The sequence below is a fragment of the Saccopteryx leptura genome, chromosome 4 (assembly GCF_036850995.1).
Source record: "Saccopteryx leptura isolate mSacLep1 chromosome 4, mSacLep1_pri_phased_curated, whole genome shotgun sequence".
Classification (NCBI taxonomy): Eukaryota; Metazoa; Chordata; class Mammalia; order Chiroptera; family Emballonuridae; genus Saccopteryx; species Saccopteryx leptura.
The window spans coordinates 36,000,038-37,153,470 of NC_089506.1; the positions used below are offsets into that span (position 1 = coordinate 36,000,038).

At 44.6% G+C, this 1,153,433-nt stretch overlaps 14 protein-coding genes, 1 long non-coding RNA gene, 1 other non-coding gene and 1 pseudogene across 55 annotated transcripts; 7 read left to right on the forward strand and 10 right to left on the reverse strand.

Annotated features, from left to right (window-relative positions):
- Positions 1–14,448: 14,448 nt before the first annotated feature.
- Positions 14,449–80,506, reverse strand: TMCO3 (transmembrane and coiled-coil domains 3). Of its 5 annotated transcripts, XM_066380499.1 has the most exons (15): positions 80,291–80,506; positions 77,920–78,010; positions 73,472–73,526; positions 71,105–71,628; positions 69,549–69,728; positions 67,323–67,514; positions 65,748–65,876; positions 61,126–61,218; positions 50,955–51,141; positions 38,689–38,809; positions 29,720–29,915; positions 22,373–22,523; positions 18,305–18,384; positions 17,242–17,391; positions 14,449–15,100 (listed from the first exon to the last, which is right to left on the reverse strand). In XM_066380499.1, the coding sequence occupies exons 4-15, from the start codon at positions 71,546–71,548 to the stop codon at positions 14,987–14,989; spliced, it is 2,037 nt and encodes a 678-aa protein (XP_066236596.1). In that variant the 5' UTR covers positions 71,549–71,628; positions 73,472–73,526; positions 77,920–78,010; positions 80,291–80,506; the 3' UTR covers positions 14,449–14,986. The 5 variants fall into 5 exon arrangements, with proteins under 5 accessions (XP_066236596.1, XP_066236599.1, XP_066236595.1 ...); XM_066380502.1 differs by lacking the exon at positions 73,472–73,526 and having other exon boundaries at positions 38,689–38,806; XM_066380498.1 differs by lacking the exon at positions 73,472–73,526.
- Positions 80,507–80,767: 261 nt separating this feature from the next.
- Positions 80,768–119,059, forward strand: DCUN1D2 (defective in cullin neddylation 1 domain containing 2). Of its 13 annotated transcripts, XM_066380503.1 has the most exons (9): positions 80,818–80,924; positions 83,738–83,811; positions 88,275–88,491; positions 92,511–92,679; positions 98,964–99,094; positions 110,373–110,417; positions 112,181–112,263; positions 113,883–113,979; positions 116,992–119,059. In XM_066380503.1, exons 2-9 carry the CDS (start codon positions 83,788–83,790, stop codon positions 117,069–117,071), a joined length of 846 nt encoding a protein of 281 aa, XP_066236600.1. In that variant the 5' UTR covers positions 80,818–80,924; positions 83,738–83,787; the 3' UTR covers positions 117,072–119,059. The 13 variants fall into 13 exon arrangements, with proteins under 13 accessions (XP_066236613.1, XP_066236602.1, XP_066236600.1 ...); XM_066380505.1 differs by lacking the exon at positions 83,738–83,811 and having other exon boundaries at positions 80,789–80,924; positions 88,089–88,491; XM_066380504.1 differs by lacking the exon at positions 110,373–110,417.
- A 2,117-nt stretch (positions 119,060–121,176) lies between these two features.
- On the forward strand, positions 121,177–142,414 carry ADPRHL1 (ADP-ribosylhydrolase like 1). Of its 2 annotated transcripts, XM_066380517.1 has the most exons (8): positions 121,177–121,579; positions 126,596–126,760; positions 133,030–133,155; positions 135,169–135,309; positions 139,108–139,235; positions 139,846–139,978; positions 141,364–141,517; positions 142,169–142,414. In XM_066380517.1, exons 1-8 carry the CDS (start codon positions 121,366–121,368, stop codon positions 142,386–142,388), a joined length of 1,281 nt encoding a protein of 426 aa, XP_066236614.1. In that variant the 5' UTR covers positions 121,177–121,365; the 3' UTR covers positions 142,389–142,414. The 2 variants fall into 2 exon arrangements, with proteins under 2 accessions (XP_066236614.1, XP_066236615.1); XM_066380518.1 differs by lacking the exon at positions 142,169–142,414 and having other exon boundaries at positions 121,180–121,579; positions 141,364–142,147.
- A 4,555-nt stretch (positions 142,415–146,969) lies between these two features.
- On the forward strand, positions 146,970–161,429 carry LOC136404140 (collagen alpha-1(I) chain-like). The gene is made up of 3 exons (XM_066383599.1): positions 146,970–147,051; positions 148,677–148,743; positions 154,020–161,429. Exons 1-3 carry the CDS (start codon positions 146,970–146,972, stop codon positions 157,825–157,827), a joined length of 3,957 nt encoding a protein of 1,318 aa, XP_066239696.1. The 3' UTR covers positions 157,828–161,429.
- Positions 161,430–186,315: 24,886 nt separating this feature from the next.
- On the forward strand, positions 186,316–218,530 carry GRTP1 (growth hormone regulated TBC protein 1). 3 transcript variants are annotated; one of them, XM_066383568.1, is made up of 9 exons: positions 186,316–186,468; positions 186,833–186,984; positions 197,033–197,191; positions 202,134–202,258; positions 204,997–205,093; positions 215,188–215,360; positions 215,444–215,629; positions 217,532–217,623; positions 218,500–218,530. In XM_066383568.1, the coding sequence occupies exons 1-8, from the start codon at positions 186,422–186,424 to the stop codon at positions 217,619–217,621; spliced, it is 1,029 nt and encodes a 342-aa protein (XP_066239665.1). In that variant the 5' UTR covers positions 186,316–186,421; the 3' UTR covers positions 217,622–217,623; positions 218,500–218,530. The 3 variants fall into 3 exon arrangements, with proteins under 3 accessions (XP_066239665.1, XP_066239664.1, XP_066239666.1); XM_066383567.1 differs by lacking the exon at positions 218,500–218,530 and having other exon boundaries at positions 217,532–217,932; XM_066383569.1 differs by lacking the exons at positions 197,033–197,191; positions 218,500–218,530 and having other exon boundaries at positions 217,532–217,932.
- A 2,692-nt stretch (positions 218,531–221,222) lies between these two features.
- Positions 221,223–243,492, reverse strand: LAMP1 (lysosomal associated membrane protein 1). Of its 2 annotated transcripts, none has more exons than XM_066380522.1 (9): positions 243,263–243,492; positions 236,990–237,108; positions 234,551–234,767; positions 234,067–234,225; positions 225,891–226,096; positions 224,612–224,737; positions 222,957–223,023; positions 222,719–222,889; positions 221,223–222,177 (listed from the first exon to the last, which is right to left on the reverse strand). In XM_066380522.1, exons 1-9 carry the CDS (start codon positions 243,312–243,314, stop codon positions 222,038–222,040), a joined length of 1,257 nt encoding a protein of 418 aa, XP_066236619.1. In that variant the 5' UTR covers positions 243,315–243,492; the 3' UTR covers positions 221,223–222,037. The 2 variants fall into 2 exon arrangements, with proteins under 2 accessions (XP_066236619.1, XP_066236618.1); XM_066380521.1 differs by having other exon boundaries at positions 236,990–237,111; positions 243,263–243,490.
- Positions 243,493–243,642: 150 nt separating this feature from the next.
- On the forward strand, positions 243,643–298,546 carry LOC136402762 (uncharacterized). The gene is made up of 3 exons (XR_010751033.1): positions 243,643–243,776; positions 288,464–288,677; positions 298,484–298,546. It is a non-coding gene; the product is annotated as an uncharacterized lncRNA (long non-coding RNA).
- CUL4A (cullin 4A) lies at positions 258,753–323,448 on the reverse strand. Of its 2 annotated transcripts, XM_066380519.1 has the most exons (20): positions 323,050–323,448; positions 321,903–322,018; positions 304,274–304,378; positions 299,916–299,984; positions 298,512–298,585; positions 295,445–295,607; positions 294,792–294,881; positions 293,166–293,248; positions 288,971–289,038; positions 286,920–287,038; positions 284,535–284,727; positions 278,954–279,058; positions 278,193–278,303; positions 278,002–278,087; positions 277,459–277,566; positions 270,425–270,538; positions 264,703–264,808; positions 264,353–264,525; positions 261,678–261,830; positions 258,753–259,852 (listed from the first exon to the last, which is right to left on the reverse strand). In XM_066380519.1, exons 1-20 carry the CDS (start codon positions 323,210–323,212, stop codon positions 259,757–259,759), a joined length of 2,295 nt encoding a protein of 764 aa, XP_066236616.1. In that variant the 5' UTR covers positions 323,213–323,448; the 3' UTR covers positions 258,753–259,756. The 2 variants fall into 2 exon arrangements, with proteins under 2 accessions (XP_066236616.1, XP_066236617.1); XM_066380520.1 differs by lacking the exons at positions 258,753–259,852; positions 261,678–261,830; positions 264,353–264,525; positions 264,703–264,808; positions 270,425–270,538 and adding an exon at positions 275,787–277,011.
- Positions 323,449–323,577: 129 nt separating this feature from the next.
- Positions 323,578–352,472, forward strand: PCID2 (PCI domain containing 2). Of its 3 annotated transcripts, none has more exons than XM_066380525.1 (14): positions 323,578–323,843; positions 330,041–330,130; positions 331,281–331,354; positions 332,441–332,506; positions 334,826–334,867; positions 335,857–335,911; positions 338,830–338,933; positions 345,718–345,793; positions 346,811–346,952; positions 348,116–348,216; positions 349,184–349,257; positions 349,412–349,537; positions 351,132–351,255; positions 352,233–352,472. In XM_066380525.1, exons 1-14 carry the CDS (start codon positions 323,808–323,810, stop codon positions 352,320–352,322), a joined length of 1,200 nt encoding a protein of 399 aa, XP_066236622.1. In that variant the 5' UTR covers positions 323,578–323,807; the 3' UTR covers positions 352,323–352,472. The 3 variants fall into 3 exon arrangements, with proteins under 3 accessions (XP_066236622.1, XP_066236620.1, XP_066236621.1); XM_066380524.1 differs by lacking the exon at positions 323,578–323,843 and adding an exon at positions 329,656–329,801; XM_066380523.1 differs by lacking the exons at positions 332,441–332,506; positions 334,826–334,867 and having other exon boundaries at positions 323,686–323,843.
- A 2,561-nt stretch (positions 352,473–355,033) lies between these two features.
- Positions 355,034–366,206, reverse strand: PROZ (protein Z, vitamin K dependent plasma glycoprotein). The gene is made up of 9 exons (XM_066380527.1): positions 366,151–366,206; positions 364,969–365,142; positions 364,412–364,575; positions 363,815–363,839; positions 363,064–363,177; positions 361,694–361,825; positions 361,245–361,330; positions 356,813–356,930; positions 355,034–355,921 (listed from the first exon to the last, which is right to left on the reverse strand). The coding sequence occupies exons 1-9, from the start codon at positions 366,194–366,196 to the stop codon at positions 355,407–355,409; spliced, it is 1,374 nt and encodes a 457-aa protein (XP_066236624.1). The 5' UTR covers positions 366,197–366,206; the 3' UTR covers positions 355,034–355,406.
- A 4,046-nt stretch (positions 366,207–370,252) lies between these two features.
- Positions 370,253–393,803, reverse strand: F10 (coagulation factor X). Of its 2 annotated transcripts, none has more exons than XM_066380528.1 (8): positions 393,683–393,803; positions 391,284–391,444; positions 384,735–384,759; positions 383,484–383,597; positions 381,755–381,886; positions 379,034–379,284; positions 376,045–376,158; positions 370,253–370,896 (listed from the first exon to the last, which is right to left on the reverse strand). In XM_066380528.1, exons 1-8 carry the CDS (start codon positions 393,750–393,752, stop codon positions 370,264–370,266), a joined length of 1,500 nt encoding a protein of 499 aa, XP_066236625.1. In that variant the 5' UTR covers positions 393,753–393,803; the 3' UTR covers positions 370,253–370,263. The 2 variants fall into 2 exon arrangements, with proteins under 2 accessions (XP_066236625.1, XP_066236626.1); XM_066380529.1 differs by having other exon boundaries at positions 370,253–370,859; positions 376,041–376,158.
- Positions 388,418–389,110, reverse strand: LOC136403252 (lysine--tRNA ligase pseudogene; annotated as a pseudogene).
- A 5,043-nt stretch (positions 393,804–398,846) lies between the features above and the next one.
- Positions 398,847–413,558, reverse strand: F7 (coagulation factor VII). Of its 4 annotated transcripts, none has more exons than XM_066383572.1 (9): positions 413,441–413,558; positions 408,896–409,056; positions 407,480–407,504; positions 407,288–407,401; positions 407,028–407,090; positions 405,131–405,271; positions 403,455–403,564; positions 400,498–400,627; positions 398,847–399,505 (listed from the first exon to the last, which is right to left on the reverse strand). In XM_066383572.1, exons 1-9 carry the CDS (start codon positions 413,508–413,510, stop codon positions 398,910–398,912), a joined length of 1,410 nt encoding a protein of 469 aa, XP_066239669.1. In that variant the 5' UTR covers positions 413,511–413,558; the 3' UTR covers positions 398,847–398,909. The 4 variants fall into 4 exon arrangements, with proteins under 4 accessions (XP_066239669.1, XP_066239667.1, XP_066239670.1 ...); XM_066383570.1 differs by having other exon boundaries at positions 400,498–400,723; XM_066383573.1 differs by lacking the exon at positions 407,028–407,090.
- Positions 413,559–417,383: 3,825 nt separating this feature from the next.
- MCF2L (MCF.2 cell line derived transforming sequence like) lies at positions 417,384–607,268 on the reverse strand. 8 transcript variants are annotated; one of them, XM_066380536.1, is made up of 34 exons: positions 607,014–607,268; positions 599,628–599,724; positions 598,680–598,846; positions 489,556–489,639; positions 482,227–482,341; positions 462,331–462,421; positions 453,869–453,988; positions 451,178–451,294; positions 450,481–450,630; positions 449,422–449,546; positions 447,983–448,097; positions 442,915–443,034; positions 442,415–442,606; positions 441,733–441,924; positions 440,918–441,077; positions 439,898–439,971; positions 439,564–439,640; positions 437,993–438,059; positions 437,058–437,173; positions 435,514–435,583; positions 434,169–434,261; positions 433,976–434,068; positions 432,923–433,048; positions 431,705–431,926; positions 431,398–431,490; positions 429,369–429,447; positions 429,124–429,190; positions 428,164–428,282; positions 427,767–427,859; positions 426,518–426,592; positions 422,054–422,175; positions 419,549–419,661; positions 419,361–419,464; positions 417,385–419,226 (listed from the first exon to the last, which is right to left on the reverse strand). In XM_066380536.1, the coding sequence occupies exons 1-34, from the start codon at positions 607,258–607,260 to the stop codon at positions 419,141–419,143; spliced, it is 3,981 nt and encodes a 1,326-aa protein (XP_066236633.1). In that variant the 5' UTR covers positions 607,261–607,268; the 3' UTR covers positions 417,385–419,140. The 8 variants fall into 8 exon arrangements, with proteins under 8 accessions (XP_066236639.1, XP_066236633.1, XP_066236636.1 ...); XM_066380539.1 differs by lacking the exon at positions 607,014–607,268 and adding an exon at positions 601,353–601,642; XM_066380537.1 differs by lacking the exon at positions 427,767–427,859 and having other exon boundaries at positions 607,014–607,267.
- An 8,319-nt stretch (positions 607,269–615,587) lies between these two features.
- Positions 615,588–766,167, reverse strand: ATP11A (ATPase phospholipid transporting 11A). Of its 6 annotated transcripts, none has more exons than XM_066380532.1 (31): positions 765,695–766,167; positions 690,078–690,200; positions 681,933–682,022; positions 680,799–680,879; positions 678,138–678,245; positions 673,707–673,835; positions 670,532–670,635; positions 669,990–670,040; positions 667,040–667,104; positions 666,305–666,386; positions 664,911–665,061; positions 663,503–663,700; positions 660,619–660,792; positions 659,184–659,347; positions 657,346–657,417; positions 655,119–655,192; positions 649,595–649,698; positions 647,158–647,339; positions 644,520–644,771; positions 643,239–643,413; positions 641,115–641,217; positions 640,725–640,870; positions 639,755–639,814; positions 638,786–638,913; positions 637,864–637,999; positions 637,366–637,389; positions 630,691–630,756; positions 629,211–629,314; positions 626,752–626,917; positions 621,073–621,176; positions 619,875–620,007 (listed from the first exon to the last, which is right to left on the reverse strand). In XM_066380532.1, exons 1-30 carry the CDS (start codon positions 765,731–765,733, stop codon positions 621,084–621,086), a joined length of 3,444 nt encoding a protein of 1,147 aa, XP_066236629.1. In that variant the 5' UTR covers positions 765,734–766,167; the 3' UTR covers positions 619,875–620,007; positions 621,073–621,083. The 6 variants fall into 6 exon arrangements, with proteins under 6 accessions (XP_066236627.1, XP_066236628.1, XP_066236629.1 ...); XM_066380533.1 differs by lacking the exon at positions 621,073–621,176 and adding an exon at positions 623,688–623,774; XM_066380530.1 differs by lacking the exon at positions 621,073–621,176 and having other exon boundaries at positions 615,588–620,007.
- A 63,789-nt stretch (positions 766,168–829,956) lies between these two features.
- On the reverse strand, positions 829,957–830,122 carry LOC136404516 (U1 spliceosomal RNA). Its single transcript, XR_010751282.1, has one exon. It is a non-coding gene; the product is annotated as a U1 spliceosomal RNA (small nuclear RNA).
- A 78,814-nt stretch (positions 830,123–908,936) lies between these two features.
- On the forward strand, positions 908,937–1,002,622 carry TUBGCP3 (tubulin gamma complex component 3). The gene is made up of 22 exons (XM_066380545.1): positions 908,937–909,204; positions 920,609–920,716; positions 924,923–924,990; positions 929,821–929,898; positions 930,785–930,999; positions 933,543–933,712; positions 936,198–936,316; positions 937,071–937,196; positions 940,408–940,476; positions 941,195–941,327; positions 943,488–943,654; positions 959,821–959,931; positions 960,252–960,360; positions 965,656–965,845; positions 968,917–969,052; positions 969,892–969,960; positions 974,919–975,054; positions 986,592–986,680; positions 986,812–986,943; positions 992,217–992,357; positions 998,605–998,721; positions 1,001,512–1,002,622. Exons 1-22 carry the CDS (start codon positions 909,129–909,131, stop codon positions 1,001,668–1,001,670), a joined length of 2,718 nt encoding a protein of 905 aa, XP_066236642.1. The 5' UTR covers positions 908,937–909,128; the 3' UTR covers positions 1,001,671–1,002,622.
- The last annotated feature ends 150,811 nt before the right edge of the window (positions 1,002,623–1,153,433 follow it).

Genomic DNA, 1,153,433 nt, shown 5'->3' on the forward strand with positions numbered 1-1,153,433 from the left:
CCAGAGAATGATGGAAGTTCAATATACATACCTCATGGATACACTGGTGCTATCCAAGGAAAATGAGTAATTCTCAGAGGTGGCTTAGAATTCAGGCTTAAATATCATTTTCAATTAATAAGGAAAGATAGATGTGGGAGAGGCCAATTATGGGGAGGTGACCAGGAGAAGTTGGTAAACAAGAGTAAGGTTTGTTATGCAGGTTTAGGGCCTTGCCTTTTCCATGGATAAAAGTTTCTTAGTTTAGTCATCCATCTCCTCCTGGTACAGAGAGGAAGACAGCTGACAAATGGAGATTTCCTCTAAAACTGTAAATTTCCTTTACAAACGGGGACTTTAACTCTGTTTTCAGAGCTTCTCCTGCCTCTCAGAATAAGCCTCTGCCAAAGAGGCATGTTTTGGGTAGCATATTCTGCCAACCTTCACACCGCTATGGGGTTTAGATTTCAGTATGTATACGAATTTTGAGAGGCTGCAAACATACAGACCATAACAGTCCCATTGGCTTAACCAGGAGCCACCCCTGTCTGTATGGGATGCTAGAGATGTAGTCATTATTCTGGGCCCTATAGCTACTTAAGTATTTGATGGTCTATAAAAGAAAGGGGCAGAGAGCAGATATTGGGAGACAATTAGCTATTTGTTCCAAATGATAAAAAGAGATTTGTGTTACAGGGAAATAAACCCCATGGCAGTAGGGAGAAGAGATTGGAGGAAGACACGATCTGAGACAGGACATCAGTTAGAAGATGAGGAGTCAGGAGGCCTGATGCAAGCCACATGGACCCTGGCTAGCACAGACTGAGGTGGGACCACAGGATCAGCGGTGGGTCAAGGTCCGGGCTCAGAAGCAACACCAGCAAAGGCTGGGGCGACCAGGCTGCCCAAAGGCCAGCTGGCTGGGAGCGGCACTAACAGACGTTGCCTGGAGGCTGGAATGGTTCTAAACTGGGCCTGACTGGGGTTATTGTTCCAGGGTCAAAGTCGTGCCGGGAGGTTTGGAATGGGTGGGCTTCCTCCTATTCTCGAGCTTCTGGTGGCGGTACCTCTCGGACTCCAAGGGTGGGCGGTGGCACCTGCCTCCTACTAATATTTAATGAGGGCAGATTCTCTAAATACAGGGAGTTGCTTCAGATACCAACAACCTTCAGAACATAAGTTTTTACTACAGAGAACTTCACTCGGAGACCTGAAATTCTGTAAGGTACAGCGGTAGGGGAAAGCAGGAGTCAGACCCAACAGCCCAAAACCACAGGAGTTGGAACGGATGGTCCTGAACTAGAACAAGGAAGAGTTGGGTGTGGGCAGGCTGAGCCGCTGGAACAGAGAGGATTAGACCGAGATAGTTCTGGGGAAGCATTTCTGACAGTAGGGTTCCAGGCTGAGGAGGAATATAAAAGTGAGACATCAGCAGACTGTTCAGAGTGCCAGACTGACAATAGGAGAAGCTCAGAGTTCAAGATGCACCTGTGGCATGGGCAGCATATAGATGTTGGGATGCTCTGGACGTGGGAGGCACAAGGAGAGAACGCAGCGAGAGAAAAGAGGTGAGGACTGAAGACAGACCTCCACCGCTCAGGGCTAACTCAGTTGTAAGAGAAAGATAGAGAATGCACCCCCAAGAAAGAACACTGTCCTAATATTCTGATTGCTGCCCCATACCATCCATTCCCTGTGTGGCTCTGCCCATCTCTCCACCCTGCCCCTCACCTGCATCCCGTTCCCATGCTGTCCACTTGGATTCTGCCAATCAGACTGACCAGAAGGAGAGAGAGGCAGGAGGAAGGAGAGGCTGGGGTATATTACCCTCTTCCTACCACAATTGGGCAATGGTTGTGTCCCTCTCTATCCACAGCTCCGGGAGGGGGAGGGCTCTTCCAAAACATTAACTCTGCTCAGGTCCCTAGACTGTGCTTCCTGTCAGTGTGCCCCAGGCTTGGGGGTGAATAAAGGCCTCTGGGAAGGACTCCTTACCTCCTGCTGGAGTCATGAAGCCTGCCCACAATGCTACACTAGTGCTCCCACCAATCGCCATCTACAAAGCCTTTGACTGACACCTATTCCTGCCAGGACCGTGGCTGATTCAAACTCTAAACATAAAAGTGATTGCTAATGACATGGATCAATTGATTTACAGAACCAAGAAAGAAAATGTTTCAAATAAGAGGGAGGGATCAATAGCGTCAAATGTGTAGAATGAATGTCAAGTAGAATGAAAGGTGAAGAGAGGTCATTCAGTTGGGCGATGAGATAATTGCTGATATTGGGAAGCACAGAGGGGCAACAAGCCGCAAGCATCTACTGAAGGAGGCCCTGGAGGATGCAGCATGGAGGTGAGGCAGAGGACAGGTCTGGCGGGAAAGGGGTGGCGTTCAGGGAAAAGCAGTGTGGAGGCGAAGGGTCTGGGGGCAATGGAGAACCGGAGTGTTTTGTAGACTGAGAAGAAGTCACTAAAGAGAAAGAGATGGAAGAAGAAAGAGAAATAAGGCATGACAGATGGGACTGGGATGAAGGGAAGGCAGAAAGAGACAGGATGAAAAGTGGGCTAAATTGAGAAAGTCTGAACAAGAGATATGTATTCTGACATCAGTGGGAATTATAAGGGCAAGCCTACTTGATTGCTTTCATATAACCTATGAAATTTCTTTAAAATTGCCATCTGTGCCATTCTATACAACTTTCTTATTCCTTCTTTCCTCTCTATGCTTTCTACACCCTCCAACGCACGGATACTTTATTTTTTATTTTTCCAAATCTAGGTTTGCCATTCTATAATCAAAACACAAATTCCTTTGGGAAAATGCTTTAAAATCTTAGTTTCGTGGGCACTCTTATATGCCATTGGTGGCAGTACTAATTAGCACAACTACTTAGTAAGGCAATTGAGCAATGTAATTAATTCTTAAAATGTGATTTGATACAATTGATCATGAACTCACGACTCTTCAGCCAAACCAGCCGCTCCTCCCATTATCCGCTAGCTCAGGAAACAATCTATGTTCACCTTGTTATACTAGAAGTTAGATAGACGTCAAATACCTTGTTTTCACTAACTAAAAGCAACCACCAATTTGAAGTATCTTGAATTCCTCTACTTTCTCCCATCTCCTCTGCCATCCCCCTGGCTGAGCTACCATCTTCTTCATGGAGGACTATAAAAATAACGCCTGTGTCTTCTCCCTTCCTCCAATCTTGTCCTACTCTAGTATCTCAGATATTCAGCAGCCAATGTGATGTTTTAAAAATGGAAATTAGATCATACTACTTCCTACTTGAAATTCTTCAATGGACTGACCTGCTTCTGGGTGATGAGAAACTAGGGGCACTAAAATAAATAGACCCCCAAGTAAGACATTCTTGAGTCCATTGCAGTCTCACAAAGTGTAGGCTATGTTTCCAGGAACCTAATCCTGGAGAAAGTTCCATGTGCACTTGAGAAAAACGTGTCGTCTGCTGGTGGTGGGTGGAGCGTTCTGTGTATGTAAGTTAGGTTCAATCTGTCTGTAATGGTGTGCAAGTCCCATGTATCCTTGTTGACCTTCTGCCTGTTATTCCATCCATCATTTAAAGTGGGATATTGGGTCTTTTACTTAATTGTAGAGGTAATTATTTCTTCCTTCAATTCTGTCAATGTACTTCATATGTTTAGAAGTGCTGATGTTTAATTGTGTATACAGTTGACCCTTGAACAATGTGGGGCTTAGGGGTGCTGACCACATGCACAGTAAAAATCCACAGATGACTTAAGTCAGCCCTCCACATACAAGTGTTCCCAACTGTGGAGTCAAGCCTTGAACAACATGGGGTTGAACTGTGCAGGTCAATAGAACCCATGCAGTTCAAAGCCATGCTATTCAGTGGTCAGCTCTATTTATAATTATTCTATCTTCTAGGTGAGTTCACCCTATTATCATTATTACAAAAGACAAAGAAGGACCTTATGTTATCTTTAGTATATCCAACGTCTTTCTTTGCCTCTTGGAACGGTTTTTTACTTAAAGTCTATTTGTCTGATATCAGTATAGCCACCCTGCTCTCTTTTGGTTGCTAATTACATGTAAAATATTTTTCCATCCTTTCACTTTTAACCTGTGTGTGTCCTCAGATCAAAAGTGGGTTTTTTGTAATAGCATATAGTCAGATCCTGCTTTTTATCATTCTGCCAATCCATGTCTTTTTTTTTTTTTTTTTTTAAGGTTAATATTCTTTTACTGGGATTTATTTTTATTTATTTATTTATTTTTTATTTATTCATTATAGAGGAGAGAGAGAGAGAGAGAGAAGGGGGAGGGGCAAGAAGCATCAACTCCCATATGTGCCTTGACCAGGCAAGCCCAGGGTTTTGAACCGGCAACCTCAGCGTTTCCAGGTTGACGCTTTATCCACTGCGCCACCACAGGTCAGGCGAATCCATGTCTTTTAATTGGGGAGTTTAATCCATTTACAAATTTATATATACATTATTTGATCAATAACATGGGTTTATAGTTATTTTTGTACATTTGTCTTTTAAATCATGTAGGAAACAAGAAGTGGAGTTACAAACAAAAAATATTATCAGGCCTGACCTGTGGTGGCGCAGTGGATAAAGTGTCGACCTGGAAATGCTGAGCTCGCCGGTTCGAAACCCTGAGCCTGCCTGGTCAAGGCACATATGAGAGTTGATGCTTCCTGCTCCTCCCCCCCTTTTCTCTCTCCCCCTCTCTCTCTCCTTTCTAAAATAAATAAATTAAAAAATATATATATATATATATAATCATATTGGCTTTGTGTGTGTGTGTGTGTGTTTGTGTGTGTGTGTGTGTGTGTGTGTGTGTGTTTTTCCGAAGCCAGAAACGGGGAGGCAGTCAGACAGACTCCCGCATGCACCCGACCGGGATCCACCTGGCATGCCCACCAGGGGGCGATGCTCTGCCCATTCGGGGCATTGCTCTGTTGCAACCAGAGCCACTCAAGCGCCTGAGACAGAGGCCACAGAGCCATCCTCAGTGCCCAGGCCAACTTTGCTCCAATGGACCCTTGGCTGCGGGAGGGGAAGAGAGAGACAGAGAGGAAGGAGAGGGGGAGGGGTGGAGAAGCAGATGGGCGCTTCTCCTGTGTGCCCTGGCCGGGAATCGAATTCGGGACTCCTACACGCCAGGCCGACGCTCTACCACTGAGCCAACTGGCCAGGGCCATATTGGCTTTTATATTTGCCCAATAAAAGAACCTACATTGACACATCACCATAACCCGAAGTCCACAGTTTACTTTAGGACTTACTCCTAATGTACATTCTGTGGTTTTGACAAATGTATAATGACATATATACATCATTCCAGTATCATACAGAACAGTTTCACCATCCTAAAAATCCTTTGTACTCAAATCTTTTCATCCTCCCTCCATACTAACTTCTAGCAACTACTGATCTTTTTACAGTCTCTTTAGTTTTGCCTTTTCTAGAATGTCAAACACTTGGAACTATACAGTATGTAGCTTTTTCAGATTGGCTTCTTTTACATAGTAATATTCATTTAAGGTTCTCCCACATCTTTCCATGGTTTGATAGCTAATTTCTTTTTTAGCAGTGAGTAATATTAAATTGTAGATGCACAAGTTTATTTATCCATTCATTTGTCTAATGAAAGACATCTCAGTTGCTTCCAAGTTTTGATGATTACAAACAAAGCTGTTATAAACATCCATGTGCAGGTTTTTTGTGTGGCCATAAGTTTTCAGTTCATCTGGGTAAATGTCAAAGAGCATGATCACTGGGTTGTATGGTAAGAGTATATGTGTTGTTTTGTTAGCTACTGCCAAACTGTCTCCCAAAGTGGCTGTAATATTTTTCATCCCCACCGACAATGCATGAGAGTTTCTGTTGGTCCACATCTTCACCAGCATTTGGTGTTGTCAGCATTTTGAATTTCCACCATTCTAATAGGAGTGTAGTGGTATCTCATTATTGTTTTAATTTCAATTCCCTCATGGTATGTGATGTGAAGCATCTTTTCATATGCTTATTTGTTATGTGTTTATCTTCTTTGATGAGGTACCTCTACAGTTCTTTTGCCCATTAATTAAAATTAGATAGGTCTCAGGTATACAGTTGAATAATACCTCATCTGTATATCATATTGTGTGTTCACCACCCCGAGTTAAGTCTCCTTCCATCACCATTTACACCCCGTTGACCCTCTTCTATCTTCCTCAACCCTTTTTTATTGCATACTTTTTAATTGGGTTGTTCATTTTGTTGTTAAGCTTTAAGAAGTCTTTGTATATTTTAGATAACAGTTCTTTATCAGATATGTCTTTTACAAATATTTTCTCCCAGTTTGCTTTGTTTTCTCATTCGCTCAACAGCAACTTTCATGGAGCAGTTTTAAATTTTTATAAAGTCCGGATTACCAATTATTCCTTTCATGGATTGTGCCCTCACTGCTTTGATTAAATACAAATTCATCTAAATTTTCTTCTATTATCTTCTAAAAGGTTATTGTTTGGTACTTTATATTTATTTAGGACTATGACCTATTTTTGAGTTAATTTTTGTGCAAAATGGAAGGGCTATGTTTAGATTCATGCTTTTTGCATGTGGACATCCAGTTATTCCAGCACCATTCGTTGAAGACATTATCTTTACTCCACCATATTGCCTTTGATCCTTTGTCCAAGATGAGTGCCTTTGATGCATTCTCTGTTCTTTCCATTGATCTATTTGCTTCTTCTCCTGCCAATATCATCAGGTCTTGATTACTGTAGCTTTATAGTAAGTCTTGAAGTTTAATAGTGTCAGTCCTCTGATTTTGTTCTTCTCTTTTAATATTATATTGGCTAGCCTGCGTCCTTTGTCCCTCTGTATAAACTTTAGAATCAGTTTGTTAATATCCGCAACAATATCTTGCTGGGATTCTGATTGGGATTGCACTAGATCTATAGATCAAATTGGGAAGAACTGACATTTTGGCATGATGCACGGGGCTTCCTATTTGTGAACATGTCTCCGTTTATTTAGTTTTTCTTGGATGTCTTTTGTCATAGCTTTGTAGTTTCCCTCATGTCGATTTTATACATATTTATTTTGTTGTGTTTGTATTTCAGTATTTCGTGTTAAGAATACTAATGTAAATGGTGTTATGTTTTTAATTTCAAATTCTAGTTGTTCGTTGCTGGAATATACTGTAGGTAAGCGACTAACTTTTGTATATTAACCTTGTTCATGTATCCTGTAACATTGTTATAATTATTGGTTTCAGAGGTTTTGTGGTGATTTTTTTTGGATTTTCTACAATCATTTCACCTGCAAAGGTAGCTTTATTTCCTTCTTACCAATTTAGTACCTTTTGTTGTCTAATTGCATTATTTATGACTTCCAGTATAACGGGTTTTGGGGGAGTTTTTAAGCTTTCTTAAAAGATTTTTTTATTGATTGATTTTAGAGAGAAGAGAGAGATGGAGATAGAGAGGGAGGGAGAGAGAGAGAGAAAGGGGTGGGGGGGGAGCAGGAAGTAACAACTCATAGTAGTTGCTTCTTGTATGTGCCCTGACCGGGCAAGCCCAGGGCTTCAAACCAGTGGTCCCAGCGTTCCCGGTCAACACTCCATCCACTGTGCTACCACAGGTCAGGCCCAGTATAATGTTTTAAAGGAGTGGTGACAAGAGAGTCTTGCTTTGTTCTTGATCTTAGCGGGAAAGCTTTGAGTTTCTCACGATTAAGTATGTTAGCTGTACAGTTTTGTAGTTATTCTCTATTAGGTTGAGGAAATTCTCTTCTATTGCTAGTTTGTTGAGTTTTTTAGAATCATGAATGAGTGTTGAATGTTATAAAATGCTTTCTCTTTATCTACTGATACAGTAATGTGATTTCTGTTCCTTAGCCTGGTATAGTTTTAATTTTTTTCATTTTATTTATTTATTGATTTTTTTTTAGAGAGAGTGAGAAACATCAATTCATTGTTTCACTTATTTCTGCATTCATCAATTGATTCTTGTATGTGTCCTGACAGGGGATCAAACCCACAACGTTGGTATATTGGGATGATGTTCTAACCAACTGGGCTACTCAGCCAGGGCCAGGCCTGTTGTAGCTTTTAGTACAATTCCTTCCTCCAATGTTTGGTAGAATTTACCAGTGAATCTATATGAGCCTTGTGCTTCCTGTTTTTCAAGGTTATTTATTATTGCTTCAAATTCTTTTTTTATACAGAGAAAGAGATAGATTGGGACAGACAGACAGGAACAGAAAGAGATGAGAAGCATCAATCATCAGTTTCTCGTTGGGGCACTTTAGTTGTTCATTGATTGCTTTCTCATATTTGCCTTGATAGTGGGGCTACAGCAGACCGAGTAACCCCTTGCTCAAGCCAGCGACCTTGGGTCTAAGCTGGTGAGCCTTGCTCAAACCGGATGAGCCCGCACTCAAGCTGGCGACCTTGGGGTCTTGAACCTGTGTCCTCCGCATCCCAGTCCTATGCTCTATCCACTGCGCCACTGCCTGGTCAGGCTGATTCAAATTCTTTAATACATATAAGTCTATTCAGATTGTCTAGTTCTTCTTGGGTGAGTTTTGGCAGATTGTGTCTGTTATGTCACCCCCAGCCCATCGGTAGTGATGCTCTCAGTTAGGAATGCCTGAGGCACTTCTCTGTGCCCATATTACTCATAATAAGCCCCACAAACGTTTCCCCCACCAGTGTTGGGCTGGACTGGCCTTTGTGGTCTTATGACAGTCACAGGATGCAGTTCAGGAAAAACCGTCATGAATTTTTGAGTAACAAGAGTTATTATAATACAATTCCTGGAGTGTGCATGGCATACCCAAATGTGACACATTAAGGTCACAGAGACAGAGTGTGGACCTGGGGCTCTACCTTCATTAGGTTGCAAAGATTGAGTATCAGCCTGGGGGTCAGAGGCAATACCATATTGTTTGGCGGGGCAACAGGAATACATTATATGAACTGTGAACAATGACACATCATCTTGACATTCGTGCTGCCAGCCAAGGGCTGGACATAAGAATGATATCCAAGGAGTTCCAGGGAGCAGGTTGTCCAAAGTCCAAGATATCAGAGCAGACATCCATCCTGCAATACCTGGTCACTCTGCCTCTCCATTCCATGTTGCCTTTTTTTTTTTTTTTTTTTTTTTTAGAAAGAGAAGAAGGGAGAGAGACAGAGACACACACAGAGAGAAACATCAATTTGTTGTTCCGCTCATTCATACTATCATTGGTTGTTTCTTATATGTGCCCTGTATGGGGAATCAAACCCCCAACCTTGGCATGTCAGGACAATGAGCTATCTGGCTAGGGCCTGCTGTGTTCTTTAAAAGCCATCTGCACATGCCCAGTGGGTCTCAGTCTCACCTGGGGCTATCCCTGCACTGCACTCGCACCTGACTCCAGGCACTTCATTCCTGTAGGTGGGCCCGAATCTGCCTCACTTTCACCCCTCCTGGGTTCTGGCATACCTCGACTGTTTTCAGGTGATGGAAACACTGTGTCCAAAGCAGATGTAGGTGTCATCTCCATACTCTGTCTCTGAAGAACCTTCACCCCCAGGGGATGTGTACTGTACCTTTGTTGCTGTCTTCTTGAATAGGCTTTTTTTTTTTTTTTTACAGAGACAGAGAGAGAGTCAGAAAGAGGGATAGACAGGGACAGACAGACAGGAATGGAGAGATGAGAAGCATCAATCATTAGTTTCTCGTTGCGCATTGCGACACCTTAGTTGTTCATTGATTGCTGTCTCATATGTGCCTTGACCGCGGGCCTTCAGCAGACTGAGTAACTCCTTGCTCGAGCCAGCGACCTTGGGCTCAAGCTGGTGAGCTTTTGCTCAAACCAGATGAGCCCGCACTCAAGGTGGTGACCTCGGGGTCTCGAACCTGGGTCTTCCTCATCCCAGTCCGGCGCTCTATCCACTGCGCCACCGCCTGGTCAGGCTTGAATAGGCTTTGCATCGTCCACCACACCATGGATTAGCACTGAGACAGAGTCATCTTCAGGGACCCCATGGGACCTTCTGCTCTGTCCACTTCTACCTGTCTCCCTGACACAGCAGAGACTCGCCCCTGCAGCGCCATGATTCTTCTCAGGCTGGTGTTTGTAGGGAACACCCTCCCTGCACACTGTTAAATGACCTCTGACCACCTGCAAGCCCAACCCATATGCCTCTCCCAAGAGGCCTTCCAGACCACAGCATTTAACTCCTCCTGCCTGCCCCCTGGCTCTCCTGATCTAGCCTGTTTTGTCTCCTTGAGTCCCTGCTGCCCCATTCGTGTCTGTCTGCCACAGCAGATCATGGGTTGCTAGAGGCAGAAACCATCTTCCTCACTTCTAAACACTCCACATCTCTGATTTGCGTAATGTTTGATTTTGTATCTGTTGCTTACACAAATTGAGGCAAGTTTCTTTTCTAACTGATCTCCCATGAAAGAATTGCTTTAACAGCCATTACTCACACCTTAATCTTCTACTGTGTAATTATGTAGCTATCTGGTGAGTCCTTTAAGCCTGAGTGAAGTTCCATATCCATTTAGTGTGATGCATCGAGCTATGTGAACTGAGGGAGCCGGTTTACTGCGAGCCTGCTCTCTGAACCCTCAGCAAAGCTTTAGGTCACCAAGAAAGAGGATGGCTCTGCCTATAAGATGTCCAGGAGACGGGATTCACAGACCCATGAAACAGGGAACACCACACGTGGGTACCAATAGGTTGAAGCATGTGTGGTGAGCATTGGGGACTTGGAGCAGGAAGAGCTAGGGGCATGAGGTGGTTGTGGAAGTTTCAGGTTAGATGGAGTTCCAGGTGTGACACATGACCACCCAGAGGAAGTGCTCGGGGGACACCTGACATAGGGCACTCACAGTCAGCTGGTATTTGCTTAGGTTTTTGTTGGTGTTGAGGTGGCCAACACACCCCTTCTTCCAATCTGTCTTTAGAATTCCCGAGATTGGAAACTCAGTTCTCCAAGCATGCAGATCTCGTAAGAGTGGACTCAAACCTTCAGACACCAATTTTTAAATTCAAGATGATGATGTTACTAGTGGGCTGGTCAGCAAACACACTTTTCCTTTGACAGACATATCTAAAACAGGATTCACCCCACATGTCCTAGCCACACACAATGCACGAGGAAATGCTGCGAGGTAGCCGGCCTGTGTGCAAGGGGAGTGGGGGAGAACAGGTTCAATGCTGGTATCTGCAGCTCCCAGGAGCAGGGGTTTGGAGGGATGCAGACAAGTGCTCTGAGACTTCTGCAAGTCTGGGCCAGGAAGGAAGAGTGAGGACAGGGTGGAGAGAGGGCTTTGTGAGGACAAGATGGGGCAGACTGGAGCGAGTTTATAGATGCAAAAGACACAGAAAGGTGTAGAAGACACAGCTGAGTAAAAGATGAAGAGGCCAAGTCCTGGGGCAGGAGGAGGGTGGGCCTAGGTAGGTGGAGAAAGGAAGGTATACCCAGGGAGGTGCTGAGGAGGGGGGATGGGCCCTGGTACTGGTGAGGGGGAGAGGAAAGCTGGCCTGGGTGGGATAATACAGTGTTCCAGCTGGGAGAGGAAAGCTGGCCTGGGTGGGATAATACAGTGTTCCAGCTGGGAGAGGAAAGCTGGCCTGGGTGGGATAATACAGTGTTACAGCTGGGAGAGGAAAGCTGGTCTGGGTGGGATAATACAGTGTTACAGCTGGGAGAGGAAAGCTGGTCTGGGTGGGATAATACAGTGTTACAGCTGGGAGAGGAAAGCTGGCCTGGGTGGGATAATACAGTGTTACAGCTGGGAGAGGAAAGCTGGTCTGGGTGGGATAATACAGTGTTCCAGCTGGGAGAGGAAAGCTGGCCTGGATGGATAATACAGTGTTCCAGCTGGGAGAGGAAAGCTGGCCTGGATGGATAATACAGTGTTCCAGCTGGGAGAGGAAAGCTGGCCTGGGTGGGATAATACAGTGTTACAGCTGGGAGAGGAAAGCTGGCCTGGGTGGGATAATACAGTGTTACAGCTGGGAGAGGAAAGCTGGCCTGGGTGGGATAATACAGTGTTACAGCTGGGAGAGGAAAGCTGGCCTGGGTGGGATAATACAGTGTTCCAGCTGGGAGAGGAAAGCTGGCCTGGATGGATAATACAGTGTTCCAGCTGGGAGAGGAAAGCTGGTCTGGGTGGGATAATACAGTGTTACAGCTGGGAGAGGAAAGCTGGCCTGGGTGGGATAATACAGTGTTACAGCTGGGAGAGGAAAGCTGGTCTGGGTGGGATAATACAGTGTTCCAGCTGGGAGAGGAAAGCTGGCCTGGATGGATAATACAGTGTTCCAGCTGGGAGAGGAAAGCTGGCCTGGATGGATAATATAGTGTTCCAGCTGGGAGAGGAAAGCTGGCCTGGGTGGGATAATACAGTGTTCCAGCTGGGAGAGGAAAGCTGGCCTGGGTGGGATAATACAGTGTTCCAGCTGGGAGAGGAAAGCTGGCCTGGGTGGGATAATACAGTGTTACAGCTGGGAGAGGAAAGCTGGCCTGGGTGGGATAATACAGTGTTCCAGCTGGGAGAGGAAAGCTGGCCTGGGTGGGATAATATAGTGTTCCAGCTGGGAGAGGAAAGCTGGCCTGGGTGGGATAATACAGTGTTACAGCTGGGAGAGGAAAGCTGGCCTGGGTGGGATAATACAGTGTTACAGCTGGGAGAGGAAAGCTGGTCTGGGTGGGATAATACAGTGTTACAGCTGGGAGAGGAAAGCTGGCCTGGGTGGGATAATACAGTGTTACAGCTGGGAGAGGAAAGCTGGTCTGGGTGGGATAATATAGTGTTACAGCTGGGATAGGAAAGCCTCAGCATCCTCAGATAGCAGCCTAGGCCCGGAATGCCTAGCACACTGCTGTGTGTATACACCAAGGATTTGAAGGGAATGGCACCAGACCATCTGCACAATTTAAAAATTAATAAAACCAATGTTATTTTCTAAAAATAAGCACATTTATATCATTTTTCCACTGACTTACTTCAGATTAGATATAATTTACTTCATTTAAAGTTGTTTTTTGTTGTTTTTGTTTTGTTTTTGCAAGAGGGAGAGACAGAGACAGGAAGGGACAGAGATGAGAAGCACCTACTTGTGGTTGCATTACTTTAGTTGTTCACTGACTGCTCATACATTCCTTGACGGGGGTGGGGGTGGGGGTGGGGCTCCAGCCAAGCACGTGACCCCTTGCTCAAGCCAGCAACCTCTGGGATCAAGTCATTGATCCCATGCTCAATCCGGTGACCCCACACTGAAGCTGGTGAGCCTGTGCTCAAGCTGGATGAGCCTGCACTCAAGCTGGCGACCTTGGGATTTCAAACCTGGGACCTCAGTGTCACAGCTCGATGCTCTATCCACTGCATCACCACTGGTCAGGCCATTGTAAAGTGTTTTAATTTATATTACTGCAATCCATAATTTATATATAACACATAATTACATCTAACATGTCTGTCCAAGTATTTTGGTCAACATTTTGGGCTCTTAAAGCCAATATTTAGGAAAACTCTGGCTTAAAATATGTAGGTAGCATTGCATTAATTCCGTCTCTTAGAGAATAGTGTGGAGATATACAAATCATCTTAACAAAAACACTGATTAAGATGAGTAAAACACAGCCCTGGCGGAATAGCTCCATTGGAGCATCATTTCAAAGCGCAGTAGCTGCTGGTTCAATCCCCAATCAGGGCACATACAGAAACAGATCAATGTTCCTCTCTCTCTCTCTCAAATCAATAAATAAAAATGAGATAAAAAGATTAGTAAAACACAAAAATCTTATTTAAAATAATTTTCTTTTTTTTTTCTTTTTTCTTTTAGCAAAAGAGGGGGACAGGACAGACAATAACAGACAGACGGGAAGGGAGAGAGATGAGAAGCATCAATTCTTTGTTGTGGCACCTTCATTGTTCATTGACTGCTTTCTCATATATGCCTTAAACGGGGGCTCTAGCTGAGCCAGTGATCCCTTGCTCAAGCCAGCGACCTCGGGCTTCAAGCCAGCGACCGTGGGGTCATGTCTATGATCCTACGCTCAAGATAGTGACCCCACACTCAAACCAGTGAGCTCATGCTGAAGCTGATGACCTTGAGATTTTGAACCTGGGTCCTCTGCATCCCAGGCCGACACTCTACCCACTGTGTCACTGCCTGGTCAGGCTAAAAATATAACTATAAGTGATACAACTACAAGTTGATGCTTCTCATCTCTGTCCCTTCCTGTCTCTGTCTCACCCTCTCTTGAGAAAACAAAACAAAACAAAACTTTACAATGAAGTAAATAAAAATTAAGGGATATTTTATAGCTTCATATTCATTTTGAAATCTCTTAATTTTTGTGAGCAGTATAGTTTTCAATAAGTTTCAATTAATTATATTCTGATCATAACAGGTCTTAAAGAATGCTAAAACCAAGTATTTTAAAAGAATTATAGACCTAATAAAATTGACATTAAAGTATTTTATTTAAAATTGTTATAATAGAAAAAGACATTTAGAAGATGTTTATCTCATTTTAGAAAACATAGGCTTTATGGGTCAGAAATAATTTTCCAAACTCATTGCTAGAATTAAAATTTCACATCACAGAAATGTTTAATAACAAATGTTGCCCAACAGATTACAACACTAAAGTTCTATAATAAATAAGCTTTCTAATTTTTGTTTACCAAAAAACCCATGAACTGATGAAGTAACAATAGTAAGTTAACATTAATTTCAGAAAAAAAAGGCACATCCAGGCAAAATAGTCAAGGCGATTTGTAAAATGCAGCGTCATGTGTATATTGTGCATATGATCAATTGAATGCAATAAATTATTCTGGAAAATTCTAAAATATGGCAGTAATAGTTTGTAAAGCTGGGCAAATAAGACACCTCCCTCCTTAGTAGCATATTTTGTTCCCCAAAGTCCAGCTACAGAACTGCCCAAAACGTCTACGCTCCAGTGCACTGGTCTGCTCTGACGAGTTGTTCATCGCCGGGGCGCCCTCAGAGACTGGACCGTCTGTCTGGCCGTGGCACACACTTGGTAATTGCAGCTCTCCACAGCACAGGGGCCAGTAGAAGACTGAGCGTGGTCACACTCAGGATTAGGAGGTACACCTGCAACAGGTAAAACTGAGCGTCATCCCAGGATGAGGCGGTGCACCTGTAACAGGTAAGACTGGGTCTGGTCTCACACCGGATTACTGTGTCCACCCCAAACCACAGGTATGCTCGTAGGTATACCCCATACAGACACAGGTACCTCAACATTTAGATGTGAGGTGGACTGAGATGTGACCTTCAGTGGACACTGTGAGGTCGATGCGTCATCGCTGGTTCACACACTGGAGTCTGTGCGACTGGGGTCACCCCTTGGGCTCGCTCGGCCGTCATTCTGACCCCGTGGGGGTCACTTACAGTGAGGGTACAGTCTCAAGGCAGGTCTCAGATGGAGCTCATGCACAAATTTCCATTCTTCACCACTTGTTTTAGGTGCTCTTTGATATGAAGACTTAACCTTCCTCACATTTACGGACACAAGGAGACATTTAATTTTGAATGCTTACCAGCATTTCACATGCACCAACAAGAACTTTTATATTCATTCAACCCTATTTATTAGGGAGCAGGTGTGCAGAACCAAATATTCAAAGTACCACTTGGCAAGGCATACTTTATTGACAATATCACAATGTAAGAAGGGATGCCGTGAGCTGGGGCAATAGGGAGGCCCCCCCACTGTGGTCCCTGCATGCCGAGGGAGGGACAGCAGGGCAATCCCCCGCGTGGGCTTCAGAGAGCAGGCCCAGGAGTTCAACTGTGCTTACCCAGGCATTAGAAGGGGCAAGAAGCAAAACTTAGACTGCAGGAGAGGGCTACAGGGACAAAAATCATTTTGAATAGACATCACTACAGGGGGTCCTCGGGTTACAACATATAACATATGAGTGTGTGTCTATATTTCATTTTGCACTTATATTTTTCCTCTGCAGTTCTGCCCATTTTTACTTTATTCAACTTTATTATTTGCCAGTTAAAAATGGCAAATAATAAAGTTGAATAAAGATTTGATTAGTGACAATGACATCATCAAGTGATGCTCACCAAGTTCTAAGTTCATATGAAATGTCATATGTCTTGACATATGACATTTCAAGTTTACGACACTCCCATAAAAACTTTAAAAAATTAAGATGCGAGTGTTTCAGCTTAGGACGCACCATACCTACAGACTACATGGTGAACTAGTTTGGTGACGCGGCAGAAGAATACACAGTGACGCGGCATATGAGGGAGGGAGTCGGCGTCCCCCAGTACGCTCACCTACGCCATTTTGGACTGTTAGTGCAAGTGTTCCATTTGTGTTAGGCTAGGGTGTGTTTTGACTTACACCAAATTTCGGGTTATGTCACTGTCATAGGAACAGAACTGTGTCGTAACCCAAGGAGCCCCTGTATTCAGAAACTTGCATGTCCACAAATCCATGATTTAAAAATGCCCTGAAGTGAACTGTTTCTACCCTGGGACACACAGAAGCAGCTGCTTGCTGCAGCCTCTGAGCCTGCACAGAACAGGTTTCCAGCCCTGACACACACGCAGTTTCTTAGTGAACCAACAGTTAAAAACAGGGAGTTCAGATTTCTACATTATTACCCAATATTTTATACATTTAATAACAAAAAAGCTCCCTTTAATCTCCATCTTGTTTTCACTAAAACAGAAATACTCTAATTTTAGTTATCAAATGCTTTTCTCAGTTACAGCATCAATTTGCCATTTGATGATTCAGGGATAACACTACTCAGTTATCTGGTCCTGAAAGAATATTCAGGTTTTAAATACTAAACTCTTAACACTGGGGAGCAACAGACTGCGGCATGTTGACTTCTGGGGCCAGCAGTCCTTTTTACTTTTAGAGCTACACCCCACACCCCACAGCCAAGCACAAAACAATTTCCTTCTTATCAAATTTAGTGACAATGACATCATCAAGTGATGCTCATCAAGTTCTAAGGTCATAGCCAGTTAAAAATGGCAATAAAGTTGAATAAAGTAAAAATGGGCAGAACTGCAGAGGAAAAATATAAGTGCAAAATGAAATATAGACACACACTCAGCTGCACACACACACACACACACACACACACACACACACACAACTGCGCATGGTGCTCAAACAGCAGTGAGAGGAGAGTGGAGCAGAACAGTGACAAAGCACCAGCCCGAGGGTAAGCACTCAGAAGTAGGTGGAGACTCACCTCCCGAGAGATGATGCCCGCTCTGCGCGCTCTGCTCCCCAGCACGAAAGAGAACTCGCTGACCTGGGCCAGCCCTGCAGCCACGATCCACTTGATGTACTGACTGGTTTTCGGCAAGAGGAGAGACAAGACCAGTGCTGCCAGAACAAACTGTGAGAGCAGCCCCATGTTACTGCTTAGCCGGAGCCCGACAGCCAAACACACAGAGAACACAGAGGACACATGAGCGCTGGGACAGCGCTCGAGTAACACATAGCAGGGGCGTACAGAGGGGCACCAAATAAACACAAAGTGTCTAAAATAAAACCACACAGAACACCAAGGCAAAACCAAGGGTTTTGGTTCATATTCAGGAAACAAGGCTTTGCTCCCAGACTAAATTAACAGTGTTAAATGTTATATGGCGTTCAAATGGAAACTTTATTTTTAATAAGAGAGAAACATATCTCTCTCATGAAATAATATCCAGACGGTAAGCAGCCTGGAGCTGGTGGGGCAGCTAGACAACCACTGGGGATTCAATGGAAATATTTTAAGTCAGTTTTTATAATCCACAATGCCAGCTCGTTACAGACTAGGTTAAGACATTGAAAGTTAACACAGACAACTCAATAATTCATAGTCATAGGGAACAGACAAGCGGAGATGGTGAAATAATTCTCCGTGGATGTGAAAATGTATGCCTGCAGGCACCACAAGAATCGGGCTCTGCAGTTCTTCAGGTTCACTTAGGATAAAGTCAAATTATAGTGCACGACTTCACTGCAGGATCCGGAAAACCATTTCTCCCATTCCAGCTCTTTAACTCCAAATGTTAAACATACTCAATTCAGAGACAAACAAAAAAACAAACCCAAACCACCTCCACGGTCACCCAGCCCTGCCCCAGGCACCGCTGCACAGACTGGTGTTCTGGGTAACCTGCACTGCTGGGGGCTCAGAGACTCAGCGTAGCTGTGGGCAGGGAGTTAGACCCAGGAGGTAGTAATGTGCCCTGTGTGACATGTAAAGCCAAAAATAAAATGATTTTTTACCAATCACAAATCACTGAAAGGATCAATACCTTCATGATCACCACCGACAGAGTGAGGACCATCAGGATGGTGAGCTCGTACACCACGAAAGTGGGAAACACATGGAGGCCTGTGAAGAGAGGACAGACAGAGTGAGGACCGTCAGGGTGGTGAGCTCGCACACCACGAAAGTGGGAAACCCGTGGAGGCCTGTGAAGAGAGGACAGACAGAGTGAGGACCGTCAGGATGGTGAGCTCGCACACCACGAAAGTGGGAAACACGTAGAGGCCTGTGCAGACAGAGTGAGGACCGTCAGGGTGGTGAGCTCGTACACCACGAAAGTGGGAAACACGTGGAGGCCTGTGAAGAGAGGACGGAGAGAGTGAGGGCCGTCAGGGTGGTGAGCTCGCACACCACGAAAGTGGGAAACCCGTGGAGGCCTGTGAAGAGAGGACAGACAGAGTGAGGACCGTCAGGATGGTGAGCTCGCACACCACGAAAGTGGGAAACACGTAGAGGCCTGTGCAGACAGAGTGAGGACCGTCAGGGTGGTGAGCTCGTACACCACGAAAGTGGGAAACACGTGGAGGCCTGTGAAGAGAGGACAGACAGAGTGAGGACCGTCAGGATGGTGAGCTCGTACACCACGAAAGTGGGAAACACGTGGAGGCCTGTGCAGACAGAGTGAGGACCGTCAGGATGGTGAGCTCGCTCACCACGAAAGTGGGAAACACGTGGAGGCCTGTGAAGAGAGGACAGACAGGGCAGTTCTTTCAGGACCACACAGCCCGTCTCCCAACAAAGTCACACCTGCTTCTCAGTGGTAAATCTGTTCACTTTCCAGCTCCTCGTTCTTGTTTCAACAGAAGGATGAAGTTCTTGTAAGCACAGTCCTGTTGTGCCACTCATTTAAGCGCTCGTTCAAGCACTGCTGTGGGCGGCTCCTGAGCCAGCTGCTCCAGGGAAAGATGCCCGGGCTCCAGGCTCCATGGCCTGGGTGCTGAGTGCAATCCTCCACCGGAGTTCACCCCCAGGACACAGCAAAGCAAGAGGGCGGGCAGCTGCTAAATCTGGTTTTCCTAAGCATCGACCTGGAAATGCTGAGGTTGCCGGTTCGAAACCCTGGGCTTGCCTGGTCAAGGCACATATGGGAGTTGATGCTTCCTGCTCCTCCTCCCTTCTCTATCTCTGTCTCTCTCTCCCTCTCTCCTTTCTAAAATGAATAAATAAAATTTTTTAAAAAATTAAAAAAAATAAAACTGTGCATGCTTGAGATTCTTCTTCTAAAAAAAAAGAAGTAAATCTGGTTTTCCTTTATGAAAATATTCTGAATAAGATGCAAATGGCCATGGAGTCTGAAGACAAGGAACAGCAGCCACAGGTGAGGAAGGCTGACTGTCCACACCTCAAGGCTGAGAAGCCCAGTGGCTTGTTGACTCAAGTAGAGCTGGGTCTCCCCAGCCTGCTCTTGTGTCCTGTCTGAACAGCACCATAGAGTGGTCATGACCATGCAGTCCCTCATAATCACAGCAAATGCCTGGCCCCAGACCACTCGTGGGATACTCAGCATACAGGCCAGATGCCAGAGCTCTTTGCTCTGAGGGTGGAGACTGATCACTCACGTGACTTTCAGCAGTAAGCCAGAGCACTATGCTTAGAACAATGAAGACACTAAACTGACTGGAGCCAGTACTTAGTGACATTAACAAAACAGTGATGAAATCCATGTTACAATCTCTTTGCCACATATAACTTTGACAGGAGGGAAAACTAACTGTTAACAGTTTTTCTACTTAAAGCTATTCATTCTTGCAACAAATGCCAAATGTGTGTCTGGGGTAGCACAACGGTAAATAGTACAGGCTCTGGGCTAAAATCCTTGGTCTAAACCAAGTATGGACGCTGGCATGCGTCTTAACCTCTCTCTGCCTTAGTTTCCTCATCTGCAGTTGTGGATTTAGGCAGTGAGGAGTTAAGCAGGCACCTGGCACAGGCAGTTACCTGTGTTAATAAACACTTGCCCTCGTGGTCATGGCGCACACGAACTAGACCACAGATATAAAAGTGAGCAAGGACCCAGGGCCAGGGCTGCAAGGTGCTAGGTCACACGGACATGTGACAGCCACCTCCAGGCACCTCTCAGGAGCCACTAGCAGCGCTCTCCCTTCAGCATGGAAAGCCCGCTTCCACTCTGGGCCTCAAACTGTCCTTGGTTGTGATGTCCCAGGCGGCCTTCCCTGGGAACACAGCCTGAATCCCGTGGAGCACCCACTCCCTTACTGGCAGTGGGGACCCAGGACCCACTCTTTTCACCTAGAACCGACTGTGGCTAATGGGCCTTGGTGCAGCAACTGGGTCCAGGTCATCTCTGTGGTCTTGACAGGGCCTGGCACAGGACAGGAGGTCAATGCGTGATGGTTAAAAATGGGGACACTAATTCACATGTCACTGAGGTCTAAATGTGCAGAAAAGTAACGATGTCTTCTTAAACACATGCCACTAACTTGTTGCTTAGAACCCTGGAACAACAAAAAATTGTGTCCCTGACTATTTCAAAAATAAAAACCTAATTGTAGACACGTTTCTCAGTTGGCAGGGAAATTAACTTGAATTCTCTTTGATATACTGAGTGTGAATAACCAAAGCAAAAACAGGTACAATTGTTATTATTAGAAAGCATGGTTCTTAATAAATCAAGCATCCTGATTTGAGAAATATTAAAGCAAATACATCTGTTTTAAGTAATTTTAGTTTTTTAACAAATGAACCTTCCATGAAGCCCCAGCTGGCAGGACGTGGAGCGACACACTAGTCAGGGTGACCTGGGGTGTTAGGGATGGAACACGGCCTGAAATGTGGTAAGAGTAGGGTTATAATTTAATCAACTTTACTAGACCTGTCTGGAAAAGAACCGTCAGAAAAGAAGTGAATCATCAACCAGGAATGGAAGTCCAGGGAATCAGACTTGGCAGAGCGTATTTAGCATGTTGAGGGGTGTCACCAGCAGTGAAGGTGGGGACAAAGGGGAAGGAGGGGACAAAGGGGAAGAGGGGGTCAAGGAGAGAGGATGAGGGGAGAAGGTGAGAAGGGGGCAGAGAGGAAGAGAACAGTCTCCGTTGAGAGGGCTCTCTCGCAGGACACAGAAGACATTGGATTGTAAACACTGCTCATGAATGAGCCGATTTCACCTCTTTAAAGTATGACCTTCCCACTTTGTGCTTCCTTTGGGAACTTCCTTGGCTATTCAAGGCCTTTCACATTTCCAATAAAATTTCTGAACGTTCACATCCACATTCTCAGTCTTGCTGGGACCACCCAGAACTGCTGATCAGTGCAGAGTGCGTGCACTTTCCAGGCAGGAAGGAGGGGGCGACCAGGCAGGGCTAAGAGGACGTGCTGTGACACATGGAGGCTGGGGTTCTGCCACCACCTGCATCTCTCCAGGACCGGCCACTCAAGACACCCTGGCAGAGGGGACTCTCCAGAGCAGCATGCCACATGTTCAATTTAGGGTTTTTTTGTATTAAAATTCGTATTTTCCTCAAGCTTCCCATTTTGAAGCACTGACATTAGGTTGCTAATCTGCTGAGCACAGGGGGTCTTTCCCGATGGAGTCTGAGATCCCCCTTGAGGATGAGGATGTCTGCGCCTCTTAATGCCGACCTACCTGTGCATCTTAGCACTGACAGAGCATGACGACCAATCAATGAATTAATGTCCCTTAGTTCAAAATTTCCCTCTTTTTAAATAAGATTTCTCCTCACACTCTAATTTTTACAGGAACTGTTTTCACTGTATAGTCTATAAATAAAAATATGTATACAAAGAGATTGTAGATGTAATCAGCAAACGTTGGTAACAAATACAATTCAAACATTATGCCGTAAAGAAGAAAGTTATCGCCTGACCTGTGGTGGCGCAGTGGATAAAGCATCAACCTGGAAACACTGAGGTTGCCGGTTCAAAACCCTGGGCTTGCCTGGTCAAGGCACATATGGGAGTTGATGCTTCCTGCTTCTCCCCCCTTCTTTCTCTCTCTCTCTCTCCCCTCTCTATAATGAATAAATTAAAAATCTTAAAAATAATAATAATTTAAAAAAAAGAAGAAGAAAGTTACCTATGGACGCAAAGAAAATGATAGCCAGGAAGTCACGAATAGGCTCGATGTAAGACACAATCTCCTCGGTGACCATGTGGCCTTGTGAAGAGATGAGTGCTCCAGCCAGGAAGCAGCCCAGCTCCATGGAGACATCCAACAACTCCGTGACCTGGGGCAGAGGGAAGGACCACATGTTACACACGCAGTGCCACCAGTTAACAACAGCTTCCGCCAAAGTATATAGAATTCACACCCAAAGACAGCCTGTTGGTCTAGCAGAACCAGCACAATCACACTGTGAAAATAAACTCACTGTACATCTGGGAAGTCCCCAGCAGGGCCTCTGTGGGGGTGACCCGAGAGATGACATGTGGAAACTAACATTAGTGGAATTAACCAACAGGGAGAAAAATTAACTTAAAATATTGAAAACAATAATTCATGTAGATCGCTATGACATTTCTGAATTAGAGTATTTTCCAAACTTATTTTAAGTATTTGTGACATATTTTCTTTACCTTGAATCAATGAACAGCCTGACCGTGGCTTAAAAAATGTATACAAAACATTTCCCATTGCCAACTCAAACCACTTCAAGAAAGCAGACACAGCTAATGAGAAATCACCTGGAGATGGCAGAAAGCCAGAGGGAAGCACCAACAATCTAGAAATGACTAGATTCAACAATGCCAGATTCAGAGAATAGTCATGGTTTATCAGGTTTCTGGCTATATAGTTAGTACTGTTAAATGCAAAGCTTCCGACTTCTTGATGTGACATTACTGATTTAAAAAAACTGGAAAGTAGATGTTTTTTCATTCGAGACAGTAGAACTACAGATGATAACAGCAACAAATAGAAAAATGAACTTTTGAAGAAATACCACTTACAATAGCATCAAAACTCATCAAACGCCTAAGAATAAATAACAAAAGTGTACGAGCTCCACAACAAACACTACGAAACACTGCTGTGATGCTCAGATGAGGACCTCAGTGGACAGAGGCTGTGACGCTCAGATGAGGACCTCAGTGGACAGAGGCTGTGACGCTCAGATGAGGACCTCAGTGGACAGAGGCTGTGACGCTCAGATGAGGACCTCAGTGGACAGAGGGCGTATGCTGCACTCAGGGAGGAAGTCCTGGAATCACGAAAGGTCAGCCTTCCCCAAATGGCCTACAGACTCACTGGAACTGCAGCAAAACTGGCTTGTGTGTGAAAATTGACTAGTTGAATTTAAAAACTTATGTGGACCCTGGAAAGACCACAAAGACAGCCAAGACAACCCAGACAGAGAAGGGAGTTGGGCACTACACTGCCAGATGTCCGGGCAGGTGAGCTGGCCACAGGGGCGGAGTGGAGGGTCCGAAACGCACATGCTCACCCCAGCACTCACGTGGCCTCTTGGTTTCTGACAAGGTGACCCTGCACAACAGCGGGGGAGGAGTCTTTCAGCATATGGTGTGGGGAAAAGCGTGTGAAAAATGAAGTCTTTCCACTTCCTTACATTATGTGCTATCTTCACCTCCAGATGAACTGTAGATCTTAAGAAGTAAAGCAGTAACATTTCTAGAGTACACTAGGGAAAATCTTCATGATCCAGGGGTAGGCAAAGGTCTTTTACACTTAATATAAAAAGTGCTAACCGTAAAAAAGTTGGTAACTTTATGTTATTAAAATTAAGAATATCTGTTTACCAAAAAATACCATTAAGCAAGTGAAAAGTCATAAACTAAGAGTTATTAGCAAAAATACATCTGACATAGAATATTATTCAGCCATAAAATAGAATGAAGTGCTGAAACATGCTACAGCCTGAATAAGCCTTTCAAACATGCCATGTGAAAGAAGCCAGACACAAAAGGCCACATCTTATATGATCCCCTTTATATAAGATGTCCAGAAGATGCAAATCGGTAAGAACAGGAAGTAGATTAATGGTTACTAGGGGGTGGGGGACAGACAGAATTGAGAGATAAGGGGTTTTTTAGGGAGTGATAGAAATTGGTTCAAGAATTGGATAGCGATGATGGTTACATAGCTTTGTGAATATGCTGAAAAACACTGAATTCAATTTTAAAAATCTGACAAAAAAATCTGCCAGAACATATAAAAAATTCCTACAAATGAATAAGAAAATAACCAACCCAAAAGAAAAATAACCTCAAGACTCTAACAGGCACATTCCTAAGGAGGATGTTCATGTGGCTAACAAGCACATGGCAAGGTGCTCACACCATCAGTCATCAAAGAAATGAAAATAAAACCCCAACAAGATACTACCACCACCTAACAGAATGGTTAAAATTACAAAGACCAACAATACAGAGAAACTGAACCTTCACACAGTACTGGTAAGGGTGCAAACCAGTATAACTACTTGGAGAAACCAGTATGGAAAATTACTAAAGTTAAACATGTGCATACCCTATGATCCAAAGACCCCACTCCTAGATATATACTCATCAGAAATGAAATCACATGTCCATCAAAGAACATATATGAGAATGTGTATAGCAGCTTCATTCATAACAGCCCTAAATGAAAAAGAACCCTAATAGCTAAAAATAGAAAGGATGAATTGTGAAGTGCTCACATAATGGTATACCTCACAACAATAAATGAACAGTGAGTCTGCAGAGGAATTATACAAGTATCTAACATGCAAAATGCCTAACGCCTAACACAATACCTGGCAATTGTAGCGGGTGCTCAGTAATTATTGTCGAATAAAGAAAGAAAGCTAAGAACCAATGACTGGGGAATTATTTTAACTTATGTAACCATTGGGAATTGGCAAGAAAGTCATACAGAGAAGACAAATTTGCTGGATGCTATTTTCAAAGAGAAAAATACTCTGGAATGGTCTAGTTTCATTTTTTGCATGTATCTTTTCAATCTTCCCAACATCATTTATTGAATAGATTGTCTTTACCCCAATGTATATCCTTGCCTCCTTTGTCAAATATATTTTTTTAATTTTTTAATTTTTATTTTATTTATTCATTTTTAGAGAGGAGAGAGAGACAGAGAGAGAGGGAGAGAGAGGAGAGAGAGACAGAGAGAGAGAAGGGGGGAGGAGCTGGAAGCATCAACTCCCATATGTGCCTTGACCAGGCAAGCCCAGGGTTTTGAACCAGCGGCCTCAGCATTCCAGGTCAATGCTTTATCCACTGAGCCACCACAGGTCAGGCTCCTTTGTCAAATATTAATTGACCATAAAGGTATGGGTTGATTTCTAGGCTCTCTATTCTGTTCCATTGATCCGTATGTCTGTTTTTATGCCAATACCATGCTATTTTGATTACTACTAGTAATAATGTTACTAGTAGTAGTATAATATTTTGATGACCTAGTAGTATAGTTTGATATAAGGTAGCATGATTCCTCCAACTTTGTTTTTCTTTCTTAAGATTGCTGTGGCTAGCACCCATTTATGTTAAAAACTCTCAGCAAAGCGGAAACGGAACATAACTCAATGTTATAAAGGCCATATATGACAAACCCACAGGCAACATCGTACTCAATGGGCAAAAACTACAAGCATTTCCCTTAAGATCAGGAACAAGACAGGGTCAACAGCTATTACCACTCTTACTCAATATAGTAATGGAAGTCCTAACCACAGCAATCAGACAAGAAAAAACAAACAAACGGTATTCAAATTGGAAAGGAAGAAATAAAACTGTCATTATTTGTAGATGATATGATACTGTATACAGAGAACATTAAAGATTCCACCAAAAAACTACTAGAACTGATCAGTGAATTCAGTCAAGTAGCAGGATACAAAATAAATATCCAGAAATCACTCAAAAATAACACTGGGGAACAAATTTTTTTTTTCATTTTCTGTTGCATAAGGTTCTAGAACTGTTTCTATATACTTCTGCATTGCTGATTCCAAATCTGAAATCTGGTTTTTGGTGCATGCTCTAGTTTTTATACAATTTTAATTTCTTTTTGTTACAGTTAATGGCATGCATTGGTTTTTAAATTGGAGTTAAAGAGCAACAACTCTTGGATTGAACATAACCACAAGGCAATTAATGTTTTACAAACATCACTTTTACATAATTATAGTTGTTTTTAAATGTAAAAATTATTATCTGATAAAAACACCCTCTTATTTTGTTTTAGGATTGAATCATGGCTTCTTTGAGTAGGCGTAAATGTAAGAATAGTCATGACACCTTCTGTTATATAGGTGGCTGTTACACACTTCAACATCAAAGGCACAATATTTCATCATTTGTGATACGTCCATATATTGTCTATTTTCAAGTTCCCCTTGGCAATCAAGACAAGAATTGGGCTCCTCATATTGTGTCATAATTGTGAGAAAATGCTTCATGACTGGACAAAAGGAAAACGCAAAGGAATGCCTTTTGGTATTCCCATGGTTTGACATGAACCTAAGGACCACAGCAGTGACTGTTATTTCTGTCTGATCCATACAAAGGGCACTGGCAAGAAAAAAAAGGCATATGATCACATATCCTAATATTCCTTCAGCAATACGACCTATCCCACACTCTGAGACACTCCCGGTTCCAGTTTTCAATGTTTTTTTTTCCCCTAGGGACGAAGAAAGTGAACATGGTGATCAAGTATATTTTGATAAATGCATGAGGAAATGGTCGTAGAATCTGAAGGGTCTTCTTCTGATGCCAGTAGTCATTAACCCCTCAACAGTTTAGCCAACCCGAAATGAATGACTTAGTAAGAGATTTGGGCCTATCAAAGAAAGCAGCTGAGTTATTAGCCTCCAGTCTTCAAGAAAAGAATGTATTTCACCAGTCAGCTAAAGTATCCCATTTCAGGAAGCATAAACAAATTTTTGTGGACTTTTCTTCTGAAGACAAACGCTTTGTTTACTGTCATGATATCAGTGGTCTTCTCAGCCAGCTAGGTGTTGCCACATACAATCCAACAGAATGGTGGCTATTTCTTGACAGCTCTAAATGGAGTCTGAAATGTGTTCTCCTACACAACGGTCATGTTTATCCAGCAGTTCCAACTGGTTATTCAACTCATCTGCGAGAAGATTATAATGACATAAAAATTGTCCTTGACTTTATGAAGTATAAGGAGCATAACTGGACCATTTGTATGGATCTTAAAATGGTAAATTTCCTGCTAGGACAAGAGAGGTTTCACAAAGTATCCTTGCTTTCTGTGTTTGTGGGACAGCCAAGCTCGGGAGAAACACTGGACACAGAAGGAGTGGCCAAAACGTGGAGCTCTGGAAGTAGGGATGCAAAATATTGTGAATAAACCTATAGTTAATCGAGACAGGATCATTTTCCCCCCACTTCACATCAAACTTGGCTTAATGAAGCAGTTTGTTCAGACTTTGAATAGAGAAAGTGAATGCTTTCAACATATTATTTCTGCTTTTCCTGCTTTGTCTTTCGAGACGATAAAAAGCAGGTGTATTAGATGGACCTCAAATTCGAACCCTCATACGTGACGAAGAATTTGCCAGGAAGATGAATAAAGAGGAGAAAGCAGCATGGCGTCTTTTGTAGCAGTTACAAAAAACTTCCTTGGCAACAAAAAAGCAGAAAACTATGAACTTCTGGTTCAAAGGATGCTGTTGGCTTTCCGCGACATTGGATGTAACATGAGTGTTAAGATTCACTTCCTCAACTTGATAAGTTTCCCAAAAATCTTGGAGCTGTTAGTGATGATCAGAGTACTGCTGGAGCATCAAACGAGATTGTCCTCAACAAGTATACAACTGCAAGAGCTACAAATGCAAATTTTTGCCTGAATAGAATTTAAATAAGTTTTGTGCAAATTTTATGTTTAAAATAAGTGTTTTAATATGTTCTATTTTGAAATTGTAGACAAATTATGATGCAATCATATCTTTTAGTGTATTAGTGTATTTACTGCATTATATAAATTATTATATTTTCACAAAGACGATGCCCAAGAAGACATTCTACTTCATTATGTTAAACTAAATGTTGAAAATTTTACAGTAAGATGAAAACCTAAATTTTGAATTGCAAAAAAACTGTAGCTTACAGAGAAAAACTAATGTCAGATTTGAGATCACACTCAAATTAGGTAAGAACAGTATTTTTGTGGATGCAACAAAATTGTGTTCCCCAGTGTAATCTATCAAAAAGAGAAACTAAGAAAAAAATACCATTCACAATTGCTTCAAAAAGAATAAAATATCCAGGAATATATTTAACCAAGGATGTAGAAAACCTGTACTTGATGTTCCATCACTTATTATTTTTAACTTATTCATTGATTTTATTTTATTTATTATTTTTTTTAGCAAGAGAGACAGAGAGGGACAGACAGGAATGGGTAGAGATGAGAAGCATCAACTCACTATGGCACTTCAGTTGTTCATTGACTGCTTTCTTATATGTGCCTTGACCAGGAGGCTCCAGATGAGCCAGTGGCTGCCTGCTCAAGCCAGAGACCTTGGGCTCAAGCCAGAAACCTTGGATTTCAAGCCAGTGACCCTTGGCTTAAGCCAGCAACCGTGGGGTCATGTCCATTATCCCATACTCAAGCCAGATGAGCCCGCACTCAGTAGGCAACCTCGGGGCTACAAACCTGGTCCTCAGCATCCCAGGTTGACATTCCATCCACTGCACCACTGCCTGGTCAGGCACTAATTCACTAATTTTGGAGAGAGTGAGGGGAAGAAAGACAGACAGACAGAAACATCAATCTGTTCCTGTATGTACACTAACTGGGAATTGAACTGTCAACCTCTGCACATTAAGACGATGCTTTAACTAACTGGGCTATCCTACAAGGTCCTAAAAGACTTGGAAAATTACAAGACATTGAAGAAAAAAAATGAAGAAGACACAAATAAGTGGAAGCAGATACTGTGTTCTTGAAAAGGAAGAAGTAACATCATTAAAATGTCCATATTACCCAAAGCAATCTATAGAATCAGTGCAATTCCTATTAAGATACTAATGGTGTATTTCACAGAACTAGAACAAATATTCCAAAACTTTATATGGAAACACTAAAAATTATTTTTAAACTGTTAATCTTGTATCAGATACAAAGCTGTTTGAAAGTCTAAGACAGAGTAACAAGGTTTGACACTGGTGGCTTTTCATTCTCACTGCAGACTTGTTTTTTAATGTAGCACTCACAGATATCATTTTAGCAAAGTGCTTAAGAGTATGAGTTAAAACAGTTAAATAGGTTTAACTCATATTAATATTAATGGGTAGCATAATAACTGTGCACAAAATAAAAAATACTAATAAGTGTTTAAATATTATTAAAATAAAAAGATAATGAACCGACCACAAGCTTTCAGTGAACAGATTATAAATCAGATTTATAAATAATAGATATTTTGAGAATTACCGTTAACATTAAAAAGATGAAAGCAGAGATTCCTAAGATAAGGATTTCTTTGTTCCCTTTGCTTTCCATATGCAGCTTTCGATAATATGGTCCTATGAGATAAGTCTTTATTACAAGACATAACAGAAAAACAGCAGCTAACGAAAAAAGAATCTGACCAATCAAAACCAGTATTTGTAGTATTTCCATGACAATGCTAGGAAAAAAAAAAGAGAGAGACATGTTATTTTACCTCCTAACATATTTCTTTAAAGCCCAATAAAACGATCTTCCACTTTTTTCAATGTTGCAAAATAAATAACCCAAATCACATACATTTTTACTTATAAATATTACAATAAAACATCAATCATATTAACCTCAGAAATTTTTGTTTAAATCAAATACAGAAACTAGATTATTTTGCAATCAATACTTTAAAGCAAATACATTTTACAGAATTAAAAAAAAAATTTTATGAGAGAGAGAGAGAGAGACAGGAGAGGAAAAAAAAGGGAGGAGAGAGATGAGAAGCATTAACTCACAGTTGCATCACTTCAGTTGTTCATTGATTGCTTCTCCTATGTGCCTTGAGAGGGGAGGGAGAAAGGGCACAAGCTGAGCCAGTGACCCCTTGCTCAAGCCAGTGACCCCATGCTCAAGCCGGTGATCATGCACTCAAGCTGGTGAACCTGCGTCCAAGCCAATGAGCCCGTGCTCAAGCCTACAACCTCAGGGCTTCAAGCTGGGAAATGCTCTATCCACTGCACTATCACTGGTTACGCATATTTTATAGGATTTTATGACTCTTCACTGACAGCTTGTTTATCTTAATCAACGATAGATGATAAAATTCTTTCTTAGAAATGAATTCCCATTTGAAATTCTTTGTAAGGCAATAGTCAACCTGCAACATCACACTGCAGGCTTACCATTATAACTATAACTAAAGAATTCCAGTGACTTTCAGCAAAATACTCCCTTATCCTAAGCCAGAACTCTGAATTTTATGTATATCATTTAGCCATCAAGAAGAGGATTTTGTACTAAGCTCTTTTTACAACATGCTATTTAGATTTTGAATATATTCTTAAGATCTCAGCCTGAAGACCTTCACAAGGCATTATTATATATTTGCAGCATTTACAATAATATACATATTTTCTTAAATTTAGCTCGCCACCATATTTGGGAAACCATTCCATCCAAAATTCAGTTTAAAAGTTCTCAATGGAAGAATACAAATCTGACCTCAGTAGTCCCCTCATCCATAGTTTTGCTTTACTGGTTTCAGGTGCCCACAGTCAACCACAGCCCAAAATATTACATGAAAAATTCCAAGAAACACTAATTCATAAGTTTTCAAAATATTTTCATTGATTTTAGAGAGAGCAGGAGGAAGAGGGGAGAGAGAGAGAGAAAGATCAATTTGTTGTTCCATTTATTTAAGCATTAACTGCTTGTTTGTTTGTTTTTTTCACCTGAAACCTATATGAGCTTATCAACGAGTGTCACCCCAATTAAGTCAATAAACAAGTAGTCAAAAAGTCTCAGGGTACATCTGCCTCTCACTTACTGCCTGTGGACATTTGTGGAAAGGTGGGAGGCTCAGAGAGTCATCCATGTAAAGCTAGTGGAGTTTGTATTCGCCCTGACTGGGGATTCAACCCTCAACCTTAATGTATCGGGACAAGGCTCTACCCAGTTGAGTTACCCAGCCAGGGCCCAATTCATGTTTTAACTGTCAACTGTTCTGAGCAGCACTATTAAATCCATCCTGCTCTGTCCCACCCAGTGTGTGAATCATCCCTTTGTCCGGTGTATCCACACTGTATACGCTACCTGCCTGTTAGTCACTCAGTAGCCATCTCAGCTATCAGATCCTCTGTCTTGGTATTGTAGTGCTTGTGTTCCAGTAATCCCTATTTTATGTAATCACGGTCCCAAAGTGCAAGAGTAGTGATGCTGCCAATTCAGATACACCAAAGAGAAGCTGTAAAGTGCTTTCTTTAAGTACAAAGGTATGAATGTATAGAAAATAACATAGCATATATAGGGTTTGGTACTATCCATGGTTCCTAGCATCCACGGAGGGTCCTGGAACATATCCCCACAGATAAGAGGGGACTACTGTGATAAGAGAATTCATCACTGCAGTCATGCTTAAAATAGCAGCGCAGGACACAAATTGCAAGTTGCTCGTGATTACTTAGGGGAATCAGAACAGAACTGGGCTTGCAGCAAAGAAGCAAAGTCACTGTGAATGATTCCACGGCTGTTAATGAAGTGGGGGAGCCGGTGTGAGAAATCAGGGTCTGCAGCCCCGGCAGCAATAGACATGTGCTCGCTGTGACAGAATAAAGTAGGCTGGGTCTACCTCAAATTCCTGACCAGTCTTCCACATCCTAGTAGCAGACTGCCGAACTAACTGCTTACCCCACACGTCAACACACGACAAGGTGAGTGCTATACCCCTCAGCCTGGTCCTGTCCAGCACCAGGGCATCCCTTCCCCGGTACCATCATCTCCCTGCAAAACCATGATAACTTCCTAGCTCATTTTATTCACGCTTCACAGAGGCTGAAACAACACACTGGGTACCTCAAGCAGAAGCCCGAAACTCCTGTGACATTCAGCTGAGCCCAGACTTCTTCATCCAGCGGCACGCTCCACTCCTCTTCACCCCAGGAGCAGCTACACCAGCCTCTGCTCCGCAGGCCATGCCCTTTCCAGTTACACACGGGCCCAGTGCACCCCACTCCCCCACCTCCCAGGTTCTCCCCACCCACTGACTCAGCTGTGTCCTTCACAGGTCAGCCTCAAAGTCAACTGCTCAGAGGCCTTGCCAATCTGAAGCGGTCATCTGTTAACTGACTCGTCACCCCTCTGTAATTCTCTGTATAACACTTACCTATTCTAGCATCTTCTTGTTGACCACTCACTTACTCATCATCCATTATCTTTCCCAGACACTACAGCAACTCCCTCAGAGGGGGCCATCCTCCCCCGCGCAAGGCATGTGACAAGAGGTCTAGTCTTAGTCCAGTTTGATTTAGCTGATAATGAGATTGCAGCCACGTAAGACTTGCATTTCTCATGACTATCCTGACACAGCCGCCCTACCAGACAAGTGTTGTCACCATCCCCATCTTACAGACAGAAAAGTGAAGGCAAAGGCCAAGCCACTGCTCCAAGTCATGTGCCAGGCATCTATCTGGCTCCAGGGTCTGTGCTCCTAGTTGCTGCACATGTTCCGCCATCACCATGCCCAGAGCTTGCATTCAGGTCTACTTCCCAACTGTCTGGGTTTTTTTTAAGTGAGAGGAGACAGACAGACTTTAACAAGTGCCCCAACCAGGATCCACCTGGCAATCCCCATCTGGGGCTGACGCTCAAGTCAACCAAGCTTGTTCTCAGTGTATGACACTGATGCTCAAACCATCTGAGCTATCTATCCTCAGTGCCAGGGGCCGATGTTTGAAACAATCGAGCCTCTACTGGCTGCAACAGGGAAGAGAAAGAGAAAGGGTAGAGGGAGAGGAAGAGAAGCAGATAGTTGCTTCGCACATGTGCCCTGACTGAGGATTGAAACCTGGATGTCCGCCTGCCGGGCCAATGCTCTATCCACTGAGCAAATTGGCCAGGGCCCCAATTGTCTATCAAACGTACTGTGGTGAGAATAAAATAGTCAAACAGCTCAGAAAGGTACTATTCTGCATCTTCATTTCTCCATTTACCGTGTTTTGGCAAAGTTTCTATGACAGCACAAGCCTCACTCATTTCAACAGTTGAGTCAGTATTCCATCATGTGTCTGTGCCATCATTTTCTCAGCCAGACACTTGGGCTGTTCTAGGTTCTTGATGTACTGGATGATGAGCTTCTGTGAGGACACTCGTGTGCAACAGTCTGCATTTGACAGACACTGCCAAACCGGCTGCCGGGAAGGCTGCTCCAATTTCCACCCCCAACCTCAGGGTGCCATTATTCAATCCTGGGCATCATCCCACTTTTAAAGGTTTGCAATCTGAGCGGGGTGGGGGGGAGCTCCAGCCAAGCCAGTGACCCCTTGCTCAAGCCAGTGACCTTGGGCTTCAAGCCAGCGACCATGGGGTCATGTCTATGATCCCCATGCTCAAGCTGGTGAGCCTGCGCTCAAGTTGGATGAGTCCATGCTCAAGCCGGCGACCTTGGGGTTTCAAACCTGGGTCCTCAGCGTCCCAGGCCAACACTCTACCCACTACACCACCACCTGGTCAGGCTGCAAGATTGTAATTCTAATAATTCAAATCAATTTATATTTTTTAAAAAACTATTCTTTATCATAGTCTCTGTGTTCTGCTCATTACCTGTGAAATATCTGGGGAAAAGAAGTTAATTCTTTCCTTCGGGAAAGATCAAGATAAGGTCTGAATAAAGCTTACAAAAGAAACAGAGTTTTTATTAACATTACAACTGATTTTATTTATTTTTTACTATAAATTTTCTGTTTATCGAAATTAGAAAAGGTTTTCCCAAATTATATAAAAATGTATAGTAGACAATAAAAGTACCATAATCTATTACTCAACTCATAGAGAGCCATTAATACCTTTTTATACACTTGTTTTATATATATATGTATATATATACATATATATATACGCACAGAGATGCATTTCCAGTCTCTCCATTTTCTTCTTCATGTAGTTGAAATAAGTTTGCATATAATTTTAACAGCTTTGATATAATTCTCATTCCATTCAAAGTATACAATTCAATGGTTTCCTAGTATATTCACAAATTTGTACAGCCATTGCCACAATCAATTTCAGAACATATTTACCACCCCAAAAAGAAACCCTGTATCCATTAGCATTCACTCCCTACTCTCTCTCTCCCAGAGCTGGGCAATCACAGATCTCCTTTCTGTCCCTATAGATTTGCTCATTCAGACATTTAATGTAAACAGAATCATACAATATGTGACCCTTTGTGACTGGCTTCTTTCACTTAGCAACAACGTTTTCAAGGTCTATCCAAGTTGCAGCATGTGTCAGTACCTCGTTCCTTTCATGGCTGAGTAACATTGAATTGTATGGTCATAGCACATTATGACTAATGCTGCCATGAACATTCATGCACAAGTTTTTATTGCAGTAAAATATTCATAACATAAAATTTACCACTTTAACCATTTCAAAGTGTCTAATTCATGGCATTAAGGACATGCACATTGTTGTGCTACTATCACCCCACACCTGGGTTTTTAAGTTGAATAGCTGAGTCATATGGTAACTCTGTGTTTAATCTTTTGAGAAATATTGTATATGATTTTGCCTTTTTACAGCTTACTATAATATAGAGCAATTTTCCATGTTATTAAAACTCCTGGTAAACATGACATTTCATGACTAAATTGGAACAAGCTGGCGTCAATGAAATTAACAACTATATGGAATTAAATTTTTTAATTGGGAAAATAAAAAAACCTTTTAAAGTTGTCTGATTGATACAATGTCATATAGCAACAGTTTTACCTATCTGTAACTGATTGGAAAGTTTGGTAACAAGAATGTCACATCTGTGCTTTGTAAGTGCTCTGTGACTCTTTGCTGAGGTTCTACTTTCTGTTTGCTAAGTAGATTCTGACCTTTACAGGTAATAATTTATTGTACACTTCTTAAATAGAACTCAAATGATTTTCAACTAAAGTTACAAATCCTCCTTTTGCTATCCAAAGTTTTCTTTGTTACTTTTCTTGAAATCTGTAGCCAGAGGAATAAGAACTAACTCTGAATAAAATTGTGACTACAAGTGTTGCATTTCTGATAGCTAAAAAAATTAGATCAAAGGAAAATGACCTCTTCAATAAACTATCTTTAATAGTTACATATACAACGGACTGGTTTATCTGCTTTATGTGGTCCTCTCCTGTAATCCTCACACAGTACATGAGGTAGGTCCTATTTCCATACTTTCCCCATGTAACAGGCGAGAACACTGAAGCCCAGAGAGGTTCAGTAAGTTGCCAAAGCTGGCAAATGGCCGAGCTGGAGCTCCAGGGTAGCCTTGCTTGAGGACCTAAGCCTTAACTTCAGTTAGACGGCATTCATTTTTAACATACCTGACTTATCTGAGAGCAGAGAAGAGATCTTAATCATTCTGGGATTGCTGAAACTTAATATAATATCTGGTAAAGGTAAATACTAAAATATACAAAATATTTCTGCCCCACCCATCTGCAATGAGGTGGTTTGTCAGTGCTCCACTTGGGTAGAACCTAGCAGGGGAATGAATACAGTGTCACACCACACCTCAATGAGGGACTGCTTATTTTAAAAAATACGATGAATAGGATTTAGATACTCATAATAAACAAATGTCCAGGATATAACTGAAAATTACTTATCACCCCAACAATCAAGGGAAAAAAAACACAATTGAATGAGAAAAGAAAATAAACAAATTACAACATCAAGACAAATCATTGTTAGAATTATCTGACAGCATTTAAAGCAGCCACCATAAAATTGATTCAATAGCAATTAAAAATTCTCTTGACAGCCCTGGCCGGTTGGCTCAGTGGTAGAGCGTGGGCCTGGCGTGCAGGAGTCCCGGGTTCGATTTCCGGCCAAGGCACACAGGAGAGGCGCCCATCTGCTTCTCCACCCCTCCCCCTCTCCTTCCTCTCTGTCTCTCTCTTCCCCTCCCGCAGCGAGGCTCCATTGGAGCAAAGATGGCCTGGGCGCTGGGGATGGCTCCTTGGCCTCTGCCTCAGGCGCTAGAGTGGCCCTGGTCGCAACAGAGCAATGCCCCGGATGGGCAGAGCATCGCCCCCTGGTGGGCATGCCGGGTGGATCCTGGTCGGGCGCATGCGGGAGTCTGTCTGATTGCCTCCCGTTTCCAGCTTCAGAAAAATACAAAAAAAAAAAAAGAATCTCTTGACAAATAAAAAAAAATCTCAGAAAAAAAACAATAGTTATAAAAAGAAGAACCAGCCTGCCTGACCAGGCTGTGGCACAGTGGATAGGGCATTGGCACAGGATGCAGAGGACCCATGTTCAAAACCCTGAGGTCACTGGCTTGAGTGCAGGGTTGCCAGCTTGAGCATAGGTTCATAGACATGCTTGAGCCCAAAGGTTGCTGGCTTGAAACCCAAAGTCACTAGCTTGAGCAAAGGGTCACTGGCTCAGCTGAAGCCTCCAGGTCAAAGCACATATGAGAAAGCAATCAATGAACAACTAAGGTGCCACAACAAGTTGATGTTTCTCATCTCTCTTCCTGTCTGTCTGTCTGTCCCCGTCTATCCCTATCTTCCTACCCCCTCCTCTCAAAAATAAGAGAAGAGCCAGGTGGAAATTATCCAACTAAACAATAACCAAAATAAAAATCTTGCTGGATAAGCTAAATAGCAGAGTGGAGATGACAGAGGACAGAATCAGTAAACTTCAGGAGAGATCAAAGCAATTTACTCAGTCTGAACAGAGAGAAAATAGACCAGAGAGAGAGAGAGAGATCTCAGAGACTCATGGGACAATAACAAAAGACATTTCTATCACTGGAGTCCCAGAAGGAGAGACAAATGTGACTGAAAAGTTACATGAGAAAATAATGCCTGAAATTCTTAAATTAGACAAGAGACATACGTCTACAGATTCACGCAGCTTAGTGAACACCAAATATGATAAACCAGTGACATAAACTGAATGTTTGTGTCCCTCCCTCAAAATTCATATGTTGAACCTCAATGTGACAGTTTTGGAGGTGGGCCTCTGGGAGGTAATTAGGTTTAGATGAGGTCATACAGATTAGAATAGAAGAAACAAAGTAAATGAGACAGATCTTAGCATTTCAAAGTGGTTCCAAAAGAGATTTCAGAGTCTACTAATTTTTTACCAATAGTATCATTACTATAAGAGATTAAAAGAAATGAATCCTCTGTTGGCCCTGGCCGGTTGGCTCAGTGGTAGAGCATCGGCCCAGCATGTGAAAGTCCTGGGTTCAATTCCCAGTCAGGGCACACAGGAGAAGCACCCATCTGCTTCTCCACCCTTCCCCCTCTCCTTCCTCTCTGTCTCTCTCTTCCCCTCCTGCAGTCAAGGCTCCATTGGAGCAAAATTGGCCCGGGCGCTGAGGACAGCTCCATGGCCTCCGCCTCAGACTAGAATGGCTTTGGCCGCAATGAAGCAACGCCCCAGGTGGGCAGAGCATCACACTCTGGTGGGCATGCCGGGTGGGTGCCAATGGGCACATGCAGGAGTCTGTCTGACTGCCTCCCTGCTTCTAACTTTGGAAAAATATAAAAAATATATATATCCTCTGGAAATATTTAAAACACAATATTTATTATTTATATGCATATAGTGCATTTGCTTAAAATAATTCAGGTTTATGATCCTAACCCACATGCAGCAAGCACACCTTTATATAGGGCACCCTATATTTTGCAAGTGTATTTATTTTCTGGAGGTTATTCTTGTAGTATTTGTATATGCAACCCAAGCTATAACTTTCTGGGTAAATTTATTTTTCCCATTTGGCTTTTCTCACCATATGGTCCCAACTAAGTACAATTTAGGTTCTGGTATCATTTCATCAGGAGAATGGAAAGGAGGATTAGAGAAAATGGTAATGATGATTACCAGGACAACGATAATCACCAGTGATAGCGTGTGCTATGTACACGCTCACTGTATTTCAGGCATTTTATATCATAACTCACTTACCCCAAACTACTCCATTAGGTAACTAATAGAGTAGGAACTCTAACTGACGCCAACCCCACTTTATAGATGACAAAACTAAGAAAGACTGAGGGTAAGTAACTTGCCCAGCCAAGACCCACAAAGCTCGAGCGTGAGCTCAGGAAGTGCTACTCCAGAGCCTCTGCCCTTGGCCCGTGTTACACAAGCTCTGAACATATCTCTGGAAAAAGGTATCAAATAGTATTTTTATAAACAAATAATTTGAAACTAGAAATACAAACTGTTAAGTAATATAGAAAATGTACCTGGAGTATGTACTGGCTCCTGCTTGGATAAGAGTTGGCATGACAGCTATGAATAACCCCAGCTGTACGTCCTGCATAACTAGCATTCCAAGCAACACAGCGCTGTAGTCAAGGTCACCTGCTTAAGCAAAAAGAATCATTAAAAGCAAATGTTTACAGTATTTCAAAGTGGCCCAAGTCAAAATAAAGTCATCATGCTTATTTCCAAAACAATTCAAATAATGTTGATACTCCAAATGAGAATAGACTTTAAAGTTTCTTTGAGAATACCATAACATTTTAAAGATTTTAAAACTTTTTGTAAAGAAAATCTCCCAAATACTTCTACCAGTTGCTTGTTACTTACATAATTATAGAAATATGACATTAGGATAACATAGCATGGCAAATAATATGATAGGCTTGGATAATCATACCAATTTCACTGTGTTCCAAGAACACATGAAACGGCAGTCTCCACCATCAGTCTTTATTTCTTCCCTAAGCTCTGCAAGGAGGACCTGGCGCTATCCCTTTCGGGTCACACCTGCTGGGCAGAGCCTGGCTGCAAGGGTCACTTTCCCTGAAACCCACCATCACCACTACACTGAAGATTCTTCCCCTTTGAGGCAAATGCAGATTTGGTGTAGAAATACTGCCTTATATGGGCAGAACAGAAAAGCAGTAACCAGCACTGGCTGGCAGGACCACACAACTTCTCTGGAAAGAAGAAAATGGTATCTTTTGTGAACTCAATACTTTACACAGGCCTCCAAATGTCTCCATTTTCAACGAACAGTTCTGGCTTTGGAACTTTGTTTTGTACTTTTAAATTGTTTTATTGAATCTATTGGGGTGACGTTGGTTCACAAAACTATACAGGTTTCAAGTGTACAAGTCAACAAAACAGCATCTGCATACTGCACCATGCACCCAGCAGTCTCCTTCCGCCCCATGTTCCTCAGCTTTGCCCACCTCCACCCGCCCACATCCCCTTTCCCTCTGGCTGACACCACACTGTTGTCTGTGTCTGTGTGTTATATACATACACATTTCTTTCTGCTTAATCCTTTCACCTTCTTTCATCTAGCCCCTAAAACCCCTCCCTCTGACAGCTGTCAGTCTGTTCCATGTGTCAGCTTTGAAAGTTTTAAATGGGCTTCTAAACACTAAATTGTCATGCCCCCTAATACATTTTTAAATTTTTTTTATTTGTTTAGGGGAGAGAAAGAGAGAGAAAAGGGAGAGAGAGAGAGAGAGAAGGGGGGAGGAGCAGGAAGCATCAATTCCCATATGTGCCTTGAGCAGGCAAGCCCAGGGTTTCTAACCAGCGACCCTCAGTGTTTCAGGTCGACACTTTATCCACTGCGCCACCACAGGTCAGGCCAATTTTTTTCTTTTAAAAAGAGCTACTATTGATAGTAACATATATTTAAAGATCGATCTCATAATCTTATTTATGTAAAAGAGGCAAAATAACAAAACCAAACAAAATCAAAATCCCTCATCATCACCAAAAATCACATTTTGATTAAAAGTTCAGGTAATCCTTTTAGAAAGCTTGTTTTATTGTATACAGTTAAATTTTTGGTGAATCAACTATCCTGGCTTAGAATTTCAAAAATTTCTAAACAGTAATCATATTAGGTTGTTAGAGTTTTGTATATTTTTTAAAATTTATTTTAGGGAGAAACATCGTTTGTTGGTTCCACTTATTTATGCATTCATTGGTTGATTCTTGTATGGGCCCTGACTGGGGATGGAACCCACAACCTTGGTATATTAGGATGATGCTCTAACCAACTGAGCTTCCTGGCCAGGACAGAGCTTTGTATCTTTGAAGGCTATACAATTTAATAGAGAATGAAGAATAGTTTCCTCATAAGAAATACTGAATATTTTGGACCCTACAAAAATCTACTCTTCAACATACCTTGATGGGCTCATGATAACTGACTCTTGATCTCGGGAAATGTGCTAGGCAGTAAGCTCGCAATGGCACCATGGACATCCTCCCCGACTCCTTACTCCAGATTGAAAAAATTCAGCCTGACCTGTGGTGGCTCAGTGGATAAAGCGTTGACCTGGAATGCTGAGGTTGCCGGTTCGAAACCCTGGGCTTGCCCAGTCAAGGCATATATGGGAGTTGATGCTTCCTGCTCCTCCCCCCTTCTCTAAAATGAATAAATAAAATCTTAAAAAAAAAAAAAAAAAAAGAAAAAATTCAGACTGCACCATTACCATACCCCTTCTTGATTTTGAAAAAAATATAAAATCTCTAATTACATCTCACTTTTAAGAAATATCATTTGCTATACTGCTTAAATTTTGTAAATGTTTTAAACTTTTTGTTCTACAGTGGTACCTTGAGATACGAGTTTAATTCATTCTGTAACCAAGCTCGTAAGTCAGTCAACTCGTATATCAAACAAATGTCTCCCATTTAAAATAACTGAAATAGATTTAATCCATTCCAGCCCTGTGAAACATCCCCAAACCATCCTAAATTATGAAAAAAGACATGTTTTTAATTAAGAAACACACATGTATACTTTACCAATGCATAACAAAATATATGAAATAAAAGAAAAAAGTGTTATTTAGCGCTGTATTCTTACATGACAGACGAGTGTGGCTAACAGAGGTGAATGGCGGAGGAGAGAGGGAGGGAGGAAGGGATGCAGGCACTGTAGACACATAAACTAAAACTGCACTTTAACACTAAATATAAACTAAAACTGCATTTTCTTTACTTTAAACAAAACTAAAACTGCACTTTCTTTACTTAAAATGAAACCACAAAAACTTAATTGTAAAAAATGCACTTTCTTAACTTTAAACTTAACCTAAGCTTAACATTACATATTTTTTATTTCATCATCACCCGTTTTTGCCTTTTTGGCTGCACTTTCACTTGCAGGACTTTTGAATAAAAATCTATCCAAAGAGGTTTGCTTTTGCCTGCCTTTTAAAAGGTTACAGAAATGTGACAAACAAGTGTCATTAAAAAGTGCTGAAGCAAGACCAGTTGAAACTTTTTCTGGATGTTTCTTTTCAATGAAACTTGAAAACATTGCCAGCATGTCTTTAATTTCACTTGTAGAAATCACTTCCTCCGACTCGACCTCCTCCTCACTACTAATCTCTTGCAGAAGCTCCGTATGTTGCATCATCTGTAGTTCCTTCAACTCCTCAGTTGAGAGTTCCTCTTCATGTTCCAAGACAAGCTCATTTACGTCACCCTCATCTACCTCCAGACCCATCGATTTTATGAGGGACACAATCTCCTCCAACGCTTCTACCTTGGTCTTGGTCTCTGGTTCGAATCCTTCAAAGTTCCTGTCTGCAACAACATCAATAACATCAGGCCATAACTTTTTCCATGCTGAGTTCAAGGTTCTTCTTGTAACCTCTTGCCATGACAAGTCTATAATGTGTAAACATATAATGATGTTGTAGTGATCTTTCCAAAACTCTTGAAGGGTTAGAATTGTATTCTCAGTTGCCTCAAAGCAGCAGCGGAACAAGTGCTTTCTATAAAGCTTTTTAAAGTTGGAAATGACCTGCTGATCCATAGGTTGCAAGATTGAAGTCGTGTTGGGTGGGAGGTAGAGGACTTTCACAAATTTGAACTCATTGAGAATGTCATCTTCAAGACCAGGAGGGTGGGCCGGAGAATTATCAAGGACTAATAATGCTTTCATCTGGAGTTTATTTTCTTGAAGATATTTCTTCACTGTAGGACCAAAGACGAGATTTACCCATTCAATAAAAAACTGCCACGTAACCCATGCCCTAGGATTGGTGCACCACATAACTCACAGTTTTTCTTTAAGAGTCTTGTGAGTCTTAAAGGCTCGAGGATTTTCGGAATGATACACTAGCAGTGGTTTTACTTTACAGTCACCACTAGCATTTGCACACAATGCAAGGGTCAGATGGTCCTTCATGGGTTTATGGCCTGGGAGCTTCTTCTCCTCTGCAGTGATGAAAGTCCTCTGGGGCATTTTTTTCCAAAACAATCCTGTTTTGTCACAGTTGAACACTTGTTGGGGGATGTAGCCTTCCTTTGCGATAAACAGCAAAACATGCGATGTACTCCTCAGCTGTCTTAACGTCAGCACTCGCAGCTTCTCCATGCCTCGCCACCAAGTGGATGCCAGATCTCTTCTTGAAATTTTCAAACCAGCCGTGACTCGCCTTAAACGTATCTTCTGCTGCCTCTTTTGAGGTTGATGGTTCTTTCTTCTTCAAGTCGCCGTAAATATATAATACGTGCCTTTTCGCATATTACAGTCTCCGTCACTATATCTCCTGCCAGCTCTTTCTCTTTCACCCACACCAGCAGAAGCTTCTCCATTTCTTCATGGATATTTGTCTTTAACTGGGACAGAATTGTAGTTCCTTTCGCTGGATTTGTGCTTTTGATGGCATCCTTTTGTTTGAGGATGGTACAAGTTGTAGATGTACTGCAGTCAGACAGCCTTGCCTGTTCAATCACTCATACAACACGCTCATGTTTTTCTATTATTTCTTGCTTTACTTCTATCGACATCATTCTCTTCTTCTTCTCACCACTGTCCTTTACCCTCACTTTCTTCGGCCCTATAATAGCACACAAAAAAAGTAAAAAATGCAAAAATGATGCAAGAACAAGGACAACGCACGAGATTCGACTTGATTCTGTGGGTAACACGTGAGAAAGAATGAGATGCTGGTATTGTGCTGCCGATACTGGACCCGTGTGCCAATGCGCCAACTAGCGGCAGCTTTCTGAATCATGACTCGTATCTCAGAATTTCACTCAGATCTTGAACAAAAATATGGACTGAGTCGCAGCTCGTATCTTAAAAAAAATTTGTATGTTGGTCTGCTCGCATCTAGAGGTACCACTGTATGTCTTTGCACCTAATCATAGGTCAACTGTTTTTAATTCATTGGACATTCAATTATCCACCACCAGATCACAGGCACCATAGAACAGAGCCAAGGTGTCTTCTGTAGCCCTGGTGCAGGATATGTGCCATTCTCAGGGAGCATCTGTTTGCGAGCAAATTGACTGCTTCTGAAGGAGAAAGACCACTTATAGTAGTGACAGGCATAAAATGCAAACAGTGCAGTCAAGACAAAGGTGAAAATTACTTACACTGAATCATTAAAAATTAGATATACTACTTACAATATTTTTCATCTGTGTGCATTCTGTGCTGTTTAATTTTGGTGCTTATCACTACTCTAAGCACTTTATATTTTTGCTGTTTTAAGTACTTTAAATGTACAGAAAACATAGAATATAACAAACACCCATAGGCCACTACTGAATTTTGCTAAATCTTGAACTTTTTTATTTTTTACAGAGACAGAGAGTCAGAGAGAGGGATAGATAGGGACAGACAGACAGGAACGAAGAGAGATGAGAAGCATCAATTATTAGTTTTTTGTTGCAACACCTTAGTTGTTCATTGATTGCTTTCTCATATGTGCCTTGACCGTGGGGCTACAGCCGACCGAGTAACCCCTTGCTGGGTCCAAGCTGGTGAGCCTTGCTCAAACCAGATGAGCCTGTGCTCAAGCTGGCGACCTCTGGGTCTTGAACCTGGGTCCTCCGCATCCCAGTCTGACGCTCTAACCACTGAGCCACAGCCTGGTCAGGCTAAATCTTGAACTTTTGACACACTAGCTTCAGATGTTTGAAAAGAAGTACTGTAAGCTATAGCAAGCACTACAACTGAACCCTCAGCCAACAATTGCTGCAGCCACTCTCTCCTGCCACACCCCAACCCCTGCCTTAGTTTGAATATTTATTATCCCCTTGAATGTTTTTCTACTCTAATATAATAACATCGATCTGTTTGGGAACAACACTAAGTTTATTATTTTGTAATTTTAAACTTTATATAATCAATATTTCTGCAAATTACTTTTTTAGTGAGAGTGAGAGAGACAGAAAGAGACAGAGAGACAGGAAGTGAGAGAGATGAGAAGCATCAACTCATAGTGTGGTGCCTTAGTTGCATATTGATTGCTTTCTCATATGTGCCTTGACCAGGGGGCTCCAGCTGAGCCAGTAACCTCTTACTCAAGCCAGTGACCTTGGACTCAAGTCAGTGACCCCACACTAAAGCTGGTGAGCCCATGCTCAAGCTGGGTGAGCCCGTACTGAAGCCAGCATCCTTGGGGTTTCAAACCTAGGTCTTCAGCATCCCAGACTGACTATCCACTGTGCCACCACCTGGTCAGGTGAAAATTATTCATGTTGATACACAAAGCTTTGATCCAATTTTTAAATTGCTGAACACCATAATTTACCAACTTTCCAATGGATGGGTACTTGGGCCTTCAATTTTTTCACTATCACAAACATGCTGTAATCAACATTCTAGTGCATTTACTAGGAACACCCCTTCCCTTGCGTCTATTTCCTAAGATTTCCCCTAACTACTCCTGGCCTCCTGTCCTGCCAGGCATATACCGTTCCCACACAGAAAAGGATGCCCCATCTGGGCTTGGAGAGTAGCTCTCCTTCCACTGCTAAGGAGTGGCCCACTTGAGGTCACAGGGTGACCTGCAGGCCTGAGTTTCTGTGGGCAGGCCCCCACGGGAGGCATCTGGGGGTCCATGCCACAGGCAGCAGGTAGCAAGTCTCATTCTGGGTTTCGGTATCAGAAGCTCACGACTGCCATATCTTCTACACCACTTTTTACCACAATCAAGCTGCTATTGTGATCTCCAGCTACTTGGCCCCTTTGTTTATCATCCTATGGGTTCTAAGCACAGGTGTGGAAAAGTGGAGTTATTTATTGTCCCCCTTGTAGGTTTGGGCCCCCAAATCTGATATACTGGCTGGAAATCTTGAAAAATAGAAAAGAAACAGAATCTGGGCAACAACAACTAACAAAACCCCGAGTATGAAGAGGAACGGAGGCACTATTCTGTGGCATCTCTCCATGCTTCAGTGCGTAAGTTTGTGTGTACACGGCTTTGCATGATTTCAAACTTTATGTAAAATGTATCAGATCAGATGTCTTCTGTATCTTGTACTGTCCCCCTTGATACTGCAAGATTAATGTATTTTTGCTTTGTAGTATTTTGGTATATGAATACACCATAATTTCCTTATTTGTTGTATTACTGAATACTCAGATTATTTATAGTTTTCTGCTATTAAAAATAGCATTGTGATGCCTGACTAGGTGGTGGCGCGGTGGATACAGTGTCGGACTGGGATGCAGAGGACCCAGGTTCGAGACCTCGAGGTCACCAGCTTGAGCGCGGGCTCATCTGGTTTGAGCAAAAGCCCACCAGCTTGGACCCAAGGTCGCTGGCTCCAGTAAGGGGTTACTCGGTCTGCTGAAGGCCCACGGTTAAGGCATGTATGAGAAAGCAATCAATGAACAACTAAGGTGTTGCAACGCGCAACGAAAAACTAATGATTGATGCTTCTCATCTCTCTCTGTTCCTGTCTGTCTGTCCCTGTCTATCCCTCTCTCTGACTCACTCTCTGTCTCTGTAAAAAATAAATTAAAAAAAAAAGATAATACATGTAAAGAATTTAAAACAGTGCCTTGGCATTGGCATACAGTAAATGCTTAGTCAATGTTAGCAATTAATCTAAGTGGTACTTTAAAAAAATAGCATTGTGAATATTTTTTCATATTTGCAAATTTTCTAGGATATAGCTCTAAAAATGGAAATTTGTTTGCAAGATTGTTCTCCAATGTAGCTAAACCAATTCACATTCCCACTGACAAATCTCAACAGTCACAAGGACTCTACATTCTTACCAATATATGGCATATCAGTTTAAAATTTTCTGCCAGCTCACTAATGTGAAATGGCATCTATGGACTTCGCTTGCCTTTCCCTAATTCCTAGGTTCAGCATCTTTTCATATTTACTGGTCGTTCAGGTTCTCTCTTCTCTAACCTATCCATTAGGATATTTTGGCTGTTTCCCAACTGAGTTTCCCTTTGGTTTGGTTTATTGAAGTTCTTGATGCGTTCTAAATATTGTCTGACCTGTGGTAGCACAGTGGATAGAGCGTCGACCTGGAATACTGAGGTCACCAGTTTGAAACCCTGGGCTTGCCCAGTCAAGGCACATACAAAAAGCAACTACTGGCCCTGGCCGGTTGGCTCAGTAGTCAAGTGTCGGACTGGTGTGCAGAAGTCCCGGGTTCAATTCCCGGCCAGGGCACACAGGAGAAGCGCCCATCTGCTTCTCCACCCCTCCCCCTCTCCTTCCTCTCTGTCTCTCTCTTCCCCTCCCGCAGCCGAGGCTCCATTGGAGCAAAGATGGCCCGGGCACTGGGGATGGCTCCTTGGCCTCTGCCCCAGGCGCTAGAGTGGCTCTGGTCACAACAGAGCATCGCCCCCTGGTGGGCAGAGCATAGCCCCTGGTGGGCGTGCCGGGTGGATCCCGGTCGGGCGCATGCGGGAGTCTGTCTGACTGTCTCTCCCAGTTTCCAGCTTCAGAAAAATACAAAAAAAAAGCAACCACTACTACAAGTTGAGGCTTCCCGCTCCCCTCACCCCCATCTCTCTCTCTAAAAATCAATAAAAAATAGAAAACTATATATTACTCCCTTGCACATTTTGTCTATATATAAATATATATAAATACATATATATATATGTATGCTTTCCTGTGACCGGTCAAAAGTGCACCATGACTTTACGGACACACCGTATATATAATATATTACAAACATCTCCTAGTCTGAGACTTATAAAAATACCTTTTAAGTAAAATTTACTTAAGTTTGTGTTCAAATTTGTTAATATTTTCTTTTCTAGATTGTGTTTTATGCCTAAAGATATTCTCTTTACCCTTAGCTCATAAGGACATTTTCTCATATTTTCCTCTAACAGTTTGGCTCTTCACATTTAGGTGTTTAATCCATGTGGAATTCATTTCTGTGTGCAGTTCAAGGTAGGGCTCTAATTTTTTTCCGTATGGATAACTAAATCTCATTCATTGATCAGCATACTTTCTCCCACTTATTTGTAGTGCTTGAGCTGCCCACTCCACTCACTGCCCCATCTTCATCTGGGTAAGGCCATGCCGCCTGGAGTATGATAACATTGCAACAGGTCTTAGTATTGGGCAGGGAAGCGCCTTACCTCAAATACATATTGGTTATTCTTGGCTTTTTTTTTTCTTTTTTTTTAGAATTTTTAAAATTGATTTTTAGAGAGAGGGGAGAGAGAGAAAGTGAGTGACAAAGAGGAGGGAGGAGTGGGAAGCATCTACTCATAGTAGTTGCTTTAACCAGGTAAGACCAGGGATTTGAACTGGCAACCTCAGCATTCCAAGTCAACATTTTATCCACTGCACCACCACAGGTCAGGCTATTCTTGGCTTTTTTTTTCCCAGAGGTAGAGTCAGATAGGGACAGACAGACAGGAAGGGAGAGAGATGAGAAGCATCAATTCTTTGTTGCAGCACCTTAGTTGTTCATTGATTGCTTTCTCATATGTGCCTTGACCAGGGGGCAATAGCAGAGCGAGAAACCCCTTGCTCCAGCCAGCAACCTTGGGCTTCAAGCCAGGGACCATGGGGTCATGTCTATGATCCCATGGTCAAGCCAGCGAACCCGCGCTCAAGCTGGTGAGACTGTGCTCAAGCCAGATGAGCCTGCGCTCAAGCCGGCGACCTCGGGGTTTCAAACCTGGGTCCTCCACATCCCAGTCCAATGCTCTATCCACTGCCACTGCCTGGTCAGGCTATTATTGGCCTTTACTCTTAAATAAACTTTAGGATTAGCTTGCAAGTTTCATGAAAAAACCTAACCAGATTTTTTATTGAGATAGATGTGAGTTTATAAATTTAGGGAGAAACATCTTTAGGTATTGAATCTTTTCATCTCGGGGCTCCCTCTTCAATAATATTTTATAATTTATCCTTAAAGACCACACATAGTTTCTCAGAGATTTATTCCCTGGTACCTTGTACTTTTTGTGGCTATGCTTTCAAACTGTTGTAAGTATGTCACATGTTTTCAAGATATATTTAATTGTAAAGTGTCCAATCAAAGTGTATGTCCTTCAGTATGTCTACTGACCTCCAAACATGCAGTCCATTAAATAACTCCTTCTACCTTGTTATAATCAGGAACTTTAGCTTGGCCTTTTAAAAAATATGCAAAAAACACCTTTGCTAAGAGTCCACAGTTAAATTTACCAACTTGGAAAAAAATACTCTATGCTCCTCCGTTTTCATGCCAGGTCCTCCTTCAGCCTCCACTTCTCCCGCTGAGCCCTCCTCTGCTGGTGCGCTGCTGTGGGGCCTCCACTTCTCCCGCTGAGCCCTCCTCTGCTGGTGCGCTGCTGTGGGGCCTCCACTTCTCCCGCTGAGCCCTCCTCTGCTGGTGCGCTGCTGTGGGGCCTCCACTTCTCCCGCTGAGCCCTCCTCTGCTGGTGCGCTGCTGTGGGGCGGGACAGGCAGTCAGTGCTCTGAAGTCTGTGCGGGTCTGAAAACGCCTTCATTTCATCTGCACTCTTCAACAGTAGTTTTTCTGGGCATGGATGCCTTCCTCCGGCCCAGCATGGAGAAGATATGACCCACTGTCATGTGTCAGTGCTGCTGAGAAGACACGTGCAATTCCTCTTTGGATCACCTTCTCTGACAGGTGTCACAATTTCCCTTCGTCCTTGAAGTTCTGTTGTTCCACTGGAACAGATCTACAGTGAATTTATTTTCCCTTTTCGTGTTCAGTTTTGAAGACGTATATTCAATGTAAGGGCTCATGTCTTTTTCCATTTCTGAAAAATTACCAGCTTTTCTCCACTCTGCTCCCAGGGCTTCCCTGGTATATACACTGAGCCTCTCCTATATTCTCATGTTTCTCAATGTTCTTTCCCACCTCTTCTGTCTGCACTGTGTTCTCTCTGTGTCTAAGTAGACATGACTCCTTCATTAATGTTTGAGTGGTTCAAACATGATTATTTCAAAAACCTTAGGTGATTTTTCAATAAGTAAAAATAATTTATATTCTGATAATTGAGTTTGTTAGCTGTCTTTTCTAGCCACTCATGTTTTCATACATACTGGTGTTACGGTGTATAGATTGTTACAAGTTGTTCTTATTTCCTACTTCATCTGCCTCTGTCACTTGGTCTTGTGAGGGAAGGTCCTAAGCACCAGGCCACAGGGACACTGGGAATGAATGAGACCACCAGAGTGGTGACAGCTAGTCCAGTCGCTGGCAGGAAGGCTGTGCCCATGGCACACAGATGGGCGGAGAGACCAGATATTTTAGTGTCTCCAGACTTCTCTCATCAGTGGGAAGCCCCTGATGTCAAGCAGTGAGTGTGGTCCTTGTGGCCCCTTGTGACTCGAGGAGCCCACAGGCCCTTGGCCAGCTCTGCTCGCTGCAGGTCAGTTTTACTAGAGAGGTCAGTCACGTGGCTTTGGCGTTCTCTCTTTACACTTTCCCTTTCATTGCTGCGCTGGTGCAGGGCGAGTATCATTGTGAAGGTACTATGACATTTTAACCCTGTTTTTTTTTTTTACTGACTTTTACAGAATAAGAGCAAAACAGTAAAAATTACCATACTGAATAAACATGGTATAAAAAATGGCAATGCTGTCAAAGTTCACCTGTATGAAAGACAGTGCCACCGAGTGACAACTCAGAATGTTAATTTCTAAGCTTCTGATAAGTCTGACTTCAATACATACAATAGCAATTAGAGATGCCAGTGTTTCATATACATAGATAAAAATAACACCTAAGTGTAAGACATGAAAATACCTCTAATTACCAAAGTACCTCATATATTTTAGAGAAGAAGGTATCAAAGTATGTCAATTCCCAATACTTGCCAGAATCAAAGCAGTGTACATTAATCTTACTTTGTGTTAGAATGCATGTAACTACACCAGTTGACAGCAGTGTAAGCAATCAACACATTTAATTATCTTCTATAACTAGAATTCTAGAGCTGGGTAGTTTCAGGTTTGGTGCGGCACATTAATCTCTTAAACCCACCAATTTGATAGTACATTTTCAATGTAGATTTGTTTCTTTTAAATATGGTCCTCAAACTACTCCAAACTTATGAGCATGTAAAAAGGCATTTTTCTTAATCAAGTGGTGGTTTGCAGAAGATGCGCTTACAGGGATATCAGTTCCTAAGGGAATACCCATAATTGTTCGGAAAGCCCCAAGGAGGCTGGAAGAGTTGCAATTTTTTTCTAACAGGCCTTCAGAATGAATTCAAATCAATTAAATATGTAATACTTCAACATATATATATATATATATAGAAGACATTATCACCTACCTTCTTTTTCTCCCCGGGCACTGCCCACAAGAAATCTGGACACTAAGGGTGTGCTTGATAAGGATAAGCAAGTAGAAATAAAAACACTCTGAGTGGGTCTGATCTGTAAAAGGTGTCCCCATAATAAGCCAAATGCAATCATTAATAGCGTCATATAACATGGTCCTTGTAAGGATATCTTCCATACCTTAAAGAGAACACATTTATTTACAAACATTTTAGTGACAAGAAACCATCTCTTGACTAGCATCAGGCACAGCACATACATATATACTGGCCAGTAACGAGGCAGGCCTGAATCTTTTAAGAATACACTACACAATATATTGTGTATATTCAGGAAGAAAATCTGCAATGGACATATCAGCATAATATCCAAAGTCACAATCTTAACATAATAGAAACAGTAAACACTAACAAAAAGCTTACCAAGTTCTAGATGTTGTTATAAGTACTAGACACATATGTATTTCTCTGTGTATATACATATCTGTGTGCATGTAATTTAATCCTCAGAACATATCTCGGAGGTAGATATCACCGTCTCCCCCATTCTAGGTGAAAACACTGAAGATCACAGAGGTTAGATAACTTGGCCAGAGAGCCATGGAAGGCAAATGTCAGGACATAAACCCAGGCAGTATGGCTTGATAATCAAACAAATATTGATTAGACACCTTGGTATGCACTTAGCACTATACTAAACATGATGTAGAATGTTAAAGTAATCAGGTTTGATCTTAACCCTTTGGAGTTTACAATCTAGTTGAAGAAACAACATAATAAAAACTATCTGATATTGATACAAATATGAATATTATATATTAACAAAAGAAATAACCCAAAACTTATCCTATTCTATGTTAAAGCACTTGTTCATTTTCTTCTGCTCACTGTACCTTCCCAATCAAAACCGATTCCCTCATCCAGGCCCTCTGTTGAAAGAGCTCAGGGGGCCCAGAAGAATGGGGCAGGAGACGCATGGCTCAGCACAGCTCTGGGACAGTGGAGTCAAGGGCAATGTTCAGAGGTCCCCCCAGCTGGCCAGCCTCGTCTGTGACTCAACATATCTACTCACCTTTGGGTGCTAGAGGGTATGAGCTTTTCCCTCGGCTGCTCTGGTTCTTGGTGAAAACAATACTTCTTGCAAAACCAATGACTTTTTGAGGGGGAATTAGGACAGCTGGGAGGCTCTTCCTAAGACTGTGTATTAATATTCTCCTGTGGCCAAACAGGCAGAGGCACACCGTGGCCCTCTCCACAGCCATGACCAGCTGCTGCTGGCCTACCATGGAAGCTTTGAATTTCAGGAGCCTCCCAATCCCATAAAGTCCCAACTGGCAGGAGACCAAAAGAAGTAATGGAACTGAGAGCTCAGCCCTCAGTGCAGAGCCAAAGTCTTCTGCCATGTGATTCTGGCCACCCTGGTCCCATTCTTTCTTTCCACAAGGGCAAAGGTTAGCCCCCAATGGCTGCTCCTCAAAACTTCAAATTTCATGTTCTCAACTTTCTATATTTGGCAGTGATGTTATCATAAAGAAAATCTCTTACTAATCATTCTTCCTCTTCCTATTATATTAGAGCCAAGGAACGATGAAGGACCAGAGCAGACTCACACGGCCAGCTGCAGCAACTAAGGAAACCAGGCATGTTGGATTTTAGGATTCCACCTGTATTAGGCAGTCCCTTCTGTAAGTAGTGTTAGCCCTCAGTTAGAGTATTCCTGCCCACAAGGGACACCAAGAAGTCCAGGCTTGAACCTGTCACTACTGATTGCACACCTAGGATAGGTAACAATTTTTCTTCTTTAGTTTTCACATCTGTAAAGAAAGGTGAGACTAAATGATTTCTGAGGTCATTACCACAACAAACCGTGCCTTTACTTTCTTGTGTCTTGCTACACCTTGGTCTGGAGAACTACTAGAAACCATTTAGCCTGAGAAGCAAGGTATGGAGGGGATGACAGAAAAGACACCAAGGACCATCCTTTATAAACTTCCTGTTCAATGTTGGACCCTGGACCAGAGCTTCTGCATCATCTGCCCTCATAGAAATACAGGCCAGGCCCTAGCCAGCTGGCTCAGTAGATAAGAGTGTCGGCCTGGTGTGCGGATGCCCCAGATTCAATCCCCAGTCAGAGAACACATGAAACAGAGAACACAAGAGCAACCACTGGCACCTCTTCCCCTCCCCGTCCCCCTTCTCTCTCTTCCTCTCCCACAGCCAGTGGCTTGGTTGGTCCAAGCATAGGCCTCAAGTGCTAAGAATAGCTCGGTTGATTCAAGCATTGGCCCCAGACGAGGGTTGCCAGGTGGATCCCAGTTGCGGCACATCAGGGAGTATGTCTCCCTATCTTCCCTCCTCATAGTAAAACAAACAAAAAAAACACAAACAAAAAACAAACAAAAAAGAAAGTAATAAAAGAAAAGAGAGAGAGAGAAATCAATTAATCAGTCTAGGCCCTCAGACTGCCCACATCAGTAACTCCTGTCCAGCAGGAGCACCAGGCAATTCCCCAAACATCAGAGTCTAAGAAGCACTGACTAGAGAGTTCCCTCAGCCAATGACCACACCCAGATGCACGTATATAGCCTCACATACCCTCTTGAGTTCTGTTTGTCTCTTTATTTTCCTAGGACTTCCATACATCCTTTTGACCAAATATAAGTCCCAGAAGGGCAGGGACCATGTTGATTATATACACTGCCTTATACTCAGAAGCTACCAGAATGTCGGGAATGTCATACTCAGCAAGTGTTTGTTAAGAGAACAAATAAGGAATAAAAGAAAATACAACTCTTGCCTCAAATTATTTTATAATGCATTTAGAGACAAAAACTGATGAACTAGTATGATATAAAACTAATAGGACAGTTTAAGTGATGACTTACAAATAAATGACTTAAAACGGTCCCTGGCACTGGAGGGCAGAACAGAAAGACCACACTTTCCTCAGCATCAAGGAAGAAGTGGTTTTTAGACTTCACTGTTTTTGAATAGTTTCTAGTCAGACCTTTAGGAGATTTCACAGAAGACCTAAGAGAGGCCTTCTGGCAATTACTAATATTTCAAAAAACTTATCAAATAATTTTCTACCATGACAGAAACACCTGGGTAACCAACCCATACAGCAGGAGTGCTGTAACTGAGAAAGATTACACTAGTCACTCCAAGTGCTCTATAGTTTGGCCGTTACTTATACCTGAGAAATAAAAAGAACTGTGTTAAGTAATAATGTAGTTGATTAGGAAGATATCAATCTGCGATCTGAGCCGAGGGCCTAGAGAGGGACAGCACGCCTTCTCGGTGCATGTCAAGTTTCCGGGCTGCCACACGGGGGCAGCAGCCAGGGCTCCTGGTGCTCAGGGACTGCTAAGTGAGGACGGACATCAGAGCTGAAAGGGCAGTACTGGCCCCAGCTCCCCCCACTCAAAACATAAAGGACACTGCCCAAAGTCACAGGATATGTGCCCTTTACACTTATCAGACAGCATCACACTGACTAAGCTCACTCACACAACGCAACTCCTCCTTTCTGAGCCCTCTCAAGGCTGCACCATCAAGGGCACGCCAATAAAGGTATACAGCTTTCATCAAGTGAACTTGACTCAGAGGAGCGCTGAGCTAAAGCCAGCCCTGTATACAGCTTTCATATTGAAAATTATGCCAACATTATGTTGTATATCATTTTTCTGTTTAACATGGAGTAGTACAGTGGAGGAAAGTATAAATTATAAAAACTGAGAGCTGAAAGAAAGTTTCATTTTCTAAATCCCTCACTGTATGGAGGAGGACACTGAGGTCCAGATGTGAGGCACTTGAGATGGCGATGCTAGTCAATGGAGAACCAGAACTCTGCCCCTCTGTGCTCTCCCACTGACCACCAGCGCCCATGGTGCAGCCCTTGCCGCCCTGCGCTCTGAATCACAAGGCAACCAATGCTGTTTGCTGCGATCTTCTCTAAACACACATGAAAACTCAGATGAGCCTACGCTAAGCTACGAACCAGGCCCTGTCTTCCACAGAGCCACACCAAGATGAATTTCCTGCTCGGGCTCTAGGCCCCTGGAGACCGTGGAGGTTGTCATCACCCGAGCCGGTTTCTTCTGCCCCACCCAACATATCTCAATAGAATTAACACGGCAAATGCGGCCACTTTCCTTTCAGTCCCAGGAAAGCGGCCAATTTTCTTTCGAGTTTGGATTCAGAAATTAACATATGGAAGTTATCATGCCAGAAGCCATTAAAAAGATACAGAAATACTGGGAGAAAATGCTAAAGTAATTCAGAATGCTTTATGAAAAGGCGTATGTTGAAAAGTATTTAAAGGAAGTGAGAATAATCAATAGATGAACAAATGGAGCTTTCAACAGCAAAGAATGAGGCCAAAGAAAACAAGGTCAAAGAATAACAGGATGAACGAATGGAAAAGAGGTCAGCGAAATTATAGTAGCTACCCCCTGAAAACAAACATAAGACTTCAAATGAAAAGTTTATTCTTCCTTATTATAAAAAGCATATATTAGTTATTACAGAAAATTTGGAAAACTTGGAGAAGGAAACAATAGCCACTCCTGGTTACTTGGCACACTATTTCCTGTTGCTTTTTCCTAGGCATGGACTCCTTCTGGATTAACCTCGTCATCTTATATACTCACTTTTTTCTTTTAAAGTTTAGCATTTTAATATTTTTGTTACTATATGTTCTTTTTTTTTTAATTTATTTTTTACAGAGACAGAGAGTGAGTCAGAGAGAGGGATAGACAGGGACAGACAGAAACGGAGAGAGATGAGAAGCATCAATCATTAGTTTTTCATTGCGCGTTGCAACACCTTAGTTGTTCATTGATTGCTTTCTCCTACGTGCCTTGACCGCGGGCCTTCAGTAGACTGAGTAACCCCTTGCTGGAGCCAGCAACCTTGGATTCAAGCTGGTGGGCTTATGCTCAAACCAGATGAGCCCGCGCTCAAGCTGGCGACCTTGGGGTCTCGAACCTGGGTCCTCTGCATCCCAGTCCGACGCTCTATCCATTGCGCCACCGCCTGGTCAGGCTATATGTTCTTATATATTTAATGACTACCTAATATCCATCAAGTTGTTATACCATAGTTTAATCTTTAGATACTCAGGTTGTTCTAATCTTTCATAAAAATGCTACAATGAGAAGCTGAAAACCTTCTGTGCACTAATTTAAAAAAAAAACAACTTATATTTGATTCTTTCCTTTGCAGAGACCAAGAGTTAAAGTATATTAGGTTAAAGGATATGAACAGGTTATGGTTCTTAAACTGCTAGATTGCTCCCCCAAAAGGTCTACTGGTTGTAACTTACATTTATCTGGTTCAAGAATGCGTATTTTTTTTCTTCCGGTCAAGATAGTAGTATAGGTAAACAGATGCTCAAATCCTTCCACAACCTCATCAAAATTAAAGCTACAGAACAACCATCCTTCAGAACTGCCTGAAATCTAGCTGAATGGAAGTCCTACAACCAGGGATTTAATGAAGAAGCCACATGAACACTGGTAGGAGGAACGGAGATGTGGAATGGGCTGCTCCCACACCCATATGTGGTGATTTTAAATAAGAAGGGATATCTTGGCTGTAGAGGTTCTCCCTGAGGAGCAAGGGGTCCCAGCCCAGGGTTCCAAGGCCTGGAAGAAAAGTCCCTATAGCTTCTGTAAAAACCAGCAGAGACAGAGGTTTAGTGACACGGAGGGCTGCTGGAGTCCCAGGCAGCTCCTCTTAAAGGGCCCGCACACGGACTTACTCAGACACTCCCTCTGAGCTCCAGCACTGGGGTGGCAGCTTGAAAGGAATCATCAGGGACATATCATGAGGAACTGGCATCAGGGCAAAAGCCAGGGGGTCAGGGGGTACAGCTTTTTGCCAAATAAAAGTACTGTCAGAGTCCACAATTCCTTTTCTGAGACCCACCCAACCACAATGCCAGCAGGTGGGTGCCATACCTGAGTTTCCATTAACTTGGCTCACACTATTTGCCTGGTCCCAGTGATTCCCTGAGACCCTGCCCCACCCAACTTGAGGGCCGACCCAAGCCATTTCCAATGGCTTTCCCATACAAATGGCTTCTCTTGCCTCATGCTTTTGATTTTCCTAAAATCTCTCAAACAAACAGCATCTGGCCTGTGCACACCCTGTACCTCTTGATAAGTAGGCCGAAGCCTGGCGTTAGTGGCAGCCAGCCATTGGGTTCTCAGCTTGGCCTCTCCTGGGCACCTTCAAGCCCAGCACAAGTAGCAGCCATCGGCACATTGCTCTGTAGCTTGTGCCAGGTGAACCTAGACAGGACACAAGCAGTGGCTGACCCTGCACCTCCAGGAAGGACCCAAAGCCAGTGCACCCAGTGGACAGCTTCAGACCACTCTGGGTTACAACCCTGCCATCTCCACAAGCAACACACGCCAGGGGAAGACTCAGTGGGCACCAGAGCCCCACGGAAGTAAGTCCTGCTCTGCGGGTTGGCTCCTGAACAGCAGTTCCTCCACTGGAGTCACCGCCAGTCCTCGCTGCGCATGAGCCTGGGGGTCAGTCCCTGCCAGTGATACCAACAGCAGTCAAGGTCAACTACAATAGGACGGTGCACACAGCCCACACAGGGTACACTGAGTGCCTATCTCAGGTGACTGGGGGGGCTGTGCCACTGGGCAGTACAGGAAAGCTACTGCTCAAGGATACGCTAATTGAAATGAAGAATATTACAGGGAATCAACAGTAGAGTAGATGAAACCGAGAATCAAGTCAGCACTTTGGAATATAAGGAATCAAAAAACACATAATCAGAACAACAAAAAGAAAAATGAATCCCCCCCCCCAAAAAAATGAAGATATTGTAAGAAGCCTCTAGGACAACTCGAATGTACCACCATTCACATTACAGGGGTGCTGGGAGAAGACAGAGAGCAAAAAACTGAAGACAAATTTGAAAGAATAATGACAGAAAACTTCCCTAAACTGGGGAAGAAATAGACATACAGGTCCAGGAAGTGCAGAGTCCCAAACAAGATGAACCCAAAGTGGGCCACATCAAGACACAGTATAATTAAAATGCAAAAGATTAAAGACAAAGAGGAAAATCTTAAAAACAGCAATAGATGCCCTGGCTGAATAGCTTAGTTGGTTGGAGCATCATCCCAAAGCAGAGGTTGCCAGTTCGATCCCTGGTCAGGGCACATACAGGGACAGATCGATGTTCCTGTCTCTCTCTCACTCTCTTTCTTCCTCTCTCTCTAAAATCCATCAATAAAAAAAATTTTAAAGCAGCAAGAGAAAAGCACTTAGTTACCTACAAGGGTGTTGAGTTGACATCCAACTTCTACTTTCTGAATGCTGTCTTTCAGGCATGATTATAAGTTTTTGATGCTCTGTATAAATCTTCAGAATTATCACATACAAAATTTCTAATCCCAATGATATCCAACAAGCTCAATATTTTAATAAATGCTTAGTTATATTTCTGAGTAAATGTTGTTGTTTTTTTAGTGAGGGGAGGGGAGGCAGAGAGACAGACTCCAGCATGCTCCGCACCTGAATCAACCTGGCAGCCCACTACTGGGCAATGCTCTACCCATCTGGAGCCATTGCTCTGTTGCTAAGCAACTGAGCCTTTTTTTTTTTTTTTTACCTACACAAGGGTGTAGGTAACTAACCATCAGGTCGTTTCTCAACAGAAACTTTGCAGGCCAGAAGGGAGTGGCAAGAAATATTCAGTGATGAAAAGCAAGTAACAACAACCAAGATTGCTCTACCCAGCAAAGCTATCATTTAGAATTAAAGGACTGATAAAAGAGCTTCCCAGACAAGAAAAAGCAAAAGGAATTCATCACCACCAAGCCAGTATTACATGAAATGTTAAAAGGTCTTCTTCGAGAAGAAAAAAATATATATATAAACAATAAAATGGCAATAAATACATATCTATCAACAATTGAATCTAAAAAAAAACCAAAATAAATAAAGAAGCAGAACAAAAACAGACTCACAGGTATAGAGAACATTTTAACGCGTGCCAGACAGGAGGGGGGTTAAGGAACAGGTAAAAGGTGAAGGGATTTACGATGTACAAATTGGTTCTTACAGAACAGTCATGGGGATATAAAGTACAGCATAGGGAATATAGTCAGTAATATTCTAATAACTACTTATGGTGTCAGATGGCTACGAGACTTCTTAGGATGATCACTTAGTAAGTTATATAATGTCTAATCACTGGGTTGTACACCTGAAACTAACATAATATTGTATGTCAATTTTTATTTTTATTTTTTTTTCTGAAGCTGGAAACGGGGAGAGACAGACAGACTCCCGCATGCGCCCGACTGGGATCCACCTGGCATGCCCACCAGGGGGCGACGCTCTGCCCACCAGGGGGCGATGCTCTGCCCCTCCGGGGCGTCGTTCTGTTGCGACCAGAACCACTCTAGCGCCTGGGGCAGAGGCCAAGGAGCCATCCCCAGCGCTCAGGCCATCTTTGCTCCAATGGAGCCTCGGCTGCGGGAGGGGAAGAGAGAGACAGAGAGGAAGGAGAGGGGGAGAGGTGGAGAAGCAAATAGGCGCTTCTCCTGTGTGCCCTGGCCTGGAATCGAACCCGGGACTTCTGCACGCCAGGCTGAAGCTCTACCACTGAGCCAAACGGCCAGGGCTATGTCAACTTTTATTGAAAAGTTAAAGAATGATTAAAAAAATAAAACTGCCTGACCAGGCGGTGGCACAGTGGATAAAGCGTCGGACTGGGATGTGGAGGACCCAGGTTCGAAACCCTGAGGACTCCAGCTTGAGCTCAGGCTCATCTGGTTTGAGCAAGGCTTACCAGCTTGAGCCCAAGGTCGCTGGCTCGAGCAAAGGGTCACTCGGTCTACTGTAGCCACCCCCACCCCCCATCAAGGCACATATGAGAAATCAATCAATGAACTAAGGAGCCACAACTAAAAATTAATGTTTCTCATCTCTCTCCCTTCCTGTCTGTCTGTCCCTCTCTCTGACTCTCTCTGTCTCTGCCACACACACACACAAAAACACCTGAAAAATAAGATAAATGCTTTTACTAAAAAAAAAAAGAAGCATATTTTATTACCTCTCGTGTCATTAAAAAACCCTTTGCTCACCTAATATTAGTATTCTAGTTAATACTGGTAGGCAAATAGTATCTGGTTTTAATTTATATTTTTTTGTAACCAGTAGTGTTCCTTTTATATCCCTATCCTCCCCACCAGCTTGTTAGTCAGCTATTTTGCTCTTCTGTGATGTGTTTGTTTCAGTTTAACTCCATTCCATTCTGAAACACTTCAGCATTCAAAGTAACAATTCTAAAAGCAAACAAATTTAGAAGGCAATTATTGATGCCAGTATTTTAATATCTATTCATACATGTGGGTCCCAACTATTATTAATCTTAAAAATATTTTCATTTAACAGTGGCAGAACAATAAAATAAAAATTGGCCATTTATTTAAGAATTAGAATTAGTCCATTTTTTCTAGGGTAACACATTGAATATTCAACAAACCATTTTGGACTTTCTTGGAGAGACCCATACATAAAAGGGCAAGCCTATTACTTCTCACACCTTTTCTTGAATTAGCCACATAAAAGCTAATTCCATTTATTCATTGAATTTTCTTTCTTTAACATTTTTTTTTTCCTTCTCCTTTTCCTTTTCTTCTCACAGAGGCAGAGATAGACAGGGACAGACAGACAGGAACGGAGAGAGACGAGAAGCATCAATCATCAGCTTCTCACTGCGCGTTGCGACCTCTTAGCTGCTCATTGATTGCTCTCTCACACGTGCCCTGACCGCGGGCCCTCAGCAGACCGAGCAACCCCCTGCTGGAGCCAGCGACCCTGGGTCTAAGCTGGTGAGCTCTTTGCTCAAGCCAGATGAGCCCGCGCTCAAGCTGGCGACCTCGGGGTCTCTAACCCGGGTCCTTCCACATCCCAGTCCGACGCTCCATCCACTGCGCCACCACCTGGTCAGGCTCTTTAACATTTTTAATCTTTTAAGATTTATGTGCCAAAAGTAATATTAAATTAAAAAATCATAATCTAGTCTAAAAATATTGGTAGACGAGTCATGAACAAATGTTAAAACTAAATAAACCAAAAGTGTACTATGTTAAATTGGGGGCAATAACACAGATTGATAAGTACTTACCTTTCTTAGCTTTTCTGGGGAGAATTCTAAGCCAACAAGAAAAAGAGTAAAGAACACACCAAATTCGCCTAATGTCTCCACTTGTACAATAGACTGAAAAAGAAAAAAAATTTAAAACTATATGTTTAACATATTAAGTGTACTTAACAGAAAAATCTCGTACTAACACACTCAGTGGGACTATCCCACCCACTCACCAAAAAGTACAGTTAAAAAAGAAAACTAATTTTTAAAATTTCTTCTATATCTGAGATAATCTGGACTTCCTGATTATAGTGCTTTTTTCCCCTTTTTTCTTGATTAGCTGGAAGGATAGTTTTATTTTATTTTCTAAGAACTGGCTCATGAATTTACCTGTTTCCAGGTTCATTAATTGCCACTCTATTATCTTCATTAGTTCCTTTCTTTAGTTTTCTTTGGGGTTGGGGAGGCATTAAACCTTAGTCTAATGATGAACTCATTTAGAGTGGTTCACTCTCATTTGGGTTTGAGCATGATTAAGTGTGTGAATTTTCTCCTGAGTGCATTTAGTCACATCCCACAACTTTTGATATACAGTGTTCTTGTGTTCCATATTTGCTTTGGTACTTCATTTCCTATTTACTTTTAATATTATTACACTATAGTAGAGAATCTTTCTTATACTATTATATTTGGTACTATTTATATTATTTACATTTGAGGTTTTATTGTAGCCACTAACTGTTCAATTTTTTTTTAATTTTTTTTTTTTTTTTTTTACAGAGACAGAGAGAGAGTCAGACAGAGGGATAGATAGGAACAGACAGACAGGAACGAAGAGAGATGAGAAGCATCAATCATTAGTTTTTCGTTGCAACACCTTAGTTGTTCATTGATTGCTTTCCCATATGTGCCTTGACCGTGGGCCTTCAGCAGACTGAGTAACCCCTTGCTCGAGCCAGCGACCTTGGGTCCAAGCTGGTGAGCTTTGCTCAAATCAGATGAGCCCACGCTCAAGCTGGCGACCTCGGGGTCTCAAACCTGGGTCCTCCGCATCCCAGTCTGACACTCTATCCACTGTGCCACCGCCTGGTCAGGCTCAATTTTTTTTAAATACTCCCTGAACATCTGAAAATAAAATAACAGGCTCTCATGTATCTGTGTGCTGCCCTGACCCAGGACAATTACTCAGTTTGTCAGCTGCGACGTTATGGATCCTGCCCCTTTTTTACTGGCATCTTTCGTCCTTTCACTCTTAACCTTTCCTAGCTGCTTTATTTCTTTCTTTCTTTTTTTTTTTTTTTTTTTTTTTGTATTTTTCTGAAGCTGGAAACGCGGAGAGACAGTCAGACAGACTCTCGCATGCGCCCGACCGGGATCCACCCAGCACGCCCACCAGGGGTGACGCTCTGCCCACCAGAGGGCGATGCTCTGCCCCCAGAGCCACTCTAGCGCCTGGGGCAGAGGCCAAGGAGCCATCCCCAGCGCCCGGGCCATCTTTGCTCCAATGGAGCCTTGGCTGCAGGAGGGGAAGAGAGAGACAGAGAGGAAGGGAGGGCTGGAGAAGCAAATGGGCGCTTCTCCTGTGTGCCCTGGCCTGGAATTGAACCTGGGTCACCCGCACGCCAGGCTGCTGCTCTACCGCTGAGCCAACCGGCCAGGGCCAGCTGCTTTATTTCTACTTAATCTTTACTGTACCCGCAACCCCCATATCATTGCAAACTTGGGTTTTTGAATAGGAAAGTTTATTCCACTTAACATTTATTGTTTTAACAGATACTTGTTCTTACTTTTATTTTACATCTTCTGGTTTTTATGCTTCCTTACTGCTCTTAATTTTCTTCCCTTTTAAAAATCAGGCTGTAACCTATGACTTCAAAGTAATATACTTAAACCTATACCTTTCAACTTAATAAATGAAAGCCTATCAACTTCCTCTTGAGAAAAGATCAATATTTTTGGTACAATTACACTCCCTCCATTACCCACTTTCCATTTTTGGCCAGTGTGTTCTTGCATTTTTATCTTGGCCTACTATAATTACATCATTTTTCCATGGTACAACTGATTTATTAAGAACTACAATATTTATAGAATCCAGTTGTATCTATTATCCTTAATTCTTTGCTCATGATCTCTATTTTCTGTTTTTTAAAAAATGAGAAAACACCTGTATTTGCTATTACTTGAAAATACTCTGGAAAGAAAGGAATGGGACAGGAAAGGAAGAGATTTTTCACTTACGGTTTTTTATTGTTCTCAATCATGTGAACATTACCTATCCAAAAAATTAAACTAAAACTATTCTTGCCCTGGCCAGGTGGCTCAGTAGATAAAGTATCGTCCCAGGGCACTGAGGTCTTGGGTTTGATCCCCAGTCACGGCACGCAGTAGAAGCAATCCATGAGCACACAACTAAATGGATCTTAGTGGAGCAGCAAGTTGGTGCTTCTTTCTCTCTTTCTCAAATCAGTGGAAAAATTAAAACAAAACAAAACAAAAAAATGTTCGCAAGTGGTGACACAGTGAATAGAAATTGACCTGGGATCTGAGGACCCAGGTTCAAAACCCTGAGGTTGACGGCTTGTGCGTGGGGTCACTGGCTTGAGCATGGGATCATAGACATGCCCCATGGTCACTGGCTTGAGCCCAAGGTCGCTGGCTTGGACAAGGGGTCATTGGCTCAGCTGGAGCTGCCCCCCCCCCCCCCCCCGTCAAGGCACATACGAGAAAGCAACAACTAAAGTGCTGCAATGACAAGTTAATGCTTCTCATCTCTCTTCTTTCCTGTCTGTCTGTCCTTGTCTGTCCCTCTCTCTTTCTCTTTTGCTAGGAAAAAAAAAGAAAAAGAAAAAATGTTCCTAGAGACCACCCTGCTAAAATGAGCTCAGTCACAAGGGCACACTGGTTAGCTATTCTACCCCTCACTAAGGTTCCGGGCTTTTAACCTGGAGCACAACTTCTCCCTGGCTAATCTGACCTGTTGTTAAGATAGTCTGTTAGTCTGGTGTGATGATTTCCTCACACCCTCTTCTGCTGTTTTCCAGGCTGGGGAAATCACAGCGGTCCTTCTGACCTGGGATAGGTGTGTTAATCAGCAGTTAGGAAATGAGGCTGCAAGTGGAGCATTCCACAGCTTTCCCTGTTTGCTTACTCCCATTCTATCCAACTGGGAGGCGTCAGCGAGGCTTGCAAATTCTATTGTTTATTTTCCATCATCCTGTATTGTTCCTGCTGTGTGTGCTCATGACAGCTATTCTTGGCATGCTCTTTCTGTTCTGTTCAAATTATGTGTATTTATTTTATTTTTTAATTAATTAATTTTATTTATTTATTTTTTGTATTTTTCCGAAGCTGGAAACGGGGAGGCACTCAGACAGACTCCCACATGCGCCCGACCAGGATCCACCCAGCATGCCCACCAGGGGGCGACGCTCTGCCCATCTGGGGCATTGCTCTGTTGCGACCAGAGCCATTCTAGTGCCTGAGGCAGAGGCCATAGAGCCATCCTCAGCACCTGGGCCAACTTTGCTCCAATGGAGCCTCGCTGCAGGAGGGGAAGAGAGAGACAGAGAGGAAGGAGAGGGGGAGGGGCAGAGAAGCAGATGGGCGCTTCTCCTGTGTGCCCTGGCCAGGAATCGAACCTGGGACTCCTGCACGCCAGGCCGACCCTCTACCACTGAGCCAATTGGCCAGGGCAAATTATGTGTATTTAAATGAGAAATTCTAAAGCCCCCAAAATGCTGGGAACCCTTCCTTACTGTCAAAAAGTGCTCAACTCAAGATGAAGCTCACCTCAGTTTGTCTGGCAAACAGCTTCCAGCAAAAGCAGCCTCAGCGCCCGCTGCCTCTCGGGTTCTCACAATGCCCTATGTTAAGGCTGGATAATTCCTCACTACTTCATCAGTTTTTCTACATATTAAGATTTTTAAAAAAAATTCATTTAATCCAGCATTTTTAGTTGCTTTCAGTCTCTAAATAATCTAGTCCATCTGATTACTAGAAATAGAATCTTTTTTTTTTTGTATTTTTCTGAAGCTGGAAACAGGGAGAGACAGTCAGACAGACTCCCGCATGCGCCCGACCGGGATCCACCCGGCACGCCCACCAGGGGCGACGCTCTGCCCACCAGGGGGCGATGCTCTGCCCCTCCGGGGCGTCGCTCTGCTGCGACCAGAGCCACTCTAGCGCCTGGGGCAGAGGCCAAGGAGCCATCCCCAGTGCCCAGGCCATCTTTGCTCCAATGGAGCCTTGGCTGCGGGAGGGGAAGAGAGAGACAGAGAGGAAGGAGAGGGGGGGTGGAGAAGCAAATGGGCGCTTCTCCTATGTGCCCTGGCCGGGAATCGAACCCGGGTCCCCCGCACGCCAGGCCGACGCTCTACCGCTGAGCCAACCGGCCAGGGCCGAAATAGAATCTTTAAAACATTTATAATTTAAAGACATGATCAGCTATTTTTGCTACCCAAGTCATCAATTCATTTATGAACAAAATGACTTTCTTATTGTTCAGACGTCCTATGAAATTTTAGGGGTATCTTTTTTAACATGGTTTATAAAAAACTGTTATCTTCATTAATTCAAGTTCAAAACATTTAGTCTTCATGAATGTTTCTTTTGTATTCTGTTAAACAGATAGTAAAGCAGTTAAACTTTGTTCTTACCTTAATACTGTTTAGTCCTGAAGGTCCCAGAAGTACACCACAGATAATATAACCAAACATTGTAGGCAATCCTATTGTTGTGCATAGCCAGCCACAGGGTAAAGACAACATTCCTATGGTGACAATGTCCTAATATAAGAATAAACAAGAAATATAAAATATTTCAGGTAACAGTTGGCAAGAAAGGGCTAGGTGATAGAGAAAGCAGGATGGGAGAGTAGCCTAATTTCATTGAATGTGAACAACGAACAGACGATGGAACTGAGGGAATTTTTACTAGTATTGAGTCTACAGAGAAGGTGAAAACACTTAGAATGTATTCCGTGAGTAGATGAGGTTAGCTGCTAATGGTCTAACAATTATAGCAAATTTTGTCTGTTTTGCTGAAGCTTTATAATTGTATTCTAAGATTCTGACTATGATTCCATTTAGTCTTCTAGTCTGGGAAATCTTCAGAGCTGATGTCCTAGTTTAATTACTTATCTTCATTAGTTTTTCTACCACACAAGGTCAATATAACCATCACAGGCATAATTGATTCAGGCAATAATCATCAATGGGTGCTAAAAGTACTTGTGAAAGTTTGACAAGGAGCAGGACACGCATATAGTCCCAAAATATTTCCCCAGAAATACGTATTAATTACGAAGGCCAAAAAAAAAAAAAAAAAAAAGGAGTAACTTAGAGTGGAGACCTGGCCCGTTCAGAGGGCACTGATGTGTTCGTTTTGTAGATTCAGTTCCTCCCAGTTGCCATTCTAGCCACAGCAAGGAAAACAGTAATATATCTGCTGGGTTTATCTATTGAGTCAAGCCTATTGATATAGGAATCAACCCCTCACAGCAGCCCTTGGGGATCGTTTATCTTCCTCTCAGTCTGCCTGTGTTGGCACCACCTCTAAGAGAGGGTTATCTGCCTGGGTTTCTCTTCCTGTATAAATTCCAGTGTCAGGAACGTTAGAGACCTGACGATTTCTCTAGAGTCTGCCAGCCTTTCCTGTGCAGGCTGAACTCTGTCACTCATCTTTATTCCTCACGGCTGTCCAAATCCAAACAGTGATCCTGAACCATAACACCATCAACTTCAAGTGTTTACATAATTCTACGTCCTCTTACTAGAATGGTTTCCTTAGTGTTCACAGATCTCTGTCTCACTCCATCCGGGATGCCAGTCACCGCCGGAGGAGACACGTCTCACACTGTCCCTCCCAAAGTCTAACCCCAATATCTCTGCCTCATAAGAATGTTCTTACGTTAGTGAAAATAGTTTTTGGATAGCTGAGGCTTTAATCTTTCCACATAAACCAAAAAGTCTTCCAAACTCTCAAAAGCAAAATTAATTTTTATTTTAAACATTAAAATGCTATATTCTTATGGGAGGAAAATTAAAAATTAAGAGAAAATGTTTTAAATCACAGAAAAGGTGGGGAATTCTAGCAGAATCTCTGTTGGGAGAAAGGGTGATGCATAAAGCCCAATCCTGCTTGCCATGCACCCCGGAGGCGGGAAGGGGAGTCAGTGGGAACCAGGCCCAGCGCACGACTTTGAGAGGACAGCAAGCAGACAGACAGACTACCTTTATGAAGTGGTGGTCTGCACGTGGGATTGTTGCATCTCTGGGCTTGGTCAGAATATACTGGTTGTTCTGGGAATCAATCAGCATGCTAAGACCTAAGTCATCCTCCACTTCCCGTTTTGTGAGATTTTGCTTGGAATTGGCCTCTTCTTCCTCCACCCTCAAAACCGCCTCAAAATTGACCCCTTTGACCTGTAAGAATAACCAATATTATGTAATTAAAACCAATCAAATGTTTTCAAGGTTAATTTTAGAGAATAAATTCTATATAGATGAATGATAGAAATGTTTTATTATTCTGTCAAGTGTAAGGAAAGATCAATAAGTGTTTGTTAGCATGACTGAAAAAATTTTCAATTAAAAAAGTGATTTTAAGATTTCTATTGCTTCTAGCCTGACCAGGCAGTGGCTCAGTGGATAGAGCATCAGATTGGGATGCAGAGGACTCAGGTTCGAGACCCCAAGGTCGCCAGCTTGAGTGTGGGCTCATCTGGTTTGAGCAAAGCTCACCAGCTTGGACCCAAGGTCGCTGGCTCGAGCAAGGGGTTACTCGGTCTGCTGAAGGCCCACGGTCAAGGCACATATGAGACAGCAATCAATGAACAACTAAGGTGTCACAATGAAAAACTAATGATTGATGCTTCTCATCTCTTTCCGTTCCTGTCTGTCTGTCCCTATCTATCCCTCTCTCTTTCTCTCTGTCTCTGTAAAAAAAAAAAAAAGGATTTCTATTACTTCTAAATACCCACTGTACCTAATTCAGGGTGTGATATTGTGATGTGTAACCAGAAATATATTGATATTTGGTCTTCATCACCTTTCCTGGCTCACAGCTCCCAAAACCCATGTAATTTCCTAAATGATAATGAGCGATGAGAACATCTTTTGTTATATTTAACATTTTGTCCTTGGATCCTGAAATAGCTACAGAATAACAGAGGTAAAGTAAGTATTTTGTTATTAACAACAAGCCCTCAGCAGCCTCGCTTGAGTTTATATTTGGGAGGTGATATTTGGGGAGCCCTTAGATAACCACAGGACCGGACTGGTCATCTGAGGAACGAAGCATTGTGAAAGGGTTGACCTTTCATCCCCACTCAGACCTCCAGGAAGGGGAGCGGGATGGAGACTGAGCTCATCACAAGCCTGCATAAGGAAGATGCCAGGGAAGTCCCTCAAGTACGGGGTTCACAGAGGGCGCTGGAGCTCTGCACCCTTTCCTCACACCTGCCCCATCGTTCCTTCTATCTGGTTCCTCCTGAGCTGTCTCCTTTAACTGGAAATCTAGTAAGTAAACTGCTCTCCTGAGTTCTGTGAGCTGCTCTAGAAAATTATAGAGCCCAAGGAGGGGGATTGTAGGACCTTCCAAGGCGACAACCTGGGACTTGGGATTGGTGTCTTACACCGAGAGGACAGTCTCAGACGGAGCCCTTGCCAGTAGGGTCTGCACTAGCCCCAGGGACAGTCAGAACTGCACTGGATTGTAGGACGCCCTGCTAGGGCACAGGGAACCGGAGAGCTGTTTGGTGGCGGGGACACTCTGATGCCCTAGGAGTACAGAAGTGTTCGGGAGCAGTGAACACAGGGAACAGGTATTTTACTTTCCAAGGGCATTTTCTTTCAAAAATTTATAGCCCTTAGAATACTTGCGAGTTCTCCTCTATCCCTTACTTGGTAACTTTTAAAAACATATCGTTTCTTTCACTCAATTTTCATTCTTCTTCTTTTGTATCTGATTTTTCTGATTTGCTCTTATTACCTAACCCATTTCTGAGTGCATTCCAAGACTCACAATTTTCAGCACTAACCTCGTTTCCCCGCAAAGAATCCTGAACATGTAACAACAGCGAGCAGTCAGAAATCCTGCTTCAGATATAAAAGTCATTTCCTATAAGGAGCTTATTGCTCCCCTGGCCAATCATCATTGAAACCCAACTGTCCAGGTCAAGCCTGTTGAAACCACAGTCCTAATTCTCCTGAGGGCAGAATGGAAAACAAAGACGAGCCTCTGACAGGGACTGACAGAAACGAGAAAAAAAGAAAGTACAACTCGTGTGCTTCTGCCAGACCGAACCAAATTATTTTTATGACACAGAAGTGTTTTAGTATTGTCTTTGTTTTCAATCTACACTAAAAATATGCATGCATACAATTCAACAATATATCCTGTCAGTAAGCAGCTCAGTCTCACCAGGTGAAGAAGATTTGTTCTGGAATGCTACTTACTGATTTGTTGTCATCAAAAGCATGTTCTTCTATTTCCTCCTCTAACCGATCAGCTGCCTTTCTTACATCTTCAAGAATTTCATCAAGCATGGATAAACTTTTGTTTTGATGTTGCATATTTTTAAGGGCTTCAACTTGATGTTTTTCTGCTGCCAGAAGTTCCACATATTCTGTCTCTTCCTATTCATTTGTCAGAAATAAAGAGTGGAGTTTACTAGAAAATAAACCAGAATATCATTTCCATTCAGGTACTTTGCCCAACCACACCAACCAATACCCTCTCTCTATCAAATACTCCTGCTCATGAATGTATAACTCCAGCTCTAGACAACGAGGGGGAGTCCAGGGCCACCATCACTATTCAGCCCATCACTAACTGGAATATTGTTATGTGGTGTATAACTGTATTTCTACCCAAAATGCCATACTTTGGTAAAAGAAGTTTAATGAGCTTGAATCATCTCTGGTAAGCTATGTAATAATACCATAGCCTTTCTACAAAGAGGAAATTATATTTTATATGTTTAAAGTGCCTGGAACCTAACATATCCCTTAAATCAGGGGGTAGGAACCTATGGCTCATGAACCAGATGTGGCTCTTTTGATGGCTGCATCTGGCTCGCAGACAAATCTTTAATAAAAATAATAATAACATTAAAAATATAAAACATCCTCATGTATTACAATCCATTCATTTCCTACGGCTCATGTTCATGGTTGCGGGTGGCTGGAGCCAATCACAGCTGTCCTCCGGGACAACACCAAATTTTTATTGGATAATGCGTAACGTACACGGGTCCTTGTATGGCTCTCACAGAATTACATTTTAAAATATGTGGCGTTCATGGCTCTCTCAGCTAAAAAGGTTCCCGACCTCTGACTTAAATGAAGGCTTAAAAAATTACATAAGTAATTTAACTTCTGATACAGTAAGTGTCTTCTCATTTGAAAAATTTACTTCATCAAAATCCTTAATTCAAATGTATACATATATTTGTTTAAAACAAATTTTAACTTTTTTGTTTTCAGTAGATAGATGTTGAAGAAAATCAATCTTCACACAGAAAGGAATTCTTGTTAGAAACTCCAAATGTTAATTGCAGTTACAAATATATTTATTTCCATATCAGCTTATTGGGATAACTTCAAAATTATTTTAATAATCCAGGTATTTCACAATACATAAAAGCATTAGAGAACACTTCCTTATAGAAGAAATAAAAAAGTAGCTATGCTAAGATATACAAAAGGAAGAGACTGTCCTAAACATGAGAGATTTCCTGTCTGTTACGAACAGCTGCCCCCGACAGAACACACCTGCTGAAGCATCAGCACCATCTGCACTTTCCCTTTCCCTCTGCTTTCTTTTTTTACACTAATTATTTTTTTAAAATTTAATTTATTGGGGTGACTTTAACTGCAAAACCATACAGGTTTCAAACATACAACTCAGTAAAACATAATCTGCACACTGTGTGCACCTATCGCCCCAAGCAAAGTTTCTTCCCATCCCCATTTCCCTAGCTCTTTCCGTAAATGAGTGCGAGGTGACTAACCTTGATGGCAGCCTCTCTCAAGGCCTCCAGGCGCTGCCTGCTGCTCTCCTTCATGTTCACCACGTCTTTGTAATCTCCCTGCAGGGCTCTTTGGAGTCCATAGATAGCCTGGAAGACTGAATTTTCACTTTCGTTCAGCTCTTTTTGGAAAATTTCAAATGTGTGCACTTGAAATAGCTTCTCTTCATCCGACAGGCCAACGTCTTTTTCCACTGCTCTGATTGCATTTTTCAGTTTGTTAAGAACCACAGTCTTCTGGCGAAGAAGCCCAGAGAGCTTCCTGCAGCTATCTAGGACCCACTGCTTCCTCTGCGTGATCGCTACCCCTTTGCCTCGGTGTAACTTGATGGCATGTTTTGCTACCTCTTCATGTTCCGCAGCATTTGCTATCGAATGAAGCAACAGAAGCAACATCCAGAAGCAATTTTTTCCCAACACCTTCATGATCCAATTTTAGAGGATAGGGCAAGGAAGTCCAAAGATTTCTGCTAAGCTGACTCTGCATTTTAGATACACATATTCAGCTGAAAAAGAATTTATTGTCATATAGTTGAATGATGATTTATTACTATTGAAATCAGAGTTAAACTATTAAATAATTATATCTAGAAAACTATCACTGTTTTGAAAAAAATGTTATTTTTTCTATCTTAATAATAACATCTGAATTATTTATTGCACCTAGGTTAAAAGCAAATACTAAATGTTAAAATAAGTGCCTGATAAGAATTAAAAGTTATGTCTGAATTTAAAGGAAAATGTTTTTGTGTGTGTGACAGACACAGAGAGAGGGACAGATAGGGACAGACAGGAAGGGAGAGAGATGAGAAGCATCAATTCTTCATTGCAGCACCTTAGTTGTTCATTGATTGCTTTCTCATATGTGCCTTGACCAGGGGGCTACAGCAGACCGAGTGACCCCTTACTCAAGCCAGTGACTTTGGGCTCAAGCTGGTGAGCCTTGCTCAAACCAGATAAGCCTGCGCTCTAGCCAGTGATGTCAGGGTTTCAAACCTGGGTCCTCCACATCCTCGTCCGACGCTCTATCTACTGTGCCACCACCTGGTCAGACTAAAGGAAATATTTTTAAAGAAAAACTCAACCTCATATATCTATTAAATCTATCAAGTGCAAAAGACAAAACCAATTCTAATATTAAAGAGGCTCCATGTATCAAAGGCTAGAAAATTCAAGGATCAGTGGACCTAGGAGAACACGCTCCACCTCATACCAGAAATGAATTCTTTTGAGGTACTGTTAGCTTGCTTTGCCATATCATTTACTTTTCAAAACCATTTGGAATTCTGCTAAATTTCCAAAGTCAGTCTATAGTTAAGTGCCAATGAAATAGCAAGGACAGAAAAAAAAAATCATATCTGGATATCTAGGGCTTTCAATCATCTAAAGTCAGGCTCCGTCTCTTTCTCTCCTTAGGAATGCCTCAAGCAATACGTATAAGTTAATGCTGGCAACTGAAGCACAGAAAGGACCCTGGACATTACAAGTTGAAGGCTTCAGTACAGGCAGCAGTGGGAGTGCAGCTGCACTGTCCAGATTATTACAAACAGAGGGCAGGGCTGTGTTCCCAAGAGGAAACTTATCAAGGAACAAGAGGCAGCTGTTGCAGCAACGTCACTAAGAAAAAATGACCTCAGAGGTAGTAAAATAGACTAAAGAAGGAAGAAGTAACAAATACGAGAGATCAGTAAGATACACTCTAAAAAATATCCACTGAACGTGGCAACTAGGAGCACACTGGGCTCAAGCAGTTAGGCCAAAAGAGAAAACAAAGCACAATTTTACACAGCACTTACAGTTTATAAGAAACAAAACATTCATATATACCATCTAATCATTCCTAATAGTAGCATCCAATGAATTATCATGTCAAGAATACTTACGCAACTGTCAAATATACCAATATTTCCTCTACCTGAGGATCTGTTTGCTAAAATACTTATCTAAACTTTAATTTCACTGATAGTCCCAATTCTAATCAGTTTAATCTGGTTTCCCAGACAAAGCAAACTAGATGCAGCAGAAATAAAAGCATAGCATTTCTAGAGACAGAATTCTGACTAAACTAAGAAATGCCACCCAATAGATAGTGGAGACAAAACAGAGTTTAGGAAAAAGAAACACAAGAACTCAGCAAAGACTAGCAGCCCAGGTGACCTGGAGAGGGCCGAACTCGTCTACGAACTTCAACAGATCCTAAAAATGCCACCATTGGAGGCCAGGAGAGCCACCACTATTCAGAATGATAATCAAAAGTCACCAAGAAAGGACTATATTCTGGTTAAAAAGTCAGGAAACTGTGATTTCATTCAGATATTTCGACTCCTAATGTTATAAGAATTCACTTACCTAGAACAGTTCACTCCTCAACAAGGATAAAGAGAGCAAACACAGACGTTCTGTTCTGTTGGTTACAGTTTAGATACAATTTTAAGTAAATGTTCCCACCTCAAAAATAAATAAACCATTAACCAATCACAGTAATACCTAACAATATAGCTGATATGTTATTTTCATGACTCACTTAATTGCTAAGCTTCTATTGTTCCAAGGGAGAGAAGGAATTGAAATGCTACTTCAGAAGTGCCCATTTTTAGTACATTTCAGAACCAAGAAAGACAGTTCAGATGCTTCATTAATGCCTCCCCTTTACCCACCAAAGTGATTTTTATGGATTGCAAACTTCAGGAAAAAAAAACCCTGCTGCACAGTTTGTGTATGAATAACACCCTTTTGTTTATTTCTGGTTACTTTCTAAAACAAGTCCTTGAAATTAAAAGGCTATCCCTCTAAACCATAATACCTAAGAGAGTTATTAATTTTTATGAGAAATCTTTGAGAATTTTATTTGTAGTCAAACTAATAGTTCTACTGAAACAAGCTTAAGTCATCAACATAAAACTGAAATTATTCATAGACCTTTAAAATATGAATTACTCCTTTTTCTTAAACTCATTTTATTTTCCCTTCAAACTTGGCTACTAAATTCTATAGACTACTAAATTGTAACATGCTTTTTCCTGAGTAAATAGAAACATTTTTAGCTTCAGTGTTATTTTGTTATTGTTATATTTTTGCTATAAAAAAGACACTTTGGATTTATTGTGTTTTTACAATGAATTCTTTTTTTTTTTCAGAGACAGAGAGAGAGATAGACAGGGACAGACAGACAGGAACAGAGAGATGAGAAGCATCAATCATTAGTTTTTCATTATGTGTTACACACCTTAGTTGTTCATTGATTGCTTTCTCATATGTGCCTTGACTGCGGGCCTTCAGCAGACCGAGTAACCCCTTGCTCGAGCCAGCGACCTTGGGTCCAAGCTGGTGAGCTTTTGCTCAAACCAGATGAGCCCACGCTCAAGCTGGCAACCTCGGGGTCTCGAACCTGGGTCCTCTGCATCCCAGTCCGACACTCTATCCACTGCACCACCACCTGGTCTGGCTACAATGAATTCTTAAAGTTTCTATATCTTTACTGATACTGATCTCAAGGCTGAGTGAGGAGAGCCCATCACACACAGTATATGATTCCAGTTACACAACATTCTTGAAATGACAAACTGTAGAGCTGGAGAACAGATCATATCAATAGTTGTCAGGGGTAGGACAGGGCAAAGAGGTGGTTGTGACTATGACAAGACAGCAGGAGGAACCCTGTGGGACAGATATGCTCTTGTGTACTGATAGTGGTGTGCCTATACAAATCTACACGTGTGATAGAACTGTACAGATTATGACATACACACAGACACATAAATGCATGTAATATTGGTGCAATCCGAAAAAGGTAGGTGGATTGTTATCAATGCAATTTCTTGCTAATAATATAGTTTTATAAGGAGCTACCATGGGTAAAACTGGGCAAAGTATTACAAGACTTCTCTGCAGTATTTTATGTAAATGTTTGCCGTTTCCCACTAAATTCTTATCACATGTAATGATCACCATTTATGTTGCAGAGCAAGGACATTTATATATATAACATCTACCAGAAAGTTCTGTCCAGTTCTATCACAAGTTTCGACACGTAAGCACATGTTTATTTGGCCCATGTGTGCCTCTCTATTTTTATCACTTAATGTATACATACTGATGTAGCAAATTAACTAAAACAAAGTTGGTTCACGTTAGTCTTATGTGTGAAGCGATAGTGTACCCGTGGCTACTGATAAAGTTCATTTACGCCACTGTAATTTTTACGAATTTCAACAAGGAAGAAATGCTACAGAAGCATGTCTGTCACATCCATCATATTCCCCGGACTTAGCCTCCGACTATCACTTGTTTTTGTCCTTACAAAATTTTTTGAAGGGCAAAAAATTAAAAAATGAAGAAGATATCAAAAAGCACTGGTTCAATTTTTTGCATCAAAAGATAAAACATTTTTCAAAAATGGGATATACAATTGCCCTCACACTGGCAAGAAATCATTAATAATAATGGCAATTATATTATTTAGTAAAGTTTATTGACAGTAAGAAAAATTTGTATTTTGTTTTATTCCAAAAATGGACAGAACTTTCCAGTAGATCTTATATATATATATGAATATAACTAGCCTGACCAGGCTGTGGCTCAGTGGATAGAATGTCAGACTGGAATGTGGAGGACCCAGGTTTAAAACCCCGAGGTCACTGGCTTGACTGCAGGGTTGCTGGCTTGAGCGTGGGATCATAAACATAACCCCATGGTCGCTGGCTTGAGCCCAAAGGTCACTGGCTTGAGCCCAAAGGTTGCTGGCTTGAAGCCCACGATTGTTGGCTTGAGCAAGGAGTCACTCATTCGGCTGTAGTCCCCCAGTCAAGGCACATATGAGAAACAATCAATGAACTAAGGTGCTTCAACAAAGAATTGATGCTTCTCATCTCTCTTCCTTCCTGTCTGTCTGTTCCTATCTGTCCTTCTCTCTGACTCTCTCTCTGTCTCTGTCAAAAATAAAAATAAAAAACAAATAAATAAATTTAAAATAAACTAGAAAATGTCCTAAACCAGAGCCAAAGGTTTTCAGGATGGCTCAGCAACAATAAAACCAAGGTTAGTTTTCACTTAGAGCAATAGCAAAATCAATACTTTGAGCATACCCCTCCCCCAAAGCATCTATAGTATTTGAAAAAGTTTCTATTCCAACATTAATTAAAATATCTTTCCCCAACTTATCAAATATCTAATGGGTTTTGCATGTTTTTATAAATGCAGAACAGGAACCTCAAAACTGAGTTTATTTATTTATTTTAATTTTTTATTTTTATTATTAATTTTAATGAGGTGACATTGATAAATCAGGGTAAATATGTTCAGAGAAAACATCTCCAGGTTATTTTGACATTTGATTGTGTTGCATACCCATCACCCAAAGTCAGACTGTCTTCTATCACCTTCAGTCTGGTTTTCTTTGTGCCCCTCCCCTCCCCCTACCCCACCCCCAACCACCACACTCTTGTCCATGTCTCTGAGTCTCATTTTTATGTCCCATCTATGTATGGAATCATAAAGTTATTAGTTTTTTCCAATTTACTTATTTCACTCAGTATAATGTTATCAAGGTCCATCCATGTCAAAACTTATTTTTAAATTGATGAGATTATTTGATTAAGAAAAATGTTTCTAATAGATGCCTTAAATGATTTAGAATAAAAAGTCAAATGGATTCACTGTTAAGCCTACTCAAAAACTTCTTATACTTTCAATTCATTGTCTTGTTACATAAAAACCACATTATCCTTATTCTATAGAAAATTTTCAGCAATTCAGAAATATCAGATACATTTATTGGATAAAGAGCTCAAAAGCAAAGCATAATAATGTAGTCTCAGAGCAGGCTTTTTCAGAAAAAAGTCATTAAAGACTTCTCTCATACATCTCTAACTGTGAGATCCATCCTGACTGCAGGGTATGTGAGGAGATTAACTCCTTCGACACCTGCTGTTAGGACCCACAAAGCCCAGAGCCCTAGAGTTTATGGAGTCCTTTCAGGGGAAGGGGAGGCCCATGAAGGGGAATTGAAGCAGCTACTCCTTTTAAAATTTTTTATAATAGGCTCAAGGTGGAAAGCCTTGCAGCTTTGTCGCCCAGCCTCCCGCTCCCGTGCAGCCACAGGACCTCCTTCGTGTCTCCTCCTGGAAACTTTTCAGACCTCCTGCCTCACATTTACCAGATCAAACTGCTGAGAAAGCAGCCAGGTGGCCCTGGCCGGTTGGCTCAGTGGTAGAGCATCGGCCTGGCGTGCGGGGGGACCCGGGTTCGATTCCCGGCCAGGGCACATAGGAGAAGCGCCCATTTGCTTCTCCACCGCCCCTCCCTCCTCTCTGTCTCTCTCTTCCCCTCCCGCAGCCAAGGTTCCATTGGAGCAAAGATGGCCCGGGCACTGGGGATGGCTCCTTGGCCTCTGCCCCAGGCGCTAGAGTGGCTCTGGTCCCGGCAGAGCGACGCCCCGGAGGGGCAGAGCATCGCCCCCTGGTGGGCAGAGCATCGCCCCCTGGTGGGCAGAGCGTCGCACCCTGGTGGGCATGCCGGGTGGATCCCGGTCGGGCGCATGCGGGAGTCTGTCTGACTGTCTCTCCCCGTTTCCAGCTTCAGAAAAATACAAAAAAAAAAAAAAAAGAAAGAAAGAAAGCAGCCAGGTTACTCACCACACTTGTGCGGCAGCCACGGTCTGCCTGGCTGCCTGCGCTGGGCTCTGACTCTGACTCAGCTCCCCACAGGTCACCCCACAGCCCAAGCCAGGGGCCAGGCCCATCCACCCAGCTGAACCTGGGCCCCACGTGTGTGTGTGTGTGTGTGTGTGGGGTACTGACCTGGTGCCTGGGTTGGGTGCAGGAAACTCCACAGCAAGCAGTGTGGGTGTGGCAGGAACAGAGGAGTCCAGTATTATTTATTTAGCTTCCTCTGAAAAATGAAAATATGAGGATTGTTTCTATTTAATGGTTTAAAATTTCTTTGTGATATCACCATCAGTTGGAGGTTCAGCAAAAAACATGAATTGAACAGGCAACAAAGGAGGAGCTTGTGGAAAGGTCTGGTGAGGAAACTCCAACACAAATAACTTACCTCAATCAAATTTGTGGTTTTAACTTAAAAAGCATATTTTAAAAAATTTTTTTTTAATTTTTTGTTTGTTTGTTTGTTTTTGTGGTAGAGACAGAGAGTCAGAGAGAGGGACAGATAGGGACAGACAGACAGGAACGAAGAGAGATGAGAAATATCAATTCTTCGTTGCGGTTCCTTAATTGTCCATTGATTGATCTCTCACATGTGCCCTGATGGGGGGGGGGCTGCAGCAGAGCAAGTGACCCCTTGCTTGAGCCAGCGACCCTGGGCTCAAGCTGGTGAGCTCTGCTCAAACCCGATGAGCCCGCGCTCAAGCTAGCGACCTCGGGGTCTCGAACCCGGGTCCTCCGTGTCCCAGTCTGACACTCCATCCACTGCACCACCACCTGGTCAGGTGCATATTTTAAATTTTAACAAATTGAATGATGTTATTTTAAAAAATAAAGCACTTACTATCCTGTAAATACAATTTATGGCTATTCATATCTATTAATAAGTGAATTGGGAGAATGAGTTAAGAAAGGGAGAGGGGAAGAAAGAAGAAAAAAACTTTTATGGACATTTAAAACATTTAAGCAATTTAATTGTTGTTTTTTGTGTGACAGAGACAGAGAGAGTCAGAGAAAGGGAGGTCAGACAGACAGGAAGGGAGAGAAATGAAGAGAAGCATCAATTCTTCGTTGTGGCACCGTAATTCATTAATTGCTTTCTCATATGTGCCTTGACTGTGGGGCTACAGCAGACCGAGTAACCTCTTTCTCAAGTCAGCTACAGCAGATCGAGTGACCCCTGTCTCAAGCCAGCGACCTTGGACTCCAGCTGGTGAGCCTTGCTCAAACCAGATGAGCCTGTGTTCAAGCTGGCGACTTTGGGGTTTCCAACCTGGGTCCTCTGTATCCCAGTCTGATACTCTATCCACTGCGCCACCGCCTGGTCAGGCTTAAGCAATTTAATTGTTCATTAAACTCTATAAAAAACAAATATTCCATTGAGTAGTTAATTTTACAAGAGAAATGATGCTCCAACCCAAAGAATAATCAGGCCTGACCAGGCGGTTGCTCAGTGGATAGAGCGTCGGCCTGGGATGTGGAGGACCCAGGTTCGAGACCCCAGGGTCACCAGCTTGAGTGTGGGCTCATCTGGTTTGAGCAAAGCTCACCAGCTTGGACCCAAGGTCGCTGGCTCGAGCAAGGGGTTACTCAGTCTGCTGAAGGCCCATGGTCAAGGCACATAGGAGAAAGCAATCAATGAACAACTAAGGTGTCGCAATGAAAAACTGATGATTGATGCTTCTCATCTCTAAAAAATGTATACATATGAAAAGGCTGAGCTACCTTATTTCTAGATCACTATACGACCTAATAATATGTGAACGTCAGAGCTTGTGTTCTAACGGGGTGTTTAAAATAGCCATTACATATACTCAGGTGCTACCAAGAGAGATCCAAAAAGCACTGAGACATAGGGCCTACAAGAAGGTTGGAGGTCATCCACCTGCATTTGTTCTTTCCTTAGAACCAGGAATAAGAAGGGAACTACGAATTAGAGTTTTTTGGGGGGAGGAGTAGGGATCCGCACGGCCCCCCTGGGCTTACGGTGCGCGAAGATGAGCTGCCCGCTGAATTCCAGCCATCACTGGGTCTCCCCTGTCTCCCCTGGGAGATGGCCCAGAGTCGGCAGAAGGCATTAGGTCTGATACGACCCTGTTTATCTGACTGGCTACAGCAACCAGAACTTCACACCGAAGTTAGCAACAGCCTGGCCTGTGAACCCACCCAGCGGTCGAGCCGCTGACACGGGTGGCTTTACCACTCCGCAGCACAACCCCGGGGCCCACGGCCACGTCCATCGGTCTTTGTAAGAAGTTGTGGGGAAGGCTGAACAATCGTCCACACACCGCAGGGCCAGGCACGCAGGAGGGGAGATGGAGAGCAGGGCTCTGGGAGCAGAAAGGCCCGAGTCTGAGAGACCCTCGGAGCGGAGAGAAAGGGAGACCTCCGAACGGGGGAGACTCTGCCCAGAAGGAAGCCCCGGGAAGGGACGACTCCCCGGAGGAGACCAGGGAGGGAGCCCCGAGGGCCCGAACTTGGGCACGACCCAACCCCGCGCGACGCTCACCGGGATGCTTGGACGCCGCGCGTCAGGCCTGGGGCCGGCTCTCGGGCGCCGGGAGGTGAAGGGTGGACAGGGACGCGGCTTCCCCGCATCCCTTCGCAGGCGGCGCGGCCGCCCTTGAGGCAGGGACAGGGACTGCGTCCGGCAAGTAGACACCCCCAGTCGCCCGATCCCCTCTCCCGAGCGCCGTCTCCGCAGACGCGGACAAGAGAGACTAGCTGCCCCTTTAAGGGGGAGGGCATGGGTTCCTTCGCCCGCGCGATGCTCATTGGGATTTGTTGGAGAGAGCGGGGACCCAGTTGCCATGGTCCCCTGGGCGGCGCAGTGCACACCGGGATTTGTAGGAGAGGCGGGCCTGATACTTTTGGCCCCGGGGCGGCTGGAGCACAGCGAAGTCCGAGGAGGAGGCGGGGCGTGGGGCGGGGCGCGGGGCGGGGCGGCTCCCGGGCGGATCGGTGCACGCCGGGATTTGGAGTTCGGTCAGCAGGACGTGTCACCGTCTCCGCTGCGCCCCTCCCCGTGCGGGTGTCCCAGGAGCCAAGGACCGGGACAGAGCGAGTGGAGTGGGACCGGAGACGGCTGGGGCTCCTGCGCTGACGGCCGGGCGGGTGAGAGGCGGGAAGCGCCGGGGATAATGGTAGGTGGCCGGCGGTGTAGCCTTCCGCCCGGCCCTTCTGCAGACCCAGCACAGGGTCAGCTCCCGGGTCGCGGGGCCGGAGTGGTGGAGCTCCAAGCGCGAAGGTCACCGGGGTGGCGGGGTCACGGGCCTCCCTCTTTCGACGTGGGCGCCGTTGGATTTGGGGAGGCACGCAGGTAGGACCCTGCACAGCCCAGGGTGAGACCTGAGAGGTGACCTAAGTGCAGCGTTATGGTGAGGCACTGGGCAGGCTTGAGGACTCCGACCAGTGCTCCACCTAAGCAAAAGCAGCCAGATGAACGACAAGGGAGAGAAGTTTCGGACAGACGCAGCATCCTGTCAGAGGTGAAATGGGCAAGGTAGTGCCCTTGGGCATTGCCAGGAATTCAGTATGGTTGGATCGTGAAGTTCAGGGTCGACAAGGGCAGGACTACAAAAGCAGGGATTTGTATTCTATGCTGAGTGTAGAGTTTATCCAGAAGATGACAGGGGACATGAAAGGTCTTTAGGCAGTGGGGTCCTGTGTGATTTGCATTTTATTTTTAAAAGCCTTTGCAGAGAGGATAGGAATTGGATTGCAGGGAGACCAGCTAGGAAGCTGTTGCAGTAATTTAGGGAAGAAGAGGTGAGAAGTGATTCAAAGATTGTGTGTATGAATAAGGGCGATGAGAGGAGGGTGGGGTGAGGACTTTTACAGAACTATTCAGAAATGGAGAATTAAAAGAAAGAAAGGACTCAGCAGTTCTGGCTTGGGCATCTGAGCAGATGGTGATATTATTGACCAAAATAGGGAATATAGAGGAAAGAGCAGATTTGTGTGAGAAAACAGTATAGTAATGAGGGGGAAACAGAGGGATCTTGTAGTTGGCTGCAGATACATATCTGGAGCTCAGAAAAGAGGTTTCTTGAAAGGTACAATTACTTTGAAAAGTAGTGGAAACCATGATATTTGATGGATTCCATCATTCATTCAGTAAATTCAGAGGTTTCTTTGTGTGAGGAATGTAGTGTGCAATGTGCTAGGGATTTGATGGTGAGCAAGACAGCTGTGGGTTTGGTATTCATGGAGCTGATGTCTTAGCAGAGGCTTAGCACTAAACACAACTATTTTATTACAGTTGTGATAAGTGCTAGGGAGTGGCACGGGTTCCAGGAACCCATGTGATTTGGGTGAGTGGTGTCAGATGCGGAGGCAATCGGTGAAGGCTTAGCCAAAGTAATACAGTATGAGCTGAGCTCTCAAGAATAAGTGGAGTGGAAGGGACAGCCAGATGTGTGCAAGTACTCCAGCTGGAAAGAACAAAATAGGTGGTGGGAGAAGGCATGTTCTAGGAATCAGAAGATTTGCTTGGCTACACCATGGAGAGCCAGGCAAAAATGAAACGGTGGGAAGCTTGTAAGGGGGCTGAACCCAGATTGTGCAGCCTTCTAAGGCACAAGAGGAAAATGTTAGTCTTTATCCTATTGGTACTGGGAGGCCAGTGAGAGGGTTGCAAATAGGAAAGAAATAGTCCAGGAGGAATGTGGAGGGGAAAGAGTGGAGGCCTGAGGACAGAACTTCAGGGTGGGAAGATTTGCCGAGAAGGAGACGAAGAAGGGCATGGCAGTGAAACAAGAAGACTAGAGAGAGTGATGGTAGAAACCAAGACGGGGGTAGTCAGCAGTGCAGCCAGCCAGAGGCACTTGACGACTTAGTGGAGCAGCTGCACTGCCCAGGTGAGATGTGCTCACCTCAGCAGGCAGAGACCGCTCTCTCCAGGTCTTAAGGGGAAGGGGCTGGGTGAGCAGGAACTTAACTTGGCAGAAGCAGACTGTGCAACCACTGCAGAGGTTGGGGATCGAAGAGTGTGAAAGGAAACACTTGAATTTTACCCCTCCCCCAGCCTGAACAGTCAGAGTGACCAAGTTTATGTAATTAATTTGATCTTTATGGTTGCCTTGGCAGCCCCTAGTAGGTTGACTCTAAGAATAACTTTTTTTTTTTTCCATTTTATGTATGGTCAGTCTTGGTGCCCATATTATGTAAGCGATTTTTTCACAAGGTCACAGTTAAAATATTTGAGACTTTTATCATAGGTTAGAGAATTTTATATTTCTACTACATTATCCAGGTTTATAGTAAAAAATTTTGTATATTTTAAGAGTAAAACAATGAAACATAGAAAATGCCTCTCTTGCCCCCAAAGCTACCATTAATAATTTAATTCTCTAGACACAGTAAGCCTCAGTGAAGACTGTCAGAAATTGAAGGCTAACCCTTGGTCCTGCAATTTTATGGACCTTTATTAATTTTACATGGATTTAGTCCTGTCTAAATAGACCAAAGTTTTCTTCTTTCCCCTATAATTTTTTTGTTTTGAAGCTTTTTTTTTTCAGAGAGCCTTATGCCAGTTCCCATTTTTACAAATTGCAACTTGCAGTTTGCAAATTTAACATACAGTCTTTAGACTTAGCTTAATGATTATTGTTTTAATGGCTATTATTTTATGGAGAACTTGTAATGGGCAACATCAAATCATTGCAACTTTAATGGCAATTGCCTTTCCATCCTAGCCAGAGACTTGTTATGGGCTAAATTTAGACCCATGGCTACTGTTACTCATTCAGAACCAGAACTTTCATATCACTTAGAGGTTCAATGTTGTAGAATCTGTCTTTTGACATGTTAGGCACTTGGAATAGATGGAAGAGTGATCTATTTGTTTCTCTATCTTTAGGTCTACTCATTTTGTAACTTAACATAGTAACAATTCAGACCACCTTGTGTGGCCTAGATCCATATACTCCTGTACCTCCTCTTCTTGAATTTTCAGAAAACATTCTCCTTTACACTGCTGTGGTGCAGCTGCACTGCCCAGGCAAGATGTGCCCACCTCAGCAGGCAGAGGTGTGTGTGTGTGTGTGTGTGTGTGTGTGTGTGTGTGTGTGTGTATAGTCATATATTAGGAAAGACCTCAAGAGGTGATTATCAAGAAAAGTGCCTTGAGATCAGGCATCATCATATTTTCCAGCTGTCTGTCAACATTTTCTCGGTGTGGATAATATCAGTTGTATAGAGCTGGTTAAATATTTAAGTTACCTGACAGTATGTTTCTCTGTTCATTAATCTTGGAGGTTCTAAGGGTATTATGTTGAGTTTTCTTTTGAGGTAGCAATTATATAACATAAAATTAGTGATTAAAAAGTGTATAGTTCAGGCCCTGGCCAGTTGGCTCAGCAGTAGAGCATTGGCCCAGTGTGTGGTTATCCCGGTCAGGGCACACAGGAGAAGCGACCATTTACTTCTCCACCCTTCTCCTTCTCCTTCTCCTTCTCCTTCTCCTTCTCCTTCTCCTTCTCCTTCTCCTTCTCCTTCTCCTTCTCCTTCTTCTTCTCCTTCTCCTTCTCCTTCTCCTCCTCCTCCTCCTCCTCCTCCTCCTCCTCCTTCTCCTTCTTTTAATAATAATAATAATTATTATTATTATTATTATTCTCCTCCTCCTCTTCCTCCTCCTCCTCCTCCTCCCCTCCTTTTCCTCCCCCTCCTCCTCCTCCTTCTCCTCCTCCTTCTTCTTCTTCTCTCTCTCTCTCTCTCTCCTTCTCTTGCAGCCATGGATCAATTGCTTTGAGCACATTGGCCCCAGCTGAGGATGGCTCTGTGGAGCCTCTGCCTTGGGCGCTTAAAATAGTTTGGTTACAAGCATAGCCCCAGATGGGCAGAACATCAGCCCCAGATGGAGTGGGTGGGTTGCCAGGTGGATCCAGGTTGGGGCGCATGCAGGAATCTGTCTCTCTCCCCTCCTCTCACTTGGAAAAGAAGGGGGGAAATGTACAGTTCATTTGCGTTTAGTACTACTTAGCACATTTATACCATTGTGCTATCACCACCTCTATCTACTTGCAAATATTTTCATCACCCCCAAGAAAACCCCACACCCATTAGCACTCACTCCCCATTCCTCCTTACCCCAGCCCCTGGATACTACCAACCTGTCTCAGGCTCTGTGGACTTGCCGCTTGTGGATATTTCATAAAAATGGAATCATACATTGTATGACCTTTTGTGACTAAATTCTTTCACTCAGCATGTTTGTGAGATTCATCCACATTGTAGCATCAGCACTTTATTCTTCCTTATGACTGAATTTCATATATAATTTCATATATATACACCAAATTTTGTTTTACAGCCATGACAGAAATTTAAAATCTAGCATCGATGGCAATTTTCATAATAAATATATCATGGTTATTTTTAATGGTGTACCATTTTGAGGTTGAACATCTGTTTCTATCTTAAGCTTTCTGAGGTAATCCTTGGCTTTGCCCAACCTCCCTTGGGAAGGCCATTAACTTTATAAAAAGTTGCTAGATTTATTTTTGTCAGCTTACTATCAAAACTTGTGGGATCTGCCCTAATTTAGTTAAATTTGATCTTACCAGGGAATATACCTTGAATTCTTTCTCTAGTTCTTTTCAAAAATTCCATTTCAATAAATAATGCGTGAAACATATATTTCATGTGTTCCCCTAGAGTAAGATCAGGATAGTAGACTACAGAGCGCAGGCTAGCTGCCCGTGTTTTTTTGATGCACAGCACGCTCAGTTGTTTGCATGTTGCCCGTGGCTGCGTTCGCTGCAGTGGCCGAGTTAAGTAGCTGCAACAGACACCAGTGGTGTCTAGCTCACCAGTTCTTCATCTGACTTCTGTATTTTGCTATCCTCCGAAGAACAGTTAAACATGCTGTGAAAACTCTGAAATTTTATGCACAACTACACACATATGTGTGTACCACGTATGTTTTCCTAGAGAGAAGGTCTGTGACTTTTACCAGATTCCAAAAGGAACCCAAGACCTCAAATGATCAACCTTGTTCTAAGTAGCCAAAATGTTCATTTTCAGTGCTACCCTAGACCAGCAGTCCTTAAACTTTTAAAATATATATATATTTAAATGTATTGATTTTAGAGCAGAAGGGAGAGAGAAAGGAAAAAAACACACATTAGTTTGCTGTTTCACTTATTTATGTAATCATTGGTTGATTTCTTGTGTGAACCCTGACTGGGGCTCGAACCCACAACCTTGGCATATTGGGATGGTGTTCTAACCAACTGAGCTACCTGGCCAGGGCCTACAGTTCTCAAACTTTTTAGTCCTGGGTCCCCTATACACTTTAAAAAATTACTGGGACCCCAAAGAGCTTGTGTTTATGTGGGTTATAAACATTGGTATATACCATATTAGAAATTAAATTATTGACCCTGGATGATTGACTTAGCAGTAGAGTATTGGCCTGGCGTGTGGAAGTCCCGGGATCCATTTCTGGTCAGGGCACACAGGAGAAGCAACCATCTACTTCTCCACCCTTTCTCCTCCCACAGACATGGCTCAAATGTTTCCAGCAGAATTGGCCCTGGGTGCTGAGGATGGCTCCATGGCCTAGGCCTCAGGTGCTAAAATAGCTCAGTTGCCAAGTAACGGAGCTCCGGCCCAGCAGGGCAGCGCCTGGTAGTGGCTTGCTGGGTGGATCTCTGTCAGGGCACACGCAGGAATGTGTCTCTGCCTCCCCATCTCTCACTTAATTAAAAAAAAATAAATTATAAAGTTTAAAAATATTTACATACTTAAAAATAAAAATATATTTATTACATATCTGCATTATATTACAGTTTTGAAAATATCTTTAATGTCTAGCTTAATAAAAGGTAGGTTCTCAAATGTTCTGCGTTCAGTCTGTTGTGATGTCACCAGTTGTGTAGCCCCTGGAAGCCTCTGCTGTACACCAATGAGAGTGAGAAAGGCAGAGAGTGGCTTGGAATGATTATGAAGATAGTTTTGTCATGATAGATCCCCCGAAGAGTCTCAAGACCCTGTGGTTCCCGGACCATGCTTGGATAGCAGTGTGTTTGGACCGCATTATCTATGCTCCTACTGAATTCTACTATGCTATTTTGGCATCAGCATGCATTGAGGGATGCCTTAAGAAAAAACTCTGGAAGCTGGCTCTGCTATTTATTGTTGGCATTTTGATGAGTTGGTCTGGTACGAAGGGGACATTGCGCACTGCCCTTTCATGAGCAGCCGCAGGAACACTCCCTTCGGGTTTCAGTGCCAGGAGGAGCTGTGCCACTTCTGAGCCACTGGTAGGTTTTTAAATCTTATAAAAACAGGTTTTCCAAACTGGCCGTATTTTCTTCTCTGCTTTAGCTAGTGGGAAGCTCAAAGCCTAATCTCCAGCTAACTTCCAGCTCTTGTATGTGGTATGCGTGTCTGTATCGTATCCCTGGCTTGCTTCCTTATTTTCCTTTTTCCTTCCTCTCACTTTCTTCACCGATATCCTGTTTTCCACTATGTACTTTTGTAAGTTATATTTTATTTTGTGTCTCTGTACTCTACCTCATCGTTTTTGAAACGAGATTGAGTATAAATTTTTTAAGTGAAAAATCTCCCCCTTATGTGTAAAGCATTAGAATCTAGTAGACTGAGTCTATTTTGATTTACAGAAATTAGTGAATCACTTATTTCTGGTGTAATTTTCATCAAGTTAGTTAGATAAATAGAAATTTTACCATCCTCTATCTGGAAGTATTAAGATGTTATTCTGTTTCATTATATACTATATATAGTACAGTTACTTGGCAGTTTTGTTATTTACTACCTACCCACAGCCTCTGCCCTATTTTTCTATTTTATTTGTCTCATGTGCACAGATATTCTTGCTGTTAGTGTCATATTTATTTAGTCATAACAGGGTTTTTGTGCCTGCTTTTGGAACGTTTGTAAATTATTTTTAAAGCTATGTTTAATTATGTATGTATGTTTTCATCAGTGTGGTCCTGCTGATTTTAAACTGGAAAAAGCTTATAAGGTGTTTCCAAACTGAGAAGCCCTCCTCCTGTTCATTAGAGCCTGAAATTAATTGAAGTCAAAGAGAACCCTGCAGATGGGCGGCGGTGATATGATCAGAACCTTGGGTTACATACCTGGCCTCGTTTCATCAGAGGGCCGCATGTATGTTATAAAGAGGGATTTTACTGAGACTTAGAAAAAAAATGTATTTCATGCAAATTGAACTAGGTAGAGATCAAAATGTATTTTGTATAAAATATTGATTCTCATCATTTTTTTGAAGATTAGACTTTGCATATTTGTTACTATATAGATGCTGTCGTTTCAATTTTCAGAAGACTGTGCAGTCTTTTTAACTGATGAAGAACAAGCCTTTGTCTTCCTGTAATTCTGAAGTGAAGTTGAGTCACCCAACAAGAAAAACACTAAGTCCAGTTAAAATATAGGCATTAGTAATAGAATGCTGAAACAAACCTCTGGATTGGCTTCATTGGCTTTCCTGCTTCTTTTGCATCCCAAAGCATAAGCTTAAATCATCTCAGAAGGACAAGGTCCGCCAGTTTATGGCATTTACTCAGGCTGGCGAAAGAACTGCCATCTACTGCTTAACACAGAATGAGTGGAAACTAGACGTGGCCACTGACAACTTCTTCCAAAACCCAGACTCGTTCCACAAGGAATCCATGAAAAACACAGTGGACAAGAAGAAGCTGGAGCAGCTGTATAACAGGTACAAAGGTAAGGGGAGACAATGACAAGAAGAGACAGTAGAGAACTCGCATCCATCTCTAGGGAACAGAGTGAATGTTACATTTCCTGAATATCTGATGCCATGTTCAGAAGACCTCCAAGATGCTATCCCTATTCTTCTTGATATTCAGCTGCAAAATCCAGTCAGTTTAAATGGAACTGTGACTGCCTGACCAGGCGGTGGCGCAGTGGATAGAGTGTCGGACTGGGATGCAGAGGACTCAGGTTCGAAACCCCGAGGTCACCAGCTTCAGCGTGGGCTCATCTGGTTTGAGCAAAAAAGCCCACCAACTTGAACCCAAGTTGGCTCCAGCAAGGGGTCACTCAGTCTGCTGAAGGCCCGCGGTCAAGGCACATATGAGAAAGCAATCAATGAACATCTAAGGTGTTGCAATGCGCAATGAAAAACTAATGATTGATGCTTCTCATCTCTCTTCGTTCCTGTCTGTCTGTCCCTGTCTATCCCTCTCTCTGACTCTCTCTCTGTCTCTGTAAAAAAAATAATAATGATACAAATAAATGGAACTGTGACTATAAACCCATTCAGATTAGGGGCGGGTTGAGAAGATTGATTGGCAGTCAGCTATCCCCACTGAGATCACCAGTGGCAGGAGAGCCGTCAATGGTATAGTGTCACAGCTGGGTGGCTACACCTGTGAATACAGTGTTTTTTCCTAAGCAGTTCCATCCAGGTTGAAGTATTGGTAGTGAGAAAGTTGTTTAAGAACAGTACCAAATCATAATAATTCTAACTTGTAGATAAAAGTCAGCCTTCTCTTAGCATATGATAGTGAGAAAGTTGTTTAAGAACAGTACTTAATCATAATAATTCTAACTTGTAGGTAAAAGTCAGCCTTCTCTTAGCACAGGGTAGTAATATCACACTGAAATAATGTCAGTTGTTGCATAAAAGCTCTTAACTAAAGAAAGCTTTTGATAAAAGCTCTTACTAAAGAAGATTTTGTGTTGGAGATTGGGAACACTTGTTATTTTTATTGAAATCAGTACCTGGAATGGAGCTTTCTATATCAAAATACAGTCATACTGCAAAAATAAGTCTGCGTATGTGCAGATTCAAATCACTCGGCAGGCTTTCAAATTACATATCAAGTGTCAAATCTCTGCTGTAATGGGTGAGGCAGCAAGATTCAAGAGTTGATTTATTTTTTTCTTTCTAGTAGTTTCTGAAGCTAATCCCTATATTTCCAAAACTTAAAAAAAATACTTATTTAAACAAGTATTAAGTCAAACAGACTAATTCCCTTGGCTTTAAATACTTATTTAATTATCTTCATATTTTACTTTTGAGAAGAATGTGTGTATATTTTAATCTGTCTATTTTGATCTGAACAATGGGTTGAAAATTGCATTTTTTTTAAAAAAATGTCTTGGTTCAGAAACATTCTATGGTTAAAAAAAGATTTGTACTTGTAGTTCTCAAAGAATGAACATTATTTTAAATTAAATTCTAGTGTGCTTTAAATTTTTTTTGGCTAAGTTAATTGTTGAGCTAACTTTGTAAGTCAGATGATATGCAAATTTTTTAAATTATTCAAATATCTACAGCTGCCTTTGAAAAAAATACTTTTATAGAAGTGAAAATTGTCAATTTTCTTTAGTTCAAACTTTATCCCTTCATCATTTAACATTATCCATGCAATCCTAGTCACTTGAAGTAGATATATGGTACAATCGTTTTTGGTTCTTAAAATAAATATATAGTTCAAGGACTATTCACAAGTATAATGCTGGTTATTGCACTAATATACACAGATGAGTGAGTGCTTCCAAAATTACTTTGAACTATTCAATACTATTGTATATGAAATTTGTCAAATTCACTTATTAGGTGAGAGCATTGTAAACCGATTTTTCTATTATAAAAATCTGTAGTGTTGGGAGCATAGAATTGAATAGAAAGACAAGTGCAGAGCCTTTGTCCTGTAAGCCTATGACTGCAGTTGTCCTCTCACTAATACATTTTTTTTATTTTTGTTTTTTGTATTTTTCCGAAGTCAGAAGTGGGGAGTCGGAGAGACAGACTCCCACATGCGCCCAATCAGGATCCACCAGCATGCCCACCAGGGGGCGATGCTCAGCCCCTCTGGGCTGTAGCTCCACTGCAATTGGAGCCATTCTAGCACCTGAGGCAGAGGCCACGGAGCCGTTATTCGGCCCCGGCCAGCTTTGCTCCAGTGGAACCTTGGCTGCGGGAGGGGAAAAGAGATATAAAGAAGAAGGAGAGGGGAAAGGGTGGAGAAGCAGATGGGCGCTTTTCCTGTGTGCCCTGGCCGGAAATCGAACCCAGGACTTCCACACACCAGGCCGATGCTCAACCGCTGAGTCACTGGCCAGGGCCCTCTCACTAATAATTTTGAAATAGTATTAGTAGAATAGAATTGGAAGTTTTGTGGTTTTATTCATTTAATCATCAGTTTTTATTTGGTATTTTTTATATGTGTACATACATACACACACACATATAAAATGTAGTATATAGTACTTAAATCAGTGGTCCCCAACCCCCGGGCCGCGGACCAGTACCGGTCCGTGGGCCATTTGGTACCGGTCCACAGAGAAAGAATAAATAACTTACATTATTTTCATTTTATTTATATTTAAGTCTGAACGATGGATTGTTTTTTTTAAATGACCAGATTCCCTCTGTTACATCCATCTAAGACTCACTCTTGACGCTTGTCTCGTAAGTTCAACAATTATATTTAAAAATACCACAGTTTTTACGCCGGTCGCATAATTTTATTTTGTGCATTTATCCGTCCCACCCTAAAGGCCGGTCCATGAAAATATTTTCTGACATTAAACAGGTCCATGGCCCAAAAAATGTTGGGGAGCACTGACTTAAATGACCAAAATTAAATTTGTATGACAGGAAAAAAAAAAGTTTATCACACTTAATTTTTATTTAAGCAAAGGAACTACAAGATTTCTGTTTGCACCTTCTAAACTAACAGAATTAACAAATATGTTATGATGATATATTATGAAACACACAATGTCTGAAATTACTAGAATAAGTTTTGTGTGGTATTGCCGGGATTCTTCTTTCAATAGATTTTTCTATTTGATTTTCTGCTGGGGAAATGCTGAGTTTCTTAATTTTATTTATAAACCAGAAATGAAGGGCAGGGAAGCCTGAATTTCAAAGCTGTGTAATGTGGATGCATAAACTAAATGACTATGGAAATAAGTATTGTACAGTAGCATTAAAACTATAGGAAATGAAATAACTTTTAAAAGAAAAAACATCAATCTTTTGGTGGGTTTGTGATACCACAAAATAGAAATACCAATGCAGTATTTTTGTAACAATTTGCCTTTGGGCAAACTAAAATTTTATAAACTTGAATTTTATTTTACTTTATGGAAATTAGATTTTTTTCTTTTTTTTTTTTAACATACAGAGTCAAGAGAGGGATAGATAGGGACAGACAGACAGGAATAGAGAGAGAGGAGAAGCATCAATCATCAGTTTTTCGTTGCGACACCTTAGTTGTTCATTGATTGCTTTCTCATATGTGCCTTGACCGTGGGCCTTCAGCAGACCGAGTAACCCCTTGCTTGAGCCAGCAACCTTGGGTACAAGCTGGTGAGCTTTGCTCAAACCAGATGAGCCACGCTCAAGTTGGCAACCTTGGGGTCTTGAACCTGGGTCCTCTTCATCCCAGTCCGACACTCTATCCATTGTGCCACCGCCTGGTCAGTCTAAATTTTTTCTTTTTTAATGATGAAGTCTTCTCAAACAAGTTTCAGTGATTTTTTTTTCCCCACTCAAGCCTAGAAACCTAGGCTTTTAAAATAGTAGTATTTTCTGGGTAAATTGTTATTTGTTGCTATCTTTCACATATAGGAGAAAATTGCAGTCTGATTAATGTATTTGAAACATGCTTGCTAGAACTGTGTAGTAAATGTATGATTCTAACAATGCATTTTAGTAATACTTTCCAAAATAATATAACTTCTTTTTTCCTTAATTGTAACTACAGACCCACAAGATGAAAATAAAATTGGAATTGATGGGATTCAACAGTTTTGTGATGATTTAAGCCTAGACCCTGCCAGTATCAGCGTTTTGGTTATAGCATGGAAATTCAGGGCAGCAACTCAATGTGAATTTAGCAAAAAGGAATTTGTAGATGGCATGACAGAGCTTGGGTAAGTAAATTGGTTTCAGTTTAAATTCTTTCAGAAAGAAAGATACTTTTCGGCATTAATTATCCTGTAAATATTGATTTCATATCAATTTATTTTCTTTATGTATCTTATCAATTTCTTATGCATCTGCACTATATTAGCCTTGGGTTCCCTTTAAATTCCAATATAAATTTTATTTAATAATTTTATTTAGATTAATTCCTTTTGTAACTTATTTTCTACCTTTTAATTTTTTTTCAGGTTATAAATTGATAGTAAACAGTGGGATGCTTTTGTTTGTTTGTTTTCAGCTATTCAGTTTATTTCATAATACTGCATACTACTGTGTAATTTAGTGTGTTGCTATATTAAGCATTAATAAAATGTTATATTGATTTTTGCTTGTAATATTTCTCTCTTCTACCTACAAGGTTGTGATAAAAGTTTCATTAATAACTTAAGATGTTTCTCACTTGTCCCATAAGTCAAAGTAGTGAATGAAAGCACATAATATAAATGTCTTTTAATCATTAAGCTTATTGAACTATTTCATGATGTCGTACAAAAGCCAACTTGCTTGAATTGCTGATATTCTGGTATGTCAGTGTTGACAACTTAACCTTGTGATTTTTAGCTGCTGAAGGAGCTTGAAAGCCTAAGGTAAACATTTTCTTAAGGCACATGCTTACAGCATTCTAAGGGAGAAAATATAGAGCATTTGTAGTTTCCATTAGACTGATGAATCTGATTTGTCAACCTTGTCGGTTTAGATGATAAATTTTACAAGACTTTTGGTTCTGGTGATACCTTATCATTTTCCTGGTGATTTTATAAACCAACCAAACAAAAGAGAACATTATGACAATGGTATAATTGCATATTTCTTCATGTTCTTTGTACTAGGGAGCCTGGATGAATTATCAGGAGTTTTAGAATGGAAAAAAACCTATTAAATATTCCATGTGCCTGATACTATACATGATCCCATCTGTTAAAATCTTCCCAAAATGTGAGATTTGGAAATAAGTGCTTCTTATAGAAATACTTACGTGCATTTCTAAGGCAGTATCTAGAGATATGTTGTACAAGTACATTTTTTAAGTTCTTGCCTATTATCCTATTAAGTGTCATAACTTAACATACTTTAAAGATTTTGAGCCTGACCAGGTGGTAGCGCAGTAGGTAGAGTGTCAGACTGGGATGCAGAGGACCCAGGTTCGAGACCCCGAGGTCACCAGCTTGAGCGCGGGCTCATCTGGTTTGAGCAAAGCTCACCAGCTTGGACCCAAGGTCACTGGCTTGAGCAAGGGGTTACTTGGTCTGCTGTAGCCCCACAGTCAAGGCACATGAGAGAGCAATCAATGAACAACTAAGGTGTCGCAACGAAAAACTAATGATTGATGCTTCTCATCTCTCTCAGTCCCTATCTCTGACTCTCTCTCTGTCTTTGTAAAAAAAAAAAGATTTTGAGTGTGAATCTTTACAGAATATGTTAGATAATTTCATGTCCTCTTTTTTTTTTTTTTTTAGAGAGAGAGAGATAGAAAGGAAGGGACAGACAGGAACAGACAGGTAGGGAGAGAGATGAGAAGCATCAACTCATAGCTGCAATGCCTTAGTTGTGCATTGATTGCTTTCTCATATGTGCCTTGACCAGGGGGAGGGGATCCAGCAGAGCGAGTGATCCCTTGCTCAAGCCAGCGACCACGGGGTCATGTCTGTGATTCCACACTCAAGCCAGTGACCCTGAACTCAAGCTGGTGAGCCCACACGCAAGCCGGATGAGCCTTTGCTCAAGCCAGCGACCTCAGGGTTTTGAACCTGTGTCCTTAGCATCCCAGGCCAACACCCCATCCACTGCACCACTACCTGATCAGGCTCATGCCCTCTTATATGGAGTGTACAGAATGTAATTTAAAATTACAAGTTAATGATTGCTCATGGTACTGCTCTCCACATCTCACAGGGCATTGAAAGCATTTTGTAAATTTTATAATGCTATACACTAAGAAAAGGTATTACTCATGTGTTAGTAAAGTATATTGTAAAGACAATCTCAGTACTTTAAGGGATGCGAAAGATTGTTGGCTTCTAGTCTAAATAGCACTAAGCTTTAAAATATACTTTGGCTTTTGTGTCTATTATTATTTTTTTACATCTTTTCCTTGCTATTAACTCTTGACTGTCACTAGAGGACCTGCCTTTACCAGTTTATCTTATATCCTTTCATTGGGGGCTTGAGGATTCTTAAGTAAACTGAGTAAACTCTATTAAATGTCTTAACATCTTTATAAAAACAAAATATTGACTGTATGTGTTGTTTATTTCTGGGTTCTCTGCTGTATTCCATAGGTCTTATTGTCTTTTACCCAACACCATATAGTCTTGCTTATTGTAGCCTCAAACTTTGAATTTAACCAGACTGCAGGACACAAGGTCAACAAACAAAAATTGATATTATTCCAAAACGTTGAATGTAACAGTGTAAAAAAACAAAGTGAAATTTTTAAAATTTATTTATTTATTCATTTTAGAGAGGAGAGGGAGAGAGAGAGAGAGAGAGAGAGGAGAGACAGAGAGAGAAGGGGGGGAGGAGCTGGAAGCATCAACTCCCATATGTGCCTTGACCAGGCAAGCCCAGGGTTTTGAACCGGCGACCTCAGCATTTCCAGGTCAACTCTTTATCCACTGCGCCACCACAGGTCAGGCACAAAGTGAAATTTCAAAATGTCCTTTCCAATACCATCAAAAATACAACACACCTAGGATAAATCAATTAAATATGTGGCTACCTCCATAGAGAAAACAACTCATTGAGAGACAGGAAACCTGAATAAATGGAGAAATATACCTCACTTATAGATTGGAACACTTGGTGTTTGATCCCTAAATTTAGCTATACATTTAATGTCATCTCAACCAAAACCCTAATAAGTAGAAAATTTATGTATGTGTAATTTGACAAGTGAATTTCAAGTTTATATGGATATATATAGTCAAGAATAGCAGAACAGCAAACAATTCTTTTTTTTTTTTTTTTTTTACAGAGACAGAGAGTGAGTCAGAGAGAGGGATAGACAGGGACAGACAGGCAGGAACAGAGAGAGATGAGAAGCATCAATCATTAGTTTTTCATTGCGCATTGCAACATCTTAGTTGTTCATTGATTGCTTTCTCATATGTGCCTTGACCGTGGGCCTTCAGCAGACTGAGTAACCCCTTGCTGGAGCCAGCAACCTTGGGTTCAAGCTGGTGGGCTTTTGCTCAAACCAGATGAGCCCGCACTCAAGCTGGCGACCTCGGGGTCTCGAACCTGGGTCCTCTGCATCCCAGTCCGACGCTCTATCCACTGCGCCACCACCTGGTCAGGCCAAGCTGGTGAGCTTTGCTCAAACCAGATGAGCCCGCGCTCAAGCTGGCGACCTCGGGTTCTCGAACCTGGGTCCTCCACATCCCAGTCCGATGCTCTATCCACTGCGCCACCACCTGGTCAGGCGAGAATAGCAAACAATTCTTAAAGAAAAAAAGAATGAGGTGAGATTTGCTTTACCAAGGCTTTTTAAACTATAGTAACTAAGGCTACATTGAGGACAAGGACAGATAAATATACCAGTAGAACAGAGTGGAGGACTCAGAAACAAATCCATGTATACAGGTACATTGGATTTATGGCAAAGGCAGCATTTTAGGAAAGTGGAGAAAGAACATCTTTTCAGTAAATGGTTCTAGGAGAATTGGCATATGGAAAAAAAATTTATCTTGATCCCTACCTTACATCGTACATAAAAATCAGTTCCAAGTAGATTGTAGATTTCCATATGAAAGGCTATAGGCAGAAGAAGCCTCTAGAAAATAATGTAGGAGAATATTTTTATGGTCACTCAGGAGGAGAAGTTTTAAAACATCACTAAGAAAACACTGTAAAGAATAAGATTGATAAAGTATACCATACTAAAAATAACATTATCAGCAAACATCATCAAGAAAGTAAAGAGGCAGCCCATATTCTGAAGTACTTTAAAAATACTTAACTGACAAAGGCTTGTATCCCTAAGATATAAAAATTCCTATAAAACAATAATAAAAAGATAACCTAATTAAAATGGGCAAGAGGCTTGAACAGGCACTTTGAAAAAGAGAATTTCCAAATGGCCGGTGCAACTACAAGAATGTACTCAATCTCACTTCATTGGGGAAGTGCAGATTAAAATGACAATGAAATAGAACCTCAGGCCCATTCTCTAGAATGACTAAAATAAGGTACTCACAAATATTAGTGAAAATGTGAGGAAACAGTATACTGCTGGTGGGAATGTGAAATGGGACAATAACATTGGAAATTTGTTTGACATTTCTTATTAAAATAAAGGTGCTTAGACCCTGTAACCCAGCTGTTCTACTCTTGGGTGTGCCTAACATAATACATGCAAGCATGTGCCAGGATACATGTACAGAAACATTTTTAACAACATTCTTTGTAACTAGAAAACTAGAAACAGCCAAAATATTTATCATCAATAGAATATATAAATTATAATATATGAATATAATAGAATGCTATGGGACAATGGAAACGAACCCACCTCAGCCACATATGTCAGCATAAATGAACCTCACAGACATAATGTTGGCTTAGAGAGCCAGATACAAGATAATGCAGCCTATGAGTTTCCATTTAAAACGTTCAGAAACAGGGATAACTGAACTTACACCGTGGAGGTGTGGTTGTTGGAGTGACGGAAGCATAAAAAAGAGCAAGGAGGAGCCCTGGCTGGTTGGCTCAGTGGTAGAGCGTCGGCCTGGCGTGCAGAAGTCCCGGGTTCAATTCCTGGCCAGGGCACACAGGAGAAGCACCCATCTGCTTCTCCACCCCCCCCTTCCTCTCTGTCTCTCTCTTCCCCTCCCGCAGCGAGGCTCCATTGGAGCAAAGATGGCCCGGGCGCTGGGGATGGCTCCTTGGCCTCTGCCCCAGGCGCTAGAGTGGCTCTGGTCGCAACAGAGCAATGCCCCGGAGGGGCAGAGCGTCGCCCCCTGGTGGGTGTGCCGGGTGGATCCCGGTCGGGCGCATGCGGGAGTCTGTCTGACTGTCTCTCCCCGTTTCCAGCTTCAGAAAAATACAAAAAAAAAAAAAAAAAAAAAAAAGAGCAAGGGGGTGACCACGTGAAGGCAAGGGGTGTGATGGGGAAGGGCACGCACCACTCCCCAGGCGCTGCTGCCTGCCAGTTCTCTATGCGGGTAGGCTGCACTTCGGGGCACCCATGACAGTCCTAGCAGCTGTGCCTTTGTGCCTCTGAGCGTGTTCATGGACCTGCTGGTCTGTGGCTGGTCTGGCTGCTCTGGGACTGCTTCACTGTGTGTCCTCAGCCCTGCTCTACTGGGTGCGTGGATAAGTGGAGTGTTGCTTTTGTTCTCTTCCTTGCTGTGCGGTCAAAATAAAAATGACAAATTATATGTTTTGTTATTCTAGATTCTGCTTTAAAAGATTTTTAATATATCTTTTTAAAGATTTTTTATTTATTGATTTACAGAGAGAGGAGAGGTGGGAGGGGGAGCAAGAAGTATCAACTCATAGTTGGTTCACTTTAGTTGTTCATGGCTTTCTTCTAATATGTGCCTTGACCGGGCAAGCCCAGGGTTTTGAACCAGCAACTTTAGCATACGAATGCTCTATCCACTGCACACCACAGGCCAGGCAAGGCTTTTTAATATTCTTAAAGGTTATTGACTTTGGAGGATAATCCAATTTTAAAACAATAGAGTTGTGTTCTACTCTACCTGGATGTTTTTAATCTAACCTGCTGTAATGAAGAAACCCCTAGATACAGTAGCTGAAGTGCTACAGGTTTATTTTCCTCTTGTAGGACAACACAGGGGCAGCAGTGGTACAAGCTGACAAGGTAGAAAATGGGGTTTTGTTACTCTGTAATCTCAGGGCATTGGCCTCTTTATTATCAAAGCTGAGTTAGGCCATGTTCCTATTCCATTCCACACAGAGGAGGGCAAGTAATACTGGCTTTTGACTTTTTTAAATAACATTTTTATTAAGATACAATTCTTCCATTTACAGTGTACAAGTAAGTGTTTTTGGTGTATTCGCAGAGATGTGCAGGTGTGTCACCACTGTCAGTTTTAGAGCATTTCCAGGCTTTTTGGCTAGAGAAAGGGGCCCACGAGAACTCCACCTGCACACCCCCTTAAATCCAAGCCCCAGGCTGCACGTATTGCAGTGAAGCTAAGAGCTGCTAGGGTTTGGGGAGGCCTGTCTGCTGCCCATAACAAAGTGCTGTCTCTGTCTCTTGTCATAGGTGTGACAGCACAGAGAAGCTGAAAGCTCTTCTGCCAAGATTGGAGCAGGAGCTTAAGGACACAGTGAAGTTTAAGGATTTCTATCAATTTACTTTTACCTTTGCTAAGAACCCTGGGCAAAAAGGTTTAGGTGAGTATAAAATCCAAACTTGTAAGAAGCCACATCTTAATGAGACTCTAAGTGCACATGAGCAACAAGATTTCAGTCCTGCCTTCTGTATGTTTTTATCCCTCTTTGCATTTCTTTTACTTTCCACTGATTTACTCCATATGCAGATAGACCAGTTTGTAGTACCATATACCTGAACACCTCAACCAATATCATTCTCAAATTCTGGGTTTAAATATTTAAATGTGAACATGTAGCCGTGGCCCTGCCCATTTGGTTCAGTGGTAAAACATTGGCCTGGCGTGTGGAAGTCCCAGGTTTGATTCCCAGTAAGGGCACACAGGAGAAGTGACTATCTCTTCTCCACTCCTCCCTGTCCCCCTTCTCTCTCTCTTTCTCTCTCTCTCTCTCTCTCTTCCCCTCCCATAGCCACGGCTCGATTGGTTTGATTGCATCTGCCCTGGGCACTGAGGATGGCTCTGTGGAGCCTCCATCTCAAGTGCTAAAAATAGCTCGGTGGCAAGCATGACCCCAGATAAGCAGAGCATCAGCCCCGGACAGGAAGTTGGTTGGTGGATCCCGGTCAGGGCGCATGCAGAAGTCTGTCTCTTTCTCCTCCTCTTACTTAGAAAAAATAAATTTAGACAAATTTGCAAATGCTCTACATTCTCTTTTATAGATAGCTAATTGACTAATGAGTTAGAGAGGTCAGTAATTAATATTGTACTGGCTAGATGAGTGATCCTGTCAATGGTGTTGCTAAGATTGCCAGATGACATTAGTCTTGTCCCAATCTGAGGATTTAAAGTTGACTTACTTGAAACCAGTTCTGATGTGTATTGGATTACTTTAGTACAGACATACCTTGTTTTATTGAGCTTTGCAGATACTGCTTTTATCAACATTGAGGTAAAAAGATTACAACTTGCCTTGGCTCAGTGCTAGGGCATTGACCCAGTGGGTGAATGTCCTGGGTTCAATTCCTGGTCAGGATACACAGGAGAAGTGACCATCTGCATCTCTACCCCTCCCCCTTTTTCTCCCCTCTTTCTCTTCTCTTCCCACAGCCATGGCTCTATTGATTCAAGCAAGTTGGCCCCAGGCATTGAGCATTGCTCTGTGGCCTCAGTTGCTAAAAATAGCTTGACTGCTGAGTAATGGAGCAACACTGCATATGGGCAGAGCATTGCCCCATGGGGGACTTGCTGGGTGGATCCCAGTGGGGGGCGCATGCAGAAGTCTGTCTCTTTGCCTCACCTGCTCTCACTTAATTAGGAAAAAAAAAGATTACAACTTGCTCAAGGTTCACATGATAGCATTTTTTTAGTAATATTTTTTAATTAAAATATGTACATTGGGAGGTGTTTGCACATAATGCTATTATTGCACACTTAATAGACTATAGTATAGTGTAAATATAAATTTCACATGCACTGGAAAACCAAAAAATTTCTGACTCACTTTATTGTGATACTTGCTTTATTGTGGTGGTCTGGAAGTGAACCCTCAATTTCTCCGAGGTGTGCCTTCACTTCTTTCAAAGTTGTATGAATTATTATAATATAGCCTGTGTATTACTATGTGTGGTATATTTGGAAATATTTTAACTTAAAATTTTAGTTTGAAAAATTGGTTTATTTTGCTTATTTATTTTGCCTGTAAGTGCTGTACGATTTATTTTTGTCTTATCTCTTTGTGAAAATAAATCTGCATTGACCTACATTTTGTTGCCTAATGTAACATATTTATGTTTGGTTTACTAAAATCTCTTACGAATTTGGAAGGGGGAATTACATGGTCTTTTATGCAGGAATCAAACAGGTATATTAGTACATTTTGAAGAGAAGTTCTTATAAATAAAAGCAATGTTATACTACAGCCAAAATTAGGTAGGAAACCGGAAAGGGGCTTGAAAATTCATAGAAAAATCCACCGCAGGTATTTGGTTCCAGGTCCCGAGTTCACTTGTGCATGTTTGCAGGTGTGTGCATGGTAGACGTTCTTACCCCTCTGTCTTTCTGAGGTTTGTTCTCCCTTTCCTTCTATCAGCAGATCAGGTGCAGGTACAGACTGAGAGCCTGCACCTCAGTCTCAGTTCAGGGAGGGAGGTGTCACTAAGGACGTCTGCCTCAGTTCAGGAAGGTGGCAGCAAGCACTTCTGTCTCGGATCAGGGAAATGGGCAGCTGTCTTTTCCAAAGCACTGTGTTCTCGTTGCCCCAGCAGGGGTTGTTTCCTTCTTTTCCTTTGTTTTGGTTTGGTTTTCCAGGGCTGTGGGTTGTTCGCTTTTACTGGTAGCGCACTGCGCTGTGATGAGCCTCTTGTGAGGCTCCCTCTGTCTCCAGGCTGGCCCATCATGCGGACGGGCTCCTCGCCCTTCCTGCCACCTCACAGGTCATGTACCTGCCACCCAGGCGCTGACAAAGGCTTCTAGCACAAGGGTCCCTCAGGAACTTACTTGAATGGCTCTGCTTAAAACTTCAGCAGGTGGAAACGGGAGAACTGCTGGGAAAATATGAGTGCAGTTTTTCCTATTCAAGGAAGCAAGTGAGCAAATAGAGTCCGCTGTCGTATAAGGGGGCAGCGGCATCACAGGGCTTTGCACGTTCCCCCCTTTATCATGAGTCAGAGAGCCGAAGCTGTGGAAGACGTTTGTGGCACCCCATGGGAAGAGATGGTTCTGACACATTGTTTGGGGAAAAAATGATCGATTTCCTGTTTGACCTGATGTCAGTGACGTCTGGTTTCGTAACCGCGTGCACAGACTAAACGGAAAGGAGAGTCCGCGGCAGCACCAGGCCCACGGCTGGGCATGAGCAGTAAGAAGAAGAGGCAGAAGCTGGGTTTTGTCTGTTCTCACCCCCCACGGAAACCAACACACGGTCAGCCGACTGAAATCAGAGTGCCTACGGGCCACTGCAGGCGTGAGCCCTGATTTGTCCCGGGCTCTGTCACTCATTGGGGTGTTACCTGGAGAAGACTTTTCCAGGCGCTTCCAGAAGGACCACAAGGGGTCAAGACTCGGAGGCATTAGTGCTGGGCCCTGCTTAAATGAGAATTGCAGAGCATTCCAGTTGTGTTCGTACAGAATGGAGAGTTGGACTCACAGTCTTGTGCTCCTGGAAAAATTAAAATACTTGGCATACAGTGGTACCTTGAGATACGAATTTAATTCGTTCTGTAACGGAGCTCGTAAGTCAACTCGTATGTCAAACTGCCGATACTGGACCTGTGCGCCAACGCGCCAACTAGCAGCAGCTTTCCGAATCACGGACTCGTATCTCGGAATTTCGCTTGGATCTCGAACAAAAATATGGACCAAGTCACAGCTCGTATCTTAAAATGTTTGTATGTTGGTCTGTTCATATCTCAAGGTACCACTGTATTTTAAAAGAAAGAACTATTCAGCAGTGTGGGGAAAATTGGAGTGAAATAAGAGCATGTCACCCAGCGGCGCTGCCTCAGCTCTGGTCACACTGGCCTCCCTCTATGTCTCCTCGGCCACTCATGTCCAGACCCGAGACTGGCCTTGACAGTCAGTGTGGCTTTTGTTTGTAGGTGGCAGCTGTTGTCTTTTACCTTGTTCCTGGGAAGAAAGATGGAAACTAGCATTACTGCAGGCATTTCTGAAATGTTTCTTTTTTCATTTCTCATTCTGGAGTGTTGTCCCCTCATTTCTGAGTTTTTCTAATTCTCTTATGTGTTCTTTCATGTTTTGTATCCTTCCTTAAGATGTCTTTTAGCTTGTTTTGAAGTGGGAGGTCTCAATTTTGATCTGTATTGGAGTGTTTCCTGGCATGCATTTGTTTTCTAGGGACGATATTCTGTTTGATTATCTTTTTTTCTTAGGACAGTGTTACAAGGGATTTGACCTCAGTGCTTTTCTCATGTTTATATTCACGTGAAATTAACTTGCCTAGACTTTTCGAAGGGGGATGGTTCAAGGCAATGTTCTGACTTCATAGAGCTACCTCCGCTGGGGTGTGTGTGTGTGTGTGTGCACAGGTATGCATGATGTGTTGCATGTGTGCATGTATGCATGTGCGTATGTGCCTCTGTGTGTGTGTGTGTGTGTACGTGCATGCTTGTCATGTACAATAAAGTTTGCTTTAAGATTTTCTAGCTCTGTCCTTCTCCCCTGCTTTTCTTTCTCTTCTTGTCTCTGCTTTCCTGTTTAACTTGTGTACTCCCAACCTCGTCTCTGCATGAAATCCCATCTAGAAGGAGCCGTGGTAGGTCAGTTCTGAGGTTTGTGGGAGCCAGGTTGCCTCGGTCCCTTGTGGCAGGTCCCTACATTCTTCCCCCATTGGGCACGGCCGTGGCCTGACTGCAGGTTCTGTCCTTACCTCGTCTTTCCCAGGCTTTGTAGTAGACTCCTGCTGGCTGCTCGGGGTCCCCTGTGGTGGCACCCGCCGGAGACCCCGCATCCCACTCACTCTCCCTTCCACACACCACAGAGGTCTTGCGGCTGCTAGGGTCCAGCCTCTCCTACCCATATTTTCAGTTCGTGAAGATAATTTCTTACCTTATTTCATTGCTAATGTTGCCTTTGAGTTTTGGACTTGCTCTCTAGTTGCTGTATCTATTTTTTTTTCTACAGAGACAGAGTGAGAGTCAGATAGAGGGATAGATAGGGACAGACAGACAGGAACACAGAGAGATGAGAAGCATCAATCATCAGTTTTTCATTGCAGCACCTTAGTTGTTCATTGATTGCTCTCTCATATGTGCCTTGACCGCAGGCCTTCAGCAGACCGAGTAACCCCTTGCTAGAGCCAGCAACCTTGAGTCCAACCAGGCTGGTGAGATTTTTGCTCAAGCCAGATGAGCCCGCGCTCAAGCTGGCGACCTCGGGGTCTCGAACCTGGGTCCTCTGCATCCCAGTCCGACACTTTATCCACTGCGCCACCGCCTGGTAAGGCACTGTAGTATTTTTATGTGAAGATTCAGAGAAATTAAAAAACTACACAGCGCCTTCTACCACCTTTCCAGGACCCTTCCAAGTGCCTTTGAGTGTTGAAGGATAGAGAGGGGAGGATGAGGTGTGTAACTGCTTGTTCTTAAATCCAGTTAGGGGCTCTTGGGAGTTGTTTCCCCCAAGATTGCTCATTAGTTTTTTTGTTCTTGTTTTTTGTTTTGTTTTGTTTCGTTTTTGCCATTTTAACTGTTTTTAAGTGTACAGCTCAGTGGCCCATTGTTGTCCAAGTAGTACCGTCATCTATCTCTAGAATGTCTTCATCCTGACAGACTGAAACTTTTCCCCCATAAGATAATGACCCCCCAAGCCCTGGCCAGTTGGCTCAGTGGTAGAGCGTTGGCCTGGCATGCGGGGGGACCCGGGTTCAATTCCTGGCCAGGGCACATAGGAGAGGCGCCCATTTGCTTCTCCACCCCCACCCCCTCCTTCCTCTCTGTCTCTCTCTTCCCCTCCCGCAGCTGAGGCTCCATTGGAGCAAAGATGGCCCAGGCTCTGGGGATGGCTCCTTGGCCTCTGCCCCAGGCGCTAGAGTGGCTCTGGTCGCGGCAGAGCGACCCCCCGGAGGGGTAGAGCATCGCCCCCTGGTGGGCAGAGCCTCGCCCCTGGTGGGCGTGCCGGGTGGATCCCAGTCGGGCGCATGCAGGAGTCTGTCTGGCTGTCTCTCCCCGTTTCCAGCTTCAGAAAGATACAAAAAAAAAAAAAGATAATGACCCCCCATTCCTCCTTCCGCCAGCCCGACAGCCACCATTCTGCTTCCAGTCTCACTGATTTTGACTCCTCTAGGTAACTCGTACCGTTGACCCTTTTGTTACTGGTTCCATTTAGCATATGTCCTCAAGAATCATCCATATTGTAGCAGGTGCAAGAATTTTCTTCCCTTTTAAGGCTGAATAATATTCTACTATATGTATTTCCACATTTTGCTTATCCACTCATTTGTCAGTGGACACTTGGGTTGTCTCCACCTTTTAGCGATCGTGAGTAATGCTGCACTTAACGTAGGTGTACAAATATCTGCTCAAGTTCCAGCTTTTCAGTTCTTTTGGGTAAATACCCAGAAGTGCAATTGCTGGGTCGTATGTAACTCTGTGTTTAACTTTGTTGAGAAGCCTCCCTGCTGTTTTCTGCCACAGCTGTGTCATTTTACATTCCCACCCACAGTGCCCAGGGTTTCAGTTCCTCCACATTCTTGCTGGCACTTGTTTTCTGGGGGTGGGGTTGTTTTGTTTTGTTTTTAAATAACAGCGATCTTAATAAGAGTGCTGAAAATTGTTCTTTTATCAGCTGATTTTTTACTTTTGGAGCAAAAACTCTTGCTTCTTATCTTCTCTCTTATACTCTTCCTTTCTAAGAGGCGGAAGCAAATTTGTCATTAAAAACTAAAGCCTATTTTAGTTTGGACCTTGATTACCCAGTAACAATCACCAGTGTTCTAGAAACTAATAAACAAATAAACAACAGAACAACAGTACTAAAGGGTATTTGGGTTGGGCTCATTCGACATTCTTGGAATATCTGTACTAAGACTTGCTCATTTGGTGAGGACAAGTGCAGTGCTCCCAACAGGTGGTTCTTTCTGACATGGATATTATTTCTTCTACTGCTGCCTTTTTAAAAATATATATATTTATTGATTTCAGAGAGGGAAGGAGAAAAAAAGAAACATCCAGTTGTTGTTCCACTTATTTATATAATCATTGGTTAATTGTTGTATGTGCCCTGACCAGGGATCAAACCTGCAACCTTGGTGTATAAGGGTGATGCACTAACCAACTGAACTACCCAGCCAGGGCCTATGCTACATTTAAAAACAAAACAAACAAGCAAAAAAAAACTTGCCATTTCCTGAGTTTTTCTAGGTAATATTCACCTAAGCAAGAAATAATGCTTTCCATACTTTTCTAAATTTGGCTAATTCAGGTCTGAGTATAATTATTATTATACTTCCAAAGGAAAATTTAGGAAGTGCTTTACTTTTGAGCAGTTTAATTCTTAGAGCCTTATTTGGCTTCATTTTTCAGTGATAATTGGTCTGATCCAAACTGTAAAATAACAACAGACATTCTTTATTGTTATTAAATGGTTACCCAGCCAGGGCACCTTGAAATGTCAGTAAATGATAATACAATATTCTTTTCTTTTTTTTTTTTATGGTGGCAGAGACAGAGGGAGTCAGAGAGAGGGACAGATAGGGACAGACAGACAGGAAGGGAGAGAGATGAGAAACATCAATTCTTCGTTGTGGTTCTTTAGTTGTTCATTGATTGATTTCTCATATGTGCCTTGACTAGGGGGCTACAGCAGACTGAGTGACCCCTTGCTCAAGCCAGTGACCTTGGGTTCAAGCTGATGAGCTTTGCTCAAACCAAATGAACCCGCACTCAAGCTGGCGACCTCAGGGTCTCAAACCTGGGTCCTCCACATCCCAGTCTGACGCTCTATCCACTGCGCTACCGCCTGGTCAGGCTACAATATTCTTTGACTGTTCATTCTGTAATTTTAATATCTTCAGTATTATTTCAGATAATTAAGCTTCTGTTAGAAATAATGATTCGGGCTTGACTGTGGTGGCGCAGTGGGATAAAGCGTCCATCTGGAACACTGAGGTCGCCGGTTTGAAACCCTGGGCTTGCCTGGTCAAGACATATATGGGAGTTGATACTTCCTGCTCCTCCTCTTTCTCTCTCCCTCTTTCTCTCTCTTCTCTGAAAATTGAATAAAGTCTTTTAAAAAAAAGAAATAATGATTCGTACTTTTTTTTTTCAGAGACAGAGCGAGAGTCAGGGAGAGGGATAGATAGGGACAGACAGACAGGAACGGAGAGAGATGAGAAGCATCAATCATCAGTTTTTCATTGTGTGTTACACACCTTAGTTGTTCATTGATTGCTTTCTCATATGTGCCTTGACCACGGGCCTTCAGCAGACCGAGTAACCCCTTGCTCAATCCAGCGACCTTGGGTCCAAGCTGGTGAGCTTTGCTCTAACCAGATGAGCCTGCGCTCAAGCTGGCAACCTCGGGGTCTCGAACCTGGGTCCTCCACATCCCAGTCCAACACTCTATCCACTGCACCACCGCCTGGTCAGGCTGATTCGTACTTATTGATATGCTTTGCAATCTATGGGATTTCTTCCCTTTATTGTTAAAATAAAAAATTTTTAAAGTGGTTCGCATTTCATTTAACTTTCATGTGTAGGTATTGTTTTTAAGAGTTTTTATCTTATAATGCCAAGTCAACTCTCCAGAACTGGAAAAGTACTAAGGACTTTTTTATAAGTTGTGGTTTACTGTAGGCCCCTGCAGAGCGTGGTCTGCAGACCAGCACATCGTCATCCCCTAGGAACATCCCGAATTGCAGGTTCTCTGCCTGCGGCCAAGACCCACTGTTTTGCTTAGTAATTGCTGCATAGCAAAGTACCTGAAAACTTCAAGGTTTCAAACAACAATCTTTGTTTTACAGCTGATGATATTTTAGGTCAGGAATTCAGGCAGGGTTCAGTAGGGTAGCGCTTCTGTTCCACGTAGTGTCAACTCAGACACTCTGTGGTGTTTCAGCTGGCAGCTGGAGGAGGTTGACGTGCCCAGGAGGGACTCATGAGAGGGTCCTCTGCGTCACAGACTCCCTCGGGCCTCCTTACAGCATGGCGGCCTCAGGCTGGGGGCAGGGCTGCTGATATGAAGCCTGCATATCTTTTCCTTTTTTTTTTTTTTTTGGTGAGACAGAGACAAACAGGAAGAGAGATAAGATAGTTGCAGCACCTTAGTTGTTCATTGATTGCCATCTCCTATGTGTCTCGACCTGAGGGGAGGGGGGCTACAGCCGAGCCAGTGACCCCTTGCTTAAGGCAGTGATGTTTGGCTCAAGCCAGCAGCCATGGGGTCATGTCTTTGATCCCACACTTAAGCCAGTGACCCCACGCTCAAGCTTGTGAGCCCACGCTCAAGCCAGATGAACCCATGATCAAGCCAGCGACCTCGTGGTCCTCAGCATCCCAGGCCGATGCTCTATCCACCGCGCCACTGCCCAGTCAGGTGAGACTGCATATCTCTTATGGGTAGGATAGGTGGAGGCTGTGTATTTCTTCAGGTCCACTTTCTTCTAGAAGTCTTACAGTGTCAGTTTCATTTGAAGTTACCACATTCGACATACATTATGAATTTCATAGTAATTTCTAAGAATTACTAAATTAGAGTCTAAATTAATACCTGATTTAAAGTTTAAATATGTATTTTCTTTCTCCATGAATATTTTTTTTAAAAACTCATATAAGGATAAAGAGTGTTTTTTGTTGTTGTTGGGTTGTTTTTTTTACAGAGACAGAGACAGAGAGAGAGGGATAGATAGGGACAGACAGGAACGGAGAGATGAGAAGCATCAATCATCAGTTTTTTGTTGTGTCACCTTAGTTGTTCATTGATTGCTTTCTCATATGTGCCTTGACCATGGGCCTTCAGCAGACCGAGTAACCCCTTGATCGAGCCAGCAACCTTGGGTCCAAGCTGGTGAGCTTTGCTCTAACCAGATGAGCCCGCGCTCAAGCTGGAGACCTCGGGGTCTCGAACCTGGGTCCTCCACATCCCAGTGCGACGCTCTGTCCACTGCGCCACTGCCTGGTCAGGCTAGAGTGTTTTGAAACCTTTTTACAATACCAAGCCTGATATGTTTAGCCTCTATTTTAATTAGATTTGCCTTAGCATTAGGCAGCAGAAAAGATGAAATTTATAGTTTATCCTGTAATTCCATCACAGAGAAAAAAAATTATCTTTTTATTTATTTTATATCTATAGGCACTTAAAATTTTTTATCAAAATCATTTACTAGAGAATTAAAAGAGTTACTGATTTTGTTTCTTTGCTTTATGAGAGTAATTGAGACAATATGAAATTCTATTAAAGAGAATAATAGCCTTTTGAAATATGCAGAAATATGCAGGAAATGATTAAATTATATGAACATTTCAAAGATATTAATTCTGTATTATAGAAGGTTTTTGAGTATTTTTTTTCTATTTTCTTTTTTTTCTACCACTCAAGAGGATTTTTTAAAATAAAGAAATAAAGCAAGACAAATAATTTTATGACTACACACCCAAAACAGAACAATTTATTTTATTATTTCAAAAGTATATCACATGGTCTGTCTTCTGAAAGATTAAATATAAATTAAAGAAATTGATACAAGTGTTCTATAGTTCCTAGAAAAAGCATGAACATCAGTGGAGAAAAATAATCGATAAAAGAAATGTATTGTTCATTTCTTTCATGTTTTGTGTGTCTGTTTATGTCTGTGTGTGTTAAGATTATGTGTACTGTATTATTATATGTATGATTATTCTTTAGCCTGTTTTTAACTGGTGGTCAACTTAAGATAACTGAAGCTATTTGACTGTTTTAGTGAAGAAGCATAGCATTTTTTCATACTGGCTAGAGTCACGAATTAGTTGGCATTGAGAAATCTTGATTTTTAAAGGAATAGTCTCATGGTTGGCTAATTTTTATATCTGCTCAAAGATCTTTTTTTAAGAGAAGGGACATTTTTATTATCTAATTCTAAATGGAGCATCACAAACAGATTTTAAATAGTAGGATCTTCTAAACATCTTACTCAAGAGGTAAGACTTTTCAGAGGTTATTGGAAAGAACCTAGCTGCGATAAAGATTTTTATTTTATTTTTTTCTTTCAGTGAGAGAAGGGGAGGCAGAGACAGACTCCCACATGAGCCCTGACTGGGATCTACCCAGCAAGCCCACTAGGGGGCGATGCTCTGCCCATCTGAGGCCCTTGCTTGGTTGCAACTAGAGCCATGTTTTAGTGCAGGAGGCGGAGGCCATGGAGTCATCCTCAGTGCCCTGGGCCAACTCGCTCTAATCGAGCCTTGCCTGCAGGAGGGGAGGAGAAGAGAGAGAAGCGAGAGGGGGAAGGGTGGAGAAGCAGATGGGCACTTCTTCTGTGTTCCCTGACCAGGACTCAAACCCGGGACATCCACATACTGGGGCTGACGCTCTACCACTGAGCCAACGGGCCAGGGCCATAAAGATTTTTTTTATAGCGACTAGAGTAGCTATTACTCTTGATGTCAGCTATCAAGTTTTATCATTTTGAGCTTTGTTGTTATTTGCAAATGGCTAACTCTCTTAGGATAATATTAAACATTTTTATATAGATAATACTAAATATTGAAAATGCATCCATTTACTTTTGGTCTTGTGGTTTACAAACATACAAATCAAGAACTTTATTAAGAGAGATTTCTAGGACCAAACTAGTCCAAAAGTAACTAGATTAAATGTCTGCCATAAAACTATTTTTCTTTCCTTCCCAGGTTTACCTCCATTTCTCAGTGTGAGCCTTTTCATCATTAAAATGAGTTGAGTATAGATTTCAATTAACGTTCTTCCTAAGTGATAAGGATGTAGACTTAGCAGGACAAGACTAATCATCTTAGCATTATACTGCGGGCCCCATAGGTAAGGTTCAGCGAGCCTTTCCGTACTGTTGGTTCCTTGAAATTTTCTGACCGTTTCTTTCTTTCTGATTAAGACTCCAGGGTATTTAAGACTGAGAAAAATCTATAATGGACTTTAAACACATAGGGAATATCGGCATTGTATTTAAAGTTGGTTGCTATTCATACATCTCTTACTTAATTTTAATAATGATCAACCCTGGAGATCTCAAATTAGATCTGTAACTGTAATAATTTTTGTCTAAGCAGGACCAAACAAGATTTAGATGAAAAGCTTTTAGTATTTTGCATTTAAAATACTCTGTTACCTTAAATATTTATTCACCAGCTTATCGTATTAGTTTATCTAACACACATATATAAACATATAATTAGAAAGTTATTTCATTATAACTGTTCTTTTACTATCTACATGTGGTTAGCACTATTCAACATGTTTAAAGATTATCAATATTAAGAAGCAAACTTCTTGACTTCTTTATATACTTTCTATATTAAGCATATAAAAAGAAATAGACATTAAACTTCCTGTGAACAGAGAATGAATCTCAGTATTCCAAAAATTTTGGATTGGGGATAATATTCCAATACAGCCGTAAAACTCGGCATTCATATTACGTTAAGACGTCATCTTAAGATTGAGCCCTACAGTATAGGTTTATATAGAAGTAGTGAAATAATCACTACCTTCCAGTTGGGGAAAAATGAGGACATTGACTTTGATTAATAACCATCTAGATTTTTAACTATCCTTACACCAGTGAAAGTGTGTTTCCCTAAACCTGCTTATTTGTCTTGACTATGCCTTGAGAAATTCAAAGTCCTTACAAAGCTTATGTGTTTTACTTTGGAATCAGATTTTGTTTTAGTTTTTATAGTGGCAAGGCCAGTCTACTGGAGTACATTATGTCACTTCCTTTCAAAACAAGCTATTTAACTTGTAGTTCACCACTTAGAAAGCACATTGGTCTACTTTTTTAAAAAACAAATGATATGCATTAATAGTATCCAGGCTGGTTATGGTTTAAAGCAGGGGTCCCCAAACTTTTTACACAGGGGGCCAGTTCACTGTCCCTCAGACTGTTGGAGGGCCGGACTATAAAAAAAAATTATGAACAAATCCCTATGCACACTGCACATATCTTATTTTAAAGTAAAAAAACAAAACGGGAACAAATACAATAATTAAAATAAAGAACAAGTAAATTTAAATCAACAAACTGACCAGTATTTCAATGGGAACTATGCTCCTCTCACTGACCACCAATGAAAGAGGTGCCCCTTCCGGAAGTGGGGCGGGGGCCGGATAAATGGCCTCAGGGGGCTGCATGCAGCCCGCGGGCCGTAGTTTGGGGACCCCTGGTTTAAAGAAAGCCTGGTATATATGAAAAGGAGAGTCTTCAAATATTATTAACTAGGGGATAATTTACATGTTTGAATAACATAATACACAAAAATCCTTTTTTGCAGACATTTGCCCAGCGTTATAAAATTAGATTACACATAATTTCAGGAACACTTCTGTAAGGATTAAGCCTCTTATTACTCTTGGGTAACACTGCTGAATTTTATTAAGTGAATATGTGTGCTAAGAAGCGATCGTTTTTTGTTCAGTAGAAAAAGAAATTGGGATATATTAACTGCTCTTTTTCTCTGTTTGCCAGATTTAGAAATGGCTGTTGCATATTGGAATTTAGTATTATCTGGAAGGTTTAAGTTTTTAGATCTTTGGAACACCTTTTTATTGGTAAGTGTCCTCCTGCTTCTTGCCATGTGTGCCCAGGGTGAAGGAGGGTCAGCAGGTTATATGGCTGTGCATGTCATCTAACCAAAGTATTCTACGTGGACCATGTGGTAAATGAAAGTCTTATGCAGAGGCCACCAGGTGACCTCCAAGTTGCCACACAGCTTTGCCACCTGTAGCGCATAGCAGCCCCTGAGCTTCAGGCAGGGCTGCTCCAAGGCCGACTTCGAAAGTGGCTCCTTCTAGGCTGGGGTTCCAGACGGTGGACTGTATTGCTGTCCAGCGGAACCCTGCCACTGCGTGTGGGTTCAAAGTCCAGTACCATTTTAAAATGTATTTTCTGATGCCTCAAAGGGAAGGAGGGCATAGCTGGCCCCTTTAGGAGAGAACCTATCCGTGTTCAAGGCAGACATTTCCGTGTGCTGGGCCTTCTTAGTTAGACAGCTAGCTCCTCGTAGGGAAAATAAGGGAAGTTGGTGTGGGTGTTGGTTATTTGAAGTACGTGAACTACAAGGATACCTCCAGACTCCAAAATAGACCAGTGTGATATCGGGTGTGCTCAGCGCGCTCGCCCTTGTCAGCTCCATCGGTGACTGTGAGAGAAGCCCTGGCCTGGCGGACGACAAGCCCCTCCACTGTGAGCAGCTGTGTGTCAAGGCCCTCCTTGCAATAGTGTGACGATGCCTACATTCAGCTTAATAGCAATAGGCCACATTTACTTAGTTCTGTGGCCAGTAACCTCTACTGCAGACATTCCCCAGAGGACCTGCACACACATGCGCAGTGACAGCATGCTCGCATCACTGCAGCAGCAACACTGGCAGCACCCAGTGTCCGTCGGCAGGAGAGCGGGTAGAACTCAGAGTGTAAATGCAGCAGAATACAGCTGAAGAATGACAGTGAGTCATTCTAGACTTAGGTGCATGAGGCTGGATACATTTCAAACATAGTGTTGAGTGGAACAAAAACAAACGCAGAGGATTTGGTAGGTAGTTATATAAACGTTTTAAAGGGTAAGACAAGCTTCTGAGTTGTTTACGACTGTATGCATGTAGTGTATGTACAGAGACAGGCATGAGAATGATAAATGCCAATCAGAAAGAGGAGGACCTCTGTAAGGAGAAAGAGCAGGATGAGACAGCAGTACCGGGGGTTGTGGGTTTGCTTCTGCAGCTGATGGTCAACAATAGAACATAGGTGTTAGCTTACTCTCTATATTTTTGGTATATCAGAAATACTGAATAACAAAGACATTTTTGAAAATTGTCCCAATATGCTGCAAGAACAACCTAGTATATAGAAAAGTTAATGTGTCAAAATACCAGTTGCCTGTTGCCCTGCATTGCTTCGGAATTGGTTCAGGGTTAGGTAAAGATATTAAAAATGCTGCCCCTGTATTTGACTGAAACAGGAATTTATAACGTGTATTTTATATGTTTTGTTTTTATAATAAATTTACTTTCTATGTTTGCACATTGGCATCATGTAGCTCTTAACATTCATTCAAAGCACTATTTTTAACTTTTAATAATTTTCTTATGATATTTATTCCTCATCTGATTATGTACTGAGGAAACTAAAACACCTGAGAGTTATGTCTCTTTCTTTCTCTTATGTATTAGGAACATCACAAAAGATCAATCCCAAGAGACACTTGGAACCTTTTGCTAGATTTTGGAAATATGATTGCAGATGATATGTCTAATTATGACGAAGAAGGTACGAGAAGTTGAAATTATAGTGCTTCAGATGACCGCCAGAAATGCTGATATTCATGTCAACTTTTCCTGCCCCCAGAGCAAAGGACAGTAGTAAGGTTAAATAGACACTGGGGTCAGAGGGGCCTAGAGTGCGGGGGAGCGATGGTGACACAGCACTGGGGTCAGACGAGCCTAGAGTGTGGGACGGTGATGGTGACACAGCACTGGGGTCAGAGGGGCCTAGAATGTGGGACGGTGATGGTGACACAGCACTGGGTCAGAGGGGCCTAGAGTGCGGGACGGTGATGGTGACACAGCACTGGGGTCAGAGGGGCCTAGAATGTGGGACGGTGATGGTGACACAGCACTGGGGTCAGAGGGGCCTAGAGTGCGGGACGGTGATGGTGACACAGCACTGGGGTCAGAGGGGCCTAGAATGTGGGACGGTGATGGTGACACAGCACTGGGTCAGAGGGGCCTAGAGTGTGGGACGGTGATGGTGACACAGCACTGGGTCAGAGGGGCCTAGAGTGCGGGACGGTGATGGTGACAGCACTGGGGTCAGAGGGGCCTAGAATGTGGGACGGTGATGGTGACACAGCACTGGGTCAGAGGGGCCTAGAGTGTGGGACGGTGATGGTGACACAGCACTGGGTCAGAGGTGCCTAGAGTGCGGGAGGGTGATGGTGACACAGCACTGGGATCAGAGGGGCCTAGAGTGCAGGATGGTGATGGTGACACAGCACTGGGTCAGAGGGGCCTAAAGTGCGGGAGGGTGATGGTGACACAGCACTGGGGTCAGAGGGGCCTAGAGTGCAGGATGGTGATGGTGACACAGCACTGGGGTCAGAGGGGCCTAGAGTGCAGGACGGTGATGGTGACACAGCACTGGGGTCAGAGGGGCCTAGAGTGCAGGAGGGTGATGGTGACACAGCACTGGGGTCAGAGGGGCCTAGAGTGCAGGATGGTGATGGTGACACAGCACTGGGGTCAGAGGGGCCTAGAGTGCAGGACGGTGATGGTGACACAGCACTGGGGTCAGAGGGGCCTAGAGTGCGGGAGGGTGATGGTGACACAGCACTGGGGTCAGAGGGGCCTAGAGTGTGGGAGGGTGATGGTGACAGCACTGGGGTCAGAGGGGCCTAGAGTGCGGGAGGGTGATGGTGACACAGCACTGGGGTCAGAGGGGCCTAGAGTGCGGGAGGGTGATGGTGACAGCACTGGGGTCAGAGGGGCCTAGAGTGCGGGAGGGTGATGGTGACAGCACTGGGGTCAGAGGGGCCTAGAGTGTGGGAGGGTGATGGTGACAGCACTGGGGTCAGAGGGGCCTAGAGTGCGGGAGGGTGATGGTGACAGCACTGGGGTCAGAGGGGCCTAGAGTGCGGGAGGGTGATGGTGACACAGCACTGGGTCAGAGGGGCCTAGAGTGTGGGAGGGTGATGGTGACACAGCACTGGGTCAGAGGGGCCTAGAGTGCGGGACGGTGATGGTGACAGCACTGGGGTCAGAGGAGCCTAGAGTGCGGGACGGTGATGGTGACAGCACTGGGGTCAGAGGAGCCTAGAGTGCGGGACGGTGATGGTGACAGCACTGGGGTCAGAGGAGCCTAGAGTGCGGGATGGTGATGGTGACAGCACTGGGGTCAGAGGGGCCTAGAGTGCAGGATGGTGATGGTGACACAGCACTGGGTCAGAGGGGCCTAGAGTGTGGGAGGGTGATGGTGACACAGCACTGGGTCAGAGGGGCCTAGAGTGTGGGAGGGTGATGGTGACACAGCACTGGGGTCAGAGGTGCCTAGAGTGCGGGAGGGTGATGGTGACACAGCACTGGGGTCAGACAGGTCCCAGTTGACTCCTAGCTTTACCCCATTGGTGACGTGGGGATGATGATGATGATGATAATAATAATAGTATCCACTTGACTATGCCTTGCAAATCACACAGCCGGGAAATAGGGCTTCCTATTTATTTAACTCAAGACACAATTCTCTAAAGCATTTTAAAAATGGAGGTGCAGAGAGGACCACAGAACTACATAGGTGTTTGGAAAAGGCTGTTCCAAGTACATAATCCCGTTTGATGTCTCGGGTCAATAGGCTGAGTAAGCTTGATGATTACAGCTTATATTGCCTTGCACGAACATATTCACACGTTTAGCAGCCCTGACCCCCAGATGTTTCAGGACACTCAGGGGACATTGGAGTGCCCACTGTGCAGTGGATGCTCTGCTACATTTGGAAGGGAATGCCCACTCCCCATACCCTACCCCCGTCTGCTTCCTCGTGCCCAGCTAGGAGGTAACTCCTTCTGGGACATCCTCCGCATCACTCCTCATTGCTGTAGAAAGTGGCGGAGCCTCACCCACCCCGGTGGTCACTGTCAGTGGGAGCGTCTGTGTCTGAGTGTCCTCGGCGCGCGCCACACGCTCCCTAGCACAGAGCAGCAGCTAGTCAGTGCTGGATGAATGAGGGAACAGTTGACTTCAGACTGAAGCCCAGCTTTTCAGGAGCTTTAGCTACAGTGGGTGAGACAAGGCATGTCTACATAAAAAGGAGCCGAATGTAAAGTAGTGAGTGTATGGCTGGCCACTGGGTGGTTGTCTGAGTGTCCTGGGCGTTTAGGAAGCCACGTGGACTGGGTGAGGGAACACGGCTCAGGGATGAAACAGCACCCCCTAGTGGAGGAAATCGGCTGCATCTCTCACTTGGGAAGGCAAAGGGTCCTTGACTCAGTCAGGTCCTGACAGCCTCTGGCAGGGACGAAGTGCGGTGGGGCCTCGGTGGGAACACCCCGGCCAGCTAGTCCTATGTGCCACCATCGTTAGAGAGCACACCAGTGTCTGCCGGCCCTGGTCCTCTGAGAGCAGAAAAAATGGGTAACTTGAGCAGTTAAGTGAAGCACAGGCTGTGGAAACTAAAAATCATTTTAGTTTTTGAAACTATTAAGTGTTGGATTATGAAAACAAGTGCTGAGTAAAAAAAGATATTGCTCTAAAATGTAAATTTTTAAAAAATCTCTTTGTTTTTCTTTAGGAGCATGGCCTGTTCTTATAGATGATTTCGTAGAATATGCACGGCCAGTAGTCACAGGTGGTAAACACAGCCCTTCCTAGGCAGAAAATGAAAATGGATTAGGTTATAAACTGAACCGCATCCTGCAAGGAGACATTTTGGGCAGTTTCTGTGTACATATGTCACTGATTTCAGAAGTCACCCTTGACCAGTCATGAAACTGGAATGACCATCTCACTCTGCGCAGAGAAAGTGACGGCTGAAATTGACACCGTACAGAGAGCCTCAGAAGATAGCAGCTTTGGACTGTCTGGAGCGGGGTCACATAGCTGTTGCTTTGGGAGATTTCTGCATGATTTTTATATTTATGAAAATGTCCCAGGACTGCAGAGCATGCTATTAATTCATGGTTTCTGGCAAACACCAGCACTACCACACTTCACTGAATTATATTGTAATTACACTTAAGAAAAATAAGTATTTGTGTCCTTGGTGTAGGATGTTGTATTTTTATACAAATCAAAGCTGTTTAAACTGTGCCCAAAAGAAAACGATCTTGTTGTGGATTCTAACATTTTTTTTAAACTTGGTGCCAGAAATTCAAGATTTATATTTTTTGAATTATCTAATATCTAGATTTACCAGATCTATTTTTGTTTTAATTTTCTCTAGATGTTCATCTGAAAATCACTGTATAGTTTTTGATAGCCATCACAGTTTCCACAGCAGTGGCACATGTGATAACTCCGGGAAAGTTTTATTTTAAACGGTTTACAAATCAGCGAGTCTATTTTACCTCTAATAATGTCATCTGAACTCCCTAAGAAGTTTCGCAAAGTAAGTTTTTCTAAAAAAGAATTATATTTATTATACTTAAAAAGACCTTTTTCCATGAAAAATATTTCTTTTGTGAAGGATGAATTATAGATGTAAAAATCAAGCCAGGTTGGTTCCTTTTCGCTATCTGTAATATTCATGTCTACTCTCCAGTCCTTTGATGTCTGTACACATTTGGAAGCTAAAATGTACATCATTGTTCAAAAAAACCAAACAAACAAAATCCAATCAGAAACCTTCATCTCATGTGTGAGCCAGCGTCTGTCTTTGCCTCGTGTCGCCCTCTGATTCTCCTGGCGTTCGCCTTGTCAGAGAGGACCGTCCAGGACAGCACGGGACGGATGGGGAGCTCGTCCGCAGGCGGGAGGCCCGCAGCGCGCCCGCACTTCTTTTGGAAAAGCGCTGTGTACGGTTTTGAAAAACCGCTGTGTGGACCCTACCTCATTATTTGAAAAGATCTTCCCGTCACAAGTGTGCCTGTTGCCCTGCCCGCAACCCAGTTGATGAGGCAAATAAATTGGGGTTATTTCGGGACAGAGGAAGTATACTCTTGATTTCCTGTAAAGAAAAAAGTGTGCCTAAAATTTTTATTTGACTTCCAAAAATGTGATTCACTGAGTGTTCTAGGAAGCACCCATGTACAACATGAGGTTTGTGTGTGTGTGTGTGTGAACTATGTATACTTTTGAAAAGAAAGCGTTCAAAGGGGGCAGCGGGCCGTGGAGGATTGGAAAGAGGGCTGAGGGCTGGAGACCACAGGCTAGGGTGGGGTCATCGGTCCATGACTGGGTGCGGGACCCGGTAAGTCACTTAACCTCTCCCAGGCCTCCACTTCATGCCTACAGAAGAAAAAGCGAGGCCATCCCTATATGTAAGTCTGTAATTCTAAGAGAGCATTTATTTTATATAATAAAAGCTAGCTTTAATAAAAAAAAACCTCAAGATATTTAAAGCATCTTTCCAGGCTTCAGGTGTTCCTGACATGTAGGTGTTGTGCTCAGAGCAGGTTATGGAATTTGGACAATCCTGTATAAGTTATAGAGGTCTGTAACACTTTTATTCTTAAGATTTGAAGTTATATGAGGAAAAAATATTCGATGGACTTATCAATAGATATCAAAACGTTAGTAATTGGACAAAGGCTCTTCAAGGAATTGTGAGTTTCTTTTTCTTTTATTATATACATTTAAGTCATGCATGCTACAAAAGTGTTAAGAACCTTGGAAATATTGAAATAAATTATTTTCTCTGGTGTTGTAGTATACTTTTAATTCTATTCCTGGTTGCTCCAATACTGTCCACTAGATGTCAGGGTCTTGATCTTGTCATGGAATTAACTGACAGGAAGGCACCGCTATAGCACAGCGAGCGATACAGGGAACGTTCCCACGTGTGTCCAGCCGGCTGCCCTCGTTAAATGATCATGTCCCCAAATTGACAGCTTTAGTTGTTTAGATTAACTTTTTTGATTGATTTTTTTTGAGAGAGAGAGAAAGCAGAAGGAAGACAGAAAGAAACATTGATTTGTTGTTCCACTTATATTTGCATTCATTGGTTGATTCTATGTGTGCCCTGAGCAGGGATCAAACCCACAACTTTTGTGTATTGAGATGATGCTCTAATCAACTGAGCTGCTCAGCCAGGGCTAGTTTTCCTTTTAAATGTCATGTCATGTGCTAAATATGGTTGTTTCTGTGTGAAACATTAAAGATCTCCTACACCCCTTGAACTGATAGATATTATAAAACCAGAATACGCTGAAATGCAAACTATAAGTATATTTAAAATACACAAATTAACCAAACATAATAGGTTTCAGAAATATATATTACTTGTGTCTTTATAGAGTGCCTTTCAAGAATTTCTGGAATAGATATCTCTTTTGTCTTGGTGACCTGATACATGTCACTGTGCTACTTTAACTCAATAAAAGTTTAAGTGTAATATTATATATGTCTCAGACTTCAGGTTTCAGGAGGCAGGATGGATTTTTTCTATTATTTTCTATATCCATAATTGGTAGCACACAGTTGGAGCTCAATAAATGTTGAACGAATAAAGTAGTGAATTCATTTCACCTCTTCCTATTTGCTGACATAGGCCAGACAGTATGGAGTTACTTACAGCATCTTTGATAAAGATTTCCACTGCCTCAGAATTAGCAAATGAAATTAGCCCTAGACCGCACCTCTGTATTAAACAATAAATATTTCTCCCAAATGATGCTGTTCTGCCTACAGAGAGAGTTGTCTAACAGTGCTATTATCTGTAGGAACCTGCATACCCAACAACCCAGCACCATCTGTACTCTTTTGAAGGACTGTTTACTTCAGAATCTCTCAGGACTGTGCTAGCTGGAGTAATATTCCACAACCTCATTTGTATACTGTATGTTCATTTAAATGTATATTAGCATCTTGTTATTATTGAAAGAAATTCTATTTTTAGTAGATGTGTTTCTTAAGGTCCGAGTGTGATGCCTCCCGCTTTGGGTATGATGTATGGTCACTGTCACTCTTCCGTGCCTGCAGGACAGTGAGACAGATGGCTCTCCTAACTCCCTGTTTCAAATCAAGATCCTTGGCTTACGCGTTTCACCGCCCCCAGCCCCTTCATTCTTATTGTGAGTCGAAGGGGTTGTTTGCGTACCTGAGGCTGATGGCAGCATCCTGGGTGCCACTGCCGGGCTTTGCAGTCTGCTCACACACTTCGCAGTCCAAAGTCTGGCTATTAGGAGAAGCTTCTGTTGAACATTAAATCGTAAGAACACAGCTAGATAAATTTTGTTTCTTTACAATTTGCATTTTCTCAGTTTTCTATCATAAACACATTTTATAATTTTAAAAAAAGTTATCCCCAAGATAAAACCATGATGGGTGAATCTCAACATTATGCTAAGTAAAAGAAGCCTGACACCAGAGGCCACGTAATGCGTAATTCCATTCACTTAAAATTCTAGAAAAGGCAGGACTATAGAGACTGACGGGAGATGAGTGGTTGCCCAGGGCTGCTGTGGGGGGAACAGGAAGCAGATAGGCAAAGGGGACCTTGGGTGACAGAAGTGTTCTCAGATTGGTCTGTGGTGAAGTTGCACAGCAGTACACCTTTTACACGAACTCATCAGACTGCACTGAACATGGGTGAATTTCATGGTGTGTGAATTACTCCTTACAGTTTAAAAATGTGTGCATTTCTTCAAGAATCCTGTGCAAAGATTCAGTACTTAGAAGCCGCTGCTTTGCGAGAGGGCGTCTGGAGTTGCTCTGGGCGCTGCCTCGACGTTCTGGATCAGTCCCCGGCTCCTCTGTCAAACAGACGCTGAGGGAAGCTGACACTTCCACGTGGCTCTTCAGAAGGCGCTGTGAGCTGCGGGGTCCGGGAAGGTTTTCTCATTGGTGCCACCTGCAGACTGAAAAGTGGTGGCTGACCATATGAGGAGGCTCTTGACAGCGACACAATGACCAGAATAGAGGTCAGCGGGGTAGACGGAAGCCTGCCACTGCCGTGAAGCAACAAAGGCTGGGCGTGCTCAGCAGCTGTGCGGGCAGAGGAGCCGCAATGGAGAAATTTCAGGCTGCGATGCTGCTAGGAAGCGTCGGGGATGCTCTTGGGTACAGAAACACCCGCAGGGAGAACAGTGTGTCGGGCACGAAAATCCAGGAGGAGCTGCAAAAACTCGGGGGGCTGGACCACCTCGTGCTCTCACCTGAGAAATGGCCTGTGAGTGACAACACCATCATGCACTTGACTACGGCCAGGGCCCTCACCACAGGTAAGGCTCTGCCACTGGGCCCCTCTGTGCTGGGTGAACCGCAGTTCTTGCCACAAGCACTGGGACTTTGAAGGCGGCACGGGCTCTCAGCCATGGTGTCACCCAATGCCACTGCTAAAAGTGGCAGTTTAATATATACGTGTCCCTCAGCAAATCGAACGTGCCACAGATAGTGTTTCTCATGTCTTTTTGGATGGCAATATTATTTTACTTTGCTTATCTGCTGAGTCAGTTTTTTAAACAGTGACTTTTCATTTGTCTCTAAAATGCCCACTAAGCTGAGCCCTCAGTCTCTACAGTTAAATTCAATTATCTCTCACTTTGGGGCTGTTGGAGGTGAGGGCTCAAGTTTTCACTGCAGATATTAAGCCTTCTTCCGAATTTATTTTGAAAGAATATGAAATAATAAGCCAGTTTTGAAATTTGGACAGATTAAGATAATATTGTTGGGGGATTACTTCTATATGCCAGTGAATTAGGGTTAAAATGCCTGCTACCAAAATATAATTTCGCTTGGATAGTTGCTTATACATAAATATGTCCTAAGAAAATGCTATAAAATTGGCTGAACTTGGGGAATGGAGAAAAAAATGTTTCTTGAAATATTCTTTAAATAGCAGCTTGATTTTAGGATCAACAAGTTTTGACATGGATTTCAGAGAAACAGGTATATAAATATGAAGCCCAATTCTCCTACAAGTTATTTGCTCTTTTAAAACCTGTGTTATTAGTATGTCACTGCTAAATTAGAATCTAAGAGCAATGATTAAATCAATGAAATCTCGCTTGTGAGCTCACCTCTCTATTCCCTGTATCTGCTCTGAGCACGCTCAGTTTAGTTCTGTGGTCATTGTACAAGAATGTCATCTACTCTGTGACCAGTTCCTAAATAGCTAGGGGCAGAGCTAAAGCACCATAGATAAGATAAAGTGTCACAGCATGTTGAAAATGGTGAAGTGTCTTTCTGAGTTTTCACAGCTAATGAAATCCAAATATTCCCTGTCTGTTTTCAGGAAGAGTCTCACGGGCTGTGTGTGCAACAGCACTAAATAGCGTCCCAGCAGTGCAAAAACAGTACTGCCCCCTTGCCCCAGGAACCTGCTGGAGAGTGTGGCTTTCACAACAAAAGCATAGCTTGTTTCAGCTGCGTGCTAGACGCCAGTCCTTCCACTCAAACTTTGCTTCCTTCATCTGTGTCTGATCGATGCCATGTGCACACAGTCCGCAGTCCACACATCCTCTCCATGTTCGCCCTTTTCTCCGTTAGCACTCATGTGAGTTTTTGTGAATGGCAGAATCCACGGTGTGCCTCTGTCCTGTGTGGTTACCCCTAGGACAGTACCCGGTACAAGTTGGGGCGCTCCTGACCATAACGTGCTCTCTGAGGTTAATTGGAGTCAAGTCCTCTTGGCAGAAATAGGACCTAATCTCCCCTCAACGTGAAATGTATGCGCTTAAGAGGACTGTGCATGTTTGGGCATTGTTGTTAATGAGGAAGAGAGTGCCCTCTGTGTGACTGCAGCCGCCAGCTGTGGGAAGTGTGTGGTTGCTACACATGACAGCGCCCCCTGGCTCCTGGGTCCTGAGAGAAAGCCGGGACTGCAGTCTTGAACCACACTGCTCCAGAACCTCAAGCAAGCCTATTCTTCTTCAACTCATAAAAATCCAAGTTGAAATTTCATTTATGTTTAGTTTTCAAACAGCCCGTTTGTTTTTTCTTAAAATAACAAGTTGTAGCCTGTAGAAGGAGCCTCCGAGCTAATCCTGATGCGGCACGAACATGTGCCAGGCATTGTTCTGATTCACATGTCTCATCATCTAATCCCCACACCGCCCTGAAGGTTGGCTTTATTATTACCGTTTTACAGACAAGGGAACTGGTAAACAGACAGTGTCGGGGGCTGGACCCCGGCAAGACAGGTTAAGTAACTTGCACAATGCTACACAGCCAAATGAGCGTCTGATTAAGAACTGAAGCCCCCAAATCTGGCTCCAATGCCTATGTTCTTAAGCACTGTCCCGACCACCTGAACTTCCTAGACATACAAATATTTCCGGGATCCCAATGGAGAGTGGTTCTTCAACATGTTTTCCAAAGAGAGGCAAACTTTCACACAGTCAGACTAATCTTGGCATATTTAAGTAAGTGTCATTGATAAGTGCCTTATGTCAATAAACCATGTAGCTGTTTGGTTTGGTGAACCACATTTCTGGTACAGACTGAGCATGATGAGGAAAGTCAGGTGCAGCCTGTGTGACATCCTACTTTTGGGTGTGTCTCTGAAAAGGGCAGTGTTAAATGAAAGCAGATACTGACCAGATATGGGAAGTAGCTAATACCGCACGAGGTGGGTGTAATATTGTAAACACAGCTTGTGAGCAAAGAGCTGGCTTCACATGCATTTATCAAAGGCTCCTTGTGTGCATGGCCCTGTGCCTGTCACCCAAGGATAGTCGGGGGGGGGGAGGGGGCTTCCCTCTAGGGGCTCCGGAGTGTGACACTCCTAGTTCTCTACTTCTCGCCAGAAAACTGCTTTCTCTCTCTGAGCCTTCCTTTGGGACGATAATGCCTCTGTCATAGGGTTATGTGAGGATTAAATTGGACAACATGAGTTATTGCAGCAAGGTGGCTCATGGCAATGTAGTTAATGTTGGTCTTTTTATAATGTCTTATGCATGTAAAGGTCAGCAGCTCCAACCGTCATGGTCAAGCAAAGTAGCCCTGTTGCTGTCGCTGTGGGAGAGGAAAGGGGGGCTTCCTTGGCCCACTGGGAACAGCAGCAAGTGCCACCTGTGTGTCCGTGAAATGCGGGGGAACACGGGACCTGACCCAAGTACAAGAAGGCGGGGCCTGTCCAGATTCAGCTGTTTCTCTTTCTCGATCAATGTCTCCCTGATAGGAACGCTTTGAAAAGCTGACATTTTTCTTACAAAGTAACTTACTATAGGTATTGTGCCTTCTCTTTATCACGAGATGAGTTGGGAAACTTACAAGTGATTCTGTAAGCTGATTTGTCTTTCAGGAGATTGAGTAGGGAGGATAGAGAAGAAATGAGTCGAGTGACAGCTGCACAAAGGAGAGAAATTCAGGCGAGAGGGTCTGAGGCTCTGTGGCTTTGAAAAATCCGTTTCCACTTTAACGTCTAAACTGAAGGCCACACAAGGCTTTAAGTTGCCATTTTGTTTTTAAAGAGTATTTTTTCCTTTAAAAAGGATGTGATTCCAGAATAAGTGGAATTAATATTTTCAGGGACTCTGGAAGGGCCAGGCTTATTAACTCTGGATTGAGCCACGAAAGGCTATTTGTAACTGATAGTGCTGGCGACAGAGGCTGGACATATCCCAGTGACTCACACCTCCCAGCCAGAGGTTAATTTTACTCTAGCAGGGCTACCCACGGCACAGCCCTCCATGTGACCAGCAGAACTCGTTCCTCCCACCCCAGGTCCTGCCACAGCCTCTGCCCCCCACTCAGAACTGGGGCAATGCAGAGTGCAGCCAGTACGGGAGCAGTGGGCAGGGCCTCGTGGGCTCCCCTTGCCGTTATGAAATCAGAGAATGGGACAAAGGACTTAGAGCCAGTCTGTCACCGGGTCCTATCTCCAAAGGGTCACAACTCTAAAATACAAGGGTGCCACGTGCTGTAACGACTACCAGGACTGAGGTTTGCCAAGTGCACTTCCTTATTGACTGAGTGATTTTAGAGAAAGGGGAAGGGAGAGAGAGCGACAAAGAAAGAAACATTGATTTGTTATTCTACTTATTTATGCATTCATTGGTTGATTCTTGTATGTGCCCAGAACAAGGATTGGACCCACAACCTTGGCATAGCGGGACAACGCTCTAACCAACTGAGCTATCTGGCCAGGGCCCAAGTGCACTTCTGATCTTCCTCACCCGTCTGTGTTGGGACCTGGCTCTGTAGTGGCCGAATGATGGCTCTGGTTCGGCCCAGGAAAGTCAGTGGGTTTTCATGCCTATGGTGCTTCACAGCTTGCTCTGACCTTAGGGTGGCAGAAAGGTGGTCTCTCTCCCCCTTCCCCACAAACCCCCAAAGAGAGGAGAAGCAGTAGCTGGCTCCTGATAACCACCCAAAGGCCTGAACTGCAGTAGCAGCACAGCCGTGTTTGCTGGGGGATATAAGCTGCATGGGCAGGATGCCCGTCTCTGCCTTCCTCTCCTGGCATAGCAGCCCCTCCACCATCCCAGTCCTGCTCTTCCATGTGACCGAGTATCGTGGGCCTCAACTTTTGAGAATGTGTGACTCTACCCACCATGCTGTGGATTAATTTAGTGGCAGAAATGCTCAGGCTTTGCAATCAAAATCCATTTACCATCTCTGGCCTTGAGGAAGTCACATAACCTCACCGTGCCTTATCTGGAAAAACAAAAACTGGGCAAATAAGAGCCTGACAATGTCATGGGAGGACTGCATGAGATCATCTAAGGCATAGTGCCTGGCAGATGGCCAACGGTCCATGTGCGCTGGCCCCTATGTCCTCTGTGCCCTGTGATCTAGGGACTTGAGGCCTCACCACTTGTTCCCAGAACACCTTCACACAGTGTAGGATGCAGTTTGGGACAATGCCTGGGAGGCCCTGGCTGCTTCATCAGTGTGAGAAGAAGGGAACTTGAGATGGGAGAAACTCCACTTCTGTGCCTTAGACATGGGTCCTTAAAGCCCAGGGAATAGGCAGATTTCAGTTCAGTTTGTCCTCACATGGACAGAACTGTTAGCCGCGTCTGAGCACCATGGGCTCTTTCTAGATTCTTGCGTGTAACTAGAATAAGAAGCAGAACAAATTATAATGTCTGAAATCTTAAGCGAATGACTGGTCTGCACGTTGAATTTCTTTAGGTGGCCCAGGCTGTGTGAGATGGATCACTACAATCTTCCTCCTCCCCCATCAGCGCAGGCCTGCGATGCCTGCTGTCCTGCTGTCGCTGCTGTGTGGGGTTTATAAGGCAGATCCCTCTCCCCCGCCCTCTGACCCTGCCTTCCCTTTCCTTCCCCAGACTACTGGTGCCTGGACGACCTGTACCGGGAGATGGTGAGGCGCTATGTAGAAGTCCTGGAGAAGCTTCCAGAACATCGAGCAGACCCAGCTACCATTGAAGGATGCTCGCAACTGAAACCGGATAATTACCTCCTCGCCTGGCACACGCCTTTCAACGAGAAGGGTGAGGGAAGGCTCGCTTCTCCCTCTAACGCGCGGGGCACTAACCCATCTGTCTTCCCACTAACCAGCCGCCTTGCACTTTTGCGTGATTGAGAGGATTTGCCAGGATCTGTAGGGCAGTGTGCAGCCCGGCGAGCCAGCTCACACCATGGGCGTCTATTTAGAGGACACCAGCTACCCGGCGGTTTTGTCACCAATCCCTGGTTTATTTTAAGAACCAGTTTCCACTGCTTTCCTGTTAAGTTTGTATGTTTTGTTGTTGTTGTTGTTTTGCCAAAACATCAAGGAAAACATACACCACCTGCATAGATGTCTGTCTCCACTATTATTTCATGTGTTTATGGGTGACATGCTCAGGTAGCCACAGTCTCTGCCTCACAGTCAGGGCCTGGTTTCTGGGGTCCCAGATCTGCCCCTCTGGGTTTATACTGAAGAATGGCATCCAGTCAAATAAAGCCAACGGTAAAAAGAAAAATTCAATAAATCAAAACTGATGAAACATGACAGACATTAGAATTAACAGACAAAGATATAAAATAGGATATGTTCTATACTTTCAAAAATTTAAGCAGAGACATGAAGTTATTTAAACCCACAAAGATCTAAATTACATTTTTAGAGAGAAAAACACTATAATGTCTGAGTTTTAAAATATATTGGCTGAGACATTTCAGAGGAAAAGATTAGTGAGTTTGAAGGCACAGCAATAGAAACTATCCAAAATGAGACACACAGAAAGAGAATCTGAATGTCTGAAAAGAACACTAGTGAGCTAGGGGACAACTTAAAGCAACTTAACATACCTGTCACTGAGTCCTTAACAGAGAGAAGGGGAACCAAAACTAAGGGAAAAAAGATTTGAAGAAATAGGGGCCAAATATTTCTAAATTTGATGGAAACTGGAAGCTCACAGATCCAAGAAACTCAATAAATTCCAAGCAAAACAAACAAAGAAAAGTCAGGAAGAAAACTGTACCAAGGCACACAGCAGTCAAATCTCTCGAAACTGATACTAAAACTGATACACTAATTACATCGAATGTAAATGATCTAGAAGACGTCCTACAGAGACAGTCGAGGTAAGGACAACAGCAGATTTCTCATCAGAAGCAACATAAGAGAGGAGAGAGTCAAGCAACATCAGTAACGCGTGGAAAGAAACAGCTTTAACCTAGAATCCTACACCCAGAAAAAAGTATCTCTCAGAACCAAGGCCTAATATAACAGCCTTTCTCAGGTAAACAAAAGCTGCAGGGTTCATCACCATATTACCAGAAACGCTAACGGAAGTCACTCAGGCAGAAGGGAGAAGCCAGCGAATGGAAACAGGGATCTCCACAAAGGCCTGGAGACTGGTAGAATTGGTCACTGCATAAGTAAACACAGAAGATTATTTAACTTGTTATTTAAATGTCTATGAAAGAGAATTGACTTTAACAGATAATAATAATGTACTACAAGGTTTATAAATGATATATAAGCAAACGTATGCCACAAAAGCACCGAGGCTGGGAGGGGAGAGATGGAGGCATACAGTCATAAGGTTCTAACATAAGGCGTGAAGTGGTACAAAATCACATGAAGGCAGTCTGTACTAGGTTAGAGAGCTAAACTATGAGGCCAAAGCGACCACTAAAATAGTTACAACTGGTAAGCCAACGAAAGAGATGAAATTGAATCATTTTAACAATATTTGTTGGGGAAACAGCCATCATGAGACCTGTGCCCATCCCTCAGCTCGCCCAGTCAACGCCCCTGACCCAGAACATTGCCCTCTGTGAAGACATCAGATTCTTCTACTTAATAAGAGAAGTCTTACCCTGTGCTGGGTTCGCAGGGAACTTCCTGCACTGCTTCAGCGTGAGCATCATATGGCACACAACCAGCCCACCAGGACATCTGCCCTGTGGGGGAGAGAACGCAGTCTTCACCAGCAGCATGAGGGTGCATAGAAGCCACCACCTGCTTTGGCTTCGGAAGGGACCCACCAGCCCTGGGAGACCAGAGCACACTACAGCTCCGACCTTGCTGCATGTCTGCTCCTTTGTGTGAAGGAAGCCTTGTTCCGACCCATGCCCGTGTGTTGAGTTCTCCTTGGTGACTCTGAACCCATAGATGGCACAGTGGGAGGAGGTCTGTGGGATACTCCTTCTGGTGATGGCACTGTTATAGTCTCTGCCATCCCCCACACAATGGGAATCTTTACCCAGGACTGGTAGCTGAATCTTCTTGTTAATAATATTCAATCCATAAAAAGAAATGCAGAAAAGAAAGAAAAGGATAAAAATAGCAGATAGGACAAACAAAATAAATAACAAAATGATAGACAACCCTAACCATATTACTCACTAATTATATCAAATGTAAATGATCTAAAGACTCCAGATAAAAGACGAAGGTTCAGAGTGGATAGAGAAGCAAGTTCCAATGATATGATGTTTATAAGATATATACTTTAAATATAAAGACACAAATAGGTTAGATGGAAAAAGATATACCATGTAACATTAATCAAAGAAAAGCTGGAGTGACTCTACTAATATTCAATCACCAGTAGTCAAACAAAGACACCTGACCAGGTGGTGGCGTAGTGGATAGAGTGTCGGACTGGGATGCGGAGGACTCAGGTTCGAGATCCCGAGGTCGCCAGCTTGAGCGCACGCTCATCTGGTTTGAGCAAAGCTCACCAGCTTGGACCCAAGGTCGCTGGCTTGAGCATGGTCAAGGCATATATGAGAAAGCAATCAATGAACTAAGGGGTCGCTACAAAAAACTGATGATTGATGCTTCTCATCTCTCTCCGTTCCTGTCTGTCTGTCCCTGTCTATCCCTCTCTCTGACTCTCTCTGTCTCTGTAAAAAAAAACAACAACAAAAAAACAAACAAATACCCCCCCACAAAGTACATTCTGGAGCAAAGACTTTTCCCAGGACAAAAGAAGGTAATTTCAATATGACAAGTGCATCTGTTCATTAAGAAGACATAACACACCTAAATGCTTATGTAGCTAATAACAAATCTCCAAAACATATAAAGCAAATACTGATAGAGCTGCATGGAGAAATAGACAAACCCACAACTCTAGGCAAAACTTTTAATATTAAGGTCTCAAACCTATGACTTTTATTTTCACCTTAAGAAACTAGAAAAAAGCCTGACCTGTGGTGGCGCAGTGGATAAAGCGTTGACCTGGAAATGCTGAGGTCGCCGGTTCGAAACCCTGGGCTTGCCTGGTCAAGGCACATATGGGAGTTGATGCTTCCAGCTCCTCCCCCCTTCTCTCTCTCTGTCTCTCTCTCCTCTGTCTCTCTCCTCTCTAAAAAATGAATAAGTAAAGTAAAAATTAAAAATTTAAAAAAAAAAAAGAAACTAGAAAAAGAAGAGCAAAATTAAACCCAAAGAAAACTAAAGAAAGGAAATAATGAAGATCAGGGTGAAAATCAGTGACACAGAAAACAGTAAAGAAACTCAACAAAACCAAGAGCTAATCCCTTAAGATAAAAAATCGATAATCCTCACCTGACGAGGTGATGGTGCAGTGGATTGAGCATCGACCTGGGACACTGAGGATGCTAGTTCATAACCCCAAGGTTGCTGACTTGAGCTCGGGTTCACCTGCTTGAGTGTGGGGTCACTGGGTTGAGCATGGGATCATAGACATGACCATATGGTTGCTGGCTTGAGCCCAAATGTCACTGATTTGAAGCCCAAGGTCATTGGCTTAGCCCAAGGGGTCGCTAGCTTGGCTGGAGCTCCTGATCAAGGCTTGTATGAGAAAGCAATCAATGAACAACTAAAGTGCTACAACTATATGTTGATGCTTCTCATCTCTCTCCTTTCTGTCTCTCTGTCTCTCTCTTTCACTAAAATAAAAGTAAAAATTGGTAATCATCTAGCCAGATGATCAGGAGAAAGAAAGGAAGACACAAATGACCATTATCAACAATGAAAGAAGTGGCATCACTACAGATTCTACAGAAATGAAATAAATATTAATAAGATTTTTATGCCAATAAATTTAACAACCTAGAAGAAATGGTCTTGAAAGATATAAGCTACCAAAGGGCACTTAAGAGTAAATAGGTCACCTAAATAGCATTATAAACTATGAAAGAAATTACAAAGAGAGCTTCGGATCCAGATGTCCTCGTTGAGGGATTCTACCAAACATCTAAAAAATTAATAATAACACAACTCTTCCAGGAAATTGAAGAGGACAAATACTTCCCAAATTTATTCTTCTGCCCTCCAGAAGACTGTTAAACAAAGGAAAAGTCAAGCCACATATTGGGAAAAAAATATTTACAAAGTATATATCAGATAAAGCACTGGGATCGAGAGTGTATGAAGGACTCTTAATAATAAGAAAACAAGCAATTTAATACAAAAACGGGGGAACTATTTCACCAAAGAAGTGTTTGGTGACAAATAAGTGCATGAAAACATGCTCAACATCATTATTCATTACAAAAATGCAAATTAAAACCACAATGAGATACTGCTATATACCTAAAAGAATGGCTGAAATGAAAAAAATTGACCATAGCAAATGTGGTCAAGGATGTGGAGGAGCTACTCGTAGGGTTTATATTGGTACAACCACTTTGGAAACCTGTTTAACAGTTTCTAAGAGTTAAACATTTATCTACCATATGAGCTAGGTGCTCCACTCTGAAGTAGTTACTCAAGAGAAAAGAAAGCATATGCCCACACAAAGATTTGGTTATGCATGTTCATAGCACCTTATTTATAATAGCCCCAAACTGGAAACAGCCCAAGTGTTCACCAGCGGGTAAACGGATAAATCAGCTGTGGTTCCTCCATAGGGTGGAGTCCTATTCAGCTAAAAAGGGAGTCAGCTATTGACACACAACAGCGTATCTCTAAATAGTCATGCTGAGCAAAAGAAATCAGAAAAAAAGTACATTCTGTATGATTCCATTTGTATAAATTTCTAGAAAATGCCAACTAATTTATAGTGCCAGATCAGTGGCTGGTGGGGATGACAGGAGGCATATGGGAAAACTTTTGGGGGTGATGGGTATGTTCACTCTCTTTGGGTGCTGGTTTCACAGGTATGTCATGTGACAAAACTTATCAACTTGCATACTTTAAATATGTGCAGTTGATTATGTGTCAGTTTTAACTCAATAAAGCTGTTTTTAAAAAAGAAAATAGGCCCTGGCCGGTTGGCTCAGTGGTAGAGCGTCGGCCTGGCGTGCAGGGGACCCAGGTTCGATTCCCGGCCAGGGCACATAGGAGAAGCGCCCATTTGCTTCTCCACCCCCCCCCCTTCCTCTCTGTCTCTCTCTTCCTCTCCCACAGCCAAGGCTCCATTGGAGCAAAGATGGCCCGGGCGCTGGGGATGGCTCCTTGGCCTCTGCCCCAGGCGCTAGAGTGGCTCTGGTCACGGCAGAGCGACGCCCCGGAGGGGCAGAGCATCGCCCCCTGGTGGGCAGAGCGTCGCCCCTGGTGGGCGTTCCGGGTGAATCCCGGTCGGGTGCATGCGAGAGTCTGTCTGACTGTCTCTCCCCATTTCCAGCTTCAGAAAAATACAAAAAAAAGAAAAAAAAGAAAAAGAAAATATAGGTCCTGGCTGGTTGGCTCAGTGGTAGAGCATCGGCCTGGCGTGCGGGAGTCCCGGGTTCGATTCCCAGCCAGGGCACACAGGAGAAGCCTCTGCCTCTCTCTTCCCCTTCCGCAGCCAAGGCTCCATTGGAGCAAAGATGGCCCGGGCGCTGAGGATGGCTCTGTGGCCTCTGCCTCAGGTGCTGGAATGGCTCTGGTTGCAACAGAGTGATGGCCCAGATGGACAGAGCATCGCCCCCTGGTGGACATGCCGGGTGGATCCCAGTCAGGTGTATGCGGGAGTCTGTCTGACTGCCTCCCCCGTTTCCAACTTCAGAAAAATTAAAAAAATTTAAAAAAAGAAAAAAGAAAATATACATGTTTGAAAGCATACTGTGTATACAGTTCTGTCTTCTACATTTTTCTCAGTAGAAGCATATTATGAGCATTTCCCAACGCCATCAAAAATTCTGCTTTTAATGGCTAAATAACATTCTAACATATGGATGCTTTGCAATTTATTTAATCTCTTTTTTGTCAGGTATTTGGATAGTTTGCCTATTTTTCATTCATTTAAATGACACTATGATAAACATGTTATTACATAAAATTTTATGCACTTTTCAGATTACTCATGAAAGCCAGATTGCCAGAAGTTATCGGAGAAGAAATCTGAACTCGTGTATTTTACGTTCTGTGTAGGTTCAGGATTTGGAGCGGCCACCAAAGCGATGTGCATTGGCATGCGGTACTGGAAACCCGAGCGGCTGGCGACCCTCATCGAAGTCAGCATTGAGTGTGGCAGGATGACGCACAACCACCCCACAGGTACTACTGGCGTCGGAACAGGTGCCTGGTGTGTGGTTCTCTGCCCAGCGGACGGGAGTTTTATGTAATCACATCCACTGTTTGGTTTGCTTTTTGTTGGCAGACTTGAGGTTTTACATTTTTATTTATTGATTTTAGAGAGGGGGGAAGAGGGAGCGAGCGAGAGAGAGAAACATTGATTTGTTGTCCCATTTATTTATGCATTCATTGGTTGATAGGCTCTGACCAGGGTATCAAATCTGCAATGTTGGTGTAGTGGGATGATGCTCTAACCTACTGAGCTACACAACCAGGGTGGCAGACTTGTGTTTTTAAATCTTCAGTTCTGCTTAAATTCTATTTTGAACCTAAAAACAGGATTGGCAATAAGTGTGGTGATTTTGGAGAGGATGGGAAAGTCTACCTATCTGACATGTTATCTAAACAAAGCTGAGATCTGGGTTGAGGTCACGTGAGCTAGCATTTCTGTCATGCTGTCAACGTGGAAACCAACCCAGTGATCAGGCATCCTTTGCTGCACCCGGAGGGGGGGGGGGGCAATGCTCTGAGCCGGACAGACCACTCATGGGCTATGTGAGCTGGACCAAGTCACTTAATAACCTGTGTCTCCATTTCCTCACTTGTACAGGGATGATTATGGTATAGGAATCTTGCTCACTTATTGTGTGTGTGAGGATAAAGTGAGTAGAATAATAAAACCTCTTAGCACACACTCACCACAAGGTGTGCACAGTAGGGACAGCAGCATTCTGGGATCTGCTACCACATGTCAATCATACAGAGGGAGGGAAGGTGGGGTAACCCCAGAGCCTTACTGTGAGATAATTTAGAAAGGCAAGTCAGCTCCTAATATTAATAAAAGAATAACTTGAAACTCTTGTATCTGTGACCAGCCCTTAATCATGGTGATGCGGGTGACATGCCCCAGCCCCACCCACCCAGAGGTCCAGAGGCTGCCAGCTGGTCTCTGCTGACTGTTCTCTCCTTTCAAGGTCGCCTTTAGGGGTTACCCTGTGCCTTCCTGGAAAGTACTCTTAAGTGAGTGTACAGTGTGGGTGAAATAAGCGATGAGTAGATACGGTAAAATATGCCAATGAGTTCACCAAAGGCTGTGACAGGTTAAGCCGTGACTTCCACAAATAAGTTCATTAGACCTTTAAAGTTTGCATAGAAAGGCATATAATTCAACCAGCTGGCATCATTGTGAATGGTTAAAAAAGAGTTAACACTGAATATCTGCTAACTAATGGGTTCAACTAGAAGTCAATTAACCATAAAAAACCTTCAAACATGAAAATGTTGAACATTTGGAAATAATAAGATGAATATGAGACTCTGAGTTGAAAACTTAAATGTCTAAAACATTGGCTAATATATTACCCACTCTTATTAAAGAAATGTTGTTTTATATGTTTAATAGCTAAGTCATTTATATATCTCTAGGAAGATGACTGAAAGTGTTTTAAGTGTTTGATTGTACACAATTAACACCAGGTTATACATTGTAAGTCCACTCTCCTATTCAATTTTTGAACCACCTTTGACAACAAGTGCCATAATTTTTATTACAGTGTGCATTTTCCTAGATTCTTGAGCTGAAACACGTCATGAGAAGAGGTGGAGCAATGGTAGGTGGTCAGGACCGTAACTGAACCCTGCGTTTGAGAACTAGGTGCTCATCCTTTGCCCTTGAAATGATCTGTAACTGATGCCTTGAGGAGTGGCCAAAGAGCCACCGAGAGTATCTCAGCAAGATGGCAGTGCCCCGTCTCCGGTGTGCACAGTCTTTAAGTGACTGTGATTATGAGCCAGCCTGGCAAGCACTCATCTGTGCTTAGACTCATCTGTCCCCACAACAATCTTTGCAAGATGGGTATTGTAGAGAGGAAACAAAAGATCAAAATGCGTAAAGTCATTGCCCATGGTCCTACATCTGTTAACGCTGATCCAGCATCCCAGAGCAGGGGTGTGGCCCAGGTGCACTGTGGGACCTCTCTCCCCACCTCCCTCCAGGCTTCCTCGGGTCCCTGTGCACAGCCCTGTTTGCATCTTACGCCATACAAGGAAAGCCACTGGAGCAGTGGGGGAGAGACATGATGAAGACAGTCCCACTGGCTGAAGAATATTGTAAGAAGACCATCCGGCACCTGGCAGGTGAGCCTGGCCTCTTTTCTTGTCACACTCACATTGGCACATAGAAGAAGTTTGATTTTGATTCACACTCAGAGCAAATTTGGACAGACCCATCTCCCAAAGAGGTCGATGTCTATTCTCCTCTTGCTAAAACCAAGAGCACCGCTTAGGGTCTTTGTGAGCAGGAGGACCTTACAGAGAAGGCCTGAAGTATTGCCTGGCCAGAGGGTCGCACCTGCTCAGGAGGACCCCAGGTGTGCACGGAGACTCACAGTGGTGCCAGGAAGAGTGGGGTGCATAAGGCCAGTACTTGAATGTTGTGTTTCATCCAATGTCATTTTGTTAAAACTTTGAGAAGCTACTGTAGGAACTTAACTCTTGTTTATATCAATTCGCCTTTGGTAAAATTGATTTCTTTATACGTCACTTCACTTCCTTATACATCACAGAACCTGTTGAAGATGTTAAGTGAGGGATTTCTGTACTTAGATTTAATTTTCCAAGTCGTCTATAAGTAGCCCCATTTCTCAGAGAGGAACGAGGGATGCCGACACTGCTTTGGGGTCCTGATGGACAGTTGTGCCTAGCCCAACAGAATTAAGTCTCCACACAAAAGCCACAGAAGTCTGTACCCACTGATGACATTAACTCCAAGGAAGTTCCCTCTGTCCCAGCTGACCCAAAACCTGTCATCAAATGGTTTATTCTTTTTGGCTATTAGTGAGGTCAACACAGCCAAAGCAGCCAATCCAGCAAAGGTCCTAGGGGACGACGGTGCTGTTGGCACTTGGACCAGGCAGTGGAGGTGCCTACGAGCTGCCCTCGGACTGCACCCATTTTCCCTTGGGATCCCTGAGGAAAGGCAGGCACAGGACTAGGAAATCCATGGCTTTCTCCTCAGGCGGCCGACCCACAGAGGGACGTGAGCTGCAAGAGGAATGGAGACAGCTCCATGCAGACTTTGATAGTCTTAACTTGTGGAGGAGATTTCTAGAATAAATTACCCAGTTTGTCCTGGAAGAGAGGGAGATGAAGAATTTGAATGTAGGAACAAGGTTGTTGATTTTTCAGAACAGCGTAAGGCTAAAGTCTTAAAACACAAAACCAACAAATTACTTTACTGTCACCCTCCAAGCTGCAGGGACTATACTCTAGAATGCCTTGTGGGAAGCTTCTAGAATCTTTTTAAGGAGACTTTTGCATTTATAAGCTGCCTGGACCTAGTGCTGGAAACACTTTCCCACAAGGTCCCTGTTCCAATGAGAAATGAGAAATCTCTGTGTTCACAGCAAACTGAAGTGTCTCTAAGTAGTTACCCCTCTGTAAACTTAATTATAGAACACAAGTGTCCACACCACACTGTTCATTTCTATTTGGTTTAAGTCATTGTTATCCCTGAGCTCTCTCCAGCCTGGGGAAAGTTGGTCTGTGGTCATTGGGTTAGTCATTTCATTTACCCAAGTAGGGTCACCTTAACTCATCTGAGAGAGACAGGTAAATAGCAGTGTATGAAACCACAGTTACTGCATCATTCACATTATATTAGTGAACATTTCCCCAGACTCCAGTGTCAAAATGGCTTCCCCCAGTGTTTTCTGAAGAACAAATATTCCATGAACAAACATAAAAAGGAAAGTCATTGGTCAGATAATTTTGAGACTTTATTCTTTCTGTTTAATTTTAAAATTTGTTAAACCCAGAGTTTTATGAGCATCTATGGCAGAACCTTTGTTTAATTTAATTTTTTTATTATTTTTATTGGTTAATTACAGTTGCCATTCAATATTATTTTATGTTAGTTTCAGGTGTTCAGCATAGTGGTTAGACATTTATATAATTTACAAAATACCCCTCACCTTCAGTTTAATACCCACCTGGCCCCATATAATATCACAATACTATTGACTATTCTTTATGCTGTACTTTATATCCCCATGACTATTTTATAGCTATACATTTATACATTTTCCCCCATTTGTACTTCTAAATCCCTTTTTAAGAAAATACCCAAAATCGTCCAGAAAAATTATATTCTGTAGATCATCCCCATAAAATACTCTTCCAGAGCCTTCTGCTTAGTCTATGACAACAGCCATTGGCAGCAAAGACAATTAGCAAATTTGTTCCATGTTTCTGTGTTTGAACATCTGCTTCCAAAGTTGACTGGTCATTTGCTTGGGAAGACGCTATGTCTGAGTTTCACCCACACCCAGCATGAGCTCTGTTAGAATTACAGGCCTCTGTAGGGCTAATGGGATCTGTGGATTCCGGTCCTTGCCTTGCTGCTTCTGTCCTTCACTTTTAATCTTATTTCACCAAAATACACCTTAACTGGTCCTCACCATTTGTTCTGTAAATTAGAGGCCAGCCCCTATTTCCAAAGGCCTGTGATTCCCTCAACAGCCTGAAATGTCATCACAGGACCCATCTCAGGCACCTCCTGCTTTCCCTGTGGTTAGAAGGGCTGCTGTGAACACGGCCTCCTTTGTCACCAGCGGCCACCTAGCCCCTGTCTGGCCACTGCTCTGATCTCTGGCTTCCCAACCACAGGCAGACAGCAGGATCTGAGGTTCCTCTTAAGTCAGTTGATTCCCTTGGGCCTTTGTGGCCACTTAACCACTCTACTCTGTTAGCATCCTGGGCAAGCAATGGCACCATGGTTCTGCTTGCTATCAAGGGGCACAAGGTCAAGTGTGCTAGCCCAACCACCAAGTTGAGGGACAACGAAGCCCTCGCGATGTCCTGGGTGCTGAGACCCAGAGCGCCCCTCCTATCCTCCACCAGCAAGTGCCGCTGCTCCCTACTCAGCTCTGAGTCAACATCCTCTTCACCCGTGACCTCAGAAAACTTGCTTCAACACCTCTGGCGGGCTTGACCAGGCGGTGGCGCAGTGGATAGAGCGTCGGACTGGGATGTGAAGGACCCAGGTTCAAGACCCCGAGGTCACCAGCTTTTGCGCAGGTTCATCTGGTTTGAGCAAGGCTCACCAGCTTGAATCCAAGGTCGCTGGCTTGAGCAAGGGGTTACTCGGTCTGCTGTAGCCCCATGGTCAAGGCACATATGAGAAAGCAATCAATGAACAACTAAGGTGTCGCAATGAAAAACTGTGGATTGATGCTTCTCATCTCTCTCCATTCCTGTCTGTCTGTCCCTATCTATTCCTCTCTCTGACTCTCTCTCTCTGTCTCTGTAAAAAAACAAACAAAAAACAAGCAAACAAAACACCCCTGGCGGTTGGATGTCCAGCTGGTAATTAGGAGAAGCCAAATGTCCTGTCTCCCTACCTTGCTGGCAGTATTGAATTAATTAAAAATACAGGTTTAGACTTTTTAAAGAATGCACTTAAAAATATTGCAATTGCTATCTTAGTTTCAGAATATATTTCAAATGACTAGTCAACTTTGAAAGTAGATATTCAAACATAGACTCATGGAACAAATTTGCCAATTGTTTTTGCTGCCGATGGCTGTTGTCATAGACTAAGCAGAAGGCCCTGGAAGAGTGTTTCATGGGGATGATCTACAGAATATAATTTTTCTGGACGATTTTTTTTGCCCCCATCTCCATCTTTCTTGCTATTGTTTCAAAGTAGCTACAAATACAAGCCATTTTGAATTTCTCGAGCCATCCCTAAGGCCAGGTGCCAGGTTCTCCCCCAGACCCCATGCTGGATAATGTCATCCTGTCTTCTGCTCCCTCCCACTCTGCCCACAGCAGCGTTCCCGAGCCCCTCCCCTTGGCCCGGGGCCCCCTCTCCCCTGGCACTGCCCCCGCTAGCTGATGGCTGTCAATCCTGACCAGCCTGTTCTCTATGTTTAGAGTACCAGGAGCACTGGTTTTACTTTGAAGCTAAATGGCAGTTTTACCTGGAGGAGAGAAAAATTAGTGAAGACTCCGAAAGTAAAGCCATCTTTCCTGACCATTATGATGCTGAGGAGAGGGACAAGGTAAGTCTTAGAGTGTCCACAATGGCAGCAGGGGACCAGGAGCTTTCAGGGGCACACTGCCCACAGGGGCCCATGCCGAGAAGTCAGCCTGCACCGGCACTGTGTTATACCTTCTGGGCCCCATGTCTAGTGGGGCTGCCCCAAGCGGTTAAGACGGGTTGAGAAGGCAGCTGCACGTGGGAGGGATCTGTGGTGTGGTGTCCTAACAGCCCTGTCCCAGCTCTCTCAATCTGTGAGCCCAGCTCTAACTCCCCTCAGAGATGGCGTGGCTGGTGTGGTGTCCTAACAGCCCTGTCCCAGCTCTCTCAATCTGTGAGCCCAGCTCTAACTCCCCTCAGAGATGGTGGCGATCTGACATGCTGTCATGTGCTTGTTTATCTGTGCAATGTCTGTCTCCAAAAGGCTGGAATGTGAGAGCCAGGAGAAGTGAGCCTCTCCTGCTCCCCGTCCACCCCAGCCTTGGGGAGGGCCTGGCACACACTGGTGGTGTCCTCAGTGCCCAGCAAGCAAAGGAAAGTCCACTGGACGGGCCCAGGGGGCTCGTGCTCTAAGGCAAACTGATGCAGTTCTCCTTCGGGCCCGTGCCTCTGACCCAGGACTCTTTCTTCAGACCTACAGGAAATGGAGCTCAGAGGGTCGAGGGGGACGACGGGGCCATGATGCCCCCATGATCGCCTACGATGCTCTCCTAGGAGCCAGGAGCAACTGGACAGAGCTCTGCCACCGGGCCATGTTTCATGGAGGTGAGATTTCCTTCTTTAATGGCCGTGGACTTCCAGGAGGCTAGCACCCCCTTCTTGTCTCAAAGCACCTGTCAGGATGTCCAAACCTTCAGGTATGAGGGACCCCCAGAATGTGGGTCCTTCTCCAGGCAGGGCGCCTGCCCCAGTGTACTTGTGCACAAATATCACAAGCCACAGGCAGGTCATGGTGTGGCCTCTGGTGGCCCTGTGTGTCTGAGCTTGGAGAGAACGTGGTGTTTGGGGCCCCCAGGGTACAGGGCTCCTCCCCCTCATGGCTGCTGGTTGAAGAGCATGCAGGTTCCCCTGATGCTGGCTGGGCAGAGGTCTGACTTCCACATCACTATCATCTCACCCATCCCCTCTGCAGACTCTGCAGTCACAGAGAGGTTGCATTGTAGAATCAGGTAGTTCTGGGTTCAAATCCAGTTCCAGTCACAGAGAGGTTGCATTGTAGAATCAGGTAGTTCTGGGTTCAAATCCAGTTCCAGCCTGGCCTTGCTGCGAAGGAAGAGAAAGCTGTTCAATATGGGTGCCAGTCACCGCTGTTATTGAGTAGCCACAATCTCCGTTATAAGGATGGGAGGCTTGCCTCACTCTCTGGTGTGCATTTTCTCCTGTGAGTGTAAAGAGAATGCCTTGTATGTGTAACCTCCTGGTGGGCACAGATTACATCAGTATTAGAGTGACTATTGTTGGAGCAGAATGCTATTCTTGGAGTTGAGATGGTTGAGACATTAGCGCTTCCTGGAGGTCAACATGGGGCTTCTTTGAGAATGTGGGAGCTCCGTCTGGAGGAGGAAGAGCCTAGGAGAGAGTGATAGGAGCCAAGGGCAGCAGCATGGGAGGCCATGGTGGCCATGAGCGTGGGAGGAGGGGACCTTCAGAGTGGCGTAGAGATCCACACAGCTCGACACCCTTAGTTGAGAGCAGGAGGGGGGGCATGCAACAGCGTCCATGCGGTGTAAATAGCTTGTGAGGGAGCCTGGTGGGGACTCTGGCCACCTGGAAAGCCTTAGGGGGGGGGACCTCTCAGACACTCTGTGTGGTCTCCCTGAGCGCCTGGTCCCCAGGACAATGAAGTCATCTGCACACATTGTGTGTTGTCAGAGTGTTTGAGAAGGGAGGAAAGGAGCATAAACACTTGCCCCCTTAACTGAGGACAGCGAAAGCCGCCCAGGGCTCGTGGAGCGCTGCCCAGAGCAAAACTGGGATTTGGCATGGGGTGGGGGGAAGGCTGGGACAGCGCTGGCCTGCTGTGGAGCGATCAGCCCAGTATCTCTAAGACAGGCCTGGGCAAGGAGGCTCTGGTTAGTGTCAAGTTCACAGTGATGTGTCCCTTCCCACCCTGCCCTTGGGGTCCTTGAGAGCCTGTGTTTCCATTCCAGGTGAGAGTGGGGCCACCGGGGCCATCGCAGGCTGCCTGTTTGGGTTGCTCTACGGACTGGACGCTGTTCCCGAAGGCCTGTCCCAGGACCTGGAGCACAAGGAGGAGCTGCTGCATCTGGGCGAAGCTCTTCACCGCCTGTCCACAGAGGAGAAGTAAAGCCATGCCCCTTCTAGGGAGCCCCTTCCAGCTCAGGGTGCCCCGGGGGAGTCCACGTGCAGCGCCCCTCCGACTCTCAGCTCACTGAGAATCCGCGCCTAATTGACCACGCTTATAAAATACATTGTTTGTCCTACAAGAATATTTTTCCTACGCTGACCCAAATCTAGTCCATTATTGAGGTCACACTGGATTTGCTGCCCTCAAACCTCCACGTACAGTGGTTGCAAATAGTCTCTTGGACAATTGGTGTATTTTATTGCCGCATAACAAATGCTATTCGCTCACTCACTTCAACTAACCACAGCGGCTCTGCTCAGAAGGGCCGCCTCCATCTGCAGAACATACCATCACTGTTTCTAGCTCTTAGACGTGCACTTCAGCTACGCCCACCTGCTCGCCCCACGCCCCAGCCAGGCCCGGCCCTCATGGGCACGTGCTACACTCGCATTCTCACTGCCGCATTTACCCAACGAAAGAACAATCAGTATTGGTGCCTTCAGGATGCAGCCAAAAGCACTGCGTTTAACCTGTCAGCCTACTTTTTTAATCACACTAGATCTTAAAAACCAACCTTTTGGAACAACTAAGTGAGGAAATAAAGGGTTCTCATGCTGGCACCCGCATCTTTGTTCTCTGGTCTGCAGCTGTCACACTCGCGTGGGTCAGGTCCACATTGCAGAGGGGGCCTGTGGCCTGCTCCAAGCCGGGTTCACTGATAAGGAAACAGAGCTGTTCCCTGTGACCGATGTTTCTTCCTTTCTGAGAATCTTGAAAAAGAGAACACTTGCTCTTGTTAAAAATAGCCTTGGACACTATCTTTTCAAAGTAGCATCTGGTGTGAATAAAACAGCAGTTGGTAACTGATGTTTAACATGGCGCTTTGGCAGCTTAGCTGGGGCCTATCTTGTTGATGGTAACATTCTTTTCATTGAAAGCTTGCCTCTGAGCACAGCCAGGCGTGGTGCCCAGAGACCTCCGAACGCCAGTACTCGGGGACGCTTGCTTGCAGACACTCAGGCTTCCTGGGACCACCTGACTCCCCCAGCACCCTGCCTCCCGTCCCTGGTCAGCCCTGGTGTCCTGGGCTCTGGAAGCAGGGCAGGATATGTTTTAAATAGAATTTATCACTCCACAGTTCTTAGGAAAGTGTGAAGGCCTCCATCTAGGCTGATGAATGAAGCTGTGGGCCACTGTATACTAAGCACAGTACACCCGCGTGTTGTTCACGTCAGTTTTCTGAATAACTGAACTAACGTTTGCTGATGATGGTGCTTGTCAATCAGAAGAGGTGGAAAGACAGTGCAGGTGAAGGGTTCTCACATCACTTGCCTCTACCACCCAGGGTCCACACCAGGGTGGGTGGGTGTGGAGAAATTAACTGAGTGTTACCTTCCAGGAAAAGAAACTCGGTTAAGGTAAGTTGACACTCTTCCTAGAGGTACATAACACAAGGGCTTACTGTTTTGAAGTGATATCCTGTTTCACCAGCTTACCCTAAAAGTGGCCCTTTCGACTCTGCTCTGCAACAGAGAAGCAGGTCTCTAGGGAATAAGAGCGCAAATGGGTTAGAAGGAAGTTGCTAGGTCTCTATCCTATTGACGATTTAGGAAAATTCAATCCATCCTTAAGAATCAGGGAATGAGTCTATTGACAGAGTGATCATAAATTAAAAAACACAAAGAAAAATTCATGAACATCATAAAATGAGTGAAACTGTTTCCCCACTTCATTTTCCTTTTACAGGGAAGTACCAAAGTTGAAAAAAACAAAACCATAAAAAATAATGAAATAAATTCTGCACTTGCTTGAATTTTTAAAAATGTAATACATGCTGACTTCATTTTTATTATAAAAGTAATACATGCATACAGCTTCAGAAATTACAGCGCATGTGGAAAGCAAGATTCTTCCAAACCTTCAGCTAGACTCCCATTCCCGGGCCCCAGAGGAAGCCATAGCTCATAATGCCTATGTCTCCTTCCAGAAATTTCCTCTGCACGTAAAATCAGGGGTTTATGTATGTTGCACACTTGCATTTGTGTGTTGTATGTACACACACACACACACACAAGATTGCTCTCCACAAATAAGAATTATAGTATTCATCATGGTTTCCTTTTGACATTTTTCACTTAACTGTTTTAAAATATTTTTCAGTATCATCATACATATACCTACCTCAGTCTTTTTAACTGTTACTTTATATTTCACTTATACATATAATCAGATTATGTATGAACTTATACATAATTTATATAATCAGACCCCTATGATGTCATCCTGAAGTTGTTTTCATTTCTTAAGTGGCATTTTTAAACACTGCTCCTTATGTTTATTTTAAAATGTTGCTTCCCCATCTCCCCTAAAAAGAAATTAAACTTCAGCAATAGCACAGTGATTTTTCATTCTAGAATGTATTTTATTTCTAAAATTGAAATACATTGCATATTTTATTGTGTCTGATAGGTTAATTGATGGAGTTTTTTTTTTCTTTGCCTCAGATATGCAAAGTAATGGCACATCTTACAATAAATAGCATGTTCGATCCAAGACTGTTCGTGTTAAACACCATGTGAAATCACAGCCCATGTAAAATCTCAGGCATGGGGGTATTATTAACACTTACTCCCAGGTGACAAGTTAGGATGGCTCAGAGGCAGGAATGGGTCCTGGGGTGTGACTGACCAGATCCTGTTTTTCTCTTATATCTAGAGCCCACACCCCTTTATTCGTGGTCTCATTGCTGGCACAAGACATGGGGATGTGAGGTCTGAATCGGGGACTCTGGATGGGTGGTGACCATGGCTAGGAAGTGTCATGGCCGTCAGGAAGAGTTTGCACTCTGGCCGCCACCTGTGTTCCCAGGGACATGGGGATGTGAGGTCTGAATCGGGGACTCTGGATGGGTGGTGACCATGGCTAGGAAGTGTCGTGGCCGTCAGGAAGAGTTTGCACTCTGCCGCCACCTGTGTTCCCAGGGACAGGCTCACAGCCCCCATGGCCCCCCTATTGGAACAGACTCCCTGTGCTGCTCAGAGGTTTTCAGACTTCAGGCAGATTTTGATTAATTCATGTCCCCAAACTCTTCCGTTTTGCATTTAAATTTCAAATCATTTTCCCCCACATTTTTGTATCTGGAAACCAGATATGGATTTGGCAGATATTTTCACTCCTGTCCAACAGCTGGGGGAAACCCACCCAGGGCTCAGTCACTCGATAAGATCAGAAGATCCCACTCAGAAAGTCCAGTGACCACAGTGCAATTCTGAGCTGCCTCGGCGCCCAGTTCTCTGATGCCACCCCCCATTACTAAGGGTGTTTTCTCTAAACCTGTATTTTCCTTGTAGGAGGTACAGAGATGGGTACTGTTACTACCCCTGTTCTGGAGAGATTCAAGGGGTTGGAGCTGTCAGTGAACAGAGAGTATGGAGGGACTTAAACCTACCCTGTCTGACAAACAAACTCCTGCCTCTTACCCGCCGGCTGGCTACCCTAATTGAGCAGAACTTGACCACAGCCCTGAGTTCTCCCAGGGAGGTCCCTCAGTGAGTTATGAAACCCCAGCAGGCCAAACAGACAAGACTGTGAAAAGCCATCAGATGTGAACTGATGGAACCGGAGATGCCCAAATTAACATCCCCTCCAAACACCTGGGTTCTAAAAACTTCATCATTGAATTTCATTCCAAAGCTCCTTCTTCTATGTCGGAATAACTTTTAAGTAACAGTGCAGGCAGTGTGACTACTTAGAAATAAAGTGTAAGCACTCTCAGAATGTTAGAGGGAAAAATCAACACGGGAAGGAAAATGGCCGTCTCAAGCCTCTGAGTGGGTTCCATGCTCCCCGGTCACTGAACAAGGCTGGCAAGCTGGCAAATGGGAGCTTAAATATGTGCAATAGAAAGTACAGCAGCTCTGGCACCAAGTGCTTGGCCATGACCTCATCTGAATGGGCACAACAGGCACCATGGCGGTGCTCAAGCTGCAGGCAAAAAGATGACACTGGACTGGGCTCATAGCCCATCATCCAACCCATTAGCAGCATCTCTGTCTCAACAACCACCCAACCACCCTCACCCCCAACCACAGGGACATCACACAGGGAGGATGACCCCAGGAACACAGAACCTTCCTCGAGCCCGGAGCGCACCTGGTGGAGACAGGGACATCACACAGGGAGGATGACCCCAGGAACACAGAACCTTCCTCGAGCCCGGAGCTCACCTGGTGGAGACAGCCTCATGTCCTCCCACACGCCTGAGAAACCCAGAGCACTGTGTCCGCCCCCTGGCGCCCGTCCTCCGGGTGTTAGCGCACTGCAAGGTCCTAATGTCACTGCTGACCTAGGGCTTATCTGTGCTCTGAGGGATCTGGGATGCACTAGTCACCCTATGGCTCTGCTTGCTTCCTGTCCCATCCTGATTGTTTTCAAGCACTTTAAACACACAAAAAGTTACAAAAATAGCTCAGAGAACTCCCACATTCCCTTCACCCAGCTCCACCAACTGCTCACACTGGGGGACATTTGCCTTATCATTTTCTCTCCCTCTCAGGGCACACACAGAGATATGCACTCACACAGATGTATACACAGACACACAAAGAGAGCAGTACACTCACAGATACACACACAGAGGTGTACAGACACACACAGAGAGGTGTATACACACACACATGCACACACAGCAGTAGCTGTAATTAAGTATGAGAGGAGTGTCTCAAGAATGCTCAGCTTACTAATTAAATCTCAGGGTCTGGATCAGCATTCAACGTTTGGGGGCCTCAGTCAGCCTGGGTTGGACAGATCCTTCCTTATTCAGCATAGCCAGGGCCATGCCTGTGAGCTTCCTGTGTGTGACCATGAGCTATCCCAGCCCAAAGGGCCACCCATCGTTTTTAGCCAGATTTATTTCCAGGAAAATGAGGAGGTTCAGGGTCTCTGGCTGATTTATTGGCAACTAATAGTTTCAACTGTTAGCTACTTAATCACTAACAGAAAAAGTATGGAATAGTCAACAGAAATTTTTTATTGTGCTTTACTAGGAAAAATGGTTGCTGTTAAAATGATGCTTACAAATTGTGATTAATAGTCAACATTAGAATTGGCCTTATGAGTTCATCGCTGTGACAGGAACACGAACTGGCTCACAGCTGCCCACCCCAGGCTGCTGTCTGGTCTGGTGAGTGATGTGGGTGCCCCCAAAAGGGACCACAGAGTCTTATAATAGAGTTCACCCGCACAAACACATACGTGCCCGCTCTGATTCAGTGACTTTGAAGGTGCAGAGGTCTGTATTGTCAACCTCCTGGGGGATACTGAGAGGCCTCCATGAGACTGGTTGGGCCGCTAGAAAAGGATCCACTGAGCAGGGGCATCTGAACTAGGTTTTGAAGGATGAATAGGAGCTTGTCAAGAGTGTGGCTGTTCCAGGCCAAAAGGCTCAGCATGGGCAGACTGTGGAACCGGGGAAGAGCACAGCATGGCCATGAAACAGGAGTTCGGGAGGCTGAAGCTCCCGGGAAATGGAGTAAGGCTGGGGAAAGAGCCTGGAAGAAGGTGCTGGGTGGGCAAGCAGGACTCGTGGGCAGCAGGGAGTGGTGCTGCTCGAAGCCTGAGGCACACAGACCTGCCGTCCCTCACCCCTGGCACTGACCTGGCCTCAAACAAGGCCCTGCCACAGGCGTTTGCTGAGTGCCTTGCTCTGGCTAGACCTTGCTGACAGCCTAGGGGGAAAGTAGAAAACAAAATGAGTTTCCTGCCGTGCAGAACTTATGTTCTAGTGGGGAAGCCAGGCAAACCCACACACAATGCGTTTGAAACTGCACTGGAATCTCAGAGAATTGTAAATGCTCCATCAACAGTTGTCCCAAGTGATGTGCTGGAGAGCACCGTGGGTTGTGTGCTCAGGGAGTGACCTCAGGAGGGGACATGTGAAGCCCCGAGGGCAAACTGCACTAAGCTGAGGGAATAGTTTGAGCAAAGGTCCTGGGGTAGGAATGAGCTGGGAACACTGGATGGCCAGTGCAGCTGGAGCATAGTATAAGATGGCGTCAGAGGGCCAGATGGGCTGAGCTCGTGGGCCTGAAGAACAAGGTGTCCCTACAGGGAAAGCAGGAGCCCACCTCAGTGGTGATAGTGGACATGGCTCAGAGGGTTATTGTGACATGCACATTGTGCGCATAACTGCACCACTGTCCTGCAAACAACCCAGTGTTTACCCTGGGGCAGGAGTGGCCCAGCGAGATCAGCCCGAGAGTAGAAAGTCACAGGAGCAAGTCTGGCTGACTTCAAGAAGAAGTATTCAGTTCATGGTGGCTGTTAAATACAAATGACTTATTGAAGGTGGTCGTGCCATGTCCATTCTCTTATTACAGTCCCAGGATAGCGTCCTCATCATACACTTACTTCATACTGCCACCAGCTCATGACCAAGGCCACCTTGACAAGGCAGGGCTCACCTAAAAAAAACCTTTATGGTCCTGGTTAGTCTTCTATTCTTTAGCCTATAAATTTTAGAAAAGCATCCTGACCTTCTCCAGGAGTGAAAACATTTCTTAGGTGATTATGAAAGCATACTGGAATGTTTTGAAACTCTACCTGTGGGCTGGTGGATAAAAGCCAGTTGTAATCTATACCTGGGGCTCCAGTAGGCAGCTTGAAGCATCTCTGTGACATTGAGTTCTTGGTGGCTGTTGGCTTAGTGGGATGCTGAGCAATCAAGGTCATTCTGGCTTGAAGACTTCCGCGTGAGGTAGAAGCACTAAGCTGTCAGAACTCTTAACTGACATAGGGGAAGTCCGTGATAATGGACCATAAGAACATATGGCAAAGCCAACCAAGGACGTGGCCCCTTTTGTGTCACTGTCGTGCCACTGCGCTTCCCAGAACAGACAGATGTTCAGCATCGAAACCAGGGCTTGGAGCACGTGGAAAGTGGTCTCTGGTTACTGCGACGTACCACAGACTGACGATAGAGTAATGGATAAAGTCAACCCCGAGCTTCATGTATTCTCCAATTCAAACAAAATCGCCTCCCCTCAAGACAGGAGGTTGACAGGAATTTGACGTCAGCTCCATTCTTCATTCTTCATCGCTCTATTTAGACTGTGGAACTCAGAAGCCTGTTGGCAAAGCATATGAAGTGCAGATGAGCTCATACATGGCTGATCCCTGTGGCCTTTATTCAGACATCTGAATGCTTCCAAAGCACATTGTCAGTGTAAGTATTTCAGCCATCTGAATGACTCAACCTGTGAAGTCATAAAGATGATTGAAATGACCAAGTGAGCAAGTGACTCCAAGCTGGGTTTTCGTCCAGCAACGTGACTAGGCATGTCCCAAAGCTTGTTCCTACCTGGGACCAGGCCAGGCTGTTCCCAGATCCCTCCTGGAAACTGAGGTCCTAGACCCCAAAGGCATGGAGTGAGGATGGCAGACTGGTGCCAAATTCACTGACTCTGCTGCTGTAACCCTTCCCCCTTTATCTGGGCTCTCCTCACAAAACACTCGCCATGAGGGGCTTGTTGATAAAAGTAAACGATGATGTAGGAGGCCCTTGGCACACTGCTTAGTCACAGGTGTGTGATTCAGTCCACAAACGCTTACCAGGGGCCCGTGGCGGGCCAGGCACTGAGCTACGTGTTTTGATCCTGTGTGAAGAGGCTCACGTAATATAGCAGAGATAGATATTAAATAATTCGGTCAAGAATTCCGTATGACTGTGATGAGTGCTGCAAAAGGAAGATTCTGCGGGCAGGGGGGGCTACTCCAGGAGGGGCCGGGGGGGACCCCCTTGACTGGGGGCATTTATGCCGAGACCTAAGCAAGGAAGATGAGGGAAGGTGTGGGGTAGAGTCACAGAAAGAAAGAAGAGCTCTTGAAAGAGGGCAGGATAGCACGATTCGGGCACGATACACAGGGACGGGGTAGGGGAGTTGGCACAGAGTGAGGCTTGGGTCCGGCGGGCCTCGCTGGGAGAAGTTAGTACTCAATTCTAGAAACAGTGGAAGCCGCTGTCTGGGTATGACCTTCACTGGCTTGATGCAGAGAAAGTAGCAGGCAAGAGCAGAGCCGGAGCAAGTGGAGGAGGTTTCTGTGTTGTTGGAGAGGGAAGTAGAAACCGATTTCTCCCATTCGCAGGCAGAGCTCAGCCACGAGTGGCTGTGGGGCATGAGGGGCAAAGATGACTCCGGGGGTGGGAGGTGCCACTTGCCAAGGCGGGGGAAACGGGAGGAGGGATTTATGGTGCAGGGAGTTGATTCAGGCACATGTGACATGTGTCTGTGAGATCTCAAATGTCCAGCCAGTCACTGAGACTTGGGCAGTTCCCTGGGTCGACCCCCACAATAGTCCATGAAGCCGGACACCGATGACATCCTGGTTTTGCATTTAACCCTGTGACCTCCAGCAAGTCAGTGAATATATCCACGGGTAGATTTCCCATGTGTAAGGGGTAAATATCATATCTAGGAGCTAACAAGACACAGTGAGCTGAGTCAGGGTGAGGAGCAGAAGAGCGCACCAGCGGGCCCTGGAAAAGCAGCTGGAGCAGTTCATGACAGAGCATCCCGATGAGTACCATTGAGTTCACCCAGAGGCGCCCACCGCCCGTGTGCCTCTAGAAAATGGAAAATGCCACAACTGAATCAGGCTACCCACCGGGCCATGATACCACCGATCACAACACTCATCTTATTTCAGAAATGTGAGACCTGACAGCTCTCAGGTCGTGGAGCACCTGCGTTAAACAGAGCTTTCCCCCGACACTCCAACACTTAGACACAGGGGCCAGCCCCTGCTCCTCACCATCCCTCAGGAGGACATATATTGAGGGCTCTGGAGGAAGCACCTTAAATACTGTGGCCTGGACCTCTGAGTCCCTGGTGCTGGCTGCTGACAACCCGCCTTCTCGGGTAAAGGAGGTCCCTAGTAACCTGATGCAGCCCTTAGTGAGGGACCTGATCTTAAGAAAGAGAGGCTTTCCCTGTAGACCACCCAGGGGTTCAAGAAAAGGGAGCAGTTTGGCAATGATGCAGGTGCCACAAATGGCTGAAGTGTGATGCCAACCTCCTCAGATAGAGCACGAGGCATCGAAAGCTGATACACAACACAGAAATCGGCCTGCTCATCTGCCTCCCCTAAGCCCCGACACAGGTCCAGGGCCTGTGGGTGGCCTGGGTGCGCCACCGGTTTTGAAGACACAGCCTGGCACCTTCCCAGGTAGGCTTCCCCCTCCTGCCAGCTCTCCGTGAACAGCAAGCCTCCCAGCCTTGTTGATGCTGGAGGGCACCCTTGACCCCTGGGATATATTTTTTTTTTTTTGTATTTTTCTGAAGCTGGAAATGGGGAGAGACAGTCAGACAGACTCCCGCATGCGCCCGACCGGGATCCACCCGGCACGCCCACCAGGGGCGACGCTCTGCCCACCAGGGGGCGATGCTCTGCCCCTCCGGGGCATCGCTCTGTCGCGACCAGAGCCACTCCAGCGCCTGGGGAAGAGGCCAAGGAGCCATCCCCAGCGCCCGGGCCATCTTTGCTCCAATGGAGCCTCAGCTGCGGGAGGGGAAGAGAGAGACAGAGAGGAAGGAGGGGCGGGGGTGGAGAAGCAAATGGGTGCTTCTCCTGTGTGCCCTGGCCGGGAATCGAACCCGGGTCCCCCGCACGCCAGGCTGACACTCTACCGCTGAGCCAACTGGCCAGGGCCGACCCCTGGGATTTTTATGAAGTTGTTACTCCCAGGCCGTGCTGGCTCACACCACGTCGTGGCTTAAGAGTGGGTTCAGATATTGGTTTTGTTTCAGGAGCCTAATCCACTGCTTTGGTTCTCCACATGCACAATTGTCCGTGGTTGAGAAAGATCTCAATCTATCCCAGTGATTCTCAAACTGGGGTTCCTGGGCAGCAGCATCGGCCTCTCAGAAAACTTGTTTGAAATGTAAATTCTTGGCCCCTCAAAGACAGACTAAGTTGGAAATTATGGTGGGGCCGCCCAGCGCTCTGGGTTCTAACGAGTCTTCTCAGTGTCCGAGAATAACTAAATCAGACACTTTCTGTGTGAATTCACTGCATGGATTCTCAGGGAGCCTAAGGAGGCAGAAGTGCAAGATTACATTTGCCGCCCTCTCAAAATTCTCTGTGTTTCAATCCGTGCCCAGGCACTAGGTGGGGTTCCCCAGTGAGGGGTCAGGCTGCTGCAGGATGAACCATCCGTGTCCTGGGGGGGGGGGCATGGAGGGGGAGGGCTGCTGGTGCCCCCCCCCCCTGCACATTAGAGCACAAGTGATCGTAAAAGCTTTTTTAAAAGGATATTTGTATGTGGCTTCTAAAAATAGACCTCTCTTGTTAGATAAATGCATTGAAATACAAAGAGAAAAATATGTTTGTATATTTCCTTCCAGGCTGTTTTCAGTCTCTGTGTGTGTCTGCACATCTCTTAAAAACAAGTTGGGCCAGAATCTACAATACAGCTTTGCAGCTTCCACGCTGCTAACTTTACCTCACGAGCACTTTCCTGTCTTGGATTGAACCCAAGACAGCCTCAGGCCAGGCCAAAGCTCCCAGAAATATGAATGTGCTGTTATCTAAGCAGCCTGGTGTTAGACACTTGGGATATTTCCAAATTTTTAATATTATAATAGCACTGTGAAGACTTTTTGATGCAGTATGTTATCTTTGCTCCATATCCTGATCCATCTCCTAGGAATGAGTAACTAGAATGTGTAACAGCTAGGCTATAATTTTGGGTGCAACTTTACAAAACTACCATCTGGAGAGGCCGGAGATAGTTCTGGCCCACCAGAAAGAAAACTGGCTTTGACAGTGTGGTTGTCAGACAACCCCTCCAGGGCAGGCTGCTCAGGAGGGGTTCTCTCAGCCTGGATGGGGTCTGAGAAGCCCCATCATATATCAAAGGCCCCCACCCTCAAGAGAGCTGTGAGGTCACGGCCTGTCAGTAGCTGGGCTGGGGTGAAGGAATCATGGCAGCCCTGCTGATGAGGGTCTCACAGGGATAAAACGGCTTGGCTGATGGCAGTTGCCTCCCTCAGCCTCAAGGTTTTTCTGGGAGCGTTTTCAAAGGGGTTCGGGAAGGCAGGTCCCAGTAGTGCCCCAGATTCCTTCTCCTCCACTCTGTAGCGAAGCCTACCCCCTCCTGCTCTGGGTTCACCACCCGCTCCCAGGCGTTTCGCCCCAATGACCACCACCCCAAAGCTGAGTCTCCTCCTACCCGCCCAGGGCCGGTGGTCTTACTGATTGCTCTCAGAGGATCGGTCTGGAACTGAGTCTGAATATAACTACAATGCTCACTTCATTTTTTAAACGGCAAGTTAAAGATACACACAGACCCACACAGAGAATTTAAATTCTTTTTTTTTTAAGTAAAAAGAGAGGAGATAAACCGACTCCTACATGCGCCCCAACTGGGATCCACCCAACAATCCCCGTCTAAGGCTCATGCTCAATCAGCCGAGCCGTCCTCAACGCCCGTGCCAGGTGCTCGAACATCGAGCCACTGGCTGCAGGAGGGGGAGAGGGAGAAAAGGGGGAGAGAGAGGGAAAGAGAAGCAGATGGTCACTTCTCATGTGTACCCTGACTGGGGATCGAACCCAAGACAGCCTCAGGCCAGGCCAAAGCTCAATCTACTGAGCCAGCTGGCCAGGGCCAAGAATATAAATTCTTTATGCTTGCTTTTTCCTCATTTATACATGTAAAATAGTGTCCTTTATTAAAAAACTTTTAATACCTTTTGCATGCAAAGTAGCTTTCCAAACTGCTTTCACAAAACTATTTAATGTCAACTATCCAAAGCTCTTAGGAGGATATTAGGTCAGACATGATTGTTATTTGTTAACATTAAAATGTTCATTTATATACTTTGTCTTACCACAAATGTAAAACATTTCACCATCACAGTATCAATGTTATCACTAATAAAAAGCCTACTGATTAAGTTTGAGAAAGAAAGAAAGAAAGACAGAAAGAAAGAGAGAAAGAAAGAAAGAGAGAGAGAGAGAGGGAGGGAGGGAGGGAGGGAGGGAGGGAGGGAGGGAGGGAGGAAGGAGGGAAGGGAAGGGAAGGGAAGGGAGGGAGGAAGAAAGGAAGGTAAGGAGGGAGGGAGGGAGGGAGGGAGGAAGGAAGGAAGGAAGGAAGGAAGGAAGGAAGGAAGGAAGGAAGGAAGGAAGGAAGGAAGGAAGGAAGGAGAAAGAAAGAAAGAAAGAAAGAAAGAAAGAAAGAAAGAAAGAAAGAAAGAAAGAAAGAAAGAAAGAAGAAAGAGTTGCTGTTTGACAAAGAGGGGAACAGTCACCCGCAGAGGTGATGGGCGGCCCTGATCTCTCTGAGTTATTGGTGGAGAGGTACTGGAATGCCAGTCTCTGGTCCCGCTGCTCTGTGCTTCCTCGTGGACTCCTTGGGTATTTAAAATGGGATTGTTCCATAAGAAATGTTTGGGAAAACTGTTAATAAAACCTGTGACTATTGTTGTTTCTTTCTCCCTACAGCCCCAGGAGTGTCAAGATTTGCATCAATAAGACACCTATTGATGCCCAAGCCCTGAAAAAGAAGGCCAGCAAGGTGACCTGCAGCCCAGCTGTCCGTGCCATCCTCAGCAGCCTGCTGCTCTACCTCACCCACCACGAAGACGGGCCCCGGTGGCTGCCTTCTACCGGGAAGGCAAGGCGTGGGGACAGCCAGCTCAGCTGGAAGCCTGAACCCCAAGATGCCAGCCAGCGACCCACACGTTTCCAGCTCCTGCAGGCCAAGTTCATGGGCGCCGGCCGGGAGCCCTGCCTCAAGAAGACCCGGGAGGTGGGAAGGCTGATTTTCAAGGACAAGCAAGGTCCCAGCAGGAGCTTGGTGAGCGCCACCATCAACAAGCTCCTGGAGAAGACCAGGGAAGGGGCTGGCAGTTCAGCACGAGGCCAAGGGCCCCTCGGGGGTGGCAAGCCGCGGTGGGGCCTCCCTGCCGGGAAAAACACTGTGAAAAACATTCTAAAAAAGTTTTTGGCCGCAGAGGAGAAGGAGGCTGAGGAGAAGAGGCTCCGTGAGAAGCCTCCGGCAGAGAGGCCCAAAGCCGCCGGGGGCCTCCTGCCGAAGATCATGGGCAAGAAGAGCTCGGTCCTGTCCAAGCTGCGGGAGAAGTTTGAGCAGAGCAGCTGCCTTTGCTCGGAGGCCAGCGTGCTGCTGCTCCACACGGAGGAGAGAAAGAAGAAGAACCTGCAGAGGAAGAAGGCGCACAAGCCTGAGGCCCGCGTGCTCCGCACGGCCGCCGTGGCCAGCACGTGCATCAGGATGCCCCCTGCTCGCTTCCTGGCCTGCTCCGCGGAGCCCGTGCCAGCCTTCAGCATCGCCACCGTCGTGTGCGGCCCCCGCAGCTGGCTGTCCCACGGCACCCAAGTCAAACACTTGGATCTGGGGCCCATGCCCCCAAAAGAGACAGGCAGGCCTTCCTGTGAGAACAAAACACCAGGAACGGAGCTGCTTAGTGGGGGGCCCTCACAGTCCTTGACACCACAGGCCACGGCTCCCAGCCTGCAGACAGGGTCCCTCGGTGCCGGGCCTGAGGGCGTCCCCGAGCCAGCCCCCTCCCCCGCCTCCCAAAGGGGCGAAGCCCGTCCTGGCTGGGAACCCAGCTTCTCCTCACTCAGACCAGCCAGCCCAGGGCACGCTGGGGCGGCAGACAGTGACAGGGTGGCGGGCCTCCGGGCAGGTGGCCCCGCAGATGACACCCAGTGGGCGAAGGGGGCAAGAACAGGCCTTTGCCCTGGCCCTGCTGCTGAGGGGACAGCGGAGGCCCCTCGGGTGGACCTGATGGTTTGCATTTCAGAGGATGATGAAGAAGGAGTGAGTCCGGACTCAGAGCCAGACCCCCTGTTTGCCATCCAGAAGGCTGTGCCAGAACCGAAAGCGCCAGGACACATCCCGCCGCTCAGCGTGCCCCCAGCCCAGGCTGCCCGGCGCACGCAGCAGGCCTTCGAGCCTCCACAGATAACCGTCAGGCTCCCGGTGGTGCACGACATGCCACTCCCTCCTGCCACCCGGAGGGAGACCTCAGAGAGGGACGACCAGCAGTCTCAGGTTCTGGGAGGTGAGAATGCGGCTGAACACACACACGCGCGGTGTCCCGCGACCACAGAGCGTGGAAGCACCCACGGGGCTGCCGAGGGAGTGAGCGAGCCCGCGGGGGCTCCCGGGAGACCCGGCTTGCCTGCCGGGCAGCACTCGACGGGGGACCCAAGTCTCACGCCGCCTCTCGGGGGTGCCGCCGGCGTGGGTCGTGACATCCCAAGAGCAGCTCCGACACTGGCACCACAGAGTCCCGCGGGAGGAAAGGGACGCCAGCACGGCTCTGGGAATTCAAACACACTCAAGCATCGTGAGGATACTTCAGGAAAGGATGTTTCTGAACTCAGTTACGAGAAGCATCAGTTGCCAGAGTCAGAGGAAATGCTGGTCCGTGCTGAGGGCGCCCCATCACATTGTTCCGCGGCTTCGGGAAATCGTTGGGGAGGAAACAGCCACCCTGCCCCTGGCAACCAGCCTGTGCCGTCTCCCAACCAGGGAAACGCGACGGGAGTCCCAACAGCGCGAGTGGCACCGACCGGGGATTGGACAAGGCCTGAGCATGTGACCACAGTGCACAAGGACATCCCGTGTGCGCAGGAAGGACGCAGGGGACCATCGTTAACTGAGTCGGTCCAGACCCAAAAGATGACCGAAGGGAGCACCAGCCATGATCTAGGTACGAGCAGATCAGTCTCCTTAAATGAAGACCCAACACCAAGTTTCGAAGCCCCAGGACAGGGGATGGCTACAGGGATCACCAAGAGTCACACAGCACTAGCACCGAGTAACGCCATCAAGCCCGAAAAATGTACTCCTGAAAAGCAGAATGCTTTGCCCAAGGGGGAATTCAGCTCCTTGCCGACAAGTCATAGTCTTGTAGCAGAAGATCTCTGTCATGAATCTCAACCCCACCTCTTCTTGTCACCAGGAGGGCCCTTGAGGCACCCCAGCAGCAGAGCAGCGGAGGGTCGCATCTGCAAAGACTTGGGGCGGCACCGGCCTGCGACCTTGGAATTGCTGACCGTTCTTCCGCAGGAGGAGGCTGGCCTCCTACTCATGCCTGATGAGCCCGGCTTGGGGGTTTCGACAGAACCAGCAGCAAGCAAAGTGAACGCTGCAGTTGGAAGCGGAAATACTGCACAAGCAGGTCGTTGGCGTAATAACACAAAGCCCTCAGTTGCAACCTCAAATCACCCCACACCACAGGGAAGTGGCGTAGAGGGGCCTCCACGCCCCAGTTTGGACAAACCGCCATCATCTTCTGAGAAGCAAAAGGCCAAGGATGAGAAGCATGTCATGTCTGAAAAGCAGCTCCCACTTGGTACCGGGGTTTCCCACCAGTTTCCCTCAGTGCCTTCAATAGAAGCAGAAGGTCAGCAGGTGAACAGGGCACCTCAGAAGTGTCCTGACCTGCAGGGACACCTGCTGCCTGCACCCCCCACACAGAAGGGAGTAGCTTCTTCGAACCCAGAGAAAATCAAGCCCAGGGAGAAGCCACTGCCAAGTGCAGGCCTGGCAAGCAGAGAGAAGGAAGTCCCAGGGCCTGCAGGTATGAAGGGTCCTGTCCAGAAGGGAGTACCTCCTTCGAGCCAGAGAACAGCAGTGCATGGCTCTGGAGAGGCTCCGACACAGCCCCAGGATGGCGTGCTGGGGAGTGACGTGGGAACCACTGAAGAGATTTCTTTCCAACACGCTGAGAAAGGTCCAGAACATCCACCAGGGCCGCAGGTGTGGTCTGTAGAGGACCCCTCTGAGCCACACAGCGTTCACACGGAGGATAAACAAGCACCTGTCTGCCCAGAGAGGCAGGCGTGCCCCGCACAGGCCCAGCCTGGCAGGATGGCACCCCACAACTTAACACAGCCCACAAACAACTCAACGGCAGTGGCACCTACCACACATGCAAGTCGGAAGTCCCAGAGACCCACTCCTAGGGGGGGCCAGGGGGCACCTGGTGTGTCACAAAAGGTGGAAGAACACCATCTTCAGGTGGCCAAGAGCCAGAGGTCCTCTTGCCCTGAGCCAGCACAAGGCTCTGCAGTGCCCACGCCCAATGCCCCAGCCCAGGAGGGGTCCCTAGACATCTCTGGGGTCGGAAGAGACACTCTGGATCTCGAACATCAGAGAAAGTCAACACACTTTGCAAAGTACAAAGCCCAAAGCTTCGGTGACCAGAGGTCCTTTGATTTGTCCTTTAGAACAAAAATTATCAGGACCAATGACACGTTCGAACTTCCAAAGTGAAGCCTCCCAGCTTCTGAACCCTGGCGTGTTTTATGACTCAGTTTTTCCCCTCACCTTCAGTCTTACAGTAACTGACCCCGGGAGGATTGATGTCCCACAACTAAGGACACTCTGGCCTGCACGCGGTGTGGAGCTCGGCACCGTGTCCTTAGTGCACATGGGCTTCCTCTCAGGGGACCGGAATGGCGAGAATGAAGATGTATCAGGCTCACCAGGACTTTGTCTCCACAGTTCTTTCTTTACTTTATTTGAGTCAACCACACTTGGAGTTTGTCCAAGCACACACTTCTACCTTTTCACAGAGCAGTATTGTTTCTTCAGTACTTTCACGTTTGGTGCTGAATTTTGCATGCCTTAGTCCCGCCTCTTCTTGGGGGGCTCGGGCAGCTTTGGTCTTTGAGGGCACTTCTGTCCTCGTGGGGCATCAGCAGGCATACATGTGGCCGGCTTCAGACTGTGGCTCCTGCCTCACTCAGACACAGCCAGTGCAGCCTCTTCGACCTCGCTTGGGCCGGCGAGTCACCCAGAGAGTGCCCCGAGTCACGGTTCATGATGCGAATGCAGAACTTGACCCCGGTAGCCCTGACACATTCTCGAACGATGGTTAAGGGTTTTAGTTTGCTGTAGCAGCTCCCAGGAGTCTGGCCTGGGTCCATGATCTCGACCTGGCCCTGACTATGATCAGGAAGGTGGAGTCAGGACATTGGTGTCTGGGCTCTGGCACATCCTGTTCCTGCTGTGGAAGGCCTGCACCTGGGCCCAGCTGGGCCAGAGCAGAGCCGACCGTGGGAAATGCCTGAGTCTATTACAGAGGAAGGTGAGGAGGCAGAGTCATCCAAGGTGGTTTTCAGCACCGTGTTTCCAGGTGCACAACTCCAAGGAAACTTGCATTTAGAAACTGATGTGGTGAGGTAAACAAAATGTCACACCGTCTCCATCTTTTGCGGTCATATCACAGCAGCCCCTGTGTGGTCGGAGTCCTGTTGAGACACTGGACGGCATTGCAGGCTAATGGCATGAACACAATGCTCTCTTGACCCACCGTTACTCTCCTGAAGAGCACACAGCGTTTTCTACCACTGCCTGAGACAGTATATAGTATTCAAATTTATTTTTAGATTCGAATTTATTTTTAGTCACTAAGATAATGTCTTTTCAGTCTACAATATTTGAATATTGTATAACAGTATAAGGAAGGAAATAAAAATCACCCATAATCACATTAGCTCAAGATAATTTTTGTAACTGTGATGGACTGTTTGTTCTCCAAACTTTTCCCTCAGCTATTTTTCTACAGCACAGACACACTTGGAGTCACGTCTCCTGTACAGTGTTTAAGAGCTTAGTGTTACAGTGCACACATTTGCAGGGACTCGGTTTTTGAAAACCTAACGTGTGTGTGTGTGTGTGCGCGCGCGCACGTGTCGATCATTCTGTGGACACACCTGGGCCTTTTTCAGAAGAAGCTGACGTAGCTCCTCACTGCCCAGAACACTGTTTTTGATGATATGCTCGTGCAGAGGATCGATTTCTGTAGGGTTTTGTTTGTTTTGGGGTTTTTTTTAAGACTTCTTGTTATTAGCTGCCTTTGCAGCTGAGCGAGCCATCCTGGAGGTGCTTTCTTGACGTGTGTGTGGTAATCTTTATTTTCTGATTAGAATGTTCATTTATAGGAGGGTGCTTTGTTTAGTCTTGTTTTGTTTAATTTAATCTTTAACCGGGTCCTTAGTAAGAGCGGGATGTATCAGTTTCCACCCTCTCTGTGGTGAGGTGTCTCCTCTCAGGACAGGTCAGCCACATGTGACAAGAGTGAGGTAAGCAAGAAGCCTGAGGTCCATGCACACCAGCTGTGCTTTGCCCAGGGTCGGGGCTCATTTCCTGACACCCTCCTCTCTTCAAACAGGCAATTAACCTAAAATCTGGCAGATTGGCAACCCCTCAGAGGCAATGTCAGATGAGTGTGAGAGCCACACAGGAGCCCCCAGAATGTGCCCAGCCCAGACTGAGGTGCTGGGTCTCCCCCGGCCACCCCTCAGAGGGCACCTTGGGCTGCTCCTATGAAAAGTAGGGGCAGTCCTCCAGTTTAATCATGAGGGTGTCTGCCTGGTCTGCTAGTTGTTGGCAGCAGGAGCTGGTGTGTGTGACAGGTGCCGACATGGCTGGTGCTGCTCCACTTCTGGTGTCTGGGCACCCGGATGGGGATCCCGACTTCTGGGTGGCGGAGCACTGGGGAGGCGCCTCACTCACTGCATCTTGCTCCTACTTGGAGCTGAGAACTGGCCGTGGACAGGACGGCCATGGGCTCTAGTGCCATCCACCTCCACTGGAGGTTGGGGTGCCCATTCTCTCAGACAGCACGGGCTGCATGAGTTCAAGGTGTCCCTACCCCAAGGGGAAGGCCGCATCTAGTCTGGGGGCCGGCTTCGCAGAGCTGCAAAATCCAGGAGGTTCATGAGACAAATACTCAGCGTTCTAACAAAGGCTACAGACTGTGGGGCATTTCGATACCAATGCCCACACCTGCTCACACCCAGGGGCATCTTCGCCGGAGCCGTGAAGGTGTCTTCCCATCACCGCATCAGGGGGGATACCATCTTATTTATTTTCTTTCTTTCTTTATACTTTGTTTCACAAAGGATTTGAAGCACTTGATGACAGACAGAGGAGATAGAAATACTATACTTACTGCGTGTTCCCTTTGTAAAACAAGAAGCAGTCGGGGTTTGTTGCTATTTTTAAATAGCCCAGAAAGTCCACTGGGGAACGCACAAGGTGGTATTATTTTAAGTGGTGGAAAAAGTGATCGGAATCTCCTCCAGATTGCGGCTTCAGAGAAGTCGGACACTGAGTTCCTCCCTGTGTCTGGCAGGCGCAGGGCAAGCGGTGACCCGGCCAGCAGGCCACCTGCTCACCCCAAGGGGCCTTGCGCTGCTTTCGCCAAATGCGCTTGCAGGTTACACTGCCTGCTGCTGAAGTGGCTCCACAGAAAAGACGCGAGACTCAGAAGACTCAGTGGTGGTCATGTGCATTCACAATGCACGACGGAGCAGTTTACACTGCAGACAGGACTGCCATTTCTGCAAAGGAAGGAACCCTGGGTTGAAATAATCATTGCAGAACGGTGGTGGGCATTTTAAGTAAAATCCACAGTAAACATGTGTGAGCTTTTTAGTTGACATACTTGATTTTGCATATCTGGGTAGCTTACCAACTTACATGTCACCTCAGAATTTTACAGCTCCTTCTACCGTTTTCAGACTCCTCTGTGAGCAGACAAAGGTCTCTCTCTACCCTGCAGGGGAGGGCGGCTCGCAGAGAAGACATATGTGACGGAAAGTCCCGAGTGTGCCCTTGTATTTTAGATGCTCCGTCGGGAATGTCACTGCTTAGAATTTCACAAACTCAGCACCACTTCCTTCATTTTTTAAACGAGGGCATCTTTGCCATTTGAGTTATGCTCTTTTAACTATTGAATCAGGTCTTAACCCGTAGCTCAACGGGCCTTGTTTTATTCTCTTTTGTATACAAACTCTAAAATGAATTTATTAGAAAAAAAAGTACTAAATACATTCTGTTGTATTTTCTTTTGAACTTTTACTAATTTATCCAGCTGGAAATGATTTCAATAAAAGAAAATAAGATACACAGCCTGTTCCAAATCTCTTCCTTGCCTCTGGGGGCTGCAGGAAGGAGGTAGGAATTTGCTCTCAGAGAGCAGCGGTGGGTGTGGCTGAGCCCCAGGCCACAGTATGCAGAGTGGGTCCCACCCCACATGCAGGGCAGAGGTGGGTGCTCCTCCCTCCTGCAGCCTGGGAGGCCTCGCAGTGGGAGGAGAATCCCTTGGGGTAAACTTAGGAAAAACCAGAAGGACTTTTCAGGATTCTACCTAGGCTTGGGAAGAAAATAAAGGAGAGTAAATAAGCTTGCTCCCCAGGCCAGGCCGAGTGAAGGTGGAGCGCAGGCATCAGCAGAGGCGCCCCTGGGACCTGCCCGGGACAGACTGCACAGAAGAGGAGCATGGGAGGCCAGGGGTCAGGGTACAGCAACTCGATGTTCACCTCTGTAAAGCCAGGAGCCACGGCCAGGGCCAGCATCAGAGCAGCCCGGTCCATGCAGGTTCGCATTGGATTCGGACAGTCGGTAAAGAAACAACGGAGCTGTAAAGCCAGTAGCCGCGGCCAGAGCCACTATCAAAACAGCCCGACTCATGCAGGTTCGCATTGGATTCGGACAGTCGGTAAAGAAACCATGGAGCCAAAAACTGGTGGGCCATAGTCTTTAATCTAGCTTGCACCCGGCGGGCAAGTAAAAATACACACTGGGCTCCAAAACCCAGTCACATTCAGTGCTCACAAAGCTACTGATTTATCCGAGTTTCCTAGAATCAAAGGTTTCTAGCTCACCAGCCTTATTTCCCTCAGTTCCCCATCTCCTTCCTTATCCCAGATACAAACTCTGTACAAACTGGCATCTCACTCAGCACTCCGCCATCTTGGCTGCTTCTCCTGGCCTCCTCCACGTGGCCTCCTTTAGCTGCTGGCTCTACTCTCTCCGCTCTCTCATGCTAACCTCAGGAACCCCAGAGCCAAGTCCCGTTCTGCCCCCATTTTATAGTGTAGCTTCACAACCTTTAATCCAATATACATAATAGGGAAGTCTCTAATACAAAGTCACTTCTCTGAGGCATGATAGGATTGTACCACCTTACACCAAAAAGGGTAGGAAAGGCTTAATCCCAAAACCAAGCCCCAGGCTACAAGGATTCTGCCTGCCTTTAGCCCACCCCAACACACATTAATACCACCTGGGCAACTGCCTCCTCGTGTTATCTTTAACAAAGTGAGCATAATACATTTTATCCGCCCAACAGGAGCCACAAACTGGTGGGCCATAGTCTTTAATCCTAGCTTGCATCCGGCAGGCAAGTAAAAACACACACTGGGCTCCAAAACCCACTCACATTCAGTGCTCACAAAGCCACTGACTTATCCGAGTTTCCTAGAATCAAAGGTTTCTAGCTCACCAGCCTTATCCTCCTCAGTTCCCCATCTCCTTCCTCATCCCAGATACAAACTCTACACAAACTGGCATCTCACTCAGCACTCCACCATCTTGGCTGCTTCTCCTGGCCACATGGCCTCTTTCTGCTCTCTGCTCTGCTCTCTCCTCTAATCATCCCAGGAACCAAGAGCGCAAGCTCCCGTTCTACCCCTATTTTATAGTGTAGCTTCACAACCTTCAATCCAATATACATAATAGGGAGGTCTCTAATACAAAGACACTTCTGAGGCATGATTGGATTGTACCGCCCCACATCAAAAAGGGTAGGAAAGGCTTAATCCCAAAACCAAGCCCCAGGCTACAAGGATTCTGCCTGCCTTTAGCCCACCCCAACACACATTAATATCACCTGGGCGATGGCCTCCTTGTGTTATCTTTAACAAAGTGAGCATAATACATTTTATCTGCCCAACAACCTCCCTCCAGGACAGTCAGGGAAGCTGCTGTGCCCTGAGCGGAACCTGGGAGTGTAAGTTCTTAGCATCGGGGGTAGAGAGAGCCCCTTGATCTTCAGAGCAGAACACAAAGCCGGGGAGCCTGGGCCCATCCTGGGGAGGTGAGGCTGGAGCGCTGAGGGCTCTCCTGGAGGAGGGTCTGGGAAGGTCCAGGCACCTCCTGTCCTGAAATGTTCCTTTGCGCTGGAAGCTGCCCAGCAAGAATTTCTGATAAGGATCTGCAGAACAGCCGACTGCTAATTCATTTCTCTCACAGAGGACTGACTGTCTGAGCGGGGGTCCATAGCCCCCCGTGGTGCTGCAGAATTCACTCCAAGGTGAGGAAGCTACCTGTAAAGCCAGAAGCCAAGGCCAGGGCTACCATCACAGCAGCCTGGCTCATGCAAGTTCGCATTGGATTCGGACAGTCGGCAAAGAAACAACGGAGCCACAAACTGGTGGGCCATAGTCTTTAATTCTAGCTTGCACCCGGCGGGCAAGTAAAACACACACTGGGCTCCAAAACCCACTCACATTCAGTGCTCACAAAGCCACTGACTTATCCGAGTTTCCTAGAATCAAAGGTTTCTAGCTCACCAGCCTTATTCTCCTCAGTTCCCCATCTCCTTCCTCATCCCAGATACAAACTCTACACAAACTGGCATCTCACTCAGCACTCTGCCATCTTGGCTGCTTTTCCTGGCCTACTCCACGTGGCCTCCTTCTGCTCTCTGCTCTGCTCTCTCCTCTAATGATAATCTCAGAAACCAAGAGCGCAAGCTCCTATTCTGCCCCTATTTTATATTGTAGCTTCACAACCTCTAATCCAATATACAAAACAGGGAAGTCTCTAATACAAAGTCTCTAATACAAAGTCACTTCTCTGAGGCACGATTGGATTGTACCACCCTACATCAAAAAGGGTAGAAAAGGCTTAATCCCAAAACCAAGCCCCAGGCTACAAGGATTCTGCCTGCCTTTAGCCCACCCCCAACACACATTAATATCACCTGGGCGACGGCCTCCTCGTGTCATCTTTAACAAAGTGAGCATAATACATTTTATCTGCCCTAACCCTGTGAATGCGTTGGGGTATTTTCTCTAAAAGAACAAAGGGGCCTACAAAAAACTATTTTGACACTCAAGACATTTCTGACACCAAATGTTTGGTTTTTCTACACCAACAGAGTGTCTAATTCTCTGAGACACCAGCTTGAATAGAAGGGTCTTTAGTCGTTGAGCTGGTCCTGGCTTTGGCCCACATGGGGCCTGGAGCTAAAATACAACTGAGGCCTAGATGTTATTGTTGCAGGAAGCAGCCCAATGGAGGAGACACACTCAGATAACTCAATTATTAAAGGAAGGAGAATTTATTAAGCCGGCAGAGCACGTGGGGTTTGCAGCTCCAAAACACGGGCTCTCTGAAGTTGACTTTCTTACAGGTTTTATATCTTTACAGTATCTAAGCAATGTGCATGTGATTTCTTTGTTTAAGGTTTCCCAGGACTCAAGGAGAGGGGAGGGAAATTTTCAGTGGGGTCAGCAAGGGGGACGGGTTTCTAGATCACATACATCGTTACATACAGATCTTGCTGTTCTTGTTTTGTATTGTAACTATGGGATATAGATAATTTATCACTGGCTGACTCGGTTACCCCAGCTGGCTCCTTTCCCTTATATTCTTTTCGTTTCTTCATTCTTGTCGAAGATGAGGTCCTGCCCCTCCTTCCACATTATCTCTAAGGGTGGTGACATTCTACATCTGGCTGTAAATTGCTCAGCCAGTCCATTTAGCTGTTTGTCTCAGTTTCCCTGTCCTACTTGCCAAGGAAGTTCCCTAGCTCCTTTGTAAAGCCAGTAACCACGGCCACTATCACAGCAGCCTGGCCCATGCAGGTTCGCATTGGATTCGGACAGTCGGCAAAGAAACAACGGAGCCACAAACTGGTGGGCCATAGTCTTTAATTCTAGCTTGCACCCGGCGGGCAAGTAAAACACACACTGGGCTCCAAAACCCACTCACATTCAGTGCTCACAAAGCCACTGACTTATCCGAGTTTCCTAGAATCAAAGGTTTCTAGCTCACCAGCCTTATTCTCCTCAGTTCCCCATCTCCTTCCTTATCCCAGATACAAACTCTACACAGACTGGCATCTCACTCAGTACTCTGCCATCTTGGCTGCTTCTCCTGGCCTACTCCACATGGCCTCCTTCTGCTCTCTGCTCTGCTCTCTCCTCTAATGATAATCTCAGGAACCAAGAGCCAAGCTCCCGCTCCGTCCCCATTTTATAGTATAGAAATCCAAACCCTTAATCCAATATACAAAATAGGGAAGTCTCTAATACAAAGTCACTTCACTGAGGCATGATTGGATTGTACCACCCCCATCAAAAAGGGTGGGAAAGGCTTAATCCCAAAACCAAGCCCCAGGTTACAACGATCCCCAACACACATTAATATCACCTGGGTGACGGCCTCCACGTGGGCGGCGTCATCTTTAACAAAGTGAGCATAATACATTTTATCTGCCCAACATCCTTCCTACCCTTTCTCAACAGGACTGCCCGACTCGAGAAGCCAACTGCAGGATCGGGTCCCCAGGTTTCCACACTTCTGTCCAAACTGGCTACAAACCAGAGGTTCCCACGAACCCTTCTTCAGGTTTAATAATTAGCTATAACAACTCCCAGAACTCAGAGAAAGATGTTACTTACTATTACCAGTTTACCATAAGGTACATTATAAAGTTACAAATGAATACATGAATGAAGAGATACATAGGGCCAGGTGGGGAAGGGCCCTGGGTTCAGGAGCTCTGTCTCCATGGGGTTGGGGTGCGTCACCCTCTGCAAGTGAATGTGTTCACTCCAGAAGCTCTCCAACCCACAGTTTAGGGTTTTTATAGACATGACTGGCCCTGGCCAGTTGGTTCAGCGGTAGAGCGTCGGCCTGGCGTGCGGGGGACCCGGGTTCGAGTCCCGGCCAGGGCACATAGGAGAAGCGCCCATTTGCTTCTCCACCCCCCCTTCCTTCCTCTCTGTCTCTCTCTTCCCCTCCTGCAGCCAAGGCTCCATTGGAGCAAAGATGGCCCGGGCGCTGGGGATGGCTCCTTGGCCTCTGCTCCAGGCGCTAGAGTGGCTCTGGTCGCAGCAGAGCGACGCCCCGGAGGGGCAGAGCATCGCCCCCTGGTGGGCAGAGCCTCGCCCCTGGTGGGCGTGCCGGGTGGATCCCGGTCGGGTGCATGCGGGAGTCTGTCTGACTGTCTCTCCCCGTTTCCAGCTTCAGAAAAATACAAAAAAAAAAAAATAGACATGACTGTGTCATCATAAGAAATGTCCAGACTGCCTGACCTGTGGTGGCGCAGTGGATAAAGCGTGGACCTGGAAATGCTGAGGTCACCGGTTCGAAACCCTGGGCTTGCCTGGTCAAGGCACATATGGGAGTTGATGCTTCCAGCTCCTCCCCCCTGTCTCTCTCTCCTCTCTCTCTCTCTGTCTCTCTCTCTCTCCCTCTGTCTCTCCTCTCTAAAATGAATAAATTTTTTGAAAAAGGTAAAAAAAAAAAAAGAAATGTCCAGACTTGTAAGTATTTTTATGAGTTTATTTGAGCCAAACTGTTGACAATTGCTGGGAAGCATATTCTCAATGGATTGATAAAATATTCCGGAAAATGGGCCCTGGCCGGTTGGCTCAGCAGTAGAGAGTCGGCCTGGCGTTCGGGGGACCCAGGTTTGATTCCCGGCCAGGGCACATAGGAGATGCGCCCATTTGCTTCTCCACCCCCCCTCCTTCCTCTCTGTCTCTCTCTTCCCCTCCCGCAGCCGAGGCTCCATTGGAGCAAAGATGGCCCGGGCGCTGGGGATGGCTCCTTGGCCTCTGCCCCAGGCGCTAGAGTGGCTCTGGTCGCGGCAGAGCGACGCCCTGGAGGGGCAGAGCATCGCCCCCTGGTGGGCAGAGCGTCGCCCCTGGTGGGCGTGCTGGGTGGATCCCGGTCGGGCGCATGCGGGAGACTGTCTGACTGTCTCTCCCCGTTTCCAGCTTCAGAAAAATACAAAAAAAAAAAAATCCTAAAAATGGCCATCTTACCACTTATTTCATACATCAGAATCAGGAAGATGTAAGGGGGTTACATGAAATCTACTGGTAAGAGATTAAGGAGGCAGGAGAAAACAAAGCAGGGAAATCTTTGGTACTGGATAAAAAGTAAAAATGTAGCCTGGGATAAAGCATCGACCTGGAAATGCTGAGGTTGCCGGTTTGAAACCCTGGGCTTCCCTGGTCAAGGCACATAGGGGAGTTGATGCTTCCTGCTCCTCTCCCTTCTCTCTCTCTCTCTCTCTCTCTCTCTCTCTCTCTCTCTCTCCCCCCTCTCTAAAAATCAATAAATAAAATATTTAAAAAAAAATTTAAATAAAAAGTAAAAATGTATATACTTAAACTTTTTTCACATAGGCAGGCATAAGATAGTTAACAGTTAACAATTTTTTTTTCTTAAGTGAGAAGCAGGGAGGCAGAGAGACAGACTCCCACATGCGTCCCAACTGGGGATCCACTTGGCGATCCACACAGCAAGCCCCCTACCAGGTGATGCTCTGCCCATCTGAGGCCATTGCTCCATTGCTCGGCAACCAAGCTATTTTAGTGCCTGAGGCAAGGCCATAGAACCATCCTCAGCGCCCAGGGCCAACTTGCTTCAACCAGCCATGGTTGTGGGAGGGGGAGAGAAAGATAAAGAGAAGAAAGAGAGGGAAGGGTGGAGAAGCAGGTGGTCTCTTCTACTGTGTGGCCTGACTGGGAATCAAACCAGGAACATCCACACGCAGGGCTGACACTCTACCACGGAGCCAACCAACCAGGGCCAACAGTTAACAATGAATATGATAATAATAACAATGAAGGAGTGAGTTTGTGGTTCCTGCTCTGGTGGAGTGGCTGCGCCCTGAGGGGGTAGGAAAGGAGATTACTCTTACTTTTCAGAGGTCTGTTATCAGGTATGTTATTGTAGATAGAAAAAACAACTGACTTTTTGTGACCAGTGAAGGAACAAAACCTCAATTCTTGTCTTGCTTGAGAGAAAGAATTCAGTCAAGACACAGTTTAGCAAGCCACGCAAGGGTTTATTGGCCTTGAAGAAATACATCAGGGAGGCCTGAGCGGGCGACTCACTCGTGAGAATAGTGCCCTGATTAGTTATAGACTTTAGGTATTTATGGGCTTTACTTCCTAGACTTTCCCATTCCTGTTTTTCCCCCCTTTTCTTTCTTTCCAGCTTCTTCTCGTTTCTCGGTCTTCATTGTATTATTGTCTGGCTGATACCATATCAGGGAACTGGAGACCATCAGTCTGGGTGTGGTGAGGTAGATCCTGCATTCCAGAAATGCATGGGGACAATTCATTCCCCCCTCTCCTTTGCTTGTCCTGGCTCATATCTAACTAACTACCTCGCCTAACAGTTTCAATTAAGGTAAACATTGATCTTTGTTAGAGAAAAATACAGCCCTAGGACATGACTATCCACCACGAACTACTTTTAGTTAGAAAGTTTTCATTTCAGACCATCCTGGGTGGTTACTTTAGGTCTCTGAGTGTGCAAGGCCACCATGCAGGCCTCCCCTGAGCTGGTCAGGCTCATCCACAATTGGTTGAATCATTGGCCATTGGCAATGAACTCCGTCTCCAGCACCCCGTCCCTCCATCTCTCCCCAGATCTGGTGTGGGGCTAAAACTTCCAACCCACTAATCACAGGGTCAGTCTCCCAGGTGACCAGCCTCTCTCCTCCCAGGGTAACCTGGTACGCAGAAACTCAGGTATGGTTGAAATGGCTTTTTAATGAATAACAAAAGGCGTACCTCCTCACACCATGACTCAGGAAATTCTCACCAGCAAAGACCCCAGTTCCACATGAGGACTGCTGGGGCCCAGCAGCCTTCAGTTCTGTGATCATTATTCACACTTTGTGTCGCTCAGTAGCAAGCATGCGCGGACTGAAGCAGTCTTAGCCAAGAGGTTCCTGCTGTCCATGTGCTGACCACCAGATACCAAACTGTAAGTCCTGTACCTGCAATGTTGGTACAATGTAGAGAATGTCAGTACAGAACATGTAATACTTTTACAATGAGTACACTTGAATTTGAAATTTTAGTTTAATCTTTCATTTCCATTAGTTAAAAAAAGGAGTGAAAATTTTTTCATTTAAGGCCACTCAAACTGTGTTTTCTGCTGCCATCTAGTGGGTATGCCTAAGCAGTGCAGGCATATGTGGTCAATATGTGTTGTCACGTAATTAAATTATGTGTATGAGCTAACAACGGGTTATTTAATCAGCCATTTAATCATTATGAATAACATTTTTATTAGAGTGAAAAAAATATTAATTTAACTTTTTAATGATGAGAAATATATTCATATGCTCCAGCCCTGAATACCATTGAAGGAAATGTTTAACTCATGTTCTTTTCTTCAACTAATTCCTAACTCCTTTCATTCGGGTTCCTCCGACAGGGAGTAGAATGAGAAATAACTAACTCGTTTACCATTCCCCAACCCCCTGACCTAGTTAATGATATCCTCATCTCTCCCTTCCACCTTGCCATGGCCATTTAAACTAGCCAAACGAGAAAAAATAAGATTGGATAGTCAACACTCCAGCCAATGAAGCAAGACCCCGCATCCTAGGGCCTGCGTTAAGAATAGAAACAGAATTTTCCCTCTGTGCGCGTGCTTGCTGTCTGGCTTTCAACAGCGGCAGCACGTCCTTCTGCAGAAGTTACTAAAATTGCCTTGACAAGGTATTTTGTTTCCTCAAGTCTTGCTTAATTCCATCTGTAACACCATGCAGGGCTCACCTGAGCTTGTCAGGTTTAGTTTGTGGCCCCATTTTTCTTTTATTCGTCCACAATAACATGCCTCCTGTATCCATGGAAGAGACCCTGGAAAACAATAACTTGCTAAAATTGGCGTTAACAGTCACCTTAAATGTCACCTTCCGCTAAAGACAAGATTTTGAGGGTGGAGAGTCAGTTACTGTAGATGACCAGCAAAAGAACAGAAAACAAAGGTAAGGTTGTTATGTAGATTTAAAGTCCAGGCCTTTTGCCTGGCCCGGTAGCTCAGTTGGTTAGTGCATTGTCCTGATATACCAAGGTTGCAGGTTCGATTCCCAGTCAGGGCACGTACAAGAGTCAACCAATGAATCCCTAAATAAGTGAAATAACAAATTAATGTTTCTCTTTCTCTCCCAGCCTCTCTCTCTAAAATCAATCAATCAGTTATAGACGAAAAAGGGGCCACACGCTCAACCTGACAAACTCAGGGCAGGCCTGCGTGGTGACACTGAAAACTCAGAGACCTTAAGTAACCACACAGGATAGTCTGAAATTAAAAGTTGCTAATTGAAAGCAGTTCATGGTGGGTAGTCATGTCCTAGGGAGGTATTTTTCTCTAACAAAGGTCAACATTTACCTTAATCAAGCCTGTCTATTGTCTTTTGCATCTACAATAACATACTTGATAACATACTTTCTTTTTCTTATCTTTATATTTATCACTGTTTTCTAAATCAATTTAAATGCAATGAAACATTTTATGACAGGAAATTAAGAAGGGTGTTTTGTACCCTTACCCACCTTCTGTGCCCACTCTTCTAAGGGAGGCATGGGGGCAGCTCAGGGACAAGACTCGCATAACTGTTATCACACACACGACCCTCAGCTAGGACCTCACCAGAAACCTTAGTTCTGGAAGTGCCAGAGCCCAGCTGTTACCATGGCCAGTAGAGGGCCCTGTGGGCTCTGGGTGAGACCAGGCCTGAGATCTGTCACCCAGGGGGGTTTGCTAGGCCTAGAAATGAGTGAGCACAGGAAGATCAGAAACCATGAGACCCTACGCCATTCTGGTGATCACTGCTTTCAACTGTGCCGCACAAAGAGGGTCCCTTTGTGTGGCTCAGCACGAGCACACAGGTTCCTCCAACCCTCCCTGGAGCTGGGCCCTGCACAGTAGAACGGCCCAGGCTCGGGGACACTTTCCTTCCCTTGGGGTTGGAGTTCCAGGGAGCTACTGTGGCCTTGGGACCAGGACGAAGCCCTGTAGCCAGCTGCTGGCTTTGCGTCCTACCTTACTGAAGACTGGCTGCGCGGCCTCAGGAGAGCGACTTGTGTGTGCAGACGTGTTTGTGTGTGGGAGCGTGCCTGGCGGTGGAGATGGAGATCCTCGTGTGCGTGTGTGGACGTGTGCTCCTCAGCTTCCTCTGCTCTGAGATGAGAACCGCAGCACCTATCTCGCGGGGCCCTGTGAGCACTAAGTCAGGCTCGGTGCACGCAGCACAGCGCTGCCTGACACAGCACGGCTCTTACTGTTAGAGAAGTACGGGGCCTCCCACGCTCTGACCAGCAGGGTCACTGGCAGGTGCCAGTCCAGGCTCAGTGCCTCCTCTCTGTGGAAAATGGGAGCTTCTGGCACTGGTCTGGCACACCTGAGCAGAGCGATCGGACCCTCTTTGGGAAACGCTCCTGCCCCTCCCCGCCTTCCCCTGACAGGTGTCAGTTACAGGGGGTTTGCTGTGCCAGCGAGGATGAAAACCCATCGCCTCTGACCTGTTCTCCTGTCTGTGAGATGGTCACAGGCACCAGATTACTCAGCGTCACTGAGCCTCAAGGATAAACAGGGTCACACAGACCACCGCACCATGCCCTTCCAGCAGGAGTAAGTCACCACTCGTCCTCCAAGTGAGTGAACGCTGGAGCAGGCCATCAATGCTCTGCTGAGGACAAACTCATAAACCCCGCCCTTGCGTGCTCCTCCTGCGGAGTCACTTCTAGCTTCTTCCATTCGCTCTCGTGGGAGCCTGCGCACTGAGGGGCTTCTACTTTTCCTGAATCCCGTCAGCTCTCTCGGTCTTATGACCCAATTCATATTTCTCCACACCCTTTCTGAGAAAAATATGCCCTACAGGAGGGTAACCCTCTGTAAGTCTAAGGCTTGTTCCTTGGAAAATTCAATAGGTCTTATGTTGATACTCTTTTTTTTTTTAAGATATGCTTTTCTTTCTCTTTTATTTTTTATTTATTAATCTTATTTTATTTTTATTGATTGATTTCAAAGAGAGAGAGAGAGGGAAACACCAACTGGTTGTTCCACTTATTTATGCATTTATTGATTGATTTTTGTATGTGCCCTGATTGGGGATCAAACTCCTATCCTTGGCCTATCGGGACGATGCTCTAACGAACCAACTACGCTTCCTGGCCAGGGCTGGCTTTTCTTTTCAATGGCTTTGGCAGATGCAGGTTAAAGTGTTCTGTTCTGGCAGGCTCTAATGGAGCCGCTCCTTTCCGACTTTCACCCGGATGGAAGACTCTTGGAGATGTATGGCCCTCACAATTTCCTTCTCCGGGCAGATTTCTTTTCCCTGCACACTGACCCACCAGGAATGTGTCCAGTAGGCTTAAAGAGGAAAACAGAATCAACTGAAATTATGTCTTGAGCACCTCTCGGCAGTAGAAAGGCTATGAGGGATGAAAAACTATTTGAAACCTCTCTGTGCTACAGTGTGGCTGGATCCTGAGGACATTATGTTAATAAAAATAAGCCAGACAGCCTGACCTGTGGTGGCGCAGTGGATAAAGCGTCAACCTGGAAATACTGAGGTTGCCAGTTCAAAACCCTGGGCTTGCCTGGTCAAAGTACATATGGGAGTTGATGCGTTGATGCTTCCTGCTCCTCCCCCCCCCCCTTCTCTATAATAAATAAATAAAATCTTTAAAAAAAAACAAGCCAGACACAAAAGATAAATAGAGACAGAAAGTAAAATGGTGGGTGTCATGGGTTGGGGAGAGAGGGGTCTGAGAGGGTTGTTGAATGGGTGCAGAGTTTCAGTTTGGGGACGTGAGTTTGGGAAATAAATGTGTGGCAGTGATGGTGGCATAACAATGGGAATGTGCTTAGTGACACTAAACTGTACGCTTCAACATGGTTACAGCATTAAATGTTATGTTGAGTATATTTTACCACAATTTTAAAACGGGGGAGAGGTCACTACATGGACCTGGCACTGAGGGACAGGAGGGGATGCATCAAGGTTAGAAGGCTGAGGGACAGCACCCGACAGGAGGAAAGGAGAGGAGGCCACCAGCAGGTCCCTTTTCTGCGGTCGCTTTTGGGAGCAGCTGAGAGCCTGCAGCCCCCACGTGTAAGATGAGGTTGTGCTGCCCAGCCTGGAGGTGGTTGTTGAGAAATGTCAACAAGTCTCTAAAAATAAACACCCTCCGAACTTCTGCCACTCTAGACTGCTCTTTAATCGTTTTTCTCCAAGCAGTGCCTCCAAACAGATCCTGAGAGAGCAGCACAGTTATTTTTCATCGATTTGGTTTCATTGGGCCATTGTGAACAATTTGCTTGACTCTTTACTTGAACGAACAGGAAGTATACAAAATTAGCTTTATGCTCATTTGTTCCTGAGGCCCTTTGCCACAACTTCAACTTAACCAAAAACCTCCAAGGGGTCTGAGAAGATCTTTAGGCTGTTTCATAGATAACTTTAGAAACAACAAAAGAAAGCGAGCTTCTCACTTTGTCTGGCTGAACTTTTTATGACACCTATTTTCCCAAGATTACGCAGATGGTTTTATTTCACTTTCTAAGAAAAAGCTCAGTGGGGAAAAAATATCCGATTGGTAACGAAGCTGAAGTTCACAAAGACCCAGTGCAACTGCTGCAGAAAAGCTAGTAAATACTAAGCTAAAAATACTCCAACTCTGAGTGCTGTCCCTTCCTGTGAGACATACATTCAACTACGGTTACCATAGACTTGGCAGAGAATTGCTATAGAACTGAAGAGGCCTTCAGTAAGAAATCATCACCAAATACCAGTTACTCTGGATATTAAAAACACAGTGGAAGATAGAAACTGTAGTAATTACACATATGGCACCATTATAGTCAAGCCCTGTGCCGACCCTCTTTTTAACATTGATCATTTAGCAGGAACATTATAGGGGATGGCTCGGACATTTAATAGAGGCAAAATGTCATAAAATAAGACAAATCGTCTCTTATGGAGTGAAGCAGGTGAGTTCTTCCAGGACAGTGGTGAGGCCTCGGAGGGCTCCCGGCTGCAGGCCTTCCTTCTTCCAGGACAGTGGTGAGGCCTCGGAGGGCTCCCGGCTGCAGGCCTTCCTTCTTCCAGGACAGTGGTGAGGCCTCGGAGGGCTCCCGGCTGCAGGCCTTCCTTCGAGCCTGGCTGCGGGCTGAGCCGTTTTGAATTCTGTTGGGGAGATGGCAACTCTGCACCCAGGATTCCCATCCTGTCCACAGGGTGACGTCATTGCTAGAAGCAGCTGCTCAGCTGGGGCCACGTTTTCTAGCCCCCTCTGCTTTCAGACCCTATGACAAATGTTCTCCAGTAGAACATGAGCAGAAGTCACACATGTCACAGCCGGGAGGACATGGTTGGAAGCAGGTGTGCACTGTCCCCACGCTCTACCCAAAGCCGCAGGGAACAGTGGAGCCGTAGATGGAACGCTGCCCACCGGCATGTTGGATGCTATGTGAACAAGACACAGGCATCTGCTGTGTGCGATCACATCAAAGGGCACTTGCTATGGAAGCTAACTGATATAAGTGGTTTTCTGATCATAAATATTTGTCAATGACCTGTTCATGGCAACCCAAGACCCTTGGTTGAAATAGATATACCCTGCTTGATGATCAGTTTTCTCTTCTTCAAAAAGAAGCTCGTGTCCTGAGGCTCCAGGGAAAACTACCATGCCCAGAAATACACACACCTTTGTCACCAATTCGATCAAGAGAAATCAACTGTCCAACTCGGCGCTGAACACTCAGAACACAGCCTTCCACTCTCTCTCTCTCTCTCTCTCTCTCTCTCTCTCTCTCTCTCTCTCATAACCACCTGTTCCAATACATTTTTTTCTTTCTCCACCAATCTGCACCTTTTGCCATCAATCAAGTTGTCATATACTCTTTTTTAAATTCATTTTAGAGAGGGAGGGGACAGAGAGAGAAGTTGGGGGGAGGAGCAGGAAGCATCAACTTCCATATGTGCCTTGACCAGGCAAGTCAGGGGTTTCGAACCAAGGACCTTAGCATTCCAGGTCGATGCTTTATCTGCTGTGCCACCACAGGTCAGGCCATGTTGTCATGTATCCTTGGGTCTGCTTCTGGGATCTCTCTTTGGTTCCACTGGTGTACTGAATTGAATAGAGTCCCCCCAAACCTCATATTGTGACCTTATTTGGAAATAGGGTCTTTGCAGATTTAATTAGTTAAGGTGAAGCTATGCTGGATTGAGGCAGGCCCTAAATCCAGGACTGGTATTCTTATGAGAGACATGCAGAGGGAAGAATTCTGTGCAGCCACAAAATAAGAGGTTGGAGTGATGTGTCCACAAGCCAAGGACTGCCAACAGCCACCAGAAGCAAGAGAAGAACCTCCCCCTACAGATGTCAGAAGGAGCATGACACTGCTAGCACCTTTAACTTGGGACTTCTAGTTTCCAGAACTGTGAGAAAATGGACTTCTATTGTTTAAGCCACCAAGTCTGTGGTGCTAGGTTAGAGCAGCCCCAGGAAACAAATCCGATTGGTCAGTCTGTCTATTCTAATGCAAATATCACACTGCTTGAATTATTGTAACTTCATTACTACAAGTCTTGATATCTTATTGGGATGCTCTCTCTCACCTGGCTCTTCTTTAGTGTTATGCCAGTTCTGCTTGGCTCTTTATTCTTCTACATCAATGCAGGTTGATTGGTCAAGCACTGCAGTGTATAGTTTCACATTTAAAAAAGACTGAAGTAAAATTTATGTGCAGTGAAATGCACAGGTCTCAAGTGTACCATTTAGTGAGTTTTGACACATATAACACATTGAGGTCAGCACATTTCCCTTGCCCCAGAAAGTTCCCTCGTTCCCTTCCACATCAGTCTCCAACCCTCCTGGCAGCCACTGTTCCCATTTCAATCACTACAGGTTAGATTCTTATTCTTGAACGTCATACACAAGAACTATATACCCTATATTCTCTTTTGGACTGGGCCCTTTTACTTAGCATAGTATAATACAATTAATTTCAAATTTTAATTTGGGTACACTGAGTAGAATTTATCTAACCACATTTATACTTAGCCTTAAGGTGGTAGAAAGCGTACAGTTTGGTTACTGAGTGAATGTAGGTTGACCATTCAAGAAAGGCTCCAATGTTATGTAGAATGAGAGCCCATTAAAAAGAGTGCATGTGGGCCCTGGCCGGTTGGCTCAGCGGTAGAGCGTCGGCCTAGCGTGCGGGGGACCCTGGTTCGATTCCCGGCCAGGGCACATAGGAGAAGCGCCCATCTGCTTCTCCACCCCCCCTCCTTCCTCTCTGTCTCTCTCTTCCCCTCCCTCAGCCAAGGCTCCATTGGAGCAAAGATGGCCCGGGCGCTGGGGATGGCTCCTTGGCCTCTGCCCCAGGCGCTAGAGTGGCTCTGGTCTCGGCAGAGCCCCCTGGTGGGCAGAGCGTCGCCCGTAGTGGGCGGGTCAGGTGCATGCGGGAGTCTGTCTGTCTGTCTCTCCCCGTTTCCAGCTTCAGAAAAATACAAAAAAAAAGTGCATGTGTGTGTGCATATGTATGTGTCTGTGTTCACGTGTGTGTATATGCCTTTATGCATGTATGTGTGCATGTGTTTCTCTGTGTGTGTACATGTTTGTACTGTTCTATTCCCTGCAAGGATAGAAATTCTGGAAGAAAATATACACAAAAGTCTAACTACCAGATGACCCTGGAAAATGGGAAATAGAGAGTGGTGAGGATCACCTGTTCTTTTGGCCTCAATTCGTATTATTTCAATAGCTTTCAGTAGCATTTATAATTTCATAACAATGTATGTCTGAGGAGTGACCCCCAGGTTTCTGGCTTGGTCAGGTATATTGATTGGTGACGCCCAAAAAGCAAGGTAGGAGCCATGAGAGGAGCACACAGTGTTTGCGGGGAGATGAGCTCAGTTTCTCTGGGTTGAGTAGGAGGCGCCCTCTGGACATTTTGGTAGAATTGTCCAACTGGTTGAAAAGACAGGACTAGAGCTCAGAAAAGGGGTAGGAGCTGGAGGTAAAGGTCTGGGAGTCAGCACTTACTTCGAGAAAGAAAGTGGACTCAGCACTTTCAGATGGAAGCAGAGGCATCGCTTCCCAGGATGGTGTGAGCCTGTGCTTCCCAGGGTGGCTGTCCCCGGGAATCACTTTAGGGAAGTTTTAAAAATCCTCGAGTCAGTGGCCAGTGGCTCAGTGGATAAAACATCAGTGTTGTGTATGGACATCTTGGGTTTGGTTCTCGATCTGGACACACAGGAGAAGCAACCATCTGGTTCTCTCCCCTTCTCTCCCTCTTCCCCTCCCATATTCAGTGGCTTGATTGGTTCAAGCATGCCCTGGGTGCTGAGGATAGCTCAATTGGTCTAAGCGGGTCAGCCTCAGGCACTAAAGATAGCTCAGTACTCAAGCATTAGCCCCAGACAGGTGTATCCTTGACAGGGCACATGTGAGAGTCTATCTACCCACCTCTCACCTAAAAAAAAAAAAAAAAAAAAAGTAACAACCAAATCAATCTGCTTCTAGCCCAGAAAATGTCTCTGGAAAGGTGGGAGAGAAAGAAACAGTTGTGTTATTGAATGAGCATGAAGCCAGACATGGTGTTCATCACAGAGAGCCTGCAAGAGATGCAGACGGAGAGAATACCATCCTTTTGTGTCGTCAAGCTGATATCACCCACAACGGACATGTCGGTTATCTTTATCCAAAGCAGAAATGAAACTCCTGTCTTTTCGACAAGAGGAAGTTGCATAGTGCAGACAAGCTCCTGGGCTAAGGTTCCCCCGACAGGGCCACCCTCTTCCATGTTCACGTTTCAAAGACAAAGCTGCATGCCCATGAAATATCCTGAGATGCAAACCTGACTTAAAGACTGCTTCAGCTTTTAGAGCGTTTCACCTGCATCCCAGAGAGGGAAGAGCATGTGCGGGGTTGTTGTCTAAAGAAAATGCTGATGAGGAGATGGGAGTTATCACTCCTTCTTGGCACTAGCGAAATTTTTTAATTAAAATTTATTTCTCAGATTTGCATTTACCCTGACAGTAATCACAGTGGCTTTGACTTAAATTATTTGACCCACTGATTGAGCATAGAAATCCCTTAGAAGTTTGTGCTCCTCTGTTTAAATACAATTTTGACGTGATTCTAATTCCAGCTTCAAATGTTTATTTTAAAATTAATATTCTAAAGATTGTGTTCCTATTTAAGATTGTTGATGTTACCTTTGTGTATTCAAAACATTCCCCAGTGGCCTTAAAGTGTCCTGGATGTCACTGCTTCCTAACTGAGTAAGTCCCAATACCTCTTCACCTGAAATCCGATTTAAATAGCTGTGTGAGACCACCTTTGCATACAAGGCAGAGGGCACTGTCAACTTTTCTAGTGTGACAGAGAGGCAGGTCAGTGCTCAGATTGTTAGAAATGTCAAAAGAAAAAAAAAACAAGAAACAAAGGACATTTTTGTGTTACCTGACAAATGGCCTCTTAAAAAAATTCTCAAGGAAACAAAGCTCTCCTTACCACTTATGTAAAAGAAATCTGGGTCACCATGTTTTGTCTGCCTTGGGCAATGATTGACATCTAAAATACAAATTCCTGGTCAAATCTGAAGGGCCGATATACACGAATACGTTGTTAGACCATACTGGGTGCCCTGTGTGTGTGTTTTTATTTGCTAAAACTGTCAGCTCTATTTTGGATGTAAGTGAAGTGGGTTTTTCTGTGTCACTTTCATGTTACAAATTTGGGACATTTTTTTCTTTATGTTATCTGTCAAGTTCCAAAGTTAAGAGCATCATTATTATTATTATTATTTTAAATTTAGTGAGAGGAGGGGAGGCAGAGACAGACTCCCGCATGCTCTCTGACCAGGATCCACCAGCAAGCCCCCAGTAGGGGGCAATGCTCTGGCCATCTGGGGCCCTTGCTCTGTTGCACCCAAAGCCATTTTTTAGCACTTGAGATGAGGCCATGGAGCTATCTTCAGTGCCCGGGGCCAACTCGCTCCAATTAAGCCATGGCTGCAGGAGGGGAGGAGAGGAGAGAGAGATTGGGGGGGGGGGGCAAGAAGGAGAAGGGTGGAGAAGCAGATGGGCACTTCTCCTGTGTGCCCTGGCCGGGAATCGAACCTGGGACATCCACATGCCAGGCTGATGCTTGACCACTGAGACAACCGGCCAGGGCCTTTTTATTTTATTTTATTTTTTTAAGTGAGAGAGGGGAAATAGAGAGACAGACTCCCTGCATGTGCCCCAACTGGGATCCACCCAGCAACCCTTGCCTGGGGCTGATATTCCAATCAACTGAGCTATCTCAGTATCCGGGGCTGACGTTCAAACCAATCAAGCCACTGGCTTCAAGAGGGGAAAAGAGAGAAGGAGGAGAGATAGGGGGCAAGAAGCAGATGGTCACTTCTCATGTGTACCTTGACCAGGGATTGAACCTGGGAAGTTCATATACTGGGCTAACATTCTATCCACTGAGCCAACTGGCCAGAGCCATTGTTATTTTTCAACAGTAGAAATATTTATACATTTAAACCACCTAGTTTGTAGTACCCTTTCCCCCAGACAGGGTATCCTTCATCATCACAGATATGACAATCACACACACACACACACACACATACACACGGCCGAGATGAAGCTTTGGCCAATCCTAAAAACAAAAAAGAAAAAAAAAGTAATATTTTTTAATGTGCAGGGCCTTTCAAAGGGTGATTAAATTAAAATGAGGTTATTAAGGCAGGTCCTAATCCTATATGACTGGTGTTCTTATTTGGAAAGGTGATTGGGACACAGACATGCACAGAAGAAAGACCATGTGAAGACACAGGGAGAGACCTGTGGTGGCGCAGTGGATAAAGCATCGACCTGGAATGCTGAGGTCGCTGGGTGTGCCTGGTCAAGGCGCATGTGGGAGTTGATGCTTCCTGCTCCTCCCCCCTTGTGTCTCCCTTCTCTCTCTCTCTCTCTCTCTCTCTCTCTCTCTCTCTCCTTCTTTCTTTCTCTCTCTCTCTCTTAATCCTCTCTCACATGAATAAATAAAATCTTTAAAAAAAATAAAAGAATGAAGACACCGGGAGAGAATGGCTGTTTGTAAGCTCAGGAGAGAGGCCTCAGGAGAAACCAACCCTGTTGTCACCTTGATTTCGGACTTCCAGTCTCCCAGACTATGAGAAAATAAATGCCTTCTGTCCAAGCCACCCAGGCTGTAGTACTTTAATACAGTGGCCTGAGCTAAAACTTGGGGGTTCTATTATGAAAAGAAGAAAAAAAGAGGAAGGGTGGCGCGGACCACCACAGTGTCTGCAAAGGGCGATACCTGTCCTCACCTGGTAGCCTTCTGCCTTTTCCGAGGACTTGTCTGTCGGGACACAGGTTGGTGTAGAGGCCCACTTCCCAGGTCTTGGCAGTACAGATTCCCACCGGCCATCAGGACTTGACAAACAGCCCTGACCAGATAGCTCGGGGTTGCCGGTTGCTCAGAGCATTGTCCCGGAGCTCAAGGTTGCTGGCTCCATCCCCGGTCAGGGCACACTCCTGCTCTCTCCCTTCCGCTCTCTAAAATCAATGAAATAAACATTTAAAAAAAAAAGACAAACAATAACAAAAAGACTGATACATGAGGACCAAGGAGATAAAAGACCAGGGAATAATTAATTTTGACACAGAAGGGGAAGCTAATTTCTCTCTAACTGGATGAACTTCATAATGATGTCACCACAGTTATTTTTTTCATTTTTATATCAGGTAATAATTACTTTTCACAGAAAATATAATAAACGTAGCAATTATTAAAAATAAAATGAAAGAAAGACTTGACAAACAACAAATACTTGGGAGGGGCTTCCTTCATCTGCCCAGAGAGAAGTAACTAACTGCTCCTTCTCCCAAGTTAGAGAATCTTGTACAAAACTTTATTACAGCCTGACCTGTGGTGGCGCAGTGGATAAAGCGTCGACCTGGAAACGCTGAGGTCGCCGGTTTGAAACCCTGGGCTTGCCTGGTCAAGGCACATATGGGAGTTGATGCTTCCTGCTCCTCCCCCCTTCTCTCTCTCTGTCTCTCCTCTCTCTCTCTGTCTTTCCCTCTCCTCTCTAAAATGAATAAATAAATTAAAAAAAAAAGAAAAAGACTGTCATTTAAAAAAAAAACAAAAAAAACTTTATTACAGTTCTCACATAATATCATGCATCGTAATATTTTTCTTTAAAGCATTCATTTTTAACTTACAAAAATAAATCTTGCTTATGGGTAACACTCTCATAAAATTGTCTCGGGAACCAAACTGTAAGTTTTCTGTGATGCTCAGAGCCTACAAAATACCTTACATTCAAATCAGGAATGAAAGAACAAGGGAAGCAAAACAAACCGTAAAAGTCTGGTTTATAAACGATACACAAAACCCATCTCCTTGCTGTACAATCATGCTTCTTGTTTGCACAAGTCTTCCTACAGCTCTAAATTACCCAGGCACAGCAGGGATCAAGAAGACTTTGGACCTGCCATCTCCCTAAACCTGTTTTTCTTCTTTAAAGGTCTTCATGGAAAACTCTAAGGTGATTTCCTGCAAAGCATGCGGGGGATGTGGGGCCCTCTGAACCAGTAATCTTCTCTCAGATAACAACGGACCTGAAGCACCTGACTTTGGGAGGTCTTTCCAGCTTCCCTGCCCTCTGGCTGCGGTGCATTCTTGCCTGCCCTGGTCACCGGACACTTCTCTGTGTATCTTTCCTTCCACTCTTCCGGGAGAGCAGCCCCACTCTTATCTAACTTACTTCCAACATAGAATGCTCACACTCTAGTTTTATTTGGCTCCAAAATACCCTCGGCCTGGAGTACTGCCATCCCACTCAAGTTTAAGACATGTATCCTGTGGTTTGTGTTTCCTGTGGGTCACCGGAGTGGTAGGACCAGGGCTGCTCTTCGAAGCGCTTGTGAAGAAGTGGGTAGGAGGGGAGTGAGGCTGGAACCCTGATACTCATCAGGAGAAGGGTGGGGTTATGGAAAAGAGGGGCCTTGCAGGAGCAAGGAATGGCTGTCAGGACTGCCACTCGGGCTGGAATAGCAGAGCCTGTGTCAACAGGGCTGGAAGCTGGGTAGTTTGGGGGCATAAGATGCTGAGTGCAAGAGACGTGTCAGACATGCACGTAGAAATGGTGACAGGAAGTAGGAAATGGGGTTTGGGCCCCATAGAAAGGTCAGAGCTGGAGGGGTGTTCAGAGTCATTCCCATGGACTGGTAGCAGACTACCAGAGAAGGAAACAGGGCAAGAACAGAGGATGGGGATGGAGAGAACTCACTATGTTTGTTCTGTTTTGTAAGATCCAACAGGTAAAGTAGTGTGGGCAGAGGGGCTGTCCCCATGTTTGTGTAAAATAAGTTGCTCTATCTGCAGATTTGAGCCTGAAGAAGAAAGGACCATTGTTGGGAATGTGCCAAGGAGGTCAGAGCATGGATCAGGGGTTTTTGAAAGAGGCAACACTTTGTCTTTCCAAAGCAAAATACAGTGAACTGAGCCAAAAGCTTGAAGGATTTTCCCATAACCAGCACCCAAGAAAGGTTGGCAGAACTGGTGTTTGGGTTATGCTGACTCAAACACTAAGTTTCCTATAGTCTTCCAGGGTTTGGAGAGGTATGAAAATGGACAGACCAATGCTCCCAATTTAGGGGCAGGTGTATTCCTAAGGTGACCAACTTTTTTACAATGAAAAGGTCAAAAATAAATTGAAGAAAATAATATCATAAATAAAAGAAACATTTTAGCTTGACCAGGTGGTGGCGCAGTGAATAGAGTGTTGGACTGGGATGCAGAGGACCCAGGTTCGAGACCCCTGAGGTTGCCAGCTTGAGTGCAGGCTCATCTGGTTTGAACAAAGCTCACCAGCTTGGACCCAAGGTCACTTGCTTGATCAAGGGGTTACTCAGTCTGCTGAAGGCCCGTGGTCAAGGCACATATGAGAAAGTAATCAATTAACAACTAAGGTGTGGCAACATCTCATCTCTCTCCATTCCTGTCTATCTGTCTGTTCCTACCTATCCCTCTCTCTGACTCTCTCTCTCTGTCTCTGGAAAAAAAGAAAAAAAAAGAAAATGAGTCTATTTTAAAAAAAGAAACATTTTATTCATTGCAATAATAATATACTATAATATGATAAATGCATAATAAAAACATTTGTAATATTTTATATTATAATTATGCTTATATGCCTATTAATTTTTAATAATAATTTTAAGAAAAAAGTACTCATTTAGATACAAATATATCACATCACACGCAATGGATCATCTCTGCATTGATCGAATATGGATCGATTTATAGATTAGTCTTCCAATATCAAAAAGGAGGACATGTAGGAGGACACTTTTCGAGGGAGGATGAAACTTAAAAAAGAAGGACTGTCCTCCCTAAAGGAGGACGATTGGTCACCTTAGTATTCTACAAATTGACTTTCCAGGCTCCTTGTTTAGCCTTCAGATAGAATATTCTTAAAAAAAACAACAACAATGTTAAGCGCCCAGCCTGGCCCAAAGACGTCTGTCAGACTTGCAGTGGAATGCTGAGAACATTTCTACCACACATACAGTGGCTTATGAGTACCTTTCTAAAGAAAGAGCATTAGAGTACCAGAAAGACATTTCCTCAAAGACGGGCTGGCCATGGTGGAGTGGGCTCCAGGCACAGGAAGGGGGTCACATGACATTTGCAGAGAAGGTGTCTTTCTGATTTGCCTGATTGCTTACTGTTCTGAGATCATTACTTTAAAAAAAAGATCCTTGGTGCCCTGGTGCGTAGCACACTGGGTTAGAGCATCATCCTGGTACACCAAGGTTGTGGGTGCAATTCCTGGTCATGCATAAATGACTAGAACAAGTCAATGTTTCTCCCTCCAAACTAAATTTAAAAAAATATATTTTTAAAGATTTTTATTTATTGATGTTAGAAGAGAGAGAGAGAAAGGCAGGGGGAGGAGCTGGAAACATCAGCTCATAGTTGTTTCTTTCTTTTTTTTAAGTGAGAGAACATGCTCAAGAGAGAACAGGCAAGAAGGGAGAGAGATGAGAAGCATCAACTCATAGTTGGGGCACCTTAGTTGTTCATTGATTGCTTTCTCATACATGACTCGACCAAGGAGCTTCAGCCCAGCCAGTGACCCCTTGCTCAAGCCAGTGACCTTCAGCTCAAGCCAGTGACCTTGGGGTTTTAAACCTGGGTCCTCAGCATCCCAGGCTCATGCTCTATCCACTGTGCCACCATCTATCTGGTCAGGCTCCAAGTTGCTTCTTGCATGTGCCTTGACCAGGCAAGCCTGACGCCTTGAACCAATGACCACAGTACTCTAGGTCAATGCCTCGTGCCCTGTGCCACCACAGGTCAGGTTCCAAAATAAATTAAAAAAAAAAAAAAATCCTTTAGATGTGGAGGATTGAGGCTACAAAAGTATTTTAAGTCTTAAAGTATCTTAAATCCCCTTTTTATCTCGCCACATTTTTGATGCAAAATTCAAAACACACTATTTAGGCAAATTTTTGGCCTACCAGACAGGAAAAGCAGTGTAGGCATGGTTTGCATGCCATAGTATTGACATCTCAGTGTGATGGTGAGCAGGACCAAAGGAGATACAATTCAAAAACAGCGCAGTCCTGGAGTATCAAGGGAGGAATGGCTGATACACTGCCTTTGTTCGGTGGTGCTTTCCCCTAGAAGTAAAAGGCGGATGAAGCTGTGTGATCATAACCCTGTTCATCTGTGGCCAGTACTGGGTGTTGACTCATGTTCCCAAGATTCCGGACACCAGCATTAGGGAAGAGGCAGCCAGAGGAGGGAGCCCCAGCTTCTGACAGTTGGGGAGTGGAACAGATGCCTGAGCTGTTAACTCCCAGTCATCCCAGATGGCAATCCTACTAGGGCGCGGCATATCCCTGCATCTGCTGGGTTGTAATAGCCACAGCCAGCCAGTTCTTACCGCACCGTGGCTCCTGGAAGTTGCAATTTTCCTAGGCCCAGCTCATTGCAGTCGGGGTTTGGGGGAGAAGCGAGGCAGGAGGGTTTGGGGAGGTAAGAAGGGACAAGGCAAGGTTCTTGCGTCTGAACGGTAGGCTGAAGAAGAGAGGAAAAAAAAGACTTGCTTTTTCTGCATAAAGCATATAAAAAAGGGCTCACAAGTTAGAACTCTGACCTTTGGACCTGCTGGGCACTGAGGTTTGAAGGAATCTCGGAAAAATGCAAACTGGATTTATCTCCTCCAACCTTTACTCAAGCGTAAGAGGCCTGGGGTTAAGGGGACGCCCCGCCAGCCAGTCGGTTCAGCCAGCCCTGCGGGCCTGGGGCCTCGGGCTCTCGCGGCCCAGACGCCCCCGCCGCGCCCACCCCTGGATCCCCCATCCTGCCTCATCGCCCCCATCCTGTTCCCCATGTCCCCCACCCGTCCCGCTCCACATCTACCCGCCCTGCACTCGGTCCCCCGATTCCCTGGCTCCCAGCGTCTCCTCCCTTCGGGCCTGGAGAAGGACTGGTGGGCAGGTCTACCACCGCTCGCAGGCTCCCGGCTCCTGCAGCCTCCGACTACGCCCTCCCCCGGGGCCGCAGGAGCAGGTGCAACCCCGCGCCCGTGCCCCGGCCCTGGGCCCCCACGCGCCCTCCCCACCTTCCCTCTCCGCTCCCCTCGGCCCCCTCTGCTCTCCGCTCCCCTCGGCCCCCTCTGCTCTCCGCTCCCCTCGGCCCCCTCTGCTCTCCGCTCCCCTCGGCCCCCTCTGCCGGGGCCCCCGCCGCATTCCCACGCGGCTCACCGTCCCCTCCCCTCCCCCACACCGCCTCCCCCTGCCCTGCCCTGCCCTCCCCTCTCTCCAGCGCCGCCCTTCCCCCTCCGCAGCCCTCCCTCAGCCAGCCCCGCCCCCAGCCCCGCCCCCAGCACCGCCTCCCCGCGCCGGTGGCGGGGGAAGGTCCCGGGAGGCGGACTTGGCACCCCCACCCGCCGAGGTCTGGGAGGCTCTGGGCGGCCATCCCCTCTCCTCTGCATGGAGCCCGCGGAGCGCGCACTGGCCGCGCGGGACCGAGTCTCCAGGTGGGCACGCAGGGGCCGGGACGCCCCTGGGGGTGCAGGATTCGGAGATGCGGGGATGGGGCGGTGCAGATTTAGGGGTGCGGGGATGGGACGATGCGGAGGTGGAGGGGCCCGGTGCTCGCGACTCCCTGGGTAGGGGTGCGCCCCCGCTGACCTCGGGCCGCCGACCCTTTCTGCTCCCGGGGAGGGTCCAGGGCGCCCCCTTCTATCGGCGGGTCGGCCACGGCTCCCGACCGGCCCCCGCAGCTCCACGCGGGGACCCACGGGTGGGACAGGACCCTGGGCAGGGCCTGGCTGCTCTGTGCCACAGGTCGCAATGCGTGCGGAACTTTATTCTGTCTTTTTTTTTTTTTTTTAATTGTAGGATTGATCCGTATGGTTTTGAAAGGCCTGAAGATTTTGATTATGCAGCTTATGAAGAATTTTTTTCCACCTATCTGGTGATACTCACTAGAAGAGCAATAAAATGGTCTAAACTTCTAAAGGGAAGTAGTAGTGTCCAGAAAAGTATGACAGGTGAGTTTGAAGTTTGGTCCACATTGCACTCAACCAATCAATAGGTCACTGGCTGAGAAATGCTTCTGGGAAGAGAGGGGTTCAGGGTTCCTTAGGCCCCTAATGCTGGGGGTCTGCCTGGAGTCTGGCATCTCTCCTAGGGATCCAGAGATCAGGAAGTCAGTCACAAGTCAGGTGCATGTCTTAGGTAGGCTCGCAGCAGAGGCTCAAACCTTTGAATTCAGCTAGACCTGCACTTTTAAAGTACAGGGCTGTCCTTTCTTTTGAGATGGGCCTGCTTGCTTTCCAGAAGAAAATTAATTTCCTGCTTCTCAAAATGAGATTGGCCAGGGCTCTCTACTTGTCCACGCCTGTGACAACAACAACAACGCCCTCCTCCCTGCTTCCCTCACTGGACCCCTCCTCACCTGTTCTCCTTCCCTCCCTCCCTCCCTCCCTCCCGGCTGAGGCCTCCCTCCTCAGGTGTCTCCTCTGTTCCTCCAGCACAGCTGTGCTTTGCACCTGCCTCCCCTTGACCTTCTTCCCCAGCCCTCCCCCTGCCTCTCAACCTGAGCCTGAGCTTTTCAGGTGCTCAGTTCCACGAGGCCTTCCTGAGCTCCTCTCTGGAGTGGCATTCCCATCACACCGCACATTCACACATTGTTTACATTGTTTACACCCCCCCTCCACTTACTTCCTCCTTGCTGTCTAACGCAGAAGGGGATCTTATTTATTTTATCATTTGTTTCCCCTGCTGGAGTCAAAGATCCCTCTCTGCTGGCAGGGGTTGGCCAGGATAATTGCTTTAGGATTTGTTAAATGAACAAATGAAGTGTTTAGTTGGTAATTGCTGAGCAAGTGGAAGGGTGTTGGTAAGAGTGTGCCCCTTGGTGGGAGTTAAGGGAACTCAGACAAATGGCACAGAAGGGTATGTAGGGCTTTCCTGAAACAGGACATTAGTGACAATTAGGGGGTCAGGAGAAGGGTCAGTTGCAAGGAACAAAGCTGTGTAACCACAGCATTAGGAAAATGTGCTTAGAAGGGGCCAGAGATGGAGCCAGGGGACCCTGCACAGGGCCACATGTAGCTATACCTCACGTGGGCCAGGCAGAGAGAAGTAACTGTAAAAGGATTTATAAGCAAGGGGGTGAAGAGATTCCATTTTGTTTCTAAAATAGTGAATTTCCCAGCACACAGTAGGTGCTTGGGAAATATTTATGGAGTTGACTGAGAGGGCTGGGTGTAGGCCGGTGGATCCGGAAACTCGCTGTCTGGTCGGGAAGGGATCCGGAAGCTGTCCCAAGATACTGGACAGCTGTCCTTCTTCAAGGCTATTACTGATAGGGTGCTTAGTAGAAACTCAGGCAAATTAGCATTTCATAAAGTCATTTGGAAGGGCTCTTAAGGTTGATCCTTTGTTGATTTACAGATCTTTGAAGTGAACATCCTATGTACCGTCCTGATTCCATCCCTGCGTGGCCCCTGTGTGTTAAAATGTTTCACGTTAACAGCGCATCTGCCTTTAATTTTTCCTTTTGATTTATTCTTAAAAGTTGACTGGTTATTTTGTTTTAAAAAGTTACAAGTATATAAAGTAAACATAATTTATGTCCATAGTAAAATGTCTCAATCGTTTTACTAAAAGATGTAAAGTGACATTGTTTCTTTTTTGTGCTAGGCCCTAGTCTCCTATAGAGGTGATGACTGGTGACTGTCCTTACGTCTCTGCCAGGAACAGGGTGTGCACACACATGAGTGCGTGCATGCACCTTGTGTACAAAAGGCAGCAATCACACCCATGGGGCTGCAGTTTGCTTTTATTGCAGGCGAAGGCCTACTATTCAATATGATTAACTCTGGACTACTGACCCAGAGATCATTTAAATCAAAGAATCTCTATAAGTTGTACCTATATGTATAGACCTTTTGTATTTACACAAAACACAAACACATGTACATTCTGCCATCTTTGGTTTTTGTCATTCGATTCTATCCTGTCATGTCCTTTCTTTTAGATAGGTTGGGTCCTGTAATTTAAATTTTGTATCTTTCCTAAAGAAAGCACATTCTCAATTCATTGTCTCAATTTTCCAATATTGGTTTTTTCCAAGTAAAGCAATCTGGCCTGACCAGGTGGTGGAGCAGTGGACAGAGCATAGGCCTGGGATGCTGAAGACCCAGATTCAAAACCCTGAGGTCTTCAGCTTGAGCACAGGTTCACCATCTTGAGTGCAGGGTTGCCGGCTTGAGCCTGGGATCATAGACATGACCCCATGGTCCCTGGCATGAGCGCAAAGGTCGCTGGCTTGAGCCCAAGGTTGCTGGCTTCACTGGCTCAGCTGGAGCTCACCCCCACCCCATCAAGGCACATATGAGAAGCAATCAATGAACAACTAAAGTGCTGCAAAAAAAATTGATGCTTCTCATCTCTCTCCCTTCCTGTCTCTCTAACTTGTCTCTGTCTCTCTCTCTCTCTGTCTCTCTCTCTCTCCCTCTCCTTCTCTCGCTTGCTAAAAAAAAGAAAAATGTAATCTGAATACAGCCTGACAAGGCAGTGGCGCAGTGGATAGAGCATCGAACTGGAACATGGAGGACCCAGGTTCAAAACCCTGAGGTTGCCTGCTTGAGCGTGGCCTCATTCGGCTTGAGCACAGGCTCACCAGCTTGAGCATGTGGTCTCTGGCTTGAGCGTGGGATCATAGACATGACCCAGTGGTCGCTGGCTTGAGCCCAAAGGTCGCTGGCTTGAAACCCAAGGTCACTGGCTTGAACCCAAGGTCGCTGGCTTGGGCAAGGGGTCACTGAGTCTGCTGTAGCCCCCTGTTCAAGGCACATATGAAAAAGCAATCAATGAATAACTAAGGAGGAATTGATGCTTCTCATCTCTCTCCCTTCATGTCTGTCTGTTCCTATCTGTTTCTCTGTCTGTCAAAAAAAATCTGAAAATAGACTCCTCCCAGATCATTGTTCTTGATACTTGTTTGGAGGTTCTAGCAGGGGAGCGCAGCTACTCGTATACCCTTGACCGAAGAACGGTCCTCTCCTCTAGCGGGGAAGGTCGTCCTCTTTGACTGAGCGCACAGCTTTGGGAGGGACACACATGGAGCGGGGAGGGAGGAAGGGACACCCGCCTAGCCAGCCAGATCAGCCGAATCAACCCTGGCGATCAGTGGGGTGACAGATGTCGCAGCCAGATCGCCCTCACATCCAGCAGATCATTATTCTTTTCCCCATTTTGCAGTTATCTTACACCTGATTCAAGATTCAGTTTTGTTTTTGCTCTGAGTACCTATCTCTTTTAACTCTTTCTAAAAATTTAGCTTGAAAGTTTATTTCTTTTTTGCTTTAGTATTCTTCAATGTATGTAATGTTAGTTAAACTATATGATTATGGTAACCAGTGTCACTGGGTAACAGTTTAGGGGCAAATAGATTTGATTCCTGGTGAGCCTTCAGCCTGGGGGATGGGATTCAGTGTCAAGGTGAGCTGGAGAGTCTAGGGGCCTGATGTTGTTTCTGGAAGTGAGGACACCGATTTGTTCAATGAGAGCATGTGGTGTGGCCTCACACAGTTCTGTGATCCAGGGTGTCGCCACTGGAGCTTGGTATAGTTTCCGGGTGTGACGGTCAGGGAACCAGTTAGAGAGTGGGCTGTCAGGCATAAACAGGACTGGACAAGTTATTCTAGACACGGGAATCCAGTTTTTTCCTGCCACGTATTCTAGGCTGACTGTAGTGTAGTCAGGAATGAGACATCCTGGGGAGAGATCACATGGTGAGGGATTCTGGTCCTGCAGTGGATGTTTATAGCCAAGGAGCTCAGTCTCGAAACCCCACCCTAGAATATCAGTGAGCATACCTTGAAATCTTCCTCTGAACCTGTTCTTCCATCTTATCTCACTTTTTTGGTCCTACTGTGTGTTTTCTCTTTGAGGGGGATTTTCATCTGTATTGCCTATTTTAGCATCCCCAGAAACACAAGTGTCTACAAATCTTGATACTCAGCATATGTTCAGATAACTCATGCTGCTTGATTATGCTATTTGGGGATATGATGAATATTTTTATTTTTTTATAAGCAAATATCCAACAGGAACCCTAAGACTGCTTGCTCTTCCCCCCTCAACCTTGAAGACCAAGTTCAACAAACTTAGTCCTAACTTGGCCACACTCCTGTCCTTATTCCTGTTCATTTTCTATCTTGGTAACCCTACAAGGGAAAAAATCTCATAGCCAGTTGCTTTTTCTAGATCTCCCTAGTGGCTTAGAATATCAGCATCATCTAAATTAGAAATAAATTACAAAAACATGTTTTCAAAGACATTTCAACTTTGTTGGGGCAGAGAGTTGAAGGTTAATTCTCTGGGGTCCAGCTTCATTTTTAAAAATTTCCCTCTTCTTTTTTCTTTATATTCTATTCTGCAAATGTCAGTTTTGCCTGTGAACGAGCCCTGCCCTTGGGAAAGTATCAGTGTCTCAGGCCAAGTAAACTATTTTCATTCTTTTCTGAACATTGTAAATTCATAGAATAAACATCAGAAAGTAGCAAAAGTGTTTGTTCTCCAACTTCTGGGTATTTTTACCACTGTTACAACAGCCATGATTCATTGAGCTCTGACTATATTTCACATACTAGGTTGAGGGCTTTATTTCTATTTTATAGATGAGAAAACTAAGACCTGCTCAGGATTTGGAGCTAATAACTCACAGGAGAGCCAATGGTCTAACATCATAGTGAGAATTTTAACCACTTTCCCTTTCCCCTATTTTACTTAATATACAATATTTTAAAATTTGCAGGCCCTGGCTGGTTGGTTCAGTGCATAGAGCATCGACCCAGTGTGCGAATGTCCTGGATTCGATCTCTGGTCAGGGCACACATGAGAAGTGACCATCTGCTTCTCTTCCCCTCCCTCTTCCCCCTCTCTCTCTCTTTTCCTCTCACAGCCAGTGACTAAGTTAGTCTGAGCATCAGCCTCAGGCACTGAGTATAGCTTGCTTGATGCAAGCATTGACCCCAGACAGGAGAAATATGATGTATCTCTCCACTTATTTGGTGGATCCTGGTTTGAGAGCATGTAGGAGACTGTCTATCTCCCCTCCTCTCACTTAACAATAAAATTAACTTGTAGAATTTATAGTGAAATTCACTTTTATTGGTTTATAATTCTATGAGTTTAGAGAAACCCATAGAATCATATAACCTCATCACAAGCAATATTCAAAGCAGTCTATCACCTTCAGAATTTCCTTCTGCTGTCCCTTTGTGGACAGTCCCTGCCCCTACCCCAGGCCACCAGTGATCTCTCCATTCCTGTAGTTCAGCCATCAGAAGATCTCCTGTAAATGGGATAATACATCTTATAGCAGGAATAGTCAACCATTTTATACCTACCACCCACTTTTGTATCTCTGTTAGTAGTAAAATTTTCTAACCACCCACTGGTTCCACAGTAATGGTGATTTATAAAGTAGGGAAGTAACTTTACTTTATAAAATTTATAAAGCATAGTTACAGCAAGTTAAAGCATATAATAACAATTACTTACCAAGTACTTTATGTCGGATTTTCACTAAGTTTGGCAGAATAAATCTTTATAAAACAATTTACTATAGTTAAATCTATCTTTTAATTTATACTTTGGTTGCTCAGCTACCACCCACCATGAAAGCTGGAACATCCACTAGTGGGCGGTAGGAACCAGGCTGACTACCACTGCCTTATAGCCTTTGTGTCTAGCTTCTTTCAATTAACAATACATTTGAGATATATCCATGATCTTGGGTGTATCAATAGTTCATTCTATTTTGCTGAGGAATATTTCATTGTATGGTGTACTATTTATTTTTTTATCTGTTCAGACAAAAGGAATTTGGGATATATAAAGCCAACATTATACATATATACCTACCTATAGGTTTTTGCATGAATTAAAGCTTTCATTTCTCTTGGGAAAATACGTAGGAGTGAGAATCCTTGGTCATATGGTAACTGTACATTTTATTTGTAAGAAATTCTAAACTGTCTTTCCAAAGCAATTGCACAATTTTTCATTCCCACCACCAATGAATGAGAGTTCCTGCTGGGTCACATTCTTGCCAGCACTTAATATTATTGGCATTTTTTATTTTGGCCATTCTTTGTTGGAAAGACTGTCCTATCTCCATTGAAGTTCCTTTTCAACTTTGTCAAAAAGAAATTGATTTTATTTGTGTGGGTCTATTTCTGGATTTTTTCTTATATTCTATTAATCAATGCATACCTCCTTTTACCAGTAACCACAAGGTCTTGATTATTTTAAGTCTATGTAAGCCTTAAGATCAGATAGTATGACTCCTCCAATTTCATTTCAAAATTGTTTTGGTTCTTCCAGTTTCTTTGCCTTTCCACATAAATTTTACAAATAGCTTATCATACCAAGTAAATATTTCTCCTGGAACGTGAATAAGCATGCATTGAATTTATAGATACGTTTGGGAAGAATTGGCATCTTAACAATATTGAATCTTCCAATCCATGGACATAGTATACATATATATATATGGTGTATCTCTCCACTTATTTAGGTCTTCTCTGACTTCTTTTACAGCATTCAGCACTCAGATCCTGCAGCTACTTTGTTAGATTTATATCTAAGTATTTCTCTTTTTGTCTTTGGAAATGACTTTATTTTCATTATTTTGGTTTCAGTTCTTGTTAGTGGGTAGAACTACTATTGATTTTTGCACATACTTTCCTTTTGCTACCATCTAAATTAGAATAGTCCCCACCTGCTTTGGGACTGACCCTTCCCCTTGCTGGTCAGCAAATAATGTTTAATAACCCTTTCAGGGTATTTCTGGTTAGGTTGCCCTTCGAGGGGTCATGAGACCTACAGCCAATCTTCAGTATAAATAATACTAAGTTGAAGAGAAGTTCAGGCTAAATTATTAGTGTCTTTGATAGATTTAAAAATAAAACAAAGCTTATGCTTTTCATGTTCTATAACAGTGTAAATAGATCAAGTATTGAGAAATATTTTTACTGAGATATGATCCTCCAATGTGCATTTAAACTGGCAAAGAAGGTTTCTTAAGTTGTTGGGGGTTTTTTTTGGCTTTAAGTGGATGATCTTTATTTATTTGCTTGCTTGTTTATTATTATTTTTAATTAAGTGAGAGGCAGAGACAGATTCCTGCATGCACTCCAACCAGGATCCACCTGGCAAGCCCCCTACCAGAGGATACTCTACCCTTCTGGGCCGCTGCTCAGTTGCTCAGCAGTCGAGCTATTTTAATGCCTGAGGCAAGGTCATGGAGCCATCCTTAGTGCCTGAGGTCAACTTTACTCAAACCATTAAAGCCAGGGCTGCAGAAGGCGAAAAGAGAGAGAGAGAGAGAAATATGGGGGGAGGGGTGGAGAAGCAAATGGTTGCTTCTCCTGCGTGCCCTGACAAAAATCAAACCTGGGACACACCAGGCCCACGCTCTACTGCTGAGCCAAGGCCTAAGTGTATGATCTTAAAGTCTGTTCTTTCCTTCTTCTGGATCTTCCCTTGTCATCCTTGCATCATTCTATGAATATTTAGTGTGCATTTAATGCCTCCCACATGCCCTCCTGGGGTTCCCATTTTAAGGTGTTCATGTACAGATGATCATCAGTTATGGGTCACCTTCTGAGTTAAGGTTTTATCAATAGTGCTTTTCCTGACTGTAACCTAGAATGTTATTCCTATAATATTTTTCTGTTAAGTGCAGTTGGTGCCTCATATATATCTTTTTTTTTTGTATTTTTTTTTTCTGAAGTTGGAAACGGGGAGGCAGTCAGACAGACTCCTGCATGCACCCGACTGGGATCCACCCGGCATGCCCACCAGGGGGCGATGTTCTGCCCATCTGGGGCGTCGCTCTATTGTAACCAGAGCCACTCTAGCGCCTGAGGCAGAGGCCACAGAGCCATCCTCAGCACCCAGGCCAACTTTGCTCCAATGGAGCCTTGGCTGCGGGAGGGAAAGAGAGAGACAGAGAGGAAGGGGAGGGGGAGGGGTGGAGAAGCAGATGGGGCGCTTCTCCTGTGTGCCCTGGCCGGGAATTGAACCCGGGACTTCTGCACACCAGGCCGACACTCTACCACTGAGCCAACCGGCCAGGGCCTCATATATTTTTTTTAATGGCAACTTGTGGAGTTTCACTAATTGCATTAGCTCCCCCCCAAAGTGTGAGTTTAAAATAATAATGTTTATAATATAATATCAAAGGAAAACAAGGCTGTGAGTATTTGCTTTAAAAATGGAACAGTCATGCCTGACCAGGCGGTAGCGCAGTGGATAGAGCGTCAGACTGGGATGTGAGGACCCAGGTTCGAGACCCTGAGCTCGCCAACTTGAGCGTGGGCTCATCTGGGTTGAGCAAGGCTCACCAGCTAGAGCCCAAAGTCGCTGGTTCGAGCAAGGGGTCACTCAGTCTGCTGTAGCCCCCCGATCAAGACACATATGAGAAAGCAATCAATGAACAACTAAAGAACCGCAGCGAAGAATTGATGTCTCTCATCTCTCTCCCTTCCTATCTGTCTGTCCCTATTTGTCCCTATCTCTGACTCTCCCTGTCTCTGCCACAAAAAAAAAAGAAAAAAAAAAGAAAAAAAGGAACAGTCATTAAAAGCATAACATACACTGCTGGGCTTACCATAATTAATTTGAATATTAGTTTTACAAATCTCTTCCATTTGCCTAGGGAATTATTGAATATTGATTAATTGGAGTCACTCAAGATTTTTGGCTTATTTTCTTCTGTGTGTGTATGGTCGTTAGAAAACTACTGATTACCTTTTCACATATTTATTTTCAATAAAAATATTCCTCCCGCCTGACCAGGCAGTGGTGCAGTGGATAGAGTGTTGGACTGGGATGCAGAGGACCCAAGTTCAAAACCCCGAGGTTGCCGGCTTGAGCACAGGCTTATCCAGCTTGAGCAAGGCTCAACAGCTTGAGCATGGGGTTACTGGCTTGAGCGAGGGATTTTAGACATGACCCCATGGTCGCTGGCTTGAAGCCCAAGGTTGGTGGCTCGAGCCCAAGGTTGCTGGCTTGAGCAAGGGCTCACTTACTCTACTGTAGCCCCTCACCATCAAGGAAGATATGAGAAAGCAATCAGTGAACAATGAAGATGCTGCAACGAAGAACTGATGCTTCTCATCTCTCTCCCTTCCTATCTGTCTGTCCCTGTCTATTTCTCTCTCTTTCTCTCTCTGTAAAAAAAAAGAAAGAAAGAAACTGAAAGAAAAATATTCCTGCCAAATGCTTTAGTTAGCTCTCCATGCATAAAGATTAGCTACAAACCAGGACAAAGACATCTGCATCTGTAGCCCATCACTCCCGGCCACCAAAGCTCACAGCTCGGATACTTGCTCCCGTCTGTTTTCATCTTGTCCTCTCACTGGTCTCTGCCCCACAGAGGGCTTTCCAGAATACCCATGTGACCTTGGTCCCCGCTGTTTCACAGCCACCTCCTGGGAAGAACCATACATTTGAGCCTGGCACACAAGGCCTCAGGTCTGTCCTCGCCCACAGCTCTCTCTCCAGTCCTCACGGCTCTGCTCATAGCTCTCAGGACCAGCTGAGGGTCTCTCCCTGCTTCGTGTCCCTTCACTTGAGGTGGCTTGTCCCTCTGGCTTTCCTGTCATTTCCTCCTGTATGCTGTGACTGGGTCACAGTGATTATTTCTGGTCCAAGTCTCCCCCAAGTGAGGGCTTGAGATTGGGCCCAACCATAGTGTCTGGCACAGTCTGCATGGCGGGTGGCAAGGGAGGACCAGAGGATGGGCCTCGAAGCCCCTGTCTGGACAGTGAGGAATAAATGTCAGATTATTGGAGCCCCTTGCCTGATTGTGCTCAGTTTGAGAGCGAGAGCAGGATCCTGTAATGAGTGGAGGTACCAGTTTTGGTAGAGATGTATGAAGTTTTGCATCTTTTTAACGTTTGATTTAAGGAGGGAACTGGTGAGCTAAAGGCACTGACGTTAGTGCCCCTCCCTCTGTGGGATTCTGACCTGGGGAGATGCCTGCCCTGAAGCTGCGCCCCCTCTCGGTTTCAGTGAAGCGCTACATCAGGAAAGGTGTTCCGCTCGAGCACAGGGCCCGCGTCTGGATGGGGGTGAGCGGAGCCCAGGCCCAGATGGAGCGGAACCCTGGCTATTACCACCGACTTCTCCAGGGAGAGAGGAACAACAGCCTGGAGGAGGCCATCAGGACAGGTGACACATGGTATCCATCCCTTGGGTGCATGGTGGGTGGTCTAGGCAGGAGGAGGAGGAATGGGAATTATTCCCCAAATTGGGGTGGTTCTCATTCTTTAAAAAAAAAATTGATTGATTGATTTTAGGGAGAGATGATGATGAAGGTGGGGGGACAGCAATTTGTTGTTCCACTTATCTATGCATTCATTGGTTGATTCTTGTATATGTCCTGACCGGGGATCAAATCTGCAACCTTGGCGTATCGAGACAACGCTCTAACCAACTAGACTACCCAGCCAGGGCTGCACTCAACCTTTGGAGTCATGATGTTGATGAAGAAACATTGTTAAAGATGCACCAACTGGTTTCATTTCGAAATTATATTTTCTTAAAGGAAAATCAAAACTTAAGTGACCACGAGGGAAGAACAATGTCTTTAGTTCATTTGGCAAATATTTGAATGCCTAGCCAGCTAGTAAAGAAAATGAAAATAGAAAGACCGGATTTCTTCCATGAAGCCCTCAAGGAAAGCAAGAAGGTCGCTGAGCAGGCAGTCAAAGTTCAGCAGGGTGGCTGCTGTAAGGGGCGTGTGCCTGGCAGGAGCACGTGGGGCTTACAGATGCAGCTGCACATGTGTCCTAAAGGCACACACCAGACTGTTCTTTCTTTGTATCAAACTCTCATAATTGTCTAAGGATGCTGATATTTTTGCCCTCTAACCTCTTTTCCCTCCAATTTTCTCTATAGTTACATAGGCTTCCTGGCTCTTAGAAGTGCACAGTGCTTAAAGACACAACAAAAAATGTTTAACCTAAACTGAATAATTAGACTTTAAAGAAATACATCTGCCTTTCTGCTTTTAACAGTTTTTGAGAAACACAACTTTAAACACAAATACATAGTTAATTTTAAAGAATTCAATTACTTGAAGATGCTGAGAGTTTGGACTGACTTGTGACAGTGAGAGTGGTATGTCCCCAACGTAAGGAATGGGGGCCTTCGGTCCTTGAGGTCTCCTATGCCTGGGGTTGGAACCCGTGGGGAGGCCTGGGGTGTTGAGTCCTCCACTGCGTCCTGCTTGCACAGAAGCCAGAGCCATGGTCTCAGAACAGAAGCTGTTGCTGGCTTTGCAGGCACAGCCTGGGGCGTCACTCAGCAGGGCTAACATGCTGATTCAGGTTGGGAAGAGACCTTAGGTCCAAAGGAGGCTGAGCAATATATTAAATAGAATTAAAATGTTGTCATTTGTTTGAAAAATGAATTTAGAGGTTCTTTTTAGTGCTGGTGTTTTGGGATAATTTTTTTTTATTGTGGTAAAATATACATACTATAAAATTTACCATTTTAGTTTCCCAAACTGAAACTGTCCCCATTAAACACTAACTCCCCCCACCTCCCGTCCTTGGCACCCACCCTTCCACTTTCTTTCTCGAGGAATTTGACAATTTTAAGCACTTCATATAAGTGGAATCATTCAGTATTTGTCTTTTTGTAACTGGTTTATTTCACTGAGCATAAAGATCTATCCATGTTGTAGCATGTGTCAGAATATTTGTTTGTGACAGAGAAGGGACAGATAGGGACAGACAGACAGGAAGGGAGAGAGATGAGAAGCATCAATTCTTTTTTTTGTCTTTTTTTTTTGTATTTTTCTGAAGCTGGAAACGGGGAGGCAGTCAGATAGACTCCTGCATGCGCCCAACCGGGATCCACCCGGCACACCCACCAGGGGGCGATGCTCTGCCCATCCGGGGCATCACTCTGCTGCAACCAGAGCCAGTCTAGTGCCTGAGGCAGAGGCCACAGAGCCATCCCCAGTGTCCGGGCAAACTTTGCTCCAATGGAGCCTTGGCTGCGGGAGGGGAAGAGAGAGACAGAGAGGAAGGAGAGGGGGAGGGGTGGAAAAGCAGATGGGTGCTTCTCCTGTGTGCCCTGGCCGGGAATCGAACCTGGGACTTCCGCACGCCAGGCCAACGCTCTACCACTGAGCCAACCATCCAGGGCCAAGAAGCATCAATTCTTCGTTGCGCCACCTTAGTCATTCATTGATTGCTTTCTCAAATGTGCCTTGACTGGGGGGGGGGGGGTCACAGCAGAGCAAGTGACCTCTTGCTCAAGCCAGCAACTTTGGGCTCAAGTTGGTGAGCCTTGCTCAAACCAGATGAGGCTTGTGCTCAAGCCAGTGACCTCGGTGTTTTGAACCTGGGTCCTCTGCGTCCCGGTCTGACTCTCTATCCACTGCGCCACTGCCTGGTGAGGAAGAATTTCTTCCCTTTTTAAGGCTGAATAGTATAATATTTTGTTGTATGTATATACGCTGCTTTGTTCAACTCTTCATCCATTGATGGGCACTTCTAGCTATTGTGACTAATGTTGCTGTGAACATGGGTGGACAAATACCTCTTTGAGAACCAGAAGTGGAATTGCTGGATCTTATGGTAATTCTATGTCTGTTTTTTTCTGAGGAGTCAGGACAGATTATTTTACGGGGTTGGTAGAATAGATATTTCATGCCGTATAAGCGCGAACCTTTTATAAAAACCACCCACTTTTGCAGTGCTGGTCAACCTGGTCCCTCCCGCCCACTAGTGGGTGTTCCAGCTTTCATGGTGGGCAAATCGCAGTGCCGTTTGGTTGCTCCGCTACCACCCACCATGAAAGCTGGAACACCCACTAGTGGGCAAGAGGGACCAGGTTGACCAGCACTACAAAAGTGGGCGGTTTTTATAAAAGGGTTTACCATCACGGGTCTAAACGGTCTAAGTGTCCTTGTCCACCTCTACTTCCACAATGGAAGGTAGCATTTCCTGTAGGAAGTTTTTAAAACATGTGGAAAAACTTCTCATAATAAAAAATGTTACATAGGAATCAGCACGGCTACTCACTCCAGTCTGAATAAGTAAAGAAAAAAACATTTTCACCCAATCCGTTGTAGTTTTTGGAATGCTTAGAATTCCAGGAAAAAAAATTTTGTAAGAGTTCTAAAAAAAAATCTAAATGAGTTATGGACTTTAGTTAATAACAGTGTATCAATTAGTTCATTAATTATAACAAATATTCCATACTCATAAAAATAAATAAAATAAAATATATTGAAATAAAATTTTTAAAAAATAGGAACAAGAAATGTAACCATGGCCATGAAAACAGAGAACCCCTGAGTATCCCACCTCTTGGCACCTTCTCCAGGATGATACTGCTGAGTCATGAGTCGTTGCAAAGCTCCTTGTCACTCTCTCCTGGGATGCTATCAGTGCTCCAGGCTGTCAGGACTCAGAAAGGCACAGGCTGAGGGGGAAAGGGGTAGAGAATGAGACAGACTTATGCGCGGCCTTGAAAAAAACAAAACTTTTTTTTTTTTTTTGTATTTTTCTGAAGCCAGAAACGGGGAGAGACAGTCAGACAGACTCCCGCATGCACCCGACCGGGATCCACCCGGCACGCCCACCAGGGGCGACGCTCTGCGCACCAGGGGGCGATGCTCTGCCCCTCCGGAGTGTCGCTCTGCTGTGACCAGAGCCACTCTAGCGCCTGGGGCAGAGGCCAATGAGCCATCCCCAGCGCCCGGGCCATCTTTGCTCCAATGGAGCCTTGGCTGCGGGAGGGGAAGAGAGAGACAGAGAGGAAGGAGGGGGGGGGTGGAGAAGCAAATGGGCGCTTCTCCTATGTGCCCTGGCCGGGAATCAAACCTGGGTCCCCCGCATGCCAGGCCGATGCTCTACCCCTGAGCCAACCTGCCAGGGCTTTTTTTTTTTTTTTTTTTGTAGAAAAAATACAATAAAAAATAAGGTGTTTTGGGACATTAAGTTTGGGACACTAAGTTCTGCTGAGATCTAGTTTTTTTATAAGCATAGACAAGGTGTGGGGGCCGGGGCTTGGGAACAGAAGGACTGCCATGGCATTTCACAGCAGGTTCGTGGACATCGTGCTAAGATAGAGACTGGGTTCCCTTAGGCATAACGGGGAGACTCCACGCACACTTATCTGACAGCATGACGGAGAAAGCTGATGTCATGTGGGCCCTGTACTGAGGACTGGGGGGGGGGAAGCTGTCCCACTTTGTTTTGGTCATCATACGTAGCACAGTTGCAAACACATCGCTAATCCAACTAAGTGGGGTCAGCAGTCAGTAAAGATGTCATGGCTTCAGTTGACATGTGTCCTCTCTGTTCTTGTACCTGTCTACAGAGTTAACATATAAAACAGCTTTCAAAAGTCGGACCTTGTCTTGGTGACTTTGTCCAGCACCTGTGCCCCTGCTCTGGACCCTCGTGTGGCCTGGCCGGGCCGGGCTGGGAGGGCTGGGCCAAGGAAGTGGTGTCTGAGGAGCAGGGAGAGGCTGACCTGCTGCAGACAAAGGTTGACGGTGCTGAGTTTATTTAGTTCGTCATTTTCACTTTTGTCTGTTTATCTCTGAAAGGAAATATCAGTGTGTTCTTCTGCCTCTTTATGTTTTCGGTCCTTCAGATTGGGAAAATTTTCCAGAATTTTGTGTAAAATGTTTATCTGCCTCCTGTTGTTCTAGGGTTAAGCCTCTCCCATAGCTAAGAGGGGGCAGAGTGAGGACAGGTTTGCAGAGTGGAAAGAAATGAGGAAGGATCGGAGCCCCGCAGTGGCCTGGGCGTCAGCCTCCCTGCTGTCACTGATCTTGAGAGGGCCACTATTGGGGCCCATTGATGTCCCCCTGGATGTGGCCGGAGCAGGACGGCGGTCCAGGGAGTGGTGCCCTCTTCTGTCCTGACTCCAGTCAGCCAGGACCTTGACCGTGAAGGCTGCGGGTTCTCACTGCCCAGGAAGGGCAGCCAGGCTCCCTGGAGTGACTCAAATACATCACCAGGGTTCAAACCATTCCTTAAACCCGAGGTGGAGCCCAGCACTTCACCAGATGGAGTCTGGTACATCCCAGACCGTCTTCTATCCCCACCTTCAGAATAATTCTGTGTCATTAATTGCTCTGCAGACATGAACAGGACCTTCCCGGACAATGTAAAATTCCGCAAGAGTGCAGACCCCTGTTTACAGAAGACCCTGTACAACGTGCTCTTGGCCTACGGGCACCACAACCAAGATGTGGGGTATTGCCAGGTAAGCCCCAGGAAGGCGAAGACGAAGGACACCCCACAGACTTACACCAGGGACACTCTCCCACTATATGTTAAGTATTCTTTATCAGTCTAGTTCAGAAATTCCCGAAGTCATGACACCGGCACAAGCTGTGACTTTAAATATTTCCCAGGCACAGAAGCAGTGAAACCTCTATATTTAATGATTTCTTTTGATATCAGACTGTAATGAGAGAGAGTGAAGGCAGAAAGTTGGGAAGCAGGTAGGAAGTAACTTAAGTGAACATAGGGATTATTTTCTAAAACACAAAGTAAACAAACAGCCCCTTATTGCGTAGGTGCAAATTGTATGTTCATGTGTCTGTAGGAGGGTGGGAAGGAAGGTGTTCCTTTGAGGTGGTTTTTGGAAGTCAGATCTTCCTATAATTAAAGGTAATGGTATGCCTCCTCGCCTGCTGCTTTGTCATCTGGTTTTGGATTCGCTGTATGAAGCACGTGTGAGCTGAGGAAGGATCCTCTCTCGCTGCTCCCTGAAACGGTCTCAATCTCGAATGTGTAGTTAGAGGGACAGTCTTATTCATAACAGGGAAAGCACACAGAGCCCAAGTTCGGAGCCGCAGCAGCTATGCCCTCCGTGGGTGCTGCGTGTGACACAGCTGCACTTTCTTTGAGATGGGTTGGCCCAGTCTCTGAGCCCGCGGGAGGCCCGTGAAGCCTGGGAGCCCACAGGGTATGCCTGGCAGGGTGTTGGCAGGAGCTGCCTGCTTTCTGTTTCTGGGAAGGCTGCTTGTTGCTATGGCTGCAAGCAGGAGCCCACGGCTGTCACGGTTGTCACGGGCAGGGTGTGGCTCTCCGTGTATTTGGGGCTGCGTGCTTCTCATGCTCCTGGAGCCTGAGGCTTGTCTGAGGTTTTCTCAGAGGAGGGTGAGTAAAACCCTTCGTGCTGGGAAGTATACATCTAACAGTCATGGGGGAGGGTTCTGGAAGCTGCCCATCACGGCCGGGAGCCACAAGCCTTTGGGTCCTTAGTGAGGTTGGAATAAATGGTTTTGCAGCGTGGGTTGCTTTGGCAATTTGCATTCCTGCGTGGTCAGCATGTGGCATCACTCTGGGCTCCAGAGAGGAAAGGGGAGCATGGAAATGGGAGAAGAAGTGAGGCAGATCCTTTTCTAAAGACCGGCAGCAATGAAGCATTACAGTTACTGCTCAAATTTACCTGAATAATTCATCAGGTTGTGTTTTCACATTGCTCTGTGACCCTGAGGCAGCACCTTCGAAACTGCAGAGCTGGAATGGCCTCATTCTTTCCCGGCAGAATTCCTATCATTCTCAGCCTTTATCACTGTCATTGACTTGTCCTGAAACAAGGATTCCGCCTTTCAGAGATGGGGAAGCCGGATGGCTGAGAAATTGTCCTAAGATTATTCTAGTTACTGTTCTTAGGATTTAAAAAATAGCTTAAAAAGAGAAACCATGCAGTTTGAGATGCTAGCATGATGTCAGAACTCTGTTGGCTTTTGGAGTCTGGATGATATGCCTACACACATGCATACACACATTGTATTTGTTTCCCAGGGCTGCCATGACAAAGTGCCATACGCTGAGAGGTGTGCACAACAGGAATTGACTCTCAGTTCTGAAGTCCAGAAGTCTGAGCTCAAGGTGTCGGTCGGGCTGGCCGTCTGGGGCTGTGAGGGAGAACCTGTTTCAAGCCTCCCCTCCAGCTGTGAGGGAGAACCTGTTTCAAGCCTCCCCTCCAGCTGTGAGGGAGAACCTGTTTCAAGCCTCCCCTCCAGCTGTGAGGGAGAACCTGTTTCAAGCCTCCCCTCCAGCTGTGAGGGAGAACCTGTTTCAAGCCTCCCCTCCAGCTGTGAGGGAGAACCTGTTTCAAGCCTCCCCTCCAGCTGTGAGGGAGAACCTGTTTCAAGCCTCCCCTCCAGCTTTCGGGGGTCTCTGGCAGTCCTCAGTGTTCCTCGGCTTGCAGACACATCACTCCATCTCTACTTTCTTCACATGATGTTCTCTTGTGTGGTGTCTCTCTGTCCATATTTATCTTGTTGGTTGACAAAAGTTGGATTTTCCCCTTACTATTAGATAAATACCTACTTATTTTAGAAAATATAAGCAATCCAAAAAGAAAGTTGAAACTGTCTGAAACCTTATCACCCAGAGATGACTCTGAGTCACTGCGTTAACCCCCCCCCCCCTTCCCTGGGACTCGCTGCTTCCCTGAGGTACCGGAGTCACACACTTCAAGAACTGTAGCAACATCTGCCCTTTGGCAGGTGTGTGCTGTGAATTTCCCGGAACAATCTTGATCTCGGGAATCTCTTGCAACATACCCATGTGTCAGGCCGTGTTCCTTACGGATTTTATGAAATACGGCTATTAGTCTAGTTTCCCCTCTGATAGAGTTTCATGCTGTTAGATTAATTTTTTATAGACCAAATGTAATTTGTATTTTATCATAAGGTTGCCATTAGTTGGAATGTCTTTGATTTTAATATTTTAAGGTAGTATTCAGAAGTTTACTTTAATCACTTCTTTTTCTTCCTTTTCTTGTGGGCTTGACTAAAATGCATTACTAGACGCCAGATCTGTAGTATCTGAGAATTGTACTAAAGATCATTCTAGAATGATACAAGTTTTAGGGAAAAGCAAGGGAAATAGAAAGTTAGTAGTCAGCAGCCCAGCGATTACAGAATCTTACGGTGTTTTAAAATTTGACATGAATTGCTGTTTCTCATTTGTCTATTTCAGGGGATGAATTTTATAGCAGGATATCTGATTCTTATCACAAAGGATGAAGAAGAGTCCTTTTGGCTATTAGATGCTCTTGTCGGAAGAATACTACCTGGTATGTTGAAAAGCCTTATGGTGTGGCTTTCACTGTCTTGTTTCTGCTGCTGTTGAAATGATTCAGCTGACAAGTCAAGGTTTAATGAAAATATAACTGAATTGTTTGGGCGTTGAGATTAAAAATCCTTTTGCAATGAAGTTAAAGAAAAAAATGTTTAAGATGAACAGCTCCAACTGGAGCAGCTGGTCATTTCTGCGTCTGAGAGTCGAGTTTGGCTGAGACTGTGCGCTTGGCTCATCTCCTCAGTCTGTGCCATCTGTGTTGAGACGTGTTGGGCCTTCGTACGTCTTACTGATCTCAAACTCTGAGTGAGGTTCACTTAGTTATGGGCATATATTTGTTGCTGAGTTTGTGAATGGTCGGTCATAGGAGTGAAGTAATTGTCAAGATGTTATTGTTACTGCTATAAAGGTGAGAATCACTCTTTTCATGAATTGCCACCTTTCTATTTATTAATGAATATTGTTTTAATTAATAATTTGTTAGTAAGGGTCCACCGATTTTGGTAATGCACAATATAGAACTTTGGACTACAGAGTAGGATCATTTTGGGAAGAAGTGGCAAGAGCCTTTTTGGTGAGAGAGGACTCTATAGTGACGGTTGGTCCCATGGAACCTCACGCTTGTCCTCCAAGACAAGCATAGTTGCGAAGTCCTCATGACTAGTGGATGCAGAGGTTATAGGCTTCCCCACGGCAGTGAGCCCTGGGTTGGTCTTGTTTTCTGTGTCTGCCTCTGAGTTTTCTTCCTGCTAGTCCCCTCTCTCATGCATGCCTCCCTGAGTCAGTCTAGACCCCCCCCCCCCGGAGAGCGCTCGGGGACTTCTCTGGAGAGCTGGCTCCCATCTCTGGGAACTCCATGTTGAAGACATGGGCACAGTGTGCACATAGCATGTTTCAGGTTCCATGCTAAACTACACCTACATTCTCATTTCATCCTCAGAACAACTATACTGCACAGACCCGATTATTAGATCCATTTTACAGAGGAGGATACTTAACGCCTGCACCCCACAGCTGTCTGAGGCAGAGCCTGGGTTCAAGTCTATGGTGATGTGTGGCTCTTAGACCTTGGCATGTGCCTCATGGAAGAGTGGACCTGAGTGGCACCACTACAGAAAAGGAGGATCTGGAAAGATAGAGGGAAGTGGGGGCATTCCTCCCACTCTGCTGCTGTCATTAACAAGGGTTCAGGTGTGGGTATGCCAGAGGCTGGCTAGGTAGAGCTACCCGTGAGGGCAGGAACGGTGGAGAGGCCCTGAGTGTCAGAAGAGAGCCCGAAGAGGGAGAGGACTCAAGCAGTCCCAGCTTCAACGTGAAGGCCTGAACTGCAGTGGTGGGGAAACTGCAAGGAAGAGGGATTCGAGGCTTTCCAGGTGAAATATTGACAGAGCTTTGTAACGTGTTCACCTTTTGCTTCAGTTACGTCCTAAGACTGAATTGCAATGAATATTTATATCCATGATCAGTTCATTTCTGGGGGTGTGGGAAACATCAGTGATTGAAACATAAGAGGCCCTTCCCTGGTGGAATTCCCACTGTAGTAAGAGGTCAAGCAGTGAGCAACAGCAACTACAGTACAACCCGTCATCAATAGTGAAAACATACAGTGTTAATGTTCATACATACACAGACCCAGGGAAGAGCCTCAAGACTGAAAATTTACTTCTGTAAGTGGAAGGCAGGGAACAACTAAAGAAAGAGGCTGGAAACGGATAGTTTACTAAGGGAAATTTACATTAGAGGCATGCGTTTGGCAGCTGCAGGACAAAATGGATCCCTGTGCCACTTGGCAGGTGCAAAAGAATGATATAGGGGACAGATAGTCATGGGTACTCGGATGTGAATGCTGCCAGGTTCAGAAAATTATTTTACAAGCTTCAACATGTCAGGACAACAACTTGTCCCAGGGACCAGCACATCGTAGAAGGCAAGGGAAAGGTGCTGATTTATATTATATTAAAATGAACATGGATTACAATCAGATAGCCTCTAAAGGGAGTTTGCATAAAACAACCTCCATTCTGGCCCAGGTCCAGCTTGTGGGATAAAGAGCGATCGTGTCATGGAAAAGTCTCTCCTCCATAGTTAATAGACAAAATTTAACTGAGTAAATCTGAAGAGCTAATTGGCTTTATTAAATGATTCATAATTAAGCAGAAACTCATCTAATAAGTAGAGAGATACTACAACAGATCATACAAGACGGAGGCTTTTATAGAAAGGAGGGAAGGACAAATTCTTCAGCAAGAGAAAAATGAAAGTTTATTTAAGGAAAGTAAGAGTTCAGGTGGCGATGGCTTCTCATTGGCTGGGCTTGTTGCTGGGCAAGAGGAAAATCTTCCTTCTTCCTGCTGGAGTATTAAAGTAGTCAAGTGTTGTGGTCTGTAATTGACTTTCTTCCTCTTGAGGTCTGCTGTTGAGGTATGCCCTGTTTGAGGTAATTGACCTCAAGTAGAAGGGTGTGGTAGCTCCCTTTCTAGGCCTTCCCAACTCCAATTTTAGTTGAGGTCTTTAATTTTCATAATAGATTATTAGCAGGTAATAAATGCTGACTTAGCAAAACATAAAAAAAGCAAGATTCCAGATTGCTCCAAAAGTGTCATTATCGTTATTTTTACTTATTTTTAAGTTCATGAAATGTCATTTTCTATCATTGTCAGGTTCAGTCAGAGTAAACTGCAGTGCCATCAGGTCTTGAGTCAAAAACAAAAGAAAATATCAAAATAAAAATGTTCGGACTGTGAGAGAAAAAAGGGACTATTCTTGTCATTGAAGTGCTCTCCAAATGGCAAAGAAGCAGCTGTACCTTATGTTCTCAGAATTCTGGTTGCACAAACTAGGTCATTTTAGTGCCACAGTTATACTGCTTTTAGTTCTTTCTTTTTCAATTATAGAAAAATGCAGATATACTCTCATTTCTAAAATTCAAAAATATAGTAGTGATTATAAGATAAAAAGTGACAGTCTTCCTTCACTAATACTCCCCTCCCATTTCTCTCCTACTCAGAGGTAATTATTATCATGTTATTGTCAATATAGTGTGTGTGTGTGTGTGTGTGTATACATATATATGTGTATATATATATCTCCAAAGTTCTTTCTATATATTTACAGTATATATAATAAAAGAGTGAAATTTCACAAATGAAAAAGTGAAAATTAAAAACAAACAAAGAATCAATAAAAAAGATGAACTGAGACGCCCTGGCTGGTTGGCTCAGCAGTAGAGCATCTGTCCGGTGTGTGGAAGTCCTGGGTTTGATTCCTGGCCAGGGCACACAGGGGAAGCGCCCATCTGCTTCTCCACCCCTCCCCCTCTCCTTCCTATCTGTCTCTCTCTTCCCCTCCCGCAGCCAAGGCTCCATTAGAGCAAAGTTGGCCCGGGCGCTGAGGATGGCTCCATGGCCTCCACCTCAGGCACTAGAATGGCTCCGGCTGCAACCTAGTGATGCCCCAGAGGGGCAAGCATTGCCCCCTGGTGGGCAGGCCAGGTGGATCCTGATCGGGCGCATGAGGGAATCTGTCTGACTGCCTCCCTGCTTCTAACTTCGGAAAAATACACACACACACACACACACACACACACACACACACACACACACACACACACACAAGATGAACTGAGACAAAAGCTGTTTCTTCAGAAAAACTGATAAAATAGATAAACCTCTGGCAAGACAGAAAAGAAAATAATGGAGCCTGACCAGGCAGGGGTGCAGTGAATAGAGTGTTGACCTGGGATGCTGAGGACCCAGGTTTGAAACCCTAAGGTCACTAGCTTGAGCATGGGCTCATCCGGCTTGAGTGCAGGCTCACCAGCTTGAGTGCCTGGTGGCCGGCTTGAGCATGGGATCATAGATATGACCCCAAGGCCACTGACTTGGGCAAGAAGTCGCTGGCTTGAGCAAGGGATCACTGGCTTGGCTGTAGCCCCCTGGTCAAGGCACATATGAGAAAGCAATCAATGAACAACTAAGGTGCCACAAATATGAGTTGATGCTTCTCATCTCTCTCCCTTTCTGTTCCTCCTTCTCTCTCTCTCTCTCTTGCTAAAAAAAATAATGATGATGGATGAGGTATTTAGAAGTGAAAAACATGCTATAATTTGAAAATCTGCAGATTTTTTTTAAGAATCATAAGACTACAAATAAAATGAAGAGAAATAGATAATTTTGAGAAAAATACAGTTTAACAAAGTTGATTCGAGAAAACAGAGCATCTGAATGGGCATATGCACAGACATACAAAAATCTCTTCATAGATGTACAAAATCTCATTAAACTTTGAAGAAACAGATAATTTCTGTATATTTTATAAATCTTGCAGAAAACAGAAAACGACAAATTACTCATGAACTCATGTTATGCAACTAGTGTAACCTTGCTGTTATGCAGGTGAAATCTCACTGATGAGCACAGTTATACAAATCCTAATGTAAATAATAATAATAAATTAGCAGGCTGAATCCAGAGAGGGTTATGGAGTATTACTATTTCTTTTTATCTAAGAAGAGTTTATCCCAGGAATGCAAGGATGGCTTAATTATATGGAAGACTCAAGAGCAAAGCCAAGCCATGAAGCCTTGAAAGAAGAATAATGGAGGTTTATTATAATGCTGTAATAATTGTGTGATACTAGCTTACTGATGTATGAACAGAAAAGAGTCCAGAAATCAATTGGTCTTCTAATCTATTAATCTATTAGAATCTATGTGAGATATATTAATTAATGGGGGGGAAAAAGACTCTTTGAAATATCATTCAGTGACAATTGACTATCTATATGGAAGAAGACAAAATTAGATCCTATTTCTATTCCAGATGGATTCAGACCTTTGTGAAAAAGCAAATAGGCCCTTTACAAAACAGGAAATCCGAATGGTCAACCAAGTTAAGAAGAGATGCCCAAGTGAGCAAGGAAATGCAGATTTAAACATCACTGCAGTAGGATGTCAAAGCCAGCATAGCCACCTGATGGCCACCACTTCTAGGCAAGTGACACCCCCAATTTCAGAGCAGTTGAAATGGGATAAAAGTCAGTGTTAGAACTGAAGACAGCATTGTGTTGTAGACACATTGTGTTAGTTATAGACTTCGCACAAAGGAGGACTTGGAGGCAGAGTCTCAGACCGAGTCACTGAACGCACGGTCTCGTGCACACCTCTCCAGCCTCAGTCTCACTGACAAGCCCCACTAGGGCCCCGCCACCTCTAACAGTATTACTATGTTGTACAAAAGTTAATAGTCACTCAGATAAGGTTTATTTAAAGGATTTTACTTTTACACTTAAATGCCTTTTATAGTCCCAAGTCAACAAAAGGCTAACAGACAATGTCCATAGATGCTAAACTTGGCCCCTGTACAGACACACCCAGCATTCAGTCTGATGCAGACTTTATAGGGCATCAGGTGGCCTATTTGGGAACAAATGGTGGCTTTCCATATCAGTCACCACTCAAACCAGAGTATCTAGTGAAAGGGTGCAAGAGGAAAAGCAGCAGCTCTACTTTGCGGATAGAAGGGGATTCCAGAGCCTTGCAGAGACCTCGGGCAAGTACCAGGCTCTGAGTCCCCATGTGACTTAAAGAAATGGGGGGAGGGCGCTGGGGTAATTACCTCAAGTAATGAGTCAGTGCCGTAATGAACTAATAATATACTGACATCCTGAAAAGCTGGTCAAACCTGTTTTCCTCTGAAACAGTGGGAAACAAGTTTTTAACTGCTCACCACAGAAATAACCCAGTTCAAGCTAGGTGTGGCCAAGATGAAGACTGATTGTGCAGACTGAGGCTCACGGCCCCTGAGGTGGGACAGGGTGAGGACTGGACTCCGTGCATCTCCGCTGCACCCGAGTACGTGTTTCGTGTGTTCTCTTGATGGACGTGCCTGTAGGGCCCCCTGTAGTAGCCCACAGCCTGTGCCCTACTCCAGTGGGACGTGTGTTTGCTTGCTCACAGGCAGACAGTCCGTCCCTGGGCTGAAGAGCGCCCGCTCTACCACTTAGTCCTCATGCAGCGGTCATCACAGGCTCGTTTGAGAGCTGTGCACCCCACCCCCACAGCGGTGCCCCCGCCTGAGACAGCGCCCCCACCCTGCCCTGCCCTCGCAGCACTATGCCGCCTACAGATGTTCTGACACCGCCATTAGGTTGTCTGCCAAGGTGAATGTCCCCAGGAGAAGCATAACTAGGAGCCCCAGAGCGGTGAGGCCAGTCCAGGGGCTCCCTGGGATTTCTCTGCTCCTGTGCACCGCACACTCCTGGGCCTGACATGTGCTCTGCTCAGTCTGCAGGGGATGCTGCAGGTGGGGCCTACAAAAAATTGTGGTTTGTGTCCCTGTAAGGTATTTTTCCCCTCCGAGGAAGAAGGAAGGGTGTAGCCACGAAGTGTGGATCAACAAAAGCTTTGTTGAGTACAGCGCATCCTACCCGAAGAGGCTCCCTGGCCCCGAGGACAGAGGCCAGGGAAGTCGCATAGGATGACCCGCGTGGGGGATATTTAAAGAGTCTCTAGGGTGGTCGAGCTAATATGACGTGGTGAAATCTCACTGGCTGGCAGACGGTCGCTCTTTTCCAAGGGACTCCTGGGAAGTTTCTTTTGGCGCGCACGAGTGTGGGCGGCTCCAGCCAAAGTTCCTGGGTCTGGGTTCCTCACGTGACCTTCCCCCATTGTGGACCACCTTACAGTCCCCTTCCACATTCAAGGGCAGAATGCGCTGAGGAGAGCACACGGGTACAGATGGTTTCAGTGCTCTTCCCCTGGTGACCGGTTCAGGCCTGTGGCAGCCTGGGGTGTGACTTTGACATCTATTTTTGGAAGCTGCCATAAGCCTCTCTGTAACTAAGAACAAGGTCGTGCCTGCTCGCAGCTTAAATGCCCTTCTTGGCAAATCCTCTTAGCACGCCTGTGCTGAAACCTGGCTCCTCTGAGATGTCACTCGTGTGATTGGATTGGCACTCAAGACCCTCTTGAAAGGAGAACAGAGAATCTTTGCCTCTTTCTCCCCAGGTGTGCCAGAATGTTGCTGAATTAAGAAGGAAAAAGAGAGCAAATGGCTCAAAGTTTTAAGAGATAGATGCAAAATAGATGAAAGGGAAGAGTTCTTTTAAATCTCTGGTATTTTATAATTGCATTGGCTTCTGTTAAATTATTTTCAGCGTACATTAGTATTACATAGAGTTAATTGGAGCTTACTCTTTGAAAATTAGCAATGTGACTGTAATACTGTGTCAATGCTTATAATGATAATTTTAACCAGAATATGTAACTGACAAGAACATCTTGTCCCTTGGCCATAGTGGGTGACCTAACTACAGTGGGCAGCAGGACGAGATACAGTGTTTGACAGTGTGCAGATTTGTGCACATTTTCTTATCATATTACGTAAATTACTTACTAAATATTTATAGCAGAAAGTAAGCATTAAGGTTCATTTCAATATATCACATTAACAAGCTAGGAAGATTTTTGGCAAGGCAATCATCCATTCAAAAAATGGGGGCCCTGGCCGGTTAGCTCAATGGTAGAGCGTCGGCCTGGCGTGGGGGAGTCCTAGGTTCAATTCCTGGCCAGGGCACACAGGAGAAGCGCCCATCTGCTTCTCCACCCCTCCCCCTCTCCTTTCTCCCTGTCTCTCTCTTCCCCTCCCACAGCCAAGGCTCCATTGGAGCAAAGTTTGCCCGGGTGCTGAGGATGGCTCCATGACCTCTGCCTCAGGCGCTAGAATGGCTCTGATTGCGGCAGAGCGACGCCCCAGATGGGCAGAGCATCCCCTCCTGATGGGTGTGCCGGGTGGATCCCGGTCGGGCGCATGCGGGAGTCTGTCTGACTGCCTCCCCGTTTCCAACTTCAGAAAAATACAAAAAAATTAAAAAAAAAAGGACTCACTGTGGGAAGCGTTGGTCTGTCTGCTGAGCGTGTGTTCACAGAGTTGTGGAGACCACGGGCTGCTAGCTGGTGCCCAGGCCCTCAGCTCGGAGGACAGTAACTATGAGGTCACCTTAGTGGGTTGTGCTTTCCATGTTCCAACAGTCTGGGGCTCAAGTCCACTAAACCAGTGTAAAAGGCATTTCTCTGAATTAAGTCATCAGCCAACTTTGGGAATGAACAAGAAAAATTTTAGACTTAACATTGCCTCTGCATTTCTGTGTTTGGGGTGGTGGAGACATTTGGCTCTTTCTAGAATTTCTGGTAAATAGAATGAAGTGTCCTCCAGCATCCAGTTGGAGAAAGCATGCAGGAGTCCTTGAGACTTCAGCAAAGTGAGCCTTCGCCCTGCAGTAGACAGGTAGATGTTTCCCTGCGCACGTGAGCACACACGTGGGTTGACAGCATCTGAGTGCCCATCAGCCAGGAGCTGGGGAAGTGGGCTATGGCCTATTCTGGCAAAGGCACCTCACCAAAGAGGGCAAGCCATGTACAGGAGGCTGTGGAAAGGGGTTGGAGAAGTTTGCAAAGGGACATATGAGAGGGTCCTATTTGCAAGATATGTCAACATGTTCACATGGTATTACAAATATGGTGGAGGCCCATCAAACTGCTTAGTGGTGATTGATTCCCTAGGGAACGACTCTGACTTTTCACCTGATACTGCATGTATCATCTTCATGACATAAAATGAAGAGAGCAAAGACACATGACCAGTAAAGAAGGGAGAGCATGTCCTGTGCTCATAGGACCCCAGGATGCTCAGAGAAGTTGGCACAATGCTGGAGAAGTCACCATGGCCGAGGTTTGGAACCCCAAGTCCACCCCATCAAGAGCACACGTTCTACCAACCAGCTGTGGGATTAAAAATCTGTGCTTTAGGCCAAATTTTTTTAAAAATTGTGTTCTTTATGACATTGATTTGTGTGCCCACACCATCTGTTCGGGGAGGTGATGGGTGCAGGGGGATGATGTAGAGGGACCACCCCTTCCTTACGCTGTGTCTGTGGACGGTGGCCTCTTGGACCTTGTGGGCACCGGGGCCGGGGTCGCTGTGCCTGCTCCCTTGTCCTCCATCGCCAGGCCCCAGGCCACCTCCACCCTGCAGAGTCTCTCGCTCCCAGGAAGGACTTGCTGCCAGGCAGTGCTGTCCCTGCAGCTCAGGGGACCCTGTGCCCGCTCCTCCTGCCCCGGAAGCCTTAGCCCAGGGTGGGCACAGCCACTGAGACAGGGTGGCGTGTCCGTGGCTGCTAGGCTCTCTCCCTCAGTCTGGATGACAGGCAGCTGCCACCTGCAGATTTAAAAAGTTTTTTTTAATTATGATAAATACACATAATATTTACAGTCCGTATCATTTTCAAGTGCACAGTTCAGGGGCATCAAGCGCATTCCCATTGCTGTGTCACCATCACCACTGTCCATCTGCAGAATTTTCTCATCTTCCCAAACTGAAGCTCCGTCCCCATGAAGTAACAGCCCCCATACCTCCCCTGCAGCCCCTGGCGCCCACCGTTCTATTTCGTGTCTCTGATCCTGACAGCTCTGGGCACCGCCCACACAGGGAATCGCTCAGTATTTGACCCTGTGTGGCTGGCTCACTTCACTGAGCGTGATGTCCTCAAGGCTCACCTGTGCTGCAGCCCTTGACAGCCTCCCTCCTGTTGAAGGCGGAATGATACTCCATGGTGTGTGTGTATCACACTTGTTTCTCCATCCACAGCCTCCCTCCCGTTGAAGGCTGAACGATACTCCATGGTGTGTGTGTATCACATTTGTTTCTCCATCCACAGGCAGACACCCGGTTCTGTGCGCCTTTGGCTATTGTGAATCAAACTGCTGTGAACACGGGTGTGCAGATGTCCCTTCCTTCTGTCCGCAGATTTTAACTGATGCCTGGCAGGGCCTCACTCTGCAGAGCCCCCAGGACCCCGGGGGGCCTTGCTTTGGGAGTCACTCCCAGGAGTCCGTTCATCCACACAGTGTGGCATTTCACTCCCGGTCCTCCCTCTAACCCGGCCCTCCTCTCTTCGAGGAAGGATCCTCCCGGAATGGCCCTGTTTCCTTTCCCCAGCTGAGAGGGGAACAAAGGATGAGGCTGTCAGGGGCTGAGGTTTGTGGAACAAATGACGCATGTTTTGGGGTTTTTCTCCTTGTCCCCGTGGCAGACTACTACAGCCCCGAGATGCTGGGCCTAAAGACAGACCAGGAGGTCCTGGGGGAGCTGGTGAGGACCAAGCTGCCGGCGGTGGCGGCCCTGATGGACGCGCATGGCGTTCTGTGGACTCTACTCGTGTCACGCTGGTTTATCTGCTTGTTTGTGGACATCCTGCCCGTGGAGGTGAGTGTGTCGTGCACCTCGTTAGGACTAGGGCTGGCTCAGGTCACCATGCAGTGATGTGCCATTTTTCTGTTTCTCTGCAGACGGTACTTCGAATCTGGGACTGTTTGTTCAATGAAGGCTCGAAGATTATCTTCCGGGTGGCCCTGACCCTGATTAAGCAACATCAGGCTTTCATTTTGGAAGCCACCAATGTTGCAGATGTTTGTGAAAAGTTCAAGGAGATCACCAAAGGGAGTTTTGTTACTGAATGTCACACCTTTATGCAGGTGAGTGTCTGGGTGTACTTAGCCTGTCCTTTGCTCTGCTTCACTATTTGCCCGGCCTGTGAAGTGGGTGTCTTGGCTTTGCACATCTGTCTATCCGGCAAAGAGGATTTACCTCTTCTGGACATTTCACATAAGTAGAATCAAACAATGTGTGCCTGTTTGTGTTGGCTTCTTTCACTCAGCACAATACGTTCAAGTTTGTTTCGCGCTAACTTGTATTATTTATGTCAGTATTGAGCAGAGTTCCTTGCATACGGTACATGCTAAGTCAGGGGTCCCCAAACATTTTACACAGGGGGCCAGTTCACTGTCCCTCAGACCGTTGGAGGGCCAGACTATAAAAAAAAACTATGAACAAATCCCTATGCACACTGCACATATCTTATTTTAAAGTAAAAAAACAAAACGGGAACAAATACAATATTTAAAATAAAGAACAAGTAAATTTAAATCAACAAACTGACCAGTATTTCAATGGGAACTATGCTCCTCTCACTGACCACCAATGAAAGAGGTGCCCCTTCTGGAAGTGCGGTAGGGGCCGGATAAATAGCCTCAGGGGGCCGCATGCGGCCCGCCGTAGTTTGAGGACCCCTGTGCTAAGTGCTAGTATTTATAAAGTGCCAAGAGGCAGCAAGGTGACTGGTCTGCCTGCCTGTGAGCCGGTTGCAGGTGGGCAAACTGTTCAAGGTGTGACTTTGCCTGTGTTATGTATGGCCCAGAGGTTCTCCGGGCCCTGTGAGCTTGGTGGCCTCCAGGGGAGCAGAGAGGAACATGGAGATACCAGGTAGGTTTTGTGTCTACCTACATTAAAATAAAAATGCTGTGAATCATTGCACAGGATAGAGGTAGTCATTCAAGGGAGGCTGGCAGGGAAACATCCCTAGTACAGTGAGTCTCATTTTCTCAGTGATCTCTACAAAATTGTATATGTATTTCTGTATGAAATACATCAGCACAGAAATTGCAGTTCATACGTCAGACTTCTCTAAAATCCTATTCATGAACCTTTCGAATTTCCTGGAGCAACATTAATGGGAAGAAGACAGTTGAACTCGAACAGCCTGGCACATCTTAGCAGAACTGATTCACTTCCCACTTTTCAGGAACGTGGACAGTTCTCATGTAAACACTCTACCCTGACCTTAGGTCCTATTATGAAACTATGGACAACTTTCTGAAATGCATTGCTTTTTAAGAAAATAAGAAAAAATAAACAAACAAAAATCTCTTTTAATGCTAGCCTTTATACTTGGCCTAATTTATAACTGTGCATTTCTTAGCAGTAACTGCACAAATGATTATTAAATTGTGCATGAAACATGTGACGGCAGATCTGCCAACCTCCAATGTTTGTTGTCCTGTCAGTCACAACACCTAGCCTCTGGGGTCCCATGGCTGCGGCCACCTGCCTGCTGGCTCTGCTCTCCCGCCCTCCCCAGACACCCTCTTTTCTCCTCATTGTGAAATATTTTCTCTCTTACTAGAAATGAGTCTGAGCCTCTTCCTGCTTCCACTTCTCAAATTTGGTTTCTTATACTTGAGTCTGCTCATGAATGGCCTGATTGGCTTCACAGGATACAACAGTGACAAGGTCTAAACAGAATAAAACACAGGCACCGGATGCAAAAGCAAACAGGTTTACATCAAACTTAAAAAACTGCTGTGCAGCTAAGGAAATGGACAGTGACCAGAGAAACTATTTGCAAACCCTGTATCCGATGAGGGTTAATATCTAGGATTTATGAAGAACTACTCAGGACTCAGAGCTGTCTTCCCTCACGTGCAAGAGGCCTGTGGTCTTCCACCTGTCCATGTGCCACATCCTGTCCTTGAATAAGGGCAGCTAAAGTGAACACTTATTTTTGGTTTGTTTTTAAACCAATTCCGTTTATCTTCCAGAAAATATTCTCAGAGCCTGGGAGCTTGTCCATGACCACCATCACCAGGCTTCGAGAGAGTTGCCGGGCCAAGCTGCTGGCGCAGGGGTGACTCAGACAGTCAGTCTCCCCTCTGCACTGACCACGAGGCTTCATTCCCAGAGTTGACCAATTTTTACTGCTTTCCTTTTTAGTATTGTAAATATTTAATGTCTCTACACTTCAGTTGTGAATATTTTTTAAAAAGCGATTTAAAATCATGTCATTCTTTAACTGATGAGCTATGAAGTCAAAGTTTCTAGATATATTTTTACCTGAGACAATAATATATAAAATGTGAAGGAATGTGCATTTGTATTTAATAAAGTATGTCAACATGTGTTCGTGATTAGCTAGCCAGCTGATTAAAAATTAAAACCAAAACAGTGAACTGTCATTAGTGTAACTAATGCCAATTAGATACTATTCTATTCCTTTCCATGGCAGAGCCTGCAGGTGAAGTTTGTACATGTTCCAAATGACTTATCTTTAGAAAGGTAATTTTAAAAAATGATTTTAGCCTGACCAGGCGGTAGTGCAGTGGATAGAGTGTTGGACTGGGATGCGGAGGACCCAGATTCGAGACCCCGAGGTCGCCAGCTTGAGCGCTGGTTCATCTGGCTTGAGCAAAAAAAAAAAGCTCACCAGCTTGAACCCAAGATTGCTGGCTCCAGCAAGGGGTTACTCGGTCTGCTGAAGGCATGCGGTCAAGGCACATATGAGAAAGCAGTCAATGAACAACTAAGGTGTCGCAATGAAAAACTGATAATTGATGCTTCTCATCTCTCTCCGTTCCTGTCTGTCTGTCCCTGTCTATTCCTCTCTCTGACTCTCTCTCTGTCTCTGTAAAAAAAAAAAAAAAAAAAAAGATAGATTTAAAAATTGCCGTGTTATATAATGAGTCTGATTGGACCCATCAGTGCTTGATGTAGGCACCTCTTTCTGGGAGTCCGGACAGTCTCCCCTCTGCACTGACCACGAGGTTTCATTCTCAGAGTTGACCAATTTTTTAGTCACTCTGGTCACTGTCCCTGGAGGGAGAAAACACTCAGTGAGGCCCCTTCCTCTCTGGGCTTGAGGACACAAACCTCTCATCTAAACCCCTGACCCCATCTCCCACCCTGAGCCCTTCTAGTGATGCTGCCTCTCTCTGAGAAACGCCACTGCCTGGGCCAGCTGTGCCCTGGATGAGACATGCAGGGGCAGGTATGAACAAAAGGACATGCCTGACCAGCCGGTGGCGCAGTGGATAGAGCATCAGACTGGGATGCCGAGGAGCCAGGTTCGAGACCTCGAGGTCGCCAGCTTGAGCGCGGGCTCATCTGGTTTGAGCAAGTCTCACCAGCTTGAGTCCAAGGTCACTGGCTTGAGCAGGGGGTTATTCGGTCTGCTGAAGGCCCGCGGTCAAGGCACATATGAGAAAGCAATCAATGAACAACTAAGGTGTCGCAACGAAAAACTGATGATTGATGCTTCTCATCTCTCTCCGTTCCTGTCTGTCCCTATCTATCCCTCTCTCTGACTCTTGCTCTGTCTCTGTCAAAACAAAACAAAGAAACAAAGGGACAGGTTGGAGCAGGGCAGGGGGCAGGCAGGGGCAAGGGGAGACAGGTGGAAACAGGCGGGGGCTCTCATGGGAGGGCAGATAAGACATGACACCCAGTGGCAGCTGGTCTGCTTCCCCAGCCCCCCCCCCCCCCCCCGGGGCCTCACACTTGCCTGTGCTGCTCAGCAGTGTGACTCGAAAATGCCTCTTGATTTCTCCAAAAAAATGTCATTTACAAACATCTCCCTCCTCATCCCACCCCTATTCTGTGATCACCTGTCAATGGTGACTCACTCCCCAAAGGGAAGCACCGTTAAGGGACCTGGGCCATGGCAGCCTCACCTGATAGCAGCATCCCCAACTGCAGCCATCACAGCATTCTCATGGCCAACTGTGGCCATCACACAAATGCTTCCTTTCCCCCAAGGCCACTGATGAAGCTGGGCTAGGACCAAAATAGCACGCTGTGTCCCAATCCAATTCAGACATTGTCATTGGGTGGAAACAATGGCTAGGATGAGTCGCCAGAACTTGGGAAGTCCCCCAAGGAACAGCTGAGCATACAGGTTACCAGCATGGGGTTGGCACAGCTGCCCAGTGGCCTCAGTGCCTAGTCCTGACACTTTTAACACCAGCTGTGTGGTCCTGAGCCTTTCACTCCCAGGAACTGCAAGACACCCACTCTGGACAAGATGACTTAGGGCTGTATCTGATGAACCAGCCAGTGGGGCTTTCCCTGGAAGAAACCCAGTGAAAGGTTCCTCCTCTCAAAATGTAAGCAGGCCCTGGCTGGTTGGCTTAGCAGTAGAGTGTCGTCCCGGCATGTCAAAGTCCTGGTTCAATACCTGGTCAGAGCACACAGGAGAAGCGACCATCTGCTTCTCCACCCTTCCTGTCCTCTCTTTCCCTCCTGCAGCCATGGCTTGAAGAAGCAAGTTGGTCCAGAGCACTAAGGATGACTCCATGGCCTCACTTCAGGTGCTAAAAATAACACAGTTGCTTAACAATGGAGCAGTGTCCCCAGATGGGCAGAACATTAGCCCCAGATGGAGGTTGCAGAGTGGATCCCGGTTGGGGTGCATGTGGGAGTCTGCCTGTCTCCATGCCTCTCACTTGGTTAAAAAAAAAAAGTAAACAGCTGCACCTCTAGGGCAAGGCCCTGTCATCTGCCCAGGCAGTGAAGCTTCAGGCAGCCACAGGGCTGTCTAGGTCTTTGAAAACATTTGCCTCTCCACTTCTACACTATTTTTAATGCTCTCTAAATCTTGAAATACCTGCAAAGACCTCATTCCCAGCTAACTGCTGGTTCCTCTGTTTGGGATCGGGCAATGAAATGTCTGCACAGTCCAAACTGGGGAAACTAAAACCCAAGAACCTTATGATACACTAACACTTGTGGTCATGCTGCTGCCAGAGGGCCCTGAACACCACCCCCAGGCAGCTCCGACTACCGGTAACTGCAGTCCTGGGTCAGGCTGGTATTCACCACATGGCCACTCTGCCACGCTTGGTTTCAAAAGGCCCACTACAGGGTAAAGAACCACACAGGACTACCTCAGCTCTACAAAAGTGAATCTCCTCCCACTCACGTGGACAGCAGATTCTGGGGTGTAGGAGTGTGGGCGGTGGTCAGGCCCATGGTCACCCAGCAGGCAGGCTGCCCTCAACCTTAGCCACCAAGGCCCGTAGATCCTCAAAGGGTACAGGTCTTTGCTTGACAAGATTAAATAAAGCTCTAGGCTCACGCTCCTGCTCTGAGAGCTGCCAGCACAGCTGCCACAGCCCTGGAGGAGCAGACCAGGGCCCGTCTTCAAAGGGCCGATCTGGTCTCCAGAGCCACAGGCGTTCAAACAGCGCTGAGGGAGCCTGCGTGCTGGCCCACTACCCACCTCATCCTCACGGAGTGGGCACTGCAACACGGGTTGTTCTATCACAACGGAAGACCAACCTTAGGACACAACTCATGTTCTCCTGCTGCCACCCAGCAGACTGGCTACCCTCCAGGGTGGCTTGGGCAGACTTCCACCTGCAGTTGTTCCGGGCACCAGCTCTGTCCCAGCTTATACCCTGCTCTCCACCGCTCACCCCCCTGCCCCAGCAGCTGACAAAAGCACAGGTCCAGACAAAGAAAGAAAGAGACGTTTTATTAGCATTGTTACAGCAATGCATTACAGGAAGGGACCCTCAGTGCACAACCCGGCCGAGCTGCAAGCGCATTAAATCAGAGTGGAACCGATTATTGTACACAAGTGCAGACACAGGATCACCCCGAACCTCAAACAGAAGACTGAAAATCACTTAAAAAAAAGTAAACAAAAATAACACCCATTTTCTATTTAGAAAAGTGCCAGCTCTCGAGTGGCAGAGCACAGAAAGACCCATCACTTGAGCGCCCGCGCCAGGACTGAGCTGGGCAGCCCCGGCCAGGCCTGTGTTGGCTTCTAAAGCTTAATTTAAGCATTCCAGAGTTTCATCTTCTGAAGGACTTCCATTTAAAAATTTTCTTTCTCTACTAATTTATTAACTGTGCAGTCTAACAATTAGCCAGCCTTCATCAGTAACAAGTATTAAGACCAGAGAACCTCCCTTGGTAAGGCTTATATCTGAGTCAAGAACAAAGAGATCAAACACCAGAACCTTAAAGAGCCAAATGGTAGTGCAGCCAGTGCCCATTTAGAAAAGCACTCTTACCCTCCCCCCTTAAAGTTCTACTTTGGTAAATATTAACATTTAACCAGTTAGCAAAATATTTAACCCCGTTAGCAAAATTAACACCGTCATTGCAATAGTTACTCTTTGTGCATAGTAAATGTTGCAAGATGAACTTCACATTGGATAAAGCAGATCTGAAAATCAGTTTGCAGTAAGTGTGCCTCCCTCAACATCAATCTAAACTCAGGGAAATGAACAAAGGCCCGCGGCTTCTGTCGGCCCGCGGCCGCACTAAATTGTCTGGTAGCCGGCATGGCTCCTCTTCCTGCCGATGAGGTAGGCGATGAGGACGATGAGGACCAGGCCAGCCAGGGCGCCACCCACAGCGATGGGGATCAGCATGTTGTTCTCATCCAGCTGACACTCTTCCACTGAGGAGACAAAAGGGAGCACATCATGCTTGCGTGGGCTGTCACCACGTGCACCTCACAAAGAGGCCTCTCACTCCTCCCCACCTCTGCCCACCGCCCAGCAGGGGAGGATTATCCTAGAGGGGGCTCCAATTCCAAGTAACTGCCACTAGGAGAAGCCCCTACAGAGGCGGGGCATTCTGCATGGCGGGGAATTACGGTCAGCGTGCAGTCCAGAGCGCCTGGGCCTTCTGGACACTGAACCCCTCACCAGACAGAGAGCATTTTTATACAGTGTCCCAATTTCACAGGTGGAAGAGCCATCTATTTCTAAAAACTACTACCTCTGCTCAAATGATGATGTGCTCTCAACCAAGACAGGTTGGTCATTTTGAAAGCAAGGTAACACAGAAAAAGGCATTTGCTCTAAAACTCTCTTAGACTGGGAAAGAGAACCCACACCCTCAAACCCTCCTTGCAACACACAAGTTGTTAAACATCTAAACAGAACTAAAGCCTGAAGCCACTCAGCATCTGAAACACTGCCTTCAATGCTACTCACCAGACCCAAACTTGTCGCCTTCTACCTGGAAAGCCTGGACCCACACTTCGAAAATGTTGACAGAAAAGGCCTCTGTGACCTGAATGTGCTCCTCGGTGTTACATTTGTAGGAACTCCCCACAGTGGCCTGAAGCGCTCTCAGCGAATTGTTGGTGGCCTTGAAGGTGGGATCTGCAAAGACATGTGAGAATTAGTGCTCTGAGACACCTGGGTGGGCAGGTGAATTGTAGGATCATACCTCTGGCGTCGGGAAGAGTCATGTTCACTTGGATTCCTTGCAGATAAAACCGGCTAGAACTTGCATTCTTAAAGAGAAGAAAATAATCCTTAGCTAGTCAACAGATTTACATGTTTACTGATCAGCACGGAGTTCTGACCTGCTCCGTTTCCGACCTGGGCCGGTTCACCCCTCCTTAGGCAACCTGGTGGTCCCCCGCTCCCGGGAGGTCACCATATTGATGCTGCACTTAGTGCGGACACCCGGTCGGCATAGCGCACTACAGCCCAGAACTCCCGGGCTCAGCGATCCTCCCGCCCCAGCCTCCCGAGTAGCTGGGACTACAGGCGCGCGTCACCACGCCCGGCCAGATTTACATGTTTACTATAAACTTCGGTAATAAATTCAAACTCCCAGATTTCTATCTTCAGAATGAAACTGAAGAGTATCATGTCTGTGAAAGGCATCATATAAATCTCAAGAACACAAATTTTGATTAGTTCCTTCCAAATTCTTTTACAGAATCAGATTCTCCGCTAAAAGGGTTAAAGGAGCCTTATTCTAAAAAGGTAAAACTTTTCATAAATGTTTCTAAACTTTAGGAAAGTTAATCTTTAAAACAAGAAACCCAAATACTACACAGTCCACCAGAACAGAGTATTATAAATTGTCCTGAGTTGTACCTCGGTCCTCCCCATATTATTTAGCTGTATGTATCCTTTCGCAGGCAGGCACAGGGAAGAAAGGCACAGAAGGCGGAGACGCTGCTTCTCAGCGAGGGGGCGAGGGAGGCCGACCTGAACGTCTGCCGTGCACGTGCCCCATCCCTCTGCAGCTACAGACTCTGCAGTCTGGTGGTAACAGTGGCTACTGGGCACACAGTAGGCACTCCCTTCCTAATGTATAATACATGTCTGATGAATGAAAGCCTACCTGTAAATAAAAAAAGGGGATGGGGAGCTAAGGGTTTAAAACAACTGACAAATAAAGGAAGGCAGAGAAAAGACTCCTTCTTCCTAAGGCAGAGCTCTGGGTTTCAGGACTTGTGTTTGGCTTTCATTCTGGGTCGTATGTGGCATGTTCAGTTTAGGCGCGCTAGCCACAAGGCAACAAGCGCATGAGAAAATACAGTGGAAAGGAAACCACAGCGAGATGCATGCTGAGATGCTAGGCAGGACTGGATAAAGAAGATGTGGCACATATACACTATGGAATACTACTCAGCCATAAGAAATGATGACATCGGATCATTTACAACAAAATGGTGGGATCTTGATAACATTATACAGAGTGAAATAAGTAAATCAGAAAAAAACAAGTACTGCAGGATTCCATACATTGGTGGGACATAAAAACGAGACTAAGAGACATGGACAAGAGTGTGGTGGTTACGGGGGGCAGGGGGAGGGAAGGAGGGAGAGGGGGAGGGGGAGGGAGAGGAGCACAAAGAAAACTAGATAGAAGGTGACGGAGGACAACCTGACTTTGGGTGATGGGTATGCAACAGAATTGAATGACAAAGATAACCTGGACATGTTTTCTTTGAATATATGTACCCTGATTTATTGATGTCACCCCATTAAAATTAATAAAAATTTAAAAAAAAAAAGAAAAAAAGATGCTAAGCAGGTCTGACACTGAAGCCCCCTGAGTGACAAGAAAACATGGACCCTCACCATTCCAAACTGGAAAACTAGGGGAGTGATGCTCCCACTCTGGAGCTCCAGGGTCACCATCTGGGCAGTGCAGCTCCCACTGGCACGGGTCTTATTTGGGTTGATATTGAATACTCCTGTAACAGTCTAAGTGAGAAAAGCAAACAAGTTACCATTAAACAAGTTACCATTCCGTCTCATGTCTGGGGTCCTCCATTGTTGAAAAAAAAAAAAAAGCAATCCTAAAAATAGTAACCTCAAGGCCATACTCATTTTAACCAAAACCAGAAAGAAAACACTAGAAGATTACCATATTGCAGATTTCTGGATTCAGAAACAATTTTAAAAAAAAATGTTATTGTATTGATTTTAGAGAGAGAGACAGAACATTGATCTGTTCCTCTCTGTATGTGCCCTTACCAGGGATTGAACCAGGACGTCTATGCTTTGGGAAGATGCTCTAACCAACTGAGCTATCCAGCCAGAAACAATTTTTAGTGCTACTTCCAGAATGGCATGTACCCATCTCCCAGTGGTCACAAACTAGACCTTAATCACAAGCAAGGTACTTGGCGCGGCTCCACAGACTATGTGTCATCATTAGAAAGAAGTAATATTTCAAAAGGAAAATATAAAAATAACATTTAAATGTTTGAGCAATAAGGTCTCTCTCTCTCTCTCTCGCAGGGATAGTGAGACAGACTCCTACATGCGCCCTAACCGGGATCCACTTGGCAACCCCCACCTGGGGCTTATGCTCGAATCAACTGAGCTATTCTCAGCGCCTGGGGCTAATGCTCGGATCAACTGAGCCACTGGCTGCAAGAAAGGAAGAGAGAGAGAGAAGGGGAAGAGGGAGGGGAAGAGAGGCAGAGGGTCGCTTCTCATGTGTGCCCTGTCTCGATTGAACCCAAGATGTCTGCATGCCAGGCCGACTCTATCTACTGAGCTAACTGGCCAGGGCCCATGTGGTAAATTTAAAGCAAAATTTAACATTCTCTCAAAGGTCAACAAACTTGTTCTTCAGAGTGCCAAACACCATACATTTTAAGGCTTTGTGGACCACACAACAGAATCTGCCATGATGACTAATTCTGCTGTTTCAGACACAGAAGAGCAACCATAGTGTGTAAAGGGGTGTGTATGGCTGCATGCTAAAAGGCTCACTACAGACCTAGGAACACTGATGTGTTCTGATCTATATTCTGAAAGGCTGTGCACATACAACAAATTCTGATAATCGTGTGTACCAATACTCCAACAAAGAGAGAGAGAGGGGGCTCCTGGGAGCTGAGCCTACCGTGTTGTCCTTCTTCTTGTAGGTGATGTTCAGCTGCAGCCCCATGCGGGCCAGCAAACAGGTCCCATTGGTGCCACTCACGTTGTACTTGTATACTGAGGGGTTCTCAGGCTCTGGGGACGGCGAAGGGTTAGGGGGTGTCGGCGAAGGGTGAGGGGGTTTCGGTGGCGTTGTTGGGGAAGGTCCATCTTGCTCACAGCGCGTCTCTGGAGGAACAAGGAGGAATTGGTCATACTGTTCACAGGAAGAAACGTTAAGCTCTGGTTCCTTAAGACCAACGGGAGCCACAGAAACATTGAGCTTCAGCTCTATCTCCCTGAGCTCACTGGAGACCCCAGCAGCCTTTCTCAAATAGCCCCACCCCACAGAACAGAAATAAATGATCACAGGCAGGTACCACTGTCTCACAGAGCTGGCTGAAGAGGACGGCAGAGCGTCCAGTCCACCTGTTCCACTCCTGCTGCCGGATGACAGTTCTAATACAGTCTTCCATTTCAGCCTTAGGAAAGCCCCACGCTCACAGCTCTATCCTCTTCTGTATGACAAACATTCCCTTCCTACTGTGAGGTCAAAAACCATAACTCTGTCACACGCTGTTGGGACAGTCAGCCACATACCACTTGAAATGGCGACAACTCACATAAATGCTCTCTGAGCTACTGCATGGTTCTGATAATGGTCATAGGAACAACAATAGAGGGGCCTGGAGCTCACAGGTTCAAGACAGACACCAGACACACTCTCCATCGCAAACCTAGTTAGTGCCATCAGCATGGGCCCATGCAAGAGCAGCAGAGGCCTTGGAAGGACAGGTCTGCAGGGCCTACAGGCCAAGGCCAGAGCTGACACTCAGGTGCAGAGTGAGTCAGCTGCTGGGCTTTTCTACTTGGGGCAGGGTGGTGAGGGCACCAGCAAGCACTCTCCTGAAGGTAGAAGGCCCAGTCAATGTGAGAGTATCCACCCCACAGTGGGGACAACAATCCAGGGCCTGAGGAGGCTGAAGTGCAGACGGGCCACAGCAGAGGGACTTGGGGCTGACCAGAGAGGGCAGAATTGAGGGAGAGGCCACATCGTTTCCCCAGAGGACATGCTAAGGAGTTTGAATGTGATCCTCAGAATCTGATCCACCATAACTGTTTACAAAAAAAAAAATTATATTCAAAATTAAGGCAGATGGAACACAAAGAATAATGGCCGCAAATTTTCTACAGGAATAGACAGATGCATTCTCTGAAGACTGCAGATTACTCAACATTTTAAAACACCAAGATATGTAGCCCTCTAGGATACTGCCAACCCCCAAATGAGCTCCCTTCATTTACCATTTTGTTTCTATGGACTATCAAAAAGTTTAAACTATTCATACACTTTTTAATCAATTCTGACCCTTTCCACAATTTTTCTAGGCTGAGCGAAGGAAAACTCGTTCAAATGTCCAGAGTGGGGAGCCAGTTGGGAACTTGTGTAACTTGACCCACCACCTGTCCACTTACTCTAAGCTAAAATGAAACTTCCACTGTAACTTTTTCAGTGGCCAATTCCGCCTCCACATTCCATCTACTTGGGGGAGGAGAAATAGAAAACTTCACCCCACAAGGCTGTAACACTGGGAAAAATTTAACACACTTTCTGTAAAGTTAAATTCACCCAATGTAATCTTGTACAGTAAAATGCCTTTCTAGATAGAGGATAAAGATGAGGGTGGGGTGGGAAATACTCTCCGAAATGGCTTTAATCTCGGGCTAATAGTAGCATGGCAAGTATCGCCAGAGATGTTCGAACCTGGGTGTGCTGGCCAACACCGTCCGCTTCTTACCGTGAGTTAAGCTACAGGTGGAGATTTCAGTTGCTCTCTTAAAAATAACACAATAAACATTGTTACAAAATACAACATAATTAACACCACATCAAGGGAACAGGCCAGTCTCCTAATTCTGCTCAAATGGCCACATACTGATTTGATCATCATCTACCCTTTTCATAAAGGTTACAAAATATCAACTTGGAAACATGAGCAACACCTTTAGGTCTAATCCCCCATCAGAAAAGTCCAGAACTTCAGAATTCTGTGTGCATAAAATGCCCCCTTCCTTCTAGCTGAACTACACAGAAAGGCAAAGTCCACTCTCTAACCAAATACCAAAGTCCTTTTTGCAGAAGGCTCACAATCCACAAGGAGCTAGCTCATCACAAATAAAATGCACTGATGTATATTCAGTGTCACCTGCAGAAAAGCCCCTGGAAAGACTAGGGGATCCAGAGGTTGCTGCTGGTTCCCCCTCAGTCTTCCCCACCAAGAAAGCATTGAGAGGGGAGGGTGCAGGCTGTGCATCCTTCCAGACACTCTTGGCGTGGTTTAAAGCTTACAGGCCTCATGATCCCCAGGCAGCAGCAGAGGGTCAAATACACCTGCATGCTGCAACTAAGGAGTCTGAAATGGAAAGAGACGTTTTTATATCGATTTCTTCAATTTAAGCTAGATTAGAGCGAGACTCTGACTCCTAAGGAATGAAAAAGAAATACTGCCAAACTGGATAGTAAGTGAAATTTATGAACTATATTTAAAAGCTGTATCTATTTTGAACTTCTAATTATCATAGAAGGGTTGACAAGTAACCACGTATCTAATCTTTAAGATAAAAAGATGAATAAATCCACATTCTCTGGTGAGCCAATAAAACCAGATGCCTGCACGGGCCTCACCGCAAACCCACTAACCCAGTGTGGGCTTGGGCCTGGAAACCCCATTCTGATGAGCAGAGCGAGGCTCACTCACCTGGTTTTCTCCAGCCTGCAGGCTACACCTAGACCATTCCAGAATGATAATCATCTACCCTACTTTTATAGACCTTTGAGAAAGAAGATACCTGTGTTCTTTAGATTTTAGCCTCATCAACAAACTTTATAGGAAAGTCAGTGCAGACCTGGCTTGTTACTTACTTCCCTTTAAAAGACAATCTCTACTATGAGTTGATGCTTACCGCCCCCCCCCCCCCCCGTTTTGCTCTCTCTCTACTGGCTCTAAAATCAATAAATAAAATCTTTAAAAATAAAATAAAACCTCTAAGTATGTGAGTTTTCCTAGATAAGACAATACATTCATAAAGACAAAGTGAACAAAGTGACCACTGCACCACTGTTAAGGCCAGAGATGTCGACTCTAATGCCCTGAACCTGCAGTTCACCAAATACAAATTTAAAACAGGCTTTTATGACCAAAATTTTACTGATTTATTGCGAATGTGGTAGTTCAAGAATTTATTAAGGATCCACGAGTGGAAAAGAATAGATGGGTATATAAGAATATACTTAACATATATGACATGAGCTCTTTTCCCTGAAGCAGCTTTCAATTTAGTTGACAATGTAATTAAAAAGTACCTAAGAATCAAAGACGTGAAACTGGCACAAAAGAAATGGCTCAATTTTGATAGAAACCAAGTATTTAAAAGGAACTTATGTCGTCATCGCAGTATATGAGGTCAGTTGTACCAAATCTCCTACTTTTATAGAAAATGCTGGTTCCTTTAATTGCAACCATTGTCCAAAACACCCACTATGACACTAAGAATAGACAAAAAGTAGTGTAATGATATGCCACCTTGGCTAGGCTCTTCAAGGATCAACACTAAGGTTTGTGACAAGCTGAGTAATCACAGAACATACTAGCAGCTGAGCTTTAAGAACAATTCAGATCAACTTCATAAAATATATGAAATGTCCCATCACCATGTCATAGACCTGAAACTAATATAATATAGTATATGTCAACTGTAACTGGAAAGTAATTTAAAACTCAGGGCATGAGTGGTAGAGCGTCGGCCTGGCATGCAGGAGTCCTGGGTTCGATTCCCAGCCAGGGCACACAGGAGAAGCGCCCGTCTGCTTCTCCACCCCTCCCCCTCTCTCCTTCCTCTCTGTCTCTCTCTCCCCCTCCCGCAGCCAGGGCTCCACTGGAGCAAGGCTGGCCCGGGCGCTGGGGGTGTCTCTATGGCCTCTTCCTCAGGTGCTAGAATGGCTCTGGTTGCAGCAGAGCATCGCCCCCTGGTGGGCATGCCGGGTGGATCCCGGTCGGGCGCATGAGGGAGTCTGTCTGACTGCCTCCCCATTTCCAACTTCAGAAAAATACAAAAATAAATAAATAAATAAATAAATAAATAAATCTCAGGGCATGTTCAAGTACTATATTATTCTTCAGTGTAGACCCTTCCTTATGGAGTGTCAGCCCATATTTGAGATCCAGAGGCCTCAACTTCCTGTCAGCACCTCTACCCTAGGCAGCTGCCTGCCAATCCCGGGACCCAGGGCACACTGGCAGACCAAATCCCACAGAACACTGTGTCAAGCAAGAGGTCCCATTTGTGCAGGAGGTGGGGTAGGAGCAGCTCTCAAAGGAAGAGGCATAAACTTGAGCAAAGGAGCCTTTTCAAGGGCCCCTGGCAGGTTGAGGTGTTTTTCTTCCCGACTTCCCATTTCTTAGCCCTAGATTGACAGGGGTTGACTGTAAAGGATGAGACGTGCTGGTGAGATGACTTCCATAAGCCCCCGGTGAAGAGTAAGCAGGTGTGCCTGGGACTTCACTCAGTCTTTCCAGCCTATGATGAGAGATGGAAACGTCAACTTCTACAGGAAGGTCTGTGTAACTTTAGGATGCTTCTTAACCCTCCTCTTTGCAGTAGAATTTACTAAGGAAGTTCTGTGTAACGTTAGGATGCTTCTTAACCCTCCTCTGCAGTAGAATTTACTAAGAGAGTGCTCTAGTGTCTTTGAAAAGAAGCAAGACTTCCTTTTCTAAGGTACATACGTATTGGCACAGGAGGATTTAACAAAACTGAATCAAGCTTTGATGAGAGAGGACAACCACAAAACATGGGGAGGTGGGTAGGGTGTTCTAGACCCATCTCACAAGTGAGGGTCAGACCAGCAACCTAACTTCTGACCAACAACTTGATGGAACATAGTGGGTGGCACCCATGAGCTCCAAATAACCAAGGACTCCCAGTTTGGAAGATGAAAGCCCCGTGAAACCCTACACAGGACACGAGCATATCTTTGGGGAAAGGGCCATTTATTGGCTAGGGTTCAGGTATCAGGATAGCCTCACATTTGTACCTTTTCCACTTGAAATCACGTGCACATGTCCTACATTGAAAACTTAAATTAAAATGCAGGAGGCTGACAGTGAAGAGAATGTGCATGTGGGAATGGGGGATATGTGGAAGAGCTCTGTACTTTGCATTTAATTTTGCTTTGAAACTAAAACTGCTCTAAGAAATACAGTCTATTTAAAGAAAATTAACCTGTAAACAAAATTAGCGCTGGCCACGTAGCTCATTTGGAGAGTTTCATCCTGACAAGCCAAAGCTGTGGGTTTGATCCCGGTCAGGGCACATACAAGAATCAACCAATGAATACATAAATGAGTAGAACAACAAACTGATGTCGCTCTCTCTCAAATCAATTCATAAAAATTAAAAAACAAAATTAATCTCTCTACTGTTACAGGGCTCCAGTGCCCTCATGAACCCCATGGGCATGGCACTTCCCTTTAAAACACCACACTGGGGATCCCAGAGAGGGGAGGCCCGCACCTCTGCGTCCAGAAGCCTTCGAAGTAAAAGAAAACAAGTCGTACTTATGACCACATTCGGGCCTAGTTACAGTGAGGTTACTGCAACGAGGCAGCAGGCCAGAGACACTATCATTTCCTAAGACTTTCTGACAGTTTTTGTTCTTTCCTTCTTCTGCTCTTGAGACTGAGCCAGAAGACTGATGCCACCCAGATGTATGTGGCTAGGTATGAAAGCCAGGTAGTTGGGAGATTTATACTTCTGAACACAAATACACCTGAAGCATGTAGCTTGTTGATTTAACTCCTACGGGGTGGCCACTGTCTGGCTAAAGTCACCTTTCCTACGTCAGAGTGTGCACACACGTGGACCTGCTGCCCTCACACACTGCTCACGCCAGCCTGAAGGGAAAAGTCAACGCATGCCCCTCATGAGGAAGGATGTGCACCCAGCCCTCCAAGCCCAGTGTGAGAAGAGGCTGCACGCTGGAAAGGTTGAGCCATTTCCTTCAGACTCCCTTGCTGCTCCAGCTCACACTGCCCTGCATCTTGAAGCCCTGCACACTTGCTACAAGTTGTATTGCTCCCAGTTACACTTGGTTTCTTTTAGTCCTAAGTCTGTCACTACTCTTTCCATTAGGTCAGGGGTCAGCTAATTTTCTCCTAATGGGGTCAGTTCCTGAACATTTTAGACTTTGTAGCTGTTGGGTGTCTGTCCCAACTCAGCTCTGCCACCATGAACATAAAAACCGTTCTTAGCTTCCTGGCTACAGAGAAACCAGAGGGAGGCTGGACCAGGCCTGCAGAACAGTGACCAGCCCGAAAGGAGCAGCTCCATCTCGGAGGACTGTAACAAGCTGCACACAGAGCTAACTGGTTCGCATTAGTCTGATGATGGTGCAAATGAGCCACTCTCCTAGGGTCATTCTGAGCCTCAAGCAAACCAAAGGCCCGCCAGCAGCAGCAGGTCTGAAGACTAGAAGGTTGGGGCGCTGGGTGAAAAAGGTGAAGGGATTAAGCAAAGCAAAGCAAAACAACCAAGAAACTCATAGACAACAGTATGGTGATTAGCAGAGGGAAAGGGGGTGGAGGGAGTCAGAAGAGGGTAAAGGGGGATAAGTGCTGATAGAAGACGACTTGACTTGGGGTGGTGAACACACAGTACATTATAATCTGCAGATGATGTAACTAACATATTTCCCCATGGTATAAGACACTGTCATGTATAAGATGCACCTTAATTTTGGGGCCTGAAATTTTAAAAAAAGACAACAAACATGAAAAACCGGGAAATGCAAGTAAAAAAACCTACAAGCACTGTATAAGACACACCCAGTTTTTTTTTTGTTTTTGTTTTTTTTTTCCATTTTTCTGAAGCTGGAAACGGGGAGAGACAGTCAGACAGACTCCCGCATGCGCCCGACCGGGATCCACCCGGCACGCCCACCATGGGGCGACGCTCTGCCCACCAGGGGGCGATGCTCTGCCCATCCTGGGCGTCGCCATATTGCGACCAGAGCCACTCTAGCGCCTGGGGCAGAGGCCACAGAGCCATCCCCAGCGCCCGGGCCATCTTTGCTCCAATGGAGCCTTGGCTGCGGGAGGGGAAGAGAGAGACAGAGAGGAAAGTGCGGCGGAGGGGTGGAGAAGCAAATGGGTGCTTCTCCTGTGTGCCCTGGCCGGGAATCGAACCCGGGTCCTCCGCACGCTAGGCCGACGCTCTACCGCTGAGCCAACCGGCCAGGGCTGACACACCCAGTTTTTAGATCCCAAATTTTTTGGGGAAAGTGTGTCTTATACATGGGGAAATACGGTATTATAGAATTGTATACCTAGAACCTATATATAATTTTATTAACCAATGTCACCCCAATAAATTCAATAAAAAAAGAGTAGAAGGAGATGTCCTTAAAACACCCTCTGCAGGCAGAGATAACTTCCCCAAGGCAATCAAGCTCTCACCCTTCAGGGAAAAGACATAGTCTGTGAGTGACTAACAGAATTTGTGGAAGAAAATTTCCTTAAGTCACAGCAGAATGACAACCCTTTTTACCACTTACTCTATGCACTGAGATAAGAACTTGCATAAACTTCCTTTTTAATCCTAACAACATTCAAAGATAGGTTAGCCCCCTTATTTTACAAGTAGGGGAAATGAGAGGTTGAGTACCTCAGCCAAGACCACGGTGGGAAGGGGCTTGCAGCCTCTCTGACCCCAGAGCCCACCAGGGAGCTGGGGTGGCAGGTGCATGGAGGGGGTTGGGGAAAAGAGTCACGATCCCCACAGAAGGGCAGTCCTTGTCAATCCACCACCTGTCCCTGGGTCTGCCCGAGCCGGAATGAGGTAAGACTAGGTCTCTGTGGGAAGATAGCTAGCTTGAACTGGACGAGATCCTGCGACCCTGGGCCCCATTAGCTCTAACAAGGGAAGATTCAGAGACAATTTCAATTGCTTTGCCCTTTTACCCTTCATGATCAGTATTTGTCCATCCTGAAGAGGTCATTCTACAGAGAAAAGAAAGGTTTAGCGAACAGCTCTCCTAAGACAGAAGCTGCCTCTGCATTCAGTGGAGACTAATGGCACTAGGGCCAAGGGCAGGGCCTTACCTTCCTTGCTGAAGGTATTGTTTGAAAGGTATGCTTGGATGGTGGCATCATGGAACGTGACGGTTACATTCTCCATGTGGATCTGGTTGCTGTTCACACATCTGTATTTCTTATTTATGTCTGCCATGATGTTGGTTATGGACTTCACTGTCATACTTCCTATGTTTAAAAATAATTAAATTTTAACTACCCCCACCAATGTACTTAGTTAAAAGTAATTTTATCCTGGTCTGCAGTGGTGCAATGGACAGGGCATTGACCTGGTAAACCAAAGTCGCAGGTTCGAAACCTTGGGCTTGCTGGTCAAGGCACATAAGACAAGCAACAAGCAAGCAATGAACAACTAAAGGTGAAGCAACCATGAGCTGATACTTCTCGATGCCCTATCCATAAAATCAATTAATAAAATCTTAAAAAAAAGTAATTCTTGATACTACCCCAACCCAATTTTCTTCACTTCGTAATTGTCCATTTTTGTTCTTACCGTTGGAGCTCGCATTCGGGAAAACCTCCGTGTCTGACAAATTATAAACAAAACTCATCATCTGGACATTGTAACGTGTTGCATTTCTTGCGAAACTGAGGGTCAGTGTATGTCCTCTTCCAAAAGCAATCATGAGACTGGGGTTAGAAGCATTCTCTTTACCACAGGAGCTGCTATTTAATACTTTTGCATCAGATGGCAGCTCGAAGGTCACATTCTAAAATAAACACAATGACAAGAGAACCCAATTAGAATGTAGGTTATTAAAGGGATTCAGAGACACTAACTAAAGATCTTTTCTGAGTCTGTCAAACTTAGTTCCTCAGTTCTATCTCAGATATCACTGTTAAGGTATTTTTAACATAAACAAAACCAGAAAGAAAATCAGTATTACATGTCAGTAATAGATAATTCAAGTGTAAGACAGAGTTGACTTAATTTTTCATATAATGACAAATTCCTCTTCATTAAAATAATATAAATTTGCAACTGAACAGAATTAAAACTAAGTTGTTTTGGCAAACTTAATTCATATTGGGCTTCAGGATAAGGTGTGCATTTTTATTTTAAAAAGACTATTACTATTTGTTTGCTATAGAAATGTTTAAAGAATATATCTTTTTAAACAAAGAAAAGGTGTTTACACAAAATTGTTTGAATTTACTATTATATGCAAAACAAACAACTAGAAACAACCCAATGTCCATCAAAATAAAGTGGACTGACTAAATAAGCTATGGGTAAACCGTATACTAATGCTGTCCTAAAAAAATTACAGAATTATATGAAGTGACAAAGACATGCTTTGTGAAATGGTAAGACACAAATAGCACATGGATTGCTGGCCTGTGGTGGCGCAGTGGATCCAGTGTTGACCTGGAATGCTGAGGTCACCAGTTTCAAACTCTGGACTTGCCCAGTCAAGGCACATACAGGAAGTAACTACTGTGAGCCGATGCTTCCCGCTTCTCCCCTCTTTGTCACTCTCCCTTCTCTCCAAAAATCAATAAATAAAATCTAAAACAACAAAACAGCCCATGGATGATCCCATTTGTATAACAGTTAATATATAACAAAACAATTATTTTAAAAATCCAAGCACAAAATAAAGTGAATAGAAATTAAAAGGCGCCTGGACAAGTCTTCAGAATTCGAGACATTTCTATAGAACACAACTTTCCTAGTTTTCTTCTACTTTGGAAGAGACCACATTTGTATCTAGACCAGCACAAATGAATTAATGAGGTTGAGCAGCTGGCACAAAGTCCAGAGTACTCTAAAGAAACTGCTGATCCTCCCAGCAAGGTTAGGCCCCATGCTGCCCTTTAAGTGGTAGTAAAATGATATAATGCTATCAAAATGGAGATAAAGAAAAATGGTAGTTTCAACAAGGAATTGAAAATAAAATGTGAATTAGGGGTATATTAAAAGATTATATGATAAATAGAACAAATGAAATATCCATTAATAAGTAACTGATGAAGAAATACAAACATGGTGCTTATTTGTTAGAAATCTAGGAAATGCAAAAGCCTTACTCATCCTACAGAAGTACAGTTGTTCTTTTTGTGTGTGTGTGTGAGACAGAGAGAGGGATAGGAACAGATACACAGGAAGGGAGATGAGAAGCGTCAATTCTTTGTTGTGGCTCCTTAGTTGTTCACTGATTGCTTTCTCATATGTGCCTTGATCAGGGGGCTACAGCAGAGAGAGTGAGCCCTTGCTCAAGCCAGCGACCTTGGGCTTCAAGCCAGCAGCCATGTGGCAATGTTTATGATCCCTTGCTCAAGCCAGTGACCCCATGCTCAAGGTGGATGAACCCACGCTCAAGCTGGTGACCTCAGGGTTTCGAACCTGGGTCTTCTGCATCCAGTCCAACGCTCTAACCATTGTGCAACCACTTGATCAGGCAGAAGTACAGTTGTTTTGACAAAAAAACCAAGCAACATTTTAATCAAGCTAGTACAGTGCTTATAGCATTGTACATCAACTGTTTATGTAGCATAATAGTTTACACAAAGCAAAATCAAGAGATCAACAAAGGGAAAAAAAAAGAGATCAACAAAGGTATAGTCACAGAACTATACACTGGGCATGAAAAAGAATGTAACAATACTTCACTACCAATAGAGGAATAGTTTAACAAAGAAGATGAACATAACGAAGTATTACAAAAGACAATCATAAAGAGAACTAAAAAAACACTCATGGTAAAATAGTGACAACAGAGCACAAAATGGTTTGTGTATTACTACTGCAACTTCAGTACATAAAACAGCACAGGCTACTGAGGAGCTGAGAAGGAACTGTACGTACATAAAAATAACTGTCAGGATAGGATCAGTTTTCAAACATTTACTTGAAAAATTAAAATAATCTATCTCTCTCACACACACACAGATACACATGTAGGCATGTACACAATGTGGAGTTTCCTACCTTAGGACCACTCTTGGTATTGTAGTTGGTCAAGAAGGCAGCAGAGAAGTTGGCCATTATACAAGCTGTACCAGTGCCATCTTGCACCACAAACACTGCTGATGCACAATGCATGAGGCCTGCTAACTCCAGGAAAGACAAAAATTACCAAACATCGTTTTTGAAAATACTCTGGATATTTCTGTTGTCTTCACCTGTAGCATTAATGAATTTTACTTCAGAATTCCTATCAGGAAGTCACATGTTAATTTCTGGGTCAGCCAGGGCAAAGATGCTCCATGCAAGTTTCTCAGGAGATTCCATGGCGTCCTAGAGGCATAACTCAACCTAAATATTGACCTTCTACTGAAATCCATGAGTGAACTAGTAGTATCTGTCGCTGTGGACCTAAACTACTATTTACAGTTAGATCTGTTTTTGCCTCTCATGGACTGGCAGCATGATAAGAAAAGTCATGGACTCAGAGATCTAAGATTTTGCCTAATTTCAGAAAGGTCTTCACAACACAGTAATTCAGCTGAACCTGGACTTGGCTGTGTGACCGTAGGACATTAGTCAATCTGTCTAGGCAGGGCCTCCATATCCCAGGGGCATGGGACAGAGTGAGGCTCTCACGGGTCCTTCTAGCTTGAGAGTAATCACTGATCATTTTTTTTTTTTTTTTTTTTTTGGTATTTTTCTGAAGCTGGAAACCGGGAGAGACAGTCAGACTCCCGCATGTGCCCGACCGGGATCCACCTGGCACGCCCACCAGGGGCGATGCTCTGCCCACCAGGGGGCGATGCTCTGCCCCTCCGGGGCGTCGCTCTGCAGCGACCAGAGCCACTCTAGCACCTGGGGCAGAGGCCAAGGAGCCATCCCCAGTGCCCGGGCCATCCCCGCTCCAATGGAGCCTTGGCTGCAGGAGGGGAAGAGAGAGACAGAGAGGAAGGGGGGGGGTGGAGAAGCAAATGGGCGCCCCCCCTGTGTGCCCTGGCCGGGAATCGAACCCGGGTCCCCCGCACGCCAGGCCCACGCTCTACTGCTGAGCCAACCGGCCAGGGCCTTATAAATATTTTTAAGTAAATCTCAGGGCCAGTGACATCTCTGGCTTCTTTATATCCCACCACCCTGATCAAGCAGTTTAGCAGCAAATGTAATCTGATTGCTATGGTAGAGAAGAAACTTTACAAGTGGTACATTTTAGTACATTGTTCTTTCATAAATAGGTAAAACTAAGTGTTTTCACTAGTTCTAAAGCCAAATGGCAGTTAGCCCTCACAGCGTACTGTAACATTCAGAAGGGATGTGCCCTTGCTCCCTCCACAGGTTTCTACTGCTACAAGCTCCTGCATGCCCTTTACCAAGCAAGCATTTCCACATCTGGCTCTCATCACCTTAAGTGTAGCTATGACTCAGACACACTTTGAAGGCAGCATACTCAAGAGGAACATTATTACCTTTTCATTCTAAAACTCTTCTCCCTCGCAAAGTAAATGTCTCCAATGAAACCAATTCATTTTACCCTTGGGACTTTCACAGAATAAAATCTTTAGAGCCAACAAAAGTATAGTCAGAAAACTCGTTATTTTCCCTTAAGCCTCTGGTAAACAAAATGCGCATAAAGAAAAGTTGCTATACCAAAATGAAGAAGCAAACTATGGCAAACAAGAAAGCCTGTGCAACCTTTTTGTGTTTTGATTTGCAAAATTTTAAGTCACCCCTGGAATACTCAGGCAAGAGTCAAGTATTTCCAATAAACCGGATATTTCACTTATAACACCTAGAGAAGATTATTGCAAAACTTGTTTTTGACAGTGAAGGTTTTTAAAACACATGATCAATAAGCTTTCAGAGAGGATGGGTAAGTGCATCAGAGAGGAAAGCTAGGCCAGCAGGTAGAAGCAAAAGCATTTAATTCAAGCTTGGACGCCAAAGCCAGACAGACACTGAACACTGACCCAACTCACTGTGTGCATGGGCCACTGCCTGCCCTGTGCACAGGCTTCCTGAAGCCTGAAATGCCCTCACCTGGCCCTGGCCCCTCGCTGGAGGGCTAGTCACATGTGATCATGTATGCCATGGGCAGTACACCTCCCATGGGAGTAAACACAGTCAGTTCTCACTAAGCTGCCTTTAATAAGAGTTACCTGAATCATTAAAAAGCCTTTCTGACTCAATGCACTTCATTAGGATACATTTCACATTAAGTAACTTTCAATCATACAATTTTTTGATTTAGTAAATATGCTGAGGGTCTGAGCTTTCAAAGAAAAACAAGGTATGATCAATAAACTTAAGCAGCACTAGATGCCCACATTTATTCTGGAAAGGCCCAGAAATGTACAATTATTAAACCAAAAAAGTTACCCTATAAGCCAACTCTGGTCAAGAGAAAAATGTCTACAAAAGCATTAGAACACAAAATTCTGAGATTATATGTTAGTGATCAGTTTATTTTTATTTTTAAAAATTCTGTAAAGTGGCATTTGGTGAGGAAAAAATAACCCATCTCAGGTTAGTTAAAATGCTTGCAGTTATTTGAGGGGTGCCAACTGCTAATCTCTCACAGTCCTTCACTCAGATGCAAACTTGATCATTTCTCTAGGGGTCATATAAAGCAGTAACTTTGTCTTAGTTCTTTAAAATACTACTTATAATATGACTTGTGGTGGCACAGTGGATAAAGCGTCAACCTGGAATGCTGAGGCTGCTGGTTTGAAACCCTGGGCTTGACTGGTCAAGGCACATATGAGAGGCAACTATTACAAGCTGATGCTTCCCACTACTCACCCTCCCTCCTCTCTAAAAAAAAATTTAAATAAAATACTCCTATTTGTAGAAATTTCATTCTCTAAAACAAGTGCAGCTATGGGAAACATGCCTGCTTCAGGCTAAAAGATTTTGGTTCTATGACAGACAACCCCAGTACTTACTAGCTGTGTGAGCCCGGGTCAGTAGCAACTACTAAACTCTTGGTTTAGACATCTGTGAAATGGAAATAAAGTGCTGATTTCTCACGGTTATTTAAGCATCAAATGAGCTAATGCATGGGAGGCATTCAGTACAGGGCATTAGCACTAATTATATGTTATCTATTATTATTTAAACATTCAGTGCTGCCTGGCCTGTAGTGGTGAAGTGGATCAAGCGTCCACCCGGAACACTGAAGTCGCTGGTTTGAAACCCCGGGCTTGACCCATCAAGGCACATATGGGAAGCAACCACAGTACTATGAGTTAATGCTTCCTGCTTCTCCTCTGTCCCCGCCCCTGCCCTAAAAATCAGTAAAAAAAAAAAAAAATGTAAAAATAACAATATTTAGTGCTATACAGACTTCATCTATCAAGTTCACCATTGACCCCTCAGTACCTCACACAAAATGTCACATAAGTCTTTTATTTAAGAAGCACTTGTAATGCACTTGCTATATGCCAGGTAGAGCTCCAAGCACTTTGCAGTTAATTAAATTATCACAACAATCTTAACTGGGAGACACTATTACAGTTTTCCTTTACAGATGTACAGATTAAGGAAGAGAGACTAACTTGCACAAGGCTGCACAGCTAGTGAGTGGTAGAGCCAGGTCTGCTGATTCAGAGCACGTCCCACCCATGCACGCGTGGGCTGGCTGCAGGGTGAGTGCCACGGCTGAACCATGCTTTCTCTCCAGCACTTGGTGAGCAAGCAACTGTTTCAAATAATGAAATACTCTCTTTTGATGGGAACCACAACTTCTAGAAGCAGGGCATGAGTATGCACATTTGTAAAAAGAAGACTTACGCATGTTTGGTTAGGGACCAATACTGTAAAACTAGACATCTCTGTAGGTATGTACTGAGCGCTTACTATGCATGAGGCATGAGGTGGGCTGTAAGATGGGAAAGGACATATGTAAAAATAATCACAACTCAGCTGAATCTATGCTCTAAACACATGCTCTACAGCATTAAGTCAAGTTCTGTGGATGCAGAGGGAGAACTAATACTGCTTGGATGGGACCAACAATACAAACTCAAAATTACGGACCCGCCAGACTTGTGGAGGGGCAGTGGATTAAGGGTCGACCTGGAATGCTGAGGTCACTGTTTCGGAAACCTTGGCTTGCCTGGTCAAGGCACATACGAGAAGCAACTACTATGAGTTGATGCTTCCTGTTCCTCTCACCCTTCTCTAAAATCAATAATAAAATCTCAAAACAAAAACAAAATTATGGACCCAAAACATTTTGACCTCAAATCTACTGAAGAATCTGGTTGTAAACCTGCGGTAACTGACAAAATCCCATAAACAAGGGTAAGATTCACTAGCATAAAACTTTCAAACTTCCTAAGTGACAGTTCTTCATTTGGAAAGGGAAAGAAAACTATCTATTTGAAATCAATAGTTTAAAGAGTCACAATTATGTATTCACTTAATCTTATATATCAAAGTTTCAGTTATGCTTACCTATACTTTCTATAAAATATCCAAACACAAATGAAGAAAAGTAGTTTCTGCTCATTAATGCAAAAGAAATGTTATTTAGAAGTTTGTTACATTTTTTTTTTTAGAAAAGATGCTTTCTGGTGAAATTATGCATTAAAATAAACATTTTAAGTAGACCTCAATCCAAGACCTCTTCTAAAAAAGTTGGATTATAACTGAATATAAAACTTAAAAAATATCATACAATGAGCATTAGAAAGCTAATTACATGCACAATACTCCGAGCTATTAAAATGTAGGGAGGTTATGGACTTTTCATTTTTAAGGTGAGTTTTTAAAACATGAAATGAAGTACTGAAGTCCTAATGCTGTGAGCTCTTCTAATAAAGAACAATGCAATCGTTCTGACATTACAAAACTTATTCAGTAACTCCTCTTGTAACTACACCTGCCAGTGAAGGGCAAGGCGGCATTCAGGTTTACTGCTGGAATAAAGCTATCCCTTGTGACTATTCATGCAGCTCCAAAAACTAATTTCACACAACAGGCAAAACAAAAACCTAAAACCAAAATCTACTAAGTCACAATTAACAGAATTTTAGAGTAGAAAGAGACTTAAGAGATATTTAAAGAATTCATGGGCAGGAAGTATAGGAACCTGTATCTGGATCTATTTAACTCACTGTGAACTCCCATCATATTTCAGATCCTACCACTTAGAGAAACCAGCCCCTATTATTTGGGAGAGGGGCGAGAGAGTGCCATAGAGAAGAGGACCTCCAAACAGTCTTAAAATTAATCAATGTAGTGATTCCCGTTTAAGAGACAGCACATATTCCTTTTTCTTATCTGGACAAATGAAAACAAAATCCATTAATCAATAAAATACTGAGCAAACACTGACTGCTTCTATGAACTGACTGGTGGACTGCCAGAAGCTTCCCGATGTGTTAACGGAGTCCCTCATTTTGACTCACAGGAACCAGCACACACTGAACAATGGCAGCAGCTCTTTACAAGGATTCACTAGAAATGAACACTTCCATTGAGAAACCGAGGCCTGGTCCTGCCTCTCATTTTGTCTGCTACAGCTCTTCTTAACTTTTAAAAAAATTTTTTTTCACTGATTCTAGAGAGGGAGAGAGAAGCGCTAACTCGCTGTTCCACTTAGTTGTGCACTCACTGATTGCCTGTCCTGAACTCTTAAAGACAACTTTAAATTCACATTAACACATGGACACACATAAGTACTGAAGGCCGTACTGAAATACAGGCAAAGGTTAAAGCACCAAGGACGAATTCTCAAAGGCCAGAATTACCATGCCGCCCTAGTCTCTCTTCGGGTTAAGATCCGTGTTGGAAGAAGCGCCAGGTGGGTCACCCGCTGGGACCACCGAGAGACCACACAGCCTCACCCGGACCTCGTGGCTTAACTTCCCGCAAGTTAAAGAAACCACTTTCCAGAAACCACCAAGCCGCCCAAGTCATTTCCAACTTAACATCCCAGAAAACGAGTTTAGTGACCCGAGGGCGGAACCTGGCCTTCGGATGAGAACCTCTACCCTTCCTCCTCCACCTCTGGGCAACTGGATCCAACACCCCAATCAGCGGCCAGCGGGCTCCAGCCGGGGCCACGCGCGGACCTCGCCGTGTGCGGGGTCGACTAGCAGGCCCACCATTCTCCGGGCCCTGCCCGCAGCTCTCGGACTCCATAGCTCCCGGGCCTTGTGGAGTTCTCCCCCACCCCCCCACCCCCTGAACACATCCTCGCCGCAGACCTCCCAAGCTCCCGATCCCCCATCGCGCAGCCCCCAGAGCCTTTGCAGTCCCCTCTCCGCAGACCCCAGCTCTGGGCCTGACCCTCACCGAGAAACAGCAGGAGGAGCGGCTGCCGCCGGGCGCCACCGGGGGCCGCCATGGGCACCAGGGACTCCGGAGCGGGAGCCGAGCGGGGTCGGATAATTGGGCCGACGGAGGGCCGGCGCTGGGGACAGACTGGGGGCCGGCGTAAGAGCAGCAGAACCCACTGTCCAGCTGCCAGCTGCCCAGCTGCTGCGGCGCCCACGGTAAGAAAGAGACCCCGCGGCCGGCTGCGCCCGTCACGTGAAGCCGCGCCGCACCCACGCCGTCACGTGACCTCACAGATCTCGCGAGAGTACGCGGCAGGCAGCCATACTCCCTTAAGTGCGGTGTCCTTCCCGCGCCCAGCGCTCGCTTCGTTCTTGACCTGGAATCGGGTGCGTGACCCCCACCTGGCACGTGATCGTTGCGCCACGTGACATGGGCCGATTGCAAGATCCTTGGCCTAGTTCCCTGCGGCTGGAGGCGGAAAGTGGGCGGTGGCCCGGGGTAGAGGAGGCGGTACCGGGGAAGCCTGCAGGTGAGAGAGCGGGAGGCGGGGTTATGCGGCTGCTGGTCGGCCGGAACCGGTACGTGGGAAACGGGTTCTCTTAGCCAGCCCGGGGGCCGCCAAAGATGGAGACGAATCAGAACGCAGAAAATGATTTTATATATTGTTTGGTTTAAATTGCTAATATTTGGTTAAGGGATATTGGTCTGTAATTTTCTTTTCTTGAAATATTTTTGTCTGATTTTTGTATCAGGGTAAATAATACTACACTCATAAAATTATTTGTTAAGTTTTCCCTCTTCTGTTTCTGAAAGACTGTAAGATTGATATTATTTTCCCTTAAAAGTTTAACACAATTCGCCAGTAAAGCCACTTGCCTGGAGTTTTCTTTGTGGAAAGAGTTAATATTACAAATATTCTTAGTAGATAAAGAGCTATTTTTATTTTGTATTTCTTCTTGTGTTTATCTTTATAATTTGCTAATTTCATCATGTCATCTAAATTAGATATTGGCAAAATTCATAACATTTCTGTAGGCTCTGTTGTCTTACAGTACTGATAATTTTTTTTTTTTATATAATTTTATTTTTTTAATGGGGTGACATCAATAAATCAGGATACATATATTCAAAGATAACAAGTCCAGGTTATCTTGTCATTCAATTATGTTGCATACCCACCACCCAAAGTCAGATTGTCCTCTGTCACCTTCTATCTTGTTTTCTTTGTGGATACTGATAATTTTTTTATCATTTTAAATTAGTTTCTTGGTCTTCTCAAAAAAACAGCTTTGGTTTCTTTGATTTCTCTATTTTCTATTTGATTTCTACTTTAACTTCATTATTTTCTTCCGTCTATTTGCTTTGGATTTACTCTTTTTTTTTTTTTTAAGTGAGAGGAGGTTGATATACAGTGTGTCCGTAAAGTCATGGTGCACTTTTGACCGGTCACAGGAAAGCCACAAGACTATAGAAATGTGAAATCTGCACCAAATAAAAGGAAAACTCTCCCAGTTTCATACCTATTCAGTGCAGTTCGATGTGGGCTCACGCACAGATTTTTTTAGGGCTCCCTACGTAGCTATCCTGTATAGCCCCTACAGACTCATCACTGACTGATGGCCTACCAGAACAGGGTTTCTCCACCAAACTGCCGGTTTCCTTCAACTGCTTATCCCATTGAGTAATGTTATTCCTATGTGGTGGCGCTTCGTTATAAACGCGCCGATATTCACGTTGCACTTTGGTCACGGATTCGAATTTAGCGAGCCACAGAACACACTGAACTTTCCTCTGTACCATCCACATCTTGACTGGCATGGCCGTGGGCTGCTCCACTGTATACACAGTGTTATGTCATCATCTGCGCATGCGCACATGCTGCCATTATCATCCTACAGAACTGGGAGGGTTTTCCTTTTATTTGGTGCAGATTTCACATTTCTATCACCTTTTGTTGCTTTCCTGTGACCAGTCAAAAGTGCACCATGAGTTTACGGACTCACTGTAGTCAGTCTCCTGGTCAGGCTTATGTAATTCATTTCCTTCCTTCCTCCCTCCCTCCCTCCCTCCCTCCCTCCCTCCCTCCCTTCCTTCCTTCCTCCCTCCCTCCCTCCCTTCCTTCCTCCCTTCCTTCCTCCCTTCCTTCCTCCCCTCTTTCCTCTCTTTCCTCTCTTTTTTTTTTTTTTTAATTTTTTTAAATTTATTCTTTTTTTTTTTAAGGAAGAGAGAGAGAGGGATAGAGAGAGACAGAGGGGCGGGGGAGGAGCTGGAAGCATCAACTCCCATATGTGCCTTGACCAGGCAAGCCCAGGGCTTCGAACTGGCGACCTCAGCATTTCCAGGTTGACGCTTTATCCACTGCGCCACCACAGGTCAGGCTCTTTCCTCTCTTTCCCTCCCTCCCTCCCTCCCTCCCTCCCTCCCTCCCTCCCTCCCTCCCTCTCTTTCTTTCTTTCTTTCTTTCTTTCTTTCTTTCTTTCTTTCTTTCTTTCTTTCTTTCTTTCTTCTTTCTTTCTTCTCTCTATCTCTCCTTCCTTCCTTCCTTCCTTCCTTCCTTCCTTCCTTCCTTCCTTCCTTCCTTCCTTCCTTCCTTCCTTCCTTCCTCCCTCCCTCCCTCCCTCCCTCCCTCCCTCCCTCCCTCCTCCCAGAAGGGAGAGATGACAAGCATCAATTCTTCATTGTGGCACCTTAGTTGTTCATTGATTGCTTTCTCATATGTGCCTTGACTGGGGGGCTACAGCAGAGCAAGTGACCCCTTGCTCAAGCCAGCGACCTTGGGCTCAAACTGGTGAGCTTCGCTCAAACTAGATGAGCCTGCGCTCAAGCTAGCAACCTCAGGATTTCGAACCTGCATGTGCCAGTCTGATGCTCTATCCGCTGCGCCACTGCCTGCTCAGGCTTAAGTAATTTTCTAAAGGACACCAAGTTGGTAACAGCCAGGCTTTGATCTCTGGGTTTTCTGACTTCAAAGCCCCAGCTCTTAAACTTTTATCTCTGCTGACTCAGTGCCTCGAAACTAGCTAGTTCTGTCACTGGGAAGCCAACTGAGAGCAGTGTGTTCGCTTTTAAAAGAATGCAGTGCTGTCTCAATTTACTTAGCAGTTGACCTTGATTCCCACACATCACTGATATTGGAAACTTAAAAATAGCCTCAGCTGCCTGACCTGTGGTGGCACAGTGGATAAAGCGTCAACCTGGAAACACTGAGGTTGCTGGTTCAAAACCCTGGCTTGCCTGGTCAAGGCACATATGGGAGTTGATGCTTCCTGCTCCTCCCCCTTCTCTCTCTCTCTCTCTCTCCCCCCTCCTCTCTAAAATAAAAAAAAATAGCCTCAGCTTTTCATCCTGTTACTTCACATTTACTGCATCTATACCTACCTTTACATAATGGCCTCTTGTCTTAGCAAGAACACACACTTACAGCACATCCACAAATGTACATGTACAAATATGAACACATATATATATAAGCACAAACATACACTCATGCACACAGATACACATACAAACATATATGTAAATACACATATATAAGTACACACACCCCTGGGCTTTGAATCTACTCTATCCGATCTTTGTAGAAACTTGAGCCATCAGTTACTCCTTTACCCTATTTTCAAATTCTTCCCTTCTGTTTCTCTCTTAGCTTCTTTCTCTTAGTCTGTAAACTTGCTCAAATTTCATCATCCAAAAGAAACTCCCTGTCTCTGTCTCTGATTCAAGCTACCACAAACTGCACCCTGCTGAACCTGTTCCTACCCCACAATCAGACTGTAATGCCCCTAGTTGCCACAAAGACTGGACATTTTTCAGTTCTCATTACATTTTACTATAAGGTCTACCGGAAAGTTCTGTCCGTTTCTATCACAAGTTTTGACACGTAAGCACATTTTTTTGGCACATGTGTGCCTCTCTATATCACTTAATGTATACTTACTGACATAGCAAATTAAAACAAAGTTGATTCACGTTAGTTTTATGTGTGAAGCGATAGTGTACCCATGGCTACTGATAAAGTTCATTTACGCCACTGTATTTTCTACGAATTTCAACAAGGAAGAAATGCTACAGAAGCACATAGAAATTTATTGAAAGTGTTTGGTGAAGGTACAGTTTCTGATAGGACATGCAGAAGATGGTTTGAAAATTTTGAAACAGGTGATTTTGACCTTTCTGATAAGCCACGTTCTGGATGACCATCTTTGATCGATGACGATGTTGTTAAGACCATGTTAGAGCAAGATCCTTTTCTAACAACATCGCAGATCGCAGAAAGGCTTAATTCAGCTCAGCAAACCATTTCGGACCATATTCGGAAGATAGGTGTGGAAATATTTATTTATTTATTTATTTATTTATTTTACAGGGACAGAGAGAGAGTCAGAGAGAGGGATAGACAGGGACAGACAGGCAGGAATGGAGAGAGATGAGAAGCATCAATCATCAGTTTCTCGTTGCGCATTGCGACTTCTTAGTTGTTCATTGACTGCTTTCTCACATGTGCCTTGACCGCGGGCCTTCAGCAGACCGAGTAACCCCCTGCTGGAGCCAGCGACCTTGGGTCTAAGGTGGTGAGCTCTTTGCTCAAGCCAGATGAGCCCGCATTCAAGCTGGCGACCTCGGGGTCTCAAACCTGGGTCCTTCCGCATCCCAGTCCGACGCTCTATCCACTGTGCCACCGCCTGGTCAGGCGAAATATATTATTTAATAAAGTTTATTGACGGTAAGAAAAATTTGTATTTTGTTTTATTCCAAAAACGGACAGAACTTTCTGGTAGACCTTATATTTCTTCCTTAAAATTCCCTTCTTCTGTGATTTCTGTTCCACCCATAAAGAATATATAGCAGTGACTATATGTGGCCCACAAAGCCTTTACAGAAGTAGTTTACCACCCCTACCCAAGACACAAGGGAAGAGCAAAGAACTTTAAAAACTTAAATCAGTGCCCTCAGAGTTTCACGAAGATGTTCTAGCATTAAAAAGTCAAATGCTAATCCGATACAGAGGCCAGCCAGAAAAACCAAAACCAAAAATGGAACAGTGCACTGTGGGCGGGACTGGGTTTTCATTATAACATCATCTGGCCTATTTGCTTAACAAAAATTCTTAAAGAAAGTGAGAGCAAAAAAAGTGAGAGGAAAATGCAGTGTCAGAGGAATTGAGGAACTTTTCCCAGAACAGAAGGAAGTCACAAGTCTTCTGAGGAAGGAGGTTCCCTGAGTACTGGCAGGGCAAATAAAAATGGGCTCCACTCTAGATATGTTCTTGTGAAAGAGCAAAACATGGGACTGGATTACAAAAGTTTGTGAGAAAAAGATCAGGTTAAAAAATAATGTCAGCCTGACCTGTGGTGGCGCAGTGGATAAAGCATTGACCTGGAAATGCTGAGGTTGCTGGTTCGAAACCCTGGGCTTGCCTGGTCAAGGCACATATGGGAGTTGATGCTTCCAGCTCCTCCTCCCTTCTCTCTCTCTGTCTCTCCTCTCTCTCTCTGTCTCTCCCTCTCCTCTCTAAAAAAATGAATAAATTTAAAAAAAAAAGAAAGTACTGACTTAACATCACATAATAAACCTTCCTCTTTAAAAAAAAAAAAAAAGAAAACAAACAAAATAATATCAGGGCCCTGGCCGGTTGGCTCAGTGGTAGAGCGTCGGCCTGGCGTGCAGAGGTCCTGGGTTCGATTCCCGGCCAGGGCACACAGGAGAAGCGCCCATCTGCTTCTCCGCCCCTCCCCCTCTCCTTCCTCTCTGTCTCTTCCCCTCCCACAGCCGAGGCTCCATTGGAGCAAAGATAGCCCGGGTGCTGAGGATGGCTCCTTGGCCTCTGCCCCAGGCGCTAGAGTGGCTCTGGTCGCAACAGAGCGACCCCCCGGAGGGGCAGAGCGTCACCCCCTGGTGGGCATGCCGGGTGGATCCCAGTCGGGCGCATGCGGGAGTCTGTCTGACTGTCTCTCCCTGTTTCCAGCTTCAGAAAAAAAAATAATAATAATAATAATAATAATAATATCAGATATTAGAGCTATAAATTAGAAGGCTATGGAACAGTGCCTTCAAAGTTCTGAGGAAAATGATTTTGAAGCTAGAATTTTATAAAAAGCTAAACTATTAAGCATAAATGCTAAGTAAATCAGATAAGCAAGGAATCAGAGAGTTTATCTCCCAGCATTCTCTCAGAAAAGTCAGGAAATGAAGTCAGAGGGAGACTTGGGAATCTGAGGAATGGACCTAAACAGGGATGGAAACAGGAAATCCCAGGACCATAGCTCTGTAATCATCTGAATTGAAACAACATCAGAGAGTTCTGAGGAAACTGTCTTTAAGAAGTTGGATTCGTGCAAATCATTTAATAAGAAAGTTTATCTTATCCTGACCAGGTGATGGCACAGTGAATAGAGTGTCCACTGGGGATGCTGAGGACCCAGTTTGAAACCCTGAGGTTGCTGGCTTGAATGCGAGGTTGCTGGCTTGAGCATGGGAACATAGACATGACCCCATGGTTGCTAGCTTGAACCCAAAGGTCGGTGGCTTGAAGTCTAAGGTCACTGTCTTTAGCCCAAGGTCACTGGCCTGAGCAAGGGGTCACTGGCTGAGTTGGAGACCCCCTCCCCCCATCAAGGCATGTATAAGAAAGCATTCAATGAATCAGTGAATAACTAAAGTGACTCAACTATGAGTTGATGCTTCTTTTTTCTCTCCCTTTCTGTCTGTCCTTCTGTCTCACTAAAAAAAAAGTGTATCATAGTGATAAGACAAAGCATGTGTTTTATGTGTCAACAATAGTAATTTTGCCTGACCAGGCGGTGGCGCAGTGGATAGAGCGTCAGACTGGAATGCTGAGGACCCAGGTTCGAGACCCCGAGGTCACTAGCTTGAACGTGGGCTCATCTGGTTTGACAAAAGCTCACCAACTTGGACCCAAGGTTGCTGGCTCGAGCAAGGGGTTACTCGGTCTGCTGAAGGCCTGTGGTCAAGGCACATATGAGAAAGCAATCAATGAACAACTAAGGTGTCGCAATGCGCAACGAAAAACTAATGATTGATGCTTCTCATCTCTCCATTCCTGTCTGTCTGTCCCTGTCTATCCCTATCTCTGACTCTCTCTGTCTCTGTTATAAAAAGAAAAGAAAAAAAATAGCAGTTTAAAACTCCAGGGAAAACAAAAAGTTGGACAAGAATGCCATAGTTCAAATACAAAGCAAGCTAAAACATGGCATGAGCTTGAGCATTTGATGGAGTATCAAAAAGAGACATTATTTGTCTCTGATGCTTACAATATTCTTTGAGTTGCATCGGTATGGTGTTAACATTTTACTATCTTGGGTTAGGCACACTTCTTGCTTCTGGGGTGAATATTATATCATCAATGCCATTCTGAGTCTTCAACTTTTAGATAAAATATGTAGTTTAATTATTAAATATATAAATATAAAAGTAATCTGACAAGGGCTGTCAGAAATTGGGAGAAAAAAGGAGAAAAACCATGGGGAAAATACGGGCCCTCATTTCCTCATTTTCATATTAGATATTCCTGAGAAACAGTAATTTTATGGATCAAGAAAATAGAGGTTTAGCCCTGACCAGATGGCTCAGGTGGTTAGTGCATCATCCCAAAGTGCCCTGTCAGGGCACATACAGGAACAGATGGATGGTCCTCTTCTCTCTCCTCTTCTTCCTAAAATCAATAAATATACGTTTTTAAAAAATAAAGGTTTCAGGCCTGACCTGTGGTGGCGCAGTGGATAAAGCGTCGACCTGGAAATGCTGAGGTCGCCGGTTCGAAACCCTGGGCTTGCCTGGTCAAGGCACATATGGGAGTTGATGCTTCCAGCTCCTCCCCCCTGTCTCTCTCTCTCTCCTCTCTAAAAGAAAATGAATAAAAAAAAAATAAAAAAAATATATACCTTTAAAAATATATATATAAAAATAAAGGTTTCAGCCTGACCAGGCGGTGGCGCAGTGGATGTAGTATCGGACTGGGATGTGGAGGACCCAGGTTCGAAGCTCTGAGGTCACCAGCTTGAGCGTGGGCTCATCTGATTTGAGCAAGGCTCACCAGCTAGAGCCCAAGGTCACTGGTTCGAGCAAGGGGTCACTTGTTCTGCTGTCGCCCCCCCAGGTCAAGGCACATACGAGAAAGCAATCAGTGGACAGCTAGGGTGCCGCAATGAAGAATTGATGCTTCTCATCTCTCTCCCTTACTGTCTGTCTGTCCCTATCTGTCCCTCTTTCCGGCTCTGTCACAGAAAAAAATAAATAAAGGTTTCAGTATGTTATTTACAATAAAGTAAATATAAGAGAACTAAAATTGACTAGACAGAGGAGGAGAGGAGGGGGAAGTGGGGTTCTTTGGGGTTGGCTCATTCCTTGTCTTTTTTTTTAAAGGTTTTATTTATTGATTTTACAAAGGGGGGTGGAATGAGAAATATAGTTGCTTCACTTTAGTTGTTCACTGCTTGCCATATGTGCCTAGACCAGACAAGCTCAGGGTTTCAGACCTGCGACCTCAGTGTTCCAGGTCAATGCTCCAGCCACTGCTCCACCACAGGTGAGGCTGATTCCTTGGTCCTTTAAGGTAGGAATAGCTGCTGTAGGATATAGTAGGTGGAGCCATTATGTTTTTCTACAATTTGTGACTGATTAATCTTACAAACATTGTTTTGACCAAAATTCAGAAAGTACAGAAGGAAGTAACAATTTTTTAATTTAAAAAATAAAATAATTTTTTAAATTAAAAAAAGAATCAAGTAACAATTTTTAAAATAAAAAGTACTTTAATTAAAAATAAAACAATTATTTTTAAATTAAAAAGTAAGTACAGAAGGGTCTGCAATGAAACGTTTCCCTTACCTTTTCCTAGCCTTCCAGAACTCCATTTTAGAGGGGTAGCTATTATTCTATTCTTTCCTGTCATTTCTCATATGTCTGTGTGTACATACGTGTGTATACACACATATAAATAGTAGTAGCACCATAGCACTATTTTAGTGTTCTATATTGTTAAAAAACAAAATTTAAGTGAATTAAAAAAAAATTTTAAATTCATTTTAGAGAGGTGGTAGCAGCAGAGAGAGTGAGAGAGAGAGAGAGAAGGGGGGAGGAGCAGGAAGCATCAACTTCCATATGTACCCTGACCAGGCAAGCCCAGGGTTTTGAACGGGTGACATCAACGTTCCAGGTTGATGCTTTATCCACTGCACCACCACAGGTCAGGCCTTTTTTATTTTTTATTTATTTAAAATTTTTTTTATTTGGGTGAATTTTAAAGACTGCTTTATTCAGTGATTCATTGCTGCCCACAGGCCATCGTTTCTCCACTCCTTGACCCCTCCACCACTGCTTCTCTGAAGCACATACCAAGGAGCCATGACTTTCCTTTCACAGTGCAGTCACCTCCGGGCACTTGGTCACTGCCCTTCACTCCTGGCAGTTCTCTATGCTGTTCATCACTCTTGACCCATCTGGTCCTTGTCCTCCCAGCTTTTATTTCACTGCAACCCCCACTCCACCCCCTTTTCCCCAGTTCTTATAATTGCTGATATTGTTACAGTGTTGGTCAAATAAGTTTGTAAAATATGATTTTTATGTTGGCTCGCTTATAGTTTGCTTTGGGGGTTGGGCAGCACCAGGTACTTGTGGTCTGTGAAATTACAAATTACTTTCCTGCTTCGGAAGGGCCATTGTTTTGCTAATGTTTGCTGGAGGAGAGGTTTTCATGCCTGAAAGTTTTGAAAAGAGAAAGAGAAGAAGAGTGCTGAGAAAGAAGCCATGTGTGCAGAGAGAGAGAGCAGAGAGAATGCAGAGTGCTGAAGAAGAAGTCAGTTTGTGCAGAGAAGAGGTGTGCAGATGGGGAACCAGAGCTGAGGGGCTTTGGCAGCTCAGCTGAGACTGGTGGGGCCTTGGATTCTAGGAGGAACCGGAGAAGATTCTCCTGGTTGTGGAACTGGATAATGGGTAAGGGCTTTGTGAGCTCTGAATGAAGAGGGAAGTGTTTTCCCTGTGTGTGCTTGTTGGCCAGTGCGAGACTTGAGTAAAGGAATGGCCCACCATTTTCTGGCTTCTCTATTTTTTTTTTTTTGTATTTTTCTGAAGCTGGAAACAGGGAGGCAGTCAGACAGACTCCCGCATGCGCCCGACCGGGATCCACCTGGCATGCCTACCAGGGGGCGATGCTCTGCCCATCTGGAGCTTCGCTCTGCTGCAACCAGAGCCATTCTAGCCCCTGAGGCAGAGGCCAAGGAGCCATCCCAGCGCCCGGGCCATCTTTGCTCCAATGGAGCCTCGCTGCGGGAGGGGAAGAGACAGAGAGGAAGGAGAGGGGGAGGGGTGGAGAAGCAGATGGGCGCTTCTCCTGTGTGCCCTGGCAGGAAATTGAACCCAGGACTCCTGCACGCCAGGCCGACACTCGACCATTGAGCCAACAGGCCAGGGCCTCTCTGTTTCTTTACTGTCTATCCGAATTCAATGGGAAACTGCATGTGCATGGCTTCGATGGCCACGACTACTGGCCCTACATACAGGAACGAGCCAGTTTCTGGACAGCTTGTTGTGATCAAAGAGACGAACTAACTGAACTGAGTGTATAAGTGTCTTAATTCAGAAATACTGGTACCCTGATAAGGCAGGGGAGTCCTGTCCACAAAGCTGCCTTAACACTGTCCTGGTGCTGGCTGTTTTTATAGGGTTCAGGGGAAAAAGAGGAAAAAAAGTAAAAAGTCAGTCACCTAACAATGTGCAGGAGGTGGGAGGTCAGCTGCAGAAATGTCTCCTCTGCAAGTTCTTTTGATGTAAGACGCCTAATCAGCATGTTCCTATCTGATGTTCTTGGTAAATCAAGACAGCTGGGGTCAGGTGTCTCCCAGGAACAGCCAGGACCTGGCCTCTCTGGGACCATCTGCCTCTGGGAATTATCCGTGAAAAGACTCCCTGTTTTCATAGGATACAAAGTAAAAATTTAAGATTGATGAACTATGTTTTTAATTAATTTATAGGCCTTAATTTTTCACAGTGCATCCTGCCCTAGACTTTTACAAACAACTATTGTGATTTAAACTCCCCTAATTGTCGGGCCCCTCCCCAATGTAAGCTTTCCCTGACATTCCTGCGAATGTAAACTTTTCCCTACATTTCAAAGTAAAAGCCAGGGAACCATTAAGAGAGACTAGCAAGCAGATAAACTATTTCCTAACCCTTACACATCTCCTGTTCAGTACAACTGAAAAGCTACTTACTCTTCCTGAATCCAAATTTCTAACTTTGGGGCTCCCCTATCAGTCTGAGCTCCCTCCAAACCCAATTCTTCAGCCCTTCAGTGAGCACATACCTACTTACCCTCCCAGTTATCTTCACAATTGGATTCCAGGGCTAGCTGTCCTAATCAGTCCCTCTCCCCCCATTGCACTCAGCCACCCCAATCCCCAAGGACAGGCCTGGCTTTGTCCTTCACCTGCTTCCACTCCCACCCAAGCCTGTGGTGCATCCAAATGCCAGGCCTAGGGGTGGGTGAGGGCCTCTCCTGTCCATCCTCCCTCCTGGGTCAGTACAGCTCTCTCCAGGCAGTTGCGGACAAAGCTCGTCTCAAAATGACCCCTTTGTATTCCTCCTTGTTTCATTTCTCTTTTGAAATCGCAGTCTGTACTCACTGTTATCATCTCTGCTCCTGTTCTCTGAAAAATGCATCTTAAACACATTGTACTTATTTCATGGTTTGTGGGTCTCATGCCTGCTAACTTGGAATTCTGTGCACACTAAAATAATTGTATTTTTATTAAAAAATTTCCCAGGCTTTTAAATTTTCCCCATGTAGACTTTTAAGAGTGTTATTTTTTAAATGGATGTTAACTTTTTATGTGACTAGACTTTTTCCATTCTGATAATAAAAAAATGTACCTTAAATTTATGGCTTCATTTTTTTTTTAAGTGAGAGGAGGGGAGATAGACAGACTCCCATATTAGCCTGGTCAGGGACCCACCTAGCAACCCTCATCTGGGGGCCAATGCTTGAATCAACAGAGCTATCCTCAGTGCCTGAGGCCGATGCACCAACCAACCGGAGCTATCAGAGGGAGAAAGGGGAGAGAGAAGGGAAGAGACAAAAGTGAGGGAGGGGAAGAGAAGCAAATGGTTGCTTCTCATGTGTGCCTGACCAGGGATCAAACGCAGGACATCCACATGCTGGGCCAAAGTCCTATCCACTGCACCAACCAGGCAGGGCCTATGGTTTCATTTTTATTAATACTTAAATCTTTGACCACTTGGAACTTTAGTATAAAAAATGGTTATAATCTAACTTTGTTATTTCAAGGTGGTAACCAGATTTTCCCAACATTATGTGTGGTTCTCCCTTTCCTTGACAAGATGCCCCTTTGTACTTATGGATTGTTTGGTTCCAGAAATCCATTTATTTGCCAGCAGCATTGGTGTTTAAATTACATTGTGTTACACGTTTTTAATTTTTTTAGAGACTGAGACAGAAAGGGAGAAGAGAAGCATCAACTCATGGTTGCGGCACCATAGGTGTTAACCCCATAAGTCTATCTTAAAAAAAAAAATCACTAAGTGAAATTTTTTATTTTATTTTTTGCCAAGAAAGAGAGAGACAGGAAGGGAGAGAAATGAGGAGCATCAACTTGTAGTTGTGTCATTGATTGCTTTTCATAGGTGCCTTGACCAGGGTGGGGTGGGGTGGGAGTGGGGCTCAAGCTGACAACCATGAGGTCATGTCTGTCATCCCACGCTCAAGCCACTCAAGCCAGCGACCTCGGGGTTTTGAACCTGGGTCCTCAGCATCCCAGGCTGATGCTCTATTCACTGCACCACCGCCTGGTCAGGCATATTATAGATTTTAAAACAATATTTGACAGTTATTACCTATCTATCTGTTTTTCTGTTTTAACTTTAGGATCACCTTGTCTATTTTGTTTTAAAGTAAGGGACATTTGACACCTTAAGATACCGCATAAATAAATGTATGCCTTTTATAAATGTACTGCTTATAAATGTATTAAGTATAAAGCATTTTAAAATGTTTTTTATATACAAGGGGTCCTTGGGTTATGACATAGTGCCGTTCCTACGACAGTGATATAACCTGAATTTTGGTGTAAGTCGAAACACACCCTAACCTAAGTCACTTACCTATCCTAACATGAGTTGTAAAATCATAATCTAGAACATAAAAACACAAACATGCTACATTACTGCATATTCTTCCGGCACCTGCAACCAAACTATTTCGCTCATGTAGTCCATAAGTATGATGCTAATGGCGTGAGCTGAAACACTCATGTCTCAATTTTTTCAAGTTGTTATGGGAGTGAGCAACGTAAACTCAAAACATCATTGAGGCTGTTGTAACCTGAGGACCCCCTGTAATATAGTTACTAATTTTATCCCTTTTTGTTGCTATTAAAAAAAATGGCCATTATATTTTGACTTTTCTGTTAAACTTTGTGTACAATTAAAAAATTAGTGAATTTCTCCTCAACCAGTGGTGGCACAGTAAGTAGATAGAGCATTGACCTGAACACTGAGGTCCCAGGTTCGAAACCTCAAGGTCACCAGCATGAGTGCAGGTTTGCCAGCTTGAGTGCAGGTTCATCAACATCCTAAGGTAGCTGGCTTGAGCCCCCTGGTTAAGGCACATATGAAAAGCAATCAATGATACAACTACAAGTTGATGCTTCTCATTTCTCTCCTTTCCTGTCTCTCTAAGCAAAAAACAAAAAAAACCCCCAAATTTTCACATAGTAAATATTTTGAACATAGATTTATGGGGTTTTTTTGAAAATTTTTAAAAGATTTATTCATTTTAGAAAGAGAGAGAGAGAAGGGGGGAGGAGCAGGAAGCATCAACTCTTACATGTGTCTAGACCAGGCAAGCCCAAGGTTTTTAACCAGCGACCTCAGCGTACCAGGTTGACGCTTTATCCACTGCGCCACCACAGGTCAGGCGTGAAATTCTTTTTTAAAAAGATTTTTTTGATTTTAAGAGAGGGGGGAGAGAGAGAGAGAGAGAGAGAGAGAGAGAGAGAGAGAAAGGAGAGGGGGAGGAGCAGGAAGCCTCAACTCATTCATTGTAGTTGCTTCTCATACGTGCCTTGACCAGGCAAGCCGAGGGGTTTGGAATTGGCAACCTCAGTGTTCCGTTTGACGCTCTATCTCTTTGCCGCCACAGGTTAGGTATGAATTCTTTTTTTTTATTTTTTTAATTAATTAATTTATTTTTCTTTTTCATTTTTCTGAAGCTGGAAACAGGGAGAGACAGTCAGACTCCCGCATGCGCACGACCGGGATCCACCCGGCACGCCCACCAGGGGGCGATGCTCTGCCCATCCTAGGCGTCGCCATGTCACGACCAGAGCCACTCTAGTGCCTGAGGCAGAGGCCAAGGAGCCATCCCCAGCGCCCGGGCCATCTTTGCTCCAATGGAGCCTTAGCTGTGGGAGGGGAAGAGAGAGACAGAGAGGAAAGCGCGGCGGAGGGGTGGAGAAGCAAATGGGCGCTTCTCCTGTGTGCCCTGGCCAGGAATCAAACCCGGGTCCTCCGCACGCTAGGCCGACGCTCTACCGCTGAGCCAACCGGCCAGGGCTTGAATTCTTTTTTTAATCGTAGCTTTTTAGTTGCTTCTTGGGAGCTTTCTGGGAATCATTTATTTGTAAATATCTTTCCAATTTTATAGCTTTCTCATCTAAGTGCCTTTTCCTTTTCAGTAATTTCCTCTAAACTATTAGCTTTACCATATTAACCTTTAACTAAAATAAATCTTTAAATGATACTGATAACAGAAAGTACAGAAACAGACAATTAGGAGGTACAGTGTGTTGTTCTTAATCACCACGAAGTCAAACCAGTCTGCTGATGTTCTCACGAGTAGGGATTTCTGAAAGAGGACAGGAAGAACTCATTACCCGAGAGGGTGACAGTTATTTGCCGTTTCTGGTTCTGTCTGTTGTACTAGTAATGAATTTTAAATTGCTAAAGATTTATGAAGAATGTTGTCTGCATACCACAGTTTTATTAATTAATTTTAAGGCCAATTTTACTAATTTTATTCAGAGTAAGTCTACATTAAATTACAATATTAATCTCTAGAGAGAATGAAATTAAAATATAAGAAGTAGAAATCTATTTGGTCTTTCATAGACCACATATTATAGAATCAAAAGAAAATTTACAAATATAGAAATGAAGATACTTAAAGAGGATTTTCATATAGGAAACCCATAAGATGTCATTTTAAATACGCATGTTTCAAAAAGGCAGAATCTTTGAATAATTTAGCACAAAATCAAATTATATAAACTTGGTATATTTCAGAAAATATTGCTTTAAACACTTATACCATGATCAAAATTCCTTTGGTAGTTTTTAGTCAAAATGAAACATGCTATTATGTAAAATATAAAGTACTTTTTAAGTGTTATCATAAAAGTATCTTTATTATAGTTACCATACTAACATCATCTGCTGTTTAACCTAACCTATACATACACAAAATGAAACCAGGTGCCAATGAAAGCCTTTTAATCTTTTGACAAAATAACCTCTGCTTCACAATAAAGACTTTAAGTCTCCTATAAAACTTTTTACAGTGGTTACAGCACAGAGAACAATGACTGTCCCTGTGCCTGACTGTAAAAACAAAACCAAATTTTGTTACAGCAATCATACAAATACTGCAATTAAAAAAGAAATCAAACAGCAGTTACCCCAATGCAAAAAAAGAGGGACTGCTAGACTCAATTTTAGAATGGTAAACTCAAACACACTATCCCCCCAAAATCCTTAAAACAGAAAGTTCACAAATAATTCAGTGGAAATAAAGGTGCTGATGGGTTCACTTCATGAAGCACACCAGACCTATGTCCTCTTGGCACACATCGGAGGTTGCACTGAGAAACCTCGGTATAGAAACATCAGTTACCAAAGTTTAACACTTTTTGAAAATAAATGAAACAAACAGATGCCAGTATTTAGGTTGCATAATCAATAAGCCAGTTTTTAACACTGACTTTCTTCCTAATGTTCACCAATTAAAAGCTCTTGTTATTAATCTGAGTGTTCATCAACTAAGATAGCTTATCTTCAGGAATATCTAAGTAATCTCTGTAACTAAAGAATGCAGCATAGAGGGTCTTTTTCATTGTGCATTCATGATCACACACACAAAAACAAACCAAACTTTCAGTTTCCTGCTACAACACCTTACAAAGGAATCTCATTTAACCAATATCTTCTTGTACAACCTCAATGTCATTCTGCACAGAGCAATGGAAACGATTTAAATGACTAAAAGAACAAGAGGAAGAACTGGAGGGTGAAAAGATACATATGCTATTTGCATATCCTTAAGCCTTGTGAAGGGTTATTCAAGAATCATCGCCTTTCCTTCTAATCCAAAATATCTGTGCTGGCTCAATCCCAGAAAGTCCTGGCAACAGCACAGAAGTGTTTTACTGCTCCGAAGATTCATTCCAGTGTTTCACTGAAAGAAAACAGCTGGCTGACGCATCAGGCCACATAGTGGTACTGATTTGGATTGTCTTTGTCTCTCTCCATATAGTCTCTGTCTATAAGAGATTCAATTCTTTTTTTCAAATCTCCAGGCTAAAAAAGAAAAACAAAACCCCCAGTTACAGTGGCATTAAATTTACAAACATGGGAAATATAACATCATGCATAAAGTATGTGACATATATTACAATTGTATATACATACTTATTTGTAATTATAAACTAATTATAAAATGAATAAACTAAAACTCCATCAAAAACAATGTTAATATTGTCTCTTGATCAACATGCTTCCATGTGACTTTGTCAGAGCAGGAAGTTCCCTCAACTTCCTGTGGGAAATGTGTGTGATACTTGTGAAATGTAAATACATTATTGGTCACTAATGAGTACACATGCATTGCATATCCTATTAAGTAACACATATTTGTTTGAAAGAATATCTGATGTGTCAGGGCGTTTTCATCTGCTGCTTCTCCCTAAGTACTATATTTATTATTATATTTACTAGATATGCTATAGCTATGTAGTATAATCACAGATTCTGAGTATTCCTGTGCTAAAAGTGGATGATGAATTGACATATCCAAGCTATGACATGTCTGCCCATGAAGGGTGCCCTCTGGCTCTGCTGTGTTAGAAAGCACAACTATGCTGACAATAAGAGCAAGCATTTCCCTGTATTTTCTATCTTCCAGACAGCATAATTTTCTGTTCAGTGATAGACCATGTTTTACAATATGTGCCTGAAACCCAGTTACCTATCAAAGCAGAACTAGGTAGTATGGCTGTATGCACAATTTACTTGCTATTCAGTCTTTTATTGCTGAGTCACTCATTTGCTAGGGGGCAAATCAACACTCCCTGGCTTGTGGTAGGGAAGAATGCTGTAAGCAGCAGTCTTCCATGACTGTGCAGGGCACTGTGGAGCACCCCTTGCCTTTGAATAGTACAGGAGCCCCATAATTGCTGAGGCAGGATAACACCCCCTCCCACCAGTTCAGTATTGAGACTCACTGGTCCACCTCAACTTGCCTCCCTTGAGGAAAAGAGAGGGTAGCTGCTCTTTTTTCAGACTGGGTAACACATAATCAGGGTACTCCAACCTCAAAAGCACATGTAGCAGGTTTAGACACTGAAAGGTCAGGTGTCATACGAGTCCCATTCTTTCTAGGTGGGTATATATGTTTTGAAGAGCTCTTTATAATGCCCTCCCCTCACTTATCCTGTACTCCACATATAGTCAGGACAGATCTCACTTCTAGAAATACGTAGGACTGAAAGGTTTTAGGGTAGAATTTTTACTCAACAGCAACAAAGACATATTACTGAGATAAGAGAATGCTTTGTAGCTTGTAAAATGATGAGTAAATGAGTTGATAGTATGATCTCCTTAATATCCTGTGATAGTCCTGGCCAGGTTAGAGCACTGTCCAGATATGCCATGGCTGCGGGTTTAATTCCTAGTCAGGGCACAACCAATGACTGAAAAAAAAAAAAAAAAAAAAAAAAGTGGAACAAATCGACCCCCCCATCTCCCTTCCTTTCTCAAATCAATTTAAAAAGATCCTGACATATAACCTGAACTGTTACAACTACTGAGAATATATGGGTCCATTTCCATGCAGTACCCTCCTCTTCCCTTCTTGAAAATTTAAGTACATCTCTGCAAGTGGGAATTTTAGGTATCTATCATTCCTACAATCAATCGTAATGAAGAACATCTGAGGTAAGTTCCTACTGTGATAACTTGCCAGATCTTCTACACTTATTTTATGTACACAAAGATATATTTTGTAGCAAATGAATACTTGCAATGTAGAACAAATGATATGACTCTGAAGGAACTGAGAGTCCAACATGCTTTGTTAATCGTTTAGCACAACACTATAGGTTTAATTAAGCAAATATACATTTACCTTTACTGGAAATTTCAGCTGATTATACAACTCAGAAACTAAAAGATTATGACCAAGAGTCTTCCTCATCTTCATTATTCTGACGATAGCAGCGTCAATCTGATACTGTCTATCCTGAAACACTCTCTCGGTGGTGCTGACTTGTTCTTCAACCTGCAAAAAAAAAAGACGAAAAGTGAAGTTTAATGACCTATTTTAGTAGTATTTCATACTATTGAGTTTGAGTAGAAATTTGAAAGGCCAAACTTTGGATGAATCTTGTTCTGCTATGCATTTTTATATGTTCTAATAAAACCTAGAGTCCCAAGAACAGTGTAACTTCAGTACCAAAACTTGAAAATTAATTAAAAAAGTTACTTAAAAAGCTGTAAAAAGCCAGTATAAACCCTATATAATCCTGGATTAGATCTCGTAGCACAGTAATAAAAAAGGCATACTAGCCACCAGAAATGTAAATTTGGCCCTAGTTGGCTCAGTGGCTAGAGCACTGGCCCAGCACATAGACGTCCAGGGTTTGATTCCTGGTCAGGGCACACAGAAGAAGTGACCATCTGCTTCTCTCCCACCTCCCTCTCCCCTTTCCACAGCCAGTGGTTTAATTGGTTCAAGCATCAGACACCGGCACTGAGGATGGCTCCCTTGGAGCGCATCAACCTCAGGTGCTAAAAATAGCTCCGTACTCGAGCATCAGCCCCAGATGGGGTTGCCAGGAGGATCCCAGTTGGGGCACATGCGGGAGTCTGCCTCACTATCTGTCCTCTTCTCACCTAAAAAAACAAACAAAAGCCTGACCAGGCGGTGGCACAGTGGATAGAGCATCGGACTGGGATGCGGAGGACCCAGGTTCGAGACCCCAAGGTCATCAGCTTGAGCATGGGCTCATCTGGTTTAAGCAAAGCTCACCAGCTTGGACCCAAGGTCACTGGCTTGAGCAAGGGGTTACTCAGTCTACTGCAGCCCCACAGTCAAGGCACATGTGAGAAGGCAATCAATGAACAAGTAAAGTGCCACAACGAAAAAACTAATGATTGATGCTTCTCATCTCTCTCCGTTCCTGTCTGTCTGTCCCTGTCTCTCCTTCTCTCTGACTCTGTCTCTGTAAAAAACAAAAACAAAAAAAGTAAGCTTTGCTCAACATTGGGAACCTACTAATATAGCTGAGATTACCCAATAATTTCAAGGTTAGATTATAATCATCTTGATAAGGTATGATAAAACTGAAAATCAATTCTTGATTTAAAACAAACGAGCATATTAAGAATTAAAGATAAAAGAAGAGCCCGAACAGAAAAAGAACTGTTATCAGAAACAAATCGCAAACACTGATAACTTCATATTAAACAGCAACCTAACGGGGTCTACAGATCAGAGGGGTGGGGGACAGGCAGGTCTGTATATGTATGTAAGGTGTGTTTCAGGAAGGGAGACTCCAAGCTTTCTTCATATTTTCAAAGGAACCCATGACCCCCCCAAAAAGGTTATTGTTCCCTGTACTCAAGATTAAAAACAACAACAAAAACACTGCATGAGTGTAATCAAAAGTGGCAGTAAGTGATTTTCTTTGGGGGAAAGAGATGACAGAGAGTCCCACTTTGGAATTATAACTCCAAAATCTTATACTCTTTAATTACTTTATTATAAATTCCTAATAGTACAAAAACATGAATCAAAGGATATGTCCATTTAAATCTTTAACAGATATGTCAAATTACCCACTAAAAACGTGTAACAATCCAAACATCTTAAAAACAAAATAAAAATGCCAGTTTTCCCATATATTACCAACCCTGGATATGACAAACTTTTAAACATTTTCAAAATTGACAGATGAAAATAGAATGTTACTTTATTTTGAATTTCATAAAAGTTACTGGTAAGAGTGAACATCTTTTATACATTTATTGGTCTTTATTTCTTCTTGTGTAATCTGAACATATTTTCTGACTGGGCTACTTGGAACACCTCTGTGTAAGTGAAGCAATCACTGTCTACTGCTGGAGGTGGAGAAAGTAGGTACCACTGAGGTCAAGTCAAGCTGTCCTTCTGTTGTCTGAATTGACCTCAATCTTTCTAAAGGCCTCTACTCACTCATTCACATGTATTAATACACAGGGGCCATGTGGACACCCTGTTATACAAGTGGGTGCCAAGGAGTGCAAGGACTTCTGCATTAGGAAAGGCCTGACGGCAGTGGGCCAGACCTGCTCTGGACATGAACCTTGAGAATCTGATCAAAACTGCAGATGCTCCGCCTGTACACAGATCACAGATACAATGTCAGTGGGTCTAAGACACCCACAACTCTTACCACTTCCACCCCAGGACCCTGGCTGAGGCCGAGGCTGAGAGAATGGCTGAAATATGCTGTGCAAAAATAAAAAGACAAGTCACTGGGTTTTGGAAATGACATGCTCTCTCCACTAACAGACTCTGATACAGGAATCTCATTTATCCCACCATTTTTTGTGAAAAACTGTTAAATGCATTTCTTCCTGATTGTCATTCCTATTGTGAATATAAAGTTACTGAAAGCTACATTAAAATGAGTACTCTTATAAACAGTATTCAAATACTTTAGAAATATGCTTCAGAACTTTTATAGTTAAGAAATTATAAAAACTAACGCTTTCTGGATGAACACCCTCCCTAAGTAAAAAGAGAAAGTTTATACATACGGTTTCCTTCATTTGAATCTGATTTATCTTTATTCGAAACAACTTGTGCTTGAATTCTCCATTAAAAATGAATTTGTCTCCATCTTCTACCTCTTTTCCTTTGGGACTTTTAATCAGAACTCGTGCTTTGCCACAGGCCAGGGACTGTAAGGTTCTTCGCAATTCACTGTCCTCTGAATGGGGAGAAAATGCAGGCACAGATTAGTGTTAAAATAAAGACACTCAACAAGAATGAAGGAAACCACACTCAACTGTGATGAGCAGAAACAGAGTCTACATCTCTTAAAGGAATAAATGTTTTACAAACAAGGACATTCAGAAACCACACATTCATGAAAAAGTTTTCACACCTATGCCAGTGGCCATTTTTATTTCTTCAAAGCTGAATTCATCTCCTTCGTTGAACATGAGAAGCACCAGAGTCTGGAAGAGGGACACCTGGAACTCTTTCTTTCCCTTAAAGAAAACAGACACATCATGTGTGAAGCTGTTTGTACAATCTGGAAAAAAAAAATCTTTTTTAATGTTTTCTTTATTGATTTTACAGACAGAGGAGGTGAGGGGAACAAGACTATTCAACTCATAGTTGCTTCACATTAGCTGTTCATTGCTCGTTTGTTGCTTCTTGTATGTGCATTAACCAGGCGAGCCCAGGGATTCAAACTGGAGACCTTAGTGGTCCAGGTTGACACTCTTTCCACTGCGCCACCACAGGTCATGCACAATCTTGAAGAAAGACTTTTTTAGCACACGTGCGCATGAGAGAGAGAGAGGGGAGGAACAGAGACAGGAAGGGGGAAAGATGAGGAGCATCAATTCTTTGTTGCAGCACCTTAGTTTTTCATTGATTGCTTTCTCCTATGTGCCTTGACTGAGGGGGGTTACAGCTGAGCCAGTGACCCCCTGCTCAAGCTGGTGACCTCGGAGTTTTGAACCTGGGTCCTCAGTGTCCCAGGCCATTGCTTTAACCACTGCGCCATCACCTGGTGAGGGCAATCTAGAAAAATTTTAAAAGGCATTTTGCTCTCAAACTTTGGGGTAAGGGGACTAGCCACCAAATAAATTGTTAACGATTATAGAAGAATAAAATAACTTGGTATTGCACTTAAAAGTTCTTCTCTTGAGCCTGACCAGGTGGTGGTGCTGTGAATAGAGCATCGGACTGGGACACAGAGGACCCAAGTTCGAACCCTGACAGCGTTGGCTTACCAGCTTGAGCACAGGCTCACCAGGTTGAACGTAGGATCACAGACCATGACCCCATGGTCACTGGCTTGAAGCCCAAGGTCGCTGGCTAGAGCAAGGTGGTCACTCGCTTTGCTGTAGCCCACTGGTCAAGGCACATATGAGAAAGCAATCAATGAACCACTAAGGTGCCACAATGAAAGACTTGATACTTCTCATCTCTCTCCCTTCCTGTCTGTTCCTATCTGTCCCTCTTTCTGTCTCTGTCAACACATAAAAAAAAAAGTTCTCTTGAAATATTATAAGTAGGGAAAGTTATTTAGTAAGTTGTGTTGAACAAGAAGGAATTATCACTACTTGAAGTCAGACATTGCCAACACAAATCTAACAAGCACCCTTGCATCCCATTTGTAGCCTACTGTAGTCCTCTAATGGTAGAGTGAATGCCACTGGAGTGCACAGAACATGAGAAGACCCAGTGACAAAATCTGTATGGACAGGGATGCTAGCAAAAGATCCAGCCAACATCATTCTTAAAAGAATGAATAATGTAATCAACACATAAATGACCATAAACTGTGGTCCCAGCTTCCCTTTCTATGTGCTTGTGACATACATGACTAATGTAACCCAGCTTTGGCCCTCACATAATTCCCCACCTCTATTCCAAAAAGTTCCCACTGCAGACTCTCAACACACAAGTAGTGTTGTGTGGACAATGGAGCATCCTATGTGAGGGCTTCATTCTCAAGCCTAGCCATGGAAGGCAAGAGCTACAGTCGTGAGATCATGTTGCAGAGGTCTAGTTCTGAAGCTGGCAGTAAGGGGGATCATAACTTTTATATACCTTAGAGCAGGGGTCCCCAAACTTTTTACACAGGGGGCCAGTTCACTGTCCCTCAGACCGTTGGAGGGCTGGACTATAAAAAAAACTATGAACAAATCCCTATGCACACTGCTCATATCTTATCTTAAAGTAAAAAACCAAAATGGGAACAAATACAATATTTAAAATAAAGAATAAGTAAATTTAAATCAACAAACTGACCAGTATTTCAATGGGAACTAAGCTCCTCTCACTGACCACCAATGAAAGAGGTGCCCCTTCTGGAAGTGCGGTGGGGGCCGGATAAATGGCCTCAGGGGCTGTATGGGGCCCGCAGGCCGTAGTTTGGGGACCGCTGCCTTAAAGACTAGTAGGTGTGGTTTTATGTATATAATCTTGTACAATGCCTGACCAGGCGGTGGCGCAGTGGATAGAGCATTGGACTGGGATGCAGAGGACCCAGGTTTGAAACCCCAAGGTTGCCAGCTTGGGCGCAGGCTCATCTGGTTTGAGCAAAGCTCACCAGCTTGAGCCCAAGGTCGCTGGCTTGAGCAAGGGGTTACTGAGTCTGCTGTATCCCCCGCCCCCCGTCAGGGCACATACGAGAAAGCAATCAATGAACAACTAAGGTGTTGCAATGAAGAATTGATGTTTCTCATCTCTCTCCCTTCTGATCTGTCTGTCCCTATCTGTCCCTTTCTCTCTGTCACAAAAATAAATAAATTCCTGCACAATAAGCATAATGTAACATGTATCCATCATTTATATATAATTGCATATAATGTATATATAGTTGACCCTTGAACATGAATTGAACTGCTTGTGTCCACTTATACCTTATTTAAATATTTATTTATTTAATTGAATTTATTGTGGTGACATTGGTTAACAACATTACATAGGTTTCAGGTGCACAATTCTATAATATTTTGTCTGTAAATTGTGTGCTCACCACCCCAAGTCAAGTCTCCTTCCATCACCATTTATCCCTTCTTTCCCCTCTTGTGTCTCTTCCCACCCCACTTCCCTTTGGTGATCACCACAGTTGTCTGTGTCTGAAGTAGATTTTAATTTTTCCCTTGATCCCTTTACTTTTTTCACTCAGCCCCCCAACCCCTCTCCCCTCTGACAGCTGTCAGGCTGTTCTCTATATCTAGAAGTTGTTTTTATTCTGTTCATTAGATTCCACATATAACTGAAATGATATGGTACTTGTCTTTCTCTGACTGGTTTGTTTCACTTAGCATAATAATCTCCAGGTCTATCCATGCTATCACAAAAGGTAAGATTTCCTTCTTTTCTATGGCTATAAATTATCACATTTACTGCAGCTTTTTTATCCACTCATCTGATGGGCAGTTGGCTACTTCCAAATCTGGACTATTGTAAATAACATTGCAATGAACATAGGGGTAGGTGCATATATACTTTCAAATTAGTGTTTCAGGTTTCTTTGCATATATTCCCAGAAGTGGAATTGCTGGGTCATAAGGCAGTTCCATTTATAATTTTTTGAGGTGACTCCATCTTCCTTTCCACAGTGGCTGCATCAATCTGCATTCCCACCAACAGAGCACGCGGGTTCCCTTTTCTCTACACTCACCAACACTTACTGTTTGTTGACTTACTGATGGTAAACATTTTGCCAGCTGTGGTTTTAATTTGCATTTCTCTGATGATTGGTGATGTTAAGTATCCTTCCATGTCTACTGGCCATATGTATGTCCTCTTTGGAGACGTGTCTATTCAGGTCCTTTGCCCATTTTTTCATTGAACTGTTTCTTTTTTTGATGTTGATTTTTATAAGTTTTTATAAATTTTGGATATTAATCCTTTTTCAGATGCATCATTGGCGAATATGTTCTCCCATTTCAGTGGGTTGTCCTTCTATTTTGTTGATGGTTTCCAAAACCTTTTAGTTTGATGTAGTATGTATGTATTGATTGATTGATCATTTCCCTCGTCCGAGGAGATATATCAGAAAAAATACCACTATGAGAAATGTCCGAGACTTTACTGCCTGTTTTCTTCTAGGATTTTTATGGTTTCGAGTCTTACATTTAGGTCATTAATCCATTTTTGAACTATTCTTGTGTATGGTGTAAGATGGTCTAGTTTCATTTTTTCTGCATGTATCTATCCAATTTTCCCAACATTTATTGAATAGCCTGTCTTTACCCCACTTGTATCTCCTTACCTCCTTTGTCAAATATTAATTGACCATATAGGTGTAGACTGATTTCTGGGCTCTGTATTCTGTTCCAGTGATCTGTATGTCTGTTTTTATGCCAGTACCATGCTGTTTTGATTACTATGGCCTTGTAGTCTAGTTTGATATCAGGTAGTGTGATTCTTCCAACTTTGTTCTTCTTTCCCAAGACTGCTGTGGCTATGTGCAGTCTTTTTGGCTCTATATAAATTTCTGGAATACTCTATATAAAGTTCTAGTTCTGTGAAGTATGCCATTGGTTATCTTGATAGGAATTGTGTTGAATCTATAGATTGCTTTGGGCAGTAAGAACAGTTTAATGATGTTAATTCTTTCTGTCCATGAACACAATACAGTGTGTCTGTAAAGTCATGGTGCACTTTTGACCAGTCACAGGAAAGCAACAAAAGACGATAGAAATGTGAAATCTGCACCAAATAAAAGGAAAACTCTCCCAGTTTCATACCTATTCAGTGCAGTTTGATGTGGGCTCATGCACAGATTTTTTAGGGCTCCTTAGGTAGCTATCCCGTATAGCCTCTACAGACTCATCACTGATTGATGGCCTACCAGAACAGGGTTTCTCCACCAAACTGCCGGTTTCCTTCAACTGCTTATCCCACCGAGTAATGTTATTCCTATGTGGTGGCACTTTGTTATAAACGCGCCGATATTCACGTTTTACTTTGGTCACGGATTCGAATTTAGTGAGCCACAGAACACACTGAACTTTCCTCTGTACCATCCACATCTCGACTGGCATGGCCATGGGCTGCTCCGCGGTATACATGGTGTTACGTCATCATCTGCGCATGCGCACATGCTGCCACATCATCCTACAGAAACTGGGAGGGTTTTCCTTTTATTTGGTGCAGATTTCACATTTCTATCATCTTTTGTTGCTTTCCTGTGACCGGTCAAAAGTGCACCATGACTTTATGGACACACTGTATATGCTTCCACTAGTAACTCTGTAATTTCTTTTGCTTAGTATACATAATTTTATTTATAAAATTGAAGTTAAATTCAAATATGAAGGGACTGTTTTGTGACTTGCTTCTTTATTGATATATTGTATGCATTTTCCCTCTTAATTGATCACTTTCAATAACAGCATTCCAACAGATATTTTTATTCATTAACCCGATAAAAGGTTTTATTAAGATGAATTCCCAGGATTGGAATTATTGCAACAAAGCATGTGATTTGAGAAGTTCTGAGATATGTACCTGTCAAACTGCCCTTCATAAAGCTCACGTGTTCCCCACAGCAGTGGGCAAAAGTTACTGTTACTTTTAGTTTTAGCCTTTATCAATTTCACAGTCAAAAAGTAACATTTTATTATATATATTTTAATTTGCAACCCTTTGGCAGAGAGGTGGAACACATTTTCATGGATATTGATGTTTTAGTTCTTTTTTTTTTAATTGATCTTAGGTGGGGGGAGAAACATCAACTTGTTTCACTCATTCATGCTGTCACTGGTTGATTCTTGTATGTGCCCTGACTAGGGACTGAACTCGCAATGTTGGCATATTGGGCAATGCTCTAACCAACTGAACTACCTGGCCAGGGCCTGATATTCTAGTGTTGCTTTTATGAGTTGCCTCTCCACATCCTTTGCTCTTTTTTTCAGTAAATGCTTTTATTCTTGTTGGCTTTTTTTTTCTTGTTGACTTCTTATTGATCAGAATATTAATCCTTCAACTGTTTAATTTTATTAACCTAGAAAGGTCAGTGTTGAATGATACTGACTAATCTTTTCCTTTCTTTGCTACCAAAGTTCCATCACAATTTCAAAAACTCTATTAACATACTTATAAAATTAAAAAATAAATTTAAAAGAACTTACTTCTTTAAACTCTGCTTTTAAAACAGCATGTCCCAATGTAGTTTGCCACTGAAGTTTTCGACCACTGTGCTTTCCGAGATAAAATGTCTTAAATACTTCCTGAAGTTTAACCATCTGTCAAGCACAGGAAGACAATTTAATTATGTTAAACACCATTGGTCATTCAATGTACAATATTTTAAAATTTTTCACAGCTGAATAAAACAATCAGTTCTGTTGGACAGTTATTTTTTTGGACTCTATATACCTGTGAAAATGTCCACCAATCTAGGACACCTGAGTTTCCCCTCCCACAATGGAATACTTGAACTGGTGTTTAATGTACAAACATGTTGTATTCTGTATTCTCCACACATCACATGCAGGCTTCCCTGGCCAGTGGCATATGTAATTAGGACCACGTGGCCATCCTCAGTTAGAGACGCTGTCTGAATGCCCAGGCGTACCCTGCCAAGTCTCAGCTCAAGCTCTTACTCACTCCTAACTGCTCTTAGGGCCTTGCAATGCCTCATCTGTGAACCATGAACTGTGGTAATGGTAAGGCCCAGGCATCAAGCTTTTGTGAGAGTTAATGTAAAACACTCAGGACAGTGCATGCATAGGAAGCATGACACAAGCTACTATTTTCATTGCTATTTTCTTTTCTTTTTTTTAACAGAGACAGAGAGAGAGTGAGGGATAGACAGGGACAGACAGACAGGAACGGAGAGATGAGAAGCATCAATCATTAGTTTTTCGTTGTGCATTGCGACACCTTAGTTGTTCATTGATTGCTCTCTCATATGTGCCTTGACCATGGGCCTTCAGCAGACCGAGTAACCCCTTGCTTGAGCCAGCGACCTTGGGTCCAAGCTGGCGACCTTGGGGTCTCAAACCTGGGTCCTTCCACATCCCAGTCTGACGCTCTATCCACTGCGCCACCGCCTGGTCAGGCATTCATTGCTATTTTCTTGGAGGATTTCTCATGCCTTCTAAACTTTCTGCCAGTTTTTTATTGCTTGTTATCTTACTTTTAAGTTCCTGAGCTTCTCCTTCTCCAGGTGTCTCCCTCTTTTCCTACTCCTGTATCTGTTCTTGTTTTGTTCATGGACGAACTCTTTATTTCTCTGACAGTTTCTGTATATGTGTTCATATGCACTACATTTGTTCCTCTTCACTTCCTTTGGCTCATTAGTTTGAGTTCCTTGGCTTCACTCTGCACCCAGGGTTACCAGTGGTCTGTGCTGCCAAGTCTCACGGCCCTCCTCAGGCTTCATCTTGTGAGATGACCCCTCTCAACAGCTGTCCATTCAGCAACCACAGCCTCCTCCTGCCCTTCTAGCTTCTCTGACACTCCCTGCTTAGACTTGAGCCAGTGCTTTCTGAGTCTTCTTTGGTTTGTCTTCCCACCTATTATATTATACATACTAGCATCTCCAGGGTCCTGTCCCCTCCTCTTTTTACTCTGGTCATTCCCTTGTCAGTGTCCTCAGCACTTCCAAGTTCTTCCTAAGAGTGAAATTCTTCCATGGCTTACTAATGCCCCTTTCCTCTGAAACTTCTGAACTACACTGGCCTGGCCTGTGCCTCCCTCCTGTGACTCCCCGTTGTCCCTTTCTCCACTTCACTGAGCACCCCCTGCCTCATCCTCCATCAGGATTTCACACGTCTCCTTCACCAGATCTGGGAACCCACTTCCCTAAAAATACCTACTCATTTTTTGAAACTGCTTCCTCAGAGAAGCCACCACTAACCACTCAGCTCTGATAGCATTTAGGGAATTTGTGAATATGTCCTCTGGACAGAGAGCTTAAAGGGGGCGGACCAGGTCTGGGCTTCTCATTGCTGTCCACTCTGCATAGTACCAGCAGGTGTCCAGTGAATACATAATCACTGCTGTTCCTGGACCTGATCTGCCCTTTCAATAAGTGCTTCTGTGCTCCATCAAAGTGGTGCCCTCTGTCATAAATGCCTGTCAGTCTCACATCACCTTGGTAAACTCCTTTTCATGCTTCAAAAGTCAGCTCAACAGTCATAATTACACCCATGTACCATTACCCAACTTCACCAACATCAAATTCTAGGCATGGTAGCATTTCATTTCTAAGTATTTTAATATATATCGAAAAGATAAGGGCTCTTCAGAGAATATATCTACTATACCATGTCACACCTACAAACTAAAAGTCAATAATGTGATGAAATGCTTAATGCATACATTCCCTAAAAATTAATTCCTTGACATTAATTCCTAAAGTGATAACTGAAATTATAATGTTAGCAGTAACAAACCATGGGTGCTTAGTACATGCTAATTATTATACTATTCCAGGTTCAAAATGGATAAAAAACCTAAATGTAAGAGCTAAAAACTATAAAACTCTTAGGAAAAAAACAGAGGGATAAATTCTCATAACCTTGGATTTGGTAATAGTTTTTTTTTTTTAGCTATCACACCAAAAGTACAAGTAACAATAGAAATAATAGATTCATTAGACTTTACCAAAATTAAAAGCTTTTGTGCAAAGCCTGATAAGGATCTAGTATACAGAGTATATAAAGAACTTTTATAGTTCAACAACAGAAAGGCAGACAGACACAATTAAAAAGAGGGCAAAGGGTTTAAATAGTCTTCTTCAAAGAAGATCTACGAATGGCCAGTAAGCACATGAAAAGATGCTCAATATCATTAGTTTTAGGGAAAAAAATCAAATCAAAATGGGATACCCACTCGTACTCTAAGATGGCTATAACCAAAGAACTGAAAATAACAAATATTGGTGAAGATGTAGAGAAACTGGAATCCTTGTGTGCTGCTAATGGTAATGTATAATGTAGCTATGAAGGAAAACTGTAGCAGTTGCTCTAGAAGCTAAACAGAATTATCACCTGACCCAGAAATTCTAGGGATATACTTAAAGAACTAACAATAGCTATTCAAACAAAAATTGCATTCTTGTTCACAGCAGCACTATTCACAATAGCCAAAAGTGGAAACAACCCAAGTTTCAATTGATGGATGATTGGATCAACAAAGTGTAGTGTATATCCAAACAATGGAAAATTGTCTTTTTTTTTTTTTCCCCTGTATTTTTCTGAAACCGGAAACGGGGAGAGACAGTCAGACTCCCGCATGCACCCGACTGGGATCCACCCGGCACGCCCACAGAGGGCGACGCTCTGCCCACCAGGGGGCGTCGCTCTGTTGGGACCAGAGCCACTCTAGCACCTGGGGCAGAGGCCAAGGAGCCATCCCCAGCACCCGGGGCCATCTTTGCTCCAGTGGAGCCTCGGCTGCAGGAGGGGAAGAGAGAGACAGAGAGGAAGGAGAGGGGGAGGGGTGGAGAAGCAGATGGGCGCTTCTCCTGTGTGCCCTGGCTGGGTATTGAACCCGGGACTTCTGCACTCCAGGCCGATGCTCTACCGCTCTACCACTGAGCCAACCAGCCAGGGCCTTTTTTTTTTTTTTTAAACAGGGACAGAGAAAGAGAGTCAGAGAGAGGGACAGACAGGGACAGACAGATAGGAACGGAGAGAGATGAGAAGCATCAATCATCAGTTTTTCGTTGTGAGACCTTAGTTGTTCATTGATTGCTTTCTCATATGTGCCTTAACAATGGGCCTTCAGCAGACCGAGTAACTCTTTGCTCGAGCCAGCGACCTTGGATCCAAGCTGGTGAGCTTTGCTCAAACCAGATGAGCCTGTGCTCAAGCTGGCGACCTCGGGGTCTTGAACCTGGGTCCTCTGCATCCCAGTCTGATGCTCTATCCACTGCACCACCGCCTGGTCAGGCAAAATTATTCAGTCTTAAAAAAGAATGAAGCACTGCTCTGGCCAGATAGCTCAGCTGGTTAGGGTGTTGTCCCGAAGCACAGAGGTTGAGAGTTTGATTACCAGTCAGGGCACATAACAGAAACAGATCGACATCCCTATCTCTCTTCCTCTCTCCCTTAAACCAATAAAAATAATAATACTAATAATAAAAAAAAAGGAATGAAGCACTGACACATGTCACAACATGGATGAACCTTGAAAAGATACTAAGTTGAGTCAGATGTATTATATGGTTTAATTTACATGAAATGTCTGGTCTAGGCAAACCTACAAACAGAAAGTGGATTAGTGGTTGCCAAGGCAGTGTGTGAGTGGTGGGGAGGAATGGGAGTGACTGCTTCGGGTCCAGGGTTTCTGTTTGGGATGGATGCACAACTTAATGACACTGAACACTTTAAAATGGTAAATTATAGTTATATTTACCACAATTTAAAAAATATAGTAGGTAAGCCTCAAACATTTTCTTTTTTTCTTTATAATTGAGAGCAGGGGAGACAGAGACACAGACTCCTACATGCACCCCAGCTGGGTCCACTGGCAAGCCCATGGGGTGATACTCTGCCCATCTGGGGCGTTGCTCTGTTGCTCAGCAACTGAGCTACTTTTAGCTCCTAAGGCGGGAACATGAGCCATCCTCAGGGTCCAGGGCCATCTTGCTGGGATCAATCAAGCCATAGCTGCAAGGGGGATGGGGAAAGAAGGGAAAGGGGTAGATAAGCAGATGGTTGTTCTCCTGTGTGCTCTGACTGGAAGTCAAATGCGCGACTTCCACATGCTGGGCAGATGCTCCACCACCGAGTCCATTTTCTTTTTTCTTTTTTTTTAAAGAGACACTGACTCCCACATGCATCTCAACCAGGATTCACCCAGCAACTATCTCGAGGGCAAATGCTTGAATCAACTGAGTTATTTTTAGTACTTGAGGTTTGTTAACGCTCAGACCAATCGAGCTATCCTCAGCACCCAGGCCAACACTCAAACCAATCAAGCCATTGGCTGTGGGAGAGGAAGAGGAAGAGAGGGGGAGAGAAGCAGAGAGTCACTTCTCTTGTGTGCCCTGACCGGTAATTGAACCTCAGATGTCCATACGCTGGGCCAATGCTCTATCCTACTGAGCCACTGGCCAGGGCTGCCTCAAACATCTTTTGCCAGAAAATAAAAAACTACTCAAATATACAGATGGTATGTTGAAAGAACAAGGAGCTAGCTGAAAAGTGCATCCATCAGCCAAATATGGGACAAACTGAATACCAAATAAGTGAGATTCCATGAGTTCATCTTCATAAAGACAGAGAAATAAATAAATTAATGTGGTAGAGGGGAAGGCTCTTAGAATAGAATGCCTATTTTCTAAATATAGAGAAAATGATGGAGCTAGGGGAAAAAAAATCACTGTTCAGCAAGGTAAAAATGAACTCAAGCAAGAACCAAGCAGGATAGAGTCAGATGGGTAAATAAGCAAACGACAAGTCAAAGAAAGTGGTTCAATTATGCAAATGAGATGCAAAACCAACTTTTATTTCATTGGTGAAAATGCACTATACAAAACGCTTAAAGTACTGGAGTATCTGCATGTTTCCTGATCCCCTCATTTTTGTGAGCAGTGTATATAGGCAATGCTAAAAAAAGAGTGAACACTACTAGAAATTCTTTTATTTTGGCTAATTCTTGTAAGTCTGAACTATTTCAAAATAAAATAAGAAGTGAATAAACTCGTGCCCAGAGAGAGGCACGCCCAGGGTGGAGTGTGCACCCAGAGAGATGAACTGGTGTGAGGAGGTGAAGGAGAGTTTTCTGGTTAAGGTGACTGGGGAGATAAGTCTTAACTAGCTTCAAGGGCTGGGGATGAATAGGGTGTGGAGGTTTTCTGCAGGAGGAGATTCCATTCAGAGGGTTATACATGGAGGCCTGAGAGGATGAAAGAACTAGGTGGGTTTGGGGCCTACAGCTAGTTTAGAATAGAGGGAACATAACATTCATGTGGGTGAATGGGCCATAAAGAGCGGGTTAACATCTCAGAAAAACTGACTGAAATGCTATCACCACTCCCCAGAGGATGGCGAGATTCAGGGACAGGGGAGGCAGAAGGGCAATGAGAGAAATCTTGGCTGTTGAGTTTGGGATATCTGACACACAGGATGGAGGCTGAGAGTGATATGGGCTTTCATAGAGAGGATATGGAATAAGAAGGGACCTGAAGGGTGAGTCTAGATAATGTTAGCATTGAGGAAATAGATGGAGGGAAAAAAATGAGAGAAGAAAACAAAAAAGGCAACTGAATAAAAATCAAGAAAAGATATTGTCTTGGAATGGAAAAAAAAAGCTTCAAGAGGGACTATTTCTGACCCAGACTCCCAGTTTCCATGACTTGGAACCTTTCTTTGCCCTTTCTGGAAGGCCTCTCAGCTGGAAAGCCCTCAACCCCACTCATCTTTAATTCCCAGATCCCACACTGGAACTGGCCCCTTTCAGTATCACCTGGCATTATATATACTTAATGGTGGCTCCTGTTGTTTCCCCCACTGGATTTTAAGTACTTGAGTGCTGAATTTTCCCTCATGTCTGAAAATCCCCAGAGTACCTAGAGTCATGGCTGACATATAATAAGCCCTCAGTAATACCATTCATAAGATTTTAGCACTGTTTATAATTGATGGAAATAATAACCAGACAGGCAGCACCCACAACTCGACAAGCAGTAACTATTAAAACAAGTGCTTGTGTTGATGCCTTCTTGATGGTCACCCAGTGGACATGGGTGAGCCAGAATGACCTGTGGATGGGAACAAAAGCAATTACTTTAATTTTTGATTTGAGTGTGATTTAAAAAACCCTCTCATTAGCCTGGCCAGGTGGTGGCGTAGTGGATAGAGCGTTGGACTGGGACACAGAGCACCTAGGTTCAAAACCCCGAGGTTGCTGGCTTGAGCAAGGGGTCACTTACTCTGCTGTAGCCCCCCAGTCAAGGCACATATGAGAAAGCAATCAATGAACAACTAAAGTGCCACAACGATGAATTGATACTTCTCTCTCCCTTGCTGTCTGCCTGTCCCTATCTCTGTCTCACAAAAAAACAAAAACAAAACAAAACCCTCTCCTTAAATAATTCTTGAAAGATAACATGTCTGTGCATGGTGTGGGTGGAACAAGAAAGAAGTCTATGTTTTGGCAGCGCTAATGTATTAAAAATAAAGGACAAATAGTCTTTAAAAACACTTACTTCTGGAGTTAAATGTACCTCCATAGGTGTGTATGTTGGCCAGTATCCCATTGTAAGTATATTTACTGTTAGATCTATAGAGCCTGGGTCACTCTGATTCTGCATATACTAAAAGCAAAGAAAATCAAAATAAAATTATTTTAGCAAATCATTAAAAAGTAAGTAAAAAAGGTAAATGGTATTTATTTTCAAAATACAGGTTAATATTGTTTGTATTTATTTTAGCCTTTAGAATATTCCACTGAGCTATAAAATGTGCTCCAACGTCACTTGTAATATTTTTTATTCTTTGGTTATGTCACCAATATAAGATACCACTTAACTCATTTAAATCAAATTTTTATTATACATCTTTAGGGATTTTTTTTCCATTTTGAATTTAGGTTATTTGAATACATGGGATATTAACAGTGTAATTTTTAAGAATGGGAATTTTATGTAATTTATATAATTATTTACTTACTTTACATAATAATCATTTCACATTTAATTTAAATGGGATACTTTTTAAAAAGCTATTTTACTTGAAAATACAGAACTTGCCTGTTTGAAATGAACCATGATATCCTTGGAGAGCTCCATGTCCTTGAACATGCCTTCCAGTTTGCTGGTGAAAGCAGCACCACACTCTGGGACACAAGTGAAGGGTGGGTGAAAAACACCAGGAGCAACATGTTAGTGCAACAAATTCCCAGCGCGGAGGTAAGACAGAACCCCAGGTTCCACATGCTTACCATGCTTTAGTTTTGACAACATAGATTTTTCAGCATCTACTGAAGCACTTTTTCCAACAAGGAGTCTTTTTGCCAAATCTTTTTTATAAAATGCTTCAAAGACATCTTTACCTATTTATAATCAAATGAAAGTAACACATTAGATAGTTAATATACAAATGTTCACTTTAACTACTGAGAAACCCTGAGTGTTCATGTTAATGCAAGCCAGCTTTAATTTTACTGAATCCTGTGTTATATTTCCCCAAAGAAATATTTTCAATGTAGCCTGACCAGGCGGTGGCACAGTGGATGGAGCGTTGGACTGGGATGCAGAGGACCCAGGTTTGAGACCCTGAGGTCGCCAGCTTGAGCATGGGCTCATCTGGTTTGAGCAAAGCTCACCAGCTTGGACCCAAGGTCGCTGGCTCGAGCAAGGGGTTACTCGGTCTGCTGTAGTCCCACGGTAAAGGCACATATGAGAAAGCAATCAATGAACAACTAAATTGCCACAACAAAAAATTGATGATTCTCATCTCTCTCCGTTCCTGTCTGCCTGTGCCTATCTATCCCTCTGACTCTCTCTCTCTCTGTCTCTGTCAAAAAAAATAAAGAAATACTTTCAATTTAATCAGCAATTGGTTGTCACTCTAGTTCCTGTATCAATATGACAGTGGAAGTATTAGTTAATTTTTTTCAAGAAAAGATAGGGCCCAAATATACATATATTAAGTAGCATTTTCTATGTGCCCAATGTTAATAAAAATAAGAGTATTTCTCACCATGAATAAACCTGAATATTATCATGATTTTGTCAAGGATCCTCTCCAGCTCTTCATCTGTTGCTTCTTTATTACCCGCTCTCAATTTTGAATCAACATGCTTTGCTGTGAAATTAGAAGTTTATAATTTGAAAAATGAGTGTTATATATAAAAAATATCTTTAATTTCTACAAGTAAAAAATGGACAATACCACTCTGGAACCTTTCCAAAATGACATTATTGTATGACAAAAAGACAAATAACTGATTGTCTAAGACAGTGTTTTTTGGCCCTGACCGATTGGCTCAGTGGTAGAGCTTCAGTCCAGTGTGTGGAAGTCCCGGGTTTGATTCCCAGTCAGGGCCCACAGAAGTGACCATCTGCTTCTCCACCGCCCCCTCCTTCCTTCTCTCTTGGCTTGATTGGTTTGAGCACACAGGCCCAGATGCTGAGGATGGCTCCATGGAGCCTTAGCTTCAGGCTCTAAAAATAGCTTGTTTGTGAGCATGGCCCCATAGATGGGGTGACCAGGTGGATTCCAGTTAGGGTGTATACAGAGTCTGTCTCTTTAGCTATCTCCCCATCTCACTTGGGAAAAAGAAAAAAAAGACCATGTTTTTCAACTGCCGGTCCACCAGAAATTTTGTGCTGGTCCACTGACTGGTGGTTGAAAAACACTGCTTTAAGATATTTCCTTTCAAGTCATGTGAGAATAAGTACTTTAATAATTACATGCTTTGGTTTCATGAGACATTATCGCTTCAGGAATGGGAATGTCCATCTTCAAGATGTGGCATAAGAAATTAGGATAAGACACTCTTACAGGATTTTTCTCAGGGCTTCCTGTGATTATATACATGGTGACAATGTCTTATCCCTGAATGCAAGGATTAGAGCAGTTCTACTCTGGCTTCCTGTTTGACGCAAACCAACTACAACCTGGCTTAAAGAAGGGTTCAACTCAACACTTTTAAGAAGCCCAAACTCCCAAGAGTTAAAACATTCATCTTTAGAGAAACATCAATCCATAAAGTGGCACAAATGCCAAATTCAATTCTTTGTGAATTTCTTCTATTGTTAATTTTATTAGTATTTGTTTTTATAACTTTTTTATTATAAAATATTCTGAACATACATAAAAGTAGACAACTGTACTATAATAAACTCCATGTTCCCATCATACACCCTAAACAATAATCATCACAAGTCCAGTTTTGTTTCCCTGTATACACCTTTTTTTGCTCTTCGCCACCTGTAAATTTTAAAACTTTTACTAACTAGTGCAATTCTATGAATCCTGAAATATTTGTATATTACTAAATAACTGTATAAAGTGGTAACTTTAAAATTGTTTCATTTTAGAAGTATAAAACCTAACTAGTAAAGAGACTGAATCAATAATCGAAAACTTCCCAAAACACAAAAGTCCAGGACCAGATGGCTTCACTGGTGAATTCTCCCATACATTAAAAAAAACCACAAAAAACAAAAAACTAATACTTAGCTTTCCCAAGCTTTTTCAAAAAAACTAAAGAGGAGGGAATGATTCCAAGCACATTTTATAAGGCCAGCATTATCTTGGTACCAAAACCAGACAAGAACATCACAAATAAAGGCAGTAACGGACTAATATCCTTGATGAATAGAGAAGTAAAAATCCTCAACAAAATATTAGCCAAATTCAACAGCACATTAAAAGGATGATAAGCCATAACCAAGTGGGATTTATCCCAGATATGAGAGGATGGTTCTGCACATCAATCAACATGATATAGCACAAAAAGCATATGATCATTTCAATAGTTGCATAAAAAGCATTTCGTAAAATTTACATCCATTTATGATAAAAAATCTTAAAGTGAGCACAGAGGGACATACCTCAACATAAATCTATCTAACATGCTCAATGATGAAAAAATACAGCTTTTCCTCAAAGATCAGGAACAAGACAAAGATGTTCACTCTTGCCACTTTTACATAACAATGTATTATTCTAAGTCTTAGCCAAAGCAATTAGGCAAGCAGAGAAATAAAAGGCATTTAAATAAAAAAGAAAGACATAAAACTGTCACTATTTACAGATGATACCCTGTAAAAGCCCTAAAGATTCCAGAAAACAAACAAACAAGTGTTAAAACCAATAAATGAATCCAGTAAAGTTACAGGACACAAAATCAGAACACAGAAATCTAGCCACTCACTACTAACAAACTATCAGAAAGCAAAATTAAGAAAACAACCCCCTGGCCCTGGCTGGTTGGGTCAGTGATCAGCCTGGTGTGTGGAAGTCCAGGGTTGGATTCCAAGTCGGGGCACACACACAAGAGACGCAACCGTCTGCTTCTCCACCCCTTATCCTCTCTTCCCCTCCTGTAGCATGGCTTGAATAGTTCAAGCAAAGTTGACCCTGGGTGCTTAGGAAGGCTCCATGACCTTGCCTCAGGCACTAAAATAGCTCAGTTGCTGAACAATGGAGCAGTGGCCCAGGTGGGCAAAGCATAGCCTGGTAGGGGGCTTGATGGGTGAAACCCAGTCAGGGTGCATGAATGAGTCTCTCTGCCTCTCAATAAACAAACAAAACGAACAAAAAAAATCCTTTCCAATTATATCAAAAAAGCATATCAAGTGTTAAGAATAAATTTAACAAGGCAGTGAAAGAGCTGTACACTGATGAAAGAAACTGAAGAAGACACAAATACTGAAAAGATATTTCATGCTTCTGGACTGGAAGACTTAATACTTTTAAAATGTCAATAAACATTTTACTTTTAAAAACAATCTACAAGTACAGTGCAATCCCTATTAAAATTCCAAGGCATATTCACAGAACTAGAACTAATAATCCTAAAATTTGTTTGTTTTTTCTTTCTTTTCCAGGTGAGAGGAAGGGAGATAGAGAGAGACTCCCACATGCACCCTGACTGGGATCCACCCAACAACCTCCATCTATGGCCAATGCTGGCAACCAAGCACCTGAGTTGGAGGCTCCACAGAGCCATTCTTAGCACTGAGGGTGATGTGCTTGAACCAATCGACCCATGGTTATGGGAAAGGAAATGGGGAAGAGGGGAAAGGGGGGGGGGAGAGAGAGAGAGAGAAAAGGAGAGAGGGGGAGGGGTGGAGAAGCAGATGGTCGTTTATTCTGTGTGCCTTGACTGGAAATTAAACCCAGAACATCCACATGCCAGGCCAACGTTCTACCACTAAGCCAACTGGCCAAGGCCATAATCCTAGAATATGTATGGAACCACAAAAGACTCCAAATAGCAAATGCAATCTTGAGAAAAGAACAACAAAACTGGAGGTATCACACTTCCTGATTTCAAACTATACTACAAAGCTACAGTAATCAAAACAATATGGCATCAAAACAAAAACATCCAGTACAATGGAAGAGAATTGAGAGCCAATAATAAAACCACACATATACAGAAAATTAATTTATGACACAGGAGTCATGAGATATACAATACTGGAAAAAAGACAGATTCTTCAATAAATGGTGCTGGGAAAACTGGACAGTCCAGATGTGTAAGAATGAAATTATACTTATCTTACATCGTATACAAAAATTAACTCAAAATGGATTAAAAGACTTGAATGTAAAACTCGAAACTATACAATTCCTAAAAGAAACAAGAGGAGTTAAGTTTAGTGACTTTTTTTGTGTAAATCTGATTCGAAAGGCAAGAAAAACAAAAGCAAAAATAAATAAATAGGTTTATATCCAACAAAAGAGCTTCTGCACAGCTAAGGAAGCCATCATCAAAATGAAAAGGCAACCTACCGAATGGGAGAAAATATTTACAAATCATTCATCTGAAAAGGTGTTATTATCCAAAATATGTAATATAAAGAACTCAAACAACTAAACATACAACAAAAAAACAATGGGCAGAGGATCTGAACATTTTCCCAAAGAATACATGTAGATGGCCAGCACATAAAGAGATGTTCAACATCATTAACTAGTAGAGAAATACAAATAAAAACTACAATGAGATATCACTTCACACCTGTTAGAACAGCTATTATCAAAAAGATAAACCTTGCCTGACCTGTGGTGGCACAGTGGATAAAGCGTCAGCCTGGAACACTGAGGTAGCCGGTTCAAAACCCCAGAGCTGCCAGGTCAAGGCACATATGGGAGTTGATACTTCCTGTTTCTCCCCTCCTTCTCTATTTCCCCTCTCTAAAATGAATAAAATCTTAAAAAAAAATAAAGAAAAGAAATGAAACCTCACCATTTATGGCAACATGGCTGGACCCTGAGCGTATAATGTTAAGTGGTGAAGGGAGTCAATTGCATGGTGATGGATGGTTATCAGACTTTAGTGGGTAACCACTCTGTAATGTATACAGATGTGGCATAATGCTGTATACCTGAAACGTATACAAAAAATTCACTATAAAGTGAAAGCAATCAAGACATTGTAATACTGGCATAAAAACAGACATAGATCAATAGAACAGCATAGAGTCCAGAAATGAGCCTAGCTGATTTTCAACAGAAGTATAAAAATTCAACTGAGCAAGAATATTTTTCAAAAAGATGGTACCAGGTTAACTGGCAGAGCCGAACTGCTACCTCACACCATATTCTAAAATTAACTCAAAATGGATCACAGACCTAATTGTAAGAACTAAAACGATGAAGTTGTAGAAAATAGGGGAAAAAATCAATAGTGACCTTGGGTTAGGTAAAGATCTCTTAAACAGAATAGGATAGAGCACAAAGTATAAAAAATACATAATTGACTAGATAGTATCTCATGTTAAATATTATCTAGAGATTGATAAAATTATCATCATACACAGAGACATCATATAAAACAAACCTTTTCAATTCAACTTCTTTCTATTAAAAAAAAAAAAAGACCTGATTTTAGAGAGAGAAAGGGAGACAGAAACATTGATCTGTTCCTGTATGTGCCCTGACTAGGCATTGAACCCACAACCCACAATCTTGAGAATGAACAACAAAACTGGAGGTATCACACTTCCTGATTTCAAACTATACTACAAAGCTACAGTAATCAAAACAAAAACACACAAAAAGTACAATGCAAAAGAATTGAGAGCCCAAAAATAAACCCACACATATACAGACAATTTATGACCTAGGAGTCATGAATATACAATACCGGAAAAAGGGACGACGCTCTAACCAAATGAGGTACCCAGTCAGGGCACAATCCAATTTCTGAGCAGAAATTACTTAAAAGTAATTAAGAAAGAGAATCAAGGTTCATCTTTACAAAATATAGTTCTGGGGCTGCAACTGGAAATGCGGACTAGACTAAATATTTATTGTTCCTCTTTCCTTTTGTGAAGTCAAACCTCATCTTTTACAGAATTACTACTACAAAATCCCTTATGGAAATACCATGTACTTATACACACACACATATAGGTACATACAAAATATATATGCACACCTGTGTATATGGTTTTTTAAAAATGTGTCTCCTAATAAAGTGTGATATAAATCCTTCCCTCATCCACATGAGGAGCTTGAATATTTTGAGAAAAAAAAATGTGCTGGAGTTATGCCTTACTTTCCCATATTGAAAAAATATAATAGAAATATGTTTTTCTACCGATCAGTTCTGCAGGCTTATTTGGCCTCTTGTTGATAAATGTTTCAAAGGATTCCTTCATCAAGTTAATGAACTTCTCATTCCTCTGAAAGCACACTTCTATCACATGGTCCACTCTGTCCTTAAAATCCAGCAAGTCTTGTACCATATCTTTATCTTTCTCAGGATTGATAACAATCGTTGTCCCAAAAGTCTACAAAAACAAACACACCAAGTCATCCACAGGTTTATGATACCACACATTATTTTCTCCTGCTATCCAACAATCATGACAGTTTAGAAATTTCATAAATTCTGTCTACAGTCTAAAAATTAAGTGAATACTGTAGTCCCCCTTATCCTCAGGGGTATGTTCTAAGATCTCCGTGGATGCCTGAAACTGTGGAGAGTACTGAACCCTAAAGATACTATGTTTTTTCCTATATATATTTTATACATGTAATTTAAGGGTTCTCTTTGGCATTACCTGATTGCCAACATCATGACTCTTATACTTGGGGCCATTACTGAGTAAAATTATGATGATCAAAACACATGCCGACACCATAACGGCTATAAAGTGACCAATGGGTGGGCAGTATATACAGTGTGGATATGCTGCACAAAGGGATGATTTATAACTCGAGTGGGTCAGCTTGAAATTTCACCATGCTACTGAGAATGGCTTGGAATTTGAAACTTATGAATTGCTTAGTTCTGAAATTTTCCATTTATGCAGTTGACTGCAGGGAAGTAAAACCACAGAAAGTGAATCTGAGAATAAAAGAGGGAACTACTGTACACAATTAATAATTTAGCATTACAATTCTGCTTCTGGAAGAACTTATAAATTACTGGGAAATTTTCAATTGCTTTTTGAAAAACTCTTACTTGTAAATTCTTCAAACAAATATTAATTCCCATTAACCCATTACACCTACTTGGACTTCTTGACTATACTTTCCTTTCTCCTTCATTTCTAACTATAAAAATTATGGTTTTTAGCATGTATTTTTAATTTAAAAATGCTATATTACACATTACTAAAAGTCTATGTGTGACAACAACTACCAGTTGAAGAGGTGATGAATACAATAAATCAATGTAATTAAAAAAAATTATACTTACACATCATTTATACACATGGAAGCAGTTTACTGGTGAAAAGATATAAATAAATTAGCATAAGTACCCTCTGGAGAGGGACACTATGACCACTAGAGGTAGGAGGAACTTACTTTTCACTGTACCCTTTGTACCGACTACATTTAAAAACAATGTACACACATTGCAAGAATCAGCTTTGTTTTGATAATGACACACTGCTGAATGTAATCTATTTTGTCACAGTGTAATTCCTTAACATTAATGGACACTTAGGAACCATGGTCACACCACTGATTTTTACTACCCAAACCAAAAATTGCAAAGGTGAACTTTTTGTGCTGAACACCTGATCCTCTTCCCAGAAGTACTACTCATCGGCAAAACTCTAAATCTCCATTAGCCTTTCCTTAACATGAAGCTCTATTGCTGCTCCAACTTAAGTCAGTCATGACTTTTAGCTCAATATCACCGTATATAATATTGGGGTGGTGGGTGTGTGTACAAGCTTTCAACATGTAGACTGATATGCAAGTTCAGGCCTGATATTCCAGAAAGCAGCATGAAAGTTTCATCTTTTTTTATTTAATTAAAATTTTCTTGTGATATTTATAGACTCACACGCAATAGAAATAGGAAAGAGTTCTTTGTACACTATTTTCCTCTGATGGTAACATCTGGCAAAATTCTAGAGCAGCATCATAACCAGGACTTTGGTACTGATACATTTTATCCACTGTCCCAGTTTTAACTGTAACTCATCTGTGTATGATGGGTTAAGTTCTTTAGACTTTCTCCCCTGTGCACGTTTCCCTTTTTTATAACCATACATGTACACATGTGCATGCTACAGAAACATCAAAGTGCAAGTTTCAGTGTTAGATCCTGGATTCCTAGGAAATAAAGTAGCACACACAGCAGCCTGATATACCAAAATGTGTAATAGTTTTTTCACTGTGCAAAAACATGAGATCATGGTTTTAAAAGCAGATTCACAAAAATTACTACTTTTTGAAAATCTCAACTATAGAATTAAATTAAGTACTTATGCTGATGATAAATAGCCAAAGAGCCTTTTAAATCATGTTTATAACTGGATGATGTTCATCACTGTTGGTGTTATAATAAAAGTTTGCACAAGTGATCTGGAAGGAAATGGAAGACTACTATGATCACTTGAAATGAAAAAACAAAGGACTCCACACAGTCCAGTTCACTCTGCCTGCCAGAGTACCGCAGTGTCCTCAATATGGGCCACCTACCCTTCCAGTTGGTATCACTGTCAAGACAAACCCCACACACCTTGATGTACTCGCTCCAGTGCTGTAGCAGGATCTGCTGCCCGCCCTTCACTCGGCTAAATAGTTGGTACATCTGAGTGAGGTCAGGCACTCTGTTCTCATCAAGTAAGTGATCAAGTCCTGAGATCACACAGTAAATGTTAGCATATCACATCAGTAAGTCAACATGAATAACAACTAAACTAGAATATAGTGTGCACCACAAAAAAGTTAATATGTAATGTAGAAATTTAGGAAATGTTGCTTATTTCTACACAGGCAAGTTGGTCCAGTGCAGTATCGGAGATACAGCCTATTAAGTGAATCTTATTTTTCTGAACACACTGGAAAATGTATTCTTTATTTCTTCATGTCACTAAAGCCCTCTTAATTCACTAAAGTAGCAATGATCTGAAAATGTTCACACCAACTCTTTGACCTGGGAGGTTTGTAATTCCAAGTTCCTTCTGATTTAGTCCATTAGCCCAAAAGTATATTTGTCAAAGGATAAGCTATCAAATCTAATTTTAGGTGATTAATTTTATCCACATATATAATAAACTGTGAGGATAAAGACCATTTATTATTAGATATATTGAAATACTTAACAAAGAATTAATTTTTCTTTCCTGTTGACCAGGGATGCTGAGGATCCAGCTTTGAAACCCCAAGGTCACTGGCTTGAGCACGTGCTCATCAGCTTGAGTACGGGGTCGCCAGCTTGAGCATGAGATCATAGACATGACCCCACGGTTGCTGGCTTGAGCCCAAATGTTTCTGGCTTGAAGCCCATGGTCATATTGGCTTGAGCCTAAGGTCGCTGGCTTGAGCAAGGGGTTACTGGTTCTGCAGTAGCCCCTCGATCAAGGGACATATGAGAAAGCAATCAATGAAAAACTAAGGTGCCACAACAAAGAACTGATGCTTCTCATCTCTCTTCCTTCCTGTCTGTCCCTTGCTCTCTCTCGCTAAAAAAAAATAATAATAATAAAAATAGTTGTATGCCAGCCATATAGGTTTTAGTGTGGTATAAGCAGAAAGACATTCAGACTTGCATGCTGGCTCTCAACTTAGAAGCTGTGACTTAAGGCACCAATGTCAAGCCTATTGGTAGCCTCAGTTTTCTTACTTGTAAGATGGGGGTAATGATTTAATCCGGCTGTTTGAGAACTAGAAGATATTTACATGAAGTACAGTAGATGCTCAATAGTGCAATACTCTCCCATTTCGGCATTATTGTGGTTTCACTTGGAAGTTCTATTTTGACTATCTGGAGAAGTAGAATCCAAACAAGAATGTATTTGGGTGCTATTTGGGCCTTCCTAAAGTTTTAAGGTTTTCAACACCTTGAAACAGATTCTGTAGTTCCAAAATGGCTTTCAAATGTTAACAGTAAATACTTGAGTTATAAAAAGTAACATTAAGTACTACAGTGTTATAAATAGTCTCACTGTTGCTGCAAAACACCAACAGTTGAATTACTCTTTAGCAGAGCTCTAGGATCACAAGGGGAATATAAAATTAGCAATAAAAAGTGTTCTATTTTCTGTCTGCTTGTTTTTCCAGGATGATCGGGGTAGAAAACAGTATACTGTGGCTTAAGCAGACCCCATATTTGGCAGTTCATGTGACACTTAGATGTTTGAAGGACACGGGGAGAAAGCCCTTGAAAATCTAATAGCCTGTCCCACGATGCACATCTACAACTGCAGAAGCATGCTGAGAATCACCTATGTCAGTGTACAAGAACAATGACACACTGAAAGACAGTAAGCACTGTGTAAGTACCCAGCTGCAAGCTACCTGTTGTAGAGGGTCTCTTGGAACCTTTCAGCCTGGATAGTATTTAATTTGACTTCAGCATAAACTGTAGTTCTACCACATGCCTTTCAATATTTTTCTTAACTAGAGTAATTTTCTTGAAGACTAATATGTCCATTATTCTTAATGATTTTTAGAGATTGTATCTTATAACAAATACCCTTACATTGTTATTTACAATGTTTCACTTACTTTCTTAATGAGTTTAGGATACCACTCTCTTTAATTGACATAAGAGTTAGGAAAATATACCTTTCTGAAGAATTGCTGTTAAATGTTCTCCTAATAGCTGTTTCTCCACACAAGCAATCAGTGGTTTCCTATAAAAGGCAAAACAAAAATGTGTCATAAATAAGGTTTAAGGAGAGAGACTTTGGTTAACTGAAAAAGATAGGGAGTTTACTGTTTGTATAATCTATGGAGCCAATCAGAAACCAAAGGGTTACATTACAGAACAAGCATTTCCCTCACACATGGACAGTTACTGCTGTTAATACAGATTCTGAAGTAGTTCTCAAAACAGTTTACTGAATAACATAAATAGACCAATGGATGCAGGGAAAAGGGAACAGTAGCAGACAGGCAAGCATGCTGCACCTTACGATAAAAGTGGGTTCCCATGTTTGACAGGCATTTGGCACTTGTGCTGTAGTCATTGTCTGAATTTAAGTTTTGCCCTCCATTATGCACATTACTTTTTCAACTTCTGCCACATTTCTGCCCTCTTCTTCCAACCCGATCGCTTCTCCAGAGCCCATAAAACCCTGTCTTCTACTTCTACAGCTATGTATCTCTGTCCTCACTTGTCTGCTTTCTACCATTGTCACTTATCAAAACCCAACTTATGAAATTGCCTTCATGAAGACCAAGTTGTATGTCACACAGACCAAAATATATGAAAATCTGTAAATTCAGCAAGTGTGACTGCCATAGTCATAGGGTGACAAACAATTATTCTTCCTGGGTTCGCTATCCACAGTTCTTTCTTGTTTTAAAGATCAGAGTATCTGCTTTATTCTGAGCATTATTAATTTTGGCCATCTTTCCAAGCCTTCATTTTATAAGGAATTTTTTAACATATTATCTTCTCCCCCCCCAATGTATTATCTTAATTAAACCTCATAGCAATCCTAGAGAAAGACACAGCAGACACTGTGTTCTCCATCTCACAGAATAGAAAACAGTTCAGGTACGGTGTGACCTTCCCAGGTCATATGGCTAGTGAATGGTGAAGCTGAGATTTGAGTTCAGGGAGTCGTCAGCACCTTTTCTAGTCTGCCTCCAGGAAAATGAAGAGTGACCCAGGTGAGGGGAGGTGGAGGGCAGAGAGGGAATGTCACAGAGAGACAGCAAAAAGGGCTAGTCACTGCTGCTGCTTTTCATCCTAACAGCTTTATTGACATAAAATAAAATTCACCCATTTAAAGTGTATAATGCAACAGTTTTTAGTATATTTACCGAAAAAAATATATAACTATCACCATGATCTAATTTTAGAACATTTTCATCATCCTAAAAGAAACGTCATACCCATCAATCAGCACCTCCATTCCTTCTACCTACTCTCCCTGCCAGTAGTCAGAGGGATACAGTAATTTCTACAGATTTCCCTATTTTTAGAACCTTTCCTATAAATGAGATCTTACAACGTGACTGTATCTGGCTTCTCTCACATAGTGTATTTCAGGTTCATCATGTTGTAGCATGTGTCAGTATTCCATTTTTTAAAAATTGCTGAATAATATTCCATTGTATATCTGTTCATTCATCAACTGACAATGGGGTGTTTCTACTGTCTATTATGAATAATGCTGCTATGGACATTTGTGTACAGGTTTTGTTTGGATATGTTTTCAGTTCTCTATATATTTAGGAGTACAACTGATACATTGGAGAAACATATAGTAATTCTGTTTAACTTTTTGAGGAAATACCAAATTCTTTTCCATAGCGGCTGTCCCATTTTACATTCCCACCTACAATGCACAAGGATTTTAATTTCTCCACATCCTCACCAATGCTTTTGACTATTTGCCTTTTTATTATAACTATCCTGGTGGGTGCTAAGTGACGCTACATTGAGGTTTTGATGTGCATTTCCAGGATGACCAACAACATTGAACACCTCGTGTGCTCACAGAACCACTGTTTCTTGACAGTTTAGGCCTAGACTTCAGTTCTGCAGGGTGAAAAACTTAGATGCTGTGACAGGTTGTGAGCTAAGGGGCAGATGATAAATACTCAGAGGTGAGCAGAGCTCAGAAGTCGTGGAGAATTAACTGTAGTATCTGAGTTCCTAAAGACCGGTTTTATAAACTACAGTGACACTTCACTGATTTGCATTACGAGAATTCCTGGCACAGCATCTAGTGATTTCCACCAGCAGGAGACAGGGGTTCCTTTCAGCAGACCAACGCTGAGAAGCAAAGGTCCTAGGGGAACACAGAAGCCGTCCCCTGGGGCAGAGCCAGCAGTGCCCTGGCTGAGTTCTTCAGCATGAGGTTTCTCGTGGCTCAGAGTAAGGTGGGAGGAGTCCAGGCAGTGACACTGCAGCTCTCAAGCACACCTTTCATCTGTGTGGTCTCTTGCTGTGCTCTGACAGAAGGCAGGTGGGACACGTGGGCTTTGAGTCTGAAAAGGGGGCTCAGAGCCCAGCCCTAAGACAGGTGCGGGCTGTTTCTCCTCGATCACCCTCGTTGTTCTTTGAAAATTATTAACTATTCTGTGAATTTTGAAGCACCCAATACTGTAGAAGCCACCTCAGCCAAAGCTCCTCACAATCCTCCCATGCATCCATACCTGAGTGCAGATGCAAACCACCTTTACCTGCGATTCCTTTGCTAAAATAATCTACATATACTTTGAAGCAATGTATTTTAAATGTTTGGGGGAGGGGTTTAAAATGTAGCATATACACAAGAGTATAAAAGCATGTATGAGAGTAAAGAAAGAAACTGTTCCAGCAGCCCCCAAGTACCTGGACCCACTTCCAATGGACTGTTTGCAATTCCCTTTTCTTCATGATATATATATCTATCTCAAATCAGTACACTGTCTAGCTCGGGCATTCCTGAACGTCATATATATAAATGAAATAATGGTATATGGTAATTAATAGAAAAAATGTAACAAGATACTCAACAACGACTTTTATCCTTCCTCAACTTGACCTACTGGCAAGATCTGGAACTACTCTTACTTTCCTTCTTGGCTTTCCCAACCCGGCCTGCTTCTAGCTCCTGGGTCCCTCCTACTCCAAGTTGAAGGTAAACATCCCCTGAGCAACCCTGTCCTGACTTCTCTGCAGATCTGGGATTTCCTAGAGGCATCCCAAATTCAATGTGTCTAAGAGCAACTTCATCTTTTCTCTCATGACGCCTCTTATTATCTGTATTCTCAAACTGTCATAATCCTGCCCCTTTCTTTCATCCTGCCTGCCTCCTTCCCCACCAATGAGTCAATTAATTTTGCACATTTTATCACTTTAGTCTCTCTTTTTTTATTTTTTTAAATGTTCTATGGATTTTAGAGAGAGGAAGGGGGAGAGAGAAAGAGAGGCAAACACATGGATTTATTCCTGTGTGTGCTCTGACTGGGGATCGAATTGGCAACTTCTGTCCTCTGGGATGATGCTCTGACCAACCAAGCCATCTGGCCAGGGCCACTTCACTCTCAAAACATCAATTTCTATTTCTTATCTAGCTCCCACTTCTTTTGTATCTCTCATCTATAGAAATAGATTTCTTATCTGTCCTCACTTGAATAATTATTGCTGACACAGACATTCACAAAATTTTTACCTTTCCTTAGCCACCCAGCTACTCATCCAACCTCAGGTATAGAGAAATATTAGATGAACACAGAAAATAATGTGATTAAGTGCCATAAATAAAAATTATAGCTATATTAGATGTCTAACAAAAAGGTTACAATCAAAATTACCTAATATTCAATTTATCCAATTAACATAAATAGAATCCTTTGTCTCAAAACCCAAAGATGCCAAGTATCTCAGCCTAAATTACTTTTTAAAAAAAAATTTTTTTTTATTCATTTTTTTAGAGAGGAGAGGGAGAGATAGAGAGAGAGGAGAGACAGAGAGAGAAGGGGGGAGGAGCTGGAAGCATCAACTCCCACATGTGCCTTGACCAGGCAAGCCCAGGGTTTCGAACCGGCGACCTCAGCATTTCCAGGTTGACGCTTTATCCACTGCGCTACCACAGGCCAGGCTCTAAATTACTTTTTAGATAACTCATGATAAAGCACTTAGTTTACCTTACAAGTGCTGAGTAATCACAAATAATATAAGTAAAATATGCTAAGAAGAAAAATACTCTCTGATAGTATTGTATGAGTCTACGAAGATAACATTTATTTTAAAAATGAGCCAAGAAAAGGTTTTACCTATGATCGAATTACAAAAACTAAATAAATGAAAAGTACTTACTGTGTGCTGTGGTCTAAGTACGTGATTACTCGGTCTCCTTCTTCTTCTAAACGTTTACTTACATGGTTAAGATATTCTGGAACCTTCCAAACAAAACAATTAAACACATCAGTAACAAAAAGATTCCTGACTTTACCCAAGAAGCTAAAATATTGTTTTCCTTATAAATCCTTTTATAAGAGCAGAATATATGTTCAAGCCAAATATTTACAGATTAATGGGGGCAGTGGCAGTGGTCAAGTGGGAAGTATATGTAGAGTGAGGTGGGATACAGAGAGTTTCTTTAAACTTAATACTGGAGATTAACCTCTAGATGCGGGGCCAGGGCAACACTGCACTCTTGTGCCCTGTTCACAGTGAAGTCCTGGGATTGATGCCACAGGACCCTCCACCATTGAGGCCCCTTGGACAGGTAAACAGCGGCACCTGAGTCAGAGGTTACAGAGCCTACTGGCACTCCCTGGCCCACATGCAAAGGGGTCAGCAAAAACTAATCAACAGACCGGCTGTTCACCTAATGTTTCCAGGGGCAAAGGGTGTTCCTGCTGTCACCTGACAGCACAGAAAGGACCCCACATCACAGGTCTTTGAGGTTTTGATCTAGTGGCAGTAGCCAGGCCTGGTATCTGACATGAAACTCCTTCAAAAGTAGGATGAAGGAACCAATGGTTGCATTCACCCTACACAGTAACAACTAACATTTGGGTGCTGGTCCACAGGGGCTTCCTCCAGGACTGTGCTCTGATACCTGTAAAACTGGTTGTCAGGTTTTTTGGGTTCACATCACTATGTCTTCCACATAGCTTTTTGGGTAATTTTTTCAGTGCATCACATAGATAAAAATTTTCCATGTGTTGGATTTATCTTTCATATTTAGGATTTACCTCTTGCTACCTGACTGTCAGGTGGTGGCATAACGGATAGAGTGTCGACCCGGGATGCTGAGGTCTCTGGTTTAAAACTCCGAGGCCACTGGTTTGGCTTGAGCTCCCCGGTCAAAGCATGTATGTGAAGCAATCAATGAACAACTAAAGCGAAGTAATTATGAGTTGATGCTTCTCATCTCTCCCCTCCCTCTCTCACACACCTTCCTGTCTCTCTCTTAAAAAAAAAAAAAAAATTTACCGTTGCCTCTTGTTTCAACTTTGGCTCCTATGCATACCTTCCTTCAGAAGCTATCTTACTTTTTTTTTTTTTTTATTGGGGGGAGGGCAAAAACGTTTCTGAGGGGAAGAAATTAAATCCTACTATAAGAATGGAGCTCCTGCCTGACCTGTGGTGGCACAGTGGATAAAGCGTCGACCTGGAAATGCTGAGGTCGCCGGTTTGAAACCCTGGGCTTGCCTGGTCAAGGCACATATGGGAGTTGATGCTTCCAGCTCCTCCCCCCTGTCTCTCTCTCCTCTTTCTGTCTCTCTCTCTCTCTCTCTCTCCTCTCTAAAATGAATAAATAAAAAAAAAAAAAAAAAAAAAGAATGGAGCTCCTTCCTGGGGATTTCAGTCAGACTGTAGCTTTCAAAAGACTTTCAACAAATGTATGCATGTGTGAAAAAGACAAACATTTAGAACTTACACTTAAATGTACATATATAAAAATGAAATAAGCAACTCAGAAACATGTCTCACCTCTCTTTCTTGCATTAACCTTTGGCCTTCTGCAGCATATAAACAATTCGTTTCTTCCAAAAATTTCAGTTCAAAGGAATCTTTATATACCTAAGAAATGAGCAGAGTTGCTGAATAATTATAGTAAGGAAAACTACCTTCTGAAGTGTTGATATACCCCAAATTTCGAGGGAACAAAGCAGCAGTGATCTGCACCAATAACCTGCCTGGCCCTGCCAGTCCTTTGCTGAGGCCACGCAGGCGTGCTCAGCTGACTCCTGGGTAGCTGACCCCAGAGGCTTAGCTGACCGGGGTCAGTGATTCCTCGCTGGCTGACCTCTGCTCAGCTGACTGGGGCAGCCCAGCCCACCTTGCTGCTCTCCTCTGACAGTGCCGCCATGCCCTCGTCCTTCTTCGAGGGAGCACTGGGTCCACGCTGTTAGGGCTCTTTCGTTCTGTGCCGCCTGGTGTGGCGTTAGCCTAAGAGTCATTCCTCTTCTGGGGGTTAAAAATAAAAAACTGCCATATTTTCAACAAATACTTCTATGATTTCATTTTTTGCACTTAACTCTTTGATACATCCATTTATTTTGGTGTAAGGAGCCAGGCAGAGACTCAATCTTTTTTTCTTATACTAAAAGTTACTGGTACATTTAGAACAATGAGATATTTACCTGAAGATCAGAGAGCATACTTAGCAGACTTCGCAGTAAGCTTCGGTCAACAGCTTCACCATTTCTTTCTTGTTCAATCAATAGCAGAATTCCATCAATAGTTTTACTCTGAACCATTTTATCACTAATAATATGATTTCTAAATAGTTCTAATCCCATATCCCTGTACAAACAGTAAAAAACAAAACTATATTTTAGTTTCACTTTTTAGAAGCTTTAGGGGAAAGCTCTAGGTGCATTATGAATAGCATCCCAAGTCTGTTCATTTCCTAATTCGTCTACATCCAGGTGCCCATTCATTTTTGGCCAGTCTACTGTGCCCTGTATTTCCTTTCTTTCCAAGGCTGTTATGTTTTCCTGGAATGGGTCTGGCAGTTGTTACAGGAGAAGTGTTGAGGTATTACTTACTAGGTCAGGAGTGTCACTGTAAAGTGTATGAATCTTGCAAACCTGCTATCTTTAGCCTACAACTCAAATCACTCTTCCTGGGGGCATCATCAGAGATGCTCGGTGCCCTCACCAGCCCCCCGTGTCCTTCCCTTTTCCATCTCTGGTCCCTCTACAGTGCTTGTCACACAACTGTTCCTCCCTAGCACCTGGTTCTTTCCTTTATTTGGCCCTTTCAATCAGAGAACTCATTAAAATGTGACTTTAAGAATCCACCTTCATTGCCAGAGGAATTTAGGAGGAAATTCAGCTGTCAGCTAATATCCACAAAAACCATGTGATAAGAGACTGGTTTGCCAAAACACCTCCCCAGGTCCCGTAAGTGCCAAATAATGAGGGGGCCAAAATTCAGATCCCTGGGCCTAGCCAGGTCTCCTGAATGGGCAGCTCCGGGGCAGTGGTGGTGCTGGCGGTAGCAGTAGTGGACTGATGGTGAGCAGTAATAACAGTAAATGGTCGCAGCAGCAAGTACTATGTACACTGGTGAGCATGGGCTCTGAAAAGCGCCATCTGTGCTGGAGAACTTTCTCCTCCAATACTGTGCCCCACAACAGCCCCTTCCTGTTCCCTGGAGGAGCTGCAGGTCAGTCTTCTGTAAATTCCAAAGACAGAGCAGTGAAGCCCAGTGGGCAGCATGTAGGCTCAAGCCAGTGACCCGGGCTTGAATCCTGGCCCCACACTCACATGCTTGCTGTGACTCTGAGGTAAGGACCTTAACCTCTCTGTGCCTGTCCTTCCTTAACACTAAATGGAAACCACACGTATTGTTTGACACCTGTAAAGCAGTTAACATCAGGCCAGGCAGGTATCTGGTGCATAGGAAGTGTTAACTGTCTGTTAGATAGCATCTTCTTCCTCAAAATCTCAATCTTTTTAAGGCCTCAGGAACAATCCACCAACAGCTTTCAGGGCATCTCATCAGCTTCATCTCTCCAATTCTCCCACAAACGGCACATTCTGGGCATGCTGCTCTCCTGTGTCCAGAGTGGACTTCCTTTTTCTACTGTCTCCATCATAGCTACATAACCACTCCTACTCATTCTGCAGAGCTTGGACCAAAGTTTGCCTCGCCTGCCTCATGCTTCCCTGTGCATTTCATAGCTTCACCATGATTTTTGTACTGCACTATCATGCTCAGTTTTTCTGCTAGTTGCAGTAGACTGAGTGTGATATTGTTTACTGTATGCTATAAGCAATGTTTATAGTTTATGTGACATGGTTACGTTATAAACTATGTTTATAAATTAACAGTTCGGGCTAGGTAACCCAACAACCCAAGAAGAGCAAGTTATTGGAACTCTGTGCCTCAATTTCTTCACCTATAAAATGGAGATGACAACAGTCACCCCAATAGAGCTGTTCTACGATTAAGTAAATGAGTAACTGTTGAAGCACTCAGAACAGAGTAGAAGCTATGTTACTTGCTGTTACCAGTTTTACCGTCCTTATCGTTCTCTGAATAAAGGTAACCTTTTCTGTCAGTGCCTGCCTCACTGCTGACGTGCACAGGTGTCTAGTATGAGATGAGCAGGAGTCAGAGGAGGTCAGAGAGGAGAACAAGGAACAAAGGGAAAAAATGGTATTAAGGAAGGGGAGAATTTCAATAAAGAGAGGGTATCCAAAGCTTCACAGATTCTAGGTTATAATATAAAGACAAAGTGACTGTGCGAGCTGGTAACCAGATCACCAACTCTAAGGCAAGAGCAGTTTCCATGTGGTAAGAGGGAAAATCACATTGCTTGGGATTAGGGTGAAAAGATGATAAGGAAGTTGGAAAAGCAAGCAGCTTTTTAAAGAATTCAGGTTTTAAAGTATAAATCAGTACATCGCTATTGCATGGGAGCAAGAACCACTACATCAAGAAAGGAAGAATCCAAGGACGAGATTAAGGACAGGCATTTGTTCATGTTAGCAAGGGACTGGAGGCAGCAGTGGGGAGACAGGGCAGGTGGGAACAGAAGTGAAGAGTGCTGGAAAAGGCTGTGGAAGTCAGTGACTAGGGACAATATTGGGGAGGAGCTCCTAATTTATACTGTCCCTAAAAGATGATTTCTGATGAATAGACTGAAATGACAGGCCTCAGCAGCCTGAATAAAACTAGGCCCCTGTGCCCTTGAATGGTCAGGAGGATGGAGGAATGCGGGGATGGGGTTTCAGTACCTCACAGGTCATAACCTCACCAGCAGTTGTAGTCTATCTCAGAGTCTCACCAGATCACTGAAGGTAGCCATTTCAGGTCAAACTCCAGACATCAAAAAGAGTAACTGAGACCCCTGACCTTTCCCTCACAGTAGAGGTGAGAAATGCCATCAATGGCTCCAGAGATTCTCAAGTCCAGAGCCCAGTCACAGAAACGTGGCTTCACACAGCACTTCTGTGCTTGCCTGCTGCCTCCGCTGGGAAACTTAATGCAAGCTGGAAAATGTGCTAGAACTTGTTCGGCCTGCCCCAGCTCCACCCTGTGACCCCTCACGGTGATGGAGATGCTCCAGGGCTAGGACTCACCTGGACCACAGGCAAATGACCACATATGCCATCAAATTAACCAGCAGAAGACACAAGTCAAACGTGTGGTTTTTGTCATATCAACAGATGCAGCGCTACTGCCTGGGACACTCACCAGATAGAGGGAAGCATGGAATTCTGAAGTACGTAAGTGCGATCCAAAAACAGGAAAATACTCCTGATCATGATCTGGAAATCAGAAAAGAACTGACTTTATTTACGCACTTTACTAACAAAATAGTCAAGATTATGCCATTTTAACTATCATTATGCTAGGTGCTTCAGTAAATCTAACAGTAATTATTTCTTGATAAAAGTTGTTTCCATCAAGATCCTCATGATTTTCCCCCCTCTAAATTTCACTGTTACCCTTTGATGTTTGATTTTCATCTTTTTTATCCAGAAAATCTGCTCTGGGGATTTAAAAACACTTAGCCCAAAAGATACCTTTGAAATTTGGTCATTTTCTGACTGATGTGGTAAATGTCGTCATTCGACTGGGGAGATACTCTAAGCTTTTTAAGCAATTAGCTCTTGTTACATTAGAATGAGCCTCTTGGCCAGGTGTATGTGTTGGACTCTAGTGCAAGCAGAGCAAGAACGAGGCAGGATAGTCAGCCACTCCCTTTGCCATGCTAACATGTACTCTGTAACCTTGTAATTCTCCTATCATGGAACTTAATAGACTCTGATGTACAGGTTAGCTTACACACGTAAGCAAAACCTTCTCAACAGACATTTATCTACTTCTACCATCTACCAGGTACCTGGCCCAGAACAGAGACACATTTATTGTCCCCTACTTACTTCATTTAGGAAACAAAATAATTCAACCCGAGGAAAGCTACTGATACTGTCTTTTCTCTCACTTACATAATGAACAGCCAGATCACACTAAAAACTCATATACATCAAGTCAAAATAGAAGCAATACATCTACAAAGCCTAAGACTTTGGTAGTCTAGTTATATGTAGTCAAGTTCTGGAATTCAGGCTTGATTTTCAGTCATAAAGTAGGATGAAGGAATACCTTAGCGAACCCCTCAGGAATTATGAGTACTGTGAGCTATCACCTGTCATGTTGCCCGAAGGCCAAGTTAACAGCCAGCCCCATTCTGCAAGAGCAGAGTTCACCTTCCCTGATTTTCTCTACTCTGTTATCCAACTATGTTGGAGCTGAAGAGCAGCATCTGACTGCAAAGAGAACCCCAAATAAAACTTCCCTATCTCAGCTCATGATCTGGCCCACACCTACCTTAGGTGAGTGAGGGGCGGTGGGTGAGGGGAGGTAGGTGAGGAGAGATGGATGAGGCCATGCTTTGATAAAAATAGAAAAAAAGATAGCTGCATTAAAAGAGGGCACATACTGCCAGCTACTCAAATCTCTTTCTGTCTAAACCAGAGGATGCATAAGACCAAAGATGAAGTGAGATCAGACATAAAAAGCAATACTGATGAAGATTTGAGGAGAGGGCACCACATATAAAACCAGTACTAATAAAACAGTCAATATGCTTACCATTTGTCTGCAATGATCTTGCCAGCATGTGTTAATCTTCTTTAAAAATAAAACACTATCTAGTGAGTCTGTGCAGACCTGCTAAGGAAAACTTCAGAAATGTTGGGCAATTTATTGCAACTTTAACTTCTTCATTTCAGCTCTCTCTTCACCACAGAATACTATATCAGTTAGTAATTAGAATACTACAAGACCAGAAGTTCAAAAACTGTAAATGTAGTTTTTCTTTTTCCACATTTCATAACCTAGTTGTAATCAGCCTCGCCTGTACTCATTGCCCCCGATCTGCTTCCCTTCCTTCTGGTTACAGTTCACTGCCGATTCCTTTCAGAATCCTGCCGGCTGAAATGAACAGCCAGGGCACAGGCTTCATGAGCCGGGGAGACTGAAATAAAGGCCCTACCCCACAAAGGGCGGGTCCTGACCTAATCCTGTACCTGAGCCCCTGGGGACACTGTCTCAGTGATGAGGAAGCAGGGCGATTATTAATAGCATTGGGTCTGGCAGCTGGAGGAAAATGGCTGAGGTTTAACTTGAACTTCTAGCCTCAATGAAAACTGACAAAAAGGCTCATTCACGTACTAAGTCATTCCGAGCTTGACTCTTGGAATGCATTTATAAAGAAATAATAAAAATGCTGTTTATAGGGAGAAAAAACCTGAATGGCTCCTAGAGCAAACCATGGCTAAGTGCTTTTGAGCACTGCCTTCGCAGTTTTTTGCAAAGTTGAAGTCATAAATGTCTACACACTTATGGTCTCCAAAACATTTTTTATACTTGTGCTCATTTAATATTCGTACAGGTGAACAAAACAGCTTGCTGATGTAAAAAGACACGTTTCCTAGGCTTTAGTTCTGTTCTACTACTTCTTAGCTCAATGCCACTGGACAAGTGATGAACACCCCTGGGCCTCAGGGCCTCAGTCTCTCCCTGTGGAGCAGAACACACTCCTCAGAGCTGTTGTGAGGTTATATAAAGCACTCAGCACATAGTGAGGAGAAAAAACACACCAGCCAGGGTGTGACATGTAAAATCATCCAGTTGTTTTAAGTCTTCAGTTGGTAAAAGATATGCCAGAGGGAGGGGTAGCCAGAAGAGGACAGGACACCAGCCAGGACTTTAGGAAGGGGACGGAAGATCAAGAGAGCAGTGGACAGACTGACAGGCTCATGTGTATCAGTAAGGGTAACCAACCACAACCACAGTGGTCCTAGCTAAACAACTTACTTATTTTCTCTTGAGGCTCTGCCAATATATTAAAAGTAGTCAGTCATAGCAAAGACCTAATAGTTCACTGGTTAACAAATTATTCTGGAAGAACTGTTATAATTATTCAAAATTGTAAGAGCCCACTGTATTAGAACTGCATATGGACAGTCTGAAAAAAAAAACCCCCAATCATTCCCAAGCACATTTAGATTGGTGTCACCATAGCAACGACCCAGCAGCTGACACCCCATGCTGGACATGAGGCACCCGCCTTGTGGTAAACACCCTAGCAGGTCTCCGCAGGCAGTCACACAATCTGCCAGGATGAACAGGGTTAAACCCACACCAGCCAATCTGACACCACCGGTAGGCTCAGGTGCTGCAACTAAGCAAGGTGTAGGGTTTCATTAGGATACAAAAGTCTAATGTGATGGGTTCGTTAAACAAAAGATACTTTTCTTTAAAGAGGTAGGTAAAATCAATATACTTTTTTATTTTATTTATTCATTTTAGAGGGGGGGGAGGGAAGAGGAGGAAAGCAGGAAGCATCAACTCCACATGTGCCCTGACCAGGTAAGCCCAGGGTTTTGAACTGGCAACCTCAGCATTCCAGGTCAACACTTTATCCACTGCACCACCACAGGTCAGGCCTAAATATGTTGGGTTCTTGCTTTAATAACCTGTAAGGACTCTCAGATGCTCATAGATTTACGCCCAAATTCTTAATGGTATATATAAAGATTCAAGTCAAGTTAAAACTTACCATTACAGCCTCAATTTTCACCAATTCTCTGTTGATAGTAACACCATACTGCTCCATGTTTTCTCCCTTTTGACTGAGGGACTACAGCAGAGTGAGTGACCCCTTGCTCAAGCCAGCAATCTTGGGTTTCAAGCCAGTGACCCCGCGCTCAAGCCGGCAACCCCGCGCTCAAGCCGGCAACCTTGGGGTTTTGAACCTGGGTCCTCCAAGTCCCAGTCTTACGCTCTACCCATTGCACCACTCCTGGTCAGGCACTACTCCAAGTTTTCATTTCACTCTGCTTTCTGATGCCTCTTCACTCTCTAGCTGATTAGAACCTACTCATCTTTTAAGATGCAATTCAAGTGTTACTTCCTTTGGGAAGCTTGCCCCAAATGCTTCATGTATTGCAGTTCCTGTCCTTGATTCTAACAGTTTAATATTTCGAACTCCGTATGCCTCACACTAATAAGACACACCTTTAATTTGGTAGAGTATGTTTTTTTTTTTCTTTTATGAAATGGTTATATGGTAATTCCCTTTATCACAGTGTTGCTGCTTCTTGGAGGGTAGACATTAGATATGGTGATCATTTTTCTATTTTCTAGTAGAGTGCACAGGAAGTAAGTACTTGTTGAATGAGTAATAGACACATTTATGTAATCCACAGATAGGACAGGATTAACTGGCAGAAGGATAAAATGATCAGGCAATCAAAAAGTATTCTTTTATGCTGGGACATCTAGAATGGGACAAAATCGTATCAGCTCCTACAAGTTCCTGTCTTAGAGAGAAGGCCTAGGAATCTGCTGATAATTTCTGGCAAGCCTAGGAGTCAGGCTACCTTTTAGATGCCAACATCCTGAACATAGGTTTCTGGACCCAGCCCCTGAGGCGCTGAGTGTATCTTCAGAGATGTGGTACACCCTGCCCAGGTTCCAAAAGACCAAAAGTGTAGTCATCATTAAGAAAGAGCTTTTCCAGAAAATACAGTAAAGGTATACAGTAAAGGTCAATACAACAGAACCAGAATTGACTTCACTGACCCATTTGTGGGGAGCACTACAAATATTACCCTAAAACTGCGACACCTTACTCTGGACTTGATCATCATGAATAAATGAAAGCCGCAGCGCCAGGCAGCAGTGCCGCTACAGCTGCCAGGGGAGGCTTCAACGAGCTCTAAATGCTTCCGTTTCTCAATGGGAGAGAAAAAATCCCTTTGGCTGAAAGAAAACTTAGAAACAAATATACTCCAATTGCCTAATTTCACAAATGTAGAAACAGAGGCCCAGAAAAGTACAGTCACAAGTAGACTGTCTTCAGTTATAAACCAACTTTCTATGAGATATGTGGGTGGCTATAGTAATGGGAGGGGGCTGGGGAACTAGATGAAGGCCTGATTCTCTAGAAGATGCTAAGGAGCTCAATTTTCCTGGCAGTCATTTGGTCACAGATGACAAAATTAGTGGCAAAACTCTAAGATGCTCCTGCCTATAACTTCCTCCCCCTGACTGTGAGTGGGGCTGTGAATACAATGGGCTACATCAGATAAGATTCTGTCTTAGCAGACCAGAGAGGCGGATTTTCCTGTTGACCCAGAAGAAGGAAATAACCATGTTGTCAAGAGAAGGGACCTCATGGCAAGAAACCAAGGATGGCCTCGGGGCACTGAAAGTGAGCTCATTTGTATAACTGAGGGAGTTAATTATACCAACATCTGAATGAGTCTGGAGGATCAGCTGACCACAGGCCTGGTGGACACCTTGATTTCAACCTGTGAGATCCTGAGCAGAGAATCCAGTGAGTTAAGCCACTACTCTTGACCTGCACAACTATGGGCTGACAAATAGGTGTTGGTTTTTGTAGCCAAGTTTGTGGTAATTAGTAAACTAATACAGATGGGTTTTTATAAGTCTCTGGACAGATAGCTCAGTTGGTCAGAGTATCATCCGATTGAACGCCAAGGCTGTGGGTTTGATCCCTGGTCAGGGCACATACAAGAATCAACAAACAAATGCATAAATAAGTGGAACAACAAATTGAGCTCGCTTGCTCTCTCTTGCCCCCTTCTTCTTTCTCTAAAAGCAATAAATAAAATAAAGGATAGTAGAGCTCAAACTTTAAGACATTTTTCAGAACTTTTCATAAAAACTTAACCAGACTCAATAAATGGACACTGTTTAACTTAAATCATATTAGCAAAGTAATATAAATTCTATTTAAAGATAATCTAGTATACTGGGTCATATGAAGCAAATTTAAGTTTTTGTTCCATAAATAAAAGGGAATTTAAAACACCATTGTTTTAATATCAAGGATACTCAATAGTTCTTTATCCTACTAATTGTTCAGTTTCAAAATATTTAGGTAATGAATAGAAACTTCATGAGACAACAAAAGGATATTCTCTAAACTGAAGAATTTGTGCTTGGACATGATCTTCACAGACCTGGCGGAGCTGCTTATAAAGCTCTGGGGAAACTTTATGAGAACAGAGATTTTCAACAGCCTAAAAACAAAAGGAATAAATGAATTACTATGAATAGCAAATTAATTCTTTAAAAATATCTCTTTGTATATATAGCTATAATTATAACAGAAGCACTTAATTATATGTAGCTATAATCATTTACCTAAAGCATCCCTCCCATACTTATGTAATCTACAAAAACTATTATAAGTTTAAGGCAATCACTGGAACAATCACTTGGAACACTGGAATCCAGTAAGTTTGGTAAAAGTGGTACTTCGCAACAGTTAATATAGAATATATTCACCAGCACACCCATGACAGCCTAGGATCCCCGTTAATACCATATTTGAGCATCTTACAATACTCCCATTTTATCCTACTGTCTTTAAACATGGCTGCACACCAGTCATCCATGACCCCTATAGCTCTGTTCCAATTCATTAATTTGAGGTGGGGGGAGGGGCACAGGAATGTGTGTGGGTTTACTGTGATTATTATGTGAAACTAGAGTAGGACATCACTGCTCTATAACCTCCCTTCCAAACAAGTGTGAGAACAACAGAAATTTCCTTTCCTTTCACTTTTACTGTGCAATGATTCGGCTTATAATGAACTGAAGGAAATCAAGTCCCAAATGCCTGGGTGGCATAGGCCAGGTTGAATTGTTTCCTATTTATTTTTTTGCAGGTGAGGTATACCATTTGTCTTAAATTAATGAGAAAGCAAGTTTTTGAGGCAGAAATGTTTTAAAAATATTTTCATCTATATCAAAGAAATGTCTGTATATTCATATCGGTTCTAATAAAAATTTCAACTCTTATGTACAAAACCAGCATCTCCACTTAATCCAAATATTAAATACTATGAACAGAAATGTAGTTTTTCTGACTAGTTTAGAAGCATTTAAAAAAACAGAAGATATAGAATAGAAACACTTTAGAATCTGAATTCAATTAAAAAATATACTCCTGAGGGGAAAAAAGTAACTTAAAAATTTAAAGATATTCATTGTATTTATAATCACAATACTTAATACTAGAACTACTACATACTAACCTAAGTTAAGTAAAAACAGTAATTGCTACCATATAAAACACAAGGGTCAGAAGAGAATGAATGTGAATGATGGCAATAATTAAAAAATTATACATTCTAGCCTGACCAGTGGTGGTGCAGTGGGTAGAGTGTGGGACCTGGGATGCTGAGGTTCCAGGTTCGAAACCCTGAGGTTGAAGACTTGAGCGCAGGCTCATCAGGATCATCAAAATGACCTCACTGTAGCTGGCTCAACCTGAGGCATCCCCCACACCCTCAAGGCACATATGAGAAGCAATCAATGAACAACCAAAGTAGTGCAACTAATGAATTGATGCTTCTCATTTCTCTCCATTCCTTTCTCTCCCCAACCCTCTCTCTTGCAAAAAATAAAAAAGAAATCCACCAATTTTATTGTATGACAACACAAAAACACAATCTTTCCTATTCATTTTCTTTTACTATAAAGATATAGGATTCCTATCTACATCCTTCAAATCATTTTTTTTTTTTAACAAGGACAGAGAGAGTCAGAGAGAGGGATAGACAGGGACAGACAGAAAGGAATGGAGAGATGAGAAGCATCGATCATTAGTTTTGCGTTGCGCATTGAGACACCTTAGTTGTTCATTGACTGCGGGCCTTCAGCAGACCGAGTAACCCCTTGCTGGAGGCGGCGACCTTAGGTCCAAGCTGGTGAGCCCCTGCTCCAACCAGATGAGCCCACGCTCAAGCTGGCGACTTTGGGGTCTTGAACCTGGTTCCTTGGCATCCCAGTCCGACGCTCTATGAACTGCGCCATCGCCTGGTCAGGCTACATCCTTCAAATCTTTTCTCAAAGCCTTCAATTCCATCATTTTGTAGTCATGTCTTTATACTTTAGTCAAAAATCTACTATCATTTTCCCTCTTAAAAAATCTAGGATAGGCCCTGGCCGGTTGGCTCAGTGGTAGAGCGTCAGCCTGGCGTGCAGGAGTCCCAGGTTCAATTCCCGGCCAAGGCATACAGGAGAAGTGCCCATCTGCTTCTCCACCCCACCCCCTCTCCTTCCTCTCTGTCTCTCTCTTCCCCTCCCGCAGACAAGGCTCCATTGGAGCAAAGATGGCCCAGGCGCTGAGGATGGCTCTGTGGCCTCTGCCTCAGGCGCTAGAATGGCTCTGGTTATAACAGAGCAACGCCCCAGATGGGCGGAGCATCGCCCCCTGGTGGGCATGCCGGGTGGATCCCGGTCGGGCATATGTGGGAGTCTGTCTGACTGCCTCCCAGTTTCCAACTTCAGAAAAGTACAAAAAAAAAAAAAAATCTAGGATAACTCTCCTCTGGTTAAAACTGGCTTATGGCATACTGCCACTAGTAACGCAGTACTATATAGAAGCACTTTGCAGCAAGCCAGATCAAATTTTTCCATGAATTTTTCTGCCTAGTTAGCTTGACCTAACCTATTTTAAGAGACAGATAGAGATCCAGAGACATATTTGTTGTGGGGACAGTGCACCAATCACAAGGAATGACATTTCATGGACAAGCTAAGTTAGCATTCAAGGGAAAGGCTCTTGGCTTTGGGTTTAAGATTGTGGAGTAGGAAGATAATGAGCTCACCTCCTCTTACTGACTCCAAAACTACAATGACATGTAGAACAGCTATCTCTGAGAATGACCTGAAGACTAACAGAACAGTCTTTTCTACACCTACAGATCTAAAGAAAGAGCTACAATGAGATAGGCAGAAAGGGTAGGGAGTCAATCTAGTCAGGACCTACCGATCACTCCCTGTGTTGTGACCCACAAGTGGGGGGGGGTATCACAGTTGTGGAGGGTTCCCCCCTAAAGAGTAAGGGGTCTAAGCCCCAGGCTGGGGAAATGAAGCAGGAAAAAGTGACCCCATAACATCTGGCTTTGAAAACCAGTGGGGTATATACCTGGGAGAGCCAAAGGACTGTAAGAAACCAAGGCTGCACTCTTTCCAAGTTCCAGTGCAGAGGAGACAGTTTGAAAAGCACATAGGCCATACATGAAGGTGATACACAGACTAATTTCAGGGCATGTGCTAGAGGGACAGGGATTGGCTGGAACTTTCTCAGGGTCAGAAGTGCTGGTGGGTGCCATTTTCTCCCCTCTTTCTTTATTCTCCTTACCCCTGGCTGGTCTGATGCTGGCAGGCGCCATTTCTGACACTCTTCTTTAACCTTGCTAACACTGTTCACCCCACCCTCCTGGTGTTTCCCTGAGGACCAACCCTGGCTGGCACCCCTCCAAAGTGGCTCATGCTCAGCCACACCCAGTGGAAGCCTCAGTTGGCACCTGCACACAGCAGTGTCTGCAACAGTTGAGGCTATATTGTGCAGCCAGCTATACCAAAGGCCTGCCCTGTACACCAGTGCTCCTGCAACAGCTGTGGCCAGGCCTCAAAGCCAGCCAGACTCAGGACCAGCCTCACCTGCCACGTCTAGGACGGTTAGGGCTCACCTGTAATAGGAGGCCACACAAATCCACCCAGCGAACACCTCTGGAGCACCTGGCTCTACTGACAAGGTGGACTTCTACCACTAGGCCCCACAGGACACCTAAATTAGGCCCCCTTTTCAAGACCAGGAGATGTACTGATCTACCTAGTACGTAGAAACAAAGAGGCAAAATGAGGAGATAAAAGAATATGTTGCAAAGAGAAAAACAAGACAACAGCCCAGAAACAGAACTAAATGAAATAGTAAGCTGGTTACTAGATAAAGGGTTCATAGTAATACTTATAGAGATGCACATCAAATTCTGCAGACAAGTAGATAAATTCAGTGAGAACTTCAACAGCGATAAAAGTTGTTAAAAAAACAAACCTATCAGAACCGAGGAATATAACAACTGAAATAAAAAAATATACTGGAGGAGCCTGGCCTGCGGTGGCACAGTGGATCAAGCGTCGACCTGGAACGCTGAGGTCGCCAATTCAAAACCCTGGGCCTGCCTGGTCAGAGCACATACAGGATTGATGCTCCCTGCCCCTTCCTCCTTTCCTTCCTTTCTCTCTCTCCCTTCCTTCCTTCTTCCTTTCTCTCTCTCTCTCTCTCTCTCTCTCTCTTCCTTTCTCTCTTCCCCCCCCTTCCTCTCTCCCCTCTCTAAAATGAATAAAATCTTAAAATACACTCTCTCTCTCTCTCTCTCTCTCTCTCTCTCTCTCTCTCGGAAATTAGAAAATCAAAAAGAAAAAAGAATGAAAAAGAATGAGGGTATTGTTAACAGACCTCTGGGACAACATCAAGCATACTAATATTCACATCCAAAAGAGAAGAGAGACAAAGGGACAGAAAACTTATTTGAAGAAATAATGGCTGGAAACTTCCCTAGCCTGGCAAAGGAAACAAACATCCAAATCTAGGAAGCACAGAGTCCCCCCAAAAATGAATTAAAAGAGGCCCACACCAAGACACATCATAACTAAAATGTTAAAAGTTAGAGAATCTTAAAAGCAGTAAGAAACAAACAACTACATACAAGAGAGTGCCTATAAGACTAAAAGCTAATTTTTCAACAGAAACTCTGCAGGCCAGAAGTTTGACATAAAAGGGAAAAACCTACAACCAAGAATACTCTACCTGACAAGGTTATTATTTAGAATTGAAGAAGAGATAGTTTCCCAGACAAGCTAAAGCTAAATTAAGTTCATCACCACTAAACCAGCATTACAAGAAATGTTAATGGAAAAATTTCAAGTGGAAAAGGCCAAAACTAGAAATAAAAAAATACATTTAAGAAAAAAATCTCACTAGTAAAGGTAGTAGACCACCCACTTGAAAGCTAGAATAAAAACAATAATATAGCAATAAGTACAGATCTATCAATAATTAGTTTAAATGTAAATGGACTAAGTGCTCCATTCAAAAGACACAGGGGGGCTGTATGGATAAAAAACAAGACCTTTACATATGCTGCCGACAGGAGACTTTCTTCAGATTGAAAGACACACAGACTGAAAGGAATGGAAAAAGTTATTCAAGATATATGTACCCCTATGTTCACTGCATTATTTTTTTTTAATTAAATTTAATGGGGTAACACTGATCCATAAATATACATAGGTTTCCGGTAAACATCTCTATAGCATTTGAACTGTTGATCATATTGTGTGACCATCTCCTAAAGTCAGATGATTTTCAGTCACCATATATTTGTCCCTCTTGACTCCCCTCCCCCTAGTAACCACTTCACTTTTGTCTGTGTCCATGACTTTCAGCTTTATACCCCACCTGTGTAGAGTATATATTTGTCCCTCTTGACTCCCCTCCTGTGTTCTCCCCACTACTAACCACCCACTTCACTTTTATCTATGTCCACGAGTCTGTTTATATCCCACAGATGTGTGAAATCATAGAACTCTTAGCTTTTTTAAAAATTTTTATTTATTCATTTTAGAGAGGAGAAAGAGAGAGAGAGAGAGAGAGAGAGAGAAAGAAAAGGGGGGGGGGAGGAGCAGGAAGCATCAACTCCCATATGTGCCTTGATCGGGCAGGCCCAGGGTTTTGAACTGGCAACCTCAGCATTCCAGGTCGACGCTTTATCCACTGCGCCACCACAGGTCAGGCCACTCTCTTAGCTTTTTGATTTACTTATTTCACTCAGTATGTTGTCAAGGTCCATCCGTGTTGTCATAAATGGCAATATATCATCATTCCTTATGGCTGAATAGTATTGTATTATATATATGTACCATATCTTCTTTACCCAATCCTCTATCAAGGGACACTTTGGTTGTTTCCATGTCTTGGCCACCGTGAATAGTGTTGTGATAAACATGGGGGTGCATGTGTCTCACTGCAGCATTATTTACAATAGCCATGAAATGGAAGCAAACGAGGTGTCCACTGATAGATGACTGGATCAAGTGAGAGAGAGAGAGAGAGACAGACAGACAGACAGACAGACACACACACACTGTAGGAAGAGTATTCCTCAGCCATGAAAAAGAATAAATTCTTGCCATTTGTGACAAAAAGAATGAATCTAAAAGGTATTATATTAAGTGAAATAAATCAGAGAAAGTCAAATATTGTATCATTTAACTTACATGTGGAATCTAAAAAATTAAAATAAACAGATTCACTGAAACAGAGAACTAAGTTTCTAGAAGGTTGGGCAGTGGGGGATAGGCAAAACATTGAAGGAGATTAAGAGGCATGAACTTATAACTCATAAGGATGTTAAGTACAGCATAGAGAATAGAGCCAATTATCACAACAACTTTATTCAATGACAGATGATTAATAGAATTCTGTGGTGATCATTTTGTAAGGTATATAAATGTCAGGTGTATGCTGTACACCTGAAACTAATATAATATTGTGTATGTCAACTATACTTTTAATTTAAAAGAGCTTTATATTCTAGAATGAAAATTTTAAAAAGAGAAAACAACTATGTTATCTTTCATCACTGCAATAAAATGCAATATATATAGGAAGGGCAGGGGGAGGCATACATTTGAAGAGTCTGTATGAGGCAAAGGAAAGACTATTAGAACAAGAATAAATAAGCCTCTAGCTGTATCATCTTGGAAAAGTCATCTAAATTCTCTATGCATAAATTTCTACCTGCTTGCAACTATATTCTTACTTGAATCTTACATAAACACAGATTTCTGTTTAAAAGTTTAGGTAACGCCTGACCAGGCGGTGGCGCAGTGGATGGAGCATCGGACTGGGATGTGGAAGGACCCAGGTTCAAGACCCCGAGGTCTCCAGCTTCAGCGCGGGCTCATCTGGCTTGAGCAAAAAGCTCGCCAGCTTGGTCCCAGGGTTGCTGGCTCCGGCAAGGGGTTACTCAGTCTGCTATAGCCCCCCAGTCAAGGCACATATGAGAAAGTAATCAATGAACAACTAAGGTGTTGCAACAAGAAACTGATGATTGATGCTTCTCATTTCTCTCCATTCCTGTCTGTTTGTCCCTATCTACGCCTCTCTCTGACTCTCTCTGTTCTTGTAAAAATAAATTAAAATTTTTTTTTAAGTTTAGGCAGCAAGTCTTCTCTCTTTTTTTAGATTGTATTTATTGATTTTTATTTAGACAGAGGGGGGAGAGAGAGAGAAGGAAGCATCAACGCCTAGTTGTTTCCTGTATGTGCCTTGACCTGGCAAGCCCAGGGTTTTGAACTTGTGACCTCAGCCTTCTAGGTTGATGCTTTAGCCACTGTGCCACCACAGGTTAAGGCTGGTTAAAAGTTTATAAATAAACATATTCTAAGTCTTTTCCTAAGTACATTAATTTATCTGCACTAATGGAAGCTTTTCATACTTTTATAAACCTAACATATTTTATTTACTTAAGAAATAAAAATGACAGATTTAGATATATATTACTTAATTTCTTCCTTGTTTGGATTTAAACCTCAGTAACAAGGAATAACACCAAAAAACAAACAAAAAAACCCAGGATAATCTCATGACAAAGGCTATTGCTATAGTAGTCAATCATTAGAGAATTCCACAAACATAATTATCACACACAAAAAATTTAATATTATATATACATGAAGAAAATGTACTTGCTTTGGTAAAAATCAGGATAAGCTTAGTGGTACATGTCCTTTACACAACATCTTATTAAAATCATTTCCTGAATGTTCTAAATCCTAAATCAGGAGTCAATGTCCTTAAAATAATCTTTTCTTGGTTGTGACATGTTGTCACTGTTGAATTTTATAACCAACTCTTTCTAGTATGTGTCTTAATTGGCATGTACCGACTATTTAATGTGAAGCACCTGAAATTTATTTTGTTTTTAAAATTGAGAATTTGGGGACTTCTTAAAATAACTAGCCAAACACTGAGGTGACCCAGGATTGCTGTGGGTGCCATCATTTCGCCATGTCTTTTGCTGAGTCACTGCTGGCATCATGTTACAGGAACCTCATTACCTTAGAAGACAGAGGGCAGCCCTGCTCTCTACCCGCACTGGCAGGGATCCTGGCAGACCTTTCTATACTGTTATAGGAGCAGCAAAACACAGGAGTCCTCTCCTTCCCCAAACAAGTTTTGAAGATTTAGTCATATTTTGAGACTTAGAAATGCTTTCTCTAGGTGTATCGAGTACTGAATCTGACCTGTACTGTGTGCTCATACAAGGGTGCTGTTGCTGTGTACATTTTTAAGAATCATCACAGAGAAAAGGAATTTATTCCAATAATTGGGGGTAGAAGGCAGCGGCACTTGGGTTCTACCTATATTACAATAAAAATGTATTTCTTGTTATCATTTTAGCCAAGTGAGAAAACTGCGCTTGTCTGAATTTTCCCATCACATCTGTTCTCTCATCAGGTCTGTTACGCCACTGCACCCGAGTTCCTCGGATGATTGGTGTCTGCATTAGGGCAGACAAGTGTTTTAAAGCAAAACAGACATGCACATCAATATCAATTACTTGTCTATTTGAGGTGTCAAACTCTAACACCCAAGGCACTCAAAATGGTCCCCCTCAACTGTGGCATACCAAAATAGGAAATTAAAGTGAGCTCTGGTGTAAAAAGAACTATGCAGCATTTATGAAATTAGGGCGTATCAATTCTGGAAGATTGTTTTATGTAGAGATTTTTAGGGCTAGAAGGTTGAGATTAAGAGAGAAAAAGGAGTGAAACACATAGGCAAAGAGTGAAAAATCATGGCCCTGACCAGGTAGCTCAGTTGGATAGTGTCACCCTGATACTCCAAGGTTGCGGATTCGATCCCCAGTCAGGGCACATACAAGAATCAACCAATGAATGTATAAATAAATGAAACAACAAATTAAAGTTTCTCTTTCTTTCTCTATCCCTTCCTCTCTCTAAAATCAATTTTTAAAAAAGAGAGAAATCATAAAGAGTAAAAGCAGGCAAGTATTAAAATTAGTTATGTAGAGGGAAAAAATGAAAAAACAAAACAACAACCACAACAACAAACACCTACCCTGGGGACACCACGTCCTTGGCTGACTATCATAATAAAGAAAGATACACTGGCTGGGGCACAAGGCAAAACCCATACTTCTTTATTTATTTATTTATTTATTTCATAGTTAAAAGGCCAGCACAGTGTCCTTCTTAGAGATACAAGTAGTTCAGAATTGAACAGATTCCCTCTGCAACAATGTTTCCTTGTTAAACAATAAACAGTTGTCAAGACAGACCCTACTCAAAAGCAAGCCTAAATAGCGACCAGCTTACCAGCAAGAAGGTGGAAAAGGGCTCTACCCCTCCAGGTTCCTATCTCTAAAAAAGGAGTAAAAAATGCAAAAACTAAATTAGGGCTCAAATCTGAGTTGGGGGTAAATTATGAGAGGGAAATTTCCTAGGATGAGAGCTTTGAGGAAAACCAGCGACAGTCTATTGGCTCTATTAATTGACTGCACAATAGATTCTCAGTTCCAAATATTAAAAGTTAATTACCTGATAGAAATGACTAATTTTATTGAGTGTTGAAAACTGCTGAATTGTGAAATCCTTTCTATTAGGCCTGGTATATTTGAGTTTGAATATTTTCCTCTGTTTTCAAATAACATATATTGGGTTCATCCTCAATCTGTCCATTTCTCAAATTGTCCATCAAATAGTGTTTATTTGTTGACCATTTTTTGAGCTTTTTCATTTTTTCTAATCAGTTTTAGCAATCCTCTTAATAATTCTATACCTAATTCTACTTCAGTTCTCCTTCACTGACTTATCACCAGGCAGAAGGATTTTATAGAGACATTAGTCCGTGACTCAACATAAACAAATGCATGTCTTTTCTCAGAAGTGCCAGTCCTCTGTGATAGGTTTGGTTTTGTGCACCAACTTATTTGAAATCACCTAACCTTCCATAGAAACCCTTCTTAAAAATGTAATCTTCACCCTTGGCCGGTTGGCTCAGTGGTATAGTGTCGGCCTGGCATGCAGAAGTCCGGGGTTCGATTCCCGGCCAGGGCACACAGGAGAAGCGCCCATCTGCTTCTCCACCCCTCCCCCTCTCCTTCCTCTCTGTCTCTCTCTTCCTCTCCCGCAGCCAAGGCTCCATTGGAGCAAAGATGGCCCGGGCGCTGGGGATGGTTCCTTGGCCTCTGCCCCAGGCGCTAGAGTGTCTCTGGTCGCAACAGAGCGATGCCCCGGAGGGGCAGAGCATCGCCCCTGGTGGGCGTGCCAGGTGGATCCCGGTCGGATGCATGCAGGAGTCTGTCTGACTGTCTCTCCCCGTTTCCAGCTTCAGAAAAATACAAAAAAAAAAAAAAAAAAATGTAATCTTCAGTTTTCTGTTGTCTCATTAAGCTGACAAGTACGAGTAGAATGAAAACATAAGACAAAAATATACTTTCTTCAGCAAGTAGTGATTACAAATTTACACTCAGGTCTTTAAAAAAACAGAAAAGAGCTATGCATTCAAATATTCTCTTCGCATTACAGGAGGAAGATGATTATGGGTGTCAATGTGTGTCTTAAGACTTTTCCATCATCATGCTTTGAATCTCGTTTTTTACCAAAATAACAAACAATAAGCTGGCTGAACCAGACACACTGTAATTGGTTTCTCCTTCTAGGTAGACCTCCTAAAATGTCGGTATGGGGTAGAGCAGGGGTCTCAAACTCAACTCAGCATGTGGGCCGCACTAGGTCTACAAAAGGCAACTGTTACGTAACACTTTTCTCACTGCAGTTGAAAACAAAAAAAAATCAGTACAACAAGCACAATCGTACATGCAGTTTACTCAGTGTCACAAAACGACCAGAAACTGTAGTTCGCATCACAACTGCTGTTAACTAAGCTAATATCTAGCTAGGATGCTAGAGAAATGAAAAATACAAGTAGGCCCCTAGGCTTACTTAATTTTATCCAAAATATTTTGAACTTCGTGGATTAGTCTGCAGGCCGCACAGAATTGTTCAGCGGGCCGCATGTGGCCCGCGGGCCGCGAGTTTGAGACCCCTGGGGTAGAGGATGCCTTGACAGGCAGATAAGCAACACTGACAGGAAGATACTAGACCTCACCTCAAGGAAACTGATCAACATCAAAACATAAGAGGTTCTCCATCAAATCATCTTGAAAACTTTCTTAAAAAAATTCAAACTTTGACATGAATTATTACCTTCACACTAGAGTCTTTGACAAAGTATATACCATACCACCCTAGCAAAAACTTATGACTTTGAAACACCAGGGCACATGAACTGGCTATTCTATCAGAGATCAGAATAATGTGAGTGGTCAGTAATTTCACAATGACATCACTTACTATTTCTAACCCATTTGCTTTCATAAGATCTGAGCAGCTCACTCTGTAGATATGTACTCTGACTCCCTAGTACTTCTCTGTGAGTGACCAGGAATCTGTCTGTGCACATGCCCTCCATAAGTTGATCAATTGATCCCTACATGAGCCCTCCTGAGATATTCCCTGGAATGTGTGATGCCATTCCGGAGTAAGTATCCCCAGCCCTCAGGGTCTCAAGACATGCAATGGACACTCAGGGCATTTATTTAATGATAATATTTACGAAAACATTTTATGACAATACCTACAGTGACCATTATGAGACATAGCATTGGGTAAAAGGTATGGCAAAGTTATTCTACTAGGAAAGATGATGGATAAGTGATAACAGATAATCAAATCTTAGGAAAAGAGGAATAATAAGTCCTAGCTCTAAGATGTATTTTATTAAATTAAAAACCTATGAGAGTTTAAGCACCAGTGGGACTCTTACTTCTGGTAAAGGTGTTGTAAAGAAACTGTATTGCCTGACCAGGCGGTGGTGCAGTGGATACAGCGTTGGACTGGGATGTGGAGGACCCAGGTTCGAGACCCTAAGGCCTCCAGCTTGAGCGCAGGCTAATCTGGTGTGAGCAAAGCTCACCAGCTTGGACCCAAGGTCACTGACTTGAGCAAGGGGTTACTTGGTCTGCTGAAGGCCCATAGTCAAGGCACATATGAGAAAGCAATCAATGAACAACTAAGGTGTCCCAATGAAAAACTGATGATTGATGCTTCTCATCTCTCTCCGTTCCTATCTGTCTGTCCCTATCTATCCCTCTCTCTGACTCTCGCTCTGTCTCTGTAAAAGAAAAAAGAAACTGTATTAACCCTTCTGCCTGAAATAATACACTCCCTCCAAAAAAAAAAACAAAAACAAAACAAAACAAAAAAACACTACCAAAGATAAGAAACAACTTCATAAAACAACTAAGTGTACACTGAACTACAAAAGACAGTGATCTCGGGGAGATGAAAAACAAACAAGCCCCAAGTGCTCTGGCTTCTTGCATCTAGAGATTCCAGGCTGCAGAGCAGGTACCCTAAGCCAAGGCTGGAGTCTGCAAGGTAAAGGCTCAGAGGGAAGAGATGCAGCCAGAATGGAGCTTGGAGATGTACAAGGAGACCTCAAAAATCCCCCTAGCAGAGCACTGACCAGCACAAATGTGTGAGGAAACTACCATAGAGGCCAGGAAAAGTACTATCAAAAAAGTTTAGACAACAATGTCTGGTGCTCACACAGGGCCTGGAATAGCAGTACCTTCCCACCAGCCAGACTAAAAAACTACAGAACACGAGGTACAGTCAGGAAGATTCTGCCTCCTTGTAGGGGCACTTAGCCACGCACAAACACTGCTCTAGTCTTGCCTGACATATCTTAAAAGCAAGACTTTAAAAGATCAAACTGTTTCCAAATATATAATTTAACTATGTCTGGAAGGAACAAAGTTCAGGAATATTTATGGGAAAACATAAATACCACACAAGTCAAAATTCACAATGTCTGACAACTAATCAAAGATTATTAGAGATGCAAAGAAGGAAAATACAATCCTTATGGAGAGAAAATCAGTTTGTCAAAGGAACCAGAACTGACAGAGATGACAGAATTGACAGATAAGAACTATAAAACCGTCTGACCAGGCGGTGGCACAGTGGGCAGAGCGTTGGACTGGGATGCAGAGGACCCAGGTTCGAGACCCTGAGGTTGCCAGCTTGAGCGCAGGCTCATCGGGTGTGAGCAAAGCTCACCAGCTTGGACCCAAGGTCACTGGCTTGAGCAAGGGGTCACTCGGTCTGCTGAAGGCCCACGGTCAAGGCACATATGAGAAAGCAATCAATGAACAACTAAGGTGTCACAACAAAAAACTAATGATTGATGCTTCTCAGCTCTCTCTGTTCCTATCTATCCCTCGCTCTGACTCTCTGCCTCTGTAAAAAAATTAAAAATAAATAAATAAATAAATAATAAAAAGAACTATAAAGCTGCTATTATAATTGTATTCCATATGTTCTAAAGTTAAGTAGAGACAGAGAAGATACAATAAAAATTCGAATTGAATACCTAGAGAGGAAAACAACTCCTGAGATGAAATGACACCAGATGGTATTAATGGCAGATTAAACACTGCAGAAGTTTAGTGAAATTGAACAAATGATTAACATGAGTAGTTCTACATCTACTAAAGAAATCTGTAGTTTAAAATCTTTCCACAAAGAAAGCCAAGATAGTTTTACTGAAGAATTCTCTCAAACATTTCAGGAAGAAATAATAACAAGTCTATAAAACTCTTCTAGAAAAATGAAAAGGAGGGACTATTTCCAACTCATTTATGAAGCCAGCATTACTCTGTTCCTAAAACCAGATAAAGACATCATAAGAAGAGAAAACAACACACGAATATCCTTTGGTATCACAAATGCAAAAGTTAACAAAATGTTAGCAAACTGAATCCAACAATATATGAAAAAGATAACATCTCATGACCAAGTAGTATTTATCCCATGAACACAAGATTTGGATTTAACATTTGAAAAATCAATGTAATAAACTGAAAAACAAAACATATCATCACCTCAATAGTCACAGAATTTGTCAATATCCAACATGTATTTCTGATAAAAACTCTGGGCAAACTAGAAATAGAAAGGATTGTCTTCAACCTGATAATGGCTATTTTGAAAAGCCCACAGCTAACATTATACTCAGTGATAAAAGATAGCACTTGCCCCCTAAGATCAGAAACAAGACTGGGAAATCTGCTTTTTCTAATTCTCTTAGTCATGCTGGAGGTTCTAAATGGTGCAGTGAGGCAAGAAAAGAAAGTAAAAGGCATGCAGATTAGGAAGAAGTACAACTCTCTCTATTCACAGTGACATGATTATCTGTGTGAGTATCTGATGGGATCTACAGAATGCTACTAGAAATAAATGAGGTTATCAAAATCATAGTATACAAGATCAATATATAAAAATCATTTGTATTTCTACATATTAGCAAGAACCAGAAATTGAAATCATGCTAGCACTTAAAATACAGCAAATATATAAAATGTTTAGGGATAAGTTTCACAAGATATACTGTATAAGACTTGTACACTAGAACTAGAAAACATTGCTGAGAGAAAATTAAGGAAGATCTAAATAAACAGAGAGCTGTCCCTTGTGATCAATCAATAGACTGTATTGTCAAGACATCAGAATCAATTCTCCCCACACTGATCTGTACGTCGACATAAACCCAATCAAAATTCTAGACACTTTTGTAGAAATTGACACAAAGATTGTAAAATTCATATAGAAATACAAAACATCTGGAATAACCAAAACAACTTTGAAAAAGGATCAAGTTGGAGGGCCAATGCTTCCTGATTTTGAGACTCATTACACCTATACATATATGGACAATGATTTTTGACAAAGGAACAAAAGCAGTGCAATGGGGGAAAGAATAGACCCTCTAACAAATGGCACCAGAGCAACTGGACATCTATAGGAAAGACTTACATTTATATCTCACAACATATATAAAAATTCACCCAAAACAGATTATAGACCTAAAAATGTAAAACCTAAAACCCTAAAACATCTAGAAGGAAATAGAAGAGAAAATCTTTATGATCTTAGATTAGGCAAAAATTTCTTGGATACTAAAGCACGATCTATAAAAGACCAAACCGATACAAAACTTCATCAAAATTTAAAACTTCTCTCTGAAAGACATAATTAAGTATCAAAAGACAAGCTATGGGGGAGGTAGTAAAAGATAAAGGTAGTCAAATATACTGTACGTCAGTGGTCCTCAACCTTTTTTGGGCCAGGGACTGGTTTAATGTCAGAAAATATTTTCACTGACCAGCCTTTAGTGTGGGACGGATAAATGTATCACGTGACTGAGACAAGCGTCAAGAGTGAGTCTTAGACAGATGTAACAGAGGGAATCTGGTCATTTTTAAAAAATAAAACATTGTTCAGACTTAAATATAAATAAAATGGAAATAATGTAAGTTATTTATTCTTTCTCTGCAGACCGGTACCAAATGGCCCATGGACCAGTACCGATCCGCGGCCCTGGGGTTCCCCACTGCTATACGTGACAGGAGATTTGACTTTAAGTGGTAAACACACAATGCAATGTACAGGTGATGTATTAAAGAACTGTACAACAACAAAAAAAAGCAATCTGTAGACTAGAAGATAATATTTGCAAGGTAAATCTGTTATAGGACTTGTACCTAGAATACATAATAAACCAAAATAAAATACATAACAAACAGACAAAATAAATCACTCCATAAAAAATGAGCAAAAGATTTGAACACACACTTCATTAAAGAAGGTATATGGAATGGGGATGGGCACCTAAAAAGATACTTAGTATCATTAGGGAAATAATCATTAAAGCACAATGAAATTCCACTACATACCCACTAGAATAGCTAACATGGAAAAGACTAACAATACCAAATGCCGACAAGTGCATGGAACAACTTGAATTCTCATACACTGCTGGTAGATGTACAAAATGGTATAGTAATTTTGAAAAACAGGACATGTCTTATAAAGTTAAATAAATATTTTCCATAAAACTCTGAGAATCTACACCTGGATGTTTACCCAAGAGAAATGAGACTCTATGTCCACACAACAATATACTCGTTAATGTTCATAGCAGCTTTATTCAAAATAATCATAAACTGGAAACCCAACTGACCATTAGCTGGTAAAAGGGTAATCAATTGTGGTACCCATACCATGCAGCACCAAAGAAATTACTGCCACAGATTATGCATAAACTTCACAAGCACTGTCCTAAGTGAAAGAAGCCAGGTATAAAAGATTGCAGAAATCATGGTTTAATTTAGATGAGGTTCTAAAAATAACAAAATACACTGACCAAAAGCAAATCAATGATTGCCAAGGACTGGGAGTCAGGGGAGAGGACTGAATGCAAATGTAAATGGGCCTCAGGAAACTTTTTGGAGTGATAAAAACAGTCTATACTGTAATTGTGGCAATGGTTACACAGTTGGATACATTTGTTTAAAACTTACTGGAGTACACAGTACATGAAATTATACCTTAATAAAGTTAACTAAAACATAATAAACTCACACAAACTTAAGACAAAGATGGGACATGTCCATCAAACTGTCAAGAGTAGTCTTCTTTGGGTGATTTAACCTTCTTTGTTATTTTTTTTTAGTTTCCATAATTTTTATAATGTAACCACTTATGTGACCAAAATAGTTTTAACATACCTCTTAACAGAAATTGTGATATCATGTTGCTAATGATTAGACTAGTTAACAAATGTTATTCATTAAAAACAAGATATTAGAAAAACCAGTAAATAGAACATCCAAATAGTAAAATGTACTTTTGACCAGTTTTTCCTTTTGTTAAAAATGGAACATCACTTTAAATGTAACAAGTTTATTTGCTTGTTTTAACTGAAACAATTACAAACCCCAGGTGGGAAATCTATTAATAAGTAAAACTGTAATAAGAGTTTTCTATATAACAATGAAATTATAACATTGATTTGCTGCATATTTGAAAAATGTTAAGTCATGTGGCTATTAGAAACACAGATTTCTCCTGTAATGGGATAACTTTAAATATCTTTCTAGGAGCTTAAGACTGAAAATAAAACAAAAATCCCACAACCACCAAAAAATGAAAACACTCATTGATTTGGGACATGCTGTCATAGGACGTCTACTGTTCTTGCTGGAGGCAAATACTGGATTTCTATTATTTCCTTCATTATTGTTTCCGAAGTAATACCAAAGACCATACAATTCCCTGTTATCACACTTCAGTGGAGTTGGATAATTGCATTTTTTAGGCGTGCAGGAGTCCCGGTTCAATTCCTGGCCAGGGCACACAGGAGAAGTGCCCATCTGCTCCTCCACCCCTCCCCCTCTCCTTCCTCTCTGTCTCTCTCTTCCCCTCCTAGAGCCAAGGCTCCATTGCAGCAAAATTGGCCCGGGAGCTGAGGATGGCTCCATGGCCTCTGCCTCAGGCCCCAGATGGGCAGAGCATTGCCCCCTGGTGGGCATGCCGGGTGGATCCCGGTCGGGCGGATGCGGGAGTCTGTCTGACTGCCTCCCCGTTTCCAACTTCAGAAAAATACAAAACAAACAAACAAACAAAAAAACAAGCTGGTAGGTGAAAGACAGGATGCTGGCTTCCTCATGTCTTACAGTTCTTCTTGTCTAAGAAAACTCTGCACTTACATCTCCAGGAGGACTCTACTTTTTGTCATGCGTGGAGCCTTACCTGGTAGAGCTCTTCCAGGTTATATCTAATGGAAGTACTACTTTGTATGGCTTTCACTGCCTCATGAAGCTTCTGCCAGGTGTCCTGAGTGTAGTTATCAGGCAATTTAGGTCTGTCTGTAAATCCAGATAAGAGTTAGTGGTGAATGAAATCCTTGCTGTCTGTCCTACATGGTTCAAAAAATGGTCTACAAAAAAGTACTTTAATAGACACGCAAATAAGGAACACAGAAATTAAGTTTTTACTATACAAAGTACTGTCCTTACAAATTTATTACATTACAGACTATGTAACCAAAGTATCTGTTTTACTAAACACATTTTGTATTAATACTTAAGATAAACACACACAGAAAGACAAGATAGATAAAAGTAGGTTTACATTGTGAGTGTACATTAAATAATTTATTCTTATATTACTATTAATTTGTATTAAAATGTAAACCTACTTTTGCCAACCCTTGTATGCAAATCTTCATTTTACTTAATTTGACTTTATAAACATGTAATAAACTCTATACAACATTTAAAGTTGCCTTAAATTATTCAACGTTGGAAGGCGAAGAATAAGATTATAATTGCTATATTTGCATCATAGATGCCTATTTTTAGATAGTAAAAATAATAGAGATAGTAAATAGTGGAGGAAGTAGTAAAAATTACATTACCAAGAGCTTCAGTAGCTGCTACTTATTCTTGCTTGACCGTACGAAACAAAATACCTGACTTATTTGGCCTAATTTATTCCAACTGGACCAACTATATAGATTAAGGAGAAAGCTGCTACCACTAACAGCTCACAGCCCACAGCCCTCACCGCAGTTTAAGACGAGATTCGGAAAGGCCCGCGCCCTCACAGGGGGCGCCCGGGGACCCCCATCCCACTCCGAGAGCCCCGGGCCTGGGCCCAATGATTACCAACTGGGGAGGAGACTTCCGAGTAGTCGGGGGTCCAGCAAACGACACCCCCCCACACCGTCTCCGCCCCGGGCGCCCTACGGCCACTCGGCCCAAGGCCTCCAGCACCCCTCCTCCGGGCCGCCCTCCGACCCCCTCCTGGCCCCGGGACTCCTCTCAGTGGCCGCCCCTCCCTCCTGCTCCCCCTGGCCCACAAGGTCCTTGCTCCTTAGGCCGCTCCGGGTACCCACCTCGGAAATTCTTGATCACTAGTTTCTTGGAGCCACCGCCGCCGCCCCCTGGCTTAGAGGTGACGGCGGCGGCGGCGGCGGCGAGGGACGCCGGCTTGGTGAGTCCGTTGGTGTGCCCGACGAGCGCCGAGAAGTTGCCCTTCCTGGGGGTCTCGTCGGCCATGGCTGCGGCCGGGAAGCAGTGGGCGCCCCGCCCCGTCCGGCCGCCTTCTCCGCCTCCTCCCCGAGCCGCGCGGCAGGGCCTCTCCCCTCCGCTCCGTTCAGCAACTCCCAGCTCCCTCAAAGCGCCCTAGCCCAGCCCAACCGCCGCACGGCCTCCGCCAGGCCCTGGCTCCGGGCCGACCCCGACCGCGACCCTGACCCGGCCCCAGCCCCCGACCCTAGGCTCGTGAGCACGGCCAGTCCGCGTCAGCCGCGGTCCGTGTGGAACTTGCAACAGTAGACGGAGCGGCGGAGCGCAAGCCCTGTCTGCTCAGGGGACCCAGCACATCCCAGGTTGGCTGGAGCATCCAGGGGGAGCGGGCCAGCCGTCCTCACCGAGCAGAGACTGGGGAATCGCAGCACAGAGACCCTCAGCCTTTCTCAGCCCGGGCACGTCGCCATGCCGGTACCGGGCTCGCACTCCTACAAACACTCTCTCTGGAACCAACGTGCTAGGTAAATTGAGTCCGGGAAGCAGGGCCGGGAACGGACCACTGGTCGGAAGTGACGCAAGGAACGGCGCGCATGCTCAGCCCAGTCCGGCGGTGGGCGTCGCCATGGCGCACATCACTATCAACCAGTACCTGCAACAAGTAAGGCTTGTTCCTCCGCATCGCTCGCGGTCTGCAGGGTCTTCTGCTGTTTCCTTAGGTCTCTCGGGCTTTCGGATCCATGTCTTGCAGGGGTTGGGGTGGATGCTGCCCATCTGTCCGAGTCTGTTCGCTGATTGCATTTGAACCCTTGGCCGCCAGAAGGGAAGCAAGGATGATTGAAGCAAGCACACCACTTTGCTTTGGGGGGGGGACCCATGGATGCGCCGATGTTCGCTACTCTCAGTTAGGGAAATGTGTGTGTATGGAGCGGGGTGGATCCTCAATCCTAGCGGATGCTGAAGGGCCCATTAGCCACGCGAAGTAGTGGGGACCCAGCTCTTGTAAGTCATTGAAGGCCTGACCTGAGGGCCTGAGTTTTCTTTTTCGGAGACATTCTCGTGGAAGCAGGAGATGGAGATGGCACATAGTGCCGGCTGTGGGCTCTAGTCATAGCTCCCGTTCAGTACACGCTCTGTGTTAGCACTTGGCATACTTTATATCCTTTGGGAAGTGTTTCTTACAGGAGTTTTGTCCATACAGCCAGTACACGCAGTAACATATAATATTTAAAACATAGATGTTTATGATTCAAAGCTTGCATTCTTTCCACTAAACTATGCTAATTTTCAGAACTAGAACCGTGGTAATATGGTTAAGGAAAAAAGTAAATGGATTTTAAAAGTATCTGAGGGAAACATTACCAAGACTTTGTGATAATGTGTGGTTGAGGTATAGGGAGGAGTCAAGAATGATTCCCAAGTTTCTATCTTAGGCAACAGATGAGCAGAACAGGTTTGGAGGGAAAAATAATTTAGTTTTGGACATGTTGAATTGCAGTTATTTGCTGACATCAGGTGAAGATACCTCGTTGGATATAGTCAGAGGTGATTATGATCATTAGCTGCTTGAAAAAGTTGATTAAAACAGGAATCATAGGCCTGACAAGGATGTGGTGCAGTGGATAAAGCATCGGACTGGGGTGCAGAAGGACCCAGGTTCGAGATCCCGAGGTTGCCAGCTTGAGCGTGGGTTCATCTGGCTTGAGCAAAAAGCTCACCAGCTTGGACCCAAGGTCTCTGGCTAGAGCAAGGGGTTACTCAGTCTGCTGAAGGCCCACGGTCAAGGCACATATGAGAAAGCAATCAATGAACAACTAAGGTGTCTCAACGATAAAACTAATGATTGATGCTTCTCATCTCTCTCCGTTCCTGTCTGTCTATCCCTCTCTCTGATTCTGACTCTGTAAAAAAAAAAAAAAAAATTAAAAAATTAAAAAAATTAAATTAAAACAGGAATCATGGAAAAATAGATGCATATTTTTATTTTAACTTAAAACGTACAAATATATATATTCATTTTCCAATCTTTAGATTGAGGTCTAAGACCTTTTCTTAAGGGTAAGTGTACTGTGGCCTTATCTTTGCAGAGTTAACATTTTTCAATATGTTTACTTAAGTTTGAGCAAGGATTTAGACATTGAGCACCAATATGAATATAGAATCTCTAGAATTTTATATTTTTCTTAATCTTTTACAGTTTTCTTGCCCACATGTAGTTCCATTTTATTTTTTTATTTTTCCGTTCTGGATATCTTGAATGGTGTCTGACTCATCTAGATGTTCAATACAATTTGTCGATTGGATAAATGAAGGCAAACTATAGGAGGAGTGAAACTCTTCCATTGGCTGGTTGGAAAAGCTGATTGATTTGCTAATGCTCAGATCTATACATTCTAGTGAGGAATAAAGTTAGGATTCGTGTTGGTCTGTCTGACTCTAAGTATCATATTCCCCTGTTGCACCAAACTACCTCTCGGTCTTGTTCTCTACTTTCTCTGAGAATCTCCTTTAATTGTTTATCTTATCTGATGGAACAATTTGGGGTGATGATAAGAAGAACAAATTAGTGCTTATAAAATGGTTACTAAGAACCTGGCACTGTTGCATACAGTAAACTCATTATCACTGTTTTTGTAGGAGGTAGGTCCATTGCAAGCCTTATTTTACAGAGGGGGTTAACTGGCTTTCCTTGTTCGCTGGCAAGTAAGTAGAACATTAAAACCAGGAGTTCCGGCTTCAGAGTTTATGCTCTTAACACAAAGCTCACTGCCTAGGTTGGGCAAAGTTTCAGCCAACTTTTCCTGTCTTTGTCAAAATCTGGTTATTTCTTAGTTTCAGAAGTATATTGTTTTTGAATCTCAGTGACCTTGTCAACTTGGATATGTCTTCATTCCTTATAACACTTTTCACAACATTCTCAGCCAGCAGATAACTGTGGACAAGTGGTATGTCTCATTTCCCATGATCTCTGTGATGACTTTCTAATAGCTGTTGGGTCTGGGGTTTGATTTTACCCTAATCATAAGCTAATATGTTCTCCTGTTAGTTTTGTGGGTACTGGCAGAACACATGCAATTCATGGCTTAGAGATCAAGGGCCTTATTACTCAGCATAGCAAGCAGCATGGCATCAGTATGTTGATATTGGTTTCCCTGGACCCCAGTCCCACAGCTGATGTGATGCGACCAGAAAACATTGCACTTGGGGAATCCACCCATTGTATAGTGGGCAGTATTTTGTCCAGGATTGGAGATAGAGGGGAAATATTACTTTATTTCTCAAGGTGACCTGCCATTTAAACAGCCCTGAGTAGCAGCCCTAATAAAAGAGCCAGCAATCAGGGTCTTGGGGTGCCAACACACCCATCTCAAGAGACCCAAGGATGGCTATCAGTGACTACATTGTTCCCTCATCTATTGGGGCCCCTTTTTTTAGTCCTCGAAGTTTCAACAGGCATTCAATTTACTTTGTGTTTGGGGGGACAGGTTGAATTTACCTTACATTTTCTCATATAGTCTACTTTTTGAAATTGTTTTTCTACTTAAAAAAGGATCAGTTTGCGTATACCAGGGGTCCCCAAACTATGGCCCGCGGGCCACATGCGGCCCCCTGAGGCCATTTATCCGGCCCCCGCCACACTTCCAGAAGGGGCACCGCTTTCATTGGTGGTCAGTGAGAGGAGCATAGTTCCCATTGAAATACTGGCCAGTTTGTTGATTTAAATTTACTTGTTCTTTATTTTAAATATTGTATTTGTTCCCATTTTGTGTTTTTACTTTAAAATAAGATATGTGCAGTGTGCATAGGGATTTGTTGATGGTTTTTTTTTATAGTCTGGCCCTCCAACGGTCTGAGGGACAGTGAACTGGCCCCCTGTGTAAAAAGTTTGGGGACCCCTGGCGTATACTTTTCCCTAGAGGTGGATCTTTACATTTCTAGTATCTCTTTGAGGTCTGGTATTATTATTATTATTATTTTAGCATTCTTTTTTCGTTCTGTCATTTTGCAAACTCTTATTTCAAATGGCAAGTTAATTTCTAAAAACTGTTTACATTTAAAATTTATTTTTTCTTCAACTTTTCATTCTGAAAATTTTCAAACCTATAGAAAACTTGAAGTACAAGAAGACATGTATACCCCTCACCTGGGCAGGTTTGCTTTATACTCCCTCTGGGTGTGTCTACTTCTTTCCCCAGAACCATTTGAAAGGAAGTCAGTGACACTGTGGCCATTTGCCTAAGACCAAGGCTGTTGTTCCATTATATAACTACAATGCCTTTAGTACACCCAAGAAATTTAATATCAGTATTAACAGCAAAATTTTCTAATGGAAGTTGTAGTTTAATTATCCATGTCCCCCAAAGTGTTCTTTAGACTTCTTTTTTAAAATTTAGGATCCGGACAAATGCACATACTGCATTTGGTTGGTTTGTTCTTTCGTCCTTTAGAAGAGTCCTCTTGCTTTTTTCAGGGTGGGCAGGTGGGGAGTGTTTTATGACATTTAACCTTGTTTTAAATGTCCTGACCAATTGACTTGTAGCTGTCTCACAATCTTCCTGTGACAGTTTTCCTGATGATTAGATTCAGGTTAAATTTGAGCGTATGGATTTCCCATATCCTCATCTCAGAAAGCATACGTTGGGATACTGATTCATTTGACGTCCATCAGATTGCTCCAGGATTGAGATACCTTTTTCCTTGTTATCAATTTGTAATCTTTTGGGTGGACTAGGAGAACCCGAGAACATCCTGTTCCTCTGTCACAAAATGGCTTTAGCTTTCATTTGTGGCTCTTTCCAAGTCAATTATTACATTAATGTTTGCCAAGTGATGATTTTCTACCATTCTTTCTACATTTATTGGTATTTTTATCAGTTAAAAAATGCTTTTCTCTATGCTCCCCCTTTTTAAAGAATCATTATGGGTTATTTCTAATGCCATGTTATAATCCCTTACTAATGTTAGAAATACTCTTTTTGAAGCTCAAATTGTCCCATATTTGGTCACTAGGTACCTCTTCAAATTGGTTTCTGTGGCTTTTTGATATGTCTTTATCCTTCTTTGAGCCCAGCTTTGCTCTCTGGCACAATAATGTCTATTCCTTGCTAACCGAGTTCATTGCCTGTCCCAGCATTGGATCAGCTATTTCTCTGGACTTCTGGTTCCTTTTAGTGGGGCATGGAATTTAGAAAAACAGTCTGAGTGCTAAGTGTGCTTATTGCTACTGGCAATCATTACTTCTAGGCCCTTTTAGGGAAAAGAGCTAGTAAATGTATTTTTTAGGAACTATGAATTCCCAGAGTAGATGATTCCCCCTTGGATTAGTTTGAAGCCTGGAGGTTTCAAGGTGACCAACAGCAGCCAACAAAGAGAACTTACAGGAGTGGCCAGGGCCAGAGAGCTTCCCCTGGTGAGCTCTGTAGCCCATGGACCAGTTTTCTCTTCTGTGGGCCTGTAGAAGTATCTTGTTGCATTTCACTGGTGGGTAAGATGTGAACACCTTCTTGGGTGTGTGTACCATTTGGATATTTTCTTTATGACATTCCTGGTCCTAGTCTTGTGTGGGCATACAATTTACATATTTAATTTTATTGTAGGTAAATTATATAAATACTATATATTAAATATATGCAGTTTTATACTTGACTTTCTTCTCACTTACATAGTTGAAAATTTTATGTCATTTTTGGTGAATATAATTAAAAAATATAATTTGCTTTACTGATTAGAAATGTTTACTGTAACAGTCTTCCAGTGTAGAAATTTATAAAAAAAGTTTCTTCAGCCCTCACCTCACTGGCGAAGGGATCAGCTGGTTGGCATATTTCTTCCGTGCTTAAATGTCACACGTACTTTTCCGTTTTCTCCCAGATCAAGTTATGCAGTTTTCCAGTGAATAGCTTGTTTTTCTTTTTTCTTTTGCTTAACAGTAAGCATATTGCAGATACTTTCCATGTTATTACATATAGATTTATTTCATTCTTTTCTACAACATACAGGTACCCGTTGTATGACTCTGACACCATTCATTTAGCTATTGCCATTGCGATTTTCATTTTATTTTTATTAACTTTTAAAGGTTGTATTTAGTCATTTTAGAGAGAGGAGAGAGATACGGGAAGGGTGGAGGAGGAGTGGGAAACATCAACTCTTAGTTGCTTCCCGTATGTGCCTTGACCAGGCAAGCCTGGGGTTTCGAGCCAGCGACCTCAGCATTCCAGGTCACTTTATCCACTGTGCCACCACAGGTCAGGCACAATTTTTACTTTATATTTAGGCTGAGTGGAAGCCCTTTGAATTTTGGACACATGTAGTTTATAAGCTTTTCTCTATAAACTGTGAAAGTGAATTTTTAAATGTCTGCTGGTATGACTGAGAAAAGCTAGAATAATTCACCTTCATTAATAATCAACTAATAAACTGCTTATGCTGCCTTTTCATGGGTTTTTTTTAGATTTTTAAAAATTTTATTTATTCATTTTTATTGGAGAGAGAGAAAGAAGAGGGGAGGAGCAGGAAGCCTCAACTCCCATATGTGCCTTGACCAGGCAAGCCCAAGGTTTCGAACTGGCGACCTCAGCATTTCCAGGTCGACATTTTAACCACTGTGCCACCACAGGTCAGGCTTTCATGGTTTTTAACAGCAAGTCATCTGCTTATTTGTCTTCAGAAGATCTCATTTTGAAATTAGTTATTGTTTGCTGGCTAAAGAGAATACTGACTTGTTATATTTTGATTATTCTGACTCCTTTCAAAGTAGGGAAAATGAATTTTAGTGGTATACAATGTGTTGTTTAGTTAATATTAGGATAGGGTGATTTATTTTCTACTTAGTTTTTCTCTTCTGAAATGTTTCAGGTCCTTGAAGCAATCGACACCAGAGATGGGGAGTCCTGTGCGGAGCTGGTGTCTTTCAAGCATCCTCATGTTGCCAACCCACGGCTTCAGGTAGGTGAAGGGTCTAGGCACAAGGAGAGGGTTGCAGGGTAACTGGCTTCCTGAGACAAGCTTAGGGTTTGAGCTTATCTGTTGATGATTATATTTGGCAGCATATAGACTTCACCTCAGACCATGTAAACCAGCTTCTGGAGTAGTGGCAGGTCCCCCCAACCTTTTTTTTTTTTTTAATTTGAAGTTTCTTAGGTTGTTCTAATATGCAGAACACATTGAACACCATTACTGTTAAATAGAAATTAGTGCCAGGGACTTGATGAGATTCAGGTTTAGCTTGCTGGGTAGATACTTCGTAGCTGGTGCTGTGTGCTTCTTGTTGCGCATCAGGGGCACACATGTCTGTTTGCCCATTTGTAATCTAAGGCTGAGTTCTTCAATATAAAATTCCTCACTAACCTTCCATGTGATGGTTCCATTCACTAGCAGCCTTGTCCGAATCAATTATTTCCTTAGGAACCGTAAATAGTGATTTTTCTGATGTCTTCACCCCCCCCACACACACATTTACATATATATTATGTCCGTGTAAAAGTAGACTTATTGATCCTTTTTTAAAAAAAATTTTGTGTGCTATATAATCCATTGTAATGCTCATATTATCTAAAATTTGGCAATTGAGAAGAAAGGAATTAGAAATAAATGTCAGCTATTATAGCCCAAGACAGAGAGAAGAAAGGAATTAGAAATAAATGTCAGCTATTATAGCCCAAGACAGAGAGAAGGCGGTTCTGTCACCAGGAAACGGGTGATTCCAAACAGGGCATCTTTTCTAACTCATTAGACCTTATTTATGTATGGTATTATATGCCTTATTTATTAAGCACATAGTAGCTGCTTACTAAATATTTCGTGACTAATTGGCAAGAAATATTAAGGTATGTATAAAAAAAGTACCTAGACTAATTCCTAACTTGTGGTAGATGAAACATTGTATTCATCTAGTGCTTTATACATAACTCATACTTGATAAATATTTGTTGAAGTAATGAACCTTTTATTTAGAAGTGCTCAAGTGTAAAATGTTACTGTTAAGTGTAAAGTGTAAATCCTTTTGAAACTGGTTTCTCTAAATCTCTACACATTGTGTTCTTTCCATGCCCATTAACTTTATTTTTGTCATTTATCATCTTATCATTTAATTTAGTTGGCCTCTCCGGAAGAGAAGTGTCAACAACTTTTGGAACCTCCTTATGATGAAATGTTTGCGGCTCATTTAAGGTAAGGAAGTAAAACAAGCAGATCTTGAGATAGCTGAACTGACTAGGGTTTTTATTTAACATCATCTAATGTGTGAAGCAGTGAGTAAATACTTGGAAAGTAGAAAAGTGTGTAATTTCACTTTGGTAAAGCTTGTGAAAATTTTGTGAAGTTTAAAAACTAAATTTTAATAAACTTTTTTATTTCAAGGATCATGTAATGTTTTTCAAAAGTTAAAATTATATTGTGATCACGTATCTTTATGTGTCTATTGTGTAATACTACAAAAAGTCACTTGATATTCATCATAGTGACTGTAAAGTAAGTAGTCTATCATTTAGTAGGGTGTAGAGCCCACCACTGACTTGTATTTTTCAGGGGGAATTGCCTGGTTTTTAACCTCTGCCTTACTGGGAAAGAAATTGCAGCCGAGCAAAGCAAATGAAATACTGCTTTTTATTTATATTTCATTTCTTTTATGTTTATCTCTAAACCATCAGTTCAGACAAGATTGTATGTCCTTAAAGCAGGTGGTATTTGATTGCCTTTTGCCTGCAATGCTTCCATTGTTTTAGAGCAGGCTGGGGTTGGGGCGGGGCAAGGTGGGGAATCCCTGTGAGGTGTTTGGAAAAGTTGGGATGCCACTGTGTTCTTGTAGTGCAAAGGGACCCTGCGATTTCTTAGCTCTGTGCAGTGTGCCATGGTATTCCAGATTTGTTGCAGAACTGACTAATGCTGACTCTACCCAGCTGGGCATCTAGTTAGAGGGCCATCACTTATTGAAGTGCCATACTGTCTTATTGGTGCATGTTGCTAATAAAACCTGCTAGCAGGTAGGTTCTTCTGGGACTTGAATGAAGAGTCTCAACACTTAATATGAGATTTCATACTATACCAATCCATTTTAGTTCCAATAGTTATTTGTGTGTTTCTTCAACGTTTGTGGCCTGCCAAGCAGGAGGTCCAGCTTGCACTCCAGGATCAGTCGAGAACTGGGGTGTTTGTGATGGCAGGTGTGTGGTCTACCTAATTAACTCCTAGGTCTTCATCCTGTAAATGCGCTTTCTGCTGCCTGTGTCCTCAGTCTCCAGCGGTTTCTTTTTTCAGGTGCACTTACGCCGTGGCGAACCATGACTTCATAGAGGCATACAAATGTCAGACTGTCATCGTCCAATATCTTTTGTCACTTGTGTTAACTGTTCAATTTATAACAGATACAGTGAATTATGTGTGGTTTAAGATTTTGAGACCTTGGGCTAATCTTATTTGTCCCTGTAATTACAACCTTTTAGAAGAGAAACTAATTTACCTATTTCATTGGGGCATTTAAATTTATCATAGATCTTAAACCTATCACCTAGTTAACTTTAGATAATAAGGATTTGGTCATAATTAAGGATTCTATTTAATTCTGTTGTGGAATATTTTGTTTCCTCTAAGGCAGTGGTTCTCAAACTTTTTGAAGTCGGGGCACATTTAAAATCCTACAAATAATTGTAGGCACACTATATACAAGTTTCTGAGAAATATGTTATAGTAATTAAGTCAAATATTAAAGAAAAATAAATAAAGTCCAAGTGTTGCTTTTATGGTAATTAAACAAAATAAATATGACAAAATTAAATTTATTCTGACACTAAAAAACATTTTTATGTTACATTTTTTGAGTTATGCTTTTTAGAATTTGTAAAAAAGAGGGCTTAAAAAATTAAAAAACAACAAAAAAGTTATCTTTTTATATATATAGATATATTCTTAGTAAGATTTAGTAAATTCGGCAGGTCTCGGCATGAATGTGTTAAGTTTTTTCATTCTTGTGTTTATGAGAAACATGAGCCTGATGTATCCTAGCGATTTCTTCAATGTTTGGGCATATATTTGAAAGACAAACTCTCACTTCCTTGTCAATACATTGAAGAACTCCTCTCTTTTTACTCTTGTGTTGAGTGCAGAAAACCCCCACCATACATATTATCTTTACACCAAACAAAGGATAGAAGAAACTTGCCTCCAGTCTTTCCAGGGAACATGGGGGGTAGTGTAAACATCCAGCACCACAGCTTAACAGCCTTTTGCAACCTAATCAGTCAAGTGAGGTGGGGGGTTGGGCAGACTGTCAGCTTATAGCCAATTCCCCACACCTCTGTCCCCCAAAAATCTAAACTCCAAAAATACTGTTGGTTTTTTGGTCCCCAACAGGTATATATTTCTCTGGAATACCATAGGGCGCACCTGGAAATCTTCTAGGGCACACCAGCTCGCACCCTGGTGCACACTTTGAGAACCACTGCTCTAAAGCAGTGTTTTTCAACCACTGGTTGGCAGACCAGTGCTGGTCCACCAGAAATTTTGTGCAGTTCTGCAAAAGCGTTAGCCACCCTGGTGTTGAATGAAGATTATAGAGTCTATAATCTTTGGGCCTGTAATCTTCATACATCATCAGGGTGGTTAACTCATTTGCAGACTGGTGGTTGAAAATCACTGCTATAAGGCATTAAGTGAAGTTACAGGGACCGATTAAGTTCCTTTGGTAGAATATCAGAACTTCAAAATCCAGGCATAGATGGACAAGAGTGGACTCAAGACACATTGTCATTTAATTGTGGTCAATGAACACCTTCATCAAGCCAATTTCTGATTTAAATATTTAAGTGATATCTCATAGCTAGGGCCCTAGTTAGTGAGTGTGCCTAGTATTTATATGTATCTCTGGACCCAGCTTGCTTATTTTTTAACCATCTCGTTTAAATATACACCGAAGAGAGTTGGTTGCTAACTAGTAAGTCTCCTTTGAATTCAGGAACTCTATAATTGATGAATTGAACTTGATATTACAGATTCCGCAGTCCATTACATATAACTTGTGATCACGTGGGCTCAGAGAAACCAAATAAAGTGTTTGAGATTGCCAATTTAAAAAAATCTTGTAAGAGTAATCTTTTTCTTACTTTGTCTTTTTTTGTGTGTGACAGAGACAGAGAGAGGAACAGACAGACTGGAAGGGAGAGAGATAAGAAGCATCAATTCTTTGTTGCGGCACCTTAGTTTCTCTGTGATTGTTTTCTCATATATGCCTTGACTGGGGGGCTACAGCAGAACCCCTTGCTCAAGCCAGCGACCTTGGGTTCAAACTGGTGAGCCTTGCTCAAATTAGATGAGCCCATGCTCAAATTGGCAACCTCAGGGTTTTGAACCTGGGTACTCAGCATCCCAGTCCGATGCTCTATCCACTGTGCCACCCCTGGTCAGGCTCTTTTTCTTACTTTGGAGAAAGTATATATGAAATAAATGGACTTAGTATTCTTGTACCTTATGATACTCAGATATTTGTAAGTGGGTTTATACATTTTTTTCCCTCAAGAACCATGAATCCACATAATTTTCAAAATAGTGAGCTATCTCCCTTAACTTTTATAATTCTTCTTATTCCTTATCCTTATTATTTGTACCATTATTTGAATTTTATAAGTCATACCTTCCTTAATGTTGTACATCATTCCTGCGGGCATTTCAGGCCCACAAAGAGGAAAATTGGTAAGTATGAACAAAAACAACTAGAAATTAGCAATTTTTTTTTTTTTTTAGCAGAAGCTTTTTAGAAAATTATTCTAGATAAATATGTATTGTGTTTTCTGTGTGGACATTTAATATCGTGTTGATATAATAATATCAACATGGATAATGGAATTCTGATAGTTAATGTAAACTTAAATGGCAGATCAGCCAGATTATTTACAGTGTGTTTATATAAACATGAAGTATTATTTTCATGTCAGCACTTCCATGCCTTAAAATATTTATTAAATACAATTTTTTCCTTCAGTTGTCAATTTTGAACTTTTCATTTTACACTCCGATAAAAGAGGTAGATAAACAATGGTTGATTTGGGGGTGATATAATACATAGTAATTGGGTTACTTTAATTTGTTTGCTAAACTAATTTTTAATTTTATGATTTATGATTTGTTAACAAACTGTAGGTACATACTGAAATTTTGTTATGTTGGGGAAAAAATGGAAGAAAAAACACCTCCTCTTTAAGTGAAGGCTTATCTTACCAAGGAAGACCAATACTGCTGGCTAGATTTTCAAAAATTGTTTAATGACATTTTGTCTATTGCGTATTCTGGTTGCTGTTTGGAAATCTTACTAAACCACATGTTGTTTAGTGGAACTGTGTGGATAATTGTGAAGAGTTGGGGGGAAGGAGGATGTCCTGGAAACAGTGTAAGGAGGTGCTGCCGCAGACTGAGGACCTGTAGATGGACTAAGATCTAGGCCTCTAAGGAGGGTCCAGGATAGTAGGTAGGTATGGAGCACATCTGTGGCCTCTGTGTTGATCAGGAAGCCCAAGTGCTACAAGCTGCCCTGGTGGAAGGTGAGGAAGGTAGCAGTAGCCATTGGATTCCTAGAAGGGTGCTGACTCCCGATCTAGCTCTGTGTATTGGTGTCACTCCCACCTCTGGTAATGGACCCTGACCTCATAGCCTCTTCAAACACATCTGCTTGTTTTGCCCTGCAGGGCTCTGCCTGTCATGTATGCAGTAGCACTTGACCTTCGAATATTTGCCAATAATGTAAGTTCAGTTTTTATCACTACTGTTTTATAACCCAGACTTGGTATCTGTCTGTTGCTTATTTTCATGTCATTCTTTACAGAAGTTTCGAAGGCATGAATGGGAATTGGGATATATCTGGTCTAGAGAGCAAATTACCAAGGGCTGTCTTAACTACTCTTTTTGGGTTGATGTGAACAGATTTAAATAAACATCAGTTTTCACACTTAGCTATAGGGGGAGTAAGGCATGCCGCATATTTTTAAAGGGAGTGGACTGACAAGGGGCAATTCTGAATTCTCTTCTATTGTTAAAATGTGGACTGTCCTCTGTCTTAAAGAATTTCAACCTAATGTAGATTAAGGCAATAGCTAAGGGTTTCTCTGGTATGGGGAAGTAAAAATCCCCTTGAGGGTCAATCAACTCCCTTAAGCCAATTTTGGAACAGCATTTCTCAATTTTTTGATCCTAAGACCTCTTTACAGTTTTAAATATTATCAATGACTTCTGACTTTGGACAAGATGGAGTAGCCACATTTTTCTTATTTTTTCTGCTGGAAATTGTAAAGCCAACATGGCTCTGAGAGGTGGAGAGAAGTAGGGGACAGGGACTTGCAGAACAGCAAGAAGTGAGTTTCCTACATTTCTCTTTTGCCTCCTAACTGTCCTAAGCCTGGGTCCCTGAGTAGCCTGAAACCCAGGAACACCAAGAGCCAGAGAAGAAGCCCAAGGAGAGCAGGAATGGGCAAGGCAGCCCATCAAGACAAACCTCTTTGATAGTTTATGCTGCACTCCACACAAAGTCTGTAGGTCCCCAATGCCAGTCAGCAAGGCCCCTGAGGATACGTACCCCTATCCCACCCCAGTGCCGGAGAGGTGCAGCCCGCTTACTCACAGCATGGTGTCAGCAGAGCCCTGTGAAACAAGATATATAAGGTCCATGGTCTTGTAAGGTAATAATATGCCAAATGGCCAGGACATAATAGAAAATCACTTATCACACCAAGAATCAGGGAAATCTTAACCTTTGAAACAAATGAAAATATAATCTCAGTAAAGAAATAGAAGATATAAAGAAAAACCAAATAGAAATAGTAGAACTGAAATTATAGTCACTTAAATAAAAAGTATTGAGGACCCTGAAAAACTTGTTCGTGTGTGTTATATCTATTTATATTAACTGTATTAAAATTTTTAACTGGAAAAAAACTTAACATTTATTCATTTAAAGTAATAAATCTTTTACATGGTAGCATAATTGACTTTTAAATAAAAAAATAAGTATTTCCAGAATGAACATAAAGTAGTAAAAAGAGTGGCATTCTTTTATAGTTTAAACTCCTTAATGTCTGGCCTAACAGAAGCCATCAAATTCTGCCACCAGAGTCTCATTCCTGCTCCTGCATTCACTCTGTCGCAATATGTTGTTCTGGTTGAATATATGAAGACAGTCTGGCGTCATACAGATGTAAAGGGAAACGGAAGGAGTATTTTAATAGCCTTTTCAGAAAATTGTAGATCTTTGAGCTGTACCAAAACTCCAAAAGATAGTTTTTAAAGGTTAGTTACAGTGTGGCCTCTGAAGCTTAGCAATGAAGTTTTTCTGTTCTTACATCAAAATCTACTGATAAGTCATACACTTGAAATGGATCTTTTATGCTTGCATGGTTTTGTAACATATTGAACGCTTGGAAATTTTTAGTTTGCTGAGTAATGCAAATGTTCCCAATGTTAATATATTTCATTATAAAAAAAAAGCAAAACAAAACCAGAAAAAAAGCTACGTTTGTTATTATCTACAGTGACCTAATCAGGAAAGTATGAAAGTGTTTGGAAATTTGCCAGATTCATGATGTTCCATACAAGTTTTCCAAAATGTTTGGGTTTTTTCTTGAAAATGCAAATATTGTTATTGGCAACAGATACTGTCAGCGGTTTCCCTGGAAGTAACAGCTTCCTTCACTCCCTTTCAAGCGCACCTGATTGCTTGTCTGTCAGTTGTTCCGTGGCACAGCTGGCAGCTCCAGCAGTGCCCAAGTGCTTTTCCTTAAAGCAGCCATCTACTTTGGTGTGTGACAGACATGCTTTGTATGTACTTCCTGTTTTGTCATGAAGAATATGAATAATTTATGAATTCAAAGACCAAAACAATGAAATTAATATTTACCACATCATCAGGACATTTTTAAGTGAAATTAGCTTTATTGGTTGGTTGGTTGGTGGATTGTTAGATGCATGATGTTAAGGAAAAGATGAGCACTGTACTACATATAGTTCAGTTTGGTGCCCCAGGGAAAGTTCCAGTGCTTTCACCTGCTATTGTTCTTGCACCTTTAGAGCAAATGGTGCAAATGTCAATACAATAAAAAATAATGGCTTAGTGTTTTAAAAATAGTTTGACCGTATGGGTTATCTGCAGGCCTCTTGAAGGCTCTCAGGAATTTATATACCCTACTTTGAGAACCTGGGATAAGGAGAGTATGTGTTGGAGAAAATTGATTCTTCTTTAATGAAGACTATCCTAAACACAAGGAAAGTGCCAGACTTGGTAATGGCTTTGATATCTGTGGAAGGGGTTTGACTAGCTGTGCACAGGAGATGGGAAGGTCAGTGACTGAGGGAACAAACATGCAAGGCGAGCTTAAAAATGGGTGATAGGTCAGTGACTGAAGGATGTGATGTGGGCTTAAAAAATTGGTGATTAACTTAATAGCTTGAATTGGTTGAAGAGTTAATTTGTGGAAGAGTTGGACTAAGCTATACTTTATCAATTTTTAAATTTATTGTAGTGTAGACTGATGATTCCGTCAGATCCTTTTGAGACTTCAACTCTTGGTTGTAGCCTTTTTTTTTTTTTTGCTTCTAGCTGCACTGTGGTTTTCTTTTTTAATTAAGGAATCTAGCAGAAATAAAAACTGAATGTTTTTATATTCTATTAGGCAGATCAGCAGTTGGTTAAGAAAGGAAAAAGCAAAGTTGGGGACATGTTGGAAAAAGCAGCTGAACTGCTGATGAGCTGTTTCCGGGTGTGTGCCAGTGACACGTGAGTAAGGTTTGGAGACTGAGCTATTACCAGTCTCCAGTCATAGCGCGTTGCCTCTTCCCTGTTCTCTGTCTCTTGTTAACATTTATTCTACTTCTGCATATGCTATAACCCCATAATAATTTTATTTTCTGCTTTAAACAGTCAATTGTTTTGCAAGGAAATATGTAGGAGAGAAAAATAATCTTTGTGCTTATTCACATATTTACTTTTTGAGCTCTTTAATGCTTTCTATGTATCATTGCCCTGTACTCTGGTAACTTGCTTTAGTATTTTGCTTTTATGTAGGTCTGCTGTCAGTGAATTCTTTAAGCTTTCATTTTGCCAAAGCTCTTTGTCTTCATTTTTAAAGGATCTTTTTGCTAGGTGGAGAATTCTAGATTGGGCATATTTTGTTTAAGCACTTTACAGTGTCAGTCCATCAGCTTTCCTATGTTTTTTTCTTTTTCTTATCAAGTGAGAGGCAGGGAGGCAGAGAGACAGATTCCCACATGCAGCCAGACTGGAATCCATCCGGCTAGCCCTCTAGGGGGCGATGTTCTGCCCATCTGGGGCTGTTACTCCGTTGCTGGCAACCAAGCTATTTTAGCACCTGAGGGGAGGCCATGGTGCCATCCTCAGTGCCCGGGGCCAAGTGAGCCATGGCTGTGGGAGGGGGAGGGGTGGAGAAGCAGATGGTTGCTTCTTCTGTGTGCTCTGACCAGGAATCGAACCTGGGATTTCCACGCGCCAGGTGGATGCTCTACCACCTACCCAACCAGCCAGCACAGCTTTCTTGTGTTTGTAATCAAAAGTCAGTTGTCATTCTTGTTTCTTGCTATGTAAGTACTATTTTTCTTCTGCCTGCTTTTTCTCTTTGGTTTTGGCTTTCAGTAATTTGACTCTGATATACCAACGTGTTTTTGTATTTCTCCTGTTTATGGTGCATTGGGCTTCTTGTATCTGTAAATTGATGTTTCTTACTAGATGTAAAATTTTTTAATATTTTATATTTTTCAACTGCTTTTGGCCTCATTCTTTTCCTTCTCTTTCTGGGACTCCCAATTATATGCATGTTAGACTACACGATATTGTTCGATCTTTTTACTCCCTTTTTTTCATTTTGGGTAACTTATTGTGACCTGGTCTGAAATTGACTATTCTTATTGGTCACTATTTATTTTTTGTTTCTGGATTTTACATCTGATTCTACTTGAGAGTTTCCATTTTTCTGAAACTCCATGTCTTTGCCCATTATAAAGTTATGTCTATGTGATTGAGAGTTTTAGGATATTAAAAAGCAAAGAAAGAAAAAGTAAAGCTTTCGAGTGTAAACATGTGTAAACAAAACCTCTTGTCCAGCTTCTCATTTCTCACCACCTTGTTCCCAGCAGTCCCACCTCAGAGCATCCCACTCGGGCTGGGTCACCTTGCTCCCAGCAGTCCCACCTCAGAGCGTCCCACTCGGGCTGGGTCACCTTGCTCCCAGCAGTCCCACCTCAGAGCGTCCCACTCGGGCTGGGTCACCTTGCTCCCAGCAGTCCCACCTGAGAGCGTCCCACTCGGGCTGGGTCACCTTGCTCCCAGCAGTCCCACCTCAGAGCGTCCCACTCGGGCTGGGTCACCTTGCTCCCAGCAGTCCCACCTCAGAGCGTCCCACTCGGGCTGGGTCACCTTGCTCCCAGCAGTCCCACCTCAGAGCGTCCCACTCGGGCTGGGTCACCTTGCTCCCAGCAATCCCACCTCAGAGCATCCCACTCGGGCTGGATTTAAGGCAGTTCCTCAGGACTCGTCCCCTGAGGCTCCCCATACATGCCGTTTCTGTTGCCTGACATATCTTCCCAACTTTCCCTCTGGTTGTCTTGCCCAACCTCAACCTTTCTCACCCTCAACCTCAGAGTAGATGAAATTCTCTTTCCATAAATTTTCATAGCAGGCTGTACTTTGTGTTCACTGCACTTATCAAAAGTTATTATTTGAATGATGTTTGTTTGATTGCAAAGTTTGTGAAGGCATGTGTGTTGCTTTCACATAGTATCTCACACCACAGCAGGTGGGGTTCAGTAAATATTTATTACACTGATACTTGGAATTCTGTTTGATTATATATTCCTGCCCAGCAGTGATTTTCATGACCTTGGATTTGGCCATGGTTTTCTTAGCTGTGAAACCAGAAGCACAAGCAACCAAAGGAAAAATTGGGGGCTTCATCAAAATTAAAAACTTTTTGCCTGACCAGGTGGTGGCGCAGTGGATAGAGCGTTGGACTGGGATGCGAAGGACCCAGGTTCGAGACCCCGAGGTTGCCAACTTGAGTGCGGGCTCATCTGGTTTGAGCAAAAGCTCACCAGCTTGGACCCAAGGACGCTGGCTCGAGCAAGGGGTTACTCAGTCTGCTGAAGGCCCGCGGTCAAGGCACATGTGAGAGGGCAATCAGTGAACAACTAAGGTGTCGCAACGAAAAACTGATGATTGATGCTTCTCATCTCTCTCTGTTCCTGTCTATCTTTCTCTCTGTCTCTGTAAAAAAAACACAAAAAACAAACAAAAAAAAACTTTTGTGCATTAAAGTATGCTATCAAAAAATGGAAAACAACCACAGAATGGAAAAATATATATTTGTAAATAATATAACTGGTCAAGGCCAGAATACATAAAGACTATTACAACTCAATAATAAAAAGACTAATAATCCAATTAAAAAATGGACAAAGGGCCTGGCCAGGTGGTGGCACAGTGGATAGAGTATTGTCGGACAGGGACGCCGAAGACCCAGGTTCAAAATCCTGAGGTGGCCAGCTTAAACACAGGCTCACCAGCTTGAGTGTGGGGTTGCTGGCTTGAGCATGGGATCATAGACATAACCCTGTGGTCGCTGGCTTGAGCCCAGAGGTCTCTGGCTTGAAGCCCAGGGTCACTGGCTTGAGCAAGGGGTCACTCACTCTACTGTAGTCCCCTGGTCAAGGCACATATAAAAAAGTAATCACTGAACAGCTAAGGAGCTGCAGTGAAGAATTGATGCTTCTCATCTCTCTCCCTTCCTTTCTGTCTGTCCCTATCTGTCCCTCTCTCTGACTCTCTCTGTCTCTGTCAAAAAAAAAATTGGGCAAAGGGTTTGAATAGCTATTTCTGCAAAGAAGATACACAAATGGCCAGGAAATTCATGAAAAGATGCTCAAAATTATTAGTCACCAAGGGAATACAAATCAAAATCAGAGTGAGCTACCACTTCACCAGGATGGCTAAAATAAAAAGCGACAGACAATGCAAGTGTGGACAAGGATGAGAAGAAATTAGAACCCTGTATGCAGTTAGCTAGAATGTTAAATGGTACAGTCACTTTACAGAATAGTCTGATAGTTCTTCAAATACTGAGACAGAGTGATCATATGACCCAGCACTACTCCCACTCCTAGGCGTAGACCCAAGAGACAAAGCAAATCTCAAGTGACAAACCTTCCCCTTAAGGTTTGCTTTGTCACATGTCTACAGAAGAGGTCATTGTCCCTGGTACCAGATTGGTGATGGCAGTATCATAAGAGTATTGTGTAAGTTACAAAGTACTTGGATTTCCTAATATTTTTTATCATACCATTTGAGATAGAACAGTATTATTTGTCTCGATTTTACAGATGAGGAAAATGAAACCTAGAGAGAGAAGTTATCTTACTTGAGGTCATACCACTAGTTAGTGACAGGAATCGTATTAAGGAGCTGGCAGTTATCACAAAACAAACTTTAATATTTTAATACTGAGTTGTATTTTTACATTATTTTAAGTATTTTTTATGTGGGTACACCTTCATTTTAAGGAAGTTTCCATATTTTGAGCACTTTTCTTTCATGTGCTTTGACTTCGTGTCACAGGAGTTAGTGGTTGCAGACTCCCTGCAGCTGGCCCTCTCTCTGCACCCTGTCTGTGAGCTGCACGCTCTGCCGGAGAACAGCCACTGTAGAGGGCGCACACCTAGCAGACTCCCTGCAGCTGGCCCTCTCTCTCTGCACCCTGTCTGTGAGCTGTACGCTCTGCCAGAGAACAGCCACTGTAGAGTGCGCACACCTAGCAGACTCCCTGCAGCTGGCCCTCTCTCTCTGCACCCTGTCTGTGAGCTGCACGCTCTGCCGGAGAACAGCCACTGTAGAGGGCGCACACCTAGCAGACTCCCTGCAGCTGGCCCTCTCTCTCTGCACCCTGTCTGTGAGCTGCACACTCTGCCGGAGAACAGCCACTGTAGAGGGCGCACACCTAGCAGACTCCCTGCAGCTGGCCCTCTCTCTCTGCACCCTGTCTGTGAGCTGCACACTCTGCCGGAGAACAGCCACTGTAGAGGGCGCACACCTAGCAGACTCCCTGCAGCTGGCCCTCTCTCTGCACCCCGTCTGTGAGCTGTACGCTCTGCCGGAGAACAGCCACTGTAGATTAGAGGGCGCACACCTAGCAGACTCCCTGCAGCTGGCCCCCTCTCTCTGCACCCTGTCTGTGAGCTGTACGCTCTGCCGGAGAACAGCCACTGTAGATTAGAGGGCGCACACCTAGCAGACTCCCTGCAGCTGGCCCCCTCTCTCTGCACCCTGTCTGTGAGCTGCACGCTCTGCCGGAGAACAGCCACTGTAGATTAGAGTGCGCACACCTAGCAGACTCCCTGCAGCTGGCCCTCTCTCTCTGCACCCTGTCTGTGAGCTGCACGCTCTGCCGGAGAACAGCCACTGTAGAGGGCGCACACCTAGCAGACTCCCTGCAGCTGGCCCTCTCTCTGCACCCTGTCTGTGAGCTGCACGCTCTGCCGGAGAACAGCCACTGTAGAGGGCGCACACCTAGCAGACTCCCTGCAGCTGGCCCTCTCTCTGCACCCCGTCTGTGAGCTGCACGCTCTGCCGGAGAACAGCCACTGTAGAGGGCGCACACCTAGCAGACTCCCTGCAGCTGGCCCTCTCTCTGCACCCTGTCTGTGAGCTGCACGCTCTGCCGGAGAATAGCCTCTGTAGAGGGCGCACACCTAGCAGACTCCCTGCAGCTGGCCCTCTCTCTGCACCCCGTCTGTGAGCTGTACGCTCTGCCGGAGAACAGCCACTGTAGATTAGAGTGCGCACACCTAGCAGACTCCCTGCAGCTGGCCCCCTCTCTCTGCACCCTGTCTGTGAGCTGCACGCTCTGCCGGAGAACAGCCACTGTAGATTAGAGTGCGCACACCTAGCAGACTCCCTGCAGCTGGCCCTCTCTCTGCACCCTGTCTGTGAGCTGCACGCTCTGCCGGAGAATAGCCTCTGTAGAGGGCGCACACCTAGCAGACTCCCTGCAGCTGGCCCTCTCTCTGCACCCTGTCTGCGAGCTGCACGCTCTGCCGGAGAACAGCCACTGTAGAGTGCGCACACCTAGCAGACTCCCTGCAGCTGGCCCTCTCTCTGCACCCCGTCTGTGAGCTGCACGCTCTGCCGGAGAATAGCCTCTGTAGAGGGCGCACACCTAGCAGACTCCCTGCAGCTGGCCCTCTCTCTGCACCCTGTCTGCGAGCTGCACGCTCTGCCGGAGAATAGCCTCTGTAGAGGGCGCACACCTAGCAGACTCCCTGCAGCTGGCCCTCTCTCTGCACCCTGTCTGCGAGCTGCACGCTCTGCTGGAGAACAGCCACTGTAGAGTGCGCACACCTAGCAGACTCCCTGCAGCTGGCCCTCTCTCTGCACCCTGTCTGTGAGCTGCACGCTCTGCCGGAGAACAGCCACTGTAGAGTGCGCACACCTAGCAGACTCCATTCAGAATTGTCGTTCACTGTTTTATCGTGAAAATTTTCAACCGTTCAACAAAGTTAGAAGAATTTTACACTGAATACCTATATACTCACTACTTCTGTTGTTAATGTTTTACTGTACTTGCTTTATCATCTCTTATGTATCTTTCCTGATGTATTTCAACATTAATTGCATACCTCAGTACAATTTCCCCTAAACAATGCAGTACACATCAGTAAACTTTCCCCTAAGTCCTTGTTTCTCTTTTGTATTTTGAGGCTGAATTTACATACAGTGAATCACACAAATCTTAATTGTGTACTTACTGAGTTTTGACAAATACATACTCTGTATAACCCAAGCCCTCTTGTGATACAGGACAGTGTCACCACCGCAGGAATCCCTACATACATCTGTATAACCCAAGCCCTCTTGTGATATAGGACAGTGTCACCACCGCAGGAATCCTACATACATCTGTAAAACCCAAGCCCTCTTGTGATACAGGACAGTGTCACCACCACAGGAATCCCTACATACATCTGTAAAACCCAAGCCCTCTTGTGATACAGGACAGTGTCACCACCGCAGGAACCCTCGTGCCCCTCTCAGGCCGCCCCTCACCACAGCTCTGCGTTTCCCACTCTAGATTAGTTCTGCCTGTTTGTAACTTCATGGAAATGGACCCACCGGTATGCGCTTTTCTGAGACTCATCCACAGTGTTGTGTGTTGTAGAAGTGAATTCTGTTGTAATGATAAGAGAAGATAACTTTTTTCATTTTTCGGAAATGCTTTAGGTCAGTTAGCTTTACATAATATTGCTGCAAACCCAGCAGTTTTCCGCTGCTGCAGCAGAGGGAGTGTAGTGCCCAAACATGTAACGGGTTAGAATTCTTGATTTGGACTCTTTAATTTTATCTGTTAGTTAAGACATCTTTCATAATGTTATTTATTTCATGACTATGACTTAAGCTTTGAGATTTTATCTCAAGATAATAATTTGTATAGGCAGTTTATTTTGTGACTTATAAATAAGCTTCTTATTTCTTATGTCACTTTTCAAAACTTTTCCCCTAGTCGCGCTGGTATAGAGGATTCTAAGAAGTGGGGGATGCTGTTTCTGGTGAATCAGTTATTCAAGATTTACTTCAAGGTACGCCTCTGTTTGAATGCTTACGTGATGCATCTTTGTGAAGTTTCTTTTTTACGGAGATAGAGAGTCAGAGAGAGGGATAGATAGGGACAGACAGACAGGAATGGAGAGAAGTGAGAAGCATCAATCATCAGTTTTTCATTGTGACACCTTAGTTGTTGATTGCTTTCTCATATGTGCCTTGACCGTGGGCCTTCAGCAGACCGAGTAACCCCTTGCTCAAGCCAGTGACCTTGGGTGAACTTTGCTCAAACCAGATGAGCCGCGCTCAAACTGGCAACCTCGGAGTCTCGAACCTGGGCCCTCTACATCCCAGTCCGATGCTCTATCCACTGCGCTACTGCCTGGTCAGGCTGTGAAGTTTCTTTCTCCCTAGCTTCCCAGATACCATTTCTGTTAATTATCAGGCAGCCTCCCTGGCATTGCTTGGGAAGTGGTCATCACCTTTATAATCCTAAGACCTAACATTTGTTGAATGCCTACTGAGTGCAAGGCACTACTGTAAATAGTACCCTCTTATTTAAACCTCGGTCCTAGGAGTTAAGTGCTGTTAGCTCCAGGGCAAACTAGGGTGCCTGCATATTTAGCAGTGTGCCAGGTATGGTGAACCGGGCTTTAAGTGAGGAGTTTCCCTCTCGAGTCCTCTACCTGCTATTGTAATAATTAACCAGAGAACACATGGGCGTGTAGATTGGTGAAGAAATTCCCTGCTCCGTGAAGCTGACCCAGTGACGAGCAGCGGTGTCAGCAGCAGCTGGGACTGGCCCTCAGGGTAGGCCTCCATCTGCGGGGGCATCTGCCCTGAGCAGCTCTGACTGTTGCTAGGGCCTCTGAAGTGGATGTAAGCTGTGCCGTACAGCTTGTGCTTTCGAGTTTAGTTTAAATAATCGATTTTACAAAAAAATTGAGTTTTGAAATTCCCAATTTAAAAGCACATATATGCATAGCAAAGGAGTAGTTTGCTTGTCCTGCCTTTTAAAAAAAATAATATTTTAAGTGGATTGTTATTTGTTGTAGATTAACAAACTCCATTTGTGTAAACCTCTCATCAGAGCCATTGACAGCTCAAACCTGAAAGATGATTACAGTACAGCACAGAGGGTGACATACAGGTACTATGTTGGACGAAAGGCCATGTTTGATAGTGACTTTAAGCAAGGTATGTTGTTAATCTTTTTTTTTCAGTATTTTAAAGACATTGCTTTCTGAACAACTCTGTGATATCGTTTCAGAGAACACAATTATTACATTTTATTATTAACGTGGAATATAGGTATAAACCAAGTTCAAGGTATATATGTTTTGTTTATTTTTGACACTAAAGTTGGTTAAAAAAAGGAAAATTGTATTTGAAATTTTTAAATCTATACTGGGTCTCTGAAATACATGCAGAATTCCAGTTAACCTGCACATCTTTTTTTGTGAGGTAATTAAGCAGCAGTATTCCTGTACGGATCATGTTGGCACCGGATGTGGAGATTGGGCACCACTTAGCTCAGCTGCCCATTACTGCTTAGAAATCCCCTGTGGAATCCCAAGTGAGCAGGAGAATTGTCCCTGGACTGGTGTCATCCTTGGTGTTTGTGGTCATGAGTGATGGTGTCATTATCACATCAGAGTGGTGCTTTCAGGAAATTACATTATTATGTAGTTTATATTACTAACTTAAGAACATGATGCCAATAATTTTTTTCTTTTTAAACTTGATTAGCTGGTATGAGGTGGTTCTTTATGATCTCTTTTATTGTCCTCAGACCAGACTTTTTAAACTGACTTCAACAGCTACTTGCTCATGAAGCAACATAATTCAGGCAATACAGGAGGCATGAGACATAAAATCACTTTTCTCTCCATGGCTTACAGCTATGGATTCTCTGATAACAAAATAACAGCTCTTTCAGTAATTACTTTGGTTTTTTACTCTATAGGCATATACAGACCAACTTCAAAAATTTTTATAGATCTAGGGCTTTTGAAGATGAGCTTTCCTTGGTTATTCCTCAACACTGTTTTTTCCCCCCAAATATATGAAGTGTGAGAATAGAAGCTTTTAAATGATATTCTATTGAAGTCTGTTAAGGCATTGATATATTTTTCCTCTAAAGGATCATTGAATAGTATTTTTGAATACCCAAGACAGCAAGAAATGATTTAATTAGTATTAATAGTAGATATTTATAGCTCCTGAAAACTTTAGAGCCTTTGTGTAAGGGCGAATGGTAGAGTAAGGAGCAGGGAGGGAACTTCAGTAACTCTGTGTTGTGTAGAGCAGACACAGCTCGTGATGGGCTGTTGGTCTGACTTTTGCTGGTGTCTCTGCAGCCGAGGAGTACCTGTCCTTTGCCTTTGAGCACTGTCACCGTTTAAGTCAGAAGAACAAAAGGATGATTTTGATATATTTACTTCCAGTAAAAATGCTATTGGTGAGTGATTGTTATTCAGCTCTTACAGATCCTGTTGCTTTGAAGAAGTTTAGAGACTTTTGGTCTATAAACCAAATGGTGTGTAGTCGATCCCAGTCTGAGTGGCATGTGAGCACTCTCCAGAATCGAGGCAGAACTGCTCTGTGTGTGGTCTGAACCATGTTTCTTCTTCATTGACACCTGCAAATTCTTCTAGAAAGGCTTTATCTGGGTTTCCTTTTTCTTTGAAGTATCCAATTTAAAATTTTAATGTTGTGTAGGACAACTAAAATAAGTTCATTTTATTCCTATTCTCCCTAAAAATCTACATTAACAGAAATGGATTAGCCAAGAAGGAAAAATATTGTTCCAGCCTGTCTCATTTGGTCATCAAAAGTTATTTTCTGATACTTAAAAAGCAGTGATAAATAACAAATGTTAATTGGCTAAAACATTCTGAAAGTGATAGATTTTTCTTTCCTCTCATTTAAAAAATTTAAGAAGAGTTATCAAAGCAATACACACAATTGGTTAAAACTTATAATTCAGGATAGCTTGTAATGGAAAAGCAACAGTGTTGTGCTCACCCCTCCCTGCCTAACTGCACTTCATAGAAACAGCCAGTAGAATTTTTTTAGCTGATTCTTCTAGAAGTTGTTTTTGTATTTCTAATTCTTAGTAAAAGATACTAGTATTTCTTCAGTTATCACTCCCCTCTAATGGTACAAAGGTTAAGAGATATGAGAAGGTCAAGATCAAGGTCATATGTAACTGAATAATGAAACTATAGTTAGGTTTTCTGATTTCTAGACCATTATTTTCTCTGGCACACTATGATGTTTTTAATCCTTTTTCAACTACATAAGAACTTCTAAGAAACACAGTGTTGCAAATTTTAAAACTTAATTTCTTGCTAAGAATTTTATCAAAAACAATTTTGTTAAAAATGAAAGGGCTCTTATTCTGGAAAATTAACTCTTTATCCTAGGGTCATATGCCAACCATTGAGCTTTTGAAAAAGTATCATCTCATGCAGTTTGCTGAAGTAACCAAAGCTGTAAGGTAGAGTATTTTATTCTTTTATCTGAGATCTTTTAAAAATATAAAATTAATAAAAATTTCTCACACATTGTGGGAGAACTAAGTGCTTTGGAAGTGCTCTCGTCCTGACATGTTGTTTTGTGACCACGCTCGCTCCTCTTTCCCCGTCACCCAGTGAAGGCAACCTCCTCCTACTGAACGAGGCTCTCACGAAGCACGAGACCTTTTTCATCCGCTGTGGCATCTTCCTTATCCTCGAAAAGCTGAAGATCATCACCTACAGGAATCTTTTTAAGAAAGTGTAAGCAAAGTATTTTTTTAATAAGTTTAAACTCTTAGGCCTGACCAGGTGGTGGCGCAGTGGATGGAGCGTTGGACTGGGATGCAGAGGACCCAGGTTCGAGACCCCAAGGTCGCCAGCTTGAGCGCGAGCTCATTTGGTTTGAGCAAAGCTCACCAGCTTGAGCCCAAGGTCGCTGGCTCGAGCAAGGGGACACTCAGTCTGCTGTAGCCCCCCCAGTGAAGGCACATATGAGAAATTGATCAATGAACAACTAAGGAATGCATCGAAGAACTGATGTTTCTCATCTCTCTCCCTTCCTGTCTGTCTGTCCCTATCTGTCCCTCTCTCTGACTTTCTCTGTATCTCCCACTAGAAAAAAACCCCCAAAACACTTAAGTATGACTCATAAAGTGATGAAAACTGTTACAATAACAGGCGCTGTGTCTTCTGGGATGGGGATGTCAGTCTGTGTGAATGAGGTCCCATCACTTTTCCTTTAATTGTGGGGAAGAAAATCAAACTTCCCCGCCTACCCAGTGCCTCCCAGGCCTTGGTGTTGCACAAGTGAGTGAACAGGGGCTCACTTGTGGGAGGAATAATGGGTTGTGACAAGAGAACTTTGTAATAGATACTTTAAAATGGCAACCCTTAGAATCATATATTTCACATTTTATCAGAGCATGTGTGACTTAATTGTTCATTTCCGTTATTTGTTATCAACTGAACCTCCCCCTGGCACTCATATCTGTCAGAAAGTTGAATTCTTCTGGAGTTGTTTTTCTTCTATGTAATACTGGAAGTTGACTCTTCTCCAAGGCCTGGTCTCAACAGGATCTAAGTTAATTAAATTTCAAACAAAGACAGACTTTTTATACCTGTGGGTAGTATATAAAAAATAGTAAGAACCATATTCCATCAGATCCATAAGACATTATCCACTTTAGGATTTTAGAGATATTAAAAAGTGAGCGCTGGCCCATTGGCTCAGTGGCAGAGAATTGGTCCGGCATGTGGATGTCCCTCGGATTTAATTTCTGGTCAGAGCACACAAGAGAAGCAACTATCTGCTTCTCCACTCCTCCTCCTTCCCTCCCTCTCTCTCTCTCTTTCTTTCTTCTCTCACAGCCAGTGCTCAATTGGTTTGAGCGCATTGCTCCAGGTGCTGAGGATGGCTCAGTGGAGCCTCCGCCTCAGGTGCTAAAAATAGCTCAATTGTGGGCATGGCCCCAGATGATCAGAGCATGCACCCCGACAGGGAGTCTGTCTCTCTATCTCCCCTTTCACTTGGAAAAAGAAGGGGGGAAAAAATGAAAATACCTGCATTTTAGATTCATTGAGATATTGAATATATTTATATGTATATATGTAATATATGTTATTTATATTTATATCGGTAAATATAAAAATTCACATTTGTACTTGTGCCTTTTTTAAATTGAAAAGTCAAAATTGTATTGAATTGCTCTTATTTTAGAGTGTATTTAATAGGTGGAAGATTTTTTTTATTCCTTTGAACAGTGGTTTATTAGAAGATGTGTTTTCTACTGAGTGGTGCTCCTTTGAAGTATTTGCGTTGTTGGTAACTAGTGTGGACTTCTTTTCCCTCTTGCAGATACTTGTTACTCAAAACGCACCAGTTATCTCTGGATGCTTTCCTAGCTGCCTTGAAATTTATGCAAGTGGAAGATGTGGACATCGATGAAGTCCAGTGTATTCTGGCCAACCTGATATACATGGTGTGTGAGCTCCTTGGTTCAGTTAGGACTTGGTTCAGAATTTGAAGCTTTGATGTAGTGTCATTAAACTTGTTATCAGGTCCTTTGTTTTTGTGAAGGTATTTTCTGATAGAATTAATTTTATCCTAGGAAATACTGTGATATTCAAAGGGCTTTATTAGGGATGCAGGTGGGTGGCTATAATATATTTTTGTATTCTCCATTTTTACTGCTCACAAAAATTAGGGGATATTTCTTTTTTTTTTTTTTTTTTTTTTTTTTGTATTTTTTTGTATTTTTTTTTTTTTATGAAGCTGGAAACAGGGAGAGACAGTCAGACAGACTCCCGCATGCGCCCGACCGGGATCCACCCGGCACGCCCACCAGGGGCGAAGCTCTGTCCACCAGGGGGCGATGCTCTGCCCCTCTGGGGCGTCACTCTGCCGCCACCAGAGCCACTCTAGCGCCTGGGGCAGAGGCCAAGGAGCCATCCCCAGCGCCCGGGCCATCTTTGTTCCAATGGAGCCTTGGCTGCGGGAGGTGAAGAGAGAGACAGAGAGGAAGGAGGGGGGGGGGGGGTAGAGAAGCAAATGGGCGCTTCTCCTATGTGCCCTGGCCGGGAATCGAACCCGGGTCCCCCGCACGCCAGGCCGACGCTCTACCGCTGAGCCAACCGGCCAGGGCCTGGATATTTCAAAATTGAATATAAAGTGATAAAAAAGAAGCGTTTGATTTTTTTTATTAAACAAGAACATCAGAAAAGCAAACACAAAATCAAAGTTGTTCAGTTATACAAATGAATACAAAACCAACCTGAAAGCACTGGAGTACCTGCATGTTCCCTGATCCCCTAGTTTTTGTGAGCAATGTATATGTTTATTCATTTTTCTCCCAATGACTTGAATTACACTATGATTGGGGGAGAATGCTTATCCCACCCGACCTGGTCATTAACTCACATCAGTGATGTAACTCAGAAACCTGTTTTTCTCCTACAGGGTCACATTAAAGGCTATATATCACATCAGCATCAGAAGCTAGTTGTAAGCAAGCAAAACCCATTTCCTCCGCTGTCTACAGTGTGTTGACTGTATAAACAGTCCTGAGAAGTGTGTTCCTCTACTTTTCATCGTACAGATGAAACCAGTTTTTTGTCGTGACATTATCTTCTACAGCCGGAATCTCTTTGGGGTTCTTTTCCCACGGCTGTTGAGACTGAGTTTGCCAGCATACACAAACACCTTGAAATGTATGTCGACCTCGTGGAACCTTGAAATTCCTTTTTCAGACATTGCAGACCCTCCTTTGGCTCTGAAGTGTTGGTGAAACTTCCATGAAGGAGGCTCTGTCTCCAAGGCAGCTGTAGTTTACTCCTCATGGAGTTATTTATAGATGCATCTATGTAACTTTTTATATCATTCTCTGTATGAAAAGGTATTCTGAATTTATACAAGTGTCATATTCTTTAATATATCTTCTGGGAAACTGAATTTTTTTAAGTCTTTAAAACTACTGTTTTCCCCCTCTGTCCTTCCTGTCATTCTGCCTTAGATTAGGATACTTATTTTTCCCAGGGTTCTTTCAGAGAAATGGGCCAGAGCACCTGCAGGCTGGCCCAAAAAAGAAAAAAAGTTTAATTCTGAGATTAAAGTATAATGTCAGAAATGAAAAGGATATGTGGTATTTTTTAAGACCTCTAAGACTTAAAAATCTGAACTGTGTTTAAATTCCCTGTATTTCACTCAAGAGTGTTTAAATCAACTCACACTTTTAATCCCTTGAAAATCCTCTCTACGCCTCAACAACTGTATAATGAAGCCCCGGCAGACCAGCATCATCCTTCTGTGTGTGTCTAGAGTTAGAGCTGCCCTCTCTCCCCTCGTCTGCTGGTCTGCAGAGCAGTTAGCCTGTAGAAGCTCTTATCTCAGTGAAACTAGGGGCTGGAAATTACTGGCACTTAGTTGAGGAGCAGTTTTGTTACTTCCTTAAGTAAGAGTTAGAGATTAACTTAAAAGTAAACCTCATTTCTATCCATATGCTCTCACATTTTATTTTGGCACAAATCTGAACCCCCATGTGGAGTTCTTTCTGGTCTGCAGGGAAGCACCGTATGGGGTTCTATGTTTTTACTTGAGTTGGAGCTACAGTCTCCATTATGGCAATAATCACTGTGACTCAACACTGTTCTAATTTTGAACTCTGCCCTGTTTGATAGATGCTGCTGTTCCATTTAGAGCAGGAGTCGGGAACCTATGGCTCGTGAGCCAGATGTGGCTCTTTTGATGGCTGCATCTGGCTCGCAGACAAATCTTTAATAAAAAAAAAAAACGTTAAAAATATAAAACATTCTCATGTATTACAATCCATTCATTTCCTACCGCTCATGTTCATGGTTGTGGGTGGCTGGAGCCAATCACAGCTGTCCTCTGGGACAACACCAAATTTTTATTGGATAATGCCTAACGTACACGGGTCGTTGTATGGCTCTCACGGAATTACATTTTAAAATATGTGGCATAAGTGGCTCTCTCAGCCAAAAAGGTTCCCGACCCCTGATTTAGAGCCTAAGAGAGGAGCATGAGGGTGTTTAATAATGGAGAGTCAGCTAGCTGGTTCAGAAGCAGAGTTGAAAGGCTATACACCAGCCTGATCCAACAGCTTCCGAGAACCTGTCCGGAGGTTTCCCTCCATGGGAAGTGCCTCTCTGAGCACACAGCCCTGTGTAAGACCCCACGTTGCCGTCTTCTTTCAGCCTCTCTTGTGCTTCCTGATTCTTTCTCTAAAACTATTCTTCCCCCTTGTTGACTCCCGTCTAGTTGCTTTCCAGAGCAACCCTTTCACTCACTCGGGCGATCGGCCAACCTGGCACAACTGTGAGGTCACTCTTTGTCTATAACTAGCAATTCTTAGAAGCTTTCATCCCAAAGACATACTTCCTAAGCATGTTTGTTGTTAGACTAAGCTATGTTCATTGACTCCATGGCATCAGAAAGCATTAGATGTGGAAAAGGAGAGGATTGTGAGAAACGGCTGTGATGACCTACAGGTAGGTTGTTTTTTTGTTTGTTTGTTTGTTTGTTTGTTTGTATTTTTCTGAAGCTGGAAACGGAGAGAGACAATCAGACAGACTCCTGCATGCGCCCGACCAGGATCCACCTGGCACGCCCACCAGGGGGCGATGCTCTGCCCCTCCCGGAGGGTCGCTCTGTTGCGACCAGAGCCACTCTAGCGCCTGGGGCAGAGGCCAAGGAGCCATCCCCAGTGCCTGGGCCATCTTTTGCTCCAATGGAGCCTCGCTGCGGGAGGGGAAGAGAGAGACAGAGGAAGGAGAGGGGGAGGGGTGGAGAAGCAGATGGGCGCCTCTCCTGTGTGCCCTGGCCGGGAATCGAACCTGGGACTTCTACACGCCGGGCCGACGCTCTACCACTGAACCAACCGGCCAGGGCCTACAGGTAGGGTTTTATTTAATGTATCTTCCCTTTCTTAAGGTCTCTGTTGAGATAAAAAGTCCTAAGGAAAGAACTTTTCACAGTACCCAGTAATCTCATAAGCCAGCGATTTCAACCTGTTTCATCTCATGGCACACGTAGACTAATGAAAATTCTGTAGCACACCAAAAAAATATATTTTTTGCCAGTCTGACAAAAAAAAAAATAGGTGTAATTTTGATTCATTCACACTAGATGGCTATTGTGTTGGCTGTTGTCATTTTTTATTTGACAGTCTAAGGCAGTGGTCGGCAAACTCATTAGTCAACAGAGCCGAATATCAACAGTACAATGATTGAAATTTCTTTTGAGAGCCAAATTTTTTAAACTATATAGATAGGCACATTGTTATTAACTTAATTAGGGTACTCCTAAGCTGGCCTTTGCTAAAAACGTCGCATGCTCTTAGGTCACATGTGGCTCTCGAGCCGCGGTTTGCCGACCACTGGTCTAAGGGAAGAGAAGTCAGTGTCCCTGACCAGTAGTCCCCGGGTACTGCGTGTTGTAGAAATTCTGCGGCACACTGGTTGAAAATTGTTTTCATAAGCAATAACCAATGGTTTGTGGACCAAGTGGGTGGTTCTGAAGCAGTCCGTGGTTTTGTGGTAAATTTTCCATTTAAACTCCATGCTTGCAGTTAAAATGTGCAGTCCCATTTTATTCTATCTGATTAACTAGGTTTAGTCATTTCATGACTTGTCTAAACCAGAGCGCGTATCTGGAAACCTTGGTGAGAAGAAACTCCTGTCTGTACTCTTCTGTGCGCACCAAGCCCAGGACCCCTGTCAGGAACCAAGTGCCTTTGTGCTCCCTGGCGACCACGCTGCCCTCCGCCCACTGCACCCCTCCAGCCGCTGCTCCCCTCTCGCAGTACGTCCTCGTGGTGACTGTCACATTCAGGGCTTTGCCACACTCCTCGCTGTCCATGTGCATGACTGGCAGCTGCATTGAGGCGTTGCCCAGCTCGGAGCCGTTGAGTGTCCAGCCAGTGAGGAGGCCCCCTGTCCGCGGGGTGAGGATGCGCTCTGCGAAGTCACTCTCGGGTATACAGATGGGAAGCCCCGTGTCTGGGCACTGGACGGACAGCTCCAGCTCCAGCAGGGCAATGTCATTGTCCCCCGTCTCTTCTTCATACCGCATGTGCACGTGGATGTTCTTCACTTGAATTGTCAGGGGGTCCTTGCTCATTCTAGGAAAACCTTAAATAATGGACAATCACTGGTTTCTAAAGTCTGATTTTCAAGGTTGCAATAATAAAAGACTAATTTCGGTGACCCGTGTGACTAGGCAAAGGCAGATCATGAGAAAACATGCCATGGCTAATTGCACAGATTTCCTTTTTCATCTATGGATCGAAAGGGAAATCATAGAATGAATTTAACTAAATCCCATGGTCTCTCATCATTCCTCTTTTTAAAAAAATCAAAATGAGTTATTTTGGTGAAATAGTCAAAAAATTAAGAAGATATCAGGAGGAATTTCTTCAAGCTAATCAAAACAGCTGTTCAGCCCTAGCCAGTTGGCTCAGTGGTAGAGTGGCGGCCCAGCACAAGGAAGTCCCGGGTTCGATTCCTGGCCAGGGCACACAGAAGAAGCGCCCATCCGTTTCTCCACCCTTCCCTCTCCCCTTCTCTCAATTTCTCTCCCTTCCTCCCTTGCTAAAATCAATCAAAAGGAAAAGAAAATTTTTTAAGGTTACTTAAAATACTAAGCTGTTCAGAAGTAGTTTTTCAGGCTGACATTTTGTTGACTGAAAAATATTCAAGAATGAGGAGTAAAACATATCAAGGTTCTTTATGGGAATCTGAACCCAGATCTTTTGACTTCTACTCAGTTATCTGTCTGATACCACAGACACTCCATTTCACTGTCAATTTAAGTTATGTTCTTATCAGCGGTGATTTTCTCAGACTTAATATTAGCATTTGCCTAGACATCTTACTAGATAGTTTACATATACTTTTTCATTGTGCAAGAATCTCAGTAGTATTGAAGCTAAATTCAGTTCTGTGTTGCATTAAAAACAAAATTCTAGTTTTTAAGTTTTTATTCCAATATGAACTTATAAAAATGAGTGCTAAAATACTTACTTGTTTTCACACTAATATTTCTGTGTAACAGTGAACACTTTGCTGTTGTCAGCACAAAATTTTCCTGAATTAAAACACCTCCACAGAAGTCTTTTCCTTGGGAATTTGTTATTTTTACCTTAAAAAAACAGACAATAAGCTAGTGACAATTTGCAGGATTAGGGGTAGTATCATCTAGTGGTTAAGAATATGGGCTCCAAAGACAGCCATTGAGGGTGATTATCAGCTGAAGGTACAGTAGGCCTTGCCAAACCAAAGATGTAAGCTGTACCTGAAAGTGGTCACTAAACAAAACCATTCTATTATAGCTAATAAGCCAAAAAAAGGAGGTAAATGGAATTGTAAAAAATATAGAAGTAATCCAATAGGCAGAGAAAAGAAAAGTGAGAAAAGAACAGATGGAAAAAAGTAGAAAACCAATAGCAAAATTACGATTTGAAACCTATAAATATAAAATGGTCTAAATGCCCCAGTTAAAAGGCAGAGACTTGTCAGATTGGATAAATTGAAAGCAACTACACACAGGCTATAAAACATACTTTAAATATAAAAATAATTTTAGCCTGACCTATGGTGGCGCAGTGGATAAAGCGTCGACCTGGAAACGCTGAGGTCGCCGGTTTGAAACCCTAGGCTTGCCTGGTCAAGGCACATATGGGAGTTGATGCTTCCAGCTCCTCCCTGCTGTCTCTCTCCCTGTCTCTCTCTCTCTCTCTCTCTCTCTCTCTCTCTCTCTCCTCTCTAAAATGAATAAATAAAAATTAAAAAAATAATAATTTTAAAGGAGATTTGGGAAGGTTACATGCTAACACTAATCAGGAGTGTTAATACCAGACAAGGGAGGTTTCAGAGCAAAGAATTACCAGGGATCTAAAACAAAAGTGAGGTTGTTTTGAGGATTAAATAAGATAAAACATGTATCCTTATAGCATAGGTGCTGGCTTAATAAAGTGAAAAATGCTGAACAAAATATAAAAATTTCCTGAACTCTCAAATGCTTATTAATAGTAGTTGCCATTTATTGACTACATAAGTCAGGTACATTTTTTTTTAATTTTTATTCACTTTTTTAGAAAGGAGAGAGAGAGGGAGAGAGCGAGAAGGGGGGAGGAGCAGGAAGCATCAACTCCCATATGTGCCTTGACCAGGCAAGCCCAGAGTTTCGAACCGGCGACCTCAGCATTTCCAGGTCGACGCTTTATCCACTGCACCACCACAGGTCAGGCCAGGTACATTTTTTTTTAATCCACACTACAACTCTTGTATTATCTTTATCTTATAGGTAGATAAAACCAAGTTTGGGGGAAGATGGCATTTTCAGCATTAGTCTGCTAGACTTATAGTAAAATGCAGTGGAACACAGTGCCAATTATCTTATGTAGAATGAAAGAAACAAGCCTAGGCCAGTTCATTCAGTTAAATAACTTCAGAACTATTCATTGTGCCAGAGGAAAAATCTAATAGTATGCAGCTTGCCTAAATCAATGTGTCTCCCAAACGTGTTTGATTTGTATGTAGCAGATGCTCACCTCACAGGTAATAGCTCCCGGTCTCATTGGTACTAACACTACTTCTGTAGATGAAAATGGCAACTAAGAGTCCCTTGATGCACTGGAAGACTGAAGACAGTGCAGTTGGCGGGACTAGATCACACTGTCATTCTGAAGGTCTGATTGCTCAGTCATCCATCATCAGCAGTCCCCCCATTCTGAGCCTTACCTTAGTGTATTGCTGGCAGCTGATGATTAAGAAAGCTGATGATTAAGTATGAATAATGGGTCTTAAAAAGTTTAAGGAAGAAAAGCAATAGAAAGTTCACCGGCTGATAACTAGACCATTCTGGTTTTGTCCCTTTCCATCATTTTATCTCCCTTCACTCAAGTCTCTTTTTGAATCTGGATTATTACAGTAGTCACTGAGCTCTATTCAGTTGTCTGTCCAGGCCTCCATATTAGCAGCCAAGTGATTTTGCTGGCTAAATTGGCTTAAAGTGACACGCGCGCGTGCACACACACACATACACATGCACATGCACGTGCGCACTTATTAACCTCTAAGGAAACATTTTTTTTTTTGGTATTTTTCTGAAGCTGGAAACGGGGAGAGACAGTCAGACAGACTCCCGCATGCGCCCGACCGGGATCCACCCGGCACACCCACCAGGGGGCAATGCTCTGCCCCTCCGGGGCATCGCTCTGTCGCTCTGTCGTGACCAGAGCCACTCTAGCGCCTGGGGCAGAGGCCAAGGAGCCATCCCCAGCGCCCAGGCCATCTTTGCTCCAATGGAGCCTCGGCTGCAGGAGGGGAAGAGAGAGACAGAGAGGAAGGGGGGGGGGTGGAGAAGCAGATGGGCGCTTCTCCTGTGTGCCCTGGCCGGGAATCGAACCCGGGACTTCTGCATGCCAGGCCGACGCTCTACCACTGAGCCAACCAGCCAGAGCCTAAGGAAACTTCTAAAGCAGGGGTCAGGAACCTATGGCTCGTGAGCCAGATGTGGCTCTTTTGATGGCTGCATATGGCTCACAGACAAATCTTTAATTAAAAAAAAATAACGTTAAAAATATAAAACATTCTCATGTATTACAATCCATTCATTTCCTACCGCTCATGTTCATGGTTGCGGGTGGCTGGAGCCAATCACGGCTGTCCTCTAGGACAACACCAAATTTTTATTGGATAATGCGTAACGTACATGGGTGGTTGTATGGCTCTCACGGAATTACATTTTAAAATATGTGGCGTTCATGGCTCTCTCAGCCAAAAAAGGTTCCCGACCCCTGTTCTAAAGCTAGGCTTGGAAGCTAGGTAGGTTCTAAACTTCTAAAGCTAGGGGTAGTCACATGTGGTTACTGAGCATTTGAGATGTGACTGGTCCAAATTAGGATGTTCTCCAAGTGTAAAATACACCCCAGATGTCAATGGTTTAATAATGAAGAAAAGTGTAAATATGCCAGTTTTTCATATTTGTTACATGTGGAAATAAAATACATTATCCAATTTATTTCATCTGTTTTACTTTCATTAGTGTGACTAGGAAATTTTAGTTATGTATGTGGCTTACATTATAGTTCTATTGACAGGACTATTCTAAAAGGTGTGCTTTGGGCAGAAGGAGATGATCTACACTAGAGGCAAGGAAAAATGGCAAACATATAAATTAAAACCCACATCGGTGGTATAAACCATAATAATAAAAATAATAGCAAAAAAATAATAATAGCTACTTTGTGGAGTTACTAAGAAAAGCAAGAAAAGAACAAGATACTGGTTAAAATAGCAGGTGAGCCTAGCATAAGGTGCTTGAAATAATTGGTGCGGGGTGTGCATGTAAAAATACTAACTTTATATATTGGCAGGTTAAAAATGAATGTTTAAACGTCAAGAGTCACCAAAAATAGAAATAGAATGTTTAACTTCCAAACCAGTCAAGGGGGGAAACTGCAAAATAACAAAAATAAATGCTAAAGAAGAGAAATTTCCGGCACACAATAAGGGAGCTGGAACTCCAGCTAGGTCAGGGGTCTCAAACTCGCGGCCCGCCCAACAATTTTGTGCGACCCGCAGAATAATCAAACTCCGTGGATTAGTCTGCGGGCCACACAAAATTGTTGGACGGGCCGCATGCGGCCCGCGGGCCGCGAGTTTGAGACCCCTGACTAGGTCTTTGGGGAGTGGAGCCTGGGTCCTTAAGTCTGGCCTCCTGCCTTCTCCATGGCCACTTGCCAGAACAGACCCCATGTCAGCTAATCCACCCAAGTGCAACTTTAGGAGGCCTATGTTCTGAGAGAAATGACGTTGAGAACAGTTTTTGTTTGTTTTTTAGAGGTAGAGAGAGACAGACCAGAAGGGAGAAATGAAAAGCATCAACTCATAGTTGCAGCAGTTTAGTTGTTCATTGATTGCTTCTTATATGTGCCTTGACTTGGGAGCTCCAGTCAAACCAGTGACCCCTTGCTCAAGCCAGCGACCTGGGGTTCAAGCCAGTGACCATGAGGTCATGTCTATGATCTCACACTCAAGTCGGTAAATCCATGCTCATGTAAGTGACTTTGGGGTTTCAAACCTAGGACCTCAGCATCCTAGGTCGACACTATCTGCTGTGCCACCACCAGTCAGACGAGAATAGTTTTTGAATTCCATAAGAAAGGCCCAGGTTGTCAATAAAACCATGTTTTTATTTGGTGCAAAGAGTGAAGACATTAAATTTAATTTTTTTAATTTGGGAAAAAAAAGAAGGAAGACCACTGAAGTGCATTCAGCATTAGAAAGTGCTCTGAAGTGTGATGTCGAGATTAGTAAACAGTTCATCTAAATCAGGATGCCTCTTTTACTTAGACATTCTGTTTCTATTTGGGTTAGGAAAGAAGATAGAAATGATTAAGGGTGAAATCTGTACCAAGAGCCAGACATGTTTATAAACTGTTTCTGTTACCTGCCACGGGAAAATCTGAAGATTCTCCTTGCTTTTCTGTGCTGTCGCAATGCATTTAGAATCCAGGACTCCACACGCACACTTCTCTTCATTTGTGGGGACAACATAAGAAAAGTCAGTGCCTTCCAAGTCCAACATCGGGTTTCATCTATTCGAATGGTGTTGACAACTTGAATGTGATTTCTTAATGCCCGTTACTTTGAGGTAACGGTGGACACAGAGTAAAACTAAATCACCTGCTCTCGGTGCTTGTGGGTTGCTAGGATACTGCTATGACCCAGGCAAGTGCCAGCGCAGAGGCCAGGAGGCTGGCTGAGTCATAATGATGCATAGAGAAGCGGTGGTTTTTCAAACGTTACTGTAGGAGAAGGCGCGGGGTGTGGATGGGAGCCAGCAGGGTAGGAAAGAGAGAGACCGCTTTTGTCATTTCTCACTGATTGAGCACTCACCGTGTGGGGTGCATGATTTGTGGTCTTGGCCCAGTTTATACCCCTTTGCACAGCTGCACATGTAGGAGTCCTGTCCCGGGTGGCAAAAGTGTTGACAACCATCAGTCCTCAATGGGTAACATTCATTTTTAGCTGAAAAAGGAAACAAAGGAAAATCCAGAAGTGCTAACATGGAAATACTCATTTTTAAATTTTTTAAAATTGATTTTGGAGAGAGAGGAAGGGAGAGAAAGAGAGAGAGAGAGAGACATCCATTTGTTGCTCTACTTATTTGTACACTCATTAATTGATTCTTGTATGTACTCTGACGGGGGATCAAACCTGCAACCTCGGTATACTGGATGGTGCCCTAACTCACTGAGCCACCTGGCCAGGGCCTCGCTTTTAAATTTCCTTGCACGTCGGGGTTCTATTATCAGCCCAAATATTCTCATTCTTTTCAGAGTTTTGGTTCCTCATATAAGCATTTCCCACACTTCCATGTTCAGAAATGTGTATGAAAAAATCAAAGATTCAGTGATGACAACCCTAGTATTTGTCCTCAGAAAATGTAACTTGGTCCTGGAAGTATGTTCATTCATACTGTAAGGCGTCTGTCCATTTTTCTAACTGGATGTGCGCACTCACAGTCATCTTTCACTTCCTGGTACAATCGAGGCAGGCATGGGGGGGGGGGTTAGTGTGATTCCATGTGAGTAGCTGAGCAGCTGGGAGGGAGGAAGGAACACATGTGGAGTGAAGATCAGAACCTTACTCTGGCACATGTTGAGTTCGGAATGTCTGCAGAACATGACACGAGGCTGTCAAGATGGCAATTAGAGTAGAGAGCTGGACTTCAGGGGAGAGATCTGAGGTGGAAATAATATTTTTCTCCAGAATATTGACTCTGTATTGACCCAGACCCATTGAAAGAATTAAGCTAATTTATTTTCATTATCTGATAATTATTGATAGGAAATTGGTTTCTCCCCACAAGTAAATCTTGCATTTCATTTATTTGTATTTAAGAAATATTAGTTCATGAAGCTGCAAGCCTTGCAACAGGGCCTGCTCTGAGCCAGCCTGTGTATGATTCTCCTTACAGACTGACCTTCCTGATCCCAGCACCCCTGCTCGGGATGGGTCAGGTTCCAGGAATTTTCAAGAACAGATTGTAAATGGTTTAGAGGAGGATGGGTTTGGGAAGACAAAGAGGGGACTCTAAGCTGTGGAAACTGTAGGCAGGCATGTTTGAAAGGTAGGAGGGTCATTCGCAGGATGACACCTAGTGGAGAATTGGGTTGGAAGTGGGTTTCCAGGGGCACTCTTTGCTCACTCCTGGAAGCCCGTCTCTGTGCGGTGGGGGAGGGTCAGGGAGGGCGGGGGCTCACCAAAGGTGCAGTTCCTGCCTTCGTAGCCTGAAGGACAAGTACAAGTGTAGCTGCGGATGTTGTCCCGGCACAGCCCGTCGTTCAGGCAGGGCTGGGAGAGGCACGGCGAGCCACCTGCAGAGAGGGTGCCAGAAGCTTTTGCGGGTGGCATCACCTGGGCCCTTCTGACAGCCCCTGACCCTGCTGATACCAGGAGGCTGGTTCAGCTGCCAGGTGCCCCTCATGTGTCCCGTGGGGTCCCCCAGCCCATGTATGCCCAGTGTTTGTCTAAGTCCCCTTTCTTAGCCTCCTTCTTTCTTTGCTGAGCGACCCAGGTGATTGGTGACTGTCTCTGGCTGCCACAGCTCTGCTCCTAATTGCCCTCACTCATCCTTTCCACCCCCAGTCACTGGTCTGCAGGGAGCTCCTCCCACAGGGACGCCCAGCATACCCCCAAGTCTAGGCTGAGTCATCACTTTCCTCAAATTAACCAAGTTCTGACCCTTCAGCCACAGGCCCCAGGGAGCCTCTGAGGCCACAGGAATGAGAGGAGCTGCTCAGAACGGGGGACCCTTTGGCCTCTACCAGCCAAGCCCCCCACGGGAGCTTCTCCCTGAGCCCAGCAGCACCTTGGGAAGGTTCCCAGCCTTGTCCTCATCCTTGTCCTCAAGGGGTGGCCAGGCACCTGAGGTTTGAAATGTAGAATGCCTTACCTCATCTCAAGAAAAAAGAAGAGGAAATAATCCTTGCAAGAGTAGAGAAAACTACTTACCCATATACACTTCCCAAAAGTTCTCCTGTAAAATTAAAATATAAAAGTGTTGCAAATAGATTTTTTAAAAAAATATTTTCTTCTGTAGATTGGCTGAAAGGTAAGAAGATGTTGATTTTATTCACTTAAAAGAAAACCATTTGAAACAAAGAATGCAAAATTCCTTACTACTTAATCCAGATTATAGATTATGAGAGATTATTTTACTATGCAGGCACTCCAGGGAGGACTTTGTTTCTTAAAAATTTGTTGATATATTGAAACAATAGATATCTATTAAAATATCTAATTCTGTCAGAGTCATGAAAATCTGAGTGATGTTCGTGAGGAATTAATTTAATCTACACACTGATTTGCTTAATCAGAAGGAGTTTAGGGGTGTGGAACTGAGTATGTGGGTCCCCTCTTACTAGATGTGGAAAAGTATTTCACTTCTTTGTCTCTGTTTCCTCATCTGTAAAATTAGGATTAAGTCAAGCTCACTGCTAAGTAAACAGAGTATTCATTTAGCTTTGTCTCTTTGAGAAATTATGCCCTCTAAGGCAGCAGAAATTTGAATAATCAGAAAATGTGTGAGTTTGTGGTGGGGGTACATACAGTGATCACATCATTTTCAAATACTTCTCTTGCTTCTTCATAGGCACAAATTTCTTCATAACATTCTTTTTCCAAATTTCCCTTGAAGAGCTCTTCCAAAATATAGGAGCCAGCACGCTTCCATCTTACCAGAACTTCATTTGCCTTTGGAGACGGAAGAAAGACTACGGAGCAAGACAGGAATGTAGATACCGTCAACAGGGTTGGACTTCCCCAAGAATTGCAATGCCCACTTCCTGGGGGTCAGAGTACACGGTGCTGTGACTCCCAGACGTCTACTTGTGGCCTGGCTGCCGCTTTTCCTGTCCCCACCAGACTAGACTCAACCTCTCACACGCTTGATTTTTTTCTGAGTATCTCTTCTGGGAGGACCCCAAAGGACACCATGATTTCCAATATTTGTCATGAATGATAAAGAGACCAGGAGGGATCTTTTGGAAGCTGAATTAAAACCCGCTGATCACCCAGGGGCTGGCTCCTCTGTCCTAGGAAAAGGGTCCTTCCTCCGACCAAACCCACTCTGTCTGCTAGGACGCAGTGAGGAAGCAGACACCAACCTGAGGGCTCGGTGCCCTGGAGCACCAGGAAAACCAGGAACAGCCGGACGCTGCCCGCCATTCTGACCACAGCCCAAGGACAGGTCCGCAAACACAGGGGCCAAAGTCCGCCCTGGGCTGCACTCACAACACGGGAGGGCTGCTTAGAACGACCACCAGCTCTAAAACACGGAGCTGAGCAGGAGACAGAAGCCAAAAACGAGAAAAGAAATGCTTCCCACGAAGAGGACATTTTGCATGGAATTTTATTGGATAAATCCCAACATACTCAATATATACTTCAGTTTTGTATTTTTCCTGTTTAAGGCAAAGAGGGGAAAGAAAAGGCAGAGAAATGAAAAGCCAATGCAAAGAGGGCCTAGGTGTGGTTTTTCAGAGACAGAGTTGAGTAGACTTCCTGAGGGTGAAGTCAGGAGTCTTGTCCAAGGAAACAGGGTGATAAAGAGAGTATCCCTCCTCACACCATGTACAGCCCGAGTAACAGGCTAGGGTGGATCCCCATCCCGAGCCACGTGCCTTGGGCCTGGGGATACAGCAGTGAGCAAGACAGTGGCCTGGAGCCTGCATTCCCGGCGTGTGTGGAAGGGGGAGAGAGGGAGGGAGAAATAATGTCACACACATTTCGTTGTCAGGAAAAGGAGAGCAGATTAGTGGGTAGAGAGCAATATGGGGGGCTATTTCAGACAAGCTGGTCACAGAGGCTCCCTTTGGGAGAGAAATCTGAACACAGAGAACCCCTTGAGCCTTATGGGGGTGAGAGGTGTGACCGAGAAAGACCCTGGAGGACACAGAGTGCCAGTGCCCTGAGGTAGCAAGCGGGTGCTGCTGCCCGAACACAGAAAGGAGGTCATTGTGGGAGGGCGTCCACAGGAGGGCAGCAGAGGACCTGGGGTCAGGTAGAGGACTGGGAACCTGGGTGGGTGGGTCAGGGGTCCCCAAGCTAGGAAGGAGGTCATTGTGGGAGGGCGTCCACAGGAGGGCAGCAGAGGACCTGGGGTCAGGTAGAGGACTGGGAACCTGGGTGGGTGGGTCAGGGGTCCCCAAGCTAGAAAGGAGGTCATTGTGGGAGGGCGTCCACAGGAGGGCAGCAGAGGACCTGGGGTCAGGTAGAGGACTGGGAACCCGGGTGGGTGGGTCAGGGGTCCCCAAGCTAGAAAGTCAACCACAGCAGCGGGACCTCACCTAGTTCGTGGCGAGACCAGCCGAGCCAGGTTTCCTGCGGCGTCATGTTCCACGTGGAAGAGTGGACCTAGGACCTTTTGTAAGAACCAAGTGTGTCTTTGAACCAAGAATCACACTCAGCACCGTGAGGTGTTGAAATGTTTGTTCCAAGGGGACAACAAACTCATACCCCAACCCCCAACTAAATCCTGATCACACACTCACCAAGTGATCAGTGCAAGGGATCGACCCCCGTGGATGCTTGCTTTCCGTCCGTCTCTCCTCTCCTCCTCTCCCCTACGCCCTCCTATACAGGGGATTCCCTTCTGTTTAGGGGCATCTGATGAGAACCTCCCTCAGCCTCTGTGTCTCTTACTGCACCCAGTTCATTTCCTTCAAAATCCCAATTGGTGTTTTTGGGCTTTTGACACTGACATTTTTGAAGTGTCCAGGTCTCCATCAGCTGGACTTGCCTGCTTGACCTCTCACTGGTAGACTCGAGTGAAGCCTGCCTCAGTGCACTGGGGTCAGGGCACACCTGATACCACATCCGGTCACTTGGATAATGTGTGCAGCAGAGCTCGCCATTATGAAGCGACCCTGTCCTGTTTGTTATGAAGAAGTCATCTCTGGGGTGATGCTCCGAGGCTGTATATATCTTGTTTCCCAATGACTTTTCCGCCAGGGTCTTGATGTTCCTTGATGTTTTGCTTCTATCAGTGATTCCTGTGGTGGCTGCAGCAGCCGGGGCCCTGCTCACATGGAAATGTAAACCCTCCGGTTCCTGTTTAGATGGCTCCCTCGCAGTGGGGAGGGAGCACCCTCTCCCACCCACCAGGGGCCCACCGTTCAACCCGCTGGAGCAGCCTGTGTGCTCCACGCCTGCAGGTAGGGCCCCAGGGCCTGATGGATGCTTCAGCAAGCCAGCAGGCCCCGCATGCGGAGGGTCACCTGTGTTCTTGCAAACCTACCACCACTGCCGGTTTTGAAGCAGCAGCGCTGGGCCTGGTCCCCATGTAGCTGGCTTGCACACTCTTCTTTGCCTCCTAACTCACCCTCCACTGGGCCTCCCTGTCCTTTCAAACCTCGTATCACCATCCAGGACCCTCCATGTTTCAGGCAAGCGTGCTCCCGGGCTGTACCTTCATTCTTCTACCCTCGAGCTGAGCATGCGTATGAGGGCGTGGCAGTGCCCAATGAGAAGATGGTTTTAGTGTAGTGTTGTAACCAGTAACCAGTGGAAATCACAAATTTACATTCCTTACTCTTTTTTAGCATTCATCTGCTCAACGGGTTATTTAAAGCGCCCAAGTAATGCCCATTCCGTCCATAGGTGAAAAAAAAATTGCAAGAGAGGATGCCAATCAAGAAGCAATATGGAAATATTTTAAATAACAGTTTTATTGTTTCTTGTCAGGTATTATTTAATATTTTTTCATTAATATTTTAAAATTCTTTCTTATAACATGATCTAGCTTTGTGTATCTCCTTTCTTGTTCTTATTTAAGTATTAAATGCATGAAATAATAAACTACCTTTTGGTATATCGTTTTTTCATATTTAAAATGGTCATTAGGGTGCAGAACCGGTTGTTAAATATTTGAATCCCACCACCGCTTGTAACCTCTCCCTCGCTCTCAGGAGGAAAACATCAAACCCTTGCTCTGCCCCTCTTTGGTTCCTCGCCCTTGGCTTCTCGTCGATCTCTGTGCTCTCAGGGCCTCACCTTCCACACCAAACAGCTCTGAAATGGCCTCCCTGAGGAAGCTCTGGTGGTGGCAGGTAAGGGAATGTCCCTCCGCGCACAAGCCTTGACCCAAGTTTAGGGTTAACATGTGGATGAGATGGCTTTGTTAACCCCGTTTCCCCGTGAAGACGGTGCTACTCAGAGGTGGAGTTCAGTTGTTCCAGGGCACACAGGACGGAGCAGAGCCAGCATGAGCCCTCTGTGAGTCCCAGACCAGGGCGTCCCCAGGGCGTCCTCCTGAGCTCCTCCCCTTTATCTCCTCTAGAACCTCACCGGATTGAACTCTGTTTCCGGATGGGGAAGATACGCAGACCCGGGAGGCAATGGAGGCTCCTCCTGGGCTTGCTCTGTTGTGCCTCAGTAGCCCTTCTTCTCCGATACATACATGAACTCTATCGCCAGTCATAGTGGCCAACAGTGAGAGATCAAGTAGCAACAGCAAACATAGGTGGGTTTTTTGGGTTTTTTTTTTTTTGTATTTTTCTGAAGCTAGAAACGGGGAGAGACAGTCAGACAGACGCCCACATGCGCCCGACCGGGATCCACCCAGCACACCCACCAGGGGCGACGCTCTGCCCACCAGGGGGCGATGCTCTGCCCCTCTGGGGCGTCGCTCTGCCGTGACCAGAGCCACTCTAGCACCTGGGGCAGAGGCCAAGGAGCCATCCCCAGCGCCCGGGCCATCTTTGCTCCAATGGAGCCTTGGCTGCGGGAGGGGAAGAGAGAGACAGAGAGGAAGGAGGGGGGGGTGGAGAAGCAAATGAGCGCCTCTCCTATGTGCCCTGGCCAGGAATCGAACCCGGGACCCCCGCGCACCAGGCCGATGCTCTACCACTGAGCCAACCGGCCAGGGCCAGCAAACATAGGTTTTATTTGTAACTCTTCCCCGAGTTCTCTCTGGAGCTCAAACAACCTTCGAGCTCCAGAAACAGGAGCCCACGTCTGGGGTTTGCCTCCGGACGGAGACCAGTCAGCTGTACAGACAACCCTTGCCCTGACGACAGGGTGGGTGGTCTCCAGCCAGCTGAGCCACTTTGGGCAGTGGCTCTCTTTGAGGAGGAGTCAAAGCAGGTAAAAGGAGAAGCGTCACCCTCGATTTTTCCTGCGCTCCTCAGACTGTTTCTGGAAGACTGCACACTCGTCCACATTGATTTTTCTAACCTTGCGATATCCCCTGTCTACAGAACACTCTAACCTTGCAATATCTCTTGTTTACGGGGTGGGAGGAGCTACTGACATTCGGGGAAGTTTTTGTAGTGAGACTTTGAAACTTTGCTTAGCAAAGTTACGCAAAATGCAAACTCTCTAGGGACATTTAGAACACACCTGTCTGGTCTAAAGTGACCTTTTCCATTTTCCAAAAGCACGTTTGGATTTCATGACCATTTAAGTCTAAGGCCTTGGAGTTGGCGTGGACAGTAATGGGAAAGGACTTGGCATTTAGACATGACCCAGTTGAAGAGAGGGGAGCCCTCCTGCAGCCCCCACCAACACACGCCACGTGCACGGGGCTCACCTGAGGAGCTGTAGAAGCGTCTGGGGCCCATGCCCACCCTGCAGACTCTGATTTGAGTGCTCTGGGTGTGGCCTGGATGAAGGACTCCAGACCACCCGGATCTGGAGGCAGTGGGTACCTAGTGGGCATGTAAGGGCTCCTGGCTCAGGAGGCCGTGCCAGGGTGGGCCTGAGCTTGGTAGCATTCTAGAAGTGCCCCAGAAGATGCTAGCATGAAGCCAGAAAGAAGAACCAGTGGTTAAATCAACGTTAAAGTGTCTCCGCCAATGAGAAGCTCTGTGGGCCTTCCCTTCCCAGGAAGTCTGCCTTTCACTGGAAGCCCGGAGGACACATTTCCACCGTCGTTTTAGTCCCAGAAGTGAATTACAGGCCTGGGGAAGTTACGCTGACACCTGTGGAGAACCCTGACCCCGACCCCAGGGTGACACCACCCAGCCATGGTCTGGCCCTGACCCTTGCTTCGCCTTCTCTCTGCACTCCCCAAACATTTCCACTGTGCTGGGTGTGGCCAGCCAAGATGGCAGTTTAGGTCAATTAGAAACAGAAAAATGCACTATGAATGGAAACGGCCCCCTCACGGTTTTGAGCAGAGGAGTCAGTCATCCTGGCAAGCTGTAAACCCCTGTCCTATAAAGTGTAACATTTCTGGGAGGAATCTTCCAACTTGGCGAGGGAAAGCCATGATCTAGTTAGTGTTCCAAATGAAAATTTCATGTCCCACTTAATAGAGCAAGGGCAAAATCAGTATAAGGAACTGGTGCAGATCTAACCATCCCAGATAGAAAACCTGTTCCAGGACTCAGCCTGTTCAGAACGGCAAGTGTTAAAACGAAACGGAACACCAGTGGCGGCCAGCGGGTCTTGGGCTGGAATCACTTTAATGAGGGGGTAGGTGCAGAGACTCCCTGCTCGGGCTGGGCCTTGGCCTTGGCTCTCATGGACTTATCGATCCACTTGAGGAAATTGGTGACTTTGGTATAGATCCCAAACTTTCCTTTCTGTGCACATCCTTCTCCCCAGCTGACGATACCAGTGACATAGTAGGTTTCTTTGAATTCGGTGACGTGGGGACCCCCGCTGTCCCCCTGACAGGCGTCCTCGAGCTTTGAGTCATAGCCGGCACAGAACATGTTCGGGGTGATGGTGAACCGGGTGGACAGCTTGCACGTGTTCCTGTCCACGTAGGGCACCTCCAGCCGCTTGAGGGTGGTGGACGAGCGGCCCTTCTCGTGGGTGCGGCCGAAGCCGCTCACGATGCCCGTTTTCTGTGTCATGAGAGTCGACTCTCCCCAGTCCTTCTTGGGCAGGCAAGCAGGGGCCACGTTCATGCGGAACACGATGGGCGTCTTCAGCTTGAGCACGGCGATGTCAAAGTCGTAAGTCTCCTTGACGAACTTGTTGTGCTTTATGATCACCTCCACCTCGTGCACCATCTCATTGCCGTCTTCCTTTTCTGTGTTGCGATCACCTGGAATACGGTGAGGGCATGGCGGTGTTAGCTCAGCCTGGGCCACGAATTCACATGTGGGTTACTTGTTAAAGTTGTTATTTTTTTTTTCTGATTAAAAAATGGTATATGGCCCTGGCTGGTTATCTCAGTGGTAGAGCGTCGGCCTGGTGTGCAGGAGTCCCAGGTTCAATTCCCGGCCAGGGCACACAGGAGAAGCGCCCATCTGCTTCTCCACCCCTCCCCCTCTCCTTCCTCTCTGTCTTTCTCTTCCCCTCCCACAGCCGAGGCTCCATTGGAGTAAAGTTGGCCCAGGCGCTGAGGATGGCTCCATGGCCTCTGCCTCAGGCGTTAGAATGGCTCTGGTTTCAACAGAGCAACGCCCCAGATGGGCAGAGCATCGCCCCGTGGTGGGCATGCCGGGTGGATCCCGGTCGGGCGCATGCGGGAGTCTGTCTGACTGCCTCCCCGTTTCCAACTTCAGAAAAATACAAAAAAATAAAAAATAAAAAATGGTATATGGTCATGAGAAAACTAGAAAAATATAAGAAATCATAAAAAGGTGAATAAAATTGACCTGAAAGAGCAACCATTAGTAACATTTTTCTCTGTATGTTCCAAACTCCAGAGACTTTCAGTTCATTAATTTGTGGAAAGATATTTTCTGAGTATGTATCATGTGCAGGGATGTGAGGGAGCTGAAGGTCTTATGTTCTAGACCTATGCTGCCAAGAGGGTCTCCATCAGCTCCAGGCCCGACTGGGCATTGGAAATGTGACCGGTCTGAACAGTGATATGCTGTGAGAGTCATATTTCAGACTTAGGATGAAAAAAAGTATTCAAAATAGTGTATAAATAATTTTCTTTTTTTAATCGAGTGAGTGAGAGACAGACAGGAACAGACAGACAGAAAGGGAGAGAGATGAAAAGCACCAACTCATAGTGGCGGCACTTTAGTTGTTCATTGATTGCTTTCTCATTTGTGCCTTGACCAGAGGGCTTCAGCCGAGCCAGTGACACCTTGCTCAGGCCAGAGACCTTGGGCTTTAAGGCAGAGACATTTGGGCTCAAACCAGCTACTACAGGTGCATGTCTAGGATCCCATGCTCAAGCTGGTGACCCCATGCTTAAGTGGTGAGCCTGTGCTCAGGTCAGGTGAGCCTGTGCTCAAGCCAGCGACCTTGGGGTTTCGAACCTGGGTCTTCAGTGCCCCAGGCTGATGCTCTATCCACTGTGCCACCACCTGGTCAGGCAACTCATAAATACTTTTAAAATTGATTACATATTAAAATAATAATATTTTTGATATATTGGATTAAATAAGGTATATTACTAAAATTAATTTCACCTGTAAACTTATAAAATATGTAATAGAAAATTTAATGTAACTAGAAAATTAAAATTACATATGTGGCTCACATTTAGGGTTTGCACTGAATAGCTCAGGTGTCTGATAGAGAAGGACAGGCATTATGAAATAATCCCACAGACAAAACTATGGGAGGCAGAGGGACTCGGTGCTCAGATTGTTGACAGGGGGCTCTGGAAGCCTTCCCAGAGGAAAGGTCCCTGAGAGGAGACCCATCACGCTGGGCATGGACACCAAGGGCCTCAGGGAGGACTGTGAGGGAGGAGAACTGGACTGGCTCAGGGAGGACGATGAGGGAGGAGCACTGGACTGGCTCAGGGAGGACGGTGAGGGAGGAGAACTGGACTGGCTCAGGGAGAACGGTGAGGGAGGAGAACTGGACTGGCTCAGGGAGGACGGTGAGGGAGGAGAACTGGACTGGCTCAGGGAGGATGGTGAGGGAGGAGAACTGGACTGGCTCAGGGAGGACGGTGAGGGAGGAGAACTGGACTGGCTCAGGGAGGACGGTGAGGGAGGAGAACTGGACTGTGAGGGAGGATGGTGAGGGAGGAGAACTGGACTGGCTCAGGGAGGACGGTGAGGGAGGAGAACTGGACTGGCTCAGGGAGGACGGTGAGGGAGGAGAACTGGACTGGCTCAGGGAGGACAGTGAGGGAGGAGAACTGGACTGGCTCAGGGAGGACGGTGAGGGAGGAGAACTGGACTGGCTCAGGGAGGACGGTGAGGGAGGAGAACTGAACTGTGAGGGAGGACGGTGAGGGAGGAGAACTGGACTGTGAGGGAGGACTTTGAGGGAGGAGAACTGGACTGGCTCAGGGAGGACGGTGAGGGAGGAGAACTGGACTGTGAGGGAGGACGGTGAGGGAGGAGAACTGGACTGTGAGGGAGGACGGTGAGGGAGGAGAACTGGACTGGCTCAGGGAGGATGGTGAGGGAGGAGAACTGGACTGGCTCAGGGAGGACGGTGAGGGAGGAGAACTGGACTGTGAGGGAGGACGGTGAGGGAGGAGAACTGGACTGGCTCAGGGAGGACGGTGAGGGAGGAGAACTGGACTGGCTCAGGGAGGACGGTGAGGGAGGAGAACTGGACTGTGAGGGAGGAGAACTGGACTGTGAGGGAGGACGGTGAGGGAGGAGAACTGGACTGTGAGGGAGGATGGTGAGGGAGGGGAACTGGACTGTGAGGGAGGAGAACTGGACTGTGAGGGAGGACGGTGAGGGAGGAGAACTGGACTGGCTCAGGGAGGATGGTGAGGGAGGAGAACTGGACTGGCTCAGGGAGGACGGTGAGGGAGGAGAACTGGACTGGCTCAGGGAGGACGGTGAGGGAGGAGAACTGGACTGGCTCAGGGAGGACGGTGAGGGAGGAGAACTGGACTGTGAGGGAGGAGAACTGGACTGTGAGGGAGGACGGTGAGGGAGGAGAACTGGACTGTGAGGGAGGAGAACTGGACTGTGAGGGAGGACGGTGAGGGAGGAGCACTGGACTGGCTCAGGGAGGACAGTGAGGGAGGAGAACTGGACTGGCTCAGGGAGGACGGTGAGGGAGGAGAACTGGACTGTGAGGGAGGACGGTGAGGGAGGAGAACTGGACTGTGAGGGAGGACGGTGAGGGAGGAGAACTGGACTGGCTCAGGGAGGATGGTGAGGGAGGAGAACTGGACTGTGAGGGAGGACGGTGAGGGAGGAGAACTGGACTGGCTCAGGGAGGACGGTGAGGGAGGAGAACTGGACTGGCTCAGGGAGGACGGTGAGGGAGGAGAACTGGACTGGCTCAGGGAGGACGGTGAGGGAGGAGAACTGGACTGTGAGGGAGGACGGTGAGGGAGGAGAACTGGACTGGCTCAGGGAGGACGGTGAGGGAGGAGAACTGGACTGGCTCAGGGAGGACGGTGAGGGAGGAGAACTGGACTGTGAGGGAGGAGAACTGGACTGTGAGGGAGGACGGTGAGGGAGGAGAACTGGACTGGCTCAGGGAGGACGGTGAGGGAGGAGAACTGGACTGTGAGGGAGGAGAACTGGACTGTGAGGGAGGACGGTGAGGGAGGAGGACTGGACTGGCTCAGGGAGGACGGTGAGGGAGGAGAACTGGACTGGCTCAGGGAGGACGGTGAGGGAGGAGAACTGGACTGGCTCAGGGAGGACGGTGAGGGAGGGGAACTGGACTGTGAGGGAGGACGGTGAGGGAGGAGAACTGGACTGGCTCAGGGAGGACGGTGAGGGAGGAGAACTGGACTGGCTCAGGGAGGACTGTGAGGGAGGAGAACTGGACTGGCTCAGGGAGGACGGTGAGGGAGGAGAACTGGACTGGCTCAGGGAGGACGGTGAGGGAGGAGAACTGGACTGGCTCAGGGAGGACGGTGAGGGAGGAGAACTGGACTGGCTCAGGGAGGACGGTGAGGGAGGAGAACTGGACTGGCTCAGGGAGGACGGTGAGGGAGGAGCACTGGACTGGCTCAGGGAGGACGGTGAGGGAGGAGAACTGGACTGGCTCAGGGAGGACGGTGAGGGAGGAGAACTGGACTGTGAGGGAGGAGAACTGGACTGGCTCAGGGAGGACGGTGAGGGAGGAGAACTGGACTGGCTCAGGGAGGACGGTGAGGGAGGAGAACTGGACTGGCTCAGGGAGGACGGTGAGGGAGGAGAACTGGACTGGCTCAGGGAGGACTGTGAGGGAGGAGAACTGGACTGGCTCAGGGAGGACGATGAGGGAGGAGAACTGGACTGGCTCAGGGAGGATGGTGAGGGAGGAGAACTGGACTGGCTCAGGGAGGACGATGAGGGAGGAGAACTGGACTGTGAGGGAGGAGCACTGGACTGGCTCAGGGAGGACGGTGAGGGAGGAGAACTGGACTGGCTCAGGGAGGACTGTGAGGGAGGAGAACTGGACTGTGAGGGAGGAGAACTGGACTGGCTCAGGGAGGACGGTGAGGGAGGAGAACTGGACTGGCTCAGGGAGGACGGTGAGGGAGGAGAACTGGACTGGCTCAGGGAGGACGGTGAGGGAGGAGAACTGGACTGTGAGGGAGGAGAACTGGACTGGCTCAGGGAGGACGGTGAGGGAGGAGAACTGGACTGGCTCAGGGAGGACTGTGAGGGAGGGGAACTGGACTGTGAGGGAGGAGAACTGGACTGGCTCAGGGAGGACGGTGAGGGAGGAGCACTGGACTGGCTCAGGGAGGACGGTGAGGGAGGGGAACTGGACTGGCTCAGGGAGGACGGTGAGGGAGGAGAACTGGACTGGCTCAGGGAGGACGGTGAGGGAGGAGCACTGGACGGTGAGGGAGGAGAACTGGACTGGCTCAGGGAGGACTGTGAGGGAGGAGCACTGGACGGTGAGGGAGGAGAACTGGACTGGCTCAGGGAGGACGGTGAGGGAGGAGAACTGGACTGGCTCAGGGAGGACTGTGAGGGAGGAGCACTGGACTGGCTCAGGGAGGACGGTGAGGGAGGAGAACTGGACTGGCTCAGGGAGGACGGTGAGGGAGGAGAACTGGACTGGCTCAGGGAGGACGGTGAGGGAGGAGAACTGGACTGGCTCAGGGAAGGCCCCCCCCTTCCTAGACCTCTCCAGTCTCCTCATTTCTCTTCTACCTCTACTCTTCATCCTCATCTTCACTCTCCTTTTTTCTTTCTCTTCCCCTTCTCATATTCCTCTCTCGCTTCTTTCTCCCCCTCCCTTTCCTTTTCCTCCTCTGTGAAACTACCCCCCGCCTGGATTCCAGTAAGTTTATCTAGTGTTTTCAACAAATTGGATTAGTTCTAATGGTTTCTGAAAAGAGGGAAGTGACAGTGGGCCCTTCAGGGCAGCTTAGGGGAACGGTGCCACTTACCTACCCTCACTTTGAATCTCCTGGCTTGGTAAAGACAGTGAGCGGCGGTGAGGACGTAGAACTCATTCAGGATGGTGCCTCCGCAAAAGCCCTGGTTCTCCTCGTTGATGAGCAAAGCCTGCAACGGTAACACCAGAGCCAGACAGGTTGAGTCTGACTTTCTGAGAAGATGAATTTGGAAACTTTAATTCAAGCCTTCCTCTCCATTGCCCCCACCCCGATCAGGGCATCCCCCTCCCACAGCTGGTGCCCAGTTGAGCCTTCCCCTGCTCCTGCCCTTCACCCTCTGCTGCCCTTTCCCACAAGAGAACTGTGGCATCTTCCGGGCTGTGGCCCAGCGTGGCCAGTCCTGCAGATCTTCCAACTTCGCATCACCACACCTGTCCCCCTGGCCATTCAGCCCACTGCCCTGGCATCTTCTCCGAGAGGTGGCTCATGGCTGACCCCACAGCACCTTCCAGGCTCCTCTAAACCTACTCTGATTCCACTGCACGGCACCTCACACCATCTAACCTTGACTTCACGCACCAGCCTTATTCATTTACTCCACAGGCATTTGTTGGGGCAAGCACTAGTTACTGAGTAAGGTCCTGTCATGATTTACCCACCTCTTTTCCCACCTGGACTATGAACTCTGACAAACATTAGTCTTTTATATCTTCTGGATCTGTCACAGCACTCTCTAAAGAGTCATGCCCAGAAAAACAATTCTCACTGTGGTAAAAATCTTTGTGCATTATAGACCGAGACCAGGCAGAAGCCAGTCTGTAGAGAACATGCTTGCTTATACTGATGCGACCTCTGGGCTCTAGAACAGTCCCGCTATCAAGGTTGATTTTTTGATAATCACGGTGGAATCTATGTGGCTACTTCTGTGAGGGGTGTTCACCTTGACTTGGGATTTGGTAGTGAGGAGTATTCCACTCGGGGATGAGCCCTGATGAGCAAGTGAAAGGCACCACAGACAACTCTCCCGTTTTCCTTCTCACCCAAAGCACTGGGCTTGCAAATCCAAAGACGGAGAATTTTTTATCTTTTCCTCTCTCTTGGGAATTCCATATTCTCTAAGCAAAACTTATTGGGTGGAGATACGTGTAGGTTAATGAGACAATTACCGTCAAGTTCTAAGAGAACTCTTGAAAACATTCCTGACTAGTATGTAGAACAGATGTTCCTTGACTTATGATGAGGTCACGTCCCAACAAACCCATCGTGAGTTGAAAATATTGTAAGTCAGAAATCTATTCAATACACCAACCTACTAAATATCATAGTTCAACCTAGCCAAACTTAAACATGCTCACAACACGAAGGCCCAAAACACTAGCAACACAGTTCGCTGTAAAATATCTGTTGTTCACCCTGATCACGTGGTTTCCTGCTCAGCATTATGAAAGAATATCATGTTGTACGTATCGCTAGCCCAGGAAAGATCAATGTGTGTCACTTTCATACCATCATAAAGTCAAAAACTTGTAAGTCAAACCATTAAGTCAGGGACCATCTGTACTCCTTTTTTTGCATAATTTATCAACTCATAATTCAACTTGGGTGATGAGTGAGGGTGAGTCGGTCTTTTTAAGATTTGGACACCATCTGTTCTTCTTAAAGATGGAGATGAGGCAACTTGCTAAGACTGGAAGCAGGAGAGCGAAGATCATGAGTCCCCATAGGCTCGCTGAGGGACCCTCTGGCGAGGATCCTTCCGACCAAGTGCCCTTCTCTGTCCTGTCTGCCTGGGAAGTCCCAGAACTCCGAGTCAGACCCCTCCACGCCGTGGGGACCTTGTCCTGTTCATCCCAGGGGACCTTCATTATACTCCCAGTGGAACCACTTTCGTGGCCTTCATCGCACATCAACTTGAAATTTAGGTGGATCTCACCTTTCTTCCTAGATATAGATGTCCTTATATCAGAGAAGTAACTCTGATGATTTCGGAGCCTGCATACACAACCCCCAGTTCAGTGCCTGACATACAAGTTCTCCATCAATATGTGGTGGATGAATGATGACTAGATGTTAAAGTGTCCCCCTTGAGCTCTTGCTAATTCAGACCAAGTCACACCTGTAATGTAGCTTAGAGATGAGGGGTGAGCTGAGGTAATTTCTAAAGGTTGTTGGTGGCTCTGGGATTCTTGCTTGTAGGAGAAGCTGTTTTGGCTTTGGACACTAAAAACGTAAAGTCCAAGTTAGAACTGTCAGAGAAAATCGAGGCCATTCAGTCAAATTTGAATCAAATAAATAGTGTAACAAGTGTGTTCCATGTGATACCTAGTGTATAGTTACATTAAAAATTATTCGTTATTTATCTGAAATTCAAAGTTAAGTGGAAGTCCTGTGTTTTTATTTGCTAAATATGGCAACTTGAGTGTAAATGACGAAAGAATGATTTTTTACCTTTGAAAACAAATGGATGTATTTTTCTCTAAGATACTATCTGCCTTACTATTAGAATGTAGGTGTTTGAATAAATTATTTTTTACCTAATTAAAAATGAAACAAGGAAAGTAAATCTTACTGTCTCCCGTCTAGGACAAGAGCAAGCAGAGGCCTCACCCGCCATCAGGGGAGACACTCTCTACCTGCTCCTGAACCTGTGGCCTGAGCTGCCCCCCTTCGCCTGTAGGCAGAGGTTTTACTACTCAAATCCTGAGCACACAGGTGGGCGTGGGCGGCGGGGGTGGGAAGGCATGGGCAGGGGCCCACCTTCTTCCCACCTCAGGTGGGCGTGGGCGGCGGGGGTGGGAAGGCATGGGCAGGGGCCCACCTTCTTCCCATCTCAGGTGGGCGTGGGCGGCGGGGGTGGGAAGGCATGGGCAGGGGCCCACCTTCTTCCCACCTCAGGTTCCTTCAGCTTCGGGGCCCAGTGCCTGCGGAGGGTCGACACCCGTGCGTGCGTGGGCAGCACGGGCCGGCCCCAAGGGCTGTGCCTGCAGTGCCAGCCAGGATGGGTTCCCCATTCAGATAACTCCCGAAGCGCGCTCAGCAGTTACCTGCCAGGGACACTCGCCCTCTCCGCAGTCCCTCCCTCCCACAATCCGGACGATTTTGCTTTCCGCCTCCGCAGAGCTGCTCTCCGTGTTGTTCAGGTTCAGCTGATCGAAAGGGTTCTCAGTGGGATCCAGGTCTTCAGGGTCAGACTGGTCCACCAGGACAGTTTCGGGATAGTTCTCGCTGCTCTGGGAGGCCTGGGCCACCGACCTCTTCCTACGGGCCTCAGTGAGCTTCCCACAGGGAAAAGGCTCTGTGAGGAAACAAACAAACAAACGGGGTGGGGCTTCAGCATAGCAAAAATGTCCCCACACAACCCATGTAGTCACCATGTAGCAGGAGGAGTCAGGAGGCAGGAGAGAGGGTCCAACCCCATGGTAAGGGGCTGAGATGGCTCAAAGAAATGCAGCTGGAAGGGTACCTAGGAAGGGTATGAGGGGCTCTTAGGGTGCAGAGTGCTCTGTGTCCTGATAGGGGTGGTGTTACAAGGTGGATGTGATTGTCACAATTCAGGGAACGTGCACCTCATGTCAGCGCACCCCACTGTGTGTCAGTTTTACCTAAATGACACTGCTGTGAACATTGACCTTTGGGGTTGACCTACTTACACTGAAGGAGATGCCTGCAATCTATTTGGAAATGCATCAAAATAATAGAGGGGCTTGTGATAGAGGACAAACAGGGCGGGGGTGGGGGGTGGGGAACGGGCAGACCGGTGGTGCGAGGAGAGTGAGATAGAGGTTAATGGTAGAACTCAGGGAGGGGCACATGGTGCGCACTGTCAAATCCTGTCAACCCTGCTGTGTGTGTAGAACATTTATTTCCTAATGAAATGTTTCAAAAAAGAGGGGGGAGTTCTGGGCAAAAGGGACAATATGTGCAAACAATTTGAGGCAAAAGAAGAAGCACTTCAACATGGCTTGGTATGATAATGTCCAACAACTATAGCTATCCTTAAAAGCACCTAGCACAGGGGAGAGAAATATCAGTAAGTAGGAGAAAGCTTCCTTCTGTATGATCGCCACCGAAGGAACTGAGACAGACAGGGGCCCAAAGCAGGACAGAGAAAGAGAGAGGTGTGGTGAGCCAATCTCAAAATGGGTGGCTTCTCTCTGCTGCCCTGTGTGTGTCTAAGATCAGATAAGCAAAACATAGTTCTTTTTAGTGTTTGCACTCGCTCTTGCAGGACCCGCAGGAACCCTGCCCGCCACCCCCACCACAGGGTCTGTTGGATGTGTTAGCTGGAGATCTGGAGCTCTTCACCCAAAGGTTCGGCAGTTCTGCGTTAATATTTGTAAGCACTGCCCTCTGAAAGTCTAAATCAGCAAGCAGTTTACCTGATTTTATTTTCAAACACCGAAGGCTATTAAACTTATCTGTAGTTATTCCTGGAGTTGAAACAAAATTTGCATGCACAGTACAATGTCTACCCTCCATTTTTGAAGCAGCTCAAGTTTAAATCTCATTACCAATGGAAATGTGAATGACACTGTCTTCTACTTGTTGAGGAAGTTGCTGTCACATAATTGCTGTCATCCTGGGATACTCCTGCCTTCTGGAGTGAGCCTGGGACTCTGCATTTCCACCCTCCACCCCCACTCTCTAGTTGATGCCAAAGCTGTCAGATCAGTCAGGGAGCCACAAGTTGATGAGCAATCGGGGCCCTGTGAGATTAAGTTAAGAGAGGGGGGGGGCCTCTCAGGCCCTCTGGCCTGAGGTTGGCCTTGCCAGCAGAGCGGGAACTTCCTACAGTGTGTGAGACCTGGGCTCTCCCACCCCAGATCCCGGGCCTGTCACTCAGCCCCTTAGTTCATCATGCCCTCTGAGAGCTTCTAGGCCAGACTCATGGTGTCCAGCTCTTATCAAGGAAAAGAAAAAATAAATTTGACTAACATTGGGGCCCAAACAACATAAATTATTTCTTGAGGGTCCTTGGCTCCCTCCCCTTCTGGCCCAACTCCCCAGTTCCCACAGGCCGGCACTGCCCCTCACTGGCCTGCACTCTCGCCCTGTTCCACTGTAACCCCGGCCTCCCTAGCTTCCTGCCCTACCCAGGTGTGAGGCTGGTGGCTGTGGCCCTGCAGATTCGCATTGAATTTGGGCCAATGGTTAAGGAACTGTGGAGCCGGAGGATGGTGGGCCATTCCAATTTATTGGAGGCTCACAAAGACAGGCAAGCCAAAAGAAGAAAGAAAAAGAAAAACAAAGGAAAACCTGCTTTTCTCAGTGGAAGGCAAGGGGTCAGGAAACAAACCACACTTCGCAGTGGTGGTGGTGGTGGGGGGGGGGGGCGATGGAGCGTGATCTGATCTCATGGCCCCTGAGGGGAAGCACTTGTATCCTTACAATAGTGCTGTCACATGCCCGTGCACTAACTGCACAAAGTGCTTACAGCCGGTAAACCAGGGAGCAAGCCTGACACGGCTGTTTTCCCTACACCAGGGCTATGAGACATGCCTTCTTCACACTCTACATAGTTAGGGTTTGTTATGAGTCAGGCACTGTGCAGAGTGCCTTCCATGAATCACTCCCTTATTTCTCACATTCACTAAGCAGTTAGGTGATATGATTGGTCCCGTTTTTCAGATGGTTCACAGAAACAGTGGGTCTGTTTCCAAACCTTGCAGCCCATCCAGGATGCTCTAGCAGGGCTGCTCACCAGTATTGGCACTGCTCTCTCTGACTCAGGGAGCCCTAATGGGGCGGTTCCATACTCCTCCTACCTGTGGTGATGCAGGACTTGCCGTTGTCACCCAGGACATACCCACGGGCACAGGAGCACACAACGGAGTTCTGCTCCTCATTGCAGAACTGGTCACATTCCCCATTGTTCACGCTGCAGAGTTTTCGTGTGACTGTAGGAGAGGCATGTTGGCTCTCAGGACAGGTGGGGGAAACAGGCTGCAGCTAGTCGCGAGGAAGGACAGCAACCCCAGGAAGACATACACCTACCTGTGAATTCTACAGTGGGCCACCCAGCTAGAACAAAGGACCAGAGCCACGTGGCCAGCGCACATCAGCTAGGTGCAAACAGGACAGGCTGCCCCTGGCTGGAGGGGTGAGGGGGCCATACCTCTGTGTGAGCTCCTCTCACTGCCCTGCTGCCTCCCTAGACTGCACGGGGAAACCATGGCATGCACTCATGGGGAGAGCTGAGTGTCTGCAGAGCCGTGGGCACCAGCATTCCGGAAGCTCCCTAAGTAATCTGATCATGGCCAGTAAGGACCCTGGAGGTTGAGAGGGTTTACGTTCAGCCCTAAGAAAGCACGTGGATCCTGACCAGCATGGAGGGGCTGCTTGCAGGAGGTGGTTTTGGGGGTCAGGCTCTCAGGAGGAGCCTGGCGGAGTGGCCAGGCCAGGCTTCTGGCCCTCGAGGCTGGGCTGAGTGCGCCCCTCACAGCTCAGCAGCTCTGACTAGGCCAGTCACCCACCTGCCGCCTCCAGTGTGCACTGAACATCAAACTCTAAACTGCATCAGTGATGCCACCTGGCAATTTACTCTCCACATTTGGGTTTTGATGAAAAAAATAATCACAGTGCAAAGATCAACATTCATGAACCTTAGAAAACATTCACAATAGCCCTGAGGTCAGCCAAAAGGTGTGCAGGAGTGGCAGCTCTGGACTTGGGTGGAATGATGCATAATTGATACTCCCATCAGGGAAAATTCCAAAGTAATCCAATCCAAGAGCACATTGTAAAGATTATAAATGAACTAATTTAAAAGAAATACAAATGCTTTTTATTAGGGAAAACTGGTCTAATACTAACTTAATTTTTATTTGAAAGTTAATCGCCATATATGAGGAAAACTCTTGGTGACTTTTCCACGTAGAATTAATTAAATGTTTCAGGTTTTTATAATTGGACAATCCTGAACACTTAAGTATTGACATTTGCATTCATAAACATAAGTGGAAAGTGGTGATTTAGAACCACTGTCCAGGTCCTAGCCGGATGGCTTAGTGGGTATCCCAGCATACATGCTAATCTTTCTCTCTTTCCCTTCCCCCTGCCTCCCTCTCAAATCAATGGAAAAATAAAAAAAATAAACCAACCAACAAACAAACAAAAAAAAAACATCGTCCAGGACCACAAGGAATGTGAGTAACAGCGATTAGGAATACAGCTCTACTGCAAGGAGAAGGGTCAGTTCTCATCTCCATGCTGAGGGGCCACTGCTTCACGCAAGTTCCGCAGCTTCTCTCAGAGGAACTGAGGGGGGCGGTGTGTCTCACTGTACTCCAGAACTGAATGGATTGTAGGAAACGTGGGGCTGTTACTTTTTTTTTTTTTTTCTGTTTCTACCGTGGCTCCTCATAGTGGAGCACAGACTCCAAATCAGAAGAGACATGAGATTGTTTCCTTGGACATTTTAGGTTTTTTCCTCTTACCCAACTTTGATTCTTTAGGTAACTCTGACTTGAAGGCATACGAAGAAGAGGAACTCACATAATTCACAGTTTTTGCCATCATATCCTTCAGAACAGGTGCACGTATATTCCCCGAGGCCGTCTTTACACTTGCCCTGATTCAGGCAAGGACTGCTCTCACACTGGTCACCATCTGCAGAGAAAGGATTTGGAAACCAAAGCGTGCAGGCAATTTCCGTTATCATGGAAATGAGTTTGCTATGTTGATCTTGGCCCACATTTTTTCAGATAACTTGAGTGAACTTGGAAATTCTTCCTGTTTTCCTGTCAACAGCTTCTCCTATCTGAACTTCATTTTATCCCCACCATTTGTGGCTATGTGTACGTGATATCCTTATCTAATTGGATCATTGACTGAGCTTTCCAGTTTTTGCTGAAGGATTTGTCAACATTTTTACATCAAAGTGAGGAACTCTGGGCTGGTGACCAGGCGGGACCAGCTGGAAGGTTGAAGGATAGGTGATTGCCTGACGCTGTTTCTGGGTTTAGCATTGATGAGAGGGACATTAGGGTCCTTCTTTCCAAATGCTCTGGGGATAAAATGAGAATGGAGAGACAATTGCTCAGCACTAACATGGGACTTCACACTTCTTGCTGTATTTGTACAATCTAATATAGAGATAAGTCCAATAGTCATTCTGAGAAATTGGAATGTTGTTACCAGAATGAAAACATAAATCATGATTAATATCATTTCAGGTGCTGTAAGCATTAAATCAAGGTGGTTACCTTATTGGAGGACTCAATATTTCAGAATCTATTTTTTTCTAATATAGTTGGATTTAAAAAATTCTCACTAAATGTTGTATTCTAAAATGAGAATAAACTGACTTAAATCTATATTTAAGTAACAAAACTAAGATTTGTATAAAGTTACTATAAAAAACTATTTCATAATAACTGTTATGAAAATACTCAGAGGAAAAACATTTTAAATAAATAAAATTTAAACAGGAGCAGAAAGGAAATTCAGGAAGCATTTTCAAAATTCAAATAGAATTTCTCCAATTTAAATATCCTAATGAACCCTTTTTTTTCTTTTTCTTTTTTTAAAAAAAGATTTTATTTATTCATTTAAGAGAGGAGAGAGAAAGAGAGAGAAGGGAGGAGAAGCACGAAACATCAACTTCCATATGTGCCTTGACCAGGCAAGCCCAGGGTTTTGAACCAGCAACCTCAGCGTTCCAGGTCGATGTTTTATCCACTGCACTACTACAGTTCAGACCTACTGAACCCTTTTCACTCAAGATTAAAGTAGAAAGCATCTCACCTTTGTATTTATTCCAGAATTCATCCTAAAAGGAAAAAAATATTTTAAAGTATGTTTGGAAAAACACAAACATTTTACAACAATAATAACCATAAGTTAGTAACTCAATCTTAGTAAGATACTTTCCCAAACAGAAGTCATTTTCTGCAACGTTGCTCTAGAACTATTCAATCTAAAAGGGAACATTTTTCAGATATTCTACCTCTATAAAGGTGTGGCTTCAATTACCATCTCTGTTTAATATTGAAAATTTATTTTCAAGTCAATCATTAAGAAATGGATTGTTCCAAAAATGATCTGCTCTGTTTGCTACTCCAGTGAATGGTTTTAAGTTGAAGTTCTTGGGTTAAAAATTCAATAAAGGATTGAATTATTGGTGAATAATTCTGATAACTTTAAAATATAATTACATCCTGGCTGGTTGGCTCAGCAGTAGAGTGTTGGCCTGGCTTATGGAAGTCCTGGGTTTGATTCCCAGTCAGGGCACACAGCAGAAGTGACCATCTACTCCCCCTCTGCCCCCTCCCACAGCCATGGCTCAAATGAGCAAGTTGGCCCCGGCACTAAGGATGACTCCATGGCCTCGCTGCAGGCACTGGAATAGCTCAGTTGCTGAGCAACAGAGCAGTGGTCCCAGATGGGCAGAAGATCAGCCCCAGAGGGGGGTTGCCAAGTGGAGCCTGGTCAAGGTGCATGAGATGGACTATCTCTCACTTGATTTTTAATTATTTTTATTTATTCATTTTAGAGAAGAGAGAGAGAGAGAGAGAGAGAGAAGGGGGAGGAGCAGGAAGTGTAAACTCCCATACGTGCCTTGACCGGGCAAGCCCAGCGTTTTGAACTGGCGACCTCAGCGTTCCAGGTCGACGCTTGATCCACTGCGCCACCACAGGTCAGGCTCTCACTTGATTTAATTAATTAATTAATTGGTAATTAAATTAAAACAAGGCATCAAGAGCTTATATTATACTAAAAACTGTTTATTGTCTTAAAATCTTTTTTATTATTGTAGTAGGTTAAATAGTGTCTCCCCACCCCCCAAATTCAGGTGTAACTTCACAATGTTACCTTAATTGGCAATAGGGTTTTTGCAGATGTAATTAAGGAATCGATTGAGATGAGATCATACTGGATTAGAGTGGACCTAAGTTAATGAGAATGTCTTCACAAGAGACAGAAAAGAACACACAGAGCCCTGGCCGGTTGGCTCAGCGGTAGAGCGTCGGCCTGGCGTGCGGGGGACCCGGGCTCAATTCCCGGCCAGGGCACATAGGAGAAGCGCCCATTTGCTTCTCCACTCCCACCCCCTCCTTCCTCTCTGTCTCTCTCTTCCCCTCCCGCAGCCAAGACTCCATTGGAGCAAAGATGGCCTGGGCGCTGGGGATGGCTCCTTGGCCTCTGCCCCAGGCGCTAGAGTGGCTCTGGTCGCGGCAGAGCGACACCCCGGAGGGGCAGAGCATTGCGCCCTGGTGGGCAGAGCGTCACCCCTGGTGGGCGTGCCGGGTGGATCCCGGTCGGGCGCATGCGGGAGTCTGTCTGACTGTCTCTCCCCGTTTCTAGCTTCAGAAAAATACAAAAAAAAAAAAGGAACACACAGAGACACACAGAGAGAAGGCCATGTGAAGAGGGAAGCAGAGATTGCAGTGATGTCTCTACAAGCCAAAGAAGGGCAAGGATTGCTGGGAGCTGCCAGGAGCTGGGAGAGAGGCATGGACATATTTCTCAGATCTTCCTGAAGAAACAAACTCTGGTGACACCTTAATGTCAGACTTGCAGCCTCCAGAATTGAGAGAATAATTTTTTTAAGGGACCTAGTTTGTGGTTTTATTTTACTTTTGTTTTTAAGTGTCTTAACATGAAAGCTTACAGTATCAGTTTCAGACCTTTCTTCTTTTCCAATAAAATATTTAATACTATACATTCCCCCATAAGCACTATGTTAGCTGCATCCCACAGATTTTATATATGTTAATTTTTGTTCAGCTGAAGATATTTTCTGATTCCCTCTAAGACTTCTTCTTTGACCCACATATTATTTAACAGTGTGTTAATTTCCACGTACTTGGAAATTTTCCTGTTATTGACTTTTGGTTAATTTCATCACATTTTAAATTCGTTAAGATGTGTTTTATGATACAGGTTATGGTGTATCTTGTGCAGAGAAAGTTCCACGGGTGCTTGGCAAGGAAGTGTATTCTGCTGTTGTTGGGAATCCTATAAATATCAATTAGGTTCAGGTCAAGTGATGTTTGGAGAATTGGAGGAAAAATATGGTAAACTCACAATCTATGATACTTTGAATTCTAGTCTTCTTCAATGTACTGCTAATGTTTACTTTTCAGGGTCCTAAATACCTGTTCCATGCATTCTAGCCAGTTTTTGTAACTATATTCAGTAGGGAACAGGGTAGGATGTACTTTCTTCGTATTACTTGGAATCATAACTTGTTGATAACTTTTGACCCAGTAATCTTTCTCTGGAATAGCTATTCTTAGAAGATAATCCAGAAGAAATATTGTAGGTGTGTTTTCACAATAGCAGTATAAAAATAACTTACATGGTTAAATCACGAGAAAAGTAAATGTGACAATACCATAAAATGTAATTTAGGTCTTCAGAATTTATAAGTATGGTAGCTATATAGAAGTAAGGAAGACTGTTTGGGAAATGATGCTGAGAAAAAAAGTAGCACCTGAACTTGAATTAGCATTGCAATTATTTTTATTATTATTATTTTTAACAAACTATGTATGTGTATGTGAATTAAAGGAACATTTAAAAATGAAAATGGTCCTTAAAATTACGAGTACTTTTTTAAAAAGTCAAATCATTTATTTGGGAATGAAAAGAAATGAATCCTCAATTCCTCTTTTCTCTTCTTGTGGCTGAAATGAACACTGATAGTCGGATGAATAGAAACATACGAGAATCCCTCGCAGACCTTGACCTTTTACAGGAACACAAAGATGTCTGAGTCACACAACTTACAATTACTCCTTTCCAGACAGATCTGCCGATTTTGTTTTCATGGTTGCTACACTCGCGTCTTATCTTCAGGTTTTACGGTAGGAGACACAAGTACTTCTTTAATGTGACCAGAGTCTGTGAGGAACATGTTCGTGCCACAGGCTGCTGCGGGATCCATGGCAGTATAGAGGTTTTCATCTACGAACACGGCCTCCGCATCAGCACAGCTTTGGCCTGTTCTTCCTTTCCTTCCTTCCTCCCTCTCTCTATCCCTCCCATCCTTCGAACTTCTGTAAGATTTTATCTGAGCCAAAATTGATACTAGTTGCCAGGAAGCAAGACCTCAAATGCTTCTTTCTGTCTTGTTCTTTAAAAACCTGCTTGCTGCTGCATGGGACCATTTAACTCACTGCAGGTTCTGCACACTTCCTTTTTCATGACAAATAGCTCTAAGTGCTCAGGGAGACCGAGAGTGGTCCACTTGGCCGAAGATCTCATTATTTGTGGGTGATCACAGATGAATGCGGGGTTGCTGCAGCTCACATTCGGGAACTCTCTGACAAGATTAGCAAAGAGTCTGGCTGTGGTCTGAGGTGAAGGACATAGATAGCCTTTGCCACAGATTTGGCAAGAATTAAAGACATCTTTTTTGAGTTCTGAAGAGATTAGATTTTGACAGCTTCTGGCATGCTAGTCTGTCCCAGGGCTTGCTCAAGTTATTCACCATGCTGACTCTCTGGAAGGGGTGAAGTCAGTCTCATGGTTTGGTCTTCTGGGCCATCGAGATCATTGGTCATCTTGTCTGTAACATGCTTTATCATCCCTGAGATAATCTCCATTATTTCATGAGGTCATAATAATGTGCAGAGGCTACCTAAAACTTGCAGGCAACGAATTAAAGTCAAATCATCTGGAACTGGCATCCAATTTCACAAACCTGGTCAATGCCACTCACCAGCAGCATCTTACGGTAGAGTTCTGGAGCCATTCTGATATGTAAGCTCATGTCAGCTATTGTGATGGGTGACGAAAAACTTGGCTACAGCTCTACTTGAGATGACATTCATCCTAATAATTTCAATGTCTAGGAACCCCAGCTTACCCAGAAAACTTCTTATATACGTGATGCTGTCAGTGTGGATAATAAATTTCTTCTTCACAAAGTCATTCAGGTTCAAACTCAAGTATCTCTGATGATATTGTGTTTCTTTGTCTTTGAAGCCAAAGTAAGGATGAGGGGACATGTGAGGAGGTAGGCAGTAGTGTATCTCTTAGTGAAGAGCCATGCTCAGTAAACCTTTCTTGGTTTTCCCAGGATTCTCCTGAACTCCAATTATGTCTCCCTGAGGCAGTCTGTTATTGATATGAATAAATTTTTCTTCTGATTTGAATTTCTTTGACTTGGCCATGACTTGCCACTTGACCTGTCCTTGAACGGCACAGAAGATGAACTTCCCCCAGAAGCTCTTCTGGTGTGGATCCTACCTGCCGCCTTCAGGGTGATATTGGTCAGGTGGTCTCCAGGTGCAGCGAGTGAGCAGGTCTTCGTGGAATCCGTGGAGTGCGGGTCTCCCCAGACCCCGGCGTCTGATGGATGCTCCCCTGTAGTCCTGTGGCAGTGGTATGGCGATGGTGGCAGTAGCCTAGCCCAGCTGCCTATCCTGGAGCTCCTGCTCAGCCTCCTTCTCGGCTACTGTCTTTGCCGCTTTCAGGCATCAGTTCATTCTTGCTGTTTCACTCACTGCCACCCATTGTCATCTCACCTCCTCGTGGTGGCCATCTTTCCCAAGGGCCCTACCAATGGTGGGATTCAGCTGGTTCACACCAGGTTGGCAGAACCAATACCTAATTTTTTGTTGAGTTCAGTGAATTGGTTGTTAAAATGGCACTTGTAATCAGAATTCTTTCTAAGGTGGGCAACTGGGCAGCTACCCAATGTGGAAATCACACATTTACATTCCCTATTCTTTTTAAACATTCATCTGTGCAACAGGGTATTCTAAGTGCCTGTAGTAATGTCCATTCCGTCCATAGGTGAAAAAAATTTGATGGAACTATGCTTGTAATATTCATTAATTCATTTCATAAAACTCATTATACCTTTGGTGAAATACTACATTTTAACTCCTTCGTGTTTGTTACTTCACTAAACAAACATATAACATTAAGAGAAAAGGTGTCAAACAACCAGGGGTGTTGTTTTTTTTCCTCAGGTATTACTTAATATTTTTCATTCTTATCCCCTAACCCACCAGGTGGGTTTTGTTTGTTTGTTTTCTCAGGTATTATTTAATATTTTTTTCATTAAAATTTTAAAACTCTTTCTTATAACATAATCTAGTTTTGTGTACCTCTTTTATTGTTCTTATTTAGGTATTAAATGCATGAAATAATAAACTACATTTCAGTATATATTTTTTATACTTAAAATAGTCATTAGGGCAGAGAACCGGTTGTTAAATTATTTGAATCCCACCACTGGGCCCTACCCAAGGCGGGGGAGGCTCCTTAGTGACTTCACAGAAGGCAACGAGACCCCGCCTGTTCCAGGGGTGAGGAGGAGGGCACATACGGAGCTGCTGCCTTTGGAGACGCACTCATATGCCGGTCACTCTTTAGGATGCAACCTGGGTGCCCGATGTCAAATATAACTGTGGTCATGGATTTGGGCAAAGACCCAATGGGTTTCATGTCTCTGTGTGTGTGGCCCAACCCAAGGAGGTGTGGCTTAGGGCGTGAATAATTTTTAAATACACTTGTTATATTTTAGAATTGATTTAACAATACCGTCAGAATTTCTTATAACTCTTGTAACCAATTTCAGGCCATAACTTCCTCTCAGTTTCCCACCCACGAAACACGTTAATGTGCCTCACCTGGTGGGTTAGGGGACAAGAATGAATGCCACTGAAACTGGTAGAAGGAGAGAGTGGCCACACTCCCTATACAGGGCGTCCTTGGGTTACGACACAGTTCTGTTCCTACGACAGTGACGTAACCCCAATTTTGGTGTAAGTCAAAACACACCCTATCCTCAGTCACTTACCTATCCTAACACAGTTGTAAAATTATAATCTAAAACGTAAAGACACAACTAAGCCACAGAAAAAGGAAAAGGACATAAATATATTGTATTGTACACTATATTGTAGTAACAGTCCAAGATGGTGTAGGTGAGTGTACTAGGGGACGCCAACTTCCTTCCTCACTCATACTCTGCATTACTGCGTATTCTTCCGCCACGCACAATCAAGCTAGTTTGCCCATATAGTCCGTAAGTATGATGCTAACAGTGTAAGCTGGAACACTCATGTCTCAATTTTTAAAAGTTTTTATGGGAGTCAGCGTCATGAACTTGAAACGTTGTATGTCGAGACTGTCATAACTGGAGGACCCCTTGTCCCAGAAAGTTCTTACTGGGCTGTTCTCTTCTGTCAGAGGCCACAGCACAGAAAGACATGTAATGGGATCCCAACATGGACTACAATAACAGCCTCCACCAGGGGCAACCAGTGCCAGACAGCATCCCCATTTGGGCCGAACACAGTCCACAACTGATCTCCCCGTCTCATCGACCCTTACCGTCTTCTCGATGTTCTCAAAGACTTCTCGGGCTTCTTCGTAGGAACAAGTCTCTTCCCAACACTCTCTTTCAAGGTTTCCTTTCTTCATCTCTTCTAAAAATGTATTCGCCCTCCGGGCCCTCTCCAGGACAGTGTTGGCGCGTTCCCGGTTAATAAACACTGGAAGACAGGGAAGGACCCCAAGTGCCTTACAAAATTACCTGCTGTCCCCTCAGCCTGTAGTGTCTTGTCACCTCCATGCTGCAAAAGGCTGAAGAGTCCCTCCTCAGGCAGTAAGGCTGGGAAGGAAATGCCCATCTCCCTTATGAGTCTTCCTTGTGTGACAGTATAAGACATCTGTTCTAGATACTGCACACCCTTCTCTGGAGAAGTAAACACATCTCATCCAATCAACTTACTATCCTTCCTGCACATTCACACCCAGCTTTAGGGTGGTCATTTCAAACCCTTCTTTTTAGCTCTCCTATCTCAGAGTGGTTCCAGGACACTGTCACCCCGCCACACGCACGCACACACACACACACACACACACAGGCAATTTCACTCTGTGTGTTGGCCCAGGCTGTACCCCTCCACTCCTACCTCCACTCTGAACCTCTCCCATCCTTCAAGATCTCAGCTCTGAGTTAAGTGGGAAATTGTGATATTGTTTTGATCACAATCAACAGGTAAAGGTATGATTTATATGAAGTCCCAGGTTTCATGTACACACAATTATAACAGAAGTTTTAAGAAATAGTACTTACAACTATTTTCTATAAAATAGTACTTACTACAAAATTTTCTACTTGACTCTGTTCTATTTCATTTTAAAAAAAAACCCTATTGACTTGATTTTATGACTCACAAATGAGTTCATGACCTTCCAATTTAAACGTCTCGGGTCAGAGGATCTCTGGATGCTCCCAATGGTGTCTGTCTACAGCTGAGTCGTCCCCACCTCTCTGCCTGAGCCTTATTTGTCTCTCATTCATCCATTTCTTTTCTTCTTTCCATGGCAAAGAGAATGCCCTCAGATTCTTTCTTTCACCTTCTGTACTTCTCTCTCTATTTTTCCCCGTGGAAGAATTAAGAGTCTCACCATAATTAAGATCCTTCAAGTTGATACTTCTAGCCCCAACTTCCATCCTAGCTTTATGTTTTCAACTTTCTCATTATGACGATGTCTTGCCTCCTCTCAGAGCTCCAAACTAAAACTGAAAAAAACAGTACTACAGACTGAAGGTTTGAGTTTCAAATACATCATGGTCACCTACTACTTAGTATTGGCAAATGGAAATTACAATACATACTTACCTCATAGGGTCGTTTTAAAGAATGTGTGCGACTCCTAGTGTTCAGTTTGGTGCACATTAGGTGCTCAAGGAAAGTTAGCTTCACTCCTACCTCAAAGTACTTGCCCTTTCAAATTCCTCTTTTGTGTGTGTGTGTGTGTGTGTGTGTGTGTGTGTGTGTGTGTGACATCAACATTATCCCAACAGTATCAGGTTCAAACTTGCTATTGGTGTGCCCCCCCCACTACTCCGACTACCTGCTCCAATACCGAGCACTTGCTTTGAAATAAAACCCAGACAGTGGTTTCTCCCCCCTATCCTTTCCCTACGTCGGTTTCTTCCCTGTTCTGTTGTTCTCTTTCATGTTTCCACTTTCCACCGTTTTCTCACGTCCCACGCACCTGAGTCCTTTCTGCCTGCTTCTCAGGGCTCTGTCCTTGCACCTGATTAGGGTACAGGCAACCCACTCCCACCCGGAGTGATACCATTTCTGCTCTTTCCTCTGACTCTGCTCTGCTCCTTCCCTTCCTAAGGCTTTTCTCTTTGGACAGACCCTGGGGTCCTGGGAGGTCCAGAGACCCCTATCTGTCCAGCCTCGGACTGGGCAGCTCCTTCCCCTGGCTGAGCCGACCTGGAGATGGCCACATTGGCTTCTCCTCCATCCCCCTTTCTGCCATGGAAACTCCTCTCTGTCTGCGGCTCCCCCGCCCTCTCTCCCCACCTTACTTTGGCAGAGAAAGAGGACTTCGCTGTTTCCGCCTGCCATCTCTCTCTTCACTCCCTCTCTTTCTTCATCTCCTTCCCTCTCTGTTTTCTGGCTCTCTTTCTTCAGTCTTTTTCTGTGTCTCTGTCTTGGTTTCTGTCTGTCTGTCTGTCTCTGTCTCTGTCCATGCATTTCTATCGCTCTTTGTGACCTCTGACCTGGTGTCTGACTCTCCACCCATGAGGAGGCACACAAAGCCCCAAGCTACCTTAGCTGAGACCCAAGCCCAGCGGTCTCATGTCAGCCCCTGCCAGGGGACGGGCACCCACTGTCCATACTGCGGAGGCTCTAGGACACCTGTCCCCACCCTCTCTCCTCCCTGAGGCCACCTCTGCAGTCTGCAGGCTGAGGAGCGCTTACCACTTCCCCCTGGAAGCAGGAAGCTGGCCAGTGAGGCACTGAGCAGGATGAGACATAGCAGGCCCGCCATGGTGTGGCCTAAGACACGTCTCTGTCCCCACTGTGACAGGCCTCCGGGGCAAGGTTCACTCACCCTGGCTGGGGGGGTGGATGATTGTCCTTCTGCTTATCGCAGCCTTCTGATTGGAGCCTGGGCCAGTTGGGGGTGAAGGGCAGGGGCAGGTGAGCATGCTGGGGGCACTGTCACCTGGTCTGTGTAGCCCTGGGGAGATCCCAGCGGAACCTCGGCCATAACCGTATGCTTCAGGCCATAGGAACTTTTTGTTCTAAGAAAGCAAAAATGTCATTTTATAGTTTTCAGACATTTATGTGTGGCTCTCATTTCATCCTTTCAATCAGATGAAAGCTAAGTACCATTTCCCTGAACTTTTCTGCAGAACAGAAAGCTGAACCTTACAGAGAGTTGAAGCGCCTCGGGTTCCTGTGGGGTGCGAACCCAGGAGTTTCCACCCGAGTGTCTTACTCTTCCCTCGGGTTTGAACCAGTCCTCCTGCTCACAGGCCTCTCTCTCCAGGTGGTGTCAGGCGGGGCCTCACGAAGGGCCTCTAGCCTCTAGCACAGAGGATCCTGGCGCCTGCACTTGACCTGCTGTGTGTCAAGCTTGTAACCCCACCCCCAAAATTCAGGGGACCTGGGAGGCGGAGCTCGCTTGACCCTTCGTGCAGCACCGCTCCTTGTGCACGGGCTCCTACAGGTGCTTCTGGGAGGACCCACCCTACCTGGCATGCTGGAGGGATGTGTTCTGCCGGAACCCCCAGATGATCTGTCGACCTCAGGACAAGGAGGCTCGAAGTCAGGAGACACTCTGCCAGAAGGAGCTCCTCAGCATGCTTCTCAGCCTCACAGATAAGCCAGGAAGTCCACAGAGTCTTTTTTTTTTTTTTATTTTCTGTGTGTGACAGACACAGAGAGAGGGACAGACAGGGACAGACAGGCAGGAAGGGAGAGAGATGAGAAGCATCAATTCTTCGTTGCGGCTCCTTAGTCTCCTTAGTTGTTCATTGATTGCTTTCTCATATGTGCCTTGACCAGGGGGTTGCAGTAGAGCGAGTGACCCCTTGCTCAAGCCAGTGACCTTGGGCTTCAAGCCAGTGACCTTGGGCTTCAAGCCAGCGACCTTTGGGCTTAAACCAGAGACCATGGGGTCATGTCTATGATCCCACACTCAAGCCAGCAACCCCACGCTTAAGCCAGATAAGCCTGCGCTCAAGCTGACGACCTTGAGGTTTTGAACCTGGGTCCTCTGCGTCCCAGTTCGACGCTCTATCCACTGGGCCATCGCCTGGTCAGGCCACACAGCTTCTCTTTTTTTTGGACATTTCTTTTTTTTTTTTATTGAGGCAGAGAGTCAGAGAGAGGGATAGATAGGGACAGACAGACAGGAATGGAGAGAAATGAGAAGCATCAATTATCAGTTTTTCGTTGCAACACCTTAGTTGTTCATTGATTGCTTTCTCATATGTGCCTTGACCGTGGGCCTTCAGCAGACTGAGTAACCCCTTGCTCAAGCCAGCGACCTTGGGTCCAAGCTGGTAAGCTTTTGCTCAAACCAAATGAGCCCATGCTCAAGCTGACGACCTTGAGGTTTTGAACCTGGGTCCTCTGCGTCCCAGTCCGATGCTCTATCCACTGCGCCACCGCCTGGTCAGGCCACACAGCTTCTCTTAACAACAATTTGCCTCACATACTCTACTAGGGGTGAGGGTGGGGCGGGGAGAATGGGCCGCGAGTCAGAGGCCTTACAGCGTGGTCCACTTCTCACTGAGGCAGAGCTCAGTACAGGTCATCAGGCTGAGAACTCAGAGGGGGGCGTGGTGCTTGAAGACCAGGACTGAAGGCGGCTTCACCAGCCAGCTCCTCCCTAAGGCTCCCCCTTGCTACTTACTCCCCTCATGCAGGGCCAGGAAGTGTGGGCCGTACCATCTCCAGGGAATATGAGAGTCTTGTTTGTTGACTCTCATCTCGGGGAGGTCCCAGAACTCAGTGTGGTGTCTCTTTGCAAGAAAGGACAGGTGTCAGAGAAGGGCGAGTCACCTCAGGTCAGTGGAAGCAGCCTGCCACCTTATAGGCACACTGGGGGGGGGGAGGGGAGGTGTACGTGCTAGGTAGTGGGTACATAGCAGGTACCAGGCTCACTCCCAGCACAGAAACCTCAGCAGGGCATCAAGCGAGGGGACACAGCCTGAGCTCCTGGGCTGACCAGGGTCTCTGCAGCCCGACGCCTGGCTCTGGAGGAAAAGGCCTAAGAATCGGCCAGCAAGGCGAGTGCTAAGCTGAGAGACAGAAACAGACAGGAAAACACCGCTCTCCGTTCCACAGTACCCATCACTCACAATGCATCCCAAGGCCCACGGTCACTTAGACATAAGTCCCATTATCTGGCTTGTTAGTTGTTCTGTCTCCTGCACCTAGAGGGACATCTGGCACACAGTAGATGCTCAATAAACACCAAGAGACAGAGTGAATCAGTTCGGTTCTGAAACATAGCTGTTCTGTGTGCTGAGGCCAGGCTGGCCTTTTGCAGGGTGGTCTCTGTGACATGCAGAGCCTGGTCCTCAGGGACAACCTGCGGTTGGTGCCTTGGGCCTGTTTCACCTGGTCAATTTGGGTTGCAATGTTGTTTCTGGACAAATTCAGCATGTGGTGGGGTGACTGGATTCTGTGTGAGGCCCTCCTTGTCCCCAGGGCCTGGTGGGCAAGAAATGATCTCAGCGCCACTCACAGAAAGATGGTGATGATCTATAATGGTTGGCATATCTGCACGTCAAGTGTGAGCCTTCAGGGGTGGTCCCCATGTTGCTGGGCACCCCTGCTCACAGCAGCTCTGTGAGATGAAAGCCTGTATCATCCACTGACGACCGGGGAAACCAAGGCAGAGCCAGTGACCCCCCAGGGCCCTATCTGGGGCTGGGCGGCTCCTGGCCTGGTCACTTCAACCCCACTTCCTTCCTTTCCTTCCCAGCAAGAGGGTCCAGATAGCTTTCATTTCCAGGAAGAAACAAGAGGCTGGGCTTAAGGTTTCTGGAGATTTCTTGCATTTTGGTTGCAGAGTTTCCCCAAAGTGTCTGTAGCCTGGACCGTTGAGCTGGGGGACATCTGCCTGTTTGCAAATCAGCTTAACTGTCTGTGAAGACATGATCGAGTTCTCCCAGACGCCTCGTTCCACGTGCACGGGTTTCATTCTCATGACAAAGATTGAGGTGAGCTCCCATTTTATTTTATTTATTTTCTTTTTAAAATTGATGTTAGAGAGAGAAGAGAAAGAGAGAGAGAGAGAGAGAGAGAGAGAGAGACATCAGTCTCTTCCTGCATGTGTCCTGACCGGGGATCAAACAGCAACCTCTGCACCAGAGGACAATGCTTTAACTGACCGAGCCATCAGGCCAGGGCAGGGGCTTCCATTTTATGGATGAGAAAACAAGGCACAGAGAGGGTAAGTGGCTTGGCCAAGAGTTACAGGCAGAGCCAGACTGACTCCGGGAGGTCAGGCCCTTTGTCAGGTCTCTGGAAATGCTTGTCCAACCTCTTGGTGAGATCTTTAAAAAATACAGCTTGACCAGGACAGCAAAACTTTTCTGTGAAGGCCCAGATTATGCATTAGGCCTGTGGTCAGATGGCCTCTTTGGTCTGTGTCCCAACTACTCAACACTGTGGTTTTAAGCAGCCATGGATGATAGGTAAAGAATGGGTGTGTCCCAATGAAACCTTAGTTACAAAAACAGGTGGGGTAGACTCAGCCTTAGCCGTGGCTTACGGACCCTGGTCTACTCCAAGTGAAGCATGGCTTGACTGTGTAACAGAGCGAGGCCTGGTGCCCTGACTTGCACATGCTGGATGCCGTTGGTGTTCCAGGCATGGGACAGGCCAGTCACCATCCTCCAGTCATGTCTTGAAAAAGGGGTATGCACACTGGGTTTGCTCCACCCACATTCACCAAGCTCAAGTGGGGCCCACTTGAACTTTATTTGTTTCATTCTTCCCTACGTGAGACCTATGTGACCCTCAGCTTAGTGTGTCCATAATCACCTGAGGGACCTGATAAAAATGTAGCTCATCAGGTCCTACCGCCCTCGGATCCCACTGATCTGGGCAAGATGGGGGGAATGTGCATTTTGTGGAGTGTCCCTGGTGGTTCTCAGGCAGGTGGTCCCAGGGACCGTCTTTGAGGACTGTCACTGACTACGACCTTGGCAGGAAGAGAACACCCAGTTCTATAGGGTCTGGGGAACGACAGCTTCCAAAATTCATCAGAGAGCTCTTAGTTTTAAAAACCAGCCTCTGTGTAAAAAGGTTCATTTCTGTGACGTGACCGACAGCTTGATAATAAGCGGTCTCAATGGAGTGAATACAGACAATACAGGAACAGCAGGCTGCCAGAAAGAAACGCACTGAGGGGACTCCGTCGTTTGTCACTCATGGGGAGAACAAAGACAAACGGTGTGTGGGACATTGTATGTAGCTTATTTTATGGTAAAAGAGACAGATACAGAACAAATCTGAAAGGCTATCTATCTACCGAAGTGAATGGATGATGCCTTCAATTTATTTGGCACAAAGATGGAATGCTTGTATAAGAGAGAGAAAAATGAAAGTTAACAGACAGCCCTCAGAAAGTAGCACACGTCACTAGGGGAGCACGTGTCACACCTCTGCCGCGTCCGCAGGGAGGTGGAGCAGGGGCAGGAGCGGGCAGGAGAGGAGCAGGCCACTTCCCGTGTCTGCCACGGCGGGCCTCCCTGCCTCTCTCCCCACAGCCCTGTGTTGCTCATCTTTCTGTCCCCTCCATCTGTCTCCGTGAACCTCTGAGTCTCTTTCTCTTCCCATCTCCTTAGGACCTCTCCCCTCAGTTTCTGTCTCTCCGTCTCTCTCGCCCCCTCTCGACTTCTCCCCTCTCCTGTTGGTCTTTCTCTAGGCTTGCCTTCACCTTTCCTTCATCTCTGTCTTTCCTTATCCCTCATTCTCTCTACTTTCCTTCCTTGGTCTCTTTCTCCTTTCCTCACTCTACTGTTCCTTCTCTGTCTCTCAGCCTCCGTGTCTCTATTCCTCCCTCTCCTTATCTTCACCCCCAAAAAGAGCAGAAGAACTTACCAGACTGGAAGCCAGGGCAAGCCAAGCAACAGCAGCTTTATTTCACAGGAGCAGGGTTCACGGGGCTGACACTGAGGGGCTAGGGGAACGGGGCTCGGAAGAGCCCTCCTGGGTGTGCTTTCGAGCTCATGTGCCTGTGAAGCCACTCGGTGTACCGGGAGACCCTGGTGTACACCCCGAAGTTGCCCTCGGCTGCACAGCCCACCCCCCAGCTGACGACGCCTGTCAGATACCACGTGCCCTGGAACTTGGTGGCGTGGGGGCCCCCGCTGTCCCCCTGGCAGGCGTCCTTGCCCCCGTCGAGGTAGCCGGCGCAGAACATGTACTCCGTGACCTCCGGGGAGTTCTGTTTCTTTTTCGACTGCTCCAGGCAGTCCTGGGTCATCAGCCGGGGCACATCAATGGCCATGAGCTCGAGGGCCATGGCGCCCCTGTCGAGGAGCTGGCCCCAGCCGCTGACCGACGAGAATCGAATGAAGGCCAGCGTCCTCTCGGAGAAGGTCTTCTCAGGCAGGCAGATGGGCACTGCGTAGTCGGTGAAGGCCACGGGCCTGCTCAGGCGGAGCAGGGCAATGTCGTGGTTCGTCTTGCCTTTGACGTATTTGCTGGGGACAATGACCTGAGTGATCTGCCGCTCCTGCTCATCGCCGTCCTCCTCACTCAGGTCGTGCTCACCTATGCGGAGACCAGTGCCACTTATGCCCCTTGCTCTGCAGCCGTGGGGGACAGCCCTTCCCAAGCCTCGAGAAGGTTGGAGCTTCCTTTGGGGCAGGAGGGGCCCTGTGCCCAGCCCCAAGCTAGCCTCCGTGCAGAACATGAGTTGGGGGTGAATCGGGAACTTGGGGTGTTGAAGGCATTGAGGAGGGGTTCTGGGCCTGACTGCTGTGGGTAGGTGGGCAGTACTGTCCGATTTGCTTATTGCCTTCCAGATAGTGCCTGGCTCTCCCTGGGGTCCTTGTCATTCCATAAATCAGCTAAGCAGAGCCCTTCCCATGATGGCCCATGGAGCCCTGGGTATCTACATCCCACTCAGGGCTCTTGGCCCCAGTAAGATAGGTGGGTACAGCCTAACCTGTCGTGACACAGTGGATAGAACGTCAGACCTCAGGTTTGAACCTTGAGGTCTCTGGTTTGAGCACAGGCTCATCTGGCTTGAGTGTGGGGTCGCTGGCTTGAGCATGGGATCATAGACATAATCCCATGGTCACTGGATTGAGCCCAAAGGTCACTGGCTTGAAGCCCAAGATTGCTGGCTTGAGCCCAAGGTCTCTGGCTTGAGCAAGGGGTCACTTGCTCTGCTGCAGCCCCTCAGTCAAGGCACATAGGAGAAACAATCAATGAGCAACTGAAGTGCTGCATTTATGAGTTGATACTGCTCATCAACTACTCCCTTCCTGTCTGTCTCTCTCACTGAAAAAAAAAAAAAAAAGAGATGTGTGTACAGTGTCACCCCCCATGTCTTTACTTGGGGTGGGAAAGAGCCTGAGAAGATGGTGGCCAGTGGCTCCCTGAGGGCATTAGGGTCTGTCTGGATGCTGCCCACTTATCTTTTCAATGAAGACCATCGGGGTGCGGAAGTTGAAGGTTTGATGCCCCAAATCTTAGCCCTGAGTCGGTATCACTCAAGAACCGATCTCTCATCGGAAGGAGGTAAGAACACAGCCTACCCACGACTGCCGTCAGGTTCTTCAGGCTCCAAGTCTTGATTCTGTCGAAACAGTGGGCTGCGGAGACCACCCAGGTGGCGTCGATCAGGGTGCCCCCACACAGCATGTTCCTGTTCAGCTTCAGTGCAACCTGACAGGGGTACAGCAGATGCTGGAAAGTCACAGTGCTGCCCTTGGGGTCCCCTTCCTGGAGACTCGCCTTTCCCCCTGCACCTTCAGGGATGGGCTGCATTGATAGGAAGGATTCGGAAGTCCTGTGGGGGCTCCCTAAAGCCTTTTCTGGGAAAAACTGTTCCAATTTCTCTCTAGCAGGCTGTTTCCCCATCTAGCTGAGGGAAGGGAAAGCTCAGGGACACTAGCCTGGCAAAGGAAAAGTTGGTTGTTTTCCTCCGTGCACCTCCCAGGTCTGTCTTCCAAGCTTGACCCAACATGCCTGATTTGCAAAGATCAAACGCTCTCAGAGCGCCCGAGGTGTAAACGAGGTAACAGGGCAGCTCCCACACAGTTCTGGCACTCGGTGGACCCTCAGTAAATGCTCCCTTTCCTCCTTTCCTTCCTAAAAGCACAGAGCGTCCTTGAATGAAGCTGGGGTGGAGACATTTTCCTTACCGGGGATTCTCCCGTGATGGTTGGGAAAAGAGCCGGAGTCTCTGGCCAGGCCGGCCTGCGGACAGTGAGGAATTGCAAGGCCAGAGGAGGCCCGGCCGAGGGTGAGGCAGACCCACCAGCGAACAGTCCCGGTCCGGTTGTCAACAGTCACCACGTGTTGTGGTGAAGTCAGACCAACCAGGGAGGGAAGACACTGGAAATGGGGTCCGCCAATCTGAAGCCTCGTGTCCCATGTCTGGACAGCAGGACTAAGGTGCCAGGGAGGGGCCTGTCTCCTCCAAACTGGCAACTACTTGCTCCCACGGTAAGATGCTCCCACGGTGGGCAAAAAGAGCTACGTTCATGCTCAGGGCCACAGTCTCTGCCGGTTGAAGACCCCTGGCAATCTAACCCTGCCCTGGCTGACAGGGAGCTGCAGCTGCAGCAGCTACAAGAGGCTCCTGGGTGGCTGTGATGTGGGTCTCCCAGGCCCGACTCTCAGCTCTGACGTGAGCAAGGCACTGAATCTTACTGGGCTTCAGTTTCCTCCCCTATATGGGGTCAGAGGTGCACCTACCTCTCAGGTGGATTGTGGGGTGAAGTGGCATTGAGCAGTGAGGTCTTGGTGGGGCTGGGCACAGGGAGTGCGTGCAGGGGACCCGTGCCTGCGGCAGTCACTCCGGCAAGCCCACGGAGTGCTCCCGCTGTAGATGCACGAAACCCCCTTCCACCAGCTCTGCCTCTGCCTCAGAGAGGCTTTGCCACTGATTACAGGGCAAAGCCTCTGGTGAGCACACCAGTTCTATTTGGATGTGTCTAACCCAGATTATTCCTCTGAACCAAAAACCAGGGTTCTGCGAAGCTGAGGAGCAAGCCCAGAGCTGCAAAGACCCCACCCAGGCCCCAAGTGCGGTGGGAGGTGGGGTGGAGCAGGGGGAGACCAGGTGGGTGCAGGGCTGCCAGCTCCACAAGAAAGGCAGCTTCTTCCGAGGCTGGTCTGGAAGGGCCAGGCCGCTGTGGAATGAGGATTGGAGCTTCCTGATTCCGAAGGCAGGCCGGGAATGACTGGTGGTTCTCCCATTTCGTTTGTAAGGTTCATACACATTTAACTTTATTTCTAAAAATTCCTGGCTGTTTAAGTTGGGGTGCCCCAGACTGAAAGGCTAAGGAGGAGTCCCTGATTCGGGCTCAGACCCGAGTTTTCAGGTCTCAGAGTGGCAGCTCTTCTCACACTAGAGTGTGCACATATCCATTCCTGGGCTCTTGTGAAAAGCAGGTGCTGACCCAGCGGGCCTGGGTCCTGAAACTCTGCATTTCCAAGTGGGACCAGGCTCACAGGCAGCCTTGCAGAGAGATGCCCTGGGGGGTCCATGGCCCAGAGACCTGACTACATGCAGGGGGCAGCCTCCCAGCCTGAGGGAGGACTTTGTTACAGATCAAAAATCATAGTGTAGGCCCTGGCCGGTTGGCTCAGTGGTAGAGCGTCGGCCTGGCGTGCAGGAGTCCCAAGTTCGATTCCCAGCCAGGGCACACAGGAGAAGCGCCCATCTGCTTCTCCACCCCTCCCCCTCTCCTTCCTCTCTGTCTCTCTCTTCCCCTCCCGCAGCCAAGGCTCCACTGGAGCAAAGTTGGCCCGGGCGCTGAGGATGGCTCTGTGGCCTCTGCCTCAGGCGCTGGAATGGCTCTGATTGCGGCAGAGCGACGCCCCAAGATGGGCAGAGCACCGCCCTCTAGTGGGCATGCCGGGTGGATCCTGGTCGGGCGCATGCGGGAGTCTGTCTGACTGCCTCCCTGTTTCCAGCTTCGGAAAAATACAAAAGAAAAAAAAAAATCATAGTGTATGATCTTACTTATATGAGGAATATAAGAAAACAAGAATTAATAAACAAACAAACACCCCCCCCCCCCAGATATAGATCACAAGCAGATGGTTTCCAAAGGAGTAGGGGTAGGGGTTGGGGGATGGTAATTTAAATAAATAAATAAATAACCAAACAAATAAATAAATAAAACGTAATATCTGGCATACAAAAAAAACCCAAACACCCCCAAATATCTTCAGCTTCCAGAGGCAGATATTAGGTGGAGCTTTGAAGGTGAGAGAGCTGAGTTCAAATCCTGCCCCTGCTATGTATTGGCTGTGTGGCCTCGTTTCCTCACCCTCATCTGATAAGCAGTGTGAGGAGTAGAGTTGGCGACAGAGGTGCTGCCAGGGGCGCCAACGTCTGAGCTGAACGGAGGCTGCTGTCAACAGCTGGACTTCAGAGTGAAGGGACCCACTGAAGCACCACTGTGAGCGGGGGTGACTTGGGGTCTGGGGTCTGTATGACTCCTGAGGCCGTTAGTGACCACAGGGCCCTGAGCCTTACCTGCCAGGGACACTCCCCTTTGGGGCACACCTTGCCCCCCACGATTCGGCCTTGGGGTTGGCTGTTATTTCTTTTTTCCAGAACAGGTATTTTTCCACATGGATATTCAACTGTGCAAAACAAAAGTCAACAAGATGGGGGGGTATGAGGGGTGACCCTGCCGGTGAGGACAGGGCGCGGGTCCCTGCAGGCAGTGGCCCGCCTTGGGTCCGGCCTGGGTACGGGGAGGCCCTGGGGGGGGCTGCTGGGGGAGCAGACGGAGCAGGGCTGGTTTTGCAGGAAGAAAGGGCCCAACATTTTGAAACTTGGTTCTGTTAATTTTTCTGGGGAACAATGAAGGGCTGCGGGAATTTCCTGAACAACGAATGAGACTCTGCTAACGGCACCCCGCCAGCCGACCTCTGGACTGCCGTTTTGCCCCCACACTTAGTTTTCTGCTCCAATAAACTCCTGAGGCCAGGAAAGAAATTGGTCAGAGGTGGCAGCTGAATTTCAGGTTGCATTGACCATGCTGGGCACATTTACCTCTGAAGAGACACAAGGCTTGGGGTGTCCCAGATTTTGGCTTTTTTTTTTTTTTTTTTTCATTTTTCTGAAGCTGGAAACAGGGAGAGACAGTCAGACAGACTCCCGCATGCGCCCGACCGGGATCCACCCGGCACGCCCACCAGGGGCGACGCTCTGCCCACCAGGGGGCGATGCTCTGCCCATCCTGGGCATCGCCATGTTGCGACCAGAGCCACTCTAGCGCCTGAGGCAGAGGCCAAGGAGCCATCCCCAGCGCCCGGGCCATCTTTGCTCCAATGGAGCCTTGGCTGCGGGAGGGGAAGAGAGAGACAGAGAGGAAAGCGTGGCGGAGGGGTGGAGAAGCAAATGGGCGCTTCTCCTGTGTGCCCTGGCCGGGAATTGAACCCGGGTCCTCCGCACGCTAGGCCGACGCTCTACCGCTGAGCCAACCGGCCAGGGCTGGTGTCCCAGATTTTGGAATTGCAGCCCCAATTAGTTTGAGGTTGGTTTGGAGAAATTTTCCTTTTTCCTAGAAGTGCTTGGTTTTAAAACAGATTTGGAAGCCAGAATTATGCTTTAGTCAGTAGTCACACTTGGGTGTGACAGTGCAAGTCCCTGGCACAGGGACTGGAAGTGGGGCTGGGCGAACGTTGTTCTGCTTCTCTGAGCCCGCCTAAGATGGGCGGGGGGGGGGGGGTCAAGGCCCCTCCAAGCAGCTGCTCCCAGGGCTCCGTCCCGTCCCCTGTTACCCTGGCCACCTCAGCCCTCAGTTTCCTTTCTGCCTCTGAGCATGCAGTGGTCAGCATGTAGTAGATGCTCAGTTAATGGTATGTCACCCCTTCTCCTCTTATAGCAGAGAAGAGAACTTGATGCAGGACGGGAATTGGTGACTGCACATCTGAAAGTGAAATAACACATAGCCCTTGGGACAGACCCCCGAGGGCCTGTTACCTGTGGGCGCGCAGGACGAGGGCCTGTTACCTGTGGGCGCGCAGGACGCCTCGTCGGTCTGCAGTGTGTACCCCCCGTGACACCAGCAGGATCCCCGAGGGCCTGTTACCCGTGGGTGCGCAGGACGAGGGCCTGTTACCTGTGGGCGCGCAGGACGCCTCGTCGGTCTGCAGTGTGTACCCCCCGTGACACCAGCAGGATCCCCGAAGGCCTGTTACCTGTGGGCGCGCAGGACGCCTCGTCGGTCTGGAGCGCGTACCCCTCGTGACACCAGCAGGAGCGCCTGGCCTCCGCGTGGTTGCGGCAGTACTGCTCGCAGCCCCCGTTCTCGTTCTCACAGATCAGCTGGCTGTTCTTGTCTGAGCACAGAGGGGAGACAGCCTGAGTGGCCAGGGAAAGCCAGCCCCGGTGGCCACCCCTCCTTGGGCCGAGGCAGCATTCTGCGTGAAGGTGGTGCTCAGCTGCTCACTACAGAGACTGAGCTGGCACTCTGCAGATTGATCCAGAAAGGTGGGACCTGCTGTTTGAGTGCTCCCCACTTCTGAGCAGCTTAACCAGTGGAGACACAAGGTCAGCATGCAATGGTCTCCATACGGTCCCTCTTCCCGGGAGCTGATGGGGGGCTGAGGAGGACCAGGGAAAGTAAAAGTTACCTGGGGAAAGCAGAAGAACCTAACTCAATCATAGACCCGCCAGGAAAAGGTCAGAGAGATGAGGCTGCCCTACATTCAGGCTCTGAAGCCCAGTGACCACTGGTGCAGACAGGCAGAGATGAGGAACGTTTGGGCGGACTCGGAAGAGCAGCACTTTGGTGTGGGAAACGGGGTAGGCTTGCTGGGTAAACCCAGTAGGAAGGCTGGTCCTGAAAGTGCATTCACACCAGGGCTGCTAAGTGTCAGAGGCCGCGCAATGACACTGAAGCTGTCTAGCCCCATCTCACTAGCAGGAAGCCTTTCTCCTCAGTCTTTCCTTCGCTCTCTCTGGCCTCTGTTCTACTTAGAGCAGAAGTTGGCTGTGGCTCAGCAGAGCTCATGCAGCATCAGAATGCACACTTGTGTGGGAAAAGGTTCACCTTGCCCAAAGAGAGGCCCGGCCTTTGCCCTCAACTCCCAGGAGGTGACCTCTACACCCTGATTAAGTTGGACACTTTTAATTTAACCTGTCTGAAAAGAGTGTTATTTCTCTGGTTCCTTGGGTCACACACTGAATGATCTAACAACATTATTTATGTGGAGCTTAAGGCCATGCGATATCAGCTCATCCTCTGGAGGGGCTGGAGACTGAGGTCAGCCATGTGAGTGGTCAGCCATGTCTACGTGACTGAGCCCCAATAAAATCTCTGGCCATGAGGCCCTGGCCGGTTGGCTCAGTGGTAGAGCGTCAGCCTGGCCAGGGCACACAGGAGAAGTGCCCATCTGCTTCTCCACCCCTCCCCCTCTCCTTCCTCTCTGTCTCTCTCTTCCCCTCCCGCAGCCAAGGCTCCACTGGAGCAAAGTTGGCCTGGGCGCTGAGGATGGCTCTGTGGCCTCTGCCTCAGGCGCTAGAATGGCTCTGGTTGCAACAGAGCAACGCCCCAGATGGGCAGAGCATCGCCCCCTGGTGGGCATGCCGGGTGGATCCCAGTCGGGCACATGCGGGAGTCTGTCTCACTGCCTCCCTGTTTCCAACTTCAGAAAAATAAAAAAAATAAATAAAAGATTATCTAGGAAAAAAAATAAATCTCTGGCCATGGAGGCTTAGGTGCGCTTCCTGGGTTGGTGGTGCTCCGTACATGTTACTACACATCAGCTTTGGAAAAGGAAAGACCGTCTCTACGCCTTCCCTGAGAGAGGACACTGGGGGTGTATGCCTGGTCCCTTTGCTGATTTCAATCTGTATCTTTTTTGCTATAATAAACTATAACTGTGAATATATCAGTGTTCAGTGAATTCTGTGGGTTCTTCCAGCAGATTATTGAACTTGAGAATAATCTGGGGAGACCCTGGACTTTGCAATACTTTAATATATGGAAGGAGAAAAAGATATCTCATGCCTTTGAATAGCAAGTAGGTAAGGTCAAGTTTACCCTTACTGGCAGGATGTGTGGAAGCTGAGTGACAATGCAGTGATTCTCACCTGTGCCCTTTTCAGGTATATCAGAATTTCCCAGTGCTGGGGGCCCAAGGGTTTTATGTTTCCCTGAAGGGAACAGGGGACAATCAAATTGGAGAATTGGCACCTTAGAACCCCAGATCCAAAGCTCTCAGGTTGGGAGAGGCCTTCAAAGTCATCGAGACCAACTTCTCACCAAGGCTGAGGGCCACCTCCGTGCCTGCCCAGGCCCTGCCCAGCAGCCTTCCACGGGGCCCTGGTTTGCAAGCTATGGGATTTCTTACTAGTCTCACAGTTCCGGCCCTCAAAGTCATCAGGACAGAAGCAGATGTAGGCCTGGAACTGGTCCTCACAGGAGCCTCCATTCTGGCATGGGTTTGAGGCACATTGGTTCTCATCTGCGGAGTGAGGCAGTGTTAGCATGCTGAGGAGGAGGGCTTGAAGGTGGGATATAAACGGGCCGCTTACTTACTCACCTTTGTAAAAAGCCCAGAACTGCGCCTAAGGGAACAAAGAGGAAGCCAAATAAGACACACATGCACGGGAAGCAAACGTTTATGGTATCCATGGCAGGAACTGACAGACCGGGAGGGGCTGAGGGCCTCCGACCTGGGGCCCCTCACAATGGGCTCTGGAAGCTAGGCTTTCCTCTGGAGATGAAAAGGGTTCATCTGGGGAGAAAGGTAGTTCCTAATCCTTTCTATTCCACCCTAGGTTGTTAGGGCCACCAGAGGCCACAAATTTCTTTCTCCCAAGTCATAATACCTGAGCTTTAGCCTCAACTAGCCCCAACTCTGCCACCTGCGAGTTGTGAACCTGAGACAAGACACAGATGCACTCTGCCTCCATCTCCTTCTCCGACGATGGGTGGTTGATCATCCACACCCACGGGCTGCCACGAGGGGAAGGTCAGTGGCGGATGGGCAGGCGTTCTAGGAGCCCCATCAGTAACATTGCTATCCTGAGGAACCTTTTGGCCAACTGAACTTAAACTCACAAGGTGGCTATGAGAATAAAACAAGATAAAAACTGTGGAAACGGCATTGAAAAATTAACTAGTACAAAGCCACAAAACCTGCTCATGCTCAGCTTGCGCAGAAGGGGCCACGTCAGCCTCTGTTTCCAAAGACCCTACTTACCTCCTGTTGGGTGTGAGGTGTCCTGTGAGCATGAGAAGTGTGTTCTGTGCGTATGAGGTGAAGCATTCTGTGATTGTGAGGCTGTGTTTTGGTGAGTGTGAGGTGTGGCCTTTACCTGACCCACAGGTCTATTGAAGTGTTCAAAGGGATGTGATACATTTTAAATATGCCTCTGTTAGAAAATGAAAACAGAAATGAAGGTAACTCTCCCCGACTGGCCCAAGGGCAGGTGAAGGAAATGTCATTCCCTGAGTGTTTTCTCACACAGGTTTCCCTGAAGGGTGCCCATGGGGGTGGGGTGGGCACGGCAGTGAGAGGCTCACCAGGCTCATGTCTCAGATCTGCTCTGCCAGCAGCAACTCTGTGAAGCAGGGGCAGCTTGAAGGAACTGGGAAGGCAAGGGACACATCGAGTGTGCTTTTCAAACTATGTATATTTTCTGATGCAAAATGTAAGATGCATGGTGTGGAAGAGAGCAAGATGTCCCAGGAAATGGGGAAAGTATGAAGCTTTGCAGGAGCTTTGGCTGAGAAAAAGGAAGTCACTCTTAGGAGAAAGAAAAGCCCAGGTCAGGAGGGACTGTGTATGTAGCACTCATGTAGTAATTAGCACTCACAACCACAGAAGTGAAAGAGACGTGGCCTCCGAGACACAGGAGAGACCCCTCTGTCACAGAGCTCCCTTCCAGAAGATTCAGGACACTGGCCTGTATCTCTGGGGGTGCAGAGGGCGCCCCCTGGAGGCTGAACTCACCAGTCTCTCATCATTCCTGAAGATCTCCTTGGCCTCCTCAAAGGAACACTGCTCCTCCTTGCACTCTCTCTCCAGGGAGCCCGGCCACAGCTCTTCCAGGAACGAGTTGGCACGCCTTTGCCTGTGCAAGACGCTTAGGGCTTCCTCCTGGACAATGAAGACTGCAAAATGGGAGTTCTATGAGACATTCACAACCTACCACGCCAAGATGGCACGGAAACCATCCGTACTGCTATCTTCCCACTCAGAAATAAGAGTCAAAAAGTTCCTGTCTGCAGGCCTGGCTGAATTTGAAACAGGCTCTCCCTCCATGTACCAGACCGCCTACATTTATTTCCGCTGAGAAATGTGTCTGAACCCCAGGTCTCTGTGTCCAACTTCCCTGTGGACCGAGTCATCCTCATTCAGGCGAGCACGTGCAAATCTACCTCCTTCATCTCTGCCCCCTCGTCCGGTCCAAGTCGCATCGCGGTGAACAGCCCTGCCTGCCTCCCAAGTCACGTTTCTCTGACGCATGTGACCCCAGCCGCCCACCCTGCAGCCGCCGCCTTCCCAGAGCTGCCCCTCGCTGCTCCACCCCTGCAGCTGCCGCCTTCCCAGAGCTGCCCCTCGCTGCTCCACCCCTGCAATGCCGCCTTCCCAGAGCTGCCCCTCGCTGCTCCACCCCTGCAGCCGCCGCCTTCCCAGAGCTGCCCCTCGCTGCTCCACCCCTGCAGCTGCCCCTCGCTGCTCCACCCCTGCAATGCCGCCTCCCCAGAGCTGCCCCTCGCTGCTCCACCCCTGCAGCCGCCGCCTCCCCAGAGCTGCCCCTCGCTGCTCCACCCCTGCAGCCGCCGCCTCCCCAGAGCTGCCCCTCGCTGCTCCACCCCTGCAGCCGCCGCCTCCCCAGAGCTGCCCCTCGCTGCTCCACCCCTGCAGCCGCCGCCTCCCCAGAGCTGCCCCTCGCTGCTCCACCCCTGCAATGCCGTCTCCCCAGAGCTGCCCCTCGCTGCTCCACCCCTGCAATGCCGCCTCCCCAGAGCTGCCCCTCGCTGCTCCACCCCTGCAATGCCGCCTTCCCAGAGCTGCCCCTCGCTGCTCCACCCCTGCAATGCCGCCTTCCCAGAGCTGCCCCTCGCTGCTCCACCCCTGCAATGCCGCCTCCCCAGAGCTGCCCCTCGCTGCTCCACCCCTGCAGCTGCCGCCTCCCCAGAGCTGCCCCTCGCTGCTCCACCCCTGCAGCCGCAGCCTTCCCAGAGCTGCCCCTCGCTGCTCCACCCCTGCAGCCGCCGCCTCCCCAGAGCTGCCCCTCGCTGCTCCACCCCTGCAGCCGCCGCCTCCCCAGAGCTGCCCCTCGCTGCTCCACCCCTGCAATGCCGCCTTCCCAGAGCTGCCCCTCGCTGCTCCACCCCTGCAGCTGCCGCCTCCCCAGAGCTGCCCCTCGCTGCTCCACCCCTGCAGCTGCAGCCTTCCCAGAGCTGCCCCTCGCTGCTCCACCCCTGCAGCTGCAGCCTTCCCAGAGCTGCCCCTCGCTGCTCCACCCCTGCAGCTGCTGCCTCCCCAGAGCTGCCCCTTGCTGCTCCACCCCTGCAGCTGCCGCCTTCCCAGAGCTGCCCCTCGCTGCTCCACCCCTGCAATGCCGCCTGAGCTGAGGAGCTCCAGCTCCTCTGGGCTCTTCCCAAGCACTTGCCTGCTGCCAGGGGGTGCAAAGTGGCTTTGTGCCTCCTCCTGGCCTTCACAGTGACCCCACCATTACTGCGGTCCCCCACTTTGCTTATGAGAAAGGGAGAAGGAGGAGGCTTAGAACTCACTCAAAGCCACCCGGAGCAGTGGCGATGGGACCAGTTTGAACACCTGGAATTGGAGGATTCTTTGGACACCCAGGCAGACACGGGCTCTGCACCCCGGAGAGGCTTGGTGATGGAGGTGAGGATGTTGAGGTCGGTGGCAATTAGGCAGGAGGTTGAAGTCAAGGACATGGATGAGGCCAGCAAAGCCCACGGAGCCCAGGGCACACTTCTGCTGGGTGTGACCAGTGCTGTCAGGGGCTGTGCAGTGAGCGACCCCAGTGGTGAGCAGGACGAGTGAGGGGTGAGAGAGGAAAGCAGAAGGAAGCCAGCATGGAGGGCAGAAGTCGAGTGCGAAAACAAGTCCCAGGGGAGGGGTGAGCCGGAGGCCGGCTTTGGAGAACCGAGACTCCCAAGCAGAAAGGGTGAGTGTCCGCACTGCGTCTCTCCATCCATCGGGAGCCGCCGTGAATGAGCCAGGGGCCTCTAGCACAGGTGGGAAGGTTTGAGTGTGGGGAGGGGGAAGGGGGCAGTGCCAGCTCCCGAGCCACCTGGGCTGAAGGAGACCACATCTTCTTTAAAATCAGACAGTTTCACCTGTCTACGTTCCTGGAAAATCAATCTGGTTTGGAAGAATTTGAGGGAAAATCAGAGAATGGAGGCTCTGGGGAGGGGAGGTGGCTGTGGGGCCCATGTGGGGAGGGGCGAGGCGGAGACTGGAGACCAGAGGCCCTGAAAGAGCCAGTGGTCACCAGAGCTGAATCATCTGCCCACCGAGGAGGGCAATGCGCACCAGAAAGCTCTCTGGGAGCCTGCGACAACTCTGATAAAGTAACACATGATTAATGCAGAGAATTTAGAAAAGAAAGACTAGAACAAGGAAGATGGTGAAAGTCACCCACAACCTACCACTGTTTTCCTGACCTAAGAAAGAACAGCAGCCTGACCAGGCGGTGGCGCAGTGGATAGAGCGTCCGACTGGGATGCAGAGGACCCAGGTTCGAGACCCTGAGGTCGCCAGCTTGAGTGCGGGCTCATCTGGTTTGAGGAAAAGCTCACCAGCTTGAACCCAAGGTCGCTGGCTCGAGCAAGGGGTTACTCGGTCTGCTGAAGGCCTGCGGTCAAGGCACATATGAGAAAGCAATCAATGAACAACTAAGGTCTTGCAACGAAAAACTGATGATTGATGCTTCTCATCTCTCTCTGTTCCTGTCTGTCCCTGTCTATCCCTCTCTCTGACTCTCTCTGTCCCTGTAAAAAAAAAACAGGAAAGAAAGAAAGAAAGAAAGTGTTGGGCAGATAAAATGTATTATGCTCACTTTGTTAAAGAGGCCGTTGCCCAGGTGGTATTAATGTGTGTTGAGAATTGTTGTAGCCTGAGGCTTGGTTTTGGGATTAAGCCTGTCCCACCCTTTTTGGTGTGAGGTGGTACAATCCAATCATGCCTCAGAGAACTGACTTTGTATTAGAGACTTCCCTATTATGTATATTGGATTAAGGGTTTGGATTTCTACACTATAAAATGGAGGCAGAACGGGACTTGGCTCTTGGTTCCTGAGATTATCATTAGAAGAGAGAGCAGAGGAGAGCAGAAAAAGGCCACGTGGAGGAGGCCAGGAGAAGCAGCCAAGATGGTGGAGTGCTGAGTGAGATGCCAGTTTGTGTAGAGTTTGTATTTGGGATAAGGAAGGAGATGGGGAACAGAGGTGAATAAGTCTGGTGAGCTAGAAACCTTTGATTCTAGGAAACTCAGATAAGTCAGTGGCTTTGTGAACACTGAATGTGACTGGGTTTTGGAGCCCAGTGTGTATTTTTACTTGCCCGCCGGGTGCAAACTAGAATTAAAGACTATGGCCCACCAGTTTGTGGCTCCGTTGTTTCTTTACCGACTGTCCGAATCCAATGCGAACCTGCATAGGCCAGAAGGCTGCTGTGATAGTGGAGAGAGAGAGAGAGAGAGAGAGAGAGAGAGAGAGAGAGAGAGAGAAAGAAAGAAAGAAAGAGAGAAAGGACAGCAGACAGCACTGACATTCGCTGGAGCAGGACATGCTCCCCTTTGGGCGTCTGTAGTCATCCTAGCACGTGACACCATCACTCAGATCCCCACAAATAGTTTCTTGCCATGGGATTTGAAGGTGACATAAAACAGATTTTAGAGGACAGAGTCAGCACCTTATTTCCACCACAGCCACCACTCAGTATTGTGGTCACAGTGACTCAGTATTGAAGTCACAATGAGGACAGCGCATAAAATGTGAACTCATGGTTGGTTCCCCAGTCAAGCCTCTAGTCACCCTCGAGGGGTGGGGCGGGTGGCCACAGTCACAGCCATAGTGGCGGAGCAGTGCAGTGCAGTGTCCACACGCTGTCCCGAACGCCCACTGAAAAGAAAGCCCAGGAGAGCAGAGCAACAGGGAAGCACATCTTCAACCTCCTCCCTGAGCCCCAAATTTTATGCTCTTGACTAACTGCAGGTCCCCATTGGTAACCAAGAAAATGCCACAGATTCCCAAGAGTCTTTGAAAAATAATTCTGCCAAAGTCTGTGCCATCAACAGCAGTCTTCCCGCCAATGTGCAGCAAGTGCCGGGCACTGTTTACTTTTTGGAAGGAAAGCAGGTCACCCTGGGACCAGCAAATGCCCCTGGTGAACAGGAATGTTCCTGTAATCAGAAATGAAGGCGAGGTTTGGGAGGCTTGACTGCCAGCTGCTGAGCGGCGTTTCTCACAGAGTTTCTAGGGAAACTTCCACCCACCCTCCCTCCAGCACCCCAACGTACCTGCAGCCAGAGACCCCTGCAGGCCTAGCAGAAAGCAGAGGAGGGCCAGCCCACCAGTCTGGGAAAACATGGTGAGGTCCACGGTGTCACTGCCTGTCTATTGACATTCTAGTGGGGGGAGGAGAGCAAAGTTCTTAAAGTGCCCAGCATGGGGGAGGGAGAACTAGCCTCCCAAATACTCTCTGCCAAAGGCATGCTGGAGAAGGGACCAGAGACAGAAAGATAGGGGCAGATCCCAGGACGGCAGGTCCAGGAATCCAGACAAAGATAGCGTGGCTGAGTCTGCGAAGCAGAGTTCTCTGAAGGGCAGGTGCTGGGGCATGCATCCCGCAGTAGCATCTCAAGTGCAATCTGGGATTTTGCAGCCCGTAGGATTTAGGAATGCACTTGGGGAAACAGAGTTAAACGTCAGTGGAAAACCACAGCCCACAGGAACAATACTGGGAAAAGGAGAGCATATTTTGGGTGTGAATGTTAATGTTTCGAAGAGCCACTGAGTAGACCGGTGGGGCTGTCCTCACCTTGAAGGCTTGGTTTTATACGAGAGCCAAAGGGTGTTGGGGACTGAAAGCCAACAGGGTTTTTGCAGTTTAGATTTTTGGGGGACAGAGGTTGTGATAGGAGCCCAGTGTTGTGTATGGGACCTCAATATTGTGTATAGAGAGTTGGACATAAAAAGGAATTTTATACTTGCTTTTGGTAGCTTAGAATGGAAAGTCCCCAACAGTCTGTACAAGGAAGTAAAGTATTGATCAGAGCTTGCCTGTGGCAATAGCTTAGAGTAGAAAATTTTCACAAGCCCAATTAGTTAGATATCATGGCTCAAATCTTGCCTACAGAGGCAAGATGTATTTTTATGTTTTTAACCCTGTAGCAATTACAGGGAGAACTGTAATCAGCTTTAGAACAAAGAATGCTTTCTACCGAAATGTCAAGAATGTTGTGCATACATGTTGTAATAGCTATGACTCTGTGGTTTATCCCCTTAAATACTGCTCTCCCCTTAGGTTCAGGGCTGTTTAGCTGTTTCCCTGTGTGGATTCTCAGCTAGCAGTCGCTGGCTGGCTATTAAAAGCTCTTTAAATTTCTAATTAATTTGGGCTCCGATCAATAGATCAATAGTTACTCAAGTTCGGTCCATAACAAGGTGTGGGGAACTGGCAGTAAGCTGACAGTCTGCCCGACCTCCCACCTCACTTGTTCTGTGAAGTTGATAAAGGCTATTTTGCTGTGGTGCTGGATTTATACTCATCCTACCCCACCATGTCCCTCAGAAAGACTGGAGGCAAGTTTCTTTTTATCCTTTGTTTTGTGAAGTTAAGATGCTATGTATGGAGGGGGTTTTCTGCATTTGGGAGAATTCTTGGAATGCCTTGGAAATGTGACTTTGCTTTATTGATCTCTTTGATCTGCTAATGGCCTTACTTTGCCTTATAAATAAAGCAGGTTGGGGAATGGAGTTTTGCTTTTTTTTTGAATTTTTCTGAAGCTGGAAATGGGGAGGCAGTCAGACAGACTCCTGCATACGCAGATCCGGATCCACCCGGCATGCCCGCCAGGGGGCGATGCTCTGCCCCCCTGGGCATCCAGAGCCATTCTAGCGCCTGAGGCAGAGGCCACAGAGCCATCCCCAGTGCCCGGGCCATCTTTGCTCTAATGGAGCCTTGGCTGCGGGAGGGGAAGAGAGAGACAGAGAGGAAGGAGAGGGGGAGGGGTGGAGAAGCAGAGGGGAGCTTCTCCTGTGTGCCCTGGCCGGGAATCGAACCCGGGACTCCCTTACACCAGGCCGACGTTCTACCACTGAGCCAACCGGCCAAGGCTGAGGTTTGCTTTTTGCAAGCTATCTCTTGCGTTGCAAAGATATCTCCCAAACCCATTCTTTTTCTCTAAGCCTATTTTCTTAATTCCACGCTGTTCCCACTCAGGACCTGGAATTATTAGCTGCGCTGGCTTGCGGCAAAAGGGCCTGGTGGAGAAGCACCAGGAAAGGGGGCATCTGTCTCTAGTTGAGCCCCCAATTACATTTTGGTGCCAGGGGTACCCTCTTTGCCCCTGGCATCCAGATCTTGTCCTTCTTTGGCCTCCTGGTCCCAGGGCACAGCTAGGGTGACCACCTGATCTGGGTGCTGGGCAGGGAAGGGGTTCTCAGGATACCAGACTTTCTGTGGCCCACCGGGATGCTCAGTTACCCTGGTGAGGCTTAGGTAGGCACCCAGCCTCCAGAGGGCCCTGGCTGATTCTCGCAAATCATATCCTTTCTGTGAATGGGTGTGTTGTAAGGTACTAAAAAGCTGCAAAATGAATATTGATATTCTAGGAGGAAAAGGTCAGGCTGTGAGGTCGGTGGGCCATGGGGGAAGGTCACATGAGGAACCAGACCTGGGGATTCTGGCTAGAACCGCCCATACCCATGCGTGTCAAAAGAAACTTTCCAGGAGTCCTTTGGAAAAGAGCGACTGTCTGTCAGCCAATGAAATTTCACTACGTCATATTAGCTTGACTGCCCTAACAACCCTTTAAATTTCCCCCACACAGTTTCCTCCATGCGACTTCTCTGGCCCCTGTACCACGGACCAGAGAACCTCGTCAGGTGTTTAGTACAGGGATGCACTGTACTAAATAAAGCTTTTGCTATTCCATACTTCATGGCTACACCCTTCCTTCTTCCTCGGCGGGGAAAAATACCTTACACAGTGTTGGGCAGGTTATATTATGCTCACTTTGTTAAAGATGGCGCTGCCCACGTGGAAGCCCATCACCCAGGTGATGGTATTGGTTGCCCTTCTTGCTTGGGATGGGCGTGATTATATTAATGTGTGTTGGGGGAGGGCTGTGGGCAGGCAGGATCCTTGTAGCCTGGGGCTTGGTTTTGGGACTAAGCTTTTCCCATCCTTTTTGATGTGGGGTGGTGCACTCTCATGAAGAATCTCATTATGCCCCAGATAAGTGACTTTGTATCAGAGACTTCCTTGTTTGTATATTGGATTGAAGGTTTTGGTTTCTACACTATAAAATGGGGCAGACCGGGGTCTCTCTCTCTCTCTCTCTGTTTCTGAAATTAGCATTGCATAGGAGAGGCAGCCAAGATGGCAGAGTGCTGAAGGAGAAGCCAGTTTGTGCAGAGAGAAGGAGATGAGGAACAGAGGTGAATAAGGCTGGTGAGGTAGAAACCTTTGATTCTAGGAATACTCGAATAAGTCAGTGGCTTTGGGAGCCCTGAATGGAAAGGGAAGTGTTTTCCCACTGTGTGTATTTTTCGCCCGCCAGGAGTGAGCTAGGATTAAAGGTAATGGCCTACCAGTTCTTGGCTCCGTTGTTTCATTACCGTCTGTCTGAATCAAATGCGAACCTACACGGGCCAGGTGGCTGTGATGGTGGCCACAGCACTGGCTATACAATACTCTTGACATAAGTCAGCTTAGCATAATTATATTTGTTGTAACTGAGAAATATTTGGACTTATTTCCTCCATTAACCTTTGTGTTCCTGTTCATCCTAATTTTCCCTTCCCACACATTAATGTTCTGCTGGATCAACAACCATCCTTTCTTCTCTATTCTTCCTGGTTTAAAAATTACCAATTGTATTCTTGTTCTGGTATGGTAATTTTACATTTCTTTTGTTACCTTAACATTGTTGACATATGTAAGCTTGTTGTTATTCCATCTGCGTCATCTTCTGACGAAGTAAAGTGTAGGGAACATATCTGGGCCATGCTCCACTGCCTTTTTTTTTGCCTCATTTCTTCTTTGACATGTGTTTGCCATATTGTGTATAGATGGGTAAAATAAAACAGCACACACTGCTGGGGACTTAAGACAGAAGAAATTTTCTGCCTTTCCAGATGGGAGGCAGACAGCAATAGTTACTGATATTTATTTAAACTCATCCATACAATAAAGAACTCTGATTTTTAAATTTCATTGACAACCCCAATAAAATAAAATAAAATAAAAAAACAAACCAGTGACTGAAACATGAGGTTTTAAAGTGCCTTTATGAGGAAGAGATCACAAAAATGGTGGACAATCCCAGGCTGAGATGGCAGGAACGGTGTGTGAACAATCAATATATTAATTAAATTATGAGACACATCATTTTCCATATAACTTATACACCAGAATAAAAGCTGCCAAGTCTTGCACAACTTGCCATTTTATTACCACACTCAAGAGAAAGTCTGGCTGGCGATGATGACCTTGCATGTGGTAGTGGGCGGGGAGGAAGCCTGTAGGCTGGGCTACAGCAGGGCCTGGGGCTCAGGGAGGGCTGTAAAGTGACACATTTCCAGCAGCATGGAGGCTATAAATACATCCCTTACATTGGATACATATGTACACACATCAACATATATACACACATATAAAAATATCTGCCCCAACCGGATACAGAGTTTCCAAAGAACAGAATTTGTTTCTGAAACACAAAAAAAGGTAGAACAGAAGAGTTTTCTTTCCAGTTCTATTTTGATTGGAATAAAATAAACTCTGCACCTTTAAATTTCTGTATTCAAGGTGATTCTATACAGTGCACACAGGGCAATTTTACTCCATATGCAGGTGGAGGAGGCTGGAAAAGAGGCAGAGGTGACTGGAGCTCAGGTTTCACAAAGCTACATATGACATCATTGGTTCCGAGGATACCCTGCAAAAAACTGCATCTTTATTTATTCATTAAAAACAATTAAAAAATCCTAACTCAGGGAAGCTTGTTTAAAAAATCAAGAGTCCCCACTTTTTATTTTTTTTGTAGAAAAAAAGGTTAGTATTTTAAATTATAGGTTAAATTTTCTTTTGAAAATTAACTACACAGGTCAAGGGATTTCCTTGGTTTCTAACTGCCTTTGTTTGTAGAAATGCTGCCTGATCTTATTGAGGGACATATTTTCATTCACCTGCCACCAGGTGGGCTTCGGAGAGTGCTGTCAATTTCCACGAGAGAGTCCCCCAAATCATTCAGCAGTATATATACAACATGCTGCAATGTAAACCCCAGTAACAAAAAAATAGTTTTATATCAAATGCAGTATCAAATTGCCATTGCATGTAAACACAGTGATTCTTGGTAAAGATTAGAGGCCAAAGTACCACAAAAATGGCCATGGGATTAATCCCTGCTTTAAAAAAAATTTGTAAAAGACAAAATAGTAACCCCCCACCCACTCACCCCCTCTCTCTTCAAGCTGTTGGGTCAGTGAATCAGTCACTTCTTTTGGAAGCAGTCCCACAGTATGCACATTCCTGCAGAAAGCACCAGACCAGAAATGTCAGAAACCAAAGCCGAGTGGTTGGGGGCGGCTCCTCCCTGGCTGCCTGGCAGAGGCCGGGAGGAACGGCTGGTCTCGGAGCCCGTCTGCTGCACAGGTGGTCTGTTGGCCTGCAGCCCTCCTCTGTCCATTCCAATTTTTCGAAGAAGCTTGGTGTACTGGTCTTCTCATGGGAGCCGGTTTCTGTGCCCTGGGAGGGGATCCTGGCTGGGAGGCCGGAGGGCAGAATCTTCCCGAACCTTTCCTCGGAGTGCCCCCGCGTCCTGCGCCACGAGGTTCCGCGGGCAGCAGGCGGCTCCTGTCCGGGTCTTCTCAGGGTCCTTCCTTTCCAGGGCATCTTAGAGCACCATCCCCTCACCAAACTAGGCAAGCCCAAGCAAAGGAAAACTTAGAGGTCCGCAGGCTGGTCTCCTGCCCGGGGGGCCCGGGCGGTGCTACCCCTGCAGGTCAGAGAGGGGGGCGCCACAGCTCTCGCTGCAGCTGGAGGAGTTGCTCAGCACAGCGGACCCTGCGCTGGACTCTGCGGGAAAACCAGGCAAGAACGGCTTCGGCTCCACACTTGCGCACTCAAGCCCCGCTTTCTGGTTACATAGGTTCAAGGCTGTGAAACCCGGCGGGCTCAGGGCACGGCCAGCGTGGAACGGGGGGTCTTACCTGAGCTGCTCAAGCACTGGGCCGAGCTGGACTTGCCGAGGAGCGTGGACAGGCTGCTGGCCGGCACCCAGCCCTCCTTGCTGGAGGTCAGGTTCCTGACATACCTGCCAGGGGGTGTGGACCGGTCAGTGGCTCTAGCTCTCGTGCCCAGAGTGGCTAGAGGGTGCTCACACTGTGGGGCATCTTACCAGAGGCCTTCGTCACCCTCCTGAACCAGCTCCACCATGTCTCCACTCCTCACAGCAAGCGTGTGGAGGCCTCCCTTCTCGTCATCCACCACTACGGTGTACTTCCCAGGAACCTGCGGAGGAAGGTGCACAAAACCCTCTGCTTCCGCCCCAGCCACTGAGCACAGGCCACAGTGGCTCTCTGGCAAAAGGCAGGCTCCCAAGAGAGTGTCCAGCAATGAGAGGAGATGAGCACTCTGTCGGGGCCAAGCCATTGGCGGTGCTGCTGGCGTGACGACCGCCTTTTTAAAAATATATATATATTTTTATATTTTATTTATTGATTTTTAGAGAGAGAGGAGTGAGAGAGAAAGAGGGAAACAGAGAGAAGGGGGAGGAGCAGGAAGTATCAACGCCCATATGTGCCTTGACCAGGCAAGCCCAAGGTTTCGAACCAGCAACCTCAGTGTTCCAGGTCGACGCTTTATTCCACGGTGCTACCACAGGTCAGGCACGACCGCCTTAAATTGGGAAGGTCTCCTAGTTGTAAGAAGATGCTAGGTCTCATACTGTGACCATGCTAACAAAACCTACTCAACCTACAAAGTGCCCTCAGCTTGTTCCTGGTGGTCTGACCTTGTTCCACTGCTCCCTCTGCTCCTGCCATACTGGGCAGGTTTCAAACACTATAAACATATCCTCTGGCCCCAGGATCTTTGCACCTGCTGTTCCTTCTTCTATCCTTAGCCTCCTTTCTGAAATGACAGCCACCCTCACTTAATATGTTATATATTTTACTTTATTATTATTATTACTACTGTTTTTCTTCCCTATAGAGAAACATTTTGTCTGTTTTGTGCCCTGTTTTATCTTCAGTGCCTAGAATCGTGCCTTACACAGTATATGCCCAACACATACTTGTGGACGATGCTGTGTTGTGGATGTGGGCCCCCAGAAGCGGAAGCTGTTCTACAGAACGTGGGGGGAACTCAAGCCCGATGTGGCAATAAGACAACACATGACAACACGCGGCTAACCTGCAGGACAGGGCTGCAGGTTTCAGGGTTTGGAAGCGGGAGATTGAGAGTGAGAGTCCTTCATCCTCATTGGAGCTGCTGTGCCCTCTCATTGGACCTGCACTAGCCCCTAACTGGTCCTGAGAAGCCAAAACCACATCCTCCTGCTACACTGAGCACAGAATCCAAACCCCCATCAGAGACTGCCTGGTCCTCAGAGCCTTCTTCTGCCCTGCTCTCTCCTGCCCACTAGCCTCAGTCTCCCCATGCTGGGACCCCCAGTGCCTGGGCTCCTCTGCGTCCCCAATTTGGTTCTTCTCACCCTCAGTCTTCTTAGGGAAAGGCCACCTTGACCATGTCAAGGCTCTCCCTCTGTTTCATCCATTCAGCTGTGTCTACCCCTCAGGGATGTTTCGTTTGCTGCGATAATGCTGGTGTTAGAAACCAGGGCAGCAATGAGCGTGCAGTAAGTATCTTTTGGTATAATCCTGACTGTAATGTGTCAATAGCTTCTCCTTGCTGCTCATATTAAACTAGGACCTTGTTAGACAGTTTTATTCTCTTAAAAAATAAAATAGAGAGCCCTGGCCGGTTGGCTCAGCAGTAGAGCGTCGGCCTGGCGTGCAGGAGTCCCGGGTTCGATTCCCGGCCAGGGCACACAGGAGAAGCGCCCATCTGCTTCTCCACCCCTCCCCCTCTCCTTCCTCTCTGTCTCTTCTCTTCCCCTCCCACAGCCGAGGCTCCATTGGAGCAAAGATGGCCCGGGCGCTGGGGATGGCTCTGTGGCCTCTGCCTCAGGCGCTAGAATGGCTCTGGATGCAACAGAGTGACGCCCCAGAGGGGCAGAACATCGACCCCTGGTGGGCATGCTGGGTGGATCCCGGTCGGGCGCATGCGGGAGTCTGTCTGACTGCCTCCCCGTTTCCAGCTTCGGAAAAATGAAAAAAATAAATAAATAAGTAAAATAGAGGGTCCTAGTCGGGTGGTTCAGTGGATAAAGCATACACCCAGCATGCCAGAAGTTGCAGGTTCAACCCCCCTGGTCAGGGCACATAAAAGAAGCAATCAATGAGTACACAACTAAACGAAACAACTAAGTGAAACAAGTTAATGCTTTGCTCTCTCTCTCTCTCTCTCTCTTCCTTTTCTTCTCTTCCTTCTGTCTCTCTCCTTCCCTCTCTCTCTCAAATCAATAGAAAATTTTAAAAAGAAAGAGAGAAAGAGAGGTAGCAGTGCATTCATAGTTATAAGGAAGCTTATGAGAACATTCTATTTTTTCTGAAGGGCCAATCAGGGGTGGGCATGGTTCCCTTGGAGGGAGAACCTCCCTCAGTGTGGTGGTCTGATGGTGGCGAATTAACAGAGAGGTGGGGACACAGAGCCACAGGGATCCCTGGCACCCAAAAACCCTTCCCAGGGGCCATGGACACTGCAGACCACCACACTGGAGCTTCTGGGGCTCCCAGAGACCAGCAGTGCCAGGCTCACCACCCAGGGGAGCCAAGATTACCAGTTTTCTGGGGCCCACGCCGCCTTCTTCTTCTGCATCTGAGGAATTAATGGGCTCCTCAGCACTCGACCAGCCGTCGTTGTCCTCAGGGGCCTCCAATGGGTGAGATGTTTTGCTCCAACCTGAGAGAGGAACGGGCTTCAGTGAGGATCACCTTCGGTAACCAGCCTGTCTGAAGATGATCTGAAGTCCCTGCAACCCTGGAAATGTGCACCCTGTGTGGAGCCTGCTCCTCCCCAGGAGCTCATAAAGACTGCGGGGGACACACTACCGGCTTCCAAAATGCCTGTCACATTTGCTTCAAGTGTGCAGACAGTCCAGGGAGATGGAGACAGAGCACCTGCTTCCATTGCCAGGCCAGTCAGGGGAAAGCAATGAGCTTCCAGCCCCTCCCCGGACGGCCGGGCACTTACCCAGCAGGCCCTGCCGCTTCCCAGAGGCGGAGGGGCACCCCCCACCTGGCCTCCTGCCTGCTGGTCCTCGTCACAGAGCCCCTGGGAGACTACTAGCTAGAGACACTGCCACCGTTTGTGTTGGAGCAGACACAGGGAAGGGAAGGTGATTTCCATGAATGTACCACTCAGCACACATCAGACGGGCCAGAGAGCTCCTCACACAAGTGGCCGAGGCTTACTGACGGCGCCTTGCTCCAGATACACTCCTAGCTCTTGATGTGTGAGGTACAGGAGTTGCGGTCCTCATGGTACTGACGCTATCATGTGTCTGAGCTTCTCTAGGCCACGGAGGCAAAGCTGGGATCCCAACCCAGGCCTTCAGGCTGCATGAGCTCTGACCACCCACACTGGCCAGAAAAAGAGGGAAAGATAGCTTTCTTCTGAACTTCATAAAATACATCTATTCCTTCATTAATATCTTGGCTGCCATCTATCCCCAAAGGGAAGCAACTATCTTTCTCATCTGGGGAAAGAATGCAGATAAGTTGTGGGGAGATGGGAGGTGATGAACTCCTGATTCTGAATAAATGCAATAGCTGCCAGTAATAGAGCACCAAGTAAAAGCCAGGCTCCTTTGGTATTTGATCACAGCCATCACAAGGTATTACCGTATTTCCCCATGTATATGATGCACCCTTTTTCAAAAAATTTGGGGTCTAAAAACTGGGTGCATCTTATACAGTGGTTGTAGATATTTTTACTTGCATTTCTTGCTTGTTTGTGGGATGAATTTTATGATAAATAAAACCTGAGTTCAATAACTTTATGTAATACATTATTTTTTTTTTCAAGTTTTGGGCCCCAAAATTAAGGTGCGTCTTATACATGGGATCATCTTATACATGGGGAAATACGGTAAATAGCATTTCGACAGGAAGCAAGCAGATCTGGGAAATAAGCAGACTGCTCGTCAGGTCTGGGTTTGGGCACATCTAGTTCCAAGCTACATTTGTGGTGGCGAGAACATGCTTTCCCCCCAAAAAGAGAGGGTGCGGGGTGTGAAGGTACTATACAGCAAGACAAGTGCAAACGCACGCTCCCCTTTGCGAAGTCGGGGCTGCAAAGGGGCAAGTTGTCCAGCGGGCCAGTTCCCAAGGCTGATAAAGTTTAAGCTGGGCAATGAAAACCTTGTGTTTAAGAGGCAGTAGACTCTTTGCTAACTTATATCAAACTTAGTTCAGGACTGGCAAACTTCTCCCGCGAACGACTTGAAAGTAAATATTCAGGCTCTGTAGGTCACAACTCTCTGCCACAACTACTCAACTTGGCTGTTGTACAAAAGCAGTCATTGTAGATACAAAATTGAATAAGCTTGACCATCTTCCAATAAAATGTTATTCATGGAAATAAGAATTTGAATATTGTGTAATGTTCCCACTCTGAAATGTTATTTAAAATTTTTTTTTTCAACCACATGTAATTGGAAAAAAATCAAATGAACAAAATACTTTTCTATTGTATTAATATTGTTAAATGTTATGTGAACTTTTCAACTAGTATATAAAATCTCCATAAACAGTGTTTACCCATTAAAAAAAAAAAGAATAAAGAAAAAAAGAGGCAGTAGAAAGCCACCTTGGCCTTCCTCGAAGAGAGCTGGGACCCAGAGTCCTCCGTCAGCCAGCAGAACAGCGAGCCCGGGGAAGAAGGCGTGTGTCTGCCTGTGTTCTCAGAGCCAAAGAAGCCAGCAGAGGCCAGCACCCGCGGGCTCCTCCGCACTCCCCGCTTCACAGCGGGCTGTGCCCAGCAGGCCAGGAGAGCCTCTGAGCTTTGTGGACCTGGGGCCAGGCTCTGGGGCGGAGGAAGCCATGTGGCGCCTGGCTCTGCCCACCTCACCCCCAGGCTGGCGTCTAGGCAGGAATGCGGGGCTGTGAGTTTCCAGCTATAAACCATCCAGCCTCCCTGCTTCAGGCCCACCTGGAGTGGTCACAGTGTGGGAAGCTAAGATAGCACCACTGGGCAGGGGACACTGAGAGTCACAGTGCCTGGCTGCAAACATCGCCTCCCCTCCTGCCCACCACCAACAGACGCGGTGGGGTTTCTGGCATAACAGCAGAGGTCTGGGGATGAAGGCGGAGATTGTCCTCCGGGCTGGGAAGGGAAGGCCCGGAGGCAAGCCTTTGCGTGAAGAGTGGTGTGGTTGTTCGTATTAGGAACAACTCTGCCCTCTGGTGCCTGCAGAGAATAGGTTTTCTAGACACACAGCAGCGACACTCCCTCCTCTGCCCAGAAGCCTCGGAGTGAAACTTTTTAGCAGCCTTTAGTAGTGTCCCTTTCAAAACAGTGTGACAAGGGAGTAAGCAGAAAATACTGAGGCCCGACTGTGCCTGAGGCCCCAAGTGGGGGACAAGAACACAATATCCTAGGGCAGTGTAACAATCACAAGTCCTGACAGCACCGCTCTTTGATCTCCAGAGGGTGCTGGGGATTTTGCAAAAGGAAATTAGGCCAAAGTGACCATGAACATGAATATGGTCACCTCTATTTCTTGTGAAAAACGTCCTTGGTATTTGTTGATATTGAGTAAAACAATGGCCGATGAAGCTTTTGGGGAAGCAAGCACTTAAGCATTGGCCAGTGGGCCAGCCAGGAAGGCCCCAGTTCATCGCCATCTGCTCTCGACCAACCGAAGTGGCCAGTGATGACGGTGAGGAGGAAGCTAAGCACAGGCTGCTGAGCCCCAGGGGCACGGCTCAGGCCTTTCACACACATGTATTGTGACCCTGTAAGGTGGCCTCGTCTTCATGTTACAGCTGAGGAGATGAGTTTGCAGAGATGACAGAATTTGGCTAAAAAGCAGTAGCAGCAGCTTTGGAGCCACGCTGGGCTGTGCTCAAGCCCACACACACTGCTGCCCAACCCAACCACCCAGCCTCCTCCAGAAGGGGGACTCCACAGGGCAGAGGCCTCAGGCGTCTCTAGGTCTTAAGTAGAAAGTGAGTCAGGGACAAAAGTAGCCCTTCCTAGGAGATAGTCAACCAGAGGTGACTCTTCCCCAGGCGCCTGGGGCCAGCTGGGTGCTGCCCCTGTGAGGCTGTGGAAGGTCAGCAGGGCCCTGGTCTCTGAGCGCCATGCCCATGGCCAGCAAGAGGGCTCAGCCTGTGTCCTCAGGGTGCAGAGTATGGTTTGAAGCCAGAGTGGGCCTTGGGCGTCCTCTGGGTGGTCTCTGGTGGTGGTGTGGGGGGATTCTGGTTCAACCTACACCCCTCAGGAACCTTCCCAGTTGTTTGCAAAACTCAGGAAGAGTCACAAAGTGAAATGCTCTGAGAACTTGAGAGCCTGAAGCTGGACCAGGGGACGGGGTTCCGTGAAGCTGGACCAGGGGACGGGGTCTCCGTGAAGCTGGACCAGGGGACGGGTTTCCGTGAAGCTGGACCAGGGGACGGGTTTCCGTGAAACTAGACCAGGGGACGGGTTTCCGTGAAGCTGGACCAGGGGACGGGGTTTCCGTGGGCAGCAGAGGTAGGGCCTTTAGCCTTGGAATGTGAGGGGGCAGGAAAGGAGGAGGCCTGGTTTCCGACACCGAGCTTGACCCTACCTGTCTGTAGGATTGGTCATCTCCCCATGAAATGAGAGGTCTGATGGAATCCCATAGCTGCTATGTCTGTGTTTCCACCAGGAAGCGTTGGGATAAACTGGTCAAGTAGGGGGTGGCTGGTGTTGCAGGGGTCTGGGACAGGGGGGGCCATGCAGCCTACAAAGCCACTGAGTCAGAAAGCTCAGCCCACCCAACGCAGGTGTCAGCAGCCTCTAACTAGTGGCCAGAGGGTAGTTCTGTAGGTCTGAGCACACCTGGTGTGGGGAGATCAACCGAAAAGCTGACATCATCACAGTATCTGCTGCCAGAGCACCATGCTTTTGAACAGAACAATGAGTTTGCTTCTGGCAAGTAGCGACTGATGTCATTTTGCAGCCTAGACGATGCCCGATGGCAAGACAGACAGCAAGCGTCCCTAACCGGGCCGGGCAGCCAACAGCAGGCTACATCCGGAAGGTTGAGCCACTCTACCTCGTAAACCAAAAGGCGTTGGATCGCTCTTAACTTCATGTCGCTTAGCTTTTTTGTCAGGACTGGTAGGAGAAGCTGCAGAAGGAGGTAGAGGCAAAAACATAACAGGAGAGAAGAGAGAGAGAGTGAGGGTTGCAGGCAGAGCACAGAGTAGGCAGTGAGAAACACCAATTCATGCGGGATGGGCACAGATGGCGAATGGCTTCAGTTTCACTGACCTAGAAGTTACCTTCCTGGGAACAAAACTAAGCCAGCCAGGGAACTAAGAACTGACGGCAGAGCCTGAGGAAAAATAAGAGCCAAAACTGCATGCAGTGACACTAGCAATCAGCATCCTTGTTTTAGGGGCCATCGCTCGGTTCATTTTCTGAGTTCTGGGGACATTTTCTGAGCCATGCACATACTTTCCATTCTTAGCAAAGTACATTGTACCAGAATTTGTCCTTTTGTTTTCTTTTTTAAAAAGTTTGAGGCCAACTTAAAAATATTTTATAAATTGGGAAAAAAGCCCTCTAATTTTTTGGACCGGCCTCTGGACCAATGAAATGAAAAGAACCTGAGACAACACCGGTTTTTAGTCCCCAGCGGGGTGTCCTGTAAGGCCCCACCTGGAGCTCGAGGGCTGGCTTCATGGCTCTCTGGGTGTACGTCCCTCCCATATAGCTAGCTCCCTGTCCAGGAGCGCCCAAAGGCGGCCAAGGTTTCAGTGATCTCCTTCCACGGGGCCCTCGATCTGCCCTGTGCCCTAGCAGAGGCCCCAGGAGATCACTGGCACCAGCACCTGAGCGTTCTGGCACAGAGGCTGGTGACAGGAGCAAGGTGAATGCCCACAGGGACTGGCAGGAAAAGGCAAGAAAGGGGAGGTGGGCGTGGGAGCAAGGTGAGTGCCCACGGGGACTGGCAGGAAAAGGCACGAAAGGGGAGGTGGGCGTGGGAGGAGTTGGACCAAAAAAGCACATGACGAGTCGGTTGTGAGTAAGCTTCCTTAGGACGGTCCACCTCCACCTCCGCTTTCTCACAGAGAAGGCCCCCAAAGGGAGCACTGGCTGCCCGGGCAACAGCCACACCAGTGCCAGCGGGAAAGAGCGAATCGGCAGGAAATGTTTCTGGATGGCTGTACTTGGGGTGAAACTGGCAGATGCCCTGCCCGAGAATGTCCTCACGGATGATCACCACACAGATGGATGACAGACGTGTCGCCATGGCCAGGGACACGCCCAGGAAATGATTTCAGGTGGGTGCCTTTTACCTTTCTGACCTTTGAGGTTAGCAAAGCCCTGCAGAGTAAAGCGCTTCTTGGAAAGCGCAGAGCTTTCTGAGGTAGAGCTAGTGACTGTGTCATCTACAAAGGAAGAGAGAGGGACAGTGCAGAGGGTATCTGTAACCCAGGGTGACTCTGGGGAGGGCACGCGTCAGGTCCAGCCAGGGCTCAACTCTGGGGCTGGGTGTGCTGGATTAGGGCAAACACTGAACAAGAGGGGTGCTTCTGGGGGCTCCAGTGCTTTCTGTGGGGTGGGTAGGGAGCTCCGAACTCTTGACAAATGATCTTCTGTGCCCAGAGGAGGTTATGCACCCCGGTATGCCCGTTAGTGGACCCCTGTGATGCAGCTCCCAGTACACCTGGCTCAGAAGCTGCCGACACCCACCTTTGCCCTTTTCCGGGGGCTTCGGCAACGTTGCTGAGCTCACATATCCTTCCAGGCTCAGGGGGTCCGTTTTTCTCTCTTCCAACTTTTTGGTATTTCTTGTGTTCCCTTTTGAAGGACTAATGACATCAGACACATTGAAAAAGAAATAGAAAGTTGCTTGGTTAGTTTTTCAAAACTCTTCCTAAGGATTTGAGATGTCCAGACAGCCCTGACTTCCTATCCAGTGTTTAAAGTACGGCCCTGCCCCTGCGGAGTGCTCAGCATTTCTAGCTTAAGCCAGAACAGAACAAAACGAGGACAAAAGCACTTCCCAGCCACTGAGCAGGAGGCGGTGGTGTTATTGTCTTGAAGGAAAGGTCCTTTTCTTTTAAAACGATTGTTCTATGGATTCTTCCTTTAGATTGTACCTTGTTCCACAAATGCTTAGAGGTGGCTTATATATATGCAATAGGAACAATAACATTAAAAAAATAAGCAAATGAATAAAATAATGTAGGAAAAATAAGGGCAAAAAGGGTTTGTCAAGCCTTGGTGAAGGCTGGTGTCTGAAATGTGTCCTATCTCTGCAAGTGGTGGCTCAGAGCCTCTCGTGCCCAGTGGTCCCTGTCTGAGGTGCTACGGTCACCAAAATGCTTAACTGCTGTCTGGAACAGCCAGGCCACTTGCTGACTGTCATGGGGAATACCCCATAGACAGAAAGTAACTAGAGGACGCTGTTAGGGACGGGCCTCTGGCTGGGATTGGGGCCAGAGACACACGCTGTGAGGCTGACCCAGCGGGACTAACCCACCAGCCTGGGATTCCAGAGGAGAAGCACTCCACGGGGCACCAAGCAAGTGTGAAGTAACCTCATAGTCAAGAGAGTCAGGTGATCAGGGCTAAGTGAAGTCTGTGGCCTGTGCAAATTCCCACTCGTGACCCTCAGACGGTGGTGTTCCCAGTGCACGTGTCCCTCACCTCGTGTTGGAGGACGCTGGCAGAGGCAGGCTCTGGGACTGCTCCAGGGCCCTGTGCTGGCTGGCTTCTGCAAGGAGAACACAGACAAACCGCCCGTGCATGGCTGAAGAACTTGAGCCGGGCACCTTTAGTTCTAAATGCTATGGGATCTCAGACAGCTAAGAATTCTGAGATGGTTTGGAACATATATAAAAATGCCCCTGGTACAAAAGCTAAGAGAAAATAATGGCCAAAGACATTCTTACCTCGACAAGCCTGCAGCTGGCTGGTCAGCACTTTCCGAATCTCATTCACCCACGCTGCTTTAATCTCGGGAGTGGGTGCCTATCCCCCCAAAAGAAATGCCAAGAGGTAAGGACTCCCATTCCTTCAAGACACATGCTTTGGTATTTTACTCTTGAGCTTTCTGAGGACAATCTTAGGAATAGATAACCAGAGCACTGTATGTGAGGAAGAGGAAGGGAGCAAACAGTGACACGTCCCCTTGCTTCAGGCCTTTGCCCGTGAGCAGGGGCGTGAGTGGGCAGAGCCCAGGGTAGCGCAACACCTGCTGGGGGGCTGACAGCCAGCCCTGTATCTGCACAACCACTGAAGGCTGACGTGGTGGGAAAACACTGTGGCATAAACTGCCCCTGGAGGGCCGGTCTCTCTGGGAAGCGGCTCCGGTCCCGTCATAGATAACAAGGACAGCCAGAGTCTGAACTCTCACAAGTGGTTTCTAAACTTCCCAGGGCAGGGAGTCTATGAGGAGCATGAACCACAGCCAGGGCTCTGTCCTGCCTTAATACCGGGTGGGGCCTGAGGGGTAGTGCCAGGTGGACACTGGGCTCTGGGGCTCTGTCCTGCCTTAATACCGGGTGGGGCCTGAGGGGTAGTGCCAGGTGGACACTGGGCTCTGGGGCTCTGTCCTGCCTTAATGCAGGGTGGGGCCTGAGGGGTGGTGCCAGGTGGACACTGGGCTCTGGGGCTCTGTCCTACCTTAATGCAGGGTGGGGCCTGAGGGGTGGTGCCAGGTGGACACTGGGCTCTGGGGCTCTGTCCTGCCTTAATGCAGGGTGGGGCCTGAGGGGTGGTGCCAGGTGGACACTGGGCTCTGTGGCTCTGTCCTACCTTAATGCAGGGTGGGGCCTGAGGGGTAGTGCCAGGTGGACACTGGGCTCTGGGGCTCTGTCCTGCCTTAATACCGGGTGGGGCCTGAGGGGTAGTGCCAGGTGGACACTGGGCTCTGGGGCTCTGTCCTGCCTTAATGCAGGGTGGGGCCTGAGGGGTGGTGCCAGGTGGACACTGGGCTCTGGGGCTCTGTCCTGCCTTAATACCGGGTGGGGCCTGAGGGGTAGTGCCAGGTGGACACTGGGCTCTGGGGCTCTGTCCTGCCTTAATGCAGGGTGGGGCCTGAGGGGTGGTGCCAGGTGGACACTGGGCTCTGGGGCTCTGTCCTGCCTTAATGCAGGGTGGGGCCTGAGGGGTGGTGCCAGGTGGACACTGGGCTCTGGGGCTCTGTCCTGCCTTAATGCAGGGTGGGGCCTGAGGGGTGGTGCCAGGTGGACACTGGGCTCTGGCGCTCTGTCCTGCCTTAATACCGGGTGGGGCCTGAGGGGTAGTGCCAGGTGGACACTGGGCTCTGAAGACCCGTGTCCTTGCCTTCGCTCTTTGAGGCCCTTGGGTCTGGCTGTGCTGGTGGAGGTGTTGTGAGTTGTAGACAACTAAGTATAGTGTGACACAGGGTGGCCACACAGCCCTGGGTCCAAACCACCAAGTGGGTCAAAATATTGAAGGCAACCAGGAGAGGCACATCCCTGTGCTGGCTGACCCCTTCATGGGCCTCCCGGGGTCTTGCGTGGGCTCATGAATACACTTACAGCTCCACTCATCTGCCCTCATCAGCGAGGCAAGGACAGGTAAGGACTGAGAACGTACATTCCCCCAGGAGAACCCGGTCACGCGTGCAAGTGTGGAGCGGGCCAGCTGTGCTCCCCTGCACTGTCCACGGACACGTGGGCCGGGGCTGCAGGAGCCTGTGCTTGCTTTTCTGGAAAGACACTCCTGACACCCTAGCGTGCAGCGTTGCCCTGCACTGCGTCCTGGGCCCAGCTCAGGTGAAAGAGGGCCCAGGGAAGTCCCCCAAATTAATAGTGGGGCTCCTGGCCTTTGGGTACTAAAACACTGTGGAAGATTCTAGATACCCGCTTTCACTCGAAGCTTTCCATTGGCAGCACTAAAGAGATGCATGGAGTCCCTAACGCCTGGCTAGAGAGAGAAAGGTTGGGGTCCTACCTGGATGATGTAAACCTCCTCCCTGGCATTGTACCAGATCTCAAACTTCTTCACATCCCCTTTCACGTTCTCTGTTATGCCGACAGCTGTCATCTGAGAGGACAAAATAGGGAGACCAGTCTCAGTTCTGAAATGCAGGCTGAGGATGCCAGAGATCCCGGATGCCCACATCCAAAGATAAGAGGCGCGTGCCAGAAGGTAGACGTCGCGACCGAGGCTCAGTGACAACCTGGAACGGGTCCCCGACCCTTCTCTTCAGGGCCAGTGCCAGGAAGGTTTGCAGCTGCTGGAAACAGGCCTTACTCACATTTAAGGACTGCTTGTAGCTGTAGGATGGGGCTTTCTCGTACCCTTCCCCATTCTCCTCCCTCCTCTTGCAGAAGAGGACGGCCTTCTCGTGCAGGAACAGATGTCGCTGCATGGGCTTGAACCTGGCCAGGTCCTTCACCTTGGCGTGGCCCTTCTTGTGGTCAGTCCAGACGCTGAAGGAGCCCTGCATTAGCAGCTTCCCCAAGTCACTCAGGTTCCCCTAAAATGAATTGCAACACGAGGAGCATTTAAAACCCGGAATGAACACGGGGGTGGGGGTGGTGGGCTTTTAATGCATGTTGCTGAGGGAAGGAGGCCCGTCTGGGAAGGCTGCATTCCAGGTTCCAACTACGTCATGTTCGGAAAAAAGCAAAATTATGGTGACAGTCAAGGGAGGAGGGGTTTCTAGGCATGGGGGGCAGTGGCCAGGGCAGGATGGACAGGCAGGGCACAGGGTTGCTTTCGGCAGTGAAGCTAACTCTGTAAGACAACTACCCTGGTGGGCACCTCATGATAAATTGATGCAAACACCCAGAGTGAACCGGAATGTGCACTCTGGACTCTAGGCGATAATGATGTATCCGTGCTGGTTCACTGGTTGTAACAAACGTCCCGGGCTGGAGGGGGATGTTGATAATGCGGGAGGCTGTGTGTTGGGTGGGACAAGGGGTATACGGGAAATCTTTGTACCTTCCTCTCAATTATGCTGTGAACCTAAAACCGCTCTAAAAATAGTTTCTTCGTGAAAAGAAACCAAGAATGAAGGCTGACTAGAATTCTAGAAAGACAAACAAATTAATAAGTTGGCTTGATATGGGCATACAGAGGAGAAAGTAGAAATCTGACTTTAGTGTCCACTGGTCACATGTTTTCGGCCCCCAAACAGCATCAGAGAAAATAGATTTGAGGGATGATGCTGACCTCAAGAAAAGACCAGGATGAAGAGGTTTTCAGAGATGCTCCTCCAAAGGGTGAAAACTTCCCGGTTTTCTCTGTATGTTGTTGAGCCCTCATGTAGGCCCGCCCCAGGCCCCCTGAGTCAGACTACGTAGACTGATTCCAGGTAAGACCCAAGCTCGTCAAAGCTCCAGGGCACAGCTCTGCACTGGCCGTGGGCTGGCCTCAGCCCACTGTCTGGTAGATCCCCCCTCGGAGCAGGCTCGTCAGCGCCTCCAGCAGGAGGGGGAGAGAGCAGAAGCCCACCCACGGTCCTTACATCATAGCCCGTGATGGCGATGAGGTGCATGGAGTCGTTCACGGCCTTGAGGATGCCCAGGATGGAGCTCAGTGCCTCCTGGAGGTCCTCAGCCCCCTCACAGCTCTTGCTGTATTTCAACATTTCCTGGGGTGGGAGGGAAGAAGTCCTGATCACACACCCGTCTGGACACTGATCCCTACCACTCCCTTGAAAGCTGCTGCAACTCCAGTGCTGTCCCAGAGTGCAGGCCCTGGGTGGCCTTGAACACGGACCCTCAGGACGGAGGGTGTGGCTCCCTGCTCAGTTGTCAGTGCTGAGGTAAGACATACAAGCACGTAGACACCCACAGACTCCCTGAATGGGGGGTCTGCTCGGGGACCACTGGCCTAGGAGCAGCTTAGGAAGCTGCCCTCTTACCTCCCTGAAGCCCCTATACCCCGCCCCACAACAGCTTGGGTGGATGCTGCAAATTGGGGAAGTCCCCTGAGCCCGTGGACACGCAGTGGAGCTTGGCAAGTGCTGGTCCCTTGCAATCCCCCAGGGCCAGCACCCTCGTGTAGCTCTGACCCCAGCAAACTCAGACTGAGATCCCTGTCTCATGTCTCCCCACTTCTAAACCGGTTACTCCTTCCTTTCACATTTGACACCCTGAATAAACATCTGATTGCTTGTTATGTGGGCACTTTTCACCTCCATTCACTTTGCTCATCCCGGCCTGACACAAGCCAGGCCTGGCTGGGAAGACCCGCGTGGGAGCACAGCTCCAGTCAGCATGGAGGCGCTTTGAGCCTGTGATCTGTGAGGTGGGCTTTGCCATTTGTTCACCTCGGTGTCCCTGCCTGTGCCCCAACACCAACCAGCACACACAGACTCTCCACAAAGGTCTGTGAAGAGCCAGGCCCTTGCAGAGACGGGAGGAATATGGCTCAGAGACTATAGCATTCCACCATGGCCGGGGCAGCCGCCGCTAGGAGGGGGGGTGCCTGGCTTGGGGGGACTAGTGAGGGTGGCCGCAGGGTGGCCACACCGAGGGCGGGGCTCCAGGGGATGCCCAGCCAGGCGCGCTCTCACCTTGAGCAGCAGCTGGTACTTGGTGATCCTCTGCACTGGCTTCAGCAGGTAGGAGTCCAGACTCAGTTTGTGGTCCAGTTTCTTCTGGCATTCCTACAACCACCACACCTCCGGTTTAGACAGTTTTCATTGTTCTTTGTTAGAGAGTCAACTAGTAAAGGAGATCAGACTCTAAGGGAGCCCTGAAACATACCTGGAAGAACGGGCAGTCGGAGCACTGTCTCCACAGGCTCTCGGAGCGGGGCTTGTTCTGACAGTACTTCTCGTAGATCTGGAACTCCTCCATCTGGCCCGGGACAGAGCAGTGTCACAGCATGGCTCAGAGGGCCAGTCTGACTTCTTCCTGAATCCCCGTTCACCCCTCATCTCAGGTACCATGTCCCTCAGGGTGGGACAGTCAGGTAACATCCCCGCTAGAATCCCAGGTCTCAGGGCTGAATTGGCCCTGGACGTCTTTTATACAGATTAGCTCATTACGGCTGGCTTTGGCCACAGGAATAACAGTCTAGAACTAAACACAGGACCAACACAGACTTTCTGAAGAGAGAATCTCCAGAGCTCAGCCTACACATGGTGCTCGGACTGGCAAGCACGTCAGGGTCGCCTGCAGGCTGGTTAGAACAGACTGCTGCCTCCACTGCAGTTCTGATTTGGTGGGTCCAGGTTGGAACCTGAGACCCTGCGTTTATAACAAGTTCTTAAGGAGTTCTGATGCTGCTGGCCAGGGGAGCCACTTTGAGAACCACTGACCCACAGCATGGCTACCCCACCCCACTTCTAGATAGCACCCAGAAGCATTCTAGCCAGGCTGAGTCAAAAAACATCAGTATTGCTCCTCCCTTTCCTCCCTTTTCTGCCTTCTTCATCTCAATTCATTATAATAGTCTCAATTCATTATAATAGTAAGAATGACTGAGCTTCACTGAGATTAGTAAGCGGCACCATCCATTGCTAACCTAGCAGTTTATGGAGATCAACACCAGAGGGTCATGTGGGACCCCGCACAGAAAACAGCAGGCCCCTGGATCCGGCAGCCCTTCCTCCCAAAGCTTCTCCTCAACCCCCTTCCCTGCCACACACACACTTTAGCTGATCACCATCCCACCCTGGAAGGAGGCGGACATCTACTCTTTCAAAGAGAAGAAAAACAAGGCTCAGGGAATGTGGATGATCTTGTCCAACGTCCGCCAGTCAGTGAGCCCTGACCAGGACAAGAGCGAACACAAAACAAAACCCCAGCATGCAAAAGGCCCAGCTCTGTCTAACACTATCGAAACTTAGACGCTTGATAATTCTGGCATATCTCAAAGCTTGCGTTTTATAGTTTTTCTCTTTTTCAAACTAGTTACTGGGCTTTAGGAAAAAACCTATTCTTTCAGCCCTACCAAAAAGCGTTACATCATCTCAGCCAAACTGGAAACATTGGTACTTTGTGATTTCAGTTGGAGACTGTAAGAGAACTTAAAAGTTATTATTTTAAGTATTAGTAATTTGAGGAAGTAAGGCACGGAAAAGTATACATTTAAGAAAACACATACCCTTTCTAGAAAACACCTTCCGACCAGCTCTGGGCAGTCTATGTAGTTCTCTAGCTCTCTCAGGAATATTCTAGACAAAGAAAGTTTGGGTTAGGTTGTACGATAAACCACCTGAATCAGATGGCATCTGTAACAAACGAATAGCTTTTATTATCCAGACAGCTTTTATTCCTGGCTCTGGACAGTTCAGAAGGTCTTGTGGGTAAGAATACACAGTCAGATTTCAGGAACCTACAGCCCATACCTGTCACTCGCAGAGTCTGGCTGTATCAAACTCTCAGGGTTAAGCAGACGCGGCCCCATGGGTCCCTATATGTTTTTGGTGTTGGTGTTCACACAACACACAGAACAGCTTTTATTTTTATCAGCACAGACACAAGATGAAGAGGCTAAGAGCAGACAGACAGAGCATCTGGAGGTCCCGGAAGAGCAGCCCTCACAGCCGTGTGCTCTGTCGGGTTTCTGTAGATGCAGCGGGGTCCTGGTTCTGTCCCTGAGGCCTTCCCAATATAATATAGCTTTGTTCCTGAGCCATGTGCCCGCGTTTTCCTAAGTTTCAGGTAAATCCCACCGAGAAAGGAAGTTCCGGTGGCATCAGTTCGCTACACTAGTCATGCAGCCAGGGTCTCGGTGCCCAAGCACTGGCCAGAGCCACAGGGACGCTGAAGGTCCAAGTCCCTCACTCAATTAAAATCCAAGGGAAGGCTCTGAGGCGGGGTTTGGCCATCACCTGGTGCCTCCTTTATCAATAGGCGCATGAGAGATGTTAGTGACTGAGGAGCAAAAGCAGGTGGTGAGACAGAAGTCTCAGATGTCCCCTGAAATTCATAGGTGAGTGTGGCCCAAGTCCCACGCTGGCTGGGCTCCCCGGCCCTGGGCAGCACTGCGAGGGGATCAGCCCACAGCTGGCCCTTTTCCAGGACGCCAGACATCGCCATCATCTGCCGGCCTCCCTACACGCTTATGTCTGCCTGCTCATTTTCTTTCCCACGAGCTCCCGTAAATTGCAAAAAAGAGCCCAGGGTAGACAGCCCCAGGACTATCCATACTGTCCCCCAAGCGGGAGGGGGCTGCAAGTCACTCTCACAGGGCATCACATGCAAGAAAGGGACTTCTGACGTTACCACCCTTTTCAATAACGGGCTTGGGAACAAAACTGTCCTTGCTAAGTGGTGTGGCATTTGGTGCTGCACCAGTGTGCCAAACGCACACACTCGGGGTGGGGGGCACTGGCTTCTGCTGGGCCTGAAGGACAGGGAGAGGCAGGAGGGGGCGCTGTTTCTACATAATCATGCCCACAAGGCTCCGAGGCATCTTCCCACTTCAGATGGGGGCCCATTTGTACCCACCCACATTGGCTCAGAGAACTAGCCCTGGGCACATCCCACCCACCACACTGCTCTGTGCACTTATCCACCCTTGAGAGAGGGAAGAAAGGATATTCTCCACCAGCCAAGCACAGCTCAGGAGCTGTTTTGGTGTCAGCTCCCTGCAAGTGGCTACTTTAGAGGCCAGACATCACCGCGATCAGAGGAAGGGCCTACCTGTTATGAAAGTGGTAAATTTCTTCCATGTTTCCAAATAAAATATCCTTCTTGTTTTGAAGGCCTGTTGAGATGAGATGCGTCATTAAAGGGTTGTCCATCTCAGCGGCGTAGCCCTGTGGGAGAGGAGAGAGGTCAGCAGAGAAACCCTGAGCTGCAGCTAACAGCCCTCTGGGCCATTATAATAGCAGCCCAATCCTTCGGCACCAAAGCCCCATCTCCGCTCGACGGCTTAGCGGGGTGGTAACACTTTGCCTCAGGGTTTAGAGAGTAAAGTTACCTTGTATTTATTCCCTGACCATTTCTAGTATGCTGTCTGGACAAGCAGTACAAAATGCAAATGAATTATAAACAGTACTGATTTTTTTGAGGGGGAGGAGAGGAAGTTCCATCCTTCTCCCTTTCAGCCTTTTCAAAATTCATAACTTTTAGGAAGGGGACAAATCTTATGTGTACTCCTTGATGAGTTATTTATGTGTCTACATTTGTGTGACTGCCGCCCAGATCAAGACGTAGAACATTCTAGCGCTCCGAAGCCTCTCTGCCCCTCCCAGGCGACAGCCACCAGCCGGGCGGCCTCCCCGCAGCCCTCTCCACCCCGGATGAGCTCTGCTTGTCGTGGGCTCCCTCTCAGGAGCAGCAGGCGCTCGTGTCGGATTAATCCACTCCTCAGCACGTTCCTGAGGGTCATGCCTGATTCTGTGTAGCAGCAACTCTTTTTCTGGCTATAAATACTGTCCCTGTGCATAATCCACCCAAACCTACCTGTCCCTTGTCCCTCTGACAGACATTTGAGTTGTTTCCGCTTTGGGGCTACTAGGGGTGAAGCTGCCGTGAACCTTCTCTCACATGCTCTTTGGTGGACACGAGATGACACGGTGTGGAGAAGCCCAGCCCGTGGCCCACTCCTGGCCACCCCCCACGCGCAGGCTCACCTCCAGGACACAGAGCAGCTCCTCCACGTAGACCCGTTCCGTGTCAAGGAGTTCGTTCATCACATGCCTGTGAACAGGGCGCTAGGGCTTATTATCTAGGAGCAGATTCTCTGACCTGCCTCCCTGCTGTGGGGCCACCTGCACAAAACAAGCCCTGATTCCTCAAGCCTCCCTCTCTCCCAGGTCACGTCTCCGCGTCTCCTCCCCAGCCCTGCAGATTCAGCCCCACTTCCTTCATCAGCTGCCCCGTGTCCCCCAGGAAGAGCCCCTCCTGTCCTCCTGCGCTTGCCTGGGGGCCGTCTGTGCCCCAACTCAAGGTATCATGTTAGCCATTCCAGTTTCCATCACAACTTTCTTGTGTGGAATGGCAAACAGTGATGATGTGTGGACCTATTATGTGCCCATCCTGATACGGCCTCCCAGGAGGGGCGTGAACTTGCAAAACAGCTGTTCACAAGTCTTTTTAGAAATGAGGACCACCTTCTAACTGCCTGTGACCAAGCATCTCATTTTAATAGATAAGAACTAGAGCCCACAGGTTGCTCCCTGGTTGGCAAAGTGGCAGGGGAAAGAGAGGGGCCTTGGGCCTCCACAGCACAGGCCGCAGGGGAGCGCTCCTGTCTGGGAGCCTAGATGCCGTGTGGGCAAGGAGGGGAGGATGTCCCTGGTGCAGAACTGAGCTGCGTGCTGAGGGCCAGGCAGCTGGCTTGGGGTCAGGGACAGCGTCCTCGGCACTGATCTCAGGGTGTGTAGATGCAGGAAGGTGGCAGAGTGCAGGTTGCCTTTGTGGAGAGTAGATGGCCCAGCTGGGCTGGAAGGTAGGGGGTCTATGGGGCAAGTGACTCCCAATCTTGGGAAGGACTTTGGAAGTGACTTCTCTGTCAAATCCAGAGTTTGGACCTCATCTAAGCTGTGCGCGGGGTCGGAGGCGAGCCCAGGTGGCATGTGCAGGACACCCTCGGCAGGCGCCATGGAAACGGTCTAGGTGTGTAATAAGAAGGGCTGGCGGTGGGGACAGGTGATAAAAGCAGGAGGGGAGAGATGAAGAAAGAGAAATGACACCCAGCACAGGGGGCCAGCAGGGCCCGGAAAGCCTCCTGGGAAGGACCACGTCCACTGAGGAGACAGGAAGCTGGGTCCAGGGCAGTTATATGGCTGATCCTGCACATATGACCCAAGGGCCTGGGTGGGCTGAATCCCATGTCTTCTCATCCGGTCTTGAAGAAGGGAGAACACAAGCCATTTCAAATCATCACAGTCCTGGCTGGGACCCAGGGGCAAATGTGGCTTTTCTAAGGAAAACCTAAATTTCCCCTGGATTCAGATGCAGATGTGCCAGAGAACACACGCACTCCACGTCTGAACGCTGTCTGACGCATGTTCATGTGTGGACCCCGGGATGCCAGCCGTGCTCCCACACTGTGGCTCTGGGGTCGAGGCTGGCATTTCCCACCAACTTCAGCCCGTTTGCATTCAGACCGTCCTGCCCAAAGGCCGAGCTCTAAGCGGGCTGCGCTCGTCCTATCCGGACCAGAGCCGCTCTGTGATGCCCGGAGAGGCGGCCCACCCACCTCCGCAGGATGGCCAGGCTCTCCTCCTCGTCCCCCGTGGAGCCGCTCCGGCCCTGCCGGCCTTCGCTCATTTCACTCTGCGGGGAGAAGAGCACGCAGTGCACAGACTCCAGAAACGAGAACATGCAGCCCAATGTCCTGACTCTAAGCCTCAAGCCCAAGTTCGTTTCCCGCCTGGGAGAAGATCTGAGACTTCGCAGGACGAGGAAGGGAGGTGGACCCAGCGTGCTGGCCTGCGTGCGGGAGAGGGTCAGGGTGACCCAGGCTGGGTGCCCGCCAGGGAGGACGAGGTGGCCAGGAGGCCGTGGGGTCTGGGGCACCGCAGGGTCCTCACCTTGGCCCTCCTGTAGGGCCCCCTCCGGAGGGCGTTGCTGTCAGAACTGTTGTTCTCAGAACTTCTCCGGACACCTGGGGTGGGAAGGAGAAGAGATAGGTGGGTATAACTTCATATCTTATTGCCTAGAGAGGGATAAAGCACAAATCAGGAAAATGTGGAATTTATTTATTTTTTTTCTTTTAGAGGAAAAATGCCCAGAGGATGGTAAGAAAAACACAGCAAAATTAAAGCTAAGGAAAACAGAGTCAGGAGATAAGGTAGGGCAGGGGACACAGGGAACCACCCGGGACTGGCCCTCTGGGCTTGGCTCACGTCCCTTACAGGGGCTTCCAGCTGACAGCGGATCAGCCAACAGGGGAAAGAACTTCTTAGCCAGGACACCTCTGGTCCAGGAGGTCTCCCAACAGCTGGAGAATGGTGTCCTCTGGAGCCCACCTACTGGGGGCCGGGAGCCAGCTCTCCAGGGCTCTGAGGATACTTGCCAAAGCCCTGGAGAAACCACGAGGGGCGCCTAGCTGCTGGAAAAGAGTGTGTTTGGGGACAGGAAAGGGATGAGGAGGAGTCTTCAGGAAATGGTGTTGCATCCAGCTGGGCCTTAGAGAAGGACCGTGCTGGGGAGAAATGTGATGAGGGGCTGTGGCCACCGGCGGTGGAGGCTGGGGGTGGCTGTAAGTGGTTGCTGCTTTGGACACAACGCAGGGAGGCTCTGGGGCTGAGGTTGGAGCTATGTGCAGGGAAAACTATTTTGGCAACAGCACTGAGGACAGATGGGTTGGGGAGAGGCTACCGTCCAGGGAAACAGGCCGAGGAAAGCCCTGGAATGGTTGATACTCGAGCTCTGACAGCCACACACTCTCTCTCCCACAACCAATCAGCTCTACTGTGCTCAGCAAAGAAACAGCACGGATGAGAGCAAACAAACAAGTAGGCCCAGTGCCAATAAAACTTTATTTACAAAATAAATCACGGAACAGAAGGAGGGCATTCTCTGAAGGAAGGAGGCATGCCTGCACGTACCGGGGGAGGGGCAGGGAGACTTCGTGAGCGCCTCCGGCCGGGGGGCCACCGGCTGCACCGGCCTGGTCTGCTTGGCCGCCAGCTTCTTCAGGCTGGCCTGTCTCCGGTGAAACATCTCTTCCATACTCTCTTGCTTCTGGAAGACCTTCTGCACGTGTTCCTGAAGTGACAGGGTAGATGGCAGACTAGTTAACAAGATGCCTTATAAGTGTCATTTGTTGTCTGCAATTTAAAAACAGAACCACCATGGGTAGACTTGGCCTTGGCCTGGCCTCCATTTTAAATGCTCGTGACGCGGCGCCCATCACGAGAGCAGCGGTTCTGCACTGAGTCTGCCCTTTGTGGACAGGGTGGGGGCAACCCCACTGCAGAATGAGGGACGCTAGGCCCGGAGGACAGTCAGCAGGAAGGGAGGGACACGCAGCCCTCTGCACGCCCCTGAAGGCTGCCTACGGAAGGGGCAGTACACCTGCAGCTTGCCCAGGGGGTGGGCTGAGTACAGCTGGCCCAGGGTGGGGAGGAGTCCCACTTCAGCGCAATTTGGAGAGGAGCACGCAAGAAGCAGGGCCCATGGAAATGGCTACTTCAAGAGCACTCGCTTGCAGGGAGTAATGCCACCTTTTAAGGGAGGCAATGCAATGATTTCTGTATGAGGAAGGTGGAGCCAGGTGACCCCCCCCTCCCCCAAGTTGACATTTCTCTCAAATGCCTACTATCCTCTAAGAATTCATCAAATGGTTTTTTCGAAAGTCAGCGGAGTCACTCCCCACCACTCAGGACAGGTGAGCCACAGTGAGAAGCCCGAGCTGGCGTACCATCAGGTCTTGGGTGAGGATGGGTTCATAGTCCTGGTAAATTTTATTGAGCTCCTGGATCTTATTTTCGGCACCGGTCTCCAAAAACTTCTCAATTTCTTGGAGGGCTGCCTCAGCACCATCCTGGGACTGGCACTTGTCCACGGGCTGCGAGGCCAGCAGGTAGATCCCCTCGTCGCACCACTTCATGGACTGGACCCGTGAGCGAGGCAGAGGGAGAGAAGGGCACTGTCAGCAGCTGAGTCTGGGCTCTCTTTGCGGGGCCTGTGGGCTGACTCCTGTGTGGCTGCTGACCACTGTAATTTGGGGAATATTCGCAGCCCTACGGGTCATCCTAATCCTGCTGCTCTGTCCACAGGATGCCCCTGGAGGGAATGCAGTGCTCTAAAAAGTCGAGCAAATCACCTACAGGACAGGACTCAGTTACACAGAGAGAAAGAGGCAAAGTGCAGTGAGTTTAGCTAGATGATAAGTTTCTGGTCCTTTCAAAGAAATTATTGGTTGTTACAAGTGAATTCTAGATAACAGACAAGTGTGTCAGGGCACGACCCCCTGGGCCACTAGAAAGGCTTTACGCAGGAGGAGGGGCTTCTAATCAATGACTGTGGTGCGTGCACAGTGGTGGGAGCTGGCCAGGTGGGACCAAGATGGCTTGCCATCCGGGTGTGGGGCTGGGGCCTACCGCCTCCAGGAGGCTGTGCAGCTCCAGTGACTTGTTGAGCAGACCCCTCCTCTGCTCGACCTCCGTGGCAAACTGGTCGCAGAGGTGCTGGAGCTCGTGGCACTTGGGACGGATAGAGTCCACGGCGTAGTGCTTGTTGTCGATGAGCTGCTCCCCTTCCAGGGACAGGGTGCGGGCCCGCTCCACCGCCACCTGCAGAGAGCCACCGGAAACACAGCTCAACTTATGTTCAGTATAAGCACACAAGGCGCTTTTGTCTTTGAAAGACCTGTCGGGGTGGGGGTGGGAGTGGGGTGGGGTAGGGAGTGGGAGTGGGAGTGGGCATCGGGGGAGGGCAGGCAGCTGTCTCTACACCTGACAATATCATTTGGGGCTGGGGGCTTCCACTCTGATGGCAGGAAAGCCCAATTCCTGTGCCTTTCTAAGCAACTTGGTGTCACCGTGATCACCCCTTCCCCAGGCTGTCTCCCGCCCTCACGAGTCCACGTCCCAGTCCTTACTTTGGACTTCTCTTCAAAGCTGCTAAGGTCCTTCAGGAGGTGTTCCACGTGCGCCAGGCTGTTGCCCACGTCTGTGAAGGTTGCTATCTTCTGAGCTAATGCGTCTAAGGAGGCTTTGACCTGAAACAGAGAAGATGGTGAGAGACCCAGGTTCACATCAGATCAACCACAGCGGAAGGGAAAGACCATGGAGACATGATGGAACCTGAGAATGAAGAGAGGAGGGGAAACTGAGATCTCCCCCCACCCCCAAAAAACAGACCTAGAGGGAAACTTCCTCAATTTGAGAAAGAGCATCTATAAAAATCCTATAGGCAATATTATATACATACTCTCGGCAAAAGCAAGGCTTTCACTCTAAGTTTGAGAACAAGGCATGAATGTTTACTGTCACAGCTGTTACTCAAGTAGTAGCAGCATGTGCCAGTGCAATAAAGTAAAGAATAATAATAATATAAACAAACAAAAGGCATACAGATGTAAAAGAAAGAAATCAAACTGTCTTTGTTTGCAAATGATCCAATTACTTTTGTAGAAAATCCTAAAGATGACAAAACAACTCCTAGAATAAGTGTGTTCAGCAAGGTTTCGGAAGACAAGATAAATATACAAAAATCAATTGTATTTCTATATATAGCAATTAATACACAGACACCACAACTAAAATATAAGGCCATTTATAATTGCTTTAAAAATAAAATATGTATGAGAAAGCAATCAATGAACAACTAAGGTGTTGAAATGAAAAACTGATGATTGCTGCTTCTCATCTCTCTCTGTTCCTGTCTGTCTGTCCCTATCTATCCCTCTCTCTGACTCTCGCTCTGTCTCTGTAAAAAAAATAATAAAATAAAATAAAATATGTAAGTTGTAAATTAAATCAAACAAAACATGTATTTAATAGGTATGTTGAAAGGTATACAACAGTGATTAAAAAAAAATAACCTAGGAAAATATAAATAAATGGTGAGACACATTGACCAAAAGACTCAACATAGTAAAGATGTTGATTCGCCTTCAAATGGAGGTTTAGTATAATTCCTACCAAAACCTCAGAAAATTTTTTGTAAATAAAGGCAAGGTGCCCTGGCTGGTTGGCTCAGCGGTAGAGCGTCGGCCTAGCGTGCAGAGGACCCGGGTTCGATTCCCAGCCAGGGCACATAGGAGAAGCGCCCATTTGCTTCTCCACCCCTCCGCCACGCCTTCCTCTCTGTCTCTCTCTTCCCCTCCCGCAGCCAAGGCTCCACTGGAGCAAAGATGGCCCGGGCGCTGGGGATGGCTCTGTGGCCTCTGCCTCAGGCGCTAGAGTGGCTCTGGTCGCAACATGGCGACGCCCAGGATGGGCAGAGCATCGCCCCCTGGTGGGCAGAGCGTCGCCCCATGGTGGGCGTGCCGGGTGGATCCCGGTCGGGCGCATGCGGGAGTCTGTCTGACTGTCTCTCCCCGTTTCCAGCTTCAGAAAAATGCAAAAAAATAAAAAAAATAAAAAAAATAAAAATAAAGGCAAGGTTATTTTAAATTTATGTGGAAAGACAAAGAAACTAGAACAGCTGAAATAATTTTGAAAAAAATAAAATAAAATGGGAAGATTCATTCTAAATTCACCTGATTTCTAGACCTATTATAATAGCTACAGTAATCAAGACCATATATTGACAGAGGAACAGAATACAGACCCAGAAATAAACCCAAACAAGTAAGTCCGACTCATTTTTGACAGAAGTGGGAAAACGATCCAAAGCAGGAAAGCTAGCCTTTTCAACAAACGTGGTGGCGACTGGACGTCCAGAGAGTTAGAAAATGCACCTTGACCTCATTCTCTCATCTGACACCAAAAGTAACTTAGAATGGATCATAGACTTAAATGTAAACCTATAATCTTTTAGGGAAAAAATAAGTTAGGGGAATATATTTGGGATCTAAGATTTAGCACTGACACCAAAAGTACAGTCCTTCAAAGGAAAAATTGATAAATTAGACTTCATCAAAATGAAAAACTCTGCTCTGTGAAAAACCCTGGTAAGAGGATACAACGATAAGTGATAAGCTGGAGGAAAATAATTTCTTTTTTTTTTGTGAGAGAGACAGAGAGAGGAACAGATAGGGACAGACAGGCAGGAAGGCAGAGAGATCAGAAGCATCAATTCTTCGTTGTGGCTCCTTAGTCTCCTTAGTTGTTCATGATTGCTTTCCCGTATGTGCCTTGATGGGAGGGAGGGGGGCTGCAGAAGAGTGAGTGACTTCTTGCTGAAGCAGAGACCCTGGGCTCAAGCCAGCGACCTTGGGCTTCAAGCCAGTGACCTTTGGGCTCAAGCCAGTGACCATGGAGTCATGTCTCTGATCCTACGCTCAAACCAGCAACCCCGTGCCCAAACCAGATGAGCCGCGCTCAAGCCGGCGACCTCGAGGTTTTGACCCTAGGTCCTCTGCATCCCAGTTCGATGCTCCACTGCCTGGTCAGGCGAGGAAAATAATTTCAAACCACGTATCTGACAAAGGGCTAACACTTAAAGTATATAACGAACTCTCAAAATGCAACAGTAAAAACATAAAAAACAATCCAGTTAGAAAATGGGAAATAGAAATGCAGATATTTCACCATATCATCACTGATGATAAATAAGCACACGGAGAGATGTTCAAGGTCATCAGCCATTAAGAAAATGCAAAACAGAACTATAAGGAGATATCACTACACACCTATCAGAACATGTGTACAAAATTAAAAATCATTTCTCACCAAATGCTCGTGAGGATGCGGGGAAAGTGAATTACTCATATATTGCTGGTGGGAATGTAAAATGGTCAAGCCATCTGGAAACAATTTGGCATTTTCTTAAAAAGCTAAACATGCTACTACTATATGACACAGCAATTACACTCCTGAGCATTTATCTCAGAGACATGACACCTATGTTCACACAAAAACCTGTACATGAATGTCTGTAATAGCTTTATTTGTAAAAGCCAAAACCTGGAAGCAGCCCAGACGCTTTCAGTGGGTGAATGGTTCAACCACGGCACGGCCATACCACAGACTACTGACCACTTAGCAGTAAAAAGCAATGAACTATTGTTATACAGAACAAGCCTGATGAATCTCCAGAGAACCGTGCTGAATGAAAAGAGCCAATCCCAAAGGTTTATGTGTTGCACAATTCCATTTATAGAACATTCTGAAATGACAACATATGGGAATGGAGATTAGTGCTTGCCAGGGGTTCAGAAGGGGACGGAGGCGGGAGGCAGGTGGGATGACTATAAAACAGAAACATGGGGGTCTTGGTGGTGATGGAATGTTTTTTTTTTTCATACTTTATTCATTTTAGAGAAAAGAGGAGAGAGAGAGAGAGAGAGAGAGAGAGAGAGAGAGAGAAGGGGGTAGAAGCAGGAAGCATCAACTCCCATATGTACCTTGACCAGGCAAGTCTAGGGTTTCAAACTGGTGACCTCAGTGTTCCAAGTTGACACTTTATCCACTGCGCCACCACAGGTCAGGTGATGGAATGTTTTTTATGTTGAGTGTGTCAGGGCCAGTATCCTGGCTGTGATCCCATGCTTTAGTTTGGGAAGATGTCACCATTTAGGGAATCTGGGTGAAGGGTACAATGGATCTCTCTTATTTCTTACAAGGGCACTTGAATCTACAATTACCCTAGAAAAGTGTGGTTGTCTGAAGAGCCTTCCTCAGTCCCCACAGAAATAAGTAATGGATGACCATCTTCTCCAGGTGCTTCCAGGGTGCTGTTCACATTGGCTGGTGTTATTTCTGTGGTCTGAGTTAGGGGGACTGCTGTTCACCTTGCTGTCCCGAGTCTGAGCATGTGCGCTACCTTAACAGTGCTCAGTGAAGGCTGCTGAACTAGATTCGACATTTTCCAAAAGGTGATATTCATGACTCTTTGAGATAGACCAGAACTGGAGGACGGTCCCCACAGAACTGTTCACTGGTCCTTCTCACCTGGCCCTTCGACACTGCCTCTCCGCAGCTTTACCACTGAACTTGAGGTGGGTACTTATTTCCTGTGTATTTATGATTCTTTCTTCTTTTTTTTTTTTTTGTACTTTTCTGAAGCTGGAAACGGGGAGAGACAGTCAGACAGACTCCCGCATGCGCCCGACCGGGATCCACCCAGCACGCCCACCAGGGGCGACGCTCTGCCCACCAGGGGGCGATGCTCTGCCCCTCCGGGGCGTCGCTCTGCCGCGACCAGAGCCACTGTAGTGCCTGGGGCAGAGGCCAAGGAGCCATCCCCAGCGCCAGGGCCATCTTTGCTCCAATGGAGCCTTGGCTGCGGGAGGGGAAGAGAGAGACAGAGAGGAAGGAGGGGGGGGGGGTGGAGAAGCAAATGGGAGCTTCTCCTATGTGCCCTGGCCGGGAATCGAACCCAGGTCCCCCACACGCCAGGCCGACGCTCTACCGCTGAGCCAACCGGCCAGGGCCTATGATTCTTTCTTCTTGATCAGAGGTTTCCTGAGGACAGGAAAGATGTTGCCCCGGGTCTATGTTGTTCCAAATGGCTGTACCATTTTCTATTTCTGCACTGCACCAGGAAAGGGAAGACTCAGTAGATGTTTTATAAATGATTAACCGGCTTCCAGTGAGCTGGCCATCTCTACTGATCTAACACAATATGGCATCACTTCTGCTATAGTCCTGTCAGACTGGCTCCGAGGCAGGACTGTATCTTTTATTTGCATATACCAGGGCCCATGCCAGGCCCATAGTAGATCCATGTTGGAGAAAAGAACATACAAATGATCATAAAGGAAGAACAGAGGTGGCTTGATGAATTGACAAATAGTGTGGAAGGAAGTATATACACCAATAAACAGATTTTACATAATCTTTGCAAATGATGATTTACTCCTCAATCACATATGTCAAGGTTTAATCCGACTTGATCTGGCATCTCCATCGCTAATGGAGATCATTCTGCACTGAGCCACACAGTCAACTGGTAACGTGGCTCTGGGCATCCAGGTGACCCAGGCCTCCTACTGGCCTCCTGCAGCCAGAACGCCAGGTGTCCACCTACAGGTTCCCTCCACGCTCTGGGCCACTCACCTCTCGGAAATCCTGCTCAAAGTGCCGGAGCTGCAGACACTGCTCGAGTTTTTGCTGATGCTTTGCCCAAAACTCATCAAAGGCAGCCTCGGTTTCATTCAGCTGGGCCAGCAGCCTAGGAAAGAGGAGAGGCAGCCGTGCTGGGTGTTGGAGTGACCGGCGGGGCCTTGGGAAGAATCGCCCCCTGCAACGTCTCCAAGCAGCTTTCTTAAGACCCTCGCCTCCTCTAGCCCTGGGCCCTGAAGCACAGGATTCGCAGGAGGGGATTTCTTCAGGGCCCATTTACTTGAAAGGGCAGGTGGCTGGATGAGCTGAGTTTGTTAATTTTTAAAAGGCTGGGATGATAAAGGTTTTGGGTTATTATTTATAGCTGTGGCTCAGGACTAAAGGAAGCAGCAAGCTGCCACAATGCTCATGCGGGTGAAGAGCTGCCGCCACCATGCACTTCATTCCGAAGTCTGAGAATCTATGCTCCGGACACCGTGCCGGGCAAGTGGGAGCCAATTTGGTCTCACACCTCCTTGTGTAGGTGAGGAGACTGAGTCTGGGGGGAGTCGACAGTGTGCTCCAACCTCCCCTATTCTTGACATCATATCTACACGCGGCTCTCCTGTGCCCCGGGCCTAGTCTGTGTCCCTGGCCCAGAACACCTACCTGCTCTGTGTGTGAACTTCAGCTGAAGGAAGGAGCACAGGTTAGGAGTAAAAAAAAAAAAATCAGCAGGACTCTAGGCCTGGATTTGACTATGATGAGCTGGGAGCCTCTGGGCCAGCCAGCCCGCTGCTCTGCACCTGTCCCCCTCTGGTCCCCGCACAGGGAGGTGGGGCCTTGGCGCTGACCTGGCTGCGGGGGGAAGAACATGGGGCGGGGGGAGGTGTGTGGTATGTGGACGCTGCAGGGCATCGCAAGGTGTTAGCTAAAGCAGTTACCCATGCAGACACTTTACCCTGCGTTCTGTCACACGGCTGGAAACCAAGGGAGGGAAGTACAAATCACCCCCTTTCCAGGGAGAGAAAAGACCTGCTTCTGCACCGTGGGGCTGGAGCTGAGAGAGGCCGCAGGCTGCCTTCCCACCTGTAAACCAGCAGAGCGGAGCCCAGGTGTGACATGGGACAGGGGAGCGATTGAGTGCAGACCCACCAGCCTGACAGCTGCTGTCACCCCTGCTCTCCCTTAAAGAACTCCTGCCTTGGAGAGAGAGAGAAAAAAAAAGCAATCACTCCCAGAAACTTTCTCCCCAGAAAAGCTGCTTCCTTTGAGATTTGGAAGGAAAGAATTTCAGCACTAAGTACTCTGAGGTCCCCTTGCTTCTCTCTGAGATGAGGAAACGAGGCTCAGAGAGGTGACCGGGCAGCACGGGGTGGAGCTTCTTGCCCCTGCCTGTTTCGTTTCCTCGGACGCTGTGCATCTGAAAGGCCCCCGCGGCCCGAGCCCCTCACCTCTGCACGGTGGTCTGGTTGTCCAGCTGGTCCTGGTTCAGGCTCTGCTCCGGGCTCTTGGCCAGAGGCTCCCTGATGCTCTCCAGGATGCTCTGCCCCTCGTCCAGCGCCAGCCTCATGTCCTCCTGCGGGAAGAGCGCAGCACCTCGCACCCCAGGCCCGCCCACTCCCCGGACTCTGTCCGGGCTGGAGAGAGTGGTGGGCTTTGTGGGGCATCCCCCGAGGGGAGTGGGGAGGTCACAGCACCAGCCACAGTGAGGCCTTCCTACCCGCTGTGCTGACTGCTTGCTCACGGGGGAGAGCAGGCCGGGGTTGGGGAGACTCCTCCCGCTGCGACCACGGCAGAGCTAGGGTTACAGGTCACTCGGGGGCAGCAGGATGAGGTAACAGGACACCAGACCTCTAGGTGCCCGCTTCTGCAGCCATCCTTGCTGCCAGAAGTGAAAGGGAGCGAGGGGTCCTCTTGGCGTGGGTGGGGGCAGCCCCCAAGGACCACCAGGACGTCATAGTCACCGCTGATTCAAAGCCTGCAATGTGCAGGTCAGGCAGGGGGTGCAACAGACTCAGGGAGCACAGCTCCCTCAGAATGTGCTTATCCAGGAAGTGGTGGCAAATATGTGAGTACAGTGACTGAGTTTCAGCCTCTCTGGGTCAGCCCACCACTTCCCCACCTGCCGTCCATAGGAGCCTAAGGGCGGAATTTCTCTCAGTTTATTAATAAGCAACAGAAACACCTAGATGGAGGGCCCTGCTGGAAGACAGCTCGGGAGCTGGTTCAGAGAGAAGCCGCCTCTGATGCTTTGCTTCAATCAGATTTCACAAGTTACTCAAAACCAGCCCACAAGGTCTCTGCATTTATAGCATCCCCTTCTGCTGCTTTTAAAAAGGAGCACATTTCAGTTCTCATTGCAGAGACCACCTAGCTCATCAGCATCAAAAGGCATCTCTGAAACCCCTTCAATTCTGTCTCACCGAGTGCTGCTTCAGCCTTCTACTGCGCCATCGCCCCCTCAGACAGAAGACTCCTCCCGCCCCTGCCCCCGCAGAAGCCGCTCATACCTTCACTTTGTCTTTCTTCTCCGTGTGTGCGCAGAGCACCGAGCTCGTCGACTGGACGTCATTGGGCAGTTCCGTTTCGGCCAGCTCAGTCCCGAAGGACTGCAGCATCTGGGCCGTCTGCTTAACCATGAGGGCAAAACTTTCGATGGCCTTGGGAAGAGGAAAAACACCATCACAAAGCTTTGCACGCACCGCACCCTCCTGCTGCCTGAAAAGCATCACCAAGGATCAGACGGGGCATCTTCAGAGGGGACTGGGCCACAGCAAGCCTGATCTCCGTCAGGTAAATACCTTCCCACTGGTTTCTTAGCCTCACGACTTCTTCAGAAACATACCAGACATGCTTTACATATGCTTTCATCACCTAGAGCCATTCTATGCTCCAGGTCTCTCTCCCTGTTGAGAGAGGTGTGAGTGCCGCAAACGACAGCAATGTGGGGTTTTTCTTTCTTTCTTTTCTGTCTCTGAGCCCAGAGAAAGCCACTCCCAAACTTATTACTCATGCCTGTTTCTTTGGATGACTAAGGTCCACTGAGACCATCTCCTCATTCTTGGGGAGAAAACTTGGGTTAACATGAACATGTCTTTGGAAAAGGCAGCACTGAAATGCAAGAGCAATGCGAGAGGATAAACTAAGGAGTAACGAGAACCATAGCCCAAAGCCAGCACCCACCAGAGAGTGGCCAGAAAAACTCACCGTGCGGTGGCACAACCACCTGGTGTGGCAGTAATCCAGGGTCCCGCCCAGGTCCTCAGTCAGCTGGGACTTGTCGATGTAACCATGTAATTCTGGTACTGAGCTCAGCATTATGACCTAGCAGAGAAAGAAACTCGCCCCCATAAACAGAACGCCCAGCAGACAGAGTCAGGAAACGCTGTCCTGCTGGTTGTTGAGCGTGGCAGTGCAGACAGCACTCGCTGCCTTTGGACCCGGGTTTCAATCCCAGCTCTGCCACTAACTGGCTGGTCTACTCTGGGCAAGCGGCTTATTCTCTCTGGGTCTCAGCCTCCTCATTCACAAAATGGGTGTATGATGACTGATCTCATCAGATGACAGCCATTGAAGGACGTAAAAACCCCTGGCATAGCTGGCCTTACAGTGGACATTAGGCAATTTACATTTTTCTTGTCCTTTCTGAGGTCATCCTGTCCATAAGTTTTGGATAAAAAATATAGTCTTTGCTTTGTAAGCAGTCACATAGATACCACAAAACAGGTCTTGAGAAGTTTAGCTCAAATGTTATTTGAAACCACCTCATACATTATTAAATACCATATTAGTTTAAAGCAGGGGTTCTCCCCCAGCACAATTCTGTCCCTCAGGGGACTACGTTTGACAACGTCTGGAGACATGTTTGATGGTCACAATGTTGGGAGAGGCGGTGCTTGCATTTGAGGGGGTGGAGGGTAGGGGTGCTGTGGAGATCACACGCAGGACCGTCCCTCCAGAGAATAATCCTGCCCAAACTGTCAACAGTGCCACTGTCAACTGAGATCTCTTGATTGAAACATGATTTTCATTTAAAAAATAGGTGGCCCTGGCCGGTTGGCTCAGCGGTAGAGCGTCGGCCTGGCGTGCGGGGGACCCGGGTTCGATTCCCGGCCAGGACACAGAGGAGAAGCGCCCATTTGCTTCTCCACCCCCACCCCCTCCTTCCTCTCTGTCTCTCTCTTCCCCTCCCACAGCCGAGGCTCCATTGGAGCAAAGATGGCCCGGGCGCTGGGGATGGCTCCTTGGCTTCTGGCCCAGGCGCTAGAGTGGCTCTGGTCGCGGCAGAGCGACGCCCTGGAGGGGCAGAGCATCACCCCTGGTGGGCAGAGCGTAGCCCCTGGTGGGCGTGCCGGGTGGATCCCGGTCGGGCGCATGCGGGAGTCTGTCTGACTGTCTCTCCCCGTTTCCAGCTTCAGAAAAATACAAAAAAAAAAAATAGGCTACAATGTCAATTTAAAGTAGAAAATAGTTCTCAGCAGAGACGACTCTTTGTTCCTCTAATAAAACCATCTGTAGCCCTGGCTGATTGGCTCAGTAGGAGAGTGTCGGCCTGGCGTGCAGGAGTCCTGGGTTCGATTCCTGGCCAGGGCACACAGGAGAAGCGCCCATCTGCTTCTCCACCCCTCCCCCTCTCCTTCCTCTCTGTCTCTCTCTTCCCCTCCCGCGGCCAAGGCTCCAGGGGAGCAAAGTTTGACCAGGTGCTGGGGATGGCTCTGTGGCTTCTGCCTCAGGCGCTAGAATGGCTCTGATTGCGGCAGAGCGACGCCCCGGATGGGCAGAGCATCGCCCCTGGTGGGCATGCCGGGTGGATCCTGGTCAGGCGCATGCGGGAGTCTGTCTGACTGCCTCCCCATTTCCAGCTTCGGAGAAATACAAATAAAAAAAACAACAAAAAACAAAAACCATCCGTATGTAGCTAAATAATCCTGATGCATGACCAAAGACTAGTTCATTGGGCACTGTAAGAATTTAAGTCACCTTCTTATATGATTTCTGTATCTCAATTAACATCCTGTCTATGTTTCATATATATATTGAACCACAACAGGAAAAACAAAGGAACCCATTGTTTCACTTAACGTTTTCTATCTAGCACCGACTTTAGCACACAGCACCAAAACGCTGATATGAATACATTTTTCTGAGAACAGATGAGACCTGGCGCTTTCAGCGTGGTATGGCGGTAGAAATGAATCCCTTTTAACAACAGCATTTAACAGTAGCATTCAGATGATGCTTTCAGTAGTTCTAAAGAAGGATCTAAAATGGGTCAGCGAATTGAAGATGCCGGGGCTGATTTTTGTGACACCCATTTTTGGCAGTTCACTAACGTGCCTGATGCCAAGGAGGACCCCTTTCCAGAAGCTGCCCTGTGCCGGCGGGAGTGAGAAGATGGGGTAGGGGTCCGGCAGGGCCGAGGCTTACTACCCCCACTGACAGTCGAGCCTCCCTGGCATGCTAGGAGGAGGCCTGCACCACTTTCTCAGCCCTTCTCTTGTTCCCAGGCGCAGGCAGAACCTGGCCTTTCCTCACTAGGAGGCGGGCGATGGCGCTCAGCCCATTAGGCTCCATTCTTCCTCAGCTTTGTAAGAATGTTCTCCATTGTAAGAATGTTCTAGACTCATGGCTGTGATGAAATGCCTGAACTTTTAAGGTAGTCCATCCACAGTCACACTTGGCACAGTCAGCCTGGGGTGGGTCCTGGCAGGTGGAGAAGAAGGATCATACTGCCCCTGGTTGCATAAGAGGAAGTACAATTTCCGACTGTGTGGTTTGGGGCTTTATTTATGCTCACAGCACGGAAGTTAGCACCTTGAGGATTTCAATTACAATAGGTGGGCCAAGAATACAATTAAGTTTCGTTCTGCCTACAAAACTAAAGCAGAGTATACCTACCGGAACCTTCATCTTAAAGTCATCTCTATTGAACTTGAAAGCGAGGTCAGAGAGAGTTCTTTGGAAAAATCCTGTTGGGCGCAGAACAAGGACGAGCTGGAGGTTTGCCGGGAAGGATGCCTGTAAGACAACGGAGGGCTGTTGCACCGCCCGTGGACAGCTGCCGCGGAGCTCAGGGCTCCCACACCTGCAGCTAACGGCACAGTCCGGACGCCGAGGACTCAGCTTACCGGTCCAGGTATTTCCAACATCAACGTCATCCTAAGATAAGAAAAGGTTACAGGCACTGGACTCTGTTAGAGGCATTACTGTTTCTTAAAAGAGAAAAAGTCACATTGCTTGGTGCAACTATGTTATGCTAACTTATAAATGAAAAGGTCAAAAGCTTATTACACCTGTTACAGACCAAATTGTGTCTCCTGAAATTCAGATGTTGAAGTCCAAAACCCTAGTGCCTCAGAATGTGACCATATGTGGAGATAGGGTCTTTAAAGAGGCAATTAAACTAAAATAAGGTGTTAGGCCTCAATCCAATGACTGGTGGGTGCCTTATAAAAGGGGGGAGATTTAGACATAGACATAAACAAGGATGGCCATAGACACGCACAAGGAGAACGTCATGTGAAGGTGAGGGCAGAGATGGGTGATGTGTCTACAAACCAAGGATTACCAGTCACACCAGAAGCTGGGTGAGAACCTGGAATATGTTCTTTCTTGCAGCCACAAAGGGAACCAGCCCTGCCGACACCTTGATCTTGGACTTCTGGCCTCCAGACCGTGAGGTAATAAATTTCATTTGTTTAAACCATCCAGTCTGGGAACTTTGTAGTAACAGCCCCAGGGAACCAAGACACTTGTCAAATAGAAACAAAGCCATTCAGACACATATATGTATCACCTAACAGAAAGATAAAAATAAGCATGCACATTCACACCCTTAGATATAATTATGTGAATATGTTCAGTTACCAGCTCTGCTTACAAAGTGACCTGGGGCAAGTCACTTAACCTTCTTATGCCTCAGTTCCCCCAGTCTGAAGTAGAGTTAACAAGTGCCTTCCCTACTGTACACTGTTAAAGGTTAAATGACCTAAAGGACATGCAGAGTTTGGTACAGTGCTCACACAAAGCACTAAAAAATGTGGTGATGACAGATATATGGTAGGAAAAGGCTATTCTAGATGCCAGATTATTTCCAGATGCTGAAATCCAGGCAGACCCCTTTACTAAAACAAGAAATTTTGAAGCAAGGGAGTTTGATTTCCGGGTAACTAAGCTAAATGCACATAAAATATAATATGTAGGAAAGAATGGCATAGCCTAAGGCCTGAAATGGATCTGGCAGCAAGGAATGGAAGAGGAGAAACCAGCTTGCCCAATATCTTGGCTGGAAGGTCAGTCCTGGGTCTCACTCTAATATCCATGCTGGTCTCAGCAGAAGTGGTAGAAGTGAGCCCCGAAGGGCATGGAGCTAGGGAGTCCCCCATCAAGGATCAGTGGGTGACCTATCTGCACCCCAGAACCCAATACGTCTGTGGGTTTTTCTGAGCTACATCATCAAGGTATAGAACTGCCACCCACTTACTGGTGATGTCCATGCTGTGTCTGCAACCTGGCCACTCCTTGAGCTTGGCTTGAAGGTCCTCAACGCCTGCTGGGCACCTCCACCATCTTCTAGGAACCTTGAGGGCAGCACTAAGACTTCAGTAATCTGCTGCCTCTGGGTTGGGTGTGAGGCACGTACCCTTCCTGCCTGAAGCCTCCTGGACATACCCTCCCTACAGGTCCTCCAACGTCTGTGCACCACTGTCACAGCCCTGGAAACAGGGACCACGTGTCCTTGGTCGCCAACACTTTAGCAAGTCCTTGCTAAGTGCTTATGGCTGTGAGGACAGGGTGGTGAGCTGTTGTGAGGTGTCATCGGCCCAGCCGTGGTCTGTAGAGTCTCCCATGTTCACCAGCGGGACTCACAGCTGGGCCTGGGTGGATGGGGGATCACTTAGCCCTGTGCCCTGTGTCTCACCATCACACTCTATGCTTGGACACAAACCCGTGGGGGAGCACGCAGTGCAGTGGGGAGACCTGATTGCTCAGTGCCAGCTCAGGGGGACTGCGGAGTAAGCCCCCTGGCAAGCAGCGCTGTCTCTGTTGTGCCCACCCCTGCGGACCTGCGCCAGCGCTCACAACGTTCGACTCCTCAGGGTGGAAAGAAGCAACTCAGGGAACCACACGGAGAGTTGGCAGCCCGAGGGTAGATTCTGTGTCACTCACCATCAAGAGGACTGTGCCAACCTGTCACCGTCATTTGTGAAATTGGCCACCACTCTTTCAGGAAGACATCCTTAATGAAAGTCTCTTCTTCGAGGTGACAATGAGTCACGCTTTTCTAAATTTCAGTATCGTCTGTTCGCCCTAATTGACACCTCATTGGCGGATGTGCTCTGTAAGTACACATTTGAACTTACAGGATAAAACTGTGCCCTTGTCCTTCTTCAGCGATTTCACTTAAATAAGTCAACGCCGGCGGCGAGAGGACACACTGGCTTGGGAACTGACTCCATCCCGAGAGGAAAGAGGGGTCCTGCTGAGCCGGCAGGCTGGAGGGGATTGTCAACGTCAAAATAGTTCCTTCTCCTCCTTTTCTCTCCTTTAGTGTTTCCTGTTCTGTAACTTATTGAATCTTTATAGTAAAGAGAGTAATTGTTGAGATCCTCCTAGCCAAGTGAGAAGGCTTAAGGACATACACAAACCCATATTTTGAATATAAACAAAAGTACATTAAATCTTCTCTGGGTTGGAACCAACCATATGTATAAAGAGCTGAAGAAAATACCAAAATGAATACTTTATTTAAAAATAAAGGTAACTGGATGGAGGATTTGGGATAAAGGCTATAAAATAACATCTTTTTGTAACTTACTTATTAATCAAGTAATCATAAAGTGATTATAACAGGTTGCTATGCAATACGAAAGCAGTATTGTTTATTATCGAGGCTGACCTTGATTGACATAGAAATGTATATAATGCGATGACTACACAAATGTAATCTGAGGAGAGAAAAATGGGAGTTAACTGGCTTCTGAATTAATATTCCTAGAGATTGAACAAACTGAAGAGACTACACAGCCAAATCCACCAGAGAACACTTGGAAACTCTGTGGAATCCCGGTGCTCTGGGGAATTCTGTTTGAAATCTTCCCTGAGTCCAACAACTGCCTTAACTTGTGCTCAAAGCCACGGTAATCCAGCCTGACGTTGTACACGTACTTCATTCCAAACGGAGCAACCGAAACCTGGCCAGTGATAGCTGTCTCATAGTAGCCAAAACACAAACACAACTTTGTGTAATAAATATAAATATGAACGTTTGGGTCTCAGCGTTAAGCGATAAAACACCCGGAGTCTGGATCAGAGAAGCTGACTGTGCGCAGAGGCCTGAACCCCCGGGCGGTTCCCGGGGAGGTTCGAAGGTGAACATTAAGGAGGGGGCATGAGACCAGCCCGCTGGTCAAGATTGTTGACATGCTCGTAAACATCATGAAGGAAAAGATACGTTGGTGAAAAGTAAGCAGTAAGGGCATAATCTTCAAAGGAAGGACGACCATTAAAATGAGTACACTCCGCATTAGGACAAAGGCACTGCCCAGTCTTCCTTCTGGAACACTGCGGGCAGCACCACCACTGCACCTGTCCTCACCTCCCCTGGGCACTCACCAGCTCGCGCTCAGACCTCTAGTAGCTGGCACCCAGCAGGACTTCAGTAGCACTGTTTAATATACAGTAATGCCTCGGTTTTCGTTGACTTCAGTTATCGTCGGTTTTGGTCTTCATCAATATTTTCCATAAAAAATTTGTCTTGGACTTCGTCGGCATGCCCACGTGACCTTGCTGCTAATTTTGCGAAAACAAAGGGTGACCCACGCGTTCTCCTGGTCGGTGTGGCGTTGTTTATCATTGTGTGAGCATCACCCCACGCCTCTAGCCAAACAATTCCATTGCTTTCCAGTGTTTTTGTGTTGTTTTTTTTTTATTTTTTATTTTATTTTATTTTATTTTTTTTCATTTTTCTGAAGCTGGAAACAGGGAGAGACAGTCTGACAGACTCCCGCATGCGCCCGACCGGGATCCACCCGGCACGCCCACCAGGGGCGACGCTCTGCCCACCAGGGGGCGATGCTCTGCCCATCCTGGGTGTCGCCATGTTGCGACCAGAGCCACTCTAGCGCCTGAGGCAGAGGCCACAGAGCCATCCCCAGCGCCTGGGCCATCTTTGCTCCAATGGAGCCTTGGCTGCGGGAGGGGAAGAGAGAGACAGAGAGGAAAGCACGGCGGAGGGGTGGAGAAGCAAATGCGCGCTTCTCCTGTGTGCCCTGGCCGGGAATCGAACCCGGGTCCTCCGCACGCTAGGCCGACGCTCTACCGCTGAGCCAACCGGCCAGGGCTTTTGTGTTTTTTTATTGATTGCGAGTGCCAATACTACAATTACATGTAAGTGATTTCTCTGGACTGTGGATTTACATTGGATTTACATTGATTCATATGGAAATAATTGCCTCAGTTTTCATTGGTTTGGATTTCGCCGATTGTTTTTGGACGGATTATCGATGAAAACCGAGGGATCACTGTAATATTATTTTACCACATGTGGTGTATTTACTGGATGACCCAAACATCCTGGGTCCCTCAGAGACTTCACGTGGTTTCCCTTCTGCACACACAGGAGCGTGGGCTTTGCAGGCAGCAACCAGAGCTCTCTCCAAGCAGACTCAAACCACCTTAACTGCAGTTTTCTTCAGCAGCATGCTCGAGGGTAGAGATTTAGCTTGAATTAGGCTAGCTCTAGACATAACTCTGTACACTCTATCACAAAACCCCCAAAGGCTAACACACACAACACTCACACATACATACGCAGTAGAACTGGGTTAAAATGTGAAACGGCATCCCAGAAGATACACTTAGGTATTTTATAAAAGATACACCTCTATCCCAGGACAGTCCAAACTTTGAACGAACGAACAGACAAAGAGCGGTGTTTGAATCCTCAGCTTCAAGTCTTGTGTCTGCCTGTATCCACCGGCTGAGATCATGATCTGTGACAGGTAAGGACACGCATCGCCCCTGATGCCCTATCGGAACTGATGAAGGCTCTATTCTTGATGGAGGCACAGCGAGGATGGGTTGGGGGACATTGGACTTTGGCTCCTCTACTGACTTATTGTTCTATTCTAAGCCAGGCTGAAGGCATCCAAAACGGAAAACGAAGAAGACCCCAAGTGAAGAAAAGCTCAGCTCACAGGACAGCACACACGGCGGCTAAAGATAGCCCGGCGTTATGTAAGTGCTGAACCTCACTCAGTGCCCGGGCACGTTTGGTGATGAACAGTGTCTGCCACCGCCTTGCTTGTGTAGCACCTGCAGAGTGGCCAGGGCGCTCCGGCGGCACTGTGCACACGGGCCACTGTGCACACGGGCCGCCTGTGCGCACGGGCCACTGTGTACACGGGCCACTGTGCACACGGGCCACTGTGCACACGGGCCGCCTGTGCGCATGGGCCACTGTGCACACGGGCCACTGTGCACACGGGCCACTGTGCTTGTGCCGGCTCCTCTCTCCTCCCGAGAGCTCTGTTTTCCACCTCCTGGTCCCACCACAGCGCCATGGTGGAGGTCAGACCCACACCCTGGCTCAGAGATGGACACACACACAAGGAAGGCAGCAGGGCCTGGCTCAGGGCCAGACCGTGCATACAGGGAGCCTGCAACGGGTCCTGAGCCCCCGGTGACCCGGGCGCTGTCCCAGGCTCCTCCTATGTGCCTGTCTGGCGTCTCTGAGCAGAACTCGATCACCGAGTCCTGCCAGCTGTCTGCACCCCGCTGGGCTGTATACGTCTAGCTTTTCCCCCTGTGTCCCCAGCACCTCGCACAGTTTCGGGCACGTCGCAGGGTCTTCATAGATGTGTTGAATACACGAGTAGAATATTTAGCATTAATAGCGTTAATTTCTTATAACAAAAAGCATTGGAGTCCAAAGAGAATTTTTGACAACTCTGCTGGAAAAAAGCTAACATCTGGGATTTCTAAGCCAGTTTTGGGGAACTCTGAGACTTACAGAGAAAAGGATAGGAAAAAAAACACAAACCCTCTGTATTTTTATTGTGTAAGAATCAGCACAAACCTAAAACCTCAAACACCAATTTTTTAGCTATAACTTTCACAGAACAATGTTTTAAAGCAAAGCCAGCTTGCTTCATAAAATAATCTGATTATAGACTTGATACTAACTAAAACTCCAATGATACGGGGAACTTGAGAGTCTGACTGACAGCTTGGGCAGGCGGGCCTGGGTCCTGCTGCTGAACTGTGGGGTGATCTGAAGGGTTACTTCCACTTAAAAAAACCCCACAATTTATCTGTTTCTTAAAAAGCAGCCCTACATTTGGGAAACTTCTTATTTCTTTCTTTCTTTCTTTCTTTCTTTCTTTCTTTCTTTCTTTCTTTCTTTCTTTATTTTTAGAGAGGAGAGAGAGAGGGAGAGGGAAAGAGAGGGAGAGAGAACGAGAGGAAGAGAGAGAGAAGGAGGGAGGAGCTGGAAGCATCAACTCCCATATGTGCCTTGACCAGGCAAGCCCAGGGTTTTGAACCGGCGACCTCAGCATTTCCAGGTTGACACTTTATCCACTGCGCCACCTCAGGTCAGGCCTTATTTCTAACCAGGAGCAACTGATTAACTTGAGAGATATTTACGGTGAACCTGCCTCACCTGGGGTCTGGGCTGGGCGCCTGGCCACATGCAGATGGACAGGGCGTGGCCTCGACTTCAGGGACGCCATGAGGTGCAAATAGAGAGTGACTGTGTACTCCCACAATGCAGAGGGGAGGCAGGAGACTCCCCTCCTGCTGCTCGGCTGGGAGGCTGGGCAAGGGCATTCGGAAGGATGAGAAGCCGCCAGGGCGCGGGGTGAGGGCATGCCAGGGGGATGCACGTGTGTGAAGGCGCGAGAAGCACTTGCTGGCAAGGACGGGAGACCTGGACCCCACGCGGTGTGCCCGTGACCACACGGGCGTTACAGGAGTACTTGGTAAGCTTCGGAGGATTTTAAAACAGGGGAAATCTGATTATATAACAGATGGACTTCTTTTGAAGCGCTCTGAAGTGTTTTGTTTCTGATAAGTGGTGTTGTGGGAAGCGTGTGTGTGTGTGTGGGGGGGGTTGGGGGGGGGTGGTGGGAATGGGAGACGCACCGGGCGGTACAGGGAGAAGCTTTATCAGAAAGACAAAGGTGGGATCCAACAGTTCAAGAGCTGGTTTGCACCACAATGAGGTAAGTTGTAAAAGTCAGAGCAGATACTGAGCCTGTAATTATTGTTAAGATAAAATAATGAGGCAACATATAAGAAAGGAATCAATTCTCTCACTCTACCCAGAACGAGAGGTTAGGAGAATTTCACTCCAGGGACGTTAGTTAGGCTTTTAAGAAATGCTGGGGAGCAGCGGAGCCACCCTTGTGGAGGGAGGGCCCGGTCACAGCTGCCCTGGGTCACCCTGCTGGACAACAAGGAAACTTTTGGTCCTTCGGCTGCCAGGACCGAGCACGGGTAAACCCCGCGTGCCGAGAAGCGCTCCGTGGAGGAGCTCGGGAGTGGGGGCGGAAGCGGGGGCGGAAGCCACTGGCGAGAATAAGGTTCAGGGGCTCCCTGCTGACTGAACTCTTTCCTCCTAAATCCTTTCTGCGGGATAAAAACAGCCACAGCAGCAACCACAGACCAGCTGCTCTCCTGCCCTGGAGGGCAGCACGCACTCCGCAATGATGTGCAGATGAATTCCTTGGCAGTGAGGGTTACTAAACACAGGAATGGGTTCCAAGGAAGACTCAGGCTTCTGATTTAGGTGTAAAACTAAGCAATTAAACAGTCCGTTTGGAAAGGAGAGGGTCACTTAGCAAACGCTTTTCAATACAGTTTCAAACTTCTACCCTGAAGATTCTCTGTAACACACTCTACACCCTGTTATTCAAGGACCTTGTGCTCTACTTAAGAAGGAATGCACAGTAAAATCCCAAGCATCTCACGTACTGAATGGTCAGAAATTAACCAGCTGGTGGAATTGTTTTCAAATTAAGACAGGCCCCTAAGAGTTAACCCATATGAGAACACATGCATGCGCGTGCACACACACACACACACACACACACACACACACACTCATGCACATACATGCCCTAGCAACTGGAGGAAGCCAAAGAGGTGGGGCTCCCAAGAGCCCCTTGGCCCGGCCCCAGGCCACCCCGGGCTGCTGCTCTGAGCTGGCTGCGAACCACAGCTCTGCACCACATCGCGACAGCCAGAACCTAAACTGCCACCCAGGCAGATGGGTCACTAGAAGAGAAACACTGCCATCCCCCAGCCCAGGAGAAGATGAGGTGGGCACGTCACAGAGCCAGGGCACTGACACTTACTGCTATTCGCAGGACTGATGCCTTCACCGAGGTCCATTTGTCCTGCCTTCGGTCTATGACCAGAATGAATCCAATGCCAGCATCTTGTAAGCTGAAAGGAGGGGGAGAGACATCAGCAGTTAATGTGTGCAGCAAGACGGGCGTTCGTGTAATCTCAAAGAAATCCTTATGATAAAATGATTCCTCCTATAATCCTTATGCCACTTCCGCACTGCACGGCAAAATGCGTGCCAAGCCGGCGTCTGAGCAGACTGCAGCATTTCCATGACCCTCGTCCGGGCAGTTTCCAGAACTCACTCTTATCTAAAGACGACCGATATTTTCTGTGTTTTGCTTATTTCCCAGCTTAACAACAACCATCTCACAAGGCGAAGATCCAGGCAGAACCCATCATTCCTGGAGCTGAATCAGTTTTGGTTGCACAGTAAGAGCTGAGTCATTTTCTTTTCTGGGTTGACCTGCTGGCTAAATCCTCCAAGACAAGTTTTAAGACCCACACATTACATTAGTTCTAGCATCTGAGGTCCCCATGTTCATCCACGTTAGAAAATTGCTCTTGGTGGCATCACTCCAACTTTGGGAGAAAATCCCCGAGGCGTCCGAAGGCTCCCACGCATCGGGTGGAAGTGGGAGAGGAGGTACGGCTCCTTGCAGCAGCAACATCTGTGACAAAGATAACACCAAGCGGCTGGGTAATGATAACCTCCGTCCTGACTTAGCCTAAAGCAGGAGCCCGAGTCACTGGGTAGAAGCAAGGAGGCTCTCCTCCGTTGGCTAATTTCACATCTAAGCCAATTGTGTGATGCCAGCAGCCGCCACTGCCAGCCAATCCATGCAGGAGCAAGAGAAGGGCAGCCCGAGGCACCGACTGGCATCGCTAATTTCCAAGGCTCTGAAATTAAGGAAGCCACTTCTGGGCTTAAATGAAAAGGATGTGGAACAAAGATAAACTCTGCAGTCTGTGACAGCCTGCTTATAAACATGATGTAATAAAAGCCGGAGCTTGGCATATCCCAAATCCTTCCTGCCCCTCAGATTTAATGATGGTGACAGCGATACACAAAATGCACACTGCTGTGGGTGTGTGCACACCCGCGTGGGTGTGGGCTGTTCATTCTGTGCTCGTATCCACATTTGACCATGAAGGACTCTGTGCACAGGAATCTGGTTCAACAACAGCAAAGGCCTTCCGGGCAAATGTACAAATCAACATCAACTCTCTTTCTAAACAGCTTGTCTGCTGTTGACATTAGCACCCACGTGTGCACACAGAGTGAGAAGCAATGATTCTGTTTCACACCTGCACAAGGTGCTCCGAGCAGAACTGTCTCCTGTGCTGCCTTAGTTCTTACGGAGGTAAGGGTTTTTTATTTTGTTTTGTTTTGTGTGTCATTCAAGTTTCAGTGCCGAGAACCTAGGTTCACAGTTGCTCCCCACTGCACCCCGGTCGCGAGTGCTTGACACAGGTGCCGGCCAGCTTGCCTGACGCAGGCTGGGCAGGTAAGGTACGAAGCTGGGATGGAACAGAAACTCTAGTCCCGGGGCCCGGACCCTCCTCTGGGAGGAGGGATTCTTTTGTTCTTTGGGGTTACTCCTGGCCAGCCACTGCACTAAAAGTTTGACCTGATAGTCTTCCTTTAATCCTCATCACAACCCCATAAGGTGGCTGAGAGATGAAGCACACAGCTTGCCCGAGAGTCACAGCTAGTGAGCACAGATGGCGTGAACCCCATGGTCTGGCTCTGAGTCAGGGCTCTCTGTCGGCATGCCACCTCCCAGGCCAAGCCCACCCTCAGGAATAAAAGAGCCTCCGCCCGCCCCTCCCACCCCTTGGCTGCATCCTAATGCTGGACACCAGGCAGAGACCCTCCTCCAGGGGTCCCTGCACTACTCTCAGGTGTCGAGGGACATACCGAGGGGACCCAACCCCAGAAGCAAACAGCAAAGATGCCCACGTACCAGAAGCCAGCTCAAGGCCCAGGAAAACTCTCTGCCACGTCCCCCTCAGCTCATCTCTTATCATACTTTGGGAACAGTGACTCAGAGGTACACAGACTTAACAAATATAAGGCATCTTACATAAGGATGTAGAGACCCGTCGAACCTCCCAGGTGCCCACTTGACTTCAGCCCCAGGGCGAGGCTGTGTGACTTGCCCTGTCCCTCAGGAGCTGAGGCGTAGCAGCCCACAGGGTCCCCTCATTCCACTCGCCACCAGCCTGAGGAGGTGTCTGGATCTGCCCACACGAGGGACCTGGAGCTCAGGACGCCTTGCTACACTGCCTCCCTGCTCCCGAATACGTGACCTCATGTGCCCAGGGGACAGGGTGGCCCATGCTTGCCGGAAGCTACCCTCCAGAAGGCCCCTTGTGTGCCAGGCCTGTGGCTGTCTGTGCTGGAGGTGGTGGCAGGGAGTAAGCAGGGAGCAAATAGTTCAGAAGCTGGCAGCCACATGGAGTGTCCCAGCACCACAGGCACACATGGCCTGCAACACACACATGTTGGTCTCCAACCTCGAAACACTTGGATCAGAGGGCCGCCCTGGCCGGCTGCCCGGCTGCTGAGTGAGGCCGATGAGCTCACTTTTGACCTAAATAATCAAAAGAGGCACAGAGCTGGAATAAACTGTTTTGGGGATTCACCCACTCACTGGGGCCTTTTCTAACACCTCATGGCTCACTGGTCTTGGGTGCCCATGGCCTGCTAACTCCACCCGGGTGGCCTCAGAGGCTGGGGGTCCGACCTCCCCATCGCTGGGCGGGAGCAGTGAGGACAGTTCAGAGACGAGGGCTGGGCGGGTCCCTGCCACGAGTGAGGCCTGCCGTCACCCGGCATCACATCTGTCTAGCTCTGGGCTGAGCTGCCTCTTGTTCCCCAGACTGGGTGGGAGAATGTGGGACTTGTCCCCTCCCCTTCCCTGGTTTAGACCCAATTTATCACAGGGCAGGGACGGGCAAGACACCGAGAGAAACCAGGATGACAGAGGAGGAAAGGCATTCCCAGAGAGAGTGACCGTGGTGAGACCGCTGAGGGACGGAGGGGGCACGATGAAACGGGCCTGCTTCTCCGACCGCAACGCACACCGAGACTCCTCAGGATGCCAGAGTGGGGCCGGCCTTCATGCATTTCTGACTGGCTCGCTGAGCTGCTGATCCTGCTGGGGTGGCTGCTCAACCACGGGACTTGGGCAGGGTCGGAAAAGGAGGGTGGGAAGGAAGGGGGCGGTGGGCAGCGACAAGGCCCCCTCCCCCTTGCAGCACGGAGTGAAGTGGGGCCCCCATGATGCAGCGGGGAGGACAACGCAGAGGTCTGGGGTGGGGGCGTCAGCGTCATGCTGGAGGGCGCGAGTGAGAGGAGGTGAGCAGTCAGGAGGTCCGTGGGGGAGGGGAGCTGCTGACGTTGGGGACAAGCCAGCTGGTGTTTTTGGAGGAGAGGCCATTGGGAAGAAGTTCTGAGGGACTGGCAGTCTCTGCCCCTCTCCAGGCTGAGATCACTGGGGAGTGGGAGAGGACACACCTTCTGCAGAACAGCAGGGCCAGGGCGGGGCATCATACACATCCCTGCTGGCCTCGGTCCCCACACCTGTTCTCTTCCCCTTCTCATGGGGCAGGGCCCTCAGGAGATGAAGCAAGGAGGGCAGTTAGCTGTAAGCAGCTGTATTCCAAAGCCGGGCTATATGTACAATTTGAAACATATTGTGTCCTAGTTGTAGGAATAAACAAAAGCACCAGCGAACTGCAGAAACAGGTAAAAACCTGAGGAGGAACTTGTGCGGGAGAATTTTAAAATATGTTCTGACCAATGGCGCCCTCTGCTGGCTGGAAGTGAGTACCGCAGGTGACCCAAGTAAACACCTGGTGCCCCAGGCAGGAATGGGAAGGGCAGGCTAACTTTAACCAGCTGTGATGTGCTTAAGGTGACTTCTGGGGATCCCACCACCCTCTCTGGCCCCTGGACACTGCTACAGTGTCCCAGTCACCTGTTGGGATGCGTGTGTGGGAGTCCTGCCTGGCCCAGGCATCTGGAGCAGTCTGAAGGGCTCAGAGCCTGGGGACCTAATTCTCAGCGCACTAAGCTCAAGTGTGCTTTTCTGGTCTTCGAAAAGCCAGGATGACAGCATGGTCTTAAGGCAGACCTGCTTTGGGACAAATCCCTTAATGCCGGGGCATTTATCTTCTCGTGAGCATGTGGCTGATTCCTGCTGGGTCTGCACTTTTAAGCACAGGAGGGACCGTCACTCAAGAAGGCCCAACCGGCTGCAGGCGTCACAGAAGGTTCTCTGGAATGCACGGCTGTGCTCTGACTGCTGACCCAGTCTGTTGCCCTCTGAGAGCTCCCAGCCCTGGCTCTCCGCTCCGGCCCACCGGGGCCCCGGCGGGAGGTCATTTAGAGAACAGGCTGGTCAGTGGTTTTCAGTTAGCTGACTGGGGGCTCTGTGGGCTTTGAGGCCACTGTACTCCTGGGTGGTGGAAGGAGGGGAGGCTTCTCAGGAAAAGAGACCATGTTAAACCGCCAGGTACAGAAACCATGGGCTCAACTCTTTCTTGTAGAATTAGGAATTAGTGGCCCCACAACTTGAAAGACCTCAGTAAGATTATCCCCCCTCTCTGGAGAGACCCAGAGGGGACCTTGCCCCAGCTTCTGTAGCTGGTGGGGGATACACCGGAAAGGACCCCTATCATGCCAGGCTGCCTCTGCCCTTCCCGTGTGTCAGGGGTAGTTTTTGGTGCCGTCAGATGTCTGGTAGCCAAGAGATCACATGTGTTGCTGCGGCAACCCTGACCTTCCCAGGAGCCATCATCACCCCAGGGTCTACTCTGAGAGCTGCACCAGCGGACCCAGTCCACACACCCCATCGGGACTCCACCCTGCCTGCCTCCTGCTGTGCTGAGCCCAAACCCACCCTCTGCTCGCCTGACTGGATGAACGAACGTCAGACTGAGAGCAAACGCCAGCCCTCCTCTCCGGCACGGTCCAGAGCCACAGGGCGCTTCGTCTCTGCCCAACCCTGAAAAGGAATGCACCATCAGGACACTGCTCCCCTTCCCGGACCCCTCCAGCTCCTCAGCAGCGGGGTCCCTTCGTTCGGGGCCAGCACCGAGACCCTGGAGTCTGTGCCTCCTCTGCGGGGTCAGCCAGTCCCTTGCCTGGGTTTGTTCCCTCGACTCCACCACCCGTCCTCAAACAGCACCCCATGCCCCATGCCAGCCTGCTGGCTTTCCAATCAGCAGCAAAACAATCTCTTTAATCGAGGTTATAACTGTCTTTTAAAGAATTTATACTTGTTATTATTGCCACCGAGAGACTGGGTGTACGAACGGACAACGGCCAGGCCAACCTATAAAGAATAGATGACTCTAACCCACCCCCTGAAGCACCCAGCCTGGGCAGCCAGCCTGCCACCGAAAGTCACACATACAGGAAGTGGGCTGTTGTCCGTAGCAACAACCCCAGAAGCCAAACAACCGCCGCATAGCAATTGGTCCCTGACGGTCTGACATATCAATGACTGCAGGCTCTCCAACGCCTGTCCCTGCTCCCCACTCAGGACCACCCAGAGAAAGCCAAAGGTGTTTCCTTAACCACCGCTGCACCCGAGTGTCTGCTGTGGGTGCAGCCGCTGCTCGTGAGGGCCAGACCCGAACCCAGCCAAGCCAGGTCCATTGTTCTGGAACAGTCTTTTCTGGGATGTAAACATCAACAGGTTATAGCAAGCCAGGTGGGCTTCAACACAGGCTGACTCTGTGGGAAGGGAGGAGGCCTCAGTTTTAAAGAGGAACAGACGAGACGGGGGCATTTCTGAGTACACCCATGGCTCCTGCTGGGCTATGCTCCAACCTATGCCCAGGGCTCACGTCTCAAAGCTGGAGGGTGGGGAAGCAGCCCCTTGTCACTGTGAAAGGACCACTGAGAGCCCAGGTGAGTGTTTTTGGAGCCGCCTCTAACAGCCTGCTCAGCCCGGCGCTGGGACTGGCGGAGACAAGGCCGGTGTTGGGGGCAGCGTCAGGCCAGGGCGTGCTTTCGCTGGAGGCGGTCTAGGCTGGTGTCCGTCCCAGACCACCCCCGGCAGGTGGTGGCCCAGGCGTCACATGGAGCCCGACTACCCACGGTAGGGCTCCCATGGGAGAGACGGCCCAGCCTCCCGGCGGGTTGGGCAGGATGGCAGGGCCCTGGCTAAGCAGAAGGGTCCTGAGGGCTGGGGCCGCCCAGAGGGGCCAAGGGAAGGGCGGGCCTCGCCAGTGGCTGGGTGGGGGGTGGAGACAGCAGGGACAGCTTGGGGGGGTGGAGACAGGAGGGACAGCTGGGGGGGTACTGTTCTACAGACTTGTAGAACACATGGCTGGGTGGGGGGTGGAGACAGGAGGGACAGCTAGGGGGGGTGGAGACAGGAGGGACAGCTGAGGGGGGTGGAGACAGGAGGGACAGCTGGGGGGGTACTGTTCTATAGACTTGTAGAACACATGGCTGGGTGGGGGGTGGAGACGGGGGGACAGCTGAGGGGGCACTGTTCTATAGACTTGTAGAACACATGGCTGGGTGGGGGGTGGAGACAGGAGGGACAGCTGGGGGGGTGGAGACAGGAGGGACAGCGGGGGGGGGTACTGTTCTATAGACTTGTAGAACACATGGCTGGGTGGGGGGGGGAGACAGGAGGGACAGCTGGGGGGGGTACTGTTCTATAGACTTGTAGAACACATGGCTGGGTGGGGGGTGGAGACAGGAGGGACAGCGGGGGGGGTACTGTTCTATAGACTTGTAGAACACATGGCTGGGTGGGGGGTGGAGACAGGAGGGACAGCTGGGGGGGGTGGAGACAGGAGGGACAGCTGGGGGGGTACTGTTCTATAGATTTGTAGAACACATGGCTGGGTGGGGGGTGGAGACAGGAGGGACAGCTGGGGGGGTACTGCTCTATAGACTTGTAGAACACATGGCTAGGAGGGACAGCTGGGGGGGTGGAGACAGGAGGGACAGCTGGGGGGGTACTGCTCTATAGACTTGTAGAACACATGGCTGGGTGGGGGGTGGAGACAGGAGGGACAGCTGGGGGGGTACTGTTCTATAGACTTGTATACATGGCTGGGTGGGGGGTGGAGACAGGAGGGACAGCTGGGGGGGTACTGCTCTATAGACTTGTATACATGGCTGGGTGGGGGGTGGAGACAGGAGGGACAGCTGGGGGGGTACTGTTCTATAGACTTGTAGAATACATGGCTGGGTGGGGGGTGGAGACAGGAGGGACAGCTGGGGGGGTACTGTTCTATAGACTTGTATACATGGCTGGGTGGGGGGTGGAGACAGGAGGGACAGCTGGGGGGGTACTGTTCTATAGACTTGTAGAACACATGGCTGGTTGGGGTGGAGACAGGAGGGACAGCTGGGGGGGGGTGGAGACAGGAGGGACAGCTGGGGGGGGTGGAGACAGGAGGGACAGCTGGGGGGGTGGAGACAGGAGGGACAGCTGGGGGGGTACTGCTCTATAGACTTGTAGAACACATGGCTGGGTGGGGGGTGGAGACAGGAGGGACAGCTGGGGGGGTGCTGTTCTATAGACTTGTATACATGGCTGGGTGGGGGGTGGAGACAGGAGGGACAGCTGGGGGGGGGTGGAGACAGGAGGGACAGCTGGGGGGGTGCTGTTCTATAGACTTGTATACATGGCTGGGTGGGGGGTGGAGACAGCAGGGACAGCTGGGGGGGGTACTGCTCTATAGACTTGTAGAACACATGGCTGGGTGGGGGGTGGAGACAGGAGGGACAGCTGGGGGGGGTACTGTTCTACAGACTTGTAGAACACATGGGTCCTGGCTGTAGGCAAGGTCCGCTCTGCCCTTCCTGGACCCCTCAGTTCTATTTCTTTGCATCTCTTTTTTTTTTTTTTTCAGCCCATATTTTGACACTGGTCTACCAAAGTTAGCAGATGTTAAAAGGGCTTTATTTTTCTTGTTTTCCTTTTGCAAGCGAAAAGCTGTAGCTACTTTTTTCTCTCTGCCCATGTGATTTGCCTGCCTAAGTTCAAGCCCCATGACTTTGCATGTGTTCTCTGAGCATTCAATACTGAACCTTTCTTTGCTGGCTGTTTCTTCTCTATTCTTATGATTCAAAAGCTTAACCTGTTTCAATATCATTTGTGCACTGTATTTATCTTAACACTGGTAAGCTTTTCATTCTAGAAAGAAAAACAGCAAATGCTTTAAGAAAAAAAAGAAAACCTCTCCCCCCCACGGCAGCGCGTCTGTTCTCAAAGTCACATGCAGTCCCGGTTACAGCTGGCGCGAGTCGGATGCGCACAAGGATGCCCCCGGTGAGCTGGTCCCGGCCACGGAGCCCTTTGTCACAAAGCAGTGGCACTGCCTCTCTTTTTCACAACCCGAAAGGAACAGTCCATGTCAAAGAAAAAGAACAGATAAACACAGTGCACAGATGATATTGTAACAGGTTAAGCTTTTAAATCATAAAAACAGAGAAGCAACAGCCAGCAAGGAAAGGTTCAGTATTTTGCTAAAGAGCAAGAAAACTTACATTCTGTGTTCTTTATTTTAAAGTGGTTTAGTTTTTTTTTTTTTCAAAATCAATAAATATAACATTTTGACAAAAACGAACAGAGAAAGCCCAAACTACGCCACCTAGGGGAGCCACGGTGAAAACACTTGGAACGTGTTTGAAGCGTGAATGGAGAGGAGCAGAGACCATCTCCGCTCCTAGATGAGGAAGAGGGAAGAGGTTCCCGTGCGGCCCGGCTCCGGGTCCGCGTAAGCCTACCCTGTACAGGAGGAAATGAGTCTGTTAGCCGCATTTCAAAGGCTAATTTCTAATGTAGCTCGAAAGCACAGCCATCAACAGAAGAATGGAATAAACAAAATGTGGTACATCCATACCACGGAATACTACTGGCCTTAAAATGGAAGGAAATTTTGACACAGGCTCCAGCAGGGATGAACCCTGACGACATTATGCTCAGTGAAATAAGAGAGACACACGAAGACAAATGCCGTGCGATCTCACTTCTGTGAGGTCCCTAGAGTCAACACATTCATAGGAAGAGAAAGTAGGGTGGTGGGTACCAGGGGCTGGGGAGGGGCTGGGGTGTTAGTGTTTAATGGGGACGGTTTCAGTTTGGAAAGATGAACACGTTCTGGACAGCTATTGTATGACAATGTGAATATACTTCATGCAACTAAACTATGTACTTAGAAATAAACAGTTGACCCGTGATAAGTTGTATATTTACATATCTTACACATTTAAAAAAAATACTATAGGCCTGACCTGTGGCGGCACAGTGGATACAGCGTCGACCTGGAACACTGAGGTCGCCGGTTCAAAACCCTGCCCTTGCCTGGTCAAGGCACATATGGGAGTTGGTGCTTCCTGCTCCTCCCCCCTTTCTCTCTCTCTCTCTCCCTCTCTCTCTCTTACACACACACACACACACACACACACACACACACACACTTTTTCTCCTCTCTAAAATGAATAAATAAAAATTTTTAAATAAATACAAATACTATAAAAAAACTAACAAACACATATATCCTTTAAATACATTTAAAAAACTGAAAAAGGTGCACACCCTGGCCAGTTCTTTGTAATTGTGGGGTGATCTGCTCCCCGGGGGGCATACAGGCACCACCTTGGGAAGTCAGACGCAGGTCGAGGACCTTCCAGAAAGCGGGATCCGCTCGTTACCTGCCTCAGGTGCGTGCCGCAGCCCCCGCCGGCCGCCTGACCAGCTCCTGCGTCCCGAGCACCGGTGCTGGACCTGGCAGCCCCTCCTCTGTCCTGCCTGCTGCTCACCTGGCAGCTCAGGCGTATCTGGCTTCTTCCTCTGCCCGGATCTGCCTCCGGTGTCTCCTCTCCTCTTGCAGCTGAAACACTAGCTGCACAGGCTTCTGGGCGACCCGGGTCTCCCCCCCTGCACCACGCAGCCCCCATGGGGGAGGTGGGCTGGCAGGTGCGTCCTGCGCATTAAGGGACGGGCTTCCCGGGCCCCAAGCCCACGCTCCCATGAGTTTCCTTCACTATGCACTTGGAAATGGTTCAGATGGTCAGTTGTATGTTATGAACAGTTTTCCCTCACAGCAAAATGTCATTCTTTCCAAGTAAAGCAAAGGCCGTGCTTTCTCCCCCTGGGCAGAGAACCAGGTAGGCATCTCTTGGCCTTTTCCCTGTAAGTGAAGGGCCTGGCCGCTGTCAATGGGCCCCACCCTGTCACAGCCCGTGTGCTCTAACAGACGGACACCTTCCACCTCTGGGCCACTTGGCCTGGCGGCCACTGGCCACGTGTGAGCTGAAATTTCACTGGCCTGAACCAGGGGCTAAACTTTTACATGAATTTGGTTTTAATTTTTAAGTTTAAATAGACATACAAGGCCAGTGGCCATCATACTGGATGGCAATGACAGAGAATGACCCCTTCAACAAAAGTAGAGGTGTCGAGGGGAGGCGCAGCCTCTGGCTCCCCCAGAAGAACATCAGACGTAGAGACAGGGCCCGTCGGTGTGCAGGAGGCCACCGCAGTGGGCAGTGGTCACTGAGCTCCCACAGCTTCAGACCACGTGGAGCCACGGGCTGAGCAGGGTCACCAGTGGCAAATGGCAAGACCGGACCTTTACCTGCTAATTCCATGGCTGAAGGGGGAAGGATCACAGGGTCAGAGTGTCTGAGAAGTATGACACATGGGATCCCTTTCTAGGTGCCCCATCTCATACACAGAATGCCAAACCCAGTGAGGACAGCAACAGGGCTATCCAACAGAGCAGGGCTCGGAGACGGAGGGTGAAGGAAACCAGAGAACAGGGCAGGGCTCAGAGACGGAGGGTGACGGAAACCCCGAGAACAGGGCAGGACTCGGAGACGGAGGGTGACAGAAACCCCGAGAACAGGGCAGGGCTCGGAGACGGAGGGTGACGGAAACCCCGAGAACAGGGCAGGACTCGGAGACGGAGGGTGACGGAAACCCCAAGAACAGGGCAGACTCAGGGGCGGGGTCCCTCACACCAGAGGGTGTGTGCTGCAGCCATGCACAGACAGACACTAACGGTGCGTGCAGAGGGATGTCCCCAATATGCTGGTGACGAAGAGGAGGAGGGCAGTAACGGCAGATGTCTGTGCCCCACGGGATAGAACATGTTGGTTTTACCCAAACTCAACTCTGTGGGGGAGGGAAGCAGGAGGCGAGGTGAATGCTCTCACTTTTTCACATATACCTTTGGAATTGCTCATGATGCATTTGCACACACACTTTTCTATCTTTATATTTAAAAATCAACTGAAAATTCACTTGGAAATCGGAGTGGCAGTGAGAAGGAAGGTGCTTCCGAAGGCTTAGTCACACTGGTCTGAAGCTTCGCTAGCCGGAGGGGCGCGTGCCTGGGAAGAGGCAGCCAGCAACAGGAGCGCGAGCCGCTTGGCGCTGGGCTCGGTCTCAGAACGAGCACGTAAGGAGCGCTCGGAACTCTCGAGGGGAGTCAAGCCCACGCTGACATTTGTGCTCCATTCCAGATCCATCTGTCTCTCTTTCCTATGGTCCATGCACACTGCACGTGGGTGCGTATTTGTGCCTGTGTGTGTGCTGTACACATGCTGATGTGTGTTGTGCACACACGCCTAGCTGTGGGCATACCTGTGCGCGCACGCCTCTTATCAGGGTTAGCGTGGCCCATTGCTGAGAGCCAGCTGGGAGATGGGATCTCTGTCTCCCAAGCGGCTGGGTGATTTGAACCAGGTCCATGGAAAGTCAACGTCACTGTACCAGCTTTAATTAACTTTAAGAGCCCCTGAATTACATTTTAATTGGGCTGAGTAGAGACTGCAGCACTGGTGATCTTGATATTATCTTCCCAATGCTGGGTACAGCAGGTGACTGAAGCCCTGGGGCCCACCACAGGGGCTCCTGCGGGCTGCCCAGTGGAAACGCAAGTCTCAGGCTGCTGTCTCTGTGTTTGTGTCTTTTAACATGAAATTTATTTTAATTTATTGTGTTTACATACATTCTACTGTCCCCCCAATACATCCGCCCTTCCCCGTGTTCCCCAGTACATCCCCCTTGTCCCCCTCCCACCCTTTTTAAAGAAAAGCCAGAAATGTACCATCCCAGTGTTGGCAACCCTGTGCGTGTGTGAGTGCACACGCCTGTGTCCCTCTGTGCGTGTGTGCGCGTGTGCACACAGGCTCTGCCATCCGATCACAACTTGCTTAGTGCTGGATTCAGAGCAGGTGCACAGAGGGCACATGCTGAGGGTGACAGAAGTCAAATGTCACTCTTCCTGTTGTGCTGTTGGGTAATTTCTACAATCTCTACCAGCATAAACATGCTGTCAGTTCTCTCACCTTAAAGGAAAACCCCACTTGCCTCCCTCTCACCAGCTACCTGACTCATTTCTCTCTCCCCTGGGGAGCAAACTCCTAGAAGGAGGTGTCTGCACCCGTGTCTCAGACCCCTCACCTTCCGTTTTTGTTGAATTTCCTCTAGTCAACAGCTTAATCCAAACCCTTCGCCAACACTTCCTCGACAGCCCTCAGCATCCTCAAAGGCCTGCATGCAGTGAGACGCCCACTGAATTTCTCATTCTCATCTTATTTCACCCATTGGTAAAGTGACCACAGAATGTGCTGTCACAGCTGGGACACTTGTGAGGGGAGGGGGCCAGGAGCAGCTGCAGGCTTAGCGTGGCCACCCACCTAGCGCCCTTTCCACCTATGTCGAGCCCCCCCCCCCACAGCCCTACAGAACCTGGGTGGGGCTCTCCCTGCTGAGAACCCAGCTGGGGCTGAACCCCTCCCCCCACTGCATTTCCTCCTCCCCTCTGCCCTCCCCCACCTGGAACAACTGGGGGCTCCCCCTCTGCCCACCACCCCAGCCCTGGGTCCTTACCACCCCAATCCACACCCCTGCTGGGGCCTCGCCCTAGAGCTTCAGACTCACCTCACAGTACCCAAAGGTACCAGCCCTTGACCCGACAGGCCCCCTGGATCTGTAAGTGACATCTCAAACCCAACACGACCCTCCTACATGCTCCTTCAGTTCTTGAGTGACTGCTGTCCCCAGACCGTCAGTTTGGCCATCTCTAATTCCTCTCCCCTTCCTTCCTGCTCCTGGCAAGGGGACCTCTGTGAGGACTGTCCCCCATGAGTCCTTGAGCCACCTTTTCATGGGGGATCCCTTCTCGCTGCCCCTTCCGGCATCCCTCACCTCCTTCCTCTCTCGTTCTTCCTTTGTAAAACTCGGAGCCCTGTGTACATTTTATTGACTTACTACCGAGGATGCAAGCAGCTGGACTGTTACCTTTGCTCACTGTTGGGTCCACGGTGTCCAGCACACGGCAGACGGAGACGGGGTGATGCCCCTGAAGCACCCTTCTGGGCCTTCTCTGTCCTGGGACTGTCTAGGGAGGTCACAGGCCCACTCTCCGGGGCTGGCCCTGTGCTTCACTGTCACTTGTCCTCTCAGGTCCCTGGGATTGCCCCTACCTAGGCCTGGCAGATGAAGGCAAACAAACCCCATTAGGATTGTCAAGGGTTGTAGGCATCTGAGCAGATGCCCAGCCCCCTAGCAAAGGCAAGAACTCACAAGGACACTCCCACTGCGGCGGCCATGTCGGCTGGATGCCAGCTGATACACGAGCCAGTAAATCATAAAGTCCTCCCATGTCCCCCTTACTGAGTCATTTTTTTTTCTTTTTTGTATTTTTCCGAAGCTGGAAATGGGGAGAGACAGTCAGACAGACTCCCGCATGCGCCCGACCGGGATCCACCCAGCACGCCCACCAGGGGGCGATGCTCTGTCGCGACCAGAGCCACTCTAGTGCCTGGGGCAGAGGCCAAGGAGCCATCCCCAACGCCCGGGCCATCTTTGCTCCAATGGAGCCTTGGATGCGGGAGGGGAAGAGAGAGACAGAGAGGAAGGAGTGGGGGGGGGGTGGAGAAGCAAATGGGCGCTTCTCCTGTGTGCCCTGGCCGGGAAACGAACCGGGGTCCCCCGCACGCCAGGCTGACGCTCTACCACTGAGCCAACCGGCCAGGGCCTTTACTGAGTCATTTTTTAAAAGGACAATAATCTGCCTCATGTTCACGTATGTCTGACACAGCTGAACAAAAGCCTCTCTGTTTCATGTAACATTTCACAACGATCAATAACTATTAATCAAGTGTAATGGCTAAAATTGGGGATTTTGTCATTTGCACTAATAACAGAAGAAGAGCTAAAATCAGCACATAATATAGATATGTTTTTAAAAGGGTAAAACTAATGCGTGGTTAACAACTGTAAGAGTTAGTGTCTCTTAAAGCAGTCTTCACTGGAGAGTTGTCCATTTAATTTTCACTGACATTTAGAAGTGCACACCTGGTTCTAAACTCCCTTCTTTCTACTTAGAGGCTGTGTTGGCTCAGCAGCAGGATAAACCCCATGCCAATGACTTGCTTGTGTGAGTTTTTCCTCCTTCCCGAAAGAAGTGCCGCCCAGCTCCTGACTAGAATTGGTTTAGGATGGACACTGGAAATGACGTACTGCAATGCTGGCTGTGTCCATCAGGTGGCAGCGCACCCTTCCTCCTGTAAATGGGGGAGGACAGGGTGGGAGGGGGGCGACTCTCTCCAAATTCCCACAGGAGACGAAGGGATTGCCTCACACCTGGACTGAACGGGCAGCACCCAGGGACCACTTTAGGTGCTTCTGGACGTGTCTCTCAGTTGTCACTATCTTCCCTGGCACAGAGCTGGCCCCTCATCCTGAAGACAAGGATTCAGGGGACCCTTGCTTTACCTATAGACACAGGTGTTTCTCCCTACATTTTCTAATTCTCGAGAAATGCAACTGCTATGTGGACTAGTGGAAGACTGCACTTTTGTTTTCTTTAGCACTTCGCCACAAACCGTCCCCTTTCAGAGACGATCTCCTCCATCGCACCCCCCGGAGGCACCCTGACTGCACTTCGCCACAAACCGTCCCCTCTTTCAGAGACGATCTCCTCCATCGCACCCCCCGGAGGCACCCTGACTGCACTTCGCCACAAACCGTCCCCTCTTTCAGAGACGATCTCCTCCATCGCACCCCCCGGAGGCACCCTGACTGCACTTCGCCACAAACCGTTCCCTCTTTCAGAGACGATCTCCTCCATCGCACCCCGCCCCCCAGGAGGCACCCTGACTGCACTTCGCCACAAACCGTCCCCTCTTTCAGAGACGATCTCCTCCATCGCACCCCCCGGAGGCACCCTGACTGCACTTCGCCACAAATCATCCCCTCTTTCAGAGACGATCTCCTCCATCGCACCCCCCGGAGGCACCCTGACTGCACTTCGCCACAAATCATCCCCTCTTTCAGAGACGATCTCCTCCATCGCACCCCCCGGAGGCACCCTGACTGCACTTCGCCACAAACCGTCCCCTCTTTCAGAGACGATCTCGTCCATCGCACCCCCCCCCCCCGGAGGCACCCTGACTGCACTTCGCCACAAACCGTCCCCTCTTTCAGAGACGATCTCCTCCATCGCACCCCCCGGAGGCACCCTGACTGCACTTCGCCACAAACCGTCCCCTCTTTCAGAGACGATCTCGTCCATCGCACCCCCCCCCCCCCCCGGAGGCACCCTGACTGACAGCACCCTGGAGGCTGAGGGACTCGAGCTGTACACAGGGCTGTGGGTGCCTGCCTGACCTTCATGACTCCTGTAAAGCCTGCTACACACATAACACCTAACTCCCCCTCTCTGTCGGTCCCTCATGTTAGGGCACTGCAGCTGTCCTCCAAAAGGATGGATGTATTGGCTCTTACTGTTTAGGAGTTTGATTTCTGGGTGAAAAGGGAGCGTTGGGTCTGACAGATTCAGAGGCACTACTCCAGTATCCAGGCTTCTTATCACCCTCAACAGGAAGAAGAGAAATGTGAATAAAACACACACCAATTTTTCCTGGAAACAGAGCTCATGGGCCTAGGCTTCAAACATTCAAACTGGCCTCTTGGCCATTTTTATTATAGCACCATGTCCTATAATGTAAAGGTAATGTGCACTAATTCCTCAGCTTTCAAAGGAAAACTTGTGTTCTCACCCTCTGATCTTATGTACATATTGTGCATGTATTCTTGGAGATCAGGATTTTGAAAAGACTCCCTTCTTGGCCCTGGCCAGTTGGCCCAGTGGTAGAGTGTCGGCCTGGTGTGTGGAAGTCCCGGGTTCGATTCCTGGCTAGGGCACACAGGAGAAGTGCCCACCTGCTTCTCCACCCTTCCCCCTCTCCTTCCTCTCTATCTCTCTCTTCCCTTCCTGCAGCCAAGGCTACATTGGAGCAAAGTTGGCCCGGGTGCTGAGGATGGCTCCACCTCAGGCACTAGAATGGCTCCAGTTGCAATGGAGCAAAACCCCAGATGGGCAGGGTATCGCCCCCTAGTGGGCATGCTGGGTGGATCTTGGTCAAGCACATACTGGAGTCTGTCTCTCTGCTTCCCAGCTTCTCACTTCAGAAAAATACAAAAAAAAGAAAAAAAGAAAAAAGAAAAGATTTTCTTCTTTGGGGGCTATAAACCCTTAAAAATAAAAGAAGAAACAAAAGCTAATTATTCTAAGAGAAGGAGAGATCAAGGTGCTGGGTGAGAAATCACAGGGGACATTCTATGTCACAGAAGACAGCCGGGCCTATGTGAATTTACCTTATTCACCTGCAGGTAGAGTTTATTTGTCCAGCAAATATTTTCCCAGGAGCTGTGTTTCCACTCCCCAGGACCTGCGTTCTAGGGCAGACAGAGACCAAAACCAAGCTGTAGAGTAATCACCACCATTTCTGATGAGCCCCTTGAAGGCAATAATCCTGACAGGTGAGAGGTGTGGGGTGAACAGACAATGGGCGTGATGGAGGACCTCCCTGGCGAGGTGCCTTAGAGTATGAGAAGGAGCATCTTTTGAGACCCAGCAGAGAGAAAGCAAGTGCAAAGGCCCTGAGGCCAGAAGGGCTGAGGACCAGCAAGACCAGCAAGGGTAGTGACTCCTGGGGGGAGAAGATGGTACCAGCCTGGCATGTCCTAAGAGGATGTCAGAAATCTGGCTGCCCCCTTCCAGCGTCCTGCTGCCTGTGACCTGAGGAAGAGGAGGTATACCTCTATAGAAGGCTCAGAATGTTGGGTGTTGACATTTCCAGATATAAAATAACGCTTTGACCTTTTAAAATCTTAGAGTGATCAGAAAACCCGAGTTTCCATCCACAGGCAAGGAAGGATTCACTCCACTGAGCCCATCTTGGTGGGCAGTGGGAGACCACATAGAGCACCCCTGTGGACCCTCTACCTGCTGTTGAGCCAGGTGCTGAGCGATTACTGCAGCAAAGCCGCCCTCAGTGGGCACCGAGTCCTGGGCCAGCCACTGCCTCAGCCAGGGTTTGGGAACTGTGCCCATAACTACAGAGATGGCTTGTGGTGGATTTTCATCTACAGGACTTTTAGATTCTTAACTGGGGGCAGGAGAAGCATAAGACAGAGAGAAAATGAGCTAGCTGGGCAATGAGAAGGCCCTGGAAGTTTCTCTATCCAGTCTATCAACAAAGGTCTTGACGGACATGCACGTGCTGAGCTCTCTCAGCCTCTGAATTCCACAGGTTCTATCCAGTTACAGTTCAGCCAAAGTTAAGCGGGTAATTGAACAACTCCATACGGTTTTCTAAAATGGAAATGAGCAGAAGGAGGTTCAATAAAGGGGAGGCGCTGCCTCAGCTTTATAGCTCAAAGGTAGAAGGTCCAAGAATAGCTTTGACATCTGAGAAGTGACTTCATATACTTAGCATTCAGTGTTCATTAGATTGTACTGAGCTCCTGCTGCTGCCTGGGCTTTAGAGAGAGGCCTGGGGCTTAGGGGCCGTCAGGGGAGGGAGGGATGAGGGCCACGGCCTCTCTTGGATGCAGAACTACCCTTCACCCCTGGGAGACGGTCCCTGTGGGGGACGTTCCAGGAGCTGGTGCAGAAGCCCACCATCCGGAAGACCAGCCAGACTGCCAACCACAGCCATCCCGTTTTCTTTTTAAGTTATTTGAACTTGTTCTTCCCTAAAACTACAGCTGAATTCATCATTTTACATCAGGAGTCTCCAAACTTTTTAAACAGGGGCCAGTTCACTGTCCTTCAGACCATTGGAGGGCCAGACTATAAAAAAAACTATGAACAGATCCCTATGCACACTGCACATATCTTATTTTAAAGTAAAAAAAACAAACAGAAACAAACACAATATTTAAAATAAAGAACAAGTAAATTTAAATCAACAAACTGACCAGTATTTCAATGGGAACTATGGGCCTGCTTTTGGCTAATGAGATGGTCAATGTCCGGTTCCGTATTTGTCACTGCTAGCCGTAACAAGTGATATGACACGCTTCCGGAGCCGTGACACATGCGTCACGGGAAGTAGTGCTGTATGTGAGTGACGCCGTGCTTTACGGCGCTTTCACTGACTACCAATGAAAGAGGTGCCCCTTCCGGAAGTGTGGACAGGCTGGATAAATGGCCTCAGGGGGCCACATGCGGCCTGTGGGCCATAGTTTGGGGACCCCTGTTTTACATGCAAATTGCTGTCCCCTTCTTCTTGCTGGTTTGTCCCAGCATGTCCCCACTGCCAGGGGGTCACACAGCATTTAAGCACCCTATTGTTGGGTACAGAGTGCTGGAGCATTGTCCTGGGTCCCCACCCCAAGGACACCCCTCTACGTCACACCACACAGGGAGTCTGAATCTTCTGGGCACTTTCTAGATGTGTGATCTTACTTTAGTGACATCATCCCCTGAGGTCCAGGGGCCTCGTCTATAGAATAGGAATGACAACTGTCCACCTGTCTCTGTAGTTTTGGGGTCAAGGGAGAAAACAGAAGGAGACACTTTGTAGGATGGTGGTCTCCACCTTGATGCACGTTCCTCAGCCCCTTGAAGGGGAATGGCTGGCCAGGGGGGGGGCCCTTTAGGAAGGCTGCTCAGCTCCCAGGGTGCCAGCCATCCCTCCTGCCACCTGGCGCCTGGCATGCTGAGGTGGGTACTCACGAAGCAAGAACAACAGAGCCGGTGACTGCAGACCCCATACCGCTGAGCCAGGGAGCACGTTGCCCACGATTTTCCCATCAAGGGACACGCACCATCCACGTCTGTCCAGAGCCACCCCAAGTTGTAGGCAGCCTCCCTTCCTCCACCACCAGCCAGCTGCTAGAATAATCTCTGCATCCCTCAGCTCCCCAGCCCTGACTGGTGGTGGTCAGTTGTTACTGATTGGTGGTGTTTGTCATGTATCAGTTGATCAAACTTGCTGTTTTCTAGATTAGACTGCTTCACGGAGCTCCAAGTTACCCAGAAAGCTGAAACTGGTCCCTACAGATGGCGAGGTCAGAAGGAGAGCATTTCCCAGGCCTGCGGCGCTGAGCCTCCTTCCTCTCAGCGTAAGCAGAGCCGGTGAGAAGTCTCCCTACACTTACGTCTCCTGCTTATGGTCGCTAGGCAACAGGAGAAGAAAACACCATGTGCAGGGTCGTCCCTGTCCCCATGCAGCGTGATGTCCACTGCATCCTAAACAGAAGCAGAAGCTCCTGTGTCAGAGGGGGCGGTGACTTCACCACTGAGGGCCAGGCCCGGCCCCGGGGGGTCCCACGGCCACCCCTGCAGTGTGGCCTCCCTCTCGGGGGAAGACCCTTTCCCAGCATTGTCTTGCTCATTTAACGCAGGACTGGACACTGACTCTGAGAGAGGCCATGTCCCCAGGCTCAGCCGGACACCTCCCACACATGAAGGGGAGGATGTCACCTCTGGAGCTGGAGCAGCTGGGTTCCGACCAGCACCTTTCACGGCTCCGCCACCTGACCCCCCTCAGCCACTGTCTCCTTATCTGCCAAAGGCCCTTTGCAAAGACAAGGGGATCCAGAGACACGTACCTGGGGATGCTGGTGAGATAGGTCATGACATTCTGGAACTCCTTGTCCGGCACGTCGCTGAAGGCCGGGTAGTCCGGGAAGGTGATGACGGGGCTGCCGTCCTGACCCCGCCCGCCTGGGGAGAGAGCAGAGGCGGCACTTAGCTTGGCGGGCACCGGGAGACGTCACCGGCAGAACGTAGCTGATTTTTCATGGGCACTGAATATTTCACTTAAAATTGAGATTGGGTTCTTTTTTTTCCTAAATTTTATTTTTATTTATTTTTTAAAGATTATTTATTTATTTATTCAGTTTTAGAGAGAGAGAGAAGGGGAGAGTAGCAGGAAGCATCCATTTCCATCTGTGCCTTGACCAGGCAAGCCCAGGATTCGAACCAGCGACCTCAATGTTCCAAGTCGATGCTTTATCCACTGTGCCACCACAGGTCAGACAAGAGAGCATGTTCTTCAATGTCACATTTTTATTATCAAATAAATGCATGCATGTTGAATGAAATATTTGGAATGTACAAAAAAGTGAAATGAATGAAAACAGTCATTTTGTCCTAGGATTTTGACTCTATGGGGCAGCCACCGATGCATTGGGCACATTTCTTTCCAAACCTTTTTCAGCGCATTTTTCTACATAATCAAGACTGTGTTGAATATAAAGCTGGTGTCCTGCTTCTTTCCGAACACTGTGAACTACAATTTTCTGTGCTGTACAGATGATGTAACCATTATTTAAAATACTGTATAACACTCCATTCAGGCTGTGTCCTAATGACTCCCCTGACGCCCTGGGTGTGGGCATTTGGTCATTTCTCTGATATTCCACTTGTTAGACAATTCTACTCTCCAGGAAGTCACCCCTTTAGCATTTTAAGGTGAATGGAAGGTACAGGTAGAACCAGAGGGGACTTTTCTGAGGGCGGAGACACCTCTGATGTTTCACGGGGAAAGCATAGACGGCACACAAGGAATCAGAAACGACAGGTGTGCGCCTGTGGGATCCGGGAAGGTGGGCGCAGCTCTAATCCAATGGGCCAGTTGGGAAGGGATGACCTGAGAGGGGAAGGCTGTCAGTTTTGTCTAGGACAAATTTGGTTTGAACTGTCCCACAAACAACTGGAAGAAGCAACATAGAGGGCAGGTGAGAGGAGACAGGACTGGGATGGGTCCCGGCTCCGGTCTGCCTGCGAGCCTGTCTTGGGCTGGAAACAGATGCCACTCTCTGCCCCTGCTCCCTCCGGGGATGGGGTCCATTTCTCTTCCACTGAACCTGAGTCAGCCTGGAGACCCATTCTGGCCCATCGGGTGTGGCAGAAGTGATGGGCATTGCTCCCAAGGCTGGGCCACAAGACACTGCAGGGTCCACCCACCCCGCTCGAAGCTCCCTTCTGGAAACCAGCTATCACGTAAGCATCCAACAGCCAACCCCTCATCCACCACGCGGCAAGGAGCGCAGGCACTTCCAGGGAGGCAGGGGCAGCCCACCTGAAGGGGACCGAGGTACTGCATGTGAGTGAAGCCCCCAGTGGTCCAGCCAGCTCCCCAAGTGGAGGCAACCAGAGATCTCATCCTGGATTCCTGATGGATGGGGGTGGGATGGAGAGAAGGACTCCCCCTGGGTTTTGCTTGAGAGTTTCTGTGAGCTTTGATGAAAACCCTGGATAGTCTAGGTGTGTTGTAGACATTGAAGCTTAAGGTGTGTGTTCGTGTTCTTACAAATTCCAGCCCTGTAAACCAACAGCCCGCAGCTGCATGGCTCAGAGTTGTGGCTTGGGTCTGCAGGTTCTCACAGGCTGAAATCCAGGTGATAGCCGGGCTAGTGGTCTCACCCGAGGCCGGGCTCACTCGGGTGCTCCAGGCTCACTCAGGTGCTCCGGGCTCACTCAGGTGCTCCAGGCTCACTCAGGTGCTCCAGGTGCTCCAGGCTCACTCAGGTGCTCCAGGCTCACTCAGGTGTTCCGGGTTCATTCAAGTGCTCCCGGCTCATTCAGGTGCTCCAGGCTCGCTCGGGTGCTCCGGCTCGCTCAGGTGCTCCAGGCTCACTCAGGTGCTCCAGGCTCGCTCAGGTGCTCCAGGCTCACTCGGGTGCTCCAGGCTCACTCAGGTGCTCCAGGCTCATTCAAGTGCTCCCGGCTCACTCAGGTGCTCCAGGCTCACTCGGGTGCTCCAGGCTCGCTCGGGTGCTCCGGCTCGCTCGGGTGCTCCGGCTCGCTCGGGTGCTCCAGGCTCGCTCGGGTGCTCTGGCTCGCTCAGGTGCTCTGGCTCGCTCAGGTGCTCCGGCTCGCTCGGGTGATCCAGGCTCGCTCGGGTGCTCCAGGCTCACTCGGGTGCTCCAGGCTCACTCAGGTGTTCCAGGCTCACTCAGGTGCTCCAGGCTCACACAGGTGCTCCAGGCTCACTCAGGTGTTCCAGGTGCTCCAGGCTCACTCGGGTGCTCCAGGCTCATTCAAGTGCTCCAGGCTCACTCAGGTGCTCCAGGCTCACTCAGGTGTTCCAGGCTCACTCGGGTGCTCCAGGCTCACTCGGGTGCTCCAGGCTCATTCGGGTGCTCCAGGCTCACTCAGGTGCTCCAGGCTCACTCAGGTGCTCCAGGCTCACTCAGGTGCTCCAGGCTCACACAGGTGCTCCAGGCTCACTCGGGTGCTCCAGGCTCATTCAAGTGCTCCAGGCTCACTCAGGTGCTCCAGGCTCACTCAGGTGCTCCAGGCTCATTCAGGTGCTCCAGGCTCACATGGGTGCTCCAGGCTCATTTAGGTGCTCCAGGCTCACTCAGGTGCTCCAGGCTCATTCGGGTGCTCCAGGCTCACTCAGGTGTTCCAGGCTCACTCAGGTGCTCCAGGTCACTCAGGTGCTCCAGGCTCACACAGGTGCTCCAGGCTCACTCAGGTGTTCCAGGTGCTCCAGGCTCACTCGGGTGCTCCAGGCTCATTCAAGTGCTCCAGGCTCACTCAGGTGCTCCAGGCTCACTCGGGTGCTCCAGGCTCACTCAGGTGCTCCGGGCTCACTCGGGTGCTCCAGGCTCACTCAGGTGCTCCGGGCTCACTCAGGTGTTCCAGGTGCTCCAGGCTCATTCGGGTGCTCCAGGCTCATTCAAGTGCTCCAGGCTCACTCAGGTGCTCCAGGCTCACTCGGGTGCTCCAGGCTCACTCAGGTGCTCCAGGCTCACTCGGGTGCTCCAGGCTCACTCGGGTGTTCCAGGCTCACTCGGGTGCTCCAGGCTCACTCGGGTGCTCCGGGCTCACTCAGGTGCTCCAGGCTCACTCGGGTGCTCCGGGCTCACTCGGGTGCTCCGGGCTCACTCGGGTGTTCCGGGCTCACTCGGGTGCTCCGGGCTCACTCGGGTGTTCCAGGCTCACTCGGGTGTTCCAGGCTCACTCAGGTGCTCCAGGCTCACTCGGGTGTTCCAGGCTCGCTCGGGTGCTCCAGGCTCACTCAGGTGCTCCGGGCTCACTCGGGTGCTCCGGGCTCACTCAGGTGTTCCGGGCTCACTCAGGTGCTCCGGGCTCACTCAGGTGCTCCGGGCTCACTCAGGTGCTCCAGGCTCACTCGGGTGCTCCGGGCTCATTCGGGTGCTCCGGGCTCACTCAGGTGTTCTAGGCTCACTCAGGTACTCCGGGCTCACTCAGGTGTTCCAGGCTCACTCAGGTGTTCTAGGCTCACTCAGGTGTTCCAGGCTCATTCAGGTGCTCCGGGCTCACTCAGGTGTTCTAGGCTCACTCAGGTGTTCCAGGTGCTCCAGGCTCACTCGGGTGCTCCAGGCTCACTCGGGTGCTCCAGGCTCACTCAGGTGTTCCAGGCTCATTCAGGTGCTCCGGGCTCACTCAGGTGTTCTAGGCTCACTCAGGTGTTCCAGGCTCATTCAGGTGCTCCGGGCTCACTCAGGTGTTCTAGGCTCACTCAGGTGTTCCAGGCTCACTCGGGTGCTCCAGGCTCACTCGGGTGCTCCAGGCTCATTCGGGTGCTCCAGGCTCACTCAGGTGCTCCAGGCTCACTCAGGTGTTCCAGGCTCACTCAGGTGCTCCAGGCTCACACAGGTGCTCCAGGCTCACTCAGGTGTTCCAGGTGCTCCAGGCTTACTCGGGTGCTCCAGGCTCATTCAAGTGCTCCAGGCTCACTCAGGTGCTCCAGGCTCATTCAGGTGCTCCAGGCTCATTCAGGTGCTCCAGGCTCACATGGGTGCTCCAGGCTCATTTAGGTGCTCCAGGCTCACTCAGGTGCTCCAGGCTCATTCAGGTGCTCCAGGCTCACTCGGGTGCTCCAGGCTCACTCAGGTGCTCCAGGCTCACTCAGGTGCTCCAGGCTCACTCGGGTGCTCCAGGCTCACTCAGGTGCTCCGGGCTCACTCGGGTGCTCCAGGCTCACTCAGGTGCTCCGGGCTCACTCGGGTGCTCCAGGCTCACTCGGGTGCTCCAGGCTCACTCGGGTGTTCCAGGCTCACTCGGGTGCTCCAGGCTCACTCGGGTGCTCCGGGCTCACTCGGGTGTTCCGGGCTCACTCGGGTGCTCCAGGCTCACTCGGGTGTTCCAGGCTCACTCGGGTGCTCCAGGCTCACTCGGGTGTTCCGGGCTCACTCAGGTGCTCCGGGCTCACTCGGGTGCTCCAGGCTCACTCGGGTGCTCCGGGCTCACTCGGGTGTTCCGGGCTCACTCGGGTGCTCCGGGCTCACTCGGGTGTTCCAGGCTCACTCAGGTGTTCCAGGCTCACTCAGGTGCTCCAGGCTCACTCGGGTGTTCCAGGCTCGCTCGGGTGCTCCAGGCTCACTCAGGTGCTCCGGGCTCACTCGGGTGTTCCGGGCTCACTCGGGTGCTCCGGGCTCACTCGGGTGTTCCGGGCTCACTCAGGTGTTCCAGGCTCACTCAGGTGCTCCGGGCTCACTCAGGTGTTCCGGGCTCACTCAGGTGTTCCAGGTGTTCCAGGCTCACTCAGGTGTTCCAGGCTCACTCAGGTGTTCCGGGCTCACTCAGGTGCTCCAGGCTCACTCGGGTGCTCCAGGCTCACTCAGGTGCTCCGGGCTCACTCAGGTGTTCTAGGCTCACTCAGGTGCTCCGGGCTCACTCAGGTGTTCCGGGCTCACTCAGGTGTTCTAGGCTCACTCAGGTGTTCCAGGCTCATTCAGGTGCTCCGGGCTCACTCAGGTGTTCTAGGCTCACTCAGGTGTTCCAGGTGCTCCAGGCTCACTCGGGTGCTCCAGGCTCACTCGGGTGCTCCAGGCTCACTCAGGTGTTCCAGGCTCATTCAGGTGCTCCGGGCTCACTCAGGTGTTCTAGGCTCACTCAGGTGTTCCAGGCTCATTCAGGTGCTCCGGGCTCACTCAGGTGTTCTAGGCTCACTCAGGTGTTCCAGGCTCACTCAGGTGCTCCGGGCTCACTCAGGTGTTCTAGGCTCACTCAGGTGTTCCAGGCTCATTCAGGTGCTCCGGGCTCACTCAGGTGTTCTAGGCTCACTCAGGTGTTCTAGGCTCACTCAGGTGTTCCAGGCTCACTCAGGTGTTCCAGGCTCACTCAGGTGCTCCGGGCTCACTCGGGTGTTCCAGGCTCACTCGGGTGCTCCGGGCTCATTCAGGTGCTCCAGGCTCACTCAGGTGCTCCAGGCTCACTCGGGTGTTCGCAGAAGTCAACTCCCTCTGTTGTAGGACTGGGATCCCCCAGTTCTTGCTGGTGTTGGCTGGGTCACTCTCACACTCCTGGCCACCTGGCTCCTTTGTCTGCAAGCCTGGTGGCAGGGGATCTCTGTCATGTCAATCCTTCGTACTTGGAATCCCTCTTGCAGGAGGAGCTGGTCCGTTTGAGGGCTCAGCTGATTACGTAGGGCCCACCGAGTTCGATCCTACCATCAGCGTACTCGGGACCCTAATGATGTCTGCAAATCCCTTCCCTGGGCATCTGGACAGCGTCAGAGTGCCAGAGAGAAGGTTGCCTGGGGTCCTACTTCTTTCCTAACAGTGTGAACTACAGTTCACAATGCCTGGGGCTCTGCCCCCTCCCCGGGAACTGAAGAGTAACCGCACAATGCTGAGGGCAGTGGGATTGCAGCCTGGAGGAAGGTCAAGGGTCACAAGTCTGGGTCACCACTGCATGTGGCTGTGAGCCATCTGGGGTCTTGAAGGCGGAGTGAAGAGGTTGCGGAGACACGAAGGAGCCGGCAAAGAGACTGCAGCTCCTTTCCTAAGTGTCCGCTGCTGTTGGCCACAACTCATCCTACGGTGGTGGGGGGTTATTTCTCCTAAGAATACCCCGCTTTCTCTCCTTCCTCCATGAGGTCAGCACCCATCACAGTGATTTCTCCATAAAAATCAATGAGCCGTCTCATTGCCAACAAATCTCAGAGGTTCCACTTTCCCGCTCTTAATCTTCAGTTCTCATGAAGCACACACACCCCAGAGCTACCCGTCGGGTTCATGTGTTGGGGGGCAGGTCGGGTGAAACCATGTGGGGCTGGCCTAAGGGTCAGCTCCTGGCCCTGGGGAGGCCGGGGAGGCTCTTGGGAGCAGGGCTGGTTCCTGGAGTTCAGGAACGAGCCCCACCCTGCTGGCCAAGGGGAAAGGGACAGCTGCAGGAAGGGGCCAGGAGGGTGGCAGAGGTCGAGTGCCTCCATTCTCAGGGAGCCCCCAACTAACAGCACGAGAAAGGTGTGCGTGGCTTTTTCTGAATTAGCCCAAGGCAGGTGGACCTGCCCAGAAGGAGTGACCACTGTGCCAAGAACGAGCTGCTGCCAGTGCAGTCACCATGCCCTCTGCAGCCTTGATGCCCCAGCTCCATCCGCGGCTGGGGTCGGGCGCCACGGCCCGCTGGGCTGGACGGCAGCACGTCCCACAGGGCGCAGGAGGACCCTGGACTGAGGGGAGGGCGGCACCAAGACAGGGGCCGGGGATACAGGGCTCCCCAGGACAGGCAGTGCCAGCCCCTCACCCTCATCACCCACACTACAGGGCCTTCTCCCCGAGGATGGAGCCGCAGAAGCCAGAGCTGCTCAGCGAGGGCAGCCTGGATGCTGTGAGAAGGAGGCCGACTGACCACACCACCCTGTGCGTAGTTTACCTGTTACAGGAAAGTTCTGGATTCCAGGACAGTGCAGCCAACACTGCTTGGGGCTGTGATCCTCCAGCGAGCTTTTCCCATGGCTGCTTGCCAACTAGCCCTGAGACACCCACTTCCCAGGCCTTGCTAGAGCATCTCCTGGACCCTCAGTTACACCCAAAGCAGGGTGCATTGAGTGGACTGTCCCCTGTTCCCACCCTGTGGAATAGGACCATTGAGCTCATGGAGAACCAGAACTGGGCGGGGGGCAACCACCCACCACGCAGACACCTGCCTCCCCGCACCCCGGCCCCGGCACTCACCAGATAGGTAAGCGAAGCGCTTCTTCAGCTGGTCCTGGATGTCGGCAGCGCAGAGCGGGGTGATGTCCTGGTGCATGATTTCATCTGGGGGGAGAGCAGATGGACACACCTGTCACTCGGTGGAAACACTGCCCCACGCGCTACAAGTCTGGGTCAGCCCCGTGCAGCCTCGCACATCAGCAGACGGCTAAGGGGCCGGCGGTCACGTGCTTGGAAAAAATTTTCAGTTTCCAATACGCAGAAACCTTTGTTTCTCAGAGCACAAAAAGCTGTGTGCTGGGTGATTCATCAATATTTAAAATGCGGTGTGTGTCAGAGGCACAGAGAAAGGCAGAGAGAGAGGAGGGAGGAGGGAGGGGGCGGAGAGGGACCTGCAGGCAGAAGGGGAGACACAAAAGAGGGTGGGCTGGGAGAGGCAGGACTGAGCCCTACGACTGGTAGTCAATGAGCAGCACGGAAAACAGACACGCTTTGTTCTGAGAGTCTCCACCCATGTTTTGGAAGTGGTCCAGGCAGCTCTTGGGGCCCTTACCTGTTGCCTATGCAAAGACTTGCTCAGAGAGGAAACCTGGCCTCCAAAGACACACATGCGCGGGGCCTCACCACCTGCCTGACAATGACACTGAGGAGGGTGCTGAGCCAAGTCCCCGAGCCTGGCGCTGACAGGAAAAACGGCTTTGCAGACTGCAGGCTGCAAGTTCTGGATCAGGGGTTTGGGAATAAACTGGCAGCACCTCCAGCCACACCCGGGTGGCATCGACCAGAAGCAAGAAGATTTTGCAAGACTCGAGGGGAAAACCTAGAGACTGACTGAAGGTGTGAGTTCACTGCATCCGGTGTGATGCTGGGGTGTCGGCAGGTGGCCCCAAAAGTCAGCTATGCTCGGGTGTCTTCTGCGTTTCTGAGTCAATACCAGGTGAGCTAGCATGTGATTTATAGCCAGTGTCTATGTCACCGGACCCCAGCTGTATAGCAAAATTTGCAGTCTTGACATGAACACATTTTCTCTAAAGAGACTCACGGCTTATCGTGATGCTTTGTAGACCCGGGTGAAGATGCTGGCTACGAACAGCCTCGAAATATGGGGCACGGAGATCATTTACCCTGAAATTTTCAGTGGAGGAAGCAAAATGCTATCTGCACAGATCAGCCTTAAATCCTGTTCTTCTGGTCTTGCAAACAAGCAAGTGTAAACAGGTGACACACTTAGGCACAGAGGCGGGTCCCAAAGATCCTGGCTGTGTCATTTGTGGAGCTGCCAACCGCCACAACCGGCCGGCCCTTCGACTATGCTTGTGTTGAGGAGGAATGGACAAGGTCTAGAGCTCCTGGGCCTGCTAGGGCTCAACAGAGCAGCGGTGGCATGTGGGGGTCAGGAAAGGAGCGACAGTTGAGGCTCACTGAGCTTAAAAAGTCAGGAACAGGGCTGGGCCTCCCGTGCACAGCACGGAAGCCAGTTCCTGGTGTGCACTTAGAAGTTTCAGCAACAGCTTTCTTTTGTGGGAGAACAGGGCTGGGAACAACTGCTACAGGAGAGTTTGGAATATAGATTTTTAATTCCAGGTGAAGTGACTTAAGGCTGCCTATACCTCATCTGTTTGGAATTGGTGTTAGGTGCAATTCACACAGCAGCCTGGAGATTTAGATTTTACATGGCTTTTTTCTTCTCTCAACAGGAAGGAGTGATTGCTTTATCAAATAGGTAACTAGTGCTAACTTTCCTCAAATGCAACCTCTGCAACCCTGCGAGAAGCATGTCATTGAAACACAGACCACTGGGAAGTAAGGGCCTCCCTGAAGTCTGGAGCCGTCTCTTGGGCAGCAGAAAACAGCACTGACACCGTGAGCTGGCAAGTCCTGTAAGTGGGGACCCAACATCAGTGACAAGCATAGATGCTGGGCCAGACTTTGCCATGATCCTGGAGACATCAGCCCTGGGTCTTAAAACCTCCCACCAAGACTCAACTTCAGATGCCACCAACTCGCCGGGAAAGAAAACTACGAATGTCAAGGCCACCTGGGGGTGGACATTTCTAAGTGATTCTTAGACTTGATTCTCAGTGGCAGAGGCTTCACAGTAGCACTTCCTCTTACAAGCAAACTCTCACATTTGGCTCATATAAGGGACACCACAGGCTGTCTGTTCTCTGTCTAGCTGGTCCTAATGGCAGATGGCTTTCCCATGTGCTAAAGACAGCCGATATTACAGACCGTCCCTGTAATTTCTGTGACAGTGACAGTCTCAGTGGCTGGACCACTGTTCGTGTAATTTTGGTTCCACTGAGGGACATCTCATGGGGCCTTCTCATTCACCCTTCTTTCTGGGTGATGGCCACCCTTGCATTCTTAGACTTTCTTAAAATGGGCCAAGGCCTCTCTAGCCTCAGGGCCTTTGCATAAACTGTCCCCTCTGTAATGCTTTTCCCATCTCTGTTTGCCAGTCTAATCTCACTCAATTCCTGGCTGAGATGTCACTCTTCAGAGAGGCTCCTAGCCTGGGAAGGGCCTCACAGCATTCTACCAGCACCAATGGAGTGCCCACCATGCCCACCATGCCCACCACCCACAGTATCCTACCCCTAGGGCCTGGCTCAGTAGCTCCCGTGTAAGGAGCTCAAAGAACATGTGTTGAACAAATGTAGCAAGAGGAGAATAGAAGAATGACTTCCTAGAGCATCATTTAGAATTCAACTAATTCGGCAAAGATCTTTCTGGCTTGCACATGGGCTGGCTCTAGAATTTCTGATCAGTCGCAGGCCGCGTGGGGTGAAGAGCTCACAGACTGCTGACTGCTGCAATGCGCTTCCCTGCAGCCAAACTGGGAACCAACCCTCGGGAACTCGCTGGGGCAGAACTAATTCTAACATTGTACCTTAGATCAAGTGCCCCATGTTAGGTTTGAAAATTACTTGTGCACAGAGTCTGGAAACTGTACAAAGGTATGTTCATACAAATGGATTATTGAAAAAGCTTTTATATCTTCAGCGGTCACTGGCCGCTTCTCAGAAAGCTGAACATAATTAAAAACATTTTCTATCTGGGATTAAGGTACACGAGTTTTAGTTTGTCATGGATGCCTTCTGTGGCAACAGGCTGTGGGAGGTTGTCATTTTTCATCCTTCCGGCGGCGTTATTCTCACCCAAGGACAGGGCAATTTTGCACTTTGTGCTGACAGCAATTTTCAAGGTCCTCGTCCACTGTGTTTGATTCTATAAAACAGTCACGCTACAGCCACTAGTTCAGCAGGAAACGGAGGTGCTAGGGGGTGATGCTGGCGAGCCTGAGCCCCCCAGTGCCGCCTTCACGGTGTGCGCGCCTGGCTGCTCCAATGTCAAATGTCTGGGACAGGAAGTGGGGTCTCCAGTTCAATCAAAGGGTCAGCCAGGGCCCAGCTCCTTCACAGAACGTCTCTGTGAGAGCACAATGCCTTACAGATAACAACCCGTTTCCAACATTCCTGTCTCGGCCCAGACGTAAATGGAGACTCCCGGGCAATTATCCCATCACAGAGTCACTTTTGAGGAGAGAGATTAAGAAGGGCCCTGATTTGGAGGGGTCGAGGGTGGGAGAGGACAGTGCTGCTCTTCTGGTCTCCTACAGGGTGGCGAGGACGGGGGCCAGGCATGGGGCCTCAGGGCTCAGTGGCCTCAGAACTCCAGCTCTGGGAGGCCGTCTGTGCAGGGGACACACGCCCACTTTCCCCTTCAGTGGGAACTATCCCTGACTCACAATGTCTTATCTGGCCTTAGACCCAGCTTAGCTCTAGAAGAAGACAAAGAGGGAGACACCTCAGCTGCCGAAATGTATTCACACAATTGCCACCCGAATCTTGCCTGGTTTGGGCAGCAACCTTAGAGTCCCGGGGTGGCATTATACTTTTATCTTTAGATCTTTTTGTCCTGACACAATTAGACTGCTGCAGCCAGCTTCCTTCCTCTTGCAGATTGACTCGAGGATTTGCTTTATTTATTGTAGGGCAATTCTGTAAAGAAAGTGGACACTATCTCACCTATTCCTGTCCACTTAAAGGGTGCTGTGAGCCTCTGCTCTGCCCCTGTGAGGTGAAGAGAAAGCACGGCAGTGACGAGGGGCTAGAGCAGGCGTAGAACTGGTGGGACCCTAGAAATCAACCTCCAGATAGTAAATGTCCCAGGTTAAGGAGTCCCCCGGTGCACATAGAGGAGCCTTGAATTCCAGTTCAAAGACTGGTGGTCCCTGCTGTTTGCTGGTGACCTTGGCCCTCGCTCAAAGGGAGACAGGAATCTAAGAATGGCTCCTACAAAGTGACCAGCAGCTGGTGAGAAGCCATGGGCCATGAAGTCTATTATGTGCTATTTTCTTATTTATATCTGGCTGAAAGTCCATACCAAGGCTTTTGTTTATTTTCAATCAAACTACAACAGTGATGTCTTTTTCGAACTCCAGGGCGGAGAGTCAAGTGGGATTATTTCACCAACTCACTTGGATAGCATTCCTATTTCACCAAGCCCACCCCAGGAATCTCCAAACCAAGAGCAACGTGTGTGCGGAAGAAACAAGAGGAGAGCCCACTGGCTCCGACTAAACCCCTCTTGGAGGCCTGCAGGCCAGGGTGGGATGGATGTCTCACCCACCAGCTGTTGAGTTTTCATGGTCGGGACAGGAGTGGTGTCTCCACCGCTATTTATAGTCCCTGCAGAGGGCTCTGTGATCTAGCCACTTGAGATGTTTGTGATCTGTACTGATTTGGGCAGCTGAATGCTCATTCACAGCACATCCTGAGTTATTTCTAATTGAATTTAAGGCATAAATATTTCACATCACATGCAAAGCGTTGTTAACGTACCCAGTTCACCAAATGTTCTCCCTGATTTCCTAATCTCAGAAGGCAAATCCTTACAAAGTTTAAAATAAAAGACCCCCTATGAAAAGGCGCCTGACTGAAATTGCCATCAAGGAAAAGCACCTCCCACCACAAAGAAGTGTTGATTCACATGCACTCCATTGGAGGAAGCAGGAAGCCAGACAAAATCGAGCTGGAGGCATCCGTCCATCCGAACCCTCCTGTGCAGGTGCCGGGGCTCAACCCAGCACGCAGAACCAGCTCGATGGGTCTGCAGCGAGCACGACTTCCGCAGGGGAAGCTGCACATCCTGGAGGCCTTGGGAACCTCCTCACGGTCTAGTCTGCAAACTGCATCTTCCAAGGCTCTGTGCTCCTTCGCCCAACACGTCTGTAACTCGCACCTGTGCAGGAATCACCTGGAAGCCTCACTGAGGCACATGTGCTGAATCAACAGCCAACCTCACTTGAATGTGTTGGGTGTTTTCTATCCAGTCCCGCCCCATCCTGGCTCCGGCGAGCCTCGGCACCCTCCTGAACACAGGCTCTGGGCATCCTGCCCGAGCACACAAAGATGGCACGCAGGCCAAGGCCAGTGAGCTGCCCCGGCCTATAGGCAGTGGAGGCAGTGCCCACAACTCGCACAGAGCACTTTTTCCAGGGGCCCCAACTCCCACTGCTGGGCCTCAGGGGTCAGACACCCACACGATCTCTCTGCACATCCCGCAGAGCCCTCTTCCACGTCGGGGAGAGAAGGGCTCCGTAGTCAGATTTGGGAAGCGCCACGGACACGCTGTGGTGGAAGCTCCCAGAAGACCAGCAGTGCCACCCTCCCAACGTAAATGACCACGGAGTTTGGAGGAGTAGGGCAAAGGGCGTACATAACACCTCCTAACTACTGCAGAATTAACGTTGAAAATGACTTTCTTGGGGAAATGCTACTTTAGCTAGCTTATTAAAACAAAGAAAATGTCTTAAATGAAATTCCAACACAAGCACTCACTGAGCCAAGGGCACAGATTAAGGTAAAAAACAAAAACAAAACAAACCACAAACCCCACCAAGGTCTTAAATCAATCAAGAAAGCACGTGTGTCTTAGACCCCTACACTAGGACCAGCTGGCATACCACACAGTGCAGGAGAAATTCCTTAAACTTATAGTCTGTTCAGAGCAACTAACTTACATTTTAATTGGTTCACGTAGAACATCATTAATAGTAGTAGAAATAGCAGTTGCAGTTCAACTATTACTAAAATACCTTTTATGTACGAATGCATTTAATTGTCACAAGACAAGAAATGGGAGCACAAATATCTCATTTTTGGATGGGCAAACTAAGACACAGAGAGGTTGGGTGACTTTTTTGAAGCCACACAGCAGTGCGTAGAGGGGGTGGAATTCTAGATGCCAGCCAGTCTAAGGCAGCATCCAGGTGGGTGTCTCTCAGGGAATGGGGTTTGGCAAACAGCAGTGCTAAGAGGGGGCATGTCTCCTGTGGGAAGATGGCTTGGCTTTGCAGGCAGCCACGAGGAGCTCAAAGTAGCAGAAACAGAGCTGGGCGTGTGGTGCCTCCCTCCCGCGACTCAGAGCGGATTACCGTGACGGCAAGGCCCTCACTGCAACGTTTGATTTTGTGAGTCCCTTACCTTGCGTCACTGGTTAAAGAAGCAACATTCAGCAACTAGCAGAGGCATTTTAAATCACTTCACTGTAATTTTGTACCAATTCTTTTTTAGAGTCCAAGTAGATTTCCGATTCAAGATCTTACACCAACTGTTCCCGCCGCAGGCAGAGTATGGAATGCTGTCAGTGGAGGGGGATGGCCTTGGCCAAGCCCATGGACTGCTGCTGCTGGGGCTCCAGGTCGGTCCTTCCCAGAAGCCAGCAGGACCCAGACAAGTGAGTTAACTGTTAGTGTCTTTAAACCTGAACACTGACCGCACATTGTCCCCAAGGTTCACAAAGACATGCTGTCAGCAGAAGTGCTCTGCCTCTGTGCAGTCTTCTCTGGGTAGCTTTAATGAGGGACTAGAGACGAGAGGCTGCATTTTTCTTTGCTGAAATCACCTTTCATGCACAGGAATCCTTGGTCTCCCAGGAAGCGGGCCAGTGCTGTAAAGGGAGTGGGTGCTGTGTGACCTTGGGCATGCTACTTAACCTCTCTGGGCTGGTCTCTTCATCTATAAATGGGGATAATTATGACATCTAGCTCCCAGGGTGGCTGGTACACTTAGTGAACACTTACAGCATGGTGTCTAGCATGTGGTGGATATTGTCACTAACACCCAGAGAGGGACAGTCTGCACTGTGCCCTGGCCAGAGTCAAGTCACTGCTGCAGGTTGACTTTGGTTTGATTTTTTTTAAAAGTCATTTCAATCTAGTCAAGAGCTGCTTCCGGGCTCCATTAGGGGAAACCACTTTCATAATACCACTAAGACTTTGCTCCCCCTTCGTCGTCCCTACAGGGATGCTCAGGGCTTTTCAGCAATCACATCCTGCGCTGTACCAACAAGCGGCAGGAAAGCAGTCACCAACCCAGCTGCCTCCCATCTTCTCAGAGACTAAGGATGTGCCAAATGTAGAACAATGCCATTTCTTTCACACTTTTTTTTTTTTGGTTCTGGATAATATAATAATATACTTATTTTCCATTTAAAATGTAACCTGTGCTACCTTAACAGATTTGTCATTGTTATTTTTAAGTTATGATTATAAAAATTTGTTTAAATTTCTAATATGGTAAGTCACCTAACACAAAGCTTTTTGTGATCCTCTGTAAAGTATTCACAGTGGAAAAGGGCTAAGACCAAGATGTCCAAGAACCATTGGCCCTGGCCGGTTGGCTCAGTGGTAGAGCGTCGGCCTGGCGTACAGGAGTCCCGGGTTCAATTCCCGGCCAGGGCACACAGGAGAAGCGCCCATCTGCTTCTCCACCCCTCCCCCTCTCCTTCCTCTCTGTCTCTCTCTTCTCCCCTGCAGCCGAGGCTCCATTGGGGCAAAGTTGGCCCGGGCGCTGAGGATGGCTCCTTGGCCTCGGCCCCAGGTGCTCGAATGGCTCTGGTTGCAACAGAGCGACGCCCCAGATGGGCAGAGCATCGCCCCCTGGTGGGCATGCTGGGTGGATCCTGGTCGGGCGCATGCGGGAGTCTGTCTGCCTCCCCATTTCCAACTTCAGAAAAATACAAAAAAAAAAAAAAAAAAGAAAGAGAGAAAGAAAGAGAGAACCACTGTCTGGAAGCAGCATGAAGGCTGTGGGCTCTCTCTCACAGAAGTATGGCGGGTCTAGAGACACAGGTCCTTCCAGAGTTTGGAGACGTCAGCCATTCCTCTCCCTCCGCAGCTCCCCCGCCCATCCTGCAGGGCGAATGCAGAGCTGGCTCTGGGTTCTGCTGCCTCTGGTCACGGCTGGCTCCTACGGTGAGAGGGATCAACTCTTGCTACATCCACCACAGGGTTGGGCTGCCCATGGAAGGGTCATCCAACAAGGGATCTGCACATGTCTGAGGCAGTGGGCTCCAGGCTGCACCTTCTGGGCCATGGGTGCCACCAGGTGCTGTGCACGGCTGCACAGGGCATTCACTGCACAAGGGTCTCTGAGCAGGCAAGGGGGTGAGATCTAGCCCGGGCTCCTGCAAGGAGCACTCCCACACGCTATAGACCTTGAGGGTCTTGAACATCTCAGAGGCATCCCTGTGCTCCAGGTGGAGATTCCAGTCCTGGGAAGATATGAAAGCCCCTCTCTGTCTCTCTCTCTCTTCCCTCTTTTCCTTCTTCCCCTCCTCCTCTGGGCACTCTAGCTCTCGGGCCTCAGCCTTCTAATGCTGGTCTTGCTCTGATGGTCATTGAGTGGGCTCCCACTGACCCACCACCTGCCCTGATGGACAGGGACACATCATTGCCACATCCTGGAATAGCTGGCTATTTGATGGGCATAGGTCCAGAGACCTGTCCTCTGAAAAAGGCAGAAAGAGACCCAAATGACAACAGGGTTTCTGCAGCCACATTCTCCTTTGGGTCTTCCTGCCCAGTGACCAATGTGGCCTGGCATCACGGAAAGACTGGGGCTGGGTGCTGAACAGCTCAGGGACTGGTGTTCCCTCCCCACTGTCCTGGGCAGTGGTCAAGGAGCTCCTGAGGCCAGTGGTCCAGCAGGGTGACTCCACCCGACTGTGTTTAATGTGGTTTCAGCTCTGTTTCTCTCTGTTCAGGAGCATTTTAAGGGGGCTGTGCAAGAGCGAAGCTTCTGCAGTTGAAGTAGAAGGAGCTGGCACCTGTAAAGAGTCTGATTTAGAGACACAGTGTCCCCACGCTGGGACAGAACTAGATTGGATTTAGGATGAGCATGACCAAGGTCTCCTGACCCAAGGGTTCCCTGGATTTTTGCTCCTGTCTCTCCTCAGCAGCTTTGTTTCTGCTTCCTGGGTGGGCAAGACCCCCTCCCTCAGTCCCCTGGCACAGCCATGAATGAGCACGTCCAAGCAGCTGCCGGAAACGGGCAAGGCCTTGTGGGAGCACATGGCATACCACTGGAAGCACTTCCATGAGCTCGCTCCATCCGCTAAGGACCCTGAAGGGTGAAGCCTCCTCAGTTTGCTTCAGAAACAAGGAAGGTCGAGGTCAGCGACCCTAAACAGCAGCCCAGGCCATGGAGGTGGGGGCGCTGGGGCTCGAACTCTCACCAGCTGGGCAGCTGAGGCCTGTAGAAGGTCATCCAGCTGCAGCGCCATCAGCGCCTGTCTGCTAGGCAGCCCAAGCCCAGGCCGGCAGTCTCCCAGCCGTCGGGACAGAGCAGGCTGGGGGGGAGGTGGGACGCTGCAGGGTGAGGCTTCCCACAGCACAGCAGCTGCCGTGTCCAACGGGAAAGGTGGTGAGGGAGCCGTGTGGCTGACTGTCTTTCTAAACCACCCCATTTACTAAGTAAGCTCTTCCCTGTGTGGCCACTGAGAATGTAGCCTTCAGCTGGGCCGGCACTTCCCGAAGTCACAGTTTCTGTTTTGTTTTAAAGGCCCACAAAGGCGATCAGAGAAATGGGCACAAACAAGGCCCTGAACAGCGATGTTAAATGCAGGTCTGTCTTGCACTTGGCAACCCGCAGGACGCAGATGGTGACAGAGCAGCTGCCGCCTGTATGCGCTCGGCCGGGCTCCACAGCAAGTGCCTCTGTGAGTGTGGCCCTGCCCCGCCCTGGCCACGCCCCTCAGGGCCGAGTCAGCTTGCGCAGGGTTGCAGCATCTCTTCCCAGGGGCTCCCCTGAGCCACAGAGGAGAGGGCGCTGGGCTGGGGTGTGGCAGGGGAAGGCACCTCTGGAAGCCAGCCCTCCGAGACGCTACCTCACTCGGTCCTCAGTTCTTTGATGCTGTACCCCCTCGGGTTCCTAGAGCAGGGGCCCTGAATGGCGTGCTCAGTGGCCAGGCCCAGCCCTGGGCTCAAGGCGGGCTGAGAGAGTTCACTCAGACCAAGGGACCATGGGCCTTGCAGAGAACCGAGAAGGAACTCTTGCCGTAGGTGAGGGCTTTCTTTGCACCACAGCTGATGTAATGTCCTTGATGAGGCTGCCATCACACACCCCATCCTTCCAGAAACACTGATGTGGCCAACCCACGTGGTATCAAACCAGCCCTCACTTCTCTGAGACCTCCTTGCAGCCCTTGCTTGTCCCCGCCACAGGCCTCTCCCATCCCCTCTGCTCAAACTACACCCAAGGGAGACGGACAAGTCAACCAGAAATGGAAGACGGCAAGAAATTTTATGGGGACTTCTCAGTTGGAAATTTCCATGCCCAGAGCCTCATTTCCGTTAGATTCCTCAGAAGACCGAATTGTAGCTGTGGGGCCAAGTGTGCGGGTTTTGGAAACCAAAGGGAAGGGACTGAATACACTTTGCAGGTTTGTTCTCTGAGCAGCTGGGGAGCAGGGCAGGAGGGTGTCCCCACCTCAGGTGGGAGCAGGAACCTGGAGCTCACTGCTGCCCCTTTTCCCCCACAAACACCACAAGCGTGGCCAAAGAGAAGCAAGCTGCGGGGCCTGGGAAACTGAATGGTCACACTGTTGCCAAAGTGGGAAATAAACCCTTGAAAGAAAGGGTTAGAAGGGGGCTCTGAGCCACATGATGGGAAAACACATCTTCAGACCTTTTGTTTGTAGCAGTGGGTCACAAATCTGATGGTGGCATAATTAACACCAGACCTCTTTTCACGGGCAAATATCGGGGGACATGGAGGCGATCACAAAACTAAGTGCATTCTTTGCTTTTAGAGTCACCAGACCACCCTGTGCCACAAACATCACAGCAAAGTCCCAGCTAAGCCAGAGCTCCAAGGCTGCGGAGCCGGGAGTGAATTAGGTGCTGGTCCCTTCCTGCTCGGCATGTGGGGACAAAAGATGGACTGAGAGTCTTGCCTGTGACTTCACAGCGCAGATGCAGGCCTCACTGAGCTTCCCCTGCAGGGGCCTCTCCGGAGAGGCGGCCCATGATGAGACCTGCAGAGCGAGGTGATGGGTGGGGTGAGGCTCGGGCGTGGAAGGCCAGACACGGAGGCCTCGTGGGCGTTATCGGGGTTTGAATTCATCATACGCTACTATGTCTGGTACGATTTCTGTGCCCAGAGCAGGCTGGGATGGGTGAGGGAGTTTCATGGAGATCCATCTGCCAGGCGTCTGCCAGGACTGGTGGATAAAGCGGCCAGGTAACATGGAAGGAGAACCGGCACGGATGCCGGAGGGTGCACGCTGGTGCTGACCGAAGGCCCTCTCCGAGCTCATGCACCGATGTGAGGATCCTCCGCATGAGAAACCTGTGGATCTTCCACTACTGATAACAGTTATCTTCATGAACTTCCTGCCCAGTCCCAGCACGGGGCAAGGTATTTCACAGAAATCAGCTCATGTGGCCCTGACAGGCCCACAAGACGTGACAGCATCATGCCTTTCTGGCCGAGGTCAGGATGGAACAGGGCAGAGCTGGCTCGGCCAACCGCAGTGGATGGGCCAGCATTCTCCACGCCCCCCACCCGGAACCTCCAGAGCAGGGGTCCCCAAACTTTTTACACAGGGGGCCAGTTCACTGTCCCTCAGACCATTGGAGGGCCGGACTATAAAAAAAAATTATGAACAAATCCCTATGCACACTGCACATATCTTATTTTAAAGTAAAAAAACAAAACAGGAACAAATACAATATTTAAAATAAAGAACAAGTAAATTTAAATCAACAAACTGACCAGTATTTCAATGGGAACTATGCTCCTCTCACTGACCACCAATGAAAGAGGTGCCCCTTCAGGAAGTGGGGCGGGGGCCGGATAAATGGCCTCAGGGGGCCGCATGTGGCCCGCGGGCCGTAGTTTGGGGACCCCTGCTCCAGAGCCTGGTGAGCTCCTGAGGATGGACCTGGGAAGCCATCTGTGGGAGGAGGGTGCTGGTCCACGAACCAGGCTTGGAACACGGGCAGTGAGATATCCTCTCCTCTCCCAGGCCCCAGATGTCACTTTCTACACTGTTCTTTCAACGGGTTAAACATTAACAGAGGATCTAAGGTATTAAGTTGTGTTCCCAAATGTTCTTCCTTCACATGCCTGAGAGAATCTGGCTAATGCAGTGAAGCTGCCGCTTAAATTCACGCACCCGCTCCCTCGGGCCCCTGAGGAAAAGGGCCGATCTTGTAGACAGTATGACCAGACTGCAGGTGCCTGCCTTGCTGCGGGACCTCCGCTCCTCCTCCGAGCACCTCCCCTCGGTGCCCAATTAGGCGGAACCTGCGGACTGTGCTGTTTGTTCGTGTTTAATCCACAAGGGGCGGAGCCTCCCTGCATCCCCCCTTGCCTGCAGTCCAGCCAGCCTGGATGGAAACAAGCTGTCCACAGGGGTCAGGGCAGGGTCAGGATAAGAAAGCTCCCGGGGATTCCAGTCTCCCCAAGATGACAGGGAGCAGGGTTGCTCACTGCGGCTGGTCCCCGGGCTCCTTCGGGCTCATGCTGGCCTGGCATCTCCACAAGGGGGAACATGAAGTAGCCAAACTGAAGACAAACGGCCAGTGGAGAGAGCCTGAACGGACTTCTAGGGGCGCGAGGATGGGGGGAGAAGAAGTCAGGGAAGGACACCAGCACCATTCTAATTATCTAACAACCCCAGAGCACGCACACCCTTCACGCTTACATCCATGTCTCAGTTCCTCTTCAGAAGCTTCAACTTTTGGGCTTCAGTGAAATCAGATAATATCAGCCCTAAGCAGTGTATGTGGCAACATGACCGCCACCCTCACTCTGGTTCTGTGCTGAGCTGCTGCCATGCGGGGCCCCCAAAAGCAGGTTGTAACAGCCACCTGCTGGGTCCCTTCTGGAGTTTGGCCAAAGTCCCCAATCGCCTGACCCCTGGAGTTCCACAATTTTATGTTCTGAGGTAGCAGCATCTTTGCTTCCTTTAAAGCAGCAGGTACAGCTCACGCACCTCACAAACATGCCGTACATGTACACACTACATACAAACACCACAGACACAGACGCAAACACCCCTTCCTCCCCCACAGGAGTCCACTGGTATTTCGGGATAAAGAGATTTTTCTGATAGCTTTTTCTTTTCTTTTCTTACTCATTCAAAAACAGTCACGTGTCAACGTTAAGAAAACAATAACTTTAAGATCAGGGAAATCAATGCAAACAGTTTCTATAGACGTCATTCTTTCCTGGCTCCGATGGGCAGAAGGCACGCTGAGGCAGGTGCTCACGTGTTCTTCCGTCCAGAGCTGCATTCAGAAAGCTGCACAGAACACACCACGCAAGGAGGGACAGAAGTTCCTATTACCAACACCAAGTTCCTTCCAGAAACTCCAGAAAGCCTCCAAAATTCTTCCCTAAACTGTAGGTGGGCATATTTATCCCCACTTTCTAAGTACCAAGGATTCTAAGAAGTTGCATAAACCTTTCTCAAAACATCCCCATCAAACAAAAGCAATGACACACCATGTGGAGAAAAAGTCTCATCTTAAGCCTCACCGAGGTGGACCCCACGCCAGGGCCCCTGCTAGCCAGATGGGTGGCACAGAGCAAGCAGGGACACAGGGGCTTCAGGGACACTGCCCCACTGGAAGTCTGACTTTGGAGCCCTTGCCTTGCTTGAGTACACACAGGAGACAGGGAGAGACGTGCAGTATTTGAGAGAGAGCCAGCGAGAGACAGACAGACAGAGACAGAGAGACAGAGAGAAAGCCGAGACAGAATGAGAGAGGAGAAGGATGGAGGAGGCGTGTGATGGAGAGTGAGCTGACAGGCTTAGGGTTTGGAGGTAAGAGGTCACGCACATCTATCAACCTCACTGATTTCATGAGTGACAAGGGAGGAGATGGCTGAGCCTGGAACGAGATCACGATTCAAACTTGACATCTTACTCAGCTTGGGTTCTTGGGGGCCTTGGACACAGTGAATAAGCCTGTGGTCTCCCCCACGTTACTCCCATCTAATTATTAGTGTGCTCTGGGCTCAGCTCCTGACCAGCCAGGTGCCAAACTTCCCATCTGGCTCCCTCCCCGTCCAGCCTGAACAGAAGTGACTAACAAGAAGGCACGTGCCCTTGTTTGTAAATAGCAGATGCTAATGAAAATCAGCGTCCAGTTATACAAACTTCTGAGGAGCCACAGAAGAGCGCCCGCCTCTGGAAGGATTCCACAGTATCACTGAAAGAAAGATTTACTGCTACGTGCACCAACAGCTCTGTTTCTGAATAAGTCCAACAAATTTTTAAGTCCAAAGTTTTTCGGGGGGTATAAAAACAGCAAATTATACCTAGAGACTGGAGAGAAAGCCCTCCAACCTTTAATTACACCAAATTCCTTCAGGACATTTATTCGAAGGCACGTTAACCCTAAAAAAATAAAGTATGTGTTAGAAAAACGCTAAGAATTCTTAATGGAAAATTATAAGGATTAAAACGTTAAAACTGGTATTTATCTAGGGAAACAAATGGACATCTGAAATGATGATATACTATAGCCACAAGGAAGAATTCTCCCCCCCCCCCAATGAAAAACATGTGGTTGTAGGGTGGCAAAGAGACATCTGGTAGACTTCATAGAAAGTGCTATATGTTTCTGAAATTTCTAAAATTCCAGACAATAGCGATATTCTGAGAAAGCACTCTGTTTTTGGAATCCTTCCAGCATTGTCACTGCGATATGGACTTCAGATATGAGAACAATCACTTCTCACTATAGGTACAAGTGCTTACATTCCAGGTTTAAAAATGAGTGACTGAGCTTTTCACTGTGGCCACCTAGGTAAGCATTCATAATCCTCCGAATCTTACTGTTGGGGCAATTCATGTACTCAGTCATATTCACACATGCAGTCTCTTCATCATAAAATTGGAAACTTTAGATGTTTATTGTTGCCACGGATAGTTACGGTTGAACCAATTCATTAAAATTTTCCAAAATACTTATTTTAGGAATTATTCACCAATCCTTGGCAGAAGCATCTGCTGGAAAATGAATTTATGACAAATCATTTCAAAACGAGGACTGTTTTCATCCTTAGAAACGCAACAGGGAAACCCACACTGTCCCCTGTCCTCAGGCCCAGGGAGAGGGTGCTCCTCAAGGGTCTTTGTTCTCAAGACCACGGGGGGTGAGGGGTGAGTCAGAAGTACCCACCCTCCAATGAAGTTGGGACCCGGGATGACAAATGAAGACCACACAGAACCTCCCCAGGATGGGTCCCTCACTGTCCACAGGCACTAGCAGTCCAGTCCTGAGTCCTGCCACCCAGAGAGCCCTTTCCTAGCATGCACTGTGCACAGAAGCTGTGAGCCAGCGCTGTCCTGAAGTCACTGCCAGAGACCAGTCCTCGCACCCACCAGGCTCTGGGGCTCCCTTCCTGTGCACCACAGACACGTCTGTGGGAGAGCTGGAACAAAGGAGCCCTGCCAGCATTCATTCTAGCTTCCAGGGTGAGCGTGGGGATCGTGCACCTTTCCCCCAAGAGCCAGGCAAGGAGTGAGGCCAGGTGGCCACAGCCCCAGACCGGCTGGTCATGCCAGACATCCCCCACCCCCAAGGAGCAGGACTCCTGCTTTACCTCCACCGGCAACAGCCCAGCCTGGACCTCTCTCACAAGGCCAGGCGGAGTCTGGGTCCTCTCTGTAACTCGCCTCCGCCTCCGTGGGTGACATGCTAAGCCATCCCCACAAGGTCCCCCGGCCTCTCTCTCTCCCCGCACACCAGCGGTTCACAGCGAGCGCCCAAGTGCAGGCTTGACGCACCTGTGCTGGTCTTCAGGAGGAGCCACAGCCCGGAGATGTCCTGGGACAGCAGAGAGATGAGACTTAAGGTCATGCTGTTGCCCGCCAACGCGCCGGCGTCAGGAGGCGGCGACCTGCCTCCTGGAACGCCCGTCCTGGGCGCACAAAGGAAGGCTGCAAGGCTCCATCTTTGGGCTGGTCGCCCGCTGCCGGCCTGCCAAAGGGACGCGGACCCCTGGGGCTCTGCAGGGCCGCCTGCCCGGCCTGCTCCCCCAGGGCCTCGGGTTGGCTGTCCCTGAAGCAGGAGCCCTCGGCCACGGCTCGCTTCTTCAGCCTGCGGACAGTTAACCGTTGAGACCCCGGCGGCCCTGAAGCTCCTGCAGCAGCAGCTCCAGCCCTGCCTGTCGCCCGTCCAGACCCTCCCTGCAGGAGCCCCGCGCTTAGCCGCTGTCAGTCCACTAAGCCCGGTGGGGCTGCCACCAAGGGGCAGGGTCTGGACCTTCTGGCCCCGAGACACCTCACCAGGATGAAGACATGCCGGAGGACAGCATTCTTAGGTGGCTGCGGGATGCTGCTCCTCGCGTCTGAGCACCTTTGAAAGCGGAGTGCGTGCCTGTATATTTCTGCTTGCCAGAGGGTCCTCAGCAGCTGACTACAGAGCGCCCCCCAGGGGCTAAGAACATGGAAGATGTAATAAAGGGGAGATGCTCTGTAGGTGGAGATCCCTGCGGAGCTCGTCAGAGTTCAGGTTTTGATTGGGGGGCGGTGGCATTGAGAGTCTAACAAGCTCCCAGGTGGTGGGAGGCTGCTGGCCTGACGGCCAGATTTTGAGGAAGAAGAATCTGAGGGGCAAAGGGGTCCAGGTGCTTGAGTCCAGTGCTGGAGCCGACACACCTGGAGAGGATGGTCTTTTAAGCTGAACTAGGAATAGGTGTTGTCTCGTGCCTCAGGGCTGGCACTGAGCAGAAGTGTTCATAGCCCTCACAGGTTTTGTTCCTGCATCTGTCATCAGCACGTAATGTTGCAGACACACTTTCCTTCCTGTCTGGGCCCTGAACAGAGAACACAAGTGGAGGCCACCGAATCCTGTAGGCTCACACTCCTGGGGGCACTTGTCACTGCAGCAGCAGCTGACATACATACCTCCCCTCTTCCTTCCTGTCACGTGGCTCTCTGGTTCCAGCCTGGTCTTTGCTGGATAATTCCAATCATTTTCTTTCTAATGGCTCCTCCTCAGCCTGATGTTGCAGGCATATTTTGTAAGCACAATTCTTATAGCATTTCCCCAGGGACTGGGAACCTCGACACATTCAAGTAGATCAAGGCGCAAGCTCCCAGGGTGGTGGGCAAGGCCCTTTACAGCCCAGCTCTCCTGTGACCAGACCTCACTCACATTATCCTAACCCCAAGTCCCCCAGCTGACAGCATAGGTAGGTCCCTGCCATGCTGAGCACCACTTTCTCCTGCTGAGGCCTGACCGCCTATGGAAGCCACGATGGCCCAAGTCCAGCTCTACTCTCCTGCCCAGAGCTCCTGGCAAGGCGCCCCACCCCCACGGCACTGGGCAGGATACCTTGTGCCAAAAGACACCTCGGCATCTGGCATGGTGGTGGACGCACTTCAAATGAATAACGGACAGCTGAAGATGGTGTCTATTCTGAGAAAGATGTCATCAGATCTGAACCTCTTTTACCAGAAGGGTCGCTGTTTCTAAACAAAATGATAAAGGTGCCACGTAGTAGAGGGAGGGACGACGGTGACATTCACCTAACCACACATCTAATTTATTCCTCATGCTCCTCACTCTGTCCCACTGTAGTCTCTCTGTGGGCCAGACCTCATGTCTCCCGGCACACAGCAGATGCTCAAGTGACATTAAACAGCAGGATGTGTTATCAGGGAGGCATGGCAGCCACACTGGTCACTGTCATTTAGACCAGAGGCCATCTGTACCTATGAGGGGAGGTCAGCTGATCTGTGGAGGAAAGCTCATTTGCACCCTTAGCCTGGGAAGGACTGCCAACGTCCAAGTTAGTGCTTGTGATGAACTTGCTCCAGGGGACGATCCCACCAGCACATCAGGCCGGGCCACAATGGGGAGTCACACGCCTGGGAAAACACAGGCTGGGGGCTTGGCCCACTGGCCCCGTCTGTCCCTTCTTTCATCCACTCTAGAATGACTCCCTCGGAGCAGACTAAGGTCTAGTCCTCCCAGCAGCTCCTGACTTCTGCCGACTCTCACAACACAAGGGCTTTCTTAACTGCAAAGAAACAGTAGATACTGTACTTCACTATAAATAGGGCTTATTTATTTGAGAAAATACAGCATTACTGGTAAAAAATCAGCAATATATAGCACGCATTATGGCAACATCATATTTTAAACACACACAACATTTAAAAGATTGCTTTACAAGTCGGCCCGTTGCAGAAACTTGCAGCCTGAAGTGTGTGGACTCCTCTGGGCCTGGGTACACCGGACTTCCGCCTAGCTGAGCTCACATGTTTACAGGACCATGACAACAACCTTCCTCGGACAGAGATGCAATAAAAGCAAAACAGTGCATTGGGCAATGTCCTCATGGGCAAAACGCTGTCCCCTTGAACCTTTAAAGACTATTTGTATAATTTTAAGGTGGGCTCTGAACCCTGAATTATGCAAAGAAAGGAATCACAGTGCTCCGTGCGCTCCAGCCATTTTCTGCTGGTTGACAACCTGGGAGGAGCCACCCTTGATTCACAGGGTGTGCCCGTATTTGCTGAGGCCTCACCACCTGGTCTTGTTTCATTGTCATGGCAACCAGGTGAGGTCGGTGTCATGGCTCAGCGGTCAGCTCAGCAGAGCTTCTGGAAGAAGGGGAAGCTGGACGCAGTCCTCCCCATGGTCATGGGCCCAGTCTTTCTCTCATGTCTTCCTCCTGTGTCCTCACCACCCTTCTCCTGCATCCTGCCCCCACGCTCCTCCTGTGCCTTCTCCTGAGTCCTCTTCCTGCGTCCTCCTCCAATAGCCTCCTCCCTTGTCCACCTCCCGCGTCGCCGTCCCCCAGTGTCCTCACTGACCTTCTTCGGTTCCAAAGTCAGCACAGCCCTAGTCCTTTCTACTCCCCGGCTGCTTCTCCTTAGGAGCTCTGTCCTCAGTTCTCATGTCCCGCAGGCCCATCCACTCAGCTCTCCTCAGCTGAATGGACCGTCCTGGCCCTCAAAGTCAACCCACTGTTGTAGGATAAAAGCATACTTCTTGGGGTGACATGCTGGCTTGCAGGAACTGACCGGCATGGCTGTCCTCCCGCTGACCTTGACCACTCTCCCTCCATCTCTCCACTTCTACAACAAGCTCCAGCTGTGGGGCAGGGCGTGACCCCCGAGCAAAGTATGCTGATGTCTCTCCATTCTTGGGCCATGTGCCCCACGGCACGAGGGACCTGAAGGCAGAGCTTGAGGGGTAGCCTGTCCACCAGGACAGCTCTCAGCGCACATAAGCGCCTCAGTTCCACGCGCCTGATTAAGTGAATCTGCAGACTATATTGCAATTTAATGCTCACCAAGGAACCAAATGGCCTAGGAGAAGACAAACAGACTAATACAGCAAGTACAAATGCGCAAAAGATGATGGGCAGTCCAGTAAAGTCTAATAAATCAGTGCCCCAAACAATAAAAACTCTCCAGGTCCAAGAGATGAATCATAAGAGAAAAAGCAACCACATTTTCTACTAAGCTGAGAACATCTTCCCAGATAGATCATTTCAGATGGGTCATTTATATAAACTCATATGCACAAAAGACAAGCTTCTCAACAAAGTAAGCTAATTGAATAGTTACAGTGAGGTTTGAACCCAATAAACATAAACCCACTAAAACATAAAAATTTAACACCTCCTACCTAGTCTGTAAGAACAACAGATTTGCAGTAGAAAAGATAGACATTTCCTTGACATCCAGGAAAAGGGAAACTCACCAGGTGAATTTCAACATCATCTGCATAACCTGAGAAGGAAACCGAGGATCAAGCTAGAGAAGCCAGCCCAATGCACACACGCTCATTTCAGCCATGATGGCTGCGAAAACAATGTCATTAAAACTGAAACATGGTGCAGGTAGAAATCTGGCTTTGATTCCATATATCAGATGTGAAAAACCTATGAAGCCTATTGAATCATATGACTTTAACTGAAAACGTATTTTTGTAATAAAAGCAAAAACATTTTATCATACTACTTTTTTTCCTTTCAGGTGAGAGGAGACAGAGAGACAGGCCCCCACATGAGCCCCAACCAGGATCCACCTGGCAACCTCTGGGGCCGATCCTCTGCCCATTTGGGGCTCAAGCTGCAACTGAGCTATTTTTAGCACCTAAGGTGGAGCTATCCTCAGCACCAGAGGATGCGCTTGACCAACTGAGCCACAGCTGGGGGGAGGGGGGGGGAGAAAGACAATGAGAGAAGCAAGTGGAGGAGGGTAGAGAAGCAGATGGTCACTTCTCTTGTATTCCCCGACTGGGAATAGAACTCAGGACATCCACACACCAGGTTGATGCTCTACCACTAAGCAAACCAGCCAGAGCCCATCATTCTAATAATAAAATTAAAAGGCATTAATATTTAGCCTCTCATCATTTCAACATCTTGGATCTTTCTGTGTATAGCTGACCCCTGAATGATATGGGTCAGAATTGTGAGGATCCACTTATACGTGGATTTTTTTTTCAGTAAATACACACAGTACTGTAAAAGTATTTTCTCTTCCTTATGATTTTCTTAATAACATTTTCTTTTTTCTAGCTTACTTTATTGTAAGACTATAAATACAGGGGTCGGGAACCTATGGCTCGCGAGCCAGATGTGGCTCTTTTGATGACTGCATCTGGCTCGCAGACAAATCTTTAATAAAAATAATAACGTTAAAAATATAAAACATTCTCATGTATTACAATCCATTCATTTCCTACTGCTCATGTTCATGGTTGTGTGTGTGTGTGTGGGGGGGCTGGAACCAATCATAGCTGTCCTCCGGGACCACACCAAATTTTTATTGGATAATGCAGAACGTACACGGGTCATTGTATGGCTCTCATGGAATTACATTTTAAAATATGTGGCATTCATGGCTCTCTCAGCCAAAAAGGTTCCCAACCCCTGCTATAATATATAATGCAAAGAACATACAAAATAGGTGTTGATTGTTTATGCTATCTGTAATGCCTCTGGCCAATAGTAGGCTCTTAGTTAAGGTTTGAGGGATTCAAAAGTTATATGTGGATTTCTGACTGCCTGAGGGGTTGGCACTACCAACCTGGCATTGTTTAAAGGTCACTTGTGTTTCATAATTAGCAGAGTAGTACTTGTACGTAATGTATAAGTCATCACATGTGGATGAGACATACACAGAAATGTTTTCCTGATGAGACATACACAGATATGTTTTCCTGATAGGAAAGCAACGCCCCCAGTTTAGAGACCACCACCGGGCTCCTGCGCTCTCTCAGGCCTGGCCTCTGCGCCCTTTGCCAGGTTAGTGCGAGCCCACCACCAGGGCACCACAGTGGTTCCTGATCCCGAGGCTGGGTCTGGACCAACCCACTTTCCCAAGGGGACTGTTGTGTCTTGATTCCTCTTCTTGAGGAGGATTCAGGGAATGGGAGCCAGGTCAAATCACCAACAGTCTTTGTGGCACTGAGTGCGTTCCCCTCCACTGTGGACCCCTGTCCCTTGGAGCCCCCACCAGCCTCTGGTTCCTACCTCCTGGCTGGGGGTCTGGCCCAGCCCCTCAGCTCCATGCAGCTCTCTCTTCTGCATTTCTTTACCTGCCTGTTGAGTTTACCATGGTTTTTGTTCTTGATTTGAAGCCTGGACTGCAGTCTGCTGTAAAGGCAGGTAGGGTGATCTGCTCACCCTCAGGCTCCTCACACGCTGGTCCTGAGCCCCTATGAATGGGCTCCTGATTCACAGAAGGGCTGTCACACCAAAGGCAACACGGCTCTTGGCTCTTCCTCATCCTCTAAGCCAGGATGGCTTATAGCCTCATGGCCGAGTTACAGGGAGCACGGCCAGTTGCCGTCTCCTTTCCCCCGGGTTCTCTGTGTATTCTTCCTTCCGCCAGAATTTCCCGGCCATGCATGGCTCCACTCACTCTGCGCACCTCAGTCATGGGCTTCCGCGACACTGGGATCACAGGCTGCTGCCTGAGGACTTGCGTGGGATACGGCGCACTAGCGGAATTTTCTCAGTGGGATTCAAGTGGCCAAAGATGCTGGGGAAGGTCTGACCGCCTTTTTCTGAAGGGGTTAGTTTCTGTCCGGTTTCCATATCCCTTAGAATTATGGGAAACCTGAGACAAGAACACTTGAAATCAGGTGTCCCAGTCAAGTCATCCACACAGCAGAGGCCTATGCATCCACCCTCCCTGCACTATCTGTGCTGGTGCAGAGCCTTGGTCGCTGTGCCAGGGCCAGGGCAGAGCCCAGGCTGGGCCATGACCTCTCCCGAGCACAGGCTGGTTCTCTGCTTTCTCTTGAGAGTCCCTATCTAACTTAAAACTTGTTCAAACCTGACCACCTTGGTGAAAAAAGTCACCATCACCCTTCAAGATGGCGCCAACCCAACCTCTGCATCAAGCCTCCAGATGCAGGGTCCTGCGGGGTCCCCGCCCTGGTCCCCACACCCTTGCCCCGGCTCTAAGCTGCTCGGTCCTCTGAACACCACTCAGTTCAGTGTTTTCCTGTACTTTTGTGTCCTCTTTCCCAGTTATTTTATGCATTAAGCTTCCCAATCACAGTAGTAATGAATCCTTCGGGATTGCCCAGAGTGGGGATCAAAGTGGACTATGGGAACTGTTCCACATACATTTATTTTCTGTTTAGTCTTTACTTATATTTTTGCTTATGTTTTATACTGTACATAATAATTGTGCATGGAAGTTACAGTGCAGGCACACAGTGACGTTTTGCTTGGAGGGGGTACAGGAACACGAGGGACTGAAAGACGGTCAGAGCACCTCGGTGAGGCCCAGTGGAAACCAGGGGATACTGACGACTTGGCTGGAACTCACCTCATGAGGCCCAGGACCCCTCCCGTGGGTCCCACAGCAGAAGCGTCACCCACGGGGGCTGGGAGCAGAGCCTGGGCAGCACCCCGTCTGGTCTCCATGAGTCAAACAGGAAGACTCTTTGTCTGACTGGAAAAACAGACACAGAATCTCCAGATCCCAGCTCTCAACAATGTGCTTCTCCCTCCTTCCGGGTGGGGCCCGGCACCCAAGTGTTTATCAGAACCAGCCCATCAATCCCCACCTCCGGAGACCGGGAACAATGCTCAAGTGTGAGCCGAATGGAGGCGACCCGGGCAGGAGGAGCAGCAATCTCCTCCTCCTAGATCAACAGCCGCATGTCACCAGCCCAGCTCATCCAGGTGGGTGCTGTGGGGCAGACACGCCGCAGAGAGCAAACACAGCTGGAGCCCTCGGTTAAATAGAATGCCAGCAGAGCCGGATTCAGGAAGGTGTGGAGAGGTGACGTGCTTTGCTGGGTTGGACCATGGTGATCCGGGCCTCAGGACCCACCAAGCTTCTCAATGGGAATTCTGGATTCCAAATCCGACCACCGAGCTGAGTCTCCGTTTCCTCCATGGAGAGGAATAGGACAAGGGGATCTCACACTTCAGGGCTCACAATTACTGCTCCATTTATGGAATGGCAGGACCCCGGTCACAGGGCCCAGAGGAAGGCAACCCCAGAGCTGGACCCCTGCAGGGGCCTCAGCCCACACCTGGGATGTGGAGGCGGGGACCAGTTGGAGCTGGGGTGCCAGGTGTGTCTGAAGGTCTGAGGTGGAGTTTTGTGGGGGTGGTGGGAAAGGGAGGGGCAGCTCAGATCCCAGGCAGGAGGCCGGCTCATAGGGGACAAGACATGGAAAGTCGGACAGCCCTGTGCTCGCAGGTAGGCGGGTGCTGCCAGGTGTCAGCACTCAGGAGGGCTAAGGGGGCGGATGCCACATCTAGGCACTGGGTTCCCTCAGGAGCCTGCACCCAAAGGCCCATCAGATCCACATCTACGAAAGCCGTCCCGGGACGCCAGGGCGGCAGATGGAGGGGACACGTGCGGCAGCAGGAGGACCGCGTGGGAGGGGCGTCATGCACTTGTTTGAAGCTGTTTTCCAAAATAAGTTGCACATCACAGGAAACGTGGGGAAACTGCAGCACCAATGGTGTCTGCCGCGGACAGCCCTGCAGGGCGCACAGGCGGGGCAGGAAGGGGCTCGGATTATCGGTCATGCCCCAGGGCGGGTTGCACTGCAGATGCCTTAGAAAACTTTCTTTCTATTTTTAAAACTCTCTGACGTACACATGTTTTATTTTTAAATGTAATGTTTGCACTACAGAATATCATAAAAGGTGTTGAGAGGCTCAGGCCAAACCTGGGGATCTAGAAGAGACTTCTGATTATGCTAAGAAAGAGAGAGGGAGGCATGACCGTGGGGGGCGGGGCGGGGAGTGGTCGGAGATTCTGTGGGAAGGGGACCAGAGCTGTCGGGATCTGGTTAAAACCACCCCATAGCATTGTTGGGACAGGATAGAAGCCTGCACCGTGTGGCCAGGTTTGGGGGCATCTGGGGTGCACTCTAGGGACTGTCCTGCTATTGCCTTGTTCGGGTAGGGTGTACCCAGGATTGAAGGGGCTGTGAGCTAGGACCACCCACAGCCTCAGAATCCCCCAGCCCCGCACACCCAACACCAGCGCACGGAAGATTCTCTGCTGTTCCCCATCCACCTCAGGTGACAGAGAGGGCAGGCTCACCTTCTCTGGGGCCCCTACCTCCCCTCCCTTCAACCCTGGAAGGTAGTGAATGGGGAGCTGCCTTCTGCAGCGGGTGAAGGGGGTTAGGAGCTAAGCTGAGACGCCTGCGCCAGCCAGCTGGGGGGTTGGAATATGCTTGCCCCGCTCTCAACTGCCTCCGTCGGGTCACCTGGCCGAGGGATGGCTACAGCCCCAACAGGACTGAGACTTACCAAGGCAAAAGTCCTGGAGGACAGAATCTTCCACCAAATGGACGGGCTTGGAAATACAACACTAACGACCGCAAGGCTAGCGGTGCCTGAGCCCTGGCTGCAAGGGGCTCTGTCCTAAACTTGCCATGTCACTTTCCTTCACTCCTTCAAGGACACACTCCGTAGGGGGTGGCATTCACCAGCACGAACTGGGGCCAGAGCTGAGAGCGGAGTGCCCAGCCAGCGCTCACCGTGGTGCCTCAGTGAGCCTGTCTGCAAGGGGGTGCCGGCAGCCACTCCCAGGCTAGTTACCAGGGTAATGTGAACCCGGGCCTGGGGCGCAGTGCTGGGACTCGGGCGAGCTATCGATGAAGCTGTGTCCTGGTGCGGGTGGGAGGGGCAGACACACAGATGAGCCCCACAGACCTCAGATAATGTTATGTGAAAGGAGGAAAGATGACACCGGGAAAGCCGATGAAGCGTGAGGTGTGTGGGGGGTTATCCCTGACAACTGACCTTGGGCAAACATCTGGGGGTCCCAGAGACCCTATTAGGAAAACGTCATCATGCCTATTTTACAGATGGTAAGACTGAGCCCCTTGTCCCAGTTCACAGAGAAGAAGGGGCCGACCCAGGGTCTGAACCCAGCCAGCTGGCTCCAGAACAACCTCCACTGCCTGCCTGGATCCATGCCAGCTGACCTGGGTCCCGCGGACTCTGACGGGCCACCCGCAGCCCCTCTGGGCTGTGTGCAAGGAGAGGATGGTCACCTGAGAGAACAGAGAACACGGTGTTTACAGCACGACTTCTTCCTGAGTCAGTGGGTTTCACCGCAGGACTCGACAAGGAGGGCACGGCGTCCACTGGTCTGGGAGCAGGGCCTTACGCACGTCCCTGACTAGCAGAATGAGTTGAGTGAGGTCACCAAAGGTGAATGCAACATCTTAAAGTATTTTTTTAAATGCCCCTCCCACCTCAGACACTTTTACAGGTGCAGCTTATAAACTCATTGAGAACCCTCCCTCGGGCCTCCAGGGCAAGTCCCAGTGACTCCCCTGGGCTGTGCCGCCTTGCTGGCCCCCACATTCCCCTTCTACTCAGATGTGCCCTCGGTTCTCAGTGTCCATGCCCAGCACTGACATGTGCTTCTTCATTTACCGGGAGAAAGAAGGTGGTGGAGATCCGGGTTGGAGCCTCAGGATCGAGGTGCAGAGTCTGAGGACACGTCTCCAACGGGCCTGGGTACAGTCTCTCCTGCACTCCGTGTTCCCTTCTCGCTTCTCTGGAACCCCTGCAGTTGACTCTCTTCTGGGTCACGAAGCATGTTCTTCCCCAACCCCTCCCCCGATCCCTAAGTTTATTTCCTCTTTCCCGGTCGGCACTGCATTTTTCTGGACAACTATTAGCTCTATTTTTCTTCATAGACCAGATTCAATCTTTAAGGACCCTCCAAGTGCTTTCTGTCCATACTGTTGTTATAACCAGGCCAGCTTATCTTTCCTGTGGAGTTGAAGCTTACTTCCTTCATTAGTGGTTGCTGAACACAGCAGATAACTAGCAAGTACTAATAGCAAGCACTATTATGACACTTAAATACACTTCCTGGGGAATCTCGCCAGACCCGAGCTCTAGGAGAATGTCCCCCTGGACAGGCTTCTCACACCCCATCCCGGCCGTGGACGGCCCCACACAGCCCCAGCTAAGTGACTCGACTTCAAGGATTGAAGGGATTTAAAGAAACTATCGCATCTAGAACATCCAGGAAAGCTGGTTAATCATCTTGGAAAGGTCTTCTTTCATTCCAGGAATTTTCTGAGGTTCAACTTTTGTTTTCAGATAAGTTTGAGACACAAACTAGCCAGAAGTGCAGTTGGAGAGGCAGCTCAGAGCACGGCTGGTCATCGACCTCCAGGAAGTCAAAGGCACCTGCAGTTTCCTGGAGCAGGTGATTGACAGACTGAAAACAAGCGACAGGACAGTCGCTTCAGAGGATCAGTCTGTTGTCTCTATTAACATCAAGCTTTTACTTAGAGGTAATTGTGGACTCACATGTGGTTGTGGGAAACGATGCAGAGAAACCCTGTGGAGCTGGTTTCCCCAATGGTGACATCCTGAAAAACTATAGTGAAAGTACAGTGTGGCATCAAGACACAAACACATCCTACTGTGGCCACCCCCTCACCTCTCCAACCCCCACCACCTCCTTTTTCTTTCAGGTGTGAAGTGGTGTTTATTGTGTTACTGTGTTTTATGCATAGTTTTATGTGAAAGGGAAAATGACTAACCAAGAAAGCTGTCGATGTTTCCAGTGTTCTCCACTGTCCTCACCTTCAGTTTCAAGCACAGTAAAAACCATATTCAGCCACACAAACACATCTTTTGAATTGAAGCAATTTCCCATGTATTTGTAACGTCATCCAGGAGGTTGGTCTTTTACGCAACCAGACCTACATTCCAGTCCTCACAGACATTGCCGGCTGTAAAATGGGCCCCATCACCTAACCTTCTCCTCTGACATCTGTTTCCATCAATGACACCACTGCCTGCCTGCTAAATCCCAAGCCAGACATCTTAGAACCGCCCCTGATGACTTCTCCCTATAAAACATCACCAGTTATCTGTCTTTCCCATAAGTCTCTCCAGTCGCGCCCTCCCCTGCCTCTTCCTGCCCCCACTGTAGTTCAGAACCTCATTATCTGTGAGCTGGACTGTCCCAGAAAGTTCTCCGTCACTGCTTCCCCATCTCCAGTCTTCCCTACCTCCACCCCATTTCCATACTTCCTTACTGAAAGAGAAGCTTCATTAAAGCTCCCTAGCCTGACCAGGTGGTGGCGCAGTGGATAGAGCGTCGGACTGGGATGCGGAAGGACCCAGGTTCGAGACCCCGAGGTCGCCAGCTTGAGCGCGGGCTCATCTGGCTTGAGCAAAGAGCTCACCAGCTTAGACCCAAGGTCGCTGGCTCCAGCAGGGGGTTACTCGGTCTGCTGAAGGCCCGCGGTCAAGGCACGTGTGAGAAGGCAATCAATGAACAACTAAGAAGTCGCAACGCGCAACGAGAAATTGATGATTGATGCTTCTCATCTCTCTCTGTTCCTGTCTGTCTGTCCCTGTCTATCTCTGCCTCTGTAAAAAAAAAAAAAAAAAAAAAAAAGCTCCCTAGTCTCTGGTTAAAAGTCAACTTCCTGGACTGAAATCCCCCACCACTTGGAACCATTCCCATGTTCATATTAACACGTATGTGCCTTGACCTGGAATGTCCCAACCCATTGTCTCCAAGGGGCCTGCCCCATGTTGTACTGTGCCCACCACAGACCGCTAGCCTCTCCAGGACCTGGAGCCACCCTGACCCTTCACCTTTGCAGGACCTGAGCAGAGCGTGATGCTCGGCGGGCGTGTGGGTGAAGCCAGAGCCAGCTGCTGTGTGAGCATGGTTGGGGGTTGCCGGGGCCCAAGCCTCCGCAGATGATGTGACGCAAACACCAGTTGTTGACAGAAAGCGTTTTCTTTTATCTTGTTCAGAACTCAAATGTCATTTCAGAATCAGAGTCTTTAGAATCAGACAGTAAGTGAACTTTTCGGTGTTTTAGATGTTATGCGGATTTACAATGCATATATATAGAAGTCCTAACGCAATTTAAAAATAATTGATGAATGGAGGGCTGTGGAATGTGAAGAAGGGTAAGTGAACTAAGTGCCAAGTACCCCCGCCCCTCCCCATGAAAGACCCAAACCAGAACATTCTGTATTGATTTCATAAAAATGTAGATCTGGTGAGAAATTGTCTTCCACGTCATTATTCAGCTGGCTCAGCTAATTAGGTCAACACACCTGCCTAGGAGTTGTGCATCCAAAATCTGTCCTCAAGGAACAAGACTCCACCTTTCACAGAGGCCGAGAAGCAGTGGCTGGGGTGTGTCCCAACCCCTTGGTGGCTTTATCAGACAGGAACCTGGCCACCTGCGTGTTGGCCATCCTCGGGACAGAACACTTAGGGTGTCTGCACACTTGGCAGGCAGCATATACCAATTCAGGTTAGGCATAGTCCCACATACACACTGGTATCTATTAATAAAAAGGGAATACTTTTCTTGTTTAGGGAATTATCTTAAACACGGTGAGAAGATGACTAAGGAGTGTACAAAAAAGGAACTTCTAACAAGAAATGGTACTTGTGGCCTGAAATCCCCTGCACAGGCTAAACACTGTTGAGCGGGCATGTGGTCGAGACCAGAACAATCCGAATCCTGATTTTAGATAAGTTATTTCTGGGAACTGAAGACATGAGGAGGTCTCCTGACTCTGGAATTCACAGCATCCTTCACAGGCCGCGAGGGCAGGCAGCGGCTAAAGCTCCAGGTCTGACCCAGCTGCACGCGGGCGTGACGGGCAAAAGACAAATGCATGCGTTAAAATGCAAACTTCAATTGCATTCTAAACTGTCACATTTCGGATGGCCTATTCACTGAATCCATTTACAAAATCTGATAGAACTTTTTGGAATGCTTCTGATAAAATTTCCAATGTTTTAATGAAATAATGCTTTACAAACTTCCGGTTTACTCCACAGAATGAAGGAGGCAGCTGGAAAGTGTGTTTGAAAGGTGTTTGTGTCATTCAGGAAAAGACCCACCATGACAGGGGAATCAGATTTCATACCGTGTGAGACAAAATTAAGTGAAGAGGAAGGCAGGCTGGCCGGCTTTCTTAGAGACACTTTCAAGGGAGTTTCTGGCAAACTCCTGGGCTCACTTTTAGGTTTAGTTCTGACTGGGCTTTTTGGAGTGAACACACCTTCAACTCAGGTCCCTGGACAGAAGCAGCACTTCCTTCCTCGTGGGCAGCCACCAGGTGACGTGGACCCAGGTGGCAGACCTTGTCTACCGTCAGATGGCTGCCCCGGGTAGCTTCTCAGGACAGGAAGAAGCAAGTTTCAAGAGCCCTGTTTCAGGTCAGGCAGTCCACCCCATTGATCTCTCTCCCCAAAGTTGATTAATAGTCCAGGTAGGATCTTTTAGTCTTATTGTTATCTATCCTAATCGTTTACAAAGAACACGGATCAATTGTCACGGCTTTCTCTCCAGCAATGAGCACGGGTTTGACATACCGTAGACGCTCAGTCCTTGCTTCTCAATAAATAAGTAAATGAATGAACCAAAGCACTTCTTGGGTCCTTGAACTCTTTTGTTAATTCATTTTTTCTAAGCTTACTACAGAAAAGCTTATTTTAAAAATTTATTTATTTACTTAAGCGAGAGTGGGGTGGGGACACACAGGGACAGACAGGAAAGAAGAGAGATGAGAAGCATCAACTCATAGTTGAGGCACCTTAGTTGTTCACTGATTGCTTTCTCATATGTGCCGTGACCAGGGGGCTCCAGGTGAGCCAGTGGCCCCTTCCTTGCTCAAGCCAGTGATCTTGGGCTCAAGCCAGTGACCATGGGATTACGTCTAGACAGCAACCTCGCGCTCAAGCTGGTGAGCCCGTGTTCAAGCCGGCGACCTCGGGGCTTCAAACCTGAGTCCTCAGCATCTCAGGTACGTTTTATCTACTGCACTATCACCTGGTCAAGCCAGAAAAGTTTATTTTTCTGAAAATCTGTTACTCTGTAGAAGCTGTGGAGAGAGAGTACTCTGATCACTTCTTTTAGGCAATCTTAGAAAATAAAGGTTTATTTGCAAGAGTGGACATATTTCACACATATTTTGAATAAAAGTGCAAATGGGCATTGTCGACCCATCGCTTCCCACCTCACTAGACTGGCAGTGTGACCTTTAGTATTTCTCGAGCCTGCACGTGCACAATAATAAGTGTTTGTGTTGGTTTTATTTAACATGCATGCTCTTTACTTTCTGTTGTTGCAAAAACCGTTCTCTAGAGATGTAGCCAACTCTCCCTGACCCTAACTTTTCTGATATTGTAAGACTTAGAATAAAAATCCCACAACAGGTTTTTACACTAGTGTGAGCCCACACGCTTGATAACCTCAGTGATCTTTCAACATAAGGCAGTGACAAAGAAGGACCCTGTTGTTCATGGATGGATAAGTTTTCCCACAAATCCAAACCATGGTAAGATTGAAAAAAGAACATTATGAATTACAAATCCCTTTGCATCTTACACAGAGCCTATGAATTAAGAAAGGACCCCAGATGTTGAGATTTATCTCCTGCTCAACACAGACTGTCCACAGAGCCAGACACCGTCCGAGTGTGCAGGGCGCCCACACGCAAAGCCTCCCCCGCAGGAAGGGCTTACCCGTACCTGTCAGAAGCTCCAACAGAAAGGTCCTAACTCCTGCTCCAGATGTAAACATGTGGCCTTTACTGTGGCTTTATTCCCCCTGTTCTTTCGTGTATTTGAGATACACATTTTTATAATGGTAGACTTGCACCCCACAGGTACTGAACAATGTGTTTGCTTGCCGTATAATATTAGGGGGAAAAAATGTGGTAGATAAAGAATATAACAAGTATCACGTGCCCTGGTCAGAAGTAGCCATGCCCACATAGCAAATAAGATGGGCTGTCAGATGTTATTCACATTTCCTCTGAATCATAGCACACCAGGCAGCTCCGGTAAACAGGCACAGTGTGTCCCCTCGACCTGCAGACGCACCACGCGCTCCTCCCCAAGGGGAAGCTTCCCACCCTCAGTTCATTTCCTTGAAACTTTCTTCTAGACACATACTTTTCATTCGGAGAAATCACCTATGCCCAGCCTGGCTTATCTCCTCTCAGGAACACAGACACAGTGCCAGCAACCAGATTTCCACTCATCGTAGACAGGACTCACATTTGGGCATGTCCTCTCCCCTTGGCACCTCTCAGAGACCAGCTCTTAGGACGATGGTGGCCGTCCTGTTAGCAATCTGTATCAGGCATCCCACTTCCATAACACACTCGCCTGTATCTGTATCCTTAGCATGACTTCTATGGCATCGCATTACACATCCAACACGTTGACCTCAGGCTCTGAGGCCCCTACCTGCTGTCTCCAGGAGGATGCTCCCCCAGCCCACCGCTCCAGCCTCTGGCTCTTCCCAGCAGAGCAGCTAAGCTTTCTGAGATTCAGGACTCAGTCCGCGGAGTTCCAGAAGGTCCAGTTTCACTTCCCCTATTTTGCTACTCTGACTCCATTTCAATGTATCAACGGAGTATTTTTAGCCCAGTGGGGGTAAAGGGGCACCCTGCTTGCGCCTCCTGGTCTTGTGGCAGCCGTTCTCTGCTGGATTTCATTATCACATGAACAGTAGCTCTGGGGAACCAGGAGACGAATTTTGATCCTCAGTGAAAAACAAAAGAGGAAAATCACTGAGAATCAAAACAGAAACTCTATTGCCAGTTGATAACTTCATGTCGGGTGGGTTTGGGAGGCCCCTGGGCGGTGTCCTCGGCAGCCTCCATACTGCCCTGGGGGGCTGCAGCATCTGCCTCTCGGGGTGGGAGAGCCCACATTTCAGTTTAGACAGAAGCATTTCTGGAAAGTGCTGGAAAGGACTGGCAGAGAGAGACCTCTGCCAAAGTCTCCATTCAACCCCGATCAGCTACAGGCCTGGGACCCTGGGGACCCAGCAGGGTATACTCCTCTAGCAGGCAGCCTCACACCTTCCCCGCTGTCCCCTGCGGAAGGGGGGAGGGGAGGGGGCTGCAGCCCAAAAGATGGTCTGGTAAGAATGACTCCACTGAAGTGGGTTCATCTGATGTCCCAATCACACCTGAGTATCTGTGCACCAAAACCAAGGGCAAGGCACCGAAGGACTGTTCCTGACTCAGCGACCCTAAGTGTCCAAGAGCACTGTGGCCATGGGTCCCGAGTCACACGTACACATCTTTCTTGGTCTCATATGTGAGGACAGGAGAGCAAGAGAAGAGAAAACCTTTGAAAAGGTCTTTTGCTAGAGGTCCCGGGACGGTCCTGAGGCTTATTTTCTTGGTAAAACCTAAACGGAGACATTGGCCAGAAGTGCTTCCTGAGAGGAGCCCAGAAGGCACAAGTGTGAGCATTGCAGGACAGAGGTCGGGGTGCGGCTGTCTGCTCCGGCTGTCTCTGTGACGCCACGGACACTTCCGGGGACCAGGGTGGAAGCAAGGGGCACAGCGGGGTCTGGGGCTGAAATGATCAAGAACTGAGGCCAGCACTGGACGGTGGCAGGGTGGAAGCAAGGGGCACAGCGGGGTCTGGGGCTGAAATGATCAAGAACTGAGGCCAGCACTGGACGGTGGCCAGCGCTCAGACAGCAGAGGGGCCTGTCCTTCAACAGTCTTTCTGTGGGGCTGGGAGGAGTGGGCGTCTTTGCTCTGATGTCCCCAAATTCCCAACCTTGCTCCTGCGGTTCTGAAGAGCCCTGAGGAGCCACTGCGCCACCTCACCCGCAGGTGTTGTAAAGTACCAAAAGCTACAGAATCAATATTAATATTTTAAGAGGCTTAAAGAACATTTTATTAATTTGGGTTAAGGTGTGCAGAGAAATTTTGTGAATGATCTCTGTACTGTGTGATTGGCATAAAACCAGGATGGCCCTTGGCATTGTATTGTAAATGCAAAGGGGAGGAAAACATGGATTCCCAGACATTCCACCACACCTGTGGGGAAAGGGGTGAATGGCTAGCCAGGTGCAGGGAGAGAAAAGCCAAAATAAACCTTTTCTTATAATAATGAGCCATTTGCGGGCATTTGTCCCCACGGAAACTATCTCTCTTATGTGAATGCATGGAATTAATGTGTGTGACTCTGGACAAAGAGATGGCGGATAAACACTAGAAAATATAGGAATGTCTCTTAATATGTAAAGAGACATCTTTCTATCATTGTGTTGACTTGTAAATTTTGTTTTCTCCAAAATAATGTATGGCTTGCAAATTAAACATAGTCCTATCATGTTAAAGGGCATATGACTATAACCAATAGCGGTTGGTAAAGGGCACCTAATTGCAATTTTTGCTTCTATACTTCCCGCTTGCAAAACTATAAAAACTAAGTAGAACAAAGGGCGGCGTGCTCTCCCTCAGATTTCTGTCGGAGTTGCCGCCGGTTGGCCAAGCTAGACAATAAAGATTTGGTGTGGAATCGATGGATTTTGTTCGTATCTTCCATGTTTCGAGTCCCTCCGGATTAGGCTTAACAGTTCCTTCCCCAAAAAACTTTAGTACCGATAAAGTGTCCTCAGATCACTGAAATGGTACAATTTCACAGCCCCCCAAAGACCTTTCGATCTGGTCTACTGTTTTAAATGCAGCTTTCAAATTTTCAGACCTTTCCTCCAGGAGGCGTGCTCGGCACAATGCGTTCGCTCTGCAAGGCCCAGGAGCGGGAGTGGGGAGACCCAGCGGTGGCAGGCAGAAGGGAGCGTGGTGGTCCCCTCTAATGGGCTACATCCTTTAACCGCCCGCCAGGGCTGGGCCGGGGCAGGAGGAACTAACATGATGAACTCCTGCAAGGTGGTCTGTAAGTATGTAAGTTTATTTCGTCCAGCTGTGGACTCAGTCTAATAATCACAGAATGCACAACTTAGCCTCTACAGAAGCTTCAATTTCCCTGAAGGAAAGAGCATGTTACTGTTTCACAAACTGATAAACTGAGGCAGCCATCCATCTCCTGGGCAGAGCCCTAGCTTCTGCCCTAGCCTCATGCTATGAAGCCAAATTCACTTCTGATTTCTAGGTTCTTCACTTAGGCCAGGGGTCTCAAACTCAACTCAGCATGTGGGCCGCAGAGCAAGATCACAGCCGTTTGGCGGGCCGCACTAGGTCTACAAAAGGCAACTGTTACGCAACACTTTTCTCACTGCAGTTGAAAACAAAAAAAAAATCAGTACAACAAGCACAATCGTACATGCAGTTTACTCAGTGTCACAAAACAACCAGAAACTGTAGTTCGCATCACAACTGCTGTTAACTAAGCTAATATCTAGCTAGGATGCTAGAGAAATGAAAAATACAAGTAGGCCCCTAGGCTTACTTAATTTTATCCAAAATATTTTGAACTTCGTGGATTAGTCTGCGGGCCGCACAAAATTGTTCGGCGGGCCGCATGCGGCCCGCGGGCCACGAGTTTGAGATCCCTGACTTAGGCGATGGGACCACAGGTTTCTAAGAATTCTCACCTGCCAGCCTTCCTGGCTGTTTCAGCCCAGCCCCCCCCCCCTCCCATTCCCCCATCCCCCAGGGGGCGTTGGGTGGACCCACTGCCTGGCCAGGCCCATCACCTTCCCCGTGTCCTCCCCCATTAACCCGCTTACTCTGCTCCCGTCCTTGGCATCCTATCACTACTGCAACGGCAGCAACTGGGAAGCCTGGCCAACCCACGGGTCCACTGCGGCAAACCCAAACTGCACCCTCAAGTCTCCTGTCAACATGCTCACTGCCCCATCGCTGGGGTTCTCTCCTGACATCCCTCCAGGACAAGCCGTGTTAATTCCGACAACTCCTTTTTACTCGGCCCTCCCCATCTCTAAAGTGGGTTGACATTGAGATCAGACAGTGACGCAAAGCTTTATAAATGGCAAAGCTGTAAATTAGGCGATGAGAACTCAGAAGCAGGGGCCAAATAAAATGTCAAGGAAACATTCGAGGGCTCTCGTCTCCACTGCGGCTGTGTCTTTCTCAGCAGGACCAGATCCCGGTCATGGGGACGTCAGAGTTCTCACCACAGAGAAGCGGGGATTCAGCCAATTAAGGAGCAATGCAGACTACTACATTCCAGGAGATTTTCTGAATTTCAAGGTTGAATACCCCTCCCCAGAGAGGAGACTTAGCCCGCACATGGCTTTGGGGCTCTGCTGGGAGTGTGCCAGGAAAAGCCTCTGGGATTTGCAGCTTCCTGGAAAGCAGACAATGGCTGCAGCTTTGAACTGTACTTAACCGTATAAGTAAGTCACCAGGCTCGCATCATTCTGCCAAGGAAATAACCTGTAGCTAACGGCTTGTGTTTTGTTTTGCCTTTTACACGGGCACCTTTGTGTATCAAGTGCCTTTAGAATGAGGTCTGGGGCAGCTCTGATGGGCTTGCAGCTGGCTGAGCTCTCCCCATCATGTTCAGACCAGCCGCAGAGCTGACACTTGCTAGCCAGAGAGAGATCATTTGCTTTGGTAGCTGATGACATGACTTAGAGTTATCTAACGATACTTTCGGTAAAACGCTCCTTTACTCATAATCTCCTTTCCCTGAACTATTCCAAGCTCCAAGGAGACAGCGAGTACATGTCATTCACCAAGACATCTTCCCTCACCAGCACAAGAAATCTTCACATTGCACAACCCAAATAACTACTGCATTGAAACAACAGCTGCCGCAGCTGGGAGCTCTGAGAGCTCCCCATATACCTCCTATGGGTGACTCCAAAGGGACGGCAGGTTATGAGACCCAAGGACTCACCCTCGGCAACAGAGAACAGCCAGGAGCACCATTCAGAATAAATGTAGTAGCTTTTCATTTCAGACACGGAGATTCGGACAGCATTTCTGTCTCCCATGGCTGATAAGCACACATGGAGACAGATTCCCCTGTGTCAATCCTGCAGCCCTCCTGTGGTTACCCATTAGCTGTCTTCCACTGAACTTTGCTCCCTAAAATGTGCATGAGGGACCAGCTGACTTTTTACTTTCGTTTTTACCCGCGAACTAAGACAAAGCATTAGAAGGTGATTGCTCTCCTGCAGGCCAACATCTGTCACTCCACCCCGCACATTTACACACAATGCTGGGCCAGCTGGCCAGGTATGGGGTGACTGAGAGAAAAAGGAATGTCTGGGTCCGTCTTGGCCTCAGTTCAAGGCACAAGGGACACCTCTGTTGGCATGACTTTCCTGTGCTTTTAAGCAGGCAATGGGAAGGTCAAATACAGCTCTGTTCCACACTGCCTGGAGAGAGAAGCATGTTCGCTAGAAACATTAAGTCAGACAATGCTGTCCAGAATGACTCCACGTTCCCACATTCTTCCATCTGATAAAGTCCAATTCTCTGGACACTAGTGACATTTGCTGGAACAAACAGAGGTGGAGCCTGTATTTGTTTAAAAGAAAGTGAGCAAAGCAGAGATAGAAGCACCATATTCCAACGCCCTCTCTGCCCTTTCGAGTTTTCATTCAAGGTCTGTGTGCTTCTAACAGTTTTGGGTGTAAAGCATGCGCCCCCACCTGGACACCCTCTTTTAGAGCCCAGAGAACGCTTAGTTTGCTCATACCTCATCACAGATGGCCCTGCCCTGCACACCACACGGTCTGGATTCCACGGGGACAGTGGGAAGATTTCCTCTCACTCCATGCTCAGAGATCAAAGCAGTGGACAGAATCCATAAACCCCAACCAGCAGGTGCCCAGTGATGTGCCCTGTTAACACTGGAGTCCAAGCTGCTTAGACGATGGGGCTCGGGGGGTTTGGGCCACAGCTCCAGGGCTCCCCAAAGGGCAGAAATCTCAGTCCCCCCACCCCCTCCAGCTCTGCATCCTCCTCAGGCCTGAGCCAAGCTGGCTTGGGAGGTTGGGGTAGGAGGCCAGAAGCAGTAACTTCTATCAAGTTGCCTAATAGTTAAAGATTTAAAAAAATGATAATAATAACCAGATTTTTTTTTTAACCATAGAACTTCTCCTTACAAACAAGTTGACTAGAGCCCCTGAGGGAATATCTCAATGTGAGTATCTCTCCTCGGAATAAGTGCACTTTAAATAAAACAGCATTCTTCTTTTTGGGTCTCACCGGCTCATCCGGGAGTTCCAAGAAGTCAAAGAGAACAACAGCAGTAAGGGTGAGTGCTTCCCCTCTGCTTTCTGTAGCTCCCGAAAAGCTGCCTATCCGGTTTGCAAACATAAAGGCGGTTCTGGGTGAGACCCAGTGAATCCAAATGGCCAACCATCGACACTGCCCCCCCCCCCCCCCAATGCTTATACTCACTTGAAGCTCCTTAAAAGAAACCTGGGGCTCAAGCTCCTTAAAAGAAACCTGGGCTCCTTCTCAGGCACCCCCACCTCTCACTCTGGCTTCAGCACAGACATGGGCCTCTGCCCCTCGAGGCCACAGGAAATGTCAGCCCCACATCAGGCAGACTGTATGCTCTAAGGTCCCCCGCGGCACCGACGGGGCTCGTCTTCCTGAGACGGACAGCCGAAGTCTCAGGTGAGATCCCCACTTTCCGCAGTCAGCTGTCCTGGCACGGGCAGAGGAGCCCGAGCAAACGCTAGATGCAAAGAGAGATGAGAAGCATCAATTCTTTGTTGCAGCTCATTAGTTGTTCATTGATTGCCTTCTCATATGTGCCTTGACCTGGGGGCTACAGCAGAGTGAGTGACCCCTTGCTCAAGCCAGTGAACTTGGGCTCAAGCCAGCAACCTTGGCTGTTGTCTTGGCTTACTTTGGAAAGGCACTCACTGAAATTTAGTGTTACGTTTTCAACATTTTTAGGTGCACTGATTTTCCAAAAGAAAGGAAACGTTCCAAAGATGTCACTCACTCAGTGATCCCGTGTCTCCAGACACTGTGTACAGAGCCAAGCTATTGGTTTCCTCTAGAATTCTTTCCAGAAAAACTCTTTTTTTTTTTTTTTTTTTTGCCTATGGCCTTGTTTCCAAACTTTTCTCCTTTTTCGCATTAGCTACCAGGAAGCTCAAAGGGAAATTTGTGCTTACTTGTAGTGCTTAGTGCACCTAGCTGTTTCAAATATATTTATTTGCTTCTTTTAATTAATTCTGGTTCTGCCTGACCTGGCGGTGGTGCAGTAGATAGAGCGTCAGACTGGGACACAGAGGACCCAGGTTAGAAACTCTGAGGTCGCCAGCTTGAGCGTGGGATCTGGCTTAAGTGTGGGTTCACCAGCTTGAGGGCGGGGTCGCTGGCTTGAGCGTGGGATCATAGACATGACCCCCTGGTCACTGGCTTGAGCCAAGTTCACTGGCTTGAGCAAGGGGTCACTCGCTCTGCTGGAGCCCCCAGGTCAATGCACATATGCGAAAGCAATCAATGAACAACTAAGGAGCTGCAACAAAGAATTGATGCTTCTCATCTCTCTCTTCCTGTCTATCCTTATCTGTCACTCTCTCAATCTCTCTCTCTCTGTCTCTGTCACAAACACAAAAAAAATTCTGGTTCTGTTTTAAAATTATCTGTGTCAACCTGAAACATATTCCTAAAAGAATTGTTCAATTCTAAGTAAAACTATCAGTTTTCTTGGCTTGTTGAAACTAACGTCCCAGGGCAGAAGAGCTCAGAGTGGATGCCTCTCCCTCTGCATCCATGTGCCCCCTGGAGGTAGTGTTCAGTTTCTGGAAGCAGGACAGATCAGAGGTGACATTCAAGAGGTTATACCTAATTTTCACTTAATTAATTAGTATTATATCTGTTTCTAGCTATCAAACAAAACAAAACAAAACAAAAACAATAATAACAAACACCCCTACAATCTTGCAATTCTACTTTCTCACCATGCCCTGTACTTGCAGTGAGAAGTCTGACTGTTGGATCACCCCCTAACCTGAAGAGGCTTCTTCTACTGTTCAACGCCAGAAAAAGAGCCGTGGTGCCCGGGAAGGCTATCCACGGTGACCAACAGGCCGGCCTGACCCAGGTATGCATGTTCACATGGGTTTCTGATGAAGGAACCAGGGCAAAACTCACAGGCAGGAAAAAACACCCAGGCCAGACTGCTTCTCTGGGAGCAAGGAAAATTTAAGCAACAGGTATCGAGAGCCTGGGTGACGTTCCCACAGGTCACTGACATTTCGCTAGGAAATGTCGGGCTCTACGCCTGCAGGAAGTTTGGGCAGTACAGGAAGTCAAGGGAAGGATGCTGCAGGCAGGTGGGGCACTGAAGAGTACAGGGACCCAAGAAGGTGACATGGAGCCACGCTGACCCACAAAGCACTTCAGTGCCCATCGTCCACACTGGGTCCTGATTGCCAACAGGCAGAATCATAGCGATAGGGCTAATGATGAAAGGAGAAGCCACTCGAGTCAGACGGCACCCCCCCACTCCGCTCCTTACCCCCACACAGGCTCAGCAATGACCCAGCACCAAGGGCTCCATGTCGCAGCAAGGAGATGTCCTGAGGGACCCATTTCACGGTAGAGGATACCGCGGAGAGCCCCGTATCGTAGGGAGGGGATACTTTGGGGGCTGTCATTTCAGAATGAAGATGCCCTGGGGCCCCACTTCCCACAAGGAGACAACCTGGAACAGGAGAGCCGCTTGACCAGGCCCCGTGGCTGGCACCCGGGGAGCAGATTCGGACCTTTCCGTCGCCCTCCCTATCTAAGCCTCTGGGCACCAGGATGATAATTCAGAACTTTCACAGTCGGGGGTCCTCAGTGCCACCTTGACAGAGTCAGAGCACAGATCCCCATGGCCAAGGTCGGACAGCTTCAGGACCCCTCCACCCAAGGACTGTCGAGAGTCCTCCAGGCAGCGGGTTTGGCAAGAGAACTGGAGAGGCAGAAATGAAGCCTTCACACCCTGGCATGTGTGGGCCAGGCCGGGAGGCTACACTAAGCCCCTCAAAACCATCCAACTCACTCTGTGTTAGGGCAGAGCTCAGTGGACTTGGTGAGAAGGTCAAGACCCTGTTACGTTAACCCCGAATCATTTGTACCCAGGCAGGGGAGCTCAGAATCACAACTAAGAAGCAGAAGCAGCCAGGCTTTCAGTGTGTGGGCTCCGGTCCTGCCCTAAAAGGGAAGCTACAGGGAGCTAGCTCTCCTGACCATGGCTGAGTCCACCCCTAGGGCCACCAGTCCAACCATGGCCACATGCTCAGCCCTGTCCAGGAGGTGCTGCTTGTCGAGGCCCCAACATCTGTGGAAGGGTTTCACACGGGTTTACCAGTCCTATATCGGGCTTCCACCATCCTATTCCCGATGCCAACTGGCCAGCCCCAAGTGGGCTGCTCAACCTCTCCAGCGGGGAGAGCCACGGGTCCCCCAAACCACGGAAAGGCGGGGGGCTGCCTCTGACCTGGTATTTCTGATGTCTTGCACTGCACAGTAGGGCATCTCTCCAGGGAACAGATGCCACCCTGACACCCTAACAACGTCCTACAGCATGCCTGCAGTCACAGAGTCAGATGCTGCCACAAGTTCAACAGCAAACCTCCTGTTTTCAGTTCCAGAAGAAGGGAGGGAGGTGCTCCTGGGAGGAAGGAACAGATATGTGTGACAAGGCTCTTTGTTCCAACTCGTCTATTAGAATATCCCTGCTCCTTTGGAAGCCAATTTGTAAAAACATCATTTTGAAACCTGTGAGTAGCCCTGGCCGGTTGGCTCAGCGGTAGAGTGTCGGCCTAGCGTGCGGAGGACCCGGGTTCGATTCCCGGCCAGGGCACACAGGAGAAGCGCCCATTTGCTTCTCCACCCCTCCGCCGCGTTTTCCTCTCTGTCTCTCTCTTCCCCTCCCGCAGCCAAGGCTCCATTGGGGCAAAAATGGCCCGGGCACTGGGGATGGCTCTGTGGCCTCTGCCTCAGGCGCTAGAGTGGCTCTGGTCGCAACATGGCGACGCCCAGGATGGGCAGAGCATTGCCCCCTGGTGGGCAGAGCCTCGCCCCTGGTGGGCGTGCCAGGTGGATCCCGGTCGGGCGCATGCGGGAGTCTGTCTGACTGTCTCTCCCTGTTTCCAGCTTCAGAAAAAAAAAAAAAAAAAAAAAAAAAAAAGAAACCTGTGAGAATTTCAATGGTGCCGTCTGGCTGAGCAACAGCTCAAAGCCCCCGTGCTCTGCTTCTGGTAAAAACAGTGCCATTCAGAGAGAGAAACTCGTTCAGAGGCGGCCTGTGCTCCTTGGCAGGTAGGTGACCGCCTACGAGAGCCTGGCTTGCTGACTCGCTCACGACTGGCCACTGGGGCGGGAGGTGAGAGGCCTGTGCCCCCTCCTGCCTCCCGCAGGGCACCCCTCGAGGCAGAGAGGGCCCAGCACGTAAGCCTCACGTGCTGAGTGTGCTCACCTTACAAAAGGGCTTTCCTTGTGTCTGCTCCCACTGTTATCCCAGCCAAAACAGATAGATGCAAAAGTCCAAATTCCTCAGAACCAGAACACAAAGTAAATCAAACCAAACTAGACCAGAAGTCTGGCTTCAGCCCAAAGTGCCCAGCACGTCATTTCTAACCTTCTTTAAAAAGTCTTGCAAATGGCACACATTTTTTTTGTTAAAGGAATATAGAGGGAAGTGACTGCTCACTAAGGGGACCCATGGAGTCTGTCCCTGTACACCCTGGATGGTGCCACCCCATCCTGCCTCACCAGGCTGTGGGCGCCTCGAGGTCCCTCGGCGCCTCCGGGTCAGCGGCCAGAAGCGACGTTGAAGGCTCCCCGCAGGTCCCCGCGGTGCTCCCCTCTCGGCCATCACTTCGTGTTTCCACCAGGGATACGCAGCAGCAGCAGCAGCAGCAGCAGCAGCAGCAGCAGCAGCAGCGGAGGCCCCGGATCTTCAGGATAAACTCAGAAGAGGGCCAAATACGACCCCTGTGCCACCCTGCAGGCACGACGATGCAGGCAAGGGCGCCGGGCTGCTGCTCTGCACGCTGGGTCCGGCACACACTCCCTAGGGATCTGAGTGTCAAGTCAAGTCTGTCCCCTGAGGTCCCTGGCTTCCCTCCGTAATGACCACTTGCACAACAGTCCACGCTGGGCAGCTCAGAACCTGCCCTCGCCCCAGGCCTGCCTCTTGCTACCTGCGCAAGGAGGGCCAGCCCGCAGAGTCGACTCCAGCGCGTGCCTGCCCTCCACACCTCGCAGACAGGCAGGGGAGAAAACGCCTGCCTGCCTGCCCGCGGTATCGGACAAAGACTCCTGCAGAGTGGGGGCAAGCCGCACCCTGCCAATCTATTTGCAAGGTCTGGGCGGTTCCTTCCTTTGTGTGTGTGTGTGGGGGGGGGCTTGTGCAAGCTGGAGCTCCGAATGACAAGGAGCTGCTCCGACTGCCCAAAAACACCTTCCAAGCTCAGGAAGTCTCAAGTTCAAACAAACAACTATACAACTAACTACAAGGCAGGAGGAAGGGAGGGGAAGCGGCCCCAGGCTTTCTTGAAATAAACTGGAAGTTCCGCCGTCTGTTGCTCCTGTCTGTTGTCCAGCTCGGGGAAAAGGAAATGATAACGCTGCTTTGCTTGGCAAGCCGACACTTTCCACAGATTGATGCTGAACCTGCCCAAGACCAACAGCTCCAGGCCTGGTGTCCAGGCCGCTTCCCCCGGGGGGAGCGTTCAGGACTGCCCAGTGACCAGAGACGACTGGGGATGCTCCTCTTGCCCCAGAGCTGCTGTCCACGGTACGCCAGCTTTGCGCTGGGCACACTCTGGTGTTTCAGATTCTCATCACTAATTTGACAGGCAGTAAATCTCAGTGCCGTTTAAAATACAATGCTGAGGCTCGAAGGAGCTTTCAGCATGCTTGTCATATGCTGAAAGCTGCAGAATAAGAGCGTGACGGAAGATTAGCACTTAGGTCTGCCTGGAAGACCGTGGTCTACCCGTGCACCGTGGTCGCCCTTTTATAAGCTTGTATGATTGAAGCAGGTGTCTCTGGTTTAGAGCAAGATAGAGCATTTATTTAATTTCAGTCTTTCAGGGCAAACTCCTCCTCCCACAAGTGTTTACAGGTTGAGGGGATCCTACTAAACTGATGTGTCTTTCCTGTCAGAGGCTGTGAAGCCAATGGGACAGTCCTGGTCCCGGGAAAGTGTGCTTCCTCAACCCCTGAGAGGCAGCCCCCTTGGCAACCATTGTCAGCTTTCCAGTGATTCTGCTCAGGGTTCTGTTACGTTGACATTTGCACTTCTGAGCTCTAAAGGTGTCAAGAGAGTGAGAAAGGCCAGGAGGAGCAGGTGCTGGCCCCTCCAAACTCCCCTCCACCACGCTCCGTGCCCACCTGGTACCTGTGGGTGCAACAAGCTGTGTTGCACCCCGCAAACTCAGGGAGTGAAGCTCGCTCCCTATGCTGCATCCTTACAAAGATACAGGAGGAAAACCACGCACAGAGCCTGGAAAGTCACAGTGAACGCTTCCTTCACCCAGAAGCAAAGAAAACCACGAAAATTGCTACCAAGATTCAAAGCGTTAGTTAGCAACGGGTGCTGTCGGGTTCCTGAGTTTTCACTTCTGCCCCTGCATACTGGCTTCCAAGCAGAAGCCCATCCCAACACACAACAGGAGGAAACAGATGGTGTGTTTGATGTGGCCCGTCCAGGACGCAGGTCCTCTTCCCGTGACCAGGGAACCTGCAATTAGGTGCAGTCCCTAGGAGCCTCAGGAAAAGACACGCAGAAACGTGACTGCTCCGTGCCCACAAACGCAGCTCGTCCCCAGCTGTGATGAGTTGTCAGGCGTCGTTTCTGAGGTCAGCACCAAATTTCTCTCTGTGTGTCTTTCCCTTCCCCGGTGTAAGTGTTAAGATACGCAGAGAAAACTATGAAAATTTGGAATGTCAGGACGATTTCCTGAGCAGCTATTTAAGTCAGAACCCGCACACAGCCTCACCGGCAGACTGTTTATGATTCAACGTGTTCTGGGTTAATCCAATTTCCCCTAAGTATCTAAATATGGTTGAAAGATGTTACTAATTAAAACCTCTTCCAAAAGTCAGTTTTGAATATGAACCTCACTCACAATCTGTCAGTTTCTTCATCTTGTACGTTCGCAGCCTCTGGGGTTGGCAAACATCTTGAAAACGCTACGGGATTTTCCCAGCAGTCAGCGGACAGGGCCTCCCTGATGGTTCCCCAGCGGAAAATAAATACAGAAAAACACTGGAGATCTAAGTTCTCCCTCACACGACGCTGCTGGCCCTCATGAGGTGCCGAGTGCGGCTTGGGGAAGCTGAAGGAATCAGGCCACTTGAGAAATGGACAGATTTATTTTATACCCCAAGAGTGTGTATTTTATACAATATGGCCTCAAGCTATTGTTAATTTCATATCAATAAATGGCATGATTTTTGGCAGTAAAAGCATCTTAAATTAATCATGTCAGGAGAGCAGGGATTTATTTAGTGCCATCCTCAACCAAATAAGATGTTGGGTAATTGAAAATTCAATTCTTCCGGGGCCGATGTGGGCAGGGATGGCCGCCTGTTGAACTGCTTCATTGAAGCCACATTTGAGGACTCAGGTACAAAAAGGTGTTTTCTCTCTTTTCAAAAAACCATGTATAGGAAACCACACGTGGTGCTTGTATGCAATGAATGTTCACGAGGCCGGCGTGTACAGGCACTGCACACCAGCTCCGAGGAGTCCCTGGCCCCACCAGGCATGGCTTCCCCCACGAACTCTCCTCACTTTATCCTTTTTCTGTGTTTGTCTCTTGACCTGATGCCTGGCACCGCCTCCCAGCTGTGGGTCGATGGTTCATTCTCCTTGTTATATAATGTTTCCTATGTATGGTAAGCCCTGAGGTCCACAGGCAGCCACACACCTGGTGAACCCTCCTCCTGCTTAGTGATGGGTACCATCCCCATCACGTGGCAGTGCTCTCGGCCACTACCTCGCAGCCCTACCCGATGACAGTTCCTGAGAGGGCCACTCTGCTGGCCACTACTAAACTGTTCAGTGTTTAATTGAAAGTTTAAAGTCAGGATGCTTCTTATCAATTTCAATGACAACATCTTCACTCTAACAAAAGACAGAAAGGTCTGGGAGGTGGGCCATCAAGACAACCCATAAGACACTCTGTAGTTCTAAAATTCTGAGGTCTCTGTAACCCACAGATAAAACCACTGATGGAGAAACCATCAGTGAGAGTCTGTAACTGGTTATTCTGAAAAAGCAACTTTTTAAATAATATGCTTAATTTTTTACAACAGAGGATACATCACAACTGATCGATCATAACAAACCCTAGAGATTATGCCCGTCCAAGTCAGATGCATTTAGAATTCTATTAAAACACAGAAAATAGATGACATAGTGATTGAGGTCCTTGCTCAGCTGTGTTTGTAATCTTTCAAAGACACAAATTGGGATGTGGCTGGGACAAATTTTAAATGAAGATTTTCCCCACACTGGGAATAAACGTGCGTGGGCCAAAATGCTCCTTTCTACTTTCCGTGTGAGGATCTAACACTTAACACATTAAGAGATGGTTTGTGTGTGGAAATAGTTCCCGGTGAAACTTCCACATCCAGGCTGATCCTCACTGTCTCACATTCACCCAGGGTAGACATGTCAGCACACAGCAGACTTTATGTGTCTGGTGAGGGGATGAATGAACGTATCCTTATGAATACTGGTCCTGCCAATCCTGAGGACCAGATTTCAGAAACCAGTAAACATTTCAGCCTGTTCAGAATTGATAGAGGCATAAAATTACAAAACTGATTAATCATGGAGACCCGACATCTACGTGCATTCAACAACTTTCTGTGTTTTGTTATCATTTAAATATTAAGTGACATATTCTTAAGGATTTAGAAATCAAAACACTTAATTTTTTTTATGTCCTTAAAGACAAAATATCCTTATAAAAGTGAAGTCATATTAGGGACATTAGTTCACCATCCCTAAAATCTTGCCAAAAATGTCACTGATGAAATTTAACACTAGTTCTTTCCTTTGGTGAATTAAGTGCCACAGCCATGTGGTATGACTATAAAAATAAGAAACGGATTTTTATGTTTTGGGAGTTGGGTTCAGTTCTTTAATACAATTAATAATGAAATAGAGCAAAAACCCTAGAACATTTGCTGAAACCCCAATTTAGATACACATAATAAAGCACTTTATCTCTAAAATTTGTATTGTCAAACTTATAACTTTAAATTTTGTTGAAGGTCTCCTCCCAAAAGTTTGGTTTCCTGTCAGTACTGGGTTATCTTTCAGGGTTTGAGCTGGAACAAATGTTCCTCTGAGGGAAAGAAGAAAGCAGTCCCCTTTGAAACACCTTCCTAAGGAACTGTGTGCAGAAGCCCGGACCCAGCGGTGTTCTCCATGTTAACAGCACCACTTTGGAGAGTCCCTTCTGGGTAGCATGGTCTCCAACACATCCCTTGCTCTCCAAGTCACAGCCTCTCAGACACTTCCCTCTTATTGTCACTTGCCTGGAAAATCTCCACATGCTTCATTACTGAGAGTGTTCATCAAAAAAACTGGTTAATAATATGGAGTAATAATAATGGCAGCGACATGTACAGAGTGCGCGAGCCAGGTACTGACTCAGCATGTTCAGACGAGACAAAGGCATGGACAGGCGTTTGCTAAGAGCTCCCTGCCTGCAGGCAGCTTTAAATGCTTTTTGTGTGAATTTAACTCACTTGCTCTTCACAACAGCCTGACTAGGAAGCTGCTCTCATGAATCCACTTTACAGATGGGGAAACGGAGGCACCTTCATGCCGACAGTTGGCCGAGCTGTGGGTTTGAAGCTAAGGGTGTAGCTCTAGCGGTGATTTAAGTTTCTAACACTCACACTTGCTCTCTGCAGTGGGACTATTATTATCCCTGAAGGCAGAAAAACCTCAGACCACATTTTTTTTTTTTTGTATTTTTTTTTCTGAAGCTGGAAATGGGGAGGCAGTCAGACAGACTCCCGCATGCGCCCGACCGGGAACCACCTGGCATGCCCACCAGGGGGCGACGCTCTGCCCATCTGGGACGTCGCTCTGTTGTGACCAGAGCCAGTCTAGCGCCTGAGGTAGAGGTCATGGAGCCATCCCCAGCGCCCGGGGCCATCTTTGCTCCAATGGAGCCCTGGCTGCAGGAGGAGAAGAGAGAGACAGAGAGGAAGGAGAGGGGGAGGGGTGGAGAAGCAGATGGGCGCTTCTCCTGTGTGCCCTGGCCGGGAATTGAACCCGGGACTTACGCACGCCAGGCTGACGCTCTACCACTGAGCCAACCGGCCAGGGCCCACATTTTTTCAAAACAGTACTACAAGAATGTTGCTATATTTTAGCTTCAGTACTTAAGTAGAATTAAAATTTAGGCAACGAGATTTTTGTGGATGCATCATACAACTGCAATCGTTTGTGCTGAAAGATACAACAAATTTTTTTTTTCTCTAAAACCAGAGGTATAAAGTGAATGCGACCAGATAAAGTCTTAGTTAATCAGAAATACAGACATGTGAAAATAGTATGTATAATAGTACAAATCCAACTGCAAGGATTAGTGATATATATCTACATAGAGCTAATAATTCTGGTGAAGAGGTAAGTGTAGACAGAAAAAGCTTCCAACCATGGCTATCCCTATATGTATGTAATAGGAGAAAACAAGCAGACATACAACAGGCAGACTCACTGTGTAGCATTAAGCTGCAGAAGACTACATTTGGTTAAAATGTGAATCAATTGGACCCTAAGGGACTTGAAATTATTCTCTTCTAGGGAAAAATGTGTTGACCCCTTTCACAAGTAGCTGAGGATTGGAATGCTTCTCATTGCCATGTTTATTAATTGTTATTAATTATAACAAAAGAAGGGTTTTTCAGGCCATGTTCTTTTATATTGACTAGTTCTTAAAAGTCTGATTCTGGGGAGAATTCTCCATTATTAAGCTGGTGCAGGTGACTGACAGCATAGGTTCTCTCACCAGGAACATTTGCCAACGGAGCAGCTAAGAACACATGAACTGAGTAAAGACTGGAGCAAGCCGGCACCCCACGTGGTCTCTGCAGATGCAGCATCGTGTGGTCCGAGGCGGAGGCTCACGGAGTCTGGAACATGGTTGTTGTTCTTATGGAGCTCCAAACGTAGTAAGGAGGACAATGATGATCTGCCAGAAAGTTAACAGACCATGCAAACAACACATAGTGAAATGCTGCATGGGGGCTACGTGGAAATGGGGTGAGGAAGGCCAGGAGAGCTGACTGGTCCAGGAACTGGTTCTGAAATGGGAGGCTGTGTACTGAGCCAAGATGTGGGAAGACACTGACAATGTAACTGTTACTTGGAGACAATGGACATGGCAGGCCAAGCAGGGCAGCTCATGGCAAGAACCATGTTGAGTTTAGGGATATGGTACCAACAACACAAGACTCATTTATATCAAAACAGTTTTATGTTTGTTTGTTTTGCTTAAACAAAGGGGTAATTACAAGCAAAAGCAGAAGCATGAATGTGATTGATTTCTATAAATCCAAATGAAGATTGCTCTCTCCGCCCTCTCTGGATAGCTCAGCTGTTAAAGCATTGGCCCGCTATGACAATGTTGTGGGTTCAATTCCTTGTCAGGATCCAAATTACAGTAGAATCAACCAATGAATGCATAAATAAATGGAACAACAATTGATTTTTTTCTCTCTCTCTCCCCCTTCTTCTCTCTCTAAGATCAATTTTTTTTAAAAAAGATTGTTCTCTTCAAGATGTTTAAAGCATGTTTTGTTTGAAATTGCCTTCAAGGTCTCCATTTGCAGCAGGTTCTCAATAACATCATTTAGTACAACATCATTTAGTTATAACATTGGTAAGATAATGCAGGAAGTTAACTCTTATTTATGTTAACAACAACCAAAAAAAGCTTATGGTAAAATAGGTTTCATTTCTCTTAGTCACATAACCTATTGAAAACATCAAGAGAGAACCCACTATACTGTTAAGTATACACTGAGTCTTTTGAACACTCTTCAACTACCAAGACTCATTACTTCTACAAACAGCCGAGATTAATTTTTTGCAACCATGTCCATTGAATATGGAAATCTCAGGAACATTTAAAAATATTTTGAGCAGGACTAGCAATTTCAAAAGCCGCTGAATCTAAGAGCTTCCAGGGCCACTACAGGTCCCCAGCTGTGGTCTCTCTAGTCAAAGGGGCAGTGGTTACCACCTTTCCCTCAACAACCTAGGAAAATGCTCACAAATGCACTCTATTTCTGGAGTCTTTTGAAAAAATATTTTCTTTAAGTCAAAATCTGCTTCCTGTAATTTCTACTCTTTGATTCGCTGCTTTAATCCTACTATTTGGAGGCCAAGAGAACACCCTCCCACTGGACCGTGTGGCATAGTGGACGGGATATACGTGTTTCTGGCAGGTTTGTTTTCCAACAATAGTCAAAGAGAACATTTCAATATCTACATATTTTAAAAATGAGAAGACAATAGAGTCACCCTGAGGACTTCCATTCTCCCATTGGATGGCTGGTTTGTTCAGTTCACTATTTAAACTGCATTATTTATATTAGTCAACGAGTGCCAGACTCATGCTGCATGATGAGCTGCCCCAGCTCAGAGCCATATAAATAAGCATTATGCTCATGTTCCCAACTCTGCATAGATGGCTTTGGTTCACATGGCTCGTTTTGGACCTAGGCTGGAGGACCCATGGCTGCCTTGGGTATGAGGGATCTCTGGGGAGTAGAAAGGGCCAGCCCACTGTGCAAGCACATGTGAGCATCAGATCTGCCCAGGCCAGTCACTTGACCGAGTGCAAATCAAAGGGGAACAATACATGCTCTGCCCACAGTGGAAGGGGAAAGTGAGTGCTTGCTAAAAAGAATCCAAATAAACTCAATATCTTATAATCACACTTTCTCCTCTGTTCATGGAAGACAACACAGGATATAAAGAGAGCTTTTCTCAAAATCCAGACACCAAAATATGAAGGTCCTTTGACTTTCACTCTCACATGCTCATAAAATGTTAGTTTATTAAAAAGGTAGTATATCTTGTTGTTAGTTGGAGAGGATCACTTTCCTTCCTATGGACTCACAATTTTTTCAATCATTCATGGTCAAGATAATTAATCTGTAGTTTCTCAATAACACATTTTCTTCTTGAAAATCAGAGACATATTCACATATACTCATCTTTAGGTGTTTCACCTACCTGCTATCATTTCTCAATTCATACCAACATATATTTTCTATACCTTGCTGGTTCAACATACATAGAGTATGTTTAAGAGCCAGGCCTGGGAGACGAGGCCAAATGGCATCGTCCAGACTCAGTGAACTGATGGATGTGGCAAAGGAGCCACCAAGAAGACCATATAGTGGGGACAGCATCGCACCCACGGGCGTGGGTACAGGAGCACATGACAACATGGGCACATGTGGGCAACAGGAGAAGGCCTCACCCGCGGCCTCTGAGCTGTTTCCTGAGGGAGAACCCAGGATTAGCCGAAGGGTAAGCAGGAGCTCCGGACAGGAGCCGCACAGCCATAAGCTGACCTCCCTGTGTCTCATCTGATTCTGTCTGGGGTCCCCGGAAGGACCTGGGTTACCAGATTTCATCTTCCCACTGACCTGGGCCTTGGTACTCTGCCAAAACTGATGTGAGCCTCAAGCTTGGGGCACCAGACTCACCTGGCTGGGCCAGGCCTGAGAACCTGCGTATCTAACAAGCTTCCAGGTGATGCCTGGTCCAGGACCACACCCGGAGAGCCCTGTGTTAGAGAGAGGAAAGCAGTGACACCTCCAATGGACAATTCCAAAAACAAATAAATCACTAATTTCACCCCACAGGCTTTTATTTATGCTCAGTATCTCCAAAACTCACTCTTGAAACCCTGCTAGCAAGATCCATACAAAATTTCCTATGTAAGCTCTTTGTTTATTTTTAAAAACAGTTCCCATATTTCATAGTCACACCTATTTAACTAGAAATTTAAATTACACATAACAAAATATTTAACAATCCTCCATTCATGTCGATCTCACTCATCTGGGTGGTTTTCTTCCTAAAGGTCAGCCCCAGGGATGCCAAACGCAGGTTGTGGGCATCAGTTGGGGGTGGGGGGTGGGAGTAGATGAGCATCATCGGGGACCCTGGGGGTAGATGAGTCACAACAAGGCCTATCAATGGAGAAGGGAAGGAAGCCAGACACCAGAGCCCTTGTAAGTATGAGGGAAGTTCTCTGACAGGAGCAGGACACAGTCCACCATGACACTGGAGACAACAAAAGGGGAGAGCTCTTCATGGGTCAGAAATAGGGGGTGACACAGGCAGAGGTAACATATCCTCAGCTACAACCAGACTGTCTTAGGTGTGGGACCAAGGGATCCCAGGGGCAGAACCACGGGGTTCCATTAAGACAGTAATAATTAACAGCTGCAGAACTGAACAGTGTCTTTAGGAAAACCCAAAACACAGAAAGCTAATATCCTTTCAAAGGGAAGGCTTATGCAGGGCACAGGCGCCACAAATGAAAGACAAGAATGTGGCCTCATCATCTCCTTCACAGAGCATTTTCTACATATTTAGGCTTGTTCTGTGTTCTTATCCTTTCTATCCAACGACATCAATTTATGCTCCAAAGAAACTTCACAGGTCAAGTTTGTCACAAAAACTACCTCCATTTTCCAACTTCCGAATTCTCTAGAGATCTCAGCAACAGAACTTGCTTTAAAGAGTCTCACTTCTCCTTGCAACTGAATTTGGAAATGGCACGCAGAGAACACCACTGTGGGATGCTTGGGTTCTTTAAAAGGAACATGTCAGAAGGATGGACACTAGTTAGTTGAACGTTGCTATAATGACAGCAATGGGACAACATCCTCATCCTCCCAAAGTGGCTGAGTTAGTAGCTGAGGTATCAGTTGAAATTTAGCTTCTTGGGTTGTGGTATGCTTGGTGGAGAAGATGAGAAGAGGGGACAGATCAGGGGGGAAGGAAGATGTCTGGTCCAAAGAGTATGAGTGTCATGGCTGATTTCCAACCAGAGAAGTGAGGCAGACTTATCAGCACCCCTCCCACACCATCACTCGGGTCTTGATGCAAACCAAGGATTTGTTACTTTAATATGTAAAGAGCTAAAAGTTGTTAGTCCTCATGGAAGGAGGAAGCATTAAAAATTAAAAATATGATATAGCTTCTATTTTTACCATCTTGTATGCAGCCTCATCCATTTATCCATTCATCCATCTATCCATCCATCCATCCATCCACCTATCCATCCTCATCCATTCATCCATCCATCCATCCATCCATCCTCATCCATTCATCCATGACAAGAGTTAATATTTTGCTCAAGGTTAATTAATGGAGAAGGTGTCACTAGACTTAAAGACTTTTACTGCAGTGGTTCTCCAAGTTTTGTTCCTGGATTAGCACCATCAGCCTCACCTGAGAATTTAAAAATGCAAATTCTCAGGCCCTGCCCCAGACTTCCTGAATCAGAAACTCTGGGAGTGGAACCCAGGAATCTGTGATGATTCTCTCCAGATGGTTCAGATGCTCTGGTTTGAGAATGACTTTTGCATTCAGAAAATGCTTAATTCAACTAGATCCATTAGCATTTCTCCCTCAAATCTCTATCACTTTTTCACCAATTATTGCAAATATAAAAAGAAAAACAAAATAATGCAAATGCTGGAAAAGGAGCCCTACCACATAGAAGGGGAGCTCTTGCCCCTGGAAAGTGCTCCTGGCCTTGTGGTTCAAGATTCAGGTTCAAGAGTATACACAACTGAAATTCTCAAGGTCAAGAGATAAGATTCACGGACCATATGGGCAGCGTGCTCTGCCCTACTTTACATGCCGACTAACCTAGATAATGTCCTTGCTGAGTGGGAGCAATGTATAAATCTGAAGTTAAAAGAAGCAGCAGTATGTCCGAACCACTGACAAAGATAAATTAAATGCCTGTCGGTTTAGGGTAGAGTCATGGAGGGTCTGTCTCTGTGTAGATGAAATAGCCACAAAGCTCTGTGCCAGGTCACTGAACCCAAGCCCTCAGCTCTGACCCTGTCCTAAGTGGATCAGGGCCCCTGCCTTGAATCTCTGCACCAACCTGGCACCACTGCCCACACCTGCTTCTGATTTCAAATCACCCTGGAGGTGGAACAACCCTATGACCTTCAAGTAAAAACCATTCTACTACAGATGCGAGGTTCTCCTGAGGAAGTGCTTGGGATTTAGACCCCAGTCAGTGAATAGGTTTACATCCACCTATAGCCCTGTGCCCATGCTCCGTGGACAGCACTGTGTCAATACAGCATGGGATACAGATCTACAACCCACACCATGTCTCGTCACCTCCATTCAGTAGTGCCCCACATGTAGAACGGGTGAAAAATGGATTTGTGCCAAAGGAAGAGGCGATGATAGTGGGAGGTAAGCAAGGGCACAACTGTAGGGTTCTCCCCCCTATCAAAATGATATTGGTTATTCATTAAGCTGGGTATCTGTTCACCTGGATCTTAAAGAGTCTTGGTGAAATCTGCAGTTGCTGGCAGCACAGATGTATCAAAGGGTGCACATGTGAAAGTATCTGCTTAGAGTGAGACCATGGTCAAGATAAGGACCTGGCTCACAATACATATTCAGCGAGTGGTCAATGCCATTTGTGTTCTGTGGAGATAGCGTTTTAACAATTCAAAATACACATGCGTTTTTCAGAGCTCAAGGAAAAAACCTCCATCCCGAAAACCTAGGGAATTACATCATTGTTGGAACAGTTCCCACTCTGTAATTCCGACTCCAGGTCCAATGCAGAGGGTGTGAAGTACTGTCCCTCCCCCTCCAGGGCCACTGGGAGAACCCCCGTGAATCTGTGGTCCTCTGTGCCCTTCACTTCAGCCACACACCAAATCCTGCACCAAGCGAAACGCGACTCGTATTTCAGAAAAAGGGAGTGCGCTACCTTTCTAAGAATAAGGGGACAGATGGCATAAAATGGTTTTATTTTCTTTTGACCCATATACAATAAATCCAGTAGCTTTAATCACAAAAATCACCATTAAAAACCGAATGCCTCTACAAGTCTTGGTTAGACCATCACAAACATGATGCTTATGCTGATTTAATCATTGTTTTGCTCTCAAAAGCCATTGGAGTCTGCCACTTATGGGAGGGGGGCAGGGGAGAGAAAGAGATAGAGGGCAAGAGAGAGGAAAGAAAGAGTACCACACCTAAAACATGTAACTGACAAAATCTAATCCCTCAGGAAAGTATTATGTAGATAATGAGGCAATGGCATATAACATAACATATGACAATATCAGGCAAAAATTTGGCAACTTACTTTTAATGATACCGGATTATTTCCTCTTCGTTTCAAGGAAAACTAGTTAATGCAACTGTTTTCCTCTGGCACGGTGCAGCAGGAAAACTCAGATGTGACTGATTGAAAGCCAATAGCAAGACAGTCTTTTCTTAAATCTAAACAAATCCAGGTGAATTGCTCCTGGAGGTTTATTTTAAGTAATCTTTTAAATAATACAGAAAATGAACGTCCAATGATGCTATACTTCTACTCTTTACCCATACCACTTTCAAATATTGTTCTTAGGTGAAATTATATTTGGTGGCGAAAAGAGCCATCTGATTAATCTGGATTTTTCCTCCTCAAAATGAGCTGGTATCTCCCCCATCCCCACACCAGGTTCGACAAGCCCTTAGCTCAGATTATTTTCAATCCACAAACACTTATGCTTTCTCCATTGCTGTGGTTGCAAATGCAACTGAAAAGCAGGTTGAATGGTCAGATTTCAGACAGCCACTCCACATACAAACCTGGGATCGCCTAGAAAGCTTGTGTCCCCAATCTGCAGTTATTTTAACTATATTAGGCAGAATAAAATCATGCTGATTGTCCATGGGAACCTGTCAGCTGCCGGGTAAATGCCCATCATATCTGCTCTTTCTTATTATTACTACTAGGGGGGAAAAATGAAGGCTGTAACACAAAAATTAGACGCATGTCTCTACGATTTAACACATGATGCCAAGCTTAAGAACATAGAATTCAAGGCCAGCAGCTCCTCCTACCAGTGTGCTTGGAAACCGCATTTAATCTCTGCACCATTTCTTCCAAAGCCATCTCTTCACTCCTCAGCCAAAACCTCATCCTCCGGCAGAACAAAACGATCCTCTGCAGCTGCTTTCCTCTGCACCAGAAGGTGCTTCATGGGTGGGGTAGCACAAGTGGGGAGGGGGCGCGGCTGCAAGGCTGGGGGGGGGGGCACGGCAGCGCCTCCCTTTTCTGGATTGGTCCCCAGCCCCGCCAAGGGGCGCGCCCTGCGCCAGGGTGGGGGCTGCTCGGCGGAAGCGGAAGCGCGCCCGCCCCGCTTGTCCCCACGGCCACCAAGGAGCTCCGCGTGCACCCCTGCGGTCACCTGAAAGCCTGTGTGTGCACTCCTGAGGTCGCCTGGAAGCCGCGCGTGTGCACCCCGACGGTCACCTGGGAGCCCCACATGTGCATCTCCAAGGTCACCTGGGAACCCTGTGTGTGCACCCACCCCAGTAACGTGGAACTCAAGGGTTTGCACCCACAGATCGCCCTACAGCCCCGCGTGTGCACTCTGCGGGGATCTCAGCCCGCAGCCCTCCCCCACGCGGAGGCACAGCCTGGCCCCCCCTTCTCAGCCCCGGTTCTCTGCGCCCCCCTCCCCGCAGAGAGGAAGGAGGGACTGCGGGAGCAGCCACCGTCAAGGCAGACCCAGAACCTGCCCGCCGCCCTGCCGCCCTTTACCTCCAGCATTCCCTGGGCAGGTGCAGAGACCGCAGCAGCCAAGCGCACCCTGCCCATGCCGCCGCATGTCGCCGGGGCAGCCCCACGTCAGTGGGTCCTTGGGTCCTTGGGGGGTCCTCGGGTGGCGGAGTGGACCGGCTGCGCTCGCAGCGGCGCTGCCTGCCCAAGGACGCAGGCGGGGGAGGGAAGCGCGCTGCAGGCCCTCCGACCTCACTATGGTTGGCACGAAGCCACTGTGTGCATTCTACACCTCAGTGCCCTGCAGATGCGAGTCATGCATGTGCACAGCTAGAGCTGCTACGTTCCAAGGACGTGCAAAAACACGGGTATGCACACTAGGCCCTGGATAGGGCCTCTCCTAACCGGGGGGCTTGTCATCCTTCTGTGGTTGGCATTATAGGTAGTATGCCCTTCCTTACAGGAGTATTTCAGGAAAAAGTTCCTATTTCCAGGAATAGTTTGGGAATGAGTGGCAGAGATTCAAACCGCCCCTCATGTCAATACAGTGTGTGTGCCAACATCTCCGTGTGGTGACTGTCAGACACCAAGAGGTGGGCCCGAGGGATGAATAGAAGAAGGTGACACAACACTGGCCCTCAGAGAGCTCATGAGTCGGGGGGACAAGGAAGATCTGCAAACAAATCGTTGCAACTTGATGGTGGAATAACCCACACAGGGAAGGTGTGGCGTAAAACTAAAAAATTGCTGGGTTTTTTTGTTTTTGTTTTTGTTGGTTTTTTTTTTTTTTTACATCAAAACCCATTGAATATAAGCAGCTTTTATGGTTCAAAGCAGAGCCCAGTGAAGGGAGGAATCTGGCAAGGCATCACCACAAGGCAGTGAGCCTTTTCCTGTAGATGAATGTCCTGGTCTGACCTTCATTGACCCAAAACCCAGCTTTGCTACAGCCACATGAGCCCGACACAATCATTCAGCCCCCTCCCCATTAAACCATCTGCCTGTCTTCAGGAAGGCCAGTCAACTGGCAATGTCTTAAAACACATCCCCTTTCCTCCCCAGATGGCCTCCACATTCCCACCACTCCAGAAGCGATGACACCCACACTTGTTCTTGACACCTACACTTGTCATTGGACAAAACTGGCCCCTAGGCCACATTCCCTCAGGCCTCCCCAAACACACCTGGCCAGGACATCCCCTCTCCCAGGCATCTCTACCTCCTCCCTTTGTCTGGTCCCCACCTCTTCCAGCACAGAAGTGTACTCAAGTGGTGCTCAAACTTGAGGCTCATTGGAATCGCCCCCAAAGGCTTGTTAACTCAGATGACCAGTTTGTGAACTGGTGGTGGGTGGAGTGCAGAAATGTGCATTTCTTTTTTTCTTTCTTTCTTTTTTCTTTTTTAAGTGAGAGGAAAGGAGACAGAAAGACAGACTCCTGCATGTTCCCTGATCGGGATCCACCTGGCAAGCCCCCTCCAACTGATGCTCTGCCTATCTGGGGCCATTGCTTGGCAACCAAGCTATTTTTAGTGCCCGAGGCCAGAGGCTTGAGAGAGCCATCCTCAGCACCTGGGGCCACTTTGCTCAAACCATTTGAGCCATGGCTGCAGGAGGAGAAAGGGGAGAGGGAGAAGGGGAGGGGTGAAGAAGCAGATGATTGCTTCTGTGTGCCTTGACTGGGAATCAAACCTAAGACATCCACATGCAGGGCCAATGCTCTACCACTGAGATAACTGGCCAGGGCCAAAATGTACATTTCTAATAAGACCTTGGGTGATGGGGATGCTGCTGGTCCACACGTTGAGAACCACTCATTGTGAGAGTCTAACCCATCTTTAAACAAAGGAAGAAGCAAAGCTTTCTACCCACTCTGCTCTCACTGACTCTCATTGTCCAGTCACACTCTCAGCTTGTTTTCTGGCCCCAGAAAACACCTCTGGCTGGTGCCATTTCTGGGCTGAAGCTGCTAACTCGAGCTGCTTCAGTGTTGAGTCTGTTGGCACCTGTGATGGTTGCTCTTACGTGTCAACTTGGCCACGCCTCAGTGCCCAAATGTCTGACCAAACATTACTCTGGTTGTTACTTTGAAGATATTTTGTATATCTGATTAACATTTAAATCAGTAGACTGTAGCCTTAGCCAAGTGGGTCAGTGGATAAAGCATTGACACAGTGCACCAGAGGTTATATACATGCCCCATCAGGGCAGGTACAAGAAGCAACCAATGAGTACACAATTAAATGGAACCACTAAGTGAAACATGAGTTGATGTTTCTCTCTCTCTCCCCCCCCCAAAAAAAAATCAATGGAAACAATCTTTTTAAAAATTAAAAAAAAATCAATAGACTATGAGTAAATAAAATCATTCTTCTTAATGTGGGTGGGCCTCATCTAATCAGTTGAAGGCTTTAGGAGAAAAAGGCAGACCTCCCAGAGGAAAAGGGCATTCTGCTTCTAGATTGGCTTCAGACTTGAGCTTCACAGGGCTCTTCCCTGGGTCTCCAGCAAGCAGCCTGCCCTGTAGATTTTAGACTTATCAGCCCCTACAAGTATGTGAGCCAGTAACTAAAAATAAACCTCCCACCTGACTGGGCAGTGGCGCAGTGGATAGAGCATCGAACTGGGATGCCGAGGACCCAGGTTAGAGACCCCAAGGTCACCAGCTTGAGCGCAGGCTCATCTGATTTGAGCAAAGCTCACCAGCTTGGACCCAAGGTCACTGGCTCGAGCAAGGGGTTACTCAGTCTGCTGAAGGCCCACAGTCAAGGCACATATGAGAAAGCAATCAATGAACAACTAAAGTGTCGCAATGAAAAACTGATGATTGATGCTTCTCATCTCTCTCCGTTCTTGTCTGTCTGTCCCTATCTATCCCTCTCTCTGACTCTCTCTCTCTGTCTCTGAAAAGAAAAAAAAAGAGAGAGAAAGAGACAAAGAAAACAAAAAATAAAAATAAATAAATAAAAATAAATCTCCCTCCCTCCCTTCTTCTCTCTCTCCCAATCTCTATCAAACTTTTACTCTCTCCTTAAAGTATAGCACAAATGGTGCTTTCTATAAATATGACTTACTATTATTACTATACTTGCCTAAAGTATAACAATCATAAAATACCACTCAATGTTTATGGAATACTTACTAAGTTTCAGGGACCCTCCTAAACTCACATGGTGTGAACTGATTTAATCTTCACAAGGATCTAGCAGATGGGCACCATTTTTACTCTGCTTTACAGAATAAGGCACAGAGAGAAGTTTAGTAGGTTTCTCAAGGTCACACAGCTGATAAATGGCAGAGGCAGAATTCAAACTCAGATCTGTACAAACACAGACCTAGAAAACAGGTGTTTGCTTCAGAGAAATGTCAATTGGAATGTTCTCCCCAAAGTTCCTTACAGTTAGATAGGGACAAGTAGGTAAGGTCCCAAATTCAACACAAAATGAAGAATTTTAGCCTGAGTGTCCCAGGAGCATAGGCCTGCTTTTCATACTGCTTCACCCCCTCCCAGATAGAGGAAGCAGGACATGACTGTTCATCCCTCTGCAGGAGGCCAGACGGAGCCCAGGTGGGAAGGTGGAACGTAACGTTATACCTGGATACTGAGCACATCCTCTTAGCAACTGTTCCGGAAAGTTAGCCATGAAAGGCAGGTGAGAAACAGGAGAGCTGGAGGGGTGTGCAGGTTGGGTTCTAACAAACCAGGAGCCCCGAGGAGCCCGCCCTCGTGAGACAGGTGGAGGATCTCCAGGTGGGGGTGGGGGCAGAGACGGGCTGTGGTGAGAGGTAACAGGAGACGGGAGCAGCCCGGCCTAGGTGCAGCTGGATGCCGGCCATGGAGAGTGAGGACGCACGCATTTCCTGCACTGCCTTGTCCCTCGTCAAGGGCGTGGGCGTGGACAGCAAGGTAAAGGGGGAGACTTGGAAATGGCTCTCTAAAGAAATTTGCAACCATTAACAGCACAACCCCACTCCTGAGCTGGGGTGTGGAGCAGGTATAACCAGAGGCGGGTTAAGGTCGGTGGAGGCCCCGGGCGCAGAAGAAAATATTGGACCCCTTACATTAGCAAAAAGTGTGAAGTTGGGGTTTTGCAGGGCCCTTCAGAAGTCGGGGTCCAGGGCACGTGCCCGGTGCGCCCGCCGTTATATTCGCCTCTGGATGTAAGCTCTGACAAGACCCACACCGGAGCATCAGGAACTTCGGACCACACCAGCTGAACAGCTCCCTGGGAGCTGGAGGCCCGGAGCCTGCCCGGTGCTGGTTCCAGGGTGCAGGGCTGAGCAAGGCAGGCAGGCTTCCTGCCCTCGTGGGCTTCCACTGCAAACTGGGCCGGTCACTGGTGGCAGATGGTGAAAAAGCTGGTGGACAAGGTATGTCAACTGGCACGATTCCTTTGGGAACTGATGTGACGCTGTGTGACCAAGTCAGAGAGATGCAGCCCTGTTCCAGCCATGTGCTCTGGTGTTGGCAGAAGTGCCGCTTGTGACTGTGCAGTGCTGCTGTGACTGTGAAGGAGGGTAAGGGGCAGGGGAAGGGAAAGGAGGGGGAGGGGGAGGGAGGAAGCAAAGAAGGAGGGAGAAGAGTAAGGAGGGAAGGAATAGGGGAGGAAGGGGAGGAAGATGGGAAGGATGGGAGGAGGGGAGAGGAGGGCTGGCGAAAGCAAGCCCGGCAACAGCGGACTTAATAAATAAGAGGAGCTGAGGTCGTACAATGATGGGGAGCCACGCAGCGGTAGAAACAAGTGGTTTACAGCAGTAGAGCTACAACAGCGAGTTGCAAAGAATACATGAAGCATGACTCCATTTATACCTAACTCAGAAACAGGCCAAACTAAGCTATGCGGTATCAGGGACACATGGCGCTGGTCTCCCAAGTCCTCGGGCAGGAGGTGGGATGTCCTGAGAGGAGGGGCTTGGAAAGCTGCAGAGACTCCGTGACCTTCTTTGAACGGCTGTGGGGTCCAGGGAAACCAACCATGTCGCAGCACATTTTTATGTGGTGAAGAGGGAGCTGCAGGCTCCTCCTGAAACGGAGCAGGCGGCTGGGCCAGGGGGTCTCTGTCCCTTCATCCCGTAGTCGCTGAAGATGGGACTTCAGAGATGGGCGGGGTCTGGAGAGAGGTGAGGGGCTAGGAAATGGGGAGGAAAATGGACCTGGGACTTAAGTCCTCCCGGTGTGGGGTTAGGGGGAGGTGGACAGCACATGAAAAAATACACTGGAGATGCCACTGTCTTGTCACTTAGAGCACTGTTCTCAGGCACCTCACCTGGCGGACAGCCTTGTTCTCCCGACCCTCCGATTCTCCGGACCCAGCAGCATCCCTATCCAGTAGCCGAGATGACCCGCCCCACCTGCCTGAGGTCCCCACTAGCTAGCTACCTTTCCTCTAACCCAGGGCCAAAGATGCGACAAAACCAAAGGCAGGATTCACCCAGGACACTGTGAGAGGGACTGACTATGAGCCGTCCACTACATAATGTTAAAAAGGGCTCAACACCCTGAATAAGCAGGGAAATGCAAATCAGAACCACAAGGAGTCACCTCACACCTGTGAGAATGGCTGTCATTGAAAGACAAGAGATGACAAGTGTCGGTGAGGGCGTGGAGAAACTGGAATCCTTATGCACTGCTGGTGGGATGGGAAACTAGTACAGCCACTGTAGAAAACTATATGGAGGCTCCTCAAAAAATCACAAATAGGACTATAATGTGTAGCATTTCTACTTCTAGGTATGTATCCAAAGGGAACAAAATCAGTATCTTTTTATTATTTTTAACACCCATGACAAATTTATTGAAAAAAATGTATTATCAAGCCATAAGCTAAAGCTTATTAAATTCTTTCTTTCTTTCTTTCTTTCTTTCTTTCTTTCTTTCTTTCTTTCTTTCTTTCTTTCTTTCTTTCTTTCTCTCTCTCTCTCTCTCTTTCTTTCTTTCTTTCTTTCTTTCTTTCTTTCTTTCTTTCTCTATCTCTTTCTCTCTCTTTCTTTCTTCCTTCCTTTCTATTAATTTTATTGGGGTAATATTAATTAATGAAATTATATAGGTTTCAGGGATATAATTCTATAACACATCATCTGTATGTTGTATGGTGTGTTCACCACCCCTCTTCAGGTCTCCTTCCATCACCATTTATCCCGCCTTTACTCTCCTCTACCTGCCCCCACCAGGAACAAAATTAGTATCTTGAAGAGATATGTGCACCCCCATGTTTACAGCAGCATCATTTATGATAGCCAAGATATGGAAACAATCTGAACGTCTTTCAGGGGATGAATGAATAAAGACGATATGGCATACACATACAATGGATACTTATTCAGCCATAAGAAAGAAGGAAATCCTGCCATTTGTGCCGACATGGATGAGCCTGGGGCATGATATTAAAAAAGCCAGACAGGGGGAAAAAGCCAATTTCATAGAAACAGAGAAGAATAGAGGAGAGGGAAATGGGGAGGTGTAGGTCAAAGGGTACAGACTTTCAGTTATAAAATGAATAAGATCTAAGGACTTAATGTACAACATGGTGACTATAGTTAATAATATGGTATTGTATACTTCAAGGTCACTGAGAGCAGATCTTAAACATTTTCTCTGAACACACACAACAAATGAGTTGTGTGAGGTGCTGGATGCATTAATCATCTTGATCTTGGTAACCATTTCATAATGTATATCAAATCATCATATTGTCAATTATTCCCTCAATAACATTTTTAAAAAACATGAGTGAGATTGTATGAAGATGAAAATTCTCCTCGATTCAGCATTTTGACCAGGCACTTCCTCTCTGCTTGGACATTATACAAGCCCAAGTTTTGATCAACAGCACCCCCCCACACACACACACAAGAGACAGTCACAGTATGGGTCTGCAGGGTACAGTGTCGTGCTGTTTGAACTTGTCCCACAATGGACACAGAACTGAAGCAAAGGTCGGGATGAAAGACCAGCATGCACCACTCAGACGCTGTCCTCGGAGTGTGTCCTGCAGACAAAGCCAGGCAAGGGCATTCTGAGTCCTTTCCTGCAGTGCGCACTCCTGGGGAAACTAGAGACGGGTCTCTTGGATTTCTTTTTCATGGCTTTTCCGGTAAGGATGTCCGGAATCTACATGAACACAAACTATAAACAAACAATCCATAGATAAAGTTAGTTAGTTGGAAGATGTCCTTTAGGTGAGAAAAATCTGATAGGATGGCTGATTTGGACTCAAGTTCTCACATACAAATGATCGTTACATTTTGATGGCTAAAATGAGTAACTTAAGATAACATATTTTTGTGTGAGTACAAAAATCATTGTGTTCATGTTAGGAATATGGAAAATAAACTCTAAGGTCATGTAGAGATAATCTTTTTTTTCTTCTTCTTCTTTTCCAAGTGAGAGAAGGGGAGAAGAGACACAGACCTCCGCGTGCACCAGGATCAACCCAGTAATCTCTATCTGGGGCCAATCTTCTGCCCATCTGGGGCCATGTTTGCAACCAAGTTATTTTTGGCACCTGAAAGGAGGCTCCAAGGAGCCCGGGGCTGATATGCTCAAACTAATTGAGCCATGGCTGTGGGAGGAGAAAAGAGAGTAAAAGAAGGGATAGGGGTAGAGAAGCAGATGGTCACTTCTCTTGCGTGCCCTGACTGGGAATCAAACCTGGGACATCCACACACAGGGCTGATGCTCTACCATTGAGCCAACTGGCCAGGGCCAAGGTAATCTTTTGTTTATTCTCCTGATGTAGTTGTATACAGATTGTAACAATATATATTGTTTGTAACAAATTTTTAAACTTCTTTTACGCTACTACTCTTCTACATGATTTTGATAGCTGTGTAAATGTTCCCTTGTGTGTGTTTTAAATTTTAATCAGATTTTTAAAAGCAATTCTTGATTATCATAATGATAAAAAAAATTCCCACAGACATAAAGATTTTTCTCATGTTTGATTGTTTCTCTGTTAAATTCCTAGAAATAAAATTACAAAGCAAAGGGCATAACCCTTGTTTCTAAAGCTTCTGAAATTTGTACCTAATGTTTACATATGCAGATATGTGTCTAACATGCATCTTCACCAAGCAAACACACAAACAAAGGAGTGGGTTCAGCAGCACTCTTTGGAGGGAGGGGCCCTGCCACAGGTAGCATCCTGGTGTGCTCAGCTGGTTCTCAAAGGCCAGCACAGTGCTGCCAAGAGCTTGCATGGTCAAGAGTCTTTTTTCCTAAAATTAAATATAAAATTAGAAACTTACCAAAAAAGCCCTCAAATTAGAAACTTACCAGCTAAAGACCACTGCCTAGAGTGAGGCACAAGCTACTCAGACCAGCTCCAAGGTGGCACAGACCCCATCTCAAAGCCCCATACAAACTGGGTAAGAGAAACATCTGTGGTCCCAAGGCTACCGCCCCAGAGTCTTAGCAGAAGGAGAGCGGGCGCAGGCTGGACAGGCCGTGCCTGAGAGCTGCCTGCCTGGGCCCACTTGCCCCCAGCGGGACCTCGGCCACACTGAGGCCACACCTGTCTAGCCACACGCCACCTCCTCGAAAGGCACACTTGTCCAGGCCAGTTCTCAGCTCTGCTTGAGGAAGCCTGAGTAATCTAAATGCCAGGCACGAAGTCTCCAGCCCAGGCAACAGGCCAAGTCTCCTGGTGCCCACAGTGTCCTCAGGGAAAGAGGGGACAGCCGTGGAAGTCTGGGGATTGAATAGAGAAGCCGTCCTCTCACTGTTTTGGAGGCTAGAAGTCCAAAATCAAGGGGTCAACAAGACATACTCCCTCTGAACCCTGTACAGGAAGGTCCTTCTGGGCCTGTTCCCGCTTCTGGTGGTGACAGGCAGTCCTCTGCTGGTGGCTGTGTGGCCCGGTCACGTGGCCCTCTTCTCCCCATGTGTCTGTCTGTCCTCTCCTTATGAAGACACTAGACACTAGCTCAGGGCCCACCCTACTTCACAGTGGCCTCAGCATAACTAACTGCATCTCAGAGACTGTATTTCCAATAAGGCTGCATTCGGAAGTACGGGGGTAGGGCTTCAACATATCATTTTAGGAGACACAATTCAACCCATAACAGTGGGTAAAAAGCTAAGAAAGGTTATCTGAAAGACGAACACAGAGAGATGGGGACAATTCACACGGGACGGGGAGCCTGGCAGGGGTGCATCAGCGGTGACTGCTTCCCTCACCAACCACCCTCGTGGCCCGTCCTCCTATTCTGCTGGGCAGGTGTTGTAGTCTCCACGCAACTGGCCATTTCCTCCTATCCCCCCTAGTTGAAGAGTTGAGTGAATATAAAATTCTGAGATGGCTGGTAAGGTTTTAAAAATAATCAACCCTCACCTCCAGCTCTCCTGTGTGTCTGACACTCTCCCAGACGTCAAACCCCTGGCCCAGAAGGAAAGTTGAGACAGGAAGATAAGGCCTCCACCCCAGAAGTTCACATCCCCCGTGGCATGCCCTGGATGACAGAACTGCACGTGGACACATGAAAACCCACAGGGCGCTCTGCTGCTGAGAGCTGCTAGGAGGTGAAGAGCAGTTTCAAAGCTGATGCCTGAGACCCAGACACAAGCTTGTGCTAAATGCTCAAGAGGGTGCCGTGAGCGATCGGCACCTGGCTGGGATGTTCCAGAAGTCCTGGGCCCCGGGATTTGGGGAGATGAATTCTTATGTACCTTTGGGATGAAATGGGTCAGTGGATGTGTAGGATAAACTGAATCTTAGATCCAGTGTGCTTGTTCTGTGTAAAACGACACATTCCCTCCCTGCAGAAGGGAAAATTAATGTTCTTGGAGCTAAATTACCGCAGGAAAACTTCCAGCCCACCCAGCTAATTGAATTGGTCATTCATTCCACGGCCTCTTCTCTCCAGGCGTGTTTTGACACCTTCCCCTAGTTCATGCCTCATGGGATGGTGGCAGGGAAAGCAAGCTGGGCTTGAGACATCTGTCCAGCGGTGTCACCTGCTCTGCTGTCCTCCAGAGCTAGTGGGAAGAAGTGACTTCAGATGCCCAGCAAGGGGGACACCGCAGGGCTGTCCCTGCACTCTGCCACGCCCTGCCCCAATCTGTTCCACGTCAGTCTATGATTGTGCCAGCTGCTGAAGACACTAATGACCCCCCAAACGAGTCCCCCTGCTGATTTCCTACCAACACCTCCTCTCACAGTGGCCATGCAACCCATCCCCACACATCCCAGAATCCCTAGACCCAGGCCAGGCCTTCCACAGTGAGTTCCCTCCCTCTCCTCCCCTGCCCGGCCGCTCGCAGCACTCAGAGTAGGGGGAGCACATGCCCGGAGGTGGGAAGGAAAGGAGCCCAGGCCCAGGAGAGGCCAGGCACAAACATAAGTAATGGGACGGCAGACCAGATTCTTCCTGTTGTCCCAGAATTTCAGGTAAGAGCCAAAGATGAAGACAAGGATGCCCGAATTCTGAATTCAGAAAACTGAGGTGTGCTGGGAGCAGGTGCCTGCGGTGGGACTGCCTGGGAGATCTGGGTCCAGAGACGAGCTCCACTCCCCTCCCCTCCCCCTCCCCCCACCAGCCCTGGACAGAGGAGGCAGTGCCAGCATAGAAAAATGATTCTTTTCTGGGGACAGAGGCTGTCCTCCCCAGAGCCTGGGTAAAGAGGCCTGAAGTTCATTCAGCACGAGGACTATGGCTAACAATATTGCATACTTACTTAGAAGCTGCTAATAGAGAGGATCTTAAATGTTCTCACCACAAAAAAATGAAATGATAATTATATACTATGATAAAGACGGTCACTAACCTTATTGAGGTAATCATTTCTTATTATATACCTAAATCAAGTCAGCATGCTGTACACTTTAAATTCACACAATGCATATATCAATTATATCTCATGCAGCGGGGGGGGGGGGGGGGCACAGAGAAGAGCACTCCTCAGAGATGGCAAAGGAGGGACAGCCACCCTAACAGGGTTAGGAGTGTCTCACTGCTGAGGTTCGGGGAGGTGAGTCTGTACTCATCCAGGGGAGGGCAGCCACCATGGGCACCAGCCAGAAGTGGGGCCACCAGGGGTGGGCCTGGCCCACTACCACACATGGCTCCCACCCAGGGTGGCGAAGACCGGACCCGGGAGATAGCTAGGTGACTCAGTCACACAGGTGTGTACACATCTTCTGTCCCTGCCCCGACATGGAGGCCGTTGGAGGGAGGGCAGTGAGTGAGAGCAGTGCCCGCCCCTCCTCCCAAGCCTCTGGTGCTCCTTTGGGGGCAGGAGTGGGTAGAGGAGAAAGAAATCCAGGTCAAAGTTTTAATTTTTAAAAATATTTTATTTTTATTATTATTTTTTATTTTATTTTATTTTTTAGAGAGAGAGAAGGTGGAGGAGGGTACAGACAGACAGGAAGGGAGTAAGATGAGAAACATCTACTCATAGTTGTGGCACCTTCGTTGTTCATTGATTGCTTTCTCATATGTGCCTTGACCAGGGGGCTACAGCCAAGCCAGTGACTGCCTTGCTCAAAGCAGTGACCTTGGGCTTCAAGCCAGCAACCACGGGGTCGTGTCTATGATCCCACGCTCAAGCCGGTAACCTCAGGGTTTTGAACCTGGGTTCTCAGCATCCCAGGTTGACACTCGCCACTGTGCCACAGCCTGGTTGAAGTTTTTAAATAAACAGGACTGAGTCTTAGAAGCTAAACTAGACTTTAGTGACCAAAAATAATAGATAAATGATGGAATCAAAATAACGTATCACTAAGACCCTCGCTGTTAGGGTAACAAAAGGGGCTAATCTGGGCATGGCCACATCCGCTGGACTCGGGCTGGAGCTCAGGAAACTGAAACAGACAGTGTCCTAATCTCACAGTGGCATTTCTCAGTGGCGGGGTTGGCGGCTCGTGTTCATCAGATAACCATGGACAAAGGCCCCTCCCCGCCAGGGGCCCTGCTTCCCCGAGCTTTGCTCTTTTAAGAGCCCTGTGACAGGCTCTGACGTGCCATTCCTGAGTTTAGCAAAGAGGCCAGTCCCCTAGAGATGAGGAGTAGACATGCCAATGGTGTCATCTTGTAAAAATCCATCGTGAATTCTAAGAGGAAATGCAAAATCAGTGTGTTTCCCCGTTAATCACAGCGCCAGTCACACAGGAGCAAGTCAGGGACACAGCTTCTGGCATTTACTAGGGATTGTTTACGGAAACTTCACAAAGGTCACACTGCAGGCCCTAAATGACCTCTAACCAATCGGGACAGGGACTCTGCGACACAGGGGTGACCTTCCAGAAGGACCCCGAGTGAGAAATAGAGAGCCTGTCGTGTCTGAGTGCCGCACTCAGAAACTGGGCAAGTAGAAGGGGGAGCCCCTACCGGGGCCCCTGTTCTGCCGGAACCATGAAAATGAGAACAGGAAGGGCCAGGGCCACAAGGTGGGGCAGGGCCACGCTGGGCGGAGACCCCACCCCGTCCCGCTCACAGGGACCCAGAGCACTAGCTTCCTCAGGTTCCAAGTTTATCTAAATATGTCCCCAGACTTGGTGGCAGCCCTGCTACCTCCCAGCTGTGCACCTTGAGCAAGTCATCTGGGGGTGTCAGGTCTGTGCACCTCCTCACGGGGCAGACCCACCTCCAAGTCAGATAGATTTCGCATGGGAGACACGCCGCGACAGGCGTGAAGCAGTCAAGGAGCACAAGGGGAAAGCGACCCCTGCACCCTGAGAACTAGTGCTTGTCAGAGTCTGCTCAGGCTGCTGTGACAAGATGCCACTGACGTCCCTGGCCGGTTGGCTCGGCGGTGGAGCGTCGGCCTGGCCTGCGGGGGACTCGGGTTCGATTCCCGGCCAGGGCACATGGGAGAGGCGCCCATTTGCTTCTCCACCCCCACCCCCTCCTTCCTCTCTGTCTCTCTCTTCCCCTCCCGCAGCCAAGGCTCCATTGGAGCAGGGATGGCCCGGGCGCTGGGGATGGCTCCTTGGCCTCTGCCCCAGGCGCTGGGGTGGCTCTGGTCGCGGCAGAGCAACGCCCCGGAGGGGCAGAGCATCGCCCCCTGGTGGGCAGAGCTTCGCCCCTGGTGGGCGTGCCGGGTGGATCCCGGCCGGGCGCATGCGGGAGTCTGTCTGGCTGTCTCTCCCCGTTTCCAGCTTCTGAAGGATACAAAAAAAAAAAAAAAGATGCCACTGACTGGTGACTTGTACACAGACAAGAGAACTGTATTCCTCACAGTTCTGTAGGATGGAGTCTCAGATTGAGGCATCTGTATGGTTGGGTTCTGGAGAGAACCCCCTTTCTAGAGCTTTCTCTCTGCATCCTTACAATGGTGGTGAGGTCTCTCATCTCAGGGCACAAATTGCATTCATGAAACGCCACTCTCACGATTTAATCACCTGCCCAAAACCCCATTATCTCATCAGGCATGATGATTTCAACATTTAACTCTTAGGGGACACAAACATTCAGACCATAACAGTATATATGTTTATTTTATTTTAATGATAATAAAATAGTAATATAAAATTAGTTTATTTATCTATTGATATTTATTATTTTAAATGAGAGGAGGGGAGATAGTGAGACAGACTCCCACATGCACCCCAACCAGGATGCACCTACTAACCTGCTCTGGAGCCAATGCTTGAAGCAACTGAGCTATTTTTAGTGCTTGAGGCTGACATGCTAGGACTAACCAAGCTGTCCTTAGTGCTCAGGGCTGACACTGGAACCAGCTGAGCTACTGGCTGCGGGAGGGGAAGAGAGAGAGAAAGGAAAGTGGGAGAGGGAGGGAAGCAGATGGTCACTTCTCATGTGTGCCCTGACTGGGGATCAAACTTGAGACATCTATATACTGGACATATGCTCTATCCACTGAGCCAACTGGCCAAGGCCAGTTAATTTTTTTGATTTATGACTTTGAGCCATACTTGATGTCCAATTTCTAACAGACCAGACCTTCAGAAGATCCTTGAGATGCTCTGCCACCTCCCTCACCCGGGCATACCTGAGACCAGGGGCAGCGTCCAGAGCCAGTGCTGCTGGAAGCCCCTTGGCAGGGATGTTGGGGGACCCAGGCACCCTGCTAAGGGAAAGGGAAGGGAAAGAGAGGGAAGTTTGAGGTACCTAAATGTTTATAACTGCAATCCCAAGCCACACTGGTCACTGTAACCAGAAAAACAGCCGGCCCCTCGGGGTCCTCGCCTGAGCTGCTGCAGCAGCTTGGAACAGTGTGGGAACAGCCTGTGGACCCCAGCCTGGGCATGGCTGAGAAAGCCGTTATGATGGGTTGAATGACAGCCCCATCCTCCGAACCTGTGGCTGGGTTACTTCACGTGAACAAAGGGACCATGAAGATGTGATTAGTGGAAGATCCTGAGATGGGGAGACCATCCCAGCAGGAGGATCAGAGGCAAGATATGCCGATGGAAGCAGAGGTCGGAATGACTTGGGGCCACAAGCCAAGGAATGTGGGTGTTTCTAGAAGCTGGAAAGGCGAGGAAATGGACTCCTCTCTGGAGCTTCCAGAAGGTACCAGCTCTATCTATACCTTGGTTTTGGACATCTGACCTCTTAAACTGTAAGATAACAAGTGTGTATTGTTAAGCCACTGTTTGTGGCTATTTGTGACAGCAGCAGTGTACTGATGTGACTGCACACACCAAGACCTTGAAGCCCCATCTCACCCCCTGGGAGAACCTGTCTGCCCACCTCATCCAAAGTCCCTATGAAGTGACTACAATGCCCAGCAGCGGGCCACGAGGACCCACTGAAAGGTGGATGGCTGGAACAGGGCCACCTCTGGACAGGGCGAACACAAGCACCTCTTATAAACCCTCAAGCATTAGGAGGAAGAGTCCTTCTTTGTGACAACACGTGAGCCTGCTGCCCTTAGAGACAATCAGGCTCAACATTTAAACTGTTCACCTCCCACCATGTAAATATTTGTGATTATTCAGAAAACCTAAGAGAGTGCGTGCCCATTCCTAATATTTTCAACCGGATTTTATGGTCTTGTCAGGGAGTGCATGGTGAGACCCAGTGTCATGTGTGGCCATGAATAATTCACACGTTCTGGTCAGGTCGCTGCCACAGCTCGATGTTATCGTGCCTGTGTGAGGTTGTGTGAGTTGTAAGGAATTATTCGCTTTTTAGATTTTGTTGTCCCTTTTGCCAACTAATGTTCTGCCTCTGTTTGTGTTCGGAGAATGAAATATTTGTTCTCACCGTGAGAAAACAGATCTAGGAAGAGAAACTGAAACAGTGGAGAATGCCTTTAACAGCTGAGGTTTAGGGAAACAGCGGAGGGTTTCCTTCACCGTCTATTGTTCTGTGAGCTGGCCTTAGGCTGCCCAGCGGCTCTTCCAGAGTGACTCACCCACCTTGCCACGGGAGCAAAGGACACTCCATTCTCAAGGAGGAACAACCCCACCCCTGGAGAGAGAACCCCCCCTCCAAATGTGGGAAACTATGCCGGGGGGGGGGGGCCGAGAGGGGACAGGGTCTCCACATGCCACATACTGCTCTTAGAAAGGATGCTCTCGTGTCACACCAAGTCCAAGAAATTCTCCATGAGAGCCCCGGATGGCATGATATATATATATATACACAAATAACTGCCACACCAACTGCTCAGAGCACAGCGGGGAAGACATGGCGGATGATGTCTGCCTGCCGGCAAAGGGAGCGTGAAGGGCGGATTTTGGGAGGGAATTCTAGCGTGATTTGTTAAATTCTTTCTAAAAGGTACATGAGAGAAAAAAAGAAGCATTGACTATATCTTAAACAAATAGAAGAAATCAAAACAAGGCTTTGAAATTAAACCAGAATTTTATTTTATAAAATTCTCTAAGTTAACACTTATTAATAATGTTGCCACTGGGTAGGAATGCAACTGTAATTTATTTGGGATAAGACATTCCTTGTAAGTTTAAGATAAAATTCTCAGAGATAGCACAGTGGGCCATGGTCCCCTCTAGTTTTCTTGCTGCTACTCCTGGTCCTCAGCCAGGTTGCCCTCATCTCTGAACAGGGGACAGAGGTGCTACTCAGCCCTCCTGTCCAAGTTACAGTTCTCAGCAGCTGCCACATTTATCTACGGCGCTGGGTCCGTCAAAACCTACAAAGCAAATGGGAAAGTCTTCAAGGAACTCACCGTAGACCTCCAGGTGCCCCGCAAGCCCTTAAGAAGCAGACATAGAACCCCAGCATGTGGGTTGCTTTGGCACAAATCATCCCATTGTATAGGTAGTAAAAGCACTGAAGTGTGAACAAGTAGGGTTTGAGGAAAGGAAAAGCTCAGGGGGGCAGTGCAAACACAGGAAAGAACAAATGGCCTGTGTCCCTCATAAGGGGTGCATGGGTGGCAGGAGAAGGAAAGAAGACTAATGTAAGGAAAATGGGGAGGTGAACGGGGACGAGGCTAGGCCATGAGATAGTCAGTGTGTGTGTCAGATTGGTGAGGCTCCTGTCCTATCATCCAGACCAACACTGGTCCAGGAGCTACTGCAGATGTGGTGAATTGACAACTATCAGTTGACTTTAAGGAGAGCAGATAATTCTCTGTAATGTGGTGGGCCGTGTCCAATCAGTTGAAGGGTTTAAAGCAAAGAGATTTCTCTGAGAAAGAGGAATTCTGCTTCAAGACTGCAACATAGAAACCCTGCCTAAATTTCCAGGCTGCCAACTACCCAGCCAGATTTGAGACTCCTCATGTCCTGTCACCACATAAGCCAATTCCCTGAAATAAATCATATAAGGATATATGATTGATGTCTATACATCCCTCACTGGTTCTGTTTCCCTGAGAACCCTGACTGGCCTGGCCGTGAGAGCCCATGAACAGCTGAAGGTCTTCACTCATTGGTTGGTGAGGCTACAGTGAAAGAGAGATCTGTTGATACCTTGGGAGCTCAGGAACATTGGTGTTGATGGCACAGGGGACATGCGTTAGTTCGCTTATGTTTTCCAGTTGTGCATATATGTACAACTGATGATAAAATTCTTCATTAATAAGTCAAATAGGGCTCTTTAAATGTAAAATAAAAACTTTAAGTGATAAGAAAAAAACTGAGTTCACTTTGAGTTGGCCAAAGCATTATTCTAAATGAAATGTACATTCATCAACTTCACAAAATTCATAAGCCACAGCAAACTTTCCACATTAGGATGTACACAATAGGAAAATAAAGAAAACTATAAGAATCACACATTAAGGATAGCATAGCCATAAAAACCTATGGAGAAAGTGTAATAAAAACACACATACAGAAATGTGCATAATACATAGCCCTTTGGATAAAAAAATAAAACAACAAAAAAGACAAGCTCTGGAAACAGATGATTTAGCCGAGTCTGTCCAGTTAGAGCACGTCCTGACATACCCAGACCTGAAGCCCCGTTCGGCCCAGGCCCAGGCCGTATCACTAGGCCTCCAACCCTCAGCCACAGAATAAGATTCAACTACATGTTTCAGACTCCAGATCTCACAGCTTTTTACACACCACATAGACCTAAAAGTACAAAGCTCCCTACAATTTGGAGACTTCAGAACTGGGCTGTGACTGATGCATCTCTGAAAACACCACATCCTCTAAGAAGAGAGGCACCGGGGACTCCTGGAAGATGCTTCTGTGCCAACCAGCTGTGCTCTGACAACACCTGTAATAACACAGCGGGCTGATGGTCTGTGAGCAGCAGGGCGTCCCTGGGGCGAGGATCTCCCGTTTGTGTGGTGCAGGAAGAACTCTCCAGGCTCACATTCAGAGATTACCACCATTGATCCTTTGCTCTTTGTTTTCCTTCTCTGGGAAGTCAGCCTATAAATGAGGTTTCAAACACAACATCACAAAGCCATCCATCCATGGAGTATGAGAAGAGCCAGGAGCCATTGCTGTTGGCAGGCGCTGGCCTGAGGAGAAACAGCCCTACTTCTAAAATGTGCACCAAAGACGGACTGTGACCAAAGCCTCTGGCTGTGAGGACAAAGGATTGGTCTACCTGGGGGCTGATAAACCCTGAGATTTGTATAAATGCGTGTAAAATTGGTAGTGTTGCAGACTCGCCCAATATTTAAGGCAAACCTCATGCATGGTGCGTCCTGTTTTGATGGACATACAACCTGTGGTCAGATAAATGAAAGCGTATGAGATTTTAGACACAATGTGCCTGGATTTCTAGGAGACCTGGTCTGAAAGCCAGGCTAGGGACATGCCTGGACCCAGGATTCACCTGGGGGGCCTCCCGTCAATCCAACAACAATAGATGCCAGCCGACTAAAGCGTGCAGGCAGCGAGGCGTGAACCAGAGTGCTCAGTCAGGTTACCGCCCTGAGTACAGGCTGTGTCTCAAAGACCCAGAGGGCGCTGCCTGCTGCCCTGAGGACAGGTGCCTCTCCAGACCCCCAGCTCGCTGTCATCACGTGGGCCAAGTACATGTAAACAATGTGATCTGTTCTAACAGTGAGTGTTTAAAACACACCAGGTATTCTATTACATAACAACTAACCTCTTCTACAAAGGGAGGTTTCAGAATGTCATTACAACTTCATTCTATAAAAGAACATTTTTCATAGTCTTTTCCAGGCCATAGTTCTTGATAGTGAGCTCTAAAAATATGGTCCATTGTATAAAACAAGGACTGGCTGAAAACATTATCGTTTTTAAAAGTCAAGATACTTAAAGCTGACTTATCCTTGGACTGCTAATATTGTCCTCATATTATCTGAACATGAGTCCAGGTTTTCAACACAGAACTGTGCGTCCTCAGATCAGAGCGGTGGCTTTGGCTGCTCTGCGTGGCCATGCAGGTACAAGGCCAGCGTCACTCGCTCTTGATTCGTATTTGGTTATTTGGGCTCATTGTTGATCATGCCCCCTGGGAAGTAGGAAAAATAAATCAATATACTGTGGCTACTGGACTTTATTCCTACATTTCAAATACTTTCTAAGGGACCAAATGAAACTAGAGAAAAACATACCGTTGACCTTTAAGGATCTGGCGTCGATCCCTCTGGGACTCAATGCAACATCTCAACTCAGTGCTGGTAACCTGAGCTGGGTTCTTTTCCCAGAGTATCTGGGGATTTCCTGGAGAGATATGTATATTTAAAAAGCTCACCCATTCAGGAAGTGTATACATGGCCCTGCTCCCACAGTGAGTTATTGATTCTGGTTCTTCAGGATGACATTCACACACAGAATGTTGAATGCCTGGAGGTTTCTTTGTGTTGATGGAAATGCCTGTTCGGGAAACTTTGCCTTGTAATGCGGTTCAGAGTTTGGATTCTAAAGTCAACTACCTGGGTTCAAATCCGGCTTGGCTACTTACTGGGTTGGTGATCTTGAAAAAGTTGCTTAAAGCCCTGGCCGGTTGGCTCAGTATTAGAGCATCAGCCCGGCGTATGAAAGTCCCAGGTTCAATTCTCAGCCAGGGCACATAGGAGAGGCACCCATTTGCTTCTCCATCCTTCCTCTTCTCCTTTCTCTCTATCTCTCTCTTCCCCTCCTGCAGTCAAGGCTCCATTGGAGTAAAGTTGGCCTGGGCACTGAGGATGGCTTCATGGCCTCTGCCTCAGGCACTAGAATGGCTCCAGTTGCAGCGGAGCAACGTCCCAGATGGGCCGAGCATCACCCTCTGGTGAGCATGCTGGGTGGATCCCGGTCAAACACATGTGGGAGTCTGTCTGTCTGCCTCCTCCCTGTTTCACACTTCAGAAAAATACAAAAAAAAAAAAAGTTACTTAATTTTTTTCTGCCTCAGTTTCCCCATCTGTAAAATGAGGTTCACAAAGTACCTACATCATTGGGTTGTTTTGAGGATTAAATACATACAAATGATCGAACAGTGCTTGGCATCTAGTTAAGCATTCACTAAATATCAGCCAATGTTATAATATTCAGAGAACCCATAAAAGCCAGAATGGACCACTGAAAGAGTCTAAACCCAGTCAGATCTATGACCATGTTCCCTGTGTTTCAGAGTTTGTTCGTGGCTTCCCACAGTGATCCCCGGGGACCTAGCCCTCCCTCCCAGTCCCGGCCCATGAAACCCACACAGGACTTGAGGTTTGCCCTTCTTGCTTTCCTGCAGGTTTATTTCTCCAGCATCTATTTGAGCCTCTACCTTTGTGGCTCAAATCCTGGCCATGTCATTCTTCATCTACCCCTGACTTCTGAGGTCTGAGGGTTCAAGCGCCTGAACCTGGCACTGGCCAGGTCTCCACACTGAGGACAGCAAGCCAGTGTGTCACAGAGCAACTCTGAGTGTCCCAGAATTGTTTCTCCCCTTACACAGCCAGCCAGCAAATATGAGCAGCTGCTGTTGGCAAAGCAGTGTGCCCAACCCTGCAAGGAGCACACAAAACAAAGCAGACACCCCAGAGAGTGGTTCTCCTAATGCCCCCCTTTCAAACCAGAGTCTCTGGGAGCCCCGAGCCTCCTGGAGGGGTCATCCCGAGAGGGCGTGCCACAGGGGAGAATGGCCATTTGAGGGGATCGTGTGGCCCTGTGGACACCTGACTAAGTTAACAGCATAACCAGGTACAATGGAGAGAGAGAAAATAAAACTAGTTTCTCTAACGTCTTTTTACAATTTTTATTTCAATATTTCTTTTTTAAACAGTTTTATTGTGGTATAATTAATATACCAAGAACTGCATCTACCTAATGTGTATAAGAGTCTGGACCCACAGGGACACCATGACACTCTCACCACAACCCTAAAAGGCATGTCCCTCACCTTCAAAAGTTTCCTTCTAGCCCACTTTTTTGTAGTAAGAGCAGGAAATCTACCTTCCTAATACATTTTTAAGTGCACAGAACGGTGTTGGTAACTAAAGGCAATATGTTGTACCACAGATGTCTAGAACTACTCATCTGTATAACCAAAACTTTATACCTACTAAACATGTCCCCTGCCCCTCTCCCGGCAGCCTCTGCTTCTATGAGTTTGTGAAATATCTCTGAGTGTGGAATCATGCAGTATTGGTTTGGTTCATTTTACTTAGCATAGTGCCCTCCAGGTCCACCTATGTTGTCACAAGTGGCAGGATTTCCTTCTTGTTTAAGGCTGGACATCTTAGTGAGGTGTTGAGATCATTGACACCAATGTACATGGTCAGGGTGTCAAGGTACACCCTGGGGTTTTAGGAAAGGGCCACCTTCGCATCTCTGGGAGGTGTCAGATGGAGCAGGGAGGAGGGACATCGGGAATAGTAAGATGACCCGAGCACAGTGCCCAACCTAGAAGGAGGGAGTGAGAGAGGGAATGGGGGGACTCAGCAACAATACTCAGGCAGAGCTGGAGCATTTCATTCTCTTGCTGCCACTATGTTTGAGACCTGGGAAAACTGGTGTTACAGGAAAATAAAACATGACCTCTGGCTCCAAGGCACTTACAATCTCATTGGGTGACAAGACAAAGCCAGAAAAAGTTCGACAATGAAAGCAAACTTAAGTAACACTTCTCTTGTACTTAGAAATGTTGGGCGATTACACGAAATTGTAAAAGAAGGTAACGTTCAGAGGAAGAGGGCCCAAAGCAGGGCTCCTCTGTCCTGCCCTGCCTTTGTCTGCTCCCGTCCGAGCCCTGCGGGTCTGGGTGCAGCTCCCAGATTCCCAGCGGAAGGGTTGAGAAATGGGGACCACGGCAGCCCCTGGTGGTTGGCGCCTGGGTGGGCCAGAAGAGGGGTCCGCACCAATAGATGGACCAACCTCCCTCTGGGGACCATAGTTAGTAAAATTTGCAGGGGGATCTTCGACACTCCCATTTTGGGCCACTGAACTTTGTGTCTCTGCAGAAGTAAAGGCTTGTGAAACAGAGAGAGAGAATGCGCCCTCCTCCTGTGAGCTCCCACTCCACCACACAGGACACATCTATCAGGGTGATTTCGCCTCTCAGTGGCTGCTGACTGCTAACTCTTCTTCCTCCCCCACCTCTGCCCCCCTGCCCCAAAGTGAGCTCCTGGAGTGAGAACGGGTGGCCACCGTCACCAGATGGAACCTGGAGGATTTGGATAGCAATGGCTAAAACTTCCCTAGATTTCATTATCGGATGGCTAGCCCTGCACACATTCCTACAGAAAATCAGAGCTGGAAATGTACCTTCCAAATCACCCAAAACACATCAAATAAGTCCTGATTCCAAAGTAGGGCTCCCAGCAAAGTGTGGCATTATTTTCACCTCCTGCAACGGGCAGAGGTGATTTCAGCTGTCTCCGAGTGGGGTGCACCCAGAGCACCAGCCCACAGGACAGACTCACCGATGACAAGCAGCCCCTCCCCCAGGTAATTGTACTTGCCCCTCCTAAGTATCAACTGTTCTCTGTAAAACTAGACACATGCTCCCAAAACGAGCATGTAACTGTTGTCTGCCTCGTTAACTTTCACACCGAGTGCTCTGTGCCCCGTACTTGCCCCGGCCGGTGGACTTGACATTGAAGTGGAAAGGAAGCTGGTAACAATAGAGCCACCGATGGGAATGATAACGCGGCCCGCAGCCTGGTGTCGTCCCAGTTCTGACGCAGATTGCTGTTTATAGGCCCGCTCCGTGTGAATTCAGTCCAAAACAGTCAACACTGGAGAACATGCCAATTTATAATTAGGAAGTTGGTTTATTGCTTTGTTTAGAAAATTGACAAATGTAAATCCAATTTTTTCATACAATTTTCTCATGCATTGTCAGATTCTCCCCAACAACAGGCCCCACAAACAATTAACAAAATGCAGAAAGGTCAGGAGAATGGAGATGCAGTCGTGGAGTTTCTGCAGAACCCAGGTTCTCACAGAGCCCAGAGGAGCAGGAGCTGGTATGTAGGAGACTTTAGTGTTCTGAAGCAAATGGAGCATCCTTCCTTTACTCCTGAACAGAGCTGTGGTTAGTTAGCACAGTGGTAGTCAGCCTGGTCCCTACCGCCCACTAGCGGGTGTTCCAGCTTTCATGGTGGGCGGTAGCGGAGCAACCAAAGTATAAATAAAAAGATAGATTTAACTATAGTAAGTTGTTTTATAAAGATTTATTCTGCCAAACTTAGCAAAAATCCGACATAAAGTACTGGTAAGTATTTATTATTATATGCTTTAACTTGCTGTAACTCTGCTTTATAAATTTTATAAAGTAAAGTTACTCCCCTACTTTATAAATCACCATTACTGTGGAACCGGTGGGCAGTTAGAAAATTTAACTACTAACAGAGATACAAAAGTGGGCAGTAAGTATAAAAAGGTCGACTACCCCTGGGTTAGCAGGAAAAGATGACTCAGTAAGTCCACCAACGACGAGGGGTCTAGAAACAGAAACTAGGGAACCCGGGGGTATACGTGTGAATCACACCCACCCATACCAGCCAGGACACCTGCCACTCAGGTTGTCTGTCTGTCTTGAACTTACTTCAAAGCTCCAACTGAGACTCCCAGAGTATGAGGAAGTGTGCAGGGCTGGCACTTACCCCGGAAACGATCTGTTTCCTTCCACCCTTCCTTAGCCTAGCGCTGAATATCTGAACACACCTGATTTAATTTTAGAAATGTCATTTATTTAAACCTTAACTTAGAGGCAATATTTCCCAAGGCTCAACATCAAGGTCACTGAAATTGAGTTAACCTATCTTGACACCTATTTAAACTTTTAGATATGGACCTATAAATCTATAGCAAGTATTTATTTTAAGCCAGTCAAGGCCATAGCTATCTAAAAAGAAAGCTCCTTTTCTCTCTCCTTCCTACACAAATACGATTCTATGAATTGGTGAAACACTTCCAATACAGCACCAATGTGTGAACCTGGCTATCGGGCTATTTGATGATCTATTTACTATTGAATGAGATTAGTAGTTTCTTGTTTTCGAAGAAGGTGGTCCAATTTGTCTAAGTTGTCAAATATATGTATAGGGTTATTCAGCTTGTCCCCCTTTTTCATCTTTTGATGTCTCCAGAGTTTGTAGTGGTATTTCCTGTTTCATTGATGATGTTGGTAATTGTGTCTTCTTTTCTCAGTCTTGCTAGAGATTTGTCAATTTTATTGATCTTTTCAAAGAACCAGGTTACCATGTCATTAATTTTCTTTATTGTTTTGTTTTCTTTTTTAAGTATAATCTCTCTTATTAAAATTTTTTTTTAACTTATTGATCTGAGAGAGAGAGGAAAAGAGAAAGAGAGAGAAACATCGATTATTGTTCATGCACCCATTGGTTGATTCTTGTATGTGCCCTGATCGGGGATCGAACCTTCAACCTTGGCATATTGAAACAATGCTCTAACCAACTGAGCTACCCACCCAGGACTTTCTGTTTTCAATTTCATTAATTGCTGTTCTTGTTATTTCCTTCCTCCTGTTTTTGCTTTGGGTTTATTTTGCCTCTCTTTTTCTAAGTTTTGGTGGTGGGAGCTGAGATTATTGACTTGAGAATTTTCCTACTTCCTAATGTCTGCGTCTAGTTCTATAAATTTCTCGATACTCCCTTAGCTGTGTTCCATAAACTTCAATATGTTGTATTTTCATTTTCATTCAGTTTAAAATATTTAAAAATTTCCCTTGAAGCTTCCACTTTGGTCAATGGGTTATTGAAAAGTGTGTCATTTATTTTCTAAGTGTTTATCAATTTTCCTATTATCTTTCTGTGCTCAATTATTTTTGTTTGTTTAATCTCAATTTGATCAGAGAACACATTCTGCATAATTTCATTTCTGTCCATTTGTAGAGGTTTGTTTTATGGCCTAGGATATGGTCTCTCTCGGTATCTGTTCCATGGGCTCTTGAAAAAGACGTGTATGATGCTGTTTTAGGGTGGAACATTGTATGGATGTTGATTAGAGCTTGTTGGCTGATGGTGTTGTTGAGTTTTTCTATATTTTTGATGAGTTTCTGCTTAGTTCTATCAGTTCTGTTTGAGTGGAGTGTTGAAATCTCACTATACCTATAGATTTGCCTAATTGTTCTTCAGTTTTACCAGTTTTTGCTTCACATAATTTATAGCTCTATTGTAGGATTGTTATGCCTTCTTGCTTAACTGGCCCTTTGATCATTATGTGATATATCTTTCTTTTCTTGGTAAATTTTCTTTGCTTTAATGTCACTTTAGCTGACATTAATAAAGAGACTCTTACTTTCTTCTGATCAGTATTTAGATGATATATCTTTTCCCATCCTATTACTTTTAATCTGCCTGTGTCATTATACTTGAAATAAATTTCTTGAAAACAGCATATGGTTGGGTCATGTTTTTTAATTCACTCTGCTCATCCCTGTTTCTTAATTGGTGTATTTAGATAATGGACATTAATGTAAGTATTGATATATTAGGGATTAAGCTTGTTTTCATTCTTCTGCTTTCCTGTGGTTACTTTAACATATTCAAGAATTCAATTTTTATTTTTTATTATGTTTTTGGGTATATCGTTTTACATAGCTTTTAAAATGGCTACATAATGTATTACATTATACATTCACAGCCTATCAGAGTCTACTGGTATTATCATTTTACCAGTTAAAACAAAGTGTACAACCCTTTCTTCTCTTTATGCCCCCTTCCCTTTCTCATTTATAAAATATTTGTCTTAAATCTATTTCCTTTATATACATTGAGAACTATATCAAACAGTGTTGGAATATCTGCTTTATCTATCAAACATGACTTCAAAAGCTCAAGGGGACAAGGAACGTCTATTTCTCCACCTATATTTTTGTTTATCATGTTTTTTCTTCCTTCCTGGTATTCCAAAAGTTTCCTTTTTATGTTTTATTGTTTTTTTTGAGAGAATTTCTTTTAGTTATTCTTTTAAGTCTACTGGCAACAAATTTTTAAATTTTCTTTCACTAGCAAATGTCTTGATATCCTCATTTCTGAAGATTATTTTCACTAGCTATAGGATTCTGGATTGATTGTTGTTTTCATTCAGCACCTGAAAAATGTGCCCTTTCCTTGTGACCTCCATGGTTCCCGATGAGAAATCTACTGTCACTGAAATTGTTTTCCCCAATGGGTAAAGTTATCAGTTCTCTCTCACTCTGCTCAATGTTTTTTCATCTTCTGTTTTCAGAAGTCTGACTATGTAAGTTTTGGTGTGGTTCTGGTGGGATTTATTCTGCTTGGGATACTGTCAGCTTCTCACATATTTGTCTTTTTACATTGTGTTAAAGGGGTCATTTTCAGTCATTATTTCTTTGAGTTCTTTTCAGTCCGTCTCTATCTTCTTTCCTTTTGTGACTACAATGACCTGAATGTGGGGTGTTTTTGTTAGAGTCCAAGTGGCCCCTGAGGCTCTTCTCATTTTTTTAGTCTATTTTATTTCTGTTGTTCAGATTGAGCAATAATTGTTTCATCTTCAAGTTTACTAATTCTTCCCTTTGTCCTCTCCCTTCTGTTGTTGAGACTATTGATTGAGATTTCTTTTTTACTTTAGTTATTGTATTTTTCATTTCCAAAATTTCCATTTTCTTCTCTACATCTTCTACTTCTTTGTTGAGACTTTCTATTTTTTCCTTTTATAAAGCATGTTTGTGATTGCTTAATGAAGCATTTTGTGGTGGCTCTTTTAACATCTGTGCTAGATGATTCTACCACCTCTGTTATCTCAGCGTTGGCACCTAGTACCATTTTTTCAAAAAATTCAATTTGAGATTTTCCTGGTTCCTGACATGACAATTTTTTATAGAAACTTTTGTATAATGTTATGAGACTTTGGATCTTATTTAAATCTTCTATTTTAGCTGACCTCCTCTGGGTGCTACAATAGGCACAGGAAATGAGGGTACCACTGCTTTAATGCCAGGTAGGGGTAGAGGTCCAGGTTTCCTCCAGTGACATCTGGGACTGGGGCCAGGGGAAGAACCCTTATTACTGCTGAGTGGGGGTAGGAGTCCTGCCTTCCCACTAGGCCTCCACTGATGCCTCCTGGCTGGGAGGGCTCAGGGTGTCTGGCTCTGATTCCCATGTATCTCCACTGTCACTGTGGTGAAGGTGACCTCATTACCCCTGGATGGTGGTGAAAATCTTAACAGCACTAGGACTTCTCTGCTGTCATCCCTGTGGTAAGGAGGTTTGGGGTAGACCAAGCTTTTCATGTGGTCCCCACTTACCAAGTGTCAATGTCAAGGCAGGGAAACTCATTACCACCCAGTGGGCAAGACTTCTTGAATTTGCTTTCTCTGCACCACTTTGTAGGGTATAAGGGGTTCTCGTGCAGCCTCTCAGGAGTGCGTAGGCTCCCTGCTCATCTTCAGGGTCTGGGTGGGCTGGATCCAGTGTTCCTATAGTGTTTGGCTGAGGTAGATATTGCCTAGAAGTTTTCTGTCTGGCTACTCCTTTGGCAGAGAGAACAAGCTTTTGTTTGGAGTTTTGATTTTTTTTCCTTGCCTATCGGTGTTTCCAGGTGGCCGGCTTCTCCAGCTCTTGGCTGGTGTATGTAGGCAGAAGAAATCTTAGGGACCCACCACTGTGTCTTTCCTTGGACTCTGGGTTCCCTGGCTGGTTGCTTCCTTCTCTCTACCTTTCAGAGGCTTCTTATGTTTTTTCATATATAAAGTTCAGGGTTTATCATTTCACCTAGTAGAAAGATTAGGGGAAAATACATCTGCTCTCTCTTCCCAGAACTAGTCCTTCTTAGGTTAATTTTTAATGTTACGTCATGACACAAGCATCCTCTTAAGCTGCTCTTCAGACTAAATGAGCTCTAAATATACACCTCACTCTGACTCTGTGGCTGAATTCATTCAAAAAGAATCTTTGAGACAACAAAGGATGTTGCTGCTTCAGTTCCACAGATAAGAGGAAACCTTGACCTTGAGGAAAACTCTAGCTCATTTTCATGGCAATACCTCAGAAGGGGTGAACAGCTCTAAACTCCTCTGAACCCTGTGGGATAAAAAGGGCACTTATCATTCTAGTTTCTATTTTAATTTCAAATGTTTATCTTGCTGCAGTAGACCATGCACACCAGCACAGATTTCAATGAAATAAAGCAATGTATTTATTGGATTACAAGGCACCTAGTTGGTAATTATGCTTATGTGGGTCACAGTAACATCTATTTTTATTTATTTTGAAATTAAAATTGCTGTAGTTTTTAATCAGAAAGGGAAGAAAATTTATCTGTAGTGATATCTATTGGAGGATCTTGGCTAGTTTCAGTTAGAATAATGTGGCTAGGTAACAAAATGAAGCCTTACATTAATCCTGAAAAAGCTGATAAAGCAAAAGAGTGATTAATTAGCATGAGTCATCAAGAGCTCTAGAATTTTAACACACACACACGGAAAAGAGTTTTCACAGCTCAGAGAGAAATCCCCTCTCTGAAAGAGACGAGGCTCATTCACTGACGGATGAGCTCAGGTTTTTCATAGTAAATAGCCAATGATTTCCAGCCCGGCTAAAACCATATGGAAGCCACAAGAATAGTCTCGGTAAATGTGAAGAATAAAATACATGGCAGTATCCATGTCACAGTGAGCCACAGTCCCATCAGTTCACCAATCTGTGCTTCAATTTTGTAAGTCTAAGAGGGGTGCTAGAGCCAACCCAACTGATGATTTTAACAGCCTCACTTACTGAGTGCATAAAACATGCCAGACATGAAGTGATGAGAAAACAGCTATTGGAGTCGATGCCTCGATATTTTACAGCACGCCAACCCGGCTCCCACCCAAAGTCTGGACATTTAGAGAGAGCCTGAGCTGAGGATTCCCACGTCAAGTTCCCACTTGGCTTTTCCTGGGGCCCTTTTTAAAATGACCACTTAGAGTTGAGCTTGTAAAAAGCTAGTGACCTCCACCCCAACCACATTATAAGTAATAGGTGCTTCTTATCCTGCGCTCTGTCTCCTGCTTGCTCGTGACCTAGGATAAAGGGCCACCCTTCCCCCAGCTCACTGCCTCCCATTCTGAGATCTGCGAGTGATAAATCATGTGACTGCTCCCTTTGTGTGAGTATATTGAAACTGAGGCCTGACCTGTGGTGGTGCAACGGATAAAGCGTCGACCTGGAAATGCTGAGGTCGCCGGTTCGAAACCCTGGGCTTGCCTGGTCAAGGGCTAATCTGCATATTCTAAATTTAATATCCAGCTACCAGCCCCCAACACAGATGCTTTATCCCTGGTCAACTCCCTATGGGAGTTGATGCTTCCAGCTCCTCCCCACCTTCTCTCTCTGTCTCTCTCTCCTCTCTCTCTCCCTCTCTGTCTCTCTCTCTCCTCTCTAAAATGAATAAAATTTAAAAAAATTAAAAATTAAAATTAAAAAAAAGAAACAAGAAACTGAGCCTTCAATTAAAATGATCACTGACTTTTCATATCCCCAAAGAGGGAGCTCAGATGATAAGGGACCTATCTGCCAATCCTGTGTGGATGACTCGTACCTCCTCATTCAGCAGGTTATAATCTGCATGTTCTTTTTTTTTTTTTTTAATTCTTTTCTTTTTTATTTATTGATTTGAAAGAGAGAAGAAGGGAGGGAGAGAGAGAGAGAGAAAGACAGAAACATTCATTTGTTCCCGTATGTGCCCTGATTGGGGATTGAACTAGCGACCTCTGTGCATTGGGACAATTCTCTAACCAATAAAACTATCCAGCCAGGGCTAATCTGCATATTCTAAATTTAATATCCAGCTACCAGCCCCCAACACAGATGCTTTATCCCTTGAAACAGGACCCTGACACTACGAGACACCATCCCCATCCTACAGGTGAGGTTTGAACTCAGGCTCAGCAGGAGCTGTCCTCACAGTCACCCCAGGCTCTCCCAGCACAAGGCAGGCAATGCAGTGCGCTCAAAGTCAAAAGGGGGTGCAGAAGGTGACACTGCAATGTCACCACTGCTTTACACAAATCTCATGGGAAAAGATCCCAAAGACAGTAAGCAGAATCGCTTCCTTGTATAGTCGGCACTTTAAAATAACAGACTTTAATTTTTAGAGCAGTTTTAGGTTTATGAAACAATGGACCAGAAAGCAGGGGGTTCCCGTACATTCCCCCTCCCCCGCGCAGTTTCTCCTGGTGTTACCAACTTGCTCTGAGTCAGCCGGTGCCCCCAAGCCCCGGATCCCTGGGCCACTTGCCCTCACTGCTCCTTCACCCTCTCCCCACGGTGGGGAACCGCCCTGCTGGGGGTCGTATCCTCACCGGGCCCCACTCGGCCCCTCCTACACCAGCCCCGGCTGGGAACCCCCACCCAGGGTCCCCCCCACCCGAGTCCCACGCTGCACACACCACCTTCCTCGAATGCATTTTAGAGTCAAGATAACAAATGGCGGCACTGTGTGCATAAACGGCACGGCATCGATTTTCTTCAGAGCCCATTGGAACAGAGTGGTTCCCCGGCGCCCCGCAGGACCGTTAATAGCGACCCCAGCTGCGTTTCCCACGAGGCCTCGGAGAAAACTCAGTCGGAGAAAACTCTCTCGGATAATGGCCTAATCCACTCATTTCACTCGAATGTTTGGACGGCTCTATCTTTTGGGGTAAATCTTTAAGCTCTGTGATTTTCTCTGTCTCCCTCCTCTCCGAGATGGTGTCTGGGAGGAGCAGAAAGAGGGTCTTTGTGCTGCTGTCCTTAGCTCCGGAGGGGTCTGCACTCCGCCCCAGGTGGATCCCGAGGCCCCTCCCAGGGCTCACTCTGGAGTGCTGGCTCCCATTCAGTTCATGGTGGCCACCCTGTAAACCCCCCACACGGGGCCCCCTCCCTTAGGCATCCTACCAGTACACCCCCTCAGAGGCCTTCGGAAACTTCCAGAAGGCGCACTCAGGCTGTCTCACTGCCTAGCCCTGTGGTGATCCTTGGTTTTTTTGAGGGTCCCTGTGATGTGGTCTTTCCCAGAGGATGCAAGCAGGGAATCTACCTGACATTCTGGGTGAGAAAACTCAGCCTCCTGTCTCTCCCCTTGCCGGGCTCCCCCACGCGCCCTCCAATTCCCTGATCCCACCCCCTCATGTTTCCCACCTCTAGGGCCCATCTGCAGACTGCACCCTGGAAGAATAGAAGACCTGTGCTTTGAGGTGCACGAGCCTGCAGACACACGCTAACCCTGGAAATGCACTGTGCTGGGAAGGCACCGCCCACCTTTCATGTCTTCCGTGAAAAAATATCTTCTGAGAAACTCCATGTTTGAGTTTATATGCATACGAGGTACACGCATGTACTCATCTGCACAGGGAAACCCTGAATACAATCACCAAGTGCCTTGCAAATGTCCTTGACGGATTAGTATATTTACCTAAAGTATCTCCTCACCCAGAGCGATTGTGACACCTAGGGGACAGTCTTGGTTGTCACAAGTTGGGCTACTGGCCTCTAGTGGAAGCTGGACACTTTGAAACCTGCCTCAGTGCACAGAATACCCCACAGCAACAAACAACCAACCAAATGCCCTTCCTGCGGAGGTGAGACCTGAGCAGGCAGCCAAGGACATAGAGGGGGCAGGGCCGTGTATCCCCAGCATACACAGGACCCCCTACAACAACAGCAAGAAAGGTATACCACTAAAAAAGGAACAGAAGGTCTGAATAGACATTTCTCTAAAGAAAATATAAAATGGCCAGTAAACACACGAAAAGATACTCAATGTCATTAGTCATCAGGGAAATTCAAACGAAATCCACAGGGCGAAACCACTCAACACTTAACAAGAGAGCCTGGATGAAAATTATGGACAAGAGCAAATGCAAGTGAGGACGTGGTGGGACGGGAGTCCTCATACACTGCAGCGGGCATGGGAAATGGGGCAGCCGCTGTGGGACACAGTGAGGAAGCTCCTCCAACAGTTAAACGCAGAATCACCATATGACTCAGCAATTCCACTCCCAGGTACAGACCCAAGAGAAGTGAGAACATATTTCCACACGTAAACTTGTGCATAAATGTTCATAACAGCGTTATTCATAATAGCAAAAAAAGTAGAAAATCTCAAATGTCCATCAACTGATAAATGGGTAACATGTGGTCTATCCATACAATATAATTTTATCCAGTCACAGAAAGGGATGAAGTACTGATTGCTACAACATGCATGAACCCTGGAGACATTATGCTGAAGGAAAAAGCCAGACACAAAAGGCTGCGTATTATATGATGCTAATAACATGAAATGTCCAGAACATTCAGACAGAACCACAGAGACAGAACATAGATTAGTGGGTGTCAGGAGATGGGGGTAACATAGGAGTGACTTCTAATGGATATGGGTAATAAAAATGTTCGGGGTAATAAAAATGTTCTAAAATTAGACAGTGGTAACGGTTGCCCAACTCTGTGAATAGACTAAAAAACACTGAGTTGTACAGTTAAAAAGGTTGAACTTTTATAATGTGTGAATTATGTTTTAATAAGGCTGTTATTAGAAATAAAGTGAATGGCAGACAGGCAATCTATGCATGCACACATTCACGGACACATTTACTCAATATCTGCAGAGACACAACTCAGACACACACACACACACACATACACACACACACACACACACACACCAGCCCCTGTGGAAAATACCAAATTCTCTCACAAGTCTCTTTCACCCACTTTCCCTGCAACAATCCATGAGCTGACTGAGAAACACACAAGAACGCTGTGTTCGCTGAGGCATCACTGAGCAGGGCAGTGATTCCTAAGCTGAGTGTTATTTCTATTTAAGCCTGTATCACTAAGCTGGCTGGAAATCTGTCAGGCCTTTTCTAGATCTTGATTTCCCTATCTTTTCTAAATTGTATTTTTCTAAAATGTCCACATCATTTTGACATATCATATCCTTTACACACTTCAATCCTAAATATGGAAGAGAAAAAAATAAAACACCTCTCACCATGTGCATCCAGACTTTGCCTGCTCAGCAGCACCACCTGCTGGCACTTGGGGGTCCTGCAGGAGGTGTTCTAGAAAAGGCCCCATCCACAGCTGGTGGAACTGAGGAAATTTTAGATTGTCCATCATAGGGACACATAACTGCATCAAGAACTGTCCACATTCTGCAGTCTTCTAGACACTACTGTAAAAGCTGTTAAAAATGTGGTTACATGTGTCTCAGCCTGGAAACTCATTCTACTTTACACATAACCAAAAAGCATTTTTTCCCCCAATTATTAATATACATTAAATTTTCATACAATGCTCTGGCCGTTAGCTCAGTGGTAGAGTGTCAGCTCAGTGAGTAGATGTCCCAGGTTCAATGTCCAGTCAGGGCACACAGGAGAAGCTACCATCTGCTTCTCCACCCCTCCCCCTTCTCTCTCCCTCTGTCTTTTTCTCTCTTCATCTCCTGCAGCCATGGCTCTATTGGTTCGAGCGAGCTGGCCCTGGGAGCTGAGGATGGCTCCGTGGCCTTTGCCTCAAGCACTAAAAATAGTTCAGTTGCTCTGCTGAGCAATGGAGCAACAGTCTCAGATGGGCAGAGCATCACCTGGTAGGGGGTTTGCTGGGTGGATCCCAGTCAGGGCACATGTCTCTCTGCTTCCCTTGCTCTCAAAAAAAAAAAATTTTTTTTCTTAGAACAAATGACTGTGTAAATTAAAGTGAGAGTGTACCTTGGTTCTTAAGACCTTCACCCAGAGCTTTTTGCCATTTCAGAAAACTCTGTGGCTATATCAAAGCTGTTTGAGAGTTTGCTCACAAGTATCCACACCTGCCCAGCCTGTTCCTGTATTTTATTCATGGTGTTCCACACACACCCTCAAGACTCAGTACGCCTTCTCGAGAGCCTGCCAAGTACTTACATACAGAAATATGTTTTATTTTAGGTTGCTTTATTTTTCTTTTGACTTGTAATACAGATGAGGCATATTATTTCTTTTAGATTGTGTTTAGGTAGGTATATTGCCTATGAATTCAATTTTGGAAGGTGTAAGGAGACATTGCTACAAGGACTGTTGTAAAAAGAGTGCTGGGTTTGATGTGGGATCACTATGCTGCATCCTTTGTCAGAGAAGCCTCTTTCCAATGCTCCAATTTTCCTGGCATTTATTTATTTATTTATTTATTTAGTATTATTCTTAAGTGAGAGGCGAGGAGGCAGAGACAGACTCCTGCATGTGTCTGACCGGGATCCACTTGGCATGTCCACTAGGGGGCGATGCTCTGCCCATCTGGGGTGTTGCTCCGCTGCAACGAGAGCCATTTTAGCACCTGAGGTGAGGCCATGGTGCCATCTTCAGTGCCCAGGCCAAATTGCTCCAGTGGAGCCTTGGTGGTGGGAGGGGAAGAGAGAGACAGAGAGGAGGAAGAAGGGGAGGGGTGGAGAAGCAGATGTGTGCCCTGACTGGGAATCAAACCTGGGACATTCACACGCCGGGCCGACACTCTACCACTGAGCCAACTGGCTAGGGCCATCAATTTTCCTGGTTTTGAGGACACACTGAGGTTGTATTTTTTTTTCTTTTTCTTTTTTTAAATTTATTCATTTTAGATAGGAGATAGAGTGAGAGAGAGAGAGAGACAGAGAGAGAGAAGGGGGGAGGAGCAGGAAGCATCAACTCCCATATATGCCTTGACCAGACAAGTGCAGGGTTTCGAACCGGCAACCTCAGCGTTCCAGGTCGACGCTTTATCCACTGTGCCACCACAGGTCAGGCAAGGTTGTATTTTTTAACTACCTCTCCCATCTTTGGAGCTTCTCAGAGGTTCCATTGTGTCTTCCAGTTGTGCTACTGCTTCTCTCTTTCAGACACTTCTCCTGGCACGGTGATTAGAGGCCCCTCGCCCCTCTGATGACAGCTTATGAAAGCACACAGGGAGCAAGCAAGCTATAGGGAAGTAAACCTGCGGCAGCCTGTTCTGCCCTGAGTTCCTGAAGGACTGGGCTTGCCTGCAAACAAAAACCTTGGAGCCACTGCAGCCCATTTTCTATAAGAGATTTATTTCCATAATCTAACGAGGACTCAGCCGACAGCCCAGAGCAGGCGTAGCAGCTCAGTCTCATCTCAGGACCTTGGCTCCTTCTAGCTCCCTTCTAAGTTAGCCATCTCCGCCTTGGTCCTCATAGACACGAAGTAGCAGCTGCCCACAATCGCATCTTATTCCGAGCAGGGAAGAAGAAGAGGGGAGCCCCAAGGCCTCACCACACAGGACCGTCTACATAACGTTCTGCCCCATGAGCCCTCACGCCACCTGCCTGAAGGATGGGTGGGAAGACTGAGCATTACTACAGGCGTGTAATTCTCACTAACAGAGAAACAAGTCCAGGTTCTGTTAGAAGGAAAGGGGGGATTAATATGAGCAGAAAATTACAATTCTTCCCTCTGTCCCAAAACACAGGGATGGGGGCTGGCATGTTTCACACCCAAGTTATTGCAAGGACACAGCTGTGGCTCTGCCCTTTTCTTTCCTAGTCAAAAACTAAACTTTTATGCCTTTAAACACCATATTTCAAATTAATATTTTTTGCCTAACTGTTAATAACAGGGAGAAATCCGGCTCCCACTTTGTCCAGCCATATAGTTAATTGTTCAACTCGGGTGCACATTGAAAGCGGCGCCGGAACGGCCGACCTTTAACCCAGAGGGAAACCACCACCAGCTAGAACACGGAGCTTGTATGTGGTTCCCGTTGCCTTTGGTCTTACAGACTCCACTCATTGCCAAAGTGACCTCAGTCATTACCTTTCCCCACGCCCTTCACTGGGGCTACGTCATACCTCTGTGCTGAGTTAGAGTCCCTTGTCACAGTCTGCATTCCTTCCCGGGTCCCCTGACCTTCTCATTTTGTGCACATTAAGGCTCCTTCTTTGTGCTCTAAAGCTCTCTGGGTTTGACAAATACACAATGTTTTATATCAACCATTACAACATAAACAGAATGGTTTCGCTGCCCTATAATCCTCTGTGCTCATTTCTTCCTAGCGCTGAATAAAGGCATTGTCTGGATGTAGCACAGCTCCTCCACTCACCTGTTGAAGGACATCTGGGTTGCTTCCAAGTTTTGGTGATCATGAATAAAGTAGCTATACACATCTGTGTGCAGGTTTCTGTGTGGACATAAGTTTCCCACTTCTTTGGGTAAACACTAAGAAGGGTAATTACTGAACCGTATGGTAAAAGTATGTTTAGTTAAGCTGCCCAGCTGTCTTCTGAAGTGACCGTACCATTTGTATTCCCACCATTTCTATTCATTCCCATTGAATGAGATCCTGTCATTCTGCCTCAACAAGTTTCAGTGTCCAGTGGGAATAACAAATGTCATAAAACAGGGTCACCGGAGAAAAGGAGGCAGAGACACAAAAGGAGGAATACTAACAAGTCATCAGCTACTAACGAGAGGGCTGAGGCAGTGACTGTGCCAGGCTCCTTCTCCACTTCATACGCCATGAGGTGGCTTCCAAATCTCCCTTTGTCCAGGTGGGACACTGTAGCTCACAGGTCCTAGGCAGGTGCTCCACATGCCCAGGTGGCGATCACAGCAGGTCTCTGCTTGTCTACTGCTGATTTCTGACATCATCGTGTATTGGCCATAAGGCAGAGATAAACTCTGCTTACTTCATAGATGTTATCAGGGAACTTGAAGCATTAATCTGGAAATGAGTTTCCAATAAACTCCCCCTGTTTTTTCCAGAACGACTTTGCTGATGACTTAAGAGAAGGCGGAAATGGCAGCTCACATCCCCGATGAAAGATAAATTGCTTTATCCCATTTCCTGGCCTCCAAGCGGCAGGGCTCCAACAAGATCAGCCTGCTGACCGTATCCTACGGCACGTTTCAAGTTTGGCACCCTGTTGAATAAAGTAGCCGTGTGGCTGCAGTGATGCAGGGATGGGGGAACAGGTTCATACGAAGGACTGCATGGCTCCAGAATGAACACTCCCGCTTACCCAGAGACCAGCTGCCATTTATGGAGAGAGCAAAATGAACTAACAGAACTCCATTTGGAGGCAAGAAAAATGGATATGGAAAGATTCCACTCTACCCATTCTCCTGGTGGGATGCACCGTGGAAACACATCTCGGAGGAAAGACAGACTGAAGCCCTACAACCGAAGTCAGCTGAGTCTCTGGTTTGCGCTGACAATGGAGGAAGTTGGGAGAGAGGCCGTGGGGCACGGTCCTTCCTAGCATTAATATCCTGAGTGTCAGTTCCAGCAAAGGCTAGTTAGTGTCTCTCGGCTCTGCGTCCACAGGTGCCAACCTCAGACAGCCAACCTACTTAGCAGAAAGCCTGGAGGGAGGGAGCGCCCTCACCCTTGAGGTGCCCAGGAAAGCCATTTGACACGAAGCCTTCCTGACAGGGTCTGACACATACACGTCTAACCCACTGTGGGTAAGAGTCATGGAGCTTCTGAGAGACTCTTTTTTAACTTCTGGCCCTTTCCTGGTGCCAAAGCCGTGCCCATTTTACTCGTGGCTCTGAGTCCTACACATGCCCATACAACTGGCAAACTTAACGGTTTCATGCTGTCTACTCTAGTGATGAAAAGAAACTAAAAATGCCAACACTCCTATAAAAAAAAAATACGCTAGAAGCAGATAGTTATCATGACTTTTTGTACGAAAGAAAAAAAGCGCTGCATTTATTTGAAAGGTCCGGAAATAGTTTCTTTCTATTCAGGTCACGTCTTTGCAAGCCACATTAACTTCTGGCACGACTAGAGAGAAATATCCTCTATGACAATCTTCAAGGATATAAATAGGCGCATTCACACAGAGAACTAATCCTGATTGTGAAGACGGACAGCCGCCGCAGCACTTAGGAAACAGAGGAACAGAGTGAGTAGGGAGATCCCTACCATGCGAGTGACAGTATCGGAGGATTTTCTGTCAATAAAAGAAATGTTAAACATGTACAAAAACAGTGAGAACCGTGTCGTGACCACACAATCTCATCAGTGCGTGGCCAGGCTTGCTTCATATACCATCCATTCCTGCCAACTACTGCCACACAGTTCACTCGTCTAAGGCAAAAGCCAGCCATCACTGCATTCTCACATGGAAATCATTCAGTACATATTTCTTTCCAAAGGGAAATGACCTTTTTATAAAATATGAACACAGTACAATCAATAACACCATGGCCCCTGACCAGGCGGTGGCGCAGTGGATAGAGCGTTGGACTGGGATGCAGAAGGACCCAGGTTCGAGACCCCATGATCGCCAGCTTGAGCGCGGGCTCATCTGGCTTGAGCAGAAAAAAGCTCACCAGCTTGGACTCAAGGTCGCTGGCTCGAGCAAGGGGTTACTTGGTCTGCTGAAGGCCCACGGTCAAGGCACATATGAGAAAGCAATCAATGAACAACTAAGGAGTCCCAATGAAAAACTGATGATTGATTCTTCTCATCTCTCTGCGTTCCTGTCTGTCTCTATCTATCTATCCCTCTCTCTGACTCTCTCTCTGTCCCCCTGTAAAAAAATAAAAAAATAAAAAATAACACCATGGCCACAATAAAAAAAAAGTTCTTCCGTTTTAAGTACCTAGCCAGCACTCCTCTATTGTCTTTTCTCTGCGTTCTAAGCTCAGTTTGCTTGCTGTATTGGGATCCACACACGGTCCAGTTCCTATACTACACTTGGCTGTTGTTTTTCCCAGGTCTCTCTTCATTTACAGGTTCCTTTTCCAACTCTATTTTTCTTGCCAATTTTTTTGTTGAAGAAAACAGGTCATTGGACACATAAATCTTCCCACAGTCTGGAGTTTGCCGTTTGCGCACCTTCAGTGGTGTTTATCCTGTATCTCTGTCCCCAGTATTTCTTATAACTTGTCAGAGCCAGGGGCTTGTTCAGATCCATTTCTGCATTTTATTTATTTACTTTGTTGCGAGAACACCTCCCCAGGGAGGCATAACTTCAGAATCTCCCTCAGGGTAATCTCTTTGCCCTTGCCTTCCTATCTTCCCACATCTGCTTTGAGGTAAACACCTACCTATCTATAACGTCATACAGTTCCCGTTTCTGACCACTTTTGTAGGTGTCCTTTGTCTGAGCAGAGAGCCACCACACATTATACCGTGTTCCCCAGCTTGGATGGGTCTCTTTTTTCTTTCCACCTTCTGAATCCTGTCCACCCTCGAAAACCTAATGGAGCACAGGTCGTGGTGCTCACCCAGGTGAGGCTGCTCCCCTGGCTAACAGCTGTCTGTACTCGTATGACAGACATCAAATCTCAGACTTTTCTGACATCTCTGTCTGTAGGCACCTGGCCTATTCTTCAACCAGGTTGTAAGTTCTAGTCATTTTATTTGACCACACCTCAGGAATCCAGTTCAGCCCAAGTGACACATAAGTGCCTGTAAGTGTCAGATAACGAACCACGCACGCACTTGCAAGCAGCAACATGCGTACATCACTTGGCACAGCTACTTGCCAGGAAAAAGTTTTTTTTCTGAGGTTTGAAAGAAAACATATTTTCGTTAGATAACCTCAGAACTGTATTGGAAAGACTCAGTTCCCTCCTTCTATTTCCCAATGCACAAATCATGTGCTCTTCCCTCTGCAGGTCAGGAGAGGTGCCGCAGGGCTTACAATGCAGACCCGTTCTCCTTGAAGACCTCACTTTGCAGGTACTGTGTTTAACTGGCTCTGTCTAGCTTCAGGAAACAGAAGTCCAAACTGCGTAAGTAACAGCTCAAGAAGAGGTGGGAGAACTTAGCACAGCAACTTCAGACACTGGGAAACCTGGCATTCCACGAAGAGGTATAAAAACGACCTGGTGTGTCTATCTAAGAATAGAAGGAAAGAAAACGATTCAACATGCATAATTCATCCAAGCCTTGACATTTGGACGAGGAGAAATTATACAGAAAAATCATGCTGCTTGTTGGGTCCTTCAAAGCATGGAGAAATGTGATATTGCATCTCAAACACATTTCACGGTCTACTTAACTTAATAAATAAAAAATTGCATTTCTGAGTTACAGATGATGCCGATAAAATCAATGAATACATAAATACTGTTACCGAGAATGTAACTGAAAAAAGTTGCCTAGCTCAGTATTGAGATTAAATTTTCAACTAGCTAAAATAAGGCAACAAATACAGACGTATGGGAAAAACACCTATATTATGTCACAATCAAAATTTGCATAGTTTATATGCTTTCTATTTTTTCAAAGCATTTCAAAGTATTTTTTAAAGCAACATGGAAGAAATAAAATGATAATTATTTGCAGATTTGTTTGTACAATTATGTCATTAGACAGTATGAATTTGGGGTCATGTAGAAATAAAAAGGTAACATGAATGGCCACGGAAACCCTTCCAAAGAGCAATAGTCAAATGAGGGCGACCAAAATTAAACACGCTGTAAAGGCCCAATAATTACTGTGGTGCCAGAAAACAAAAGACAAATGGACAATGATACAGAACAGAAATTCCAGAAATGGATTCAAATATGGGAATTTAACATATTTTCATGGTGGTATCTCCTATCTGTGGAATAACGCTAGAGATGTTTTAAGTTGGCATTAGGACCACCAGGCAAGAAAAACTAAATTTTTAGGATCCATACTTGATATTCTATACAAAAAAAATAAATCCAAATGGATCAAAAGATTAAGTATAAATAAAATATTAATAAAAAATGGGTAATTTCTTCATAACCCTGCAATAAGTAGGCTTTATAAAGATATGACTCAAAATCCAAAGCCACAAAACACTGGAATTCAACTAAATTTTTAAAATGGCAAAAAAGAAAGTCAAGAAAATGATAATCTGAGAAAAAGTTCTTTCAACTCAAATCTCAAGGGCTAATCTCTAATTTATAAGGCCCCCTCCTAGAAACCATTTACAAGATTGGCAATGTAATAAAAATAATAATAAAGGCAAACAAGAAATATAAATAATTTAAATAAATGAGAAGACACTCACTCTCTTATGAGACAAGTGCAGTTTAAGCCCGAGCTGGGATAGCTGTTTTAGTTCTCAAACTGACAAACACAAAAGATAGAAACCAGCTCCCACTGGGGAGTCTCTACAGAGAGCCACTCATAACTGCTGGTGGTTGAAAAAATGGATACCAGGGAGCACAATAGTAACTTCGAGCAAAACTATCAAAAAGCATTTGCCTTGACTCAGCCTCTGAGAACCTGAAATCCAGCACGTGTACAACATGAATATATCCATATACACAAAGTCATTAACTACAGTATTGTATGCAACAGCAAAAAAATGAAAAGAACCCAAGCAGCCACCGATGACTGATGAGCTATGGTGTAGCCACCCACACAAAGGATTTATTGTGCAACTAAATAAAAGTGTTTTATCTTTATTGATATGGAATTATCTTCAAGATATATTAAGTGGGGTAGGGTGGTATAGAACAGTATTTGGACCATGTTACTTCCTGCATAAAACAGGAAGAAACCAAGAATATACCAGTGTCTGCTTGTACCTGTATGGAGACCCCGGGAGGCACATGGAATACTGAAGAAGCGACTGCCTGGGGGCGGGGGTGAGGAATGGGCAGTGGTGATGGGTCCGAGCGAGGATTCTAAAGGTGTACCTTTCATAGTATCATATATATGCTTCTGGGTTGATGGTGGGATCATATTCTGATAAACTAAGGTGGCCAATCGTCCTCCTTTAGGGAGGACAGTCCTTCTTTTGCAAGTTCATTCCTCCCTCGAAAAGTGTCCTCTTGCATGTCCTCCTTTTTGATATTGGAAGACTAATCTGTAAATGTCTGTATTCAGTTGGTGCAGAGTCAATCCATTGTGTGTGATGTGACATATTTGTATCTAAATGAGTACTTTTTTCTTACAATTATTAAAAATGAATAGGCATGTAAGCATAATGACAATATAAAATATTACAAATGTTTTTTTATTATGCATTGGTCATACTATAGAGTATTATTGTTGCAATGAATAAAATGTTCCTTTTATTTACGATGTTGTTTTCTTCCATTTATTTTTGTCCTCCTTTTCATTGTAAAGAAGTTGGGTCACCTTAGGTAAACCCATCATAAGTTGAAAAAGGTCATAAGTTGAAAGTACATTTACTACACCTAACCTACCAAACATCGTAGCTTAACCTAGCCTACCTTAAACGTGCTCACAAATTAGCCTACATTTGGGCAATTATCTTGAGTTTCATCTCAGGAGTAACTGCCTTCCTCTTCTTCTCATCAGAACCAGGAGACACGCACGGCTTTCTGTAGACATGATGAGATGCAAAAACACAACACAAAAAGATATCCAAAAAATGCTGGTGGCACAGCGCGCCCTCCTGATGGTGGGGCCGCTTGGGAGCCGGGGCCGCTGTGCTGCCCAGAACCCCGACAAAGTGTACCACACACAGCGCTAGCCTGGGAAAAGGTCAAATTCAAAGTACAGTTTCTGCTGAATGTGCATCACTTTCACACATTGCAAAGTCAAAATACCACGAGTCAAACCATTGTAAGTGAGGGACTCATTAGTATTTTGACTTTGAACCATAGAGATGTTTACTATTACAAACCAAAGCACAGAAAAGAGGAGAGTGAAGGGGAAAGGGGCAGGGGAAAGAGCTCAGTCTGGCTCCCAAGCAGAACAGACTGGAATGTTGAAGGATTCAGTACAAATACGAAACTAATGTTTGAACTGAATGGGGATCCTGAAGCCAGGAAATAATATGATACAATGTCCCATATGTAGAGCAACTGAGAAATAATCTGCAGGATTCAGAAAAGAAGAGATCTGTTTTAAATAGAAATGTTATAAAATTCCTACACAGTATATGAAATGGAATACAGAATTACAATACACTGCAATGCACTGTTACTAGCAGCTCATCATCCCAAACCCAGGGGTCCAGAAGTGCCTTGTGAAACCATTCTCACTTGAATGAACAAAGATCAGGTTTGTCCCCTGGAACAATGGAGCCGGCCACATTCCACAAAGGTCAGTATTAAGGTAATCTCGGGAGATCTTGCAATTGAGACGCTGTAAACCTCTGAGAATCTCTCTCAGCAGATTTTTGCTCTGTCAGGTGACTTGAGCTGTAATGCTCTGTTTTGGGTTTTACATGCTCACATACAGTCACACACACACACACACACACACACACACACACACACACACACTTCATTCTCCCAGGAAACAAGGATCACCAACAATGACAGCATTAAGGGCCCCCGGCAGGGACACTGCCCCTCCCCATGGCCACCTCTCCCACAGGACTTTCAAGAGCTCGGGTGAGACGGACTCCAGGATCAGTTTTTCCAGACTCTCCAGGGCTCTGGGGATGGCCTCAACCTCAAGAGGCAAAGTGTCCTGCTAACCCAGAAGGACAGGATCCCTAGGGAACCTGCAGGTGGGTATGCTCACCTGTGGCCTCCCTCGCACAGGTCTGAGGAGGTGTCGGTCTGTGAAGCAGAGAGACTGGGCTGCGGACAGACCCGGCTGGGTGGTCACTGCTAGCAGCTGCCTTTAGGTAAGTGGGCCCTCAGGTGACAGTGGCTGTGGACACTGGGCAATTCTACTCCCTGCAGTTAGAGACCCAGGGGCCTGATACAATGGCCAGATCCCTGCTAGACAGCAATGTCCAAAATTTACCAGGTAAAAGAAAGCATGTAGAAGAAAGCATGTATGGTATCAGCCACTGATACAAAATGGGAAGATACAAATACACATGCTCATGTTTTAAAAAATACACACACTAGAGAATAAATCAAAAACTAAAAAGGAAAAATAGATTACTCATGGAGGAAGGTTATAACAGGAAGGGAGAAACAGGGACAGAACCTGGACATCTCTGAATGTTCTTTACTTGGCTTTGCAATTATCTTATATAATTACAAAACAAAGTAGAAATTTAAAACAGCAATCATTGAAAAATTAAAAATAGAACAAAGGAACTTATTTATCAGGTTGGTGGCATAGCCACACTGAGAAGATTTCAAAACACAGTAATTTGACTAAATCTCCTTTGTGGGATATACCCCAAGTTCCTACAAGCCAAAAATATAAATTCCACCTTCCTTAGGAATCATGTTATTCGTGACTGTAGGTATTCCTCTTCTGACATTATTGGATGTGTATGTGAGAAACAGCAAGTGAACAATTACGTTGTTGTCATTAGAAACGGGGATTTAGGACATGGGAATAAGAAGATACAGATCTAAGATCTAAGCGATCCTAAAATTGAATTGAAAGCATCAGAAGTAACGTAGATGTTTCTCTTTCCCAGACCACCTGTGAAGTAAACTATCACCTTGGTGTGCGGTTGATGAGCTGTGTGCCCACAATCTCTCAAGAAATGGAATATACCCATCACTCAAAAACAGCTTCCTCATCACCTCTGCAGTCAACCCCCAGCTCTGCCTGTGACCCTCAAAACCCTGACCTGCTTTTTGTCACTACATGATTAGCTTTCCCTATTCTAGAACTTCCTATACATGAAGTCATGTGGTAGGAACTCTGGTATATGACTCTTTGAAAGTCACAATGTTTCTGCTCCACCTGGGTTATTGCATGAATGAGCAGCCTGTTCATTTTTATTGTTGGACAGTATTTCCTTGCATGAACTCATATATATACTCATACATAAAATGTTTTAAAGTTGAAACATTTTAAATATCCTTGGCTTGTCCACTGAAGAAGTCTAGAAGCAATTACCAACTCAGTGGCAATGACTCTTCCAGGTGCCTAGCTTGTGTGTGTGTGTGTGTGTGTATTTTTTTGCTTGTATTTTTCTGAAGTGAGAAGCTGGGATCCACATGGCATGCCCACTAGGGGGCAATGCTCTGCCCAGCTATGGCATTGCTCCATTGCAACAGGAGCTATTCTAGTGCTTGAGGTGGAGGCCATGGAGCCATCCTCAGCACCTGGGCCAACTTTGCTCCAATGGAGCCTTGGCTGCGGGAGGGGAAGAGAGAGACAGAGAGTCGGGAGAAGGGGAAGGATAGAGAAGCAATGGGTGCTTCTCCTGTGTGCGCTAGCTAGGAATCAAACTTGGGTCATCCACATGCCGGGCTGACACTGTACCACTGAGCCAACTGGCCAGGGCGTATATACAGTACTTTCTTTAATTAAAGTATAATTGGTGCCCTGGCCAGGTGGCTCAGTGGATAAAGTATCAACCCGGCACACTAGATGTCATGAGTTCAACCCCTGCCGAGGGCATATAAGAAAAGCAATCAATGAGTACACAACTAAATGGAACAACTAACTGGAACAACATGTTAATGCTTCTTTTTCTATCTCCCTTCTCCACTATCTCTCTCTTTCTCCTGTCTCCTGTCTCTTTTTCTCTCATATCAATGGAAAAATCCAAAACCAAATAAAGTCTAGTTTGCATACAGTATTATATTAGTTTCAGTTTCAGGTATATTTCTCAGAGTTAGGAGATGGTCCAGGTCTCCTAAATGACATTGACTGAAGTCAGATGCCTGCCATGAAGAGGTTCCCAAGGCCCCCAAACGAGACAATTTGACCAATAGAAATAGCTGTGAGGACCTGACCAGGTGATAGCACAGTGGCTAGAGTATTGGATTGGGATGCAAACAACCCAGGTTTGAAACTCCGAGGTCACTGGCTTGAGCATGGGATCATAGACATGATCTTGTGGTTGCTGGCTTGAGCCCAAAGGTCACTGGCTTGAAGCCCAAGGTCACTGGTTTGGCCCAAGGTCACTTGCTCTGCTGTAGCCCCCTCCCTGGTCAAGGCACATATGAGAAAGCAATCAATGTACAACTAAGGCGCTGCAACGAAGAACTGATGCTTCTCAACTCTCTCCCTTCCCGTCCGTCTGTCTGTCCCTATTTGTCCCTCTCTCTGCTTTGCTTTCTGTCTCTGTCACATGTATCCACACACACATAAAAATAGCTGTGATGAACTTAAAAATATAGAATATTAAATTCATTGATTTCAAAATGATATTTTAAAATGAAAACTTTCACCAATTCCCTTTGGAAGTCACTAAGGAGCAAACACACTATTCTAGAGACTGCTAAGTAAACAGGGAAGAATCAAGTGTTTACACTGACTCTCCTAGAACTGTAATTCAAGGTAAAAGTGCATCAAGGAGGGGACAGTTCTCTTTACTATATAAATTTCAGCTAATGAGTAAAAAAGGAATGATGGGAAGAGGTCATCTGCTACCCTTAAGAATTCCTAGACCTACGTGGTCATCACCGTTATGCCGATATAAACAGACAAGCAAACAGTCACCGACCTCTTGGGTGGAAGGGTGCCGCTAGGACATTGTCCTAAAAAGAAAAAAAACCCAGAGGCTGGTTCATGTTCTCATAAACTACCAGTTTATAAGAAACACAGGGACAAGGACATGCGAACGTGCTGCTCTGAGGTGCAGCAGCACAGTCTAGAAACTCCACACGACAAAGGATATGGTCACTTCAACAGCTGAATTACAGGAAGGGGTCACCAACTGTGAGGCAGGACCACCACCATGGCCATGTGACTCTTGGTGATGTGGCAGAAATGACTGTTGAAGGCTAGCAGAACACGCCACCCCAAAATATGCCACTTTGCCGTACGGATTGTTTTGAGCTGAAGGTAACGGAGAAGCAGAGAGAAGGCTATGCCCGCCCCCTTTGTCCAGGAGGCCCAGCCCTTGCCCTGGCTCCTCCCCGCCCTTCCCACTGTGACTGGGAAGAAGCATTGGGGCTGCCTGTCCCCACTTTTCCGTGGCTTTATTCATACTTCCTCTCTCCCCCCAGGGCCACCCAGCAGAGTTCCAGGACATTTTTAAGGATATTTTCCTTCAGAATTGCTGGGTGAGCCTCAGCCTTTGGGACCAGCACAGGCGCAGCCCCAGCGAGACAGGGCGGCTGGGGGCTGTTCCTGCAGAAACTGCACCTGTGTGAGTAGCGGGGGGTCGGGCGGCGCAGAGCGCATGCTCCCTGTGAACAGGGCCCAGCGCAGGACGGAAGACCAGTCCTCATGCCTGCGGGATACACGCTCACGTCCTGCTTCAGGAAAACATGGATGCTCACAGAGATGATAAGGTTTCCCAAGAAGAAAAACAGAAATTCAAATGACAAATGTGTGATAATAAATATTTCCATGTTGGTGCATATTTTCTGTCTTTTACCAAAATGATACATACATACTTTGTGTTTACAAAATTACTATCACAGTACACCATTTTATATTTGGCTGTTTCGCTTCTTGGAGCATAAGACATGGGAGAACAACCATCTGAACAACTCAGTGATTGCACCAAACCCTTAATACTATGATCTTGCTTTTCCCTCAATGGTCGTCATAAATAATGACCGTACATCTTTGCTCATGAATCTTTGCAACAATTTCTGAAATTAATTCCTTAAATTCCTACAGATGGCAATTGTTGATTGAAAACAAAATATTTGAAGATTTTTATCCATACCATCAACTTGTTTTCCAGTACAGACATGAGGAATGACATTCTTACCAGCAGTGAGTTTTAACTTTCTTGTCCATAAAAATGGGGGAAAAGAAATCTTCTTGTTAAATTTACATTTTTCATTTCTATTCACTTGTAGGACAGCATTTCTGGTCTTTATAGTAGTGTGTCATTTCTGCAAGCCTCAGAACGAACCGTTTCTAAGACGTTCGTCCTGTTGATTCTGCTTTGTAAGAGATTTGTATAGACGAAGGCCACATCTTTTGTCATTTGGCAATTTTTTCTAGTGTCTTTGTTGATGGGTAACCTTCTTCCTGGAGATTTCTAACATGGGTTTAATGCTCAGGTAGTACAATCTACTCCTTTTCTCCGCTTCCCTCAAGGCCTCCAGCAGAACGCATCTTTGTCGCTGACAGAATCCCTTCCACAACCAAGCACTACTCGCTGCTCAGTTTGGTCAACCCATTAACTAACTGCCCACACGCTAGTGCAGTACCTCCCGGATATTGCCGTGATGCGCACATGGAAGATGAAAACATCTGCACAGGACACAGGGGTGAGCGCGCAGGGCTGTTCCAGACCTCCACAGGAGGCTGAGGACATCAATGCGTCAGCCCACCCTAACCCATGCTGAGCACAACGGCCAGGAAGCCTTCGCTGCTGTGGACACAGCTGGAAGCAGAGACTTCCTGTCCTCATGCTGCTCAGTGACTCTAGAGACACAGAAACCCAGATTGCCAGAAAAAGCATTCTTTGGAGTCTAGGCACATCCCCAGAGCAGAGGTTGTGAACAGTGATCACAGCAGGACTGCTTCAGGAACAGGTGATATTTCTGTGGGTCTTGGACAGAGGGGCAGGGTTTTAACCCAGAAGTGGGCAGGGTGAGAAGGAGGAAGAATTTCTATGCAGTGGGAATGGTTCAAACAAAGCAAAGACCATCTTCGCAGATGACCTACTCAGCGCAGCTGGGGAAGGTGGAGAAGCATCCAGTTTGGCATCCTGTTGACTCAGCATGGTCTGCACTGATTATACACTAACAAATGCACTTTCTCTGGAGGAGAGTTTGGCCCTTTGATGACCTTAATCATATAGCATGTATTATAAAGCACACAGTTAAATGGAAACTCCACTAACTTTCTGATAGAAGACTAATAATACCACTGCTGCTCCTGGGCATGCTGCAGAGGTGGTGCTGGCTGCCGGGTGTGTGTGTGTGTGCGTGTGTGCATGTGTGTGTGTGTGCGTGTGTGCATGTGTGTGTGTGTGTGTGTGTGAAGGGGGGAATGAGGAGATTTGGGGCTCTCCTAGCTGAGCTGGTATCTTCAGCTCATGTGAAGCACATTTCTCCACCAGCTCAGAGTCTTTACTCTCAGTTTTAGATGATATGTAATATTCATTTTAATCAACAACCAAGTCGATTCCACTTAGAAGAGTCCATCTAGACCTGACCAGGTGGTGGCACAGTGGATAGAGCGTCAGACTGGAACACAGAGGACCCAGGTTCAAAACCCCGAGATTGCCAGTTTGAGCATAGGCTCATCTGGTTTGAAAAAGGCTCAACAGCTTAAGCCCAAGATCACTGGCTTGAGCAAGGGGTCACTGGGTCTGCTATAGCCCCCCGGTCAAGGCACACATGAGAAAGCAATCAATGAACAACTAAGGTGCTGCAACAAAAAACTGATGCTTCTCATCTCTCTCCTTTCTTGTCTGTTTGTCCCTATCTGTCCCTCTCTCTTCTCTGTCACCAAAAAAAAAAAAGAGTCCTTCTAAGAGATCTTGGGAAACCAGAAGACTCCCTCAAATCTGCAAAAGTCTTGCAGAGGCAAACGGGAGATTAATTCACTCCAAGCCCCTCTGACCTGCGTTCTAGAGAGTCGCAACCCCTGTGCCTTCCTTCTGGCCACCACCTGGCCCTGGCCCTGGTTCGTTAAGAGCTGCTTTAAGAAGAACATCATCCGTACTTCTAGCACCAACTAGGAACAACCAGCTAGTCCTCAGTCATTTGTAAATCATGTGCAGTGAATGCGTATTCTAAAGAATCAGAACTCTTGCTAGCTTCCTGAATAATATAAAAAGTCCAAGAGGAAAGACCAAAGGATCAGGAAAGGTTAAAAAAGAGAAGTTAATTATTTATAGCAGCACTGAAAGCTCCACTTCCACAAACAACATACCCGTCCTTTCAGAATGTCCCATTTGGGACTCATACGACCACAAAGACGGGACCGACCTTGCATAGCCGCTCAGTGTTGTCTCACACTGTCCTGCCTCTCCCATACCCTGCGCTGTTGGAATGGCCGCTTCCCAGGACAGCTTTTGCAACATTAGAGGGCATACAAGGAAAAAGCAATGACTCTCCCGAGAAAATGACAGGAGCTTTGGAAGACAAGGAACCAGGAAACCACAAGTGCAACGTCTATCTTACTAAGCACAGCTCGACCCCCCTGAAAAAGCCGCAATCACTGCGATTCACTCATTCTTCAGTAAGCTGTGATTACAATTCATGCCAGAAACATCGAAGATAATAAAAAATCCAATTTCCTTCCAAGCATCAGTTTCCTGTGGTCATTTTTGCCTTTCCCAAAATACATTTTCTTCAGCCCAAGCTAACTGCTTCCACAAACACCTCTGAGAGTCTTTCATAATGTGACCACTGTCGCCACAGAGTTTCCAAGAAGGAGTTCTGTAGCCCTTTCCGACCCCCCAGCCTCTCCAAGTGGACATGTCCCCCCCCCCCCCAGAATTCTGTACAATCTCACACCACAAATGCATTCAGTTCAGCCGCATGGAATTACCAGTATTCAAAGGGTTTTGACTTGCATGATGGCAACTTCACAATTCAACCAAATATTTCAGATGGTCTTTATTTACCTTAACTCGCAGGCAAGTACAGTATTTTATTTGTGTCTTTCCCTCCATAAAGCTGTGCCCAGTCCTGTTTAATACACTTAAGAAGTTTGTTGGGGGGAAAAATGGCTGGCATCATTAAAGACATTAACCAATTAGAACTCATAAAACAAAACCTTTTAAAGAGTAGACATGTATCACAGTGGCACTCTAAAGCTCACCTATGCCACCTGACAGGCCACCACGGCCACTGGCACGGGTTCTGTCCCTTCACCTCTGCTGCAGAACTGCTAATCGTTACAAGTCCAACTTCTTGATCTCTCACACCCAAGTCTTCAGATGAACAAAATGTTCCCATGCAAATGCTTCCTCGTCTGACTCGTAGTTTGTTTGGTGAGGTGTCTCCGACTGACACTGGCGGAACAGGAAGGACAGCCGGAATATGAATACAGGACTGCAGTTACTACAGACACCCGGTCACCTACCCTGTCTGACGGGGGGATGTGAGCGGACCCGAGGCAGACTGGAGCAGACCCTGTCATTCATCCACGCTGAGGCAAGAAGGGGAGGGGCTCTCTCACAGGCCTGGCTTTTCATGCGAAAGCACCATATGACCTCCAGACAGCAAGAAAGCTGGGCAGCTAGACAAGCCGTAAAGCTCCCTTTGCTAAAATACATTATGTGTGCATGTGCGTGCACATGAGCATGTGTGCTTGTGTAGCTCTATGAGGGGAGAAAGAATAAGTCATCGGATGGTGGTATTACTCAGAGCTGAGAGGTATTAGGACATAGCTGTGCCATTGCTGTCCTGAGCACCTTACACCCCTGGGATCCTCACAGTAGCCCCACTAACATGCTGCTGCCATGCCCACATGGTGGAAAGGTTTCACGACTCACCCACACTCATGGGGCTGGAGAGTGGCAACATGAAAAACTGGAATTTGAACCTGGGCTTTCTATCCTTGAGTCGTGTTTCTCATCACCGCACTGTGACCTCATACTGCTCAGCTAGGGAGACGCAGTTAAATTAGGCAATGATTCAGGCAAGCAAGTTGATGATAGAGAGTCTCAATTTCCACTGCAGGTCAACTTCATCACAGCCCTCAGACCCGAAACACCGGAAGTTCACTGGGGTTTGGGAAAGCCTACCCTTGCTGGGTTCCAAGTAGTTACGGGCCGTTAATGTGCAGCCATGCTGAGCACTGAAATACTAGATAACCTTCCAGCCATAAAATCTAATGATAAATAGGGATCTGCACCCTTTAAATCATCCTCTTGCTTAAGGAGGAAGCATGCCTCCTTTCTAAGTCCTTCCCACAGAGCAGGAGCAGCAGGTTTTGGACCCTCTCTTCCCTGCGCTCTCCCAGGAAGTGCCCGCTAGTACTACTCACTTTGTCCTCACTGGGATGCCTATGAGAGAGCCAGAACTGCGCCTGGTAGTGAACAAGAAAACTTGTCGGAAAGATGAGGCGCTCCCACCATGGGGAGACGAACTTAGAGGTTTAGGCTTCAGTTCTCATTGGCGAACCATCCATGACAAGGGAAGTGACAAAAATCAAGTTACTAAATCTGCAAAACTAAATGCAGATGCTGGTGGGGCAACCCTCCCGCCAGCCAAGTTCAAATAGCCAACCCTATTTATTAAGTGCAAGGGTCCGTCAGCAGAGTTGTGGCTCAGAACTGCTGGGCCCGGGGCCATTCACAAGATACTCCACAGAAGCAGACATACAAATGACAGACAACTAAAGATGGCACAGCTGTGACCCTTAACTCATGGACGCACGTAACGGGAAGGACAGTCTGGACACAACCTTGAGCAGGTGGCCAGGGGACTGCAGCACAGTCTCAGAACAATGACAACGACGTCTCGGCCCAACAAGCCCAACAGTGCAGGCTGGTTACAGCAAATGCCAGCTTGAGGCAAGGCCGAGAATGTGCCAGATTTAGAACACGGGGAAGTGTTATCAAAGTGCCCAGATGAACCTCTAGCTGTTGGCTTTGGAAGCCGGCCTGGTTCTGGTCCCGCTCCAGGTGGACACAGCGGCAGCAGCCCTGCACACTCACCGTCAGACTCACGCCTTCCCTCGGGTTGTGGGTGACCGCACTGGCCTTGTCTAATGAAAATGGTACTTTTGAAGTCAATTTGGGCGGAAATGGCAGCAAATAATTAAATGCAGGCAAAACTAAAACAGGGAGCCGGCCACTTCTTTCCATTAAGAAATGCAGGGAGCTCTCAGATTAGCCAAGAAAGGGAGAAACCCACCCCCAGGCTGGGATTACGGGGTCAGATTGAATTTTGAGGCGTGTGAGTCCTCTCACCCCAGTATGTGCGGCTCCTTCTGTCCTTTGAGCATGGGTCACTGACTTGGTGACTGGTAAAAGCTTCATCACCATCCCAATACAACAACACACCAAATTTAAACAAAAGCTCTTGTGTTTTTGAAAACTGAAGCAAAGGCTGGGGAATAGCTCCCTTCAGGTGCACTGTGCTTTGTTTAAAATCCAAACAGACATTTCTCATGATCTCTCACCGAAACCAACTTCATTTAAAAATGCTAATTTAAATAACCACCAGAAAGGCAAATAAGCAAACATCTTGAGACATTCTCACCGGCGTGTGTCAGTTAACAGCTGCCTGAACTCTGAACTCAGTATACCTGCCCCCAGCATATGACCAGGGAGGCTCTGCGGTGAGCTGCTCTCCCAGATCTAAAACACTGCAGTTTCCTTCGAAAGCCGGAATAGCTAAGAACAAGACTTTTGAGTCCAATTAGTAGTAAAAAGCTTTAGGCTCAGAACAAAGTTTAAAACTGGCCTCTACCTTTAGCGGTCCCCTCTAGCTGATCTTGAACAAGCCTGATGACATCAGACACGTCAATCTGATGATCACCTTCTTCCGTTTTGGTCTCATTGGATCCTCGCGGTGAAGAACAGTTCTTGCTTCTAGTTTTCTTGCGCAAGATAAATCTCCAACAGTCAAACAGCAGACTGTGGTGTGAAAAACAGATTTTAAAAGAAAAATGAGGTCAGGCTGCCAATACACATGAGAGTTTTTTCTTTGAACAAAGCCCAAATGACTAGATATAACCTTTAACGACATGTATTCTGAAATAGATACAGTGTTTAAAATTAAATTCATTCTTCTCCGACGAATTTCTACTGCATCTCTGTTCAGTTAACCAAGCAACCTTCTCTTATAATACGGAAGTAAAATAAAGGGTTGCGTAAGCAAAAATATTTACTTCTGCTGCTTCAGAGAGAGCAAAGCCTAGATTTTCCCCTTGACAGTTAGGCTCCTGTTTCAAGGACATAAAAGCCCCTGGTTCTTCTGGTTTCAATGTCACAGTCTACCTCACTGAGCTGGCAAACCCTCAAAACCATGGCTGATGGCTGATTCAGATTACTTAAGAATATTCAAAATCCTCTAAGTAAAGAATGGCCTCAGAGGTCCAGAACAAACATGAACATCTTATTCCTCCAGAGAAAATTTGGCAAAGCAATTTAAATCAAGTGTTTTGAAAGCAATCTTGAATTTAAAGAGACAACTAGTCACTCTGTCTCAAACAGAAGCCATCAGAAGTCACGCTGGGCAAGCTATTTGCTAAGTAATCACCAACTATGCTTCTTTGTACTCAGTCTTTCAGCATGTTTATGATTCATTATTCCGTCCTGTTGGCTTAATACCCGGCAGGGTCCCTTCTTTAAGAATAAAGGTAGAAATAATTTGACTTGAATAAATTTGACTCGCAGCTCAAACAAGCAATCTCACCTTTCCATTTTACTGCTTGCATTCTGCTCTATCCATTGCAGGTTTGCTTTGGTCCCAGCCTCAAGCGGCAGCCCCCACCAGGACACCCTTACTGCCTCTGCAAAAACAAAAAAACAAAACTGGGAGGTTAGAAACAAGGGCCTGCCAAAGGCCACTGTTCTGCCTCTCCCCCTTTCATTCCCTTCAGTGGAGCCCCCCATCCCTTCCTGCCGTTGTCCCGGGACAAGTCCAGGCCACTTCTTCCCCCCAGGTTCTCCCTGATCCCTGGCCACAGTATGACAGCCTGTGCTCAGCAAGATTCAGGGGTCTGGCCACCTTTTGGACACCTGGGCAGTTTCCTGAGCTCTCCCAGAGCCAGCAAGCCCTAGGGAGGGGTTCCAATAGTCCGCCTACGTGAGAACTGCAGCACTGAGTCTGGATCCTTCCAGAGAGGAAGGAGCCACCATAGGACTGGTCACACAGTTCAAATTCCAAACACTTTGGGGTGTCACCAAATCCACACCCATTCCTAACAAGAAGACATCGCATTTCTCCCATCCTCTCCTCTTCCTTCCAAAACACACAATTCCCGGGCTTCACTGCCTGCCCTACATATGCCCTTCCCCTTGTTTTTGCTCACGCTGATGTTGATGGATAACTTGTTACCCAGATGTATCTATCACATCACTTTTCCAGGAATGTCTTCTGGATTCCTAAATGTCTTTGCCCAACACCATCGCCAGGAGGCTTTACGATGGAAGAGAGGGAAGAGGAGAGCCGTGTCCCGTACCCGCTCTTCTCTGGCGGGGACCTTGCACTCTGGCATTTGTCACTTGTCCTTGGTTCCTGCGACAGCTTTCAAAGAAAATCAGGCCATGCCTGGTGCTCCAGGTAGGGCACAGACTGTCAAGCAAAGCAGACCCAGGTCTTAAGACTGCTGATTGCTTAAATCTAGTCTTGACATTAAAAAGGAGGAAGATTTGGCCCTGGCCGGTTGGCTCAGTGGTAGAGCGTCGGCCTGGCGTGCAGAAGTCCCGGGTTCGATTCCCGGCCAGGGCACACAGGAGAAGCACCCATCTGTTTCTCCACCCCTCCCCCCTCCTTCCTCTCTGTCTCTCTCTTCCCCTCCTGCAGCGAGGCTCCATTGGAGCAAAGATGGCCCAGGCACTGGGGATGGCTCCTTGGCCTCTGCCCCAGGCGCTAGAGTGGCTCTGGTCTCAACAGAGCGACGCCCTGGAGGGGCAGAGCATTGCCCCCTGGTGGGCGTGCCGGGTGGATCCCGGTCGGGCGCATGCGGGAGTCTGTCTGACTGTCTCTCCCCGTTTCCAACTTCAGAAAAATACAAAAAGGAGGAAGATTTTCCTGATTAAAAACAAAACATAAATCCTGTCTTGTCCTCTTCCTTCCAGGTTCTACTGGGAGAACTTCAAACATAACATAAGTTGACCGTGACCTTAAACTCCAGAAGGGACCAAGAAAAATGGCCGCTGTGTGCTTGTGCCTCTGTTCCTACTGGCCGGGATCTCCCCCTGGCCCCTGGAGAGCTATTCACTATCTGAGCCTTTCTGCCAATCCCAGAGAGGCTCCTGCTGTTTCTGTTCTCTATTCAGCAAGATTTTATGAGTATCAGTATTCACTTAGTCTTAAGATATGACTGAGAAGATCCAAGGTTTGGTTTTAATTTAATTTGTTCTGAGAAGCAGAACAAACGCGCCCTTCACCTGACTTGACGTGGAGGCTACCCACCTCTTGGACAGGACAAGGTCCAGGGCTGCCTCGGCTCCCTGGCAGGTCCGCCCTGGGCACCCGAGACCGCTGGGTTTTGCTGAGGACGGCTGGTGCCAAGGGCTGGGGAGGGTGGGGCTTCTCTCCAAGGCTGCCTCCTTGCACTAGGATGGTTATTCTTACAGCTCCTTTAGCCAACAGGATCCCCAAAAGTGAAGGATGTCATGGTCAAAACAACTCCAAAACATACAGTCAGACACAGGCACAGGAGAAAGTGGTTTCTCCAACGGTGGGTTTCCCAGCTATTGTAACAAGCACAGATCCAGACGTCGGAACCACCTCGGTTGTCACAAATATCTGTTCACTTTTAAAATCTCAGGATTGGCATAACCACAGAGCAGCAAACTGGTCGAAGCCCTTTGGGCGTACCGTTTCCCACTGAGGAAGCCCTGCTAAGTGGCTAGGTCCAAGGTGAAGTGTCAGGAGCCCCACGGCTGGTCTTTGTCTCTCTCTCTCTAGAGCTCTAGGCGTCCTGCATACAGCACACAGATCAGAACCTGGTCACCGGACGCCTGGATCTTGGCCAAGCCCAGAGGGAGATTCAAGTCAGCTGGCTTCATCGGTTCCTCTATCTGTTCGGCCAACATTCCAGCACACCTGCGTGGGCCACCTGGGTGCCGAGGGCACAGTCGTCAGCACAGCCCCACCCTCAAAGAGCTCGGAGCCTCCGGAGAGCCAGTCTGTACACGGGCCAGAGTTCCACGCAAACACACACACGGACGTCCCAGCTCAGCAGCACTCACGCTCCCAGCGCAGTCACAGGGCGCTGGGGGAGTCCGAAGGAGGGAGGCGTGGGGGCTGTCCCAGCACGGGGCAGACTTGCACTCATAGGAGAGTGACAGCGTTGCTGTGAAAATCTGACTCTGCCTGTCCAGCTGCTTCTCAGGTGAAGCAGGAACACTAGAAAGATGCATTTAAAATAGAAATATTTCAACCAGCTACATTGCTGACGCTCATAACTGCATTATCAGTGATGAGTTTGCCCAAATTAAAAATATAGTCTTACCACTCATTAAAAAAAAAAAAAGGAAAGTGGAAAGTGGCCCTAGGAAAGGGACAGCTGAAGGTGAGGGGGAGGTGTGGCCGGTGCCCAGAGGTGGGGGCCAGCTTCTTTCGCCACGTGTTTATCCCCGTACCTCGTCATCTGCTCCCCCACTGCCCTCTCTCCTCCCTTCCCCTCCATCCATCTCCATCTTCTCCCCCACCCCTCTGTCTATCTTCATCCCTCTCTCACATTCTACCTGTCATGCCCATCTTGTCATGCCCATCTCCTCCTTCCCCTGGAGGAGTCAGTCCTGCTCCGCTTACTTCCTCTGACCCCTAATCCTGAGCAAGAGCTAGACAGGGAGAAGGGCGACTCGGCGAAGACGAAGACGGTTGTCATACCGCGGAGACGGGCCACGCTTGTCAGTGGTGTTCTCACTGGCATCCACACCACTGCTTTCTTAGTAAATCTGGTTAGACTTTTGCCTTCGTTTCAATTTGGTAATTTAAATAATAATAAAAATAAATATTTTTCCCTTTCTCAAGAGATTGGGCTGAATGGGCCCCAACTGTGAGTTACAGCCAACAAACACTTCACTGACAAGTCCCAAAGGTTACCTGCCTGGTGCAGGCTCTTCAGAAGGACACTTGATGGCTCCCTGGCCACCTCCGGCTGGGAGGGACTGGTCCTTTGGGCTCCAAAGAGATACTAGGAGGTTCTGGGGAGGGGCGGTGGATTTCCTGTGGATTCTGGAGCTGACTAAGCTGCCATGAGGCTTGATGAGTCACATTCAGGATAGGCCCCTGACCACAAAGTCAAGATGTCCAACCCTCCAGATGTCCAAGAGTCTCTTGGTAACCATGGAGTGTCTGAAAGCCTATCATGAGCTGGACGTTCTGAAAGTTTTATTTGAGGAAGCCGGGAGGAGGCATGGCTATGCGGCTGTCCCAAAGGAGAAAGTGCTGCAGACGGCCAATGCCAGCAGGGCCCACGAGGGCACTACCAGCATCCGGGCAGTCCTGACCACAGTGCCGTCCGGGCCTCTTCCAGCTGCCCCAGGATGACTCCACCTGGTTCCTCGCAGCCTTCTCTGTAATGCAAGCACTCACGCCAAAGCAGTTCTTTCTGCAGGTGTTTTGGTAAAGACATTTCCTACTGCCCTCTTCAAGGGAGAAAAGTCACCGAGCATCACCAGGCCCGCTTCAGATGCGGGATCCTGGCCCACCTCAGTCAGGTTCAGGGGACTTGGAGGGCCCAGGAGCCTGCATCATTATATCATTACATCTCTTTGATTCTTACTATCACCCTCTAACTATTACTTCTCCAGGAGCCTCTTATAATCATACCACATCACCTAAATTGGGGCCCAGATGCTGTCAATCAGAAACATTCCAGAGGGTAGCACAGTATCCTCTCTTTCAGTTTCAGACTCCCTCTCATCCTTGTTACAAAAGTTAATTAAAAAACCTAGTGGTAGCCCTGGCCGGTTGGCTCAGTGGTAGAGCGTCGGCCTGGCGTGCAGAAGTCCCGGGTTCGATTCCCAGCCAGGGCACACAGGAGAAGCGCCCATCTGCTTCTCCACCCCTCCCCCTCTCCTTCCTCTCTGTCTCTCTCTTCCCCTCCCGCAGCCAAGGCTCCATTGGAGCAAAGATGGCCCGGGCGCTGGGGATGGCTCCTTGGCCTCTGCCCCAGGCGCTAGAGTGGCTCTGGTCACAACAGAGCAACGCCCTGGAGCGGCAGAGCATCGCCCTCTGGTGGGCAGAGCGTCGCCCCTGGTGGGCGTGCCGGTGGATCCCGGTCGGGCGCATGCGGGAGTCTGTCTGACTGTCTCTCCCCGTTTCCAGCTTCAGAAAAATACAAAAAACAAAACAAAACAAAAAAACAAAAAAAACCTAGTGGCAGAGAACTCTCCTTTTAAAGTGACTGCAATTTCACGTCTCACCAAGATGCCTTTCCAAGATAAACGTCCAGATTTTATTTAAAGTCTTCAACCTCAGAAAGGGAGCATGTCAACTAGAAAGTTGCTTGGCCCATCTGGTTATAACACAAATGCCATAAAGCCCAGTGGTGAAGAGCGGGGGGATAAAGGCGAGACTCAGGATCCAAAGACAGGATTTCACCCAGATATATTCTCCCTGCACTGCATGCTACACATTTAGTCATCTTTATAAGTTAAATGACTGTCCCCCTCCTAACTGTTCTTGCTGGTTTCTTGTAAGAAAACCTTGCCTCTACCACTCTTTAAAAAGAATCGCTCCAGAAGTTGGGTAGGTAACACAGAGAAAGTGGCAACTGAGCTTCCAGGCCTGTAAGCCCACCCTCTGAGCTGCAAGTCCCTCTGGATGGGACTTGACACAAGTCGCCAGTGTTCACAATTCTCTGAGGCAGCCAGGGGAGGAATCACCCCCATTTCACATAAAGCAAAACTGAGGACGAAGAAGCATTGGTGTTTTTTACCATAACTGCACCCAGGAATGTTAGCCACCGCCCAGGCCCCCACCCAGACTGTGAAGTCAGGGCTTGGGAGGGTGCTGCAGGATCCAAATGGAGCCTGAAAAGCTAAGGGAGTCCTAAAATAGAGCCAAAAACCTCTCTTCCTATTGGTCCCATTTGACCAACTCATCCTCCTCTCCAGCCACCGAAGACTGCAGGACAGGCCTTTCCTCTGTCCCCCAAAGGCGAGAGGAGAGGCCGGCAGTCCCTGTCAGGGGCAGCTGATCTGAGGAGGCTAGAGCAGAACTCAGAACTCAGGAAAGTTTTGGTCTGAAAACTCAGGTCTCAAAACCAGCTTTGGGCCAGTCAGTCCATCGGATTTGCATATTGGAAGACCCTCCAGCGTGAGGGTCCTTCAAAGGGCCTGCACTCCCCACACTTACCAGCCAAGTGGGGTGTCCTACCTGCACGGGAGTGGGCTGCAGACACTGCACCCCCAGCAGCCCCAGGGGATGAGCTTCTATTTTTGTGGCTGAGCCCTGCCACTGAGTGGCCACACATCCTGGGGCCTCCCACAGCCATCCCCTGCACATCCTGCCTGGGAGCTCATGGTCACCTTAACCCCTTCCCTGGTCAGGGCTCACAGGCAGTCTGTTAGGGCCAGCATCAGGCCCCCTGCCCCTGAGTGGGGACGTTTCCAATAAAATAAAGATGGCAGTTGCTCCAGAAAATAGTCTCCCGGGTTCCTTTCCACCACCACCACCACCACCACCCCCTGCTCCACCATGGCTGGTGTTTAAGTGTTTAGTGCTACACAGGAGCTGAAGGGATGAAGAGCAACAGAGATGATTTTAAAAATATGTGGTAGGAAAATCCTTGGAGTTGAATGAGAAAGTGACAATATCTTTTTTAAAGTGCAGGAGTCTTCCTCACTTTTTAAAAAGGCAAAGCAGCTAGACCTGAGGGGCACTGGTTAGGCAACACCCATCCAGCACTGCCCGGTCCCCACACCTGTCCCCAGCACTGCCCGGTCCCCACACCTGTCCCAAACACTGCACGTCAGCAGGCACAAGGCAGGAGCGGCTCCGGGAGGCATCCGCAGACCTCAGGAGGAGAGGGCCCCTTGGGTGATGCCCGTCTGGGTGTGAGAGGACCCTATGCCCATGACCATGGAGAAGGGCATCTGTGCACGTGGGGCACGAATCCTCGGGGCATGTGGCTTCAGGACACCCTGGGAAAGCGCCCTCGATCTGAGCTCCCTGGGCAACGATCCCCGGGGCTCCCAGATGGGACAGAGCGGTAGGGGCGGCGCGCGTGGGGTAGGGGGGGGGGGAGTCCCAGCCTGCCCAGAGCACAGTTTCTCTGCTTCCCGAACGCCCTGTCAGCGCCACCTTCTCCTGCCACCCTCCATCCATCCCTCACGCCCTCTGCACACCTGGCCCGGCCGTGGGATCGTCCTCCCAGCGGTCCTCCGTTCTCCGTCCTCCACGCCCGCAGGTGCCCACAGGTGCCAGCGCGCTAACAGCACCTCCTCCTGGGGCCGCGGGGCAGAGGGAGGGGAAAGGGGGAGGAGAGAGAAGAGGAGGAGAGAAGGCAGAAGAAGGAGGGGGAGAGGGTTAGAGGAGAGGGACAGGAGAGGGAAGGGACAGGAAGGAGGAGGAAAGGGGGGAGGGGAAGGTCAGGAGGGGAAAGTCGTAGGGGAGAGGCAGGGCGGCGGGAGCGAGTGAGAGGAAGGATGTCAGGAGGAGGGAGGAGAGGGTAGAAGGAAGGGAGGAGCCGGGGAGAGAGCGCTGAGAGAGGGGTGGAGAGCTCAGGGGGAAAGGGTAAAGGTCCGAGGGAAGGCAGGATAGGCAGGGGAAGGAAGGAAAGGGAGAAAGCGGCAGGGGAAGAGGGCGCGGTAAGGGCGGGAGGAGCAGGAGTCGTGAACGCGAGGGGTCGGGGGACTTGAGGAGAGGGAGCAGGTGACACCAGCCGGGAAGGAGCCGGGCCGCCTCCAACCCGGCCCTCCCCTCCCACCCTGCGCGGCGGAGACCGCAGCAGGCCAGCTGAGCGCAGCTGGGTTAGGGTCGTGTCGGGGGCGGGGTTCCTGCCCCTGCGCTTAGGGTGACTCGGCCGGGACCCAGACCGCGCTCCCGGAGGGGCAGGGGATGGACTTGGGGTCTGGTAAGGATTCTCTCCTGCCGACCTCACCCCCTAGGTCTCACCTGCAAAACGGGGGTCCCTCGAGGGTCTGGGCCAGGGTCGGCCAGAAGGGAGACTGTGCCTCCTCTCTGAAGCTCCTGGTCCCACGCTGGGACCCCCAGCTGCCTTCGATCTTCCTCTGAGCTCCGAGACTTCCCCTGAGGAGTAACCTGCGCTTCGCCCTCCCCGGTGCGGGGCCTGGCCTCCCGGCCGGCTGTCCTCAGGATGGGAGGAGGCTGTGCCTGTACAGAGCAGACAGCCCCTGCACATAGGTCAACATGATGGAAACCAGGGCTCCGTAATCTACTAGGACTACGGCTGCCCATTTTCAAGTCCTAGGGCACCTGAGGTGGGAGGAGCTCGCGGCATCGCTCCGTATTTATACAGAAGAGCGGCCCTGAGAGAAGCACGCAGGACCTGTACAGCTGAGCCTGAGCTGGCTGCTTGGGAACCCAGCCCTGGAACACGTTTCCAAGAAAAGAAAAACAAAAACAAAAACCCCGTGCCTTTTAATTCTTGTGTCTTCCAAGATTCCAGGGAAATATAAATTCTTGATTAGAACAAAAAAAAAAAAAAAAAAAAAAAAAAAAAAAGATGAAAAGGTTTAGAAAGATTAAAACATCCCAAATACTGATAGAGGCATAAACTTTAATTGAGACTTTAAAATGGCTGCCATTTAGGAGGTAAAAGTGGGCAGCCCATTTGACTAAAATAAAAGCGGAGTTCTGACCAAAGGGAAATAAATAAAACCCCAAAAGGACACTCTAAGTGCAGGACACACCTCGATGAGAAGTCCTAGGACTGCCTAGCTGTGCCCAGGGGGTTCGGCACACTGACCTGGGGTGGGGGAGTGCTTGGGCGCTGACCCGCGTGGGACAGCACCACCTGGGGTGTTGTGGAACCTCAGGGTGTGCCCCGGGCGCTGAGGTGTGCGGGCACCCTGGGGCCACTCCGCAGGGGGGCGCTGTGGAACCTCAGGGTGGGCCCCGGGCGCTGAGGTGTGCGGGCACCCTGGGGCCGCTCCGCAGGGGGGCGCTGTGGAACCTCAGGGTGTGCCCCGGGCACTGAGGTGTGCGGGCACCCTGGGGCCGCTCCGCAGGGGGGCGCTGTGGAACCTCAGGGTGTGCCCCGGGCGCTGAGGTGTGCGGGCACCCTGGGGCCGCTCCGCAGGGGGGCGCTGTGGAACGTCAGGGTGGGCCCCGGGCGCTGAGGTGTGCGGGCACCCTGGGGCCGCTCCGCAGGGGGGCGCTGTGGAACGTCAGGGTGGGCCCCGGGCGCTGAGGTGTGCGGGCACCCTGGGGCCGCTCCGCAGGGGGGCGCTGTGGAACCTCAGGGTGGGCCCCGGGCGCTGAGGTGTGCGGGCACCCTGGGGCCGCTCCGCAGGGGGGCGCTGTGGAACCTCAGGGTGGGCCCCGGGCGCTGAGGTGTGCGGGCACCCTGGGGCCGCTCCGCAGGGGGGCGCTGTGGAACATCAGGGTGGGCCCCGGGCGCTGAGGTGTGCAGGCACCCTGGGGCCGCTCCGCAGGGGGGCGCTGTGGAACATCAGGGTGGGCCCCGGGCGCTGAGGTGTGCAGGCACCCTGGGGCCGCTCCGCAGGGGGGCGCTGTGGAACATCAGGGTGTGCCCCGGGCGCTGAGGTGTGCAGGCACCCTGGGGCCGCTCCGCGGGGGGGGGGGGGGAGGCAGGCTCTCCCCGCCTACGATGCTGATGCTGCGATGCTGCGATGCTGCGATGCTGCGTCTCCAGGCACCGCGCTCTCCTGCGGGGATTCTGGGACCGGTGGTGGGTGCCACATGGGAACAGGGGCTCCTGAGTGAACAAGCCGGCAGGAATCACCGAGGAAGAGGGCAGGCTGCGCTGGAGAGGGTCTGGAGTGATTTGAGGGGGACAGGAAATTAAACCGGAGGGGACCTCTCTCTGCCCAGTGTCCCTCACAGAAGGAGCCTAGGAGACAGAACAGGTTCATTATCGGAAATGTCCCCCAAACCTGTGAGAAATAGGTCAGAGTGGACCATCATGGTATTTCTTTCCTGTTTTTTTTTTTTTTTTTTTAAAAGACCAACGCCCCATTTCCCATGATAGCATCAAAGACCTTCTGGTAACAGATTCTCTGACAGGCTATGTTAAATATTGTTTAACTGAGCGATAAAAGTCCAGAGGGAGGCAGCCCACAGGTCTGCCCGGGAAGAGCTCCCTGCAGGGTGAGCAAGCGGAGAGCACCGCTGGTGCAGAAAATGAGGGGAAATGGCCAGTGACCTGAGCCGCGACCCGACCCCGTCGGGAGAATGTGTGCAGGATGCAGGCTCAAGTTGCACGAGGGGCACAGCGCAGACTCCACGCTGAGGCGCGTTCTGCCATCATGCACCGGTGCCCACCCAGGATCCTGAATAATCATCTCCCCACGAACTGGGTGTAATTGCACACCCCACGAACTGGTGCAGAACTGGCAGGCAGCTCCCTGGGAACCAACCCACCAACAGACCCCGCCCTGCTTATCTTCTCCATGAACGCCGACTGCTTTGGGGCACAGTGAAGATACAGGAGATCAAACCCCAAGATTTCTGTGCTGTTCAGAAAATTGTAGGGCTAATTCTAAAGTTGAGGGACTTCAAAAGGAAATGAATTTCCCCAAGAACAAAAGCCCAGCTCAGCTTATCACTGTTCTGAGCAGTGCCCTGCTGATGTCTGGCTTGTTACAGCTGGATGATTCCTTTGTGACTTTCTGTGACTTCCATAGCTACTGAAGCCTCAGTGAGGCACAAGGAAGTTACCGCACAAAGGGGGTTCTAGAAAGTGTACGGGAGGAGCAGAAACCTAAGGGATAACTCGCCCGGGGTCAGGGGTGGGGGTTATCACATGCTCCTGGCGCAGAGCAGGGCTCCTCGGTGCCTCACCATCTTTCTACATTCAGAGCATGTGTTCACTGGTGTTCACTGTCTTGGCACGTGCGTGTTCCGAGCTCTGTCCTGAGAGGTGGGAACTTGCGGTTCGCTTGCTGCCGGTTCCACATCAGTCACAAAGACAGAGCAAATCACATTGTATTTAGCAGCATCTGCAAGGTGTGAGGATGGGTATCTGTGGTCCTTTGTGTTTGGAGTCCTTCAAAGGCATCCTCCTTTGGTCACTGTGCCCAGTAAGTAGTTGAGAAAGGTTCACCTGCTTTTCAGAGTTTTCTCCAATTTCTCTAACTTAGTGTTTGAAACTTGACCATTTGAGATTAAATTCTTTCTATAAAACACTGCTCTCAAAAGAAGTCTACAGTAGAAGAAGTAATAACTCCTTAGCTGGTAAGCGCTACTGTTCTCCAGAGGAGCGGAAGGAAAAGCAGGCAGGACACTGGTCCTCCCTTCAGAAGACCCAGGACGCTCAGCATGTCTCAGAACCTGCCCCGCCATGCTGGGTCTCGGACGGGAGGGAACAAACTGGGGCACACTGGACGCAATCGAGGGCTGATTGTTGGGAGTCCTATGGCTTCAGAGAACCTTGGAAAGGGAAGGGGGGAAGAAAAACATTATCTTCTCTGGCCCCCCATATTAGCAGCAACTCTGCTTGACCCTGACAGCAGCCATCCCTCCCTGCCTTGCTCTTCCTGAAGGAAGGCAGGCGTGGGGTCTGAGTTTAGCAGTTGCTCTGCCGGCCAGCTCCTGCTCCACGGCTTCCCCCAGCTGGCGCCCCAGCCCACAGTGGGAGGGGCTCTCCTCCAAGTCCGCTTCTGAAAGCAAATGGCCAGGGCTGGCCTGGCTGCCCACAGCCCCAGCATCGCCCTGTGCCCCCAAAACGCTGGCTTGGCAGGGCAGGTTGGATGGGGCCCAGACCCCTCCAGGCATGGGGCTTGTTCAGGCGGCACCACGGTGCCAGGCCCTGAGCTGGACACTGGGCTTTCACAGGGGACAGAGCGTGGTCTGCAGGCCTATGGAGCTTACCTCCCAGCATCAGGGCTGTGAACACAGACCAGGGGGGGGAAGAAGAGAGGACAGGGCGCTGCTGCGTGGTGGGCGGTTCCCTGGAGCTGTCCCAGTGGGGCGGAGATAAAAGCCGATTTGGGTGGGCTGAGAGGAGAGTGGCATGCAACAGAGACAGCAAATAGAGACAGACACATTTGGAAGACTTTTTAAAAGGAAAGCTGAGAAATGTGCCGGCGGCTGATGGGAGGCTTTAGTTTCAGATGGGTTTTCTGGTGCTGATGGGGACAACTGAGTGGATTGGGAGACACTGATGCCACATTTGAGAATGGGAGAGATTGCTCACCTGCCATAGATCACCTCTTCCCTGTTAGGAGAAAGGCTGATTTCTGAAGGCATGGTACAGCCACGAGGGATGGGTTACGTTCTGATTTCTGGTCTTCCATATCACGGGCACTCTTCTTCCTCAGTCAGGTTCTGCACGCCAGCGAGGGGCCTTGTCAGGCTCAGTGCCCCAAGAAGGACTTGCTTTCCGAGGAGGACCAGATGGAAAGTATGGTAAGTACTCGGTACAGCTCCGGGTGGGGATGTGAGTCGTGGTGTAGCTGAGCCTTGCCCCCAGTTGACCACCTGCCCGCCATCGGCTCAGCTCTTCACAAGGCCCTACAGACGCAGCCTCTGCCTCGCCCGACTGCTCTACAGCCAGACTAAATGTCTCAGTGCTTCCCCAAAACAGTGGTATGGCTTGAATTGTGTTCTTTCCTTCCAAACTATGTTGAGATCCTAAGATCTCCATTGCTCCAGAATGTGACCTTACAAAGGCAATTTTTATTTTAATAAAGTCATTAGGGTGGGCACCTAACCCAATATGACCAGTGTCCTCATAAAAATGGGAAATTTGGCCACAGACATGAATAGGGAGAATGCCATGAGAAGGTGAGGGCAGAGATGGGTGCTGTGTCTCCAAGCCAAGGAACCCCGAGATCACCAGAAGCTGGGGAGAGCATGGACCAGATTCTGCCTCGCGGCCTCAGAAGGAACTAGCCTCAGAAGGAACTAGCCTGCGGACACGTGATCTGGGACTTCTGCCTTCAGCACCTGAGACAATCAATTCCTATTGTTTAAGCTACCTCAGGAGCAAATGCAGTGAGCAAGCAGGTAGCTCGTTTTACCTTGCTCTTCTGTTGAGTGCTGTAAGATGCAGGTATATTTCCAAGAAGGGTGGCCATTTCTATGCTCCCTGCTTATTCTATACTGATTAGGCACACAGTAGTTATCTACTTTTAACTGTAGGAAGACAACCTACAAATGTTGATAAAAACAATAAGGTCTCGCCTGACCAGGTGGTGGCGCAGTGGATAGAGCATCGGACTGGGATGAGGAAGGACCCAGGTTCGAGACCCCGAGGTCGCCAGGTTGAGCGCGGGCTCATCTGGCTTGAGCAAAAAGCTCACCAGCTTGGACCCAAGGTCGCTGGCTCCAGCAAGGGGTTACTTGGTCTTCTGAAGGCCCGCAGTCAAGGCACATATGAGAAAGCAATCAATGAACAACTAAGAAGTTGCAACACGCTACGAAAAACTAATGATTGATGCTTCTCATCTCTCTTCATTCCTGTCTGTCTGTCCCTCTCTATCTCTACCTCTGTAAAAAAACAAACAAACAAACAAAAAACAGCAAGGTCTCAGCTTTGATACATTCATTTAATGCCACTGGTCAATATTTTAACCATCATTTTCCCCTTACCACATATATATCTTTTTTTTTTTTTTTCTTTTTCATTTTTCTGAAGCTGGAAACAGGGAGTGACAGTCAGACAGACTCCCGCATGCGCCTGACCGGGATCCACCCGGCACACCCACCAGGGGCGGTGCTCTGCCCCCCAGGGGGTGATGCTCTGCCCATCCTGGGCGTCGCCATATTGCGACCAGAGCCACTCTAGCGCCTGAGGCAGAGGCCACAGAGCCATGCCCAGCGCCCGGGCCATCTTTGCTCCAATGGAGCCTTGGCTGCGGGAGGGGAAGAGAGAGACAGAGAGGAAAGCGCGGCGGAGGGGTGGAGAAGCAAATGGGCGCTTCTCCTATGTGCCCTGGCCGGGAATCGAACCCGGGTCCTCCGCACGCTAGGCTATATCTTTTTGCTTAACTAGTTTATAAGGAGGAACTATAATCATTCATAAGTGAAACAAAATCTTAGCTAATTAAAACATCATGTTTATTTAGATATTTAGCTCTTATATTTTGAGATACCATTTATAGCAGATCTTTGGAAAATTCTAAAGGTATTATAACTATCTGAAATTCTCAAGAGGACATTTTTATTCTTAGTTAAACCCTCTTTCTTTAAATCTGTGAAAACCAAATGAATAAGAACACTGATGAGAATATTTTTTCAAATTATGATTCTGTGTAACTAATTTAAAAGGATAATTTATACTCAATAAGTAATACATCCATCCAGGAATCCATATTTCTCATTAAAGTTTTAACATCACGCATTAGGTCAGCGTCTGTCAATAAGCCCCGGGGTGCAAGGTGCCACTCTCTATGACTTCCAGGGTATTGTGATTTCTCTATCTTGCTAATGGGTCAACAGAGCAAACAAAATGATGTAAGATGGAGACAGGTTGCCTAGAATAATCTGCTGTGGGCAATGAGTGTATAGATCTTTGGATACGAGCAGCAAGCATTTACTCAAGATCCACCTGCTTTAGCCATGACATTTGTCCATTTATTGCGGGGCAGATGCCTTCAGTAAGGAATTCATCTGATTCATAGATGGGTTTTTCAGATTTTGGGGGGGCCTCTGTCAGGTTTAAGACTTGTAAATGTTGATGCATTAGAAATCTGTTACCTCATTAGATGTTTCTGAGTGATTCTCATAACTCCCTGAATAATAAAGAGGTACAAAGGTGAGCATTTCCCCTGAAGAATATTATAAATTTGTAGTGGTATCCTTTAGTGCACGAAAGGAATTGAGAAACTGTGTTCGAAGATTTTTCCATGAAAGAGAAAGCCTAATAACGTGCGGGTGTTGATCGAGCCGGGCCAAGACCCAGGGAACTGAACAGCTGTGCAACCCTGTGCACACAGAGGGGCGGCACTGGCTGTTTGCACCTGCTGAGCCTCATGCCAATGTGCAGGCAGCCACTTGGCTCACCCCCGCTGCCAGGGTTAGCGTGGTCATACACATTTAAGTAACTAACCTAAAGCAGGTGTGGAGTGGACAACAAACAGCCAGTGGCACGGAGACCCTAGATTCACCTGTGGCATTTACTTCCTCTTGCAGCCCTAGCATTCCATAGCTTTTTGTTGGCTACCAGGGTTTGGTCTGGGATAGTGAAGGTCACCCATTCATGAAGTGGGTTACTCAGTGCTCACTGTGCGTTTGCTTGGTGACATTCCAGGGCTGGGGAAAAAGTCCCAAATTTAGAATTGCAAATGGCAGAGCCTGACTCAGTGACTCCCAAGGCTCTGGGCTGGTTCCTGAGGCTGTGACGTCTGAGCAGAGCACAGTCAGTCCCAGGGGCAGAGAAACCATTTCCAGGGTTCCTCAACCTGACTCCACCCTTGTTACCCAAGCAGGTCAGAATCACAGAACCAGGTTTTGAGCAGGAGGTAGATGACCAGCAGAGGAAGAGAGGTGCAGGGCTGGGGGGAGATGGGTATCGGGGGCTAAGCTGCAGGCCCTCCAGACACAAGCAGGTGTCCCTGCATGTTTAGGCAGTGCTCAGGATCCGACTGAATGGGCAGTGCTGTGTGCACATCACTAACTTGATCTCCATCATAAGACTTGGGATATGTAGGGTCTGAAGGCCTGGAGTTTGGACAAGAGGAAAGGGAAAATCTAGATGGAAAGGGGAAGCTCAGACCTCAGGAACATGGATGAAGGCATGGATCTGGGGCATGACAGTCAGGGAGGGAGGGACAGACAGAGCATTAAGAAACCCAATATTGTGTTTCCTGTTGTGTTGTCGTAAGGTACCAAAAAGCTGCAAAATTAATAGATATCAATGGGTCTTTCAGTTTTAAATCTAAAATAAAGGTTAACTGAGAAACTTCTTCTCTTTCAATGGGAAACAGAATTTACATACCACCCTACATTGACTGAAGTTCCTTCCCCTTCCTGGAATCCTGGGAGTGACATACCTCTAGGCAAAGGAGGGAAGATGAACCCTGAAAGATTATAAATATCTTTAGTTGTGTTACCTTAAAAGTCTTAATATTTTTGTGTACTCCCTAAACAAATGTTGTAAGCTTGTGCCATGACATCATGCTCTCCCCAGCCTGTGTGTGATCAAGGGTATATATAACCAGCCCGAGATGTATTTGGCACTCATGGTTAGGGTTTGCAACTGCCCCGTCAGCCATCTGCGGCTGGCATATTTAATAAATCTCCTCCTTTAATAAAATTCTTCTAAATTCACCTGGACTTGGCATTTCTATGTAAACCCACAGAATTGAGGTACAAATCCTTTACAACAGTGTGGTCCCTCAACCCACGGCTGGGCACCATGACCTCAGGGAGCACAGGGGGACCCTGGTGCCAGCAGGGCAAGGAGGAGGCAGAAACCACCCCCCTACATGTATATATTGTAGGGGAGCTGTCTCCACAGCTTTCCACTTTATCATCTATCTGTAGCAGAGATTCTAGTCAAACTTCTCAGATGCCTTTTATTTATAAAGAAACTAAACGGGACATTTTTTTTTTCTTTATTGCAAGCAGATTCAAGTCTCCTTAGATAATCTGCAGAAAAGTCCAATATAATTAATATTAAGTCATACTTTATCTACAGAAATAAAAGTTAAAAACAGCATACAAAATAAATTTTACAGAAATGTAAGATTTGGTTTAATTTACAATTTAACATTTCAAAGCAGGTTAATGAATTATTATCAATTAAATATGACTGTTTAGAGGCTGATTTATCTTAAATGCACCTACTATACTCAATAATTTAAAAATAAATTCCAGTATTTATGATGATGACAACTATAGATTCCATTCCTGTTAAATACATTTTTGAAGATTCTCTTTTATTACATTACATAATCAACGGACATTTTAAACGGCAATGCAGACACACATTATAATTTTAAGTCAGAGACAATATATGCATATTAAAATTATGTATATTTTGATACGGTAAAAAATAAAGCTATATAAACTGATCTTTAGATTTTTTTTTCTGCAAAAGTAGAATCACACTTTAATAACACTTCCAACACATTGTCATTAAAACTTTTTTATAGACAATATCAGAATAATTCTTTTACCTATCCTCTAGCTAAAAAAAAAAAAAAAAAAAATGCATTTGCCAACAGAACTTCTTCCTGTTTTTAAAGTTACAAATGGAAAACTTCCAAACAAAATGTAGAACACAAGAAACTGCATACCAATGTGTGATATTGAGTTGTCAAATAAATACTAATTTTAAGATAAAGTAGAAGTGGTTGCTTTAGGTTATTTCTAGTCAGTGCAAAACAAGTAAACTTAGTGGTTTGAGAGAAAATGGCCAGAACATTTCCTTAGGTTACGCTGAACATTTGGTTGATGCCCAGCAATTAAGAATAGTGATAACAGCATGGGTGAGACATTTTTGTAATTGAAATTGCAAAATCTCACCAGGACAAACTAGAGTTCTGTAAACCTGTTGTTGCAGAAGCAGGTCGTTTTCAGCCCCCTTCCCTAGTCTAGGCTCTGCCACCGCCACCGCCAAGCATCACCTGGTCGGCATCCACGCTACTGAGTCAAATGCGCAGGACGGGGTTGATACGGGCTCTAATAGGAATTGCCAAGAGAAGGAAGGGTACCTTTCCTCCTAGCTGCCCTGTGGCAGAGGGCCAGCCTGTGTTCCTGGACGCTGCAGCTGGGAGTGTCCAGGTGCCACTTTCTGTCAGGGGGCTGAAACTTGCTGAAAAGGAGCTTAGGCCAGGGCACTGCTGCTTGGCTCATCCAGCAGCTCCCCTTGAATGCCTGGGGCTGCCCTGCAAAGCCTCCTGTGTCCCGCATGGTGGCCCCTCACAGGATCTCCTCAGGAGGTGGGATGCTTGGGGCTTGGGGAATGTGTGTGTGTGTGTGTGCCTGAGAATGGGCACCTATGCAGGTGTGCGGCCGTGCAGGGCCATGGAGCTGAAAGCAAGACGAGGTGATGTGGCTGGGACCACTCACGCTTTACAGATGACCTGCTGCCGGATGGCGTGCGGGTTCAGATCCAGATCGTCTGACCAATGTGGGAAATTAAGAGTTAACACTCTATTAACATACGCAGTCATGAAGATTTTCAAAACTAAAAAAAATGCTTCAAGTTGACATTACTTGCTTTAAAGTTAGTTTAAGGCAAGTAAATGCTAAATGCTGTAAGCTGAAAAAAGTCACATTAATATCTGAATATCAGAGACATATCTGAAATGTCATTTCAGTGGGGCTCTTCTCTTCTTCCTTTTTATTTTTTTACCTCATGCCCCTTATCTATATTCCAAATGACCAGGAACAGTCCATTCACTTCCCAAACAATATATTTTGCAGTATGTAAAGGTTTGGTGGCTTCCATAATGAGACTTGAATTATCAGAGGTAAATGGTACTAACTATCTCAATGCAGGTGGAAAGAAGATACCGAACCATCAAGTAAGACGCTTCTGTTTTAAGGCTGAAGGATGGAAATTAAAAACAAAACAAAAAGCAGGTGAAATGGCAATGAACTGTGAAGAATAAGCATAGCAAAATATCATGCTGCAAATACGCCTTTCAACTAATCACTGCCACTGGAAACACCAAAAACGAACAGGTGTAGAGAATAAAATCAAACCTGAAAATTCACATTCATCAGCTATTGAGACATTCGGCCAAAACTCTCACCGGAATTTAAAGTGGCCATAATTTCAACAACTTAAAAAATAAAAGCTTTAAAAACATACTTTAAAAATTAGATATGGTTATGTTAACAAATAAATGAATAAGAGATATAAACAGCTATGAAAATACTTCAGTGCAAAGGCAATTTTAAGATTTCTAAAAAAATACATTACAAAGAATTTGTTAACTAAACATACAGAGAATCTGTCCCCCCTACAGGTATTACATTTGTACCCATATTAGGTTCTTAAAAACGGCTGTAAAAATGCACACACCATTGTTTGTGGGGTCTAGTGTGGGCCAGAATGGCCAAGGGCTGCCACCACACACAGAACTTGGGGATGTGACAGGACAAGATGGGAACTGGAGGGTGAGGCGAGGAGGACCCTCGGGATGGGAACGGTCCCCTCCTCATTCTCTGTCTTATCTAAGCCAAACTTCCATCACTACGTCTTTGGTATGTTTATATTTCACCTCAATTTATCCCAACTACTTTGTGTTCACTGTTCTTACTGTTAATTTATCCCCTACATCAAATAAATATTTTAGGTGAGACAGTATACAATCAAATTGTGAAATCTGAACTTCATCTAACACCAAACATCTCTGAAGCAGACTGTCCGTGTTCCCTTACCAACATCCCCAGAACTTCACAGCATGAAATCTGGCCGTAGACAAGGTCCCTGCCTTTAGCTTAGCTTCCGGGTGATGCTTTTCTAAAAAGGCATCCGTTTTAATGTCTGAAGTTTGAATCTCAAACTGAAATGTCTTCTTAATGGACCATTAAGGCTATGTCGACTAGGATATTCCTAGAAATAGAAATACCAGCACAGAAAAGTGACAGGGAGTTTACAACACAGCAGCCTTCTCATGGTTTATCCGCTGGATAGTGCGCTGAGACAAAGGAGAGATCGAACAGAAAGCTCAGAGCAAGGCCGGGCCAGAGTGGCAGGGGAGGCAGATGGTTTATCCGCTGGGTAGTGTGCTGAGACAAAGGAGAGATCGAACAGAAAGCTCAGAGCAAGGCCGGGCCAGAGTGGCAGGGGAGGCGGCACTCCAGGAGGGCGATATTGCTTTTTAGAAGTGACAGGCCATCTTGCAGGCAAACCCGTGTTGGCCCGAAATAGATTCTGGAAGGTGAACACCGCCTCTAGAGGTTACCTCTCCACGAGGACAGTGGGAGGGGGTCGGCTGGCACAGCCGACATCTGTCCAGGGCTCCCCAGACCACCCCCTGTCCCCTAACACCCATGATATAGACATTTCCCAACAGGAAACTGACAAGCTTTACCCTCGGGATTGTGAAGATAAATATCTCAAAACTGATACTGGGAAAGCTTAAAAGGACAGTATATTACCTATTCCCCCCACGTGACTATTTTCTCTTCCCTCCACAGAGGCAGCTAGGGGACAGGAAAGGAGGAGACATGGAAACACTCACAGAGACTCCCAAACATGGGGTGCCATCTCCCGCAGAGAAGCAAACTGAATCAGACACACCCTGACAGTCAGCCTCAGGGTGTGGGGGGTTCTGAACAGAGCAACAGTATGGTCTCCGACTAAGGGGAAGGGGACGCACGGTTATCTGGGTGTCTGTGCAAAAGCCAAAGTGCCGGAGGGTCTGGAGGAGGAGAGCGCAGAGGCCAGACCCACTGGCCCCGTGGCAAGGGCGGTCACATCTGTGCTTAAATGGTGGATGGCAGTGTGACTGCCACCCGCGTGAAGCTGGACCACTGATCACCAAGCAGAGGTCCTCCTCTGGTGATGCCTGTGGTGGAGAGGACGGAGGGCACAGCCAGAGACCCTGGCCCGGAACGGATCTACCAGGCCCTGGGCACGTCCCAACCAAATGCACGAGGCCGCCAGGCCCGTGTGAAATGAGGACCCAGACCGCAACCTGTGCACTCCAGACAGGTCCTGCTGCCTCTTCCTCTTCCTTTGCAGGCAGAGGAAAGGCACACGCGTGCACAGCACACACACTTCGCTGTGCGGTTCTTAAAGGCTTGAACATATGACCTGTCTGCCACCTGTCTCCCCACAGGGCCCACGGCAGCAGGGTCTCCAGCTGGGATGGTGGCGGCAGGTTGAGACACCGATGATGGGAGGGAGGACCAAGCACTCCTTGTTCTCTGGGCACATCGTCACCTGTCTGGAGCAGAAGCCTGGCTGCGTGGCCGAGGGCCTGGGGCTGTGCAGAGAAGCAAGACGGCGGACTTCCGAGAGGCGGTCCAGACCCCTTGTGCTCGTGCTCTGTCTCTGCCTCTGTCGGAGAACAGAGAAGAGAGAGTCAGGACCCTCCACAAGAATCCCAGTAACAATGATCTGATGCAATCACTGTCATCGCTGCCTGGGTCAGACTCCCACTGCAGGACACCAGTCAGGTGGCGTCGGTCCCCTGTGAACTACGGCACAGAGGCAGCGTGTGAACCTTGGGCCGGCTACGAACACCTCCCCTTGCTGGGCCCATCATTGGGTAAAGACAACGTTCACAAATATGCAAAGGTCCCAGAGAGTAAGTTTGACTCCTTTAAAGTAATAGTATCAAACCACCCCTCAGAGACTGAAGTCTTCATTGCACTGATTGGCTATCTCACTGTCTTTTTGCACAAACAGGGTCTGTGCAGTTTCTTATTAACAGCCCAAGGAGACTGGTGACACATCCTAGACATTGTTAAATTTAACAGGCAGGGAGGGAATGAGGGGGAGCCGTACAGGAGAAATCTATTTTAAAGGATTAACCTTACCAAGCACACCTGGTTTTAGATAGAGAAAATAGGTGAATATGAGAAATGCAGCTCAGAGGCTTTGTGAATGTGGTTGCATTTCCTCTCCTTGTTCTTCAGGCATAGATATAGCTTTACATTGCAGCTGACAAATCACGCAATACTCCATTTTTTATTTCCAAAATTGGCCTTTCCTGATAGACCTTTGGGGTGAAGGACGAGGAGGAATGACGTTTGGTCTGGCACACTGCACCGCAAGCACACCAGGTGAGGACGTCACATGTGTATGTGGAACCACGTTTGCCACGGCATGTGTACATACATCTAGGGGGTGTGCACATCCACAAGTGTGCATGTGTGTGTGTGTGTGTACCATACTCAACCATATGCAGTCCAGCCACTCTCAGGCAGGTCACTTACCTGGGTTAGAAATACACATGTGTGTGTAAAAAATGTTTCCTTTATTAAAAAAAAAAATTAATGAATCTTTGTTATCAAAAACAGCACAGCACAGCACAGCAAAACTTTGGAGGAAAAATGGACAGTCTGAAAGGATCACTGCACACCCAGGAAGCCTGCCAGGCAGCATGGTGGACACCGTTACCTATCCTTGGGCTAATCACGCCTCGGGCCCGGCAAGACGTCCTTCAGAAGTGGCCTGTCCGTGCTCGGCGCGGCATCGACCGCTGTTTTGAGTTTCGAGCTCTTCTGCAAGGCGAGGAAAGACACTGAGATGGCGGCCACACCGGGAACAAGAGAGCTCTCTGGGCCGGCCGAGGGCAAAGCCCAGCCATGCAGCAGGGAAGTGGGACCAGCGCCCGTGAGGGCCGCTCACCAGGCCCCGCTGCATAAAAAGGGCACGTCAGATTCACATGGAAGTCTGTATAGAACTCGGGCACAGGGTCTCTGGGTGGGCACCTCCCTGGGGCTCTGCTGGGGGAAAGAGGTGGTCTCCCACCTTCTTTCTAACAGGGCCCTTCAGTGAAAAAGACCAAGGGACGGAGCTGGGACAGAGAGGACGGGCCAGATGGGACAGCAGGGCCTCACTGGAAGGGCCTGCTCCCAACACAGAAAGGCCAGCCTCTGTCGGGAGCACAGGAAGTGCTTCCAGGACCCTGAAGCTATAATCCTGACACACTCCCCAGAAGCAGCTCGCGCCACTTACTAGACAGTTGCACCCCACTCCCCAACCCTCAACAAAGAGCACCAAGGTTCCCTGGGGGACGGGGACTGTGTGCCTGCCTGTACTTGTCCTTCTGTCTCTGTCTTCCTGTTTGTCCCATTCCTCTGTCCCTCCTTTTCCTTCTGATCCTCAGCCCTGTCCCTGTCCTTCAGCTCTGTGCTAGTCAAACAGAAGAGTCGTGCCCAAGACTAGAATCCTGAAAGTTCAAGGTGCCACAGTGCTGCAGGTCAACGGGGCCGGCATCTGAACCCGAAGATTTCCAGCCAGATCCTATTTAGTTTCTCAGCAACAGGAAGAAGGGAGTTTAAAAGGTGAAGAACCACAAGGTCTGAATTGCAGAACACCTTCTGGGGAGGAGGAGGATGAGCTATACAAGAGGTGGAGTTGTTGCCCTTTGAATTACATATAATTTAATTATACATAAAAGTATAGGTAGATAGAGCTATATAAATACATATAAGTTATATATGTACACACATGTGTGTACATATATATATATATATATATATATATATATATATGAAACCTGGTGCCTGTGATGTTTTACCTTTTAACAGAACAGAATAATAGAAAAAAACAAACATCCATTTGAAGTACTACATGTTCCACATAAGGACTGGTCAAATGTTTATTCCTCCAAAGTTTTGCAAATGTCTGGGTGGTTTTAGAGCAACGCAAGCATTCACCTTACGTGTGCCAGGAGCGTGCTGGCCCCAGGGACGGTATGAAGGTGTGGGTGTGGGGTACCTTGGGGCACGCCCCTGTGGCCTGGACACCACAGAGCACTCAGTGACAACCTTCTCAAAGCAGCTCGAGTCTGGCTTCTGCAAAGGCTCAGAAGCAAATCAACTCTTAATAAACTGCATCAACAGTTAAAATATTTATTTTTAGCCCAGTGCTGCCATGACTGAACCAAGTTCAGAAGCACCTCCTGTGACTTACTAAAGTGCTCCTAATAATTCCATCCTAAATGTTTTCGAGTATGTCAACAGTAACACGAAACTATGTAATTCCAACAAATTCTGATGGCACCAAATAAGAAAAAATTTGATTGCCAATAGTTACTGGAACTGAAAAAAATGTACCATCCTATTTGTTAAAAAATAGTATTTGAAATGTATAGAAGATAAGTTGTTATTTGAAGAGAAAAAAAGCCTTTTTCTTGCTTTAGGCATTTTCCTGGTAAGCTGCACTGGTACGCATGCACATGAACACACGGCTGACACAAGGACAGGAGCTCTCTAGAGAACACTCTGTTTGAAACCCTGGCTCTGATGGAAAGGTTCTGATTCAAAATAACTGCCCAGAGAAAGGCTGTGTGAATGGCTCAATGAGGCTGAGAAACAGGCCACTATAGCCACGTAGAGCCAAGTAGAAGGCTTTTTCTAGAAACAATCAGGTTTTTTAAAAATGGAGAAAAAAAAAACTTGGTAAAACTTTTGGCTCAAAACACATCTCTTCTGGCTTTGTCTGCAGTCCGAACGGCTCGCCGGGACTGCCTTTCCTGCAGTGTTCTGCGGGGTTCTGAGCACCCTTCACTGCGGAGGCCTTGGTTCCCCTGCTGCAGAATGGATTTACAGAGGTGCACGGGAGCGAGGAGGTCCTGCTACCTGTCCTCTCGGGGCCGCAGAGGACGGCACTGAGGGAACTTTGTTCATAGAGGGGCTCGTGTGCCTTAGGAACGGCCACACCCACACCTCCATGTTTAGGAACCACAGGTGTAAGGAGGCACAGCCTGAAGCACTTGGCTGGGCCTGAGTGAAGACAGCCGCCCTGGCAGGTGGGATCGGATACTTCCAATGGACGCTGAGAGAGAAACACTGGTTAGTGGTATCGATAGGAAACACAGCCCAGACGCCCCTTCCACATCTCAAGGTACAAGTTATCCCCACATTTCTTGGTTGGTGGTGGTTATAACGACCACAGGAGTCATAAACACCAAAGCGTGTGTTCGATAGCAGTTGATATTAAAAGTAAGCCCTCTGTGGTCTTGTGACTATAAGCCCCAAACATGCAAAAAGACAGAAAAGCATCACCTTGCTCCGTCAGAAACTCAGACTGCTGGAAGTCTGAGAAAGCATAAAGATGGTGGACTGCTCAACAGAAAGGCACTGGTTCTTAGTCTGCCAGTCCAGAGGTTCAGGAGGGGCCACAGACATCATAGACAAGGTAGCAGTGGTTATTTAGGCAAAGAGGTCAGAGGACGGAAGGGAAGGAGGAAAGGGAGAGAAACAAGAACAGACAGTGAGATGGATTAAATGCCAACAACGCCCCCGTCTGGCAGTGCTGCCATGCTAAGGAAACGCACGGCATGTTGACACCAGACAACGCGGGCCGCATTCCTAACAGCCCTGGCTCCCCTGTCCGGGGACTCTCACTTGCTGGAGGGCAGAGTGGACACCCCTGCCCCATTCCTGCTGTGCTTTTCCTCCTTGCCACCAAAGCCCTGAAAACATCCCTGTCCTAGATCACTGGTTAAAGGTGATAAGTTGAAACAATTTGTAGTGAAGTTGGACGTGTATACTCTTGCTAATCTCTTCCTGAGACCATGTCAGCACCAACTTTACAACATGGCAGGTACAGAAAGGAGGGAACCACTAGGAACTGGTGGCACTGGCTTCATCATTTTAAATTAACATCAGAGTCCTAAAAAACCTCACCAACCTGATCCCATTCAATGCTGGACCAGTGGAGGTGGGCAAAGGCAGCATCATACCATTTCTACTCCGACCCCAGGGCAGGGCTACCTGTTTCCCATGCCAAACGGGGCGACAGCGCTTGGAGACTGAGACCACTGGGGGCATCTGAGCTCCTGGGCACCCCACTTCTGTTCCCAGAATGATGACCCGACCTCTTCTGCCTTACACCCTCCCTCCCACCTCCACCTGCACAACCACCTGTGCTCTACAGGAAGACATGCAACCTGCAGGAACAGCCCTGCGTGGCTCTGTCCTCTTACCAGGATCCTGCCTTCTCCTCCATGGGCAAGTCACAGGGGTGAGGGCCCGGGGGTCAAGGTGGTAGGGGACATGCCGCCCTGAGACTGTAGGGTCAAGGGGCTGGGGACGTGACCGCCCTCAGACTGCAGGGGTGAGGGGACGAGGGATGTGCCCGCCCTCAGACTGCAGGGGTGAGGGCACGAGGGATGTGCCCGCCCTCAGACTGCAGGGGTGAGGGCACGAGGGATGTGCCCGCCCTCAGACTGCAGGGGTGAGGGCACGAGGGATGTGCCCGCCCTCAGACTGCAGGGGTGAGGGCACGAGGGATGTGCCCGCCCTCAGACTGCAGGGGTGAGGGGACGAGGGATGTGCCCGCCCTCAGACTGCAGGGGTGAGGGGACGAGGGATGTGCCGCCCTCAGACTGCAGGGGTGAGGGGACGAGGGATGTGCCCGCCCTCAGACTGCAGGGGTGAGGGGACGAGGGATGTGCCGCCCTCAGACTGCAGGGGTGAGGGGACGAGGGATGTGCCCACCCTCAGACTGCAGGGGTGAGGGGACGAGGGATGTGCCCGCCCTCAGACTGCAGGGGTGAGGGCACGAGGGATGTGCCCGCCCTCAGACTGCAGCGGTGAGGGGACGAGGGATGTGCCCGCCCTCAGACTGCAGGGGTGAGGGGACGAGGGATGTGCCCGCCCTCAGACTGCAGGGGTGAGGGGCCGCCCTCAGACTGCAGGGGTGAGGGCACGAGGGATGTGCCCACCCTCAGACTGCAGGGGTGAGGGGACGAGGGATGTGCCCACCCTCAGACTGCAGGGGTGAGGGGACGAGGGATGTGCCCACCCTCAGACTGCAGGGGTGAGGGCACGAGGGATGTGCCCGCCCTCAGACTGCAGGGGTGAGGGCACGAGGGATGTGCCCGCCCTCAGACTGCAGGGGTGAGGGCACGAGGGATGTGCCCGCCCTCAGACTGCAGGGGTGAGGGGACGAGGGATGTGCCCACCCTCAGACTGCAGGGGTGAGGGGACGAGGGATGTGCCGCCCTCAGACTGCAGGGGTGAGGGGACGAGGGATGTGCCCGCCCTCAGACTGCAGGGGTGAGGGGACGAGGGATGTGCCGCCCTCAGACTACAGGGGTGAGGGCACGAGGGATGTGCCCGCCCTCAGACTGCAGGGGTGAGGGCACGAGGGATGTGCCGCCCTCAGACTGCAGGGGTGAGGGGACGAGGGATGTGCCGCCCTCAGACTGCAGGGGTGAGGGGACGAGGGATGTGCCGCCCTCAGACTGCAGGGGTGAGGGGACGAGGGATGTGCCGCCCTCAGACTGCAGGGGTGAGGGGACGAGGGATGTGCCCGCCCTCAGACTGCAGGGGTGAGGGGACGAGGGATGTGCCCACCCTCAGACTGCAGGGGTGAGGGCACGAGGGATGTGCCGCCCTCAGACTGCAGGGGTGAGGGCACGAGGGATGTGCCGCCCTCAGACTGCAGGGGTGAGGGGACGAGGGATGTGCCCGCCCTCAGACTGCAGGGGTGAGGGGACGAGGGATGTGCCCACCCTCAGACTGCAGGGGTGAGGGCACGAGGGATGTGCCCGCCCTCAGACTGCAGGGGTGAGGGGACGGGGAACGTGTCTTCCCTGAAAACTCTGGGAAGGGCCAGAGTGGTTTTAGGAAGCTCTGAGTACTACCTTCTGGTGTCCTACGCCAGTTTGGGCATTTTGCATATCTCATTCTTACCTGAATGAGAATTCAGGTATTCAGAATTCAACATGTTGGCCTCAATTTGGAACTATGGAAAATAAGTAGCTCCTACTAATTACCAGAATTTCCTAATATAAATGCTAAAGTTCTGAGCCAAATTCACCATCCCTAAAAATAATGTAACTTTACCTTTAAAGTAATGATTAATTTTTAAAAACTTTTTAAGATTTACACAAAATAATTTGTCTTTTGTACAGGCCTAATCTTTTTCTTATTTCAGCTAACTGCTTCAGTATAAGCCCTGGCCATCTTGAATTTTGCCTAAGTTAATGTTTAAATCATCTATTATGAAATTCATTAGTAATACTTGCATTGATGACACTGTCACCTTTCTAATGATCTTTCCTACTCTGAACCTGGGGAGCTGCAGCGCACCGCGCCCCCTACTGGAGCAGCTGGGTACCTGGACTCTCTCTGTGGCACTGGGCCACAGCTGCCGGCACAGGACTTTCTTGAGAACATCAGGAAGGAGGCTGACAGTGATGAGCAGGATGATGGCCAGCCAGGCAGGGCCACTGGATAACATCTGTATGAATACATAGTACATCCTTTGATAATTGAGGAATGGCCTGGAGCATAGAGGGGAAGAAGAAAACAACATGATGGCAGGTCAGAAATCTTCAGGACAAACACTGAAATCCTGCCCTGTATTCTTTATGAGCACGAAGAGCCCATTTGTTTGGCAGTTTTCACTTCTGGCACCAACAGTCATTGGGCAAGCCATTCAGCCTGCCTGCTGTGAATTAATCATAAATAATGGGCTGGGGAACTTCCCCTAGAATGCTGGGCCGTTAATGAATGGGAAAAGGAGAAAGGAATTCTATGAAGTCATCCCAAAGGGAAAATAAGTCCCTGAAGTTCAGCTTTAGAGCAACAGAAAGACTTAAAAACATTAAAGGATATGATTTTTTTTATATCTCACAATCACAATGGCTATTAACATTAAGATATATAAAGGTTCTGATCTGTCTAGCTAGGTAACTACCTAAAGCTTATGCCATAAGAATCTTAAAATTTTTCTATAAAAATACAGAGCATGAAAGGACTTTCCTGTCAGGCAAATCTGTAATTAAACACACACACACACACACACACACACACACACACACACTTACATACATACATACATACATATTTGGCTCCATGAAAGAAGTTGAAAAGGATGCAGCAATTGAGATCATGCTGAACTTGATTTACACAGTTTCATGATCCCTACATCCCCAGGCCCAGAAGCTGGTCAGAGAAGTCTTCAGGATGAAATCTTCCTCTTACACAGCTGTAGTTTTGGAAAGTTCACTAGAACTTTGGGGATTTTTAGCTTGGGGCAGGGTTGTTGGAAACCCACCAAAAGTTTACCTAATTTTTCTGTATTTCTGGATCGCAAAGAGCATGTAATGCATAGCTATGGTCACTAGAGGGCAACAATGCACCGAGAGGTTGGGTGGATATCAACAATCGCCAACATGGGGACAGATTGATCACAGAGGCTTTTTCTCTATTCTCAGGCGCTGCTGTGTTTCCAGGAGCTGTGCTCAATACTGAAGATGCAAAATGGAGAGGACATTGGTTCTGGACTCACATGTAGCCAGGCCTAGGGTGAGGCCAGCATGCCCAGTTAAAGGAGGCACGCCCGCCTAGGTCATGGCCCCTGGACCTCCTCACTTGCCGTCCCCTAGTCCCAGCCCTGTTCAGAAAATGCTCCATTGTACAAGGAAGGTGGAAATTTACACAGGAGAATTATAGAACAAAATGGTGTGCATTGTAACAGGAGAATGAATAAATGTTTAGGGGGATGAGGTAGAAGCGTCTATGAGCTGGTTCAAGGGAAGCATTGAAGACGACAAGGAACTACTGGGTTTTCAAGGATGAATAAGAGCTCAACAGGTAGGCTAGTTGAAAAGGACATTTTTGATGGAAAGAAGATCATGGGCAAAGGTGTGCTTGTGATAGTCCCAGAAGGGATGCCAAATACAGCCGCTTCTTGCCCTCATCAGGACCGACCAAACCAACATCACTTAACTGCTTTGTTGCAATAGTATCTAAACCAATGCTGTTTTTCATTCACACGTTTATTTGCAACAGTGGTCTTTCTGAAACAGCAATCTGGCTGTGCCACTCCTTCTGTTTACAATCCTCGGTGCTGTCCCACTGTTGTCAGATTGGGGCTGAGGTCCTATCTGGTCTATAGGACCAGTACAGCCTGCTCCTACTTACTTCTTTAGCTGGACCTAGGCCACTGTCCAGCCATAATGGTCTCCTTCTGTCTGCCAGGGCACCGCCTCAGTGCCTTTGTACATGCATCTCCCTTCCTTACGAGGAAGGCTCTGTCTGGAGTCAGACTGACTTGGCCCAGTGGAGCTGGTCTATCCATCTTACCATTTGTATGTATAGAGAATGTGGTGTGGGGAAGACTGAATGAGACGTGCCCTGTCAGTTACTTGGCCCACGCTTCATTCTAGGAGGCATTTAGTAAGTGTGGGCTATCATGGTAATGATGGTGACTTTCTCTCAGGTTTCAGTTTAAATAATAACTTTATATGAGAAGCCTTCTCTGACCTTCGATCTGAAATAGGCCCCTTGTTACGGCATCTGGTTTGTTTCCTCACTTGCCAAAAGCCTGATTAGTTATTATCCAGCATGTCTACCCAACTGAAACTGTGGGCCCAAAGAGCAGGGGCCACAGCGGCCTTGTTCCCTGCAGGGGGCCCCAGGCCCTGGCGCAAGACCTCACACACAGCAGGCACTCAACAGATACCTGCGGACAGGAATGAGGCTGTGCAGAAAAAGTGTCTTGAGCCCCTGATGAAAGATACTGCAGGGCTATAAAGGTAATAATGGTTACATCATATTTATCATTCATACCAGATAATTCCTCCCCAGAGGAGAGAGAAGACGATGTAAAACAGCAGCGACCCCCAGATAACGAAATGGTTTATCCAAGTCCAGTAGTGGGTATCTAGTGCCAGCTGAAAGAGAAAGGGGACTGATTACTAGTGATATTATCCAGACACGTCAGTGTCAGCCATGGCAAGGAAAAAAAGCCAGGAAATAACGAAAGAAACAAATCAACTAACACCTTAATTTTAGCCAAAATGCCCATATGAAACCGCTTAGGAAATACAAAATCTTATTCTTCCAATGAGGATAAAGAATGTGTGTGACATCACGTTCCTTGTAGTCACAACATTCCTAGGAACCGTTACCCAGATCCTGGGGAAGCACCGCCTGGAAGCGTCTCCCCAGAGGCTGCTCAGGGGTGACAGCTTTAGATGTTGGCTACATTACTACTAAAGAAATTACTTTTGGATCTTCTTTGTATCACTTTTTTGTCTTTTTTTTTTTTTTACAGAGACAGAGAGAGTCAGAGAGAGGGAAGATAGGGACAGACAGACAGGAACAGAGAAAGAGATGAGAAGCATCAATCATTAGTTTTTCGTTGCAACACCTTAGTTGTTCATTGATTGCTTTCTCATATGTGCCTTGACCGCGGGCCTTCAGCAGACCGAGTAACCTCTTGCTCAAGCCAGCGACCGTGGGTCCAAGCTGGTGAGCTTTTGCTCAAACCAGATGAGCCTGCGCTCAAGCTGGCGACCTCAGGGTCTCGAACCTGGGTCCTCAGCATCCCAGTCCAACGTTCTATCCACTGCGCCACCGCCTGGTCAGTCTGTATCACTTTTTAAAACTCAGATTTATAGGTGTGGAGACTTTCACAATGATATCCCATATAGAATGTGACTTTTAAAAGAGCTGAATTTTTCATAATATATTCAGTTCAGTTAAGATTGATCACACTTGAGGTGGGGGGTGGGCTTGCCAATTAAAATAATTCTATAAAAATACAGGGGGATGGGTGAAAAAACTTGAAAGAGATTAAGATGTACCAATCGCCAGTTATAAAAATAATCTTGGGCTGCATTTTAAAGGACAGCGCAGGGAGTAGAGACAATAATACTGTAATAACTAGATATGGTGTCGGATGGGTGCTGGACATACTGAGGTGATCACTTTGTAAAGTATATAAGGTTTAATCACCTTGCTGTAAACCCCAAACTAACATGGTATTAAATGTCAACTGCCATCGAAAAATAATAAGAAATAAATTAAAAAAGAAGGCTCATTCCTTCATCCACCATCTGTATGATTCTGGGAGTTGGTGTATTGGATTGTGGGGTCAGCTGCATCTGCACCTGGTGCATTTGAATGATGGTAAAAAGACCCTTGGTGGGCCCAGGAGCATATCTGGGCTGTGTGCAAGTATGGAATTGTAGTCAAAGACGGGAGACCTGCACATGCAGGAGTTAACTGTGGCTATGAGAAGAAACATCAACATGAGAGAATTTACCTTTAATGTGACTGTAAATACCATTACAGTGAACACCAGCGTCCCGAAGGTCCAGTTTCCAAACATCTGTGGGGACAAAGAGTCAAAGCAGTCTCTTGTTAACATGTATATTTCCCCTTTCACACTCAAAACAAGAGTGTTTAGAAAAAATATCTCATTGTTCTAATGGGCCCACACCTCAAACCCAGAGACAAGGGATTTTCTCTGGTTGCGACAAAGGAAAAGGAGAGGGCAGTGAACACCTGGAGCACTCAACACCCTCCAGGCTCCCCGGCACCCTCCCACAGGGCGGGCAGTGGCTCCGTGGTGGGAACAGGGCCCTTCCTACACTGACAGTCCCGTCCCCTCTGGTGCCCTCAACAGACATCAGTCCTGAGGTCGCAGACTGGGAGCAAGGAAAACACCAAAAGCTGGTATTACAATATGCATGATGCTAACTCTGTTTTGCTGTTTCATGGTTCACGTAAAGGCGACCATTTATCCAATAACTGAGTTCTACGCCTCCTGCACGGTCAAGAATAAACTCAGTACAGTTTCTGTCTATTCTCTTTTGGACTCAAGTCAAACACCTGTCTGCTTTGGAAGAGAAGCAAGTGCTAGAACATTCTGCTAGTAAGCCACGAGAGAAAACAACCACGTCAAGTACGGGTGACATGGATGGGACTTTCCTCAGGAAAATCACAGGAAAGGGAGAAATGAGGGCAGACAAGACAGAGCCGCATGAAGGCCCCCAGCAGCCGGTCTGAGGCCAGAACCACAGGCAGGTCAACGGTCCGGTCTGTCAGAAGAGGCCAGCAGAGGAGAGAACCCGGGCCAGGGCTTCAGCCGCCCCTGAGGGCTCGGGCAGGACGCAGGGAAGGGGCCATGTGGGGGAAGCACACACGAGTCACACCTTGAAAACAACACATTTCTCAACTGCAGACAAAAGACACAAGCAAAATAAACCACCTACTACTTGAGACTTGTTTCTTAGGGGAAAAATATTGGTCTATAAAGAGATTTTATTCTAGAAGAGTAAGTTGCTTCAAGATTTCTACAGTAAGAATCTGGTACGCAAGATCCTTGAACCATGCCTTTCAGAAAACGTTCCTTGTAGTTCTTTAAAAGAAAATAAAGCTTTATTTTAAAAAGGATTAAGAGACTGGAATACAAATAGCTTTCTTCTATGGTTAATTTTCAACCAAAGATGTATGCCTACACGTAACTAGATCCAAATGAATAAGCAGGCTGTCTTGTGAAATGTTTAGTGAAGTAAGAACTACTGGCAGAATTCTATAAGAAAAACCAAGCGTTAAGACTTTGTAGTAAACAGACTTTTTATAAGGACCACCCACACAACATTTCTACTATTTATTCTTCACTTTATCATCATGATAGAAACTGGGTTTTCATCACTCAGACCCACTTACACCAGTGGCTCTCAATGGGGAGGGGGGAGTGTGGGATGATTCTCTCTCTAGGGGACGCTTGTAATGTCTAGAGACATCTTCGGTTTTAACCATGGGGGGAGGGGTGCTACTGGCATCTGGCAGGCAGAGACCAGGGGTCTGCTAACTGCACTGGGCAGCCTACCACCAAGAACTCTCTGGCCCCAAATGGCAAGAGTGGTCAGGCTGGGAAAACCTCCACAAAGTGTTTCCCCTTCAATGCCTCACTTGAGGCAGGAAAAGTTTAAAACTCTGAGTCTGGCTGCAGCTTGGCAGAGGCCCACAAAAATGCTCGGCCCGATGGGTGTTGGGGAACACAGTGGCTCAGTTTTGTTTCCATTGGAAGCTGCTGCTGCTGCTGGCCAGAGAGAAGGGTCAGCCTGCAGCTTTGACTCCCACGTGGGCACCATCCGAGGGACCCGGCAGTAAGGCCACAAACCTGCCCTGTTCTCCACTTCCTCACACCCCGGGCCGGCGTGCCTGCCACCCCTCCTTGGCAGGTATCCTGGGACTCTTTTTAAAAAGTGTTAGATAGTAACAAACTGTGGAAATGGAGTTTGCACAGAACAGTGATAGGATACTACCAACAGCATCACAAATCAGGGACAAACTTTAATTTGCCAAGTGATTGATTTCTCTCCCTCCCTAAGGGTAGGGGGTGATTCTCTAGGGTACTTCTGGGGTTTAGATTATGCTAGACCTGTGATCACAAATTAGCCAACCCAAAGCCTAGTCCAGTAAAACACATGGTACTCAGCTGTAATTTTTTCAGGTGAATAGCAACAGAGCACAACTATCCTGAACCAGAATGGAGGATTTGGGTCAGAACCCTGGGCAGTGCCATCTGCTCAACTCTCACCTACGCCCTCCGGCTCTTCCCAACTCACTGGGATAGACAATCATGGTTATGTTTCCTTAAGTTCCTCATAATTTCCTTATCTGTTTTAAGGGAGCCCTCAGCTAACTGCTAATAGTTCATTTACTATTAAAACTGTGTGCCATTATTTCTATGGATTTGGGGGATGGGAGGTGGGACTGTTCACTGGAATACCAACCCTCTTCTCAAAGGGTTGTCCAGAAGAATGGCCCTTTTCCCCAAGTGATGTTTGTTCCCCATCCTCCTATGAGGCCCTGAGTCTGAGCTCTAACCGTCACCTCCACTGAGAATTTCACCAACTCTACAGCAGGGGTACCCAAAACGCAGCCCCCTGAGGCCATTTATCCAGCCCCCGCCGCACTTCCAGAAGGGGCACCTCTTTCATTGGTGGTCAGTGAGAGGAGCACATTGACTATCTCATTAGCCAAAAGCAGGCCCATAGATCCCATTGAAATACTGGTCAGTTTGTTGATTTAAATTTATTTGTTCTTTATTTTAAATATTGTTCCTGTTTTGTTTTGTTTTTTTACTTTAAAATAAGATATGTGCAGTGTGCATAGGGATTTGTTCATAGTTTTTTTTTATAGTCCGGCCCTCCAACGGTCTGAGGGACAGTGAACTGGCCCCCTGTGTAAAAAGTTTGGGGACCTCTGCTCTATAGTCTCATTTGGATAATAATGAGAGTTTAGTGGACATTTTGCAGGACAATTTCCTGCTTTTTAAAGCCCTAAGATCCAGACCAATTTAGTTTTTATGTGTAAAAATAATTGCACAACACACAGGGCCACGGTCATCAGAAACACCGATGACATTCCCTTCATGCACAGACTCCACCCACTTCTACCAAGTCTGCTGTCGTGATTTGTTCTTGCTACGCTGGCTGGTGACAGCTCAAACTGAGCTGTTGTGATGCTCACTGACTGACTGTGTTATACCATGCCTCAAATTTTCAGGTGTCTGTCTAAGAATGTCCAGCTGTTCAACAATAATTATTGTCTTAGTATTCTCCTTTGAGAAATAATTATGGCTCATGATGTCTGTGCAGAAAATGTCCCTAAGTGAATTTCTCTTTTCCCAAAGTTATTCGTGATTCTAGTGTTCCCTCAATTCCACGCATGTTCTATAAATATTCCTATAGAATGACTTATTTCTTTAAAAAGTGGGTCTTGGCCCTGGCCAGTTAGCTCAGTTGGTTAAGAGCAACTTGAAACGACAAGGTTGTGGGTTTGATCTCCAGTCACAGCACACACGAGAAAGAACCAATAAATACACAGCTGAGTAGAAGAACAAGAAATTAATGTTTCTCTTTCCCCTCCTCTCCTTCTCCTTTCATCTCTCTGTCTCAAAAAAAAAAAAGGCCCTGGCCGAATAGCTCAGTTGGTTAGAACATCATCCTGGAGTGTAGAGGTTGCCGGTTCAAATCCCTACTCAGGGAAGATATAGAAGCAGCTCGATGTTCCTGTCTCTCTCCTCCCCTCCAACCCCCCAAAAAGAAGAAGTGGTCGTCCCCCACTGACAATCAATAGAACAGGGCATCTAAAGTAAACCACCAAGAAGATGCACTCTTGTTTGTCAGGGAATACTGTCAGAAAAGGGATGAACGGTGTAATTTCCACATTGCCTTGCTACCTCAGAACTAAGGGCATCATCACCGGTCACCTGAGACTGCCCCATGTTCACTTGTTTAGCGGGTCTACTTGAATTACTACAGAACCAGCCTATGATACCATTTTTGGTTTTGCAAGTGATCTAACACTCTAATCCCCCCCAAACAAACAAGAATTTAAACGTCAACAATTCAGAATGTGAAAGGCTTCCTCTGGAGAGGCCAAGGCACAGTGAGGGGCAGGTCTATAGTCATACCAGCAGACATTCAGCCTTGCCCTTGCCATGGGATGGCTGTGGGTTATCCCAACCCCCTGGCACTTCTGTCCTCCTAGTGATATGGGCTGAAAGTGTCCACACTAGGTCCTTCCCACACTTGTCACTCATAATTAGGAATGCTATGAGTTTTATTCACCTGGCTCTTATAATTCTAAGTCTTTAGATTATTTAACTTCTGTAGAGCATTAGTGAATTAGAGCAAATTTCACCTCTCAAATGCATAACCATAGACAAACACCTCACATTAAATACCTTATTTGGCACCAACTGTCCAAGTGCTGGTTCATAATATCGCCATGCGTCTCAGAAACTTTTCACATGACAAGATGCACACAATGTGTGTTGAATCTCTATTATGACAGGCCAGTAAGCAGAGGGCTCTCAAAGCTCTTGGTGAGTGGCAAGGCACCAGTGGGCATTTTTTAAGTGGAGTGGTACAGGCCAATTTGTATTTTCTTTATCCTGGTCTCTCTGTCATTGTTTCAAATTCTAATTAATAGTTTTGTCCAATAACGCCTGAGCAAAGGCATGCAAGTAGTAATTGTGAGAAATTAAAAAGTATCACAGAGAAGCATCACCCTAGAAGTTAGTGTAGGGGCTCAGGGCACCCTTAAGAAAACAGGAAATAGGAGATAAGTAAGGAATTGGTAAAAATCCTTGGATCATATGAAGGGATGAAGGGGCTCAAAACACCAAGGCACCCACTGACCCACAGCAGTATAAGGAGCTGCTGGATGGAAGTCTGGTTGGAGACACGTAGGGCTGCAGGAATTTGAGCAGGAGGAGGAGAAGCTGCCTGAACATCACACTGGCAAGGCCTCCCCTGGTGTGCACCTAAGCCACACCACACTCATCAACCAGCACTCCCATTTTCAGGGTGCCTGAGTCAAGTAGGCCTTTTTTTTGTGTAACCTTTTCCCCTCGCAAGCCTTCTAACAGTACTTCTTGAGATGTACCTATAATTTCGCTATGTAATCCTGAGATTAAAACAATTAAGAAGCAGTATGGAGCCTGACCAGGCGGTGGCACAGTGGATAGAGCGTCGAACTGGGATGCGGAAGACCCAGGTTTGAGACCCTGAGGTCACCAGCTTGAGCGCGGGCTCATCTGGTTTGAGCAAAAGCTCACCAGCTTGAGCCCAAGGTCGCTGGCTCGAGCAAGGGGTTACTTGGTCTGCTGAAGGCCCACGGTCAAGGCACATATGAGAAAGCAATCAATGAACAACTAAGGTGTTGCAACACGCAATGAAAGACTAATGATTGATGCTTCTCATCTCTCCGTTCCTGTCTGTCTGTCCTTGTCTATCTCTCTCTGACTCTCTGTCTCTGAAAAAAAAAAAAGGCAGTATGGAATAAAACAAATACATGCTATAAATTCTGTACCAAACATCCTGGGTTTGCGTTTTAATTACCTGACTTTGTACAAATTCTTTAATCTGTCTGAGCTTTAGTTTCCTGAACCACAAGTATGTCCAAGGGCAACAGTCGTTGAGAGAGGATAAGATCTGTGAGAGAAAACTGCAAATAAAGTGCCAGAGGAAGGACACTTATTTCAGTATTGGCATGCTACTGTGATCATGATACTTGAGTCCTCGGGACAGAAAACCTTAGTTCTCTTTAAGATATATGCACGATGCTTCCTTAAAGCCTAACCCATAAGGAATTCTTATAAAAGAAACATAAGGACAATAAGACAGCTTTATTTAATGACATTCACAGCCTGTTAGCATCCAGGAGTTATTCAGTTAAAATAAACTAAAACAAAGAACAAAGTCTAGAAAAATGTGATGTTAGTAGAAGAGGGAAATAAGACTATAAAAAATCTCAAGATCCATTTAGTGGAAATTTGTTTACGTTATAATGAAAGACAGTAGCACCTTTTGGTAATGAGAAATAAGAAACAATGAGATAAATGGGTAAACAAATTTCACAGGACCTGTAGCAACACCTTTCTAAGAGATAGCAATACAGGAAAACACAATGGGGAAAAGAGAGGTGTGCTGTCAGACGGGAAATGACGTCAACTCCTGTTCACAAGTTACCCTTCCACATCAACGGCAGGGTTTATTTTTACAGCAAGGTAAACACGGTGCCATGTAGGTGGGGCCAATCCTGACATCTTTCACAATTCTCCCAGGTAGCACACTGGTTTGCCACATTCAAAGCAATGTCCCCAAACAGGTCTCACAGGCCTATATACGTTGCCTCTTATTTAAGGTAAAGGGAAGTTCAAACAAGTCAATTAAAAAAAAAACTCGGTGGCAATCCTGACACAGAAATCCAGAGATAAACGCCAGGTACAAATGAGCAAATGTACACATATTTCTCTAATATAGCTTCTGTCTACAGGTAGGAGAAGGGAGCAGCAGCTAATGGCATTTCTACTGATGAAGCACACAGAAGAAGTCACATTTGAAAATATTTTCGAGAAATATTTTATCTAGAATGCACTCCAAAAACATAGAGGACACACCCACAATTGTCTTACCATGTGTGTGTTGGTAGTCATTATCTGAGAGTGGGAAGGAAAGCAAGTTGCAGAAAGAAAAAAGCAAGATACAAATAAAACAAACCCTAGAGATTATGCAAACAACCAGAGAGCTGATGTCTATTAGAAACTATCAATCTACTCATTGCAAAGGAAACAGATAATTAGGTACATGTGAAACAAGTTAACTACAAAATTAATTCCCATATTAAATAAGACATGCCTGAATGATCTAACTGAACCACTAGATAAAAATGTAAGTTACAAAAACAAAAAATCTGAAAACCCCCAGGAAGGGTATTTTCTACTGTCAGCAGAGCTATGCAGAGCAGGGCATTTCCTGATATACTACAGCCTTTAAAGCAATTTGGCAGCTAGGTACTCAAATATCAGAAGACCCCACAGGCTGCGCTGAATGACTGCACTGAACAGCGTTCGCACGCGACTCGAGGGTTACTCCCAAGTAGCTAAGTCAACAAGACCCAGTTCTGTACTAACCTGTCCATTGCTGGTCACTGTTGTATTTTCAAACATGAAGTAAGCACCAAAGAAAAATACCAGAGCGTCGAATACTCCTAAGAATGTCCAGTAAATGAACACTCGCCAGCGGAGTAGAGCATTCTTGGCGATGTCTCTGTGTAATAAAACAGAACAAAGTGACTGCATTCCATTAAAACGGGCCTCTCTGAGACCTGGCCATCTCCACTGTGCTCTGCAGTGACCATCGTTGTCCAGTAGGGGCCTCTAGGTCACTGGAGAGGTTACTCCAGTGATAACATCTCACAAAAATCCTACAAAACTGGAGACAGGATCACAGCCAGGGTACTGACATGAACACCATCCACCCGTCTGACTGGGGTGTCCCAGTTCTACAGAATCTCTCTGCATTCTTTCTCACAACTCCACATGACTCTAAATTTTCTAAAATTCAATTTAAAAAGCCACAAAAACACATTGACTCTGCCAGAGATCCTGGAGTGCCGTTCTGAAATAGCAGACATGAATTTTTCCTTATTACCAAATAGTGCTGTTTAGCAAAAAAGAGCACACAGTGATCAGATCTGTTAACTTTTTCTTTTCTCACTGAATAGAACATGCGTGGTTTGTAAAGAATAATTTAGGCCAGAAATCCACTGGGGTCACGAGGGGATATAAACTCTTATCCCTGGTCCTTTCATAATTATCAGAAACCATGGTACAATACTAATTGATTTAATATGTACATTTCAAATGCAACATAAATCTTCTATCTAAATTTTGAAGTGTGGCTAGTTAAATTTCATTAATTCTTGCTGAAAGACTCTGGAAAAAGCCAAGTGTCAGCTGACACTGAATGTTTTCTGGTTTTTCAATAATGCAACCAGACAGTTCATTGAAAGCATCACTCCATGGCTGCCTGGTCACTCCCCGAGCTCAGTACCTGTAGAGGGAAGGGTCCCTCTTGAGCGTGTCTATGCTGACGTGCTGCTCCATCAGGCTGTACAAGAGAATCGGGAGGGAAGTGAAACTGATGTTGTACAGGGTCAGGTAGGCGGTGTCGTACAGAGTCTGCGGGAAGGAAAACATCCACTGAACACAACACCCATGCATTTTGATAAAACTTTTTTGATGTTTCGTTAAATACAGATTTTTTAATTTGCAAAGACCTATTAACACAATTATTCTGAAATACATACAGAGCCTTCTTTCTACAGATTTAGAAGGACCAGGACAATTTTCAAAGCACCGTGATGCCAACTAATCAGTATTAAAATCACGCCTGAGAGAAGGCCCGACTGTGACCCACCCCATTTGGCCACTGCAAACTTGCAACTAAAAAAGTTGCATAAATGTTGAGATTGCCATCTTCAAGTTTCAACTCTCCCCTGTCCCGGACCCTTCAGATGAAAGCAGCTGGCCCACAGTCCTTCTGAGCAGGACAGGAAAACAAGTGAATGACAGAAAGGGGGTGCCCACGGGGTCCCCTCTCCCACTAGATGGTTTGCACTCTTCCACTCGGCACTTGTATGTGTCAGAAGACAATAGTGAGACACCCAAGAGAGGATCTTGGATTTAGATTCAATCCTTTTAGTTAGGGGTCAGAAGGCCCAATACAGCCCTCTCAGGCTTGGGGTAGGCAAGGTTTGGGCACATCACGCCCTGGGCCGTGCAGGAGAGCCTTCAGTCAGCAGACACGACCCCTTCGCACTGTGCCTTCACCCCGCGTGCTGACAGCGTTGCGGAGGGCAGCAGGGCTGAGGGCACGCAGGCCTCTCTCACCGCCCGGGCCTGCCCGCCTCACTGCCCGGGCCCGCCCGCCTCTGCGCCTCCTCTCCCCCAACTGCAGCCACCCTCATGCGGGAGGGAGGTAAGTCTCAGGGAGCTTCTGACTTGAGACCTGAGCACTCACCTGCTGTGAAAACCCACAGAAGAACTGGTATAAAAACTGAGGGAAAATGAAGCAGACATTCTGAAAGACAAGCCACATGCCTGTTAGTTCAAGGGCACACTGTAAGAGGCAGCTAACTTCCTAAGAGGTTGTCCATGTGACACCACTTGATCTAGGGACAGTGACTTAAAAGTATCCTATGTTCTCAGAATAGCAGGCAATGGGCTTTAAAATTTTCTCTCTCTCTCTCTCTCTTTTTTTTTTTTTTTTTTTTTACAGAGACAGAGAGAGAGATAGATAGGGACAGACAGACAAGAACAGAGAGAGATGAGAAGCATCAATCATTAGTTTTTCGTTGTGACATCTTAGTTGTTCATTGACTGCTTTCTCATATGTGCCTTGACCGTGGGCCTTCAGCAGACTGAGTAACCTCTTGCTCAAGCCAGCGACCTTGGGTCCAAGCTGGTGAGCTTGCTCAAACCAGATGAGCCCGCGCTCAAACTGGTGACCTCGGGGTCTCAAACCTGGGTCCTCTGCATCCCAGTCCAAAGCTTTATCCACTGCGCCACCACCCGGTCAGGCATATTTTTTCTCTTTTTAATAGCACCTACAATGCATATGTGACCATGTTGTGGTCACCCTGAGAACAGGTAATCTAAAGGAAAATTTGTGAAAGAGAAATGAGGAGGCAATGTAGATGTCAGTATAAACAGGAAAGAATCAAATTGCATAATGAATATGAAATTATTTTAAGGAATTATAAAAGAATGCCCCTTCCTTTATTTATTCTACAACCAATATCTTATTGGCTCCACATTAAATTGTGTGAATGTGAGAAAAGTGCTAGGATCAACCCCTTCCTCGCTGACAGTTACTTCTATTTTTACCTGAATCGTCCCTTGAAGCATTGAGGCATCTGTCAAACATGTCATTTCATCATGTACATCATATTTCACTGAAACAGGGATAGGAGCAAGGCCATCCTTCCTACCTTATAAAAGAAGTATTGCACAAGCTCAGATATCCTAATGTAATAAAAATGCCCATGAACGAGTAGCATCTTCTTTAAATGCTTAAATTTCGGAATTGCATAGTCACTGTTCCTTGCAGCCTGACGACCTTCCTTTCCAATGACGCCTATAAGAAAAAAAATGTTGCGTGCATGCTTTCTCAACACCATGCAAATGAAAACCGGAATAAGCAAAAAAGGTGAGATACAACCATTTCTGTGAGATTTCCCAGTCATGAACGTACTAAATCACAGATGCTGCTCTAAATCTAAAGTCTATGATCTGGCCTTGGCTGTATCCCCTTCTTGTTTAGCTGAAGCAATAAATCTCAGTTCCAAAATGTGCAGGTAATCACAAGAGAAGAGACTTACCTATGCCCACATGAGCCTCCAGGATCATGCTGACGTCATTGGCTCCATCACCAATTGCTAACGTAATAGGGTGCTCTTTTGAAAATTTGATTAGTTTAACAATCTGGAAAAGAAATAACTACAGAATGAATCTTCTCTGTTTTACTTCTGTTCTGGTTATTCATTAACTAGGCATAAATAAGAAAGATAAAGTTAGGCAAGAAAAATGAAAAAAATTATTTGCTTAGAGTGAATGTACTACATTCAATCTGTTTTATCCATATATGGTAAAATCTATTTCATACAGAAAGAAAAACAAAATAAAGCTAAAGTACGATTACAATGAGGTAAGCTGGAAAGAGCTGGAAGGCAAACTCTGAAGATAGAGACATAAAATACATGGAGTAGTTTTCAGTTACTGCTACACTCACATATGCAAACACATAGGGGAAATGCATTTAAGAGGGAAAAACCTGACCACTGTATCCTGTTAGGAAATAATGTTATTCCAAGCTATTTGATATCAAGCATCTACTTTTTTTTTTACTTTATTTTTCTGAAGCGAGAAGGGGGGAGGCAGTCAGACAGACTCCCGCATGAGCCTGACCGGAATCCACCCGGCAAGTCCACCAGGGGGAGATGCTCTGCCCATCTGGCGTGTTGCTCCATTGCACTGGAGCCATTCTAGCGCCTGAGGCGGAGCCATGGAGCCATCCTCAACACCCGGGCCCACTTTGCTCCCATGGAGCCCTGACTGCGGGAGGGGAAGAGAGAGACAGAGAGAAAGGGGAGGGGGAAGCAGATGGGCGCCTCTCCTGTTTGCCCTGGCCAGTAATCGAACCTGGGACATCCACACGCTGGGCTGATGCTCTACCACTGAGACAGCTGGCCAGGGCCTCAAGCATCTACTTTATGAAATGAGCTATTCTTAATGCTATATTAATTTTCAAGTTTGTCATGTGTGTAAAATAAAATCTGACAATTCTATGCAATTAGTAATTCCAAAGTTTTAGCCAATTTCTTTTTCCATTTATGTGTCTAAATGATGGTTGGAGATATAAGACTAAAAAGATGAGGGAAGAAATGTATGGACTGCCTTCTTGTTTCAAGATGAGAGACTGAAACATGAATTAATTTGTATAAAAGTTTGCTAAACTTAGTTAAGAACTTAAAAAAACATAAGCACATACAAGATATACATAATCAAAAACATAAGAGAAGGATAGGGAATAAAACCATTTTTTTCTCAGATAGAACATATATAAACTTTTGAGTCTCAGTTTGTCTTCATGGAGAATTACCCAGGGAGATGCTGGTGCTATGTTTTAGTGACACTGCCATTAAACAGATTAGTGTACCACATGTGCAAGGATGCTGAAAACGACCTCTTAGCATGTGGTTTTCAGTTTTTAACCTAACCACTGGAATAGTCTGAGAAGTTATGCCTTTCTCTCATGAACAGTTCATGGGAAATTGGTCTAGTATCCAAAATGTAGTTTAACAAAATTGGGACTGTTGTAGGTTTAGTGATATTGAAAAGACATCCACACTTACATCTGTACTCCATAACACTTTAAGGAATATTTTTAAAACATCATCAGGTGTGTGTTTCCACAAGAATATGCTGCAATGGGAATTTGACAACTAGAAAGCCAATTCTGGCTGCCATTTTCCAAATGTACTCTTTTAGAAAAGTTACCCTAATTTTCTGCCTCTTAGGTACTTCATTTGCAAAATTAACATAACATTACTCATCTAACAGGATTACTTTGAAGGTTAAATGGGTTCACATCTTTATATCTGGCTCAACGCTGCTAGTGCACACCTTTCATCTTCAGTATACATTCTATAAATGACTACTTCTTTGTGATATAGTTTTATTTTATAAAAGAAGTCAGAGACATCCCTCCTGATCATTGCATGAGAAGGGTCATCCATTTGGTTCAGTCAACTCTACTAATCATAACAAGCAAAATAAGATTCATGTTTTAAATTTTTATATTTGCTTCTATGTAAAAAATGTGGTACTTTGCTAGATTTCAAAAACACCCCCAAACAACCAGAGGTTGCACGAACAGATCAATGGTTTTCTGTACTTAAACACCCATTATTCAGCAGCTAATCACAAGAGACAAGAGCACGGACCTGGGCCTTCTGCAGAGGGGCCATCCGGCAGCAGAGCACAGCACTGCAGTTCCGGCAGATTTCAAGGAACAGTTCTCGGTAGTTGCTGGAGCTTCCATCTTCTCGGGGTTTCATTATTAAAGACAGCGCAGCCCCATCAATTATTAAACCATAGTCTTGTATATCTGCTGAAAGTCTGTTAGATTAATCACAGAGATTACTCAGTAACTAAATTTATAGATTTTAGAAGACTAACTTTTTAAAATATCTATAGCTGCAAACCTAGTATAGTAAGTTTTCAACTTACTGATGTGGTCAATAGGTTCTGCAACTTTAAGCAAAATGATGTATACGGAAACAAATTTTACCATAGGCTAATTGATATTCACAAGAGATAAGTTCCTATGACATCTCATCAATGTTATAATGAAAGAACACTGAATGAAATGATGCTATTCGAGGACCTGCCATACAGTAATCCCCCTTTACCCTCGGGGAATACGTCCTAAGAACACCCAGTGGAGGCCCGAAAAGGAAAGATACCGAACCCTATATATACTACAGTTTTTCCTATACACACACAGCTATGATAAAGCTTAATTTATAAGTTAGGCACAGTAAGAGATCAAGAACGATAACTAATAATAAAATAGAACAATTATAAAAATGTACTATAATAAAAGTTATATGAATGTCGTCTCTGTCTCTCTCGGATACACTGGACAATGGGATGAGCCACTTTCCGGGTGGGACGAAGCAGGACAGCTCCAGATTTCATCACACTACTCAGAACAGTGCACAGTGAAAATGTGTGAATTATTTCTGGAATTTTCCATTTAATATTTTTAGACCATGGTTGACCACAGGTAACTGAAACTGCAGAAAGCAAAACCACAGATGGATAGAGAAAGACTATTGTATTTCTTGTTCTATCGACATGGTCTTCAAAGTATTGAATGTAATGCCTTTGACTAAAATTTAAAATTGTGTTTTAAACATTTGCATTTCACTCAGGCAGGGCAAACACAGAATTCTAATTGTGGATTCATGCAGTGGTCCCATATGTCTCAACAACAGGTGAGCATTTACGTTGCCGTCTAAAAAGACATGTTACAGTTGCTAAGAAGAAACAGCTCTGGTCATGTTTCAGGTGATCACTCTAAGCACACTGATGCTGCTACGGAGCAGGAGGCAGAGCCACATTCCCAGCAAGGGTGCCGAGGCTCTGTCCTCGCAAACGGAGGTCATTTCAATCCTTCCGAAAAGATTCTTTGCGATGGGGAAGGGGGGGTTGCCGCCTACCCTGAGAAGTTGTCCCTGGTTAAGCTGCCGCTGTAGCGTAGGACAGTTTTACTCAGCTCAAACAGGACGTCATGTAAACTCTGCTCCTCGATTTTCTTGGTGGTTAGCTCAAGCAGCTGCGTGTTTCTCCTGAAGAGTTTGCAGGCGTAGCAGGTGGCCGCCGCCGTCTCCATCTTGTCTCCGGTGAGAACCCAGACTTTGATCCCAGCCTTCTGCAGGGCTTCTATGGTGTCAGCAGCTTTCTCCTGGAGCCTGAAGAAGAAAAAAAATGAAACACAACCAACATCAGGGCTGACAAAGGCACATCAAAGAAAACAATTTCAGAAACCTGGGTTCTATTAAAATATTTTAGGCCCTCAAAACTAAAAAGCGCCATAGTGCTGGCTTCTGAGCTTACGGTAAAGTACTTGAATCTGTTTTTAAAGCATATTATATTTTTTTTACAAAAAAACCCCACTTTCTAATGCCAAATAGATAAAGACAGATCAAATATTAAGAAGTAAGTGGCTCTTGCAGAATTGCCACATGCCAGCACAGCAGTTTTCTGTTCAGCTGGGACTCACTACCTGGAGAGGATTTCAGGCAATTATAAGGATCATACAATCAATAACAACAAAAAAGTCTAAACCAAGGAAAAATGAAATCTGGAAAAGAGATGGTCGGTAATATTCATTATCTTTTCTTTCTGGCATGAACTATTCAAATTTTGCCGTTATCACAATGGATCCTAATTATCTTTTCTTTTTGGCATGAACTATTCAAATTTTGCTATTATCACAATGGAGCCTAGGTTCCTCTCAATCATTTAAAATACTGTTAATGCGCGTAGTGATTCTACAGTGGCTAGCAGGCATCACAAGCTTGTCATGTGTTCGCTGCTATGTGAAGCATTCTTCCTGTGACGTTTCACTTTTACAACCAACTTATGGGGTGAGGACTTTATTATCCCAAAGCTTGCAGAGGTTACAAAATGTATCTGAGGTTAAAAGGCTCTCTTGACATTGGCCAGACTGTCTCACTATCTATGGAAATCTAGCATCAAAACCATGCTTGCCTCATTTTGGGGGGGGGGGCTTTTTTCGAGATTCTAGAGTCTTCGGTTTTGGCAGGTGTGTGGAGTAGTGCAGTGTGTGTCTGCCAAACACTGAATAAAAAGCGTGCATTCAGATTCTAATTGGGATGATTCGGTTATAGAATCAGTCTCCTAGATGAAAGTCTGGAGATCACACAATCATTGTATTCTATAGATTAAAAAAAAAAATCTCTAATTTCATTTTTTTTATTTTGAAAAAGGAAATTGAGGCTGAGAGTGGTCTGCAAAGGGGCTGGCTAGAGATTTTAAAGATGTAAACAAATATAATCACTTCAAAGCCACGGCCCTCATTCGGCCCCACCCCGACCAGTATCCACTCTCAGTATTTTGATGTCCCAACTCCCCACTGAGGCAGTCTGCTCCCACGACCCTCCTCAGCGGCTCCCTGTACATGAGCTCTGCCTGCTCAGTTCCTGCCATTGGTAAGAGCCTTCCTCTTTCCCACTGATTCCTTCGAGGACCAGGCCCAACCCTTCCCCTGGCAAACACCAGCCTACTGAATACCTCTCTCCTGCCTAGCACACCACCTGTTCTATGACTGTGGTTCCGTGTTTTAAACCTGCCCTGTGCATGCTATGCTTCTTATGTTTATACCTGTGTTTATACCTGTTATACTCTGGACCAAATGATGAAAGGGACTAAAACAAAACAAAACACCCAAACAAACCAAAACTCCCTACATTGCCCAATCTCATGCTATTGAGATTGTGAACGCAGCAAATGCTTGTTCAAGACCCTGGGAAAATATAGGTTTCGAGCTAAGAATTTAAATTTGGGATCAATACATAGATCTCAAAGACTTTCAAAGTTTATGGGAAATAAAGTCTCACTAAATTTCCTAAAGCTTCTGTTTCATTCTTTGAAATTGGGATACTTTTTCTTTCCCATTCCTTCAAAATAAATTGTGAGCCATTCCTTTCAATGCTCTCCAAAAAGGAGTGGACCGATGACCATGTCTTAGTGCATGAGGCCATAAATAGCTTTTAGTGACAGATTAGAGGCTCCTTCTTTGGAGGCATTTGAAAATCTGTAATCAGTAATTTTATCAGTTATTATTATTATGTTGTTATTCTTTGAAATATTCCACTTGATTAGTTTAAGTTCCTTGAATGAGTAGTGACAAATATATACATTGAGTATGTTAGGACCTAAACCATTACATCTGTATTTGGAAAGAACTAGTAACAAATTTAGGAACAGAATTAGTTATAGATTGTGTTCTAACGAAAAAATTAAAAAAACAACAAAACACTATATCCTGACTACACACAACATAATGTAAAAATGCTGACTATTTCTGGTTTCTTCTGAGACAGTATCAATTCAGGAATCTCATTCACGAAAAGTAAAACATCGTCCAGTCATGAGTGCCCTGTGACAGTACCCCACGGCATGCAGTCAGACAGCCTGTCACTTCCTGACACGTAAACACGTCCCCACTCGGTACAGCTGAGACACTTCCTCCCGAGGCGTCCCCCATGGAGCCCACGCTGTCACACCGCATCCTGCTCTGCTTCTGGAGACAAGGCATAGTGTTGACATTACCGATCCTCAACAGCAGTAGCGCCAAGCAGAATAAGATCTTTCTCTATCTGCTCATAGGCTTCTGCTAATTTCTTCTCTCGATCTTGAAGTGCCACCTTGGCAGCCTGTAGCAGTTTACAAATGCCTTGATATTCTTCTGGGATGAGCCTTTTGTAGGCAACGCACAAAGTCCGAAGGCCCTCCTGTGGGATACAGTGCATTTCACGTGAATTCAAGGGTCACTGTGCCAAAATATTATTTTTCAATAGCTTTCTCAATATTCCCTTTCTCTAATTACAGTGACTAATCAGAGAATTAGAAACCAAACAATCCTAAAAGGGGCTGATTATTTACAGCTGAGTTATTCATATCCACATTTAATAAAATCATTATAGATTATACAAAAAATTCAAACTAGTGAGTATAGGAATAAGTAATAAAACCAGGGCCATCCACAGGTAAGACTTTGTTTTTATTTACTTTGACAAATGAAGAGTTAAATTTTTCTTTAGGATAGTAATTTCAATTTTATGGGGAATACAAATGATATTTCTAAAATAACATGTTTTTACATGGGAATCTGTAATACAATTTGATCTTATTTAGCACTCATTGAAGGAAATGGCTAGGTCATTTATCACACCTGCTGGGTCCACAGGAGAGTGGAATAAGAATCTAGCCCTGGCCGGTTGGCTCAGTGGTAGAGCGTCGGCCTGGCATGCAGGAGTCCCGGGTTCGATTCCCTGCCAGGGCACACAGGAGAGGCGCCCATCTGCTTCTCCACCCCTCCCCCTCTCCTTTCTCTCTGTCTCTCTCCTCTCCTCTTGCAGCCAATGCTCCACTGGAGCAAAGTTTGCCTGGGCGCTGAGGATGGCTCTGTGGCCTCTGCCTCAGGCGCTAGAATGGCTCTGATTGCAGCAGAGTGACGCCCCAAGATGGGCAGAGCATCGCCCCCTGGTGGGCGTGCCGGGTGGATCCCAGTCGGGCGCATGCGGGAGTCTGTCTGACTGCCTCCCCATTTCCAGCTTCGGAAAAATACAAAAAAAAAAAAAAAAAAAAAGAATCTAATAGCCCTGGCCAGTGGGGTCAGTGGATAGAGAGTTGACCCAGCAGATAAGAGTGTTGGCCCAGCGTGCAAACGTCCTGGGTTCAATTCCCAGTCAGGGCACACAGAAAAAATGACCACCTGGTTCTCTCCCTCTCCCTCTTCTCTCCCTTTTCTCCTCCCATAGCCAATGGCTCAGTTGGTCTGAGCATCTGCCTCAGGTGCTGAGGACAGCTCAGTTGATTCGAGCATCAGCCCCAAACAGGGGTTGCCAGGTGGATCCCAGTCGGGGCACATGTGGGAATCTGTCTCTCTGTCTCCCCTATTCTCACTTAAAAAAAAAAAAGAATCTGCCCGACCAGGCGGTGGCACAGTGGATAGAGCATCGGACTGGGATGCGAAAGACCCAGGTTCGAGACCCCGAGATCGCCAGCTTGCACGCGGGCTCATCTGGCTTGAGCAAAAAGCTCACCAGCTTGGACCCAAGGTTGCTGGCTCGAGCAAGTGGTTACTCCATCTGCTGAAGGCCCGCGGTCAAGGCACATATGAGAAAGCAATCAATGAACAACTAAGATGTCGCAACACGCAACGAAAAACTAATGATTGATGTTTCTCATCTCTCTGTCCTGTCTGTCTGTCCCTGTCTATCCCCTCCCCCCGTCTCTGTAAAAAACAAACAAACAAACAAAAAGAATCTAAGAATAACAAATTCTCTGCTGTGATCATAATTCTGGATGTCACTACACAGAGAGACTACACAACTCCATCCAGTGAGGCACAAGTAAGTTGAACTCTCAGAGCCTGAAGAGGCCATACCCAGAGCACTCTGATTCCATCAATGTGTTAGTCTGGGGCTTTAATAACAGAATAGTGCCCATCCCTTTCTCCCTGTCTGGCATGGAGCTGGGGGGAGGAGGAGTGTCTAAAGCTCAGACTTCCTGACAAACTGTACGGTATTGCTGAAGTTCTAGAACAAACTAAGCTACATGCTTTAGAATAAGATGTGGGAAGAAAACCAAAATAAGTGAAGATACAAGTAAGTGCCAACTGCATTTTGAAAGGAATCGTTAGAAATCATTCAGGATAAAGATCAACTTCCTCCAATACAATCACCGCAAATATGCTTATAATCTGGACCCCCCACATTGTCAACCAACCAACCTAGCCCCCCACATCAAAACAAAAACAAAAACATTCAACAGCCTCCTAAATAAACGTGTGGGGGTCAGCACCCAGGTCAGGAACACCGCCTGCGTGAAAATCAACAGGGGGATTGTCCATGCTGTGTACGCGTGGCCCGTTCTGACTCCTACGCGTATCTCTCAGGGAACAGCACACACGTTCTCGGCTGAGTTTTCCCTTCCCGGCCCAGGAGACCCCTGTGGTGCCCGCCCCCGCAGCCCCCCATCTCACCACAGCGTTGCGTTCCACTCTGGACCGGATCTGATCAACTTTGCCTTCTATTACTCGGGGAAATATTGAAGAATCTGCTCCTTTGCAAAATAGGTAAATTTCTCCTATACAATGAGAGAGAGAATGATGTTTAACTTAATCACAGGTTAAGGGAGACGGTGTTGGGGCTAGGTGGAGGCGGGCAGAGGTGGAGTAACAGGCAGAAAGAGGCGCTGCAGGGGCAGAGCACACACGATGAGGCGGGCACATGTGGGGTGTGGAGCTGTGCACTTGAAACCTGTATGGTTTTGTAATGTCATCGGAAAAATTCAATTAAAAAATAAAAAAATATTAACAAGTTACCACCATTAATAAGGAAAAGATTTCCCATCTTATTTTTAATGGTTTAAATTAATGCTTTATATAGTTGGAATAACTCAAAAATAATCATATTAAAATTCATTTTAATAAAAAACCAAAACAAAACAGGGATACTAGCACTGAAACTGTTGTAAAGGCAATTTCAACAGATCCATTAATATATAAAATCAGAAAAAAATTAATCTACAAATTGCCCCAAAGGCTCATTTTATCCCTATTATCTTAGAAATCTTATAACACATAAGCCACAAACAAGGGAAAAAACCCTGGCTCCTAGGTGTCCTTTCTCTTGTTACTTCTGCCTTCTCTCTGGGTAGGATATGAGTGGGGTATAAAACGCCCCTGGGGTCAGGGAGGGGCGGTAAGGAAGCTAAGGGTGTGGCTGACCCAAAGTGGGGACAATCTGCTGAAATATGAAATACTACGAGGCGACCATCAAATCCCCTTAGAATGCAATATATGAGGGGATATTTTATCACTTCATATTCGTTTTAAAATATCCCCTAATTCTGCTCAGAAAAATTAGTGGATATTTTATCACTTCATATTCATTTTGAAATATCTTCTAATTTTTGTTAGTATATTTTGACGTGGACAATGACATGAGTCATCCTTTGCATGAACAAGAATGACAAAGAATGTCTTTTATAATTTTTGCCCCACACTTCAAGTAATGTTCTCATTACTTTGCACATATTTGTACTGCAGATGCATGCTTCTCCTCCCTCAGGATGAAAAGATATTTCTCTTCTGGATGAGTAGGGGAACCTCTCCAGTACATGACAGAAAGGAGATTAACGAGACAGAAGGCACTACTAGCACTGGAACACCAGGCCCTGGCAGGTGGAGGCTCCCCCTCTTTCAGGGAAGAATCTTCTGGCCAGCAAAGCCACACAGCACTCTGTCAGGTGGGCTTTGCCTCTTTGGCTTATGGAAGGAAACACCGTGGTGGTCTTATCAAAGTGACTGCAGGGCCTCGCCAAGGCGCACTAACTACCACTGTGACCTGCGTTCTGGTCTTAATTTGCCTTCAGACTAAAAGCTCGACTGCTGAGCTCCCTGCATGGCGTTAATCCCTAGAAACCCTAGACACCGATGGCCAGGCCTGTAGAAGTATATCCGGGAAACCAAATCCAGAGGCTCCAGGAGAAGCAGGCAATTGTCCCACTGCAGCCACATCCCCAGATGGGGCGGGTCAGGAGGGCTGGGAGGAGGGGCTAGTGAGACCACACTGACTGGTGCACATGGGGAACCCACACAAGAGCCCAAGAACTCAGCTACAGCATGCACAGCCCTCCCTGGCTTATTTCCTTGATTCTAGAAAGAACTAACTCCTGTGATATACACACGCAGTAAAAACATGCATACGCAGCACAATTTATGCTCACACAAGAAGGTAAACCAAGGGTAATAGCAAACTTCAGCCAGATGGATGGTGTCCAGTGATGCCTGCATTGCCCGCACATGAACCGAGCTGGGGCTGGGCCACAGCTGGCACAGAAGTGGGAGCACGGCCCGCACACCGTGCAGGGCTCCACCAGAGCAGGAAGTGCGATCCTTAGAAGACACTTAGGCAACCGCAGAGGTCTGTGACCTGGGCTTCTTAATTCATATACCAACCAGACTGACGTCAAGCGTGCATTCCCATCTACCAGACAATGTCTAGCCAACGCTCCTATGCCGTCGAATACAGTTTAGAAGAATTACAGTAGACAAGATAATGAGGCATCCTTAAACAATAATAATTTTTTTTTCCCTAGGAAAATCATGGACCACTCACAGTAATGGCTTGTAAAAGGCTTAAATTTCCACTGTCTCAATTTGTCAATTCCTCCAAACCCACTTTAGGCATGGGACAGGTTCAGCCTTAAGACTTGGTGAGGAGAGTCTTGGACATAAAAATATCCACAACATAAAGCAAAATTAAATCTGCAAAGGACAAGACCAGACAGTATTTGGCACTAGTTTAGATCCTACTTTTCCAGTTTTGTAAACAAGGAGCTACTAACCCAGAGCAGTGCGCACACAGAGGACAGGAAAGTAAAGCAGCACTCAGGACCGTGTTCCTCCCCGATGGCAGCACACACAGTTGACACGATCTTAACCCAGAGCAGTGCGCACACAGAGGACAGGAAGGTAAAGCAGCACTCAGGGCTGTGTTCCTCCCCGATGGCAGCACACACAGTTGACGTGATCTTAACCCAGAGCAGTGCGCACACAGAGGACAGGAAGGTAAAGCAGCACTCAGGGCCGTGTTCCTCCCCGATGGCAGCACACACAGTTGACGTGATCTTAACCCAGAGCAGTGCGCACACAGAGGACAGGAAGGTAAAGCAGCACTCAGGGCCGTGTTCCTCCCCGATGGCAGCACACACAGTTGACGTGATCTTAACCCAGAGCAGTGCGCACACAGAGGACAGGAAGGTAAAGCAGCACTCAGGGCCGTGTTCCTCCCCGATGGCAGCACACACAGTTGACACGATCTTAACCCAGAGCAGTGCGCACACAGGACAGGAAGGTAAAGCAGCACTCAGGGCCGTGTTCCTCCCCGATGGCAGCACACACAGTTGACGTGATCTTAACCCAGAGCAGGGCATGCAGTGGGGCCCAGGCTGGCTCTGCCCGCTGCAGCTCAGTTCTCAGTCAAGAGCGCTCAGAAAGAAATTCAAGTTGCTCACTGGCTGCAGTGGCTTACGGTCTCCGGTCTCCCCTAACGGAGTCAACCCTCCATCAGGCTGTAAAACTAGTAAAATTATTGTCATCTCTGGGGATGTGTTACTACCGAGAGAACAACTTGTTGAATTAAATATTTAAACTTCTCTTAAAATTAATTGATGTAGTGGCTGGCCTGACAGTCTGCCTCCTAAAACTCAGAATTCCTCAAAGGAAGCCTTCAGAAACAGTAGATCATTATCTCATGGAAGAGATATTCTAATGATGCAACTGCCTTGGGCATAAATTCTTAATGTGACCCAGCTCTTTGCGAGCTCTTGTGATGCCCTTCTTGATGGTAAGTGGAGGTTGTTTACGCAGATTCCCTGGCACATCCCCTGGGTACCAGCACTGTGACCATGCAGTTCAGGAGAATGCGCAGATGGGGCAGATGGTTTGTGGATAACTGAGGCACTGCTTCCTGAGATTGTAATCATTACTGCAGGCTCAGGAACTTTCTTTGAAGCACTTCAGCTCCTAGACTTCACATTCATAAAGGGGAAATAAGACAAGAAAACGTGCACAATGCAATGCCCTTCTTCTGGATAATTTAGAATGGCTTAGACTCTCAGGAGAGTGCTTCATTTATGCACAGCAGGATAATCTTGTGTACGTGGCCAAGTGTGAGCACATCTATCTGAACTTTTCTCAAACACCATGGGGTGTATGTTTCCCATGTCCTGCTGATCTGAGTGGTAAAACCTCTCTTTCCGTGTATACGGGCAATATTGACATTACAAATTAGTGTATGCCCCATGACACTTAGGGCAAGTCTCCTTGGGGGAGCCCCCACATTTGATCACCCGGTTTAGAGGGGAGGGAGCGTGTGGGCAGAACTGCTCTGAGACAGCCGCATAGCTCCCAGGGGGCCAGGGCGCCGTCACCAGGCTCATTGCCCAGCGCACGGAACTCAGCTCCTTGAAAAATGACTTCCATGATGTGCTCTAAGATATGCCTTCAGCAGCCTCCATGGTCTTAGAAGAGAAAACAGGAGTTGCTGGTTCTATCAGAAGAACTCAGGATGGCCTTGTTTAAGAAAAGGTACCTTGCTTATTTACTGCCCATTGAAATGAAATTCTCTCAACACGAGTGTTAGATGCAGACTGACGTAAGATTCCCCAGCATGCCCCAGATCACGACTTCGGGCTGAGTCTGTATAGTTACAGGGTAGAGGCTGCATCTGGTTGTTCACAAGGCAACTTTCCAGAGAGATAAACACAGCCTGGTATTGCCTAGTTTTAAAAAACCAATTAGAAATAAGGTCCCATATCTCTTGATAAAATGACATTTTGAAACTGCCTCATTAGCAGTAAATTGAATTTAGCAGTATTTATGAGCAGTCAGAAGTGGTGCTGTGTGGGAATACTGCTGAGGAAAGGACAGGTTCTGCAGGTAGGATGCCCGCAGTCTAGCCAGGTCAGAAGACAAACAGCTCATCCACTGAGGCAACCAGGACAGGCTTCCTCATCAGGTGGCTGTTGAGCTGTCCTTGGAAAGGTACAAATGAACAAGAAGAATTCTAAGTGGAAAAGCCCACCCCAGGCAGAGGGCCTCCTGGCGGAAAAGTCCATGCAGTGCACAGGCTGGGGCGATCTGAGAACGAAAGCTCAGAAGGCCGATCAGGGACTCAGTGGAAAAGCCCTGGGGAGGTATGGCTGCCTGATGCAGACCGGGAGCCCACCAGGCCCAGCCACAGGCTGGGCGGTCTGAGAACGAAAGCTCAGAAGGCCGTTCAGGGACTCAGTGGAAAAGCCCTGGGGAGGTATGGCTGCCTGATGCAGACCGGGAGCCCACCAGGCCCGGCCACAGGCTGGGGCGGTCTGAGAACGAAAGCTCAGAAGGCCGTTCAGGGACTCAGTGGAAAAGCCCTGGGGAGGTATGGCTGCCTGATGCAGACCGGGAGCCCACCAGGCCCGGCCACAGGCTGGGGCGGTCTGAGAACGAAAGCTCAGAAGGCCGTTCAGGGACTCAGTGGAAAAGCCCTGGGGAGGTATGGCTGCCTGATGCAGACCGGGAGCCCACCAGGCCCAGCCAGGACAGTGAGCATTTGAGGGTCTTAAGAAGACTGACGTGGCAGCAGGACAACAGAAAGGCAGAGGCTGTAGACGGAGTTCCGTGGAAGCAGGTGCCGATGGGGACTGACGGGAGGGAGGAGGGACACTGTGGAGCACTCTGCAGGGTGTCCAGCAGGGGGAGCTGTCAGCCCACCGCCCCTGGGAGAGCAGCAGCAGCATGAGGAGTTGGGCGCTCTGTCACCCACAGCCAGGGCAAGGAGCGGTGGGGCCTGACGTTGGTGTGAGCAGTTATGTGACCTGTGGTTGGTTCATGTATGGTTTTTTTTTTAAAGAGAATAAATAGTTAAATTTTTAAAGCTACTAGAGAATGGAAACCTCAGAATAAAATACAACCACAATGTATAATTTAAGAAATTAAAAAAGAAAAGAATTTCTACCTGTAGCTGATTTTACAATCACACTCATTCTCCTTCTTACTGAGTCAAAGCTCAAAATTTCCAGCAATTCAAACCTGAAAAAAAAAGATTCTGTCATGAAATCTGGGTATTTCTCTATCTTTCCACAAGGATGTGTCTGAGGTAGTCACCCCACCATGCACAGGCCTTCAGAACATTCCCTCTATCGCCCCCCCACCCTGGGAGCAGCACTGATGGGCAGGGATGCCTCCTTCCAGAGAGGAATCTGGAGGTGGGGCCGTTTCCTCCAGACACAGTGGAGACGTGTGCATTCATGTGACTGGGGATTCTGCTCCTCCCTGTGGCACCAGTGCCCTGTGGGGGACAGAGGGAGACTGAGGCCAGGCTCTCATCTCCTTCCCACTGGGACCTTCACCTTGGACTTCCACCTTCCCCTTCCACGCCCAGCCCGCGTCGCAGGTGCTCATGGGAGAATGTACATCTTATGTGCCGATTTACTTTCCTAAATTCTGTTGAACACAGACCCACAGGTTGTATCAGCGCTTTTGATCTCTCAGAATCAACCAGTCCTTTCATTTGATAAAAATCCTTTAAAAGGCAAAGAAAACTGACATTTACTCAGCTTGTGCAGTCTCAGTATTGAAAGACTCATGATCTCTGTCTGGCGTTTGAAATATTGAAAATAGTTCAGCCTCCCCTGACACCACCTCTGAAAACACCTTAGGGTCTAGAGAGACTGCAGCCAGCAGCTCAGGAGTGACTGAGACTTCTGCGATGTCACTCCTGCTCAGAAGCTGGTGGAGGGGTTCAGGACTGGCCTCCCCCAGAGGTGCCGCTTTAACGTGGATTATTTTGACAACCGAGATCCGGCAGGCTCATGAGAAACCGTTACCTCTCCCTTACAGAATTTAAATTAAGGGCCTTGCTCAGAATAAGAGTTTTCATCAGAGATAAGTTTTTATGACCGATCTATACGGCAGAGTAAACATCTAATTACTGAACATCTGCTCTTATCATCCTGCAAATGACCTCCCCTTTGAAGCCCTAGGGCTTCTGAATGTCACATATGCCTCATTAGTTCAGAATGTCCTACAGACCTCATTTCCCCTTTCTGTCTCCTGGGGGAGGGGGGTACCTCTCACTCTCTCTTGTATTTGGGGTTCCTATACATACAAATGTAATTAAATTGGGTCATTTTCTCTTGTGTCTATTTGATTAGTAGAGCAGCTGAAAGCCCCTGGAGGGGCAGAGGAAAGTTTCTTCCTGCCCCACACTGCTAGACGGCTCCCTGGGACTTCCTCAGCAGCACTGTGTTGTGTGTTATAATTTCAGGAGCAACTGCCTTCTCAGCTGCAAATCTGAGGCCCGCCAGCAATATGTCACTCTGTTTCCTCCCTGCAAGGGGTGACCTCATAACTGGTAGGAAGCCCCCAGCCCTGCAGGATGGAACACCAGCTGTGCCAATCCAGGTCTAGTAGCCAGTTCTGCAGTCAAGGGGTCCACCACTTCCACTAACCTAGGAGTTCATTTTTTCGAAGGAAATTTTAAAATCCAGTTTTCTGAAGCCATCAAAACTAAATCTTATTTTTTTTAACAACCTGTCTTTGCTTATATCAATTTCTGCATATTTATATTTATTTATGTAGGAGAGATGGACTGTCTGATCTTCTGAGTCAAAATTTCAGATGTGTAGCTTGTCTCTGGGACCAGTAATTTTAGGCAGACGGTTCCTAAATATCAAAAGCGTGTGGGCACTAGAGTTTTGAAAAGTGAAACCATCCAATATGTCGCTGTTAATTCCAAAGCACACTTCCTCTGACTCTTCTCACAGGACACTGTGCTCCAGGGCCTGGCAGCTGGTGCTCTGTAAACACAGGATTCTGTGGCCACTCCCGGAGGAAGGTGCTTGCTCTCCCCCCCACTTCTCCTCCCCTCACCCCTACTGCCCCACTCAAGGAGAGTCGGAGAGTGGGAAAACACTGGAAGCTTTGAAAACTCTTGCGGTAAAAGCTGATTTTAGGTGACATAACCCAAAATCTTTTTAATGCTGTAATACCATCCAACCACCTTCTTCTCTAATTCTTAAATTTTCCAGATGTTTCTGTGACATTCTTAGGGTTGTTACTGAGAAGAAGGGGCAATGAGTTATGGGGGGAGTACAGAGAATTTGGTTTTTCCCCCGTGAAAAAGCTTTGTAAAAACAATTCTTTATTACCATGACAACTCAATGTCTATATAACAGCCTTACCTTTCAATGTCGTTGTCCCTATTTAATATCTCCATGTAATTATCCTTCAGCCTTAGGTATGTAAAACCAAGTCTGCAAAGGAGAAGGCAAACGTAGTGGTTATTCTGAAATTTTGATATTCCTCTTTCATACAACATTTCTGTTTTACATTTTGGTAAAGCTTTCTTTTTGAAAAAGAAATTTTTTCTGATAAAACAGAAGTAGGAAATTGAATTGTAAACTTAGGAAATGATAACACTGAATTTATTATTCACCATCTCAAAGTTCTCTAAGAACCAAAAGAATTTCTGACTTACCCTCCGTCCCATGAGCACCACATCGATGAGGTGCATTCTCACTGGTATCCACAGGATTCGGAAAGACAGTAGGTCTGTGGCTTGGTCCCTGTCTATACTGACCCATTTTACTCCCTGATCAGTAGAGTTGATTAGCAGAGGTTACACGTCAGAATGATAAGGACCCTGTCAACCTCAATCTCAATCTCCAGACTAACATTTTACCGATGAGGACACTATGCCCACAGCAGGCAGCCAGTCACCAAACATCTGCAGAGCCCCTAATCTATAAGACCCTAATCTATCATCTATACTCCACCAGCACACACGTCACATCATGTTGTGTGCCATTTGGACACACGCTGGGAGCGTGAGGAGGAAAAAGAAGTGGTTTCTGGACTCCAGGAGCTTACAGATACAGGAGGTGAAAATGTGTCATTCTAATATAATATGGAGCCATATGAAGGGGTCATGGGGTATGGGGACCCGCCCCAGGCAGGAGTTGGTATGGTAGGGCATCTGCAGGAAAGGCTTCTTGGGAAGTGAGTCGAGAATGACAGTCAGGAACAGCCTGTCCTAACTTCATATATCTATGACTGAATGTGGTTTAATTTTTGAATCCTTGTTTCCCAAGAAGAGAAATCTAGCTTTGAGAAATCTCCTACCTGTACGTGTGAATTTATACACTTAATAACATCTGAAGTGTTATAATTTACATACCTGATGTTACTATTCAAATTGCATGGGAAATATACATTAAGTTAGTCAACAATGAAAACACTATTGTAATTAGATGAGAGGTGTTCAGTGCCCACTTATCAATAGTAGCAAAGAGGGGGGAGACCTCTTAGTATTAAATTCGAATTGTAAGCTGTAATGATTATAAAATATTTCCCTTGACTTGAAATTATGCCACATATCTAGAATATTTAAAGTATTTTTCCAAGTGTATGCTTAAATGTCATATGTAAGAGGCAGCAAGAACTCCCAATAAAAAGATATTGAAGGTAGATGCCAGAAGCACATAAACTTAATAAGACAAGACACAAAGAAAGGAAAGTTAATGACACACAAACCCCAGTACCCCAGCTTAATCCATTTCCATGCTGTGTGACTTTGGGAAAGTTGCTTGATATCTCTGAGTATCAAGTCTTTAGGATGATGAGGAAGAATTTTCATAAGGGTGTCTAAGATGGTTGGCATCTTTGAAAGCCTATGATTATTTGGAATGGCTTCTAACCTTCTTATTGAAGAAATGAGGAGGAAAAAGTACCCCTATAAGACAGTGACAAACACTGGCAGCTGGGAACAGCTACTTCTCACACCGATGGCAGGCAGTACTCAGGAGGGACCCACCTCTACCAATGTGGAGGCCGAGGAGACACTAGCACGTGGGTGGTGCCTGCTCCGCTCACCCCTCATCAAGCATCCAGGCACAGGGCCTGCCTCGGACACGTCTAGGAGTCCCGTAGAAGCACTCTGCGGGGGCTGACAAGAACTCCACGACCCGGGCAGCACACCCCTCACATTTGAGACCAGACCCGCGTGCAGCCAGAGACGTACCTCTGGATGCCCTCCACTAAGGCCACCTCATCGGGCGAGGACGAGATGTACACGCAGGACTTCCCCGAGTCTGGTGACTTCCTGGGCCCGTCCACCTCATCGTCATCTTTCACCTGGATGGTGTGGCACAGACAGAGGGCCCGGAAAAACAGCTCTTCTCGCTCCTGTAAAAATGCAATACAAACATCCACACACCTGTGGCATATCAGCTTGGAGGAGAAGAAAAACAAACAGAAGGAAATAAATAATAAAGCAGGACATGCAACTTTTAAGGGTTAGGAAGTGTTAGTGTTGCCTTTGGTGGTCAGGAAGTAGAGCGCGACTGTGGCTTTTCACTCCTAAGCACTTCTACAGTAGTTACGATCAAGACCACTGGGCTATGAAGACTGAAAGGAAATGAATGTTTGGTGAGACGAGGCGATGGGTTCAAGGCCACAAGAGAAGAACACGGGCAAAGCCTCAGATCAGCTGAGGCGGAAATGCAAGGCTTCTAGCAGCCCAGATTCCCTTGAGATTCCAGAAGGCTTTCTCAGGGGTTCCGGATGCCGCTGTGGCTGAGGGGGGCCAACAAGAGCTGGACTTGTACCACATGTGCCGGGCGGGGGAGTCGCAGCATGTGGTCAGAGGGTGCGAGCCTGTGGGACACCTCACGAAGGCCACAGGCCACCTGCCCCTCTCTTCTCAGACTGGGGTGAGAAGGCAGTTTCTGTGTTGAAATCTCCCGATGCAAACGTAGTGGGGGGCATGGTTTACTTGCCACAAAAGGCTGTTACAACACAGCCCAATAAGCAGGCTATCCTTGGTGCCCTAGGGGACACCCCAGAGGGCTATGTAGTCACCAAGTTTTCTAGAATGGTCTCCTGGCTGACCACTGATGAGGGTCATGGCTTCCTCCTAAAAATGCTGAGCTGTGAAGGCACAGCACTTGGTGTGTGTATGTGTGTGTGTAAGTGCAGTGTGTGTGCCTTCTCTGTGGGCACACTTATGATGGTATGTGCGTAGGGGCTATATCTACCTATGCTTACGTGTGCCTGTGTATACATGTGTTCACATATAGGTGTGGGGCATGTGTCTTTATGTGTGCATGTCTGTGTGCACAGAAGTGCACGTGAGCTCCCATGTGTGCATGTGTGTCTGAGTATGTACACGTAGTATGAGCACAAGCACACACAGCCTATAGGTCGCTTTGCTCAGAGCCCGCTGTTTGCTCCGACTGTCCACATTTTTAAAGCTGTTTCTATCATGATGTGACCGGCCAGATTCACTAGTGGGAAACAGTGGCATCTGACCATTCTTCTCACTCTAGCTGCTAGAAGATTCATGTCTTTCCTGGACTCCAGAGAAAGAGGCTACACCAGGCTATCTTGTAAACTGAGACAGTATAGCAGCAGTGGCCCCTACAGGGAAAACGACTATGGAGAAAGGGGCCACCTACCCTCCCGCTGACACCTGGGGAAGAGTCGATCATGTCAATGCCGGAAGTGCCGGGGAGCACCTGCCCGTTGCAGATGACGTGCGGCACGTAGACGTGGCCCTCGATGCAGCACTCCTTGAACTCCATGTTGTTCTCCGTGAGGGTGCCGGTCTTGTCCGTGAAGATGTACTCCACCTGCGGACACAAGGCTTGTTGACGGGGCCCGGCGTTCACATGCCCTTCTCGGAGAGGGAGAAGCTGCGGCTCACTGCGACCCTAGGATGCTGTGTTTCTAGCATCAATGTTTTCTGTATGAAACAGACTTCAGGTTTTACCCCAAAGATATTTATTCTCCAGCCCAAACTATGAACATGCCGGACCATCCACCCTCCCCCAACCCCGACACAGCCTGACTTGGGAGTTGGAAGCGGCCTTCGCTCTCGCAGGAATAAAGGTGGTTTTCCTTTTCCTGGATGCAAAGCTTCAAAGAACACATCTTCTTAGTCACTTACCAAACTCAAAGATATAAATACAATAAACTTATTCTATAAGGTCTGGGAGGTCAAAAATCACAATATGATTTAAGGTTTAGAAAATAAAACTCAAACAACTGAAAGAACAAAACAAGTATCAGACAGAAAACTGTGAAAAATGTTAAAACACTGCACTTAGTCTTAAACCCTAAATTTAGAGACACTCAGGCCGTGTATTCCTCAGGGACACCTGAAGAAGGTGGGGCCCTGGAATCCAGGTAACATGATGAGTAACATGGGCCTCCAGCTGTCAGAGACCCCTGCTCTGAGCTCAAGGGCAGGGGGGGCCCGGGGCTGAGTCCAGGCTCAGTCCCTCCAGCACACAGGACACAGAGGTATTGTTTAAAATGACAATCAAGTACAGAACTGTGAAGAGCAGAAATGACCTAAAATAAAACCGGCTCTGTACGTTGTGCCTTTTCAGTTCAGTCTCACAAAAATTCTCTTCTATGTCATAAATCCCACAGCAGAAAAGCCTTTTCCAACATGTGTTTGGCTCTAATAAGCAACTTATAAGTACAAAGTAGTGTCTTAGACTATACATATAGTCATACATATTTATATATACTTACTATATATTAACATATTATTTATATATGTATCTGTATATTTATAAACATAAATTACTTTTATATTATATATAAGTATGTCTATTTATATATTATAAAAATATATATATATATCAATATATTTAAAATCTCCCATTCAAAAACTGCTGAGCCTCCATGATCTGGAAAATTAGCAGCATGAGTGAAGACCACATTCACAATGACTGTGCTGTGTGAAGCGAACGATATCCGACTTTGTTTCAAAGTGCGGGTTCACAATCACAGGCACGACCTGCCAGGGTGTAGTGGAGAGTGAATGAGACACCAGAGCTAAGGCACCCACCACAGTGTTGAATGAATAGTGCGGACTATTTCCCTGCATTTCCTCCCCTGAAACACGCCTTTGCAGCCCTCTCTGGGGCTCCTGTGTTAGTACTTCGTTCTCAGACTCACCCTGAGCCAGAATAATTGGCTTCACTATGCACAGCTCCACCACTTTTCCTGTTGCAGGAAAAAATTTTCCTCTGTGAATTTCTCAGTATTACACAAAATATACCATTTTTTATTGCAACGGATATGAAATCTATGGAGGTAACGATTTTCTTGTACCAAGCAACTGGATTACGACGACCACATTGCTGACTGAGACAGCCCTCCACCACGGGGGTGTGGAGCGTCCTAGAGGGACACGTCGAAAGTCAAACTCATGGATCAGCGAAATGTATTACCTTCTAGTAACAAATATCTTTGACCTGAGGGAAGAGGCAGTATGTATCTATCAGAGTCTAACCATCTATTTCCTGTTTCAGTGCCACAGGGAGGTGGATTTCAGCTACTAGTCTAAAATAGCTGTTTGCAAAAATACCACTCAAAAATTTCTTCCTGCTAAAAAAATAATAATAAATTAGCATTTACCAAGTGCCCTCTCTTACAACATACAGGCTGGGAAAAGGTTGGACAGGGGGTGGCGGGAAGGTTCTCACTAAAGGCCGAAGGACCAAGGTGAGGTCGGGAAGACAGCTCTCTCCCTTGATCTCTTTCCAAGGAAGAGGCTGAGTGTGGGGTCAGGTAGACCAGAGTGAGTGTGGGCTCTGTCCCTCATCCAGGTGATCCTGGGTAGCAATGACTCCCAGCCATGGCGGTTCCATTCAACACTGTGGTAGGTGCCTTATCTCTGGTATCTCTTTCAATCTCCACTACACCGTGGGAAGTCATGTACCTGTTATTACACCCATTTTACGGAGTGAGAAGCTCAAGGTGCACAGAGCTCATGTCACCTGCCCATGCCATGAAGTTACCAACGTGGAGCAGGATTTCAATGTAGATATTTTGAATCATGTAATATAGCAGGCTATTGAAACTCCCCAGTGACTCATTTTTCTCATCTTAAAAATGGGATAACTCGCTCACTATCAGAATGAAAGGAAATCAGGGATCAAAGCCGACTGCAATGCCTATGAAGTAGGTACTCAACAAAGGTTCGCTCACTTTTACCCCTTCACCTCAATTTGCAGCATTACCTGGAATGAGCAGCACTTAGGTCATGGATAAGCTTATATCAAACATTTAATGTAATTTTGTATAACTTGTAAATACAAAAACACCACCAACTGTTACATAAGTTAAAAATAAAAAAGATTATATTGTTGTTTTTCACCAAAGGTTATATCTTTTTGTATGAACTAAAATGGAAAAATTGTCATTGGCCCACCTGGATGATTTGCTTACATGATAAAAATCATTTAAAATCTAGATACCTGGGCACATAAAATGGAGGGACTCAATTGTCAAAAGACCAGGAAAGACAAATCAGGAGACACTGACCTGTCCTAACTCTTCGTTTAAGTCTGAGGTGTTGACCAGAGGCCCTTCGCCCATTTCCTCGTCAAACATTTCTTCATCCCAGGTGATGAAATACGAGCCAAGGAACTTCTGCATCTCCACGGTGACATACATGGAAACGGGGATGATGTAGTTGAAGAGAACCATGAAAGCCAGGAAGTCTGTGAACGCCCTGAGAAACTGAGAGAACACTGCGTGATTTCCCACACCCATGGCCCAACCTCACTACCATTTAAAACTTAGGCACAAACCACACAAGTGCGATTTTAAATAAAAGTATTTCAAATGCAAAGATAAGGCTTATTCAGGGGTTGCAGCAGCCACTGGGTTACTTGCCTGTCACTTAAATTTAGAGCTGTGATGGCCTCAGGCCACCCAGGCCTGCGCAGTAGTGGGGGGTAAGGACTGAGTCAGCTGTTAGCCCAACGCACAGTCATGAGACAGAAGGCCTCCCAACAGAGTCAATGGGAAACTTTACATTTTGAGTATTCCAAGTTTTCTTTGAGACTGACAAATGACAAATTAACTTTGTAGTAACCCATAGATGCCAAAAATATCAGTCTGGTACAAATGATTTTATCCTCATTTCTAAGTCATTTAGTGTTATGGGAGGCCCAGTGGAACACAGGAAAGAAGTAAGGACCCTAGTGTGAATTTGCACAAACTCCCCTCCGAAATCAGTGGACCCTTCCTGGTCTGGATTTGTATCAGACCTGCTCTGGCCTCAGTGGGCCCTGGCTGTCATTTACACGCAGCTCAGGTCTACACTGAGTAGACACTGGCCTGCATCTACACACGGCCCCACTTGTACTGGGTACACACTGGTTTAGAGTTGCACATGGCTCAGGTCTGGACTCACTGGGCCCAATCAGAAAACTATATTGTTTTAAGTATAATCAAATTATTTTAATAATCTAGTTTTGGAAAAAATACTTTTAGAAAACATGGAAAACTGACCTGAAGTCCCTCTAAAGAAAAAGTGAAAACAATTCTTGTCCTAATTTCCATATAATTGAGATTCTCCTTTTTTCCATATACTTACTATAAGTAAGTACCATTTACCTCACAATCATTAATGGACATTCACTGAGCATCCTCTAAATATGGGACATTGCACTGGGTTCTGGAAACACTGAAAGCATTTGGGGTGCATCCGTAAAAATTTACTGTGGGAACCAATACCTTTCCAGACTTGTACATTCAAGTATCCAAAGAAAGTAAGTGCAACCAGTGTCTACAGCTAGAGAGGAACTGATACTTTCAATGTCAATGAATGCATCTATAACAATGCTCTAGTCAATCACAAATTCATCACACTCTCATAACATATTTTCATCGCAACAGCCTACAAGGCATCTTTGATTGCTGTAAAGAAAATCACTTTCCATACCAGGTTCCTCTGTCTTTCAGCTTCAGTTTTCTGATTATACCATGGCTCATCTCGGAATGGTTCACTTTGCCACACATATTTCAAGACAGTATTTATCAGTGCTTTACTGATTAGAATGCAGAGGTACACAATGAGGAATACATTCATTGATCTAAAACAGAAGAGCATGATGGTATTTAGTTATTGCTCCCTGAAGAATTGAGACCTTTGCATCTGTGTGACAATATGAACACATTGTGACAAAACAGACTAGAAACAGCACAGCAATGAGTTTCAAAGAACTCCACCCAAGCTCCCAACCAACTGACCCAGTGAAAATAAAACTGAGAGCTCATATCTATCTGAGTCTCCTCTGTGGCATGTGGTTTTAGATGCCACAAGGATAACAGCCAAGAAAAGGAAAGTTTTATAAATAAGGAGAGACAACTCCACACAACTCCACTGCTGACAAGAGTTTCGGCATGGTCTAGGATTCTGTCATTTAAAGAACATCCAGAAATCAATTTCTTCTATCATTAAGCATCAACCAATGAGTTCCAAATTTAGAGATTACCACCACGGAGGAAGAAGGGAAGGAAGTCAACACTAAAGGAAATGACCTCTGTGTAAGGATAATGCTAAGTCTTTAGCCAATGTCTTAGCAGATCTTGTGAAGGTGTGATTTTCCAATATCTATTTCTGAAACTTATTTGTCAATGTAGACATCTAGAAACAAAGCATTCTTGTTTAAGAGTCAAATATCCATTTTCATATTTGAGATAGCCAGAGACGGGCAGGTATTCAAGATCACTTTCCAAGATTGGCATTTCGAGTGGGCAGAAGACACCCTAATAGTCTTCCCCCAAAATCTGGAAGTATTACACAGCCCTTGTTAAGTCATCTGTAACCGCTCAGTGGTCCGCTTCAAATTAAGCACACACTACAACAAGAGGCAAAGATGAAAAAATTTGGGCCACAATTTCTGACCAATTTAATTCACTCCTTGATTTATTTTCACAAGGATTTATGGTTTAATAAAAGAAAAAAACTCTGTTCTTTGCTGATGCTTTCCTCAGTAAAACATATGGTTTTCAATCTCCCAAATTTAAAATGACCCTATTTTAACTTTTTCATGAAAAGGTGGGAAAAGCTGTTGGGTATCTGCAAATGATGTTGAACTGGGACTCTGGGGTGTCCACACGAGAGCCTGTGGAAGTGGGCTGAAGGTATGTGGCCATTTGTGTCCCCACAAAATAAGACAGCTGATCTAAATAATCAGCTTTACTGTCTGTCTAGACACCATGAAGAAATTGTTAATAAGGCCAAGAGGAAAATATCTTCCTATCTACAGTGGTTTGGGATAGTTTTAAGCCATAGACTTTTATGCTCTTCAACAGTGGAGGAAGGAACCTTACTTTTCTACAGCAGATCGTTTCTGGGATTTGGATTGATAATTTAATGCCATCTTGGTTTCCATGCCCGTGTAAATAGCAACACCTATAAAGTAGAAGAATAAAAGTCAGAACAATAACACATGTATTTCCCTTTACATAGTTACACACAGCTATGGTGAAAATGGAAGTTTGGATAGAACAAATTATATTTTTAATTTTACTAAGCAAGCTAGTGGTTTACAGAGTCACACAATAAGATCCTTTAGAGTTGACTAAAGAAATACTTTATTTCCTGCATAGAGAAAAATCTGTCTTTTTTTTTCTAAAGTTCAGATTTTAATAAATTGGGTTTTCCCACAACCAGATACAAATGTATATTTTAAGTTGTCTCATTTTAATTAAAACATTAAAAATAACTCAAAAAAAGGGGGAGCAGATACTAGCAAACAAATGCAGTCACTAAAAGAAATCTATTGCAAAATATACTGTGTGAATTCTTTCATGGGTTAACTTTATGTTGCTGAGTTAAAAACTATAGGCGCTAGATATACAAGTAACAGCCTCAGGTGCCACTACTTTATGTATTGTGGTTATGTATCAATAATGGTTTCCTTAGCGAGGCACAATTATTGCCACCATCAAGTCCACAGTACCTCAAGGCACAAGAGGTGCTTTTGTAGTACCACTGTTTTAATCACTTCAAGTACCCTTAGTTTTAGTGGCTACTATGAATAACTCACTAATTAAAACATTTACCAAAGATTTTCTCAGTGTTCTTTAGCGTGGCTCCTCTAAGAAGCAAGTTTTCCGATCCTAATGGCCTGTAAAGACAAGAATGACCAGAAACAGGGCAATGGAGAAATTACAGCAAGGCATGCTGCAAGGTGAAAATTGATTCGTTTACCTCCCGGACTTCATTTTCAGAGGAAATTGTCTAAATGTTGATTTGCTTGTGTATATTTAGAGTAGACAAGTTAGCCTGGGCCCATGTAAAAGCGTGTGTGGGAGGGTAAGAACCTGCACTGCCGGAGGAATTCTGCTGACTTCTAGCTCTGTGAGCACCTGCTATCCTGGTGCAGCCTTCCTGCGGAACGCAGGCTCTCAGCACCCCCCACCCCCGGCCCAGACCGACTGTGCAAGGTCTGAAGGTCTTAACAGCGTTCTCTAGTTCCTGAGGGGGGTGGGTCAGCTCCACACCAGTGTGACCAGCAGCACCTGGGAACCTATCAGAAGTGTGACCTTGACAAACTGAACCAGAAACCTGCTTCTAAGAGGTCTCAGGTTTGAGGGCCACTGGAGGACTCACAAATGTTCTGGGGAAGTGAAAGGGTGGTGCCTGTGGCTCATGTGGTGCCAGGCCGTTTCTATCACGTCGTTAGGGAGACTCTGCGTGTCTTATGTAAAAAATCATACATTAAGGATGAAGGCTGGGAAACTCTGTGTGCATTTATAAACACTAGCAGTCAAGTCCACAAAAAGCCTCTGAATGCAGGTGGCCCATAAATCTGAAATAACCCATGCTCTGATACTGTGGGGGGAAAGAGGCAACAACCAAGAAATTCAAGTCCTTCATGTAAGGACAAGGACTGCTCTAAGCACTCAATACTCAATAGGGAGCAACAGACAAAATCTCTGCCTTCAGGAGGTTCGTATTCTAGCAGTTCCCCTTGTTGATGGCATAGTAATTTCTTCTCATTTCCCAAGAGTAAAGAAAAATAAGAAGCAGAAGTCAACTTTACAAATTTCGCTCTTGTCAGCATTCTAATGATTTTCTTTGGAAAAAAAAGGGAAAGAGTTAAAAGCGTTTGCTGAAGTTTGCTTTTTCTTTACCAGTGTATTTAATTTCCTTTTAACATGGAATGCTGAGAACCTACTGAACACTATGAACTTAAAATGTGTCAGTATATTTAGCTGATACAGCTCAGGGCTGTGTCCAGCTGAAGGCGAGCAAGAGAGGAGGCTCCCAGGAGTAGAGAGTTGTCTGGGACACACTTGACCTGACGTGTCTGCCCAGGGTTGTCCGATGTCACCCCTCCGCCTGACAGCCAGGACAAGACAGAGCTCCCAGGGCTGCCCCCTTGCTGCTGTCTGGCTGTATTATAAGCACTGTCAGCATCCGTGAACAACACTCTTACAATAATTCATGTTGAATGTGCTTAAGAAAACAAATGGCCCCTTTAAAAAGTGGCTCTGGAAAGTCTAAAAATAATCTACTTTAAAAAGTACTTTGCTTCTAGTTTGGACAGGAGGATGAAGAAAGATTACCCTGAATGGACTATAAGAACATAGTTATATAATTCACAACTGTCCACACCACAAATTCATAAACATCATTAAATATCCAAATATTAAAAGCTAATATTAATTAACATTAAATATCCAAATATTAATAGTATAAATACATTAAATGTAAACTAGAATTGCTCTAAAAATACAGACTGTATTAATAATTATCTTCCCAAGCTGCACAGCATTAAACTTTGTCTAAATATGAAATATAAATAACCTGCAGTGTTTACTTTTTGGATTCGTCCCTTTAGCAAAATGAATAAATCTAAATCTATTAATTGTTCAAACATTAATTCTCCCAAGACACAGAAATACAGGTTATTTCTCCAAAGTAAGTAGGAATTACCTGTAGACTAATATGTATTTAGGGAAGACCATGATGATGATGCCTCCATAAACTCTGAAAAGCACCAACTAACCAGCTGATAAATGATGATAATAAAATTGTGCACAAATTGTTTCCTTAAAACAAATCATTTCAGGAACCTTACAAAGAGATAAGCCCCAACAAATTATATTTCAGTAACTTATTATTTTGTGACAATTTCCCACTGAATTTATTTCTACTTCTGGGCAATTTTTTTTTAAATACATAAAGTACTATAAGGATATTGGCAATTTGGAGACTGCTTACATTGGAAAAAATAATTTCTCTAACAAGTGAAGTTTACAAAAAAGGTCAACTTCGAAACCTACTACAGTCAATTTCTTAATCTGTAGATCTCAAATACATCGCAGCAAAGGACTGCCAGAATCTTGAAACAGTGTCCGATGAAACAGCCCTGTGCAGTCCTAAAAAGCAGAAGCAGCCCAGACAGGAGAGACGGGGGCTAGATGACAGTGGATCACTTGTCCTGACCACAGGTGGATGAGCAGACTCACTTGTGACCCAAACAGGTCATAGCCAGTGCCCAGGCAAAAGGTTCCTACAGCCCCAAATAGATATGAGCCTGAGACAGGCCCTTGTGAGACACATCCCCTTAAGTCTAGATGAAATGTATCCCAGTAATGATTCTGCATAGATTCAAACATTCCAATAAAAGGGCTTCCAAGTCAAAAATCTTTTAACTTCACAGTCGATACCATACTTGCCTATAAGTTATGAAACCACACCTTCTCTTTTGCCTTGGAACTGTTAAATGGACTCCTGAACTTGCCCTGCCAGGAGAAGACCCTCAGTGGATTCTGGTCAGAGAACATTTTCCATGAGCGTCATTGGTTTGCTAACACACACAGCTATGTATACAAAAGAAATTAGAAAACACTAGAACCTGGACCTCTGGGAAAGTTGAATTCTACTTTCGAAATCCAACAGAATGGCAACAATGAAAAAACTCTTATCAGCAAAAGGATCCACTTATAATTAAAAAATAGATGAAAATCTCTGAAAGTGTTCCGAAGAAGCACATCGCCTCACCTCACCACGGGGTCATTCTGATCACTGTAAACATTTATGCGGCCCACAAACCTGGCAACAGAAAAGTCAGGTTACCGACATGGCAGCAACACGACGGGAGACAGACCGGAAGTGCCCTGTCCTACAGACCCGCCTCCCTGTTTCTAAGGAAGAAAGAGATGGGTGCTCATGACCTGGGATTCTTTACTCAAAAGCACAGCCACATGTAGCTAAAGCACTCTACCCCCCCCTCCCCCATTTCTTAGTTTACTTCCTGTTCTTATTAACCTATGCCTTAAATTATTTACCTTAAACTCACTTCCTCCAAATACAGAAAATTATTTTTTCTTCCTCTTCTAATGTTTGTATAAGTAGCTATATACTGAAATGTTGCTGAACTCTGAAAATATGTAAGTAACCTATTTTTAGCCCAGTCTTAACTTTTAAGCAGTGATCTACATTCTCTTTCCAAACAACCATGCCACTAGACTATTTGGGGCGGAGAGCAAGAACAGTGCTTAGGGGATAAAGAGATACTTAAGGGGAACACAGATCTGGCTTACTTGTAGAGGTCGGGCTGGGGCTGCTCGCACTCAATGGTAGCATGTAGGCCGTCTATATCTTCTTCAGTATGAAATCCCTTTGTGTCTTGAACTGCATAATGTGTCTACAGATTGACAAGAACCGTGAATTCACAACAAAATGAACAACACAAATCTAGCAGTCCCTGCCTCCAATCCCAGCGCAGCATCAACATCTAATTTTTTTGTGCATGGAAATACGGCAGATTACAAAGCTTGGTTAGCATATAAGGGAAGTATAATAAAGAACTTGCAAATATTAAAAAGTTGTAGAATTATAGACTACTACTGTTATTCCTACATCTATTAGGTTCCAGAAAGTTCTTCCATCCTTACCCAGTACCCTCAACTTAAAATTAATAGCAATGATGGGATTTCTTCAAAATTGGACACCTCGATTTATCTGTCATGATGGTGACTGCTGATTCGGAAACAAATTTAAGAGCTAAAATATTCCTTTTTGTTTATATAACACCCTATCGTTTATAGAGTGCTGCCAATCAACATCAGTAACCGCCCTCTCCCAACACTGTTCAGGGAGTGTAAACTTTCTGCATAGCTTCTCGGCCTCACCCGAGGGCTCCTAAAACCTGCATGCTCATCAGAATCCCCATGGAGGGCTTGTAAAAGCACTGACTCATGGACACCACTTGGATCATGTTAGAAATGCAATTCTCGCCTGACCTGTGGTGGCGCAGTGGATAAAGTGTCAACCTGGAAACACTGAGGTTGCCGGTTCAAAGCCCTGGGCTTGCCTGGTCAAGGCACATATGGGAAGTGATGCTTCCTGCTCCTCCCCCCTTCTCTCTCTCTCTCCCTCTCTCTCTCACTCTCTCTCCTCTCTATAATGAATAAATAAAATCTTTAAAAAAAAAAAAAAAAAAGAATCCTTTAAAAAAAAAAAAAGAAGAAATGCAATTCTCAGGCCCCATCCCAGAGTTTCTGATGCTGCAGTTACGAGGTGGGGCCTGAGGACTGCATTTCTAACATGATCCTACGTGATTCCTATGCTGCTATTCCAGGAGACCGCTGGCTCAGACGGTATTAGTAAGCATGAACAGGAGAGCTCGCCTTGGGAGGAGAGAGGAAAGAAGCACTCATGCATGAGGGCATGGTGAAGGCAAACGCGCCTCCAAATCTCTTTTTCTCTTTCTCTTTAACAGTCAAGAGTTAGACAAATACAATGTCCAATAAATAAAAACAAACAGGAGATAGGATCATTGCAGCAGCAGCACTTACAACATTACGGGCATTTATTGTGTATCAAGCACCTTGGAAAATTTTCTTTCTTTCTTTTTTTTTTTTTTTTTTTTTTAATATTTTCCAAGTGACAGGAGAGGAGATAGAGAGACAGACTCCCGCCTGCACCCTGACCAGAATCCACCCAGCAATCCCCTTCTGGGGCCGATGCTCTGCCCATTTGGGGCCATGATTGCAACTGAGCTATGTTTAGCACCCCAAAGCAGGTGCTCTGTGGAGCTATCCTCAGCGCCCAAAGACAATGTGTTCGACCATTCGAACCAATTAAGCCATGGCTCTGGGAGGAGGAGAGAGAGAAAGAGAGAGAGAAGGGGGAGAGGATGGGAGGGGAGGGGTGGGGAGGGCAGAGAAGCAGATAGTTGCTTCTCCTATGTGCCCTGACCAGGAATTGAACCCGGGACATCCACATGCTGGGCAGACACTCCACCACTGAGCCAAACGGCCGGTGGGGGGTGAGGTGGATTTTCTATTTACACCCTTGCAAGATCCCCTGAAAAACAGGTTAATCATTATTATGGATGTGAAAAGCGCAGGAGTCCGACTCCCCTACTCTCCTTTGAAGAAAAGGGCTCAGATCTATCCAGCCCCCAAACCAAACCAAATGCACAGAAATGACACCAAAGGGCACACATTTAAGATGTTGAGCACAACACACAAAAGGTCAAAGTAAATCACATATTCTAATATCTGCCAGTTCTGGTCTGCTATAAAATTTTACCCTGAAAAAACTGATACACCTGGAGGCCTGCAGCATCTGTGTACTAGTGATGCTGAGACACATTTGAGCAGCGACACCTCTCCCGTGGGACGAGGTGGAGAGGGCAGCCCACTGGCAACGATGAGTGTGTGTGTGACTCCATTTGTGTTGTTTATTTATTACACACTTTATTTGTACAACTTGGTTATTAGAGAGAATGATACGAGGAGACTTAGAGATGTTTACTGTCAGGAGGGACAGGAACATAAACTCCCCACACTCCAGAGGCCAGAGGCAGGTTACAATAAACACCTGACAATCAACCAGGGATTTCCATTCCCAGAATAATTGTGGGTCACAACTGCTTGTGCCAGAATGTCAATTCTCTGGGGATATGCTACATAGAAAATGTGATAGTAAATGCTGAAAAAAAACTTTATTCAAAGATACCATGAATTAGCCATAAAAGAATGGTATTTCCTTTAGCATTTTTGCAAAGGAAAATTCTCTCTCCCATCCTAGAAAGTATCTATATTCATAGGTATTGTTTAAGCATTGTGTTAGAGTTGCAATTTTGTGAGCTAACGCCTTAGAAAGGGTTGAATTCATTGATACATTCTCATTTTTATAAACTCCTTGGAAGCTTCCAGATTTTTAAAATAATGAAAACCTTAAAATCAATAGCGATATGTTCTATCCTTTCATGATTATTAATTAAAAGTTTGTAGCATCAGCTACCAGTACAGAATTCCATACTGAATGTAAGAAATTAATTATAACTTCAGATATTAAAATATTTTAACAAAAAGACACTCATTGACGTCACAGTGAGGCAAAATCTAGATTCATGTATGACTTTTCATGTAATTCTGGAATAGTAAAGACACTAATTTTGACTGGTAAAACGAAAACTTTCAAAATTTCAAAAATATATTTACTACATCCTTAATTTGGAACCTCCACTAAATGAAGCCATTTCTGTTACCTCAAGATAGTTGTTACATACACCGAGGGGGGAAAGAAACAAGTAGAAAATAGAAAGAAGCAAAAGCTGGGAAAAGATATGGCCAGCACCACTCCCTGGGTTTTCATTGAAAATACTGAATTTCCAACCATGAAGTGGTTTCTAGCCACACAAGCACAGCTGGGACGGAAGGGAAGGCACTGTATGGGGTCTCTGATAAAAGAAAGGCACATTACTTTGTGACTCGATTCTCCATCTAAGCTGGCAGTTGTCACGTGGCAGGTCCCGTCTCCACGGCTGCTGGAGAGGAAGATCAAGTCACAGGGGAAGGTCTCATCCTCCTTGACCATGACAATGTCCCCAACCTGCAGAAGGACAGCATCATTACGTGAACCCGTCTCCGTGCAGCAGTCTTCTTTCCCTGAAGTGTCAGTTGGCACTCACAGACACCATTATGGTATTTGTTTACAGGAGGCACTGTAGATACTAATGCGATTCTAGAGAAAGATCATTCCCCAGGCGTTCTGCCCAACCCAAGATGGCCAGGTGAGGTTTCAATGTACCAATTTTAGATCTGTGAAGCATCAAAGTGCATGATGATTGAATATTTTGCAATGGAAATATAGACAATCATCCGTAACAGGATTATCCTTGATTCAGCCCAACAGGATGAATTCTAGTGTTTCATTAATGTGTCCACGTGGGAATTATTCTTGTAGGAAGATGCTGATTTAACACTAGGTGTCCTATAAACCGGGTATGAGAGTTCTAAAAGCTGGCTGAACAAAAGAACCAAGACACTGCCCATATCACTCAAGCATAATTAAGAATAAAGCAGAAGTAGCAATCACATTACAAAAACTAGAGCAAAAATGAGTCATGGAATGTTTTTCATACAGATTTTTAAATAAGACAAAATCATCCATTTCAGTATCATCACCAAGTAAGAATAACATCTAAATGACCTCCTAGGAAGACCCTTTTTCTTCCATTGTGACTTTAGATGTTGTGTCTAGCAGGTAAATGACCATCAAACCCCCACAAATCAGGGTGACTAGCTAGAGGGTTTAAAATCCTTCCAATCACTTGGATGTTCCTACAGCTACTTGCAAGGTGCTTCCAAAATCAGGACATCACCATGCTTCTCCTTTACTATAGGTGTTGTTCCCTGTCAGTCCATTATTGACCCAGCTGAGTGTCCAACAACTTAAAATGGGAGGTTTATTCTTCAAAAAGATCTTTCGGTTTAGTGAAATTCCTACTAAAATCCCAACAAAGATTTTTGTAGTCCGGGATAGGCTTAAGCTAAAATGTATAGAGAAAGGTACAGACTCTGATAACTACAACACCTTGATTAAGGAGAATGAAGTGCGGGCGGCATCCCTCTGCCCAGCTGCAGGCTTCCTGTGCAGCTGCAGTAACGAGGGCTGTGGTATGGAGGACTAGCACAGCGACCAGTGAAGCAGAGCAGAGAACAGCGGCGCTGACCTACATAGATATGCTTCCTGACTTCTGACAAAGGTAAGAAAGCAATTCAACGGAGAAGGAACATCTTTTCCAGCAGATGATAGTAGAACAATTGGGTAGTCATAGGCAGGGAAAAAACAAAAAACAAAAAGGAAACTTTGCCCTAAACCCCACATTTTACATGAAAATTAATTTCAAATGGATTATGAGCTAAAACTGTTGGGGGAAAAATTATAGGGGAACATCTTTGGGCTCCAGATGAGGCAAAAAGCTCTTAATCTTGACACTAAAATTATGATCCATAAAAGGAAAAGTCAATACATTAGATTCCCATCAAAATTTAAATTTTTTGCTTTGTGAATACCCCATTAAGGGATTTCTGACAAAGGTCTAACAGTTAGAAAGTATGAACTTCCAAAATTCATCAGCAAAAACCCTAAAGTAATCCAACTAGAAAACAGGTAAAGACACGAAGAGTTTTTCCCTCCCACAGAAAAGGATGTACAAATAAGCACATGGAAAGATACTCAACGTAGTTAAGTCATAAGGGAAACGCAAATTTAAACCACACTGAGATATTAGAACGACTTAAAAAAAAAAAAAAAAAAAAGGCAATGCCCAAACTTTAGTCTGTGCTGGTGAGAAGGTGGAGGAGCTGGATCTGTCACACATTACTGATGAGAATGTAAAACTATCCAACACTCTGCGAAACTGTTTGGCAATTCATTTTAAAATTAAACACGGATTTACTAAATGACCCAGCAATTCAACTCTTGAGGTCTGATGCCAGAAAAATGGAAACTTTATCCACACAAATGTTCATAGGAGCTTTATTCATAACAGCCCCAATTGTTGAATGTAAGTAAACTCTGTTCTACCTCCCACCACGGTCACATCAATAAAAGGAAGGAGCTGCTGCTGATGCACACACCTGGGTGAAATCAAGGGAATTACGCTGAGCGAACAAGGTCAGTCCCAAAAGGTTTCAGAATGCATGATTCCATGTATGTAATGACATTCTTGAAATTACAAAATTTTAGGTTGAACAAATTAAAGGTTTCTTTTCTAATAGCTTTGTGCATTCTCTTAAGTCCTGAGCCATTCTGGCCCCTGAGAGATGCCTCGTCACTAGGAGAGCCTGATCTTCCTTCCTTATCTCACATAGTTGATTTAGAATCCTCTGGTTAGAACAGGCTGGATACAGAGTATACACTTCCCATAGGAGATCAGTGCATTAGAAACTCAATTTTCTGCTGGTGGACACTGTCTAGGTTTGTTTTCTAAAGAAAGAGATGTTTGTTAAAAGTTACAAAGTGCCAGTTACAAGAATAGTCACGGGGATCTAAAGTACAACGTAGGAATAGTCAATAATATTGTAGTAACTGTGTATGGTGTCAGGTGGGTACGAGACTTTCTAAGTTATCTAAATGTATAATCACTGTTGTACACCTGAAACTAATATTGTATGTCAACTGTAATTGAAAAATATTTTAATAAAAAAAAGTACAGAAACTCTGCAAAAGAAATATTGTTGTTCAAGGAAACTGCATTTAGGGCCTGGCCTGAGGGAGCCTGTTAACATGTGTACGGGACCCCCACTGCTGTTTACAAGGCTGTGAGGCCCATGCTCCCAGTGCTCCCCTCTCTGACCCCATGACCACTGGGAACACATCACCAGTAGAGGCTGAGGGAGCGCAACCAGAATTGCTGAAACACCTGGACAACAAAATTCCAAAGCAAAGAAAATGTTTAAAAACTTAAAAATACATACAATAGTGTGTTTAATACTCATAACATCTGGAAGTAGGTTAACAAAAATGGATCGCATGCTGATGACATGGGAACAGACCTCCTGATGTGTTCTCTCTCTCTTTTTTTTTTTTTAATTTATTTACTCATCTTAGAGAAAGAGACAGAAACCCTCATTTGTTGTTCCACTTAGTTGTGCATTCATTGGCTGCTTCTTGTACGTATCCTGACCAGGGATCACACCTGCAGCACTGGCATACAAGGATGATGCTCTAACCCGCTGAGCTACCCGGCCAGGGCCTGAGGTGTTCCTGTATCCTAGACCCTGACCCTCCCCTGAGACAACCACCGCTCCCCAGGCTGACGGGGCTGCCCCTCTTCAGGGAGCGCCTGGAAGCAGAGGCCCACTTTTCTGTCTCTTCGCACGAGGGCAGGCACTGCTTCTTCAATGCAACTTCCTGGTGCCCCCACCACGATTCCGGCCGGGGAAGCAGTCCCGAGTGACAATGAGGGAAGGGGGGTGGGGGAGAAGAGGTGCGGGCAGGTGACAAGGACTGGAAAGGATGACACGAGGACTCGGGGCGCCACCTCTAGGTTCACAACTAAACGTTACTCTGGAACAAACTGTAAAGATTATACTTATCATTTGTACAAATATAGGTGCTTCTAAACGGTGTGAATGTAACCCACTTAATTTAAGCATATATTTAAAAACATAAAATGACATAGCTTACACTAAGTCATTGGAAAAATTAAAATGAAACTTTCAGTGAGGTTTCAGAGCCAATTTCTGTAATTTCCAACTAGCGCAGTTTATATTAATATGATTTTACTTTGTTCTAAAACAGACTTTCTAAAAGTGTTTAGAGCTTTCCTTGTCTTGACTGGTTAGTATAATCCAGCAATTTTCAACTGGTGCGTCACAGAACTTTCAAAGCACTCAAAAGGTACCTATTCAGTCAGGGGCACTGACCACTTTACTCTTAGACTGTCCAATAAAAAAATGACAACAGCCAACCCAACGCAATTTTTATGAACGAATTAAAATTATACCACTTTTTAAAGTCAGATTGGTAAAAAAATATATATATAATGAATTTTTTGGTGTGGTGCAGAATTTTAATAACTAGTTTATGTGTGCCATGAGATGAAAAAGGATGAAAATCACTAGTATAACTCATAAACTTTAGATAACCTTGGTGGGGCTGCTGACAGTGGGGGAGCCTCTTTGGGGGGGGGGGATATACGGAACATTTCTGTACCTTTGGTTCAATTTTGCTATGAACGTAAACCTGCTCTAAAAAATCTAGTTTATTAAAACTTTAAAAAAAAGAAAATGACAGTGTAGGAGTTTGCCTGAAATATTACTTCTCCAATAAGAAAACCTGTTACATTTTTGTTTTAAATTGCTACTGGTTTACAGCCAGTCAAACGTGTCGGTTGCTCCTTACTCTCAGCTTGCGGCTCTGCTTCCGAACCAACTTGCCGTGCTGGATAAAATGGACGGGGCACTGGTTCATGGCATTATCCGCTTTATGTCGGAGCCAGTCTTCGTAGCCCTGAGGAAAAGAAAGAATCCCATGTGACAAGTGAGAGAAACCAGAGTCCCTCAGCTCTGCGCCAGTCCTTCTGGACTTGGCTGCGACGGGCCAGTACTGTGAGTAAGATACACAAGTGCTGTGGCCGGGAGCCCGGTGGTCCCCACGCTCCCAGCCAGGTCCATGAGAAAGACTAATGGGGCCACAGTACAACCAGCAGTCACCTTTCATTCTCCTTTTCCTCACACCTGAAACCCACCCACCGGTAAGTCCTGGCAATTTTACCTCAAATGGACTCTAAATACCCCACTTCTTCATGTGCCTTGGCTACCACAGTGACCAAGGTCCAACTCTTCCTTGAACTCTAGAAGGTGGGCCCTCCCTGGATTGAATGGGGACATGACTAGCCCTGTCATATCTGGGAGCCCCAACTCTATACCATCTAAGAGGGTTTTCCCAAACTTTCTCCTGCCTAGACATGTGTGGAATGGTCATTCTCAAGTCCACGGTGGTGACATGCCAGGCAGCTCACTGCCAGGGGGCATGGTTTGGGGCCCCTGAGGGGCCAGGGCCTGCTAATGGCCTGAGGTCTGGGGCAGAGGTCATCTGGGTCCCCTTCCACTGGGTTTCCCTGGTTCCCAGTCCAAGGGAATGTAGCAGAGAGGCCCCACCACCAGCACTGCAATGCCCTGCAGCGCACATGTGGGTGCACGAGAAGCGCACGGCTTCTCGGCGCCTGCCTCCTCCCTGCAATGTCTTGTTCAGCATTATCATCTCTAGGGTCTACAAAAAGCCCCCAGACACAAAAGAAGCTCCATCAACTATGTAAAATAAATGCATGAGGGATATGTGTTATGCAGGGGATTAGGAAAGAAAAATACTTTTTTAACGATATGCCTGCACTGTGTTCCACTCGGTCTTTCTGGGTCTTCTGCCTGGTTTTCTTGTCTCCACTCTGCAACTCAGTGCAGGAGGATGCATTTTTTTAAGGCAAATCAAGACATACATAAAAGAATCAAAAATAATTTCCCCAAATCAGTTTTCACCTTTTATATTACAAAGGTGTTATGTGGTCTATGAACAAAAATAAGAAATACATAAAACACATCCCAAAAACAGAAACTAAAAATGCCTTAATTTTATCACTCCACAAAGACTGTTAATATATAAATTATTACTATAGCCATATAATTATATGTAACTATAATTCTAGCCTATGGGGGTGTAGTTTATCAAAATTAGAATCATACCGCACACACTATTCTACTTCATGCTCTTGATATATCATGGACATTTTTCCATAGCAATTGGGTTGTAGTTATAAATATTACTTCTGATAAACTTCTTTACAATTCTATTTTTGTGCACATGCATTACATATTCTTAGTATCAATTCCTAAAAAGAAAATGTTTGAGTCAAAAGATGAGTAAGATTTTTTGGCTTTTAAGCTGAACAAAAGTCCTCAAGACACCTGGCACTAATTATATTTCCACCAGCTGAACTTAAATATTCTACTTTGAAAAGCACAAGGCAGCCTACATACTGTATATCGCCTGAATATGTCTTTTATTGGATCTGGCCACCCAGATTCTTAGCAACTGAGTAAATAGCCCGATTCACTTTGTGATACCCACAGAAAGTTGGGTATAATTCTCCAGGCACATATGCATTTTACTGATTGTAACAAAGATTGAAAATTACCACTATTAGATGTTCCTATGTCAATCCAGACACTGGCTCAAGTGTTGGAAAAGCAGCCTGACCTAATTCTTATAACTAACAACTCTGCTAAATCGTTTTGGTCTTAAATAAGCACAATTTCAAATGCTTTCAACTTTAAAAATCTTCCCCCAGTAAAAGAAAACACACTCTTTCCAACCAAGAGTTTGGGGTTTTCTAGATTGATTAACATGCCTTTTGAGTTGGGTTTCGCTGGATGTAAAACTGCATTTGAGTTAAGGATGATGAATTACTTTTTCTCTGTAATATTTCCCAGCACATGAAAGAAAAACCAGGTGGCTAAAAGAGCTGTCTGCACCTCCAGATGTGGCTACACATCTGTACCCGTGAGCTGTCATGTGGTGGAAATTTTCTGAAACTAGGGAGTAGTTAGGGTTGCCACACTAACCTGGCTAAATGCATAGTGGAAATAACTATGACAAGTTCTTTTTACTGTTAGTTACTGGCTTTATCCATTAGGACCAGTGAGTTGGGAGTTAGCATGTTCTTTATGAAGCCACATCCCAGTCTCTCTGTAGGTACCAGATCCTCGCAGTTAAGGTGGTCGAGAACAAAGCTAGGTTAAACAACTCATCTAAAATCAGACACCATCACTGGTTGAGTCAGTGTGAAAACTATAGTTTCTTCCTCAAACTCACAGGGCACCAAATTAGCAACTAAATCATATAATCTCTATTATTTTAACTCAAGTATCAATCTAAAAAAGTTATAAAAATGAATTTTAGAACATAAAAGTTTTTTGTGAACTAGCTAAAACAAACTTTGCTTTGGATAAGAGGCAACATCATACAACAAAGATAATGACCTTTTTCCTCTGTCTGCAAAATTCTTACCTGTTTGATAGCTGTGACAGTAATGACAAAGAACAGTGGAAGTCCGCTCGTTACTGGACTCGTAGGTGTATCAATAATCAACTGCAATTAAAAGAGTTGTAGAGCCATTTTCAAAAACATGTATTAGTGACATTAGACAGACTGGTTGTCCCTGTTATACTATCCAATATTTGCTTTCACTTATTTTAAATTGCTTTCCTGATACCTCACCACTACAGATAAATCAGGTAAGAAGTAAATCATCCTCTTTTACTATCAAACTGAGGGCAGTTCTTTATAATTAAGGGAAATGCTTAAGAAAACCATGTTAGCAGTGGCAAAGATGCAAGTCTGATAGCAATGTATATTTCACTCTTTTTTTTTTAGCTAGAGATAAAGAGAAAGACAGAGACAGACAGGAAGAGAGGAAGATGAGAAGCATCAACTTGTAGCTACAGCACTTAGTTGTTCATTGATTGCTTCTCATATGTGCACTCATGGGGGCGGGGGGGGGGAGGTGTCACTCAAGCCGAGCCAGTGACCCCTTGTTTAAGCCAGTGACCTTGGACCTAAAGACAGTGACCTGTACATTTCATTTTAATTTACTACTCTGCTTCTGGTGCCACACTTTACACTATCTGGATAACTTAACGTTGGGGAAATTATAAAAGTCCTTTTGATTTTATTTTTTACGACTGAAAAAAACTGGACTGCTGTTCTTAAAACATACCTGACCTATTGTTACCAAATTCACACCTCATTGCAATTTTCACTCTCCTTTTCTTCCTCCACTTCTCTCTCTCTTTCTCTTAACATTTTCTTTGGAGAATCTATGCATACTTAGGAAGTACAATAATGATCAGCTGGCCGTTGAATTCCTCCTAAAGATCAGAAAGCTCCTGACCCCCTGCCCCACCTCCGGTGCTGGAAGGGAACCACAACCAACTCAAAGACAGTGCTCGTGTGCATGTTTTAGCGTACAGGCCTCTCTAAAGCAACACACTTGTCCCTGAAGAAAATAAAGGAAGGAACTGTAGATAAGCGGCATCAAGTCCTTGTTCCTTCTTCTGAGCAAACCATAGTCGGTCACCTGGGAAAATAATGTTACTCATTTAGATTTATTTGAGGTGGCAAAAGAAAGGTTACTGGCCTTACCTGTACCAGAAATATGATAAGAAAATAAAAGTTGGCGATTCTTCTGAATTGTTCAAATAAGTTCTTGGGTATGAAGTTCCAAAATGTGTACTGTAGGAAAGAACAGAAAGGTGTCATTCTGATCACATTTTACTTTCGTGTTACTCCACTACATAAGGAGCGCTGGGTATCAAAGTACACGGTGTTTAGTTTTAGATATAAAACTCAGAATTCAAAATTTAGAGTGTTTGCGGACATTTTATCAATTTGTTGACTACAAAAACAAACTGCTAGTAGAAAATGTGTTCTCCAAAAGTAGGCTATGTGAGTTACCTCGTTCCAGAATATTCAAGGTAATGCAAAGTAGCTTAATAATAGTTTTATTAAAATGTCTTCCATAAAATAGAAACCTATGATCGCTAACTCAAAATATACAAGTTTAGTATTTTTCCTTGATTGAAATTTCTTCATAAACTCTTTTTTTGTATGCGTGACAGTGTGACTAGACGCTAACAGAAAGCCAAAAAGAAGTCCATGTTATTAGATGGTCTTGAGTTGACCCAGCTTGGAGACAGTTCCTACACAGGGAGGTGTCTGTGTCAGCGCCACACGAGCGCTCTTCCTCTTTATTAAGACGGAACGGGGAACCAAGCAGGGAGAAGCGTTCGGGTTGCCACTTATTCTCCAATCCTTGCAGTTTTGCCTCAGAAGGAGACTTTCCCTAACTTTTGTGCTCAAAAGCAACAATGTCCCAGATGTCATTAATCTGCAATAAACACTGAGCCTGGAAATTGTTTTTAAAATTTCATGACAAGTTTTTGCCTTTATTAAAGATAGTCTACTGCAGAGTGAGAAAGGATTCTGTTCAAAGTGTACAGTGGCCCTGGCCCTCTGCCCTCTGTCTGTATAATAAAGAGAACCTACACAGCTCCTACCAGGGCAGTGGGCTGGCATTGTTACCACGCTGTCCGACCAAGAGCTCCTTTAATGTCAATCTCAAACACAAGTTCTTGAAAACTGAATATATTTATAATAACGAAAGCCTGGTAGGGCCCTAATATTAGCCAACATGTTCTGAATTTGGTTTTTATATCATTTCACTATATAGCCACGGTTTAAAGAAAAAGCTTCTTTGCCTAAGTTTCTGACTGCTTGCAGAGTATATAGGAAATTTCCATTTTCTATTCTAATATACATTCACAAATTCATAATGAAGTTCATTAATGAGCAGGAAAACAAAGGAGGGTTCCACCATCCCATGACAATTATTGGCTTATTTTTAGTTTCCTTCTCAAGTTGGCCCCAATAAATTACTCCAAGAGAGTCTCTAGAGATTGAGAAATTCATTTCCTAGGTCCCAAACCCACCACACCCTACCCACGCTTATCTTCCACATATCATTTCATACTAGTCCTTCACAGGATATGTGTTTTGGAAATATCTTCTCTTAGTCAATAATTTGTCTTTTAACTCTCTTACCAATGTCTTAAAGAGTAGAAAACTAAATTTTTATAAAGTCCATCTCATCAATTTTACCTTTCATGGTTAGTGTTATTGGAGCGGTATCAAAAACTCATTGCCAAACTCAAGGTCACCTAGGTTTTCTTCCGTGCTATCAACCAGGACCTTTATATTATATAATTGTGCATTTTACATTTAGATCTATGATCTATTTAAAATTAATTTTGTGAAAAGTGTAAGATTAGCATCAAGATTCTTTTTTCTTTTTGCACATGGATGTTCATTTGTTCCAGCACCATTTGTGGAAAAGAGTTTTCTTCTTCATTGGACTGTCTTTGCTCCTTTGTCAAAAATCAGTTAACTATTTTTATGTGGATCTATTTCTAGACTCTCTATTCTGTTCGATGGAATTATCAGCCTACTCTTTCATCAGCACCACAATGTCTTTATTGTAGCTTTATATAAAGTATGAAGTCAGGTGGTGTCAGTCTTCCAGCTGTGTTCTTCTCCTCCAATATTATGTTGACTATTCTGGGTCTTCCATATAAACTTTAGAATCAGTTTGTTGATATCTCCAAAATAATTTGACGGTATTTTGGTCAGGATTATGTTAAATCTATAGATTGAGTTGGGAAGAATTCATATCTTAACAACACTGACTCTTTCTCTTCATGAACATGGAATATCTCTCCATTCACTGAAATCTTTGATTTCTTTTAGCAACATTTTCTATGTAATTTTCCTCATATAGATGTTGCACATATTTTACAGGATTTATACTTAAGTATGTATAAGTATGTATTACTTTTCCTTTTGGTGCTAATGTAAATGGTGTTGTGTTTTTTAATTTTGAATTCTAATCTTCCAGGTAACCAGCACAATTCTAGAATTTAAAATCAGTTAAATGGTTTCTTTATTATTAGGTATAGAAGAACCATACCATAGCTTTGACATTAAACTTTGTAATTTCTATATTTCACAGAATAAATTACTCTAAGTTATTACTCTGATTATTAATGTGGTAAAAAAAAGAGGATTATTATTGATGATGTATGATAAGAAAATTGAAAACCCAATAATTTAAACATTCATGACTGCACTAACAGTAACATATGAATAAAATAAAATGAGCATTTTATTACATATATAAGAGCCAGAAAAGTGATAATGGTGGGCCAGTTGCACATTTTTTATCTTTGTTAAGTGGTAATGACCTAAATATTTGCTTAGACATGTGAGCCACGATATAATGCAATGCACTGTGTACTACAAAGAATAATAAAATACTCTGACCCATACTCAGCGATCAAGGCTTACCTTTTGTTGTGATGCAGTCAGTAGAATAGTACTTAATAGTGGAAATCCCTGGGATTGAGCCATAGGCATGGAATAAAATGGGTTTTTCTTTGCTACAAGAAAACTGAGAAGTCTGAGTCTATCAGAGAATGTCTCTTCTCTATAACACACATTTTGAAAAGGGCTGAATGCTACAAGACAACGAATGTTCCTGGCATTTATTTCATATTACAGAAAATGACATACCCCGAGTCTTTGCATCTGTTCTGTGTGTTGTAAGCTATGAGAGAAGAATGAATGCCTCATGAGCATCTGAGCTTGGTTTTGTCCAATCTCTTCTCCTCTGTGCATAAGTCACCTCTGGTTCTGGGTTATGCACTGAGTATGGCCCATGACAAAGAAGAGAACAGTCTCACTTGGTCTACCTTTAGTCATGTAGTTAAAGAAAAACTCTTGAGAAAAAAGCCCTGGGCACTGTTCTTTGCCAGCTGCCAGAAAGGAAGATAAGAGCTCCGGAAACTGCCCTAAAGCCTTGCCTACTGTGTACCTGCAAGTGGATTCAGCACCACTGTAGTACGAGGGACAGTTCTAAAAACACGCCGGAGGCCGGTCACCCATCTCCTGGGAAATGCAAGCAACTCATATGGAGTTCAACTTTCTCTTTCATTTATGATTAGGAGATGGGAATGTAAAAAGTAGAAAATTATGCCCCAATTCTGGATTACTGATGTTAGAAAATAAGTGAGCACCAGGATGAGCTGGTAAGAGAGGCAGTGCCGGCCCTGCAGAGGGAGTGCTGGGCTCAGGGTTGAGTGCACAGCTGGAGGACTGATTCATACACTTTGTTCTGCAACTTGGTGTCTCCAAGAGTAGGCTGGATTTAATAAGTAATAATGGCCTCACAGGGTTGTTTCAGAGCTTAAATGACATGATAAACTTGGAAGTCATCAAGAGCACTGCCCATATCTAATCGGAAGAGGTTGTGGGAGACTGCAAGCTGACAAAAGTCCTCGCAGTTTAAGGCTTAAGCCAAAGGGCTAAGCTCTGCCCCACAACCTGTGAATGTTTGATTAAGTTGGTAAAGGCAATTTACACGCTCTTCCTCATACCTCCACGTTAGCTATAATGCTGATGGTTTCTACTAGTCCCATCCTCCATGTCCCTCAAAGAGACTGGAGGCAGTTTTCTTTTTACCCTTTGTTTTGTGAAGTTAAGATATTATGCACAGTGGGGATTTTTCTGCACTTGGGAGAATCCTGGTTTCCCTCAGAAATGTGACTTTGTATCTGAGCTCTCTTTGTTTTGCAAATGGCTTTGCTCTCTGCACTAGAAATAAGGTGTTTTGGGGGTGCAGGCTCACTCTTGCAGACCATCAGTCTTGGCAATGAGTCCTCCCGATACCATCCTTTTTCTCTGTGTTTATTTTCTAATCCTCCACCGTTCCCTCTTGAGACCTGCAAAATTACATGTCGCTCCGGCTCACAAGAGGAAAAATTTCCCTTGCCAATAATAAAGTTATTTAGCTTTGTTGAAAGTATGGAGTGACAGTGAGCCTGAGCCTACTATAATTATGTAGCATCTTAGGGCAGAGCTGGGAGCCACATGAATTTTGTGCCCAAAAGTATAGTTTTGTGAACTTGTTGAAGCAACGCTCCAACATTCTCTTGAGTCCAGTATCTGCCAGCACAGTGAGCTCAGGCAAGTCCTGGGTGGGAAATTCTGCACGTGGTCAGAAGGGGGTCATGCTGGAAGTAATTTCTTGGTTTTCCTTTTTCTGTCAGACAACTGGCTAGTATGTCTCCCTCAAAAGGAAATAGAACTCAAATCAATCACTGATCACCAATGACTGCGCTTCTATGCCATAGGTCAAAGTTTAACATAACTAGACTGGCCTTTTTATTCTCTAGTATAAATATGCACAAGATAAGTGAGACTTACTGAGCATGTTCTTATATACTACTTACGAAGTCTTAGCCAGCAGTCTTTTCCTTTTAAGATAGAAATAAAAGTTTTCTTCCCAAGAAAACACAGGTATATTACCACAAACAGATTCTCCAAACTTGCTTAGAAACTTATGTTTTACAAATTAAATTGTATTTTCAGCCTGACCAGGCAGTGGTGCAATGGATAGAGCGTCGGACTGGGGTGCAGAAGGACCCAGTTTCGAGACCCCGAGGTCGCCAGCTTGAGCACGGGCTCATCTGGTTTGAGCAAAAGCTCACCAGCTTGGACCTAAGGTTGCTGGCTCGAGCAAGGGGTTACTCGGTCTGCTGAAGACCTGCGGTCAAGGCACATATGAGAGAGCAATCAATGAACTAAGGTGTCACAACACGCAATGAAAAACTAATGATTGATGCTTCTCATCTCTTCGTTCCTGTCTGTCTGTCCCTGTCTATCCCTCTCTCTGACTCTGTAAAAAAAAAAAAAAATGTATTTTCATATATCCTGAGCTGTTTTTCAATAAAAACAAGAACGCACTCTGGGTTTCCACTCCAGGTGATCTAAATCAATGCCACTGTCGACCTAGTCACCAGCCTAGATTCCAAATCTCATTTTTCTGAGGTCCTCTCCTGAACCAGATTTGACTCACAATAGAGGTGATGTCGTTGGTAACTTTCCCTTGAAATTACACACCATCGTCTACTGATATAAAGCCACTGATCCTGCTCTGTGAGGAATTTGAGAGCACAGTCTCCTCTTTACTCTGAGCCGAGATGAAAGCCGACCAGTACTTTACTCAATGCTTGACCCCTCTTCTGTGGGGACTTAGCCTGGCCGGCCCCCTGAAAGGATGTTGACTTAATTCTATTAGTTCCTACTCTAGAGTATCCTGGTATGAAGGAGCTTTTCCAAGAAGAAAGAGTTTCAAAAAGGTCCCCAGGAACGTGCAACTCTATCAAACCCCATGTCTAGCACCAGCGCAGGGTTTCCTTTGTCGGGAGCCAATGAGGCTCTGGGAGCTCCAGTCCATGTGGGGCAGCTGGGGGGCGGGAAGGCACCACAGCAGGGAGAGGAAGGGTACTCGGACGAAGGGAGAGAAAAGCTGATGAGTGGTAGAGTGAGGAGGGAAGATAAGGCATCTCAAAATTATTGTTGGCTATTAGCTGCGGTAATATTTGAAAGAAAAATAGGACCATAATAAATTGGCTCTAAAACAGGGGTTGGGAACTTATGGCTCGCGAGCCAGATGTGGCTCTTTTGATGGCTGCATCTGGCTTGCAGACAAATCTTTAATAAAAAAAAATAATAACGTTAAAAATATAAAACATTCTCATGTATTACAATTCATTCATTTCCTACCGCTCATGTTCATGGTTGCAGGTGGCTGGAGCCAATCACAGCTGTCCTCCGGGACAACACCAAATTTTTACTGGATAATGCATAACGTACATGGGTCGTTGTATGGCTCTCATGGAATTACATTTTAAAATATGTGGCGTTCATGGCTCTCTCAGCCAAAAAGGTTCCCGACCCCTGCTCTAAAACTTGAATCAGATAACAAAGCGGATGGGATTTAGATATCACTGCTTTCGGTGACAAGGGCTTTTAGTATAAATAAAGCATTCATCAACTTCCAGCTATTTTCTGCCAACTGCATCAACCAGGTGCTTTGCATTTTGTATCATTCCTCCACAAAGCCTCGTAGACAACTTTCCATATCTACCAGAAGAAACTGGGGGCTAAAACTATCAATGCCACGCTTTGCCCCTGGACAGGGAACGCAGCTGCAAAGAGACTGTATTAGTGGCTGAAGTGCCTTTGACAAACACCCTATCAGACTAGATACGGGGCAGCGTGGGCAGGTCATATGCCCCATCAACTGTACCCCGGACTCCTATCCTGACAAGTTCACACACGGCACAACATTTGAATGTTTTGCAGTGTACTACCCCATCTCTCGATGCATTTGTACTGCAAAGGAGATTTTTAAAGAAACGTTTTTGACAGAAACAAATTCATAGATTCAGAGAATAAAGTGATGGTTGCCAGATGGGAGGGGTTTGGGGAGAGAATGAGTGAGAAAGGTGAAAAGATTAAGAAATACAAATTGCCAGTTATAAAATAGAGGGATGTCAAGTACAGCATAGGCAATGAGTGAATAATATTGTAATAACTATGTATGCTGTCACATGGGTACTCCTTAAGTTACATAAATGTCTAGTCACTGTCTCGTATACCTAAAACTAATATAATATTGTATGTCAAATGCAACTGAAAAAACCTTCTTTATATTTTTCTAATGTTTTTGAGATTTTCTTTTATTTTTGGCCACCAGTGGACAGAGTACACATGTGCACCGCAATCATCTTTATTGATCTCTACTTAAGACTGTGTCAAATCTATAAATGTCACAACTGGACCGGGTTTTGGTTACGGAGCTCCTCCTCATTGTATTGCTCCTCTTCATTTACCATACCTGAGTAACCATGCCTACGTTTGTTTGCCTGAGATTTTGTTTATGAGCAATAACTTACCCATATTGTGTTTCTGGAGAGTAAAGCTGCAATTATTATTATTTATTATTATTTTACATTGCCATTTTAAAATGATTCCATTTAAAAAAATTGCCTTGAGAAACAAACTTTTGCTGTTTGTTAAGTCTTCTTAACAAACACCCTTTGAGAGCTCATAGAAGCCACCACACATCCTGGACCCTCATGTGAGAAAGCATATCTACCACAGATCTACGCAGCTGGTGAACCCAGGAACATGTGCAATCCGTCATGGGCTGTGTGTAAACACCTAGAGGGAAAGTTCTCCATAATCTGAAAGCCATCATTTATTGATTTCGTCAAAGCCAGCGACAAACTTCTCCACCCAGTCCTCAGACTCATTCAACAGCTCTCTCAACATGAAATATATGCACAAGCAGTCCCCCGCCCCACTCAACAAAAACAAGGCACTTCATTCAAACGATGACATTCTAATCACCTTTTTTCTCTTTGCATGTGCTGCACCTAATGGACAGCCTCTGATATGTGTTCCTGGTTTTCATTTACGAGGTGGTAAAAGGTGCACCTACTCTTTCGCTGGGGACATCTAGCATCATCTCTATTTTATAGATGAGAAAACTCCAGCCTGGGGTGGTTCATGACTGGCACACAGCCAGACAGCAAATAAGTAAGTGGCAGTAGTTGGAATCGAACGTCCTAGACTTGACACTATGTCCATAATATAATTAAAAGAGTAATGAAGAAAATGTGCTCTGACATCTTGGCAAGTCGGAACACGTTCTGGGGACAACCAGAGAGATAATGAGTTCACAAGCCTTATGTAAATTGTAATCACAGCCCTTAGTTGGGAGCAGACAGCAGCTGTAACAGCGGTCCTAGGAGCAGTGTTGCTAACTGCTGTCAGCAAGGTCCAGTGCTCCCCCCCAGATTAATGAACACTCAGACAGGAGGTTACCTTGGAGGAGACTATTCGGTTGTCTGGGTACCTCTGCGGAATGTAGGCCTCAGCACCTGGGGGGGGCTCCTTGTGTCCCACGTAAATGGTCCGACTGTCGACCCAATTCTCTTCTCCTGCACACTGTGGGAAACAGAGTGGTGTTAGTGCCAGTGCCTCAGCCTCAGGGTCTGAAAGTTCTTCCCCGAAGTGTTGGATTTAACACTTGTCCATAGTAACAGAAGCCTGTGCCAACCGACTTATCGTATCACGTGGGACCACAGGGAAGAGCTGGGTCCCACTTGCCATCGCTGGAGCCACCCCTGATCTGACTCAACCATTATGAGCTAAGTTCTTCAAATCCCTGCCCAATTCTTCAAGGGAATGGTCTGAGCGGGCATTCTGCACTCCCAGTAAAAGCTGAGGGGTAGCCCTGAAAAAGCTAAGCATCAGTGGAAAAAACACAGCACGGGTTCACGTAAAAAAAACTGAATACGTACAGCCCTTGCTGGTTTGCTCAGTGGTAGAGAGTCAGCCTACCATGTGGAAGTCCCAGGTTCAATTCCCAAAGCACACAGGAGAAGCCACCATCTGCTTCTCCACCCCCTCCCCCTCCCCCTTCTCTCTCTCTCACTTTTCCTCTCTCTCTCCTCTCCTCTTATAGCCATGGCTCTTATGGTTCGAGCAATCTGGCCTCAGGCACTGGGGATGGCACTGGGCCTCACCTCAGGTGCTGAAATAGCTCAGTTGCTGAGCAATGGAGCAGCAGCCCCACATGGGCAGGGCATCACCCCATAGGGGGCTTGCCAGGTGGATCCCAGTAGGGGCGCATGTGAGAGTCTGTCTCTCGGCCTCCCCACCTCTCACTAAATTAAAATAAATTAAAAAAAAATACAACAGCAAAATCGTAAGGCTTCCAAAAGGGAAAAGACAAGGACGGTTAGAAATGTGAGGGAACGTCTTTAATGAAAGAAAATAAAACCTTGAGTTCGTAATAGAAGAATTACTCAACCATTTCAAGTGTCGTCATCACTAAGGCTTTCCTGGAAAGAGAGAAGACTTGGGTCTGACTCATCTTTGTATTATTCAGAGTGTGTACGCACGAGGCAGTAAGTAAATATCTTCTGAATAGAAGGATCTTTTAAAAATGCCCAATCAGACCATAGGCTGACAGCACTTAAATGTCTAATAGAAACACTATAGTTACTAATTAGAGTTACTAATTAGAGACTGAAATGCAGCCTCTTTTTTTTAAATTAATTTTAATGGGGTGACATTGATCAATCAGGGTACATAGGTGTAGAGCAGGGGTCCTCAAACTACGGCCCGTGGGCCGCATGCAGCCCCCTGAGGCCATTTATCCAGCCCCTGTCGCACTTCCGGAAGGGGCACCTCTTTCATTGGTGGTCAGTGAGAGGAGCAAATTGACCATCCCATTAGCCAAAAGTAGGCCCATAGTTCCCATTGAAATACTGCTCAGTTTGTTGATTTAAATTTACTTGTTCTTTATTTTAAATATTGTATTTTTGTTTTGTTTTTTTACTTTAAAGTAAGATATGTGCAGTGTGCATAGGGATTTGTCCATAGTTTTTTTAATAGTCCGGCCTTCCAATGGTCTGAGGGACAGTGAACTGGACCCCTGTGTAAAAAGTTTGGGGGCCCCTGGTGTAGAGAAAACATCTCGAGGTCATTTTGACATTTGCTTATGTTGCAACATAAAATGCAGCGTCTTACAGAAGCCCCAGCACAGGGTCCTGGGCATCACACCTCAATTCCTCTGCAGGAACTCTGAAGATACTGGCTTCCCTGAAGGTATGATAAACAGTGCTGGAAAGGAAATGGAAACCTTCCTGGTTGCAGGGAAAGTCATTGTGATGGAACAGGGAGAATAAATGAACATTGGAGTCAATGATCTGGCTCAGTTATTGCTGAGACACTCGTGAGCCTCAGGTAAGTTGACTTTCTGAACTGAACTCCATCACCATGAGTGGTGAAAGCACCTCCCTCAGAGTTGTCAAGAAGGAACTGGGGCAACAAAACCAGACCTATGGCAATGCTCCAGCCTGGTACAGGTCCCTTCTGCTGACAGAGGGCCCACCCTTTGTGATTCAGGGAACCCTCACTTTCCAAAGCCAAACAGACAGGGGTAACAAGGAATCCAGCATTTCTAGTGTTTGAGGTTATCATGAGTCTTACATTGCCTTCTTTTCTTTTCTTTTTTGCTTATAACTGTAATCTCCTTAGCTCATCTATCAACCTCTCGGGAACAAGATGACTTTTCATGTCGCCCCCCACCCACCCAGCACATTCTCCACAGTAGCTGCATGCTTGGGCATTCCCTTAGTTAGTCAATGCCACCAACGCCGCCTTTTATTAGAGCCTCGCTTTGCGGGACAGTCCATGTGACTAAGGATCAAGAGCAAACCGGTCTCTGTAACTCCACCATGCTTCAGAGATGTTCTGCAGGGACGCAGGGAACGGTACAGGCTCCCTGGAACAGAACAGGCAGAGGTGCCCCTGCCTCACCAGATGTGAGCAGAGTGCTTCTTCCTTGGCGGGAACTTGGCCTAAGCCCCCCCCCGCCCCCCACCGCGGCTGCCCTGTAGTAACCTGGGTACTCGGAAGGCCAGGGCGGCTCCCCAGCCTGCGCGAGCCCCCCCTCCTCGGGCTGCCTCACTGCCCCGTGGCTCTTCCCTGAGCCCTTCCTATTTGGGGTGAGGCTACTCAGGAGGGAGAGATGTTTACTTTTAAAAAGCTGCCTAAGCTTAATAAATAAATCTCTGGATATGAAAAGTTAAGAAAATTTATAAAGTCCCTGACTTCCCTGTATCTCTCTGAGCCTGGCCAAGCACGTGCTTCTCATTCCTGTGGGTTCAGGAAGTCACAGTGAAAAAGAATCTATAACAAATGAACCTGAAAGGGAAAGGCATGAAAATATAAATTTTATTACAAAAATAGAAAACCCTTCTTCTGAGCTTCAAAGACAGCAGCTGGCTTTCAGCCCTCTGCTCAAATTGGAGAAGCTCAAATCTTTCCAGGGCTCAGGGTCATGCCGTGCTGCCCTGTCAGGGGAGCTGGTGCTTCCCGGACACTTCCACCAGGGACAGAAAGGACCCCTGTCTCTGGGGAGGCAGAGCCAGAATGAATTTTACTCAGGCTAATGTATATTCAGTATCCCACGTGTGGAGCTGGAGGAGAAAGGCTGGCTGGGCAGGGCAGGGCAGGGTGGGGTAACACATGGGGACGAGGCCTGGAGAGCCACCTGACAGTAGTAGCTCATGTTCTCAGAGGGGCAAGAGGGCATTTACCCCTCCCCCAGCCAGTGTGCGCTCAGGACCCACGGCCCCACACGGGACACCAGCGGCAGCCCCCTTTCCAGAACCAGGGAGGACGGCTGCAGTTCCACCAAACAGGAGCCATGGAGAAAATGTCACCATAAATCACGCTAACAATAGCTATCCGAAAATCCTTTCCAGCTCCTTCCCTTAATTCTTTTTTTCTAAAGGTATTTTTGACATTTGGGGTTGATCCACTGCGGCCTGAAAAGCAGCCTTCTGACAGGCAGGGAGCAGGGCTGGTGGCTGAGGAAACATTCTGAGCCCCCGGGGCGGTGTTACCTGTGGGGGAACGCTCTCTAAAACATCCTGTGTCCCTCCTGCCCAAATGACACTCAGGCTCAAAAGCTCTCTGGGGCAGTGCTCCAGTGTGTGCCGAGTGTTCAGTTAAATATTAATTCCTGCTCTCCCGAACCTCGGAGGCCAGGGCTCGGAAACGCTCCCCCTCCAAGTCACTTGACTGATTCACTCTTTAAATAGACTCTAATATAACCTCCCACTTGACAGAGAGTAATACCAAGCCAAGAACCTCCGCCAAGGAGGCCTGGGTCATAACAGGAAAATGTCATAAACGGCCAATGTGCAAAATGGCTTAAACAGGGTTCAATCAGCTATTTAAATAATGAGTGGCAATACTAGTCTAGCCTACCCTGTGACCTCGGCCACAACTAGTAATAAAGTACTGAGAGGAACGAAACAGGCAAAGCTGGGGGCCCTAAAGACTATGCTGTAGTTAAAAGCTTAAGCCAGGTGAATAAAAAGAAGATCCAACTCTGCTCCGTACTTTTACATAAGTCCTTTGCCCGGCGTATCCACAGTGTAAATGCTCCACGCCCGCTAGTCATGAGCGGCAGTCTCAGCATCAACCCCACTGCTGTGGTCAGCACAGTGCTTGTGTGCACGAAAGTCCTCTTTTACTTAGTCCTGGCCTCAAAGTGCAAGAGGAGTGGTGCAGGCACTTCGGACATGCCAGAGAGAGGCTGGGAAATGCTTCTTTTAAGTGAAAAGGATGTACATCTAGGAAAAAACCAGCATATTTGGGTTCAGTTCTGTCCATGGTTCAGGCATCTACTGGGATGAGCCTGAATTAAGCCCCAGGCCCTGAGCCAAGCATGTCAAGCATTAAAAACAGCTCAGTTGATTCAAGCATCGGTCCCACATGGCGTTGCCGGGTGGATCCTAATCAGGCACATGTGGAAGTCTATCTCGCCTTCTCTCACTTAATAAAAGAAAATTAAAAAAAAAAAAAAAGAAAAAGGAGAGTCCTAGGACTAGAATTAAATAAAATTAGTTTTCATAAAAGTTGTATTAAAGAAAAATGAGTAACATCAGCACTGTCGTACCTGGAAGCCCAAGACCCTCAGCACCTCATGAATAAGCTCTGACCTCTTCAGGGGTTGGACTGGGGTTCCAGGCTCTCTTCAGAGAGCAGCAGGAAGATGTGACCAGCCAGCCCTGCCTTAAAAGTCTGCTTTCGCTGTGCTCCAATCCTCTGACCTGCAGTGAGAAAAATTAGTTCTATCTTCCCAAGAGACATTAACACCCTTTACCAATCTCACTATTTCACAAATATTGGTATCCTGCTAATGAGCCAGACAAATAGCAGAGAATGTATCCAAATTATAAATGTAGACTTGTTTCAGCTCTCTAATTCTACAAACTGTCAAGATATATAAAACTACCTATCCATTTCTCTCAATAGTAGTGCCCTCTGCCCGACTAGGGGGAGGCACAGTGGATAGAGTGTCGGACTGGGACGCAAAAGACACAGGTTCGAAACCCTGAGGTCACCTGCTTGAGCATGGGCTCTCCAGCTTGAATGCAGGGTCACTGGCTTGAGTGCGGGATCAAAGACATGACCCCAAGGTCACTGGCTTGAAGCCCAAGGTCACTGACTTGAGCCCAAGATCGTTGGCTTGAGCAAGGGGTCACTCAGTCTGCTGTAGCACCCCCAGTCAAGGCACATGAGAGCAATCAGTGAACAACTGAAGTGTCGCAACTAAGAATTGATGCTTCTCATCTCCCTTCCTGTCTGCCTGTCCCTATAGGTCCCTCTCTCTGACTCTCTCTCTGTCACTGTCAGAGTAGTGCCCTCAACCAGACAGAAATCTCAAAAGACTATTTCTAACCTGTCCACTCTGACATATACACAGGGCACAGAGACTGAAGGTCAAAGGAGAACACTGCTGAAACGCGCTCCACCAGGCCCCCTTCCCATTCACAGGTGTTCAGAGTGATGAGGGGGGGAGATACATTTCTCCTGCTTCGCCTGAGCATTTCTCTTCAGGGATGGAGAAGAGAAGCTGAATTAGGAAAGAAACAGTGATCTGGAAAGGCAAAGGAGTTGAATCAGAGAATCTTCTAAACCAGTGGTCCCCAACCTTTTTTGGGCCACGGACCGGTTTAATGTCAGAAAATATTTTCACAGACCGGCCTTTAAGGTGGGACGGATAAATGTATCACGTGACCGAGACAAGTGTCAAGAGTCTTAGACGGATGTAACAGAGGGAATCTGGTCATTTTTAAAAAATAAAACATCCTTCAGACTTAAATATAAATAAAACGGAAATGTAAGTTATTTATTCTTTCTCTGCGGACCGGTACCAAATGGCCCACGAACCGGTACAGGTCTGTGGCCCGGGGGTTGGAGACCACTGTTCTAAACCATTTGTACCTCTTCACTCAAGTGCTGGCCCTGATGCTGCCTCCTCCCCTTCCAGCCCCCACTTCCTCCAGGGCCATGAAACCTCCCTCTCACCCCCAGGGCAGTAAAGACCTCGCCCCCAGGAGCACAGACAGGTTGGAGGTGAGGGAGGCTTTAGAACCTGCATGGGTTCCTAAAGGGGGGCACCGCCTAGGGGAGTGTTCTCAACTGCACAAGTACATGGAACAGGGGCACCCACAACCCAGAGGGTCTATGATGAGAAACATCAACCGACTCATGAAGGGCTGAATGCAGACTAGACGTAAATGTAAAAGGACTCCTTACCCGCCCCGTTGTCCCTGCACTGTTGTCCAACTCTTTCTGGACCTTCCCTGGTATCTAAGTTGCCTAGCAGGTCTGCAGGGAGCTAAATCCACAAAGCATCACTGTTTACTAGCAGTTCAAAGAGCTCTACTCTGGGCGTGGGGGAGAAAAAGACAGTCCCCCACCTCATCCGAACCTGAAAGGTGATGAGAAATTGTGCCTGACACCCTCCCAGCTAAGTAGAGAGGGAGGGGCAGCCGTCCCTGCAGGCCCCCATCTCCACATTCCTGCGGGAATCACAAGATCTTCTGCCAAGAGGCAGGTGAACTAGAAGTCAAGCCTTTGCTTGACTCATAGCCTTGGGGACAGTCTACATGGTCCCCCAGGATATGTGAAAGGTCCCTGGGTTTCCACCCTGGAGCCAGTCCCTTATAAAAATACTAGAAAATCATATTTCTAATAAGGGATTTGTATCTGACATACATACAAGACTGCCACAACTCAATAAGAAAAAGACAAATAATGAGGATTTAAAGAGACATTTTCCCAAAAATTTACAAATGGCCAACAGTACATGAAAAAAATGTCCGTATCAACAGTCATCAGGGAAATGCAAATCCAACCCTGCCCAAGGGAGAGAGGCTGGACACAAAGGGCCAGACACTGTGTGACTTCATGATACCACAGGCAAATCCAGACACAGAGAGCAGATCTGCAGTTGCCAGGGGCTGGCTAGGGGGTGACTGCTAAGATGTACTGGGTTTCTTTTGGGGGTGGTGAAAATATTTTATAATTAAATTAAGGTGGTGATGGTCCCATAACTTGGTAACTGTACTAAAACCACTGACTTGCACCTTTTCTTTTCTTTTTTAAAAAAAATTTTTATAAGGTCAACCGGAAAGTTCTGTCCGTTTCTATCACAATAAGTTTCAACACGTAAGCACGTGTTTATTTGGCGCATGTGTGCCTCTCTATTTTTATCACTTAATGTACACATACTGACGTAGCAAATTAACTAAAACAAAGTTGGTTCACGTTAGTCTTATGTGTGAAGCGATAGTGTACCCGTGGCTACTGATAAAGTTCATTTACACCACTGTAATTTTTACGAATTTCAACAAGGAAGAAATGCTACAGAAGCATGTCTGTCGCATCCACCATATTTCCCGGACTTAGCACCCTCCGACTATCACTTATTTTTGTCCTTACAAAATTTTTTGAAGGGCAAAAAATTCAAAAATGAAGAAGATATTAAACAAGCACTGGTTCAATTTTTCGCATCAAAAGATAAAACATTTTTCAAAAATGGGATATATAAATTGCCCTCACGCTGGCAAGGAATCATTAATAATAATGGCAATTACATTATTTAATCAAGTTTATTGATGGTAAGAAAAATTTGTATTTTGTTTTATTCCAAAAACGGACAGAACTTTCCGGTAGACCTGATATTTATTGATTTTAGAGAAAGGAGGGAGAGAGAAAGGAGGTGAGGAGTGGGAAGCTTCAACTCATAGTTGCTTTTCATGTGTGCTTTGACAGGGCAAGGTCAGGGTTTTGAACTGGCAACTTCAGCATTCCAGGTTGAGGCTTTATCCACTGCAAAACCACAGGTCAGGCGACTTGCACCTTTTCACCAGGAGAATTTTATGATGTACAAATTACATCTCAATAAAACAGTCAGTTAGCTCTTCCAGTGCCAGTCCTGGGTTCCCAGCACTGCACATCCTGTGCCTGAGTCGGGATGGCCCTCACCTGGGGCAGCGGCACCTCGCTTCATGGACACTGCTTCTACCTTACTGCTTCTCCCACCACAGAGAAGAACGCACTTTATCAGAATGCAGGATTCTCTCCATTTTAGGGAAAATGGATAACATTTTTAAGGTCCTGTTTTTAATATAGAGCATTTCCTAATGGATAAAAATGAGTTGAAAGCATTTCCAAAGTAGTATGCCTAAGAGCAGAGAAACTTGAAAAATTTATACTCGGCATACAATAGGAAAAACAGAGCTAAGAGCAAACACCTGGCTCTGGTCGGTTGGCTCAGTGGTAGAGCATCAGCCTGGCGTGCAGGAGTCCCGGGTTTGATTTCCGGCCAGGGCACACAGGAGAAGCACCCATCTGCTTCGCCACCCCTCCCCCTCTCCTTCCTCTCTGTCTCTCTCTTCCTCTTCCGCAGCCAAGGCTCCATTGGAGCAAAGTTGGTCCGGGCGCTGAGGATGGCTCTATGGCCTCTGCCTCAGGCGCTAGAATGGCTCTGGTTGCAACAGAGCAATGCCCCAGATGGGCAGAGCATCGCCCCCTGGTGGGCGTGCCGGGTGGATCCCGGTCTGTCTGACTGCCTCCCCGTTTCCAACTTCAGAAAAATACCAAAAAAGAGCAAACACCTGTGGGTGTAGCCAAGGTAAATAACATATTCCTTCAAGTATAAGACGCATATCTAACAACTGGGTGTGTCTTTATATAGGTTGTAGAATTTTTTACTTGCATTTCCAGCTTTTTCCCATGGATAAGGAGTTGTATGAATTTTATGGTGAATAAAATTTGAGTTCAATAACTTTATGTAATACATTTCCCCCCCAAATTTCGGGCCCCAAAATTAAGATGCGTCTTATACATGGGAATGTCTCACACATAGGGAAATATGGTAACTTGCTCCTCCGGCTACACCAGGAGTCCCCAAACTTTTTACATGAGGGGCCAGTTCACTGTCCCTCAGACCGTTGGAGGGCCGAACTATAAAAAAACTATGAACAAATCCCCATGCATACTGCACATATCTTATTTTAAAGTAAAAAAAACAAAACGGGAACAAATACAATATTTAAAATAAAGAACAAGTAAATTTAAATCAAAAACTGACCAGTATTTCAATGGGAACTATGGGCCTGCTTTTGGCTAATGGGATGGTCAATGTGCTCCTCTCACTGACCACCAATGAAAGAGGTGCCCCTTCCGGAAGTGCAGTGGGGCCAGATAAATGGCCTCAGGGGGCTGCATGCAGCCCGCGGGCCATCGTTTGGGGACCCCTGGGCTACACAGTGGCTATCGATTATTTCAGATGCAATGGCCATGCAATGGCCATGTTCCTCCCCGAACTGCAAAGCCAAATAGTCAAGAGAGGGAGGGATTTCACAAGTGTTTCTTTAGTGTGAACATTTTCTCACACTCACACACACCCCCCCCCACCACTCCAGTAAAGACATGAGTCTTTCTGAATTTAGAATTCAATCAAAAAATGGCTGAACTGACACCAAGTTTCAGCAATCATAGCTTGACCAACTTTGCCACCAACTTAATAATGATTTGGTGTATGCTTGCCTGAGTGTTAAAGTTAGAAAGCACACAGGGACCAGAGATTTTTAAAAATATGCTGAAAATCAGTTTTAGCCGATGTTAGTCGCCTAATGGAAGTTTTGAATTTCAGCTGAAATAAACAAAACCGATTTAGCTGAATTACATTGTGGTACCAGGCCTGGGACACAGCATGTAATCTATCCTCAAATTACTAGATCAATTTTTATAGAGGTAGTTTTTCCCAACCACCATTTTCAAATTTACAGAGATCCAATGACAAAGTGATTCCTTATTCTGATATCTGTTTATAGCTTTGAGAGGCAACATTTCTTGTTCAGTGGGTAAGCAGACAACACAGGGCTTAGGTTATTTCTAAAAATAGGGGATTTTTCTGGCTCCCTTTTCACAGGCAGCTCCAGCATTCCTGTGACAAAGACAATGGTGACATTGGATCCTTTTGTCTGCCCAGCCCACATCCCACACACGTCTGTGTTTTTCAATCTTGCTGTTGTTAAGCCTCACTCAGGTATAACATAATACAAAGGGGAACCTTTGTGTTGATAGGTCAAAGTTGTGTGCCACGAATCACCAGCCCTTCTGATGGCCAGTAAGCAGGGCCTGGAACTCAAGGCTTCGAGGCTTGCCATGGTGCCGAAGAAATCCAGGCTGTGCCCTCCCTTCTGTGCACACTAGACCTGAACCGCTGGCATCTGTTGACACACAAGATGGAAACCTCACTGCAACTCTTCATTTTCAACGCTGCGTGACAACCGAAAATACTTTCTTGCCAATAAAATGTAACCAGAGCAAAAAAACTGGCCCTGGCTGGTTGGCTCAGTGGTAGAGCGTCGGCCTGGCGTGCAGGAGTCCTGGGTTCAATTCCCGTCCAGGGCACACAGGAGAAGCGCCTATCTGCTTCGCCACCCCTCCCCTTCTCCTTCCTCTATGTCTCTCTTCCCCTCCTGCAGCCAAGGCTCCACTGGAGTAAAGTTTGCCAGGGCACTGAGGATGGCTCTGTGGCCTCTGCCTCAGGTGCTAGAATGGCTCTGATTGCGGCAGAGCGATGCCCCGGATGGGCAGAGCATCGCCCCTTGATGGGCATGCCTGGTGGATCCCGGTTGGGCACATGCAGGAGTCTGTCTGACTGCTTCCGTTTCCAAATTCGGAAAAATACAAAAACAAAAACAAAAACAAACAAAAAAACACTTTGATATCATCCAGCTCACCCTATGTTTTTGACAAAAACAAGTTTCCAGACGAGGTTGCATATGAAGAAGCCACCATCTTTACTGCAGCTTTAAATCTAAAATGGCAGTAAAGTGACGAAATGGACTGGACATTCCATGCAGGCTCCCTCCCCACTAAAACTCTGAGTGACTTCCTTATAGTGTTCTTTATAATAATGCATTTACATAATGGCGACATCACCACGTTTGCCATGGGTTACTGAAGGGCTCGGAAGCCTCATCACAGCGAAGGAAGCTTCCTGTTAAACTCTGTAAGAAAATTACCTGTCATCACCTATCCTGTGTGCACCACAGAGGCTCAGCTCACCTAGGATACAGGGACAAGGGAAGGATTCACCGTACACTGGTTCTGGGCCTGGTATAGGGCACAGGTGGGGAGAGAAGGAGCAGGGTAGTGTCCCTGCCTAGCAGGAGGGACAGCACAGAATCCAGCTCAGGAGGCAGGTGAACCTGTGTAAGAGGTATGCTCCCAAGTCAAAAGTCAGGAAACCAGGACCTGTCAATAAGCACCAACAACTGAAATACAAGCTGACATTAAAAAGTGGGGAAGGGGTGGGGGACAGGGGAAGATGAACCAAAGCGAGTGAGCAAGAGAATTCTAAGAGGAGATGAGGTTTACAGGTGTTGGGAGGCCTCCAGGAAGAACCATATAGTGTATTAGAACTGAAGGCCAGCTCCCCTGCCCCAGGGATCAGGGAGTTCAGCTGGGTCCTCGCCAGAGAGGAAAGCCCAGCATGGAGGCCACAGGCCACGGTGCCCAGCACCAGCCCTATCTATCATCAGGAATGCAGGCCACTGCTGCCCAGCCCTGTTGGCTCTTACCCCAAAGAGAACAGGAGTGGGAATCATGAGTCACTGGTGAAAGAATTACTACCCTTCTGTGAACCAGAGGCAAGGGCTGCCATGGCCCACAGCACAGCACTTCAACCCCACACCCCTTAGAGCTTCAGAGGGGGACAGGGAGGTGGCGGGCCCAGCAGTGGTGTGCGGGTACCAAGGGGCATGGAGGTGGTGCCATTTATGAAGGGAAAGGTACACGGGCCGAAACCAGGTTTCCAGGCGGACAGGAGAGAGAAGCAGGCAGACTACTGGGGTCCTGTTCAGTTCCCATACCTGCTTCCCAGTTGGCTAACCTGCACCTAAATCTGTTCATTACTCTCCAGACAACCCCCCAATAACACCCCACTCATCATGACAGAAATAAATCATGGTGTGCCCCCAGCTACTGAAACTGCAATGCAAATTCAGGAGCTTCTCAGTAGTGAAATGTAGGTTAAGATACCAGAACATGGACAGGCCAAGGAAATTAGCCTAAGCACATGGATCAGCACAAAACACTGCACTTAGGACAGTGGATGAAACTCAATTAGCAAGAGAGGCGCTCAAATAACCAAGTCTCCAACCCCCCAGTTCCTCATAAGGCTCTACAAACACTGTCACCCAGGAGGCCGGTGCAAAAACCATGTGATTTCTATATTTACTTCCCATTACTGAGTCTTTCTAGAGAGGAATTAGCTGGAAGACTAAGCAAACGACATACCCAATTCACAAACAAGAACATGTTGGTATACATATAGGCTTTTAACAGCTGAAATTATATACCTTCAACTGCCTTGTAGGCATATTTTCTAAATATTGAATATATATCTAATGAAGGCAACTGCAGGACTGAGTCAGGAATTACGGCACACTGTTTAGTGAAAATACCGCCAAATTGGATAACAACATACACAGAACAGCTTTAGCAATCGTGGTTCAGCTGGGCTACAGTCTGGAAGCAGGCTGCCTGAAATCCGGCATGAATCCCAGACACAGAAGCGAAGATGCCATTTGGGGAAGACCGCTGCACTGGAGCCCGAGGCTGAGGCTGACCCCTCCTCACCAACCCCACAGAAGGCTGCAACCTGGGAGACTAGGAAGGTGACCAGAAGTCCACCAGCACGTCCTTCGACCAAGGCTGTGCTGAGGTGGCAGACACCAGAGGGGAGAACAGAGGGCGATGCCGGCGGGCTCCCCACGTGGTCGGCTCTGTCGTCTGAATGTAGCTCCCACTCTAGGGCTGTCACGGGCCTTTCAGGACCAAAGACGACAGAGTGGACGGAAGGACGAGTGATGAGAGTACAGGAAGAGGCAGAGCGGGACAGTCCCATAAAGCAAACCTGGGCCTGGAATCCCTTTGGAAGAAAGGACTACCGTGAGAACACAGCCCGAAGGGGAGAGGGCCACCTGAAGCCACCTAAGCCACCCAGAAAGCAGTGAGCCGGAAGGTCATAGCAAAATTACAGTGAAATTCTAGCAGAGTTCATTGTCGTTTTTGTTAATGTAATTACACAGCCACTAAAACCTTCCAGGACTTCAAAGTCCATGGATTTCTAACGGCTAGTACTGTATAACAAAATACAAATGAACCATCCTCAACAACACACTCTGGTCACTGCACTCCCCTCCCCCTAGTAAATGCTCCCTGCAGCAGGGGCCTTGAAGGGTCAGTGAGAGAAGCTTCTAGAACAGGAAGCTGCAGGCTTGGAGGGACAGTCAACAACTATCCCAGCAGCTCTGCAGGAGGTGAGAAGCAGCATGCCACCTCACAGACGGATGAGAGGTGGTCATAACAGAAGCAGACACCTCACAGAGAAAGGGAGCGAAATTAATTCTCCCACTGTTTCTCAGTGACACGCTGACCCTCCTGATGATTGGGGGGGGGGGGGCAGCGATCCAGCCTGAAGCCAGCAGGAGATGAAAAACAGGCAAAGCACCATCAGAAAGGCTCCTGGGTCTCATCTCTGACAGAACCCACCCAGAGACAAAGATGTGACGCTGACCATGGGGCCGTCCTGGAGACAGCAGCTGGGCCTGCACTGTCTTCCTGAAAGGCCACTGGGCAAACGCGGACCACCTGTTCCTGGTCAGCAGGTCCAGAGGGACACCAACAGCAGGAGGAATCATTATTGCAGCCAGGGGTTCATGAGACGGTGAAGCAGTGTCCTCATAACTGGCTCCCACGGTGAGAGCCTTCTGGGAAGAGGATGAGGCCCAGCCCACAATATGGAGGTCCTGATGAGCAGGACTCCCTCGTGTTGGTCCCAGGATGACTGCTGGGAGGATGATGCCACTCCAAGACACTGGTCCTTAGGGAAAGTAGTATAGAGGTGCAGGGGTATGAGAGTCTGCCGCCTTCCCTGTTGGAAAAAGCTACCCTTGGGTCTGAAAGTCACATGTCCCATGCAACCTTCCAGCCCACAAGGTGCGAATGTATATATAAAAATGTATAAACATTTTGGGAAATGGACAGCCACACAGAGACCCTCCACAGCCTTGACTCTATTCCATGGAGCTACAGGGGCGTGGCCCTGTGTGGAGCGGGCAGGAGAACCTGTGTACTTCACAGCTGGCATCCCACCCAAGGTCAGGGGGATAAGCCAGACCTGCCACCTCCTGCCCTCTCTGTCCCTCCGTGGGCTAAGTGACATGAGGTTAGAGTAAAACACATCCCTCTCCTGGCCGAGGCCAACTCTGACTGGCCGCAGCCACGCAGGCTGCACCCCCGCCAGAACCTTGAGGAAACAGCTAGTCCTGGGGGGTTGCTCCGCTCCGTCAGCAAGTCCTGGCATGTCAAAGCACAGTAACCCAGAGAATAACAAAAGCGTAGTTAAATAGAACCGTGTTCCTGGAACCTTCCTTCAACGTCCTAAAAATCCCTGAATAAAACTTTGTGTTTTCATGTGAAGTGAAGCTAGGTTCTGGGTTCGGATAACCATACATGTGGGACAATTTTCATTATCTGAACTATCTCACGCACTGCAGGATGCCAGACATCTCTGTCCTGCCTCCCCACTGCCAACGAGCCACCAACCATTGTGACAGCTCAAATGCCCCCCCCCCCCAAATAGCCAAAACTCCACTGGCAGGGTGGTCTTGCCTCCATTGGGAATTACTACAATGGTGGGGAGTGGTTCTCCCTCTTCAAATAACAAGCAAATGAAATTGAGAAGGAAAGCACCTGGGCCCTCACTGATTGGCTACGAGAGTGGAGACTCCACAGGAACTGGCAACTGCCACCTCCTTTCTAACTCTCAGCTTGCAAGCAGTTCCTACTGGGGAAGATGAAATTGCTCCACCCGTCACACTCCAATTAAGAACCCACCCTACCTTGTGCCCTGGGATACTATGGCTGGAATGTGAGCCCAGTCACATTTGACATTTGATGCAACAGCTATTCTGAAGTGGAAAAACACAGGGCAGGAATTGAGTATTTGTGGGGACATGGGCAAACAGACCGTGGAGATCCTGGTAGACAGGACTTTGTGAGGTTACCAGTCTCAGAAAGAGAGGGGAAAGGAAGGGAAAGCAAGCTTTAGGCCAAGTGAGAGGGTAGGCACTTGTGTGTAGTTCTGAGTAAGTCACGTTTATGTCCAGAACTAAATCACTGATCAGCTTCCTTCTAGTTTGCAAATACTATATACTATGAGCAGCTGTCAACAAACACTGTTTGCTTTTGGTGTTTTTAGTTGCGATGTCCTGATCCTGAATTAAATTATTCCATGGTGTTCGGTTCAGGTCCAGGGCCCCTTACCAAAGAACCTCTACTAAGCAGGGTTACACTTGACTCAATCTGGCACCAGGACATCCCCGTGACACCCCACCTGAGCAAACCTGACCGGTATTTCACATCCCCTCACCTAACCTCCCACTGAGGCAACCTCCTCAGTAAGTGACCCCTCATCCAATCTCCTGCTTCATTCAGCATATAGCCTCACCCTGCCCCAAAATTTCCCACCAAATCTAACTTCCTAAACTATAGCCTTTCTCACTAACCCTATAAAAGCTTAAATTCCCAAACCCTCGGGACTGACGCCTCTAGGGTCTCAATCCACTTGCAAATATATAAATAAATTTCTTATAAAACTCATCAGGCCTGTTTGTCCCTCCTTTCGTGACCTCACATTTGGTGGCAAAACCTGGGAGAGTCCCACGTGGGCAGGACCAGAGCAGTACTCTGGTTCCCCACCATCTGGGGCTTGCAACTTAGAGAGCAGCAGGTAGGCACAGCTCGTCCTGGGCTAACCTCCGAATCCTGTTCGGGGTCACAGGACTGACCAGCACTGGCTTCTTCTCCCATGACCCTACTAAGCCAGCCGAGGAAGAGGCTGGGCATTGGGAATTTCTCCTCTCCAGTGCCAACTTCTCAGTCCACACTGGTTATCAATTCTGGTGAGTGACCCTATGGCCCCTCTCACTGGGTTTTCCAATTTGCTCCCTCTCGCTGTCATTCTCAAAAGCCCTAGCACTAGGCCGGAAACCTTCTATGCCTCCAGGCTTTGGACCCCTTAGTCTTGGGGACCTCTGACCTAAGAGACTCCCCTCACTCTCTCAGGGTGGCCTGTCTATGGGTAGGGAACACCTGTCCATAGTGAGACCCTCTCAGGGATCACAGTTAATCAGTCACCCTCACCCTATCGTCATTCTCTCTCTACACTACAGGCAACACATGCCCCACACCCCCAAAATCCGCTCCCTTAGGCTGTATCCCCCCAAATTTAAATTGTCTCAGCCTAAAGGGAGACATCAAGTGAAAGAAACACTTTCAATGGCACTTTTGATTTCCTCATGCATCCCTTCTTCGGGGACCTAACACATGGAATGTACCATTTGAGCATAAATGGGTGTGGAGGTCACTGAATTACAGGGATGAAAGTTTCTGGACAAGGACACAGAAATTAAGTCACACTAACCACTCCTGGGTACTCTGCTTGTGTTACACACCCCAAAAAAATCCCAAGTGGCTCTTACCTGCAGGTAATAAAATTACTGAACAACATGCTGAAAGACCTGATCATAACCCACTCTGAACTACTGTTAGAGACTGAAGAACAGTCTCTCAAACAGTGCTGCTGAATCCTATGCAGAGCAGTTTTATGGACTATCATGTAGTTTGCTCTGAGGAAGACCTGGCAGTTTTCTTGCTTTCTAACTAACTGATAACAGGCCTTTCAAGTCACAAGTCGTCATCTCAGAATCTCAGAAAATCTCAGAAATGGCCTTTCAGCTTTAACAGAAGCAAGAAAAAAATTCCAAGGTGGAGGGCACAGTGATCACTTCTGCCGGATTTCTTTATAAAGCCAAACGTAGACAATAACAGGAAGAGGCTTGAAAGTTTTCCACGCATTTAAATTCTATGGTAATATACATTTTTTTTAAATGAAGAAGGGTTCCTAGGAACATGTGATAAGCAACTCCATCCCTGCCATCAGAAGATGGCAGATGTTAACATTTTTTGATGTCTGATTTAATGTTTACTTAAGAACTGCCCTGGTCGGTTGGCTCAGTGGTAGAGCGTCGGCCTGGCGTTCAGGAGTCCCGGGTTCGATTCCCGGCCAGGGCACACAGGAGAAGCGCCCATCTGCTTCTCCACCCCTCCCCCTCTCCTTCCTCTCTGTCTCTCTCTTCCCCTCCTGCAGCCAAGGCTCCATTGGAGCAAAGTTTGCCCGGGCGCTGGGGATGGCTCCACGGCCTCTGCCTCAGGCGCTAGAGTGGCTCTGGTCGCAGCAGAGCGACGCCCCGGAGGGGCAGAGCATCGCCCCCTGGTGGGCGTGCTGGGTGGATCCCAGTCGGGCGCATGCGGGAATCTGACAGTCTCCCCGTTTCCAGCTTCAGAAAAATACAAAAAAAAAAAAAAGAACTAACACATCACCGATAAGAACAAGTCCTCAGTCTTCCCTCTTCAGCCCCTTCTTTCACTTACTGGCTAGTTTGGTTAACACTCATGAACCATGAGCTTCCAGTCATTTCCCCAATTGCTCTGTTGGGCATTCTTTTCCCCACAGATTTGAAGAAATTTGCTACTGATAGATCTGATACTTTAGGTGCAGTACTGCACACAAGGCCTCATAGTCACTTCTCTCTTTAATTCTCATAGTCTTATCACACAGAAGTCTTACACTGTCATGCAAATTTACTCATCCCTCTGAAAACACTTCTTATATCTTGGTATTTTTACAGGAAGTGTTTGTTATCTGACTTCAGCTCCTAGGAGATAGGAATTTGGTGGCTGATTGTGCCAATGAAGAGATAGCCCCCAAAGGGGAACAACAATAAGGTCCTCAAAAGACAAATGACTTGCCAAATGTAACATGAAAAGGGCAAACCCCAGGGGTCTGATTCCCTTTCTGGTCCCCCTAGCCTAGAAGAACAGGTGTGCTGACCTCACTGGTCAAGTCTTGGAGCACTGAAATAAGATTCCAAGTAGTCAAGTTGTGAATAAATAAATGATTAAGGGAGAATAAAAAACTTTCATAAGTGTTAGTTTTCATGATCTTGGTTAGATAAAAACTCCTGGATAACAGGGATCATATTTAATGTTGGTTTCTATCTTCTATCAAGGTTAAAACGCAAATAAATAACCTCAGGACCAGGCAGGTAACTAAGCAGGGAAGTAGGTGGGTGTGTCCCGAGGCCAGCAGCCATTCCAGGGTCAGCTGTGGGGATACAGGAATGTGGGCTCCTGTCCCCTGCTGCAGGGCCCCTGGCTGAGTCTTGGAGTTTTTTTGAAAATACAACTAGAATGAGCCATGTCATCTGTCCTGATAAGATAGCTGTTTGCCTAATATGTAAGATGGTACAGTAGCATCATCCCAGTACCAGTAACTACTAAAAAGACCTGTGGAATGAACTAGTAAAACATGTACTACACACACACACACACACACACACACACACACACACACACAAATTAACTTTCATGCTTTCCAGGCCAGACAGTTTAAATTCCAGCTTGATTTGATCAAATTTATGTCAAAGCAATAAATATTTATTGGCAGCGCTGTAAACACTACCATTGTCGCTATCTTAATAAGCAAACATGATTCAGTGACCTGGAACTTCAAGTCTCTGAGTGAGAAGGAGCAACTGTTCCAGCTCTGAATGTGTATTTAACTGGCTGGACAAAAATTAGGCAAGTATGTTGGAGATAAATCCTTATAAAGAGGAATACTGAAATGACAACCACCAGGTTGTCAAACAACATAGATACCATGTGTGCAGATTTCTATCTGAAAAATCTTTTCTACTTAACTATCAAAGCTCATAAAAAAAAAAAGAGGCACTGAATGATTCCACCAGGCAGGATGTACCGCTGCACTCACTGGATGGTTCTGAGTCAGAATCTGGGTCCCTACTCAGTGCACAGCACACAGTGGGTATCATTTATGGGATGAATAAGTAGAGCATCTCGCACTGAGCAACATACTTGGACATTACTCTCATGAGGTCTAGATAATCTAAGAAAGATAAATGACTTTGTTCCCACCTTCTGGACTGCATACATGGGAGAGAATGAGAAATGGCTTGTACTCTCATCATAAAACCTTCAGTGGAGTCTGATCTGGGGATGACACACTGTTCAACATAGTGAAATCTTTATACTTCCTTTCCTTTAAAGCCCAGAGCTGCATCTGGTGCTGAGGCATATCGACAGAAGGATTACTGCAGTTCTTACTGAGCTGGCGATGACAGGAATTAGTACAGCATATCGATTGAACAAGGTTTTGTTTTCTGTTGTACACATTTTGTTAAGTGAAAAGCAACTCACATAAAAAATGCATAACTTGTTCCAAGTAGGTTACTATTGTTCTTTAAGAGAATAACTTACACAAGGTTTTTTTTGTTTTTTTGGTATTGTTGTTTTCAATAGACACACCATTAATTAAGAATTTGCTTTTACAGAACTGACGTCATTCTGTCTGCTTGGAAAAACAGGAACAAAATAAAGTTGCTCCATAAAATAAAATAAAATAAAATAAAATAAAATAAAAATAAAAGCTTACCCAAAAGACTCCAAACTCTTTCAGATAATTTTGGAACCATCTTTCACACAGCAAACAAAAGATAATGAATGCCCATCTCTGAGTTTTATATCAATAGAGCAAATAAATTGGCTGAGCCATTCATGATGACAGAAACATTTTATTGGTGTGTAATTTCAATAAACTGTTAACATAAACTGAGAAGTTGGGAGTCATTGCTGGCTTGAACCTCTGTGTCACACAAATCAGGTGACTGCGTCCATACATTTGCACGAAAGGAGCACAAAGGTTGCAGTGTAAATATAGTCTACACACTATTAGAAAGTGGCTGCCTAAAGAAAAAAACCCCACACATATAAAGTGGGAGTAAGTCCCGACAGAGCACAGACCTTTGCCCTTCCTATACTGAGTTGCCATCATTCATCTGTCCTTGCTCATTCTTTACCCATATTTCAATAAGATTCAGTAATATTTTTCTAGAGGCGTGTCCCAGATGTCCAAAATGTCATCACATTTCTTATATAAAACTCTATGTCCTCCACACAATTATACCTAGCAATATATTTTTTAAAACAGGTATATGTACATACATTGAAATTGGAATTTCAAACATTTTAATGTATTTTTGCTATCAGTTTACTGTAGGTCTCTTGAGTCCATCATCAAGAGTCAATGCACTCCACGGTGACATACCATTAATGTAACTCAATAAAAGTTACCATATGACCCAGCAATTCTACTGCTAGGTATATGCCCAGAAGAACTGAAACATATGTCAACACAAAAAACTACCTAAATATTCACAGCCACATTATTTATAGTAGTCCAAAAGTAGAAGTTTCCCAAATGTTCATCAAGTGTTGAATAGATAAACCGTGGTGTATCTGCACAGTGGAGTACTATTCGCCCCTAAAAAAGGACTGAAGCACTGAAATAAACTGCAAAATGGATGAACCCCGAGGACATCAGGCTAAGTGAAAGAAGCTGGACACAAAAGGCCACATATTATATGACTCCATTTTTATAAAAAGTGTAGAATAGGCAACTCTAAAAAGACAGAAAGCAGATTAGTAGTTCCCAGGCACTAGGGGAAAGGGAGACTGAGGAATGACTGTTAATGGGCGCAGGGTTTCTTTTGGGGGAGATGAAAATGTTCTAAAATTAGACACTGGTGACTTTAGCACAACTTTGTGAATATCCGAATAAACACTGATTTGTACACTCTGAAAGAGTGAACTGTATGTTATGTGAGTTTTATCTTAATAAAGCTGTTATTTATATACACGAAGAAAGAAGTTTACTATAAATTCTAGAATGGAAATGAAAAGCCATTCTTGTTTTTGCAGTCTATCCAAATTTAAAATATGTATAAACGCCTCACCATATCCTTTTGAGTTATATAGAATTACCAAGACTTTTGGCATAAAGGAGGATGCTAACATAGCCTTATTAGCTATGTTCCTAGTGACCAAGACAGTGACACAGCGTGCCTCTCAACAGAAAGAACAAGATGTCTTCCCTACTCACCACTTGGGGCCAGCTCCCAGGACAGCTGCTCTGAGAGCCACCCTCATCTTCATCTTCTGTCTGAACTGATTCTCTCTGGGGCAGCTCCTCTCTCCTTGTTAACTACATCCATCATCTGCCTCCGCCCCCATTCCTTAACTACCCTCTCACCTTTCCTCCAAGTCTTTAATTCCTTGAGGCGGGATCTGGGTCTAATTCTTTTTAGAATAAATCCTCAGCTACATCGAGGACTTTACACAAGATAGAAAGGAAACAAAAGATGTAAAAGAATGAATGGTATGTTGCCATTTTTACAAGAAAGAAAAGAACTTGGTATTATGTTGTGGGGGAAGAAGAAATTTTCCTCTGCTCTTCAAGATTATTTTGGCTGGCCTAATTAGAACCACATAAGACAGATGAACAAGAGAAAATGGCCAAATTGATACATACGTATACATGGGAACCCCCCAGACATGAGAGGTTCAGAGACAGAAAGGGAAAATGAGGTATATGTGACACTCTGAACTAAGGATCACCTTAGGGCTTCAGAGAAGAGAACAGTCATTGCAGGATCATAAGAGATGTTCCGTAATCAATAATTTGCCCTGCCCTATAGATAGGTCAAAAAATTGTTTCTGGCAGTATCTCTTATTATGGGCTCATTTTAGCTGGTGGGCTCTTTCCAGTGTGAGAAAGCACAAGACCAGAGGGTCTCTGAGAAGTTATGCTGCTCTGAATAATGCTTCCATGAGGAAATATCATTCCTGGGACATTGTTATTGACGACAGTCACTTCTGTGACAATACATAGGCTCAATCACCTGGAAGGTAGAATACACAGCTTGCACATTTTTAATCCCTTGCACTTAAAAAGGAAGACACACAGTACAGATGAGTTGAATAAGCAAGGATGTCTGGCACAATGCCTAGCACATGGTGAATGCCCAATAATTATTTTCTGAGTGAATAAATACATCCCCACTGCCTCAATCCAGACAAATTAATGCTTTAACTACACAGTCCAATGATCCCATATTGGAAATAAAATATTTGAGAGCATACTGGGGGTCTGACAGGAGGTATTACCTCTAGACAGACATGAGGTGTATTCACAAGTAATGTTACATTAATAATATTTATATCAGACATTTGCAAAATGCTTTACAGTTTTCAGCTCATTCAAATGCATTATCATATCTGAACCTTATGATAACCCTAGAAGATACTATCTTGCTTGCTGACAAGGAAATTGGGAAACAGTCTGCGAAGATGAGTCAACAACCTTTGTTACCACAAACTAACCATCAAGTTCCATGGCTTAAAGTCATCCACCAAGACTCGTTAAACAGCTGGGTGTCTGCTGTTGAATCCATAGCAGCCACACATGTGGACAGTAGATCCACATTTAGTCCAGCTTTAAAAACTCAGACCAAAATCTAAAACAATAACAACAGCTGCCATTTTGAATGCCTTCCGGCAGCCAGAAACTTTAAATCCCCACTTTTCCAACAACTCTGAAGGGCAGGTACTTCTTGTCTCATTATAACCAACAAACCAAGCTCAGAGCGAACATGCAAATACTGCACAGGCTGTTCAGAACTGCTTACATTAGATCAGGGGTCGGGAACCTATGGCTCGCGAGCCAGATGTGGCTCTTTTGATGGCTGCATCTGGCTCACAGACAAATCTTTAATAAAAAAAATAATAACATTACATTTTGAAATATGTGGCGTTCGTGGCTCTCTCAGCCAAGAAGGTTCCCGATTCCTGCTTAGATGATAGATACATATATGTTTATTATAGTCTCTGTATTTTAACTTTTTATTATAGACATTTTCAAACATATACAAAAACGTTTGCAGGGTATAGATGAAACCAGCTGGGTCATAATTATTGTCGAAGCTGGGCTAGATTGGGATCATTATGCTATTATGTCTATATTTGACACATTACTATTTTTATCTATATCTTAACTGCTATATCTTCTATTTTCCACAATTAGTATTTTAGTTCTAAAGCAGTTAAAAAAAAACACCCACACATCAAAAATGACTTCAAAATCTAAGATATTTTTCTACTAAACGCATAATGTTCAATCAGACATTATCAATCTCAGCACTAGAGACATTTTGACCAGGATAACTCTGTCATGAGGTCTGTCCTGTGCACTGTGGGATGTTCACAGTAGCCCTGCCCTCTGACTACTAGATGCCAGGAATAGCCCCCAACTCTGACAACCCAAAACACCAAATGTCCCTTGGGTGGCAAAGCACCCCCCACTGAGAACTGCTGTGTTTAGTATGTATTATGAGTCTGACCAGGCAGTGGCACAGTGGACAGAGCGTTGGACTGGGATGCGGAGGACACAGGTTTGAGACCCCAAGGTCGCCAGCTTGAGCACAGGCTCATTTGGCTTGAGCAAAAAAAAGCTCACCAGCTTGGACCCAAGGTTGCTGGCTCAAGCAAGGGGTTACTCGGTCTGCTGAAGGCCCGCAGTCAAGGCACATGTGAGAAAACAATCAATGAACAACTAAGGTGTCGCAACAAAAAACTGATGATTGATGCTTCTCATCTCTCTCCGTTCCTGTCTGTCTCTGTCTATCCCTCTTTCTAACTCTCTCTCTGTCCCTGTAAAAAAAAAAATTAAATTAAAAAAAATATATGTATTATGAAAACCTTTACAAGATGGGCTATGTAATCTACTGTTTATTTGGTAATATAATCCTATAATTTCATTTATTTTTCAAAATTCATTTCAAAAATTTCAGCCACACAAATAAAATAGTCATTTCTTAAAGTATTTCTGCCTCCAGACTCACATGTGATTACTGAAAATTCCATTTGCTTATTATAGTTCTTTGTTTCTGTATTAATAATCTAGATTCCTGATTATTATACAAGAAAATAAGGAATTTGCTCATTGCTACTCAATACTATTCAACAACTATTTTTTTAAGTACTATCCTTACTTCTGGGCCATATCCTTCTCAGCCACGAGAGTCACAGCCTTTCACCCGCTCTGGCCTTTCCTTTCTCCAAACATGTGTCTGCAAAGTAAGTTAATATTGAAGAAGATAAAATGCTGATGGTGTGAAATTATCCATTTTTGCCAACCTCTATTCCTCAGACTATTTGTGGCCCCAAAAAATATTTTTCATGACTGCCATAGGAAGCCACCCTAAACCTGATATTCTTATCTTCTCTCTCTTGTCTAAAACTTGGATGAAAAATGAAAAGACCACATCTTAGCTTTTGGCTTACCTGTGAGCAGGACTTGTAGATTATCTAGCATACATAAACAGTAGTTTTTCAATCTTCCTGATGAACCCCAGAGGAAACAACTCCAGGGAACCCCTAAGCAGGCAACTGCAGGAAGCAGGAGGAACAGCCTCCCAACGGGAACGATGTGCTAGGCGTTCCTGGAAATTCTTGATGTCACACTGTGACTACATTCTCTTTAGCAATTTTAGGGCAGTGAAAACTACTGCAGTTATCTATGATGGAAAGTAAATTGTTGGCATTCTACTGTTACTCCAGTCTATTCAACTACATTATGGTATTTTATTTGGTAGAGATGAGTGTAATAAAGACCACCAGAAAATTCTCTCTTCTTCATATGGCCTCACACCTGACTCCCCCAGCAGAAAATGGTGGCCTGTCAGCATATTGCACAGGCTACACTGCCAAGACACAGGGAAGTCCCTCACCCCTAACTGTCATCACACCACACACAAAATTCCTTTGAAAGGAGCCAGACCTTTTATAACATAATTAGACACAAGGTTCAAAGTGAAATGACCGGGGAAAGGTAACACACCTTAAATTGCTCAATATATGAATGATTCTATGACTGTGGAAAGAGAAATAGTCCCATAAAAGCATGTGGCATCACAGGGGTCATAAAAAGATTATAATTTGGCCACATAATTATTTTTAAAATATTATTTAAATATAGATATGCAGTAATTTATATTGTATATATATGTATATATGACATTTTAGATACACATGAGCACATATACATACAGATTTATATATCTATGTTAAATATACACATACATATACACCCTAATGTTAAAAGAAATTAAAAGCTGGGAAAATATTTGGCCTGACCAGACAGTGGCGCAGTGTATAGAGCGTCGGACTGGGATACAGAGGACCCAGATTTGAGACCCTGAGGTTGCCAGCTTGAGTGCGGGCTCATTTGGCTTGAGCAAAAAGATCAGCAGCTTGGACCCAAGGTCGCTGGCTTGAGCAAGGGGTTACTCGGTCGGCTGAAGGCCCGCGGTCAAGGCACATACGAGAAAGCAATCAATGAACAACTAAGGTGTCGCAATGAAAAACTGATGATTGATGCTTCTCATCTCTCTCCGTTCCTGTCTGTCTGTCCCTGTCTATCCCTTTCTCTGACTCTCTCTCTATCCCTGTAAAAAAAAAAGCTGGGAAAATATTTGCAATTTGCATATTAGTCAAAGGGGGTAATTTTCATAATACATATAAAAAGAGCTCTCATAAATCAAGAGAAAAAATGAATAGCCCAATGGACAAATGATAAGGCATATTAACAGGCTACTCAGAGCAGCCCTAGTGATTAAAATCGAGCTTCAGTATTTTCCCCAAGGAATGTTTGTATTTTTTTCTTTTACTTATGTACACTAACTCCTTTGCCCATTTTTATCTATAGGATTCAGAATACTTTCTCAACCAGTTGGAACTCTTTTCATGAAAAATGTATTGAGCCTTTGACCAATATTGGGTATATTTTATGAAAACACTTAATTCAAGAAGTAGTTATTTAGCCGGGCCTGTGGTGGCACAGTAGATAAAGTGTTGGCCTGGAACACTGAGGTCACCGGTTTGAAGCCCTGGGCTTGCCTGGTCAAGGCACATATGGGAGTTGATACTTCCTGCCCCTTCTCTCTCTCTCTCTCTCTCTCTCTCTCTCCTCTCTGAAATGAATAAATAAATTTTTTTTTAAAAAAGTAGCTAGTCAATGATAAAAGACTTTTAAATTAATGCTTTTAAAAATGCTACAGAAGGAGAAGAAAGTTATATGATCAGGACGAACCCACAGGAGCTGTAAAAGTATTAGTGATAAACTATTTAGTAAGCTGGATATTTTTGTTCTCATTATCCTTAAACAACATATATACATTGCATATATACTCTGTTGTTGTATGCATGATGTATTTCATAATGTTTATAATCCCTTCCTCCAAAATAAATAAATAAATAAAAATTTCTGGTTTTGTGTGTGTATGTGTGTTTTGTTTTTAAGAAAAGTGTGGCATCACAAATACAAGTGGGGCCAGGGGTGACAAATTCCAACTTGCTCTTAACTTTGATACTGCTGGCATGACACAGGGCTATGGGGCTGGGGACATGGCATCAGCATCTTCATCTCCAGCCTCGTCCACTTACCAGGGCATTGTACAAACACCACCACTTCGTATGCATTCTGTTATGTCAAGAAGGTTGGAAAGCATTGCTACAGGGGACCGTGATGGTCGTCCTTAACAAAGGTAAGATGTTAAAAAGACAGCAGCATGAGATTGAGGCTCTTCTAGTAAGTAGAGCTGACCATACACAGAAAGTTTTATGGTTCAAAGACTGAAAATACTTATCTATGAGCAATACTCCCTGCCTGATAAAATGGTTTTAAAATATTTTCGATATTACCTCTATAGCTGGCTAGCTGACAACACAATTGCTTATTCAGATTATCAAATATAAGCACAAATTCCCGTAATTTTAAAATTGTATTCCTCCTCAAGTTTACTTCTCAGAATAAATATGCCGACTGCATGCTCATCAAAATTAAAAGATAATAAAGACCCATCTCGGTTTGGAACTCCTGTAATAGCGCCTAGCCTTTGCCTATAAATGTTTTATACATTCATCCTATCCTTTCGATTTTGTCTTATGCTTTTTAAAAATTTTTCCATTGATTTGAGGGGGAGGTGAAGAGAGGGCGGAGAGAGAAGCCACTAATGGGGGACTGGGGATTACTATTCCTTTCCTTGCTCTCTGACTGGTCTCTCTCAAGGAATCACTTATTCTCAACTTGTTGTTACACTTAGTTGTTCCATTTAGTTGTGCACTCATTCATTGCTTCTCATACGTGCCCGAACCAGGGATCGAACCTGAGACTTCTGGCATGCCAGGTTGACACTTTGTCCACTGAACCACCGGCTAGGGCCTACCCTTTCTTTTTGTACACAGTCCTACGTGTTATATATATATTTTAAGATTTTTAAAATTTACTGATTTTAGAGAGAGGGGAGAGAGACAGCAAGAGAGCGAGAGAGAGCGAGAGAAAGAGGCAGAAGGGGTGGGAGGAGTGGGAACCATCAACTCATAGTTGCTTCTCACATGTATCTTGACTGGGCAAGCCTGGGGTTTTGAACCAACGACCTCAGCATTCCATGTTGACACTTTATCCACTGTGCCACCACAGGTCAGGCCTATATATTATTATTTTTTTATTTGCAAAAGGCTACAAAAGCCCTATGTGAAATGTGCACATAATGCACTCTCTAAGAAAAGCTTTGTTTTTTTGAAACACTGCCAAAAAAACTATTTTGCCTTTGCAGTATCTTGGCATATCAGCTCACATGCTGAGTGGAGTAAATCCTTGCCAATCAATGGCGGGAGCTCCAGGAGGCTGCGTCAGTGTCTGCCAGCCTGCGGGGACAAGCTGCACAAAGGCTACTCCACCCCATCTCCCTCAGTGTCCATTTTCCTGCAAGCCACTAATGGGGGACTGGGGATTACCATCCCTTGCCTTGCTCTCTGACTGGTCTCCCTCAAGGAATCACTTATTCTCAAGCTTTAAATATCACCGGTAAGTGAGCCACTCCCAAATACACACCCTGGCCCTGACTGAACTGACACTTGTTTGCTAGACATCTCGCTGTCCACACGCACAACAGTGCTCCCACTTCCTGTAGGCAATCCACCCAGAGACAGTCTCCCACCCCTGCTCACACCTTCTGCACAGTTCAGTGTATCTTATGGCACATAACCACAAGCTAAAATTAGACCTATTATTTAAGTGCTTGTTTTACATCCAGATCAGTGGTTTTCACATCTGGCAGCACATCAGTACCACTTGGGAAGCTTTTCCAAAACAATACCAATATAACTCAACAACAACAACAAAAATTACCCAATTAGAAATGGGCAAAGGACTTAAATAGACATTTCTACAAAGATGTACAAATGGCCAATATGCACAAGAAACGATGCTCAACAGCACTAATAATTAGAGAAATCCAAATCAAAACTGCAATGAAGTAGCACCTAACATCCATTAGGATGGCTATTTAAAAAACAACAGGAGATAGCAAGTGTCAGCAGGATATGGAGAAAGTGTGTACTGGGAGAATGTAATACGGCACAGCCACCATGAAAAATACTACAGAGGTTCCTCGAAAAATTCAGCATGGAATTACCATATGGTCCAGCAGTCCCACTGCTGGGTATATATCCAAAAGCAGGATCTCAAAGACATATTTGTACACCTATGTTCATAGCAGCGTTATTAACAGTAGACAAGATCTGGAAACCCAAATGTCCATCAATAGATGAATGAGGCTGACCAGGTGGTGGCGCAGTGGATAGAGCGTTGGACTGGGATGCGGAGGACCCAGGATTGAGACCCCGAGGTCACCAGCTTTAGCGTGGGCTCATCTGGTTTGAGCAAAGCTCACCGCTTAGACCCAAGGTCGCTGGCTCGAGCAAGGGGTTACTCAGTCGGCTGAAGGCCCATGGTCAAGGCATATATGAGAAAGCAATCAATGAATAACTAAGGTGTTGCAACGAAAAACTGATAATTGATGCTTCTCATCTCTCTCCGTTCCTGTCTGTCTGTCCCTATCTATCCCTCTCTCTGACTCTCTGTCTCTGTAGAAAAAAAAAATAAGATAGCCAATTTTATGCTATGTGTTCTTTACTACAATTTAAAGAATTATTAAAAGTAAAAACAATGCTTGGGCCCTGTCCCTATGAGCCTTTAATTTAACTGGGGTAAGGCTTGGGTATCTTTTTTTTCTTTAAGCTTCTTATATGATCCAAATGTATAGACATAACTAAAAATCTATAAATCATAAACAAAAATTTTAAAAGTCTCTTTAAATAAGGAATATTTATTTCTTACCTATCCTTTTATCCTTTGTATACTAGGGTACACAGTAAGTGCTCAGTACTTACAAACATTCACATGACTACCAACTGAATAAGAGTATGATTATCTCAGAAGTGATAACTAACATTCTAGTGTTAAAACACCAGGCTAAAGTCATAAATAGCTAAATTCTGCTGCCAACTTACTTTAAGACTAGTTAAGTACTTTTTCAGCTATGCAGTGCCCAATTTTCTATTACTAAAATAACAGTGCTAATCTGTTACCATGTGCCAGGCACTGATTTATGCAGGCCCAGAGGGATTCTTATAATTTTTCATTTCATAGTAATTCATTATCTGGGGGCAGTGAGGGAAAATGGAGGTTTGTGACTACATGCTTAATTTTAAAAATTTAAAATTGGAGGGCATAAAATATGTCTCAAGCAACAGTAAAGATTAACAGAAGTTAGCCAAAGTCAGTGGTACATTAAAGTTCAATTTTGATTTTAGTTAAGGAGAAAAAAATAAACCCCTAGAAGTTACAGTGACTGTGTCACAACCTGAATGTCCAGACCAAGGCAGGCCACACAGTTGACACAGCCACACCGTGGGGTGCATGGCTCGTGAGGAAAGACAGAATAAGATGGCATTTGATGGACAGCTGAGGTGTCACAGAACCTTATCCATATGAGGGCTGGAGACCGATAATTCTGTAGTCTCATAGCCATGTACCACGACTTTGCCCAGGAACTTCCCTCTAACAAACAGCTTGCTACACATCAGACATAAAACCGATTGCTAATTTCCACGCAAGCCCTTCTGCAGGCTTCTGAGCTTCTGATCTGACAATCTTATCTCCCTACCTTTAACCTCGTTAAGGTGTTAACGTCCCGTCTAAATAAAACAATCAAAAAGACATTCACAGCATCACAGCTTTCTCACACACTTAACCCAGAGCACTGTGAACTGGGATGGAAGGAAGAACTGGGGGGTGCTTGGGAAGGGGAACCTCGGTTGTCCTGGATCAGCCTAACCACAATCTTGCCTCAGGATCAAACCTGCCTCTTTTTATTACTTGACAAATTACTAAAGTTATAGTTTTAAATCATGCTCCTTTCACAGGGGTTGAAACACTGCCATTCAGTATGACTTGTTTAGACATAATTTTACTTATTTTAAAGAACTTTAATGTAGACTCTACTTTAGGTTAAAGCTGATTCTGTATACTGAAATTCATCTTAAAGTGATGTAGCAGCCACCAGACGTGTCCCTTAGAAGGTGCATTTCAAGATCTAAGCATATTTGCAAAAGAACATCATACCCTTTGTGTTTTTCCTGTGATCATGGCTTCAGGATTTAAATTTAAAATGGTTCCTGATGCTTCCCTTAACACAGTTTAACTACAGTGGAGTGTATGGGGGACATGTCACAGTGCCCTTTATTCACCAAGAGGACAACTAGGAGTTGGCCAAGTGAAAAACTGTGGAGAGATGTGTGTTCCTGGCAAAAGCCAAACCCCTTCACAGAGGGAGAGGAGAGGCGACTGTAGTTCAGTGAACTCTACAAGTGCTTCATGTCACTGGATGCTATTTTAATTCCAACAATTCCCCTCCTTTGGATTCTGGAGAAAATGAAGTATGACCTAACAAAAAGGTCTAAAGTTAAATAAAGTTCAATATAAATAAAGTTAAATATAAACCACATACTTTACAGAAAATTTCTGAAGGCCACTTTTTAAAAAACTTAAGCAGTGCACACCTTACAGTTTTTCTAATGAGATATGTGTAGTGGAGAAAACTAGCCTTAAAAAGATGACATCTTGCCTGACCAGGCGGTGGCACAGTGGATAGAGCTTCCGACTGGGATGCGGAGGACCCAGGTTCGAGACCCCGAGGTCGCCAGGTTAAGTATGGGCTCATCTGGTTCGAGCAAAGTTCACCAGCGTGGACCCAAGGTCACTGGCTTGAGGAAGGGGTTACTCAGTCTGCTGTAGCCCCCACGGTCAAGGCACATATGGGAAAGCAATCAATGAACAACTAAAGTGCCATAACGAAAACCCGTGATTGATGCTTCTCGTCTCTCTGCGTTCCTGTCTGTCTATCCCTCTCTCTGACTCCGCTCTCTATAAAAAAAAAAAAAAAAAAAAGAGGACATCTTTTCCACATCTGGAACAGGCTTGAAAACCTCGGCAGGCGGGCATCAGGGCCTTCCTTTAGCTGGCTGAACCCTGGAGTAACTCCTCAACATGGTGGAAACAAGCAGGCCGCATCCAGATGGCTCGTCTGGGGCTTCCTTCCTCTCCCAAGGCCTCAGGAGCAGAGCCTTGCAGTGCCTGGCCAGAGGTGCCCAGCCTGGTCCAGGACGAAACCAGCAACCATGCATGCTGATGGGCTGGCTTCAAACCATCCCTGACTTTCTCATCCCAGCAGACGTGCTCAGTGTTCCTGGCCTATATCCTCTCCCTTCATCTGAAAGCGACCCCAGATAAGAATAGGCCTTCTGTTCAGCTGGCCTTCTCCCTCCATCACCCATGAAGACTGTCCTCCCAACAACTGCACGAGGTGGGGGATGGCCACCCCTTGTCCCTCCCTACTCTCTGTTCTCACGTTCATAACCCTTTGTCCATACACAATGCAAATGCCACACAAGTCTGTCTGTTCAGTCCTCAGTGAACAGAGGACTACAGACCTTTCTCGGATGCTAACACTTTCAGTTACAGACTGCCAATGTGACTGCAGCTACTACCTCCAAGGGCCGTGCTTTGGAAAGCTGGTCCTGACAGCTGTGAGAGCTTTGGAAGGCTCGGACAGCAGTTTGGTTCCAGGAAGAAGTGGAAATGGCTGACAGTGAGTATCTCTGAAGCCCACGCAATAGCTTCAAATGGCCAATCTTAGGCCACTTAGAAAGTTCTGGAAGACAGTGCTAGAAGCAGCATTTCCTGACACCGCAGCGAGCCGGTTATGGAGAATATACTCAGGAGCATCGCCAGTCACTGGAGAGCCAGTGCAACACGAGGAGCCGCTGCCACCTGAGCCCTGCCGACACTGTCAGCACCAACCAGAGTGAGCTTTCAGAACTCGACTTTTAACAGGTTGGCTTGTTCCACTCCTTTCCTCAAATCCTCCAGGGTTTACCATCCACTCAGCGTAAGAGGGAAGGGTGTGCTGAGGCTTCCAGCACCGCCAGGACCTGACTGCCACAGCTCTCCTGGTCACTCACTGCTCCAGCCACTCCAGACCCCTCAAGGCCTTTGTAGCCCTCTTCCCTGCCTGGACCACTCCCTCAGACACGCACAGGGCCCCTCCCCTCCCCTCCTAGGTCTTTATCCCCACGTTAGCATATTCCCGATGGATAAGATGCACCCATTTTTGAAAAATTGGGGGCCTAAAAACTGGGTGCGTCTTATACAGTGGTTGTAGAAGTGTGGCATTTCAAATGCCATAGATGGAACTGAGGACGAGGCAATATATGAAGACAGTGATTCATCATCAGACACAGATGAGGACAAGCTAATGGATGGGAATTTTGACGGTAATGAAGAGTTGTATGAATTTTATGATGAATAAAACTTGAGTTCAATAACTTTATGTAATACTTTTTTTTCCTTCAAATTTTGAGCCCCCAAATTAAGGTGCATCTTATACATGGGAGCATCTTACACATGGGGGCATACAGTAGTTCATCAAGGCCAGCCCCCACCATTCTGTTTAAAACTGCAACCCTCCCAAATCCATCATTTTCTACCACCAGTTCCCACTGGAGGTTTTTCCATAATACTGATCACCATATGACCTATTCTTTATTTCACTGAAAAGTCACTTACATACACAAAAAGTACCCATCCCAGGTGTGCAGCCCAGCCTTCAGCATGGTACCCAGACTCAGGTCAAGAGCCAGAGCATCGCTTCTGCTTCAAGTCCCTCCTGCTATCCTAACCCCAGCCACTCCTGCCAGAAGTATTGGCCTGGTGACCTCTGTGCCTGGTTTGAACTTTATGTAAACGAAACTGTGTAACGTATACTCTTTCTGTCCAGCTTCTTTGACTTAATCCGAGGTCTGTGAGTCATGCATGTTGTTCACTTTATTTCCTGTACACTATACCATTGTATGAACCTATCAAATTATTGTGGGGGGTTTTCCCCTACTGTTAGCAAATGTTTGGATTGTTTTTGGCTGCATATATTTAACTTGACTGGATATTGCCAAACAGTTGTCTGAAGTGGTTCTTAGTTTACATTCCCACAAGCCATATGCATATATAGTGTGTCCTTAAAGTCATGGTGCACTTTTGACCGGTCACAGGAAAGCAACAAAAGACAATAGGAATATGAAATCTGCACCAAATAAAAGGTAAGCTCTCCCAGTTTCATACCTATTCAGTGCAGTTCGATGTGGGCTCACGCACAGATTTTTTAGGGCTCCTTGGGTAGCTAACCCGTATAGCCTCTACAGACTCGTCACTGACTGATAGTCTACCAGAACGGGGTTTCTCCACCAAACTGCCGGTTTCCTTCAACTGCTTATCCCACCAAGTAATGTTATTCCTACGGGGTGGCGCTTTGTTATAAACACGCCGATATTCACATTGCACTTTGGTCATGGATTTGAATTTAGCGAGCCACAGAACACACTGAACTTTCCTCTGTACCGTCCACATCTCAACTGGCACGGCCGTGGGCTGCTCTCTGTATACACAGTGTTACGTCATCATCTGCGCATGTGCACACGCTGCCACATCATCCTACAGAAACTGGGAGGGTTTTCCTTTTATTTGATGCAGATTTCACATTTCTATCGTATTTTGTTGCTTTTCTGTGACCAGTCAAAAGTGCACCATGACTTTACGGACACACTGTATATAAGTTCGGACAGCTCCACACTCTTGCCAACATGTGGTATTGACTATTAAGTAACTTTAATAATTGATTTGTTTACTGTCAGTTTCTCCCTGTAGAATGGACACTCTATTAAGTGTACAGCATTAGGGTACAGATTTTCAAAACATAGTTGTCAAGCTATGCTGGCAGAAAGCCTGCACAGTGAAATATATTATTAACATGCTAGAAACTATTCAAATTTTAACTTAATTTGTGTTGCTAGGTTAATACACTTTTTGTGTGAACTACTCAGAAGAGAACTTTTTTTATTGTTTGTAGCTTCACACTAATTTTTTTTTTCTTAATTCCAGTAAGCTACTCTGAATCCTTCCTGGAAGAAGGATGACTAGAATTCCTAATTAGCAGTTCTTTTTTTCTTTCATCAGTCTGATTCTCCTAGCTGAGTGGCACTAGAGACTTATATTACTTATATTATTTTCTAGAAATTGAGGCAAAGCTAAAATAACACTCAACTATTGGAATTGCTATCTCAGGAGGAGGCTGTGCTATCCTATAAAACATGTTTTCCTATAAAATTAGCTACTACTTTATGTCAGACACTATTTAACCACTTTACATTTATTTTCTTATTTAATCATTTTAAGATTCCCATGTTGTTTATCCATTTCTTCTAGGTTGTTGAATTTAATGGCATAAAGTTTTTCATAGTATTCTACAATAATTCTTTGTATATCTACGGTGTCCGTGGTGATTTCTCCTCTTTCATTTTGCATTTTGTTTATATGAGTTCTTTCTCTTTTTTCCTTGGTAAGTCTTGCCATGGGTTTGTCAATTTTGTTGATCTTTTCAAAGAACCAGCTCCTTGGTCTACTAATTTTTTCTATAGTTTTTCTGTTCTCTATTTCATTTATTTCTGCTCTGATTTTTATTATCTCCTTTCTTCAGCTGGTTTTGGGTTGTCTTTGTTCTTCTTTTTCTAGTTCCTTATGGTTACGGGGGGGGGGGGGAAGGGGGGAGAGGGAGAGGGAAAGGGGGAGGGGGAAGGGCACAAAGAAAACTAGATAGAAGGTGACAGAGGACAATCTGACTTTGGGTGATGGGTATGCAACATAACTGAACGACAAGATAACCTGGACATGTTATCTTTGAATATATGTATCCTGATTTATTGATGTCACCCCATTAAAAAAATAAAATTATGGCCTAGCGTGCGGAGGACCCGGGTTTGATTCCCGGCCAGGGCACATAGGAGAAGCGCCCATTTGCTTCTCCACCCCTCCGCCGCGCCTTCCTCTCTGTCTCTCTCTTCCCCTCCCGCAGCCAAGGCTCCATTGGAGCAAAGATGGCCCGGGCGCCAAGGATGGCTCTGTGGCCTCTGCCTCAGGCACTAGAGTGGCTCTGGTCACAACATGGCAACGCCCAGGATGGGCAGAGCATCGCCCCCCTGGTGGGCAGAGCGTTGCCCCATGGTGGGCGTGCCAGGTGGATCCCGGTCGGGCGCATGCGGGAGTCTGTCTGACTGTCTCTTCCTGTTTCCAGCTTCAGAAAAATGAAAAAAAATAAATAAATAAAATAAAATTATTATTACCTCAAAAAAATAAATAAACCAGCAAAGTAGACATCAACAAAAATCAAAATGAAAGACATTATGTTCAATAAAACTAAGCAAGTTCTGGAAAAAAAAAAAGATTCCCATGAAGACAGTATTATTATAATCTCCACTTTACAGACAAGACAACTGAGGCTAAGAAGAAGTAAATAATTTGCCAATGTTAAAGACTTGCTAAGTTATTCAGTCAAATTCAAACCGAGGGCAGCTGGCTGGGACGCCAAGTCTCCCCTGCCATCCCATCCACACTGCTCTTGTAACAGCACCCCAGTACTGTGGTCCGCGTGCACGCAACTCTGCAGGGCACGGGGTGGGGCACCTGCTCCGCTCAGCTTACGTCCAAGTACAAGGCAAACGCATGCATGTGGGCAAGTCATGCTTCACTTGCACTGTATCCAACTCAGCAAGTACTCTAAGATTTGGGTACACTGCCTGACTTTCATGTTTACAAATGCAGGTCAAAGGTAGGTAACTTCAAGCAGCTGTTTCAGAATACAGAGAAGCTCAATATATGCTTCTCTAAAGCTTCTGGAACTGTCTGGACAGCCAAGGGAAGGGTTCTAAAACCTGCCGCTGTTTACAACTACTCCTCTGTATCAGCAACAGTTTTCCTCTATACCAGTGGTCCCCAACCCTCGGACCGCTAGCGGTCCGTGGGCCATTTGGTACCGGTCTGCAGAGAAAGAATAAATAACTTACATTATTTCTGTTTTATTTATGTTCAAGTCTGAACAATGTTTTATTTTTTTAAAAATGACCAGATTCCCTCTGTTACATCTGTCTAAGACTCACTTTTGACATTTGTCTCGTAAGTTCGACAATTATATTTTAAAATACCAGTTTTTACGCCGGTCGCATAATTTTATTTTGTGCATTTATTTGTTCCACCCTAAATACCGGTCTGTGAAAATATTTTCTGACATTAAACCGGTCCGTGGCCCAAAAAATGTTGGGGACCACCGCTTTATACGATGCAACCAAAAGAGCCCAAAAATAAAGAGATCAACTCCAACAGGTGTTGCAACCTCCAATTTCAAATTTTGTGTTCATTAAAATCTCACTTTCTCACTGAATTTATATTAAGTAAATGTTCAAATTTGGAACTTATAAATTAATACAAATAGAATACTTTGAGAAGAGGTCTGTTGCCAAAAATCTGGAAGAAAAATGGCTACTGTGGGATCCCTAATATGTAGTCTTTGTATGAATTCAGACAACTAGAAAGCAAAGCCCAATAATCATGGAGAAGGTGCCAGGCCTTTAACATAGTCACAGAAACAACTTTTATCTAAAAAAAAAAAAATCTCAATCTGAACATTTTGGAAACATTAGCAAAATCACAGCTTAAGATATTTAGGTTTCCCAGTCTCCTTTTATAATTAATTCTTTCTTGAATAGAAAAGTGTATTTTGACAAATAAATGTATAAAATGTCTTATACATTTTCATTTTTTACTTTAACTGCCAGAAACAACAGGCTAGAGTTAGCAACTGTCTGCTAACATTTTTTTAATGCTCTGCCTCATGATGCACTTAATTGCATAAGCTACTTCAAACCGTTTCTGGAAGCAGGAGGACTAGAACGTCTCATTAGCAGTTCACTTCACCAGTCTGACCTCCTAACCAAGCAGCATCAATGGCTCACACCACTTCTGCTATACAGTATTCTGGAAATTGAGGTCTATTTAAAATAATGCTCAACAAGTGGGGTGACAAGCTCAGGAGGAAACGCGAGCTATCCCTAAAACATTCTGATGCCATCCCCTCATGTAACTAACTATGGGGCGGAGTATGCCAAACGTAGGATCTACCGACTGCAAGAAAAACAAACGGCATTGACAAGGAGACAAATCCGTGTTGCTCTTCACTTAGAAAACTACAAAATTATAAGAAGGAAATTACGTAGAAGTATTAAAGCATTGGGTCACATTTGTGCTGACTAATATTTACCATACTAGTAAATCTACTTGGTCCAATACAGATGGGTTTTGGCCTCAAACGAGGTTGGACCCACGTTTGACGGCTGAGATTTCTGAGTAGGTAGGTTGAAACCTCATCTCTGCTCAGACTCCCTTTTTTCCTTTGCGGATTAGAAATAAATAACTTTTACTTCCACCTTAAACTTCTGGTTACTACAAATTCTGTGAAGGCAAAGCTATTTTACTCCAGTCTGGATATATATAATATATCTCAGATTACAAAGTAGGAAAAGCTAAGAAGGCTGAAGGAGGCGTAGGCTGGGAGGCTCTGGCTGGGAACAGACCAGTGTAAATGTGTTGCACTGTTGTGGGAAGAGTTTGAAATGGAGCTTCTGTCTTTGTTCACACAGCATTTCTCCTTTATTTCATGATAAAGCTAACTTTTAAGTATTTTACTTTCTGTTGTATTTAAAAAAGAACGCACAATAAACAGAACAATCCTCCCATGAGGAAGCACTGTTTGAAAGCCCACTTCCTTTGTGTCCTCACAATGGTAACCAAACTCAGAAAAATCCCTGTAACACTGGCACGCACTCCTCAGCTCTGATTCCCACCCTTTGGGAGCTCCTGGTCCTATTCATCCCTCACCATTTGACCTGGAAGATCTGCTGAAACCCCAACTGTCTCTGGTGTAAAAAAACAAACAAACCCTGAAGCAAGAGGCAGTCTGTGAGTAGCTACTTACCCTAATGAAATCTATACAAACAAACCAGGAAATATTTATATTAACTTCTACTTGAAAATTTTACAGCAATTTCTTTGCAAATATTTGAAAGTCCCCCCCCCCATAGACTTACTCACAAATATACGAACTGCCCCCAATCTGTCTATAAATCCCTCAATCAGAAGCTACCTCTATAATCGCATCCACCCGAAACCCGCAACTGGGCCCCCATCAACACCATCCCTCTCACGGGCTTCCTGGGCGTCCCAGACCTATGCAAATAAAGACAACATAATCCAGCCAAGACATTCCGACCGCAGGAAGGAGGCTGCTCACTCAGGTCACTGCTAATGCAGAGACCCAGCAGATTGAGCCCTGGGGCACTATATTACCCCGTGATGTCCCCCTGCTCTGGGGTGGCCGGCCCAGGCACACTGCACATTCCACTGTCTATGTCCACAGCCACTGAGGTTTCCCACAGGTTATTTTATTTCCTACTTCTCTCCACAGTCATCAGGAACACACACTTAACACAGAAACAGAAGACGGCAAATGAGCGGGCCTCTGTATCTCCTCACGGAGATCCAAATCTATAACGAAGAACGAGGCTTTTAATTTTCCTAGGTATAAACATTGGCTAGTGGAGAAGTATGAGTACTGTTATATCTAAAGTGTTTGCCAAATCATAGTTAGGAGCCAGGTAAGAGTGACCGTTTATTTCCCAATGAGCTTCAAATCAGATTCATCACTGATCAAAACAGCCGTTTGCAAGACTTCCCAAAATAGCAGCTTCCCAGGTTTCCTTCGCTGCCTTTTTAAGAGGTGGCGTGAGCCAGTCTCACAATTTCCTTAAGTCTCCTGTGAGGAGGGCAGCCTACTGGCCTCGCGGTGCCCTGACTGCATCAGCTAAAGATAGCAGGGTAGCTAAGAATAGCCGGGTACCATGGCAGTCTCTTCTGACTTACTCACTTGCAGACACCATGGGCTCTCCAAGGCTTGTACCGCGGGGGCAGAGAGACTCACGTGCTGCTTCGGCAAGCAGAGCCCCGGTCTACTCATGCAGGCTTCAGGGAGGAAAATGTGGACTTAGTAACAGAGCTATGAAAAGTGGTACGTGATCCATAATAGGGTGGTGTGCCACAGAAAGTCATGCTCAATAAGAGACAGGAAGAATATTCGAATCCTAGGCCACCCTGGATGCTACCCTAGCAAAGATGTCTTCCAAACTTAAGATTTAATCACTCAGGTTTTTAAGACGGCTGGACTCTACTCTGGACTTTAAGAGGAAAAAAAAGTCCTTGTTTTAAATGAGTTCAATAGCAAAGCACCCCAAATGCTGCTGCCAGTGAGGAAACCTGCTTTAGCCAAACCTCCCCATCACTCTAAAGAGGTGTGCCCACTCACCCACCCCTCTGCATCAGGGGAAGGCTCCGGCCGAACCCGGAGCACAGGTGGCCTCCTGGGAGGCTGCGTGGTAGAGGACGGAGGCAAGGGGCGCCTTTCACTGTCTGTGCTCTTTCATGTTTGAATTTTGAACCACGTGTATGTACAACCTCTCCACTAAATCCAACCAATCAATAAGGATATCAAGTTAAAGAGAGAGGAAACTAACACCAGAGGTAAGCAATGACTAATATTTTAGCTAAAGCTACATCGTTACTTGATTATATGATATAGCTGCCAACATGGGAAGAGGGGTCACCAAGTTCATATGCTAACAGCCACCCCTTCAGTCTGGGACAAAGGCAGGAGACTGTCTTGTAAACAGTGTTACTGGCACACAGCCACACTTATTTGTTACCTATTGTCCACAGCCACTTCTCTGCAAGACAACAGAGCTGACTTGTTGCCACAGAGCATGAAATCTCATAACCCTAAAATATTTACTATATATTAAATGCTTAGGCCCCATAAACCTAAAAGATTTGCCCTTTTCAGAAAAAGTGTGCCAACCCTGGTCTAAGAAAAAGGGGTGTTTTTACTTTGTTCATCAGACAAGGGCCCTAGCTCAGAAACTTAAGTGTAACTTATTGCTCATTTTGAATTATGAGTAAAAGAGATAAATCACTTGTGCCAAGAACAGGAGAAGGGTAGGCTCACCGCTAACAAATGCTCTTGTAGCCCTAGCCAGCATCCCCAAACTGCAGCCCTCTGAAGCCATTTATCCGGCCCCCACCGCACTTCCAGAAGGGGCACCTCTTTCAGTGGTGGTCAGTGAGAAGAGCACTGTATGTGGCAGCCCTCCAATGGTCTGAGGGACAGTGAACTGGCCCCCTGTGTAAAAAGTTTGGGGACCTCTGCTAGGGACTTATTTAACACCCCACTACCACCATCAGCTGAAAAAAAAACAAGACTGGCAACCCTGTGGGTCACAGTTTCCTTCTAGAAACACAAGTGGGTGTGAGTTGAAGGTCCTCGGCCACCCTTAGTGAAATGGGCTGACCAGGGATGTCTGTACCCCAGAAGTGGGGCTGGGCAGGGTCTCACACTACATAATGTATGGAGCCTTCCGCTTTACAAGACACACGACTGCTTCTCATGCAGAGCAGAAGCATGCTCTCTGCGGTAATGTGTCACTAGTCGAACTTCTTTGAAAAGTTTCCTTTTGTTGGATTCTCTCATGAGGTTTTACATTCCAGAGAGAAGAGACCAACTCTTATTTTTGTTGCCTGTTTATTTTTTTTTCTGGTATTCCCAGCAACAGTGGATACCTGGCCCACAGTGGGTCCTCAGTAATTACTGGTTGAATAAAGAGAATAAATATAGAGTTAAAATTTACTAGAAACAGAGCAGCGAAGTATCACTAGAAATGGAGTTGACTTACCTACACCTGTAACACCAAGTTATTTTAATCCATAGAAGATAGGCAAGAGTTTCAAAGCTGCGTATTAAACAGAAAAACCTACAATGTTCCAAAAGTTTTCTGAGATTTTTTCCATGCCCCAAGCCTTTAGAATTGTGTGTCTAAGGAAATACCAGAGTATCTGGTTAGCACTTTTCTCATGGCATGAACTCGTTTAAGCTTGAAGTTTACACATTAAGATACACAATAATTTTGTAACACTCTTCACCTCCGAGTTCTGCTCCTCTGAGACTTTCAAATTACCAAATAGGTGGACTTTTCTTCCAGTTTGCAAAGCTACGGCCAGTTGATTTTTCTCTCTTTCCTGCCATCAGCACTCTACCACCTGCTAAGCAGTCAGGAGAGACCCATAACACAGATGGGGACCCACCCGGGACTCACGCAGATAGAGTTCCAGCCTGGGGACTCACTAATGGCCACTTTGGGCTCATTTACTGGGTGGATCTGGGAATCCACTGAGGAAAGCTCTTAAAAGTGCAATTACTATCAGGCCTGTTCCCTCCAGCAGCACACACTGTAACTCTTAGAAACTCCATTTCATTAATATGACCTTTTCTCCTTTCTTTCCTTTTGGCTCAAACTGGCCTCATCCAGCACCCTGACTCATTTGTCTCCTACTGCTTTGCCTATCCACTCCCTTAATCATTAAGCCCTCAAGACAATGAGGTTCTGATCAGCATCAAGTAATCATAGAAACAAAGCCTCAGGTCTGTTGACTCCAGAGACAGGGTTTCATTCAAACTAGTGATAACATCTAGGCCTCAGTTATGTTTCAGCTCCGGGCTTAGAAAAGAGACAAAAACCAGATAAAGAGAGCCATGGCTGATATCAGGAATAGATGCAATCAATAACCATCTACCCCCTGCCCTAACACAAACCAATCAGTAAAGACCAGGACCCTGAACACAACTCTAACTAGCTTAGTCACCATGATTAATTATAACCTATCCCCTGGAAGCCATTGGGGGGCCAGGTATTTGAGCAATCGCTCACCTGTCTCCAGACATGGGCCACTTCCTAAAATTAAACCGTTACTTTCTTAGCTGTTTGTTTTACTGGGCTTTGATGTGTGCAGGCACACTGACCCTTCTGTCTGGTAACAACACCCCTCTCCCTGCTGGCAGACAGTGTTCCTCTCCCCTTTTTAAACTGCAGGAGAAGGTGCCCACCCCCACTTCCGGCAGAGACCTCAAATGTCACCTCTCAACAAGAGATGGCTGTTCCTCCCAGAGATGCCTTCTTCCTCTTCTCCTTTATTGTCAGCTCGCACGGTACCCTGGCACCAACTAAGTTTGCAGGAAAGCAGGGAGCTCCCTTGATGCAATGGAGAGTCGCCAGCACCCTAACCATCAACAGCTGCAGGGAGACTGCCTGGCCCGTGCCAGGTCTCATCTTCCCCACCTACATAACCACCTGAGACAGATGACCCAAACCAGACCTGGAAAACTCTGATAACCGACGGACTGACCTCAGGCCGCTGTCCCAGGTCCCTCATCACAAACAGAGGCTCCTTGAATTCCGGAAGATCTCCAGGGATGGGCATTCTATACCCACAGGCTGCAGCTACACACTCGACCCGACTGGGGAATGGTGGGCTGCAACACTTACTTTGCTTTGTATGATACTGAGATTTATAATAAGAAACACATATTTGTTCTTCATCTAGTCCTGGCACAGAACTCCTAACATCTTAAAATATCCTCAGTGAGCCTTGGCTGGATAGCCCAGTTAGTTAAAACATTGTCCAGGCCCTGGCCGGTTGGCTCAGCGGTAGAGCGTTGGCCTAGCGTGCGGAGGACCGGGGTTCGATTCCCGGCCAGGGCACACAGGAGAAGCGCCCATTTGCTTCTCCACCCCTCCGCTGCGCTTTCCTCTCTGTCTCTCTCGTCCCCTCCCGCAGCCAAGGCTCCATTGGAGCAAAGATGGCCCGGGCGCTGGGGATGGCTCTGTGGCCTCTGCCCCAGGCGCTAGAGTGGCTCTGGTCGCAACATGGCGACGCCCAGGATAGGCAGAGCATCGCCCCATGGTGGGCAGAGCATCGCCCATGGTGGGCGTGCCGGGTGGATCCCGGTCGGGCGCATGCGGGAGTCTGTCTGACTGTCTCTCTCTGTTTCCAGCTTCAGAAAAATAAAAAAACAAAAAACAAAAACAAAAAAAACAACATTGTCCAGAAGCACAGAGATTGCCAGTTTGATCCCCAGTCAGGACACATACAGAAACAGGTCTCGGTCTGTCTCTCTCTCTCTCTCTCTCTCTCTCCCATCCTCTCTCTCTAAAATCCATAAAATAAAATTAAAAGAATATTTCCTAAGTGATGGAGGTGGGGGAGAGTGGAGGCAGGAGAGAAGGTGTGTTTTGTTATGTTAATGAAATGACTTTTGGAAAGACCCTTTGGATGTGGATTGGTTGCCAGGGGAACTGACCTTGTAATTCAGGGGTCCCCAAACTACAGCAGCCTGCCGGCCACATGCGGCCCCCTGAGGCCATTTATCCGGCCCCCACCGCACTTCCGGAAGGGGCACCTCTTTCATTGGTGGTCAGTGAGAGGAGCATAGTTCCCACTGAAATACTGGTCAGTTTGTTGATTTAAATTTACTTGTTCTTTATTTTAAATGTTATATTTGTTCTCGTTTTGTTTTTTTACTTTAAAATAAGATATGTGCAGTGTGCATAGGGATTTGTTCATAGTTTTTTTTTAGAGTCCGGCCCTCCAATGGTCTGAGGGACAGTGAACTGGCCCCCTGTGTAAAAAGTTCGGGGACCCCTGTTGTAATTAGAAGGTGGTAACTTTTAGTCCCACCTCCCCGGCCTCCAGGGGAGGGGAAAGGGGCTAGAGGTTGATTTAATCCAAAGACCAATGATTTAATCAATTGTGACTAATGAAGCCTCCATAAAAACCCAATGGAACAAAGTTCAGAGTTTCTGGGTTGGTGAGCATACGGAGATTAGGGGAGAGTGGTGCCCTGGGACAGAGCAGGGAAGCTCCTCACCCCTCCCTCATACTTGGTCCTATGCAACTCTTCCCTCTATTCCATATGGCTGTTCCTGACATCTCCAGAGTGCAAATCAATCAGGAGGCTTTGGTTACAAATATTCATTCAAGGGTGTTAGGGCCTGCAAAATGGAAGCACAACTCAGCAATATCCTGAGTGTTTCAAAAAAGAGAGAAAAGCTAGGAGTTCTTACAGTAAAAAGGACATTCTTGAGAAGAATCATTCATTCTTAGTCATGCATTCTTAGCTTCTAGACCGATCTGAGATGGTAATCTTCCAGGTGTCTGGTGGTCTGGATAGGGGATATCAAGTGAACTATGTACGTGATCATTCTTTCCTAAGTCCTTCAGGGGTAATCAGAAAGTTATCAATAGCAGTGGTTTTCAACCTTTTTAAGCTTGGGGACCGGTGAGAACAGGAGAATTATTTTGAGGATCGCTAAGGCAGAAATCACCCAGAGCATAAATAAACTCAATTAAAATCATTGGGTCTAAATCTTCATACAACATCAGGGTGGTTAACTCTTTCAGACTGGCACAAAATTTCTGGTGAACCAAGTGCTCAGACTGGCAGTTGAAAAACATTCATCTCCAGGCACAACTGAAGAGTTCAAAAGTTTAAGTTCCCAAGCTAGTTAAAGCAAGCGCAGAATCATTCCCTCATGCCTCACCCTACTTGATTTTAGGAACTTAACAGCTTGACTATAGTGACTCCATTTTATTTCTTTACCAAGCTGTATACTTTTATAATAAAATGGTAATCTAGTAAAGTACAGTTTTCCTGTTCTGTGAGCAGTTCTTGAAAATTCATCAAACCCAAGGTCAGGTTGCGAGAGAGAACCTCTGATTTATAACCATTACGTTAGAAGCCCAGATGACATTCTGGACTTTCAATTGGCATCTGAAGTAGTGGAGGTGGAGGAGCAGGGTGGAGGCACTATTGTGAGGCTGAACCTTAACCTGTAGAATCTGATGCTGTCTCCTAGTATACAGTGTCAGAACTGAGATGAATTCTTGGACACCCTGCTGGTGTCAGAAACATTGCTTGAATGTGTGGGAGAACACCTCCTCCCAGTGGATTTGGGTCTAGAACCTGCTTTACCTTGCACAGGTCCCATTGCATCACTGCATTCTAATTTCATGCAGGGGGTAAAAACAACATGCACTTGGTCTTTAGGGTTGTTAAACCAATTGGGCACTTGCTACATGCAAATTATTCTAGGAGGAACCTAGGTAAGCTGAGACAAGTGTAAATGCAGGTGGTCCACGCAGGCTGCTGCATGAGGGGTATGTGAAGAGCAGTGGCTAAGAAATAAAAATGGAAAGGCAGACAGTGGCAAAAAGATGCAGGGCCTTGATGCTTAATGCCAGCCTCAGGGAGCTCGTCAGCTCAGGCACTGGAGGACAGGAGAGGCTGGGAAGGAGGGGAATAAAAAGCAGCCTTCCGCATGCATCTCATCTCCCCTCCCTTGAAGGCTCCTCTTGCCCGCCCTTCTGTGTTTCTAAAGCATCCTGGACTTGCCTTGACCACAGAAGGCCACCTGCATTAGAATCACGGAAGTGCCTGTCCGTCCCTGCCGGCAGGTACCTGGCTGCCATCCAGCCATCCTCACCACCCCCAGTAAGTCAGCTCCCTGAGAAGGGCGGGGGTCCAAGTCTTCTGTAACAGTCACTCACAGGTTGAGGCAGGGAGGGAGTTCAAGTTATCCAGCAGGAAGCGCAGTCACTGCTCGGCAGAGAGGGGCAGGGCGGAAGGCCACGCCACAGTCCAGAGCAGAAGCAGCAGGTGCAGGCCTGACGGGGGCCGTGTGACATACAGGAGGGCACAGATGGCTGTAGGAGGTAGCACGAAGTAAAGGAAAGCAAATAAAGGAAACAGCAACACTCAGATTCAGATTCTGGCTCTGGCAGAACACATTAGATCTTTGTCCCACTTCCTGAAACTGGGCTTCAAAACCTCTTGGAACTTCCTGTGTGGCAGGAGTGTCTTTTGTTACTCATAATGAACTCCTTTTGACCACACCTCCTTAGGTGACCCAGGAAGGTCCCTGGATAGTTTCCAGGGATGGAACTCTCACCTATCCCTCTAAGGAGGCAGAAGGTGGAGACAGCTCAATCACACAGCCAGGGGTGTTCTGAGACGCTAGTTAGAAGTATAGAGTGTCCTGATGAGTGAGTAGACACAGCAAATGCTCGGAGGGTGACAGCTGTGCACCCCCTCAGGGAAAGGGCAGGAATTTGGTACTCCTCCCAGACACCCCCATGCACCTCTTCCATTTAGCTGGTGCTGACTTGTGTCCTTTATAAAATAAAACTGTAATTATAAGGATCGTGCATTCAGTGAGCCCTGGGAGTTGTTCTTGTAAATTATCACACCTGAAAGGGCTGTGAAAACCCGGAATTCATAGCTGGTCAGTCAGAAGTCCAGGTGGCCCCAAGACTTTGGACTGTTGTGTGCAGTGGGGGAGGCTTGTGGGACCGAGCCCTAACCTGGGGGTGGGTCTGCCATAGCTCCAGGTGTCGTATCAGCACTGCACTGAACTGCACGGGGTCAGGGAGCTGGGGTCAGAACAGGCTCCACCAGCTGTGACACCGGCATGACTTTGGATGTGTAGCCAATTCTCTTAAGGCCCATTTTCCTCACTTAAAAAACGGGATCATACCATGTAGGCGATATGACAGGCTTTTCATTATCTTAAATGATACACCCCACAAAATGCTCAGATGGCATAGGTAAACGTGATTCACTTGGAATCAAAGCAACTTGGCAGCCTTGGAGTGGAGGGCTGCCAGATTCACCTGGTTCCTCCACCCTCCTGCAGGTGCACGCCTGTATAAATTAACCCAGATGTCAGCCAGCTGCATCCTCTCAACAGCCTCAGACTCCGGGGTCAAACTGTCCCAGGGCATCTGAATCAAAACGACTCAAACTATCATTCTGTGGAGGCCAGGATGTCAGCCTAACCCCTCGCCACCTCTCAGAACCCGAGGCAGGGGCAGGAGCTGCCTTCGCAGCTCTCCCAGCTGCCCCAACACTCTCGCTCAACGCTTGACCTTTGCCTCTAACAGTGGACTCCTCCTTTTGCTCACATTAATACAATTGGGCAAACAGCCTTTTCACCATCACTCATAAGTCAGCACAATTTGGGAGGGGTGGAAGGGGCTAGAGAGGATGTCCATGTTATGATGTCCTTCAGCCGTGACTGACCATGTGACTCACTTCAGCCACCTCTACCCCTCCGGCCCACTCTGCCACCTTGTTAGATCCCTGCCTTGAATCCTCACAGCCCAAGTCCCTCTTTTTCAGGTCACACCTCCCATCTTTGGCTTCAAGTTCAAAATCATGGAAAACTCTTAAACAGGGACAGTCATGGAGGGACGCCAGCCTGGTTCCAGCCTCAACACCCACCTGACCCTTTCCTCCCCATTCACGCCAGTGTGTCCAAACCCACGAGACAAGACTCTGTGCTCAGTGCACTGGTTTCCAGCCTCAACGCCCACGTGCCCCTTTCCTCCCCATTCACGCCAGTGTGTCCAAACCCACGAGACAAGACTCTGTGCTCAGTGCACTGGTTTCCAGCCTCAACACCCACCTGCCCCTTTCCTCCCCATTCACGCCAGTGTGTCCAAACCCACGAGACAAGACTTCCTGTGCTCAGTGCACTGGTTTCCAGCCTCAACACCCACCTGCCCCTTTCCTCCCCATTCACGCCAGTGTGCCCAAACCCACGAGACAAGACTCTGTGCTCAGTGCACTGGTTTCCAGCCTCAACACCCGCCTGCCCCTTTCCTCCCCATTCACGCCAGTGTGCCCAAACCCACGAGACAAGACTTCCTGTGCTCAGTGCACAGTCGTCTCTGCCCAGCTTTCCCTTTGGCTTGTTTTGCCTCGCAGTGATTTCAAATATATTTTAAGTTGTTCTGGGGAGAACCTCTTTATCAGATTGACGCAGAGACAAAAATAACAAAAACCCACAATCTTGACATTCATAGATAATTACTGGCTAATATTTTTTGTGTATGTTTTCCAGATTTCTTCTATGCTTTTATTTACATGAATCCATTAAGAGGCATTTACACATAAAATGGGATTGTGTAATATGTACTGTCTATAATATGCTTTTATTACCCAACATGATATAGGGGTCTTTCCACATCAATAAATTTAAATCTATACTGCCTTTGTAAAGGACTGCATAGTATTTTCTTCTATGAATTTTTAGCATTGAATTTAATCAGTCCCCGTTCATAGAGTTTTGAATTGCTTTTTTGCTACAGTAAACAATGTTGCAAGGAACATTTTAATTTAATCATTTTTGTGCACTTGGGCCATGATTTCCTGAGGTAATTAGAAATTACATGAAAATATATATTTTGCAACAAAAATATATTTGTTTGATTAAGTAAATGGGATTATTCCTACAACCAGCATGTTAATTAATCTTAGATTTTAATAGTTTCAAAACAAAATAATAAACAGGAAAATTATATAAGAAAACAATTAAAGGTGGTCTGTTTCTATTGCCTCTCTGAAAGGCTGTCCAACTGAAGCAAATGATCATAAAGTTACCTGTCTGTGCATTAAAAGGACAGACTCAGACCCCACATCTGCGGCCCCTCCCACCCAGTGCCAAGATAGCACGGAGACACACATAGATACAGTTCAAATAGGCTTGGGCTGTTGACACAATACCTTCTCTCTGTTTAAACAAATAACCAAGTTTTAAACCTTTTTCACCCCTTAATACTCTATTCTAACAGACCAGCCTTTAACCTACTCAGGAACCAGGGTTCCCTGATAACATCCTCAGTTATAAGAACCTAACAGAGGTGGCGCATCTGGGCCACCGTCCAGAAGTGCTGACCCAACACCTCTCACTCCCCAAAGCCCACCGTATACAACTTGGAGGTTAAGACCCCAGGTAAAGGCAGTGTAGGGATTGAGAACAGGCCTCCCCAAAATGTACCACTTTGGCATGTGGGTTATTTTGAGCTGAAGGCAATCAAGACTCTGCAGGCTCATGAGAAACTTTTACCTCTCCCTTAAAGAATTTAGTTAGATAACTTACTCATAACAAGAGTTATCACCAGAAATAACATTATAGGACCAACCTATATGGCAGGGCAAACTTTTAAATACTAAACATCTGTTCTTATCATCCTATAATGACCCTTTGAAGCCCCCAATGCACCTTAATAGATCTTTAGCTCAGAATGCCATACATACTTCATTTTAACTTTCTGTCCCTAAACCTCTCATGTATGTGGGGTATCTGACACTCCATGTATGCAGGGTCCCATCCCAATGCATGTATTAAATTTGGTCATTTTCTCTTGCTAATCCGTCTCATGTCTATCTGATGATGAGACCGGCCAAAGGAAGCATGAGGGTAGAGGAAAGCTTCTTCCTCCCTCACAGTAGCTCTCAGTCCCGTGAGATGAGAAATGACACTTGCAGTCGTCCTCTCGGTTAGGATGTGTGCAGAACGTGCATAAATTATAAACTTGTTAACTGGAAACATTCATTTTTGGCTGGCTGACAAAGAAAATTTCATGATCACAGACAGAAAGCACAACAAACATTGTTAGCTGAAAATAAATTTGAAATGATTAAAGCTTCAAAAAATCCAGATGCTTTTATTATTTACTTTACTTTTATGGCTTTTTCTACTGGCAAAAGCAATGAGTGCTTCTTACAGAAAAGGCAAAAATAAAGACAAAGGGAATCTCATGTAGTGAACAAGGCAGAAATAACCCTGCTCACACCTTGTGAGAGGTCATGGCAGCCATTTTTAACACAAATATATATATTTTAAACTTTTAAGAACAGCTTCATAGAGCATGCACTGATTAGTCACCCACCACCATTGACTAATAAACTCAGTATCATCAGACTTTTAGGAATCAGTTGGGTTTGCCATTACAAGCAGTGCAAAGAAGCTGAAAATGAATTAAATAAAAACCTAAAACCTGTACACTTAACAGCAGTTTTAACATACAGTGACGTAAAGTTGGTACAACCAGATGCACTAAAGTCACAAACATTTACCAGAGTATCTAAGGATATTTATTTCCAACCCCATTATGTTAGGTTGTTAAAATGCTGTTTGCTAAAACTGTGTTTTCTAAAGAATTCCATGTCCCTCCTAGACAGGAAAACCAATATCTCCTCTGGTTTCAAAGGTACATTTTGAAATAAAAATATCCAAACACACTAAATGTTATACAGGAGGGAACAAATACTACTTTCACTCTGAAATGTCCATGCACCCAATCTGCACCCCCAAAGGCAGAGTTAGTGCATGTGTGTGGTGATCAGGGACAGCCTTTTGTTACATGCAAGTGAAACCATAGTTTGCATCTTACATTTTGTTCTGCTCATTCAGTTCTTCCTACTTGAAAACATTTTTTCCCAAATAGAAGAACCTTTTGTTCATGGCTCTTGTTTCTCATTCACATAGAATTCCCAGTAGAATCTCTTGTTCTCAGAACATGCTGCACCCCCCAACTCAGTCCCAAAGCCCACCACCACCAGGTCTGCTTGTCCATGGACCCCGTGAGGTGAGAAATCACAGGAGAACAAGTGGACCCTGCTCCCAGCCATCCTCTGAACTGCTATTCTTTTTGTCATTTTACCTTTATAATGCTTGTTCCTTGTTAAAAGCAGAAAGAGAGAGGGCTGGAAGTGGATAGAGAGAAGCATCAGCCTTCCATGGCATACCTCCCAATACCACCAAAGGGCCTCCCTGATGCGCCCAGATGGCCACACTCGGTTCCACCGAGCTCCCACCAGCAGCACCAGTGCTGGCTTCCCAGCCCCTGCACCTCCTTTCTGACCTCCCAAGCTGCCCACAAACCTCCAGGCACATTCTATTCAACTGACGGGAGCAGTGTAGGAATCAGAGCCAATCAGCAGGAGTCAGGCTTTGGCCTGGATAAGGGTGAGCGAGGGAGTCTGCCCTGGTCCTGGCACCCAATCTGCACCCCCAAAGGCAGAGTCAGTGCATGTGTGTGGTGATCAGGGACAGAGGCAGGCACAGAGGTTGGGGGGGGGGCATCGCCCTCATACATCAGCAGCACCAGGTGGCTTCCTCTGAGCTGTGGTAGAAAGTGAGGTAATTTACCAAGGTCACAAGCAGACACTAGTTAACACCTTCTGTGGGTTCACTCTTCAACTCCCAGAGCTGCTCATAAACCCTCCAGAAGGTAACCTAAGCCCTCTAGCCAGAAGATCCGGAACACCTGGGGCCTATGGGCACTGCTGTGTGCTGATTCAGGCAGGACTGCTGGGCACTGAGACCAGCCCTCGTTAGCTCCGCCGAGTAACTTACTGTGGGGGTATTAGGCAGTGCACAGCATCTCCAAGAGGCTGAACAACCAGGCTCAGACAACAGGCCACAGAGAATTGTGACTGGAATTTGTCTCCAGTCTCTGCACTGTCTCCTCAATATTCCAAGTCCAAAGGAACAGCTCCGGGGCCATCCCCAAGACTCAAGGCTGCTGGGTCCCCAAAAAACGCAAACACAGCCCATCCAGTTCCTCCTCCGTGCACATGATTTCAGTGTGAACAATGAGAAATGTACATCATTTCTAAGGAAGAGATGCCTTCACATCCTGCATTCCATCCCTCACAAGCAGACTAATCTAAACTACCTGCCCAACTCGCTGAGCAACACCCAGGACAGGGGGACCTTGGAGTTTCTAGTCCCTTAGGCACCAACCCAAGTTACTCAGCAATATTCATAAAGCAGCAGAGAGGTTGCAAATTAACATGTGCAAAGCAGTCACACTTGTGCTGAGAGGGCACAGATTAAGGCTGCATTTGAACAAAGATTAATCTGTAAAGAATTCCCAGAGAAAGGGAGATTTTAATCAAGTGTTGCAAGAGCAGATGGGGCTGTGCTGCAGCAAGGATGTGAGCAGCCCAGATGTGGGGGAATACAGCCAGCGCCTTGCAAAGCTACACCACGTGGCCCCAGGTGCACCGAATCCTGCCTCTTCCATGGACTGAGAGTCGTGCCGACACCTTCTCAGGTAGTCTGGGGCAACCTGAGGGCACTGGTCCTTTTGGAAGGTTTTGGGCTCATAAAAGTTGCTGCAGAAAATAAAGTCAGATAAATGAATAAACAAAATGTGTGATATGCATAATCAAATGTCAAAATAACCTGGAGATGTTCTCTCTGAACATATGTACCCTGATTTATCAATGTCACCCCATTAAAATTAATTAAAAAAAGAGTGAAGCCAAAAAAAAATGTGTGATATGCATATAATTATTCAGCTCTATCTAAAAAGGAGGGAAATTCTAACACATGCTGTAACATAGATGAACCTTGAGGACATTATGCTAAGTGTAAAAAGCTAGACACAAAAGGACAATACTGTATGAATTCATTTATACGGGGTACTTAGTCAAAATCATAGAGACAGAAAATAGAATAGGGGTTATCAGGGGAATTAGAAATGGCACAGTGGATAGAGCTTTGACCTGGAATGCAGAGGACCCAGGTTTAAAACCCCGAAATCGTCGGCTTAAGTGCAGGATCATAAACCTGATCCAAAGGTTGTTGGCTTGAGCCCAAGGTCACTGGCTCAGCTGGAGTCTCCTGGTCAAGGCACACTTGAGAAAGCAATCAATGAACAACTATAGTGACACAACTACGAGTTGATGTTTCTCATCTGTCTCCCTTCTTGTCTGTTTCTCTCTCTCCCCTGCCCCCAAAAAAGAAAGAAAGAAATGGGGAGTTAGTGTTTAATGGTGACAGAGTTTCAATTTTTGCAGGATGAAAAAGAGTTCTATGGCTCCTGCGGCTGATTCTCATTAGGCGATGGCGATGGCGATGGAGCACGCGGGGCCCAGTGAAGGGACCGGCTCAGATGCATCAGGACGGGACCCGCAGTTGGCGGTCACCATGGGCTTCACAGGGTTCGGAAAATAAGCTCGCACATTTGATTTGGAAGCAGTGTTCGAACAAACTCGAAGAACAACCGTGGAAAGAAGTCGGAAAACACTGGCTAAGCCAGTATTTGGAAGGCTAGGCGAGAGGAGGCTCTCAGAGCTGTGTACACCACTGACTGCTGACCCAGACAGTATAGAAAATTGAGACGTACAGTGAATGTGGCCACTGCTGTTGAACCTCTGCACTGAAGAGTTTTGTCAGACGTCTAATAAAGGACTTAACTTCCAGACTACCTGGTTTGATACCAGGCGGTTGCCAATTCTATTCAATAGGTACTGCCTCAGGGTTTTTGAATAAAACCGATTCCTCGGCTGCTTTCTTTGGAGCTGCTTCAAATCATTCTAACACTAGAGAAGGGACAGAGGAAACCTGGTGGAGCAGAAGGGACTAGACATCAGGCAGGACTCCTGGAAGAATTCAAGTGAAGGTTGTTTTGGTACTTGTCACCACCGGTTTTAGGTTTTTAAAAAAAGATTTTATTGATTTTTGAGGAGAAAAGTGAGAGAGAGAGAGATAAAGGAGAGGGGAGGAACTTGGGAAGCATCAACTCGTAACAGCTGCTTCTCATACGTGCTTTGATGGGGCAAGCCTGGGGTTTTGAACCAGCGACCTCAGTATGGTGATTGGTTCTAAATGGTTCCAGGTTGGTGCTTTATCCACTGTGCCACCACAGGTCAGGCTATACGTCTTAAAATGAAAAATTATATAGGAGTAATATTTAATATTTGGTAAGTGAACTTCACATGAAATCTTTTTGGTCTCTGGAAGAAGAGTTTTTTCAAAAAGATCACTCTCATCATATTCTATTTAACGTGTGAAATTTCAAACATGTACAAAAGTACAATAATAAAGTCCCATGTACCTATCGTGCAGATTTAACTACTGTAATACGCCCCCCCCAAAAAAAAAGAAAAGAGTTCTATGGGTGGATGGTAGTGATGGTTGCACTATCATGCAAATGTACTTAATGCTACTGATTATTGGATCATAAAATGGTTAAGATGATAAATTTAATGTTATGTATATTTTACCACAATAAGAAATATTGCTGCATAATTATCTATCTAATCGGCCAGAAACTGCAGGACAAACAGCTTTGGGTGTTCGCATCCATTCTGTGGTCAGGAGCGATTTCACCTTCATGTTCTGTTGTGTCTCCATTAAAGCTTTATTTTATCACATGGAACTCTTGTTATATCATGGAAGCATACAAAATAAGCTACTTGCCCAAATAAGCAGCCAGGACTGCCCCACCCTCCACCTCTGCTCCTCCCTTCCTGTCACCCCTGCCCTTGGTGGCACAGAGCTGGGGGGAAGGGGAAGAGTTGGGGCTCCTCCAATGGGCTGCCTCAACCACATCAATCAACACAGGAAAACCACCACAACATAATCTCTGGTCAACATGACAATGTTCCCAGTCATGTCTCTGTGGCTCAGGAGGGACCCCTGCACCCAGAAGATGCTCCCTAGTGAATGGGAGAGGAGGGCTGGAAAAGGCAGGAGAGGCCAGGTTTATCACGGAGAAAGAACAGACATCAAAAGGAGAGGCAGCCGGGAAGAGTCAGCGAGAACCCAGCTGGAAGAATGAGAGGTAATTAAAACCACACAGCTCATTCAATCCTGCGCCGTCCTGCACCAGCCAGCCGGGCTATGGCCTTTTTATCAGCATTCCTGGCTTTCCTCTTCCCCAACTGGGTGCACCAAACCGATATCTGGTGTCATTGCATCCTTATCAACAGTTAGCTGTCCACGAAAGATTAAATGGCCAGAACGTGATCTTCCCTCAAGCTGAATAGGGAATGAAATTTCCATTTGCCGGAAACAGCAGCAGCCTTAGAAGCCACAGCATTAAACAAGAATTAAAAACCCACTCAGGTCTTCATCTAAAAGGTAGGCATGATGACACTTAAATAAAACTACAAAATTGTCATTTACATGGCACACAATTTCTTTTTCTTGAATATGCTCAATAACATGAATTCTTACATCCATAAGAACAATGGAATTTTAAAAAATCACTTCATTCCACAAATATTCATATGGCTTTGTGAACTCTGTGATATAATATGCAGAACTCTAAAACAGGTGAACTTATTGCTATTATAAGTCCACTGAAATTCCATTGAACTTGTTTTGTACTTTCAAGCCTCTGCTCACACATTAACTAAATATGTTTCATTCATGTAATCAACCCAATGCCAACTCTGCGTCTATTCAAATGCTGAGTTCCAAGGTGGCCACTAGAAAGCCCACCCACTCTGATAATGTCAAAACAGTGAAGACAGCCTGACCTGTGGTGGCACAGTGGATAAAGCCTCGACCTGGAACACTGAGGTCGCCAGTTCAAAACCCTGGACTTGCCTGGTCAAGGCACATATGGGAGTTGATGCTTCCTGCTCCTTCCCCTGTGTCTCCCTTCTCCTTCTCTCTCTCTCTCTCTCTCCTCTCTCAAATGAATAAAATCTTTTAAAAATAAAAAACAGCGAAGATACAACCCTACCTGAGGACTTGCTTAACCCCAAGCCCCAAACAAAACTCAATAATAAACACCTCTTTGTTATTTGTCTAACAGACATAAGAAAAGGCAGAAGGGGGCACCATCAGGCCAGAACTGGTCCTTGGCCTGATTTCACTCCAACCACACAGCGGCACGTTGGACACAGGTTTTAGCTTCAGTTAGTACACTAAGCTGGCCCATGAAAGGAGGGTCCATGGAAAAGAGAAGTTGGGATCTGTTACCCCCAGTTCATCAGTAGCAGCATTTCCAGCGATAAAGACAAACTATAGAACCTAGCTGAGCTTCCTAATGAAGGTTTCTGTGTTGATGATACAATGAAGGGAAGAGGACCTGTCCTGGAGACAGGCCAGCCTCTGCCTCCCTATAGCCCATGTGTGACCTGGGACTGGTGGTCTGTACATGCTGGACCTCCCTTTTACCATCCGTGAGTTGGGGGTCTACCTGATACCTCCTAGGCACAAGGGCTGCAGGAAGCTAGCCTTCCTTCACACCCTGAGCCCCTGATAAGCTAAAAACTTAATACCATTTCATGCATCTCTGGAGGGTGGGAGGGAATGGACTTAATTGGGCAGCTCTTTACCTGTGGGGACAATGCACTGTTAACTTCTGGGGAGCCTCTGGTCAAATTCCATGGGAGTGTGGACAAAAAGGGGCCACGTACCAAACCTGACAAGCACAGGGAGGCCTGCACGGCAGGCTGTGCGAACTCAAGAGACCAAAAGTTACCACACAGGATGGTCTAAACGTGAAATTCCTAACTAAAAGTGAGTCGGGGAGGGCAGTAGCGCCCTAGGTCTGTTGTAGCCTCTTTCAGAAAGGTCGATCTCTATCTTAGGTAAGTCTGTCCATTTTCTTTTTGCATCTAGCCTTGGAACATCTGAGAAATCCCCTTTTTCTGGACCCTGTAGGGTACAGCCACTGCACCAGAGCATGAGACCACAGAGCCCCTCACTGTCACCTTATTTCCCCAAATACCATCTCTACATGCTGTAAGTGTGAATTGCTAACTAACCTGTACCCTTTAATGTAAAAGTGCTTGTCTCCCTGTCTTACTCTTACCCCAAATCTCTGAGATGTCCCCACTTTGCTTTCTCCCACCTCCCTAATCTACCACCAATGGATTTCATGTCACCACCCCTTACATCTCCTTTGATTGTAATGTATAAAGTAAGCTGCAAAACTGCCATTCTGTGGAGCATTTTAATCTGTGGAGCATTTTATCAATCCGTTGAGAATATGCTTCCCGGTAACTGTCATCTCTTTGGCTCAAATAAACTCATAAATATTCTCTACTGGTTTGGACGTTTCTTACATTGACAGGAAGCAGAAAACAACTGCAGAAATTTTTGAGGAGTACGCAGCACTAAGCATGGGGACAGGAGAGCGGAGAAGGTATTTGGAAGTAAACATGGAGAAGAAGCATGTGATAGCTTTTTTTGTTTTTTAAACTGATCAGTAAAAGGTCCTGCAATTCCCACACGGGGCCAACATAGCCGGAGTCACACATCCGAGCTCTACCCCACGCACTGACCCCCAGACAGGTCTGGGCTGGAACGGGAAGCCTCAGATCCAGAACGTTAATTAAGGCCTTCCCTCTCCACCCTCTGCTCCTCCGTGAGCTCCAGAACTGGGCCAGCGAGGGCTGCTCCTCAGGGTGGCTGCAGAAGCAGAGATAACGTGGAGGGGACACACACAGCCTCCCTTTCAGGCTGTTCCTATCAACCCAAAAGTTAAATCTGACTCCAAACACTGGGCGGTCTCCCAGTTCCTAGAGATTCCACTCTAGTAAATTCAAATCCGTAATTCCAAAAAGCCACAACTTTCAGCTGCTTCAAAAACGAAAGCGAAACCTGTAACCTCTGAAACTGGACCCTGTGACAAGTCATTTATGAGCAAATTCAGGGTACAGGGAGCCTCTTTCCTTTCCTTCCTTTTTGTCTCATTGGGTAGAGTTGAAATTTTATGTCAACGTTCCTTTCCTCTCTGGGGTTTTATTTTGAACAAATAACTTAAGACAATTTCCCCCCTGACTATTTCAAGTCACTTTTTTCAACCACATAATGTTATAGTGAATTCTAAGTGCCAACTTACAACAGAATTAGAAATAATTGAACGACAAGATAACCTGGACTTGTTATCTTTGAATATATGTATCCTGATTTATTGATGTCACCCCATTAAAAAAAATAAAATTATATAAAAAAAAAAAAAAAAAGAAAGTGGCTCTGGATTAGGAAAGAATGTCAAGAACCCCAAGTTTGAGGCCCAATATCAACCCGCCCTTCCAATTGTGGGTACTGACATCCTTAGAAATGCCCCCCTGGTTGAGGACCAGGTATGTGTGAGGACCACCTGGAGGGCGATGGGAGGGACCTGGTATATGTGCCTCAGACTAGCAAGGACGGGAGGTCACATATACCTGGCCCCCAATCCCAGCCTCTGCCACCGGCTACGCGCCTGTGATGAGGACTCAGGCAGCTGGAGGGAAAATGGATGAACCTGGTGAGTGTCAGCCCAGAGCTGGCCATTTTAACTGCCATCTGTCCTCTCATGCTAAAGTGGCATACAGGGACCAGTTGGTCACCTGTTGAGTCCCTTCTTCCCCCAAATACAAAACAATCTAATCATAACTCCCTTTCGGGTTTTACCAACTACAAGTGACCTCTGACTCCAACACTTAAGAGAACCAGTCCTTGTTCCAACAATGTGGGTGGCTCAGAGCTCCTGGCATGGAGCAGAATGACAGTGTCCACCCTCTCTGCCTTTCCTACTTGTCTCCCCAGCAAGTCCTCCTGGCTGCCATCCACCCAGTCACTGCCCGCTGCAGCCCTGGCCTCCCTTCTCTGAGCTCCACCACTCACCATTGCAATCATCGAGTCTTAGGGTTACAGCTGTGTATTAGCGGGTGGTATTCAAATCTCCATTTTGACCAAAAAATTAGAAGCAAACCTATGTGTAGCAATTATGCTTATGAAGTAAGAAACTTCAGTCCAAACGTCATGCAAAACGTAGATGCCATTGTTCACTGTGCTAACTGACATCCCATTTTATATGTTCGGGGGCCACAACTTCGCCACTAAGATATAATTCAAAATCTATTTGAAATTGTGCCTTTCCAAAAGGACCCACAAGACTAGCAGATGACATCCCCCTGCACATCTTCAATGAAAAAGTCTGAAAAATCTTTGTGAAATGATCACTGACTACTGATTTAAAGCTGGTCCTGCTACACAGATGAAAATGTTGGACACTGAGCAAGCAGAATGAATTCCTAGAATTTCCAGGTCTCCACCCAACCTTGATTCCCAACTCATGGGACCAGCATAGCGGCCACGGGACAAGAGGGCAGAGGCGAGGTGTGCTGACTGGAGGAGTGGGTCAGCAGAGTCTCCAGTGAGCACAGAGGCATCACCGCGGGGCCATGTGGGCCATGGTGACAGCAGCACTTGCCATAGAGCTACTGGAGGCAACTGATGATGGTCAACTTTTGCCTAGTTGCACCCCTTTCTCCTTCCCTTTAGGTATTTGATCCAGGTAAATGCTCTACATTCTGCACTCCCTCTTAGAGTTTGTTCTGAGAACCTGGCCAGAAGGCCTTTAGGTTAACGTTAAGATATGAACCAAATTGTTCTCTTCCTTGGCCCAGCCCATTAAAAAAACAAAACAGAATCAAATTCATGATCTTAAATTCTGGACACAATCCCCCAATCCAGGGGGGGAGGTACATCCCTGGCTGAGAAGATGACCAAGGGCCGTGACTGCCTCTGGCGGTGCTGGGATGAAAATCACCAGTCAGCGCCAGAGCACAGTGTCCACCTTTCCCGCCACATGCCGAGTGAGGAACAGAAGGTGCCACACGTGTAAGAGGGTGGCTGGGAAACATAAAACATTTCTGCATTTGCAAGGCTAATAAAGTGACACCAAACAAATGTCAACCTGATGTTTTAATGAACTAAATCTGTGGGGATGCTAAAGCCAAGCCATTAATACTCTTTTTATTTCTAACTTTTCCTTTTCTATCTATTCCAAAGATCATCTACCAAATAAGGCACCTAGCTGATGGTTACAAGTGTGGTTTTTTTAAATTAGACAAACTATTTAAGAGATCTAATTATAATTACTCAATTTTATAATTCAGTTTCTTGTCAATAAATCAAAAACTAATAAAAAGGATGTGCAGCTTTTGAAACCATGCAGTTCTCTAAAAAGCAACAGTGTAATTTATGAAATCAAAGAATTCAGTTTAAGAACAAAAAATTTCATATTCCCTTTATAGTAGAAAGAACAGAAAAATCGCCTTTCATAGAGCAAATAATTTTACAGAAAAACATTCTTAAATGTTATTTTAAATTTAATCCATCTATTAGTTATTAATATTTTAGGTAGTAAAAGAATAAATGCTATAGATTAACTGAAAATAGAAAATTTATTCAAACCAGTCAACAGAATGGAGTTTCTGGAAGAAAATTTCACATAAGCTTTAATTCCGATTTCTTAATAATCCACTTAGAAAAAAGCCAGTATAACTTTATAACATCATTAAACAAACTTATCTTCATGACTGTGTTATTGAATTACTGCTTTCTATGCTATTCTGTCTCTTATTAAAGAATTACTTGCTCTGAGACAAATATCAGTTTTCTTGTCTGGGAAAATAATCACAGCTCTTATTGCTCTCAGACAAGTCCATATTAAACAAAACAAAGTTCAAATGAATCTTCACATTCAAGTATTTAACTTTTAATAAAACTTACCATCACCAATTATTTAAAAGAAAAAAAAAAACTCTCCTATGTGGGTACAGTTTCCATTAAAATTTAATTAGTGCTTAAGTTTCAATAAGTCTTCTCATGACCCCGTTAAGGTATTTTTCATTGATTAAAAAAAAAAAGTTAAAAAAAAAAGCAAGATATACAATATCAAATGTAGAATAAGCTACTTAAAATTGCCCATAAAAGTTTTGGGATGACGGAAGAGTTCTGGAAATATATAATGGGAATAGCTGCAAAACAATATAAATGTACTTAGAGTCACTGAATTATATACATTTACTTAAAAATGGTTAAAACGGGAAATTTTGTTATGTTTTACCACAATAAAAAAGAATTGCCCATAAACCTACTTATTGTATATTCATTCAATAAATCAACACACCTTTATAAAGTTATAAATCATGTTAATGTATCTATCATATAACATTTTCATTTGGCCATATAATTTTAAAACACATTTAAAACTTTATCAAAAGCAACACATATAACATATTCTATATTTTAAGCAATAAAACTTGAGGGGCAGCCATATACTATTATTCAATAAGATGTGAATCAACAGCCATCCCTCTGCTCACATTCCCCTGCGCCCCCCTTCCCATGGCCCCTCTCCCTCAGGCCCTGCATCCTCCTTCTGGCTACTTGGCTCCTCGGTAGGTCGGTCCAGCATGCAGGTTTCGAAATTCTGCCTGGAACCATCTCCCACCTTGCCCCTGGGTCCCCCGGGACCTGGCTCCTGTCACCTTCCCATGGATCCTGTTACCTTCTCTACCACCTCCACACTTCTCCTGACCCCTCTTCCCACCCCATTTCTGCCTGTATCACTTCTAATACCTTGCATGCTATGTGCTTACTTATTTTCTATCATCTGTCACCAAAATGCAGTCTCCAGGAGAGCCAGGATGTTTGCGTGTCTTGCTCCGCACTGAATCCCCAGGGCACGCAGAAGGCACTGAATAAATGCAGTGTTTGATGAACATGTTGCATACCTACTATGTACTAAGTACATCAAATACATTTCTTTACAATATCTTGACAGGCTTACCCCTACCTACACATATTCTTCAATGCCAAAAGGTTCCATGTTTTATTCCCATTTTACAACAGAGAAATGATGAAATGAGTTAAGGACCATCAGAAATGAGCACTAAAAGAAACTCTCCACCATGACAATCACTACAGCTTTCTTTATATGCATGTTGCTTTCAGGTTTGTATCAAAGTTGCTTATTATTACAGGGGAAAAAATGCATGTATATACATCATGATTATCTAATATTTTAATGATTATCTGAGTCAAAACAACTACTTTCAAACACTTTCTAAAAAGAACAGTAATTTAAATTATTCCACATGAATAGAATTTATCTGTTACTTTCAAATATTTTATCAGGTATTTTATCCGAAAATGACAAATAAATCCAGGCCTGATTTACCCTAAAATGAAGTATTTTCCACATCAATGATCCTTCTTGGATTTTATCACCATACTTATGTTTTAGTAGGCAATCACTGAGATCTTCTTGAAAAAAAAAAATCACACAAAACTCTAGAAGACATTCTAACGGCAGGACTTCATTGTCCCTAATCCTTTGCTGAAAATAGGTTGGAGGAAATCCTCTTTTCTCTGAAGCAGGGAGATTATGTAATGCCCAGGAAGCGGCCGCCTCCTTCCCAGGCAGCCATGAGGTCCGGCCAAAGAGAGAGGAGAAGCAGGCGCTGCCCCTGGGCTTGAAGCGGGTGTGAGGGAGGGAGGAAACCAACACACGGGTCTCAGACTCACATTTCCCAAAGTACAAACCTGAGAACTCCAGTAAGTGCCTCCTGCAACTTCGGGATTTCACTGTGCACAGCCAGTTCAGAGAGGCCCATGCTGAGAGGTGGAAGAGCTCCACTGGGTCCTGTGGCTTTAAATAGTGTCACGATTGTTTATGTTTCTTCCTATTTCAGGCTGGAACCACTCAGCCCTGCACTTGTAGGCACAATGAGTAAAAAGTATCTAGAACTCTTCCAATAATCGTCAGAGTCCATATTCCTGATCAAAAGATGATAATAATGCTTTAGGATCATTTCTGATATATGCTTATCACAGCATAAGCAAATATTTCAAGAAATATTTGCTTTCATGCAGCTGTGATTATATTTAAAAGCAAAACCTAAAACAAAACCCTGACATGGAGACGCAGACAATTGGTTTGGGAACTTACAGGTTGCCACGAAAACACAGGAGGCTACAGAGGTTCTGGGTAACAGAGCATGTTTTAGTCCCATGACTACAGATAACTGCAGAGATTAACAACATGACCTTGGTATTGAACTAGTATTTCAACCTCAATGCCCAACTATCACTCTTCAGTTCTGCCAAGGGTAAAACGTCTTCTTGTATAAAGGCAGGTCTCCAGAACAGGAAGTCCTTAAAATGCAATTCCATTTACTATAAGAATTGGATCATTACCCAGCAGCATCCTTTTGTAATAAACAAAAGTGTCCAATCCACTTATGTAGCATATACCTTGACATCTGTCCCGTCAACAGCCAGACGCTATGGATTTGGATTATAATACAAAACCCCAAACAATATGCTATGTCGCCTTTTAAAATACCAACCACCATTCTCCTACCAACACCCTACAGGGGGAGAAAAGAGATGTATCAAAAAGAAATGAAAAAGATATAAATACATACAACCTTAGTTACATAGATCTGATCAAATCTTGGAAGCTATAGTCTATTATATCTAAAAATGGTCAAATCACCTAAATCTGTTTCACAACTAAAACACAATGCATTCCCACTAAGTATTTACCTCATTTTACTTGTGTCTTTCCAGATTTTGTGGAACATTTGATTCTGTCTATATTTGATAAAACAGTTAAGTAATGTGCTTTTTCAAATTTCCCTCTCTGCTATTCCCCACCTGTTTGAACACTTAAAATCTAAACAGTGCCGCTTTAGCCCTGGCCAGTTAGCTCAGTGGTAGAGCGTCGGCCTGGTGTGCAGGAGTCCCGGGTTCGATTCCCGGCCAGGGCACACAGAAGTGGCGCCCATCTGCTTCTCCACCCCTCCCCCCTCTCCTTCCTCTCTGTCTCTCTCTTCCCCTCCCGCAGCCAAGGCTCCATTGGAGCAAAGTTGGCCCAGGTGCTGAGGATGGCTCTATGGCCTCTGCTTCAGGCACCAGAATGGCTCTGGTTACAACAGAGCAGCGCCCCTGATGGGCAGAGCATCGCCCCCTGGTGGGCATGCCGGGTGGATCCCGGTCGGGCGCATGCCGGAGTCTGTCTGACTGCCTCCCCGTTTCCAACTTCAGAAAAATACAAAAAAGAAAAAATAATAGTATACTGCACCTGACTAGGCTTTAATACAGGGGTCCCCAAACTACGGCCCACGGGCCGCATGCGGCCCCCTTAGGCCATTTATCCAGCCCCCGCCGCACTTCCAGAAGGAGCACTTCTTTCATTGGTGGTCAGTGAGAGGAGCATAGTTCCCACTGAAATACTGGTCAGTTTGTTGATTTAAATTTACTTGTTCTTTATTTTAAATATTGTATTTGTTCCCATTTTGTTTTTTTTACTTTAAAATAAGATATGTGCAGTGTGCATAGGGATTTGTTCATAGCTTTTTTTATAGTCCGGCCCTCCAACAGTCTGAGGGACAGTGAACTGGCCCCCTGTGTAAAAAGTTTGGGGACCCCTGCTTTAATAGTATACTGCACCTGACTAGGCAGTGGCGCAGTGGATAGAGCGTCGGACTGGGATACGGAGGACCCTGGTTCAAGACCCCAAGGTCACCAGCTTGAGCTGCTCATCTGGTTTAAGCAAAGCTCACCAGCTTGGACCCAAGGTTGCTGGCTTGAGCAAGGGGTTACTCAGTCTGCTGAAGGCCCATGGTCAAGGCACATATGAGAGGGTAATCAATGAACAACTAAGGTATTGCAATGAAAATCTGATGATTGATGCTTCTCGTCTCTCTCTGTTCCTGTCTGTCTGTCTCTCTCTGACTCTCTCTCTGTCTCTGTAAAAAAAAAAAAAAAAGTATACTGCTACGGACTGAATTGTGTTCCCTCAAAATTCTTATGTTGAAGTCCTAATCTCCAATGTGATTGAATTTAGATAGGAATTTTAGGAGGTAATTAAGGTCAAATAAAGTTATGATGGTGGGGTTCTAATCTGATAAGACCCTAAGCTCTCTCTCTTCTCCCTCCATCTCTCTCCCATTCTGTGTACACATGCATCTCAAAGCAGATGATGGTGATGAACCCTAATTTCTCTGTATTTCACATTGTAAAGCTACAAAGAACACTCCTCTTCTCGAGTTCACTACTAGTCCATTAACTTCTGCCTCCACATCCTCCTGAAGAGGATATAATATCGTACAGGTAGACTGCTCCCCTCAGCAGTTTACCTAAATCTAATCTCATAAGGGGAAAAGCAGGTCTGTGCAGGTACACCTGAGAATAAATGCACCAACAAGCTAAAATAAAGAAATTTTAATGAAGCTATCACCTTACCAAACTGTGAGTGAAAAAGGACACTCTTTGTTAGTATATTAAGACAACAACATAAACTGAGGCTGAACTGAGCAAACTGCACATGTGGTCACCCTAGCTATAGATAAACCCTTTATGGGACACACACCAGAGCAGACAGGGCAAGAGTTAGTCAGACAATAGGCCCGCCCATATCTGCTATGCAGAGATCAGTCTCCTTGCGCAGATTGGACAAAGCACTCCTTTACAGGGCTGTTGTGAAGATAAAGTGAGAGATTATGACAACTCTTGGAAAGGACCCAGCACATCAGACACCAATGAATGACAGTTCCCTTCTTCCTCTGAAAGGGCACCAAGATGTCCCAGGCTGCTTTAGGGAGGTACCTGTAAGCACAGTAATCATGGTGTCTCCCCAGCAACCCTTCTCCTTACCCCCACTGCGGGGGAGGCATGAAGAGAGGGGACAACAGAATAAGGATGGAGATGCCATATTCGGCAGGCTACCATTCTCCCACTTCTGCTGAACTCTTTCTTAATTTACTGGCCATTCATTGGCCAAAGAGACTTTTCCACAAGTAAGTCTTGAAATCCTTGAAATTCTTCTGACTTCTGTATCAGGGAAAATGATCTTATTTTCATTCCCTTTCTGAGCACCATCCCCAAAATTACCCATCTTATCACATGAGATACACAAGAAATTGACAGCCCTTTCCTGCGTTATTTTTACAGCCCCTGTTACAGTGTACAAAATATTTTCACAGTTTTCCTGACCCACAGAAGCAGAGACAGCAGATGCCATTAGTGTCACTTTACAGTTGCCTCTGGGGGCTGAGTGAACTGCCGGGAGAAGAGCGGGATGAGAAGCAGGGCTGTCAGCCAAAAGGCTGCCGGCACCCCAATCTAAAAGATCATTGCTGGCACTAACCTCAGATAAGGTGCTGGTTAACTCTGGCCTCTACCAATTACATAATCCATGAAACAGGTGCTGCCCACAACACAGCAGAAGTAAAATGAACAGAAGTTAAAACACTTCTTGCCAGTGGCTGCCTACCCTTGTGAAACATTTTAACGTGGCAAAACAGATTGTAAATTTCTCAATGGACCACCAACCCTGAGGGCAGCCAGCTAATGGAAAATTTTAAACCAAATAATGCATGGCATACTTCTGTCTCACAGGAAAACGTGACTTTTTCTACTGTCTAAATTGCAAACCTTTTAATCTGCCTCTCAAGAAATACTCTGATTCTGAAACCAATAAAAATAAAATCAAAGTCCCCCAAAATGGGAAACATTTTGCCAACAAAAAATCAGGAGGGATCAGAGGTAGCTACTTAAAACACATCCTAGGTAAGAATTTGAAAATAGGTCCACCTAAAATAGCTTTTTCTTTAGAGAATGACTAACTCAACTGAGTTATGCGTGATAGAAAAACTGAAAGGAAAGGCAACTACAAATTAAGTATAAATATACCGTATTTCCCCATGTGTAAGACGCACCTTAATTTGGGGGCCCGAAATTTGAAAAAAAATGTATTACATAAAGTTATTGAACTCAAGTTTTATTCATCATAAAATTTATACAACTCCTCATCACTGTCAAAACTCCCATCCATTAGCTTGTCCTCATCTGTGTCTGATGACGAATCACTGTCTTCATATGTTGCCTTGTCCTCAGTTCCATCTATGGCATTTGAAATGCCACAACCACTGTGTAAGACACAACCGGTGTTTAGACCCCAAACTTTTCGAAAAGAGTGCATCTTTTTTTTTTTTTTTTTTTTTACATTTTTTTTTTTTTTTACAGAGACGGAGAGTGAGTCAGAGAGAGGGATAGACAGGGACAGACAGACAGGAACGGAGAGAGATGAGAAGCATCAATCATTAGTTTTTCATTGCAACACCTTAGTTGTTCATTGATTGCTTTCTCATATGTGCCTTGACCGCGGGCCTTCAGCAGACCGAGTAACCCCTTGCTGGAGTCAGCGACCTTGGGTTCAAGCTGGTGACCTCGGGGTCTCGAACCTGGGTCTTCCGCATCCCAGTCCAATGCTCTATCCACTGCGCCACCGCCTGGTCAGGCGAAAAGAGTGCATCTTATACATGGGAAATACAGTAACTATATTACTAACAAATTCCTTAATAACATAAAGAAAGAAATATATAATTTTTATTCATAGAGAATGAGTTTCTTCCCATTCTATTTAAAAAGGTGGAAAAACCTTTTAAAGGATTGGTTTAAAGAGGCAACTAATGATTAACTTGTTCACAGTGCTCACATGCTTAGGCCTGGCCTCGCCCAAGTTACAAAGGTAACAGGTGACAGAGGAAACCTAAAATCTTCTCTCTTGATTCTCAGTCTAATGTTTTGGTTTTTTCCTGTCCAGGCATGCCAGCATGAGTAAGCCGAACTATCCTCCTGTAGATACTGCTAAAAAGGGCTTCCTTCCCAGGATATATACTAGAGGCAGCAGAATCTTCCTCTGCTCTTGGCTACCACAGCCATGCCCAGTCTGAACTAAGCAAGCACACCAAGGGACGGAAACACATAACACACATTAAGCAACTTGCAAAACAATGTGAACAGTTTGCGTTCAGCTCAAGTGTCCACCCAAACCAGAAGAGCCTGTATGCTTCGAGGGTGTGTGTGGGGGTGGGGGTGGGGGTGGCTGCTCACTCCAGCAGTTGTGAGCACGGGGATCCCATACAGTGCGGCATTGACACATCATACCATTTTTTTTAAAAATAGGGGAATTTATGTATACTTATCCGTATTTAAATGTTGACAAGAAGTTCATATTTCTAAAGTGGGCCCATGCCTCCACTTCAGAAGGCGTTTCCTATCTGTGTTCTAGAACAAGGGATTTTTTTCTGTTTTCTTTTTAGAGAGAGAGAGAGAGAGAGTGTGTGTGTGTGTGTGTTTCATATGTGCCTTGATCAGGGATCAAACCCTCAACACCAAGTTTGACCCTGGACTCAAGCCAGTGACCTCAGGGTTGTTCTGGTGATCCTAGGTTCCGCTGGTGACCTCACATTCTGGGTCAATGCTCTCTTCACTGCCACAACCGGTCAGGCCTCAAATAAGGGTTCTTAACCTTAAGAGGCCAAGCACTCCTCTGAGAAGCTAACAAAAATTGGGAAATTTCTCCCAGAAACCAAAAAGCATGTACGTAAGAAGTTCTGCACGCTGTTCCAAGGGAGCTTGGGTCCCACCAGGGACAAGTTAAGAGCACTTGCTTTTGAGCGGGCTCGAAGACGGACACTGTTACTGGTTTCTCCTTTCTAGGCCCCGTGGTTCACAGAATAAGCGCAAAAGAAGTGGAAACAAATCCTAAAGACCCCCGCGTTAGAGAGGATCAGCCCACGATGCACCGAGAGAACAGGGACATACCACCCAAGGAAGCTACTAACCGAGTCAGGCTGGCCCACGGAAAGTGCAGGGACCACAAACTGCAACCTTGGGGATTTAATTTTCTACCATTCACTGTTTATTAAGTGAGGGAGATTGAGCCAGGACTTCCCAGTCTATTCTCACATGTTTATAACTTCATAAAATGTTCCAAGAAAAAGTGAATCCAAAGTTTGAAGGGACAGTAAACATGATTTCAAAAAGCTGGCAATGAGCCTGACCAGGCGGTGGCGCAGTGAATAGAGTGTCAGACTGGGATGTGGAGGACCCAGGTTCGAGACCCCGAGGTCTCCAGCTTGAGCGCGGGTTCATCTGGCTTGAGCAAAGCTCACCAGCTTGGACCCAAGGTCACTAGCTCAAGCAAGGGGTTACTTGGTCTACTGAAGGCCCGCAGTCAAGGCACATATGAGAAAGCAATCAATGAACAACTAAGGTGTTGCAACGAAAAACTAATGACTGATGCTACTCATCTCTCTCCATTCCTGTCTGTCTGTCCTTATCTATCCCTCTCTCTGACTCTCTGACTCTGAAAAAAAAAAAAAAAGCTGTCAACGATCACTTAAGTCCTTAAGGGCAACTCTTTCAATGTTCTCATTAGCAATATTGATGAGAAGAGTATTCACTCACTCAGCAGATGCTGGTGGAGTGCCAACCGCGTCCTGCACCAGGAACTGTTCTGGGCACAGTGGGGAGAAGCTGAGATACAGAAAGGATGCGGGCTTCACAGACACAGAGAAGGTATTTGGGGTCTCCTCAGCAGAGGTGTGGATGGGGAAGAGACAGGGTGACCTGACAAGGGACACTGGTAATCAGAAAAGGCCTCAGGGCTGCTGGTGCTACTCCATGGCTTTTATCTGTCTGTGACTCACCACCCAGACAACATGTAACTGATCACTCAGCCCGTTTGTCACTACTCAGCAAGGTCCCAAACCACACTTAGTCCCCATTCTACTCGTGTTTTCAGCTCTTGTCACTTTCCAGCACACTCTAACATTTATTTATGTGATTTGTTTCCTTCCTGCCTTGCTCCAATCCAAAGATAAGTGCCACAGGGACAAGGACTGGGGTGTCTTCTTCCTGTTTGGCTCACGGATTTACCAATAGGCACTCACTAAATGTATGCTGAAAGTATTTAAGAACACTGAGTGTTTCTGAGGTCCAGCATGAGGGCAGAAAGATGACCGTGGGAAGGGCCACCTGGGAGGTGATGGAGATGGTGAAGACAGTGCCCACCTGGAGTGAAAGATGTGTCAGTCACATTAAAGAAATCTGGCTGTCTGCCCTGGCCAGCTAGCTCAGTTGTTTAGAGCATCTGAGAGCATCATCGTCCTGACACACAGAGGTTGCTGGCTTGATCCCCAGTTAGGGCACATACAGAAAACAGATCAACAGACTGATGTCCCTGCCTCTCTCCCTCTCTCTCTCTCCCTCTCTCTCTAAAAATAAAATAAATAAAATAAGAAAAAAAATTAGCTGTGAAGGAAACAGAAATGTGGATGACATCAGGAGGGGAACATGCAGTTAAGAAAGTTTGGTTTTTAAAAAAGGGTGACTGGGCCCTGGCTGGTTGGCTCAGCAGTAGAGCGTCAGCCCAGCGTGTAGAAGTCCCGGGTTCGATTCCCGGCCAGGGCACACAAAAGCAGCACCCATCTGCTTCTCCACCCTTCCCTCCTCTCCTTCCTCTCTGTCTCTCTCTTCCCCTCCCACAGCCAAGGCTCCATTGGAGCAAAGTTGGCCTGGGCACTGAGAATGGCTCTGTGGCCTCAGCCTCAGGCGCTAGAATGGCTCCTATTGCAGCAGAGCAACACCCCAGAGGGGCCAAGCATTACCCCCTGGTGGGCATGCCAGGTGGATCTTGGTCGGGAGCATGTGGGAGTCTTTGTCTGTCTGCCTCTCCCCTGCTTCTCACGTAAAAAAAATGCAAAAAAAAAAGGGGAGGTGATTGAAGGCATGGTTACAAATTCCAGGGACTAGATGACATTACCCTAAAGAAGGAGACATTGATGATTCCGGAAAGAAAGTGATGGGGTGCTGGAGGGAACCCAGAATACAAATACGGGACCGGCCTTTAGCAGAACGAGGTCTACGCCCCACAGCAGGAGGGAGACAAGAGCATGCAAGGGAAGGGCTGAGGGGGTGAGTGGGAGACGGGGCGCCCTATCTGATGACTGCTGTTCTCTCCATGAAGTACAAGGCAAGGCCACCCACTTTCCACATGAAGAAGGGGTGTTAAGAGGTCTGAGAAAGCAGGTAAGAATCAAAGGGTTGCTGAGCAGCATTAAATCCGTTTTTCAGACAAGATGTCCCTTGACTGAGCACCTACTGATGCAAACACTGTGCCCCACTCAATCCTCCAGCTACCTCTCAGGGTGTCTCATTAAGCACCGCTATTTCAAGATGAAACCAAGCATGAAGACATCAGCCAGCCTGCTCTACTTGGTTTCACAATCAGAGGCCAAGGCAGGATCTGAACCAACGTCAGGCTGATGCCGAACTCTGATCTTCACAGTCTATTTTGTTTTTCACAGATACCAGCATCCAAGTGAAAACAAAAACAATCCCTTTCAATCTTGTTGAATTCCTACTGCTGTAAAAATTGCTTTTCATTGATTTTCATTGCAAACAAATAGCATTTTTGCCTACATTTAACTTCATTAAAAAAGCATTTATATGTCTGGGACTTGAGGATCTAACCATCTTATTAACCCTGTTTCTATTGGAACAGATGGTCCAAGCACCAAGGAACTATTTGTATTCAGGTTTTAGAGCCCAGCACATCTGTAAAAAAAGGACTTCCTGGGTAGCTAAGCAGCTAGGTATGTTCCTCAGTGGATTCAATGCCGTTTTAACCAACTGTAAGCTGAGGACAGTGCTCTCATCCCTGGAAATTTGACTGTAGCAAAACCCAATAATATAAATTCCTCTTCTCCTGTGTTATTAAATTTATCCTCTGGCATAAAATAAAAAGCATCTCAAGATCATTTGTTCCTAATAAGCAGATATTATACAGGGTTTGAAAGAACAATGGAAGGAATTGAACTTAATAGCTACAACAACAAAGTGAAATTATACACCTAGGCAGGTGTTTTAAAATGTCCAGTTAAAACTCATGAGCCCTGAAAAACAGGTATTAGGCTTGGTCAACTCATGTGTAAACACTTTACAAGGCCGCACTGCAGCCTTGCTTGATACTGCCAGAGCCAAAGCAACTGTTAGTCTTGGCTAATACACCTAAGGGTTACCTATTTCAAACACCTACAGCCTGCATGGTTAAAGTGGCTTAAATTAGTGGTCCCATGGTATAGACTCCAGGAGCTGAAGCAACCCCCCACCCCCACCCCATTGCCTAATCTGAAGCTGGATTAGGAAAGACAACTCCAACATTATGCAGCTTTAAAGTTTTTAAAACAAAGTGGTATAATGGAATGAAACAAATAAAGAGGAAACCTCACAGGTGGACTGTGACGTTCATGTCACAAACCATTTGGTGATTTTAAAAAAAGGATAAACAAAGCAGACATATGTGTATATACAAACATAGTTGATCTTTTTTGAAGGTTTAAGGCACTCTAACAAAGCCATGCTTGAAGTTCTCCAGGGACCAATAATGTTTATTTTTTTCCCTCATAAAGAAACTCCTAATGAAACAAACTGTTTCATCAAAAACAAATATCTACGGTCAGCAAGGAATACCATTAGATTTTTTCATAAATTTGCTAACTTAAAATGTAAGAAATATCATGGAAAGCAAAAATTAGAAGATTAAAACAAGTAGAAACTTTGACAAGCAGGCAAAATAAAACTAGTAAGCAATATCAAGGCTGATATTTGTATTAAATACAAATTACAGAAACATAATAAAATTAAGCTATTGACCTACAGAACTTTAAAGTCAAATCTCCTAAAGGTGAATCATGGACAAGAGGAAGAGGAAGTATCGTTCCAATGAGGTTGTCCAGGTCTAGAATGCTCACCGATAAATTTTATGGCTAAACATGACTTGTAGACTTTTTGTTTGGCCTGTACTGTCTTAGTGCACCTTGTTTTAAACTTTGCCAAAACTCACTGAGTCCTACACACTGCTCAATAGCAGGGTGTCCAGTTTACTTCTCTACCACAACCCGGGGTTCCTGCTGGCTGGTACTGACCAACAGAACTTCTTGCTCTCTTCTTGCTAGCCTACCCAGGGACAAAATTATATTAACAGCTAATAGTGATAAGCACCATTCTTTGCTCCTGACCTGTATTAACTCATGTAATCTTCAAAATAACCCTAGAAAATGGGTACGCACCACTATTATTCTCAGATGAGAAAACTGAGACAGCGAAAGAAGCAACCTACCCAAGGTTACACTCTAACCATGCCTGTAGAAGTTACAGGTAACACATGAAGCTGCACTGGTTTCTCTTAGAACTTACTACCTGAATCTAAATTCCCCACTTCACATCTCTAATAAGGAGATAACATTAGCTTTCTATACACTTGGTTAAAAATTTCTTTTGAAAAACAGCTCAAGCCGGACCAGGGGGTGGCGCAGTGAATAGAGAATCAGACTTGGAAGCAGAGGACCCGAGTTCGGAACCCCGAGGTTGCCAGCTTGAGTGCAGGCTCACTAGCTTAAGCGTATGATCATAGACATGACCCATGGTCACTGGCTTGAAGCCCAAGGTCGCTGGCTTGAGCCCAAGGTCGCTGGCTTGAGCAAGGGGTTATTGGCTCAGCTGTAGCCACCCAGGTCAAGGCACTACAAGAAGGCAATCAATGAACAACTAAGGTGCCGCAACGAAGAATTGATGCTTCTCATCTCTCAACCTTCCTGTCTGTCTGTCCCTATCTGCCCTCTCTCTGTCTGTCACAATAAAAAACAAAACAAAACACAGCTCAAACTACTTCATGGTACATAAGCACTGTGCTAGTTATTTATAAATACAAAATACCTATATATGGCTTATATCCATCTAAACATTAAAAAAAAAAAAAAACAGTAATACATGCTTTGCAGTATATATAGTCTATTCCAGAACAGAATTCTCTCATTCATTTGCCTACTATATCTCTCTGGAATTAACCCAGAACAAAATACCAACAGCAAAGTTTTCTAAGGACTTCTTTATCATTTGGCAACCTTCAGGCATCAGAAGAAGCTGAAAAGCTTTCTTTATTCTAGAAATTCTGACTATGTGATCACTAGAAGGGAACAGGTGAGGAAATATGAATATTCAATCCCAGACGTTTTTCCCCTCCTCTGGCAAAAGGAAATATAATTTGGTCCTACGTATTAAAAGATAACCAAATTATAAGAAAACAGATCATGACTGTTTCTAGAAAAGGTCAAATTAGCTTAATAGGACAGACATAAGTTTAACAGCACATAAATGAATGATTTTGTATGTGAATATGGTGAAGTAGCCAAACAATCAAACTGCAGTAGTCACAGTATCCCATAGCTTGCAATCCAGGGACATTTCCAAAAATGCATATGCTGAGAAAGTTCATTAACAATATTTACCATTTGGATCTGAGAGGAAAAATTTTTTGTTAAGTCTAATAACATAGCAAAAGGGAATTTTAAAATGTAATTTACATCAAAATTAACATAGATTGATATAACACAAAACGGTTGAAGGCCTGAAGAAAATAAGGGAGTAAAAGACACCACAAAAACTGGACATCTGTCTCTCCCAGTCCCATGATGGAGTCAGGAACGGCGGGAAGGTCAGACCCAGCAGGCAGTGCTCCTTGGCGGGGTCAGAGGAAGAGGAAAGATGGCCCAGCCACCCTTCACCTGGCTTGGAGACAAAACTGCACTTTATATTTCTCCCAATGCAACCTTTCTTTTTACTGCAAAATGTTAGGGTTGAAAAAGAACTAAAACTAACTTGGAAAATATATATAGTATATAGATAAGGACATTTTGAATAAAGACTAGTTCTCATGCTCCCGTTTTCCCTTTGAGGCAGTTGAAAATAACTTGCCTGGGGACCCACACCTCCTGAGTGATACAGCTGAGAAAAGAATGTCCCCACCCAATGAAGCATTTCTCTTATGAATCTCTACTGTCACTGTTATTGGTTTTCCTGAAACTTATTACTGTAGAAAAACAAGGGTGTCACCTTGATGTTTACTACACACAATACAATCTGGACTTTGGGGAATAATGTGAGTTTTTCATCTGCTGAGTTTTCTCCTCCCTTATCAGAATCACACAGAGAGAGAGAAGTTCTCTCTACTCAGAAGAGTAATTCAGACTGATCTTCCCAAGGGAAGAACCACTAAGGTGCACACAAGTTCCCTAGATTCTTGAGTCTTCTGGGATAGTGAACAGGCTCAGGAGAAAAGCAGTGGTTTGGTGGTCCCTTTGCATGAAAAGAAATACTTTGCTCTTCTGGCAAGGTCTCCCTGTCAAAGAAAGCGCCTAAGGTAAGGGTGGTCGGGGGTGGGGGGAGAATTCCCACCATAACGCCCTCTTCTAGTCTCAAACCTCTGGGCAGTGGACTTCTTAAACCTGTGACTAACCCTGGGCCGGGGTGTCAGCCGCTAGGGAACAATGAGCCTTTGTTAAAGACAGCGGAAAGAAAACAACACCCTCCGGACAGTTTTCTCTCTCTTCTGCACACACACCCCCTTTTTATACCCAGTACCAGCGGGCACTGCAGCACAGTTTCCCCTCGGCCTGGTAAAACAAAACTAACTTTTCCCCTCCTCGTCTTCCCCCTGATCTCACCACTCGGTCACCACAGAAGGTGAATTCCCTAGGAACTTCAGCACACCGGGGCCTCTGATCTGATTGGTTACTTTCAGGAGAAAAAAAAAAAAAAAAAGGTCCCAAACTTCACTACTGAATCCCCCAGTGGTGTGACAAATAAGCAAAATCACCGCCTTTTCCTGTAGAATTGTAACGCTCCCAATCTCCTAATGCCCAGTCTCCTAATCCTCGTGTAGAAGTGACAGGCGGAGGCCGAACCTGAACATCCCTCCCAGCCCTGGGCTGAGCCTAAGGAAGGTCTCTGCTGGGATAGCTCCATCCCAGCGGGGACTCCAGGGAGGGACGCAGCTGCAGAAGGGAGCAGCTGGGGGCCGGACCCGTCGGAAGCCCAAGGTCTAAGCACACTCCATGGGTCCTCCCTGCGTCCTGCTCGTCCCCCGGGGAGCGGCCAGCATCGCAGGCCGCCCAAGCCCTAAGGGGCCACAGCAGGATCGGGGGCTGGGAGCGGCGATGTCTGGTCCCAGGGCCCGTCCCCGCCCGGTTCCCAGCCCTTCCGCGGGCAGCACTCACGTATCTCTGCACGAGCGTTCGCACGAGGCTGCAGTCCATGGCTCCTCCGGCCGCGCCTGCCCACGCTCAGCGCCCCCGCGCCCCGCTCAGCGCGCCCATGGGCCCGGGCCCGAGTGTGGCCGCGCGCCCCCACCCCGGTCACGGCCTGGGCGCGCCGGGCGGTGCGGGGGGCGGCCGCGGCCCCTCAGCGCTCATGCCCAGCCCGGCCCGCAGCGGCCGGCACGGCAGTTGCTGCTCGGCAGCAGTGGCTTCGCGCCTGGGCTGCTGGCTGTGGGGCTGCGGGCTGTGGGGCTGCGGGCTGGGATCGCGGCCCGGACGGATCCTGCCGCTGCTCCGCTCCTCAGCTCTGCTCCTCCGCTCTGCTCTCCTCACCTCTACTCCCGGTCCTCCGCCCGCCACCCCTCTCGGCCCTGCCTCCCGCCGCCGGTCCCGGCGCGCACGTCACTAGCGCGTGTGAGCATGCGCCCCGCGGCCCGCGGCCCCCGCCCGGCTCCCTCGCCCTCGCACACTTATGCACGCACGCGCTCCGGCCCTCCCTCCCTCCATCCCTTTACAGGTCCCGGCCCCCGGGAGTTGGGGAGAGGAAAGGACCAGGGGCGGAGGGCGGAGGCCGGTAGGTGGGGACGACTCCCTGTTGCTTCCGCCTCCGGGGCGGACTCCGTGCGCCCTGCCCCGGGGGCGGGGGTGGTAGGGACGGCGCTCCTCGCACGGGGGCCGCGGTGGCTGGGACTGCCGGAGAGACCGGAGCGCCGGGATTGAGTGCCCTTCGGAAGTCCCCCTTGGCCAGCGCACCGGGCCCTTCTCGCACTGCGATCCGAAACTTTTATCTTTCCCCTGATGGCCCGACGGTCTGAGCGAGATCGCGCGGGTACCGGGAGGGTGCACGCGGGACGAGCGGGATGGGGACTGGGGAATTCGTTGGGCTGGAGACCCGCTAACCCGGATCGGGGTCGCACCCCGGTGGGAGTTCAGCTCCTATTTGTGGGCCCCCCAAGCAGATGTGTGCCTCAGGTGGCAGCCCAGGGTCGCGCAGCTTTTCTGGGGCGAAGGTTAGCTCAGGGTCTCCCACCTGGGATCCGTACTCCTTTTTAAATACCGCCAGACCCCTAGCCCTGGCCTCCCGACCTAGGTCTCCTGAGCTGTAACAATCACAGACACTGGTAATCCGGCGGGGTGAGGGCTTGTAGACAGCTTTAGGACCTGTTGCACCAGCCGCCAGCTCCAGCGGTCAGGCCGGTCCGGCTCCTGCCTCCGCCCCCATGCTTGGGCCCGCCACCAGGAGGCCAAGCCCGGCCCTGGGCGGGGCAGGTGGTGGGGAAAGCTCCTGGCTTGCCGGGTCTCCAGGTCCGTGGGCACACACTTGGTGCTGTTAGCTCTGAACAATACTGGAGAACTGTTCCATCGCACTGACACCACGATTTCAATCTTAGGGAATGTTTCTGGTTTCCCAAAAGTGGAACTATTTTTTCACTACACAGTCAGCCTTGAATTAATTGATGTTCTTTGTTTCCAGCTTCCCTTCTGCTGATCACAGATCAACATCACTTGTGAAACCGGAAAAGCATTAAGGACTGCCCTTTTAGCAGCCTGTAAGGAGCACTGCCCCTGACCCTCGCAGGAATGCGAGTGACTGCGAATGTTTCCCTGACTGGCTGTTGAAGAGAAGCAGTATTGGACACTTTCTGGATTAGACACAGATGACTAGAAAATAGTAGTAGTGAATGGTAACAGTGACTAAACTACTCGGATTCTGAACTACTTTTCTTCAGTGAAATGCGCCTGGTTTTGGTCAGCTAACTCACTGATACTTGACTTAATATTTTGGTCAGCGAACTCACTGATACTTGACTTAATATCCAAATTTACTCTCTGCCTTCTCTGTCCTGTTTTCTGTCCAAAAGGCCTATGGTACCCTGAAGGGGTACCAGCTTTGGGTTGGAGACCAAGGAGAGAGGCTGGAGTACTTCTTCCCTCTTCTCTGCCCTGGCTGCACCTTGGACCTGGCAGTATCTGTGTGCCTTTCTGAGGACAGTTTTTTTTGTTTGTTTGTTTTGTTGTTTGTTTGTTTTTTACAGAGTCAGAGGGATAGACAGGGACAGATAGGCAGGAACTGAGCGATGAGAAGCATCAATCATTAGTTTTTCGTTGTGCATTGTGACACCTTAGTTGTTCATTGATTGCTTTCTCATGTGTGCTTTGACCGCGGGTGTAAAGCCAGGAGCCAGGGCCGTAGCCACTATCGCAGCAGCCGCCTGGCCCATGCAGGTTCGCATTGGATTCGGACAGTCGGCAAAGAAACAACGGAGCCAAAAGCTGATGGGCCATAGTCTTTAATCCTAGCTTGCATTCGGCGGGCAAGTAAAAATACACACTGGGCTCCAAAACCCATTCACATTCAGTGCTCACAAAGCTACTGACTTATCCGAGTTTCCTAGAATCAAAGGTTTCTAGCTCACCAGCCTTATTCCCCTCAGTTCCCCATCTCCTTCCTTATCCCAGATACAAACTGCACAAACTGGCATCTCACTCAGCACTCCGCCATCTTGGCTGCTTTTCCTGGCCTCCTCCACGTGGCCTCCTCCCGCTGCTGGCTCCACTCTCTCCTCTGCTGAAAATCTCAGGAACCAAGAGGGCAAGCTCTCGTTTTGCCCCCATTTTATAGTGTAGAAATCCAAACCCTTAATCCAATATACATAATAGGGAGGTCTCTAATACAAAGACACTTCTGAGGCATGATTGGATTGTACCGCCCCACATCAAAAAGGGTGGGAAAGGTTTAATCCCAAAACCAAGCCCCAGGCTCCAACAATCCTGCCTGCCCCCAACACACATTAATATTACCTGGGCGACGGCCTCCTTGTGTCATCTTTAACAAAGTGAGCATAATACATTTTATCTGCCCAACAGCGGGCCTTCAGCAAACCGAGTAACCCCTTGCTTGAGCCAGCGACCTTGGGTCCAAACTGGTGAGCTTTTGCTCAAACCAGATGAGCCTGCGCTCAAGCTGGTGACCTTGGGGTCTCTAACCTGGGTCCTCTGCCTCCCAGTCCGACGCTCTATCCACTGCGCCACCGCCTGGTCAGGTTGAGGCCAGTTCTTGTTGGGCTTCCTTTTCCATTGCATCGACTATGTCAGGCTGCAGGAACTCCCATTTCTGTCCCCCATGCCTGGCGGTGGTATTTGCCTCCCAGTGGGTAATAGCACTCGTCATGGGTTGTTGAACCTTGACTACACTGCAGCAAATGGTCCCTTTATAACCCATTCTCTTTCAAATCTCCTCCAAAGAATGCCTTCTGCTTCCTGCCAGGACCCTGACTGCTAGAGCTGAATTTTGACTAGCCTTCTACCTTGCAAACTGTGATATTTAATTGGGGGGTGGGGCACAAGCAGAAATCACTTAAGGCTGCTGGATAAAGGCTGCTTATCTTTCAGGAGTGTCTCTTTCATTCAGTGGTAAATGTTAATTTCATGTTATGGTAGATTCACTATGGCTGCCAGTGCAGCGACCGTGCTCTCTTCTTCCTTGCTGGTAGAAACCCACCTTGATCCAGGGATCGACCCTCTACATGGCTAGGGCAAACTAGTTCATGCAAGCTAATCTTGGTAACTCAGTTTTTCGTCCCATAATTGGTTTGAAACAAGTTTAAGCCAATGAATCCTGCTGTTGGGAAAAGTTTCCTCACTCTTAAAAAGGTACATAAAGAGCCTGACCTGTGTTGGCGCAGTGGATAAAGCGTCAACCTGGAAATGCTGAGGTTGCCGGTTCAAAACCCTGGCTTGCCTGGTCAAGGCACATATGGGAGTTGATGCTTCCTGCTCCTCCCCCTTCTCTCTCTCTCTCTCTCTCTCTCTCTCCCTGCTCCTCCCCCTTCTCTCTCTCTCTCTCTCCCTCCCCCCTCCTCTCTAAAATTAAAAAAAAAAAAAAGGTATATAAAGAAGAAATAGCCTTGTTTCCCGCTAGATGTTGTCTGTCTGGATGTGATGTCTAGCTTTTTGCAACCTTCTTGCATCCATGACAGGAGGTAACCTGAGGAACTTCCTCACTCTGGGGATGGCAGTGTGGAAAGATGAGGAGAGCATGGGTCCATAATGACACCATTGGGTCATTAACCAATCGTGCCATGGCTGACAGCATTTTAACTTTAAACCTGTGGAAATAATCCATTTATGATTCTATATTAAAGTACTAAAAAATCCAACTCACCCTTTAAATCAGTTATTCATTTCTGTATAACAAACCACCACAAAATAGGGAACTTAAACAATAGGAATTATTATTTCTCAGGACTGTGTGGTTTGGTAGAATGGTTCTTCTACTCCACCTGGTGTTGGCTTGGATTGTTCATACATCTGCATTCTTTTGGGGGCTCAGCTGAGCCTAGAAAGTTCAGATGGCTTCAGTCACATGTCCAGTGTCTCAGCTGAGTGGAGGGGAAGCTAGGAGCAGGTTAACCACTCTCTCCATATGGTTTCTCATTGTTTGGTGGTCTAACCTGTGCTGTTTTCTCAAAAGAGTCAAAGTAGACATGATACCACCCCCAAGAGCCTGGGCTCAGAAGTCCGAGAACATCATTTTTGTCACATTCTATTGGGAAAAGTAAGTTCTGATGATTGGCCCAGATTCAAGGGGAAGGAGCAGAATAGATTCCATTTCTTGGGAGGCAGACCTTGTAGATGAATGGATGAAGAATTTATCAGTGGTTACTTTGTAAATAATCTACATAGACAGAATTAAACAATAATGGGATATGTTGGCAATATCGCAAGAAGTTCAAAGTGCAATGACTGCTGGAAACTCCAGGGTCTACCTGTTTCTTTATTCACATCTGAAGGGAAAGAATTTTCACTGTGATTAGAACAGCTAGATTCTGTGTCCATTCCTGGCCAGTCATTAGGCTGTTGGAATGCCATCAGATGATTGCCCTAGGCCTGGGTTGAGTGCAAACCTCTGACAAGTAAATGTCTAAGGGGAATGGAATGATCTTAATCAGCTTCGAGTCATCAGGACCTACCCCCGACCCACTAACAGTATGGCTACTTCCCCATTATGTATTGGTGTGCTACATCAGGAGGAGGAGGCAACAGGTAGGATGTAAACGACAAAACTTAAATGAAATTGTGGGTCTGTAGCTGGGTGCTCAAACTACACCACACCACATCTGTGCACAGACTCATAAACACCTGCTCTCCACTCCTACCCTTCACCTCAGAGGTGATGAGGATGGAACCTAGGAATTTTGGATTCATTGACTTTTAAGTGAAAAAGACTTTAGAAATAAGGGAGGGCCAAAAAGTGGGGCTTTCTCATAAAGACAGTTTATTTTTATTTATTTTTTACAGGGACAGAGAGGGATAGATAGGGACAGACAGACAGGAACGGAGAGAGATGAGAAGCATCAATCATTAGTTTTTTGTTGCGACACCTTAGTTGTTCGTTGATTGCTTTCTCATATGTGCCTTGACTGCGGGCCTTCAGCAGACCGAGTAACCCTTTGCTCGAGCCAGCAACCTTGGATCCAAGCTGGTGAGTTTTTCGCTCAAGCCAGATGAGCCCACGCTCAAGTCGGCGACCTCAGGGTCTCGAACCTGGGTCCTCCGCATCCCAGTCCGATGCTCTATTCACTGCCACCGCTTGGTCAGGCCACAAAGACAGTTTAAAAACAATTATTATTACTGGGTCCTCAATTTATAAACCTGAAGCTAAAAAGTGATTATGGAAAACATAAAACAGGAAAGTGAGTTACTAACATGTTTCCTTTTCAGGGAAAAAAGCAAGTACTATACATTAGGGGGCTTGGCCTCCTCAGATGAGCAGTCTTGTTCCTCCAAGCTGCTGGAACATTCTGTACACCTTTCTTGGGTCACTGTTACTGTGATAAGGAACTGTAAAACTTAGCATTAGCAACACCATTTTAAAGAGGAAAAGTCAGGCCTCTTACCACCTCCTTTCTGTGGAGAAAGGAAAGAAGAATGCAGGAGCTTCCTTTCCTGGCTTACAAGGGCAGCTGAGTCATCTAGTAATAGCTGATTCCTAGAATTCTCTGAAACGGTGCCTGGGACCACTTGCCACACAGAGCAAAGAAGATAGAACTTATCTGAAAACCTTAGATAACAATGTTTATGTACCTTAATCAAGAATTCCTATACTTGACTCACCCTAAAGTCATGAGAGTAACTATACCTCTAGACAAAGGAATCACAAGCCCCTCCTTACCCACTCAAACTAGTACTTGGTTTTGTATAAAAGCAAGCTCAGAAATGTATTAGGCCCTACATGATTTGGGATTGTGCCCTGTCCAGCTAGCCGGCTAATTAATAAACTCCTCAAAAATTCATCTGGACTTGGTGTCTTTGTGGAACTCACAGGTTACATTACAACATTACCACAGGTTCAGAATTATGTCGGTGCCATCTTCCTATGACTGGTTCCAGAATTCTACAATGGCAGAAAGTTTTATTTCCTGTACTTCCCACAGCTTACACTCTCGACTCCCTCGTCCCTTTTGTCTGGAATCTTCTACCCTACTCTGTCTCACCAAGTCCTACTCATCCTTTGTAGTCACACTTGCACGTCATTTTTCTGTACATATTCCTCAGTTATAATTGGTTATTCCTTCCCTTAGCACACTTACTGATACCACTTAGTGTCAGTTATTTATGCAAAATAGTATTTCTAAACCCTGTTTGTTGTTGCTTAAAACTAGCCAAGGGGATAAATAAATAAAGTAAATCACTCAGGGAGTTGTGTTTTTTTGTTGTTTTGGGTTTTTTTTGTTGTTGTTTTAATAGCAATTTAGCACTGGCGTAGTAGTCAGTTGATTAGAGTGTTGTCCCAATATGCCAAGGTTGAGGGTTTGATCCCAATCAGAGAACATACAAGAAACAACTAATGAATGCATAAGTAAGTCAAACAACAAATCAATGTTTCTGTCTGTTTCTCTTTTTTCCTCTCTCTCTAAAATCAATAAATTTAAATAAATAAATATTAAAAATAGAAATTCCTTGGATTCCTCCTGCCAGCCTATAATTTTTTTTTTTCAATTGGTCTGGAGTGGGATCCAAGTGTCAATGTTTTTTAAAAGCTCTCAGATGCAAATTTTTAAATTTTTTTTATTTATTCATTTTAGAGAGGAGAGGGAGAAACAGAGAGAGAGAGAGAGGAGAGACAGAGAGAGAGAAGGGGGGAGGAGCTGGAAGCATCAACTCCCATATGTGCCTTGACCAGGCAAGCCCAGGGTTTCAAACCAGCAACCTCAGCATTTCCAGGTCGATGCTTTATCCACTGCGCCACCACAGGTCAGGCTCAGATGCAAATTTTGAGACCAGCTAATCTAAATGTCTGTCTCCTGCTTGAATGTGAACTTGTTGAGAATGACTTCAGTTACTGATTCCTTTTTACTCCCTACTGCATAGTGCACAGTCCCTTACACACACAATAAGTGCTTGGTAAATGGTGGGAGGATTAAATGTACCTAAACTGTTATTGCACCCACTAAGCATTATCATAGCATAATGGGAGGCTGTGGATCAAATAAGTTTGCAAATATGATTTATATGTTTGCTCGCTTATAGTTTGCATTGGGTGTGGGGGACAGGCTGTAAGTAGGCAGGGTCCTTATAGCCTAAGACTTAGTTTTAAGACTAGGCCTTCCCCACACCCTTGACTGTTGCATAGTGGGGGTGGTGCACTCTCATGAGGAATCCCATTATGCCTTAGATAGGTGACTTTGTATCAGAGACTTCCTTGTCTGTATATTGGATTAAAGGTTTTGATTTCTACACTATAAAATGGGGCAGACGGGAAGCTTGCTCTCTCTCAATTCCTGAGATTAGCATTAGAGGAGAGAGCAGAAAAGGCCACGTGGAGGAGAGGAGAAGCAGCCAAGATGGCAGAATGCTGAAGGAGAAGCCAGTTTGTGCAGAGAAGAGGAGATAGGGAACAGAGGTGAATAAGGCTGGTGAGGTAGAAACCTTTGATTCTAGGAAACTTGGATAAGTCAGTGGCTTTGGGAGCCCTGAATGGAAAGGGAAGTGTTTTCTCACTGTGTGTATTTCTTGCCCGCTGGGTGCAAGCTAGGATTAAAGCTAATGGCCCATCAGTTCTTGGCTCTATTGTTTCATTACCATCTGTCCAAATCAAATGCGAACCTGCATGGGTCAGGAGGCTGTGATGGTGGCCGTGACTACTGGCTTTACACTACCCATTCACCCTTCATACAGGGAAGGGCAGACCTGTACCTAGGACAGGGTCTGGGATGGGTAAGATACCTGGGAATTATGGAATGAATAAATGAATGCATAGAGGAGAAAATTCCTTTAAGGCCAGTTGCCACAACCACCATCACAGCCGCCTGACCCATGCATGTTCGCATTAGTTTCGGTCAGTTTCCGAGTTTCCTAGAATCAAAGGTTCTACCTCACCAGCCTTATTCACCTCTGTTCCCCATCTCCTCCTCTCTGCACAAACTCTGCACAAACTGGCTTCTCCTTCAGCACTCTGCTATCTTGGCTGCTTCTCCTCTCCTCCACGTGGCCTTTCTCTGTTCTCCTCCAGCATGGGCTCCTCTGCCCCATTTTATAGTGTAGAAATCAAAAGCTTTAATTCAATATACAAACAAGAAAGTCTCTGATACAAAGTCACTTATCTGAGGCATAATGGAATTCCTCATGAGAGTGCACCACCCCACATCATGCAACAGGCAAGGGTGTGGGGAAAAGCTTAGTTCTGAGAAGGCTTTAGTATATTAAAAGGATGTTGAAAAGATCTTAGTATTAAAACGTTGTGGCCTGACCTGTGGTGGCGCAGTGGATAAAGCGTCAACCTGGAAACGCTGAGGTTGCCGGTTCAAAACCCTGGGCTTGCCTGGTCAAGGCACATATGGGAGTTGATGCTTCCTGCTCCCCCCGCCCCCCGCCATAATGAATAAATAAAATCTTTAATAAAAAAATAAAAATAAAAATAAATTAAAAAAACAGTGAGAAAGGCTTAGTCTTAAAACTAAGCCTTAGGCTATAACAACCCTGCCTGCTTACAGCCTGTCCCCCACACCCAATGCAAACTATAACCGAACAAACCTATATATCATATTTACAAATTCACTTGACCAACATGCAGAGAAAAGAAATGTATACAGTCAGAAAAGTCAATCCAGAGTACACGTCTGTAAACCTATAGGAATGCTGTGGGGAGCAAGGTCTTTAGTAAGAAATGTCACTGAGGTTATCTTACTCCACCCTGCTCTGCCAACCCATTTTTCCAGAGATGTGATGATGAAACATTGCCTCCCACGCCTGGGAGGAGGTTGTCTGGCAGTGTCATTGAGTTTGTTTTGAAAGTCTAGATAAACTTCGTCATTACACAGGTGTCAAAATTAAGTGAGATAAGAAACTCCCTTTTACTAAGAAGCTTAAAAGGCATTTTATGATTTAGGCCAGTAGTAGTCAACCTGGTCCCTACTGCCTGCTAGTGGACATTCCAGCTTTCATGGTGGACAGTAGCGGAGCAGCCAAAGTATAAATAAAAAGATAGATTTAACTATAGTAAGTTGTTTTATAAAGATTTATTCTGCCAAACTTAGCAAAAATCGGACATAAAGTACTTAGTAAGTAATTATTATTAGATGTTTTAACTTGCTGTAACTCTGCTTTATAAATTTTATAAAGTAAAGTTGCTTCCCTACTTTATAAATCACCATTACTGTGGAACCAGTGGGCGTTTAGAAAATTTTACTACTAACAGAGATACAAAAGTGGGCAGTAGGTATAAAAAGGTTGAGTACCCCTAATTTAGGCCAAGCATTCAGAGAGATTTTGTAAATATGATTTTTATACTTGTGTGTGATTTAGCTCAAGATAACCAATTGCATTCCTGCTTAGGAAGGGCTATTATATTGTAAATAGAGAGGTTTTCATACTAGAAGGTTTTGAATAGGAGGAAAGAGACTCGAACCCCCTCCCTTTCCCTTTGAGTACCCCTTTCTTCTCCCTTTTTCTTTCAGTTTTTAGTAAATGAGTATTATTTTTTTAAGATTTTTATTTATTCATTATAGAGAGGAGAGAGAGAGAGAGAGAGAGAGAGAGAGAGAGAGAGAGAGAGAAGGGGGAGGAGCAGGAACCATCAACTCCCATATGTGCCTTGACCAGGCAAGCCCAGGGTTTTGAACCGGCAACCTCAGCATTTCCAGGTTGACGCTTTATCCACTGCGCCAACACAGGTCAGGCTATTATTATTTTTTATAGTTAAATTTATCTTTTTATTAATTGTAATGGGGTGACATTGATAAATCAGGGTACATATGTTCAGAGAAAACATCTCCAGGTTATTTTGATATTTGATTATGCTGCATTCCCATCACCCAAAGTCCAATTGTCTTCTGTCACCTTCTAACTGGTTTTCTTTGTTCCCCTCCGCCCCCCCCACCCCGTAACCACCACACTCTTGTCCATGTCTCTGAGTCTCATTTTTATGTCCCACCTATGTATAAAATCATATAGTTCTTAGGTTTTTCTGATTTACTTATTTTACTCAGTATAATGTTCTCAAGGTCCATCCATGTTGTTGTAAATGATCCGATGTCATAATTTCTTATGGCTGAGTAGTATTCCATAGTATATATGTACCACTGCTTTTTAATCCACTTGTCCACTGATGGACACTTGGACTGTTTCCAGATCTTGGCTATTGTAAACAAGGCTGTCATAAACATGGGGATACATTTCTTCTTTTGAAACAGTGATACGGTGTTCTTGGGATATAGTCCTAAAAGTGGGATGGCTGGGTCAAAAGGCAGTTTGATTTTTAATTTTTTGGAGGAATCTCCATACTGTTTTCCACAGTGGCTGCACCAGTCTGCATTCCCACCAGCAGTGCAGGAGGGTTCCCTTTTCTCCACATCAGGGGTCCCCAAACTACAGCCCGCGGGCTGCATGCGGCCCCCTGAGGCCATTTATCCGGCCCCCGCCGCACTTCCGGAAGGGGCACCTCTTTCATTGGTGGTCAGTGAGAGAAGCATAGTTCCCATTGAAATACTGGTCAGTTTGTTGATTTAAATTTACTTGTTCTTTATTTTAAATATTGTATTTGTTCCCTTTTTGTTTTTTTTTTACTTTAAAATAAGATATGTGCAGTATGCATAGGAATTTGTTCATAGATTTTTTTATAGTCCAGCCCTCCAATGGTCTGAAGGACAGTGACCTGGCCCCCTGTGTAAAAAGTTTGGGGACCCTGCTCCACATCCTTGCCAGCACTTATTCTGTGTTGTTTTACTGATGAGCGCTATTCTGACTGGTGTGAGGTGACATCTCATTGTGGTTTTAATATGCATTTCTCTAATGATTAGTGATGTTGAGCATTTTTTTATATGCCTATTGGCCATATGCATGTCCTCTTTGGAGAAGTGTCTATTCATTTCTTTTGCCATTTTTTGATTGGATTGTTTGTCTTCCTGGTATTGAGTTTTATAAGTCTTTTATAAATTCTGGTTATTAACTCCTTATCAGATGTATTGTCAAATATGTTCTTCCATTGTGTAGTTTGTCTTTTTTTTCTGTTCTTATTGTCTTTAGCTGCGCAAAAGCTTTTTAGTTTGATATAGTCCCATTTGTTTATCCTGTCTTTTATTTCACTTGCCTGTGGAGATAAATCGGCAAATATATTGCTGCGAGAGATGTCAGAGAGCTTACTGCCTATGTTTTCTTCTAAGACGCTTCTGGTTTTACGGTTTACATTTGAGTCTTTTATCCATTTTGAGTTTATTATTGTGAATGGTGTAAATTGGTGGTTTAGTTTCATTTTTTTGCAGGTAGCTGTCCAATTTTCCCAACACCATTTGTTGAAGAGGCTGTCTTTACTCCATTGTATGCTCTTACCTCCTTTGTCAAATATCAGTTGTCCAAAAGGTGTGGGTTTATTTCTGGGTCTCTATTCTGTTCCATTGATCTACCTCCCACTTTATTCTTCCTTTTCAAGATTGCTGAGGCTATTCGTGTTGTTTTTTTTTTGGTTCCATATAAATTTTGGGAATGTGTTCTATATCTATCTTTGAAGTATGACATTGGTATTTTAATTGGTATTGCATTGAATTTATAAATTGCTTTGGGTAATATAGACTTTTTTTTTTTTGTATTTTTCTGAAGCTGGAAACAGGGAGAGACAGTCAGACAGACTCCCGCATGCGCCCGACCGGGATCCACCCGGCATGCCCACCAGGGGGAGACGCTCTGCCCACCAGGGGGCGATGCTCTGCCCCTCTGGGACATCGCTCTGTTGCAACCAGAGCCACTTTAGCGCCTGGGGCAGAGGCCAAGGAGCCATCCCCAGCGCCCGAGCCATCTTTGCTCCAATGGAGCCTCGGCTGCGGGAGGGGAAGAGAGAGACAGAGAGGAAGGAGAGGGGGAGGGGTGGAGAAGCAGATGGGCGCTTCTCCTGTGTGCCCTGGCCGGGAATCGAACCCGGGACTTCTGCACGCCAGGCTGACGCTCTACCACTAAGCCAACCGGCCAGGGCCTAATATAGACATTTTAATGATGTTTATTCTTCCTAACCATGAGCACGGTATATGATTCCACTTGTTTGTATCTTCCCTGATTTCTTTTCTCAATGTTTTATAATTTTCTGAGTACAAGTCTTTAATCTCCCTGTTTAAATTTATTCCTAGGTACTTTATTTTTTTGGTTGCAATGGTGAAGGGGATTGCTTTCTTAATTTCTCTTTCTGACAGTTCATTGTTAGTGTATAAAAATGCCTCTGATTTCTGAGTGTTAATTTTATATCCTGCCACCTTGCTGAATTCATTTATCAAGTCCAGTAGTTTTTGACTGAGACTTTAGGGTTTTCTATATACAATATCATATCATCTGCAAATAATGGTAGTTTTACTTCTTCTTTTCCAATTTGGATGCCTTTTATTTCTTTTTCTTGTCTGATTGCTGTGGCTAGGACTTCCAGAACTATGTTGAATAAGAGTGGTAAAAGGAGGCACCCCTGCCTTGTTCCTGATCTTAAGGGGATTGCTTTTAATTTTTGTCCATTAAGTATGATTTTGGCTGTGGGTTTGTCATAGATGGCCTTTATCATGTTGAGGTATGTTCCCTGTATTCCCACTTTGCTGAGAGTTTTGATCATGAATGGGTGCTGGACTTTATCAAATGCGTTTTCTGCATCTATTGAAATTATCATGTGATTTTTCTTTTTCATTTTGTTTATGTGATGAATCACATTGATTGATTTGCAAATATTGTACCAGCCTTGCCTACCAAGAATAAATCCCACTTGATCATGGTGTATGATTTTTTTCATATAGTGCTGGATCCGGTTTGCTAATATTGTGTTAAGGATTTTAGCATCTATATTCATCAGAGACATTGGCCTATAATTTTCTTTCTTTGTGTTGTCTTTCTGCCTGGTTTTGGAATCAGAATTATGCTTGCCTCATAAAAGGAGCTTGGAAGTCTTCCTTCCTCTTGAATTTTGTGAAATAGCTTGAGAAGAATAGGATTTAGTTCTTTGAAAATTTGGTAGAATTCACTTGTGAAGCCATCAGGCCCTGGAGTTTTCTTTTTTGGGAGTTTTTGATAACTGTTTCAATCTCATTTGTTGTAATCGGTCTGTTTAGGTTTTCTGATTCTTCCAGATTAATTTTTGGAAGATTATATGTTTCAAGGAATTCATCCATTTCATCTAGGTTGTCTAGTTTTTTGGCATACAGTTCTTCATAGTATTTTCTTACAATATTTTGTATTTCTATTGTGTCGGTTGTTATTTCTCCATTCTCATTTCTAATTTTATTTATTTGAGTCCTCTCTCTTTTTGTCTTGGTGAGTCTGGTTAAAGGTTCATCGATCTTGTTTACCTTTTCAAAGAACCAGCTCCTGGTTTCATTGATCCTCTGTATTGTTTTTTTATCCCCTATGTCATTTATTTTCACTCTGATCTTTATTATTTCCTTCCTTCTACTACCTCTGGGCTTTACTTGCTGTTCTTTTTCTAGTTCTTTTAGATGCAGGGTTAAGATGTTTATTTGAGCTTTTTCTAGCTTCTTAAGGTATGCCTATAATGCTATGAACTTCCCTCTCAGGACTGCTTTTGCTATGTCCCATAAATTTTGAGTTGATGTATGCTCATTATTGTTTGTTTCTAAAAATTTTTTATTTCTTCTTTGATCTCATTTTTAATCCATTCATTATTTAATAACAGGCTATTTAGTCTCCAAGTGTTTGAGTATTTTTCAGTTTTCCTGTTGTGGTTGATTTCTAGTTTCATGTTATTGTGATTAGAGAAAGTGCTTGATATGATTTCAATCCTCTCAAATTTGTTGATATCGCCTTTGTGCCCTAACATGTGGTCTATCCTAGAGAATGTACCATGAGCACTTGAAAAGAATGTATATTCTGCTGCTTTTGGGTGAAAGATTCTGAAGATATCTATTAAATCGAGTTGTGTGTCCTTTAAGTCTGCTGTTTCTTTGTTAATTTTCTTTCTTGAGGTTCTATGTAGTGATGTTAGTGGGGTATTGAAATCCTCTACTCTTATAGTATTGCTGTTGATCTCGCCCTTTAAGTCCATCAAAGTCTTCCTTATATATTTGGGTGCTCCTATATTAGGTGTGTAGATCTTTATAACAGTTATATCTTCCTGTTGGATTGCTCCCTTTATCATTATGTAGTGACCTTCTTTATCCCTTACTATATATAGTCTTTGTTTTAAAGTCCATTTTGTCTAATATAAGTATTGCTACCCCAGCTTTTTTTTTGTTTTCATTTGCGTGAAATATTTTTTTCCATCCTTTTATCTCAGTCTATGTGTATCTTTTGTTTTAAGGTGTGTGTCTTGTAGACAGCATATGTATGGGTCCTGCTTTCTTATCCACCATTCTACCCTATGTCTTTTGATCAGATCATTTAATCCATTTACATTTAAGGTTATTATTGATATGTAGTTGTTTATTGTCATTTTATTCTTTAAAACTGTATTTCTCTTTTGCTATATTCTTTTTCCCCTTTGATCTGTTTACAACAGGTCTCTTAGCATTTCTGGCAGCATTGGTTTGGTTGTAGTGAATTCCTTGAGTTTTTTTTTTTTGTCTGGAATGCTTTTTATTTCTCCTTCAATTTTAAATGATAACCTTGCAGGATAAAGTAGTTTTGGTTGTAGACCTTTGTTCTGCATTACTTTGAATATTTCTTGCTATTCTCTTCTGGCCTCAAGTGTTTCTGTTGAGAAGTCAGAAGTCATCCTTATGGGGGCTCCTTTGTAGGTGATAGCCTTTTTTTCTCTAGCAGCTTTTAATATTTTTCTCTTTATCTCTTAGTTTTGGTATTTTAATTATGATGTGTCTTGGGTTTCTCTTTAATGGAGTTCTCTGTGCTTCTTTTTTTTTTTTTTTTTTTTTATATAATTTTATTTTTTTAATGGGGTGACATCAATAAATCAGGATACATATATTCAAAGATAACAAGTCCAGGTTATCTTGTCATTCAATTATGTTGCATACCCACCACCCAAAGTCAGATTGTCCTCTGTCACCTTCTATCTTGTTTTCTTTGTGCCCCTCCCCACCCCCTATCCCTCTCCCATTCCCCCCTCCCCCCCGTAACCACCACACTCTTATAAATGTCTCTTAGTTTCACTATTATGTCCCACCTACGTATGGAATAATACAGTTCCTGTTTTTTTCTGATTTACTTATTTCGCTTCTTATCATGTTATCAAGATCCCACCATTTTGCTGTAAATGTTCCGATGTCATCATTTCTTATGGCTGAGTAGTATTCCATAGTGTATATGTGCCACATCTTCTTTATCCAGTCATCTATTGTTGGGCTTTTTGGTTGTTTCCATGTCCTGGCCACTGTGAACAATGCTGCAATAAACATGGGGCTGCATGTGTCTTTACGTATCAATGTTTCTGAGTTTTTGGGATATATACCCAGTAGAGGGATTGCTGGGTCATAAGGAAGTTCTATTTTCAGTTTTTTGAGGAACCACCATACTTTCTTCCATAATGGTTGTACTACTTTACATTCCCACCAACAGTGTATGAGGGTTCCTTTTTCTCCACAGCCTCTCCAACATTTGCTGTTACCTGACTTGCTAATAACAGCTAATCGAACAGGTGTGAGGTGGTATCTCATTGCCGTTTTGATTTGCATTTCTCTAATAGCTAAAGAAGATGAGCATCTTTTCATATATCTGTTGGCCATTTGTATTTCTTCCTGGGAGAAGTGTCTATTCATATCCTCTTCCCATTTTTTTATTGGATTGTTTGTTTGTTTGTTGTTGAGTTTTATGAGTTCTTTGTATATTTTGGATATTAGGCCCTTATCTGAGCTGTCGTTTGAAAAAATCATTTCCCATTTAGTTGGCTTTCTGTTTATTTTGTTATCAGTTTCTCTTGCTGAGCAAAAACTTCTTAGTCTGATGTAGTCCCATTCATTAATTTTTGCCTTCACTTCTCTTGCCATTGGAGTCAAATTCATAAAATGCTCTTTAAAACCCAGGTCCCTGAGTTGAGTACCTATGTCTTCTTCTATGTACTTAATTGTTTCAGGTCTTATGTTTAGATCTTTGATCCATTTTGAGTTAATTTTTGTACAGGGGGAGAGACTGTAGTCCAGTTTCATTCTTTTGCATGTGGCTTTCCAGTTTTCCCAGCACCATTTATTGAAGAGGCTTTCTTTTCTCCATTGTGTGTTGTTGGCCCCTTTATCAAAAATTATTTGACTATATATATGTGGTTTTATTTCTGGACTTTCTATTCTGTTCCATTGGTCTGAGTGTCTATTTTTCTGCCAATACCATGCTGTTTTGATTGTCGTGGCCCTATAATAGAGTTTGAAGTCAGGTATTGAAATGCCCCCAGCTTCATTCTTTTTCTTTAGGATTGCTTTGGCTATTCGGGGTTTTTTATAGTTCCATATAAATCTGATGATTTTTTGCTCTATTTCTTTAAAAAATGTCATTGGAAGTTTGATGGGAATTGCATTAAATTTGTATATTGCTTTGGGTAATATAGCCATCTTGATTATATTTATTCTTCCTAGCCAAGAACAAGGTATATTCTTCCATCTCATTATATCTTTTTCGATTTCCCTTAACAATGGTTTATAGTTTTCATTATATAAGTCCTTTACATTCTTTGTTATGTTTATTCCTAAGTATTTTATTTTTTTTGTTGCAATCGTGAAGGGGATTATTCTTTTGAGTTCCTTCTCAGTTGTTTCATTGTTGGCATATAGAAAGGCTATTGACTTCTGTATGTTAATTTTGTATCCTGCGACCTTACTGTATTGGCTTATTGTTTCTAGTAGTCTTTTTGTGGATTCTTTGGGGTTTTCGATGTATAGTATCATATCATCTGCAAAAAGTGATACCTTTACTTCTTCTTTTCCGATATGGATGCCTTTTATTTCTTTGTCTTGTCTGATTGCTCTGGCTAGAACCTCTAGTACCACATTAAATAAGAGTGAAGAGAGTGGACAACCCTGTCTTGTTCCTGATTTAAGGGGGAAAGCCTTCAGTTTAGTGCCATTTAATATGATGTTAGCTGATGGTTTATCATATATGGCCTTTATCATGTTGAGATATTTTCCTTCTATACCCATTTTGTTGAGAGTCTTAAACATAAAATTGTGTTGTATTTTATCGAAAGCCTTTTCTGCGTCTATTGATAAGATCATGTGGTTTTTGTTCTTTGTTTTGTTGATATGGTGTATTACATTAACCGTTTTACGTATGTTGAACCATCCTTGAGATTCTGGGATGAATCCCACTTGATCATGATGTATTATTTTTTTAATATGTTGTTGTATTCGATTTGCTAGTATTTTGTTTAGTATTTTAGCATCTGTATTCATTAGAGATATTGGTCTGTAGTTTTCTTTTTTTGTGCCATCCTTGCCTGGTTTTGGTATGAGGGTTATGTTGGCTTCGTAAAATGTGTTTGGAAGTATTGCTTCTTCTTCAATTTTTTGGAAGACTTTGAGTAGAATAGGAACCAAGTCTTCTTTGAATGTTTGATAAAATTCGCTGGTATAGCCGTCAGGGCCTGGACTTTTATTTTTGGGGAGGTTTTTAATGGTTTTTTCTATTTCTTCTCTACTGATAGGTCTGTTTAGGCTTTCTGCTTCTTCTTGACTCAGTCTAGGAAGGTTGTATTTTTCTAGGAATTTATCCATTTCTTCTAGGTTGTTGAATTTAGTGGCATAAAGTTTTTCATAGTATTCTACAATAATTCTTTGTATATCTACGGTGTCCGTGGTGATTTCTCCTCTTAAATTTTGGATTTTGTTTATATGAGTTCTTTCTCTTTTTTCCTTGGTAAGTCTTGCCAAGGGTTTGTCAATTTTGTTGATCTTTTCAAAGAACCAGCTCCTTGTTCTATTAATTTTTTCTATAGTTTTTCTGTTCTCTAATTCATTTATTTCTGCTCTGATTTTTATTATCTCCTTTCTTCAGCTGGTTTTGGGTTGTCTTTGTTCTTCTTTTTCTAGTTCCTTAAGGTGGGAAGTTAAGTGGTTCACTTGGGCTCTCTCTTGTTTGTTCATATATGCCTGAAGTGATATGAACTTCCCTCTTATCACTGCTTTTGCTGCATCCCATAGATTCTGATATGTCGTATTGTCATTTTCATTAGTCTGTATATATCTTTTGATCTCTGCACTTATTTCTTCTTTGACCCATTCATTTTTTAAAAGTATGTTGTTTAGTTTCCACATTTTTGTGGGATTTTTTTCCTCTTTTTTGCAGTTGAATTCTAGTTTCAAGGCTTTATGATCAGAAAATATGCTTGGTACAACTTCAATTTTTCTGAATTTGCTGATGTTGTTTTTGTGGCCCAACATATGGTCAATTCTTGAGAATGATCCATGTACACTGGAGAAAAATGTATACTCAGTCACTTTGGGATGAAATGTCCTGTAGATGTCTATCATATCCAGGTGCTCTAGTGTTTTGTTTAAGGCCACTATGTCTTTGTTGATTCTCTGTTTGGATGACCGATCTAGAGCCGTCAGCGGTGTATTGAGGTCTCCAAGTATGATTGTATTTTTGTCAGTTTTTGTTTTAAGATCAATAAGTAGCTGTCTTATATATTTTGGTGCTCCTTGGTTTGGTGCATATATATTAAGAATTGTTATGTCTTCTTGATTCAGTGTCCCCTTAGCCATTATGAAATGGCCATTTTTGTCTCTGAGTACTTTTCCTGTCTTGTAGTCAGCATTATCCGATATGAGTATTGCTACACCTACTTTTTTTTGGATGTTATTTGCTTGGAGTATTGTTTTCCAGCCTTTCACTTTGAATTTGTTTTTATCCTTGTTACTTAGATGAGTTTCCTGTAGGCAGCATACAGTTGGGTTTTCTTTTTTAATCCATTCTGCTACTCTGTGCCTTTTTATTGGTGAGTTTAATCCGTTTACATTTAGTGTAATTATTGATACTTGTGAGTTCCCTATTGCCATTTTATATCTTGCTTTCTGTTAGTTTTGTGTCTTGTTTGATCCTTCTCTTTTGTTTTTCTATCTTTTGTTTTTATTTGGTTGTATTCCATACATCTTTCCACTGTTGCTATCTTTTTTATCTCATGTGCTTCTGTGGTGGTTTTTTCAATGGTGGTTACCTTTGAATAATGAAAAGGGTCCCTACCCTGTTCATTGTAGCGAACTATTTTGTGAGTACTTTTGCACTCCATCATCCTTTGCTACTGTTAATCTCCATCTTCTCCCCCTCTTTCTTTTTGTTGTTGTCACAGTTTAAATTTGGTTTTATTGTGTTCTTCTTGGAGCTTTTACTTGTGGCTCTGTTTTTTTTTGTTCTTTGTATCTGATTGGAGAACCCCCTTTAGTAATTCCTGGAGTGGGGGTTTTCTGATGATAAATTCCCTCATCTTTTCTGTATCTGTGAATGTTTTTATTTCTCCTTCATATTTGAAGGATAGCTTTGATGGGTATAGTATTCATGGCTGAAAGTTCCTCTCTTTCAGGACTTTAAATATTGGGGTCCACTCTCTTCTAGCTTGTAGGGTTTCTGCTGAGAAATCTGATGATAATCTAATGGGCCTTCCTTTATATGTTGTATTCTTCTTTTCCCTGGCTGCCCTGAGAATTTTTTCTCTGCTGTTGGTTTGTGTCAATTTCATTATGATATGCCTTGGAGTAGGTTTGTTGGGGTTAAGAAAACTTGGAGTTCTGTTTGCTTCTTGAACTTGAGGCTTTAGTTCTTTCCACAGGCTTGGGAAGTTCTCATCTATTATTTGTTTGAGTATGTTCTCCATTCCATTTTCTCTCTCTTCTCCCTCTGATATACCTATTATTCTTATGTTATTCTTTTTGATGGAGTCAGATAATTCTTGTAGGGCTATCTCATTTTTTTTAATTTTTGAGTCTCTTTCTTCTTCTCTCTGTTGTGCCTCAAGTTGCTTGTCTTCTATTTCACTAATCCTCTCTTCTATCTGACCTGTTCTATTAGCTAAGCTTGTTACTTCGTTTTTCAGCTCGTGAATTGAGTTTTTCATCTCTGTTTGATTTGTTTTTATAGTTTCAATTTCCTTGGACTTATATTCTTTGTGTTCATTGAGTTGTTTTCTGAGCTCCCTAAATTGCCTTTCTGTGTTTTCTTGTATATCTCGGAGGATTTTTAGGATTTCTATCTTGAATTCTCTGTCATTTAGCTCCAAGGTTTCCAATATATTAAATTTTTTCTCCATAGATTTTTCCTCATCTAGCTGTGTTACCTCTCTTTCTTTTGTATCCATGATATTCGATTTTCTCTTCCTTAATGGCATCTGAGGGTGGTTTTGTTGATAATATTAATGAGATTTAATAAAGAATAAAAAGTTTAAAAAATAATAAAAAAAATCGAAAAAAGTTGTTTTTTTAAAAAAAATTAATAATGAAATAAAGAAAAATAAAATAAAATAAAAATTTTAAAAAAAAAAGAAAAAAAAAAAAAGGAAATTATTCCCCCCCTCCTTTTTTCCTCTCCTCTCCTCTCCCCTCTTTCTTGATAAAATCTTGTGGTGGACTGTGAATTATAACAAACAATGCCTGTGATGGAGGGCCTGAATTGGGGAAAATTAATAAAGGGGCAAAAAAAAAAAAAAAAAAAAGAAAGAAAGAAAAAAGAAAAAAAAAAGAGCGTATGGACCCACAAAAAGCAAATAAGGAAAAAATTTGGGTCAAGAATAAAATGATTTGCTTTTAGGTGTTGGTTGTCTAAGAGTTATGATGAGAGGATTAAGAGGAAAACGGAAAAATGGGGGGACAAATTAAAAAATTACTATTGTATTTAGTGGAACAAGAACTAGATAATATGGAGAGCCAGGGATGGGAGCACTGCTAGTGAGTTAAAAAGGTGAAGTAAAAACCCCCCAAAATGCCACAAACATGAGTTTGAGTCCCAGATAAGATAATTTGTTTGTTATTGAGGTTTGAATGAGAGGAGATGTAAAGGAGAAAGGAAGAAACTAATATAAAGGGAGAAAAGAAAGAGAGAGAGAGAGAAAAAAAAAAGAGGGAACCACTAAAAGAAGAAAAAAGAAAGGAGAGAGAGAGTTAAGGGTTTTGGAGTGCAACCCTCATAGAGAGAAAGGAAGAGAAGAGAAAAGATAATGGGAGATGTAACACTTATGGGTAGTGTAGTTCAAGGAGAGGAGAGAGTAAGACCGGTAGAGAGTTAATCGGCCAAATTGGAGGAGGAAAAAAAAAGTATCAAGAATGAAGATAAGAGAAACAAACGAACAAATATAATAAAATGGGATAGGTTATAAAGTCTGCAGATTATTCTTGATTTTGAGAGGTTATCTTCTTGCTTTTTCTTTTCTCTCCCTCTTCCTGGTCGGTGACTCTGTACCCGGGGTTTTGCCCCTTTGCCACGCTCAGGTGGAGGTTTGCAGTTGATAAGTCTCTATGGCAATGTCATGTATTGTGCTTTAGTCTCGTTGGCAGTCGAGGCTATTAGCATTTATAGGCTCCGACAGTGAGAGAGTCCGTGTTCCTGGAGCCTTTCTCCTAGTCTTTCCTTCCTCAATTAGTAGCCTGATAATCCAGCTATGGGGTTGCTGCTGCCTCTGCCTGGATAGTAAGAGGCTCAAAGAGCTGGCAACTCCCCACTCTATTTCCACTCAGCACAGGGCTCTGGGTAAGGCTCAGTCAGTCAGAGCTGCTAGCATAATCAGGCGGGCTTTCCGGCCATTCAAAGACCTCTGGCTCTGCCACTCTGTCTGGTAACACAAGCGGGCGCCCACTTCCGGGACGCTTGGAGGAAACTCTCACTCACTGGCTGCGCACGCAGACCAGGATATCCGGCCAGCAGTCTCACGCTCTGAGTGAAACCCCCAACCGCAGGGAAAAGTTGCAGCGTTGGAATTGAGTCTCGCTCCGTCCCCGTGCGCGGCTTTTGCAAGGCGCTGGGGCGGCCCGAGATTCCGCTTTGGCCCACACAAAGGCCCCTGACTCTGCCCCTCTGTGCGATAACACAGGCGCGCACTGCCGAGGCACTCGGAGGAATCGCTCACTCCTTATCTGCGCGCGCAAACCAGGATATGAGGCCGGCCGCGTTTCCCTCTGAGTGAAACACCCTCCAGTACGGAAAATCTCCACCGTTGGAATTAGTTCTCACTCCCTCCCGTGCGTGGCTTTCCCAGGGCGCTGGGGCTGCCCAGAGACTCTGCCCTCGGCCCACAGAAAGGCCTCTGACCCTGCCTCTCCGTGGGGCAACACGGGCACCCACTTCCGGGGCTTAGGAAGAAATCTCTCGCCCACTAACTGCGCACCAACCAGGAGACCGGGTAAAATGTCCGCGCCGCTTGTCTTTCTTTGTTTGGGTTTGGCGCGAGTGTTAGCTTGTATTGCCCGGGTTGCCACAGGATCAGATTTTCCTTGGCTTGGATCTCCGTGCCACAGCCTGGTTCGGCCGTTTGTGTCGCGGCCTGGATGTATTCACCCCCTTGGCCCGCCTCAGTTTCTATATTCACAGTTACCAGAGAAAGCCGCCCTGTTTAGGTTAGTGAGGAAGGCGGAGCATTTCTTACTCCCTATTTCCTTCGGGGTTTGGTTATATATTTAGCCAATTTTTCACTCAATCATACCTTTGGGTGTATTGCGAAGCATCTGGAAGCTCCAAGTATAGGTTTTTCTGTTTCTGGTTGAAGATCTTGTTGAGTTTTGGGGGAGATTTATCGGTATCGCTTCCTACCCCGCCATTACTCTGACGTCATCCCCGATCTTTTTGAAGAGAGGTCTCTGTGCTTCTTGAACTTGTGAGACATTTTTCTGCCTTAATTTAGGGAATTTTTCAGCTATGATATGTTTGAACAAAGTCTCTATCATTTGTTCTTTCTCTTCTTCTTCAGGAACCCCTATGATGCGGATGTTATTTCTCTTCATGTTGTCACACAGTTCCCTTAGAGTTTCCTCAGACTTTTTGAGTCTCTTTTCTTTTTTCTGCTCTGCTTCCATGCCTTCATTTATCTTGTCCTCTAACTCGCTGATTCAATTCTCTGCTTCATCCATCCTGCTTTTAATTCCTTCCATTGTGTTCTTCATTTCTGATATTGTATTTGTCATTTCTGACTGATTCTTTTTATTATTTCAATGACCTTTTTTATATTTGCTATCTCTTTATTTAGGTGTTCATAATAACCAGCTATTGTTGTTCTAAGATCTTTGAGCATCCTAACAATTGTTATTTTAAACTCTGCATCTGGTAATTTGGTTATATCTGACTCATTCAGGTCCTTTTCTGGGGATTTCTCTTGATTCATTTGTGTTGCATTTCTCTGCCTTCTCATTTTGTCTGGGTAAAAGAAGGTTTTGGCCTCTGGAGTCCACTGGGTGTGGCCTCTGTGTTCCCTAGGTGTGGTCTGTCTGCAGGCCCGCCACCCCCTCTGCTGCTGCTGCCTAGGACATTCGGGTATGGGCGTTTCTGATGCCAGCCCACTGGGGCTATTGCTGTGGTTTCTGCCTGTCCTTCACTGGAGGAGCTTTGATCATGTGCTCAGGTGTACAAGCCTCAGTGGCCTTGGCCTTTGCCCCACCCCCGTGGGTGGGGTTATGCACTGTGCCCGGGCCGCAAGCCTCGGCCCTGAGGGTAGGGGTGAGCACTTTTGCTCAGCTGTGGGTCTCTGCCTGATTCTGGACTTTCACCCCGCCCCTGCAGGAGGAGACTGCTAGCGGGACAGCTGCAAGCCTTGGCTCCACAGGCTGGGCGGGGCTGCGTGCTCTTTTCTTTCTTTCTTTCTTTTTTTCATTTTTCCAAAGTGAGAAGCAAGGGGCAGCAGACAGACTGCCACATGCTCCTGACCAGGATCCATCCAGCATGCCCACCAGGGGGCAATGCTCTGCCCATCTAGGGCATTGCTCAGCTGCAACCAGAGCCATTCTAGTGCCTGAGGCAGAGGGCATGGTGCCATCCTCAGCACCTGGGCCAACTTTGCTCCCATAGAGCCTTGGCTGTTGGAGGGGAAGTGAGAGATAGAGAGAAAGGAGAGGGGGAAGGGTGGAGAAGCAAATGGTGCTTCTCTTGCATGCCCTGGCCAGGAATCGAACCCAGGTCTTCCACACGCCAGGCTAACGCTCTACTGCTGAGCCAACTGGCCAGGGCCCCCTTTTCTTTCTTTAATGGCTGATATACAAATGCTTACCCTCTAACATCATGTAAGCCCCCTCCCATCCTGAAATCATTTGATTGATGCATGTACTGCTAGACAAAGGAATCATGAGATCCATGTATGTGAACTTGAAAGGGTATATAAGATGTAAGAAATCTAATTTTGGGGAGCACGTGTCTTTGGAGCCACTGGCCCCGCATGCTTCACTGGCTTTAATTAATTCTCTTTTCCTCTTATAATTATCTGACTGTCAATCCTGCATTGGGTTGCTTTCCTGCTACAAAGTAAGTTAACATTTCATTATCATTCTTAATCTAAATTATGTGAATAGCACCAGTGGCGATCACAAGGACTTAGTAAGATTTACTCTTTCAGGTGGTGCTGGTGTGACCTGTACCATAAAAACTATCACCAGGTTCTGCTATTCCAGGTCATGCATAGGTTTGATAGTTAGGGGATCTCATATTTGCCATTTTAACATTTGTCCTGAGAGAATATGCATTTTTTGAGTCTGTGTCTTTGAGATTTTTCCTACTGTGTCACTCTGAGCCTTTTTTTCGTTTAAGGTTTTTTCCTTCCGCTATATAAAGCCAGTAGCCACAGCAGCCATCATAGCCGCCTGGCCCATGCAGATTCACATTAGATTCGGACAGACAGTAATGAAACAATGGAGCCAAGAACTGGTGGGCCATTATCTTTAATCCTAGCTTGCACCCAGTGGGAAAGAAATACACACAGTGAGAAAAAACTTCCCTTTCCATTCAGGGCTCCCAAAGCCACTGACTTACCCGAGTTTTTCTAGGATCAAAGATTTCTACCTCACCAGCCTTATTCACCTCTGTTCCCCATCTCCTCCTCTCTGCAAAAACTCTGCATAAACTGTCTTCTCTTTCAGCATTCTGCCATATTGGCTGCTTCTCCTCTTCTCCATGTGGCCTTTCTCTGTTCTCCTCCAGCATGGGCTCCTCTGCCCCATTTTATAGTGTAAAAATCAAAACCTTTAATCCAATATACAAACAAGGAAGTCTCTGATACAAAGTCACTTATCTGAGGCATAATGGGATTCCTCAAAAGTGTGGGAAAGGCTTAGTCTTAAAACTAAGCCTTAGGCTATAACTACCCTGCCTGCTTACAGTCTGTCCCTTACACCCAATGCAAATTATAAGTGAGCAAACCTATATATCATATTTACAAACTCATTTGACCAACAAAGTATTGAGATGCAGGTCAGGAGTGAGTCCCAGAATGAGTACGGTTTCCATCCAGGTCCTTTCCCTTCACAGGGAGGTGAAGGGAACACCAACACAGAGGAGCCCCATTTTACAGCTCACAATGGGTAATCATGTAAAGGGATTGCATGTCCCAAAATAAGCTAATGAGGATTCATTTTGCCTCTCAATTTTCCATTTTCTCTTAGTTGTTTTTCAATGAGAATACATGAAAGGAAAATATGCTAAGAATTCTATTCTCTTTCCTCATTTATTTTCTACACCCCCTTCCCTGCTTTTCCTTTCTTTTCTAAAGAGATCAATTATTTTAATTCCAGTTTTCTTTTAAGGAAAGAAACTAAGTTCTGAGGTGCTTAAAATGACTAATAAGTCACAAAAGCAATTTGCTGTTCTCATTTATTTGAACAGAAACTTTAAAATATGGTTCCTCTAGGCCCTGGCCAGTTAGCTCAGTTATTTAGAGCATTATCCCAAAACGACAAGGTTGCAGGTTGATCCCCAGTCAGGGCACACATGGGAGGCAACCAATGAATGTACAACTGAGTAGAACAGCAGATGAATGCTTCCTTTACCCCTCTCCTCTTTCTCCGTTTGTTTCTCTAAAAATCAATCAATCAATAAAAATTAAGCCCTGATGGGATAGCTCAGTTGATTGGAGCATCATTTGGAAGGGCAGAGGTTGCCAGTTCTATCTCTGGTCAGGGCACACACAGAAACAGCTCAATGGACTTCTCCCCTCCCCCACCCCCTTCTTTCTTTAAAAAAAAAAAAAAAGATTCCTCCAAAATCATAGGATATCTGAAAGAAGAGTTAGATAATAATTAGAAATTTAGCATTGTTCCAGGTAATTTGCACCTTTGGTCCCTCAGGTCACTTTGATGTTATATAACATCACTAGTAATTATTGCATGTCCTATTTATGGACACTTTTTAGAAAACTACGGAAATGGACCTGGCCAGTTGGCTCAGTGGTAGAGCATTGGTCTGGCATGTGGATGTCCAGGTTCAATTCCAGGTAAGGGCACACAGGAGAAGTGCCCATGTGCTTCTCCACCTTTCTCCCTTTCCTTTCTCTCTATCTCTCTCTTCTCCTCCTGCAGCCATGGCTCGATTGGTTCGAGTGAGTTGGCCCTGGCACTGGGGATGGCTCTGTGGCCTCTGCATCAGGCGCTAAAGATAGATTGATTGCCAAGCAACAGCCCAGATGGGCAGAGCATCCTTCTCCCAAAAGGGGCTTATTGAGTAGATCCCAGTCAGGGTGCATGTGGGAGTCTGTCTCTCTGCCTCCCCTACTCCCACTTAATAAAAAAAAAAAAATAATAATAATAATAATAATAAAGAAAACTAGGAAAATGCTTTCTTTTACCCCTTTGTTTTTATAAACAGGAAGACAAAATGATTTCCCTTACAATATCATTTATCTATCTTAATTTATAAGAATATTTTATCAGTTTTAATTGAAAATGATCTAATTTTAAACAAAGGGGAAAAAGAACATTAACAAATTTAATAGTTTTGAGGACATGCTGAGTGAAATCAGCTACACAGAAAAGAACACTGTATGTTTCCACTGATACGAGGTCCCTAGAAGAATCACATTCATAGAGGGTGGGACGTTAGTGTTTAGTGGGTGCAGCTTCATTTGGAAAGATGAAAAAAGTTCTGGAGAACTCTTCCACCATCCAGTGGGAGGTGCTGAGAGGCTGGGTTGGGATTGAGAAGCTCTTGGGATGAAGGTACTTGGGTTCTGGCCCATTGAGGGTAGGTTCACCCCAGCACTCTACTCCTGTAGGCCAGTACTTTGGAGGATAAAAGACAGGGAATATGTCATATGGTTCATTCCACCAGGTTAGGGGTGACAATTAAGAGTGCATGGTCAGCATTGAGGAGCAGAGAGAACATTGCTAAATCTCCTCATGAATATAATTTGATGTGTCCTAGATAGTGGTCCCCAACCTTTTTTGGGCCATGGACCGGTTTAATGTCAGAAAATATTTTCACAGACTGGCCTTTAGGGTGGGACAGATAAATGTATCACGTGACAGAGACAAGCGTCAAGAGTGAGTCGTAGATAAATGTAACAGAGAAAATCTGGTCATTTTTAAAAAATAAAACATTGGGCCCTGGCCAGTTGGCTCAGTGGTAGAGCGTCAGCCTGGCGTGCAGGAATCCCAGGTTCAGTTCCCGGCCAGGGCACACAGGAGAAGCGCCCATCTGCTTCTCCACCCCTCCCCCTCTCCTTCCTCTCTGTCTCTCTCTTCCCCTCCTGCAGCAGAGGCTCCATTGGAACAAAGTTGGCCCGGGCGCTGAGGATGGCTCCATGGCCTCTGCCTCAGGTGCTAGATTGGCTCTGGTCGCAGCGAAGCGATGCCCCAGATGGGCAGAGCATTGCCCCCTGGTGGGCATGCCGGGTGGATCCCAGTCGGGCGCATGCAGGAGTCTGTCTGACTGCCTCCCCGTTTCCAACTTCAGAAAAATACAAAAATAAATAAATAAATAAATAAATAAATAAAAATAAAGCATCATTCAGACTTAAATATAAATAAAACGGAAATAATGTAAGTTATTTATTCTTTCTCTGTGGACCGGTACCGGTCTGCGGCCCGGGGGGTTTGGGACCACTGTCCTAGATGATGAAGTATTAACTTTCTTTCTTCTCTACTTGGTTCCCTCCAGTGGATGTATAGTCTTACTCACCTGCTTGCTGTGTCCAGGGACCTTAAACAACCAACACTCCCCCTTGGAAGTTCGACAGAGTTTTCATATTACAGTGATAACTCAGAGGCCTGCCTGGCCTCACAGCCCATTTTATTGCCACTGTCCCACTAGATCATTCCTCCTGTAACCTTTACATCATCACTCAAGCTGGCCCAACTGATGTGAACTCACCACAGTGTCCACCATAGTAGACTTTGCTTTGGACTTACATAGAAGAAGACCATGCATGTGTATCTTTGAAAAGTTGATACCCTGGTTAAGAGCCACTGCCTAGAACAAAACCAGGACACCTATGGCCAACACATCCTAACAAGGTTGTCTGGAGAGCATCCTCAAATGCCCAAATGAGTTCAGCTCTCAAACAGATGCTCTGAGGCTGCCGCATTAGAGTAGTCTTCAGTGGAAATGGTATTTGGATCAATCTAAAACAATGTTCCAATTAGAAATGGAAGAAAAAAGGCAAAGAATAGTTGGCTTTCTTCTGTGTAATCCTGCAGAGGTGCATCAAAGTTTGCTTTCTGAATTACAATAAAAACTTTTTTATATAAAAATATATTTTAACTGTAACCAAAGACTTGCATTTGCATAGCTTAAGTATCTAAGAAAATTAGTTGGCTTATAATGATAACCAGATGTCCTCCCCTCGACTCCGAATCCTTTTCTGCAGAGGCCGTTGCTTATAACTCTTTGCTTTTTCTTTTATTGCTTCCGTATTTTTAAATAATGTGCTTATAATGAAGTTTTTAAAATTATAGAAGGCATCAATTGATTTCCTACTAGGAAAATGAAGTATTCACCTCTTTTCTACTCCTATGCACACCTCCCCCTACCACCACCTATCCCCACACAGTCTTACCACAAGTCTTAATCAAATCAATAATCTGTGCAGTAATATATTATTATTAGTGAGTAAACATCAGTGCATGCACCACATACTATCAGTGCATTTTCATGTATTTGATTACATTTCCTTCCTTTCTCAACTTTTCTTTTTGAAGTTAACCAGTGCTTCTCTTTTTCACTTTTTTTTTAGTTTTTCTATATACTTACCACTAATGCACAATTAATTTTGACAGGCTGTGAAACTCCTCTCAGTGTGAGTAATCACATTAGCATTTGCCAGCATTCCCCTGGAGACATCCCTCTGGTTACCCTCGGAAGCCCTGCCAGACCAGAGCATTAACTTTCTAAGCTTGTTGCCTGTCTTTCTCCTCACACTTCATCAATGTCTTGGGAGTTCTATCCACCTTTCTCATGATCCATTTTTTTTTTCTTAATCTCATGATGTCTCCTTTCTTGATTTATTTCTGTATTTTAGCAAGATATATTCTCTAGTAGCTTTCTGTGAAAAACACCCCCCCCCCTTGATGATATGCTTGATGGATAATTTGACTGGGGTATATAGTTACAGGCAGGAAATATCTGTCTTAAAAATGTTGAAGGTGGCCCTGGCTGGTTGGCTCAGTAGTAGAGCGTCGGCCTGGCGTGTGGAAGTCCCAGGTTCAATTCCTGGTCAGGGCACACAGGAGAAGCACCCACCTGCTTCTCTACCCCTCCCCCTCTCCTTCCTCTCTGTCTCTCTCTTCCCCTCCTGCAGTTAAGGCTCCATTGGAGCAAAGTTGACCCGGGCGCTGAGGATGGCTCCATGGCCTCCGCCTCAGATGCTAGAATGGCTCCGACCACAATGGTGCAATGGCCCAGATGGGCAGAGCATCGCCCCTTGGAGGATATGCCGGGTGGATCCTGGTCGGGCGCATGTGGGAGTTTGTCTGACTGCCTCCCCACTTCTCACTTCAGAAAAATACATACACACAAAAAAAAATGTTGAAGGTGGATGGTAGTGGTGGCATAGTTTTTAATCTTTCTAGATCTCAACATTAAAACAGAGAAACTAGATAGCCAAACTGAAAACCCATGAACCATATCAACAACAAAGTTAGGTGACAAAGTAGCCCAGAATCTCCAATGCAAGTAGTATATGAGTAAACAGTGCTATGGAAAGCTCTCATGGTCCACCATAGGTACTGGAATTTTGCAAATTAGTAACCAAATAAATAACTTAAAAAAATCAAGCGAACTGCATGTGGGAATTTCTTAAAAATCATTTCTTACTGAAGGAATCTCATTTTCATGAAAAGAATTTATTGTTCTAAAGAGCAGGTAGATTTAGTTTAACCCAGTAAGTTTTCTCTATAAGTTATTTTTCCAATTTTATTCTATTTTTTAATCTAAGCTATAATGGAGGAAGGCTTACTAAATCTTGGGTAGAAATGAACACTTCCTGGGACAACAAAGCAGGACATAGTAAGATTGTAGTACTTCTGTTGGTGTGACATCTCTAATGAAAAATGAATGCCCGAGGCTTCTGTGCATCAGAAGAGGCTACAGTAAGGGATGCTTTCTTTCATCTACTTTTGGAAGGCTTGAGAAAATAAGCCATTGTGCAAACATTTTCAGCCAGAACCCAAGCATCCTGAGCAGACCCTATTGCAGTCTGGGAACCCGACATGACTTCAGGCTTTGAAGATAAAAATAAATTATTTTTTGCCCCTTAACAGATAAAATTAGAAACTGAATTAAAATGCCATCAAGTGCAGCCACAAATTTCATGTATCCAATTTGAAATGTTATGAATAATAACAAGTTAACATGTGCATTAATTTCCATCTTCAAAACCCTTTATAAACACCATTTTTACCTCCAACTGTTTGAAGAAAACATTTACTAAGTGGTAAAGGTAAAGTCACAGAAAATAAACATGCAGGTTGCCTATAATTATCGTAAGAATCTTACATTACCTGACTAACAGGTAACAGGTGCATCTCTGTAGGAACTTTATCAGCGATCATATCTTTTACTATTTGGAGAGCAGCGGGATATTTTGGATCTGTTCTCAAGTCTGTAGGGGTGGTAGGGGTGGTAACAAGCTTCTTTGTCACCTGTTTGGGCTCTGATTCTACATTGTTTGGAATTCCATGTAAATGAAGAGTGGGAAAAAAATTTTAACTTCATCTTGTTTTTATTCTTGAAGATTTCAAACCATGTGAAAACAGACAAGAGGCAGATGAAGCCGTGGGAGTCACTGGTCTGCAATGAAGAGTGTTCAGAACTTGATATTTCTTGAACCTCACAGTGACCAGATGTTCCTGTTTCCTACTTGTGTTTTCTCTCTATCCGCACCTCTTTATTTCCTTCCACCCTCTCTTCTCATTCTTCCACCCGAGAATTCACTTATTGAATGCCTATGCTCAAGGCACACTGGTGAGCTGGAGAGAGCTGGGTAAATGGACCTCATTACAGTATCAGCAGCTAAGTGGGGGACAGGGAGAGAAGAGGAGGTACCCTTTGTTCACCCTGATACCTGTTTTATAAGAATCAATACTACCTGGACTTCTTAATGACAGATAAAGGAAATTCTAATAGCATTGTGGCTTTCTGGTCCAGCTGAATACTAAGTGACTGCTTAGGGCCTATTTTTTTTTTAATTTTTTTTATTTATTCATTTTTAGAGAGGAGAGAGAGAGGGAGAGAAAGAGACAGAAAGGGAGAAAGAGGAGAGAGAGACAGAGAGAGAGAAGGGGGGAGAAGCTGGAAGCATCAACTCCCTTATGTGCCTTGACCAGGCAAGCCCAAGGTTTCGAACCGGCGACCTCAGTATTTCCAGGTCGACGCTTTATCCACTGTGCCACCACAGGTCTTAGGGCCTATTTTTAAACATATTATTTGTTACAATACAATTATGGAATAATTTTACTTTTGTGAATTTTGATATAAAGAATATTATTTTATTGCTTACTTTATGCTCACTATATTAACAAATTAAATATTGATTAGATCTCATTGCTTTTTATGGAATAAAACCTAAACTTCTCCAATTTGATTTTACAAACTCTCATAATCTGGCTGATACCTGTTTAGCTAGATTCTTCCCTTTCACCCACATTGCCTTTCATCAACCTGGAACATTCTTCTTCTTCCTGTGTGCTGGGCAAAACCCATTAATCTGTATTTATTTATTGATTGATTTATTTTATTGATTTCAGTGAAAGAGGAAGAGGAAGGAGAGAGAGAGAGAAAGAGAGAGAGAGAGAGAGAGGCAGGGACATCAATCTGTTCCTATATGTGCCCTGACCCAGGAATCGAACCAGTAAGCTCTGTGCTTCGGGTGATGCTCTAACCCATCGAGCTATCCAATCAGGGCCCATTAATCTTTAATATTGATGCTGGTCCTTGGCTGGGTAACTCAGTTGGTTAAAGCATCATCCCGATATGCCAAGGGTGGGAGTTTGATCCCCAGTCAGGGCACATACAAGAATCAACCAATAAATGCATAAATAGGTGGAACAACAACAAATTGATATTACCCTCTCTCCCTTCATCTCTTTCTAAAATCAATAAATAAAAATCAAAAATAAAAGATTGGTGCTGGAATGTTCCCCTTCATTAGTTATTTGCTTTCTTTAACATTGCCGGAGGTGGAATTCTACGATGGCTCCCAAGACTCTCACACCGTGTAGTACACCCTCCACAATCCCTTCCCTTCTGGTGGGAGTTGAACCTGTGACTATAAACCCCTGACAATGTTGGAATATCTCTTCTGTGATTGGGTTACATCATATTGAGTAGAGATGCACCTTGTATTGGCCTTAAAGGAGGGCCACAGGGAAGGGAATGGCAGGTAGACCCCAACAACTGAGAACAGCCCCTAGCTGGCAGGCAACAAGAAAAGGAGAACTCAGCCCCTCATATGCAAGGAACTGAATTCTGGCTACAATCAGCAAGCTTGGAAGGCAGCTCTGAGCCTCAGCTGAGACCAAAGCCCTAGCCGGTACCTCAATTTCAACCTCATGAGACCTAGAGCAGAGGACTCTGTTAATGGTACTCAGCCTCCTGACCCATGGAAACTGTGAGATAATAAGCTTGTGTTATTTTTAGAACCTAAGTTTGTGATAATATGTTACACGGCAATAAAGAAACTAATATAAGTATCCCATGGAACTTAGCATGACCTTCTCTCATACTTTCCCTGCTGACTCTAATTATTTGATGACATGCCTCTCGAGTTATGCTTTTGTAAATTCTTCAGTAAAGGCCGTCGCCAGCGTTTGTGCACCTGGACAATAATTACCAGAGCATATCTGAAGTATGAAGAAGGACTTGCTCAGACAGATCTCTTGATATCTTCCACGCCCTCCCTCCTCACTCCAACTGTAGTGCCTCCCCTGACTCTGCCTGCCAAGACTCAGCTCAGCGTCCTCCATAGTGAGCCTGCTACAGGGCGTGCTGACCAGTTTGGGGCTCCGTAGTATTTACAGTAAGCACCCCACCTGCTTCCTACTAGCCCTAGTCTCCATCTTGAGGCATCCCATCATATGTGGTCTTAGATGAGGGATGATTCCCAGCAGCGCTTTGGTTAGGAGGTTGTTCTCTACTTCATTCCCTTTATAGAACCTGGTATTGGTGGGGGTGACTTACGGTGGGTGGAGCAGAATGGGATCTCTGACTGCAGGAGATCAATGAGAGGGACTTTTCCATTCTGCCTCCTGATACAGCCCATGCATGATGCTTGACCCTCACTCATGACTGTATTCTTGAATAAGTAACCCCAAAGCGAAGGAGTTGTTTGTAAATGGATTCCTCACAGCTGAAGCACCCAGGCCAACCTGTGATGTGATCATCCTGTTGCCAGACTGCATGGTGATTTTCTGAGCTTGTTGTCTAAGTTCGGCCTCATAGGCTTCTCCAATTCTGTGAGCCCTATATTGTCCCAGAGAATTCCCCTTGTCCTACAACATAATATGATCACTGCAAATAGTCCTGGTGGAGTCGCCTTCCCCAGTGCTATTGGCCATCATTAAGCATTTTTTCATAAAACACCTACAGCTGTCACAGTGTCAACAGTAACTCTGGAACCAGGTTATTGGGTTCAAATCCTGGGTCTTCTACTTAACTACCTTCCAGACCTTGGGAGGTTGCATATGCTCTCTGGGCCTTGTCTGTATAATGGGAAATAATGACAATCCCTGCTTCACGAAATATTTCAGGACTCATGGATTAACATATGTAAAGCTCTTGAAACTGGGTCAGTATATGTTTTGCTGTTATTTCATCCTATTCTGTATGACTGTACACAATGTTATTTTATATATTCTATTTTCCAATGTAAATTGTAAGTAAAAGGACATTCTTTATTGCTATTCCCTTCAGGGCACCAAGATGGAGGGAGTACATGGTATGGCATGGTGTCATGGGACTCATGACCACAGGTACTTCCCCAGCTGAAAGGTTGAACCTTCCCCTGTATAAAGAGCCTTATGAAGGGTGGTTTTTAGATGATACTGTGACAGGTGCTCTGTGCATTTTGTACTTTTCTTACAGAGAAGGCTCTGGAGCCTGATGATGCTGACCTGCATGTTTATTGCCTCCCAGCGGGGAACTGATTGAAGCCCAGTTACCTGTACCTCACTCCCTGCCTGCGTCAGCAGCCCTTGTCCTCCTCCCCAGCCCTCTCCACCTGCAAGTAATTTCTCAAAGCCTCTGGGAAATAGTTTCTGCTCCTTCTGGATCCATTCCTATAGCTTTTTTATTTGACCTTGAAAGAGTAGGGCTGTTTATCTATTCAGACTACATTTAAGGGCAACATTTGCCAATTAATATAGCTGGAAAAAGATTCAAATTGCCTGACCAGGTGGTGGCGCAGTGGATAGAGAGTCGGACTGGGATGCAGAGGACCTAGGTTCGAGACCCCGAGGTCACCAGCTTGAGCGCGCACTCATCGGGTTTGAGCAAGGCTCACCAGCTTGAGCCCAAGGTCACTGGCTCGAGCAAGGGGTCACTTGGTCAGCTGTAGCCCCATGGTCAAGGCACATATGAGAAATCAATCAATGAACAACTAAGGAACCGCAACAAAGAATTGATGTTTCTCATCTCTCTCCCTTCCTGTCTGTCTGTCCCTCTCTTTGACTCTCTCTGCCACAAAAAAAAAAAAGAAAAAAAGAATCAAATTATTTCACAACCAGAATGTCATCAGCATAGATGTCAGCTGTGATTATCACATCAAATGGACCAGGGTGTACTGATGGTATCGGCTCTGAATACAGCACTTGCAAACGGAAAAAAACCCAAGAAAATTAAATAATTGTAAATGACCGTATTTGGTTTTAATGTACTAAATTAATAAAATAATGAAATGGGTACTTTGAAAAACATAAGATTAGTTGACATAGCCAAAGAATGGGATGGGATGGGATGGGATGAGATGCAAGAAAAGAAAAGGAAAAGGAATAGAAGGGAGGGAAAAGGGAGGGGAAAGGAAGGGATTAATGAAATTTGATGGGAAAATGAAAGTAATGTTAAAAGGCCATGATGGTGAATCAAAGCAGGGAACATGTAGCCCTGGTAAACTGAGACTAGATCTTTCTATGAGAGGGTTTGAGAGAAGTTGATTTGTGATAAAACTAGGCATAGAGCATATATAATATTACATGTGGGACACTTTATGGCCAGCCAGATATTCAGATCATGCTATGGATCAAAGCTTTATGCTATGATTTGAGGAAATGTGGTCCCACTCCAAACTTCCTGTATCGTCTGAAGAGTGGGGAGCAGATGTCTTGGCGAAGGAGAGTGAACTGGCCAGTATTGTAAATCTTGTGATGACAACACTAGTGTCTCTATAGCAAGTAGCTTAGATGACGAGATGGATTAACTAGGAAGTACATCAGAGGCGAGAGTGAGAAGAGAGGCTTGGAACCCAGACTGGATAGGTCTTACATTCTAGTTACTATGCCCTGGGGTAGTGGTAGTTCCTTCCTCAAAGGGTTATTGTTAAATTAGTTAATTCTCACAACTAGCTCTGGCCAGGTAGCTCAGTTAGTTAGAGTATTGTCCCAGCATGCCAGGGTTGCAGGTTTGATCTCTGCTCAGTGCACATATAAGAGTCAGCCAATGAATGCAAAAATTAGTGAAAAACAAATCGATGTTTTTCTCTCTCTCTCTATCTCCCCCTTCTCTCTCTCTAAAATCAATCAATATATTTATTTTTTTTTAATTTTTTTATTTTTTTTACAGAGACAGAGAGTGAGTCAGAGAGAAGGATAGACAGGGACAGACAGACAGGAACGGAGAGAGATGAGAAGCATCAATCATTAGTTTTTTGTTGCACATTGTGACACCTTAGTTGTTCATTAATTGCTTTCTCATATGTGCCTTGACCGCGGCCTTCAGCAGACCGAGTAACCCCTTGCTGGAGCCAGTGACCTTGGGTTCAAGCTGGTGGGCTTTTTGCTCTAACCAGATGAGCCTGCGCTCAAGCTGGCGACCTCGGGGTCTCGAACCTGGGTCCTCTGCATCCCAGTCCGATGCTCTATTCACTGCACCACTGCCTGGTCAGGCTCAATATATTTTTTAATTAAAAAAATCCTCACAACTAAATTTGTAAAGTGCTTAGAATAGTACCTGGTTGCTAGTACTCGTTAAATGATTAAATCTTAGCTATTATTACTTGACACTGTTTTACAAACTGACATTTGTCTTAACAATTAAAACCACCAGCCTGAGAAACATTCCTCATGATAGTTATATGAGACAGCACACATGACAAATAGTTTTGTGAGCCCGGTGTGGCAGGTTCCAGGAGACTTTTTAAGAGGGAGTTGGAGAAGGAACTTTGTTCCCTTTTTTTGTTCCTTTCTTCATCCAACTGCCTAAAAAATGATGGTGCCGGCGCGTGGGGATAGAAGAGGGGTAAACTGGAGGGAATCTGGAACCCTAAGACCTCCAGTGCTAGGCTGCTCATCTCTGGCCTCTGTTTATATGAGAGAGAATTGCAATTTCTTATCTTACTGAAGCCATTAATATGTTGGCGTTTGGTCGTTCTCATCTGAACCTAATTTAATACTCTGGCCAATGGACTTATTGTTATCCACACCTGACATGCAGCCTAATTAGACTACATAAATTGGGTTATAATTCGGTGTCTTTTCCTGTCATCCAACTCACTTGGGGTACAAACAAATACTAATGCATTATTAACGAACTGGTAGGCCACATAAAGCACAGATGGTTAGATATGTTATAAACCGCATGCATTAGTCATGAAGCATTTTTTATTTCCTGGTGTTCTCTCATATAACGACAGTACAAGTTTTTGTTTTGTTTTTCTTTTCTTTCTGGTTAATCTACTGACATACTATAAATGATGTGAAACTTCAGTGAGGGTTCCTGAGACAGAACTTTTCAGTTCAAACCTGTTTAATAAAACAAAACAAGTTAAAATACATTTTGACCCTGACTGGGTGACTCAAGTTGGATGGAGCATCATCCTGATGAAGGAGGGCTGTGGTTTGATTCCTAGTCTGGACACATGCAGGAGTCGACCAGCGAATGCATAAATAAGTGGAACAACAAATCGATGTTTCTCTTTCTCTCATTCTCCCTTCCTCTCTCTTTAAAATCAATCAATAAAAAATAAATTAATTCTAAAGTTTTGTTAAATGTCTCAATAAACTTCTTTTTGTAAGGACCAACTTCATATACATATACATAAATAAATAAAACTGATATAAAAAGGAACTAATGATAGTTCTAGTTCAATGTGATTCTACTTTGATAAAGACATACAATGACCAGAGAGATGAATTCAGTAAAGTATACCCAACAAAAATGATAAGCAGGTGGTTCATAAACCAGAGAAATAAGTTTAAATGCTTAAATTTGATGTATACTTTATGAAGACACTGAGAAATTTGAAAAATGTAAACTTTCAAATTTTCATATTATGTCTAAAATAAATGATCGACCAAGAGTTGGTAAATAGCAACATTAATGAATTTATTTATCTATTCATCCATTCGTACATTTATCCATTTAACAACCTGGTATGTAGCACCTGTGTGCCGGACACTGAGTAGAGTTTGAGGGATGGCGTTAGGTAAAGACAGATACGGACCTGTGCTCATCAAGTCTGCAGTCCGGTGTGGGGGGATAACAGCAATTACCACATCTTTAAAACAAATACAGGGTCAAAACCTGGGTTAAAGGCTCTGAATGAAAGTGACAGTCTCCCATGTGTTTACCCAGCCTGGGAGGTTCCAGGAAGCTGTCCCTGGAGAGAGTGACATTCACTTTCACCTTCAAAGTGAGAGGAAGAAAGGAAGACAAAAGAAAGAAAGAAGGAAAGAAGGACAGAAGGAAGGCAGGAAGGGAGGGAGAGAGGGAGAAAGGAAGGAAGAAGGAAGAAGGAAGAAAGAAAGGAAGAAAGGAAAAAAGGGAGGAAGGAAGGAAGGAAGGAAGGAAGGAAGGAAGGAAGGAAGGAAGGAAGGAAGGAAGGAAGGAAGGAAGGGAGGAAGAAGGAAGGAAAGAAAAGGTAGCTTCCGATGTTCTGAGATTGGCTCCTGCATTCCTCTTGCTTTCTTTTATCAAGACCTTCCCTTTCCCCTGTCTTGGGGTCTCTATTCTGTGTAGTTGGAATTCTACTCTCAGCACTCCTTCCCTAGAGCAGAGCTTTGCCCTGGAAAGTCACTACCCACAGTTCACAGGGTTCAGACCTGCCTGTTCCTTCAGATTTTGCGATAGTTGCATTGCAGTCACCTGAAAATTGGAATCTGCTGACCATGACCCAGTTTGGGCTTCTGTTGTGTTTGTCTTGCTGTGCCTTTTGGTTAGGACCCACAGCCACTATAGGTGTCCCATCAGGTGTCCCACTGCCTTCCCTCTGGTTTTAAACACAGATAATGGTACCACATTAGTTTTCCAGTCGTTGGTGATTTATTCTTACTAGCTCACGTTTCGGGGTTGTAGAAAGACCTTGTCACTTGGTTTTGTTGTAGATGTTGTTTGTTTGGGGGGCATATTACTTAATGTTTTTGAACCTCCACTTCCTTTTTGTAAAATGGGTTAATACATAAAATAAGGCACTGTAAGAAATACCTAGCATGTGGAACACACTTTGGAAATATTACTTCATTGTAATGTTTAATGTGAAAATGCTACAGTTTCAATATTGCACAATTAAATTCTCTACTCAGTTTATAAGTTAAATTAGCAGTAAGGTGTTTTTGTTTTTTTTAAAGCTTTCTGAAATTTTTCTATTTCTTTTTTTTTTAATTAATTTTACTAGGGTGACATCAATAAATCAGGGTACATATGTTCAAAGAAAACATGTCCAGGTTATCTAGTTCAGGTTATCTATGTTGCATACCCATCACCCAAAGTCAGATTGTCCTCCGTCACCTTCTATCTAGTTTTCTTTGTGCCCCTCCCCCTCCCCCTTCCCCCCCCACCCCCGTAACCACCATGCTCTTGTCAATGTCTCTTAGTCTCGTTTTTATGTCTCACCTACATATGGAATAATGCAGTTCTTGGTTTTTTCTGATTTACTTATTTCACTCTGTATAATGTTATCAAGATCCCACCATTTTGTTGTAGATGATCGGATGTCATCATTTCTTATGGCTGAGTAGTATTCCATAGTGTATAAGTGCCACATCTTCTTTATCCAGTCTTCTATTGAAGGGCTTTTTGGTTGTTTCCATGTCTTGGGCACTGTGAACAATGCTGCAATGTACATGGGGCTGCATGTGTCTTTACGTATCAATGTTTCTGAGTTTTTGGGGTATATGCCCAGTAGAGCAGGGGTCCCCAAACTACGGCCCGCGGGCCACATGCGGCCCCCTGAGGCCACTTATCCGGCCCTCGCAGCACTTCCGGAAGGGGCATCTCTTTCATTGGTGGTCAGTGAGAGGAGCATAGTTCCCATTGAAATACTGGTCAGTTTGTTGATTTAAATTTACTTGTTCTTTATTTTAAATATTGTATTTGTTCCCATTTTGGTTTTTTACTTTAAAATAAGATATGTGCAGTGTGCATGGGGATTTGTTCATAGTTTTTTTTATAGTCCGGCCCTCCAACGGTCTGAGGCACAGTGAATTGGCCCCCTGTGTAAAAAGTTTGGGGACCCCTGCAGTAGAGGGATTGCTGGGTCATAAGGTAGTTCTATTTTCAGTTTTTTGAGGAACCACCATACTTTCTTTCACAATGGTTGTACTACTTTACATTCCCACCAACAGTGAATGAGGGTTCCTTTTTCTCCACAGCCTCTCCAACATTTGCTATTACCTGTCTTGTTAATAATAGCTAATCTAACAGGTATGAGGTGGTATCTCATTGCAGTTTTGATTTGCATTTCTCTAATAACTAATGAAGATGAGCATCTTTTCAAATATCTGTTGGCCATTTGTATTTCTTCCTGGGAGAAGTGTCTGTTCATGTCCTCTTCCCATTTTTTTATTGGATTGTTTGTTTGTTTGTTGTTGAGTTTTATGAGTTCTTTGTATATTTTGGATATTAGGCCCTTATTTGAGCTGTTGTTTGAATATATCATTTCCCATTTAGTTGGCTGTCTGTTTATTTTGTTGTCAGTTTCTCTTGCTGAACAAAAGCTTCTTAGTCTTATGTAGTCCCATTCATTTATTTTTGCCTTCACTTTCCTTGCTTTTGGAGTCAAATTCATAAAATGCTCTTTAAAACCAAGGTCTATGAGTTTAGAATCTATGTCTTCTTCTATGTACTTTGTTGTTTCAGGTCTTATATTTAGGTCTTTGATCCATTTTGAATTAATTTTAGTACAAGGGGACAAACTGTAGTAGAGTTTCATTCTTTAGCATGTGGCTTTCCAGTTTTCCCAGCACCATTTGTTGAAGAGGCTTTCTTTTCTCCATTGTGTGTTGTTGGCCCTTTTATCAAAAATTATTTGACCATATATATGTGGTTTTATTTCTAGACTTTCTATTCTGTTCCATTGGTCTGAGTGTCTATTTTTCTGCCAATACCATGCTGTTTTGATTGTCGTGGCTCTATAATATAGTTTGAAGTCAGGTATTGTAATGCCCCCAGCTTCATTCTTTTTCTTTAGGATTGCTTTGGCTATTCGGGGGTTTTATAGTTCCATATAAATCTGATGATTTTTTGTTCCATTTCTTTAAAAAATGTCATTGGAATTTTGATGGGAATTGCATTAAATTTGTATATTGCTTTGGCTAATATGGCCATTTTTATTATATTTATTCTTTCTATCCAAGAACAAGGAATATTCTTCCATCTCATTGTATCTTTTTGATTTCCCTTAACAATGCTTTGTAGTTTTCATTATACAGGTCCTTTACATTCTTTGTTATGTTTATTCATAGGTATTTTTTTGTTGTTGTTGCAATCATGAAGGAGATTATTTTTCTGAGTTCGTTGTCAAATGTTTCATTGTTGGCATATAGAAAGGCTATGGACTTTTGTGTGTTAATTTTGTATCCTGCAACCTTACTGTATTGGCTTATTTTTTCTAGTAGTCTTTTTGTAGATTCTTTGGGGTTTTCGATGTATAGGATCATATCATCTGCAAAAAGTGATACCTTTACTTCTTCTTTTCCGATATTGATGTCTTTTGTTTCTTTGTCTTGTCTGATTGCTCTGGCTAGAACCTCTAGCACCACATTAAATAAGAGTGGAGAGAGTAGACAACTCTGTCTTGTTCCTGATTTAAGGGGAAAGCCTTCAGTTTTGTGCCATTTAATATGATGTTAGCTGATGGTTTATCATATATGGCCTTTATCATGTTGAGATATTTTCCTTCTATACCCATTTTGTTGAGAGTCTTAAACATAAAATTGTGTTGTATTTTATCGGATGCCTTTTCTGCATCTGTTGATAAGATCATGTGGTTTTTGTTCTTTGTTTTGTTGATATGGTGTATTATGATAACCGTTTTATGTATGTTGAACCATCCTTGAGATTCTGGGATGAATCCCACTTGATCATGATGTATTATTTTTTTAATATGTTGTTGTATTCGATTTGCTAGTATTTTGTTTAGTATTTTAGCATCTGTATTCATTAGAGATATTGGTCTGTAGTTTTCTTTTTTTGTGCTGTCCTTGCCAGGTTTCAGTATGAGGGTTATGTTGGTCTCATAAAATGTGTTTGGAAGTATTGCTTCTTCTTCAATTTTTTGGAAGACATTGAGTAGAATAGGAACCAAGTCTTCTTTGAATGTTTGATAGAATTCACTATTATAACCATCTGGGCCTGGACTTTTATTTTTGGGGAGGTTTTTAATAGTTTTTTCTATTTCTTCCCTACTAATAGGTCTGTTTAGGCTTTCTGCTTCTTCTTGACTCAGTCTAGGAAGGTTGTATTGTTTTAGGAATTTATCCATTTCTTCTAGATTGTTGAATTTAGTGGCATAAAGTTTTTCATAGTATTCTACAATAATTCTTTGTATATCTATGATATCCATGGTGATGTCTCCTCTTTCTTTTTGGATTTTGTTTATATGAGTACTTTCTCTTTTTTCCTTGGTAAATCTTGCCAAAGGTTTATCAATTTCGTTGATCTTTTCAAAGAACCAGCTCCTTGTTCTATTAATTTTTTCTATAGTTTTTCTGTTCTCTATTTCATATATTTCTGCTCTGATTTTTATTATCTCCTTTCTTCAGCTGGTTTTGGGTTGTCTTTGTTCTTCTTTTTCAGTTCTTTAAGGTGTGAAGTTAAGTGATTCACTTGGGCTCTCTCTTGTTTGTTCATATAGGCCTGAAGTGATATGAACTTCCCTCTTATCACCGCTTTTGCTGTATCCCATAGATTCTGATATGTCGTATTGTCATTTTCATTTGTCTGTATATATCTTTTGATCTCTGCGCTTATTTCTTCTTTGACCCATTCATTTTTTAAAAGTATGTTGTTTAGTTTCCACATTTTTGTGGGGTTTTTTTCCTCTTTTTTGCAGTTGAATTCTAGTTTCAAGGTTTTATGATCAGAAAATATGCTTGGTACAACTTCGATTTTTCTGAATTTGCTGATGTTATTTTTGTGGCCCAACATATGGTCAATTCTTGAGAGTGATCCATGTAAACTGGCGAAAAATATATACTCTGTGTCACTTTGGGATGAAATGTTCTGTAGATGTCTATCATATCCAGGTGCTCTCGTGTTTTGTTTAAGGCCAATCTATCTTTATTGATTCTCTGTTTGGATGACCGATCTAGAGCCATCAGCGGTGTATTGAGGTCTCCAAGTATGATTATATTTTTGTCAGTTTTTTTTTTATTCATTATAGAGAGGGAAGAGAGAGAGAGAGAGAAGGGGAGAGGAGCTGGAAGCATCAACTCCCATATGTGCCTTGACCAGGCAAGCCCAAAGTTTTGAACCGGCAACCTCAGCGTTTCCAGGTTGACGCTTTATCCACTGCGCCACCACAGGTCAGGCCAATTTTTGTTTTAAGGCCAATAAATAGCTGTCTTATATATTTTGGTGCTCCTTGGTTTGGTGCATATATATTAAGAATTGTTATGTCTTCTTGATTCAGCATCCCCTTAATCATTACGAAATGACCGTTTTCGTCTCTGAGTACTTTTGCTGTCTTTTAGTCAGCATTATTAGATATGAGTATTGCTACGCCTGCTTTTCTTTTGGATGTTATTTGCTTGGAGTATTGTTTTCCAGCCTTTCACTTTGAATTTGTTTTTATCCTTGTTGCTTAGATGAGTTTCTTGTAGGCAGTATACAGTTGGATTTTCTTTTTAATCCATTCTGCAACTCTGTGCCTTTTTATTGGTGAGTTTAGTTCCTTTACACTTAGTGTAATTATTGACACTTGTGGGTTCCCTATTGCCATTTTATACATTGCTTTCTGTTAGTTTTGTGTATTGTTTGATTCTTCTCTTTTGTTTTTCTATCCTTTGTTTTTGTTTGGATGTATTCCATACTTCTTTCCTCTGTTGCTATCTTTTTTAAATCATGTGCTTTGTGGTGGTTATTTCAAGGGTGGTTACTATTAAGTAATAAAAAAGGTTCCTACCTTGTTCATTGTAGTGCACTATCTTGTGAATACTTTTGCACTCCATCGTCCTTTGCTACTGTTAATCTCCGTCCTCCCCCCCCCCTTTTTTTTGTTGTCACAGTTTAAATTTTTGTTTTGTTTTGTTCTTTGTATCTGGCTGGAAAACCCCCTTTAGTAATTCCTGGAGTGGGGGTTTTCTGATGATAAATTTCCTCATCTTCTCTGTATCTGTGAATGTTTTTATTTCTTCTTCATATTTGAAGGATAGCTTTGATGGGTATAGTATTCGTGGCTGAAAGTTCCTCTCTTTCAGGACTTTAAATATTAGGGTCCACTCTCTTCTAGCTTGTAGAGTTTCTGTTGAGAAGTCTGATGATAATCTAATGGGCCTTCCTTTATATGTTGTATTCTTCTTTTCCCTAGCTGCCTTGAGGATTTTTTCTTTGTCGTTGGTTTATGCCAATTTCATTATGATGTGCCTTGGAGTAGGTTTGTTGGGGTTAAGAAAACTCAGAGTTCTGTTTGCTTCTTGAATTTGAGGCTTTAGTTCTTTCCACAGGCTTGGGAAGTTCTCATCTATTATTTGTTTGAATATGTTCTCCATTTCATTTTCTCTCTCTTCTCCCTCTGATATACCTATTATTCTTATGTTATTCTTTTTGATGGAGTCAGACAATTCCTGTAGGGCTTTCTCATTTTTTTATTTTTTATTTTTGAGTCTCTTTCTTTTTCTCTCTGTTGTGCCTCAAGTTGCTTGTCTTCTATTTCACTAATCCTACCTTCTATTTGGCCTGTTCTATTAGCTAAGCTTGTTACCTCATTTTTCAGCTCATGAATTGAGTTTTTCATCTCTGTTTGATTTGTTTTTATAGTTTCAATTTCCTTGGTAATATATTTTTTGTGTTCATTGAGTTGTTTCCGGGCTCCCTAAATTGCCTTTCTCTATTTTCTTGTATATCTCTGAGTATTTTTAGGATTTCTATTTTAAATTATTTGTCATTTAGCTCCAAGATTTCCAATATATTAAATTTTTTCTACATAGATTTTTCCTCATCTATCTGTGCTACCTCTCTGTCTTTTGTATCCATGATATTCAATTTTCTTTTCCTTAATGGCATCTGAGAGTGGTTTTGTTGATAGTACTTCGTGTTTTAGTGTGGAACTTCTGGAGGCTCCAAGGATAGATTTTTCTGTCTCTGGTTGAAGATCTCGTTGAATTTTTGGGGAGATTTATTGGTATCGCTCCTTACGGTGCCATTTCTCTGACGTCACCCCCATTTCTCTGACATCACCCTGAAAATTTCCTATTTATTTATTAATTTTGAAAGAAGAAGGGAGAGAGAGAGAAACATAAATTTGTTATTCTACTTATTTATGCATTTGTTGGTTGGTTCTTGTTTGTGCCCTGACCAAGGATCAAAAATGTACGTAAGCATTGGCATGTTGAATTAACTCTTTAACCAACTGAGCTACCAGGCAACAGTAAGGAGTAAGGAGTAAGGTATTTTTGAATGAACTGAAGAGAAAAAGATGTATGCAAATTAATTAAGTTTAAAATCTAAAAATGGTAATGAAATTAGGAAAAAACAAAACCCTAAACATCACATGTTTTACTAGCTAACGTATAAATGTTTTACTGATATAATTAGTGATAATATATTAGTACATCTATCTACTTAGTTTTAGAGTAAAAAAAAGTACAAATAAAAAATTTAAACTGGAGATATAAATATTTAAATCTGAAAAATTATCCCTTAGTTTTAAAAAAATAAAAGTACATCAATTAAATTTGTATTACATAAGCTAATGCCTGTTTTTCTCCAATAAATTCTGTTTGTATTGACTACCTGACCAGCTATGATAAATTGTCCTAATAGTTTCTCAAGGAACCCAAAATCATATTTTAATCTTCATTATGATGTTATTGATCAAACCTGATTTTGGATGTCCTATACCCATTAAGCTTCAAAAAGGCATGCATATGGTGTCAATACTATTTCAAAGACATTTCTACATTGGTTGAGAAAATCATAACAAATAGCTATACCAATAAACTAATAGCTTAACTAATATAACCTAACCTCATACACAAAGCAATGAGGACTCTCAATTTTAACAAATAAAGAAAAATAAGCATTTTTGGTGTCAGTTTTCTTGAAGTAATAAAAAATTTACATGGTCTCAATATAATATCTGGCTCTGTTCTATGAATATAAGTCAAGCTTCTATATAAGTATATTCTGTTTTTTAAAAATCACTCAATGCATTAAACAGAGACCAAAGGAAAATATTACATAGCTTACACCGGTGGTTCTCAACTGGGACAGATTCTGTCCCCCAGCGAATGTTTGACAATATTGGATACATTTAAAAAAATTTCTTTTAAATTTTATTTATTGATTTTACAGAGAGAGGAGGGGAGAGAACAAGAAGTATCAAGTCATAGTTGCTTCACTTTCGTTGTTCATTGATTGCTTGTTGTATGTGCCTTGACTGGGCAAGCCCAGGGTTTTGAACCGGCAACCTCAGCATTCCAAGTCAATGCTTTATCCACTGCGCCACCACAGGTCAGGCAATATTGGATACATTTTTGATTCTCATGACTGAGGTAAGGGTGTTACTGGCATCTACAGGGTCCTTCTAGACATCCTACAATGCATAGGACAACCCCTATAACAAAAAATAGTTTGCTCCAAATTGTCAATAGCACTGAGGTTGAGAAATCTTTTCCAGCTATCTCTTACGTATGAGTGAACTCACAGACCTAAACCAGATGTCAGAATGGTTTCTTCTCCTGTAGTACCTCCATTTCAGAGGTCAAATAGTGGCCTCAATCAAAATTACTGTCAAGGCAGTACATATATGTAACGTTACTAAGATTTATGGACATGAATGACCCTCATCACAGGGATTTTGTCATGTTCAAGTCTAGAATTATGTTGAACCAAATGTTAAGGAAACAAAGGGGTTAATTTTTAAAAAATGGTTAATATTATTTTGTTTCGCTCTTGCCATCTCACTGGGCAGGGAAGAAAACAGCAATGAGTAGATTTAGTTTTGCTCGAGAATCATTGGCACAATGCTACCTGGAGTATTTGACTCATTGTATGACAGAACTTTCTAACAGGCAAATCAGAACCGATGGAGTAGGCTGCCTGCCAGGTTTTGAAAAGTTTCCACTAGAAACATTCAGGTATAGGATGGACAACTGTACAGGAGTGTTGTCGAAGGCTTGCTGATTTAGAAGGAGAGTTGATTATAGGATCTTTATGGCTTCTTCCAACTCTGATATTCTTTTTGTTTTTAATTTTTATTGGTTGATTGATTTTTAGAGAGAGAAGGGGAGGGAGAGAAAGGGACACGGAATGTACCCGCACCCTTGGCGTAGCGGGATGATTCTCTAACCAACTGAACTACCTGACCAGGGCCCAACATTGATATTCTTGATTTTATAAAGTTGAATTAGGATAGTAACTAAGGCTGCTTAGGGAAATATACTTCCTATAGACCTCTGAAAATAGCAATGAGTTTTTATAAAGATCTTCAATAGTTTTGAAAACATCGCCCTAGACTTCATTTCATTTGATAATCTAAAGCTACCAGAGTTTCAATTGTATCCCTAGCAGATAGGAGACATGTAAGAGAACCCTTACGAGACAAAAGCCATGGATAGTGAAGGTCGAGATGACAAGCCAAGGAAATAATGGCAGGTATGTGCAGGTCAGGTATAAAATGAGCAGAAGCTGATGGTGTACCACCCTTGTAGCTTGAGCCTCTATCTTTCCTAGAAGCTTGTTTATTTGAAAATACACATTTAAAATATTTGAGTCACACAAACCGATCAAAGTATATGATAACAACTTCATAGCCCTACTATTCTGAGCAATAAACAAGATAAAAAAAACATTTTATTTACTAACATTTTCCTTTAGAAGAATATGTTTTCAGAAGAAATACTTCAGTATGCTGCTAGAGGTAGTACACCCAGGCAACCAGACATGATTGTTAAAGTGCTCTGCATGAGGGAAGAAAGAACTCGGTTTGCTCCTAAGGGGCACACTGGCCACTGCTCTCAGCATGGAATATTATTTATTCTTGTTCTGAGGGACAGTTTTGGGGCAGTACAGAATGTGACACAAGACAGAGGGTCCTTTTGTTTTTTAATCCAATGAAACAGTTTAAGCAATGATTATCCATCAACAGCAGGAGCAGAGGAATCTTGTACTTGACTCTTCAACATGCACAGTCACCTGGGCTCCTGCAAAAAAAGAGGTTTGGATTCTTCAGATCTGGGTGAGATCTGTAGTTCCACAAAGTTTCTGCTTGCTGCTGCTGCTGCTGCTGCTGCTGGCACTTTGAAGAGCAAAGCTCAAGTTATTTTGGGGGGTGAGGTGGACAGATTTCTTTTTGTGACACTGTTAATCTTTATCCACTGATTTTTGCCACAATCTTTTTTTAGTTGAGGAGAAAAAAGTGATGAATGGAGAGAAAGTGGCCCTATTATTGGATATGACTTTTATAGATGGTGAAGTTGAAATCAACTCAGCTACATGTTCATTTTTCCTTTTGGTGGGTGAGAGTGATCACACAGGGACTGTGGTGATGTGTGGCTATGCAGCGTCCATTCAGAGGAACATGGCCACACAGATAAAGGTCATTAACAATAACTTGAGACTTTACTGATGCTTCTTGGAGTGTGTCAGAAGGGATCTATTTTATAATCTGTCACTTTCTATGATTCCCTTTCTCTGTGTCTCGCTTCTAATTATGCCTCCCTCGGGCTCTTTCTTCAGCCAAAGCTGGAACTCGCCACCAAAAGACACACAGGCTTCCTTGTCCTGTCCCACCTGGTTTTCACTTCCCTCTCTAGCAATTCTTCATTCACCCTCAGAGGTAAACCTTCTCAACAGCAGCAGTCGTGCCTCCCAGGTTGTGTTTTAGAGCTATATACAGGGGTATTTTGGCTGTCACAATAACTGAAGTGGGCTAGCAGTGCTACATGTCATGGTGGTGTTTTCAATGTCATCCTGGATGTTCACATAGATGAAGAGCTTCTTTCTAATGATCTGAATCTAGAACTTAATTCAGTTTACATATGAACCAAAAGTGTTCGTGAGTGGTTGTAACATACAAACTAGACACTAGCATTTTTTTTAATTCAGTGAGAGGAAGGGAGGCAGAAACAGACTCCTGCGTGCACCTTGACCAAGATCCACCCAGCAAGCCCACAAAGAGGGCTGTTGCTCCATTGCTCCAACCAGCTTTTTTTAACACCTGAGGCAGAGGCCAGAGAGCTATCTTCAGCACCTGGGGCCAACTCGCTCCAATTGAGCCAGGCTTCAGTAGGAGAAGAGAGGGAGAGAGAAAGAGAGAGAGAGAGAGAGAGAGAGGAGGAGGAGGGGTGGAGAAGCAGATGGGCATTTCTCCTGTGTGCCTGGACTGGGAATTGAAATCGGGACATCCACATGCTGGGCGATGCTCTACCACTGAGCCAACCTTCTAGGGCCAACACTTGCTTTTTAAATTCTTATGTATACACCTACTGCTGTGTTGCCATTTTCCTCTACTTCTTGTACAATATTGCTTCTGAAATTACTTGTAAAAAATCAAGACAAATACATTAAAGTAAGCATCTGACTATTTTCTATTGTAATCATATTGGGAGTATACATACATAAATATGTATTATTTTATTTGACATTACTTTTGTGTTTTTTTTTCTTTATGTTTTTTTGAATAGTAATTTGGGTACTATACAGATTTTATTAAAAATGGTATGCCAGGGTAGGTCATATCATATGTGAATGTCATTCAGGATAGTGAAGGTGACACTGGAGATGGATGGCATCCTCGCCTTCTCCTGTTTTCCTCTGCTGATTACTCAGCCTGCCTGAGAAGGCCCAAGATGGAGCAGGGCTCCGGGATGGGAGTGGATAGGGCAGGGAGAAAGAGGAAGAGAGACAGACAGAATATAAGCACAACTCAACATTTTTTCTTTTATCCTTGTCACACATGTATGTACAGGTAGTCACTTTTAGACAAAATATCAGTTCAGTATAACTCATACCATGTTCTCAGTTGTTTCCACATATAAAATATATTGCTTCAAGCTAGTGAACCTGGTCCCAATATCTTTGTCTTTATGCTATGTGCTAAGGGACTATATATGCATATATACATAATATATAATATATAGAATATAATACACAGTATAGATGTATCCCTTCCTCCCTCCCTCCCTCCCCTCCTTTCTTCCTTCCCAATAGGGCTGCAAGTATCAAATTTCCACTTTATTTCCTGCAGTCGACTCCAAGTAATTTCCATTAAGCTACCTGAAAAAAAAACAACAAATCATTAAATGAGGGAAGAAAAAAGCCTGAAAGCTCATCCCTTTTAACTTTATTCTTTCAAAGCAAAGTTAAGAAAAAGAAAAAACTAAACACATTGGCATTTGCAAATGCAACTTCTTAAGTTGCTCACCAGTGCTGTAAATGATTCAACACATGAAATTAAACCTTCACATAGAAGCCTGGGAGCTCTGATCATGCCCGCCCCATGTAAGTCAATAGTGACGTTTTGTCAATCTTTGAGCCCCACTAGTGTGCATTTCAAGAAGCACTTACCATTATATATACACCCCACACACAAAGAACAGCAGGGGGTTGAGGCTGTCCCTATTCAGGTTAGTGGTAGGAACCTTGGCAGACAGATGGTGACTGGAAGTTAACAACCCCCTTCCCCCAACCCCACCATTGCCATCAGAGATGGTCCAACAGGACACACGGAGGAGGTACCTGCAGGTGGTAACATTGTCCTCAGGTCAGCTGGGGTTAGAGCAGCGCAACTGGGGTGTGACTGGAGAACCACAGGGCTTGGCATGCTGGCTCTGGGGTGACCAGTTGCCTGGCTTCCTGGACCTTGATGGTTTAGCACTGCAAGTCCATCCTCTGGGGAATTCCTTAGTTTCTGACAAGTGGGGACAATGGTCATCCTGTGCCTCTAAGTATTAGCAAGCAGACCCCCTTTGAAACGTAAGGTCTGTTTCCTGTCACTTTTTTCCTCCACCCTACTGTAGTGTTTCATTAAAAAGAAGTGTTCCTCCATCCACGTTATGTGTTTGCCCTTCGTGAGGTACAAGAGGGGACTTGGAGTCTTAGTCCCAGGACAGGATTTTGGAAGCAGGGGAGTAGGGTACTGTTGGTCAAATAAGTTTGTAAATATGATATATATGTTTGCTCGCTTATAGTTTGTATTGGGTGTGGGGGACAGGCTGTAAGCAGGCTGAGTCGTTAAAGCCTAAGATTTAGTTTTAAGACTAAGCTTTTCCCCATACCTTTGACTGATTGCATGATGTGGGGTGGTGCATTCTCATGAGGAATCCCATTATGCCTCAGATTAGTGACTTTGTATCAGAGACTTCCTTGTTTGTACATTGGATTAAAGGTTTTGATTTCTACACTATAAAATGGGGCAGACCGAGAACTTGCTCTCTCGGTTCCTGAGATTAGCATTAGAGAGGAGAGCAGAGAAAGGCCACGTGGAGGAGGCCAGGAGAGGCAGCCAAGATGGTGGAGTGCTGAGGGAGAAGCCAGTTTGTGCAGTGTTTGTGCAGCGAGAAGGAAGGAGATGGGGATCAGAAGTGAATAAGGCTGGTGAGCTAGAAATCTTTGATTCTAGGAAACTCAGATAAGTTAGTGGCTTTGTGAGCACTGAACGAGTGGGTTTTGGAGCTCAGTGTGTGTTTTTACTTGCCTGCCAGGTGCAAGCTAGGATGAAAGCTAATGGCCCACCAGTTCTTGGCTCTGTTGTTTCATTACTGTCTGTCCTAATTAAATGTGAACCTGCATGGGCCAGGTGGCTGTGATGATGGCCGTGGCTACTGGCTTTACAGGTACTGTTGAGGGTACAAAGATTGTGGGAGTGTAGGGGGAACAAGGGCTAGTGAGTTAGGCAGGGGGAGTGGAGTCAGACTGGAGACCGAGCACACATTCATGGTCCTTGAAAATGCCCGTGGCTGACAGAACAAGTCACCTGTCTTGTTTCCTCTTCTGTAATTAAGAGAACTCTACTGCAAGGTCCAGAGGGTTTCTGCAATGGTTAAGTGAAATAATATATAGAAAATGCTTATGATAATGCTGGGCATATAATAAATTCTGTCCAAAAAACATCACAGCTTTTTTTTTTTTTTTCAGCTGAGCCCAGAAAAGTCCTCAACGTTCTGCATACCCTAGCTTGTACCTCAATCAGGTTTGGCTTCCAAGTGAAAATGCATTTGCTGCTCCTGACCTTGATAGAAACATTTGTATTTGAAGCGAACTGATTGCGAGATACAGTCCCTTATCTGTGAGGACCAACATTTTTCAGATTTGTTCTTAAGCCCTACTCCCCCCCCCCCCCCCCCCCAGTATTATAGGACTTGTCTTTGGCACCAGAAAGCCCTCCTATCTGGCACTGGTCAGGAGGTGAGGGTGGGGGAGAAGAGCCAGGGGGAAAAATGGTCAGAACACTTTTAGAAAATGTTTTCTCTTGGGGGAAATCACACAAATTCAGGGAGGAACGGAGGAGAGAGCTGCTCCTGTTCAGCTAGCTGCTCCTGCTGCGGGTCTCGGGTCTGCTAAAATATTTATTGATCGGGCCCAGACAGCAGATCGCCCAACAGCTGGTCTCATCTCAAGAACTGAGGTGAGCCTGACCGAGTGGTGGCGCAGTGGATAGAGCGTTGGACTGGGATGCGGAAGGACCCAGGTTCGAGACCCCGAGGTCGCCAGCTTGAGCGCGGGCTCATCTGGCTTGAGCAAAGAGCTCACCAGCTTAGACCCAAGGTCGCTGGCTCCAGCAGGAGGTTACTCGGTCTGCTGAAGGCCCGCGGTCAAGGCACATGTGAGAAAGCAATCAATGAACAACTAAGAAGTCGCAACGCGCAACGAGAAACTGATGATTGATGCTTCTCATCTCTCTCCGTTCCTGTCTGTCTGTCCCTGTCTATCTCTGCCTCTGTAAAAAAAAAAAAAAAAAAAAAAAAAAAAAGAACTGAGGTGAAGCCGGTGTTGGTAAATGCAGAAAACACAACTCTCTGTATAATTTCAGCTCTGAAAAGGAAGTGTACAACTCTTCTCTAAATGTGACTACCAAACACAGTGATTCCCAAATACTGTACAGGGCGTCTCCCAGGGCGGCACTTTGTAAGAAAAGAATATATTTCCCCAGGCTGAGTATGGGTCTAAGAACAATTCACAATAACTAGTGTAGAAAAGCTCTTTGATTTCAGAAAAATGTTTAAAATAAATCATTAATTTTTTTTTTCCTGGAGTTGAAACAGTTCAAGGATGATACCTTATCTTTTCAAGATCAAACCTTGAAAACAATAACTAGCCTTATGTTTATGCAAGGCTTAATTCTTTCATGCTGTTTGTTATTAAGTTCTTTCATATGAATAATCTCAAATTACCTTGCAAGACTGGGTTGAGTAGGCTCCCTCCATTTTGTACTTGGTAGAAGTGAGGCACAGAGGGGTCATCTGGCACGGTAAGGTCCACATAGCCTGACTTCCTCCGCCCCGCTGTGACTTTATCATGCAGTGACGGAGGGTGCAGCTTCTTGTGGACACATGAGAAGGAATTTGAAGGAACCCACCCTTCCTGTGGCAAAGGAGAGGCCGGTCAGGTGGCAGATGTTTCAGGGAGAGGTCTGAAAGTTTTGCATCCTTTCATCCATTGCCAAATTGACTTTGGCTAACCTACTTGTAATCTTGACTTTTGCTATGTCAACATAAGAATACTGATGCAATTCATAGGGTTATTGTGGGGAATGAATGAGAGAGACTAGAAAATATTTATCTGACATGTATGGAGGGTTTAATAGTGGTATCTGAGAATAGAATTTCATTTTATGTACAGAAACATGAAAACCATTCTAGTCAAGAACATATTGAGATCACATCAAGTCCAAGTCGCTAGCGACCGATAAATAATGCTGCCTTGAGGTTGCAGAGGTGATAAGTAAGGAACCAGACACTTCCAATCCACTACCAGAGTCTTCTATTTTCACAAGTGGACTGTTTGAGATTTTTCATTTTTTTCCCTATAAAAATTCAAGTGGAAAACTATTCAGTTGCATTTGGTTACTACCTATTAAATACCTGATTCAGTTCGGCTATATTCTTTATAATATATTAATGAAAAAGTCCTTCTTTTTTTTTTTTTTTAATCTTGAAAACTTGGAAGTAAGACTCTGATAGCATGTGCTCTTGAGCCGGTTTGTTGGAGGCATAACCTTGGCCCCGTCCCGTGGGGGACGCACAATGTGCTGGAGGCCTGGAGGGGACTTGGGTCCATCCTTCTGTTATAGTAGAGTCGATTTATTTTTAAGCCTTTTGGGACTCTTTTTTGCCTTCCTCTTATAAAAATAGTGTACATTTCCCTGAGACTGAGAAAATCATTAAAGACCAAGGAGATAGGAAGCAAAAAAGCAATTTAACCTGTCATACAAAAGGAGAGATGGCATCAAAAGAGAATCTGTTACTATTTTAAATGTGGGAATATATCGAGGCCTGAGCAGAGGCCTCTATCCCAAAGGCCCAGGCGGACAGGGGAGAACAGGGTGAAGGACGTGCCCTCAGAGTGATGTTATAGTCACTACAGGTCTGATAATACCATCAACTAATTGTTCACTCAATCTGTTTACACTGCTGTTGTCTTCCTGGTCCAGAGGGCAGCCTGAGATGCACAGGCTACTGGCCAGGTCAGGGGCATGGCCCAGGAGTCCTGAGAGGTCTTGGCTCCTCTGAGAGACTTCCCTGCAGAGTAGTCTTAAATCCACTCTCACAGCATCAGCAAGGTCACCCCAAGGCCATGCCAGTTTTGCCAGCTATCTCATGAAAAGCATGAGGGCGCTGCCCTGATTTATGCCACCAGCATTTTCTGAATGTCTGTTGTGTGCCAGGTACTGTTCTCAGAGCCTCCTGAGAACACAATTGCCCTCATGGGACTCATGCTCGGCATTGCTTTAGACCAAGGCCAAGACAGATGTCTTGAAAAGAAAATTGATGGGAACTTCTTCCAGAAAGCCAACCTGAAAAACGATATATATATTTATAGTCAGGGCCCTGTCCACCTCTCATGCTTTCCACAGTCTAGGTAGTAAAGCATTAAGGGGTTTGAAGAGTCCATTTCACAGTGATGTGCCAGGGCCCTGCCCAGGTCAGCTATTGATAGAGACAAGAAGGGAATCTAGGTCTCCTGTCCCAGCTAGGACACTCTATCCACAGAGTTCCACTCCTTCCTCTGCAGCCGAGCTCCTTGTCTACCAGGGGCGCAGGAGACAGGGGCTGTGCATCGTGTATACATATTTTGAGGAGCCCAGAGAATAGTCTATTTGGAATTGCATGTATTGAAACTCAATCTTGAGGTAATTAAAGGGTACAAAATGCAGGAGATTCTTTCCCCCTAAACAGGAGACCCTCAGATAGCTAAATTTTTAATAACCTTTGTTTTGAAAGACTTGAATAGATTTTGAATCTTCTCACATTTGAAGGAATCTTTGAGGCCCTAGCCTCCTCTCCCCTCAAGTTCTCTCTGGGCAGCCTGGTTCACTCTCTGGTTTCAGTCACCATCTAAAGCCTATGAGTGAATCCTACAAAGCTGCTGGCTCAGGTCTCCCCTTTACAGGCAGGGCCAGGGCAAACAAATGCCTATGGACGCTGATTTGACAACTCAGCCTCAAATTCAACATTGAAAACTCAACTCCATATTCCTCCCAAATGTACTCTTCTTCCACATCCACATCTTGAAAAATGGGATAAGAAAGCAGTACACTTTGGTGGGGTCGTTGTCATGGAAGAGATATTAAAAAATATTTATAGAACTACTTTTTCATTATATGACACATTCATGTTTTTAAAAATGAAAATAATACAAAAGTGTCTAAAGTGAAAATAGAAAGCTCCTCCCCCATAATGCCTAATTCTGCTCCCCTTAATTGTGTGTATGTGTGTGTGTTCCTTTTGTCTCTGTAATAATCTGGTACTTGCTTTTTCACTTAAACATCTTAGATAATTTTCTATGTCAACATGTGTACTTCTACATAACTCTTTTCCACATAGTTATGTTGGCTTTTATTCTATAGCCCTATCATATTCACTTCTCTAATTTTCTAGTGATAGATATTCATACTGTAATCATTTTTGTTATTATAAAAAAATTCCACAGTGAACCTTTGTTCATGTCTAGGGTCATTTGTGTGATGGTGAAGTCTTACGTGGAATCTCCAAAATGTACATTGTAAAGTTGATTCATATAGTCAGATTTCTCTCACCAGCAGCATGTGAGAATGCCCCAGTTTCTCTCGGACACTGGAGGGCTCATTAGTTGCTGTGAAATATTATTTAACCTATGTTTTAGTTGGTACTTCTCTAATTCACTGTGAAGTTAATCAGTTGGGTCGTTTTATTTTCTTCTTTCAGAACTGCTTATTCAGTTTTGCTACAGTGCTTTTACTTTGTAAAACTTCCTTGCATCAGTACATTAGCCTTTTGTAATATGTGTTGCAAATATTTTCACAGTTTGACACTTGCCTTTCTCCTTCATGCATTCTTTTTTCTTACTTCTTAGAAATGCTAAGTTTCTGTAATCAAATCTATCAATCCTTTTTCTTTGTGACTTCTGGGTTTTCTGCCATTGTTGAAAGTGTCTTCCCACCTGACCAGGCGGTGGCGCAGTGGATAGAGCGTCGGACTGGGAGGCGGAAGACCCAGGTTTGAGACCCCGAGGTCGCCAGTTTGAGTGCAGGCTCATCTGGTTCAAGCAAGGCTCACCAGCTTGAACCCAAGGTCGCTGGCTCGAGCAAGGAGTCACTCGGTCTGCTGTAGCCCCCCAGTCAAGGCACATATGAGAAAGCAATCAATGAACAACTCTGGTGCCTCAACGAAGAATTGACGCTTCTCATCTCTCTCCCTTCTTGCCTGTCTGTCCCTAAAAGAAAGTGTCTTCCCAAGTTCCAAATGTTGTTCCCTTGTTTTCTTCTAATGGTTCTATTTTAAAATTTCTCTTCATGTTGTGTTCATGTGGCTGTATGGAATGATGGAGAGTTACAGCACCCTCTCCCTCACTACCATCAGTGATGTCCTAGGACCACTTAGTGAACAACCCAAATCATTCTTCATTGATCTGAAATGGTACGTCTGTCATATACTAAGTGCACATAAACATCTGGGTTTATTTTTGGATTCTATTTTCTGCCTAATGATCTGTCTGCCTACACCCACACCAATTGCAGACTGTTTTAAGTACTGTGGCTTTCATCTTGTTTTGATAACTCCAGTTGATTGCTGAGCTCACTTAACAGACTGCTGTGTAGTTGCTGTCACTGGCTTCTGTATGTCATAAAGGGATTTTTTACAGAATTGCACTAACAGTTGCTTTGGTAGTGCAGTGGCCTGGGTCGCTAGGGGATATGTCAGAGAAGAACCTAGACATAGAATAATGGGATGAACACATCCAGGTCCTTGGTCTTATGACCCCCAGCCATGCAGTTCATAACCTTAGAGAAAAACCCCTCCAGGTAGTGATGGGATTCAGCCCAATGGCACTGGTTCAGCAGAACCCATACCTAATTTTTTGTTGAGTTCAGTGAACCTGTTCTTAAAATGGCACTTGTAATCAGGGTTCGCTTTAAGGTGGGCGCCTGGGCAGCTGATCAATGTGAGAATCACAAATTTACATTCCTTACTCTTTTTTTAACATTCATCTGCACAACAGTGTATGCTAAGTGCCTGTAGTAATGTTCATTCCATCCATGGGTGAAAAAAGTTGCAAAAGAGGACGCCAAAGCAATATGGAAATATCTTAAATAACAGTTTCATTGTTTTTTTGTCAGGTATTATTTAATATTTTTCATTCATATTTTATAAGCCTTTTTATAATCTAGTTTTGTATACCTCTTTTCTTGTTCTTATTTTAGTAGTAAATACACGAAACAATAAACTATCTTTTGGTGTATAGTTTTTTTTTTATATTTAAAATGGTCATTAGGGCAGAGAATCAGTTGTTAAATTACTTGAATCCCACCACTGCCTTCCAGATATTTGGCCAGTGGGAAAACAAACCAAGGAGGTAGACCAGCAGCCCCTTCTTCTGCCTTGTCCTCACACACAGCCTGCAGCCTATCCACTTGCACAGCCAGCCTCCCTGGGGGTGAGGCTACTCTGGACTTCGTGACTCAAGCCACAAGGTCAGCGCTAAAATGCCATTAACTGGCCATGAGGAGCCTTCCATTTCCTAGGTTAATTTTTCTTTCAGTCCCAGGTTAATTGTGCTAAAGTTCTTACTTAATATGGCTTATAAGTAGCCTGTATAAAAGAAAAAGAAAATCAGATCTCTTGGACAAAGAATTCTAGGGCTGAGGGTGAAGTATATTGTATTGCCCACAAACTGGATTGTTCTCACTCTGTCCCTTGAAGTAGAGAGCCCAAACAGGGATGTTATAATTCAGACATGTCCAAACAGCTCCTTAAAGTCATAAAACACTTTCTTTGGTCAAAAATTAATATGTGCTCCTAACAAATTATGCTAACTCCAACCCTTAAAATATGTTTTAAATTATAATTAAGTTCAACAGAGCAATGTGGAATCAAAGATGAAACATTATATTGTGACGCATGCTTTCTTTTAAGAAGTATATTTGTTATCTTATATACAGTGTGTCCCTAAAGTCATATTGCACTTTTGACCGGTCACAGGAAAGCAACAAAAGACGATAGAAATGTAAAATCTGCACTAAATAAAAGGAAAACCCTCCTAGTTTCTGTAGGATGATGTGGCAGCATGTGCGCGTGCGCAGATGATGACATAACACCGTGTATACAGCAAAGCAGCTCACAGCCATGCCAGTCAAGATGTGGATGGTACAGAGGAAAGTTCAGTGTGTTCTGTGGCTCACTAAATTATAATCCGTGACCAAAGTGCAACATGAATATCGGCGCATTTATAATAAAGCGCCACCACCTAGGAATAACATTACTCGGTGGGATAAGCAGTTGAAGGAAACCGGCAGTTTGGTGGAGAAACCCCGTTCTGGTAGGCCATCCATCAGTGACGAGTCTGTAGAGGCTATACGGGATAGCTACCTAAGGAGCCCTAAAAAATCTGTGTGTGCGCCCACATCGAACTGCACTGAATAGGTATGACTGGGAGAGTTTTCCTTTTATTTGGTGCAGATTTTACATTTTTATTGCCTTTGTTGCTTTCCTGTGACTGGTCAAAAGTACACCGTGACTTTACGGACACACTGTATAAGTTGAGTGTAATCAGGAAACCTGGCTAGACCATGTTCGTCACCATTTATAAGCCAGTCATGCTTTTGCTAAATAGCTCAGGATCACCTTCCTAGTGACTATCAACAAAACTTTCCAGTGACTATAACAAAAACTATCAGCAAGTTGATTTTGTTAAACTTTATTTTTGCACTTTATATTATAAAATGATGGATGCTTTTCTTCTTCCCCAAATATAAACTTTTGTATTGTGTATCTTTTAGAAAAAACATTTTTATTGAGATAAAATTTACATACCAGAAAATTCACTAATTTAAAGTATATAATTCAATGGTTTTAATATATTCACAGAGTTGTACAACCATTATCACAAAGTTTAGAACATTTTCATTACCCCCACATGAAACCCCCTACCCATTAGCAATCTTTCTCCTTTATCCCCTCCCTCCTAGATCTAGGCAACTACTAATCTACTTTCTTTCTCTGTGGATTTAATGATTCTGGATATTTTATATAAATTAAATTATATAATATGTGGCTTTTTGTGAGTTTCATTTTTTAATTAAGTGAGAGCAGGGAAGGCAGAGAAACAGACTCCTGCATGTACCCTGACCAGGATTCACTGGGCAGGCCCCCTATGGGGCAATGCTCTGCCCATCTGAGGCATTGCTCTGTTGTTTGGAAAATGAGTTATTTTTAGCACCTGAGGCAGAGGCCACCAGAGCCATCCTCAGAGCCTAGGGCCAACTCACTACAGCCAATTAAGCCATGGCTATGGGCAGGGGGAAGAGAGAGAGAGAGAAGTGAGGGAAGAGTGGAGAAGCAGATGGTTGCTTCTCCTGTGTGCCCTGACTGGGACTCAAACCCAGGACATCCACACACTGGGCCAACATTCTACCACTGAGCCAAAACGGCCAGGGCCAACTTCTTTCTTTCTATAAACATTTTTAAATATTTTTATTTTGAGATCATTGTACATTTATTTTCATGCAGTTGTAAGAAATAGTACAAATATATCTTTATGTTTTTCTCCCAATTTTTTTCAGTGGTAACATCTTGCCTAACTCTAGTACAGTATCACAGCCAGGAAATTGACGAAAGCCACTTACCTTACTCAGATTTCACCAGTATTCATGCACTTGTATGTGTATACGTGCATGTGTGTGTTTACTTCTATGGAATTTTATCATACAGGCAAGATACAGAAAAGTTCCATCACAATGATCCCTTATGCTACTCTTTTCAAAACTGTTTTTAAATTACGGCTGACATTTGATGTTATTTTATATTAATTTCAGCATAATGATTAGATAACACTGAAAACAATTTTTTTTCATTTTCTATTGCATGAGGTTTTAGAACTGTTTCTATATTTTTCTGCATCACTGATTCCAAATCTGAAATCCAATTTTTGGTGCATGCTCTAGTTTTTATGCAATTTTCATTTCTTTTTGTTACAGTTAATGACATGCATTGGTTTTTATTTTTTATTTATTTTTTTTTAGATTTTATTTATTCATTTTAGAGAGAGGGGATAGAGAGAGAGTCCAAGAGAAAGAAGGGGGGAAGGAGCAGAAAGCATCAACTCCCATACGTGCCTTGACCAGCCAAGCCCAGGGTTTCAAACCAGTGACCTCAACATTCCAGGTCAACGCTTTTACCCACTGCGCCACTGCAGGTCACGCATGCAGTTTTTTAAATTGGAGTTAAAGGGCAACGACTCTTGGATTGAACATAACCACAAGGCAATTAATGTTTTACAAACATCACTTTTACATAATTGTAGTTGTTTTTAAATGTAAAAAATTACTATCTGGCCTGACCAGGCAGTGGCGCAGTGGATAGAGTATTGGACTGGGATGCAGAGGACCCAGGTTCGAGACCCCGAGGTCGCCAGCTTGAGTGTGGCTCATCTGGTTTGAGCAAAAGCTCACCAGCTTGGACCCAAGGTCTCTGGCTCGAGCAAGGGGTTACTCTGTCTGCTGAAGGCCTGTGGTCAAGGCACATATGAGAAAGCAATCAATGAACAACTAAGGTGGGGCAACGAAAAACTGATGATTGATGCTTCTTATCTCTCTCCGTTCCTGTCTGTCTGTCCCTGTCTATCCCTCTCTCTGACTCTCTCTCTGTCCCTGTAAAAAACAACAACCCCCAAACCAAAAAACGAACAAAATAACAAAGTAAAAAAAATTATTATCTGATAAAAAACACCTCTTTATTTTGTTTTAAGATTGAATCATGCTTCTTCGAGTAGGTATAAATGTATGAATAGTCCTGACACCTTCTGTTATATATGTGGTTGTTACACACATCAACATCAAAGGTGCAATATTTCATCATTTGTGACACGTGCATATATTGCCTATTTTCAAGTTCCCCTTGGCAGTCAAGACAAGAATTGGGCTCCTCATATTGTGTGTCACAATTGTGAGGAAATGCTTCGTGACTGGACAAAAGGAAAATGCAAAGGAATGCCTTTATCCTCATGGTTTGGCGTGAACCTAAGGACCACAGCAGTGACTATTATTTCTGTCTGATCCATACAAAGGACATCAGCAAGAAAAAACAGCATATGATTGCATATCCTAATATTTCTTCAGCAATACAACCTACCCCACACTCTGAGACACTCCCGGTTCCAGTTTTCAATGGTTTTATTTCTTCTAAGGTTGAAGAAAGTGAACATAGTGATCAATTGTATTTTGATACGATGCATGAGGAAATGGTTGTAGAATCTGAAGGGTCTTCTTCTGATGCCAAGCAGTCATTAACTCCTCAGCAGTTTAGCCAACCTGAATTGAATGACTTAGTAAGAATGACATAAAAATTGTCCTTGACTTTCTGAAGTATGAGGTGCATAACTGGATCATTTGTGTGGATCTTAAAATAGTAAATTTCCTGCTAGGACAACAGAGAGGTTTCATGAAGTATCCTTGCTTTCTGTGTTTGTGGGACAGCCAAGCTCGGGAGAAACACTGGACACAGAAGGAGTGGCCTAAATGTGAAGCTCTGGTAGTAGGGATGCAAAATATTGTGAATGAACCTGTAGTTAATCGAGACAGGATTATTTTTCCTCCACTTCACATCAAATTTGGCTTAATGAAGCAGTTTGCTCAGTCTTTGAATAGAGAAAGTGAATGCTTTCAATATATTATTTCTGCTTTTCCTGTCTTGTCCTTAGAGAAGATAAAAGCAGGTGTATTCGATGGACCTCAAATTCAAACCGTCATATGTGATGAAGAATTTGCCAGAAAGATGAATAAGGAGGAGAAAGCAGCAGGGCAGTCTTTTGTGGCAGTTACAGAGAACTTCCTTGGCAACAAAAAAGCAGAAAACTATGAACTTCTGGCTCAAAGGATGCTGTTGGCTTTCCGCGACATTGCATGTAACATGAGCATTAAGATTCACTTCCTAAACAGTCACCTTGATAAGTTTCCCGAAAATCTTGGAGCTGTTAGTGATGAGCAGACTACTGCTGGAGCATCAAATGAGATTATCCTCAACAAGTACACAAATGCAAGAGCTACAAACACAAATTTTTGACTGAATAGAATTTAAATAAGTTTTGCGCAAATTTTATGATTGTTTTAATATGTTCTATTTTGAAATTTTAGACAAATTCTGATGCAATCATATCTTTTAGTGTATTACTGCATTATATAAATTATTATATTTTCACAAAGATGATGCCCAAGAAGACATTCTACTTCATTATGTTAAACTAAATGTTGAAAATTTTACAATAAGATGAAAACCTAAAATCTTGAATTGCAAAAAAGCTGTAGCTTACAGAGAAAAACAAATGTCAGATTTGAGATCAGCACACTCAAATTAGGTAAGAACAAGTGTCTTTGTGGATGCAACAAAAATTTTGTTCCCCAGTGTAATTATATATTTTATGAAGTGATCACCCTGATAATTCCATTATGCATCTGGCACCATTCATAATTATTACAGTGTTATTGACTATATTTCATATGCTATACTTCACACCCCCATGACTATTTTGTGACTACCAATTTGTACTTCTACCTATTTCACCTTTTACACCCAGTCCTCCAAACGCCCCTCCTATCTGGCAGCCATCATATTGTTTTCTGTATCTATGAGTCTATTTCCGTTTTGTTCTATTATCTTGTTCTCTAGATTAGACATATAGGTTAAATCATATGTATTATATGTCTTTCGCCTGACCTGTGGTGGCGCAGTGGATAAAGCATCGACCTGGACTGCTGAGGTCGCCGGTTCGAAACCCTGGGCTTGCCTGGTCAAGGCACATACGGGAGTTGATGCTTCCTGCTCCTCCCCCCTTCTCTCTCTCTCTCTCTCTCTCTCCTCTAAAATGAATAAGTAAATAAAAATAATGTATTATATGTCTTTCATATTTGTCTTTCTCTGACTTATTTCGCTGAGCATAATATCCTCTAGGTCCATCAATGTTGTCACAATTAATGAGATTTCCTTCCTTCCTTCCTTCCTTCCTTCCTTCCTTCCTTCCTTCCTTCCTTCCTTCCTTCCTTCCTTCCTTCCTTCCTTCCTTCCTTCCTTCCTTCCTTCCTTCCTTTCTTCTTTCCTTTTTTAATTTCTCTGTGTGTGTGTGTGTGTGTGTGTGTGTAGGGGAGAGTGCAAACACAGTCCTCCACTACCACAAATTATGCGGTCTCGAGTTTCCCACATTTCAGAAAATCTCAAGGGTCAGCACATCCAGAGCGCAATAGATAAGTCTTGCCCTGGGAAAACCATCTTCATGGTCATGGTAGCTCCCCTTCCAGATAAGTATGGAGATTTTATTCTTTTTTTTTTTGGCTGAGTAATATTCCATTGTATATATGTACCACTACTTTATCCAATCATTTACTGATGGGTCCTTTGGTTGCTTCTATATCTTGGCTATTGTAAATAATGCTGCAATAAATATGAGTGCATATATCTTTTTGAATTAGTGTTTGGGGTTTCTTTGAATAAATACCCAGAAGTGAAATTGCTGGGTTGTAACATAGTTCTATTTTAATTTTTTGAGGAAACTTCATACTGTTTTCCATAGTAGCTGCACCAATTAGCAATCCCACTAACAGTACACAGGGGTACCCTTTTCTCCACATCTTCATCAGCACTTGTTGATTTATTGATGATAGCCATTCTGACAGGTGTGAGGTGATATCTCATTTTGGTTTTCATTTGTATTTGTCTGATGACTAGTGATGTTGAGCATCTTTTAATATGTCTATTGGCCATTTATATGTCCTCTTTGGAGAAACATTTATTCAGATTCTTTGCCCAATTGGATTGTTTTTTTGTTTGTGTTGAGTTGTATGAGTGTTTTATAAATTTCATATATTAACTCCTTACAAGATGTATCATAGGCGAATATGTTCTCCCATTTACTAAGTTGTCTTTTTGTTTTGTTGATGGTTTCCTTTGCTGTTTTTTTAGTTTGATATAGTCCCATGTGTTTATTTTTTCTTTTGTTTCTCCTATCTGAGGAGATATATCAGTGAAAAATATTACCAATAACAATGTCAGAAATTTTACTGCCTATGTTTTCACCTAGGAGTTTTATGATTTCAAATCTTAATTTAAGTCTTTAATCCATTTTGGGTTTTTTCTTGTATATTGTATAAGAAGGTGGCTTAGTTTCATTCTTTGCACGTATCTATTCAATTTTCCCAACACCATTTATTGAATAGACATTACATGTTCTTGCCTCCTTTGTGTAACTTCCTTCCTTCATGTAGCACAATATTTTCAAGATTCATTCACTTTGTAGCAGGTGTCACTACTTTATCCCTTTTTATGGCTGAATTACATTCCATGGTATGAATATGTTACATTTTACTTATTCATTCATCAATAGATGGACATTTGGACAAAAGTTGTTCTTATTTTTTGGCTATTACCAATTATGCTTTTATAAACACTAATGTACACATATTTGCATGGACATATGTTTTCATTTCTCTTGCATATGTCCATAAGAGCAGAATCATTTGATAGCTTTATGTTTATCATTTTGAGGAACTTTCAAACTGTTTACAAAGAGGCTGAACTATACTTGTTTTCCAACAGTACTGTATAAGAGTTCTAATTTCCCCACACTCTTGCCAGCATTTGCCATTGCTATCTTTTTTTATTATATCCTTCTTAGTGGGTGTAAAGTGGTATTTTAGAATAGTTTTGATTTCAATTTCCCTAATGACTAATGATTTTGAGCATCTTGCATGTGCTTACTGGCCATCTGTATATCTCCTTTGGAGAAACTTCTATTCAAATCCATTTCTTTTTTAAATATGGATGGTCTTTTTATTGTTGAATTGTAAGTGCTCTTCATAATATAGTACAGATGCAATTTCTTATCAGGCATATAATTTACAAATATTTCTTTCCCATTCTTTGGGCTGTCTTTCTGCTTTCTTTCTTTTTTCTTTTTATGTTTTTCCGAAGTTAGAAGCGGGGAGGTAGTCAGACAGACTCTCGCATGCGCCAGACCTGGATCCACCCGGCATGCCCTCCAGGGGGTGATGCTCTGCCCATCTGGGGTCTTGCTCCGTTGCAGATGGACCCATTCTAGTGCCTGAGGCAGAGGCCATGGAGCTGTCCTCAGCACCCGGGCCAACTTTGCTCCAATGGAGCCTTGGCTGCAGGAGGAGAAGAGAGAGAGAGAGAGGAAGGAGAGGGGGAGGGGTGGAGAAGCAGATAGTCACTTATCCTGTGCGCCCTGACTGGGAATTGAACCTGGGACTTTCACACTCTGGGCCAAAGCTATACTGCTGAACCAACTGGCCAGGGCCTTCTTTCTGCTTTCTTAATGGTATGATTTATAAGATAAAGATTTTTATTTTGATGAAGTCCAATTTATCTTGCTTAAGCATAGATAAATTGATTGCTTAAGCTTTTGGTACAATATCTGAGAAATCATTGTCTAATTTCTTATTTTAGGTCATGAAAGATCAGAGAGCAAAGATGATGTCTGTCTTGTTTACTATCCCCAAACTTAGCTGTGCCCAGCACATAGTAGCTTCTCAAACAATATGTGTTGAATGAGTACAGTGCAGCAGGAAACTACCCCAGGGTTTGTTTCCAGACTAGTCTCACCCTGACAACCTCTCACTCCTTGCTCAGTGTCTGAGGTTTGAGAGACTTTCCTCCTGGGTGCCTCCCCTGAAATTTATTTTTTTTGGTTTTTACAAAGATGATATTTAGGTAGCAACTACTATCCTCCCACAAGGCAAGCAGTATATTAAGACATTAAAGTCTGTGGTCCTCTGACCCAAAAGATAACACATCTGGGCCTGAGCCAGAGACGAGTACTACAAACAATAGATTGAGTTGAACTATGTGAAGTTACCTCTATTTGACCCATTTTACCTACAAAAATGGCAGTGTGTATGGTTTGAAATTAAAAAAATAATTGAATTGGTTTAACGTAAGAAAGTGAAAATAAATTTAATTAAATTTTTTTGTTTGGAACCTACAGACCTCCCTTTTCCTCCCTCCTCTTGTTCCCCATGGTTTTCTCTTTTTCTCTCCGGCCAAGGGATTACATCCTGGTCTGAGCTTTTTGCACCCACGGTAGGAAGACATTAGTGCAGCCCTCCTTCTCCCAGATAGAGCAAAAGAACCATTAATGGGCACATGACGTGCAGGTGCTGCCGGTCACCCTCCTTTTCCTCTCTCTATTGTTCACCTCCATCTTCCAATTCTCTTCATTTTCTCCTTCCTCTCAAACCGGGGACTGTGGTTCCCATGAGAGTGGCTGAGACCTGCCAGGGGCTGAAACAGCTACAGGAGCAGTGTGGCCTCTGTCCTTGCTCGTCTCATCTTCATGTTTCACGTATAAGGCCTGATGCTTTGCAAGCATCATGTTCCTTGCTCCCAAATTCCCTTCTGTCCTAAAAGAATGATAGACCTTTCACTTCTGAGGCAGAACTTCTTTGGTCTGCCAGACTCTTAAACGTCTCCTGTTTCTTAAAGAGAGAGGGAGGTGAGCCTGTGGGGAACCAAAGCCCCTGATGTCAGGCCGGGATCAAGGACAGGGAACATTTCGTACACAACAAACTGATGTCATTAAGTAAAGTTCTACATAAATGATTTTTTTTTTCTGCAACTAAGAAAAAGAATTTCTCTTGGTCAGTTTTTTTAAGAGCTTGTAATATTTTGTTGTTACTATAGATTTCAAGTACTTGAATGATTTGGAGTTTTTCCTTTCCTTTTTATTTCACTAAATTTATTTTCTCATTTTCTAAGTCAAATTTTTACACTTTTTTTTTTTTTTTTTTTTACAGAGAGAGAGATAAACAGGGACAGACAGACAGGAACAGAGAGAGATGAGAAGCATCAATCATTAGTTTTTTGTTGTGACACCTTAGTTGTTCATTGATTGCTTTCTCATATGTGCCTTGACCGTGGGGCTACAGTAGACCAAGTGACCCCTTGCTCAAGCCAGCAACCTTGAGTCCAAGCTGGTGAGCTTTTTGCTCAAGCCAGATGAGCCCGCACTCAAGCTGGCGACCTCGGGGTCTTGAACCTGGGTCCTCCGCATCCCAGTCCGATGCTCTGTCCACTGCGCCACTGCCTGGTCAGGGTCTAAGTCAAATTTGATAAGCATTTTAGATAGTATAATACATTATTCATAAAGAGCTGGTTGAAGTGAGAAAATTTAAGTTAGCCACTTTCTTTAGAAATTCAACCTGGCCCTGGCCGGTTGGCTCAGCGGTAGAGCGTCGGCCTGGCATGCAGGGGACCCGGGTTCGATTCCCGGCCAGGGCACATAGGAGAAGCGCCCATTTGCTTCTCCACCCCCCCCCCTTCCTCTCTGTCTCTCTCTTCCCCTCCCGCAGCCAAGGCTCCATTGGAGCAAAGATGGCCCGGGCGCTGGGGATGGCTCCTCGGCCTCTGCCCCAGGCGCTAGAGTGGCTCTGGTTGCGGCAAAGCGACGCCCCGGAGGGGCAGAGCATCGCCCCTGGTGGGCAGAGCGTCGCCCCTGGTGGGCGTGCCGGGTGGATCCCGGTCGGGTGCATGCAGGAGTCTGTCTGACTGTCTCTCCCCGTTTCCAGCTTCATAAAAATACAAAAAAAAAAAAAAAAAAGAAATTTAACTTGTATTATAAAATGTGTGGTCTAAGTGTTGATGATATATTAATATGTTCATGAATAAGACATGACCCACCAAGGAGGGTATTCTGCAACAGGTTTTATGTTCATTTTTGTTCTTCTGATTCTCCTTTCACAATAGCTCTGCTTTTCTTGTGTTCCTTATAAGGTCCAAGATTTCAGTAGGACAGTAAAATTTTACAATTGGACAGGCTGCATGATAATAAACTTCAAAGATCTCAAAATTGGAGGTCATTTAAAGTTTTGAATAGCAAAATGCCAATCATTGTCCTTCCTTTTTTTTTTTTTTTTTTGGTATGCCATTACATTTATTTTAGACTTACTCTTTTTTTTTTCTTTTTTTTATTATAAATTTTTATTAATGTTAATGGGATGACATTAATAAATCAGGGTACATATATTCAAAGAAAACATGTCTAGGTTATCTTGTCATTAAATTATGTTGCATTCCCCTCGCCCAGAGTCAGATTGTCCTCCGTCACCCTCTATCTAGTTTTCTCTGTGCCCCTCCCCCTCCCCCTAACTCTCTCCCTCCCTTCCTCCTGCGTCCTCCCTCCCCCCACCCCTGGTAACCACCACACTCTTGTCCATGTCTCTTAGTCTCATTTTTATGTTCCACCAATGTATGGAATCATGTAGTTCTTGTTTTTTTCTGATTTACTTATTTCACTCCGTATAATGTTATCAAGATCCCACCATTTTGCTGTAAATGATCTGATGTCATCATTTCTTATGGCTGAGTAGTATTCCATAGTGTATATGTGCCACATCTTCTTTATCCAGTCTTCTATTGAAGGGCTTTTTGGTTGTTTCCATGTCTTGGCCACTGTGAACAGTGCTGCAATGAACATGGGGCTACATGTGTCTTTACATATCAATGTTTCTGAGGTTTTGGGGTATATACCCAGTAGAGGGATTGCTGGGTCATAAGGTAGTTCTATTTGCAGTTTTTTGAGGAACCACCATACTTTCCTCCATAATGGTTGTACTACTTTACAGTCCCACCAACAGTGGATGAGAGTTCCCTTTTCTCCGCAGCCTCTCCAACATTTGCTATTACCCGTCTTGTTGATAATAGCTAATCTAACAGGGGTGAGGTGGTATCTCATTGTAGTTTTGATTTGCATTTCTCTAATAACTAATGAAGCTGAGCATCTTTTCATATATCTGTTGGCCATTTGTATTTCTTCCTGGGAGAAGTGTCTGTTCATGTCCTCTTCCCATTTTTTGGGGGGGTTGTTTGTTTGTTTGTTGTTGAGTTTTAAATCATTGTTCTTCTAAATGCTCTCAAGGCCTTATCTGCCTGACAAATATTAAAATCGGCATTGGCAAAAGTGCTGTGTGGTGAGTTACACTAAGTCCTGGAAAGTTGGTAAGCATTTCACGACTTTTGAGTCTGAAGGCCTCCCAGTGGATGGAGTATGTGCTTAATAATTAAACTGGGCTTGCAATCCAACCTGCCACCTCCCAAATTTATAGAATGCTCTATCACTCTGTCTTGCTGGGTTTCTACTTTTCTTGCTTCCTTCAAGGATATCGTATTCTTTTTCATGCTTATAAGGTCTGGATGGTCACTCTGAGGTGCTTCACTGGCTTGCCAAAGGAAATTTGGAGAGTTATTGTTATAATTGTCTTTTGAGTTCTATCTTGAGTTGTTCTATTATTTTTTTATTTTTTTACAGAGACAGAAAGAGAGAGAGAGAGAGAGACAGACAGACAGACAGGCAGGAACAAAGAGAGATGAGAAGCATCAACCATCAGTTTTTCGTTGCGACACCTTAGTTGTTCATTGATTGCTTTCTCATATGTGCCCTGACCGAGGGCCTTCAGCAGACCGAGTAACCCCTTGCTCAAGCCAGTGACCTTGTGTCCAAACTGGTGAGCTTTTGCTCAAACCAGATGCGCCTGCACTCAAACTGGTGACCTGGGGGTCTCTAACCTGGATCTTCCGCGTCCCAGTCCGACGCTCTATCCACTGCGCCATTGCCCTGTCAGGCTGTTCTTTTATTTCAAAGCTCTTGAAGAAATACTTTCTGATTGACTTGCCAGGCATAAGGCTCTGGCTTTGCACAGACAAGATCTGTGTTAGCAAAACAGAATAGCATTCACCTGCTTTGTGTTCTCCACTGCTAAACTCTAACACAGTCATCTCTTGCAAACTCCACCCCCAAACAAACAAGAAAACAACCACAAAAATGGGAAGAAATCCACTGTCTAGCATATGATATAGGTAGGAGACATAATGGCAGAGCCAAGAAAAGGGAAAAAGAGCGACTCCATGTAGAGAACAGACAGCTGGCCATAAACTTTGAGAGGATCACCTACAGTGAGCAAAGGGTTAGAACCCTTAGTTTGAAAATTAAAGCTCTGCATGGAAACTGAATGGGGTGACACTCCACCACCTGTTCAACTTCTCTCTATCGGACATGACACAGTAAAGAAATTCAGTCTCTTTTTCAGATATCTTCAACCAGATTACATGAATATGGGGGACTTATTCTGCTAGTGTGAGTCTTCAGACGGTTCCATGGCACTGTTGGCAAAGACGTGGGGTTTGTGTGTCTCTCACTATAAATAATACTTCTCCTATGTTGGATTCTGGCTGCTCCAGATCTAGTTAGAACTAAGAGCTTCCTGTCTAACTGTTACAGTAGTTAGATATTAATGAAAGTGAAAGGAGCCAGACATCTAATTAACCTGGATTAAATAGGAAGAGGCAGCATCATCTATCCTCCAAGGAACAGCTGCATCCTCTGCCAAACAGACGCTAATCCCTGAGTAGGCAGGAAAGACCAGCATTTCAATCTCCCCAGCAAACAACCGCCTGTTCCCCCAGATGAACTGGGGAGGAATAAACACTGAGGGGGGAATTTCTCGGTGGAGGCATGCACAGTAGAAGCCAAGATGGAGCAGGGGGAGGTCCTTTTACTATGAGGTATACACAGTAGAAACAAAAATGGTGACAAACCCAGGGAAAGAATCAGAAAAAACAAGGGCATTAAACCCCAGAAGATCCAGGAAAGAGATTGGATAGGGGAAGACACCAGCCTAGCCCTAGGTAGATCTAGGAAAGGGATCAGATAGTTTGAAAGAAAGCTTGCTCTCTCCCAAGCCCAAGGAAATATAACCAAATCTTAACAAAGGCCCCAGTCTTGCTGTCTCTCTCTTCAGCAGCATTGTGGGCTTAAATACAGCATTGATCATGGACCAGATTAGAACAGAGACTAAGTTAGACTACTGGAGCCTCAGATGCTGGGTTAATGGCATGGCAGCTCTGGGTCCTGGTCTTCCTCCTGGGCTTGGTGAGGACAAGTGTGGGCCTGTAGCCCCTGAGGCTATAGTTCTTCCACAGTGACACAGAGGTGAACCACCTGACTGTAAATGAGACATTACCTAAACCCTTCTTTGTTTTCACCCCAACAAATCTTACCACTATACCTCAAATCTTCCTATGTGGGTATCCCTGAAATGCATTTCCTGCGATACCATGGAAGAACCCTATTTCTTCTGGCAACACAACCCTTCCTCATGCCAACGAGGAAACCGAAGCCCTGCGAAGGTACATGACTCAGTGAAGGGCATGAGGCAAGATCCTTGGCAGTCGAGAAGGTTTGACCTGATGACATTATGCAGAAAACTCTTTCCTGGCAATAGTATTCAACCTCAGACAATTTAGTTTGCTGGCTTGTTTTCTGTCAGTTGAAATATTTCCATGATCTTGCCATGAGATGGGGTGTGGGGGCTGAGACTGTAAGAAGTTAACTAATAACACTTCTTAGCAAGAAAAATAGCCTGTCACATAAAAATGTAATCTTTGCGTTCTGTCCTACCAAGGAATATAGGGAATTATTTTGCAGATGTGTTCTCGGGGACTCAAGGCACCAGTGCTCTGGAGATAGAGTTGAGGGCATCTATGAGGGCATCACTGACATCAAGCAAGCATCCTGGAGGACATCCCAGCACGTAAGATCCCACCCACCTGCACCCTCCTGCGTGACTAACTGCATGCTCACTGTAGATCACTAACTTTTCCGATGATATATAAACTGGTCAGTCAGCTGGAACTGTTAAGGCAGTTTTTCGGACCTAACTCCCTTGCCTACTCAGATTGTTGGCAATTTGAATTAAACATACATTTATACCTACTCGGTCCCTGTCTCTCATGAATTGGCTTGAAGAGTGACAAGCAACATGAATCCCGGCTTGTTCCTGTAACAAGACCACCAGTATTAAAAAAGCACAATAGATGGTCACAAGTGTTGGTGGGACTTTGTTTTGTCTGGACAGAGTATAGCAAATGAGCATAGAGATAGAATATTCACAATAATGGAGAGATAAGTAGAAGTTTCAGACAAAGACTTGGTCAGGATGAACAAAAGGAGCGAGGAAACTTGGAAGAGAACACAACTGCCCCAAAGTAATTATGTTAAATTTCTGCCATGTAATGAGAAATATACATTCTTCCTCCATGACATCTTCCGGAAAAATGTTTCTCCTTAATGAATGTGATGTTAAGTCTGTTAATGGGGGAGGGTTGGGGAAATGGATCGTCTCCAGATAGGGACAGGATGAAAACAGGGCAGGCTTTGTCTAACCACCTGAGCTGCAGGAAAAATGCAACCCCACCAGCATTTCTTGTTTTACTGGTGAGGTTCATGAGGAGCCCAGAAGAAAAATAATAGCCGGGAGTTTTTTAATAGCAGTTGGGAGGGGTCTGTGGAAGTGAAGACCCAAGGCATCACCTTCCAGAGGGGATAAGCATTTCCAGAGCATTATAGAGAACTGGGAGGCTGGCTACTCAGAAGTCACCTTAGGGATCCCTTGAAGTCATGCAACAATATATAGGATGTGTGGTCAACTGTAATTGAAAATAAAAATAAAAATGTAGGAAGTGTGGACGGAAAACAGAATCCTATGGAAAGTAACTTCACAGAGTGATGTAATTAACTGGGCAGGTCTTAGTGGATCGTCACGCTGCAGGCCTATAATTTTTTGGTAAAAAGTTGACCTTTGCCTTCAGTAAGCCCTGCCCAGTGTTCTCGTGCAGTGAGGTTAACACACCTTTGAAATACTAGAAGCATTTCTCAAATGCCTCAGAGAGGGTATTGGTAACCCTCAGGGGAGCACATCATCTTGTTAACTGTTTTGTAATCTGATCCCCGACTTGCTGTCTCCCACCTCCTTGTGGTCCCTCCTTAATTTCAAATGCATAAGAGAAGCTGCAAAAGGGTTATTCTCCATGGTGTTTGAGCTCTTGCCCCCTGGCATATGTTGTCACTTTGGCTCAAATAAACTCCTATATAAATTCCCTACGAACTTCCCAGGAGTTAGTAGTGAAACCAAGTAGAGGAGGATAGAACATCCTTACCGGTTGCCTGGGCTGTGAGTAGGAAGGGGGAGCCACTACGAACGGGCACTGAGGGTGTTAGAAATGTTCTAAAATTGGATCACAGTTATGGTTGTACAACTCTGTAAATTTGCTAAAACTCACTGAATTATATACTGTAAAGCCAGAAGCCAGAGCCAGGGCCACCATCAGAGCAGCCCGGCCCATGCAGGTTCGCATTGGATTCGGACAGTCGGTAAAGAAACAACGGAGCCACAAACTGGTGGGCCATAGTCTTTAATTCTAGCTTGCACCCGGCGGGCAAGTAAAAACACACACTGGGCTCCAAAACCCAGTCACATTCAGTGCTCACAAAGCCACTGACTTATCCGAGTTTCCTAGAATCAAAGGTTTCTAGCTCACCAGACTTATTCTCCTCTGTTCCCCAACTCCTTCCTTATCCCAGATACAAACTCTACACAAACTGGCATCTCACTCAGCACTCCGCCATCTTAGCTGCTTCTCCTGGTCTCCTCCACGTGGCCTTTCTCTGCTCTCCTCTGCTCTCTCATGCTAATCTCAGGAACCAAGAGCCCAAACTCCCCTTTTGCCCCCACTTTATATTGTAGCTTCACAACCTTTAATCCAATATACAAAATAGGGAAGTCTCTACTACAAAGTCACTTCTCTGAGGCATGATTGGATTGTACCGCCCCACATCAAAAAGGGTGGGAGAGGCTTAATCCCAAAACCAAGCCCCAGGCTATAATGATCCTGCCTGCCCCCAACACACATTAATATCACCTGGGCGAAGGCATCTTTAACAAAGTGAGCATAATACATTTTATCCGCCCAACAATATACTTAAAAAGGGTGAATGTTAAAGGGTATGCAAGTTACACCTCCGTAAAACTGGTTGTAAAGCCAGCAGTCAAGGCCAGGGCCACTATCAAAGCAGCCGCCTGGCCCATGCAGGTTCGCATTGGATTCGGACAGTCGGTAAAGAAACCATGGAGCCAAAAACTGGTGGGCCATAGGCTTTAATCCTAGCTTGCACCCGGCGGGCAAGTAAAAATACACACTGGGCTCCAAAACCCAGTCACACTCAGTGCTCACAAAGCCACTGACTTATCCGAGTTTCCTAGAATCAAAGGTTTCTAGCTCACCAGCCTTACTCTCCTCAGTTCCCCATCTCCTTCCTTATCCCAAATACAAACTCTACACAAACTGGCATCTCACTCAGCACTCCACCATCTTGGCTGCTTCTCCTGGCCTCCTCCACGTGGCCTTTTTCTGCTCTCCTCTGCTCTCTCTTCTAATGATAATCTCAGGAACCAAGAGCGCAAACTCTCGTTCCATCCCCATTTTATAGTGTAGAAATCCAAACCCTTAATCCAATATACATAACAGGGAAGTCTCTAATACAAAGTCACTTCTCTGAGGCATGATAGGATTGTACCACCTCACACCAAAAAGGGTGGGACAGGCTTAATCCCAAAACCAAGGCTACAAGGATTCTGCTTGCCCCTAGCCCACCCCAACACACATTAATATCACCTGGGCGACTGCCTCCTCGTTTTATCTTTAACAAAGTGAGCATAATACATTTTATCCGCCCAACAATCCACCCCTATGCTCACTTTACTACCCACAATTTACATCACCAGCATTCCTGTGCAAGGAAATTAGAACATTACACAGATTACAATAGCAAAAATCATACAGTTTCAACAATTACAAAGGTACACTTCACTAGTCTCTGAGCACTTTGCCCAAAGCGCAAAATGTCCTCAGCCTATGGGAAAAGTTTCCCGGGGCAGGGGAGTGCTTCCAGCAAAGCCACCCCCTACCCCCATCAGGGTATTTCACATTGTCCAAAATCCGTAATCTGTAAGTCCATCCAACAAAAGAGCCAATGCCCACTCTGGTCGTAGTCCAGGAAATCAGTCCACGCACATGGGGCGTCAGCCACCCCCCTCATCCCTGCCGTCCTCGCTGGTCTTACACGGGGCCGCAGTAGGTGCTCCTTCCAGCTGGGCTTCCATCTTCTGGAGACTGCAGATCACAACTCCAGCCCAATTCTCCTCATCCTCCAAAGAGGAACTGAAAACACTAGCTCCCGCTGCCAGGCTCAAGCCCCGGGCTGCCGCCGCCTTCTGCTCCGCAGACCTTGCAGCTCTGGACCCGGCCTCAGCCTCAGCCTCAGCCCCGGCCTCCTGCTGATGCTGGCTCTCCGCAACATCCAGGGCAAGCTGCAACTCACGAACCTCTGAATCCTCCTCCAGCATTTGCTCCATTTCCAGGCGAATCTCGAACACCTGGTTGGCCTCCTCCTCCAGCATTTCCTCCAGCTCCAGGGTCAGCATCGGTTTCTCCTGTGTTTGCTCCAGCTCCTCCCGCTGCTCGGTTTGCAGGTCCCAGGCAGCCTCTTCCACAGAGCTCTCGGTTTTCTCACGCATGGCTGTAAAAGTCAGCCAGCCTACGATCCCCAAGAGGACAGCCATGGGGAACCCTAACACTAGCCAGTCCTCTACTCCACCGCTCAAAGGCTCCTTGCCGATCTGTATCAAATCCTGCCACAGACTACGCCAAATGTAAAGCCAGCAGTCAAGGCCAGGGCCACTATCACAGCAGCCGCCTGGCCCATGCAGGTTCGCATTGGATTCGGACAGTCGGTAAAGAAACCATGGAGCCAAAAACTGGTGGGCCATAGCCTTTAATCCTAGCTTGCACCCGGCAGGCAAGTAAAAATACACACTGGGCTCCAAAACCCAGTCACACTCAGTGCTCACAAAGCCACTGACTTATCCGAGTTTCCTAGAATCAAAGGTTTCTAGCTCACCAGCCTTACTCTCCTCAGTTCCCCATCTCCTTCCTTATCCCAAATACAAACTCTACACAAACTGGCATCTCACTCAGCACTCCACCATCTTGGCTGCTTCTCCTGGCCTCCTCCACGTGGCCTTTTTCTGCTCTCCTCTGCTCTCTCTTCTAATGATAATCTCAGGAACCAAGAGCGCAAACTCTCGTTCTGTCCCCATTTTATAGTGTAGAAATCCAAACCCTTAATCCAATATACATAACAGGGAAGTCTCTAATACAAAGTCACTTCTCTGAGGCATGATAGGATTGTACCACCTCACACCAAAAAGGGTGGGACAGGCTTAATCCCAAAACCAAGGCTACAAGGATTCTGCTTGCCCCTAGCCTACCCCAACACACATTAATATCACCTGGGCGACTGCCTCCTCGTTTTATCTTTAACAAAGTGAGCATAATACATTTTATCCGCCCAACACTGGTTAAAACTAACAACAACACAAAATTCTCCGCAGGTTTGGATGTTTCTTATGTTGACAGAATTTAGAGGCTTTGTGGCCAAATTAATGCTTCTCTGATTTTAGACCAGGCAATGCTCAGATGATGAAGTGTGGTCCAGTGTGTCTGTACTGTGTGTTATTCTTCAGTTGCAAATGGTGGAACTCCCACTGCACAACAGAGAATCCTGTAGGTCTCGGAGGAGCATCAGCAGACCCAGCACGGAATAGGAGGTGGCACTGACTCTTCGTGAAGGCACCACAGAGAGGGGCTACTCTAGCTGCCTTGTCAGTGCTGTGCTTCTCTAGGCCCCCAGTGCTTGACGCTGTGCTGGCCTCTCAGTTGGCTCTTGAGAAATATTTATGGAATGGATGAATGAATAAGTGAAAGTATGAAATGTTCATTTTCTTGGTGTCCTGGCTTAATGTTACTTATATTTGCTATTCTTGCATAAATCTTAAAGTCCCAGATAATGCAGAGAAGCCAAATTTGAATATTCATGCTACTTAAATCTTGAAATTAACGAATTTAGAAAGTCAGATCAAGACCAGCGAGCAGAGTGCCTGCTAGCCTTTTTCTTTTTGCCTGACCTGACTCCAGGTCATCACCTGCGTGCCTGGCCCTTTGTTCCTTTAAGTTCCTCATGGTCATCTTCATTCCCCATCACCCCTCAATTATAAGCCTGCATCCCCGTTACCCCTTCCCATGCCATTGGATTAATCTAAGTCATTTGAGATAAGCTTGGAGGTCAGTTTTGTCAGCTCCAGCCAGGCCCCAGCACCTTTATATTGTAGAAGTGATGACTCTCTGTGAGATCCACAGCTGGGTGTCTGCTCCTTTCCCCTCCTACAGCAGGAGCTAGCCATAGGCCTTGAGTGTTTACTGTGAGATGTGACAACTCAGGCAGGGGAAAAAAGACTAATCCTTCTGCTTATGTGGTGGAACGAGGAAGTACACCATCCTTTATAAATGTTGAGGAAACAGAACAAAATACACAAACACTGAAAGGACAATCCAAAGCTCTTCCTGATAGCAAATCCTTTTATGTGAGATTATTTCTACCAATTTGGCTGTTAAACTTGTAACTTAATCAGACCTGGTAAGAATTAGGGAAGACCCCTAGACACAGGGCCCACCTCTGCCATACTCTGAAGCTCAGTGCTGATGACTAGTCAGGGGTGAGCACAATGTGTTGCTCTTTCCTTGGGTTGGTTTTCAAATTCTCAGCGTGACACGGGTCATGTTTCCAAAGATGCGGAAACATGGAAATGAGACCAGTATTTCTGGTTTACACACACGTGGGGGCCTCTGAACCAGCTGCAGTGACCCAGCATTCTGACAGAAATGGTCTTCAAGCCAAGCTCTCTTCCTTTTGAGAGTGCCCTTGACTAAACAGGCTGAAACAAAGCCACGGACATCAACCATCACCAAAAATTCACTAATATCCTTTTAGGTATTCATTTAGTTCTCTTATGATGCTTAAATGGGCTACGCATTAGACAATCTCTAGAATAATTCTGGGAGTTATTCTCCCTATTGAGGGGAAAAAACAAATTTCGTCCTTCTTTTTTTGCCCTAAGAAGAGATGTGCTTAGAAACTCTTGGCTTGGTTAGCATGAAACCAAGACAAAGGTGAACAGTTTTCTTCACTCTTTCCCCACACTAACACTGCTTAAATCTGAAACACCAGACGAGGACCTGAGCTGCAACCCTTTGCTCAGTCGTTAGTGGTGCTGAGGAATAAACAGAAGGACATTCAAACACCGAGGTGAGTGAATTAATAATTAAAAGGCCTAGCACAATCAATACAATATTGCTGGTGTGTTTCCTTGTAGATATTTCTGGAGTTTGCTTCAATATTTAATTTAACCCCAAACTGTAGGACATTAGACAATGTCTATTCCAGGTTACCACAAGATACAGCTTGCATTATGTGGTCATACCGCAGAAGGACTCAAATTCTGGAGGCAGAATTGGAGCCTGGTAGACTTCATTTTAAAGACCTCCCTTGAAAGGAAAGGTTAAAAGACACTTTTCACGTGCTCTTTTCATTTTTGTTTAAAATAATAAAAATTAAAAAACACAGGTGGCATTACTTCATTTGCAGATTCTTCTTAAATTAACAAAATGCCAAAGAGTCTGGTGTGAGAGGGTCTTTGTTAAAGATTGTAAGAAATAAAGTAATTAATATCAAAGTGCTGTGCCTTGTGTTTCTTGTTATTGGTATGTAAACAATGAAAGCAAAGGGGGAGAAAATGTTTGTGTTTTTGATGGTGTGATGCTGGAATTCTGTCTGCCCTAGGGCATGTGAAGGGACTGCTTTCTTGTGAGGGCATTTTTTACTTGGCCCAAACAAACAAACAACCTCACACGTTTAACTTTCATCCTTTTGAAAGTTATTGAATGATTAAATGAATTTGCCTCCTTCCAGCCCAAGCCTCTCTTCAGCAAGGAAGCTGAGAGGAGGGATGGATGAGGTAATGGGGATGTCTGTTGTGAAAAGTACTAGGAAATAAAGTAGGATTTCACATTTTGACATGGTTGTGTGTGTTTAACAGTTGCTCAGAAGAGCGATGTCAAATGTCTTTGCTGCCTGACCAGGCGGTGGCACAGTGGGTAAAGCGTCGAACTGGGATGCGGAAGACCCAGATTCGAGACCCCGAGGTCGCCAGCTTGAGCACGGGCTCATCTGGTTTGAGCAAGGCTCACCAGCTTGAGCCCAAGGTCACTGGCTCAAGCAAGGGGTTACTCGGTCTGCTGAAGGCCCACGGTCAAGGCACATATGAGAAAGTAATCAATGAACAACTAAGGTGTTGCAACACGCAACGAAAAACTAATGATTGATGCTTCTCATCTCTCTCCGTTCTTGTCTGTCTGTCCTTGTCTATTCCTCTCTCTGACTCTCTCTCTCTGTCTCTGTAAAAGGAATAAATAAATAAATAAATAAAGTCTTTGCTTGCTTCAAAACATACAAATGAGAGCGTCTTCCCTCAATGTTCCTCTTTCATTCTGAGGTGTGACCCGAAGGCCCTCCTTCCACACATTTTCTCCCTGTTGTGTCACTCTCACTGTCTGAGACTTGTCCTTCTGGTCTGAGCCATTATTCTGCTTTTTAGAAAGACCTACCATCACCAGTCATCAATACCTTCTGTATTAGCTTCCTGTGGCTGCTGGAACAATATACCACAAACTGAGCAGCCTAAACACCAGAAAGTCATTGTCTCACAGTTCTGGAGGCCAGAAGTCAAAGTCAAATTGACGGTGGGACCGTGCTCCCTCCAAAGGCTCTAGGGGACAGATCATTCCTCATCTCTTCCAGCTTCTGGTGACTGCTGTCAACCCTTGTAGGCACATCACTCCAATCTCTGCCTCCATTGTCACATGGCCTTCTTCCCTCCGTGTGTGTGTGTGTGTGTGTGTGTGTGTGTGTGTATTTCCGTCCAAATTTTTCTTTTTTTATGAGAACACCAATCATACTGGATTAGGAACCACCCCAACTAGGTGTGACCTCATCTTAACTTGATTACATCTGCAAATACCCCAAAAGCCACATTCATAAGTTCTGATTAGACATAACTTTGGGGACACACTATCTAACCCTGTGCACCTACCACAGTCCTTCTAATCTGACAGCCAAAAGATAGTGATAATACCCTTGAGGCAGGACGTGTGGTCAGTGCTATAGATATGAGGGTGTGGCCTGGGTCCTATGATATAGGAGACAATGACAGGGTGGCAGGAGCCCAGAAGAGAAATATCATCCAATTTATTTCTGCATTGGCTGTGTTTTCAAATCATCTCACAAATTTCTCATATCTCAACCCTGCCCACTAAGCTGACTGAACGAGAAGAGGACCGGTAAGTAAGTGAGTTCCTGTCCAAGTCAGGATTGGGGAAGTCTTCTGCCATTCTCCTGAGTGTGGGCGGCATTCTCCCCAGCTCCAAGTGGATGCTTGACCTTGTGTTTTATGTCCACAGCCATGCTTTTTAGACTGCAGAGCCTAAATAGGGTTACTTTTTACTAATTTTAAATAGGATTGCTTATTTTAAAATGAAGAATATGTCAACCTGGTTCCTACCACCCACTAATGGGCATTCCAGCTTTCATGGTGGGCGGTAGCGGAGCAACCAAAGTATAAATATCTAAAAAGATAGATTTAACTATAGTAAGTTGTTTTATAAAGATGTATTCTGCCACACTTAGCGAAAATCCAACATAAAGTACTTGGTAAGTAATTATTATTATATGCTTTAACTTGCTGTAACTCTGTTTTATAAATTTTATAAAGCAAAGTTACTTCCCTACTTTATAAATCACCATTACTGTGGAACCGGTGGGCGGTTAGAAAATTTTACTACTAATGGAGATACAAAAGTGAGCGGTAGGTATAAAAACGTTGACTACCCCTGGTTTACACTTTAGTTGTATGCAAGACTTCAATGTATTAAATTCCAACTATCCATAAAGTACACAGTAACATTCAAATCATTTACTAAATTTCCTTGTGAATGCAAAAATTTCTGCTTCTAGTTCTGAAACAGGATACATTAAGAAGGCATTAAGGTACTTTTTATAAAACTCAATCAAATTTCAAGAGTAAATTATTTTTAGCAGTAATGGAAAGAGCCTGTAGAACCAGTCATTTGGAGTCTAATGATTTCAGTCACATGAATTATTGTTCCTTTTCTACTTGTTCTGAGGGTCTAGGAGTTGTATAAAAGAAAACTTTCCTCAATCTTTCTAGGTTCTTTCAGCTGGTCTATAAATCAGACAGATATGAGAAAATGGCTAAATTTAATTACATACATGCATATGGGAACCCCATCTACAGAGAGAGTCAGACACCCCACATACATGAGAGATTCACAGACAGAAAGTTAAATGATGTACATGTCACATTTTGAGCTAAATATCACCTTAGGGCTTCACAAGGGAGAAAAGTTATTCACTGGGTAAGAAGAGCAGATGTTCAGTAATTAGAAACTTGCCTTGCTCTATAGGTAAGTTTAAAAAAAAAAGTTATTTTTGGTGCTAATTCTTATTATGGTCCCTAATTAAAATTCTTTAAGGGAGAGGTAAAAGTATCTTGTGAGCCTGCAGGGTCTTGATTGCCTTCAGCCCAAAATAATTCACATGCCAAAGAAAACATCTTGGGATGCCTGTTCTAAGCCTCTGCAGAGTCCAAAATAATGAGATAGTGGAATCATCATTGTAGAAACAAAATTGAAAATATCTCTTTTATAAAAGGTAGAAATGTTATGAGAATATTCTTTTCTATTTGAAAGTAAGATTGGCATTGAGTTTATTAACACTATCCTTCTGAATTGGCATGTGGGTCACAAACATGGTATGAAAAGGTAAGGAGAATCAGTATACATACTTCTAAATCTTAGAGAAATAAATTTTTAGTGGGATAATTGAAGCATACTTGTTTAATAACATATCCTAAAATATCTGGGAGGGGGATCACTTGAGTTTAACTTTTACTAATTGGTAAATTCATTAATAAACTACTTTTCTGTTGACCCACCATTTGCCATTTTTTTTAATCTTACCTAAATTTCCTCAGGAAGAGAAGGGGAGGGAAATTTTCAAATATTAACAAATAAAACATGATCTTCCATCCAACTCTAGAAATAAAATTGAACAGATTATTTCTAGTTTATAGAAATTCATGACATAAAGCAAATGATGACAAACAGGAAGAGTCAGATCAATCTAGGGGGTGGGGTGTTCTACACGAAAACGGGCCTGCTCTTTCCCAAGAGCCAGTGTTATGTAAATAGTAAATGGAGAAAGTTTGGGGAGACTGTTGTAGATTGAAAGAGATGAAAAAGACATAAAAGCAAAATATAATGCATGAATCTTGACTGGGTTCTCTAATAAAAGTTATTGGACTTGATATTAGATGATTTAAGGAATTTGGTGCGCAACAAGAATATTACATGTGAGTGAACAACCGTCTTTTTCAGAGACACAGGCTGAGGTTGTTTAGGGTGAATTGCTATGATGTTTATATGAAATGTATCAGGAGAAAGATAATGCAAATAGTTAAGTCAGGGAAATTGGTTATTTATTTATTTATTTATTTATTTATTTATTTTTCTTTACAAACTTCCTCTAAGTTTGAAGGAAAAAATATGACAAAAAACAATACTAGCAGATGACTTGATCATGAGGCAAGCCTTCTGTTTTCTTGGTTGAGAAAGACCAAGAAAGGTGTGCCTACTTAGCCACACCCTTTATAAGGTTGTTCTGTCAGCACACGTGAGAGTGGTCAGCTACAGGGCGGTCTGGAGCTGAAAGCAGGCAGTGATGCCAGCACCAGCGAGTGACAGTGCTTAGGCACATTGGGACGATCTCCTGTGTAAGTTTTCTCCTTACTCTTGCATCCTGTTTATGAAATGGCATCTATACAACTAGTCTTTTGGGGGAAAGGTCGGTTTGAAGACCATTACCTTGGAACAGCGAGTCCTGCAGTGTCTTGATCTTCCAGTACCAATAGATAACACCGATTTGGTGCTTCCCTAAGTGCTTTATGTATATTAACTTCCCAACAACATCAATTATACAGGTAGGTCCACATACAGTCACATCTTCCAGATGAGAAACAGGCAAAGAGACACTGACTCACCCAAGATCACACAACTAAAATGTAGCAGAACTGTGCTGAAAAGGAACTGTGCTGATGCCTGTAGTTTATTTTGAAACACATAAGTAACAAGATGGATCGATGAGCAGAGAATTGGCTAGATGGACAGATGTGGATAGAATGTTAGCTGCACAGAATCTAGGTGATGGGTACACAGATGTTCACTAAACAATTCATTCAGATTTTCTGTGTTTAAAATTGTTCATCACAAAATATTGGGGGGAAATATTTAAAAGTGGCAGAACTGAGATTCAAACCAAGACAGCTTTGCTCCAAAGTTCTTGGCCACCACATGCCACTGTCTCTTAAGCAGGAAGAATTAGGCCCCAGAAGCTGAAGAGATTTGACCAAATTTTTTTTTTGTTGTTGTTGTTGTTTTTTTTGTATTTTTCTGAAGCCGGAAACGGGGAGAGACAGTCAGACAGACTCCCACATACGCCCGACCGGGATCCACCCGGCACGCCCACCAGGGGCGATGCTCTGCCCACCAGGGGGCGATGCTCTGCCCCTCCGGGGCGTCGCTCTGCCACGACCAGAGCCACTCTAGCGCCTGAGGCAGAGGCCAAGGAGCCATCCCCAGCACCCGGGCCATCTTTGCTCCAATGGAGCCTCGGCTGCGGGAGGGGAAGAGAGAGACAGAGAGGAAGGAGGGGGTGGGGGGGTGGAGAAACAAATGGGTGCTTCTCCTATGTGCCCTGGCCGGGAATCGAACCCGGGTCCCCCGCACGCCAGGCCGACGGAGATTTGACCAAATTCTTGCTGCAAACATGCCATGGGAGTTTATAAAACAAAAGAACTTATCTGGTCAACCCCCTTTCTGCTATTGAGTCTCAGAGAGAGGACGATTTGCTCAAGGTCTAGAGAAGGGTTAGGACCCTGTCCCTGACTTCCCATTGCTTGTCCCCCATTCCAAGTTGCCATGTCTCCTTCATCGGAGCAGTTGGGCACCCTGATGTGAGAACCTGTTTATCATCTAGATGCTTTGGCCACAAAATAGGACTTTTTATCAACAACTGGCATCTAACTACTGTGTTGTCTTTCCTTGTGATGCCTCACAGACTGTCACACTTCCAGCTCCCGTGGCAGAACCCTGTCCTTCACCTTCAGTTGTGCCATATGCTCCTCTTGGAGTACTCAGTTTATTGAGCTGCACAGGAAGTTTTTACCCTTGAGTTTAAACTTCTTCTGGTTTCACTTCTATTTTTAACACCTGGGATTCATAGAGCACTTTCCTTTGAAGAGGTCAGGCACTTCACGAACATTTTCTAATGCATCTTCCCAGACTAGTGGGTGACCAGTATTGTTAACCAGAGGCCACAGATGAAAAACAACAACCTTAAAGAACTGAGAGGACTTGTATGTGATTTCTGGATAGAGGAAAAAGAGAGAGATAACTGGTCATCACACCTAAAATAGAATCTTTATCGTGTGATTCCTCTTTTTAAGGACCTGGGAAATGGATACCAGCATTTGGTATGAGTGATGTCGAAGAATAGAATTGTAGCATTTCAGTGCCAGAAGGGACTGAGATCAGCTGCTGCAACCTCCTCATTTTACTGATGGGTAAGGATAGGGAAGTTGGGAGACTTGCCCAAGGTCACAAAGTTTTTTGGGTTTGTTTTTTTTTTACAGAGAGAGAGAGAGAGAGTCAGAGAGAGGGGATAGATACAGATAGACAGACAGGAACACAGAGAGATGAGAAGCATCAATCATCATCAGTTTTTCGTTGCAATACCTTAGTTGTTCATTGATGGCTTTCTCATATGTGCCTTGACCGTGGGTCTTCAGCAGACCAAGTAACCCCTTGCTCAAGCCAGTGACCTTGGGTCCAAACTGGTGAGCTTTGCTCAAACCAGATGAGCCTGTGCTCAAGCTGGAGACCTCGGGGTCTCGAACCTGGGTCCTCCACATCCCAGTCCGACGCTCTATCCTCTGCGTCACGGCCTAGTCAGGTGGTCACAAAGTTTATTAATGGTAAATCCTCTAGCAAGGTCCTGGGTTACATGGCTCTTGAAATTCCACTTCTCAATGATTAATGTTTTATTTCCTATTAAGTAGTATTAAGTCACATATATAATTTCTTGCTCTAGGATCACACAAGTCTTTCTCAGCTCAGGACAATTCTGCCTTTCAAGGAAATTAACTTGGAAGTTTTACTCTAAGCCTAGAAACTTAGAAAAGTCTGTAAATTTGCATCCCTTTCCTAATATGTTAGCACAGACAGCACACCCTCTGGGAGAAGAAATGTGCAGTGCTGTAGGATCTCACTTGAATGGTCAGATCTTGAGAATGTCGTCCCCGAGCAGAGCACAATTAGGGGCTGACTCATTCAGGAGGACATGACTGGCTGGTTCAGGCCAACAACCTGGAGCAGGTCTGGTGCGGGCTCAGCTGCCATCAAGGTGCTTTATAATTCAGTCTAAGCTTCTGTGAGCAGGGCGCATGTGCCCTCCACAGTACTATGCTCAGGGCTCAGCAAACACACTGCAGAAATCAGGACCACTGTGCTCTTTGTTGATGCTTTCAGGCTCTTTAGGGAGCCATCCAGAGAAGCCAGTTGGTATACTTTTCTAGGACTTCTATTGATGTTGCATATGTGTCTATCTGGACACCCAGCAAAGTTGAGGGATGCTTAGATAGGGATTTGAAGGATATCTTTAGCCTCTGCAGTATAAGACGTTGCCACCACAGGTGTTTTTGTAGGAGAAATTCTGCCATATGATATTGGTTTTCAATCACTTTAAACCAATGTTCCCCATAGTATTTTCTTATTTTATCTTCCAGATACTACTACCTCAGTTAGAAATCTTTTTTGGCCAAACTTTTTTTTAAAATGAAAGATACCCCCTTTTTCCTTTTTTAGATTTTATTTATTCATTTTGAGAGAGAGAGAGAGAGAGAGAAGGGGGAGAAGAGGAGCAGGAAGCATCAACTCCCATACGTGCCATGACCGGGCAAGCTCAGGGTTTTGAACTGGCAACCTTGGCATTCCAGGTCAACGCTTTATGCTTTCCACTGCACCACCACAGGTCAGGCAGTCAAACTTTATTTCATTACTTATTTATCCACCTATCTATATATCCATCCATTTATTAATTAAATTAACTTATTATCTATCCCTCTCTGTCTATCTAACCATACTCAGGTGTACAAACTGGATTAACCATAATCTTCGGTTCCTAGCACACTTTCATCACTGGCCAATAGGTGGTAGGTGAGTTACTAGTTTACTAGTTATTTTTAATAATGTAATAAGCATCTATAAACTTACCACCCCAAACAAAAGCTAGGACATTGACAATAACCTACTATTAACTATAGAATTCCACCTCATCCCATTCCCCATCCCATTCCCCTTCCTTTTCCCATTCAAGGTAACCATCATTCTAAATCTTCCACTCATTGTTCTTTTGCTTTCATTTTATATGATTTTGTGTCTGTATGTATTCTTAAAAGTATACATATGAGTATAATTGTTTTTAGCTTCATAAAAATGGTATTACATTTTCTGTAGTATTTCTAGACTTACTTTTCACTTATTAAATTGCTGTTTTACCATATTGCTATATCTTGCTGTATAGTTCATTTATTTTGACCACTATATAATAGTCCATTGTTTGACTATAGTATCAAGAACTATAAAGTGATGGAGATGTTACTCTACTCACAAGCTAACACATTAGCTAGCCAGAGTTTCACAGACATTGATAGGAGGAAAGAAACTCCTGGGTCAAGGACACAGGACTTTGTTACTCATGGCACAGCGGGCAGCATCGGCATCATCTTAGTTGTGTTGGTTCCCCTTGTCCTCAAGTCTCACAGGGGTGATATAGACGGGCCTGATGAGACACGCACGCACAGAGGGTGTATTATACAAAGATCCCTGAGCTTAGGGACCTTGAATCTTTTATAATAGGCAGTAAGCTTGCCTATTCTCTGCTCTAGAGAGAAACGCCATCTTTATCTTTCAAGGCTGTAAGCTATATAGACATTCTGGAAAAGAGAGTCAGAAACAAAGGGCAGTGAGTGTACTGCTTGCAAGATGTGCAGAAATGTGAGAGACCTGTCAGGAACTATCTCCCAACATACAGCACAGATGATGTCAGCTTTTAAACTTCAAGGTATAATCACTATTGGAATAGAAACTTCTCTAAGGAAGAAAACTCACTAAGCTCTAAGCCTTATCAAACCATTTCTATCTTAAAGAAAATTAATCTATTTGATTTTTACCACCTTGAGTAGTAAACGAGCTAATAAGGAATGGAGAAGGGGAAGACTTTGTGAGTTACAGGATATGAAGAGTAGAGGTTACTGAAAGGGGGCATAGGCTTAGCTACACTTAATTTTTGCTAATTGGGTGAATTCATCCTGAAGTGGCCATCGCCATGTATCTGATGGGATGGATGCCACCTGCCTATATGGCCATAGCATTGAGTAGCAATGAATTGATCTGATGGTACTTTCATGCTGGGCTGATTCAGCAACAAAGTAAGGGCAGGCAAAAAGGAACACAGCTCCAGGAAGCAGAGTGGTTGAGACTGCCAGAGTGGCATACCATCTGTGCTGACATTGAGCTCAGCAGACTCTGCACTTCAGGACTCCCATTTATTTCCCTCTACGGAGTCTCCCTGTCCTTAATAGTACACTTAACTTCTGGGCTGGCTAAAGAGATGGATACGCTGGGACCACCTCATAGGAAGAGCCTGAATGTTTATATCCTGGGCACAGTGACTCTCAACCTTATTTACACTTGGAATTACCAGGGCAGTGTTCACAGATCCCCATGCCAGGCTCCGGCCACACCAAACATAGCAGAAAGCTCTGGGGAGGGACCAAGCATCAGCATTCTTTACAAACTGTCAAGCATATCCTACTGTTCAGTGAAAGGTGAGAACCGCCGCCCTGAGATCTCACTCAGAACTGGGTCCAAAATAGGAGTTCCTTGAATTGGTGCTTAATTAAACTGAGCAGATGCTTCTACCCCATACTGCAAGACAAAGATCCAAAAGAGTGCTTTTCAACTTGGCTTCACAGCAGAGTTACCTGGGCAGCTTGTAGAAAACACCAATTCAAGAGTGACAGCCCAAGCCATGGACTCAGAAGACCTGGTAGTAGAGTCTTAGCAAGGCTTGTTTTGATAGCACCCCAGGTGAAACTATGGCCCCAGAAAAAGAAATTGAGACTCGGGCTCTTATTTGCCATCTGTTCCAAATGTCAGCCTCAGCATCATTACAGGAATATGGTGAAGGTTGGGGTAGCGGACAACGGTATGACTTGGTCCACCTCGCTCTTCAGTATCTCCTCCAAGACGTGGGCTAGGGAGTTAGCTCAAAGAGCTGCCTCTCTTCTCTCTCATCAAATGAATGTTTCAAGTGCTCTTACAGAACTCTACCCTATTTGTGCAGTGAGACGTTTTTCTACTATTTAGCTGGCAGCACAAACTTCCTCCAGCATTGGTGGCCAACAGGTTGAGGAGTATGGGATTCATTAAGGAAACTAGAATTTAGCTATATCTCCAGAGACTCATCCTTAGGGTCTTGAGGCTTCTTTACCTGGGGTTTCTCTGATTTCCAGATGGGAAGGGGAAAGGTGGGGGTCCCTGCTGATTCTCTCCCTTCCCTCCAGCCTCTTCCCCAGGGCTCATGCTCTCAGGCCTCCTTCCCTCCCCGGCAACAGCCTTTCCTGCAGCATCTCGTGTGGATCTCTGTTGCTAGGTGACGGAGCCTGGCTACACGCGGGCCTGCTGGAGAAATAGGCATTCATTTGTCTTGGTGGTTCTCCTTTGGCCCTTTCCCATATGTCTACCACTTTCTTAAGGTGATGCTTCTCACTGGAATCAACAGTGCTGAGTGGGAGGAGCGACCTGACGCTGAGAACTATGTCACAATTCTGGCCTTCTGTTACCTGCTCAGAGCCCCGAGTCTCACCCTAGAAGACCAATAGGAACTCTGGGCTCAGGAATTTGGGGCCATGTGTGCATGGAAAGCCGACCTGGGCCCTTGTCATTAACAATCACAAACCCGTTTGCCTTTGACCTGCTGGTGCCCATGGGAGCAAACTAGGAACCACGAGCAGAATCTGATAAGAGCTCAGAAAAAGGGTAGATGACACAAGATAACATTTATTGATGGTGTGCTTGTCCTGGGCCATTGCTCAGGAACCTGGAACCTGACAGCCACCTAGTGAGACACGGACAGTGAGGAGCGGTAGGGTGGTGTGTGGCCAGCAGTAGCGGCCGGCTGGCGCGGCCATTCACCTGCAGGTTCCCCCTCTGCACACCCTTTCTCTCTCTGCATAGACTGGCTTCTTCCTCATGTTATAAAGTACTCTACCTCATCTCTGTGGGTTCATGCAGAGATACCAAGTCCAATATGAATTTTGAGGAGTTTTATTATGAAAAGCTGGCGGCATACACGGGGCAGTCCTCCTACCCAAATCATGCAGCCCTGATTATCTCTCAGAGGCTGCTTATATATTCTTTGACCACACACAGGTAGGGGGAGGCATAACATCATGACACAAGCTTACAATTACAGACAGGTGGGGATTCACAAGACATACATTTCACAGATTCCTCCAATGTCTCTCCCCTCCCTTCATTGCCCAGGGGCATGCTATTCCTAGGATTCAAAGAGGGGGAGAGGCCCTGGCCAGTTGGCTCAGTGGTAGAGCGTTGGCCTGGTGTGCAGAAGTCCCAGGTTCGATTCCCGGCCAGGGCACACAGGAGAGGCGCTCATCTGCTTCTCCACCCCTCCCCCTCTCCTTCCTCTCTGTCTCTCTCTTCCCCTCCCGCAGCCGAAGCTCCATTGGAGCAAAAGATGGCCCAGGAGCTGGGGATGGCTCCTTGGCCTCTGCCCCAGGCGCTAAAGTGGCTCTGGTCGCGACAGAGCGACGCCCCGGATGGGCAGAGCATCGCCCCCTGGTGGGCAGAGCGTCGCCCCCTGGTGGGCATGCCAGGTGGATCCCGAAAGAGCAAGGAAGTTCTTCAAATACCTTACTACAAGATCACGTACCTAGTGCTGCCCAGCACCATTTTTTAACAATAAAAGTGAGCAAACTCAAAAAATACAAATTTTACAAACTCATTTGCCCAACAGGTGGTCAAGGCCGCTACAGGATTCACACACCGACTCTACCATTAATTCACTAGATGTTTCTGTGTTTCTAATTTCTCATCTATATATCTATGTATATCAGTCATCGTACATATTCTGCAGGACTGTCGTAAAAACTAGTGTGTTAGAATAAATCTTGCAAATGGTGAGCATGGAACAAACTTTAGGTCTTCTTCCCCATTCTTCAGGGAGGAAAGAGCGTTCTGAGGAAGTCATTTGCTCAGCACCCAGCCAGGAAGTGGCACAACCCAACCACCTGGGGGTGGAGAAGCCTGGGTGTTAGAGCAGCGAGACAGACAGAAAGAACTGTGGTGTCTGTGGCCACCGACCCAGTCAGGTTTTAGCCTACTGATGAGCTATCCTTTTCACTTTAGCTGGGCTTTCTGTTCATTGCAGTTGAGAGCATGCTGATACAGCTGCTTTTTCTTTTCATTCCATCACAATCTTAAAATAAAAAGGGAGACCCAATTCTTCTAATTCTGGCAACCTAGTTAGATTGCATCACTAATTGCCGAACTTTGAGCGCTGGCTTGACAGAGACAGCTAGCAGAGTGCCGCAGAGTAGAAACCAACGCCTGCTGGTGAGTGAGACAGAAAAGGAACCAGTTTGAAAGGACGTATAATTTAAATGCTGAATTAAGGAAAACACAAGATCTTATCTTTGAAAGAGATGTTGATTTTTCTATAAAAAAAAGTGAGAGCAGAGTGTAATTTGGAATCCACCATAAGAGAGTAATCAGTATCACTAGATCAATTCTGACTTAAACATGCGATTTCTTAAACATTTTTAAATTAAAAAATAAAGTCACTCATATTCTATTATCATGCTTCCAGGGCTTTCATTTTTTTCTTTTTTTAGAAGATTTCCAAATTCTGAAATGACTGGATTTAGCCAGTGTTCGGAGAGCCTGAATAATGGAAATATCATCTAGCACACCTCTCACAGTTCTATTTAACCGGTTCCCATAAGCCCAGGAGCAGGCATCTGAATTCCATGGCTCTTGGTCAGTGACTGCAGGACACAGACCACAGGACTGTGGCATGGAGCAGTGAAGCCCCTCTTCTTTCTCTGTGACCCTTATCTATCAGGATATGTTTGAGTGCTGCCTTCTCCAGGTCCTGGGGGAGGGTCTCCGAAGCCCTTCCCTCTTCCTGCCCACCCATCTTTCCAAGGCAGTAAAGAAAGCAGCTAGAGGTCCGCCCCTTCTGCCCTCAGGCACTTGCCCAGCTGCTTACGGAACAGAAAGAAATTGTAGAAATTCAAGAAAAAGGAGAGACTCGGGCGAGGGCTGTTGATCCCCGTAGATTCTAGCTTGCTGGAGAGAGTGGACCCTCAGCCAGCGTGTGTCCCTAATCCTCCACGGCTTTGTGACAGCAGCTCTCCCCTCCTACTCGACAATAGTGCTAACACCATAGATACCTTCGTACTGTCATCAAAACAATAAACAGTAGAGAAAGGCTGAGGAATGGTCTATAGCAGTGGTAGTCAACCTGGTCCCTACTGCCCACTAGTGGGCGTTCCAGCTTTCATGGTGGGCGGTAGCAGTGGAGCAACCAAAGTATAAATAAAAAGATAGATTTAACTATAGTAAGTTGTTTTATAAAGATTTATTCTGCCAAACTTAGCGAAAATCTGACATAAAGTATTTGGTAAGTAATTATTATTATATGCTTTAACTTGCTGTAAGTCTGCTTTATAAATTTTATAAAGTAAAGTTACTTCCCTACTTTATAAATCACCATTACTGTGGAACCGGTGGTCGGTTAGAACATTTTACTACTAACAGAGATACAAAAGTGGGCGGTAGGTATAAAAAGCTTGACTACCCCTGGTCTAGAGTAAAGGAGACTAGGGGATGAGAAAACCAAAAGCAATGTATGACTGTAGAATAGATCTTGTACCAGAGGACAGACTAGGATGAAATACATTATTGGGTCAGTGATGGAATTGGAATGCAAGCAGTCGATTAAATAAAAATATTGTGTCAATGTTAAATTTACTGAAATTGATAGCTGTACTTGGTTCTGTTAGAGAATGTCATGGTCCAGCCACGACAAGTCTATTATGGGGTCTTTGAATGGGAAAAGGTATGGATTTGAAATAAATGATTTACAGGGACTTAAAGATATATATATACAGATGGGTTCAGGAGGAAGCCACGGCAAACAGTCTCTACTGTTCCTTAGCCATAACGTGCCTGCTCCCAGAAACACATCCACTTTCATTCATAGAAAAAATGTGCTCCATCAGCAATTCAATTAAGTTTCCAAGGCCACTCAAAGACAACCTGCACCATACCATCCAAATCTACTTTACACTAATAAGAAACTAGCTTCCAGCTTCCTCTGGAGAACATGGGTGAGACAAATGAGAATCAGGTGTAGCTCTTTGTTAACTAGGCAAATGAGGTGGGGTTTGGGCCCAGCACCTCTGTCCAGATTGCAAAAATATCTTGTTTATTTATTTGGTCCCCAACAAGAGAATATCCTTAATCTAAGGAAATGAACATTGAAATATTTATAGAATAAATGAAGTATTCAGGGGTTATGGTGTATGCAACTTAGTCTCCAACAATTCAGGAGGGAGATAGATGGTAGATAGATAGCTAGATAGCTAGACAGATTGATAGATATGTGATTATTTTTTAAGATGTCAGAAATTTTATGAAATATATGTGATTGTCAGAGAAAGAGAGAACACAGATGCTGAAGTAAGGGGCATTGTTAAGAACCAGTAAATCTGGACAAAGAATGTATGAATAGTCTTTCTACTATTCTTGCAAATCTTCTGTAAGGTGGCAAATTTCCCAAATAAAAAGTTTAAGATCTCTGGACTGAATTATAACATCTTTAAGAAACTTCTGTTTTCTGGTTGTGACAGTTCCTTATCTTTTTTTTTATTTTTATTTTTTATTTTTCTGAAGTGAGAAGTGGGGAGGCAGAAAGGCAGATTCCCTCATGTGCCCGATTGGGAGTCACCCAGCGTGCCCACTAGGGGCCATGCTCTGCCAATCTGGGCCATTGCTCCATTGTAACTGGAGCCATTCTAGCACCTGAGGTGGAGGCCATGAAGCCATCCTCAGTGCCCAGGCCAACTTTGCTCCAATGGAGCCTTGGCTGCCGGAGGGAAAGAGAGAAAGAGAGAAAGAAAGAGAAAGGAGAGGGGGAAGGGTGGAGAAGCAGATGGGCACTTCTCCTGTGTACCCTGGCCGGGAATTGAACCCAGGACTTCCACATGCTGGGCCAATGCTCTACCACTGAGCCAACCAGCCAGGGCTTAGTCTTTTTTGCCTGTCATGACCTTGGCTGTTTTGAAGAGTGCCGGTCATACGCTTTGAAGAATGTCTGGAGAGGACACATAGTGGCACCTCAGACACTAGGGACTTTAGAATGATTGACCTGCGTCACCACCTCAGGGATCTGACCCGTCTCAACTCTAGGGCACAGAGGTAGCTCCACCTGGAAAAAAAAAAAGAAGCTGGACAACAATTCATACAGTAAACATCCAGCATGGCCTGACACCCTGGAGTCCAATTTGCTCCTGCCACACCACAGTCCCCCACCCTCAGTTGACAGAGTCTTTAACCCTCCAATGATGCAAGCTGGTGGAGGTGCTTGCCAGCTTTCTTATGCCAGAGGTAGGACGTGAACAAAATTAACATATTCCAGTACAAATCTCTCCACTGCTGCAAAACCCTGAAAAGCATTTTGGAACTTTGTCGCAACTTCCTATGAGCAATTCTCATTCCAAATGAATGAAACGTAGATCTGTTCTTCCACATACAATGGTTCCCGATAAGGCTTATCTGATTAATCAGTAATAAATACCTGCTTCCCAGAGCAGGGGAACTAGGGCGATTAGGTGTGGCTAATAAACTGAAGTCAACAATGCAAGTCCACAAACATCTTATTTCCCACCTGTTGTTTTTCTGTTGTTGGTCTTGGGTTATTATTCTCTAAACAATAGTTATGCATTAACCATGTTGGCTGTTTTTTAATGCTCAAGGCAAGTTTCCTGAAACCCAGTACCTCCTGTATAATTCTTTCCTGCTTCCTCCCTTGTGCTTTAGTGCTTTACTGTTATTTTTAATTGAATTTATTAAGGTGACACTGGTTACTGCTTCCTCCCTTTCCCCACTTTGGGCTCTACTGTTTCCAATCAGCTTTTCTCTCTTCCAACATGAGAAAAATGATATTGGTTTGTATGTTTTTAAGTTATTACTTTATACTTATTCATCTAATATTTCATGCCCTGTCTCTTAATGGTTTAATCTTTTAAGTAACAATGCTCCCACATATTGTCTTTACAGCTCTAAAAAAGTGAAAAAAGTAACATGATTTGAATTCTTTTTTTTTTTTTTCAGAGACAGAGAGAGAGTCAGAGAGAGGGATAGACAGGGACAGACAGACAGGAACAGAGAGATGAGAAACATCAATCATTAGTTTTTCATTGTGCATTGCAACACCTTAGTTGTTCATTGATTGCTTTCTCATATGTGCCTTGACCGCGGGCCTTCAGCAGATTGAGTAACCCCTTGCTCGAGCCAGCAACCTTGGGCTCAAGCTGGTGAGCTTTAGCTCAAACCAGATGAGCCTGCGCTCAAGCTGGCGACCTCGGGGTCTCGAACCTGGGTCTTCCGCTGGCAAACTCGGGGTTTCGAACCTGGGTCTTCCGCATCCCAGTTCGATGCTCTATCCACTGCGCCACTGGGCTTTTTTTTTTTTTTTTTTTTTTTTTTACAGAGACAGAAAGAGGGTCAGAGAGAGGGATAGATAGGGACAGTCAGGAACAGAGAGAGATGAGAAGCATCAATTATCAATTTTTTGTTGCCACACCTTAGTTGTTCATTGATTGCTTTTTCATATGTGCCTTGACCACGGGCCTTCAGCAGACTGAGTAATCCCTTGCTTGAGCCAGCAATCTTGGGTCCAAGCTGGTGAACTTTGCTCAAACCAGATGAGCCCGCGCTCATGCTGGCAACCTCAGAGTCTCGAACCTGGGTCCTCTGCATCCCAGTCCGACATTCTATCCACTGCGCCACCACCTGGTCAGGCTAAATTCTTCAAGACAAAGGTTCCCCTAAGACAGTGGTCCCCAACTTTTTTTGGGCCATGGACCAGTTTAATGTCAGAAAATATTTTCATGGACCGGCCTTTAGGGTGGGATGGATAAATGTATCACGTGACTGAGACAAGCGTCAAGAGTGAGTTAGACAGATGTAACAGAGGGAATCTGGTCATTTTTAAAAAATAAAACATCATTCAGACTTAAATATGAATAAAATGAAATAATGTAAGTTATTTATTCTTTCTCTGTGGACCGGTACCAAATGGCCCACGGACCGGTACCGGTCCATGACCCGGGGGTTGGGGACCACTGCCCTAAGACATTAGAAAATATTCCTTCAAATATAGATTGGGCCTGACCTGTGGTGGCGCAGTGGATAAAGCGTCGACCTGGAAATGCTGAGGTTGCCGGTTCGAAACCCTGGGCTTGCCTGGTCAAGGCACATATGGGAGTTGATGCTTCCAGCTCCTCCCCCCTTCTCTCTTTCTTCCTCTCTCTCTCCTTTCTAAAATAAATAAAAAACAAACAAACAAACAAAAAAACCAAAAAACAAATAAAAAAAAAGAAAAAAATATATAGATTGGTAGTAAAAATCCTTTAACATTGAATTTTTACCCAGAAATTCATAATATTAAAGCAGTTTTCTTATTAATAAGTTGGTTATCAAATGTTAGTTCAATATTCTGTTAACCAGTGTCACCCGAATAAATTCAATTTTAAAAAAATTAGTTCAGTGATAACTTAATGTAACTTTCTGTCTTTAGGAGAACCACAGTGTCTTTTCATTGTAATACTTTTTTTTTTGATGAAATTACCTCTATTACATAAATCAACACTAGCTTGATTATAAAGTTTTGCTGCCTCTGTAAGAGGTTTGAAAGCCAGAGGTACCTGGCTTTGTGCAGGTAACCAAATGCTCCTGGCTCAGGAAGAAAGGTTTAATGAGAGACGAGAAATAGGGAGCCCCGTGAGAAAGCGGGCTTTCCACAGAGGCGGCAGGTGCTCACCGCCGCCCACCCTTCTCTCTCCCAGGGTCAAACACTGTCAGCAGGCGGATCAGGTGGTGTCAGCCAGCGCTTAGGTGCACAGAATTGTCTCTGCGGCTGTAAATAAATTTGCTTCTTCGTTCTGAACATGCATATATCAAATAAATGTGGGCAAGCAGCAGAATAAAAGTATCATTTCTTGCTTTAAATTGTTTTTGCTCTTTTCTACTTTGTTGGAAGAGGTCCTTGGGCCACAAAGTAGATGACACACTTATTTCAACAAATAAGAAATTATTATTCTTATTGTATTGATACTTCTGATAATATGTCATCTATACAACTTATTTTATTTATTTTTAAATTTTTATTTATCTATTTTAGAGAGGAGAGAGAGAGAGAAATAGAGAAGGGGGGAAGAACAGGAAGCATCAATTCCCATATGTGCCTTGACCAGGTAAGCCCAGGGCCCCAAATCAGCAACCCCGGCATTCCAGGTTGACGTCCCATCCACTGCGCCACCAGAGGTCAGGCACAACTTATTTTACAAATAAGTTCTCTATATTCTCCTCTCCATTTATAGTAACTAGAGATCTTAATTCTTTATGAAACTCATAAAGCTTATAGCCCTATGTAAAAGAAATTTTCTCCTCTATGCATTCATTTATTCATTCCATAATTCCCGGGTATCTTACCCATCCTAGACCCTGTCCTAGGTACAGGTATGCCCTTCCCTATATGAAGGGTGAATGGCTAGTGAGCCATAAAAGCATCAGTTTCAAAAAGCCAGGAAGCCACCATGATCCTTTTGGAGCACAGGAGAAATTGAGACAGAGACTATTTTCCCAGGGTTGAGGGCAGAGGTGCAATTTAAACAGCATCTTTTTTTCCTATTTATTTATTTATTTATTTATTTATTTATTTATTTAGAGAAAGAGGAAAGAGAGAGAGAGAGAGAGAGAGAGAGAGAGAGAAAGGGGGAGGAGCAGAAAGCATCATCTCCCAAAGGTGCCTTGACCGGGCAAGCCAAAGGCTTGGAACCGGCGACCTCAGCATTCCAGGTCAACGCTCAATCCACTGTGCCACCACAGGTCAGGCCCAGAGGTGCAATTTAAGCCCCAATGGAGTTTGTTTAATTTTCCGTCCTCCATTCCACTCTCCCTATGAGTCCATGCACTTGTAGGTATTATTTCACATAGATCATGGGAAAACAACGTTGGAATAATCAACAGCGCAGCCCATTACTGGAGTCATTCACAGTGTTCTTGGTACCTGACGTCAACACAGGCCGGGGTGGGCAATCTGTAGTTGGATATATTAACCTGCCAGCTCTTTCCTATTGGCCTCACAAGACATTTGTGCTTGGTAAGTCATAAGGGCTTAGTGCATAGTCCTCAACTTTTTATATTCGAGAAATATAATGCTATTAGTTTATACCCAGAACCCAGAACTGGGGCAGGTTTTACCAGACCAGAATCTATGCACTAATCTCAGGGGATGCTGTGCTTGGGGCAGAGTGCAGAACCTGCTTGGAGCCCTCCTGCCCGGAGTAGGGTGTGCCTGGAAGCCTTTCCTGGGTGTTTCTAAGTTTCCCGGTTAGCCTAGTTTAGTTCCTTTTATCTATGTAGGTTGTTTTTGTTTGGTTTTTATTTGTTTGTTTTTTTATTTTTATTTTTTGGCCTAAAAAGCCAGAACTGTTGTAAAGCCAGTAGCTGCGGCCACCATCACAGCCGCCTGGCCCATGCAGGTTTGCATTAGATTCGGACAGATGTTAATGAAACAATGGAGCCAAAAACTGGTGGGCCATTAGCTTTAATCCTAGCTTGCACCTGGCGGGCAAGAAATACACACAGTGGGAACACTTCCCTTTCCATTCAGGGCTCCCAAAGCCATCGACTTATCCGAGTTTCCTAGAATCAAAGGTTTCTAGCTCACCAGTCTTATTCACCTCTGTTCCCCATCTTCTTCTCTCTGCACAAACTCTGCATAAACTGGCATTTCCTTCAGCACTTCGCCATCTTGGCTGCCTCTCCTCTCCTCCACATGGCCTCTCTCTGCTCTCCTAGAATGTAATCACTCTTCCCCTGGAACAATGTGATCTCTCTTCCTTTTAAAACCTTTTGGCGTAAAAGCCCTCCCCCAACACATATTAACATAATCACGCCCATCCCAAGCAAGAAGGGCAACTAATATTATCACCTGGGCGACGGGCTTCCACGGGGCCATACACTGTCCTTCTTTTTTTTCTTTTTTTCTTTTTTTCTTTTTTGTATTTTTCTGAAGCTGGAAACAGGGAGAGACAGTCAGACAGACTCCCGCATGCGCCCGACCGGGATCCACCCGGCATGCCCACCAGGGGCGAAGCTCTGCCCACCAGGGGGCAATGCTCTGCCCCTCCGGGCGTCGCTCTGCCGAGACCAGAGCCACTCTAGCGCCTGGGGCAGAGGCCAAGGAGCCATCCTCAGCTCCCGGGCCATCTTTGCTCCAATGGAGCCTTGGCTGCGGGAGGGGAAGAGAGAGACAGAGAGGAAGGAGGGGGTGGGGGTGGAGAAGCAAATGGGCGTTTCTCCTATGTGCCCTGGCCGGAAACGAACCCCAGGTCCTCCGCACGCCAGGCCGACGCTCGACGCTCTACCGCTGAGCCAACCGGCCAGGGCACTTTGTCCTTCTTATCCACTGTCTCTGAAAGTTTCCTAACATTATATCCTCAAGCGACAACTTCTCTGGGAAAGATTCTTTGAACAAGCCAGACTAGTAATACTGTCTTCTTAGCACAGCTACTGGAACCCTAAGCACATGTGGCATACCAGTTATTCTATTATTCCATAAGTGTGTGTCATCTTGCTTAACTTATGACCTTGAGAACAGACACTGGAGTTTACTTCTCTTTTGATTCTGAGCACCAGCCCAGTGCCTGATATGTTGTAGATATTAAATAGCCTTTTCACTGAATGAATAAATGAACTGGGGGGTTAGTGATGGAAGTGAAAAGCAAAAGGTAAGTTTGGAGGGACATGAGAAGAAAAAAATGGATAAATTTGGGGATAAGGAGCCTGACCAGGTGGTGGCGCAGTGAATAGTGTTGGACTGGGATGTGGAAGACCCAGGTTCAAGACCTTGAGGTCGCCAGCTTGAGCACAGGCTCATCTGGTTTGAGCAAGGCTCACCAGCTTGAGCCCAAGGTCCCTGGCTCGAGCAAGGGGTCACTCAGTCTGCTGTAGCCCCCCAGTCAAGGCACATATGAGAAATCAATCAATGAACTAAGGAACCGCAACTAAGAATTGATGTTTCTTATCTCCCTCCTTTCCTGTCTGTCCCTCTCTCTGATTCTCTCTCTGTTTCTGCTACAAGAAAAAAAAAAAAAAAGAAGAAGAAGGTGATAAGGAGGAGTCAAACACAAGCCCAAGAATTCTGGGTTGTGAAAAAAAGGACAAAGTTACATATTCAGGAATGTGGGGGGTGGGGGTGGGCAATGATGAGGCTCATTTGCAGATAGGTGGAGTTTGAGATTAAAAAAAGCATTTAAGCGAAGTATGCTAGACCAAGCAGATGAAATTGAAACCCAATGTACTGCTGTGGTCAACAAAAATGTCAAAATATTGCTGTGCATCATCAAGAAAGATGCTGGAGACAGAACAGAAAATATCCTACCAGTTTCTGCACTTGGAAATCTATATGTTCTTTTGGTTGCCAAAACTGAGAAATATATAATAAAGCTAGAAAAATCCCAGTAGGCTATTAATATTCCCAAGCATACAGAGAGCTTTTCATAAAACAACTGATGAAGAAAAAAATTTTACTATCCACTTTAAAAATAAGCAAAAGAAAAGAAATATCTTAGAAAAATGTGATGATTTTTAAGGAAAACATTTAAAGCAAATTCTTGATTACCTGAATCAGAATAGGAAGAGCAGAGAACACATATACTGCCTGCAAATAGTTAAGTTCAATATGAATGAAATTAATAGAAACATACATACATGTACATTCACTGACAACTCACATTATGCCATGATTCTATGGAGTATCTTCACATCCATCATTAAATTCAGGGCTCACAACCTCCCTGTGACACCAGCCTTTTGTCTCAATATCACCCATGGGTAGACTGAATCCTAGTGAAATTAAGTTGCATTGATCATCCAATTAGTGGCAGGCAGAATTTTTGAAACAAAGTAAGTATTAATTAAACATTCAACACTAAAAAGTTGAAATTTGTTAACCGCAAGAGATTGATTAGAGCTAACATTTCAAACTTATATATAACATATTATTTATAATACAATGTAACTGTTAACTATTTTGTGTTATTTTTGTACTTGAGAAATACATGGTTCTCACCTGAAAGAAAGAAATACAGTTGTGCCAGTTTCCACAAAGTATTTTTATTTTTATTTATTTATTTTTGTTTGTTTGTTTTTACAGAGACAGAGAGAGAGTCAGAGAGAGGGATAAACAGGGACAGAAAGACAGGAACGGAGAGATGAGAAGCATCAATCATTAGTTTTTCATTGCACATTGCAACGCCTTAGTTGTTCATTGATTGCTTTCTCATATATGCCTTGACCACGGGCCTTCAGCAGACCGAGTAACCCCTTGCTTAAGCCAGCGACCTTGGGCTCAAGCCAGTGAGTTTTTGCTCAAACCAGATGAGCCTGCGCTCAAGCTGGCGACCTCGGGGTCTCCAACCTGGGTCTTCCACATCCCAGTCCGACGCTCTATCCACTGTGCTACCGCCTGGTCAGGCCACAAAGTATTTTTAAATTATGTTAGTGCTTAAATATGTCCAAGTGTAAAATTTTGTATGAACTCATTTATAACAAAGAATTTAAAATAAAAGTATATAAATTAACAAAATCCTAATTAACAACATTTTTTTCATAATAGATGAGATCTTTTGGTTTATGTAAAATACCAATAAATTTGCAGGTTTTGTGCTTCATTGGCCCAACTAATTCTTTTGATTGTGAATAAATACACCATCATTTGAGTCATCATGATTATATTTTTCCCTAACAAATCCACTTTACCAAGATTCATTATTTAGAATTATTAATCATTATTTAATAATTATCTCAAAACACAATCCTGAAAAATAAAAAAAATACCTGCTCTCTTGAATGTTAGTATAAGGGAAAAAAATCCACACAAGACATCTACTTACAAAATTAACAAGTTGCAGAAACTAAGATACAATTTAAAAACTTTTGTTATATGTGACATAAAATGAGCTTATTCTCTCTCACATTCCTGTGAAACTATAATTCATATTGTAATCCTTGAAGTTTTTTGGCTTTTATTGGAGTTTTATCTCATTTATATGTTTAGTGTTATCTCTATTTCTTTTTCATTAGCCCTCAGCATAGAAAAAGGTATATTATTCTGTCATATTGCATTACCTTGGTAGTATCAAATCAAGTTTTAAATGTCAATCCCTGGCCTCGTAGTTCACGCGGTTAGAGAGTCATCCCAACACGCCAAAGTTGCGAGTTAGATCCCTCATCAGGGCGCAGACAAGAATCAACCAATGAATGCATAATAAGTGGAACGGAAAATTGATGTTTCTCTCTCAAATCAATAAAATGTTTGAAAAGTTTTAAGTGTCAATTCAAAGTTTGTAAATAAATAAAGATGACAAGATTTTACTTTTGTCAAGTGTCTTTTAATGGCAAAAATAAGTTTTTTTTGTTGTTGTTGTATTTTTCTGAAGCTGGAAACGGGGAGAGACAGTCAGACAGACTCCCGCATGCGCCCGACCGGGATCCACCCGGCACGCCCACCAGGGGCGATGCTCTGCCCACCAGGGGGCAATGCTCTGCCCCTCCGGGGGGTCACTCTGCCGCGACCAGAGCCCCTCTAGCGCCTGGGGCAGAGGCCAAGGAGCCATCCCCAGCGCCCGGGCCATCTTTGCTCCAATGGAGCCTTGGCTGCGGGAGGGGAAGAGAGAGACAGAGAGGAAGGAGGGGAGGGGGTGGAGAAGCAAATGGGCGCTTCTCCTATGTGCCCGGCCGGGAATCGAACCCGGGTCCCCCTCACGCCAGGCCAACGCTCTACCGCTGAGCCAACCGGCCAGGGCCACAAAAATAAGTTTTGACTTTATAACTTGTCAAAGGTTTAAACACAAACACAACAAGAAATGGATCATCACTGTTTGAATTTAAGACAGTCAAGCCTAACCTGGAAAAGCATGCTTAGTGCACATAAGCAGAGAGCACTGTCTCCCTAGGATGCTATCTGCTGGTCATAGCGCAATCAAGAGCACAGACAGGGCAGGGCTGTGGCAATCCTCATTACTAAGGTGGTCATTCAGATCATTCTAATATGCTGGATGTTTTCAGATGAAGATGGAAAAGAAGCACAGTATCATGTAATAGCACTCTTGGACCCTAAACAATAGAGTACAACTTGTCTCTTTCATTTTTTCTATTTATCTATCCAGAACATTCATATTCTTAAAAAGATTTAGAGAACATTATTAGAGATGGATATATAAATCTAAGAACAATTATAATTTCTAAGACAGGAGGCGATGAGTACCACCATGGACTCTAGACCCAGCCTGCCTGGGTTTGACCTTTCTAGCTGTCTGACCTTGGGCCCTCAATTAGCTTCTCTGTGCCACAGTTACCTCATCTTTCAAATGTGGATAAAAATAGTTCTTATCTCCCAAGATTGTTGTGAGGATTAAGTAAGTTAATACCTGTAAAGCATTTAGAACTGTGCTTGGTACATGCACATGCCTAGCTATATTGACTATCTATGCATCCTCTAAAATACCATATAAGAATCTCTATTTTTTACTTTTTAGCAATAACAAATACAGAATCATTGATAAAAATTTAGTTCTTAAAATGACTCTCATTTTCATATTCCTTTCACTATCATATAAGTCAATCAATCTCAGCTACTTTGTAAAGCAATTAGTCTAATAACCATAAACCTTGAAGGTTTAAGACAATCAGGGGCTGACAGTGCAGATGTGTCCAGAAGGACAATCCCAGCATTCCGCTTACTATGACCAGGTCCACAGGGTGCTAACCAGCATCAAAAGGAATCATTGGAAGGATAATAGTAGAAATCATTAGAATTTCTCACAACCCTGTGACATCAAACTTTAGAGTTTTAGAAGACACTCAGTTCAGGCAGATAAGTAACTCGCCCAAATCAGACAACTAGAAAATAGTGGACCTGGACTTCAAATAACTACAAATCTGGCTCCAAGCCCCGTGCTTATTCATTACCCTGCTACCTCAAGGCCAAGGACTGGCAGAGAAAGACTGTAGGCTTGATTCAGGGGACAGGCCCTCTAGTCCCTTGTTGCTGAAGCCAGCTGAAGCCTCTGGGACAGCTTTGGATGAGTCACTCAGGAGAAGACACGGAAACAGTGAGAGCTCTAAGCGAATCCTCCCATGGGCTCAGTTCCATGTTGGATTTCTCAAGATGCATAGGTTAACTTGGGGTGGGAACTCAGTAATTACTTATTGGCTGATTATTGAGTTCTCAGGTTCACATCTGAGTAGGGGTGCATGGATAGAGACTTTGCAACAAGCACAGTTTGTCATAGTTTGTCAAAGGGGTAAGGACAACCACTGTGTCGGGGGATGAACCAGTTGAGTCCCATTTCCCGAGGATTCCATACCTACCACCACTGTCCTGTCTGAAGATAGTCTTTTTGCATTTCTTGTGAGAGATGGCCTCTTGGTGAAATGCAGTGGTGGGATTCAAATGAATTTAACAACAAGTTCTCTGCCTTAATGACCATTTTAAGTATTAAAAAATAATATACTAAAAGGTAGTTTTATTATTTCATGCACTTAAATAAGAACAATAAAAGGAGTACACAAAACTAGATTGTTATAAGAAAGAGTTTTAAAATATGAATGAAAAATATTAAATAATACCTGACAAAAACAATAAAACTGTTATTTAAGATATTTCTATATTGCTTCTTGATTGGCATCCTCACTTATAAATTTTTTTTTTTTACCTGTAGACAAAATGAACATGACTACGGGCGCTTACAATATGCTGTTGGGCAGATGAATATCTAAAAAGAGTAAGGAATGTAAATTTGTGATTTCCATATTGGGTGGCTGCCCAGGTGCCCACCTTAGAGAGAATCCTGATTACAAGTGTTGATTTAACAACCAGTTCATCGACCTCAACAAAATAGTAGGTATGAGTTCTCCTGAACCGATGTGAACCGGCTGAACCCCACCACTGGTAGAATGTTTCCAGAGTGGAAACTTAGGCCCTGGGAAGGCTGTGTCTGGAGAAGGCTCAAACAGTTCAGTCCTCAGGGCTGCATCTTCACTTGGGGTGGGTGTGGAGTGTCTTCAGACTAGAAGTCATAAATTTTTTATTTTGCAGCCTCCAACTCAAGCATGTGGAGTCCAAGGGTGCAACGCTTGTCTATCATGTTGTAGTCTGGGCTCCCGGGGGACCTTTACTGCCACTTGGACAGTCTGAGTCTTCTGTTCATTGTTTCTCCTCTAATCTGTTTCCCACTTTAGGAAGGGTCATAGACGGTCCTGCAGCAAGGCGTAGGCACCCCAGTTCTCTCTATTTCCGTCTGAATCTGGAGGTCTGAGAGGAGCACACATCTGAAGCTGGAGTGGTGCATTCATTCAGCCCTGTGTACCTTCCAACAAAGACAGACAAGGCGGTGGGAATCCAGCCAATCGATGTCAACTCCCAGCCACTGGGCTTGAGAAAGCCACCTCACCCAGAGGGTAGGAGAGAGCAGCTCTGCACCTGGACTCAGCAAAGGACAAGAGGAAATAAACACACAGGTTCAGGTTATAGCTGGGGAGACGTTTCCTGGCAGAAATGATTCTTCAAGATAGGTTTGATGTATCCAGGTCGCACGAAGGCGATGTTTCAGCAAAAATTGATTGCGAGGTAAATATGTGGAATCACCTTCTCTGAAGGACATTAAAGATAGGATTAATTTCCCCCTGTCTGGGGTGGGTTAAATAGGTCCTTCTGAAGGGAAGAAAATGGATTGGAGATACTGTCCTTTCTAGCCCTGAGATTTTGCAGTTTCTCCACCACTTGAAATAAAGAAAGTTCAACTCTGAATGCATTTGGGAAAATTAAAAAGTCTGAATGGGCTTTGCTTGGTCTTGTATGTGTTCTGTTTGCATATGTGGTAGGAAGTAATTCAGATTATAGAGAACACTCTGTATTTGGTCTCTTATCAACAGCATCTTGTGAGTACAAGAAATACTGCAAAATGTCTTAGGTCATCCAAAAATATTAAAGACAAATGTAACACTTTAGCACATTCTAGGACAATATTCTAACATGAAGTCCACTCTAGAAATGCTAGCACAAGTTCCAGGCACAGAGGAAGCAAGAGAAATATTAAGAGATGACCAACTGCAATAGCCACTTCTTGAGAAAAAAGTAAACTAGAAAGACAGAGTTGCCTGACCAGGTGTTGGCGCAGTGGATAAAGCATAGGACTGGGACGTGGAAGACCCAGGTTCGAGACCCCAAGGTCACCAGCTTGAGTGCAGGATCATCTGGTTTGAGCAAGGCTCACCACCTTGAGCCCAAGGTCGCTGGCTCGAGCAAGGGGTCACTCGGTCTGCTGTAGCCCCCTGGTCAAGGCACATATGAGAAAACAATCAATGAACAACTAAGGTGCTGCAACAAAGAATTGATGCTTCTCATCTCTCTCCCTTCCTGTTTGTCTGTCCCTATCTGTCCCTCTGTCTGACTCTGTCTGTCACAAAAAGAAAAGAAAAGAAAAGAAAAGAAAAGAAAAGAAAAGAAAAGAAAAGAAAAGAACGACAGAGTTAGGCCTGACCTGTGGTGGTGTGGTGAATAAAGTGTCGACCTGGAATGCTGAGGTCGCCGGTTCGAAACCCCAGGCTTGCCTGGTTAAGGCACATATGGGAGTTGATGCTGCCTGCTCCTCCCCCTCCTCCTCTCTCTCTCTTATCTCTAAAATGAATAAATAAATAATTAAAAAAAAAAAAAAGAACGACAGAGTTATCAGTCTGGAAATAGGAAGGCTTCAAAGGCAAGCCCGAATTCCGTAAAACCTTGATGACCAAAGGTAGTGAACAGACAGACCGGTGGCTAACCTGAAGTTCCCAAAACTGGGGAAGAACCTTCTTTAATTTGCAAGAGGCAAATCTATTACTTTTCACAATAAGTAAACTCATGGAATCTTTATCTCTAATTAGCAATAAGAAGATTTAAATGTCTTAAATAAATTGGTGGTCAAGACACAAATTACTGTAAAGAAAAGTGGGAATATTTAACTATCTTATGTCAATAGTGAGAACAATCATACCACCCACGATGAATGCTTGTACCATTGTCCTAAGAGCACAGAGCCCTGAGCTGGTGGACCTTGGATCAATGCGATGCTGATTTAGGAGACCCCGCAGGGGAGCCTGCCTCCATCTCTAAGGAAACTGCATGCATTTAAGGAAGGTTAAAGTCCTGGTCAATGTGAAGAAATAACCATTTTCAAGTTATTGGTTTTATGCCAAACAAATGAATATTACTCATCACTTATGTTATTTCACAACGCCAAAATTAGGGGGAAAAGTGTTTTCCTAGCTTCGTAAAGTGCTTAAGTATACTTTGGCTGTTCCTCTAAATATTTATAATTTACAAATGGTCTTTCCCCTAAGTGCCTTTTGAATCATATTTAATCAGCATTCATTTATTTATTCATAGCAAACACTTATTGAATGGCAATATATCGATATTGGGATATAGGTATTAATAAAATGTGGCTTCTGCATTCCAGGAGTTCACAGTCAAATGCATAAATCACAGGGTGACTGGCAAGGGCTCTGTCCAGAGGGTGCTCCCTGTGTCTGGCCCTCACCCAGCACTGACCATTCCTAGGCACCTGAGACACCTTCCAGGGTTCACAAAAGAAGGAACCACTGAAGGAGATAAAAATAATGATCAACTGGTCTTATAGAGCCTGGAAAGAATGAGGTTCCTGATGCCAAAAGATCATAATCTAATGCTGGGAGAACTCAGATGGAATGGGGCTTCTGAGCTGGACCGCCAGGAGATCATGGTGGCCTGGCCGATGCCAGGACAGTGGCTGTCCGCAAGGATGAGAACAGGGTGGACATCACCTACTTGACGGTGAGTTTTATCCATTGGAATTAGAGCTACAACTCAGTTATGTAGCATCCTAGCACCTACAAAATCATTTGTATTTATTGGACTGTAACTCATTCCAACCCCATGAAGTAGACAGGGTAGTCATTTTATTCCCAATTTCTATGAAAGTGGTCCACCATTTAAAAAAAAAGAGTGTTGAGTTAAAAAAAAAAACTGCTAGCTGTCATTTCAGTTGTTGTTCTTCTTTGTTTTCTTGGTGAAGTATCAATGACCTGGCCAAACACTTAAGAGGAAAATGGTATTTGAGATGTGCTGTCATCATGGGGAAAGTAGTGAGCCTCAGCAGAGGATGAGCTGGGGAGAGTAGTGAGCCTCAGCAGAGGATGAGCTGGGAAAGTAGTGAGCCTCAGCAGAGGATGAGCTGGGGAGAGTAGTGAGCCTCAGCAGAGGATGAGCTGGGGAGAGTAGTGAGCCTCAGCAGAGGATGAGCTGGGGAGAGTAGTGAGCCTCAGCAGAGGATGAGCTGGGAGAAGTAGTGAGCCTCAGCAGAGGATGAGCTGGGAGAAGTAGTGAGCCTCAGCAGAGGATGAGCTGGGAGAAGTAGTGAGCCTCAGCAGAGGATGAGCTGGGAAAAGCAGTGAGCCTCAGCAGAGGATGAGCTGGGGAAAGTAGTGAGCCTCAGCAGAGGATGAGCTGGGGAAAGTAGTGAGCCTCAGCAGAGGATGAGCTGGGGAAAGCAGTGAGCCTCAGCAGAGGATGAGCTGGGAGAAGTAGTGAGCCTCAGCAGGGGATGAGCTGGGAAAGTAGTGAGCCTCAGCAGAGGATGAGCTGGGGAGAGTAGTGAGCCTCAGCAGAGGATGAGCTGAGAGAAGTAGTGAGCCTCAGCAGAGGATGAGCTGGGGAAAGCAGTGAGCCTCAGCAGAGGATGAGCTGGGGAGAGTAGTGAGCCTCAGCAGAGGATGAGCTGGGGAAAGTAGTGAGCCTCAGCAGAGGATGAGCTGGGGAGAGTAGTGAGCCTCAGCAGAGGATGAGCTGGGGAGAGTAGTGAGCCTCAGCAGAGGATGAGCTGGGAGAAGTAGTGAGCCTCAGCAGAGGATGAGCTGGGAGAAGTAGTGAGCCTCGGCAGAGGATGAGCTGGGAGAAGTAGTGAGCCTCAGCAGAGGATGAGCTGGGAAAAGCAGTGAGCCTCAGCAGAGGATGAGCTGGGGAAAGTAGTGAGCCTCAGCAGAGGATGAGCTGGGGAAAGCAGTGAGCCTCAGCAGAGGATGAGCTGGGAGAAGTAGTGAGCCTCAGCAGAGGATGAGCTGGGAAAGTAGTGAGCCTCAGCAGAGGATGAGCTGGGGAGAGTAGTGAGCCTCAGCAGAGGATGAGCTGAGAGAAGTAGTGAGCCTCAGCAGAGGATGAGCTGGGGAAAGCAGTGATCCTCAGCAGAGGATGAGCTGGGGAAAGTAGTGAGCCTCAGCAGAGGATGAGCTGGGGAAAGCAGTGAGCCTCAGCAGAGGATGAGCTGGGAGAAGTAGTGAGCCTCAACAGAGGATGATCTGGGAAAGTAGTGAGCCTCAGCAGAGGATGAGCTGGGGAGAGTAGTGAGCCTCAGCAGAGGATGAGCTGAGAGAAGTAGTGAGCCTCAGCAGAGGATGAGCTGGGGAAAGCAGTGATCCTCAGCAGAGGATGAGCTGGGGAAAGTAGTGAGCCTCAGCAGAGGATGAGCTGGGGAAAGTAGTGAGCCTCAGCAGAGGATGAGCTGGGGAGAGTAGTGAGCCTCAGCAGAGGATGAGCTGGGGAGAGTAGTGAGCCTCAGCAGAGGATGAGCTGGGAGAAGTAGTGAGCCTCAGCAGAGGATGAGCTGGGAGAAGTAGTGAGCCTCAGCAGAGGATGAGCTGGGAGAAGTAGTGAGCCTCAGCAGAGGATGAGCTGGGAAAGTAGTGAGCCTCAGCAGAGGATGAGATTGGGAGAGTAGTGAGCCTCAGCAGAGGATGAGCTGGGAGAAGTAGTGAGCCTCAGCAGAGGATGAGCTGGGGAAAGCAGTGAGCCTCAGCAGAGGATGAGCTGGGGAGAGTAGTGAGCCTCAGCAGAGGATGAGCTGGGAGAAGTAGTGAGCCTCAGCAGAGGATGAGCTGGGAGAGCACACCCTGGGGCCAGGATGCTGAAGGACAGTATCGGAGCTACAGGGCTCAGGGGCTGCCGTCTAGGGACACTGCATAGCAGGTACTTGTAGACAAGAGGCATGCAGGCTCTTCCTTAGCGAAACATGAGTCAGAGATCAGAAAGAAGAGTCAAAATCCAGAAGCAGATACAAGAAAGCCTTGTTATCAAGAAAAGCAGTTAGAGCCGGAAAGCCTGAGGTTGGGAGAGGGGATGGAGGGCTGAGGGGTGAGGGCATCTCTGTTCTATCCCAGGGGATGAGGCTTTGGCTGTACATTAAAATCACTTGGAAGAACCTGACCAGGTGGTGGCACAATGGATAGAGCATTTACCTGGGACACTGATGACCCAGGTTCGAAGCCCCAAGGTTGCTGGGTTGGACTTGGGATCATAGTCATGATCCACGGTTGCTGGCCTGACCCTAAAGGTTACTGGTTTGATGCCCAAGGTTGCTGGTTTGAGCAAGATATCACTGGCTCAGTTGTAGCCCTCCAGTCAAGGCATGTATGAGAAGCAATCGATGAACAACTAAAGTGCCGTAACTACAAGTATGCTTCTCATCTTTCCCCCTTCCTGTCTGTCTCTGTCTCTTTGTCTCTCTCTCCTCTCTCACAAAAAAATAAAAATAAAAAAATAAAAGGAAAGAAAGAAAAAGGAAAAAAAAGATCAGGGATTTTAAAAACACTCATCCTGGGCCCAACTCCTGAAATCCTGATGGTGTTTGAAAGAATTCTGGCAGTTGTGCAGCCAAGATTGACAACCATGGATTAAAGTGTCAGCTAGTACATTTTCAGGGATTGTTGTAAGGGTAATTTATGTAAAGTTCCCGGCAATTAGTAGGCACACAATAAATCTTGGTTTCCTCTCCCTCTTTTTTACTTCTTTCTGCATTATTTAAATATATGACAATGGCTTTTCTTTTCAAGCGTCTCCCATATATTCTGCAAGCCTTGCAAAAAATGTGTCCTTGATTTCAATGTTGTGACCTATGATATCACTGCAAAAGAAAACCATTTTTTAACCATTATTTTATTTATTTTGCCAAAATTGCATTTTGGAGTCTATTGTTGGCAGGGACTGCAGGCCATTTTGAAGCATTATCGCACAGTTGACACTGGTATTATGGAAACCTGACCCAAAACACTTTCTCTCTCCTGCTTTGATATTGATTTAATATCAGAAGACCATTTTCTCTCAGCTCAACCAGATGCTAAAAGGAACTTGAGGTGGATAAGAAAGGACATTTCTTGAGCAAGATAATGCTCATCTAATCTAAAATATAAGACAAATTTTTCCTTTTATTTGAAATATCTTGTGTTTTTAGAGATAGAAAGAAGCATATAACTGTGTGTTAAGAGGCAGCAAGATTCTAAAGAGTAAAATTTAGTCTAAAGGACACATTTTGCTTATTTAATGTAAGTGTAGCCTTCATTTTTTCCAGTGTTATTGAGATATAATTGATAAATGATATTGCATAAGTACAAGGTGTACAATGTGATGATTTAATATACATGTATATAGTGAAGTGCTGACCCAACTAAGGCTAGTTAACACACCCATCACTTCACACTGCTATTGCTGTGTATGTGTGGCAAGGACGTTTAAGATCTTAGCATTTTTTATTAGGGTTGCTTTAAAAACCTTGTCAGACAATTTTACTATCTGATTTTTTGTAGTGTTTATGCAAGTTCATTTGTCTCTCCTTATCAAGTTGTGTTTTTTCTGTTTCTTGCTATGACAGGCGATGATTTGCATTCTGTACATCCTTGATATTATATTGGAAGACTTTTGATCCTATTCAGGTCTCCTGTTTTATCAGGAAGTCATTTTGGGTTATGTTTAGTGTGTAAGTCCTGCTTATATTTGTGAGTTATAATTACAATGATAATTTAGTGTTCAGGGTCCTTTCATTTTTTCTGTTGTTTTTTTAATTGATTTTATCGGGGTGACACTGGTTAACATAATTATATAGGTTTCAGGTGCCCAGTTCCACAACACATCTCTGTACAACATGTAGTGTGTTCACCCCCCTCCACACACACACCAATTTATGTCTTTGTCCGTCACCATTTACCTCCCCATACCCTTTTTGACCTCCTTCCCCCGCCAACCTCCGGGAACTCATCACACTGTTATTCATGTCCATGAGTTTTTCTTTGTCTTTTTTTCTCAATCCCTCCACCCACCTCACCCAGTACCCCCACCACAACAGCTGTCAGCCTGCTCTCCATAGATGAGTCTGTCTCTATTTTGCTTGTCAGTTCACTTTGTTCATTAGATTCCACATATGAATGAAAGCATACGGTATTTGTCTTTCCCTGTCTTTCTACTGAATCAATGAATCTCTACAGACCAGGCCTTTGATCATTGATTACTACCATTGAAATAATTCTATATGTTAAGGCCTTTTACTACTATTAAATTTATCTTTGATTAATTTTTTTATATATAAAATAATATAATATTCACATATGTATGCAGAATGCTGAATTAAGTTTTATTTTAAAAAAGATTCAGTGTAATAAAATGAATCTCTCTGTCTTTTTAAATGTAATCTTGAAAAAATAAAATATTGAAATCTACTAATAAACATTCCATAATCTCTTTTACAGCTATAATTTTCAAATGCTTACCAGGTATCTTTTAAAAACATTAACTTGTTAAATCGTCTCCAAAAAAAGTTTTTTTTTTTAGGTGAAATAGTGAGGTAGACTCCCACAAGCTCCCTGACCGAGATCCACCTACCAACCCTATCTTGGGCCAATGTTTGAGTATCGAGCTATTTTCAGTGCCCGAGACTGATGCCCTCCATCAGAACTATCCTCAGTGCCCAGGGCCATATTGAAACCAATCGAGGCACTAGCTGCTGAGGGGAAAAGAGAGAGAGGGGGAGGGAGAAGGAGAGAAGCAGATGGTTGCTTTTCTTGTGTGCCCTGACCAAGAATTGAATCTGGGGCATCCATAAGCTGGGCCAATGCTCTAGCCACTGAGCAACCAGCCAGGGCCTCAAAATTTTGTAAGGTAAAAATGTTCATTTGATTCAAGGACTAGAAAATTAAAGTTCGAAAAAATAAATTTATCAGAGTCACATAGCCGGTAGTAAGGTTTAAACCTAAGCTTTCTGAGGACTTTGCAATATGCTTGGCTGCCTCTCACATTTTCTTACTGATGGCAGAGTGGAATAGTCTTACAAGCATTCTGAAAATGAGATGGACTATTCCAACATTAGCTTTTTTCTGTATAGCAAAGATTGCAAACCAGTACAGGAGAGACTTATTTGTAGAATTATAAAAATTTTATTAATATTATGCTTTCTAGATTTATTCTCTAAACCAGTTGATAAATCAGCTGTGATTCATGTGTCTCAGGGCAGCAATTCAGTCCCTTCACCAGAAGAGGGCAGCACTAGGCTGGTTCACAGAGGATGGTCCAGAGCAGTGACCAACATCACCCTGGCCCCGCTCTCCTAACAGGTGAAGCTCATCTCAGGCCCCTGAGGGGAACTGGTGGCCTGGCTCTATAAATCATGAAGGGTCTAGTGCAGGGGTCTCAAACTCAACTCAGCATGTGGGCCGCAGAGCAAGATCACAGCCGTTCTGCGGGCCGCACTAGGTCTACAAAAGGCAACTGTTACGCAACACTTTTCTCACTGCAGTTGAAAACAAAAAAAAATCAGTACATAAGCACAATCGTATATGCAGTTTACTCAGTGTCACAAAACGACCAGAAACTGTAGTTTGCATCACAACTGCTGTTAACTAAGCTAATATCTAGCTAGGATGCTAGAGAAATGAAAAATACAAGTAGGCCCCTAGACTTACTTAATTTTATCCAAAATATTTTGAACTTCGTGGATTAGTCTGCGGGCCACACAAAATTGTTCGGCGGGCCGCATGCGGCCCGCGGGCCCCCAGTTTGAGACCCCTGGTCTAGTGGGTGTGATATCAGAACAGGGATGCCCTTTCTTCTTCTCCAGTGTTTCTGTCTGTCCTCTGCATGTTTACAGAATGGAGAAGAGTTGGGACAATTCTGAACCAAATACACATTTTCCCAAGTAACTGATTCCACATAGTGATCCTGTCAGGAACTGAGAGTGTATTTTTTTCCTGCATAAAACTTAATAATTGCTGTTTTCAAAACATGTCTGACTGTATGTCCTGCAGCAAAAATTACAAATGATTTCCTGGAAGCTAGATGAAATTACAAAAAAAAAAAAAAAATCTTAAGTTTTTTAAAAAGAATTTATTTATTCATTTTTAGGGAAGGGAGAGAGAGAAAGGGTAGGGGGAAGCAGAGGAAACATCAACTCATAGTAGTTGCTTCTTGTATATGTGCCTTGATCTGTCAAGCTGAGGGTTTTGAACCGGCGACGTCAGCATTCCAGGGTGATGCTTTATCCACTGCACCACCACGGGTCAGGCAAAATCCTAAATTTTTACGCAATAAGCCAGGGACATTTGGGAAGAAAATAGTGTTAACTGGGAAGAAAAAAATGTTTTCTTTTGTAACATATAAATGGCAGCTTTGTGACATGGTAGAAGTCAATTGGTTAAAATTTTTTAATATACAATTTTATGTTGAGTATTTTTTATCTCTTAATTTTTAATAGTGTTAAAATAAGAAGTATTAATGCATTTTATAGACCACCATAATTCAAATAGAGATTTTAAAATATCTGCATCAGGGAGGTTTGTTGAGGAAAATTGTCTCATTCTTGACTCTTTGTTAAGAGCATAGATATAATCAAAGGTGGATAATCAATGTTATAAATAAGAGTTTAGTTTGTGTAGCATTTTATCAGTATGTTTATTTTCACAGTGCAGGTGCTATCCACTCTACTGACCAGGAAGCCACAAATTTTGAGTATGTACGTGGCTTTGCAATGGTCAACGGCAGAGCAAGTATCTAAAGTTCTATCTTGGGGCTCGAAATCCTGTTTTCTTTCTGCCTCACAGTACTGTCTAATGAATTTGTGTACAGTAATGTGGAGATATAAAGACTAGAGTTGTTCCAAGTCATTCTAACTTCTAATGAGATTGGCTAATAGAAAACTTTGTCTTCAAGGAAACATTTTCAATGAAGATTCAGAGCAACTGTCTGCTCTAAATTTATGGCTTTACAAAATGAACTTAGGGCAATGATTTGGATCCAAGCATTTGGCGTTAATGTCCTTTGTATATAGTGAAAACTTTGAAAACAAATTGGATGTCCAAGGCCCTGGCCAGTTGGCTCAGTGGTAGAGCGTTGGCCTGGCGTGTGGAAGTCCCGGGTTTGATTCCCGGCTAGGGCACACAGGAGAAGCGCCCATCTGCTTCTCCACCCCTCCCCCTCTCCTTCCTCTCTGTCTCTCTCTTCCCCTCCCGCAGCCGAGGCTCCATTGGAGCAAAGATGGCCCGGGCGCTGAGGATGGCTCCTTGGCCTCTGCCCCAGGCGCTAGAGTGGCTCTGGTCGCGGCAGAGCGACGCCCCAGAGGGGCAGAGCATCGCCCCCTGGTGGGCGTGCCGGGTGGATCCCGGTTGGGCGCATGCGGGAGTCTGTCTGACTGTCTCTCCCGGTTTCTAGCTTCAGAAAAATACAAAACAAAAACAAAAACAAAAAACAACAACCAAGAAAACAAATTGGATGTCCAAGAACATGAAAAGGAAAATCAATCACATAAATTATGATACAACCATAGGATGAGATATTATATAGCCATTAATAGTCTGGCTTTAGCCTATTTGATAACAACAACAACAACAAAAGCATGTTATATAATATCAAGTGAAGTGGAAGGTAACAAAACAGTGTGTGAATTACACTTTTGTGTGTATATGTATACATGCACACAGGGAGAAGCCTGGGTATATAAATAGTAAAACATTAATGGCGGCTATCTCTAAGAGGCACTTCTGCCTGATTTAATTCTTCAGATATTTTTTGTTATTTCTCAATTTGTAAATTTACATTTATTACATTGGAAACAAAAAAAAATCAATTTTTAAAGATTTGTGTATCTATAATATTGTCAATAAAATAAAAACAATTTTGTAGGTAAATATATGGAGTCAGTGTTCCAAACTAAAAGATGCCAAAAGAAAACCTTAGGAATCTGAAAAGAATGACTGAATTGGTAAATAAAAGTCGTAGTGCCAAGAAGGAAAATGGAGTAACACCTAATAAGACCTGGTAGAAATTAGAGCAAAGCTCTGAATCGGATTGGGTAATTTTCTTAAGGGAAATGGCAAATCCTATCAGTTTATCACTAAAACCTTTTTTTTGAATTCTGGAACTAGAGCTTAAGCAGTGACCTTTTAATCTGGAAATCTGTTAGAGGGTCCTAGGGAGAAATACTAACCTGAATAGAAAAGGTGAACAGTTTGACAATTAAAACGTGAGGTTTGGAGGGTCCTTTTGGAGAAGAGCAAGCAAAACCAAGTTCCCATCAAGCAAGCAAAACCCGACCTCTCTCTCCTTTCTTCCCTCCTTCTGGGTCTTCTTTCCTTCCTCCTTCTAACTTGTTTTGCTTTTCTTTCTTTCTGTTCATGTTACCTTTGACCCCAATCTATAAACCAAAGATGAAAAAGTTAGGCGTGATAAATTTGTGAATGTTACTAACATTTTAGATTGTTACATTGAATTCTTAGTAGTTTCTGAGCTTTAAAAACAGAGCAAAACAATCCTACAAAATATAGCTAATTCATAATTTAATAAAACAAGCAGGAAAGAACAAAGAGTAGTAGCCCAGTTTTAGGTGAAGTAAGTAAATTCTGAAACAACTCACGTGGAAACACAAACACAGCCTTGGAAACTGCCAAGATGTAACCTGGTCGTTATCTTGGCGTGAAAACCTGTGACTGCTGAGGCGAGGTCGGCATTTATGGAACGTGATCCCTGTGGTTCTTTCAGCATGAATCTGAAACTACTAAATACTAAAGTTTCGTGTTTCAGATCCGAAAGCGGGCTAGAGGAAATCAAATGGTTCATCTTTGTAAGTAGAGGACCACCCTGTCTTTAGTTTCAATGTCCTACCTGTCCCGTTGCTTTTAAATTGTAAATTGAGTTCGTGCACAGTGAGACTTTAGAACTCAGATCTTGCCCTGGAAATATGTGCATGATAATTTTATATTACGTTCTATACTGACTGTTAGTGTTGGTAAGGAATTATCTGAGAGAGCAATTTGTGTAAATTAAAGAGTTAATGTGTAAAACACAGATAGGGGCATTTAGTTTTGAGTCTATAACTTCATATTCTATAGACTCACCGTTTATATTCCAAATGCATCTTTAAAAAGACATTAAACTAATTTTATGGAAAATGAACACACTGTAGTGGTTGTGCATGATAGGTCGCTGGTCCATTCGGTTGTGTTGTGAGGCACAGTAAATATAAAAACGTGACCAAGAACAAATGTTTTTCTCTGCTATGCAGAGATGAACTGAATTCTGCCGCTGCCAAGGTAATGTATAACAGATATTTATAGAAATAAATGAGCCGTCCAGCCATTCACGGGCTTCAAATCAATCACTGAGCACAAAGCTGCATGCACAGGAGAAAGAGTCTTATTCAAAATGCCTGTGAGGCCTCAGCTCGCCACGAGGGCTCCTGGAAGACTTTGCAGCTGAGGGTTTTGTGGTCGAAAGAGGCTCCCTATCTCCGCATTATTAACTCGAGTGAAGCATTTGTTCAAGCAAAAGGGGAATAAGCACTCTAATCATCCGTAAAACTAATTAAGTTCTTTTTTTCTTTTTTTCAGATGCCTTATCAGATTTCTCCTTTGTAGCTTTCCTCCAATTCCTCAGGACTAAAGGACTGGAGACACTGGAGAGTGGTTATCAAAAAATATATTAAGCAATCAAAAATGTCTTTGAAGGAGAGGTGCCTTTGCAGTCCTGAAAAGCTCCAGGCTCCGAGGCTTGTGACATGGATTTGAACCCTGGGCAGCCCCCAGCTGTGATTCTGGACAGGCTATTTATAACTTCAGATTGCAGTTTCCGCTTCTGTAAAAAGGGGTGGGCAGAAGCGACCTCATAAAGTTGTTGTGAAGATGAGAGATGTGACTATACTGCGCTTGACACAAAGAGCAGTACGCGGCAGCCAGCGCGACTGGTGGAAGACAGCAACGATGCATGAGGTGGCGCCATTGTCCTAGTGGAAACTTGTGACCCCATAACGTGGAGCATCCCACATTCCCTGCCAATTTGGCCCCGAGGGCCCAGGAGTCAGGAATTTGGACAGAGATGGTCTGGGTCCCAGAATTATAAAAGATTTATTCAGTGGAGGGATTCAACCAGTTCGCACTGGTTTGGCAGAACGAATGCCTAATTTTTTGTTGAGTTCGGCGAACCAGCTGTTAAAATGGCACTTGTAATCAGGGTTCTCTCTAAGGTGGGTGCCTGGGCAGCCGCCCAATGTGGAAATCACAAATTTACATTCCTTACTGTTTTTTTTTTACAGAGACAGCGAGAGAGTCAGAGAGAGGGATAGATAGGGACAGACAGACAGGAACGAAGAGAGATGAGAAGCATCAATCATCAGTTTTTCGTTACCACACTTTAGTTGTTCATTGATTGCTTTCTCATATTTGCCTTGACCGTGGGCCTTCAGCAGACCCAGTAACCTAACCCCTTGCTCGAGCCAGCGACCTTGGGCTCAAGCTGGTGAGCTTTTGCTCAAACCAGATGAGCCCGCTCTCAAGCTGGCGACCTCGGGGTCTCGAACCTGGGTCCTCTGCATTCCAGTTCGATGCTCTATCCACTGCGCCCCCACCTAGTCAGGCCATTCCTTACTCTTTTTTAACATTCACCTGTGTGACAGCGTGTTCTAACTGCTCATAGGAAAGTTCATTCCAGCCATAGGTGAAAGAAATTGCAAGTGGGGACGCCAATCAAGAAGCAATATGGAAATATCTGAAATAAAAGTTTTATTGTTTTTGAGTATTATTTAATATTTTTATTAATATTTAGAAACTCTTATAATCTAGTTTTTTTGTACCTCTTTTATTGTTCTTCTTTAAGTATTAAATGCAGGAAATAATAACCTACCTTTCAGTATGTCATTTTTTATACTTAAAATGGTCATTAGTGCAGAGAACCGGTTGTTAAATTATTTGAATCCCGCCACTGGATTTTTGGGCACATGGTCTATCCTGCCATGGAAATCAAACAATGTTTTGGGGAAAATCTGGTCCAGTGGGAGCTTTAACAAAGTCCTGAAAGGAGAGGACACCTAAACACATGCCATAGGCCTGGGGATGATGAGGTGAGGGGGTGGGGAGGGAGGGAGCTAATCAGGAGGCCAGCCCAACTGTAACTTCAACCTGTCTTAAAAGGTGTCCTCCTGTCTTTAATCTTCAAGGTAGGTTCCAGGGGTCCCCAAACTCTTTACACAGGGGGCCAGTTCACCGTCCCTCAGACCGTTGGAGGGCCGCCGCATACAGTGCTCCTCTCACTGACCACCAATGAAAGAGGTGCCCCTTCCGAAAGTGCGGCGGGGGGAGGGGTTGGGGGGGGTTGGGGGTTGGGGGTGGGAGGGGGGGCGGATAAATGGCCTCAGGGGGCCGCATGCGGTTCCCGGGCGGGCCTTAGTTAGGGGACGCCTGGAAACGGATCAGACCCTGGCACCCTGTGCTATCTCAGACCCCTGCATTCTGGGTGTTATTCACCAGCTGAGAGCAGGCAGCATCCTTCACCATTCGCTGTCACTTCATTTACTTCTCACAACAGCTCTTTTTAGACTTGAGGAAATGCTAAAAAGTTGAGTTTTCTACCAAAAGAATTCATCTATCCCCAGACAACAGCTTAAGAACACTCAACCAGTTTATGAGTGTACTGTGTAGATAAAGTTTATGGGTAAGTGCCCTATTAAATGAGAAAAATATGAGGAATGACAAGATAAAGATTAAAATGTTAGTCATAGAATTCTGTACCGAAACAAGAACATTTTATCACCATTATTATAAAAAGCCATTTGTATTTCTTTACATAGTGTTTCAAAATTAATTTAAAATACTTTTTAGAATCAAAGAAGCAATGTGTAGTTGAACATCATACTAAAAAATTTAGTATGCTTCAAAAATTGTAAATATAGAATTCTGACTAATAGAAGGATATGGGCAAAAGTGATTGTGGAAAAGAGGGGGGTAGTGGCTTCTGTTTGCTGATGTGGAGAGACAGGCAAAAGCAATATTTAATCCGCTTGATATTTAGAGCAAAGACTTGTCAAATGTTAACCTTTGAAAATCAATTCCAATTTTAAAAAAGCATAAGAAGAAACATTACATACTCACAAAACAAGATAACAGAAAGGACAGTGGTTCAAAAGACTTCTTGACTTCTAAAGCAATTTATCCATCTATTTACAACGGTTAAATGATATTTTCCTGAAATATATGACTTTTCAAAGACTAATTGGAGTTTCTTTCTGTTGGTCTGATGTCAGGACAATAAATCATTATGGTTTCAAAAAGATAAGTGAAATCTCAACTTATGAAATAATTGTAATTTGAAAGATTATTTACTAGTTTTAGCCAAGCAATCAGAAGATCTTTATAATAACTGAGCTGGGTACTGATAACCTCATTAATCATAAAGCTTCTAATTTAGGCAGCTTGAATGCATTTTTCCCCCTACAATATCAAATGTGACATGAAAGAGAGAATATGAATGTTAAATCTCCATATCAAGGAGAAAGGACACAGACCTGCCCTGTTCTTGTGAGGAGCAGCACTCTCACACGGGGGTGAAGGGATTAAGATGAGCCAGATGTGGAGAGACTGCCGTGGTATCCCGTACAACTTTGCCTTGGATGACTGGTCTCATTTTACAGAAAACATGAGACAGTGGTTTGTGTTACCACACTATCCCATAGCCCAGAAGCACTGGACTAATTTTTTTTTTTTTTGTATTGTATTTTTCTGAAGCTGGAAACTGGGAGAGACAGTCAGACAGACTCCCGCATGCGCCCGACTGGGATCCACCCGGCACACCCACCAGGGGCGACGCTCTGCCCACCAGGGGGCGATGCTCTGCCCCTCCGGGGCGTCGCTCTGCCACGACCAGAGCCACTCCAGTGCCTGGGGCAGAGGCCAAGGAGCCATCCCCAGCGCCCGGGCCATCTTTGCTCCAATGGAGCCTTGGCTGCGGGAGGGGAAGAGAGAGACAGAGAGGAAGGAAGGGGGGGGGGTAGAGAAGCAGATGGGCGCTTCTCCTATGTGCCCTGGCCGGGAATCGAACCTGGGTCCCCCGCACGCCAGGCCGACGCTCTACCGCTGAGCCAACCAGCCAGGGCTCACTGGACTCATTTAAACCACAGATTTTGGTTCGTTGTAATGTGTCCATATTGGTTCATTAATTGTAACAAATATAGCACTGTGATACAAGATATTAATAATGGGGCTACTACATGCCAGGGGTGGACGGGTATATGGGCCTTTCTGTGCTATCTACTCAGTTTTTTTTATGAACCTAAAATGGGACTAATAAAAACATAAAGTCTATTAGTTATTTTTTTAAGAACTCCCAGTAATAAAGGAATGTCAAAGGGAAACAGGAGCCAACTGAAAGAGTTTCAAAGGGTCATGGCTGGAACAATCTGAGCCAGAAAATAAGTAATGTAGTATGGGATTATAATTCAAAGTATAAAATAAATACCCATGAATACATACTGATATAGTAAATTATTGAATAGACAAATCTCTCGTGCAGAAAAATCCCAAGTAATTTTGGGAAAAATCCCAAGATATTTCACATTTAAAGAGGTAGATAGAACATAACTACTCACTCCTTATCTGTGACATTGTTCCAAAGAGCACAGTATGGAAAGGAAGAGAAAAAAATGATTTCACATTGGAGAAACCTGACAAACACTACCCCTGAGGCCAGGGGATCAAGGTCAACATCAACAGTGAGAAATCACACTGATAGAATGCAGCCTTGAAATGATGTAATGAGAATTGTGACTTACCTTTGTGGACTTAGTGTACTTATATTTAATGTAATCTATGAGAAATTTTGGTTTATTTCAAAAAGTGTTTTAAATTATTCCTATTTTTTTTTAATAAAACTTACATTCTCATACAGTTCAACAGCTCTGGAAGGCCTTGACTTTATTTCATGTGAGAAATAAAGGATTCAGGAATTATACTTGAACTTTGTCTAATAGTTTCTATTAAAATTATTATTATTATTATTATTATTATTATTATTATTTTGGTATTTTTCCAAAGTTAGAAGTGGGGAAGCAGTCAGACAGACTCCTGCATGCACCTGACTGGAATCCACCCGGCATGCCCACCAGGGGGCGATGCTCTGCCCATCTGGGGTGGCCAGAGCCATTCTAGTGCCTGAGGCAGAGGCCACGGAGCCATCCTCAGCGCCTGGGTCAACTTTGCTCAAATGGCGCCTTGGCTGTGGGAGGGGAAGAGAGAGACAAAGAGGAAGGAGAAGGGGAGGGGTAGAGAAGCAGATGGGCGTTTCTACTATGTGCCCTGACGGGGAATCAAACCTAGGACTCCCATAGGCTGGGCCGATGCTCTACGGCTGAGCCAACTGGCCAGGGCCTCTATTAAAAATTATTAATCAGCCCTGGTCAGGTGGCTCAGTGGATAAAGCATCTACCCGGTGCACTGCGGTTATGGGTTATGAGAAACAATATGAGAAACAATCAGTGAATGCACAACTAAGTGAAACAAATAAGTGGAACTACAAGTTGATGCTTCTTTCTCGGTTCCCTCTCTCTCTCTCCCTTGTCTCTCTTTCAAATCAATGAGAAAAAGAAACTATTAATCATATTTCCTCAATGATTTTAAGTTCATTCCTATTTATAACTTGGCTTGTTTCTTGATTCTGTTCTAGTTCTTTCTTTTTTTCCGATATAAGTCTATTTTATTTATTTACATTTATTTTTTTTCATTTTTAACTCATTTTTATTTTTCAATTACAGTTGACATACTTTGTTGTATTAGCTTCAGGTGTACATCCCAGTAATTAGACATTACACAACTTACTAAGTGATCATCCCAATAAATCTGACACCATACATAGTTATTAGAATATTATTGATTATATTCCCTATGCTGTACTTTGCATGCCCGTGACTATTCTGTAACAAACACTTTGTACCTCTAATCCCCTTCATCTTTTTCATTCATGTCCTACAACCCCCATCCTATCTGGCAATTGTCAAAATGTTCTCTGCCTCTATAAGTTTGCTTCTGTTCTGCTTGTTCACTTATTTTGTTTTTTAGATTTAATTGTTGATAGAGATGTATTTATTGCCATTTTATTGTTCATATTTTTTATGTTTTTTTTCTTTTTCTTCTTAAAGAAACCTCTTTAACATTTCATGTAGTACTACTGGTTTGGTGGTGATGAGCTCCTTTAGCTTTTAGCTTTTTCTTGTCTGGGGAGGTTTTTTTGTTTTGGTTTTTTTTTTTTATAGAGACAGAGAGTCAGAGAGAGGGATAGACAGGGACAGACAGACAGGAACGGAGAGATGAGAAGCATCAGTCATTAGTTTTTTGTTGCACGTTGCGACACCTTAGTTGTTCATTGATTGCTTTCTCATATGTGCCTTTACCGTGGATCTTCAGCAGACCCAGTAACCCCTTGCTTGAGCCAGCAACCTTGGGTCCAAGCTGGTGAGCTTTGCTCAAACCAGATGAGCCCGTGCTCAAACTGGCGACCTCGGAGTCTCGAACCTGGGTCCTCTGCATCCCAGTCCGACGCTCTATCCACTGCACCACTGCCTGGTCAGGCTTGTCTGGGTAGTTTTTATTGTTCGTTTGTTTCTTTTGTGACAGAGACAGAGAGAGGGACAGATAGACAGGAAGGGAGAGAAATGAGAAGCATCAATCCTTTGGTACAGCACCTTAGTTGTTCATTGATTGCTTTCTCATATGTGCCTTGACTAGGGGGCTACAGCAGACTGAGTGACCCCTTGCTCAGGTTGGCGACCTTGGGCTCAAGCTGGTGAGCCTTGTTCAAACCAGATGAATTGGTGGTCAAGATGGCAACTTCGGGGTTTTGAACCTGAGTCCTCTGCATCCCAGTCTGACACTTTATCCACTGCACCATCACCATGTCAGGCTGGGGAGTTTTTTTTTAATCTGTCTTTCAATTATAAATGATAGCTTTGCTGGATAGAGTAATCTTGGTTGTAGGTCATTCCCATTCATCACTTTGAATATTTTTTGTCAGTCCCTTCCGGCCTGCAAAGTGTCTGTTAAGAAAACAGCTGACAGTCTTATGGGAGCTCCCTGGTAGGTAACTAACTGCTTTTCTCTTGCTGCTTTTAAGATTCTCTTTTGTCTTTAACCTTTGGCATTTTAATTATGACATGTCTTGGTGTGGACCTCTTTGGATTTATCTTTTTTGAGACTCTCTGCACTTCTTGGAATTGTATGTCTATTTCTTTCACCAGGTTAGGAAAGTTTTCTGTCATCATTTTTTCAAATAGGTTTTCAATTTCTTACTCTCTCTCTTCTCCTTCTGGCACCCCCATGATGCAAATATTGGTATGCTTGAAGTTATTTCAGAGGCTCCTTACACTAGTCTCATTTTTTTTGGATTCTTGTTTCTTTTTACTGTTCTGATTGGATGTTTTTTGCTTTACTATATTCTAAATTGCTGATTTGATTCTTGGCTTCATCTACTCTACTGTTGATTCCCTGTAAATTATTCTTCCTTTTAGTTAGTGTATACATCATTTTTAAATGGTCCTTCTTTATGCTGTTGAGGTTCTCTCACTAAGTTGATTGAGCATCCTTATAATCAGTGTTTTGAACTCTGCATCTAGTGAATTGCTTGTCTCCATTTTGTTTAGTTCTTTTTCTGGAGTTTTGTTTTGTTCTTTAATTTGGGAAATGTTTCTGTGTTTCCTCATTTTGGCAGCTTTCCTGTGTTTGTTTCTATATATTAGGTAGAGCTTCTACAACTCCCAAGCTTGGTAGATTGGCTTAAGATAGTAAGTGTCCTGAGGGTACAGTGGCATAGCCTTCTTGATCTCCCAAATGGGTTACTTGAGGTATGCCCCACATGTGGGCTATATATACCTTCCTCTTGTAGTTGAGCCTTGATTGCTGTTGGCTCATCAATGGGAGTGATTTACCCTTAGGCCATAAGGTACAAGGACTGGCTTGATCACCAAACACCATGCTCTAACCACCATGGAAGACCAGCTGTGCAGGGGCCCACCCCACAGAGCAGGACTTTCTTCAGAGGGGTTCTAGTTCCCACTGAGTCTGTCCCTTGAGTGTGTTCCTTGTGGAGGAGGTTGGGTCGTGATGCTTCAATGTGGTCTGAAGCTGTACAATGGGCGTGCTGGCTCCAAGGCCTCCCGGGAGATGCAGGCTAAGGTCAGTCACCACTTGTGTTCTGCCTGGGGTCACCCAGCATGAGCTATAAAACAATCTGCAGATAGCTACTACTTGTGCTGGGCTTGGAGGTGCTCAGGCAAGGCCAGAAAGCCAGCCCAGCCAGCTGCTGCTAGTGCCAGGCCTGGGGCCACTCAGGGGTATGGTACAGAGCACACTGAGACCAGATACTGTTCATTTGAGAGATTTTATAAAAATCTGAAGCTTGAGCAGCTACAGACCATTCACATGGAAAAGTTGCTAGAAACAGCTTCCGTGGGCCTAAAAGTTGGGTGAGGCAGGGCCTCAGGGAATCACCAGGGTGGGGCAAACAGTGTGAGCCAGGTTGATGGAGTCAGATATGGCACCCATCTGCTGGCTCAAAGAAACAATGGGCTCCGCCAGCACTTCTGTCTGGGAGAAAGCTGGTTCCCCAGCTCTCATGCTGATGCTGGACAAGTCAGTTCCTCCTTGTATGTCCTTGGTTCTTTTCAAGCTGCTGCCACAGTGCTGGAACCCAGAGGGAGAGAGTCTGAGTCAGTCTGTCTGTGGGCCCTTCAAGAAGAACTGTTTGGAACTCCAGCAGCCCTTTGTCTCCCTCAACCTCAATAGCTACTGGTTTGTATAGCCAGAAGTTAAGGGGACATCTCTTTCTGGCACTGTAGCCCTGGGATGGGGGGGCCTGGTATAGGGCTGGGACTTCTCACTCCCCCAGGGGGGACTTCTGCAAACAAAATATCCCTCCCAATTTTGATCTACCACATGTGAGTATAGGGCCAGCCAGTTCCATGACTCTACTCCTACAAGTCTCAGTATGGCTTCTTCTTTAATTCCCTGGTTGTAGGACTTCCATTCAGCCAGAGTTAAGGCTGTTCTGCATATGGTTGTTCTATAGTTTAGTTGGAATTTTGATGTGATTGTGAGAGCAGGCATATACCACATTTTCCTATGCTGCCATCTTACCCAGAAATTTTGTTTTAAATATGTCATCATAATATGTTTTCTCTTGTCTTTTCTGTTCTATGTTTATTTTAATTTATATTGATTAATAAAAAATTTTATTGCCTGACCAGGCAGTGGCGCAGTGGATAGAGCATCAGACTGGGATGCAGAGGACCCAGGTTCGAGACCCCGAGGTTGCCAGCTTGAGCGCAGGCTCATCTGGTTTGAGCAAAAGCTCACCAGCTTGGACTCAAGGTTGCTGGCTCGAGCAAGGGGTTACTCGGTCTGCTGAAGGCCCGCGGTCAAGGCACATATGAGAAAGCAATCAATGAATAACTAAGGTGTCGCAATGCGCTATGAGAAACTAATGATTGATGCTTCTCATCTCTCTGTTCCTGTCTGTCTGTCCCTGTCTATCCCTCTCTCTGACTCTCTCTCTGTCTCTGTAAAGAAAAAAAAACCCCACAAAAAAAACAAAAAAAAATTTTATTGTTCTATATTCTACTTTGTAATCATCAATATTTTTACTCTTCATTTAGTGGTTTTCCTAGAAATTGTAACAAATGCCTTTGATCTATTGAAGTCTAGTATAAATTAGTACTTTTGTCTCCTTCCAAGACATTTTAAAGATATCAGAACACTTTAATTGTACATACAATTACTATTTATTCACATTTACCTTGAGTTTACACTATACATTGTTGTTTATTTTTCCTTCTAATCCCAACCTTTCATCTCATATTATTTTCCTTCTGCAGGAACATATACTTTAGTATTTAATTTACTATAAATCTGCTTTTGGTGACTTTCCAGTTTTGTTGTTCTGAAAATATATATTTCTTTTTCTTTCTTTTTAAAATGTGTTTTGGCTGACTAGAAATCTAGTCATTGAGGAGGGTTTTCTTTCGTTTTGTTTTTTTTTTAGCCATTTTCATCTGGCTTCTATTTCTTTCTGTTGAAACACTGGCACTCAGGCTAATTATTGCTCCTTTGAAGGTGATCTCTCTTTTTCTCTGGCTAGTAAGATTTTATCTTTGTCTTTGGTTTTCAAGTACTTGACTAAGATTTGTATAGGTACGATTTTCCTGATAGTATTGTGGTTGCAGTTTGTAGCGCTTCTATCATTGGCCTGATGTCTTTTGTCAGTTTTGGAACGTTCTTGGCCATTATCTCTCTAGTTACTGTTTTTGCCACATTTTCTCTCTCCTCTACTCTGGATTCCAATTATACGAATGTTAGACTTTTTTACTCTGTCCCACATGTACTTCATGCTCTTTGTCATATTTTAAATCCTTTTCTCTCAGTGTGCTTTAATTTGTCTTTTTTCATCTTCATTAATTACTTTTTCAGCTGTATCTAAACTGCTGCTGTTAAGCATACTCATTGACTTTCACTTTCAATTGTATTTTTTTGTTGTTGTTGTTTTTATTTTTCTGAAGCTGGAAACAGGGAGAGACAGTCAGACAGACTCCCGCATGCGCCCGACCGGGATCCACCCGGCACGCCCACCATGGGGCGATGCTCTGCCCACCAGGGGGCGATGCTCTGCCCATCCTGGGTGTCGCCATGTTGCGACCAGAGCCACTCTAGCGCCTGAGGCAGAGGTCACAGAGCCATCCCCAGCGCCCGGGCCATCTTTGCTCCAATGGAGCCTTGGCTGATGGGAGGGGAAGAGAGAGACAGAGAGGAAAACATTGAAGAGGGGTGGAGAAGCAAATGGGCGCTTCTCCTGTGTGCCCTGGCCGGGAATCGAACCCGGGTTCTCCGCACGCTAGGCCGACGCTCTACCGCTGAGCCAACCGGCCAGGGCTCAATTGTATTTTTAATACCAGCATTTCCACTGGTTTGTATTCATTCTGTAAATTCTCTGACAAAACTTCTCATTTATTCTTTGGTTTCCCTTGACCATCTTATTCACAGTGCATTATCTGATCCTTCTGTAACTGTGTTTCTATTTTCCATTGTTTCTCTTGGTTTTCCATAACACTGTTGTTCCCCCACATGACTGGTTAGTTTTCATTGTGTGAGTGAGACTCTATATGAGGGAAAGGTATTGAGTCTTTTACCACTATCATGTTGACTTTGCTGCTTCTTGTAGATGACTTTATGCATTTCCCTTTGATTCCTACTTCAGTTAGATGGGTTTTTCTTTTTTTTGCTTTTTAAATTTAATTTAATTTTTTTTTTGAAGTGAGAAGTGAGGAGGCAGAGATAGACTCCCACATGCGCCCGACCAGGATACATCCGGCATGCCCACTAGGGGGTAATGCTCTGCCCATCTGGGGTGCTGCTCTGTTGCAACCCGAGCCATTCTAGCACCTGAGGTGGAGGCCATGGAGCCATCCTCAGTGCCCAGGCCAACTTTGCTCCAATGGAGCCTTGGCTGTGGGAGGGGAAGAGAGACATAGAGAGAAAGGAGAGGGTAAAGGGGAAGAATGGAGAAGCAGATGGGCGCTTCTCCTTGTACCCTGGCTGGGAATCAAACCTGAGACTTCCACACACCAGGCCAACACTCTACTGCTGAACCAACTGACCAGGGCTCATTTTTTTTTTTTGTGGCAGAGACAGAGAGAGGGTCAGATAGGAACAGACAGACAAGAAGGAAGAGAGATGAGAAACATCAATTCTTCGCTGCAGTTCCTTAGTTGTTCATTGATTGATTTCTCATATGTGCCTTGATGAGGTGGGGGGCTACAGCAGACTAAGTGACCCCTTGCTCGAGCCAGCGACCTTGGGCTCAAGCTGGTGAGCCTTGCTCAAACCAAGTGAACCCGCGCTCAAGCTGGCGACCTCGGGGTCTTGAACCTGGGTCCTCCACATCTCAGTCTGACACTCTATCCACGGTGCCACTGCCTGGTCAGGCCATTAAAAAAAAATCAGAAATAGATGTTGAATTTTTGTCAAAGTGCTGGCATCTATTGAGATGATCACACAGTTTTTCTTTTTAGTCTATAATATCTTTAATTACATTGATTGATTTTAAAATATTGAACCAGCCTTACATTCCTGGGTGTATTAGTCTGTTCCTGTTACTGTTATAAACTACCACTGACTGGGTGGCTTAAACCACAGAAATCTTGTTTTGAGAGAAAGAGAGACAGAGACAGAGACAGAGAGACGAGAAGCATCCACTCATAGTTGTGGCACTTCAGTTGTTCATTGATTGCTTCTCATATGTGCCTTAACCAGGGGCTCCAGACAAGTCAGCAATCCCTTGCTCAAGCCAGCAACCTTAGGCTCAAGTCAGCAATGATGGGTTCATGTCACTGATCCCATGCTCAAGCCAGTGACCCCCATGCTCAAGCTGGTTAGCCTGCACTCAAGTCAAATGAGCCTGCGCTCAAGCTGGAGACCTTGGGGTTACAAACCTGGGACCTCAGCATCCCAGGTCAATGCTCTATCCACTATGCCACCACTGGTCAGGGTACCATAGAAATTTATTTTTATACTGTTTTGGAGGCTGGAATTTCAAGATTAAGGTGCCATAAAGGTTGGTTTCTCATGAGACCTCTCTTCCTGGCTTGTAGACTGCCACCTTTTTGCTGTGTCCTCACTTGCTTTTCCTCTGTGTGCATGAAGAGGGAGATATCTGGTGTCTTTTAAAGAACCTACTGATTTGGACCTCACCCTTATTATGACTTCATTTAACTTTAATTACCTTCTTAAAGGACCTATCTCCAAACACAACACATTAGAGGTTAGACCTTCAGCATATAAATTTGGGACGACAGAATACTGGAATTAAGCTCACCTGGTCATGTGTGTTATTCTTTTTATATATTGTTGGGTTTAATTGGTTAAAATTTTGTTTAGAATTTTGGCTTTCATGTCAACAGGAAGATTGGGGAATACTACCTTTTTTTTTTCTTCTCAGATTTTGGTTCCAGGGTAATTCTGCTTTCCTGGAATGACTTAGGGAGTATTCTCTTATGTTTAATTTTCTGCAGGAGTTTGTATATAATTGATATTATTTCTTCCTTTAATATTAGACAGAATTAGCTAGCAGAGAGCATCTTGTTGTTTTCTTCATTGGAAGGTCTTTAAACATTTAAAAATTTATTTCCAAATATAGGATTATTCACGTTATCTATTTCTTTTCTTTTCTTTTCTTTTTTACAGAGACAGAGAGAGGGATAGACAAGGATGGAGAGATGAGAAGCATCAATCATTAGTTTTTCATTGTGCAATGCGACACCTTAGTTGTTCATTGATTGCTTTCTCATATGTGCCTTGACTGCGGGCCTTCAGCAAACCGAGTAACCCCTTTCTCGAGCCAGCGACCTTGGGTCCAAGCTGGTGAGTTTTTGTTCAAACCAAATGAGCCCATGCTCAAGCTGGCGACCTCGGGGTCTTGAACCTGGGTCCTCTGCATCCCAGTTCGATGCTCTATCCACTGCGCCACCGCCTGTCAGGCACTTTAGCTATTTCTTAAGCTAGCTTTAGTAGTTTGTATCTTTTAAGGAATTGGTACATTTGATCTAAGTTGTCAAATTTATTGGCATAAGTTTGCTCTTTATATTTATTTTCATTCTTTTATTATTTGTAGACCCTGTAGTGATATGACCTCTCTTCTTGTTGTGGTAACTTATAACTTCTCTCTTATTCTTCTGATCAGTCATGGCTAGTGGTTTACATTTTATATATTCTCAAAAATAAAACAAACTCAGATTTGATTTCACTTACTTTCTGAAATTATCCTTATTTCATTGATTTCTGCTCTGATCTTCATTTTTCTGCTTATTTTCAGTTTTATTTACTCTTCACTTCTTAATATTTTTCATTAAAGCTTAGTCATTTTTTTTTTTTCATTTTTCTGAAGCTGGAAACAGGGAGAGGCAGTCAGACAGACTCCCGCATGCACCCGACCGGGATCCACCCGGCGCGCCCACCATAGGGCGACGCTCTGCCCACCAGGGGGCGATGCTCTGCCCATCCTGGGCATTGCCATGTTGCAACCAGAGCCACTCTAGTGCCTGAGGCAGAGGCCACAGAGCCATCCCCAGCGCCCGGCCATCTTTGCTCCAATGGAGCCTTGGCTGCGGGAGGGGAAGAGACAGAGAGGAAAGCGCGGCGGAGGGGTGGAGAAGCAAATGGGCGCTTCTCCTGTGTGCCCTGGCGGGGAATCGAACCCGGGTCCTCCACACGCTAGGCCGACGCTCTACCGCTGAGCCAACCGGCCAGGGCTTAGTCATGTCTTAAGACCTTTCTTCTTTTCCAATATATGGGTTTATTTTATTTATTTATTTAATTTTTTTTTAAGAGAAAGAAGAGGAGATAGTGAGACAGACTCCTGCATGTGTCCCAACTGGGATCTACCTGGCAACCCCCGTCTAGGGCCAATGTTCTATCAACTGAGATATTTTTAGCACCTGAGGCTGACATGCTTGGACCAACCAAGCTATCCTCCGTGCCTGAAGCCAATGCTGGAACCATTTGTGCCATTGGCTGTGGGATGGAAAGAGAAAGAAGAAAGGCGGGGGTGGGGGGTGGGGAGAAGAGAAGCAGATGGCTACTTCTTTTATGTGCTCTCACTGGGAATCTAAACAGGGATGCCCATGTATTGAACCTATGACATCCATATACCAGGCTGACACTCTATCCACTGAGCCAAAATTTCTTCCATACATTGTTCTGGGTGAACCCTAAAATTTTTGATAACTTGTGTTTTTATTTTTATTAATTTCTAGGTTGCTTCTAATATCCCTTTTGGCGTTTCTATTCATTTTCTTTTTTATCCTTTGGATATACTTACAAAAGCTATTGTACTTCCAAGTCTTTCACTAATAAATGCAACATTTGGGATCATTTATCATAGATCACACTTTACTGTTTCTTTGCAAGTTTTGTAAAATTTTTTTGTAGCAAATTAGAAATTTAACATTGCATGTTATAGCAGCTCTGAATTCTGAGAAGTGTGTGTGTATGTGTGTAAATTGCCTGGACTCAAACTATTGTATTTAATTTGTCTCCTCCCTGGTGTACAACTGCTGTTATTTTAACTCAGTTTTTTAATTCTCATTTTTATTTTTTATTTTTAGCCTATTTTGTTAGGGCTTTGCCCTGTGTCTGCATAACATAGTGCTCATGCAGTTTGCGAGAATTTCATCTTCTGCAGATGAATTTCGGTGTGGGTTGGAAATACACTAAAAATGTTCTCATTGTCTCCCTTGGACGTCACTGTTTCAGATATTTGTGGGCAATTGACTTCAGATGTTTGTTGGCTCTCTCACTTTTTAGCTCTCTCCATTTTTAGTAGCTAGAGTTCTGCAGAGAAACAGATTCAATAGGATTCTCTCTCAGTCTCTTATTTGTCTGTTTATCTGTCTATGTAAGTATCTATCTATCTATCTGGCTATCTATCTATCTATCTATCTATCTATCTATCTATCTATCATCTATCTATCTCTAGTGAGAGAAAGAGATTGATTTATTTTAAGAAATTGGCTCATGTGATCATGGGGCTGTCAAGTCCAAAATCTGCAAGAGGGCCAGCAGGTTGGAAACCCAAGGAAGAGCTGATGTTGCAGTTAAAGTCTGAAGGCCATCTGCTTACAATAGTCCCTCTTGTTTTGGGTAAGTCAGTCATTTTGTTCCATTCAGGCTTTCAATTGATTGGATGAAGTCTACCCACATTAGGGAGGGTATTCTGCTTTACTCAAAGTCTACTGATTTAAACATTAATCCCATCCAAAAACACCCTCACAGAACCACCCTAGAACAATGTTTGTCCATATATCTGGGTATTGTGGCCCAACCAAACTGACACACAGGACTAACCATCATAGCATTAAAATCTTGGCTGATCTGCCACTTGCACCAATAGGACCCCAACCTTGGGCCTGTGAGTGTCACCTTATCCATTTCCTACCCAGCCCTCCTTAGCTGGTAAGCCATAGCTTTTTACCTTTTGTCCCAAATAGAGCCTGCCCTTTCTGGTGCCAAAGCCAATGGGTTGGGTAGCCAGCTCTAACATGGGAATAGTACTGTTCTCTTTGATCAAGCTGAGGGGTGGCAACTAGTGTGGTCTTGACAAGAAGAGCACCCAACATCCATTGTTTCATTGAAAGCTAGATCATTTTTTCAAGAAGAAATGCTTCTCAATTTGTGACTGATTTCCATTTTTGGTTGATTTTAAGTGCCTTGACTTCATTTGTTTTGACAATTTGTTTAGTTTTATACTTTTTTTAAAAGTAATGTATGGAATAGTTTTATTTATTTATTTATTTATTTAGATTTTATTTATTCATTTTATTTTTTATTTTTTTTTTACAGAGACAGAGAGAGTCAGAGTGAGGGAGAGACAGGGACAGACAGACAGGAACGGAGAGATGAGAAGCATCAATCAGTTTTTCGTTGCGCATTGCGACACCTTACTTGTTCATTGATTGCTTTCTCATATGTGCCTTGACCATGGGCCTTCAGCAGACCGAGTAACCCCTTGCTTGAGCCAGCGACCTTGGGTCCAAGCTGGTGAATTTTTGCTCAAATCAGATGAGCCCATGCTCAAGCTGGCGACCTCGGGGTTTCGAACCTGGGTCTTCTGCATCCCAGTCCGACGCTCTATCCACTACGCCACCGCCTGGTCAGGCTATTTATTCATTTTAGAGAGAGGAGACAGAGAGAGAAGGAGGGGAGGAGCAGAAAGCATCAACTCCCATATGTGCCTTGACCTGGCAAGCCCAGGGTTTTGAACCAGTGACCTTAGCATTCTAGGTGGACGCTTTTACCCACTGTGCCACCGCAGATCAGGCCAGTTATATATATATATATATATATATATATATATATATATATATATATATATATATATATTAAATCAAGAAGAGTTGCTTACATCTTTACCCAACATCTCTAGAAGTGCCTCTGGCTTCATGTTTATGTGGATTGAAGCTCTGTCATTAGGCACACATACATTTTGCCTTCTTAATGAAGTGACACTTTTATCACTATAAAATTTACTTAAAAAAATTTTTTTTTTACAGAGACAGAGAGAGATAGATAGGGACAGACAGACAGGAAGGGAAAGAGATGAGAAGCATCAATCATCAGTTTTTCGTTGTGACACCTTAGTTGTTCATTGATTGCTTTCTCATATGTGCCTAGACCGTGGGCCTTCAGCAGACTGAGTAACCCCTTGCTTGAGCCAGCGACCTTGGGTCCAAGCTGGTGGGCTTTTGCTCAAACCAGATGAGCCCGCGCTCAAGCTGGCGACCTCGGGGTCTCGAACCTGAGTCCTTGACATCTGCGCCATTGCCGGTCAGGCTTTAACCATTTACTTTCAGTTTATTTGTCTTTATATTAAAATATCATATATAACCTGTGAATGGTTATATATTTATATATTATAAAAAATATAACCTGTTTTTTCTTACATTCATTTTGACAACTTTGCCTTTTAATTAGAACATTTCATCCACTAACATTTGTTATAGTTTTAGTATTATTAGATTTAAGCATGTAATTGAAAATATTTAATTTCTGCTGTCTTCTTTAAATTTTTGTTTGCTTTGTCTACCCTTTATTCCCTCTTTTGAATTATTTCAACCTTTTGGAATTCCATTTTGTTTGCTGAGCAGAATAACCAGTCTAATTGCTTTCAGAAATCAAAGAAAGGCCAATCTTTATATACAGAAAAATATTGTATTCTATTTCAAAAGGTTCAGGTGACTTGGAATGTCATGTTTTACCCAAATGTCTTCTTCCCAACTCTCAGGGTCTCACTGCAATTAATGACCTGCCCTTAACATAAGACACTTTGAAGTATGTCATTGGTATTTTAATAGGAATTGCATTGAATTTATAAATTGCTTTGGGCCTGACCAGGCAGTGACGCAGTGTAGAGTGGGATGCAGAAGACCTAGGTTTGAGACCCCGAGGTCACCAGCTTGAGTGTGGGCTCATCTGGTTTGAGTAAAAGCTCACCAGCTTGAGCCCAAGGTCGCTGGCTTGAGCAAGAGATTACTCGGTCTGCTGAAGGCCTGAGGTCAAGGCACATATGAGAAAGCAATTAATGAACAACTAAGGTGTTGCAACATGCAATGAAAAACTAATGGGTGATGCTTCTCATCTCTCCATTCCTGCCTGTCTGTCCCTATCTATCCCTCTCGCTCACTCTCTTTCTGTCTCTGAAAAAAAAAATTGCTTTGGGTAATATAGACATTTTAATGATATTAATTCTTCCTATCTATGAACATGGTATATGCTTCCACTTGTTTGTATCTTCCTTGATTTATTTTATCAATGTTTTATAATTTTCTGAGTACAAGTGTTTAACCTCCTTGGTTTAATTTACTCCTAGGTACTTTATTTTTTTTGTTGCAATAGTGAAGGGGATTGTTTTCTTAATTTCTCTTTCAGACAGTTTATTGTTGGTGTATAAAAATGCCTCTGATTTCTGAATATTAATTTTATATTCTGCAACCTTGCTGAATTCATTTATCAGGTCCAGTAGTTTTCTGACTGAGACTTTAGGGTTTTCTATGTACAGTATCATATCATCAGCAAATAATGATAGTTTTACTTCTTTTCCAATTTGGATGCCTTTTATTTCTTCTGCTTGTCTGATTACTGTGGCTAGGACTTCCAGAACTATGTTGAATAAGAGTGATGAAAGGGGGCACCCCTGCCTTGTTCCTGATCTTAAGGGGATTGCTTTTAATTTTTGCCCATTGAGTATGATGTTGGCTCTGGGTTTGTCATAGATGGCCTTTCTCATGTTGAGCTATGTTCCTTGTATGCCCATAATGGGCGCTGGATTTTATCAAATGCTTTTTTTGCATCTATTGGTATTATCATGTGATTTTTCTCCTTTATTTTGTTTATGTGATGAATCACATTGATTGATTTGTGAATATTGTACCAGCCTTGCCTCCACAGAATAAATCCCACTTGATCATGATGTATGATTTTTTTCATGTATTGCTGGATCTGGTTTGCTAATATTTTGTTGAGAATTTTAGCATTTAAATTCATCAAGGATATTGGCCTATAGTTTTCTTTCTTTGTATTGTCTTTGCCTGGTTTTGGAATCAGAATTATGCTTGCCTCATAAAATGAGCTTGGAAGTTTTCCCTTCTCTTGAACTTTTTGAAATAGCTTGAGAAGGATAGACGTTATCTCTTCTTTGAATATTTGGTAGAATTCCCCTGTGAAGCCATCTGGCCCAGGGCTTTTGTTTGTTGGGAGTTTTTTGATAACTGTTTCAATCTCATTTGTTGTAATCGGTCTGTTTAGGTTTTCTGATTCTTCCAGATTGATTTTTGGAAGATTATATGTTTCAAGGGATTTGTCCATTTCACCTAGGTTGTCAATTTTTTGGGCATATAGTCCTTTATAGTATTTTCTTGGTGGTATCACACTTCCTGATATCAAGTTATACTACAAGGCCATTGTACTCAAAACAGCTTGGTACTGGCATAAGAACAGTCATATAGATCAATGGAACAGAACAGAGAACCCAGAAATAAACCCACACCTTCATGGTCAATTGATATTTGACAAAGGATGTAAGAGCATACAATGGAGTAAAGACAGTCTCTTTAACAAAATAGTGTTGGTAAAATTGGACAGGTACTAGCAAACAAATGAAACTAGACCACCAACTTACACCATTCACAAAAATAAACTCAAAATGGATAAAAGACTCAAATGTAAGTCATGAAACCATGAGCATCTTAGAAGAAAACATAGGCAGTAAGCTCACCAACATCTCTCGCAGCAATATATTTGCTGATTTATCTTCACAGGCAAGTGAAAGAAAGGACAGGATGAACAAATGGGACTATATCAAACTAAAAAGCTTTTGCACAGCTAAAGACAATATGAACAAAATAAAAAGACAAACTACACAATAAGAGAACCTATTTGGCAATACGTCTGATAAGAAGTTAATAACCAAAATTTATAAAGAGCTTGTAAAACTCAATACCAGGAAGATAAATAATCCAATCAAAAATGGGCAAAAGAAGTGAATAGACACTTCTCCAAAGAGGACATACAGATGGCCAATAGGCAGATGAAAAAATGTTCAACATCACTAGTCATTAGAGAAATGCAAATTAAAACCATAATGAAATATCACCTCACACCAGTTAGAATGGCACTTATTAACAAAACAACATATAATAAGTGCTGGCGAGGATATGGAGAAAAGGGAACCCTCCTGCACTGCTGGTGGGAATGCAGACTGGTGCAGCCACTGTGGAAAATAGGATGGAGATTTCTCAAAAAATTAAAAATGGAACTGCCTTTTGACCCAGCCATCCCACTCTTTAGGAATATATCCCATCACTGATTCAAAAGAAGAAATGCACCCCTATGTTTATGGCAGCATTGTTTACAATAACCAAGACCTGGAAATAGCCCAAGTGTCCATCAGTGGACGAGTGGATTAAAAAGCAGTGGTACATATACAATGGAATACTATGGGGCCATTAAAAAGAAGAAAATCTTACCTTTTGCTACAATATGCATGGAGTTGGAAACTATTATGTTAAGTGAAATAAGCCAGGCAGAGAAAGAAAAATATCATATGACCTCACTCATTTGAGGAATCCAATGAACAATGTGAACTGAGGAACGGAATAGAGACAGAGGCAGGATCAATGGGACCAGAGGGAAAGCGGACAGAGGGAAAAGGGATGATAGGATGGGATCAGAGAAGGGAAAGAGATTGGTGAAATTATATACACATAACAGCATTATAGAGAGTAGAAAAGCAAATCCTGGAGGAAAGGCAGGAGGGTGTTGGGGGGAGGGGGACAAAGGAGATGTTGAGGGGAATATGGGGGGATGTATTTAGTGGGACACTAGAATCTATGTAAACATAATATATTAAAATCAATAAAAAAACAAACAGAAAACAAATATGAGACTTTGGCCTGAACAGGTGGTGGTGCAGTGGATAGAGTGTTGGCCTGGACACAGAGAACCCAGGTTCGAAACCCCAAGGTCACCAGCTTGATTGCGGGTTCATCTGGTTTGAGCAACGCTCAGCAGCTTGAGCCCAAGGTCGTTGGCTTGACCAAGGTGTCACTCAGTCTGCTGTAGCCCCCCAGTCAAGGCACATATTAGAAAGCAATCAATGAACAACCAAAGTGCCACAATGAAGAATTGTTGTGCTTCTCATATCTCTTCCTTCCTGTCTGTCTGTCCCTATCTATCCCTCTCTCTGAGTCTCTGTCAAAAAAAAAAAAAAAAAAAAAAAAAAAAAAAAAAAAGAAAAAGAGACTTTGGCAGGAATTGTGTTCAACTTGCATCATTATTTACAGCTTGTACATTTAGAATTAGCATCTGGTATTTAGTCCTGGCTACATTGCAGGTACAAAAATAAAAGATTTATTTTAGGGCTGCTATAGAATTCTTTGGTTCTATGGCTATACCTTGAATTGAAAGTGTAAAGATCTGAGCTTTCTGATGTACGCCACTAGAATCCAACCCATCCAATAGTCTCTGTAGTCATAAGTACTGCCAGAACATCTGCCTACAATAGGTACTTAATTTCCCAAAACCTTGCTATCTGCCAGTGCTTTTTTCCAAGCAGCTGCACATGGTAATATAAGCCATTCTGGTGCTCCAACACACCATTGATTCCACCTTCAAAAAGATCCCAGTGTATTTGAGTTCAGATATGTGATTGATCCAATGCTGGAATTCTATCTGAAGATCCCTTCTTGGAGATCACTCCTATTTGCAAGTATAGTAGGGAGCAATCTGCAAAACAGAAAACACTCTGACATAGGGTATTTTATACAGGGGATTCATAACATGGGTGGTTGAAGCACATGGTGAGCAAGTCAGAGATTAGCAAGTGCAGAAAGTGGCTGCTTTTCATGGGAGTGAAGAGACAGCAAGAAGAACTGATGTTACTATAGCTCATATTCTGAAACCTTCCTATAAGAGTGAGATCTGTAATGAAAATTGTACAAAGGAGGTTGGAACCAAAGAAGAAATAACTGGTGGGAGATATTGTCAAGGAGACTCGGCTACTATTGTAGACAAAGTGAGAGGTAGAGTACTATAGGGTTTTAACTTTGGTTATCTCTCTCTGATCTTTAATTTCTATCAGTCACTCCCATTGACTGAAGCTACCAGAAGACCAGTTATCAAGGGAGTTTTCATTATGGTGTACTTTAGGGTACAGAACAAATTGGGGAAGGGTATGTAATGGATCTGAGAGTAAAGAGGCAAATTATGGACATGTCCTTCATGAAGCCACACTTGAACTCCACCAGACAAAGACAGTTTGTAGTAGTTACCTGTTGTGTTACAAACCATCCTAAAGTGAAGGGCTGAGAACAGCCAACACTTTATTGGCTAAACTCAGTGGGTAGTTCTGCTTGTTTTGTAGGTAGTTGCTTGTGTGGCTAGATTAAGCCAGAGGGTCCACAGTGGATTGGGCTCAGCTGGGAAGTTGAGATAACTGCGCCTCTCCCTGTCTTTCAGCTCATGGAATTCCAGGATCTTTCCCTTTCCATGTAGCCTCTACCCATGATCTTTCTTCTGGGGTAGCTGGACTTTTAACCTGGTGGTTCAGTGTTTCCAGGAGTGCCAAAGAGGAACCTTCCAGGTCTTCTGAAGGTTGAGGCTGGGAACTGTCACAGCAGGTTTTCCACTTCATTATAGTAGGCAAGGTAAGTCAGAGCCAAGGGGAAGGGATTTGAAAAAGGTGAGAATTCTGGGAGGCATGATTTTTGAGGGCAAAAAATGCAGAACACAACTACATAGTTGCTTCCTATACTATAGCACATGTGACTTTTTATAGTAGTTTAATATTAGGAGGTTAAGCATAAAAATTATTTTTTTGCCAGTTACACTTCCCCAAGTAGGGGACATCATTTGCCCTCTTATTTTTCCTCCACCTCCCATTACTAATTTTAATTCTCTTGATTTAAGTCAGGATAGAGGAATTAGAGACAAGGGTTACATTTTTTTTTGTGTGTGTGTGTGACAGAGAGAGAGAGAGAGAGACAGACAGACAGACAGAAAGAGAGACAGATAAGGAGAGACAGACAGAAAGGCAGAGAGATGAGAAGAATCAATTTTTCATTGCGGCTCCCTAGTTGTTCATTGATTGCTTTCTCATATGTACCTTGACTGGGGGGCTACAGCAGACTGAGTGACCCCTTGCTCAAGCCAGCGACCTTGGGCTCAAGCCAGCAACCTTTGGGCTCAAGCCAGTGACCATGGGGTCATGTCTATGACCCCACGCTCAAGCCAGCGACCCAGCGCTCAAGCCAAGACCTCGGGGTTTTGAACCTGGGTCCTCTGTGTCTAGTCCAATGCTCTATCCACTGCGCCACCGCCTGGTCAGGCAAGGGTTGAAATTTTTTTAATTATCTTGGTACATGATCATATCTTCTGTCACTAGTCCTCCTTTTCTGATTAACTCTGAGTGGCCATCGACACCATCTCTGTGGCAGGCATTCAAGGCCAAACTTGTTATGGAGTGCATGTATGACTTTTCTTGAGGTTTCAACACAGTGGTTCTTACTTCTACATGGTTTCCTGGCAGGTAGATCCTGAGGATCTAGAGGTCCCTAAGATAGCCTTAGGACCTCTAGAATCCCCTCCTTCTCATGCTCAACTGATCAGCTGTAGAGGGACTTTTAAAAATGGGATTGATGGTTGGCAAATTAGCAATGCCAGCTTGGTTGCATTCTAATAAACCCTGAGGCAGAGCCTGCCTCCCATTTTCTGTGATGTTCTTAAAACACAGGGTTCCAAGTTTTGTATCCTAGTTGCCAACTCTTGGGCACATCCTTCTCTACATCCTGCTACATGTCTATCACATTGTACTTTAGTTATTCAATTTCCATCTTTTTATGGAAAAAGCAGAGGCACATTCAGGTTAGTTTCAGTGATGAGAATGGTTGAAAGGACACATTTGCAGAAAATCCACTATGCTGTGCCATTTGTTCTCCAGTATCCTTTCCTCTACGTGCTTCTCGTTGTCACTCCCTGTGATTTTACTGTCGTGACTGCCACTGAGGCTCAGTTACTTGAGAAGCCCAGACTAATATGGCAGGAGGGCTGGGAAGGAGGAGAGCTATGAACACCTACTACTATCTGAAATTGCAGTTCTGCTTTTGGTATGAAGTCCTGGCCCTCCAATTACCTCCCTCAGAGACTTTTGGTTTTTGTGTTGTGACTTTTATAGTTTTCCTTTTCCTAGACTTCCAATGGTAGTCAGGTGAATAAAGTTCTTTTTAAAGTCTTACCCCTTCAACAGGCTCTCTTCAAGGTGCCATCTGACATCCCTGCGTTCCAGCAGGAAGCCTCTGGTGGTCCTGTTTGTAAGATTTGGCTTTCTTCTCTCGCCTTGGAAGGGGTGGGAGGTAGAGTTTTCTACTCAGCTCACTTGGTGTTGAAAGGTGACTTTTTTTTCCTGCTATAGTTCAGGCATCTAGAGATACAAATTCTTTTGATCTTAATTCTGAATTCCCTGTAAAGAAATTTAAGTTATTCCAACGTGGGATAAGTATTCACCCTTGGTCTAATCCAGTGGTCTCCAACCCCCGGGCTGCAGACCGGTACCGGTCCATGGGCCATTTGGTACCTGTCCGCAGAGAAAGAATAAATAACTTACATTATTTCCGTTTTATTTATATTTAAGTCTGAAAGATCTTTTATTTTTAAAAAATGACCAGATTCCCTCTGTTACATCCGTCTAAGACTCACTCTTGACACTTGTCTAAGTTCGACAATTATATTTAAAAATACCACAGTTTTTACGCCGGTTGCATAATTTTATTTTGTGCATTTATCCATCCCACCCTAAAGGCCGGTCCATGAAAATATTTTCTGACATTAAACCGGACCATGGCCCAAAAAAGGTTGGGGACCACTGGTCTAATCTACTGTAGCTTTCAGGATCCCACACCTTGATCAGATGATGCGTGGATTGCGTCACTTATTCCTGGATGGCGCAGTTCTCAGTGCCTACTGCTTTTCTTGCACTAACGTTTAAACGTCTATAATTGTCTTTAAAATGACTTGCAATTGCCTGTTTATCTTTTTCTCTTTGGGCCCTTTTCCTCTCTTCATCTGACTGTCTCCAGTGACTACAGTCACCTGGAGTGTGGAGAGGTATGGGACTAGGGGATGGGAAGAAGCCACACACCGCTCTTAGGAAAGCTAGATAAGGTAGCAGGATAATGTCAGCGCTCAACCAAATGTTAAAACCATAGAATCCTGTATTCCTTTAAACAGACTTCTTCCACCAAAAGTGTCACTTGAAACATCGGCTTTTATTATTTTTATTATTATGGACTCTTAAGGCGTTATTAGGCACCAAGCACTTTCACAGCAGGTCATGACGTCGGGGGTCTGAGCACTGGCGGCAACACGTGCAGTCAGCAGCCGGGGCGGTAGGCGCCGGGACTCTGCAGGTCTGGCGGCCGCGGTCGGGAACGTTCGGAAACGGCGGGGGAAGCCTCCGGGACAGCGCACGGGAGGGCCTGAGAGCCCGGAAGAAGTGAGGCATTGTGGGAAGGGCCCGCGGTTTCGGCGGGTTCCGTTAAAATGGCGCCCTTGTCCGAGCTTTCCGCGGGGCCTTAGGCTTTTGGGGACGCTGCTGCCCGCGGGGTGCGGGGCGGGCACAGGCAGCGGGGCCTTTTGAGCGCGCTGGGCTCGGGAAGGGCGGGCTCGGGCCGGCGGCTCCGCGGGGCCCCACGGGGCAGTCTCGGGCGAGGATGGCGACCCCCGACCAGAAGTCGCCGAACGTCCTGCTGCAGAACCTGTGCTGCCGGATTCTGGGGAAGAGTGAAGGTATCGAGGCCGGGCCGGGCGGCTGTGGGTCCGAGGCACGTCCTGGAGGCTGCCGCCTGCAAGTGCAGCGCGGAAGCATCCCCGGGACTGGTGGGGCCGGGGCAGGACGCCCCCCGGCTCTGCAGGCCCGCGGTAGCGGAACCGCGAGGGGCGCGGCCGGCTAGTGGGGTGCTGGGTGCTGCAGCCTTCAGGGCTGGAGGGTGGGGAGGCCGGGGTCCCCCGGGCGGGGAGGGCGTGAGGTGGGCGGTGGGTGGGCTGAGTCACCGCTCCCCGCGTGTTCTGATTTTGAGAGTGGATTCTGGGAAGACGTCAGTTTCCAAACGCATCCACCTTCTTGAAAGTCATAGGACTGGGCAGGTGCTTCGGTTAGTCTGGGTGGATAGAGCAGTGGACTGTCCCCAGTCGCATGTCTGTGATAGTGCTGAGTGACGCTGCAGAGGGGGGTGTCAGGTGGTGGCGAGCCACATAATTTTCCCTTTCCTTTAGGAAAGTATAGCAGACTTGAGTATGATATCAAGTGGATTATTCTTACGACCGTTACCTGACATATGTTTCTGCCATTAAAGGGCTGAGGATTGGATTTGATGTAAAGGTGTTTCTGGGGAAGTTCACATAGCGAATGCTGCTACCCAAACCCAGTTCTGTACAATAGGTAAAGCCATTGTATGGTCGTGGTACTGTAACAATTGGCACAATATGTCGTTCTTGATACTTGCTTTAGCGGGAGGGCATGAGGATGCACCATGCAGGAGTATTTTGGGTAATCCGTAGCAACTGAGTTACTTTTTCCTTAAGCACCATAATGTGGAAAAGAAATTGTGCAATTTTTGCAGGAAGACTAACCAATATTACATTTACAATATTGGGACTATTTTGACCTTTTATGATTCATGACAATGAGTGTACATAACTTATTTGATATTCTATGATAGTATTAGGGGCAAAAGATGAAAAATTTTTTTTGTCAACCTATTAAATGACAGACCATACACAGACCTTGTTACATTATGTGAGCTTTCACTCTGTCAAGTAAGCTCTGAACATCCCCACTCCCAGACACTCTGCTAGGTGTTGGTGTTGCAGAGCTGTACAGACAATTCATTCCTCTTATATTCTAGTGGAGGAGACCTGATAAACAGGTAAATGTATGATGTTAATTAGTGATAAATACTGTGATAAAAATAAAGGAGGGCAAAGGCATGTTGAGGAAAGAGGTGAAGGAAAGCCTTTGAGGAGATATTTAAACACAAACCTGAATGGAGTAAAGGGAGGGCCCTGTGAACTTCTGGGGTGGGTTCTGGGTAGAGCAGGGGTCCCCAAACTTTTTACACAGGGGGCCAGTTCACTGTCCCTCAGACCGTTGGTGGGCCAGACTATAAAAAAACTATGAACAAATCCCTATGCACACTGCACATATCTGATTTTAAAGTAAAAAAAACAAAACAGGAACAAATACAATATTTAAAATAAAGAACAAGTAAATTTAAATCAACAAACTGACCAGCATTTCAATGGGAACTTATGTTCCTCTCACTGACCACCAATGAAAGAGGTGCCCCTTCCGAAAGTGCGTTGGGGGCCGGATAAATGGCCTCAGGGGGCTGCATGAGTAGTTTGGGGACCCCTAGGGTAGAGGGTGCAGTGGCTTTGTGATGGGTGCAAACCTCTGGTGATTCTTCTGTGTTTGGGAATTTCTAGTCCTCTGCATTACCTATCTGACTTGATGCTCCTAATCATGGAAGAAACCAGAGAGCTAAGATTGTTGGTTATGACTCACTCACCTTAACCTCTGTGTTTTCATTATACCAGTTTAAGTTTTCCTCCAACGATAAACCACACATTCTCTGTCACAACTGGACTTTGAAGGCCACTTGTGAGGTAGCATGATATTTCTCAATTTAAAAAAAAGTTTAAGTTTGAGGCTTCTTTTGGTTGACTTGGTTTCATCCCCTTAATGAGGTTGAAACACTTTGTCCTTGCAAAGCTCAGCACTGTCCTTTCTCTCCATTTAGAATTGTGTCTAAGTTAAGAATAAATAGGCTTTCTTTGAGATCCTCAGAGGATCCTCTGAATAAAATACACAATCCATTCAAGATGATGCTCTCTTTGCTCTGTCCTGGACAGCTAGGATTGCCAAACAATAATATTCATATTTCCAAATAATGCTATTAATGACAAATTTATAAGTACACCTTTTTAATAGCTTGCCTTGTTTTATATTAATTGCTGGCTTTATAATTTTGACATTTTTTTCTTTTTGTTAATGGGTTTGTTATCTGATAATTAAGTAGAACATCTGATTTATTCATTTTTTAATGACATATTACAATTGGCCTTTTGCTTTTGTAATATGCTGCTTTTTTAAAACTATAAAATTGAGGCATAATGGACACTTATTATTACTTTTAGTGTGAATTTCATGTGAGTCAATTTTTCATAGAGTACTTAGATTTCTTTTTTTTACAGTTGGTTTCAAGGGACCTTCAAGAACAAAGCACCTACCTATAATGGTGCTTAACATTTTTATAAAGTATAACCATTATTGCCTGCCTTTTCCAGCTTATATCAGCTATGAATTTGCTTGAAGCTCATACCGCCAATGAGTGACGGGAAAATTCTCTCTCCACATCCCTGGCCCTCTCCCAGAGCACATTTTATTTATTCTATCCTTGGATAGTCGTTACTTTTGTTTTTGGAAACAATGTGCTTGATGTTAAAGTGTTTCAACTCTGTCAAAGACAACACTCCTTTTCATACTTTCTAATCAATCCTCTTTCTAGCTGTTAGAAAAAGAGGCCCTGGTGGGTTGGCTCAGTTGTAGAGCGTTGGCCTGACGTGCGGAAGTCCCTGGTTTGATTCCCGGCCAGGGCACACAGGAGAGGCGCCCATCTGCTTCTCCACCCCTCCCCCTCTCCTTCCTCTCTGTCTCTCTCTTCCCCTCCCGCAGCCAAGGCTCCATTGGAGCAAAGATAGCCTGGGCGCTGGGGATGGCTCCTTGGCCTCTGCCCCAGGCGCTAGAGTGGCTCTGGTCGCGACAGAGCGAGGCCCCGGATGGGCAGAGCATCGCCCCCTGGTGGGCGTGCTGGATGGATCCCGGTCGGGCGCATGCGGGAGTCTGACTGTCTCCCCGTTTCCAGCTTTAGAAAAATACAAAAAAAAAAAAAAAAAAAAAAGAATAAAGAAGTTTTTTATTAGATAAGTATTTCAATGTAAATACTTAGGTATGACTATTGTCCACTACTGTTACATAGTGAAGTAAGAGGATTGCCCTAATCTGTAGCACCTCTGAGTGTACTGTGAGCCATGGTGCAGACAGATAAAGGAATGTTGTCTTGGTGGTTCATGGACCACAAGTGGTGGTGTTGGTTTCATGATTTTCCAAAATTGTGAAGTGCTGGTGAAGTTCCAGATAAAATATGCTTTTCTTTTGATTATATGCTTAGGAAAATCAATGTACTTTAAATATATATTAAAACTTATGTTAAATGTATATTAAAATATTCACTAGATTTCTTATTAACATGTATATTGAAATTTCAAAGTTTTAGGTTTCCTTTGAAAGTTGTACTTAATGGGTTTATTGTTATTCTTAAATGTGTTAATATTTAAAAATGGTCTTGGTTTACATTTCCAATACAGTAACTATTGATAGATGTAACTCACATAAATAAGCAAAAACTTTTAGGGGTCCTCAATATTAAGAATGTAAAGGGGCCCCAAGACCAAAGTTTGAGGACCACAAATATAGAGCACTGTGTTTTGTTTTGTTATTGTTTTAGAGCAGTGATTTTCCAACTGGTGTGCTGCAAGAATTTTTAAAACATGTAATACCTGACTGTTTAGTCAAGGGCACTGACCTATTTTCCCTTAGACTGTCAAATAAAAAACATGACGACAATAGCACAGCAGTAGCTGTCGGGTGTGAATGAATCAAAATTACACTTTTTTTTTGTCAGATTGGCAAAAGATATATTTTTTTGGTGTGCCCCAGAATTTTGGTAATTAGTTTATGTGTGCCATGAGATGTAAAAGGTTGTAAATTGCTGTTATAAAGCTTTTCAACTAGAGCTGTGTGCATCAGAATCATTTGTGATTACAAGAGACTGGTAACATTGTTTACTTGTTGCAAGGGGAACTGGAGACTAGACAGTAGTTGAGGGAGGAAGACTTTTTTTACTGAATCTAATGTTACGCCTTTGGGTTTTGAATTCTCTAAATGTGATACTTATTCAAAATTAATATTGTGAATGGCTTCTCCAGAGATTCTGAACCTGTAGATTTCTGTCGGAGGTTGGCGTCTGAAACATTAAATACAGTCAGTCATTCTGAGCTGCATCTGGAGTAGGGAATTGCTGGTTTAGGTGCTGGACAGAGCACTTACGGTTTAGGTGGCTTGCTACTGTAACCAACACACTATCCTTTTGTCCTGTCGTTTAAACAGCATTGTGAACAGACAAGCTGACATATAGAGGAGATGCAGGACAGCAGAAAGTTAATGTCTTATGAAACAACTCAACTTTCCCCCATCACTTTCTGAATCCCTAGAAAGCATCAACTGTAGAGTTTTTGTATTCACTGAGCTGTGCTTATTTTTTGTGCAGCAGGTCATTTGTCTTCTTTTATCTGGATGTCTATTTAATAATCCTTTTGGGATACAGAAGACAACTGTCTTTTATTTAAAAACTCTTGGGCCCATATCTAAATTTTCTGTGGAGCCTTCACATTTGGGATGGAGATCCTCCAGTTCCATTGCGTTTCTTGCCCTGGTTTTACACTTTCCCTAGTTGCTTTTCTACTCTACAGCCAGGGGTTCTTTCTAGAGAACAAATGTAATCAGATCTGTTGGAATTAGAACTTAAGTTGTTCCCTATCTGTAATCTATAGGATGAAGACCAAATTATCTTGCTTAAAGTTCAAAACCTAGATGTTTTATTGAGTTGTGGTTTTCATGGCTATGCTATGGTAGACAGTGTGCATTTAAACAACATTTTCAGTTTAATAATAAAAATAACTTTTATTGAGTACTTACTATTTGCCAGACACTGTGCTTACACTGTGAGATAGTATTTTTAAATCTCAAATGACTCTGGGAGGCTAGAATAATTATTATGAACCTCATTTTATTGATGAGGAAACAGGCTTGGAGCAATTAAGTCATCTGCTCACTGTCATCCAGCTAGTGAATTGCAGGGCCACTAAGGAACCCAAGATGCTGATTCCAGAGCCTGTTATCTTGAATTAATTCATTCCTACTCCTCTGTGTAGAATCTGATGGCTTATTTCTCTCTGTGCTGAGTAGAGGTGGGAAAGTCATAGCTCTGCCTGTGGGATGGCCTCTCTCCTCTGCCCTTTCCAGCTTGTTTTTATAAAGAGTGTTTGTGTTAGCAGCACAACATCTGCTCTCTGGTAGTTGACGCACAGTGTATCCTTATTGGTGTCTGGCTCTTAAGTGTTTTTAGAGGCTTGGCAGAGGAGCATTTTACCTACCACCCTTTTCAGGCTCCTGAGAATTGCTCACACATACCCAGAGCAGATTGGAGGTGAAAGTATAATATATTCCTGGAACTTTGTCATTAAAACATTGAATACTCTAATTTTTAGTCTTGGATTAAGCCAGATCATCAAGGAGCTACAATCTGGGCCTCCTCATCTAGAACTCTTGTTGAAATGATTTTGGCTTTATGATTTGGATTTTAGAAGCAAATGGCATGGGCCTCCTTTGAAGAACAAACAGTGTGCTAAGGAAACCTGGGAATCATACCCTTTGAGGAGTACAAACATTCATGTACGTCCTCGTGCCTCCTGACCAGAGTACGATTATACCTGTGTGAGGCAACATTAAAAACAAGGCAAATGTATGTTCTTCTTGTTTCCATAAATTGGTTATCAAACAAACATGATTTTTTTTTTTTGTATTTTTCTGAAGTTGGAAACGGAGAGGCAGTCAGACAGACTCCCGCATGCGCCCGACCGGGATCCACCCGGCACGCGCACCAGGGGGCGATGCTCTGCCCATCTGGGGCGTCGTTCTGCAGTAGTCAGAGCCATTCTAGCGCCTGAGGCAGAGGCCACAGAGCCATCCTCAGGACCTGTGCAAAGTTTGCTCCAATGGAGCCTTGGCTGCGGGAGGGGAAGAGAGAGACAGAAAGGAAGGAGAGGGGGAGGGGTGGAGAAGCAGATGGGCGCCTCTCTTGTGTACCGTGGCCGGGAATCAAACCCGGGACTCCCACACGCCAGGCTGACACTCTACCACTGAGCCAACGGGCCAGGGCCACAAACATGATTTTAAGTTAATAAAACTATAACTGGAACTAATTTTATTTTTTGAAAAAATCCCTCACTCCTGGGGGTCAGTGAGCATGAAAAAAACCTCACTACTCAAAGGGTTAATATTGTGTCCTCTTCGTCTGTTTCTTTGGCTTTTCACAAAGCAGACTCCTACCTATCTTATTAAAATTGCTTCATTTTGTAATGCATTCATTGATTGTTTCTCCTAAGTACCCTGACCTCAAACCCGCAACCTCTGGTGTAATGAGTCAACACTATCTACTGAGCCATTCAGCCAGGGTGAAGAGGTGACATTTAAATAGAGAACCAAATGAAGTGATGGACTGAGTCCTGGGAAGATGTGGGAGAAGAGTGTGTCAAGTTTCTGAGCTGAAAGTGAGCATGTGGTATGCTCAAGGAATGAATGGCAAGACTGCAAAGAGTGGCATGGTTGGGAGAGGCAGCAAATGATATTGGTGTAGTATCTAGGGACTAGATTGTGTAGGCTGTCATTAGGAGTTTGGCTTTTATTATGTGTGTGATCGGAGGGTTTGAGTAGAGCTATGCTATTATTTTATTTATGTTTTAAAAAGATTACTCTGGCTACCATGTGGATAATCTACTCTAAGGGGGCAAAGGTAGAAGCAGGGTGATCAGCTACTTAGGAGAGTTATTGCAGTGGATAGTGTTGTATCGGAACAGTGAGATAACGGACGTATTGCCACACAATCAATCAGTTAACCAAATTAAGAAATTAGGAGCCTTTAATTAGCCAGCTAGTGGACCGCATGGAAACCTAAGTTGTTCAAATCAATGTGGCGGTGAATACAGTTTGGAGTTAGGTTTTATAGGGAGAATTACATACTGATTGAGGAATGGGGAGGGAAGAAAGCATAACAGTAAAACAAAGCAGTGAAACAAGCTGTCTTACAATATTTATCTATAGCAGGGGTCGGGAACCTTTTAGGCTGAGAGAGCCATGAACGCCACATATTTTAAAATGTAATTCCATGAGAGCCATACAACCACCCGGGTACATTACACATTATCCAATAAAAATTTGTTGTTGTCCCGGAGCTGTGATTGACTCAAGCCACCTGCAACAATGAACATGAGCGGTAGGAAATAAATGGATTGTAATACATGAGATTGTTTTATATTTTTAACTTTTTTTTTATTAAAGATTTGTCTGCGAGCCAGATGCAGCCATCAAAAGAGCCACATCTGGTTCGCAAGCCATAGGTTCCTGACCCCTGATCTATAGGGTTAGTTCAGGGAAAAACATTCTGAGAACACTTGCTACTTCACAAAGCTAGTCCAAGGCCACAGTCTGGGAAACCAGCCTCAAGGCCAATAGGGAGTAATTTATTCTCAGAAAAAGTAAGTTCTGCTAAAAGTTTCTTTGTTTTAGAGAAAGGAAGTTTGCCAAAAATTATTTATGTTACAAGCCTTTCTTTTCTACACCTCAGATAGTAACTATGGAATGATTGTTGTACTGCTCATAAAAATTAGGGGATATTTTATCACTTTATATTCATTTTGAAATAGCCCCTAATTTTTGTGAGCAGTATGTTTGGGATAATACTTTTAGAAGTAGGGGCAACAGGGTTTACTGAACTGAATAATTGCTTAAGAATCTGAAAATATCTTTATTTTCCTTCTTTCTCCTATCCCCGTTTTCTTGAATTCTCAATCAAATTGATATAGGAATTTTGGATTGAAGTTGGTTTCTTCTGTCCTTTCTAAAGATATTCCTTCATTACTGATGAGAGGTCAGATGTTAACTTAATTCTTATCCTGTTATACTGGCAGCTTTTAGGATTTTTTCTTAATCTTTTATTTTATGAAATTTTGCTATATATAAATTTTGTTACTATGTTCTGAAATTTTGTCAAAGTTTGGGATTTAAAAAATCTTTTTTTTTAAAGATTTTATTTATTCATTTTGTGGGGGAGAGAGAGAAAAGTGGGAGGAGCAGGGAGCATGAGCTCCCATATGTGTCTTGACTAGGCAAGCCTGGGGTTTCGAACTGGCAGCTTCAGTGTTCCAGGTCTGTGCTTTATCTACTGCGCCACCACAGGTCAGGCAGATTTAAAAGTTTATCTGGAACACCTGACCTGTGGTGGCGCAGTGGATCAAGCGTTGACTTGGAACCCTGAGGTTGCTGGTTCGAAACCCAGGGCTTGCCTGGTTAAGGCACATATGGGAGTTGATGCTTCCAGCTCCTTCCCCCTTCTCTCCCCCCTCTCTCTTTCCTCTCTCTCTAAAAATGAGTAAGTAAAATCTAAAAAAAAAAAAAAAAAAAAAAAAAAAGACTATCATGGAAATAGTCTTAAAAGAAGTTTATCTGGATTAACACTTGATAATCCATCAATTTGAAGACTAATTATGGAAAAATTTTGCTATGAATTCTTCCTCATGAATTTTAACTGTTGTTTTTAATTTCCCTGCTTGCATTTAATTTCCTCTTAGTAGCTCCACTTTGCTATCAGCCTATTTTTTATTTTTTAAATATTTATTTATTTATTTATTTATTTATTTATTTATTTATTACAGAGACAGAGAGTGAGTCAGAGAGAGGGATAGACAGGGACAGACAGACAGGAACAGAGGGAGATGAGAAGCATCAATCATCAGTTTTTCATTGTGCGTTGCAACACCTTAGTTGTTCATTGATTGCCTTCTCATACACGCCCTGATCGCGGGCCTTCAGCAGACCAAGCAACCCCTTGCTGGAGCCAGTGACCTTGGGTTCATGCCCGTGGGCTTTTTGCTCAAACCAGATGAGCCCGCGCTCAAGCTGGTGACCTCGGGGTCTCGAACCTGGGTCCTCTGCATCTCAGTCTGACGCTCCATCCACTGCGCCACCGCCTGGTCAGGCACTATCAGCCTATTTTTTAAATTTGTGATAGTTTTTAAAGAAATCTTGACAGTTATTTTCTTTGTACTGGCATTTTGCTTCTGGCAGCCATTATCTGTTCTGTTCCTATATTTTGCCTTTTGTAGGGTATCATATAAATAGAATCATACAGTACGCAATCCTTTGAGGCTGGCTTTTTAAACTTAGCCTATTTGAGATTCATTCATGGTGTTGTGTGTATCAGTAGTTCATTCCTTTTCATTGCAGAGTGGTATTCCATTGTATGAGTGTACCAGAGTTTATTATTCACCCATTGAAGGACATTTGGGTTGTTTACAATTTTTGGCAATTATGGATAATGCTGCTGTAAACATATGTACAGATTTTTATGTGACTTAAGTTTTTATTTCTCTAGCATAAATACCTACAAGCGTGATTGTCAGGCGCTGTAAAAAGTGTATGTTTAAGTTTTAAAGAAACTGCCGCACTGTTCCTGAGTTGGCTGTACCAGTTTTATTTTAGTGTGAAAGAGCTCCAGGGGCTGGCTCTGCATGACTCCTCGCCAGCACTTAGAGGTAGCAATATTTTTTATTTCAGCCATTCTAATATGTAATGGTATCTATCTCATTTTGTTCGTAATATACATTTCCTTAATGATTAATGACATTGAGTATTTTTTCATGTGTTTCTTTGCCTTTTATATTCTTGGCAAATTGTCTGTTCAAAACTTTTGTTTATATCTTGTTGGATCTCTCCCCCTTATTGAGTTTTGAGAGTTCTTTGTGTATATTTGGTTCAATTCCTTTGTTGGATGTGTTTTGCAAATATTTTCTCAGTATTCTCATCTCTTAATAGTGTCCTTTGCAGAGCAAAAGTTTTAAATCTTGGTTGAAGTCCAATTTATCAAAAAATTTGGAATTATGATTTTGGTATCTTACGTAAGAACTCTTTTGTCTAACCTAAAGTCACAGAAGTTTCTTTCATTTTTTCCCTTCATATTCTTGGTTGTCCTGGTGTTCCTTTGGGACTCGCTTTGGTTTGCTTGGTTGGGGCAGTCAGCAGTTATTTGGTTTTGTGGGTGGGGTAGAGGACCCAGGAGTCTGTTTTCCATGCAGACTTTCAGCCAGTCCTTGTCCTTCTGCCCTTCTTCATCTACATGTTCTTTTTTTTTTTTGTATTTTTCTGAAGCTGGAAACGGGAGAGACAGACAGACTCTCGCATGTGCCCGACCGGGATCCACCCGGCACGCCCACCAGGGGGCGATGTTCTGCCCACCAGGGGGCGATGCTTTGCCCCTCCGGGGCGTCGCTCTATTGCGACCAGAGCCACTCCAGCGCCCGGGCCATCTTTGCTCCAATGGAGCCTCGCTGCGGGAGGGGAAGAGAAAGACAGAGAGGAAGGAGAGGGAGAGGGGTGGAGAAGCAGATGGGCGCTTCTCCTGTGTGCCCTGGCCGGGAATCGAACCCGGGACTTCTGCACGCCAGGCCGACGCTCTACCACTGAGCCAACCGGCCAGGGCCCATCTACATGTTCTAAGGCACTGAGTTCCCTTTCTGTAGCCTTCTGGAGCTTCTGTGTTTTTCTTAGCCTCTGTCACCCCCCCCACCACCACCACCTCTTTACCCTGGCAGGCATGGAGCTTCAAGTTTCTCTGTCCTGAATCAGTTCCCACCAATCCATTTGCTTTCCAGATTCTCACATTTTGTTGACTTCTATTTTGTATTGTTTCTGCCTTGTTTTCTTTGCCCTTACTGATTTATGATTTTACAAAAAAATCTTTATTCTCAACTTAGTGGGTTTTATGAAGGGAGTGGATACAAACATCTTTTTTAAGCCATCTCTTTATCTAGAAGTGTAAACAGCTTATAAAGTAATTACCCATTTTGATTATTCCATGGCCCACTTCTGGCTTTTTGTTGCTTGAACCTCGGAGCTGCTCAGAGGCTCTCGTTGAGCCCCTTACTTCTCTCCTGCGTGGTATTTTGCACTGTGACTTTTCCCGTGTCTGTCTTATATCATTATCAGTCCAATTTGTGTTCTTTCTCATAATTATCTTGCCTGTTGCTGTCTCCCTTTCTTATTTTATAGAACCGTTGTTTCATTTCTTTGTTCATTAATTTTGTGTTTATTTCTTAATAGTTTTTCCATACCCTCAGTTAAAATTTTGGGAAGGTGGAAGGTGATAGATACATGTACCCAGTCCACTGTCTTGAACTGGAAGCTTCAAGTGATCAAAGCTGATTGGCAATAATTTGCTTTCTTTTATTTACTTTTCAGCTGATGTAGCCCAACAGTTCCAGTATGCCGTGCGAGTTATTGGCAGCAACTTTGCCCCAACTGTTGAAAGAGATGAATTTCTAGTAGCTGAAAAAATAAAAAAAGAGCGTATGTATTCTTCCTAAATATTATATTGTGTTGGATTCTTAGATTTATCAAAGCTTAAGAATATATATATATATGCACACACATATATGCATGTTATGCACACACAGAATGAGACAAAAGTACATTTATAGTTGTATGTGAAACAGTTTATTCTTACTATTTTTTTATTAATTATTGTATTTTCCATACTAATAACTGTAACCCTACTTTTGCCCCACCCTGTATGTAGTTCCCAGGGTACTATTATGTATACGCTGCTCACAAAAATTAGGTCAGGAAACTGACCTCCTAATGCAGATACTCCAGTTCTTTCAGCCTTTTGTATAGTGCATTTTTACCAATGAAATAAAACGTTGCTTTTGCGTCTTATTTGCATTATTGAACAATTTTCTTTGACTTGTTGTTTGCTTTTCTGATGTTCTCATTTAATAAAAAAAGTAAAATGCTTCTTTTTTTATTGCTTCATATTCATTTTGAAATATCCCCTAATTTTTGTGAGTAGTATATATAAAATTATGTTAAGAATAAGAATAACTCAGTTTTGTCTTTTGTTAAGAGGATTGTTATAAATACTATTATTACAATATAATTTGGTTTAACAGTGTGAGGAAGACAAAAGGACTTAATATAATTTCCTGCTTATCTTGTAATTTGCAATATTTAATATTATGCACCTTTGACCACATAACATAGAACATTCACTCTCTTAGCAGTAAACAACTGAGTCAAATGTTGCTTCTAGTAATTGTCAACATCCAAACTTACAGTACTTTAGAACTTATGATGGGTATTTTAATTCTGAGATGATACTGAAAGCTTTCCATTAGCACCTGGTTACTAATGCATTCTGTTTAAGGCGGGGGCTCTGCCATCCCTCTATATGGCAGAGTGTCTAAGGGAGGGAGGCTTTGAGCATAGGGTGTGAGAATTGCTCTTGTCCAGGCTGGAGAGTTATTTTTCTCTGGTGGTCAGTTTCCTGCTCCTCAGTTTTCTGGGCTGTATGAGCCCAGCTCCAGCTGCATGAAAAGCAGCCTGCCTTGAAGGTCAGGTTCCCCTACCCAGGCCTCACTGTTAAACTGCCCAAACGAAATGAGCTTTGGCCTTACTTCTTAGTGTCCTGGCAAACTGGTGATGACATCTTGGGGATCTGTTTTTATGGCACAGTTTCCCACCCTCTGCTGTTGCATTATTAACTGCATTTGGCCATGTGTGGATGACCTTTTTCAGAGCTGTGTAACTGAATTAGATGGTGAGGTAGTAGAGTTTAGGCTGTGGCTGTGAGTAACTGGATCTGGCCATGGCTATATTTACATGTTCAGAGCTTGATGAGCAATGTAAGTCTGAAATGATGATTCTGCTGATATGAGTCAGATCTTGGTGTTAATTAGTGTGTATGCCTTATTTACGGCAGAGGAGCAAAAATGCAGTATTCTGATATTAATTTGTAAGACTTATTTTCCTTTCTTGTCTCTAAACTTAACATAAGGACACTATACTCTGTTCTGCATCCTGATGCTTATTACATTTTAGATTATTTTATATTTTATTTATTTTTTGTGTGACAGAGACAGAGAGACAGGGACAGATAAGGACAGACAGACAGGAAGGGAGAGATGAGAAGCATCAATTTTTTGTTGCGGCATCTTATTTGTTCCTTGATTGAATTCTCATGTGCCTTGACGCGGGTGTGGTGGGGCGAGGGAGGGACTACAGCAGACCTATTGACCCCTTGCTCAAGCCAGCAACCTTGGACTCAAGCCAGTGACGTTGGGCTTCAAGCCAGCAGCCTTTGGGCTCAAGCCAGAGACCATGGGGTCATTTGTATGATCCCATGCTCAAGCTGGTGAGCACACACTCAAGTCGGTGACCTTGGGGTTTTGAACCTGGGTCCTCCGCATCCCAGTCTGACGCTCTATCCACTGTGCCACGGCCTGGTCAGGCAGGTTATATTTTAAATAATTAGTGAGAGCCCCATGTATTGGATTTTTATTAACAGAGCATTCCCTTTACAAATTTACATTTCCAGACCTCTGCCTCTTGGTGAGCATATTACACATACATGTAATAGCTTAAAATTTTTTTGTCTTAATTCAGAGTTTAAGAACTGGTAGCGGCCTGACCTGTGGTGGCACAGTAGATAAAGGGTCGACCTGGAAATGCTGAGGTCGCTGGTTCGAAACCCTGGGCTTGCCTGATCAAGGCACATATGGGAGTTGATGCTTCCAGCTCCTCCCCCCCTTCTCTCTCTCTGTCTCTCCTCTCTCTCTCTCTCTCTCTCTCTCTGTCTCTCCCTCTCCTCTCTAAAATAATAATAATAATAAAAAAGAACTGGTAGCTACATTGTTGTAGTTAATATACAAGGAAGTTTTGGAATTGCTATATGTATATATTTTTTCAAGAAAATTGTAACCATGGGCAGCCCTTTTCCTGTGTTCCTCCTGTGTTTCTGAAGTAAGACTTGCTGTATATTGATGCAGTTTGCCTCCTCTGCCCATTCCCACCAGGTATCCACAGCTTCTTTTGGGCACACCTGCCATTACCCACCCAGAGGCCAGCTCTGATGTGGCCCAGCTCTAGATTGTAGAGTGTGGTTGATGGTCCTCTCATGTAAGAGTCACCATTGAGTTAGCATTTTTCAATAATCTTAGACATAATTTTTATAGCTTAACAGTTTTGAAATTTGATTATTTTTGGTATGTTAGATTAGTTATGATAGTTCTGTCTTCTGACAATGAAAAAATTTTCATTTTATTTGGCTAAGTATAAAATGCTAATATGTTTTATATTGAAACAAATTGCAAAATTCATCATGTGTGATAAGATTTAACACCTATTAGTTTCTTAATTTTTCACATTGGTAAGTGGGGTACATTGTAACTCAAAATTTGTTTTGCTGTGTTTAGCAATCTGTTAGATGAAACTTTTTTTTTGTATGTTCATTTTTATTCATATTATTTACTGTTGCTTTGTTGCCCTATGACTAGTTTCATATCTATGAATTAGTGTCAGTCTTACTCTATAGAAAGGAAATCGCTTTATTTCATAGTAGTGTTTATTTGGAATATTTTTATATGCTCTTTTAAGATATAGTAAAGTATATTGAACTTTAGTCACATTAATTTTGTTGAATGCATTTTATAAGAATACATTTTAAAGCTAGTTTCACCTTTTGGCATAGGAAGACTTGAAAGTGCAGATGTGATTAGGATGATGTAACCCTCTGGTGTGTGATTCATATAATCAGTACATGATACCAGCACCATTTCCCAGCTGATGAATATAAAAAAGTGTTGAATGTCAAGTCAGTCATTGTCTTTCTACAAATGAATTTAAACTTTTAAAGCTAAGTGAGTTTGGCTGATGGGATGTTAAAAAAATGGCTCTACTCAATGGGATAAGCAAACACAAAGGTTCCTTGGAGACCACTGCAGCTGTAAGCTAGCTTTGAAAAGGGGTGCCTTTTCTTGTTGGTGTAACAGGGTTTCTTTGAAAGGCACCTATGCACAGTTGGTGTGTGCAGTATTGTAGATGTGGGGAAGTGGGCTCTCCTCTCTCTATCCCAAATCCTGTGTGTAGTCTTCTTTATGGAACAGAGTAGAGCATGGAATTCTCATTTATAATTGGGGCTTTCAGAAAATTTGTAAGTGTAGTGGCAAGATGTGAACAAACAGAATGAATCAGTGGATGAAAATTCACTAATAAGCTGTTTTAATTTTTATTTGGAAAGAGCAGTTGACTTAATTTTGCTGTTTATGTTAACAAAAAATGCTTAGAATGTGTAGTTTCCAGGCAAACTATTATGAATGGTGTACTTTTTTGTTATTGCCCATTAGAATTTAGGATTCCCAAGATATTTTTACTTCACATCTCTCCTTCAGATAGACATTATGAACTAAAACTGATAGTAGTTTTTCTCACTGGACTATTAATATTTGTAGGTAGAATCTAAAAGGTCTCATTATTTTTATTACTTTAGCTAATTTTTGCATGAACTATTTGATTTCAGCCTAAAATTATTAATTGTTTACAAATGTCAGAGAGATTACATGAATTGACCACATTCACAGAGCTCATTGTCTAGTTTCTTTGATCCTTAACCTAAGGACTCTTTGCAGACTTTAGACTTATCTGTTACTATAGGTGAAATAGTATTATAAAAGTGAATTTTGGTGTATGTCATTAACATTTTTTTCCCCAACTTGATAGTTATTCGACAAAGAAGAGAAGCAGATGCTGCATTGTTTTCAGAACTCCACAGAAAACTTCACTCACAGGTATCATAAGAGCATTCTGAAAGCCATTCCAGTAATGGTGAGGTTATGAGAGTGATCTGGGAACATTTGAACAGTTTGGTGGTATTATTAAACTCTTCTACATTGAGTATTGTCTTGATTATAGTTTGCTTTTTAAAAGATTTTCAATGTTAGAAGTAAGTTTTAGCTGGATTTAATGCTAAATTGCTTATAAAGAAGAATGAAATTGGGAAAGTAATCAGACTTATGTACACAATAAGTATGTATTATAGAAGCCTTAATTCTTTTACTGGGTGGAAGAACGTTGGTATAACAGCAAAAGCTTATCTTGTTGATTCACTTTATTGTTTACTAGGTCCTGATTGTTATAGTGAATAAGTTAAAAATTTGATTTTGAATATTTTGTAATTGGATGTTGATACTTACAGTATCTGCTATTTTTTATAAAAGACTACCAGTCTCTGTATACACCAATACATTAATTGAATCGTAGGGTGAGCTTTTTGTGATTATGACTATAATGAGTCTTAGTTTGTCTTGCTTTCTCTGACTTTTATAGAGAAGAAGGTGAAATTCAGAGAAGTTTAAAACTTGGCTCAACAAATATTAGGTTAGTGTTATAACAGTAAAAGTTACTGAGTTGTGCATAAGAGTAATTATCTCATAATTTTTCAGTTCTTCCTTTCTGTTTATAAAAATAAGCTTGAATTTATTTGCTGGCCATTTTGATTGCTTAATTCAACTTGGTTTACTTGGATTCACTGTTTTAAGTGTGCTTTTCCATCTCTGATAATACTTACTTTGCTGGTGGTAGTCCCGCCTGCTTCACCACCTCCTGTTCCCATCCCTGCGCAGTTACACACAGCTCAGTGTGCATTCCCGCTGTCAGACGCTCCACAGCAGACTGATCCTGACTGTTTCATACCTGTTCTTCTATGTTTAAAAAAGGCTGACACCACTTTTGAGTATGTCATTTGTTGATTTTTTTGAGTGTGTATAGTTTTTTTGTTCATTTTTGGAACTTGACTGTCCACTCTTGCATCCACCGGGTACGAGAACTAATGTCAGAGACTTTCAGGAGCTTAGATCGTACTTATTGGCCAAGTTTAACCTGCGCGGGGGCGAACTCCCAAGATGTCCGGAGACACCGTACTCACAAGGAGCTGCAAACGAGAGTTGCGCCTGGCGCTTACAACTAGGTCCTTATATATCCTAAGTGAGCAAGCATTATACAGAAGCAGATGTGGCAGTTAGCTATTTGCTAGGGAGGTTGCACGTAGCATAGCAACAGGGGCAGGGTTTAGCTTAGTGGCGAATTTCAAACATAAACTTCTGATAAGGGTTTCTGACCAATAGAATGCAGGATGTTTGTCCTCCTTTGTGCTGATCTTCTTAGTTCTCAGCCTTACAGGGGCCCTATCAGCACCTCCCTGTTCCTGTTCTTTCAATAGTTACACTCTGGCAGCCACAGCGCACCTCCCCGAAACTAACATCCACCACATATACCATATACATGTTTGTTTTTCTGAAACAGCTAAGAATCAAACCCAGGACTCTTGCTGTATAGGTAGAATGTCTGCCGTCTTCCCAATGCCTGCTGGGTGTTTTTACACAGACCCTCTTATGAAACACAGGGGCTTGCAACTCGGCATTCTGGGAACTGAGAGGATTTCATACTTGTAGGAGTCGAGTCCATTCACATCCACCCACATATAACCTGCTTTTCCTCTATTGTTCTCCCTTTTGGTGAATGATAACACCATTCATCTATTGCCAAAGACTAGAAACCTATATGACATCTTGGCTATACCTCTCTCCCCAAATTTAGTCTGTCTCCAAGTCTTAACTGCTCCTCTTAGATATGCCTCTCATTTGTCTCTGTAGAGTCAGACAGACCTTGGTTTGAATCCTGGCGTACAACTTTGTGGTGAAATTATTAAAGTTTCACCTCTGCTTCACTCATTTCTGAAATGAAGAGAATAAGGCTTGTGTCTCAGTGTGGTTGTGATTAGGATGGGATATGATGTCTATAAGGACTTGGCCCTACATGCCTCCTTTAAATGGCAGTTCTTGGTGACTGACTGCCCTCTCACTGCTGAAAGGAAACGGCCTTGGTAGAGAGCAGCTCTTTGGAGATGAACAGTGAGGTTATGAGAGTGATCTGGGAACATTTGAACAGTTTGGTGGTATTATTAAACTCTTCTACATTGAGTATTGTCTTGATTATAGTTTGCTTTTTAAAAGATTTTCAATGTTAGAAGTAAGTTTTAGCTGGATTTAATGCTAAATTGCTTATAAAGAAGAATGAAATTGGGAAAGTAATCAGACTTATGTACACAATAAGTATGTATTATAGAAGCCTTAATTCTTTTACTGGGTGGAAGAACGTTGGTATAACAGCAAAAGCTTATCTTGTTGATTCACTTTATTGTTTACTAGGTCCTGATTGTTATAGTGAATAAGTTAAAAATTTGATTTTGAATATTTTGTAATTGGATGTTGATACTTACAGTATCTGCTATTTTTTATAAAAGACTACCAGTCTCTGTATACACCAATACATTAATTGAATCATAGGGTTTGGATCCTTGGTCCTGTACCCCAAGGGAGTCATTTAGCCCCGGAGGCCCAACTTACAAGGGGTTGTTGTCAAGGTTACCTTAGCAGATACTCAGTCACTGCATCCCAGCCTCTGGTCATTTCCTCTCCAAATGACTGCAGTTTCCTAAGGAGGACCTGTGTTTCTTGCTTTCTCTCTCCTTAGTCCATCCTCATGGGACTGTTAGTGAGCAGGTCCATTCACTCCCCTACATAGAATCCTTCAAAGGCTGCTGTTATCTTCAGCTTAAAATCCAAATTTCTTGGTACTGCATACGAGGTCCCCTTTGATCCTTCATTCAATTTTCAGTTTTTATTCCCATATCTAGCTTTAGCCAAATTTATTTACTTCAGTTCCCTGAAGAGGCCGTGCCTATCCTCCTCCTCTGTCTTTGCGTCCCTCATCTTCCTAGGTGATCACGTCTTCTCTGGGAGACCTTTCCCAAGACTGGAGTACTCAGTAATCCTCCTGTGTCTGAAATGTAATATATCACACTGAACTAATTTGCCCATTTGTCTGCATACCACCAGACTGAGGACTCAGTCAGAGCTGGGCCTCTCTCTTACCTGTGCTGCTCCAACTGGGGACTTTGTTGTTTCTGCAAAATTCTGTGTAAATCAGTTTTTTAAGTTAGACAGTAATTTAAATACCTCGGATGAGTTTATTCTTTAGAGAAACTTTCAGGGAACATTTTATATAATGAAGAACTTGTATAATATAAATACTCCATAATTTTTTTTTTTATAAAAAAAGATATTGATATATTCTAGCTTGTGCATCCAAAAGTTAAGGCTATATGAATAGAGTAGAATGCTCTATAAATTCGAATGAAACGTATTGAGGGTGGGCTGCTGTTAATGGTTTTGAATCAGGACAGAGTGATAGATAATTGGAAATCAGTGAAATCTGTAGGAAAACCTTAACATCAGTGGTAGTCAACCTGGTCCCTACCGCCCACTAGTGGGCATTCCATTTTTCAAGGTGGGTGGTAGTGGAGCAACCAAAGTATAAATAAAAAGATAGACTTAACTATAGTAAGTTGTTTCATAAAGATTTATTCTGCCAAACTTAGCGAAAACTTGACATAAAGTACTTGGTAAGTAATTATTATTATATTCTTTAACTTGCTGTAAGTCTGCTTTATAAATTTTATAAAGTAAAGTTGCTTCCCTACTTTATAAATCACCATTACTGTGGAACCGGTGGGCAGTTAGAAAATTTTACTACTAACAGATACAAAAGTGGGCGTTAGGTATAAAAAGGTTGACTACCCCTGCCTTACATCATAGAAACTAGGGGTTAGTTATCCTGATAACTGAGATCTTGAGTTTGGGTATGCATGATGCCAGTACTTACATCTTGTACTTTAGAATTCTTAAAAAAAATTTTTTATAATAACTATTTTGTGACCTAAATGGGACACTGATGGGTAGGCATCACATATTTTATGATGGCATTTTTCTTTTAATTACTATGTTTGGGAAGTTGGTTATTATGATTATTATTTCAAAGGGGAAATACTGTTATTTAGGAATAGTGTAATTTAATAAAATTTGTGTGTTTTTTTTTTAATTTAAGTGAGAGGAGGGGAGATAGAGAGACAGACTCCCATGTGTGTCCTGCCTGGGATCCACCTGGTAACCCCTGTCTGGGGCTGATGCTTTGCCCATCTAGGGTCCAAGCTTACAACCAAGCTATTTTTAGCTTCTGAGGCGGAAGGCTCCACAGAGCCATCTTCAGCGCCTGGGGCCGATATGCTCAAACCAGTCCAGCCGTGGCTGCGGGAAGAGGAGAGAAAAAGAGAGAGAGAGAGAGAGAGAGAGAGAGAGAGAGAGAGAGGGAGAGAGAGAGAGGGAAAGAGATAGAAGGGGAAGGGGAGGGGTAAGAAGTAGATGGTCACTTCTCTTGTGTGCCCTGACTGGGAAATGAACCTGGGATAGCCACATGCTGATCCGACTCTACCACTGAGCCAACTGGCCAGGGCCAAAAAACATGTTCTTGTTGTGGACTTTGGAGTAAGTTTTCAGGGAGTCAAAAGTTTCAAGGGATTAACTCTTGAGAACATTATCTCTAGCCTTCTGATGGATAGTTCTATTTGCAGTGCTTGGAAAATCAACAAATTCAGATGTGATGTTAAAATGTGAATTTTAAAATGCAATTCTATTTTGGAAATAAGGATAATTTAGGAAAGTGGAGGATAAAACTGGGGAGTAATACAACATTTGTTCCTTTAATGTTTTCTTTCTAAACAGGGAGTTTTGAAAAACAAGTGGTCAGTTCTCTACCTCTTGCTCAGCCTTAGTGAAGATCCACGCAAGCAACCGAACAAGGTGAGAGACGACTTCAGCAGCTCAGTACCTTTTAGAGGACACTCTGCATCTGTTATTGGGACAGTTATGCCAAATTTTGATAGGAATTGGCTTTTGCACTTAAAATAATATGAGTTAAACAAAAAACCTAGTCTATTTTTCTGGGCAGGCATAGAAGGCTAAGAGATTTTTTTTTCTTTCTTATTTAAGGGCAATTTTAATTACTGTTCTGTGTTTTCTCAAGATATTTTTCAGAGTTGTGTTATTCAAATATAGCAATGTTTGATTAAAACTACCACTTTTCAAAGTATTTACTGTGTGAAGTCATTAATATTAGCATAGTGGTGTAATTCTTTGAATTAGAAGACCTTTTTGGATTTACTTGTGTTTTCAGATATCATTGTAAACGTTAATTAGTTATACCAGTGAAAACTTAGTTGTCACATGTGTTTAATTTTTGACTTGTGCAGTGTTTGAAAAAGCAGTTTGGCTGCCGCCTCATGTGCCCGAGTATTATAATAAAATACTCCACTACAGAAATTGAGTGCTTAAAAGTTGGAGAGTATTGGTGAAAGAACTATATTTATATCTAAAGCCTTATTCTGAGTAGTGAGCATTCTTTCATTATATGAGAATGACAAACTTTAAAAAAATATTTGAGTAATTATTTGCATTTTAGTTTGCATGATTTGAATAAAGTGTTATCACACCATGTGAGAGTTTTAGAGTTCAGAAAACTTTATAAAATTGTATCAGTTCTGGCATATTTCAAAAGTATAACAACTAATTTTGAAATTTAATTACAGAAATAGAACTAAAATCTAAACAAATTATCTTTGTTGATTTAGAAACAAGTGTTCTGTAATTTTATATTTCCATATTCTTAATATTTTAAATTTATTTTCAGGTTTCTAGCTATGCCTCGTTATTTGCCCAAGCATTACCAAGAGATGCTCACTCAACTCCCTACTACTACGCTAGGCCTCAGACTCTCCCATTGAACTACCAGGATCGCAGCACCCAGTCAGCGCAGAGCTCTGGCAATATGGGAAGCAGTGGCATCAGCAGTATAAGCATGTATGCCCTAAATGGCCCGACTCCCACACCACAATCTCTTCCGGGGTAAATCAAACTTATATGCGTAAATTCCTGAAACAGTAGAAATAGGAAAATCCTCAGGCTTTAATCAGGTGTTTTGTGTTCACTGAAGCTATCTTTAGAAGCTTGTATGGGCCAAGCATGTTCTAGGCACTGTGGTTGATATCTATTGTATTTAGATTTTACTCTTCCTAAAAACTTCATTTCAGATAGGCATTCTTCCCACTTCTAATCTTAAGTTGACTATAGATTTTTGGTGAACTCTCAACCCATTAATGCAGATGCATATTAGTAAAGGACCTAGTTCACTTTGAGCTAACTGATTTAAATTTCCCTTGCTCTATTCTCATATTTATCTCTCAGTGAATATTGAAGGGTCATTGATTTATGATATTCTCTGCATTGAATTATTTTTAATTAATGTAAATTAAAGTAAAGCTGTCTCATTCTCAAGTGCTGAGATCTTCAAACTAAGAATTTTGGTATCTTATAGTACAAGTGAATTAAGATGGGGAACTACAGGAACACACACTAAAGATGGTATATACTTTGCAGTTTACCCTGCTGTCACATCTAATTACATTTTGAGGAAATACAGAATTTATGGTGAGACTACAGCAGATGCCAGTGCATTAATGAACTTAGAACTTTTTTCTTTTTTTTTTTTTTTGTATTTTTCTGAGAAGCGGGAAGGCAGAGACAGACTCCCACATGCGCCCAGCTGGTATCTACCCAGCATGCCCACTAGGGGGCGATGCTCTACTCATCTGGGCCATTGCTCCATTGCACTAGAATCTGAGCCATTCTAGTGCCTGAGGCGGAGGCCATGGAGCCATCCTCAGCGCCTGGCCCAACAGTGCTTCAGTGCAGCCTGGCTGTGGGAGGGGAAGAGAGACATAGAGAAAAAGGAGAGAGGAAAAGAGTGGAGAAGCAGATGGGCACTTCTCCTGTGTGCCCTGGCCGGGAATTGAACCCGGGACTTCCACACACTAGGCTGATGCTCTACTGCTGAGCAAACCGACCAGGGCCTGTTTTTCTTTTTTACATGCACATTGCTACATATAGTTCATTCCTGGAAATCACATTAAAGCAGACTATTATAAAGTGGTTATTTTTCCAGAAGAACAGTGACCAAGGATTCACCATCAAATGATTTTCTTCATGAGCATATGTAATTGTAAATCATTGTGTGATTTAATAAAATTATGTTCAGTTTATTAGAAAATAGATGTGTTTACCATACACATGGGTTATAAATGGAGCTGGAGTTCCAGAAAGGCAGCATAATATTTTCAACAAATTTAATCTCAAGTTCGCATTCTGGCTTAAAAGAATAAATAGACTTTCTCATTTTCACCTTAAAATTTAAAATAATTATTGTCATGATAATGAAAATATTTATAGAGAACTTTGAACTGAAGTGGTCTTTTAGAATTTTTCTCCTAAATTTATAACGGTATTCAAAGACATAGTTTAGTAATTGTTGATGAATTTTTTCCCCATTGAAAACAGAGAAAAGAAAGAGCTGTTTCAGGTTTTTGCTTTCCTCTCTTACTTCATCGGTATATTGTAGATGGACTCACCAGTATTTTACTAGTAATAAATCAGAGTTCTGCCACTTGGAAGCAATGGCGTTGTTGGGATTATTGTTTTTGCGTTTTGCTGTCCCAGAAGGTGATGATTTTGTTACAGTTTCAAAATATATGTCATTGGAAATCAGCTATCAGGTTCTTAGATCTTCAAAGAGTATCTATGACATAGTGTCCCAATTTTTAAAAGCTAACTTTTAGACCTGGGATGTGCTTTTGCCTCAGATTTTGTTTGTACATTTTTAAAATTAACTGCAAATTAAGTTTTTCTTTTCATATTGAGCACCATGAAGGCTGGGAGACAAGTGAGGACAGGGAAGAGGGACAAGATTCCAGGTGTTTCACTCCTGTGCCTAACAAATGTTGAGTGAATGTGTTAATATTGAAGTTAAAATAAAGCCTGACCAGGCGGTAGCACAGTGGATAGAGCTTGGGCCTGGGATGCTGAGAACCTTGGTTCGAAACCCTATGGTCACCAGCTTGAGTACGGGGTTGCCGGCTTGAGCATGGGATTATAGACATGACCTCATGGTCGCTGGCTTGAGCCCAAGGTCACTGGCTTGAGCAAGAAGTCACTGGCTCAGCTATAGCCCCCCCTCCCCGCCCCCGGTCGAGGCAAATATGAGAAGCAATCTGTGAACAACTAAGGTACTGCAACTATGAGTTGATGATTCTCATCTCTTTCCCTTCCTGACTTTCTTTCTTAAAAAGAAATAAATTGAAGTTAAAATTAGTAGTGAATTTCAAAGTGGTTTTAGATGAGTAGTGTATGTTATGTGTTTGTAAAGAAAAATCAAGTAGATTTTAATTTTTATGAAAAATATGTGTGGAAGTGGCAATAAGAGCCTCCAGTCTCAGAATGATAAGATTTTATAATTTACTGTAATAATATAAGGAAAATTTCTGGGAGTGTGTTTGTCTCTTCAGTGAATAACTTGAGTATTTGAAGATATAAAATGTTCCTTTCTTTTTTTTTAGACAGTCTCATCAAGCTCCAGGAGTAGGAGAGTGTCTTCGGCAGCAGTTGGGGTCACGTCTTGCATGGACTTTAACTGCAAACCAGCCTTCTCTACAAACCACTACCTCAAAAGGTATCCCTAACACTTCTCGCAGTGTGACAAGACCAAGGAGAGATGGGGATGCAGTTGGTGAGTGAAGATATATTTTAATGTAGCTTATCTTTGAACATTTAGAATTTATGCTTCCCTTATTTTAATATACTAATCAGGAATCCCTCTTATAACTTTTGAGTGGTTTCTTGTTCTTATGATGAAGTTGATCATTCTAAATATAGTCTGTGATGCCTTGGGAAGTCTGGTTTTATCACCTGTGTTACTGACCTTGTACTCATAAGCACCATCCGCTTTTCATGTCATTGTCTGAGGTCTGAGTGGTTTCCTCCATCTGGATCTCTCTTGTATTCCTTGTTGCATTCCTCATCTGTGTTCATTCTGCCTTTCTTCCTGGGCAGGTGTCTCCAGGCTGGATCAGGCCCCGAGTACAAATTGCTGTCTTCCACCATGGCAGAGGGCCATTTCTGTCTGTTCACTGTGTTAATAACTAGCATAATGTCTTGAACAGTGAAGAAACTCATTAAAAATTTATTTGGTGGTTAAATGAATGCCTCATTGAGTTTTAAAACTCTGTTAGATTCCAAAGAAAGTATGAGGTTTTTACATTAGAACACTACAAATAGCAATGTTGAACATGTTATCTTGAAAAATAGAAGAATGAGCTTTATCGTTGGTTCATAATCTACTAATTCCAAAATTCCCTTAGCTATTTTCTGTCTGTCTGTGGGATGGGAGGATGAGCTATGTCTTTTAGACTTGTGAGGACATTCGTACACAGCTTGGCCTGCCCCTGTGTAACTGCACTTACCAGCCTCTACCTGTCCTCGACCTGACGACTGTATATCTTGGCTTAGAAGCTAGTTTCTTGACTGAGTCAGAGCGCTATTGTCTGCTTCTTTCTTTTTGTTTACTATGACTCCTGATCCCTAACCAGTACCTTCAAGTCTATATTCTGTACAATGCTGAGATAACAGGGCTTAAAAGTATGTATACCTGATTAATCAGAAAGAGCAGGAGAAATACAAAGGAAGAAAGAACAGTGGAATAAACAAAAAACATACCTGAATAAGGTAAATTTAAATCCAAAGATATTGGTTATTTTATTAAATTCATGGGGATTGATACTTTGTTTAAAAGATTTAAAAAATGCTATTTAGATAATTTTACACTGCTCATAAGAGACATTTTTAATATAGCGACACAAATAGATTAAAAGTAAATGGATGGAAAAATACCTCTTAAAAACACTGACCATGAGAAAGATGGCTGGCTGAATTAATATTGAAGCTGACAGTGGCAGGAGTGTTGTGAAGGACAGAAGGACATTTTATAACAGGGGTCGGGAATCTTTTTGGCTGAGAGAACCATGAACGCCACATATTTTAAAATGTAATTCCGTGAGAGCCATACTACGACCCGTGTACCTTACGCATTATCCAATAAAAATTTGGTGTTGTCCCGGAGGACAGCTGTGATTGGCTCCAGCCACCTGCAGCCATAAACATGAGCGGTAGGAAATGAATGGATTGTAATACATGAGAATGTTTTATATTTTTAACGTTATTTTTTTTTATTAAAGTTTTGTCTGCGAGCCAGATGCAGCCATCAAAAGAGCCACATCTGGCTCGTGAGCCATAGGTTCCTGACCCGTTTTATAACAATGTAAAGAAGGAGTCAGTTCTTTGAGAACTCTTAAATATATATATTCACCTACTGACAGAGCTCCAAATGCACAAACAAAAACTGAAAGAACTGTAAAGAAAACAGACAAATTCATAATTACAGTTAGAAATTCAGTTTCTCTCAAAGTAATTGAAGGCAAAAGTAGATAAAATGGTCAGTAATGATAGATGAGGGTTGAACTACTACTAGCAAGTTGATGTAATTGATATTTTTAGACTGTTACCCCCATGACTGAAATACAGACCTGCCTTGCCTTCTGAGTGTGCTGGCCCGGTTCTGAACATTCTGATCTCTGACTGTACCCGGCTCTGTGCTCTGGGTTCTGAGAGTGCTGATCTCCGACTGTATACTCTGAATTGAGTTTCTCCTTGCACTGATATATGGGATTTCTGCGCACTGCCTCCTTGTCATTATTTTGAATAGTACCTAAATTCTGACTTAGCTTTTGTTCTAAGGTTTATGGAAATTATAAATAACTTTTCTGCAGTTTTAACTCCTTTTTCTATGCTATTGGGAATGGACCAAGGTTTGTATACTTACTTTGTAGTAAGCCAGTTTTTTCAAACACTATCTACTAAATAATTATCTATTCTTTTGTGATTGATTTGTGCTGCTCTTTGATTATGTATTAAGTTTCCACATATTGCACTGTCTTTTTAATAGATTTTTTGTATAAGGAATTACATGACCTCCATACTCTTTTCAGAAAATTTTTGCTCCTAATAACTTTGGATTCTCTTTTCCATGTTAGGCTCATTTTCTTGTTTTTAATTTTTGTCCTGAATGAAAAGATATAATCTGGAACTAACTGTCATAAAATTTATTTTATCTTCCAATGTGATCTTCAATAATTACTCTTATCAAAACCATTTTACAGGTGCTGTGGAAGTGACCGAGGCAGCCCTTGTCAGAGACATTCTGTACGTATTCCAGGGCATAGATGGCAAAACCATCAAGATGAGCAACACTGAGAATTGTTACAAGGCGGAGGGAAAGGTACAGTAACTAAAACCCCGTCTAAAATATTCAAAAGGAAAACATAAGTGTGGTTAAGACCAGACAGGAGCTATTAATTTGTGAGGTATTATTGGAGTAATGAGGGCTGAATTTACAAAATTGTCTGTACCAACCAAGTTGTACTCTTAAATTCTGGTTTCCATTGCCCTGTGCAGTTTGCGGCTATAATCTTGTCAGGAGCCCATTGTCAGCCTTTCCTGTCCTTTTGCACCTTTCCCGGTGTGTTGTTTCCTTCCTTGCTTTTACTGACACGGCCAGCCCGCTTAATCGATTTCTGTGTCCTGTGATGGTGAAGTCAGAGTGCCTGAGGGACAGGTATGGCTTGGCCTCTGCTCTTCCTTTTGGCTTCCAGATAAGGTGCCTCTATTTGCTTTTGCTTTCATCTTCGAGAAGCTGCCTTTCTCACAGCCCCTGTTGATGTTGTGTTCCTCTGTGGCTCTCAGCTGTTTCCTAAGGAGCCTGACATCACAGACGGACCCTGGGCAGCATCACCCTCCTTGGGGTGATGCTACGTGAGCTTAACACTTGCTTGGAGGTGTTTTGCTGCCCTCCCTGTCACCTGATGCTGTTTGTTTTTCAGAACCCCACTGTTTTCACTTTAATGATGACATCTTAGTTACTTTAAAATTAAATGTGTTGAAGCCTAAGAATTATGTTAAAAATTCCAAAGGTTGAGAAAAATAATAACTAAAATCCTAGTGTTAATTTTACCTCTTGATATATTTACTTTTAGGCAAACCTAAGTAAATCTTTGAGGGATACAACAGCCAGACTTGCTGAGTTGGGATGGTTACACAATAAAATCAGAAAATACACGGACCAGAGGAGTCTAGACCGATCATTTGGACTTGTAGGTCAGGTATGTTCATTATTGCTAGAACATTTGGGATATCATTCACTTTGGGAAATGCTTAATATACTTAAAATCTTATGGAAATAATTCTTAAAAGGGTTCTTTTTAAATAAAGAAGCTTTAATAATGACTATTCTATCCATTCAAGAAAATAGAAACTATGGTACGTATTGACAGAGTTACTCAAATACAGCAACTTATTTACATAGCTGTTGGAGGACTACAAGCAAATGAATACAAATTCTAATTAAAACAGGTGGAACGGGGTCAGAGAGAAGGTATTGGGGTTGTCAGAATCTAGTAGTTTGGAAGGGGGGCTCCCAGTGGACGCAGCCTTCGAGGGGGGGGGGCTACTGGGACACAGGCCTGTGCGTAGGGACACTCCCTGCTGCTGTGGGTGTCCTGGGCAGCACAGTGAGACTGCATTTGGGAATGCTTCAGAATCTGAGGTGGGAACCAGTTGGTGCTGCTGATCTGAATGGTCACAGCTGGGCAGTGTCTGACTGGTCCTTACCCTCCTGTTGCCTCTAACCTGACGGAGGCAGCCACCAGAGAAGTGATGTACAGAGTCCCAACTCCTTTTCATGGTTAAGCAGCATAGGATTTTGCCCTCAAGTTGATTCTTGGGCAGTAATTATTTCTAATGAAGTCTTCAACAAAGGACTGAAGGGGAGAGAAAGAGGCAGGAGTAAACTGCACTGTACGCACTGCCCAGCACGGCAGCAGGCTGCTGATCAGCAGTGTGGCTTTGAGGTGTGACGCCCAGGGTTCACATTGGTTTCACTTTTTAATAGTTAGGTCATGCACAAGTTACCTCCTTTTAATTTCAGTGTATGTAGAATGGAGGTGATGCTAATTTGTAAGATGGTGATAATCTCCAAGGTGGTTGGCATTAGGAGACAGTGTCTAGAATGCTGCTGTCCCAATCCTAGCACTGCTGTGATAATATCATTCACCATTATAACCAAGTGGTTACATGAGTCAGGGACCCTTTCTTCTCACTATAATGAAGATAGGAAGTGGCAAGGCCATCAAGAGTCTACCTGGTTTTAATGATACATGAAGTTTCCAACCCAGGTAGCACAGTCTGTGGTCATCCCTTCCAGCAAGCAGCATGTTCTGATTTCTGTGAGTCGTCATACCCTTTTCAGAAGGGACCATTTTATCATGTTTTTGTATCATTCTCTCATGAATGCAAATTCCACTGATATATCCTAGTTAATTTATTAGATATGAAGTAAAACAAACACAAAATAAATACAGGAAAATTAAATTATATAGATATTCCATTAAGTTGATTGATAATCACTATAGTAGTATTATATAGTATTTTATAGTACTGGATTTAAAAGCCTTTTCTCTCATATTTGATTCTGTTAACAGCCTTCTGAAATTAGCAGGGCAATATAATCGTCCCCGCATTGCAGCTATAAAGGTTGAACCTCAGAAAGGTTAATTGATTTGTCCATGTTGTCCTGACTGGTAGATGGCAGATATGGGACCAGAATATCACATGTATCTCTACTCTGTAGTTCTTTCCATTCCGCTCTCATTTTCCGCTATTAAAAAGCATTGCTTTGTACTGCCTGCTTATTGAAGAATCATTGAGTGCTCACGGGTACTACTGATTTGTGCCTGTTGTTCCAGAGTCATTATTGTTCTCTTTTACTCTCAGAAGTGTCCTGGCTCTAGACTCTCTAAATAGAACATTTTATTTATAAAGGAAGATATTGTTCCCTAAGTATGACTCGTATATTTGCTTTTTAATAAACAATATTGACTTTAGTTAACTGAACACCTTTCATGTTGAATAAACAGGGTGCTGAAATACTCATTGTCATTTTGTTATTTTGGTAGTCTTCTAGGCTGACTTGTATACCCTATATATTTGTTCTACAGGATAGATTATGCTATTTACTGATCAGCACTTGGGTTTTTACTTTTATGTGTTTGTGCATGTGTCTGTCTGTCATGGGCACTGGGAAAGGATTTTGTAAAAAGTGATGTTATGCCTGAAAAGATGCTGTGTTGTTTTCTCTGAATATTACTTAACTATTTTAGTAAGAATTCCTTTGAATCTGCAAAATTAGCATGTTTCATGTTCATTTTTATAGCTTATAAGAAGGGAAATATTTATATTATATCAAATCCATAAATACAGTATAGATAAACTTATTGATGACGGATTATATATTGCCTGAAAATAAGCAGAAAAGTTTAGAGCCTGATAATTCGAGTAAACAGGTTTTATCTTTGCAAGTTCTGTTATAGGTTCTCTCGGAAACCAAAGCTTCCCCTTGAGTATCCCTGGGTTTATATCCCAGAGTTCATTCCAGAAAGTTCTTGTCATAGGACTCTGTGAAGGTCCTCCTTACATCTTCTGATTTGGCACCTTTTTAGCATTTAAGATTGGAGCTCCAAAGAACTTTATAATAATATGAGCAGTAGAAATAAAAAAAAAACTGGGGGAGAATTGGCATAAAGTTGCCAATTAAAAAAAATTTCCAATTGAAAACAAAATTACATTTTAGCTGTAAATTTAGAAGGGAGATAATTTTTAAATAAAGGATTATTGTCTAAAGTGAATATACTTTTACAAGATACACTTTTTTTTTCTTTTTTTATTTCTTCATTTCTCTTCTGCAAAGTTCACTCTAAGGCAGGGGTCCCCATACTTTTTACACAGGGGGCCAGTTCACTGTCCCTCAGACCATTGGAGGGCCGGACTACAAAAAAAACTATGAACAAATTCCTATGCACACTGCACATATCTTATTTTAAAGTAAAAAAACAAAACAGGAACAAATACAATATTTAAAATAAAGAACAAGTAAATTTAAATCAACAAACTGACCAATATTTCAATGAGAACTATGCTCCTCTCACTGACCACCAATGAAAGAGGTGCCCTTCCAGAAGTGCGGTGGGGGCCGGATAAATGGCCTCAGGGGGCCTCATGTGGCCCGCGGGCCGTAGTTTGGGGACGCCTGCTCTAAGGGACAACACTTCCCTAACATTCTTAAATACACCATATAGTATATATTGTGGTTAAACCTGCTAGAAGACCCACTGACAGAACAAGAATTTAAGTCATGCAGAAAACCTGAAGTGTGTTTGAAAGCATTGTGCCTGTGCAGGTCAAATGGATTGATGTGTAATGACTGTTGTGTGCACTGCTTCCGTCCTGCTTTAATTATACTTCCTCCTTCCTATACAGAGCTTTTGTGCTGCCTTGCACCAAGAACTCAAAGAATACTACCGATTACTCTCTGTTTTACATTCCCAGGTACATATCTTGTTTTTATTTTAGTTTCTTTATGATTTGAAGTGTTGCATAATTGCAGATACATAGGATTTTATTTATTTATTTTTTACAGAGAGAGAGTGAGTCAGAGAGAGGGATAGACAAGGACAGACAGACAGGAACAGAGAGAGATGAGAAGCATCAATCATTAGTTTTTCATTGCGTGTTGCAACACCTTAGTTGTTCATTGATTGCTTTCTCATATGTGCCTTGACCATGAGCCTTCAGCAGACCGAGTAGCCCCTTGCTGGAGCCAGCGACCTTGGGTTCAAGCCGGTGGGCTTTTGCTCAAACCAGATGAGCCAGTGCTCAAGCTGGCGACCTCGGGTTCTCGAACCTGGGTCCTCTGCATCCCAGTCTGACACTCTATCCACTGTGCCATTGCCTGGTTAGGCAGATACATAGGATTTTAAAGTTTTATTTTCATATATTAATTTTATTATAAGATAAAAATCTGTTTGATAATACTGTTTGTTAGGTCTGGATATCTATAAATTTTACTGTAGCCCAGAGGCAGTTAATTTCTATTTTCAAGATTCTGTTCACTTGTAGCTTGAAAGGACTAATTGTTCTTTCAGAGGGGACCTTTTCCTTCTTTTTTAGGAGCACAATCCCTTTTCTTTATTTCCTTTACCTAGATTAAGAAATGACTGACATATTTAGTGACCTGTACTTACACATTATATCTATTGTTTTTCAGTTACAGTTAGAGGATGATCAAGGTGTGAATTTGGGCCTTGAGAGTAGCTTAACTCTCCGGCGCCTCCTGGTTTGGACCTATGATCCCAAGATAAGACTGAAGACTCTTGCAGCACTGGTGGACCACTGCCAAGGTTATTTTGCATCTGATGGGCCTGCTTTATTTCAAAGCAGGTTTTAGGGAATATCATCTGGGTTTATTTTTGTGCCTGTTCTTTTGTATCCCTAATAGCCATAAATATGCTGATTAAATACAAATTAATAGATATACACTTATAGGGGAAAATAACAAGTTACCAGTATGGCCCAATATTTATAATATGGAAGCTCAGGATTTCATTGAAATGAAGGAAGAAGGGAGGTTTTTAAAGATTTTTCTCTCTCTCTTTATTTTTATATTCCTTGATATTATAGCTGTTTCTCTATATTTCTCTTTTCTTTGTTGCTTAACAAGCAGCCTTTTCTAGAGTTTCCTTCCTCCTGAGATTATGGTCCATGTCTAGCTTATGTTACAAGTTCCCATGTTTGCATGTCTGGGTTAAGTTTCTCCTGGGCACTTGGTCTGTATTTCTAGTTGCTTTTTGAACCTGTTTTCTCACTATACTACCTCGGCCAAGAACCCCCCCCCCCTTTTTTTTCTCATCTGTGACATTGGGGCACTAATAGTTTGCATCTCTTAGGGTTGTTAGGACTACATGACGTGGGAGATGCCAGTGTTCTGCCCCTAGTTCATGGATCAGTGCTGAGTGCTGTCCTCTTGGATGATTCAGAAAGACTGGAACTTCAACATGTCTAAATCCAGGTTCATCACATCTCAGTGACCTGCCTTCCCGCCTTCTGATGCTTCCCCTCAAAAACAGAAAGAAGCCAAACTTAATGAATAAATATCTCCTTTTCCTCCAATTATCAGCACTTTCCCATAATTGGATTCCTTACCACACTCCTTTTTTTTTTTTTTTTTTTTTTTTTTTTTCATTTTTCTGAAGCTGGAAACGGGGAGAGACAGTCAGACAGACTCCCGCATGCGCCCGACCGGGATCCACCCGGCACGCCCACCAGGGGCGACGCTCTGCCCACCAGGGGGCGATGCTCCGCCTATCCTGGGCGTCGCCATATTGCGACCAGAGCCACTCTAGCGCCTGGGGCAGAGGCCACAGCCACTCTAGCGCCTGGGGCAGAGGCCACAGAGCCATCCCCAGCGCCCGGGCCATCCCCGCTCCAATGGAGCCTCGGCTGCGGGAGGGGAAGAGAGAGACAGAGAGGAAAGTGCGGCGGAGGGGTGGAGAAGCAAATGGGCGCTTCTCCTATGTGCCCTGGCCGGGAATCGAACCCGGGTCCTCCGCACGCTAGGCCGACGCTCTACCGCTGAGCCAACCGGCCAGGGCCACCACACTCCTTTTTATTCCTCCCAAATCCCTGTCTCATTTCTTTCAGTGTCCAGTTAGCTGCTCAAGTCCGGATACCTCTTAACTCCTTCATGTGTCTCAAATCATGGCCTCTCCCAAACCCGTGTCCTCAAACAGGATGTTCTTTAATCCTGCTCCGTATCTTCTCTGTGCCGCAGTAACCTGCTGCTCCCTGCCCTCAGTCTCGCCCACCTCCGTTGTGGTGTGTACATGCCAGAAGAATCTAGTTCAACTCAGATCATGTTCAGTCCTTTTCTTGAAATGCTCTAGCAGTCTAATAAAATCCTGAATCCTTAGCCTGAATTCTTTACATGCTTATATTTTTGGACTGATTTTTGCCACTTCCAATACATTATACTGAGATATGCTACCAGGATACGGGGAACTTGTCTCAATGTAGTGTAGTGTTTTTCAAACTGTAAGTTGCCGCCGCATAATGGGTTATGAAATCAATTTAGTGAGTTGAGATTAGCACATTATATCAAAAGAAAAAAGGAAGAAAATAAAAAATATTGAAGTGTAAGTATTGTTTTGTAAAACTTAGTTTTTTAATATATTTTTGTACTGGATTGCAATATAAAGTATGAATCTTAATGCATTTCTCAGCAAAAAAAAAATTGAAAAGCTGTGTTCTGGATCATACAGTAAGTCAAGTTTTTCCTGTAAAAACCTGTAGGGATCATGAAGACATGAATGGCTTACCTTGACATAAAAAGCCAGGGGGGGATTCTCTCTCTCTTGGCCCCTTATCCATGACATGTTTATTGCTGGTTGTATGTCCAAGGTGGTGTTAAGAAAACACACTTTATCTCCATTACTTGGTCATTTGGTTAGTGTTAAGTTACTAGTGTCTGAGTCTAAACTTGTGTTTTCTCGTATCCCCCTCAGGAAGGAAAGGAGGTGAGCTGGCCTCGGCTGTCCACGCCTACACAAAAACGGGAGACCCGTACATGAGGTCCCTGGTGCAGCACATTCTCAGCTTGGTGTCGCACCCTGTCCTGAGCTTCCTGTACCGCTGGATCTACGACGGGGAGCTCGAGGACACTTACCATGAAGTAAGGAATGCTGCTCGATTGTCAGACGCGGATTTAAGAAGCATGGGCACTCAATTACTTTTTTCCCTGTGATTACTGTTTTCTCTTAACAGTAATGCCACCACACTTCCTTTGAATGCCACGCATAGTTTGTACAGTTTTTTGAGAGCCGATTATCTCATTTATTAGCAAAGCTGTGTTTGGTTAATGGAAAATTGTTATCCCATTTTTAATAGTGGGAAACTCAGCAGGGTCAAATCACTTGTCCAGATTTACTAGCAATAGGAAGTTTACAGCAAAGCTAGAACTAGGTTTCCTAAGTCTTAGTCCAGTTTTCCTTGCAGAATAGTATTATATGTTCTGTTGCTTTGCATGATCAAATGAAACTAAACTATGGTGTGAACAGATTTAATGAAATAACAGTTTTACTTGTATATGTGCCTGTTGAGATGCAGTTCTGCTATAATGCAACATGTGTGTTCCTAAAAAATCACTGTGCTAAAATCAGAGGGGAAAAACCACAGGACTTCTGACAAAAAGTAGAATTAAAGGAGCATCACACTCAAAAACCTTGTCAGTGATGCTAAATAAAAAATGTATAGCAACTGAAAATGTTGTAGCACAGTTTTAAACATATATGAAGTTATTAAGTAATGTGTAAATTCTAGAATAAACATGGCATTTACCTTAAAAAAGCCCCGATGTTGACTTGTGGATTTGGTCCAAAGGAGGCTTGTTTGAAGTGGAACAGAAAGGTGTGGCTGCTGACACATACAGTGGTAGATTAAGGTAACTGGTGGGTTTCAGACATGTTCATCTGTGCAATTTGGATTCCCACGTGGCTGGATCGCTGTTCTCCTCTAGTTTCTCGTGGATGAAATTGCACTTAAGCAATCATGAAATCTTTTTTTATGCTCATTTAGTCTCCTGATTATCAGGTGTGACATGCAAGTTGTTTTAAAAACAAGCATGATAGCAGAATCAACTGAATGTAGTATTGTTTTGTGGGTTCTTTTAAAACACATAAATGGTATTCTCTATGTGCATATGTATTGTGCAAATCGCTCAGCATGTCTCGTAACTCCTTTCATGACAGTATTATAGTTGTACTTTATTACTGCATATTATTTCACTGTATGGACATATATTTAGCATCTCTTTTATTGATGAGATATATTCTTTGTAGTTTCAAATCTTATGAACATTATTAAAATGAACATCCTTAAATGTGCCTCTCTGTGCTATTTATGTTTCTCTAAGGTAAGTCCTGGGAGGTGGGACTGTTGGGTGTGGGGAATGTGTACTTTAGATTTTGATTCTGCCTTTTGAGCTCTGGAGTGACTCTACCAGCTTCCCCAACAACCATCAGCTTTTTAAAAATTTTATTTATTTATTTATTTTTGTGAGAGAGTCAGAGATAGGGACAGACAGGAAGGGAAAGATGAGAAACATCAGTCCTTTGTTGTGGCTCCTTAGTAGTTCATTGACTGCTTGCTCATATGTGCCTTGACTGGGGGGATACAGCAGACCGAGTGATCCCTTACTTGAGCCAGCGATTTTGGGCTCAAGCTGGTGAGCCTTGCTCAAACCAGATGAGCCCGCGCTCAAGCTGGCGACCTCGGGGTCTTGAGTTGGCGACCTCAGGGTCTCAAACCTGGGTCCTCCTCATCCCAGTCTGACGCTCTCCACTGTGCCACCGCCTGGTCAGGCCTGCACTACCACCAGGTCAGGCAAAGCTTGTTGTTTTTTTTTTTAATTTATTCATTTTAGAGAGGAGAGGGAGAGACAGAGAGAGAGAGAGAGAGAGAGAGAGAGAGAGAGAGAGAGAGAGAAGGCACAGAAGGGGGGGGAGGAGCTGGAAGCATCAACTCCCATATGTGCCTTGACCAGGCAAGCCCAGGGTTTCGAACCGGCGACCTCAGCATTTTCAGGTCGACACTTTATCCAGTGCGCCACCACAGGTCAGGCACCATCAGCTTTTTGTTACAGCTCTTGTTCCTCTATCCTCATCAGCATTTCATATTACCCAACTTGAGTGAAAGTGTTTTTAACCTAATGTATGAAGTGGGGCATCTTCAATATTATTTATTTATATTTTACTGGCTTTTTATGTTTGTTAGTTATTTTTATTTCTTCTACTAATTGCTATTCATATTTTTTGTCCAGTTTTCATGGGGATTTGTCTGTCTTTTTAGAATTGAATCATACAGTGGTTTTATATATTTGGATAACTTGTATCTGTACTTGCACTTTTTTTCTTTATTTTTCTTTTAATGGTATTTTCACATTATTCAGACTCAGAGTTGGCAGAATAGTACAAAGAATCATAGCCTTGACCTAAACTTTCCAAATGTTAGTTTTGCCACATTTTATCATATAGTAAGTTCCCGTATACATCTGAGTCTGCTTCTGGACGGTTCTTCTCTGAATTATATATTTTGTTGGCTATTTGTCAGTATTATTTAAATAACCACAGCTTTATGGTTTCATATCTGATAGGAGCAGTTTGTTCTTTTTCTTGCTATTTTTGTATATTTCTACTTAGATATGAATTTAGAATCAGCTTGTTTATTCTGCCAAAGTTTCTGTTTTATATATATGTAGGGATCACACATTGAATTTATAGATTAGGAAGAAATGTTTTTATGCTTTTTGTGCTCCTTTTGCTAAATGAGCTATTTAAAAAAAAACTATGATTTGAAAGCTTTGAAAGATGTTATATGTATTTTTTTTATTTTATTAATGGTTACCTTTAAGTTTTTTCAGAACTTTCTTGATCCTATATTTTTTTAAATGCTAAAATCAAGAAGAAAACAGTTTTTTAAACCCCCTGCCATTAAGATAGTTTTGTATCTATCCCCAGGTTCTTTTCTGCCATGAAATTATTTTCTATAGCTCTTTCTACGTTATTGCATTATTTTCAGGTTTTTAAATCCAATTTGGGAAATTACCTACTCTTTTAAGATTTAAATCTGTTTTAATTTACCTTTATATTTGTATCAGTTATTTAGACTTATATCTTTTATCTTTAAGTGATATTATTCCTTAATCACCAAGCTCAAGTATAACTTCTGTTATTGAGAGATGCATATGGAAAAGTACACAAATCATAAGAGTAAAGTTTGATGCCTTCTTCCAAAATGAGCCACCATCCATGTCAGGATAGCACCTTATCAGAACCCTCATTGTATGTTCCCCACCCTCCAGTAATTGCCTCCTTTCTTTCTCTCTCTCTCTCTCTCTCTCTTTTTTTTTTTTTTTTTTGTGACAGAGAGAGAGAGAGAGAGAGAGAGAGAGAGGGACAGATAGGAACAGAGACAAGAAGGGAGAGGGATGAGAAGCATCAATTCTTCTTTGCGGCTCCTTAGTTGTTCATTGATTGATTTCTCATATGTGCCTTGACTCGGGGGGCGGGGGGCTGCAGCAGACCGAGTGACCCCTTGATTGAGCTAGCGACCTTGGGCTCAAGCTGGTGAGCCTTGCTTAAACCAAATGAGCCCGCACTCAAGCCAGTGATCTTGGGGTTTCGATCCTGGGTCCTCCACATCTCAGTCCGACGCTCTATCCACTGCGCCACTGCCTGGTCAGGCACTGCTTCCTTTCTTATTCCTAAAGCTAAACATTTTCTTCACTTCTAACATCATTTGTCTTATGTTAAATTTTACGTGAGTGGAGCCAGATTTCACATATACTAAAATACATTTTACATGCTGTCTATAGGGAAGAATCCTTTGTATTCATCATAGTTAAGTACGAATCTTTAAGTTTAAATTTCTGGAAAGTACCATGTACAGTTGCTTATTTAACTAGAACTTTGAATCAGACTTAATTGTTCAAGATTAAATGGAGACTTTAATTCCTATACAATTTAGTTTTTATCACTTTTGTGATAAGGAAAGTTGTAGGTAATCACTTTGACAGGGTGAGACGTAAGTTTGATTCATTTGAGGTCCGTTATTCTGTAATTACAGGATGAGGTAAATTTTGGAAGCTGTTTAAAAACTTGTGTAATTGGTTATTTACAATGCTTATTAAACCTTCTGACCATTATCACAATAAGCAAAATGACCTGAGTTTTAGGAATTTGTCATTTATGAACTTAAGAGAGTCTAAGTGATCTTATGGTTAAGAAAAGGGAAAAAATAAATTTTCTTTTTATATTACAATTTATATATGATGAGCTATGCTTACTATGTAAATTTATGAGAAATAGCTTGAATAACTTACAAACCAGAAATAAAAAGCTCTGTATATTGTTATTTTCAGTTTTGAGGCTCACCTGTTTATCACTCATTAAAATTGTACCTACAGAATTAAAAAAGATAATCTTTTAAGGTAGGCTTTAAAAATTAAGATTATTGAAAGATGTAAAAATTGTACTTTTTATATAATAAATAATCTGTATTCTAACTTCTCCTTCATCCAATAATTAATTTGTTAATTATAATATGAATTTGGGTGATAAGAACTAACTGCTTATCAGTTGACTTGGTGAATCTACTTTACCTCAGAAATTGGGTTAGGAATTGTCTGTGATGTATAGTGCTACTGATTGAAACAAAAATTAAAGCCAAAACTGGCTAATTATCTTTTCTTAAGTTCAATACCTGATTTCTATTTTTGTCTTTTTTCTTGAGACTAGTTTGTATTTTCTAGCAACCAGATTTGTAAAGTAGTTCTTAATTATATTACTAATTCTTTATAGGCATCTGTGGTTTTAAGAGTTTCAAAAGTACCACAAATTTTTTATTGATTATCTGCCTTATATGTTATTCAGGCTTATTCATTTATTTATTTTATTGATAGTAATTATGGGACTCAAGTGATGGAAAATGTAGAGAAAATTGGACACAAACTTCCAAGATTGATTTTCTTCTGGACTTTTACTTTATTATTTTTGAACATTGATTCACTGAGGTAAAACATAAACAAGCTCTTTTTAAGACTAGTATAGCTTAAATTTGGTATTACTTGTTTGAAGAACTCTTGTTTCATAGAATGTGTAAGGCAAACTTACAGGTTTTGCTATTATTTTTTTTCCTCCATGAAATAGTCTTTAATTCTTTTTTTTTTTGCAGTCTATTTTGTTTTAATTGATTTTAACTTATTGTGTTTACATAGATTCTAGTGTTGCCCCGAATGCATCCCTCCTCCTTCGTATTCCCCTCAACATCTCCCTTGTCCCTCCCTATAATGCCCTCCCCCCTTCCCTTCAAGTTTATCCCCTCCTATCATCATCCCCTTTCCATCTGTCCTCTTTTCCTCTGGTCCCTTTGATCCCTCCTCTGTCTCAATGATCCGTTCCTCAGTTCACATTGTTCATTGAATTCCTCAAATGAGTGAGGTCATATGATATTTTTCTTTCTCTGTCTGACTTATTTCACTTAACATGATAGTTTCCAGGTCCATCCATGTTGTCGCAAAAGGTAAGATTTCCTTCTTTTTCATGGCCCCATAGTATTCCATTGTATATATGTACCACTGCTTTTTAATCCACTTGACCACTGATGGACACTTGGGCAAAGCAAACTTACAGGTTTTGCTTTTTAAAGACAAAATACTAAATAAATATCCATGTCTGTTGAATACAGTGTTAGCATTAGAAGTACAAATGGTCACTTAAGAACTTATCTCAGATCTTGCCTCATTGGTAAAATTATTTATTTTTAAATGTTTTTATTTAACTGTAGACATCTGGAAGTATTGAAAGAATTATACAAAACACTCTTAGGTACCTTTTGCTGAGATTTCCTGAATGCTAACATTTTACTACCATATATTTATTTATTTAAAGGTTCTATATTTGCTGGTATTCATATTTAAGGTCTGTGTTTAGATGGGACTTTAGGAAATTCAAGATTCATAAATTTTTTATTTGCTAGTATTATACCTCACAGGTTTCTGTTTGCTTTCCTAGTTTTGTTTGTGGGATTTTTCTAAAATGCATTGTGATTGATAGAGCTAAAATTAATCCTTTTTGCCAGAAGATATTTTATGTTCTTTGCAATGGGCCTGCCATGTTTATTACTTCTGTGCCAGTGGACTTTACCATTTAACAGTGTCTTGTTATAGCTCATATGCTTTATTTCTATGAGGTAGAGTTTAGGAGTTCAGGTTCTAGAATCACACATCTTAGGTTTGACTTTCAGCTTCAGTTTCTAATGTTTCTATATCTTGAGTGAGTAATTTAGCTTCTATTAGCTTTAGCTTCCACATCTTTCATATGTGCAGAATAGTAGTGCTCTATTATGTGGGATTTTGTGTATGTGTGAGGATTGATCAGGCAAATAGTAAGCATACAATGTGTTATCTGCAGTTAATATGAGAAAAACATTGGAGCCTGACCAGGTGGTGGCACAGTGGGTAAAGCGTCAACCTGGGATGCTGAGGACCCAAGTTAGAAATCTTGAGGTCTCCGGCTTGAGTGTGGGTTCAACAGCTTGAGTATGGGATCATAGACATGACTCCATGGTTGCTGGCTTGAGGCCAAAGGTCATTGACTTGAAGCCCAAGGTCGCTGGTTTCAGCAAGGTGTCACTGGCTCGGCTGGCCCCAGTCAAGGCAGATATGAAAAAGCAATCAATGAACAACTAAGGTGCCGCAATGAAGAATTCATGCTTCTCATATCTGTCCTCTCTTGTCCGTCCCTCTCTCTCTCTCTTTCTTTCTTTAAAAAAAAAGCATTGGATAAAGTTTGAATAGTAAGTGTCCCTAAGATGTCTGTGGCCTTTCTCTTATTTCCTTGTTTTCTGCCCCTCTTTGTTTTCTCTTGAACCCATTTAAGTCTGATTAATTTTTGGAAGGTTCTCAAGTTTTTTTTCTAAATCATGTATTTACTATAAGAATTTAGTAGTTTAGACGATTTATATTCTGTGTTTGATCCTTATGTAGTTAAAATTTGGAAATTTTTTTTTTTAGTTTTTACATGGTTAATTTTTTTTCTTCATCTCTATAATGAGTTATAACTTGGTTGTTAAATATGGTGGGGGTTTTTTGGCAAAGACAGAGTCAGAGAGAGGGACAGACAGACAAGAAGGGAGAGAGATGAGAAACATCAATTCTTCGTTGCGGTTCCTTAGTTGTTCATTGATTGATTACTTATATGTACCTTGACCAGGGGGCTACAGCAGACTGAATGACCCCTTGCTCGAGCCAGCAACCTTGGGCTCAAGCTGGTGAGCCTTGCTCAAACCCGATGAGCCCGCCCTCAAGCTGGCGACCTCAGGGTCTCGAATCTGGGTCCTCCGCGTCCCAGTCCGAAGCTCTATCCACTGTGCCACTGCCTGGTCAGGCAAATATATTTCTTGAAGTATATGTCTAGTTAAGTCTAAATAGATAAATATGAGCTTTATTACCACTCATTTAATAGTTTATTAAATATTTGCATAAGGAATTGTTATTTTCTAGAATCAAAAGAAAGCAGAAAATATGAATAAACAGAAATTATAAAAAGAAACTATATAGAAATTCTGGAGTTGAAAAATACAGTAACTGAAATGAAAATTACTCGTGGGGCTCAACAGCATATTCAAACAACAAGAAGAAAATAAGCAATTTGAAAATAGATAAATTAAGATTATTCAGTCTGAGGAACAGAAAATAAAAAAAGAAAGAAAAAATGCAAAGAGCCTAAGAGACCAGTGGCACACAAATTTGATGAAAAGCACTGCACATTTAGGGAGCCCCACAAACTCAAAGTAGGATAAATGTAAAAAGACCCACAATAGGACATTTTATAATCACGCTAGAAAGGTGAAGACAAAGAAAATCTTGAAAGCCTTAAACTAGGAAAACATATGGAAAGGAGAGATGAAGATATTTCTAGGTAAATAAAATCTGAGATAATTCTTAGAAACAAACTCTAAAACCGACTAATGAAGAAATAGAAAATCTGAGTAGACCTATAAGAAGTAAAGAGATTGAACCAATAATCTAAAAACTTTGCAGTAAAGAAGAGCCCAGAATCAGATGGCTTCAGTAGTGAATTTTACTAAATGTGTGTGTATATATATTTTAAATGTACTTTAACGAGAGAAGAAGGTAGAGAGAGAGAGAGATAGGAATGTTAATCTGTTCCTGTATGTGCCCTAACCAGAGATCAAACTGGCAACCTCTGAGCTTTGGGACCATGCTTTAACCAACTAAGCTATCCAACCAGGGCAGTTCTACTAAATATTTAAAAAGCTAACATTAATCCTTCTCAAACTTCCAAAGAAAAGAAGAAAAAAATTTTAACTCCTTTAATGAGGTTGGTATTACTCTTGACAACCAAAGCCAGAAAAAGACACAAGAAAAGAATACTACAGACCAATATTTTTTATGAGTATATATGCAAAAATCCTCTTAAAATACTAAAAATTGGAATTCATCTGCATTGTCCACTATAACCCAGTGAGATTTATCTCAAGAATGTAGGTAGTTCAGCATAATCAAAATCAGTGTAATGTGCCAAACTAATAGAATGAAGGGGAAAAAGCACATGATTAATTCAACTGATGTAGAAAAACCATCTGATCAAATTCAGTACTTTTTCATATTAAAAACATTAAAAAGAAGAAGAGAAAGGAAGTTTCTCACTTGCTAAAGGGCATATATGAAACATAAGTAATATCATACTTAATTATAAAAGAATGCATGCTTTCTTCCTAAGATGAGGAACAAGGTGGGGTGTCCATTTTCACTACTTCTATTCAGCATTATACTAGACATTCTAGCCAGGGACATTATTTAAGGCAAACAATTGAAAGACATTCAGATTGGAAAGTAAGTACAGTTATTTCTGTTCACAGATGACATGAACTTACATAGAAAACTAAAGTATCCACAAATATATCTATTAAATTAGTTTGCCAGATTAACTGGTATAAATCAATACACAGAAATCAGTTTGTATTTTTATATAGGTACTTGCAATAAACAAGACTTGTACACTGAAAATTATTGAAAGAAATGAAAGAAGACCTAAATAAATGGACAAACTTGCTTTAGATTTAATGTAATCTCCATCAAAAAAAGATTCAAACAACGTCTTTTGCAGAAATGCAAAAGGTGATTCTCTAATTGATAAGAAGAGCATGGGGTCCCAGATAGCCAAAATACTCTTGAAAAAAAGAACAAATTTGAAAGACTCACCCTTTCTGATTTCAAAACATATTAAAACACAAACTAATCAAAACAATATGGTACTAGCATAACTACAGACTGGTCGATTAACGAGTAGAACAGAGTACAGAAATAAACTCATTTATTTTTATTGAATTGATTTTTAATAAATGTCCAAGACCAGTCAATGGAGAAAGAATTGTCTTTTCAACAAATTGTGCCAGGACAACTGGATATCTACATTAAGGTAATAAATTAGGACCTCAGTTGCATTCCATATATTTAATAAACTCAAAGTAGATCCTTCCCTTAAAGCTATAAAACTCTTAGAAGTTTTATGGATTAGGCAGTGGTTTTATAGCTGTCACCAAAAACCTGAGCAACAGCAGAAGATAATAAATTTGATTTAATCATAGTTGAAAACTTATGTACATCAAACTACATGGTTGAGAAAGTAAAATACCCACAGAATAGGAGAAAATATTTACAAATCACATGTATGATAAGGGTCTGGTCTAGTGTCCAAGATATGTAAAGAACTATTAACAAGAATGGAAACAACCCAATTTAAAAATAGGCAAAGTACTTGTGGACATTTTTTCAAAGAAGATATGCATATGGCCAGTGAGCTTAGGAAAAGATTATGGGAAATGTAAGTCAAAAGCACAGTTAGATACCACATCACACTCACTAGGATGGCATTAAAAAAAGAACAGATTTGGAGAAATTGGTTCCCTCATACATTGCTGGTGGGAACATAGAATGGTGTAGCCAAGGAGGAAAACAGTTTGGCAGTTCCTTAAAAAGGTAAACATAGACCCAGCAGTTTTAGGTATATGCCCAAGAGAAATAAAAACATGCTTTCATACAAAAACTTCTATATGACTATTCATAGCAGCATTATTAATAATCATAATAGTCAAAAAGTAGAAACAATACCAATGCTCATCAACCGATTGATGGGTAAGCAAAATGTATATTATACAATGGAATATTATTCAGCCTCAAAAAGGAGTGAAATTCTGACATGTGCTACAACATGGATGAGTCCTGAAAACACCAGGCTAAGTGAAATAAGCCAGGTCGCGTATTGTATAATTTGATTTATATGAAATGTGCAGAATTGGCAACTTTTCCAGGGTTGTGGGAGAGAGGAATAGGTGAGATCACAGCTTAATTGGGTATGGAGTTTCTCTTTGGGTGATTGAAGCGTTCTGGAATTAGATGATGGTGATGTTTGCACAACCATATTGTGAATAATACTAAAAACTATTGAATTACATGCTTTAAAATAGTTAAAATGGTGACTTCTGTGAAAGGGTGCCAGCTACATCTGGCTCCTAAGGCTTAACTTTCTTTGTGGTTTGTGGTTTATTTGCTTAGTTTATTTGCCTCATTGCTGGTTTAAGGAGTTCCTCGTTATCCACCATGTATTCACTATGCCTACGTAAGCTCAGTGGTTCTGAATCTGCATGTCCCTTTCATTACTCTTGGGAACTTTGCAGGGAGTTTTAACATGGACTGTGATGAGGATTTCCAAATCTCCTTGGTGTTTCTGATGTGCAACACACTTGAGCTGTTCCAGGTCGATGCTCCATCCATTGCGGCACCACAGGTCAGGCCAGTACCAAGCTATTTTTATCACCTGAGGCTACCACTACTTGGATCAACTGAGCTATCCTCAGTGCCCAGAGCCATGCTCAAAACAATCAAGCCACTGGCAGTGGAATGGGAAGAGGAAGAGAAGGGGGAGAGGGAGGGGTAAATAAGAAGATGGTTGCTTCTCCTGTGTGGCCTGATCAGAATCGAACCTGGGACGTCCATATGTAGAGCTGACACTATTCACTGAGACACTGGCCAGGACCAATACAAATTTTAAAAATTAAAAAAAAACAAAGGATAGGGGCCCCAACTAAGAGCAGGCAAAGAAGGGAAATGTTAAAAGTAAACTCTTGCTTTCAAAATTTAAAGATTTTCAAATTTGCTTCAAATGCTTACTTAAATGTGCTAATCATCTCTGTCCTTGAATTGGTAGGCCAGTGAACTATCATTGGTAATACAGGGATTGCTTTTAGGAATATCTATCTTTGTGGATTCCTTCAGCTCTCTTGTAATTATGTTCCTTTTGTACTTTTGTTGATAATTATTGAAATTTAACACTTTCCCATGTAAACATTTTATTGATTTGATACTTTTGTGCCTCATACTGAAATAGTGTAATTTATCAGTTTACCTTGTCAGTTCATATTCTTTTTCATCCATTCCTTTGGTTCAGAGCCATTTCAGATTTTCGAGATGTGGGTCTCTTGGTATTTGCCTGTAGGATTGACAGGTTGAAGTTGAGGTCTTTTGTGGTCTGTATTAATGAATTTGGTTCTTAGGAACTAAGTTGCTTTCTAAGAAAATTACCCTCTTCATTTCTGTTTTTAGTAGGGAGGCCTTGGCATTTGTCCAGCAGTTAATGAGAAATCGTGGTACAATTATGTTTTATTTTTTCCCTCAGTTCTTTCTGTGTTTGACATAATGCTGAAAATTAAAGAACCTTGAGTGGAAAATGCAACAATAAAATAAAAGCATATTGCAATTATATTCTGACCTTGATTTTTTTCTATAACTATATATTTTTCACAGGATTAATTAAATTCTAAGATGTAACTATTCCTCTCAGTGTTTGCTCTTAGATGTTTGCTAGTAGAGTAATTGTATGCTACTTTGCACTCAGATGAAGTGATGCTTTCATAACTTCTAAAGAAGACAGTATTGTCTGAGGTTTTTATCTTTTAAATTAAATTTTATAATTGTTCATACTGATAAAAATCCTGCTGCACTCCAGCTAGCAAGATAAATTAGTCTGTTGTCTGTAGAAACTTAGCTCTTCTGTGTAAGTGAATAACAGATAAATATAATTTATATGCAATTAATCTAATTTGTTGAGTGGCCCGTTACAGAGCACTCATAGCATGGTGATTGAGTAACCTTTTAGATTAGTATTCCTGGTGGGCTTGTAACATGTTTTTATTTCTATCAGGGATAACTTAAATATACTGTATGGTAAAGTGATGATAGTCTCATTATATAGTAGCACTGTTTACCCCTCAAAGCAGGGATTAGTTATGTTTTTAAAATTAGGGAATATAAATTAAAAACTAAAATATAAAGATTATAAATACTTTAGTAATTTAAATTACTACCTAATGATAAGAAATTTGAATTAAAAATAAATGTAGCAATTTTATTGTGGTCATAAAAATGCTGGCATTTATTCAAATACCTATTTATAAAGGAAACTATATAATTGATACTATCTAGTCCTAACTTACAAAGATCAAATATAAAACCATGACATTAAAAATTTTGCTTCCTCAATTATTTACTCTTGGTATTAGATTTGTTAAACAGAAGAAACATTTTTTTATTTGATTGCCCTGGGAAAATAATGTCACTAAAAAAATTCTTATTGATACCATATGTTTACTCATTGACTTGAATTCCTTTGAACAATATTTTTTCTGATTTAAAAATATTTGGGCAATTAAAAATATTTTGAGCCCTGGCTGGATGGCTCAGTGGTAGAGCATCGGCCCGGCGTGCAGGAGTCCTGGGTTCGATACCCGGCCAGGGCACACAGGAGAAGCACCCATCTGCTTCTCCACCCCTCCCCTTCTCCTTCCTCTGTCTCTCTCCTCCCCTCCCGCAGCCAAGGCTCCATTGGAGCAAAGTTGGCCCGGGTGCTGAGGATGGCTCTGTGGCCTCTGCCTCAGGCGCTAGAATGGCTCTGGTTGCAACAAAGCATCACCCCCTGGTGGGCGTGCCAGGTGGATCCTGGTTGGGTGCATGCGGGAGTCTGTCTGACTGCCTCCCCATTTCCAACTTCAGAAAAGTATAAAAAAATATTTTGAGCATAAACAATAGAAAATAAAATTTATAAGTAATCTCATCATACACAGATAACCTCTGTTAACACTTTTATATATCCTTTTTTTTAGTGTATTATATATTTCTGCATATGCCATGCATAGTATTTTGTTAACTTTTTTTAGGTGAAATAAATAATAAAACTAACTTGATGCCATTAAATATCATTCTTCTATACCAAGGCTTCTTAAAATGTGACTTCTGAAACTCCTGAGTAGTACATAAAATTATGTATTTTATGGATATATGCATTTTTCCTGGGAAAAAGATCTGTACTTTTCATCAGATTCTCAGGAAGGTTTGTGATAGTTAAGAATAAACTTTATTTTTTGCCTGACCTTGTGGTGGCGCAGTGGATAGAGCATCGGACCGGGATGTGGAGGACCCAGGTTCAAGACCCTGAGGTCGCCAGCTTGAGCACGGGCTCATCTGGTTTAAGCAAGGCTCACCAGCTTGAGCCCAAGGTTGCTGGCTCGAGCAAGGGGTCACTTGGTCTGCTGTAGCCTCTCAGTCAGGGCACATATGAGAAATCAATCAATGAACAACTGAGGAGCCGCAACGAAGAATTGATGTTTCTCATCTTTCTCCCTTCCTGTCTGTCTCTCTCTCTGACTCTCTCTGTCTCTGCCACAAAAAAACCCCCACACTTTATTTTAAATGACTACATGATGATGTTTTATAATTCATTTTATATTGTCTTTGAGACATTTAGATAGTATAATGTGCCCTGACCAAAAATATTTTATCTCTGTAATGGAAGGATAATATTTTATTCAGAATTTCATCTATATTCACAAATGAAACTAGCTTTTAGTTTCCATTTTGGGTATTTTATCAGGTCTTGCTACTGTTATATGGGATCCATAAAATAAACTGTAGCATTCTATACATTTTTCTGTGATATTAAGTCTCAGTTTTAAATGCCTTAGTGATAACATCTAAACATATTGCCCTTTTTAGAGGCCCTTTCCCTTCTTGGGCTAATTCTGGTTATTTAAATTTTGCTAGAAGCCATGCATTTTGTATTGTATGTAAATACTAAAAATATATTTTAAATTCTTTAAATCAATTTTGTATCTGTTGGATGCACCTTCCTATTCAGGGTTGTGTGGTGTTCATTTATTTGTGATTTGGAATTTATGTAAGTATCACCAAAAAGGCACTTGTATGTGTTGTGACTTAATGGATTTTGTAGCCCACCTGGGGAATCAAGCTGTCATGCCTAACAGCCAGTACTGAGCCTCAAAGCATCCCGCTTCCACCTGAAAATCCTGTCAGGTACTGAGGTTGCAGTCCAAATGCCATTTCTCCGTAAAAGGAAGTAGGGCTCTTTGGAGAATTAACTGATTCTAGGTATGGGGATGAAGTAAACAAGATGAGCCTGGAGTATCTTCCAAACCAGAGACAAGGAAGACAACTTGGGTGAAGTTTGAGGGACCTAGGAGCCAGCTTGAAGGTGCTCCCATCATCCCAGAATGGGAATCATGGAGTGCCAATAAGGATAATAACTAATGGATTGAAATATCAAATATACTTAAATTATGTTCATAATGATCAAACGAAGCTAATTGGTCACCATTGGAAGATGGTAATAAAGACATCAAATATCTCCTCTTGATCTTGATATAGTTAAATTTGCCCTTTTTAATTTATTGCTTTAATTAGTTATAGTGACAGTTAAAAGTTGCTGACTTGGTCATTAAAGAGAAAGTTCTGTCTAGAGTGAAACACAGACATCCCCATATCATACTTTATCCAAGATAAAGTCTAAAGAGAAGAAAGATATAAATAAAAATAACACAATTGGAATACGAAAAGAAAATAAGGAAGAATATTCTGTAATCTAGGAATGGGAAGATCTTAAGATACTCAGAAGACATAAAAGAAGACATTTACCTACAAAACACAAAAATAGAATAAAATATAAACATGGAACATACCATAAACAATGGCAAATAATTATCTTGGAAAAGTTATATTTGTAATACTTAAGGATTCACAAACAGTCACTATCCCTAATATAACAAAGAATCTGTTCATAAAAAGACAAAATCAGTAGGTAAGTCAAAGATGAAAAGACAGGTCACAGGAGAAGAAATGCAAATGGCAATCAGCATTGTGGAAACAGGCCCAACTCCCTTTGTTGTCAGTAAAATTCCAGTATAAGCAACCATGATTTTACCTAACTGACCGGCAAAATCTGAAATGAGTAAGGATCTAGAATATCAAATATCCTGCTAGTAGAAATATCAACACAACTATTTAGAAAGGAAACTTGGCAATATCTATAAAAATTGACTATTACTTTGACTCCAAAGTAGTTCTGCTTTTGGAAATTGAGTTTATATAGAAGCACAAGTCTATTAGAATATATGACTGAAAAACGAGAATAGCCTTGTTGGAATAGCAAGTGAACTGGAAACAATAGCAAGTTAGTTTTCTCCTTACCATCCCATGTTCTTTCCGATGTCAGTGATCAGGCTCATTGGTGGGAAAACAAAGGTCTTCCCACAGTAGGTGGGAGAAGCATCTTAGGATGGTGGTTCTTGGGGAGACCTACTGAGAGAAGATCACTTCCTGTTGTGCCATTGAGTACACTCGTGCTGGTCATTCCCCTATGTCATGGTCAGTCTGTAGCCGACAGTCTGAGTAGAGTACGTTAGCGTGGGCACCTCTGTCTTCCAGACTTGGGGGCTCTGCAAGAGAACCTACAGAGGGCTGGCACGCTGGTAGAGGGAGGCACTGCTGAGTAGATGGGACGTAATGTAAACAGAAAAACTACGAAACAGGCATGAATTAATATTCAAACAGCTCCAGAAGTTGGTGTGCTTTTACTGAGGTCCAAAGCAGGTTCAGTAGCTCTCGCCTTAAATCTTTGATGTTACACAGCAGAGGCCATGATTGATGTTTGTAATGAAGATCATAAGTCTTCAAGAAAGAGCTAAATTTCTTTTCCTTATATTTTGGTTTTAAATGTCTTGGAAATATGTGCTTACATTTAGAGAGATCAACCCAAAATGCTTTCTAAAATAAGTTTTAGTATATAAATGGTAAGTTTCCCTCTATCTGGAGAACTTATGCTTTCTAGAATAACATTCATTGATGTTGTGTTAGATAATATTTTGCCATATATATTACTTTTTAATGCTTCAATGCTTCTTTGTTTTCAGTTTTTTGTAGCATCAGATCCAACCATTAAAACAGATCGACTGTGGCATGACAAGTATACTTTAAGGAAATCGATGATTCCTTCATTCATTACAATGGATCAATCTAGGAAGGTAGGGTTAGAGAATTTTGGAGATTTTGATGTTTTAAGCTATATCTACCTGGATCATGTGACAAAATGAATTCTCAGTTGAAAAAATTTTGTTGCATTTTAGGATCAGTATTCTTGAAATGAAGTATCTATTAATTGGATACACCAACATATTAATATGAATATATATATTTTCAGTTCCTAGAATTCACTTTATACTATCCCACATATTCTTGTTATTTAGTTTTTAATCAATAGTTAATTAGTTTCTTATGATTATTGTAGCTGGATAATTATATAAATTTTATATAAAGGTGACTTGAGGATATTTTCCTTTTTTAGGTCCTTTTGATAGGAAAATCAATAAATTTCTTGCACCAGGTTTGTCATGACCAGACACCTACTACAAAGATGATAGCTGTGACCAAGTCTGCAGAATCACCCCAAGACGGTAAGATGATGATGGTGGTGGTGGTGATAGTGGTGGTGACTGAGGATGGTGGTGGTGATGGTGGTGGTGACTGAGGATGATGGTGGTGGTGATGGTGGTGGTGACTGTGATGATGATAGTGGTGATGACTGATGATGGTGGTGATGAATGGTGACCGTAGTGGTAGCAGTGGTGGTGATGATGGTGGTAAGGATGATATATATATATATATTGCTTAAAGTATTTTTCACTCAATAAGGCTGACACGTTTTTTAAATTATTATCTAAAAATACTTTAATCCACAGTGTCAAATGTCTATTACTGTGTGAATTTTGAATTCCCCTTTTTATACAGAGTTAAACAATGTGTTAGAATAGGTGTAGCTGTCTTACTCTTATTTGTATTAATGTTTTTATATTGTGACATTATGCCAAAATAAGAACATAAAGGAAAAAATGTTGCTTTGGTAGCCATACTTTGGAACTCAGAGGCTTGTCAGAAGTCAGCAAGGGTTAACAAGTGTTTATTATATTGTATGGAAAATACTGCATAAATTTCTGCCTGCGTTATATGATTTATGGTTATTTTTCATTCATTGCCATTTTCTCTTCTATTTTTTCCACTTGCTGCCTGCCCCAGCCTCACCAATTTCATGGTATTTTGTGTGTGGCTGACTTATATGTATCAGTGTCCAGTCTTAGCTATGTTTGCTATTTGGATTGTCATCTTGGTTCATTCATGTTTACTTTGCATATGACATATGGTAACTATAGGGGAGATAAATGAATTCACCATGGCTGTTCCTTTCATAAGTTTATAATTTAGGTATGGTGATAAGATGTGCAATAGAATGAAGTAACAAATAAATAAGAAAATGTAGAAAGTGACAAATGAATTGAGATGTACAGATTCAAGTTCTTTAAGAATTTAATACAGTATTGTTAGCTCTAGGCACCATATAAATCGCTATATATGTCTACTATATAGATCACCAAAACTTTGTACCCTTGACCTCTATCTCCCATTTCCTCATCCACTCAGCTCTTGTAACCACCATTCTGTCTGCTTCTATTAGTTTAATTATTTTAGATTTCACATATAAATGATATTGTACAATTTGTCTTTCTGTGTCTGGCTTGTTTCACTTAGCATGTCTCCAGCTCCAACCATGTTGTCACAAATGGCAGAGTTGCCTCCTTAAATATTTTTTTATTGATTGATTGATTTAGAGAGAGAGAAACACTGATTTGTTGTTCCACTTATTTAAGCATTCATTGGTTGATCCTTGTATGTGCCCTGACCGAGGATGGAGCCCACTACCATGGTGTATTGGGACAATGCTATAACCAACTAAGCTACCCTGTCAGGGCCTGTATTGCCTTTTTTTAAGGCTAAATAATATTCTATTGTATGTATACAGTATACCACGTTTTCTTTACCCAGCATCTGTCAGTGGAAATTTAGATTGTTTCCATATTTTGGCTATAGTAAATAAGGTTGCAGTGAACGTGGGCATGTAGGTACCTTTTCAAGATCCTGATTTCAGTTCCTTTGGATAAATATTTAGATGTGGAAATTTCTAGATCATATGGTAGTTTTGTTTTTAATTTTTTTTGAGGCCCCTCCATACTGTTTTCCACAGTGACTGAATTGATTTACATTACCACCAATAGTGTACAAGGATTCCCTTTTCTCCACATCCTTACCAGCATTTGTTATTTCTTGCCTTTTTGAAATAACCATTCTAACAGGTGTGAAGTGGTATCTCATTGTGGTTTGATGCATTTTCCTGATGATTAGTCCTGTTGAATATCAATTCATGTACCTGTTAGTCCAATGTGATTTTTAGTATTTGAGAAGACTCACTAGAGGAGATTTCCAGAATGTACTGCAAATGCTATACTGAAAATCCATACAGGGTTGGACTGACTAGAGATTTAGTAGGTTCTTATAGTCACCATGGTGTTTTAGGAGAGGGCTTCATGGCACAGCAATAGCTTCAGTTGTTGGGGTCAGACACCTATACCTCTCACCCCTCCAGCCTGCCTCCCCAAATACATTTAACACACATAACTTTCCATATACATTTTAGGAATCCACAGACCCTAGGTTAGTTTCTAGAACAGAGAGAGATGAGATTTAAGTACAGATTTTTTTGGGAAATACCTGTTTTAAGAGATAGCAAAAGTAAGGCCCTGGCCGGTTGGCTTAGTGGTAGAGCATCGGCCTGGCGTGCAGGAGTCCCGGGTTTGATTCCTGGCCAGGGCACACAGGAGAAGTGCCCATCTGCTTCTCCGCCCCTCCCCCTCCCCCTCTCCTTCCTCTCTGTCTCTCTCTTCCCCTCCCACAGCCAAGGCTCCATTGGAGCAGAGTTGGCCTGGGCGCTGAGGATGGCTCTGTGGCCTCTGCCTCAGGCACTAGAATGGCTCTGGTTGCGGCAGAACAATGCCCCAGATGGGCAGAGCATCGCCCCCTGGTGGGCATGCCGGGTGGATCCCGGTCGGGCGCATGCTGGAGTCTGTCTGACTGCATTCCTGTTTCCAACCTCAGAAAAATACAAAAAATAAAAATAAAAAAGAGATAGCAAAAGCAAGAAGAGCCAGGAGAAGAATTATATTGATAGATTTTGACTTTTCCTTAGTGGCTAGAAAAGATGACTGACTTAAAAGACCAAGCAGTGTGTGCCTGTGCTCTCTGTGGAGACCCACAGGCATGGATTATTGTTATTGTGCCCTGAGATGAAACAACATTGTAAAGCAACTAGTCAATGCTTGGCGTGTAGAAGTCCTCCGTAGAGATAGCTGCTGCTATTAAATTACTGCTACTACTTTTTCTCAGTTACCGCGACTACCACTGTGCCTATTGTCCTCCCCACTGCTGCAGTCTACAGAGCAAGGTGGCGTTTTATTGTTTGTGTGCGTTTTTGTTTTTTCTTTTTTTGCTATTAAGCTGATAGTGCAGTTGGGAAGATAAAAGATATAAATCTGAAGGACTGCTAATAAAAATAAAAAAGCAATAGGAAAAGTCAAATTTATATTGTATGTGAAAAATTTTGAAGATTTAAAAGTGTGACTATAGGCCCTGGCCAGGTAACTCAGTTGTTTAAAGTGTCATCCCAATACACAGAGGTTGTGGGTTTGATAACCCCAGTCGGAGCACATACAAGAGTCAACCAATGAATGCATAAATAAGTGAAAAACAAATTGATGCTTCTTTTTCTCTGCCTTACTTTCTCTTTAAAATCAATCAATAAAAAGTAAATAAATAAATGTGCAACTAAAGAGTAAGGAGTAAGGAGCATAAGACATGACTAAATCATTAAGGGGTAAGAGTGTAGAGGGAAGCTCTGAATGGTAGGTATGTCTTTTTTTTTTCCCCCAAAGTTGGAAACGGGGAGGCAGTCAGACTCCCACATGCGCCCCACCGGGATCCACCTGGCATGCCCACCAGGGGGCGATGCTCTGCCCATCTTGGGGCGTTGCTCTGCCGCAATCAGAGCCATTCTAGCGCCTGAGGCAGAGGCCACAGAGCCATTCTCAGCGCCCGGGCCAACTTTGCTCCAATGGAGCCTTGGCTGAGGGAGGGGAAGAGAGAGACAGAGAGGAAGGAGAGGGGGAGGGGTGGAAAAGCAGATGGGTGCTTCTCCTGTGTGCCCTGGCTGGGAATCGAACCCGGGACTCCCGCACGCCAGGCCGACGCTCTACCACTGAGCCAACCAACCAGGGCCTAGGTATGTCTTTTGATAGGCCATTGTGGGCTAAAATTGGTTAATTTTTTTTTTAAGTGAGAGAAGGGGAGATAATGAGACAGAATGCTGCAAAAGCCCCGATCAGGATCCATCTGGCAATCCCTTCTGGGGCTGATGCTCGAGTACTGAGCTGTTTTTTTAGTGCCTGAGGCTGATGGGCTCAGACCAACAGAGCTATCCTTAGTGCCCAGGGCCACACTCAAACTAGCTGAGCCTCTGGCTGTGAGAGAAGAGTAGGGAGAGAAGGGGGACAGGGACAGAGGAAAAGCAGAGGATTATTTCTCCTATGTGCCCTGACTGGGGATTGAATCTGGGATGTACATATGTCAGGCCGATGCTCTATCCACTGAGCTACTCGCCAGGGCCTAAAATTGGTTAATTTTAAACCTTTTCTTTATAATAAAAATCCTTAATGACTCAAACAATGGTATAGTAAAAATATTTCTGAGGGAAAATATTTACATCTTTAAAACTATATAGATCAACAGAAATATATATACAATACCCTCTCTCAGAAATATATATACAGTACATGAGTAGTGTCCTCATGATACCGCATCATCATCAGACTTCCCTTCTACATAAAATTATGAGCATCCAGGTTTTCCTATGTTAATGTGTAATTGAAATAGTGGCAATGCTAAAATAGTTCCTTCTTAACAGGTTTATTATTTTGAAGAACAAACAAAAAACAAGCCTAAAGTCTGATATTTTCAGGTTGGTAGCTGAGGTAGTAGGGAGACTTAAACTGGACTCTGAGGACCTTGCCTCTTCTTGCTTAACCTTAAACAAGTATTCTACCTTTTTTGAATCTTAGATTGTTTCTCGACATGGGGATTATTTTCTAGCTCAAGTGTTATTACAGTTTTTAAATAAAATCAAGTATTTAGATATAAATGGTTTTGTGATGTAAATTAGCATGAAAGAGCTCTATTAATCTTCACATGTGATTTCTTTTTAATGTAAAGCTATGGAAATGCTTTTTTATTTTTCCTAGTTTTTTTTTTTAACACATTACTGCATACAGTTAGGCTTCTTTGTTGGTGACAATCAGCTCTTATTACATGTCCCCTAGAAATCTCCAAATCTTTCTCTAGTTTACTGTCTGGTGCTCTGATATGGCTGCGTGATAACAGTACCTGAATTTCACAATTCACAGAGCTCATTACATGTACCATTTTGGTTTATTCTTGAAATTCGTTTTGAAAATGTAGACATGTGTAGGCGATTCAACACTGTCCCACCCTATTCTCTTTACACTTTTCACCAACGTGTTTTAGTGAGATTTTGAGCGAGTTATAACTGCAGAAGGTGATCTGAACTTTAAATCTGAACAGTCCTGGTAAGGGTTTGTCCCCTGCTGTAAATCCAGCCAGACATCAGCATTTTCAGTTTCATGGCTCAGGACGGCTTGCCTTCCTCACCATGCGCAAGAGCTGTTTGTTTAGGCTGTCACCGATGCCATTTGCAGTCACTGAGAATGGTTTTCGTACCTGTGCACCTGCAGTTCTTCCTTTGTTAAAATACCAATTATGCATGTATGTGTACTTTTTCCTTTTCTCTACAGCTGCAGACTTATTCACAGATTTGGAAAATGCATTTCAGGGGAAAATTGATGCAGCTTATTTTGAGACCAGCAAATATCTATTGGATGTTCTCAATAAAAAGTATAGCTTGTTGGACCACATGCAGGCCATGAGGCGGTACTTGCTTCTCGGTCAAGGAGACTTCATAAGGCACTTAATGGATTTGCTTAAGTATGGAAACTATTTTGATTTTTATAAATATAAATATATAGTAGATTTCAACAAAGAGTTTTGCATTAGAGGAAAATGTGTTGAATTTTATTTTTAAGTGAGAAGAAGGAAGGTAGTGAGGCAGACTCCTGCCTGCACCCTGACTGGGATCCACCCAGCAACCCCATCTGGGGCCAGTGCTTGAGTACAGAGCCATTTTTAGCACCTAGGCTGATGTGCTCCAGCAGTGCTATCCTCAGGGCCCAGGGTTGCGCTCAAACCAATTGAGCTACTGGCTGTGGGAGGGGAAGAGGGAGAGAAGTGGGAGAGAGAGGGGGGAGAAGCAGATGGTTGCTTCTCCTGTGTGCCCTGACTGGGAATCAAACCTGGGACTTCCATACACCTGGCTGATATTTTACCCACTGAGCCAGGTAATTCAGCCAGGGCTGAATTCTGTCTTATATAACATATTGGTAAGATAAAATTGGCAAAGAAAACTGTCACATTGACATGTTAAAGTCTCTTTAGTTTTGCTTGTTCTATATTTTGTTCTTAGGAGAAGCTTGTGCATTTTATAAACACTGTGGCACGCTGGCAGTGTAGTGGACGAGGAATGCACAGCCTAATCACAGTTTGCTTAGCTTTACTTTGAAAGTAGTCATAAAAATAAAATGTTTGAAAACTGAACTTTTTAGTTTACATTGCTTCTTGTTTTAAAAATAACTCAAAAAAACAACTATTACTGCACTTTTAGTTTTGCTCCATGACATTAGTTAAATTTGTGTCCTCCTCCTCCATCCATGGAGATAAGGGGCTCTGTACCAGAGCCTGTCATGCTCCGGGCTCTGGAGTAGACCTGTCGACCCTCCCGATTCAGTCCGGAGCTCCCAGGCAGCACTGGTGAGAGTGAGCATGCCGAGTGCCAGCCACAGCATGCAGCTAGTAATTTTCACTTAGGCCTGTATGAAGGGAAATTATTTTTTTGGTATTCCCTTTAGGACACTTAAAATAGTACGTTACCTTTCAATCATATCTGTGCTATTCAAGTAATTGTTTCAGGTCTTTGGTCCTCAGACTTCAGTATGCAAAATCAAGAATGTCAAGAATGTGCATTTTTAACAAGTACTCAGCTGCAGGTGATGCTGCTGGTGTGAAGACTACACTTTGAGACCTCCTATTTAATGTCACATGAGCTCCTGTAGTCCCACCTCTAATTAGAAATCAGTCTTCAATATGAAAAGTAATCTAGGTTTTGAGGGCATGTATAACAATAACTGACCTTCTACATGCTCATGGGTAATGCTGTTTGATTAATTAGCTCATGAAAGAGTTGATTATCTGCTAAACACAAATACTTTGTAGTTATACTTACTCAAATAGCATGTCTGCACTCCATAAGTAGAGAAGGGGTTTGTTAGTTAAACACTGGTCCTGAGGTCAGTGCCTATCGGAAGTGTGAATGGTGATGAGTTTTTAAAGGGAAATGTTTTTTAAATGGCAGAGGGCTAAAATGGGAGTGCCTGGGAGGATGTAGGATGAGCTTACCCATAGGTGTAGATGTGCAGGCTGATGCAGGTAGAGATTAGCAAGACGTTCATACAGTTTCAAGTTAAAGCAGAATTTAGAGGTCCATAGCAACATTACAGATCAGATCATTAAGCTGACAACATATTAAAACCTTCTAGTAGGTGTTAATATTTAGAGCATCCCATTTTTGGTATTAAATGAAAATTTATTTCCTCTCAATGGCATACTTTAAGTCTCTAGTTTTAAAAGAAATGCCATCAGTGTCTCGCTTGCCTCAGATTTATACGAATGAAGCTAACGCCCCTTTTCACCATCTCTGCCCAGTGTTTTACTGTCATGAAGGCCTGCAGTTGATGGAGTCTAAGTGCACACCTGGGGATCATTGGCTGTGCTCTTAACTCAGTCAGCTTCAGATTTAGGGACCAGCTATTACTATCTCTTCAGGAATGTTTACTGACAATGCAGTAATTTTTAGCCATTAGAATCACTACATCCACCTAGCACAGGGGTTGGGAACCTATGGCTCGCGAGCCAGATGTGGTTCTTTTGATGGCTGCATCTGGCTCACAGACAAATCTTTAATAAAAAATATAATGTTAAAAATATAAAACATTCTCAGCCTGACCAGGCGGTGGCACAGTGGATAGAGCGTTGGACTGGGATGCGGAAGACCCAGGTTCGAGACCCCAAGGTCGCCAGCTTGAGCGCTGGCTCATCTGGTTTGAGCAAAAGCTCACCAGCTTGGGCCTAAGGTCACTGGCTCGAGCAAGGGGTTACTTAGTCTGCTGAAGGCCCATGGTCAAGGCACATAGGAGAAAGCAATCAATGAACAACTAAGGTGCCACAATGAAAAACTGATGATTGATGCTTCTCATCTCTCTCTGTTCTCATCTGTCTGTCCCTATCTATCCCTCTCTCTGACTCTCTCTCTGTTTCTGTAAAAAAACACAAACAAAAAAACAAAATATAAAACATTCTCATGTATTACAGTCCATTCATTTCCGACCACTCATGTTCATGGTTGCGAGTGGCTGGAGCCAATCACAGCTGTCCTCCGGGACAACAACAAATTTTTATCGGATAATGCGTAACGTACATGGGTCGTTGTATGGCTCTCACGGAATTACATTTTAAAATATGTGGCATTCATGGCTCTCAGCCAAAAAGGTTCCCGACCCCTGACCTAGCAGATTATTTTGATTTAATGAAGTTCTCTCTTCCCATTGGATCTATGTAGGGAATTATAGTCGTTCATGCTACTTTAGGCCAGTCATAAGTTGGCAAACTTTATTTGTTAACATGTATGGCACATTTAAGTATTTTTAATTTAAGCTGAATCAAAATTAATTTTTTTGGAGATTTTAAGGAAATGCTGTGCTTCCCCAAATACTTGGTGAAATCTTATTTACAGTTAGGATTTCAGTCTGAAAGTTTTGTTACTGTGTTGTATTGGTTCGACTTGTCTTTAGTTTTTATAATTTGAACTCTTTATAATTTTAAGTTTCTACACAGCTTATTAAGAATTCAAGTAACATTTCCTTTTTAATTTAAAAAAATCTGTTAAGACCAGAACTTGTCCGTCCAGCTACGACTTTGTATCAACACAATTTGACTGGAATTCTTGAAACTGCTGTCAGAGCCACCAATGCCCAGTTTGACAGTCCTGAAATCCTCAAAAGACTGGATGTGAGGCTGCTGGAGGTACAGCGACTCTGGGTTCTGTGCAAGCTACACAAAGCCGTGAGCTCTCACCGAGACCGGCCCACTCCCGCTAATGTTTTCTAGGCTGTTTAAGGCACTTTTATTCCGGTGCCAAGAGCCATTACTGAAATACTGGACAGCCTGAGTTTGAATCCTCACTCTGTCACCTGTTATGGCATCATCTTAGACAAGTTACTGCACGTCTCTCCCACACTGGGTCTCAGTTCTCACCTTACGCAGTGGGCCCCTCACAGGGCTGTTGGGTAGAGAACACGCCACAGTTAACACAGTGTTTGGTGGCACATCATGGATGCCTAGTAGATTGTAGATCCTGCTAATGGTAACATTGATGGGAGGCACAGAGATGATTAATAATAATAATAATAATAATAATAATAATAAAATGACAGTTAAGGGAATGAATTTCATAAACATCAAACACTGTTTGCTTAGCTATGATGAAGGACCATTAGCACTTGTTGATTTTTTTAAAAAATACTGACTTTTAAGGATTTGGAACATATGAGGCAGTGGGTTTTTGTCATAAAGAAATGATGAATTTTAAATACATTTTACAATATTCATTTAAAAATATTCCATTTATTCCAAAATATTTGTAGAGTTCCTACTGTATACCTGTCATGTCTAAATGCTGAGGATTATGGGGTGATAACAGGAGGCAGTTTGCTGCTTGCATGTAGCTAACACTCAGAACTATAAAGCAACTTTTAAAAATTGGGCTTTATTTTATTGCCTTTTATTTGAAGATTTGGTAAGTTCTTTGGCATTAAGCACAGCACATTGTGGAAAATCCTACAGTTGTTTATTTTTGCTCTTAGGTGTCTCCAGGTGACACTGGGTGGGATGTGTTCAGCCTGGATTACCATGTCGATGGACCGATTGCAACTGTAAGATCATTCTGGGTCTCTTTATAATAGTCACAGCTATGTAGATTGCAAAACATTTTGTAGTTTTAGAATTGGCTTTCTGCTATAAGAACTTCTAATTAAAGTCATCACTTGACATCTATGATACATCCATGTGAATGAATACTTGAGCCAAAATTGTGTTTGTGATTTTAAATAATCATTAATGAGTGCTGAAATGCTGTATTATTTTAAGAATTCTTTTAAATATTATTTGTTCTCTCCCAAGTTTCAGCAAGTATTTAATAAATGGATTATTCACTTTGTTCCATTATTCTTAGACTGCAGCAGCTAATTTAGGATAATTTGAAAGAAACTATATAAAGTGTATTTTAGGGGAGTCGTATTTTTACTACTTAGATAAAATTTGATATTTAGTATTCATTTCAACTAGATGAGAAAATAGCTGTACTATTGTTCGTAGTGCTTTTACCAGTCTTAAAAGAAAGTACTGGCCTGACCTGTGGTGACGCAGTGGATAAAGCGTCGACCTGGAATGCTGAAATCGCCAGTTCAAAACCCTGGGCTCGCCGGTCAAGGCACATATGGGAGTTGAAGCTTCCTGTTCCTCCCCCCCTTCTCTCCCCCCCCCCCTCTAAAATGAGTAAATAAATAAAAATAATTTAAAAAAAAAAAAAAAAAGAAAGTACTATTTCTTTGAATAGTTAACCAGATCGTAAAAGATTGACCAAGCAGAGTTGTCTGTTTTTGTGCCTGCAATTAAAGTGCCCCATAAGTGCTTATTTTTTATTTATTTCGACTTGCATAATTCTCCTTGACCAAGATACCTGTATGAACTTATTTCAGTCATTTTTATACCTGAGATATTGAGAAAGGACATTCACTCTTTTAATGATTGGGGAAAATATTAAGAAGTAATATAATTTGGGTCTAAAATTTCTCCTTCGCGGTTCTTGCAGAGCTGTGACTCCATGGCTCTTCTGTCTCTCGGGGTGTAAGTTCCATATGCTGCTGGGACACTGCCATCCAAGCTGTGCCTCCCTCTTCACCATCAAGGCGACAGATATGCCATTGAGAGACGGCCCTGTTGTGTCTGCTGTGAAATGGTGTCTGCTGGTGCAGTTCTTTTCACAGATCGGTTACCACCGTTTAAGCTTTCCCAGACCAAATCTGCCATATTTTACATGCATGACTGCTCTCAAATTTCATTTTTGGTCATCTTCAAATTTATTTTTTACCCTTTTTTTTTTTTGCTTTTCTTAAAAATTGATATCTTGACCTAGCAGATGCAAATTTGGACATTTTACAAACTAATCTTCATAATTTAAGAATTCAAATTTATCAGAGTAAACAATAAGCTAAGTTATTAAGGTATTTAAAAGACAAGAATACCTTGGCCAAAACTATAAATCAGTAGTTCGGTTTCTGCAACTGATCATAAATCTCAAACTTCATATTTTAAACACAGTTTTTTTTAGAGAGACAGCTAAGGATGGGGTAGGCCAAGGTCAGGAGTACAGTGTTGGTGTTTTTACCTTTGGCTTATATCCTAAAGAGTTTTAAATAATTTACATGTACAAACAGGATAGTTTAACAAATTATTTAAATTATAAATTTTTTATATTACTTACTTTGTTAGTATTATATGCATTACATATTTTGTCATAGTGCAGAAGATATCATAGTAAAAGCAGTTGCACTGACTACTTCACAAAATGTAAGTGCTGTGAGTGATAAACTGAAAATGGTCTGTATATATGATATTTCATAATATTGCTGCTCTTACTAGGGAGTATCAGTTAATGCATTGTATATCTAGTGTATAAATGATTGTGCAATATTTTAAAATTTTAGATTTTTGAAAGCTCTAGGAGAAAGAATTAAAGGAAGTTTATATTATACATTTATGAAAAAAAACAAATTTGGGATACATTTCTGTCTATGGCCAATAGGTGCCAACTGCACTGAGCTGAAGGTACAAACTAGGGGCTGAACTGGGAAGGAGAAAAGGGTCTCATAGTTGATCAGCAAGATCTGCCAGGGACATCATATGGGGGGGAGTTTTTGCACATCTGTTCTTTGCCATTCTAGTCTTAGGGTTCGTTAATGTCCTGGGTGCGTATATTTTTAGCTAAATGGCTTTAACTATAGCCATATTGCACAACTGCTGGTGTTCAAACTAATATTAGAAATTGAAATAATTTTTAACTATCAGATTAATTTTTATGCACTTGTATATAGAAGTTACAGGAAAGATAAAAAGTAGACTATTGCATTTGAGAGTATACTTTTAGAGTTAAATTTGGGGAGAATTTCCCAAAGCGGAATGGATTTTCTGCTTTTTCCCCTGTTAAATTTAATTTACTGTATTATCTATTTCCTTTCTATTCTTATTAATTGAGATTGTCATTTTGTACAGATCCAGTTATAGTAGATACATCTTATATAACAGGGGTCCCCAACCTTTTTACACAGGGGGCCAGTTCACTGTCCCTCAGACCATTGGAGGGCCGGACTATAAAAAAAACTATGAACAAATCCCTATGCACACTGCACATATCTTATTTTAAAGTAAAAAAAAAAAAAAAAAAAAAAAAAAAGGGAACAAATACAATATTTAAAATAAAGAACAAGTAAATTTAAATCAACAAACTGACCAGTATTTCAATGGGAACTATGCTCCTCTCACTGACCACCAATGAAAGAGGTGCCCCTTCCGGAATGTGGCGGGGGCTGGATAAATGGCCTCAGGGGGCCGCATGCAGCCTGCAGGCCGTAGTTTGGGGACCCCTGTTATATAACATAATTTTAGCTTCTTTTTAACTCTGAAGAAGGATGTGGAAAGATTATCCTTAATCTTTTCTTTTTGACAATGGGCAGGATAAAATCCATTTATTTCTGTCAATGATCTCCAGGGTATTAGATGAAGTGTCAGAGCTTATTTTAATTTTTCTGAATTTTATTCTGTAGTGGGCAATAAGCTGAAAAAAAAAATACAACAAAAGTAAAATGTGGAGAATGTTTTCCCTGGTACAAATGCAGTGGAACATGAGTGTCTTCCTCTTAAACAATATTTTTAGAGAATTGTTATTAAACTGAATTTCTGTAAATCAGGTCACATTAAATGTGCTCTGTGCTCTGGGACCTTGGTACTTAAAGGAGCCCTGTAAGATACCATTTGTATAGCAAAGAATCTTTTTTTTTAAAGGTTGTGGTTTTTTAAAATTTATTATTCATTTTAGAGAGGAGAGAGAGAGGGATAGAGAGAAAGAGAGAGAGAGAAGGAAGGGGGAGCAGGATGTATCAACTCCCATATGTGCCTTGACCAGGCAGGCGTAGGGTTTCGAACTGGCGACCTCAGTGTTTCCAGGTCAATGCTTTATCCATTGCGCCACCATAGGTCAGCCTAGCAAAGAATCTTTTAATTTATTTGTAAAATTACTTAATTTGGTCACCCTTCATTTAAATAATTTGTAAGAATGTTAACAGGGTAAGCAGCACAGCAAAATGGATAATCTCCAAAACATTCGTAGTTAGTGTCAAAGCAGCTCCTAATTGCTCCTATTTAGACATGTAATCATCAGCAGTGAGCACCTACTAAATTCTATCACAAAAAGGCATACAGAAGAATGAACAGATAGTGCCAAGAATATATGAAGTAAGACAAGGTAGAACATTCTATGATTGTGCAAAGCGTCTGAGGAGGGAAGTTGGTAAAACTAGGAAAAGATGTGGCTTTTATCCCTGAGGGTCAGGTGGGATTCGGGCAGAAGAGAGTGATGGACTAGCAGGCATCCCCAAACTACGGCCCGCGGGCCATTTATCCAGCCCCCTGCCGCACTTTCGGAAGGGGCACCTCTTTCATTGGTGGTCAGTGAGAGGAGCATTGTATGTGGCGGCCCTCCAACGGCCTGAGGGACAGTGAACTGGCCCCCTGTGTAAAAAGATTGGGGACCCCTGGTAGAGTATAGGGCCGTAATGTGAAACAACGCCTAAAGGCATGAACAAACAAGGCTGTGCTTGCGAGTGAGACGCAAACTCGGCAGGAACAGCGTGTGCTCTGGATGTCCAGCCTTGACCTGCTGCCGTGTGCACAGGTCCTGCTTTGACCAGTTACTTTCAGTAACACGTTTTAAAAGGTTCTCTATAAATCAGGTCATGTTAAATGGGCTGGAGGCATTAGAAGGGGATGTCTGCACACATATTTGTGTCAGAAAAGTATTTGGCTGAAATCTCTGTTACTGTGTTACCTTTATGCATGCGACATACTTAAACTAGAAAATTACTTAGTGATTTATCTGACAGTCAAATTTAGCTGGTTGTCCTCTGTTTTTATTGCTAAATCTGGCCACCATTGTGGGGAGGTGGGCATAGAGAGTAATAGAGAGTAGGCCTTGCCCAGTCCCTGGCTCATTCTCTCTGGTTGTGAAACTGTTGTCTATTTGCAGTGAAATGGTCTTCAAAAGCAGTATGTACATGTGTTAAAGTAACCTGCAGGCCTCTTTTCAGACTAGAGATTCTTCTAAGGCCTCCTTCCATGAGATTCACCAACCTCACGTATCCTTCAGGTGGATTGGGGTAGAAAACACTGCTATAGCTTTGGACTTGTGAAGAGTCCACAGTTTAGTCTAGGATTTGGCTAGGTTTAAAAATCTTGGTACAACCTTCACTATCTATGGGCGCTTATTGCAGCCTCTGTTTTCCCATCTGTAAAACTGGCATAAAAATATCTACTTTTTATTATTGTGGTTTTACTTAGCATGCTGCTTAGCACATAAATAATCAATTTAATTGATATATAATGATGCTATTCTAAAATGAACTATATTAGCTGCTTATATACTATTAGAATCTATTAGAATTGATTGTGTGTTCCCTGGCTTATTTTTGTTAAAAAAGAAAAAAAATATTGAGACCTGTACTGGGAGAATCCTTATGTCACAGAATACTATTAACCTGTCTTCTGCTGTTCTTTTTAGGTGTTTACTCGAGAATGTATGAGCCACTACCTGAGAGTATTTAACTTCCTTTGGCGGGCTAAGCGGATGGAATATATCCTCACTGACATACGAAAGGGACATATGTGCAATGCGAAGCTCCTGAGAAATATGCCAGGTAAACCCCAGGAGAAGGCAGGGTGAACTGCGCGTCCCAGCCTGGTGTGTGCTTGCCAGCAGCTTCATGTTCTGTGTGGTGTCCAGCAGCCTAGCCAAAATGAAAGTCTACTTACAAGTATTTGTACTGACGGCCCTGGCCGGCTAGGTCAGTTGGTTAGGGCATAGTCCCAACATGCCGAGGCACGAGTTTGATTCCTGGTCAGAGGACATACAAGGATCAACCAATGACAGCACGGATAAGTGGGACAGCAAATTGATGTTTCCATCTCTCTAGCTCGCCCTTCTTCTTTCTCTCAAAATCAATTAAAAATAATGAACTGAAAAGTGATTCATTATTGCACTTTTGGATTGGGCTTTTGTGATAAAGTTCATTTGTAATATTGCTTATCTTGACTTCAGTGCAAATCAGAAAAAAATGAGTCAAGTTAGATTTATTTGAACCATGAAATTTATTTTAGAATCACATTTGTTTTTCACTTTAGTGTTCATGTATACTTTAATTTTTTTTTTAAATTACTTTTAAGGAAAGAAAGCCATGTAATAAATCACTGGCTCATTTAACATTCACTTAGTATTTTAATTAAAGTATGTTTGTGAATTGCTTTAATGTTTTGTTTTGGTTCATAAACCAGGAGATGGAAATATTTTAAAAGCTATAGTAAACATTCTCATGTCAGATAGTCAAATTTATTTTAATGTTATAAATGTTAAGTGATTTCAACTATGAATAATTTTGAAATCTTTATATTGAATTGGAATTTGGTCAAAACTTTTGAGAAAATATATATATATTTTAAAATTCTTTAGATCTTATTTATTCATTTTAGAGAGGAGAGACAGAGAAAGAGAGTGAAAGAGAGAGAGTGGAGGGGAGGAGCAGGAAGCATCAACTCTTGTATCTGCCTTGATCAGGCAAGCCCAGGGTTTTGAACCGATGACCTCAGCTTTCCAGGTCAACACTTTATCTACTGTGGCACCACAGGTTAGGTGAGAAAATATTTCAACAAGTATGTCTGTAAAGAAGAACTAAGCTATATATTATATGCTTAATCATTTAATTGATGAAACTAATTATTTAAAAAGGAACAGTTGTTTGAAGAAAGATGTGTGTGATTTCTGTTTGCTTCTTAGGTCAAGGCTGGTCCTTGAACAGCTCCCAAAGTTCCAGAATAATGGCACCCCAGAAGGCTGGGGTCTAGCCTGTCCTTGTGTTGACATATAGAATCAGCAGTTTTAACTGCGTGTCCATGTTTTCTCTGTTCCCAGCAGGTCTTTTCCAATGGAGCATGATTCTCATGCTCTTGGCCAACCTTCCTCTGGACTCATTTTATAGAAAATTGTAGGGATCTTCTGAAATAGCTGAGAAGAAAGTGAGAGGGACATTTTCTTTAAATACTGTCAGGTTGTGAACAATAAATACTACCTTCAACATCTTTCTGTTAATTGTGGGTTGACTAGCATGTGGGTGCCTCTTAAAGGAAGCAGGAGGAGGAATCAGACATGGAGAGAACCTCACACTGTCTCCGGGCTCTGCCTCTGTTAACTCTTGGCTATTATCTCATGAGCCTCTCTCGGTATATCACAGGATCACTCACTAATTTCACTGAGTGTGCGTTGGCAAGTTAATTCGGTTTGTCTGCAATGCTCCTTCTCTGCATTCTTTTTAATATTGTTGAGTAAAGTGATTCTTAGCTGTCACTTCTCTGTGCCAGCATCTTTCTTATTGTCTGATTTAGATCAATTCAGTGTGATGCAAATAGTTTGTCATTGTATCACTCTTCTCTTTTCAAAATAAGCATCAGTATTATGTTTAGCCCTGGGAAATCTGTGCTCTGTAACAATTTTAAATATTTGCTGGTTGTGATACATTTTCCTGATTTGAATATCAGTTTAGCAATGTCTGTGTGAATTTGCTTTTCTCTTGTATTGAATAACCAGCAATGGTGTTTGTTTTCTACCTGAAGATAACAAACATTTATTTGATCAATTTTCTGTGTATGGGAAAAATGTATTTTATCTTTTATAAAATTAATAACTTTAATTTTACTTGGTCCTGTTTTATAGAGTTTAGTTTCATCGCTTCTCAGCCTTTTGGCTAAGATCAAGAGTAGTTTAGTTTCAGCTTCTTTCACTAATCTCTCTTACTTGTCAAAAAAACTTTTAAATATTTTTTAATAGTATAATATTTCCTCATGTGTACATATTTTTTCTTTTTGGTTGAACACATAGCCTTTTCCCCACTTCTTTTCCCACTAATATAAATAATGCCATAAGCATTTTGTAAGTGTGAATATTTCTTTAGAATATATAAATTAGAAGTGGAATTGCTGGGTTAACAGGTATGAATTTTAGTTTATATTTGCTAATACTTAGTGTTTATAGTTTAACTCTGTTGTTACATATCATCTCTTTACTTTTCAGGAAAGCTATACCACTTAAATTTATATCCCTATAAGCACAGCTCTCACTGCCTGAAAGTTGTTTGCATTGCTATTTTTCTTTGGCTAACATTGGATATTACATTCAAACAAATTGTCAGTTTGATAGGTGAAATGGAAGTTTATTTAAATGCTTTTAAAATTATTATTTCATTTAAATACTTCTTCCTCCTCTTTTTTTTCCCTCTCCCCTCCTCCTCCTTTTCTTTCTTTCTGTTTCTCTCTCTCACCATTTGTGTTTCTTTCTTTAGGAAAATGGTGGCTTGCCGTTGTTTCTGTTAGGGTGTAATGTTCTTACCTTTAGTTTATAAGGAAGTGTTTTAAAATTATTAGTGCCCAGGCAAGTTAATGCACAGAAATCAACCAGGTAGTTAGTTTTGTTAATACAGTAAATTTAGAAATGTTTCACCTACCATATATCTGAGGCAAAAATATTAAAAATTTTTAAAAAGTGCTTCTGTAAACAGCCCTTGGAGTTCCATACATATACATAGTGTGTACAGGATGTTCGGTTGTATGTACAGTATAGTAATTATCACCCCAGAAATCATTGTAATATATTCATCAAAATAAGTGGGTTGGAATAAATACATAGTTACCCTTGAAAATGGACAAGAGTAACTTAGGACAAGAGTTTTGATAATGATCTCCCAAGACATTTATACCCATTTTTATATATTTGACATTTAACTGGACAAACAATAATTGTTGATACTAAAATGGTTTAAAAAATTTTTTCCAGTGGTATGGATTTTGTTGTTGTTAGATTCAGTTAATCTAAAAGGTATCTCTATTATGGCAACTAAACTTGTTATTTCAAATAACATTTAACAAAATAATGTAGACAACTGTAGATAAGTGAGTTTGTATTCTTTCTCAACCTTTGTATATTGGGGGAAAGGAGAGTGACTAGAGGGCCCCTTCCCAAAAGAGCAGTATTAAAATAATCTTTTTTTTTTGTCCGATGACATGTTGCCATGTTACTATTATGGTATTTTGCTAATTTAATTGACAGCGATTTTTCTTTCTCGTTGGTTAATACAACAGTGATGCATCTTATAATTGACTATGTTCTAGACTGAGTGAAGTAACTTAAAGAGAAGCAAACATTTTTCTATTATTTATTCTTTGACAGAGAGAGAGACAGATAGGGACAGACAGACAGGAATGGAGAGAGATGAGAATCATCAATTCTTTGTTGTGGCACCTTAGTTGTTCAATGATTGCTTCCTCATATGTGCCCTGACTGGGAGGTTATAGCAGAGCGAGTGACCCCTTCCTCAAGCCTGTGACCTTTGGCTTCAAGCTAGCGAACTTTGGGCTCAAGCTAGCAACCATGGGGTCACGTCTAGGATCCCACGCTTAAGCCAGCAACCACGCACTCAAGCTGGTGAGCTCGTGCTCAAGCCGGTGAGTCCATGCTCAAGCCAGCGACCTCGGGGCTTTGAACCTGGGTCCTCCGTGTCCCAATCCAGTGCTCTATCCATTGCACCACCGCCTGGTCAGGCAACATTTTTCCCTTTAAAAGTTTCTTTCTGCCTCTCATTTTTGTATCTATGGCTGAGTAAGTAGTTCTGAATAATGATATAGTTATGAGAAGTTCTCTCTGCTGGACTTTTAAGTTGAGTGGCTAGTTTGTCAGCACTGACTCCAGGCTGCTGTCCAGGTTAGTCCCCACTCCATCAACATCAGGCCAGTGACCTCCGCTGATTTTCAAATCTTCTGCCTCACTTTCATCACTTCTGGAATGGGGATGATGATAGCACTCACCTCCTTTGGTTATCAGGATCAAATCTATGTAAAGTACTTAGATGAGCACTGCGTCAGGAGAGCACCGTCTGTACAGTCATAAGTGGTTGCCTGGTGATAGAGTGGACAGACACCATCTGTCTGCAGAGGACCTGAACTGTGATCGGAGATACTGAACCCAGGAGCTGTTTCAGGAGATGGTTCTTACCAATGTCATTTGAGTCCATAGCCTTGAGAAATAAATCAGATGGGTAATTAGATGAAGTCACTTTTAAGTGCAACATTAGCCCTGGCTGGGTAGCCTAGTTGGTTAGAGGGTTGTTTCTGTACATCAGAGTTGCAGATTGATCTCCAGCCAGGGCATTTACAAGAATCAACCAGTGTATGCATAGATAGGCAGAACACAAATCGGTGTTTTTCAAATCAATAAATAAAAAATTAAAAATATGATAGTGTTAGCTACAAATACAGGTTGAAGGAGTTTATGAAATTGTGAAAAAATGCTTTAGAGTATTTTAAAACAAGAAATTTTTATAATTTTTAACAACTCTCAACACTGTTTATGGTGTATCTTTGTATGAGCAGATACTTCTGACAGAACATGCCTAAACCACATGGTCAAGTCCTTTAAGAGTCATTTGTATTTTTAAATCAAAGTTGAATTTCTTTCAACAACCTTTAGAGGGCAGTAAAGAATTACAAATGTATCTAATACTTAGATCTTAAATAAACTGAAGAAAAGAATGGTCATTCTTGATGTTGTATATAAAACTGTCTACTGTTAATTTAGGCTACTGGGAAATCTGCTGTATTCACGTATTTATTGGACCTCGGTGCAAATGTTGCTTTGCTTTTAGGATTCTTAGAATTATGTAGTTATTTGTAGGTCAACTGTAAAAATACAACAAGTACTTATATTTTAACTTTCTTTTAAGCGTATTTTCAAGGTTCTGGGTAAAGAGATTTAAGGGGTGTTTCAGGTATAGTTCTTAAATTGTATTTTTTTTTTTAGGAATTAATCAAATTATATACCTTGTGAATTTAATCTGCTTGTGAATTGGGTTCATAGTGAAATACAGCATATGATGTTTGACTGATTTCTCACATGGTGAAGAGAAAGAATTATAGTGTTACAGAGATTCCAGACTCTTGTTATGTGGATTATTTTATCAGATTTCTTTTCAACAGGCAGTGTCCATATAGCACAAGCCTAGGTCTCTTCATTCTCAGAGGCTTTATTTTAGGAGAGTGTCATTAAAATGCTGTACTCATTAGACACAGGAAAAGATTTTTTTTTAAGAAAGAAAACATATCATTTGGTAATACTTTAAGAATAAAAGAAAAGAACAGATTTCAACGTTGTTAAATTTGCCTTGGTCATGAAAACCTTTTGAAAAGGATGTGAATTTAAATAGTCAAGATATAGATGAATGAAGACTATCTGCTTTAATTTTGAGGGTCTAAATTACTCATTCAGTAAATAATTATTGAGGGTTTACTTTGGTTGCCTCTTCTGGGTATCCAGTCATGGGTATGACAGACAAGGTCCCTGTGGTCAAGGAGTTTATGGTCTATTAGGTCAAGATATACATTTCAACAAGAACTTATAATACACTGTGCTAAGTTGTTCGATATAGGAAAGACCAGGTGTTATAGGAATACAAAAGGCAGGCACCTGACAGCTGTGAGTAGGATAAAAAAGGCTTCCCAGAGGCAGTAACATCCAAGCCAGCATCTAGAAAGGGTACATTAGTCAAGGGAAGGAAGGGCAGTGATTTGTCTGAATAGTATTTTCAGAAAGGGGGTGAGGTCTGACCAGGCGATGGTGCAGTGGATAGAGCGTCAGACTGGGATACAGAGGACACAGGTTCAAAACCCAAGGTTGCTGGCTTGAGTGCAGGTTCATCCACTCAAGTGAAGGCTCACCAGCTTAAGCATAGGATCACTGGCTTGAGCATGGGATCATAGACATGACCCCATGGTCGCTGGCTTGAGCCCAAAGGTCTCTGGCTTGAGCAAGGGGTCACTCGGTCTGCTGTAGGCCCCCCCCCCCATCAAGGCACATATGAGAAAGCAATCAATGAACAACTAAGGTTTTGCAATGAAGAATTGATGCTTCTCGTCTCTCTCCCTTCCTGTCTGTCCCTATCCCTCTTTCTGTCTGTCAAAAAGAAAAATGGGGGGGGATTGAGAAGGATAGAGCAGGAGAGAGAGCTAAACAGGGACCTTGAAAGCTGTTAGTTTGACTTTAATGGCAGTGAGAACCATTGAAGGTTTTATACTGGGGCCTGGTGTGCTTAGATTTGTGTTTTCCAAAAACTCCTCTGGCATCACTGAGAAAATTGGATCTGTAGGGTGAAAATAGAGGTCAGCAGACCAGTCAGTTGTAGTAATGTGTGAGGGATGGTGTTGAGTTTGGTGAACACGGTAGCCCTGGGGTGGGGGAGAGTGGACGGATTTGAGAGCGATGCTGGAGGCAGGACTTGGTGCTTCAGTGTGCACAGATGAGGGCAGCAGCCTGGGTCTCTGACTGCAGGGTGGGTGGTGGCAGCATTCATCAGTCTGGGAGTGCTAGAGGAGCACAAACGGGTAATGCTGTCATTTCAGGTACATTCATTTGAGTATTTTTTAATGTGACACAATTTTATTTTAATTTATTCATTTTTAGAGAGAGAGGAGAGACAGAATGAGAGAAAGATAGAGAGAAGAGGGGAGGAGCAGGAAGCATCAACTCCCATATGTGCCTTGACCAGGCAAGCCCAGGGTTTTGAACCGGTGACCTCAGTGTTCTAGGTAGAGGCTCTATCCACTGCGCCACCACAGGTCAGGCTAATTTAAGATGTTTTTATGCATATATGCCACACATCTGGTTAGATTGACCTGAAGCCCAATACAGATTCAAACTAGAGATAAAGACTTCAGATGTTACTAAATTAGATGGTATTTGAAGCCATGGAATTTACGAGGTTGCTTAGGAAAAGAGCGAGAAGAGAAAAGGTCTTGGAGTACAGAGAAGTGGAACAGGACAGAATGTAGAGGACTGGAAGAGGACTGGAAGAATGTAGTTTCTCTGAAACCCAGGAGAGAGAAATTTCAAGGAAGAGGGAAGATGAAATATGGCCACCGCTGCAAGAAATCCACTGAGGCTGAAAACTGTCTCAGTTGTCATTTGAGGGTAACTCTGGCTAGGTTAATCAGTATTGCTTACTCTGCAGTGAGGAGGGGAAAGCATTGGGCACTAGTCACTCATGCACAAAAAAGCTCATGGTTTCAGAGCTTTGTTGAAAGGGCCAGTTGGATCAGTGGATAGAGCATTATCCAGGTGTATAGACATTCCTGATTCAATTTCTGGTCAGGGCACACAAGAAAAGTGACCATCTGCTTCTCTCCCCCTCTCCCTTCTCTCCCTCTTCTCCTTCCGAGCCAGTGGCTTGACTGGTTCAAGCATCAGCCCCAGATGCTGAGGATAGCTTGGTTGATTTGAGCGTCGGCCCTAGACGGGGTGGGGGGTTGCCAGGTGGGTCCCGGTCAGGCCCATATGGGAGTCTGTCTCACTATCTTCCCTCCTCACTTAAAAATGCTGATGGGAAGAAGGAAGTAGAGGTTGATAAATCCTAGAAGGGAAGGAAAAGAAGAGGACATTTAAAGCATAGAGGTGGATCTGGGATTAGTTTTAAAGCTGTGTTGGTGCTGAGTGTGTGGGTTTGGTGGCCAGCAGGTAGAGGGGTTCCCAGCTGATGGCTGCTTTTCCTCATGACCTAGGAAGGAGAAGGGAGAGAAGGTGGTAGATCGAAGAGTTCAGGATAGCAAGAGCTGAAACAGCTGTTTTACAGTAAGGGAGAGAAAATAAAGGATTTCTTGGTACCGTGGAGGGTTAGCTGAGGTTGAATGCCATGAAGTTGAGGTTGACACCAACATAACATGATGGGATTTTTTTGTAAATTTTTTTTTTGTGGTCATTCAGTTGTATTTTCATTTCTAAATGTGGGTGACTGTAAAGAATAGAAAATTAATCAGCAGTGGAGAAACTACACTCAAATATCAGTATAAATCAGAGATTATAAACAATTAATGAATTAGTCACTACATGTCTATTTATCAAACTGTCATAATGTTAGAAAAATAATTCTGGTTTACAAAGGAGCTCAAAACGAAATGTAGAAAATGTTAGCAAAAATGTATAACCTGTTACTGAAAAACAATGCACTAGATATCTACATACTGCTGGTTTAATTGTCAGTGTGACTCCAGTGGAAAAACTCTAGAGGAGACCTCAAGAAATCTATACCAAAAGGGCCAGTAAGAACTTCAGTTTCCATGGAATTGTATAGAAAATTGACTTGGAGCTAGATAATGGAGAGTAGCCACAAAAAATGTGACACTTCTGTAGTAATTATAGGGTCCCCCAGAGCTATCCTGAGAGTGGTCTAGTTAACGTTCTCTTAAGTCATCCATCAGGAGTGTATGAAGAAATCTACAATTCTGTCAGAGATGTTAAACTTTCTCTGGTAGAAAATTGTCAAGATGGATAAGTGTAAACTGCATAGTTGTTCACAAGCTTGGAAAATAAGTTGACGGCGTTTACTGTGAATATGTGCAAAGCAGTGCATTTTAGGAGAGATTCAGAGTGCACTAGAGGATAGATTCAGAGACATTGGCTGTCACAGTGAGACCTGAGTGTTGTATGTTTGATTTGTAAAGACAGTATTTAGTTTGTTTCCCTATGAAAAAGTTCATCAGAATTCTGTGATAAAATTCAAAACAATAAAAAAAATACCCTTCCACAAATGATATCTAGACTATTTTATATAACTTGGTCATACTACAAAGAAATGAAATCACACCCTAGAAAGATCTTGAGGGCTGTGTATGTGTTGTGCATGCCTATACACATGTTGAGTGTTGTAGTTACACAGATAGTGCTCCAGGTAAGACGCCTGGCTCAGGGGAGGGAGGGGAGATCTGGTTGCCATTCCAGTTCTGGGTTAAACCCAAAATAGAAATAGTAGTTACTATAGAAATGGCAGTAAATGGTAGTTCCTTCCCTGAGCAGCTTACTTAAACTCTAATATGGATGAATATCACTTAAAACAGCATTTTATTATGCTCTTTTACATTGAAAAGTAATTTTGGTTTAATAGACTATGAGCATCAGACTAGAAATCTTAGCCCCATTTGATAGTTTTAATAGAAAAAAGTACAGTCTTCATTCTAGGCTTTCAAATGAAATGTGAAGTTTATAACCTGTTCTTTGGAACAGTGGTTTTCAATCTTTTACAGTTGGGGAGTGGTGAAAATAGGAGAATTATTTCGGGGACCGCTAAGGCACAGATCACCCTAAGCATGAACGAATTCAACTGTGACCATTGAGTGTATAATCTCACAGCATCAGGGTGGTTAACTCTTTTGCAGACTGGCACTGGGCCACGGAATGGCAGTTGAAGAACACTGCTTTAGAAGAATGTTTACCATATTCATGGATTACAGATTCCTAATGGTGTGGAAGACATCCAGTGTATTTGGGACATGTGCTGATCCTCTGAAGTGGCCATGCTGTTTCTTCACTGGCCATATAATATAGTACATGTTAACCAAGGCCAGCAAAATCCCCACAGTGCTGTTCTTAACTTGCAGGAAGGAGTATTTTTATTTTTATTTTTTTGTATTTTTCTGAAGCTGGAAATGGGGAGGCAGTCAGACAGACTCCCACATGCGCCCAGCCAGGATCCACCCAGTACACCCACCAGGGGGCGATGCTCTGCCCATCCAGGGCATCGCTCTGTTGCGACCAGAGCCACTCTAGTGCCTGAGGCAGAGGCCATGGAGCCATCCCCAGCGCCCGGGCCATCTTTGCTCCAATGGAGCCTTGGCTGCGGGAGGGGAAGAGAGAGACAGAAAGGAAGGAGAGGGGGAGGGGTGGAGAAGCAGATGGGCGTTTCTCCTGTGTGCCCTGGCCGGGAATCGAACCCGGGACTCCTGCACGCCAGGCCGACGTTCCACCACTGAGCCAACCAGCCAGGGCCTGGAAGGAGTATTTTTAAAAGAATATATCATGCCCGTTATTTTTTTCATACTTGTTTATATATTTTGCTTCCATGTTACTCTCATTAGAAGGGACAAAAGTAAGTTTTCAAATAACTTTATGTGCAACAAATTGTTTATCTAGGAAGCTAATGAAAAGCACTTGACCCTGACCAGGTGGTGGTGCAGTGGATAGAGCGTTGGACTGGGACACGGAGGACCCAGGTTTGAAACCTCAAGGTCGCCAGCTTGAGCGCAGGCTCATCTGGTTTGAGCATTGCTCACCAGCTTGAATCCAAGGTCGCTGGCTTGAGTTCAAGTTGCGCTGTTTCTGAACAGAATTTGAACAATAGTGCTGAAACAAGAACGTGCTCTAAAATGGATGTAAAAATGGTACAGAATATAATACCCATTCATTTCCTGGGTCTACTTGAGCAAGGGGTCACTGGCTCAGCTGTAGCCCCCTGGTCAAGGCATATATGAGAAAGCAATCAATGAACAACTAAGGTGCTGCAATGAAGAATTGATGCTTCTCATCTCCCTTCCTGTCTGTCCCTATCTGTCCCTCTCTCTGTCACTCTGTCTCTGACACACAGAGCACTTGAAGCAATAACAAGAATCTGTCAAGTCTGACACATATTAAAATCTCTTTGTAGTCCTTCCTCAGATGGGCCCTTCTCTGATTGAACTTCATGTACAATAGTGTCTCATCATACTCTGGTAGAGTCTTTGAACAAAAAATTAGAAGTATGAGCAGAGAACGGCTGCTCCTTGGTGACCTTCAAGCCTTTTGATGGTTTCATAATCTTATAAAGAATAGAGGCAGAGTCTGGGCTCAGGATCACCTCCCCCCAAAGTTCATGTTTCTCTCAGGTGACAAGGTCACTTTCGGGTCCTTAAGGAAATGTCACTTTTGTCTCCAAATGGCTAGGGAATAGTAAATGTTTCATGCACAGTGGGCAGACTAATTGTAAAGAAGCCATAAAATTGAGCTTACATTTATTCAAGCTATTGTATTATCATAAGATAAAATTTTTCTATTTAATTTTCAAATACAATTATTTTGTTTTATGCCATTCTTTATTAGATCCTTATATTCTATAAAGTAATATGCTATTTGATTAGATAGCTAAGTCTTAGTTAGCTTGAGCAGAACAGAAATTTATTATGAAAAGGTTGTTTCTTGTTTTAAGGGGGCAGGACTTAAAGCTAGTGATTCTTATTTTATTTTTTAGAGCTATGTTGCAGACATAGGAGGGAGAGCATTGTGTTGATCTTAAGTGCATTTCCTGTGGTGTCTAACATCAGTTCTTTGACTATCTTACAGAGTTCGCTGGGGTACTGCATCACTGTCACATTCTGGCATCTGAGATGGTCCATTTCATTCATCAAATGCAGTATTACATTACATTTGAGGTACATACAAATCATTTGTTGGTTTTACTTTAAATGTCATGTGTTATGACTTTGTATGGTGTTATTTATAAAAGAAACTGTGCTAGGAAGAACACAACCTTATCCCTGAGTTTCGCATTGTTGTTTCCTAGGTGCTCGAATGTTCTTGGGATGAACTTTGGAACAAAGTGCAGCAGGCCCAAGATTTGGACCACATCATTGCAGCCCACGAGGTGTTCTTGGATACCATCATCTCCCGGTGTCTGCTGGACACGGACTCCAGTGTAAGGCTGATGTATGATTTAGAAACAAGAAACAGGAGTCGTCATAGTCTTCTTTTCTTGGGTTCCTCTCAAATGGAGAATCTTCAAAATTGCCCAATGTCCACATTAGTAGTGATAATACAATTTTATTAATAATGTTCAAGGTGCGCTGTTTCTGAACAGAATTTGAACAATAGTGCTGAAACAAGAACGTGCTCTAAAATGGATGTAAAAATAGTACAGAATATAATACCCACTCATTTCCTGGGTCTAATAATGTCCTCCTGTGGTTATGCAAAAGAAAAACTCATCATGAGTGATGGCTTTGATTTGTGGGGGGATAATAACGGAACAAAATAAACCAAACGAGGCAGTGTAAAAACAAAACGAACAATAACCTGTCTGAAAGTCCAGGAGAATGGCGCGAGGAAATGCAGGGCCCTCAGGCTGCACGCTCTCGTTTTCTTCATCGGGGGATAATGGTCTTCTCTGTCTTTTACCTTCAGTAAGTCAGCATCCGGCTGCATGAGTTAGAAAATAGGCTGTTTATGCAGAGAAACCCTAAGCATTTGTAGGCCCCAGGCTTTTTTGCTAATGTTCCTTTCCTTAGACCCCTGTTCTGAAGGTTGCATGTTCCATGTGGCCAGTTTACTGGGAGTTTTGATTTTAGATGTGGGGAAAAAAGGAACACCTTACACTTGAAGAAATATATTGTGAAATAGGAGGCAAAATTTCAAGTGCATTTTGACATTAAATGTGCAACTTCAAAGAAATTTCAGGCTTACCGAGGGCTGCTTCCTAGTAAACGACCACTCTCTTTAAGGGTCCTCCGGTGGGAAATGCACTGCTTGAAAGGGCTTTCATTTTGTCTAAAATTTTAGTTCATCTAGGTTGGCCAACTGTGGCTGAGAAAACATTATGATAAAGAGTTATCAATCATATGTGTAAAAAAATTGCTCAGGTCAAAGATGCTTCTATATAGAATGTTTTTTATAAATGTGTTGAAATACGGTAATGGCTTAAAAGCAACTTAAAATACTTGGACTGTAATTAGTAATTTAAGAAATGCATATCTCAAACTTTTTAGCCTTATTTCTGTTGTGAAATGTTGTCTTTATCAGGCTAAGATCATAGAAATTACAGTTTCCATGTATTGTGTTGTTGACACATTTGTTTTTCAGTGAATGTGGATGAGCATCCTCATCCTGTCAAATGAGTTGTAGGAACAGATACGACATTATTCTTGGACCCAAGGCATTCGCTGTCACGTGTGCCCCAAGTGTCCTGGTCAGATAGCACAGAGGCTCTGTGGCAGATGGCTGAGGTCTCAGTCCCACACAGCTTTTGACCCCAGTGTTCTCATGTTTTGAAAGGGCATGATGCTTGTCTCTGTTCCATTGATTTGTGAGAATTAATTATATGATTTACTTAATAGTACCTGGCACATGAATGCTACTTATGACTCATTAAATGATTAAAAGCCATCTTGTGTGTGTGTTTTATAGAGATTTATGCTAGATTTAATGCTTTTCAGAAAATATGTTAACTACTGAGAATTGTATCCACACTGATCAAATCTGACTGTGGTAAATAAGCAGCACTCCTGCAACTGGTTAATTAGGAGTTTTAACCAACTTATAGATGTGAACATTCTGTATGAAACAAGTGAAATAGTCCCTCTTCCTCCCTCTAGAGCAGGGGTCCCCAAACTTTTTACACAGGGGGCCAGTTCACTGTCCCTCAGACCGTTGGAGGGCCGGACTATAAAAAAAAACTATAAAAAAATCCCTATGCACACTGCACATATCTTATTTTAAAGTAAAAAAACAAAACGGTAACAAATACAATATTTAAAATAAAGAACAAGTAAATTTAAATCAACAAACTGACCAGTATTTCAATGGGAACTATGGGCCTGCTTTTGGCTAATGAGATAGTCAATATGCTCCTCTCACTGACCACCAATGAAAGAGGTGCCCCTTCCGGAAGTGCAGCGGGGGCCGGATAAATGGCCTCAGTGGGCCGCATGCGGCCTGCGGGCTGTAGTTTGGGGACCCCTGCTCTAGAGCATCATCACTGATATGAACAAAGTAACAGAATGCAAGGGAACAGTATGTTGACCTGTATCATTATTTCTTTTTGTAATAATGGAATATTTACATGTAAGTTGGTAGACTCATTGAAGGAGTCATTCATTGTTCTAAAGGCTTAATTATCATTTCTGAAATGACCCCATGCTGATGATTTTACTTATAATTTGATGGTTTGTTTAATTACTAAAGGATTTTTGATTTTTAAGAAACCCAATATACAATGGTAGGCAAAAGTATGCTTATAGTTGTAAATAAAAATAAAGAGTACAATAATAAATAATAAAACAAGAATAAACTCTTGTGTTTCTCAGACTCACAACTGTAAATCTACTTTTGCCTACCCCTTATAAAAAAGATTGAAACAATGTTATTGACATAAATTATTTTTTTATTATATCAGTTATTAAGAAAAACGAGCATGTTTCATACACATAATTTTTATGTTAGAGGTTGTGGCATGACAGTTGTAGGTGTGTGTGTGTTCATTTTTATAATTGTTATTTGTGCATTGTTGAGAAAAATCCTGAGTCATACAGTAAATTGTTGCAAACTGATGTCACCACAGAACACACTTTTGCAGCTGTCCTGTATGAACAGATTGCTAGCAGGAACCCATACTGCATCCGTAGCTTGAAGTAAAGAGCAGTAAATTATATCACAGAAGAATTAATTACTCCAAAAATAATAAATTTTTATTTCACTGCAATAAAGAAACAAATTAGAGGAAATATATCATTATTAAGAACAAAATATTATACTATCTTCATCTTTTGTTTTGCCTTTTTTTTTACATAAAATACGACCCATCCAAAAGAACAAACAACTTTTAAAATAAGCACAGTGTTTGCTGGGTGTATCTCAGATTTGCCTAGCCAGGGGCACAGCAGTACATGGTCAGATCCTTCCATCAACCTAATCAAGTCTGCATTGTTGTTTCCCACAAGTGCATTGTAGTAAATTACCAAGAACACAAACTGTCCATTTTGCAATACCTGAGTTCTCTTGCATTAGGTTGTTCTGTAAGTTATTTAGCAAATACGTCAGTTTTGTTTTACTAACACTTTGGACTTAGCTCAAATGTTAGTAAACGAAATTTGAGCCCAAGTATTACTGTTGCTTTACAAAGAATATTTTAGCAAGGTACAGCTTGTATCCATCAGATGATGGTGATGAGGATGGTGTTGCAAATGTCTTTGCTAACTCTAAAATTGTTTCCAACAACAGAGTTAGTCCAAGCTTTCTCGTATCTTCTCATCCATGAACTTGGAGCCTCTTGAGTTTCCCAAGTTTTTTTATGCTTCTCAATAACGTCATATCATTTTTCTCCCATAAACATCTTGCAAATCTTTTGTTAAATTATTAACTACATTTTCGGAGTTTGGCTGGTCTATAGGAATGCTATTCTTCACTTTGATCTTTTATTCCATTATTTTCTAAATCGTATTAGATCCTGTTTCTTCAAGGAAAAAGTTTTGTTTCTTTCTACAGGGTGTGCCTTTGCTTTCTCTTGCCTTAGGGTATCAGCTTAGGTTGCTGGCAGCACCAGTTGGACTCCTTATCTTATCGCTGACATAAAAGAGATGTTTTATCATTTCACCATTGACAGCGATGTTTGCCAAAACATCTGATAGGGTTCTAGTTTGTTTAGATGTGTTATATAAATCAGGAGTGGATGTTAAATTTTAACACATGATTTTTTTCTCCCTGCACTTTGAAATTACCATTTTTCTTTAAATTGTTAATGGTGTGTTTTTTTTTTTAAAGTGAGAGGCAGAGACAGAGGGACAGATAGCAACAGACAGACAGGAAGGGAGAGAGATGAGAAGCATCTGTTCTTTGTTGTGGCACCTTAGTTGTTCATTGATTGCTTTCTCATATGTGCCTTGACTGGGGGGCTGCAGCTGAGCCAGTGACCCCTTGCTAAAGCCAGCGTCCTTGGGATTATGTCTGCGATCCCACGCTCAAGCCAGTTAACCCATGCTCAATCTGGTGTGTCCACACTCAAGCCAGCGACTTTGGGGTTTTGAACCTGGGTCCTCTGCATCCCAGGCTGATGCTCTATCCACTGTGCCACCACCTGGTCAGGCGGTTTTTTGTTTTTTAATCTGAGATGGCAGAGGATAGAGTTAATTCTCTTCAATGGTGGCACATTATTTTGTCAGCCTTCTCATGATTGTTGGGTTCCCCCCTTTGGCTGTTCCCCACCATTGGCAGCAATGTCAGTGTGTTTGCTGTATAACTTTGGATATAATCTATATCAGTGGTTCCCAACCTTTTTGGGCCACGGACCGGCCTTTAGGGTAGGACAGATAAATGTATCATGTGACTGAGACAAGCATCAAGAGTGAGTCTTAGACGGATGTAACAGAGGGAATCTGGTCATTTTTAAAAAACAAAACATCGTTCAGACTTAAATATAAATAAAACAGAAATGTAAGTTATTTATTTTTTCTCAGCGGACTGGTAACGGTCCGCGGCCCAGGGATTGGGGACCACTGATCTATATAGTATTTTGGCATAGATATATTTTTTATTTACATAAATGATTTTGTGCTGTAGATCTTATTCTGTTTCCTTCCTCTTTCTGTGATAGCTGTATATTGAAGAACACTGTTGTAATACATAAGCAATTAACTAGAGAAATATACTGTGGCATTGACATGTTTTCAAAACATTTAGAGTCCCTACCTCCACAGTGTTCAGCCCTCTTTTCATTCCGTGTTTAAAATATACTCATCTTTAAAAAACCTTACTGAATTAAAAAAATACACTTTTTATTAAGAATGTTCTTTCTTATAATCTCAATGTTTGGTTTTGGTATGAATGTGCAGACAAAAAAAAAAAAACCTTTGAAGTACATGCCGTTCCTTTCCTTTCTAAACTGTGGAATAGTCAACTCCTGACTCAGCTACTTACTACTAGCTTTGAAACTTGGGGCAGTGCTTTGAGTTTGGAAGGGTTTTGTGAGGATTGGAGGTAATTTGCATAAGAGAGCTTGGAGTCTGTCAGACTGCTGTTGCTATGGTGATACGGAATTACAGGGCCAGGACCTGGTATAGTGCTATTGCATAGTAGGTGTTCAGTAAATGTTTGATAAATGAATGAATAACTAATGAGAATTCTGAGAATGTGAGTTGATCCTTGTTTTATAGTATTTTATTTGATGCTCTATTCATTAAAAAAAATGTCTTATCTCTTCAGGCACTTTTAAACGAACTTAGGGCCGTGTTCGATCAAATCATCAAACTTCAGAATACTCAAGATGCAATATACCGAGCTGCCCTGGAAGAACTGCAGAGACGACTGCAGTTCGAAGAGAAAAAGAAACAGCGTGAAACTGAGGTATGGTTTTTATACAGGTGGGCTTATCCTTTGAAACAATGAAGGCATTGCCATTGTACTCACAAATACAACAAATAGTCTTCATGCTGAAATGTTTCTAAAGCTGAGACTGCTCAATCTACGTTTAGAGTCTTAAGAAAGTGCTACTTTAAAGGGAGTAGTATCACCATCACTACCATGATGTTTGAAAAAATAAAGGCAATATTCATGAGAATCACAAATCTCTTGCCACTTTTGACTAGTAAGTGTTGAGATACTGATAACTGTATATACTGGTACCCTCTCAGAGTGGGACCCCGACTTTGTGTTGCTTTATTATTTGAAGCTAAACCGGCCAGGGCTATATATATATATATATATATATATATATATATATATATATATACACACATACATACATATATATATATATAGCCCTGGCCGGTTGGCTCAGCGATAGAGCGTCGGCCTAGCGTGCGGAGGACCCGGGTTCGATTCCCGGCCAGGGCACACAGGAGAAGCGCCCCATTTCCTTCTCCACCCCTCTGCCGCGCTTTCCTCTCTGTCTCTCTTCCCCTCCCGCAGCCGAGGCTCCATTGGAGCAAAGATGGCCCGGGCGCTGGGGATGGCTCTGTGGTCTCTGCCTCGGGCGCTAGAGTGGCTCTGGTCGCAACATGGCGATGCCCAGGATGGGCAGAGCATCGCCCCCTGGTGGGCAGAGCGTCGCCCCTGGTGGGCGTGCCGGGTGGATCCCGGGTGGGCGCATGCGGGAGTCTGTCTGACTGTCTCTCCCTGTTTCCAGCTTAAGAAAAGATGAAAAAAAAAATTGTGATAAAATATATACAAGACCTCTACAGAAAACTATTAAACAGGACCTAGCAACCCAAGGTTTGCACACCAAATTTGGTCTCCTATCTGTTTCCGTAGATAGTTTTATTGGGACATTATGCCTCCTCATTTACATACTGTTTTTGGTTGCTTTTATGCTGTAGAAGTAGAGTAATTGTAACAAAGGCCATGTGGCCCAGAGACATTACGCTATAAATATTTGCTTTCTGGCCGTCACAGAAAGAGCTTGCTGACCACTGCATCACTGTCGATATTATAGGAGCTCTAAATAGTCAAACGTATAATATTAAGTTCCTGGACTGGAGAACTGATGTATAGATTTAGTACAATCCTAGTTCCAATCCCAGCAGGTTACTTATCTACTTATTTATTGGTAGAAAAGGATAGCCAATGTGGAAATTCATAGGGCCTAACATAGTAAGGTTATATTGAACAAGAACAAAATTAGAGGTCATACATTTATAACAAAATAAAATTACAGTAATTAATGATGTTGGCTCAAGGAAGGACAAATCAATGGGGCAGAGTAGCATGCAAAAACAGCCCTACACAATTAGGGCTCATTAATTCCTGACAGGTTACACTGAGAACAGTGGGGAATGCATAAACAAAACCGGTGTTAGGTAACTGTATCTTGTTCCTGCCTAACACACACACATACATACACACGCACAACCACTATGAGAGAGTTTGTAAACCTGGACATGCAAGTAAAATGCTAAAACTTTCAGAAGGCAACATAAAGAATAGCTGTAAAATAAATGAAAGATTAGTCATTATGCTACAGTTAGTAATGTCTGTTTATCAGAACCCCTTAAGAACATGAAAAGCAAGCCTGTGGAAAGGGAGAAGGTATTTATATATACTACTTGACAGCTTATCCAGATGTATAGAGCTTCTATAAATCGGTAATATAACCCCATTGTAAATAGGTCTTATGAAAAGCTACTCGCTCTCATTAACATCAGATAAGTGAAGATTTAAAATCCCAATGATATACATTACATCCCCAGCAAAATGACTGAAATTTTTAAAATAGACAACAGCAAATGTTGGTGAGGATACGAAAAATGCAATCTGCCGTACTGAACTGTAGAGGCAAGTGTGTGTAGCCATCGGGGAGTGTTGATTGGCAGCTGAGTAAGGCTAATTAGGAACACAATGACCCAGCATTTTTGCTCTTACTTTATACTCAACAGAAATGCATGCTCAGATACCCCAGGCATTGTTCCTCATAGCTACAGAGGTTGGCAGAAGTATGCTTATAGTTGTTTCTATGGAAAATAATACAATAATTAATAATACAATCACAACTGAAAGCTGACTTGCCCACCATGCACGTCAGGTCCGGGAGGGAAGGTGGTGGGGAAGGAACAGGCTGCGAGAGGGTCTTCTAGGGTGCTGGCTGTGTTCTGTTTCTCCATGTGGGGGGTGGTGCCTGGGGCTGTTCATTTCATGGCAGCTTATCATGCTGTCCACTTAGGATTCTTGTACTTTTTAATATGTATTGTACTACAATAAAATATATTTAAGATTTTTTTAAAAAAAATAAAAGACAAATGCTGATAGGGGAAGGAGAGATAGGAGGTAATATAAGTTTTGTAATTTCATCATCTTTTAAAATTGTGTCAAAAGATAATTTTTTAAAGCCCATAAAGCAAGTAAAAACAGGTATAAAGATATTAAAAAATAGAAACATCAGAATGTCTTCTAAAATCAGCTGGCAGAAAAAAAGAGAACACTAGTTATTATTGCTCAGGTTAGGGTTTCAATACCATTTAGAGTAATAGATTAGAAAAGTGGTAAGTGTCATGAAGATATGGTTAGTAATAAAGGCAACCATTAGAACAAAAATATAAATCTATCAGATTCTCAGAAGAAACACAGACAATATAATAAAAGATTCCCACTATCAGGTAAACAGGAAAGCATATTATAATTGTGACTGAACGAAGACCAGACATACCCACTAGTCGATAAGGGTAAGTAGGTTCAACTCACCTAATGAAGGAAAGGGATTCTCAGCAATAGACAGTGCCTGGCTGGTCCCTTCTAGTGAGTGGGCAGGGCTGTCCATTGCTGAGGACGGCTGTTAGAGGGCTGCAGGGCTCATTTTCTGGACAGACCTGCTAGATGGTACCAGAATAGAGTGACATAGGAAGAATGAAAAGAACGGACATACTAAGAAAATGAAACTCTTTAAAGAAAAGCAGGTTACTCTTTGGGGTAAAAAGCAATAAACAAGACCAAGGATACATTGTGCTGTTAAAAGGTGCAAGTCACAATGAAGACTGAAAGAGTATATAGTATCAGTATTCATAAAATAAAAAGTAGGAAATACCAGAAGAAATGGATAAAAACATCACTATGTCAATATGAGAAGTATAATTTAGTTTCTCTTAGACCACAAAAGCTGAAGTGCACATAAATAAGGACATAATTATGAAAATCCATAAACCTGAATAGAGAGAATGCTGAATAGAGAGAATGACAGTAAGTAAACTTAACATCCCACTCGACATTAGAAAAGGAGCAGCAAAGTAAACCTGAAGGAGGCAGGAACTACTCAGTAAAGGCAGGAGCAAAAATTAATGGAATAGAAACTAGTAAAAAGAACTGAATAAAATACGAGAGCTTGTTCTTTCTGGGACCCAGGGGCTGGTGGGAAAAAAAATAAGTTATTCACTCACCTAATAGGTAATGGGAGGAAAAAGCACAAATATATAGAACAAGTGAGAAAAGACCATCTACGATTTTCCTCAGTTCTATGGGAATATATCTACATATCTGAAGGAAATTAATGATTTTCTAGAGATTTCAAAAAATGACCCCAGAAGAGAAAATAAATTCTAAATGGAACGATACTAAACAAGAAATAAAGTTGTTGAGGTCTGCTGCCTAAAATTATCAAGCCGGACAGCACCGAGAAATCCTGTCGGACCTGGCAGCAGTGATGAGCTCTGGTACGCAGTAACTGTTCTCGTCGTAGAACAGTGATAGGCAATCTTTTGAGCTTGGTGTGTCAAAATTCGCCAAAAAACCGAGCATAACTCGGGTGGTATGTCACTTCGAAAAAAACCCCCATAGTTTCGTGATATTTATAGTTTAAATAACAAAAATGTATAATTATATATAACTATTTAATAAACCAAAAACTAATTATTTAACTTATCTGCTTAGTGACTTCTTTGTTCATCTGTTAGTCGGTTTCTTTTGTTGGTCTTGATATTATTTAACTTGTGTGGGGTGCCGTGAACTAAAATAAGTGAAGGGGAGGGGGAATTCTTTAACCTGCCTATTAGTGACATTTTTGTTGCTGAATTTCATTGGCTAAATCTTCGATTGAAGGTTGATATTTTGTACACTTCAAGCCCAAGCAAGCACTACTAACTTCATCTGTCAGTGTTTCTTTTGTTGGTTTTGATATTATTTAACGCTGAGAATAAGGTCTCACAAAAGTACATAGAGGGAAAAATTGTGAGTAAAGCCGTTGCTATATTTTTCAGGGTGCTAAAAGTATCTGGTAATCAGTTCCAGGCACTCCAAATTTCCTGTTCATAGTGGCACTCCTCTTGATTCTCCAAGCGGCACCTTTCCAGATTCTCAAGCTTTGACCTCAAGTCAACAAACACCTGAGCCCAGATGCTGTCTTGAAATTCTGCAAGTTGCATCTTATGTAAATTAAGATGGCTGCTGCTATTTCTAATGGCAGGAAATGGCATCCATAGCACAGGCTCTCTCCTCTCCCAGCCTCCCCCTCACTTATCTCAGTAATGATGGTCAATTAGAAATCCACAACACCCCAGAACAGTAGATTGGATGATGGTTGCTGTGGTTATGTTGTTGCTGGTAATGGCGATCACAGGGCCCCCAGAGATGCATCCCCCCGCGCATTCCGCTGCTCCCTGCTCCGCCGGCTGGAAGTGAGGTCAAAGATCCCCTAACAGCTTAACTGGAAGTCCCAGAACTAGACGCTCTGTGCTGGAATTCTGTTGTTTTGGCCTACAGACCTCCAGCACAGAGCATCTACACCTACAGCAAATGTTTTATCCTCGGCTCCTGCACCTGGCCATGCAGGAGCTGAGGATGAAACGTCTTTCTTGGCATGCGGCCCCATACTTCTCTGGTATGCGGCCGCATGCAGCCGTGTGTCATCGAAAATGGTCGTGTGTCATCGGTTCGCCATCATGGTCATAGAACAGTCTCCAGATTCTGTTCATGAAACGTTATAAAGTTGACACCAAACAAAAAAAGAATGACCAAATCTGAATTATAAATATCAATGGATAGCCCTGGCCAGTTAGCTCAGTGGTAGAGCATCGGCCTGGCGTGCAGGAGTACCAGGTTCGATTCCCAGCCAGGGCACACAGGAGAAGCGCCCATCTGCTTCTCCACCCCTCCCCCTCTCCTTCCTCTCTGTCTCTCTCTTCCCCTCCCACAGCCAAGGCTCCATTGGAGCAAAGTTGGCCTGGGCGCTGGGGATGGCTGCATGGCCTCTGCTTTAGGTGCTAGAATGGCTCTGGTCGCAACAGAGCGATGCCCCGGAGGGGCAGAGCAACGCCCCAGATGGGCAGAGCATCACCCCCTGGTGGGCATGCCGGGTGGATCCCGGTCGGGTGCATGCAGAGTCTGTCTGACTGCCTCCCCGTTTCCAACTTCAGAAAAATACAAAAAAATATATATATATCAATGGATAAACTTATATAAAATATTAGTGGGATATATTTAATAGAATATTAAAAGAATCATTCACAAAACTGGGTTTATTTCAAGAATGCCAGGGTTCGGGGAATCTATTAATGTAATTCACTATGTCAGTCAATGAAAAGAATCCTTTGATAATTTCTGTGCTGGCTGAAAAGGTATTTAGTCAAATTCACCATTGATTGAGAACAGTCTTTTAAAAATAAAGTAGGTAGATGATCTTCAGTACAAGAAAAAATTACCATCATGCTTAGGGGAAATAGTAAAAAGCATTCCCATTAAAGGCAGGAGTTAATGCAAGGTTTAAGGGGTACCAGTTTTTAACCCATCTGGTTCCACTGTTAGGTGTACTGTCTATTAAAAATATGTGCAAAATGATGGAAAGATACAAGCTGTTTAACTACAGCATTGTTGGTAGTAGCAAAAGACTGGTGAGTTTGTGATAAATTACCTAAATTGTTACATATTATAAATTGTAATACTATCGTTATTGAATATGATGAGAGAGTTCTAGGTTTACTCATATGTACATTATTAATTGGGGAAAATAGTAAGCTAGAGAACCAGTTGGCATCAGGAAATCTTCATAAAAGTTCTTAGTAGTCAGAGGGATATAGAAAGTATCGTCTCTCCACTCCTGACTTTTGTTCTCAGTCCCACTCTTCAGTTTCTAACACCCAGACTGTAATTTAATTTGGTACTTCTGACTCTTCAGGGCCAGTGGGGAGTGACAGCAGCAGAGGAAGAGGAGGAAAACAAGAGGATTCAAGAATTTCAAGAATCTATACCAGAAACGTGTTTCCAGTTGCGAAAATTGACGCATTTCTACCAGGTACCTATTAGAGTAACAAGATGCTGTCCAAATCCCATTGCTCATTTTCTGTAGTTGACAGTGACTGTCAAAATGATTAAAAAGGCATTATTTCAATTGGTGTAGCTGTGAGTAACACCCACAGTGGTTTCCGGCCTTGACTGACCCTTCCCGGAGATTGTGGTCTGAGTGCTCTGAGTTGCAGCCAGGTCTGAGAAGCCTCCGCCTGGGGTGGTGATCGGTGGTTGGGGCAGCTCAGACTTCTGTGGACCCGGAGAGAGAAGTGCACAGGGAGGACACAGAGCGTGCATTCGTATTTCTTAAAAATGGACACCTGATTGTGAGTTCCATACTATCCGTTCAGGTAGTGTTCTGCCCTGGCCAGATAGCTCGGTTGGTTAGAGCATCATCCCAAAGTACAGAGGTTGCTGGTTCGATTCCCAGTCAGGGCACATACAAGAACAGATTGATGTTCCTGTCTCTCACCCTCTCCTCCTCTATCACTAAAATCAATAATAAAAAAAATAGGTGTACAGCTGTGAAGGAGAGATATATAACTAATATATAACTTAAAAATGGGTCGTGCTCATTTCTAAAAGAGGCAGTGGTGGTTATACATTTTTCTGATAGAGTTAGTACATTTTTAAAATGCAATCATAAATCAGTATAATCTTAGTTTTACCCTTGTTATTACAGCCTTCATCTTTTTTGTAAATCCATTCAGAGTTCTTTTCCTTAACAGAAATAAAGTCCTCTTCTCTTTGAGTTGGTAGTCTTTACCAGCCACTCCTCATCCACTGCTTATGAATGGATCCCCTTAGTGTCAACCCTGGAGGAGGAATACTCTTCGCATTTCCTCGTAGTGAGCTTCAACATCATCCTATTTCAGCTCTTAACAAGAAGTCACTGTCTGTATATTTTGAAAGTAATTTTTTTTTTCCATTTTTCTGAAGCTGGAAACAGGGAGAGACAGTCAGACAGACTCCCGCATGCGCCCGACCGGGATCCACCCGGCACGCCCACCAGGGGCGACACTCTGCCCATCCTGGGCGTCGCCATGTTGCGACCAGAGCCACTCTAGCGCCTGAGGCAGAGGCCACAGAGCCATCCCCAGTGCCTGGGCCATCTTTGCTCCAATGGAGCCTTGGCTGCGGGAGGGGAAGAGAGAGACAGAGAGGAAAGCGCGGCGGAGGGGTGGAGAAGCAAATGGGCGCTTCTCCTGTGTGCCCTGGCCGGGAATCGAACCCGGGTCCTCTGCACGCTAGGCCGACGCTCTACCGCTGAGCCAACCGGCCAGGGCCTTGAAAGTAATTTTTTATTTTTCAATTACACTTGACATACAATATTAAGTTAGTTTCAGTGTACAACATAGTGATTTTTATATGTTTAATAATATAATTTCTTAGGAACTTTTTTGTAAATTTTCTCTTACCTACAAAGACAGTGATATTCACGCACACATACAAACAGTATATGCTAGCTCAAGTGTAAATTACATTGTATAATATATATGAGTCTCCACACATGCAAACTCTCCAGAAACTCCCCCAGATGCAAAGAGGGAAGGGGAGAGCTGGTAGTTTGGAAAGGATTGATAAGTATGGTGGTGTCTCAGTGACTTTTTCTCTGCAGAGAAGAACTTTTCCAAACCGGAAAGCATGAAGATGAACGGCACTTGCTCTGCGAGCTGTGCCAGGGCCGTGGGACCTGACAGGGAGGAGTGTGTACTAACTCCTTCAACCCGAATAGAAGCAGTGAGAAGTTTTGTTGTATTAAAGTCTGAGTAAACTCTGACATATCGCATTATCTTTACAAAGCCTCCTTGGTAAGGAGTTGACGCAGCCACACTCTAACCCGGGGGTTGGGAACCTTTATGGCTGAGAGAGCCATGAACGCCACATATTTTAAAATGTAATTCCGTGAGAGCCATACAACGACCCGTGTACGTTATGCCTTATCCAATCAAAATTTGGTGTTGTCCTGGAGGAAGCTGTGATTGGCTTCAGCCACCCACAACCATGAACATGAGCGGTAGGAAATGAATGGATTGTAATACATGAGAATGTTTTATATTTTTAACATTATTATTTTTATTAAAGATTTGTCTGTGAGCCAGATGCAGCCATCAAAAGAGCCACATCTGGCTCACGAGCCATAGGTTCCCGACCCCTGCTCTAACCCCTCCCCCCCACTTTAGGGTGGCGACTGCAGCCTGACAGCCACAAAAGGGCTGTCAGGGTTGGGACCCTAAAAATATGACTTAGAGCATGTGTTCCATTTTTTATGTTTTCAATTTATATTCCCACCAGGGATTTATGATTAAATACTCTTATAAGTCATGGAAGACGAAAAGACACTGATTTTTTAAGATAAAAAGAATGGGGATGTTTAACATTAGTTGCTTTGCTGTTTTTTGATTATTCTTGTAAAATTTAGAGCAAAATGGAAAATCCTATTGGTTAGTCCTTTTAGATATTGGTTGCTAATTTGTATTTGTAAAAATGGGCATCTTTTCCTAATGTGTGGGTTGCACCAGGTGGGTAAACTCTAGGGTCCCAGAGCACTCTCATCACCTGGGACACTTGCATCCTGGGTGTTTATGTAAAAATGGGCATCTCTTCCTAATGTGGGTTGCACCAGGTGGGTAAACTCTAGGTTCCCAGAGCGTTCTCATTACTCGGGACAATTGCATTCTGGGTGTTTATGTTTGGAAGGAAAAAATAGCCTGAAATGGGATTAAAATGGGGAGACATGTTTGGTAGGTAGTTTCTTTCTGAAATAAATGTTTTATTCTTTCTTGTTTCTTTTTAGGGGACTGTGCAGCAGTTTTTGGTGTTGCTAACAACCAGTTCTGATGAAAGTCTCCGGTTTCTTAGCTTTAGATTGGACTTTAACGAGCATTATAAAGCCAGAGAGCCAAGACTCCGCGTGTCCCTGGGCACCAGAGGGCGGCGCAGTTCCCACACCTGAACTGTTTCCTACTGTCTCAGGAAGCAAATGCTATCAATTGCATTATGTGACATAAACATTCACATTTCAATTCTCGAGGCAGCTGGCACGCTGCGGCAGCCACCATTCCTGCCCACAAATACTTCAGTGTTTCAACAGCATGGCGTCTGGTAGAATCAAAGTCATGTTCTAATACATTGGAGTTGAAAATATTTGTAATAGCACTAAATTAAATAGGCTGGTTTGCACTATTCACATTTATTTTTTAAAGTCTTCATATTTAAAAGATGCCACACTTTGTTGAGGCTTCTTAAGCACTCCATGATATAATTTATATTTGTCACTTTAAAAAAAAATCAGTTTCTTTTAGAGATAATTAGGACAATGGGATATTCATCAGTTAAGATGGTAATATCATTGGTATTTTTTTAACATCTTTAGAGAGAGTTTTTTGTTAATAGAATCAAACAAAATGTCCCTACTAAGAAAATATATAGAGTATTTTATTTTGTTTCTCAGTGTTGTAAAATATTAGCCTCTTTAAGAACCTTTATATCTTAGTGCATTTACACATGTTTATTCTTTTCAGAGTTTACATTTTTTATATTTAGTTTACTCTTTCAGATAACTGCTCAAATAGCGTAGAACAAAGTAAGAGCGCTGTGGAACAAGAATGACCTTACACTGAGGTTTTCTGAAACCATCAGCTGAAGCAGTGTGTAAATATGGATGACTAGAAAGTTAATGAAGTATTTTATTTTCAAAATTCTGATAAGCATTGGGAAGAAATTGACTTGAATAATGAAGATTTCCTTTTTCCTTGCCTATTTTTTCATTGTAAATATTTATATTCTACTGACTGGATGTTGGAGGGAAATGTTTTTTGTAAAAATGTCATATCGAGTCACATGAAATTTGCCTTTATTATGTTGCATAAGTGAAAACTTAGAAAATTAAAAGCAATTATCTTTCATGTATTGGTTCTTTCTTGAATAGTGTGTGGAGACACAGTTCACTTACCAGGTTGTGAGGGCAGGGTTCAACAGAGTTGGATTTAATCTGCTTCAGTGTGCAAATTATTTCATCAGCAAAGCAAAGAAATTAGACCATGTGCAGCTTTCAGTGTGGAGGCAAAGGGAATACCAGCACTCAGTGCCTGCCTGGCAAGGGTGGCTCTGCATCTGCAGTCAACAAATCATGGATCAAAAGTATCAAAAATAAAGGACATTTACATTGTTGTTGATGTGTAGTTAGGTCTACATGGCTGTGTCTGTACTTAACATATACAGACTTTATTTTCTTTTGTCATTTTTCCCCAAACAATATAGTATAATCACTTATAAAACATTTACATTGTATTAGGTATTATAAGTAATCTGCAGATGATTTAAAGTGTACAGGAGGATGTGGGTAGGTTATATGCAAATACTATCTCATTTTATATAAGTGACTTGAGCATCCTCGGGTTCGGGCGTGGGAGTGTCCGGAAGCAATTCCCCATGGAAAGCTAGGGGTGGCCATCTATCCTTTTAGTTATATGATATTCACATCTGATTCCTTTGGAGTCCTGGCTATGCAGAAAGGAATCCATGGTGAAGGTCAGAACTTCTTGGGATATAAGTTTTATTTTAGTATAAAAATTTAGAAAATCGGACATTTGAAGCAGGTTTCTCTATGCAAAAGCTTCCCAGAAATGATGGTGTACTGTGTATTTCCAAGAGAAATTTCCCAAAGTGTTTTCACCTTGCAGCCTACTTTTATTGGAGGTTTTCTCCAGAGATTAATCCTTAATAGAAACCACTCCAGAAATCTCTATACTCTGGGGACTAAAACTCCGTCTGAACTTGGGAGCCGTTAAGTGATCCGACCGGATGTGTGGGTTACTGAGGAGTTTCTGAGACAGGAGTGCCCTGCATGGAGCCAGGACCGTCCCGCAGGCCAGGGTGCCGGTCTCACTCAGGACAGGACATGGGTCTGGAAGATGGAGGTGTGGACCCCAGGCGGGCAGGGCAGTCCAGGGCTGTGGTTAGATAATGAAGCTTCGGAGGAACTCATTTCAGACCCACGGGAGAAGTCACCAATGGGCAGGCTAACCTGTCATAGAGCTGGGTCCCACCAACCAGGGTCAGCAAAGTCTTTGATGAGCGTAGAGGGTCACTGCAGGGTGAATCGGCTCTGGAGGAAGATATCCCTGCCATGGCTCTGGGAGGGTCACTTCATCCAGGGAACGGTAATCATTCTAACCTTTCCGGGTTCTGAAGGTTAGAGAAAATGTATGCATAGGGTCTGGCTCCTAACAGGTTCTTAACACAGGTTGCTCTAATGTGCTGGTGGGATGAAGTCTCTGGTCTTTGGCAGCTCAGGGAAACTTCCACCTCACTTTTCTGTCATTGAGGATTCCTCTTAAGCCCAGGAAGTCCAGTTACCATGGCTGAAGGCAGTTATCTTCAGGTTGAAAGGACTTGCCTCCCTCATGTCCTGTTACATTAATAGGCTGACTGAAGTGAGGAAAAGGCCTGCCTTTCCTCCTTCCATGTGTCATACCAGCAGAATTCTGGCATCAGGATTTCCCTAGTCCCATGGAGAATGTCCTCCAGACTTTGACATATAAACAGAAGGGTACAGCCAACTGGAAAATACCACTTGCTAGGAAAAGAGCACCTTCACTAGATAAATAGCCACGGTCCTACTCAGTGAATTACACGGCTCCAAGTCCAGGTAAAGGGACAAGTGTTAGCAGAAGCTGTGGACTGGGCATGTGGGCCACGAGCTGCTTGTTGTAGCTACAGTGAGCTGTGACAAGCCTCCTGTCCTGGCCTTCCTGAAAGAATTCTGTAGAACTGAGGGTGGATGGCTGGCCAGTGAGCAAGAGGAAAAGATTTGTGGGTCTAGGATTCAGGGGAGAGACCAGGGCTAGATACTCATTTGTGAATCATCAATGTATAGATAGTATTTGAAAGCATGGGAATTGATGAGATTGCCTGGAAAGAAGGTCCAGAGAAGAATTAAGACCAGGCCTGAAGTTTTCCCAACATTCCGAGCCCAAGCAGGAGTGTTGGGAGTGTCACAGGAGGACAAGAGAACAGTGTTGCAATAGATCAATGGTCAACTCTTGAATGCTGCTGAGTTTGATTATGATAGAACTGATCATTGCATTTGGCAAGATGATTTTGACAAGAGCTATTTCATTGGAGTGTTGGTTGGTTGGTGGTTTTATTGGTTATTTTAAAAGCAGCTTTTGGTTACATGGATGTTCCTTCTACATAATTTTTGTATGTATTTAAGACCTGTAGAGATTAAAGATTAATTATAAAGCCAGAAGCCATATTCCTACTTCCTAAATTAAAATGCATAACATGTCTAGTAACCTGGGAGCTCCCTTTTGACTCTTCCTGATTCTATTTACTGCTCTTTCTGTGCAGGTGAGTCACCCCGACTTTTGTGGCATCACTCCCTGGCTTTTTAAAATAATTTTACCAACTGTGTATGTACTCCTAACAACAATAGATTGTTAGTGACATATTTATTTCAACATCTTATAGGGGGTTCATGTTGACACCTATAATTGAAGTGTCGCGTTAATAACCGATGGCTCCAGTTGTAACTGCAGTTCACCCCTGCTCAAAGCACATCTCCTTCACTGTGCTTTGCCTCGCTGCACTTCACAGATACTGCGTTTTTCACAAAGCGGAGGTCAGACCCTCACCAGCAAAAAGATTCGGACTCACTGAATGAAGTTTCAGAGGCTGATTAGCATTTTTTAGAAAATTATTTTTAAATTACGGTATGTACATTGTTTTATTAATGTACAAGGCCATTGCACACTTATTAGACTACAGTGCAGGATAAACATTACTTTTATATGCACGGGGAAACCCCAAGATTCATGTGACTTGCTTTATTGCAATATTTGTTTTTTTGTGTGGTGGTCTGGAACCAAACCCCACATTATCTCTGAAGTGTGCCTGTCTTTCATGTTTTGATCATACCACAATTTACTTAGCCATTCTATTGCTAGTGGATGTTTGGGTTATTTGCAGTTTTTAGCTATTACAAGCATTGCTGCTGTGAATATTCTTAAACATGTATCCTTGGGCTCATAATCAAGAATATTTTTTAAGTAAATACCAGGAGTGGAGTTGCTAGCCATAGGATAACTTCAGCTTGACTATGTGGTGCCGAACTATTCTACAAAATGTGCCAAATTACATTTCTACCTACCTAGTGTTTAAAATTTGTCTTGCTCAATGTCCTGGACACTTGACATTACCAGACTAATGGTTTTTTATATGATGGTATGTTGTGGCTTTAATTTATAAGTCCTAAATGTTGAGAAAATTAGATATGTTTTAATATATTTACTGGTCATTTAAATTTTTTTAGTTTTTAGTTACTGGTTTCTCTCTTTTGTACTTTTTGGAGGGCTTTTTTTTGCCATCTTGGTACTGATTTATAGTTCTTTATATACAGTGTTCGTAAAGTCGTGGTGCACTTTTGACCAGTCACAGGAAAGCAACAAAAGACGATAGAAATGTGAAATCTGCACCAAATAAAAGGAAAACCCTCCCAGTTTCTGTAGGATGACATGGCAGCATGTGCACATACGCAGATGATGATGTAACACCGTGTATACAGCGGAGCAGCCCATGGCCATGCCAGTCGAGATGTGAACAGTACAGAGGAAAGCTCAGTGTGTCCTGTGGCTCACTAAATTCGAATCCATGACCAAAGTGCAATCTGAATATCGGCGCATTTATTACAAAGCGCCACCATATAGGAATAACATTACTCGGTGGGATAAGCAGTTGAAGGAAACTGGCAGTTTGGTGGAGAAACCCCGTTCTGGTAGGCCATCAGTCAGTGACGAGTCTGTAGAGGCTATACGGGATAGCTACCTAAGGAGCCCTAAAAAATCTGTGTGTGAGCCCACATCGAACTGCACTGAATAGGTATGAAACTGGGAGAGTTTTCCTTTTATTTGGTGCAGATTTCACATTTCTATCATCTTTTGTTGCTTTCCTGTGACCGATCAAAAGTGCACCATGACTTTACGGACACACTACTTTATATGTTAATCTTTTGTCATTTATAATATTGCACATTCCTTCTCTCAATTTCTGCATGCTTATTTTATGTAGTCTTTTCTTGTTTTAAATTTCAATATAGAATCATCTATCAATCTTTATGTTTTATAAAAATGTTATGGTTAGCAAGTGTGTTTTGTTTAAGAAATACTTCTCAACCCTGAAATCATGGAAGATAGACTTCTATATTTTATTCTATAAACTTTTTTTAATTAAGTGAGAGACTGAAAGGCAGAGACAGACTCCCACATGTGCCCCGACCAGGATCCACCCAACAAGCCCCTACCAGGTGATACTCTGCCCCTCTGAGCTGCTGCTCTGTTGCTCGGCAACCGGGCTATTTTAGCTCCTGAGACGAGACCATGGAGCCATCCTCAGAGCCTGGGGCCAACTTTGCAGGACCCACTTGAACCATGGCTTCAGGAGAGGAAGAGAGGAAAGGGGAAGGCATGGAGAAGCAGATGGTCACTTATCCTGTGTGCCCTGACTGGGAATCGAACCTGGGACTTCCACACGCTGGGCTGACACTCTACTGCTGAGCCAACTGGCCAGGGCCTTATTCTATAAACTTAATAGTTTTGTTTTTAATTTACCTGGAATGAATTTTTACATATGGTGTGAGGTAAGAGTCCAATTTAATTTATTTTTATAAATGTATCTAGTTCCAAACACCAATAATTGAAAGTCTAATCTGAAATACTACCTCTGCCATAAAGCAAAAACTATATACTTGTGTGAACCCCAGTGAACAAATTGTTTTTCCTTACATCAATATAAAACTGCCTATGCCTGACCAGGCGGTGGCGCAGTGGATAGAGCGTCGGACTGGGATGCAGAGGACCCAGGTTCGAGACCCTGAGCTCGCCAGCTTGGACCCAGTGTCCCTGGCTCGAGCAAGGGGTTACTCAGTCTGCTGAAGGCCCACGGTCAAGGCACATATGAGAAAGCAATCAATGAACAACTAAGGTGTTGCAACATGCAATGAAAAAACTAATGATTGATGCTTCTCATCTCTCTCCGTTCCTGTCTGTCTGTCCCTGTCTATCCCTCTCTCTGACTCTCTCTCTGTCTCTGTAAAAAAAAAAAAAAAAAAAAAAAAAATATATATATATATATATATATATATATATATATATATATATATATATATATATATATATATATATCTGCCTAGCTTTCTCTAGTTTTATAAAAGAGATCAGTATCTCTTAAGAAGAGTACTTCAAACTTCTTATTCTTCTTCAAGAATGCCCTGGCTATTTCTTACCTTTTATCTTTCATACAAATTTTAGAATTCAGTCTTCCCCCCAAAAAGTATTTTGATTAGGATTATCCTGTATCTATAACTCAATTTGGAGAGAGGTGACATAATATTGATTCTTCCAATCTATGAACATAGTATATCTATATGTTGACTCAGGTCTTTCTTAATGTCTTTAAAAATTCTATATATAAACTTCTCCATGATGGGTTTGCACAACTTTTGTTACATTTGTTCTTAGGGGTTTCATTTTGTAAAATGCTATTATAAATGGTATCTTTATTAAGTATAATTTTCTTCCTGTCACTGATACATAGGAATGCAACCTTTATATATTCATTTTGTATTCTGAAGTCTTGCTAAATTATCTAAGTAATGTCTATAAATTCTAATAATTAAACTGTAGGTTCATTGGACTTTCTATGTGCCTGTGTGTGGACCCTCCAAAAAGCAAATGGCTCATGGAATGAAATATGTGAGATTTATTGGAGGGGGCACCTGTGAGGGACGCTGGGGAATGGGGAGGGATTGGGTGGAGCATGAGAAAGCCATAGAGCATGACTCATGTTACACCCCTGTGAAGAAGGGTGGGGTGGGAGGGAAGGATGGTTGGGCAGAGTAGTCTCAGACTGCAGTGCGCTTCTGAGGGTGTTTGGCAAAGCATCAGGGAGTCCCTGAGCCAGAGTTACCCATCAAAGGAGTCCTGTGTCTCAAACCATGGGTCTGTATAAGTCCCCCTGTGACTCTGTTGTGGGCTGGGAGAGGCCATGGGAAGCATGGCTGTGTCGTGAAGGCCATGGGTTTCAGATCTGATATTCTCACAGGTGAAGATGTGAGAGGATCGTTTTCATGGTCCGTAGAGCTGTTCCCCCCACAAGGTTGGGGAGCCTTAAGCCTCTCTTCCTGAGCCAAAACTCAGAAGAAAGTTGTGAGTGGTAGGAGCCCCTCCCATCACCATGTGCAAGGCTGTGACTGGTCATCCTCCTCTTCCTTCATTGTTCGTTTCGAAGCGTCCTCACCCACCATCCTCACTTTGGCTGGTGTTGACGCCTTGCCTCGTGATGTGGCCCAAACCTTCATTCCTGGGGTAGGGATCTTGGCAGTCCTACCCCTTTCAGGCCGGGTTGCTGCCTTAATGGGATCCCTTGGTCCCAGTTTCCATGGGCCATCCCACCCTCTGTCAGTGTGGTCCCCCTGTGACACTGTTGTGGGCTGGGAGACCCCTCACCTGTAGTCCCTGGGCACCAGACGTGTAGGCTGCTTGGCAGCAGCCTCCCCCACAGTCCCAGGACCCTTGCTGTTGGGGGGACACAGCGCCACAGAGTGGTTCTTATCACCGCGTACACTGTGTGCTGCAGAGCGATGCCTTTGAGAGGGGCTTCTCAGAGGCCCGAGCCCATGTTCCTGCTGGGGTGGATGTGTGGCTCAACCAGCAAGCCTTCTGGGGGTCCACCCCGACTCCTGGAGCTCCCCTGGAGTGGTGGACCCTGAACCCTCATAGGATTACCTCCCAGTCTGGGCTTCAAGCCATGAAGATTGTGTCCAGGGTCAGCCTGGCTGCACTGGTTTTAGTGGGCAAACTAGAAACTTCCAGCACAGCCAGTGACAGAGGTACTGCTTAGTAAATTATTGTACAATAACATCATGAAAGAGGATTGACATTAAATCCAAACTTTGGCAGAACAATAAAATAAGTGATATTTTGAGACAGTATTAAATGGTTAAAATAAAAAACCATACCAGACTTCAAAAGAGGATGTATGCATATATACATATATACTTTTTAATAGAAATATAAATACATATATATATTCATTTATATATATGTAGACAGATAGATAGACTAGAACATATGCCCCAAAATAATAGCAGGTTTCTCTGATTATAGAATTTAGGGGGCTTTTTGTTTTCTTCTTTGTCCTTTTTTGTACTATATAAATTTTATCATTTAATAACAACAAAGCACTTTTCTAAATTAAATGAACTCAGAAAGCATAAGGATGAGATTAGTGGCGACGCTGTGGTTGAATCATCACTTCTTAGAGCAACAATATTCTGGGGTGTTTGTGCATTCATTTCAGGTTGTATTAAGCTGTAATATTCTTTCATTTATGTGTGTCTTCAGTTTGTCATCTCCCCCCTTTTATAAACACTACAAGCTCTTCACGAATTGTCCTCTATAACACAGCGCTGGGATATTTAGAGACATATTTGGAGTCTGGGGATACTGTTCTGTGAGCTTTCTTTGCAAGTCAGTGAGGCCTGAGTGTGGTCCATCTGGGCTGGGACAGCTCTGCTGGGAGCCCTGCACCCCACCTCTGGGGAGGAAGTGGCACTAACCCTGGCTTTGGGGGTCTAAGGACCTGTTGGATAACCTGTCAGATAACTGCAGTGTCTGAACACCCTGGCAGGTGTGTCCTGAGGGGCCAGCCCCGCCCCCCTTTGCACGTGGCTTCCCAGCATGCTCGCCCCAGGCTTGTTTGGCTGCAGTGGCCTCTGGCGGGAGGGATGGTTTCCATAACAGTCACAGTCACAGCACCTGATGCTCACCAGGCACCTCCTGCAGTTTACTTTTACTTGTACAGCTACTGGGGAGGGTGTTTCTTTGTCTGTAATTTGTAGAGACTTAAATCAGGTGACGAGGTCCCCTGGCCCAGGCGAGTGCAGGCCACCAGGTCCCAAAGTCTGTTTGGCCTACCCCAGCCATTAGAGGCCAGCCCAGCAGGCTGTGACCTGCACGGGTGCCCAGCGGGGACAAGCAGGGCGGAGATCCAGCTCAGCTCTCCCACCACACCGGCCGGCCGCCCAGAGCGGGTGTTGGCGAGGCTCTGCCACCGCAGCCCTCTCCTGCTCTGCTGGGAAAGGGGGTCGGGGCTCCGCCCCTGGGCCGCCCAGCCGAGCCTCTTCCTGCTCAAAGCTGGTCCCCAAGTTCAGTGAGGGGGCTGCGCTGACTCTGCGGGGCTCCGGGAGGAGAGGAGCATAAATTACACACAGATCTCTCTGCACTCCAAAAATATACCTCTGCTTTCCAGAAAATTGAGTCAAATGGTATGGAAATTTGGCTAAGTGATTATGGATATTGTTCTGTGGACGTGTTGCCAGGTGTCTCTTCAAGAAGAGAAATAAATTTGTATTTCTCTGCCTTTATTACGGGTTTTAGGTTTTAATAAAAATGCGGCGAGGGAATATCGCATAGCAGCTTGCCTGGAGCAGAGATTAATGTTGCTGACAAAAGCTTCAGACTCTCTTGTCTCACATGAGTTTGTGGGCTTCCCCTGGTAATCTCAGCCTGTTACCCTGAGCCCGACGGCCTGCTTTGGTCCCCACCATGGGACGCAGGGCCCAGCCTCCCCGTCAGAACACCCTACTCATCCTAGTCTGACGGCTCAGAGCTTGTATTACTTTTCAACTAAAAAAAGAAAAACAAATACAAAAAAAACAAAATGGAAGGCATACTTTATTAATATAGTTATATATTTTAAAATATGTTGTATGACTCAGTCTGTATGTAGGAAATACGCGAGTCATGCATTGTCGTGAGTTGTCCCGAGAGAAAAGGTGTGTGTGTGGGGGAGGTCGATGACACTTGGAGCGACAGGGGCCGCCCTTTAATAGGCTTTCATTTTTTGAAGAATATTTTTGCTAAATATAGAAATCTAGGTTAACACTGCTGTAACTTTAAACACCGTGTTTTATCACCCTCTAGCCTCTTTTATTTCAGGTAAGAAGCCAGTGGTGATTTTTATCTGTGTTCTCCTGTGTATGTACTATGTTTTGTTTTGTTTTTTTTCCCTGGCTGTTTTCCGGATTTACACTTTATCCCTGATTTTTGGCAGTTTGACAAGGCTGAGCCTTGGAGGGTTTTTTTTGAGTGGAGCCTACTTCCGGTTTACCCTCAAGCTTCTTGGATTTTGGTTCTTGGTTCTTTTGTCAATATCCCTGCCCATTATTTCTTCAGACGTTTTTTTATTATACTTCAATTTCTCTCTTTTCTCCTCCTGGGATTCCACTTACGTGTATGTTGGGCTGTTAATATTTACCCAGAAATCTTAGAAGCTCTATTCTCTTTCTTTCCTCGCCCTATTTTCTCCCTTATGTTTTCGAGTGGATAATTTCTATCCCCATGTCTTCAAGTTCACTGATTTGTTATGCTGCTTTCCTCCTGCAAATAAGCCCAGAAGGAGGCTTCTTCTATGACACAATTTTTTTTATTTCTAGCATTTCCATTTGGTTCTGTTCATGAATAATATCAACCTAGTTTTTGTTTTGTTTTAGTTTTTTAAAAACATATTTGTCAAAGTTTCTCTCTGAGACCAATAGCTGAGTCATTTCCATGTTTGGTTCTATTGACGATTTTTTCTCTTGTTGGGGGGTACATTTTCTTGCTTTTTGATATGTCTTGTACAGTTTTATTGACTTCCAGAAGTCAATTTGTTTGTGTACAAGAACAGTAGAAATTAAAAATGATAAATATGTGAGGTGATAGATGTGTAAATTAACTAAACAGGATTTTTTTTCACAATGTATCTGTGTATCAAATGATCACGGTGTATGCTTTAAATAATGTATACTTTTATTTGTCAATTATACCTCAGTAAAGCTGAAAAAAATAAAAGAATAAAAGAAGAGTGGAAATGGAAGTAAATGGCATTCACACCCTGCACAGGGCCGCTCCCCCCTCATCTCTGTTGTAGTGGGTCTCAGCCTACTCTGAGGTTGAGCTGTATTTGGGCTTCATGGTTAATTAAGAGTCTGTCCATAGAGGCTTTAAATTATCTGGGAGCTGGGTCAGAGCTTTCCCCTTCATCAACGTGGCTGTGGACTTTATCTTAGTTCTGCTGTTTTATTTATCCTCAGATTTTATCTTGCTCCTGCACCTGCATCTATCTGCCCCTGCACCTGGGGGAGCTATGATTTCACCTTCTTCCCTTGTAGAAAATGCCTCTACTTGTACTCAGGGCCGGGTGTGGAGTCCCTTTGGGATTTCTCTGCCTTTCTCCCTGCTCTCAGACCCCTGGCTGCACCCGAGGGCTGGGTGTCCCTCTCGGCTCTCCTGCCCCTAGAGAAGGTATGGGGCTCCTCATGTCTTTCTTGAGTCTGAGGCTGTACGCTCAGTCTCTATAGGCCACTGTTCCCATGACCCAGGGTAGCCTCTGAGCTAGCTGTCCTGCAGTTTTCCCCAAATTGCTCCCAGCCCAGATGGCTGGCATGCTGATTCTCCTTGCCTCCTGGACACACAGGCTCTATAAACTCTCATCCCTGCCCCCACACAGTCTTTACACGTCGGCCGTAGGTTTGTCTCCCTCCTCCTTTCTGCTGGGAGCTTTCCACCTCTACTACTCCATGCAGTACAGTAGCCGCGTCAGCGTCCCTTGCCTACAATTGTGTAGAGGTTCTGGGTTGTTCTCATGTCCAGGGTGGGAGCAACGTTTCTGTGTGAACCTCTGCAGCCTGAGTGGAAGCAGAAGTGGACATTTATTATTGTAATTCATGAAATATTTGTAGCATTTTGTAAAGAGATGGGAAGTGATCCTGAAACTCCTCTGTGACACACGGAGATTTTTTTTTTTTTTTTTTTGTATTTTTCTGAAGCTGGAAACGGGGAGAGACAGTCAGACAGACTCCCGCATGCGCCCGACCGGGATCCACCCGGCACGCCCACCAGGGGCGACGCTCTGCCCACCTGCCCCTCCGGGGCATCACTCTGCTGCGACCAGAGCCACTCTAGCGCCTGGGGCAGAGGCCAAGGAGCCATCCCCAGCTCCCGGGCCATCCCTGCTCCAATGGAGCCTTGGCTGCGGGAGGGGAAGAGAGAGACAGAGAGGAAGGAGAGGTGGGGGTGGAGAAGCAAATGGGCGCTTCTCCTATGTGCCCTGGCCGGGAATCGAACCCGGGTCCCCCGCACGCCAGGCCGACGCTCTATCGCTGAGCCAACCGGCCAGGGCCGACACATGGAGATTTGACAGTTACCTCAGGGCCAAGCACTTAAGAGATGCTGGGGTTTTATGAGAGACTTCAATTTTACCATATTTGTAGATCTTCTCTGTGGGGAGAAATGATGCTCAGTTGTATGTTACCGAGTAAATATGTTCAACAATATTAAGACACTGAGTCTGCCCCTTGCAAGGTAAAACCTCACTAACGATTTTTGAAATTTATTTATTTTTACACTAATGTCCTTTTGACAACACAGCAGGACCTGGTGACAGTCCTTAGCACAAATTGGAGCCCAACAGCAGAGACCCACAACTTTAGACAAATGTTTTATCCCCAAGAGACCATTGTTGTTTCAGTTTTGTTTTTTTTTTTTTAATTTAAAGATTAGGTAACAGGATAAGGCAAGTTTAGCCCTCAAGTTAAGTGCCTGTAGCCTGACACTTGCCTTCACCCTTTGGGATGAATGCAGAATTGGGACGTGTGCTGACTATTGCATCACACCCCCACCCCCATTCCTGCTATCCCTCCTGCCCCGGGTCCCCATCAACATCAGGGGTTGTTGCAGCTCCATCGGAATGTGCCGTGTCAAATGTGTTCTCACAAATAACATTTTAAATCATCACTCCAGGAGCGCATATATATATATATATATATATATATACACACACACACACACACACACACACACACTCACACATATATATAATCTGTATGTAAATATTTTTGTTAATTTCCTATGAAGAAGAAAGAGAATCCTTGCCTCAATTTCAAACGAGGATATAGCTCCTGGCCTTGCCCAAGCCGATGTGTTATCAACCATGTCATTAGCTCGCCTGCTTTATCTGCATGTCCTTGCTTAATATTTCATGTCACTTTGTGGCCTTTTGTGCCAGGATCCAGGCGGCTCTGAAACATCTATTCATTATGTCCCTGGAAACTCACTGTTGGTGTTACTGCTCAGCAGTTTATAGATGTTGAAAATCAGAGACATGTTAGTTAACTGACCTGCTCGTAACCAGGCAGCTGGCCGAGAAGGGAGGGCAGCACCAAGCCGTGGGATGCTGGCTCCTGCCCTGTCCTGCTCGCTGCTGTGGGCTCATGATTTGGGCACTTGTCTTCCACGGCCACGGGAAACATGCCGACGACAAGGGAGTGCACACATGGCTCTGAGGGGTGGGGTCTGAAGGGGACCTGGCAGGTGAGGGCTGGGTGAGGAGCAGCCTCCTGAGGAGCTCTGGCCGTGCCAGCTCATTGGCGAGTCTGGCATCAGGCAGAAATGGCCGGGCCCTGTGTGCCACCATCTTGCTCGGTCAATGACGGGTCATCCCACCAGCTGAGGCCGATATGAAGGCACTGAGAGCCAGAAGCTTTTCCCTTTTCCTGGAGGGACCAGAGCCGTGCTCTCCTGTGGGCCACAGGCCATGGCTGCTTCGGGGTGCCCCGCCCCATGCAGTGCGAGGCACACTGTCTTCCTGAGGGGAGTTACACAGGGACAGTGGGGGGAGCCAGCCGCATCAGAGCAGGTGGTTCCGGCCCCACACTGGTCCTCATATTTGCCCTGCACCCTCTTTTCTAAGTCCCCCCTCAGCCTTGCCTTGGCTGGGTGTGGCAGCTTACCGAGTGGTGTGACACTAACCCCATTCTGAGGGGCTGAGGTCCAGCTAAACACACCCTCATCTGGTTGCTGCCTTTGTCCCTTCCGACCGTCCCAGGCACCCACCGTGGGCTCCCACACGCTCCTCCCAGCCCTGCCTCCCCTGCCATCCAGGGTTCTTCTGGAGGATGGCGGTGTCTCCCCTTGTCTGCTCCTCCCTGGACACAGGGAGCTCAAACAGGCAGCTGCCGTGTGCAGTTCAAGGTTGCCGGTGGGAGCAGGATCGAAGTGACGTCCCTCTATAATGATGTGCTAACTGATGAGATTTTGTGTGTCTTTTATGTTGGGACTGCACTGGATTGAATGGTGTACCCTCACCCCCCACCCCTCTACCAAGGATACAGCTACATCAGGGCTCAAACTCTCCCTGCCTCAGAGAGAGTGGTGGGGACTGCACCTCTTTGGAGCCTTGTACTGGAAAGGACACTTCAGAGACAGCAAAGCTTCTCCCATAGTGGCATCTAAATCCTGCAGTGTCCAAGTCAGAGGTGTTTGTGGGTGGGCGCTGGGCACTCCAGCCCTTGCTGTGCACCTCCATCTGTCTGTGAACAAGCTGGGCACGATGTAGAGTCAACTTCACATTCTGAGGGGGAGGAGGGGAGCTGCCCTCTGCCTGTCCCCAAAAGTGTGTGCGCTCACGGGTGGAGAACAGAAAGACAGCAGTCTCAGTTGCGATTATAGCACTGACCATATTTTTTGCTCCATAAGATGCACCTGACCATAAGAAGCACCTAGGGTTTTAAAGAGGAAAATAAGACAAAAAATATTCTGAACCAAATAGTGTGCTAAAATATTTAATAAAGTATACCACAATAATATTTCAACAATGTAAACTCAACAGCAGTATTAACAACCATTAGCACTGTTATTAGCAAATGAGAAGAGACTTTAATGTTCAAATACTCTTGTAGTTGTCTGGGAACCTGCAGCAGCTAAAAAAAAAAAAATGAACATTCACTCCATAACACACATGGTCATTTTCCCCTCCACTTTTGGGGAAAAAAAGTGCGTCTTATGGAGCAAAAAATATGGTAACTTCTTTTTCCTTATTAAGTGAGAGACGGGGAGGCAGAGACAGACTCCCACATGAACCCTGACTGGGATCCACCCAGCAAGCCCCCTACCGGATGATGTCTGTCCATTTGAGACCACTGCTCTGATGCTCGGCAACCAAGCCATTTTAGTGCCTCGGGCAATACCATGGAACCATCCTCAGCACCCAGGGCCAATTTATTCAAACTGTTTGAGCCATGGCGGCAGGAGGGGAAGAGAGAGAGAGGAGAAAGAGAGACAGAGCAGGATGGGTGGAGAAGCAGATAGTCACTTCTTCTGTGTGCCCTGACAAGGAATCGAACCTGGGACTTCCACATCCTGGGCTAATGGTCTACCACTGAGCCAACCAGCCAGGACCAGCACTTAACTTCTGTAGTAAGCTTTCTGTGCCCTTTGATGGCTGGCCTACACTTGAGCCATCACACTGACCAATGAGAATAGTCACGTGAGGCATTAGCATCCCTGCTCTCTTCAAGGGGACAGTTTGGGGACAGGGTGTGGTCTAGGGTGGCTAGGGCTATGAGGCCCTGGGGGGGGGGCTTAGGGAGGTGGCTGTTGACCCACCAGTAGAGGCATATTTCCATATTGTAACAGGCAGTGCAGCCCAGTTGGCCTGCCCCCAGTGGTCACATTCTTCCTGCTGCTTTCCCACACCTTCCCTTTCTTCTTTCCACAGCGGTACGCCCACCCAGTCATTCCACCGCACGGCCTCCCACTGTTTTTCCTCAGCCCGTCTTCTCAAGACGTCATGTGAGACAGGTCTGGTCCAGCTTATGGTGGCCTTGACCCCCACAGGGAGAAAATGAGGCCTGCCCTTCATCTGTCTCATCTCTAGGGCACCTGTGCCTTTTCTAAGGGTTTCTGGGGCTCTGGTGGAATAATTCAGCATCCTGTGGTTGCCCGGGCAGTCTAGACCTCTGCCTTGAGCAGGTGTTGCCACCTCCCGGCTCCCTCCAGTACTGGGACATGGAGTGAAACCCTGTACATGATGTCCGTTGTCCGCAGGAGCTCTTAGATCTCACACATGCAGACTGGGTTGCAGTGCTGACACCCAGGGCAGGCGTGAGCTGGTGGCCGCTTCCCTTCTGTTTATTTTCACCTCCTCCCTGACCCCGCACACCCTTCGCTTTCACCCAGGGGTTAGCAGGTTTGCTGTGATTTAAGAATGATGTTCTTGCTTGTCGAATGCTAAAACGGAAGCCACACAGCTGGTTAGTAAATTAAACTTAGTAGATAAACAAACCATTCTCTTTCAGTATTATCTTTAGGTCTTATTTCTCGTGTCTCCCTTCATCAGAGGTTTTTATTGTCATTTCTTCAGCTCAGCAAAGACAACAAGATCTGCCCTGTTAATTTTGTAATTGAGGTCTATGCAAACATATTGTCGCAGCCATGGAAAGATGTTTACTCTCTTTCAGCTGAACACACAGTACATTTTTAGTTGAATAAGATCCAACTGAAAGGCATAAACCAAGTGTTTAAAAATAGAATGAGGATCGCCAAAGCTTAGTATGTCGATATACTAGTCAAGTATTAAATGACAACAAAGTGGAGACTGGACTGTCTGGTGTTGCTGGGAAAACTCAGTCTGACCTCCTTCATAGGTCACTGTTTACAGTTCATTTCTTATATGAACCTACAGAAAGTCTTCTGACAGGATGAGTCAGCATTTGGAAGTATAGGAAATAAATGGAAATAAGATTGTAAAATAGTTAAACTTTTCTTTATTCAAAAGTTAAAAACTAAAAAAAAAAAAAAAAGTTAAAACCTGCTATTACTGTTTTGGTTTTTTTCCGATGTCTGTGACCTGAAACAAAAATACTTATCTATGTAGTGAGGCTTCAGCAGTCCGAGGGCGGAGGCTGGTGAATGCATCTTGACCAGGGTGACGTTCCTGTCGGTGGAAACTGAGACACCCGAGGAGAGAGAAAACCACAGACGGCTCTCCTAAAACATGCGATTAGTTTATGCGACTGGAGACAGCGTGGATGGCAGTGAGCGAGGGGTTGGCTAGATGCTCAGTTAAGGGCCGAGATAAAAAAATAAATTAAAAAAGAAAAAGGCTTGAAGAGCCTTTGAAATAGATTACCTTTTCCAAAGTACTAGCACAGAATTCCATTTGAGGAAACCCACTGGCCTTTAACCAACAAATGAACAAGTATCTATTGTTATAACTCCAAAAGTTCATGTTCAAAATTTCGTTTTGCATACAAAAACCTGAAGCTGTAGACATTTAATAACTTGTCCAAAGGGTTCCATCCAAAATTCAAATCCAGGTCCCTGTCCTGGGCTTGTGGGGGTACAAGAATGAGTTAGACATAGTCCCAGCCTGGGGGTCGTGGGGGAGTAGATGGTAACAGCCAAGTGACAGAAAGTGAAATAGAGCTTTAGAGGTGAGCTAGGTGCTGGGGAGACAGGACCAGACCCAGACGGGTGCGGCCAAGGGGACTGGCGCGGCTGGAGAGGGGGAGGAGGCTGGAGAGGGGAGGAGGCTGGAGAGGGGAGGAGGCTGGAGAGGGGGAGGAGGCTGGAGAGGGGAGGAGGCTGGAGAGGGGAGGAGGCTGGAGAGGGGGAGGAGGCTGGAGAGGGGAGGAGGCTGGAGAGGGGAGGAGGCTGGAGAGGGGGAGGAGGCTGGAGAGGGGAGGAGGCTGGAGAGGGGGAGGAGGCTGGAGAGGGGGAGGACGTGATTGGCGGTGAGGAAATGCACGGGTCCTTTTCGACACAGGAATGGCAGTGCAGAAGGTGTGCAGCATTTTCGTGCTCTGCATCATGCCTGTAATATCTTGACCGACAGCATCAGCATCTAGAATCATGAATGATAATAACTCACATACACTGAGCATGTTTTCTGTGCTCCAATCACATACTAACTGCTTTAAAGTCATTGTCTTTTTCAACTCTCCCAACAATCCTACTGGTTGCCTGTTTTGCAGGTGAAGAGCACAAGGCTTAGACAGGGTAACCACCTTGCATACAGTTACTCGGATCCTAAGGGGTGGAGCAGGGTCTCACAGCCTGGTCTCTCTGGCTCCAAATCCAGGGGCTTTGTCACCACATAAAACCGCCAGACTCCCCAGACCCTCATGGTGAGCGCTGCCTGGTGCCCGTGCTGCTCAGGTGCAGCCCAGAGCTTTGGTGCTTGGGGGGTTGTCTGGCCCAGGGCTGACATATCCATCTATTAAGGGGTCTTCTCCTTGGTCCCCCCTTGGGGAGGAGGTGACAATGGTCTGAGCAGTCTCATTTTCCAGGGGAGGTGGGTTGCTGGGGGTGAGGGCTTTTAAGCAGAGGATGCACGTCTGGGACAAGCCCCACCACTATCCAAATGTGGCCGATAAAAAGAAAGCTAGGGGTGACACCTAATTAACCTAGCCTGAACTCCACCCCACCCCCACCCCCCAACCCCGCATAGTGGCTGTTATTCTTGGATGAGCCATGGAGAGGCAGCGGAGGACAGTGATTGAAGTTCTGGGCCCAGGAGCCAAGCTCCTGGCTCTGCCTCTGGCCCCATCCTTCCTCCGCCTGTCCCTCGGCACCTCTAGACCCCATTTGTTCCCAGGGTGAGGCAGTGAGGCATGGGGTGGTTGATTTTACATGTCATCTTGGCCAAACCATGGACCCCCTGAGTTTGGTCAAACACTAGTTGGGATGTCACTGTGAAGGCATTTATTACATGAGAATAACTCTTAAGCCAGCAGGATCTGAGAACAGCAGGTCACTCTTAAGCCAGCAGGATCTGAGTACAGCAGGTCACCCTCCATGATGTGGGTGGGCTGCAGCATTTCATTGAACCCTTGAGAAAAACGAAGAGTGTACTGCAGAGATTCTGCCTCCTGATGGACTTTGGAATTGAACGTTCCTACTCTTCCAGGCCATTGTCTCCTGTTTTGAGTTAAAACAAAACAAAACAAAATGAAACAAAACAAAACAACCCTGGAATCAACTCTGGGGATGTGGCGTGGCTAAGGACATGGCGTGGTCCACGTGGAGTCGGGTTCATCTCGCCGTTAGTCCCCCTGGGCCACAGCCTGCCATCTCACCCAGCACAGTGATGGCCTTCCCCACAGGGCGCTGCCCGCCGGCCTCTGTGGGGAGGGCTGTTAGAACTGCTTATACAGCTCCATTATCAGTAATTTAGAAGCAAGCAGGTAAAGTATGTTCTGATTTGAAAAACATCAGGTGGGATCTTTAGCTGAAAAACATTTTCTAACAAATATTTCTGAAGTCTATTTGGTCACTAAAAAAGTAATGTCTTGTTTAAAGAGCGTGTGGGCTTGCCACTTTTAGCCTCTTAAAGGCTCAAATGCAATTTGTTCTCTTTCATATAAAACTATGCAGCGATTTAGTCTGTCACAAGAAGCAAGCATTTTTGGGGTCTTAAAAGAATTCTTAAGGATAGAAGGGGTGATTCTGGAAAACGGGCGGGTGCACACACAGAAATGGTTCTAATGGGAGTCTCAGAAGAGCTCTGAACTCCCAACAACAGTTCAGTCACAGGAATCCCAGAGCCTCACTCAGGGCCGGGTTGTGCAAGGGGCGGCGGTTGGTGGCGGCCGAGGGCCAGCAGCCACATTGCTCATATACATTTAAATTACTTAATATTAAATAAAAAATTTTAAGTACAGCTCTTCAGTCCGTGACTACATCTCAAGCACTCCTGGGCCCCAAGCATCTGGGGTTCCAGGATGGGTAGTGCCCACAGAGAGCATTTGCTTCAATGAGAAATTTTCTTGGACGTTGCTGCTCTAAGCAGGCCAGCTGAGCCCGTGGGCCAAATCGGCTCTGGCCTGTTCTTGTAAATAAAGTTTTGTTGGGACACAGCCACTACCATTTTTATGGATTGTCTCTGGCTACATTTGCACTACTGTCTCTGAGTTGAGTTGCGGTCAATACCATATGACCATATGATCCGGCCCTTTGCAGAAAGCGAGTGCTGACCCTGCTCTAGACCACAGATCTGAAGTCAAACTGGGCACGTCTGTGAGGGTGGTGTGATGGCCTGCCTTATGCTGTTCATGTGGAGCTCATGAGCACTGGCCTCCCCTGTGGTACGACTGAGTGGACAGGTCCAAGATGTGCCATCGTGGGGACTTGATGGTTTCTGTGCACGCAGCTCAAGGACAAGTCACAGAATGTGCTGATTGGTACATGTAGGGAGGGATGGCTTCATGTGTACACACATATGTGCACACATGCACATTCACATGTGCGGTATGTACACATGTGTGAATGTGTATGTTATAAGGTGCGCATCCAGCCAGCTTGTGAGTGATGTGTCTGTGGGCGATGGCCGTGGGGCTGCCTGAGCCTATTTCCTTACCTGAGGCGGACAGACAGCGAGGACCACAACTACCTTTCCTTTTTCTTTTTTTTTCTTTCTTCCCCCACCCCTCCCAGAGACAGAGAGTCAGAGAGAAGGATAGACAGGAACAGACAGACAGGAACGGAGAGATGAGAAGCATCAATCATTAATTTTTCATTGCGCGTTGCAACACCTTAGTTGTTCATTGATTGCATTCTCATATGTGCCTTGAACGCGGGCCTTCAGCAGACCAAGTAACCCCTTGTTTGAGCCAGCGACCTTGGGTCCAAGCTGGTGAGCTTTTGCTCAAACCAGATGAGCCTGCACTCAAGCTGGCGACCTCGGGGTCTCGAACCTGGGTCCTCGGCATCCCAGTCCGACGTTCTATCCACTGCGCCACCGCCTGGTCAAGCTCTTTCTTTTTTTTCTTCACAGTTTTTTTTTTATTTTTATTAATTTTACTAGGGTGACATCAATAAATCAGGGTACATATGTTCAAAGAAAACATGTCCAGGTTATCTTGATCAATTATGTTGCATACCCATCACCCAAAGTCAGATTGTCCTCCGTCACCTTCTATCTAGTTTTCTTTGTGCCCCTCCCCCTCCCCTTTTCCTCTCCCTCCTCCCCCCACCCCCGTAACCACCACACTCTTATCAATGTCTCTTAGTCTCATTTTTATGTCCCACCTACGTATGAAATAATGCAGTTCTTGGTTTTTTCTGATTTACTTATTTCACTTCGTATAATGTTATCAAGATCCCACCATTTTGTTGTAAATAATCTGATGTCATAATTTCTTATGGCTGAGTAGTATTCCATAGTGTATATGTGCCACATCTTCTTTATCCAGTCTTCTATTGAAGGGCTTTTTGGTTGTTTCCATGTCTTGGCCACTGTGAACAATGCTGCAATGAACATGGGGCTGCATGTGTCTTTACGTATCAATGTTTCTGAGTTTTGGGGGTATATACCCAGTAGAGGGATTGCTGGGTCATAAGTAGTTTTATTTTCAGTTTTTTGAGGAACCACCATACTTTCTTCCATAATGGTTGTATTACTTTACATTCCCACCAACAGTGAATGAGAGTTCTTTTTTCTCCACAGCCTCTCCAACATTTGCTATTACCTGTCTTGTTAATAATAGCTTATCTAACAGATGTGAGGTGGTATCTCATTACAGTTTTAATTTGCATTTCTCTAATAACTAATGAAGATGAGCATCTTTTCATATATCTGTTGGCCATTTGTATTTCTTCCTGGGAGAAGTGTCTGTTCATGTCCTCTTCCCATTTTTTTATGGACTGTTTGTTTGTTTGTTGTTGAGTTTTATGAGTTCTTTGTATATTTTGGATATTAGACCCTTATCTGAGCTGTTGTTTGAAAATATCATTTCCCATTTAGTTGGCTATCTGTTTATTTTGTTGTCAGTTTCTCTTGCTGAGCAAGAACTTCTTAGTCTGATGTAGTCCCATTCATTTATTTTTGCCTTCACTTCCCTTGCCTTTGGAGTCAAATTCATAAAATGCTCTTTAAAACCAAGATCCATGAGTTTAGAACCTATGTCTTCTTCTATGTACTTTATTGTTTCAGGTCTTATATTTAGGTCTTTGATCTATTTTGAATTAATTTTAGTACAAAGGGACAAACTGTAGTCGAGTTTCATTCTTTTGCATGTGGCTTTCCAGTTTTCCCAGCACCATTTGTTGAAGAGGCTTTCTTTTCTCCATTGTGTGTTGTTGGCCCCTTTATCAAAAATTATTTGACCATATATATGTGGTTTTATTTCTGGACTTTCTATTCTGTTCCATTGGTCTGAATGTCTATTTTTCTGCCAATACCATGCTGTTTTGATTGTCGTGGCTCTATAATATAGTTTGAAGTCAGGTATTGTAATGCCCCCAGCTTTGTTCTTTTTCTTTAGGATTGCTTTGGCTATTCAGGGTTTTTTATAGTTCCATATAAACCTGATGATTTTTTTGTTCCATTTCTTTTTTTTTTTTTTGTATTTTTCTGAAGCTGGAAACGGGGAGAGACAGTCAGACAGACTCCCGCATGCGCCCAACCGGGATCCACCCGGCACGCCCACCAGGGGCGACGCTCTGCCCACCAGGGGGGATGCTCTGCCCCTCCGGGGCGTCGCTCTGCTGCGACCAGAGCCACTCTAGCGCCTGGGGCAGAGGCCAAGGAGCCATCCCCAGCGCCTGGGCCATCTTTGCTCCAATGGAGCCTTGGCTGCGGGAGGGGAAGAGAGAGACAGAGAGGAAGGAGGGGGTGGGGATGGAGAAGCAAATGGGCGCTTCTCCTATGTGCCCTGGCCGGGAATCGAACCTGGGTCCCCCGCACGCCAGGCCGATGCTCTACCGCTGAGCCAACTGGCCAGGGTTTGTTCCATTTCTTTAAAAAATGTCATTGGAATTTTGATAGGAATTGAATTAAATTTGTATATTACTTTGAGTAATATGGCCATCTTGATTATATTTATTCTTCCTATCAAAGAGCAAGGAATATTCTTCCATCTTATTGTATCTTTTTCTATTTCTCTTAACAATGGTTTGTAGTTTTCATTATATAAGTCCTTTTCATTCTTTGTTATGTTTATTCCTAGGTATTTTTTGTTGTTGCAATCGTGAAGGGGATTATTTTTTTGAGTTCATTCTTAAATGTTTCATTGTTGGCATATAGAAAGGCTATGGACTTTTGTATGTTAATTTTGTATCCTGCAACCTTACTGTATTGGCTTATTGTTTCTAGTAGTATTTTTGTGGAGTCTTTGGGGTTTTCGATGTATAGGATCATATCATCTGCAAAAAGTGAAACCTTTACTTCTTCTTTTCCGATATGGATGCCTTTTATTTCTTTGTTTTGTCTGATTGCTCTGGCTAGAACCTCTAGCACCACATTAAATAAGAGTGGAGAGAGTGGACAACTCTGTCTTATTCCTGATTTAAGAGGGAAAGCCTTCAGTTTTGTGCCATTTAATATGATGTTAGCTGATGGTTTATCATATATGGCCTTTATCATGTTGAGATATTTTCCTTCTATACCCATTTTGTTGAGAGTCTTAAACATAAAATTGTGTTGTATTTTATCAAAAGCCTTTTCTGCGTCTATTGATAAGATCATGTGGTTTTTGTTCTTTGTTTTGTTGATATGGTGTATTACGTTAACCGTTTTACGTATGTTGAACCATCCTTGAGATTCTGGGATTCATCCCACTTGATCATGATGTATTATTTTTTTAATATGTTGTTGTATTCGATTTGCTAGTATTTTGTTTAGTATTTTAGCATCTGTATTCATTAGAGATATTGGTCTGTAGTTTTCTTTTTTTGTGCCATCCTTGCCTGGTTTTGGTATGAGGGTTATGTTGGCCTCATAAAATGTGTTTGGAAGTATTGCTTCTTCTTCAATTTTTTGGAAGACTTTGAGTAGAATAGGAACCAAGTCTTCTTAGAATATGTGATAGAATTCACTAGTATAACCTCCTGGGCCTAGACTTTTATTTTTGGGGAGGTTTTTAATAGTTTTTTCTATTTCCTTCCCACTAATTGGTCTGTTTAGGCTTTCTGCTTCTTCTTGACTCACTCTAGGAAGGTTGTATTGTTCTAGGAATTTATCCATTTCTTCTAGATTGTTGATTTTAGTGGCATAAAGTTATTCATAGTATTCTACAATAATTCTATGTATATCTATGATGTCCATGGTGATTTCTCCTCTTTCATTTTGGATTTTGTTTATATGAGTTCTTTCTCTTTTTTCCTTGGTAAGTCTTGCCAAGGGTTTGTCAATTTTGTTGATCTTTTCAAAGAACCAGCTCCTTGTTCTCTTAATGTTTTCTATAGTTTTTCTTTTCTCTATTTCATTTATTTCTGCTCTGATTTTTATTATCTCCTTTCTTTAGCTGGTTTTGGGTTGTCTTTGTTCTTCTTTTTTTAGTTCCTTAAGGTATGAAGTTAAATGATTCACTTGGGCTCTCTCTTGTTTGTTCATATAGGCCTGAAGTGATATGAACTTCCCTCTTATGACTGCTTTTGCTGCATCCCATAGATTCTGATATGTCGTATTGTCATTTTCATTTGTCTGTATATATCTTTTGATCTCTGCACTTATTTCTTCTTTGACCCATTCATTTTTTAAAAGTATATTGTTTAGTTTCCACATTTTTGTTGTTTTTTTTCCTCTTTTTTGCAGTTGAATTCTAGTTTCAAGGCTTTATGATCAGAAAATATGCTTGGTACAACTTTGATTTTTCTGAATTTGCTGATGTTGTTTTTGTGACCCAACATATGGTCAGTTCTTGAGAATGATCCGTGTACACTGGAGAAAAATGTATACTCAGTCACTTTGGGATGAAATGTCCTGTAGATGTCTATCATATCCAGGTGCTCTAGTGTTTTGTTTAAGGACAATATATCTTTATTGATTTTCTGTTTGGATGACTGATCTAGAGCCATCAGCGGTGTATTGAGTTCTCCAAGTATGATTGTATTTTTTTCAGCTTTCGTTTTAAGGTCAATAAGTAGCTGTCTTATATATTTTGGTGCTCCTTGGTTTGGTGCATATATATTAAGAATTGTATGTCTTCTTGATTCAGCGTCCCCTTAATCATTATGAAATGACCAATTTTGTCTGAGTACTTTTGCTGTCTTGTAGTCAGCACTATCAGATATGAGTATTGCTACGCCTGCTTTTTTTTTTAGATGTTATTTGCTTGGAGTATTGTTTTCCAGCCTTTCACTTTGAATTTGTTTTTATCCTTGTTGCTTAGATGAGTTTCTTGTAGGCAGCATACAGTTGGATTTTCTTTTTTAATCCATTCTGCTACTCTGTTCCTTTTTATTGATGAGTTTAATCCGTTTACATTTAGTGTAATTATTGACACTTGTGAGTTCCCTATTGCCATTTTATACATTGCTTTCTGTTAGTTTTGTGTCTTGTTTGATCCTTCTCTTTTGTTTTTCTATCTTTTGTTTTTGTTTGGTTGTATTCCATACATCTTTCCTCTGTTGCTATCTTTTTTAAATCATGTGCTTCTGTGGTGGTTTTTTCAATGGTGGTTACCATTAAGTAATGAAAAGGGTTTCTACCTTGTTTATTGTAGTGCACTATCTTGTGAGTTCTTTTGCACTCCATCATCCTTTGCTACTGTTAATCTCCGTCCTCTCCCCCCCCCCCGCCTTTTTTTTGTTGTTGTCACATTTAAATTTGGTTTTATTGTGTTCTTGGTGGAGCTTTTACTTGTGGTTTTGTTTTGTTTTGTTCTTTGTATCTGGTTGGAAAACCCCCTTTAGTAATTCCTGGAGTGGGGGTTTTCTGATGATAAATTTCCTCATCTTTTCTGTATCTGTGAATGTTTTTATTTCTCTTTCATATTTGAAGGATAGCTTTGGTGGTATAGTATTCGTGGCTGAAAGTTCCTCTTTCAGGACTTTCAATATTGAGGTCCACTCTCTTCTAGTTTGTAGAGTTTCTGTTGAGAAATCTGATGATAATCTAATGGGCCTTCTTTTATATGTTGTATTCTTCTTTTTCCTGGCTGCCTTGAGAATTTTTTCTTTGTCATTGGTTTGTGCCAATTTCATTATGATGTGCCTTGGAGTAGGTTTGTTGGGGTTAAGAAAACTCGGTGTTCTGTTTGCTTCTTGAATTTGAGGCTTTAGTTCTTTCCACAGGCTTGGGAAGTTCTCATCTATTATTTGTTTGAATATGTTCTCCATTCCATTTTCTCTCTCTTCTCCCTCTGATATACCTATTATTCTTATGTTATTCTTTTTGATGGAGTCAGACAATTCCTGTAGGGCTTTCTCATTTTTTAAAATTTTTAAGTCTCTTTCTTCTTCTCTGTTGTGCCTCAAGTTGCCTGTCTTCTATTTCACTAATCCTACCTTCTATCTGGCCTGTTCTATTAGCTAAGCTTGTTACCTCGTTTTTTAGCTCATGAATCGAGTTTTTCATCTCTGTTTGATTTGTTTTTATAGTTTCAATTTCCTTGGTAATATATTCTTTGTGTTCATTGAGTTGTTTTCTGAGCTCCCTAAATTGCCTTTCTGTGTTTTCTTGTATATCTCTGAGTATTTTTAGGATTTCTATTTTAAATTCTCTGTCATTTAGCTCCAAGGTTTTCAATATATTAAATTTTTTCTCCATAGATTTTTCCTCATCTATCTGTGCTACCTCTCTGTCTTTTGTATCCATTATATTTGATTTCCTTTTCCTTAATGGGATCTGAGGTTGTTTTTGTTGATAGTATTAATGAGAATTAATAAAGAATAAAAAGATAAAAAATAAAAATAAAAAAGAACAAAAAAATTATTATTCCTCCCCTTTTTTCCCTCTATTCTTCTCTCCCCTCCTTCTTGAGAAAATCTTGTGGTGAACTTTGAATTATATTGTGCTAAATAGAACAAAAACTACCTATAATGGAGGGCCTGAGTTGGGGAGAAGTGATAAAGGGCAAAAAAGGGGGTATGGACCCACAAAATGCAAAAAAGGAAAATATTTGGGTCAAGAATAAAATGATTTGCTTTTAGGTGATGGTTGACTAAGAGATATGATGAGAGGAATAGGAGGAAAATAGGAAAAAGGGGAAAAATTAAAAAATTACTATTGTATTTAGTGGAGTAAGAACTAGATAAAATGGAGAGTCAGGGTTGGGAGCACTGCTCGTGAGTTAAGAAAGTGAAGTAAAAAAACCCCAAAGCACCACAAAGAAAAATTTGAGTCCCAGATAAAATAATTTGTTTGTGATTGAGGATTGAATGAGAGGAAAAGTAAAGGAGAAAAGAAGAAACTAATATAGAGGGAGAAAAATAATAAAGAGGAAAACACAAAAAGAAGAAAAACGAATAAAAGGAGAGAGTGAGAGAGAGTTAAGGGTTTTGGAGTGAAACCCTCATAGAGAGAAAGGAAGAAGAAAGAAAAGATAATGGAAGATGTAACACTTATGGGTAGTGTAGTTCAAGGAGAGGAGAGAGTAAGACCGGCAGAGAATTAAACGACCAAATTGGAAGAGGAAGAAAATAATCAAGACAAGAAGATAAGAGAAACAAACAAACAAATATAATAAAATGGGATAGGTTATAAAGTCTGTGGATTATTCTTGATTTTGAGAAGTTATCTTCTTGCTTTTTCTTTTCTTTTCCTCTTCATGGTCGGTGACTCTGTACCCTGGGTTCTGCCCCTGTGGCACGCTTAGGTAGAGGTTTGCAGTTGATAAGTCTCTATGGCGATGTCATGTATTGTGCTTCAGTCTCGTTGGCAGTCGAGGCTCATTAGCATTTGCAGGCTCCACCAATGAGAGAGTCCGTGTTCCTGGAGCCTCTCTCCTAGTCTTTCCTTCCTGAATTAGTAGCCTGATGATCCAGCTATGAGGTTGCTGTTGCCTCTGCCTGGAGAGTAAGAGGCTTAAAGAGCTGTCAAATCCCCACTCTATTCCCACTCAGCACAGGGCTCTGGGTAAGGCTCAATCAATCAGAGCCCCTAGCATAATCTGGTGGGGCTTCGGCCCACAGAAAGACCTCTGACTCTGCCCCTCTGTCCGGGAACACAGGTGCCCACTCCTGGAGGAATCTCTCGCCCACTATCTGCGCTTGCTGACCAGGATATCCGGCTAGCTGCCTCTCACTCCCAGTGAGGCACCCCACCCACACGGAAAAGTTTGAGCGTAGGGAATTTCACTCCCACTCACTTCCCATGTGCTGCTTTTCGGGGCACAGGGGTGACTTCAAGACTATGGTTTCGGCCCACACAAGGGCCTCTGACTCTGCCCCTCTATCTGGTAACACAAGTGCCCACTCCTGGGGGAATCTCTCACCCACTATCTGCGCTTGCTGACCAGGATATCCGGCCAGCCGCCTCTCACTCCCAGTGAGGCACCCCACCCGCATGAAAAAGTTCGAGCGTAGGGAATTTTGCTCTTGCTCCCTCCCTGTGCGCTGCTTTTTGGGGCACAGGGGCTACCCCAAGATTCCGCTTTCAGCCCACACAAAGGCCTCTGACTCTGCCCCTCTGTCCGGGAACACGCTGCCCACTCCCGGGGCTCTAGGAGGAATCTCTCGCCCACTATCTGTGCACGCAGACCAGGAGATCTGGGCGGATGGCTGTCCCAAGTGCCTTTCTTTATCTGGATTTGGCACGAGTGTTAGCTTGTGTTGACTGGGTTGCCACAAGCACAGTTTTTCCTCGGCTTGGATGTCCGTGCCACAGCCTGGTTCGGATGTTTGTGCCACAGTCTGGTTCTATTCACACCCTATGCCCGCCTTAGTTCCTATACTTTCAGATCCCAGTGAAAGCAGCCCTTATTTAGGTTAGTGAGGAAGGCGGAGTGTTTCTTCCTCCTTATTTCCTTCGGGGTTGATTATATATTTAGTCAATTTTTTGCTCGAGCATACCTTCACGTTTAGTGTGGAACTTCTAGAGCCTCCAAGGATAGATTTTTCTGTCTCTGGTTGAAGATCCTATTGAATTTTTGGGGAGATTTATCGGTATCACTCCTTACGGCGCAATTTCTCTGACGACACTCACTTTCTTTCTTTTTTAATAAGGACAAGGCTACCAGTTTATTTTCCAGAGAGACTGTAGGGATGGATAATAGGCCTCCTGGCTCACTGTGCCCTGGGGAAAGAGGCGCTTTACTCCTGATCACACCAGGCGAAAGAATTCTCTCTGCAGGGCTCTTTCTAGAAAATGCAGTTTACTGTAGCAGCACAATTTTTGGAAGAAGAGAAAGCTAACTCTTAGAAGCAGAGCGATAGAAGTGGTTACCAAATCTGATAGCAAAATCCTCTAGACCAATGAACACACACAGCAACATATTGGGCTTCAGACCAACACGGGGCTATGAGGGGCCTGCTGTAGTCACTTGGAGGCTGGACTGAGGAGAGAAGCTGGCAGGCCAGTGGGAGACAAGGCGAGCCACCACATTCAATCCTCCTCCTTGTGGGAAGGCCTAGTGCGGGGCACGCCAAGGAGGTCACAAACACAACCGTGTGCTGAAAGGCTGTTGTGCAGGATTGACACAAAAGCAACATCTTTGTGAAGGTGGATGAAATTTCTTCAGTGGGCTTAACTGCAAAGAGTATGCTTCTGTGAATAAATTAAAGGGGTGTGCTGATGTGTATTCAGTTAAAATACTAGAGAAGACAGACATTCTGGGGTCGACTACATTCAAGGACATTATCTAGATTCTTTAAAGGACTCCTTGAACTTGCAAGTTGTTTTTTCCTTTATCTGGAGTTTTAAGTTTCTCACTAGTGCCGCTGCAGAGTGAGAGGATGCTTCGGTTCCCTTGGCCTCTGAAATGTGATCTCAGCAGATGCAGGATCAAAATCAGTTCATGTAAGCACACCCATTGTCCTGTAATGCTGACTTTTTGATGGAGGTAACTTTATTTGGAGTGAAAGTGAGAAATAGGAGAGATGTTGGCCAAAAGTTCAAATGCATGACTGGTCATCAACATTTCAGTTTGTTTGACATTTTAGAAACATGACAGCCTGAGGCAGCAGCTCTCAGCTTGTGCAGGTGCCAGAATCACCTGGAGTAATGTCACAGAGCAAGGCCCTACTGTTTTTGCTTCTAACAAGTTCTCTGGAGTTGTAGATGCTACTCATTTTGAGAGCCACCAGTCTGAGAGACAGAGCTACCAGCAACATCCTGACACCTGTAAGGAAGGCAGGGTTTTGCTGCAAATAGGCGGAGCCATAGCATCTGCATTTAGAACTGTGGGGTGAGGGGCATAGATAAGACTAAACCCAAAGGGAAATACGTTTGTGCATGGCAGCATGCTACAAGAGCATCGGCAAGGGAAGAGATGGATCAAAGGCATTTGCAGCCATTCCAGCACATTGTCAGGGAGTTACTCCTCAATGTCTCACCATCCACAGGTCCAGCACTGCATGGACCTGGGTAGTGCCAACTAGGAACCAGAATAGCAAGAACAATGATCAGCCATATCCCGAACTCTGTGTAGTTTAAGGACTGAGTGTGAACTTGTTGCAACAGTATCAGTCGATGGCTAGAAGCACATGTGCCAGGAAGAGAACAGCAAGATCTGGGTGATGGAAGAAGTGAGGGAGTGGGCTCAAGACCAGGGCAAGACAAGTATCCATATGATGATCTTGGCAAGGTATTGCAGAAATAAATATGTGGCAAATGAGTGAACGTGTGCTGGCTGAAAGTTTGACCACTGAGGAGGAATTGAAACCTAGCAGCAGAATCATAAATAGTTATACCTGTGCCTTATCTGGAATTTTTCTTCCATGTTTAGTGGTTGTTAACTATCAGTAAACTATGCATTGCTCATGCTTTCATTTTGGATTCTCTATCAATTGCTTTCTTGTCCTTTTAAAGAGCTTGTTTAGAATCCATTCCCATACTATTCAAAGTGGATACTTAAGCGTAAAATTATGTGACATTGCATTTTTATCAGATGTACTTGGAGAGCCACTTATATTTTCACTGTAACAAGAGAGGAAAAACTCCTTACTTGCTTTTTCATAGTTTCTTTTATAATTCTTAAGGGATATTACTAAATAACAACATATTTCTTATATGTCAAATTAAATAAATTCATTGTCTTTAATTTTTTATTTTCTTTATTTTTCTATTTTCAATCTTCACATCTTTACATACACAGTAGAAAAGGCAACAAGCTTTCTTCCTTCTTTTTAGGAAACATGCTGAACAGACACTGACATACATTTGGATTAGAGACTAATGACGATACATCTTTAAAACTCTTAAGGGATGATGCCCAGTCCAGAAGGGATTCTTGGATGGACTGGTCCATGGCAAATAGGATACAGTGGGTGGTGCAGGGAAAATATCTCCCCTATTCTGGGAAGTAACTCAAAGCATTCCCTCATAATAGCCAATAGCATCATTTTAGATCAGAAAAACACAAAAACGGAATGTTGTTTTGTGCTATTTTTTCCTAATTACAAAAATAGACAAATCTTATAAATTTTTCTCTCATTTCCTATTCTTACTTCTCAGGAAAGATCAATGTTTCTCAGAGTTTCACTTCCGGAAGTGGTAAACTAGATTGTAACAGACCAATTATCTCACTGAAAATTACTAGAAAACCTAGATAAAATACAAATGTGTATATTGAAAAGCTACCAAGGGGTCAAGAAGGAAGATTCATTGATGTGAGTTTTGTATTCTAGGCCTATCATCCCATTAAGGCATTTGTTAATTCTTATGCAATCACTGAGAGGATGAGAAGCATAGCAAAAAGCAGATGCTCAGAGGTTTTCTGTAACTTCTTAGGACCAGAAGACAAAACTGTAAGTTCAGGATTTCTGAAACAGCCGGGACTTGAGGTGCCAGAGAGAAGATATGTGAAGTATAGTGAATCCAATCATCTGATCTGCTTGTCCCCTCAAAGTAGTCTCAAGTCCTTAGTTGTGCACACTGAGATAGTTAACAAAAAGTGGTAGCCATATGACCTTGGCTGAGCAGCTAGAGAGAGGTTTCAAGCAGTCTCATAGTGTAAAAATAAAAACAAAATTCAAGGGCCTAGGTACACGTTTTGAGATTTAAATTGGAACCATTTTAGAAATAAGGAATAGAGAAACTGAAAATAGATCAAACTTTACAAAGACTGAAACCTGGTGTCAAAATTACTCAAGATGATTTGTTCTTATTCTAATTGGATGCCAGAACTAAAGCCTCTCTGGGATCCCTGCAGGTTTTCACAATACAACTTCCAATATTCAGTCAAAAAGCACCAATCATACCAATGACCAGGCAGTAAAAACAATCTCTGAGGTAATACAGATATTGGAGTTATTGTATATAGATAAAAAATAACTATGGTTAATATAATTCAATAAAATAAATGACACGATGGGAGATGACAAAGAAGTTGAATACATAAAATAGAATCAAATGAAAATTTTAGGATTAAAAAAACACAATGATTGAAATTTAGTGCAAAACAGAATTCACTACAGCTGAAGAGAGTAAGTTATCTGGAATTAGGTCAGCAAAACTATATATATGTATGAATAAAAGCCAATGAAAACAAGGAATAGAAAATAAAGAAAATTATAAGAAATATGGGACACAGTAGAAGATATAAGATGTATAATTGCAGAAGGGGTAAGAGAAATAATGATGCAAATTAATGTTTGAAGACATAATCTAGAATTTTCCAAAATTTACAAAATAAACCAAGCTACAGAGTCAAATATTTCTATAAACCTCAGGTGTAATAGTGCAATGAAAATACATCCAGGCATTATAATAAGGTAAATCTGCTAAAATCAAGAGACAAAACGAAAGTCTTAAAAATGTCAGAGGAGGCCCTGGCCGGTTGGCTCAGCAGTAGAGTGTTAGCCTGGCATGCGGGGGACCCGGGTTCGATTCCTGGCCAGGGCACATAGGAGAAGCACCCATTTGCTTCTCTACCCCCACCCCCCTCCTTCCTCTCTGTCTCTCTCTTCCCCTCCCACAGCCAAGGCTCCATTGGAGCAAAGATGGCCCGGGCGTTGGGAATGGCTCCTTGGCCTCTGCCCCAGGTGCTGGAGTGGCTCTGGTCATGGCAGAGCGATGCCCCGGAGGGGCAGAGCATTGCCCCCTGGTGGGCAGAGCGTCGCCCCCTGGCGGGCATGATGGGTGGATCCCGGTCGGGTGCATGCGGGAGTCTGTCTGACTGTCTCTCCCCATTTCCAGCTTCAGAAAAATACAACAACAACAAAAAAAATACAAAAAAAAAGGTCAGAGGAACAACAAGGACATTGACAGCAGACTTCTCCATGGAAATGATGAAAGTCAGAAGACAATAGAAACCCATCTTTAAAACAAAGAAACTGAGTCTGACAAGGTGGTGGTGCAGTGGATAGAGTGCTGACTTGAGATCCTGAGGACCCAGGTTCAAAACCCAACTTGTGTGTGAGGTTGCTGGCTTGAGCATGGGATCACAGACATGACCCCATAGTCTCTGGCTTGAGCCCAAAGATCACTAGCTTGAAGCCCAAGGTCGCTGGCTTGAATAAGGGGTCACTGGCTCAGCTGGAACCTCCAGGTCAAGGCACATATGAGAAAGCAATCAATAAACTACTAAGGTGCTGCAACTATGAGTTAATGTTTCTAATTTCTCTCTCTTCCTGTTTGCCTGTCCCAGTCTGTTCCCACCCTTCACCCCCGCAAAAAAAACAAAACAAAAAAAACTGCTAACCTAGAATTCCATATTTAGTAAAAATATATTTAAAAAATAAAATAGATATTTTTAGACAAATAAGAACCTGATAATATATCTGCCACACCCACATTAAAAGATAAAAGGAGCTCATTAGCCATAAGGACTATACTGCCAGTTGGGAGCATGAAAAATGCGTAATAGAATAAAGGTCTAAGAAAAGGGCAAATTATGGGCAATCTAAATGAATAGTAACTATTTCAAACTATAACTAATGTTTTGTAACATTTAAAACATATGTAGAATTAAAATCCATAATAAAATAATATAAAGATACTTAGTAAGTGATATTAAGTATTCTCTTGTCTTTGTAATTCCTAAGAAGTAGTGAAAGTACTAATTTAATTTTGATTATAATAAATCTAGTATGTATACTTTAATCTCTAATATAACAATTAATATTAATTAGATGAGTGCAAATCTGAGTATAATATTAAGAATGCACAATTAATCAAACAGAAAGAAAAGTGGGACAAAAAATACTTAATCCAAATAAGGTGATGAAGGAGAAAATTTAGGTAAATAGAAAACAAATAGTAAGATAATAGATATAGACCCAACTATATCACTAATTACATTTAATGTAAATGGGTTGAATGATTCAATTAAAAGACAAAAAGAGTGAATTAAAAATATGACCTTCTACTTAAGGATATATACCCTAAAAAGATATACATTAAATATAATGCACAGAAAAGTTGAAAGTTTAAGGATGGAAAATAATATACCACACAAACATTAAAAGAAAGTTAGTGTGGTTAGTTAATCTTGGACAAAGTTGATTTATAGCAAGGAAAAATACTATAGATAAAGAGAAACTTACAATAATAAAGTCTTTGGTCCACCAGAAGATGTGACAATTTAGTCTTTATGAACTCAATAACACAGTTTGGAACTATATAAAGCAAATTGACAGAACTATTATGAAATAAATTTCTCACCATCATAGAGGGAGATTTTTAACATGGCACCCTTAGAAATTGATAGACCAAATGGACAAAGTAATCAGGAGAAAATTTTGTTACATAATTGACTTTGTAGGACACTGCACACAACAACTGCACAATACACATTCCTCTCAAGTTCCAAATGAAATAGCAAAATTGGTTATGTTTGATAAAGCAAGCCTCAATAAATTTCAAAAAATTGAAATTCTACAGAGTATATCATTATTGTTTTAAACATTTTTTTCAACTCATACTATGTACTAGGGGATCATTCTGGCACCAAGGATGGTAGCGCCCATATGTACCCCTTGTCCTTCTTACCTTGGAAGGGTTAAATCCTTTCCTGGAGCACTTGTCCAAGTAAACTTTGGATCCAGCAGATGGCTCACTTTGAGCTCAGAAGAATGTCTTTACCATTTACTACCTATAAACCAATTCATCACTTGAGGTTTCCTAGCTAATACTAATAGTTATAGTTTTGATCATAAATCTAGTTCCTTGGCCCTGGCCAGCTGGCATGTGAAATTCCCAGATTCAATTCCCATTCAGGGCACTCAGGAGAAGCGACCACCTACTTCTTCACCCTTTCCCCTCTCCCTGCTCTCTCTCTCTCTCTCTCTCTCTCTCTCTCTCTATCTTCCCCTCTAATGCTGCGAACCAGCACAGCTCATAATTCTGGATCTCAAGGGAGAATGGTGCAGAATTAAGAAAACAGACTCATTAAGAAAAAAAGATGGGATTGGGAGGCCTCTTCAATGCTGATGGCAATATCCAAGTGCCCCATAGCCTCAATTTGCTTCATTATATAGCCATATGCAAAACAAGGAAGTCCTTGATACAAAGTTACACATCTGAGGCAAAAACAGAAACTCTCTTAAGGCATAAGCAGGAATCCTCCACCATGCATAAGTGAAATCAACCAACATCTGAACAAAGAGTGAGAGGAAGGGCATGTAAATTGCTTCCAGCAACTTAAGCAAGCAAGTGAAGTGAGTGCAAATACTCAGCTTCATAGCCAATATGGAGGTGGTGGTGGGAGAACTTAGCCTTTTGCTAAGCTTCGAATCTACAAAGACTTTTTGCCACTTGCAGTCTATTACATTCTCACAGCCATGGTTCAAATGGATTGAGGAAATTGGCCCCAGTGCTGAGATATGGCTCCATGGCTTAGTCTTAGGTGCTAAAATAGCTCAGTTCCCAAGCAGCTTAGTGACAGAGCAGAGGCCCCAGCTGGCAGAGCATCGCCTGATAGGGCGCTTGCCGGTTGAGTCGCATGTGTGAGTCTGTCTCTCTGCCTCCCCACCTCTCAATAACTAACAAACAAACAAACAAGTAAATCTAGTTCCTCAACTATATGCTAAACTCCCCTGAGGATACCAACTGTTCATCCTCTACAGCATTCAGAAGTGTGCCTGGATACTGACTCTCAGTGACATTGAGAGTCAACATTGGACTTGGCTGTTTTTGATGTTATCACGGAGACATTTTGATGCAGTCAAACTATAAAACCATTAAAGTTTCAGCTTGTAAAAATCACTGTAATCAGTAATCCCATGAGATCAGGACTAGGGTGTGGGAGAGGGAGAAGTTAAGTCAATGATCTTTTTCTTTTTCTTCTTTTTTTCAAGTGAGAGGAAGGGAGATAGACAGATTCTCTCATGTGCTCCAACTGGGATCCACCCAGCAACCCCCATTTGGGGTAATGCTCTGCCCATCTAGGGCCATGCTCACAAATGAGCTATTTTTAGTGCTTGAGGCGAAGCCTCTACAAAGCCATCCTCAGTGCCTGGGGCTGATGAGCACAAACCAATCGAGCCATGGCTGTGGAGAAGCAGATAGTCATCTCTCCTGTGTTCCCTGACTGGAAATCAAACCAAGGACATAGAAATGCTGGGCCATGCTCTACCACTAAGCCAATTGGTCAGGGTCTGATGTTTTCATATTTTGTTTTATCTGAGTCAGTCCTTCTCTGTTAAAGTTCCCTTGAGGTCAAACACCAGAAGGTTCCACCTGGAAACGATGATGCTATTGACTATTGGATCATCTAGCAGGAAGATCCTGGCCTGTGACAGCACATTGGGTTCACCACAGACCATGTGGTGTTGTGACATGGAAAGTCACATAATATCTGTCTGTGAGTGGAGACAAAGTGGAGATAACCCACCCTCCCAGCAGTCACTGTGGTGGGGGCTCAGCGGCATTCATTATAGGAATGAAACCATTTACAAATCACAAAGCATTCTAAAAAGTTTTTGTGATATTTAAACAGAACACAGAAAAATTAAAGTCATACGCACAAATATAGAAAAAAATGAAATATCTATTTATTGATAGAATGGTATTGTTCAAATAACATAGGGTTGGAAATCAGAGATACCTGTATCCACCGACTTGTTGACTAGCAAGTCTGTGACAACCTCTCTCTGCCTCAGTTTCCCTCCTCTGGGATCATGGGGTCCTATTAAAGGTCTCAATTCTCTGATTCCAATTATCCAACCTTCTGTTTTACAGTTGACTTGATGATAGGAAAAGAGGGTATGTCTCTCTTGAGAAGAGTGTACAGCCAGCAATTACAAATAAAATGGTTTAGTTTAATTCACATTCCAACTTCCCTTAAAAATGGTGTTTTAGAATGAATATCAATCCACTGTTATGACTGTATCTCAGGACTAACGTTCTCTATTCAGGGTTGTTCTAAGACATGACTCATGAACTTCTTTAGATCTGTATTTCTGAAAACATGGGACAACACATATTTTTCTAAGTAACTCTTTCCAACCTGGTCACTTCATAAGTCAAGGAATAACCTGTCTGCAGTCAGAATGGATTTAAGAAACCTGATGAGAAATATGTTCTGGTCACCTCCCTGCCCTCCCCAACCCCTACAGAAAATGCTGTAGGTTGGATACTGCACTTGGACCACACTTTTACTTCCCACACCACCGACACCCAATATTTGTTTTCTCAAGCCTGGTAAGCACTAGGGTGCAATGCAATTGTGTGTTTTGTACACATGGGTACACAGCAGTAGGGAGATGTGGAAGGCTGACTATTAGGCCTTCATGGACAGAATTCTCAAAATCTCTGTGGTTATGTTTTCTTAAACCTTATCCTATTAAAAAAGAGAACACTTGCCTGACCAGGTGGTGGTGCAGTGGATAGAGCATCGAACTGGGATGTGGAGGACCCAGGTTCGAGACCCCAAGGTCGCCAGCTTGAGCGTGGGCTCATCTGGTTTGAGCAAAGCTCACCAGCTTGAACTCAAGGTTGCTGGCTTGAGCAAGGGGTTACTCAGTCTGCTGTAGCCCCACGATCAAGGCACATATGAGAAAGCAATCAATGAACAACTAAGGTGTCGCAACAAAAAACTAATGATTGATGCTTCTCATCTCTCTCCGTTCCTGTCTGTCTGTCCCTATCTATCCCTCTCTCTGACTCCCTCTCTGTCTCTGTAAAAAAAAAAAAAAAAAAAAGAGATAGAGAGAGAACCTTTAGATGCTCTTTTCAGATTGAACATATTTTTTTTTGTTTCTTTTTTCTTTAAAAAAAAAAACAATAAAAAAAATAGACCCTGGACGGTTGGCTCAGTAATAGAGCATCAGCCAGCATGTGCCCGAGTTTGATTTCTGGTCAGGGCACACTGGAGAAGCGACCATCTGTTTCTCCCTGCCCCTTCCCTTCTAGCAGCCGTGGCTCAAATGATTTGAGCAAAGTTGGCCCTGGGAGCTGAGGATGGCTCCATGGCTTCAGCATCATGCGCTAGAATAGCTTGGTTGCTGAGCAATGGGGCTGCAGCCCAGTTGGGCAGAACATCACCTGGTAGGGGCTTGCCAGGTGGATCCCAGTTGGGGTGCATGCAGAAGTCTGTCTCTCTGCCTCCCCGCCTCTCACTTAATTTTTTTAAAAAAAGAAACATATATACACACACACACACACACACACACACACACTTCTCGCTTAATGTTTAAGTAAATGAACTCTCCTTGGAAATACATTAATAAAAGAACTTTCCTTCTACTGAATGGTTAACAATACATACATATATGTATATGTATGCTCTTTATTCCTAAGGATGCAGTGGATGGGTGTGTTCTCACTCAGCCAGGATTTCCTGCTTTATGGAGATCTCTCGGAGCTGATGGCCACGCTGTCCTCTCTCGGCTCTTTCAGCCTCGCTCATCTGCTTCCTGGGAGGAGTTCCTGTTTGGAGAGAGGAGATTTTCTTGAGAAATTTGCAGTGTTCCACTCATTCCCAGAAACATGCATTTCAGAGCCTCTCTTGGAGGTCCTGCAGCTGCAGAGACTAGAGGAGCTTATAGTCAGCTTCAAGCATCCCTGGTGCCGTGTGAACGGGAAGAAGCAAAAAGCAAGAGTCCTGGGTTGGGGAATAAAGCCAGCTGGGAGCATTTTATAGTTATGGTGCAGACATCACCCTGGAGAGGCTCAGAGGATGTTGAAGATGCAAGACAGACACATCACAGCGGTCAGGGTTCACACGGGTGTTGTTTACATGGAGGAAAAAGTGGAAGTATGGGTTGAGGTGAGGTTGGCCGTGAATGACACTGAGCAGAGAGAACTGGCAGGTTCTTGGGAAAGCAAGAGGCCCAGATAGAGGAAGAGTCAGCAGAGCGGTGGGAAGAGGGAAAAGAGGACAGGGTGGGGAGAGGAGAATTCAGCAGGCCCGGCACCAATCTGCTTGCCTAAGCCGTTCTGGTTTAGGTCTCATTCCTAGTGCATTCTGCCTCAAACCCAGTGGGGGACTTCTCTGAGTTCTGTGGCACTGCAAAGTCCTCTCTTCCCCTTTCCTGTTCAAGCATTGCTGCGATCTTAAGCCCTGTATGTCCCCTCTCTCATTCAAGGAGCTTCTATTGCCTGCCCCCCAACACATATAAGTGCTGGGGTAACTGACAGGAGCTTCACCAATCGAAGAGGCTCCTGTCATTTGGGCCACAGGAGAATTTATTCTTCTCATATCAGTACACTCAAACCCTGAGGAACTGGGAATTTGGCAAAGTCTCTCTTGAAATCTGCATTTAAAGCAGCAGAAGTTGGCTGGATAAGAGTATAGTTGGTAGATTCGCAGTAGGTTGAGTCACCACTAACCCCCTTTCTACCTCTGACTGTGTTGGACCGGTCTGCTGTGGGAGGGCTGCAGACCATGGGGCCTGAGAGTTTGTGGTCCCAGGGCTCGCTCTGGCCCTGCAAAGGCTGAGGTGGGGAGAGTCTCACTTTGGAACAGTTCTTGGCCTGTGCTTGATGAGAACTTATACAACTGGGAGGTGTCTAGTTATGTGCCCAAGACTCCATCTTCACTGGCATTTAAAGGACAAGATGTCAGGCTTGCCGCATTGAGGATGATCAGGGGTTTAGAGGAGCAGCCGATAGGAAGGGCTAGGACCCAGGAATTTCCCAACGGGCTGGAACAATGAGACACATCTGACCCTCCCCTAGAATATGAGCTCTGGGAGGTCAGGGCTCTCTGTGTCTGTGGTGATGACTTCTGAGAACTTAGAACAGTGCCTGGTACATGCAGGTGCTCAATAGACATTGGAGGTTGAATGAAAGCGACCAGGCTTAAATGTTTGGCCCTGCACTTGGATCTACAAAAAACCAACTGCATAAGGGTCAGCATAAATCCTTAGAAGTTTACATTAACATTAGCTTGAAAGTAATGGTGTGATGTGTCCCCAGATTGAATGCAGTCTTAGGGTGTGTGGAGAGATTTGTGGGATGTTGAATGCTGGAGGTACTGAACCATCAACATGACTACAAAGTCTATCTCAGAGAGGCTGGGAGGACAGGGGGAGGCCTGGTCTGGAGAAATGGCTCAGAAGTGTTCTGGAAAGTTCCAGGGAGAAGCGTGAAGCCGGGGGCAGGAGCAATGGGGGATACATGTGGACCAATGTTAGCAGTTAGGAAATTATATTTGAAGAGGCAGCGGGGAAAGGTGGGAGGTAAGGTGCCCCCACTGATATGAGACTCAGCCCCAGGAAGGAGGCCGCTTGCAGTGAGAGGCAGGTCTGACAAGTGGTTTGAGAACCTTCCTGGGTCTTGTCACAAGGAGCAGGCAACTGCCGCAATATGAATACACGACAGCAGCCTCATGTGTCCCAGTTAGTCCTGGGAAAGAGGAATAGCTTCTCGCTCAGTTTGGCTGAGAAAGAGAGGAGACACCGATACATGGCTCATGACTCCTTGGATAAGGACTTTAGTGGGCCAGCTGTCCCCACTTTGACAACCACCAGGTTGTCCTGTAGGGCTCACAGCTGGTTTACTCAGGGGCTGAGTCACCTGCTCTTTCCAAGAGCTGCTTACAAGGCACATGGGTTTCTCAATAAATGTTTTACCTCTTTTCATACCAGGAAAAGAACCCCAGAACCAGGAATCTCTTATCCGTTATTCCCATTTACCTGAAACTCTTCCAATATTTTGAAGGATTTTGTCCAGAACTGATAAAGATTGGTCAATTTTTGAGTCCTTTTCTTCTGTAGGGAAAAATAAGTACAATGACAAAGCTTTGGTAAATAATTAAGGCTTATTTCCAAACATCTTCTCTTTTCAACTTCAGAAAACCATCAACTCTGAGGAAGCAGCGTCCTGTTTACAGAGCAGTGACAGGGGACAGCCGCAGGGGAGGCCCTCAGAGCATGCTTTCCTCTTCCAGGAACCCAGCAGCGAGAGTGTGCGGCCTGTGCTCAAGCCCTGGCTGGAGACTTACACTGACAGAGTTTCCCTCTGCACCCCGAGGATACGCTAGCGTGGAAGTCCTTTGCCAACCAGCTGTGGAAGCAGTGGTGAGCCGTGGTTCTTCCTGTGGAGCTAACACTCCCAATCGCTTGGACCCTGTCCCTGGACCTGGACTCATTTATAAGTCATTCCACTCTTCAAAAATGTCCCACCCTTCCTCCTGTCAAGCCCTTTCTACTGATAATTGTGGGGACTGGCCCTGCCGCTAGGGAAGAGGAACGGAGTGTGGTGCCGAAGGAGGTTGGGTGGGACTCTCCGTGGGTGGCACTCTTTCCAGTCTGGCAGAGGCAGAGTCAGCCTCTCCTTCTTCCCTGAGCACAACCTTCACTGTGCCTTGCCACACGCTCTCATCCTTCTCCGTCCCTCCTTCCCTCCTCTCCTACTCTCACAGGGGATCAGGAAGACCCGCCTCCCTTCCGTTTTCCCAAAGCTCCATATGAGTGCAAGTTGGCACACTTAAGAAAAACCTGTAAGTTTAGTATATTTATATTTGTTGAACACATGAGTAAGAACTGGTTGGGTCCTCCATCGGTCTTTGGGTTCTTGGAATGGGACAAACCTTTATTTACCTTGGAATGGGGACGTTCAACAGATATTGAGCGAGTGAATGAATCTTTTGTTAAAGCTAATATAAATAGGAAATGAATAATTATGGCATAAAATTATATATGCCTTATGGGACACTTAGATTTTAATGGAACCCGAAGTCTTATACTACAGCCTAGGCACTACACTATAGCTTAGTTCAGGATACCGAAACAGTATCGTAGCCCATGAGGACTTCCTTGACATGCTGGATATGACACAGAGAAAGTTGGCTACTTTGGCAACAAGAAAGGGAAGACACTTGCAAATACAGTACATTTTTCTTCAAGCTGCTTCAAGCTTTAAAAATATTAATTTAACTTATTTTAAGGTATCAAATTATATTTTTAAAAAGTATTATAAGCCCATGGTACAATTTTTATATTATAAAGAAACCATCTTTGGAAAGTAAAGCTGTTTGCAATAGTTGAACTTCTGTTTTGTTTCATCCCGGGGCCCAGTCTTGACTCATTTCTCTGTATCCTTTCAGGAGTAAGCTATGGTACAGAAAGTGTGGCCAACCTCATACTGTCACTGAGTGTTTAGAGTCACATTCATATTTGATTAGAGGACATTGTTTAGAAGATTTTAGCATACAATTCCGGCAGATAAATTAAATAATTAATTTATGAAAACATACAATTAATCAGTAAATAAAAACATTTGCATCTGAAGTTTGCTTATTTCTGGAGTATAATCTTTAGGCTTTGGGAGTTTTTAGGAAGCACATAGCATGACATTTACATAGTCCCTATGTAAGTGAGGTTCCATATGACCATCAATGCACTTGATGAAGCTTATGGGTAATGTTGAATTTCTATTTATAGATGATAGCCCCAGGGAGGCAAAGCAGCTTTTGCCGAAGATCACTGAGGTGACATGTGGCCCAGCTTGGAGAGCACCTAGGAGCTCAGGGTCTCTGGCCCCTGCTCCTTCCAGGCCACCTTGACGCTTTCTCCAGGATTAAAATGCAGAGATTTTATAGCTACAAAATCCCAATGGAACCACATGCATAAAAGTCTAATATTTGAACTTTCCTGTCTGGAAAACTGAAGTAACAAGGACCAGATTTATCTTACTGAGTAAATTAGAATACTAGAAAAAAATATAGAAAACGATGATTTCCTATACATCTGACAATAGGCAGCAAGCTGTTTATGCTGAACACTAAAACTAAATGGAGTCATTCATAGATTGGAAAACTGAATATTGTTCAGGTGTCAATTCCTGCCAAATCGATCTATAGATTCATAGTAATCCAATCAAAATCCCATAAAAATTTAAGTAGTACAAGTTGTATCTTAAATTTATATGGGAAAGAAAAAGAACCAGAATAACCAAAGTGAATTTGAAAATCAAGAACCACATGGGAGGATTCATACTACCTGATTTCAAATCTTGTTACCAACATAAATTAACCAAAACAATATTATGTGAAAAAGAATATATCTTAGATCAATGGAACAGAATAAAATGTCCAGAAATAGACTTATATATATATATGACCAACTGATTGTTAACATATGTGCAAAGGCAATTCAACAAAGAAAGCTGAATTTTTTCAACAAATGGTATTGAAACAACTGGACATCAATATGCAAGAAATCAAACCCAAACAAAATAAATTATACCTTAGTAAAAAAAAAAAGTCTAGTGATAATAGCTAATAATTATGAATCAAGTTCTACCCCAAGTTCTTTACTTATAGCAATTTGTTTAATTCTCATAATAACTCATATGCTAAGGTATTATTATCCCTAGCTTACAGATGATGATACAGAGGTTCAGAGAGGTAAAGTTATTTTATTTATTTATTTATTTATTTATTTATTTGTATTTTTCTGAAGCTGGAAACGGGGAGAGACAATCAGACAGACTCCCGCATGCGCCCAGCCGGGATCCACCCGGCACGCCCACCAGGGGCGACGCTCTGCCCACCAGGGGGCAATGCTCTGCCCCTCTGGGGCATCGCTCTGTTGCGACCAGAGCCACTCTAGCACCTGGGGCAGAGGCCAAGGAGCCATCCCCAGCACCCGGGCCATCTTTGCTCCAATGGAGCCTTGGCTGCGGGAGGGGAAGAGAGAGACAGAGAGGAAGGAGAGGGGGAGGGGTGGAGAAGCAGATGGGCGCTTCTCCTGTGTGTCCTGGCCGGGAATCGAACCCGGGACTTCTGCACGCCAGGCCGACGCTCTACCACTGAGCCAACCGGCCAGGGCGAGGTAAAGTTATTTAACCAGGATCACACAGCTAGTAAGCGGTGGAGTCAGGGTCTTATCTTCTACCCTGCAGTCCCCATTTTCCATAGAAATGTCCACTTTCGCTCCCCTTCAGCTGAGAAAGATATCAAGAGGCTAAGTTGGATTTCCACTAGAATATGACAGATACCATTAAGAAGCCAAGTTAAGATGAAGCTAAAAGTGATCAAGCATTAGGAAAAGGTGGTACCACATGGTCAGTGCTATCTTATCACCCGGTTGTATAAAAGAACTATTCCAGCTCAGATAATAGTGATTGAGTTTCCAAGAGGTTCTCTTGCTGTGGTGGCTTGAATATCATATTAATGATTAATTCCTTGGTTCCCTACTTTAAAACCTCTTTGCCTAATAATTCCAAGTTATGTCTCATAAAAACAATGTTATGGAGCCTATACTTTTATATCTTTGGGGAGGTCACTGGTAGAGAGTTCAGTGAAGCCCTAAACAATGAGTCCAAAAAACTTGGGATTGCCTGCTTATTGAATCAATGAACACAAGCCAACCCTTGTGAGCCAGTTTGTGCTGGGCGTTTTGTGTGTCCATTTGGGGGGAAGGCTGGAATTCTAAGGAAGAGATTCAGCAAAGGAAAAGTTCTGTCTGTGGTTACAGGAGCCAGAGGTTCTGCCTCTGATTCCAGCTGAGCTGGGCTGTTGTGTGAGGACTGTGGCTGGAGAGAAGAGGTGCCACCCTTCCTGAGGGAATCCTGAGAGGCGTGCGAGCCGCTGTGTGGGGAAGGGGCTCCGGGAATGGTTCCAGGATTGTGCTAGACCAGGGGTCCCCAAAATTTTTACACAGGGGGCTAGTTCACTGTCCCTCAGACTGTTGGAGGGCTAGACTATAAAAAAAAAACTATGAACAAATTCCTATGCACACTGCACATATCTTATTTTAAAGTAAAAAAACAAAACGGGAACAAATACAATATTTAAAATAAAGAACAAATAAGTTTAAATCAACAAACTGACCAGTATTTCAATGGGAACTATGCCCCTCTCACTGACCACCAATGAAAGAGATGCCCCTTCCGGAAGTGTGGCGGGGGGGCCAGATAAACGGCCTCAGGGGGCTGCATGTGGCCCGCGGGCCGTAGTTTGGGGACCCTTGTGCTAGACCAATGAAATGGTGGATATTGGACCCCCTTTTGAACTGCACAAAGAATAATTTTTAATGGTTCAACCTAATACATTGGTCCTCAAGGAGATGTTATAATCTACTCATTTCTTCCCATTTTGAGTCTCCCAAATCCCTAAAACCACTGTTGGCCAGAGAAATGTCGGATGATGGCCTCCTAAGGTAATCATTTGTCTGTAAAGGGTATGGGGTTGACTTCTAACTTAGTTTAGACAAATCACCAAAAACTTTGGGAGTTTGGGTGATGAAGTAGCAGAAGTTTGTTTTGTATTTACTTAATTCTGACCATTGAGGCAATCTCCTGGAAGGGAAGAGAAAGTCAGGAAAACTGACTATGCAGGAGTACTTTAGCCGAGAGGATTTTATCTATGGGACATAAACAAGTTCTAGATAAATCTGCTCACAGAGGATGGTGGGAGTGCCTGTGCCAGGGGAGCCAAGCTCTGAGAGGGACACCAGGGCTCACCGTCCCCTCCTGTCACAACTGGGGGCAGAAAGTGCTGCTGCAGGCTTCTCAGATGGAGATCTTTTCATGCAGTGGACTCGGGAAAGATAAAATTCTACTGCATCATCCTCTGGGGGAACGCCTCTAGCAAATTAACAGCGGAGGTGGAATCCTCACAGAGAAAGACAGGAAGGGGGCCATGGTGGCAGCGCTGGATGTCAGCTGAGTTAGAAAAACCAAGGATCAGTCCTCAGAGCTGTTTATTGTTCTGGGTGGCCTCCAGCAAATTCTAGTCTACGGGTTGCTCACAGGTCCCTAGGCCCCACCTTAGGGCACACAGAGGGTCTAACCTCTCTGTCTCACATCTGTAAGACAGCATAGGGTTGCTGAGGTGTAAAATGGGGTGTTTCAAACACAACAATGCTGGGCACAAAGAACTCTAAGGTGAGAACTTCATCATTATAGAAAGGGTTACTGCTGTTATAGAGGGGCAATTATTTATTCATCTTCTTAGTTATGCATTATTGATAATTATGCCTTCATTGTTCATCTGCTCACTTATCTTTTTAACAAACATTAGTCAGCAGCTACTGTGTGCCAGACGAAAGCTTCCAGGCCCAAGGGGGAAATAGTAAATTACTGTTTCCTGCTGCCTGTCCTGGAGAGGCTTACAGCCCGGTGATTACCTGCTGCTATTTGTTTTATGTCTACTTCTAGTTATGTTCATGGAGGAGGATTAAGGGAAGATATAGAGGAGAAAAGGGACAACCTTAAGCACGAGAATGCTTTGAAAAATGTTTGCAAACAACCAGAAGCTACTCTGGGTCCTCCCAAAGGAAAAGTAAAAATTACTTACTTGAAGGAACAGCTTTTCAAGAAAAAATATCATCTTAGACAATAAACTTTCTTTTCCCCCAATTAAATCTATATCTATAGCTCTGTCTGTTTCTACAGCTATAGCTATTATCTATCATCTCTGCAGCTGTGTATCTCTATCAGCTATTGATCTAGACATATGGCACATACGTTCACCTGTTGGATCTCTTAGTAATATCTGCCAGTTCTTTGGAGAGGGGTATATTTGCATAGCTCCTTGGGAGAAAGTAGGAAATTTGGGAAATAGTAGTTTTGTAATCAGTGAATCGTGAGTGGGTGGACACTCACGCGGGGAATCTTCATGGAGTGCCTGCTGTAGGAAGCTACCCTGGACCCGACACAGCACTTTTTTGAGCAGTGCCTGTCTTGAGTCCTACTTATGGTGCTTCAGACTTCTGGGGAGTGAGAGTTTTGCAGGTGTTCTAGAAGGTGCTGTGTTCATTGTAGTCTGAGTTTGAGTTCCCACAGAGGAGAAGTCACCCTCTGGGAGATATCTGGCTGATGTCTCAGCGATTGTGGTGTGAATGCAAAATCAATACTTTTCTAAAATGGAGAAGACAGTGCCAGTGGATTCTGATCTTAGTGGTAAGGGCTGCTAACCCAGACTGTCCTTAAACAGCTTCCTGTTCTAGAAAAGGCATACACAGTGCCTATCTCCTGAGCTTGTTGGGAAGAGTAGCCTAAGATACAGCATGTGACCATGTCAGGCCTATCTGCGAGTCCATTATTTGCATCCTCATCCCTGTATATATCTACATGTGGCCTGAGGGCAGTCATAGGGATTCAGGGATTTGTTTCTCATAATACAAGGTACTGATAGGCTCATTGAGGCAGCATTGTTATCATCATCATCATCATCATCATCATCAGTACAATTACTTGCAAAAATGTGTTAGTTGAATTTCTACATTCATTTTCCTGTCTAGAACAATCAGTTTCAAGGCAAAACAAAACAAACAAACAACCCCCCCCCCCACACACACAAAAACCCTGCTTTTAGCCCACAAATAAGTAAACTGAATCTCTTGGTGTTACAGCATAGAAGCTACCTGACAAGATTGAACAGATACCAATCTTGGCTCAGAAATGAGAAGAGTCTGATAGGTCACTTTCTCTACCAGACCACAGCCTCTTCAGAGAAATGCTTGATGGGATGCTATTCTGGTGGGCACTGGACACTGATCACTTAAGAGCGAGCTTATGACTGACTAGGTAGGTCCTTCTTCGGCAGCATTTGCCGCCACCACCATGAGAACCATGCTTTTAGGATCCTCAGAAACATGGGCTCCACTCTCATCATCCAGGTCCTGGGTGTCAGGTCCTGAATCAGACCACAAGAGGAAATAATACAGGAAAGACTGTAAGGCTGCCCTGAACCTTGCTCTATTTCTCAATTAAAATAAAACGGCAAAGTATTTACTGGTAATTTTTTTTTTTAATTTTTTTTTTCTGAAGCTGGAAACGGGGAGAGACAGCCAGACAGACACCCGCATGCGCCCGACCGGGCTCCACCCGGCACGCCCACCAGGGGCGAAGCTCTGCCCACCAGGGGTCAATGCTCTGCCCCTCCGGGGCGTCGCTCTGCCGCGACCAGAGCCACTCTAGCGCCTGGGGCAGAGGCCAAGGAGCCATCCCCAGCGCCCAAGCCATCTTTGCTCCAATGGAGCCTTGGCTGCGGGAGGGGAAGAGAGAGACAGAGAGGAAGGGGGGGTGGAGAAGCAAATGGGCGCTTCTCCTATGTGCCCTGGCCGGGAATCGAACCCGGGTTCCCTGCACGCCAGGCCAACGCTCTACCTCTGAGCCAACAGGCCAGGGCCTACTTGTAATTTTTCTTTAAGAGAAGTCAATATCCAGCGAGGAAGCTCCTGACTATTTCCCGGGCACAGGCTTGAAGGTCTTTGCAGGCAAATGGTGTTATGGGGCATACTAAAGTTTATGTGTTGAAGTCCTGATCTCCTGGTACCTCAGAATGTGACCTAATATGAAAATAGGGTCATTGCAGATGTGATTAATTAAGATGAGGTCCCACTAGAGTAGGGTGGCCATAACCCAGCATGATTAGCATCTTTATTAAAAGGGAAACAAAGACAGAGACACACAGGGAGAACACCGTGTGATGACAGGGACAGAGATCAGATGCTACGCCTACAAGCCAAGGAATGTCAAAGACTGTGGGAAAGCTTCAGAAGGCAGGGGACAGCATGGGACAGATTATCCCTCACAGCCTTGAAGGAACCAACCAGCCAGCATCTTGATCTCAGACTTGTGCCTCCTCTCAGAACTGAGAGACGATCAGTTCCTCTTGGTTAAGCCACCCAGGCTGAGATACTTGTTATGGCAGCACCGGGAAACAAACATGGATGGATAAACTGGTGACTATGGTAGGTCTCATTTTTGCTGGAAGTTAATAGTGCTCTGGGGGTACAGATCACCTAGAAAGCAAAAGAGCCTTTCTATGCAGGTAGAACATAGCTGAGTAGGTAGAACAGCAGGAAGTTGGCCCCAGCTCCAAGCCCAGTGCAGAGGGGAGACCCGGAACACACACAAACATCCTCTCCTAGATCTCAGTCTTTCAGAGGATATGCGGGAGTCAGCAGCAGCTTCATATCCTCCAGCTCTCCAGCTATGGGAAGGAAACTGTATTATATCGTGACCAAATTTCTCTCTCTCAGCAAAAGTTTCATCAACATATGCTCTCTATTCGTACTATTCTGCTGTTTTGAATGTTGGTGCCAACCCAATACAGTGATTTCATAATCCACTCACAAGTAGTCACCCACAGTTTGAAAGCCGTTAGCTTGACAGAGGTGTCTAACCAACTGGGCTAGGCTGATGGGAAGTCAACTGGTGTCTTAACTTCTGTGAAGAGAATGAGCTTCTCTCCAGTTGTAGCTATTTTTCTGCCAGAGTCTATCTTTGTCATTGGCCCTCAGTGGACATGGAGAAAACATGTCCTTATGTTTTCTTGAATGGGTTTTCCAGTTCAATTTCTCCATGATCACACCTGTGTTTCTAGTATAATATTTTCCTGGGCTGTTTCCCTGACAAGATTCTGAACACATCGGGGAGAGGTGAGTAAACACACAGCAATATTGTCAAATTGTGTTTGATTTGCTTGTATGGTTAGTAGAACATGATGGAATTTTGCTTTTTCTCTATGTTAATGAATCTAAGTTTTCTCTATACATTTCCATAGAAATATCTTTGCCAGCCCTTTGCTCACATAAACTTCAAGGGTTCATGCTTGCCTTTAGTTATGATACTTCATTCATCCATTCATTAATTCATTTATTTAGTCAACAGATACCTGCTCTGTACAAAATGCTGGGTGGACCCAGTATTCCCCTCAGGAGAGCACCTCCTACTGAGGGTGGCAGCAGGGACACTTGCAACCCAGAGTGGCAGGCGCTGAAACAAAGCATGCACAGTAATCTTTCCCTCTGGGACCAAGGCCTCCATCAGCTCCACCTTACATCTTTCCTTTAATTTTTAGGACCCAAGCTAAATTAGGAGCTGTCTTAACACTTCCATTCAGCTTTTTTTCTAAAACTTAAAAGGTTTGACTCAGGCTATAGGAGGAGGTAAGAGGAAGCAAAGCAGTAATTGCAGAGAAGACCCCTGGGGTTGCCCTTTCTCAAGGCTCAGACTCTTTCTTTGACCCCTTCCCCTGGAGGGAGGGCTGGGACTTCATGATGCAGTTTTCTTTTTATTAAACAGATTAAACCTCTAACACAATGTCAGGAGCTACTCATTGGCTATGTGTACCACTCTGCCGTTCCATTCTCCTCTGACAGCTAACTCATTCTGGAGTACCATAGAGCTCTCCTGGCGCTGGTATGCCATCGTCCTAGATGCATTGCAAAATCCAAAATAGACGATTTCAGAGCAAAGGAGGAGGGAATTGATGGCTAACTAAGAAGTGGAAAACATTATATTGATGTAATTGTAACCCCCAAATGATATCAAATATCATTTGATACTAAAATCAATATGATGATGGTGGATATGAGGGGAGAATTTTCTGACTCTTCATCATGCAGACACACTTAAACTTGCCCAGACCATTTTAGCCAACATGCAGAAACACCTGTTTGAAATCAGGGGAAAACCAACACTCATTGTATGTTGAATAAATTGCAGTGAGGCAGAAATTGCTTCACTCTTTTTGTTTAACTCAGAAAATCTTTGTTTGGATTAACCCCCTTGGTTATCAGGATTTTTTCGATTCACTATTGCTTCTTAGATTTCACTTCTCCATTCCTCCTGCATTAAATCCTTTATGAATTGTTAATACACTTCTGTCAATGAGTAACTCACATTTTTCTAGCAAATGTCAGACACATCAGTAATGGAAATGAGCTTAACTTATCCATTAATTTTTTTTTACAATTCTCCTTGGAGAACAGGATCCAGTGTAGGCTGTATACTGAAAGTGATGTTGAATGATTAAAAATAATGAAATAGACAGATATATGTCAAGTAAATAATAATAAGAAAGCAGAGAGCAGTGATCCTTTTATGAGAGAAAGTAAATTTAAGCCCCAAAGTGTGAAACATGACAAAAAGTGATCTCTTTAACACTAAAAGCTACAGTTCACAATGAAAATATAACACTCATGACAATCTCTGCAGCAAATAACACAAGAATCACACTTATAAAGCAAAAACTACAGAAAATACAAGAATACAAATATATAAACACATTTATAGTGGGAGACCTGTGTATACTGTTCTCAAGAAAAAGTAAGGAAATAAAATACAAGTAAGGAGAGAAGAAACTTAAAAACAAAATAATCAATAAGACAAATATTATAAACACACACTAAGTACCCTTTACATCTTGATAGTAAAGAATATACCTTCTTCTCAAATGCTCATGGAAAATTTACACAAGTGATTATATATTAGGTCAAAAGAAAACACAAGTCAAATTCAAAATAGAGTTATTTAAAACAATACCCTCTGGTTATAGTACAATAAAACCAGAAATTATTAACAGAAAAAAGAGAAAAGGCCTTACCACCTGGAAATTAAAAAAAAAACATTTTATTAGGCAGTTTTGGGTAAAAAGGAAGTACAAACTAAAACTATAGAATTTCTGAAAAATGTTAATGAAAACACTATGTATAAAAATGTATGGAATTGTTTAAAGAAGCAGAGTATTAACATTTATTGATAAAATAAAGAAATAAAATAAAAAATTACTCAGCTCTAGAAACTAGAAAAAGGCAACAAAGGGAATTATAAGAAAACATAATGAAGGGAATACTAATGATAAAGACAAAAATTAAAAAGGTGCAGAATGGAAATATAGCAGAGTTAATTAATCTATCAAAACCTTTTGGAAAAAATTATAAACTAGAGCAACTACTAGTTTACCTGATCAAGGAGGGAAGAAAGCATAAATTCACAAAATAGGAAATGACAAAAGGAAAATAGCAATGAAAACCAATATTTTTAAAATCATAAGACAATTTGGAGACCTTTTTGCAAATACACTTGAAAACACATAATAAATAGATAATTCCCAAGAATGTATAGTTACTAAAATTGAACCCCTTTGATTAAGAAAGCTGAAATTAATTATTTTCCTAAAAAAAAAATAGAGACTGTTGTAAGAAAGTAACCCAGGGGAAAAACATCAGGATGAGATGAATTCACAGGGCATTTCTAACAAATCTGAAAAGACCAGATGGTTCTGTAAATTTTCAAAGAGAATCAAAAAGGGAGGAAAAATTCCAATTCTATATTATAAGGCAGGTATAACATTGAAACTTCAACCTGAAAATGATTATACAGAAAACTACAGACTAATGTGACTTCTGCATTTGGTAGCAAAAATACTAAATGAAATATTAACCAGCAGAATTCAATACCATTTTAAGAAAATAATCAACATAACCAGGCAGTAAAATGCAAGGTTGATTCAATATTAGGAAATCCTGATGCAACATATTAATAGATCTAAAAAATGGTTATCTCCAAATATGATGAAAAGGAATTTGATAAAATTAAAAAAATTATGGATATTCTCTTCACATGTGAGAAAAAAAACATATATATATACTGCTGTCCTACAGCTAAATCTTACTTATTGAATCAACACTAGAAGTATTTCTACCAGAATCACAGGCAAGGCGATGATGCCTACCAACTTCACTACACTTGTATATTATCTTAGATATATTAGTCATTGCAATTAGGTAAAAGAAATTTATGAGGTATATCAACATTGGTAAAGAAAAAATTCTATTTGTAGATGATAATATAGTGTATCTGGAAAATCTTATAGAATCAATTATAAAACAAAGTTAAGCAATAAAAGAATTCTATAAAATAAAATAAAATAGTAACTTACAGAAATCTGTAGCATTCATATATACCAGTTAAAGGACATAATAGAGACAATCTGATTTTTTTTTTTTTTTTTTTTTGTATTTTTCTGAAGCTGGAAACGGGGAGAGACAGTCAGACAGACTCCCTCATGCGCCCAACCGGGATCCACCCGGCACGCCCACCAGGGGCAACGCTCTGCCCACCAGGGGGCGATACTCTGCCCCTCCGGGGCGTTGCTCTGTTGCGACCAGAGCCACTCTAGCGCCTGGGGCAGAGGCCAAGGAGCCATCCCCAGCGCCCAGGCCATCTTTGCTCCAGTGGAGCCTTGGCTGCAGGAGGGGAAGAGAGAGACAGAGAGGAAGGGGGGGGGTGGAGAAGCAAATGGGCGCTTCTCCTATGTGCCCTGGCCGGGAATCGAACCCGGGTCCCCCGCACGCCAGGCCGACGCTCTACCGCTGAGCCAACCGGCTAGGGCCGAGACGATCTCATTTGTAATAGCAACAAAGAAGATAGACTACTTAAGAATAAATTTATCATGAAACACACAGGACAGTTTTTAATTATCCTCAAAGACGTGAAAGTAGGCTTAAACAAGTGGAAAGACATCACCTCTTGTTGGACAGAACAGCTCGCTATAAGGAAGATGTCTTTTCTTCCCAACTTATTTTGGAAATGTGATGCAATCCGAATAAAAAGACAAGTTAAAAACAGAACTTAGACCTTTTGACAAAAATTATGCAAGAATAAGGAGGAAAATAGTGAAAAAGAAAAACTAAAAGTGTTACTATGCTCTCAGAGGTGCAAATACCCTTTCAGTAAAACAACATGGGGCTGGCACAGTAATAGACAAACAGAGCAGTGGGGGAGGCTGCATATCCCGGAGGAGGTAACCACACGCACAGACATTGAGTATAAAATAAGTGTGATATTGCATATCATGGGGGCAAAAATGGACTTCTCAAACAAATGGTACTGGGATGAGTGGGTAAGCATGTGTAAAAAGACACACTTAGAAGCACATCTGCACCATACTCTAAGGAAACTCCAAATTAATAAGAGATCTGTAGGTTGCACAACAGACGAAGTCATGTAAGCAGTAGAGGAAACATGATGAAATGTTCTTCAAGGTTAGTGTGGGAAACTTTGTAGCTACAGTCAAAAGCTAAAGGCAATTAAAGATGGATACATTTGGCTATACAAAAGCTGAAATTTTTTGGCATGAAAACATCAGGAACATAGTCAAAGGCAACTGACAAACTAAAAAAAAAATATTTGTCACATATATCCCAGACAACGGTGTTATATTCTTACAATATAAAGAACTCTTATATTGAGGACAAAAGACCAAAAACTTAGAGGAAAAATGAGAAAATGTCATGAACAGACATTTTATATCACAAAAATGATATAAAAATCAACATTAAAAAAAAAGAACAAAGGTGATATAAAGAGCCGTTAAACATATGAGATGGTCAAACTCACTCATAATTAAAAAATTGCAAATTAAAACCACACTGAAATACCGTTCCTCAACCGTAAGATTGGTGAAAGTTTAACAAGTCAACAAACCATGGGGGAGACTGTGGGAAACACACTATGCCCTCTGTCTTTCCCCCTTCCTGCGGAGCGTAGGCTAGGCTAATTACAGTGTGCACTTACTCTTATCGGAAATGTTGTCTTCTCTGCTAGGAGAGAATTGGTAGTCATGAGAAGTCTCAGGACCACTGTCTTCGTCGTCATCATCACTATCATCAACACTGGATTCTTTGATGAAAAACATGAAGTGAAGGGGGGAAGAAGGGACATAGTCTTGGTTACACACCTGTGGAATATTTGGCCCATGCCTTATTTTAAAACGTTAAATTGAAACCTTGTTTTTTGAGTTTTATTGGAAAATGTGTTTTGGAAAGTTATGCGAATATAGAGTCAGGCACCATATGACTATGAAGACTCAGTTTTTGACCCAGCCACCCCAATTCTAAGAATTTACTCTGGAAGTACATCTCCAACAATAAAAAAATACATATGCACCGGGCTATTTATTTATTTATTTGCCTGTATAAATGCTTCCCCCTAGTGACTCAGAGCCCCACTCTCCTGCACATCCCCCCTGTGTCCCAGAGCTCGGCTGGAGGTAGGCCTTGCACCCGATTCCCATCACTCCCTCCAATCCAGGCTCTTTGGTGCTGAGAGACTGGAGACTCCCCTGCAGTCACTAGACTAACTTAATTGATGCTGAATGCTTTGCCACACCTCTGGGCAATGTGCTGGGTAAGTGCAAAGCATAATTATGACTTGGTCACCTATCCTTTAATGAGTAGAGACACTGTCCTGAGAGACCCTTGGAAGAGGCAAGGTGAATCAGTGCAGGCCATTGATGAGAATGCTTTGTCCACAATGTGGTAGTCAACCTGGTCCCTACCGCCCACTAGTGGGCGTTCCAGCTTTCATGGTGGGTGGTAGCAGAGGAGCAACCAAAGTATAAATAAAAAGATAGATTTAACTATAGTAAGTTGTTTTATAAAGATTGATTCTGCCAAACTTAGTGAAAATCCGATATAAAGTACTTGGTAAGTAATTATTATTATATGCTTTAACTTGCTGTAACTATGCTTTATAAATTTTGTAAAGTAAAGTCGCTTCCCTACTTTATAAATCACCATTACTGGGGAACCGGTGGGCAGTTAAAAAATTTTACTACTAACAAATACAAAAGTGGGCAGTAGGTATAAAAAGGTTGACTACCCCTGGTCTACATGTCCCTGGGAAATGACTTAAGTGACAGTCAGATGGCCCACCAACATCCAACCTGGAGGAAACCAGCCATTTTGGCATTTCAAGGAACAGACTCTTTGAAATGGCCTGAATGAACATTCTTGAACCTTATTACCTAAGAATAGGGAATTGACAAGTGCTGTTTCATGACTCTTGGAAGTCTACTTAGTGGTTACACTAGTCTCTTGTTTTGTGGTTTTACACAGAGGACTATCTTGGTCTCATTTGTTCCCCATCCAGGAACTGTGAGATAGGCCGGGTACAGGCTGACCAACTCAGATCTCTGATCTCATCTGATCCTCGTTTTGTTTAAAACCCTATGCAGACTTCTGGTTGTCTTTAGAATGGAGTCCAAAGCAGTCAATATGGTCCACAGGCCATGACCTGACCCCTGCTCTCATTTAACTTCATCTCTCACCTCCCGCCTCTGCCAGCCCTTGGCACTGCACCAGGCTATTTATTGCAGCATTGCTTGTAATTGCAGAAGATTGAACACATGTGAAAAGACCACACACGGGTAATAGGGGCTCTAACTATGGCTCATACACACTGTGGAATGCTTTGCAGCTGTAAAAAATAGAGGAAGATCTCCATTAGCTGATGTTGAGTGATTTCCAGTTTACAATGTTAAATGAAGAGTGAAGGGTGTGTACCCCGCATGTAATAAGTACAGATATACAAATATGCATACATCTCTTTGTGCATGCAAAAAGAAATACAGGAAGGATAAAACAACAAAGGAGCCGGGTCACCTACGGGATGGGTGGAATGCTGGGGAGTGGTAATTGTTTATATATTACCTTTTTCTATAGTTGTGACTTTTAAAACCACGGTAAGGCTTCATATACTCAAATATAAATCAATATTTAAAATGAACAGGATGAGAGAAACAAAAAGGGATGCAAATTGTAGCCGATGAGCCTAACGTTGTGAGCAATGAGGAACGTGCACAATGAACAGGCAAGGAAGGAAAGAACCACCCAAGGTCACTTTGGAAAACAGTATGTTACTATGGACCGGGAGACTAGAGACAAAAAACTACCACAAATATTCTTTGGTTGGTAAATCGAATTTTTTGGGGGGTATGGGATAACAATTCTAAAACTCTTTGTTTTAGAGAGACAAAGCAAATGGTTAAATATATTGTGGAAAATGGAAGTCAGGGCCTAACAAAGAGGGAACAGAATGACCCGGAAAGAGCCCTGTGATGCCAGAGTGGAATCAGAGGTATCCACCCTGATAATAATAATAGTGGTTGCATTTTCTAATTTTTATTTTAAAAATTTGTTTATTAATTTTAGAGAGAAGGGGAAGAGGGAGGGAGGGGGGGAGAGAGAGAGCGAGAGAGAGAGAGAGAGAGAGAGAGAGAGAGAGAGAGAGAGAGACAGGAACAACCATCTATTCCCTTGTGCGCCCGCCCTGACCGGGGATTGGACCCACCACCTCCGTGCATCGGGATGACGGTCTAATCGACCAAGCTCTCTGGCCGGGCACCAAGTGGTTTTAGATAAAGGAAGGAGGAAAGGAGAGAGGCAGAGAATTCAGGATGGGCGTGTCTGTGTGTGCGTGCGTGGACACCTGTGTGTGTCTGTGTGTGCATGTGTGTGTGCTGCTGCTGTGTGTGTGCATGCATCTACATTTCCAGCTCCATCTGCTGGGAAAGGCTGCAAGCAATGACATTTTACAGAATTTACTCAGCACCCAGTTCTTGGTCTCTAAGTACAGTTCCTCACAAAAGAAACCAGATTTCAGGACTGGGTCAGGGAAAATACAACAGGTAAGTAATTATTATTATTATATGCTTTAACTTGCTGTAACTCTGCTTTATGAATTTTATAAAGTAAAGTTACTTCCCTGCTTTATAAATCACCATTACTGTGGAACCCACGGGTGGTTAGAAAATTTTACTACTAACAGAGATACAAAAGTGGGCGGTAGGTATAAAAAGGTTGACTACCCCTGGTCTACATGTTCCTGGGAAATGACTTAAGTGACAATTAAATGGCCCACCAAAATACTAGGACATCTTTGGTGCCCGAAGGTAAGCTTGCGCTCTGAAAGGCTGGGGCATGCCAAAAGGACAGGGGAGCAACGTGGAAAGAGCCCCCAAGGCAAATCCTGGATAATTTGGACAAGAAAACAATGACACTGTTTTTCATTTCAGAAAATTGTCTGTTGAAGGGATGCATTTCCTCCATTCCTGGGGCCTACCTGGGGGGTGAACCTGGAGGGACCCTCGGGTTCTCACCATCCTGCCCACCCCAGGGAGGAGCAGTGGCTGAGCTGAAAGTGTGGGAGGGGATGGACAGTGTGGCAGCACCTCCCTTGCCCTGCTGGATCCACCCGCCTGCAGGGACAACATTCCTGCCGGCTCCTCTCCGCTCTGGTTTCCCAGGGTCAGACCCACAGGCAGGGGTGGGGGTGGGCTGTCCCTCAGCCCTGACAGAGACAGAGACCTGCCTAACCGGGTAGAGTGCCTGGCCGTGCCCTCCAACCACACTTCCCCCTCCATCAAGGAGCTGCTTCCACCTGCATCCGGCTGGCCCCTCCCACCGCTCTCTGAACTTGGGCAGGGTAGTTGTCGGCTTGTGTTTACCTTTACCAAGAATTTTGTCCTCACTGCCCAGAGAGAATTGTGAATTATCTGGCTGTTCATGATAACCCTCAGGACCAGCTTGAAAATTCTCATCAATGATGGCATCTTTGAAGAAGACCATGAAAAAAAATGAAGAAATGATTTCTTGATTACACACTTATAAACATTTGGTCCATACTTTATTTTAAAACATTAAGGTGGAATGCTTATAGAGTCTCCAAGTGCCATTAGGAATATGCATTGTAAAGTTAACATGTAAACAGAGATCAGGAATCCTCTGATTACCTTGCATCCAGGAGTCTGGATCTCCGTGGAAACTGGGTAAACTAATGTAAGAATTTGGGATTTACATCTGGATGCAAAATTTCAAGAAAATGCTGAACTTCCCTGCTGCTTTATGCTTTTTCATGCACTGAGTGTAAATCTCTGGTGCCTACCACTTTCTTCAGCAAACACCAACCAAATATTTTGTCTTGGTTCTCAGTGAGTTAATTTATTCATTTATGTACACTTTGAATATCATGAAACTGCACTTTGGAAAACCACATTCTTTGCTTTTATTCACTACTAGTGCTGTGGCCTTGGGCACATTCTTTTTCAGACCTTAGTTTTATACCATCCAACAGGGTCACAGTCTCTGCTCTGTTCTCTTGGAAGTTTAGGTGAGCACGACACATGCTGGCTTGTGGAAAGCTTTTCTTTTCCTGAGCTCTGTATTTCTGCAGTGGCTGAACCCCTCCTGCTTGCCCACGCATTGCAGAGATTGTCTAACAATGACGGGATAACTTGTCTCTGCCAGTCTAGGTTCAACCTCCCCAATCTTGGACAGGTTCTAGAAATGGTCTGTGGCTCTAACCTGTTGGCTCAGTGGATAGAGTATCGGCCAGGCGTATGGACGCCCCAGGTTTGATTCCCAGTCAGGGCACACATGAGAAGTGCCCGTCTGCTTCTCTCCTTCTCCCTCTTCCCCTTCTCTCTCACTTCCCCTCCTGCAGCCAGTGGTTTGATTGGTTCAGGCATAGCCCAGGCACCGAGGATAGCTCAATAGGTCTGCATGGGTTGGCCTCAGGTGCTAAAAATAGCCCAGTACTTGAGCATTAGCCCCAGGTGGGGTTGCCGCGTAGACCCTCCTTGAGGTGCATGTGGGAGTCTGTCTCACTATCTTCCCTCCTCTCACTTTAAAAAAAAGAAGAAAAGAAATGGTTTGTGAAAACCGCTTCTTTCACATTTTTGCTTTTGCCCCAGATGCAGTTGACCTTAAGAATGCTAAAATGGTGGGATTGTGCATTTAATACTATAAGCCCCTATGAATACATGCAATTACAGGGTTAAAAAATGTATACTTGCTTTTTTCCTTTGATATTCTCGTTGATAGTGTTGCTGCTGTCTTGTGTGTTCCAGACCTGGATGATTTACTGGGATCCAATATCTGTTGCAGTAGCGTTCCATCTTGGGGAAAGCACACAAGAACATGTTAAAGCCATCAATGCTAAACAGACCTAAGCAGTCTGTGAGGGCAGTGACTGGAGACAGGAACTCAGGGACTCCATGGACACGGGAGTTGGCTATCTAAAGAATCTTGTCTGGGGTGGGGAGACCAGTGTCTTCCTAAGTGACTTCTGAAAACCTGAGACCATCCAGATTCCTTGGAAACAAACACTGACCATCAAAGATACTAGGCTGGAGACCTGGCCCTGGTGAAGTCATAATTCTTTTTGCTCCTGCTGTCATTCTGTCCCCTCTGAGACTTTGCCCAAGGTGTTCCCATGTAGGCAAAAATGTCGTTCTTGATTTCTACATCATGTGGCATTGTTTTTTTCCTTTACATCCTCTGACCTCTCCTAGAAAGATTATAACATGAGATTCCAGGACTTCGTGTCAAATGGAGCTGAACCAAATTCTGGTTCTGCTCCCACAGAAACGTGATCTTAGACATGATTCTCCCTAACCTTGTTTTCTCTTCTGTAAAATGCAGTCTGTATTTCACTGGGCTTTTTATGAGGTTCAAATAAAACAGTGAATATAGGAAACACTCCTGAACTGTGGTGGAGGCTAAATGAATCAAGAGCAGGTATGAGTCCCCCCATCTCTATAACACAATGGTCACACTTCTAGCTTTTTCCCTATTGAGTATGATTGTTACCATAGCCAATCAAGGAGCCCAGGCAGCTTACACCTTTAGCCAAGATGGCTCAGGGGGTGATTCTTACACCAAACACTTCAAAAGTTAGAAAGATGAATTGTCAGGGCCTGAGAGTGCCAAAAACTAGCAAGATAATTGGATAGGATAAAAGCTGTCCCCTCCCTATCCCTGTAAAAACCTCAGGCTTGAGCAGGAAGAGATGGTCTTTGAGAGAGGAGTTCACCATTCTCTCACGTCGCAGCACCTGAATGAACTTCCCTTTTGCAGCAGCACTTGTCTCACAAGTTTGGCTTTGGTTGTGGCAGGTAGTTGAACCTGCATTTTTGGTTTCATGATGATAGCTGTGGGCCTGTCATATATGGCTTTTATTATGTTGAGGTATGCTACCTCTTTGTTGGGAGGCTTTATCTTAAATAAATGCTGAATTTTGTCAAATAATCTTCTGCATCTACTGATATGATCACATAATTTTTATCCTTTATTTTGTTTATGTGGCATCATATGTTAATCGATTTGTGCATATTTAACTAACCTTGCAGCCCTGGAATAAATCCCACTTAATCTTTTTAATGTATTGCTGAATTTGGTTTGCTAATATTTTGTTGAGAATTTTTGCTTCTATGTTCGTCAGGGATATTGGACTATATTTTTCTTTTATTGTAATGTCTTTGTTTCTGAAATGAGGATGCTAGCGGCATGATAAAATGAGCTCGGGAGCCTTCTCTCTATTTTGGAATAGTTTGAGAAAAATAGTTGTTAATTCTTTGACTGTTTGGTAAAATTTTCCTATGAAGCCGTCCAGTCCAGGACTTTTGTTTGTTGGGAGTTTTTTGATTACTGATTAGATTTCATTGTTAGTAATCCTCCTGTTCAGATTTTGTTTTTTCTTGTTTTAGTCTTTGAAGATTGTACGTTTCTAGGAATTTATCCATTTCTTCCAAATTGTCAAATTTGTTCGCATACAATTATTCATAGTATTGTCTTACAATCCTTTGTATTTCTGTGGTGTCAGTTGTCACATCTCCTCTTTCATTTCTGATTTTATTTATTTGAACCATCATTTTTAATTTTTTAATATTTTCGAAGTGAGAAGTGAGAGAGAGGCAGACAGACAGACTCTTGCATGCGCCAGACCAGGATCCACCTGACATGCCCACCATGGGGCGATGCTCTGTCCATCTGGGGCATTGCTCTGCTGCAATTGGAGCCATTCTAGTGCCTGAGGGGGAGGCCATGGAGCCATCCTCAGGGCCCAGGCCAACTTTGCTCCAGTGGAGCCTTGGCTGCGGGAGGGGAAGAGAGAGACAGAGAGGAAGGAGAGGGGGAGGGGTGGAGAAGCAGATGGGCATCTCTCCTGTGTGCCCTGGATGGGAATTGAACCCAGGACTTCCACACGCCAGGCCAACACTCTACTGCTGAGCCAACCAGCCAGGGTCGGGACTGTCATTTTTCTTGATGAGTCTTGTTAAAAGTTATCAATTTTGTTTATCTTTTCAAAGAACAAGCTCTTAGTTTTATTGATCTTGTATATGGTTTTTTAAGACTCTATTTCATTTATTTCTAAGCTTACCTTTATTATTTCCTTCCCCTGCTCACTTTGGGTTTTGTTTGTTATTTTTCTAGTTCTTTTAGGTATAAGGTTAAATTGTTAATTTCAATTTTTTTTTCTTGAGGTAGGCTTATATTGCTATGAATTTCCCTCTTAAGACTGCTGTTGTTGTGTCCCATAGCTTTTTGGGTGGTTGTGTTTTCCTTTTCATTTGTCTCAAGGTATCTTTGATTTCTTCCTTGATCTCATTGTTAACTCATTCATTGTTTAGTAACCTGTTATTGAGATCCCATATGTTTATGTTTTTAGTTATTTTTCTTGTAATTAATTTCTAGTTTCACATCATTATGGTAGAGAAGATGCTTGATATGATTTCTTTACTTTTCTCTTTTTCTTTCCTTCTTTCTTATTTTTATGAGAGTTGCAGGGAGAGAGAGAGACAGGAACATCAAGCTGCTCCTGTATGTGCCTTGACTGGGGAATCAAATTGGCAACCACTGTGCTCCAGATCGAGCTATCCAGCCAGGGGTTAATTTTTATTTTTAGAAATACAAAGAGAGGAAGGGAGAGAAAGGGGAGGGGAAAGGGAAGCATTCATCTGTTGTTTCACTTAGTTGTGCATTCATTGGCTGCTTTCTTTGTGTGTCTTGGCTGGAGATCAAATCAGCAATCTTGTTGTTTTGGGACAATGCTCTTGACCAACTGAGCTAACGAGCCAGGGTCAATATGATTTTAATATTCTTAAATTTACTGAGACTTGTTTTATGTCCTCACATGTAGTTTATCCTAGAAAATTTTCCATGTGCACTTGAAATAATGTATATTCTGCTTCTTTGGGGTGAAAAGCTCTAAAAATATCAATTAAATCCATCTGTCTAATTGTCATTTGAAGTTTTTGTTTCTTGGTTGAATTTTTGCCTGGAAGATCTATCCATTGATAGATCTTCAATGATACAATGGGGTGTTAAAGTCTCTCATTATGACTGTATTACTTTTGATCTTTTCCTTTATGTTCATCAATATTTACATGATATATTTAGGTGTTCCTATGTTGGGCACATAAATGTTTATGGGAATTATATCCTCTTGTTTTATTTTTTATCATTTTGGAATATCCTTCTTTGTCTATTATTATAGCCTGTGTTTTAAAGTCTATTTTGTCTATTATAAATATTGCTATCCAGCTTTTTTTATTTTCATTTGTATGAAATATCTTTTTCCATCCCTTTACTTTCAGCCTGCGCATATCATTAGTTATGAGGTGGGTCTCTTATAAATAACAAATATATGGATCTTTTTTTCTTATCCATTCAGTTACCTTATGTTTTTTAACTAAAGCATTCAATCCACTTACATTTAAAGTGATTACTAATAGGTACACAATCATTGCCACTTTATTATTCATATTTATGTTCCTTTTTACCTTTTTTTCTTCTTAGAGAAGTCCCTTTAGCATTTCTAATAATACTGATTTGATGGTGATAAACTCCTTTGGCTTTTTCTTGTCTGGGAAGCTTTTTATGTCTCCTTCAATTTTAAATGATAGCCTTGCTCAGTAGAGTAGTCTTGGCTATATAGGTCCTTGCTTTTTATCACTTTGAATATTTCATGCCAGTCTTTTCTGTCCTGAAAAATTTCTGTTGAGAAATAAGCTGACAGTCCTATGGGAGCTCCCTTGTAGGTAACTAACTGCTTTTCTCTTACTGCTTTTAAGATTCTCTCTTAGTCTTTAATCTTTGCCATTTTAATTATAATATGTCTTGGTGTGGACCTCTTTGGGTTTGTCTTGTTTGGGACTCTGCACTTCACAGACTTACATGTCATTTTTCTTCACTGCGTTAGGGGAATTTTCAGCCATTACCTCTTCAAACAAGTTCTTGATTCCTTACTCTCTCTCTTCTCCCTCTGTTACCCTTATGATGCAGATGTTGTTAGGTTTGATGTTGTCCTTCTGAGACTTCTAAGCCTGGAGGGTAGTATCAGTGTCATACTTACCCTGTACTCTCTCTCTCAGACCCTGGGTAACCTAAAACCCTTACTCTTGATCCCATAAATGTCCTGATGTGAGCTGGGGGTCAAGACTCCATGCTCTGAGACCCAACTCTCTGCTCAGAGGACTTTTCTAGGCATTAGTTTTCCCAAATATAAAATGAATGGTTGGATCAAAACTGTGGGCACTGTGGTTCTGGCCATGTAAACACACATGGAAAGTGGCTGGCCCAAATGAGCTGTCCTTTAAGTGTGAAGTGCAACAGGATTTTGATGGTTCAGTGAGATAAAAACTGAAAATATTTTAATATTTTTATATTGGTTACATGCTGAAATAACATTAAATGAAATGTTATTAATTTTACTTGTCTTAAAAAAAAAACTATGGCTACTACAAAATTTAAAATGACACCTGTGGCTTGCACTGTATTTCTTTTTTGACAGCCCTCAGTGAGATCAGTGATTCCCAACCTGTTCTTGCTTCCAGGTGAGCTGAATCCAGGGATTTCTCATAAGTTCCCTAGATGATGCAGGCACTACTGGTCCATGGACCTCACTTTGAAAAGTGAGACTTCAAGACCTTTCTTAGGTCTAATGGCCTAAAATTCTACATCTTAATTTCTTAAGAATTTGACTCTTAATTTATAGGACATAGGAATATGATTCTAATTTCAAACAAAATTGCTTCCTTCTAGTTTGTGTAATTTACACCATTTATCTGAGAAACACCCACTGACAACCACCCAACTTCATTCAAATATAGATGTTTGATAAGAAGAGGCTCCTTACCAAATACTTTAGGCATATCCTCCCGAGTTTCTGATTTGGTAGATATTTCAGTAGTTGGACCTAGAGGAGAAATAAAAAACCCTGTTTATTGAATATGCACTGACTTCTCTCTAAATAGATTCAGGTTTGTGGAGCCTTGCTCAGTTCCTGGGTCTGGGTTCTCCTCTGGAAAGTGGAGGGCAAGGTAGCCATAAGGATGGAGTGACACATTTGCCTGTTTGCTCTGAGCTGACACCCTCACTCAGGCAGTGCTGACTGGCGCCATCCCTCTGGAAGAATAGAAAATGTCCCAGCTTCAAGGATGACTGTGCTTGTGCAAGTGCTCTGAGGAGAGCAAATGAAGAGGGACATGCATGTCCTTTTGCAAAAAGCCCACTGTGTTCTCCTATATGAATGGTTCCAACAGTGAGTGCAGCTGAAAGCTTAGGCATATGATGTACAGAAAGTGTGGAATGCTGTTGAGCTTTGGGGTCCTCCAGTTGGGAGGGGAGGCCCAGAGGGATTGATCACCCTGCTTTCTCCTCTTTCATAAGCAGAGTGACTCTAAGTCGTCCCATTTACAGGTAAGAGCAGAGTCTCATGCGGGGTTGACCGGACCCAGATGTCAGTCTTTTGTAGGACCTCTGGACTCCTGACCTCAAGTCTTTCTGGCCTTGTTGACCTGAGATAACTCTGCTGGGGACCTAGCAATATGTGGTGACTGAACGCTGGTTTCCCCTCCCCACCTCCTACCAAAGGGTTCGTCCCATTCTTCCTTCTCAGAGCTGGGATGTCCTGGTTCATTCTTTTGACTCAAGGTCAGTGTCAGCCTCTTCCTCCAGCCTCTAGGTAGTGGCAGGCTGACAAGAGAGGAGACAGCACCCCAAGGACAGGCTGGGCAGGGCCACCTTCCTCTTGCTGCAGCACAGAGCATTCAAGTGGCGTCTGCAGACGCTGAAGTTCCGACACTAAACCAATGACAACGCTGATTTTCAAATGGGTTTAATGATGGACAATCTGCATACCAATTGACTCATCTGCGCACGGAGGGCTTAGAACAATGCAGGAAAACGATGTAAAAAGGTCTGTGCTGCGATGACAATCACTTCCCAGTGTGCTGACCTTCGGTAAATGAAACAAACAAAAGTACAGTTCTCTTTGGAGGAGACATTAATGCGTCATTAAGAATGGGTACAGCTGCTTCGCGCAAGCACTTTGTTAAAAATATTCTTTTCATTTTGTGTCTGTCCCGTAATTATAATGGGAGTATTGTGCAAGTCAGCCAGTAAGCGTATGCAGAAAAATATTTATGTTTTGTAATATCTGCATGGTTTCTAAAGCGCATTGTCAAGTGTAGCTGCCAAACCGTATTTTGCCTGTTGTCACCTCTGACAGCTTCTCAGTTTTAAACTGGCCCAGAGCCCATGTTCTCATGATAATCGACTGCTTCTTCTCCATATTGCACGGTGCACATCCTGGCCACCAGGGAGGGCTCACTGATGAGTTTGGCAGTTGTGCTCCCGTTAATTGAGGGAAAACAAGACTGTAACTCCTTTATCACAAAGTCCATGGCTGCTGTTACCCAACACCTTCTTAGGGTCAGGTAAACCAGGTGGTTAACTGCCACAATGCCAACCAAGGCAGGGAGACCCCAGAAGCAAAGTAAGGTATTGGGCAGATAAAATATATTATGCTCACTTTGTTAAAGATGGCGCTGCCCACGTGGAAGCCCATTGCCCAGGTGATGATATTAGTTGCCCTTATGCTTGGAATGGCAGTAATTATATTAACGTGTGTTGGGGGCGGGCTGTGGGCAGGCCGGATCCTTGTAGCCTGGGGCTTGGTTTTAGGACTAAGACTTTCCCACCCTTTTTGATGTGGGGTGGTACAATCCCATCATACCTCAGAAAAGTGACTTTATATTAGAGACTTTCCTATTTTGTATATTGGATTAAAGGTTTTGATTTCTACACTATAAAATGGGGGCAGACCGGGAGCTTGCTCTCGCTAGGTTCCTGAGATTAGCATTAGAGAGGAGAGCAGAGAAGGGCCATGTGGAGGAGGCCAGGAGAAGCATCCAAGATGGTGGAGTGCTAAGTGAGAAGCCAGTTTGTGCAAAGTTTGTGCAGGGAGAAGGAAGGAGATGGGGAACAGAGGTGAATAAGTCTGGTGAGCTAGAAACTTTTGATTCTAGGAAACTCGGATAAGTCAGCTTTGTGAGCACTGAATGAATGAGTTTTGGAGCCCAGTGTATGTGTTTTTACTTGCCCACAGGGTGCAAGCTAGGATTAAAGGTAATGGCCCACCAGTTTTTGGCTCTGTTGTTTCATTACTGTCTGTTCGAATTCAATGTGAACCTGCACGGGCCAGGTGGCTGTGATGGTGGCCGCAACAACTGGCTTTACATAAGGAAACCCAATGTTCTTTTAAGAAAATGGTTTAGAAACTGCCCCTAACTGGTCTTTCAAGCTGGGCAGACCTTAGAGAGAAACAGGTTTTCACTATCTGACAAGGAGCCTAGACCAGGGGTGGGGAGGCTGGCTTAGGGCTGCACCTGGAGCTGGAGCTCAGCTTGTTCACTCCCTGTGTGTGGCCCTGAGGGTGGGAACAGCACAAACAGGAACAAGCTGGCTGCAGGCACAACAGCAGCATGGAGTGACAGCACTTCTCCCCAAAGGACACTGTCCTTGGTAAGTGCCTCAAACTAAACTTCCTTAAGAAAGGAAGGTTGGAAGTGTAGCTTCTTTCATGACATTTTCTTGCCCAAGTGACCCCTGCCTTCTCACCCAAACCGAGGCCAAGCTAGACTGTCCCCCAGTTAACTCAGACCAGTGTGGGTGGGAGGGAGAGTGCCCCACTGGGCTCTGGGCAGGACCCACGTGTCCTGCTCTCAGGAGACCTACACAGACCCTGTGGAGGACTCTTCAGTGTCTGCTCACCCAACCTTGGGAGCTGGGGCTGGGGACCCTCCCAGGGCTCTTTCACTGAGCTCCCAGCTTTGGAGACTGTAAAGCCAGTGGCCATGGCCAGGGCCACTACTATCAAAGCAGCCCAGCTCTTGCAGGTTCGCATTGGATTCGGACAGTCGGCAAAGAAACAGCGGAGCCAAAAACTGGTGGGCCATAGTCTTTAATTCTAGCTTGCACCCGGTAGGCAAGTAAAAATACACACTGGGCTTCAAAACCCAGTCACATTCAGTGCTCACAAAGCCACTGACTTATCCGAGTTTCCTAGAATCAAAGGTTTCTAGTTCACCAGACTTATTCACCTCTGTTCCCCATCTCCTTCCTTATCCCAAATACAAACTCTACACAAACTGGCATCTCACTCAGCACTCCACCATCTTGGCTGCTTCTCCTGGCCTCCTCCACGTGGCCTTTCTCTGCTCTCCTCTGCTCTCTCTTCTAATGATAATCTCAGGAACCAAGAACACAAACTGTTCTGCCCCCATTTTATATTGTAGCTTCACAACCTCTAATCCAATATACCAAATAGGGAAGTCTCTAATACAAAGTCACTTCTCTGAGGCATGATTGGATTTTACCACCCCACATCAAAAAGGGTGGGAAAGGCTTAATCCCAAAACCAAGCCCCAGGCTACAAGGATTCTCAACACACATTAATATCACCTGGGCGACAGCCTCACGTGGGCAGCGGAGCCATCTTAACAAAGTGAGCATAATACATTTTATCTGCCCAACAGAGACCTCTGTGGGAGGGGGAGGATTGAGAGGAGGAGCGGGGAGGTCTGAACATGTAACTTCCTGGGCAGAAAGGGGGATGTTGTAAAGCCAGGAGGCACGGCCAGGGCCACCAACACAGCAGCCCGGCCCATGCAGGTTCGCACTGGATTCGGACAGTCGGTAAAGAAACAACGGAGCCAAAAACTGATAGGCCATTTTCTTTAATTCTAGCTTGCACCCGGCAGGCAAGTAAAAATACACACTGGGCTCCAAAACCCACTCACATTCAGTGCTCACAAAGCCACTGACTTATCCGAGTTTCCTAGAATCAAAGGTTTCTAGCTCACCAGCCTTATTCTCCTCAGTTCCCCATCTCCTTCCTTCTCTCTACACAAACTACACAAACTGGCATCTCACTCAGCACTCCACCATCTTGGCTGCTTCTCCTGGCCACATGGCCTCTTTCTGCTCTCTGCTCTGCTCCCTCTGCTCTCTCATGCTAATCATCCCAGGAACCAAGAGAGCAAACTCTCGTTCTGCCCCCATTTTATAGTGTAGATTCAAACCCTTTAATCCAACATACAAAATACAAAGTCACTTCTCTGAGGCATGATTAGATTGCACCACCCCACATCAAAAAGGGTGGGAAAGGCTTAATCCCAAAACCAAGCCCCAGGCTACAAGGATTCTCAACACACATTAATATCACCTGGGTGACGGCCTCACGTGGGCAGCGCCATTTTTAACTAAGTGAGCATAATACATTTTATCTGCCCAACAGATGTCATTGAAGTTCTTCCCTTTCTGGGGCCTTCTGACCTCTCTACCACTGAGTCATATCCCCAGAAGTCTGTCCCCTATCCCTTTCTCAATACATAAGTGGTCAGGACAGAAGGGCCAGAGCCAAAGGCACATGGGTGCTGCTTGAACCAACCACCTGTAAAAGGACATTCTGTGATGATGGGAGAAATTTGAATGTGGGTCAGGAGTTAAACCCTATTTAATTATTTACAGGATTTTTGTTACTCTTGTCAGTGTTTAATAACATTGTAGATATACGTATATAAGTGAAAATGGCCTTTATCTTAGCAAGAAAATGTTTTCATGAAATGATAAGACATCTTGGACAGTGCTAAAATATTCCCAGTAAACAACAAATGTGAGTGTGTGTAGAAAACACAAGATGGTAAAACATATATAATTAAAACCAGGTAGTAGAAGTTCTTTATACTAGTTCTCTACTTTGGGGTAAATTAGAAAATTTTCATAGTGAAAAGTTAAAATACATAATGTGTGTTACTCTTCCATGGAGTTCTGGATTTTAAGAAGGGTTTCCACTAAAAAAAAGGGGAGGAGATTTCAACTTACTCCATTATCCAGGGAATAAATAGTAAATTGGAGAAGTTGGGGAGGAGATGCACCCATGGGAGAAGGCCGCCCGCCTGGCTCAGGGAGGAGCAGGTGTTCCACCTGCCACAGCGGTCCACCGTGACTGTACGTGGCCGTACCTGAATACACGTTCATCGGCTGCTCGGCTTCCTGACAGCAGTACAGCAGCAGGACAAAAAAAGTCATTCCTCGTTTTGCTGCCATGTTCCCTTTCCGCTGAAGGAGGAGGACCTCCTCCTGAAGGTCCCTCTGCTCCTCTTGCCTTAGTCTCCGGGATACTGCGGAATGTTCAGGGGCCTGTGACATCACGGCAGGAAGTGAGCGGGGTCCTGCCCTGTGTGTGGGAGGGTCATACCTGGACCTGTGACATCACGGCAGGAAGTGAGCGGGGTCCTGCCCTGTGTGTGGGAGGGTCATACCTGGACCTGTGACATCACGGCAGGAAGTGAGCTGGGTCCTGCCCAGTGGTAGGATTCAGTCGGCAGAACTGATACTTAATATTTTGTTGAGGTCAATGAACTGGTTGTTAAAATGGCACTTATAATCAGAGTTCTCAGCCGCCCAATGTGGAAATCACATATTTACATTTCTTACTCATTTTTAACATTCATCTGTGCAACAGCTTGTTCTAAGCACCCGCAGTAATGTTCATTCTGTCCATAAGTAAAAAAAAAAATGCAAGTGAGGACATCAATCAAGAAGCATATGGAAATATCTTAAATAACAGTTTTATTGTTTTTTTGTCAGGCATTATTTAATATTTTTTGTTAATATTTTAAAACTCTTATCATCTACTTTTGTATACCTCTTGTATTGTTCTTATTTAAGTATTAAATGCATGAAATAATAAACTACCTTTTGCTATATCATTTTTTTAATACTTAAAATGGTCATTAGGGCAGAGAACCAGTTGCTAAGTTATCTATCTGAATGCCACCACTGGTCTTGCCCTGTGTGTGGGGAAGGTTGGGCTCAGAGTCTTTGTGAAGAGGTAGGGAGGCTGGAGGGAGCCCTAGTGTAACAGAGATCCCCTCTACTACTTGTTTCAGTCATCTAGTCTGGGGCTGTCCTCTGATATGCAGACCTAGCCTAAGGTCTGAAGGGATAGGGTATTTATTAATCAGGACTCTATGTACAAGCGGCAGAACAAACAAATCTGCTTAAGTGAAAAGAGGTGTATCAGAAGGAGGCTGGAAAGCTAACTGAGTGACAAGAAACATGCTGGAACCATCAGTTCCAGGGTGTCCTTAAAGAGCAAGGGCTGATGCCCTAGGTCTTCTCCCTACTGTCTCTTCAGACTTCTTTCTTCCCTCTCATATCAGCCCCAACCTCTCCCTGATGGTAAACTGTGTGTGTGTGTGTGTGTGTGTGTGTGTGTGTGTGACACAGACAGAGAGAGATAGAGAGACAGAGAGAGGGACAGATAGAAACAGACAGACAGGAAGGGAGAGAGATGAGAAACATCAATTCTTCATTGCAGCTCGTCTCCTTAGTTGTTCATTGATTGCTTTCTCATATGTGCCTTGACAGGGGGGCTATAGCAGAGCAAGTGACCCCTTGCTCAAACCAGCGACCTTGGGCTTCAAGCCAGTGACCTTGGGCTTCAAGCTAGTGACATTGGGCTCAAGCCAGCGACTTTGGACTCAAGCCAGCAACCATGGGGTTATGTCTAAGATCCCACGCTCAAGCCAGTGATCCTGTGCTCAAGTTAATGAGTCCCCACTCAAGCCAGATGAGCCCTGGATCCTCTGTGTTCCAGTCCAACACTTTATCTACTGCGCCACCGCCAGGTCAGTCCCTGATGATAGACTTTCATCACAAGAAATGGACCAGCAGCCTTAGCACAAGACAATGAAAATACAAATAAACAACAGCTCAGTGAAAGTAAAACTCTTATGCCACTGCAGTGACCACTTGGGAAATGAAACTACCATCCACAGTAACCAGTTCAGATAGTGAAGTTCTTTGCATGGCAGCCAGTCAGGAATTAAAATGACCATCTACAGCAGGGGTTGGGAACCTATAGCTCGCGAGCCAGATGTGGCTCTCTTGATGGCTACATCTGGCTCGCAGACAAATCTTTAATAAAAAAATAATAACATTAAAATATAAAACATTCTCATGTATTACAATCCATTCATTTCCTACTGCTCATGTTCATGGTTGCGGGTGGCTGGAGCCAATCACAGCTGTTCTCCAGGACAACACCAAATTTTTATTGGATAATGTGTAAAGTATACGGGTCATTGTATGGCTCTCACGGAATTACATTTTAAAATAATGTGGCGTTCATGGCTCTCTCAGCCAAAAAGATTCCCGATCCCTGATCTACAGTAATCAGTCTGGGAAGCGAAACTGCCCCCGGTGGTGGAGGGGAAATTTTCTCTAACCTTATAGGGTCTTTCAGCTGGCCTAATAATTAAATATGCATGTGATAAACAAGAGAAAAATAACCAAATTTTATTTCATATGTGCATACAAGAATCCTACATACAGGAGACCCCACAGACATAAGAGGTTCAGGGACAGAAAGGTAAAATGAGGTATCATGGCATCCTACGCTGAGAAATGAAGTGAGGTGTTGAGGGTTCAGAGGGAAGGTGGGTAGTTCATAGAAAAATAAGAAGAGCAGATGTTCAGTAACTAGATGTTTGCCCTGTCATTTATCTAGGGCAGTGGTCCCCAACCCCCAGGGTATGGACCGGTATCGGTCTGTTGGCCATTTGGTACCAGTCTGCAGAGAAAGAATAAATAACTTACATTATTTCCATTTTATTTATATTTAAGTCTGAACGATGTTTTATTTTTAAAAAATGACCAGATTCCCTCTGTTACATCTGTCTAAGACTCACTCTTGATGCTTGTCTCGGTCACGTGATACATTTATCCGTCCCACCCTAAAGGCCGGTCCTTGAAAATATTTTCTGACATTAAACCGGTTGTGGCCCAAAAAAGGTTGGGGACCACTGATCTAGGTCATAAAAGTTATTTCTGATAATAACTCTTTTTAGGGTCAAGGCCCCATGTTAAATTCTTTAAAGGAGAGGAAAAAGTTTCTCTTGAGTATGCAGTGTCTTGATTTCCTTCAGCTCAAAATAATCTACATGTAAAAATAGCATATGCTGGGGGTCCTGTTCTGGACCCTTACACACCCATAGCAAACAGCCAAGAAGTGAAGGTTCTGTCTACAGCAACTACGCCACAAAGTAAAACTACCTGCAGTGACCATTCATGTAGTTAAACTACAACCTAACTGAGTTATAACACACATGCTGCAACAATTGACTAGAGTCCAAACCTATAACTTTTCTAATTTTTATCTCCACTTTCAACTTAGCAGCAACCAGAGAAAGATGGGGTGCTCGTGGAAGGAAGCTCTGGGCTTCTCCTGGTAGGGGTGTCGAAAGCAGAGCCAGAGAGATCCACCCTGGGCAGGTATGTCCTAAACAGCCAGGTAAAATGACATAAATTTATTATCTTATTCGTTCTGGAGGCCACAAGTCCAAATTGGGTATCATTGGGCCCAAATCATGGTGTGGGCAGTCTTGAGTGCCTTCTGGAGGCTCTACAGAATATGTTTCCATGCCTCACCCAGCTTCTAGCTACCATATTCCTTGGACTGTGGCTCCTTCTCCACCGTCAAAGTCTGGGCTCTCTCTGACTCCCTCTCTTTTATCTTCCCCAGCCATTTATATGGACCCTGGTGTTTACATTGGGCTCTGTGATGGTTAATTTTATGTGCCAACTTGGTTAGTTCATATTTGACTAGACATATGGTCAAATATTACTCTAGGTATTTCAATGAGAGTGATTCTGATGAGATTTACCTTGCAATTGGTAGACTTTGGGGAAACCAGATTACTCTCCATAATGTGAGAGGGCCTCATCTAATCAGTTGAAGGCCTGACTTCTCTTGAGCAAGAGGGACTTCTACCAGCAGATGGCCTTCAGACTTGAATTGCAGCAGCGGCTCTTCCCTGAGTCTCCAGCCTGCTGGCCCCCCTGCAGATTTTAGTCTTGCCAGAATGCATAATCAAGTGAGCCAATTTCTTCAAATATATTTCTCTCTTCTCTACACACACACACACACACACACACACACACACACACACGCATGCACACGCCCTATTGACTCTGTTTTTATGGATAACCCTGACTAATACAGGCATGGATAATCCAGAACAATCTCCTCATCTTAAATAGAGCTGATTAACAATCTTAATTCCATATATGACCTTAATTGCCTTTTGCCTTATAGCTCAAAATAGTCACAGATTTTTGGGAGTATAGGCCTGGGGACATGGACATCTTTGGGGGACCACTGTTCTGCAGACAACAATGTCTTTTGTCCATTTTCCAATTAGATTTTTTTTACTGTTGAATTTTGAAAGTTCTTTATATATTCTAAATATAAATACTTTGTTAGGTATGTGACTTGCAAAAAATTTCTCCTAGTCTGGAGCTTGTCTTTTCTCCTCTTTACAAGGTGTTTTGTAGAAAAACAATCGTTGATAATTTTGCTGACGTCCAGTATATTGATTTTCTTAAATGACTTATGCTTTCGGTGTCATGTCTAAGAACTCTTAACCAGACCTTAGGTCTTGAATATTTCCTCCTATCTACTAAGCATTTTATAATTTTATATTTAAATCTATTTATGATTTTGATATGGTGTGGGGTTTAGTTCAAAGTTATTTTTTCCTTTGCCTTTAGACTTACAATTGCTGTTGTGTCCTTTGCTGAAATGGTTATACTTCTTTCATTGAATTGCTTTTGATTTTTTGTCAAAAATCAGTTGGCTGTAATTGTGTGGGGCTATTACTGGGATCTCTATTCTGTTTTCTCTGTTTCATCGATTTATGTGTTATGCCTTCACCAGTTATTACACTGTCCTGATTACTGAAGCTATATTAAAAAATTGCTGGGATTTTGATGAGAATTGTATAAAACCTGTACATCAATTTGGAGACATTGTCTTTTTTTCTTTTTTGCATGAATTGAAATGATCATGTGATTCTTTCTTCATTAGCTTACTAAAATGGTCAGTTACATTAAGGAATTTCTATTGGTTTACCCTTTTTCTCACTGATTCTTTTCTGTCTTCTTTATTCTGAGTTTTAAAATATTTTAGAAAAAGAATATTTTAGTTCTAAAATATCCATTTGGCTCGTCTTTAAATTTTCTATTTATTTGCTGAAACTTTCTGTGTCTTTGCTGAGGCTTTCTATTTTTTCACTTGTTTCAAGCATGTTTGTTAATGCTTATTGAACCATGTTATGATTACTGCTTTAAACTCCTTATCAGATAATGCTAACATTTGTGCTATTTCAACGTTAGCATCTGTTGATTGCCTTTTCTTGTTCCATTTGTAATTTTCCCTGTTCTTGGTGTGGCAAATGGTTCTCTCTCTCTCTCTCTCTCTCTTTTTAAAAATTCTTTTTAAAGATTTTATTTATTCATTTTAGAGAAGAGAGAGAGAAAAAGAGAAGTGGGAGGCAGGGGAGCAGGAAACATCAACTCCCATGTGTGCCTTGACCAGGCAAGTCCAGGGTTTCAAACCAGCAACGTCGGCCTTCCAGGTCAATGCTTTAACACTGCGCCACCACAGGTCAGGTTGACAAATGGTTCTCAATGAAAACCTGGACGCTGTGTGTGTTCTAAGACTCTGGATCTCATTTAGAACTGTCCCTCAGCAGGCCTCTGATGTCACTCTGGTGAGAGCCCAAGCCCCCTGCTTGCACTCTGCCACTACCCAAAAGGGTGGGTTGGGAGCATTTTTATAGTCCGGTGGCAGTATAGTACAAGTCTAGGCTCCACACTCAGCTTCTGCGGGCTGTCTGGGGACAGAACTTCATTGTTTTTCCTGTGCTGTTACAGCAGAGCTGTTACTGTGTAAACATTGTCTCTCTCTCCCTGGTTCTTTGGCAGGAGAGAGCAGACTTTTCTTATCTGGGTCTGTGGGTATTCGCAGGGTGCCCGCTCTCCAGAATCCTGTTGGGATTTACGAGGCAGACCAAGAGCCAAGGGGACTCACAGCCCTGCCGTTCCTTAGGTCCTGAGGTCCCGTGTCCACCTGCTTTCTCCGTACCTCTGGAGATTTTTCACGGTGGTTTTGCATGTTATGCCCAGGGCTTTTGTTGTGTTTAGCCAGAGGAATAGGGAAAAGAATGTCTGCTTCACTTTTGCCAAAGTAGACGTTCATGCATGCTCTCTCACGAAACCTTTGGGGGCGCGCATCTAGCTCGGCGGGGCTTTGGGGAGGCAGTGCACACTGCGGGGCAGAGGTCAGCGCCGGTCAGACAGGCTGGCTGCCTTTCCACCCCTGAGTGCCCGCTTCCGCAGAGTCTCACAAGAACAGCCGTGCTCACATGTCTGCTTGCTGGGCTGTGTCCAGCCCCCTGGGGTCATTCCTGTCCCCACCTGGCGGTGCCCTTGCCTGTCCCTGCAGGTCCTCACAGCCTGACTCTCATCCCAGGGGTGTTTTGTCTCTGGGCCTCTGCTATTTGTCCCTTCACTTCTGACATGTTTAAGTCCAAGAGAGGATTCTGTGCTAGCCAGATGCTGAGTGGGTAGAGTTGGCAGGATTTGGGGGCTCTGGTAAAGAAGATTTGAGGCAATTTTAGCCACAGAATAAGCCCATGGCGTCGCCAGCTCATGGTCCCTCAGTGTGGTGTGACAGCCTGAATGGGCTGGTGTCTGTGGGGAGAGCCCAAAGGTCAGGGAGCGAGGTGCCCCAGACACATATTATCAGGTGTCCAAGTCCATAGCACGAATCTGCTTCCAAACACTGGAGAGGGAAAAAATGGGATGTTTAGTCACTTGGAGGCCTTGAAATAGTGGGACTAGGTGACCATTACACAGTCCGTCTGTATGTCACCAGATGCCCCAATTAAAGATTGTTTTCAAAGCACATTTGTAGTTGTTTTCACTTATGAAAATATCCTTGAGACCTATAATTTGGCAATATACATATAATCAATTGTTTCAAAAACAGAAGTGATGCTGGCTATTATAATGTAAACTGTTTTCTAAATGAAAGAATTAAAGGAATGTAATTGGAGAAGTATACAAACAGTGTTTAATATGCTGCTTCTCGCAAAGACATATTACAACTTATAATCTTCCTTCATGGTGTATGTTGTCAGTGTTTAATCAGGCGTGTGAATGTATTCAGGTGTTCAACCGTTCTATTAGCTGGGACGTTGCACTATTATCTGCTGAGCTGTTTATGTTATATTGTTGTTGGCTCTCTGAGCTTCTCTTTCTCTGGCTCCCTTTTTTCTGGTTTCTGCAATCTGTATAATTGTCTTCTTACTTTTGTCTTCAGAAAGCTTTAAATAGAGTAACTAGAAACGATTAACTGTGTCAGATCACAAAGTTCTGGTGCTTTACAGATTATTTACAGGGACTTGCTATGCTGATGCTTTGACAGGACCACAGTCTAGCATGGAGGTCACCATGGGGTGGTGGCCAGTGGCTTTTTCTTCCCACCCTTAGGGAAGACATCCTAGACGTCAGTGAGCTGTGATAACTTCGAATTCCTGAGATTCTCGACTGATAATTCGAAGGGTCCATGACAAATGTGAAATGCCCAAGGAAAGTACCATCTCCTCTGAGGAAGAAACAGGAAAAGGTTTGCCTGAGTAAGGAAATCCCTTAAAACATTTCTATATTCATTCATTCACTCATTCATTCTCTCATTCACTCATTCATTCACTCATTCACTCACTCGTTCACTCATTCATTCATTCACTCACTCACTCACTCATTCATTCATTCATTCACTCACTCACTCACTCATTCATTCACTCGCTCACTCATTCATTCATTCACTCACTCACTCACTCATTCATTCATTCATTCACTCATTCATTCTCTCATTCACTCATTCATTCACTCATTCACTCACTCATTCACTCATTCATTCATTCACTCACTCACTCATTCATTCACTCACTCACTCATTCATTCATTCACTCATTCACTCACTCATTCATTCATTCATTCATTCACTCATTCACTCATTCACTCATTCATTCATTCACTCATTCATTCATTCATCTTCTTGGTCTTCTTATGCAGTGTGTTTTCTGGGAAAACCATGTTCTAATTTTTTTTTTGTATGTGACAGTGACAGAGAGAGACAGAGAGAAGGATAGATAGGGACAGACAGGGACAAACAGACAGGAAGGGAGAGAGATAAGAAACATCAATTCATCATGGCTCCTTAGTTGTTCATTGATTGCTTTATCATATGGGCCTTGACTGGGGGACTCCAGCAGAGTGAGTGACCCCTTGCTCAAGCCAACGACATTTGTGCTCAAGCCAGCAACCATGGGGTTACATCTATGATCACTGAAGCTGGTGACCTTGGGGTTTCGAACCTGCATTCTCTGTGTCCCAGTTCGACACTATCCACACTGCGCCACTGCCTGGTCAGGCCATGTTTCAATATCAATGTTACTAGCATCAGATGGGCTGTAAAGTTTTACACACAATTTCTCTGCTGTGGCTGGTCAGTTTAGATACTTAACTGTGAATTCCTCAAGGTATGTTCACTAAGACCAATTCCATATTTTAGGTTTTGTTTTATATCAGTTTTTTGACTTCAAATGAGAAATCCAATATTGCTTTAAGAAACAATTTTGGCAAAATCAAATATAATATATAAAATGCATTGTGATGTAAAGGTGGAATCACCTTATAATGAAAGAAAAAGTATGGCTTACATAGTATTGAATATTAATTGAAAAATTAGGAGAAAAATGGATGAGAGTTTAGATATAAAATTGTGCTAGAAATGTTTATCCAGACCTACTCCTTGCAAAACAATGTTATGGAATAGGACCTCTGTTAGCTGTGCTTAAATGCAGGGTTTTTTTTTTTTTTTTTAAAGAACATCATTAACTTCAGGGAATGAACAGGAAAACAGGGCAAAGAAACCTTAAAAACGCTTACGAGCAACACCCTACTAATACAAGTGCTTGCTTAAGTCTAACTGCTATTTCCCCAGCCACTGCAGAAGGCAGACCATGGTGAAATAACTTCGGCAATCTCTGTGGAGTGCATTCACCAATTCACAGTTGTCAGTCCTCCAATTATTGGGTCTAAGGGTGACTAAGATTTAAAACAGGGAATACTAAATGTCTAGGCCACATGACCATCCTAAAGATTCTAAAATCATAACATGAAATAAAACGATTCTGCTCATACTCATGGCTCTAACAGCTGTGTAAATTGAATGGTATGAAAAGGATTTTTTCCTGATACTTGACCATTTCAAATAGTCATCGCTGCTACCAACAGACTCAGGTAACAGCTTCCTCTTGGTGAACTTCTAAAATTGCGGGTGATAGAAATAAGGCTCAGAGAATCCTAAATGAACAGAGTAAAACCAGGGCATCGCTTTGGTAGCATCTCACCCCGCGTCTTGCTCCATAAAAAGGGGATAGTGTTGGCTCATGACAAGGAAGAGAAAATTGGTGTTACACCCCATAGTTAATGTGACAACATGCAGCTAATGAGGACTTAATGATCCCCAGTCTGCTCATTTTTGTCACCCATTTGAGAATGTCACTTGTTTTATACTTAGCCCTATGGTGTAGGATTAGATTCATGGTAAAGTGAATTAGTTAAGGTTTTAAAAAAATCTGAACAAAAGTGCTAGAAAATGTGTACAGATATGAAGAGACTGAATGTATATACACTTGTTCAGATAATGTATAATTAACTTAGAAGAATTTTTGGTTGAATGTGTGAACTGGCAGTAAAATTTTACTTACGTTTGATAAGACCTTCACCTTAACATGGAACATATTTTTTAACCTGAAATTATTCTTGGAGAATTATTAAAGGTCCTGGGAAGTCAATTACTACTCTGTCAGGGCACAGAAAAAATATCATGTTCGAAATGGAATAAAATGTTCTATTTCAAAACCTACAGATTTCATCATGTATTTATTTGCTTTATATATATATAATATTCTATATATTAAACATATATATACATATACACACACTTTTTAAAACACCACTTCTCCATTTATTTATTTATTTATTTATAATTATTTTTTCATTTTAGAGGAGAGAGAGAGAGAGAGAGAGAGAGAGAGAGAGAGAAGGGGGGAGGAGCAGGAAGCTTCAACTCCCATATGTGCCTTGACCGGGCAAGCCCAGGGATTTGAACCGGCGACCTCAGCATTCCAGGTCGACGCTTTATCCACTGCGCCACCACAGGTCAGGTCACTTCTCCATTTTTTTCTTCACTCTGTCATGTTTCTCATAAAACTTCTCCTTTCTGTTATTCTCTTAGGTAAGTACATCATAGAACTCAGAGATTCCAGAAAAGAGGTAGCATTTGTCAGTTTTTGAGAAAATTGTAAAGATCTCTTTCTGTTGTTCTAACACTCTACCAATAAGATCAACTTTGCAAAAAAGTTTATTCTGATGACTGTTAAATATTGCGATGAATGAGTGAAAAATATTTTTCTCATTTGTTGAATTTCTTAAGAGAACACTCAAGATCTTGAAACAATCACTGGGTCTACTGTTTTCTTTCACATTGAAATTACAGATCTCCACCTCCTACTCACCACAGTTTATGCTTTATTATAAATAAGAATTCATGTTTCTTAAAACAATGCAGAATAAATAAAAGCCTACATACTTTGGAACTGCAAGAAAGGGTAGAAATGCAATCTTTATCTTTTGACTTATAAATGTTCAGAATAGAATGGCATATAGTTTTGCAGTATCATTTACCTGCTTCCATCACTGCAGAAATTCAACCGGTAATCTGCAGTTCTCGGAACTTACCATAGATGGCGACACAGTATGCAGCTCCTTAAAACCATAGAGGCACATAATGTTTTCTTCCTGGCTTAGGTGGCTGAATTTTTACCATTAGAGAGTTCTTCCTTTGCTTAAACTATTATGATACTGAACGTACTATTTAAAAATGAAATACTTTTGGAAGGGATAACAATAATTTACCAGCCATTGATACCCGAGAGCTAATTTAGAAAACAGCCTCTCAAATGCAATAAAGGTTTGGCAAGTCTGAATGCATAGGATCAGGGTGGAACAGTCAAGATGCGTGAAGGTCCCTACATGATATGCCCTGCTGGAGGACTATCTAGAGCTCTTGGAGTGGTTGTCTTGGAGGGAGGAAGGGTTGGCTCCCTAAAGACACCTGCACTCAATTCTAAATGAGCCTGTGGGACTTTTTTTTTTATGTCTACCTCTTTTTAACCAAGAACGCAGTGCATTTAAAATTCATATGAACATGAAATTCTATGGTAATCTGTGTCAGGAAGCAAGGAAATGCAGCCGAGACTCTTGCAAGGGCAGCGTCTCTTTCAATTTGAAATCGAACACTTAGAATTCGGAATTTTCTAATTTTGTTATCTAGTAGCTCTTGGAGGTGAATGGGCCAGAGTTATAATTCCATTTTAATAGATCTTGTCATTAATGTCTGCTCATAAAAGTTGCTTCATTGCATTAGTGTACCTGAAACTAGAATGCAGAGTTGTTCTGGGGTCTCCAGGTGGCCCAGAGGTTCAATGCAAAGTTGTTTTGCACAAAGAGATCTGCAAAAATAATTCTGGCCTTTTAGTTTTGATTTCCTTTCTATTGATTTACACTAGGTACATTTAATTCCAAATCTTGGAGATGGCTGAGATGGTCATTCAATTGAGGCTTTGTAGTGAAGAAACCATTAAGAAAGTGGAGAGGGAAGACCATACAATTTCCACTGGGATGGGGAATCGGGGCTAATTTTATTCTGAGATCAAATTCGTGCCAAAAGCTTAGCAGGTCACAGGCCAATGCCATCACTGAAGTATAAAGGACCTGATGCTTGGAGCAGGAGTAGAAAGATGCACCATCTGAATCTCTATTCATGCAGCATACACATATCTTGGGAATTGTAATTCTGCAGGAAACAAGAACTGGAATTTGGGCAACTCTTGCCTAAAACGCTGTCCTTATCTATTGCAGGTTGAACAACAACCGATTGTTCCATTTGTGTACCTCTTCAAAGTTTTTATTTGAAATAATTGAGTGCAATTTTAAAAATTAATTTTGACCTTAAAAAATGATGCTATTTCTTCAAATGAACACAATCTGACAATCATATGATAAATGCTCTGCTTCCCACGAAGTCATCTTTGAAGAAAGAACAATGTGGGAACAGGAGACTGGCTGGCCCTGGCCATGCTTACAGGCTCTTTCTTTGCAAATGGCTAGTTTAAGCACTCCATACATATAGCTCACCCCTAAAGGTCTATCTTACAGTATTTTTTTTGGGGGGGGGACTTGAAAGTTTTCCAGTTTTATTTTACTGTGAAAGGAATAAAATCTCATCAAAGTTTAGTGTTCTAGTGTTTTCAGATGTGTTTCTCTGCAATACAAACTTCACACTAAGATTCAGCATCAAGAGTGGAGGTTGTGCCTGACCAGGCGGTAGCGCAGTGGATAGAGCGTCGGACTGGATGCGGAGGACCCAGGTTCGAGACCCCGAGGTCGCCAGCTTGAGCGCGGGCTCATCTGGTTTGAGGAAAAGCTCACTAGCTTGGACCCAAGGTCGTGGGCTCAAGCAAGGGGTTACTCAGTCTGCTGAAGGTCCGTGGTCAAGGCACATATGAGAAAGCAATCAATGAACAACTGCGGTGTCGCAATGCGCAATGAAAAACTAATGATTGATGCTTCTCATCTCTCCATTCCTGTCTGTCTGTCCCTGTCTATCCCTCTCTCTGACTCTCTGTCTCTGTAAAAAAAAAAAAAAGAGTGGAGGTTGCTAAGGTGCTCATGCTCCCAGGAGGACCCACTGGGTTGTGTATGCCAAAGGCTGCTGGCTTCTGACCCCACTGGCTTTGGAGAAGCTTCAAGTGGCCATGCTGCTTTGGTGGGTACGGACAACAGCCTCTTGTTCACCTGGGACCTGAGGCCAGGTGATCCCACCCTCACAGAGCCTGTCTCACCTCCAGGCTGGTAAGCACTCCTTAAAATGGGGGTGGGCTCCTCTCTCTGACTGTATGTAAGGGATGGAGAAAGGGAGAGAAGGCAAAAAGGAGACCAGGAGGCAAAGGAGCAGAGTAGGCAGCACACAGGGGAGGTAGTGACCAGGGCTCCTTACTTAGCTCAGCAGGGGCCACCCAGTGGTGGTGGCAACGATGACATCTCCTCCTATCGCCACATTAACTTGACCACACCTGATTAGGAGCTTCGAAGTAAAAACACCTGCAGCTTCTTTGACAGCCTGTACATGGGACCCAAAAGCCTAGGGTGTGGGCTGGACCCTGCCCCACCTTCATTTCCCTGCAGTCCTGGCTTCTCCTCCTCTCACTCTGGACCCTCCAGCTCCCTGTACCCCTTTTCTTTCTTTCTTTTTTTTATTTTAGTGAGAGAAGGGGAGGCAGAGACAGACTCCCACATGTGCCCTGACTGGGATCCATCTGGCAAGCCCACTAGGGGCGATGCTCTGCCCATCTGGGGCCCTTGCTCCATTGCAACCAGAGCCATTTTTTAGTGCCTGAGGCAGAGGCCATGGAGTCATCCTCAGCACCTGGGGCCAACTTTCTCCAATTGAGCCATGGAGTGGGAGGGGAGAAGGAGAGAGAGAGAGAGAGATAGATAAACACAGAGAGAGAGAAGCGAGAGGGGGAAGGTGGAGAAGCAGATGGGAGCTTCTCCTGTGTGCCCTGGCCAGGAATCAAACCCAAGACATCCACACACCAGGTCAACACTCTAATACTGAGCCAACTATCCAGGGTCCCTTTTATTTTTTAGATAAAATTTATTAGGATGGCACTGGTTAAGAAAATTATACAGGTCTCAGGTGCCGAATTCTAGAATACATCTTTGTACACCATACTGTGTATTCATCCCTCCCCAAGTCAAGTCTTCATCTATCAACGTTCATCCCCCATACCTTCCTCTACTTCTCCCATCCCGCAATCACTACAATTGTCTATAGCTAAAAGTTTTTCTCTTTTTTTTGTCCTTTTTTGCTCAATTTCTCCAACCCTACACTCACCCAGCCTCCACCCCTGCCGGCACTTGTCAGCTTGCTCTCTATGAGTCTGTCTCTATTTTGCTTGTTAGTTCATTTTTCTCATTAGATTCCATACATGAGTGAAATCATATGGTACTTGTCTTTCTCTGACTAGCTTGTTTCACTTAACATAATGCTCTCCAGGTCCTTCCATGCTGTCGCAAAAGGTAAGATTGACTTCTTTTTATGTGTGTGTAGTATTCCATTGTGTAAATGTACCACAGCTCCTTTATCCACTCACCTACTGATGGGCACTTGGCTGCTTCGATATCTTGGCCATTGTATTTAATGCTGCAATGAACATAGGGGTGCGTATATTCTTTTTTTTCTTTGTATTTTTCTGAAGGGAGAAGTGAGGAGGCAGACAGACAGACTCCCGCATGCGCCCAACCGGGATCCACCCAGCATGCCCACCAGGGGGCGATGCTCTGCCCATCTGGGGTGTTGCTCTGTTGCAGTTGGAGCCATTCTAGCACCTGAGGCAGAGGCCAGAGAGCCATCCTCAGCGCCCAGGCCATCTTTGCTCCAATGGAGCCTTGCCTGTGGGAGGGGAAGAGAGAGGTAGAGAGAAAGAAGAGGGGAAAAGGTGGAGAAGCAGATGGGTGCTTCTCTTGTGTGCCCTGGCCAGGAATTGAACCCAGGACTTCCACACACCAAGCTGACAATCTACTGCTGAGCTAACTGGCCAGGGCCACATATATTATTTTGAATTAGTGTTTTATGTTCTTCAGATAAATTTCCAGAAGTTGAACTGCTGGATCATAGTACTGTTCCATTTTATCTTTTCGAGTTAACTCCATACTGCTTTCCACAGTGACTGTACCAACTTGCATTCATACCAATAGTGCACGAGTGTACCTTTTTCTCTACACCCTTGCCAACATGTGTTATTTGCTGATTTATTGATGATAGCCATTCTGACAGGTGTGAACTACAGGGAAAGTGGTAGGTGTGGCTCTTGCCTCAGAGCCACAGGACTCAGTCTGTTCCAGATTTTTCCCTGACCACAACAGGGTAGAGCCACTAGGAGTTGAGCATATGGGGCCTCTGGAGCCTGGAGGGTTTGTCTGCTAGAAGCAAGGAGAGTCATTCTATTGAACCTCCTGTGAGGAGGAAGCACAGGAAAGTGTGGGGGGAATGGCCCTGTATCAAAGCCAGACAACTGAGTCATTCACACCCCGTAAGTCCACCCAGATGTCAACATCCTGGTCAAAGCAGCTGGGTCTTTAGCAAGGCCTAATCTCTGCAGGGTGGTGTGAGAGGGAGTCCGAGGGTGGGGGGCATCTTCTTTCCCTCAGGCTGATGCCACACAAAGTGGAATCTTTAATTCAAGAAATATGACATCTGTAGTATGGGAGAATGACAGCATAGGAATCTCGGTGGCTGTCCCTTCAGTTGTCTCTCTAGAGCTGTAAACCCCAGACTTTCTTCATGTGACTTCATGTGACATGACTATAGTCCGTTCAGCCCTCCCTCCCCTGGAGCCAAGGATAACTGGCTGCAAACAAGATTTTGTGCATTTGCCCTTTAAGAGGGTGCCTGAGTCTCTGTGGCAGAAACCTTGCTGCTTTTCACAGCCAGATGGTATGTGGATACTTCTTCTTGCTCTGGGCTCTGGGACGAGGAGCCTGGCTTGGGATTTAAGCCTGATGCTTCTTAGGGAGAACTCCCCTCACAGCAGAGATATCCCTCTGGAACCTCGGCTGCTGCTCATGGGAGTAGGGCCATCCCTTTTTGCATCTCCGCCCTTCTTATGAGTCTCAATGTGGCTTCTTCTGTGAATCTTTGGTTATAGGACTCCTCTTCATTTATTCTTCAGTTGGTCATTCAGGATGATTGTTCTTAAACTTAGTTGTAACTCCAGTTTGGTCCTAGGAGGAAGTGAGTGTAACATCCACCTACTCTGCCACCATCTTGGATCTCTCCCGACACTCCTTTCAACCACTCACTGCATCTGTGTGTATGGAAGAGGCAGGGGGTGCAATGTTTAGGAGCCTGACTGCCAGGTTTAAATTCTCTGCAAGCTCAGGCAAGGGCTTAGGCTCCTTGTGCCTCAGTTTCCCCACCTGTACAATAGGGCCACTGATACTTATATACCAGGTAAGTGTGCAGATTAGAAGTGTGTCTGCTCAAGTGTTATCACTGGGTGGCTGTGTGATGGGGCAAATGGTGGAATCAGAGGTCAGGTCACTTCCTCAGGCACCATTTTTGGCAGCTCAATGAGCAAAAGCTGGTTGTCCGAGGCCTCTTCGAAGCTTGGGAGTGGTATTTCCTGTTGGGCTCTTAGGTCAGGGTTTGTCTTTTCAATCTCCTCCACACAGTTCCCTGACCCTAACCCGACTCAAGTTTGACTCTTTGGCCAGGCTTCAGTGACCAGAGGCTGGTCCCCGCCCTGCTGCCAGGTGTACTCCGGACGGCTCCTTCAGACGACTAGGCCAGGTGTTGGCGTGGAGACTTCTCCTGGCACAGTTTTCTGGTGCTGCATGGGGCAGGGCACTCTTTCGAAGGACTCTTATGAAATGTTCAGAGCTTTACAAAAGCTGGATGCCCTCTACCCTCCAGGATCTTAGCAATCTCCAGAGAGATGGCGTGCTCTACTTGTGTTTCATAGAAACTGTCACCTCCAGTGACAAAAACATAACTGAAAACATTTTTTCTTCTATACCATCTCTTGTCACTCTCACCTCATTTTTATTCTGTTGCCCACTGATTTGACTTCTGAAGGTGTATTTTAAGATTTCCTCTTCTGAAAACATGACCTAGAACGTACGTACCTCATTGTATTCTTATGTCCCACTAGCCAAGCCAGGTCAGCCTGGCTCCTTATGAGTTTCCAAGACAGAGAAAGTCAATGGCAGTGTTCAAGGTGCCATGTCCTCAAGAAGTGAGGCTAATAAGAACTTCTGAAATAATTTTTGTTATCAGTAATGTTTGGCTGGAAACAATGAATGTTTGGAGGGTTAAATAACAAGATTGATGCCTTCTTTCAAAAAAGCAAGTGGTCCTTACTCAGCTGTCATTTCCAGTGCCTGGCTGACACCACAGTTCCAACCAAGGGCAAGGGCTCCAGGGTTGGCTCCACTCTGAGGCTGCCGAGAGCTACCTGTTCTGAAAATGCTGCAGCTTGTATCAAAAGTAAAAGCTCTGGCTACTTACTGTCCCTGTGTGGTTAGGTCAGAACACAGAAACTTTGGTCGCTTTATGGAGCTCGCAGCTGTTCAGAGTCGGTGTTAGCGAGTTGTAGTGGCCTTCTCGCTTTATCAAGATGGTTATTTATTTTTCATAGAAAGAATGTGTTTTCCGCTGAGAGAACAGAGAGCTGCCTTATTGAACTCATCATCTATTAGCTAGTAATTTGAATGTATTACAAAGCAAGACTGTGCCAACCCCATCAAAAACCAATACCATCATTCTCTTTCTTTCTTTCTTTCTTTCTTTTTTTTTTTTTTATAAGAAGCACATTGTAATTCCATTTTGCCTGGAATGAAAGTGATCATTATATGACTAACCAACATACCTGAAACAAGGTGTTATGGTTAACTTTTAATAAGGGAAAATTGCCCATATGAACTGTAATAAGAGGACATTAATATATAATAGCATATATTTCAAAATGTAAATCCCTGGGCAAAATGAAGTGGAAATCTTGCCCCTTCTTTAATAGAATCCGTCTGAGTTTAAGAGAAGTAAAGCAATATTCACCTGACAGTTGTTAAGACTTTGGGGTTAATATTTGAAGGGCTAACCAGTAGATTTATATTTACAGACACACACAGAGAGAGGACCTCTGGGGATGTGTACGGTGTGCAAACACATTCTACTGGTGTCAAATGTGCCAGGGATGGTGGGATTTTCTAGTCCGCGGCATGATTTTCCTAACAGGCAAACAACTCTTGAAAAAGACATGAATAAAATAAAGTACCATTTTCCCTTGATTTACAAAGTTATTGCATTACTAGAAAATTCAGTTGATGCTAAAACCATGCAACAAATATTTTGTGTTTATAGAAAAAAACAGAGATGGTTTTGGTAGCTCTAATGACGGTTTTCACCCCAGGCTGATGAAGTGAAAACGTGCAGTGGGACCCTGCAGTGCCGCAGCCCACCCAGGCGGGGGCGCTCGTACCTCTGGAGCAGGAGACCTAAGCTGTCGCCACCTCAGCAGATGTTTCACATCCAAAATATTTCTAAAGGTTTGTGGGTTTTTCGAGCTATAATAACATCTTTGAAAAATAATACCTTAAGACTGCAGCAACTCAAAATGCTTCACAGACATTCAGATGAAGCTCTCAAGGGACAATGAAGCAAAGTGGTCTTTCAGGAGCCCGAGCTACAGGCCGCCTTCCTCTGCTCCTGGGGCTCAGTGGCCCGGACCAGCGCTGCCGCCGATGGAGAACCTTCATCAGGAGGCCACGGGCCCTGTGGTTAACACCTGTCACTCCGTCGTCCGAGGACCATCTTCCAAAGCTATGCTGTGCCTCTCCCTAGCGGTGCAGCTCCTCTGTAACATCATGGAGTGACACCTCCCAGGGTGTGGGAATTAAATTAGAGACTCTGAGTAAAGTGCTCAGTGTGGTCCCCATCCCTGGTAAGTGCTCAATGCACATTAGTTACAATCTTGTTTATGTTCCCTCAGTTGTTGACAACATTATCTAATATAGAAACCCTTTCTAGCAAGAAACTTTTAGCAAAAGCTTCTTTTATTTAAATTGAACAAGACGGCATAACATGCAGGCATACCCTCTGGGATGGAGCTTTCATTGAGATCCATACCAAATCCTTTCTGTCCTCTGTTGAAATGAAACTCCTCACAATAGGGAGGAATATAGCAACAGTTTAACGAACCCCAAACTTCCATTTAAGACTCAGTTAAAGTTTTAATTTTAACAACAGACATGAACTTGGAAAAGTAACTGGTGTTGTTTCTCCAAATCTGTGGACGAATCTTAAAAATGCTGACATCTATCTTTCTCTCCCTGTGTTCACATGGTGCTGTCTATTCCTCCACCCCCATGGATCTGGGCTGGCCTGTGACTTCTTTCACAAATAGAATATGGCAGAATTGTTGGTCTCTCATGTCTAATGGCCAGGCCACGAGAAATACCTTTCACCTGGTCTCTTGGAGATGCTTATAATGAGGACTGCCATGCTGTAAGAAACCCCAAGAAAGCTATATAGAGATGCAGAGACAGAGAGAGAAAGAGAGAGAGAGGGAGAGCAAGAGAGGGAGAGAGAGAGAGAGATCCAAGCCCTTAGATATATTCCAGCCTCTGACATTCTAGTATCAGCCAAATCTAATTAAACCATGGAAGGGATCCCAAGTCAGAACCCTCCAACTGAGCCCATCAGCCCCAAGACCTTGGAAAGAAGAGTACATTGTTATCTTAAGCCATGAAGTTTGAGACGGTTTACCATGTAGCATTAGATAACTGAGTGTAAGATTTGTGATGAAGGCATGGCATAAATATTATGGCCAATGTGAGGAAATACAGTGTTTGTAGAGGCTCATTCACCTGAAGCAGGCAAGATGAACCCGAATCACAACACAAGAACTGTTAAAACCATTCACAACCATGCACAACAATTACAACAATATACAACTATGCATAACCATTGAAACCGTATTTAACCATTGACAACTACTACAACCATTTACTATCTCCCATAACCATTCACTACCATCCACAGCCAAACAAAACAAGCCAATGCCCCTTCAGGGTCTTGCAGCCACAATTGTGGGCTCAAACAATTAGTGAAGTTTGGGCATCCATCAATGGTTCTGTTTGTCTTTATCATCAGGACCTTGAAATATGTACCAAAGACCCCTCCCTATGTGCCTGCAGGCACATCTGGCTGTGGATAGCAGCAGAGGCAGGAGCAAGTAACATGAGACCAAGAGGGTTCAAGAGGCAGACTACATTTGAACATCCCATTTCTTTCTCTCATTCAAAAGAGCCAGCCACTGGGCAGGGCTGGGGTTTTTTGCATGTCAGTGCACCATGTCACTAACTGCCCCAGAAGAGGCAAGGCATTAGTCTATCAGAAGGTTGAAATAATGTCTATTTACATAGCTTAGAAATTTAAGGTCCAGTTTAACAAAAAAAAATGTACTGAAGTCCATAAAAGTGAAGGAAATTTCATAGTTCAGACCCTATTCCTTGTTTTCTACCTGAATGGCAATAATAGGTACATAGACTGTATTCCCCAAATTATACTTTTTAGGTAAATAATTCAGACTCTTTAATGATCACAGTTTATAAGTTATTGAAACAGATAATATTCTTTTTTTTTTTTTTTTTTTTTTTTGACAGAGACAGAGAGAGAGTCAGAGAGAGGGACAGATAAGAAGAGAGAGAGATGAGAAGCATCAATTCTTTGTTGTGGCTCCTTAGTTGTTCATTGGTTGCTTTTTCATATGTGCCTTGACCGGGGGGGGGGGCTCCAGCAGTCTGAGTAACCCCTTCTTGAGCCAGCGACTTTGGGTTCAAGCCTGTGACCATGGGATCATGTCTATGATCCCAGGCTCAAGCCAGTGATCCTGCCCCCAAACTGGTGAACCTGTGCTCAAGCTGGATGAGACCATGCTCAAGTCAATGACCTCGGGGTTTCAAACATGGGTCCTCTGTGTCCCAGTTCAATGCTCTATACATTGCATTACCACCTGGTCAAGTGAAACAGACAATATTCTGACATTTATCTTCAAGGTCCTTAAAGATCACCAGACTAAAGATGCAACTGAAATATGTAAAATATAATTGTAACTTGTTTTCTTTATTAGCAAAAACGATATGATTTAGTTCAATAGAAGTGCTCTGTGAAGACCTTCTTTTAGAGCCAGAGAAAATAGTATTGCGGATCTGCTCATGCAAAATCGGAGGGTGTTGAACGTCTGGTTGGAATTTTGTGCCATGGATCTATGTACAAAAGGATGGCTGCAAAAATGTAAACACCACAATAGCAGAAATAAGAAACATGTCTCCCTTTAACACCTAAAGAGAGATTTGTGTTCCGTAAGACAGAAAATACACCTATATAGGTAATTTATTTTTAAAATTCAGAGTTTTGTAACATTAGGAAGCAGAGCAGTGCCTGTTATACAATAATTATATCCACTGGTGCTGTTTTCCATTACTCCCATTTGAATAAGAACTAAAGAATGCTTTTTTTTTTACTATGTCAACACATTTTAAATAATGACATATTACCTTTAATTTTCTCATTTGAATTTAAACTTTTCTTCTGCTCAACACTGATTTGTAGTTATTTCTGCATGCAACTTTTACTATAATATACAGCAAATTCTGAAATAGCTTCACAATCTCAGTTTAGCTGTCACCGATGTCATACCTCTGTCAGTAATGGCCAGGAAATGCCATAGGGTTTTTCTTGGCACCTTATTTTTATTTATAAATTCCACTTCATTATTGCAACAAGACACCACAGGTAGTGCATTTGTATAGAATTACTGCCTCCTTTTCTGGTTAAAGTCTCTGAGCCCTTAGCCATAGAGCACATAATACCCCCCGATGTGTTCAATAATCACCCAGAAATGCACTGCACGCTGGGGCTTATGGCTTCCATATATTTAATGTGATCATTTAACAGGGGGGAAAGGACTATAATAAAGATTATATGTGGAAATGAAAACTCAAAAAAGAATTAACTATGAAATAATGTAATTGCTTGTAAGCTAGTATCTTGAACTTTTTAATATGCAGAAAAATGTAAGAAAGTATTGTTTGTATCTTGCTGCATACACTCTCTCAGGAGATAATAAATATCAACTTGGAAAATGCACTTTGGCTTGTTGCATCAGAGGGACCTGGGGCTAATTTCTTAAAAGGGTTAAGCTGGCATGTTCCGCATTAAATTACCACTGTCATTCAATTCATTAGAAGAGTTTATGGAGTTACAATATGTCTAATTTATAGCCTGCTTACTGACAAAGCTTAACGCTAACATATGCCTAATTTGCCAAGGTTATCTCAGGTTCCATTCATCTCCCCCACTAACAATACGCCTCTGATTCCATGCTTCATGGATGAGGTACATGCGGTTTCATATTTAGCGCTATCAATCACAGGGAATTGCCTCTAGCTCCTCGCCTCACTGTTCAAAGTGATTTCTCTGCAGCCTCTGATGAGTGATGAGAGGATGGCTCAGCCAGTGGAGGGCGTTGTGATCCAGCGTCCCCAGTGGGGACCAGCTAGCTGAGAGCCCTGGTCTGTTCCAGCCTGAGGCTGCTAGCATCCTTGAAGCCACCGGAGGTGACTTGGGAAGGCCATGTGTTGCCCCAGGTGGCACACTTGTGGCATAACCTAAATGTCTTGGCACCACCCAGGCATTTCTGCCTGGTGGGGGCTGGCGTCTTGTTTATATACTGTCTGCACACATTTCACAATTTGGATGTGAGACGGGCAGGGGTGAACCCTCCTGCTGCAGTAAGATGTCCAGATTTCCGTGGGGGGGGGCTTTGTCCCTGCTTCTCCTGCTGCATGCAACGGTCTCTGCCGGGGACACTGAGACCTGAGCTCAATGCTGGGGTGTCGGCCTAAAATGCCCCTCTCCTGGCTGTCGTTGTTCCCCCTGTAGAATCAGTTTTGCCAAAATGTCTGTTTACCTTGTGGATTTCTTGGTGAGAAGTATCAACTGTTCAATATGAGGACTAATAATGAATATGATAGTTCAGTTCTTGCTGTGTGGAAAGAATATGAAACATCATCACATACCTTCAAAGTCGTCACTCCGCCTAGAAATGAGTCCGCAGCGTGTCAGCACGTGCGAGGACTTCCGGCATCTGACCCCTCACGGCTGCTCCTGTGCTCCTTCCGAGCAGGCACCCCAAACTCAGCACCGGGTCCAGGACAAGAGCGTGGGTCTGTAAAGCTGTTTTATCCCAATGCCGATTTCTTTTTTTTTTTTTTTAGAAACTAAATTTAATGGGGTGACATTGGTCCATAAGAACATGTAGGTTTCAGGTAAACATCTCTATAACATTTAAACTGTTCATTGCGTTGTGTGCCCAACACCCAAAGTCAAATCATTTTTTGCCACCATATATTTATCCCTCTTTACTCCCCTCTGCCCCATCTCCTCCCTCTGGTAACCACTCCACTTTTCTCTGTCCATGAGTCTCAGTTTCATATCTCACCTATGTGCTCAAGTATCGACTCAAGTCTGTGAGTGATGTGGGGGCAATCCATCAAATAGAGGAAAATTGTTTCAGCAAGACCCAGAACTACTGGGGAGATGGCAACCGGATTTAATGGAAAATGTGATTTTATAGGTATTTTCACCTTTTGTGCAGGAGACCAGCGGCAACAGTCATAGCAGATGAACTCACAAAGTGAAAAGGCTCCCCAGTCCAAGGACGCAGCACGTATTAGTCACGTGGCTGCAGCTACAGCCCGAGCTTGCCACACAGAACCCAGGGCCCGACCTGGGCCCTCCCTCCCCAGGGAAGACCCTTGTTCTTTTTCACCGCCCCCACTTCCTTTGGTCAGACTTTGATTTCTTTATATATATTCTTACATTAGATTCTAATTGTTAGTTTTCAAAACCAAAGCCTGATGTGGTTGCCATGCCTGGGAATGGGAGAAGTGCAAGGACTGCAGAGTGTTGGGTTTGTGGGATGAGAAAGTTCTAGATATGATGCCCAACCATGTGCGTATAGTGGACTGCACTGTACACTTGAAGATGGTAAAGACGATACATTTTGTGGTGTGTGCTTTTCACTACAATTACAAAAACAACAACAACAACAAAAAACAAACCTAAAGCTTGGATTATCAACTCACTGGATTGTGATGATGATGTCATTATAATAACTCTTTCCAGAAAACACACAGCGCCTGTGGCTCCCAGAGGACTGATGGATAGGAAACTACTGCTTTGAAATTAGGTTGGTGGTCCCTTGAGTACGCGAGGAACTAGTGTCAAATTTTCCCCTAGGAAAGGAAAGCACATTTGTTAGTGGCCTGATAGAAAAATCTAACTCAGGAAACATGAGGGACGCACATCACAGACAACCGAGACTTTTACGTCTGTTTTTTAAATCAGAAGTTGGGGGCATTTTAGATTTTTCCTTGAACAACTTTCTTCCCAGTATCTCTGACACCGGGAGGGGAAGTGAACAGTGCTGAGATCCAGTTGGAAGAAGCTATTTTAGTTCTGGGTTATTACATGGCTAATTAGACAAGGTCACTGAGCTCCTTTAAAGAGCCTGTCAAGAGAGGCATCACTGGCACTTTAACAAATCGGTTTATTATCTTTCAGGATCCTGTAATCTGAGGCCGACCCACCTGCAGCAGCTTGCTCTGCGGGGAGCACCCCTCCCCCCCCCCCGGAAGTTTCTTCTTTTTTGCACATGGTGGGTATGAGCCCAGTCCAGTCCCTCTTCCAATGAGTAGCTCATCCCTGGAGAATTGAATCTGAATCCTGAATACATGCAGGTGGCATCACCTTATGCTTTCATAATGTGATACCAAAAAAATAGCCATTCATTTGCTTGGGACAATAAAGGGACATGTGTCCTGAAGAACTCTCTGATCTTTGATGAGACTCTGACTTAGGGGTCTTGTTCCTAGATGCAGGTAGAGAGGGTGCATGCATTTTTATGCAGACTCCTGTTTTAGATGTCTGAAGATTTTTAAGAAAAATGAGAAAGAAAATAAGAAGAAATACTTTGCAGGTGACCTCTATTGAGATAGGTGTCCCATTCTTTCTAAATCCTAAACTAGAGAAGTTTTTTAGTAAAATGTGTAAAATAAAAATGCACATTTATCAGGAAGGAAAATGATGGATGTCACATGGGAGAAAAGAATCCATGAGAAAGTTTCTTTCTCTTAAGCCACATACAAATTCAATAACTAAGAGATTCTCTCTCTTGATGGATGATAGAGAGATAGAAGTCTAGACTTCTCCAGAGAAAGAGAATCAACAAGATATCTAGAGATGTATAAAAAGAGATTCATTGTGAGGAATTGGCTGATGTGATTACAGAAGTCAAGAAGTCCCATGATTTGCCGTCTACAAGCTGGAGACACAGAAAAGCCAGTACATGTAGTTTGGTTCCAGTTTAAACTTTGGAAGCCTGAGAACCGGGGGCCAATGATGTAAGTCCCAGTCTGAGTCCAAAGGTTTGAGAACCAGCAGCGCCGAGGTCACAGGGCAGGAGAAGAGGAATGTCCCAGCTGAAGCAGAGGGCACATTTTCCCTTCCTTCCCCTTTTTGTTCTATTCAAGCCCTCAACCTATTGGATGATGCCTACCTGCGCTGGTGAGGTTCTTTATTCAGTCTACTGATTCAAAAACTAATTTCTTCCAGAGACACCCTTACAGACATACCTAGACATAATGTTTTCCTGGTGATTTTAGCATACCTGATGCCAGTCAAGTTGACACACAAAATTAACCATCATAGGCATAGATATAGTTAGTATTTGCATCCACCCCATCCCCCAACACCCACCTTGGCTCTAATAAAGAGGGAAACGTTTTTAGTTATGCTTATTTCTCAGTGCACAAGGGCTGAAAGCATGTCTGGGCCGCCCTTCTCAGAACCAGAAAGCACAATTTCTTCCATGAGCGGTGAGTGACACTACACTTTTGTCTCTGGGGTCATTTTATCCTTAAATGACAAGGAGTAGAGTGCAGGGTGTGTGTGCACCTGCGTAATGGGGCGAGGGAGTGTTTTTTCAGAAGGTGATACTGGAGTGAAGAAGCAGGGACTTTAGAAGCCTAGCGCTGAGTGTGCTGAACCCCGGAAACTTCGGGAAGCCCCTTTTTGGAAGCCAAAGTTAGTTCACAACCTCTTCCTACCAGCAGAGCACAGCCAGTCTCCTGTCTGTGCCTCTGCAACCCAGCACTGAAAACACAGCGTCTGCCCTCTGCAAGTGACCGTTGAAAACTCCAGTCTCTCCGCAGAAGAACAGGCTACACAACCTCTTTCACTTCTGCTTGAGTCGGGAGAAGATTCATTAAAAAGAAAAGAAGATAAAAAAAAAAATCCCCATCCAGTGCCTTTGACCAAGCAGCCCTTGATGACAAAAGGCGGCCTCTTGTTTCACTCCCCGGAGGGTTAGGGCCTAATCATGGGCTGGGAGGCCGGCTGCTGGGTGCAGGCTGCCAACTCTGCAGCGAGCACAGTCGCTTAATTATTGGTAAATTTTCCTGCTCGGGGCGCGTTCTTTGGCAGCCGCACGCCAGCACCTGTGCGCTCAGACCTGGGGCCTGGACGTCCCCACAGATGTCGAGGCTCTTTTGTTGATTTCCTATTAGTGGCACTTAATAGGCAGGGGCCGGACAGCTTTGCTAAGCGCCCAGCGATGGACAGCAAACATTGTTCCTGTGGTGGGCAAAGGGTCAGACTGTTTCTCTTGCCTCCAAAGCTGAGCCAGATAATTGCTGGTGATTAGCAATTTTAATTACCAGGTGCGAGGGGTCAAGACCTCCTCCTGTAATTGGGTAGGTTGTGAACAATCATGGAGATGTGACCAGGGAGTGTATTTTCCCAATATGCTCTGGTCTTTTAAAGTTAATTAAATTAGAACAGCCCAAAATCACCAGAGGCTGCCTGGAAACCGATGAGCCAGATAAAACAAGTTTTCGGTAAAACTGGCGCTTTTAGTGAATCTTGAACACAGCTCTGCACAGCAGCGCTGAATCCCCTCGTAAAGGCGGCACCCGCTGTGGCTGGAGGGCTGGTGATGCTGAGGGTCCCTCCTGTGACTCCTGCCAGGACTAGCCCACCAGTCACGGCTGACTTTTAGGGGGTTCCTTAGGACCGCAATGAGCAGGGCCCGAATGCCTCCCTAGTTCACTGTGGAAGGGTTGATCCCACAGCCCCCAGTGGGCCCTTCCTCTGTTATTTCTGTTTATCTCAGAAATGCCTAATACAAGTTGATAAATGTCCCCAACACCTTTCACAGAGGCCTGGAAGCCGGCTCATAAATTTCAGTCTCCACTGAAATTTTCCTGGGGTCCCCTATGGCCCTAAATGTCACCTGCACACCTCTCTCTCTCTTTTTCAGGTGACACTAGAATTTAAGAGTAGGAGAGAGAACTTGCACTCATAATGTTTTCTCCTGGTGGGTGTGCCAGCAGGGAACAGCTTAGCTGAAATGCTCAGGAGACAGAAAGCAAGCAGCTAAGAATGCACCTTTCACTCGGGCACTGAAGAGGGGAATTGGCGAGAAGATGAAACACACTCTGGCAGCAAATTGAGAACAAAAACATCCAGGATAACAGAGCCTCAGCCTCAGACCTCTTTAACAGGGGCTTGGGAGGGAAAAGAGAGCATGGCCCTCCCCTCCTGTCCAGCTATATGGTGGTCCTTGAGCCCCCATCAGCTGAGAGGTCCTGGTGGGGGGCCCACCCCGACTGGCCCCAGCTGGGAAACAGAAGGCAGGTGTGATGCGAGCCTTAAGCCCATGTCCCATTCCAGCCTTGGTTTTCTTGGCCCTGTGCTTCGCAGCTTTAATTAAAACTATTTTCCTTTCATGGCACACTTATTATGCTCCTTGGCCACAAGACAGAACACTCGCGGCAAGTGCTAACAGGAGTGATTCATTAATGACAGTGGGATGGTAAGTGCCCTGCTTCAACTTCCCACGGAAGGCTTTGTGGTCTCCACAAAGAAAAGGCTGGCGCCCCGGCATGTGTGGGAGGGGCCCTTTGAGGTAGGGGGCAGGCTCTTGGAAAACTGGTGCGGGACCCAAGGCTTGGAGGGGGTGACGCCACTCAGTGAAACTCACGTGAGCAGGGCCGGGAAGTGTGTGTGTCACGGTCCAGGGGAGCCTAGGTGGTCCAGGGGAGCAGCCCCAATGTTTTGCACGTGCATATAACAAAGAAATGCCAAAAGGTATGTGCATTACATTGTGTGCATGTTATGTCTGTATACTATGTATCATGTGTGCATGCTGTTTTCCATGTGTATTTTATATATTCTCACGTACTTGTATCATGTGTGTTATGTTTGTGCAGCACATGTCCATGCACACTGCATATATGTGTTATGTGCGCACGTTATGTACATATATGTATTTTATTTACATATGCGTGTTATGTATATTGTACATGTACATTATGTATTATATATAATGCTTATACTTTATACTGCTGTTTATTACATGCACACATGTTATGCACTGTATGTGTGTACATGATACAATAGTAATGCATGTTATTTACATGTCTATATCATGAATATTACACATGGATACCATGTGAGTTATATTTGTACACATTAGACATACCGCCTGGGCCTGTTATTGGTATGTATGTTACATGTGGATCATACATGTACATGATGTGTTATGCAAACAGCACTTTATTCGTGTATGTTATAGATCACATGTGCATATTATGGATGTTGTGTGGTGCTATGTTAATGTTAGTTTTGAGGCCTAGGTTTATGGCCCTTCATGATATTCATGAGGTTGAAGGGGGATTGGAGGGCAAAGATAGAGTGAAATGCCTGCTCAGCTGTGTATAAAAATGAAACATGCATTCCTACTTATGTGCCCCTTACTCCTTTAATTGGGGATTACAAAGCACATGCCTTTATGTGTAATTACGTCTGTGCCCCTTTTCCCCAGCCACTCAGTGGCAGTGGTTTTCCTGGTGCCCCCTCCCTCCCTGGTGGCACACAGACCACAGTGCATCTCTCAGTGGCGGCATGAACCCACAGCCCCCGGCCCCTTCCTCAGACTGTCTCTCGGGCCCGAGCACTGTGCTGGGTCCGAGAGGTTGGCCATGCGGCTCTTTTGCCTCCTGTCAGAGAGGAGCCCGTCTCCCCACACCCTCACTTCAGCAGCCAGTGGAAGGCTTTTAAATGTCACCCTGATGTCTGTCTCAGGCAGACTGAGTCCATGAGTCAGGGGCCCTGTTTCCCTACTCATGGGCCCCACCCAGCCTAGCTCTGTCCCCTGACTGCCCTGGCCCAGTTTTATGACTGACACAGACTGAACGTCTCTCTAGCGCAGTCCTGTGAGCATGCTTGGTCAAAACAACCTAAGATCTTGCAGCTCCTATGGGAGTTTGAGTTTCAAAGAGAAGTTTTTAAGGAGTAAAACCTCCAAAAGTCAGTGGATGCCATGGGCAGAGGGGTCAGATGAGTGGGAGAGAGTGGGAATTTGTAGGTGGGGAGTCTTTCTTCACCCTGAAGTTACATCACGGAACTAAAGAGGTCCCTGCACCTGAGCTGAGGTCTGGACTCTGCAGCCTGCCCCTGGCCCCTCTACAGGAGGCTTTGCCCACCAGGGGCCTCCCACTCACCCCAAGTCAGAGCGCTGTGTGATGGAGATGAGAAATTTGGAGGAAACAGCCTGTTAAAGTAACCAAAGTCTCTTTATGTTGTATAAACACAGCCCAGGCCATCTGTTGCTGTTGTGTATCTGTGCATAGATTGCAATATGGTGGAGAAGTGTCTGCAAGGTTTCAATAATGACTAGCTTTTGTGTCTTTTATTTTTGTTTATTTATTTTTTTAAGTGAGAGGAGAGATAGTGAGACAGACTCCTGCGTGTATCCCTACAGGGATCCACCTGTCAATCCCCATCTGGGGCCGATTCTCAAATCACCTGAGCTATTTTTAGCACCTGAGGCTGACCTGCTCAGACCAACCAAGCTATCCTCAGTGCTTGGGGCCAACACTAGAACCAATCAAGCCACTGGCTGTGGGAGGGGAAAAGAGAAAGAAAGGGGAGAGGGTGGGGAGAGAAGAAGATGGTTGCTTCTCCTGTGTACCCTGACTGGGAATCGAACCTAGAATGTCCAGATGCCAGGCCAACGCTCTATCCACCGGGCCACCAGCCAAGGCCTTGTGTCTTTTTTTTTTTTAAAGAAAAATAAGTATCCATTCACATGGGTGTTTGTTTATTCTGCACAGCACAGTTGAGTTCTTGTGAGGACTTTAAATTGAAGCATCAGGAACAGCTTAGCCCTAGAAGAGTTAGAACCCAGCTGGGAAATGAAACATGTGTATCTGGGTACATACATTGAGGGGAAATTGCCTGTGAGTGGCTCAATGCTAGTATCAGGTACTCTGAAATCATATCTGATGGAGTCCATATGGGGTGCTGGCAGTGAGCAAGTGCCAGAAAGGGGGGCTCTGCAGGAACTTGAGGTCCTGTCAGCAGATGTAAAAGAAGGAGGTGCTTGGACACTGTGTGGGTGGGTGGAGACGGGGCCAGGTACCAGTCCCAGGGTAGGTGAGGGGTGTGGGGGAATAGGTTGGAGTTGGGGAGGTGGCTTAGGGTCTAGTGTGGGCGGGGAGGGGAGTGCAGGTGCTGTCCTGGGAGCAGCAGCATGTGTGGCTGGAGCGTGGGGGAAGACAGAGCCCTCCTTTCCTGGTGGTTTGTGAAAATGTTAATGCATCGGTGCTGTTTCCAGCAGGGAAGGAAGCCCAGGGGAAGCTCTGTTCAGGGGCAGACGAAGCTAAGACAGGACAAATCCTGGGGTTTCAGGTGTGAAGCAGAAGGAAGCCTGGCACTGTGGCTGTGACCCCCATATAACATGGGACCTTCTAGGGCTTCAGGATGGTCCCTTGATGAGGGAGGGGGAGAGGGGTGTTGCAAGGGTCCTGAGTCTGCTTGGTCCTCTGACCTGCAGTGGAAAGCCTTTCCTGAGTGGCCAGAATGTCCCTTGGGCTGATCGCCCTGCCTTCGCCACACCCAGTGGACTACCACCTGGGTGACCAGATAGTGAGTGTGTCTGTGGTCCGGGCTCTGTCCCAGTGCACAGCTGAGGCATCAGCTGTGGCACCTCACAGGCTGGCTTAATGGGTCTGGTGACATCTCTCTGTGGCTCTCAAGCAAGGCAGAGACACTGCCCATGACTCATGGGTCCCTGGCCTTGGTGGACAAGGCTCAGCCCTGGCACTGAGCACAAGCCCACCCAACAAGACTGGCTCTTTTTAAGAAATATTTAATGACTCACTTATTCAAAAAAAAGTCTCTTAATGTCTTAAAACACAAAATTAAACACTTGGAACCTTCTCTCATGACAGGGACATTGGGCTGGGGGCCTTCTCTGCATGATATCCCTGGGGCTGTGACCCATCACCGTGGTGGCCCTGCGTGGTCCTGCTCATCGGGAGGTGGGATGAGTGGTGATGTGAAGGAACGCCTGTGTGTGTGTGAACACGGTGCTTTCCTTTCGGTCTGAGCATCAGCCAATGCTTACTTGAAGATTTGCTTGGTAGGCAACCAATAAAATATTCTATATTTGGGAGTCGGCTATTGATTATTCATTATAGGCAACTTGCATTAGTTTAAGTTGTAATGACAGTGTTCTCTGGAAGCCAAAATAGACATAAAATTTACTTTCAAAATATATGTATATTAAGTACATTCAGAAGTGTGCTTAAATACTGTAGTATTGCCTTACTTGGGTATGACTGAGGTCTATTCTATTTCATTATAAAATTGCATCAGGAAAAGAGATCATCAAAATGCCAGGGCCTCAGCAGAGACATGGAGAAGGAAGGAGGAAGACAGGAAAGAGCAGGCTAAGCTGATGAAGACGAGGCAGGAGTGAGAGCTACAGAGAAAAACGACATTGAGCAAAGGTCACCTGAAGCTCTTTAAGTGATACCTGTGCCGGTTACCTGTCCTTGTTCCAAATAGAAAGTTGGTCACTGTTCATCGATTTGCCTCTGCCCCTAAACAAATTTTGATTTTTCTGTGATGGAGCCAGGGGTGTCAGAAAGTGATGCAGGGACATGTTCCCACAAGGCAGTGTGTCCCCAACCTGCGAGGCGGGTTTAGGGGGAAGACTTTGGCCTTAACTCTGCTTTTCCTCCCTTTTGTGGGTTGAAGTTCGACCCTTACTCTGTTGTTGGAACACAAATCTGGGCTACTTTATTGATATTAGTTACCTGCTGTGCCTCTGAGCACCTACTGGCTTCCTTGCTGTGCTCTGAAATGCAGGTATTGTGCACCTGAATTATAATCTTGCTGTGATAATACACCCGTATTGATTCAACAAAATGAGTTGTCTATTTTGTTTTCACTTCAACATCTCTAAGAAGGAAAGACTGACAATCAGAAACATAAATATTTTAGACTTCACATATCTTGTGGTATGAAGAAGATAAAAAAAAAGTGTAATAATTGCAAAATAAAATTTTACCAGGACACACAGTCTGTTTGAACCAGAAAGATGAACTTCTCTCAAAAAGCACTTATTCCGGAACAGTGTTAAAATGTTATAATCGCCTAAGCATCTAAAAGGCAGAAAATCGACAGCATTACGTTAAAGGTATAACAATCCAAGTAAAATATGTAGAAACTACTGCCTGGAGTCATGATTGTTTTGTGCTTTATAAAATTATATAAAAGGTTGTGTTTCTACATTGCTTTATTCTAGAGGTTTTTTGGGGGGCCCTGAGGGGTTTCTCTGATTTGCCTGAGTTATTATAGCCAGTACCCCCTACGGAAGCAATTTTTAACTGGTGTGCCACAAGAATTTTTAAAACATGTAATACCTGACAATTTATTTAGTCAGGGCACTGATCTCTTTTTCCTTACATTGTGAAATTAAAAAAAAGACAATATCCAATACAACAACAGCCGTCCAGTGTGGATGAATCAAAATTATACCTATTATTTTATCAGATCGGCAAAAAAATATATTTTTTGGTGTGCTGCAGAATTTTAGTAATTAGTTTATGTGTGCCATGAGATGAAAAAGGTTAAAAATTGCTGTCCTAAGGCATTGTGGGATATTCTCACCTCATGTTTCTACATGAGTTTGATTTTCTTACGTGTTTGAGTTCATATTTAAAGGTTGGTTTGGGTTGGATTTAGTGCTTAGTAACAATTACTACATATAACTGAACATTTTGATAAAACAACCCCATTGACTAGGCTTACTTTTATTTTTTTTTTTAAAAAGTACTTTTGTAAACAAATATGAAGATGGCTTTCTTCAAAAAAGAGTATGGTTAAGTTTTCTTAACTGATACCACCTCTTTCTGTGATGTGGTCGATCCCATCACTGGTTTGAATCATGTTTTTAGAATCACAAATTTTCATTAATCCCATAACTTTTGGATTAGAATTGCAGGGGTTTTGTTTGTTGTTTTTTTTTTTACTTCTGATAATCACGGTCTGTTAGCTTTTGCTTAGCAGACCAGGAAACATGAAAGAATGTCAGGCCGTGGGGTAGAATTTCAGGGGGCAGTGTCAGGCGACGCCTGTTTTTATCTCATGGCCAGCATTCATGTCCCCTCATTTTGGCAACAAAACACCAATCTCCTCTGTAAAATGCCCCTCTTTCACTGCCAGCCACCTGGGTCTGGTGAGGTCGATCCCACGCTGACTCTAGGATGGGCGGGAGACCAGCATAGCCCTGCACACCCTTGTGGCCACTGCTGACCCTCGGGGGGGGGGGCAAGACTCCAAGCCGCTCACAAGCCTTGCTGGGTCGCTATTGGAACGGACAGGAAAGCAGTAGGTTTAATATCTTCCCCTCTGTCTCACTGAAAGTTTGCAAGAGGAGTACGTGTAAGTCTCAAAGTGCTTCACCTAGACCCCTCAGGTTCCCCAAACGACATTCTGCCACACTGGCTTGATTGCTTCCCTGCTCTTTTTCTCCGGGTATGTATTATATGATATGCACATACTCATTCACATGCACACACACCTTTTCCTGCACCACATAAGGGTAAGTGAGGCATTCTATTTTTCTGAGAACTGCTAAACTGCTGGGCTTTAATCCCAGAAATGCCAGGGATGATCCTGGCCCCTGTGTGGGGCAGGCTGTTTGAGAATGAAGCCATCACGGATGAAAGCAGAGCGGGGGACAGCGACAGAGGTCGGCATTGTTTGAACACTCGGATCCATCCATGCCTACAGTTGGGCTTTGCAGTTGCACGAACCAGTGCATTACTTTTCTTTCTTAACCCAGTTTGAACTACATTACTTTTGCTTACATTCAAAATCCTACAACCCAGGAACTGGGACCTTTGGGTGCTGTCATCATAGGCAGAGTTAAGGAGGCAATTTCAGGGATGATGTTGAATCCATGAATGAATTCAACAGAAATCCATTTCTATAAACTACCACTGATAAGGGGCCTCTTCAGGCAGACCTGTCAGACCTGTCATGTGATTCCCAACATCAGTCCTGCAGCAGAAGAGGCACTCAATAAATCGTTAAGTCAATGTTTGTCTACTGGACAAGCACTTGCAATCGGTCCACCCCGCCTATGTTCTAGCGTGGAAACTTTCACCAAAATAAATTGAAAGGTGTTCTTTCTTTCTTTTTTTTAAGTGAGAGGAGGGAAGATAGTGAGACAGACTCCTGCAAGCACACCGACTCAGATCTACCTGGTAACCCCATCTGGGCTGATGCTTGAATCAACTGAGCTATCCTCAGTGCCCTAGGCTGATGCTCAAACCAGTCAAGCCACTGGCTGTGAGAGAAGAAGAGAGAAAGAGGGGGAGAGGGATGGGGAGAAAAGTGGATGGTTGCTTCCCATGTGTGTCCGGACTGGGATGTCTGCATGCTGGGCCAATACTCTACCCACTTAACTGGCCAGGGCTTTTTTTTCTTCATAAAGACTTTTGACCAAAACAACACTCATTTTCTAGACATATACAACTTGGCTAACCTACTGCCATTTTCCTGGCATCCTGCCTGGCTCACCCAACATAATGATATAACAAGAAGACCCTGGCTTTGCCTGACCAGGCAGTGCCACAGTGGATAGAGTGCCAGACCAGGACACGTTGGACCCATGTTCAAAACCCCAAGGTCTCCAGCTTGAGCGCAGGCTCATCTAGTTTGAGCAAGGCTCTCCAGCTTGAGCCCAAGGTTGCTGGCTTGAGCAATGGGTCACTTGCTCTGCTGTAGCCCCCCGGTCAAGGCACATACGAGAAAGCAATCAATGAACAACTAAGGTGCCACAACTAAGAATTGATGCTTCTCATCTCTCTCCCTTCGTCTGTCTGTCCCTATCTATCCCTCCCTGACTCTCTCTTTGTCTCTGTAAAAAAAAAGAAGAAGACCCTTGCCTTCCACACTCTCACAGGAGACTCCACCTGAGGTCTGTCAACAGTCTCTACAGAGGGTGGCGAGTTGGCTTTAGCAGCCCTCTCCTTATGGAAGCGTTGCTGTCGTTAATGGTTAGAATAACTCATCTGATGTAAGGAGTGACTCAGTGCTTCTGAACACATCTGCCTATGCTAGTATAATTGCTAAATAATCGCTTTTTTCCTTGTGTGAGATAGCACCCTTACTGTTGTTCATCCCCAAATGGATTATTTAAGAAGGGTAGAAGGGGAAAGAGAAAGAAAGAAATGTCCCCAGCTCCAAAATGGAAAACACAATATTTGTCTTTTAAGAAAGTGCAAGACTGAAGATCTGTAGTCTATGTGGGCTTCTGTGATGGCAATTATCCTCCTCTTCCAGTGTAAGTAACTATATTGCTGCTCACCCCAGTGTCATCATCCCAAGGGACGGATGTACACATGTACCCACACATGTGTGGGTACAGATGTTGTGGAGATGATGGAAATGAAGAAGAAATGCCAGAAATCATGAGAAAAGGGGGCTTTTATTGGTTCTAAATCCTTAGGTGGAGATTGACTTAGACTTAATTTTCAATTTTCTTTGCCTACATCTGTGCAAACTGAAATCAGACACAAACCCTGCGGAGAATCTTACTGACCACAATCTTTCTCAGCCATCGTTCACTGTGCCATGGACCGACCCATTGCTCTCTGTGCCATTGGCTCTGGTGAGAATAAGGCCAAGCAGTGTCATGGACCCCTCATTTATTCCAGAAAATGGAGGGGTTTTTTTGCATTTACTAACTGAGAGCAAGATTTGTCCCCCTCTACACCTGAATAAAACGTGGCTCATCACGCTTATCCATCTTTGCTTTCCAACTTTTATTTTAAACCTACAACACAATTAATTCTTAGGCACAGATAATATATAACTCAATGCTTTCAATGAATTAACATCTAAAACATAAACCAGTATGTTTATTCTTTAAGGGAGAAGATTTGGAGAAGGGGGGACAAGAACACACTTATTGGTCCAGTCAATGGAGGGAATAAGCAGTGTGACTACTTTGTTTCAAGCACTATCTATGTGTGTGAGCGTGTGTGAGTGTGTGTGAGTGTGTGTGCAGCACAAGCCTTCAGTAAATGAAAAAAAATAAGGGGGGGGGGTGAGTTCATCATAGTAGACAGGTTTCAGGTACATACCCAGTAGAATGATTGCTGGGTCATATGGTAGCTCTATTCTTAATTTTTTGAGGAACTACCATGCTGGCTTCCACAGTGACTGTACCAGCTTCCATTATATTTAATTTATTAAAAAAAAAAAAAGAATAGTAGACGGACAGGCACCACCTCTCCCTGACACCAACATGATGCACATCTGTGAAAAGAAAAAGATCATTTGGGTCTACAAAAATGCAAGCAACGCCAAAATGTATGTGTAGGAACTTCCTAAATACTGGCCTGGACTTGTTAAAGGAATGATAAAGTTCCTTTAGATATTTCTTTTTTGTTTCTTGAATTTTAATGAAAAGATTGATTTCTATTCATTATTTATCTATTGTCAAACTTTAACAAACAGCTGTAGTGATAATTGCTGAATTTCTACTCTATGTTTAGAGGAAACTGTCAATTCACAAACATGGAATTGTGCTATTATCTATGTCTATGGCATTTTTCTGTAAATATACAGATTTAGTGTTGGTTTTCAATAAATATACAAAGATGCTAATTATCACTAGAACTATTTGTTAACATTCAAAAATACATAAAAAATAAATAAAAGAAATGCCATTTTTTCATTACAAATTCAAAAATATTTGTGTTGAAGCAGTCTCTTACATAATATTTAGCAATTGCACTATCATTACAGTGTGTTAACTTTACCTTTTGTTTTCCGGTCATTGGAAACAGACTTCCTCATCCCACCTTCCTTGGCCAACCATCTCTTCTCGCTTTCTTGGGAGAACTCTTCTCTCTGCCAGTGGGGCTCTCTCTGAGGCAGCCCGAGTCTTGGTGAGTTAGGGGAGAAAGTAAAGTGCTATGAAAATCCCATGTCTCTTGGATTTGAAGCTCTCATGATATTGTTATTTTTGCAATATCTTCCTTCAGTGCAAAGTTCAACTCAAAGGAAATGCTAACTCCTCAATAGACGTGTGGATTAACTCTGAGAGTCTTGTCTTGGGAAGCAATCCCTGGTCAGGATAGAAGGGGGCTCAGTGCCTCTGGTTTCTGAGATTGAGCTTAGAGAGGGATAATGAAGTGAAAAGTAACATTTTAAAAAATGGTTTATGTTTGGCCCTGGCCGGTTGGCTCGGTGGTAGAGCGTCAGCCTGGCCTGCTGAAGTCCCGGGTTCGATTCCCGGCCAGGGCACACAGGAGAGGCGCCCATCTGCTTCTCTACCCCTCCCCCTCTCCTTCCTCTCTGTCTCTCTCTTCCCCTCCCGCAGCCAAAGCTCCATTGGAGCAAAGATGGCCCGGGCGCTGAGGATGGCTCTGTGGCCTCTGCCTCAGGCTCTAGAGTGGCTCTGGTCTCGACAGAGCGACGCCCTGAATGGGCAGAGCATCGCCCCCTGGTGGGCAGAGCATCGCCCCCTGGTGGGCGTACTGGGTGGATCCCGGTCGGGTGCATGCGGGAGTCTGTCTGACTGCCTCCCCATTTCCAGCTTCAGAAAAATACAAAAAAAAAAATGATTTATGTTTTTGTCTCTACCACATCATCAGAGCTAACCATAACGAACAGTGTATGCTAGGGGTCCCCAAACTTTTTACACAGGGGGCCAGTTCTCTGTCCTTCAGACCATTGGAGGGCCGGACTATAAAAAAACTATGAACAAATCCCTATGCACACTGCACATATCTTATTTTAAAGTAAAAAAAAACAAAACAGGAACAAATACAATATTTAAAATAAATAACAAGTAAATTTAAATCAACAAACTGACCAGTATTTCAATGGGAACTATGCTCCTCTCACTGACCACCAATGAAAGAGGTGCTCCTTCTGGAAGTGCGGCGGGGCCGGATAAATGGCCTCAGGGGGCCGCATGCGGCCTGCGGGCCGTAGTTTGGGGACCCCTGGTATGCTATGGGGGCTGTGTATGTTGACTCCAACCCATATACCTCATATCTTATACAAAAATTTATAAAAAATGAACATGAAGGTCTAAAGTAGTTTTGCTATACCTTTCCCACTATTGTATGTAGTATATGTGTGTGTATGTGGATGGTGCAGATAACTGTCTTTTTATTTTTAAGATCTTCATATCGAGATGAACTGTACTGAAGGTGGTAAACGTAAGGAACTAGACCTAAGAACCATCATCTATATCTGGACCTAGTTTACGTGATGAAATAACAGGCCTTGGAAGGAAATGGACAAGTGCATTTTTTAGGATGATGTGAATCACTAGGGACCATAAGGAGACTGTGATTGTCAGTTTCTAGGGTGGCCCCAATAATTCTCCCTTCCTCTCACGGGTGCTTTCTGTATTCCTCTCTAGTATTGAAACGGGCTGGCCTCAAAACATGAAAGCAACCAACATTCATTTAGTGAGTGAATAGATAAGTAAACAGTGGTATATATCATTTAATGTAACATTATTTAGTGTTAAACAGAACTGCGTTATCAAGACATGAAAAGGCACGGAAGACCTTAAATGCATGTTACTAAATGAAAAAAAGACAATCTGGAAAGACTTACAGACTACGTGATTCCAACTATATGACATTCTGAAAAAGATAAAACTATGGAGACAATAAAAAGCTCATGACTGTATGGGGACAGGTAGGGAGCACTTACTCCCCTGTCCCGGCAGGTGCAGCAGGGGAGAGTGGACTGAGGACCAGACAGGAGTAAGGATAGTTTACCTTCTCCACTGTCCTTTGACCTGCCTTTCTGAGTATTTCAAAGGCAGGTGATTACAGACTACTGTACTTACGTGAGCCATTTCCTGATAGATCCATTTGTTTTCTTCTTGCTCTCTAGATTATGCAACAAGGTCCGCTAGGAGCCTGGGAGAATTTCCCGTCACTACCCACCTTGACACTTGATCTGGGATGAAAGGAGCAGCTCTCCTTCAAGTCATGCTGAGTGAGCAGGCAGGCCAGCACCGGCCTGGGCTTTCAGCGTGTAAACAGACCTTGCCTTCTCTCTGGGTACTGCTAGTTAAAGCCTCGATGACGTATTTCCCACTTGCACTTGAGCAATGGTAGTAAGCAGGAGCAGGCATGAATCGATTTAGAATCAGCTTGGGGTGGAAGAAAAGGGAATGAAGCCATTTCCTTTTCAGTCTATTTTCAAGCAGGTGTCCATCTAGGGCAATGTCGGCATGTCTGGAGAAGCACCCAAACTTCCGGAGAAGGTGGTCCGAGATGGAAGGCCGTGATGGAGAGTAAGAGTGGGAGGATGTGAGTGCTGACTGGCTGGTGTGTGACCAGCAGCATGATCACACGAAGGCTCATTTTCGTTGACGTAGTTGACAGATGCAAAAAGTAGTGTGAGCTTCTCCATGCAGCGAGAGCTTTTTCTCCCCATTTAGCCAGAAAAGTAATGCAACTACCGAGCTGGTTAGCCTGTGGGCTTAAGTAGCTTCTGCAATTTGGGGCCATGCTGACTTGCTAATCCTTGATCATAGCTGGACGTAATCACAGCCTTGCCTGGGTTCACCAGGGATAGGCTTACTGCTAATTGGCAGGCACTGGCACTGTGAGGGGCCAGGCAGGGGAGATAGTATAAGACGGCTGCTGAGGACAATCTGCCATACCAACCAGCGTAAATGGCTCACGGACCCACTTGCCAGGAAAACATTTTTAATTTTACTTCTTGTTATGTTAAATGTAATGTGCATTTCTTACCACTGTTATTAAAAATATTTGTAATTGGCTCAGCGGTAGAGCGTCAGCCTGGCGTGCAGGAGTCCCGGGTTCGATTCCTGGCCAGGGCACACAGGAGAAGCACCCATCTGCTTCTCCACCTCACCCCCTCTCCTTCCTCTCTGTCTCTCTCTTCCCCTCCCGCAGCCGAGGCTCCATTGGAGCAAAAATGGCCCGGGCACTGAGGATGGCTCTGTGGCCTCTGCCTCAGGTGCTAGAATGGCTCTGGATGCAACAGAGCGACGCCCCAGAGGGGCAAAGCATCGCCCCCTGGTGGACATGCTGGGTGGATCCCATTTGGGTGCATGCGGGAGTCTGACTGCCTCCCCATTTCCAGCTTTGAAAAAATGAAAAAAAAAATTTTGTAAAATTTTGTAAAATTTGCCTGACCATTTGTGGCACAGTGGATAAAGCGTCGACCTGGGATGTTGAGGTTCCAGGTTTGAGGTCGCTAGCTTGAGCGATCATTGACATGACCCCATAGTCACTGGTTTGAACCTAAATGTTGCTGGCTTGAAGCCCAAAGTCACTGGCTTAAGCCCAAGGTCACTGGCTTGAGCAAAGGTCACTGGCTCGGCTGGAACACCCCAGTCAAGGCACGTATGAGAAAGCACAATGAACAACTAAGGAGCTGCAACTACAAGCTGATGCTTCTCAGCTCTCTCCCTTCATGCCTGTCTCTCTCTCTCTCTCACACACACACACACAAATGTAAAATTTTACAAAGTTATGAACACCAAAGTTACAGATACATGGCTGCTCATGGTATTTTCTTCTAACCTAGTGGTTTTCAGTGTTCAGCTCCTATGGTGGGTAGTTTGGGGTACTGTCCCCACCCTCTCCAGGGTGAACTGCCAGGTGGTCACATATGGAGAGCTCACTGCAAAGCCCTTCCCGGGAAGTACCTTGGTTGAAGGGGCAGCTGTGGGGACACCAGTGCTGGAACAAGCCCAGGCAGCTTGCACCGGGCTCCACCCCTGCAGCCTTCCCCTACAGTGTCAGCCAGCGCTGCAGCCACATGAGTCACCTGTGCCAGCACCCCTCCCTGCCACCTCAGAGCCTTGCTGGGTCTGAAATATCTCGGAAATTGGGCTACTGTAGTCTGGAGGACATACACGAGTGCCAGGCAAGAAGAGTTGTGGCATGTCATTTTTGTTCAAGCAAATTGTGCCCTCTACGAGCTCTTGGGAGCTTAGTGTCCTCATCTGTAAAATGAAGCCTCATCAGGCTGTGAAAATGAGTGGTTATGTATATCCAGTGTCCAGCATGTAATGAGATTAGGTAAATGTTAACTTCTTATCATCATCATCATCATCATCATACATCAACCTTTGACCAGAAAACACAGAGGGAGCACCCACATTTAGCCAGCAGCGTTTCTGCTCTGCAGAACTGATTAGAGGACAGAGAAGCCTCTTTAGTAATTGATAGAGATGTGGTACTTCATGTGAACTTGGAGTAATTGCAGATAGAGAGGCCAAGAATTTTATGCAGATGGCAGCAAGGTCCCTGACACAGGGAAGCAATATTCTGCACAGACCAGCTTAAGACAAGATTAGTGTGGAGCACAGGAGGATCAAGAGGATCTGCACAGAGCAGATAAGAAATCTGGACGAGGCCAGAGAAGAGACGATTCCCCAGACGCCCTGTGTGAAACTGAGGATGGAACCGACTACCAGTCAGAGTCTCACAGTGCAGCGTTTAGAGCTGTTGGCAAATCATGACGTGTGAGTCAACTGGAACGAAAAGTGTGCATGATTTTCAATACATGGAATTTAGGCTCTTTGTGGAAACATCCAGAAAGAAATTTGACCCTCATTTGATTTTTTGCAAACAAGTTTTTGGTGTTTAGAAGAGGCAGACCAGAGTTCTGACTTTCACTTGTTTCCATCGAGGGGTCATAAGTACCACCAATATTTTCCTCTGCTTTTTGCCCCCACATTGTTCTTATCTTCTTTCCTGACTTGGCTGCTCCTGTGCCCTGGTGATCTCCTTCACCTTCTTTTCATTCTTTTCTTCACCTGCTCCATTTGTAGTGAAAAAATGTCCGCATTATGGCTGATGCGTAAAAGATGCCAGTGGTAATCCTGTGTTGAAGAAAAGGAAGACCACAGGTTTGGAAGTGATTTAGACTTTAAAAATGTTAATCAAATCAACAAACACTTTGGTGCCACTGAAAAAAATAGCATCTCTTATGAAAATTACGGGGCAGCTTTGCTCGTGTGCACAAGTGCCACAATCCTGAACAGAAAGTAGCAAACGGAACAGAGCCATACGTTAAACACATGGCTCCGTCCAGGTGGGGTTTCTTTGAAGTTGGTTCAATATGAAAACATCCTATTCATGCCATTTAACACCCTTACAGAGGAAAGGAGAAAAACCATATGATCTCAAAACTCTCGGAAAAGCTTTTGATAAGAGTCAGTATTCTTCATAAAAATCTTGTTAAAATAAGAATGGAAGAAAATATTCTGAAGTTGATAAATCTCTAAAACAACAGAAAAAGAAAAGAAAAAGAAGGGAAAGAAAGAAACCCCCCAAACTATAGCAAATTTCATTGTCAATTGCAAAACATCCATGTTCAAAACATTGGGCTGAGCATTGCATTCAACTTTGCAACTGCACTGCTGATAGTTAGACTGGACCGTAAGTTTTGCTGTTCGCTTAGTATCACATTTTTCTATATTGTATGTTAAGTTCTTCATTCTAATTCACTTTTCACTTGTATGAAGTACCTCTTTGAGTAATTTTTTTTGGAATAAATTTATTGTTTCTGAGACCTTGCATATCCAAGTACGACTTTTATTTGCCCTCACATTTGAACTATTTGAATAATTATAAAATTTATCATCTTTTTATCTTAAGACTCGGTAAATTTCGCTTTACCATTATTTTGATTCAGTGTTGCGGTTGAAAAATCAAATACCAGCCTGAATATCTTTCCTTTATAGATAATTAATAAATTTTATAAAATGTCTCCTTTTTTATTGCAGTTTTTTTTTTTCTTTTTTTCTTTTTTTTTTTTTTTTGCATCTTTCGAAAGCTGGAAACAGGGAGAGACAGTCAGACAGACTCCCGCATGCGCCCGACCGGGATCCACCCGGCACGCCCACCAGGGGCGACGCTCTGCCCACCAGGGGGCGATGCTCTGCCCATCCTGGGCGTCGCCATGCTGTGACCAGAGCCACTCTAGCGCCTGAGGCAGAGGCCACAGAGCCATCCCCAGCGCCCGGGCCATCCCCGCTCGAATGGAGCCTCGGCTGCGGGAGGGGAAGAGAGAGACAGAGAGGAAGGTGCGGCGGAGGGGTGGAGAAGCAAATGGGCGCTTCTCCTGTGTGCCCTGGCCGGGAATCGAACCCGGGTCCTCCGCACGCTAGGCCGACGCTCTACCGCTGAGCCAACCGGCCAGGGCTATTGCAGTTTTAATTTTTTTCTTTTTATCTCAGGAAATTAGCAACTTAATCAAGACATGCAAAGGTATGGAGCTCATCGTGATCCCACCTGACTCTCTGGGAGCCACTTTGATTGAAAACAAATTTTTTTCTGAACCTGGGGGCGTGGGTGTCTCGTTGGTAACGTGGGTGGCAGTGGGTTGCAGCCTGCCTTCCTCCGCCTGCCTCGAACAGTGTGTGGCTTGGGGATTTGGTTGTTAAATATGGTGGAAGTATGGTTGCTCACACACCCAGTGGGTGGCTCAGCGCTTGTCACTATATCTCTCCTTCTCGAATCATCTCCCCACATCTTCCAGGCTCTGCATATGGGTGGGCCTTGTAGAAAAAGGACCAGTTTTGATTTGGCCACGATGGCAACATTGTGGAGAAATTGTTTATCAAAGCGGTAGGAGGGAAATACCGATATCGTTCATGCTACCTTGCTCTGTTGCTGCTTCCAAGAAAAATATCAGAATAAAGAAAACATTTACCCATATTGGCTAAGATGCTAAGGCAGAGCGGCGAGGTTTACTCAGGGGTTTCTTAAGGGCAGGTTATAAAGTCAGCTAGTAGGGAATTTCTGAGTCATCTGAGGCACAGGGATGGCTGTCCCTGGGACTGGTTCGGTAACCTTCACGCACTTCTTTTAAGTAGCTCAGCTTCCTGGCCGGCAGCCTGTCTTGCAGGCACATGACCATGGGGGCACCCTGATTCCTGAGGATGGGGCAGGGGGGAAGAATGATCTAATCCCCCAAACTCTAAACACACATCTTTGATCAAATAATCAAGTCTGTACTGCTAATCTCGGTGTCTGTCTCCGACATGCCCTGCAAACTGGGACAAAATCATCCTCTAATATCTCACTGAGGAGAACTTTTCCTTTTTATTGGGAATTAAGTAAAGGGAGTGAATAAGCAAATGCATTTAAGTTGCCACTTCAGTCTCTATCAAGTTTGTAAATATTTAAAGACAAAATGCTGCTTAAAATACATATTTGGACTGTTTTTTGATGGGAGAGGTTGGAGGGGAAGGATGTTTTCTAACCTGCTTAAATTAAATAGAGGTACTTCTTTTTAAGGTTCATTGCTGAAAGTCCCTGCCAGGAATTATGTGTGACATTGAGTTGATGCAAGATAGTATTTAAAACCACACAATGCCCCTAGTGACAGACTTGTACACATTTACACGAAGTCTTGACTTTACAATTTTCCTTCAGTCACTGTGTTCTTTGCATTCAGATAAGACTGTAGCTGAAGGTATTCTGAAGTGTAGAAATTTGTGAAAAGAAACTTAATTTCATCTCTAGACATAGTCTTCCAGAATTTCCTTAAATTCTTATTTGAGATGCTCCTGAGAATCTCCAGATTTCAAAAGTGATTTTAAAACCTTTAATAAGTTAGCTAATTCCTTCTATGTGTTATTACTTGTTATTAGGATAAAATATTAATATCTTTGGTAAGAGTATGAGATGATCAGGGAAGTTATTGCATTTGTTTTTTGAACTAAGCAAAAGTATCTCTTCTAGAATTCATATATTTATGAAAAAGAAAATGATATCCTCTCTGGGACAAAGATTTGAACAGGTTCTTAGGAAGGCCTTAAAATACAGAGGGTCATATATTCCCCCAGAAAAATCTGAGTATATTATAAAGCACTTTATGATTTTTAGTCAATCAAATTTTTCTACTGGCTAAACAGCCTGAACCCTATGATTTTTTTTATATTGAGCACTCAGGGTAGTAGAAATAACTATTCATTGGATTGTTTCAAGGAACTAAATGAAGAGAGAGAGGTTTTCTATAACTATTTAAACCTTTAAGCAGTTGCATGCTTTTTCTTTTGCTTTTGAACAGAAGGTCACAGGCTAGGGAGCTGGGAGCTCACTCGAGAGAGAAAATTTAAAGTTTTAGAGAAATCAGGATATGCAATGAATCATCATAGAAGTTCTTGTTTGGAAAATTTTTTATATCTCTTGCATAGAATGTAAAAGGAAAAGATACTTTCGGGATGATCATTCCTTCTTCTTAGAGTTTCCAGGGTGGGTCAGGTCTAGACAGTCTTGGGTGGGCAGTTAGAAACCAGTAAATATAGGAATTATGTGCCATGGATAGACATTTGAGAAGGTCCAGCCTACCGATCAGGAGGACACTAGGACTTTGGGCCATATCTTGAACATGTAGAACTTCTAGGGACATGGCATCAACCCTGGGGTCACTTTTCCAGGTTCAGGTGATGAGGGCTCTTTAGATCCGCCATCTTGGGATCTGTCCTCAAGCTGATCTGTTTTCCTCCATCTCTTAGCAATGGTACCTACAGCCATTTTTCTTCATGGTCTAATATACATGCTTTTCTGTGGCACTCACTTGTTTAATCCATTGAATTGGAGAAACACATGTGTGGGTTGGTCATGAGCCAAGAGAAGGGGAAGCTGGGCCTACAACTCTAGCCAAAGTCTGTGCTGTGCAGGACAAGAGGTACCAAGGTAACAATCCTTTAGTTTCCACCACCATTGTCTGTAATTGGGTCCTTTTTCTGGGACTCTGGGCTTGTATATCCGTTGCCTATGTGTTCACTCTATATTTAATGTCTGGTAGGCATCTTACACTTAATAACATGTCCAAAACAGAATTCTATTCTCCATTTTTTGCCTAAAAAATCTCCTCTGTCTCCTAGTTTTGCTCATCTCCCTAAACAACTCCATTATCAATCTAATTATTCAACCCCCAAATCCAGAAGTTACCCTGCATATCTTTCTTTACATCACATGTACCCCTCCGGCATATCCAGTCAACACCATCCCTCACTAACTATGTCCACCTTTCCTCATCGCTCCTTCCACGCCTCTGGAAACACAGGGGCTGCACAGAGGGGTCCTGTGTTTACTGTTGCCCACACACAACCCATTTGCCATTTAGGTAATGGTCTTCTAAAAATATAAATTGTATCAGCTGACTTGCCAGCTACTTTTTCTTTTTCTTTTCTTTCCTTTTTTTTTTTCTGTACTTTTCTGAAGCCGGAAACGGGGAGAGACAGTCAGACTCCCGCATGCACCCAACCGGGATCTACCCGGCATGCCCACCAGGGGGCGACGCTCTGCCCACCAGGGGGCGATGCTCTGCCCTTCTGGGGCGTTGCTCTGTTGCGACCAGAGCCACTCTAGCGCCTGGGGCAGAGGCCACAGAGCCATCCCCAGCGCCCGGGCCATCTTTGCTCCAGTGGAGCCTCAGCTGCGGGAAGGGAAGAGAGAGACAGAGAGGAAGGAGAGGGGGAGGGGTGGAGAAGCAGATGGACGCTTCTCCTGTGTGCCTTGGCCGGGAATCGAACCCGGGACTTCTGCATGCCAGGCCAATGCTCTACCATTGAGCCAACCAGCCAGGGCCGCTACTTTTTCAATGCTTCCCATCCCCTTGGACTGAAACCCAAGCCCTTTACCCAGGCTCCTGCAGCTCCTCAACCTCTCCCTCTGGCACATGTATGTGCCACGTGTGATATGTGTGCCATGTGTGATACATATGCCATGCTCTAACCATACTCACCCTCTCTGAGTTCCTTTAACCTTCCAAGCTTATTGGACATTGAGGTCCTTAGTTCTTGTCCCCCTAACATGCTCTTACCTCTGCCCTTGATGTGGCTGACTCCTTGGTGCTATTACAAACAATCTCAGCTTGAATGTTGTCTGCTCACATCACCTTATCTGAGTCAAGCTCCGTCCTTCCACCCTCGTATGATTCCCTGCCAAGCTTTACTCACTATCAGACTTCTCTTCCTTAGTCTTTATTATCTGGCTCCATGTACTAGAATGGAAGACCACAGGAAATATCTGGCCAGGTGAGTTCTCCCGTGTCCCAGTGCCCGGGACAGTGCTTGGTGCTATGCTGATGCTCACTTGAGGATGCTCAGAAATCCTGCAGCTTCTCGTCCTCAGTGGGACTGGGACACCGCTGGAAATACTCCTCTAGAACTGCTCACAAAATTCCACTTATTATATACATTTCTTTTCCCCATTTTAAAAATGAAAAAGTAAATAAACTAAAGTTGCAACTAAACAAGTCACTCTCCAGGATCCTGCCATTGTGCTCTGTGGCAAGGGTGGTACCACGGGTGGGACTGGGGAGTAACATTGCGGAGCCTGTCAGCGCAGAGATCGGGCTCTGGGTCTGCCGGGGTCCGGGGAAAGCTGTGGAAGCCGGCAGCTTGGCCAGTTGCTCTGAAGTCGTGGAAAGATCTGCAGGGCTGTAGAATGGTATTCCACAATCCCAGTAAGAACAGCCAACCGAACACACCTGTCACCCTCACACACCTCTACAGGGCGCTTACACGCGAGCTGGGTTCAGAACATCTTGCGCGGCCTGTGGTCGTTTTTGATGACTATAGCTTGAGTCTTGCTAATACTTTATTTACCTTGGCGTGTTTGGGAAAAGATTGTCAGATAAGACCTCCAAGGAAATAAAGGACCTTCCCATCCAGAGACAGTGTAGTCTCCTCGAAGAAAGATCTTGAGACATTATTGGCCCCAAAGCCGTAAGAAAGGACAGTTCTACCAGCTGCCATTTTGTTTAGACTTTGTCTCATCGGGACAGGGCCTGTGGCTGACTCTGAGGCGGGAGTGCCACACACAGCCTGCGCACCACACGGTGCAGAAGTGACACAGACAAGGGGGGCAGCTGCACGCAGAGAAAGGAGGCGGGCCCAGGGCTGCACACTTGTCCTGCTGCAGAGGGGACCTTCAGTCGGAGGGCCTCCACCTGCCTTACATGTTTATAGATGATTCTGAAAGGAACCAGGACACCAGTTTCTTTAAGAAACAGGACAGGAGTCACAAACTCCGCACACCCAGGGCCACACCAGGGGTACACACAGAAGGCCTGGGAACAGCCTCGCCTGCAAGAATGAGGCCCCCAGCAGGGGCTGGCTGTCTCTCAAAGCCCTGGATTGCCTACAGTTGGAGACTCTCCTGCAAGAAGGGAATATTAAGTCAGGCAGCTTAATCTTCCATTGGGGACACACGTGTCTCCGTTAAGACTGGTAGCAGGGCAGCTGCAGTGACTCAGTCATAAAGGAAGTCTTGAAGTCTGAAAACTCAGGCTGATGAGAACTCGTGGAGCGTTGTTGACGAAGTTCCAGCGGGGTGGACTGCCGTTCCCAACATTTGTCATCCACAGCGTTTGTCACAGCCCCATGTGCACCCCTTGTCACCTCGTCCAGCTAGCAGGTCTGCTGCATGACTCAGCACGGAGTGAGAAACCCTTAACTTCCTCATAAGCTGACACTTAAAATCCTGTCTAGTATTTTCAGCTCGTTTGACTGTAATGCCCCGTAAGAAAAGCATGCACATACACACCCCAAATGTCTTCTAAATACGTAATTACATGCGATGTGCACTGATATCTTCAGCTCTATTCAGTCTATTCTATTTCATTTAGACTTTTTTTTTCATTATTTTTAAAATGCATATTTTCCCTAAATCCCGATTGCAAGTTATAAAACTGATTTTGGCTAATACATGAATTCTCAAGAGCACTGATCTATCCCAGTATTTGTCACTGGGGAGAAGCGTGCAGACCAGCTCGACTTGGTTGGGCTCTGCTGGAAGTCGAGAGCAAAGTCAGATGTGGAATTCTGGGCTCCGTCCCATGCAATCCAGCTCTGTATCCACATAAGGTGTTCACCGTACAGGGTCTTCTCGAAGATAGTCAATCACTTCGCTGCTTTACTAAAGAAAGTTAGCAGGCAGGAACTTGATCTGCAGCCTCCTGAGCTACCGGGAGAGGGCTGTGCTTCCAAGTGCTTCACCCACAGAGCAGACTGCCCCCAGCCCACTGAAGGCACCAGGCAGTGTCGAGATGTTCAATTCCCGAAGCTCTCTGAGGGTTATGGGGCCTACAGACACGGATACACTGTTTCTTTCCTTCCTGACATCACAGTAGCTCCTTTGGAACAAAGGAGTCACCTTTCCTGGAAATTCTTCACCCTGCCCCTGTTAGACCTTGACACAAACTGAGCTAGCTGGTGTAGTGTGTGCAGAGGTATATAATTTTGGTTTATATGATATATTTGCAACATCTAGATATTAGCATGCAGAAATGTGGCACCTGAAATCTTATGTCAGTGCCCAGGGAAAACGCTCCCAATTTTGAGTTGTGAATCTGCTCCCCATTACAACGCAAAGTGTAACTGCCGTTAGTTAACATTGTGAGGCTGTCAGGGGACAAACCCTTTATCTCTCACAAGCTTGGAATGGAGTAGGAATCATAGAAACCCGAGAACACAGTGACATCCTGAAGCCATTGTGAGGTCAGCGCCTACCAGGGTAGCACAGTGCCTGTAATACACGAGCTGGGGGAAGAGATTGTGGGTCATTATTTCTCACTGAAAAGACACGTTAAATGTTACCAATTTATCTCTAGTTTAATTTTTAAACATCTAGAACTTTTCAAGAGAGTGCTTTCTCCCAGGCAGTGACATAAAGTCAGCTAAATGTGTAGATGAGAGATGGGTTTTTTGCCTGCCGGCTGATGTACCGTCAAATGCAGAACTGTTCCTGGTGAAGCCCACGGCTTCAGGCTGGCACAGGGCACCTGCTGCATGCAGGTTCGCTCCCCGGGCGCACGCTAAGGCTGCGGAGGCCGCTGAGCAGGGCTGGGAAGACCCAGGCTCCATGCCTGACCTGGGGGGAGGGCCCTTAGGTGCAGCTGGAGGTACTGATGAAGAGTGGGGATGTGGTGGGGAAGAAATAGTAACACTGCTTCATCTGTGGGTCTGGCTCTCTCTGAGGTGGAGCCTCCACTTGTACAGATGAGGAAAAAGAGGCCAGCACTGGGCTGTGAAGTTGTGACTCGGCTAGGATGCTGAAGCAGGCCGGAGCCTCCTCCAGGGCTAGGAAAGGCCCTGTGTGTTCCATCAGCAAAAGAGGAATGTATCTGGGGGCCAAGTGTCTATGTATTTGTGTGTACATGTGTATGCCTACATGCATGAACACATGTGCACACCATACATTCATGCATTTGCATACATGTGGAAATATACTTGTGTATATTTGTGCACTGTACATGTATATACATTTGTGCATGTGTATTGTGTACTCTCTGTGTGCATATATATGCTGTGTGTGCAGCATGTGCACACACGTGTACATGTATAGTCTGTGCACATGCAGGGGCACTACACATGTAAGTTTGTTATGTGTGTATGTGTGCCCATGCACATTGATGTTTGTGCTGTGTGCTGTGTATGTGTGCCCATGCACATTGATGTTTGTGCTGTGTGCATGTGTATGCTCACATGCATACGTGTATTGTGCAGGTATATAAACCTGCGTGTGCATAAGTATTAACTGATTCTGTAAGGACATCATTTAAGAACCTCAGGCTGAGTGCCCTCAGGACTAACATGAGAAAGTTGAGGTAAGTTATCTCTGAGCTGTGTGTCCAGAGCCCCTTTGCACTTGGGTGAGGCTCTGGCATCCCTCGGCTCAAGCACAGTTCCGCAGAGGGCTGTCCCCCACATCTGGCTGGAAGGAGACTGAGGAGAGGCGGCAGGAGCCGGCATCTCTGCCTCCTGGACAGGGTCTCTGGCGCGGCCGTGTCCCCTCCATGTTAGGCTCCCAGCCGGTCCCCCAGCCAGTCACCGCCCTGGTCAATCTGTCGCTGACACTCCATCTGACCCTCGGCTTCTGAGCTCTTCCTTCCCCAGCATTATATAGTCTCTGTGTCAAATTCTTAAAGTGGTTCCGTTTACTCCAGGACCCCACAGGTACTCTGTCCCTCCTTGTCTGTTCCTCTCCTCAAAGACGGGCGTTTTCAAATAAAGCTTCCTTCCCCAAACATGCCATAGATCAATGTGTGTCCACGTGGGCACACACTCTGGTGTGGCCCACCTTGAGGGCACACGCAATGCCTCATGTACTCAAAGCGTGGACCCTGGAAAGAGCTGGACAGTATGTGCCTCACAGATCTTGTTGTCATGATGTCTGCAGTAAATGGTTCTGAGAGTCACAGCAGCTGCCATTTCATCAGCCAGGAGGGGCCAGGGGTCCTTCTAAAGCACTTGGCACATATTTTCTCAGTTAATCGTCACAACAGCTCTTGGAGGTAGGTGACATTTCACTGCCAGCTTGCAGATGAGGAGATAAAGTGAATAAAGAACGCTCCGAGTGGCACAAGGCTGGGAGGGGCCCAGCGTGGTTGGCTCCTGCTCTTTGTTCACCCCTGCAGTCCCACACCTGCATGGTGACCCGGGCAGGAGGTCCTTCCAGCCGTCACCTGTGTTTCCAGGCCCAGCCTTCCACGGTGTCCCTCCACCTGTCCCCTTCCCAACCACACCTCACCCCTTCCAGGACAGCCTTCCTGTGTCACCTTTCTCCTTTCCTACAGACACCATGGATCACACTCCCTGAGCCTCCCCACGTGGAGCTGCTCCCAGGTCCCGCGTGTGGGAGCATTTTCATACCCTTCTACTGCAGCCCTCATGGTGCACAGTGTGCTATTGCACGTTACGTGTGTGTAGTGTACATGTGTGTATCTCTCGCACAAAACAACCGGCTCCTTGAGGCATCAGGGCCAGACCTGGAAGTCAGGCTTGACCCAGCGCTGTCACTATAGAGGTGCTCAGTAAATGCTGTTGGAATGGATGAATGAATGAATGAATGAATGATCATTCAGTGGAGCCTTCCTTGCTCACAGATTTCCACATATAAGTAATTAATTCCTTAAGCCTAGCTGGCCAACCATCGGCCCCGTTTTGCAGATAAAGAAACCAACAGGGCAAAAGCAAGATTCATATGTAGGCCCCCAGAGATGTGCCCCACAATGTCATGAGTCTGGACGTCCCTGATGCAGAGCTAGTATTCAGAGCACTGGTTCCACCACTATCCCTCTCAGTCAGCAGCCTCTACGATAATCAGCATTATTAGGCAGTAACAAAGTGCCCCATTATCCAGGATTGACATTTTTGGAACATAGACCAAAGCAACAAAAAGTAATATTTCTTAAAATGAACATTAGCTGCCCCTGACAATCAGCCCAGTGGAACAGTCCAAAAAGCAGTTAGGCATGGTGTGCGGGCCCCCTGGATGAAAGATTACAGGGTTAGGGACGTGCAGCCAATCAAGGGATCTGATTGGCCGAGTACTCCTAAGTGCTTTCTAATTGTGTTTCGGAGGACTGTGGTTTAATGCCAGCCAAGGTTCCCTGTTTTAAACCGTATCACACAATTTAAAAGGACTGCCTTACATCCTCCTCTTCAACTCGCGCATTATGTAAATTGTTAAGACTGTTATCCTGGGAGTTTGCCTTAGTTGCTGGCTGTTTTAAAATTCCATTTCTTAAAAAAAAAAAAAAAAAAAAAAAAAAAAAGAGGAGAGGGAGAAAGAAAAGAAAATATCACCCCTCCTCCTCCTCTATAACATATCAGCGAGCTCAGGTTTATAGAAAGACAGAAGCAGAGACAGAGGAACTCTGGAACGTTCCAAATGGAAGGATGGAAGGGCACACCGTAACCCTTGCTTTTTTCATTGCATTCACATAAGCCCTTAACAAATTAGTATTTGCGGTTGCATGGAAACCCTGGACTTTTTCTCTGGAGGGAAAATTTATAGCCAAGTAATTAAGAAACTTGGAGGAACCAATATGCAAAGCAGGAAGAACACACAGAACATACCCTTCCAGGGGTTAAAGGAAACTGCACGACTTCCCCTGGTGGGGTGTGGGTGACTAAGCTGCCCCCTGTCGCTGCTCTGCTGGGCTGGTGGGCCACGGGTTGGTCTTGTCTGCTCACATCTCTGCTCCTGTCCTGACTCCCTCAGCACTTCCCTCTACTCTTGGTCCACGAGGTTCTCAAGAGATAGACTCACTCACAAGTAGGACAAGACATATGCCAGGGGACCATCCTATGGGCAATTCTAACTGACCCGGTCAGTGCCATGTGATCGAAAGGACCATCGAAGCTGAGCCTGAGGCCTTTGCAGTAGCCAGTGGGCTCTCTTCTTTCTGGTGTGTTTATAAGCAGCCAGAGTGCAAGCCTGTGCTTTGAGGACCACCTTCCACCATGAAGGGAAGGTTCACTGGAGAACAAAACCATTAGAGAGGCTGGCTACTGAGGGAGTTACCCCACGTCACCAGTGTGCCCAGATTTCTCCAGCACCTCTCGCGTCCAAATGGACCTGAATCTTACATCATAGCTCACTGGGTTGGGCTGCTGTCACTCACAGCTCCGATTCTCCTAATTCTACGTAGCTCATTGTCATCCTCACCATTAGGATTGTTCATCGCCCCATGGTTATACCTTCCCCCTCAAGCCCTGCTTTTATCCTCCTCTTCTGGCTGGCATTTCAAAAACTGATTACCTAAATAGCAAAGGAGACCAAAAGTGAAAGAAATACCACTGGCACCTGAATGGTTAGTTCTGGGAAGATATAGACAATTAAAATGTGCAGATAATCCTGAATCCTCTACTTTCTCTGTCCCCAGGCCCTGCCACATGGGGACACTAGGGCAGTGGTCCCCAACCTTTTTTGGGCCATGGACCGGTTTAATGTCAGAAAATATTTTCACAGACCGGCCTTTAGGGTGGGACGGATAAATGTATCACGTGACCGAGACAAGCGTGAGTCTTAGACGGATGTAACAGAGAAAATCTGGTCATTTAAAAAAAAATAAAACATCATTCAGACTTAAATATAAATAAAACGGAGATAATGTAAGTTATTTATTCTTTCTCTGCAAACCAGTACCAAATGGCCCACGGACCAGTACTGGTCTGCGGCCCCGGGGGTTGGGGACCACTGCTCTAGGGAACACAGACCACGTGGTTGCTATGGCAGTGAAGGTACCGTCATGAGCAAGGCCCAGAGCTGGAAAGTAAAGCCCCTTGACCTAGAGAGAGATAAAGGGACTGGCTGGGTGCAGTGGCTGGTGTGGCCACTGGAGGTTGTAGCAGCGCTAGAAGTGACATCCACCCTCTGTGTCCAGGCCCCTGTCTTTCCTCTGCCTCTGCTTGCTCTGTGCCTGGTGCTCTGTTCTGTTCTTTTGCAGAGCAAGGCTCCTTGAGGGGCTCCCCCAGGAAATGAGGAGCGAGGGTCCCGTGTCAGACAGCGGGGCCTGTGCGGTGGGCACGCTGCCTGCCAGTCTTCCAACCTTATCTTCCGGGAGCAGCGCTCACAGTCCCCCGATGCCTCTTTCATGCCCGATTGTTATCTCTACGGTCTTCCTCTGAGATCTGTGTCCCTCAAACAGAGCAGCAGGGAGCATTCATCTTCCATTTGTCTTCTGATATTTAAAATATGTGTTAGACATGTCGATTAGTTGTATGTTTTTATTCTAATGGCTGCTCCCAGCTTGGACTTCGTGGATCAAATGACAGTGTGGGTGGACGCGATCCCAGGCCTGGATGGCAGCTGGGAGGGGAGCTTTGGAGTCTGCTGCTGCCCAAACCGACATGCAGCTGCCAGTTGAAGATCTGAGGTTGGAGCGAAGGAAGAAAGCAACTGTCCTGACCTTATAAGAAGAGACCCTGAGGAGGATACTGTGGGACACGTGAGCTGCCCGGCCAGCTCCCACAGGGCATCTCATGTAAAGATTCGTACATGGTTATTTGTTTGTTTCTATCTTCCATTGAATATGTTCTCTGAAGAGCCCTGACTGACAGACTACTGAACCTCTCATTTTTCTATCTGTAATGGTAAGCTCACCTCACAGGATTGTTTGAGAATTAAATGATATATGATATACAATGTGTTTAGAATCTAAATTTGAAGGAGGGCTGAGGCAGAAAGAAAATGTGCTGGGTCTTAGCAACGAGAACTACGGGATGCACATGTAGATTTAAATCCAAGCTGGGGGGGGGGTGTATCTGGTCCGGAAACTCCCCTTAGCTGGCTGTGTTATCCTGTCGTCAAGATGGTGTCTGACAAGAATCAGCTTTGACTCTGTTATAAGGGGTGACCAAGTCATCCCCTTAGAGTCACAGGCAAGCACTAAGGCTCTTAAGTGGTCCACTGAGTTTTCACATGCATATGTATCATACTAATTGTAAGTAGTAGTATATAATTTAAAGACCTGAAATTAAATGATGCCCTTCAAACCCTTATGAGCATTCTTATTACAGAGCATTAGAAAATTCTGTTTTCATGGCTGAACACAGGCTGGTGTTTGGGATGCTATCTTTCAGTTTGATCAACCACAGTCCAGCCTTGAATTGGCTGAATTCAAGGGGATATAAGAGAAATATGAGCTATAAACCTTGTTCTAAGCAGATCGAAGTCCAAAGGGAAAATAACTGCTCACATGGAAAGAGCAGCAAAGAATGGCTGAGAGCACGTCCGCGTGCTTTCTGGATCAGATGAGAGTTTTTAGGCAGAGCCGAACCATTGGGTGGTGTAAGGCCAGGGGCCACAGCCACCATCACAGCCACCTGGCCCATGCAGGTTCGCATTTGATTCAGACAGACGGTAATGAAACAATGGAGCCAAGAACTGGTGGGCCATTAGCTTTAATCCTAGCTTGCACCCGGTGAGCAAGAAATACACACAGTGGGAAAACACTTCCCTTTCCATTCAGGGCTCCCAAAGCCACGGACTTATCTGAGTTTCCTAGAATCAAAGGTTTCTACCTCACCAGCTTTATTCACCTCTGTTCCCCATCTCCTTCTCTCTGCACAAACTCTGCACAAACTGGCTTCTCCTTCAGCACTCCACCATCTTGGCTGTTTCTCCTCTCCTCCACGTGGCCTTTCTCTGCCCTGCTCCAGCATGGGCTCCTCTGCCCCATTTTATAGTGTAGAAATCAAAACCTTTAATCCAATATACAAACAAGGAAGTCTCTGATACAAAGTCACTTATCTGAGGCATAATGGGATTCCTCATGAGAGTGCACCACCCCACATCATGCAACAGTCAAGGGTGTGAGGAAAAGCTTAGTCTTAAAACTAAGCCTTTGGCTATAAGGACCCTGCCTGCTTACAGCCTGTCCCCCACACCCAATACAAACTATAAGCGAGCAAACATATATATTATATCCATATTTACAAACTTATTTGACCAACAGGTCAGGTGGCAACTGGAGAACAAAGAAAAGAAAGAATTGGGATTTGCCTCCTTCTAAGCATGAGCACAGTCCCCTATCACCCTGGTTTGAGGTCTGATGTGAGGCCCATCTGCATCATCGGTCATCACCAGTCACAAGGCACGAGGGCTTCGTTAAACCAATGTGGTAGAAGGACTTTTGTTGGTCCTTCTATGCTGTTAAAGCCCCAACAGCTCCTGTTTGTTCATAGAATCTGGAGGCCTCCAGAAACCCATTCTGGAGCAGCCAGTGCTGGGTCCTTTCTGAACAGATATCACTTGTAACTCTCACCCAGAATTTTGTATGCATCTGTGTGTGAATGCATGTGCACTCCGTAGGAAACAATTCACTGGGATGGTTCAAAACAGAGTCTTTAATGAAAGGACTCCTTACAGAGGTGTGGAGGGGTGAGTAGGATTAAAGGGATTCTCATAGAATGTCACCTATTTTGCCAGGCTGCTTAACTCAAGGTCCCAGTGCTTCCTTCTCACATGGAATGTTTACTTTATACTTAATGCAAGAGTTCTTTAGTATTTATTAAAATGCAGACTGAAGACTCAGGGCTGACTATGACCAGGTGTGTCCTGCTCACACCAGCAGTGACTACACAATGCCATAAGTTGCAAAGTCATTCATCAAAACTGGAGGAAGACAGTATTTTGGTGAGAATGGGTAAGGAATTGGTGCTGACCGGAGAGTTTGGGTTTATCTGCTGCGGCCAGCACCTTTCCCTGTGTGGGGTGGGGGATAGTCCACGCCCTTGCTCTCCTGCGGTGCTGCAATGCTGGAAGGGAAGGAGACCTGTGGAGTGTGTCAGGCATGAGCTAACAGTTGTTCCCAGGAGCTGCCAGTTTCAGTTAAGATTACAAAAATAACTGACCCTAACAAAACCACAATAGCCTAGCCCCAAGCCAGTTTCAGTCAAGTTGTAAAAATAACTAACTACACATGACTCATGATAGTTTCTGTAAGTTCTAACCTCAGGCTGGAAGGAACCTTCCATTCCCGAGGGCACAAAGGAACCACCATGAGAATGTCCACCAGACCCATGGACAAGATTACAAGACTGATGGATGCCAGCAGCCTATGCCAGCCGTTGCCCTGTGTAACCGCTCCCCTACCTTTGCTTGGAGAGGTTGTTGTCCCTAAAACACACCCCCCACAGCCCAAATGAGCCTCAACGAAGTGTTCCTTCTGATCAATTTTGAACTCCCATGACTTTTTTCCTGCTGAACCTATCAAAGGACCACAGAGAACCTTGTAGGCACAGGGAAGTAGGCAACAAATATTGCCTTAATTATCAGTTCTTCACAGATTTCTTCCCACCTTTTAAATTACCAACTAATTTCATTTCTTTCTCTCTCTCTCTTTTTTTCCATAAGAATCAAACGTCTCTTACTCTTAACTTTATTCTGGAACGGTCTTAGGCTAATTTCCAGGGAAGCAATGAATAATCTTGAAGTAAAAAACCACTGGAAAAGTGTCTTGGCAGCCTGGAGAGAAATTAACGTTTGGCCTTATCTGGCTCTGTTTCCCTGTGTCAACGTAAGAAATATCCGAATCTGTAAGAATTTTTAAGAGTTTATTTGAGCCAAACTGTTGACAACTGCTGGGAAGCAAAGTCTCAACGGATTGAGAAAGTGCTCCGGAAAACAGCAGTTTCACCACTTATCTTACACATCAGAACCCAAGGGGAAGATATGAAATTGATCAGTGATAGATTAGGGAGGCGGAGAAAGCAAAGCAGGGAATCTCTGGGACTGAATAAAAAGTAAAAATGTATATACTGAGACTCCTTTTACATAGGGAGGGAGGAATAAGATAGTTCATAGTTAATGAACATGATAATAACAAAAATGAGGTTTGTTTGTTCCTTCTCTGGTGAGATGCCTGCTTTGATTCGGGGGCAGGAAAAGAAGATTACCTACATGTTATCAGGTACAATATTGTAAATGCAAAAGACAACAGACAGGCTCGATTTGGGTCAGCATTGACCTTTGTTAGAGAAAAATACCTCCGTAGGACATGACTTACCCACAATGAATTGCTTTTAATTAGAAAGCTTTAATTTCAGACCATCTGAGTCTGCAAGGCCCTCGCGTAGGCTTTCTCTGAGCCTGTCAGGTTCAGCATGTGGCTCCTTTTTCTTCCGCAAATGGCATAACCAATAAGGCAGAAGGCGGTGGGTGTATCTTGCTACACAAGCTCCTCACTATGAGCCTCCCTGCTCATGGCCCACTGAGCAGAGGACCGGGCAGGAGAGGGTTGGGCACACACACAGCACTCATGACATTCTTTGGGGTGGCATTGTCACCTGGCCAGTGGCATTTTTTTTGCTCCGCAACTTTAGTCATAAAGTGTCACTTCCTTTGACTATCAGACCAACATTGCAGAACAGGAAATTGCTTTATTATTATGCTAAACTGGCAGGTTGTTTGGATAGGAAGAATGGTTAATGAAAATGATTGCACTGTACCATGCAAAAGATAAAGTGCTAAAAATGCTGTTATAGTCAACAGCCTACATAATTTGTGCTGTTATTAGGGACAATTTGTGACATTTTAAAAGTCGAGTGGGTCTAAATGTCAAATGGGGAAAACATTAGTTAAAACATTCAGGAGAAATGAATGATTTAAAGAAGAAAGAAATCCAAAGAGATTTAAATATTTCTATTTTAATTCACTATTTTAAACATACAGAATTTATACTCTACACTTTACACGTATCTCCTTGAACCCCCATGAGTGCCTGCCTGCTCTTTCTCCACAAATGTGTCAGATGGAAGAAGTGAGACTTTCTCCACAAAGAGAATTGCAAGAAAAGGACATTCTATTCTTCCCTCCAGTCTCTTCACCCTGACCTCCCATTTGTTTTGAGCAAAATAGTGTTTGAAAACTTTAAGGGATGTCACAGAAGAGAAGAAGGTCTCCAGCTAGAAGTGTAAGGCCTAACAGTGTTGTTTGGAAACAAACAACATTAAGTAGAAGACGAGGAAGCGTTAGCTGAGAACTGCTTATGACGTCTTCATGATTTCAACAAAAAGTCAACCTATTGAATGTGGGAAGGTGCCACTTTACTGAACTGTACTAAATTCAAAAGGTGGAAGGAGGATTGAGTGATTTATTCATTCATTCATTCATTCATTCATTCACTCATTGATTCAACAATGAACATCTAATGTACGCCAAACCCTAAGGATACAAAGATGAGTAAGATGTGATTCTAATCTTTTATGGTGACTTCAGTGTGGCAACAACTTTTATATATGGTGCCAGGCCAAAAGAAATCCTGAACAGTTCTATTTATCAAGTAGTAAATTCCAACAATAACTTTTTAAAACTAAGAGGAAAAAATACCTTTGATTTTTCCCCCCAAATTACTAAAATTACTTACCAATGGGATATGAGCATCTGCGGGGCACCGAACAACCTATCAAAACTTGGAATCAGATTGGGTTTTGTTACATCCTCTTATATGATTAGCATTGATTTTGCACAGTACTTGCTATTTAACACAGCAACTGCTGAAAGTCCAGTTTTACAAATATATGACTTCATTAGAAGGAATGGAGTACTGTTGGTCAAATAAGTTTGTAAATGTGATGTATATATGTTTGCTCGCACTGGGGGCTGGCAATGCCAGATACAATGGTCTGTGAGGTTGCAGGTCGCCTTCCTGATTGGGAGGGGCCATTGTCTTGCTAGTGTTTACTGGACGGGAGATTCTGCCCCCAACACCGAGAGGGGCAGGAGGATTTCTTCTTTCTCTCCTCCCTGATGCCTTGCTCTCCGAGAGAAAAGCAGGTTTTCTGCTTTTTTTCTTGGCTTTCCTTGTGGCTTGCCTGTCTTGGTGAGACACCAATTAACAGAATGGCCCACCATCCTCCAACTCCTTTGTTTCTTTACCTTCTGTCTGAATTCAATGAGAACCTGCATGTGAAGGGCCACAATGGTGGCTGCTGAGCCTGGCCTTACAAATACCATCTAATATTGAAAATTGTGAAGTGCCTTGAACTGATGTTTAGTTGGCATCTGCAATAAATGCTGAGGATTGTTACCTTTCTCTTGAAAATGTAAACAATTGCACGGTGCCCTGTGGGTTCACTGTGGCACCCCTGGGTACCCTGGCACACACTCTGGAAATCACAGGTCTAGACAATGTTAATTAAGCAACATGTGGTGTTCAGATGGTTTGATGCCTCAAATTGCTTGTCAGTCTATACTAAGTGCAGACTGAGAAAAAGCTTAGAAACATTTTTTTTTCTTTTACAAGTGAGAGGAAAGGAGATAGAGAGACAGACTCCCGCATGCTACCCAACCAGGATTCATTTAGCAACCCCCGTCTGAGGCCAATGCTCTGCCCATCTTGGGCCATGCTTGCGACCAAGCTGTGTTTAGCGCTTAAGGCTGAGTCCTCATAGAACCAACCTCACCACGCAGGACCCATGCGCTCTAACCAATTGAGCCATGGCCAACACTCTACCACTGAGCCAACAGGCCAGGGCCAAGCTTAGAAATATTTTTAGTCATTTGACACAATGTTTCTTCTGATTAAGGCTTGCATTTTATATGTGTTTGCTTTTTATTTTTCTAGCAACTTATTTTCATTTAATGTTACAAAGTTAAGGTCTCCAATAGATTGGAATTAAAAAACAAACTGGTACCTCCTCACAGAGAGTTTAGGAAGACATAAAAACAGATGCGTTTTTCAATGTGAAGTTAAAAACTATGTAGATTATTATTAAATTAGCACAACTAAATACAGCAATGGTAAACCCTTTAAAGGCCTAGTTAATGAGAAGATACTAATTAGTTTTTTCAAGTCCTGGAATGTTTATTTAACCACAGTATACTTTTACAAATATGACAAAAATTTTTACATCATAATATGAAACATCAGCTTTATTGCACAAAATAATTTAAGGTGGTACTAATTTGCTTTTGAATATCTAATTAGAAAAGTTTTGTACCACCCAGTTTCCTTCCCCCACCCCTACTCCCCCCTCCTTCCCTCTTTCCCTCCCTCTGGGCTCCTCCCCTCCCCTTTCTCTCTTCTCTAATCACAGAAATACTCTAGGCAGAAAGTCAGTCCCATCCCCGAAAGCACTGAGATTTTATGTTACCACATTTTAGTGCTAAAGGTTTATCTTTTGGTCACCCTGTCCTTAAATATCACTTGAGTAAGACATCACTATCATAATTATTTAACAAATGTGTTTTGTTTGGAATATGGGGAAAGGACTATTTTGAATGAGTTTCAAAGAGTGTAAAAAAATGAAAACAAAAACACTGTCCGAGGTGCTGTGCTACAATGATTTCTCCCCTAAATTTGCTGATTGGAACATTATAGCTGTAAAAATGGTTATAAAATAGAAACATGTACAGAATTTAGTGCCCAAAGGAATTACACAGAAGTATAATTATTGATCCTCCGGGTTATTGTGACTCACTTCTAATCTTGTCTCGAGTTGACTGGGGATGTGCGGTGAGGCAGAGAAATGTTGAGTAAATACTAAGTGCATTGTACTGTCAAGTGGATTCTCACAAGGTAAATGTGCCTGGATTGTTCTAAAGCCACTTTCTGAAAGCTAAGTGTGTGTTGGGTGGTAATGGAGGAGAGAACGCTGTGCCTCTTCCTGGCTGAGGGCTCCGTGGAGTCTGGGACCTCACTCTCAGAAGGGGGTGCTGTTACCTCATGGCTCCTGCAAGTGGGTCTGTAGAGACTCATCGACATTTTTAAGGGGAAAAGGTATATTCTCCTGCATACTTTCTCCTCCCTTGACTATTTTGCCTTTTTGTCGGTTCATAGCTTTTGATCTTAAAAATAAGATGGGTAATATGTATAATGCTTAAGAGCACCTTCTGTCTTCTTTTGAACAAAGGGAGAGTTTCAACTTTTGAATTCTAAAAGTCACTGGGTAGGAAAAGCTTTCCAAGATGCAGGGGAGCAGCCAGAGCTCCCATCAGAAGCTTGAATGTCGATGGCAGTTTATAATCCTCACCACTTCCAAACCTTTCAGTTCCAAGAACATTCCAATAATGTTCCAAATATTTGATTCATTTTTAAAAAACCATTCCAGGTATATGTTAAAGAAAATTAAATCTAGCTGGGGAGTACACTGACTTCATTTAAATTCTGATTTTGAGTTATTTGATATTTAGAAAGCTTTTTATCCCTGTTTTATAAACCCCTAAAATCCAGAGCATTGACTCTTGCTGACAATAGGAGAAATGAAGTATTAAAGATCAAGTTCATTTTAAAACAAATTAAAACAGATTCTGAAGTTGGTACAATTAATTTTCTGCACACTGGATACAGTGAACTATTTCTTTTGTTAGACTGGTGATCCTGCTTGTGTGTATCTTTAAAAGAAAGAAAGTTTGTAGTACAACTGGGTGGTTTTAGAATTCTTCACACAGAGGATTCAAATTACAACATCCACATTTCAATTCTAAAGTGAAGTGAATACATATTTTTTAGGTCAGGAAGTGATTAAGTAAGGCTATCATCTGTAATTTTTTATATGTTAATCACTAGGAAACTATTAATTCTCTCATTCAAAATGGAACCGTTGTCAGTAAAGAACATTATTAGTTACTTACACACCAAGATGTAACTTGACCATTTAAAAGAAGAAATGCACAAGTAGTTTTGTTAATCAGAAAAGTAAGAAAGTAGAAAGTAGAAGGAAATATAACTTATTAATCTTCACATGGTAAGTCTGGGTGTGCCGTTATTCACTTAGAACATTCTTACTGAGTGCTTCCCACGCACCAATTCTTGTCACAGTTTCTGTCTAACATCTACCTATCTATCAGGTAGAGTATTTAGGCACAAAAGGCTACATTTGCTAGGGATTGTTTGCATGAAGATCTTGAAACTCAGTCTCAATGACAGCTACTCTGTTGACTTCTGTCAATTCTTCTGTTATGAGAACTTATTCAGCTATTATTTTAAATTGGACAGGTCAGGGTTCTGGTCCTGGAAGGGTATGGGGCAGCTCTGCTAGCTACAGAAGATACCTGGGGAGAAGATATAATAAAACCAGAATTATAAACCCAGAGGATACTTCAAGATTGTCTACCCCCTCATTTTACAAATAAAGAAGTTGAGCTTTAGTAGACCAATAAATGACTCCTCCAACACACATCAAATCATATAATCTGGTGTATATTTTCCTCAGTGGTTAAAACCCTTAGACTCTGTCTTACTAATTATTATGTACCTGTAATATAGTAGGGTTTTCCTCCCTGAAAATCTGTTATTAAATTAATGCTGAATCTTGTAACTCATGGTGTCTTAGACCATATAAGCCATGAGAATGAGGTCCACATCTATTTTATTCACCAAAATGTATCCAGTGTCTAGTCAACTGAAAAATAAATGTAAAAATTGGGTAAAAAATACTAACAAATTTAACTCAGCTATATGTGTTAAAATGATAATCAGTATTAACCAAGTTGAGTAAAATTCAGGAATTCAAGGGTGCTATCACATTAGGAAAATACATGCTTATAATTAATTCATCTCATTTATAGACTAAAGAAGAATAAGTATACAATTATTGCAATATCAAATTACAATTTGATAATCATCAACATTCAGTAATGTTAATCTTTTACTAAACTAGAAATAGAAAGAGTCTTCCATAACTCAAGTGAGGGTTTATACCAAAAGCTTTCAGTAGTGACCACTATTAACAGTGATAATTTGAAAGTGTTATTTTTAAAATCAGAGATAAATATGGATGTCAGCTATCAACAATTCTATAAATGTTATACTTAAAGCCCTACTTAGTGTGTTAAACCAGGAAAAGAAAGAAAAGATTTAAGGATCAATAAAGAAAATTATAGGCCCTGGCCGGTTGGCTCAGCGGTAGAGCGTCGGCCTGGCGTGCGGGGGACCCGGGTTAGATTCCCGGCCAGGGCACATAGGAGAAGCGCCCATTTGCTTCTCCACCCCCCACCCCCCCTCCTTCCTCTCTGTCTCTCTCTTCCCCTCCCACAGCCAAGGCTCCATTGGAGCAAAGATGGCCCGGGCGCTGGGGATGGCTCCTTGGCCTCTGCCCCAGGTGCTAGAGTGGCTCTGGTCACCACAGAACGACGCCCCAGAGGGGCAGAGCATCGCCCCCTGGTGGGCAGAGCGTGGCCCCTGGTGGGCGTGCCGGGTGGATCCCGGTCGGGCGCATGCGGGAGTCTGTCTGACTGTCTCTCCCCGTTTCCAGCTTCAGAAAAAAAAAAAAAAGAAAAAAAAAGAAAGAAAATTATAAAAATAACACAGTCAAAATTTGCAAACAATGAGATTATCCACATTTATTTAAGTAACAAGCATGAAAAATAAACAGGTGTTTTAGGCCACTGAGATTTGAGTGTTGTTTGCTACTGAAATGAAATCTAACCTTGTTCTGATTAGTCTAGAACTTGCTATCAGAAGGGAGGAGTAGTGGCAAAAAAAATCATAAAATAATGGTCAATGTGGGTGCATCAGCTGTATCAAATGTCCTGCTCTAGTAGGGGATGCTGACTGATTGTAAAGGGTGGGAAGAGGCTGTGCCTGTGTGGGGACCGGGGGTAGAGGAGCTATCTCTGTACTTTCCACTTAATTTTGTTGTGAATCTGAAACTACTCTAAAAAAATAAAATCTAAAAAATTCTGAAATATGTGGCATTGTCTTAGTAGTTAGGTGGTGGGAAAAAAGGAAACAGTTACTGAAGGCTAAAAGATGATGATTTGAGTTAGGCTGAATAAAGCATTTGGTGAAGGATTCATCTGCAGTGCCAGGGAATTTGGTTTCATGTGTGGTAAGTGTGTAGCCCTAGAGGAAGAGGCTTTCAAGCAGAATGTTGGTGCTCTTCTGTATTGGTTGGTTTATTAGTGTCCTAGAACAATCATGACAAAAATACTATAAACTTGATGGCTTGAAACAGCACAGATGTATCCTCTCACAGTTCTGGAGGCCAGAAGTCCAACATTAAGGGGTTAGCAGGCCTGTGCTACCACTGAGGGTCTGGAGGGAATTCTTTTTTGCCTGCTCCTAGCTGCTGGTGGCTCCCAGAATTGTTTGCTTTCCTTGACTTGTGAATGCTTCACTCCAGTCTCTGCCTCTGTCTTCATTTGACTTTCTTCCTTGCGCGTCTGTTACTATATCTTCATGTGGCATTCTCTCTGTGTGTCTTTTTATAAGGACCCCGGTGACTAGGTTTAGGGTCTACCATAATCCAGTATGAACTCATTTTAAGTTGATTGCATCTGCAAAGACACTATTTCCTAATAAGGTCACATTCACAGACCACTAAGGATAAGAACTGCAATATTTCTTTTTGGGGGGAGGAGGCACAATTTAACCCACAACAGTTGATATTGTCTGCATTTAGCAAAGTTATTATAAGAAATAATTGAGCTCAGGAAAGAATTGGCTAATTTGGGAGCAGAAATCAAGGAGGATAGAGAGTCCACAAAATGTGGACTTGTAAAATTAGAAAATATTACTTTTCCACCCCAAATAGTGAAAAATAAACCTGGAAATATTTTGAACTGCTAAGGCTCTTCCACTTCAGACTAAGACCACATTAACGGTATGGTCGTTATACCCAGTGTTGAAACTTCTTAATAGATTAAGCTTCAAAGGGATCTTTAGGGATCTCTTGGTCAGTAATTCTTTTAGAGTAAGCAAAATGGTTCATGGAAGAGACCAGGATGTGCCTCTCCTAGCAGAGCCCAACACCAGCAGGTAGGCCAATAGAGAAAGACATAAGAGCAAGAAAGCAAATAGAGAAAATCTAACAGGTAGGTCTAGATAAGAACTGAGGGTGCAGCTCTTAGCACCTATACCTTAATAAAATCAAATAGATGAAAATTAGCTAACTAACTATCTGCACATTTTACTGCTGAAAGAACAACCAGCCTGGACTCAAAGATCTGTCATTTCAGGGATTAAGAATGACTGTTGGACTGCATCATTTACAAACCAGAAGGAGACTGAGATTCTGTCTTTGCTATTAGTCACATTGGGTATGGCTAGAAAAAATGATGGAAAAGAAAGAACCTCCTAGAGGAAGGGACTAAGTTCCACAAAAAACAGTGAACCAGAAGCTATATCCAGGAGCAGAATCAGGGCCTCATCAAGAGATATTGCCCACCCCCAGGTCAGGGGATCCAGACAGCATCTGCTCAGAGGAATTTTGGAAATGTTATCAATGGTGATTCCCTTGTTCTGAATGCAATTGTATACTGCGGCTCCCTTACCCCTGTCCTTCCATCAGAGACCGGATGCACCAGAAGCAGACCACCAATGTCTTTAGATTATAGGTCTTCTGTCCAAGAGGAACCTGATCTGGGCCGACCGAGGAAATTGGACTGGACTTCGAGCTGGACACAGACAGGCAGCCACCTTAGGAAGCGGCCGTGTTCTGAGGAAACTGGACTGGACTTCGAGCTGGACACAGACAGGCAGCCACCTTAGGAAGCGGCCGTGTCCTGCATATAGAAAGGAGATATGCAAGCATTTGGTGATCAGAAACGTGAATCATGATCATGATTAGTGCTGATTATTCCCTCCACACCCACGGAATTAGGTACGGCCATATTACTGGATTTAGCTGATGAAATGTGAGTGAAAGTGTTACTCTCTCAGGTCAATCAAATTTGTCTTAAATTATCGATCATTTAGAAAACTTTCTGTTTTACAGTTAGCTTTGGCACAGCACCTAATCTTTTTTTTTTTTTTTTTTTTTTTTTTTACAGACTATTAGCAGATTTGGTTTCTGTTAATCAAGTTTCTTTCCTGCAGGAATTGTAAGATTTTAAGTTTTCTTGTCCTGTGAAGAATCCTAATTATGAGAATGGTTGACTACTCTCACCTCTTCTGTTGTCACCGTCCTCCTTGCATTAGCAATTTATTGTGGACCACACAGAAGCATCTACTAACCCACATTCTGCTTGGTTTAGGTTTAGCTTACAAGGGGCCTGCCCCATGAGGTCTTCCTCGCTCTTTGTTCTGAGATATGTGAGGGGGCCCTGCTGTCCTCATCGGCGTGAATTTCTCCAGTGATTTTCCCTCTGTCTGGGGGACGACGACGCTGGAAGCTCCCCAGGGCTTGGCACAAACTGGACTTCAGAATCTCCTAGTCATTTTAGTGGAGCATAAACAGTCAGTGAGGATTGGGAATTTCACACCATAAAAAACAGGGGCCTCGGAGGCCAAGGATTTAAAATGACATAATCGTTGACCTGGAATGATTTGCAGGCCCAGGCCTCCTCTAGCAGGCAAGCTTGGGAGCCTTGAAAGCAGACGGTGAAGAGAATCCACACCTGCTGCTGGGTCCCCGCTGACTTCAGTGTGTTTCAATCAGCGCACAGGTGCAGCGCTGAGAATGACAGCCCTTCGGCCCTCACGCCTCTGCGTAATGAGACCAGCCCTCATGCCAGCAGTGAATCTGATGCAACATTATGGAATTTGAGGCACCCACTGTAACAGGAACAGTTTAAAAAAGAAAAGAAAGAGCAAAAAGAAGATGATGCAAAAAGTAACGGTCATTTATATTAATTTCTCCTCAGAAACAGGGGCTGGGGATGAGAGAGAGCCTTTGCAAGAAGAATCATAATCGTGAGCATGAAACAATGATTAATATTGCAGTCACTGGAAAAGAAGGCATGCAAAAAAATATCATGAACATTTCAAGGGACTATTTTCCTGGTATAAAGCTTATTCTTATGATATTACTGCATTTAAAAAAAATACAATTTTAGGGAAAAAAAATGAACTATAGCTCTTTGCAGTGATAGGCGACAGGTCAGAAAAGCTTTTCAGAATAATTTTACACCTTTTAACCTTAAAAATACTTTGCTGACAATTGAGAAAGGGCCTTAAAAGAAGCTCTGATCGGCGTTCTCACAGCAGGGTTGCCATGTCCCATCACTGCACCAGAGCTTCTGCATAATGCATCCTGTAATAAGGAGTGTGCGACACATCACGGAGGCTGAAGGGCGGTTTCAGAGAGGAATCCTTGGCAAGAGCCGCTATTAGTCATGACACTGAAAGTTTGTTACATAAAACTCTTGGGAAGACAGAAAGGAAGTAAACTGTTTAAAATTTTGATGTGAGCCAGGAAAAAACTACATTGTCACAGGATTTTGTCTGCATTTAAAAATATATTTAATGTTCTCTGTTTTTCAGTTCTGCTCATGGTTGGACAGTCTTGTGAAATGAAAACCCTACGTGGTTTTAGTGAAACGAATGGCACTTGCCCCGACTCTATTGTTGGAAGTGGTAATTGTTAGAAAAGTGTTGTCACAATCACTGCTGATAGCTGTGAATGCTAATAGCATGGCTGAGAGTTCCACTGTTTTTCCCTTGCAAATCCTGTTCAGACCTGGTTGGAAACTCAACACTATTGCATTGTAACAGAAATGAAAACCCATCTATCGAGGAAAGATGCAGTCTTAAATCATTGCTTGTGCCTATTGCAATAGGGATGGTCCTGAGTCAGGGAGAACTCGGCCTTGAGCTGGAGTGGGAAGGTAAAGGAAATCCAGAGACAACAGAGTTCTTGTGGTTCTCAACAAAAATATGACTCAGGAAAAAGAGAGGAAGAGGAGGTGGAAGAGACGTGTTCCTAAGCAAGTTTTTCTTCTTCTCTTCTTCTGCTGAGAGACCCAATCAGTGATGTTCTTAGTTATCCTGGAGGTTTCTCTTAGAGTGACAATGTTCTGGAATGGGCTCTTGTCCTTCCTTACATGAGGTCAATTTAATTAGAATGGAACTAACCTAAGGATTTAATTTGACTAGCTCCTCAAATACGATACCCTCTATTGTTTTAGAGCTATTCACAGATGAAATAATTGGCCATCTCTGAGTCCTATTTGAATCATTCTTAGTAGGATGCAGAGAAGAGGGTTGGTTGATGCCCTTTGCTTTTTTTTTGCTATGAGATAAATTTATTAACAAGCATAGGCATGATGCCCTTTGCTTTTCTTTTATCCTTTTCTTTCTTCCATCCTTTCTCTTCTTCTGTTTAATTTTTCTTTTCCAGTTTGGAAGACAATGTCATGTCTCTTTGAAGTCATTCCAAATTTCCTTGTTGTGGCCTCATGTGTTCACTTCTTGGGGCAGTCTGCTCTTGGGAACATTATGCTTTCTTTAGTGCCTTTCTGGAAAAGACATTCGCCCATCCCAGATGTTTCTAAGGCAATGGAGGTACCCGAGGTGCTCACAGCCACTAGTTAGGCACATTCTCAAGAATGAGCTCTCTGCTTTCCTTTGGCAACTAACTCAGTTTACAGGGAGTTCTATAAATATACACAGAGGAAAAGAAACTGAGGGGTGGGGGAGCATTCACAGAGAGGGGAGAAGCAGTGACCACAGGATCACTCCAGTGTGGGGTGGGGTTTGGGCACGTAGGTGCTGCTTAAAGGCTTCTTAAGGCTTTTATGGTTTTGTTGCTAAGAGAACATTGAAGAATAAGATCTGGGATTTTTACAAAATGGTAGGTAATCATTCACTCTTATTTATGTTATAATCTAATGTGTTATTTTGTGTGCTGTTTTACAGATTCAATTTTTTTTTATTCCTAAAACGACTGCATCACACCCCAAAACATAGATTCACATGATAGCATTTCAACCTCTGAAGTTCAAATTGTTTCAGTCGAACATAGAGGCCTGTTCGGGATTGAGATGCAGTGAACTAAGCGACTGGTGCTAGCAATTTTTAACTATGTTGGGACTCCGTGACGACCACTCCCAAGTAAATGAAGCTCCGACCAACAAGATTAACAGCAGTAACAAATATAGGCACACAGATCCCGCATTCCTCAACCACAGTGTCTGGGTCATGCCCATTACTCTGCTAATTACTGTTCCTCAGGTATAATTTCTCCATGTCTGTCATATTTTTAGGGCCACCTAGGTACACACACATGGACACACATGCACATAGGAAACTGTTTTATGATCTCCCAGAGGTTTGAATTTCACCTTTTCCTCGCGAAGCAGGCCAGAGTGCTGCAGGCTGGCACTGTTTGCTGGTACGCTGAAACGCCAGCAGCATGCTCAGCTCTCTCCTAAGTCATTCATTTTCTGAGAAACGAAAATGATGATTTCCCCCAGGCCTGCTCTCCAAGGAGTCTCAACTACTGGCAAACTCCAATGTGCCCTCCTAGTTTTCTCGTCTTATGAATGATGTGCACTTGGATCACCCCCCACGTTATCAATGAGAACACAAGAGGAAAACAGTTTGTGACTGATCCTTTCTTACGACTAAATGCTGAATAAGTGACCCATGACCAGAGAAAATTAGAAAAATCTCCAATTTATGACTTATTCTTCTGCTTGCCCTCCATTTCCAAGGTGATTTATAAAACTTAGCGCCCTGGCTCTCTGCATACCTCCTCCCTGTGTCAAAAGCAAGAGCCTCTGGGCGAACTGTCTGGACTCCTTTCTCAGTACGAAACTCAAGCTTTGGGGTGTTCAGACATTTTGTGAAGCGGTTTTATTTGGCAACAGCATATAGTTTTGACAGATGCATTTGGCTGAACAATTAACTTCAGGAGGTGAAGAGCGAACAGAAGGGTAATTGATCAATAGCTAATTGCATTTCCTTACTCTGGGTGATTTTCAGTGATTTCCCCCCACTGTCTCTCTCTTTCCCCTGTGATGCTAGTGCATTGCTGGGGTTTGAAAGGGATGTTGTCATTGGTAACTTTCTCTTTTTGGTACTCTTGTATTTTCCAAATATTTTTAAAGGGTACCATTACTTTTAGCTCCTTTAACTTTTAACTAAAAAAATCATAACAGAATTTTAAAAAAACAGACTTTTCATTAAGATCACTTGTCTTTCATATCATTGTTGATCAAAAACTTTCAAGGCTTCCATAATCTAGCATAAACTTCTTTACTTAGCATTTGGAATGCTGTGCAGTCTTATTCTAACCTATGTTTCTGATTTTAATTTTTGCTTCTCTCCGCCCTAAAAAGCGGGTACTTTGTCTTCTCGACATCTTTGCTTGTGTCACGCTTTCCTACCTGGAACTCCATCTTTCTACCCCCTTTCCTACCCGACTAACTCTGCAGGAATTCAAAACCCGGTGAGGTCTCCCCTCGGCTGTGAGCCGTGGCTGACGTCTCAGGTACCATGTGCTTCATCTCTGGGTACAATTCACTCTGTCTGCACTGAGGCTGGACACTGAGTCTCAGAAGGCCTGTGACAGGCTTTGTTTCGGATCACAGACTTGATTTTGAACACTTGTGTTGCTTTCCTCATTCAGAGGATCAGTTCCCTGGCGGTGTGAGAAGGGGTCTAACCTTCATGCTCCCCGCAGCAGCCCCCCCCCCCCCCAAACGCTTTCCCAACAGAGCGGGACGTCAAAGTTCTCTTTGAAAGAAGCAACTCATCACGTTAGTCTCCACGTGAGGTTCCAGCAACTCACCTCGCCAGGGATGGCAATGACTTGGCCCAGGTGCGGTGGAAAACCAGGAGGAAGAGGAACCAGTCTCCGCGCCCGACCGAGGCGCGCTCCTGGCGCCTGCTCCAGGGTTCCACTCCGACTCTTTTCTGCCACCAACCTGGAAATTGGGTGGTTTACGATCGTTTGTCTAGTTTTGAATAACGAATTCAAGATGCCTTTCCTCTAAAGAAAGGTATTTCTACCTGAACAAAAATGTTTCAAAAATCATGATATTTGAAGCAAGGATCCAGAAATGAACACGTCAGTCAGGTGAGCTGGTTCCGTGTCCTGGGTTGCAGCGGGGAGTTGAGATGAAAATATTCCCTTCTTTTTAGAACATTGGAAGGGAAGAAATGATAAGTGTCCCACAGGGTAACAAGCTCTGCCTGAAACATGGTATTTTCCCATGAACAGAAAGGAGTCCAGAAAGGAGAAGAGAAGAGCAAGCTTCCTGTTTGAAGGCCACGTAGCTGCCTAGAAAAGCCCAGGGTGGATGGGACGAAACAAAGTCTCTGTTCTTTCTTCTTCACCATCTCCCTCTTCCCCCTCTCTAGGGGTCTGTACCCAACATCAGAGAAGCCAGGGCTACAACAGATGGATAAATAAATGCACTTTCATTTACTCTAAAGCCATTAATATTCAGGAAATTGAGTTCTCTAAATCAGCTTCCCAAGGATACCTGGGAATACTCTGTTCTGTATAAATTTCATTTTATCTTTCAACTCTTGTACCTGACTCGGTAGAAAGGCAATTAAATTAAACTCTGCAAACACTTGAGTCTTTCGTGAACAGGAAGATAAACCGAGTGGCTGCTGGTGGAGAGAGTTTGGGCAGAGTGTCCATCAAGTGGGAGGAGCACGGGACCTGAGACACCTGAGTGGCACCACGGGCTTGGAATTGTGGTTCTGCTTTGTGCCGTCATGTTCACGTTCGAGAGCCAGTCTCCCGGAGCTGCAGTGTCCTCCTCGGCGAGAACGGGCCGGGGAGCTGAGGCCCAGGCTGGCGACGGCGGCACTGGCCCGGGGAGCTGAGGCCCAGGCTGGCGACGGCGGCACTGGCCCGAGTCCGCCGTGAGTGCCCAGCTTTCCCCGCGGCTCTCAGGAGTGTGTCTTCCTCCCGTGGAGTCGTACTCAGAATTCAAGAGGGAGGTTCCATAGGAACAGCAGGTACGGATTTCTGTTCTCAGCCTCTTGCATGTCCCTATGGAACAGAGGAAGAACTATCTTGGCTGTTTTGTTTTTTTTTGTTAGAGTAGAAGGATCATGAGCAGGCTTACCCCTCAATACAGAGACAAGCAGATACACAAGGGGGGAGAGTTTACCCCAGACAGAAAGCAGACCTCAGCCCTTGCCTGAGTGGCGGGCTCTGGGATGAGGGCCTGGCTGGGTGGGCATCAGCCCTGCTGTCCCTTCAGCCCCATAGGATGTCTCCTCTATGACCGATTAGCCTGGGACCCTGCAGGAAAGACCGGAGGGGGAGGCCTCCGCCTGTAGGCGCTGGGCAGGTGTGGGCTGGTGAGGCGGGTGGTACAAGGTGTGGCCAGGGTGGGGGGCGGAGAACCAGCGTCTTCTGGGTGGCATGCTGCCTGCACCTGGCGGGAAGCTGTGACTGACACAGGGTAAGAACACTTTGTGTCACGACCTGATCACGTCATTCATTTGCAATCATATTCTAATCAATGCTATTTACACATATCACTCACTGCTATTGAGGAATGTGTCAGCACCTTCAAACTGTGCTTTCTGGTGACGAGGGCTAATTATTGGTAGGAAAATGTCACCCTTTTCAAGCAGCAGAATGAAAGCCTTTTCAGTCCCCCTGCACCAAGTCCACGTGAGCTTTGTGTGTGAGAAAGAGCTTGATGGTTGGTATTGAAGAGTGACTTCGACGCTGGGGCAAACTGAAGTCAAGGAACGTTTACACAGAGGAAAATAATTTAGCATAGTGCTTCTCTGGCTGAAGACGTGCTGCTCAAGCCTTGACTTTTATACTCCAACTTCCCACCTTCCTGCATCCAGCTTGTGGGAAGCGCATGCCGACGGTGGAGGGGCAGGTGGGTGCTGAGGGGTATGACAAGGCATGCAGCCACAGAGGAGACATGTCACGGTCCACTTCTGTCCCTCAAGACTGGTTCTGAGAAGGAAATCCCTTTCTAAGTATAAGACATGTGTCAAATCAAGACCTCAGGTACGACATTTCCTCCAAGCCTGATCCCATTCATCTTCCTCCCCTTAAACCAGGGGTCCCCAAACTTTTTACACAGGGGGCCAGTTCACTGTCCCTCAGACCGTTGGAGGGCTGGACTATAAAAAAAAAACTATGAACAAATCCCTATGCACACTGCACATATCTTATTTTAAAGTAAAATAACAAAACAAGAACAAAAACAATATTTAAAATAAAGAACAAGTAAATTTAAATCAACAAACTGACCAGTATTTCAATGGGAACTATGGGCCTGCTTTTGGCTAATGAGATGGTCAATGTGCTCCTCTCACTTACCACCAATGAAAGAGGTGCCCCTTCTGGAAGTGTGGAGGGGGCCGGATAAATGGCCTCAGGGGGCCGCATGCGGCCCGCGGGCCGTAGTTTGGGGACCCCTGCCTTAAACCAAAGTTAGGCAAAAACAGAGGACTAGATGCAAAATTACAGCTGCACGCCTTTTCCTTGGTCTGTTATAACCACGCACTGGTCAGCACAATGCAAAAAACAAGCGATCTTCAGAAAACTTCCCATTAACCCGAGAGAAGAAAGCAGGCATAGCCCAAGGAGGGACAGCACATAGCAAGTGTCCCGTCAGTATTTATAGAAATGAAAGGACATGTGTGATTCAGAAGGAGGTGAAGGGACAACTGGTCTGTCTACCTTTGTGTTAAGTACAGCCACCAGGCTCTCCCATAGGCCCTGATAATGGTTCTGGGGCCACCAAATCTGTAGCTAATGTAAGGTGACCCTTACTGATGTTTACTGGCAGCACTCACTCATCCCCCACAAGCAGTCATTTGTTTTTTCAAAGACTTCATTACCTATATTAAACTTCACTCGCCTGATCTGTGGTGGCCCGATGGATGAAGTGTTGACCTAGAAAGTGGAGGCCACCAGTTTGAAATCCCGGGCTTGCCTGGTCAAGGCACATGTGGGAGTTGATACTTCCTGCTCCTCCACCCTTCTCTCTCTCTCTCGCTCCTCTCTAAAATGAATAAATAAAATAAATGCACTTCACTCTGCTCAAGCTCAGTTCGGACTCCTGCCTCCAGACTGGATAGCTACTAAACATGCCAGAGGTTCTATTTCATTCTCTGACGGTTTAAATACCACTGAGGTATCATTTTTTAATCTATCAGATAAAAATTCAAGCATTTAACAGCATAGTCTGTTGATGATGCCGTCCAGTCAAAAGGCTCTTACACATTCATTGCTGGAGGAATATGGTGCAACCACTATGGAGCAAATCAGGCACATCCTAGGAGATTCTTATTTCTAAGAATCTATTTCAAAGATACATTGGCAAACATACAGAATGACATGAACTTGGGTTATCCATTGCAGCATTGTTTGTAATAGCAAAACCAACCCCTCCCCCCCCCAAAAAAAAACCCCAAAAAACAAAAAAATGATCCAAACTGCAAGCAACCTAAATAGTCATTAATCAGGAACTTCTTGAGTAAACTATATTTATTTACACATAGACACAAAAGAGGGCTATGCTGTGTCAAAAAAAAAGCTAAGGAGTGTGTACGGCCTATTACCATTTATGTAAGAAGGGGAGGCGGTCATACAAAAATTTCCACACATATATAGCTATATTTGTATTTACTTATATTAAAAGTACAAGGTGAGAATTAGGCTATAAAATAAAAATGTCAAATGGTTACTTATGAGAGAGAGAATGGGTTATGAAGAAGTTAAACACAGAAGTGAGACTTCTCTCACAAATCCCTTCCCCTGAAGGCAGGGCTGGAATGGTGCCAAGGCAGGGAGGTGTTCGCTCTGCCCTGCAAGGTCAATGTCAGTGCCCACGGCAGCGCCCCCTTAAATCCAGTGTCCCCGCACCCTGTGTGACAAGCCTTACACATTTAGCTTTGGAATTATGTAAATATTGTACATAATTATAAAGCAACGTTAAGTTTAAATTTTAAAATTTCTAAAAACCAAAAGCAATGACACAAATGAACATGATTGTATCAATTTGGCAGCAAAGCTACAGAGACTCTCATCCAAGTGACTTTAAAGTTCAGTCATTTGACTGCGACATTCTTTTAGGGATATGTTCTAAGGACCAAAAGAACTACGAAAAGAATGTTCTTTTTTTTTTTTTTTTTTGAAAGATTTTATTAGAATAATTACATATAATGAATATATATACTTCTTCATGTAGTTCAAAAATTTTACTGAATCAAATAGACTTTTTCCCCCTCTCAGTTTTTGAGAAATGGTAAGATTTAATTCTATGAATGAAAAATATGACTTTTTCTTCCATTCCAATTTACATAAATATCTGGTATCTGAGCCCTAGCTGACAAAAAAAATGCAGCTGGCCATCTCCTTAAATTGTTTTTAATAACCATATTGGTGGTGGCAGTGGGCTTCCGAGACTACGTGTTTTAATGAGCTTTTCCTCTTAGAAATACATACTATAGTATTTATGGAGGAAATAATATAATGTATGAGTTTTCGTCTAAACAACTGAGGGATTTTGAGCAGAAATAGGTAAGAACGAAGCTGGAACAAGAGTGGTTGTAAGTGATCGTTACTGAAGCTGGGTGACAGGGATTACAGTATTGTACTTTTCTCTCTACTTTTGTTCAAGCCTGATTTTTTTCCACAATAAAAAGTAAACAAATTTGCTGACAGCTAGCTGGCTGGTACTGTGTTGGCCTGGGAGGAAAACTTTTTGTTTTGACCAACATTGCCGTTTCTAGGCACTTGCACAAACGCTTCTCTGCTTGTACCCATGCCCTCTCCATGTGGCCCTCAGAAGGTCATGTGTCAGCCCCTGTTCCTGTGAGATCTCTGCTTATTTGTGGAGTCTATGCTCTGAGGTCCTGGAGCTACTTGTAACACTTACCACTTGCCAATGGTAGATGAACAGAGAATGTCACTTTTTCTTCATCAAACAAGTAGCTCATCACACATGGACTGTGGTTCCACCCTGAATTTAGTATTAGGTCAGGACTAATTGGATACAGGAAACAGTCAAGACTAGCCTCTTCAGAGCTCAGGATATACCAGGGAGACCATCACTGCTGCACAGGTGGCTGTGGTGCCATCACCTACAAGACTGTAGAGCTGCCCTAGACACTGTGTCTTTGTCATAACCTCGGTTACTTCACAATGGGAAGTACAGCCAAGCAGGCCAACCAGAGCCAGCTCTCATGCCAGACCACTGGGACATGTGACCCATTATTTCACCGCAGGGACTACCCTCTACACCTGGATAGTGATGCAGAATTCATGTTCAGTACCTAACTGGAGGAACATCCAACTCCTTCTCTGATATGTTATGAACCATCTTAGCTCAAAAATCAGAACTGATCTTTGGGAGAAATTCCAAGCTGCAAGGAGCTGGCTGGGTCTTCCTGCTGAAGGTGCCCAGTGTGGAATCCCTCCCAGGTGCCGTTCCTTGGAGAGCCAGCACAGAGTCTCAACACTCTCAACCCATTTCTCCCAGGCCCACTACTCAAAGCTTTTCTTGGTTAAAATAAGAGAGAAGACACACATGTCCATGGGCTGCTCACACAGGATCTCCAATTCTAATTTACAGGAAGGAGGAAACCAGAACGGCCCCAAGCACCTGCTTATGGTGGGCAATGCACCACACAGCCTGGTCGCACCGACTCTGTGAACCTGAAATTTATCCAGAGTTAAAGGCTCATGATTTCAAAATTGAACCTGCTCTACTCTTGTTATTTTCTGAGAGGAGTTTAGAATAATCACATTTTAGAGAAAAAGAATAAACTAATTTTTATAATTTAAGGATAAGTCCCATTGAAATTGCAACTTTTGTGACTACTAAAAACTATTAAAAGAAAAACCGAGAGCATTAAGATATGGAATTCAAAGCATTAAACAGTTTTACAGTGTGTCCTGGGAGCTCATTGCTGTTTCTGACCCAGAGGGAGGGAGGGACAGCAGTTGCAGAAACTGGTGGCAGACATGCGCATTGCTTTGGGGAAGTGGCTTTGTTTCCTGCGGTCTCCTAACAAAGTACAGTAGTTTTAAAACAGCATAGATTTATTATTTGACAACTCTGGAGGGTTGGTTCCTTCTGAAGCTGTGAGGGAGAGCCTGTTCCAGGGTTCTCCCAGCTTCTGGTGTTGCTGCTGGTCCTTGTCTTGTAAAAGCATCACATGACATTCTCCCTGTGTGTGTCTGTGTCCCTATGTCTGCCACCCCTTTTTAAATGACACCAGTCTTATTGGGTTAAGGGACAACCTTACCCCAGTGTAACCTCATCTTAACTAATTACATCTGCAAAAACTTTATTTCCAAATATGTTCATATCCAAGGGACAGTGGGTTTAGGACTTCAACATACAAATTTTGGGAAGATGCAATTTAACCTATAAAAAGAGGTAAAAACAAAACAAAACACTGTGTAGCTGTGGTTGGAGAAACCAGGAAGGAAATTAAACACTGAAATGTGGTATTTCTCTGAATAGCACATACCAGACCAGAGCTGATGAACTTCAACCTCTTTTGGTAGGGACACCACTTGGACTAGCCTCTCACTGGGCTCTCTGAGCATACGTACACACATTCATAGCAAGAGTTCCTTCCGAGAACTTCAACACTGATTCAAATGTGATTCGCTAATGCTTAAAATGAATTTAACCACAACTTTCTTCTAGATATTTTAAAATATTTTGTATCCATTTAAGACAATCCCAAATTTAACACAGTCCACCCTTTGTAAACTGAGGCCCAGAGACAGAGAAAAAGTAAGAGAATCGAGGGAACTGTCTAAAGTCTTCGGGGCCTGAGGCCAAGCTCACCTGAGGAATCCAGGCGCTGAAGCCCTGGGTGGGGTTTGGTGAGTCAGGAGCTTGTCTCCCTTTCCCTTTCCCTTAGGGGGTGTGAGCACCCTCCCATGGGCATCATCAGCACCCACACACTGATTCTTCTGCCCCTGCGACCACCTTGTAGGGAAGTTGGAAAGGTGAGTAAAAATTAAAGACATTTCCAACATGGAAAAAGCCCTTAAAAATGAACAGTTCAGCTCATCTAAATTGAAAACATAGACCGTTATATTAGCTGCTCTTAAACTCCATTAGCTACTTAAATGTGATGCTTGGGAAGACCTATGGGGGTGATGCTTTGAAGTCCTTAAGAGGTGATGCTGCAGAGAACTGTATTCTCATTTTATCCATGAAAAGTTGCCAGAAAACTAGAGTAACCGGTGAGAGAACGAGGACGTCGGTGCACGTCTTGGTATCTTCTTGAGCTTCGTTTCATAGCCATTAGCCGAGAAGCAGAACCCTGGAGGCTTTCATGTATGCAGATTTCTGCTTTCTTTTCACCAGGCAGACTCAAACAAATCTCGTCCCCTGCATGACCCGCCTGTGTGAGGCCGGGCTAGGCTCGAGGTTCAGCCTTGCGGTTTAACTGCATGGAAATCGAGTGTGTGGCTCACAAGGCATAAAGGTGTGTAGCATGTGGGGCAGTTGGCACTTTCCTTCAGGACAGCTCCTCCCTCCCCTTGGCATTGATGCTGAAAATAAGAAAATGTGTATAATTAATAAAAGACATCCGGTTTTTAAATTTTTATTGCTTGCTTACCTTTATTTTTTTGTGCCTTTTAAAACTTGTTTCCCTGTGTATGGATGGATACTGGTTATGAAAGCTGAAATTCTAATAGACTCTGTTTAGAAGGTAGCCAGGAAATAAAACCATCACGGAGCTTTCCAGCCCTTTGTCAGGTAAGGTTAGAAGGGTGGGGCTCGGAGGGGCACCGTTCAGCATTTCCCTAGGTCTTTTTCAGAGCAAGACTAAGAAATGACCTCCTGCATTAGAAAAAGCATTGATGAAACAATTACATTTGCAACTTCTGTGTTTGAAAAAAGTTCAGTGTGAATGAATTCAATTCCTGACATTTTTTTAAGAAAGAAAAAAGGTTAATGATGATATATTTTCAAAACCTTCCAAACATGAATTTTGTTAGAGAATAATGGACTCCTGTAATTTATAGTTTAGATTTTATAAAACAATGCGAAAACTTTTAAAGATTATTTTAAAGGGTTTCTGGGAAATAAGTGAGATAATTGCCTTTCTCCTGCACAAGAGGAAGCTCACCGCTTTTTTTTTTTTGTAACAAATTGTAAATAACGGAACAAAGCCTTGAATACTGTCAGTGTCAGGAAGAGTGTAAGGAAAAAAGAACATAGACTATGTATCAGAATAATATTTTTAGTGTTAAAACTACACAGAGACATGTTATTAAAGCCTTCTTCTTTTTCCACGTACAGAATAAAAGTGTGAGAGGGAATCTGTCAGACATATCCTGCTCCAAAGACAGCAGACATCTGGGAGAAATCGCGTTGTCATTTGTAACTCAATTTCTCTTTAAATTGTACCTGAAAGCAGACTAGCATTATGCTGTTTATTAGCAACACAAAGAGTCCTCAGCTGAAACAGAACTTGCCAGCCCTTGAAGTACAACAGACTTTCGGGAAGGGATCACTATGAATTTTTCACCATTGGCGGTAAGGAAATGCATATTAATCCCCCATTATCCATCACACATGCACCAGGGAGGCGATTCTCTTGCTCCGGGGAATCCTGAGCCAGAACTCTCTTTTTATATTTAATATAGTTAATTTTTTAAAAAATACCTTTTGTTTTCAGGAGGCAAAAAGGACATTTTGCTGTCATAATACAGTGTGGTCTTAAAGATCTGTCCTAAATTATCTGAAGCCTCTGTTAATGTATGAATGTGGCTGGCTTTCATGGATATTGTTCTGCCTGGAGAAGACTTTTTTTTTTTTGATGCCCCAAATAAATGAACTCAAACACACGAGCTAGTTATTTGCCATTAAAATGTGCCCTGTGTTCTTCAAAAGTGAAAATGTGACCAAGTATATTTATGCTGAGCTGTAGCTTCTGTTTTCTGAAAATCAGTGGTAACCAATAATGTTTCCCTCAGGTTATTTTTGGAAATGCTCTTCCTTGTTCTAAGAACTTGATGAGCCTGCTTGCCTGGGCACGTCCTCCGCAGGTGGCACTGGGCAGGATGGAGGTGCTAGATAGAGGCCAGCTGAGCGGGTGGGTGCTGAGACGCTGTTAGATCCCAGATCAAAAAGCGAACCTCCTTCCTCGGGAGACGCACTCTTTCAGGCTGGACGGCTATTTCATTCATTGCTTTGAATGTTTCCTTGAAAAAAAAAATGGTTATAAATCAAATGAATGTGCTGAACAAATGGAGACCCGAGCGGGAAGACCTTGGACTTCATGGCTTTGAAACAACAAGTCCCTTATCAACTGCTGCTGAGCTTTATCCTGACACTATGTGTGCGTGTTTGTGCGGAGGCGCTTCCGAGAAAATTCGCCTCTCCCGCCAGCGTCCCAGCTCTGACCTTCCCATCCTCAAACCGGGGTTCAACGCTTACACACTTCCTTTCCACACACACAAGAAAAAGAAACATCCTGATGCTCGTAGGAAAAGCACCCTTCGCTCCCTTGTGTTGACTTCATCTGGAGCAGGACCTCCTGTTCCCATCTGTAAAGCCTGAGGGGGGTAACGAATGGAGCCTGGTGGACCTGTGCCCAGGGTGACGTAAGAATATTTGCAGTAGGAGAATGTCAGCTCTCCTCCGGCCAGGCGCGGGGCCTGCCACCCCTGCTCTCTCCCTCCTCCCGGCATTCTTCTGGTCCGGTTCCCACAGACAGGGAGGGCGAGGGAGGTCAGAGTGGAGGAGACAAAGGAGACCCCCTGCTGTCAGGGCCTTCGCTGGGCTGTCAGCACCACTAATTCATGACTTCACCTTTCATCTCACAGATCCATTAGGGGTTAAAAAGAGACCCATTTTACAGCTGACAAGATTGAAGGGCCCAGAGCTGAGGAGGAGGAGGGGGGCAAATCGCCCTAAAATTTATATTATTCAAACCACCTGCTAAAAATAGCTCTGGGCAGGTTCTCTGCTCTTCATTGGTTTCATTTCTCCCCACATAATGGGATATGTATTTCAACCACAGCATAATAAACAGGCAATT

What these genes read in the sequence shown, in the direction of transcription:
- DCUN1D2 (XM_066380503.1), top strand. Translation starts at nt 83,788, where the DNA reads ATGTGCCCACCTCAGCAGGCAGAG. An exon ending in GATGGCATGACAGAGCTTGG is followed by an intron (nt 92,680 to 98,963) that starts GTAAGTAAATTG and finishes CTCTTGTCATAG; the next exon opens with GTGTGACAGCACAGAGAAGC. An exon ending in CCTTTTCATCATTAAAATGA is followed by an intron (nt 110,418 to 112,180) that starts GTTGAGTATAGA and finishes TCTGTTTGCCAG; the next exon opens with ATTTAGAAATGGCTGTTGCA.
- ADPRHL1 (XM_066380517.1), top strand. Translation starts at nt 121,366, where the DNA reads ATGGAGAAATTTCAGGCTGCGATGCTGCTAGGAAGCGTCGGGGATGCT. An exon ending in GGCCAGGGCCCTCACCACAG is followed by an intron (nt 121,580 to 126,595) that starts GTAAGGCTCTGC and finishes TTCCTTCCCCAG; the next exon opens with ACTACTGGTGCCTGGACGAC. An exon ending in GACCATCCGGCACCTGGCAG is followed by an intron (nt 135,310 to 139,107) that starts GTGAGCCTGGCC and finishes CTCTATGTTTAG; the next exon opens with AGTACCAGGAGCACTGGTTT.
- PROZ (XM_066380527.1), bottom strand. Translation starts at nt 366,196, where the DNA reads ATGACGCCGCAGGAAACCTGGCTCGGCTGGTCTCGCCACGAACTAG. An exon ending in CCAGGGCACCGAGCCCTCAG is followed by an intron (nt 364,576 to 364,968) that starts GTTGGTGTCTGC and finishes CTTGCTCCGTAG; the next exon opens with TCTTTCTTCCGTCTCCAAAG. An exon ending in AGGCAGGAACTGCACCTTTG is followed by an intron (nt 361,826 to 363,063) that starts GTGAGCCCCCGC and finishes TTCCTTTTTCAG; the next exon opens with CTAAAAATGAATGTTACCCA.
- CUL4A (XM_066380519.1), bottom strand. Translation starts at nt 323,212, where the DNA reads ATGGCCGACGAGACCCCCAGGAAGGGCAACTTCTCGGCGCTCGTCGGG. An exon ending in ACCTGGAAGAGCTCTACCAG is followed by an intron (nt 304,379 to 321,902) that starts GTAAGGCTCCAC and finishes TTTTGTTTTTAG; the next exon opens with GCTGTTGAAAATCTCTGTTC. An exon ending in AGCTGAAATTTCCAGTAAAG is followed by an intron (nt 259,853 to 261,677) that starts GTAAATGTATAT and finishes TTTCTTTTTTAG; the next exon opens with CCTGGAGATTTGAAAAAAAG.
- LOC136404140 (XM_066383599.1), top strand. Translation starts at nt 146,970, where the DNA reads ATGGGCAGACTGTGGAACCGGGGAAGAGCACAGCATGGCCATGAAACA. An exon ending in TGAAGCTCCCGGGAAATGGA is followed by an intron (nt 147,052 to 148,676) that starts GTAAGGCTGGGG and finishes AGTGCAGATGAG; the next exon opens with CTCATACATGGCTGATCCCT. An exon ending in TTCCAAAGCACATTGTCAGT is followed by an intron (nt 148,744 to 154,019) that starts GTAAGTATTTCA and finishes TTCTCCCTACAG; the next exon opens with CCCCAGGAGTGTCAAGATTT.
- LAMP1 (XM_066380521.1), bottom strand. Translation starts at nt 243,314, where the DNA reads ATGGCGGCCCCCGGTGGCGCCCGGCGGCAGCCGCTCCTCCTGCTGTTT. An exon ending in CCCGAATGCGAGCTCCAACG is followed by an intron (nt 234,226 to 234,550) that starts GTAAGAACAAAA and finishes TTTTAAACATAG; the next exon opens with GAAGTATGACAGTGAAGTCC. An exon ending in AGGCGACAAGTTTGGGTCTG is followed by an intron (nt 222,178 to 222,718) that starts GTGAGTAGCATT and finishes TTGTCTCCTCAG; the next exon opens with TGGAAGAGTGTCAGCTGGAT.
- TUBGCP3 (XM_066380545.1), top strand. Translation starts at nt 909,129, where the DNA reads ATGGCGACCCCCGACCAGAAGTCGCCGAACGTCCTGCTGCAGAACCTG. An exon ending in GATTCTGGGGAAGAGTGAAG is followed by an intron (nt 909,205 to 920,608) that starts GTATCGAGGCCG and finishes TTTACTTTTCAG; the next exon opens with CTGATGTAGCCCAACAGTTC. An exon ending in TGCAGAATCACCCCAAGACG is followed by an intron (nt 960,361 to 965,655) that starts GTAAGATGATGA and finishes TTTTCTCTACAG; the next exon opens with CTGCAGACTTATTCACAGAT.
- F10 (XM_066380528.1), bottom strand. Translation starts at nt 393,752, where the DNA reads ATGGCGGGCCTGCTATGTCTCATCCTGCTCAGTGCCTCACTGGCCAGC. An exon ending in ATTCTGGAATAAATACAAAG is followed by an intron (nt 383,598 to 384,734) that starts GTGAGATGCTTT and finishes CTTTCTCTGCAG; the next exon opens with ATGGTGACCAGTGTGAGAGC. An exon ending in CCAGGAGATTCAAAGTGAGG is followed by an intron (nt 370,897 to 376,044) that starts GTAGGTAAGTGG and finishes TTCGTGGCCCAG; the next exon opens with GCTGAGCTAACACCGCCATG.
- GRTP1 (XM_066383568.1), top strand. Translation starts at nt 186,422, where the DNA reads ATGGAGCCCGCGGAGCGCGCACTGGCCGCGCGGGACCGAGTCTCCAG. An exon ending in TGTCCAGAAAAGTATGACAG is followed by an intron (nt 186,985 to 197,032) that starts GTGAGTTTGAAG and finishes TCTCGGTTTCAG; the next exon opens with TGAAGCGCTACATCAGGAAA. An exon ending in AAGATGTGGGGTATTGCCAG is followed by an intron (nt 202,259 to 204,996) that starts GTAAGCCCCAGG and finishes TGTCTATTTCAG; the next exon opens with GGGATGAATTTTATAGCAGG.
- PCID2 (XM_066380525.1), top strand. Translation starts at nt 323,808, where the DNA reads ATGGCGCACATCACTATCAACCAGTACCTGCAACAA. An exon ending in GCCCACAAAGAGGAAAATTG is followed by an intron (nt 334,868 to 335,856) that starts GTAAGTATGAAC and finishes TTTGCCCTGCAG; the next exon opens with GGCTCTGCCTGTCATGTATG. An exon ending in CGGGTGTGTGCCAGTGACAC is followed by an intron (nt 338,934 to 345,717) that starts GTGAGTAAGGTT and finishes CTTTTCCCCTAG; the next exon opens with TCGCGCTGGTATAGAGGATT.
- F7 (XM_066383570.1), bottom strand. Translation starts at nt 413,510, where the DNA reads ATGTTTTCCCAGACTGGTGGGCTGGCCCTCCTCTGCTTTCTGCTAGGC. An exon ending in AAGGGGAGTGTCCCTGGCAG is followed by an intron (nt 400,724 to 403,454) that starts GTAAGGCTCAGG and finishes CTATCAATGCAG; the next exon opens with CCCATCCCTGAAGGTGCAGG. An exon ending in GAACCTGACGGCAGTCGTGG is followed by an intron (nt 399,506 to 400,497) that starts GTAGGCTGTGTT and finishes GTCTCCGCATAG; the next exon opens with GTGAGCACGACCTGAGTGAG.
- MCF2L (XM_066380536.1), bottom strand. Translation starts at nt 607,260, where the DNA reads ATGTGCAGGGGCTGTCTGCTCTGTACAGGCACAGCCTCCTCCCATCCT. An exon ending in GTCTCCCTGCCCCTCCCCCG is followed by an intron (nt 439,972 to 440,917) that starts GTACGTGCAGGC and finishes TTCCCACCCCAG; the next exon opens with GTGTCCGGAGAAGTTCTGAG. An exon ending in CCAGCGTCCTCCAACACGAG is followed by an intron (nt 428,283 to 429,123) that starts GTGAGGGACACG and finishes TGATGTCATTAG; the next exon opens with TCCTTCAAAAGGGAACACAA.
- ATP11A (XM_066380530.1), bottom strand. Translation starts at nt 765,733, where the DNA reads ATGGACTGCAGCCTCGTGCGAACGCTCGTGCAGAGATAC. An exon ending in GAGTGGAACGCAACGCTGTG is followed by an intron (nt 647,340 to 649,594) that starts GTGAGATGGGGG and finishes TGTATCCCACAG; the next exon opens with GAGGGCCTTCGGACTTTGTG. An exon ending in GCTACTGCTGTTGAGGATCG is followed by an intron (nt 644,772 to 647,157) that starts GTAATGTCAACA and finishes TTTCTTCTTCAG; the next exon opens with GCTCCAGGAGAAAGCTGCTG.
- TMCO3 (XM_066380498.1), bottom strand. Translation starts at nt 71,548, where the DNA reads ATGAAGGTGTTGGGAAAAAATTGCTTCTGGATGTTGCTTCTGTTGCTT. An exon ending in TGAGAGAGGCTGCCATCAAG is followed by an intron (nt 69,729 to 71,104) that starts GTTAGTCACCTC and finishes ACAAATGAATAG; the next exon opens with GAAGAGACAGAATATGTGGA. An exon ending in CCCCAGAAAAGCTAAGAAAG is followed by an intron (nt 51,142 to 61,125) that starts GTAAGTACTTAT and finishes GTTCTCTTTAAG; the next exon opens with GTATGGAAGATATCCTTACA.